The sequence below is a fragment of the Balearica regulorum genome, chromosome 2 (genome assembly GCF_011004875.1).
Source record: "Balearica regulorum gibbericeps isolate bBalReg1 chromosome 2, bBalReg1.pri, whole genome shotgun sequence".
Classification (NCBI taxonomy): domain Eukaryota; kingdom Metazoa; phylum Chordata; class Aves; order Gruiformes; family Gruidae; genus Balearica; species Balearica regulorum.
In genome coordinates this window covers 29,913,195-31,066,627 of record NC_046185.1, presented here as the reverse complement: position 1 = coordinate 31,066,627, position 1,153,433 = coordinate 29,913,195, and the positions used below count along the sequence as shown (strand labels likewise).

Genomic DNA, 1,153,433 nt, shown 5'->3' with positions numbered 1-1,153,433 from the left:
TAAAACATATTATGACTCACAGTGGGTGGTTGCTCAGCAAGATGACTCTCCATTCCAAACTGATCAGAGACAGTTTGTAGACAAATATTTTGGGTTTAACTCCCAAAAGTATGAACTTGCACTTTGAAAAACTGAGTTTCATACCACTTCTATTGCTCCAAGTCCAACCCCAAACATCATTCATTTCTTTCTGTATAATATTCAGAGCCAATGGATGCCCATCCACAAGAAAGATCAGAAGGAGGATCCAGGGAACTACAGGCCTGTCAGTCTGACCTCAGTGCCAGAGAAGGTTATGGAGCAGACCAGCTTGAGTGCCATCACACGGCACGTACAGGACAACCAAGTAATCGGATCCAGTCACCATCAAGCGCACCCTCAGTAAATTTGCAAATGACACCAAGTTGGGCAGGAGTGTTGATCTGCTGGAAGGTAGGAAGGCTCTACAGAGGGATCTGGACAGGCTGGATGAATAGGCCGAGACCAACTGTGTGAGGTTCAACAAAGCTCAGTGCTGGGTCCTGCACTTGGGCCACAACAACCCCATGAAATGTTGCAGACTTGGAGAAGAGTGGCTGGAGAACTACCCGGCAGAAAAGGACCTGGGGGTGTTGGTCGACAGCTGGCTGACTATGAGCCAGCAGTGTGCCCAGGTGGCCAAGGCGGCCAGCAGCATCCTGGCTTGTCTGAGGAATAGTGTTGCCAGCAGGACTAGGGCAGTGATAGTCCTCTTGAGCGCAGCACTGGTGAGGCCGCACCTTGAGTGCTGTGTTCAGTTTTGGGCCCCTCGCTACCAGAAAGACATGGAGGTGCTGGAGCATGTCCAGAGAAGGGCAATGAAGCTGGTGAAGGGTCTAGAGAACAAGTGTTATGAGGAGCAGCTGAGGGAACTGGGGCTGTTTAGTCTGGAGAAAAGGAGTCTGAGGGGAGACCTTATCGTTCTCTATGACCTGAGAGAAAGTTTGTAGTGAGGTGGGTGTTGGTCTCTTGTCCTAAGTAACAACTGATGGGACAAGAGTAAATGGCCTTAATTTGCACCAGGTGAGGTTTAGATTGGATATTAGGGACAATTTCTTCACCAAAAGGGTTGTCAAGCATTGGAACAGGCTGCCCAGGGAAGTGGTTGAGTCACCATCCCTAGAGGTGTTTAAAAGACAGGCAGATGTGGCACTTCAGGACATGGTTTAGCAGTGCTAGGTTAATGGTTGGACTTGAAGATCTTAAATGTCTTTTCCAACTTAAACAATTCTATGATTCTATGATTATATTATACTATATGCCATTTTTAAGGACAATTGCAGACATTCCTTCATTACTGATATGCAGGAATAATTGATACTCTGTCCTCTTCTTATATGGAGACATTAATTTGCTATTCTTCAGTCTGATTGCATCCTCATTCTTCACAAAGAATTATTAAAAATACTCATTATGAGATCCACAATTTCAAAATCCTTTTTTTAGAATTCTAACACGAACATTATCCTGTCTCCTCCGTCCTCAGAGGGTCATGCTTTTCCCTTAGTCAGGATTACTTCCATTTTTATATCCATCTTGCTGTTGTCAGTCTTGCTTTTCTGTCACAGTGTCTAAGTCTGAGATGAAATTACTTTATTGGGGAGCAGTGCTAAGACTATCCTTAATCTTATTCTTTCCTCATAGCAACTGTTTTCTTCCTCCTTTGTTGTGTTTTTATATATCTTTAACTGAAAAATTTCCAGTGATGTTTTTAAATGCCTGCTGCTAGTCTAACTCAACTTCAGGAATTCTCCATCTGCCTGAATACTTATTGACTTTTAAGGCATAATTTTTCTTTGTGATCAGCAAAGACTTTCATGGTCCTTGAAATCAGCTGCTATCACCACTTGCCCATTTCTTAAACTGGAATAAAGAGAGCTACAATGATTTTTCTTTACATGTCACATTTAAAAAAACCTATATAAATAAAAGGAAGAAAAAAAGCAAACACGTTTTAGCCCACAGTGCATCAGTCTGTCTGAACATATTTGGTGTCTAGGCAGATATGGCATTTCAGACTAATGCATTATTAAAATTGTTATAAAGAATCCCAAACATTTATGTCCTTATGGTTGGTATAGCAATTTACAGACCATCTCTGATGTCTCTGACATAAACAATCAAATAGTTTAAGAGATTGGTTTTGCTATGTAAAATTTGTTGTTTGCAGACTTATTTTCTATAGGTTTCCTTATATGTTTTCATTCCATAAGAATGAGCTGGCTTTCAGTGCTTCTTTACACCACACACACACAGAGACCTAAGATTTATTTTGGAGAATAAATGTGGAATTTCTTTTGCAGATGAAGAAAATGGTTCTATTCAGGGCCACCTGTGGCTCTTTGTTTTGGGCTGCAGTTTATAAAGCAGTGGTCAGGATATCAGCATCACAGAGTCAAGCTAGCTGGATAGATAAAATACCAATGATACTTTGCAAACAATTTCTAACAGCACAAATGGGAAACTAATGAAAGATAGCGGGATCAAATCTTTTCCAATCAGCATACCAGTGTTTAGCTTCCTTCTTTCAGCCCTGTAGTAACACTGCTGAGTAACTGATTAAATTATTGGCCTGCTATATGTACCTAAAAGAAATTAGCTGTAAAACTCACAGAAAAGTGGAACATTATTTAGTGTCTGAGAAGCGGCTCTGGTTACCTCAGTTTTTGTCCTATCGAATTAACTGCAAGACTTTGCTTGTTTTTAAATTTACTATAGATATTTTTTGTAATATGTTCACATCTGTCAGCTCCAGTTTCTAACCTCGCATTTAATTTTTTCAATATAAATGTTAATTTTAAGATTATCATTATCTTCATTTACATCATGTTGCTAATGTGGAGTTATGGATTGAAAAAAAACCACCAGTAACAAGTGAGGAAACTGAGAGCCAGCAAGCCACTCAAAACATAGACATCATCTTCCATTAAAGAGAGGTCTAATTAAAGCTGATGGCTCATCAGGGGTGATCTCTTTGCTTTTCTTTTTCTTTCATTTTTAAAAGCATAAGAAAACCACTGTCTGGCATAAAAGGGTAAGAAAACTGCTGTCTGGCATATGTCCAACACAGACACAGTTCATTTGCAACAGTCCTTAAAAGTGTAAGTCCCAGCTCAGTCTAGAATAAAGAACAAAAAATACGCAAAAAAGTATACAAATGCTGAGTTGGCTTCAGGAAAACCTAACTCCTGGATATGCAAAATAATGAGGTATGAGATACAATGCATTAAGTATAATTAAACATGTAACACTCTCTTCATCTGCTTTATTATAAAATAAAAGGTAATGAAGGGAAAGAGGAAGTCTGATGCCTGTTTTAGTGTCTGTTGGGCTCAGTTCAGAAGTTGTCCTGCTCAGCTCACCCTCTGCTGCTCACCGCTGCTTTCCACATGGACATTATTATGCAGCTTGGATCTGCATGCTGAAAAGCAGTCTGGGTTTATTCCTTGTCACCCATCAATAACAGGTATTTGGAGTATAGTGGACAGTTCTGAGGAAGTTAATTTCTTGCTTGCTTATCCTGTAAGCATATGTAGCAAACCTCCTAGCCAGCAGCACTGCAATCTGTTCCAAAGCAATTGTGTTCAGGTAATGGGTAGTTAGGAAGATAATGCCAATTTTGTAGCTCTATTTCGAAGGATCCTGAGGCAATTAAGAAAGTTTATGCAGTATAGCTCTTATTCACCACCATCACAACCAGTCACAAGAGGGAGCTTAGAATGACTTGGCTCTAACTGGTCTGTATTTTACAATCCTTCTCTGAATATTAATGAGACTCTAAGTTAAGAAAACTGTGGAATAAATTGTACAATCTAAACCTCTTGGAATTATTTGGAATTCTTTTTTTTTCACGTTGTAGATTCCCAAATGATGGGTTAATATGAGGAATAGGAATAATATGATTTCTATTCCTAATTAAGTCTTGAATCTTACATCCAGTTCTCACCAAGATAAGATGCTTCTAAGTATGAGAACCATCACTGTGAGTGAGCCTGGCATGATCTGCTCCCTTGAAGGAGAGTTCTAACTCTAAAGACCTGAAGCACGAATTTATTCTTTTTATTAACTCTTAAAGTTCTGGACTATTTTTTTCCCCAACTAATATCAAATCACTCTAGGTCTCCCTTATTTTCTGTGATGGTCAAAGTGATTGCATAATACATGAGTATATAATTCCTTTAGTGTAATCTTTTTCACATGTTTGCATATTTAATTTTTGTTCTTTGTTGCTTCTCTCCTAGATAAGAGGACTGAGAAAAATGAGGTGATGAATGTGTGAGGATTTCCATATTCCACTCATGAGAGTAGTCTGCTGTTTTCCTACTATGCCATCACATTGAGGAAGCATCACATTGAGCAGAAGTCTGATGATTATCTTGTGTAAATACAAGCTGGATGGTATTTTCTAGGGGAATAGAAGAAATTTTGCAAGAAACTTTACATAAAGGAGCCTACTTTAGACATGTTTCTTAACTAGGTAGCCTAAATCCTACAGGGAGCAGAGTGAAAAAAGCAAGATGAATGAGTAACTTCCTTTAGCTATTGTATAGGAACATTTGTTTGCTGGAAGCAGGATAGGAAAGTAAAAGTTTTGGGCTACAGATGTGCCTTTGTGGAAGGTCTCAGATCCTGGAATAGGCATGAATATGATGACGTACTGAACTCATGAAATCTTAAACAGCTTGCTTTGAAGAAATACAGAAATTACCTTAAAGGACAGGAGACAAATTGCTGCATTTATGAAAAGTTCTTTGGTGGGCCAACGGAATTAGTGCAAGCATTTTGAGTTTATTGTTTATCCATCCCCCAAATGAATCCGTTCTGGGCTCTCTCCTGGAGATCTGCATGCCATGAACATCTCTGTTCATTGGTGTGCGAGTGAGCACAGTGATGCCAAATGTGCTTCCCCTGCTGTGCATGCACAGGAGGACCCTGATGAGCATCAGCCTTCCCCTGATGCAGGTAGAAAACAACTGTCCCTCCTGACAGAGAATTCAGGTGGTACTAACTTACCCTACTTGCTAACTGTCTTCCACAGGGCTGAGAGCACAAGGGCAGGTACTGTGGAGGCTGTGAGTATGCAAGGGAGTGATATTTCTAAACTATAGGTAGTATTGGTTTTATGTTTCTTTTTGTCTGGGTTTTATGTGAAAAATGGAAGTTAAGAAACTATTGAGAGGCTGGAACACAAATGTATTCAGGATTGGTTCAGGTCCATTTAAACATAAAATATTTGTTGAATTGGAAAACTAGGGTTTTTCATTGAAAAAAGTGAAAATAAGAAAAAAAAATCTTGCTGCGGCAACTTAGCTGATCATATCAAAAGATGAAATAACATAAATTTCATTATTCAAACTGTTTTTTGTTAACATGTTAGTCAGTAGTAGGAGTAATTTTAAAAATATTAAAGAGAGGATTGAAATAGTCTCTTCAAACTTTTCAATCATATATGAAAAAAATTTTTTGAGGGAATATAATTTGTACATGCTCCCTGGAACACAGTGTTTTCCACAAATCAAGGGAAAAACATTTAATCAAAAAAGTTTTCCAGCAAGCCTGGTTGTATGAAAAAGCAGACAAAAGATGTCTATTAGGTTTCGCTGTACCAGGTTGTATGTTATGGGTTAGTATACTGTCTTTTATTTATTTATGTTGCCAGATAAAGAGGATTAGTATACTTGACATTTTATTGCTTGAAGTTTTCCATGGCCCAATATATTTACAAGTTCTTTATTCCCCAAGATACTGTATAGTAAGTTCCTGGAACCACACACAAACACATGCCCCCTATGTATTTATGCAGATATAGATTTATAAAGGTTTCTGGTTTATTTTTCACTCTTTAGGTTTATTTTAATTTCTTAAACTTCTTAAAAGTATCAGTCAACGAAGGAACCAGTGAACAACATTCCTTTGAAGTGAGTAAATAATAACTTTATTTTAGAAATATGAAGACAGAGAATGATAGATAAATGTTTTATAAACTTTCTAGATACACAAAAATATTATTGTAAAAAAGCAAAAGCCAGGTCTCCATGAACCATCTCCACAATAGTATCTACTGGGAGTCACTCTCCTCTGAAAATTTACTTATTTTCTTATACTAGGCAGGTTTGTCCATATCTAAAACATCTACCTGTAGTCTGTAGTTGTACTTAAACTTAGTCTTTCTGTAGATTCTGCAGTCATGTTTGAAACCTGCAAGGTTGACAGCAGTCATGTTCCCTCTTGAACTTATAGATATGTAGAATCATAGAATGGTTTGGGTTGGAAGGGACCTCAAAGATCATCTAGTTCCAACCCCCCTGCCATGAGCAGGGACACCCTCCACTAGACCACGTTGCCCAAAGCCTCATCCAGCCTGGTCTTGGACACTTCCAGGGAGGGGGCCTCCACAACCTCTCTGGGCAACCTGTGCCAGTTATCCTACACAGTGCAGGAAAATACAGTTGTAGTGTCCACAGAAGAATAAATGATTGCTCTATCCAGTATAGACAATGTCCTCAGAAAAAGATCTAAATTAAGCCATAGTCAGTATTCAGTGTTCTTTATATCTTTTCTGGTCTTCCCAGGAATTTCTGCTGCTTATAAGCATCTTCCAAACTTGTGTGTCTCTGCCACTCAAGTTCTCATAAAAAACAAGTGTCTGCAGCAGAGATAATACCATTTAGAACTGACTTTCTATTCTGTGAATTGAATTGATAGGGGTTTTTCCTAATCTTTAATCCTTTAAAAGAATACGTTTTGAGGGGCTAATCCAATACATAATCTCAAAAAGCAACTGGAATGAGCATCTAAACATTGTCTCTTTGCTTACCCCCAGGCTAAATTCACTATCTTAGAACACTGCACTAGAAAAGGATATTTCATACACATTCTGTTAATGCAGCTCTAGCTTGTCCCTTCAATAAGGTTATAATATGAAGTATTTGAAAGTTTAAAAAAGGAAACATTTGAAATATCCTCTCAGTAGCAAGGAGCTGTTGTCACTCTACTAAATCTTAAACTGTATTTTCAACTGCAACAGAAAATTAACTCTATATCCCAGCCAAAACCAGCACAACAGGAAAACAACCTGTCAGAGTAGCACCTGAGGCAGTAAAGTACACCATAGCAGATATCTGCTTATCATGTGCTCCAATGACTCCTGGAATAACAGAGTCAGCCTGTACAACAGGTGGGAAGAAAACAAATCAAATTAAAACAAACAAACAAACAAACAAACCAAACAAAAACAAAACAGAAAAAACCCACCAAAAAAAATCCCAAAACAAATCAGGAAAACTGGAGTTTGTCTTGATTTCTCTTAACGACTGGCAGTTCTGTTCCTGGGTCTATCCTCTTCTAACACCTTCATAGAGAAGTTTTTGCTGGATCCTTTGCCTTGCATGGCATAAAAAAAAATCTGTAAAAAATACTGACAATGGCTATTGCCTCAATATAGATTGTACTGAAAAGGAAAACTGCTAGATAGATAGAGTTGAGAGAAAGAATACTTATTGGTAATATCTCTAGTCAGTGTAGAAAGGGAATAAATGTAACATATGACCACTTCATAAGTCACCTCATTAATCCATGTATATCTACACAGGCCATAACATTCTTTCTTACTATCAGAAAATGAATACGAGGCTTTCCTTGTTAGAAGACTATGAGTGAGAACTTTGGAAACTTATGAAATAACTGCTCTCACTGTGTAGTTTGTATGAAGACACCTTGGCTGTATTGTACTGGTGAATGAAACAGTGCTAGGCAGTGAGACTGAGCATTAGGTAACTGATTATCCACACTGCTTTATACCCTACTAATTAAAACAGGAACAACCAATGGCTCCTGGGGCCAAGAGACAGACTATGTCCAGATTGGCTTTCTGATCGACATGCGATGCTCCTGGAACTACAGTATAAAAATATTTTCTGCTGTTTTCATTTCAGGATTTGTAGGATGGAGACACCAAAGGTGATTGACATGTATTCATATTGTGCGCTGTAAATGATTCCAGTTACCTGATATTCTCTTCTGGTGCCTAGGCATTGTCTCAAGAATGCTTTTTCCAGAAGTCATGGAAAAAAACATGCCAGCAGTTATGTGGTAGGACTGATGCAGGTGAGCAATTGAGTCAATGTCCTGGTTCTGTTCATTTTAATGGTATAAACAGTCTATTGGTCCAAGTCAGTGTGCTGAGGGTTAAACAAGCCTACTATGCTTTAAATGTGAAGGAAAACACGTGCCCTCTTCTACTGCGTGAGATTTTTCAGAACAAGATGTGGGACCCTGCTGTGCACTTTTCCATTGTACGTTTTTTCTCTGTTGCTTCCCAACAGGGCAACTTCCTGCCACTGTTGGAGTCAGAGCAGTAACCACCCTTCTCTAGGAAGTCTCCAGCCTTTTCTCCCTTAATATACAGTCTCTTCATCGTGAATTAATTCATTAATAATCTAAAAATACATCTGATCATTAGCTTGTGATATTAAAACCTAGAGTTGTTGAGACCTGTGTCAGAATCGAACAATTTCAGCTGGAGTTTTCTATGCAACATGTTTTCCCGGTAGTGACCGTGTCAATTTCTGGAAAAGGTTTTTTTGGAATTTAACAATATTTTCTCTGTTTGAAAATTTTCTGGTGGTAATAAGTTTCAGCAGCAACACTGTCCTACTAACCCTAGGATTTAAAATTCACTGGCCTTCTTCAGAATGAGATGAAACCAACCATATAAACTATTTAAATACCATTAAAGTTACTGAGTACTTGAGGGGTAAAAGATCTGTGATGGGTTATTGTTTAATAATTATATATAGAAAAACTCCAAACTATGATATACCCTCAAGCCAATATTAAAATAAAGCTGTGTATATCTTAGGTACATACATATATGCATACAGTAATTTAAGGTAATATGCACCTGTAATTATGCTCAATCTATTATTGAAGCTATAGGGAAACTAGAATTACTGTTAATATGAAAAAAATCCAAATATTTTTTAAGATAAGTAAATGGATGTATGAATATGCAAATAACATGAAAGTTGTACACAGTGATAAAATGGGGCAAGTGCAGTAAAGGCAAGATAACTGCATTTCAAAATTTTTTTTTTTTTTTTTGTTAATGTGGATCTGCAAATGCAAAAATGTCTTAATCATGATAATAAGGTTATCTTCAGTATGTCTGTCAGATCTTCTCTCAAACTGTTTGATGGCTAACTATGTATTTGTGTAATCCAGTGTGTTTGGGTTTCTTCTAAATTCAACTTTATTTCTGAATTTCTAGGTATGTTATATTATATCCAGGGATATATGCAGCATTGTCATTGTTTCTTTTACCTTAAGTATAGTCTACACAATAATTTAATCCTAACAGAGGTTTATCTCATAATTTGAAAATATTCTTATTCAATTTCAAATGCTGCAAAAAATTATATTTTTCAAGACTTGCAATATGACAAATAATTTACAAATCAAAGAACTGTCACCATAACAAATCTTTAAGATGGTTAATGATAGCCACTTGTAATACAAAGTGTATTACTGTCTATATGGCAGTGCAGGGACCTGCTTTATCTGGATATAGAGAGATTGAAATAGTTGGGACATGGATGGGAAATTTTATGTAAAAGTATACCATCTACTTAATATAATTCTTTTCTTGTTTGTTTTTTTTTTTTTTTCCTTTCAAACAAACAAGATTTCTGCTTGCAAATTTCAAATATAGAAAGTATCTCATTAATATCATTACAATTTAAGCCTTAGCTATATTAAGAATATATTAGATGGAATAGAGAAAAAAACCTCAACACAAAACAATCCCCATGGAAAGAACAAAAAATGATGTTGAAACTTCTGCTGGTTTTGGCTGGGATAGAGTTAATTTTCTTCATAGTAGCTCGTATGGGGATGTGTTTTGGATTTGTGCTGGAAACAGTGTTGATAACACAGGGATGTTTTCGTTACTGCTGAGCAGTGCTTACACAGAGCCAAGGCCTTTTCTGCTCCTCACACCACCCCACCAGCGAGGAGGCTGGGTGTGCACAAGGAGTGGGGAGGGGACACAGCCGGGACAGCTGACCCCAACTGACCAAAGGGATATTCCATACCATATGACGTCATGCCCAGCATATAAAGCTGGAGGAAGAAGAAGGAAGGGGAGGATGTTTGGAGTGATGGCAATTAACCACTAAAACTAATAAACTTTATGATTAATAAAATCACAAATACTTATTACTAATAAGCGATAATACAATATTTTAAACTTAATTCACTTACCAACTTTATTTCTTTTAATATGTTTAACACCAACTATTTAGTGAATCTTTTTTTTTAATACAACATTTTTTACACCACTGTTGCCCCTAAGGCACGAAGCTGTCAGGGCACTATGTCTCATGGATATCAAAGGTGCTCACAACCTGGGATAATTTGGGACTATGGTATTTTCTTGTCCCAGGTGCCTCTAGCATCTTTTCTACCCTGCTGTATTTCAGACGTGTCCATGGCTTTAAGAATGTTATAAATGTTTGGATTAACCTTAACTTGGCTAACTCTGTCACTAAGAGAAATTCAACTACCTCAAGGTGAATTTTGGTTGTGTCCAGAAAGTCCGTGAGGGATGGTGCATAGTAGGAGTGCTTGGCTACACCTAGGCACAGCTGGCATAGTGACACTGCATTTTCAGGATGATGCTGTAGCCTTCCAGACCCACACTGTCTTCAGCAAAGATTTACTTCTAAAGCATGGAAATAACACTTGCTTGTGGCAATAAACATTTTTAGACTGTGCCTGCTAGCCAGAAGGTGAAGTAGAAGAAGAAAACAGTGCTAATTTCAGTGAAAAGGATGAAGGAATAACTCCAGTAGCTCCTGGTACATAAACTGAAGTAAAATAAATAGCAAATACAAAATAACTGGTGATCCATCTCATACCATTCTGTTTACTTAATACACTTTAAAAAAGAGATTAAAGGACCATGAAGGCTTTAAAATGCGACAGAGTCAGCTACAAAGTAGATGTTAAATGTGCCACACAGTAGAAGAGTTATGAATTCCTCTCCTTAATTAAAACTGAATGATAATGCCAGAACATTAAGCTATTTTTTTTTTTTAATAATATATTTTACTGTTTCTATTAGACTCTTGAGCCAAATACCTCTGGCATAAGTAAGTTTGAATTCATTAAAGTCAATGGAGTTGTTCCTGCTAACATTCATGTGAATTTGTCCCTTGATCTTCTAAATTGGCCATTTACTCTAATGAGCATCACTGATCTGAACTGAAGATGAACACTTAAATCTAGTCCCCATTGTCTCTGAACTCAGGAGAGGTTCTAAAGGTTAGGGAAACTGCCTCTAAATATAAGAATCTGGGGGTGGGTGGGTGGGATTTTTCTCTGAAACCTGAACCCTGAGCTGCTTGAGTTTGATATTGGGAGCAGATATGAAAAATTCAGAACTGAAGCTAAATTACGTTTTTTAGCTTGGAACACAGAATCCTAGAATCATTTAGGTTGGAAAGGACCTTCAAGATCATCAAATCCAACCATTAACCTAGCACTGCCAAGCCCTGCCACTAAACTACGTCCTGAAGTGCCACATATACGCGTCTTTTAAATACCTCTGGAGATCATGACTCAGTCACTTCCCTGGGCAGCCTGTTCCAATGCTTGACAACCCTTTCGGTGAAGAATTTTTTCTTAATATTCAATCTAAACCTCACCTGGTGCAACTTTAGGCCATTTATTCTTGTCCCATCAGTTGTTACTTAGGACAAGAGACCAACACCCACCTCACTACAAACTTTCTCTCAGGTTGTTGTAGAGAGCAATAAGGTCTCCCCTCAGACTCCTTTTCTCCAGGCTAAACAGCCCCAGTTCCCTCAGCCACTCCTCATAACACTTGTTCTCTAGACCCTTCACCAGCTTTTTGCCCTTTTTTCACACACAATCCAGCCTTTCTGGTAGCAAGAGGCCCAAAACTGAACACAGCACTCAAGGTGCAGCCTCACCAGTGCTGAGTTCTAAAGAACTATCACTGCCCTAGTCCTGCTGGCCACACTATTTCTGATACAAGCCAGGATGCTGTTGGCATTCTTGGCCACCTGGGCACACTGCTGGCTCATATTCAGCCAGATGCTGACCAACACCTCCAGGTCTTTTTCCGCCAGGCAGCCTTCCAGCCACTCTTCCCCAAGCCTGCAGCATCGCATGGGCTGATGTGACCCAAGTGCAGGACCTAGCACTTAGCCTTGAACCTCATACAGTTGACCTTGACCCATTGATCCAGATCCCTCTGTAGAACCGTCCTGCCCTCCAGCAGATCAACACTCTTGCCCAACTTGGTGTCATTTGCAAACTTACTGAGGGTGCACTCAATTCTCTCATCCAGATCATTGATAAAGATAGAAAACAGAACTGGCCCCACTGCTGAGCCCTGGGGTCACCACTTGTGACTGGCCACTGACTGGATTTAACTCCATTCACCACAACTCTTTGGGCCTGGCCATCCAGCCAGATTTTCACCCAATGAAGCATACACCCATCCAAGCCATAAGCAGCCAGTTTCTCCAGGAGAATGCCATGGGAAGCAGTGTCAAAGTCTTTAATAAGGTCTAGGTAGACAACATCCATAGCCTTTCCCTTGCCTACTAAGTAGATCACCTTGTCATAGAAGGAGATCAGGTTAGTCAAGCAGGACCTGCCTTTCATAAACGCATGCTGACTGGGCCTCATCACCTGGTTATCCTATATGTACCATGTGATGGTGCTCAAGATGATCTGCTCCATAACCTTCCCTAGCACCAAGGTCTGAATGACAGGCTTGGAGCTCCCCAGATCGTCCTTCCAAACTTTCTTGTACATGGGTGTCACATTGGCTAACCTCCAGTCAGCTGGGACCTCCCCAGTTAGCCAGGACTGCTGATAAATGATGGAAAGTGGCTTGGTGAACACTTGTGCCAGCTCCCTCAGTACCCTTGGGTGGATCCCATCCAGCCCCATAGACTTTTGTGTGTCTAAGTGGTGTAGCAGTTCATTAACAATTTCTCCTTGTATTATGGGGGCTTCATTCCACTCCTCGTCCCTGTCTTCCTGCTCAGGGGACTGGGTACCCAGAGAACAACTGGTCTTACTATTAAAGACTGAGGCAAAGAAGTCATTAAGCACCTCAGACTTTTCCTCATCCTTTGTCACTGTAGAATCATAGAATCATAGAATCATTAAGGTTGGAAAAGACCTCTAAGACCATCAAGTCCTGTGTTTCCCCTCACATCCAATAAAGGATAGAGATTCTCCTTAGCCCTCCCTTTGTTGCTAATGCATTTATAGAAACATTTTTATTGTCTTTTATGGCTGTAGCCAGATTAAGGTCAGTTGGGCTTTGGCCCTTCTGATTTTCTCCCTGCATAACCTCACAACATCCTTGTAGTCCTCCTGAGTTTTCAGCCCCTTCTTCCAACAGGGCTCTTCCAAACTCTCTTTTTTCACCTGAGTTCCAGCCCAAGCTCTCTGTTCAGTCAGGCTGCTCTTCTTCCCCACTGGCCTATCTTTCAGCACATGGGGACAGGCTGCTCCTGCACCTTTAAGATTTCCTTCTTGAAGAATGTCCAGCCTTCCTGGACTCCTTTGCCCTTCAGAACTGCCTCCCAAGGGACTCTGCCAACCAGGCTCCTAAACAGGCCAAGGTCTGCCCTCTGGAAGTTTAAGGTAGCAGTTCTGCTGAACCCCCTCCTTACTTCTCCAAGAATGGAAAACTATCATTGCTGTACCCAAGATGGACTCCAACCATCACATCACCCACAAATCCTTCTCTTTTCACAAACAACAGGTCCAGTGGGCAGCCATTTTGCTTTTAAATCTAGTGTGAATACAAGCATCAGCTCATGTTTTTAATACTGTATCATTTTCCTTATAGGTAGTCTAATTTGCAGCTGTTTTGACAGTGCATGAACTGAGAATATGCCAGTACATGTTTTTACATATTGCACTTCAAACAGGTTGAATTCAGTAAAAAACTAGACTGTAATCTAAATTATTTTTTTCCTACTTGTCAGAGTGAAGATATACAGGTGTTTAAGAAATTTGTTAAAGCAAAAACATGCTTATAGATGCTTATAGTTGTGGTTTTTGGGTTTTGTTTTGTTTTTTTTTTTTTTTTTTTCCCATTTCCATCAAACTAAATAAACAATCATGAAGAAAATTAGTGTCAGATTTGGTACTGTGAAGTGATAGGCACTTTTTGTGAAGTACTTTTGAACTATAAATGCTAATATCCTTAGGCTCTTCCACGGTCAATAGAGAGAAAAAAAGAATTTTTTCTCGGAGCACTTGAATTAAAGTTTCCCAGAATCACCCTCCCTCTCAAAAAACCCACAAACCCCACAATGCTTCCAATGACTGTGAAGGATATCTGGCGAAATAACTATACCTGACTACAGCCATTGTAAAAACACTTCCTAGATTCTTTCATTTCTTTTACTGAAAGCACTAGGAGTGAAAGACATACAATAAATTTCCAGATAATTGGACTACATAGAGGGTTGGGACCTTTTCCCTACTTCAGAAAAGGAGGTTGTGACTAAAGGAAATGTCATGGTATCAACTGGTAGTAACTGAACATCTTGTAAGGTAAAGCTTGAAAGGCAGTGTTTTCTTAGTAAAAGTATACATTACCTGAGTTATTAATTTCTGTCAGTGAATAGTCAGGAAGGACAGGTGTGAAAAATACAGAGCATTTGACTGAGAACTTAAAATAGGTTGCAGAATTTTTCCTCAAATTGTGGGTCTCGCTAACTAAGCATAATTATATTTGATACTGTGTTAAAAGTCTATTGAGAATACTATGTTTTTTCATGAAAATTTAATTTTGAAAGAGAGCTATGGAAACTTGCTTGAAGTTTTGGCAAGCTGCAGCATGGAAGTCCATCTATGGAAATCAATTCTCAAAATTATAAACTGTCTCTTTTTTTATAAACAGTTCTCATTTTCCTTTAAAAATATTAATAAAATTAAAATATTTTCTACTTGTATATGTCAATTTTTTTTTTTTTTAAATTAGAGAAGTCTGTATGTTTTCAAGGCTATGTCCATATTCTGTTATGATAGCAGAATTGAAATTCACTTTGGTTTTACTTTTGCACAAAAAAAAAAAAAAGGAAACCAACAAAACAAACAAACAAACAAACAAAAAACCCCAAAAAACCCCAAACCAAAAATTGACCACATTGTATAGAAAGCTACCTACTTACCCTCAGCCTGGTCTAGTGGAGGGTGTCCCTGCCCATGGCGGGGGGGTTGGAAGTAGATGATCTTTGAGGTCCCTTCCAACCCAAACCATTCTATGATTCTATGATTTTATTCATGCATTGTTTTAAGCATATCTTTGTTCTCGAATACATGTTTGGATGTATTTTGGCATTCCTGGGAAATGACATTCTGATTCTTGTGCAGTTCTTGTAGTTTATAAATTGTAGGAATTTTCTATATTTCTTGTTAAAACCAGAAATTTTGCTTAAATAATGGTTACCCTTCAAGATTAGTTAAATTGCCACAGTCAGCCAACAGTGAAGATTTCTTTGGAGAGGAAAGTTGAACAGAAACCTTGTCATGACAGACTGGAAGAGAGCCAAGACCATTTCAGGATTTTCTGTTGTGTTTTCTAAATAAAAGACTGCTTCTGAACCCTGTAATGCTGAGTGCAAAGCAGGTTTATGATAAAAGCAAGAGAAGGAACCTGACCCCAAAGAAGACTTACAATGTTTAAGGCCAGGTTTGTGTACCTTTACTTTACTCATTTTAGGCATTCTTTTCCACTTCTCTAACCCTGATGGAAAAGGTCTAACAGTAGCTACTGTGCTTCTTCGGGAAGAGAAAATGAATACATTGTTTGGCTGCATTCCTTTATAAAACATAGAGAGTGTTTTAAGCCATGTCGACTATTCAACTACCAATAAAATACTCCCAAGTATACCCAATACTTCCTTTATCACTTCTCATAAGTTGATGCCCCCAAAACATGAGTTTCTAATTCCTCTCTAATATGATATCTATAGTTTTTTTCTTTTTCCTTTTCATTCAAAATTAATATTTTGATTAAGAAGAAAAGCAACCTCATACTGCAAGTATATATAATTTATACCAGTTTTCACATGTATAAATTAGTACGGAATATGCAGAACTAGGGAACCACAGCTTTATGCGAAAGTGTACGTATATAATTTCCATTTAGAAAACAGACGGAGAAAAAATGAAATGCTGGAATTGTCCTTTTTGGGTTTTTTTGCTTCAACCTGACCGAAAGGTTTCCAGGAGGATTGTATATTTGAGTACAAATCAGTGTTTGGTGGATCTTGGACTGAGAAACAAATATTCTTTGCAATTTGCAGGTATTATTTAGACTGTTGTTGAGCTGGTTTCCATAAAATATAGCTCATGGTCACATTTGGAAGATAATCAGATCAAGAACATCAGTGAAGAAATAATGTAGCAAAATATTTCCCTATAGGACACAGATGTCCTTTAGATGAACGTGGAGAATACCTGCTGTTAAATTAGTTTTCCAATAAATATCCAAACCAGGAAATGCTATATCCAATGTTGTTTAACATTATCCATATAGTTACTTGTGTAACTGTGAATTTTGAAAATCTGAAATTAAGTTGTTGGTGTAGGACACATCAGGGTCAAATTGTATTATATGGCCTTTATAGAATAGTCTGTATATATATATACTGCTACTTCTACTGCACTTATTTCTCTTGCATTTTATTTTTGGAAATCAAATAATATTACTTTCTTGTTTCTGACAGGGCATGTTAAAATACAACATGTTTTGCATAATGAGTAGCTATAATTGATTTCTTAGTTGAATATGAGAGACAGGACTGTGCTTGCCTTCTCTGAAGCTACTTCCCAGAAAACCTTGGTTGGTGAAGGAAAGGAATAGATTTTATTAGATTGTTTGATAGCACACCTATCACTCTTTCTGACCGAAAGTCATTTTCATTTGCAATGAGCAATTTCAGTTACATGGTACAGTTACAGTTGAGTTCCTTTGCTAGTCCAGTGTGCAGCAGCAGTCAATGCTCTTTAAAGATATATGCTGTAGTGAAAGAGGCAGATTTAGTAAGACAAGACATTTTTCCTCTGTGGGCTTTGTGATATATAAAAGTCTTGTCAGTTTGACATTTGCTACCTTTGCTTTATGATTTTCCCTATTTTCCTCTTCTGTACCTATGCTATCATTATCATCCTAGTTGAATGGTTCTTACTGCAAAGTAAGGTCAGAAGGGAGAGCTATATGTTGCCGCACTGCTCTGCTTTTTAGCAGACGACAGGAAAAAATCAGCAGGGGAAGGAGTATTTTCATTGTGTTTTGGTTATTACAATACAGTTAAGACATATTAGTCATCTTCTGTATAATCTTACTTCCAGTCACTGATTGCTCCATGTATATTTCTAAATGTCAAACACAGTCATTTATTACTTTTTTATAAATCCTCTTACAATTCAAGAAAAAAACCCCTACATTTGTAGCATCACATCCTCAGCTATCAGTAGTTGGAGGAGCCTTTAGCAACCTCCAGCTCTGTGTACCCAAAGGAAACTATTTAACTTGTCAGCGCGATCAAGCAAAAAGCCCATCCCTATCACTAAGGTTCTAAGATTAGCTCATAGAATTTGAGCTGTTGGCTAGATATACTTTTTATTTATCATATAGCTTGACTGCAGCCATGAAATAAATTTCATAAGAAAATTCAATGTAATTAAAGAATTTATCTCAATCCAGCAACAATTTCCAGTGTTGTTGTAAATTCAATTTTGCAAGAAATGTTATTGGCTTAATCACAGCAAAACAGTTATTATTTTTTGCTGATTATAAATAGCCAGTTACGGAGACATTTCAGACTGAAATGTCCAAGAACATTATTTACATAACATGTAGTCAGAGACCAGTTTTCAAAAAGCCATTGTGAGTAAAACTATAGGCAAAGGCAGCCAGTGAGTTGCTCATTCATCCTCATATATGAAAGTTGTTTTGACTTTAGGTTATTTAATCAACACATTTTATATCTTTGTAGTGCTTAGTGCAAGTCAGTCACAACCAAAACACGTCACTGGAGTGTAATCTAAAATAGAAAACTGTATGTATGTCAAACTGCTTTCCACTTAAAAGATTTTGACGTGGGCAAATTTGAACTGAGTCCCCACTTAGCTCTTGGGACATGTCATTTTGCAACTTTGCAGCCTGTTAAGCTCACAGGATTGGAAACAAACACAGAGAAACAGTGTGCAAAGGATGACAGAATGTCAAGTGTAAATATAAACACTCTCAAGTCTCCCAAAGGCACTAGGAGATGTGAACTTACTAACCGTCTGAGTTAATCAAATGTTAAATTTAAGGAGCAGAACAGAAGTGAATACATTTTTCACCTCCATTTAACTAAAATGATTACACAACTTTAATGAGACATTCATGTGAATAGCTGAAAAAACCATGTGATGTTGTACAGTAATATACCAATACCTATAAAATGCTGCAGCCCGTTGTGAACCGAAATACATTTTAAAAGACTATAACACATAAAAACTGTAGATGTAGTTTAAAGTCACTACCCATGGGTTGAAAAATTCTCACCAGGGGCCTATAAAAAAGGACAATCTATCCCATTCTCTTTTTCAGTAGTTTTCTTCCATGTACTTCAGCCCCATTCAAATAAATACTGGATATTGGAGTCAACCTCCAAGAGTTATTGCTTGGTCTCTATTTTATATAATAAGCTCCTTTCAGTGGGAACTTTTTCAATGTAAGGATTGGAAGACACATTCCATTTTCTATATGTTTACATATTTCACTGTGTTGTTATTATTCTTTCTAATTAAATCTTATCTATGGAAGCAATGAGAGATAAAAGCATTTATTTCTATTAAGTAAGCACTGAGAAAACCTACTCATTACATATAACACCACCTTGCACATGACTTAAGGAACATTACCTGTGTGCATTAACACTTGTTTGTCTCACAGGTCTGCATTTATAAACAATGAAAGACTAAATGTCTTGCTCAAGGCTGGACAGAACTACAGACAGCCAAAATTATATTTCAGCATTTATTGTCATTACTGCAATTTATCTTTCCTGCTCTAGAAGTGAAAGGTTTGTCTAACTCACCATAAAAAAGTTGTATTAAACTGTTCTTGCGTTATGTACTAAAACTTTTGTTTTGCGTTTCATTGCTTCAAAAGAGTAGATCCCAAAGTCCAGGTATTTTTTTATTGAGTTCCAAAGCTATTGCAAATAATTTCTTTTACCATTCAAAGCACTGAAAAAACTTGACCTATACAAGCTTAACTTTGTAATCTGTGTTTAAATCTTGCGTGTTTAGCGTGCTTGGACCAAGACATTTCTGATTCATATTGCTAAACCTCAGAACGCTTTTTCACAGTGAAGAGTCTTTATACAGAACCAGAAACTGTGATAATATTAGCCGTAGTTCATGCTGTGGGCTTATCTATGGGCACAGGTCATCCTTCAGCCTGAACTGAGTTCACTCACTTCAGTCCAGTACTGCCACTCTCTCTGGGAATTATTCACTCCCGAGGCCTTCCAGACCATCTCTTCTCTCATTTTTAGGTATAAAGGTGGTTATGAAGACTGTGAATGGAGACTAGTGCCCTCCTTTTGTAACTGCTCCAAACAGCCCTTATGTAATGTCCTTTCTGTGATGATGTTTGATTTCATAGTGAAAACTACTATTTAGAAATATTCAGGGGTAATTATTGAAAATTAAATCTCTACAAGCATGACTCTATAGCAGCTTTTGAGATTTCAACATTCGGTTAATTTTTCAGTGGAATGAAAAAAACCCAAATTCCAGGGAAAACCTCTTGTGCTGTAGGAACTTCTATGATTGTTACTTCTGGTCAAAGTTATGTACAAAAAGAACATCCTGATGAAAACTTGAAGGAAATGAATAAATTTCACTAAAAATATCTACCCGTGAGAAAAAATAAATTTTGTCAAAAAAATACTAAATAGCCTTGCTTAAAATAGTCCACGTAATGTAGAAACGTACTTCCCTCAATCTGCTGCTTTGTTTTTTCCAGTTAATCTATTGCTCTAAAGTGATGATCTTTAACTTGGCACATCCCATGAAATATTATTTATTAATGCAATCAACAGGTATTTCTGCATCTCAGAGATTTGTTATCAGTTCAGAATTACTATTTTCCCCCTTCCTTATTAATTCACCCAGCTGAAACACACACACAGATACATACAAATTTTTATATTTATAAATTGAGGAGTCTAAAACTTACAAAGTTTTTGAAACAAAAGCAGAATTTTAATGGAAACAATTTTTTGCAATTTTCTTGCCTGTACTGATAATGGATCAATACCAAATTCAATATATGATTTCATTTCTTCTGCAGACAAATTATACTTGTCAGTTTTAGTAAGCGACAAAAGAAAAGTGAAAGCTCATGACTTGAGAAATGCAATTCAAAAATAACGTCTTAAGTTAAATCTTACACTGAATTGATATTTGTGCCAATAAGGGAAGATTTAAATTGAAAAGTGAAGGGTTGACAATGTGTCTTTAAATTGACTAATTCTCTTTTAGTATCAGATCAATGAAATGTATATTAAGGGTGCATGCCTATTGTGCAAAAGAAGTCCTACATCAACTGTGCATAGATGTGATGTAGTTTGTTGCATGACAAGTCAAAGGCACTGGATCTTAGAAAAAGAAATTATTCTCATAAATATTGCATAATTGCAAATATGCTATAATCTATTCTAAAGTTAAAAGGTGTCACAAACAAAATCACAACGTTCACCACCGCACTGATTTTTTTTCTTCTTATTCTAAACACTATGTTACATTTCTAATTGCATTTTCAGCAATTTATTTCCTTTGTCTCTCCTACCACATTCTTTCAATGTCAGTGTTATTATGCTACAGTAAACACTGTGAACTTAAATTATTGCATGTATTCACACTTATACTCCCTAGAAATTGCTGAAGTAGTACATTTAAAAACATAAATGTCTTTTTTCAACAGTTTGGGCTTTTTGTTCTTGTTATAAATTGCGAGAAGAAAAAGACAGTGTTCCTTATTTAGCTAATTCATGAAGAATAAAATCTCCACAAATTATTCATTGCATATTCTTTCATAGGAAGCTGTATCTAACAAGACAGATGGTGTTTCCCCTGATTCAGAAGGTCTCATAAATATTATTTGTATCATATTAGCATGACACTAACAGGTAGACTGAATCTATCATAGAGAAAATACAGAGGTGCCTGATATTTTCTACTCATGTGCAAATATCCTTTCCCCAGTGAAGTTCCTGTGCATGTGAATAAGAAATAAATGTTCTTTAATGCAAATAACACCTGTCTAATCACAAGATGAGGGAGACTGATATTGTAGGAAGATCTGTCCAATAGTAAATTTCAATTTCAGTCAAGAAGAGTATTTAAAAACTGTGTGAAGAAAGAAAAACAAAACAAAACAAAACAAAACAAACCCCAAATGTGTATAGGAGTACAATATTAACATTGATAGCTGTAGGTATTTTCCTGAAAAGTGAAATAAAATTGCTCTGAGTAGTATTGTCATGTTTTCTGTTTTGATTGAAGTAGACATAGCATATATTAATTAGCCAATTGGGAAATCTCAAAATTAAAGCTTAATGAGAAAAGAAACTCTGGTGGATTTCAGTAGTTTGAAATGTTTTATGATGAAGTATCACCCTCCAAAATGTTGTCTGAATGCAAAAGCCATGAATTACCCATATTTAGCATGGTTTGTTAAGCTGCTTACTTCTGAGCTGAAGATCTGAACAGATCAGCAAAGAGCAATACACCAGGAATCTTTTGGCATTCCAGTTTTTACAGATTCCCATGCAAGACTCTTCTGTCGGAAGTTGTCGAGCAAGCTGTACTCCAAGCTTCCTTTTGGATGGGAAATGCTCACTTGTGTTTCCACTGCTGTCACTCAAGGATCAGTTCTTGGGTCTACACTATTGATAATTTTTCTCAGGCAGCTCATAGTGCCATAAAAAAACATTACTCATAAAATTACAGGAGGAGGGAAATCATCGAGAGGAGAGGTCCCACTGACAGTAAGCTGAAAGCAGGAAAAGGATATATTTTTCTTTTCCTTAAATGAAGACGTCTTTGTTGAGTTAAACAACGTCATATCTACACAGATATATTTTTTAGCACTTCAGAGTCCTCTGCTCTGGCTGGTGCTGTTACTGTAGTTCTGTCCCATGAGAAGGATTAGGACATCTTCTGGGATAAGCATGCTTTATTTTGAGAAGGAATGACTCTGGAAAACCCTCTGAGGGTTGGGTTATGAAGAACAGCCGTGTATGTTAAACAGCAGGACAGCAGCAAGGGTGAAGTTTCCTGTGAAGGCGGCACTTATGCAAATGCACAGGCTGCTAGAAGAGGCTGGAGGAGCCCGTGCTCCCATCCGCACAGCCGCACCACCTCCTTTGCGCTGCCTGGACCATGCTCATCTGCCCAGTAAGGTCATGCACTAAGTGGGCACAGAAGTAATCTGAGTCCCTCAGAATGTCTTTTGCTGGTTTAGTGACCTGAAAAGCTCACCAAAGGATCAGCCAAGCAGCAGAATTCAGGAAAGAAAGGAGGAGGAACCATTCCTTCTGGCAGAAGCCAGCTATTAGATTGGTTCAGACATCCTGAAAAATAAAATCAGCTTAAGTCAATACAAGCTGATGTTGTTTTCAAATAAATGTTTCAAACCTCCTTTCTGCCACTGGCTGATTGCCTGTATGTATCCATTCTTCCGTCTATGCAAGGATCTACAGAACCACACAGCAGATTTTCAGGGAAACATACACGTTAAGCCAATTGTGGACTTTAGAACAAAGTTAAAAGGTGTCTTATATTTGATTTTACCAGGATTATTTCACTAACAAAATTCATGACATAGCTGCACAAACATTTGTGCCAACAAAAATGAGATGATGTGGGGAGAAATATCTAGGAAGAACTTCTTTGGCAGCAAGTCTGATTTGTGCTGTGCTAGTCTAAACTGCAGATTAAGCATAAAGCTAAAATGGCTAATGAAGCTGTAGGCCATTTCATCTAGGTATTCTTAAATAGGAGGAGGGCTGTGTGCATAATATTGTAATATTTTGTCAAAGTCAATTTGAGAAAGAAGTTGCAGTAACAGTGGGGGCAAAGAAAGAAGTTCTGGGAATCATAAAGAATGAGGGAGCATGATGAATATTATGTGACCAAGCGAGCTCAGTCTCCTTATTTTAGTAAAAAGAAGATATGATTTGATTATAATCTGTATGCATCACATGTAAATGCAGAATTGACTTTTCTTAACTTTGAGTGTTTGACTTTTAATCTCAGTATTCTCTTAAAGCATAGGCTTTTGCGTGTGCATACAGAGTATTCTCAAATATTTTTAAATAACATTTTTTTTTCAATGGGATCACTTGCTTCTGCATCTGTATGTAGAATATTCATGAAATTAAAAAGTTATATCTATGATTCAATTTACATGCAAGATCATTATCAACAAAAAAGAAATTTAAACTGTTTTAATCTCTTCAGGAATAAACAGAGGTCTAACTCGTTAAATGGAACCATAATATGAGAAGTAAGTAAGATACTTTCCAGTCACTTATTTTTGTTAAATTTAAATAAAAATGTTAGAGAGGTAAAGCACACACTTATTATCTTTCAGGTGTTTTTACTCTGAGGTGTAATATCAAAGATGTTTCTTTGTTAGCTTTGGTCACTTCAGTATCCTAACATATACAAACCTGTTTTCTGTAACATCCCAAACTGTATCTATCTCCACATCTTTTAAAATCTTTTTGTAACATCCTACACTATATCTCCGCATCTTTTCTGCCCAATCAACTCCAAGTAATTGCCATAGTACAATATATAGGTTTTCTTCATTCTTGCATTGTCAATAAAGATTTCTCACATATGCTTTATAATTTACAACAATTTAATAAAATTCCTGTCCTTCAGATTTTATATAATATCAAATAAAATACAGAGTGCTAAAATAAGATGTATTTCTGGACTGTGGAAAAAATTCGAGACTATTCAATTACATCTGAATTTGCAAAGTCTAATTCTTCTCTTCAACACTTTCAATGTCTGTCATTGAACAAAAGATTAAATACAAGTTAATGAAAGTGAACATTTCATTAGTAACAAACAGAACATGAGATATTATTCTCAGCATTATATTTAGAAATATAATTGTAAGTATTCCTAAAATCCAATAAAGACAGTTTGCAATAAATTAAGGTTACCTATACACATATTATGTTTTTATTTATTTTGCAGGTTTATTTTCTACATAATATTAAGAGGAGAATTATACTATATTGTCCTTTTAAAATGAAATATTGTTGGGAAAGAGAATGAATTTATCAATAACTGAAAGTATTGAACTGAAAAAATTTCTTTAAGTGCAGGTGGAAGAAATAAAACTGAAATGAGATCATAAATTGGTGTAATAGTCAAAGTGGAAAAAGAGCAAAGGAAATTCATACACCAAAATACAGCAAGAGATAAGTGACACCAGGTTGTTTGTTTATGTATTTCATTGCTTTTAAAAACTAGAACAGACACTCTGAAAACATTTTTCTTTGTGAACTTAAAATGCAGTTTAATTTAATGAAAAAATCTTCATTAAATTTTTTTTAATTAGGGTAACTAATCCAAAATTAGAAACTATGTTGTTTCCTTGAGGGCCTTAATCAATAAAGGTTGTGGAAGCTATGATTCATCCTAAGGGCTAATATGGATGGTAAGAGAGCTGTGTTCCGCATTCCCACCTGATAATACCATCTGAGAGAAGGAGGTAAGATGGAGGAGATATGAAGCTGCCAGAAAGTTGGGCATTTTCTTTTCTCTTTGTAACGTTGCCCATAGATCAATGCACAGGGCATCAGTTAGTCAAACCTTTCTCGTTCCTTTTGAGAAAAGCCTTCAAAACAAATCTACTGGATATTGCATAAAATTTAAAAAAAAATAGATGTGTTAAGCAGTACTACTTTTGAAGAAAGTGCCTGTCACATCTAAGGACTTAAAACATTCAGAATAGGATTGGATCAAGCAGTTAAAAGCTTCTTTCCTGCCCATGACAACCAAATGCAGGAGCTCTTCTCATGTGTCATCAGCACAACATTGAATTGGATATTATTTGTTATTAACTGTTTAGTACAGGAGACACTGCATAGACCAAACCTTGGTTATTACACGTGATATCCTTCCTTTTCTGAACAGTGGTATGGGGCGGGGGAAAGAAAAGCCACAGCAGTCACATGAATCATCAGCAAGCCTGAGGGAAAAATCAAAAAGGAAGCGAGACAGACACTGTTCCTTCAGATCTTCATTTCTTTGGGTTATGCTCTTTCCTCATCCCTAGAAATCCTCACTCTGCTTTACGCTTCTCTAAGATGCACTGTACGGAGAAGTAATGCATTTGCCTGTATATCTAATAACAAAAACTTGGTTTACCTCAACCAAAACCCTCTCAGGATCTCACAGACACTCTTAAAACACTCCCAGAGTACAGGGCAGAATTAGCCTTTTCCCAAAGTGCAATTGTGGACAGAACGTTCTTTTAAAACATCTCCAGAAGTGGTGATAGCAATTCCATTTCATGTAATAGCCTAGGCTAGAGCACTCACTCAGGAATTGATTTATATGGTTTTAATTCCCTCTAGATCCTGAAGAAATTCAAACTTGTACTATCCAGCAGCCCACAAAATGTTCCTAACATAGGGTTACCTTGAGGTTAAAGCACTCACCTTGAGGACTCAAGAGATAGAAAGCAGGATTCGTGAGTTGCAGTTCCTGTTAGGGGGACCATTCCTGTATTAAACTTTCAGCAGTCGCAGGTGAAATGTGTATACTAAAATTAAATTAAACATTCAGTGGTTCACGGAAAGGCGATTAAAGATTCATTAAGCAGGAGACAGATGGAGAGAACTTCTGCAAGACTAAGTGTGACTGTCACCTGGTGTGAGGACACATTCATAAGGAGAAAAACCTAACTTCTTTCTGCTCCCAGGCTGAGTGTACTAGTACCTAATCTCTTTTTTGGATGTTGATGCTTTGGAACAGTAGTACTATATAATGCACAAAACCAGCAGGAAATATTTTCTGAAATAAAAATCTCTGTCAGGCAGCAGCAGGTATGGGCTGCTTTGCTAAGAGGAAGGTGAGCTGAGGGCTGAGCTAGGCAGGTCAGGCACAGCAGTTCCACAGCAAAGTCCAGGAAAGGACCGCTGTGAAGGACTGGAGCTTGATGCAGTTATGCTGTGCCTCACCTTGTATTTGGCTGATCCTAACTTTACCTTATAGGCTTGACTTTCGGGGTTGACCTCAGGAATGATTCATCTCTGACGACTCCTTTGGCTATCCCTGGTCACAATCATCACCTCTCGTCCTGCTCTGCTTTCCTTGTTGGACACGGTGCGATGGTGTCCTGCCAGCCCCGTAGTCTCCTGGCTGCTTTTCAGTGGAGCAGCCCCCTCCTGCTGCTCCCCAGCAGTAAGCTCAGGGCCTGGACAGCATCATGTAATCTTTGCATGTAAAGATGAATAAACTCCAAGGAAAGGATAATAACACTAAAATAATTTCAATAATAGATTTCGCTCATACAATCACATATTTTAAATATTGAACTGAGCACAGCTTATTTAATATCTGCTGAAAATCTTTCTTGGATTCTTCTCATGGGTGCAGTGGAACCAGTCCAGCTCTCAGTAGAACTCTAAACAGGCAGAACTGCATGTGACTGATAGCTGTGCTGCTGGATGCTTGTGTCCTTGGTATGTCTGGAAAGAATAACTTTTTCAGAGAAAGCTTAATCATGCTGGCTTATCTTCTATAACAAGAGAGTTGAAAATCAGAATTAGATTTTGACCAATAGGGTGACTTGAGCGATTTATAGACACGAAGAGATATCTTTAGAAGTTAATTCAATTTTTCAATGTATGTGACTTTAATTCATAAAGCAAGTAAAACCTGTCTTTTTCTTCCCCTAGAAATTGGAAAAATGTAAAACCAACCCTACTATAAATTAAAGTGGAAAGAACAATTATATAGCTAATTAAAATAGTGTCCCTCATTTATCAACACAGCATTTTTGTCTGTGGCTGTTACCATGCTAGGCATACATGCATGTAGTCGTCAGTGAGTGTGAAAACACAGAATCAAAACTACCCTGAGGTCAGTCACAGAACAGAAGTGAAGAACAGAAACTGAGAAAGAGACCAAGCTTATTTCAGACTCTCTTGGCAAACTGTCTCTTCCCCTACCTGACACCCAGGTTTTTCTCGTATCTGGAAGATACATGTCATAACTAAAAATGAACATGTTTATAAATGGAATCAGAGACTTCAGAGATACATGAATGATAGCTAAGAATGAACACAAAATGAAGACAGGGCCTGGAAGAGATCTTTGCCATAAATTAAGGGATGTCTAAACCCACCAGATTAGATAATCAATATAGAAAAGGCAAGAGTTATATGTAAGTAGTCTGATAAGAGGACTAAAACTGAATACTTGAAAAATTCAACTCCATAGACAGATATATTTTTAACGATCCTTTAAATTAAAAATTTTGGTAAGTGTACCTCATTTTCTTTCTTTGTAAATATGATAGTAGCATATTCGTAACTAAAAATAGAAAAAATATTACAACAGAAGGCAACAGAGTGAAAAACAAGTTTCGTAATCATCAAAGAACTGAAGATGTAATATGCAGTACTGTGAACTGCACATTATCTCTACAATAAAATGATGTTTTGTGATGCTCCTTCTTCTTGATTAAAGGTCAAGCTTTCTGTAGCTTTAGTGAACATGACAGTTCAGAATGATTATTAAGTTCTACTGATAGCACTTCAAAAAGCATTCCCCTAGAAATACACTGCAGCATCAGCAGCATGAGAACTGAGACTGTGCCCCTCTGAGATGTGAATCAATGAACCTCTCTACTGTTTTCTTATTAGCCCTAATGACTACAGAGGTCAAAGTTCCCTTAACTTCAGTAGAGCCTATTGAAAAATCCTTAGGGGAAAATACAGTGAAATCCTGTCATATGAAAATTTTATTCAGTCATATTAATCTACACATGCACAAGTGTTGCTCCTACTTAAATCAATAAGATGTGGGTGAATAAAAGAGGGTAGATAACAGGGTAGAATTTGAATTTAGTCTCATCTCAGCTGGAGTCTTTATAAGCTTTGTGAAGACTGCCTATAGCATACAAACAGCAATTAAAAATCAAAAGGAGTTGTAGGCACTATGTTTTGTTATTCTGGAAACCTCTCACACATATAGATTTTATAGTTTGTATGATCATCCTCCTGTACCTGTGCTACAGGAGCCGTGGCTGAGATCTTGGTATGAGGCAGTCATTAATGACTAGTGTCTAGTAATTTGGATAACAGAATCAGCCATTTTTTCTTCATTATTATATGCCAAACGTATTCTTTATATTTTATCTCCTTGTTTCATTCTATAACACCTGTAAGTTATGGAAAAACAAAACAAAACAAAACCAAACAAAAACCCCCATAGATAAACAGCAAGACAAAATATTTTCATTTGAAATATTAAAAAAATCTTCCCTGCTTGGATAAGTACAGGTTAAATGCATCTAGAAAATAATAATAAAAGATAATTGGTTCAATAATGTGCATGATTTGAAGAGTCAACAAAAATTATTTGGTAAAGAAATCACTAAACAGAATAAAATTTATTTCTGGAGAATAGTAATCAGGAGTAAGAAAAAGAATAATAAGCCTAATTTCCTTAATATTTAAGGCTTCCAAAAATATGTGGTGTATTGCTATGGCAATGTTAAAATGGAAATATTTGATATAGTTTAATTAGTTTTCATGGTTGCAGCATGTTGACCTGTATTGAGGAAAAGCACACTACTTTAGGTAGTATTTAGGTACAGATGGGGGAAATGACTAACTAAAATTTTGAACTCTGATAATAACATTAGCATGCAATTCTGATGGATGTCTGACCAGAGAAGCCCTCACTCATGTGAGTTGTACTTGGACATATGGGATGAGGTGGTGGTGGCCTGTCCCTCTCTGCTTTGCACTATCAGAAGTAAACTCACTGATGCAGTATGAGTGCTTATAATCTTCCCAAGGAGTTATAAAACCTCTCCCTTTAGTAAACCGATTCCTGTAAGAGGACTTTTGACTACAGACTATTCATATTAACCACGGCTACATTGCTGAGCCTCCATGCCAACAGGCCACAGTCAAAGATTTTTGTCTTTGTTTTTCATGTAAAGAATGCAGAGCATCTAAAGTTGAGTTGTTTTTTCCACTTAAAACTAGAAAGAAAATAGTGTACATTCTCTTGTACACCTCACAGTGCTCCTGTAGTGTTTTGGTCTTTATTCATTTCAATGGTCTATTCCATGATAACACTATTTCTCTCATTGCCATGAGTTGAAACAAATCTAAATGACTGTGCTTCAAGATTAGGTTAATTTGATGCATTATATATTCATGGTTCTAATCTACTTAATATCAGAGTCAAGAATGAGAGCTTCAGCAGCAGCAGGTGCTCACTCACCATTGCCTTCTCTCAAGTTCTCCACCCTACAGCTGCAGATTTCTTTTTCCTCTTTAGGGTTGATTACTGATGTTATTATCATGAAGATAATGCTTGCTCCAGGGATAGCGCTCATCTACACCATAAATATAGTTTTCTACACATGAAGACAGCATTTTTCTCAAACTGAAAACAAACATAAGCCAGTCTTCTAAAATTAACATTGTGATTAGATGAAAATCAAGACAGGAGTGGGCATTTCAGTTACATTTGTTATTTTTTAAACTCTCTTCAAATCCAGATGCTTTAACAAGGTGCAGAGTAGTCACAGTGTAGTCCTAATGTTACTCACTGCATGTAGAGTTCCTTCCCAGCATGGCTGGCACAGCCCCAGGGGAAGAAATGTCCCGGTAACTGTCAGTGCTTGTCACAGCTTTGCTACGACCATTGTTGTAATCTAGCAACTGGGCTCCTCTAGCATGGGGCTGCTGTGTGGCTGTATAACATGCACTATTGACAACAATGCGACTAGTCCTCATCGTTTGATCTTTTGCTTATTTGTATGGAAATCTCCTATTGAAATTACCCTTTCACCATAAATACTTAACTAAACAAATGCAGTTTCCATCTCATACAACTACCAGTGTGGAGACTGCCTATCACCGTAAGGTGGGCCTGTTGCTAACGTATGTAAAAGTCATCATCAAACCCTAAGGTGACAGGTTGGAGAGTCAGCTTGGTTTTGTAAAGTGCTCTGAGAGCCAGTGACAAAGATGCTAAATAAATGGAATAGTCTTTATTAACTCATTAATTTCTTTAATGTTATGGCAGCTGTCTCTGATGTGGAGAGAAAGTACCATTTAGAAATAAATATTTGCTTTCTTATGTTTCTGTTTTTAACTCTTTCCTCATGGTCATTGCAGAGCAATTACAGAAGTATTATCTCAAAAAATCTAGCTACTGTCTTAAATATATCCCTTGTCTTTTCATTTGCCCCACCACAAATGTTTTGTTTGGTTGGGGTTTTTTGTAACATGAAAAAAGGGAAGTTTAAGGTTTTTTTCCTTTACATCATACTAAGAAAGCCATGATGAAGAGATATTTTGGAACTGTCCCTCATTTGAGACACAGTGGAACAAGGAGGGTTCCCTTTCCTGCTTCACCTAGGCTCAGAGCTTGTAGTTCATCTGCCTTTTCTATGAATGATACCATGCGTCTAGGACAGTCTAGAACCAGCACACTAAAAATAACAAGCACTATTATTCTTTCTGCTTTTGATATGAATTTTCATATGTGTAAAAAAAATACTATTAATCAGTAGCAAGAATTATAACTTTATCAGCTCTAGCATAGTGACAACTATGCACAACTTGAGCTTCTAAGTTTATGTCAGGCTAAAAATGTGAAGTGACAATTTTGACAGTTATAAAAGTTTTCAGTAATGCCACGTACCTGTTAGCATCCGAGTAGTATAGTCAAACGGAACTGGTGCTGGTACAGTTAACACTAGCTCTGTGGCTGACCTCATGGTAAATCTTGTTGCTGAAAGCCCGTTATAGACAGTGAGATTGGAGGTGTCAGACTGAAGGTAGAACAATTACCTTCTTTGCATTCATAAACGTAATGAAAGTACCTTACAAAAATCTTCCTAATATTGGTATTTTTTTTAAAAAAAATAATTGATTATAGCGTAGAGGGAAAGATTTGTCTTCAGTTCAGACAATGAAAAGCATTATATAGGTTCAAAGACCAACTCAGTTGTAAGAATATAACAGAAAGAAGAAAATAATGTGGATTTTTAAATAATACACATAGATTTAAAAGATATTAAAAGATAATGAAAGCTGGAGAGGGACTGTCTGCAACAGCATGTAGTAACAGGACAAGGGGTTTAAGCTGATGGAGGGTAGATTTAGGTTAGATATTAGGAAGACATTCTTCACAGTGAGGGTGATGAGGCGCTGGAACAGGTTGACCAGAGAAGCTGTGGAGGCCCCCTCCCTGGAAGTGTTCAAGGCCAGGTTGGATGGGGCTTTGGGCAACCTGGTCTGCTGGAGGGTGTCCCTGCCCACGGCAGGGGGGTTGGAACTGGATGATCTCTGAGGTTCTTTCCAACCCAAACCATTCTATGATATTGCAATTCATAAAAGAAACCCAAACAAAACTAGAAAGAGTATTTCTTTCAGTTGTAGAAAAAATGAGATACTTTAATACAAGATAACCAGCTAGTGAACAGATAGCCACCGATAATTGTTTCACCTGAAGTCAAGACACAAACTTTTTTCTATCAAATAAAAAATATATAAATATATAAATATATAAATATTACTTATATTTATATAAGTAATACATATTTCAGTATCCCATAAACACAATACTATGAGACAGTTTTTCAAAAAGAGTTATTCAAAAACATACAGAATCAAAATGACTAAGAGTTTTCTACTAAATAAATTCCAAAGCATTAGACAAACAAAAGTTATAACTTAAAATTTACTTGCTATATGTCCATGTTGCTCTGCTCTGCCTACATGGTGGCAGTCTGAGTGCACCTGATGACAGATATTTAGATGCTTACATTTCCTGAAAACAACTTAGTTGCCTGCTTAAGTAGAGTGATTTATTTCTCAGACCTGCCATTTAACAGAAATAACACCTCTTTATGACTGTGCAGTTCATTTAGTAGGTAGAATAATAAAATATAAAAGTACTCCTCTTGAATCTGTTCTTTGATGCAATGTTAGGCATCCATAATGCAGACTGCAGTAAAATGGAAATATTTAAGATTACCTTATACTGTGGTTGTTATGGAAACTACATTAAAATGTACTACCCTTCTATACAACATAAAATACTAATACTCTGCTAGTAACTTTTACAGAGTTGTGATTGTTATTGAAAAAACATTCAGGAACATAAGTAACTCAAGAGCTCACTTGTATGTGAGATTTTTTTTAATGTTGACAATTTTCACTTTAATAATAATGTTACAAAATTAAAATTAATTATTCAGCATATTCAAAGAAGTTACAAGTATATTTACTATTTCATATCAGAACAAATCATGTGTGATTTCTCTATCTATGGTCTAAAACTCACATCTTATACCTATACACTTCCTACACAATTCATAGGGAACCTGAGGCACTCATGACTAAAATTCACTGTAGTCAGCTTGCTGAGCTTTGCGAAGTCTAAGCCAATCTATTGGAAATAGGAAAAACAGAGTATAACTAAAACTGTTTCTCTGTCATGGATGGAATTCAAATGCTTCTAAATCACCTCTTTGGATAGGAGAGGTTAGACCAGCTAGCCATTTCTCTCAGTATGTTGTGATGCTGCTATCCACCTTTTTTTTGAATAACATAGTAACCAAAAATTTGTCAAATAAATGAAGGATGTTAGATTTCTGACTATGCCCTTTACAGTGACATGCAGGGTAGACTGAACCTTCTTTTAAACTTTGTCACTGTGAAACTGAGAACTCCGCATTCCTGACATTCAGAGGGTGTGACCAGGAACAGGGATCATTCCCCAACTTGCGTGGAGCAAGGAGTCCCTCAATTTAGTTTCTGTTCTCAGCAATGCTTGCACATTAAAGATAGAACATGTTTGATAAAGTAAATACAGGTGAATTTATTAATATATAAAGGTATAATCTTTGTATGAATACCAGCCTGGACCACACAGCAATCTTAAGTGGGGCAGCTAGAAATAAGTGTGGGAAGGTTACAAGAGAAGCCGTCCTTCACAGCAATATCAGCCTGGGCACATTTGATAACATGCTTGATTGCCTTTCTTTATGGATGAAAACTTAGGTGGCTGCATATCTTTAAGCATATAAAGCATTTGGGTTTTGTGACAGACACTCCTAGGTACATCTGCTGCTGAAATGTTGTTTTTCTTTTGGAAAAAGAGAGAATAAAGCTGAAACAGCAAATAATGTATTATACACATTTAAAGCTATTTGAAGGTCTACTCTGTTTCTAGAACCATGGATGAGCAAAGGTTAAGACATACAGATATTTCCCAATTCTATATTTCCAGACTTTGTTTTGAATGAACCAAAAGGACGGCCAGCAGACTGCAGCTTGCCCTGCACATGTTTGGCAGTGATCTCATTCTCCATTTCCTACCTTCATTTCAGGTAAAATACACACTATCAGTTTAGAGTATAAGACAGTGACATACAATATTAACAATAAACAAAGAATCACTTACACTATGGCAATTCCTGTTACCTTGAAACTTAGGTCTGGAGTCTACAAAATATCTTTTTTAAACTGGCATATATGATGTAGTAGTATCAGAAAAGTGACCAGTTTGTCTATAACAAAACTCTTCTCTAATGGACCTTTTAAAGCTGGGAGTTGACACTGTTGTAAATAGGAATGGCAAAGTTTTACTGATGATTGACTAGCCCTGTAATGCTACTTCTCATATAAACATGAACAGTTTGACATGACTCAAATACATGCTCTTTTTCTCTTATCTGAGCAACCCATGCTGAACTACTCAAATGTGATAGCTTGACTCTCTAAGTTATGATGGAGAACCAGAGTGAAATCAGAACATTACAGAATATTTTAATGTGTGTTTTTGTTTCACTTATAGTTAATCTAATTTTGCAATAACTACTTCAAGAAACAGTGGAATTGGAGTTATCCGCATTAAAGAATGATTAAAATCTTATAGATTCTTAAAAAGAAATACATATTTTTTTGTCAATAACATTATATAGATTATCTGAGTAGACTCCACAAGAAATCATCAATGAACACAAGAGGCATATCTCTTATGGGAAGTTAGCTATAGCCCGCAAGAGATAAACATAGACAGCCCAATATGGAAAAAATGCTCAAGAATGAATGAGAGCAAGAATTTTTGCCTAAGATCCTGAATAAACAATATAGTGCATCCTCAGACCATCATGAACACCAGGACTTAATTCCCATTTAAAGAAGATAATTATCATTTTAATCATCACATGTGAGAGCCTTCAAAGGCTGCAGAAGGATTCTCTAGGAACATACAGTGTGTGACTAGCACGCATCTGGTTTGTTACATAGGTATGAAATGCTGCAGATATGGATACAGTAGGTAACCTGATGAAACAAGTTCAGGCTATTTCTTTGCTTTGGCTTTGGAGGAGGGGAGAGTTTAGGTAGGGTCAAGAGAAGGTGCTAAAGCATGTCACAGTAACACTCTGATCAAGTTTGTACAAGAGTGGAGAAGATTCTCATGACTTGGAGCAATTCAGTGTTCATTCCTGCTAAATTTAAATGCAAATCTGAAATCCTACTCTAAAATGAGCATGCTGGTCTAATCCATTACAAATATTTTTAATCTGGCCACATGAGTATGTTAAAGAAAAGAATTACCCTAGAGATGAGTGAAACCCAGGAATTTTAAATAGCATGAGTCTTCAGTGAAGAAGTGTTGTGTTTTAACCCCAGATGGTAAATAAGCACCAGGCAGCCACTTGTTCACCCTTTCACCTCAAGGGGGTGGGAAGGATAATAGAAAAATGAACTTGTGGGTTGAGATAAAGACACTTTAATAGGATAACAAAGGAAGAGATTAATAATAACAATAATAACAATAATACAAATGATGCACAAATGCAATTGCTCACCACGTGCGGAAGGGAAAAAACCCAACCCCATTCCCAGTCTGGTTTTGAGCAGCAAATCTGCCTCCTGGCTAGCTTCCCCAATTATATCCGGAGCATGACGTTCTATGGCAGGGAATATCCCTTTGGCCAGTCTGGGTCAGCTGTCCTGGCTGTGCTCTCCCAGCTTCTTGTGCACCTGGCAGGGTGTGGCAAGCTGAAAAGTCCTTGACTTGGTGTGGACACTACAACTACCTAGCAACAACTAAAACATCAGTATGTTATCAATATTATTCTCATCCTAAATCAAAACAGCACTATATCAGCTACCAGAAAGAGCTGAAACCAGGACAAGAAGTGTCATGGTTCTAAAAAGACAAAATCATTCTCAGTCACCATCTCTGTGCAGGAAAAAATAGAAAATAACACTCTTCTCCATGGCTTATCATGAATTAGATGTAGCAACCATGGTGAAGATAATTCTGGGCTGGCAGAACTATGTTGGATCTAGAAGACACACAGAGGAAAAGGTCATCAAATACACTCAGATACTGAGAACCCTGCATCCTCCTGCTTAGTCCTGAACTGGAGGGTAAGGGAACTTATAGAGTGAAATATATTAAGCCTCTAAGAACTTATATTCAAAACTCAGCTCAGGAGAAAAGCAGTTGACCTCGACAGGACTAAAAGGTTAAGAAAGGCAGATGAATTAATTTTCCTATTGCTGTCCCATCAGTTGCTGTCTTTTCTGTGTCTTCTATATTAGATACTGAACTATAACCACACTCCTAGAAGTAAAGCAGCCTGCTCCTGAGAATGGGGAGTAGGCTGTTGTATAGCACACTTTGGATATGTTATCACACAGATGTCACATATTAGAAGTCTTTCATGTCAATTTGCTTTTCGCCGCCCCTCCCCTGGGTAATTAGTCTGCCTTTTTAATAGTCCAAATAATACTTAATTATTTAAGTAGTCGGTCAGGACCAATTGCCAAAAAAAGATATTTATGAATGTCAGTAACAATCATCTAGGACTTTAATCCAAAATGTGGGAAACTGAGGTTCAGGTCCCTGTAAGGGCTACGTAAATTTGGAATGGAGTGGATGTGGATCTTATTTTCCATTGAGTTGGTACTCAAATAATATCTCAGAGATCAGGAAGGGAGATGTCTGTTTTGTGAGCATGATGTCAAGTGTCCTAGCTTCAGCTTGATCTGGATTATAAACTGTAAAATAACTGTAAAATATAAGAATTTAGGTAATGTCATACTTGACTTAAGAGGTTGAGTCATTAGAGTCTTACAAAGGATGTAGACAAGGATGTTGGTACATCCTAAGAAGCAGATGAAGATGCTAACTAGTAGGTGACTAAACATAAAGATGACTGAAGATCTTCAGCGATGATGACAGGGTAGTTGATTCAACTGATATGAGGATATGTTTAAATCCTCACCCCATGTGATGTATATCCCATATAATAAACAGCTGTTACAGCCCATAGTCCCGAAGCTATACAGATACAGTCTGCCTGTAGTTGTTCTAGACAATAGGCAGCTAAAATGCCTGTATCTGTTGCACTGGAGCCAGAATAAGACTAGATGATCATCATTACACATATTTCCTACAATGTATGTATGTAAATATATGGCATCAAGGTTGAATTCAGATTTCTGAACATACATTCCTATTGAACACTATTACTGTAACATTGAGCATAAAGTGTTGATATCATCAGTAATGGAGGAATTATCATCATGATATCATCAGTAATGGTCCCATTAACAATTAGAGGCATTAAGAGGAATAATGGAGAGATAAGCTTTGTTTGGTTGTTTGTTTTCTTTCCAATATCTTAGCTGGTCAATGAAAATCTTATTCATTACTTGTGCTCAGTGATTTGGAATTCTAACACATTACCTATTCATATAAATTCTCCCAAGTGCAGGTACAAAATAGTTTTTTGGTAGATCGAATTATGTGTTCAGCAAGTCATTAGTACAACAACAAACTAAATAAAAACCTGTCTAGTCCTTCTGAAAACAATCCAGGAAGACCTTAATAGCCTTTGCAGCATGAAATGGAATATTAACAAATGTCAGCACTGGGAATTATAGTAAATCCTAGCTGATTTTAAATCTCCTCATGAAGAATGCAACTTTGCATAGAGAAGTTAATCATATTTCTGTGCAAAAATTTGGTGCCAATACTATAATTTAGATTTCATAAATCAAAACCTAACATCTTCAAGCACAACAGGAAATTAATTCATAATCATTTCATAAATGATAACTGTATGCAGAGGCCCTTAGATAATTTATATACTGTATAGATATAAATCCCAGGTGTCTTTTTTGAGTACTCTTGCATTGTCTTGTGCTTCTGTAATTTCTTTTACTTCACTGGGAACTAAGAATGTGCAAAGGATGCAAGAGAAGAGCTTTGGGTTTTTAAGCATACCACAGTACATACATACATGACTTTCATCAAATCTGACTAAAAGTGCTATAATTCAAACTAATGAAATTTTGTATGCATCCCTGAACAAATTTTAAATGTACAAAACCCAGAGGGACATAGTTCCTAATAGAAGTGCTGACAGAGCCTTATGAACGAGCATAATTATTTCAAATATATTAAGCAAATACCTTTAATCAACAGCTGAATGGTAGCATGCTGTGCTAATTATTTCTGGTTGATGATGAGAAGACTGATTGCAATTTCCTCATTAACTTGGGTTTTTTTTCCCTTCTGTATATTTCTTCATGTTTATATATTTTCTTACTTTTACAATTGTTATCTTCTTCCTGTAGCAGTATTTTTGAGTCATGAAACCTATTAAGTCTCATATGCCTCCCACCTATATGGAGGAGTCATAACATTTTTTTCCAGATAGGACATATTCCCACATTTCAAAAAAAGGGTTTAATGTCAAACCATGGTGTGCTACTGTCTCCGTTAACATTGTGGTAGTGCTCCGAAGGCAGATAAATTGAACTCTGTTCGCTCTTTTAAAAGAATGTTCAAAGCAGGTCAAATAAATTAAATAACCTTTCAGTCTAGAAGAATATATAGTTTAATTAAACATGAAGATTTTCAGTTTTGTATTTATTTCCCCAGTGAGTAGGTTTTGGCTCCTTTGACTATTTTTATTGATTTTTTAATAAGCGTGAAACAAAATGAAATAAAATAAAAATCATTAGAATTTTTTTCTAGCTAAAATGTACTTTTTGTCCCTTAAAGACAGAAGGGATGGATCACGGAAGGAATCAATTGCCCTAAATCCCATCATTATCATCTAACATTTTCACTATAACATTAAGCGTGATCACAGCTATAAGTCAGTAAGGAACTGCATAAATTTTCTCTGTGAATATGCTTGAATCATAATTATAATTATAAATACATTCCCTTACATAAAAAAAAATCTATTACAAAAAACATAATCTGAGCAGAAGGAATTAGGATATCTTGCAGCAGGTTACTAATGTGATTGTGGTTACTTAAGCCCCAGTTTCTATCTAAGAAGTTGTATTTACTGCCTGAATAAGGTAGAAGTTGAACCTAAGGTAGAACCTAAGCAGCAAAATTTCTAAGTTAGACAAAGTTAGTAAGTCAGTCTTTGGGAAAATAGTGAGACTATGAGAGGTTGGTCAAATACTGGAATAGGCTTCCCAGAGAGGTGGTTGATGCCCCAGGCCTGTCAGTGCATTTGGACAATGCCTTTAATAACATGTTTTGACTTGGTCAGCCTTGAAATGGTCAGGCAGTTGGACTAGATGATAATTGTAGGTCCCTTCCAACTGAAATAATTCTGTTCTGTTCTGTTCTGTTCTATTCCATTCCATTCCAAACATCCTGTCATGCTATCTTAGAAGACCTTCCTTGACAATAGAGTTTCTGTCTGAATGGGACAGACAGACCAGAAGGTTCAGGTGGGGAAGTTGCTGATGCCTCAAAAATTCCATTGTCTTCTGTGAAAGCAAACTCACATTGTAGGGCTTACACATGAACTGGATATCTGGTTGGGAGGTGAAACATCTCATGGTTACTTTACTTATCAGTATCCAGTCATGCTTCAATCATGCATGGTAGTGTGATAGCAAGCCAATCTGAGGAAGGTGATCTGTCAGCTATCAAAGATGGTTTCCTTTTTCTTTTTCTCTAAACCTGACATTATCATCTTTGTAACTACACTGTGTTATACTGTGGGAACCTGTGTGAGAAGTGGACCGAAGAGTAACTGTTAAAGAATGTGTTAAAGCACTCCATTCCAATATATTACTCAACAATCTGGTATAATTTTCCAAAGAAGTCTAAATAATATCAGAGTGAAATAAATGTGTTCTGGTCTGTAGCATTGGGCAAATATTATCTATGTAAGGGGAGAGTGGAAAGATCCCTTAGACCTTCTGGATTCTATGGCTTTTGTTATAACAAAAGAGAAAGTCAGTAAGACTATCAAATGCCTTACAAGATCTTTCAAAATGTATTGTGATGACGTAATTCTCAGAAGGTAATGAGTAAACCTATCATCTTACACAAATCAGTGCACACCTTCTGAAGCTTTTAAAGTGATTCTTCTGTCACTTCATCATTTCCATACCACCAAAGATTGAACAGCCACCAAGTCTTAAAACTTATTCACATAAAACAATGAAGTAATATAAGAATTAATTCATAGTGGGCTGCTGACTTTTTACTCTTTATGCTGCTTTTTTGCACTTTCTGTTGCATAGAATTCAACTCTGTGTTTATATAGATAGAAAAGTATTTAAGTCTCATATGCCAGTTACATGGCAGATTATTATCTGTCAATTAACAATGACAAAATTGTGAGACTCTTAAATAAACTTATCCCAAATAAGAGTGAAGAAGTCTTGATCTCCGGTGATCATGTGCTATACATGATAGATACTTCCCATGACAGAAAGTGGTAACAGGAAGTTTCAATCCTTCTAGGTCACACTATATGTTTACTTATAATACTCCGTGCGTAGTACCAGAAAGGTAGTGTCACCTCTGTGTGAAGGAAAATCCTATCTTCATCTTGTCTAAAAATACTTGGGTATGACTTAAGTATGTATTTAGCTGTTTGTATTACTGTGGCACTTAGGTATCACATCCATGGAGAAGGATGGGGTAGGCTAACTATGAGCTGGGTTACCCTCAATAGGAGAGTTAGTGCAGCACTGGCCCAAGACACCCAGGGGAACTGTGGAATCTACATCCCCAAAAGTTTTTGTAAATCAGCTGGAGAAAGTCGTAGCTAATCTGAGATTGTGTTAGTGATAGTCTCACTTTGAGAGGGGGGGTTAGACTATGGAAACTTCAAAGGTACCTTCCTAACAACATTTCTGTAATTTGATGGTTCTATGATGAGGTCTCAGGTGATGGATGTCACACAGATTATGAAAAAAAATGCAATATCCCAGAAAATGGCCAGATAAAACAAAGAGGAAAGATGAGATGTCTGTCAGCATGAAAAGCAATAGACTAATCTCATAAGTGATCTTCCAACAATATTTGAAACTAAGTTCAGATATCTTGAGTCCAATTTCAGTGAAGAAGAAAGTTCTATGACTTACAGGGAATTTGCCAATGTTCTCTTGAGAGTCAGTAATATATATGTGCTGCTTTTGACACTAAAACTTGATATCTAGAATAACTAACTCAAGAACCAGAATAACTTTGGAGGGAATATGTATATGATGAAAAGAGAACAATCCTGTATTTGGCTTCCTTAGAGTGAGGAGTACACATGCTACATATTTAATTTATTTAGGAAAGAGTTTGTTTTAAAGAAAAATACTGGTCATGCTTAGCCTTACAAAGTTTGAGCTCTCCCAAAGAGTTTTATATATGCTTACCTCTAGGCATCTTTCTCAAAGTTAGAGTAGTGTTTTTTCTTTCTAATAATAAAATTACTTTGGATTTGAGTTTCTTGCAACCAAGCTTATAACAATAACCTGCTCAGGGGAGAGAATAGGCCAAACCCATTCAGACTGAAGCATGGAACTGAGAAACAATTGTATGGAAAACAAATAGATTTCTTTTATATAATTTTATTAACATAATTATGATTGGCATTTCAAAAAATCTCTAAATTCTCTGCATTTTTTTTGCTATTTGACATCACATAAATCTTTCAGTTCTAGAATATTTAGACCTAGTTTTCATGCTTAAACTTCTTTTGTGTATCCTGCCTATGGTCGCACTGTTAGTGCTATTCATTTCTTTCTTACATTGCTGGAGCATGCAGCATTCTCAGTCAGGATTAGAGCTGTGTTATACCAAGTGCAGTTGGGAAGTATATACCAGTAGACTGTCTTCAGTCCTAAGAACCTAAGCCAAATCCCATTGAAGTGTCTTCCTATTAACTTACTTGTTTTTGAATTTGGCCTTAAAAAATAATTTATTGGAAAAACCCCTCTGTATTAGAGGGTTTGTTTGTTTGTTTTTAAAGATGAAGAAGTAAGTAAACAGTGATAATCCCCAGATCACCCAAGAGTTGAGGAATTTGGCTTGTGGGAAAAGCGTGTTCAAATCTCTCAAATTCATCCCTGGGGTTGTCATTTTGAAAATGATTTGTAGGTTGTTTTTAGCTACTCCTCTTTTGTATTTTGCCATGGAGCATGGGTATTTTTTGCAATGTTTCTTTCTTGCATTGGAATAATGTATCTCAAAAATCAATATTTCTCAGAAATGAAATTGTTCTTTCTCTGGTCATGACTGTATAGGGAAATTGAGGAAAAGCACAAACCCAAATAAATTATTTTGGAAAAAAATGTATCAGCTAAAAAGCTGGAAAATGTACCCGAACAAACAGGTTGGAACTTTTATTTCTACAGGTTTGAAGTTGAGGAATTTTAAATAAAAGACAACATCAACATAAAAGAGACTGGATGAGGAGAGTTTAACAACAAACAGGGTGTATGGTAACTGGATACCACACAAAAATTTGAATATCTGGCCAAAAAAGAAGAGAATACAATAATATGCATGTACTCTTGTTTGCTGGGCCAAGACAATGTGATCCAGAAAGGAAGAAAGAGAATCTCAGTTCATGAATGGAGCTCCAGTAATTTGGTACAGTCCCCTTTGCTGGCTTCTCATGAGAAATACATATATCTTGCTATTATGGCTTTAGTCGTTCAGCCACCTTAAATTAATACAAAATGTAATACTTTAGGAGGCACAGCTTCAGGTCTGCATAATTGTCAAGTACCTTCACTCACTTTTGTGTTAAGTTGCTCTCCTTGAGTACTTTAAAAAGTTTTTGAAGAGAGAAGCCTTTTGTAGAATGTCTGAAAAAATATTTCTCAAGGGTGACTGTATATATTGCTGAATGACCTACAGAAATGGAAAACAGAAATATCCATCAGTAATTTGTGAGAGTATGGCAAAATGGTTTAAAACAAAGAACACAGAAACTGATTTAATAAAAGTGCTAAAATAGTGTATTTTTAAACACACTGTAAAATATATTTCTGTTTTTCTGAGCCAATTTTTTTCCATTTTGTAATGAAAATCACGTTTCATTTAGCCATTCTTCTGAGATTAAAATCTGTAAATCTGCTCCTTTTTCAATATTGGAACAACCGTTAATGGAGAAAGCTTTCCCTACTGATATTGCAATTCCCACTTCATGCCCCACCTCCCCAGGCCAATTTTTAGCCCGTAAAGACTATCTAAAAAATCCTTAACTGTCCTTACAATTAGCTTAATAAGTAAACTATGTACTTACATTTATGACATAAAAGGAACAGTGCCTTTTCTCATTACAATGTGAGTGAATTTTTCTTACAATGAATCTTATTAAAACTAAGTGATAAATGTCTACAAAAGTAAATTTTGCTGTTAAACATATGCCTAGAAATATAATTCAAGAAAATCTTTTAATATTTAGGATGCAGTACTTCAACAGTTGAAATGTATGTAGCTGCTGTAAAACAGGAAAGCTGATATACCAGAATTAATGTATGTATGCACTGGATTGGTTGGGAAAACAACGTTTGGCGACCATGGAAAGACAACAGGTACCACACTGCTATTTTTTTTGGTTCAAAGGAGACAATATATGAAAATACAGCAGGGTCACAGTATTGCAAATAAGCTGATATTTAACCTATTTGTGTTGCTATCATCAGTCCTGGTTATTAATTAGTTACCACTTATCTTCAGATAAAGATATTTGGAGGATAGGCCTGTCCTCTGTTTTTATTTTCAAAGTATAGGTCCGACCTTGAGACAGAACTCTAACTCCAACTCAGAATAATTCTAGCATAGCTTTGCAGGGAGACTGCTTCCATATTTATTTTGTTTCTGTCTGTATTTTTTTCCTGCTGGAGAGTACCACTGTTACCAATTACCTACAGTTAGCCAGGAGGTCAAGACCTTCTTGAATAGATGAGAAAAACCTAAAACCTGTTAACTACCCTCTGACCTGTTTGTTTAACCCTCTTTAAGGCAGACTTTTGCTCTCACATTGTCTAGCTGTAGTGACCATAAATTGGACTGTCATACATCTTATGCTTTGAGAAGGTAAAATGGCATTTGAAGTGTGATGTTTCTTTACAGATCTACGCTCAGTGGTGTTGTGCCAGACGTTTATTCATGGTTCAAGCTGCGATTGGAAAATGAAGAGACCAGTCACCAGCACAAGTGACACAGGGAGCAGCAAAAAACCTAAAGTAAAAATTGATATCAACATGCATTAATGGTTATAGAAAAAAACAGTCCTAAACAACCTTATTCTGTCTTGCTTCTTGCCCAGGTTATCTTTAGCCTATATGGACTATAATTTGAGCTAAATGTGAGAATGCTTGGGGTTTTTTTCCAGGGCATTAGAGCAGAGGATCTTCTTGATCTTAATTTTTTTTCAGTGTTGATCTCTGTGGCTACTCTTTTGAGTTGGAGCATAGTAATACATACAGCAGTAGAGAGACAGACATTCTACATACCGACATTCAGAGAAATACCCTTAGAGTCAGACAATATTCACTGACATTTTCAGGATCAGTTGTTCTGAACATCACCCTCTGCTTTACTTCTGCTGGCTTGCCAACTTTACTGACTTGCTTTACAGGAAGTGGGCACTAACTTCTCCAAACCCAGATTTTCTCACAATTAGGATATAGAAATTTTTATGACTGATAATGGTAATGCTAATTAGAATTGTCATGGACCATGCATATTATAGAGACAACAATTCTTTCTCTCCCAATTAAACTCATCCTATTCTGAAATATTAGAAGCGTGGGGAATTTCAAACGGTTCTTTTTTTGTACCCTTTATCTCCTGGGGAAAAAAAAAATAATGGGAAAATACTTTTCCAGAAAATCAGTTTTATTAGGTTTGCATTGGTCAATAATTGTTATTACACTCAAAATGTTAATAAGAACAAAACTGGTAGATTAAGTTGCTAAACCACTCTCCATCATATTTGAGAAGTCTTGGCAGTCCTGTGAAATTCCCACTGACTGGAAAAGGGGAAACACAACCCCCACTTAAAAAGGGAAAAAAGGAAGAACCAGGGAATACAGGACATCAGTCTCACTTCTGTGCCCGGCAAGATCATGGAGCAGATTCTCCTGGAGACTATGCTCAGGCTCATGGGAAATGAGGTGACTGGTAACAGCCAACATGGCTTCACTAAGGGCAAATCGTGGCTGACAAATTTGGTGGCCTTCTATGACAGCGAAGGGAAGAGCAACTGATGTCATCTACCTGGACTTGTGCAAAGCATTTGACATTGTCCCACATAACATCCTTGTCTCTAATTTGGAGAAGCATCTATTTGACTGATGGACCACTCGGTGGATAAGGAATTCGCTGGATGGTCGCACTCAAAGTGTTGTGGTCAACAGCTCGATGTCCAAGTGGAGATCAGTGATGAGTGGCATTCCTCAGGGGTTGGTATTGGGATTGGAGCTGTTTAACATCTTTGCTGGTGACATGGACAGTGGGATCGAGTGCACCCTCAGCAAGTTTGCCGATGACCCCAAGCTGTGTGGTGTGATTGACACGCTGGAGGGAAGGGATGCCATCCAGAGGGATCTTGACAGGCTGGAGAGGTGGGCCCATGCGAACGGCATGAAGTTCAACAAGGCCAAGTGCAAGGTCCTCCATGTGGGTCAATGCAGTCCCAAGCACAACTATAGGCTGGGCATAAAATGGATTGAGAGCAGCCCCGAGGAGAAGGACTCGAGGGTGTTGATAGATAAGAAGCTCAACATGAGTTGGCAATGTGTGCTTTTAGCCCAGAAAGCCAACCGTGTCCTGGGCTGCATCAGAAGAGGCGTGACCAGCAGGTTGAGGGAGGTGATCCTGCCCCTCTACTCCACTCTTGTGAGACCCCACCTGGAGTACTGTGTCCAGCTCTGGGGGCCCCAGTACAGGAGACACATGGAGCTGTTGGAGAGAGTCCAGAGGAGGGCCATGAAGCTGATCAGAGGGCTGGAGCACCTCTCCTATGAGGACAGGCTGAGAGAGTTGGGATTGTTCAGCCTGGAGAAAAGGTGGCTCCAGGGGGAATCTAATTGTGGCCTTCCAGTACCTGAAGGGGCCTACAGGAAAGATGGTGAGGGACTATTTACAAGGTCATGTAGTAATAGGATGAAGGGTAATGGCTTTAAATGAAAAGAGGGTAGATTTGACTAGATATTACAAAGAAATTATTTACTGTTGATTTGTTGATGGTTCAGGTAATTTGATAGTGGGTCAGGTAATATCCTAGTGGTATTTCCTACCGAATTAGCAAGTGCAGACCTTGCAAAGTTTCAACCTGATTTCTGGTGATCTCTCCTTTTACAGACACTCTAATGGCTTTAAGTCAGCACTGACCAGAGAAATCTTTTATTCTGCAAGGAAAGTTAACATATATTGTTTGCTCTAGAAACTTGCCAATAAGAGCAGCATGATGTTATGTCATATATTACTATATAAAATTTTCACCAGACTAATATTTTTCTTGGAACCAGAAGGAGGTTTGACTCTCTCATTCAAGCCTTCTGGGGAAGAGATAAGTATCTGTTATTTCTGGAAGACTAATATGTTCTTGCTTCTGCAGTCAAAACAGTAATATATAGAATGATGTCTACAACCTATAACCCTGTTAGATCCAGCTCAGACAGAGTTGAACTGCTTGCAGGAAGCGCACAGGACTAATCCTTCAGGTCACCCAATCTGGTATAGCTTTAAGTAACTGTTTCTAGAGTTGTTTTTTGTACTCAGCAACATCTGAACTTCTGGCTTTAGCTTGTACATTTCCTTTTCTGTGACTTGTGCAGAACACTGTGAATGCATTCTCATGATTTCCACTACGACATAGCACTAATATGTGGTGTTTATTGTTTAAATAAAACCCACCCGTAATGCTCTGGAAATTGCAGATTGATCACCTTTCAGTCAGGCACCTGAATAAAGTGAAAATTTAAGCTAAAATTTTTATTTTCTCCATAAGCAGTGATGATCTAGAAACCTATATGTAGTTATTTGAGTACAGTGCACTGATTTATGAAACAGAATCATGGAAGTTCTAGAAAACAAGGAAAATGTAAACTAGTGGTATTTATACTGAGCAATTACATCTTGATTAGAGTGTATTTCCAGAAACCTGAACATAAAAGAAGAATTTCCAGCAAGCCACTCTTGTCACAACTGCTTTTCCCAACATAAACTCAAAAGGGAAATACTGCAGTAATAGAAAAGGAAGTCCTGAGTCTGTGAGGGGAAACAGATAAGGGATATCAGAATGAGATAAGACTATTCCCTACATCTGCAACATAAAATCAAATACATTTCCTTTTCAAATTTTTCCAAGCATCTAAAAATTATAGGTTTCATTTGCCTTTTTCAGAATTCATGGTTCCCAGTTTTAATACAATATAGTTTTAAGCTGAGTTTTAAAGACGACCAAAAAACTTGTCCTGTTCAGGCTACATGCTTAATAATACCTATATCTGACCTATAAAGAAAATGCCATCTGCTTAAGTCCTTATAACATACTCAGCAGCTCTTCATTGTTCCCGGTAGTCACTCATGCCTAAAAAAAAATTCAGACATTTGCCAGGAGATGTTTTGCCCTTCTAGTTTGGTACTGATTTGTATCCTGTACTATACCTCAGACGTGTATTTTGCTCTGATCTTACTTGTCACTGGAGGAGCGCACTGGACACTGCCTCTTTGTGAGACCAGTCTGAGAATTTTAGCCAGCTTTTCTCTGGATGTCATAAGTGAACTTTGGTAAATGTGTGTGCATGAGTGTATGTGTTTGTATACTCTCATCTGATGTTTCACTTCTGGGTTAGAAATATGTAACAGTTTATATAAACACTGTTTATATATACACAGTGAAGTATTTATACAGGATGTGCTTATATCTGTGTTTATATTTGTCTATGGTATAGATAAAGGTTGGGGACGCTGTCTGAACATTGTGTAAATATGCCAGATGCAGAACAACTCGTATCGTCACCAGTGAGGGAAAGGATTGAATGTTTGCTTTCTTCCCCTTCTACAATGTTTTTAAGAACCCCACTTGTAAAAGAACACTCAGTAGAACACCAAATGCAGGAAACTCAAATGGCAATGTGTATAGAGAGATAAAAGCAGACTATCAGATGACCATAAAAGGAAATTTGAAAATAAAATTAGATTAAAATAATTTTCTGATTTTATTTATTGACTGATGGCATTAAATACAGGATATAATAATATTGCTAATCAAAATACAGTTAAATCTTAATGAAAGTAAATTTTTGGAAGTTTCAAAGTTTGAGGCTTTTGGTTTTATTTTTTCTTGGTTTTGTGTAGGTACTTGCTGTTTTCTTGTTAACTACGCCACCCCCCCACCCCCCCCCCCCCCCCCCCCCCCAAAAAAAAAAGCCCCCACACACCCCAACCCAAAAAACAGTTACTTACTTTCATTTAAAGAAAATTACATTACTATTGAGGAGTAGCTATCACCTTTTTTTTTAAATGGTGCTGTATGGACTATGTTTAAAAAATACAGTAGGAGTAAACTATGAATATCCCACAGTTGATAAATCTTTTGAAAATACATAGTAGTAGCTTCTTTGAAGGAGAACTCTATCTTAAATATTACAAAAAGTGTAAGTAAAACTTGTGTCTGGGTGATAGTTCTCTAAGTGGCTGCTCACCAGTTTTACTTACAGCAGACAAAATAGGTGCTATTGTGCATAAATACTATTTATGAAGTATTAGAAAGGACAATACAAATGTAATAAAAGTCAATGGAAGTACAGAGAATGATAAATATTAGTTTTTTAAAAGCAACCATTAAGTTAGCAGAAATAAAAGGGCAGCAGATGAATAGAAAGAAAGAAAGAAAGAAAGAAAGAAAGAAAGAAAGAAAGAAAGAAAGAAAAAGAAAGAAAGAAAGTAGATCCCTTGTGTTTACTTATAAAATACATAAAGATTCAGATATGATGATAAGAACATCATAAAACCCCAGAAAGAAAGATGGGTGTAATAGCAATTTAGTCAATCTTGGTTTTAATGACTTATCTTCTGCCAAATTTGGTAGTGGAATAAATTGTTTCAAGCTGGGCTTTTGATTAAGATTTATTCTTATCCAACATGAAAAATAAGAAATTTACCTTAGAGATCATATTTTCTGGGCAAGAAATTCATGAAATTTAGACAGTGAGAAATTTAAAGGACTGATTGCCCCACTGAGCACCAAATTTTATGCAATGCACCTAAAAAAGATTTTGTTTTAGTTAAGATGAATGATGAATGATTTTTTTCTTTGCCAAAGTCTAGCTATTTGTTCTAGTCTGGTACAAAGACATTCCCAGTGTAACAGCTTTCCTCTACAGTATTATGCAGGCCCTGCGCAGTTGCTACATATCCTGCTGACAATATGATTCATACATGTGCAACACTGGCAATTAAAAGTGTGGTTTCCACTGACACCCCAGGGAATAGTATGTGAATTCATGCTGGTATTCCCAAAGTCAAAGAAATTCTCCTGTTAAAGGTGATTTAAATTGTTTTCATTATCTGTCAAACATCGGCAAACCCCCAGCCAATTCAAAAGCCAATTCAATTAGTTTCCTTCCACTTATGGTCTTCCAAAAATCATAATGTAGTTAAAAGCCCTATTCATCAGACAGATCAGTTGCAGTTGAGCTACTAAATATCTATGGGCCATAAAGCCATCTTTCTGAGCAGAGCTACTGCGTAATAAGTGTGTGAGTTATTTTAAACAAAAATGCTACAGAATGGCTGTTTCAAATGATAGATGAGTAGATACTCCTAGGTTTCAGGAATCTCAAAGTAATAATTTTCCTCAGGGAAAAACTTTTTTGGTAAGGTCATTCTTCAATAACAAAGTAAAAGACTGTATTTTTTCCTTTTTCTTTTTTTCAGGTTTGGTAGGGTTTTTGGTTTGGATTTTTTCGATAACTAAAAAACTCCACCTACTTTTGAGCAAAACTGATATGTACAGATGAAAAAATGCATATAGAAATAGCTTGTAAGTAATATGGGAACATGACAAATAAAAGCATGTGCTCAGAACATCTGTGTCTAGCCAACTGTCTCATATACGGTTAGGTATATGGACATATTTGACAAGGATATATTATGAATGGGAAAGTAATTAGTAAAAGGGTTATTTTTCCTTCAAAACTTCATCTTTGCAGTACTGTTGGAGCTGACTTCAAATAGGGAAACAATCTAAAAGGTGTAAATATAATAAAGCATGATGAGCCATGTAATGTGCCACTCATTTTTATTGCCCAAGGGAGATCATGCATGAAGTACTTATGGCCTTGCCAGATCTGTTGCTCATAATTTATATGATTTGCTCTAATTTATTCTACTATGCATACACTTTGCAGTCTTCTAGTGCACCTTTTTTCGTTTCTTTCCCTTCACCTCCTGTCTTTCAAAGGCTGATGGGAATTAAATGCTAACTATTGCTTGATAAAGTGGTGTGGCTTGCTATTGTTAACAGTCATTACTCTCTTTATTTTGGGCATTAAAAGCTGTGACCAGGCAAGAAAATCAGGAATTAAATCCCTTAAAAATTAATGTGAATGACTAGAGAAAAAACATTTCCAGTTCACCATTGAGCCCCATTCAAAGACAATTGCTACAACTTCCTTGAAACCTTAGTTATGCAAATGCATGGAGTTTTTGAATAAAATAATAATAATTAAAAAATTGGCATTGCATTGCTGGCAAAGCCAAAGATGAGCATTCAAAAAAATTTTTACTTAAACATTTTCTGATCTGACAATCATTTTTCTTAAGCATAAGATCAAACTTTGAGGACACTTAAATTAGACTAGAAAAGTTTATACTTGTTAAGACATCACATTTCAAGAGATTTTATGTACAAGTGATAAAATGTAACTCATCTTAAAAGGAAAATGGAACTGCATAGATAAGAAAAGTCTTCATGTATAGATTTGCATAAACTACATATTTTCCTGAATTATTAGAGGACCTTCATAATCATGGATAGGTTATGTGGTGTTGTAAACACCGAATTCTCAGTGAGAAATATTTTTTTAAAAAATTGTTGCCCAGTGCGATAACAGAACCTAATCAGGGATGAAGACAACTAAGTGTCAAGGGCTGCACAAAATCATGTCATGCAGTGATCACTACAGCTCCTGTAAGCTTATTTTGCTAGGTCTTGAATCAGCAAATATTGAAAAGTTGAGTGACTTTTAATACTTGTGCAATTTTATTGAATTCAGTGGCACAATTTGTATTAGCAAAATTAAGATTGATTGGAAATATTCACAAGATTAAGCTAATGTTTACACAAGATGTAGCAGACCACATTAAAAAAAAAAAAAAAAAAAAAAAAAAAAAAACAGCAAACCCAAAAACCCCCCAAAAAACTTAGCAGGAGAAAATGCAGTAAACCTAATATAAATTATCAATAATTTCAGTCCAAAACAATGGCTAATATGAATCAGAGAATGGTGGACAATAATTTGAAATTAAATGCTCTACTCTAATGCAGAAAGTGACTCATTCACAGATTATACCTAACGTTGGATATAGGGGAGGAACAGTTTGAAAAATATACTTTTTTTCAGGCTTGCAAAGAATGAAAGGCAAGTTGGAAACCAGTTAGAGCTGCTAAATGTTTTTTGACTTGTACCTCACTATTTTCAAATCTAAGATAATGAATAAATTTGATTAAGATATAAATTTAGAAGATTAATGATCAAGCATGGTATTTATCATTTCTATGAGTGACGTCATTTAAGTTTTCCACAAGATTCAAGCTGACAAAATGTTGTACTGTCATTGTGAAAACTTCTTGTTATAGACTTTCATTCACATTATATATTTTAATAATGAAGAGCATGATTCTGTATAAAGGAAGTGTCTTTTATATAGATAAAAATATCCTTAAAATGGTTTTATTTTTATGATCCTGCAATGGCAAGTTGTTACATGAGAAATGACAACACCAGGGATCAGAATAAGAATACTCACATTTGACGTAATTTTCTGATCTGGTATACCATGTTGTGGTTCTGATTGAGAAGAATGAGCCATTTTTGTGAAATATTTCTTGATCTCAGTTAATCATTCACAGTGGCTGACTGTACAATGTTTCATAATTTACAGACTGTGTAAAGAAAAAGGTGCTTGTTTCATTTCTCTAGGTGCATAATGGATGAGAACTGAAATGATTCAGGTGAATGGACACTAGAGGGATGCTATTCTGCTGTAATATATTACAGCTACCCTGCAAGTAATAGAACAGTAACAATGTGCCATTGTCCAAAGTTGGAATTTAAGCTTTAGTAAAATTCATCAAGTATATCAAGTGCTTCCTATAAAAGCAGACATGAGGTAGTTATCTTCTATCGACCAACATAAATCAGACCGGAAGTGTAGCTTTGCGCCTTTTGAATAATGTTTTGGTTCACAGCATACCACCACACCCTGATTCTTAAAAGGCATTATCTACTTAATCTGTTATTAAAAATATAAAACCCATCACCCCCAATAACTTCAAAGCTTTCTGCACTATCTAACTGATAATCTTCTTGGCTGCCAAAGTAAGCACATTTTCAGAATATAGCTGGACTGTCTCTATGTTGTTTTAATTTTTGTTACTTTCAAAGGTGAGATTGGCACAAATTATGAAAGATTTTTTTTATTATTATTCATGGGTTTGATTTTTTTTTTTATTGTTGCATAGTTCAGTATTTCTATCCTTCAGTAGAATTATTCTGTGTTAAAATAAGGTAAGTCAGTGGAAGATAAGACTTGGAGACAGATGTGGATATCCTCGTTCACACTGAAGATTGCATTCTTTGAACAGTCTTTGTATTTTCACTGTGATTACTGGTTTAAGATCCTTCTGCACCAGACTACAACCATCAAATTCTGCCCTGCAGACATCAAATACAAAACTGTTATTCTGAATATCTAAATTAGAAGAGAAGTCAGACAGAACAATGCCTTTTTCTCTAAAAGTACTTCATGCTTGTAGTGTGATTATGACTTTTGGATGCCTTTCCTATTCATCTGCCCACCTGAAGTTTTGAGTATTAGTTTTCCTGCCCTGCTGGTACCTTTTTTTGCTTTTTATGCTGTTCCATACATGCGTATTTGTGTTCAAAGGAACTCCTTCTCAAAAGCTACTGTCTCACAACCTGAGCTTCCAGCTCCATTTAGCATTTACTGTGCTGGTAATAATAAGCCAAGCTGTGAGGTCGATAATGAGTTAAAAATACTGCTTTATGCTACATGGACTGCCATTTCCTGGCTTGCTTGTGTTGTACCAACTATGAACTGGATCTTCCAGGTTCTCCTGTAATACAGGTAACAGGCTGTCCTAGAGCTACTTGACAGTGATATGAACACAGTTCCCAGACAGGAGACTTTGCAAAAACAGGCTGAGCCCTAAGGATTTCTAGAGTCCATACTATTTCCTCCCTTCATAAATGAACTAAGCAGTTCACATAGAAAGTCATCACTTTGTCAATTCAGGGCAAATTAAAGTGGAATGCAATCATAGGAGGCAACAAATCCAAATGGCAGAAAGAGCTAGAAGGAGTCAGAAAACTGAGAATGGTTTAACTGCATCAGGACCGATTAAAAGGATTTGGGGAAATAACATGAGAAAACTGAATAAAGAAAAGCAACATTGTGATGAGCTATATCTATACTTATGTGCATAGTTGAGACATTGCATTGGATACGTTAGTAAAGGTAAATTTAATAATTTTTGTAGGTTTATATATTTTTATAATTTTTTATAATCAGGGAACATCACAGTCTTTTTACACCATCTTTATTAAGCACTAACTACAGGGCTAAATTTGCATTTGGACTCAGTAGTGAAGAAAGGACATCAACTAAAGAAAATCTAAAATATGACAAAAATCCTCAAAAGGTTACAGAATGTGCTCTACAGGGAAAGAGAGGAGATGAAAATAATACATTTTGGAGGTAAGCCAACAAATAGGTGATATAGTGTAATAATAACAAACCCATTGAGGGTGAGTAAGAAAGAGAGGACAAGAATTGGGTAAAGTAGCGCAGATGCAAAAGAAAATAAGAGTAGAGGTGGTAAGGTGATTATAAAGAAATCAGGGGATGACCTGACTCAGAAAAGAAAATTTAAAAGAAAAAAAAAAAGAAAAGAAAAGAAAAAGAAGGTAGGATATAGAAGCTACAATTCAGTTCTAGCAAAATTGCTGACTCACTATCACTAGCTAAATTCAATGGTAATGGAGCATTGCATATGAGGAAAGAATGTGCATAAATGAAGGCTTGGACAAACTGACTAAACCATAGCATTGTAAGGGCTAGAATTTACAAACTATTGGATGCAAATATCATGTTTGTTATCATCCACCAGAGACTTCTCTCTGTGGCTAGGATGAAAAACAAGATAAAAGGGCTGTGGCTTAATTAGGGCATGAATTTATTAGCTCAGCTCTGGTGGGAACTCTCTGGCAATAAATTTCACAGTGCGTATCAAGACACCTTCTTTGATTGTTTTCACATACTAGAGGTATATCACCAGCCATCCATTCCCCCTTATTCCTGACTCCTATTCATATTTCTTTTACTCATACCCAACTATCTGCCTCTTTTAAAGAAGTGTTAAAAAGCACAAGAAGGAGAATCCACTCTTGTTACTCCAGACAGCATAATTAAACTTGTTTCTCAGCTCTGGGGTATTCCTTCATCTCTGTCCCTTTCCAACTCTGATTAATCATGCATTAGAGCATCTGTAGAACTGACAAATGCTTTGGACTCTTGCTTCAAATAAGACCTTCAGATAAGATCTAGTGCCTGGTACCTCCTCTCATTTCAAATTAACTTTTCAGATACCTTAACAATTTCCTTCCAAATTCAATCATCCTCATCTCTGAATAACCAATGTATTAAACATGATATTTTTGGTGGATGTCCATTAATCCTTCTGCTCCTAATAACTGACATGTTATCTGGCCTTGTCAACCCTGGAGATAACTCACCATATCCTTTCTGAAAAATGTAGCCTCTGGGAACAACTGGCACTAAGAAAAATGTCCCTGACCTGTCCTAAATTTTTTTGTTCTGTTTTGGTTTATACTGATTCTTTTGAAAATCTCAGTAGTCTGATATGCAACCACAGTTTCAGGAATCTGCCTTTAGTAAATGGAGCAGGGTCATCTGCAGCTTTCTCTTGCAGAATCTGAGGACAGCTGGAGACACAGGGGAAGTGACCACCTGCCCCATGTAGGGTAGAGCATTGCCCCTCCACGCACAGCCACCAGCCACCTTTACTTGGTTTCTTCCTTTCTTTGCAATGGTCCATCACCCCTTCAGCTCAGGCTGAGAGTGAAAACTAGGGTTGTCATCTTTGGACCACATGAACACTGCTATGTGTGCCTACTCAGACACCATATCTTGCTCATGGGGCTGTGAAAAAAAACAGTAGAGAAGAAGTATTTAGCCTCCATATATGAAAGACTCAATCTTTGTGTCAGAAGTCACTATATATTAGGGCACCATTCACAAAACTATGAAGGTAGAGATACCAATTTGGATTTCCTGCTGTGCTACTGGTCTAATCAAATCTTGAATAAACAAAACCTGCTGTATCTGTACAGTAGCTAAATATAATAACAGGTTGTGCTTGACAGGAATGGATTTTTTTTTTTTTTTTTTTTTTTAAGAGGTGCTTCTCTCTTAAATTAATACAAACCCCCTACTTTTTCATATGTACTTCATTATCCCTCTAAAGTCTTCAAATAGTACCTGATCTGAAATAATTAATCATGTTCACAGAACATGTTTTCAGTTTCAAGTCAATCACAAACAGGAAAACTGACTTCTGTTTACTTTATGGAATGAAAGGAACAGCATTTGGACAGACTTTTAAAAGGAGATTTGGAGGCTATTCATTGTTTTTAATAAATGACACTTATAATGGATCTCTTAAATTTATCCTTAATATCTAACCAGTTACTAGTTTATTACTTTTTAAGTAAGATATAATTCACACTTAACATAAGACTTTCCCCTCCTTTTTTGTAGACACAATGTCCACTTGTTATCAGCTCAGTTTTTGTATTAAAAATGGGTTGTCTGCTCTTCACCTCTCAAGGAAATCTCAAAGAAAAGGCTGATGTTGATGAGAACATTATTTTACTTGTTTAGAAATTAGCAACTTTAATGAAAAAAAATCAAGCCAATGTCCTAGTCATTGCTTCAATTTAAGTGGCCCCTCTCTGTTGAGATGTAGAGATCTCTCCTCTAGATCCATCCGCTGGTACAGAGACCAACACGCAACAGAATTTCCATTTTTAGTAATGACTATATTTTTCACCATTTATTAGAATTTTCCTTGTTAATTTTTTACCTGATTAAGTCTACTAAATATCTTCTCTCAGGATCCCAACTCAATATTGCATAACAGACTTCCATAATTCTCAATTATTTTCATGTATTTCAGGCATCTTTAGTTAAATTAACTTCCAATGCCTCAGTGTTCCCAGCCATAAGAAATTGCATAATTCTACCTGACAGAGGAGAATGCTTCTTCCATAATTGCTGAATCTATTGTCACCTGCACCGATCTCTGTTACCTGTAAAAGTTTTGTCTTTCTCTTGGATAACTTTTGTTTTCTTTTGTTTTCTTTTCCTCTTCTGTCTGGTCTGTGCAGCAGTATTGTCTTGCTCGGATGGCTTTGATTAAATAATTTACCTCGTATGTGAAGGGAGAGGTTACTTGTCTTCAGTGTTGGGTTTTTTTGCTGACAGTAATCCATGCCAAAGCATTTCTTTAAGGTTTTGTTTTGTTTTTCTGTCTTTTAGATTGTCTTTATTTTGGTTTTTATTCTGCTTTTCTTTGGCACATGCTGAATTACTGGTCCCATTTTTTCCCAAGCACCTCTGCTTAAGGTGTCTATAACCTCATCTAGATGGGTTGGGTTTTTCAATAACTTTTCAATACAATTTAAGTAAGTTAAAAAATAGTTCTTCAGGTTATCTCAGTCTCTAACCATCATAGATATATTCTACAGACAGTAAAGTGGCTCAGATCTCCTGTGGCATCCAAACAGACTTCTATAAATCTGACCTGTGAGCTTTCCTTGAGTGCTTGAAAAGTATTTACCTTAAGGCAGAAATATGGCCCTGTGCCTAGTGTGTGACCTTTCATCTATAACCAGTGAAAGAGTGGGAAAGGTGTTCTTCAAAGAAAAGACTATTGTGCTGAGTTTTTTTCCTGTATTTGCTCAGGTAACAGCACAGAGGAGCCCTTTCATTCAGGATAGATTGGGGCCAAAGAATCAATCTAGAGATCTCTCATGAGACCTGCAAAGAATTTTGAAGAGTTATAAGGCAGGAGTGTTATGAGGGCTTATGCCTCACTGCAAACACTTCAACCAGCATCCAAAGCACATCAATTTTAGGCAGCTTTTAGAAAGTCAGTGAAGTTTAGGATATAGGAAAACTCCTTTGAACCTCTGCTCTTAGACTGGCATGAGGCAGTTCTTTGAGATGTTGTAGACATAAAGTTTAACGTGTTACTACAGAGGGAGAGACGAAACTGGTTTCAGTCATCCTCGGTTTGTTGGTGAAGGTATTGGAATATTTCCAGAAAATGTCTGCTTTTCAGAGTTTAGCATTAGATATTATTTTTGGGAATTTGGGAAAAGAAAAAAAAATATTGTTTTGGAAGAGATGTTAGCACTCTGTAGGTGGTGCTCTTTGACTCACAGCTTGTGTGTGTGTGTCCTTTTGATGTTACCTCATCATAGAAATGTTAATACTGTTGATTTTAAATTACATGGTATGGACACAGCAGTGTTTCACAGCAATAATGAGTCCAGTATAATGCTACTTGAAACTAGATAGTAGCAAGTATTATAACACATCTCTTCCACAGCCGTCCTACACTCTGACACATTTTATGAGCTGCATGGCATGTGGCAGACTGTTTGCTTAGCGCAGATGGAATCCTCCTACAGATCTAAGTGATTACAGTCTGAGGAAGTATTTGGTGCATAACTGCCCCTATAAAACATCCATCTATCAAGGTGATGTATTATCTCTAGATGATTTTTCCACAGTGGTCAAATTAATACAAGTTGTTAAAATTGGAAGACTTCAAAACATTTTTGCTCAACACTGATTTTTTTCTATTTCTTAAAAGCTTCATAATTGTATGAATAATCAATAGTCAAGGGCAAGCAATGGATTGTTGCTGGTTCGGAAAACCATCCTGGGTGTGAGCCGTGAACTACTGCTGGTAGACTGCACTTATGGGCAGAGTTGATAGTAGTTGTTGGTTCACAAAGTAGTTGTTAGAACCACTCGCCCCTAGAAGATCAGTTTGTGAAAACGTTAAGTAAATCTGAAAATTATGCATGTTGGTAGTGCTTCCATTGTGTGGCAATTTCATGAAAGTTGAAGCTGCCTCATCCAAATATATTCTCAATAACATACTCCAGGGGTACTGCTTGCTTTCTAGTCCAAAAATTGGTGTTGAAAGAAAATGTCTTATGCCATAAACAGGGCTTTTAGGAAGGACTGTGCATGGGGATTCTGCCCATGTCACAGATTCTGCAATTAAAATCCCTTTCCCTATATTTATCTTAAATGAAAAAGGAAAGGCCTTCTCAGAAAATACAGTTGGAAAGTTAGGGGGAGATTGATCAGGCTAAGACTGATTCGCTGAAGCTGAAACTCTAGAGATTAGTTATCATTAGTTGAAAGAGAACATTTAAACTACCTTGAAATAAACAGGGTCACATCTAGTTTCAGGAATAAATTAATCTGTAGATTTGTTGATACAGCACACTGTACCTTCCTGGTACAATATGTACAAGGGGAAATTAGACAATAAATAATATTTGACTTTGATCTGATTTGCACAAAGCATAATATTGTACTTTCCCTTCCTTCATTTATCATATCTGATTTCATCCCGAACTTTCAGCATTTCTTTAGTTCCCCCTACACACTGTTTAAACAGACTGAATTAGTAAAGAATGCAGGGACTAGTTGATGAGTTAAAATAAATTATATATATTCATGCCAGAAAAGAAATTAAACACTTCCAGTTAATGTACAGCTAGAAAAACGTGTGTGTCATCAAGTAATAAGTATAAGTGGATTGAATAAATGTCAAGAAGGGTTTAAAGAAAATGAAAAACAAAGTATCATCAGAGGCAATTGAGTGTGGGAGGTACAGTGCATCTGATATGGAATGGAAGATTAAGGAATAAAGCTAAGAAGAATAAACAGGGTGATGAGAGAAACGTATGTAGTAAATATTAGAAAGTACATCGGAGCTCAGATAAATATTATTTCTCCCACTTACATAAGATTCAAAAGATCACTAAGAAAGGACAAATGTCTTATAGTGAAAAACTAAGTAATTGTCCACATGGGTAGACCTTGCCCTGAAAACTCATAATTTTTTTCATTCATTTGAAATTCACGAAGGAATGTGAAGGAAGAGATCCTGGAAGTAGTGCTAGAAGATGTGCCTTTGGTGAAACAGAAAGAGTATGAAGGAAAAACTGCATCACAAGTTGATTAATGAATTACAGTAAATTTGAATTACTCAAAACTACCATGTCAGGTTGGGTTTGTCCACTGCTGGTGGGTATTACACATTGGTGTAAATACAAGCCCATCTCTAAAGCCCAAGGTTCATACCTACAGCCCATCCTGATAAAGGCAGAATTTCTCAGAGTATTTTATATCCTTCAGACAATTAATTCCTGATCATGGAATCACGGCAATTACCTTGTGTTTTAGGTAATTGATTCAGTTACAGGAATAAGATTTGTTTCTTAAGGGCTTCCAATAAAAAAACAAAAGTGCAAAAAATTCAGTCCAAACACATACAAGACTCCTTAGTTTAAGGAGAACACTTACTCCATCTTTACTCTCCTCATTATACCCCAAACCCTCATTGCATTACAGTAACAATCTGCCTTATGGGAGAAGATGGGGACGCAATATATTTTATCACTTATAGTAGTTATAGTCCTGCTTTTAGTCTGGTTTATTCTAAATTGTTCATTATCAAATGTCTCAACACCTAGAAATTCAGAAGTTCTGAACTGCTGTTGCTGGATAGATCTTGACTCACAGAATTATCTGCAGGCACTCCACTTGTATCAGCATAGCCTGGATAAATATTCTGAAAGATGATAAAATGAGTTGAAGCATTTTGTGAGAGAGGTGATTGTGTCGTGAGGTGACCCGAGCAAAACCAAGAAATGATGAGAATGATTGCCTCAACCTGAAAGTCATACTTATAGTTAGAGTGAAAATAAGAATGTATACTTGAAAAAATCCAAGATACCTCACTTCAGCTGTATGGGGTAGCTTGGGTCAGCAGTATTATGCGGGTATCTGCTTGACATAGTAATGCTCAGCAGTTAGAAGATATAAAAATGGATCTGTGAGGTTAAAGGAGGGACATATGTTTATACTATATTGAAAAAAAATGTTGGGTTGTAAAATTTTGGTTTGTAACTCTTTGTATGAAGCAGGCCAAGAATTATGTCTATACAGACTACTCTGGTCCATATGCACAGTTTATAGACAAAACGAACGTATGTAGCAGATGGATTGTATATTTGCCCTATTAGAAAGGAGTAGAAAATATTTTGTTATGAACCTTAGTAATATACTCCTGATTCATCAGAAGTTGTTTTGGTGAATATGGCAGTAGGAGAAGACAGAAAAGATCATCACCAGCCTTTCTTTGAAAGGAATTTGTTCATTTTTTGGGGCCGTTTCATCACTACAGTATTTTCTTCTTTTAATTTTATTTTTAATGGAATAATTTCTAAGAGTCAGTGTTAATTTCATCAGACCTTTGTTGGCAGTTGCAAGGGAGATGTGATGTAAATGTAATGTGCTGGGATTCCTGCACGTCTCTATTCCCATTCTCTCCAACAGATTTTGTCATGGTGGATGTTATTACTCTTACTCTTTCAAAATGCCAGGAATTTATAGTAATTTGGTTAGTGAGAGAAGTCATGAGCATCAGCTGTGTCCTAGTGTGTTGGTTTTGGCTGGGACAGAGTTAGTTTTCTTCATAGTAGCCAGTATGGGGCTGTGTGTTGGATTTGTGCTGGAAACAGTGTTGATAACACAGGGATGTTTTCGTTACTGCTGAGCAGTGCTTACACAGAGCCAAGGCCTTTTCTGCTCCTCACACCACCCCACCAGCGAGGAGGCTGGGGGTGCACAAGGAGTTGGGTTGGAGGGGACACAGCCAGGACAGCTGACCCCAGCTGACCAAAGGGATATTCCATACCATATGACATCATGCTCAGCTTATAAAGCTGGAGGAAGAAGAAGGAAGGGGGGCGGCAGCCTTCAGAGTGATGGCGATTGTCTTCCCAAGTAACCATTACACATGACATAGCCCTGCTTTCCTGGGGATGGCTGAACACCTGCCTGCCCATGGGAAGTGGTGAATGAATTCCTTGTCTTGCTTTGCCTGTGTGTGTGGCTTTTGCTTTACCTGTTAAACTGTCTTTATCTCAGTCCACAAATTTTCTCACTTTCACTCTTCTGATTCTCTCCCCCATCCTGCTGTGTGGGAAGTTAGCGAGTAGCTGTGTGGGGCTTAGTTACTAGCTGAGGTTAAACTACTGCACCTACTCTTGAGCGACTTATAATATGGAAGTCTATGTAAACATGAACACATGAGCCAGGACAAGCTATTAATTTCCTTCATCATCAAGAACTCTTTTGAACATTTCTGGCTCAGCAATTAAGCTATTAGTTTTCTGACACATAGCCTCAGAAGACTTTTTCCTTGCTGTGTGTCATTTGCTGCCCTTTATACAAAGTACAGACACCATTTTCATGAATGGCCGCACATTTTCACTTAACTATTGTCTGTTTCTCCAGCACATAAAGTAATGGCACATTAATATACATTATAGATAGTTATCACTGAGTTATCTCTATTTTCACTCTCACCAATTGTAGGCGTATTAATAAACTATTTTCTCTACTAGTACATCGAATCTCACTTCCTGAATCACAGGAAAGATGTGGAAGGATGCAAGAGCTGGAGTGTCAAGATTTTGGATTATGTGATGAAGAAGTGCATAAGCACAAAATTTACAAAGCAAGGCAGTGCACCTGTGTATAGGTCCTGTGGGGCTGAGAGAGTAGGGCGAAAATGAGCATGGATTCTGCTGGGTCTTTTTTGGATGGAAGACACTGTAAAAGGCATAACTCAGACTGCAGTGCACAACCCTTTGAAGAGACTGTCGACTTCAAGGAAAGTTATTTTGCATGGTCAGGTCTATTATTGTTTGAATTTCCTTAGAGCTTGGACATCTAATTTCCCAACAAGGCACACTAAATGAAAAAGCATGCTTAGCAAGTATGAGCAAAGTCAATCTTTCAAGAGAAAAGGTCTCAGAAAAATTCTGTAAAGCTTTTGCTTTATTATAATAGGACATCAGCAAAAGATTGAAAGAAATTAAAGACAGCCATGAACATAATGGACATTTATCATGCTGTGGATCATTGTCCCAAAGGGAATGATAGAGTCTCAGCCACTTGGGAAATTCTAAGTCAGAGTGAAAATCTATTAGTTGAAGCTTAGTTGAAGCAACTGTCAGATGAATGAATTAAAAGAGTCTACAATAATGAATATTTTAACTCATTTACTTCAAATAATTTTGATATAGGAAGCAGAAGAGAGATATGCTGGAATGGGGAAGTAGGAGGAAGTGATGAGGGAAGAGAAAAGTTTCAGTTAAAGCAATTTAAATCCAAATATATAGAAGAAATGTAGATAACTAGGAAGTAGAAAGATTCCTTTAATCTATAAAATGAGAAAGAAAGGTAACATAAGAAAAAAAGATGGAAGAAAAAAAGAGTAGGAAACGAAGCTCTATGCATAAGAGAATTTTGAATTAGCAGAGTTAAAGTATGCCAGAATGGAACAAAGAAATAAAGATCAGATGTATAGAACAATATGAAAAAATATTAAAGAAGGAGTTAGCAAAAAATAATCAGCTGTTGAAAACAACCCACTTGGACAAATACAGAGACAATATTGAAGTTTTGTATTTTATTGTCACTGACTACAGCAAAGAAATTATTTTGCTCAAATAAGACACCACAACATAAATTGAGAAATGATATGTAATACTCTCTGATCTTTGCATGCTGAGATCATCTCAGAAGAAAATTTATTACATCTTAACAATAACTAGTAAACTAAATTGGGTTTTCACTACCATCAAATTAAAAGTTTATTTTTAGTGTTTATATGTAGTGTTATATCTCCTAACCAGAGTTAGGAGACCTTATTTAGATTCTTTTGCTAATAAATGGGACTTTGAATATTAGCCCCTATTTCAATGTATCCTACTTTACATAGAAATTTATTATTACCAAAATTATTTTTCAATCAATCTTTATAGTTGATCTTTATTTAAACGTATCTCTTCCAGCTTTCTTGAAGGGTAGCTGAGAGCTATTCTCAGAAATTGAGGGGGTTTTTTGTATTTTTTCAACCTGACGTGGTTTAGGCCCAGCCGGAAGCTGAGCGCCACGCGGCCGCTCACTCACTCCTTCCCCAGCGGGACGGGGAGGAGAACGGGAAACAAACCAACGGCAAAAGCCTGAGGATTGGGATAAGGGCAGTTCACTGGGACAGCAAGGGAGAGGGAGAAAACAATCAACAACAGTGCTGATAACAGATAATAACAATGGGTGATAACAGAGAACAATTTACCGAACCAACGACCGACCGACCGACCGACCGACCGACCGACCGACCGACCGACCGACCGACCGACCGACCGACCGACCGACCGACCGACCGACCGACCGACCGACCGACCAGACACTCAGCCCGTCCCGGAACCGCGCTGAAACTGCGCCGCCCCTCCCCTACCCGCCTAGCCCCCTTTTATGGTGAGCATGGTGTCACATGGTATGGAATAGCCCCCCCCGGCCAGCTTGGCTCACCTGTCCTGGCTCCTTGTGAAATTAACTCTATCCTTGCCAGAACCAGGACATTATCCACCCCTTATTCCATACCATCTACATCATGCCCAGATTATTTCACTGACACCATTCTCTTACTCCATGGGCCATCGCTCTATAAAGTGTCCATTGAGTTCATTTAGTCCATGGCTTTGGGTTCCATCTGCCATTACAGTGTCTCAGAGCAGGAACAATGGTGCGTGCTGCTGGATTGTTGCACACTGCATCCAGAGTATTTTTCATGGCTGGTGTATCTGGTATGGTCCATGCTCGCAGTCTGGAGGTCACAGATGTAATTTTCGATGAAGTTCCTGGGCACCAGTTGAAGTCACTTCCAAAGTCCATCCTTCATTAGTTTTGGGTGATTCTTATGGTTATACTATTAATACAGTGTATAGCTATTAACATCATACAATTTAATTTATTGGCTATTTTCACCCAAAATCAGATCCCCCTGGGGTACACACCAGACTTCCCCATCCTTTCTCATCACCCACCAAGTGCACCCTGGTCCCTGAGCAAAAGCAATCCCGCAGATGGGCTTGCCTTTGCCTGAAGCAGGGATGACCCAAACTGTTTTACCCAACATATTCTTCATGCGCACTACAGGAACTTTATCTCCTTCTACTGGGCGTGGGAATTTTGATTGGGCAGGGCCAGCTCGATTGGCAGATCCCCTAGTGTTAACTAACCAGGTGGCCTTTGCTAAGTGTGTGTCCCAGTGTCTGAGGGTCCCACCACCCATTGCTCTCAGGGTAGTTTTTAGCAGTCCATTGTACCTTTCAACTTTCCCAGAGGCTGGCGCATGATAGGGGATGTGATAGACCCACTCAATACCATGCTCTTTGGCCCAGGTGTCTATGAGGTTGTTCTGAAAATGAGTCCCATTGTCTGATTCGATTCTCTCTGGGGTGCCATGTCGCCACAGGACTTGCTTTTCAAGACCCAGAATAGTGTTCCGGGCAGTGGCATGGGGCACAGGATATGTTTCCAGCCATCCCGTGGTTACTTCCACCATTGTAAGGACATAACGCTTGCCTTGGCGGCTTCGCGGGAGCGTGATGTAGTCGATTTGCCATGCTTCCCCATATTTATATTTCAACCATCAGCCTCCATACCACAGAGGCTTTACCCGCTTGGCTTGCTTGATTATGGCGCATGTTTCACATTGATGGATGACCTGTGAGATGGCGTCCATGCTCAAGTCCACCCCTCGATCACGGGCCCATCTATATGTCGCATCTCTTCCTTGATGACCTGAGGTGTCATGGGCCCACCGAGCTAGAAATAATTCACCCTTACGCTGCCAGTCCAAATCCACCTGAGCCACTTCAATCTTGGCAGCCTGATCCACCTGCTGGTTGTTCTGATGTTCCTCAGTGGCCCGACTCTTGGGTACGTGGGCATCTACATGACGTACCTTTACAACCAGCTTCTCTAGCCGGGCAGCAATATCTTGCCACAGTGGGGCAGCCCAGATGGGTTTGCCTCTACGCTGCCAGTTGCTCCGCTTCCACTGCTGTAACCACCCCCACAGGGCATTGGCCACCATCCATGAGTCGGTATAGAGGTACAGTGTTGGCCACTTTTCTCTTTCAGCAATATCTAAGGCCAGCTGGATGGCTTTCACCTCTGCAAACTGGCTTGATTCACCTTCTCCTTCAGCAGCTTCTGCAACTCGCCGTGTAGGACTCCATACAGTGGCCTTCCACCTTCGATGCTTTCCCACAATGCGACAGGACCCATCAGTGAAGAGGGCATATGGTTTCTCATCTTCTGTTAGTTTATTATATGGTGGGGCTTCTTCAGCACGTGTCACCTCCTCCTCTGGCGACATTCCAAAACCTTTCCCTTCTGGCCAGTCTGTGATCACTTCCAGAATCCCTGGACGACTGGGGCTTCCTATTCGAGCCCGTTGTGTGATCAGTGCAACCCACTTACTCCACGTAGCATTGGTTGCATGATGTGTAGAAGGAACCCTCTCTTTGAACATCCAACCCAGCACTGGCAGTTGGGGTGCCAAGAGGAGCTGTGCTTCGGTGCCAATCACTTCTGAAGCAGATCGAACCCCTTCGTAGGCTGCCAATATCTCCTTTTCTGTTGGAGTGTAGCGGGCCTCGGATCCTCTGTATCCCCGACTCCAAAACCCCAGGGGTCAACCTCGAGTCTCCCCTGGTGTTTTCTGCCAAAGACTCCAGGTAGGGCCATTCTCCCCGGCTGCGGTGTACAGCACATTTTTTACATCTGGTCCTGCTCGGACTGGCCCAAGGGCCACCGCATGAACTATTTCTTGTTTAATTTGTTCGAAAGCTTGTCGTTGCTCAGGGCCCCATTTGAAATCATTCTTCTTCCGGGTTACATGGTAGAGAGGGCTTACTATCAGACTGTAATTTGGAATGTGCATTCGCCAGAAACCCACAACACCTAGGAAGGCCTGTGTCTCCTTTTTGTTGGTTGGTGGAGACATGGCTGCTATTTTGTTGATAATATCCATTGGGATCTGATGCCGCCCATCATGCCACCTTATTCCTAAAAATTGGATTTTCTGCGCAGGCCCCTTCACCTTACTTTGTTTTATGGCAAAGCCAGCCTGCAGCAGGATTTGAATTATTTTCTTCCCTTTCTCAGAAACTTCCTCTGCTGAGTTGCCCCATACAATGATGTCATCAATGTACTGCAGGTGCTCTGGGGCTCCACCCTTTTCCAGTGCAGTCTGGATCAGTCCATGGCAAATGGTGGGGCTGTGTTTCCACCCCTGGGGCAGTCGATTCCAGGTGTACTGGACGCCCCTCCAAGTGAAGGCAAACTGCGGCCTGCACTCCGCTGCCAAAGGGATCGAAAAAAATGCATTAGCTATATCAATTGCGGCATATCATTTGGCTGCCTTTGACTCCAGTTCATACTGAAGTTCCAGCATATCTGGCACGGCAGCACTCATGGGCGGTGTGACTTCATTCAGGCCACGATAGTCTACCGTCAGCCTCCACTCTCCATTTGACTTCCACACTGGCCATATGGGACTGTTAAAGGGTGAGCGGGTTCTGCTGATCACTCCCTGACCCTCCAGCTGACGAATTAGCTCGTGGATGGGAACCAGGGAGTCTCGGTTGGTGCGGTATTGCCGCCGGTGCACAGTTGTAGTAGCAATTGGCACCTGTTGCTCTTCAACCCTCAGCAACCCTACAACAGAAGGGTCCTCCGAGAGACCGGGCAAACTAGACAATGGTTCAATTTCCTCCGCTTCCAAGGCAGCTATTCCAAAAGCCCACCGGTAACCTTTTGGGTCTTTGAAATACCCTTTCCGGAGGTAGTCTATGCCCAGGATGCACGGAGCCTCCGGCCCAGTCACAATGGGGTGCTTTTGCCACTCATTCCCCGTTAGACTTGCTTCAGCCTCCAACAGAGTCAACTGTTGGGATCCCCCCGTCACACCAGAAATAGATATTGGTTCCACCCCTTCATAGTTCGATGGCATTAGGGTACACTGTGCACCTGTGTCCACTAGGGCCTTGTACTCTTGTGGGTCTGATGTGCCAGGCCATCGGATCCACACAGTCCAATACATTCTGTTGTCCCTTTCCTCCACCTGGCTGGAGGCAGGGCCCCTCTAATCCTGCTCATCATATTCGCTGCTCATCTCTTGCAGAAAGGACTTAGAAGTCCCTTCAAGAGGGTCATAAGTGCGGTCAGGCCTTCCACTTGATCTGGGGGGCTGCCCGGTGGAAACTGGAGCAGCATCCTTTCTGGAAGAGTTCCTTTGTACAGCTGTCTTGCCTTGTAGGTCATGTACGTGTGCCTGCAGGGTTGAAGTAGGCTTCCCATCCCATTTCCTCATGTCTTCTCCATGGTCACGCAGGTAAAACCACAGGACACCTCGTGGTGTGTATGCTCTATATCCCCTCTCCGGAGCAGAAAAACGCTTGCTCCTAACAGCTGAAATACGGGTCTGTACAGGTGGGGAGTACGATATATCCTCTTTGAGTTGCCGGACATCCTGGGACAGCTTCTCCACAGCCGAGACGAGGGAGGAAGAAAGGCTCTCTTCATATTGCCGGAGTTGGCCAGCCACTTCATCCACTGTGGGTGCCTCTTCACTCTTCTAGTCAATTACTGCCAGTGAGTTGGCGTACGATGATGGTGCACTTCGCACAAATTTTCGCCACATGGGTTGGGTACACTGGACTTCATCGGGGTCTGTGGGCAACTGTGTGTTGTCTGGATCGTAATAAACCATCTCCCGCACAGCTAATTCCCTCAGATATTGGATACCTCTCTCCATGGTGGTCCACTTGCCTGCCCGACATACGACATCTTCGCTGAAAGGATACCTTTCCCTCACACTTGACAGGAGTCGCCTCCAGAGGCTAAGGGCCTGCGCCTTCTTCCCAATTGCCTTGTCAATGCCCCCTTCCCTAGACAAGGATCCTAGCTGCTTGGCCTCCCTGCCCTCCAGCTCCAGGCTACTGGCCCCATTATCCCAGCAGCGGAGCAGCCAGGTAATGATGTGCTCCCCTGGAAGGCAGCTGAAGTCTTTCCGCATATCTCGCAGCTCACTCAGGGACAGGGATCGAGTGATCACTTCTGGTTCTGGCTCTTCTTCTTGTTCTTGTGATGGCCCCGGTTCATCATCATCTGTCACGATGTGAACCGATTTCTTTGTGTATTTCTTTTTGTGTATAGGGGCGACTGATATTGGTATGGGTTGATCTTTTGGCTCAGCTACAGTGCCTATTGCAGGGGCCTGGGCAGCTGCAGTGCCTGTTGCGGGGGCCTGGGCAGCTGCAGTGCCTGTGGGTCCACTCTCTCCCTCTGGGTGGTGCTGTCTACTGTCAAGCAGTGTTTGATAAATTGTGGCCAGGGCCCAGCACAGCGCAGTAAGTTGTGTCTCCTTAGAATCCCCACAGCATTTTCCTTTCAAATATTCTACCATCTTATCAGGGTCTTGCAATTGTTCAGGAGTGAAGCTCCAAACCATTGGGGGTGAAAAGGTCTCTAGATACCCACCCATACTCTCCCACATGCCATGCCAGCCCTGACCATTCAGTCTTGGGGAATATCCCTGGGTAATATTCTTGAAACAATTTTTGCTAACCCTGAGCAGGAGTTGGAAAACATTCAGGAGGCCTAGCAATAGGAATATACTGACCTGAACATTCCAAGGGTATGCAAAATTCTCAAAAATTGTTGTAACCAACCAAAAGGGAAAAGAGGAGGTGAAAGGGTGGGACAAGGTATCCCCCCCTGTCTTCCCCATAGATCGAGTGCAGTTATTAATCAATTCTAAAAAACACTGGCTGAGGTACAGGCCTGACCGAAATGCTACGTACAAGTACCAGCTCAGACTCATGACTGTCGATGATATCATAAGTCATGATCACACAATACAAGAACATGAGAACAGGAACCCCTCTCCCAGAGGTGATCAACAGCACCTCAGGGATTGCATAGAGTAAACACGGGTTTACAAACCAGAGCCATGTGACCAAACAGAACATCATTATGACCAGTGACTGTTTCAATAACATCATAAATTCTTATGACAATTTTCTTTAACACACTTGGGTCAGACTTGTCGTTATCACAACCCCTCGTGCCTCACGTTGGGCGCCAAAAAGGACTGACGTGGTTTAGGCCCAGCCGGAAGCTGAGCGCCACGCGGCCGCTCACTCACTCCTTCCCCAGCGGGACGGGGAGGAGAACGGGAAACAAACCAATGGCAAAAGCCTGAGGATTGGGATAAGGGCAGTTTACTGGGACAGCAAGGGAGAGGGAGAAAACAATCAACAACAGTGCTGATAACAGATAATAACAATGGCTGATAAGAGAGAACAATTTACCGAACCAACGACCGACCGACCGACCGACCGACCAGACACTCATCCCGTCCCGGAACCACGCCGAAACTGCGCCGCCCCTCCCCTACCCGCCTAGCCCCCTTTTATGGTGAGCATGATGTCACATGGTATGGAATAGCCCCCCGGCCAGCTTGGGTCACCTGTCCTGGCTCTATCCTTGCCAGAACCAGGACATTCTCCCATCCCTTAGGAAGAGAAATAAGAGACATGTGTTTTCCAACACCCATAGAATAGAACTATTCTGAGGAAACCATATACTAAGGCTCTAGCTCATCAGCTATGGGCTATATGCAGGAAGAAATAGCAAATGTATGTTATTGATTCTAGATATATCAGTGCTTAAGTATACCTTGGAGTAACAAAGCAAATAAACAGGAATGCCTTACAGACTTAAATTTAAAATAAAACATATTAGCAGCTTATCACATGTAAGATTACAAGTGAACCTATTACCAAACATCAAGATGAACAATTCAGCACATATAACTGGATAATGATGACATAAATATCTAGTTAAGGGACCTAAATATATACTTTCCCAGATCTCAGCCAGAGGTACTATACAAGTAGTGTGGAGGTGGGATTTATTTGGAGTGCCTGTAAGAACTCTGGCCAAGCCTAGAACAAGAGAAACTGGTTTAGGTCTAGGAGTTCTCATTTCCAGGCTGCAGCAGAGACCTCCTCCTTCTTTCAGGGCCAGCTTAGCTTTTCTACCATTAAGGGGATGGATTAATAACAGGTCTTGCTCACAGTTTGGCCACGTAAGCTACTGGCCAAACACATTATGAACTATTGCTCAAGTCACTACTATTTTGCTACTTTATACACTGCTAGTAGCTCCCTTTTCCATTCATGTCACTCTACTGATAAGTATCACGAGGTGTACCCTCCATTACAGTAGTCTGGAAAGAGGCCTGTGTTAAGTTATTAAGATCCTGAAGGACCTTACTCTGCTCAAACCAAATGCAAAGTTGAGATCTCAATCAGAAATTGCAGTATACATTCCAGATCTGGAACTTGCTGGTAAGAACCTGCTTCTCTGTTTTCTCCTGCCTGTTCCACAATGGCAAGTGCTGGCTTGGTCCTCTGCATAAAGCAGCAGCCTGAGCAGAAGAATTCCAAGAGATCTGTGCTTCTTCTCTAAGCTAGATCTAGCATTTCCAGACCATCTCTGACAGATGTTTATTAAGTATATTCCTTGATTCCAAAGAAGGCAGACGGATCATAACATACCTAAGTATTCAATACCTCCTCCTCGTACATAACTGAAAGCTGAAAATGGCAAAGCAAGCTATCTACTGCTCCTTTGTGCAGCAGAAAAGATCTGGTTAGCATCCCTTAACATTTTTTCTCTATTTCTTTCTCCTTAGAGACTATAAAACAAAAATAGAAAAGAAAGAGGAAAAAGAAAAAAAAAAAGAAAAAATTGTCAAAACAGAAAATGTCATAGTATTATATGAATGCGATGAAAGTAGAATGGTCCCAGGGAACAATCAACAGTAATTTACACTTGGCATATTAAGTAAACAGACAACTCTTCCAAATTACAGTACTTGTGAATGTCAGAAAAGGCTATGAAGACTATTAGAAAAACATTTTAGATTTACTCAGTAATGACATGAGGTTTATTATATGCCAGCTAGGAAGAATATAAATTATCTTATCTCAATACTCCAAATTTTTGGAATACTTAAATTTTGTCATCTTTAAATTGCTGCAATAATTGTATAGCATTGAATCTGTTGTTATGTTAAAAACAGAATATCATCATATGAACAGAATAAGAAATGCTTGACATTGAAATAGTCCATGAAATTCAGTCCAAATTTCTTTATTTTTGTGGCATTTTAAATTCTTAGAAATGAGCAGACATGTTTTCCTGCATGTCTACATGAATACAGCATTTGACTCTTTTCTAAGACCAAGTTGTTTGCAAGTTAGAGGACTATTTTCTGTCCTTTTGTTTGACCCACATTTACAAAGTAGTAGGGGCTAGATAAAAATATTAAGACAGATCTGTTCTTTTTTATGGTCTAAATGAATTTCATCAATTTGATTCAGAGAAAGGCATTCTTGTGCTTATAGGTCTAAGACTTTATCTTCATTGTTCCATTTTACTACAGGAACTAAGAAAACCTGTAGCTGTTCAGTAACTAGGACCAAGCCTCTTGAAAGCTTTGTCTACCAACGAATTTTTAAGTTATTCTTACTGAAGAATTTTGAGTGAGAACTGAAGTTCATTGAGTTTGTAATTTATTTATAGAAATCTTTTTCAGAAAAAAAAATAAAGAAAAATAAAATATACATCAACTATGCTGGATTTTCTCATGCATTTTGCACATAGGTACATTTACTCATGATTTGTACTGGTGATAACACAATTGACAGAATAATAAAGATGCCACAAATTGGTCAGTATCTCCAGTTTCATCTCAGTAATACATATCCTGGACAAAAGCTCAGAGAATGATCTTAAAAGGTTTGACAGAAGAGAGCATCCTGTCTGACTGCGTCTGGCAACTGAATCCAGAAAAGAGTCCTCTCAAACTTCAGCCTTCTGCTTTAAATGATCCATGAATGACTGTAGTGTCTTCTCTGTGGAATCCCTGAATGGTCCGGGTCCTGCTGGTTTTGGTCAGGAGCAGGCTGTCACTTTCACAGTGCACAGGCAGAGTGTCCTGGCTGTGTGGAGGAAGGCCTTGGGAGAGGTCATATTCAGCTGTGGTTTCTGCATGGGAAGACTTGCCTGGTCTGGAGCAACTCTCCACATTCCTGTAGGCCAGTTTGGCCTGGGATGTTTGGGTTTTCTGTAGAAGTAGTGCTTTCCCTCAAAGATCACTCCAATTCTTCCTTGCTTTGGGTAATGTGGCTGTGGTAGGTCTGTAGGACATGATTGGCCTTGATTTGTGGTGCTAAAGGAGAAGATAGCTTTAGAGTAAAGAATTTTCCATTTTAAATTCAGTCTCTCTCATTCCCAAAATGTTCTCCTCCTCTTCCTCACTCTCCTCTTATACCGCCAGCTAGCCTGGTGATGTCTCCAGGCTAGAAGTGGCAGCAGCACTGGAGTTGTGTTGACCTGTATCTCAGCTGAGACCTTGGCTGGGTGCATGCTGTAATCTGTCATGTGTTTTGCCTCATTAGTGAGTGAGCAGGTTCACAGATTCACAGATTTGTAGGGTTTGGAAGGGACCTCTGGAGATCATCTAGTCCAACTCCCCTGCTAAAGCAGGATCACTTAGAGCATGTTGCACAGGATTGCATCCAGGCAGATTTTGAATATCTCCAGAGAAGGAGACTCCACAACCTCTCTGGGCAGCCTGTTCTAGTTCTCGGTCACCCTCAAGGTGAAGATGTTTTTCCTCATATGCAGCTGGAACTTCCTGTGTTCCAGTTTGTGCCCACTGCACCTTGTCTTGTCACTGGGCACCACAGAGAAGAGTCTGGCCCCTTCCTCTAGACATCCACACTTTAGATATTTTATAAGCATTAATAAGATCCCCTCTCAGTCTTCTCTTCTCCAGGCTGAACAGACCCAGCTCTCTCAGCCTTTCCTCAAACGAGAGATGCCCAAGGCCCGTAATCATCTTTGTAGCCCTCCACTGGACTCTCTCCAGTAGTTCCCTGTCTTTCTTGAACTGGGTAGCCCAGAACTGCACACAGTACTCCAGGTGTGGCCTCACCAGTGTGGAGCAGAGGGGGAGGATAACCTCCCTCGACCTGCTGGCCATGTTCTTCTTAATGTACCCCAGGTACCATTGGCCTTCTTGGCCATGAGGGCTCACTGCAGGCTCATGGAGAGCTTGATGTCCACCAGGACTCCCAGGTCCTTCTCTGCAGCGCTGATTCCCAGCAGGTCAACCCCTAACCTGTACTGGTGCTTGGGGTTATTCCCCCCTAGGTGCAGGACCCTACACTTGCCCTTGTTAAATTTCATTTGGTTCCTCTCTGCCCAACTCTCCAGCCTGTCCAGGTCTCACTGAATGGCAGTGAAGACTTCTGGTGTGTTGGCCACTCCTCCCAGCTTAGTATCATCAGCAAATTTGCTGAGGGTACACTCTGTCCCCTCATCCAGGTCATTGATGAATATGTTGTATAGAGCCGGACCAAGCACTGACCCCTGGGGCACACCACTAGCTACAGGCCTCCAACTAGATTCTGCGTCGCTTATCACAACTGCCATTCAGCCAGTTCTCTACTTACCTCACTGACCCGTCATCCAACCCACACTTCCTAAGCTTGCTAATGAGGATGTTGAGAGAGAGTATCAAAAGCCTTGCTGAAGTCAAGGTATAAAACATCCACTGCTCTCCCTCCATCCACCCAGCTGCTTATGCCATCGTAGAAGGCTATCAATCAGATTGGTCAGGCATGATTTCTCCTTGATGAATCCATGTTGACCATTCCCAATAACCTTCTTCCCCTCCACGTGCTTATTGATAATCCCCAGAATAAGTTGTTCCATCATATTTCCAGAGATGGAGGTGAGGCTGACTGGTCTGTAGTTCCCTGGGTCCTCCTTCCTGCCCTTTTTGAAGACCAGAGTGACATTGGCTTTCCTCTAGGCCTCAGGCACCTCTCCTATTCTCCATGACCTTTCAAAGATGATGGAGAGTGGCCTAGCTTGATACTTGGGGAAAAAAGTCCAACGCCCACCTTGCTACAATGTCCTTTTAGGTAGTTGTAGAGAGCAATAGAGTCTCTCCTCAGCCTCCTTTTCTCCAGGCTAAACAACCCCAGTTCCCTCAGCCACTCCTCATAAGATTTGCTCTCTAGACCCTTCACCAGCTTTGTTGCTGTTCTTTGGACATGCTCCAGCACCTCAATGTCTTTCTTGCAGTGAGGGGCCCAAAACTGAATACACTATTCAAGGTGCGGCCTCACCAGTGCCGAGTACAGGGGGACAATCACTTCCCTAGTCCTGCTGGCCACACTATTTCTGAGACAAGCCAGGATGCTGTTGGCATTCTTGGCCACCTGGGCACACTGCTGGCTCATATTCAGCCAGCTGTTGACCAACACCCCCAGGTCCTTTTCCACCGGGCAGCTTTCCAGCCGCTCTTCCCCAAGCCTGTTGCGCTGCATGGGGCTGTTGTGACCCAGGTGCAGGACCCAACACTTTTAGCCTTGTTGAATCTCATACACTTGGCCCCAGCCCATCAATCCAGCCTGTCCAGACCCCTCTGTAGAGCCTTCCTGCCCTCCAGCAGATCAACACTCCTGCCCAACTTGGTGTTGTCTGCAACCTTACTGAGGGCACACTCGATCCCCTCATCCAGATCATTGATAAAGATATTAAAGAGAACTGGCCCCAGTACTGAGCCCTGGGAACACCACTTGTGACCGGCTGCCAGCTGGATTTAACTCCATTCACCACAACTCTTTGGGTCTGCCCATCCAGCCAGTTTTTTTACTCAGTGAAGTGTACACCTGTCTAAGCAGTGAGCAGCCAATTTCTCCAGGAAAATGCTGTGGAAAGTGGTGCCAAAGTCATTACTAAAGTCCAGGTAGACAACATCCACAGCTTTTCTCTCATTTACTAAGCAGGTCACCTTATCATAGAAGGAGATCAGCTTGGTTAAGCAGGACCTGCCTTTCATGAACCCATGCTGACTGGGTCTCATTGCATGGTTACCCTGAATGTGCTGCATGATGGGACTCAAGATGATCTGCTTCATAACCTTCTCTGGCACTAAGGTCAGACTAACAGGCCTGTAGTTCCCCAGAACCACCTTCTGACCTCTCTTGTAGATGAGTGTCACACTTGCTAACTTCCATTCAACTGGGACCTCCCTGTCCAGCCAGGACTGCTGATAAATGATGGAGTGGCTTGGTGAACACTTCTGCCAGCTTCCTCAGTACCCTTGGGTGGATTCCATTCGACCCCATAGACCTATGTGTGTCTAAGTGGTGTAGCAGGTCACTAACCATTTCCCCGTGGATTATGGGGGCTTAATTCTGCTCCCCATCCCTGTCTTCCAGCTCAGGGGGCTGTGTAGCTGAACTGGTCTTACTGCTAAAGACTGAGGCAAAGAAGGATTACCTCTAAAGAGGAATACCTCTATTATCCATATATGTTCCTCCATACACAGAATTTTTCACAGGAAATAGTGCTTTACAGTACTTCAAGCAACACATTGATTGATTTTAATTATTGCTTTGGACATTTTGCAGTCTTAAAATATCACGTAAGTGAAAAAAAGTAGATGGTTGCAGATTATTTATTCAGTTTGCCTATCTTAGAAACATAAAAACTCAAGTTTTAAGGTAAAATATAAAACATGATAGACAGTCTGAAGGAAGATAAAATGGTTGATAAAACCTCAGCAAATGTCATTAGCTAAATCCTGGTTCCAATTTCAAAATAAATACTCACTCAAGTGTTAGATTGAATTAAACTAATTTTGATATTGGTATTTTTAGAAGCTCATTTTGTTCAAGTAAGAAATAATCCTTAGACTTCATCCTGCCCCTATTCTCTACTTTTTTAATTCCTACAGACTTATTTATTGGATTAATATCAGAGCTGCTAAACTCTTGTGTGGAAGTCACAGAATTATATCCAACCCATATGGCAGACCCCTTCATACCCCAGCCTTTTGGAAAGGCAGACCACATGCCATATCTGCCCCAGGAGGGGCATGCTGCTGGGAGCTCTCCTACTCATCATTAACCCCTGGGATTCCTGCTCCTTGACTTGTGCTCAGGCCTTGGTGCCAAAGTGCTGGAAGACATCTACAGTGGATGTTATATGCAGCGGTAGCTGCTGATGCCACCAGGCTGGTAATGAGCACAGACCCACTAATACCAGTTTGCTCAATCCGTTTCTCTGACTGGCTGTTCCTTTGCCTGCCCTGCCTGCCCCCCACCCATCCTCCTGATCACAAAAGCAGGATGACTCTAGTGGTGGGATCAGAATGACATATCTGGTTTATTGTCCTCTTCCAGATGTTGTGATCAAGCACAGGGCTGCCCAGCAGATATTTAACATGATCTAGCTGAAGATGTCCCTGCTCACTGCAGTGGGATTGGACTAGGTGACCCAAACTATTCTATGATTCTATATTCATGGGCAACCCTGACAACTTTTGCATACCTTATTATCCCTTTTCCCATTTTTCAACCCTCCTTTTCAAGGCATTTGTGGCTCCCAGTCTCATCCCAAATAAGCTACCCAACACAATTGCTTTTACTCTATTGCTCCCAGTTTTTCAATACCCATACCCAAATTCAGTACTTCTGATACCTTAGGTAATCTCAGCCTCATATGGTGCAACTGATAGGGTTACCTAGGTACGGGTAGCCTCAAAAATCCCCAGTACTCCCCTCCAAATGTCTGTGAAGTTCAGCCATTTCTCACATACTTCCCCGTTAACCACATATAAAATCCAGCCTTTTCTCATGGTGCTATCAAAAACTTTTGTCTGCTTCTCACACTGTTACCTATCATGTTCACTAGCTTCTTAGGTCATATCCAATAGCTTTTAATAGTCTTTTCTTTCAGGTAAACCTCAGGCCAGGGTCTGGTCAGTGGTGTAGTTATTTACCTGCAACCCTAACCTGATGCTTAGCCACTTTTAGAATATCTTGAGGTCTCAGATAAATTATATTTCACAGTAGAATACACCTTTCCTTAGGAAATCATGAGGACTGTCATCTAAATAAATGGGAATTATTCATATAAATCTATACACATTTTGAAGAGAATAAACTCCTCCATTAACAATTCCCCAGTATTCAATTTTCATTGACAAAAAGACAAAAAGGACTATTAAAACCATGCTGCATGTGACACAGATTGCTCACAAGCAACTGCAGAACTATGCATTCTTCTCTGAACCTCATATTACTTTGCTGAAAGTTTAGTTATGACATTTGCTAAAGTATTCTGTGTGCTTAACCAAGTGTGGCTTCAACAAAAAAAGGATGAAATCAAAATGGGCATTTTGTCTACAAAATCAGGTCATATACTGCATCATTTGATTGTTGTACTTTGTCACAAAAAACTGTGCTTATGAAGCATGAAGGCTTCTGCAAAGTTTGACTAGCGCCTGGAAATCTAAAGTTAGGAGTGACACATAGATTACACTGCAGGTTAATCTATATTCCAGGCAGTGCATGACCATTTGGGAAGGCAAAACTGGAGACACATTCAGAGCTCCTGCTGCTCACAAAATTGGTCTGTTTAAGCAGTCCTTTACCAGTTATGCACCTATAAACTCGAAGGAAACATTCTGGCAATGTTGGATGAGGCAAATTAAGGGAATTTTTCCTTCTTGAAGATGAGTAGGTGTGTTCTTTGTTTCTGTGTATCAGACTAGTTTAGCTTTATGTACTCTGTGAACTGGGTGAACTGGTGGGTGGGGGGAGGGGGAAGGTGGGGAGAATGATGCACATTAATTGGTGACTCTCCAGTCAGTCAGTACACTGGCATATAGATACAAATTATTCCTCTGTGGATTTAACTCAATGTATGTACACAAGGAGCTCCTCATGGGATCTTGAGCATCAAACATGATTCAACTTTTATCTGCCAACCATCAAGTCCGTCTGCTTCTCTCTCTCTGACTCATCTTACAAAAATGGAATTTCCCAAGAGAAGCACTGTTCACTTTAAGTTTTCTAAATGCCATGGAAGTATTGTGGGCTGGAGGATCTGGGCCTCATATGTTCATTTTTTCTTCTAATTCCTAATACTGAGTAGGACTGTATAAAGCTGAAATGCAAAGTTTATAAATGCTAGACTGAAACCATTTTCACTGTCTTCAAACTCCTCAGACAACATTAGGAAGGATTATTTCCCAGGGATTAATCTAGCTCATACTTCTGTCCCATCTAAACTATTAATCCTAAAGGTTTGTTTAGAGAAGATGTATATTCAGCAAAGTAATGGTATAATGTAAATGGTACTAGGTTGCACAGCATTTAGGGAGAGTCAGCGTGTATTAGGGAGTACTGGGCTAAGATATCATGAGCAAAATATTAACTGGATATTAATGCTTTTTATACCAATTCAAAATTATCTTTTAAATGCAATTTTGACTTTAGCATCTGCAAAATGTTGTGTATTGAGTGGAAGAACAAGATGTCACTAAATGAAGGTCACAGAAAGTAGAAGAGTCAAAAGAGGCTTTGACTCTTTTTCTTCCAAGTCTGTACATTTTTCTTGTCTACATATTGTTTAGTAACCATTACCTCACCAACATGTTTGACTATGCTTATAATCAGTTAGCATTTTCACAGCTTTTACTAAGTTGCATGCAGTATCAAACCGTGTAAGTAGCCAGAGTTCAAAGAATTGTTTATGCCCTGAAATACATGGCTTTTTGTGTGAAAATTTTTGGGATGTGTGAGATGGAACTATAAGGTTTATCCATTCCTTCATAGTTGCATGACAGGTGATGTAATAAGAAGAAAAATGTTGATCTTTTATTAGTATCCAGAAAAGATATTGCTATTATGCTCAAAAAAATCTCTATGTTAAGTGGGGGATAACTACAGGATATGTAAAAGAGAAATAAAGAACAAACTAAAGGTAAAAGTAGAAGATAGAGAAAGGGCAGTTGTGGTAAACAAAGAGCAACAGAATTGGGAAAGGCAAAATCAATACTCTATTTAAGTGGTGAACAGAGACCAGGCTTCAGGTACGATTCAGTGACTAACAACACTCTCTAATGTACACATAGAGCCAAGTTTGGGATAAAATGGATGACTTATCTGTGGGAAGGAAGAAAGAATCTTCAACTATACCCTGTCCTTGAAAATGCCCTTTGAGTGTATGGTTGTCTAAGACCTAGTTAGTTCTTCAATGTGATCTTAGAATTAAAAGTACATATATATCCATGAGAATTTTGAGGACTGCTCTTTGTTGCGCATACTTCATGAAATTAATGGAAATGGAATCTTTTTGTTATGGGATGCTGCTTGTTTAGGAGGATTTAATATTCCTCACACTTAATGAAAAGAGGAACCCCATCTGCTCAGCTTGGTCCAAATTAAAAGATTAATTTCATAAGAACATAAATGTATCATTATGTGAAGTCAGTGGCAAGTTAAATTGATAGGCGGAAAAAAAAAAAAGGAAGTTTTTTCCCAACCCTTTTTCCTCTTGTGGTTTAGGACATGATATGGAGTAGGAAACTATTTGGAAATGTAGGACAGCTCAGCAAACTGCCTGTATATTAGCACTTTTGCAAGCCCACGTGTATAAACTTTTGCTTAATTTGCTTACATCTATATTTACTCTTTTGTTGTTTAGCATATTGAAATTTTACTAACCACCATAGTTTCCAAAAGCCATTGCATCCCATACCTGTAATTTACTGCAATAGACATTCACTTCCATAAGCTGGTGGCTGTTGTACACTGACACTTATTTCAGCAAGATCTTGCTGGACTGGAGGGCAATAGAAAAAGTTTAAGATTTCCCCTGATATGTCTTTGATGCAGCTTTAATCTGGTAAACTCATCATACCACGTTATGAAGGTGACGTCTGAAAACATCCAGCTCTTACTAACCATAAACTTCATCAGTTTTGTAGCTGGTCTCTGCATGAGTACAGATTAGACTTCTGGTTTAGAGCTGTATGTGATTTCAGATACTACTTTCTTTTACTCAGTCAGCAGAAAAAATCTCTAATTATGCTGTGGGCTCAGTCAACAGAGTCAGCAAAACAAAACTCATTATGTATTACAAAAAATCCAGCAGTGAACAGCTCATGCAAATTCTTCATGGAGTTACAGAAAATAGATTCTCTATTAGCAGAAAAAAAAAGTTCTGACTTGCTGTTACCTTGATAAGTTCTTCAACTATATTTGTTTTCTTTCCTTGGTACATTGACATTGCAATTTCATACATTCTCATTTGTATTATTTTGGGAAAGTTTCTTTGTTATAGACATTGTAGAGAAATGCTACTAAACCACTGAAAAGTCATTAAGTCATACTCCATAAAGATGTTAGATGTAGAAATATATGTTATATATGGTTGGTTTGCACTGTAGTAAAACACAGTTCACGTTTTCCTACTAAATCCCCTTTTTTTTTTTTTTTTTTCTCCCTGTTCCACAAAGTGAAGAGGACAAAGGAGCAGGAGAACAACATATGCATAATCCTGCTTAACCATAGTCTGCTGTCCTCTACTTTTGCCTCTGACTTTCAATAATCTCTCTAAACTTTGTGCAAGTAATTTGAAAAACCTCATGATACCAAGTCTTGAACTATAAATCTTCATCATTTTCATGGACTCTTGAACAATTTGTGGGTTTTGGATTTTTTCCTGGTTTTATCTGCTTTTCTTCTGTTTCAGTGGATGACCATTTATACTCAAAGTTTATTTTTCCTCTGCCTATATTTCAAATTTACTTATTTCTCAATTCTATCTCTGTGCTCAGACTTAAAAGAAGGATGACATAACCACCTTCCTCTAGTCTTCTCTGCCACACAGCTTTATTTTTATTATTATTTTTTTATTTAAGGGGGACTTCCTTTCAGTCTGCAGAGGGAGCTATCTTGCTGATTGCCCTGCACTTGCCTTCATAATATCTGCTGCTCTGTTTTGTAGTCTCAGTTTCCAGCAGAGATGACAGCAGTCAGAGAACTGGAAAGAAAAACTAACAAAAATATAGTTAGGTGGATTTGATTTATGTTAAAGGTTTATATTAAATTGGATATTTGATCAATTGCATACTGTACAGGTAAAAGAAACCCCTAATATGAACACTGGTCAGAATGATATTAGGTCTAAAAAGTCAGATATCTTTTGAAGATTAATACCATCACCACCCGTGAAAAAACCATCAACAACAATGTTAATTGCCCTGCAAAAAAAAAAAAACGTTGCCAAAAAAACCCCTTAGATATTAGAGTAAATTTTAATGTTAAAGTGTTTTGGAGTTGGTTTTGTTTGTTTGTCTTTGGTTGGTTGGTTGGTTTTGGTTTGTTTTTTTCTGTAGCACATAGTTCCCTCTTTTTTTGTCTTTAACCTAACTAGTGTCCAAGCTTAGCTATGACTGTGCTATTTCTCTTTTCTGAATATAAATTTAAACATTTTGGGTTCTTTTCATGGATGTTTATAAATCTTTTTGCAAATTATTATGATGCTTGAAACTCCAGATTAGAATTCTTTCCCTAAATCTATTTTTTTCTGAATCCATTCCTAGACAATTTTTTGAAGTATATAACCATTTTTTATTCACTCAGTCCCTAAAGAACATTAATACTATATGAAAATATTTCACAGAGATGTACTTCATCATGTATGTCTAGTCAAATCCTTTGAGTTCCCCACTGAAAGAATCAAGTTAAAATATCTGATATCAGAAGACTGGAGAGTCTGATATAATTCAACTGATTTCAGCTATGTTGTTCCTTATCCACATAGATAATGAAAGTAGGATCTATGTGCATTCCCTTTCATATTCTTTCAAATATACTCACTTTTTTTCTTTGCCTTTCATTTAAAAAAGGTGAAGTGCATTTGTAATCTTAAATAATAAGCTTTTACATAGTTTCCTAACATTAAAATTTATCTTAAATTTGTAATATATGATTGACCTCAAGTGAACAGTATTGTCCTGGACAGTCAGCAGCCAGTGTTATGACACTACATTGGTAGAGACTTCTGAAAACTATAAATGTCAAACTTACAAAACAATCCAATTTAACTTTGAATGATAGGCTTTGTCAAAAATGCAAGTACATTTCAACTGTAAAGTAAAAAAGGATTTTTAAAACTGCTGTGAATAGGGACCTCACTAAACAGACATTTCAGCCTTAGCACAATTAGGTGGTAAAGGTGAAAGAGGCACTGCAGATGTGCACTAAAAATAGGTTTTCATATGTATAAGTGGGTATCAACACCGCACCTTCCTGCTGCAAACTTTCTATTTACAATGCAGTCAGACACAGATCCAAGTCAATGCTGCTTCTGATCTGTTTTCACATGCTTAAATTCCACTTGTAATTTACAGCACAGCTATTATGTTTCCCACAACAGAGAAAAAGGCAAGATTCTGTTGTAATATTATTAATTAGAAAGTGATACTGTGGTCTACCATTGAGCAATTTATCTTCTTTTGTTGACTCAAAGACATTGCAATCAAATCACAGGAGCAGTCTTGATTCTACACAACTTTCTCTTTTTTAATAGTGATCAAACAGTACAGTTCAGATCAGGGGAAAATGACAGAGAGGAGATAAACATATCTATTTCAATTGGGTAAGTTTGTGTGAAATTTTGACATGACTGTTGGATCTCACACACAGAGATAATCTAGCTTCCTCAATTTGCAGTCTATGAAAGTCCCCAAACCATACATTTATTCATATAGAGGTGCTTTGATGACATACAAAGTACACTGTCATCACCCAAAATTAGGCACATGCTGAAATGCTTACTTAGATAATGGTTGTGTTGAATGAATTTGTACTACTATGGTTCTTTGCACAATATTTTATCAGTACAAGTAATTTTGCTACTTTTTTTCCATATAAAGTCTTTGGCTTAATAGCAGTAGAGAATGTATGATGTTCACTTCTACAACTGTTCAGTTTCAGTTTTCTCTTCTTTGTTCAATATATGTGCATGTGCCCTGCTCATTCAACATCATTCCAATTTTTCTTGTAGACATAGAAGTAGAGTTCAGTCCAGGCTGCCCAGGAAAATCTACTCACCATACTTCCTAACTGTTAATGCTCTACATTAGAAATTTTAAAATGTTCAAGAGATGCTTTGACAGTATATGATTAGAGTACCCAATGAACTAATATAAATATTTCTACTAGAAAAAAACATGACTAGAAAACAGAGCAGTAGAGCCCATTTTTTTGTTTCCTGATGATTTCTATTAACAGGAAGAATGTTTATAAAAAGTAAGCCTTATCAGTAGGACATGTAAAGAAAAAAGTGGCAAACATTTTCTAGATTCTTCAAATCATCTATATTTTAATGATTATAAGTGCATGAACTCTAGTCAGCATGTATACTAAACCTAAATATTTTCTGGAGTGTTCATTTATAAATACGGGTAAATACGAAACTCTTAACTAGTAAAAATGTATTTATAGTTATTACCTTATGAAGAGTCTTTGTCAGTCTACAATTTTGTTGATGCTGAAACAGAAACCTTTTACAAAGAATAGCATTCTTATGACATCCATAAAAGATCATTACGTATGCACTGCAATAGGACATTAACATTTTGCCAGAGAACATGTACCAAGTGCTGTTTGATTGGAGCGGTAGATTATTACTTTGCATTCCTTTTCATTCACATAAACTATTTTTCTGTCACAAATTATATGTCCTTTAAATAAACAGATGGACATGTTTTCAGGAAAGCTTTCTGGTTAAGCAAAAACTTCCAGGAGAGAGAGAAACAGCAGAGAAAATTAAACTTGGAAATTACGATACTTACCTGAAACCGAATCTTTGGCATTCATAAGAAGTCTCTATTCTACAATCTTTTTACTATTACTGTTTTATTATGTGAGCCTTTTTTTTTTTTTTAATTAAAATTTTTGAGAGGTTTGGGGCTTTGTTTTTTGTGTTGGTTTGGTTTGTTTTTCCCAGAAGAACAGCAAAAATTCAAGAGCTCAATTCTTTTGTGTATGACAGGTTTTTTTTAGTCTCTCCATTTTTAAAAAAATTACTTTGGTAGGCTCACATTCAGGTTCTCTTTTCATGTAGTTTCTTCATGTCAGTTTGTACCTAGAAGGCTTTCTTAATTCATCTAGTAAGTGTTGAAACACTGGGTACGTAAGCCATACGCTATCAGCTCCCAGGAGGAATGACTGGCAGAAGCCATTAAGCAGAAGAATCTTGGAAATGGGGTCACCAATACTGCTGTGGATGGATTTGAGTGTGCAAATGTATAGGTCTAGTTATCAGTACAACAAATTACTCATTCTGGTTATTATTTAAGAGTCTGGTTTCTTTAGTATTTTGGTACACTCTTCTACGATGATTCTGCACAATGTGCTAAAGTCTTTCAGAACAAAAGTGTAGGCAAAAAGAACTCAAAAAGTAAAAATCTGTTTAATCTTGTTTGTAAATTGAACATGATAAAGGTTCTTCTCTAAAAGACATCATTACCAAATGGGCAAATTAACACACCAGGAGAATAACAGAGACAAGATTTAGGGTGGATTTGCTACAGGATTTAAGATGGTAGTCTCAGAAAGACCACAAATAAGAGAGAAATCTATAACAATTCAGCGTTAAGAAATTTGATTTCTTCCCTTTAACACATGCTCCATAGGTGAATATCTTCATATACAACAGTTCATAATACAATATATTCGTATATAGTTTATACTAAGCAAGTGAGCTTTCAAACTATAGATAAATGTTTTTATTTTCAAACTGTTCAAATAAATGTGTTATCACAGGTACAGATCACAGATTTCCAATAAGTCATTTATTCTAACAGTAGAAAATGACTAGAATACTATGAGAAGAAAATGACATTGATCAGTAATAAATTTTTCCTTTGCGATGTGTACTTAACAGGAAGCTGATCTTCTGCAATGATCCAGGAGCCAGAGATGTGTTATCTGATATAAAGAAGTGTAGTGGCTGGCTCCAAACTACAGTAAAATTCAAAGAAGCTTTCCCTCCTGTTTTCTGTGAGCTTTGAATCAAACTATTGGATCCAAAACCGAGGGAACAACAGGAAATGTTCAGAAATCTGCTTTCATTAGTAGCTTTCATTCCTCCATTCTCTCTTTTGGAATCTCCACACTTTTTTTGCAATGTAAAAGAGCATTGCTAGAAATCCACATGGTTGTCTGAATCCACATGATGACTGAATTTACCACCTATGGAGAAGGGAATAGACAACACATGATAAATACTCTGCAGCCAGGCGCAGAGGTGTCTGGGCTGCTCCTCTAGCTGCAGGCGTTAGCAGCCTTAGTGTTTCCAAATGAGACGCGAAGTTCGAGATCCCCTACCTTACTTTCAGGTGCATAGCACAGAAGATGTAAAAGAAGATGCTTTTCAGTGTAAACTCAGAGATGCAAAAGTAATCTGTTCTCAGGGGCCACAGGCTTTATTCTGTTGAAGAAGAGTGCCTGGTTTGGTAAGATGTGGAAAATAATGAATTCAGTTTACCTTTGATTTCACTTCCTCTATCCCTTACCTCCTACCAAATTAACCCCAGTTGATTTTGTGTCTTCTTTGGTGGCCCCATGAAGCAGGAAGGAGCACTTGCTATGCCTACCCTCACTGGCTGGCCATCTCATTCAGAATCTATTATTAATGAATTATATTTTCTTTTCCTCAGTTCACTGACCTGAGTAACTCTCACTATCTGCTAGACTTCACATAACTTACAAGAACTTAATTATCTTTTCCACTTTTATCCATTATTTAATTTGGCTGAATGTGTCTCAAGGACTGAGAAGTTGCCAGTGAGAGCAACTTCTGAGAGCCTAAATTGTCTCTGTATACCACTTAAATTGATGGTGTGCTTAGAACAGTGTAGCTCATGAAAATGTGACAAATCATGGCCATTACATGAATATTACAAATTCTATTTATTTGATTTTTCTGTTTTATATTGTTATTACTGCTTTGTCTAGTCATTTTATTTAACTGAAAATAAAATTTGGTACACTGCATTAACTCTGTTTAAATTTCTTTATTCAGAAATATGTGATATGTAATGTACAGGCTTCCTCTCAAAAATGAAAAGAATAAACTACTCTCCCTAAGTCTTTTCCACCTGGCATTAAGCCTCATTTCCAAGAAAAGACACATTTCACTGAATGAAGAGATGGCTAATTCTGAACTATTCTTTTACCATGGCTGATAATTCTTTTCTGACCCATTTTATGACATAATGACATTAGGAAATTTAACTGTCCTATTATTTTGAGACTTTTGTCTATCATCCAGGATTTATTTTTAATTGAGCTCCATGGGCTAGAATATTAGTTTAGGATTTTACACTCTTTGTTCCATGATAGGACTTCCAGTAGTATAGCTAAGAGGTTCAAACAGTAATAGTAGAAATAATGCAGACATCATTCTGTTGGAAAATGTGTGTCTCTATTCATTATTTTTCTAGTTGCTTATGCAGGGACTCTCCATAAAGAAATCCTACCCCCTGTGCTGGTTTTGGCTGGGACAGAGTTAACTTTCTTCATAGTAGCCAGTATGGGGCTGTGTGTTGGATTTGTGCTGGAAACAGTGTTGATAACACAGGGATGTTTTCGTTACTGCTGAGCAGTGCTTACACAGAGCCAAGGCCTTTTCTGCTTCTCACACCACCCCACCAGCGAGGAGACTGGCGGTGCACAAGGAGTGGGGAGGGGACACAGCCAGGACAGCTGACATGGACTGGCCTAAGGGATATTCCATACCATATGACATCATGCTCAGCTTATAAAGCTGGGGGAAGAAGAAGGAAGGGGGGCGGCAGCCTTCAGAGTGATGGCGATTGTCTTCCCAAGTAACCATTACACGTGATGGAGCCCTGCTTTCCTGGGGATGGCTGAACACCTGCCTGCCCATGGGAAGTGGTGAATGAATTCCTTGTCTTGCTTTGCTTGTGTGTGTGGCTTTTGCTTTACCTGTTAAACTGTCTTTATCTCAGTCCACAAATTTTCTCACTTTCACTCTTCTGATTCTCTCCCCCATCCTGCGGGCAACTGCAGGAGGCTTAGCTGCTGGCTGGGGTTAAACCACAAGACTCCCTTTAATCACACGTTTTCAGTTTTCTTTTACTTTTTCTTACATTCAGCAGTCCTTACTCATGTTAGTTACTGTGACCTTTTCCTGTTCTGTTCGGTTTTTCATTCTGCCACTCTCAAGTCACATTTCTCAAGGATTTTGTTCTTTTCCTCTTTTCTACTTTATCTGCTAAAATAATCATCAATTGAATAGTTTATGGTTTCAAAGACGTGTCTTCTGTGGCCTGTAAACTTGACCCTTCAATGAGATTAGTAGGGTGTAGAATGGGGATTAAATTCCTCTTAGTTAGACTTCCTACAGTGTTCTACAGTCGTAATAACATCTCTCTATATCAGTTCACATCTGGAAAGCTTGCTTTTAAGGCTAGTCTTTTTAGAAATCAAATAAATACAAAAAAGTCATTGCAGAACCTGACAGGGCAAATAGGACGTAATACCTGATGTGAGCTGGAAGCTTTTACATTTGGAACCCTTTATTTAGAGGATTTTCTATACAGTTTTTTCATTATTTGAAAATATGAATCCTCATTCAGACACTACCTAATAAATTCTCTGACTGATTGCTTGTGGACCACTTAATTCATTCAAAAGTCACATTTGGTCCTCAGTATTCTTCACCAAACACCACCAGAATCAAAATTTGCTATTTGATTTGGAAAATAAGGATGTGGGGAAAAAAAAAATGGAGTTTGTTAAAAAAATATAAAATAAAAATGGAGTTGTCCTAAATAAGCACATTACATGTATTCTAAATTCTAATTAAATGCAGAAAAGTTATATATACCAATTAAACTGAATGCTGATGTATACCAACATGAGTATGCTATAGTTTTCAGGAGTCATTCAGCTGTTAATTTTTCTAATACGTAGGTAGCCATTATTTAATTAAATTAATAATAAATTACCTATTAATGTTGCTCATGACAAGAAATAGAACAACAAAACTGCTCCATCTCCAGTATGGAAGAAGCATCAGCTCAAATTCAACTTCATGTATCACTTTTCATCTATTTTTTCCCTTGATCAAAAAGTTATTTACATAAAGTTGAAAGAAGCTATGACTGCAGCCTTTTACCCATTTGTATCCCCAGAAAACAACTTAGCTAAGCACAGAGGAAATCATGGAATGATTTCTTTTTCTGGAAGGTAACTGCAGAGTAAGAGTATGACAGCTGCACTACTATAGCTTTTCACAGTTGTCAATTAAGAGGAAACAGATCATCAAAACTTGAATGCTTCATTTTATAATGATCTTCTATATTGTGTTATTTTAAAAAGGCAAGTGACTCTTGACAAAGTTAAAAAAGGGAAAGGGCGGAGGGTGGGGAAGATTCCAGTCCTGGCAGCTGACACTGTGCAAAAAGTTTTTTCCAAAAGAAATTAAAAATAGTGTGGTTTGTTCTCAGTTTTCCAGTTCTAGATGTTAATTCAAACAATAATGAGCACATTACAAAATGATAAGAGCACAGATTTGAAACAACCCTATGATGCTGCTTTCTGAAGAAAATAATGGATTTTTTGTTTGTTTGTTTTTCCATAAGAGACGTCTGGCAGAAGTTTCACAGACCTTAGTAGGAGGAAAATAAGGGCATTGCCTGCTTTTCCTGTTCAGAACAGTTTCCAGGTTGACCCTTTCAAACAAAAGGAGATAATGGAAACAAAATTTGTCAGGAATGATACTGAGATACTCTTATTCTGGGCAGATGATCGCTAAACTTTTTATCTGGGTGGATCATCCTGGGGAACAAAGTGTTGGCTCAACCAGAGCAGAAGTATCTGTGCGACGGGACCTGCTATAGTTCCTGACAGACTGTACCAACTCAATCCAAGAGTTGTTTTCTTCCTTGTAGGTGCATATCTGAAAATGTCGCATACAATAGGGAATTATGACTAAACCAAGAGATGTAAATTAGACCATGTAAACACTTCTGAGTGGAGTCAGTTGCACATACACCCTGATCATACCCATGGAAGCTGTGATTCCGAGCAGCTATCTCTAGAAGATGCTGCAGAGATGTGTGTGCAGGGCAGTGAGAGGGGAATGAAGGAAGAGGGGTATGCTCTGAGGACTCTGTGCTATCTTACTTAGAGCCAGACCACCCTGAAGGGTATCGTTCATTATGACACTATGCCCGTCTCTCATAAAATATTAATATTCTGTACATAGCTGTAAGACAATTGATACAATTACTGTAACAGAAGCCCTTCAGAGGAGAAGTCCAAAGGGAAAACATATTAGAAATTGTTATAAAATCCCAGTGCCAAATCCAAAAGCGTTGTACACACATTAAATTACTGAAAATGAATCTGACATATTTCTTTTGTTCTTCTCATTTTCCACGTTTTATGCCCATGTCTTATCTATCTGCTATATCTTATCAGTTATCTTTCAAGAATTTAAAAAGTGGCTGTACAATGTTTAGCACTAGGGCCTAAACCATCTGAGATCTCTAAATATATGCAACAAAAAATGCGATGATTAATAATATGAAACATACTCCTAAATTATTTCAACACAGCTTCAGAAATGATTCTTCTCTTATCTCAGTTTCATGTCTTATCAAACATTTTTTTTTCCCCCTTTGTTAATGGTATTACATACATAAAGAAATCACCCTATCCATGTGGTTTGGAATGAAAAACAAATCAGAAGCATGCTCTTCCCAAGTAATATGACTATTTCCAAAAGCACAGAAAATAGTACTGTGTAAAATTTACCAGCTAAATTATGTTTGAGACCTCCGCAGTTCCACTAATACAGACCAAGCAATATATACCTGATAACCTGTGAATGGCTCATTTTTTCAAGCTTTCTTACTACAAAACTAGGTTCCAGGGAATGAAAAAAAAATCCAATAGAGGTATTTCTCCCTTAGAATAAACTGATTAACATGTTGTGGAATAAGCAAAGCCATAATTTCTACCAGTACAGAAACACATTGCAATCCACAAGAGACAGTTGAAAATTACACCACCCAACAAGAGGCATAAAGTAGGATTGCTTCTCAATAAGGTCATATCTTTAAACATGTCTTGAGACTGACATGATAATGAACTAAATATTTATGCATAATTATCTACAGTCTGTATTAACTGTAGTCTTTTTTCTTCCCTATCCTTTTCTGAATGAAGTTTCTGTACATTATTTATTTGCAAAATATCAAAATGGTGCAAGTTAATTACAAAGGTTCAAAAATATAAACACTGACCTAAAAAGAAATTACCAAATATTTCATTTAAGGGGAAAACATAATTAAAATTAGGATTTTAAAAGTATTCATCAAGTATGTATATGCTTATTTTTTAGCTCAAGTAGTTTCTTTGTTTGGATGAATCAGTACCCATAGTATAGCTGTGGTATTAATAGCCATTGGCTCTAGTATATTGTCAGATTAAGATTAAATTTATTTTCACAATTTTCCTTTGATATTGTTTTCTTTAGTTTCATGATTGAAGAAGACTAAGTTTGATCAATTTAATTAAAACAATGGACAAAACAAGACCCCAAAGAATTCTTGCTTAAATTTCACACTTTATGCCCTTCTCATCTTTATTCAACTTGAATATGCTTCCCATAGTTTATGTAATACAGTGGATGGGTTGTTTCTGTTAGACCACCTCTATTTTAAACATTTTTATTAATAGAAGTAAAGAATATTTTTCTCTCCTGTAATGCATCTGTAAAGGCTGGCTAGATCTTTTGTTTGGAGATTATGGGAACTTTCCATTTTAAAAGGAACACTTGTGTGAGGTGATTTATTAGATATACTCTTAATCCTTGAGCACTACTTCTTGAATCCAGTTAGAAGGTCAGCAACTGTCATATCTGCTCTACATCAGGAGATTTTATTAACCTTGGACTCCTGTTATTGACTCTTCTGCCCTAATATTTTGATGAGATTACATCCGAATGCAGTCCCATCTTTTCCTAATCTCTCTGTTAGGAGTCACTCATCATTTTGCAAAAATATTTTGGCAATGTCCTTTTGTATTTAAACAATTGCTTGAACAATTTTTCAAGGCTTTATGTTTGTTTTTCCATTTTGCTGGAATATTTAACTGTTAGAAGTAGTATGCTGTTCTTTCAAACTCAAATGCTTAGCTTTGTATATGCAGCCCAATACTAAAAAGAAAAAAATGGCACATAAATGTTTGAGAATATCAAGTCTAAAATACTTATTCCAGAAATTTGTTGTTACATGAATGGAGTTTAATAATTTCGTGTACACATATTCAAAGGAGCACATTCATTGTAGGATATGTAAACCATCCTAGATCATAGATATTCTAGAAAAGAGTACTTGATTTTCTTTTATATGCATATACATCCTCAGATTTTGAGGGTTGATTTCATGGCATAGAACATTTGCCCTTACATTCCAATTAAATTAAAACTTTAGTTTGAAAATATATTTGAAAATATCATTATGGATGTCAAGCATGACTTTTAGAGAAAGCTGAATAGTGTGCATATCATACATAAATCAACAATTAATATGATTTTTTTTAAAAAAATATACAATTTATTTTTGGTAACCCTGTGCAGTTGATGTCTCTCATCTCTTCACATGTTTTTCTTTCAGGCGCTGTGAAACTGTCTCAGGAATTTGTGCAGTAATGAATGAGACTTAACATCTTCTGGCTCTGAGTTAGGTCTTTCCTTCAGGATCAATCACTTTTTCTAATAATTCATAAAGCACCCACAATACTTCTGTCACTTAAAAAAATAGTCATGCTAAATATCATAACTCTTTTTTTCAGGTGGAAATCCATTTTTTTATTTTTTTTTTTAACAAACTATATTGAAAGGGGGAAAATGACAAATAATTATTTGAAGGATGACTTTACAAGGAAAAGGGATTTTGACAACAGTAATTTTGACTTCCATTCTGATCTGCAATATTGCTTTGCATTTCAGTGTGAGACACAACTGTAACTCATTCTTGTCAACATTCATTAATATCTCGGTCTGACAGAGAACTGGTTTGTATCTCTGAATTTTTAAACATATACATGCAAGTCTTGCAATGGTGTATCTTTTCATCTTTGGCAGTTTGCTTTAAAAATTTATGCTACTGATCAGATTTGTGGCATTTATCCTAGGTACGAATTAATCATCTGCTACCAGTTTCTGATACACAGATTTGAGTGGTTAACACAAAAGTTCAGATCTTAGAAACACGAACAGAAGTAACTAATTTTACATAAACATACACAAGCATATGCAAAATTATTTGCATTACTACCCTGAGCACTCTACATTTCCTGAATTCTCTATAATATTTCTCTGTGGACATTAATCCACATCTTAAGCACTTAAATTTCAATTCCAACCATTTCCCTACTTAAAGTAATACAGTGAATATTTTTGTTTTATTTTTCTACGTAAAGTAAGAGAAATATGGAGCTGGATGGACCTTTCAAGGTTGAAAAGTCCAGTCCCATATCCCAGCAGAGGCTAATGGTATTTTATATGTGCTCTTAATCTCCCTTGTAAAATTTACACCCATTACTTTTTGCAGTATCTATTACGGACAAAAAAGAAGACATTATCTCATTTCCTTTACCTTTGCAGCAGTTTTTTACCTGTTTGAAGACTAATACAGAATATTCCCTCATCCTTCTCACCTCTGAAAAACTGCTGTTCTTTTAACCTCTCCTCATCAATGACATTGCCAGAGCTCCAGGCATTTTAATTGTTTTCACCTAAACTTTGTTGAAGATCAGAGCCTCATACTGAAAACAGGGCTACAAATGAGATCTTGCCTACATGGGGCAGTGTGTCTTAAGAGCATCCTGCTATTTAGAAATCACAACTTTTCCTCTCTAAGAGTCATGTTACATAATCCTTGATCCTTTCCTTCAGAAATACTGCTTAGGTCTTTGTTTCCTTAAACCTTGTTCATAAAGCTGAGTATTCTTGCCTAAGCATAGATGCTTGCACATCTTGTTAAATAGCAATCAATTTTATTTAACTAATGTTACTTGTTTTCTGTTATGTCTTTACAACTATTTAGGTTAATTGTTCTTGTAGCACGAAAAAAAATAAAGTTAATTGAAGTTCTATAATGTTCTGGCTTCTAATTTCTTGCTTTTTAAAAAATAGACCCTTGTCCTTTCACCTGCTTCTGTGGCTTCTCATAGACAATCATTAATGTTGCTGATATTATTCCAGCCAGTATCTTAGGCACTCAAAGGTGAATTTCATCAACCCTGGCTTATCTGAAAAATACCTAAATTTTCTCAGTACTTGAAAACATCTTCCTTTAGTGCAGTCTGAGATCATATCTCTTTTTCTATTACAGAAATACTCACAGTTAGACAAGTTTACTTTTTTACTAAAAGTAAAAGCAAACTATGTACTACAAACTTTTGTCACCATTTTTAGTTGCTTGTAATTCTGCTGATCAGAAGAATGTGTAAGGACAGTTATAGAATTAGATGGGGTTTTTTATCTGTCATTGCTTCCTAATTTTTCCCAGGAGGCTCATCTAACATTTTTCCATGCTCATTAAATCTGCCTTTCTGAAATCCATCGTTTTCCATCTGTCACTCTCCTTCCCTCCATTTCTGATAGTTAGCCATCTTCAATGGATGTGGCCATTCATGATGGCCCTCATCACCCAGCTCTCCTTCAGGATACACATTCTCATGCAGTTACTCCCTAGTGTTTAGAAGCAAATCTAGACAAGGATCTCTTCAGGTTCCTTGCTGTACCTGTATTTCATGACCTTGCTGGATTCTGCTTTCTGATATATGCCTTTTCTAGCAGGAGTGGGATTTAACTCATGTAGAGTTTGGTGTTTTTCATATGGGTAGCTACACAGACCTAGCTGTGAAACACCCATCATATTCATTGGCTATTCAGTCATATAGTTTGTAAGGTAAATATCTAATCATAATGTCAGTATATATTTGAACATGAGAATGAAACATATACTTTCCCTGAACTTCACTGGCCCTCTTTACTAATCTCCATAGATCTTAAAGCGAACCTACTATGACTTGTTAGCATTTAGAAGTCTTCCTTGTTAACATCTATGGAGTAAAATGATGTGTCTCCTTCTTTCCCTTTGCCTATCCTTTCTGAATAACGTAAAGCTTTTACAATTATGATTGATCACATTGCAACTAAAAAAAAATATATTTTTTATATATATACCTCAATAACAATTAGACAACTAGAGAACTATAATTTGTATTACAACTATATAAATGCCTTTGGGGTTGTATCTATATCTAAACATGCATATTCTGAAACAAAATTTCCTTTGATAATAGCTTAATGTATACAGCAATAAAAAGAAACCACTAAATAATCTTACAGAATTGCCTCTGACCTTGATCAAAAATGTATGCTAATATTGTAAATTCTTGTTAAAGATACCATCAATGCAAGCATGAAGTTTATGGGTGGGTTTTAAAGCTTTGAATTCACCCTTAGGATACTCTCTTGGCAGACAAACCAGGACACTTATACCATGCTTATTGCAAAGACATTGGATCATTTAAGTCCATTGCATAAGAGAGTAAGTCCTCAGGGTGTCTCTGCATTGTATTTCCAGCTGACAGAAAACCTGACCTACGATGATGTGTTGATCTGGAAGCATAACAGCAAACAGAAGAACTCCCCAAGGAGCCAAGAATGCACTTTTGTTTGATAGAGGAGAAAAAGCTCAGACTGACATGTAGGCATTGCACTTTCTTATTAGAGAATGTGATAAGCCTGTCCATGACAAGATACAGAAATCCCTAGAACTTTTTCCTGTACTTGCCTCTCACATTAGCTTTTAGAAAATTGGTGAGGGAGAAAAACGTTAAACCAGTGGAAAAACTTTCTGTGATAGAGACAGATTTGAAATGTAGTAGTAGACTGTCCTGTGGACATCGTTAATGTGCTCATTACTTCTCATAGATAGGACGCCTGTGCCTACTACAAATACATGGCATGTGAATGTCCTTCAGCTGTCCATTATAAAGTATTTGGGCTTATTGCAAATTATTTCTTTCTCTAGGGTGTAAAGGATGGTAATTATGTGCTGAAATTCCCTGACATTTTTCTGCATGTTGTTGGGGAGAGTCAAATGGAGTAATACATTGTAACATGGTTTGCTGTAGCATTCACCTTCATAACCCTTAGTAATTCCCTGAAATGCTCCTCATTCCAGCTAGATGCACTCAGTCAATATTCAGTGAACTAATACTTATTTCTGGTGTATTATTTCTGGTGTCAACAGAGCTGACATTAAGATAACCATGCTGATTGAAGGCATGTGCTGTGTGAAACATCTATTGCATTTATGACATTGTTTAGAATAAAACCCAGTTCATTTTAAAAATGAAGAAAATTTACTCCCAGTATGAGATTCAAGCCAACACTGACACTTTAAATGTTTCTTTAGTGATAAGGAAATTGTCAGCAATTTGGATATTTGAATAGAGTTAAAAAATTAGTTTTAAAATAATTAAGAATACTTGTTTTGAGAATCTATACACATTTCCAGAAATGTATGTTTCTGCTTGTTTTTTCTTCTATATTGATAATTTGGTTTCAGATTATTCTGAATAAATAATATGCTGTGAATTATGCAAGGTGGTAAAGTAATAGGAAAATGAATCATAAATACATTGCGAAGTTCTTATCCAGAGGTAATTGCATGGGAAGTAGATGACTCACTCTTAACTATTGTATTAGCAACTTCTGTGAGGAAAATGAATACAAACCTCATTAATGCTATGAACTGATGTTACAATAAATTAAAATCTCTATTGAGATGATAACACTACAGTAAACTTATGCTGCTCCCTGCATAAATATTCTGTACGTGTGGTTAATATTATTAGAGCAGTAGCAGTTCTTTCTTTAATGGTCTGTTTTTTTAGAAGCATAACGACTCAAGTGGCTTGACACAAAGAACAGGCAACATCACTCCCAATCCACAGGGACAACAAAAAGATAAAAGGTTTTTAATCCTTGGTCTATTGTTATTTATTTGAATGTACATAGCTCGCAGCTGAGATTTTGAGAGATTTATTATTTGGTAAATCAGAGTTTGCTGACAGTTTAACTTCAAGCTGAGTGAAAACGCATTGCATAATGCTTGAACATGAATGCAGGGTGAAAGTTGCCCCTAGTGTTAAGTGAATAAAATGACAAGAACTACTTTCCATCCATTCAACCTGGGTTGCTTGCTTTCCTCTTCATCTATGTTTGTACCACATTGTGCTTGGCACTGCTGTTTAGTAGCCATGCACTTAAAAGAAATGGAGAGCACTCTGCCTTATTTCAAGAATGCTGCTACTGAAAGAAAATAAAGTGGATTCTTTGACTACTCCTATCCTGTCAAGTTGTTTTGAAAATTAAATTGAAACAATGCAATGAATATCATATGGAAATGTGGTGGGTTGACCCTGGCTGAGGGCCAGGTGCCCACCAGAGCCGCTCTATCACTCCCCTCCTTCATTAGACAGGGGAGAAAAGGTACAACAAAAAGCTTATGGGTCGAGATAAGTACAGGGAGAGATCATTCACTAATTGTTGTCATGAGCAAAACAGACCGAACTTAGAGAGGGAATATATCTAATTCATTACTAAGCAAAACAGAGTAGAGGAATGAGAAATAAAACGAAATCTTAAAAACACCTCCCCCCACCCCTCCCATCTTCCCGGGCTCAACTTCACTCCCGGCTTCAACCTCCGCCCCCCCCAGCGGCACAGGGGGACGGGGAGTGGGGGTTACGGTCAGTTCATCACGCGGTGTTTCTGCCGCTTCTTCATCCTCAGGTGGGAGGACTCATCGTTCCCCCGCTCCAGCGTGGGTTTCCTCTCACGGGAGACAGTCCTTCACGGCCTTCTCCAACGTGAGTCTCCTCCACGGGGTGCAGACCTTCAGGAGCAAACTGCTCCAGCGTGGGTCCCCCACGGGGTCACAAGTCCTGTCAGCAAACCTGCTCTGGCGTGGGCTCCTCTCTCCACGGATCCACAGGTCCTGCCAGGAGCTTGCTCCAGCGCGGGCTTCCCACGGGGTCACAGCCTTCTTCGGGTGCCTCCACCTGCTCTGGTGTGGGGTCCTCCACGGGCTGCAGGTGGAATCGCTACACCCCCTCATCCTCCCTCCATGGGCTGCAGGGGGACAGCCTGCTTCACCATGGTCTTCACCACGGGCTGCAGGGGAATCTTGCTCCAGCACCTGGAGCACCTCCTCCCCTTCCTTCTGCACTGACCTTGGTGGCTGCAGATGTTCTTACATCTTCTCACTCCTTTCTCTGGCTGCAAAAGCTCTCTCTAACTGTTTTTCTCTTTCTTAAATATGTTATCACAGAGGCGCTGATTGGCTTGGCCTTGGCCAGCGGCGGGTCCGTCTAGGAGCCGGCTGGCATTGGCTCTATCAGACACAGGGGAAGCTTCTAGCAGCTTCTCACAGAAGCCACCCCTGTAGCCCCCCCCCGCTACCAAAACCTTGCCACGCAAAACCAACACAGGAAAGTAGAAATCTCTCCCACTGAAGTCATAAACCCTTACTGAATATATGGTAAGTAGGCTCAAAATCTGGGTGGGACTGGATTCCTAAGGACTAATTGTGCTGCTACTCCTTGACACAACATAGATAATTCTGATGTTGTCACATTTAGATAGTTATCTTCTGGTCTGAACAAAAACTTTAAATGGAAGTCCACAAAGAGTGGTATTAAAAGAGTGGTTAATATTAACAAGTGCCTCCAGAATATCAGACCTACTGTGTGTGCATATTTACAGTGATCTGTGTATACTCAGAAAATCTGATGTTTCTTACACGCCATAGGAGGTGTATGGGAGGTGCAGGCTGACTGTACATTACATTTTTGATAAAAACAATGAATTTGGATGCAACATATTGAGTATGAACTCAATGGAAAAAATACTTCATGTCTGTGCACTGTTTTTTGAACATTTACCTCATGCAAGATGTTCAGGAAAACTGTAACACAACCACATAGCTAGGTGATAGATTACTACCAGAAGCCACATAAATCAGGATTTGGTTATGTAATAAAAGCATTCCAAGTAACAATGTTAGAACTTGAAGTCTGCATACGGTCTAACGGCATAGAGCAACCTGTTGCAACCAGTTGATCTGAAATTGTGATATACCACACAAATACACCTTAAATTTCTAAATGCCCTGCATTTTACATAGGAGATTATTTCACCATACTGTAGGAAATGGCTGGAATGGCTTACCAATACATAAGTAAGTAAATAAAGAGCAGTACAGAAAAAAAACCAATCATTAAAAACCAAGACTTTGAACATACAGTAGCTTTCCCCTGTTGTTCAAAACTCTGGCATGGGGCTTTCCTTGATTAATTAGTCAGGATGGGAGCCATATTCCTCTCATTTTCTCATTAGTCAATCTCAATCCAGCTTTGAATCTCCTCAGGGTTCACTGCTACTAATGATTCACTCCATTTAGCACAATGGATTATTTTCTGTAAATCAGGCCTTTCTTCTTGCTGAATTAATATTGTACCAGTATAGACAGCAGTGAAATGGTAATATACTAGGTCTATTCTCAGCACAGCTTGTTGAAGAAACTTCAGTAGAGACATATGTCAGTAAAAGGAACAATTACTTTGAAAAGAAAACAATTGTTAAGATCTAGTAGATTTCATCAGATTTTTCTTTTAAGATGATTATTTGTTTTGTCATAAAAGCAGAGAAACTGTGTCATGCTAGACAACTATGATTTAGCATTCTCAGGACAAAACATTTGTTTTATTTAAAAATTAATTTCAATATTTTTCCAGTATAAATTATATAATTCATAGTAAAAATATAGAATTACAAATATTTTCTTCAAAATAACATTTAAACCTGAGATATTTCACAGAATGTGACCTGATGAGAATTTTGAACCTTCTTTCCTCTCAAGTAAAGCTTCATTTTCAAATTTTAAACTCTTCACTAATGTGAGCTTTTGCAAAAGAGAAGACTGAGAGGGGATCTCATCAATGATCATAAATATCTAAAGGGTAGATGTCAAGAGGATGGGGCCAGACTCTTTTCAGTGGTGCCCAGTGACAGGACCAGGAGCAACGGGCACAGACTGGAACACAGGAAGTTCCACCTGAATATGAGGAAAAACTTCTTCACTTTGAGGGTGACCAAGCACTGGAATAGGCTGCCCAGAGAGGCTGTGGAGTCTCCTTCTCTGGAGACATTCAAAACACACCTGGACAGGATCCTGTGCAACCTGCTCTAGGTGAAGTTGCTTTAGCAGGGGGGTTGGACTCGATAATCTCTAGAGGTCCCTTCCAACCCCTACCGTTCTGTGATTCTGTAATCATTTTGTGGCAATGGAGGAAATTTTAACAAAGCAAGGTAGGTGCAGGGTAGTTTAAAAGTCCAGTCTCTGTATTTCTAGTGAATAGATATATAACAGAATGATACAGACTGCAAGATAATTCTTCCAAATGCAGCACATTAGTTTTCCATGTGGTTAGTTTAAAATAGTGAGAGTGCAAGGAAACCAGACAGAAGTTAGTACTGACTACACGGGGCAGGGAAACATATAACAGTACTGTCTTGTCATTAACACCTTTGTTTGCAAAGTGATCATGCCTGAATAAAAGAGAAAATGGAGCCAAAGAAACTCTAGTAGTGACAGCTATTCAGCTCCTTTGAATTATGAATTTCAAGTATGCTGCTCAAGTCTGTATACCTTAGTTTCCTAAATACACCCCTGCCCTTCTTCCTGCACCAGTCAGGGCAAAACCAAATTCCTCAGCTAGATGTCAATAAAGGAACAGAACCTCTTCGAGGTTAAGGGGAGAGATTCACAGAGCAGCGTGATGATTTCTGCTTCTTCTAAAAGACAAGTTTCTCTCCATATCTCAAGAGAACATTGACAATTTTATTTACACACCATTCAGGGTAATTTTTTGTGTATTGGTTCCTCAGACTTGTTGATATTGGAAATTGTTATTTCCTAACATTTTAGTTCAAAGCTACTGCTGTGTTTTTGGGGGGCATGCTTATTATACTTCCAAAGCCTCTAATTTCTATAACATTATACATATGCTTCATGTACATATACAAGAAAACTATTTGAATTCCCAGAGATAATTACCACCTTTGCTCTATTCTACCACAGTTTTCACCTTAGCCTTATAGGACATACTCTTTTTTTAAAAAAAAAAATATTTTTAGAATTTATTTATTTCCAGATAATAACCTAATATTTAATGAGGCAAGTTCTTCAGACGATAGTAACAATATATATTTTGCATTTTTTTCATTTATCAATTCCGTAACTGCACAATAATTTAAAAAAAGCAATATGGATTGGGTTTAGTTATTAGAAATCCATTTATTGTAGTTCTGGAGAACTGTAGAGATAGATAAATGCAATTAAAAATATTTCTCTAGATGTATATTTGCCTAATTTGGGGAACACTGTGCACAATTGGCCTGTACTTAAAACCCACATGCTCAAAGAGAAAATTATTAATATGGGAATGTGTTGGGTTTGCATGGCAAGGTTTTGGTAGCTCGGGAGCTACAGGGGTGGCTTCTGTGAGAAGCTGCTAGAAGCTTCCCCTGTGTCTGATAGAGCCAATGCCAGCCGGCTCCAAGACGGACCCGCCGCTGGCCAAGGCCAAGCCAATCAGCGCCTCTGTGATAACATATTTAAGAAAGAGAAAAACAGTTAGAGAGCGCTTTTGCAGCCAGAGAGAGGAGTGAGAAGATGTAAGAAACTCTGCAGACACCAAGGTCAGTGCAGAAGGAGGGGGAGGAGGTGCTCCAGGCACCGGAGCAGAGATCCCCCTGCAGCCCGTGGTGAAGACCATGGTGAAGCAGGCTGTCCCCCTGCAGCCCATGGAGGGAGGATGAGGGGGTGTAGCGATTCCACCTGCAGCCCGTGGAGGACCCCACGCCGGAGCAGCTGAAGGCACCCGAAGGAGGCTGTGACCCCGTGGGAAGCCCGTGCTGGAGCAAGCTCCTGGCAGGACCTGTGGACCCGTGGAGAGAGGAGCCCACGCCAGAGCAGGTTTGCTGACAGGACTTGTGACCCCGTGGGGGACCCACGCTGGAGCAGTTTGCTCCTGAAGGTCTGCACCCCGTGGAGGAGACTCACACTGGAGCAGTTCATGAAGGACTGTAGTCCCACTCCTGTGGGAGAGACTCCATGCTGGAGCCGGGAAACGATTAAGAGGAGTCCTCCCCAAGGAGGAAGGAGCAGCAGAGACAACGTGTGATGAACTGACCGTAACTCCCATTCCTTGTCCCCCTGTGCCACTGAGGGGGGCGGAGGTTGAAGCCCGGGAGTGAAGTTGAGCCCGGGAAGATGGGAGGGGTGGGGGGAGGTGTTTTTAAGATTTCGTTTTATTTCTCATTCCTCTACTCTGTTTTGCTTAGTAATGAATTAGATATATTCCCTCTCTAAGTTCGGTCTGTTTTGCTCATGACAACAATTAGTGAATGATCTCTCCCTGTACTTATCTCGACCCATAAGCTTTTTGTTGTACCTTTTCTCCCCTGTCTAATGAAGGAGGGGAGTGATAGAGCGGCTCTGGTGGGCACGGGCCCCCAGCCAGGGTCAACCCACCACAGGGAAAGTGGATAAAAATCCAAGAAAACATCCACATTCAGCTCAAGACTGTCCCCAAATTACTTTTGGCATCAATCTACCTGAGGTGGAGTTATGGTAAACAGTTGTTTTGTTCTTAGAAGGAGGAGGAAATGAATAGACAAACCCGGGAACACCAGGAGAACAAAGACACAGCTCTGTCCTGACTTACAGTTAAGATAGAGAATTAGTCAGAGAACACATGGGAAAAGAATCCTTCACTATGGTTAGGGAACTCTGAATTCACTGGGGGGGGGGGGGCGGAGGGAAACAGTGATGCTATTTCCTAAGCATCAGATCCAGCTCTTGGTGAATATCTGTATAACTGCATCACAGCAGCACTTAACATTTTCAAGTTCAAATCCCAAATGAATAATTTGTACTATAGTAAGTAAAGACTGGGATAGATTGTTTAATCACTCAGCATTTTCAGTCTTAAAATTAACCTACTTGAATTTAAGTTCCAAATAATACCATTTATTTTCTTGAGGTCTAGCTCCAGAGTAGTAGATTTAATGTAAACTCTAATATTGACATTATCTCCAAATCAAGCTGTTACTGGAGTGTAAAGGAGTGGAAACCAGGACAAGGAGGCATAGGAATTTGGATTCACTGCATCTTTCAGTCTATATATTAAAACAATGGTAATATCATTCTGCTGCTCTCATCTTGTCCATTTTAAATATTTTTTTTTTTTTTAATAGTGGTTATAAAAACAAGTATTTGACTAATGTATATCTCATATGCTGATCACATGAAAGATGTGCTGGTCATCAAAAAATATGAATTCAAATATTGCACTCAGTTTCCTAGTACAGAAAGTTGCGTATCAAAGGAACACAAAATATTTAATTCTGGATTCCCATCTCTATGATAATCTGGAAAGTATCATTATATCTTTTGGGGAAATTTAAATGCCATGAACAGTCAAGAGTTTTTGCAGATTTCAAAAGATCAATGGAATATCTTGAAGATGAGAATTTTAATTTTAAGTCAAATACTTCACAATAGTGTTAAGAAAAAAAATCACACTAAAAAAATATTATTTCCTCCTCAGCAGTGTTAGTTATTGTGATAAGGAACCTATATACCATTTATGCTATGTAAGTGAAACAATAACTGAAAAAAGTAAAATGAAAGAAAATGGATTTTTTTATTATTATTATTATTATTTAGTGTTTCTGTGTTAGCTGTGGAGATACATACCTGACATGGGAATCTGTCTATGCAAGATACCTACAGAAGAAGTGAAATTATATGTAGGTTTTGGAAACATTACTATGTTTGAGGGGAAGTAAAGAAATAAGACTTGATTACTATTCACAGTATGACGGTAAATTTATTTCCAAACATTTCGTAATGTAATATCTTTTCTCGAAAAAGTTGAACAATACAATGAAATTAAAGTGCAGTAGATCACCATGTTTTGTTTTGGTTTTTTCCCCCCCAAGAGGTAAGGAAGACACTCCAGTTCACTGATGAATGAAACAGTTCTCTTCTGTGATTTATGTTAGGACCACATTTTCTTGTCTCTTAACTTTTGTATTGAAGAAATACAGAAAAAGATAAGGAATAGTGGTAGCATTCCCAAAGATTTAACTTTAAGTTGAATATTGCAGATAAACAGCCTTATTTTATTTATTGAGTATCCATTGCTATTAAATATTAACTACTTTTAATAGAGGTATATTCTAAGCATTAGGGTACTTACAGGGAAAGATCTCTGCACAGAGAAAAAAATTTTGGCAAAGAACTGGAGGATATATTTTTGCATAATAATTTAGGCTAAGCAATAAATGAAATTTAACTATATAAAATCCAAATTCAGGCATTTAGGCACGGATGATGAGTAGAGGTAGAAGAGACAAGAATAATATGTGTGTCTGTTTTTCCAAGGCATTACAAAAACAGACAGTACAAATTTTCCAGTTCAGTCTTCCAGGCCAGATATATCTTTTTTTTTTTTTTTCCTAGGTACAAAAGATGGTCGATACGGTCTAGGAAGGCAGATGATGGAAATAAATATTTCTGACAAAAGAAAATGGGTATTCATATACATGATTCAAACGAGTGAAATGCAAAGTACAGTAAAGACAGTTCTGTGTTTAAGGAATTATGTCATGACAATGAGCAAAGAACCATGGCATGTTGGACCTATATCAGGATGTGAAAAAGTTTTTCTATCCCAAGAAAAGTTTCTTTTTTTTTTTTTTTTTTTTTTTTTAGAAAACCTGACATGATGAAACTAGTATCTTCCAAATACTTTCAGAATTGATAACATTTCTCTCATTTGTGATAAAACAATCATAATGGTCTCAGGATGAGTAAGTTCAGGTCTCTGCTCTCCTTCATTTCACCTTGGCACTTATTTTAACATCCATGAGTAGCCCAGACCACAAAATCAGTTTCTTTCCTCATACAAGATGTTTAGCAAGATAATTAATACACCCATTCAGGTTGTGGAATACCTAACTTCAGATCCCTTATGAACGTCGGGTAGATCAGATGTTTGGCCAAAGATTTCTTCCACACACCTGCAAAGCAACGCAGCCACAGAAATATTGGCCAGACTTAAGAGGATCCACTGGTTTCTGTGCAAAAATTCACTAAGAAAAGATCCTTTTTGACTGCCTTTGTTGCCCAATAAAGACAGCAGAACAGAAGGATACCAAGAATTCAGGTTTACTGCAAATCCACTTTCATTCTACTTGGAAACAGGCATTGTTCAAAGCCCTCTTGCCTTAGCAAAACCATGTGCAATGGCACAGTAGGGATGTTGAGAAATCACAGATTTGCCATTAAAAACTTTGTACAATATACTGTGAGAATCTGTTGTCCATAAAATACTCTTATTCACTTGACTGAGAAGTACAATATCATTGTACACTGAATCACACTATCTTTCATCTGAACTACTACAATGATGTTATGAAATCATGGAAACTTCTTTTTAAACCGTTACAGTATATACCTCATTTTTAACTCTAACTAGTTTCATTATGCAAGATGAAAATTCAGCCTCCAAATTTTCAATTTTAAGTTTATCACACTATGCCTCCACTAATCATGAAGTCTTTGAACAGCTATTCCATATTATTCAAAGCTTATGTATGTTATGTGGGTTTATGGTAACTTTTTTTTGCTTTACTAAAACTCCCTCAAAAGCTAAAGTTACTAAAAAAAAATTAAAGCTTTTTCAAACAAATATACAACAGTACTATTATAATTTCATGGAAAACCAATAGAATTTTAACTTTATGCAAGAAGAATTCTGTGCAATTCTTCTGATTCTTTAGAGCTATAGGACATCCATGTTAAGAAGTCTCTCTTCTTTCTACAAAAAAAGCACAGCTCAAAGCTTGAGAGAAGTGTGAACTATACAATTAGGAAAAAATTCTCTCTATCTAGTTTTAAAATCTGTCTGGACATTTGTTTTAGCCATATCTAGATTTCTTCTTAACTTTCTCAGAATTGATGATCTTTGAAACAGCTGTGGATGTTCCTTGGGCATACACCAGTTAGAATTTATTTACCATTCTCCAACCTAGTAAGACAATGTAGTGTGTAAATACATGACAAGCCATCTGCACTAAACTGCCATTTAAATACATATTTTAACATGCAAAGCAAATTGTTATTATTGCTATAATTTTATTATGTTCTTCAAGAAAACGTTGCATAAGATGTCTTTCACTCAAACATCTGTTTAGAAAAGTGGTCAATTATACGTAATTATCCTGACAAGAATAGCTTGTTCAAGAGAGAAGTTACACTACTGTACTTTGTAAAATGCAGATTCAAAAGTTTCATTTTAGTTATGCAAGTTAATTCAGTTAGCTTAAAATATGTCAATATAAGAATATCTCTTATCTTTCATCAGATTCTACCACAGAGAAGACTCTCTAATGTTGATTTCTGCATTGTTCACTAAATATTCTTTGACATAATGAATGCAATATCATCATATGCTCCTATCTCCACAGCATGGTCTATTTTCTGAGTGAAACTCCTAAAATGAAAGGTTTCTAGGGTCCAATCTTTTGTTGACGAGTTGTTGTTCTGATATAGTCCTGAGTCCTTACATAGTGCCTTGTTTACAATCCTACACTGTTTCATTGTCAAGCACTCCAGTTTACTCACTAATGTAGAATGCTTAGGCTTCTTCTGGTCAACTAATAGCACCAGACCAAAAAGTCAGTTCTGGGGCTAGGATGAACAATAGGCAGATAAGCCAGATTATACCAGGTAGGAACCATTGCAATAGAAATCATATTGACCAACCTCAGTTTCATCACAGAAGTTTATTCCTTCAGCCAATGACTAGAATAAGTAATTAATTAGGACAGGATTGTTAAGAACTAGGTGCATTGAATATGTATGACAGTCAAGGAAAGTTTTGTTTTAAAATATAAAACTGTCCTGATTTCTAAACAACCCTATTGCAGGTATTTCTGGTTCTCTAAATCAGTGGTCTTCAAACTTGTTTGACTGCACAGCCCATTAGTAAAAAAATTCTAAGTACATACCCCCAAAATATGTATATTTATTTACTCATAAATTATAGACACGTACTACCAAAGTTTTAATATTTTCTTCTCACACTCCAATAGACTGTCTTGTACACCCCCTAGGGTATATGCACATACACACACATCATTTTGGAGACCAGCGCCTTGATTAATTGAGTGATATATGTGTGTGTGTATATATGTACACAAACATATATACATACATGTACACACATATAAAAAAATGTGGTTACAACACAAGATACATATTTTTTTAATTTTTTTTTTACAGAAAGATCATACATACTCTAATAGCTATCTTTCTGTCACTAATATTGGATATATAGACCCACAAAATACCGATAAACCAACCAACCATCAGGGCTACAGCTTGCAGACAAACATGAGGGATCTCACTGGAATAAAAATAAGGAAGCAGCAAAGTGGATCAAGTCCGTACAACTTTTCATCTACTTAAGGAAAACAGAAGTGGCATTGCTTCAGCTAGAGAAAATAATTCTTTAGCCAAACTGTTTGCAAGTCAGCATGAACTATTTTCATACTAAGTGTAAACAGGCTTTGTAGTATTAACATTAAAATTTAGCCACAGCTGAATTTGTAAGGAAAAATCAATAAACCTAACATCCTCAGCTGGTGTAGGAAAAAATAATCAGCCCATTAGCACTCATCCTCCAATATATGGAGAGGAAAAGTTTTCTTTGCTACAGCTGAGAAACAAAGACCCAACACCAGGTAAAGATAACATTCAGCTATAAAATATAACACTTACTTCACATTGCTCTCAGTGCGTGGTATCACAAAGCTGTTCAAGTCAGCAACTAAGCAGCAGAAACATATAGAGAGGACACTAACTAAAGTTAAGAAAAAAACCCAACCAAAATAACAAAGCACAGGACCAAGTTCCTTCAGAGACACTTTTGTTTCCCCAAAAGGCCAAGGAAAGTATCTGCTTACCAATCTCCTCCAGAATGATGACTTCCTCACCTCCTTCATTAGTACCTTCCCAGAGGCGACTGACTTTATCCCATCCCTCAGCTCTCCTTGCAGGCAACCACCCAGTAGCTGCTGACAGGTCCCGGCTGTGATGCCCACATGAATCCCACCTGATGCTGGCTGAGCTCTGTGTCAAGATTTGGGGGAGAGGGAGTAAAAGGGAATAAAAAAGAGAGGGACCTGCATCAGATCTTTCCTGCACAACTGGCCTTTCTGAACTAGGTAAAAGGGTCAATCTGATAACGCAGATCAGCAAAAGAAAGGTAAAAGATATTCGTCTCTCTCTGTTCTGTAGCAAAGTAGCTAAAATATACTCAAAGGTGAAAAAACAAAGGTAAGCCTCATCTATGCTGTCTGCAGTCATGTGCCCTTTTTTTGTTTTATTGTTGTTGTTAGACTGTTTCAGGAAAAGGGAATCCACTGAAAGTGCAACTGGGATATTGCATTTGTAAGGGGCCCTTTAAAATACATAGGGGTAAATCAATATCATCAGCATTCACAAAAGAGAAAGCAAGAGTGGTCTCTCCCTTTTACTTAAAAAACACCCTTTATTTTTCAGCTGAGTATAAAAGGACTTAGTGTAATGACAAGATTTTAATTCTCTTCCATATGTTATACTCTCAGATCTGCTCTTTTGAATAAAAAAAAGAAAAAGTGCATGATTGTTTTGTCACATTTGGCTTTAGGGATTATTTTATGATGGAGTCGTACTAGGGAGAGATGACATAATAATTATTGGAAAAGAAGGCAGAAAAAGAAGTGAAAGAAAACAATCCTGTCACCCAACAGTTTATTTATATGACCTTCAATACAAGTATCAAACACTACTTTTTTCATTTTTCTGTCAATTGAAAAAAATATTTAAAAATTTGTTGGAGATCAAACTAATGAACATATGGAAGTGACTTCAACAAATTACGGGACCTAATGAGCACATGGGAATGTGTTATTTTAGGTAACTAAACTTCAAGCTAGTTTGAGTTCTAGAAAATAACTTTTTTTCCTCCAAATACATTAGTGTTCTAGGCCAGTAGAAATGTGCTTTACTCTTGGAATGTTATTCCTGAAACAGTTTCCAATTTCTTTTTGTGAAAGATCAGGTACACAGAAAAAAATTGGTTTCGATACTTATTAATGTTCTTCATTTATTTCTATTTTTCTTACTGATAATCTTGATACATCTTGGCAAACTATAGACCTGCAATGCCCTGTATAACCTTTCTTAGCTCAGTGTCATACTGGCAGGTGTATTGAGGAATATTTGGATGTAATTAATGCAAGTAGCATAGTCTCTCAGCAATGCATAAAGTTGTAGAGATTTTCTATTTATTTTTCATGGGATGGTGATTTTGGATTTTATTAAAATATCTTCAGGCTCTTTCTGGGCTTTAGTGGTTCAGAGGAGTTCTACATATGAAAGGATTCAGAAAATACTTTAAAAAAAAAAAAAAAAAGGTAGTTTTCCAGAAATGAAATACTCCAGCAGTATGGTGGAAATAGATGGGCAAAACCAAAACAAAACGCATCCTTTCAGTGTGTATTCCTTACATGTACACAAATAAATGAGAAGATATTTTAATAGGGTGTCTGTTGAAATTCTCTGCTTCCCTGATTAAAACCCTTAAGTGTATTGGAACTGACTTTTTTTACAGGTGCTGTATCACTGAAAATTGGATTCCTGCATATCACAGTATTTATTATCAGCATTGTGACATAATTCCTAAAGGTGTCATTTTTCAGATATTGCAATATAGTACAAATATTTATTTCCAATATTTTAGTGAGTTGACTGTATTAAAGACAAAAGGAGGAGGAAGAAGAGGCCCCCTTTTAAATATCTGATATTCTATATCTATTACTCTTACAAACTATCTTCTTAATCTTCATATTACTCTTTAATAATTTCCAGAAAAGTCATGTCTTGGCTGGTTTCTGGTTTCAGAAATGTACTGCAATTAAAAAAAAAAACACAAAACCAACCAAACAAAAAACAACCAAAAAGAAAACCAAAGCTGCACAACTCTGCAGCATGCATTATATTGCATTTATTAAAATAGACTTAACACTATCTGAAGGACTGGGTACACGAACACATGCTGTTTTTTCACGGTTAAACAAAAAGTTAAATCTGCAGTCTTGCAAGTACAAATTCAAAGAAATACTCTCTCTATTGAAATGTCTGGTATATAACTTACACTGTATGCGACTAAGTCTTCTCAAATTAATGTTAGTGAGATTTTTCAGTGTAATGTGAATTGTCTTGCCCTGGGTGCAAATGCACTTGTATCATTCTGACACATTATAGGAAAACTTAATTTGCTTGTTCCAAAGTTTCTCATTTATGCAGCTGGGTGTGCGAGTGGGTGGCAGAGAAAGCAGGCTGCTGGTTTTGCCCTGGCTGCTGTGTGCCAGTCCTCGGGTTCTCCAGGGGAGAGGAGAGGAGAGGAGCACTCCTGAAGATCTGGCACATTTATTCAGAGTGGGAGACTATAAAATTTAAGAACCAATGACTATTAAGCACCAGATATGTAGTTCATGTAGCACAAATCCAGAGTGAGAGTTTTCTGAGAGGAACTCAAATCATTTTTGGTGAGGTGAGAAGTGATAAAGCCCCCTCCCCTCCCTCAAGATATGAGGGAAAGAAACCGGTGCTGGACAAAGATGTTGGAGAAGGAACTCTATTTCATGTGGGAAATTTGAGTGGACTTAGAGTGCGGACATAAGGGAAGGACATCCATTAACATTGAGTCTGAGGTCAGGTTGCAGATTTATTTTCAAACCTTTAGTTTACTTCTGTCTGGATTATCAGTATTATATTGTCCTTTTTAACAAACGTTCCGGTTGTGGTTTACTTCCTAATAAAACATTATTTTAAGCAATGAGAAGTCTAATATCACTTGCTTTCTTCAAGTGAGAACTAGTAGAAAAGGGTTTCCACTTTGAAGCCTTGGAAATCTTCAGGTCTTTGTTCGACAATATTGTAGTATTTCCTTGTAAAATACCATTGAAATTGTAGGCTGATGTTCCTACAATTAATTCTGTCAGACTGAGGTTTGTAAACAAGTTTCCTTTAAGCACTGATTTATTATCTAAGCAGAGAGACACAACTGTTGTTTAAGATCTAACTTGTCTCACCGGTCACATTTGGAATTGGAAACTCTTCCTGCAGCAAGGCACAATTGTTATTTAAGATCTAACTTGCCTCACTGGTCACATTTGGAAGCTGTTTCTGTCTGTGCTGACTCTATTGCCTTCCTGGTAAATAATGCTCTGGCTCCCTTGAAATTGCTTCAGCTTCTCTGCATTCTCTATGGAGTTCTCTGGAATTAAACTAGACCTTTCCTTTTTGTTTTCTTTTCTGTCTTTCTCCCCACTCCCCTCCCCCCCAGTTTTAATTAAAATACTGAACTGAGAAGTAACTCTTTTTCTTTCTAATTCAGCTGTTGCCTTTGACTGCTTATGTAGCTTACTTGGAAAAGTTAATGAAAACTCTAATAGCAGAAGCAGGGCAAGGTATATGGTGAACATTAACTGAGAAAAGTGACATTCTAACTCTCTATTTCACCATGAGCAGGAGAAAGGTGAAAATCATGACATCCACAGATGCAGAGTATCACCCAGGCGCCTGCAAAGCAGGGTGTGCTAGAGCGTGGCAGTGCAAATCGATAATTTCTGTCATTGCACTTTATCTGCTGTAACAGAGGAAGGTTTCTGTGTATCTTATTAACTGTAAACAAAAAAACAATATTGCAAGGGCATTGGGTGTGCTGTTCGTGCTAAGAATCCATCTGAATTTCCATAATATGCCTTCTGTTGTTACTGGCTTATGGTTTAGACATGAAAATTTGCTGTGAGCTATAAATTAACATAAATGCTGCATTGTTCACTTTTACAAGTTTTTCTCTTCTTTTTCTTCTTTTTGTTCAAAAGCATAAATTATGGATAAACTATTAGTCAATGTATACAGCTTTACCTCTGAATACCTTAGATCCAGGAAGGTGCCAGATTAATAAAATTGTTGCACATTATTCCAGTTATTTGTGTGCTAACATAATATATCATAAGTTGAAGTGAATGTGGCACAGTTTCACTTCACTCAATAGACTATTATAAGGCAAAGTTTGGCTACTTGAAATCCTTTTCTTAAGAAAACATTTCTGGATGAGAATTTTTCTCTCTTTCTTGGAAAATAAAAATTTACTGGGCCAGAAAATATCTTCAAGATATTTCTCTAAAAAATATTTCACTAAAATATAGCAACACTTAGTTCTGCTTTCAAGTGATTTTTTTTTTTAAATTTTTTTCTTTCTTTGTTGCATGAGAATGTGAGAACTGCTTTACTGAGTCAGACCAAAAATCCAACGTTGCAATGACAATAGTGACAAGAAACAGGTATCCAAGGTGCTGTATGACCCTGGGGTCATATTTTAGAGAAATATATAAAATATTTTATATAGAAATGGAGTATATTTTATATGGAAAGAACAATGTTCGCCCTAGTGCACCATTTTGGCAATCCTTGGTTAGTGCTTCTGATAAACTGATATCAGTGGACCTATTCTTCATATTTTTCACCTTTGACTCATTCATATTTTGCCTTTTTAGTGCTTTATAAAAATGAGTCTCATAATTGAATTATACTTTTTTGAAAAAAGACTTTTTTCCTATATTTCTGTTTGTAGTCTATTGCTGTCAGTTTTCATGAGAGAAGTTCATCACACCTCTGTCGTGCATGACCTGTAGACATCAACATTGTCCCTGGGGAAAGCCAGGGAGCTGTTGGTTCTTTGTTCATCTCTCCTTCTAAAGAACCTGCCCCCAAATTTTGCCGTTCTTGCCTTTTTCTGCACCTTTTCTTGTTTTATCAATTCAGAAATACTCATAAAGCTTATAATCCAAAACAAAGCCCCAAAAATGCTGGCAAATTAATATTTTGTATTTTTTAAAAAATTATCTTAAAAATCAATATCAAGGGAATATTTTATGAAAAACAGGGAAGGTCCATTGTGAACAGTTAAAAAATGGCCTATAAATTGCATGACTTTTTTGGGGGAGGAGGGTAACTTTCAGTCAGCATATAATAAGCAGCAACACCGTATTTGTATTAAAATAAACATTTAAAAGTTTGTATGGTAATAGTGAGATAAATTTAAAATAAAATTCCATGAGGTTAGAATAAGCCATTACAAAACATGGTGCTAGCTAATATTTTTTTTTTTATACATTTGCTAAACTTTAAAAGAGCCTGAAAGCAAGACTTTTTCTTGTTAATGTCAAAGCTAGTTCTCTGGAATATATTCCAATAACAGAGGACTTGGATTACAAGTAGGATTGGAACAGCATCTATGCATCTAAGCATGTAAGATTGTAGCTGGACAACTTTTTTTTTTTTTTTTTTTTTTTTTTTTTTTAAGGTGAGAACTCACTAAACACATCTGGGCAACAAAATACCTTTGAAATATCATGGTAGTGTCCTGGAATTTAGTTATTTGCCTCCAAACTAATTTCCACACCATATGAGTTAAATTGAAGCAAGTTTGCTATCAAATTTGCTATTTGTTCTGATACCAGTCAGTGAAATCTCAGTGGAGCATCTCATGTGCAGCACTTACAAAGAAGATTAATTTCAGGACACTGAACAATTTCAGATACCTACTGTATCTGTGCAGTACAGGAGCAAGGTCCTTTCTAATAGATGCAGTGTTTTGCTATATTCTATTTGGCCCTGGTACCATTATCAGTGCCAACACAGACGTATATATTTGAAATACTAATAGCATTTATTTTATTGGTGTTAAGAGCAAAAAGATAAACTAGGTTTCAAATAAGTCAATAGTTCAGAAACTGGGACATAAGTCTATAAATGCTTAGTATCTGAAGAAAAATTTCTCGTTGAGTGGTTTCAAATTTGTTCTGCACTGACACTCTCTGTGTAGAGCAAAAGTCATGTTCTCATTTGCCGCTTGATTTTATTATATGCTTATCTTAAAATAAATGCTTTTTTCTAATCAAGTTTAAAAATAAAATCAAAATGAACAGCTCTCCGACTGCAAAGGCTGTATGTGATGTAGGCCATAATACCAGCATGATGGCTGATCTACGAAATGCAGGAGAAGACATAATTTGCAGCTAATAACCAAGCTTATATTTTAATTATCAGGTTATAGTAAGTAATGGTAAATCTTAAGAGAAAACAAAGTAAGTGAAGATACATTAATTGCATCAGTCATCACAAGGTCTAGCTAGCAACATGTGCAACATTTCCAAGTGTAGCTGATCAGCCTACCAGATTGACCTCTTTCCACAGCCATAAATAGGACTCTGGGTGTCCCTAGTGTTTTGCTCCTTCATGCAATGGAATACAGGAAAGCACACATAAATGAAGAGAAAACAGACATGGGGTTCTGCTTTGCACCATGCAAACCTGGTAAGCAAAAAGGGAAAGGTTTAACTAAATGGCAGTACTGTGGTGCTAGCATATGACTTAGGTGATTGAATAAAACACTCCTGAATTTCCACTTCTATTTTTTTTTCAGAAAATAGATAATTATCTCTGCAGTTATATGCACTGTTTATCGTTGGAGAGAAAAGCTAAGTCAAAGGCAATTTCTTGGAAGAAAACCAAAATCTGCAAGTCAGGTGACAACTTTAAATTACAAATACTTTAGTAAGAGACATTGCTGAATTTTTTTACTGAATGTTGAATACTTAATCTGTTGAATGCTGAAGATTTGTGAGCTAATTCCAAAGGTTTTAGACTACATATCTTAAAATAGCAGGGGCTTTTTCATTATTTAATTTAAATGAAGGAAGGTCACTTAGGTCATTTTCCCAAGGCAATAACCACTTCATCTTTTATGCTATCATTATATATGGACAATTTTTTCTATTCCCTCAGTATTAGCCAGTCTCTATACCCATATTGATTCATGCACTCTGTATTCTTTTTTCCCCTTAAGGAAATTTGTTTCCACACTTACTGAGTATTGAGGGTTTTTTGGTACATCTGTCTCTTCTACAACCATTCTTTTTTGTTCACCCATGTTCACTATGTTCATTAGGCCTTCTCAGTTCTAAGAACCCACAACTAAGTTCTTACAACTAAGAAACAGTGTTACATTCAGGGCAAGTCAAACTGCACATTTTGATATGAATGAGAGACCAGTTTTGCTAACTGAAGCTAATCATGAGCAATACCTACTATTGATGTCTATAACAGAGAATTTGTTGAGGTTACTAAGAAATGCAAGATGACAAAGGAGAAACAAAGAAACAATGTAGAACTGAGGTTACTGAGGTCATAGAATCATAGCGTGGCCTGGGTTGGAAGGGACTATCTAGTTCAAATCATCTCCAAATCTCCAAAGAGATCACCTCGTTCCAACCCCCCTGCCACAGGCAGAGACACCCTCCGCTAGACCAGGTTGCTCAAAGCCTCGTCCAGCCTGGCCTTGAATACTTCTGGGGGCAGGCACCCACAACTTCTCTGTGAAATCTGTTCCAGTGCCTCACGATCCTCATAGTAAAGAATTTCTTCCTAAAATCTAGTTTAAATCTACTCTCCTTCAGCTTAAAGCTATTACCCCTTGTCCTATCACTACATGCCCTTGTAAACAGTCCCTCTCCAGCTTTCTTGTAGGCCTGGTTTAGGTACCGGAAGGCTGCTATAAGGTCTACTCGGAACTCTCCCAGCCTGTCTTCAAAGGAGAGGTGCTCCAACCCTCTGATCCGCTTTGTGGCCCTCCTGTGGAATAGCTCCAACAACTCCATGTCCTTCTTATGTTGGGGACTTCAGAGCTGGATGCACTACTTCAGGTGGAGTCTCATGATACCGGAGTAGAGGGGGTAATCACCTCCCTCAACCTGCTGGTCGTGCTTCTTTTGATGCAGCTCAGGATACAGTTTGCTTTCTAGGCTGTGAGCACACTTTGCTGGGTCGTGTTTAGCTCTGTCCACCAACACCTCCATGTCCTTCTCCTCAGGGCTGCTCACAATGAGTTGATACTCATTGGTAACAATTTAAAATAAAGACGTAAATCTCCAAAGAAGTAGGGCAAAAAGTCTGATGTGACAGGATGTAAAAATCTAAATGAAAAGGAAGAATATGCCAGCTCAGCAAGACTGATGAGCAGCACATTTCAAGGAGTAAGAGGCCAAGGCTTGTCCACTTCACTGAGGATCACCTGACCAGTAGGTCCCTTCAGCTGACTGCAATGGGAAAAGTGAGCAGGTTCATGCTTAGTGATAACACCATGCTGGTCCTGGCCCATCACAGTGTGTACTGGCAATGAATAAGGTAATTATTGTGTAGTCATCAGCCATTTGTATGGTCCTGCTTTCAAGACCATATACCATAAAAGATGCTTAAATAAGAGTGTCCTAAGGATTTGAGGATTACAGGGATGTTACAGACTTCACCTAAAATAACTTTTTTATCATCCTCCTCTTACATTTTCCTCATCTAGGCTAGGCATTAAAGATGGAACTGGAAAGATGGAGCTCAATATGATTATTTTTTTCTAGTGTCTTATGTTCTGTGGTTTGTCTGTTGGTTGTTTTGGTGGTGGTGGTTGGTTGTGGGTGGGTTTTGGGGGTTGTGGTTTTTTTTGTTGTTGCTGGTTGTTTTTTTTTGGGGGGGGGGGGGGCGGGTCTGGTGTAAATCCTTCATTACTTGAAGTTTAATGGTTTCCAAAGTCTTTGGCAGTTTCTTTCGAATAAAGTGAGGGATTCTTGTGCTAGAATTCAAATGTCTGGTGAACAGCTTGCTTAGTCTCTCTGCCTGAGATAATGAATCAGTATCCTGTATAGACTTTACTGCTGTTTACGCTGACAGTAATGCAAAAATACTTCCAAGATTTCAGAATGCACAATAGTCTTGGTATGATGTTATTGGTTACCAAGTGTTCTGAAAGGATGCCAAAACTCATGAAACCAAGCACCTGGCACAGATCCTTTTAAAGTATATCAGAAATATTTAAGACCTGGTATTTAATATCATATGTCTCACTTGTGCCACAGACTCGCATCTGACAACAGCCCTTAAATTATAAGTATGGTTAAAACATAGGTGAGAGAGAGAAAAGGAAGAGAAAATATATTCAAATCGTTTTTGTGCTTTTTAGCTTAGTCAGAAAGTAATGTTTCTATCTAAAGCGAAAATTAAGTGAATGTTTCAGGACAAGTTAAACTGCATTTGTTAGCATGATTAAAGCTGGTGATGTTTGTAACATCCAAACACTACTGAAACTAGTAGTTGAACTTAGTATGGTCAAGCAAACAATGCTGGGAGCATTTTAAGTAGCGTATATGCTGTAGTGACACTGGGAGTACTGAAGGAAACACATGAAAGCACAAGGACCACTCAGTGTAACAGGAGATCAGGCAATCACCTAGGCAAAAAGTGTGGCCGCTGATTTTTGTGAATGATTTTTGTGCCAAGGGTAGGCATGTTTCTCTTAAAGCAGTAAGAGCTTTACTGATAGCATGCAATGTATTCAGGCTAAAGCAGATTTCAAGTCACTTTTGCCTGTGAATACTGTGATTTGTATCTTTTATTTTTAAAAAAAATCCTAGATTATTAGATGGCTTAATTTCATTATTAGCTATGTGAACTGCAGAACCATTCTTTTTAAAATAAAATTTGGCATTTACAAATTGTAAGAGGTTAAATATATGGGGTTTAAAATAAATTTTTAATTACATCCAGGTCAAATATATCACCTAAAAGTCATTATCTCCTTATGAGATATTTCTGTTCCAGTCCTCATTTTAAATATTCAAGGCTGATATAATTTCAGTGGAACCATGGACACTAAGAAGATTCGGTTCTGGTTTATTAGAGTGAAGTTGTAATTGCGCAATGGGCTTTGGTTTTCATTTGGTTTGGGGTTTGTTGTTAGTTTTTGGTTTAGTTTTGGTGTTTGGCTTTTATTTTGCACCCCCTCCTTACCCCTTCCCCCAGTCTTATTACCCTTTTCCCATCTTTCTTCCATGTTTACTGGTTTGGTTTTGGTCTTTCTTGGGACTTCAAGCAATATTGCCTGTATCTTCTTTTTCTATAGTCACTTATTAGAAATGAAAAGGATTTTTTCCAGTTAATGAGGGTTGCCTTTAAGAATAATGCTGGTTTTTATTACAGAATGGACCATGCTTTAAAAGAACTTCACAATTATTTGATTCAATTTTTAACTTCTTTCACTGTTACTCTGATCTTCTTTATCCTCTCCTAATGCTTTATTCTTCAAAATATTTATTATTCTAGTCTGTCTTTCATCATATTTTTTCACATTTCTTCTTATTTTCTTCCATCACTACTCTCCTTTTATTCCTCAACATTTTCATTCTTTAGTGATCGTCTGTATACCTGAGAATGGCAAATTACAACATCATGTAAGAGTATTAAAGTAGGCTTTGTATTCAGATGCATTTGCATCTAATACTCATCTGCTTGGCTGATCTAGACATGGGGGTGTGGGTCCATTTTTTTATTGGTTGAAACAGAAATTATGTTAACTGAGAAGAGCACTGAAAACCTTTAACTAAAAAATGTGTACAGAGATATTTTCTGACTGATGCCCTGGAGAGGAAGATATGGTCCAATGTGAGGTAAAGATAATGTCTAACAAACACCAAGATGCTTGCTATTGTGTCTTCATCAAGCAGACTGGAAAAATACTTAGAATCACAATTTTTTAATATATGAAATAAGACAGGACAGACCTTCCCCCCCCCCCATCCCCCCCAGTTTAATGTGCTTTATTACCACAGCCCAACTCAAAGTCATTGTTATAGAAATTACTGGTGTGACTGTTCCGCAGTACAAGAAAGACATGGAGCTGTTGGAGCGAGTCCAGAGGAAAGCTATGAAGCTGATCAGAGGGCTGGAGCACCTCTCCTATGAGGACAGGCTGAGAGAGTTGGGGTTGTTCAGCCTGGAACAGCTGTCTCCCTCAGCTCCAGGGAGACCTAACTGCAGCCTTCCAGTACCTAAAGAGGCCTGCAGGAGAGATGGTCAGGGACTGTTTATGAGAGAGTGTAGTGACAGGACAAGGGGGAATGGGTTTAAGCTGAAGGAGGGTCGATTTAGATTAGATGTCAGAAAGAAATTCCTTACTGTTAGAGTGGTGAGATAACTGGCACAGGTTGCCCAGAGAGGTTGTGGATGCCCCATCCCTGGAAGTGTTCAAGGCCAGGTTGGATGAGGCTTTGGGCAACGTGGTCTAGTGGAGGGTGTCCCTGCCCACAGCAGGGGGGTTGGAACTAGATGATCTTTGAGGTCCCTTCCAACCCAAACCATTCCATGATTCTGCGATTCTATGACTGGACCAGATAAATGAAGAAAAGATATTGGAAGAGGGTTCTAATGCTGGTGAAAGATTTCTTATACTACCATCCCTGCATTTCTTTTGCTTTCCACCAGGGCTATTCAAAATCTAAAAAAAACTCCATGAGAGTACAGGGTTCATGGATTTGCAGTTAGCTTTCAAAGACAGAGAAGTAATCTACTGAAAACCTTCCTCAGCACATTATGATATAGAATAATTACTTGGTGATTTTTGTAATGAAAACTTGAATTGTGTTTTGAGCACTTGATAACTATTTTATGGTTACTTCAGGCTTCATTGCCAATAGAAATATGTGACAATAGATGAGAACATGATATAACATTTTGTGTAGACTGCCAGATGAGGAAAGTAACACCTGAGTCAACACATTTCCTTTGCTGGTCATTTATGTAGTTCTGAAAATGAGGAATGGGCTGCAGTCCTTTTTCTGGGATCTATGAGCTCCTCTGAGATTTAATTCTGCTGCCATATCTTTGTTTTCTCTGACTTGACCTCACCGGGGGAGGGGGGAGAAAGAAAGAAAAAGCCACCTTCCAAGGAACTTGATGTCAACCATAAACTGCAGCACAGTGTCAGGTAGTGTATCATGAAAGAAGATTCCATAGTTCAGTCTTTCAGAAGGCATTTGTGCTTAGAACTGATACCTTTGAAACCAGGATTAGGAACCGCGCCATTTGAGGAGATTAACTGGAAAGAACACCCCATCTTATATTCAAGTTTAAAGTTAAACCACAGGAAAGGGCAAATTCAGTGATAGAAAGGAATGGGTTGGCCATAAAATGGACTATTGAATTACTTTCCTAACACTTAGTAAATCCACACTGGTTATATACCATGCACCCTTAAGCACTTAAGAACCATGAAAATAAAATCATGGTCCTTGCTTGCCAAATCTAACATAAATCAGGAAAAGCCCTGCAGGCTTTTTTCAGAGCCTCAGGAGAAAAGGAAGATGTAGTGGAATTTTCCAGTCTTTACATTAGAGCCAGCAGGGACTTAATGTCATTGGCCTGAGGTACTGAATGAACTATCCCTCGTGCATGAGAGAACTTCAGAATACATGTGAGGACGCAGGGAAGGTTCTTGTCCTTTTGGTCAAGAGATTGAATTTATATTGTTTTGGTCCCTGAATAGGCGCTGACATCAAGCCAATGCTTAGTAATTAAAATTGTCTCAAAATTAATAAGAGCAGCAGAACTCTGGGAGCTTAGTCATTTGGAACATGAAGAATGTCCTCTCCACCAGCTGTAGGCACACATACTACATAATTATCATCTTCCTGCCAATACAGGATTGTTTCAAAGAGTACATTTTCTAGTGCTGTGCTTAATCTATTCTAAAAGCATGAGCAATGGTTCTTCTACAGCCTACAACAGTTGTTTTCTGTGTTGGGAATATTAATGTGCTTATATTGCCTTCTATCACCTAAAACAAATTTCTGCCCTTGAGTCTTGTAAAGAAAAGTTTCAAAGGCACAAAAGGTTGCCAGGATTGCAAGTCACTGAAGGTTACCACTGCATTCTAAAAGAGTTATCCCCTTGCTTAACTCCTGGTGCTCCTCTTCTTTTTGCTCTATCTTAATTCTTTAAACACATTCTTTAAATTCTTTAAATTTCTTTTTTTTTTTTTTTTTTTTTCCCCTCTGAATTTTCCCTCAGCTTTTCTATCTCTCTTTGGTGATGATCAGAATCAAATACAGTCTGGCTAGTGACAGACAGAGTGATCACGAACTAGATGTCAGGATGTAATGTTTTCAAACCCTCTTAATCAGCTCAATTTTAAATATGAAATTTGAATATAAATTGCAAGTTTCTATTGTCTTTCCCCCCCCCCTTCACGTATGCAGAAAAGAATTAGTAATATTTCAGAAGTTGAGTGGGTTTTATATTTTTTAAAAAACTAATTGAAGATGTCTGGCATTTTGAAAAACAAGCAAAAGAAACTACCAATAATAAAGAAAAAATATTTTTTTAATTTTCTTTTTTCTTTCTACTTTTTAATTTTTTCTTTCTACTTATTACTTAATATTATTTTTAATAGTTACTGGTAACTAGCGCATCACTTGTACAGAAAGTTCAATAAAATAAAAGAAAGAGGCAAATTTACTCTGGGGATGACTTAAAAGCACCTCTTTGGTTAAATGTAGATTCACTTTTCAAGAAAATGAAGGACATGACTTTTAGCTGATATTTTTATAGAGGAGGTGATAGAAATGATTAAAATAATTTTCATTGATTTTTATAACTTTTATAACATCAAAATTAAACTTACCAGGTTGTAATGCAAATAGATTAGTCAGTGACTAAACTGTTTTATAGGGAATTTAATGCTATTTTTGGTACAGAAGAATATATAATATCTGGTGTACTCTTTCCGAAATTGATAGGAAAACTGAGCATAGGATAAGAGATAATTTATTTCTTAAGAACGAAAAGAAAAGGCCCAAGCAAATTCTCTAAATTTGTGATACAGTTGTCTGGTTTTTTCCGCAATGAAAAACAATTTACAATGGAATGTGCTTCACAGATGGAATTAACTCTCAAAAGTAGGATGGCTTGACAGACATCAGTACTTGAACAACTACTCTCTTCTATTTACTGATTCTTTATGATCTTACCTGTGTGTAGATTTAAAAACCTTGAAAACAACCTGATATGACATTTCTTCCTAAGAGTTATAAGGGGAAAAAATGTGTATGTTTGAATTTGGTTGCTTGTTGTTGTTTGTTTCTGATACATTTTTTTCTTAACATGGTATCAAGCAGAAGTCAGTCTTTGAAACAAGCCTCTAGTCTTTTAAACAAGTTTTATGTTTATATTTGGCCCAGAGGAGGGCCACGAAGTAGATGAGAGGACTGGAGCACCTCTCCTATGAGGACAGGCTGAGAGAGTTGGGGTTGTTCAGCCTGGAGAAGAGAAGGCTCCGGGGAGACCTTACCGTGGCCTTCCAGTACCTGAAGGGGGCTACAGGAAAGATGATGAGGGACTGTTTACAAGAGCATGTAGTGATAGGACAAGGAGTAATGTCTTTAAACTGAAAGAATTTAGATTTAAATTAGATATTAGGAAGAAATTGTTTCCTGTGAGGGTGGTGAGGCACTGGAACAGATTGCCCAGAGAAATATGGATAGCCCCATCCCTGGAAGTGTTTAAGGCCAGTCTGGATGAGGCTTTGAGCAACCTGGTCTAGTGGAGGGTGCCCCTGCCCATGGTAGGGGGGTTGGAACTAGGTGATCTCTTAAAGGTCCCTTTCAAGCCAAACCATTCTGTGATATCATAGAATCATTTAGGTTGGGAAAGACCTTCAAGATCATTAAGTCCAACCCTTAACCTAACACTGCCAAGTTCAACCACTAAACCATGTCCCTAAGCACCACATCTACACGTTTTAAATACCTGCAGGGATGGTGGCTCAACCACTTCCCTGAGCAGTCTCTTCCAGTACTTGGCAACCCTTTCAGTGAAGAAATTGTTCCTAATATTCAGTCTAAACCTCCCCTGGTGCAAATCGAGGCCATTTCCACTCGTCTTATTGCTTGTTACTTGGGACAAGAGACCAACACCCACCTTGCTACAACCTCCTTTCAGGTAGTTGTAGAGAGCAATAGAGTCTCTCCTCAGCCTCCTTTTCTCCAGGCTAAACAACCCCAGTTCCCTCAGCCGTTCCTCATAAGACTTGTGACCTAGACCCTTCACCAGCTTGTTGCTCTTCTTTGGACACGCTCCACCACTTCAATGTCTTCCTGGTAGTGAGGGGCCCAAAACTGAGGTGTAGCCTCACCAGTGCTGTGTTCAAGAGGACTATCACTTCCCTAGTCCTGCTGGTCACACTGTTCCTGATACAAGCCAGGATGCTGTTGGCATTCTTGGCCACCTGGGCACACTGCTGGCTCATATTCAGCCAGCTGTTGACAAACACCCCCAGGTCCTTTTCCACCGGGCAGCTTTCCAGCCGCTCTTCCCCAAGCCTGTTGTATTGCATGGGGCTGTTGTGACCCAAGTGCAGGACCCAACACTTAGCCTTGCTGAACCTCATACAATTGGCCTTGGCCCATCAATCCAGCCTGTCCAGATCCCTCTGTAGAGCCTTCCTGCCCTCCAGCAGATCAACACTCCTGCCCAACTTGGTGTTGTCTGCAAACTTACTGAGGGTGCACTCAATCCATTCATCCAGATCATTGATAAAGACATTAAAGAGAACTGGCCCCAGTACTGAGCCCTGGGGAACACTACTTGTGACTGGCTACCAACTCCATTCACCAGAACTCTTTGGGCCTGGCCATCCAGCCAGCGTTTTACCCACCCAAGAGTACAACGTCCAAGTCATGAGCAGCCAGTTTCACCGGAAAATGTTGTGGGAAACGATGCCAAAGTCTTTACTAATGTCCAGGTAGACAACATCCACAGCTTTTCCCTCATCTACTAAGCAGGTCGCCTTGTCATAGAAGGAGATCAGCTTGGTCAAGCAGGACCTGCCTTTCATGAACCCATGCTGACTGGGCCTGATCACCTGGTTGTTCTGTACGTGCCACATGTTGAGACTCAAGATGATCTGCTCCATAACCTTCTCCGGCACTAAGGTCAGACTAACAGGCCTGTAGTTCCCCAGAACCACTTTCTGACCTCTCTTGTATGGGTGTCACACTTGCTAACTTCCATTCAACTGGGACCTCCCTGTTTAGCCAGGACTGCTGATAAATGATGGAGAGTGGCTTGGTGAGCACTTCTGCCAGCTTCCTCAGTACCCTTGGGTGGATTCCATCCGACCCCATAGACCTATGTGTGTCTAAGTGGTGTAGCAGGTCACTAACCATTTTCCCCTTGGATTATGGGGGCTTCCTGGTCATTCTGTATGTGCCACATGATGGCACTAAAGATGATCTGTTCCATGATCTTAGTGCATGAAATATTTTCTTGGGAATGGAAGACTAAAAATGTATGTGCTAATAATAATCAAGATGCACATTCCCTTCTGACTATTGAAAGGTTGGAAAATATAGGAAAATATAGCAAGAATAAACAGTCTTGTAAGCTGAAGTGTTAACATTATCTCCTTAGGGATGACTTGTGTGGAAATGTGGATTTTCTGCTTTTAACTCTTAAATAAAGTATTATGTTAAGATTGTTTTGCATTTGGAATGATACTGTCTTCAATTTATTTCAACCAGACCAGATGGCCTGGAATGATGTTAATCTGAATCTGTCTTTTAAATTGCAACACTGATTGGAATTTTAGCACTAGACTGATTAGTACAAAGAGAATACCAGAGAGAAATAGGCAAAGAAGTCTTAAAAGAGCACTGAGGAAACTAAAATTTAATTCTCCAAATATTATACAAGATATGATACGTAAGATATGATTTTCATTAAATCCATTATTATCTTTAATTTGTAGAAGATGAAACAATATATTGGAGAATAATTTTTTTCCTAGTGTTTCGGTCATGTACTACAATAAGTGATTACTTGTACAGAACAATCTTTGAGGGACAGTTTGCTTTATATCCTAGAATGGCAATATCATCAGTATGCAATAAAATAGAAATTACCATGATTATCATTAAGAAAGGTATAAAATTAGTTTTATCTGCCTCTGACTGTGGTCACATTCCAGCTACAGACTCCACATCTTTGACAGGACTATAGGATATATGGTAAATACACTTTATACATAAATCTTGTTTTATTTTTGAAATTTCTCAACGGCATAAAAACACAGAATTTATCCAGTTCCTGAGGAACATATTTGTATTTTAGCACTCTTATTTGCACTAGGCTATAAAGCGGGCCCAGTAGAAAGAGTCATAAAACGAGTACATGTAATGAAAGCTCAAATCTCAGCTCATCTTCAGCTGTAGAATGCAAAAGGTTGTGTTAATTTTCCCCCAGCTCTCAGAGTACTGACTTCTATTACGACCCATACATTTGGACATCAGCTGATTCGACAACAAGGGCATGTATACCTTGCCTAAGCACAAGCACCAGGTGCCATCTGAGATTATACTGAGGCACTGAATAGGTAGGTCTGTATTGTCAGAGGTCTCTCAGAGACCCTGTGTCACATATCCAGCATTCCATGCAAGCAGAGCAAGTGATGGTAGCTGTGTTCAGGCATCTGAAATGAGACATTGACTAACCGGGGGGCTGATATTACCTCCATAAAAGGAAATGACTCTATATTAATGCAAAGAGAAGGTGAAACATCTACAAAGACAAAATCTCTATATTGCTCTTTTTCCACCAAGCATGTGCTAGCTTTCCATAAAGCAAAAGACCCTTTTCTTACTTCAAACTCAAGGATAAAGAAAGAGGAGAGAGGCTGGAATAAAGCATCAGCTACCTCTGTGCTTCTATAACAAGTTGGAATGGCTGTGCTGTCTGATAAATTATAACCAAATTAAATCTAATTATCCTAGGCTTTTTTTTTCTGGTAGTTTTTATTAAAATAGGATACGTAGAAAGAAACACAAAATATGTTAGAAAAATACTGAAGTGCAGCAAGCTGTTTGACAGAGATTCAAACTAAGCAGACTCTCTAAAGCTTGCTTGAAAAAACTTGCAAACTCCCTGCCATTTGCCTGTGAGGCTCAGAATGAAAAGCAACCTTGAAAGCTGCCAACTTTTTATATGTACGATTGGAGAAAGAGCTTTTTCATTGGAGGGAAGTCTCAGTGAAGGAACACAAGTTATACCATGTCAGTTTATTCTGGCCTTCTTTTCCTGGATTTTATTTTTTTTTTTTTTTAATAATCATATCTGGATTTTAATTAACATCCTCAAATAAGAATATGGAAGAGAGGTTATGAATTTTACTCCTGGTTTTGTAATCACATTCTGAGTGGTCATCCCCATAAATATCTTAGCTATTTGACTAAAATTCTTCACAACTTCTCAGATTATTTGACTAAACCTCTTTCCCCTTCCTCAAAATGAATTGAAGTTTCTACAAGTCTGATGGAGACAGGTGATTAGATTGTAATAGCTCTAATGAAACTATTAGCTGTAATCCCAGAACACGCCTTCTTTAACTAGCAGGGAGGAAATGGGAAAAATTCATTATAATTGCTACCTTCCCATATATTCTTTACTTCTCCCCAAACATCCAGTGTTCAGCATGTAGATCTGAAGGAAGAGTTTCTCATTTTGGTGCTTATAGAACTACTTGTTTTGTAGTTAAATATGTGCATCCTATGTAGCCTTTTGTGAATGTAAAAAAAAATGGGATTATTTGCCATATATTTAATGTCCAAATAGAATGGATTCATGAAATATAATAGTTTACAATGAAATTATATATTTCACATCAGAAGATCCTAGCTTGATTTGAGATTATATCCCACATACCTCCTGATTTGGAATGAAATGAGGGACCAGTGGCTGCATGTGTGACTTACAACAAGGTCGCTGTACCACATTGGCAGAAAAGTCTTTTCCATCCCTCAGCACGCGGCCAGTGAACCCTTCAGTCTATTTAAGAACATACTATAATACACATGAAAATAATGCAGAAAAAAGTAAACTTTTCTCTTAACAGGGTAATTAGGGCCCTGCAAAGGCCCCTGCAGAGCTCAGCTATGGTTCTGGGGCACTCTGGAGGGTAATTAGGACCCTCCTGCCAGGGTTGGCTGCTGTGCATGTTCTCACCACGGGGAGCAGAGAGTGAAGTGAAACAGCGAGCAGCATCGCCCGAGGGACTGTCCGCACAGGCATCAGTCGCGCCAGGAAAGGATGTTTGCGGGGCACCTTGAACCCGCTGCTGCCCCTGCATTCGCAGCCTGGAAGCTGAATGAACGGGCTAGGCTCGGCCAAGGCTTTGCAGAGTGTCCTCATGTCCCTTCCCCATCCCAAACCGGCACCGCAGGTCTTTTGGCTCAGAGATGCTTCTGCTGGCTTCCTGCGAGTGTTGCCCATTAAAGCACTTCTGAGTGTGGAGCCCGATGCCTGGCAGCATGACTGCTAATGAAGCACACTTCATGTGCATCTGTGGGCGTGTGCAATTGCTGCTCATGCACAGAGCACCCAGAGGAGCTGTGCTTGTTGCTTGTGCTCCTTGGGAGCATTCCACTGACTGCTTCTCCCACAGGCCACTTTTTTTTTTACAAAAAAGAGAGTGCCCTGGTCTGCCACTGTTGCTCCTCCTAGAAAATAAAGAGCACCCATGTTTTTCTCTTTCCTGGACCATTGCACACCATACTCCTGAGCAGCTCCCTTCCATGATCTCTGCTAGGCCTTCCAGCTTCACCTCCAGCCCTGGGGAGGTGATGGAGAAACAGACCCTGGAAACAACCTCCAACTTGTCCTCTAGGACAAGAAGGTGATGGGGAGCAATCAGCATGGATTTACCATCTAAGGCAATTCTGCCTTATACCTTATCACATATAAGGCAGGAAGGTCAGCTTACTCATATCAAATGAACCTTCCAGGGGCCAGTGCTTGGAGGGTGTCCGCTCCTGAGTTCCAGCTGGCCACTCATCCTGACAGAGAACTACAGCTCGAACTTTACTGAGTCCTGAAGAACCCTCAATTTCCTTCCATTTTCTCAGAATTTCTGCCTGTAGAAAGCCCCATTTTACCTAACCTATTGAACTCCCTATGATTTATGCTGTCCTCAGGTTTGGTACCTTCCCAGGGAATGTGGATCCTGCAAGGACAATTAGGTGAACTCACCCAGTACTGGCTGTGTCATATGTGGTAGCCACACTCCACAGGTTGGGAAATTGCAGAGTCCCACCTGGGTTACTACAGTTACCAAAATTGATTTGCTCGCATTTTTTCTTTCTTCTAGTTTGGTGTGGGTACCGAACAGAAGGCAGCAGAAGTACACACTAGCTAATATCCCTTTTTATTGCCAGCAATAAAGGTGGTTCTCAGCAGGGAGCATGAGTAGGACCCCGTGTTACAGCTCTTGAATCCTTATAAGCAATCTGAAGACTATTTGCATATTCATTTTTACAATATGCATAAGCTATTGGCTTTGGCCATGACATCATAGAATCATAGAATCATGGAATAGTTTGGGTTGGAAGGGCACTTTAAAGGTAATCTATTCCAATACCCCCTGCAATGAGCAAGGACATCTTCAACTAGATCACGTTGCTCAAAGTCCTGTCCAACCTGACCTTGAATGTTTCCAGGGACGGGGCACCTACCACCTCTCTGGGAAACCCGTTCCAGTGTTTCAACCACTTTCATCATAAAAAATGTCTTCCTTAAATCTAGTCTGAATCTACCCTCTTTTAGTTTAAAACTATTACCCCTTGTTCTATTGCAGCACGCCCTACTAAAAAGTCTGTCCCCATCTTTCTTATAAGCCCCCTTTAAGTATGGAAAGGGCATAATATGATTATGCTAATATGACGCACATGGCCTCTTTGCCCCTTTTCTTTATAGGTTCATCATAATCACGGAAGTGTTTCTTACTGAACACTATTTTTTTCCTCCCTACAACCATATAGTTCTCTCTCTCTAGGTCCTAAGGATCAGAAAATTTGGGTTGGATTTACATTGTTACATCAAGTTTCTTAAAATGGAAGGGACATTAGAAGACAACCTACACCATCGCCAGGGAAGAACAATGATACCCACAGCTTTTCTGACAGATTTGTTCCCTAGTCTGACTCAGTCTACCTATATTAATTCCCTTACTGCAAATTAGTCATGCACCATTTCCATCTGCAAGAAAGGAATATAATTCCAAGTTTAGATGGTTTAGCAAGAACTACAAATATAGACAAGATAAAGAATAAGACCACAGAATTGATTTGCAAATGGCTCATCACTAATACAATCTTCCTGAATTTCCATAAATTTCACTCCATGGAATTATGCACAAGAATAATATGTACTCATGTACTCATTTACTCACGAATTTGTTTGGAGGACTGAAGTTGTGGGAAGACAAAATAGATACAAAATGAAGAATAGAAATATCATACTGCACATAATTGCTTTTACTCCTAATTCACTGGCTTAATGTTGGTTTCATAAAAGCAATGATGAACTTATTTAGTATTATTGTGAATGTCATGAGTATTTCTGGAGGATTCTCATTCAGCATTAATTAACTCTGATCATTATTTTAAAGTGTTCATTGTTATTTCTTGCTGTTACAGCTAGCTATTTCTAGCTGTTGTGTCATTTCTGATGGTATACTTTTAAAATATTTCTTGGCCTAATTTGAATTTCTTCATCCTAATTATGTAAACCCATTTCTAACTGTTACTGTTTTAGAGGGAAGAATAAACTGACTTTTTATTCAATTAAAATATTTTAATTTTCCTTTTATATCATGGTCATTGAAAATTATCATCTATGTATTTTTTCCTATAAATCATCAATAAACTATAATGCAGAAGGTGTCCTTTTTGTGATCAAGATCAGAACAAGCTCAGTAACTTTCCATGTCACAGATAAAATCCCTGCCATGGTAGCAGTTGCTTTTGGAGCAGGGGATTAACATTCAGAAGCACTATCATCGATCCTAATCTTTAAATACAGAATAGCCTGTCCTCTCACAGTTGCAAAGGGAGATAAAAAGGGTGCCTGAGGATTTGAACTTCCTGGGAGGGAATATCAAATCATGTCCTTTTAAATGAATGCTTTCCTATGGACGGGAATGGATGGACTCCACCAGGCTTAACAGCTACTGCTATTAAGTGTTTATGAACTAATGAACTTCTTGTTCTTGATTTTAACAAAAGGCTTAAGGTTGAATAATTCGTAATCACATTTTTAATATAGCAGTGCATCTTGAATCAACAGATATTTACATAGGAATTAAATGGGTTGTATAGCCTCCTAATACCTCAGCTATCTGAAAATATTAATGATATTTGATATTCAAGCTCAAATTCTGAACAGGGTTTGTTTACATTTAACATGAAGTTAAAGAAATCTTAGGAGAAATAGTGCCTCAGAGGAAAATCCTTTTTTCCCCTGAATTTTTCTTTAAACAAGAAATCTTTAGATTACTAAAGAAGGTAGGAAAGAATACAGTAGACTTCTAGATAGATTCCCAAGTTTAAAGTGAGAGAAAAATCTCACCTCTTATCATTTAGCAATGGAGAAAACTGTATGAATGAAAATGAGAAGGGAATAGTGTAAAGGAAATCAGAGTTGGAAAATAATGGCAGGGCAACTCGAAAACATAATGCACAGTGCTGAATGATAAACTGGGCTTATTTTCAAGGAAAGGCTCGTATAACTAAATCCTCTGTGCAACTCCAGAAAGTCAAGAAATGTCAGTGCTTTGCAATAGATTTTATTTGCCTTGATTTTAATTCTAAATTTTGTTTATTTACTTTTATAGGTATGCTTTATTATTAATCAGCTAGGTTTTAGGATTTGCACTTGATAGAGGACAAGTCCAGCTCTTCCAGTCCTGATATTCCTAGATTTAAAGTTTTGAAAGAGACATTTACAACACTACTGCTTGAGATTATTGCTTATGGTCTATTTTTAATCTCAATGATCCTGTATGTTGGGGGGTTTTGTTTGCTTTTTAATATAAATAAAGTTATCTGTAACTGATATTCCTCTAGAGAATGAGAACTTGGACCTATTTGTAGAGAAATACATACCCTAATTGATCCCACAGATATTCTCCGCAAACAAATCATAATGTATAGGGGGCAAATTGTATCATCAACCTCCTATAAACTAGTGTAAGGTTTCTCTGAGATCAGCTGTTTTACATTGTCCAGCAGGAAAAGAATTCAGGTGTGTTGCTGCACACTAAATGGCCTATGCTTTATGATTTCTAAGCATTTACTTAAATTCTATAATTCAGAATTTATAACGTGTTTTCTGTGCATGGAAGACACAGAAATTGTGATCATATGCTCTAAACCATTGCAAAGTGCCTGAAGTCATGCTTATCTGGAGAAACTGCAATTTATCATTTTAGCAATTTTTTTAAGTATATTGACAAATTAAATGCATAAAGAAAATAAAAATAATAATAAAAGCCCCCCAAACCTTTAACACAATACTAAAGCTAAAATATTAAAACTAAAAAACCCAAAACCAACAAACAAAATAAGCAAATAAATGCTAATGTTTAGTTTGAAACTGGCAGCTTCAGTCTACCTGTACTCCATATGCAGATATAACCTGCTGCCATAATTACATCTGCTACAATGTACATTTATTTTTGTGAAACAGCTTTGAAACTTCCTGTCTATGCAAACTATGTGATCCTACAGTGATAGTATGAGTTGAAATAAGTGCTTCAGAAGAAGAAATGCCAGATTATGCATGATGCATGAAATTTTCAAATGAAATTGATGTGCTTATTAAATATACTAATACAATCATCCACTTAAATAATACAGCTTCATCTTAGTCTACCAGCATTTATGTTCTATGTCTCACTGTTACGGGTCTATCAAATATCACAGATTCCTAAGTGAAACAACACTCTTTTCCTTTATTGTCCAAAATCATTCTTTAAATTTTCTTTTAGATAAGAAGATGTTATGGGATATTTTGGCAATTTAAAAGCTCTTCTTACTTTTGCAACATTTACAGAGATTTAATTTAGGTAAAAGTTCACCTACTAATTTCATCTGAATTTTTATACAACTGGATATGGAACCGAGGTTTCAGGTTTTTTCCTTGGGTCAATAACTTTCTATTGTGACATGTATCTGACTATAAAACCCAATGGAATAATGTTTCTAAAATGTTTTAACAAACTGCAGCTATAGTAGTTACCATAGAAACAGGATTAAAACAGAGAAATAACATAGAAATGTAGTATTTTCTGTAACAGGAATTGGTTGCACTAAATACAGAACATTACATGAAAAAAAATAATTCTTATTTTGTGCCAGATAGATAGCAATAACTAAGACAATGGGCTATTTTGTAGTCATCTCTGTATCAATCTTCATCTTTATATTTGTGTCATCTTTATCTATTTGTAATTTAAATACATTTCCTTCAGTACAAAACTTACTTTTCATTTTGCAAAACCAGAAATATATAGTCCATTTCTAAATAAAATCTCTACTGATAAATCAGTCAATGAGGAGGCATAATAGTCTCTAAAATCAAAGAACCTGATTTGTCATGATTCAAGGAAGATTGTTGTGCAAAGAAAAGAGATTTTTTTACCTATGAAAAGAATAACATTAATTTTATTTTCTTTTCATTTTAAAGGCAGAGATATTTCTCCTTGAGCATGTGAAAACATTTGGATTATATCTTCACATATTTTTTTTCCATACTTGTTTTAAATTTAAAGATTTGAGGGAGTCTAATGTTTTCTAGGGAAAACAAACAAACAAACAAATGAACTAAAAGTACCTTTGTAATCAGGGTAAAATAAAACACTAGTTAAAAATTATTGGTAAATGCCTTGTGGGATTTAATTTTTTTTTGCTTTTAATGAGACAATATTGGGTTTGAAGTACACTAAGCATATTAGGGAACCCTCAGTCCTCTCAGTGTATTGAAACTGGAGATCTGCTGTTGCAAATTCATAAGGAAACATCTAACTTTACTCCTATGATTAATTTCAATAAATTAGATAAGTCTATTAATTAACTTAATTAGATACATATGCAACTTTGTCTGAACACCATAAAAACTTCCTAATTTAAACATGAAATTATATCAGTGCTAGCGATTTGAAACTATTTAGATTTTTGGACTATTAGAAAATGCGCTGTGAAACTTTATTGTATCATCAATCAACAATTTTAACAGGTGGTACATTTAGAAAACGTATTCTTTAAACACACAAGCCTTACTGATCTCACATCTGATATCTGATACAAGAGCACAGTCTTATCAGAAGCAGAAGACAACAGCATGAGGAATCCAAACTGCATTTTTCACAAGGCAGTGGGGCAACTCTGATGATCACAGAACAAAGTTGAATTGACTTTTTATTCTGGTTTGCATCTCTTGTTCCTCAAGCAAATTTTTTTTTGCTTTGAGTTAAATATATACTCATGGTGAAATATTCCTTTGAAAAAGTACAGTTGTGGAAAACCTACTTTTCTCTTTAAAAACACTTTTAAATGGAAACCTTCACATAACCCTACTGTTTTACTGTTTGCTTTTTTTATGGTCTTACAATATTTTAATCTGTATTGTGAATTTATGTCTTCACAGCTGTGGATTTTTCTTTCCAACATACTGAGAGTATTATGTAAGAAACTGAGAGTTTATCTGAGAGAGGAAGCCTAGAAAAGTTAGCAAAAGACTAAGTGGGTCTTTTGTATTGCAGAGTACCTGGCTACAACATATGTAAAGTTAAGATGTGAATAAAAGTAAATTTAAAGCACCCTGTTTTTAAGTTAGCTTTACATGTTCATTCTCAGTGTTTTCTGTCTTACAGCAGAAACAGGGAAACCTTTCTCATCCATTCCACACTGAGATTTGCTTTGAACTTTACTTGAACATATACAGAATACAAATATCTTGTTTAGGGAGCACATAATATTTTGGTATCAGCTGAATGCATGGTGGTTACAGATTTGACTCCCTTGGATATTTTTAACAAATATGATTGTTCTTCAGCAGAAGTTTCTAGGAGCCTTTTTAATTGTATTACATGTTGATGGCAGATGCCATCAAGATTTTAATGACCATGAGATGTACCTTACAGGCAGGATTAATGCAGTTAAATATATTCAGCTGCCTTAATTTTATGATTAGTCTTGGTCACTTTAATTTTGGGATCATCTGTGGTACCAATTGGTTTCATACTTATTGTAGCTGCTAGTTTGCTGTGTTGTTACTATCTTTTTTCTTAAATAGGTACTAAGCATTTTTGGAAAGTGCAGTTAATATTTTAGAAACTCACAATGCACTCAAACTAGAAGTACAGATTTCCTAAATTCTTTCAGCTTGAAAATTTATCAATCCTTCCCTCTTCACAAAAGACAGCTGGCAGCTGTCCCATTTCTGTTATTCTCTTGGTTTCATGATAAACAAAATGTTTTATTTCATGGTTTCTGTATTTAAAACGGCAAATATTTTCTTTTATAGGTCTTATATTTTTTTAAATTGCATTTAAGTTTCAAATTATTTTCATATTCAGCAATATTGGGGTTTCTTTTCCCCAGTACCCTTTGCTGGTTTACTACATTGTTCCACAGTACATTGTTTTTGTTCTACAGGACATTTGAAGTTTAATTGTCTTTTTTCACACCAGCACTTATGTTCATTGTTCTTCAAGGCTGTTGTAGATAAATGCATGGGACAAATGAAGAGAGGTTTATTTGGCATTGCAAATTTCTTGAGTACATTGCTGCTTTAATCTTCAGAAGGACTGGAACAGTTATGTCAGTTGGAGTATAGAACTGCTCATCACCTAAACTCTGATTTTGATGGTTTTAAGCCTATCACCATCACAACTCATATATGTATACACACACATGCGCGCGCACACACACACACACATAGATTCTACACTCCTACATGTAATTGTGAATTACAGCAACTTCAGTGCTGTGCAAGAGCTATTTTACAGGAACAAAAGGACTCTCTCATTTTAATGACTTTAATTCTAGTTTCCATGGAAATATTTTGAAGGGAAAAACTCTCTAAATAACTGCCACTGGCTACATAAAGGTAATGGAAAATGTCATGCATGAAATTATAAAATGGACAGAAGCAGTTACAAAATTGAAAAAATGGCTAGAATAAGTTACTTGAAATAACATGCAAATGATATTTTAGGGAGGAAAAAAGGCAAAAAAATGAAAATTTTCCCTATGAACATTTTGCAGCACAAAACTTGTTAAGCAAAAAGCAAGGTGGTCATTTATGTTACATGAAGTTTAACAATCAAACTTCACCATTTAAAAAATCTGAAGGTTTGATTTGAAAACATCTATTTGTTAGCATTTCAAGGTAAATGTACATCTGGGTTTGTTTTTTTTTTAAGAGATGTTTTACATTTAATGATAGTTTTCTCTAAGGAGGGAATGTGAAAAGTACATAAGACTTCAAATTAAAACTTATTCTTCTAAGTTTGTGAAAGTGGTTGTATTCCTAGGATCTAGGGAAACTGTTTTATCTGCCTCATCCTTGGGACCTTTTGGAGCACATGGCCCATGCTGCATTGCCTCATGAAGTGCTGCATCTTCCAGGAGTCCCTGCTCCCCCCGCTTCACCTTGATGGTTAAGTATCTTTGAAAAGGTAAAAGTTTTATCACACTGCTGGACTGTGAGTTTTGTTTACCTGAATTTCAGTGATAGTATAGACAAAGGTTTAAACATTTATGATATAACTGTTAAAAATCAGAATAGCCCAAAAGAAGAAAATGACCTGCAAACCAGTCACAGCCCATCTAGCTTCTTTCACTTGCTTCAAAGCACCTGTGTAGCAGCAAGGAAACCACGCTGCTGCAAGTCAGATCTGGCCAACTGAGGCCAAACTCCACCGTTAAGAAGAAAAGCATAAGAGAACATGTGAAAGAGATCCAAGGTGTGGTTTGCTCTGCTGTGTGCACAGTAAGCAGGACTTTAGGGGTGTCAAGAGATGTCACAGTACCATCTCTGAAGAAGCTGCTAAAGGGTCTATCTGGTAACTGAGATTGTTACAGGTTCTATATGTTTTGTGACTAATGTTAGCTTTAAATTAATGAACAACTTCTAGTTTGTCTTTTATACACCCTGGAACTTGTTTAATATGTATGGCAAAGATCTTACTCTTCAGTAATTATTTGGAAAAGCATAACTATTTGGTGTACTAGCGTAATCAGAAGCTGTCAGTTTATGTCAAAAAGACCCTTTGATGGCTCTATCACAGGATCCCCATGAACACAGTTTTTCAGCGGAGCCCATATTTATAATTTCAAATGAGTTTTAATATTTAAATTCCAATGTTAACTGGATTTTTTTCATTCACTTAGACATTTTGTTGTTGAACTACAGTTATTGTGGAGTATTTTAAACTGTAAATTTGTTTTGCTCTGTTTAATAGGATTGGTTTAACTTTGGCAGCTGTCCATAGAGTTTTGAGTTCCTTAAGTATAAAAAGCACAGTCACACTGCATATTAATCTAACTGGTAGCTCCAGTGATTTGTAGAGATAGGAACACCAAAATCAACTTCTTGAAAAAGTCTAACATTGACATCTTGATGAAAAAATACTTCAGAGGACAATAACACGGTCTGTAGACAAAGACTATTTTTAAAACCGGCAGTCTATACTCTAGGAAATTAACTTCACAGCAAAGTTATGCTGCTGAGGAAACTTGGTGTCAGTTGTTTGTCGTTGTAATAGGTAGTAGGTCTTTAGTCAACGTATTAAGGGAGCTGGATCCTGTGGACCTTCGACCGAGCCAGCAGCAAAGACGCAGGTGCCTGTGGACACATACATGCATACAGAGATGGCCAGACATGCTGATCACCACAACGGGGTGCAATGCCTTTACCTGCACCCAGGTAAACACCAACAACACTTCCATATATGTGAGCACAAGAGGCCTAATCCCACTCCTGTTCTCACCTGATTGGGAAGGAGGTTCACTACTGACGCATGCATGGACCCTCTCCATCCACAGGCACACCCACATTTGCCCACCTTTGATATTAGTTTGGGCTCTAAGACTGCCTAATAGCCATCGTCAGAACCTAGGCTCAGTCTTTGCATCAGTCCTAGGATAAGAGCTTGATCTGTGCACATGTGGGTCTCCTCCTAATCATTGGCAAGTCCAGCTTCAGTTGTGAATTGTGCACTGACCCAAACACAGAGCATAAAGTGAGATGACACAGTAAGAGCTAGGGAAGGAGTTTAACAAGAAGGTAGAACATTAGTGTTGATGAGGCAACAGCTGCACCCAGACAAGTGTACTGACCACAGCTTGTTGAAATGATACCAGCCCCTTTTATTCTCTCATTCCACTCCACTTTCCCAGACTTGTTGCACCCCAGCCAGTTTCATCCTTCCCTTTCACCTCTTCTTTGGAGATAAAATAAGATGGAAAAGCTCATGAGTCAAGATAAGGGAGATAGCTTGCTAAGTACCATCATGGGCAAAACACCCTTGACTTGAGGAAAATTAATTTAATTGATTGCCAATTAAAAATAGAATAGGATAGTAAGAAACAAAGACAAAACTAAAAACACCTTTTCCCTTTATCTTCCTTCTTCCCAGGTTCAACTTCACTTCTTTGTTTCCAACTCTTCTACCTCCTCCCTCTGAGCAGTGCAAGGGAATGGGGAATGAGACTGTGATCAGTTCATAACAATTTGTCTCTGCTGCTCCTTCCTCCTCATGAGCTTTCCCTGCTCCAGTGTGGGGTCCCTCCCATGGGAGACAGTCCTCCATGAACTTCTCCAATGTGGGTCCTTCCCACAGGCTGCAGTTCTTCATGAACTACTCCAGCATGGGTCCCTTCTATGGTGTGTAGTCCTTCAGAATCGACTGCTCCAGTGTGGGTCAGAAAATCTGATCCTGCACAGGCTCCTCTCCCCAGCTGCTGCTCCTGCATGGGCTCTCCATGGGCTGCAGTTTACTTCAGGGTATGTCCACCTGCTCTGGTGTGGGTCCTCCACAGGCTGCAAGTGGGGGACAATCTTCTCCATCATGGACCTCCATGGGCTGCAGGGGACAACCTGCTTCTCTGTGGTCTCCTCCATGGGCTGCGGGGGAATCTCTGCTCCAGCGCCTGGAGCACCTCCTCCTCCTCCTTCTTCACTGACCTTGGTGTCTGCAGAGCTGTTTCTCTCACATTTTTTTCTCACTCCTCTCTCTCATAGCTGCTGCATAGCATTTTTTACCCTCTCTTTGACACATTACCACAGAGGTACCACTTGCTTGGCTGAGGGGCTTAGCTGTGCCCTGTGGTGGGCCCATTGGCACCAGCTGGAACCAGGTGGCACCTCATAGAGGCTGCCCTGCAGCCCCCACTGCCAGCACCTGGGCATTGACACCCCATACAGTAACTTGTGAATCAATAATAGTAAAAAAGTGTTTTATAATTGGCCTTCTTATTTAATCTGAACCTTTTTTTCTCAGTATTTGTCATATATGTGCAAACTAAGTGAGATTTCATTACAAAATCACATAATCTCATATCTTTCTTGCACAGATGGTAAGGAAATTAATGATTATTGACCTTAGTTTACTTTTACAGAACCTTCAGTGGTGAATGACAACAGCTAAAATCGTTCAACTGATAAATAGAACTGCATTCAATTGTAAACCTCCTTGAATACTTGCTATACATTTAAACTCTGGAATACATTTATGAAATAAAACCTACACTATGAGTAAGGTAATATTGTATTTATCTAAAGTTCACTTACATTAATATCACATACTTAAAATATATAAAAAAAGAAAGGTGAAGTTGAAAATTAATTCAGAATTAAGTCATACACCATAAAATAGCATTCCAAAACACTGAAGGACAGATACTCTAGTTGTATAAATCTATGCATGCATAATTTTATTCACACCAGTTGAGAATCTAGTTCTGGATATCCAAAAGTTTCAGGTAGACAGAACAGATATTTGTAACAGGAACCCATTTGATGGACTAGCAAAGATGTCACTGAAGAATATGTGATGTGCTTTTTTAAAAAAAGTCCTTCTTCTAACTAAAGGAAACTGAAAAATACTTTTACAGTTAAAGCAAAACATTTTTTCCTGTAAGGACATTGAAACAAAGGAAGCAAACATTTTGCCTTTTTTGGTCCTTGTATGACTTGCTTTTCTAGTAGCCCCTTCTTCTTTAGAACTTTGCTTTGAAAGCTTCAAATAAATCAATCTGTACTGGAAAACCATTGATACTCATCACCCAGATCATTGATTTGGTCAGTGGCATTTAAAGCTTTTCAGCTTTTCCTTTTGAAGTTCATCAGAACAAGGATTTCCCTAATGCAAAAGCTCCTGAAGACAATTGTGAGGCTATAGATTACACCCTCTCTTTAAGAGCTACTGCTAAAAACCCCCTCATTTAGAATCAGTTAACTTAACCCAGGAAGTCCCAAAAAGAAAGCACTCAGAGCCACTTAAAATTACATTGAATCTTAATCACTGCATCTTAATCACTGACAAGCAAACGAAAGTGTGACCTGAAGTCTGAGCATCAGTGTCTTGATCCTTCATGTTTGATTGCTGATGGTTTTGTTTAAGTGTGCAGCTATTCCACTTTTTAAAGTAATTTAAATTTTATGTCTGCCGGGGCAGTTAGACTTTTGTTTATAAGCAAAACTTACTTTTTCTCTTTCTCTTCTTCACGCACACCCCATCTTTAGTAATATGTTTTCCACTTTCTGCTATTTTTTAGTCATCTTGTTAAAACAGAGAAAATTAATTACTCTTTCTAAATTGGAAAACTGCCTTAGTAAGTAGGAGCATGGAGAAAGAGTAATAAATGTTTCCAATGGATCAATTCCAGTGGTGTTTATAATAAGGATACAGATGAGAAAACAAACAAAAAATATTTAGCTATATATCATGTATATTTACCAAAAATCTTATCCAATCAAGGAACAGTAAAAGATATAGAATCCGTTTAGATATTTTTTTTTTTTCCCCAGCACAGCAGCAATTTGTTACAAGATATGCTAGATGCATAGAACTGTTACAGAATCTGGAGAGAATTTGCAATGACCATTTTATAAAAATATTTGCAATTTTTTCCATTTTGAACACAAACCCAAACTCATCACAACTCTAAGTGAATTGCCCAGTTCTGATTATTCTATGATAGTCTCGATTGGAAATGAGAAATGAGATTTATCCAGGAATAAGTAAAAGGAACTTGCATTATTGTTGCAGTGTTGACTTCAGGCTTCAGTCCAGCAGTCAGTGATTTCATATTGAAAAAAACAGGGGTGAGGGACTACTACTTTTGTCTGTGAAGGAGGACATTGGGTTATTACTGAAAAGAACTAAATTCTATTTCACACCGATAACATCACTATAATTCAATATTAATAATAAATAGTTAAGAAGGTATTTTATATACCTATGTTTGTGTGTGTGTATGTGTGCATGTATATGCTTCTATATACCATTAGTGTGTAAAGGGAGCTATCAATGACATTACAGTAAGAATATGTGTAAAAGTTCTGTAGCACAGAACTTTAACATTAAAAGACAGCAGAGACATAGAAAATACAGAAACAGAATGATAGCAGCATCCCCAGGGCTATTCACACAAATGACCCATTACTGATACAGAACTGTGTGACAGCCTAATGAAGCTGGTCACATCTAATAGCATAGGAGAGCTTGCAAAACCAGCTAGTTATGCTGGCACCATGATTCAAAATCAGATAAACTGAACTAATCAGAACAGTTAGAACTAATAGAGATATTAGAACTAATATCTGAACCAATCAGAGCAATACAGAACTGTCCTGTATGGTCCTACTACATACGTACATACATACTGTTTTACCATCACAAAAGGGAACTGGTATAAGGTTTTGCTGATTGTTTTTGACTGGTCTGGTTACCAGTGCTCAAGGACTGGGTGATAAATCTGAGTGCGGCACTAGCTAGTTGAATCCCGATTCTGATGCTGCTTGGGGAAAGTGGGATGAAGAACACCAGAGAAGAAAGACGAATGTATTATACAGTAGGTGTTGCTTTTCTGTTCCCTTACTTCCAGACAACTCTCTAAATCTAGCTCTGCTTCTAGCAATGCTCCCCTTATCCACCCTGACCCTGACAGCAGAAGCAGGGAGCGCCTGCTCTCCCGGTGTCTTCCAGGCAATCAGGCACTGCCCTGCTCACTTCTGTGGCAGGAGCAGGTCCAGCTACACCTCTCCTCACCGAGGACAGACGCATGGACTTTCTGTGGAAGAGTGATAAGTGCGTTTGGTTTTCCTGAAAGAAGCACAAGAAATACCTTTGGAAATGGGTTTGCACGCAAAACAGGTCAAGCAATAGGAAAAGGTCTGTTCAACATAGAGGCAGTATTTCACATCCTCTCCTTAACCTATCCTCAGGTCCACACTGAATTCACCCCTGGAAAATCTAATAGTCTCCACATCCACCCACTTTTGCACAGGCTCTGTGGCATGTCCGTGACCCTAACAATAATTTGTTCTCCTACCACCTCTAAATTGATATCTTCTTTTAGAAACACACTGAACTGGCTCTACCTAGATCTACAGTACTACAATATAGCATCCTGTAATTAGCCCTAGAATGTAAATATTTAAATCTGAGAAGGCAAGCCCCCAAAAATGTCACCTAGAGATACAGTTTTGTGCTTAGGTGGCAAGAGCCTTGGCGGGCTGAGATTTTCCTCATTTGTCTATTGCCGAATGAACCAGTCATGTTTTCAGTTACATATCCCAATAGGCGACACCAGAAGTTACTGCTTTCAGCCTAGGACAAAGTCTCATAGATGTGTAATAATGGTGACAGTATTACTATGGCTATTATCAGCACTTTTCTCCTTCCTGTATATTTTTAAATAAGCAAGCCATTTGGAGTTTAAGGAAGAGAAAAATATATTGCTGACATTGAGAAAAAGAATTGGGGCTTGGATCTCTGCAATATTGTATATCTGACCTCAGGAGAATGTTGGGATTTCTAAGAAGAATTAGCACGTCCGTGCTGTGAGTCTTACCTGAAGGGACTCAGCTTTATGAATGCATCTGAAATTCACGTGCCTGATTTGGAATTCTAGTTTCTAATCTGCAATCAGAATGCTAAATTGCTAAACACTGCTAAAACCCAGCAAACTTAAATCCCTTTGTACATTGATTTTGAACTGGATAAGGATTCTACTTTAAATGATATTTCAGTGTCTGTCTCCCCAAATGTATTATAAACTAATTCAACAAATCTGTCAAGTTGAATTGTCATCATGTTTTAAATACAAATTTGATTGTGTGCCTGTGTGTGTTTTATCAGAAAAAAAACCAAAAACCCACCACAGAATATATTCTAAGTGTAGTTGCTTCTGAAACACTAACACAATTTCAGAACAAAGGTACGTTATGCTCTAGGTGTTTTCTTTCCGTTCAATAAACATAAGTAAAGAGGTCTTCATTAAGAAAGACTATTTTATTCTTGAAAAAGACCTTGACATCCCTTCTAATAGGAATAACCTATAATCATCTATAGCAGGAATAATCCCATTTTGTGTAACTGTAGGATTACAACCAAGTTCATCACAACTGTAGATACTAGAGAATGTGTTTTGTGATACGTCCTGACACCAATACTCAAAATTGTTACTTGTTAAAATAGTGAATGCCAATAAAGTCATTAGAGTACATGTTTTCACAAGCAGTGGTGTTTAATAATAGCTTTGCTGAGTACCACAAATAAAATTAAGCTATTGCTGTTCACATGCTGTTTCAGTAATTTCGAGACTATATTAGCAGACACTGTAACCTTCTTTAGTTAACAGAAAACAATGACTTTGTTGATGGAGTCCTTAATGATTATTATTTAGATAATAGTGGAAGCAGACTATGCAGACCTCTTTAGAAAGGACAGAGCTACAGAAAAGATGTTAGAACTTGCACAAAATTGCTGCTTTCTTCTTTTAATGATAATAACATTTTTTGCAGGGATTAAAACATTTGTAATTTCAGCAGCTGTCTTGCTGAAATGCCCAGGTTAAAGGTAATACCACTTCTCTTCTGCTTTCTTCCCAAATGAGCATCATTATGGGAAAAACAAGAAGTTCAAGTTCTTCTGAAAGCATTACTGAGTTTGTTCACTTTACCCATTGCTTATGTCAGGATAGGCAGGTCACATATACATTGTTATAAATTTGATTCACGATCACAACTGAATAATACTTCAAAGAAGGACAGCAAAAGGCCAGATGCTACAGCTTTGTATGCTACAGGAACATTATGTAGAGCCAGCTGTATCAAATAAATGCAGGGTGTTTTTATAACACTATTGTTCTTCCATATGCTTAGTCCTATATGCACATAGCTGAACAATATACAACTTGAGCATGTGTGACAGCTTATTTATGTGTGTACCAGTTCTAGCCCACTTTCAACAAAAAAGGGGTAGTTTAATCAGGAAACTTCGCAGCTGGAATCCTTAGTTCCATTTTGCTCATGTTCCAACAAGTCTCTGGTTCTAAACTGAGAATCCTAGCAAATATTGACAATATTAAAATTTTACTCTCTTATTTCTCTATAAAAAAAAAACCTATGTGACAGATACTGGTAGGTTCTGAGTGTTCTCCATAATGGCAGAACATCCTATGTTCTTAAAATTTAAGAAGTAAAGTCTTTTGGTGAGTTACAATACCAATAGTAATTATATTAGCATATATTTTTTAGTGAGAAAAGACATCTTCCTCTTACATATTTGTTAAAAAGATAACTACAGGCAAAGTGAGTAGCAGTAAACTGTGACAGCCACAGTCTGAACAGAATACTGTCTTTAGTGCATTAAGTTACTATACCTATGAATATGCGTTCCTTTTTCCTTCTGTTTTCTCAATGAATCCATGTTTAGCAAAATTCCCCAAGGAAAAATCTGAAGCAAAATGTCACAAAATGTAAAAACAGGTAAAAATACTATTAATGAAATTAAAGTCATCATCAGAGTGTAAGCAGATTTCTGTGTTTGTGGAACAATATGAACTTTTCTGTTAACATTTACCACAATATGCAATGAAGGATTTACAATAAACCTGGCCAATTGAAAAGATATGATTATGATTTTAAAATTAATTGTCATTAATTTTAATTAATTTGTTGCCAATCATTTTATACTGTAACAGTCAAATCAGCACATAAAATGACAACAGAGATTTCTAACTCATTTGACATCATATTGTTTGATTGGTGTGAAACTTGTTACTGTAAAATATTGGGTGGCTGGATGTGTCCAGCATATCAAAAGGAAAATGTTCTAAAATTCCAAAACCTTAAAATTGCTACCAGGCCTGTGAATAATCTACAATTGAAATTCAGGGTACCCTTGACAAATTTGAATCTGATTTGAATTGCTAATTATATTTCAATCAGATTCCATTCTAATTTAATTGTTAATGCAAACAAAAAAAATGATTACTTAGAGAAATGCATATTCCAGAGATTAGCTGGTCAAATAAATCCAGTAATATACTTGTATTCATAATCAGTGACACAATACACTGGTATTTAATTTGGCATAGACTTTCTTCACCTCTTTCTCCTTTGTCTAAATATTATCTTTAAGACAGTGGCAGTTAGATGAGAAAGTTTTAGTGTTGTACATTTGATGTGATCTGCCCTATTCTTAGCAAAAAAAGAGTATTGGAGAATATCTATTTGTGTATCCTTGAAAAGAAAGAGCTCTCCTTCCAGCTTCATTTTTGTAGTCATTATCTAAAAGCTGCAGTTCCTGGATTCCTTATCAAAAGTGAGAAATAGCTAAGCAGCTGATTATTAAACTGTGAAGTATACAAGATTCTAAAGAAGGACTCTGCATTTTAGGTAATTGAAACTTTTCAGAATAACAATATTTCACATCAAAATATAACCATTTTAGTGCATGACAATGAAGCACTGGGGGAAGTGGCTTAAAAAAAAAATCTGTTATTTGCAATAATTATTGCCTTAAGGTTTCTGCTCAGGCTTGATGAAAGTAGTCAAAGCAAGAAAGATGTCCATTTTTTTACTAATCCTAATCATTACTATCAGAGAAGAGGCCCAGTTCTGTACTCCTTACTCTGTTCCATTTTTCAAGTGTGTGTGAATTTTCCTGATCGGGAAATCAGCATTTGGCTGGTGTTCTTTAATGACTGCACAGGAGCATAGTTTATCACAAAATGGTCTGTAATGACTAAAGTCATTACATTAACATTTTGCTAATAACTTTAGATATATCACTTCTATTTAATAATTCAAACAAAATGTGCCACATAGTGATATTGTAGAGTCTGCAATTTCAACTTTATCTGCGAGACTGTGGTTTAGGCAACCAGTAGCTTCCAGGAAACACGATGAATATTAATTAAGTTTTCAGCTTGGGCTGAGACTTTAATATGTTCTATGTTTTGGGGTGGTATCAGACTAGTGCATTTATCCTCAATTAGCAGAAATGTCAGATGGTGGATAAAATGAGTATAATCTGATGCTAATAAAAATTTAATAATCCCTTGTTATTATAAAGGATTGTCAGTAGGGAACTGAAATTCACCAATAAGGTTGCTCAGCAAGAAAGTACTTTTGATTAGAGAGAGTGATTTACTTATTATGCAAAATAAAGTTGAGGGTCAGCAGATTAACATACCATTCAAATGCTCCGCTATTCACTTTCAATTCTACAGAAACTTCAAAATCTCACTGGAAATTTAAACATACAAAAATTATATGAAATATGCACACAAAGCAAAACACTTCTTATTTTAAGAACTTTTTTGTGTGTTCGTTTTTTGTTTTAGCAAATATTAGTGTAATCCTTGGGAAGTTTTTAAATGTAGAACATGGCTTCACTTGAGGTATATAATGTGTGATGATATTTTTGTTGAGAAATTGTTCACACTGAGGTCAGCTGCAAAATTTGTATCGACTTATCTGAGGAATGCTGCAAATGAAAGTGTGCCCTTCAAGTAATGCTATTTAAAAATGATATTGGAATGCAGAGTATTTAACTTTGAAATCTACATTTTGAAAATTTTATGATATTTTTATGGTAAAGTTTTATCAGATTTTGATTTTGGCTCAGAGTTATACATGTAACAGAATAGGAACACTGAAGATAATGAAATTTGATCCAATAAAAAATACCTGATAAATAACAATAAATAGAAAATTCTTCAGAACTTCAAGAGCTTTCAATAAACTGTCATGTTATTTTAACTATACAAACAAAAAATTTTGAGATTAAAATATATTGCTTTTATTAAATCCAGTATTATAATTAAATATATTGCCAGAGTAACCTGAAGGAGAGAGATTTAAGATGGTATATTCTAGAACCTAACTTGATCCCTAATTATTCCATTTGGAACTGAACCTACACCTACAATAGAAAAGGACGTCTTTTCAGTAGAGGCATTAACAGATAAAGAATTAGAATGTCCTTAATCAAGGACAACAACTGATTTAAATTTAACAGAAAATACAAGATATAATTTGGTATTAGCATTTTCTTACAGGAATAGTATATAGTTCTGTGTATTCCTAAGTTTTGTCAGTCTTCATTACATGACTCTGTTTTGGTTGTTTATAATTTTGCCAACATGAAGTCATCTGATATTGATTCCTCTGAGAAACAATAGAGAAGTGGTTTGATTGTTGGTACAAATCTAAGGCTTAGGAACTTTGCAAGTGTAGAACATGAATTTACTTTGCACATATTATCTGTGCTTGTCTGTCAGATCTACCCAAGTCTTGGCTTCGACCGAGATAGATAGAGTCAATTTTCTTTCTAGTAGGTGGTATAGTACTGTGTTTTGTATTTAGTATGAGAACAATGTTGGTAACACACTGATGTTTTCAGTTGTTGCTGGGCAGTTGTAGTGTCTACACCAAGTCAAGGACTTTCCAGCTTCTCACGCCCTCCCAGGTGCACAAGAAGCTGGGAGAGCACAGCCAGGACAGCTGACCCAGACTGGCCAAAGGGATATTCCCTGCCATAGAACGTCATGCACCCTGTATATCACTGGGGAAGCTAGCCAGGAGGCAGCTTTGATGCTGAGAAACAGACTGGGCATTGAGTTGTTTTTTTCGCTTCTGCATGTGGTGAGTAATTGCATTTCTGCATCACCTGTATTATTGTTATTTTTGTTATTATTATTACTGTTATTACTGTTATTATTATTCTTTTCCTTTGTTATCCTATTAGTCTATCTTTATCTGAACCCACAAATTTGTTTTTCCATTCTCCTCCCCATCGCCTTCGGGGGAAGGGGTGAGCGAGCAGCTGCATGGTGCTTAGTTACCCGCTGGGGTTAAACCATGACAACCTGATATATGATTCATAGTCTAATAATACTTGTATTTAGAGACAGTGCATTCTTGAAACACTACTTGTCTTTAAAGAATCAATTTTTTTCATTGCTCTGCTTAGTTTCTAGCACTGTTATAAGATTACAGGATCTGCATATAAGATGATAGGATCTTCCTGGAACACAGGAAGTTCCATCTGCATATGAGGAAAAACTTCTTCACTTTGAGGGTGACCGAGCACTGGAACAGGCTCCCCAGAGAGGTTGTGGAGTGTCCTTCTCTGGAGACATTTAAAACTAGCCTGGATGCAATCCTGTGCAACCTGCTCTAAGTGATCCTGCTCTAGCAGGGGGGTTGGACTAGATGATCTCCAGAGGTCCCTTCCAACCCCAGTGAATCTCTGAATCTGTGATCACAGGATGGCACAGGTTGGAAAGGAAGTCAAGAGGTCTCCAGTTCAGCTTCCCCCTTAGGCAGGTCCACCTGTGAGCTCAGATCAGGCTGTTTAGAGCTGTGGCCTGCGAGGGCTGGGAAATCTCCAAGGATGGAGCTGGCACAACCTTGCTGGGAACCTGTGCCCCTGTCCAACCCAGGGGGAAAGGGTCTCCTTATCTCTGTTCTGAACCTCTCTCCTTTCCATTTCATCCTCCTGCTATGCACCCTGTAGGTGTTGGGGAATGCTATGAGTGCCCCTTTCCCTCTCCCCAAGCCATCTCTTTTCCAGGCTGAGTAAGCCCAGCGCCTGCAGCCTCTCCTCACAGGGCAAGTGCTCCAGCCCTCCGAGCATCCCTGTGGCCCTCTGCTGAACCCACTCCAGTTTATCAGTGCCTTTCCTGTCCTGGGGGCTCAAAAGTGGATGCAGTATTTTAGATATGCCCAAATGAATGCAGAGTAAATGGAGATAATCACTTCCCTCAACTGTGTTCACAGAGCCCAGGATATTGTTGGCCTTCACTGCTGCCAGGGCATGCTGCTGCCTCACGTTCGAGGTGCCACCTGTCGGGACACTCACAGCTTTTTCCACAGAGCTCCTTCCCAGAGAGCATAAAATCAAAGAATTAATAAGTGCTGTGTCTGTGATAACAGCTAGTTTAGGTCCAGTCAGGCAATCACTTGTACATTTAGTCAAGTTTATGCACCAGGTAGCCCTATTTCATACGTGGCTAAGTGATATCTAATGTTTCAGTCTAAAGAATAGTGTAGGAGTTTAACAAAAGTGTATGCTGAGCAGCTCGCCCTTCTTGTGTAAAGTATCTTTTTTCCATAATATGCAAATTAGAAGTTTACCTAAAGTGGGAATTTTCGCACAATAAAATTTCTATTAATACACTTCAACCTTACTCATTAATTCTAATGACATTTTAAAAAATCCAAACCTAACTTAAAGAGAAGAGAAAAACAATTAATACAAAAATTAATTTAATATTAAGAAAATTTAAATATTAACTGTAACTCATACACTGGAATTTGTGAACTCAGAACATTTTAATAGAAATTTGCATGGAAGAATAAAGTCTAATACAACCTTCTTCCTTTAAAACATAAGATAAAAAAATAGTGGTTTACCTTTCAAGATTTTTGGTTGGTTGTTGCTGTGTTTTGGTTTTTTTTTAAATCTGAGAACACCTTCTTTATTAGATGGGTAATGACAGTGATGAAATATTTACTAAACCTACACAAATGTTTAGGTTTCATTCTGAAATCGCTGTAGTTCTGTTCCATTTAAAAGATCTTGAAGAAGCTTCTTAACAGTTACTATTCCAAAGCAATGGATTGCTGCTGTACTTACTCTCAGTCAAGAGCCATTTATACACAACAGAAAACTAAACTGTTTAGATGCTTTAAATGTAAAATCTATCGTAGTCACAATGTAAGATAAGAATGAAGGATGCTCCTTACTGGGTAATGCTAAGTATTCATGAAAGAGAGGGGCATTTCATTCTTCCAGTAGACAAAAGATTGCTTACTAATTAGTTACATAAAGGAGACGGCTGCCAGTATATTTAGGGAAACAGCCTCTCTGAAGACAGTTCTTAAATGAGTTAAAGGAGATTCTTTTTTTTTTTTTTTTTCATCCTGAAGGACAAAATATAAAGTATTTGGAAAAAAAACCACAACAAAAAACAAAAACCAAAACAAATAGACCAGATCTTTCAGAAGGCTTTGAAAGGATGACTGGTTACAGGACCTGAAGAGCACCTAGAAGGGAAGAAAAAAAAGCTGAAAACTTGACTGCCAACCTATCAGGAGGGAATAGAAGTGAACTGAGTAGTGCAACATGATGGAAAAAGGTTTAGCATACTTTTTAAAATGTGGGTTTTGCAAGCTTTTATAGCTGTTGTCAGTTTTGAATAGTATGAATTAATACTTGCATTTTAATTTTTATTAGTTTATTCCTCTGTATACTCTTTCCCCCTTTCTATAGGCTTCTACAGTACTCAGACTGGCCGCAAAGAAATACAGATGACATCTTTCTCTCTAACAGTACTCCTCTTTACATGACTCATTTCTTGCTAAAACTATTCTGTCCAACATATCACAATGGCTGATCATGATGATTAACTCAACTATGTTCCAAAAATATCCTTTGATGCAAAAAGTATTAAAGCATCAATCACTCATCCTCTAATTGTGATTTATTAGCCTTCCAGTAACTTCAGTGATTTTGAATTCTTATTTTCTTTTTCTGTCATGAAACAACTGCTGCAGATCTTTCCCTGAAAGAAAATATGTCTAATTTTCTTCTTTATTCAGCAAGTACATATGTTTAATGGCTTCTACTATTAGTATAGCTGGATATCTAAAAATATGATTCTTTAACTTCCTTGGAAGGAATACGAATATAAATTTCCAATGCTCTGTGTCACAGTGGATTTCTGTATTATATAAAGTATGTTTTTAAATGTTTTTCTACATAGAAAGAACGTAGGAAGACTTTATTGGTTTACTTCAGTAGGAATGTTGTGTAAATTCACAGCAGATTCCATTTTGATTTTTCTGTTTGAAATTAATTTTAAAGTGGCGGTTACACTGAAAAAAAACCCTATCTGCTTGTTTAGGCTATTTTAAAGCCGAGTCATGTAAGAGTTCCACCACATACTGTTTCCAAACACTGTTTGACTGACCTACCCCTAAGGAATGATCCGAGTCCCCATGGGAGTAGAGATTAATTTATTGCAATGAATCTGGTGTCTCTGTAGAACTATTCAAATGTGTTAAATGCACTCAAAATGCTTCTATCTTTTACTGCCACTGATCCAAGTTATACACCTGATGAAATATTTTTCTCCATAGTGCTTCAAAACCAATTCTTTCTTTTTTTTCTGAAACTGAAAACAGAAATAGTAAAGACACACAGGGAGCAATTCACTTACCTAAGCACAGGTAGGGAGTGCTATGTGAGATATTTTCAAGTTTCTGAGCTGACCATAGAGGATGAACAGATAAGGCACAAGCCTCCAAAAGATCTGCATGCTTCTGCAGCAGCAGTCAGAGCCCAGCTGTGTACCTTCTAGAGTCTCAAAAGACACTGGGCAGCGATGCTTCCTCAAGTGAATTGAGCCCTCAGTCTTTATGTACTGCAGGTTTTTAGTCTGTGGAAGTAAGAGCATGTGGCGTTAAAGATCAGCAGATGTTTTCAGTTCCCATCTCCTTTAGGAAACAAGAGAACAAAAACTAATGTTCTGAGGATTCAGATACCAGCGCAGAAGTGTTTGTCTGTTATTCGTGAGCCAACAGTATATCAAACTGTCTTTTTTTACTTTATGAGGCTCCCATTTTTTGCCAAGTTTTTAGCTTGGCTTAAGGCATAGATTTCAGCCTCAAGTTAGAGAAGAAACTGATAGGAACTGTTGTATGAGTTGCCAAAAGACATAGCTTTGATCAAACTTGTCTCATTAATTATGTAAAAGATGCTTAAAAGCAAAACTATAATCTAGCTATACTACAGTACTAATCTTTCAAAGATTAAAGGTCTGATCTAATTCACATTGAAGTCAGTTTAAAGGTGCCCACAGAGTTGAAAAGGACTTGAGCAAACTCCTGAGATGATAAGAATAAAATTAATAGCACCTTGTAATAACAAATACATGTTTCCTTTGTTCTACTTGTATTTTAATTGTGACAGCCTTTTTTATAATGCTAATGAAGAGAATGACAAAACATGGAAAGTTGCCTTTCAACTACAGAAAATTTGCTTTGTTAACTGAGAGGGAAAAATATTTTTTTTAGCTTTTATGAAATCCTCTTTTATAAACTGAGTGTGTATGTATATACATATATACACAATTTTTTATTTTTTTTTTAAAAACAATCTGAAAACCCCAACATATATATAAATAAATCATTCTAAGACTTCTCTTTTGCCTACAGTACTACGGGTCAATTCTTATAAACATAATTTGTTAGTCAGATGAACAATATGTGCCAATGGTATTCTGGAAGAAAGCGACAGAGGGAGATAGAGACAGTCTGGTTAAATACTCCTGTCTGTAACTGCAGTTAAATTCCATTGTAATTCATAACCAACAAGGCAGTTAGAAAAGAACTATTGAACAGTCAATTTTTTAAAAGACATTTAGAAATACTGTGTAAGATATTGTAGGTTTTCAGCTCAGAAGTTGCAACCCCTCACTTAAAAAAATCCTAATTTTATCTATTGAACACAAAATTGTTTATATGTTATTTATATCAATTTACTATATAATCCTTACGAAATATCAACTGATTTCTAATGGAAACTTTTCACTGACAGGGAATTTATGGTGTCCTTGACCTAATTCATCCCACCTCATCTGAGGCATGTAACTGAGATATCTAGGACAAGAATGTAAACACTCTAATATCCTTTAAAATAGGGCTTTTAGAAAATGTTAAATAATTTAAATTCCTCCTTATGCTCGTTGAATAAATTATATTGGTAATAGCTCAGAGAATTCAAAACAAAAACTGGAAAATACCATTAATATTATTCATTTTACTTAGCATTAGCTTATGTAGTTTCAGTGAAGTTGAAAGTTGATGAAAGATTTACACCCTTTTGATCTACTCACATGAATTAAATTTGGAATGATTTTAAATCAGTTTGATGCTGAGAAAGCAAAAGACATAACAAAAGTAAGACTGAAATGAACTAGATGAATTTTTGATGATTGATAGGAAAACTGTAATATCTTGGTTGGGTGTTGCACTCTTTTCAAACCAAACACTTTCATTTTAAGGGTACTTAACAATGCCTAGCACATGGTAACATTGTAGCGATTGCATTCTCTCATAGGAGTTGTTTTTTAACCTCTTGTTAACCATGGCTGTATTTATCTTTTCACATTTCACACAAGAACTATGTCTACCTGAGGAGACAGGTGATATACCTATTTAAGAAAGAAAAAGGTTTACAAATGAAATTAAGTATCTGTTACTATAGACAGTTTCTTAGCATCCTAACAAATTCACTGTGCCCTAAGTAAGTAGATATGTTCAAGGTGTCTTAATCCTCCTCCTGTACAGAAAAAAAGTCCTGATAGGAAATGTACACAATATTTTAGTTTTATATACATCTTTGAAAAAAGAATAACATAATAAAGATCAAAAAAGTAATTGGTATAAACTGACCCTTGCTTCTCTTCAACCACAACATTCAGACCCTCAGTCGTGATTTCACTATCATTTCCTTGACCATGGTAGTCTACGAAGGCAGATTATGTATGTGTGGGGAACGAACACAGTTTTCACTCTTGCACGTGTAGGTGTTGCAGCTTCCTTAGAACCCAATTTGCATAATTATACATATAATGGTGTCTCTTACTAGATGGAATGGATGGAACAATCTTGGGGTGGGTGGTGGAATGACAAACTTTCAGACATACAAAAGCTTATTCAGATAAGGTTGTGGTGAATACATGAAAAACACTTACAAATGAGATTTCTCACCAATCTTCAATAGGGTTTTTCATGCTTTCTGCAGTCATGCTGCAAGGGCAAAGAGCTCAAGCTGCATGAAAGCAACATGGGCCATGAAGTTGCTTTCAGTAACTATGGAAGGAGACTGTGAAGTTGGCAAAATATAAGATGAAGGATAAGGCTATGAATAACACAAATTCAAAATAAAGCCAATTTCTCACAAATGAGGGAGAAATATGTAGATATTTTGGGCTTATTATTTAATAAAACTATGTAGTAGAATTAACAAAACCCAACATAAACACCATTTCACTTATAAAAACTATTTAGAAACACATATTTTTATTTTTGGTGTTCTAGTTCTTCACAACTAGGTTCGGTAAGCCAGTAAGACCTCATGGTTATAATCCACAAGACTATCTCTTAGCTTTTTTTTCTTGACAGAATGTAGTAGATAGAAACATCTTGCTAAGCATAGCTTTCCCATATAATAATGACAGTTGCAAGCTAAACCACCACAAATAGCCAAAATGTTCTCCAAAATCCCTGTAATCTTTAAATTTAATGGAGTACTGTGCTAGACTGGTCAGTTACACAAAATGGTGGTGCTACTGTCATTTATGAACATCTTTTCGACCATAATTCTGCAACATTTTATTTCAAAAGCATTAAAAAGGAGAAAAGAACTGCATGTTTTTATTTTTATGATTTTGATATATAAAACAATAAATATATTTCTTAATGTTTAGCAGTGTTGATGGGAAAATGTAAATCTGTAACAAACTAACATATGGTCACTATTTTCAATGATATATATGTTCAAACTACACATATATAATTTCCATATGTTTTTAGAAATAAGAAATCCTGAAGCATTCATGTTAATTTACAGTTATGCACAAAACCAGAAGTATTTTTCAGGTTGCTTTACTGTTCTGGTAAACACTGCTATGTATAAATGAATTTAGAAAAGGTAGTGTAAACTAGTAAGTCACAGCACCTATGTTATTGGCAAAAGTTGAATAAATAAACTATCATTACAGTTATACATAACTATATACAGAGTTTATTAAATGCATATTGTCATTTTTTTTCAAGTTTTTGCAAATAATTGAATAAAAGCCTTTTTTGTCTATATACTGGCTGATACTGAGTTTTAGTAGCAATGGCTAAAGTTAGAATATGAAATTTTGACTTACTTTTCTACTAATAGTTTACAACATGTAGTTTGCTGTACTAATCACTGAGACTTAGTCTTCCCTTCCCTTCCCTTCCAATCCTGCTCAGTTTTATACATTTAAAAAAAAGACGTGATTGTCAAAAAGGACCATTGACTACTGATTAAAAAGTGGCCTCCTGTCAGCAGAGTAAGTCAGAGCAGAGTACAGCTGACAACTCTTAAAAGCAAAATGTGTTCTTAAGAGGTGATTCCATATAATCTTCAGGTTAGCTTTCTCTCTGTACACTGGTATTCTTCCAACTGAATGTGCCACACAATTTAAGGAGGCAGTTAAACTTTTAATTGCTCAAGTCTTTTAGATTATACAGAAAATATATTTAGAATTGAAGAAACAGTTTCACATTGTTACCTTGTTTTCAAAGCCTTATTTAGGTTACAGTTCATAGAATCATAGAATCACAGAATGGTTTGGGTTGGAAGGGACCTTAAAGATCATCTAGTTCCAACCCCCCTGCCGTGGGCAGGGACACCCTCCACTAGACCACGTTGCCCAAAGCCTCATCCAACCTGGCCTTGAACACTTCCAGGGATGGGGCATCCACAACCTCTCTGGGCAACCTGTTCCAGTGCCTCACCACTCTGACAGTAAAGAATTTCTTTCTAACATCTAATCTAAATCGACCCTCCTTCAGCTTAAACCCATTCCCCCTTGTCCTGTCACTACACTCCCTGATAAACAGTCCCTCACCATCTTTCCTGTAGGCCCCTTCAGGTACTAGTAAGCTGCAATTAGATCTCCCTGGAGCCTTCTCTTCTCCAGGCTGAACAATCCCAACTCTCTCAGCCTGTCCTCAAAGGAGAGGTGCTCCATCCCTCTGATCAGCTTCACGGCCCTCCTCTGGACTCACTCCAACAGCTCCATGTCTCTCCTGTACATTTTTCAAGTGACATTTATTTCCAATAAACAAGGGGAGATGTATTAAGTGTAAAACCACTTTATTTCATGCTTTTAATTTTATTTGTTTACGGATATAAATTATTTTAAAATTAATAAATCAAAATATTAAAAAATGCAGAGGAAGTTTCATGTAAAATTGCAAAATATGGGTCCAATCGTATTTTTCTACACTTTTTCTCCATCTATTGCATCTATTGAGTGCAGTATCTAGAGATATGAAGTGGCCTATGCCTGTTGCTTATTCATCCATTCTACTGCAGTTTGTATTTTATGATGTTTATACATACTGCTCAACAACTGGAATTTGAGGACATAGTTTCAGCCCCAAAAAAGACAATGTGCTTTTTATAATGTGTATAATTTATAATGAAGGATAGCACCTATTATAACTTTGTGCTTGATGGATGTGAGGGGAAGGTTAATTAAATTAACCATTTTTAAATCAAAGATAACTCTACTTAAATGATTTTTTGAAAGAGATTCTACTTTCTTGTATACCTAACAACTTTCATTTGTCCCTAACTTCAGGCTTGCATAAATGGGGATTTGTTTCCTATCAGCTTGCTGGTAGCACAAATATTCTCATCTAAAGCCAAAAATATCCATATAGTCTTGATTATCAGTAAGGATATGCAAGCAAATGATGAGAGATGACAAATATTTTCCTTGATCTTAAAAATAAACTCTTTGATGATAAAGAAGATTTGGGAACATTCATCTGAATCTTTCCTGAAAAAGAAATCAGGCTCTAACTATCGATACGCTATGTTCCGTTTCTGTGCATCTTTTGCTCTGTTCCACTAAAAGAGTGAATAAGATGCCTGATTAGTCACCAACCTTAATCTACTGAAATTAGATAGGATTTGGAGGTGAGCACCACAGATCAGAGTATACTAGGTGACAACCATGAATCTATAATCTGCATACTGGATGAAAAGAAAACATACAGCCAAGGAATTTAATGATTTTTTTTTCTCCCATATTAACCTATATCAGAACATATAGATACTTGAATTCAACAGAAAAAACAGTGACATTCAGCCATCACAACACTTAAAAATCACAACAACATTTGTCAAAGATTCATTTTGAGGAAGAAATGTATTATTTTAACAAGAAAAGCAAACTAAAACATAGAAGGTAATAATCTAAATCTTTGCATTTTACTTCAGCAGGTGAGATCATTTTAGCCAAGAATATATTAAATTTTTGGTTCATTATAAGTATGACAACAGTTGCAAAATGGAATTTCTGAAGTAGTGGGTACTGAAGCAAGTAGTACCATAATCAAGCTTGGAGAGAAGAAACAGAGGGGTATGTATTAATAACTAAGCACAGAAATAAAAATAAGATTAGTTGCTGAAAAATTGTTCCTGTCAGGTTTACCATATGTTTTAAGGTGACTGCTAGTAACACCTATGATCAGTAAGCTAAAAAAGAGAGGATGAATCTAACAACCAAGGTAGCAGATGGTCCATGACCAGTAAAAAGTGATTCATTACAGAAATGTGTCCAGAATTATTTCATTGCCATTACCTTGTCAAAATCCTGATAGAAATTCTACAAAATTTTCAGCAGATGTGAATCAATAACTGAAATGCTACAAACTTGGCCAGAAATTGTAAATTTGAAAATGCACTGAGGAAAATTGGAAAACTTTATGAAACTAATTTATTATCTCAGGTAATAAAGTGGAATGTTGATACAATTAATGAGCTGTAAAAGAGGTCTAGTTCAATGTAAACGAAGTCATGATGAATTAAAGAGCAAAAAGGAATTTCTGGGCAACTATAGGTCACCAATCATTTTTGATCCATTCACTGTCATTGCCAATAGCAAATCTAATGTGAAATGTAAAGAAAATGACATTTGTAACACAATGTTGTTTGTTAACTTTAAGTGATGTTAGTCAGCATAGAGTCAATGATTAACTCTCATTTGAAAATGCCAGCAGTCCGTCATTCCTCAGAGCAAGTTTGCAGAATGTTATCACATATTCCACGCTCTGAATTTGGACTTAATGTTATTTCAATGTGTGAAAAATCTTAGTTATAGGAGCACAGAAATTGCCTTTTTTTAAATTTTTAGTTTTTTGCAAGTGACAGGAATAATTTGATCTATACTCTGTCACCATAAAAAAAAAACTGAATAAGTAATTAAATGATGCCACGAAAACAAAGCAAGGACAATATAGTTCATAAACTTCCTGATCTCAAAGTCTAACACATAATCACTCCTTTTAAGCATAGGACTGGAGTGAGGCAGGAGAGATGAAGCCATACTCTCATTCAACGGTTACAAAAAAAAGACATGAACTTCTACAGCAGATATATAGGGTATTAGATATGCACATCAGATAAAGTAGCCTTTCCTATTTTGAACTGAATGCAGTAATTTCTCTGGTATCACACACAGGTCTAAATTTCCCATTTCTGGGGAGCCAAATAGTCTCTAGGAAGCAGATTTGAGAAATCTTGTCACATGTATTAAGTGACTGGGTTGGCAGAATTCAAATTATCTGAACACTACTTTATTCACATATTGGTTGTATATTCCCACGCACACATCTTTTTTTTTTTTTTTTTTTTTTTTAACATAAGCATAGAATGCATCAGTAGTTGTAGAATTTGTTAAATACTGTTAAATAAGGGTGATAATTATTTAATAGAAATGAAAAAAATAGTTACAGAAAATTGTTAATGTTCAGGATTTGTGGGACAATTTTCATCTATGGCTGATATAATCTCAAAATATTCCAAAGTATTCGAAAGGCAGACCAGAAAAGGGAACTTTGCCTACTTAAGTAAATATTTAAAACATATTAAGGGAGAATTGAGAAATAAATCAACTTACATAGGTTCTTTCCGGAAGAAAATATCTGTTCTTCATTAGTCCTACAAAAAAACACAGAAGCAGGAAACACTCCACAAAATAGGAGAAAAGAACCTAAAGCTTCACAAAACTATTAACCCTTTCACCTTCCTTTTTTCATCTTGAATTAAACCTCCAGTCATTAAGATATTTCCCTTTATGGTGTATCTACAGACAGATGCTTAAGGAAATTAATTCAAAGCAATTAACAAGTTTGATTTATGGAGGACAAGTTAAACACTATTAGCTCCCTGTGTAGACATTCAAAATCAGACCTGAAGTAAATTAAAAGGAAATGGAGTTAAGTTGAATAAAGGATACTTTCCTTGTGAAGAAAAGAGTCACAATAAATGTTTAATGTAATCTAATTAATCCATTTAAAATGTGTAATTTTGTTTAATTTGTATGAGCTGTCTTGATTGTCTTTACAGATTCAGACAGTGAGGGCTAATCTGCAGGGATCATTTATTAGAATATTTTATGAACTTCAATATGTTTACTTCCATCTAAAAATGGAATTATATCAGGGGCTTCCTAATTAAAACTAAAAAAGCAACACTTCAAAACATTAATTACAATGATTAGGAGTAGTAATAAGCAGTGCAAGAATCTCTCCACAGATAGAAACAGTTAAATTATATGATCGGAGGGAAAGAAATACTGATTAAATGTGCAAAATAGAAATACCAGATTCAATGAAATAAAACAAATTTCTGAGAAATGGTAGTTTCTACTTCTACTTTTTTTTTTTCTTGTTCTGATTCTGTAGCCCTGCTTTTTAGCAGAAAAATTGCACGTTTTATGTTGAGGAAAAAAAAACCACTAACCCTCAAAAAAATTAATTATATTTCAAGCCCGCGTAATAATACAGAATATTTTCAGGAAGTGTCTTTCTTCTTAAATTGATGTCAGGCTTTTGGGTTTGCATTATCAATAGCTGCTCATCATTTTCATCAGTATGAAATTGTTTACCTGTTGACAAAGATGAAGCCATATTGTTTATTTCCAGTACTATTTCTAATAGTATGATGTAAAAATCATACCAAAATCTTCAATATTTACTTTTACACATCAAACCAAACTGTGTAGCTCATATTGTTGTGTGCATATATAGAACAGCAATTTAATCATGCAGTTTAATTGTTAATTATTTTATGTGGTGTATTATTATTATTATTTTAGGATTAGGCTAGAAGTAGTCAACATATTGTCCAGATACAATCCCATGCTGGATTTTGATTCTATTTTTAAACTAGCTGTAACAAACTTAAATTTCCTCTTTAGTTTGGTTTTCCACTAGGATATACTTCTGTACAAATTGTGACAGACAATTCTAATAAAAATTGAGAGGTTCTGTCCCTCAAAAACATTGGTTACTGTCATAGATTAAAAATCACAACTCCTCATTTTTCCATAAGGAAGGAAAGATATATGAAGGTTTCATACTGTGAGGATTAAAACAAGTAAGAAAATAACATCTTATATATTGCCCAAATGACCTGTGGGTGATGGGAAAGTACATTTTTACTCTTCCGCTGTAAAATCACTTTTATTTCAGTTGCTGCAGTTTGGAAGTTACTTTTATTTAACAAAATCATATTATTGCCTGGTGTTTTCCCTGACTGTTAGAAAATCCAGTAACATACTACAATAGTCATTAAAAAAATAGTCTAGTTTGCAACAAATAATACTGCTTTTTTCATACTCATAGCAGGTTCTGGAGAACTTGTTAAATCTCCTTGTTTTAGAGAACTTACTAGCTGTTGTATAAGCCAGAATGACTGAACTTTACTATAGGCAATATAAAAATCCATGGGAAGATCCTCCTGTAATGCTAACATACTTAGAAAAAGAATTAGAAGTGAGCTAGACTTCCTAAATTTCTTAAACAACAACAATAAAAGTGAGGTTTTGGGCACTGAGTGGAAGAAATACAGTGGCTAGACTGAGGCTTTAAGATGTCTAACTCTCATCACAAAACAAAGGTAACTATTTTGTGAAAGTAATTTGAGACTGTAAATGGAGACTAAAGCACACAAGCAAATTCTGAAAATTGTTATGATTCCTTTTAAGACAAAAAATACTGCTTGAGGAACTAAAAATCAGCACAAACAATGCAGATGGAATTCAAGTTTTATGTCCGGCTGTTATAAGAGTAAGTAATTATTTCATTCTTCCTATGTTTATTATAGTAGTATCATGGTGAAAAAAATATTTGTTATGAGATGTATGTGTGTATTTTTGGAGGAGTGGTCATACAAAAATTTTAAATACATACTGTATTTAAATATATACTATATTTAAATCACTAAAACTGCATAACCAATATAATTACATCAGTTATACCTAGACTGTTTTCTGTATTGTAATCTGAAGACACAATTGATTGAAACACATCCTGTTGGCCTGATGCTTGATTTATGAAAACATGGACATTATGAGTTGATAGTGAAGGTTTGAATGAATGCTTGAAATTTCAGATATAAATTTTGTTTACAGTATTCAATAATTTGGCTTTACTAACATATCAGAGCTAACACCAGCCTCTTGTCTTGGGTTATATCAAAACTTTGAAAGATTCTTCCTGAATATTTCAAATAGATAAATGTAACACTCATCTTCAAGAAGGCCAAGAAGGAGGGTCTGGGTTGGTCAACCTCACTTGCTTCAGCCTCTTGGAAGGTTATGGAAGTCATTTCAACATGAAGGACAAGGAGATGTCTGTGAACAGCGAGTATGAATTTATCAAAGGTAGATTATGCCTGCCCAGCAAGATTGCTTCTTTCTTGAGATGACTTGACCAGAGGATGAGGGAAAAACACTGATGTTGCTTTCCTTGTCCTTCACAAGGCCATTCACACAGACTCCCCCTTTGTAACTAAATTGTGGAGATATGATCTAAATAAGTAGATTTATCCTTCTAATTACCACCCCCATTTAGAGATGTAGGAAATTAATGTCTAGGGTTGTCTCTTTGGGTTTTGGGGTTTTTTTTAGTTCCTGTTCTTGTTGCTGTTTATTTGATTTTTTGAATAAAGAGTTCAAAATATTCCTTCATTAGAATCATGGAATCATAGAAACTTTAGGTTAGAAAAGACCTTTAAGATCATTAAGTCCAACCATTAACCTATCACTGCCAAGCCCAACCACTAAACCACGTCCCTAACACCACATCTACACATGTTTTAAATACTTCCGGGGATCATGACTCAACCACTTCCCTGGGCAGCCTCTTCCCATGCTTGACAAACCGTTTGGTGAAGAAATTGTTCCTAATATCCAATCTAAACTTCACCTGGTGCAACTTGAGGCCATTTCCTCTCATCACTTGTTACTTGGGAGAAAAGACCAACACCCCTCCTGGCTACAACCTCCTTTCAAGTAGTTGTAGAGAGCGATAAGATCTCCCCTCAGCTTCCTTTTCTCCAGGATAAAAAACCCCAGTTCCCTTCACCAGCTTCATTGCTCTTCTCTGGACACGCTCCAGCACCTCAATGTCTTTCTTGCAGTGAGGGGCCCAAAACTGAATACACTATTCAAGGTGTGGCCTCACCAGTGACGAGTTCAAGGGGACAATCACTTCCCAACAAGAGACCAACACCCACCTTGCTACAACCTCCTTTCAGGTAGTTGTAGAGAGCAATAGAGTCTCTCCTCAGCCTCCTTTTCTCCAGGCTAAACAACCCCAGTTCCCTCAGCCGTTCCTCATAAGACTTGTGCTCTAGACCCTTCACCAGCTTGTTGCTCTTCTTTGGACACGCTCCACCACTTCAATGTCTTCCTGGTAGTGAGGGGCCCAAAACTGAGGTGTAGCCTCACCAGTGCTGTGTTCAAGAGGACTATCACTTCCCTAGTCCTGCTGGTCACACTGTTCCTGATACAAGCCAGGATGTTGTTGGCATTCTTGGCCACCTGGGCACACTGCTGGCTCATATTCAGCCAGCTGTTGACAAACACCCCCAGGTCCTTTTCCACCGGGCAGCTTTCCAGCCGCTCTTCCCCAAGCCTGTTGTATTGCATGGGGCTGTTGTGACCCAAGTGCAGGACCCAACACTTAGCCTTGCTGAACCTCATACACTTGGCCCCAGCCCATCAATCCAGCCTGTCCAGATCCCTCTGTAGAGCCTTCCTGCCCTCCAGCAGATCAACACTCCTGCCCAACTTGGTGTTGTCTGCAAACTTACTGAGGGCGCACTCAATCCATTCATCCAGATCATTGATAAAGACATTAAAGAGAACTGTCCCCAGTACTGAGCCCTGGGGAACACTACTTGTGACTGGCTGCCAACTCCATTCACCAGAACTCTTTGGGCCTGGCCATCCAGCCAGCGTTTTACCCACCCAAGAGTACAACGTCCAAGTCATGAGCAGCCAGTTTCACCGGAAAATGTTGTGGGAAACGATGCCAAAGTCTTTACTAAAGTCCAGGTAGACAACATCCACAGCTTTTCCCTCATCTACTAAGCAGGTCGCCTTGTCATAGAAGGAGATAAGGTTGGTCAAGCAGGACCTGCCTTTCATGAACCCATGTTGACTGGGCCTGATCACCTGGTTGTTCTGTACGTGCCACATGTTGAGACTCAAGATGATCTGCTCCATAACCTTCTCCGGCACTAAGGTCAGACTAACAGGCCTGTAGTTCCCCAGAACCACCTTCTGACCTCTCTTGTAGATGGGTGTCACATCTGCTAACTTCCATTCAACTGGGACCCCCCTGTCCAGCCAGGACTGCTGATAAATGATGGAGAGTGGCTTGGTGAGCACTTCTGCCAGCTTCCTCAGTACCCTTGTGTGGATTCCATCTGACCCCATAGACTTGTGTGTGTCTAAGTGGTGTAGCAGGTCACTAACCATTTCCCCTTGGATTATGGGGGCTTCATTCTGCTCCCCATCCCTGTCTTCCAGCTCAGGGGGCTGGGTAGCTGGAGAACTGGTCTTACTGCTAAAGACTGAGGCAAAGAAGCCATTAAGCACCTCAGCCTTTTCCTCAGACTTTGTTTCCCCCTGCATCTAATAAAGATGAAGATTTTCCTTAGCCCTCCTTTGTTGCTAATGTATTTATAGAAACATTTTTACTGTCTTTTATAGTAGTAGCCAGATTAAGTTCTAGCTGGGATAGAAAAGAGTTTTCGGAAAAAAATGGGCCAGAAAACCTGATCTGAAAAGCTTTGCTGTGATATGGTAGAAAAGCCCTGTGCTTACAGAAGTTGATAAAGTCCTATCACTTAGTCCTATCACTGTAGAAAAATAGTGAAATTAATCTGTGAGTTGTAGATTGGCAACATATTGAATTATGTTAAAATGGAAAGTGAATATTTTTCGCCAATATCTAGACATTCTGAACCTGATATCCATAAATTCAGGCTGGACTGGGACGAAAGTAGCCATTTAAATTCCAACTCTTCATTTGGCTTAATGTCCTGGAAAAGTATCCACTCTGTTCAGCATCTAGTTTTCTGTAACAATTCAGGTGGACATAATAGGATGTTGTCTATGTATAGTACAATGTCCAGTATGCAGAGAAGTCATCACCCTTGACTCCTATCTCATAAAAGGAATATGGATTATTACCATCAAGTAGATGAGATGAAGGGTGGAAACTGGGAGGAGTAACCAAAGAAAAACAAAAGCAGTCAAGAAAGAAAGATGCCCTGTACAAGATGGTTTATTCCAACTTCCCAAAGGTTGCTTTGAATGCTGTAAGAAACAAAATATTCAGGTCTGTGCCAACACTTCTTCCTCCAAATTCAGGTGCTTAGGATATACTACAGGAGAAAACAGCAGGTAGAGAACCAGGTAGCCCAGAGGTTAGGTGATGAAATACAGGAAGGATGTTTATGATTAGAAGATATTTTTGGAGATCCATAAGATAGTTATGAGGTTATGTCTATTTTACCATAACAGATCATACCGAAGATCAAGATTCTTGATCCTAGACACTTGATTCACACTTCTGATGTGTGAATATCTTTCTGCTTTCTGTGAACAACAGTTTCTGTGGGAAGGGTGGTGGTGCTGGGGGATGATTATTGATTTTCCACACTGCTTTTGAGCAACAGGTCTCGTTGAGCTCTGTGATTCACAGAAATAAGTTTATCCTTAGACGTTTGCCAACAGTCATTACTCCCTAATTCCTCAGAGTTTCTTAATTAATAATTTAGGGTGCCTATGTTTTTTTGAGATAATATTTCTCAGAGATGTTCTGCAATACTTTCCGGGGTTTTCTTTGTTTTGTTTGTGGATTTCTTTTTTTTTTTTTTAGTAGAGCTGAATATTTGCAGACAGAAATAAGTAATATTCTCCAGAATAATACCCATTTTTATTCCCACTCTTTTGTCTAGTCCTAAAAAGGCTTGACATGAAAGGCCTGTTATTTCATCTAGTTCATTTCCCACTTCATGATTGTTCCCCGAGTCATATATACTAGACATTTGCCTCATTTCTTCCCGTCCCCAACAAAGCACCTTTCCACCTATACATATATATACACATTAAATTATTTTTTTATTTTCTGTATCATTAAACATGGCACTCTTTGACCATCCCACAACTTCAAATAAATATATCTTAACAACAATGTTAATTACTTTGACAAATAAGGAAAAAGGCAAGAAGAAATTGTCCTTTAAATGTGGTGTTGCTACAAGCAATGGGTGGAACATAGGACAGTATAACTGGATGTTACTGATATGTTCAGGATTTGTGACTTCATTTTTAGTATTGCCTACCATATGAAGAAGTTTTTCTTTTTTGAAAAGACAAATACCTTGCATAGAGTTAATAATTTACCAAGACAAAAAGCAAGACCAAGTAGTTCTCTCTCAAATAGCCTCTCACTTTGAAAAATGCTTTTTTTTTTCTGTCTACTGTATCCATTTAGGAAGGTCAGCCTTTGCAAAAGTGAATTGATATGAGTGGGGCTAGGCATGTCTTTAAAGGGAGCTACTTTCCATTTGTTTGTGGAATAAATTGTGAGTTGTATCTGGCTGCTACATAACTAGCCATTTAAAGACATACAACTTATTATTTTCCACTATTCCTTGTGCAGGTGCTTATCTTCTTAGTTCACTGCTTCAAATAATCACAGACTAAATTAACAACAATTACAAACCACAGCAGAATTAATAAACATATACTGCCTCCTTTTACTGCTCAACTAGTATATTTAATTATAATGAAATATTTTACTAGTCGCATATTCAGAATGCAAATATTTATAAATCTCCCAAATGCCATCAGATACTGTACATAACACTCCATTTAATCAAAAAAGCTAAATAAAGAAAATATGCCATTTAACATATTATGAGATAATTAATGAGAGGAGTATCTGGGCTATCAAATAAATAAATGAGAAAGAAGGAAATAAAGTTGGAAGGATTTGATTCTGATTTTCACTAAACACGATGATAGAGAATTTTTGCAAGCAAAAGCACAACTCACCGCTGCAGACTTTTCTGCATTTGCAATGTGACAGACTAGTAAAGGGGAAAAAAATCCAAATCTATCAAATAGACTTCCACAATGACAAATGGCTGTTGGCTATCATGAAAAAAAATTTACTACTCTCAGACATTGTTAAGATTTTACATATTTCTTATTCTTCTAAACTAAAGTTGCTTCTGCTTTCTTTCTGTTTTTAAAACATAGGTTTTAACTTTATTTAAAAGTTTGATTTCTGAAAACATAGTTAACAGTTAAATAACAGACTGACTTGACTATGCACGGTTCATGCAAGTTTCGCTATCTTCTCTCACGTAGTTTCTCATTTTTCTCATACATATGAAATCCCTAGAGCTAAAGGATTTTACAAAATCAAACACACCCATAGGCTCAGCAAATCGGAAGGGTCCCATTGCCTATGGTGTCTATAGGGTCAAACAATTTCTAAAACGTTTGCAAAGAATTCTCGTAGGAAGCGCACCCTGGATGGCATTAGCAAGAGGCCAGTCTGCAGGCCAGGGGAAGTGATTATTCCCCTCTATTTCACACTCATGATGCTGAGGCTGAAGTACGGTGTGGAATTATGGGCTCCTCAATAGGAAAAAGACAAGGGTAGCCTGGAAAGAGTTGAGTAGTAGAGGCTGGAGACCCAGTTTTTCTTAGGCAGTAGACTAGAAGGCTGAAGGATAATACAATTGCTGTCTTCAACTGCCCTTTTTTTGGTTGCAGGAAAGATGGAGATGATGTTCTCAGAGATGAAGGGTGAAGAGGTAATGGTCACAAGCAACAACAAAGGAAGTTCCCATGAGACTGAAGGCGAAGAGTTTTCCTCGGAATAGTGGTTATGCATAGGGTCAGAAGCCCTGGGAGGTTGTGGGAATGCCCATCCCTGGAGATACACAAAACTGGAAAGGCAACATGCTCAAATATTGCCTGACTTTGAGCAGAAGGATGGATTAGATGACCTCCAGAGCTCCCTTCCAGCCTAAAACATTCAACAAGTCTATGAATTCAAGAAGGATATCTACAGAAACTGATGTATATATTAATTTCTGAAAACAACAGTACTAAAAACATATACTGCATAATCACTCCACAGTTTTGTTTGTAGAACTCAGGGAATTTTATTCACAGACCTCATTCTTTTAGTCAGAAACTACAAGTTTAAATTCTGAACCCTTGCCTTCTGAGTGTTAAGGTGGAGAAAATCTGTTCTGCTTATATCACCAAAAAAGATGCACATTATAGTGAACCAGATTTATGTGCTTTCAATTATATTTTAATAATTCAGTAAAACCTATGTTATTTCAACAACACAAATCCTGGATTATTTATATAGCTTTACAATAAAAATGCAGTCCTTAATTTTGCAGAAATATACATCCACACATGTATTTTCCAAATTAAAGTTATACAAAAATTTGATTCAGCTTATTGGAACACCTCAATAGTTTAGAAATAATTTATTTTTCTCTATTTTTGCTTGTATTTTTCCTGATAGTATCTATATGGTGAGGTTTTATTCGCTTAAATTTTGGTAAAGTGGATTGATGTTTCATTCTAACTCTCAGAACGAAATGATTGAAATATGGGTACATTAATGAGTACCATAGAAAACTTTGGAATAGAATCTCTTTTGTCTTTATCTGACTACAGTACAGAGGCTTTTGGTTCACTCTGTTTGTTTGTTTGTTTGTTTGTTTTTAATACAAAAATGTGGTTTCTTTTTTCAAAATGTATGTGCTAAACATAGGGAATGTACCTTATCTTGTAGATTCTGTTAGCTTCTCTCACAATTTCAAGTAAAGACTAAGACTACATGTAGTACTTTTGACAAATAGGATTTACTCTTTTACTATTTTATTTATTTATGAAATGTCATGCTTACCTATGGTTCTACAGCAGTCTATACTGAGTCATAGTGGAAAACTGGCACAGTGGATGTTATTTGAATTCCAAAAGGTCTTGACTTACAACCCTGGTTCATAACTTCCCTTCTAAGGGTAATATCTTACCTTTTTTTACATGTAGTTGTCATAAAAGCACTTTACATCAGACATAGGCAACTGTTGCACTCCCTTGCCAGGATTTTGAGGTTTAGTACATACATGCAGTTTAAAAAAATAAAAAAGGTGAAAATTCAAAAGGGAAAGAAGAATGGATGTGCAATATAACTGCCTTAAAAGCTGAAATGGCATTTTGACTTATTTCATATAACATGTACAGTAGTAGTTAATGGCAACTGCTGAGGTGAGTGAGTGAGCAACCGGATAGGGGCTTAGGTGCCAATCGGGGTCAACCCACCACTTTTTGCAATTATAATAATATAATATAATTTGAAAATAAGGAGAGGAATAACATTTATCACCCTCTTGGGAAATGGAAAGTTCTGCTGGCCAAAGCCAATCAGGTCACATGAATTAATTTGAAAACCAAGTATCACTGATGTATGCTGAAAAAAAGTTGTTGCAGAAAGGGTTATTTTGCAGACATTCTATAATTTGGGTATGAACCTTTCTACTGCTTGAAAACACAGATTTTGTCATGTACTCTATCCATCTTCAAAACCAGTCTGCTTTAATAGAATCAGACAGTTGTGAATTATTTAGATGATGATTTGACCCCCTTCTTCACTTTATAACTTTCTTGAACATGTTTAGCATTCAAAAATAATTCTCTTCTGCCTGTCAGCATTTGGGTCTTGATCCTAGATGACCTACTGTGTACTTATTATTGCTACTGAAAGTAGTCTAAGGAGTAATCTTGTTTAAGTATTCAGCCTTGTACAAATACTGTGTACAAGTCCTATGACCTGATTCTAAGAATGTGGAAATAGAGAAGAGTTCCCAAAGGAGGACAATATAAATAACCAAGAGTCTGGGAAATAACCCTTATCTTTAGAGGCTTGTATTGCTGAGTCCTGGGAGGGAACACTGGATCATGAACTCATAGTCCTCTACTGTAACAGAAAATCAAAACTATAGAGAAGAAATCAAAAATACAGAAAGATATCATTTTAAAAATGGATTAACCCCATTTTAAAACCTGTTCTGTTTTGTCTCAGTCTTCCCTTCAGAGGGTTGTTCTGGGAATTTACAAATCTTCTAGTTGCTAGAGAGCTTGTTCTGGTTTCCATCTTCAGAGTACGCAAGGTTGATTAGATCCTGGGTTTTTTTCCTTGTCCTAATTCTCCCATTAGGTTAAAGAGTTCATCTCCATCCCTTGAGTATGCACTTACACAGGAACAGTTTTTTGATATATCTTGCTTTTTGATCTTGGCAACTTTATAGTAGCTATGGTTGGAAATTCAAGTTTGAAAAATTGTCAAAATCAATTCAGTATCTTAGTTAGAGAAGTGATCTAGTTTCAAAATGACTCACTAAAAGAGGTAGCAGAATCCCTACTCTTTGGCAAAATTGAGTATCTTCCAAAAAGATACACTTTGAAGCAGTTTTTCAGAGAAAATGTTTGGCTTCTTTTTGTAGGAGAGATGAGGCTGTCACTGGACTATTTTGGTCTCAGGAGGTCTAAATGTATGTATAGTGTCTGGCTGTGATGGAGTTTATATTCTTCACAGCAACCCATATGGTACTGTGTTTTGGATTTCTGACTAAAACAGTGCTGAAAACACACCAATGTTTTGACTATTGCTGAGCAGTGCTTGCACATCAACAAGTTTTTGGGGTTTTTGGTGGTGTTTTTTGGTTTTTTTTGTTTTTTTTTTTAATCCCATTTCCCACTCTGCACTTTCCTCCCCTGAGAAGGTAGGCCAGGGGTGTGCAAGAAGTTGGGAGGGGACAAACGCAGCTGACACTAACCGACCAAAGGAATATTCCATACCATATGATGTCATGCCCAGTAAGAAAAGCTCAGGGAAAGGAGGAGGAAGGGGGGATGTTCAGGTTTATTGCATTTGTCTTTCCAAGTAACTGTTACCTGTTAAACTGTCTTTACCTTAACTCATGAGTTTTCTCGCTTTTGCTCTTTGAGTTCTCTCCCCCATCCTGCTGGCAGGAGTGAGCAAGCAACTGGGTAGAGGCTTAGTTGCTAACCAGGGTCAACCCATCATGGTATCTTTTTACATCTACATTTGAGATCTGTGCAGTTTATAAAACTGCAATACTAGTATCTCTAGCACAACTATAAAGGATATTTATACTAAAAACTCTCCTTACCTCTCCAGAGCAAATGAAAAATCTCTATACTTTGAATAATCTACAATAATTTAAACTTTCTCCAACTCTTAAGCAAGATTAATCAAGCTCTTACAATTAAGAGGATGAAGATGTACTTTATATATCGCTGAGTGGGTAATATGTAAGGGAAAGGGAAAAGAAATAACGGTTTGGATGGAAATGCAATTGGGCCAGAAGAAGAGATCAGGAACAATATTAGGAGGCTTTCTGAAGAAGGTCACAGAACTTCTTCAGAATCTGATACGGAAAGACTTAGGATTTTTTGATTCATTTCTCCTTATTAATTTTCTGGAATTATGTGGAATGATGGAAAAGCTAAATGCAATCTCTACATTGTTTTATTCTTTTATTATTTATAGAAGTCAAGTTCTTAATCACATCTTTGAAGGTCATTTAAAAACCATTCTTTGAAGGGCACTTCAAATTGTGTCTGAACTACTGTGGCTTTTTCAGTAATAGTCTAGGAGTGAGAGGTCATATCCTAATGCTCCACTCCAAAATGGAATATTAAACAGTGTTGGCTTAGAGAAGCAAAATGCTGCCTTTTTGTAGGAAAAGGAAGTTTTGCTTCAGATAAGCAAATTTTTTTAGACATTTACATTGAGCTTGAAAAAAAATTAAAAATCCTTTAGTCTATTGTGAAAATACTTAGAGAATTTACTATAAAAATAAATATCTTTATGAATAATGTTCCACATGTAAGTTATTCACCAGCTTCTGCCATATTTATGATACTGACAATGGGTTATTTTATTATGTGCCCTTTGCAAAATGTGGTAAAGTTATATCCACAAGTGACTACGATTGAGGAAGAAAACATGAAAATCTTGCAGGGAATAAAGCATAGTCTTGAAGCAATGACAATAATAGGAACGTACAGATATTAAAGGGTGCTGCATAATGGCAGGCATACTATTTTCTTCGTGCCTTTAGGTCCAGATCTTCTTATCTAACTCTACTGAACAGAATTTTTGTTATGAGTGCCTGAAACATATCTAATTTGCAGCATATTATCTTTCTAACATGAGAAATCAGCCATGAAAATATGCAAAAAGTACAACATGTGGGCAAGGGGACAAGGAAAGGAGAAAAAAAGGAAAGAAAGCATGTTTAGAAAAGTAAAGTAACTAGACAACATTAAATATGTAGAAAAATGCAGAGAATGGCTAAAAGAAAACAATTAAAAAGGAGGTGTGGCTGATATGCCAGAAGGTTGTGCTGCCATCCAGAGGGATCTCGACAGGATGGAGAAATGAGCCAGCAGGAACCTCATGAAGTTCAACAAGTGCAAAACCCTGCACCTGGAAAGGAACACCGCCAGGAACTAGTGCATGGCTGGAAAGCAGTTTTGCAGAAAATGACCTGGGAGTCCTGGTGGACACCAAGTTGAACATGAGCCAGCAATGAGCCCTTGCAGAAAAGAGGGCAAGTGATGTCTTGGGCTGCACTAGACAAAGTATTGCCAGCAGGTCAGGGGAGGTGATACTTCCCCTCTACTTAGCACCAGTGAGGCCACAACTGGAGTGCTGGGTCCATTTCTGGGTTCCGCATTACAGGAGAGACATGGACATACTGGAGAGAGGCCAGCAAAGCGCCACAAAGATGATGAAGGCACTGGAGCACCTCACTTATGAGGAAAGGGTGAGAGAGCTGTTTAGCCTGGGGACTGTGCTAGTGCTTATGAATACCCAAAGCAGTGTGCAAAGAGGACAGAGCCAGGCTCCTTTCAGTGGTGCCCAGTGCAGGACCAGAGGCAACGGGCGCACACTGAAACTAGGCAGGTTCCCTGTGAATGTCAGGAAACACTTTTTCACTGTGAGGATGACAGAGCACTGGTATAGGTTGCCCAGGGAGGCTGTGGAGTCTCTGTACCTGGAGATATTCAAGAGCTGTCTGGACATGATCCTGGGCAACTGGCTCTAGGTGGCCCTGTTTGAGTAGGGGGGCTGGACAAGATGACCTCCAGAGGTCCCTTCCAACCTTGACCACTCTATGATTCTGTGAAAAGTTACTGAGCGCATGAAAATATAAGTAAAGGAATATCAAAATCCAGAAAATTCATTAATAGAACAACATAGAAGTAATGATGTAAAGGCTGAGGGGAAAGTGACAGTAGTATTTGCAAAATTAGTTCTGCCTCTGTGTCAGCCTGCCTAATATATATGTTTTAACAGTACTCTGATGCAGGTTCACTGCATGATATATCAAATTTAAAAACTTGAATCCAGACAAAAATCAATGTGATTTGTGCTTCAAGTTACATATGAGTGATTTGGAGAATCCCACATTTTTCCTAATGATCACAGTGCCTGTAAAGCTGATCAAACCAAGCCTTCCTTAAATTCCTCTCAGACTTTCCATTACCTGCAATTTGTTTTCCCCTTTAGCATTCTGTACAACTTCACAAGAACTTGCATCTTGTAACATATTTTCTCCTCTCATATTCTTTTGTCTTCATTTTTTTCACATGATCTCAGTATAAGTGGCGCTCCTTTCTTTATTCCACTTTTTTTCTTTGCCTTTTGTGCGTAAACGCACAATATCTGTTAGGCAACACTTGCACTGTTAAGTACTTTCTGAAAAATCACTTCAGTTGCAATATACAGAAGAATACTGATATTAGCTTTAAAACTATTCACTGTATTTCTTCCCTAGACTTCTCAGTGTGTCCTGACATCCTTGTCTCTAAGATTTTAGGTTCTTTGGGGTACAGATTGCCATTGCTCATTCTGTGCAGCTGCTAATGCTTTACAATTAAGGAGTAATGTTAGAGTCTGAGGTCTGGTTTCCATCTTCATGCAAGACACACCATCTAGACAAGAGAATATATGTATTAGTATGAGGACAGGAATTAGTGTTCTCATTTGCGATTGGCTAATGGCACTGTAGAGTGATTTGTAAACCTGATTATACCTAGTGATTGATAATGGTTAATTTATTTCAGAGAGTGCAGTGCCAAGACTGAAAGAAGAATCAGCCAACAAAAACATCACTTCATCATGTTGATAACTCACATCCACTTTCTTCTTTTTTCTTTTTTTTTTTTTCACTTTCAGCTACATTAAAATATTTAAAAAATAAAGTCCTTGAACAAAGAACATCATGGTGCTGATTCAAGGCTCTATTTAGCTGAAAATTATTCATACCCAATAGAAATGACATTTTAGTTTTAGACTGCCAAAATGAACTTTATTAGTATGTCATTAATCATTGTCTTCGAGGTGACACCTGGGGAAAATGATTTAGTGGAGATTAGAGCACTCAAATGTAACACTGAAAATATCACATTTATTTCCAGCATCAATCAGTCAATGAAACACATATTAACAAAAAATGACATTTATGTACATTTAAATCTGCTCCTAACAAAATGCACTGCTTTCTGTTCAGGAACATTTTCTATTTTTTCACTTTTTATATTGAGTTTATAGTTTAAATAAAAATCTGATGTTATCAATGTATTAAATTTAAAATCTGTGTAATAAAACACATTTGAAAGAAGATAAAAATTGGAAAGAGAACAATTTTTTTGAAAAACAAGCATTTCAAAGAGCAATTTCTACCTCTGCATATAGCCCACAGGCATTGCCGCATAGCCAATATTAAACTCCAAAAGTCTGAAATACTGTTCACTTTCTTAGATTTTGCTAATGTTGTAATAATAATAACAGCAATAATAATAATTAAAAAATCAACCAACTAATTTTTATTTTGAGATGGAATAAATATTATTTAGAAAATCTCCCATCAAAGAGCTGGCATCCAAGCAAGGGCATATTAATTCTTATCTTTCAAAGAGCAATAACTTTTGTATACCTTAAGTCATGTGACTTGAACTAAACAATAAAATTTCTTTCTCTCCTTTACTGTCTATTAACACTTATCTGTATCTTACCTTTACCAGACTCAGGGTGTCATAATTTTATGGTTCCTAACTTATTTTCTTTCCCCTAATTTTCCCTGGAAATCCGTTGTTAAAACTGAAGAAAGCAGAATATCACTCTTTTCTAAAGAAGTTGTTATATTTGCTTTTACCAGAGGACAATAAAATAATGTTTCCTACTCTCTAGGTTTTTAAGCATGAAATACTGTCCTGATGATACAAAAAAAAAGAGATCTGTTACTAAGAAAATATTGTCGCTGCAAACTAAAATCAAGCAGACTTGGTATACACATTTACAGTTTTACAAATAAAACTAGAAGTATTCAATACTAAATTTTGCTGTATTTTAAAGATTACTATTTTTTCATATTAATGACAGTTTTTATTATCTGATTCTTTGTGGAAAACTTTTTAAAAAATCTCACTGTGTTGTACTCTATTCTGAAAATTGATTACCTCCTCCATTCTCCCCTCTTGCACTAAGGTAGTGGGTAGAAACATAATTTCTTGGCAATGTCAGAGAAACATGTCTATAAATAACTGTATACTAAATGTTACAGAGGTGCATACTATTCCACAGTTATTATGACACAAACCTGATTTAAAGGCTGTGTGTATTATGTATGTATGCAATGCAATTAAGCATATTAAAAGGACATAGTAATAAATAAAGAACTTTAAATATAATGCTGTTTCAGAGAGAAACTGAACATTCATTTCCAAAATGAGTGGCTACTATGGAATCTGCAAAACAAATATGATTCAGACCTTTTAGCATGCAGAGACAGTTCAAGAAAGTGAGAATAAATTGGTACCTATGACATCAATTTAGAAGGTACAGCCCAAAAATAATAGTACCCATCTAGTTTCTCTAGTCAATAAAACATGAGCTCTCTGCAGCTCCCTGGAGTCAAGGTATATTTGCTTTGCTAAACTTAACAGTAAGAACTGTCACCACACATCAGCAATTCACAACAGAGAGGAGTTTGAATAGCTATACCTACAAATCAAAAATTTATTTGAGAAACAAACATTTTCCCTTCCTAAAGATAGATCCTTATCATCCACAACCCTGCTTTTCCTCAGTGCTGGCTCAGTGGTCCTGCAAGAAATAAATGTTTGTGCCTCAAAGAGGGCTCTGGGAGTATGAGATGTCTAGCTGAAAGACAATCAGAGAAAGTACTGGACACTATAAAGGAAAATAAGTTATTTCAGAACTAAGTCATTGAGTGTAGAAGTTACAACCTGAAGTCTGAGATGATCTAACGCAAATACTTCCTAAATTTAACTTTCATTTCTGGCTTTAAAAGCATGTGTTTCCCGGGCAGAGGCACCTCATCACTGAGAACTCAGTGATGTTTTCTGTGATGTTTTAGGATCAGATGAGGGCAAGGCACTCTTTGGGGAGCAGCAGCAGAGCTCGATTTAGTTGTTTGTCTTTTCAACCAGACATAGGCTTCCCTTATTGCTGAACTGTTTAGTCCTTTACCAGTCTGACAGAACTACAATTGCTGACAGAAGTAATGTCCTTTCCTTTAGACAGCATTGGAGTCTTTCCATCAGGTCCAAAGAGCCCATCTTGAACAACTGATCTTCACTGTTCTGTGCCTCACCTTCCTCTTTGGCTGTATGAGAACCATAAAGTTTGTAAAGCAGAATGCTCTTAAAGAAAGGTACTTTATGAACATATAGTAGAGCTCAGAATGATATAAACAAAGCAGAAAGCACAGCAAACATAATATTTCTCCAAAGGTACGAGAACAGTGGGAACAGCAAGCCTCTTTGGGTCTACTGCTTGAACCTTTATAGTGGCGCAGAATGATTATAAAAAACCCACCAAGAACAAAACAAAACAAACAAAACCACAAAGCACTGCAGTTTAGTCAACATGAGAATACACTCATACAGAAAAGACCACGTGCTACTAGAACGCAGAATTGACCCCTAACCAAATGAAATGAATCAAGGATATCTCAAGGTACTGCAAGTATTAATATTTAACAGAACCTATTTTGCTTGAGATAAAGGTCAGGAATTCACTTACAGTACCACTATCACAAATGTGAAATCTAGCATGGATGGCGACTCAAACCATAGCTGGCTGCTACAGGTTGCTACAGCAACCTCTAAAGGTTGAAAATGAGGTTCGGTGAAGTCAAAAGTCAGGAAGCTGAAGTTAGAACAGACTGCTTTGTTCATTTTATGTTATTCTACCTGACTGGTATATTCCTGATATTTTAAACACAGTGAAACTAAATGTATTTCATTTGTCTGTGTGTGATTTTGCTACAGGAATATTAACTGTTTAATATATTTTATTATACTGCAAACTGAGGTAACTTTTTTCCTAAGTATTTATTAATATATCAGTGTAGCAGTGATGAACAGGTTGCATGGACTGTAACTACAAAATTAGCTTTTGACTGAATATTGAAGTTGAACCCTGGTATGCAAAACAGAGAATATTTTGCCCCTAGGCTCTGTGAAGTTTTTTATATTTAAAAAATAAATTAGTTTCCCGTTCATCTGTGAATGAAGATGTGCTTCAGTATGGAGAGAAGTGACTTTTATAGATGTTCTTGGCTGGCAGGAGGTCTCTTCTAAGCTTAATAAGAAATATGTATTTTGTAAAAAATTTCTTACAATTTCACACACTTTCTAACATTATTTGGGAGGTAAACTTTTTTGAGGTCTGTTTAATCAAGTTAACCAAAATTCCTTATAAATGTAGACTGTTATATCACTAAATAATGGTGATCATAATCTGTGATTTTTTTTCTGACTACATGTAATAATTACATTTACAGAAGTATTTCAGAAGTTCCCAAAACACACTTATTTTCTAAGAATGTTGTCTAAAGAAAAAGAATTGTCCTCACTCAATCTTGACAATTAAAAGAAGCAGATACTATCAGTAGAGCAAGTGTAGTGAAGGCATGGTAAAATGGCTTACAGTTTCTTCTTTTCTCCTGGAGTTTCTTTTTAGATTGTTTCTTAGGTTCACATTTTATTTTTCAGAATGCAATTGTTAAATATGACTCAGTAATCTGCCATAATGTCACTCCTTGTTTTTCCAGCCTTCTCCATTTCCATTCCACGAAGAACAACAATTTTTGCATATGTCATTTTATTCATTAGTCCTTTAGTACGAGATAGTAATGATTCCTCTCTCTCTTTGCTGTTTATCCATTGGTCTAAGTGATGAAGGAAGTTTCATATAATAATCTCTGAATAAACCTTTTGCTGTTTCATGAAATTTTGTCTGACATTGGCCTCTCTATCTCAGGCAAGATATAGAGGAAACAAAAAGTCTTATGAGGCTGTAGAATAAATGATTAAGAGTATGGAATTCATATTAAGAATTAATAGCAACATTAGATTATGACCTTAGGTAAAGAGATGTATGAAAGCACACAAACATATAAAAACATCAGAAAACTAATATGGTAAACTTTCCAGACTCCGATTTATTTTGTTTTTATAGACCTGCATTGCTTTCAGCATTGACTATGATTTCTATTTCTGGAGTTATTACTTGCTTTTACTTTTAATGTTTTCTCTAGCATACGTAGCTCAGTGTCACCAGTACACTGCTGACAGTATTCAGTCCCCTCAACAGAGATCTCATATAAAAAACCTATTCACGATCAAAGCAGAAGAGGTCAACGGACATACCCTCACCACCTGATGTGTTTCCAAACACAATTTTCCCCAAAATTTACTTAATTCCCTGGATGAGGTCTTAACAGGGTGATAACAATGTCCTTTGGGTCATTAAACAAAGCTGTTTCAACTTTCCTAGTAAACTTGAGAAAAGATATATTAGTCTCTTACTGACTTTTACATTTTTTTCCCTACCCCTCTTTAAATCATATTAATACCTTTTGCACTACTCTTTTCTCAGAAAAAGCCTTGAATCTTGTTTACTGGGAATCTCCTCTCTTAGTGACTTTCATCTTTATGACTTGCAAACACCTCTTTTGAAAAGCAACAATTCAGCAAAATGTTGATTTATTATTGACTCCTTAGTCTGTGTAATGTAATAGCCATAGCCACCTTTGACTACTCTCCTTATGATTAGTAACATACAGTATGCATTAGAAGTGAGCTTTGCTGGTCTAAAAAGTCTGCATTTATAAGACTGGAAACACACGTAAGAAAATGGTAGAAAGCCAGTTCCAGTACAGCCATGGTGTGATGATCTTTATGATATGTTATCATTTGTGCAATATCTAAAGACCCTTCAAACTGAGATTCTATGTTTGTGCAGAATGTACCGAAATACGTAATGCGATCATCAAATGTATTGCAAGTAATAACAAAGAAGAAAACAGATCAAAAGAGCTTCAAAAACCAGCTTCTCAGGGATTATTCAACTCCTGTGACAGTGATGATATAATCACGTATTTGTTCACCAATATGGGAAGGTAATCACAGGTTTCTGTAATGTATTAAAGTTGAATCTCTCCTCTTCACATGACATTTCTGTAATCTGCTTTGCCTTTAAATTCTTCACATGGTCCTTGTGCAAGTGGCCTTCATTTAAGAAGACCTCTGAACTGCAGAGTCAAACTCCTTGGGATAAAAACTTCTACTGAGTCTTTCCAGCGGAAGTTGTGGGCAATTTTCACAGTGCAGATTCTGTCTCCTTGCCATTTCAGTTCTCAATAACTGTAAACTGAAGCTTAAGTCTGTAGGTTTAGATCAGTAGAGTCACAGAGGCTTTAAAAGAGTGGAAATAGATTCAGAATTTGGCCCACAGATCATCATCTTTATTTTACACACTATGGAGTACAAATCAGAATTTGGAAACAAAATATGAGTGTCTAAAAGTAGCTTTTTGTCCAATGTGGGTCATTTGATTTCAGTGGCTATAACTTTCTCTTACTCACCATTTGATTAGTCCTCCTGCTAGCTTCATAGAGAAAAAAAGAAAAAAGAAAAAAGAAAAGGATATCATTGCAAGCCAGGGACAAATTGACTGAGGGTTTTACAGAAACTAATTTCTTTATTAGATCTTACACTTTTCATTTCATTTTTCAAACATGTTAACCCCCACCAATTTTTTTAAACTAGGGCATTTTTTCTCTAGAGTAAGCAAACTAATAGAGTATATTGAGCAATAGCATAAAAGAACACCTGTGCAATAATGAGATAACAGATTTCCCAAATGAATATAGAAAAGGAACATATTGCCTAACTAACCTCTTTACCTTTTTGAAAGAGATAAGAAATTATGACAATGGTAGCTGAGATGAGAGCATTTACTGGGATTTTCTTAATCCTTTGGTAAATTATAGGAACATATTTTGTTTTGCTTTGGCAGTTCTGAGTAAAAGAGGTCAAGGGATAAAAAGCTAATTTTAAAAATATCATATAATGACATTTTTGGTATCAAAGGGAAGTTGCACTCCTCACTACCTACAATGAAAGCAAGGAGTGGTACATAGATGGAAAGAATATATCAAACACATGAGAGAAAAAACACTGCTCAAACCCTCTAGTTATGTATAAATTTCTTGGCAGAAAACCCAGTTAACTTGTTGAATTTTCTGATGATTCAGAACTTCGAACAAGTAGTTAATGAAGACTGCATGCATCAAAAGGAGTTTAGGTAGATAAGACTTAACTGTATAACTGGCTTCACACATAGCAAATGAAATCTGACACTGAAGAACTTAAGGTATCACACATACAATTTTGAGCATATAGTAAGTAGAAATTGAATAGGACTGCTCTGAAAGCAGAAGGTTTTGAAAAGTGCCTGTAAATTAAAATGGATGGCAAAAACTAAGCCTAAAAAGTGTACAGAATAATGGGCTGAATCTGTGAAAACCTTGCCATTTTTTAACATAATGAAAATGCTTATTAGACAAGATAGGCAAATACCAGTTCCTGTGTTGCAGCATAAAATTTATGCCATTTGTCAGTACATAGATGCAGTTCAGAAAAGTTACGCAATATTGCTCTGGATTGCAGCAGTCTAGGATTAAATCTGACATTGAAGATGGTATGGGCTTCTGAAGATCTCAATACTAACGCTAATACTAACAACAGCAATATGAAACTGAAGCAGACAGGCTGCTAAGTAATTGTGCTTTCTTCATTTCAGTTGGAGGCCATGCAAAACTGGAAGATTGCAAACAATGGTGCCACATTATCATACTTTGCTACATGTGTTCCCACCAATCAGAAAAAAAGCTATGAGGCCACCCTCGCCAAAGATTCCTTGGTTGTCATAGAAATTTTGGATTTATCAAGGGTGAATGCTTGTTCCTTTTGTGAATATTTCTAAAGAGAGATCTGCGCTTAAATTCTGAGTTTGAGAGAAGAAATGAATCCACTGTAGTAACTCGTACATCAAATATAACAGATTCATCATGGATGTACCTATTCACTGTTTTTCCTGTGTTCTTTGGTTGTCTTCTAGAGAACTGCATTGCAGAAGTTGAACCATAAGAAACTGTTTATCTTCTATAGTTGCTGAAAATACACATTTCCACAGCATACTAATGTATTAAAGGCTTTATAACTAAATTAATGAACTAATTAAACCTCTACACATTATATGCATCTACATTGTTACTGTATTTATTATATTGATTTTTCCATAGAGCAGTGAGAGCTTTGCTATGTTTTCAAAATACATTTTTAAGTTTAAAAATAACATTAAAAATTATTTGCACACTCCCAAAGTCTATGCACTAAATGATTCGTAAAATTAATTACGTATAATAAATTTAAAAGTGCCACAAAAAAAGAGTAACATTCCCATAGGAAGACCTATCAACATTAAATTATAGTGTGTTTAGTTTGTTGAATGTAGAGCATCAGTACCAAGACCAGTGGAGCTTTCACATGTAACATCTCTGTAACATCATTACACTGGAAACGGAATGGGGAAATGTTACATCACTGTTTGAGACCTTAATTCAGAGGAAAGCAGAGATGGCGCATGACTATATTACTGGAGTTGTACCATACCAACAGTAAATTAAATCATCTCAAGACAGGAAAAAACCCCAAACTTTCTCGATAGTCTCCCTTGTCTGGATGTAAAAAGATTATTTATGACTGAAATATGGAATTGTTTTGAGCTCACATGCAGAACAGAAAAACACAAGTTCTTTGTAAAGGAAAGCATGAAGCTCTGGACCTTGCACTATAGGCAGCTGCTCCAGTTTGGGACTATAAAGGCATTATTTTCCTAGAAAGAAACCTTAAGAGGACACAGTCTATCCAGTGGTATTTTAATTTAAGCAAGCATCAAGGTGTAGAAGCATTAGTTTTGTTTCACTGTCTGAAACATAAAAATGATATTATATTACCCAGGCTACTTAAGAACATTTTCAGTCTCAGTACATTTAAATGAAACCTATAAAATCAGTTAAATCTAAAAATGGTGGCAATAATAGATGATCCTTCTGGCTCCTGCAATGCTTTCACCAGAAATACTGCATCACTACCAGGGTATCTGAGATTCTAATCATGTAAAAGATTTCATGAGAGAAAGTAATGAATGTTACTCTTTTTATGCTTTAGGAAAATTGCAGATATCCTATTTCTGGGCACTTCCTGGCTGAGCTGAGCCAGTACTTTATAATTGTTAATGGAGTGATTTGGAAGGACCATGGACTTTTTATAAACTAGTATGATTACTTTCAAAATTACTTTCAGTGAGGAAACCATCTTCCACATGCCTGTGATCTTTTCGGTCAATGCAAGAAGTGAAATTGTTATGTCAAATAGCCTTTGTGTGTGTGTATACGCACATAATATGTGTATCTGTGCACTCATTTGTGTGTGTATATATATATTTAGATATATATACATTATATTTACATGAAGTTCTCATCTGTAACTACTCCCTGCCTTGCCTGATGCTCTTTAAAGATTTTGGAATAAAGTCCCTGACAGGCAGCTGGGTAGATTGCTACAGCCTCCTAACTGAAAGATTGAAAATGTAAAACTGCAGTACTGGTTAGCAGCAATCAGAAAAGAAGTAGCTCTGAGAGGTCTTGATCTTTCTAATAAACAAACACTGGCTTTAAGGCAGTCATAAAAGAGTTCCACATACTTTAATATATGCTAAAGCTAAATACCAGGAGGCTATGTTACACCAACCATTTTTCTTGTGATCAAATGGATCCAGCAATGCGAGGTTGTCAGAATATGAACGTCAGGGAGATCCATGGCATCACTAGAATGAACACAGAAATAGGGAGATAATAGTTAGGATTGGGTGAACCTTTTGTAAAAACTACCTATCTTACTACAGAAATAATAAGAATTTGGGTTTTATTTATTTTTCCCTGTCACGCGAAAATTGTTACGATAAATTAAAACTTTACATTCAAAATAACAAAGAATGAACAAAAATTTTCTGAGTTTATAATTTCCAATTTGGAGTTTTTCATTAAAAAGATATCACTGGCAAAACCAATAGGAGAGTAATTTGAAAAATAATCCCTTCCTGAATCAGAATGGATTAAGTCTTTTAATAGAACTGAAATGTCTTCTGGCTGAAAAGGGTAGATCTCTGCCTGAGCTCATCAGCACAAAATGCCTTACCAAGAAATTTAATCTTTGTGTTATCAAACATTCAAGAGGCCTTAACAAAAATGCAATCTTAGTATCATCAAACATTCTGTAGTTATCTGTTGATTTTCTGTCTTGTAAGCAGAGCTGATTGAATAATGGATTTTTCATTGGAAAATTGAAAACAAATGATAAAATTGTACCAAACAAAATATCTCATTTAAATGGAAATTAATATATTGTAATATATTAAAATATATTTATAATTATATTAATAATTTATAAATATATTAATATATTTAATATATAAATATATTAAAAAGTAGGTTTGTACACATATATGTATATAAAGACTGGGTTAGATAAATTTAAATGATTTTTCAGAAGTAACATAACAAAAATTTTATATAAAGTTTAGTCTAAAAATTCCTTTTATATTTATAGGTTTTAATTATCTTTTTCTCTGGACATTTTAATGTTTTTAAAAATCATGGTTCAGGTCAATCTCATCAATATTTACAGAGTAAAGTAATTATTTGCTTTTGTTTCTAGCCTAAATGAAGAATTCAGGATATATATTTCTATCCTTTGTATGAGAATAATTATTAAGTAATATGATAGCTAGCTTTTATTCCCAGCAAATTGTTAGCTGTGATCAGCAATATCCTGTCTTGAACGTACAGCTCAGTTTCAATTTTAGTATAGCCAAAAGGAATTACACATTATTTCTGTAAACTACAAGGATTCTAAAGGGTTATTACACCAGCTGAACTTGATGTCATATTCTCCATCTGCTATGGCAGATGCTCCATTCCAATGTGAATATTAAAGTCATTCTGGAAACAATTTTTGTAATTGTAAGAAACATTCAGAACATGAAAGGAAGATGCTGCAGTTTTTTGATGATGTGTATGTTATCATTATGTATGTCACAATGAATGTAAAACATTATAGATAATATTTAAGAATCCAGTGCAAGTTAACTGCTGACAACTATATTCTTAGCATTATTTTTAGTGCCTATTTTCCCATTCGCTCTACAATATAGTATCTTAAACTAAAATATTTTTTAATTACTGTTTTTATTTGTAACCCTGACATAAGTCTGCTGTGTCACCTTAAATGTATTTGTTTTAAAATAGACAGTCACAAACTTATCCTTAAATTACTTCAGAAAAAAGGATTACAGTGGACAGGAAACCTTTGCCTTACTGAACTGAGTATAGAAGTCTAACAGCATAGAATATAATAAATGTTCAACTAAATATACCTACTGGAATGAATAATAAGAGTCTAAGGGTTATTTTGGTTGTATTTTTACAACTTCCAATAAAGACCTACTCATAATTCATGCACATGCACATGTATTAGAACACTGCACAATATAGCTAATGATGTTAGCTAAAAATTACCTAAAATTATCATAGAATAGCTCAGGTTGGAAGAGACCTCAAAAGACCTGGTCCAACTTTTGCTGGGAAAGGAAGCCTAGGTGAGATTATCTAGCACCCTGTTCAGTTGTGTTTTGAAAACCTCCAGTGATGAGGACTCTATCACATCCCTGGGGAGGTTGTTCCAGTGAATGATTGTTGTTACTGTAAAAAATTTCTTTCTTATGTCGACATGAAACCTCTCCCAGTGCATCTTGTACCTGTTGCCCCTTGTCTTCTCCATATAGCTTCTCAGGAAGAGTGAGCCTCCATCCTCTTTGTAGATGCCCTTTAAGTACTGGAATACTGTGAACCCTTCCTCATAGGACAGGTTCTCCAGCCTTTTGATCATCTTCGTGGTTCTCCTTTGGACCTTCTCCAGTCTGTCCACATCTTTCTTGAATTGTGGAGACCAGAACTGGTCACAGTACTCCAGGTGCTGCCTGAAGATGCATCCCAGGATCCAATTTGTCTTTGTTGCTGCAGCGGTGCACTGCTGACCCATGTTCAGCTTGTTGTTGTCCATCAGGACGCCAGGTCCCTTTCAGCAAGGCTGCTACTCAGCCACACAGATCCTAGCCTGTACTGGGATCTTTTTTTATTCTGGCCCAGGTGCAGGACTTAGCACTTGTCTTTGTTAAACTTCATACTGTTCTTGCTTGCCCACTCTTCCAGTCTGTCCAGGTCTCTAAGATGGCTCACCCTTCTGATGTGTTCACCTCACCGGTGGTGAGTTTGCTGTCATCAGCAAACTTGTTGAGGGTGCTTTCGATCCCATTAGCCAGGTCACTTATGAAGATGTTGAACAGTGCGGGACCCAGATTCGTTCCCTCGGGGACTGGCTGCCAGCCTGAGTAAAAACCCTTGATCATCACCCTTTGAGTACGATCTGTTAGCCAATTCCCTACCCATCTCACAGACCATCCATTCAATCTGTATCTTGCCAGTTTGACCAGGAGCAGACTACGAGAAACAGTGTTGCATGCTTTGCTGAAGTCCAGGTAAATACTACCCACTGCTCTCCTTATGTCGACAGATGTCATATTTTCCTAGAATGTGATCAGGTTAGTCTGGCATGATTTACCCTTGGTAAATTTGATTTCTATAGGGTGCTGAAATTATATTTATTTATGGCATCAAAGCACTCTGAACAACAAAGCTTTGCAAACAAAATAAGAAAGGATTGAAGATGTCTTTTTTGTTACATTTTATTATTATTACTAAATTAAATCATGAGAAAAAATTAGAAGAAAGGAGCTTTGGTTTCTTACATTTTTGTGATACCTATTTTCACTGATGGTTTAGTGAAATTACACTTTTTGAAGAACTTTGAAGAGTAAAGGTCACTTCTGGAGTATGTGTTTTTCAAGTGACCAGTTTCAATACCATTTCTTTGCAGTTATGCTCTTAGTCTGTGGGAAGAACACATACATTAATCTACTGGTCATCACATGAAGAGTAAAATGGGTCTCCCAGGAGTGCTGGGCTGATTCTGCAGGTCTACAGCAACTGTCATGTACTCCTAGTAATTCCAGCACTGCCAGATTTACCTGAATATTTGCTGTGGACATGCCTAGGGCTTCAGCAGATTAGGTGGACTAATAGTTAAGCATAGAAAATTCTAAACAAGTATCAATATTTTTCACAAGCATCTCGACAAATTTTCCTGAGAAAAAACCAAAATGCGTAGTAGTTGCTATTATCTCAAAATTTTGGGGTTTTTTTACTTGCATTAAATATAGATCAGACTGTGTAAATTTTTACTGAAAATACAGAAGCAAAAGAGTAGACATTTATAATTCTAGTAGTGCAAAAAACTGTTTTAAAGTCAATAACATATATTCATAAACATATTTATCCACGTCCTTTGACCTTACAATGAGGTGCTGATTCTTGTCACTATTGTGAAGAAGAGTTTCTTTCACCACTTTTGGATTTCTCAAAGGTGTTGTCATACCTGTGTCTGCTGCCCTGCTCAGGCCATAATCAGTTTTATTCAATATTTTGTCAGCTACTGTTAAAAGTTTCAGGGGCACATGCAAGATATTCAGAGCACTGAGGAAAATATAAGCAACATAATCTATTCATTAGATTTTACTCTAATGTTCATCAGCTAACAATAAATTTTAAAACTTGAGCTACGATGTTTACAATTCCTTACAAACTCGTTACAACAATTACGATAACTGTGTATTTTCTTGAAACCCAGTCTAGATCTTCTTGGAATTCACATACATATCAATCCAGTATACTACTGATTCTGAAGGATTGTTTACTACCTCCAGAGCAATGGCTTCTTGCTTTAATAATACCGTGGAAACAGAACACGCTTTTCTCAGGGTCTTCATATGTGACCCTTTTAAACGTTTATACACTGTAATCCAGTCATTTTTCGTCCTTGAAAAAAGAAGAGTGAGCATATTCAGCACTTGAAGCCGTTTGTAATAGAACTTCTAATCCCCAGATAAGCCTTGTAGCCCACCCACCGCTGCCAACAGTTTCTGTCCAAGGTTGCAAACAACATGCCAAACCTGGGATTCTGATAAGTTGTGTAATTGAATGATTACACATCTTAAAACATAACTAGACCCTCTGTTTATGCTCTTTAAGTCCTTGCTAGACTGTTTTGAACAATTTATATATGCGCTTTCTACCATCACAAAGCTGTCATCATTTTGTTACCACTGTTATCTATTCCATTACAGTATTACAAATTTCATATTTATTAATCTGAAATGGACATTATGTACTAGCATTGAATTTTCTTCCCCTGTGTGGTGTATTAGTTGTGGTTATCATCCAAAATCCCACCAAACTGCTTGCTTACTCTCCCCCTCCATAGGACAGGGGAGAAAATAAGGACAAGAGCAAGAAAGCTCATGGGTTGACACAAAAATAGGCAGATACCAATTACAGCACTGTCATGGGCAAAACAGACTTGACTGGGACAAAATTTACTTAATTTATTACCAATTAAAATAAAACTAAAAAAGACTAATTTGGGTAGTGGGAAACAAAAAGACATTAAAACAAAGCCTTTCCTTCCCCTTTTCCCAGGCTCAATTCTGCTCCTCTACCTCTCTGTCAGCAGCGCAGGGGGGATAGAGGGCGGAGGGTGACAGTATGTGGCTGTTTCTCTCTGCTGCTCCTTTCTCCTCACACTTTTCTTCTGCTCTGGTGTGGGCTCTCCACAGGCAGCAGCTCCTTCAGCAGTATCATCTGCTTTGATGTCATCCTCCACGGGTGCAGGGGAATCTCCACTCCTGTACCTGGAGCGCCTCATCCCTCCCCTTCTCCTCTCACCTTGGTGCCTGCAGGGCCGCGTCTCTCACTTCTGTTTTTTCACTCCACTCTGCCTGCCCAGCATTTTAGCCTTTCTAAAACACATTACCACAGAGGCAACAGCAACTTGGCTGTGGGGCTCAGCTGTGCCCTACTGTGGGTCCTTTGGAGCTGGCTGCAACTGGCTGTGTCCGGCACGGGGCCGCCCCGGCCTGTCCTCACAGAGGCTGCCCTGCAGCCCCCGCTGCCAGTGCCTGGGCACCCGCACCCCGTGCACCCTCTGTACTTGCAATCCTAGTGCGCCTACAAGGCGTTTTCACTTCTTTTCCTGTATTTTCACTGTGTACATAGATTGATACCACATCAAAAAAAGACCCATATAGCTTAATGTTAAATTTTGCAGAGTGCCGTTCTTGCTGAGATAATGATTCATAGGTATACCATGATTCATAGGTATACCATTGTGAAAAGCTTCAAATTGAGGTAGGTGTTCATAACTTCTCAACATGTACGTGAAACTGGAACTTCTGAAGATTCTCCATTGATAATATGTTGTTACAAACATATTACAAATTTTCAGATTTATTACATGGCAAAAATAATTGCAGATTTACGAAATGTTGTGAAGGAAATTTACTTAGTAAGGGAGGTTTACATGTTGTCCTTTTTCACATTTTTCATTTGTAGGACCTCGATAGGTGAAGTTTTAGTTACAATCCTTTACTGAGAATTGAATTTTAGCATATTTCATCATTTGTCTTTTTACAGGAGTCGCTGGTGCACACATTGTGTGTACTCATTACAGAGGTGAAACACTCCTGCCCAGGAATGTGTGCAGAGTGTGCTATTCCACACAGTAAAAGGACTGATCTTTGCTAGAAAATTTTACTTGCTCAAAGACAGACAGACATGAAAATGCAGGCAGGAAATACTTCATAGGATAATTATAAATGCCTATGAAGCCATCTGTTCCTGCTGACATTGAAGACTTCTGAACTAGGCTATACATTTATTGAATGTGAACATATATACAGCGTCCAACTATCATGTTCTTTTTAGAAAACATACTGTTGTGGATATACTATACTAAATGTCTGATAAAAAGGAGAAAAATAAAAATCTAAATACCAACACTTAGGGAAAGACCTTGATTGACCTCCCTGGAACAAATCCTCTTCTTTTCACAGAACTAGTAATTCATGATTAGTGATTGTGAGAACATGTGTTCCTCCAACAACTTTTAGAGGAAATATCTGTTACAGATAAGGTTAGTTTGATTGGTTTTTTTAATCTATTCCTCTTAAATTCTTGTTCTAAGAATACAGATGATAACAGAATGAAAATTATTGTCCCTGTGGGGTGGGCATGCATTCAGTGTGGATTAGACTGAATGTGGCAGGTTACTGATGAATTTCTTTCATAAAAGAGAGGTCTTCATTTTGAGTTAGAAAAGATAAATGATGAAATGGTATTTTATTGCTAAATCTCTGATCTTAGCCACCTGTATGCCATGTTCCTATTGATTATAAAGGCATGAAGTTTTACAAAGCATCGTGGAGTTCTATGAGAGGAATTTCTGCTTGTTGGGTTGCGTAGTGAAACGCTTGTACTTTGTGTTTGAAACCTGTGAGCAAATGCTTCTGATCTGGCATATATACTTATGGTCAGCTGATGACCAAGTAGTAAGGTGAAAATATTCTTATATCAATGCTTCTGTTATTCATCGATTTGAATATGAAAAGGAACCATTACTATAATCTTGCATGGCGATAGCACTCTTATGCAATATTTTCCATATCAGACCCTATAGTCACACTGGGAAGTTTGCAGAATTTCCTTGCGGCTTACCTATGTTTGATTTATGGCACAAACTTGAACAAGTATGAACAGAAATCAGAATGATAAAGTTTTGTATAAAGCTAAACTACATGATTTTGTTATTTCATTGTTGAACCTCTGCATTCCTTACAATGCTTCTTTTTTATGTCATTGATGGTGAGATTTAAACAAGGGCCTAAATGCTACCTAGACTAGCACTTCCCTGGTATGATATTGGTGATGAACACTAACATCTAACAGAAAAAGAGACTGTAGGTTTGTAGCTCAGTGAATATAGTGTAACCTTTACAGCAACAGCCCACAGGCTTTGTGTTAAGCTAACAACATAGACCTCAGGGCTTGTCAGGCTTTACCTAGACTTGGACTACATGCAAGTTTCTTAAACTTGTTTATCTGTAACAGCTGTCTAACGAGGTGACTGTTCTCTCATTTGCTTTAGCTTTTGCCTAGCTTTGTTCAATTGCATGTTATAACATCTATTGTTATATGTACTTTTTGCAATTAATAGATAGCAGTAACAAGCAGCTATGCTGTGTAGAGTGTGCTATTTATGATTATTCTAGAATAAACATGCAGTGTAGAGGAGTACAGGAGATTATAGCAAAGGCCTCGAAAGTGGGCACAAAATGTTACCAGATTCCTTAAAGCTATAACCAATTTACCAGTGGTTAACTATCCATTATTAAATAAATGCATCTCTGGGAGTTGGGTAAAAAACATAAAGAATAACAATGAGCAGATAGCTATTGTATGCAAAATATTATATATACCCGATTTGGATTTGGATCATGGAATCAGAGAGCAATGAAGAAAGAGTAAAGTGTAGGGCATGGTAGAAAATATGGGAAAATAATCCTAAGTATATCTCAGAGTGAAATATAAGAAATCTTCACCATCAACACCACACTCCTTCCAGAAGGGATTTAGGATGCTGATGACTCAATACAACTTTCCCCCAGACTAAGGCTGTCAATCCTGGGACCCAGTGGAACTGTGGAAAGGCCCAGAAAGCATGTGTAAGAATTTTAATTGTGATATTAATGGGACTTTTTATTTAGTAGTAATATTTTCTTCCTTTTTCTGTAATAGTTAAATCTAGGCTGAAAAGAATTCTTTGATTCAGTTGTTTCAGTCAGGCTAGCAATAAATTATTGTATTTGTATATAAGGTGTATTCCTTTAGCCTACATAAACTGTCCAAATTTAAGAGCAACAAATGATAAGAAATTAGGCAAGTCGAGATGTAGTCTGGATGCAAAAAGAACAAAGAGTTAGAGACAGAGAGTTTCAGATTAGAAATCTGTGATGATCCAATATAACTGGAAACCTGTCGAAGAGGAATAGAACACTTCCTGATATCCTGAATTATCTAACAGCTTCTCTTTCCATGCTTCCTTCATTGTATATATGGCATGAATTCTGTCTGGCATTATTTGTTAGACCATTAACATTATATACAATACATGTTCAAAACCCAAACTACTGTGGTTTAACCCCAGCTGGTAACTAAGCACCAGGCAGCTGCTCGCTCACCCCTTCCCCCCAAGGCGATGGGGAGGAGAATGGAAAAACAAACTCATGGGTTGACATAAAGACACTTTAGTAGGATAACAAAGGAAGAGAATAATATTAATAGTAATAGTAATAATAACAACAACAACAACAAGTGATGCACAAATGCAATTGCCCGCCACATGCAGAAGGGAAAAAGAAAATCAGATTCCCAGTATGTTTCTGAGCAGTGAACCACCTCCTGGCTAGCCTTCCTAGTTATACAGGGAGCATGACGTTCTATGGCAGGGAATATCCCTTTGGCCAGTCTGGGTCAGCTGTCCTGGCTGTGCTCTCCCAGCTTCTTGTGCACCTGGCAGGGCGTGAGAAGCTGGAAAGTCCTTGACTTGGTGTAGACACTACAACTGCCCAGCAACAACTGAAAACATTGGTGTGTTACCAACATTATTCTCATACTAAATGCAAAACACAGCACTATACCAGCTACCAAAAAGAAAAATAACTCTATGATGTCAGCCAAAACCAGGACACAAACATAAACAACAAACCCTACTGTAAGGTTGTGATGGTCAGAATTCTCACATATCTCAGACCTGGGTTTTTTGTGTTATATTTATCATTATAATTCAATTTAACGTTGTGGCAAATTCAAGAATTGCTGAAGTGTTCAGAAAGTGCAATGAATGTATTTATTCCTATTGCCTTCTGTGCGTTTCTAGTCTACTCTTTCACACACTGTTAGCAGTTACAATCAGAAAACTGAAAAATTGGGAAATAAATAGATTAACAGCATTTAAACTGTTTTCTCTTTAATTGCCCCATGAGGTTATAATATAAAGGCAACGTGTACTGCTTGTCTGAACAGCACAGCCTATAGCCTGTTGGAGTTACATGTGTAGGACAAAGAATTACTTACACCCTGAAAAAAAAAAAGCTTAATTGGTGAGGAATGCTGTAGCCAAAGTGTTCATCCTGATAATAGCAATACAGACAACTGATTCTCTCTTCCCAAAACTCAGTTGCACTCAGCTGCTCAAAATGAATTAATTTTATTGTTCCTAAATCAAGCCAACATCCCCAAAATCAATTATATGTTTATTGAAAGCTCTTCAGTGAAACCCATTTAAAGGCACAGACTACCATAAAAATGTTAGATAATGGATTTGAGCACACTGAGCAGTACAAACAAATGTTGCAAATCCTGGTGATATTTAACAGCTGATTTTACCACACTGCAGTTCAGCCAGTTGGAGGGGATAACCCCATTTGGATTTAGTGAGGCACTATTCAGGCTATCCACTGTCCTAGCCCAGAGATGAATATCCTTTTAGCAGGGCCAGACAAACTGAAAACTAGCGCAGTTCACAACCTAAATTGTTAATCATTATGTTTCAGTTTAGGCTAATAAGGGCTTTGGAGTTCTGTAACTGTGTGTAAACACACTTACCCCACTCCTCCAGGGCAAATACAGTATAAGCTAGGGCATTTAAATACATTATAAAATAATTTTGCCAAAATAAACCCAACTGGAGTAGCATCATGATTATTAAGGATGCTTTTTCTATTTACATGTAAAAAAAAATAAAAATTTACAATGTCAGAGAACAGAGGCTTACAAACTAAGCCATTGCAGAAAATAATGTTTTTATAGCTTTATGAAAAAGACAAAAGATGATAAATCAGTCATGATGACAAACTTTAGTGATTTGCACTAATGATTTCTTTTTCCATTTTTCATTTGGTAAACTTCAAGTCATGAAAATGAAGAATTGATCTCCCCTGGGCAAGCAACTAGTTAATGCAAACAGATTGGTCCTTAGCAGTAAATCCTTCTTTGAACATCTAGTCAAGGCTCTGGTAGGAATACCTTACCACTTATTTCCACCTTCATGGTTTTTCAAATATGTTGTGGCAATACTGCAAGGAATTTGTGGCAGCTTAGGAAATGTCAATACAAAGTTTGAGATTTTTAGTTGATTTCATGGAAATGTTGGATCACTGAACCGTATATGGGCCACTTGCCAACAGACCTGAAGAGATGTCATTACTATTGAATACTACTGCCAAGTTTTGTCCACCATACTTTACTGAAGGACTAGGGCTAGGAATAATAGGCATGGAATTGCAGTGTACACTTCTACTACCTAAATGTCCTGTCTAGGCTCTAACTTTCTTGTAAAGATTAATGAATATTAGGACTGTCATGCAAATTAAGTCATCAGGTCACTTCCATGTAGGTTTTGGAAGTAGAATGTATGTTTCTTAATAGGACAGAGAAGTCTAGATATTTCTAACATTCCTCGTCTGATGTGTTACAAATTGCATATGGGGAGGCTACCCTAGAAGGAAGTTACTTCAGTGTATAATTCTTAAAACTAACTAAATAACAGTAAAAAAAAATCATATTTTATGACAGCTTGTGAATACCTTCTGGTGCCCAGTCTGTAGTTCTACTTCACAATTTCCCTACAAATAAAAGATTTATATAGAACTTCCCTCCTCATGGGCCAGACAATCTTCCCTAAGTGAAAACTGAAAAGCAGTATCTTTTTTGGAAGGGTTGACCAGATGCCAGTATAACTGGTTTAAAAAAGACTTAGCAGTTTTGATTTTCTGAATCAAAGATTCAGAATATGGTGCAGATTCAGGTTATTTTCTTTTACACAAAGGTTACCAGGTTTTCTAAATCCAACACTCACTCATTAGACTGACTGAACCTTAATCCTAGTCACTAAAGAGTAGGGACTTCTGATTATTTTTCTAGTTTTCTGGCAGTCTGCTTTTGTGCTCCCCATACTCTCAGTCTCTGAACACAACACTCCCTTTTGATGCTTTTGATGTAGTTTCCAAAAAAGAAAAAGAAGGAAATTCAGGGTATCAAACTATGCGGCACAATATTTTGAAGCTTAATAAAGAAACCAAAATCTACTAAGAGATCACTCGAGCTATAATAGTTTTTCTCTGAGTTAGAAATATTTCTCACTCCTTTCTTTTAACTTTGATCTTTTTATTGTAGACTGTGTTGTGTGCCTTCAAACAGAGTTCAAACAGTTTTCCTGGATACTCAAATGCTTTACAAAAGTAAAACTTGTGTGCCGATTTGATGGGGTGAGAGAGAATCTCAAAAGCAAAAAAAAGTATATCAAATCAGTTCTTGCTTGTAGAGAACAATAGTAATATTACATATCGATACATAAATTGACATTAAGATGCCCAAAAACTAATTGCAAAAGCAGTTTTAAATGGAACCAAGACTTTTAAAATTAAATCCAAGGTCCTGCACGTGGGTCGGCGCAATCCCAAGCACAACTATAGGCTGGGCGAGGAATGGATTGAAAGCAGCCCTGAGAAGAAGCACTTGGGGGGTGTTGGTGGACAAGAAGCTCAACATGAGCCGGCAATGTGCGCTTGCAGCCCAGAAAGCCAACCATATCCTGGGCTGCATCAAAAGAGGTGTGACCAGCAGGTCGAGGGAGGTGATCCTGCCCCTCTACTCTGCTCTCCTGAGACCCCACCTGGAGTACTGCTCTGGGGGCCCCAGTACAGGAGAGACATGGAGCTGTTGGAGCGAGTCCAGAGGAGGGCCAGGAAGGTGATTGGAGGGATGGAGCACGTCTCCTATGAGGACAGGCTGAGAGAGTTGGGGTTGTTCAGCCCGGAGAAAAGAAGGCTCCAGGGAGACCTTCTGTCAGCCTTCCAGTACCTGAAGGGGGCTACAAGAAAGCTGGGAGGAACTACAAGGGCATGTCATGTTAGGACAAGGGGTAATGGGTTTAAGCTGAAGGAGGGTCGATTTAGATTAGATGTCAGAAAGAAATTCTTTACTGTCAGAGTGGTGAGGCACTGGAACAGGTTGCCCAGAGAGGTTGTGGAGGCCCCATCCCTGGAAGTGTTCAAGGCCAGGTTGGATGAGGCTTTGGGCAACGTGGTCTAGTGGAGGGTGTCCCTGCCCGCAGCAGGGGGGTTGGAACTAGATGATCTTTAAGGTCCCTTCCAACCCAAACCATTCTATGATTCTGATTCTATGATCTCTTCCATAGTGGGTAAAACCAGCAAAGACATTTCTTATACCTCCACCCTTTAGCTGGGATGTTGATGGGATAAAGAGAGGGATAATTAGTAAAAAGAAAAAGATATTTCTATATGCTAGGCTTTTGATGTCTTCTGTCTTCTACACAAGTGCTATTTTGGGCTTCCACTAACCTTACAGCCCACAAAACCAGCAATGCTGTTCTTTTATGTATTTTGAAGGCTCACTTCTCATTACATGCTTGCCAAGTTACCCATTCTACATCTAATTCCATTGCTCTCCGTCAATATGTAGGGTGCAAAAGGAAATGAATATAATTCCCTAAATGCGTGGATATATACCTCTATGCACAGTGCATGCAAAGTCCTCTAGGATTTAGCTTTCCATGCATGCACAGTGAACAACCAGGACTGGCAACTGGTGTGAATTTTTTGCCAGAAATGTTGCTCTGTGGGCTTGTCGTGAAACCACAAGAGGTTACAGAAAATAAAACCTTAGTCATTCTTTTCTTGCACTTAACACTTTAGTAATGCAGTTGTACCTACTGTGTTGGTTCAACTACATATGCGTAGGTTCACAGCATGGTTTTGGACTGCTTCAGTCCAAAATTTCAAGCTGATAAAATTCTGCTTAGCAGTTGTATGACCCTTATGCAAATAAACTGACTTTTTCTTTTGAGCTGAAAGTTCTCTCTGTACTTGTAGTCTTGCCTCTGATTCACCATGAAATATAAAATATATGACCAATTAAATAACATGGTTGAAAAACCCCAAACTTTTCAAGGAAAAGCCATGCAATGACATTATGCTTCAATATTTCTTGTTATTAATTTCCTTTTTAAGTTGCAAGATTCAGTGCTTCATCTCTCATTTTCCAGGACTATGTCTTCGATAGTTCCATATAGACTTTAGGAGGTAGAAGGGATGTTTTGCCTTTCTGCTGAATTGGGTGATAGTATAGTATGGTAGAAGTGTGTGACTGTAATGAAGCTGGAATAGAGAAAAAGCTAGAAGCAGCTTGGTGACTTTGTAGCTGGTCAGCTTGGACAGTCAGACCTTAACAGGCAGGCAGATTTTAGTTCCTGTGTGTGTGTGTATATATATATATATATATAAAATAAAATGCTTCTCTTTACTGGGAACACCACACAATTCTGGGAGCAGGAACTGCATCTCATCTTCCTGACTCTGACACATTCATTTATAAATTTCTGAATTTCTCAAGTGTCTGCCCTCCCTTCTGCACAGGGAACCAGAACACCAAAACCAGAGCTTTGGATATCCCTCTGGGGAGTCACCCTCTGGACTCTGTTCTCCTTTTCTCCATTTCCATCTCATTTTTGGTTTTTTCTTTTTTTTTTTTTTTTCAAATGTGGAGTATTGCCGTGAGGAACACATTGCTCACAAATGCATGAGATATGTGTGCATGTGTAGCTTCACGTTCAGGCCTTTGAAGATATGAAACCATATTTAATTTCTAACATCGCTTCCTCTTTTCAGCAAATTTGGCACTTAAATAACATGGTCACATTGTTTCTTTGCTGCAAGTGTTATAATCAGCTCTGGATTTATGAGAAGGGAGGGCACTTTTTGACTCCTATTTCTAAACATAAAGCTGTCACAGCAGATAGTTTTCTTCTGACTTTTGAACTCTAATATCAGATGTAGGGAGCCAAAGAGAATCGGGGGTGCGGGAGCAAGCTGAGTAATATATGTGCTTTACCCTTCTGCAGTTCTCAGTGACATGATACCAGAAGACATCAGGGCTGTAATCACCTCTCTTTTTGACAGCCTGACAAATGGTTGAAATTACTGTAAGCAGGACACATCTCCAACTGGCATGTGACAGAGTCTCTCCATTAAAGTTTACATAATAGTCCTCATTTATACAAGCTGATAATAAGGCCAAAACATGCTTTTCAGTTTTTCTTTCCTGTCAAGTTCAAGACTGTACAAAGAAACTGAAAAAAAATCATCCTCTTTGTGTGAGGCAGGCAAGCAAAGGCACAAGTTTTGGTTTATATTCTGGTTTTCACTTGAGTGGATATGTGCATTTATAGACCATGCACTTACTTACACACACATAGGTGATAAACTTTCCCAACACAAAACCCATTGAGTACAAACAGAAAGTAATCACCAGTAGATGTTGTGGGGGTTTTTAGGGATAAATAAAGCCAGGTCTCTTTCACATTGTGGCCTGCATCTCTTGGGAAGTGAGGCTATTTCAAACTTGTTTTAAAATGGCTGAATCCAATGCTCCAAAGAGAAAATGGAAGCCATGCTTAAATTATAAGAAAAAGTATTTTGGAAAGAAGTGTTTTAAAAAGGGTTTAATACAGATTCATCAACAGATCACTAAGTGTGTGCATTAGGATGGCTAGAATAATAAAAGTGGTCCCTAATATGTTATGTATATTGAGTAAAATGGAGATGATTTATCACAGTAACCTAAAATTGATATATATAGGGTAATCCATCAACCTGGATATTGACAAATTTTGTATGAGTGATTCATATATTACCTCCGCACCATTTTGCTCTCTTTTCTGGTATAGTCTCCTGTCTGATTCATTACCTTTACACTGTTGTGCTTCAAAGCCTGCCTCCATTTTTCATGACAATCCCCAAAATTCAATTCACATTTAAAGAGTGAGACTTCTGGCTATTCTCTGCTTTCAGTTCTTCATTTCTTCTGTTTACTGTAGATGTCTTCACACCTAACAGCCTTTCCACAGTTCTGCAGTTGCAATTACATACGAAAAGCAGGTCCAAAGGTAACAATGGTTTTTCTTCGTCCCTATTTCACACAGAATTGGCATTCTGGATCCTAGTCCCACTCATGTTTTAAACTTGTTCTTTATCTGTACCTGCTCTAATTCAGCTCTCTCTTAGTTTACCTCCTGTTGTTGCTTATCCTGCCTTTTATTCTGTTTTGTGCTCTGTGTTCTGATTTTCAAGGGACTAGCTTTTTATGTGTAGTTTTTGTATGGGGTTTTTTGCATATTTTTTTCTCTTTTTTTTTCTCCTCATTTCAAGCTTTAGCTGGTTTGATTCAAAGACCCCAGCTGGGCTGGAGCTTGTTCCTGCTGCTTAATGGGACTATAGTTGTTTACTCACACAGACTCTCAGTCTTGACATTGAATTGATTCTTTCCTTTGTAACCACATCCATTATATGATTTTTTGTTCTTTTCATGGCTGACTGGATAGAACTGACCACTTAGTTGTGACTTATTTAACCGCTGAAGGTCTAAAGCTATTTCTACTTAGATTTGCAAATGGTGCAGTGTGATAGGATTGGATCTCTAGAAGCAAGTAGTTGATGTGAGTATTGTTGGGGAATTTTTATTGTGCCCTTTGAGGAGAATTGAACACACGCTTGTGTTTATATATATATATATATAAAAATTAATAAACAATGCATTGGAAAAAGTCCTACCGCCATAAGTGGTCCTACAAAGAGTCTGCAAAGATGCGTCATGAGCTAATTCCTTGTATACACTTGCACCAGCACCAATCCTGTGAGCACTGACAGGGAACACCTCAGCCTGGCCTTGGGTCATTAACAGCATTGCAGTTGCTGTCCTTTGACAGCATTGGTGTTGGGTGTTCTGCCCTCGTTCATTCTCTGTTTCCCCACCTGTGCCAGAAACCCTTTTGTGGCTGGCAGTCCTTCCCTGCCACCACCCTGATTCCAGTGGTGCCAGTCACATCTGGCCGGGAGTGTGGAAACAAAGGCCCAGTGTAGTTACATTTTGAAGACTTTGAAAGGTATGAGGGAGCTGTCAGATGTGTGTTAGGTTTCTTAATGCCCTGATCTATTGATACTCCACAGTCATGGTCAAAGAATACCTAGTTATTCTATTAATTAAAATCACACCATTCACAGCTGGTTAAAGTAAAACAGAAATTCAAAATAATAAGAATTCTCAAACAGGTAATCACTGTTTATAAATGACAGATAAAGTGAAAGCAAAGCTACACAGACTACTGCTACTAATACTGTCAGAAAGACACCCCCTTCTCTCTCATTTTCTCTCTCTCTTTTTCTTTTCTTAATTCACTGAGTCTTCTTCATCTTCCCAAATACTTTTTGTTCTTCCAGAGAAGGCATTGATTAGGGTTTCAGTCTGTGAGTGCACTTGGAATCTCAGGATTGCATCTATTAGGAAAAATTTCTAAATTTGTCTGAGAATTTACCTATCAAATAAAGGTTGCCTAGATCTATGTATAAAAAAGATTCAATTTTCAGTTCTAAACACTCAGATTTATATTAAATTTTTCAGTTGAAATTTAAAAGCATTGATTATTTCAGATCACCTTTCAAGGAAAGAAATAATAGTGCATTGTATCTTTTTTTTCTAGTGTCTGAGAGCATTTTGTAGCATTCACTACTAAATGACAATCATTAGCCTATCTCTTGGACCCTACCTGTACAAATTTGCTTGTGAATTGTGTTTATCTTTCCTCAATTTTCCATCCATGCACAGCCACACGATGAAAGCAAATCCATTCAGTCTTTTAAGTTCCAATACAGAGACTTGAGATTTGACAAACTGTATCATAATTATGATTGGTAGTACTTATACTAATTGTACTAAAAAGTGTCAGCTTCCAAGCCTTTAAAATTATTATATGGCTAATTATATGGATTTAAGCCTAAGCTTTTTGTCTAATTAATGGTTGCCTACATAATGACACATTATAAAATATTGTGTAAACCTTTGAGAACGTTTGTCAGGTTAAAGGAGTGGAGAAGGATAGACATATTCAGATCTTTCTTCTTTCATTTTTAAAAAAACTGCATTGTAAGGTGGGATTTTTCAGGACTGTTTAAGGGGATTTTTACAGGCGTTAGAAGAGTACAGAGACACAAGAGTTAATCATAATATGTGTAGTTTCATTACTGGAGCAATACAGCCATATCATGCTTGCTCTCTGCTTCGGCTAATTAGCTTTGTGGAGATGTAAAGCTTTTTCTTTTTTTTTTTTTTATGCCATACTACCCTAATGCAACTATGCATTTTGGAATTCCCAGTTCAACATACTGCTCAATGCATCGCTATGTATTGTATCATGTGGCCATGTCAATTCTCTTTGCAACATACCCTTTAATAAGGTAAAAAATAGCTGAGAACACATTCTTTTCAAAGAAAGTATCCCCAAGACTGTAGGCACTTCTGAAAGCCTCAGAATTTCTTAGTCCAATGATACCTGTTCTGATTAATTCATGCAAATATATTCCCAGTGTGACGAAGATGTTTGCATCCAATGTTTAGGCATTGATGATCTCTCCCAAACACTGCTCAACTATCACCTAACCCTTAATTTGTACCATTGACAATAAGCAATTTTCAAGGTACCTTACACTATTGATTTTGCTCAGAGTTCTAAGTCGTAACTAACTTGCTCATCTTTCTGTATCCATGGGGTTGTTAGAAGACTAACTCTCTGTGAGTTGCATGAAAAGTCTAAACTCTGATGAGTTTCACAAGGCAGCAGGACACCAAGGTCCCTTTGTAGTTTTAGCTGTGGGAATTTCTGAGACATAAAAATTTTTTTCTTTTTTTTTGTTTTTTTCCCCATTTCCTACAATTAAAGCAGCTGTCAGCATACATTGTCTATAATTTTGCTTGTGACATATCACCACAGAAATGATATGATAACACTATTATTTATGTAAACATATGATTCCATTTGTAAATGCGAACAAATCTACTGATGACAGTGATCAGGGATGAATTTTGTCACATTAACGTGGCAATGACTTGTTCATTTGTGCGGTATTGACTATGTTAGTCAATATTTGTCTTTTTTGGTCAGTAATGTGTATGTTCCACCTGTCTTGGTCTCTTTTTAGTGCTTGCACTTTAATTCGTATTAATTTGGCATGACATATGATTGCAAGTTAATCTTAATTATAGGGAAAGGATCATCTAATTCAAATGGATAGATCACATGATGGTTTTAAAATAATCTCTTCTGTCACACACAGATGTTCCTTCTATTGCAGAGGTTACAAACTAAACCTTTTTGAAAAATTATTCCTTCTTCTACAGCCAGAGTTTGAACACAATCTACGACTTTCTGGCAGTCTGTGGATTAGAATTGTTCTGAGACAGATTGGTTTGTAAAAAAACTAAAACCAGAAGTCCCCTCCAGAATTTCCTGCTGGCCATCTGCTCCCATGTTCTGCTTTTTGTTTGCTGCTTTCCTTGTTTATAATACCCAGTTTGTAAGGTCCTCTACATCCCTTGCATTTTCTAGAACATGTCTTCGCATGAATTTGTCCTTGCATTATTTCATCTTAGGCTATATTTTAAAATTCAATAAATAATAAAAATTAAGGAACATGTGCAAGCATCTTGCAAATACTTTTTTAAAAATTACTCTTGCTTTGATTATTTGTTTGTATTGCTTGGCAGAAAAAGGCCAGGGTTTTTTGCAGCAATCTGGTATGTTACATTTGATTGAGGAAAGCAGTAATCTAAAATAAGTTTCTATCACTTAAAATTAACAGCTGATGGAAGAACAAACTCTTCTGTCATTCCTCAGTTTCTTCATGCTACAATATCTTAACAAATCTTTAATCTCAATGGATGGAACCTTCTAATTTGGTTATACTATTAGCTCACAATAGAGGAAATCTTTTAAACAAAGATCGTGAATCTGTGATAGCGATTCACTAAAATTTATCAATTTCTGAAGTTTAATGAAGTCTATTGATTTTTCCTTATTTGAAATTTTTATGAAGAAATGAAAGTTGAAGGACTAAAGGTATAATTTGATATTACAGAAGCATTAGTTCTTGATGAATATCAGAAATAGATCATGATCGCTAAATCTCTTTGTTTAAATCTGAAACATCCATGTGATGATTCTGTTCTTAATGCAATTTACTGTCACATGTTTAATCCATAAAGACTCCACAGAACTTGCCAGATGTGTTCCTGCTAAGTGAAGTTTTTGCTAGTACAGTCCTAATTATGTAATTAGAAACTTCTCTTGATTCTCATGAGACTATGCAAGTGAGCTACAAGATATTATATTTAATGTTTCCTAATTTAATTCAAAGAACTAATAAATGTAATGATAAGCCTAAGTTAGTTTTTCTGAACCTAACATCTTCCTGTATATATTCCAAAATGTATAACTCAGAGCTGGTAAAATGTTTTACTCAGAAGAGAAATCTCTGACTGGGATAGTATTTTAATTATTTTTACTATAGAAGGAACTAATTTCTCTGTCACTGTTTTCCTGCCTGTTACTGCTGCTGGTTGCTTTCCTCCGTAAAGTGGAGATATCAATATTTGTAAAATGCATATACCCTGATAGCAAGTACTGTTTCTGACTTTTGATGCACCTCTCTACCTAACACTCTACTTGTGACTGAGAACAGTTATTGCTGAAAGCCTGAGGAGCCACAGTGCATTTCTTCACATTCTTTGAGTTCCATGCAATTATACTTACTAACTTTGAAAGATTGTTAGCATGACTCTTTTGATGAGTCAGATTTTCAATCCAGGTTTCTGAGGACTGTTTATTGACTAGGGAGTCTTGTTTCTTAGATACTGATACAATTCTAAAAAAATATTTCCAATATGATAAAATAGCTTGTTTTCAGATGTCTGTATCCATAAAACTAGTATACATAATGGTGTGGCTTACCCCTAGATATGTAAATATATTTTGGAAGTAAATACAGAATTTTTATAGTTCTCAAAAGTAATGGCACCAGTACATTGATTCAAATCCTGCATGCTACTTATTTGTGTTCTTTCTCACTCACAGAGAAACTTGTTTACAGGAAATATGAAGACAAAAAAAGCCTAAAAGCTTGTACTGTTCTATCAGCCCCTTGTAATAATGCTGTGGTGGGTTGACCCTGGCTGCAGGCCAGGTGCTCACCAAAGCCGCTCTACCACTCCCCTCCTCTGCTGGACAGGAGAAAGAAAATATAACAAAAGGCTCATGGATTGAGATAAGGACAGGGAGATCACTCAACAATTACTGTCATGGGCAAAACAGACTCAACTTGGAGAAATTAGTTTAATTTATTACCAAATGAATCAATACTAATTTCTTTAAAAAAAAAAAAAAAGGTAAGTATCATGTGCTAATCATCAGAAAACAAAAATCACAAGGAATGGAAAATTTTCTGGAGTATATACTACACAATACTAGTGCTCATTTCATTCTTTTCTTATGTGAATGAAATGTCATTGAATCTTTCTATAGCGTATGTTGAAAGGCCAGCAAAACTGAGTAGGTTCCATCAGATCATAGAAATTATTGGTCATATCCTCTTTAACAAAAACCAAAACAAACAAACAAAGGCAATTTTCAGATTTCTTCCATATAACAAGAAAAATTAAAGGTGAGTCTTTAATTTAGTGTGCATTTCAGTCTGTGAATTGAGATAAACACTATCGTGTTCTTTTGTTTCTAATTGTAGGATTACACTGTAAGTTAGTGAACTTGAGTAAAAAAAAAACAAAACAAACCCAACAAAAAACCCAAACCTTTTTTCTCGTAATGAAAGTGAGTGTCCTGTATCCATTATGACTTTCAGTAATATTTATTTTTCAGATCATCATAGCATTTAGAACAATTAATTTATCTTAGGACTCTATTGTCTTATGTGAGGTACCAATAGCTACAAAAAAAAAATAAATAATGTCTCCCGTAAACTCAGAAGTAAAAGATTGGTCTAGACAGACTGGTGGGGGAGTACAAGGAAACAGTAAGACAATAATGTGATGTAAAAGTAATTTTAACATTTTCATAATTATAATGTTTTACTTCTTAATGGGTTTTGTAAATAAAGAATTAAGACAAATCTGGGTAAAAAAATAGGCACCATAAAAGTAAACAAACAAATAGATAAAGGCATGATAGGGAAAACACAGGTAAGAATCAGTCAGTTGATGAGAGATAAGAGTTTGTACTCTGCTAAGAGCCTTAAATATAAAGAAAGTAGAGTAGTTATATTGCAAGATCAGCAAATACTCTTTTGCAATATTTTTTCAGACCTCTGCCAAAGGAAATGAGATGCTTCACTCCCCAATGAAACTACAGTTGGCAGCACGTTTTATTTTCCAACTAAAATGCTGGACTTCCATGATGAAAACCTGGCACTTTGGAAGTCAGTGGCTAGAAAGAAGAGACAAGATGTGAGGAAGTGTTTTATTCATTTTCTTTAATCTCTTAATACATATGCATGGATAATAGAAAGAGAAACATACAAACACAAATACAAATACAAAGGACATTCCCAAATTAACAGCAATGACAAAAAAGAGTACTATTTTGCGAAGTGTTAATGTGGAAAAAAAAGTTAAATAAATCAGAATTTTCATGTGTAAATAAAATCTTCTCTTTACTAGCAATGCAATTACAAAACTGATAAAGGTGAAGTACTTAAGATACTTAAAAATTGGCCTGAGTATTTTAGACTGCTGATTATCTGCAAGTCACATTGATTTCCCTGAGAAACTGAATGATCAGTTTTTCTAAAAATTTGTCCCACATGGCTAAGAATCTAAATATAGGCCTGACTTTAGGCGGAGTTTCAAAATATTTGTCTAAGTCCTTTTTTATTTTGTTTTCTGCATTAAGCAGGGCTTCAGATGAATGGGCAGATACTTTAAGTGACATTTTGAAGAGGCAATCGTTGAATCACATTAACTCAAAATAGCTATCCAGGTCTAGTTTCCTCATAGGTATTTCGAGAATAGTGTCCTGTCTACCTTGAAAACTGAATCTAAATTGATGAACAAACTGCTGAGCTTGGAGCTATCTTCTTTTAAATATGATTTGTCAGGCTGTGTCCCAGAAGTCAGGAGAAATTTTAAATGTAGATGCAGAGTGCACTTACACTTCTGACACATATTTGTGTGTATGTGTCAACTTGACCTCAAGCTGACATTGAATTTACACAGGTGAAGAGAACATTATGTATCTGAGGGCAACTACCACTGATAACAAATATATTGAAAAAGATAGCAAGGTATGCTACACAACCATGAAGGAAGCAAGTATAAATAGACAGGAGCTGAATCTACTGCATAGCTGAGGGGAAGTGATGGAAGAGAATTTATTTCTCAAAGCAGAACTGGCATAGTGTCACTCTAGGGTATCCCTGGTGACTTTAATATTTAGAGGACAAATACAGGTTTTAGGGCTAATTTAGCTTTTAAAATAACTTTTCTTCAATTCAGATATTTCAGAGAGTGTCTGTTCCTATTTTCAGTGGAAACAAATTTTAGGTTTTTTTTTCCATAAGTAAGCCTCTGGGCAGAGTGTCACTGCAAACATGCACCTCAAATTGGTATTTCATGTTAACATGTATAACTAGAAGAACCAGTTATAAACATTGATGAAAAACATAGTTTTGTTTCTACTCTTAAATAATGTTGATTAGATACTATGTAGACATCTTCGTTGTGGATAGTTGGTACCTCCTGCAACTATGGAGGGTATGAATTCTGGGAAATCTGAACATTAGTTCCAGATGTCAGCGAAAAGTCAGTTCTCCTTAGTGTAACCAGAAACAAAGGAATTTTGGATGTGTTGTTATATTTCTACAACAAAGTGGGTTGGCAAATTTTTTTTCTCTGCTGAATATGCTGGAGGCACACTATCCTTTGCAGACAGTTTTCTCTATAACAAAGTATTTTTTATTTTTTTTTGCTATCACTAAACTAGATGAAAAGAAATTGCAAGTCTGTTCACCAATCTTTGAAAAGTAACAGTTACAAAGAGGAAGAGAATCTCTATGAAACCTACAGTATCTGTTCTAGGAAATCTACTAAGGGCTTAATTTGGAAGGTAATGGTGCTTTATTTTCACCAGTAGAGGATAGCACAATTTTTAAATTCCTAATTCTAGGAAATTATTTTTCTGTTCTCCTTATGCTCCTGCTATCTCACCTGTGTCTTTTTATGTGATAGGAAAAGTTATGCAAGCTTGGAGAAGCAAGAAAAGGCTCTTAACTGGAGGAGAGGGGGAATAGCAACTAGCATAGTAGTGGCTATTACTAAAAAGAAAGATTAAACATTGAAGGGTAGGAAGATGTGAGTAAGAGATTTACAGTGAGAGAAAAAGTGTAAACCCCAGAGATGTTGAAGATCAGTATATAACTTTCCTTCATTTTTGTTCTAGGAATGATGCCTTTTACATGGCAATGAAATCCTCTAAGAGAAAAGGCCGACAGCATTTTCAGGAAAGCTTTGAGTGTAATTTAAATAGAAATATTTTTCAGGCCATTTATTCTCATTCATATTTTTTGAAAACATTTAATGAATCATTCTAATTATAATTAAAATATGGATGAAGAACTTCCCCTGTAAGCTTTTATTTCTTCAGATATTTGATCATTGCAAAATAAATATATATTTACATGTTGCTCATTTTCAGTTTATTTTAATTCATCATATCTGAGTTTGTACTTTATATTGGATGAACCAACATTAACAAATTCTCACTTATATGATATAGTCCCTTTCACAATTCATAAAAACATTTTATAGTTAATTTTTCTCACTTTTAACATTGATTTCCTGCTGATATTTTGCTAACAGTGTGAATTAAACCACTGCATTTCTCTACTCTTGAGTTTTATTTACCATCTCTTATCCAGGAAATTTATAATTTCACGCATAACATCCTTTGGGCAATACGCTGAAGAGTATGGATCTTACTTAATCTGTTGTAATCCATAAGAAATGTCCTAAGTCAGACTGCTGGCCCATCTAGCCAAATATTCTGTCTCTCAGAGTGACAAAGGAAATTATATTTAGGGTAGGACAATAGATTTATGCAGCTGCCTTTTCATAGAAAAAAAAGCCTTTTAAATGGCAGCAATTTTCATTTGCACTCTCTTCTGTATTGTATACCTGTCATGAAATGGTCCTAGTGTTAATGAAAATCAAAGTATATTGCCCAGTGGCATAAGTCTAATTTCACAGTTCTTTAAGGTATCTTTTGGGCCCAAGGCTCTTGTACATAGCAGCTGTTACTATCTCTGTTGAATTAGGCCTTTCTTTTTTTTTTTTTTTTCATCATTCACATCACAGCAGTCCAAACAATAGAATTTGCTCTTCAGCTACTAGATGAGTGAAAGGAGAAAGATCACTCTATGTTTCTTTCAATGAGTCACTTAAAATGATTTTAATTGAAATAAATAGGAATTTTGCAAGTACTTTAAATTACAATGAGGTCACATCTCTGCTGGCTCTCTTTTAAAATTGAAGGCCATTTAGATGGTTTATAGTAGATAAACATTTGCAGCCAAACTCTTTTCTTAAACACAGTTGTGTTGTCCTCAAGAAACATGAAGAAAAGGAATTAACAGTAAAACATTGAAGTAAACCCCAAGAACTATCAGGAGTTAATTCAGGCTAATGATTAGCCCAAGATAAGCATAGGTATAATTTTGACGGAGGGAGAAGGGACCAAGTGGAAAAACCCCTGACTCTATCTGTTGAAAGAAGGTAGAAAGGACATCATGATTTTCCAATGTCTTTCTATCATCTTTTACACAAAAGTGGGAAACTATGGTATTTAAATATAATAGGAAGACTTCTTTTCCTTCTTTTTTACCTCTTGTGACATTTTTCTTTTCCTAACAATATGAAATCTATTCAGAGATTTCTTTTTCTTTCAGCTGAATTATTTAGCCATCATCAGCTATTGTTCATAAATTGTTGAAAGCAGCAGGGAGGCACTAAAGCAGAAGCTGTGATTACTTTCTGAAATTGCAGATGTCTACTCAGTACAGCAGTCATTACCATGTAAGGTCACTTAGTGATGAGTTGTAAAGAAGTGTGGGCCGGGAAAATACAGGTTGAAGAGCATAATTTACTTCTAAAGCATCTCTCAAAAGCCCAATCCTTCAAGGTGCTGAGCACCTCCCAAGAGAATAGCAACTTCTGTTGAAATGAACTGGATTTAAGGAGAGTCAGTACTTCTGTGGATACGCTCAGAGGATTCCAGGAACAGTGCCTTGTTTCAGAGTTAATTTCTTCATTTCGCACTATCCACAGGATGGTTTCATTTTTTGCTACTCTAATTCACAATTTTTTTCAAACAGTTTTAGTGTGCAGAAGAATGTAGTTATATTGAGGAAACATTTCTCATCCCAGTGGAAATGGTCATTCTACTTAAATAAGTAACATGGTTGCAGAGCACCTAAATTTTTGAGAACGTTTGGCAGCATTTAAATCTGTCACACTGGGACCTTAATCTGAAGAGTGTCCCATTTTCTAAAATGCTAAGCCTAGTTCCAGCATCCAGCCTGTCAGCAATGACTAGTGGCACTCAAAACAGAATTAATTTCAATATCTGGCCTCTTTAAGATTCTCAAGATAAAATTTGAAAAGCAAAGCCTGGAGATATTATTAATTCCTTTGAGAATCTTAGTCTTTTTTCTACTAATAAAAGAAATATAAAAAATAAAATCCAATAAAGAACTTTCCAGACTCATCATTCATTTTGACCCACTACAAATCCGGAACTTTTTGATAATATTTCTTCTACAGCTGCTTCATTTCCTGTATAGCATAACACTACAGACTGAAAAGCAATAGAAGCAACTTGCCCATTAGAAATTTCACTTCTGGAAGTCACGATGTGCATGCATGCCTGCGACTTATTTTTTCCACCTGTGGGACAGGAGTAAATAGTGCCTACTACTATTACAGGATCTGCTTGAATTCCGAATGTAAGAATAGAGTCTCTGAGGAAGTGTCTTAGATGTGCTTTTATTTGCTTAGTCTTGTACTGCCAAATAAATACTATTACCAAAACCAGATTACCAATCTTTCAGTGAGTATAGTTGAGTACTATACAGAAGTAGTTTTCTTTTTTTTTTTTCAGAGAAATTCTGGAGATCTGTGGACTATGTTTAGTAAGTGTGTAAGCATTAAATAAAAAAAGCAAATCAACCCTCAGGAGGCTTTCTTCTATGGTAAGGTATACCAATATTTGGAATTAACTGTCTCACATCAAGAGTTGAAAATACCTCTTTAGGTTAATTCCTGTTAACTTAAATAGTTACTAAATAAAATGCTTTCAGAAAACAAGACAATCTAGAATATAGTTCTGTTAACCAGAAAAAAACAAACAAACAAACAAACAACAAAAACCAACAAAAAACAAACCTGTACACTGGTTTAATTGTTATTTCATTATTTGTGTATTTTTACATAGAGGAGATAAGAAAACAGCAGAGTATTCACAAGAAGAAAATATATTTCAATCAAGAGATTGAAATTTTGGGCTAAAAAAATTTGACCTCTTTTTAAAAGAGTTTTAGTTTTAAAATATATTAAAAAGCATTTTCTTAATAACTTCATTCTGAATGCAGTTTTTTAAACCACTGCATATTTAATTATTTTTTTTCCTTCTAGGTCAGAACATAGAAGTTTCTGGGGTTTTTTTTTGGATCCAGCCTTTTACTTAGTAATATCTATTGTTGGTAAGACATCTTTAGGGCTTATTGTATTGGGTTTGCATGGCCAGATTTTGGTAGAGGGGGACTACAGGGGTGGCTTCTGTGAGAAGCTGCCAGAAGCTGCCCCCATGTCCGATAGAGCCAATACCAGCCAGCTCCAAGATGGACCCCCCATTTTAGTTCTCAGCTTGAACAGTGAATTTGATATAAAATGACTAGAAGCAATGTCCCCTAGTGATTTTCAGCATTGCTTGACATATATTTTTCTTGATTTTTCCCATCTTATCAGAATATTTTTTTGAAAAGATTTTTTCTGTAAATTATTTCTTCAAAAATAAATGTCCAGCTGACAGATCAAAAAGTTAATTCTCAGCTTCTAGCATATGGGTAATTAATAATGACCTTGATGATTAGAGTTTTTCAATACACATCAGAATAATATAAGAGAAAAAATTAAATAATTAAATAAGTGCATGACGTGTGTTAGTGAATTTTGAGTGTAAGGCAAATTTTTTGAATTACATCTATTTAAAAACAGATAATCTATTTCTTCATATAGAAAGCATATTAATCGCTTTTGTAGTGAAAGATAGTGAATGTAGAAACTTAGTCACCAGCTCCCAGGAGCAGTGCTTAGAATCATAGAATCCTAGAACAATTTGGGTTAGAAGGGACCTTTAAAGGTCATCCAGGCCAACGCCCCCTGCAATGAGCAGGGACATCTTCAACTAGATCAGGTTGCTCAAAGTCCCGTTCAACATGACTTTGAATGTTTCCAGGGATGGAGTATCTATCACCTCCCTGGGAAACCTGTTCCAGTGTTTCACCACCCTCATCATAAAAAATTTCTTCCTTATGTCCAATCTAAATCTACCATCTTTCGGTTTAAAACCATTGCCCCTTATCCTATTGCAGAAGGCCCTACTAAAAAGTCTGTCCCCATCTTTCCTATAAGACCCCTTTAAGTATTGAAAGGCAGCATTAAGATCTCCCTGGAGCCTTCCCTTCTCCAGGCTGAAACAACCCCAACTCTCTCAGCTTTTCTTCATAGGAGAGGTGTTCAATCCCTCTGATCTTCGTGGCACTCTGAACGTGCTCCAACAGGTCCATGTCTTCCCTATACGGAGGACTCCAGAACTGGATGCAGTACTCCAGGTGGGATTTCACAAGGGCAGAGTAGAGGGACAGGATCATCTCCCTTGACCTGCTGGCCACGCTTCTTTTGATGCAGCTCAGGATACGGTTCACTTTCTGGGCTGCGAATGCACGTTGCCGGCTCATGTCCGGCTTTTCATCCACCAGTACCTCCAAGTCCTTCTCTGCAGGGCTGCTCTCAATCCCTTCATCCCCTAGCCTGTATTGATATAGTGGGTTGCCCTGACTCATGTGCAGTACCTTGCACTTGGTTCACATGGGCCTACTTCTCAAGCTTGTCCAAGTCCTTCTGGAAGGCATCCCGTCCCTCAGGCATGACAACTGCACCACTCAGCTTGGTGTTGTCTGCAGACTTGCTGAGGGTGCACTTGATCCCACTGTCCATGTCATTGATGAAGATATTAGACAGTACTTGTCCCAATATGGACCCCTGATAGACACCACTTGTCATTGATCTCCATCTGGAGGTTGAATTGTTGACCACTACCCTCTGGATGTGACCATCCAACCAATTCCTTATCCACCAAGAAGTCCATCCATCAAATCCATATCTCTCCAATTTAGAGAGAAGGATGTTGGTGGGGAAGCATGTCAAAGGCCCTACAGAAGTCCAGACAGATGACATCCATGGCTCTTCCTTTGTCCACTGGTATACTCACTCCATCATAGAAGGCCACTAGGTTGGTCCGGCAGGACTTGCCCTTGCTGAAGCCATACTGGCTGTCTCGAATCACCTCCCTGTTCTCTATGTACCTTAGCATAACTTCTAGGAGGTTCTGTTCCATGATCCTCCCAGGCACAGAGTTGAGGATAACAGGTTGATGATTCCCAGGGTCGTCCTTTCTACCCTTTTTAAAAATGGATGCAATGTTTCTCTTTTTGCAGTCACCGGGGACTTCACCTGACTGCGATGACTCTTCAAATGTCATGAAGAGTGGGTTGGCAACTACATCAGCTGGTTCCCTCAGGACTCTGGGATGCATCTAGTCAGGTCCCATAGACTTATGTATGTTCAGGTTCTACAGGTTGTCACAAACCTGATCTTCTCTTACAGTGGAAGGTCCTTCCACTTGAGAGGTGTGAGAAGAGAGATTGCCAGTGAAGACTGAGGCAAAAAAGTTGTTGAATACCTCAGCATTCTCCTTGTCCATTGTTACCAGTTTACTAGTTGTGTTCATTGGGGGAGTACACTTTCTTTGACCTTCCTTTTCTGGCTGATATACCTATAGAAGCCTTTAGTATTCTTTGCATCCCTTGCCAATTTCAGCTCCAGCTGCTCCTTGTCCTTCCTGACCCAATCCTTACACAACCAGGTAGTGTCCCTATACTCTTCCCAGGATACCTGCCCCTGCTTCCACTGCCTGTGCATTTCCTTCTTGCCCTTGAGTTTGACCAGCAGGTCTTGCCGGTCTCTTGCCTTCCTTTCTCGATTTCTTACACCCAGGGATCAAGAGCTCTTGCGCTCTATGGAAAAAGGTCTTAAAGATCTGCCAGCTCTGTTCTGCTCCCTTGTCCTTGAGGCAGTTTCCCAGGGGATCATGTTCACTAACTGCTTGAATCGCTGGAAGTTCGCTTTCCTAAAATTCAGAGTCCTGAGTTTACTCTTTGACTGACCGCTGTCCCTCAGGACTGCGAACTCTATCAGTGCATGATCATTGCAGCTTCTGTGTACTTTTCCTCCGAGCATAGGGAGGAGGGAAATAGTAATTTAAGAGAGAAATAAACCGACTCTCATTCCCCCTCTTCCATGAAGACTATCTCCTTACCATGAGGCTTTCGTTTCAGAGAGACCATAGGGACGCCTCAGCCAGGACCAAGGGTTTCAATGTGACTTTTGGATTCTCGTCACTCTCATCATCGCAAAGGAGAAAGGAACTGAAGAGAACTGAAGACTGTGGATTCCAAAAAAGATTTTCTAATAGGAGATGCAATCAAGCAAAAATGAGGTTCTCATGATCTATTTTGTGATTCATATTTCACTTGCTAATTCATTTACATAAAAAGGCTGTATCCTTAATCTGATTATATAATGATTGTGAAAGCCAAATTACATGAATAACATTTTGTATCACAAACTATGCATGGAGAAAAAAAATACAATTTTGATGACACTGAACATTCAGAAAATAAAGAAAATCATGCTGTCAGCTCAAATAAGCAGGAAAGTTATATGCTTTAGGCAAAAACAACACAGAGGACATAGTGATGCTGTAAAGGCTGTAGAAATAATACGTTAGTCACACTGATGAAGTAAAACAAGCAATGGCTTAGTCATAGTCATCTTAATCTAAAACTTTTCTGTACTTTTTTCAGTCTTAATAGAATTTTCTTAGTAATTTCATTTTAAAACACTAACATTCACAATCAAGGAATATTTATGTTGTACCAATTGATTTTTAAGAGATTTATAAATAAGAAATATACTAAATAGTGTTTAAATTTTATTTTATTTTGTTTATAAACAGCATTTTTTTTGGTGTCCCTGAATCTACTACTTTTGCAGTCAGATAGGGAGATTAGCCTCTTATTATTCTCATAACTAGTGCATGATCAGTTCATTCATCAGCTCTGTTATTTATTATTGTTCATATAGGCCAATAAGAGGTTCATTACTTCAAAAATTACAGGCAATGAACAATCAAGAAAAATGTAAGGCCTTTAATGAATATATTTTAACAAAAACTTTTGAATTCCAAAATGTAATCATTCCATGTGTACTAGGACAGACTATTCTATAATGTTTAAAGATTACAATATTCCAAATTACATATTCATTGTTTTCAGTACTGAGCTTTTAGTTTTTAATGTATTAGTTTTTCAGCATAGATCTACTCACTAAGCAAATGAAAAATCTTTTCTATATCAGGCATTGGTCTCTATTGGAATCAAAGAATTATTATTGCATGGTGTAAACACAAATAAACATCTGTTTCTTTTGTGTTTGTATAAGTAATTAACACAAAATCAGGAAGTACATTTCTCACAGGAGGAATTCTTGGAACCTTCTTACAAATGAGATTTGCATTCTGACATTGCAGAGATTTTTTTTTTTTTAAACTTCCCCATAGAAAAACTTTGTACCAAAAAGACATTAAAATATCCTCAGAACAAAATGCACAAATAATAAGCTCCCCCAGATTATATATTGCCATGTCTTATCATAAATTATCAAAATATCATTGCACATTGAAAGACACTCTTCTAAATGCTGCCACCCATCTTTTTACAAATTCTCTGAAATATTTTTACAATTGCAGAGTTTGACCTTTCTGCCACTGAGGTAAATCTTTCTTTCTTGTTCCCATTTTTAGTGTTCTTCCCTGGATGAGGGATTACTGCAGAGACGCTCAGCACCTCTTGTGAAATGCCTGGCTTCTTCATCCATAGTAAAGCCGTTGCTTCATGTGGTGCAATGCCTATTGTAGGATGAGAGAGCGAGAGAAATACTGACAGCTATATTAGACTACAGCTGTGGGTGTCCATGGTTCCTTTTTATTCACTTTTGTAATTACATCTCACATATCTTGTTTATCATATCTAGATGGATTTTGGAAATATGTAACCTATCATCTAGCACCCAGTGAAGTAACTGAAATAAAAATCAATTGGCTTCAAGAAATTTTGGACTGGGAAATAGAGAATAGTATTATGTATTTAGGCAGGTGTTCCTAATATCAATTTGAAAGCACAAATGAAAACATGACACAGGCAGTGAATTTAGATGGCACAATGTGTGTATGGAAGGCAGGCAGCAAGCAAGGAGGCAAAAAGTTATTTATCAATTATGAAAATGATAAATAAGCCAGCTGATAACAGCCTCTCTTCCTGAGGAAAGGCAATCTCTTTGGTAACCTTAGCAAACACTGGAGTTGAGACATGCCATAGTAAGTGTTGTGCAAGGGTGAGATCACTAATTTACCAGTCTCAGTCCCAAACACAACAGCAAGGCTGGAGGAGTGGGATGACTAAACAGCCCACTGCTGGCACTGGTGAAGAAGCAGGGCCCTCCTTTGAGCCCACCCTCTCCTCCCGTTCATCTGTTCCCGCCCCTCCTCCTGACACATACTTGGAGGAAGTTGCTCCCCTATCTTCTGTGAAGTTACAGCTTCTTATTCACACAATGCCTCAAAGTATTGAAACAGGTAAATGGGATTTCTATGGAGATGCTAACGTGTATAACTGAAACGAAAATTAGTATTTTGAAAAACCTCTCTTACTAAGCAGTTCATTATGTCACTTCTTTCTGGTAAGCTCCAAAACCTTTTGAATTGTTTAGCAACGCATGACATGAGAGAAGTCTGAAAGGAAGCGACTTATGGAGCTCATGAGCTCATGAGCTCATGAGGGTTTCATCATTATGAATGGAGAAATATCCAGACCTTGGAGATACTACATGGGAAGAATCAGCAAAGTTTATTCCTGCGCAACCTGCAAAGGCTTAGTGGAAGAAGTGGCATTTCTTTACCAGTGTACAGCCAAACCAGAGCTGCCCTGGGCTGCGCTAACCTTGCAGAGAGCAACCCAGGGCCAGCTGTACCCAACCACTTTTAGACCCAGACTGGTAGGTGTTGACAGCAGGGTACTGAACTGTAAGCATTCTTGGGTACGAGTCAGTGCAGGCTAGGGGATCTTTCACCTGCTCCAGGCAGTAAAGATTTAGTTGCAAACTGAGTCTCCTGCTAACCTGTTCACAGGCTGATCAAACCCTGCCTTGAGAGTGGAGTGGAAGAATAGTGGATGAGACTGTCTCAAATTTGCAGGTCTACGGAGAGAATGGAGTGTGGTGGGTTGACTTTGGCTGGATGCCAGGTGCCCACCACTCCACTCTGTCACTCCCCCTCCACTCTATCACTCCCTGGACAGGGGGAGAAAAACATGATTAAAGGCTTGTGGGTCAAAATAAGGACAGGGAGGTCGCTCAGCAATTACTGTCACAAGCAAAACAGAGTCAACTCGTGGAAATTAATTTAATTTATTACCAATCAAATCAGAGTTGAGTTATAAGAAATAAAACCAAATCTTAAAAAAACACTTTCCCCCACACCTCCCTTCTTCCCAGGCTTAACGTTACTCCTGATTTCTCTACCTCCTCCTCCCAACAGCATAGGGGGACAGCGAATGGGAGTTGCGGTCAGTTCATCACACGTTGTCTCTGCCACTCCTTCCTCCTCAGGGGGAGGACTCCGTGCACTCTTCCCCTGCTCCAGCGTGGGGTCCCTCCCATAGGAGACAGTCCTCCATGAACTTCTCCAACGTGAGTCCTTCCCATGGGGTGCAGTACTTCAGGAACCGACTGCTCCACTGTGGGTCCCCCACGGGGTCACAAGTCCTGCCTGCAAACCTGCTCAAGCGTGGGGTTCCCACGGGGTCACAGCCTCCTTTGGGCATCTGCCTGCTCCGGCATGGGGTCTTCCACAGTCTGGAGGTGGATATCTGCTCCACCATCATCCTTCATGGGCTGCACGGGGACAGCCTGCTTCACCATGGTCTTCTCCATGGGCTGCAGGGGAATCTGTGCTTCAGTGCCTCGAGCACCTCCTCCCCCTCCTTCTGCACTGACCTTGGTGTCTGCAGAATTGTTTCTCACTCTTCTCACTGCTCTCTCTCGCTGCAATTGCTCTTGGTGGTGTTTTTCCTTTTCCTATCTATGTTATCCCAGAAGTGCAACCACCGTCGATGATGGGCTTGGCCTTGGCCAGTGGTGGGTCTGTCTTGGAGCCGGCTGAAGCTGACTTTATTGGACATGGTGGAGGCTTCTGGGATCTTCTCACAGAAGCCACCCCTGCAGTCTCCCCGCTACAAAAACCTTGCCACACAAATGCAATGTATGGGGTCAAACACATACTCAGATTATGAATAGTGAACAGGATGACAGTGGCTCCTAGAGTGATATGAAAGTGGGAAAAGTTTATGAAGGGTAACTTTATGCAGGCAGTCCTAGCCATCCTGGTGTTCAGGAATGATCAGTTATCTAATCCAATATCTTACCAATATCAAACTAATTCATGCAAATGAAGGTTATTTTATTCTTTAAATAAATACATGTAATGGAAACTGGAAAAAACCAATCATACTATGATTAAATGTAAAATTATTGTTGTTAAGATATTATGTGATACTATCAAAAAATAATAGGAATAATTACAGTATAAACAGTCAATCAAATTCACATCATCATCTTTGAGAGTAAGCAAATTTCTGCAAAACTGATGAAAAACTTATAACTGTGTATATTCAATAAATGTAAAGTCTTTTGATACTTATCATTGTAAATATTATCTTTTAATGTGAGTTTTCATAATTGCTATTTCCAGTAGAGGGGGGAAAAAAAGTTTATATTGATATAGTAACTCCTTTCTGGCTCAAAAATGCTCAAGTCAGCAGTGATAATTTGAAATATCTACCTGAGTACAGCCTATGAATTCTGACTATTTCTGTCAATGCCTGAAAAAATTGCCTAGTTGAATACTTGTGGTTTTAAATAGAAAATCCAGTCTTTGTGGATGGAATTATAGTGTGTATCTACATAAGGAGGCAGTTGTTAACCAGACATTCCGATCAAATATTATTCACCTGGTGCTTCAAAGCGCAGTGCAAGAAATCGAAGCATGGAGATCCCGAGTGCAAACAAAGAAACTAACTTTTGTTTTGCTTGACCAGCTCACAGAAGTTTCTGTGGGAGAGAAGAAGAGATGACTATATTACATAGCATGAGCTGTAGAATAGAAGTTCAGTTGGAAGGGCTGTAGCACTAGCACAGTTTAGAAAAAAGGAGCTGACATAGAAGTGTTCTGTTATTCTGAGCAGAAGCCAAGAACTGCTGAAGCTGCCCATACAACAGTGGTCCCAGCCCAAACAATTACTTGACTAATTATTCCAATTCTAGTTATTCCATGCAGAACTTCATATTATTATTTTTCTCTGAACAGTTAACTTCTACACTCAGAATGAAATTTCAAAACCTGTATATTTTGAGTCTCTACAAAAAAATGAAACAATGTAGTAGTGATGTGAATTGCATCCATTAATCTTAATGGAACGTCAGCTATACTGCCTGTTCTCTACCAGCATTATTTAAGTGAAGTTAAGAAGAAGAAGCTTCAGCTTTAGATTAAAGATAATGAAAGATGTTAGAAAAGTGAAGTCTTATTTATGATGTAAAATTGCAAAACCAAAAATAGCTGTAACTAACCTCAAAAACATTATAGATTAATCACGGTTAAAGACTTTCCTTCTAAGGGAACTTGAATGACAAAAGTTTATGAAGAAAATTTGTAAAACACACTTTAAAAAGTCCACCAATATGCAACCAGTCAGTTCATAAAAGTAGAAAATAGGCATTAAACAAAGAAGCACGTAGAAGGACCACTTTCCCCAGTGTCTAGTGAGGTTGTAAACTGTGCTTTCCAACAGGTTGTTTATCACACATAGAGGTGTATTATTTAATAAACCCATATTTCAAAGCAAAAATTTCATAAGGTTTAGCTACATATTCAAATACTAACAAACACCTCCAATCCCTGAGCTGAACCTTGAAAAGAATTTCAGAACAGGACAGTGTACTGCTTTCTTCCCCAGTAAGCCATCATGCCACTGGCATTCTCTCTGTGGCAACACGAAGCTTAGCTATGTATAGGCCCTTCAAACAGGTACCAAAGGCATTATGGAGTAAGAGTTAACTCCCATCTGATCCATGGCTTAGCCTGTGATCTGCAGGATAGCCACATGCTCTGGCAACAAGAAGAAAATTTATCAATCTGCATGAAAATGCTGGCTAATACAAAAAAATCAGAAGTAATGGAATTAATCTTCATTTTAGTTCTTTCATATGAATAAAACAAATCCTTAATTCACTGGCTTAGTTTTTGAGGTCATACATTCAAGTTTGAAGTAATTTTTGCAATAGAATTCTTTTCTCTCTGACTGTTTACAACACACTAAACAATATATTCTAATATATTCTAATATATAAGGATTTTGCTATAACAGGAAAAAATTGGATGTTTATGTTTAAAGACTAAACAAGAAATCATAATAAAATACAGCACAAAAGCATAAGCACAATAAAAAAATGGGGGACATGCCTGTAAGGTGAGAAAAAGGATTTATTTTTTTTAAACTACTAGATATTATAAAGTATAAAAAAAATACCACAGCCCTGAGTGCAGTCACAGGCTGTACTGGCCCTGAACAGCCTCACCTGGACCTGCACTCACACCCCTGCCCATGGGCCTGGGGAGTCCATTTCAGCTTAGTCTTGTTGCCCCAGTATTCGCTTGAGTTATACTGCAAGTAGACCTCTGCTCAGCTTGTCCCCTGGCATTCCTGCCGTGTTGACTGGACTTCCTGGCTTGACCTCAAGTCTTTTTTGTCACCTTACTTTTGTATGATGATCACTTTGTTGTTGTCAGGACTTGTTCCTGTCACCAGCCCTACTCTTACTCACCTTGCTTGGGTCCATTGTGCCTTGCAAGGAGGGGACACTTCCTTCCCTGTGGTGGGGACACTCCCAGCTCTCTGGGAGGGTGCAAGAGTTAGTGAGGTTTGGTTTCAACCATTAACATTATTTAAAAAACTTCTCTGTTCAAAGTAGTAATTTCCATCTATGGTTGTTCTGTGCAGTAATTGTAATGTCTTTGAAGTTTTGTTCTTTGGTCTTGTCTTTCCTTTTCAAAAACTAGCAAATTTGGTATTAGGACATTAAGATATTAATACGACAAAAACATTAGTATGAATTACAGAGAGATGTTAGGGAAGAGGGATGCAAGAAAACAGGTGAAGAAGAGGAGGGATTAGTTAGCAGGTTATAAGTGCCTATAAAATTGAATAGGTTGGAACAAAGATGATGGGGAGGAATTATTTAAAATTATTAAAGGTGATAAAAGCCAGAGTAATAACCTGAAACTCAAACAGGAAATATTAATTTACATATTAATACAAAAAGTCATGATACTGAGGTCAATTAGAAAATGGAATAATTTGCTGGAGAATATAGTTCTACTAATATTGCCTAAGGTGTCACTGAGACTAGTGTAAGCTATCTCTGATTTAACAAAGACAATCCTTTTACAGAAGAGTGAAATGAAGATAGAGTTGATTTGCAAACTACTTTTCTGTGATAGTATATCCATGGATATTTTTATCTGGAAAAGGAAACTATAGTTTCTTGTTTGTTTGGGGTTTTTTATGGATTTATTTTAAAGTCAGTTTCCTGATTAATCTTTATTCCATGACACTCTTTACAGCATAGTACTCCTATATTTTGTGCTTGATGGTTTATCTTGCATATTTATTCAATATATTGCATGATATTAACTCCAGATGATCTTACAAAAATGTTGCTGATTCTCCTTCCTGCTTCTGTTTTTCACTTAAGAAAAAAAGAACCATATTCTCTCCAAGTCAGTACGCAGAAATCTGATTACATTTTCTTTTTTTCTTTTAATTTTGGAAATTAAATATGAATCTCCAACACTTTTGTAAATATATATTTATTTACTTATTAGATCATAAATAAATACTCTTGAAGACATTGATATTTACCTTCTTATACATGTCATGATGTTTGTTTAGTTGGGCTTGCAAGTTTAATTCTGTCATTAATTTTATAAATGGATATTAATAATTATTTATTTTAGTACAATCATTTATCAGGTAACTTGCTCCAAAAAACCTAAAGCGACCCACAGTGCTGTGGAACTCATTGCCAGGAGATGCTGTAAATTCCAAAGTTTACATGAAACAAATCAAGAGGGAAAAAAAAAAAAAATTCGCTGAAGGCTACTGGAGCAAAAGGTATGTACACCTTAGTGACTGGTGCAGCACAGAGAAGAGACTTGAGTTTTACCTAGCTTAATCCATTACAGTTCTTGTCTTCTATGTCCATATTAAATGTGTACCAGCAATGAAGTTCACTGCAGTTGTTTGTGCTAGATAGGTGCACAGGCAATGCATGCAGACAATGTACAACAACCTTCCTTGTTGTTGCTAACTGAATCCTAGATATGTTCTAGAAGCTTAACTACAAGGCACGCACTTTACAACATGACAAATAGGACACAGAATTTGGCATGCTGATGACTGACTTCACCCTTGATTCCAATGGGAGGAAACTGCTTAAACAACACTAATGTTCACTAACGACCTCTGGAAGCTGGGAGAATGTAGTAAGAAAGTACCGATGCGTATTTACCCTTTTGTTATATTCTTTAGGACTCTGCCGATGACTGCCATATGAATTAAAATATTGGGATGGATGGACTTGACTTTAATCTTCGCTCTAGTATGGCTAATCTTAATTTTTATGTCAGGTTTGTTTGGTGGGGTTTTTTTGTTTTTTGTTTTTAAACAAGAGATCCTACTGAATTAATGAAGAATATATGTAGGCTTTTTTATGAACAACCAATGGTAAACATGACCTTAGTATATGCTCTTGCAATATAGCAAATTAATTATAGCTCCCACATTCAAATAAACATTAACACAAAAGACCCATCTGGTACCAAGTGGACACTGAGGTGCTTACTTATGGTTATCCTTCTGAACATTTTAAGAACCAGATTTAATCAGCACCTGTACCTAAGTGTTTTACCATTTCTTCTGGTAAGAGGTTGTATGGTTGGAAGTTTGTTCAAGGTGATGCTTCCTCATATTGAACTTGTGTGATTCATGGAAGATATAGATTCTTAAAAATATATTTGATATAAAAAGCCTTATAATATCAGTGTTGAGAAAAGAATTGTGATGTTCAGCTGCTGGTTCTCAAAGAGGCAAAAAGACAAATTTTTAAAGTTTGTTCTTCAAGCAGTCATACAGCACAGTCCAAGATGTCATTACACAACATACTTTTTTCCCCTATAACAGTATATTTCATACTTATTTAATATTACTTCTAAATACAAAGAGAATTCCAAGTACATTAGTGTCCTTCATTTCCAGTATAGTTTGCATAGCATTATAGTTCATGACTTCTTGAGCAACATCACAGACTGATTCTTGGGTAATGTAGATGTAAATGACTTCACAATAGTTTCAGAGGTGTATAAACATTCTGAAGACCTCCTTAAGCATCCAGTTATGAGGTGGTCCAAAGGGTGAAAATTCCTTTTACTACTAAAAAGTTGCTACATCCATACTATCATGCATGGAATAGTTAGGAAATTTTATATTATTCTTGTTAGAAGGAAAAATAGGTGTTTGTTTAAGGAGGACACTCCACTTGGTTCTCGTTTATTCCTTTTTCTCTACCACTTCACACCGAAGTAAAGAAAACTCTGAAAATAAGAATAAGGGAAATTCCAACTTACAAAGGTTTATTTTTTATTCCCTCAGTAATAATGCCTTTTGCTTTTCCTGGGGTGGTCATTCAGTCTTCTAAGTGGACCTTCTCTACCAATTCTTCCTTTAAAATGGAAATCTTTGCTTAGTAATGCCACCAAAAGTGATGAGGGAAATTAGACTAAAAGCAAAATAAAACAAATGCTTTGACTGTTTACTGTCAGCTATTCCCAGTCAGTTGTTTTAATCTGAAACCTTAACTTTATATGATGGTTGAATATATGTAATTATTTTTAGTATTCTTTACTGAAAACTGTTTGCCTCTTGTCTGAGGAGTTTCTGACAAAACTCTAAAAAAGCTGATAAAAATCATTGCTTTCTTCTAATCCAATTAAAGTCAGTAGGGATCTGCACTGATGTCAGTGGGGGCAGAGTCATACTCTTTTCCACTTTTTAAAATTTATACATCTTTCTCAGGCAAATTGCATAATGTAGATGATGTCCCTGGAGGTGTTCAAAAAACGTGTAGACGTGGCACTTCAGGACATAGTTAAGTAGACATGGTGGTGGTGGGTTGACGGTTGGACTTGATGATCTTGGAGGTCTTTTCCAATCTTAAAGATTCTATGATTCTATGATTCTATATCCAGCATACCTCTGTCCAGAAGTTTGTTAATTTGGTCTCAAGTGGACTATGACCTGCTTGTTTTTCTCTCTATTCTTCTTGATACCAATGCTACAGCTGATAAAGTAATCAAGTAGTGGGTCTTCTTCTCTGCATCTATGTATTTATGTATCATCAAATATCTTTATATTTGCTAGTGGCCTTCATATAATTTATTAAAATTAGAAGTAATAATAAGCTTTATGAAGTTCAATAATTCATATTTTCTTTTTTCCTAACATACTGTGAATCTGTTTAACAGTTCAAGTACTAACATTTTTAATAATCTTTCATGAATATACTGTTTCATATTAAAATGTTCTGTCTGTTTTTAATGTGCAAGTAAAGTCTGTGACAACTTTTATGAAGGTTAACTTGGAAATATAATTAAAATTTGTTGAGAGTTAAATTGAATGGTTTATTAACCATCCATTTACTGTTGAATTATGTTGCTCTATTTAGTCACTAAATGTATGTTTTCCTGAAACATTACTTAAATTAAGGTGCTTAATTCTTCCAAGAAATCATTACAGTAGTCTTTCTCTGAAAGAGAAGCAGCAAACAATAACAAAGCATGTTAAGCAATGCTTTCAATTAGAAAAGTAGAATGCCTTGAGAAGTTATTTTCAAACATAAGAAGGTGTGAATTAACCCCTCATATGCTCCCCAATGAGTACTCTATAAGGAAGCAATACAATGAGGTACAGATGACTCAGAATATTTCTGTGTTAATAGTTGGGCTGAAGAGAGAGTCTATCAAAATGGACTAAAGGGTCAAAGTTTTATTACAGTACTAGTATGTCATCACCAGAAATACTGCTGCTGGGTGTGAAAAGCTTCAAGAAATGACATAAACCCTGATTATTTGGAATTCATACATTATGGTGCATTGAAAAGCACTGCTAAAGTACCCCAGGAATGGTTTCTAAATACTTAACTCAGTCCATACGGAAGGCCTTCTTAAAAAAAATCCAGGGGGAAAGCACAATGATTTTAGGCAGATAACATATTCAAGAAGCAATACATACTACTGATACGAAGAAGTGATATAAAACATTATATAAAAGACACTGATGTATGCAGCCTGGTCTTATTCAGAGTATATATGCCAGATCACAAGATTACTTTCTTTTTCTATAATTATATTTGTTGACAAGAAATGTATCAGACAGTGTCTGTCAGAATGTTAATAAAATAATTACGCCACATGACTTTTTTTTTGTGTGTCTATGTGTGTGAATATATTGAAAATGTAATCTAATACAAGAACTGTAGGATAATTATAATACCTACTGCACATTGGAAGCCATTGTTGATCCTGAAAAACCAGTAGTTATGGACTGGATGTTTACAAGTGGTGTCCTAAAGAATCAATTCTGGAAATGTTTTGAAAAATGCTTTCAACAGTGATCAAAGTATGCAAGTACAATGAAGGGTATTGATGGCACAAATTTGAATCATCTATACATAGAGAGATGAGAAAAGATTTGGAAAACAGAGTAATAGGGACGAGTTGGATTGTAAAGGTGTAAAGTTCAAGGTCATATATTTGAGATTAATAATGAGAATTCAGAATGGACCTGTGTTCTAATCTCTTAGAAGCAAAAGAGAGGGGGAAATTCAATGAATTAATGAAATACAATGAAAAATATAATGAATCACAAAAGAGATATAAACATGAATGAGGAGAATATGACCACAGAGTGCAAGAGACAAATAAGTGTCAGTAGAAAAGGTGAAACGTTGCTTTTGAAGGGAGTTTTGGTTCTGTTTCTACAGAAGTCGGAATAATGAAACTTTTTTCTGGACTGAAACTTCTGTTGTTGCTGTAATGCAAGTCGGAAAAGGACTTAATCAAAATGACAAAATAAGGCTAGAAAAGTAGACAAAAATATATAACATAGAGATGTGTTGACTGGGAATACAAGAATACAGTACTCATAAATTCAATGTCACATCCTAAGAAGAAGGAAAATATTATTTGCTGTAAATTTAGTTTTGCAAGGTGCTGAAGAATCAACTCTATCTATTACAAGAGTGATGTGTATCCCAAAGCAGGTCTGCCTAGGCCTGTTAGTGCAATTCTGAGTTTACATAGTCAGTTTTGTGTTCTTTGACATCACTTTTTAGCTTTTACTTTCATAACCATATGAAACCCATAAGATTAACTGAAAAACATTGTTAAAAGGTAAGAAGTTGTCTACCTTTAAAAATTATTTCTTACTAACCTCATTATTCTTGAGTGCTATGAAATCAGTTTTTGTGTCATAAATATAGAATTCATGAAGAGAAAAGAGCTATTAAAGAGCAAATCATCCAGATTCTGAAATACTATAAATTATCATCTGAGACAGATGTGTTTGAATATCTCATTTCAATTTGTTTAAACTGCACTGCCAGTAAATGAATGATTAAATCCATGAGCAAATAAAATAATGAGTGCATTTTTCTCAGTAAGATCAAAATCAGTAGGTATGAAATGAAGACTATTACTCCTTTTAATACCAATTTTATACCCTGGTAGTATGTATGTATAAAATTCCAATTACAATGAAACCTATATTTTAATGTAGTGTAGTAGATGTCAAAAATCTGTACAAAATTAGATCATAAAATCCTTGAAAGTCATATGTTATTTTTGGTAGAGTTCAAATACTCTCTGAGCCAGAAAGAAGACAGAATCAGTAGTCTGTCGTCACTACTAAATAAGTCTCTTCCTGAATACAAAGAAGAAAAAGTTTTGTTCTGTTTGATATAACAGCAAACCACTTTTGGAAGTCTGCCAATTTCCAAATTGATTATAATTGCTATAATTGGATATTTTAAACTCTAGAAAGCAAGGTCTCATTTAAGCTTGTGTTTGTGTGACTGCATAAAGCTAGAGCCAGATTTCAGTTATGCCAGGTTACTGAGGAAATAGAAATATTGAAATGTGATTGTGTGTCACCAGCAGTTTTTCAGTCCACATAACTTGATATGGACCAAATCTTGACATCTTTACTCTGGAAAAGTGTTCAGTAAAGTTGCAAAGTGGGAAAATTCTGTGGTGAATTGTGGAAGAAACAGAGCCTCCATGGGAAGATATTGCACACACTGGAAGGAAGTGGAAACAATGAACTCCTTTAACTCCCAGAATAGAGATGGAATTAAATTTTGATATGCAAAGGAAGTCATAAATAGACTTTAGTCAGCTGAGAATGTGAAGAAGTAAAGATAGCTTATTATTCAAACTAAAGACTATGTTATACATAGATCTGGAAAAAAATCTAGAATCTTCTGATAATCCATGATAGAGGCCGCCTGTTGCACTCCGTCATGTAACCTGCATGATTAGAAGTGGTCTTCTGTTGATGTTCAGGAGAAAAAAAAGGGAAAAAAGGTTAATGAGCCTCCATTAAACTGAAATGCAGTTTATATGTTCTTATGTTCCCTGATTCTTTTAAGTAAAAAGGGGTGAAGAAAGGGTTGGTGGCCTCAGCATATTTATATTACATAGTATTACCCCAATGTATCAGAAGAAAGAGTTGTGCTTTTGTATTCTGCTTATACTTATCTCTGACTAGTCCTGAGACTGTAGACCCACTTAAAGACATCTAAAACACCAGGAAATTGTTTTAATGCAACGCCTGGTTATGACATTAGGTCATTAACTTTTGATCCTCAGACATGAGAATATTGGTTTTAACACCAATATATGTGAGTTCACAGTTCTGTGAATGAGCACAGCTGTACTGATCTCCTTGGCTGCTTGATGTGTATAGGAATAATATTAGTGCAAAATATGATATAATTTATTAAAATTCAATACTATCTTTTCCCTTTTCATGATGAGCCTATTTTCATGCCTGCATTCAATTCTAAGAATAAATATGTCACTGAACAAGTTGAAAGTACATTTCTAGTAGGATTACTCTGTTAAAGAAATGGACAATGGTGACATTAACTAGGCAAAAATCAGATACTATATGTCAAAGAAAGCTTTGAAGAAGACTTGCTCTTTCTACCCATCTGATCCACTAAAATTCTTCTGAAAATGTAAGATTTTATGTGATTTTCCTGGAAAAAAAATCTATAGGTACCTGCACTTTTCAAAGTCTGATATGATTATGAAGATTACAGAGGTAAATATAGTGCAAGATTCTTAACTGGCATATTACAAAGAAAAAAATACTGGTTTTATGCAGACAACTATAGACAACTTTCTATAGTGACAAGTTTTCATTCATCATGTTTCCTTTTATAGAGTACCATTCTGTCAGCAGGAGATTCAAATTCAAAGATTTTCTTGTAGCTTTAAGGTCTCAGACTAAAAATGTACGATGTTCTTAAGCTGTTTGTACATAAATATGCAACAATTAAGAAGAACCAAAATTATTCCAGAGCTCTGCTGTAACTATGACAACCACTTTCCACTGTACTTCATTTATATAAATAAATCTGACAGCTAATAAGAATGAGTTTTAACATATTTTTTTTCATGATGGAATTTCTTGAATGTTATTTCTTGGGAAAATAATATTATATTAAAAAAAATTGGTATTACTTCTCTATGAAGAGAAAAGTTTTCTGCCACAAATAGTGTGTTCAATAATTTTATGTTCAATTTTAGTTCCTACATACGAAGTTTAAAATGCATTGTTTCTTTGTTCTTCATTTTACTTAATTGGAGAAAATTGATTTGGGCTGAAGTCTTAGTTCTAGCTAAACTATGGATTTCAAAGTATTTCACCAACTTGCCTTTGGTATCTTAAGCTCCTCTAACTTTCAGTATAACTTGTACATATGTATTTCATGTGTAGCAAAAGCCCAGAGAGGCCAAAACCCACAGTGTAAGTAACCAAAGGTATAAATATGCTGTGAAATCTGGACGCTGTTAAGTGCTGTTCAGTGCCAGTTTATGCCAATTTAGGTCAGCATTACTGTCATCCCACTTGTACTTGTCCACAGCCCTTTTTCTTGTGATGCTACTGAGTCCACCCTGCTACCACAGTGAGATCAGCCCCTGCAGAACATTAACCCAAGAGAAACCCACCTTGCAAAAAAGGATAGCGTGTTCAGTTTAACCTTTGGACTGAGATTGCACCAGGTGAATGCCAATGCTGGGCTAAGGGAGATAAAAGTACTGCAAACTTAGTTTGGCTTTGTTTATACTGCAGCAGGTTAAAAAGATCTGAAAACCTGGAACGTTTTGGCCCAGATCTAAAAAACCATTTAAGAATTTAACCGCCAATTAAATGGCTGTGTATATAGGACCACAGAGAGCAGATTTAGACAAGGCCTAATTTTAAGTGCCTAACTTTGGACAATTAAGACAGTTCCCCCTAAATACTCTCAGAATGAGAACATAATTTAATACTCTGAATCACCTGAAAGTCTCTCTGAAATCAAAAACTTTTTCACTTCACTGCATCAAGCTATGAATGTTCAAAGCTTTCCCTGTTGTTGTCCCAGAGCCTGCAGGATGACAGACTGTTTGTCTGCTATTGGTTCTTCTGTCTCACTTGTGGGGTCCTCCTCTGAAAGAAGGCAGGACCCAGGACTGTCCTCTGCCCAAGCTGACTCTGAAGGGCTCTGAAACCGATTATCTGGTTCACTCACCTGAGCTTGAAACAGTTGCACATCTTCTCCACAGTCCCTTTTGACTTCTCCCTAAGCACTTTCTGGCATTTCTCTTATAACTTCCAGTTTGCATCTTCCAGTCATGTTTGAAGACGGGTTATGGCATGGATGGCAGAATTTTGTTCCTCTGCCACTCACAGCACTTGCCCCTTCAGGTCGGCGTTTTCAGCTTGAACCTTTCCTGCCCAGAGCACCTACCCATAGAGGTGACAATTTTCTTCAGCCAGTCTGATTTTTTCGTCCGTCATCTCTGTGAGTTGCACCTCTAACTCCTCACAGCTTTAACTAAGGGTGCTCACACAATATGAGCCCTCGTCATCTGCAGCCAGCTGGGCCTGAAGCTCCTCAGCCACCTTCTGTGAGACTTCATTCTGCTGGGTCTGTGCCAGCAAAGCTCCGGCAGGCTCTCTCCTTTCACCTGCTCTCTGCTGAAGAAATAATTTCATGCATGGTTCCTTAGCAGAGCTTTGGATGGGTAGCCGCACTAGAGTATTCATCAGGTGCTCGATGGTCTCCTGCAGATGCCTGCGTCTTTCTTTCAGCTGCTCAGTGAGGCCAGCTAGCTGAGCATTTTTCTGCTGGAGCCTCTCTGCCTCCTTGCACGCTTCTGGAGAGCTTCTCTTTCTCAGGAGGTGGTTCTCCAACTCAAGGGCACTGCATTGCCTCTCCAGGTCTTGCAGGGCATGCTGCAGTTGGGCATTCTGCTCCAGCAGCCAGCTGCAGGTGCTGCCAGGAAGCACCATCCATGGCTGAAGGCATGGGGAGTGGGCCATCAGCCACCAAACACTGCTGCCAACAGTCACCACTGCTCATGTTCCTGGGTCTGCGAGGGGTGAAAGTCCCCTGACTCCATGTCGGCTGCTGCCTCCCCTTGCTATGCAAGAGCAGAAACAGCATCTACCATGGGCCAAGGGTGGGCAAGTGTGAAGTTATATGTGTGACCTGGCTCCGAGCACTCAGTGGAATCTACCTTGACTTTAGTAAGTCTTTCAACACTGTCTCCCATAGCATCCTCATAGGCAAGCTTAGGAAGTGTGGGTTAGGTGAGTGAGGTGGATTGAGAACTGGCTGAATGGCAGAGCTCAGGGAGTTGTGATAAGCAGCACAGTCAAGTTGGAGGCCTGTAGCTAGCGGTGTGCCCCAGGGGTCAGTACTGGGTCCTGTCTTGTTCAACATATTCATCAATGACCTGGATGAAGGGACAGAGTGCACCCTCAGCAAGTTTGCTGACAGTACAAAACTGGGAGGAGTGGTTGACACACCAGAAGGCTGCGCTGCCATTCAGTGAGACCTGGACAGGCTGGAGAGTTGGGCGGAGAGGAACCAAATGAAAATCAATAAAGGCAAGTGTAGGGTCCTGCACGTAGGGAGGAATAACCCCAAGCACCAGTACAGGTTAGGGGTTGACCTGCTGGGAAGCAGCACTGCAGAGAAGGAACTGGAGTCCTTGTGGACAACAAGCTCTCCATGAGCCAGCAGTGTGCCCTCATGGCCAAGAAGAGGTGCGTTAATAAGAGTGCGGCCAGCAGGTTGAGGGAGGTTATCCTCCCCCTCAGCCCTGGTGAGGCCACACCTGGAGTACTGTGTCCAGTTCTGGGCTCCCCAATTCAAGAAAGACAGGGAACTGCTGGAGAGAGTGCAGCGGAGGGCTACAAGGATGATGAGGAGACTGGAGCATCTTTCATATGAGGAAAGGCTGAGAGAGCTGGGTCTGTTTAGCCTGGAGAAGAGAAGACTGAGAGGGGATCTTATCAATGCTTATAAATATCTAAAGGGTGAATGTCAAGAGGATGGGGCCAGGCTCTTTTCAATGGTTCCCAGTGACAGGACAAGGAGCAACGGGCACAAACATGAACACAGGAAGTTCCACCAAAATATGAGGAAAAACATCTTCACCTTGAGGGTGACTGAGCACTGGAACAGGCTGCCCAGAGAGGCTGTGGAGTCTCCTTCTCTGGAGATATGCAAAACCTGCCTGGATGCAATCCTATGCAGCCTGCTCTAGGTGATCCTACTTTAGCAGGGGAGTTGGACTAGATGATCTCCAGAGGTCCTTTCCAACTGCTACCAATCTGTGATTCTGTGAGGAGTGGGGCAGTATGGCCTTATATGGTTTGTCCTGGCCCTCCTGCACACAATGGAGTGTTCTCCATTGTTACTCTCTACTTCCCATCAGAGGTGATGTCCAGCCACTTCCTGGGAAGTAGGGCCTCAGTATGTGTAGGGGTTGCTCCAGAAGACAAATGCCTCCCTTCCCTCTCTTCCTTTCTCTTAGCTTTTATCGGTGAGCGCAACGTCATATGGTATGGAATGTCTCTTTGGTCAGCTTGGGTGCTGGCTATGTCTCCTCTCAACCTTTTGCCTGCCCACAGCCTACTGGCCTTTGGGGGTGAATGGAATGTTGGAGGGACAGCCTTGATGTGTGCCAGCACTGCTCAGCAGCAGCCAAAACACTGGTGTGTTATCAACATCTTTCTAGCTACCAATACAAAGCACAATACTGTGAGGGCTGCTATGGAGAAAGGTAACTCCATGCCAGGCAGACCCAATGCAATCTCCACTTCTAGTTCTTCATAAACCTAAGATTCTCTTAGGAATTTTCACTGTAATGTTAGGAAGACATAACTACAACATTCTTACCAAGCTGCTTTTTATATTTTAAGTTAAATACAATTAAAGATTTTTCTGAGCAGGTATATGTATAATCCAGCTTTGCCGAAAGCTTTGTAAAAGCACCCCTTAATGCTAAATTGTTTATTGTATTCTGTAAGGATCTACTTGGTATAATTTTTTTGAACAGCATAACAATTTACTTTCCATCATACTAGATCCTATTTATATAAGGCATTTAGATTTTTAGAGATTTCCGGCTGAGGTAAGAGTGAAGAAGTCCTTGCTGAAATAATTCTTTACCAATTCACTGACAATTCCCTTTTGAATGACAACAGATTTATAACTTATTAAATTTATTTTGTTTTAAAAGAAATACCAGATTTCAAGGAACAGACATTTAAAATATTCAGACTTGGTTTCAGAGTATGTTTTCTTAGGTAAAAGCAAATATATGTGTATAGTTGCACTTATAGTCTTTAACAATTAACCAGAGTAAATCTGGTAAAGATTTCACATTCTTGATACAAGACACTTTAGACCACTAGTACATCTTTATTTCATATAGTGTTATACTTTTTCTTTAAATTAATTGGTCTTATACTAGGAAAAGCGTTTGTCCAATCTCCTAATTACTGAAATCATGCTATGGTATTTTTGTGAATAGTACTAAATACTGAAAAGAAAACCCAAGTTTCCATGACAATAGTTCAGTGCACCAAAAGATTAAACTGGTCAGAAATATTTTTAGGCAAACTGAATTTATTATTCAGCCATTAGCAGTTTTCCTCATATATTGTAGAGTTCTGAAAGAAACTATTTATTTTCATAATGCAGCTCTTCTTCCACAAAATACTGAATTATTTCAGTCCAGTATTTCAGTCCACAGCAATTCAGAATTCACTTCATCTGCATTTTCTTTTACATGCAGAGTTATTATTTTGAAGATGGTGATTTTTTTGGGTTTTTTTCCTCTGACATTTAGTATCTTCCCTCTATAGATATAAATAATATAAAACCCAGAATGCATGTGTATAAATATATTGTAAAAATGTATAAACATGATTTGAAAATAAACATGAAAATTTAATTATAAGCATGTTTGACTAGGTTGCTAATTCTGTAACACTGGATTTGAATTTATTTGTTTTAATATATATTGGGTTTAATCATGGGTTTAAGCTGAAGGAGGGTCGATTTAGATTAGATGTCAGAAAGAAATTCTTTATTGTTACAGTGGTGAGATAACTGGAACAGGTTGCCTGGAGAGGTTCTGGAGGCCCCATCCCTGGAAGTGTTTAAGACCAGGTTGGATGAGGCTTTGGGCAACGTGGTCTAGTGGAGGGTGTCCCTGCCCATGGCAGGGGGGTTGGAAGTAGATGATCTTTAAGGTCCCTTCCAGCCCAAATAATTCTATGATTTTATGATTCTATACATTTATAAGTAGTCTAACACCTGCTTGAATGAGAGGATTTTGCTTCCAATTATACAACAGCTGAAATAGCTGATATATTTGAGTTGAGTTCTCAGCTGCAGAACTGCTATCAAGAAAATTTTGTGGGAGCACTTTGAACTTTGGTTTTGAATCCGTGTTCTCCAATGTGGCATGTACAATGTGGCAAATAATATTTTCATTGATAATCTTTTAAGGTTTTTTATGGAGGATGTGTTTACAGACAGATGTACTATAAAAATTTCTTTTTGCTCGCAGAGTTATTTTCAATGAACATGATAAGTATCCAGAGCAGTGAATTGATGCTGGTACTCTTTTAATTTTGAAGTGCAATTAGAATAACAAAAAATAGTATGCTTTTTATTATTATTTATAAATATACTTAAACATGAACTCTGCATTACTAATATCACATTAATGTTTTGAGCAATAACACACCTCTAACTTCTAAATAGAACAAATAATAAATATCTATAAAATATTCTTGAAGTAATCTAACTCCATTTGTAAATAAATTGTTAATTGTTAAATATTCAAAACCCGCCTGGACATGATCCTGTGCAACATGTTCTAAGTGATCCTGCTCTAGCAAGGGGGTTGATGATCTTTAGAGGTCCCTTCCAACCCCCACCATTCTGTGAATCTGTGAATCTGCAAATTTTGTTTGCATGCTGTTGAGGTGAGCTGGCTACTGATGTCCCTAATCCCCCTTTACCAGATCTTCCTCATCAGCAGAAGCAAAATAGTCTTAACTAAAATGTTAAAACCTTAATTAATGTCCATGCTATGTACTTATCAGCTATTGGGCATAGAGATATATTTAATTTATCATTCTTTCACAGCTAATTAAAATCACAGCTTAGTATATTCAACAGGATATTTCCTGTCATCTGAGTTAATTTTAACAGAATATAAGAAGAGCAATAGTAAATTATATAATCTGAGATGGGATCTAGCTGCAAATTTTGAACACATTCCAAAGGATACTGTCATGAATGTGCATATTCAACAATCTATCTTTGTCACTGAATTTTCCATGCTGGAAATAATTGTTTCTTGTGACCAAAATAAGTATATGTGCCAAATATATGCATGAAAGTATAATCTCATATCATGCTATCTTGAAAGTGATTATACTTTATTATGAATAGTAAATCTCAGTTACTAAGTCAGTAATTAAAAGTATTTTTTAAAATAAGTGGATATATAGTATAGTGAGTTTTCAAGAAAAAGTTTCTGAGGAAATTATGCTCTCTGTTCCCCAGTTTTGTCTCAGTGATATTTTTCAAATTTTCTAGGACAATTCTGGTCAAGTGCATCACATAAATGTCAATAATATGGAATTTAATTGCACACCAAAGCCCCCAAACTACTTTACCAGCTAAAATTTGTAAACAAATGAACAAGATACTTTATGGGGATGATATTATTATTTCTGTACCAGAAAATGGGGATATCAGTTATGTGGAAGGCTTTACCATACCTCATAAATGTATTGCTATATCAGAATCCTGTAAATATAACTACAGAGAAGCAGGAATGAATATGAGATGTATAATTACAATTTGAGCCTTATGGATTTGGAATTATGCGGTATGCAAAAGCCATCTGGGGCTGAGACTGTATACTTGCTCTTGCTCTCTTGAAAATGCTCGTTGTCAAGACATGAAAAAAATGCCAGTTCAACACCAAGGACCCATCTTGTGGGACATAGATCTAGCGAGAACTGGTGCCATCGGACATCTGGGAGATTTTTCACAAAGAACATCTTGTCAGGAGGCAATAGAGATAAATGAAAAGTAAAGAAAAGGACACTTTGTTCTACTCTTTGTTGAATACTGAGTTCAAGGCATTCAAGAAATCAAAATCTGGCATATAGACAGTAAAAGAGAGGGTTGTCAAGAAAGACAGGCTGTCCTGAGGCCTAACAGCAAAATTATGAGAAAGGGGAGACCAATACCGCAGCTTCTGTTTGGCCCCCCTGAAGTCCATCCTTGCCACCCTTGCAGACATGGCACTTCGGGACATGGTTTAGTACACATGGTGGTGTTGGGTTAATGGTTGAACTTGATGATCTTAGAGCTCTTTTCCAACCTTTAAGATTCTATGATTCTATGGATCTGCATGTGGGAAAGAACTGCTGGAATTTCTGCTGAAGTGTTAGGAGAAAGTAAGGTGACATTACATGACAGGCCTCAAGGAACACTTTGAATTTTATTGTTTCATATCTTCAGTTGTTCTAAGACTTGAAAATTTTACAAGGGCCATAGAAAAATAATGCTAGTATGTCTTCAAGACAGATTGTGAATGTCTGAAGTTCTGAACACTTCTCAGAAGGATGCTGATATTGCCTTATGGGCAGGAATTTTCATGAATATTTCTCTAAGATTTCTAACCCTTTGTCTAGCAATACTATTAACTGGTGCCTGGGAAAGAATACAAAAGAGAAATGGGCAGTCACTGAAAACAGATGCAAAATATGAATGCATACAAGAAATAGAAAACAGTTTACAAATAATGGCTAGAAAGCCAACACGAGGAGGAATACATATCCTTAAAGTTGTGCAAAACTTGTCAAAATTTACTTTTTTTCCTAAGGAGCAGCTGTTTCTTAGGAAATGTGGTGCATGAATTTCAAGCAAAGGATGAGCTTTCGAAGCTTACAGAAGTCCCAGTAGGAAATGGATCATTCCATGAACTCAGTAAGACTACTGAGGTCAGCCCCTAAAGGACTGTCTGTACAAGACCATGTTAACTCAGTAAAGCCTCTGCAGGTCAGTGACTACTCGAAGAACCAAGTATAGCTGTAAGGTCTTAGTTTGTGAAATGCCTGGAAGTTTAAAGCCTGGCAACAACTGTGTTTGCAGGTAATTTAATTAATAAGCTTTTCTGTATCTCTCATGATTGTTTGTGGTACGTTTGAAAATGAATAGAAGTACAATATCTTTTCCTCAATAAAAATAGTTCTAGAGAGCTATTGCTGAACACATATTTCCTTTCATAGTCAGTGCCTTGGCAGTGTATAACTTACACTGCAAAGCTCTAAGACATCTTCAATATGAAAGGTGTTGTATAAATCCAAGTTCCAATCTGTGTTTCTGTTCAAATGAACATAAAACTTAAGTCTGTGTATAGTAATTCATCTACTACAAAATTATATAAATCCTGTTTGCATTTGTTTAAACTTAGTTTTGGCATCATTATTAAAGAAATGTACCTGCAGTTGTTTCATAAAACTGCCATACAGTGTCAAAAATAAAGTAATAGCTATAAGGCTCAGACCTTGACTGGATGGTTCATCTTCTTTTCAACATAAGTGAACACATCTTGGTCAAACTGAGAATCAAATTCTGTTTGAGGAAGTGGGAGAATAATACCTGTTCTCTGAAACTGGACTCATGATATTTTACAGACTAGCAAAAACAGGTTTTGAGTTCTCAAATTATAAGGTGATCATAGTGTTCACATACTTTCTTAAATTCACTTGACATTGAAAGCAAGACTCAAATGTACAGAAGTTTTTAGAACTTATTGATTTAAACATAATTTATTTATGATTGCAAGAAATTTAGTAGGCATTGATGATAATTCTAGGGAGTAATGTGCCTGGGAAAGATGTATTACAGCAGGGTTCAAACCTACATTAGTTCTGTATTTCATTCTGACAATTTAGGGAGTGGTAGTAGAAACTGCTGTGTTGTACTCAGCATGCTACCAAGTAACCTGACTTGACTTTACAATTGCTTTTTCTAAACGGGTTTTTATTTGGGGGTGGGAGGATGTCACAGACTAGCTGTTGATAATTTTCATAAAAGCAGACTGGTCGACTGGGGTTTTTTGCCCTTTGCTAGTGTGTTTTAACACTGGTGGAGGTTGAAGCTAGTGATTTTTGCAACATTACATTAATGTACCAATTACAAATATAACAGCTCTTTTAATCTCACAGATCCTCACTGTTAGAGAGCTTAAGCAAAACCTAATGAAATAAGTGTGGGGCTTTTGTGCTTATTAGATGTGTCTATGCTTTTCAGAATTTCATGAAATCTTTCAGAACAACACTAAATTTAAATATTGAAGAGAAAATGAAATGCAACACCTACAAACTCAAAAGAAAAGTAGAAAGGACAACGCAGAAATATATTGGCACAGTCACATCTGAAATTTTTGCCACTGGAAATCCTGGAGGTACATAAATATTATTTCAATTAATAATATTCTGGTTGCGCACTAGCTCTGCATGATCATCCACACTGTTAATATGTATTTCGCAGTCTAGTTCAACTCTGAAGAAAGCCAACTGACTTTTAAGTTAGGGGAGGTTTGGGGGTTAAGGAGACAGTACTGGCTGAGAATGTTTCCCACCTCTGTTCTGCTCTTAGGAACAGAATGGGCTCAAACAGTAATTAATTGTCTTAGCCTGCTTTACCCATTCATAGCTCCCATGCTTGTTAGGCCACAGTGTCTTACACATACTTCACTGCCTTCATGCCCTGTTCTGTGACCAGTGTCGCACTACAAAAGCTGAGTGCAGAAGACCACTCTTTCCCAACATCAAAGCTGCTTAGAGCACCAAGGAAAACATAGCCCCTGTTAAAATCTGAGTAAGAGCATAGGTACATCAACAACTTTGCTTGTAAAATTTAAAATCATGATGTCTGATCTGTAAGTGCCAGAACAGAGATGCACTGGAAGTTCAAATTCAAGGCCATCTCTTTGGAAGCCTCTAAGTACCAATGCCCTTTCTTTGAAAACTTTTGTAAAATCTGGGACATAAAATCTTGCATCAAATTTCGGGGCCTTCCGCACAGCATTCCTCTCTCTCCTCCCTCAGTTTAGATGGACTCCCTTAGGAGCCATAGCATTCTAGCAAGTACACGTAATGGCTATCTACATGGGAACCTGAGAATGTCTTGATGGACTACAAAATCATTTAGGAGAATTTACAGCTCTGAGTTCATCCCTGCCAAAGGACAGTGATGACTTGTTTGAAATACGTCATCAGCAGGCCAAGGTCAATGGAATTCTCAACTCACTTGAACTACTTGCTTTGGGGAACTCAAACATGAATTCAGATCCTTTTGTCAAATCAGGAAAGACACAGTTAACATAACCATTAAGTATTGGTGAGAACATCTTTACACAACCTAAGGGTTGCAACAGAGGCATGAAGAAAGAGAGGGAAGGAAACATGAAAGGCTCCCCTCTGTCACAAGACTAGGGGCGTGGGCACTGTTAGGCTCTGTTAATGAGAAGTGGTCATTTCAGCTCTCCTTTCTGGTAAATGTGTTTTTCCTTTCTTTTCTTTGCCTAGAAGAAGGAAGACAGATAACAGGGCAGTTTGTGGAAGTGGAGAAGACTGGCTTTCCTCTTCTGTCTGAATATTTTTCACATGCCACCAAAGGAGAAAGGACATTTAAGAATGTAGGAGCTGCTTGACAAACACATAGACTGGGAATAGGAACAAAACAGAAGCCAGCATGTGGAGTGAAAGATACTTCGCTCTACTACACAGCCAAAGATTAGGAAATTAGCTGTCAGTGAAGGAAGTAGTTGGTTGAGATTTACCAACCTTCACATCATGAGAGAATGTGAAGAGACAGTCAAACATGAAAGAGGGAGAAACTCTAGAAATTATTTGGTTTGGTTTTGCATTTTTGTTTGGTTTTGCATTTTTTGATTTTGGGTTTTATGGATTTGGTTTTGTTTTTAACAGGGAGGTGAATGTACATGAATATTTGTATGGTTTAGAAGCACGACACTGACATTTCCTAGGTTATAATTTAACAGACTTAAGGCATAGGTAAGTTTGGGAATTGAAACTAGTTTCCAAGGAAGCCAGTCTTGCCAAAACTACTGCAAGACAACAATACTTCTGCAGTCCTAAATATGAAGATATATACATAAATCTGCTACAAGAGGAAGACAGGATCCTACTGACAGATGCATGCACCAAGTAGAAATTGTTAAGAATTATTATTGGAAGTTTGTAAATGAATTCCATTGATAAATTAATGATAGTTTAACTACTGTATCTACTTCAGTCTGGTCATGTTCGTTGGATCTTGGCTTTCCTTCCATTTTTCCAAGCTAACAAACATATCATAACTAATTTTGGAAGATATAGAGAAAGAATGAATTATTAAAAAAAATGACAGTGGCATTTTGAGACATACTGCTTTTCCAGAATGTGGGTAACAAAATAGGTATATTTAATCCTCATTGCTGTCATAAGTTATTGCAAGTTTAGTGAATAAATTAAAGTGAATTTCATCAGGAAATACTTCCAGTATGTAGCATTATCACATAGTGATATATGGCACAATAATGTTAAGTCTATCATCCATGTACTATATCTGAAACATTATTCCCTTGATGTTGGCTTTTTATGCAGTAATTCAGAATCTGGTGACTCATTTATCCCCATCCTCTCTAGTTTTTCTATATATAGTGGACTTAACAATTGAAATATTCATACCACTTATATAAAATTGGCTTCATGTCTATTCATGTATATTTTTAGCTCTTTCCTATTGGAACTTGGATGAAATAATTAGCTTTAACAATATGTTATGATGTTCTATTATTATCAATTGCTGTTTGAAAAAGCAGCTATTTCACCTAAGCAGAACATTAGTGCTTTATTCATGGAGCACTGTAACTGCAAAGCCCCAGTGACAGATAAATAGTCCAGATTTTATTTCATTTTATTAAGTTAAAAGACACTGAAGCTACAAAGAGAAGAGGTCTACTGCCATATTACTAATTGTGGCTGTAATAGGTTAAACTGTTAATTTTATCTTCCTCTAATCAGAGATTTGCTCAAGATTGCTCTCCTTTGTCATGCACCAGAACAAAGACAGTGTTAATTCAATACTGAGAATGAATGCCTAGAAACCGTTTAGTCTTTGGGGGGATATTTTAATAGATATTATTTGTCTTCTGATATAGAATAGACATTCAGTAATTATGGGTCCAAAAATTGCTGCTGATGGACGGCTGGCATACCTTCATGCGCTTTGATGGAGATGATTCTTTTTAGACACAAAGATCTTGTCCCCAGTTAGCAGTGTGCTGCCATAAATGTATTTACGTACATTTAGACACATTAAGAATTAGGAGCAGTTTGGCTGGAAACCTTACACCAATCTTACCATGTTCAAATCCTTCCATGATTTACACCCATCACTCTTAAATACAGAGGATTCATTGTGTGCAATAAAGGAATCATTTCATTCTCTGCTAACAAGTGAATAAAATGATCAAGCTTGTAAGTATTGTCAAGAATAACGAATTGATAAGCATTAAATGTTACATCACCCTTACAATAGTTTTGTAGGTGAATACATCAAGACCAGTTACAAGATTGGCCGCTAATACTAGCATGAGTCTGTTTAGATTCCTCTGTGGTCTTACTTCAACCTAATTGGTAAAATTAAACTTTAGGATTTAAAGAAATCAGGAATACCTGTTAATGGCAAACAGCACTGACCACCTCTGTACACAAGTAAATTTTATTTCTGGCACTTCTAGTGAAAGGCTATAGGCTCTGTACTGAACTGGCAGTGCAGGATCCCGCCTGAGATTGCCTGGGCCCAAGCTGGTTTTATTTCTTTAAAAAAATTGTCTAATAGTCAAGTGACTATTACCTAACCTGCATGAGCTTAAGCTCTGTGCAGCCCCTTCATGGTGTTAAGTGTGGCATACCCAGTCAGCTCCTGTTTAACAAAGAACCTTTTGGGTCGACTGAGGCTGAGGGAGGCTACTGCACAACTTCCAAACTTTGGCTGGCAGTCAATGGAGGGAAGCAGACTGTGTCAGAACACATAAAAGTAGCACCAACCTGACCTCAAGAATGAGGAAGGAGAAATCCTCATCAGGAACATGATCTTCTGCCAGCAAAGGCCTTGGTGTGCTGGTGACACCTGGGAACTTCCCCTCCCACCCATTCTGCTAAAGGAAGACTGAAAGTACCAGCTGTAGGACCCTGGGAACGCATGGAGGGTGGGCTGAACACTACACCCACAGCGCAGAAACTCAGAAGCCTTTGTGTAACAATTTTAACTATTTTATTAATGAGGCTTCTGGGTCTTAATTAAATAGTCTAGACTATTATACTGCTAAGATACTAATTGGAGTAAGAAATTTTGGACTCCACTTGTATGGGGTGTTCCCTTTTTCCCACTACAAATTTTGAGTGCAACTGCTCCTACCAGCCTCAAATGGTTATTTTTCCAAAGGCTGAAAATCCTGCAGAAGTTCAATTCATAGGTTGAATAGGGAATAGATGTTTGAGAAACACAAAAGGAGATTTTCTTGCAACCCGGTAGCTTTGAGTTCTCTAGTAGTGCAGTGTGCAGCAAGAGATGTGGGTTAGGTAATCTGATGGGAATTTAGAAAGAATGCTTTCTTTTGGAATGATGTTTCCATGCCATTGAAAACATGGTTTTATATTCTTCCAGTGGGTAATGGCTTACACAAGCTATTGCATAAGGATAGGACAGGATTCATTCTCTGAATCCTATCCCCACAGGCAGTCATGTAATATAAGTGTAGAAGGATGCTCAGGAGTAATTGCACAAAACACTTCCATAAACAGACTGAAGACCTTCAATATAAAAACCTAAAAAACTTCAGTGTAAGCAGAAGACAGTATAAGAATCCAAAGTATTCCGAGCACATTTTTTCAGCCTGTTTGCTACCAGGGTAAAATGGGTGTCCAACATATTGTGTTTGTTTTGTTGACTTATTTCCATCCTAAGGAGTGGATCCATCCAAAAGAGGTTCTTCTGTCATTCTTAAAAATCTCGGTCTTGTTTATAGTGAAATCAGACTAAAAAGACATACTTCAAAGAACCGGATATGTTTTCCTTTTTAGTATATATGAGACAAAATAATCCCTTGAGTGACTTTAAGTCACTGTTTGTCTGGGGTGTTTGCATGTGAACAGCACAGGAAAAACAATCACCTTCTGTCAAAATGCTGCAGGAGGCAAGTGTTTGTCAGTGTTTGTCACCTCTGTGTCTACTAAACTACCAACTGAGTGGAAAATGAGAATGATTTTTCAAACGGTTGCCTGTGTGCCTCCTCCCTTTGATAAAATTTCTGAGAAATATTTTCAATAAATATTTCTGTTCTGCTAAAAATGTTAAAGTGCCATGGATAATTCCTGTCATGTAGATCGATGCGTCTCTGTGCTTTTTCCTCTCGTCTGTTTCTCTCCTTTGCTGAATTACAGTAAAAACTTTTTGCAAGAAAATAATCCCCCTTTTTGGTCACAAGGATGAAGTCAATATAAATGGAAGGAAACCTGTTGTGGCATAAACAAATCTTGCTGCCAAACACTCTTATGCAGCACAGGGAGATATTTGTCCATGACTAAGATTTCTACTATTGAAACAAATGTCTTATTCATGATTTTAATAATTTCAGTCAAGTGTTTTAGCACTCTAGGAAAAATTATCTAGTTCTTTCTATGCCATTATAATTCTAATCAAATGTAATATGCATGACAGACATTATAGTGAATAGGATGTTTGGTATGATATTTAGCCATAACCTTTTCCACTGAAGTCTTTCCTAGAAATTATAAATACTCTTTGATATACTGCGGTGGCTTATGACATATTTCCCTACATGATTTTACTGTTTCTGCATTGAAGTATCAAGTGATTAAAAAGAAAAAATGGGAAAAAAACCCAACAACCCCCCCCACCCCAAACCACAAACCAAATTAAAAAAGCACAAAAATTGAGTTTTATAAATATTCACTCATATTCACATTTCCATTTTCTAGACCCAAATGTAAAGAAATAATTTACTTTTCAAAATATCATACAGGTATCACTTAGTGACAAGAGTGATAGAATCTCTCTATTTGTTTTCCTTAATTTTTGTATCACTTGGTTAGTTGCTCATTTATTTCATCTTTGATTCCCTTGCTTTTATTGATGCAATATAGTACTGGCAATCACTGTTCACAAATGAGAGCAGAACTGCCATTTCCTTTTATAAAATGGTAGGATAGTGGCTGTATCCTAATACTTTAAGTATTACTGTAGAGTGAGTCATTACTACAGACTGAATTTTTTGTGTCATTGCCAATAGGTGCTTAAGTTAAGGCTGGGAAAAGAAGTCTTCCAATGTATAATACTAAAATAATCCCCCTTCCTCTAGGTCTTCTATTTATCAAGAAACAGTACGTGGTCATCTACCCTTGTTGTGCTCAAAATCTTATGAGCAAAGGGGAAAAGCATTTTATATATAAAGCCAAGAATTTATTGTTAATAAAATTGAAATCTTGGCATACTAAGTCAAGAATAATTATTTTTCTAGATCTATTTATTACAAAAAATACTTCCATACAGAAAGAAACAATTAAATAATGCTAATAATACAATTAAAATTATAATACACACAGTTCTTGGTTTCTACCCTTTTCCCTGATGTTACTCTCACTCTTCCACAGGTCCTTTTAAGGTGGGTAGCTTCCGGCTGCTGGGATGGGAGTCATCAGCCTCTGGAATCCTTCACTGGGAAAATATGGTATTCGTGTTGATGGTTTTTTCCTTCCTCACTGAAGGATCCACAGGTTTTAACACCTTTGCTTTCTTCATTGGTCTGCAGCTCCATATTACATACAAGTTTACTATTGTGGTGGGTTGACCCTGGCTGGGGGCCAGGTGCCCACCAGAGCCGCTCTATCACTCCCCTCCTTCACTAGACAGGGGAGAAAAGGTACAACGAAAAGCTTATGGGTCGAGATAAGGACAGGGAGAGATCACTCACTAATTATTGTCACGAGCAAAACAGACTGAACTTAGAGAGGGAATTTATCTAATTTATTACTAAGCAAAACAGAGTAGAGGAATGAGAAATAAAATCAAATCTTAAAACACCTCCCCCCACCCCTCCCATCTTCCTGGGCTCAACTTCACTCCCGGCTTCAACCTCCGCTCCCCCCTCAGCGGCACAGGGGGACGGGGAGTGGGGGTTACGGTCAGTTCATCACGCGGTGTTTCTGCCGCTTCTTCATCCTCAGGGGGAGGACTCCTCTTAATCGTTCTCCTGCTCCAGCATGGGGTCCCTCTCATGGGAGACAGTCCTTCAAGAACTTCTCCAACATGAGTCTCTCCCATGGGCTACAGTCCTTCATGAACTGCTCCAACGTGGGTCTCTCCCACGGGGTGCAGACCTTCAGGAGCAAACTGCTCCAGCGTGGGGTCCCCCACGGGGTCACAAGTCCTGTCAGCAAACCTGCTCTGGCGTGGGCTCCTCTCTCCATGGGGCCACAGGTCCTGCCAGGAGCTTGCTCCACCGCGAGCTTCCCACAGGGCCACAGCCTCCTTCAGGTGCCTCCACCTGCTCTGGTGTGGGGTCCTCCACGGGCTGCAGGTGGAATCTCTACACCCCCTCATCCTTCCTCCATGGGCTGCAGGGGGACAGCCTGCTCCACCATGGTCTTCACCACGGGCTGCAGGGCAATCTCTGCTCTGGCACCTGGAGCACCTCCTCCCCCTCCTTCTTCACTGACCTTGGTGTCCGCAGAGTTTCTTACATCTTCTCACTCCTCTGTCCAGCTGCAAAAGCTCTAACTGTTTTTTCTCTTTCTTAAATATGTTATCACAGAGGCGCTGATTGGCTTGGCCTTGGCCAGCCGTGGGCCCGTCTTGGAGCCGGCTGGCATTAGCTCTATCAGACACAGGGGAAGCTTCTAGCAGCTCCTCACAGAAGCCACCCCTGTAGCCCCCCTGCTACCAAAACCTTGCCACGCAAACCCAACACAACTATATATGGTGCCTTGCCTATTACTTCATTGCTTTCCTTGTTACCCCTAAAGTTAGTTCTATCTTGGTTTTGGTTTGCATTTCTTTTAACTGACCATTGGTGAGATGTTTATTGCTATGGGGTCTCCAGTGCAAAGATTCTGCATCAACTCTTATCAGCCAGTGCCTGCACTCCTCTACATCACATCCTTTTACTAGCAATGGCACTACTGGGCTACACAGTTACAGCCTTCTCTGAAGGTCTGGTTCCTTCTTGAATTGCTTCCATCTGATGTTTTCTCTAACCTTCCTGGGTATGCTACAGAGCCTCACTTTTAAACAAGGAGAGTGAAATTGAGCTCTGCAGTGAAGAAGCCTGAAGTATCTAAATAATGGATACAAGCTGCCTAGTCCCATCTGAGATGCCCTCTGGCTCCTAAGCTGCTTTTCCAGATGTGAAAAAACTCTTGTAAGTATTTTGTTATATCTTGCAACTCCATCTAGATGTCCTAGTAAATCAGTGCATTTGAAATACTGTTACACACCTATGTTTAAGCAAATAACTGAAACCATAGGTGTTACATGTTACACATATCTAGTGTTGGTGAATCAGTGGAACCTTCCCTCATGCCAAAGGACACTGAAGGTCAGCTGCATAGACCGACAGGTTCACTGGCTTCTCTGAAGAAGCCTAAACATTTGCCGTGTGTGTATCTACTTACATTAAAGTGTCTGCACTCTGGTATTTGAAATGAGCTGCCTCATAATGGAAAGCAGAAAACACATTTGACCTCCTTTGCTTACGACGATGGGCTGTTACAAACTCACTCATTCCACTTGCTGCATTCATGCACCCTAATTTGCTACTTCTAATTCAGATATTCTGAGCACTGCTTTTCACTTTATTAGGAAAATGCATTGTGAGACATGTGGATACTGCGTGAAAGCTTTTATTTTGGCAGTTCCATGTGTCAGTAACAATTCTGTCATTCCCATGTAAGCACATCTATGACCTTGTGGTTTGCAGTTAGTTTATACTCTAATAAAGATGCTTATATTTATAGTTGCTTCTAGTGCTATGCCAGCTCTTGTTTACTACTTTGTTTGCCTCTCTCTGATCTGTAAGATAGTGTATAACTCATGCAATATCCCAACAGCAGGGACAGAAGGTAGCAACACACAAGGACTCATGTACACTTTGATTAAAATTTCAGTAAGTTTTTTAGGCATGAGATATCATCAAGTATCTTACTGTTAATGATAAGTACTGATATGCCTACTCAGTACCAACACTTAAATAACTTAGTATCTGAGTTTGATCTAGTCTTTATATATGTTTACGTGTATATTTGGTTACATTTTTAACTGTTATTTCTTTATATGTGATTCTTTTCAACATGATTACTTTGGAACAACAATTTCTCTTAAACGTATTCACAGAAAAAAATCAATCTACATAGTTCTTGTTGCTTTAATCTGTTAGTGATATGTGATCAAGTCTGTGATAGCGTGAAGATCTATGATACACAGATTCTTTGAAGCTCTATAGTGATATCAACTAATTTTGAAGAATTTTGGATATGTTTCTATCTGTATATATTAGTCAACTGACTTATATTTCAGAGAAAATTGGTGTCCTCATACTGGTCTTTGAGATTTTCAGTAGCTCTGCTGTTCAGCCTCAGGAATTCTTATTTACTTGTCAAACCTGGACCTTGTTTCTTCCATCTTTCCTGGTAATAAGGAACTTCCGCTGACCAGAATCTTTGTTTAGTCTGTGCAGGTGGAAGATATTTTGCAGTAACCAAGTGTGCCAGAATTAATTCTGCAGGGAAACTTCACTTTATTGCTACTGCTCAGTTTGTACACTAAATGATCTCTCCACATAATAAAGTTAAAAACTCAGTCAAGTTAGGAAATGCATGATTTAACCAAATGTGTTGGAGTGGACTGACCAACTTCTAACTTCCAAACGCAGTAGCTATCTACATTTCTCTGGATAAAATATTTGGCGTTAATTTTGTCCTGCACATGGACTTTCTTGCTTTGATGATTTGCCTTACTCTTCAATCTTCCACACTCAAACCTGGAAGGAGAGCTTCGTTAAAAATGTCAACAGCAAACATAGTGCCCAAATGAGAAATTCACCACCATGGTACAGAAAGAACAGTTTTACTCAACCCTGGAAAGTTACACTGCATCTAAACATAGAAATCTCAAAATTATTATAGACTGCAATAAAATAGAGATTAACTTGTACATTTTCTTTTGCTCCTTATGGGTTAAAACCTATGTTTTTAATAGTTTACATTACAATTAATTATTCAATATTTATCATCACTATGAAGAAAATCACACATTTAGATAATTCTGCAGATCACATTTGTTTAATTATTCCGAAGGACACTGCTTTATTGTACAACTCAATTAAAAGGTGATTGATCATACTTAACTTGTTTACTTACATGGATAGCACATTATAGGTAAATTTATCTCAAAACATGATTTGCAGTTTTGAATTTGTAATTTCACTGACAATAGAGTATGAATAAATACACTTACCTTTGGTCACATAAACTCAAGTTCTCTCCCCCTCTTTGGTAGGACTAATTTTTATTTGCCTAGCAGACAACATTAACATGTCATATTCTCCTGCTCTTCAAAAAGGATTTTTGTGAAGATCTGACAGACAAAATTAAACCTGTGACATTACAAAACTACAAAAACTACCTCTAGTTCTCTTACTTTTATTTACACGTGGAGGTTTGTAGTTCATTGTAGCTGATAAATATTTGTTCATTAAAGGTGAACTGATGAAGGACTTGCATTATGTCTAGTAAAATATGACAGAACTACAGCTATATTTGGCTGAGCTGTTTTCAGAAACACTAACAGCATTGAAGAAAAATAGTCATTTTAAAGCAATTTTGCCAGGAATCATCCTGAACACTACCTTCATGTACTATTGGCCTCTCCTAAAGCAATGCCAGCCATTAGCTGGACCCAATGTGGAGCTTTAACCATGGAAAGGACCTGGCAAGTGATTTTGCATTTAGAAGAGACGACAATGTAGTTTTGAAAGCTGCATTTCCATGCCTGCTATTCTTTATCTTTTGCAACTTTATGCATTACACCCTGTAACTTTTCTGGAGGTGCTAAGATCAGCATCTTCAAAGTAGATGTAGTGTGAGTCTCTTACAAATAATTATACTTGTGTTCTTTCCTGCTGCATTTTTTGCTTCATCTTAATTTTTTCCCTCTCCTTTCTTTATTTGTGCCCATCTGTTTTCTTCTTACTTCCTTCTAAGTCCAAAACAACTTCTGGCTATCCACACATTTTAGCCAAATGATGGGAAATATCCACACAAAGAGTGGTTGACAAGTTGAGGCTGGGTAATCTCTGTGTATAGAGTTTTTGACCTTTGCAGTCCAAGTCTGGTTTATCATAGAAAGTTCTCTGTGCTAAACTAAAACAATTCAGGAGTGCAGAGGGGTTACAACTTCTTTTTAATCGGTTCAACTTCTGTAAATCACCATGCTTTCCAACTGCGTAGAGAGTTTGCTAGAGTTCAGATATGGAGAGGTTTTCCGGCAAAATGTGAGAATTCAAAGTCCCACTCTGTATGGGGTGGAGCTGAGACCTTTCAAAGTTTTGTTGCATTTTATCACAAAAAGAAGCACTGAAACTATGGAACTGAATCAAAAAAGGTATTTCTTTGAATATGTTTGATGCTTTTTGGGGGAGAAATTTCTATTTTTTCCTTTTTTCCCTTTTTAAGAAAAGTACATTTCATTGCAAAATTCCTGAGAAATTACATTTTTCAGATTTTTTTCTTAAATTATATTTTTCCTATACCCAATTAAAAATCATAATTTGGCACAAAGATTGAATTAAATTATGGTGTAACTGGAAGGGGTGTTATTATCAAGAGGATGAAACAGGTCAAATGTTTTAAACAAATGTTTCAGAGAGTTTTAACATAATGCAAATAGATGTTGAACACCTCTTCAGAACATCGGTGATAGGGTTTTCATGGTGATGCAGCAGCTATGTTACAGCAGCTATCTTCTGCTGCCTCTCTCAGAAAATGAGAATATTGTTAAAAAAGAACTGCTGGACCATATGTTAATAGAAATTATAGTTTCCTGTATGGCTTCAAGCTACTGAGACTGATAACTTTTGTAAAAAAATTTATTAACCTCCAAAAGCCGTGGCATTTACATGTTGTCCTATTGGACATGTTGTACAGAAATATCTACGAACCTAACAGCTAATACATAGAAAGGTTGCATCTGGGTTTCTCACTAATCAAAAATACATCTTTTGACAATTTGTTGAAAATCTTTTTATGCAATCTCATCTTTTTTTTTTTTTTTAACAGAAATAATTTGGAAATTGATGTCTCTGTCTCTTTTTTTTTTTCTTTTCTGAATGTGTGAGATAAGTAATTTCATTAACTGAACCTTCTTAGCTGAAGGATACAAATGGCCTCATGATAATATTTCTTCAGCTAATTTAAACTTCTGAAATACTGGAAATTTAGTGGCACAGAAAAACCTGACCTAGTGTGTTAGGTACCAATCTTTAAGAAGTTAATAATAGGCAGACTTAGATCTTTCAATTGGATGATAATTGAAGCTAAAAAAGAATCAGAATATTGCTTACAATACTTCTAACCAGAGATAAATACTTAAGCATTATTAATTAAAAATAAAATTATGTCTATAGTTTTACTTCTATTAACAGGACAATGAATACAGATAAGAAAACAACTATGAATTACGATATCAAGAAAAACATCACACTGTGGAGACAGAATATGATTGACAAACCCTACTGGAGGTTGCACAAAAGCTGATCTATTTTTTCTTTTGCTAGGAAACAAAGAAGTGTCTTTCCACATATTCAGTGTATTTCATATGTGTACAACAGTATGTATTGAGTTAATAGAGCACAATATGTGAGCACATCTTTTTCATAATCATACCATCACATATAATAAAATCATAAAGCGTTTGATTAAAAAAATCAAGTAATGGAGTTCAAACAGTTCTCTAACAGCATGTGGATCAGACCTAATTTAGTGTTTGTTATTTTTTTAGCAAGTATTAATTTCAATTTTTTTTCATATGCTTCTCTACCACTAGACAATCTAATCAACTATGTTTCAGAGTTTGATGTTAAAAGGTAAAAGAATTGAAGATTAGTGGGTTGACAGTAAAGTAGAGGGCAATATATCAGATTTCTTGTAAAGTTTAGTTATCGGTGTAATGCCCTTTCTGCACGTTAAGTGTACACGTATACTTGGAAAAGAAGGACTGCAGGCTCTATTTAATTTCTACCACTGTTTAAGACCACAGAATCCTGTTCCAGCATTTTGTAGGAAAAGATAGGAAATTTCCATCAACTAAAAGAGTTTACCAGTGTCTTCAGTAAATGTTTCCACTGTTGCTTGATTAAACCAACACCTATGAAAAAGTCTTTAAGTCTTACATAATGTGAGCAGAAACCAGCTGGGGATGAGAAATCCATCATAAATAGCTAGATCAACAGCCAGTCAACACTCAGTAGCAATATCTTGCACATACATCTGCACTGAGGCATCTCACCAGCAGGCCAGCCCTGGGGTAGGAGGATCACATTTAATGCCCTTCATGTAATCAGTTTGTTCACTAATGACCTTTGTGTGGGGTCTATAATATTTACAAGTTCCAAGTGAATTACCTCACAGAATTAGAAGTGTATTGTAGTTCAATTCCTACACTGCTACAGCTTTGGTATTCTTATATTTGTGTTCGTCCGCAGTAATATTGCTGCATGGAAAGATGTGTATGGGCTATATTTATTATCAGCTATACCATGCTGTTGCATAGGGTGCAACTGAAATCTGCTTCAGGTAATAAAGTCATGACATCCACCTCCATTTGTTGCAATAACCATTTAATTACAGAACTATGGCAATTTGCTCTCACTGAAGATTTGTTGTGATTTTTTGGAAGGAGGACATGTGAGCATTCTTAGAAAGCCAAGGAAGTACTCTAGGTCTAAAGGCTAAATTCATAAACAAGAAAAATAAAAGCACAACTAGTTCTATAATACTTGATAACAAAAAAATGATAAAAGATACATTATTTTTGTGGTTTATGTATATTAACACTATGAGGAGATTGGTATAAACAATCGGGTTAAATGTATCTCAATGTTATACCATGGTATGACAGAGATATACCTGAATATACAGCCCATCTGCAGAACATAGTATTTTGCTACATACATCTTTTCTTCTTCATTTAAAGTTTGTTTTTTTTAATGGAAATTATAAGTATACATGGTTTTGTTTTGGTTTGTTTTTTTTTCCTTTGGCAGCCTTTGAATTTCCTTTCTGCATATCATGGTATGTTTAATCAAGACTATTATTTCAATTGCTCTAAATGAAGAAATAAACAAACAAAAGCATTAACATACCATTGATTTTCTTTGAAATCAATGGATTTTTTTGGTGAGTCGAATACATTTTAATTTATATTATATTGTTCTATAATAGTCAACACAGTAATGGAGCAAAATTTTTCCATAGTAAGCAAGGTAAGCTGGCACAAATTAATTTCAAGAATTTGAATTTTAAGCTAATAATCAAGATAGAGTTCAAGACATTCTGCAAGTCTGTCCACTGTCTAATTACATATTATTATAATTATTAAATATTTTTATAGTCTTATTTTGTAGTGGAGCCTGAAACAACACGATGAAAATACCTACTATAATCTACCCTCCAAAAAAATGCAGGAATAAATATGTATATATCAATATTTATGTATATATATGTGTGTTTGGTTTATAACTTTATATGTGCATATGCACACACGCACATATTTATATACATATACATATACACACACACACACTCACTCAAGTGGATGTGTATGCTTGCGTAGACAAGCCCTCTCTCAGGTGTGTCAGGTGCTAGTGCCCCTGTTGCATAATCCCACTGTTGTCTGTCTTGGAGAAGGAAGGTTGTGATGAAAGTGCAGCACCAGCCTTCATCACGGCACTGCACTTTTGGATGCAAGCAAACCACAAGTTCGGTGCAACCTCTCCCTGATTTTTGTTAATATTCTTGTTACTAGACATTTCTGCGAGATTTAAACAATGAAAACTCCTCCCCCGCTTCCCTCCTCTCCCTGATATTGAGCCAGACTTGTATGCATTATGTGTCCTGTATTGCCTCAACACCTTCTTACATCTTTTTCCTGCCTGGAATATAAAAGAGATTTTAGAAGTGTTAGTATGCACAGATTGTACTTTTAATGCACTGTTTTACATTCTTCCTTTGAAACACCCATGGATTTTAAATAATACACTATTACCTTGCTGTCATTCCCTTCATGTTCAAATTAATAAGATTTTTTTATACATACATCAAAATTGTTTGATATTCCTTGATAGAGATGCTTTTAAAGATTTTCGTGTCAATACAGATGTAGAAGTTGTATAATAATCATATTTTCAGCTGTGACAATCTTCAACATTGTATAGAACTGGTACTGTGAAAAAAGGAAATGTTTGTTAGTTTTCTAGCTTTTGTACTTCTTAAAGCAGTTTAGAGAACTATTCCAATAAAGAATTAATTTCTCAGATCTAATAGACTACTTCAATACTTCAAAGCATTGTATTTAGTATATAAGACTCATTTAACACACACTAGTCTTTCCCTAACAATGATTAATGATAGGGCATAAAAAATTGGATCAAACAGTTTTCTTGTTCTTTAATTTCATCTTTATTCATAGAAAATGCTGCTTAACTGCTTACCCACTATCCGTTTTTATACTTATAAATCTGCAAAAGGAAAGTGCAATTGTTGTATGCTGTTAACCTCCTTGCATTAAAATAAGGAATGGAAATTCTGATATTTGCAATTGAACCTTAGTACCTACATATGCTCTCATTAAATACTAAATGTAATAGTTCACTTTTTATTAAAATGGAGTATATTTCTTACAATAATAATAATTTCATTTCAAGACCACTCAAACTCTTCCTAACGGTAGCCTAAGAAAGATTAGGATAAAAAGAAAATAATGTACAGGGCAGGCAGTAGAATTTTAAGGTAAATTCCAGTCTTTCTTGTACTTGGCACTGAAGGAGATAGGTAAGTTTGATCATTAGGCAACAAGATTTAGCTGTGATCCTAAGTGATACCAAGTTAGTTTTCTTTATTCTTAAGACAAGCCGTAGCTGGAAACCAAGGAAAAACAGAAAGGGAGAGGAAAAGGATGAAGTATAGCCTTAGAGATGCAGTGGATATGACAAAAGCACTGACATCTATCATATTGAGACATTTACATTTTAAAAGGTATGTCTCAGTCCATATTTTTAAAGAAGAATGCAAATAATATAATAATGTTACTTGTAGAGAATGCTAAATATTATTTCTGAAATGGAATTCCCTTATGGAAAAAGTGCTGAGGCTCAGCTGTTTTACTGTGTGGTTTTGAAGATGTCATTTTTCCTGATTTAAGAAGGAACAACATTAATTTAAAGCTCACATTCTCACCACTGTTGGGAAGGCACATGACTAGCATTATCTTATTTCCCTGTCTGTCTTTATTCACAATTATGTTAGTTACATATCAAATTATGAGAGTAAGTGGACATGCATACACCAATCATACAAATACTAAAGGTATGTATGCAAAGCTGTTGCTTGTACGTGCACAAGGTACCTATATTATTTCTGGCTCCTTTTAAATGCAAATGCATCATTTGCATCTGCATATTTCTGAGTTTAACTTAGGTTGCTTTAGCAATAATGAACAAGCCTTTCCAATTTTTTATACCCTTCTTGGCATCAGAAACGAACATAGTTCTTCATTGAACCTAATGTTATGTACAGAAATTTCAGCATGTATATGTGCAATTACTTTTTTTATAAGTCCAAGGGTCACATTAGCTCTTCCAGCAAGACCTCTTCACTATGATATAGTCAATCTAATGTAATATATGACTCAGACTGATCCTATACATGTTTTCATAGTTTAGGAGTTGGGATTGCTTTTTTTTTTTTTTTTTAATTCCAGTAAGACATATTCATGATTGCATCACTATGACATAATAAATAATTAAAACGTCTTATTTAATGTGTTACTAAGAGAGAGAGTCTTTATTAGGGAAGGCAATCCTCCTGTCCTATCTTACAATATAGTGTGGTTGTGATCATATCTTGAAGTCATTCTGTCTAATAGTCATTTCAAAAGTAGTATTTTAAGGAATTAGTTATGAACCTGAACGTGGTAGTTAATGTCTATGTTTGAACCATACGAAGTGGGAACACATTCTAAGAATTTTTTTTTGTGAATTTTTTTCATTTTGTTCATCATACAAAGAAAGTTTTTGTCTTTAATTAAGATCCTTGTCTTTCAATTTATTTATGGCTCAATCAAATGACTGAATATCTCATATCAATCTTATCTTAACTTAATATGACAACATGGGAAATATATAAATGGAAAAAGAAAAGATGTCAAAGATTAGTGAATCACACTCATGTTTGGATTTGTAAAAGCAATTCGAACTCAAACAGTGCTCCCACAACTGGAACTTACTTTAAATTCATTGACAATTGCAAATTAACAAACAAACAAATGAAACCAACAAAAAGCCAAACCAAAACAAAACAAAACACTCTGTTTTTTTCTGTATGAATCAGGGCTCTCAGCCCTTCCTTCCTACAAGAAGAAATGTTTTCAAATATTTTTAAATAACCAGAAAATTATAAGACCTTTAAGTTTCTAAATAAATCAAGTAATTCTTTGCATAAATAAGTAACCTCATAGTGCAGATGGATTGTCAGATGCCTGTGGATGTGTTTCAGAAATGTACATTTTTTGGCAAGTTAAACAGTGTTTCAGGATATTTCTACATATGTACGATTTCTAATTTTTTTTTTTTAAGTAATTGACAGTGTGTTATGTAAAACAGCTGCTAGAAGAGGTCTATAGCCAAATCATATTCAAATATAAGCCTTTTTATTCCATAAATGGCTTCCAAATAGTATGTAATGTAACATCTATATTATTTGGAGAATGAAGAAGCAAGGATATTTCTGTACAGTGAATAGTTATATGAATATTGAAAAAGATTCTAGTTGTGTTGAGAACAAGAACTATGTCGTTACCCAGAGAAGATATATAAACATTTTCCTTATAAATTTTATGGTGTGTTGTGCAGTATTTTAAATTCTAGTAAAAGTAAGATCTAATACATCCCATAAGATTTCCCAGTGGACAACTGAGACTATTTTTCCTGGCTTCTGAACTTCAAATCAAGTCCATTGCCAAGAGTCTTATTATTTTTTTGATCAATCTTCTGATGGGAGCAGTGCTCTAGTATGATCAATGTGACTACATTTAACTCCTTCTAAGCAGAGATTTTTATAAATAAAAGTCCATTCAGCTGTGGATCGTTCCTCACTTGTGAAAGGTTGGTTCTTTTATAGTACAAGCAAGATTCAATCTACGTGGATATTTATTTTTTTGAAAATCTTTTGGGTTTTTTTACCACATTATATTATAATAGAGAGTTATGTTCAAATATTTTACATTGATAGCAAGGAAAAGATGTGTTAAATCTGTTGGGAGTTGCCTAAATAATTTTCTTGGAAGAAATAAAGGAACTTTCTTACACTTGGAGTTTGTGAAATTAATTAATTTCTCATAAAGGCTTTCTCAAGGCTTATTCATTTCAAAATGAAAAATGATGCAATAGGTTTTCTGGTCAAAACACTACATTAGGTAATTATATTATCTCAACCTGAAATTCCAACCTGTAATTTTATTTCAATTATTTACAATATATTTTTCATTTTCCCTCATGACTGTCATGTACTATGAACTGAGATTTCTGACTGGTAGCCACTCATCACCCCATAATTAGTTGCATTTTGACACCCTGGCAATTCAAATCTGATGACATGAACCCCAATATTATTCACAGGATCATCAATGGGAATATAATGCACACTAACTTACGTGCTATCTACCCAGTGCTAATTCTGTAGAAAGCAGATGTACTTCACAGCAGCGAGCGTCCAGCAGCAGTCCATCCTCTTGTGCGCAGCACAGTGCAAGCGAGCACTGAAGCACACATAGGGCACCTGTGAGGATGCCTGAGCCATCACTGCCATTACTTTCTCTGTCTGGATGAAAATCCAGTTTCAGCTATCAGTCTGACAACCCTCACACTTCACAAGTGCATTTTTAGAAAACCTGATAAAGCAGTTAGTTACTTAACCATTCTTTCTGTGTAAACAGCTTTGAGAGGGATTCATGTTACCTGAGTTGTGACAATGTAAATCTCTCCACATCTGGCCACCATCACTTCTCTTTACAGCAACTGGGGGGGGGGGGGGGGGGGGGGGGGCGGGGGGGGCGGGGGGCAACCCCAAACCCAAAACCCCCAACATTTTTAGAACATAGCTCAGCTCATCAGCTGATCTATTTGAGGTACTTTTAGTATGTACTGAATCATACTCTAGAAATGGCTACTTATCACTCATGATCTTATAGGGTGTTTTGATAACTAGTTCAGATGTCTGCACTTATTCAGAAAAAAAAATCCATTTCCTGTGTTCTGTATTCCACCTTAAATCCATGTTAGGTATTGTTGATTTTTACTCACTAAGATAAAAATTACTATTCTCTGTGGAGTATATATGCAGGACTGGATCTTGGTTGCTATAGTAATACTAATTCTTTCAGATTTACATTCAGGTCTTAAAATACATAAACTAGGGAAAGAGAAAAAAAAAAACAAAAAACAAACCACCAAAACTTTATATATATTTAGAATGCTTTACTCATACAAACATAAACAATTCAGTTGCTGTCTTAGCCCTGTGAATTTTTCCATAGAGTTTCTCTTACATTTCCATTTTTAAAATATCTGCAGTAACACCATAATGAATTTTAAAACCATGAATAAATATTTGAAGTAATCTTTTTTAGCAGTCTTTATGGACTAATCTAAACAGATGATGTTATGGTCATTTTTAATTATTTTTTTTAGTATAATTTTAAATAATATTTTTAGTTTTCCTTGTGTCAGCTTGACTTCTCACGTGAAAAGAAAGTGCTCTAGCTGTTCATTGCTGTTAACAAAATACACAGTCTACAATGAAACACATACTATCTCTGATCATACAAATCAGTTTGTACAACTCTTAAAGTGAGTAATTGGTATTTTTTTCCTGAATTAAAAAAAATGAAATATATATATATAGATATTGAAAAACCTGTTATTATTTTTTCTCCTTTTCAGGACACATACTGCTTCATGTACATGATGTTGCTGCCAGTGGGTTCCAACAGCAAGTCACCATAGTGCTGATTCTGTCCTTCTTCCTCTTCCAGATAAGAAATGAATAATGCCTGTATTTTGCTGCCAGCTAGGCAATGCTATAACTTTATTTTTTTGTGTGAGATAAATACTTTGGTTTCATGGTGCAACTTCCACAATCATTGCACATGTTATCATTGTGTATGTGTGTGCAGAACGCCAAAAAGCAATCATTTTTCAAGTTCTTAAAGCAGTAGCACAGCTGACACATAAATACTCTTTAGATCAAGAAGGTATAGTGATCTCCAGTCACCTGTCAGTGACATCTGTCACCTAGCCCCCAGGGCTGTGAAGAAAACAAGGTCTTACAGGGATGAATGAACAGGAAGATTGTATATGATAAATGTGAAGTACTCGTAATAAGGTCTCAGCTGAAGTTTTGCGCCCAGTTCTTACTACCTTGTTTCAAAAAAGGCATGGACCTACTGGAAAGAGTCACAAAGACAAAACAGAGGAATAACCAGAGATTAGAAAACATGATTTGTGAGAGAAGATTGGAAGAGCAGAAGTTGTTTAGTCCAGAAATGACAAGATGGGGGAGAAATGAAATAAAAGTGTTCATTATTTAAAATGCAATGATCTGTTTTTCATGGAAATGAGATAAATACACTGAAAATAGATAGATGCAAAGTCTTTAATATAGACATTACAAGACATGTCTGATAAAAAGTGTCTAAAAATCATCTTTTACACAAGGGAAGTTAAGAAAGGATTAAAAATGTCTTGGGAGTGTAGTAGCTCTGGATCATCAAACCTGCTTGAATCAAATGCTGTGTTGGCTATTCAACACATAGGACCATTACTTTCTGTTATTTTATACTTCTAAATTCCTCTTGTGGGCTAACATTTTAAAGTTAATGTAGAACTATTTATAAAATCCTGTCTGATTTTTCATTATAACTCAAACTACAGGAGTTACATCAGACATTATTTAAAAGGTAGTATTTGTTTATTCAAGATTGTTCCTATTTTTCAATGGGAAGTAATAATGTCTTATGTTAAATGTTTGGTTTGGTTTGGTTTGTAAGTGTTACTCTTTGTGGTATCATTTTTTCCTTCAATTTATTATTTTCTGTACTGTATCCATTTGTTGAAATGATTCAGTAAGTAATTTCTGCTATCAGTTCTTTGTCTGTGTGTTGCTTGAGGACAAATTGTGAACTCAGGCCTCTGTTTCCCAGTCCTGCCTAATACTGCCCATGTGCTTATTTCTGCTGCACTTAACTCACAATGGATATGAATCTGCAGTCTAAAGGCTCTAACTCTTTAGGTCATATTAGGAAAAGTCGCGTTCTTCTCCATGGATCAATCCTTAATCCAAACCTTGTTGCTGAGCAGAATGGTCATCATACATTAAATCAAAGTCATCTTTGAATATTGCATGCTGAAAGAGAGCTAGAATTTTCCAGGAATGTTTTCATGTCTGAAAAAATGGTAAGGCTTTTTTTTTGGAGAGGAAAAGAAAAAAATGGAGAAATAAGAGGGAAATACAAATTTCGGTCATAACCAAAACAAACTTTTCCAGTACAGGTTTATGAATTCTTGCACAATTGGTAAGACTAATGTCTCTTTGGCTCAACTAGAAATGCTATGGATGAATCTCAGAAATCTTATTATGAAAGTTCCTGCTAAGATATACACATTGTGAATTATCAGTGCAAGCAGACAGGTGATTTAAGAAGAATGAAAAATATGCATAAATAAGCTAGTGACAGTTGAATGTATTCCTGGTCTGCTGTTGTGTTTTGTCCTACCACAACTGGCCAGTCATTTTATACTATTTCTAGTAGTAATCTTTTAACCCATCAGAAGAATTCTGAGCGTGCACTCTATCCCCTCATCCAGATCATTGATAAAGATATTAAACAGAACCAGCCCAAATACTGAGCCCTGGGGTCACCACTTGCGACTGGCCACCAACTAGATTTAACTCTGTTCACCACAACTCTTTGGGCCCGGCCATCCAGCCAGTTTTTTACCTAATGAAGCATACACCCATCCAAGCCATGAGCAGCCAGTTTCTCCAGAAGAATGTTGTGGGAAAGTGTGTCACAGGCTTTACTGAAGTCCAGGTCAACAATATCCACAGCCTTTCTCTTGTCCACTAAGCGGGTTACCTTGTCATAGAAGGAGATTAGGTTAGTCAAGGAGGACCTGCCTTTCATAAACCCATGCTGACTAGGCCTGATGACCTGGTTGTCCTGTATGTGAAGCAAATTCCTTCTGATTAAGAATATATGGCTAATGATTGAACAAACATGAACAAAGATATTTTCAGTTTTGAAACACACTTGAAAAAGATTGTCTTCCTTTTTCCTTCTCAATTCATCTTTTGAATATACTGAATGATAGCAAGGTGTGTGGTGAGTTTCCATAAAGGGTGACTTTTTCAATGAGAGTCATTTAGTAATCTTAACTTCAGAAAACTTGTAAACTAAGGTCTTCATACTGTTTCTGGCCTAGAGGTTCCTGTTTAAAAAATCATCATATGGGCCAAACCCTCAACTTCTTTATTCTATGAGAGAACCATAGCTAGATATTAACAAGACGAATGATGTGGCTTGCAGACTTGAACTTTAATTTTAGTTATATTTTTGAATGTGTTAAATTTTCCCGTTAATACTATACCCTAATACTCTGTACATATTCTGAACAGAAAAAAATCATTTATTGAATAATACAGTATGAACAATTATTTTAATTCTGCACAACTTTTTTAATATCTCTAAAGTCTTCTATGATTGTTAGTAAAGAAATCAATGCTGAAAAGATATCCTGAATTGAGCAATGTGCTGAGATCTTAAATTCCCTGGATAGAAGGATTGGACAGAACTAGTCTTCAACATGACCTTGAATTACATCAGAAATATTTGGATTGTGATTTATATTTGCCCTCTGTCATGTCATTGATTTTTTATTAATGAGAAATATTACCTCACAGTATTTCCTTTTCCTATGCTTTATGAAGTTTAAAGTCAACGAATCAGCACAGAAGTTCATTCACATTTTTTTAAGACACATCTGAACTAAAAATGGGATATTTTAAAGTCCATCCATCTTTTGGGAAATAAGCACGTTTTTAATGGAAGCCTTGAGTGAACAGTTCTACACTTCAACAGCAAAAACTATGTCAAGTAAATGAGTCAAGGATTTTCTAACAGGAAGATTAAAATCTCATTAGCATGCTTTAAAGCTGTCCAGTTAGAAATGCATAATAACAGGGCAAAATAAGTAGATTTTAAAGTATATTTGCCCTCATGAATGTTTATGTTTACTCAGGTATGTTTCATTCAACAAATAAATGAGTGCTACTTTAAGAGAACAACCACAGCTACTCACCAGCCTTTGGTTCTCTGGCAATGCACAACACAACAGCCTTTCTTAATATGTTTCCTACAAACATAAAAATCTCTTAATTAGGTGCACCAAAGTATTGGTGACAACACTGCAATAAGCAAATATAACTCTGATATCACGTTGCATCATTACTTAGTGGCAGTGGTATTTTAAACATTATAGGCCCAATACATTGACATATTACCTGCCAGAAAATGAATAGTCAGCTGACACTTTTCCTTTACAAACAATTTAATCTTTCTCATCTATTATTTAATCCCAGTTGTAAACACTATAGATGTACAATTTTTAGAATACAACTGAATTCTATCATATTTCTAAAAATAATGTAGAATTATGTTTTTAAAGGAAAAAGGAAAAAATTCTGTGAATAACCTTGTACCATGGAGAGAAAGCAAGGAGGAGACTTTCTGTTCCTAATGGAAGACAATTCTGTATTGAACTGTGGAGTAAGAAAGCCTGGTTTGTTTTCTTTTAATGTATTGCACCAGCAAGACATTACTTGCCCAGCATACTAACTGAATTGACTCTCAGTAGTTGGCTGGATATTAAACAAGACTCCTTAGTGTTTTCTAAGTCCTTAGTGGTTTCTGGAAGCCTGTGTTCAATTTCCTTTTTGTAGTACAGCTTGTCAGGCTTCTGTCAGTTTTCCAAAGAATTAGTTTTTGATGACAACAAAAATAAAAAAAAGAGTACATTGCTTATATCACAGTCTATAATTGGCATTAATTTTTTATAAATAAATACTTAAAGCAAATAATAGAATCATAGAATCATAGAATGGTTTGGGTTGGAAGGGATCTTAAAGATCATCTAGCTCCAACCCCCCTGCCATGGGCAGGGACACCCTCCACTATACTCATGTTGCCCAAAGCCCCATCCAACCTGGCCTGGAACACTTCCAGGGGTGGCGCCTCCACAACTTCTCTGGGCAACCCATGCCAGTGTCTCACCACTCTCACAGAGAAGAATTTCTTCCTAATATCTAATGTAAATTTACCCTCCTTCAGTTTAAAACCATTATCTCTCGTCCTAACTGCACCAGTCCCAATATTGACCCTTGAGGAACACCAATTGTTGTTGTGCAATCAACAGGAATGCAACTTTAAGACAGGTTGACACCTTTTGAACAGCTGTTCCTAAAACTTTTAGTGAACAGATCTATGAGATTGAATTACTGACAGATAATTTTATGACAGTGATTATTACTAGACAGAAAATGAAATATTTGTAATGATAGCTGGTAGTGACGTTTGTCAGCTTACTAGTCCTTAGAAGAAATCTCAACACAAAGCAGAATACACACCAGGATTCCTGATTGATACATCCCACTGTTTTTCTGTAAACATCATACTATCTCTGCCAAAATTCCTAAATTCTCTCAAGGTGTTTATTAAAAAACAATGTTTTCTACTGCATTATTGAAAAAAACCCCAACCTGCTTCTTAATATTCCAGTAAGATTAGTAACATCCTGGAATTGTGAAACAGTAAGAATTGGCTCAGTAATAGATATATATGATTCCTAGTTGCTTTATTATTCCTTCAGAAGCAATACAGTATGACTCCTACATCTAGAAAAGCATTTATTTCCATCTCACTAACTCTGATGAGCATATTGGGTATAATACTGAACCGTCTCAATTGATTAGTAGCATTGTTTCTTTTTCCAGCCTGTATTGGCTACATGAGGGTTTGAGGAATAATAATAGTCTTCTCCAAGGCCTGTGATGAAGTCTGATTCTGATTCTCAGCAATTTGAATTGTTACTGTGTGACAACTTCATTGTCATGATTGTGAACTGTGCCTGAGGCATTTCATCCAGATCATGTAAAATAATTGAACAGTAGGCACTAATAAGACTTACACACTAAGGAAGTTGTAAATTTCCTGAATTTTTTTTTTCATCTATTTTATTATGTCTGGGTGATAATGAAGTCTATAATTATAACAAGTTTCTTTGCATTACTGTTTCTGCACATTGTCTTTTCACAATGAAGCAATTGCTAAATTTTACAAGTTTCAGGTGGGAGTCAAGAACTGCAATTGTACAAGCATTGCCACTCAAAATTAGCACCTTCCCTCTAATTTTGTGCTGTTTATTTTTCAACATTTTGTTTCTGTTTGTTGATCTACAAGATGATGAGCTTCCTATGTAGCTCACATATGCAAAAGGTGAGCAAACTCATAGTTATTTCCAGACTTTCAGTTGTTTCTAGAGTCTCTGGACATTCTCTTGCGCATCCTTTCATTTGTGAGACAAGCCCATGTACATTTAAAACAGCAGCATACTTCATAACAGCATCCTCTTAGTACTAAGTTTCAATATTATTTCTACCTAAAATTTTGCCTCAAAGGATACAGGGTTTTTTACTGATTTATAATATATAATTTATAAATCCTGCCAGCTGTTCTGAATGTATATTGAAATCTATCCACAAAGTCATATGAGAATCTTGTGTTTTATGCTGTAAAGGACACCTTATTTTGTAACTTGATTGACACGGTAGAAAAATTATGGTCTTGCCCTGGAGTGCAGATGATATCCTATGGGGACAAATCCAGATGATTTTCCTATATAAAGGTGACCATCATTTTAGAATAATACTTATGCAATTTGGGGAGAAGAAATTTTAATTAGTGTCCAAAGAAATTTAAGAATTATCTCATAATATAAATATGATCCAATGGTGCTGTCTTAAATCCAGCTCTAGGAATTCTTTCCTCCCATTATTGATGTTTTTTAATGAGAATATTAATATCAGAAAGACATTTCTAATGCATGCTATTTATAGTTTTGACATGTGAACACTATATTCAGTTATGGTATCATATATCTCTATACTGCCAAGAAGCCAATATGTTAAGCGCACTTGAGTGCAGGTTAATATCTAAGTGCAGATCATGAGCAAACTGAGTGCACATAAATGGTTCAAGCTCGACCCATTCAGTTTCATATCAGGGTAACTGAATGACCTGGACTGTTGTAAAAGTTGAGAACATGATCACATTGCTACACTACATGAAAATAACACCAAATATTTTCAATTTTTTTTCTCTTGTCATATAAATTATTGCCAGTGCAGTATTTGTTAGATTTTATATAAGAACTGTAGATAAAGTCCCAGGCACAAAATGAGGGAAAACTGAGAAGAAAAACAGATTGTAGGAGTAACTCTTCCTCCCTATTCTTCATGCCCATATACCAGCAGAGCTTGAACTTCTCTGAGTATTTACCAGCCTAGCCTGACACGGTAACCACAAAAACGTGGCTAAGCCTCAGATGCTGTATATGGTTCTAGAGAGGTATAACAGAGTCTTCAGGCACATGTTCTCCCTTTCCTGATGTTCTTTACCACTGAGGGTCAAAGAATTGGGGGATTAAAAAAAAAAAAGTAACTGCAGCAGAAAACTGTTCTGGAAGTAGACTTTAAGTCTACTATATATTTTCTCATACTTTGACAACATTCAAAGAGAAGGTAACTTAATTCATCTGGTTAAAAAACCCCCATCATTTCTCTGCAACAGATAGGTTGGAGCACTAATATCTGGGGTTTTTTTGATTCATGCTCTGTCACATTTGCCTTGCAAAAATCATCTGTCCAGGCACATCGTCATACATCTTAGAAAAACAAAGGTGTCACCCACAGAAACTGATACTCTAACCCTTGACTATATTCAAAAGTCATCACATCTTGTCAAAGAGGATGAAGCATCAATCTGAGTTCATAATGAAATAAGATTATTCACCGCAGTCATCACATCACTGCTGGCTTGCTTTCTCTAGTATCAAAAGAAAAAAAAAAAAAAAAAAAAGACGACATTTTGATCCCAGATTATCATTAATTCTCTACTAAACTAAACATTTAAATTCATGTTTAAAGTATGTCCATCTTAAAAGAGAGGAATGGTAATCTCTTGCACCTATGTTTGATTCTGATATGCCTATAACAACATGACTTATCAGAGGACTGGAATTTAATTATGCAGATAGCAAAGCAAATGTCCAAATATGAGGTTTCACTTTAGATTTTTTTAATGAAAGAAAATGTTTATCTAAAACCAGATGGAATTTTAGCATGTGCTTAGAAATTTTTAACTCCTTTGTCATAGTAATTTTCTCTATTGTTCTAATTCAGCCTTTAAAATTTAAGGTTTTGCCTTGATGCATCTTTATGGATTTTCTTGTTTTCTGCCAGGGTAAATATACAAATGTGTATGTGCACATATACATATATGCAGAAATATAAGTGGGTTTATATATATAAAAATATATATCATATAAGCATGTGTGTGTATATAAATATATAGCGTATGTATGTTGTGGATTAACCCCAGCAGGCAGCTAAGCACGACACAGCTGCTCACTCACTCTCCCCAGAGGGATGAGGGAGAGAATCAGAAGGACAAAATTGAGAAAACTCATGGGTTGAGTTAAAGACAGTTAAGCAAAAGCCACAAATATAAGCAAAGCAAAACAAGGAATTCATTCACCACTTCCCATGGGCAGGCAGGTGTTCAGCCATCTGCAGGAAAGCAGGGCTCCATCATGTGTAATGGTGACTTGGGAAGACAAACAACATCACTACAAATGTCCCCCCCTCCCTCCTTCTTCCCCCAGCTTTATAAGCTGAGCATGATGTCATATGGTATGGAATATCCCTTTGGTCACTTGGGGTCAGCTGTCCCGGCTGTGTTCCCTCCCAACTCCTTGTGCACCCCCAGCCTCCTCGCTGGTGGGGTGGGGTGAGGAGCAGAAAAGGCCTTGGCTCTGTGTAAGCACTGCTCAGCAGTAACGAAAACATCCCTGAGTTATCAACACTCTTTCCAGCACAAATCCAAAACACAGCCCATAATATCTACTATGAAGAAAATTAACTCTATCCCAGCCAAACCCAGTACAATATATAGACATATTTTTTACATATATATATTTTTTTAATATAAAATTCTGTATGCATATGTATATATACATACGAACACATTCACAGTGGCCAAAATGGAAAAGTACAAGTTCCAGTATGAAACCTATTAATTTAGAGTTTCTTTATATTAAAAATATTTATGTACATATTTGGAACAAGATTCATCTAGAATGCGAGCAACCACATCCGCCCCTGTTCTAATATGTCTGAGCAGAGGTACACTGTACTGCTATTATATTTAGTGGAGAGCTAATCAATAGGGTTACCAGAATTTAGGGAGTGAATCATCTCAGCCCCACAAAGATATTTACTTTGATTCAGACAAATACCACCTTTTGTCCCATTTACTCTATTGATTATACCTCCACCATCTACAGTGGTCACTTAGAGAACTCACATCTACATTGTAGGCAAGGTGAAATGAATCCTTTTGATCTGCTGAGATATGTGGTCTTTCAATCTCTGAGTAGGACAGAGAATGTAAGAACTCTAGATTCCATCCACGCACACATACACGTTGATATAACAAATAATGTTAATACCAACTGATAATCAGAAAATGCACTTGATGTTCTCTGTGGTTATGTCTTCTATTTATTTTAATTTCATGACAGCCATTTAAATAACAAAAATAAATATAATGCAATGACCCAGACTAAAGGCAGTGAAATGTGTAACTGAGAATAAAATATTTAGGAGTGTTTGCTCGTTGTTTTGTAAATAATTCATACATTGATCTTGCTCTCCACAAATGGTAATAAATCACAAGTTGAAATTGATTTTACCATGTGAGAAAAAGTTAGGGTTATAAATACAGAACAAAATGTCTTATAGAAAGAATTAACTTTTATAATTTATGATTTGGTGGCAATTAGAGATATGATAAATATTCAAAGCACTAAAAAATGTTGATTCATGCAAATACTATTTGCAAAAGCAATGAGTTTAATAAACTTACCTGTACAAAGATTTCAATATTCAGAAAGGAATCTGATCAAATGTTAAAATGAGAAAATGGAGAAAATGGCATTGTGCAATCCTGAGGATATTACTCCAGAGTTGAGAAACCAAATTCCCTTTTATGCTCTTTAACTATTTGCTTATTATAGGTTTGTTTTCTTCTTTTTTTAAAAAAAATTTTTCAGCCCTGCATATGAAAACAAAACAGAAAAATAATTGATCTTTCCTCTCAGCAACAAAATCCACACATTACTGTGATGAACAAAAGTCCTTAAGGTGTAGAGTTGCTGCCATTTAATGTCGAATGTTGGATGAATTCTAACCCCCACTTTCCTTTCCATGACTTGCGAGGAATGGGACCCACAGGTCCCCTGAGATCCTAGTTACAGAACTTTACTACTGCCTCACTAATTATTTACCTCTAGAATATACTTAGGACTCATTGATCACCTTTTCCTGGCTGGAATGCCTGCTGTTAGTTATATCCAGTAGAGTTCAGTGTTTTACAAATGTCCATCAATAAATTTTGCATCATGCTTTCAAGGTATAAGGGAGCCTTTATTCCCAAGCCTACAGGTTTCTTGTTTTATCAGCTGGAGGGGAAAAAGAGGAGGAGGATTTGCTACTGCAGCCTCTCAGGATCAGGCCTTACTCCACATGTCTTCAGGACAGCATCCCTTGTGAATGTTAGGCAAGATGTAGCAGCAGTTTTCATTTTTGAATATAAATAGCTTTTTAAAGAATACATATGTGACAGATGGTGATGCACATTTTTTTTCCTGTATCACAATCTTTATAAAACCAGTTGGTAGTGTAAAAATAATTAGGTCTCAAATACATGAAGCCTTGTGCATTTGAACTCATTGATATAGGTGTTGTTCTGATTGTCAGAAAAATAAATAGTTGATTTTCCTAATGAAAGTCAATATAGGCTGTACATAATTTAGGATCATGTAGACCTTTTTGTAGTCTCAATGTGTCATTGATATTAAATGTATAGACAGAGGTAAAAAAAGGGTTCCCTCAGCTTTCAACCCTACGAATATTTTAGAAGGTGAGGACATGCATGGGCTAGTGAGTTGAACTGATGCATGATTAAAGTAGATAACATTTCAGTGGCTTTCTTTTAAACTAATTTGTACACAGGAATAATTTTGCCATTGTTTTGTAGTAGTGGGTTGGTTTTATTTTCAATTTCTTATAAAGGCTGTGGTCTTGCAAATACTTAAACTGGTCAATAGGTAAGTTACTCATAGGTATCAGTGTGTGCTTGAATTGGCTATTAGTGAGGTGGTGCTTTAATTCATCAATTCATTGATTTCTTCACTCTGTACAAAGTAGCCTTTATATTTAGACAGTGACTGCTACATTTATTAAGGCTTCTAAAATTATATCCTGAAGATATATACTTTTGCCCCAAGTTTTTTGAGAGAGATCTTTATGCTTCCTCAAGGTTTCCATTACCACAGCATTTTTTTACTGCTATAGTGCCAACTTTTCTGCCACAGGAAATATAAACACATAGTTCCCATTACAATCTGCACTACATTGACAATAGTTAATATTGCCCAAAATCTCCATTGGAAGTTACTTATAACTGATAACTAGGTATTTTGAGCTGAAATTTTATGCCAAGTGCTTGCTTCAGGTTGAGAATCCGTCATATCAGGCGATTTAAAACTTTACAAATACTTCTGTTTGAAAGCAGGAAATAATACATTTTATTTGTTCGTATTAAAACATATTTATAAATCTCTTACACTGAGAAACATATTTATAAATCTCTTACACTGAGGAAGTCTAGTAGTTTCACTCTTCAGAACGAAATTAGTAATATATTCAATAATGATCTTACTTGAAAATTGAGGCAGTTCACCAACTAAATTCTCAATGATTCCATAGTGGGACTGGGCTAATATTCATTTTTGGGACTCTGACTTGTTCCATCAATAACACTGCTGAAACTACACAAGAAAATTGTTGATGTTGTGTTCTTTAGTCCGTTTGTCTTGGGCACCTGTCTTGCACCTTTATTTTTAGTACCCGGTGAAAGATTGCTTTAGGAAGTTCCTGCAGTCTTTGGTCTAATTCAAGTGACTAACTTTAGGCAGCAGGATTGTCCCTTAAAGGCCTTCAATGCTCCCTGTCTCTTCCTTAATTATATAAGGAACTTGGGCACTTGTTTCCTTAGACATCTACAGTTTCAACAAAGGTGGTGGATTAAGTTAAGCAGAGGGGGTATTGCCCAGCTAAGGGGAGAGCAGTTGCTGTTGTTTACCTTGACTTGATCAGGACTTTTGACATTTTTCTTGCATAACATATCCATAGACAAGTTGACAAAGTATGGATTAGACAAGTGCACAGTACAGTCAGATGGATTGAAAACTGGCTGAACAGCCGGGCTTGGAGCATTGTGGTCAGTAATACAAAATCCAGCTGGAGGCCAGTCACTAGTGGTGTACCACAGGGTCTAATCCTCTTCAACTTCTTCATTAACAACCTGGTTGATGGGACAGAATGTCCCCTCAGCAAGTTTGCAGGCAACTCAAAACTGGGAGTAGTGTCTGATACACCAGAGGGTCATGTTGCCATTCAGAGGGACCTTGACAGGCTGGAGAAATGGACCAATAGGAAGGTCATGAAGTTCACCAAGGAGAAATGTCAAATTCTGCACCTAGGGAGGAATAACCCCAAACAACAATACATGCTGGAGGCAAACCACCTGAAAGCAGCTTTGCAGAAAAGGACGTGGGGATCCTAGTGGACACAAAGTTGAACATGAACCAGCAAAGATGATTGGCAACATACTGGGTAGAATTGGGAGGAGCATTGTCAATAGGTCAAGGGAAGTGATGCTTCTCCTCTACTCAGGACAGGTGGGACACATATGAGTACTGTGTCCAGTTCTGGGTTCCCCAGTGCAAGAAAGATATTGACTTACTGGAGAAAGTCCAGCAAAGGGCCACAAAGATGATCGAGGGACTGGAGCATCATCCATATGAGGAGAGGCTGAAAGTGTTCAGCCTGGAGAAAAAGCTTGGAGGTGATCTTATCAGTGTGTGTATACACACCTGATAGAAGGGAAGGAAGAAGATGGAGACAGAATCTTTTCAGAGGTGCCCACTAACAGGACAAGACACAATGGACACAAATTAAAACACAGGAAATTCGATTTGAATACAGGACATAATGTTTAACTCTGAGGGCGCTCAAACACTGGAACAAGTTGCCTAGACAGGTTGTGAAGTCTCCATCTGCGGAGATATTCAAAATCTGACTGGACATGGTTTGGAGTAACCTGCAGTAGTTCATCTTCCTTTGAGCAGTGGAGTTGGACTGGTTGAACTGTGGCCCCTTCCAAGCTCAATCATTCTGTGATTCTGTGTTTCTGTGCTTGCCATATTCATGTTACTGAGGGTTGGAATAAGTAAGGCACAGAAATACACTCTGAATATGGAAGATCTAAAAATAAGTGAAATAATCTGAATATTTCAGGAATTCAATAGAAAAAAGTGATTATGAAATAAAAATGCTAATATTTATTTGTAAAATGGTTAAATTTTGTCATTTCTTACCTTTAGAATGCTTGATTTTTTAAACTAAATGTCCTTTTAGAATTGTGAAGCAATCATACCTTGGTTTTGATTGATGATGTCTTTTTTTAAGCCAATGAATAAAAAGTTTTACAGAGTATTATTCCTCATCAAAAAAAGAGAAACTTTTGCCAATAAATATTAATTACTATTTGTTCTAAGTACTGTTTGGTTTATTTCATTATCATAATGAAGAATAATAGTGTAGTTTGTTGGTTTTTTTTTTTTAAAGTGACCTTACAATGTCACTTACAAAACTATCATGGCAAAATAATTGTCAAATAGAATGTTAATTTTTTAAAAGAAATAAGGTGAGAAATTATTGGAATCAGCTTGTGTGCTTTAAATATGTCACCCATAGAAAAATAGTTAAATATGAAATAAAACATATGTTTTCTCCTAAGACTGGGAAATTACATAAAATTATTAAGGTAGGGTTTTTTTGTGGTCTATCTTCTGCTTGCAAGACCTTTTCTCTCCCCTCTGTACTCTCACATCACACCAAGCCTTCACCTTTTCCAAGCTACTCTTTCAAAAGAGGTCCATACCTTCAGCAACACAGTGAAGTCATTCAGCGAGTCCTGCTATTTTTTAATTCTGAGTTTTATAGGAAAAAGAAAACACGGATATAAATAGTTTTTGTGATAATAGTGGTGGTGGCTTCAAATATCTTATGGGATACCCTGACACTTCAGGTTTTCTTTCAAGATGTTTTCATGTAGTTACTCCAGCTCAAAGACATTTGTTTGGTCAGTGATCTTCTACTGGATAGCCAAAGTATCAATTCATATGCTGACACATCATAATTCAATCAAATTAACCGATATATGTTTGTGTAGCCAAGGTCTATTTAGATCCTCCCTTTGTAAACACAGAAATGCACATACACAAACACACAACCCAGCATCACCACCCTTCAGTCTTGCTGCAACAGCATATCTGTGAGAATACAGTTGTGTTTCACATTTGGCACAAAAGTTCAGTTTTAACTCTTGGCAACTATCCTTAGTTCCGAGTTTGCCCTTGACTCATAGCTGATAAAAGTAAACACAAAATTGAAAGAAAGCCAGAGTCTGAATGATAATGTGACATAATGGAGTTCATTTGTGGTTTAGCTTCACAAAAATTAGTAAGGACTACAGTATCCAAACAGCCTGAGGCTGGCATGCAGGTAACACTTTGTTGTGTCATCAGCTACTGTACTTTAGTGGAGTACAATCAGATGAATTCAAAATCCAGTGAAATAAAAGAGAATCTTCCATGGCAATTACTTTCAGTGGCTTGAAGACCAAAGCCCATATTCATATAGTCAACAGCTCAATGTTTTCTGTAAAGTTATTCATACAAATGCATGCCAGTGAAATAAATATAGACAAGCCACTTTACATCTGATTTTTAGCAGTCTGATCCATGTAACCAAGAATTTCAAAGACTAAGTGGAAAGAATTTAATACTTAGACATCACATTGATTTGACTTTATATTTTTTATCTTTCAAGGGCAAGAAAAGAACCCCTTTCTATAGTTCTAGTGAAAGCTACATATTGCACAGTGCTCTTGCCAGAACTCATAATGCTCAAAGTCTCTAAAGCAATAATGCAGTCCAGCTTGAGAAAATTGTATGTATTGTAAGTGTTTACTAATCAATTTACTTTTTATCCTAGTTCCCAATTGGCACCTAGTTCCTAATGCTTCTTATGATATTTAAGGCTAATTTCACTTCAGCAAGAATAGTTTTAAGTACCAGAGGGTGCTGATAATAGGAACTATATTGTTCAAGATAGATGGCTTAGTGTTTCTGCAAGACAGAATGGACTAAAAATAAAAACAAATCTGTGCAGGACAAATATCATGCAACTGAAGAAAGAGGCTTTGAATACCAAGTATTCTGAGCTATGCTGCTGTCCTGTGAAATCACCTCTATGAACACCCTTTCTTACGTCTTCAGAAGTATTTCTTCATAAATTACGTATTGTCAGATTCACATAATATTTCATGTTGTAAAAATATTTGAGAGATCTTGCAGTTGTGATAATAATTAGGAGATGTGGCTAAAATATCCGTCTACAATTTGGAGTGTTTTTTGGACAGCATACTACTTGCATGCTAATGCTAATAAGATTACTACAAAGGTAAATAAATCAATGTTTTGTACAGCTTTTTCTGTTTTTGAAATCTTTCCCCCCCACCATTTTTTGTTGTCTGAGAGCCTTCTAATTCAGTCTAACTTGAGCGAAGCGTGGGTATTAACACTTTTCTCAAAGGAGTCTCAAAGAACTTAAAGGAGTTCTTACTGAAGGTGGTGAAGTACATAAAATTATACATATGAAAGTTATCCTTATAAAACATTTTTAAAATTCCTCTTCTGTAAATAATAAAAAAGCACTATTATAAATGTATTTGTTTATAATATGAAAGTACAATATATATAAATCATTGAGATTATTGTCCTAGTTTCAGCTGAGGTAGAGTTAATTTTTCTAGTAGCCTGTATAGTGCTGTGGATTTAGTATGAGAACAATGTTGGTAACACACTGATGTTTTCAGTTGTTGCTGGGCAGTTGTAGTGTCTACACCAAGTCAAGGACTTTTCAGCTTCTCACGCCCTGCCAGGTGCACAAGAAGCTGGGAGAGCACAGCCAGGACAGCTGACCCAGACTGGCCAAAGGGATATTCCCTGCCACAGAACGTCATGCTCCCTGTATAGAACTGGGGAGGCTAGCCAGGAGGAAGATTTGCTGTTTGGAAACAGACTGGGCATCAGGTTGTGGGGTTTTTTTCTGCATTCAGTGAACAATTGCATTTGTGCATCACTTGTTTTATTATTATTGTTATTATTTTTATTATTGTTAATATTATCATTATAATTCTGTTCCTTTATCCTATTGAACTGTCTTTATCTCAGCCCACAAGTTTGTTTTCCGTTATTCTTCCCATCCTCTTGGGGAGGGAGGAGTGAGCAAGTGGCTGCGTGGTCCTTAGTTACCCGCTGGGCTTAAACCATGACAATTACATATAACATTACATTTTCTTAATGTTTGTAATAATGATACTGCTTTGGCATTATTGTATGAATTAATTTATTATAAAAGAAGGTATCTTATTTACAAAGAGATGTCCAGTGTAGACTCAATATTATTTTGATAGCTGGGTAACTCTGGGGTTTCTTATTTGTTCATGAGTATCCTCTCTGCAATGACAGTGAATTACAAGTCTTAGCCATAACATTAAAATACATAACTTTTTTGGTTAATGTACTTTAAGACTTTTATCTCAAATTTACCAATGCACACATCCACCCAGAGTGAAGTTATATGCTTTTTTTTCTTTTTTCTTTGAATGTGGTATTATACTACCATGAACCAAAGTGTTAAATATTGCATGAAAGTATTTATATATCTTTGCAAGCATATTGTATATACACATACATGTGTGTGTGTGTGTGTGTGTATGTAAAGGACACATTTTTTTCACATCTGTACTTGTGAAAACATATAGAATTTTAAGCAAAAAATGTGAAAATTCACAATGTATACTTTCTTCTGTTTTTATGCTTTAAGACTCAATTATTATAAGAATTACAGTATAAATGCTGAAGAAGGGTAATTGACTGCTGAGATAAGTTGTTCCCTTTTCATTATTCTTAATAAACACAAATGGCACCTAAATTGTATTTGCCTGAATATGTTCCCCAAGAGAAGCTCTATAAAGCACAGTTTATATAATACAATAATGAAGTACGTATCTGCATACTTCATTAAATGACCCTACTACAGTTAGTAAGATACAATAACAAAAGCAATGATTTTATTGCACTCCTTAAAAACAAGTAAGTATATAATTTTTGAAAGTAGTCATAAAGGATGAGGCCTGCACTAGCATATTTCCTTTAAATGATATGATTCAATCTTTGTGAAAAGAATACTACAGCAAATTGATAAAGATTTCTCCCAATCTTCTCTCTTACTGTTTAGGTCTGAGCGTAGCTGTCTATGAGCATAAAAGATACTTCATCTCAGTACCTGAAGAAGCTAGGAGCAAAATTTACAGAAGACCTTACTGCAGTGGTTACTAAGGCATTTTCTCTCTCATTTGGTCACAGAAGCAAGCAGGAGTTTGGCACGTAAAAACCTCTGACAGTTTGGGCCATGGGGACTTGGGCTTTCAATATACCTAAGACACCTTACAGAACTTTACTGAGGACATATACCTAAAGTCTTTTGTGTAGTAAGAGAACCTCAAAATATCTAATAATATTAAAACCAAACCAAACCAAACAAACCCCCAACAACCAAAACACTCTCAACTTTCATCTATATGAACTTTTTTGTTAACTTAAAGATCCTATTGTTTTTCTCTTAAGAATAGGCCAAACGAAGACAAATGGAAGTTCAAAACAGGGTAAGGCTCGACTTCTGAGCGTAAAGAATAAGAATCAATTATCTTGATTATTGATGATTCTCTTGTAAGAAATCTCAGTCAACTGATCTGTCACATTTACAGTAAGCAAAATAACGTTTGTCTTGCATACAGGATTACACTTGGACTGCACAATTTGTATTACACAAATATGTCAAATTCTTCCAAGTTAGAGTCCAGAGTTAAGACTATTTCTTTCTGCAGTGAAAGTAGGAGAAGACAACTTGGTATGAATGAGAATAATCTCAAGGACTACAAGAATGAATGAAGTCAGTGCTGACCATCTTTGAAATGCTTTCAATATCGAGCAGAAGTAATGAATGGAAAAGACTATCGCTGATACCAATGATAACAATGCAAAATAATAGTTTTGGGGGTTCATATTAAAAGACACAAGTCACCAACCTGCTTACTTCTAAAGCAGCAGTCCTTGTTAGAATTTGCATTAAGCTTGTCAGAAAGGGGTTACAAATTCCTAATCTTAAAGAATTGATAAATACTTTTAAGGTAAAAACTTGAAGGAGGAGATAGAATTTCTCTAAAGCAAAGATAACACATTTTGAGTCACTGGCTTCCAGGGATGTAGCTCTATTGACCATGGCATAGATTTCTAGCAGTCATTCCTCTGCTGCACCAGCAGTACAATAAAAATGGAGGGGATGGTGCACAACTGTTATCTTGCTTCTTTTGTCTGTTATTCAGCTCCTGAGACACTTGTTAGAAGTGAGAATGGTACATCTGGGTAATTCTGGGAGATTCAGTTGCTGTGATTACTACAAGAAAAAGGGGACTTACAAGCAGTAACTTGTAAGGAAGTTACAAGACTTAGACTAGGAAGTCGTCATCTACAACTCAGGATATGTGTGTCTCAGGAATATGAATGGTTATTCCAAATAGATAGATTTTACACATATTGTAGTTACCAGGCTGGAAATAGATATATGAAATATGGCAGATGATTGGCATGGATAACTGACAGCTTTAATCAAGGTAGTCCATCATGTCAGAAGAGAGGTAGGAGACAACCAGTGAAATCAATCTTTTGCACTTTTAGAGCATTTTGCCATGCCAAGCTAACTTTCAAGGCACTTTAAGATATATGTTCAAGCATCTTAACAATAGAGGCCATAATGACAACCTAACTATTAAAGGCAAAACGAAAACACCAGTTACTGGTTTTCACTAGAGAGCAGTGTTTAGCAGCACCACAGTTTAAAGTGAAAGTTGAATAGGGTGAAGCCAATTGCCACCTTTTGTCAATTACGTGTCATGGATGCACACATACGTAAGCTTTTTGTGACAGTAACTGGAAGTTAAGGATTTACCATGAACAAATGTATCCCACATAATTTGTACTAGTTGAAATTCTGAGCCTGAATCTGAATCATGTTTTCTGAAACCTGAAAACACTCAGATATCCATGCTTATATACTTTCTTTTTCTTTTGATTTCTTGAATTCATGTTGTAATGACGTAATTTACAGTGCTTAAGTTTGGGTGACAGAATTTCAAAAAAAGAAAACTGAAATTTGTGTTCACAAATGACTCTACAGAAAAACACACCATTTAACTTCCTCCTACCCTACTCTGTAAACCTTCCAGAACTTTTTTCTATGTCACCAAACTGACTAAATTCACTGCAAATTCTATGAAAATAGAAAAAAAAATACATAAATTAACTTGAATTGTTAAAAAAAATAATAAATTCACAGAATCACAGAATGGTTGAAGTTGGAAGGGTACTCTAGAGGTCATCTGCTCCAACACCCGCTGCTCAAGCTTTGCCACCTAGACCCAGTTGCCTAGGACTGTGCCTAGGCAGCTTCTGAATATCTCCAAGAAGAGAGATTCCACAGCCTGCCTGGGCAACTTGTGCCAGTTCTTAGTCACCCTTGAAGTAAAAAAAGTTTCCTGATGTTCAGAGGGAACCCCTCGTTTTTCAGTTTGCGCCCAATGCTTCTTGTCCTATCACTGGGCACCACTGAAAAGAGCCTGGCTCTGTCCTCATTACACCAGTCATTCAGGTATTAATTCACATTAATGAGATTCCCCCTGGGCCTTCTCTTTTCCCAACTCTCTCAGTCTTTCCTCACAGGAGAAATGCTTCAGTCCCTTAATCATCCTTGTGGCCCTTTGCTGGACTTTCTCCATCATGTCCATGTCCCCCTTGTACTGAGGAACCCAGAACTGGACACAGGACTCCAGGTGTGGCCTCACTAGCGTTAAGTAGATCACCTCCCTTGACCTGCTGGTAATATTTTGTCTAATGCAGCCCAGGATACCATTTGACGCTTTTGCTCCATGAACACATTGCTGCCTCTTGTTCAACTCAGGGTTCACCAGGACCCTCAGGTTCTTTTCTGCTAAGATGCTTTCCAGCTGGGTGGCTGTGGTGGGTTGACCCTGGCTGAGGTCCAGGTGCCCACCAGAGCCACTCTATCACTCCCCTCCTTCATTAGACAGGGGAGAAAAAGTACAACGCAAAGCTTATGGTTCGAGATAAGGACAGGGAGAGATCACTCACTAATTATCATCACGAGCAAAACAGACTGAACTTAGAGAGGGAATTCATCTAATTTATTACTAAGCAAAACAGAGTAGAGGAATGAGAAATAAAACCAACTCTTAAAACACCTCCCCCCACCCCTCCCATCTTCCCGGGCTCAACTTCACTCCTGGCTTCAACCTCTGCCCCCCTCAGCGGCACAGGGGGACGGGGAGTGGGGGTTACGGTCAGTTCATCACGCGGTGTTTCTGCCGCTTCTTCACCCTCAGGGGGAGGACTCCTCTCATCGTTCCCCTGCTCCAGTGTGGGGTCCCTCCCACGGGGTACAGTCCTTCACGAACTGCTCCAACGTGGGTCTCTCCACAGGGTGCAGACCTTCAGGAACAGACTGCTCCAGCGTGAGGTCCCTCACGGGGTCACAAGTCCTGCCAGCAAACCTGCTCTGGCGTGGGCTCCTCTCTCCACGGGGCCACAGGTCCTGCCAGGAGCTTGCTCCAGCGCGGGATTCCCACAGGCCACAGCCTCCTTCAGGTGCCTCCACCTGCTCCAGCGTGGGGTCCTCCAGGGGCTTCAGGTGGAATCTCTACACCCCCTCATCCTCCCTCCATGGGCTGCAGGGGGACAGCCTGCTTCACCATGGTCTTCACCACGGGCTGCAGGGGAATCTCTGCTCCAGTGCCTGGAGCACCTCCTGCCCCTCCTTCTGCACTGACCTTGGTGTCTGCAGAGTTTCTTACATCTTCTCACTCCTCTCTCTGGCTGAAAAAGCTCCCTCTCTAACTGTTTTTCTCCTTCTTAAATATGTTATCACAGAGGCGCTGATTGGCTTGGCCTTGGCCAGCGGTGGGTCTGTCTTGGAGCCGTCTGGCATTGGCTCTGTCAGACGCAGGGGAAGCTTCTAGCAGCTTCTCACAGAAGCCACCCCTGTAGCCCCGAGCTACCAAAACCTTGCCACGCAAACCCAACACAGTGGCCTCCAATTTATGTTGGTGTTTAGGGTTGTTCTTCCCCAGGTGCAGGACTTGGCATTTCTCCTTGTTGAACTTCATGATGTTCCTCTCATATCCTTCCTCCAGCCTGTTGAGATCCCTCTGGATGGCAGCACGACCATTTGACTTATCATCAGCCACTCCTCCAGTCTGGTGTTGTCTGCAAAGTTGCTGAGGGAATTTGAAAATTCTAATGTTCAGAAAGCTTTGGCAAATTTTGTACCATAATGAGTTTAAAAATACTATTCCCCCCCCCAGGAAATAATCTTTGTTTTTCTTTCTTATCTGTGAGACAGGGTTCTACAGTATGACTCTGTATGAAATTACCTTCACAACCTTAAACATCAAGATTTCAAAACATAAAATAATTTCTTAAAAACCCAGTATTTATCTATTTATCCTAATTCCTGAATAGTCATCATTTCAAGGATTGCCACTAATTTTAGCCTCAAGGTTACCTAGGTTTTTTACAAATTTTCAGACCTTCTACTACTGTAACATCACTGTTGGAAATTATTCACGTTGCAAAAAACAGAATTAATAAAGTTAAGTTATGGGAAGAGGGGTTTTTTACCTCTTACATACTTCCTGAAGTATCCTTCATTCTTTTTATGCCTGTCGTTTCTTGCAGGAGTTGTTTTCTACTGCTGAACATACTAGACTGAAGGTATAGTGCTTATCTCAGAGGAGTTTCTAAACCTTCTAAAGCTTGTTTGTCAGTTATCTCTAGAATGCTCTGTAAAGTCTAATATATGAACAAAATGTCTCCTAATTACACACTGGAGTGGATGATTACAGCATATAAACCCATGCTCTAACATGTGAAATCGACACATCTGGTACATTTCTCCCATTCAGTATGTTGCTGTTTTCAAGGCAAATTCAATTTAACCTAGTCTGCCTGAAGCAAGTAGGGGTTAATTCCTGTCTATAAAAAATGAAGCTGCATAATGAATAACACATATTTGTGGATTTCATAATAGTAAAAGTTTGAGCTATGTGAGCAATTCATATATAATTATGAACTTGCTTAATCTAAGGATAGGCTTGCTTTCTAGCTTTACTTTCAGACACGTCCATGAATGTTTATAGTCTCAAAACATTGCACTAAAAGGTTCTAAAAGAATTCTCCATTCTATAATGCTGTTTCCTGAATTGTGTCTTAAATTAATGATTTGGTTCTGGAAATAATAATTTTAATGAAAAAAACCTAAGTAACAAATATTTTTGAACTGTATTAGAAATTTAAGATATATTTCTTCTATTTTCTTTCTTCTTTTCTTCCTTCACATGGGTTAGAACCTGTCAGAACTGCCCAGTTATTCTTTATATGACAACTCAGGAGTGGATATTATTAAGAAGTACACACAGTCACCTTTCTGATTAATCAAGCTAGGCACGGAGAAATTTCTCTGCTTAAAAGTGTATAACCATTGTGTATCATTGTTTGCTACTAACTATTTTATTTCATCTAATGTAAAATTGTCTTGATGCAACTTCATTTGGAACAACACTCTCAGCTCTATATTTTCTAGAAAACCAACCAATAATTTTTAGAAATTGTCATGGCTAAAGAGATCAGTGAAAACTTAGTAAGCCATGGCAGTGGTCAAGAAACAGACATATCTTTCTTCTAGTCTAAATTTGTAGAATAACAAATTCTAATTTATTTTTTCTTTTTAATCAAAAATAAAATGAGGAAAACAATTTGGGTTTTTTGTTTGTTGGTTTGGTTTGGGTTTGGGGTTTTTGTTGTTGTTGTTTTTATTTTTAATCAAGCTTCTATTTTCAACATCAGTACAGTCTAGAAGCAAATAACCTGGCAATATTCATTTTGTTAAACTGAATAGATGGAAGTCCTTCAATCTTTCTGCATAAATAAATATTTTAGAGTATTCTGCTGACTTTCTTTTTACAGTATTCAGTACATTACTGTTCTCCAGGAAAAAATGGAACTGGAACTTGTATGTTGCATTTCAGTATTAGTCACACAAATGGCATATCCAGACCTAGTATAATACCTTTTGTCCTAATAGAGAAATCTCTAGTAAACCAATCCAGAGGACAAGCTATCCTTGCAGAAACAGGGCTTGTAATTTACTGGTAACTGGAAGCATAAATTAGCAGCCATAAACTTGGAAATTATAATTAAATGATCTAGATTAATTCGCTTTGACAAGGAAAGTTCCCAAGTTCCCTCCAAATAAGAGTTCTGAAACCAGGCAGTTAATGGGTACACTTTGTGTCCAACATAACAGTTCTGTAAATCTCATCTTCTGATGCTGGTTTGTTGCTGCTTCTGCCTTAGTCTCTTGATCCTGAGGTGGGTTGTTTGGGGTTTTTTTTTTTCAGTTCTTGCACCACACAACCCTTAAATAAGATGTGGGAGAATGTTCTGCATTTAGGAAATAAACAAACTAAAAAACCCCCACGAGTTCATTTTCTTTATGGATTAAAAGAAATAGCAGCAATTACAAAAACCATGGAGGACTCACCAAACAATCAAAGTTTCACATTGTAAGTGTTTCAGGGAGGCTGACTCATAAATTCAAGAGCTGGCTATTGTTCTATAGAATGTCTCTGTAAAAAGAATATCAGAAAGAATTACAGAGAGGCAGATAAAAAGCTGCAGTAAATCAAAAGTTGCCAGGGAAACGTTGCACCCCTAGAAGAAAATCAGAAGATAAAACTTATTGGGATAAATTCTTCAGGGGGGTGTGGGGGGGAAGGGGAATAAAAACCAAACCAGAATCATGAAACGTAGTAAGGAAATCATTTTATGTGGTGTGATCACACTACATGCAGAGGAAGAAGATTTACTTACCAGGTAAATAGATACAGCAGTTTCCAAGAACCTTGTTACATCAGCTGTTTCTCCTCTTAGCAGTGACTGTGCTAGCTAACCACTTTTGGCAACTGTAGTAATTTTATTACTGACTTAGAATCACAAACCAATTTAGATTGGCGAGAACCTCTGAAAGAAAGAAACTTCTTCTCCAAAGTCAGATCAGGTTGCTCAAGTTTAACTCAACTCCAGCTGAAATTTGAAGATTGTGCAATAGCTCTGAGCAACTTGTTCCAGTATTTAACCGCTCTCATACAGAATTTTATGCAAATGCCATATACAGCTGTACTGATATAGAGAACTTATATGCAGCACTTTCTGAGGATCAGATCACTCAGCAGTTGCAAAGGCATACCACAAATCATAAAGAGTTAAAAATCTTCACGAATCTTCATATGGCATTCCACATAATTTATAAATTATTTCTTTTATTCAAATCAGCACAACTTTTTCAGCCAGCTCTTTAATTTTTCAGAAAGCTGTGTGGGTTTTGTTTGTTTGTTTTAAAAATAAATGTCTTGTTATGTTGCTCAGATCCATTTGACTTACTTACATTTTTAGGATAATTGTTTCAATAATAATGACTCTGAAAAAAATCTTGACTGCCCCATTTATCTCCATGTCTGGTAGATTTTATGCCCACAGATGATAAGACTTAGTTTTAGCTCTCCAATTTTCATCAGAACAAGTAAGAAAAAAAGGAGGCATGATCAGCACATGAAATGCCAATAGACAGCCTCTACTCCTATTGCAAATAAACTGGATTAGCAGATAACAGTCTCTTTTTCTGCCACCCATTCAATAAAAAGTGTAGGAAAGCCTAGTGGGGCATTTAGGCATTTCAAAGAAATGTTTAACTCAAAGAACTAACAATGAGAAATGTACGACTTACTGAAAGGAATTCAAACGGCCAGACAGCAGGTGTGATCATAGTTTGAAAAACAAATTGTAAATCACAAAGGCCAAAGGTATTTTAACAGATTTTGTTAAAGTTGGGGTTTTTTTCCTGCTATTGGTGTTTGAATGTTCTTAAATTATTACTGAGAGTGTGTTGGGTCCTTAAAGTTTTTAAATCTCAGTGCTTCTCAGCCCTGCTGCACACTATGGACAGCCAGAGAAGGGGAAATATCTTTTACAGTCATAGAATAATAGAATCATAGAATGGTTTGGGTTGAAAGCGACCTCAAAGATCATGTAGTTCCAATCCCCCTGCTGTGGGTAGGGACACCCTCCACTAGACCACGTTGCCCGAAGCCTCATCTAACCTGGCCTTGAACACTTCCAGGGATGGGGCATCCACAACCTCTCTGGGCAACCTGTGCCAGTGCCTCACCACTCTCACAGTAAAGAATTTCTTTCTAACATCTAATCTAAATTGACCCTCCCTCCTTCAGCTTAAACCCATTACCCTTTGTCCTGTCACTACAGTCCCTGATACTGTTGTACCTCACCATCTTTTCTGTAGGCCTGCTTCAGGTACTGGTAAGCTGCAGTTAGATCTCCCTGGAGCTGCCTTTTCTCCAGGCTGAACAATCCCAACTCTCTCAGCCTGTCTTCATAGGAGAGGTGCTCCAGCCCTCCGATCAGCTTCGTGGCCCTCCTCTGGACTCTCTCCAACAGCTCCATGTCTCTCCTGTGCTGGGGCCCCCAGAGCTGGACGCAGTACTCCAGGTGGGGTCTCACAAGAGCAGAGTAGAGGGGCAGGATCACCTCCCTCGACCTGCTGGTCACACCTCTTTTGATGCAGCCCAGGATATGGCTGGCTTTCTGGGCTGCAAGCGCACACTGCCGGCTCATGTTGAGCTTCTCATCAATCAATACCCCCAAAGTCCTTCTCCTCGGGGCTGCTTTCAATCCATTCCTCGCCCAGCCTATAGTTGTGCTTGGGATTGCGCCAACCCACGTGCAGGACCTTGCACTTGCCCTTGTTGAACTTCATGCGGTTGCACCTCTCCAGCCTGCCAAGGTCCTTCTGGATGGCATCCCTTCCCTCCAGCGTGTCCATGGTACCACACAGCTTGGTGTCATTGGCAAACTTGCGGAGGGTGCACTCAATCCTGCTGTCCATGTCGCTGACAAAGATGTTGAACAGCGCTGGTCTCAGTACTGACCCCTGAGGGGTCCTGGGTCCTCAAAAAATAGTTTACAACCTGTAATAGTAATGGAAAATTTATTGCATTGTTATCTAAGGGTCATATCTGGCAAATTAAAGAGAGAGCCAGTGTCACTTTAAAGAAAAGAAGTTCTAGTCTGATATAGTACCTCCTCTCTTATAAGTGATATTTGATATCATTTTCATATGCTATGGTGTATCTTTTTGTTCTATAATGATTAATATGCATAAAAACAGGGTATTCAAAACCCCAAAGTTCTTCCAACATTTATGAGAGAATGACATAGATATTTTGCACATTTTTTGTCACAGAAGTCTGCAACAGATTATTTCCAATATTGAATTTCCAGAGGAAAATGTGTGGTTTTCGTGGGTTTGAGTAAGAACTGGCTCAGACACTGATCCTTTTCCAGACTATTCCTTTTCAATATATGTTACAGGGCACTGGTGATGGGCAAATATAGGATGTTTATAGACTCAGCTACATTTTCCTAGCTGCCAATATAAAATGAAAAGAAAATACCTTAAAGGAATTCTTACTTAGATGAAGATAAACCTGGAAAGGTTAGGTTGAAATCAAAGTGATGTTGGGCAATGGGAACTGTGCAGACCATTGCCTCTTCTGCATGATATTTTTCTGCTTCTTGTTGTGGAATGTATTAAGATCCTTTTGTCCTATGACCAAAGGGCCATATGAGGAGAGAATGGGAAAATTATGCTGCGGCTTAAGAGTGGAGCCAAGTGTGAAATCTTAGAAATCAGGTTTTTTCCATCACATGATGTCCTTATCCTAAGCAAACAGAATTATTAGTAAGTTGCATATCTGGCCAATGACGTATGTGCCTGACATATGGAGTAATGGAGAGAGAGAGTAGAGCCAGAGCACGGTGCTGAAAATGTACGAGTGAGAGGCCTGGCTGCAGTGGTGTCTGAGGCAGAGCAGGTTGTCCGAGTCTGACTCACACTGTCTGAGATTTGACAGGTGCACACACTGAATTGGGAAATGCTAATGGTCAGGGAACGAAGGGACTCAGTGTCTGACTCCCTGCAGACGAGCCATTCCTCCACAGAGAAGTCAAAATACGTGTTTCAGATTCTGCTGTATTTTCCATTCAGTAGCGCTCTTGCTGTCAGAGATGTTTCTTGCTGCTCACAAGGCTGTTTGCAGATTAGGGAAAAAGGATATAACAGAACAGCTTTATTTCTTGTAACCATGGAGAAAGGGTAGACCATACGCATCCATCAACACTTCTTGTATGTATGTTTACATCTCCAATTAACAGCTCGGTCTTTCAGTTTTCTTTCTTTCCTCCATACGAGCTTGGCTAGTCTGATTCATTGGTTTCATGGAAAGTGTGGTCCAATGCATGGAGACCACACAAGGGGTTGTTAAAGCTTTGTCCACCAGAATGGAAATGCAATCCAGAGTGAAGTGTTTGTGGAACAAATATATAGAACAAATATTAACTGCTGATTGCAATTTCTTCCTCAGGCACCATGCTGATGATACAGCGGTTAGAGTCAGTTCCTCAGACTCACAAAGATAATGGCTTTCTTGAAAAGCAGCAAAACTGAAAGTATGTCTAGTAGTACCCATAAAGATAAATATTCAGATATCTATATCCATGATATATCAGGGATATCAAGTACTTTTAAACAAGTTTAATAATGTTGATAAACTTTCCCATTTCTGCCTAGATTTTTCAAAGTGCTGCCAGTAGGAAAAGAGAAAAAAACCCTTTATAAAAATAATTAATAAGATTTTTTTTAAAAAGAAGACATAATAATTTATATTGATATATCAATGTGATCGGTTGACCTTGGCTGTATGCCAGGTGCCCCCCAAAGCCACTCTATCACTCCCCTCCTCAGCTGGACAGGAGAGAGAAAATATAACGAAAGGCTCGTGGGTCAAGATAAGGACAGGGAGAGATCACTCACCAATTATATCATGGGCAAAACAGACTCAACTTGAAGAAATTAGTTTAATTTATTATCAATCAAATCAGAGTAGGGTAATGAGAAATAAAACCTAAATCTTAACACACCTCCCCCCACCCTTCCCTTCTTTCCCAGGCTTAACTTCACTCCCAATTTCTCTACCTTCTCCCCACAGCGGCACAGGGGGACAGGGGGACGGGGAATGGGAGTTGTGGTCAGTTCATCACACATTGTCTCTGCTGCTCCTTCCTCCTCATGGGGAGGACTCCTCACACTCTGCCCCTGCTCCAGCGTGGGGTCCCTCTCACAGGAGACAGTCCACTATGAACTTCTCTAACGTGAGTCCTTCCCACAGGCTGCAGTTCTTCATGAAATGCTTCAGCATGGGTCGCTTCCACGGGGTGCAGACCTTCAGGAACAGACTGCTCCAGTGGGGTCATGAGTCCTGCTAGCAAACCTGCTCTGGCATGGGCTCCTCTCTCCATGGGTCCACAGGTCCTACCAGGAGCTTGCTCCAGCCCAGGCTTCCCACAGGGTCACAGCCTCCTTCAGGTGCCTCCACCTGCTCTGGTGTGGGGTCCTCCACGGGCTGCAGGTGGATATCTGCTCCACCATCATCCTCCATGGGCAGCAGGAGAACAGCCTGCTTCACCATGGTCTTCACCACAGACTGCAATGAAATTTCTGCTCTGGCACCTGGAGCACCTCCTCCCCCTCCTTCTGCACTGACCTTGGTGTCTGCAAAGTTTCTCACATATTCTCACTCCTCTCACCAGCTATTGTTGTGCAGCATTTTTTCCCCCTTCCTGACTATGTTATCCCAGAGGCACTACCACTGTGGCTGATGGGCTTGGCCTTGGCCAGTGGCAGGTCTGTCTTGGAGTGGGCTGGTGTTGGCTCTATTGGACATGAGGGAAGCTTCTAGCAGCTTCTCACAGAAGCCATGCCTGCAGCCCACCTACTATCAAAACCTTGCCACGCAAACCCAATACAATCAAAATATGAATTTTCTAAGTAAAAATAAATGAATGTAAAAACTATTAATCTTTTATTCCTTTTAGTTTTTGAGGACAAATATATATTTAAGAGGGAATGAATATTTCTGTAACAAACTTATTTCACAACATCTTTGGGTTTTTCATTCATTCCTAGAAAGCTCATTTGTATTAAAGTGAGCTTCATTCCATTTTCCAAAAATGTATTTTTTTTCCTAATATCACAATAAAAAGCTGTGGAGGTAACTGGGGATAAGCTGTAACAAAATGTTTCTATATTTTTTTCTTTTTTTTTTGAGAGCATGGAAAGTGTCTGGCAATATATATGACTTCTTGTTTGCAGCTATTAGCATTGAACTAATCACCAATTTCCTTTTTCTGAACATGAATTTAAATATAACAATCATCTTTGATTTAATAAATAATATTTCAGCTGTTGAAGACTTGCTGATACAAGGAGTCTTTAGAGTATATGTAGATATACTCTAGATAACTATCTTTTTAAAAATACCAACTTCATCTCAAAAGTCTTTTAACTTTTGCCTCATTTTTCCCATATCCTTCATTCATGTCTGTATTAATATGTTCTCCAGACTCTTACCTCTTATGACAGTAACTAAACAGTTAATTCAATTTTAAATAATTTTAAACAATTGATGTATCTGAGATGCACAATGGAACTTCCTTTTAATAGGTATAAATGGGTGTCTCATTGAAGTGTAGGGCCAGTTTATATGAACTGAGAGTCTGGCCCATAATCTGTTAATGAATTAGGGCAAAACGGGAAAGGACAAAACCCAGAAATGGAAGCTACTAGGCAAGTGCTCTGCTTAGTTTTAATGATCGCATAAACTCCTACACTGCTTTTACCATGGTGAACAAGTAGGGTCAGCTACAAAGCACTTGTGTACATTTTAAGAAATACATTCCTCTGATAGATTCGGATGACTCCGCAGATGTCAAGAGGCAATGTGTGCTGTCAAGCTGCCCACTCAGCAGCCTCAGTGTACATTTACCAAAGCGTGGAAGGGTTGCATTTCCCAGGAGGAGGTACAAGGGATCACAGTCTCAGCTGCTACAGTTTTCAGTCAGGTAATTGAAGTTCACCTCACTCACCTGTGTAGGCTCAGAGACGAGTAAGAGAGAAACTGGATAGATGGCTCAGGATTTGCCCTGCGTTCGTTTACAATTTATGTGTTCCACTATTAGCAAAATATTAGGTCCTTTTAGAAAGAGTACAGGCAAGTGACTCCCCATTATTCTGTTCCAGCAGAGACTCTACTATGTCATTTGCTACATCAGGAAGCGAAGGAGAAGAGGAATAGGACAGTTGAAGACAAAACCATCTTCCAGACTCCTTTCCTTCAGATTCATTAAAACCAGGACCAGTGTCTTTCCTCAGTTTCTGCTGTCATGTAGATTTTCTCTGTTGGGGAAAGAAAGAATACGACAGCCTTGGCTTTAGAGTACTTCAAAGGAAACCAACATCCTTGCTTTATTCTCTACAGTGAAGTTTAAACCATAGCTTAGTAAAGAGTTTAAATGCTTCAACAATGATTTTGATAGCTTACTGTAGTAGTAATGTGAGCTGCACACAACCACATACACAATGAGAATGCCTGCTGATACATCCTATAACTCTGAGAAAAAAAAAAAAAAAAAGCACAACAAAACCAAAAAACCCAAAAAAACCCCAACCAAAATCAAACAAAAATTCTAATCCACTGATATCTGACACACTGCCTTGTTATTGTGAATCAAATGATGTATTGAGCTTTGATGACTTTCAGCAAAATCCAGACTTTACTGATGTCGATAGAAGTTTGATCTCCAGAAACTGAAACAATGTACTTTGGGTAGAGGTTCTTTATATTCAAAAATATGTAGGACATTTTCAGGAAAAGACAAGACATGTACAGATACTTACTGTTTGGACTTAAAGCTAGTGCATACCTTGGAGAAAAAGATGTTCATTTTGACATCATTTTAGGATAACTATTATCCAAAGAGATTATTGAAGGCTTCTGGGGCCAGGGAAGAGAAAACAAAGAATTGTTTGGCAAAAAGCTTTTCTTCACAACTTTTTTTGTGGTTTAGTTGCCTTAAACCTTTTCTTCAGTTTAGAAAGCTGAAAAACTTTAATAAAATCCCCCCCCCCCCCCCAAAAAAAGGAAAAACTTTCATATACGCCAATAAAAAAAATAATGTCTTGATCATGACTTTAAAGGAAAGAAGTTTGTTCACATGCCTTTTGTACTGCCCAGAATTAGGTACAGTACTGTAGGTGTGGCCTCACCAGTGCTGAAGGGAAGGATCACCTCCCTTGACCTGCTGGCAACACTCCTCCTAATGCAGTCCAGGAAGACATTGGCCACCTTTGCTGCAAGGGCACATTGCTGACTCATGTTCAGTTTGGTATTCACTAGGACCCTCAGGTCCTTTTCAGTCATTTCCCTCAGCACTTGAGGGTGCATCCCATCACATTCCATCGACTTGTGTATGGCCAGTTTGTTTAAGTGGTCCCTCCGTTGGTCCTCTGGAACTGAGGGTAAGTATTCCCTTTCCTGAATGAAATGTGTGGACAAGTCATATCTCATGCTGAGACAGTTCTCTTAAAGACAAAGTGTTATTATTTATTCTTACAGGGGAAACAAAGCATTTAAAATGATAGACACTCTACACAGGCTTATCTCTCTTATTTAAGTCTTAATATCACCAGATAGGATCTTGCTTCTCCATGGTCCATAAGCTTGTGTATCCATCTAGTTTATCAACTCTTCCCCTTATCAGAGGATTCTCCTTTTCAGAATCCCCAAAGATCAAGAATTGCTTTATTTCAAGAATGTTTTTCATCTCATCAGTCCCTTGCTTTGTTTTCCCTATTTCTTATATCAAATTAAGTCAAAATATTCATATGATAACCATGACAAAAGCCAAGATCACATTCCAGAATTTATTTTAGAGAAGTTCAGATATCTATTTTTTGCAGTGTCAGGGCCCAAATAAACAAGTCAATGCTGCCCAGAACAGACTTGACTTACAACCACTTGGGATATTTAGAATGTATCAGGTTTTGTTTGTATACTTGATGTTGCATCATTTATCATGACTGCTATTATCAAGTTCTGTATAAAGCTACCCATAAATTGCATGACTTTGAGACATTAAAATTAAATAGTAACTTATCTATTAAACAATAATAAAAGGCAGGTTAAGCCTTTATAAAATCTATCTGTATGGTAAGGTCCATGTATTTGTCCCCTGTTGGCTGCAGGACTGAGTCACCTGGCTGTGAAACAGTCATGCAGACAGAGGGACAAGATAAACTCAAAAGTTAGACAGCCACAAACTTCACTAAATACTGAACTTACCACCCAACTTCAGTAAATACTGGAGAGGAGGGTGCACATGGTTTCTAAACTTCCTGTAAAAACTCAGAAAATTCTGCTTTCTATAGAACATAACCGTTGTGTCACATCATTCAGTATGTTATGAATGAAAAGCAAAATCTGTGGTATATGGGCAATTTTTTTTCTTTTTCTACAAAAATACAAACCCATTGCATACAGCATTTGTAAACAAAAAATATTCATAAACAATGGCTTAAAACCAAAACAGACTTTTTTTTTTCTTGAGAAAAATTTTTATTTCTATATTAAAGGGTAACATTCTTAAGAAAAGTTTATTTAAAAGGGTTTTCCTATTATTTTTCTTCCTATATACCTTTCCACTAATGCATAAATCTTGTGATTTCATATGGCTTGCAGATAGCAGGCACTTTAATACTCCCACATCCCTGAAATTAAGATTGGCTCTTTCACGGTTTCATTTACCAAGGAGGTAAAAATAACAGCCTAGTAGGAAACACTGTTTGCTATCAATTTTTAAATCCTTCTCTGCTCGAATAATGTTAAGTAGTGGACTTTTTTTTTTTTTTTCTCCAAAGTCATTTTGCAGAGGAAGCACTGAAGCAAAGAAATGTTGCATGAATGTTTAAAGCAGACCCAGCCCCTGTTGCCAATGGGAAAAACAACACAAACTATAGATGTTTAAGGAAGGTCAGTGTGGTAGCATATTGTTGTGGTTCAGCCCCAGCCTTAGCTAAGCACCATGCGGCCGCTTGCTTATTCACCACACACACCCACACACCCCGTGGGATGGGGAGGAGAATCAGAAGAAAAAGGTAAAACTCGTGGGGTGGACAGATTACTAGGATAGCAAAGGAAGAGGAAAATAACAGCAGCAGTACCTATAAAAGAATATACAAAGTGGATGATACGCAATGAAATTTGCTCACCGACTGGAACCCGATGCCCAGCCCATCCCTGAGCAACTCCTCCTCACTGGCCATCTCCCCCCTTATAAACTGAGCATGTCCTCTTGCTATGGAATATCCCTTTGGCTAGTTTGGGTCAGCTGTCCTGACTGTGTCCTCTCCCACCTTCTTGTGAAAATTAACTATCCCAGCTGAAAACGAGGATACATATATGTCAAAATGCAACATGAAAAATGTTCTGTATTCATCATATTATTTAAAATCTGTGACACTGTCCAAAAGAAAACTGTATTGCTTGAGAGAAAATGAAAGGCTATTAACTCTCAAGCTCTTATCATGACTCCAACCCTGAACTGCTATGTGGCCTTTGATAAATAAATTTCCACATTTGAAAATGAAGACTGCTTTGGGTTTCCAGTATGCAAAATATTTTTAAGACATTACTTCAATGCTTTGTTTATTTTATTTTTTTAATCCCATTTTCTGTCTATGCTATAACAGTTTGTTGTCTTTAGATTTTTTTTCCAGTTCCCAGCAAGAAGTTTTCATTAGGTTGTATATAATGTTACCCAGATTTTCCTCCAGACTTTTCTTCTACTCTTTGATTTCAAAGGATGGTAGACAGGAGGTCTATTTGTAATGTCCACACGTTCACTTCATAACTGCTTCTGTTTCCCCTTCTGAAAGTAAGTTTTCCCTTTTGAATAGAGCAACCCATCCACTGAAGAAAGTGAAGTGATCCTTTTTTTTTTCTTTCTTTTTTTTTTATGATGGAAAACTGAGATGACTGGTAAATGTCAACTTTCCCAACATTAGAAGATAGTTTTATAAAGATCTTTTTGTGTTTCCAGGGCAGAGATTGTACATGAAATTAGCAGATGGCTTTCTATCTATGATGGCACAGATGGAGATCTAGATTGCAGGATTTCAGTATATCTTACTTTAGGCATCACTCATTTCATAGAAAGGAAAACTACTAGAGAATAAAGGACTTGATTTTCCATGAAAAATATTGTAGACTATATTCCAGTGCTTCTCTACCTTGGTTTTGAGGTTCAGATGATGGTTGCAGGGAGGACAACAGGTCTAGAAACGTGTAAAGCATTTTCTGTTTCAAATGAGTTTTTGAGGGTGTGCAAGCACAACTGAGATTTCATTTTTATTCTTGTTCTCTTTTTAAACAAGTGTGTTCCCTGAGGATCTGTAAAGCATACCTTGTGTGCCCTCTAAAATCTCATCAACCTGGCAATAGGTTTATGGAGGGAGGACACACACCAGTATTTTTGTAGGTTACTGCCTTAAGTAGTCCACACAGGATTAAGAAGTCAGCATCACTGAGCACTTTTTCTTAGTAAAAAGGTACTGGACAGGGAACTTTCCTCCAAAGTGACCAACAGAGTGGAAAGAGCCTTTGTTGATAGAATCATGCAAATTTGATGAACTGGAAAACAATTAGATCTCCTCTTCCCTCATTCTAAAGTATCATTTTATGATAAGCTTTCATCATTTTAAAATATTCACTTTTGTATATATTCATAATATGTATATTCACATAGTTCTTGAGTAGCAAGCACATTACAACTGCCTTTTTTTCTTTCAGTGTCCTAAAAGCATAGCTTTCTTCATCTGTTGAACTAGTGGCTTACTAATAAGTTGGGAAAATGGTTAAAGAGTCTCCGTCTCAATTCTCTTTCATGTTTGCTGAAACATTTTGCATTCATACCTGTAATTGCAGTAAATAGTCTGTACACAATTGCAGTTTGGAAGTTCACAGCCATGACTGGACAGGGCAGGCAAATTTACTTTTGATGACGCTTTGGAAATGCTTCACTATCAATGCTGATGTTTTTATTCTTGAAAGCTTCCCTGCAACATCTGTGCTTATCTTCCATTTCAGTGAACCTGAAACAAACGATGTGCAATGGAATGGTGCCTATGTATTCTCTACGTACAGTTTTCCAAACCACTCACAAATTCTGTGAGATGAGCAAGGAATGATTTACAGCAAAGCCATTGATAGTAAGCATTGTAAAGAAGAGAAGCTCTCTACCTTGACAAAAGATTGCCTTGACAGATAAATTAGTGATTTTTTTTTTTTTTTCCCCACTAGATGAGATTTATTAAGAAAGGGAGTTACAGGACTTTTTTTTTTTTCCAAACTTCTTCACCTTTTTTCCTTTCTTTTAGTCATTTTAGGGGGAAAATACAGTATAAGCAGGAAATTTACAGTATTTCAGTTTCAGCACAGGTTTAAGTTAAAAAACTGGTTAGCTGTTAAATATTTTCACCTGAAAGGCATTAATGCTAAAGAATACACTAAATTAGTTTTATCATGACAAAAGTAGAATGATTACAGTATTAGCTTTTCCTCCATAAATAACAACAATTTACAAGAAATTGATTTTTTTTATTTCCTTTTAAAATAGAATTTGACTGCAGTTTTTCAGCTGACTTTGCTCCTATTTCTGAAACAGAATTGCTTCCAAGCACACTTTTAAAAGTAAATTAATGCTTTTAGCTCTGCATGTTTAGCTGAATCAGCACAAATATTGCTGAGCTGATGACACCTTCTATACCTAAAGGAGCTGAAATCTAGCACTTAATGAAGTCTTCCCTAATCTTTTGGCAAGTCCTGGAATAGTTAAGTTTTCCTAAGTTGCTGTCACAGGAAATGGAAAGAGGATATATCTATTACCCTAGCACCATGTTTGTGCCAATACAGTTTGATCGGTAATACTTTCCGTTTCCCAATGTTTAAAGCCAGCTCAAGACAATTGTGCAGAGACGAAAGATCACCATGGAAGTTTCCTACAGAGCACCAATCTCTCTGTGACATTTACAAAGGAAATAGATACTGTGCTCTTTTTGAATGATAAAGGTGAAGAAGAATCAATTATTTTTTTCCAGTTTCCTGCATTTATCTTGTCAGGAATTATTCCTATGAAGCATGGTCATCTAGCAGTAATTGGGAATAAGGAATCTATTACTGCCATCACAGAGGATTCAATAAACTGGGCTGAATTTACTGGACTTGTAGAAGCATCTTCCTACCTTTTCTCACATATCACTGCCAATGAAACCCAGTGGCAGTAATCTGTGGGTTTATAGTAAAATGCTAAACTTGTGTTTATCCTGAATATGTGTCAGGCAATGATATGAAAGCTTCATCATGAGAATGGTGTCAGTAGCCACATCTCAGTGCTTAGATCTGCAGACAGTCATTTAAGCACAATGAGCATCAAACTCATTGAAAAGACTAGGACACCCCAGCAAGGATGCACTTCAGAATTTTGGCTGATTCATTTCATGTCCAAATGAGGGTGTGACTGTGGAAAACTTGACCTAACATGCATTGCAAACCAGTGCTAAAAGTCATCCTTTCACTACTTGATCCATAGTATAAAGTATAAATTTAAATACTGCAGATGATGATTTTTTGCATCTCACCAGAATGAAGAGCTGATTAAGAAGATTTGATTAAGATATTAATTTCTGCTCTTATGCTCAACTCGGCAAGAACCTAGACTCCCTAATAGTTTCATTCTACCCTCTTTTTTCTTATTTGTCTCTGAATTAATCTTTACTCCACTGCAGCCCAGTAAGTATGGTATCACCATTGCTAGTCACAAAGCATAGGTTTTTCATTAACTCAGTGATGCAAGACTCAGGGGCTTGTCAGACCATATACACTGTATATGATGAAGGTTTAACAGTATTAAGTGATCATTACTTAACTAAACTTGAGGGTCAACAAGAAAAACGAGTGGTCAAACAGACTGAAAACACAAAAATAACTGCAAGCGGAACTACAACCAAAGACAAAGGAACCCTAACAAAAGACACTGAAGAACTCAGGGCACTGAGGGCTCACCCTGACACCTTTCCCCTTGAGAAAGGCTGATGGTTGTTTTCAGGACGCAGTGACATACTGGAAGAGTGCTGACCAGCAGAGAAAGCGATAGATAATAGAAAGACTGCATATATCTAAGTGCATTACTATTGGGAATAAGCTGCAATTGGGTCATTCAGACTGAAATTGTTAACATAATTGCAACCAGAATAATAATATTTCTTTGTCTCATTTTGAATTTATTGTTAAAATTTTGATAAGATCTTCAGCATTTTCTGTGTTCCACATATACACTATTTCTTCACGCAATTAGCGTAGGCACCATAGCAACTGAAATCAGGAAACTTTATCAAGGAATTAATAGCAGCTATCTAAATAATATCTAAATTCGTATTTATGTCTTGCAGAAAACTGAGGAGATCATTATTTGAAAAGAAACTCAAATGACTCTATGAAAAAGGAAAAAAGACAGAATTACCCTCAAAACCCATTACTGAAAGACTTTGTGAATGTTCCTATTTGGCAAATGATGCTTTCTATTACTTAGGCCAGATATAATGCAGGCAGAAGGCTAAAGATAATCAGCCATGGATTGAACGGTAGAAAACAGGTCTCTGATTATAAAAATTTTATTAGCAAAGTTGGTTCAATTTGTGAATAATTATGTATCACTATATGGAAGAAAAATGCAACCATAGGGGAGGTTTGTATAATGGAGCCTCAGGGAGACAAAAAAAAAGAACAGTATTTTCATGGCCCAAATTATGACTGCTGATTCCTTCCAGCAGACAAAATGAAACCTCTACAGCCTAGATACAGATGCAGAGAAGTACATAGGCATCTGCATGCATAAATGCAACGTTCATTTATGACAATCGACATTGGGAACAAAAATATTTGTGTGGTCTCATCCCCTACCGCTTGAACTTCGATATAAAGCAGAGCTCAGAGTGGTGAAATGCAAAAGATTTCCTTATGGTTTTGTAGAGGATCCTGTCAAAAAGCATTTACTGAATTAGGGTATATTTTGCATAATCTTGTCAAAATGCCAGGTGAGACATTAAAGAAATTAGAATTAAATAAGGAGGAAAAATCTGGAGCTGAGAGAGATACAAGATCTTCAGTCTTAACTCAGAGACTTTTAGATGTCATTAGGACCCAAACCTTAGATTTTTCTTAGAGAAGAAAAATAATTTCCTCAGTGATTTACATTCCATAATCTGCAGTTTGGTAGTACAATGTATATACTTCACATAGACTCCATAAATGATGGTGTTTGAGCTGTTGAACAGTGTGGGTGGGGAAATAGGGATTTTTGCAGAATATGGGTATTCTCTTGTGTACTTCTCATCAGAAGGTCTGAAAAATGCTGTCTGGGAGGATTTTGTATTTATCTTGCCATTTGACATTACTTGCTGAAACACCACATCCCAGACTTGCCATGAGTTGTGGATATTCCAAAAGTTTCATCTGCAGATATCATTAAATTTATTGTTTCCTGTGATTGTCATTTTCATTTGACACTTAACAGTGGAGAAGCCCTAAATGAAAGCAGTGTGCTTAGTCTAAAAATCAAAAATGTTTTAATTTCTGATCATGAAACTGGAAATATAACTGCAACATAAAAGTGTAAAACCAGAAAAAGCAGACATAAAAATACTTGATGTTAATCTATTTGAACAATGATTTAGGATTTTTCAGTGAGGGTTATCTCTCATTTACATTAAATTAAGATTCATTGCATTCCTTTCAATCATGACACTCTAATGAATTGGGATCTTACCCCTCTGGAGATTTTTTTCAGAACATGGAAATATTCTGATTGCTACCTAATGCAAAGAGGCCTCAAATGATTGAGCTTTCAAGAAACTTAAGGGACCTTTCTTTTGGCTCTATATGCTACATAGGGAATGTTAACTTATTTGATTATGAACATCTTCAATGAAGAAAGAGGGACTTTGAAGGGCTGATTCTGCTACTCATATGTATATTTTGCTCTTAGACACACTCCATTAGAAACTACAGGATTACATCCTTAATCAGAGCATTTGTTGAGCAGTGGTAGAGTAAATCAAATGGACATCAAGTTGGGAAGAATGTCAATTGAACTGCTGTATAAATTTATATCGTAAACATTTTACAAGGTATAGCTCCTAAGATTTTTGCAACAGTCTCCCTTTTGCTTTATTAGCATGCTGAAAAGACTACAAATATCATATTAATGCATGTTGTTAGTCTTCCATAGAGACCACATATGATGTTTTAATAGTACAGATGACAATCTTGGCATTTAGAGTGATTTTGGGTTTTTTCTAAATTACCTTTCCACTGTATTTTGACATTTTGGGGATGATGGCCATCACAAAGATTACCAAAAAAAAAAAAAAAAAAAAAAAAAATACCCTGAGAATGTGTTACTGTTATTGCAGTTCTACAAATCGTTATTGGAATAAGAACTATAAGCCAAGTTCTCCATAGTGGTAAATTTATACCTATTAGTGATCCTCCTTCAAGTAAGTGTAACTTATTCGAAACTGGAAATCAGAGCTTCTTTTCAAATTGGTTGGTAGTCATAACCAGTGGCAATTTGTTTCTATATTTAATTTTTGTATCACTGAACATTTTTCTATGAATAAATGTTTATTAAAGAGTTGAATTTCCCCCCTGTGTTTTCATTATTACTGATTTAATATCTGATGTTAAGCCTAAAAGTTGTCATTGTTATCTATATGGAATTTTTCTTTACTATATTTCCAATATCCATATTTTATGTAATACTGTGAATGTGTCCAATTTTGCATTGCATATATAAGAACTTTAAAGAACATTTCCCACTGTTAACAGATGTATTTCACATGCATGGACAGTACTGCTTTAAAACTATTTCAATGACTGAAAGAAAGGCTGAACACATGGATTACTTTTGAAATTAACAAGAGCTGTATTATTCTCTTTTGAAAAGGAAGGTTGGCCAAAATTTTGTGCCATTGTTCAATAAATTACATAGTAGAAGAACACACATGTTAAAGCAAAACAATCAGAGCTACATCATAATAATACCAAGGTTTCAGATAATATCAATTTAATTATGAAAATGCACTCACAATTGTTTGTCAGATTTCGGCCCTACTTCTGCAAAGTACTTCAGTTTCAGGAATGTCTCATCCTAAGTACAAAATTATTTAATGAACTGCAAATTTATTGAGCTCTACAGAAACTCATCCAATTGTAAAGAAAATAAAAGAATAAATATTAAGCTAGAGGTCAGATGCTATCGTAAACTAAAGACCTAGTTTATAAACATCTCAGCTATAATAAGTTTAATGTAGCTATAATTGCATTTTCTTTGAAATTTCAAGAATTCTGGTTCATTAATTTTTCATGGAAATTTAAATAAGAGATTTTGATATAACCCAGAATTTTAGAGCTTATTTTCAGATTTTTCATTTCAGGCAAATGAATAAAGTCATTCAATAAAACTAAATTGTTTCAGTCTTATATCTCTAAGTTAGTGAACTTCTTTTTTCAGATCAAGTTTTGATGCCTAATAAATGCTGCACATTTAATCTGTCTTTTGTAATCTCTAATTGATCAGAAAGAATAATTGGAAATGTTCTTTGGGTTAGAATCATAGAATCATAGGATGGTTTGGGTTGGAAGGGACCTTAAAGATCATCTAGCTCCAACCGCCCTGCCATGGGCAGGGACACCCTCCACTAGACCACGGTGCTCAAAGCCTCATCCAACCTGGTCTTAAACACTTCCAGGGAGGGGGCATCCACAACCTCTCTGGGCAACCTGTTCCAGTGCCTCACCACCCTCATAGAGAAGAATCATTTCCTAACATCTAATCTATATCTACTGTCCTTCAGCTTAAACCCATTACCCCTTGTCCTATCACTACATGCCCTTGTAAAAAGTCTCTTTCCAGATTTTTTGTGGGCCCCCTTCAGGTACTGGAAGGTGTCTATAAGGTCTGCCTGGATCCTTCTCTTCTTCAGGTCTCCAGGCTGAACAACCCCAAATCTCTTAGCCTGTCCTCATAGAAGAGGTGCTCCAGCCCTCTGATCAGCTTCGTCGACCTCCTCTGGACTCACTTCAACAGCTCCATGTCTCTCTTGCACTGGGGCCCCCAGAGTAGGATGCAGTACTCCAGGTGGGGTCTCATGAGAGTGGAGTAGAGGGGCAGAATCATCTCCCCCAACCTGCTGGTCATGCTTCTTTTGATGCAGCCCAGGATACTGTTGGCTTTCAAGGGTTCCTATGAGCTGCTGCGTGATTTTGTGGTCAGACGAATTCTTGACTAGTTTACAATACAAATATGTTTGGGCAGGATCACATCACAATAGGAAGGATGCTGTAATACAAACTTGTTAGTTATATTTCTCTTCTAGCAGTTTTATTTACACATAACTCAAAATTATTAAACCAAGAAAAATTGGTGGGTCCAAAAGTTTCTCATACTGTAGAAAGGATATTGCCTCATTCTGCAATGTAACAGTTTTCCTTTCTACAAGACATTCTATTAATTCTTCCAACTTCACCAGATAATAATTATTTCTTATTGGATTTGTTATTTCTAATTGGATGCATTGGTTTGAGAGATGGTGATGAAACAGAAAACTTGCAGAAGTCCCACATGTTTCTGGAGGAGCATCCATCTATATTAATTTCAATTTCTGTTGAACTTCTCAAGGAAATTGTTGAGGTCAATAAATTGACTTTTACCTTCCTTCTCCCCTTGACATCATTGCTTATGTCACTGCCCCTCCTTTCAAAACATCTGTGGATACACACGTTCAAAGACTGACAGATTCAATTTTCATCCAATTCTTTTCTTCACTAATAAAGTTGGCATTCACCCATTCTTTCCCCTCATCAGCAGATGTATCTTAAAAGATGTATGAAATTTCCTTAGCCTGAACTGTGAACCAAACAATGAAAGAGGGGTGAGGGTTCAAAGGTACCAAAGTGGAGACAAACCTTTTTGGTGTCAGTTTCTCTCTTTAGGTTTCTCTCAGTGGATATATATAAAAACATGCAAATAATTTTTATTTATTTCACTATTGATTTCCTCAGAATAATTTATTTTTTAAAAAAATATATATTATTTTCATTTATCATCTTTCTTAAGCCATATCTGTACTAAGGAGACTCCACTGTCTAAACTGTTTTGGCAGAGTAACCAGTGGAGATCCAATACATTGACGTAACATGGTTACACCACTTCTCCCAAAGACAGAACCAAAGTCAAGGTAGCTTCCTACAAAGCAGAATTTTTCTGGCATAGCACTGCCAGATTTTCAGTATCCATTTTTATACATCAGGGAATCACGGAATCACAGAATAGTAGGGGTTGGAAGGGACCTCTGGAGGTCATCTAGTCCAACCCCCCTGCTAAAGCAGGATCAACAAGAGCATGTTGCACAGGATCACATCCAGGCGGGTTTTGAATATCTCCAGAGAAGCAGACTCCACAGCCTCTCTGGGCAGCCTGTTCCAGTGCTCGGTCACCGTCAAGGTGAAGAAGTTTTTCCTCATGTTCAGATGGAACTTCCTGTGTTCCAGTTTGTGTCCACTGCACCTTGTCCTGTCACTGGGAACCATTGAAAAGAGTCTGGCCCCTTCCTCTAGACATCCACCCTTTAGATATTTATAAGATCCCCCCTCAGTCTTCTCTTCTCCAGGCTACACAGCCCCAGCTCTCTCAGCCTTTCCTCATCTGAAAGATGTTCAAGTCCCCTCATCATCCTTGTAGCCCTCCGCTGCACTCTCTCCAGTAGTTCCCTGTCTTTCTTGAACTGGGGAGCCCAGAACTGGACACAGAACTCCAGATGTGGCCTCATCAGGGCAGAGTAGAGGGGGAGGATAACCTCTGTCGACCTGCTGGACCCCATAATAGCATAGGCGACCTTGGCCATGAGGGCACACTGCTGGCTCATGGAGAGCTTGTTGTCCACCAGGACTCCCAGGTCCTTCTCTGCAGTGCTGCTTCCCAGCAGGTCAACCCCTAACCTGTACTGGTGCTTGGGATTATTCCTCCCTACGTGCAGGACCCTACACTTGCCCTTGTTAAATTTCCTTTGGGTCCTCTCTGCCCAGCTCTCCAGCCTGTCCAGATCTTGCTGAATGGCAGTGCAGCCTTCTGGTGTGTTGGCTACTCCTCCCAGCTTAGTATCGTCAGCAGAGAGTAGAAAAGACTTGTCTTAAAAAGGAATTTTATGTGATGGATGATGTATCTTCATCATACTAGGGTAAATTGTACACATAATAAAGATAATAATATGTGGGATTCATTTTTTAGTCTTATAAGGGGTTGATTTAAAAAAAAAATCAAACAAAAAAAATTTTAAAAAACCCCACCAAACAACAAAGAAATCAAAGCATATAATGAAGACAATATTTGCTCTGGAACATTCTTTCTCAGGTAAAAATTCCTCCAAGTATTTAACTCTATCTCCATATTTTCTGAAAATCTCAAAACTTGCTTCATTTTGTATTTCCATGGCATATGATTTCCTGTCTTGCCTTTCTGTCTTCCTCTTCCCTTTCTCCCTCCCATTCCTGGAAAAAAGTGCTCCAGATGAATTGTCTTGTAGATTTGTTTTCCCATCCAGGATGTGGTTTCCTTTCTCCCTCTTTTACTGTCAGTCTCTCCCTCTTTCAAACTCAGGCTTCTGAACATCAAAGTTCTTGTCAATCTGCCAAGTCATGGGCATGAGAGTGTTATGTGGTGAGCCTTTTCATTGTATTTCCATTCATTTAATCTTAAAAGGGAGCTGACAGTAGGTGTTCAGAACAACTTCAATTTTTTCTTTTTTCTCCTGATTCTTCTAGGAGTCCCACCTAGCTAAAATCATCCCTCTGTGATCTCTTCCTAAATGTCTCACTTTCATGAGAAAGGATACTTATTTCCTTTTTATTAACTGTTTCAAGTTATGAATGATCTGTATCATTTTGTTTATGTTTGTTAGTTTTCTATGCTGCCATACCTAAGTCTAATCGTGACAATGCTAACCAAAATAACAACTGACTTGCCTCTCACTATCTCTTTGTGCTAAACAGCTTGTTTCTCTCTTGGATATCTAATTACACATTAAGCTTGATTCTTTTTTTAATGAGATTAATAGAAGTTGCAATCTAATTTCATAGTAGTAGTTTTGCATCAAGATGAACTTCAGAAAATCATGCCCATTTTTATGTGTTGTGATATATCTATCCCTATAAACTTAAGCATGCAAAATATACTCATCCCTTTTCAATACCTTAACCAGATTTTCAAAAACCTAACAAAGATCTAGACTCACACTGAATTCCCAAAGCTATTAAAACTTAAAATGTTTCATCACATCTGGGACTAGTTAAGATAATTATTTTTCCTTATACTTTTCCCAAAATCATAATTTGATGGGTTTGCCTGAACATCAATTTGAGTTCAAACAAAACTTCAGATGGAAAAGAAAACTCATACAATTCAAAACTCTATCAGTTGATTTAGAGGAATCGTTGTGGTTCAAAATGCTGAAGTCTCAGAGACTGATTTTTTTCTGTCTCTGTGAAGGTAGACAGAAGGAAAAAAAATACTTCACAAAACAGACACAGCCTAGTGTGGTCACTCAACTTTTTTGTTTGTTTGTTTGTTTGTAAGAACAAAAAACCAAACAACAAGAAAACCCCACCCACCACCCCCCAAGACAAAATAATTTAATGTTGCTATACTAATATTATAAGGTCGTCTGCTGGCAGGAATTTTTAACTAGTTTCTAGTAGAATGTGTATTTTTTCCACTGAATTTCTATATTGGTCATACCAAAGAGAAAACATGAATGCATGATAAAACACTTGGGTCTTTTTTTTTTTTTCACTTTTACTTGTATATTAATATGCTTATTAAAAATTTTAAATATATTATCACTTATGACATACCCACACTAACTAGGCAGTAGTGAAAATTAGACCAGATTCAGGCAAAAATTACTTACATAGACATGACTGCTAAAAAGAGGAATATGGAAAGGGAATATGGGTATTTTGGGAATATAAATCAGTGCAATCAGACTTCTGAAATATAGGTCAGAAATCTCAATATTGCTATAAAAATACAAATCGGTCAATTTTAAACTATTTGGTAAATAGGTCTCTGCATGACAAAGCTTGTATTAGCCCCAAGGGAGACCAGCATTACTTATTCTCAGCATGTATTGCAAGTGAAATGTATCTAAAATTTATGACAAAAATGCATATATTCAATGTCAGTAATTGAATAAGTAGTTTTGCTTTTTCTTTCTTCCATTCTGTAGGATTATTCAAATCTCACTTATGAAGCTGGACTTGCCAAATTGCATAAAAATTAATGGAAACCTGGGCTAGTAAAAAAATGGAATCTATTTGACTGTGTAAATCAAAATGTAGTAGGAAATTGCTGTACAAGCAGTTGTGTGTTATGAATTAAGAAAGAGGAGAGGATTTAGAAAAAAGAATTAATAGAATTACTGGATGTACCTTTGTTGGTTGTCTTCATAAGAAAGTTTGAGTGGACTGGGCATTGTTAGCCTGTAGGAGGTATGAATAGAGTGGGAATAAAAAGTTCACGTTTTATGGCAGTGAGATTCATATAATATAGGCTCAATAGCAATTCTGCCAGAATTTTCTTGTAGGAGCAGACTACAGCAATTAAGCTTGCTGTTCTTCAGTTTCCTGTGCATAAACTGGGGAGTAAAGCACTATCTGCCTTCTTTTTTTTTTTTTTTTTTTTTTGGTCTTTTTAGTTAGATTGTAGATTCCTAACATAAACCACTATTTTTTAGTAAAGGCTTTGATTAGGGTAAGGCATCATACAACTAATTATACCAGTAATAAAGATGAACAAATGAATACTGTTTTAACAACAGATTACCAATGTCATGTTCTTCTATGGGCAAAAATTTTCAAAATTTTGGAAAAAATACCCCAACAAACCCAAATCAAAAGCTGATTGAACTTTTATTATCTGATAGCCAGTATCTGCTGTTTCATGGCATCTATCCAGTGATGAAGGAATAATAAAGCTAATGCTCGCTCACCCCTCTCCCTCTGTCATGATTTTGCCCCAGCCAGCAGCTAAGCCCCACGCAGCCGCTCGCTTACTCCCCAGCAGCAGGATAGGGGAGAGAGTTGGAAGAGTAAAAGTGGCAAAACTCATGTGTTAAGATAAAGACAGTTTAATAGGTAAAGCAAAAGCCACACACACAAGCAAAGCAAAACAAGGAATTCATTCACCACTTCCCATGGGCAGGCAGGTGTTCAGCCATCTCCAGGAAAGCAGGGCTCCATCATGCATAATGGTTACTTGGGAAGACAAAAGCCATCACTCTGAACATTCCCCCTTCCTTCTTCTTCCCCTAGCTCTTTATATGCTGAGCATGATGTCATACAGTATGGAATATCCCTTTGGTCAGTTGGGGTCAGCTGTCCCACCTGTCCCCCCTCCCAACTAAAAAAAATTAATTTGTTGTCAAATAGTGGCTATAACTCTCCAAAACAAGTTTGATCTCTGAAGGTCTGACACTTATAATCTCGTAGAGATTATGATCTTCTGCAGCCTATACACAAAGCACCTGAATGTACTCCATTTCTAACTGATAACTCAAAGCAGCTGTCAAGGCTTTTATACTTAAAGATAAGCTATACTTGTTATATTATATTAAAAATTCCAGACCTGTGTTAGCAAGTTTATGGAAGCAAGAATCACCTGCAAGTGACTGGATATGTAAAAAATAAGAGTGATCCTAAACTAACTAGGTAAGGAGAAATAGAATAAATGGAGATGAAGAATCTAATCCTTTAGTGTGTGCATCCAAAGGCTATAAAATGAAAACTGAGAGCCACCACTGTGAAGGGCAGATGGTGGTTTTGACTCTTTTTCACAGCAGATATGTCTTTTCCTGTAAACAATGGCTGAGGTCTTAATTCATACCTGCATTCAAAAGTAAAGGATCTTCTTTGCTCTCAGATTCCAACCACATTCTCTTACCTTTAAAAATAGTTTGGAATGAAATACACAATAAATTGTATCTCCTGAGTAAATAAAATGCATGTTGCATGTGTGCAGTTCCTTGTCACAATGCAGAGCTTTGAAAGGTAAAGAGATGACATTTTAAAAAATTTTTGCTTTGCCTGTTCTCTGGCTTGTACTGCCCTTAAAAGAATCAACATGGTAAAATAAAGCATTCAGTATATTTGATCTAAATTAAAGGATTTGGTTGGTTGGTTGGTTGCTTGCTTGCTTGATTTTTGACTTCTAACTCATGAACATGAGATGGTAAACCAAATTTCAGTCAGTTTTCTTGTTGGCGTTATTAGAAATAATTCTTTGTGTTTAATATTAAAGGTTGTTAAACTTACTCTGGAGCTAGAAGATCCTTAGAGACTGAAGATAAAAGGTACTTAGACATATAGCTAGTTACAAAATGCGAATATCATTAACTCTGCTCTAGTCCAGGAATCTCTAACATCATCTGCACAATAAGGTCTTTAAGGCCACACTTACACAGGTAAATAAAATAGGCCATGACCCATGCTTTAGTCTTAAGTGTAAACAATATTGCTTGAGATGATAAGGCTAAACTCTCTGCCTTTGCCCAACAAAGCAGACTCACCTTTATTGTTCATTGAGAATAGCCTCTGGTTCACTCTGTCCTCTTGCTTTTAAAATTTTTAGATTGTAAAACTAGAGCAAGAAAATACCTTTTCAGAGATACATTACATGCAAAGTACAGGAGGTCAAGGACCAGGAAAAAGCAGGAGAAATTTAATCTGGATTGGAATTTGCCAAAACCATGGAACAATATCAGTTTTGTCAAAGAAACAGAAAAATCTGAATTCCATTCACCACAATTTTGCAAAGAAGCCATCAGATGCTATTTATACAAATATATGTGTAAGTAGTCGTCTATTTCAGGCTTCAGAAATGTTCTCATGTGCAAATACTAGTGATTTAGATATTCAATGCCTTAAAAAATTTGAAATAAAGCATGTAATCTGGAAGTGCCTTTGGGGGTAGAAACTGAAGAACCAACAGTTGTGAAATCTTTCATTCAACATGAAATGTTACTGTTTTGAGTTTTATATACATTTAGGAATGTCTAATTGACAGTATGCACTGTTAGTATTGATACATCAGACCATGACACTGCCAGACTGTAAAGGCTGAAATATTTAATTTCTGATTTGTTTTGGTTTTAATCTATTTTATATCTTTATTTTATTTTATGTCTTTATTTTATTTTATTTTATTTTATATTATTTTTGTAAAGTCTGCTACTACAATGTACTGATTTTGGAAAGGATTTCTCAACAATTCGTAAGGCTGATAAAGTTTGATTCATTGCTCATTGTGATCAGTATCCTCCCAGTAACCACAATAGACAATGACTGAGGTTTGAAAACCCACTGGTATATGACTGGCAGTAGTAACTACAGCTGTAGTACATTTTGTTCACCAGAAAGCGTTGTGCAAACATCATTCCTGTACAGCAGATAATGTGCCTTTTTAGTTATTTGAATTTCCTCTTTCTTTTTGCTGGAGGAGAAAATCATGTGTTAAAGAATGAATTATAAAAAAAATTAGTACAATTATTGTAGTTTAACAATTGTTTTTTTCACAGTGAGATTACTGTAGGAGTCCTGTTTCAGTGATGCCAACGCATTGACAGAGCAGCAGTATAATAATTAACAACTCTGTTTCACTGCATTTCCTTATCACAGCCCCTTTAAGCCTACCTCCTCTATTCTGCTTTTAATAATGGATGAATTTACTTCATGATATCATTTAGTGGTTGTATAAAAATAGAATAATAGAATCATAGAATATCCAGAGTTGGAAAGGATGAGGATCATTGAGTCCAGCTCCTGAGTGGATACATGTTGACCTAAAAGTTAAACCATATATCTAACACTTCTTGAACAGGTTTGGGGCCATGATCACTTCCCTGGTGAGCATATTCCAGTACTTGACCACCATCTCAGTGAAGAACTTTTAAACCCTTGGTGTTGTTCATCCTAAATTTCTAAACAAAGACTGAATTTCAAATGTACAGCAGTGTCAAATTCAGGTATCTTGCAATAAAATTAAATGGGTTTTTTTATTATTATTCCACAGTTCACAATATATAAAACAAATTGGGAAAAAAAAATCCACCCAAAGAACCCCCCAGGTTAATATATCCCTTTTCATAAAATTATGTTTCCTGAAGAATGAGTGATTATCATGATTTATGTCTTAGTAAGTTAGTGGTTTTGCTACACATTCTCATTAATATGAGTTGAATATACTGAGCTAAAGTTTGGTAAATCCTCTTATATGGACATCTCCTATTGTTCAGCACCTCATACTCTGCAAACCATTCTTCAGACTTAAAATCTTTATCTCTAAAAGGAATACGCTGTGTGACTATAACAACATCAAAATATCAGCAATTATTATTACAATCTAATTCAGCAATATGCTATTGGACTGGACTCAAAGTACGTCTCAGAAATTTCAACAATCTTCTGGGTTGTATGAGAAGAAAAAGGTAGTGTCTGAGAAATCCACAGAGACATCAAAGAAGAAAACAAGTAATTCTGATCAAAATATTTCCTTTAGCAATTATTTTGCATATTCTTAAAAATTCCAGTCCTGGTTTAAAAACCATCTTAAACAAATGCACGTCATTCATAACATCTGAAAAATAACCCCTATACAACATGCCTGGAACAGAGTTTTATAAGCTGTCAGCTTGCAACTATAGTGAGCTGGTTTTAAATCTGATGGTCCAGCCCAAAGGGACCAGGGGTGGAGATTGTAATGGAAATACCATTAAATTGTCGTGACCCATGATTTGAGTTGCATGTTATAGGAATTACTACAGCAGGAACCAGCCTTACAAGAGGCAGTGCAAGTGCAGCAGTGACTCAACCTAAGCCGGCTTTGGCACCCAGTAACTCCATGCAACACACCACTTCTCCTGTCCTGAGAGACCGTCATAACAGAGGGAGCCCAAAGTCATGGGCTAAATGAACTCAGTGAACATTTTGTGGTTGTTTGTGGTCATTTAGGGACATTTTACAGGGGTGGTCCATAGACTAAGGGAATGATATCTGTGTAGTATATCAAAGGATGTGAAGGGTGGTAGTGGTTAATAAGGTTATATTGTCTAGCATGGTACTTGAGCATGACGTAAATGGTACAGAATAAGGGGTGGAGAAAGTGCTGGTTTTGGCTGGGATAGAGTTGATTTTCTTCATAGTAGCCAGTATGGGGCTGTGTTTTGGATTTGTGCTGGAAACTGTTGATAACACAGGGATGTTTTCGTTACTGCTGAGCAGTGCTTACACAGAGCCAAGGCCTTTTCTGCTTCTCAGACCACCCCACCAGCGAGGAGGCTGGGGGTGCACAAGGAGTTAGGAGGGGACACAGCCAGGACAGCTGATCTCAATTGACCAAAGCGATATTCCATACCATATGATGTCATGCTCAGCATATAAAGAGCTAGGGGAAGAAGGGAGGGGGGGACATTTGGAGCAATGCCATTTGTCTTCCCAAGTAAATGTTATGTGTGATGGAGCCCTGCTTTCCTGGAGATGTCTGAACACCTGCCTGCCCATGGGAAGAGGTAAATGAATTCCTTGTTTTGCTTTGCTTGTGTGTGTGGCTTTTGCTTTACCTGTTAAACTGTCTTTATCTTAACACACGAGTTTTCTCACTTTTACTCTTCCAATTCTCTCCCCTATCCCGCTGTGGGGAAGTGAGCAAGTGGTTGCATGGTGGGGTTGCTGGCTGGGGTTAAACCACGACATATACTGACAATACAAACTATAGTTGAACTGGGTGACCTTTCTTTTTGTTAATAGAAGTGTCAAAAATCTTTGTTACTAGCCTACAGTTGTGTTAAGATATCCTAGGTTTATACAGCTACTGACAGTTTCTCCAGGAGATACCTCTCATTAGCTCCAGGGTTTTGGTGAGTAATGACCTGTGGCTGGACTGATGTCCATTGGAGTCCAAATGAAGCTGAGCATAAAGAAAGTTAATACAGCTGTGGTCTTATTAGAAATCCAAGTTCATCTTACAATCCAGCATAATTAGGTTTGTTTTAAAATTGTCTTTCCTATATATGAGTCCCTTTGTGGATTTGAGCCTAAGGGCCTTCAACTAACTAGCAAGGTTGATTAGCTACAAATGAGACAATACTTCACAAATCAAACATTAAATCCTTTTTATAATTGCTGTGAGATTTTTGGACCAGCTATACAATTTATTATCAAGGAATGCATAGAAAATAATTTCCAGTTCATCTTTGTGAAAATTGAATTTCTGAAGTAGTATTGTTAAGATTAAAAATACTGTATTCAAATGACTACTATTACCTATGTTCCTCATAGCTATTTGGTTTGTTAAATGTTTTGTGTTAACTGAGAAACAATTTGCCATGCAGTGCTGTCTATTTTTCTTTTAATATGATGAGTCTTACTGCCAAAATTCCAATTAGCTCCAACCTATCAGCCACTTTTGAGATTACTTGTACTCCATGTGGCACCATGTAGGGTTAGGATAATTACTGTAGGACTTAAGCATAATACTCAGTCCCTTCAAGAAAGTACTTACTCAAGAAAGTAAAAAAAGAACTTGTAGCTAAAATTCATTGTTGAGCTACGGTGCTTTTCACAACAGGTTTTCCATAACCAATGGAAAAATACAAGTCTGAATTTCAGGGACATTTCAGTCATAGCAGACTCACTCATGTATCAGCCGGGGGCACTGGAATGGGTAAGAAATCTGGCCTACATTTCATTGGTCCTGGAGACAAAGAAGGCACCAGTGCAGTCTCCCTGACCTACAAGTGAACATTTCTTTCATTACTGTCAGAAATTCTGTAATCTGAACTCTGCTGCCCTACAGAAATGCTAACAGCTTCAGGAGCTCACTTCAGACACTACTTGTCAACATCACAAGATGGCACTGTAAATAATATTTGGAACTATAACTGTGTTTTAATTTGATGTTGCTGAGCTAGGCTCTCTATTCCTGAGCTGCTCAGATCTTCATCATCCCTCATAAATCACCTTTGCAGTCAAGCATGATTTTCAAGAAGACATTGACTGAGTCAATAATGCCTTCCAACACAAACATCAAAACAAAATATCCCTTCAAGAAGTTCAACAGATATAGGACATCAAAAGTCAGAAATTGGGGTGAAAACTTTGGAGTCAAGCTCAACAACACAGTATATGAAAGCTGTCACATGGCAGAAGTCATAAAGAATTGGTATATGCCTCAAGAATACCAATTGTCCAAACTCTATTATTGAAGAAAAATACAACTCCACCCCCAAAATCCCAGAACATAGCTGCTTATTGCAAAGCCTTTGCTTCTTGGCTATTCAGCAGACCTTTTGGGTACTATTTTTATACACATGGGACACATCTGCTGGGCCTAGCTGACCCTCTCTCACATGTGAAGTAGAGTCAACGGAATGTGTGGGAGCAGTGCAGGCTGGTCATCTTTCCCCTTAGAGCTGTGGCTGCCCTGAAAGACAAAAAATATTGGAGTGTCCTTCTCAGTTATGGAAGAAATACTTGGAAAAAGCTGATGATGGAGAAAGATCTCAGGAAGAGAGATTCTAAAGCAAGTGTCCCAGAAATTTTGCATTGTGATCCTGCTTTAGCAGGGAGGTTGGACTACATGATCTCCAGAGGTCCCTTCTGACCCCTACTGTTCTGTGATTCTGTGATCTCCAGTGCCTGAGGTAAATAAGGACATAGTTGCTGCATAGGTACCATTTTGCAAAGGCAATCCTATGACCTTACTAACGTAGTCATTCTTTCAGCTTCTAAAGAGGCTTCTGAGCCACAACTTTCATGCTGCTGCTCTGTGGCATTTGCTGTTCTTTTCACAGCTGATATAGCATATGTGTAAAAGATGTCCCATTATTGTCATGTGAGTCAGTGTTATTGCTGTAAGCATCTATGCAAAGCACAAAAAGCCAGAAAAATATGCACCTGCAAACTGACCTTGTGCTACCACATAATAGGAATTTAATATGTTGTTCCTTTCATCAGAATAGGATTTCATCAGAACTCTTGCTGTTTATCAGTTTGTTTAACATTATTTTTATGTGTCACTTGAGTTAGAAGAACCTTAGCATGGCATGATAAATTAAATTAAATTAAGGAGAGGATAAGCTAGAGTATCAGCAAGACAAAGATGCTGATTAGTATAATATTTTAAATCAGAATTATTCAATCTTGTTGGTTCATTTTCAGATGAAATTTTACCATCTTCTAATAAGTATGTGTATGCACATTCACACACACATGCATCTGCATGAAAAAGTAGTACATTTTCCATGAAATTATGTATTAAGGCTTTTATATTTTTTCTTCTGTTTGAAGAAAAGCATGACATTATTTCTTTTAAAGACGCTTGCAAGAATATTTCTCACAAATATGGCAACTATTTCCTAGATTTTTTTAAAACTTATTTTTCAGCTGAACTCAACAACACACCAAAAGGAATTCCAGAAAAAATGTCAACTGTAATACTAGATCACACGTTTTGGCCCATGTATTTCTTTCAAATTATTGTTTAGATGCTGTTTCAGCAAGTTTCTTCTGACTTTGTCAAGACACTTTCAGCAAGTGAATGAAAGAGCTCAGGATAGCTTATGGCACCATCCATCACCTTTACTAGCCAAGTATCACTGACAGAAGAATGTCACAGAAACTGATTTAATATCTGGGCAAACAAAATGAGGTAAACAACTGTCCTACAGAGCAGAGAATCCATGCTGTATAAAATACCCTGTTTTCCACTGCAGGTCTACAGACTTGCAACTATCATTCCTTGAAGCTGTATTCCTTATGTCTTGCCTAAAAAGTGTGTGATTGTTATGCTGATACGTTCTGTGAAGAAACAGACAAATATTAAAAAGATAAAATGTAGATTACTTCATTAATAGCAAAAAAAGAGGCTATCCATTATACCTCCACATATCTTGATTAATGGCTGGAGAATTTGGTTGACTGCTCCATACTCCATAAATCTCTGGGGACCAGGATAAGAGTTCTACAGGGATAGATAGCTCCTAATGAGTTTCTGGGTAGGCTGCAGAGCCAGGGTTCTGTTTCTGTGTAGGATTAAAGTTTGGGACAGATATGTATAATTCATCACTAGATCCTGCCAGATACACAGAGCTAGAATGCATATTCTATATACGGAAGTGTAGAGCTTTTAGCTGTTTATTGAGCTGATGTCTGGGTCTCTGCTGTGACTGTAGTTAGGGTTGTGATAAGACTTAAGAAGGGTTATGATGCTTAGGATTAGGTTTTGGAACCAAGAAATAAAATACACAGTTTTCTAGTTTGGCAGGATGCATTAATAACAACTGAGTGTTGGTTGAATGGTTCCTAATTAGCTAGGGGCAGAAAGGGATGTCATCGTTATGGTTAGGAGCAGGGTTATGACTGGGGAGACAGTGCTGAAATGCATAATCTATTGTTAGATTCTCCTTGATCCGTGCTGTGAAAATAAGAATAGTGCAATAGAGTTGTGATTCAGTAACAAGAGCCTGCAAATGATCTTTCTTAATGAGTCCATTAAGTAAAACTCTGTTTTTGAGTGTATTGCACATAGTCACAAGCAAGATTATTTTGCTTAATTGGGAAAAAAATACCTGAGGAAAGTCTTATGAATCCAGTAAATGTAAACAGATAAAGAGCAGATAAAAATATATAGTCAAACTAAAAATAAACAAACAAATAAACAAATAAACATTTTTTTAGTGTCCCTTGGCAACACTTTGCAATGTGAGCATCAGAATATACTTTGTGGAAGAGCTTTTGTGTTCGTTTTCACAATGATATGTTTATTTATAAACAAAATTGCATACCAGATTTTGGCATTTAATTTTAATTGAATATTTATTCAAAATGGTCTAAGTGTCCATGCACATGCCACATGTATTTTGCTCACATGCAAAATTCTCAAAATGGTGGACCCATAATCATAGTTAGACTCTAATTTCTTACTTCTGTTGAGTTATAAAAATTAGCAAGTCATTTGTATTATATTATTAGCAATTGAAAAAAGTCAGATTTTATGGTAACAGGTTATAATTTTGTTTTAGCAAGACACACACCATTGTACTGACTAGGATTTAAAACAACTAGGTGAAATAGTTTAAATTCTAGTTTTAAAATAGAACTATTGTATTCCCTGTCTCTATATTATTCTATATTGTTATGAAATTCTACTTATGTGTGTTTAATACCTTTTCAGAGAGAGTTGTAGAAAGCTATCAAGAAACTGAAGCTGCAGCAGGCTTATGCCCCAAAATGCCAATTTGTCAACTAGATTAGAGAAAAAGATGATTATATTGTCCCACAACACTGGTCAAGGTTTCAAAAATTTTCCTATTCCATCTTCTAATGTCATCAAAATCTTTAATAAATCATATAAAAAAATAGTGGGTGTAAAAGACACTAGCAACTGAGGTACTACTGCAGACTAAGAAAAGCAGTCTTCAAGACCTGTTTTCTTTTATATCCCACAGGAATAACTGCTGAAGTTTTTCCTGGTTTTCACCAAGGGTACCAGGGAGGAGTCATTCACCCTACCCATACTAGTGACTACTCTAGCATTGCAGATGGGATAGGCAGCAGCAATAGAAGGAGTTTTTATCGATGGCAAACCCCAACTTTATCCACAGCTCAATAATTCTCACTTGCCTCAGAACTGCTTTTAGCCAGTTATTACACCTGCCCCTGACAGATCTCCTACTCCTGACTGCCTTCTAAGACCTAGGAGAAAGCCTTCCAATGTCTTGAATCCCCAAGTTATTCTTCATGTGAACAACACTCCATTCATCTCCATCAGACCTACAAATATTACTAAAACTCACCCCTGTGGGATCCAGTTTCACAGCAGTGATACACAAGGCTACTTCATCTCAGAAAGACGGACTGGAAGGATATGCTGAAAAAGCTGTTTGGAGTCTCTGGAAAGGACTGTGATTCTTCTGGGGAATTTGAGTTAATCAGCTGGAGAAAACCAGCTGTGTTGGTTTTGCGTGGCAAGGTTTTGGTAGCGGGGGGGCTACAGGGGTGGCTTCTGTGAGAAGCTGCTAGAAGCTTCCCCTGTGTCTGATAGAGCCAATGCCAGCCGGCTCCAAGACGGACCCGCCGCTGGCCAAGGCCAAGCCAATCAGTGCCTCTGTGATAACATATTTAAGAAAGACAAAAACAGTTAGAGAGCGCTTTTGCAGCCAGAGAGAGGAGTGAGAAGATGTAAGAACATCTGCAGCCACCAAGGTCAGTGCAGAAGGAGGGGGAGGAGGTGCTCCAGGCGCCGGAGCAAGATTCCCCTGCAGCCCGTGGTGAAGACCATGGTGAAGCAGGCTGTCCCCCTGCAGCCCATGGAGGGAGGATGAGGGGGTGTAGCGATTCCACCTGCAGCCCGTGGAGGACCCCACACCGGAGCAGGTGGAGGCACCTGAAGGAGGCTGTGACCCTGTGGGAAGCCCGCGCTGGAGCAAGCTCCTGGCAGGACCTGTGGCCCCGTGGAGAGAGGAGCCCACGCCAGAGCAGGTTTGCTGACAGGACTTGTGACCCCGTGGGGGACCCACGCTGGAGCAGTTTGCTTCTGAAGGTCTGCACCCTGTGGAGGAGACTCACGTTGGAGAAGGCCGTGAAGGACTGTCTCCCGTGAGAGGGACCCCACGCTGGAGCGGGGGAACGATGAGTCCTCCCCCTGAGGATGAAGAAGCGGCAGAAACACCGCGTGAGGAACTGACCGTAACCCCCACTCCCCGTCCCCCTGTGCCGCTGAGGGGGGCGGAGGTTGAAGCCGGGAGTGAAGTTGAGCCCGGGAAGATGGGAGGGGTGGGGGGAGGTGTTTTTAAGATTTGGATTTATTTCTCATTCCTCTACTCTGTTTTGCTTAGTAATAAATAAGATGAATTCCCTCTCTAAGTTCGGTCTGTTTTGCTCGTGATGATAATTAGAGAATGATCTCTCCCTGTCCTTATCTCGACCCGTAAGTTTTTTTTTATTGTACCTTTTCTCCCCTGTCTAATGAAAGAGGGGAGTGATAGAGCGGCTCTGGTGGGCACCTGGCCCTCAGCCAGGGTCAACCCACCACACCAGCATATGGCAGTTCTGGGACAACCTGAATTGAAAGGAGTGATGATCCTGCAGTTGACTTGTAGACATGGACTCAGGTATCAGGATGAGGTTGGAAGGATGAACCTAAAAGACAGGGCAAGAGGAGAGGATGGAGAGAGGCCCATCCAAAAGCCAAGGTGTGTAATCTGAGTGGGCCCTCCCGGGAAAAAGCTAAATTGAATATATTTCAGGAGAACTTTGCTAGAGATTTTTGTGCAAAAGGACAGGTTAGATTACTATGTGTGGTGGGAAAGGACTGTAAGTATGGGACTTGGGGCTCACAGGTTTTAAAGAAAGCATTCATTTTGGAGTCAAGGCAAGGAACCAGACTGGAAAAGAAAAGAAAAAAAAAAAAAAAGGTTCAATTTTAACAGGTAACAATTCAATATTGAATCTTATCGTATCAATTGTGCAGTGCTACAGAAGACAGCAAATGGTGGCCACTGAAGCTCTCCTGTGTCAGGACAGAAGAAAACTGTTGCTTCTTTGTACAACAGCAGGTTAATAGTTGTTAACTCCAGTCACATCACCTGTTTTTATTGATATAGTTATTTTTTATTGTTTCTGTATGGTATCAAGAGTGAATAGTGAATACTGAGAGATCAAGCAGGGGTCCATCTGACTGCAAAAGACTCAAAACCATAGATAACCAAAGGCTTCTGATTTTAGTGATCTGGAGTCTCTTTTCCTAGAACAGGAGATAAACTATTATCTCTTCAGTTATAGTCTTTAAGTTCTTTTTGAAGATAAAATGTTAAACAAACATTTCCACTATTGTTTTACAATAATTTTCATCATCTTAACTTTGGAAAAGGAATTTAGCATATTTTTTCCTCACATTGAAAAAAACCCAACAAAAGCAAAACCCCCTCAAACAAACAAACAAAAAAGAAAACTCAAAGCAGTTTCCAAGAAAAAAAGTATCATTTTAGAGGCAAAAATTTGTGAAGAGGTGTTGACCCATGTGTTCTCAAATCACTAGACTATTAGATAACCAGGACTGACATCTTTCTTGAACACACAAACATAAGCTTATTCATTCAACCAGTGCTGTCAGGGAAGAAGGGAGTTGGAAGGGAGTGGAGCATTCTGACACTGATAATTCAGCATTTTAGTTATTACAACATGATTTTGTGATATTGAATGACCACAGTGAAGTGTCAGATTTAAATGATGTGGAGCAGGAGCTTAAACTTAAATTTCCCATATTCCAGGCGATCTGGGATTACTGAACTTTCAGCTGTTGGGTGCAGTTTCTTCTGGCTGTTTTGAGAGGTCTCACATTCCAATAAAGATGAATGCTGAATTCCAAAACTTTGATATTATTCACAAAATAGACTTCTTGTTTCCAGTTAGCCTTTGTGTTATGAAATTTCAGAAAGCAAACAAGAGCACACCATCAGCAAATCTGTCTTTAAGCAGTCGCAAATATTCTTTCTGAGAATTTCAGGTAAAATCTGATCCCACTTTTGAGGAAAGTGAACAGCATCTGTGTTAGTCGGCATTCATAGACAAGCTGTAGCACCAGGATGTAGTACAGGCCAGGCAGTCAAACCCTGATGCTTTGAAGTCAAACTCATAGACTGCTGCACATCGAAATCATACTCTGATGACAAGTGCACTTAATAAACAAGTACATTAATACAACACAGACAGTTTTATCCAAATATTCAACTGCTACTTTTGCGGGAAGGAAGCGCAATAATATTTCTAAGTATTAAAGGAAAAGAAGTTATAGGCCTAGAAAATGAAAATGTACCATTCACTTTAGACTCAGTTGCTTGCTCAGTTAATTCAGTTGAGGTAACTAATGTTAATTGGCACTTGTACTACAGTTATACTTTAAAATGCACATGTGAAATACACGTTTACTCAAAATAACATTCCTTAGTTAACTCTAGAGAATATAGCAAGGAAGTTTACCTTTAAAAGTGACTTCTTAATTAGATACATATAGAAAATCTATCATTTTTGCATTTGTTTATAGACATACATATACTTTCTTGCCTTGCTAATGAAAGTCCACTCCAGAATCTTTCTCCTCTGATGGTCAAACCTCTCCTAATGGCCAGCTTAACCTTCACTGTGGAGAGTTAAATTAAAATGCACATACTTAAATTTAACTAAAAAAGGTTTGATCTTTGCAGGTACTAATGCAAATTCCTCAGGAAGTAGCTGGCTTATGGGCTGGTAAGCAACCTCCCCACAGAGGTAAGGAGTTGGCTGTAAGTTAGTATACCTGACAAGCAGCAGGGTAAATTAGTTCCATATTGCTCTGCTTATAGATCTGTATGTCTTCAAGCTATCTGGGGTATCTCTATAATGTCCTGAAGCCATTTAAGTCTATTATCATAGCACTGAATATTTTTCATAAACCTGCTGGTGTTGAGTATATCTTTTTCATAGTCAGCCATATTTTCTGTCCAAATAACATTTACTCTACAAAAAAATAAAAAAGGTGGTAAAAGATATGCAAAAATAGAAGGAAAAATATTTAAAAGATATCATTGAAGCAGTTCAGGCAATATGTGCCTGCTGGAGTTTGAAACATGAAATTCAAAAATGCATCTTTGTAATTGTAACAAAACAAAGCAATATAACAAGTTTTCTATTTATTTTGATGATGCAAACCTACCAGCAGAAACAGAAAACTGGATAAAAATCAAGGAAATCACTACATATGTTACTTGCAGCTTTGAATTTGTATTGCATTGATGGACCAGTTAATGGATTCTGTAATATTGGTCTAGATTCAGAATTGTCTGTATTTGGTTGTTAATGATTAAATTATGAATAATTCATAAAACATGAAAATTAATCAACTAACTCTGATTTTAAGGGCCCTGTTGAGGGAAAACAAATTCTTCACATGGCTGAGTTCTGTTAAGTCTCTGACTTTTTATGTATAACCTGGCCCTAGAATTCTATGTATGATACAAGATAAACAAAGTCCTGTTTAAGAAGAAATGTTCCCTTGACTAGGCAGAGTATAAATGCATGTTGAATTATGTATGAATATTAAATATGGTTATGAGGAAAAAATCACTTTTTGCCATTTTGATCTAGTTTTGAATGACAATACATTCTAAATGGCATCAATTGATTACTGCTAGAAAGACAACATTAAAAATGAAAGTAATGTTATTCATGTACTTGCTATAAAGCTAACTTACAGTGCTAGTTAAATATTTTTTCAATGGTGTCGTGGTTTAACCCAGCAGGCAGCTGAAACAACCACACAGCCGTACACTCACACCCCCCCCCCCCCAGTGTGATGGGGGAGAGAATTGAAAATGGAAAAGGAAAAAAATAAAACTCATGGGTTGAGATCAAGACAATTTAATAGGACAGAAAAGGACAATGATGATAATGATGATGATGATACAATATACAAAACAAGTGATGCACAGAACGATTGCTCACCACCTGCACACTACTGATGCCCAGCTGGTTCCTGAGCCGCGGTCTAAACCTCTGGCCAGGGAGGGTCATATGGTATGGAATATCCCTTTGGCCAGTTTGGCTCAGCTGTCCTGGCCGTGTCCCCCCCCACCCAGCTGAAGCCCCTCCCAGCTTCTTGTGCACCCCCAGTCTCCCCACTGGGTGGCGATGTGAGAAGCTGAAAAGTCTTTGACTTGGTGTAAACATTGCTCAGCAACAACCAAAACATCAGTGTGTTATCAATATTATTCTCATCCTAAATCCAAACCACAGCACTATACCTGCTACTAGATAGAAAATGAACTCTATCCCAGCTGAAACCAGGACAAATGGTTATGGCCTAAAATCAAAGATTTACCCATCTTCTTTTAATGCTGCACATTTTTTTTTTTTTTTTCAGTTAAAAAAATAATTGTCTGACTGTGAAGGGACTAGCATTTATTGCAGCAGGGACATTGGATTGGCATACACTGGGAATATTTCTTAGATGTGCTCTTCAGACTAACATTCAAATCTCGACACCCTACCTTTGTACTGTCTCTTTTGCACATAAATTCACAGAAGCACTAAATATGTATCTGTCGTGGTTTTACCCCAGCCGGCAGCTGAGCCCCACGCAGCTGCTCATTCACTCCCCCCACATCGGGATGGGGAAGAGAATTAGAAAAGTTAAAGTGAGAAAACTCGTGGGTTGAGATAAAGACAGTTTAATAGGTAAAGCAAAAGCTGCGTGCACAAGCAAAGCAAAGCAAAGCAAGGAATTCATTCACCACCTCCCATGGGCAGGCAGGTGTTCAGCCATCTCCAGGAAAGCAGGGCTCCGTCACGCATAACAGTTACTTGGGAAGACAAACGCCATTGCTCCGAACGCCGCCGCCCCCCCCGCTTCTCCCAAGCTCCTTATAAACTGAGCATGACGTCATATAGTATGGAATATCCCTTTGGTCAGTTTGGGTCACCTGTCCTGTCTGTGTCCCCTCCCAACTTCTTGTCCACCCCCAGCCATCCCTCTGGCAGGGCAGTGCAAGAAGCAGAAAAGGCCTTGGCCCCGTGTAAACACTGCTCAACAATAGGTCCATGGAACAAAAACATCTCTATATTATCAATGCTGTCTCCAGCACAAATCCGAAACATATCCCCACACTAGCTACTATGAGGAAAAATCAATCCTCTCAGCTGAAACCAGGACAGTATCATAGACCTGACATACACTTAAAATTATGAGTTTATAACTTATATATGAGTTAAGAAGAAAAGGGATAGATTTTTAGGTTTCATTGTCAGTTTTATCCATTGCCATACCTCCTTGTTTGCAGTCTTCTCAGATCTTTCTAATGAATACATAATACAGCCAGGTCACTAAAATGTCATCTCCCAGACCACCTACTGATTTGAATGGAAGGAAATGGTGTGGATCATAAAGTGGTGCTATAAAGTATCAGGCATGGAGATATGATGTAACAGAGACCATATTCCATGTTCTGCTCTGATTTAAGTTGTTTAAATCAGTGCAGATGAAATTTGAATAGTGTCACATTTCAAAAGATTGTTCAGCCACAATATCAGAAGCAAATTTTTGTTTTTAAGGTTATCTTCAGTTGGGTTTATTTTCTGAGATACAACTTTCATACTACCTTACCTAATACTTTTTTTTTTTTAGAGAAAGAAATCAAGTAAATATTCAGATGTGTAAACTTTCTTACAGTTCCTCAATATATTCAAACAGATTTACATATCAGAGTAGCTATTGACTAAGGTAGCTACATAGATACGTTGGTCTAAGAATAAATGAGACTAAAACCAGACAGATGAATGTGGTGCCTATCACTAGCAGAATGCATAAAAACTAACTTTCACGGTAGTTGTGAAGCTTGTACTTTTATTTTTATTCATTAATTTACCTAAAGATTAAAATAAATCTATTTAACTGAGAACTTATTTTCAATATTCTAAACAATTTCCCAGTGGAAAAGGAAAACATTTTTAAAGGTTTTAAAATAGCAAGCAGATATTTCTTGATTTAAATTGCTTCCATTTAAAACGCTAAACGACTTGGCTTTTTTTCCTATGCTAATGCCAATTATAACAAAGTGCTTCTCCGAATATTCATCGTAATCACAGATCACTCTATTTCAGTACATTCCATTTTAAAAGACCACTCTAGTTTCCAGGATTCTAGCTTTTTCTATATTTTAACTTTTAAATTACAACTAAGTTTAACTCGTACAGATTCTGTCGCAGTCTTCTTCAACATTATGTTAATTTTGCTATCATGTTTCATAGATAAAAGAATTTTTCTATATTTTCATCTTTTATTGTAAAGATATATGGACTTCTATTCAGGCCTCAGAGAATGTTACGAATTTGTTGCATCTTCTATGATATCTTAATTAATATCCAAACTTGATTTATTATCAAAAAAATTATTGTCCAAATTTTGTCTTAGCTTTGAGAGCAAAAAAGTCAGCCTACATTGATTCTCATGTGAAAACTAGCTGAAGGAAACATATTTCTTATAAGGCATCATTCAATAGTGAATGTAGTAGGGTCTAGCATCTTGTTTTCCTTTTCGTGTAATTCTGTTCATTAATTCATTTTTGTATTCAAAGAAGCTACTCACTGAAATCACCAAACACGTATGATCAGCAGAGATTTCAGTGGCACAGAACCACTAAGGTTTTCTGAAGTTTCCTCGTTCAAGGCTGTAGCAAGGTATTTAACTGCTCAAAACAGTCTCCCATTTCTTTTTCAGTTCCTTGTGGCTGTGACCAGACACATTTCCTCTCACCCACTGGCACAAATGTAAAGGCAGTGGCAAGAGCAGTGAGATCAGTCCGGCTACGCCAGCAACCTTTGTTCTTGCACAGGGCTGTCCATGCTCAACCAGCACTGGGCTTCCAGGATGATGGCCTGCCTTGACAAATGTGGAATGAGAGCACAGCGGGATGGAGCAAATAAAAAGATTATGGAACGAGAGGAAATTAAAGAGATTGTCTCACCTAGACAGGGGAAATAAAAAAGGTTAAGAATGGGTACGATTATTGTCAACACACACAAGGCAGGCGTGACAGACAGTGAAGAGCTATTGCAACTAAAAGCCAATATCAGGTATAAAATGACCATGAATGAGTTCAGAGGTTAAAAAAAAAAAAAAAAAAAAAAAAAAAAAAAAAAGAGGTTGCTGTATCACTCCTAAATCTTACTCTCTTACTGCCAGATTTTACTACCAATAAAATTTTGATTGCAACATCCCAAGGAAATTACCAAGGAAAAAAAGTCCTGAATATTTCCTTTAGGTTGGAGATAACTTTTCAAGTGGAATTTGTATGTTACAATGCTTAAGGTACGAAGGGACTGAACTGACACTACATGTCTTTTCTGCTTTTATATTTCCAAATTATCTGACTTGAACTATCCAAATGCTGTGGGATGAACAGAGGTTATTCCGTCATTTCACAAAGGCCTTTCAAAGAAAGGTGGTGTGATCTGATAGACTGGCACTCAGTAGGGCTGGCACTGGGAAGACCTGAGTGCCATGATGAAGTTTACAATGGTCACAGAACTGCAGAACTGAAAAAGGCTTCAAGTAGCCATGGAAAACAGATTGGTTTTTTCTTTATTTTTATGGAAGTCTTTCATGTACTTGAGGTGTAATATAATTTAATTTTTCCATCATTCTTGAGGCTGAAAAACATATTAAGCTTTCGTAGATAATTTTTCACTGTGGTCCTATTGACTCATTCAGTTGGTCTACAACTCATTTGAAGTATAATTGCCAAATGAAAACATAATTTTTCATTCGGAGTCTTAGCAGCACTTTGGAAGGAAGACTTCATGGTTTTTGACATCAGTGAAATTATAACCCTGTACAAGAATGCATAGTTTACTTTTCCTGCTCCTCTGACATCTATTTAATTCATTTACTTGGACAGTAAACTTTTTGAAAAAGGGACTCTTGCATGTTTGTACAAGCCTAGCACAAACTGCTCCTGTATCCAATTTTAGGCTCTAAACCAACTGTAATATGTGTATAAGAGTTTGTGAATGACTGTAATTTCTATTAATGGGCAGGATGCTTCAAAGTTATTTAGAAATTAAAAACTTTACCATCTAACCCTCTCCCCTCAAATTCACTGGAAATTGCTGACATGTCGGTTCTCCAGTAAGACCTGCCATCATTTCAAAGTTAGGCACAGAGTGCAGACGGAAATTATTCCAGCACACTGGATAAAGACTTCTGCACACCTGACGTCATGCTCATTGAGCTAATCTAGATTTCACAAACGACTATGACTTGGTTTATCAATTTACTTTTTCTCATCTTAGGGATTCTATTGTCCATGAAAGAAATACATATGTAGGGGAAAATCCCTTAAATGAGAAAAAATCTACAGTATCATTTTCCCCTATATTTTGAGATCACTGTGTCATCTGAAATAAAGGGGAGGGAGGCCATAAGTAACTAGAAATTGCAAAAGGGCCATGTTTGCCATTTTTTGTGAGCAAGTGATATGTGCTTTTTATTTTCAAAAGAAAGAATATTTTACTTAGCAAAAGCCTCCAGATATTAATAATTGAAGAAAAATAAGCACTTTATCTAGAGGAAAACAGCTTTAAACTTGTCACTAATTCATATGGTTGTAGGTTCTTCATGTTAATGTGAGTAAAGGACCTATTGCAACCCTTATCTTCTAATTTCCTATTTTTATAGGTTTGTGTCACAACATTACTGTTATTTAAAGGTAGAAGGTTGCATTTAATTGCTTAGTAAGTACTCAGTTGCAGCGCATTTGTAGAGATTAATGACAGACTGACAGAAGTTGATTATCCCTGATGTAGGCAAGGCTATACTGTACAGAATCAAAGTGGACTATGAAGTTACAGATCTATTCAGTTTCCTCTATTCCCAAACATGGTCATTGCATTGATATACATAAGTGTATGTGTGTATACGTATGTGTACATATATACACACACAAAACATTTTTTTACCAGTCTATTTTGTGACCAGTAGCACTGCAGTCTTCCCAACAGTGATGTCAGAGTGTAGATTTGTTCGTTACCTGCGCCCTCACCAGTAACAACTCTTTATTCTCACTAGGAAGAGCTCTATATGAAACAACAGTTAAAATACCAGCTTGTACTCATTAGTGCTGTCTCTTGCTATGGTTAGTGAAGTAGCGTCAGCATTGTGCGAGAAAGGAATATTTAAAAAAAAAAAAAAACGTTAGTGAATGTGACTGGGAGTGATTATAAAGCCAAGTTCATCATAGATAATGACACTCTCACAAGGTAAAAGTGGCGGAATGGAATGGAGTTCCACATCACTGCAGTATTCACTCTCATCCGAGCACCCCGATTAGCACCGAGCCTGCCCTCAAGTCACAGGTTTCTCTTTTTCACTCAATCACATAAATCAAGATCACAGAAGTTCAGGACCTTAAGACTCTAATAAGCTATTTCTTAATGATTTGAAACAGGAACATCCTGTCTATTCCATGCCTCTGTTGGGCATTGAAAAAATCTTTCAATGGCAAAATTTCTGCCTTATGGGCCCAGAGAAAGATTTAGAGTTGCAAAGCTAAGGTTTGACAAGACAGAGATGGATGTAGTTACAAGGTTTCTTACTTGTAAAAATAGTAAAAACAGTCATTTGTTCTGAATATTGAGTCAATCATACTGATTCTTTTTACCATATACATAATGTTTATGTGCATATGCATATATATATACACACACAACATATACATGGTATTTATTGTACTGATACATATACACACACATGTGGTATATTTTATACTATATGCTATGTATTTAATACAACAGTTATATTGATTATTATCAGATAAATAAAATTGTAAAAACCAATCAATTTATAGTCTAAATTTTTTTGGTTTAGACTCGGATCTATTTCAGTCATAAAATATCCCTAACAGAGATTTATTTTTAAATTTTTCAGACTGTCCACTTTGAATTACTTCACTTTTAGAACTGTGTTTGACCAATTTAGATATTATACAGACTAATGATTTCATGAGGACTTTTGGGCAGAAAATAATGACATCAATCATCCACTTCAGCAGCCTGAATGAGGTATTGTACAGTGTTCAAGGCAAGACACCTGCAGTCCCCGGCTCCCTTTATCTTTGTGCTTAAACTTTCTGTATTAAAGGTTTTTTTCCTAACTTGTTTCATTTGCAAACAGGTTTTAAATCTCCTAGTGCAAAGTTTATTCCTGAAACATTGGGGTCTAACCTTCTTCCACTCTTAGAGCTTAAAACAGATATGCTAACAGTGAACTTAATTATGATGAGGGTTTGAAGGAAAAAGATCTCTCAGTTCAGACCCGGCATAGATCGACTCTCACAAAAGTGTATTTCTGTTAACTTCCACAGAGACATTCCAGATCGGCAGATACGGAAGTGAGGCAGCAGGTAAGAAATATCTCCTATCAGATTCAAAGGCAACCTTGCTGTCTTTGGTTAAAATGATGTTAATGAAGGAGTCTAACTGGGTCTCTACTTTCCCGTTCTCCTTTCAAACCCGTGTTGGGTTAATATAGGAATAATGGTAGCTCATTCTTTCACGTACCACTTTTTACACCTCCATTACTGCTTTCATCTGAACATACCTACACATTTTGTCTAAGCGGTTTAAAGAGTGTTTGGGGTGTTATGAAAGAGGACCCTATTGCTTTGGAAGAAATCTTGGGTTTTTATAAAGAACTCTTGCTGTCCACCTGGCTGGTAACATCAGGAGGCTGCTGTGATGGCGGCCAACAGGTGTGGCCAACTATGGCTCTGTCTGGTGTGGGGGACTTCTAGCCTGAAAGAGGCCCTAACTGGGAAGAGTAGTGGTCCAGGTTGCCGAGGGCACCCCTCATTACTTCCCCTTGCACCACTACCCACACCCCACACCCCACAGCTTCTTCAGAGCTGTTCCTCCAGCCTGGCCCTAGCCCCATTGTGGGGCCTCACCCCACAGTGGTGTAGTGTTGTGTGTCCTTCTGTCCACCTCAGGGAGGTTTCTCCAGCTTGTGGTCACCCCTCAAAGGGTTGCCCTCCTCCTCGGTATCAGCTGCCTTCCTGCCCTCTCTGAGCTGGAGTGACCCCCATCTTGGCAGAGGGCATGTTTTACAAGGGCGTGAGTCCTGTCCACAAAGCCATGGCAATGTGACAGCATTCAGGATTTAGCCCACCACCTCTGCTCACAGTGCTCAGGCTCACGACCAGGCTGCATTTGGTTGACTGCCTGATTGCCTAGTCAAGGAAGGACTAGGAAAAAGGGAGCAACATTTATCCTGATTTTAAAAGGATTTCTGCTTCCACGAGCTCCAAAGGAACATAGCCATCTTCCAATGCCACATTTTATTCATATAGAAAAAGGACACTAGCTTTTTTTTTTTTTTTTCACAGTGACTTAAGCTCTCAATTTTCTCAGATAAAAGATGGGCTTTAAACAAAAGCAGTGGCATGCACATGATACTGCCCCAGACATGCAGATGATGTGTTGAACATGAGCAATGGATGCACATGCAGTGACCTCTCTGGAAATGTGAGCTCCAGCACCACTCTAGTAGCAGCACATGTAGAAAGAGTAGCAGCATGTTTTCCTGGAGAATGCACAGGTAAAAAATCCTGTTCTTTGTCTTCAGCAGTTGTTAAATACAGCTCCAAAGTGCTGTCTCATAACTCAGTCGAGGAAACAAATGGATTGTCCCACTTCTGAATTTACACTACATTCAGTAAATGAATACTTTATTCTGACAGAAACTATAGTAAACTAATCCTTCAGTATAACTACAATTAAACATACCAGCTTACAGAAAATGGGCTGCATGAGTGATCAAAGAGAATATATGGATGCTCTACTGAATTAGGATTTTAGTCTTAAATGTTCTGTTAGTGTTTCAGATTAAAACACTATTCCCACCATCTCTTCCAGTCCTGTACAGAGATGGATACTGGTACAGGTATCTCACTATGCTTCCAGCAGCAGACAAAATAGCTATGAATGGACATTAGCACAATAGGCTAGAGTGAGAATTCTTTAAAAGGAATACCTTCAGGAATCACTGACCTTCTGGAATTAGCAGTCATCTTCTATTATATCCCACATATCATGTCTTCAATGTATTTAATGTTCATCTAAGCTTATTTTATCACATCTCCTTCTGTTATATTCTGAAATGCAGCTGCCATATTATTTTTTTTCAGTGAGTTCGCTACTCTACTGCAGAATTCTCATTGCTTCAGTATGTCATGTATTGTTGATTTTTCTGTCTGCTATTTTGCATACAATTCATCTTACTGTAGTTCCATTCATGATCTATGAGGCAAATGATTTCACCTGTCAGCTTGCAGTGCCTCACAGATCTGCTGAAAATGAACACATGGGAAGCTGAGCTCAAGGAGCGCTCCATAATTTGCTTGTTTCTGGGCTGGATCTAAGCTATGCACCATTCTTCTCCATTTATATTGAATGCTGCTGTTTCATCATCTGGCCCAATAAAACAAAACGCCTGTATGAAGTGAGTTTGCTGCTGTGGGGCATGCAGTGCTGAAAATAAGCAAGAGAAAAACAGATTTCTTTCCTATATACAAAGCCTACAGGAGTGATGCTGTGCTAAATATAGCTGAAACACAGAGCTTTAGATGTGATAGTCTTAATATGATCACCCTGTTGTTAGGGGCTACATCTGAGAGGTGTCTGTTTGGTTAGAGAATGTATGGGCTGATGTTTCAGATGCTACCAATGACATGACTCTGTGTGTTTATATATATAGAACTAGGTGAAAATGTTTCTTTCTATCCCATAAAATATTTTGAAATTATTTTCTAGGTGAGTCTGGAACTATTTTCTGAGAAAGAGAGATTCTTGTCTCAGAATAGCCAAAATCATGGTTTATGGGTCATTAATTTGGGATGTGAAAGATGTGTATTCAAATCTCTTCCTTGCCATTGGAATAACCCATCCACTAAGCTTTTCTGTCATAGGTGGACATTCACAGCAAAATTTCCTTAATCTTCATTCAGAGCTATTCTATTTCATACAAATAATTGAGTAAGCAAAGGTACAAACTTTTTTTTTTTTTCCAAATGCCCTCAGTGCCTTATATCTGCCTCTGCCTTCTGGACTGCAGAGCTTCCTTGTCTCTCTTGTCTGATGAATGTTTTACTGATGGTATAAAAGCCAACAAAGTATTGTTTTGGGCTGCTTACTACATACCAGGCACCCTGGTTCAAGTACCTATCATGAAACACACTGGCTGTCCTGACCACAAGCCACTGATTTTTTCCTTTTTTTTTTTTGTTTTTGTTTTTGTTTTTTGTTTTTTTTTGTTTTTTGTTTTTTGTTTTCCCATTTCAGTTTTGAAAAGTAAGTTTGTTGAGAAGCTAAGAAAAATGCCAGCAAGAGTGGCTTTTATGAGTAGGTAAAGCAATAAAAACTGCATTACAGAAATGCTGATTAGCCATAGTTATAATTTAAATACAGTCAGGGAAACCTCTGTGTGCTTCTATAATTTAAGTAACATATATGAGCAGTATACGTCATTCCAGTATGGCATAGATTAGACCGAGACATTAAGCCCTAATTCTGGTACCATCTACTGCCCAGTGTTTAAAGAGATGATCACCCACTGATAAGAATATCCCTATCAGATAGGAACAGCTATATAGATACATCTGTGCTTATGGCACTTCATCACTTTCTTCAGGGAGACAAATCTTGTCCTCAAAACACAAAGAGATATCAATGCTTTAAGTAGTACAAAAGTACACATACCTTTCCCATAACTGTACTGTGAGTGATGTTTATTACACCTTCCTACTTCCAAGCAAAGTCCAGAAGTCATCATTTTCTTGAGTGCTTTTGCAATATTACTTTAATATTTAAGAATAAATGGTACAATAAGTGAAATTATTTTCTTAGTACATGATGCTAAGGTGTAATAATAGATTTAGTAATGATGAAATAAGAGTATTCTTCACAAATATTTCTCCCCTAATTTGCCTTTTTGTGTGATCACGCTATCTATCAGTCACGATAAATTCTCACCAGTCTTAACCAAGTACCAAAAAAAAAAAAAAATCTCAAAGATAAGTCCTTCCTTGTCCCCTTGCTTCACTCCCCTAAATAGGTTGTTGAAGAGAGACACTCAATTCCTTGTTCTTGGAAATGAAAATTGTGGGAACTCTGTGATTATCCAATTTTTCTGGTAGCAGCAAGTTAGCCAGTCACCTGGGCAGATCCATGCAGGAGAGAAAATTAGCATGAACTAACAAAGTGTTCTGTCTCTTTGTAAGGATGACACAGTCAGTATGGTGGGGTAAATTAGAAGGAGTTTAGAGGCAAGGAACCACAGGGTTCACTGTTTTGGCTACTTATGAAACAATCACATCTGAGCAAGATGTTTTGCTGAAGCCAAAACACTTCTCAGAAACATTCCAGAGGCATTTATTTTGACAAAATTTTCAGTGTAAACGTTTTGTTCGAGAATGAACACTCAAGAGAGAAAGGCTGGCATCAAAAAGCTGACCTTTTCAACATGAAGCAGATATTTTGACACACTTCCATTTTGCAGTAGCATTTAAAAGGTTTTGTTTTCATGCCAAAGCAGAATAAAACAAATCTTGAACTTGAAAACTGTCAGGAAACCAAATAATTATTTTCTAGCAAGCTCTACTTATTGCCTTTAACTAGAAAAAACTTATTTCACTCAGTGCTGGCTTCACCAGGCAATAATTTACCATCATCCAAAATGCATTGCCATTAATCCCTTATTATCATACCACCCTTTCACTACATGGTTTTAACTTGCTGGTATGTTTTGTGTTTCTTTCCATGCAAAGATATTGTTTTGCTCTTCATTATATTAGTGAAACTAAAAGCAATGTTTCCCTGGTTTTGAAATCTGCCCTTCCAAGGTCATTAACATCATGTCTTAGTTACTTTCTGAAGTTGCAACAAGAAACTAATTTGCCTGACTGCACATAGTGACAATTAGCACAATAGCAATTGTCAGAGAAATAAAATAATTGGTCCTAGCTTGACTAAAATAATATTAAATGATACTTCAGTGTAATAACACACAATTTGAATATTAATATATTTTTGTACACAATTTGTAATTTAATTATGAATATCAAGCATTTCTTAGAATTTATCAAATCACTGATCTATTTCACTCCATCATTGATCTTTATTTGTTATTTTCAAAAAGCAACATCTGTTGCTTAGATTGATTTAATACTGAGAATATGTAAGCAGGCATATATTTTAGAACATTGACTGACAACTCAAGTACTCAAAAGGACAGATATATAACGTAAATAATCATTGCTCAAATCCAAAAATATTTGTAGGAAAAAAGTTTTTTATTCCTTTGCAGTTCTACAGTAGCAGCTGAAATCCGTTTACTGAAGTGGATAGTACTAACCCTTTCAAAAATACAACAAGGTAGTCCCAGCTGAATGTAGCATTTAGTCATTGTTGATTTCTATGCAGGGATTGTCAAAATGCATGGGAATTCTCCACTGAAAAGCTCAGAGTTTCAAAATCTTACCTGGAGCATGCAGGTACACAATTAGGGCTAATAAAATGAAAAAGACATTTCAAATGGTTTCCATACAATATGTAAAAGTGCATTTGAATAAAAAGGAAATCTCATACAATTACTTTTCCATATACATGCTTCTCTTGCAGATTTTTCCCCTTCTTTTTTCATAATTTCATATACCTTATTATGAAGTTATTACAAAAAGTGTAAAGCATGAACTTTGATTTGGACTTGCAGTATTGGGATGAATGGTTCAATTAAGTGAAACCTTAAATAGAGGTTTTAAAGTATTTCATTATTATTATCCTTAATGGATTAATTATTTTTTTTTTCATCTTGTGAGCGTATTAAGTCTTCAATCCCAATTGTGGGTTCAGTTTTGTAGGAAAAAAAAAAAAAAGAAAAAGAATGACAATGAAATATGGAGTGATAGTTCTAAAAACGAAGTCTAGAAAGCAGGCACAGGCTATGCAATAAACACATCATTTTGCTAATCAGCACCAAACACTTAATTACACTTTGCAAAATATTCCATAGAGTAAGGATGACTTGTCTTAGAAACAGTTATTGTCAGGTCAGCAGCTGAACGGTCTGTTTACAAACATTTTGTAGTTCTGATTTCTGCAATACTAATATCCTTACTCAAAAGCACAGAAATGTGCATTTCCCATTTCCTATGCCCAAATGTTAAGGCACCCAAAGCATGTAGAAGTCAGTAGCAATCTTCTATTGGTCATTTCTGAAATAAATACCATACCAGACACTGAAGCAATAATTCACACAGGAAAGAAATTGAAGACAGTCTGACACTTTTTACTTAATACATTTCAAAAGCATACAAGAAAAGAAACTGAAAAAGGCACTAAACTTCAGAAATCAAGAATCCACCTGGAAAAATTTGGTGACCCAGTCACACTGAATGCACTTTAAAGCTAGGAAATTTTTTACGTAGTAGTTTTAAAGTTGTTCCCTACTATATTTTTCTCTGAGACAACAGTTGGACATGTCAGAAAACACTGAATGCTTTTTTGAATTGTTGGATGTCAAGAAAACCAGTCTGAATCAGTTTTATTGTGGTTTTTTTATATGTTCTGTATTAGTAATCTACACAGGGTCAGGTATTTTTAACAGCAGTTTTTACATGCTAATATGCCCGAGATCAAAGTCTCTGTGCATCTCTTTGTTGCATTTTATTTATTTTTAGGCAAGCTACTTAAGGAAAAATTACAGTTGTCAGTCTTAGCCATTCAATCCATTGCAGCACCTCGATACTCATAACAGTGATCATACTGTGGCAAACAAGCTTTTCTCATCTTTAGAGTTTGATCATTTTTAAGCAGCCCGGCTAAGGAATGTTAATGCTTGATGTAAAACTGAGGTCTTTGAACAATTAATGTAAAAGATTCAATATAGCAGTGATTTTTAAATTTTATTTGAAATAAATAAGAAGATAGATTTCAGCTATTTTTGCAGGTAGTTTGTTTATAAGTGTATTTTCAGGATAAGAAACCTTTTCATTTGTCTATATAGGATTTGGCAGAAAACAGACTTGCTGAAAAGCAAATGCTGATACAAAATTTATAACATTTGTGGAAAAGGTTTGTAAAAATTCCTGCCTTGCAATTTTTTGGGGTTTTTTTATGAATGTGGAAAGAAAGGCAGAGAGACAGATAATACAGTTAATATAATACAGAGACAGTTCTCTGTTTCAGAGACTAAAATGTCTATGGAATTTGAGTGAACCTGGAGCCTTCATAGTAATTTTGTAAAAGGTAAGCAGCTGAATTAAATATTTAAATCATCTGACTCAACAGCAGCAAATAATCGGCATTGTTGTTTATTGTTAAAAAAAAGAGGACAACTAATGTCTCTCTAATACATCTTTTTGAAGTGGTCCTTGTTCGTGAAAGATTCAGAAAATTGAAAAATACATGTGATGAATAGCAAAGGGACATGGGTATGCAGCAAAATGTGTGTTGCAGAATACATCCCTCCCCTTCTCGTCTTCTGCTCACTTTAAAATTTCTCCCAAATGCCTGAATCTACTCACAGAGAAAGTCAGAGAGACAAGGAAAAGGATAGAGTTAGGGTGAATGTTATGCACGGTTCTGTAAGGATAGCTGCAATGTAGAACATCTGTTTAGTAAGCACATCTGGTTAAAAGGCCAAGACAAGAAACAGGAAAAGCAAAAAAACTGAAGACACATATCCAGAAACTCTAAGGAGCAGTAGATAACAAGGCCTGTACCAAAGACCAGCTTCTGGATGGGCTGATAAAGGCACCAGGCAGGTGTGACCTTGGGCAGAATCAACCACAACTTTGTAATAGATCAGAAGGGAAACGAAAATATCCTGGATCTGATGTGACAGAGCAAACTTACTATAGGACATTTAAGGGGGATAATGTGATTGTGTAAAACTTCTTATGAGATGCTTAAGGGGATTATGGGAATGTGTAAAACATATTATGGGCTTAGGAGCAAGACGAAATGTCAGAAAAGGGAGGAAAAAAAGGATAAGAGGGGCAATTATAGACGGTAGTCTATATGTAAAAAAGCTGCAGGTCAGTACACTTGTTTGAGTCCTGCCGTGATCATGACACACGTTGTCCTCACTTCTTGGTAAATTCTAGTCCTGTTTCTATCCATAGAGAGAATGGTGTGAGTGCTCATCTTGTTTTGCACGTGCATGAGATGCTAGCACACTCAAATCAGACTAGCTGGCAAGTAGTCTGGCTGGCTGGTCTTGGAGGAACCAGGCCTGGGCCAGCCTGGAGAAGGTCAGGACAATTGTACCATTCATATGAGCACTGTTTGTGTGCATCGAAAGGCACTGCTCTTCTGCTGGTGTTTATCTGCTCGTGGTCAATCATGTCTACTCGCGTGTGTGTGTTAGGGAAATATGCTCAGCCTTATTACTGGGTCTTAAACAGGGAACCACAGCAGCTGCAGGGCTCCCTGTGGTCCTGAGGCTCACCAGCTTCATTTTCTTTAAACAGGCATCATTCATGTTGTCCTTGAAATGGTTCAAATTTTGCTTATCTTGAGTTTGCTTTTTTTTTTTTTTGAGGTGTTATACCTCTATGTGCTTATACTGAGGATTTTTTTTTTTCACCAGAGAAATGCATTTCTACAAACGCTGCAATGTTATACACATTATGATGCAAAAGGGTTTTTTTTGCTTGCTCTTTGTCTTTTTTTCTATGCTTTTTTTTTCCAGATTTGTAAATACAGTCTATATTTCCCTCACTGCAACTAGTTGTCATTTTCTTGTTATTTTGGGACTGTGATGTCTCTTTTAAGTATTCTTTTAATCTAATTCTTTCCCTTTCCCATTACACTATTACTGAACTAATAACTAAATAGACACTTCTTAAGTGTAGGTGTTGGGAGAGCTGCTTTAATTTTTCCTGCATAAATGTGGTTCTGTACAAATGGAATAGCAGAATTCCTTTTCAGAACATAATGGATTGGATGTTTTTCAAAATGTTTCATCTCAAAGGTTTCATATGAGCTTATACATGTACATGTTCAATATTTTGCACATGTGAATAACACCGGAAAATTATGTTTGTGGTGACCTATTTTCCTGTTCCCATTTTCCACAGGATGTTGGCCGCGTTCTTCTCATTTTACTACTGATTATTAGAGTATAGAGGGATTATTTTCTGCTGGCAATCACTGATGGAAAGGAGGCGATGGTGTGTGCAGTGTAGGAGATATCTGCCCAGGAGTCATCTCATCAGAAATTGTGTTTCTTATTTTTCTTTTATGTTCTGTGACTTACCTATTTTCGTACTACTTAGCGCTGCATTGTTTGTCCTTTAGCCTTTTTCTCTTTGCCTTCTCTAGGGTTACAGACTATTTCTTTGTGAACAAGTAGTGTGAAGCCCAATGAAGTCCCAGTTTCATAGGAAACCTCCAGCAACTGCTGAAGTATGAGCAAATTGATTGTTCTAAGAGCTGATTTTCCTGTTTTAATTGAAGCAGGTAGGGTAGCGCCATGAATACAAATTCTTAACTTAATGAGTGCTTAAAAATTAATAAAGCCAAACAGCATTCAAAATGTCCACTGCAGAACATTTGGATATATCAGTTCTTGCTTTGTTCTAGCAAGGGAGCAAACCATGGACATCCTGCAACTGCTCAGAAGAGGAGAAAAAAAAAATCTTTATATAGTTTCAAAACTTAGTAAATTTTCCAAATTTGTCCCAAAAAACATTCCCAAATAAAGCCAACAGTATCAGGGTGGGGCATCATCATCTGCAGTGATGGCGTTTGTCTTCCCAAGTAACCGTTATGCGTGACAGAGCCCTGCTTTCCTGGGGATGTCTGAACACCTGCCTGCCCATGGGAAGTGGTGAATGAATTCCTTGTTTTGCTTTGCTTGTGCGCATGGCTTTTGCTTTACCTATTAAAATGGCTTTATCTCAACCGATGAGTTTTCTCACTTTCACTCTTCCAATTTTCCCCCCATCCCGCTGTGGTGGGGGAGTCCGAGCAGCTGCGTGGTGCTTAGTTGGTGTTCGGGGCTAAACCACGAGAAGGATTTGACTCCTAAATCATATAGATGTGTTTATGTAAAGCAGCTTTAACATTCAAGACAAGCATCCTGGCATATACTTTTGGTTTATTTATTTTTACATTCAAGACTTCCACCCCTCGCCTCTGTGAATCACATATTTAAGAATTATCATTAAAATATACATTCAACACAAAACTTCACAAACACTAATCACATCAACAAAGAAAAAATAAAAAGAATTCCCCACACCAAAATCAAAACAACACTATCACAACACCAAACAAGAGTGGAAAATCTACACACAAAATCTACCTCTAGTCCCTTCACCACTATATCACTCTCAAGTTACATTCAGTCAATGTTTTGCCCGTTACCTCTTCCAATTACTATCCTTATCTCGATTTTCTCGTGCCCCATGTTGGGTGCCAAAAAGGACTGTGGTGGGTTGACCCTGGCTGGGGGCCAGGTGCCCACCAGAGCCGCTCTATCACTCGCCTCCTCAGCAAGGCAGGGAGGGGAGAAAGGAAGATGGAGAAAAACAACCCCAAACTCATGGGTCGAGATAAAGGCAGTTTAATGTAGCTAAAGCAAAAAAGCCGCGTGCAGAGGCAAAGCAAAAAGCAAAGATTATTCTCTACTTCCCATCAGCAGGTGATGTCCGGCCACTTCCTGGGAAGCAGGGCTTCAGTAAGTGTGCCCCTTACTCCGGAAGACAAACATTGTAAAAAAAAACAACGAATGCCCCCACCCTGTTCCTCCCCCTATTCTCAGTTTCTTACTGCTGAGCATGATGTCATATGGTATGGAATATCCCTTTGGTCAGTTTGGGTCAGCTGTCCTGGCTGTGTCCCCTCCCAAGATCTTGCCCACCCCCAGCCTGCTGCTGGGGAAAAAGAAATGTTGGAAAGCCTTGATGTGTGCTGGCACTGCTCAGCAGCAGCCAAAACACTGGTGTGTTATCAACAGTTTGCTAGCTACCAATACACAGCACAGCACCATGAGGGCTGCTGTGGGGAGAATTAACTCCATCTCAGCCAGACCCAATACAACGTTTTGCTTAAATTTATTTAAATAAACAACCCATAAGGTGGGAGGTGGAGCTTAAATCCTAGAAAAATTAGTTCAGGGATTTCTTAGCAGTCTCAAAATAGTAGTATGTGTTGAGTCCATTGAGACTAGTCAAGCATATTTTGCTACAGCATGATAATCCAACCTCGAAAGGTCTTCCCTGGAAGCAGAGGTTGGACTGGCATACTCTAATGTGGTGTTTTATATAGAAATCTGATTTATGTCTGGAATTGTACTAACCTACACATTTTACTAATGGCTAGTGAGAGTTCCTCCAATAAATTAACCTTTTGATCTCTCCTCTCTGCAGTAAATCTCTTTATAAGTAGGATTAGTAAAAGTTAATTTAATAATATCACAGGAGTTTACATTTAATATCGTCAATATGGATGAGCAAACCAGTTTAAAAACATAGAATTCCTTGACTACGCCACAACATTTTTGAGTAACTAGTTATAACAGAAGTGTACTTTATACATTTTTAAACTACCAGCACTACTAGATCAATTCAATTCCTTTTCGGTCATGTAATGTATAAACCTCTGTTGACATATTTAAAGCTGTTTACCTGAACTGAATGATAGAGGAATGTCAAAGCCAGCTGTCCTGCAGCATTTAACCCTGCAGGAGAGAACACAGCATGTCCACCATAGTGCGGAAGGGTGTTCAGTAGGCTTTCATAAGAGCGAGGGAGGGGTATACCTGAACTCTGCTGTGACGGTGCTATGGAAAAAATGTCAACTTGTGTGTGAAAGACTGAAGAGTACATGAGTTCTCCAGGTAATGCATAGCTTTATAGTAAGAGAACTACAATCAAAATTAAAATAGGCATGCAAACCTATGTTTATTTATGTCTGTTTAATTTGCCAAAAAGTACCACAAAGTGACTGTTGAAAAAACAACCAAACAACCAACCCACAAGAAAAGAAACATGTTCTAGTGAAATAACAGTAATGTAGAACAGCTCTTTCTTGCATTTAAGCAGAGACATCAAGATTACTCAGTGTCTTTTTCTTCAATGGAATAGAACAGACAGTGCATCAAACTGGATGCCTAATGCAGGATTTATGCAAGCAGCTCTATCCCAATCCTTTCCTCTATAGCAACCAAATATTTTAACAGAATAAGGCAGGTAAAACAGAGTGGGATCAGACAGAATAATAATAATAATAACCACCGCCACCCCACCACCCCGTCCTGGTTTCAGCTGAGAGGGTTGATTTTCTTCATAGCAGCTAGTGTGGGGATATGTTTTGGATTTGTGCTGGAGACAGCATTGATAATATAGAGATGTTTTTGTTCCATGGACCTATTGTTGAGCAGTGTTTACATGGGGCCAAGGCCTTTTCTGCTTCTTGCACTGCCCTGCCAGCGGGATGGCTGGGGGTGCACAAGGAGTTGTGAGGGGACACAGCCAGGACAGGTGACCCAAACTGACCAAAGGGATATTCCGTACTATATGACGTCATGCTCAGTTTATAAGGAGCTTGGGGGAAGTGTGTGTGTGTGGGGGGGGGGGGGTAGTGTTCGGACTGATGGCATTTGTCTTCCCAAGTCACCGTTACGCATGATGGAGCCCTGCTGTCCTGGAGATGGCTGAACACCTGCCTGCCCATGGGAAGTGGTGAATGAATTCCTTGCTTTGCTTTGCTTGTGCGCACGGTTTTTTTTGCTTTACCTATTAAACTGTCTTTATCTCAACCCACAAGTTTAACTTTTCCAATTCCCTCCCCCATCCCGATGAGGGGGAGTGAGCGAGTGGCTGTGTGGTGCTCAGCTGCCGGCTGGGGTAAAACCACGACACCCCATATACTTATTTCACCTCTGGTGCATAGCTGACCTCAGAAATTATTTTGCAGGTGTAATTCAGTCCATTCTGGTAGCTATCTGGCAGCTAAAATTCATGGCTATCACAGCGTCTTGTGCTCTTGCATAGCTCTTCCTGATATTTTTCCATAATCACAGTTTCCAAGTACGCACAGTAGGAATAAATATGCAGGTCATATTTATTCCCTGGTAGTGACCTGGGAATAAATGCAGGTCACTACCCATGGATAAAAACAGAAGACAATCCAGCAAAATCATGAAAATCAGAAGATTTTCAACTTTTATCTTTCTTTCTACTGGTTCTTGAATTCAGTTATGAATGTTCTGATTTGAAAGGAGATCAAATATCAATTTGTTTTGAACTTATTTTAAACTTATATTTTAAACTGAAATAAAGATAAGTAACCACCAACATGGAACAGCTAAAAGTAATTATAGACTGATTTTATTGCATGCTGTCATTTCTGTATTTATGCATAAGGAGAGACCAGAGAAAATAGATATATCGAAATATTTTCATGTGTAATTTAAATACAGATGATTTTTTGTATTTTACTGTATTCTGTGAAGATTGATTAGGTTTATCTTAAAGTACTAGCTGTAAATTCTTCCATATGTTAATCCTTTATACTAGCATACTGAAGCCCTGCAAATAAGAAATTAAAATATTTAAATTTTAACACTTTTTTCTTGTGACTGAATACTATCCTGATGTTTCCTTTACTTAAAAATATTTGCATGCCATTGCTAGCTTACTGCTAACAAAAGTCTTCCTGCAGAAATTTATCAAGCAGTATCTTAATTAAACAGAATTGTTCACATTAAAATAAACTGTATGTGAAAGGTTAATTAAATCACCACTATTTAAAGTTATGTACCCCACTTCCCAAATCTGCGCTTACTTTATGCGATAATTAAAACTACAAAGTTAAGACTTTGTACCAGCAGCTCATTTCTATACAGCTTAACATTTAAGCATGTCTAATGTAAAATATGTGCATGATTTAATGGTGCACTTAATGTTATGATGAAGTTAGGTTAATGTTAACCTTTCTGAAAACAAATGGAGTCCTGCATATGATTAAATGCTTTTTGGTTTTTTGGAATTTGGAGCGATTATGGGCATAATCTTCCACTTCAGAGTCATTCAAAATTTTTTCATAACATGAAAGGACTTTTTTCCTAACTAATAAGAGAAGGAGTAGGGCTGGCAGACCTTGTACTATGGTATGATAATATTTTGGCTAGTTATGTTTTCACTCCATAACATCAATTAACAAGAAAAATATAATTTTACCTTCAGTAAAATCCCAAAGTCTAACTTCTGTAAAAGTTAACTGTATATACAATGAACTTAAGAGTGCAGAGCATTTTTTAAAATCCTGTCATAAGTTTGCCAGAAAGAGCTAGACAGGTTTAGATTGCTAAATAAAACTTGGCAGGATTTATTTGTTTGTTTGCTCAATGAATAAATGATTTCATGAAGGAGGGAGTTCTGGGTCAGCCCAAGATCTTCATGATTTCATGTTAAATTCATTAAATTAGTTTGGCTGAAAAATAAATGGGAGATAAAAAAGTAATGGAAAAGAATAAACACAATTGCTGGCTGTTCCAGAGTTTGCTAGCACCAAAATATATGAAGGCGGGGGGGGAGGAAACCCACAACCAACCTAACAAACAAACCCTCACAAAGCAAAACAAAACAAAAGACTAGTACTTGGAAAATAAGTTTGGAAATTTCAGAAATTAGGTTCAAATTCCCAAAGACAGGAAGGAAAGCCAATTGCCCCACATCCTGGAAAAGAAGCAGGGTCACTTGAGTCAAAGGAAGATGTTGATAGTTTAGCTATAATAAAAGATCATCTGCACACACACAAAGGAGCACTGAGACAGTGATAGTGGGGAGAGCCCAAATAATACCCTGCTGGGATACTCCCAGGCCCATCACAGGGTACAATGAAAGGTAGAAGCTGAATTAAGGACTCCTGAGAAGCAAACTTCACGTCTGGGCTGCCCCAGGGGAGCCTCCAGCCCCTGTGTCCAGTGGTGAAACCATCACCACGAGTGACCTAGAGCAGCTCTCCAGATCACCTTTGGCACCAAGTGGGATTTGCAGCCTGGTAGTGGGACACATGATGGGATGCAAGGGAGAAGGCTGTTGGGATTGCACAGGACTCATTATGGGACATTTAGAGGAGGAACCAAAGGTCTGAAAAGGGAGGGATTTAGGTGATTTGGAGAGAAGCAAATATGAGCAATAGAAGGGTAAAGGCATAAAAAATGCCAGCCATGTGTAAATAGTTGGCTTGTCAGTATGCTGCTTTGGCTATGCCCTGTGCCTATCCTCTTATTAAATTCCTCTCTAACCCATTGCTGGGTGAGGGTCAATGTGTACATGAGGGTCTGAGTGCAGCAGCTGGAGCCAGACCATGGTCAGAGGGCCCGTGTGTCTGCGCAGTGACTGGAGCAAATGCAGGCGTGCAAGTGTGGGTGTGATCACCAGCAAAGAAGGAGCCAGTGAGTACATCACGTGGCCTTGCATCCAGGGGGATGAGTGGGTCCATAAGGGTGTATGAGTGCTTGCATATTGCTAAGGATGAGAGCACAGGGGCATTGGCTATGGGGACAGGGGTGTCTGGAGCAGCTCTGTGTGTGTGCGTGTGCTTGTACATGTGAGGTGCCAGCAACAAGTCTGGGACATCCACATGACAGAGAGTGCCTGAGCCCAGCTGCTGCTCTGCCTTGTACATAAGGTATATATATTCCCACTAATGGATCTCCATCCTGCTCAGCCAGAGGGAGAGCAGGACAAGGCCATTGGTGCTGTCTGTGTTTGTGGGAGTGATCATAGAATCACACAATCATAGAATCATAGAATAGTTGGGGTTGGAAAGGACCTCCAAAGATCATCTAGTCCAACTTCCATGAAATGAGCAAGGACATCTTCAACTAGATCAGGTTGCTCAGAGTCCTGTCCAACCTGACCTTGAATATTTCCAGGGATGGGGCACCTACCACCACTCTGGGCAACAGATTCCAGTGTCTTACCACCCTCATTGTAAGAAATTTCTTCCTTATATCTAGTCTGAATCTACCTTATTTTAGTTTAAAACCATTACTCCTTGTCCTATTGCAGCAGGCCCTACTGAAAAGTCTGTCCTCATTTTTCTTATAAGCCCCCTTCAGGTACTGGAAAGGTGCAATAAGGTCTCCCCAGAGCCTTCTCTTCTCCAGGCTGAACAACCCCAACTCTCTCAGCCTGTCTTCATAGGAGAGGTGCTCCATCCCTCTGATCATCTTTGTGGCCCTCCTCTGGACTCACTCCAACAGCTCCATGTCCTTCTTGCATTGGGACCCCAGAGCTGGATGCAGTACTCCAGGTGGGGTCTCATGAGAGCGGAGTAGAGGGGCAGAATCACCCCCCTTGACGTCCCTGCTTTTGATGCAGCTGGCTTTCTGGGCTGTGAGCACACATTGATGGGTCACATCCAGCTTATAGTCCAGCAGATCTGTCCAGCTCTTGTTCAGAAAATCTGAGTGTCTGTCTGTGATCTGTGTGGCCAACCATGTATATATGTGTGGTACATATGTGTGCTTGTGTGCATGCGTCTACTGGAATATATCTTCAGCCTTGCTACTGCTTGGACCTGGGGCCATGTAGCTGCAGCAGCCTCACCTCTCTTGGGTGATGGATCCCACATGAAGTATGTTCCCCAACAGATATCCTCATTGTTTATATATACATGTATTCCAAACAAAAAAAAAAATTATTTGGTTCAACATGATATTCAGGTGAGAAGAGGGTGGAAGAGGTTTTATTTTAGGGAAAGAAAAAAGGACAATCAAACACATTTTTTGCTCTTCTGCCTAAGCAAATCAATGAGTGTTTTTATCCTGCTCCTCATTTCTAGGACTCTTAAAACCATAGATCTGTGCTCTAAGGCAAGTTCTGGAAATCCCACCTGTTGTTTGCAGTGTTTCAACTTTTTTCTTCCATTGAGAGACAAATCAATTTATAGAATATCATTTATCAATTGTGTGCAAAATCATCTTAGTTTAGCAAACGAGGAAATTATCTCAATGGAGCACTGAAGGCAAACATTACAGCTAAGAACTACAGGTAAACCAACCTATTCGCTATATAGTCGCTTATTACAATGGCTTTACCTCCAGACAGCTGCAAGTCCGCAGTCTACTCTGTCAAAATAATATTAGGATAAGTGAGAGGACATTTCTTTAGCAGTTCAAGTGGCTTCCAATGTCTTTCAGATGTTTTTCCCAAATTAACACAGACTATCATGAGGTTATTTCTCCATCACCACATTTAAATGTCTAAATGTCTTCAATAGATTCTGGTCATAAAGAAATTGCATTTTGTTGGAATTTTTTTTTTTTTGTTTAGTTGGTTGGTTTTTGGACCTAGTTTATCTACTAAATCCCATGATCCTCTCCTATGAGTTCTTAGGAGTAGTCCAGCACTGAAATTACAGCTGAATGTGCTTTCCCATGTTTTGAAGCATACATAATTTCACAGAGAAATTACACAGAAAAATTTTAACAGAGAAAATTTGCTTTTCAAAAAAGAAAGGCAAAGACCTTTTCTTTCTTTTTTTTTTTTTTGTGTGTCTAGAATATGACAAAATTCTGTTTTGTCATATTTGATCTGCATCAGCATGAAATGCATCATGTTCCCTGCAGCTTTTCGATTCCTAGGGTAAAACACTGCTTCTTTTATGAAGCAAAGCTTAACCCTGCTTCTGCTTAGTCGAGGCATTGATGTGCATATTTAACTATCTAGGTGGGTATTCAAACTTAGAAGGTGCTTTCATGGGAATTGTTTCAAGTTCTGAGGAGGTTTGAATGTCTCCAAATGTTGTGAAGTGTTTCGTTTTCAGCTGTGTATTTCAATTCTGGGCTGCCATGCAGGGAGGAGATGGCAGTGGGTGACCAGGTGTGGGTGTAACAGGACATCTATGTTAACTGCTGATAGTGATATTTCCACGTTCAGTCTGATGATCAAAGAAGACTACAAGGAGATGGAAGCCAATATGAAGTTCTTTCAGGATGCAAATTAATAACTGAGGTTAGTCTCTCAAGTTATCTCATTAAAGTCTTTACTAAGGATGCAAAGAAAACACATAGAGGCAGCAGCTGCATCCTTCAAGAAATTTTTAATTTAAAGCCTAAAATTAATAGAAAATCTATGAACACAGAGATGCGAAGGTAAGCGAGGTGCTGTGAAAACACTGCTGAACTTGGAAAAGGGTGGAAATTGAGGAGGATGAAGCAGCTTGGATTTCCAAACTGAAAGCTTATGAGAGACATTCACTGTCAAAACAAAATCAGGAGGGCATAATGACTTTGCATTTCAGATGAGTGAGAGATCGCATTTTAAAAGGTCCCAGTTATATCTCAAAATCTGACTTCCTTTGCAGTAAGAAGAGTTCACTTTGCTTCTAACAATATGGACAAGTAATCTGTCTGATGTTGCTGCTTCCTTTGTGCCTATCTGGTCCACATTTCTCCTTGGTGAAGGGATTACGTCGTCTGCAGTCCTTCATGGGCACAATCCCTTATGCAACTGCTTTGCAAAATAAAGGCAAATATTATTTTGCATAGCACTTAAAGTATAATAAGGTAAGCCACTAGAGGATAGAGAATTGTATACTCCTGAAGCTAAGAGATGATTATCGTTATGAAGACAACTGCTTTCAAAACTTAAGAGTTTGTAAAAAGACAAAATGACATATCTTATCCTTCTCACTCTGTCTACAGTATGTACTGCATAAGCAAATAGCACATCTGGCAGCTGACAAATATATTTTTTCTCTAATTATATGTATTTTCATGAACAGGAAATGTCTGATTGCAGCATATGATTCTAATGACGTGAATTTTAAACCAAGTGTTTAATACTTTGTCATCAGAAAAGCTTGCATGACTGATTTGGGATCGGTGACACCCCCAAAATACAAGACCTATTCAAATTTGATCTTACATATCTAAATCTGTTGGCTATGCAGAGCTGGATTTGCAAATCTTAAAGAAATAGCCTGTTTTATATGACTTTGTTTTTAACTCTCTCATCTGCATTCAGAATCCAGGAAAGAAAGGCAGATTTTTTTTTTCCCCCAAGACTCTTGGTCAACAAAAATAAAATATTAAAGTTTGATATCTAGTGCTTTTTACATTTTAGGCTAGATATTAAAACCTCATTGTCTCATTTCTCTAGCAGTACTTGAATCATTGATATATAGTAGCTAATCTTGACTTCATAAAACCTAATAGATCACATAATACAAAAATTAATATACCACAGTGCATTTATTCACTTATTCTGAATTCTTGAACAAAAAATCTTATTAAAACATTGACTAGCTAATATATTTAGACAGTTTCGGGTTCTCAAGATGAATGATTTAGAAATATCTCATCTCTCCACACTGTATTGTACAGCACAGGTATATTCTTACATGATAAAAAATTTTAAATACATGGACACAAGAAAAGTTGAGTGAGGACCAAGCTATGTCAGAGGATGTGCAGAAATGTTTAATGTGCCAGTTATTTCTTTGTATTCAACAAAGATTACAAGGGGCAGGGAAGTAGCTCCTATTTTTCTGTTGAGGGATAAGTCACTTCCAATTAAATCACTATCACTTTTAAGACCTTCTTCATGTGAAGTCTATTCCACTGAAGTCTATATAAAAGCATTTTATTAATAACAATGAAGCCATCACTTTAAAAATAAATAGAGACGTTCTTTTCTGAAATGTAAAAAAAATCTAAAGTGAAAGGTCCTTAATCTGTGTTGGTCAATTCAAGTCACTGAACTCTGTCTAGGAGATAAACCCTGGGATCCTTGGGTAAATTCCCTGCTGATGTCAGTGTTACTGATGTCAACTATTACAATCTTTCCTGTAGCAGGGAATATTTTACTACAAGAGAATTGACCTTTGCTTGAAAAATCAAGACCAACATATTTGCCTCCAGATTTTTAACACATCAAGGACTGAGTAGTATAATTATTATTTATAATGTTGATGCAATGATAGCAAAAACTTTCAAGGTCTGGTTTTCTGCCATAAAGTGTTACTTATGTCTAAAAATGTAATTTTCTTTTCATTACTAGTAGATGTCCCAGTTCTGACTGATGTTCCAGTATTACCACAAATGCCAACGTCAGTGGAAGATCTTATTTCTCAACCCACTTCAGAATCAGGGGCATTAAAAACATTAGATCCACCAGCTGAGTTATTAATATGGTCATGTGATACAATCAAATTAAGGCATCAAATTCCGGGCTGGTGATGGCCTTGCCCTCGCTTTATTTTTTTGTATGGAGCAAAGTAACTTCAGTGTTGAAGTTGCCCCATGAAACAAGTCCTTACTGTATGAGATGAACAGGTGCATATTGCTTTGACCTGTTACTGTAAGATACCTGTATCTATGTATACCATGCTCTATTTTCAGACATGGCCAGGCACCGGGCACTTATACTTCTTCATAGTTTTCAAGATAATTCACCATAATTTTCTCCCTTCTCCATTTTGGTTATCTGTTCTTTATTATTTCTGGCAGTCTTTCCCAATATATTATATATTGTCTGCAGGTGATCCACTTTTGAGAAATAGTTTATGAATTCTGCCTGCTCTAATGGCTCATTAAAATACATGTCTTCCTGCAACACTTGGTCAGCAGCATTTTTGTGAAAATCTTGTGTTACACTGAGGCGGAGACTTGAAATAATCTTCCTTTCTCTTCAACTGATATTAAAGGTATTCAAGGAAGGGAAGGGGAAGGGTGATTGGGAGAGGGAAGAGGAAAAAAAAAAAGACAGACAGGGACTATCCTTTCTATAGTGCCATATACTAAGGCCATTTATAGCATAACTCCATATCAGTTATTCTTTTTCTTAATAATTTCAGTAATCTACATTATAGACTTAAATGCAGAAAATAGACTGGGAACATAAAATCCTATATTTTAGTGCAAATTATTCAATAGTTTGTGTTACAGACGTTCCGCAACAAATCAAATCAAATCAAGCTCCATCTAGACCAGGGTTCTGTGCCTGACTTAATGTTGTATCATATGTTTAAGACAAGCATAAAAGCAAGGCCAAGTGTGGCTTAAGACTTCCCTTGGAGTACCTTCTGCTCACTAACCAAGTTTCATGACCTGAAAGTTGCATTCAGGCAACCAAGCTTTGTAGTGATCAATACATCCTCTTCATTGAATATGTCTAAAACATTTTGAATCAATTTATACTGTTGGTATCAAACAGATCTTTTGGCAAAGAGCTTCACAGTTTCATTAAGAATTGTATCAAAATGGGTTCTATTTTCCCTTGTTTTAAATCTCCTACTTAATTATTTCTCTGAGTGTGCCTTAATTCTTCCATTCTGAAGAAAAATATAAAATCATTCCCCATACCACTTCTCTATATCACAAGTTATTTCATAGATCTCTGTTGTACTTTCCAAGCTAAAAAAATCTTACTTAGCCTCGCATGCATGTGATTGATTATTCAGCTTGATGGATAGAGAATTCAACAGTTAGTTTTTCTGTCCCTTTTTAATATTTAATTCTTTACATAATTTGGTAAATTAAGCCAGGAAAGACAAGAGTTGATCAGCCCATGCTTCTTACTCAGAATGTTTGAATAACAGGATATGAAACAGCACATTTCTGCCTTGTGTCCTAATTGCTGGATTATTTCTGTGTTTAAGGAAGTTTTGTAACAATTTTTAACAAAATTTCACTCTAGACTTTCTCAAGCAACATTTTATGAAAAATAATATTTCTATGGAAAATTCAGTTTAAATAGAAATAAAATACAAAGTAAAAAATGTTTTGCTAAAGCTTGCTCCTGAGCGAACCCTAACAACTCTGATGAATGGGTTAGAAAAGACATTTTCTCCCATTTAGTTTAATTCCCACTGTATTCTTATTCAAATTATAATTTGATTTTTAGGCTGCCTGATTTGCTGCTCTCAAACAACTCAAGAATGCAGAAGAGCAGAAAAATAATTTAAGGTCAATCTGTGCTCATGCTCATGCTTATATGCTCTAGCTTATACCCAGAGCATATGGCTAGGAGTTTGATCTCTGTACACTAATCCAAAATCTTGTTGGAGTTAATGAAATCTGATAGCTACATATTATTTTAATGTTTTAGTGGGTGTGACATGCAATTCATATAATTGATATTTGTATCAAATAAATCCTGTCACGGATAGTCCGAATGATTTACCTTCGACAAATGTGCCACTTACATGTTCTCAACTTGCCTTCTGTACTGAAGAAAATTTTATTGTTTGAAGCAGTATGTTTTGACTAGAGATACAGGACTCTGTTAGTCTGACTGTGCTCATCACCTACAGAACAGCAATATTGCCGTTCCACTGTTCTTCCCTGGTTCCAAGTGTTTATTAATGTGATTGCAAACTGGTGCTGGATTCTCTTTTTATGGAGAGATAAATCCAGTTGCCTAATGCAGGAATAAAAAGCTTTATGTATTTGTGATTATGTTTTGGAATACAGTGTTTGAAATTTCACGGATTCCTTAGAATCATCTATTACAACTTAGTCACCTGGTGGAAACTCTGACATATTTGAATCAAATATAAATACATAAATAGATAAAAAATTCAAAATAGACTCTTCTTTGTCTTGGAACGGTATTACGTCAGCAGTCTTAACTGTGCTGTGAGTCTTACCTGTCTGGCAGAGCAGTATTACATTTAATGGTATTAGTAATTCTTATTTATTAGGCCTGGTAACATAACAGGAAAGATCTGCATCTTCTATCCTGCTAATATATGTCTCAGTGATTCTAAAGCATCAAATATTCCCTGAGGCTTTCCATTTGTTTGTTTAGACACTTAAATTTTGATGTCTGGATAACAGGTCAACCCATATGCTACATATCTGAACTCCCACTGCAGTCCACAGAGATCAGGACTGAAGTATTGTCACTAAATACAGAGTCTACAGGAGATGGAAGCTGGGGGCTGACTTAGCTCAATCAAAAGCAGAACCTAAAGCTCACTCTGAAATAAGACTTGATCCTGTTGCCTAAACATAAACATCTTGTGCCATATGAGACATCCTGGGCTCATCTATGGTCTGAGGCTTATGTTCATACATAGATCTGTGGCATACCTGCCAGGTCCATGAAAATGTCTTGGATATCCATTGGTATTCATTGGTACTGTACACATACTGAGACAATTAAATTGTGCGTCACTTGGCTGTATAGCCAAAGCAGTCCCTAGGCTCCATTAACGGTGCTGATCAGGATCTCAATTCAGTTGCCTAAACAGTGATTGTAGTGAGAAATTAAATATCAAGCAGAGATGGGTATGCATATATACATCCACATGTATGGTTTTAATTTATGTATCTGTATTTTGAAACAAATCCTTCCACATTCATTTAAGCAGGAGTAGCCTACCTGCAAGTGTGACTCAGACCTGGAAAAGAAGCTATCATTTTGAAGGCAGAACTAAAAAATATTTTATCTAAGACCTTCTAAATGTAGGCACATACAATTGAATATTTTTCTGCTTATTTGTGTTATCTTTTGGAATTTGGTTGTGTTAAGCAAAGCCAATGCACTTTCAATGACAACGTTTTTTTTAAAATTGAACAGAAGCTGTCATTTTGACATATGAACTAAAAGCAAACTTAGTTTTGCACTTAATCATATGATAAATGTCAAATAATAACAGTTTAGCAGTTTGTGTCAACAGGTTACCCAATGCTAGGTAAAAGACACTCTTTTAAACTTCATTGTAGCTAATTTAATTATCACATTCTGGTTAAAAATTGCATGTAACTTTTCTATCTTTGAATGGTGGTTTTGGTTAACATATAGCCAAAGCTTGGTAGAAATGCTGTGTGAACACGAGAGCTTAAAATCTGCTTTTACTGAGGATGTTGTGTAGCGTGCAGGGAAAGTGTTGTTGGGGTTTTTTTGGTTTTGTTTTGTTTTTTAATACATGTAGTCATTGTCTGGGAACTCTCAGCGAGAAGTGGAATGCTGAGCAAGGACCAAGAACCTGCTCAGACCTGTCTCATTTTCTCCCCGTGGTGGTGAAGCCCTAAGCACCAAAACGAAATAAACTCTGCAATTTCGTGGATCAATGAATTTTTGTTTCTCTAAGCTCTAGGACAACTGAACTAAGTATGCTTACAGTGCTAAAGAGAAAAAGGCAATGAATAACTCAAGCTTTTGACTATTCATGCTGCGGAACTGTTAGCTGTGTTTTAGACCACTTCAGCTTGCGCTCCCAGTGCTGAAACTTGAACATTGCTTGGGAGATTTTCAGCATGAATCACTCCCAAAGAGCAGATAGCACAAGGCTGAGCCAGGTTTGGCTCCCTCCGGCTCACACAGAAGAGTTTACTCATCCAAATGCTCCACCTGTTTTCCTGCCATTCCACAGAACACACAACAGGCACTATCATTTCACACTATAAAAGCTGCAATATAGAGTTTGCATTGCTTCAAATAATTTGAGCAGAGGAAAACGTGTCTAAACCATTTAAATTATATGTGGAGGTCACAGAGAAGATCCCAGAACAACCAGTCTGCTAAAACAGTAACCAGACCTCATCAGAGGGGCTGTAAGCCAGTGCACACCATTTGGGCTAGGGCCAAGGTAACCTCACACCCCTCTCACGCCTAGCACACAGGTTTTAGTACTAAATTTATGCTTATGTTTTATGTGCTTGCTTCTATAATTTTTAATCAAGCTTTTAGTCACAATAACCTTTTTTCAGTATCCAATTTAATTAAAAGAAATGTTCAGAGAACTTAGCAAAAGGGAATCCCTTGTCACTGAGTTATTTTTTGTGCATATGGGGAAATTGTATTCCCAATTACATAAACAAGACAACTTTCTTCTTGAGGTTTGTCATACAGAGCAGGGATGTCGTTACGGCACTAAACAATTTGGAGTCCCTATATCTGCTTATGTTAAGAACTTTTTCTTATCCTGATACCATTTTCAATGTTGATACGCTATTTACTATCATCCCACCCGCTGGAGTCAAACTTCCATGTTGGAAAGTCAAGGGATCATTAAATAACTTACATGTGGGGGCAATAACATGTGGCAACCTTTATTCAAAACTGCAGGTGTTATATGTGCTTTAAAATGAAAGTAAATATTTGTAGTAGTTTATTTATGTTCATTGTCCATTTTATTGGAAAAGAAGTGTTTAAATTAACACAAAGTATAAAAAGTCCCGATAGCAAACAATTTAAATCTAGAGTGGCTAGTCACGTATCAATGCATATCTGCTAATATTCTCACTCAGAGGATGGGATTTATCTCACCATCTGGCTATCCAAAATTTGTTTTAATTTAAGTTAGTAGTTGAGTCTCTCTTTATAGACAAGAGAGAAAATAGGCAATTCCAGAGGATGAGTCATTCCATCCCAGGATAGCAAATATATATATGCTTTGGAAGTGCCTAGAGGTTCTCTTCATTAACTTGACATGGAAAATAAACCAATTTGGAGTCTTTGCCTAATTTTTAGACAGCTGAAGTTAGCTGCGATTAACCATGGTCTTTAAAATATACATGCTTTCCTTCTTACCCTTAATTTTTCTTTTTCTTCTTAAACAAAGGAACCTCCCTCACATCCAGGCAAATTGATAAAATTCTCTACTATTCACTTCAGTCCATAATGAGAGACTGGCAAAATTCATAATCATTTAACAGTGAAATAACTCCCTTTTTTTTTTTTTCACTGAAAAATCAAAGGGTGGAAAAAATACACCCATATCAACCATGTATTGCAGTCCAGACATGGAAATCACCAAGAGAATCAATTTAAGTAAAGAATAAAAACTCCAGAATGACAGCCAATTTAAAGCTAAGTTGCTTATTGAACATGGGTAGACAGGACAAACATCTGAGCTGAAAAGACAGTTCTTCTTGGAAACGAGACTGATTTTAGAACATAGATTTCCTAAAGGCGGTAATATTTGGCTCGGTTCTGGCTAAGACGGTCCAACTACTTGGTTGAACAATGATGTTTCCAAATAACCAGCATCGAGGTCTGCTGCAGCAGCCGCTGGAGCTTGCAGCGGCTGGTTCCCTGCATCCCCGCCAGCAGGCACTGCTGGCCACCCCTCATCGCGGTTTGGCAACTCCACGGGCACCAGGGTCAGCCGCTCCCCTCCACTGGCGCAGTGGAACTGACACAGAGGAAAATAACCTTCATCTTTGAATAAAAAATGTGTAAATGACAGTCATAGTAATTATTTTTCTACTGAGTTACTGAGTCTATTGTTTTAGCTTCCAACAGAGTTCTTAAAATAAAAATAATTCATCTTGTTTAAAGGAATTCTTTTTAACCACTGAAGTTACTCTGTTCTGCTGCATCTTTTATGACCAGATTGCAGTCTGTTCTCCACAGAGTATGCGCATAAAGCAAAAAATGTGTTGGTTTGGGGGTTTGGGTTTTGTTTCTGGTTTTGTTTTGGTTTGGTTTTTTACTGGAGGCATAAAAGACTCTGGTTGCAGCACAAAGCATGTAAAAAGGAAAATGAATACTCAAGTACTACTTGTTAAAATTGTACTAGAACAGTAGACTTTACAATGCACATTTTTCATGTCACTGCCTTTTTTTAATCACCTATACCATGTTAATCAGAACAAATCAGTTCTTACTGATGAAAAAAATTTACTTGTGACAATTTACTACCTACTACACCTTTTGCTTGAAATGAGTTACAGTGGGTGGGGGAAAGACATGGCTTACTTTTTCTTTTTTCTTTTTTTTTTTTTTTAAAAATCATTCTTGTTCTTAACATTAATCTATAGATGTACTTGTCATATGTGGGTCATATTCTAAAAGGAAGAGACAAAATTTTATTAATATTTCATTGGAATACACTCATTTTCAGGGTAGAAGATAATTTCAAGCAGTCCTGTGGTTATTTATATGTATCCCATTTGTTTATAGAGATCAAGGTGTTTTATTGGAAGCAGGTAACTGCTCACTCTGTGTGTGAAGAGCTGTGCAGCCTGCTGCACCAGTAAACTATAATACCCTGTGCCACTGCCAAACCCCACAAATATAAATTTGATTAGGTCATCCGATCTCCACACCTTTATTTAAGATCTTGCATTTATATCAAGTTAAGAGCCTGCCCTCAGATTATGTGCAAAAAGAAAGAATTTGTTTTTTTCTGTAATGGCTATACCATTTGCTTTTGACCATAACAATATGCTTTAGAAACTATCCCTAAAGCATATTACATGGCTGTATTACTATTATAATACCATTGAATGCCTACAAAAGAAATGTGACCTTCCACTAAAAATAGTTTTTATGCAACCTTTCAATGCAATTCATGAAGTTAGCTTAAAACTCTGAACGCCGCTTGAAACTGAGGAAATGTCAGCATTTGGAAGGTTTTGAGATAAGTAAGTTAAAATAAATATCTTGTTAATGTTCATTGCTTTACATTCAGACCAATTTTTCTTAAACTTATTCTATGAGACGCCAGAGGAGAAAGGAAGGCTAAGGATAGGAAAGGATAAAACTTCGGGAAATGCAGATTCTGATTTACTAATATGAAGTACTAGGGAATAGACGGAGATTTGTTTCATTTTGTTTTCTATTACTTAGATGTTATAAAGCACTAAGTGAAATAACATTTTACTTTGTACACTTTAAGACCCATCTATGTATGAGGTTTCATTGTGTATGAAGTATTTAATGAATATTTTTTAAAGTGTACTAATAAAATTACCTTTAGTCCAGTGACTTCCTACTAGAATATTTCCACATTTTGACACCAGCTTTGACAATCTCTGTAAATTCAATCACAATTTCACTAAATTAAAAGGTATAACAGCTGTACAGTAACATTTTTTTTAAAAGATATAAGTTGTTTCACATTAAAGTGAACTGAAAAAAAATAATATAAGTCTCTTCTCTAATGGTGATATGAAAATAATTATATGCAGGAACACCCTTTCGATGATTAAGATATAAATTTTGCTAATCTTCAGAAATTTAAATGCTTAAAACCATTATTCCAAATTATTCTTGCCCAAGGTGATGAGAAAAAGTCAGTATCAGTACATTTCTCATCATCAGTACATGTCCTCATTAATATGAAACAAAATGCTATCAAAGATTTTCACATAAAACAAGCAGAGAATAAGAGCATTTGGGTGAGGAGAGAGAAGCTACGCAAAAGTGAAGAGAAAAAGTAAAGCTTAGCCCAGGTCTATGCAGCTGATAAAGGAAGGAATCAGGCAGGTAAACTATTCATATTAAAATATTTGCATACTCAGGTGACTGCCTGACCATCAGTCTTCAGGCTGTACTGGGAAATGCATATATATGTTGATATCACTATTCTATTTTTTTGTGGTCTTTTTCTGTGATTTCACAAATTGTCACTTTCAAAAACAACAATTTCACAAAAAAATTCTAATCAGTTCTAATGGAAATCACCTGATGCCCTGTACACAAAACCACCAAAAAATAATAATAAAAGTAGAGCATTGACAACTTTTGCTTTTTTTCCCCTGATTGATCTGATTCCTTTATACGCAGGGTGAGGGAAAGATGACAAGGCCAGAGCTGCTGCACAGGCAAGGTCCTATTACTGGAATAAAGAAAGGGAAAGTAGTTAGAAAGAGAAGGAGAAAATGACTATGACGTCTCCCATTTCCCTGTAATGAGCTGTGACTGCGGTACCTGTGAGATTCTTTTTCAGAAGTTGCAACACTTCCTCAACAATTCATTACTGATTGCACCTTTAGAATTCAACATTTCAAACAACAAAAAGGAGCTTTTTAATAGTTCATTTCTTCAATAGTCTTGCTAACAACATTTCTGTCGCTGATTAACTCTTACGAAATGTCATTATGCTCATCCAGACTGGGACCCTAAGGCTGGGAGAATCCAGCTTGGTATAGATGGTGAGAGGACCAGAGCTCAGAGCAGAGCAGAAGAAAAAGCCATCATGTTTTACTGCCTCCTTTAAAATTCACTGCAGTATTTACAGCACCCTACTAATGTAATTTTGCTTGGAACACGACCAAAACCTAAGTTTTTATTTAAAACATACAGTTTATTTTTGATCATGTTCCAAGCTAAATTACATTAGTAAAGTATTGTAAATAATGCGGTGTGTTTTAATGGAGGCATGAAAACATGACAGCTTTTGCTCCTGCCCCTCTCTTTCCATTACATCATTGGCTTTTCTGTAGTATCCACAAGCTGGAGTGAAACTGCATTCTTCAGGATGCCAGCTTCAGCATCTCTTCAACTTACAGTTCAAAAGAACATTATGGCAAGTGCACAAGTGTTAATATGTCATAAAAATGTTAAAAACAGCATTGATAAGAGAGTAGAGAAGAGCAGCATGACAATGTGACACTGCCAGTCTTCATTGGTCTGAATACTCAGTAGGTTTCAAGGGCTGAAGTACAGGAGATGCATGAATTTAGCCATCTGCTTTCAATTTCCCATTGCATTGTTTTCGTAAAAATCAGTCCTTTAGCGCAGTGTAATTTTTAAACTTAAGGAGATACAAATGCACAAGTCAGTTAGACTAAATTGGATTTCTGCATCAATGATTCTTAACTGTCTTCAAAATACCAACCTCATTGAAGGGAAGTGCATCTGCTTGTGTGACATATCGGGCTATGCAATGTAACGATGGGATATCTATGTTTCTTCTGTCTGAAAAAACAAATCAAATTACCAAAGTCATCTTAGATAAATACTAATAAACTCCCTATAATACATATTTCCACACTTTGGTCTCTACATGCCATATTTTATATAAATTAATACAACTATACATTGGAAATATTTGGGGTCTATTTTCATTTTGGTGACATTGTATTTCCAGGTCCCTCTAACTAGAAATATCTGCAATGCAGCTGGGATACTTCCACAACCAGGATGATTCATGCAAGCTAGTTTTAAGCCAGATAGCTTGAATGGTATCACTGGGAAAAAATATCCAACCCACACAGATCCAAAGATCAAAGTGGTTTATTGATTTATTATCAACATATAATTAATCAACAATCAGTGAACTATAAATTTAGGACCAATATCAGCAATGCAACAGATATACTACATTAACAGACAGTTGCAAAATGTTATAGACATAAATTCTGAAAACCTCTTGCATTACTAATCCCAAAGAGGTGCTCCCCCCAACCACAGGCCATGGGGGGTGCAGGACCCCATCGTTTGGGCATGTGGGACCCCCCTGCACGTACAAAGCTGCTTGAGACCTGAGTGCTGGTTTAGCTAACTCCTGTTTCAAAACTTTCTGTAGCTCCTTGGATAGTTTTTAATCCAGTTGATGGTCATCAATTTGAGTGATTGTTACTCTTTGTGTCTTTTATAACTTAACTGTAGCTCTCTAATACACTACTGACTTCATCACCAAGCTTACGTTGCTTGCATATGCAAACAATGCCATACATACCTACCACTTTGTTAAAATTCACATGCTCAGTTTTATAAATCTGACATACATATGTATACCCCTCAAAAACAATAAATATACAAAGAAAGAATTAAAGTAACATAAGAAAAATAAAGAAGAAAATATGAAATGGGGGCTATCTATAAAATCTAAGATCTAATTATTTATGTTCTCTTCAGTACCAAGAAATGGATTATGTAAGAACACCTATCTGAACCTAAACCTGACCATGCTAGAAAGCAGTGAACACAGACTGTTCCTACATTGATTTAAAAGCCTGACTAATGAGAAAATTGAATTGCTTTTCTATTCCTGTTGAAAAAAAACCAAACCACTTTTAAATATATCAACACAATGAACTATTAGGGAATTCTGGTGTGCTCAGGTTACACAGTAACTTTTATCTTCCTCTCCACCTGCAAATAGAAAGTAGGACAAATTCAGCATTGGTATGGGTCAGCGTGTCTTATTTCACATTGGATTTTGTTACAACAAAGTCTAATTTTGTACTCAGCCAGCAAGTTATTGGTAGGCTATATGCTAAAATCAGCACAGGAATGCTAGAAAAATATCTGCACAAATTAAAAAGTATACTTGAGTGATCATTTACGATTAGTAAAATACCCATTGTATATAAAACAAAAAGTGTTCTCTTAAGCTTTCATACCTACACCACCAGTATTCTGCAACTGCAGGAGTAGGTAACAGCAACTGGAATAAATCTTTGGACAAAACCAACAAGCTCATGCAGATGAAAAGTATTGCATATACCGACCTAATATGTTGGTTCTCTTTATTGCCTGGAGTTCACCTTTGTTTCATGGTCCACTTTCAAAGTAGATGAAAGATGTATTTTATTTATAGCTTATATTAAATGCTGGTAAAATACAACCTTTAGCTATTGTAGAGTCATTAGAATTGATGAGGTCATCCCGTCATTAAATGTAGCTGCAAAACCAGGCGGCGAGTAGCAAGTCTGTTGTAATGAATCTTAGCTATTATCATATTTTCACACATAAGGGTGTTTTACAAGTGTAATTGCTTAAATGCATGTCATATTCACTTATTTTCTCATAGACTGACAAGGATATAGGGCTTCATTTGCACACTTAAGCAAGGTAAAATAAAAAGTACACTGCTCCACTGTATGATCATTTATAAAACAGGTGTACATAGAGAGTTTTCCTTTTAAAAATGTCTTGTAATTTCCCTGTCATAGGCAAGCTCAGATTCTGCATATATTTATTACAGTTTACAATTCTAGCATAAATAAATATAAAAATAACTTTTATTCAAGTAAAATTTCATATTGATTTTAATAAGTTTCACTTAGGAGCTGTTGTGTCAGAAAGAGGAAGATGCTTGGCTCAATATACCTAGGTTTAATTTCTAGATCTGACACAGGCAGCCAGTAGGATCCTGAATATTTAAACTCTTTGGGGGAGATCAGGAGCCTACTGAAGTCATTACAATCTATACATTGACCTGAAATAATTCAAGTCATCAGTTCTTCAGCTCACTGTCTATAAAAAAGGAGAAAATCATATTTTATTATTTTACAGTGGTGATATGAGTAGGTTTGTGAAATGCACAGATAATAAAGTAAATTCAAGTTAAAAGTGACTCAGAACATAATACAGACATGTAGATGTACCACGTAACCTATACAACCTATGGAGAGAAACAATCATGACACCTTGACTAGGCTCACGTAAAACACGTTGCTTACTTTAGATACTGCTACTGCTTCTTGTATGTAGCAGACTAGGATCTGAAGCTTGCATAGTAGAAGCACTATTGCTACCTTTACTGTTAACATTATGGCATTTGTAACACCTATTATGGACACTGACTGGAAGCAGTCTCTGCTGCAATCATTTACAATATTAGAGAAACGTAAAGCATCCTGGGTGCAAATGAAGCACGTCCATAATATTTCAGCTCTTTCAAAAAGAAATAGGTATCTCTTTTAGATAAAAGTTGCAGACAAAACTTTCCACTCAACAAAAACAGATTTAAATAAATATAAATAGCATTTTATATATATAGTATATTTAAATATATATTAATTTTTATATATATTTACATATAATTTTTTTTCATCCTAAACAAAGGAATGAGATTCAAAAAAATGAAGTGATGTATTGAGGGTATAAGCAGAATATCAAAATAGTTGTTTCAAGAGAAGGGAAATGTAATCTTTCAGTCTTGCTCACTATCAGTACAGTCACAGGTGGTCTGCCTGTTGTCCGCCTCCATAGCTTCATTACCAGATTGATAAGAAAAATATCAAGATAGCAGGGTCCCAAGCAGTGTGGGGAAAGGGTCTGTAAGTTTACCATGTGGTAAATAACCTTTATGAAAGTCCATCTTTTCCTTGGTGAAAGACCATCTACCAAGTGTTTGTACAATTAAGAGGTTTAAAACCGAGTAAATTTTTCTATGGAAATTCTTGTCAGTTTTTATTTCATGTTCAAAATTGTTTCAACATGAAGACAGAATTGAGTAGAACTTTTTCTCTTCTTTTAGGGCTACGAATGAGTACTGCGTCCCTTGTACGGTGCTGTGCTCTTTAGCCAGGATAAGATTTCCAGGTCTGGCTCCTGATTCAGCCACTGCATTTATTGAATGAAATTTTTTTCTGGCTCTATGAAATGCGATGACAAGATATTCTCAAAAGAGTCCTAAAAAATTACTTGGGAACAATTATTTCTCTCAATTGAAATTGATCTAATGGTCTAAGATGCTGCTTTTGCCCTCGTCCCAGATCCAGTTCTGTAATACTTTCCTCAGCACTAACAAAATCCCTAGAAAAGGATTATAAACTTTTTAAAAAACAAGGGAACTCTAAGGGAAGAGAAGAAAAAAAAGGAAAACATCTTTGAATGAATTTTATAATCAGGACACCTTTTTTCCCAATGATTTTATAAAGTTGTTCATAAACAGGAAGTAATCAGACCCAAGTCTTATTTGTCTATAATTAGGCCAGATCTTGGTCCTATCATAATCAGTAGCAAATGTCTCAATAACTTCAGTGAGTTTATAGTATAGACAGACTGACAATACAATGTTGATCCAACCAGCTAAGCAACCAGATTTCACAATTCCTGAGGAAAGGATAAGGAAATATTCATTCTATTATTTTTTTTCTTACTTAAGTTACTCTGAAGAAATATTATGCATCATTATGTAAGCACCATGTTTTACTAGACAGTATTTCAGGTTTTCAATTAATCAATTATCACAGTAAAACTTTATTAGTTTTTACTCCTTGTAAAGCATTTAGGGATTCTTTCAGAAACAAGCATTGGTGAGCTGCTACACCTGATGATCAGAAGGCAGATCTCAGATCAAAACCTATTTTTTAACTAAAAAAAATCTCTCTTTAAGTCAGGCTCAGCAAAATACTGATTTTACAGATGAAATAAACCTGTTCTGCAAATAACAAGATGTTAAATGAATTAAATCAAGCCATGTAGTTAATCAATGGCAGAGTTAAGAACAGTGTAATTTGAATTTCCTCTTGTGTGTGCTACGTCCCCTTCCTTGGTTGATTTACAGAGGATATGAGCTTTGCACTAGGGCCTAGCTCCCTACAGCAAGCCATTCGTATTCACTCTTTTAGCTCTGAAAGTTTTCTCATTCATTTCCTGCTGTTGGTCAAAATGTCAGTTGCCATATAGTCACCTAACTCTGGAAAAATTAAAGATAATGCACTTCTCTCAAAAGTCTAATACTGGTGAACAGCTCTCAAATGTTTTAAAAGACTTTCAACTGGGTGTATATATAGGAATATTCAGGGAACTAGAGACCACTGTGATGAGTATTTAAAAAACTTCAGAACAACACTTTTCCAGATAGACATTCATTAGCAGCACACTTTGCCAATGGGTAGTTCTTGCTCATTATCAGTCAGTACCACTGGATAGTCGCAGAATTATTCCTTAACAGTCTTATCCTACATTACCTGTGAGTGTAGGATAATAGTCTATTGCGGTACATAACACCACCATGGAGCCAATGCCACATAGCGCTGATGCCTACAGCCTTTGATCTTCTTAGCCAAGGTCAAGGTTATTGGGTTTGAGAGCTCTTTCATGAAGGAAGCTAAAATCCACTTGGGTATCTCCTTTCTTTCTCATCTTTACTCTCTCATCACTGATTGGTTTATGCTCCTCATCTTCCTTCCCAGAAGGATAATGATCTCATATACTCCTCACATAATTCATATTGTTTCAGGAAGTGTGACTTGTGTTTCTGCAAGTCACTGTTTTGCTTGTTCTGTGGATTACTTTGGTTTCTTTGGGCATTTTTCTTGCTTACTTTATATCTCTGTTACTATTTTACACATTGTTTTTCTACTTGCATGTTTTCCTCTACTCTAGTTGTGCACTTGTCCCACAAGTGTCTGCCCCTTTGTGATTGCAGATCATATTACATTCCATTAAACATATTTACATATTTCAAAAGAAAAAGACCATAAAGAGAAAAAGAACAAACTAGTGGCTTTCCTACACTGACAAGCAGTAACTATTAGCTTCAAAAATAATCTCTGAAATTCTTTGAATCAATGAGGAGAGCAAAAAAAGAGAGGACGTTATTGTCTGGGGCTGCAGGAGTGCTGTCTGCAGCTAGTGGTGAGGAAGAAGAATCTAGTCCTTCTAGGCCCAGACAAACCCAACGTGAGCAGAAACTGGAGAGCTTTGCTAAGAGGAGAGCCTGGACAACACAACAGCAAAAGGAGAGAAGCACCTCATAATATGATACAGTCTTGAGAGAGCCTGGAATCTTCTACCAAATTCTTTCCTGCAATTTTTCTCAATGCCTTTGTGATACCTTGGTGACAGAAAGAGCACAAGGGATTGCCTCTTCTTAATAAGGCATACTAGATATTGCTTATAACTTTAATACATGTTTTCGGTTTATACCTCAATAGGCATTTTGGTTATAATAGGTTTATAAGTAAACATTTAATAGAGAAACTATAGGGAAGAGATTGACTTACTGTAGTACTGCTCATGTGCTTACAGTTGGTCTGTATGTGAAATGTATGAAGATCCATTCCCGGTGCCCGAATTACTACTGTTGCAAAACTACCAACTCTAGAGAGCTGACATTGCCCCTCAATAGCAGGGGTGGGTACGGAGACAAGCAACGACGAGCTTGTTGGTAGAGAAGACATTTTATCTGTGGTAAAATTTCCTTAGAAGACAAATGCATAATCAGGAAGACTGGAGTGCAAGTGAAAAGTTTCCACTGTATGAAAAAGTATATAAATATGGCATGTATCAGTATCTCAAGGAACATCCACTTGGCAGTGATGCCCGAGAAGGGTACGCTACAGTTAAATGGAAGAAGGTATTTCAAAAACAAAGCTGCCTGCTCTTGTTTTGCATTGCCCATGGGGCGCTGGTAAAAACAGGGATTATGGCAGGATTATACAGCAGGAAAGGCAGAGGAACACTGGTGATTCTGTTTTCTCATAATTAATTGAAAAAGGCACTATACTCTTCTGGGCACAGGAGGAAGAATCTTTTTCTGGCAGGCTGCCCCTCTCCCCAACCCACGACTGCCTGAGGTTTTGCCCATCTCCACTCTCACAGAAAAGGCTGCTGTTTCCAAGAGTTGATGCACAGAGTCGCGGCTGCTGGGTGGGGACAATCAGAACATCAATCACAGCCAGTTAATCTCTTTTGGACATTTCTGAGCTTGGAGACTATTTTAACAGAAGAGGAAGCTTGCTTGCTGTCTTCAGGCTCTTCTAGTTCTAGGAAACAAGCTATGACCTGTAGCCTTTAAAAATCACAACCAAATATTTATGAAATAAAAAAAGAGTGTCTAACTAAATGTTAATCAGAAAGTTTTGGTTCCACCTTAGCTTGCAGATTTTATGACAGATGATGACTACTTTCTTTATTAAAAGCCATCTCTCCTTTCACTAAATCAATTAACTCTGCTTGTTGTTGCAGCTGTATGGGCAACACAACAATTTTGCGTCTGATGTTGGACATTCATCTTTTACATAGACTCCTGTCATTTGTTCTGCCAAAATCTGTAGCAGAATATATTTTCCAAGAGCATCATATTATAAAATCTTGAGCCATGAGAGCATCTTTTTAAATTTCCAGCTGATGAGCAAAACAGAAAGTGGCTGGGGAAGAAAAGTATTAGATTGAAAGAGATATTAAGAAAGCTTTAGCTTGCAATCTTTTGATTGATTAGGAGACTATCAATTTGATGCCTTTCCCTGGGAGCAGGATACATTTTTTTTGTCAATTAAGAAAAATAAATCTATCCTTTTCAGAAGGAAAGCATCTTTTCTTGAATTGAATTTTGAATCACAGTTCCAACAACTGGGTCTGACAAAAAATAATCTCTCCAGAGGACTATTAATTTCAGCTTGGATTTAGGGCTTTACTTCATCTCTGGCAGAGTCTGTCCAACCATAATTTCCTTTTGACACCAGCTGCAATACTGTTAATTTAAAGGACCATAATCAAGACAGAGGTATATATTTCAGCAAGTCCTTCCTTGCATTACTCACAGCAAACCAGTAAAACAAAGATTTTTAAACACATAATTTAGTTTTCATTATTTAAACTATTGATTCACTTTTAGCATTTCATCCATCTTGGACAATGAAACTCTGCTGATCAATTTTGCATTGCTTCATAATAATCTTCCTCTTGCCCAACGTTTATGCTGCTTTGTCCTGTCATGTTGGACAAGAACTGAGAGAACCACACATGGTTTTACTTACTTTTAAATAAAAAAATAAATTAAAAAATCATTTCAGTGATTTTCAAGGTGAGGGACAAAAAAATTATAAAAATATTACAAAAATATAAAAATATATATTATAAAATATTATAAAATTATATTATAAAATATTATAAAGCCTATGACACATTTGTCTAAGGGCACAGCAAAACTTGACACTTTTGAGAGTGTTCTTCCAGGACCTAAGAAATCAAAATATCAGTCCTATAGTAAAAGTGCCTCATGTTAATTACACTATTCTGTTACAAATTCTCATCTTGTTGGCTTAGCTATGATTGATAGATTTCAGAATCAGCTTAATCTTCTTGTTAGCTCACTCTAAAACCAGTATCATGTTTTGCAATAAACATCTCCATGGTACTAACAATCTCCTAGCAAAAGGAACATTATCTAATCTATATTTTTATATACTCATATGCATAAGTTTGTATGCCTGTGTGAATGTTGGGAAATGATTGATCCTGAATGAAAGCTTGTCCTTCCAAATGCAAAATTTTTTCCACCAGCAGAAGTCTGAATACGGTATAAAAGGAGATAATTAAGAAAGTAGTAACCTATTATAGCCTCTTTCTTTTTTTACCACTGTCAGTTTCCATGAGAGTAAAAAAGTGGTAACTGTAGAAATTCCAGTACTAACTGTTAAAAAAAGTAAAATGCAGTTCTTTAGGACTGTTTAATGGAAATAAAGCTGTGGGATCTCAGAAGCTGGTTGGGTAATGTGGTGCAAAATACTAGTATACACGTATTCCCCGATAATTTATTCTGAAGCTAAAGAGAACATATATGTAAATCAAGATTATCAGATTGGATTTTTATTTCAATCAATTTAGAAGATAGTATGAGGCCTGCACACATCCTTCTGTGTGCTCTCTGATTATAACTTGATGTTATCTAACATTATAGTGTCTCCTAAGCTGGTACATTCTCACAGCAGGTTTAATGAAGGAACCTGCAATAAAGTGAAACACAAGACATTCCGTTACCTTAAACTGATCTTTGTATTTGCAAGGGATTTATCTTCAAAATGAATTATGGCATTTTATGAAGCTTCTGGAAGATATGCCAGAACATTTTTTTCTTTACTTATGCTACTTCACCCAATCAAGAATGGGCTTCTCCCTCCCCCGTCTCCATTTCATAATTCTACCTACTGTCTAATTTTCAAGATCAGGCAAATCAGAAAAATCTACACAAGTCTTAGAACAATTTCTAATTATGTTTTTGTTTTTAATTAATTAAATCAAGCATATCTGATGTTTCACAAATAAATTACATTATTACTGTAACCTCTGAAATGTTTTGCATTGTCCTAAACTTGATGAGATAGATAGGAATATTTTCAATAAATTATGGACAGGAGTATTTTCAATAAATTTAATCTATTGTTACTTATGAGTCACAAATTATTATTAAATCAAAGTATTCTATTTTTTATAAAAAGTTTGAATGCAACTCGTCATAAATAAATGCATGTTTTATTACCTGTTGTCCTGAATGTGAATAACTTGGGGGGGGGAATAGAATCCTTTATTGTATAGATAATAATTCACTCAATCTTCATGAAAAAATTAGTATATGAGCTTAATATACCCTGTTATGGGAAAAATTACACCTTCTCATAATGCACAGCTTTAATATATTTGAAAAAAATCTCTTATTTGTGTGATGGAATATTGATATTTTCTTTGATAAACATTACGTCCTATTCCAGGTTACACATCTCTATTAGGATAGAGATATGTTTCTCCCCTCTCTCTCTTTTCCTCAACATATACTTACATACATAAACAGGAGATTGGACTAGTAGAGAATTTAACAGATTCTACAAATGAATTCAAGGCAGATAAGGATACTCTTAAAAGAAAATGGGATACTTAGGAATTTAGTTTGGTTTCTAATGTAGGCCAAAGATCTCACTCCAGTAAATTCTATACCAAGTACATAAATTCTGTATATCTGTTGGAATACATTTTTTTTTCAATAATAGAAAATGAACTTCATTGCTAGGTAAATTCTTCTATGAATTTATTTTTACTACCTCAGTTTACTAGCTTCAGCTTTAAATAACGTAACCTTGTACCTTTTCTGTATGGATTATCAGAAAAAAATTACTATGAGGGAATTGCCGTCAACGATCAAGTTATTGTTTCTCTCTCCTTGGCAACTAAACTGCCAGAACTGTGCCTTGTACCTTTAGGATTAAACTACTGGTGTTGCTAATAACTGAGCAAAAGCAGCATCTACACTGAAGGCTTTGCTGGCATGCTTGTGTCTGCCATGGGACCTTTGCTGTAGCAAGTCAAACTCTGCCAGCTATCAGAGCTTAAAATCTCTCTTCTTTCCACACCTGCTGAGCACAAATGGAGCAGTAGGTAGTAATAACATCAATTCTATAGCACAGCTGATAGCTGTGAATAACTATGGACAGTTTACACCCTTGGACTTTTGCAGAGGTGGAGGACACTGTTATCTTTTCATTCTGTAGTGATTCTGCTTAAACTGGTACAAGCTGATCCATCCCTTTCACTCTTGCTTCTACTGTGGTACATATGTCAGCACACTAAATATGTCAGCACAACTTCTTCTGTGGTCATGTCATGATCCAGATCCAAGCACAGATCTGAGAAAAAAATATCCTCCTGGGCACCCAGTACTATGCTGTTGGTCCTGCAAAAATGGCAGAAGGCTTCAGAAATGGGCATTACAACGTTGATCATAAAGCCTCGTTCCTGTTTTACATTCTGAAAGGCTTCCGTTGCTGAGTGCATCATTGCAGTGTCACCTCATGTAAACGTCTCCACTTTGCCGAGGTCAGCTAAGTAGCAAATGGCAGTAAGCACCACGTTCGAATACGAGGTGGCGTTGCAGTCTATGAAGCATGCGTGGCATTGTGCTGTGTTTCCTGCTTTATATTGTCTGGTGGATGCTGACGGTAACTGCAGCGGTGGCTGGATTTCCCACGCAGCCTGGTGTGACAGAGCCTGCTGATCCATCACAGCCTGTCAGCGCTCTCACAGCATGCCTAATGAGGGGGTCTGTGATAATGTGGAAGATAAGCTATTCCCATCCCATCAATTGATCCTTGCACTTCTAGGTAATTTGTCTTTGATGTTTCTTGCAGCATCTTACAAAGCTGCAGGCTAAAAAGCCAACAAATTTTTCTTCCTTAACTTAGAGGATGCCTGGAGTCAAATACAAAGACAAATATAACAACAGATGATGTGTACTCAGAAATCATACATTGGACACTAAGCAAAGGAAACAAAGCTTCATGCATTTCTGCTGGGGTTTCCCTTTTATTTTCCAATAACAAAGGATTTTAGGAGAAAGAGCTACAAAATGTAAATAAAATAATAATTTTGCAGATGTCAAAAGCATAAGCAAAAGAAATGTCAATATTTGAAAGAGATTCAGCAGAAAGTTAGAAAACAGAACATACCAGAAGATGTAATATGTGCACAGGCTTTCTGTTAGACTTGCAAATTTTACTCTTTACATACTTGTGCTTTGAACTGTCACTACGAGTTCCAAGTAAAAATTAAAAAATAGTTTGGCTTGCTCCTGCTTCTTGAGACCCATCCATTCCCAGGCATTAGCAACCTTCAACTTAACTGCGATGTGATCATTCGTATAATAGTTTCCTTCTTCCTTTGAAGCTCTTACAGCTGTGGGAATACAAAATTTTTGATAGGAAAAACATTGGTTTCAATAATAAACCAAAATGGGAAAATCTAAAGAGTGGGGAGTGGGACATATGAATAACTAGTCTTAAGAGTCACCTATTTTGCTCTGAACTTATTAACAACTCCCTTAAATGGCCTCTGGAATATAGTCAAGGAGTACTAAAAATGGCTCCACAGGGTTTTACCATATATTCTGAAACTGATGCCTCTTACTCCCAGGAAGAGATGTCACCACTATTTTCAAGATCATCTCCACCATCTCGGCTACTGCCAGTCCTGGGCAACAGAAATGATCTCTCTGCCTTGTTTTTTTCCGCCAGTGTAGATTCTACAAAATGACTAATACAAGATGCCAGCCTGCTCCATTGATATCAGACCCTGGTTCCTGAAGTCAATTTTGTCATCTTAAATGCTGCTAGGTTCACTTCTGGAGTGGCATATCTAGGCAGAGGTCAGATCTCTCATTAGAAAACCCAGAACAGAGCAAAGAATCTTGATACAGACTTTATTGTTTCCTAACAAAAATCTTTGTTGCTTTAAGTACTGTGCAATTCTCGCTGGGAGTTCAATAGCCATTAGTTCTATATGATCTGTTTTAATAAGCTATAAAAGGATAAGGTTTTAATTGCTAAATAGCAATAAACATTGATTTTTTTTTGCCTTGCTGCTCTCCCCAGGACAAGCCACAATGGCTCTTTAGCCTGGACTGTCAGGTTTTAATTTCTAGTTGTTTCAGCTGTTATCTCCTTCCCAGCTCTCACATTTTTTTTCATCACCCAACTCTTGTTAGAGCCTCCAGTTATAAACTGGAAACCTTCCAACACCGATGTTCATATGGAGGGAAAAAGCTGCAATGGGAACAGGAAGAATGAGAGCCAGAAGCTGAAATAAAAGACTAACAAAGGATAAGTGTCAACAATCAAAATTCAATGTTGATTTTAATCATGACTTTTCTATAAAAACAAATGTTGAATTTTAGTTATATATTCATGCAAACTTTCAGAAATACACTATACACATCATGTATCGTTTCATCATATTCCTTCCTAGAACAGACATACGAAATCTTTACAATGCAATACAATACCAAAGCATTATATAGATATTTTCTGTTACAAAACGATAATTTAGCTATATTGGATCTACAAGAACAAGTCTTTACCTGGTCTTTGGGGGAGCAAAGACTTCATAACCCTGGGACTCACATTTCTTAGGGTTTTTTTGACAGGCAGCCATTATCACAGTATTGGAGCAACATCGCATAAAATTGCAAAGTCTCAAGTGTATATTCTGGCAATTAGAGGCTTTGCTCTAGAATACTGTGTACAACCTGGAATACTATAAATAGTTAATTACAGACCAATAATTGATTCTGTATAAAAGGAGATATGAGTTGGCAGGAGAAATAACGATTAGCCAACTGAGCTAAGAAATGTACAGTGATATGTATGTACAAAAAGTCCTTTTGTCCACACTACAGAGGAATTCTCAGGATAGAAATAGCACTGCAGTTTGATTTAAATGGTTCCTGACATCTCAGTTTTTGAAATATAGGGGTCTAAACTGTGCCCATTAAATAGATATTGAAAAACCCCCAACCCCACATAAGGAAAAAACCCAAAACTGTCAAGAACAACTTTCTTTTTGGTAAGAATAGCAGTATCTTGAACTTGCTTGCCCCTGAATTTCATTAAATGCTAACTTTCCTTACTGACATCAAGACACTGTGGACTTGTAATGGAACTTTACTGTTAAAGTCCTTTTTTAATTAAACAAAAAAAAAAGTTGTTTTTCTGTAACTTTTAAAAATCACATTATTTTCAACTAAGTGTCCCATGGCATAAGATCTTTCTCCAGAGTGCATAAATTAAACTTTTGGTACAGAAGATAAACTATTTCCTTCTGTAGCAGCTTCTTTTCTTACTTTTTAATAAAACCAAAATTATTTAATGGTTTTACTACTATCACATGTTCTATTACAACATGACAGAATATTTTAAAGCCACAGATGTATCATGAAGAACAGCATTATAAGAGAACCAGATTTACAATAAAGACATGTTAAAAAGATAAAAATTAAAATTTATTTAAATATTTATATTTTAAATTAACATATATATTTAAGTCATAGAATCATAGAATCATAGAATCATAGAATGGTTTGGGTTGGAAAGGACCTTAAAGATCATCTAGTTCCAACCCCCCTGCTGCAGGCAGGGACACCCTCCACTAGACCACGTTGCCCAAAGCCTCATCCAACCTGGCCTTAAACACTTCCAGGGATGGGGCATCCACAACCTTTCTGGGAAACCTGTGCCAGCGTCTCAAGTCAAATCTGTATTTTTTTCTTTTCTATTTTTATTCTACTTTCAGAAACCAAACTATGATTTAGTTCAAATCTGGAAATAAAACATGTTTCAAATTATCAGCATTTCCAGAAAAATGCAGATATTGACTTTCAACCCACTTCACCAGCTTTTCCTGCAATCTGTTTGAGGAACCTTCTCTCATCTCACTCCCTGATCTTGGGCAAATCACTTAGTGTCTCTCAGATTCCCCTTTTATAAAGTGAGTAAAATATTTACTTACTGTTCTTACCTCCCAAGAGGCTTTATGTGGGTTAATTAGTTAATGTTTGTATAGCACTTTGAAAATCTAAAGCGTTATATTACTGCCAAGCATTATTATTATGAAACCTATTAAAAACACAATGCATGATCAATTAGCTCAGATCAAAGGACATGTAGCTGCAAAGGATCTAATTAAAAGTTGATAAATAGAATTATTGAAAGAAGACGAACTTTTGTATTACCTCATACTTAAAGTGCACAGAGACCTATTAGTCACCACCATGCCCTGTATTCCTCATGTCACAGACTAGGCAGCTAGAGGTTTGAAAAAAGCCAATATTTTCCTTATTTGTTTAAGAACTCATTAAGCAGACTAAAAAATCCCTGTTCTACAATATCTAAAGACCTTTATTTAAATTGCTGTCTGAATGTGGTTAAGCAAATAGGAGGAAATGACTCTAGAATACATTAATATCAGTTATAATTGATATTTTAACTAATTGGAAAGCCATGCCATTTTCTTGAAGTCTAAAACCTAAAGGTGGTGACTTGGAAATTTAGAGACAGAGCTTTTTAGTAACTATAGAAGCTCATGTGATAATGCAGCATATAGGATAATATTGCCAGAAAATTTTAATTGTCTAAATCAGGCCTTTATTTTGCTTCAGAGATAATAGCATGGCGTATTTGGATACAATTTTGAAGTTGAGAAGACACATCACTATCTTTTAGCATTTTTTGTCACACTGATTTTTTGATATTACATCTATATATCTCTCTAGCTCTTGGCAGTTTCTTCATCTGCCAGGATACCTATTAGTCAGTGTGAAGCCTAGTAAAATATACTTATTTTAAACAAGTTTAAAATTACATCTATCATAATAAAACCAAAATATGTTACTGAGGTTCACATTTTCCTTTTTCACTTGTCATGTTCATTCTTCTACCTGTGCCTTTTTTATTCTCTTAATTTCTGTGAAGAAAACTTATTTCGCAGTTTTTAGTCTACTTCCTCATCTCCTTTTTGACATTATAATGTTTAAAATGATTCCAAGGTTTCAATTCAGCAAATGCCCTACTATTTACAATATTCAAGGTAGATTTGTATCTCTGCATCCACCTGTATATCTACACCTATTTGTATACTTAAAGGACTTTATCTCTGCAGTCATCTTTAATCCTGGATTTTCAGGAAAAAAGCCAACACTCTCACAAATTTTTATGTTCTCTTTAAATTAAAGGTAATCCTAGAAACACTAGCTGGAAGGAAATTGGGAGATTATCTAATTCACTCTCCTGTTTGAAATGGGACTATTGCCACTATCAGATTAGCCATAATTTTATCTAGGTAACAGAGAAAACTACTTAAAATACAGGCATCTGTAATTTTGTATTAAATACATTACAGGGACATATAATCTTTCCAAAATAAATCACCACAAACTGAAAAAATAAAAGATTAAAAAGTGATAACCTAAATGAAAATACTGGTGAGACATTAAAGCAATGTTTTTTTATAGCAATGATTCCCCAGATTGATTGGAAATGGTTAGTGAGGACATATCTCTCATCTTCCCCATTCATTTGTGGCTAAATCATATGCTCTAGGACTTTTTACCTACAAAAATCCTTCAAACACACCACAGAGCAAAACTAAACATTTATTTTAAAACAAGATTATTGAGTCACTTCCATTATATCACTAGGCTGGATTGCTCACCCCTTTCATTTTTTAAAAACATCCTTATATTCAGGATGAAGCCTTGGGTGATCAGAAAGAACAGGATGAATCCTTGTACATATCAAGTCATTATGACCTGTGCACCACCCCCAGCATCAGTTTTCGCAGCACTTCTCTGTTTCTTATACCCTTGAAACTGGATATCCCTTAAGCTACTATGCACTGCAGATTCTTTATCTTTCGTGAAGCACTTTGAACTATGTTTTACATAGTATTTCACATAAAATATAAGCAGTGGGTTTCTACCCCTTCCTTGATTTATACTGTATTCTTTTTCCAATAAAAGTTAATGTCCTGTTCGCCATATTCATTGCAGCAACATATAAGTTGTTTTGGGTTTTTTTTTTATTAATAACTCTCTAATCTCTTTCCTGCTAAGTACACTGAAGTACCTCACAGCTTAACAGATAATTTTTTTCATTGCGTTTTTAGTTTAAGTTCTATTGCACTTCTTCCTTGAACAGCATTTATAATTTATTAGTCAATGCATTAGAGCTGTTCAAAGCTTTCAGTGCACATATAATTTTTGCCTTCTGGTATCTATATTGAATGAGCATATTGTGTTTAGTGTAAAAAAAGGAAACTCAAAGCAAAGGCTCAAAGTCTCCTTATTCTTTATGAGTATTATCACCCCAAAACATTGTCATAATTTTGTAATAAAAGTTCAATAACCCCCTTGGCTGAGATTTTTAATATTATTCCCATACGATATTTTGGCATCCATTTGTTTGGGGTTTTTATAGACTTACCCTGAGCATCTTAAATCACAGAGCTTCTGGAAAGGCCTGGGACATTACTGAGGAATTTCTATGGATTTAACATTTTTCTTCTTTGTACATATCAGCTTTTGCTTTAAAAGCATCGGATTACAGAAAAATTTGAAATTACTTCATAAATTTATTAAGGCATTTTGCCAGTGATATTATTTGAATGTTTTCAGTGCTAGGTCTTCAGAGATCTGAAATGTTGGTTGTTGGAGAACTGGTCTTCTTTGGGTTGTTTGGAGGACTACAGCATATCACTGTTAAACACTAAGGAAGATAGCAATGGTAATACTGGTAGCCCATGCTCTTCTGACCATTTTACCTATAGGTTTATGTATTTTTCTCATTAAATGTTATTCTTTAGAATGAGAGAAGGCATCTTTTTCTCTAACTAGATGAAAGTTTTCAGCAGTGGATATATTGCACAGAACATCAAGATAACATACTCTGATCAGTAGAATCATGAATACATACATAGTCTTTGTGATGTTCATGAATTGTTAAGATATTGACTTTTCACAGCTTCATTGGGGTCACCTATTATTTGAAAATTGTTTTACCAAGAATATCCACAATTATGTATTATCTGTGGCATGTCATGATCTATATTTCTTATGATGTCATTTATCAGCAAGCAAGCAAGTGTATTTAGTCTAAATTATTAGGATCCTGGAATGAAGAAAGCACTATGCAAAATCCAGAGTGTGTTCACAGAAAGATTCAAATCACAAGGACTGCCAACAGAAAAATCCCTGGTTAAACCACCTAATAAGTTATGCTACCAAAGCAGATTTTTCTTGTCTCTTATAGTCAGTCTTAAATAGCTCAAATAAATGCTCTGCAATTAATCTATTTGAAAGTCTGTTAAGACATAATTCTTGTAAGGATTTTTCTGCTTCTCTACCCCAGTATTTACTAATAATGTTCAGAGTGTACTCATTTGCTCCTCATAAATCTGCAAAAAAAAATGTCATTGTTTGCTTGGAATGTGTGTTCATCTCAAACTTCCGTAAGAAACTTTATCTTGCTCTTTGGTAGCAAGCTTCTTTCCCTAAAGGAATAGTATTAATATAACCATAACACTGCAGAAACTAGTAGCTTATTTACTTTGTCAATAAAGACAAGGATTTCTTCAGGCCAAATATGTGGGTTTCCATGTGTTGAGTTTCTCTGTGAGCACTGGGTGCTAAAAACCTAAAATACTCGGAGAAATCTCAAGCCAGGAATCCTGGCTTCCCGTAACAACAAAATACCAAGATGACTTGGTACATCATCAGCTAACTGAAAATTCTGCAAACCCTAGTCAGACCTTCAGAAAAAACAAACAAACAAACAAAAAACCCTTTTCAACATTTCTAAGAGGGTTTTCTTTTTCTTTTTTTCTTTTCCTTGCAATAGCATTTAGAAATTTTGCAAGACCTTTAACTTCCATCTGTTTTTCATGTGGAAGTTGTTTGCAACCAACTACTGATTGAAGAAACTGGACAAAATTTAAACCAGTAGATGATGTTTCCTTGAAGCATCAGATATTAATGGTTCAATTACATTTTGTGAGGGTTTCCACAACACATTTGCTGTCTGGGGTTTTTTTTGGATCCTCCCACATCCCAGTCTGAAACATTATTTTTGCACAACTGAACAAAATGACCCATGTTTCAGTTGGAAAATAATGCAAAATATGCACAGAGGCCTGGATAATTCATCAGACACAGTCATACAAAATGACCAAGGGAATTCATTCAATGAATGTATTCGCTGATATTCAATTTAAATTGTAACCCAAAGAAACAAGGATATTAAAAGATATTCAGACAGCCAGACTGTGATGTGCTCAGTAGCTGTAGCTGGGATCTATGTTCCAAAAAAACCTCCATTCTAATTAAATGCAAGATAAAGGAACACATTATTAAACATTTGCTGTTTAGATTAGTGCTAAATAACATAGTTACATTTTTTAAACATTAACAGTGCTGAGCTATTGACCAACTTTCAAAATCTTGATCCTAGTTTTAAATATTATACAGGACAACTGAACTTTCTTGAGCATTCTGTTGTGTTAAGTGTGGATGAAGGTCTCTCTCATAAACTCCGGTCTAAACGCTCACAATAATGGATACAGAGACTGATAGTTTTCAGTAACACTATGGATCACCCCTGCAGACTGAAAGCATTTTGCTTTTTATTAAAAATAATTTTAACAGCTGCCGAAAAAACCCATAAATTCAGACATACGTACCCTGTAACTTAGATGCAAGAATGAAAAATTTGTAATAGCAGATGGAGTATTCTTTGACTATAAAGGAAAATAATAATTCTTTGATATTTGCTTTAATCATGACATCTCATTTCTTCACACCATTTTGCTCTGGTTGTGTTCTTTATTTATTCCTTAAAAGCAGATGACAAAAACTATGGAAAAATATCTTAGGTCTTTGTTTGAACTCTCTACTTTCTTCCTTATCTAAATTTCAGCTTCCTTCTAAATTTCAACTTCCTTCTAAATTTCAGCTTATGTACCAAATTTTCGAAAAATAGATCACCAAGCCAGTATGTGCAAAGTGTGACAGCTCATCTGCCCTATGTATAAAAATACAGAAGCACCAAAATGCAACTTCTATAGCTATACAGGGATCAGAGCGAATGTTAATACCTTCTGTCCAAATCAAGGACTCCAAAAATCCCTGCTCAGCTACTGCAGAACTGTGATAGCACCTTAGCACCAGGGAGAAGGTCTTCAGCTTTGCTGGGGTCCTCTCTCATGTCTCAGCCTCCCTAGTGACAACAATGTGGCCATTCAGTTTGAGAACCTCAGCATGATAGATGTTTCTGGCCTCATCTAATTTGTATCAACAGGGATTTACAAAAGGCATTTACAGCTTCCATTTTCTTTCAAATATTGCTAGAAGAAAATGGAAGGTGACATATCAGGTTGTAATTAACGCCAGGACAGGAAAATCCAGATTTCTGTTCGCACGTAAGAGACATCAAGCTTCCTGCAACCACAGCTGTCAGAAGTGAACCAGGTAAGATGCTGTATTCTGGTTTCATGGAAAAGGGGAGAGGAGGAAGAGAAACCACTTGCCTCTTTAACCTATTTGTCAAAGCTGTGTTCCAGTGAAGAAAAGAGTCCATGGAGCATGACTGAAGCCTTGTGACTCAATGGGGCACAGATCATCAAGCTTTCATGCCCAAGGTAGTTGTATATTTTACTCCATGACTAATCAATGCATCAAATTAGTGTTTTTCTGCTGAATAACTCTTGGAATGAAAAATTTTCTACCTGCTCTGTTTTTGAATACTTACGGTTTTAACGCCTGCAGTCAGTAAAGCCCAACCTCTACTAACATCTACTACACTCGGTCTCATACATTGAGCTAAGCAGGAAGTTAAAGATGCTGGGCTTGCCAGGTTCCCCTTTCCCATAGGTGGGAGTAGCAGACTACCTACCACTGCTACTGCTGCTGCTGCCTAAAAGAACTCAGGAAACACTAGGATTCTCAGCCAGCCATATCACAAGGCAGGAGTGTGCTCCTGCCTCTTTTGCAAGCTAAGAAATGAGAATGAAGAGCTAATAGGAAAACAACAACAACAACAACAACAACAAAAAGGTAAGTTAATTATACTGGAGTTAAATGTTTTGCCTTTTTTCATATGGATAACTGAATAAAAAACTACAGCACATAAAAATATGCAAGTGGGGTCTTTTTGGTCAACACCTCCAACACGTAATATCACACTGAGGTTTTATCAGCATTGGGAAAAAATAAAAAAGATGGAAAAATTGCCAGTGAAATTTTCCAATGTCTGAATATGCATTTCTAGTTTATAGTCAGAAATCCCTACTTAGATTTAATTTAAATGGCAGCAGTTCTAGAAGAAATACTCTTTCAAGCAGTGCTAAATTTCTGCATACACACAGCTAGTAAGAAGTCTACAACAACCACGCAGTAATAGCCATTCTACAGCGTATGTCTGGAGCTCCATTAAAATGCAGAATCAGGGCTTTAGGCAAGCTGCTGTCGTCACTCCACTGTCTCTGTTCCAGCTTAATGGAATCTTCTGACAGAGTCTGGGCAACAGATGAAAATTACTCAGATAATTTATTCTTCTATCATTTTAGCATCTATTTAAAACTTTAAAACTATCTATTCCTCTTAATACATTTTGATATTCTAATTGAAAGCTAGTCTGTATTTTGTCCCACTCAAAGTACAAATTATCACTTTTGGGGCTATTAGCCAGAGATACAAAAGGAAAAATATAGGCCTTTTTTTTTTTTTTTTTCCCCGTTATATTGCAATTTTCATCATAAATTATATAACACTAGATTTCCAAGTTCAGGTTGAATTTAGGTAACGGCAGGTCTACTTTTAAAATTATTTTGTATATTTCCTTAGGTGTCAAATCAGAAAATGATTTGTGTTGTGTTGGTCCTGCAGAAAACCTATGGTGAGTTTGATGAAGAAATACAGTGGTCTAAAATGTTACATGCTATTTAGTTAACTATAGAGAGAGGGAGCTATATTTGATTCATGTTTATTGCACCCTTTATGTCTAAACGCACTTCATATTCTAGACCATGTTATATTTATGAACTCTAATTTGGTTCTTCCCTTCTATACTCTATTATACTGGAAAAGTTTCTCTCAAAATTGGAATTCTTAGGACTGAATGATGTGTAGTATTTACTGTCATTGAAGAGGCACACATTTACTTTACTGAATTTGCTTTACATTTCAACAAGGTTTATTTTTATTTTAAAAGCACAAGTCAATTTGTTGTAGCCCTCTTCGTAAGTGTATCATTGACGTGTTTCATAATACACCTCTGTCAGGGTTTCTGTTCTGAAAAAATGTAACTCGCTACAAAGCCATTTAATGTCTTTAAGCAGTCTCTGCATGTTCATACTTCAAGTATTTTAGCGATACAGTCTACACCTGTGGAAACCTACAGCTATGGGTTTATGATTGTACTTTCGCAACATTCTTGGGCAGCACTGTTACTTTGAACATTCAATGGATGAAGTTATTAAAGAAAGTGCAAAATTCTAATAGAAAGACTATCCTCCATATTTAGACATCTAAATTTAAGTGTTTGCTTTTGCTATAGATGTTTACATTTCTAATGTCAATGGAGAGTGATTCAGTGTAATTTGTAAAACATACCTACTGGCTAGCCAGCTGGACAAGTAGAACTGACTACCACACTAAGAGGTTTGTTTTTTGTTGTTTTTTTTTTTTTTTTTCCCCCAGCTATGACAGCAAATGGCTCACATCAATCATTGGAACTTACTTCATGAAACTGAATAATTTTCAATACATTCATCTTCTTAGGACATTGGAGGCATTGTTTTCCATTGGTATTTTTTTTGTTTGTTCATTTATTTTATGGTCTTACTTTCCTAATGCAAATCCTTGGCTTTAAAGGAAGTGTTGTAGTTTAATGCTGGTAGGCAGCTAAGCCCCACACAGCTGATCGCTCACTCCCCTGCAGCAGGAAGGGAAAGTGAATCAGAAGGGTAAAAGTTCAAAAACTCATGGGTTGAGATAAAGACAGTTTAATAGGTAAAGCAAGTGTATGTGCAAGCAGTACAAAATGAGGAATTCATTCACTACTTCCATTGGCAGGTAGATATTCAGCCATCTCCAGGAAAGCAGGGCTTCACCATGCATAGTGGTTTTTTTGGGAAGACAAATGCCATTACCTCAAATGTTCACCCTTCCTCCTTCTTCCTTGCAGCTTCTATTGCTGAGCATGACATCATATGGTATGGAATATCCCTTTGGTCAGTTAAGGTCAGATGTCCCGGCTGTGTCCCCTCACTTCTTGTACATCCCCAGCCTACTTGCTGGTGGGGTGGTGTGAGAAGCAGAAAAGGCCTTGGCTCTGTGTAAGCACTGCTCAGCAATAACTAAAACATCCCTGTGTTATCAACACTGTTTTCATCACATATCCAAAACACAGCCCCATCCTAGCTACTATGAAGAAAATTAACTCTGTCCCTGCCAAAACCAGTACCAGTTATTCTGTCCCAGGTGCAGGACTTAGCACTTGCTTTGGTTAAACTTCATACTGTTCTTGCCTGCCCACTCTTCCAGTCTGTCCAGGTGCCTCTCTGAGATGGCTCTCCCTCACTGCCTAGTTTAGTGTCATCAGCAAACTTCATGAGGGTGCTTTCAAACCCACCACTCAGGTCATTTATGAAGCTGTTGAACAATGTGGGGTCCAGTATCATTCCCTGAGGAACCCCACTTGTGACAGGCTGCCAGTCTTGAGTAAAAAACATTGATCACCATTCTCTGAGTGCAGTCCATTAGCCAGTTTTCCACCCATCTTGCAGACCACCAATTGTATCTTGCCAGTTTGTCCAGAAGACTATGGGAAACAGTGTTGAACACTTTGCTGCAGTCCAGCTGAACAACATCCACTGTTCTCCCCGTATCGACAGAAGATGTTATTTTGTTGTAGAATGTGATCTGGTTAGTCTGGCATGATTTGCCCTTGGTAAATCTGTGCTGGCTTTTCCCAATCATCAGCTTACTTTCATTTGTGATAGTTTCTAGGAGGACTCATTCTGCTACTTTCCCAAGGACTGAAGTAAGACTAATGAGCCTGTATTTTCCTGAGTTCTCTTTTGGGACCTTCTTCTAGTTGGGGATGATATTTGCCCCTTCCAGTCATCTGGGACATCCCCTGATCTCCACAAATTTTCAAAGATTATATACAGTGCTCTTGCAACAATGTTAGCCATTTCTCTTAACACCCTGGGCTGGATACCTTCCTGGCCCGGGTTTATGTGGGTTGTGCTCTTACAAGAGTCTGCAGACCAGCCTTTTCTCCACTACTAGTGGGTCAACACACATGTTTTTGTTGCTACTTGATCCTGAGATCTGTGGTTCAGCTGTGCTGGTAAAGGCAGAGGAGAAGAAGGTATTGAGAACATCTGCCTCGTCAGCATCATTAGTAACTAGTTTCCCTGCCCTGTTTAGTAATGGGCCTGTGTTTTCCCTGTGCTTCTGCTTACTGCTCATGTATCTAAATTCTTTCCTCTCTTTGTCATCTAATCATAGCTGGTGAAGAGACAAAGTTTTATCATCCAGAGTGAGCAATTCACACACACCTTCAGGCCTTTGTGTCATTTAAGAGATTTCCAAGCTCCAGATTAATAGTTTTGTCTAAAGCCTGGACCTCTTTCTGTAATTTAGTGTTCTTCACTGTAAAGGAAATCCAGATGTATTTGTAGTTTTCTTCTAAGCAAAGCAGCCCTTTGCATTAGCATTAATTAATTGACTCTCACTATATCACTCTGTGGCAGACTAGTTTTTCTCTCAGCTAATGTTGATATGAAAGCCTAGATAATTAAATGTAAGTCAAAATTTTTTTGCAACCTTTATATGAATATGGTTAAAAAAAAGTGTGCATGTGTATATATATATATGCACACATATTTTTAATTCAGGAGAAAACCAATTAAGCCTGCTATATAATGAGCAATCATGCCAACAACAAATCAATTTCCATATAATTCATATGATGCAGTACTATAAATTCTACAAGCAGGATCAAGAATTGGCAATAAAATATCAAGCTATAATTCTCCAACCTCCATGGACAGACTACAGATACTTATGTAAAAATAGAACTTAATTCTTAGTTTACTGTCTGTACAAGCTAATTTACTATGTAAGAAAAAGTCAGGGGGCATACCATTGGTACAATCTAATCACTCCCAGAAAAAGTAGAAAGCTTTTTCAGCGGGATGCAGGTAAGCATTTAGTGCAATTTCAGAAATCCAAGGCTATCCCACCTAGTTTAGGTCACCGCTATAGAATTGCACAGACCCAATGAAAAATCTTTCAATCTGTCAGACCCATGAAAAAGTATTGATTACAATAAGGCATTGAAAATCATAATATATGCCTTTGTTGAGGCAGCTGCATACCACATACCATTTCTGAATACCTGAAGAAGTTCTCCAGTGGAGCACAGATTCACAAGTGAGGATAGTTAGAAGAGTACAAATGCAGAATGACATAATCTGATCTTCACCCTTAATTCCTGTAAGGTGGAAAATCTATTATGAATTGGTATCTCACTTCCTTTTTCTACATATTTCATGAACTACCCTTCTCTAGAATCTGGAGGGACTTCCAAAGAGATAAGGGAAAGACCAAAACCAGTGATCTTACTTTTGAATGCCAGTGTTTTGGGGAGAAAAACATACAGGAGAAAGTCCAGAGTCTAAGGTAAATGTTTGCAGTTGATAGATATATGATAGAGTTCGAAGGGAATTCCTTAGGTTCTGAATAAGCTTTCTCAGTAGGTACGGTTTATTCCTTGAAGTTCTTGAAAACAAAATATTCCTCTTAAATGTAATTAAATTTACGTTTCACAATTTTTACTTTCTTTGTAATATTTTTAGCTCTTTCAAATATGGCAACAGATCAGAGTTGGTTGCTCTTCCTTAGTAGCTTAAAGATAGTCAAGTTTCATCTTTGAATAGAGACTTTTACATTTCTGGCTAAATCACTATGAACTGATTTTGGCTGGAATATTACTAAGCTATTTAGTAACTACTATAAGTATTTTAAAAATCATGATGATTTCTAGTTGCACTGGATCAGAGTCACCTCTGTATTAGACAAGGATCATGCTGACAATTTGATACGAAAGATACAATGAACATTATTGCCACAGAGATAAGCTTCACTCATCATATCAAGAAATGTTAATTTTTACATAACATTATCTCCAACTCTTTTGCTTGTCCAGGTACCTAAATCCACCAAGCATTCCATACATGGGGATACAGAAAAAAAGAGTTAATAACCAGACAGAATTCCTATTGATGCCAATAGGTATAAGCAGAATAATATATATTTCTAACAACAATCTAACAGTCTGACGTTAGTATATACTAATAAAAATGGAAATATTCTTTCACAAATCATCTGTTAGCTTATCAGGTTTTTGCTAATATAATTTTTTATATTTGATCAATTCCTTTGATCAATGAATTCCAATAAGAAAACCCCTTTCATTCCTGAAAATTGCTGTTGATCACTATACTGTTGATATCAAATAGCAATTTTCTGTGGCTTCCCAGAATAGACAGTAACAAATTAAGCACATAATATATCATGACTTTTAGAAAAATAAATGAAAGAACAGAATTCAGATTCTCAAAGGAGGGAAAGTCTGCCTAAAACAGTACTGCCTACGCAATCTCCAAGTATAGGCCTAAGATTTCCACAGGTATATCTCCTTTTCCACCTGCAATTTTTGTCAAAGAAAAATGTACAGATTTTTTTTTTTTAAGCTGTCAGAGGGTACCAGATGTTTGTGTCAGAGCTATGAAACTAATTCTGACTAAGCTGTCATACTTTTGGAAATTGTCAGTGTACACAGTGCTGAGCAGCAGAGTACAAGTGCAGCAATTTCAACTTTTCCTGAAAACATCTGATTTTTTTCACAAGTGTTGATTTGTGCATTGTATTGGGTCTGGCTGAGATGGAGTTAATTCTCCCCACAGCAGCCCTCATGGTGCTGTGCTGTGTATTGGTAGCTAGCAAACTGTTGATAACACACCAGTGTTTTGGCTACTACTGAGCAGTGCCAGCACACATCAAGGCTTTCCAACATTTCTTTTTCCCCAGCAGCAGGCTGGGGGTGGGCAAGATCTTGGGAGGGGACACAGCCAGGACAGCTGACCCAAACTGACCAAAGGGATATTCCATACCATATGACATCATGCTTAGCAGTAAGAAACTGAGACTAGGGGGAGGAACAGGGCGGGGGCATTCGTTGTTTTTTTTTACAATGTTTGTCTTCCGGAGTAAGGGGCACGCTTACTGAAGCCCTACTTCCCAGGAAGTGGCCGGACATCGCCTGCTGATGGGAAGTAGAGAATAATCTTTGCTTTTGGAGCCAGAGAGAGGAGTGAGAAGATGTAAGAACATCTGCAGACACCAAGGTCAATGCAGAAGGAGGGGGAGGAAGTGCTCCAGGCGCCGGAGCAAGATTCCCCTGCAGCCTGTGGTGAATACCATGGTGAAGCAGGCTGTCCCCCTGCAGCCCATGGAGGGAGGATGAGGGGGTGTAGAGATTCCACCTGCAGCCCGTGGAGGACCCCACGCCGGAGCAGGTGGAGACACCTGAAGGAGGCTGTGACCCCGTGGGAAGCCCGTGCTGGAGCAAGCTCCTGGCAGGACCTGTGGATCCGTGGAGAGAGGAGCCCACGCCAGAGCAGGTTTGCTGACAGGACTTGTGACCCCGTGGGGGATCCACACTGGAGCAGTTTGCTCCTGAAGGTCTGCACCCCGTGGAGGAGACTCACGTTGGAGAAGGCCGTGAAGGACTGTCTCCCGTGAGAGGGACCCCACGCTGGAGCGGGGGAACGATGAGTCCTCCCCCTGAGGATGAAGAAGCGGCAGAAACACCGCGTGAGGAACTGACCGTAACCCCCATTCCCCGTCCCCCTGTGCCGCTGAGGGGGGGCGGAGGTTGAAGCCGGGAGTGAAGTTGAGCCCAGGAAGATGGGAGGGGTGGGGGGAGGTGTTTTTAAGATTTGGTTTTATTTCTCATTCCTCTACTCTGTTTTGCTTAGTAATAAATAAGATGAATTCCCTCTCTAAGTTCGGTCTGTTTTGCTCGTGATGATAATTAGAGAATGATCTCTCCCTGTCCTTATCTCGACCCGTAAGTTTTCTTTCACTGTACCTTTTCTCCCCTGTCTAGTGAAGGAGGGGAGTGATAGAGCCGCTCTGGTGGGCACCTGGCCCCCAGCCAGGGTCAACCCATCACATGCATACACAGTAAATATAACACTTTTAAGAAATATCAGACTTATAGCAAATTCACTACAGTTACTCATATTATTTTATGGGGGGAAAAAATCTGGCATCCCAATCCAAGTTGGATTTTGTGACACAAGGAACAAGGGAATAAATTAAGATACAGATCATTAAATATTCTCATCTGTCTATACACAGGAAAAAAGTTCTGTCATAAAATAAGACTACTCTCTGTAGATCTGTAGTGGGGAGGATACCTCTGTCCCAGTCTGGGGCTGGACAGAGGGTTGTTGCCTGTCCTGCGGCCAGGGTAGCAGGGGCCTTCCCTGTGCCTTGGTCACAGCCCTGAGTCACCACGTGAAGGAACTGCAGGAGGAGGTGAGCAACAGCATGGGTTCCTGATGACAAGAAAAAAGCAAGTATCACACTCATCTTTAAGAAGGGAAAGAAGGCAGATCCAGGTAACTGCAGTCAGCCAAATTTCAGTCTCTGGGCATGTTATAGAGTGAATCCTCTTAGAAGCTCTATCTGTGCACACAAAGGGCACGATGAGGGTTAGGAACAGCCAACATGGGTTTAGCAAGAACAAATCATGTCTGAGTAACCTGATTGCCTTATATGATAACTGGTTTTGTGGACAAGAGAAGGGCAGTGAATTTTGTACACCTTAACTTTGGTAAGGTCTTTGATATAGTCTTCTGTAGGGTCCTTATCACCAAATTGGTGAGATACTGACTGGATAACTGGATGCTAAAGGTGGGTTGGAACACTGGCTTGCTTGCTGGGGTTCAAGTGTCTCAGGGGAGACCTTATTGTTGTTGACAACTGATGGGAAGACAGAGAGAAGATGGAGCCAGACTCTTCATGAATGCACACAGTGACAGAACAAGAGGCAATGAACACGTGTTGTAGCAAGATAAAATCTCCATCCTTCCTGGTGTCTGAGATTCAACTGGACACAGCCCTGTAATCTAACCTGTCCTGGTTCTGGCAAGGATAGAATTAATTTCCCAAGGAGCCAGGACAGGTGAGCCAAGATGGCCGGGGGCTATTCCATACCATGTGACATCATGCTCACCATAAAAGGGGGCTAGTCGGGCAGGGGCGGGTTCGGCGTGTCGGCGTGGCTCCGGGACGGGTCGAGCGTCCGGTCGGTCGGTAAATCGTTCTCTGTTATCACCCATTGTTACTATCTGTTATCAGCACTGTTGTTGATTGTTTCCCTCTCCCTTGCTGTTCCAGTAAACTGTCCTTATCCCAACCCTCGAGGCTTTGCCGTTGGCTTTCCGTTCTCCTCCCCATCCCGCCGGGGGAGGGGTGAGCGAGTGGCGCGTGGCACACAGCTGCCGGCTGGGCCTAAACCACGTCAGACCTCCTCTGAGCAGTGGGTCTAGATGATCTTCAGCAGTCCCTTCTAACTGGAGTTACTCTATGAATCTCTGGTAAGATTTATTTTCCATGATATCAAGATATTTTTCTGAAGTAAGTCTAGAGAAAAAACTGGAGAAGAATGGGAAAGGTAAGCAGGACAGGAAATGTCATGCAAGTCCTCACATGTGTTTCTGGCTGCAATGGTAGGAGAGAGGTTTTTGCTTATGTCCTGAAGATAGTAAGTGAACAGGTTTACAAAGTCTGATGAGGCTTATATGGAAACCATAAGACAACAAGTGAAGCAGACTATGTACAAAATTATCCTACACCGTGTTAAATATGTCCTTTATGAATGAAAAGGATACTTATTTTTAATCAGTTTTATACTGAATAGTCTTACACGTAAAAGTAAAAATAAATAATGCTTTTGCTAAGAGAAATAATGAAGATGGCTCTGGGAAGCTCAAGTCTCTCCTATTTTGACCCTTTCACCTGAAATGCTATCATTGCCTAGCAAACTCCTAATAACATCACTCATAGAACGTTGAACAAAAAGATCACGATAAATTAAAAGGCAAAGCAATAATAACTTTTTTAATATCCTTTTACATTCATCTTGTGCCTGATTAACATTAATCCCTAGTAGCATTCCAGTTACAACTGGAAGAAGAATCCTTATAAATATTTAACTATTCCAGCTCCTTAACTCACAGATTGAAAAGACTCCTTGACTTTTTCAGAATAGCCACCTTATTTGACAAAAACAGGAAAATCAAGACTGGAAATTCCTGATTTTTTTTTTTCCTTTACCATGAGATTCAAGAGTAACTGTTTCTTCTTTACAGTATACAATTTTTTTTCAGATTCATTCTAGAGGAAAAGAAAATAACTTTTTTTTTTTTTCTCTTGATCACCTTTAAAAAAGCAATTGTTCCTACCCAATAACTTAGTAGTTTCTAAGGAAAATAGGCAAGAAGGATCTAAACTCATTGATAAGCAGAAATGATCTATGACTACAGACATTCACAGCCAGCTGGCAGACAGACAGATTTTGTTATTCTAGCTATGAATATCAGTATTGACATCCAGTAAAACTGGACGTTGAATTCTCCTGTCCTGTACACTGAGTAATAAATAGGATACTAGGTATGTTGCCTTACAGATTATCATCTTGGACTAAATATAAAACTGATAAAGGAAATGAAATATTTCTTTAATAATTAATTATAATCTCTGGGGATGTGGCTAGTGCTTAATCCAAGCAGACTAAAAGGAACGGTAGTCTAAGAATGTAATTTAGAAGCGAAGAAATGAAAACAGTGTGCTTGGCAAAGAACACATACAGTCCAGAACATCTCAGGAAAAAATGCTGACTGATCTGTTGAGTTCTCTGAAGGATGGACCCAGTGACATTAATACTCCAATTTTAGCTCCTGAATATGAAAACAATGCAATAGGGACACCGGATATGGACAAATAACTAGTCCAGCCCTTCACAATAAATGAAATTGATATTACATCACTTGATTTGCAGAAGACTTATCAAGGCACTGTGGTTGCAGCAAGATATCAGATCTGCATCTCTGAAAGATACATACTTAGGTCAGGACTGAGAAATGTTCCAGAGGCCCGTGCTAAAAATGTTGCATTTGCTGGGCTTGGCTTATATAAGTCTACACCGATAAATTCCATAGGATACAAATCTGTCCAAAACAATCATTATTTATTTTGTTAATGTTATGAAAATGTCACTGTTCAAAAAGCCTGAAGCATCTGAGAAATTGCAAAGAACACTAATATTACTCCAGTGTATCTACATAGATAAAGAGATAAACTCCAGTGTATCTACATAGATAAACTGCTTTAAGTCAATGCCTTATCCAGAGAGCTGGTGGATGTTCCATGAGGCTGAAGGAGACCATCGCTTATACTGCATGTATAGTGGAGTCATAGTGGATATCTTAGAATCTCTAGTGATGATGGACATACTCCACTGGAGAAAGACAAAATAACATTTTGTTAGTGTACATTAAAAAACCTTTACAGTGAGGTCAGAGAAATAGCTACAGAAGTAAGGGTAGGTTTGTTTTTTGATTGACAATTCACATCTCTAAGAATAGCTGGAAAAAACTTCTACATTACAGTAATTCAATATACATTTTGAAAAGCATTGCAAGGTGGTTTATATGACAGAAATTGTTTAACTGCAGAATATTAGTGGCAGTTAATAATAAACAGGTAAAAAGGTAATAAACAAATGTAAAGGTGCTTTCAGTAGGCATCAAATGTGCAGTGAATGGATAATCAAGTATCATTTATTAGGCTGAAGGTCAGACATGCAATGGAGACATATGATGAATGGAAATCTGATGTATGCATGAGCAATATTTGATTGAAAGATCAATATATATGATTTAACCATTATGTATGAGGAAATAGAAAACAAAACAAGGATAGTTCCTAGTTTCACCATTATTGCCCAAATGGAATAGCTATGCTTGAAGTAGCATAAAATTAACAATGTGAAACCAATACCAATTACCTCAAAACATATAGTGCCTGGGTGAACCTCTAAATCTGATGAAGCCAATGACAAAACTCCTGCTGCCTTCCAGGAAGTTGAGATTTCATTGCCTACATTTATTTGTAGTTCTACCTTCCTGGTAGTTGTCAAAATACACCTGTATGGTACCAGTACCTGTTTCCATTCCAGACAGCACAGAGAAAGGAGAAAGAAGCTTGTGTTGTTGCAATATGATTTTTGCAAGCCGTGGCATATAATGCACAGTGACCTTCAGATTGTAGACTGAGGCTGACCACTGACAGATTGGAAAAAAGAAATAATCTTTGTTTCTATGTGATCTTAACAGATCTGATGTAATAACCACTAAGAAACAACATGCACCAAACACAACAGAAGTACAGGTAAGCAATGCTGTACTGGTATAGTCCATGTGAACTCTTGTCCTAGAAGAAACAATTTTGAAGGAAATAATTCTACTGAAAAAGTTGAAACAAAACTGTCAACGGCCCTGAGTATATTCTCATGCACATACACATATTAAATATTTACAGCTGTTATAAATTGTTTAGACTATGACCTTGATAGTGTAAACACTTCCCTTGTAGTTTGCTATCAGACTTGCATTTTAGTAATGATGTTTATAGAAAATTTTATTAAAGATATTAAAACTTCTAACAGCCAAGTGTGGAGAATGCATCTGCAAAAATAACATAACTCTAAACAGAGCATTACAAATATATACTGGAAATCCATTAATAAAGGGAATTGGATATCTGTTTAAATTAAACATTTATCTTTCACTGTTAGTGGCAAAGGTTTATATTCAACACTAATAAGAAGAGTTAAACTATTGGCCTCATCAGTTGCTTGAGTAAGCTGTCGTAAAATGAATTTCATGACCTCACTGGCTAGCTGTTTGCAAAACACATCTTTACAGCAACTTAATCCATAGTCCTCATGCTATTGATGAAATTACTGATACTAATGGAAACTTCAGTCTAAGCAATACAGGACTCTGGTAAAAGCCTGTGAGAATTAATACATAAACCCATGGAGATGCTATTATCATTACACCTGCAAAACTGACTTCTTAGTAGAAAATGAAAAAAGGTGATGTGTGAGTGGAGTTTAAACATGAAACTCTGATCCTGCAAGATGATGGGGAGTACAAAATCTTACACTAGTTTAGAATGTCTTTGCAGGATTGGGATTGTACAATGAAAAGATACTGTTGTAAGGCATATATTCTGAAATATACTAGACAAGCTGGATTTCCCAATGCAATAGAAAATATCTAAAAATAAGGCACTGCCACACCAAGTATAGCAACACTTAAGGCTTTTTGTCTTCTGCTTCATAAGAAGTAGTTAGTAAAAGTTTACAAAAAGTTCTGACTCACTATAAATCAGTGGTCTATTTCCTGTATAATGACTTAATGTTATGATAGGTCCCTGCATCACTCTGTAAGGAACCTGATGCTCCTGAACACTTTTCATGTAACCCAAGTGTCCCTAGGAATAGAAATAAAACACTAAGTGCCTTATTTTCTGAAATGCTAGCCATATACCTATGTAACTGCTTTCCAAGGCAGCTGCAGATGCCTAATGGTTCAGAGAAATCAGATTCTACTTCATTTCAGCCTTCTTAGCTAAAAAGAAAGTACTGCTTACCTGCTTTTTTCACTCAGTGAATTAACATTAACAGAAAGGTTAGTCATTATTATTGGTTTTTTGGCTATCACAAATATTTAGTCATCTCTGCTATAATATCTGGTTAACAGCTCATATGGATTCTCCACTATAACAAACAGACATTATTTTCCTTCTTGTCTCACTCAATAAATCTGTCCACTCCCCAGCAAATAAGTCTTGGCAGCAGTCCAATCATGGGAGTCACTAACAAGATGGTACACCTGAGGTCAACCAAATCACTCTTTAATACAATAATCACATCTCAGCTTGGCAGTCAATCACCTATCATTCTCCCCAAATGAACAAACAAAACTGCAGGAGAAAATACTCCTGGGCACCAGCTTGCACTGAAATGGTGGCAACAGCTGGTCCAGCAGATGCTTCTCATGTGATTCAACACCTGTGCTTTTGCATTTCTGCAGTAGGCCATGTTAATAGATACTTCTTTTCCTTTTCCAAAAACCTGAAATATTCATACCTAAAATAAATGTTCCTAGGGATTTAGCAGAACACTACTCTAGTTGCTTGAAGGAAACCATCCAATTGTAGAAAAGAGCCTGAAAGAGCCTTAAAAATCTCTATTAGTATAATCTCTGTACTTTGTAATCTATGTGTGATATAGATTTGAGAGACCTCAGTCCTCCTTGTATCCAGCAAGACTGAAATATATATGGCAAAGAAATGCAATTAACCAGACAGAGGTAATGTAGATGAGATGGTTACATATACGTATTTTTAACATTAAAACTCTTAAGAGCTTTTGTGTTAGGTACGCTTCATTATTAGTATACATAATTTCTGTATAGAACAGTGGGATTTTTGTTATCTTACATAGATGTTTAAAATGTAGGACAGTGACCCAGTTTTCTATTAGAGGTTTATTAGACCTATCTAGATATGTACAAAAAGTATGTGCATATAAAAATCCGTTGTCTTGTAAATCTTAGTACCACATGGAAACATTTAGTCATGACTAACAAATCCATCCATTTGGAAATCTAATGATTTCAAAAGGTACATTTCAGGAGTCAGACTTGATGATCCTTGTAGTTCCCTTCCAACTCAGGATATTCTATGATTCTATGACAGAAAAAAAAAAGGAAATACACATAAATCATGCTCTTCCTTTCATCAGAACTGGCTCCCATGAGGCGATGCCAGGAGACAAGAAGAACGTTGTACAACCTCACTTGGCCGTATTGGAACAGTCTCTTTGCCTACTACCATCTCTGTTCCAGATGAGTATTCCTGCTTATATCTCTAACGGACCCTTGAAAGCTGATGTGTTTCACCACTGTTATGGAAAGCACTTCCTAGGGCATTTCTTAAGATGAAGATCAGACTGGGCTAACTGAAGATCACAAAGAGATGGTCTCTGGAATTCTTAATTTCCTACAACCAAGCTTTTGCTTTTTCTTTTTTTTTTTCCTGTTTTTTTTCTTTCTTTAAAATTCTCTCATCTCATGAAAATACAGGCAGCACAGAGCTTGGTGGGGCATTTACAACTTAACCTGTGTGTTAGTAAAGCGTGGAGGCTTTTTCTATGCATATAAATAATGTCTGAACTCTGTTGCACTCTAAAGTGATAAATCAGCATCACAGTAAGCAGTGACCTGGTAGCCTAAAGGATTTAGGGCTTATTTGGCATTTTCAGTGTTTATAGCCAAACAGGAGTATTGCTGAGTGAAAACACAAATTTGAAACTATGGTTTGAAATGCCGTATTTCCTATTACTTTCTATCTAATTCCTAGGATAAAATTCAAACTGTTTAAGTTAATGAATAGAATTCAAGGAACTATATAAAATATGACTTTTTTAATATGTTTTGTTTTGTTGGTTTTTTAAAATAATAGTTATTGTTAATAGAAACATTATTTACTTTTCAGAAATAGTGTAATTTATAATGAACTCATTTTGCAGGTAGAAGACTTTTAACTATTTCCAATACTACTCAGCTAATACTCTATCTCAGAAGGGTGATACTTCTGAGAAAGAGTAAAATGTATATTGAAAATGAAAAGGAAACAAAATGGAATCTTTCAGGACAGAAATATCTTGACATAGAGTGAAATTAAATGTCTTTCTGAAGTTCTTAATGTTAAATTCCACCTCTATGAGAATGTAGTACATCACAGATGAAAAATGTAACTAAGGTGTCTGGAAAACTGCAGAGCACTTTTAAAAATGATGAGGTCCTAAACCCCATTAAGATTGTCCATTATTCATTTAACGACTTCTGCTCTGAAAATATATGAACTCAACCTGTGACAGAAGCTCTTCTTCAAACATTTCCTTCCTATCTGTTCATAGACAAAGACACAGCGATTGTTAGCCACTATCTAGGCATTTGATGACCTCTCTGTTCTAGAAAGGAGTGACTTGTCAGTTTTTACATTTCTTGCTGGTATTGTTAAAATAGGTAAGAAAACAATTGTAACAGCCATGAAAAGATGTATGTCAAAGGAGACATGGGCAGCTCAGTGATGTGACTAAAGCATATTGAAACACTTAGAAAAAGCAAGAATAGCAGAGTTAACGAAGGAAAAAATTACAAAGCACTTAGTGTCATAAAGTACTTCTCATACATTTATAGAGGAGATTATAATTTCAAAAGTCAGATTTGCCAATGTTTTTCACATTCTGTTGTAAAATGTATTTTCTAATATTTAGAAATAGCAGTGGCTGGCAGAGGCCCACTTTGAATGGCAGTGGTATATGTTACTTCACATCGGCTAAGTCAATTACATCGTTAATTAACGAAAGAAGTTACAAGATCAATAATCTCCAGGGTGATACTTATGGGAAAACCTAAACCAAGAAATGCCTATCTTTTCACATTCGTCCATCAGATATGCCTAAAATGTGCGGTGAGTTTATAAAAAGAAAACCTCATTCCCTATGTAAACTTTTTTTTCTTATAAAAGCATAAAGTTTATGGTAAGATCCTGAATATCAAAAAGAAACCTGTTCCTAAACCCACCACAAAACCCCAGTTACAACATTATTCAATCATCTAAAGATGCATTCATCTTTAGACGCTACTAGGAGATTTTTCAAAAGTGCTTCAGGAGGTATCAGGTGCTTAATATATTTTATTTGTAATATCACTAAGTACCTATCTGAATCTTTAAACAAATACGTTTGTTAAGCCTGACTCAACTCATCAAGGGACTTAAGCATCTAAATCAATAGAATTCTTAAGTTACATAAATACTTTGAAAATGTTTTCCCTGAACTCTCATTAATTGCTAGTGATATTGGAAAGTCAATTTGGATACCTTTAAAAGAGACTAAATTTGAAGGTTTACTGAAAATGAAAGTCGTACAATTGTCAGCAAAGCCAGACAGGCAGAATCACTAGGGACTCCTGGAAAACTAGGCCTCTTTTTCTTTCAAGAACTGAATCTTTACCATTAAAGCCAGTTATCAGAATAAATACTAAAGCCAAACTTCTCTGGATTTACGTCCTGAACACTAAATGAAAATGTGAATCAGAGACAACTTATTAAATTCTTTGCCTTACTATGCCTACTCATAGTCAAACAACTCTTTTTTAAATTACTTATGATGGGTATAGTAGTTGTGCTTAATTTTCAGTCAGCAAGGAATAAATTATCTCCTTCACATTTATATGATAAAGCAAAATAAGAAAGAATATTAATGGTTCCTCAGAATGGGGTAAAACTCACTCTAAGTCAGAAGGCCAGAAAAATCCCTATGAACTTTCTGAGACCTCAAATTAGATTGCAACCGGTGTCAGAGATGGGAGCTCAACATGCAGCTGTTACCACTTTGGGAATACAGCATACCCCTGGTTATCTTATGTCAGGACTATTTGGAAGACTTTTACTGACATAGCTATATTGGTTACAATGTGCAATGATCTCTATATAGCATAGCTTGTGCTAGGAGAAGCTGCTGGCATATATTAAGATATGTGGTTAGGTTAATGATGTCTTTCAGTTTGGCTGTGCATGTTTCGCTGCACTGATATAAATGCAACTTTCCTTATCTAATTGCATCATCCCATGAACTCTCCAGAACTTCTATATGAAAAGTGATCCTATACAAATATAACTTCTTTTTTCCTACTTGTTCCTGTAATGGTACAATTAAAAATTCTTGAGAGTAAAATATTGAGAAGGAAAATTACTGATCCATTTTCTCTATTTTACATTATTTTAGGTACATTATGTGATTGTAAAGCAATTAAAAACATTGAAATAGAAATGTCATAATTAGCATATGGAAAAATAGAATTGACGATTGCAGCATAGGTTGACATTAGCTGGAGAAGATGACTTGGGATTCACTGCTTCAGCATTAAGAAAAGAAAAAGGTAGAGATTTTAGACTCAAAAAACCATATCATCTTTATCTGAGTATCTGCCATGTGACTCACGCCTAAGAAGTTGCATCAGAATCATATCTATTCACCAGCACAGTGATAAGGCACTGGATCTCCCTGTTCTTGCATATGTCTATAGTGTAGATTTCCACCTTTTGAAGAGAAGTAGGGTGTATCTACACAAGCAGATTTTGGAACAGTTACATGGTGCAGGATTTCTGTCTCTCACTAAACATGACCAAGTAACGCTCCAAAAATCTCTGTATTATTCCCTTCCTGAAGGCAGCTATCAAGTGTCATAATTGGATCTATAAAGGTTAATAAAGCAAAAATACTTCCCAAACAGGAAAATTATCAAATAACATTCACCATTTAGGAAGAGTTTAGCAAAAAGCAATGACAATGATTAGAAAACATGGTCTGTGAAGACCAGATTTTTAAAAAATCCTAAAAAAATAGAAAAGATAGAGGTGGAAGTGAAAGACAAAAATTATTGCAGACTACAAATACATCACAAACAGTAAGATTAGTATCTTTTTAATGCACATGTTAGAATAAGAATGGCCACAGTTTATAGTAACACATAATAATGTCTGAAACTCAGATTATGAAATAAAACTTCCTAATGGTGAAAATAAATTAGACAACGGATTTCCCATGAATCTCCACCATATCAATCTCTAACAATCTGAACCATCCACAAAAGACTTCATTCTGTCATTTGAAGAAACTGACTCTTGAAATTCTTAAATGCAGACTTCATTAACTATTTGAAAACAGACCAAGTGAAAAGATTGATGGTTGATGCATTCTCCCCAGTCTGGTGGAAGCTGCTATTGTGTTCAAATGCAGAGACCAACATGTGCGCAGGTGGGTGTTTTTACTGTTTGTTCAATTAGATTTGATCTTCAGATAGAATCATAAAATCAAAGAATAGCTTGGGTTGGAAGGGACCTCAAAGATCATCTAGTTCCAACCCCCTGCCACGGGCAGGGACACCCTCCACTAGACCAGGTTGCTCAAACCCCCATCCAACCTGGCCTTGAACACTTCCAGGGATGGGGCCTCCACAACTTCTCTGGGCAACCTGTTCCAGTATCTCACCACTCTAACAGTAAAGAATTTCTTTCTAACTTCTAATCTAAATCGACCCTCCTTCAGCCATTACCCCTTGTCCTATCACTACACACCCCTGTAAACAGTCCCTCTCCAACTTTCTTGTAGGCCCCCTTCAGGTACTGGAAGGCAGCTATAAGGTCTCACTGGAGCCTTCTCTTCTCCAGGCTGAACAATCCCAGCTCTCTCAGCCTGTCTTCACAGCCTCCAGTGCTCCAGCCCTCTGCTCAACTTCGTGGCCCTCCTCTGGACTCTCTCCAACAGCTCGATGTCTTTCTTATGTTGGGGTAGACCCACAGCTGCATGGAATATTCCAGGTGGAGTCACTCACAAGAGCAGAGTAGAGAGGCAGAATCACCTCCCTCCACCTGCTGGCCACACTTCTTTTGATACAGCCCAGGATATGGTTGGCTTTCTGGGCTGCGTGCACACTGGTAGGTCATATTGAGCTTCTCATCCACCAACACCCCGAAGTCCTTCTCGGGGCTGCTCAGTATCGATTCACCCTCCTGCCTGCAGTTGTGCTTGGGTGTACCCCGACCTATTTGAAGGACCTTGCACTTAGCCTTGCTCAACTTCATGAGGTTCGCACAGACCCACCTGGTTAATTTAGAGGCCCGTGCTAAGCATCTAAATTCTTTCTAGATCAGTGGGTAAGGCTGAGCAGCCTCAGAATGGGATCCACAGCAACCAACTAGCTGAAGAGGGTACCTGTTCATTAACTGGAAATACTGTTCTGCCTATCCGCTCATTCACAAAAAATGAGTTATTTCCAGCATAAAACTGTATTCCATGGTATAACAATGCCGTCATTTTACAATACAGCAATACTCCATATCATAGCTTTTCTTTAGCTTAGAGAAAATCTCATACAGCTTTCCTGTCTGACCCATCTGCAGGCTTTTATCATTTCTATTAGCTGTTCAGAACATAGGTAAACATTGGTTCAGTGAAAAGATTATTGCACCTGATATTCATTAAATTAGAGGTGGACACTGATTTAATTTCTATTGCAGTTGCAGGAAATAAAAATATAAAGAAAGAAAAGCTTTTATTAGCTCCCTGCTCACTGCTCCCTGCTATTAACCTTTCCGGCTCCTGTACCTCTGAGTCACAGACATAGTCTGCCCTAGGTTTTGAGCAGGCAGAAAGTCCTCCGTGTTCAAAATGGGTAGTGTTCAGGATGTGGATCTGAGCCAGAAGATTAACAACAAAAAACCTCCAAAACCTGATCTCTCCAGTGTCTGTCTGCTAGAACTCTGGAAATTTACTTCAGTCTGTGAACTTCCACAGTAATGCCTCAATTCCTCTCTGTGATTGAGAAAGGAAGATGTGTTTCCCCACTACCTTCAGTTGTTCATGAAGCCATCCACTTCCCTACATGAATCTTTTGACATAATTTTCACTGAATGATTTTAAAGCAAAGAGATTCTTTTTTTTAATTGAAACAATATTTTCTTGCATGAAGACCTGCAGGTTCCAGAAATTTAAGATCCAGTAAATAAATCTAGCTGTTTTAAAAGATGGCAGTTTTTGCTCAGGAGAAATCTGAACAACTTTGGTCTCTATGTTTCGAAACATTCTGAGCTTTCTTCAGTTCAGAGTTTCAAACCTGAACAATTTTTCCCTTCAATAGCCGCTCAAATTTACTGTGCTGTTAGAAACTAGAACCTGTCTCATGTATCTATGTTCCCAGTGTTTCTACTAAGACAGAAAGGAATGAAAGTGTAAATGCTTGGAAAACAATGGGGAGCAAAGGTCAGGAGATACAAGATAGAGCATAGAATCTGAAACAAACATGATAAGCAAAGTTGGTAAGATAGTAAAATTGTGGAAAGTGGATTTGAAGAGATAGAAATATAAAGAAAAGGGGAAACTGTGAGTCAAAAGCCAGTGGTGAATGCTTCAGTTGACTCCTGGACTTTACAAGGAAAGAATGAGGTGCCAGTGTGAGTGTGAAGTTTGTCTAAACAAGGGTATAAAATAAAAATGGACAATTCTAGTATATAAGTAACTAGTCACTAATATGGATATATACAAATGAGGATCAGTGGAATGTGTATTGGATTTATAGTTTAAATCAAGATCAAAGCTTTTAAAAGGCATGACAGAGGAATCACTTGATAACATTTTATGACCTATATTATTCAAGAAGTCAAATTAAGTTATTATTATGGTCTTCTCTTGTCCAAAGACCTGAAATGTATATAATATTTAGAGATTCCTTCTAACAGAAAACAGTAAAACGTCTTCCTTTCTTGGATACGAGGCTGCTGGTATGTGCATGTTATACCTCTGATTCTGGAAGATGGAAGAGGACATAAGATGTTTTTCTCTATTTTGCCCCAAACCTTTTCCTTAATCATCTTCAACAGGGAACTGTTGGAATACTAATCTGGATAGCCTTTTACTAGACCCGGTTTGAATTTTTTATGTTGTTTTTTCACCCTTTTTCATTTGTCATGAGACCTGGTTACAAAACTTTAACATATAAGTTGGAGAGCACAGGTCATCTACTAATTCCAGTGTCTATCATTCCTCTGCTCTCACTTGCCTTCCATACTCCACAAGGAGTACAGGGCAAGAGTTGACTCTGATGTCAATACCAACCTTATGGGGACGATGATTTACTTAAAAAAAAAAAAAAAAAAAAAGAACAGTCGATTAAGAAAGCTGGAAAGATACAACTGAGTAGGATTTCTATGTTGGGCACACTATTGACTGGGACATAACAGACTGAACAGTTTTGATCATGCAGTATGTTGGCTTTCAGGTTGTTTCTCAGAATAAGATGGTAGAGATCCCCTTATGCCAGATAAGCAGGAATAGGCTGTGTCATGCTGGCCATGAAAAATACATAATCTATATTAAAAAAAAACTAAATGCAACAGATTTTTAAATGAGATCCAGTTGTTTTCAAAAACACAGGGAAAAAGTGTCTCTGAAGTCTGAGGAGGACATTGAAGAACAGAAGAACCATTGGTAATACATTAGAAAGCAAAAGAAAATGAGGCTTATTTTTCTTATAAAATTAACTTGATTGTGATTAATTAATCTGTGATTTCTATAGCCTTAAATGCCCGTTTTAATCACCCAAGCCTTGCATACCTGAAAAGAACATTAGGAACAATGAGCCAAAGAAGATATGATTAAGGCCTTTCCAGATATTGCAAGGTTTTTCTTTGTTCTGGTGTGAAATTTTACCAAGAACAAGGGTTTTTTCTTCATAAAGTGAAGAAAAATAAGCATTTCAGTTGATAAGGCACATGAAAAAGTCTCTAAAAAGAATATCCATGCAAAGTACATGTACAACATGTCTGGAAAGAACTTAAATTTCTGTATATTAGTTTCCTGTGGTTTAGGATTCTAATCTCTGGAGGGGAATCTAGCTTCCATCCCAACCAGGTGCTCTCCTGAGATGCAAAAGCCATAGGTTTTAAGATTTCTAGACCAAGCAGAACATAGGAGTCTCATTTCCTAGACAAAGCATTTCAATAGTGAGGCTAATAGACAACTTCTTTTTATCCTTCAGGAGCAGCTTTTTGGAAGGAACCTAGGTCTGTCAGTGTGTGTTAGGTATATTGCTTATGTATGTGCCACCTGAAGGAAACATCAAATCTGAGATATCTACAAACCTTATCACAGGACCGTGATCAATGTAGAGTACTGACAACTTTGAACTTACTGTGCTTCTGTGCCTTCTGATCCAGCCACACACCCCTCATATACTAACAACTTCAGATTACCTCGACTGCTCATTACTCTTGACGTAGTTATTGCTTTTTTATTTCCAGTACAACAATAACAAACGCATATTTATTACAACAAAATGACAATGTCTTGCCTAAGCAGCAGTGTGATTTATTTTTGTTGTTCATGACTTGAATTGCCAGACTGATACGTAATTAAAATGTGCAGCTTGCTGTAAAGCAGAGCACTGTCATTCTAGATGAAAAACTATCAGTTGTTACCATTAGCAGACAATGAAATTTGTATCAAATACTTAGGTTAATCAAGAATTAAAATAAACAAAACAAAACAAAGAAAAAACCCAAAGTAACTGCCTTTAGAATTATAAAATGGCATAGGGGATTGATTTTTTAATCAATGTACCTACTGCTGAAACAAACAAACAAACAAAAATTAGCCAACCAGAATACAGGGAAAAGTACAAGTTATCTTCCTTCAGGGACACCAATAAAATGATGTTAAAATATGATACACTGATGGCAAGCAAATCAAATTGCTGGATGCCCCTATACAACAATGCTGTGATATTAGAGTGTAAATGTAAAGTTTCATGCTGACATACACGTTTATGTCTACATGCAAAATTATAATTTGACTGAGCCATGTGCAAATCTGCACTGTTCATTTCATGGAAATTTAGCAGCATTCAACAATTATCAGTTAGCTGAAATCTGTTCGGCAACTCACAGCTTCTTACTTTATCCCAGGGTTTCCCTGTCTGTTTTAGAGCTTATCCTTTTTGTTACGCCTTCATTGCTCATGGAGTTATTTTCTTCTGAACCTGTTTAGAAAGCCAATCATATAATTGTAATCTACATGAGTGTGTCTATCTAGTGAAGCAGCACACTTTCCAGAAGATAATTAAACTATTTTTAAAAAGCAGTGTTAAGAGAATGTCAGGAACAAGCCTCTGACTGAATGCCTGAGCACTGTACAACCAAGCACTACTTCATGATGCTGGTTTTAAGTCTAGAGAACTGGAATTATGATGGAATGACACATTTCACTTCCAGAAGCAAATTAGAAAATGAGGAACTTTGGCATTCACCTTGCTAATCACTGTTCATTTTCTCAAGGAAAAAAAAAAAAAAAGTAGATCTTTATCTAAAAGATTCTGAAGTAAAGGTAATTGACTTGAAAGCTGGAACCACTAGACTATGATGAAATGAAAGATTGAGACAAAAGACAGAGGAGCAAAATACCAAAATGAATAGGTAGCAAAAATCGAGTGTTTTACTAGAGTATGGAACACTTTATGTAAATTAAAAGAACAAGCAAGACAAACATATGAGAGTGATACATGTGTTTGTGACCACAGAGACAAGTAAGAATTTTATCTGGAGTTGGAAATTTCCCAAGAAAAGCAGGGATCTGCAGTGACATTGTGTCCCCACACAATTTTATTGATAAAGATGTTTATGCTAATCATGAAATTCATTGTACTTATAGCCACACTGTTCGTAATTTTTTATAAGTCTACAAAATCTAAAACCAGCATCAATGATATCTAAACAAATTATTCTTTCTCACATTAGCTAATGCAACCTATATCTCATGATATAGGTCAGCGATTTCATTTAATAAGCTCCATAATTCTTCAAGTAATTAACCTTTAAAAACCTATGACTGGCATGAGTCTTTGTAGACTGCATTTTAATTCAAGTAAATACTTGTGGCTAAGCTGTACCTTTCAAATGAGCTAACACTGGGAAAACTGGTAGATTCTTAAATATGCCATTGTGCTTGAGTCCTGTGGAAATCTTCTGTGTTCATCTTACTTCATTAGTTCTTTTTCCCCAGGATTATTACAGAAACAGAAAGATGGCAGGTGAATTTAGAGATTAATCCATTAGACTGTACATGCTTCCATTTCAAAGTTTGTTAATTTTCTTTCTCCTTTGTCAGTTTTAATTTGTCACTAAAACCAAAATGAAATAATTGCGACAGTGTCTAAGTTCTGTTGCATAGTCAAGGTTTTAGTGCAGGTATAAAATTGGCTTTTGGATTCAACTGACACTGGTTAAATGATTACACAGTAACACATGTTGAGACAAGGTTCCCAATATGTCAAATGAAATCAAAATCACAATTAGTTCAATCACAATTTAGTGTTTATGCACACTGGTAACATATCCTGTAAAATATCTATAAAGTTACTGTTTGCAAAATATTACAAAGAAATGTAATCATTGCCTTTGGAAACCAATGTCAAGGAATTATAAACAGTGAAATTATTTAGACTCAGGCTTTGAAATACCTTTTCCTTCTAGAAAGTCACTACCTCCTTTAAAAAAGGACTTTATAAAGTACCTGTCTGTCACATTAATATTCTATGCAATGATTAGGCACCAATACTATCAAAGTCATTCTAACCTTTCAGAACTCTCTTTGGCTAGTTTCCCACATTAGTCATAAAAACAGTACAAAGTCTACTTCCATTCAGACTTTTACAGCTATTAAAACAAATTAGAACATTTAATTCACACACTGACATCCTTACAGAACAGAGTGCAGGCAGAGGCATTCTCAAGGCTTTTCTAGAGGGTCATCAGATTGAATTCCAAGGCTAATCCACATGCATAATGAAAGTAACATCTTCCTTTCTGAAAATAGCTATGAAAACAAAAGGATCACATATTCATATGAGTATCTGAAAATAAATGGCAGGACTGTGATACCAAATTGTATTGCTTTAAGTCTTACTGCTGCAAACAGAAACAGATTTTGAAATGCATTTAAACATGAAGACAAGATTAAACCCTAATAAGACCTTCTATTGAGATATCTAACCTTGACACAAAACAGTGGGAATTAATTTTTAACTTGTTTTAGACACTTTAATAATGCTATCCAGAGCTCTTATATATGGAATAATCACATTGGCATTAATATATTTACCTTTATGAATAAAAAGGTAAATATACCTTTATATACTCATAAAATTAAGAGCTGTTGAATTGAGACTTTGATTTCTAACGTGATTTTAAGATTGATTAATTAAGGATCCATTAAGATAGTGATAAAATTCCCAGTGTCTTCAATGGAATCTAAGCTGAGTCTACAAATGAAAATGCAATGTTTGCTCTAAAAGAAGCATGAACAGAAATGTTCATGATTAAAAATATTTGCCTTACATGTGAGCTGTCCAAATTAAGTTAAATGTATTGTTCCTGCTCGCTTATGCTCTCTAGGCCCCCTTCAATTCATGCATTGGTGTATGCTGTGTGACAATGATGTTTAGTGAGAAAATTCTGCCACAGAGCATCACATTTCAGCATCTGATACACTGCCTGGTGGCTAAACTGTTCATTAGCTATTTGCCAGTTGGTGCTTTACCACTGAATTCACCAGGAGCCAACAGAAGTAAGGAAAAATAGGTGACTAACTTCATCCTCAGATTTTCTTAATGCTTTGGTGATAACAGACCATTCTGTTGCTGAATACAGCAAAAATAATTAATAATTCCTATCTCTGACATAGCACTTTATAAAAAGTAGGTCAATATCAAATCCATTTAAAACAGTAGGGAGACCAAGGCACAAAGACTTGAAGTGACTGGTTCCAAATTATTCAAGCAGTTCATAGAAAAAAGGAAACAGGGGAACTCACACTGTTGTCAAGTGTCAGGTCAGCAGCTTCAAAAGCCAAGCCTTTGCCATTCTGAAGGAAAAAAAAAAATGTTGCCAGTTGTTTGAGAAGCTAAAATATGTGGTGGTTCCGGCACTAAGATACAGATATTAAGAGATGCTCCTTTCAAGTCATCCGAGCTCTGGTCCCTTCCAATCACACACACAACCAAGACCTCTAGATGTATCCAACGTACATAAGAAATTAAGCTAAGGGTCAGATAAAATTCACGGTTTGGTATTAGACAATCCTTTTTGCTGTTAGAAACTCCAGATACAACAGACGTAAAATTTTCAAGGGAAAATATATTCATCTCATTGAGTTTTCTTTCAGGAAGATTTCCATATGCACGTAATGTGTTCTTTAATGATAATGGTTTGGTCTGAGTATTTTTTCCTCTGTAGTGTGTATTTTCTGACAGTGTCTGGTAGGAGTGGATTTTTTTCACCTGCTTTACTATAGTCTTTGTAGCTGAATCAGTATGTTACATTTCCCTGATATGGGTAGTAATTAATAGCTTAAGTGACTACAATGAACTATAATAAAGATCAGAACGACAACAGACCATTAAAAAACCCCACAAAAGTAATCATGGGTTCCTAGTTGTGTATTTTATTGTTAAGATCCATCAAATTCTTTTTTTTTAATTAACATACATTAGTTTAATCACGTTTTGGTTTGATAGAACTTTTCTCTCTCTCCACTGCATTCCAGAGGCTATACAGTGTCTTGAACTCAACTAGCTACACCTCTGAGTCACAAGGCAAAATGAGATATTTAGGTGCATAGCAAATAAAAATGTTCAGTTAAGGGCTATTATTCTGAAATAATATCTATATACATATATACTATACGTATTTTGCTAGTGACACACAAAACCAACAAGATTCCTCTCTACAAGACTATCCTTTATGAAAAATCCTACGTCAGAAGTGAATAGCAACACTACCAAAGTACTTTCCACCCCAAAATAGACATAGCTCTCTCTAAAAAAGCACATACTAATTTCACAGGGATAAGGAAAAGAAATCGTAGGTGTTTATATCAGAGATCCACATACCTTAATCTTTCATTTCCAGGAATTAAGCCTAGAAGTTCCAGGGCTTCCCAAATTCATTTTTGCAAGCAGTGAATACTTCCTACATCAGGGTTACCATAATATGTTGACTGCATTTTTCCTCCTCTTGGCCTCCATCTGTCTCTGAAACTTCCTCTAAGCAGCTGAGACCAGATGTGGCTTGTGTGTGGCAAGTCTTGCCTACACGCACCAGCTGAGAACTCTCCTCTGTTGTAGTGAGCTCCTCAGTAGCCGAATTAAGTAATTCAAATCTGCTTTGTCCAACTCTAGCAGTGCAAGGAGGCCTTAAAAGGATCTTTTGAGAGGAGATTATGTTTTAATCATCCTGATGAGCTCAATGCACTCATATAGGACTTACTGGCATTCTTTGCATTATACAGCTTTACAAAAATCATGCTGCTTCTGTCTATTTTATGTAGTTTACAAATCACAATTTGAATTTGTTAAAGCAATCTAGTTTATTTCTAGTGTAACAGAAATATGCCAAATTCAGAAGTGGTAAGAAAGAAAATAAATTAAAACCACATGTATGCATTCAAGGATGAAAAAACTAATTTGACATTCACTTAATTGAAATATATGAAGTAGTAGAAGTTTCAGTGGGGCAGGTGAGTCAGACTTTGACGCAGAATATCTAGTCTGTAAGAATCAGTGTTCCCGAGACCAGACATCTTCAAAGATAGTTTTCAGAGACAATTAAAAGCCCCTTCACAAATAGTTGTTGTGAAAACAAAATGGCTCCAGTTGCATTGCAAAAGGGTTCCTTGCAGCTGCTCATGATATGTAAGTAGATGTAAAGATATTCATTAGAATCAAGGACCTCAACAGACCTCCATTTAAGAAAAAAATTAATAGTTTAATATTCTGAACACAATATTGTAACACTGAGACTTTTTCTACCTAGACTGTATTAATAATGAAGGGGTTAGCTTTCTTCCACTATGCTTTTTAAAGAGGTTCTACGCGTCCTTCTTCTCTGAACAAAAGCCCAGATTTTCTGAGGTTAATCAGTGAGAGACAGGTGCTGATGTAGCCTTATACTACGTGGTTCAGATCTCTTCTTCTTTCTTTGCCACTTAGAATGCCTGTCTATCTCCTTTCACAGCTACTTAAGTTCAGGATAGAGTTCTATGCAGCTTGGTGAAATGACTTACTTTTTTATTTACAGCAGTAGTAGATTCCTTCTTTCCTTACAATTATGCCTGAGAATAGCACCAGACAAAAAAAAAATCAGCAGTAACAAACAAAAAATGTTGCATGTTAACTAAGCATAAAGAATCCTGGCTAATAGTATGAATGTAAACTCGATTATACTGCACAATAGCCTAGTAACACTGAGGATCTCTGACTAGGTGCCTGTTAAGAAGCAATACAACCTTACAAAGTCAGCACTCTGCTCCAAAGCAGCACACTGAGTGCCTGACATCTGTGTAGGGTCAGAGCACGGATATCAGTCCTCTCCCTCTTTGTACAACCTCCATTTATATTCTCTAGGAGGCACTGGGTTGACATGTGAGAACCCATCATTAGTATGAGGGACATTATGACATTCTTCTAATTCAACACCCTTCCGCAATAATCAACTACAACATTTTTAATTAAGTTCCTGATCCACACATATTATCCCAATTTTCTTTTGTGGTATATTTGGCATATTAAAGGTTATTATTCATTAAGGAATTTTATTTTGATCTGTGGCAAGTTGGTGAATATTCATCCAAAGGAATTAATCCTATGCAGATCACACTTAAAATTTCTTCTGTGTTATCAGTCCTTGTAGTTATCTTCCTTTAATTAAAGATATACCTAATGTGTATATATATTAGATAATGAAATATTTATATGCATATATAATTATATATAATAGGCTATTATAAATATAACTAAGATACATAGAACTCAGTCCAGAAGAAGAAATCCAAACAAATCATGAATATCTTACTGTTACCAGTGTCCAGCGTCTGACTTCCGAGCAAACAGCCTCTCCAGAAGGGTCTTTTAAACTAAGTCTGCAAGAATGGTGAGGAATGGAACAGGTTAAGGAGAGGTGTTTCATTTTTATTTTATTTTGGTTTGGTTATTGTGTTGGGTTTGCGTGGCAAGGGTTTGGTAGCGGGTGGGGGCTACAGGGGTGGCTTCTGTGAGAAGCTGCCAGAAGCTTCCCCTGTGTCTGATAGAGCCGCCACTGGCCAAGGCCAAGCCAATCAGCGCCTCTGTGATAACATATTTAAGAAAGAGAAAAACAGTCAGAGAGAGCTTTTGCAGCCAGAGAGAGGAGTGAGAAGATGTAAGAAACTCTGCAGACACCAAGGTCAGTGCAGAAGGAGGGGGAGGAGGTGCTCCAGGCACCGGAGCAGAGATCCCCCTGCAGCTCGTGGTGAAGACCATGGTGAAGCAGGCTGTCCCCCTGCAGCCCATGGAGGGAGGATGAGGGGGTGTAGAGATTCCACCTGAAGCCCCTGGAGGACCCCACGCCGGAGCAGGTGGAGACACCTGAAGGAGGCTGTGACCCCGTGGGAAGCCCGCGGTGGAGCAAGCTCCTGGCAGGACCTGTGGCCCCGTGGAGAGAGGAGCCCACGCCAGAGCAGGTTTGCTGGCAGGACTTGTGACCCCGTGGGGGACCCCACGCTGGAGCAGTTTGCTCCTGAAGGTCTGCACCCCGTGGAGGAGACTCACGTTGGAGAAGGTCGTGAAGGACTGTCTCCCGTGAGAGGGACCCCACGCTGGAGCGGGGGAACGATGAGTCCTCCCCCTGAGGATGAAGAAGCGGCAGAAACACCGTGTGATGAACTGACCGTAACCCCCATTCCCCGTCCCCCTGTGCCGCTGAGGGGGGGCGGAGGTTGAAGCCGGGAGTGAAGTTGAGCCCGGGAAGATGGGAGGGGTGGGGGGAGGTGTTTTAAGATTTGATTTTATTTCTCATTCCTCTACTCTGTTTTGTTTAGTAATAAATTAGATGAATTCCCTCTCTAAGTTCAGTCTGTTTTGCTCGTGACGGTAATTAGTGAGTGATCTCTCCCTGTCCTTATCTCGACCCACAAGCTTTTCGTTGTACTTTTTCTCCCCTGTCTAGTGAAGGAGGGGAGTGATAGAGCGGCTCTGGTGGGCACCTGGCCCCCGGCCAGGGTCAACCCACCACAGTTATTATCCAAATAAACACTCCTGCAGTTCAGCCCAGTTTGGGCTCTGCAGCAGGGTTTATGAAACTCTGATAATTCTGCGTTCAACCAGGGTTTCTGTCTCTCGTTTCTTTCTTACAGAGCTGGGGAGCTGATCTTCAGCTAGAACTGTGGCTCCTGGGACCTTCAGCCCTTGGTTCAGCACCTCAGAGTGACAGGGGATGGTGTGTTCAGCTGAGCCTCTTTTCAGAGCCTAAGAGGATCCATACCAAATATTTTGCAGTCAATGAACTGTAATTTACTTACAAATAGCTATTTCATCCTAAATATATCCTACTGCTACTACTTAGAAAAGATAAAACAAAATTAAAGCATATTAAAACATTTTGTGACTTCCTTCATTCAGAAGTGACCTTTCTTCACTAGCTCAAGGAGGACTAAGATAAAGTAACCCAAGACCACTCTACATCTGAATTAATGCATCCATACAAAACTTTAATGCTCTGTAGCAAGTGTGCAATGGTTAATTTCTTTTAAGTTCTCCTGAATGTCCTGCACCTTTTTGATGTTAATAGGCTTGTTCCCACATTACAAACCTCTTAATAAACTGTCATGATTTACCAAGGTACTTAAATATGTGGTTAATTTAAAGCACATAAGTGAATCCATTCATTACAATGACACTTCACTTGCCCTTTAAGTTAAACATATGCTTTCTGAAATGTAGCCTGAAGTGAGTCTGTTCACAAAGGCTGTTTTTGGGACATCATAGTTCCCAATCCTGCAAGGTGCTGATCACTCTGCACTCCTAACCATCACAATAGAAATAGTGGATTCTCAAAATTTCTTAAAAGTTGTCAGCACCTTGCAGGAACAAATCCACCCTCTATCAGTCAGCAAAATGAAGGCCTGATTTACATGTGTCTGCCTGCCTTCACAGTTTGAGGCAATTCTGCGCTCACAAATCATTGACCTGAATTCATGTGCCTAAAGTGAATGTGAGCACAAATATTAGCTGTTATCTAATCACCCAAAGAATATTTGCACCTGTTATGAATTATGCATGCAGAAATTCAAGCTCAATTATTTGTATATGCAAAGTTGAATACACAAAAAGATCATTTCTTAAAATCTAGGACAAGATGTTAAACTCACTATATTTTATACAACCAGTACTGACTTATCAGAATATTAAATATTTTATATCTGGGTAAGAGCATATGCTTAAAAGTGGTAAAATATGGATTAATACAAGATTCCTCACATAAGAACAGGATAATGTTTCTTGCCTGAATTCTGAACATTTTGAATACATTTGGCAAACTTACTCAAAGAAGACAATAGACTGTCATTAGAGAGGACAAATTTTTGTATTTCTGTATGCAAATTAACTGTGTTTAAAACAAGACCTTTAAAATGTCAGTTCAATCTAGGCATAAGAGTCAGAAATCCTTAAGAAAGTAAAATGGTAGAAAAGAAAAAAGTAGAAAAAGTCCCTGAACTAAGGTAACAAAAATTTCCAAAAGAAAGAACATTTACTAACATGAGCTGTGGTCTTCTGTCTTGTTTCCATTGGTCTACCTGCTACTGCAAATGGTTGTAACAGTATGAAACTAGGAAACATTTTTTTTCCATCATTTTTTTGCTAAAGATGACTGCTAAGGAGGCAAGTCAGAATAATGATAAGACAAGGGAAAAGAAACAGCTAGAACCTCATGTTTTGACAGTTGACAAGGAAAGATCAAGAGGGAAAATCAGTGAACAAGTAGGAGAGGTGGAGAGACTTACCAGAAATCCTACACAGCCCCTCCAAAAGAAAATTATGCAAAGGACAAAAACAACACTTTGCAAGCAGGGATTCCACATTTCTTGAGCTGCATAGTTGAATCTCTGATGTCCTGCATTTGTATCCTGTCCAGCATCCTGCTACAAGTTTACAGCAAGAGCCTGCTCGTGTAAATGTAGATGTAATTTTAGTAGTGAGAATGAATCTGGCCATTCAGTTTCTGCTAACGACTAAGTGAAGAACAGTCTCAAGATAACGACTCACTTCTATATATTCAGTCTGAAAATAGGGTTTTGACTTCAGACATGAGAGGCATAGCTGAGGAAACATGACCCAGATTCACACTTTTCTGTGCTATGAATTTTGTTTTCCTTGATGCACAGTGAGCAATCTAAGCTGTTCTAAAAGAGCTACTTACAGTGACTCAACAAGCATTTGAAAACATTCTAATAACAATATTTTTCATTCTTTGCAAACAAATGACCATCAGAAATAAAGTAGTCATTATTTTAAATTTTGAACCAGTATAGCCTTTAAAACTAAAATATGAAATTTATTTATGAATTTATTTTCTGCATTTCCTCCCAAATTGTTGTCCATTTACTGTAAGGATATCTAAGTACTTCAAGCCTAAATAGGAGAGGAAAAATTTAGTCTGTGCTATTTTAAGTTCAGAGAAATCTTTAGGCAAAGCAAAACACCCTAGTAATCATCACAGATGAAACAGAAGTGCTTCAAAGAAGTAAATTTGCAATTTTCAGTCTCTTTTTCATTTAAGAAAATGTCCTGAAAGTCCTTGAATTTTGACAGTCTTGCATCAGCTAGCTGCCTGCAGCATTCCCCTGGGCCTGCTTTTCAGATGGTCTCAGGTTGGGATCTATAGTAAGAACTGCTTCATATCACAAGCACAAACAGTCTTTCTTGCATATTTATCTCATTGCTATCTTAGAAATTGTATGCACAGCACAATAGCCTTTCAAATATTGATGGAATATTCAGTTGTTATCTCCCTTGCAGCACTTCTTCAAAAAGCAGTATAAACATTTTCAGTCTTTGCTTAATGTCATATATACCTATTTCTTACTTTCCATTGCACATATTCAAAGCTAAAATAACAGTTGAATTAAAAAAAAAACCCAAACAACTGACCAAGAAATAAATTCTTAAATCCTCTAAAAGACATAGGCCAAATTTTCAAAGGCAAATGACTCTGTATTACTGAATATATTATTATGACCAGAAGGAGATTTACCAGGATGGACTTGATCAGAAAATCACCTCCTGAATCACATGGCTGGTACATCACATGTTTCTACACAGTAAACATGATTGCATGATTATGCAGCCTTTTCTTCCCCATCCTTTTCTTTTAGAGATATGTCCATTATTGATTATGGTTATAAGTGAGTAGCAAAGGATCCAGTACCTGGTAAAGACACCTTTGTTTCCATGACAAGAGTTCAATTAAGATGCCCAAACACAGGTATCTACTACCATTTAAGATAGTAGAACAGCCTGCTGTCCCTGATGGTGTCTAGTAGCTGCTCTTGAAGAGCATAGGCATGAGTGTGAGTCCCAAAAATACTGTGCCTATCATGTCTGTGGAGAAATTAACATCCCAGGATAGCTTACATGGCATATGCTGCCTATGTTTGGACACCTGAATCAAGCACTTGGTGCCTGATCTCCCCTAATAACCAATGGATAAGTGGTCAATACAGTAAAAAGAGTATGGAAAACTATCCACTTCACACTACAGTAGATACACATTTGTTGTTCAGCTGATTATTTCTATAGACTCCATTGACCATATCAAATATAATGTGAGTTTAGACACATGGCTCACATAAAGATACTGACAATAAGGTACAGAATTTCTTTTATTTCATAACACAACGCACAACCCCTTGATTTCTACAAGCAAGGACATACACTCTTGCTGTGAGCTGAAGTTCTATGTCCTCATCTATAAAGTATGCAGGTACCTAACATGGGATTCATGCCCACTGAAGAGTATAATCTACAAATCCATGCATACTTTGATGCTAAATATTACCAATGCATTTAATTTTAGCCTGCATTTCTAGGTCTATTTTTCTGCTTACTCCAAAGTGCCACATCTTGGACACATTTCAGGGCTAAGCTTGATTTATTAAATATTAAAATATGCAAAGTTTTGAAAGACTAGTCTCCCTACAAGCGGATAGTTCTCATTATGGGGCAGCAGATTATGAAACCTGTGCTTTCACAAAACACATTGTATCAAGCCAGCTAGATCACTGCCTTGGAAAGGAAAGAACTATAAATTAGAACTTTCTTAAAATGTTGAGGCCATTTCCCTGATCATTATCTTAAATGGAATGAATCTCTCTCTGCGAGTAGCTATTCTTATGTTCTTACAGAAGTAGTCTAAGTGACTGGATAATGAAAGTTCTAGTTATTTGAGGCTGGGTGAGTGTGGCGGGTTGGCCCCAGCTGGCAGCCAAGCACCCACACTGCTGCTTGCTCATTCCCCCCCTACCCCACAAGCAGGATAGGGAAGAACAAGAGTGAGAAAACCCGTGGGTGGAAATAAAAGCAGGGAAATCATGCAGCAATTAATGTCACAAGCAAAGCAGACTCAACTCTGCTCAAGTCCAGGGAATTTAACTTACTTTAAAACATTTCATTACTGACTTGGGTATTGGGAAACAAAGAAGACAAACATTTAAACACTTAGAGAAAACACCTTTCCTCCCCCTTTCCCCAGCTCACCTTCACTGCAGGCCTCTCCTCCCACTTGTTCTTGCCACAGGTTACACTCAGTCCCTTCGGTGAGGCGACACATGGAGCAAGGGATTGGGGTAAGGGCACAGCAGTGTCTCCTGCTGCTCCTTGTTCCTTACTCTGCCACTGCTCCTTCCCTCTGGTGTGAGTCCTCCATGGTCTGCAGCCCTCTGCAGGCATTGCCAGCTCCGCCATGGAGCACCTCGTACGCTCTCACGTCATTGATCCTTTTTCTTTAAGCATTTTACTATCCTTTCTTATGCTTTCCCAGAGGCACCTCCCGCTGGGCTGAGGCACTCAGCTGTGCCCTGTGATGGGTCCGTTGCACTGGCTGGAACCAGCTGGAACCAGCTGGAACTGGCTGTGTCTGGCACAAGGCAGCCCTGGCTTCTACTCACAGATGCCACAGTGCAGCCCCCGCTGCTAGTACCCTGCCATTTATACCCAATACAGCGAGATGTATCCCCTCTAAAACATATTACCATCCTTTTGCAGAGGTGAACCTGCCTTTCAGAGTGTAAAAGGGTCAGCGGCACTTAGTTCCCTGGAGCCTTTGATCCTCTGAGGCAGCTCGCGGGGAGCAGTCAGTCCAGACCATAGACTTAAACGGTGGCAGTGAAAGCTGTCTGGCAAATCTCAGGACTAAACACAGTGTGAGCTACTAACAATATCCACAAATGTTTCTTGCGGATTTTTTTTCCTGGTGTTCAACTTCTCCACTGGCCTTGTTTATATGTCTGGCTTCAATTTTAAAATAAATGCATTGTTTAACAGGACTCCTCTGAAGTGGCTGCAGAGCTTTTACTGAGAGCTCCCACTGTGTCACCTTGCCTTACCTTGGTGGTAATCATTTCAAAGGATTTCAACAAACTAGTCAGGCGTGATCTTGATCCTTTCCTGAACCACGTTGACAACCCATAATCAGACTCTTTTTCTCATGCATCTCTTCCACTTTGATCTCAGGGTTTTAAAAACTCTCCAAGTTGATTTTAAACTACCTACTTTGTAATTTCTTTATGTCTGTATATTTGCTAGCCAGTTTAGCACCAGTGAAATGAAGAACTGTTGTGTGGAAACACATACTATGTTCTAGGTATGATCCACGCTCAAATGTTTCCCTTTGCTTTACCTTGAGTCCTGGAATTTTGGTCTTCCTCTGCAGGTAGGCATATACTCTGGAGCTACAGAGCTGCATTGACCAGAAGCAGGTACTGGAGAAGTATAAGCAAGCCCAACAAATGGTAACAAATGTGAATTTTAGGTAAATACAGAAAGGAAAGTTACACTATATAACTTTTCCCAATGCTTGCTGTGTTCATTAGAGGGGTGACAAGGAGGGTCCCAACACATTCCTGCTTCTCTCAGTTAATATAGCAGAACAGCACTGTGGATGCTTTCTTCTGTTTCGCTGACAGCTTGGCAAAAATACGTAAGGGGCAATTGGTTATTATCAGTCATCTATGAAATTTTTGCTGTTAGAAATTACATAGAGGGGATAGATGGATCCATTGACCAACTTTCCCTGCAATTTGCCCTGACACCTACCTGATGAACAAAAGAAATTTTGTGTACTAAATACGTACAGGACTGGTTTGAATACCTTAAGTAGGTTTAAAATTCATAAATATACCAATACCATTTTAAATTTTGTGAGGCAAAAAATTAGAGTGAACTCCAACAGGTGGAATGCTGGCAGATATAAAGGTACTGGAAATGCGATTGCAAATATAATGCTAAAAGTCTAAAGACAACATTTAAAATTCAAGCTTATAAAAAGCATTTTTAAGAATAATACATCAGCAATAATAAGTTGGAGTTTCTATTTGTTTGTTTGTTTGTTTGTTCATTTGTTTGATTTGTGGGAATACACATTAGTTTAATGAAATGTGTATGGAATTGGGAAAAAAATTCTTACCGCTGGAGGAAAATATAGCATAATGTTTCAAGCTATAAAATGGTATAAGTACAGAATTATCCAGCAGTAACTGTTTATTCATTTGATTCTTTGCATTGTAAGATTTATTAGATTGCTCACTTACCATGCACATGTAACTACAGTTTTAATTTATAAGGCTACTTTGCTTAACCATGCATATACTAAAAGGTATAGGCATATTCTCTTCTCATGCACATAGGTAACTGTGATTACTCAGTTTATCAAGCAAGAAGTGAATCAACAGTGTCACTAGGTTTGTTTTATGCTGTCACATTCTTCCATTGTTGCTTTCAGAGTCCAATGGTTTCTGAGCTAAGAGGGCAAGAACTTAGACATTCTGAGCAGTGAAGCAAAAATTGTTTTTTGTCATTAAAACCAAACCATCCTGAAAAATAATGATTTGCTTTTAATGGATTTTTTTTTTCTTTACACAGGTGTTCACATGCATCAAGCTACCTTTAATTTGAGTGGTTTAGGGTTTTGCAGAAGCACAACAAATATATACAGCTGTTAACAAAGTGTAGAACATCGATGTGTTTACTGATTCTCCGCTAGAGCTTGTACAAAGCGAAGGAATTGTCAATTTCTTTTGATAATAACTAAACTTGTTATACTTTCCATTTCTCTGTAGTGGCATCATAACTGCACCATTTCTTCTGCAATCTCAAAGTTGTGACTTGTATTATGTAGTCTCCTCTTTACCTTTAGGATTTCAGTACAGCTGTAAATATTTTCTGAATTTCTGCAGTCATACTCTTTTCTGTTCAAGAAGTGGTATTTCAGTTCTCCCTCAGAACTGTTAAAATATTTATAAAGTGACAGAAAAGCATCCATTAAAAAAAAAACCCTGAATCTAGCTGCTCACTTGCTTTCAAAATGTAAAGGTCAGCCATAGCTACTGATATTTGCTGTTGAATCATATGCTAAGTCATAGCAAGATAGAAAAAAAAGATATGCTATATTTTGGTAACAAGATTTGCTACTTCTTTTCTGTAGCTACAGACATGGAATTTATTTGTGCAAATATGACAATAGCATAGGAATTATAGATGCATAACAGTTCTGTCCAATTGCCACTTCTGATCTTCATGGTGTGTTTCAATGGTTAATAGCTTGATGTGTTACCAGCACTTGGTGGGCCCAGCCTTGGCAAGGAGTTCAGAATAACACGAGCCAGCAAGACAGGAATTTGCATGTAAGAGCGTGCATGAGTGGGATGCCCAAATTGTCTGAGTGGGCATTTGCCCAAAACTGAGCTTGGTAAAAAGGAAGACAACCATCAATATGATGAAACAATCCCAAGCACAACTACAGGCTGGGCGGAAATGGATTGAGAGCAGCCCTGAGGAGAAGGACTTGGGGGCGTTGATGGATGAAAAGCTCAACATGAGCTGGCAGTGTGCGCCTGCAGCCCAGAAAGCCAACTGTGTCCTTGGCTGCATCAAAAGAAGTGTGACCAGCAAGTCGAGGGAGGTGATCCTGCCCCTCTACTCCGCTCTTGTGAGACCCCACCTGGAGTACTGCATCCAGCTCTGGGGGCCCCAGTACAGGAGAGACATGGAGCTCTGGAGTGAGTCCAGAGGAGGGCCATAAAGCTGATCAGAGGGCTGGAGCACCTCTCCTATGAGGACAGGCTGAGAGAGTTGGGGTTGTTCAGCCTGGAGAAAAGAAGGTTCCGGGGAGACCTAATTGCAGCCTTCCAGTACCTGAAGGAGGCCTACAGGAAAGATAGTGAGGGACTGTTTATCAGGGAGTGTAGTGACAGGACAAGGGGGAATGGTCTTAAGCTGAAGGAGGGTCGATTTAGATTAGATGTTAGAAAGAAATTCTTTACTGTGAGAGTGGTGAGGCACTGGAACAGGTTGCCCAGAGAGGTTGTGGATGCCCCATCCCTGGAAGTGTTTAAGGCCAGGTTGGATGGGGCTTTGAGCAACCTGGTCTAGTGGAGGGTGTCCCTGCCCATGGCAGGAGGTTTGGAACTGGATGATCTTTGAGGTCTCTTCCAACCCAAACCATTCTATGATTCTATGATTATATGAAACAGTAACTGGGGAATTAAGAGACCTCTGGGAAAAAAAAAGTCATCTAAACAGATAACGAAGCGAAACACGAGGATTTGTAGTGGACAGGAGAAGAGGGGAGCAGGGAAATGGTGCTGGTGTGACCCTGCCATATGTGTCCCCATGACACCACGCACTCTGCCTTGGGCCTGGCAGCACAGCACCCCCATGGGCCATTGCCTCTGCCCCAGCCACTGCCTCCAGCTCACCCACAGCCATCACAGGGGACTTGCAACCTGGGGCTTGGAGTCACCCACATCTGGGATAATGGGTGGCAGCCGGTGCAGTCACATCTCTGAGAGCAGAGGGTGTGGGCAGGGTGTCTCACACATCCAGTTGAGGAGGGCCTGCACCACCCATTGCCTCTGAAGGGCGTGTGCATGTATCACTTAAAAGGAGGGATTAAGGTTTATTGGAATGACAGAAGGTATTTAGAAAATGCTTTGTTGCCTTTTTAACATTTGCAATAGTATTGTGGTTTATCTGTTGTATTGCTAATATTGATCCTGAATACATAGTTCACTGATTCTCAGTTAATTACACCTCATTAATAAATCAGTAAAACCACTTCAGTCCTGATTTGGTTTAAACTACATGAACTGAACAGGTTTTCCACGGGACAGGGGCTTGATTTACTAATGAACATCCTCTAAACTGTGATTGAACAATTTGGAAACATGAATGCTTATCTAGCTGCACCCACCAGTTTGCTTGCCACTCTGGCAACTAACATCAGAGCAGTCTTCACTTGCGCTGCATTTTTAATGAAGTTACATGAAGTGAAAAGTATTTGCTGGCAGTTCTGCTTCTCTCATTTGAACAGTCTGGGATAAGATAGAGGGCTGAAAAGACCAGATTTTTTTTGTTTGGGGTTTTTTGGGTGGGTTTGGGGTTTTATTTTTTGTTTGTTTGTTTCAATTTAATTTCTTTTTAATTTTGTAGGGCTTTGGGGTCTGTTTAGTTTGGCTTTTTTTTTTTTTTTAAACAGCTACAGAGTGACCGTTGGGAGAACCTCTTAGCTCACTCTCTCTTTCCTGCCTCTGCATTGTTGTGGTTTCTGCTGACTGAAATACATTTAATAGGCTAAATATCTTGGTAAACCTCTGTAACTTAATTTACATAAGTTACACAAAATGTGTAGTTGGAATATTTATTTTTATCTCTACCTACAACACTACCAAACTGATCTTTTATATCAGAAAATACCCTCTGGAAGATCAGGCCTGAAATTTTGTATTTAAAATTATCTCATTCTTTCTACACAGTTTGTATCCCTATTACATTTAGCTTTTGTAAATGTATGTTTACTGGTATAATGTCCTATGAACGTTTTCCTGTAGACCATTATCTGTTTTCATGCTTCTTTGGCTTCTACATCTGTTTTTCTGCCCTCTGTTATTCATTCTTTGGAAAATACTCAACTCTCTCATATTAAAGGAACAAGTAGCATCATTCTTTATGTCTGCTATTTTATATCATCTTAAACATAATTCTTACCTTGTTTTTTATATATCACAAGTTCTGTCAACTCACGTATACTGGTTCCACTATATTTTATGTGATAATTTTTTCAGAATTCATTATTTTATAATTTTCAATGCATTGACTGTTTGGGATGAAAAATAGCCTTTGATACAGTATTAAATTGAGATTACTGAAGAAGTTACTGCCTCAGAGATGGTTAATATGCCATCCTTATTTTGAATGGCAAACTGCCGAATAGTGGTGGATTGATATATAATTTAACTATTATCCATATTGGAATAACTTGCATCTATTAATTTTTCATTGATGACATTAAAATATATCAAAGAGTCCAAAAAGTCAGCTTTCCAGACCAGGGGATCAGATCTTTAACTCTTTGGTGTATGAATCCAGATAGCTTTCCAAGTAGGACTGAGGTCATCTTATTCAAATGCATAATGGAAATGACAGTTTCCTTCCTTAGGACAGACTAAATCTGGGGGGGTTTTGAGCCTTGTGAATATTGTGAAAAAAATCCCAGGCAAGTGACAGAAAGGTCACTATCAGGTGGTTTAAAAACAGGAAAAAAATTATATTACTACTTGACACTTCTGGCATAGTAATTGGAATGTATTTTATTGGAACCTGATTGATTTTCTTTCTTAATTTTGACTCATAACACAAGGGACGTTTATTAGCATTATACTCTATCTTATCTACTCTAGCTATGCATATTCCTGTTTTTTATTAATCCTATTAATCTCAGGATTAGATAATATCTCATAGCAATTACCTACATATGCTAATTATGTATTCTGTAAATTAGCTCTCCAGGTTTAAAATTACTTCATAATTAAATTGATTGTCCTATCTTAAAAAAAAAAAAAAAAAGCTCTATCTTTTAATTTACTTCCTGTAAAGTGTTCTTTTTTTGTAGATGTATATTTTTCCACTTGTTATTGATCTTATCTTTGAATGTTCCTAATCCTTAGAATACCTCCCTCCACTAAAGTTCTTCTATATGTCTAATCCCTCAGGACCTAATTCAGATCCCACAGTAGGAAATAATGCTCATGGGAAGTTTGATATTCTACTGTTTTTAACAGAAGAGTGACCATACTAAAGAACTTCAAGGTGTACTTTCTAACCAGAAGATCAGAATACATGTTTTCAATGTATTCTTATCAAGCTTTCTTCCACAGGTATTCTAATACCACAGAATCATGGAATCATGGAAGGGTTTGAGGTTGGATGGCACCTCTAGAGATTATCTAGTCCAGCCCAGTGCTCAAAGCAGGGTCAGCTAGAGCAGGCTGCTTAGGACCATGTCCAGCTGGGTTTCAAACATCCCCATGAATGGCAACTGCACAGCTTCTCTGGGCAACTTGTGCCAGTGTTGAACCACCCTCATAGGAAAAAGAAAATTCTTATATTTAAATGGAATTTCCTATATTTCAGTTTCTCCTCATTGCCTCTTGTCCTGTCACTGGACACCACTGAAAAGAGCCTGACTCCATCCTTTTTGCACCATCCCATCAAGTATTTATATGTATTGATAAGGTGTCCCCCCCAACCCTTCTGTTCTTCAGGCTGAGCATTCACGTATACTCCAGCCTCTCCTCATAGGAGAGATGCTCCAAGCCATTGATCATCTTGAAGGTGCTTTGCTGGACTCTCTCCAGTATGTTTATGTCTTTTGTACTGGAAATTCCAGAACTGGACACAGTGCTCCAGGTGTTCCTTACCAGGGCTGAGCAGAGGGGAAGGATCTGCTGGCAGCATTCTGCTTAATGAAGTCCAGCATGTTGATGACCTTCTTTGGCACAAAGGTTTACTGCAGGCTCATGTTCAACTTGGTGTCCACCAGGACCCTCAGGGCGCTTTCTGCAAAGCTGTTTTCCAGCTGGGTGGCCCCTAGCATATACTGGTGCATGGGGTTATTCCTGCCCAGTTGCAGGACTTTGTGCTTCCCTTTGTTAAACTTCACACAGTTCCTTTCAGCCCACTTTCCCAGCCTGTCAAGGTAGCAAGCTAGTGACCCAACATATAGGTCATTCCGACACACAATTTTGCTTTCTTGCCTGCTGATACACATCAGCCAACACTTGGTAGATCTGTCCTTGGATCTATCCAAGGTAACCAATTAACACAAGAGAGAATGTCATCTCTGATAAGTTACTCCTGTGATTTCATGTTGTCTTCTCATAATTGGCTGGTGTTTCATGGAACCAAGTCATTTGCAAATATAATTTTTTCTTACTTTATTTATAATTAGTGATTTATATAAATCAGAACAGCTCCAGAAAGAGGGCTGAGAGAAATAGAGTTGTGTCTATGTTGTAACATTCGAATAATGTTCAAATCCTTGCTTCCCAAAACCCAGATGGGCAACCTGATATTCTTCACTGGTTTTTGCACACTAGGTTTTCTTCTTGCTCCAAATGACATGGACTTGTTAAGATTGTTTCTGTGAAAGGAGCAGTGTTCTAGGCAGCTATGTTCTGAATAGTTGACCAATGTTATGAATACTCAAAGAGAGACAGGAATCCCACTCTTAGGTAGCCTGTGGTCTTCCTAGTATCCTGTCATGACAATTTATGACAAAGTCCTTGCCACCTTGTCCTCCGTGACAGCTGCTGCTAATGCTCGTCCTAGCCATATTGCCTGAGTTCAGTCTCAAAAATGATTTCACAATTACCCTGCAAGCCATTGTTTTTTACAATATGCAGGAAATCTGCTATTGAGCATATTGAACATTGGTGCTTTATTTATTAAATGCTTGAAGTAATCTGTGACCTTAATAGGTTCTCAGAGAATAATGTAGCGAGTTTGTTATTTGCTGTCTGAAGGAATATGAAAGCTTGCTTTCATCATTTGATGGCTTAGTGTATGGTTAGTGGTGGGGTCTTGAAAGTGCTCAGTGTTGGCTTAGATCTGTTCTCTGTTAATTCAGTAGGAGTCTTATTACTGGCTTCAGTGTAAGCACAATAAAGCCTGCATGCAGCCTGCTTTTGAAAATCCCACCTAGTAGCAAATACTATTTATATTTGTTCTTATTTTTTTTGTTTCATAAGCCTCTTTATTTTTTGATTCACTAATGTCCTTTCATATTCTCTTGTACTATGGTTTTAAGAGTTTTTCCACTTTTATTGATCTACTTACTCCTTTCATTTGAACTTAAGCTGAATATTTCATTTATCCACTATTTAGATTACTATTGTTTTATCCAATATCTGGCATACTTTAAAAGACATTCACAAGCAAGAGAAATTGAAATACAGACCTTTGCTGAATTGTTTTAAGAAAACTTGAAAGTTTAAAAATTTTGATTACAAGCTTATTTAATTTTCTAATAAGACTCTTCTTTGAAGTATTTCATGAATAGGTCATATATTTCTGTACACATACAGCTCTATAAAGAAGTCTGCAGAGTGTTTAAATCAAGTATTTTTTCAGAGGAATAAAGAAACTGAATATACCTACCAGAGCCTGAATTTGCTGCTTCCAACACCTCTAATGTTCTGAATAATTCCTATATGCAAAGCACATTTAAATTAAAAGAGTCTTAGCTTCTGCATTCTTATTACTTTCAGGAGCTATAAGCAAAATTTTAATTTGAGTAAATAGATAGCTATATGAATGAATTTGTTATTTTGACCAAATGTCTAACAGAGTGTCTTCACTGAGTTTTTCTAACTTTCTCCAATATCCTTTTCAGTCGTCTCTTGGCTTCTTTATCTATCATTAACAAAGGATTTCCACCAAGTTTTCTTTTCTCTATCCATTTGAATTTTTGAGGGTATTTTACATTAAAAAATAATCATTGACATTGCTTTACTGCCTGTAACTTTTGTTGGTTTTTGGTTTTTTTTTTTTTTTGCTATTATTTTTAGGTAAAAGCTGACTTGTAATAATAAATAAATGAAGTTTAAAGAATTCATAGCTAGAGAAGGAAAATGGAGAAATCCTTTTTGTTATGTTTAACTTGTCTCTGGAGAATCAGAAAAGAGATTTTTAGTGCTTCTCAGTATGACCTACTAGAAAAGCAAGGTTCAAACTGAATTTATACTAGTGTGTTTCAAGGTGAAAGGAAGTCCTTGTCAAATCTTGGTAGTAGGTAAGGAATAGGGGAGATGATTGTATTGTTAATAGTCATGGGGATAATTCAAATAGCTTTGGTACTGAATAAGGAAAGAAAAATTTGTTTGAACCCTGCATTGATCAAACAGTTGCATATAACTTTTGTGACTTTATCATATGTATTTTTATTCAAAATCTGTATTTAAAATAAACTTATGTATTTAAGTTGTTTTTATTTTAACTTGTTCAGATTTTCCACTCAGAAATAATCCTTAGTTTCACTTATTGCTCTACTTGTTTTATTGCTGCAAATACACAGAAGTGATCTGCAAAAATGTGTTGTTATATATCTGAGTATAAGAGTGAAGTACACTGATTGTGCCTCTAAGTCATTCTACTGAGGCTCCCATAAAGGTCACAGAAACTAGTGTGTGGGAAGCCAGACTCCTCCGCAGAAAGGTCATGCTGCCACTAAGACAAGAGGAACGGCAGGACCAACAGAGAGGCCACTTCTGTTAAAGGAAATTAGAGCCATCGACAATAGCAGACTGTCTAATTTTCAGGTTGTAACAACTCATCCAAAATACAGTACCTTTTTCTTTCTTCCCAGCTATCGTAAGGAACATTCCACCTTGCAGAAAGACTAGTTCTGGTCAGTGGGGAGAAAAAAATGAGGCTTTTATGGCAAAGGAACAGCATTCATAAATGTCAAAAAGGATAGTTAGACATTTAAAGTGAACTTTAAAGTCAAGGTAAGGAAATCACAGCAGTGTGCTAGTGAGTTGAGTCTTACCTGAGGGAAGAGCTGTTCCCTTTCACTATGTCCTGTCCCAGGTCAGGAGAAAGCTGAGCAGGTAGCCTGTGGCAATCTGAGTTAAGAGTCATTTCTCTCTCACTATCCACAGCTATGAGCATTTTGCATTTACCAATTTCTGTTATTTGTAGAAAAGATGCATTGAAAACAAAATCCTTGAACAAGACATGTCACATTTTAGATTGTTGGAGTGGACTAAAAGTCATATTTGCATGACCTAGTGGCTCCAAAGAGATTCTCTTATGAAATCTTAAGAGAACATCTTGTGAGATTTTAGATCAAGTTTCCAGTCCAGCTCTCTGAACAGCTCACCTTGTACTGTCAGCAGTCCTGAAGAAGGCAGAAACACGTAGCAATGGAGGGGAAAGTTGGGGAAGAGCAAGGTGAGTTCATGGCATATGAATTTAGGTCATTGTAACTGTCATACAATACATTGCCCATGCTTCAGTTATCTGGGAGAACAGACTGATGGGAGAACAAAACAAACCTTGCTGTCTTCCAGATTTTGGTTTTTACCAAGAACCCTTCAAAACTTATGACTCAGTATTAGCAGAGAGTGTCTGAGATACTGGTCTGTGTTTAATCCCAACTGAGTCCCTTCATCCATCAGCCAACCTTCCAACTGTCCCAGCAGTGGCAGGAAAGGCTCTCAAGCACTCCTTCCTCTGCATTTCCACCCACTTGCTCACTTTTGTATGCAGGGTAAAGTACTTGAATATGAATTACAAAATGCTCCCACTTCTGGGTGCAACATCATAAATACAGAGGTCAGTTCGGAGACCTCTTGGATTTAGATGTTAAGTCATTCTTCTGGCACTATGATCTTCATGCTCGCTCAAGTCAGAGAGAGTTAATGAAGAGCTATGTGTAATTCTGTTATGTAATTCTGTATGAAATTGGTTGTTCTCAGAAAATTCGCTTTGTATTGAATGAGGTGAGGAAATGGTTTATCCTCATATCTGGCTTTTTGGGGACTGTTGATATAGACACATGAATTAAATTGAGTAAGGAAATTTTGAGAAGTTAGCACTAGGAGAACTGAGCCCTATTTCTTCATTGTCTGTTTATTCCTTTTCTCAGTTTAAGCGTACATTTTAGGAATTCTTGATTATGGTTTCTCAAACGAAGGTGAGTTTTACCTGTTGTTTCTTTCTTATGTGTAACTGGAAAGTTTTAGAACAGCGCGGATCATCCAGATTCCTTAGACAGGCAGCTGTGAAAACAGAAAAAAAAAAAAAAGGAATTTGCTTAAGTGCTTGAATTAGCATGTTTCTATCTACCTGTTCCCAGTACAATGTAAAGCTATCAAAACATCTGTTTATCCATATGTATTTTTCATTTTGACTTCACTCTCTTAGGGAATTGAAATCCAATGTGTTCAGCTAATGATCTCTTCGGCAAAACCTTCTTCTACCTGCAGTGCTAATCTCCCAGTTAAAATTCAAAATTAAATACACTTTATTTGTTTGGGGGGGGGGGGTGCTCTGGTTTTGTGATAATAAAACTAATCCTTTTATGACAGCATTCTTTAATATCTATTCTGTTTTCATCAACCCCTCTTAAATCATTTTTCATAGCAGTCTCATTTAAGGATGGAGTGTACCGCAGAAGGACCCCTAGCTAGTGAGAACAGAGGACAGTGGAACATGATGGGACTGGTAACAATGTCTGTCTATTGATTGTTATGTTACTCTTGGTTTATTTTATACTGACCATTTTGTGAACATATTGGTTGCTTGACTGGCAGATTCTGAACTAAGATTTCTGTTTTCAAAATACAGATACATTGTTTCAGATACATTGATGAGTTTAAAACCTTATTACTCTTATCTTCTGTTTGGCAGTCTTAAGAAACAAAAGATTGCTAGGCCTTGCTGATATAAATGTTGGGCAAACATCAGTGAGCTCAGAAGCAGCAGCTATTTACAGGTTCAGGGTGATGCCAATATGGCCTATACTAGTACAGATGTAGGATGTTTGCTCTCTTTGTTCATTGTATATCTTCACAATATTAACCATTCCTTTCTGTATGATGAGAGTGCATCAGCAGTTGAATTCTGCTTGTTTCTCATAGTAAAAGAAGTCTGAGCATCATCTTCTTTTCAGCTGCTTGCTCACACAATTGTACTCATGACAGGCAGATGTAACTTCAATCCAGCATCTTTTTCAGCTCTATTTTTAGTAAGGATAACTATTTGAACTCCTGCTTCTGTCAACTGAGAAACCTGAAACAAATTTCTCTTCTAAAGATAAAAATAGTTGTCCTGATTCAATGAGAGGTTTCATCCAGCTCAGTGTTGTAGGGGCCAGTAGCTAACATTCAAGTAAAGCCAATAGTGGATGTTTCTCTGAAAGTAAGTAAAATTTTGTTCCATTTGTGCTCTTCATATTTTATGTCAAAGCTACCTTTTTAAATCCTGAAATAATTGTTAGAAATGGTGAAATAATTAATCAACAACTTATTTTTTCCTATTTCTACTTTCTACATCCAATGAATTAAATTATTTTCCTTTTGTTTTATTAAAATGTATTTGTAGGAAGCTTTTATTTCAAATAACATTTCAGACATTTGGCCAAGAAACGAAAGCTATATATCCCAGTCAATAAAAGTATAATGTGTGGGGTATGGATTCAGTAGACTCTGGTTTACATATGGTGTGACTGCAGTCCATCTCCTCCATTTAAGTCATCAAAACATTGGGAAATGTCTGTGACATTTCAAGTTATTTTAACAGGTGAATGCAGAACAAATATAAAGATTAAATCTAATTTACTGTAAATTAGTTGTCTTTATTAAAAAAAAAGAGGACCATAAAATTAAAACCCAGAAACACCACCCGTCAAGAAAAAAACCAAACTCCAAAAAACCCATGAGGCTCAAATTCTGAAAAGCAACTTAATTTTCTTCTGTCTGTAAAAGCATTTTATGAAACATTGATTCCAGTCTGGCAAATACTTTTTTTCTTTAAAAAAAAAAAATCACTTATTTTCTTGTCTTGACACGTTTTGGCCGCAGTAAAGAGGAAAATCATGTCATGTAACTGTCCTGTGAAAATTTACATGATAACAACATTTATCAAACACAAGACTTTCACCACACTAAGGAATGTTTTACCAATGCAAGTTAAAACCTCTCCAAACCCAGGTTTGACTATTGCGCGTGCAGCAGGCAGATAGGCCACTCAGATATTGATGTTGGCAGCATTATAAGGTTTGTCAGAACATATTTTTTTCTGAGATTGTTTTCTCTGTTTCTTAACATGCTGTGTCTCTGTATTTCTAATATTGTCTATCCTTTATGCTGAGTGAAAGATGGCTTGATCTGGGCATGACTGTAGGTCAAAACTCCTCATTGCCTGGGATTTGGCATGATTTGGCATGAAAAGCATAAAGTCTAGCCCAAATTTATCTTCAGTCTTGACTTCAGTTCCCATACTGCCTACTTCAGGACACTCTTAGTTTAGCTAGTCTTTTTTGTATCATATCTGGGTATAGTCTGCAGGACAATTTAAGGAAAGGAAGCTTGGTTAACGATGAGAGGGAAATACAACATGATGAAGGTGTGAAGATGAGTGTAGTAAAAAAAAAAAAAAAAAAAGTAAATAACTTACATAAGCCCAGGGACTAATTACAGTAAAAAGATGCCAGAATCTGTTACTATCAAGGGCACATGTTCAGGTCTGTCTCCTAATAGTGCAACACTACTTTCCTGATTATGGGAAAGGTGCTTCCCTTACTTTTGAAGATGGCAGGATTTTTGAAACAGACAATCCAGAAAAATGAAGATAAACCTAAAGAAAGCAGATACCTCCATGTAGTCTGTTACTCTATTTCTGTCTCCGCCAAAACGCCTTCTCTCTGGATATGCACATCACACAGGTAAAATGCCCAATGAAATTAGGATGATTGCATGTAGAAAATACAAAGCATTAAACCAATGAACAAACAAATTTAATCACTGAGAACATGAAATGTTCATGTGAAATGCATTAGCATAAATGTCAGCCTGGTTATATTGAGCTAGTCTTTATATAGTGTAATAAAGAAAAAATATATGTATTGATGCATTATATAGCTCAGAATATGATTCTGCTATGGTCTGTCCCTAAATGCCTTCTTCCTTTCTTGTGTCACCACCAGAACGCATCTTACACTTTGATGAGTGAGCTCATCTCACTGAGCTAGTAGTTTTGTTGCTGGATTAGTTTTCCCCTTGGTGTGATGAGCTTCACAAAGGGGTCAAATAAACCACTCAGGTTGCATATAGGAAAGATTTAGGACCACGTAATTAAAGTTGAAGTTCTAAGGGCAGGAAGAGAACTGATTGTTACAGTAGTCTCAGCTTAAACTGATGTGAAACCCAGAGCGTGCAGCCCTAGAAAATCAGAGTGCACAGACACGGTTACACTGAGCGCTGAGAACAGTACTTACATCCCAGTCAGTTGCATTTATGTTAATACATCAAAGGTAATTTCATGAATGAGTGCGTATTCACTGTCTTCTGAACACAGGATCTGACCTGTAATTGATGCAAAGTAGCGTACCTGTGCTGCCTTCAATAAATGCATATTGCTTTAGGTGAGCTGCAGCCCTCCTTTTTGTGATTAGCACAAGGAGTCTAACTTGGGAGATTGAAATATAGTGTGAACTAAATGAAAAAGGGTAGGCTCAGACTAATCCAAACAAAAATCAGAATTAATTAAATGATTAAAAGACAGAATTTACTAAAAAACAGTAGGTCTGCTTTCTGCCTAAGCATCTGTAATTTTGGGTTATAATATGAAAAGCAACGGTTAAAAACTTTAGCATCCTAAATTTAGTACACTTTTAATTAGAAGAATCCTTTGGTCTCTTAGGACTAAATCAAGATTTTAAAACTTTGCAGACTTGGGCCACTGATGAAACATCTCTTTGTTTTCTTTGGACATCTGGGAATCAAATTTGCCGATGCCTGACCTAAACTTGGGCCTGACAATTTATAATATAGACATGGCTGGTTTATGAGCTTTTTCTTGTTTCTAAGAGTGGTAATGGGGTAAAACTAACCACTACATTCTGACTTAGTTTTTCTGTTGCTTCCAAAAAGCACCAGAGTTTGGTGTGTTCAGTTGCCTCTTCTCTTCTGCAGGCTGTTTACCAAGCAGTCCTTCACTGCTTGCCCAATTTACAATTGACAGCTAATACAAGTCTTAAAAATAAGCAGGCCCGTCTCATGTTCACTGGTCATTGCTGAAACTGTTGGTATATGAATGTCCTTCTCTACAATTTTCCAATTATTAAATAATATGTTCAGTTATTTGTATTTTAGGCCATAAGCAATTAGATGATAAAAAGCCTCGATGAATCTGTTTTCAAAGAAAAGCAGGATTAGTGAGGACACTAACAAACTCGAGACACCTTGTCTTGTGAAGCAGCTCTGTCCTGGGTCTGTAACACCTGGACCTTCTTCAAGATATATAGCTTTTTTCCGAGACAAAATATGTTCAGAGCTACATGTAGCAAAGGTGAAATCATGGGGGGAAAGAGGGCACCAAACAGAAGGGAAATACACTTGAGCCAGCTGTTGGAGGCTACCTGGCAAGAAGTCTGGGGGGTGGGCGAGACGACAAGGAATCTGGGGAAGGCAACTCACAGGTGGCACGAAAAGTTTTGCAGGGCTTGATTCTAAAAAATGATACCGTGATTTTAGAATTCATAGTCTAATGTGCATTTTTTTTTAATCAGGAACATATATTTCACATAACAGATTGCATTTCAAAATAACTCTCAAAGGAATACAGAACTGATGAGAATTCATTAGTTAGCAGAGTGACAAGCAGCATGTTATTTTTAAAATTACTAGCATAAGGGCAGGTGAATGAATCTCATAGAAACCAATCTATGTGAATGATTTAAAATGAGATTAGATTAAATGTTAATCATACACTGTGCTATTGGAATGCTGCATAGTTGCTGTTTTTATTCACCAATAAATAAGTTCAGTGTATTGTAAATTAACATTTCACATTTTTCCTGGAGACAGGTAGATCTAGTGTCATGCATCAACAAAGATGTCTATATCTTTCCTCTCCTTTTCATTTACATTTTGAAATAAATGATTCCCTACAAAAAGGCTACCATACATAAAAGAATAAACCAAAAAGGAACGCTTCTCTGATAAGAGATGCAGGCACTAATGAAATCAATAGACTCAGCCTTTTGGGTTTTTTTATGTCACCTTCCTGAATGGCAGACTGGGATTGTTTTGTTGAAAGATTTTCATGACTCAAACCACAGCTCTGTGTTCTAATGTAAGTTAGACTGTGCTTTAAAGGCATTAGTCAAAGCAGATCTATAGCTGGACAACTTTACTAGTAAAACTTTACAGAGATGTGCTAGTGTGAAAGCAAAAGCAATGTGTATGCATAAATATGAATGTCTATATATATATAGATGTCTGTATGTATAAAAAAACCTACATGAGGACTTTCTGAAAGATGTCAATCAAATATTCTTATACCACTCTGCAACCAAACTACGCCATATACATTTGTCACATAGATTTGGCTTCAGTTCCACATTCTTTCTATCTGCCACACAGAACTTTTTTCATGGATCAATTATAATGGGAAAGTTGAAGTTTTAGTTGCTCACGACCTCTCAGCAGTTGATACTTTATGGACAAATGTTTTAGGACTGTGTAGACACATTAATTGGATGTCACAACTAAAGGAAACTTCAAAACTTCAACATCTGAATAGTTAAGAGCTGACATTTAACATACCTGGCTTGGTTTTCAGAGTTCTCACTCTGAAAGGAGTGAGGAGCAGGGCAATTTACACCTCTCAGTCCTACTGGTACTGTAATTTTACCACGCGCTGTATTTCTTTTACACTGTTTCTGACATTTCTTCTATCCAAGAGAACCATAAACTTAAGTTTAAAAATTAGCTACTGGGGCAATATCCTACTGCAAGAGGTGGATCCTAAAATAATTTTCACAGCAGTGGGATCCTGATTGTTCTCTATGAATTATTCACTGTTCAAACAGCAGGTTAGATACTCTGTTTACTCTTTGGTCTCAGTTTCTCCAGCTATTATCATTAACCACTCTTTCTGCTTCTTGCATAATATTCCCTCATTTCTTCATCATTTTAAAGAGAAAACCAAGCAAAAATACCTATTTAAAAATTCAGTCTTTTGAGTTTTTTATTTACTTCTTACCTACTGCATTTTCCTGGAGTTTCTGTCTTTTCACAATACTATTTTTCTTCTGAATATATATAGACAATCTTTTCTTACTTCCTTTAGTTCCATTATCTGGCATATCCTAATCCTTCTGTATTGCATGTATTACTTTATATGTATGCACACTTTGGTAGCTGCCTTGTATCTGTTCATTTCAATCTACCTTCTCTTCTATTTTCTGTACCATTTCATTCTGCAGTCCAACTCTTTTGCTAAAATTACTTTCAGTGATGTGTTGGAGTTTTAAATTTTTTTTCTTATATCATGTTTTAGTGATGATGAAGAGCTTGGTTTTATCTTTGATTTACCAATCTTTTCAAGCAGTCTGCTTGTCTAGTTAGTACTTTATTCACTTTACATAGCAAGGTTTACTTTATATATATCCTAATATGACTAATATACTCTATAACCATTCTTTTACAGATTCAGCTGTCACAAAATTGGTCTAAATATTTCATTGACTATTTTGACTAATATTTTTTAATGAATGTCTCAACAAACAGACAGTGTCACACTTCCTCTGTGCTTGATGAGGACCAAACCTTGTCCCTGTATCTTTGGCTGCAGAGATGCTCACGACTCTAAAGAAGAATATGACAGAATCACAGAAAGATTGAGGTTGGAAGGGACCTTCTGAACTCATCTGGTCCAATGTCACTGCTCAAACAGGGCCAGTTGCACAGGACCATGTCCAGAGAGCTTTTGAATATCTCCAAGGATGGAGACTCCAGCCTGTCTGGGAAATCTGTGCCAGTGCTTGGTCACCCTCAGTCAAAAAGTGTTTCCTGATGTTCAGATGGAACCTCTTGTGTTTCAGTTTGTGCCCATTGCCTCTGATCCTGTCACTGGGCACCATCAAAAAGAACCTGGTTCCATTTTCTTTGCACCTTCTCTTCAACTATGAAGGGAATTGGGGGTTGGAATTAGATGATCTTTGAAGTGCCTTCCAACCCAAACCATTCTATGATTCTAACTATCTGTATACATTGATGAGATCTCCCCTGAGCCTTTTCTCCACACTGAACTGTTCCAGTTCTCTCAGCTTCTCCTCATATGTGAGGTGCCACAGTCCATTAATCATCCTGGTGACCCTTTGCTGGACTCTGTCTAGTATGCCTATGTCTCTCTTGTACTGGGGAGCCCAGAACTGGACACAATATTCCAGCTGTGGCCTCACCAAGGGTTGAGTAGAGGGTCAGGATCATCTCCCTTGATCTGCTGGCAACACTGCACCTAATGCATGTTAATGGCCTTCTTTGGCACAAGGGTGCATTGCTGGCTCGTGTTCAATTTGATGTCCACCAGGATCCTCAGGGCATTTTCTGCCAGCTGGGTGGCCCCCAGCATATACTGGTGCATGGGATTGTTTCTGCTCAGTTGCAGGTCTTTGCACTTGTGTTTGTTGAACTTCATGAGGTTCCTGTCAACCTATTTCTCCAGCCCATCAAAGTCTCTGTGGATGACAGCACAATTCTCTGCACCATTCAGCAGCAGGACCACATTTTCCCTAATCTTCCTTTTGCCACTGCTGCACTTACAGAAGCCCTTCTTGTTGCCTTTGACATCCCTCATCAGATTCAATTCCAGTTGGGCTTTGGCTTTGCTAACCACTGTCCTGGTTTTGGCTGGGATAGAGTTAATTTTCTTTCTTGTAGCTGGTATTGTGCTGTGGTTTGGATTTAGTATGAGAATAATATTGATAACACACTGATGTTTTCAGTTTTTGCTAGGTAGTTGTAGTCTTATACTAAGTCAAAGCCCTTTCAGCTTCTCACACCCTGCCAGGTGCACAAGAATCTGGGAGAGCACAGCCAGGACAGCTGACCCAGACTGGCCAAACGGATATTCCCTACCATAGAATGTCATGCTCCATACATAACTGGGAAGGCTAGCCAGGAGGTGGTTCACTGCTCAGAAACAGACTGGGCATCAGATTTTATTTTTCCCTTCTGCATGTGGTGGGCAATTTGTGCATCACTTGGGTTTTTACTACTACTATTGTTGTTGTTGTTGTTGTTGTTATATCTCATTATTATATCTTCCTTTGTTATCCTATTAAACCGTCTTTATCTGAACCCACAAGTTAGTTTTTCCATTCTCCTCCCCATCCCCTTGCTGGGGAGGAGTGAGCAAGTGGCTGCCTGGTGCTTAGTTACTGGCTGGGGTTAAACCACAACAACCACATCTGTTCATGCTCCAGCAGAAGTCCTCTTCTCGTTGGCTCCTCTGTCTCTTGAGTAAGGAAGTTGTCATTTATCCTCTCCAGGAATCTCCTGGATTGCTTATGCCCTTCTCTGTTGTTCCTCCAGCAGATATCAGGGTGGCTAAAGTCCCCTATGAGGACCAGGGCCTGTGAACATGAGGCAACTTCTAGTTTTTTGCAGAAAGCCTCATCCACTTCCTTGTAAGGTGGCCTATAGCAGACACTTACTACACTGTCACCCATACTGGTCTGCCTTTCAATCCTTACCCATAAGCTCTCAGCTGACTGATTATCCATCCTCAGGTGGAGCTCCGTGCACTCCAGCTGTTTTGTCATGTAAAGGGCAACTCCACTTCCTCATCTTCCCACCCCATCCTTCCTGTATTGCATGCTGTCATTGCAGCGCTCCGAGCTAGGATGCAAGCCATCCCACCATGTCTTCATGATTCCAACAAGATTGTAGCCCTGGAACTGCACACAGATCTGTAATTCCTCCTGTTTATTCCCCACGCTGTGTGCATTAGTGTACAGACATGTCAAAGAGGCACCCCAGCACACTTGCTTCCCAGAAATTATTTGGGTGTTTTTTTCATAATGGTGCCTAGTAGGCATTTTCTTGCTTACATGCAAATGCTTGAAGTGACCCTGCTTAAACCCCGTTTTGTTGATTTTGTCTTCCTTTTTGTTCGCATCACTCCAGGCCCTTTCCTCATCAAGCCTGTCCACCACTGCTTCACAGGGCTGCTGGTAACTCTCTCTGTTCCCTGTCATTCCTACCTTGCTGAAGGGTTCGTGACTTTAGCAGATACTAGGACAGCTTTGGTAATACACTCTGGGAAGGTGTTTAGAGGGAAGGTGAGTCAGACTTCAAGTATTGGAACCTGTGAGATGTACACCCTCATAACTGGGCTTCTTAGAAACTTTCAGATTCCCCTTCATCTCAATAACCTCCGTCTGATTGGTCATGCTGGAAGCTTTACTGGTATTTTTCCAGAATCTGATCTTGCATTCATTTGAAATTAATGTAAGTTTTGTTATGGAACACAGTAAAAGTAAGATTGATCCCCAAATACTCTACTTATTCTTGCTTCTATGCAAGCATTTGCATAGAAATTGATAACAACAGACAACACATCCTGACACTTAACTAATAAATTCCTCATTTTGTTATACATACTACTTCTATGTCTACAAGAAAAACACTTTAGCCTACCTTATTATGTGCATATATTCACACTTCAACTTCCGTTGTCATGCTTACACACTTTTTTTTTTATTATATGTTTATTTTCAATTTACTACAAAAACAAGACTATATTAGAAAGTAATTGCCAGCCAGCCAGTCCTCTCTAAATCATAAGGTGGGAGGTCATTGTCAGAGTTTTCCAAATTCAATAAAGTCTTAATCCACTGTATTTCACTTTGCATTTTAAATATATGAAACATAAAACAGAGAAATCAATTTATTGAGGAGAAAAAACCAAATATTTTTGTAATGATGTTCCATTTACAATTACTTTCTTTGTTTCCTTGTAAGTGCAAATTTATTGGAAAATTAATTTTACAGAGGATCTGGACTCAGTCTTCTTTATAACTTTGTGAATGAACCTCTATAATACAGACCAGACATGACAGCAGCTTTTACATTACTCTTCAGTGGAATGCAAGGAGCCCACATAAGCGACACATTTATATTCCAGCCATAAACCAGCTGTGATGGACAGAATTTTAATCTCTTCTTTACCGGTGGAGGCTGCTTTTGCAAATAGAAAATTTTAAATGTGACAAAATAAACCTGCTTTGGTTTTCTTAAGGAATTTAGGATTTGACTGTGCATGGAAATTAAATGGAATAGAATGTTCTTGGAAATTAAGTTAAACCTCTCTGTACACCCCACACACATAAACAGAGGAGAGTAATTAAGATACAGTACTCTTACATGACTATTTCTAACTAAAAGCACTCATGTGGTTGGAAGTGATAGCATTAACCTAACTAACTTACAGACTGTATCATCATGCCTTCCACTGCTTCACATTAATGTTTCATATCATCTCTATGCAGACTAGCCCCAAGCTGGCCAGTTTTCTATTTCTATGAAAAAAACAAACAAATATGCAATAAAGCCTGTTATATTTAATTCAGTGCTGTGGCAAATTTGTCTAAAGAACAAGAAATCAGTAGTAGAATGATTTTTAGATGTCTTTTAGGACATCAGTTGCAGAACCTTTGGCAAACGGAAGTTGATTTGATATAATGTCAGAACACCAGAGGGACAAAATGCCATTTAGTAAGTGAAGAAAGAAGTAGCCTTTTTTGAACACCAATGGAGCTTTTTGCGATTTAATAATCTTTATGGGCTGTTGAAAGTCTGTTCTTTGAATGCACTGGTTTTCAAATATTTCTTGTAGGAAGCTTTAGTCAGAAAAATATTTTCATACAATTTTTCATGATATTTATTTTATGTAAATTTAATATAAATGGAAGATATTTAAAGTGTCTGTTCCAGAATTCAATTTGAACTTACATAAGTTTTTCCCTTGTCCTCAGAAACCACTGAAACAGTTTTTGAAGATGTAAAACTAAGAAATGGGGTATTTTATTATAAATGTAAATTTAACAAAAATAATTTCTTGATGCTCTAAAATACATGCTATTTTTCTGAAAAAACTCAACCTGAATACTGTTAAAGTGTATATATATATAACTTAATTTTAAGAAACTAATACATTCTTAGAGAATTTCCTAGATTTATAAAAAGCTTGTAATACTTATAAATTACAAAGTTCAAAAATAAATTAATTGGAATATAGAAACAAATTAAATAATTAGTGCAATGAATGATAATGATACAATTATCCATCATTCCATGTTAACATTTTTAGATATTTTTTCCAAATATCAGTATTGTAAGACAACAACAGAAGATAATTAGACACAGGACATTCTAATTAGTACATTCATTTTTTTCATGCTGCTACCAATCATATGAAAATCTGAATTCAAGTTGAATCTTGCTGCCTCTTTCATATGCTTTTTAAAAGGGCAAAAGTCAGCATTTTAAGGTATCTTTTACTCCATTTTGTTAGCCTGTATTTCGAAGCAAGTAAATTAATCAGTACCACAGATCTGGAAATTTTCAGGTCTTTTCCACACAAAAAACCCATCACAAACAAATCATTCCTATTGTGAATGTAACTATCTGACAAGGAAAATGTTCTGAAAGATCTCCCTAAAAGAATGAAGAATATTCCAACCTTTCATTCAAGCATAGATTTAGTTTAATCAGACCTAGGTAGGTCAGCAATCTGAAGCTTGCAATGATGGTGAGGCTCTTTGTAACGGTTAACTCATCTGCAGGATAAATTTACCCTCACAGGGACCTGTGTTATGGCAACCAGACGCCTCCTAATTTTCAAGTATTACTACCTTGCAATGTGTTCTGTGGGATGGCTATATTTTACAGCACTGTATATTCTGGTATACCTTTAAATAAACCTCTGGAAGGGCTACTTGTAGAAGACAAAACCTCCACAAGGCAGGATTTCATCTTTCGCATGTTTCTCAAATAGTGAAACGGGAACAGAGCTACTTTGGATAGCAAACCTTTTTCTAAGTAATCTGTGTACTTGTCCACATATAGCAGATCTCTCTCTGAATAACCATAGCTTCATTTTATCCATGTTCCAGTCCAGACCATCCAATTACAGTATTCCCCGAGACAAATATGCTTCTGTGTACCTGTGCTCTACATAGCAAAAGTCCTAGAGAAGGGACGATATCACACATGCAGTTTACATGTGTGTAAAAATTTTGCATATCTTGATAACATATTTTTTCATTTCCTTTTACAGTCCAGAATTGTCAGTGAAGTTGCATAGGAAATCTTAGACCTTCATTTGGCTTTTTCACCATTGCTTTGTCTTCTCCATAGTTTATTGGTTTCAGGTTGTCCACAGGCATGACAACACCACTAACATCATCCTATGCCTATAAGATGGGCACCAAAAGTGGACAGCACATTCAGCAGCCTCTGTTTCTTGAACATGTGCAAATTTTGGTGATTAAAAGCCTGGTCATACAAATAATAAAATCTTTCTCCTTACTGAATTTCAAAATTGATACATTAGATAAGTAGTTTTGAAGAAACCTAAGGAAAAACATTAACATCCATTTTGCCCTTCTATTTTCAAATTTTTAAAAATTAAACTCCAAATAGCAACTTTTTTTTGTAGTTTTGTGGACATTTTTATTTCAGTCTTAGTTAATTAAGATACCAGAGTTTCCTCCACAGGGTGATAATTTTGCAAATGAATCTTTTTTTTGTAAATGAAATTTGTCTTTACATTTAAATTTTCTTTTTTTCCTAAATTTTCCTTTACTTATTGACATCCTAATAACCTTAGTTACTTTGTTACCCTTCTACTACTATAGGTAGTATTTAATTCCAATTGGAATTTCTAATTCAAAAAACTTAAACACAATTAAGAAGTTCTTCCACTGTGTCATCATTTGACCTAATTAGATGTATTTAGTTCTAGTATTTCCTCACTGGAAATGAGAAAACTCCTTAGTCATATTTGTTTTCCTCTGAAATTCTACCAGTGTCTTCACATCTTTCTCGTATTGAAATGCCAAGAACAGAATGCAGTATTTTCCAAGCCAAGTGAAAGAACTGCCTTTCTCATCCTTATTACCTGAGATGTCTGCCTTTATCTATAAAATAATAGATGAACAATCCCAAGCCTGCTGTACAGAAGATATACATTTAGGACAGAGCACACAGCTCTAATAAGCAGTACCTTCAAAATGAATGGGATTTCATCAGAACTAGCTGTTATGAAATATTCTTCATAGTGTCTGAAACACTTTGAGCATTTGATTGAGACTTTGTGACTGAACACACAACGCAAAATGAAAATTCTCAGTCTCCTCTGTTAGCTCCCTGCATAAAGGTGTGCTATTATGATGTTTGGTTCAGCTTTATAGAAGTGGTGCCTTAACATGCATAACCAGCATTAATGACTGAGTTTAAGCATTTTCCAATAATGTATTATTTACCTGACTAAGACTTTGGTTTGGATTACCTACTATTTCTCCTCTTTTTCTACCCCATGTACCTGGTATGAGCATTGTTTACAGAGTCTGTGTGCATACTTTGAGCAATATTAAATAAGGGCTTGCTTCAGACCTTATTGAAAAAATTTGCTTCAATTTTTTTTTAAACAAACACATCCCCCCCCCAAAAAAAAAAGTTATCTTTGGTAAGTTTTCAGTTTGTTTTTTTTTTCCTGACTAGCATGCTCTGAATATCTTGTTTTTGAAATAGCAGTTGGTGAGATTCAGGCAAAGGAAGTAGGAGTGATGTGCATTCAGTTTTTGAAGGCAGGTTCAATTGTAAGTATGCAGCTGGAAGATCTTCTCTTTCTAGCTAAAAGAAATTAGATGGCTTTTGTAGTTTCAGCTCGATCTATTGCGTGTTCCTGGAGTAGTTCGTCTATGCACTGTTTCTACACAGAGTTTGTAGCAAATCTATGGTTCAAATGCAAATCACACAGAGAATTTTGCAGACTGAATCATCCGAACATCTCCCTGTTCACAGGAAGTACACAGTACACAGCAAGAGCAGGCATGAAGCAAAAGAAGCACACATCCATGCATGTGCTGGCTTGTAGAAGTAATGAAAACATTAAAAAGAGAAGTAGTACTTTACCAAAGAATCATAAAGAACTATAAATTGTCAGGTATCTTGACTGTTGATGCCTTTCCTTCTTTGGTCTTGACAAAGTGCACATTGTCTCATTTATGTTACGCAAAATGTTTCTGGAAGCTCTGTTGTTCTGATTTACTCCACCGAACATATTTGTGACATCTCCATTAGCTTTCTTTTTTGCTATTTTATTATCATAACACTGTACAAATGCAGAACAGAGAGAGTATCTCCATCAAAGAGCTGATAGTCTAAGATCACTCAGGTAGAGGATTACTAGGAAAGCAACCCACTGTGAACTCAATCTCAAATGCAAGCACAGCTACCAAAGGTCAAAGAGACAATATAGCATGAAGGATCGTGGCATTAGCCAAAAAAGATCTGGGAAGGGACCACTTAGGTGCTGATGAAGAAGGCATGAAGGGTCAGGCCTCGAAACCTTATTACTGAACAAATATGGCCATCACCATCAGACAACTTTATGGAGGTGATGATGTTTTTATATTAATTAGAACATACCAACTAGTCATTAAATGGTCTTTAAAGATAAGTAGCCTGTGTTTGGTCCCATAATGACAAAAATGTAATTTGAAGCAAAAGAACTAGAAAAATACAGCAATGTGATAATTAAGAAAGAAGCAAGTTTTATGTGGAATTACTATTTTGGAAAGTTGTGTGGAAGGAAAAAACTATATCATCTTTCACATCGCATATAACTATTTTTTAAAATCTTTTTCTAAAAATATTTCCCACTAATGCCCATATCTTCTTTTGAGATTAGTCAGAACCATACAAATAGATTACTTAGTCACCACTTTTTACAGGGTTTAGTAAAATGGGTTTTGATTTCTAGTTACTACCATAGATAATCCAACAAAAAACTACCAATAAACTACATGTTGTATAATTTTTATCTATATTACAGCAATTATGTACCATGATAAGTTCCTGGAGTAGTTCATCTATGCATTGTTTTTACACAAAGTTTGTAGCAAAGCTACGGTTCAAGCCACACATGATGTTGTCTCCTGGTAACACAGTTCTATAATCTAGCTAGAATTTCCCATAACATCTCACTCTCTGCAGCTTTATTTACTGATCAAAAGGTCCTCCAATTCTGCAGGGTAATCATTTATCTAGATGACCTCTATTAACTTCCTTCAGAAAAATCTGGATGAAGAGGATAAAAGCAGTCATCAGATTTATAAGAGCTGAAAGCTCTTTTGTTTGCAAAGGACTGTAAATATAAGAAATGGCTTTTCATGAAAAAATATCACAGAAATAAAGGTGAAGTTACATTTACTAAGGAAGAGATACAGACTTAAGTCTGAAAGAACTAATTTCAGTGGAAGTTACGCTTGACAGAAATGTATGTTCCTCTTCCTTCAAAGTTCAAAATTTACATTTTGTTGCTAGTGACCAAATAACAGATTCATATGGATATGTTTATTGCCTTTTCTGTCTTGTAATGAAAAACAAAATAAAAATATCATAAGATTCTATTTTATATTAACTGTCTTGTTTCATTTCCAAAGCACTAACCACCTCACCCACTCTAATCTCGATAAAGGGAAGTTATTTCTTTACTTAAGGCTTATTATGTTTGTGCTTCGTTACCTTTTTCTGTGTTCCAGCTGGAACTTGTCAGTCATTATGAACAGCCTGTTAAGTCTCACGCCTGCAGCAACTTTTAGCCAGCATTTCTGAATAAAAAGAGGAGTGAGATATCACTGCATTATAAGGGGAACTTAACTCCTGAAATATGAAAGCACAGTATGTATCCTTGTGCTCTTTAGAAGCTGATTCTCTCTCCCTTAGAGAAGCCTGGGCAAAATGCTTCATCATAAAGTGTATTTGGTGTGTCTATGAGCTGATGTGTTTTCAGTATACATTTCTGTTCACTCTTTCACCATGGATGCACAATACCTCAGATATTGCAATGTGTGATTCTTTGTTTCAGCATCTATGCTTGATGTTAGCTGATTATTGCCCTATATCCCCTAGAAGCAAGCTTGATAACCCTCAAATTTTATCGAGCCTAGTGTAAGCATAGATGCTATTCTATCCTCCTTTTAATCTGAGTACTTGCTTCAGTAAAACACAGCAAGTTATTATCTGTTATAAAGCAAAATTATGTTATAAAACAATGTTATAAAAGCAAATTACTCTTGGCCACTCACAGTATGATCAGTTTCTGTGCCAATTTTGTGTGCTCATTTTTCCTGGAATTTCAAGAAAATATTTCCTTAGGCTCAGATGAGAAAATACAATTGTAGCATATGAGAAAATAATAGACATGTTGTTTTGATGTTGAATTGTAATAGAACATGCAACTTTCATCAGGGCTGGCCTGAGACTTCTTAGCCAGATGGACTAATTTTACCTTCCCTTGGATAAGGATCAAAAGTCTGACTGCTGCTACCATGGAAAGGCAAAAGGAGTAAAATTAGAACAGAAGGACCAGAGAAAGGATTGTGAAGATCAATGAAGGCTGGGCTTGCTGTTGGACACGTATGGAAGAGCAAAAGATGTCAACTACCATTTCCCAGAGGGCCTACTTATCCCCTTCTCCATCAGCAATAGCTATTGTACTACAGACTGTGCATTTTTAATTCCATGACAAAGAAAAGATCAAAAACCAGGATTATTTTTACCCTTGGCACGCCACCCTAGGCAGCTAGCTCCTTTTCCATAAACCTAGAATATGCATTCTTTTTTTTTTTTCTAAAACTGAATTGAAGAAATCCTTTTTTATATGAAGTGATTTATAGGTGATTTTAAACATCTTGTCTAAGAGGTCTAGGATCATAGACTTCCCGTATACTCACAAGTATGCACCTGAGAAAGTCTCTTCAGGAGCAGGATCACCTTCTCATTAAATGTACAGTACATTTCTTTCCAAGAAAACAAAAAGTACTGGGATCAGCATGAGCTATTGTAACTTAGGGCACACTAACTTTTTCCAACTAAAAGATTTGTATTGTGGAGTTGGGCTCGTTCTTATCTCTAATTTACAGCTCCTTCTCTCACTTGTCTCTTAATTGCCTCTGACATGCCATGGTGACAATTGACCTAGTATCTCCAACATCTAAGAACTCTCTGAACTGCTACTTCCCCTCCAAAACTGGAACCTCTCCTCCTTAATGAGAGGAATCATTAAATCAGTTTTCTGCAGTGTGATGGAGTTGAATCTTGGATTTTAATCTAAGGCATCATCTGTAAAGTTTGCTTTAAAAAAAGGCAGTTAATTCAATCAGCCTAAGTGAGCACATAGAAATTAGATCTAAATATAAAAATCATGACTACTTAGATCTGCCTAAAAGATAAATAATACATAGATACATATAAAATTAAATCAGTGAAACCAGGTGTCATATAGAAATTATATTCTGACCTTTGGTTTGGCTTCTAGTCTTGTTGTATAGTCCAGTTAGTTCGGTAATCACTTCGAGGTCTGATGTCTCCTTCATCAGGATATACTGCCTGATATAATGCCCACATAAACACTCATATGTGTGTTTGTGTTAAGCAGTGACATTTCTTTTTTTGACCAATGACATGACTTGAAAAATACAGCATGAAACTGATGGGTTTAGTTATGAGGAGACCACTAGGCCTTTTACCTGTGCTCCCACTGTTAGAGCAGAACTGCAGGAAAACCTTCCAGATGCAGGAACCAGACTGAGGTTTCCCTAGATCCGCGTTATGTTGGTGTAAGGACTGCAGAAGAAACGGGAGGCTGGAGGTGGCAAGGGGAGGTGGTAAGACTTGATGGGAAGACATCTATGCCCATGGAAAAATACTGTGGTCTGTAGAGAACCCTGGCAACAGAGAATGTACCAAGTTAGTCTTCACCTGCTTGTCTACCCGCTCTCAGATGGAATTCTTTCTGTGAGGCTCTCAAAGAAGCAGTGAAGAATATCTAGAATTTTTTTTAGATTGTCTCAGAAAGGGAAGACAGGAAGGTTAAGGGAGATATTATTAATCTTGCTTGTGGGTGTCTATGTGGGCTGTTTAGTTAGTTTACTGTACAATGTTCAGATAATTTTGTACAATCAAAGCCAATGTGTGAATTCATCCAAAGGATGGAGTTGTATAGAAAGAATCTTGTTTCAATGATAAATGAACAATTTTAATTTTCCACGTTGCTTTCATTCTCTGTATTATGTCTAGTATCTATCCAGATAGAAATGACCAGACAAATCAAACTTACCATAATAGAGCTTTTAACAATGTTTATGAAAGTGTCTTTCAAATTGTACTGGAAAATGAAATTAAAAGCTAGTGTGCAAAAGTTATTTTCATGTGTATGTTTTTGAAAAAAAAATGAAAATCTAAGCAGTAAAATTTAAACAGCTTTTTTTTTTTGCTTCCCCCCCCCCCCCCCTCCCCCGAGAATCTTCTACCTGCCTAAGTACTATCCAATATTTTGGTGAATTTTAGGAGAAATGCATGGGGAAACTGAAGGTGGGAAAGTCATGCTATAAAAGTCTAGGATCTTTTATATGCAGGTTACAGATTGCTTGCAATACGCTGAAGCATTATTAATAACAGTGTGCATCAATTTTTTCAAAAGCATATTGGATTATATTAGCTAATCAAGTGTGCAGCAGATTCTGGAAGAAAAATGTAGGTCTGCCCGAATTTGCTTCAGAGAGGAGAAGAAAATGGGGAGTTGCTGCCATACTGATGCCAAAACAAGCACAAAAACGTGGCAGTTGTAAACTTTTAGCCTTTGGGGTTTTATTCCCCAGGAATAATATTCACGGCTTTCCTAAGAAATTGCTTATCTAAGCCTCTTTCCTTTTACTGTCTTAAACTGATCGCAGCTTTTGCAAGAAGGTGGAGAGAACAATGAATGCCTGGAAAAATGTCGGGTTTTGCTGGTTTTTGTTAAACTGTATGGTGCTGACAGCATTCAAAGATCTAGCAAAGCTGAGCTGACCTTTGCCTGGATGAAGACAGCTGTCATATTTCTTGCCATGTTTGTGCTACCCAAAGCTACCCATGACTCACTCAACCTTTGATACATGTAGAAACTGCAAATACATGTCATAGTGGTTGGCATACTGGGAAAGCTTTTATAAGTTAGGTAAACCAAAATATAAAGTTATTTTCTACTTCATCAAAGAGACTGAGGGTGCAGATCAACTGATGAGGTGATTCCAAGACACAATTTCATTTCATGTCTTTTTTTGTTTGTTTGTTTGGGGTTTTTTGTTTTGTTTTGTTTGAAAGTCATAGCAAATAAGCAATAGAGTATCAACTTCCAGTGTGACACTGTGACAAGGAGGCAGGGTGGGAGGGGAGGTAGAATGATGCTAAGCACAGCAGGGATGTAGTATTAGGGGACTGAATTTTAGTCTGGTTTTGGCAATGGTAATGTTAATGAGAGAATAACATCCAGTCTTGATATTTACATTTAATAACAGATACTGAAATTCCAGGGTCTGTGAAAGAAGTACGCAGAACATTTCAGGGTCTGGAGATGATACCTTACCATGCCATAATAAGCTTAAGAGATGAGCTTGATGAGCTAAGGGAAAATATATTTACCTAGCAAATATAACTTCATAGGCAGATCTTCAATGCTATCTACTTTAAAATGAGGCCCCAAAGAATATCTGTCCCCAAGCAATCAGATGTCAAGAGGAACCAACAGATTTGATTTCACCTCTTGCAGATAACAGGCCATCCAGTTTCACCCAGTTGTGGCTGCAGAGTCTAATAACTTTTATTGGATAAAAACTCCTCTCTCAGTCTGGTTCCCAACCCAAATGGAATATGTCATGATACAGAGCATCCTCTGCTTCCCAGTATGCACACCAACCTACCTACTTACTTTATTTGAAACAATGATACATAACTTGACTATACTGAGTAAGGACAGTTGGGGAAGAAAACCAGTGGGTTCTACTGGGATTTTTGGTCCAGCAAAGAAAATACAATCAAAAAACCAAACCAGTGTCTAGGGGCAAAGCTAAAAAAAAATCTAGCTAGAAATAAGGCAGAATTTTACAACCTTATTTTCTATTTTGAGAGGGAACAGTGAGAATAATTAATACTAGAAAAAATGCATACTGGGAAGCAGAGGATGCTCTGTATCATGACATATTCCATTTGGGTTGGGAACCAGACTGAGAGAGGAGTTTTTATCCAATAAAAGTTATTAGACTCTGCAGCCACAACTGGGTGAAACTGGATGGCCTGTTATCTGCAAGAGGTGAAATCAAATCTGTTGGTTCCTCTTGACATCTGATTGCTTGGGGACAGATATTCTTTGGGGCCTCATTTTAAAGTAGATAGCATTGAAGATCTGCCTATGAAGTTATATTTGCTAGGTAAATATATTTTCCCTTAGCTCATCAAACTACCTTTTTTTTTCTGGATTGCTGACACACAGTGTAAGTCTTTCACATCCTAGAGAAAAGATGCTCTGATTTGTGCTGCTCCCAAGACATAATAATATGCCACATGAGATAATGGATAAGCATCAGTGATTTGTACTATGTTCTGAAGTGACATTAGTTCACAGGGATAGTGGTTGTTGATTTTATATTTGAGATGAGAATGAACAAAAAAGATGAAACTAAACAGCTCCATACTTTGGTCATTTAATACAAACTATATTTTATATAGAGCTTGCTGTTGTATCTATAATAAGGAGGAAAAAAATTAGCAATATGAGTTTTCCAAAACTGATGAGATGCAATTCCAGACCTGGAAGTGAATTTTGCAACTTGAGACAATCTGTAGTGTTTATTGTGAAAATGATATATGAGATGGGTTGATAAACTCACTGTTCTTTGCTAGACAGGCTTTCTCCCAAGAAAGATATTGCCACATAGTACCTCAGATGAATCAACTTCCCAATCTCAATTGCATATTGACCTACATATTGAAATTTTTGCAATTTACTATTTAAAATACTACTAAGGCATTTAATGATATATCCATCAAGAGTTAATTTACATTTTTTAGTAATAATGCTGAATGCTTCATAGACTGTTTTGCAGCCCAAAAGTGTTGTTCTTTGATTACCTATTCAGTCATTAAACTTCTTCAACATTTGAAATGCATGACAAAAACTAAAATATCTGGTTACAGCAGATATGTGAGTTAATGTATTTTTTCCTGAGATCATAGATTATTGTCAGAAGAAAAAAAATGCAGTGATTCCATTTCAAGATTATTTGCTTCAAGCAGAATTGTTTTAGTCATGGGATCAATACTTTCATAGTGTGTAGCTGCTCAGAAATGGATCCTATGTCTGAAAGTTAATCAATCAATTAATTGAAGAATTAATGAATATTTCCTATGCACTTGTTAAATGATGGATATACTATAAGCAATAGAAACCCTGCCATGAGATGTTGTTAAAATTTGCCTCCAGTAATTTCCTATTTAAGATGTTGTCATTTAAGCCATTATATGTATGCTGTAAAAAAGTACATTACCATGGCTTTTAATACATATAGAAGCTGTGTCGTGAAGCTGTCCATTAGCAACTGAACAACGGTATTAAGTCATTAAGGAAATAACAATTTTAGAAGGATTATGTTTCTTTATAACTGAGCAATCCTATTAAAGTCATTAAGAAAACAAAGACCAAATAAAGGAATGTACTTATGTAAAAATTGTATCTTCATTCTTATTTTAACTATTATTTCAATTTTTTTTTTTTTTTTTTTTTGTTGTGTTGGAAATAACATCATATACAAGATTTTTACTAATGTTGAGGTGCAGCTTTGTATGATGCTGACTTTCATTTACTCATGCTATTAGTCACAGAGTCCTTGAAACAAAATATTCATTACTGTATCCAAACTCTAGGTCCAGCTGTTACAACATCCTGTCTCCATCAGAAGTCAGTGCTAAATGCTTACTAGGACTGTGGAATCAACACTGGAGGAAAAAATATAAGAAGATTTTTATTTTTTTTTTAATTTAGAAATACAAAACAGAGCAAAACTGAAGCTATAGTTGGATAAGACTACCAAATCATCTTGATTAAAAACAAAAGCATTATTCTTGATTTCATATGACTTAATATGAAACTCTACATTTCATAGAAAGAATGTACAAGTTTAAAAAGACACAGTGTTGGATAAAAATGCAGCATCAAATGAATCAGGAATATTTTCTTCTTCAGCCTTCAGTATACTGGGAAATGGATCACACCTACTTTGCTTTCTAAAGGATATAAAACCAACCTATAAACATTATTGCATCTTGAAAATAACCAGTAATCAATTTACATGTGCTTAATCTAGGGAACTCAAGTGGCAGCACTGAGGATGATTGTCTAGCTCAAGTCAACTACATGAACACTTGACCTTATGCTATGCAAATATTAATCCATAGTACATTTACAACTGTAGTGATTTCTCCTTATACGTAGAGCTCAGCTGGTACCTGACAGTGGAACTAGAATTTCACCATACTTAATATTTTTCCAATTAAAGAATCTAAAACTGGATTGTAATAGTTATGCATTTATCGACTATATAAACTAGTGTCTTGGATATTCCAAGCAAAGAAATTCAAGACTTCAGTCATGAGTGTACTTCTACATTTTCCTATATTATTAATTATCAAGAATTGTATGATGTTTATTTTCCTCCACCATATTACTTCAGGTTTTAGGAACAGCTTCTCTTCCTGTTTTAACTGAACTCCATTTGGGGTAATTCTGTGTTTACACAGCAAATACAGAAATGTAATCTCTCAGTATCTAACCTAGCTGTACTCAGAATAGAGGTCTTTCAGTCTGAGCTCCAGATTTCTAGTTGGCTGGGTTTCTAGCCAGCTGGGTAATGCTAGATTCCATGGCAGCAATCACAAAACAGGCACGGACTATGATGAAAATTTGATTTTCATTAATAGAATTTGTTTAATTTCATCATTTTCTAAAAGTGTTGTGATTGTAGTTGAAAAATAAATACTCATTACTGATTTCTTTTTTCTTTGACCAGCTTATTCACATTTAACTAGCCAGTAGAGTCAAATGCAAAAGGCATTCCACCATTGCTTGCATGCACTTCTCAATAAAATATTGATGTTATATGCTCCTTCACTATTTTCTCTAAATTATGAACTGACACAGAAAGCTGTAACAAAGTTTGAAGCTACTCAAAGGCTTAATTACAATATTTCAGAATGAAAAAGATATTAACTCTTAATAATCCCCTTCTGATAAAGATTTTTCTAGAAGGCTGAAAACTATAACTGGAAAATAAGTAGTCCAATGATTCCTTACTGTTATCCTATTGTATAAGATTTATTTTTTTTTTACCATTGGTTATTCAGTTCGAAGTACAAGGTCAGCTGCCAGTAACACTATACAGTACATTGAGTTATTACTGGTGTCCTTTTTATGCTATGTCATCACAAAAGTTTCAAAACTTAATCTGAAATTTATTTTTTCAGTAAAAGGTTAGATTTCATTTGTGGAAATGGTACCACAGACAACCTGAAAACAAATTTGTGGGAAGTATGTTTAAATCCATTTTATAACACTCAAAATACTTAAAACATGGGAAAATACTTCTGTAACAGTTAAATGTATTCACTAACCATTTTATTACATAAAAAAGAAAAGATCTTCCAGATTGTCCTAAGTCCGATAAAGCTCTATACTTCCCTAAGTGAGTGTGTTAGGTGTTAAGGTCACGTTTTTTTCTCTTACTGCGCTACAAGGCCAGTAGCATGCACTCTTCCCAAGCTTTTCTTTAAGTGGCTAAGGCACTTTCTTGTTCAGAAAATGGAATTAAACGCAGACTTTCCTACTCTAGTTAAATAGCCTGGTCAGCAGATTTCTTATCTTGAAAGCAAATGAACCAACCAGACAACCCAGGAACCACTACTGCTTTCTTCTGTCTGCATTTCTGCGTGTCTGTGACTGCCAGGCATGCTTGAGGACAGTTTAAGCATCCCTGCCAGACTGTCTCCTGTGAGAATTTGGACACATCTTCTAAATGTCAGTGTTTAGAGGTGCTTCCACATGTGTTCAGAAGTTTAATTTTTAAAATCTAGGGTATGACCAGGTATCAAATGAAGTTCAGCTTAATTAATATCTCTTAGGTACCACCAACTTTTCATCTTTCGTAACATATGAAGAATTTAGCTTAATGTTGCTTTGGTATGGGCTTTCTTTTATCTTTAATCATAATAAGCTGAAGGTTCATATAAAAGGACTTATTTTACTTTCCACACATAGCCATAGCTTGCTGTGGCCTTAATGGGAGCTATATATGAAAGTATTGAAAAAGGAAAAGGCCCTGAATAATTTATAAAAGTGAGCTACAAATAAGTGACTAAAGTACCAGAATAATAAAATAAGCACATGGGGACTAAATTGCTCAAGAGCTGGTAATGAAATATGCAGCCCTTCACCTATGATGTCTACCCATCTATCTTACCTGGTTAATATATATCTGTAATCCCTCTGAAATGTACTATCCAAATTCATTATCAGTTATTTCTGTAAAAGGCTATTAAAAAAAAGAAAAGGCCCTTTTACTTGCTATAAAAAAAAAAAAATCAGTTGCCTATTCAGAAGGCATAAATTGTCAGAATACTTGTTAACAGCCTTGTTTCATGTCTTCAGTTAACTTTAGAAATGAAAGCCTAAGAATCTCCTATAAACAGAAAATGTCTATAATCCACCAGAGTATAATGAAGCAAATGATTATTTCTGAAACACCTACCCTGCTTGTCAGCCCCTAAGCACTTCAACAAAGCACTCTGAGTCATTCTTATAAAGAGGTGGTGTGACAGAAGAAATGAGCCACAGGTTGGAGATCCTCAGGCAAACGCAGCCCAGTGCATATGGTACATCATTACCAGTCTGATTTTAATGAAGTTTTAGAGCCTTAAATTTCACATCACAGTTGGTGCTCATACGCATTTTACTGTTATTGCCTTTCATTTGCCAAGTAAAGATAATTGATGATCTTTACTTAGAGAATTTGTAGATTTTTGAGCTGTCTATTTTTAAAAGTAGTTTATACATTTTTTCTTTGTGTATGCACGCATGCTTTCCTTTATGCTGATTTTTATTGAGTCTAATGATTTTTTTAGTGTTTTTAAAATAGAATCAGCAAAAGATAGACTGAGCAAAATTTCATTAACATCTCCACTGACATGAATGAAATTATGTGTAAGGAAAGGTTACACTAACCTTGAGTAAGAATATGGTCCTTACTGAGTATGCTTTCTACAAAATCACACAGAATCTAATCTGTCATGCTATCACTTAACTAAAAGATTGCATTAAAAGAAGTGGAGGAGTTCTTAGTTTCTATTTAATGGGGTTTTTATAAAGGAAATCATTGAAAATATTGGCAAATAGTGAAATGAGCAAGAGAGAAACAAGTAAATTTGAACAGAAAAAGAACCTAAAAAATTGAAAGAAATGGGAAAAGCAGTTAAAGAAAAGGAACAAATAAGAGAGTAAATCTTCAACCATTTACAATCAATCTCTTCTAGAGAAAGACATATTAAAATGACCACTCATGTACTGCATCATTTCACATCCATCTTTTGGTTGCTTTGTTTTTCTGAGCGATCTTCCACGCCTCATTCAGAAGCCTCCTGGGTCCTTGGTACATCCCAGGTTCAAGATCACAGTCATTGCTAGTCTACAGTTCTTTGCCACAATAAATAAGTTTTTAGATTGTCACCATCATGCTTGCAATAACAATATTTGTGGGAATACAGCAAACAGCTAAAAATTCTAAATTAATACGATCATTCTGCCTGCATTGAACCCACTATGTCCTAGATCAACTGATTCCAGGTTCTATCTCCATGATACCATTATATAAGTTATGAGAAATACACATTTAAAAATACTCTTTAAGTAATAACAGCTTGAGCACAGAGAGTAGTCCTCAATGAAGTTTTTTGGTGTGTATTGGATATTCTGAAATGCATTTCAAATCCGTCCTTTTGTATATTAGTAATAGATTAAAGAATTTATTTTTTTTTTTAAGGCACTATCAACATTCAGGTTACTGTATTTTAAGATGAGATATACAGGGCATGACTTCAAAACACAAGGTTTTGGGGACATTTGAGGAAGACATCAGCAAAGATAGCTTGAGTTTAGTCACCCATTTAGTCCTTGAGAGAGTGTCAGTAGTAACAGATCTTCTCTTGATTGTTCCTGGTTCCCCAACTCACCTTGGACAAGTTCCTCAGACTTCAAACAGTACCAGTATCACAGACTTTTTAAGCCATTTTCCGCCTCTTCTCTCTCCTACAACAAGTATTTGTCTGGTTTTCTCATATAGCTCTGAAGCTCTTTTTCAATGTTATCCTGCTATTATGAAATAAAACTCTTTAGAGATTTTAGTCTTGTACTTACAGGCTACTGACTCAGGGTAAATATTTCCAGAAGGGTCTTGTAAAGCCTCTAGCTTAAAAAACAGTGGCCTGACAGTTCTCCTGCTACCATTTCAAAGCTGAACCACACACACAACATTCACTGAAACTTTGTAATGAAGTATACAGTTCCTGTACAGGAGAAGCATTTCTTACTTATATTGCTGCAAAAATCACATGAATTTTATTTGTATATTTGACCTGAAAGTGCAGAAGGCCTTTGGAAATAGAGTACTTAAGCATGCAGTCCAAAAAACAAAGTCATAGCTGTTAATTTTCTCCTAACTATGCAACTCAGTGCAGGCTCAGGATAACATAAAAGAAAAACTTTTTTTTCTTTTCTTTCTTTCTCTTTCTTTCTTTCTGTCTTTCTTTTTCTCTTTCTTTCTTTTCTTCTCATCTCTTTGGTAAACTGTACTAAAAGATTAAGTTTCTTTAGGCTGAATTCTGTACTGAAAACAAAATTTGATCACTGTGTTGCTTAATGTTATTCTAGGAATGGTAACTATATTGATTCAAATTTGGAGCAATCAAGATGGTTGGTCATCTGAAGCATAAAACAAAGTGTGTCCCTTTCAAAAGGGGAAAAAGAAGGGAGTTATCCTAGTTACAGCAGTTTTTGTTTTTTCTCTTGATGGTCACACAGGAAAGAGGATATCTAAACTGATGAAGCTGAATGCCCAGACCACTCCAATGCTCACATTTTTAATATTAAATCTGAGATTATTTATGCTGTGACACAAAAATATGGTGGAAGGATTGCACCAAAATATCACAAAAGGGTTGGGATAGATCTGTATTTGCCTCAAACCATACTGAATGAAAAGAAAGCAGTTTAGATTAGGACGATGAACCACCCTTGCTAGAGAAAGATGTGATAAAGTCCTTCACAGAAAGATTCTTGTCAAGGCTGTGTCTGCAAGAGATGCATAAGACGCTGGAAGCTGCTGTTAAACAATGTACTAGGAAAAACTCTGCACCTTGGTGAGGTTAAGGACTATAGCTGCTGATATGGACATCTTCAGGAGACCATAAATTAGAGGGACTGGGGGGAGGAGACACTGAGAGTAATATATTACAATGGTCAGAGAGACTGTATAGTTTCTTACCAGACATAGTAATGTTAATACAACTGTGTCATGAATAAAAGCAGTTATATTTCCTTAGACTACAGGGAAAAAGACAGCTACCTTTCATGCAGGGAAGCAGCTTGTAAAAATGGTATATATCTTGTTCATTAATAACAAATTAATGTGTATTTAACAAAGCAAGGCTGGAAGGGAATGAAAGCATGATAGGGTAGTGCAGCATGAAGAGGGTAAGGAAAAAGTGATAAAGTCTAATTGCTTTCTTCGACTACCTCACAAGTAGAGAAGGCAAGGCTTAATTTCTCCAGAGGTGCACAGTAAAAGGACAGGAGTCAGTTGGAGCAAAGGATATTTCGATTAGATAAAATGAACAAATTATTTATGAGGATGCCAAAGAGTGGAACAGGTTGGTCAGAGAGGCTGTGGGTGCTCCACCTTGGCACGTTCAGAGAACATCCAGAGAGGTCCCTGAGCCACCTGACGTAACTCTTATGTTAGTCACATATGTAACTCTCAAGCTTTCAGCAGGATGTTGGGCCACCTGACCTCCAGAGGAGATTCTATCTGTAGATATCTTATTTATACAAACATTGAAGCTTCCATGTTAAAAATGAGAACAATTCCTCTAAAAATCTAAGTGTGTCAGCTAGCTGAACCCACTGTGCAGGCAGGCACTCAGCAAACTCTGAATTAGGCTTTGAGAGACTGATTTTCCTTACAGAAGGTACCAGGCTGACAGTGATGCCAGCTCAGGGGTGTAAACATGTGGTAACAGTACGAGACCACAAGAATTGTGGTCTGGGTGAAATTTTTAACCCTGATCTCCAGAGAGAAGAGACTAGTGCACTGACCCACTTCCCAATTATCCCTGAGTCTCTGGCTGTGACTTACTACGAGGATGACTCATGGACCTGCAGAGAAAATATTTACTGAACAGCCTGCCAGCAGAGGATGAGGTGGGCAGAAAGGAGAGAACCATGTTAAATAGAGATCAGCATAATTGAATTCCATTTGCTTAGTGATCCTGTACCTCTCTGCTCTATGCAGATATTTTTTTTTTCTTTAAAGATAATATTAACTGCAGAAAACCCAAAAGAAAAAAAATGTCAGGGTTTAAAACTGTCTCTAAATAGCATAAACACAGAAGGATAATACTTCAAATTAGCTAAAACAGAGGGCAAAGTAAATCCCAGGCTGACAGTCACCCAAGGTTGTACCCTGTGGCTAACAGCTAATGGATAGCTAGCCAGGGGCTATCTGCAAGCCTGAAGGGGAAAATAAGCTGACAATTCCCACCCAGTGTGGTTGTGGTTGAGTATTTGCTTCACAGACTGACTCTTCAGCTATAGCCTTCTGGTGTGGTGTCAGCATATGAGACTTGGGGTTCACAACTGCAGCAAGCAGTTTATATCCTACCTTTCAAGGTAAGTTCCTCCAAGTCCTGGTATGAAGCTGGCAGAGAAACTCAATGAGGGAGCCAGGACTTCTGTTGCAGTGTGGTTACAGACAATTTTCTTTTATTCTTCAAATAACCAAATAATACTAATCAATCTAATTACAAGAGAAAACTCTAGAGTGATTGTTTCAGGTTCCACTTTTGGCAGTGGTTTCTGTAAAAAGAAGACATTTTTTGATATGGAATCTCACAGGTCAAGTAGTGTCATTGACAGAATTACTGAGCAGGTGGGAAGATCACTCTTTACCTCCTACTCTGGGGCAATAGGATAGCCCTGCATTGTTAGCAGGGGTGCAGAGCTTCACAACATTTACACAGGGGGAATGGTGTCCACATAAAATTTACCTTAGATAGTCTTGACAGAGTTTGTGTATTCATGTGGCAAAGTGCAGCATTGAAAGAAAATATTTGCTTGCATCCTGGAAGTGATATTAACCGCATTAATTTGATTCTGTTTCCAGGTTAATTTACCCTTGTCTCTCAGCAGAGATAATTATCTGGGGCATGACACTAACATCGTTGTATTGCTTCCAATTTCTGTTCTAAATGTTGCTGAGCTGTTTCAGGAATCTTTCTCCAGTTTGCATCTGGGACCTTATGTCTGAGAAAGCCAACGCAGCCTATTGTTTATTTGACAGGTTCAGTCCTATGTATGGCATGGTTTCTTAACTTGTGTCAGCCTGTTTGCACTGTGGAAAAACACCATCCCGCCTTATTTTGAGGGGTTCAGTTTGTCTTGTGATCTTTCTGCATGGATAACGAAACTTGGAGGTAATCCAAATGGAAAATCAGCATCTGTCCAAGACTGTAAATAGGGTATTACTGGAAGGTAAAAACTCTGCAAAACTCTGTATTTTGTATTTTTTATAGTACTAACCTCTTCATACTGGTGATTCTGACATCTGAGACTTATACATCATCAGGAACTGGCAGTAAACTATACTCAATACAACCACAGAAGTTGGGAATTACCAGTGAGTAATTCCTTTCTTTCCATGATTAGGTGTGCAAATTTGAAATTAGCTTTCCTGGTTCCCTAGAGGAATTTGAAATCAGGATTTGTGTGGTGAAGGGGGAAACCTCTGACACACATGAGCAGTTATCTACTGGTATAGACACTGAAACTGTACAGTAATGAGTCTCTAGTCCTGCATAATTTCCAGACAAACACCACAAGCACAGTTCCAAACTTATGGTTGTGGTCACCAAAAATATTTCTGCCTTTACAGCGCAATTTTGCTACGCACATAAACATGATATGTTAGACTGGTCCTTGGCATTGAGTAATGACAGATAGCTCCGTAATGATGGTGTTTCACAATCTCCCACTTGCAGAAAAGGGTATTTTCTTTTGATCAATTGAACATTTAGTCCCTGGTTTGTGTCACGCTTTCTCATGACTCCTGTACAGACTGCCAATATATACAATTTTTTTATGTCCCTGTGAAAAGTGTGTTAGACTCCAAATGCAGATCTTAGGAAGGTCACCTGAGCTGGGATGAGCAAAACACCAGTGGAAAAATCCACCTTTATAGATAGTCAGTTCAATATTAAGAGTCTGCAATATTGGACTTTGGAATTCATTTTTAGAAAGCTCCCTCAACGTGAGGAAAATGAACATTTTTTTACAGTTACCAATTCCTGCTGCATTTAACCCATTTTCTTGCTGCAAAGTATACAACAGCAAAAGAACCACACATACAAGCAACTGTCCTATGAGACTCAACATACTATTCTTACTGAAAACAATATAGAAAATGGGTCAGGAAAAATATCTTTGAAAGCACTATTTCTTAAAAAAATCACATAGATACTGTCAAACATCTTTCAGTAAGCAGTAAATGAACCCTGCTTGCACCATAAATCATTAATGTTTAATCACCAGCCAATGCCTCAATAAGCTCACTGGCATGGAAACTCTAAGATACTCAAAGGATAGTTCTAGTAAATCTGGCATGCATGGTTGGCTTGTGTGCTTAATTACTGTTTATGCATTGGCAGTATCCAAGCAGTTGTATGTAATAAATAGAACACTGTCACACTGTCCAGATGGTTTTAGATTCAAGGCCTAGGGAGTATGTTTGAAGATTACAGGCCTGATTTACTAACAATTCACACCAGCTCAATTGCTGAAAATCATGCTAATAGCATACGTTTCAGCAATTTCATCAATGCAGAAATAAATATACTATTAATGACTATTTCACAACACGTTTTATCTTCTATTTAGCCACTCTTCAGAGGAGATATAACAATTTTAATTTGGTTTTAGGCATGTAGCAGCTTTATTTCTGCAGTGTCCAGTAGATTTGAAAGAAATGTTTCCTTTCACACAGAACAAAGGAGTGCCAAGCAGAGATAATCCAAGCTATCTTTGAAAATGATAGTTTAAGTATTAGAATCAGTATAGCCACTTTCGTGTGGTGATCTGCCTTAATTAATTTACACTGTCAAGAATTAGGGGCAGAATTACATGTACTCAAATTAAGAATGGAATCATTGATTGTTTCAGTTTTTACCTTACATATAAATATGAAGCCAAATTATGCCATAATTTTCAAACAGTTGAAAAAAAATTGGTAAATGTTTATGAAGAACCACTGTCTTTTTCATCCCAAAACTGGATTTGACTCAAATTTGTGAAATTGCTTTAAGCAGATTTCCTTTGGGTAAAAAGAGAGATGAGAGGCAAGGAGAGAAGTTGGAAGGAAAGAAAATGGATTTAGCGAGATGTACTTTTATTTAATAAATTAATTCTTAGAGGTCCTTTTTTGGACCAAGAATATGGATAACTTGAAATCGAGTTTTTATCTCTTTGAGAGTATATGAAGTTATCTATCTCCCATTTTTCACAAGAATGCCCTATCTGAAAGATTATAGGACAATAAGGATGGAAGTGAGAATGGAGATGGACTTTATCCCCTCCACATGAACAGGAAACGAAGTGCGATTTTCTTTACAGGGCATGGGGAAAAAAAAAAAAAAAAAGAAAGAACATGCCAGCATCAGGTAATTGAATACAGTGAGAGAGATGAAACAAAAAAAACTGATTAAAAAGGGTAGCAGCCATAATTTTCCCCCACTTAAGCGAGTAAAAAACATTACTGCCAATCTGATAAATTATCTCAGGAACTGGATTATAATTGGAAGTTTGGGTTTGATTGAAAAGAAAGCACTGTAAAAAAAAAAAAAATCATTGACCATGTTTGGTTACCATCAGTCATATTTCATTGTGTTTTGATCTCTCCGTGATGAAGATTCTGTTCTGTAGCTTCTTTTTCACCATTAAACAACTACCTGAAGTGTTTCAGGATTATATCCAAAATAGGATTTATGGTCATAAAAACTTAGGATTTACGTGCATAACCATATGGCCTTATCTAATTCATCTGTTCATTCTGTAATATTCACTAATCCTCAGTTATTCACCTGCTTATCCATTCCTTTATAGCTAGCTACTCCTAGGGTGCAGTTCATTCTATGTTAAAAGAGGTACCTGAAGTAAATAGGTGAGTAACTCTGTCTCCACCAGCCGCAAAAGGACTCTACCAAACTAGTTCAGTTGTTGATCTCCACAAGGTAAACAAACATCTTTAAGTGAAAGTTATAGTCCTATCATCTACACTCAAAATATATCCCAAAGAAACAATTGCCCCACTAACCTAGGAGACATCTTTTAGTTTTATTTAAATTAATGCTGTACCACGCCTGCACTGCTCCTGCCTATGGAGAACTGGAGTATAAAATGAAATCATACCTACATTTTTTTTTAGGATCTTGATGCAGTAACTGTATTCAAAGGTCCTCTAACACGTACCATTAGACTGTTCTAAAGTACAATATTTTTAATTCATTTTTTTCAATTAGTCATGGAAAAAGAAAAAATTAAGACATTACCTATATTCAGTGCTTCATCTTGGTTAGCTGTAGTTAACTAGTTCAATGTAGGAGATTCCCAGATGACCACAGAAGCTCATATGTCTTTTTCTAGACTGTATAGGATGTATCTATCTGTAAATGTCTAGCTGGGGGTTGAACTCTACAGCATAGTCGGACCATACAAATTAAGAATGGTAGTGATCAACTTCTAGGTGTCATTTAGTCATTCTGCATTGTTCTAAACTATTAGTTTACACTGGTTTAGGTCAGAGCAAGAGCTACAAATAATTATTATTTATTAAAACCCTCTTTAAAAGGGTTTTTGAGGTACTGTCTGTAATGGGAGGATTTGTCATGGATATTACTGAGACTGTATTTTAGATGGATGTGGAAATGAACTCTAAAGATTCAAAATGCAGAAGACATCTTTCACATTTTCAGTGCATTAAAATGGAAAAAAAGAATCAAATGTAAGAGCAGCTTCTCTGTAATGTCAGTATTTGAGATGTTTCCAAAATCTGAAGAGCACAGAATATGCCTGGCTGCTAATACATTAAACATTCACCTTTTTTTTTTTTAATTACTAATTCTTCTAGCTTCTCATTCACATATAAAATCCATCAGCCTCTCCTCATATCTGAGCAAGTGTTTTATAGCAGAGTGGCTGTAGTGAAAGCTCAAGTAAATTTTGGGTCAGCACAATAGAGTTTGTTGGTGCCCTTACTATATGTGCCATATTCTTCACTTATACCGAGATGTACTGCTGTTAAGACCTTCTTTTTCTTCATGTTTAGAGTTAAAGTTCAAGAAATATTTGTCTATTCTTACTGAGATTTTCACTGGTTAGTGATTCAGTTAAGAGACAGAATTTTACTGAGTCTTTCTCTTTAATGGAAAATATCATTACATAGATTAACTATTTGATCCTTTGTTTATTCAAAAATTAATGACCTAACTAGAAGAGTTGTTTCTAGCAATCTACTAGGAAAAATCCGAAGGGGACAAGTTTCATGTCAAATAAGAGTTATCGTCTTCTGGGATTTAGAAACCAAATATAACAGAGATTGGCAGAATATATGTTGGCATAACATGATTGTTCTTCTAGAAAATGTAGCATTTACTTTCAGGCAATGTTCATCTTAGTTTTATAAGAAAGGAGAAGGCTCTGCTTTCATTTACAAAATAGTTGAGCACCAAGCCGAAAATTGGAGTGATTCATCCAGATTTACAGTGTAAAAAGGAGAACAAAATTCACCTGTTGATTATTTTAATAACAATAAACTCAATTCCCTAACAGGTTTATCAAGTCAGTAATTTTCTATGAATGCTGCAGTACTTCCAAAGACAAAGTTTCTGTACTTATTTTCCTTATATAGCTTTGTACTTTTATTTTGTTAACTATTGCATCCTGATGATCAAAATAACTGTGTCTCAACATTTTGCCATTTGCTCTCTCCAGGAAAATACACCTTAATTTGAAGAATTCACTTCCATTTGGGGTATTAAAAAATATCTGTTGGTACTTGCTAAAATCTTGAAGGTAACACTTTTGAAGATTCTTGCTCAAGTGATACTATTTCACTGTATTTTGGTCTCAGACTCGTAAATGTTCCTCTACAAATCCTGCACAAATTCATACCGGCCCAATTATCAAAATGAAGATCCTTCTGATGGTTTCACTTCCCATTCATAGTAGAGAAAAGCATTTGCTCTGAATGTTGAAAGAGAAGCTGACAGATCTGGTAGAAGACAAGAGATGGGAAAGAACTTGGGAGGCAGAAGGGAAGCAGGCAGGAAAATGGATAAGAAAGTAAACAGGGTTGTGAGGTACAGAGTCTAAATGAAGAATGGGATTGAACGGTGGGAACTTGATGACTCCCTGGCAAAAGGAATTCAGAAATAGCATATTTATGGATATGTGTTCAATGATGTGGTTACGTAGAATCATCATGGACTTAAATATAGATACATGTTCAATGATGTGGTTATGTAGAATCATCATGAACCTAAATAAAGTATTCAAATTAAAGGCAAATAGCCAACTTGAGTTCCAAACAAGTTATGCAAGGTGAGGTCTACATGCGTGATGGTGCTGAACTGAAACACTACCAAGTTAACATCAGTTCATGTATTACAGTCCTGAAAGCAGAATTACAGAGGGGTAAGACTGCTCTGACCATGAATTATACTTCTTTTCTTTCTGTATTGGAGATAGCTTAGTCTCCATTATCCCTCACAGTTCTTTACTATGCTCTGTTTTGTGTGTGGGTAGGACTAAAGATATTTGCTACAAAAAATTACTATTTTTTAAGAAATCCAAAATTTATTGGAAAATGCTTATTAAATATATCACATGAAAGGGCAAGACCAGTGAGAAAGGTAGCAGAGGGAAAGGATCTAACTCTCAAAAGTTAATTGTCTGTGGCAGTTCAACTAGCTTTCACTTTAGCTGTAAAGGGATTTCCACTGTCGGCTGGATTTTCAAAGTGCAGCCATGTATACAGATCTTAAACTGTGGTGCCATTCATTTTCTGAGGCACAATCCACCAAATAACAGTACTTAAAGATGCTACTGAAATGTATTTACTTAAAGGATCTGTCTAGAGGTTGTCATTTCTTTACATTGTTATCTTACATTTTGATAAGGTGTATCACAAGTCCAATGTATTCTTGTTTCCTTGTGACATTGTGCTTTTATAGCTAAGAGAGGCTCATGAGATAGCTGTATAAAGGTTGTCAGGAGGACTTAATGGAAAAATATCTTTCTGGCTCTTCTGAATTTATAGAACAGTTTTATTTAGTTGAAAAAATAAAGATTTAAAATTGTATTACCATAAAAAAGTATCATCTTTTTATGGTTAATGGTCGCATAGAAATATGTTCAAGAACACAAGTAGCCCATACAGCATTCTCCAAGTAGCAGCATTATTAAGGAATGACCTACAAATATTGACATTTGTAAGATATAAAAGGACATTCTTGCACCACAAACTGAAGTTGTGCATTTATCTCCTTTCAGTCTTTTCTTCAAATGAAGTTATACAGTGATGGTATCCAAATGGCTACCTATTGCAAAGGCTATAAATGCTGCAATAACAAAGTTAATAGGATAATTCTAAGTTGTCATTCTGAAATACTGATTAAAGTAATTGTTAAATTGAAATGGTTGTGCCTGTTTATAGGGCATAAATTTGAAGACAATTCTACATAAACACATTAAGAACTGTATTTCAGTGGCATTATAGCCTTCCAAGGAACTGAAAACTGATAACTAGTAACTGATAGATAAATATAGCATTACTCAGACTCATAGAAACAAATTAAAATGAAATAAAAATATAAAATCTCATCTCCTATAAGCCTCTGAAATTTTAGTGTATGTATTGCTTTTGAAGAACTCGAACCTATTCATAAACTTTGTGCAGAAACATATTTTTACAATACTATGATAAGAGAGTTAGGCATGATAAGCAAATAAGAGGTGAGACAGGGGAAAATGAACTGATTTGTCAAACAATCAAAACTAGTATGGATGAAAAAGAGGTATTAGGGCTTGAATTCCTGACTCTCAGAAGAAGGTATGATATACCAGACATTCTAACTTTCAGTACTTAAAAATTATGCAGCTAAAATCCAATATGAAACAGACACAGACTGAATATAGGAACTGCATCAGTTGCTGTGTAAGTTAAAATTTCTTTTGTTTCTTAGCTAAAAAGAGATTCAGGGACAGCTAGCTGCACATCCTGAAGTTCACTGTAACAACAGTGTAAACTTTTTTCATTCTAGCACATGATGTTATCTCCTCCTCAAATCACTCGATCAGACAAATGGGAATTCACTGATGGACAGATCATAATTCACAGTCTGCCTCTTTACGTGTTGAATAGTGATGCTATTAGGACGCTTCTCCTCTCCCTTCGTGGTAGCCTGCAAATGCAGAGAATAATTCTCATATCACAGGCTGTGGCTGTCGCAATTAAACTAGGATGGACGCAAAAGCTTTAGGACTTCCTTTCTTTGTGAAAAATAAACATCAAGCTGTGATTGCCTGAGTCACAATGTGGTTACAGTTATGTTATTTGGGCTCTTTGGTGAACTATGCACAGCCTTTACTTAGAGCTCACAGTATATGTTATTTACTCTTGAGTTAAATCTCTGCTATTCCCAGGGCCTGCATCATTCACAGCTTTAAAATCTGATCATAGCAATGTATTTTAACTTTAAACTCTATACGAATATAATGAGAAAATGGAGTAAAGGAACATAAGCATGGCTGCCTACATTGGCAACAGACAACCATACTGTGCCTTGTGTGTAAGCTTCAAGAACAAAGGTGTCTTCCGGGATTTACAGCAAGTCTTGTGCCCATGAAGCTGTCCTCCTCTGTTGTGGGAAGGTTACAAATAGAAAAAAGGCTCAAATCTGATTAGTCAGTATAAACTACATGTTCCCAAAACTATTTATGCCCACAAACACCACATTTAAATATGATCTAAAAATATTGTAAGCAGTGATTTTATATTTTTCCACAAATCATCAATAAATTATAAGAATAATTCAGGCCAATACTGGATCTATGTGTAATACTTCCTCTCAATAAAATAACTTTCCCATTTCTAAACATTTTTTTATCTATGTGGTATTTTTTATTAATTTAATTTAGGTAACATTTATTTTATTTTCAATTGTGCATCTATTTTCAATGAAAATACTATAATAGCTTCCATTAAAAGCACTTATCAACCAAACCCATAATTTCATTTGAAAAATGTATTGGGTTTGTTATTCATCTATTGGCTATAAACCTACACTGTTTAGAGTCAGTTTGGTTATGTTCCTTTAATTCCACACTTATTGGTTCCTGTTTCACTTTTTGCATTGTTTAGTTGTTGGTAACCATCCTAAAGTTAATTACGTCATCCAGACCTGTATTTTTGTTCAAGCAGTGGTACAGGTTTTTTTAGTTGTCCCATCAGGCCTTAGACAACTTACTAGCTCGCTACTTGGCAATAATAAATAGCATTCATGGTTTCAGAAAGCTCATCATCCTTCACTTTTTATGTCATAAATATTTAGCACTTGGTCCTCAGTTGAACTCCTTGGTAACTACTGTATCTGCTCTTCTTTCCAAATACTGTTTTCACTGGTTAAGACTGTTCTGAAATATTGTAAACTATCATCAGCTTTATCTATGCTACTAGTGATAAAATTGTTAGAACTTCACGTGTCTCTACTGTATCCATGTCCTCGGTAAAGCAAATATGTCCCGACCATAGACTCATTTTCATGAACACTTTCAACTTACTTATGCTCCCACATATTTTCCCATTTGCCATTTTTGTTAGGTTTTTAATGACTGCCTTCTCTCTTAACAGAGATAGCTTTTAAAATAAAAGAGCCATCTTCTGTGAAAGCAGGATTGTGTGGTTTATGAGGGATGGGTGGCTTCTAATAAAATGTGTTCACTTTCTCCATTATCATTAACATTCTTCCCACCCAATTTTGTAGCTGATGGGTTTCAGCATCAGGAAACTGACCCTTTTAGAGTAGCAAGGCATTTATTATAGGCTGGGACTATGCTGCATTTTTCACTTAACATAATAAACTAGCATCCAAGCAAACCGTCATTTTTAGTGCAGCAATCAATGAGACCTTCTAGAGTTTGAATTGGTATTACTACACTTTGTTGTTTTATTTTTTAGAAAATTCAAATATAGTTTCAATAGATAAGAGAGGCTTAGCGTTTGAGCTATCTGGGATAAAATATAAAATATATAACTCTGTATGTAATATGGATAGAAAATTAATGAGTTGTTCATCTTGTTCTGCCTTCTAAACTGATGATCTGTAACACATCTTTCATTAGCACCTTCTCTAATGTACCAACTAGAACACTGATCCATGACAATATCACAGGTCCTGTTCATCTGAAGGTTCAATTATTCGAAAATGCTTCATGACTAGAGATGTCTGATATATTTTCAATTATTTTTTCTCCAAATATGAATTTTGGGACAAAAAATACTCTTCTGCTACATTGTTAATATATCATTTTAATAAAGTATCATAGGAATATTCTGTGTGTGAATCCTAGACAAATGAATTTATGGATTGAGATGTGTGAGCACCTTGAACATACTGTTTAAAAAAGCAGACTAATGTATATTTTCCACATATAAAACCTCAGACATTTTGAAAACTTTGAAAAAAACTTCTTTATATTCCTGCATGTGACAAAAGCAAGTTTTAAAACTACAAATGGTGCCACAAGATGAATTGTCATCCCGGCAGACGTATTTTAAAGACATCATCACAACTATATTTTGGACGGTCCTTCTCCAGTTGTATCTTTTAATTTGTTCTTTGTTGTTTAAAATTTGTTCTGCTATTGTACAGAAATTTTAAGATTAAGTAATCTTGTAATGGTTCTGATTCTGCTACCCCAACATTATCCAACTGCAAGTTATGTGTGTAGAAGTTTCTACCTTGGCTACCACTCTGGTTGAGAAAGAGGGCTGGGGGCTTTCATCTGAGGGTAGTTCATTTGTTCCCCAAGTGACTACCTAGTTCAGACTAATTGCCAAAATTATGAGTTGAACACCAGTCAAAGTAATTGCATAGCAATCAACATTGTGTATTCTTTTGTTCAATGTAAATTTAGAAAAAAAATCAGCAAAGACTAATCTACGACGTGGTTTAATCCATACACATTTCATCGTAAATATGTTATATAGATTGCCTAATTTGGGTACACCTCCAGACATTATCTTTTCAAACACCTTCATGTTTTCCTAGTAAATGTAATGCAAGATAAGATAAATCTTGTGATTCACGTAGAATTAATATCACTGAGATTTTACCCTCTTTCACTGAAATGTTTTTTTTGTGAATATGCTTTTGTTTCCAAAAAATAAAAAGGATTGGAGAGAAATGGGATAATTTTTAAAAATTAGTACAATATCAATACAATTTAAAAGTTGGATTTAAAACAGTGGTTTAGACCATTTAGTCTTATACAAAACAAGTAAAGAAAAAAGAAGAAGAACTAAGAACTAATCCCAGATGAATTGAACTGAGAACAGCATGGGAAATAGATCCCTGCAGATCAATAAGCAAAGTGAAAAATTAAAAATTATTAACTAATTCACAGACTATATGAAACTCCAGATAATACAGCCACCCTTTTTGTATTATTGTTCCCTATTTAGGCAAGTAGGAGCAGCATGTGATTTTTTTACATGTCATTAGTTTCGCTTCTTAAGATAATCTTATGTTTGCCTGGGCATCTGCAGGTGACTTTGGACTGCCATAACCAACTTCCCAAACAGATCTAGCGAGCTTATGGGAAGAATGATATTGCACTCTAATAAGCTCCAGATGGTAGAACAGTCTTTGAGTTTTCATTGCTGTTTGCTGCTGTAACATCTACCACCCCAGTCAGAAACCGAAACACCACTGTAGACAATTAGACAAGCACAAAAGAAAACAGCACTTACTCCAAAAAGGCAGCAGACAAATGGGGAAATAAAAGGTAACTGCAAGACAGTTTGAGGCAGAAAAACAATCAGAGATTTCAGCATAACGGTGCCAAATAGATCAGACCTGTTGCTGGTGCATCGTACATTTCATGCCAAAAATGAAAAGGCTTTGCATTGACTCCTAACTGGAGGGCTGTAAAAGCACCGTCCACCAAAAAACTCTTAATTCTGAACCGGTTACCCAGTTAGAAAGAGATCTCTGTAACTGGGAGCCTTGAATTCCAATAGAACAGCCAACAAAGTCTTTACTGTCTTAAAAAGTGTCAGATTAGGAAGTGTATACTGTATACAGTGTAATGCTGTATACTATTACTATATCTATATAGAAGGTACTATCAGAATTCCCTTGCATATAAATGGGGTATTTTAGTGTTCATATCGTTGCACGTACTCATGACAGTTTGGTCGTACCTAAGATATGGTGTGCATAACCTCTGAAGTTTAAGTGTATCATAGTAAAACCATATTTTTTAAACAGGTATATCATTATAGATAGCTACACAAATAAGCAAGAATGAAAAACTCACATTTAGAGAAAAATAAAATGAAAAATGTTCAGATCCTATATCATCTGCTTTTTCTAGATATTTAGGATCTCAATATATTTATTATTGCAAACTTTCAGAGCCCTCCAGTGTTTGCAGCAGAATTTTATCCATTTTTAAAAGACAAAAAAAAAAAATGTATGCAGTGGTTTTGTGATGATCCACTAAGAAATGCAGAATGTTCAAATATCAAATTGTGTATATTTAATAAGCAAGTTCTGTCCATCCTTGCACTGCAGTCTATCATCAACTTTGTTTAAAGTTTGTCATTAAAACTGTTAAATCTGAAAGCAGAATCATAAAGTTTAAGAGTATCCATCAATATCTCTAAGAACAAAAAGTAATCTGGAATAGGTGTGATGAAAATTCATCTGAGACAGATGAAGAAAGTAAAATGAGTAGTTTGCTCCCTCACCCAGACACATGAAATGCATTTTCTGAAAAAATCAGGAATGATTCACTGCTTAATATAATATTTCCATATCGCCATTAAGATAAAAAATGTTAATATATTGAAAGATATCTGAGTCTTGGAAGTGATTAGAAAGTATGAAGAGACAATATGCATTTCAAAATGGACAGGGAGTATGAAAGTCTTTGGGAAAAGAACACTTCCTAGGGTATGATAAAGTGTTTGTAAATGGGGTCATTCAAATAACTACAGATTAAACTAAAACATCTATTAGCTAAAGAAGTACCATATTATGTCATAAATTCAAAATAAAAATTCACAACTTGTATTTGTGTAAATATTTTTTCTGCATGTGGGAATTTGCAATGTCATCCAGGCACGTACAACTTGCAAAATTAAGACCTAAAATGAGTTGATTCATTCACTCCGAGTAGCTACAGGTGAATAAAAATATACATATAACAATGAAAATAAAAATAAATATTAGCTCCAGTCTTTACCCTCTTAACCTTGGAATAAATAAATAATAATAATAAAAAAAAATTAGCTGCAAGATTTCACCCTTCTTGTCAGTGTGATTGGCTGAAATTATGCCTGAGTCTGCCCTTCTTTACATACCACAGCATCCCATAGGTGCTTCAGTAGCAAAGGTAGGCTTATAAATACTCAACAGTCTCAGGAACAGCTTTGAGCAGTGTGATTGTGAACAGCAGCAGCACAGAGCAGTGGGCAAAGCATATTCCTTCAGACAGGCTTCCCAGAATAGCAGCAACAAGCCAAAAGAGGTGCAGTCCCACTAGAGCTGAGGTGGAAAACATAAGAGGAAGACGATATGCCTATGCGTTTTGAATAAAATACTGAAGTATTTTAAGACTGCGTCACACGGTTGATAGCATGTAACAGTCTAACTGGACACATTTACATTAGTACTGGGGGGAGACAGCCACAAGGTTCCCATCTCTGTCCAACCTTTTAAAATTTTGGGGAAATCATGTCTACAATTCTCATTTAAGGCTCTGTTTAGTTATAAGTAATGTAAGAAATGCAATATTCCATCCTTATCCCAAATTCAAATAACATCACAGAAAAAGAAAATAAAAACACCACCAAAAAAGCAACATTTTATTAATCTGTTTTGTTTTGCCTTATTTATTTCTGACTGCGTGGCAGCTGTGTAGACTATTATGCCAGCCTGGAAATTTAAATAATAATATGAAAGAAAAGAATATGTTCCAGAACTCCAAAGATTCTTGAGATATTAGATAAGCGTGAAATTTTCATGCTTCTCTTCTGAAAGCTGAACACATCTCTCTTCGCTATGATACAGAAGTTCTCAAGCCATTTGTGTGTTCAGGAAGCCTTTTCCCAGAAAGTTATTTATCTCCTCCTATAGCATTTGACAGAGTGATTTCTTCAGAATATGAACTGATAATATTGTTCCCCAGAATTACAGTTTTTAAGAAATATCTCTTGACTGACATTTAATTTTAATAACTTTCCAACTTTTAGGCAGTAGGAGTTATGGGCTTCATTCTCTTTAGAAATACTTCACTTGTGTTCAGTAGAGGCCCATGCAAGCACTGCAGAGCTGCTTTTTGATTTTTTTAAGATCTGAAAAATTAAAATAGAAAATCCCTCTTGTAAATGAGGTGCAAAGTCTCAGTCAAAAACAAACCAAAAATATGAATCATTTGCAGTATGGCTCAGGGTGGTATTTTTTTCATTGTGGCTATTTCTAATTTATTAGAGCATTACAGAAGCTCCCTTTTCTTTTTTTTTTTTTTTTTTTTAACTTTCCAATTTTCCAGGTTAAAACTAAATTTCTAGTTTAAAAATTCTGGAATCCAGTTTTGGGGTTCTTTTATAATGTATGTTTCTAAATTGTTGCAAGATAATGTTGTGGTCTTCTATGATGGGGTTACAGCATTGGTGGATATGGGAAGAGCAACTGACATCATCTACTTGGACTTGTGCAAGGCATTTGACACTGTCCCGCACGACATCCTTGTCTCTAAATTGGAGAGACATGGATTCGATGGATGGACCACTCAGCGGATAAGGAATTGGCTGGATGGTCGCACACAGAGAGTTGTGGTCAATGGCTCAATGTCCAAGTGGAGATCAGTGATGAGTGGCTTTCCTCAGGGGTCGGTATTGGGACCGGCACTGTTCAACAGCTTTGTCAGCGACATGGACAATGGGATCAAGTGCACGCTCAGCAAGTTTGCCGATGACACCAAGCTGTGTGGTACCATGGACACACTGGAGGGAAGGGATGCCATCCAGAGGGACCTTGACAGGCTGGAGAGATGGGCCCTTGTGAACCGCATGAAGTTCAACAAGGCCAAGTGCAAGGTCCTGCACGTGGGTCAGCGCAATCCCAAGTACAACTACAGCCTGGGCGAGGAATGGATTGAAAGCAGCCCTGAGCAGAACAACTTGGGCGTATTGATTGATGAGAAGCTCAACATGAGCCGGCAATGTGCGCTCGCAGCCCAGAAAGCCAACCATATCCTGGGCTGCATCAAAAGAGGTGTGACCAGCAGGTCGAGGGAGGTGATCCTGCCCCTCTACTCCGCTCTTGTGAGACCCCACCTGGAGTACTGTGTCCAGCTCTGGGGGCCCCAGTACAGGAGAAACATTGAGCTGTTGGAGAGAGTCCAGAGGAGGGCCACAAAGCTGATCAGAGGGCTGGAGCACCTCTCCTATGAGGACAGGCTGAGAGAGTTGGGATTGTTCAGCCTGGAGAAAAGGCGGCTCCGGGGAGATCTAATTGCAGCTTACCAGTACCTGAAGGGGCCTACAGGAAAGATGGTGAGGGACTGTTTATCAGGGAGTGTAGTGACAGGACAAGGGGTAATGGGTTTAAGCTGAAGGAGGGTAGATTTAGATTAGATGTCAGAAAGAAATTCTTTACTGTGAGAGTGGTGAGGCACTGGAACAGGTTGCCCAGAGAAGTTGTGGAGGCCCCCTCCCTGGAAGTGTTCAAGGCCAGGTTGGATGGGGCTTTGGGCAACGTGGTCTAGTGGAGGGTGTCCCTGCCCATGGCGGGGGGGTTGGAACTAGATGACCTTTAAGGTCCCTTCCAAGCCAAACCATTCTATAATTCTATGATTCTATAAACTTTTTCACAAATTGCTTTGCTTTACAAATTGATGTCCTCTGTCCAAAAGAAAAAAACATTATCTTCCAACTAGCTGAAAACTTAAGACTTTAGTTACTGGTTTATGGATTTAATTTTAAGATCAAGGGTTGAAAAATGGGTTCTGAAGGTTGTCTTTCTCTTTTCTTATGTTTTCATTTTTTGTTGTTTTTTTGGTGGGGGTTTTTCCCCAGTAAAATGGAAAGGCAGATTTTCAAAGCTTGTGTTATTAAACTCAGAGATAATATGATACTCTTAGCCAACAGGTACCTGACAAACACTAAACATTAATAGGAAACTAGAGTCCTGCAAAATCTAGGATGCTTCAGTGTCATCTGTCTCATGCCAGACCTATCCTAAGTAACAGGATATGAGATGCCAATAAAGAGCACAGTGACATACAGATTTCACAAAGTGCCCCTTCTTTCAAAAAAACCCAAAATCTAGAGCCCATAACCTAAAATGTGAAACATTTTTAATATGGGTCAGTGAAAGCTTTGTTTTTAATTTTACAAAATATTTCTTTCTTTAATAAGATATTTTTCCAATAGCCTTTCTAAAATGTGTTACAATTAATACATTAAGGTATTTGAACAAACCTTGTGAAATTCAGAGAAAAAAAAAAAAAAAAGGTGATCTCTTAATACCAATAAGCACTTTCCAAGACAATGGAACACCTATCCATATTTTCTGCAAATTGTATGAACTTCAAAGCTTCCTAATTTAGCAAATTAAGGAGAGAGACTACTCAGCAAGTAAATACATACACCATTTCTTTTCTGCAAAACTGAAACTGTACTTGTGACTAAATTAATCACATAATTTCCTCAACGTTATTGAATCCTCTTTAGCAAAGTTAAACTTTGACCACTCATTTTCACAGAGGACTTTGAACATAGCAATGAACATATTTGTTGGTATGTACATCTGCTCTTCTTATAGTCTGTAATGGGGGAAACTATCTTTTTCTATGGGTAACTAGAGAATAGTTAAAGAGTCAATGTGTATAAATACAACAGCATTACAATAGAAATACTTTAATTTAGAAGTGCTTTGGCTTTAACAAAGAGAAAGATCTAAGTTTTAATTCTGCATTGTTTGTTTCAAGTCTCAGACAACATTTGAATCTTCCCATTCAATTAAACAGTAATGATGCAAGTTATGTTACTTCAGTTGTTGGATATTAACACTAAACAAATGGAAACCAGACATACGGTGTGCATTTATAAAATGAAAGGCAAGTCATATTTGCTGTAAATATGGAGCTATTTGCACTTAATATTTACAGCAGTCTGAGTATGACACTAACCAAACAAATCTTAGAATAAATTTTTACTGGGTTGGTTGATGACTGAAACTTAATATATTTTATCAAAGGTTTGAAGACAGTTGTTCTTTACTATATTTCCCTAAAGATTTCCTTAATGGTCACACTTGCTCCCCAGTTGTCAGGCACCAAAATTTTCATCAGCCCTACCCAGACTCAATACTTCATAGAAAGAGACAATTATTAATATTTAAACTGGGATGGGTAATGCAAAAGTACGTAACTGTTGGATTTAAGGTTGGTTTAAGATTAGAGGCTGTAGCAACTTCACAATGTCTCAAAAGTGAACAAAAATGCTTTTGTTGATATCTGTGCTCTCTAAGAAATAATTGGTGGAGTTTAGAGGGAAGTCCAGACAATAAGGCAGGTGAATTCATCTAGCTTTTGAGGTAGGCGTGCTCAGTTCATTCTTACCACCCAAACTGGAAATAGGCACAATTTGGTAGATTTATTTTGAAGGTCATCCAAAAATTTCATGAATAGTGACTAAGGCTTCACTGACTCTTTTCAGTCAGATTTTTATTGTTTCCAGAAGGAGTCCATGATGATTGGCCTAGAGTGGGATGTCTGTATATTATCAAGTGAATTCCTGATAGTCTGAGAGATGTGCATGGGATTCTGCTGAGACGTCAGAAGGACTTAGATTTTATTCCTCAATTTATCCATTACTGTCCCTCTCAATATGTGACCACAACTGTAAATTAACTGGATGCACTACAGTGTGTTGTTCTAAATTTTTTCTCTGGTATCTTAGAAAAATTATTTTAAAGTCTTTTTCAGTGTTTTTCCACCTGTGTGGTACTGCCCTTCTTGCCCACCATGGTGCAGTTCTTGCATCACAGATGATGTAATCCATTTCTGTTTCAGTCTGAAATTGTCAGTTATTATAAAACAGACTCAGTATAGTTACACTAAACATGTATTGCACTTGTGATGTTGTCTTTAGTGTCAGACAACACTATTTTTCTTTGCAATCTGACACTGAAATTAAGTGTCCATAAATTTACATTAGATTAATTTGTCATTGTAGATAGAAATTGATATTCTAGCTATTTGCAGTGAGATCATTCTAAAAATTTTACAAACAACCATAGACTTTTATTGATTTATCACCCTTCTTTGATGGAGTTCACTTCCACACTCCAAAAACCTACTATGCAACGTTATCAATTGATTTGTAATGATTACTCGAGCTGCTACTGCCTTGTAAATATTAAGCAATGCAATAAATGAACTTAAGTCCTGAAGAAAAGTAAAAAACATTTTCTGCTGCCACATAGAAAAATATCCTAATGGTTCCAACTACACCAATCATTTTTAAAAGTAAGGAAAGAAGCATACACTAAATCATACAAGGAGAAAATCAAAGGAACAGAACTCTGTGGGCAACCACGATTCTCCAAGGAAATTAATAGATATTTATAAGAACATTTTACTTTGTGTAAGAAATGCTTCCCTTGCTGGATAAAAGTAAATAACTGAATATGTTCAAAGAATTTTTAAATTAAGCTATGAGATAAAAAGCAGTTTAATAGTTCAAAGATTCCTAATGAGTTATACATACTTCTAGAACAATGACAACTCCAAAGTTACTAAAAGTTATTATCAACTGATATGGCAAATCTATTGCTGACAAAGTGCAGATACTGTATAAAAATCATACTAGTGTGGGAGCTACGTCTGCATAAAATTGAATAGGATTTCAGGATTTAGTTCGTGCAGTGTTATTTCTTCACTAACTCATTTCAATCTCTGCAAACACTACTGCACTGAAACTAATAAATGAGTAGTTAGGAAGAAAAAAACAAGACAACATGATAATACATTTCAAGTTGTTAATCAGTGAATAGTACTTCTTACTTGGGCTGCCATCTTACCCCTTTACACACTTTACTATGTGGGTGTCCTCAAAGCCCTGCATGCTTAAAAGCTCAACTCACTTTCTAAAAAAGGCCCTAATATTCCTAAGCTTCCTGAAACTAAAGCCTTCTGCTAAATTTTAGTGAAAAGTCTAGTTAAGCCTTTTGAATCTCCTAACCTGTTATGTCATATACTGGGAAGATAAAGAACCCCACTGAGACAGGGACATTTCATTTCCCACCGTCCCACACTCACACCATAAAGTCTGTTCCCAGTTCCAGTTCAGTCAGAGGCAGTAATACTAATACATTTGTTTCCTATACAAATTATCATTAAAAAATCCTTAATATTTACCTGCTTTGCAAAATAATTTAGTTAGAACTCAGGGAATAACAGATGTCTTTGTTTAATTGCTGAACCAAAAATCAAGGGAAGAGGAGGTAAGTGACCCCAAACAGCAAAACAAAGCACAACCAATTAAATTCTGTGCCAAACTGAAATCTACAATTTCACTGACAATGCAGGCATGCTATGTCTTCTTTATTTTAGATTGCAATTGATTGCTGAGTTACATTGTTTTATTTTTTTAAAAAGATATTATTTTATTTTTTCAAAAAATATATTGGTTTATTTTTTATAATATAAAATATTGTTTTGGATGAGACCTAGCTGAATTCTACCCAGCCTTGTGAGTAGTTTGAGTCCTCTGAATTTGTACATTTCTGGTGAATTTAGTATTATTTTTTTAAAAGCAGAACTGCCACCTCTATTATTATTAGTCCTATCTCATAGCTAGGGTAACCTGAGATACCCAGAGAAGTAGCTTGCCCTGAATGAGTCAGCATTTCCCAGCAGATCTGGGAAAACGAGAAAATCTCCTGAGGTTTCATTAAGAGCCCTACCAGTGCCCTGCCTGCACACTGCCTTTCTGCTACAGCAGATCAGGGAAATGTGGCTTACCAATACTAAGCAGCTAAATAAATTAAATCCATTCAGATATTCTGAGGTAATCTGAGTTGGTTTTGCGTGGCAAGGTTTTGGTAGCCGGGGGGCTACAGGGGTGGCTTCTGTGAGAAGCTGCTAGAAGCTTCCCCTGTGTCTGACAGAGCCAATGCCAGCCGGCTCCAAGACGGATCCGCCGCTGGCCAAGGCCAAGCCAATCAGCGCCTCTGTGATAACATATTTAAGAAAGAGAAAAAAACAGTTAGAGAGAGCTTTTTCAGCCAGAGAGAGGAGTGAGAAGATGTAAGAACATCGGCAGACACGAAGGTCAGTGCAGAAGGAGGGGGAGGAGGTGCTCCAGGCGCTGGAGCAGAGATCCCCCTGCAGCCCGTGGTGAAGACCATGGTGAAGCAGGCTGTTCCCCTGCAGCCCATGGAGGAAGGATGAGGGGGTGTAGAGATTCCACCTGCAGCCCGTGGAGGACCCCACGCCGGAGCAGGTGGAGACACCTGAAGGAGGCTGTGGCCTGTGGGAAGCCCACGCTGGAGCAAGCTCCTGGCAGGACCTGTGGCCCCATGGAGAGAGGAGCCCACACCAGCGCAGGTTTGCTGGCAGGACTTGTGACCCCGTGGGGGACCCACACCAGAGCAGTTTGCTCCTGAAGATCTGCACCCCATGGAAGCAACCCACGCTGGAGCAGTTCATGAAGGACTGTAGCCCGTGGGAGAGACTCACGTTGGAGAAGGTCATGAAGGACTGTGTCCCATGAGAGGGACCCCATGCTGGAGCAGGGGAACGATGAGAGGAGTCCTCCCCCTGAGGAGGAAGAAGCGGCAGAAACACCGTGTGATGAACTGACCGTAACCCCCATTCCCTGTCCCCCTGTGCTGCTGAGGGGGGGCGGAGGTTGAAGCCGGGAGTGAAGTTGAGCCTGGGACAATGGGAGGGGTGGGGGGAGGTGTTTTAAGATTTGGTTTTATTTCTCATTCCTCTACTCTGTTTTGTTTAGTAATAAATTAGACGAATTCCTTAAGTTCGGTCTGTTTTGCTCGTGATGATAATTAGAGAATGATCTCTCCCTGTCCTTATCTCGACCCGTAAGGTTTTTTTTTTGTTGTACTTTTCTCCCTTGTCTAATGAAAGAGGGGAGTGATAGAGCGGCTCTGGTGGGCACCTGGCCCTCAGTCAGGGTCAACCCACCACATAATCTCCCTGTGGTCTCTGACAGAAGTCTTGAAAATATCCCCAAGTTACAATATGAGGTTAGCTTTGGTTCCTGGCTTTTGATTCGCATATTAGTAACCCTCAGGTTTCATATTTAAAAGAAGGAAAAATTAACTTTCACATAATCTAGAAGCTAGTTTTGGAGGAAATAAAGCTTGTTTTGCTTCCAGTCCTCTGAAAGGGCCTTATTTCCTTGGTTTTGTTTAATTTGATTAGTTTGTTTTCTTTTGATTTTTACATAATATTCAAAAGCTCTTATCTCAAGCTCTAGGCATCCTTGCCATATAGTTAACAAGAAATCATGTATTAATTATAAAAACAACAATTTAATTTTAAGTCCCACAACAAAAAGATAACCAAACAAGAAAATTAATATAACTTTTTCCATCCTATAAAGATAATTTCTTCTCAAATACTTCCCAAAGATCCAGAAAAAAAAAATTAGTGTCCAACAGATTTCTATTCAAGTTAAGGAGTAGATTCAGAGCAAATCAGAGGGCTTCACGCAGACTGCCACACTTTATTAAATTAAGAGAGATCTGCTCAAAGACTTCTTACAATCATATTATCCGTTTTGAAAGACAGTCTTATATAAAAAGTGATTCTACACTGGTCCAGAAATGAGCAGAGTCAGAAGTGCAGTGGACTAGACTAAAGCAGCATGTTCTCACTCACATCTTCCAGGCCTTATAACAAGATGAAACAGAGAAGAGGAATAAAACATTAGAAGGATAGATGTATGTCTGGCAAAAGAGGCAAGAAAAGGCGTAGAGACTTCACCAGTGAAGCAGCGCAGTGTATACACCCAGCTTTTTATCAAGGGAGGAGGAAGTAAGAATAAATTTACAGCTAATAATGCCAGAGTAAATTCAGCTACTCCTGGATTTCTTGGAATGTTATCAAGTAGTTCCTGTAACAAAAATAACGACTAGCAAACCTCTCAATGTAAGCAGTTTTATAAGATCCAGGTTGAAGTACTCTGTAAACTTCCATGGTACTTATGGGCACTCTGGCCAACCCCAGTTTCAATTGAAGTGTAAGTTTTTGAGACAATTCTTGCCAAAAATCCCTGGCACCATCTGGTATCCTAAGACTGTACTACGGGGGGGACTGGATGACACTATAAAGATGCTAAGTAAGTTCAAAGCAAACACGAGGATGTGGTTCTTCGTGCAAAAGGTAGCTGAGCTACGAAACATTTTGTGAAAGGATGTTATAAGTTTATATAAGCTCAAGGCAAGGCCTGACTTGCTCATGGAGATCTGTTGAGGGCTACTAAATAGACAGAAAGTATATTCAGCTCTGGAAGTTCTTGAGATGAAAGTGCTTGGAGGTTAGAAGAGTGCTGTAAGAGACAGTATCATATATTCTTGTCCAGGTCTTATGTTCTTATACTCTTACCTTTACACTTGCTTTTGACCACTTTCAGAAACAATATGAAGCTAGATAGATAGGCCTTTGATTTGTTGCAGCATGGCCATTCTAACTTTTTTTATATTTACAGTTCAGTGTAGGAGTTAAGGGAATCAGGAAACTTGCAGAACAACAAGCTGTAACTGAAGAGAAGAAAATAAAAATTCTGTCAAATGAGCGAAAGGTGAAATAATCACAACAGAGACTTTGTACGTGTGAAGCTGTATTCTCCACCTGAAAATATTGGAATAAACATTTAGTGCTTTGATATTCTAGATTTACTTTTTATCAAAGTTAATTCCGAATTCCATACTTGATTTCTTACTTTCTTCTTAATTTCTGCCCACAGAACAATATGGATTGGTATACGAAAGTTGTGGCTTAGAGACTTTTCTTCACAATAAGATTATTTTAAAATTTGTCAATATCACCATGCAACTCATCTATAAAAAGGTAGCAAAGGCTCTTATGAAAAGTCATAGAAAGAAATGTATTTTGGCCTATGCTTTTTCTGAAATGTTTTTATCATACTAATGAAACTAGTAATTAATTACGTATGACTTGAAGAAATAAAAAATGTGAATATACACAGAAGATACCTCCTAAATGGGCACATTTCAGCCAGAATGAACCTTGTACTTTACCCTTCTAGCAAAAATTGAATTTAAGAATAATGACCTGTATTTCCCAGGTTTGATTGCAAACAATGAACTGAACTGAAATTTCCCCCTGCCCTTTGCTCCAGAAAGGAATTTTTAACATGATGATGTTTATTCCTGCTGTCTTCTAAAGACCCTGAGCAAGTATTCTGAAATGTCTAGAAGCACTGATTCAAGAATTTCTTACTTTTTTATTTGTTATGAAATGGTCCATGTATACAAGGAAATATGTTTCCTGTGGGGAAACCTGGATGTGCCTGTCACAGGATATTCAGCAAGATGAAATGAGTTACAGCAGAAAAGAGTTCTGCCATTGGAGTCCTACTGACATGAGGCAAGAGACTTCTGGGAACAACTTTCTTCAGACTAAGAATTTATGGTTTAATTTTAATTTAATGCCCAAAGAGTGTTTTTGCAAAGCAAGAGCTCTTTGTAAGATTCCAGAATCTCCCTATGCTGCCTTCACTCCCTGTAATAAATAAATCACAGATACTGTGTTAGGAACACAGTATGGAAGGATGCTTTTCCAGTCATGTGGCCATGCCCTTAATTCCCTTCCCAGAGTTCAAACTGGTAATCACGAAAATAAATAAATACACAAGGAAATTGAGGAAGGAATGTATGTGGAAAGATTATTCCAGCTTTATACACAGAGGAGGATTTTACCAAATATAATTAAATCCATCAGAACCTTAGAAAAATACAACTGTTAATCTTTGCTTTTGTAAAACAAGATAATTAACAAGTGTACAAAACATAGCTGACATACCTGGAAAGAGCAATTGTTTTCTTTGTTCTTCGTGAGTGATTTTGGGGGGGCCAGGGAGGGTGTGTGTGTGGATTTCTTCTAAGCTTCTTTGCTTCATTAGGTATGTTGAAATTAATTTTCAGCTATTTTCTCTCACATTTCCTGATTATATAACAACTTCTGTTTAACATGGACTTTTTATGTCAAATTAATTTCAGTATTTATTTTGAATTTGTAATTGCCATTTGTTAAAAATGCTTCCTTGCACTTAAGGTTCAACATTGCTTCCAATTTTTGTGCAGTTAATCCCATTGACTTGATTTTTAATCAAATTAAGTTAACAGCTATTGTAAAGTTTGGTTGAAAACACCCTAGTGTCAGGGAGGTGAAGGTAGATTCCATTTCTTAATCTCACTTAAATTCACAACACATTCCTCCTTTTCATATATTCTCTATTTTATTCATGGATCTGAATAAATAAAAAATAACGATATTATGCTGTTTGGACATCACTGAGTACCCACTTCCACAATGAGCAAGTTAAAATACTGTAGCCAGATCTGAGATGACTTTGTTTTGGGAATCAATGCCCTAAATGTTCCCACACAGTTTGTTTTCAAGGCCAAACAAAGAACTAGAGGGATTCATAAGCATTTTTATCGTTAGCGGTTCTGGATGTTACTGTTTGAATCTTTCATGATGCTGATACCCCAAAGTACCATATCATCAAATATCATGGTATTGTATCAATATTTCTCTGAACGGTGAGGGCTCAGTGAAGCTTTGGGAGCTATGAGTGAGCATGCAGATCTTTTTCTCTCTCTGCAATCCTAGTCCCTGTGTTGGTAGGACTATCATCCCCTGGATAAAATTGCAGCACAAGACAGAGTTGATTTTTTTCTATTTCCCCCACCACACAAGGACCTCTTCCGTTCATCCCATAGAGAGGAATTAGTCCATCCGTGTTGACCGTGCCTGTTTTTCTTCTGTTTGACTGTGGACAGATATGTGGTTGAGGAGATTGTGTTGATTGTGGGCACTGAATAATGAATCGCTGATAGGGAGGACTGTGAGAGGACTAGTGCCACAGAGCTGAAGAAAAGGGAGGTGGGGAAGCAGAAGGCACAGGAGACCTCCCACAACCCAGCAGACCAGGACAGTATCTAGCAAGACCAAAGCCGCATGACGTCTTTATCTAATGCTCTATGGCTTCAAACTCCCGCAGGGGACACAGGTGAAATTCAGAAAAAAAGAGAAATTACATAAATAATTCAGTGCTAAAATAATGTTATTCCTTGAGGGACACTCTCTTGAGTTTGGGTGTATGAATCATGTTACTTAAACTCTTTGATTTGCCTGGGCCTTTCACAGTTTTAATCCAATTGCTATTTTCATGGCTTCACATACCGCAGTGGTAGGCATTTTACAAATGCAAAGTATTCATGATGAAATAAAATGAGACTCTGAAAGTAGAACAGAAGTGATAGGAGTTCCTTAGAAAAAGTGTGTTTGATCACTCTGCCCTTCTCAATAATTCAGAAGAGTTTCACCTTCTCCCTTCAAAATGAATGTTCATCACAAATCATTTTGCCTGGTTGCATTACTGCTGTGTGCTCTGTTATGGTCAGGATTCTGCATGGAATAAAATAAAAAAGTGAGCGATTGAATCTTTATGTGATACTCATCATGTAACAATAAGGAAACTTCATTTCTGCTGTATGTTTAACACCTACCTTTTCAAATCTTATTTTCTGTCCCACTTTTAACTGTTGGAATCTATTTAGATATAGAAGACAAAAGGGTGATATGTGAAGGTCTGGCAGGAATTAGGCAGTCAAGGCTCTTTTAGAAAAGCGTGAACACTGCCATTCCTCTCAACAGGGATCTGGCAGGGACTGGCCAAATGAACAGAGACTGGCCAGCTGGAAAGTAGGAAGTACAGATTTTTCCCAACCAAATGCAGGGATGTAAAAGAGAGCAAGTTGTTAAAGAGCTATTCAATAAGTTATTCCTACCAAAAAGGATTTCCATGCTAACTTCAATGTTTTTTTATGATAGATTCCTCCTTTCTAGATGTACTATACATTGACTTCATGGAAATATTGTCAAATTCATGACATGTTAAGAGCACTGTGTTACTTTGGTTCTCTTCTTTAAAAGCTCTACTATAATAACAATAATAATCATCTTCATCATCATCTCATCTATAGATTTCTTTTGAAAATCAAAACCTCATTCCTTTCAAACATGTTCTTTGCAGTCCCTTCTAAGGCACAGCATCTGAAGAATATTATTTTTCTAAATCACTTGATGTTAAGAAAGGTTCCATGCAGAAATTATCTGTAATAAACAATGATTTTAAATCACAACTATTCAAGGACAGTTTGTTATAGCAAAATACATCTTAAGAGGGCCCTTAAGAGGGCCTGTCTTGCCTTCAGCAATGCAAGCACTTGTGTTTTAACTTCCAGCTGGAAAAAAAAAAAACCAACCACTTCTAAAGATTCCTCTCCAAGTCTTCTTTTTTTTTTTTTTTTTTAATGTTCTGGCAACTTGTCCTGTTTTAATCTATTCTCTTTCACTCCTCTACTGTTTGAGTATTGATGAACCAGACAATATATCACAGTAGTTACAAAGAACCTAAATCTAACTCCAACAGCTTGTCAAAAACCTAAACTGTTTTTGATCACCATCTGTGTGATTTTATAGACATTAACATACCATTAATGTTACCCTTAACTTACCTTAACAAACAAGAGGTACTACAATAAGAAAATAATGGAGTGATCCAATGAATCTTGCTCCTGCAATTTGGATTTACTCTATTGTGATTCAGATCTTGCATAGAAGAGAGAAAAAAATTACAATGAGAATCTTTAAAATGATTATACTTTAAATAACACTTTCTCTCTACCTAAAGCAATGTAGTTTTAACATTATGGCCTTTGCAAGGTTGCATCTTTCCATAACAAAACAAAAACAAACCAGCAAGCAAACAAAGAAAAGCTTTGGACAGGAATATAGAACTTTGTTTGACTGAATCCTGTTTCCACTAGAAGGAGGTGAATTGAATGAACTGTAAATTAGTCAGCAGTTACTAAATCATGTCACTTATTCAAGCATTTAAATATACAGGTAGGAAGGCTAATATATAAAAATTCCTATTTTAAAAGATCTTGGTGTTGCTATAATGAGACCATCAGCCCCACATCCAAAAATAAAGTTCCACACAATGGAAATCTCATGGTTCACCTCCTTCTCTCCTAATATTTTCCCCTCTTGAATCCAGTAATGTCACCATGAATGCCAAGATCTAAGAATTAGTAGTGTGTTAGAAACTAATAGTCTGTGAAAGTGAACTCAGTATAGAAGACAGTAAATACTTTACATAGGTTTAATAGATCAGTATGACACTAGAAAACAAGAGATTTGTTTGAATGAAACAACCCAGATTCTACTTTCATTTACCCCAGACGAAATACAATTTCATTTATGGTGGAAAGCTGCTTCTATACTATTTATCAAAATGCAGTATAGCCAAATATTCAAAATAATTTTTTGCAGAAACAATAGTAAAACCAAAGATGAAGTTTACACACGTGGCATTTTATGAATCAGCACCTATCTCATACAGACAGCTAAAATAAAGGAAATCAAAAAGTGTATATAAGCAAGCAAATGACTGTATAGGACAGAAGAAATCTTTTTTCCTTGGATTTAAGACCTGATCAGTGGTTGCAAAGTTTCATAAATGTACTGAAAAACAGTTCAAATTATTTATTCACATAGTCTAGTGTTTTTATGAAATTATATTTTTCAAAATATTCCATTTCAGCTGTTTGAGTACATATGCCTGTCATCACTGATTCAAGACATCACAGCAAAATTCAGTCAACAAAATTCTAGCAACCTGAAACCATCCCACAAGAAGCAGAGGTTTACTGACACTTTCAAATATCCAGCTTTATTTTCACACTACAAGCTGTCTAAAAAAAAAAAAATTCATCTGTAAAGACTTGATAAACACATTTAGAGAAATTATTATCCAATTTTGACATTCCATCTTAAAAAGTATGCCAATCGAGGAGTACAAGCTGTTGCTTCTCTTCCAAAAAGCAAAACAAATGTGTGCTTATTAAAACTCCTAACAAAATGTTAAGAAGAAAGGAATCCGAGCAAACTCATCTTTCATTAAAACTTTTAAAAACTCAAATGTACATAAATAAGCCTGAACTCATTTGTTTTCCTGCACAGCGCTCAGTTTCTCAGAGACTGTTCACTACAGTTGGGAACTTCGAGCATTGATCTATACATATTTGAGCTGTCTTTGATCTTTCCTTCTTGTCACAAGCATATTCTGCACACAGAGCCTAGGCAGTCGTCTCATGAATAACATCATTCAAAAGTTTTATATACCATGCTAATGCATTTAACTGATTTATCAGTTCTTACCCATTCAGTCACTAACTATACTATACTATACTATATATATGTTATTGTGCATTTATAGAAATGACATTATTAAAAGCTGCACTTGGCTGAAGTTTGAGCTTTTTGGGTTTGACCACTGAGCTTTCAAATAATTACACAGCTTCACTTTTATGAAGCCTAAATCCCAACTCCAGAGCTCTGAGTTTTTAAGCACTAATCTCAAAGATTCAATTCCAAGTTTTGACAGCACCTTTGGATGAGTGAGGAGTCAAATGTGACACCTTCCTCTCTGCCCTTCTGTAGAAGCTGTCATTACGTTGGCTCAGCTGAACAAGTTCGCATAAAGGAGAGCTGTAACGTTAGCTCATACAGGGAGGGCTCCCAAAGGCAGGCAGCATCCCTGCCACTGATCAAAAGTAAAGAAAAACATTGCTGTAGTGCTATACACAATTGATGAACTACACAGGTCTACAAAAAATCCCTAGCAAGATTTCAGTAAGAACTGCAGGTCTGGTTGAAAAGTCTATTCCCTTTACACCCCCTTGCAGAGGTACAGTGTTTACCAGGGTGTGTTCTCCCAGTAATAAGACTGGAACTCCAAAGACATCTGTCTTGAAAGACATTGACTGTACCTCACATGCAGTCTTACCTGCGCTTGCTGAAGCAAAGTATCAAGGTGGGGTTTCTCAGGCAGCTAAGAGTTCATAATCTTTTATTTCCTCGTATTTCCTTCTATTTTTAAGAGAAATACATAGTAGAGAGTTGCTTGTTTGTCACATCCTCTTTCTGGAGGGAAGACACAGGTTTTGTCGTGGCTTCTGTCAAACTCCTCTTGTCTCCAGCTTACTCCAACACAATTTCCCATAAAGAGAAACGAGTGTACTGCCAGTACAGAAAGTGCTTTAAGGCATAATATTGATATGCTCTGTATGTATTTAATGTCTTCAAGTTCTGCACATCGTATATTTATCTACACATGATCTTAACTAAAGGCCACAGTTTCTATAATCTTTGAAAGTCCCTAGCCAATGTTCATGACAAAGCAAGGAACAATGTAGCATTACCTGTTCCAGAGGATCCGTTTCCAAATAGAATGTACAGCAGCAGTACTTCCAATATTTCAAAAGTAGAAAAAACAGTTATTTGTGTCCCTGAGAAGAATCACCATATTATCTCCAGATCTTGCATGTAGATATTGAAGAGTCCTATTTACAAACACAAAAGCTACTTGATTATCCCTGAGGAAGCAAACAGTTTCCTGGGCTGTACATCCACTGCTTTCCGTTAGTGTGTATTACCACATGTGATTCCAGTACACTTGGTAGGAAAAAGCCAAATAGGAAGGTATTTCCATCATGACAAGCCTGTGCTAGTCAAAGTAGAAAACACTGGAGATGTCATTTCTCTTGACTACATTTGTTGCAGGAGAGATGATGGGTCATTTGATTAAGGAAAATTGATATGTGGAAACAGAGAAGCACCTGAACATCAGCTCCATCCTATGTTCTTCATTTTGTTCTAATGATCTAATAATCTTCCAGTCCCTCTAACATTTCGTACAATGCATTGGCAGGTTATAGAAATGCATTGCATGCTTTTCTGTGCAATAAAGATTTGCAAAGGACTAATTACAGTAAACGATCTTAAAGAATTACACACTAACAAAAAGGAGCTATTGAATTTGTTCACACATACAGGACATGTACTGCAAAGACATGCACTGTAAATTTCTCTTTCTCTGTAAAGAGGTATTCATCTATGCATAAATAGCTAAAATTACTTGTGAAGCCAACAGATGTGTGAGCCAGAACCCAATCCTCACTGAAAAGACAGTTAAAGTGTGGTCCTTTTCCCGTGCATGCTATTTTGCATTCAGCCAACGGATTCAGAGGGGATTCTATCAGACTGAAGAAAGCTTTTCACTCTCATTTATGCAGGCTCAAACTCTGGGAATTATAGATACTCCTGAGACATACTTTATGATTGTTCCTTGTCTTTGGAAAAGGGGAGACAATAGAGAGCTTTAGTCTTTGAACAGATTACAAAAGCAAATCTAAATATTTTAAGGGATTCGGCTGCCATGGTAAAGAGTTACTGATTCATAAATCAAATAAAATGAAATTCCTTTTACTCTTCCATTTGCCAATTCAATGGCTTACAGCTACACAACACAGACATTACTGAGGCAACTTGTGTTCCTGACTCCTACCCCGTTGCCAACTGTCCTGTCTCCTGACCAGGTCTATTAAGCGCTATGCACATTCTGAGACCGCATAAAATCTCAGCAGACACAGATGAATACCTCACAACCTATGACTTTCTACTTTACCTTTCCAAAAATGCCAACGGGCAATCTCTGGGAAATTATCAAGAGGAATATTACCGCTGTGAGGCACACTCCATTTTTATTATCAGGTCAATATCCTCCACAGCACTGCTTATCTTCTCAAAACTTTCACATAGTTTCTGTGATTACCAACTTTTTTTACGCTACTGCAATTTTTAATTCAAAAATTCCTTTCTATGCTCACTTTACCAGAACTGCCTATGGCCTGACCTAAAATCTTTTACTTCTCCTGCTTCAGGCAATTTCTAACACAAGCACTAATTTTTTTTATTCCTTTACTTTCTCAAGCACTTTTTCCATATTTGCATTCACGACTTCCTCTTGGCTTTAATTCTCTATCCTTTTTCCTCCAATTCTTACAGATTTCACCTATATCTCCTGCAGCTTCTCCCTAACCTCTATTACCTGGTTTATTTTCTCTCTCCTTCTCAAAAATGTTCAAAAAGAGGTTAAAAAAAATACACCTTACTTATCTTCCAAACCATTTTGCAGGTTATTTGCTGGCTTATTATCCAAATTCCAACTTCTTCCTGTAGTGCTCAACCTTTTCCAATTTTTCTTCGGATTTCTTGAGTCTATATCTTCCATTATGTTTTGGGATTTTTTTTTTTTTTTTTTTTTTTTTTTTTTGAAAACAATGTGAATTTAAATATGCTGATCTGTCTGCACAATGAGAAGGTTGCCATCTACAAGATGATTGCTTGTCACCACTAATCTTTTCCAGCTGGTACCAGACTTCCCAGTATAACACCATGTATAGCGAGTATGTAGTGATCCTTATCCACTTAAACACTTTAACAGTGGACCTTTTTAAAAAAATCTGGATCCTTTTGACAAAACCAGATCAACTGCATATGCAGTCATGTCATGGCATCTGAGGAACCTCTAGCAGGAGAGAGGTGGGGAAGCAGAGATAAATAGCCATGAGGGTAGGCTGGTTACCCTGTCTAGGCTGAAGTCAGAGTGGGATGCCTACCAGTAGCCTAATTCTTTAACTCCCAGTCTCACCTTCAAAGAAACGAAACTAAATAAAAAAAGGAGGGAGAGACAAAATGTATCATGGTAAAGCTTTTACTCATTTCTTTATTCCCCTACTCCATTATTATTTCCTCTTGAAACTTCAAACTCTTTTTAAAGCAGGGATCTTATCTTACATATTGATGAAGCTACAAGAGTATTTTCAGCTTTGAAAAGCTAATGGCAATCCCCATTGTAAAAATTCCTCCCACAGCTTGAAGTGGTGGTGGGGCCAAAAGGGATCTCCACGGAGCTGGAAACCTTTCCTGCAAATTTTTAGTAATATAAGTAGTGTTTACTCACAAAAGCATTCACTTCAAATCAATACTGCTACTTGTATGAAGATCACTTAAATGAATGCTTGCAATACAGAGACTCCTGTTATTTTCAAGAACCTTGGGTTCCTACAGATTTAAATTATTTAAATGTATGTTTTCCGTCTCTGTGTATACTATGTGTATGTACATTATTTTAACTCATAAAAATAAAATGGATATGTAAAAAGGGATGTGCTGATTATATTCAAAGATAATTTGTTTTTCATATTGATGTACAGCTTTTTTATAATTGGAAGATTTTACCATCAGATAACAATCACAGATTATGATTTTTACATGCAGACAATTACAACGTGTAGACGGGGGGGTGGAAATGTTATTTTGTTGTGACAAATGAACATCATATTTACAGAGCACAGATTTATTTGTTGCTACGAATTATATGAATACTTATATTCTAATTATGATTCTAGAAACCATCAATAGGTAGTATTTCTAGCAGATTGCTTACATTATCAACATTACAACATTACAAATGTAATACGTAAAGTATTAAATTTGGCAATCTTCAGACTGTTTCATTTTTTCCTGATTTCCTCCTATTCTCCTCCCTCTATTTTTGTCATTTTCATTCATAAAAATGGTCACCAGAACCCACTGGTTTCTCCTGGGTTTATATTATTCTTTCTGAGCTGCAGTGCAACTCCCTACGAGCATCACTATAAACCAAGAATATATATTTTCTTTTTGAACAGATAAGTAAGATAGTCTGTAGATGAGAGAGGAATATATGAATAGAAATGCATTTTATTCCAAGATGTTGTGGAATACACAGGGAAAAAATATTAGGCAAGTGTGAGAAAGTAAAAAAGTAAAAATTACTAGTCTACTTTCTTACTTCTACCTTCCCTTTGTATAGCTAATATCACCTGATTACCATTTTCTTGATACTGATTTAATGCTTCACTGTGGGACTGCTATGCTATTGGTATTACCACTTGCACTGCAGGGGACTTTCTTGATACAGTTGTTGGCTAAGAACTAGCATTCCTGTAAAAATCTATAATTCTACCTTGAGACATCTATAATTGTTCCTCTTAAAAACCTCTGAAACCAGGGCTATCAACAATTGTTTTCTCCAAAGCTGCCTTGATGTTTGTAATTGTATTTCCCATGTGTACCTTCAGAAATGAAGTGACACTTTCCAAAGTTTTCTGATAGACATTCCTTTGCACTTGAGCAGGTCTGCTGCTGAGAAAAATGTTACATGTTAAGAGTTTCAAAAGCCACAGGAGGAAGGATTTTTCTTTAAATGAAGTTCTGGGGAAAAAACAGTACCTTCTCTAGAAATAACCTGTGATGTGTCTCCCTTTGTATTCATGTTCTGTTTGGTATTCTAATAGAATTTAAAATTATCTAAAATTTTCAATTAAAGTTGCAAGACATTTCTCAATTTAATTAGGAAAATATGGGCTTCAAAAATTTGCTAGCAATGAATATCCTACATCACTAGCAATAGGTTTGTGATATCCTAACGAGTTAAGTGCTGGCATGCAGGCTTTCCTCGTTTGCTTTATATTTTATAACTTTTGTGTTCAAGGGCTTCCATCTGATCAAAGTTCTGTGAGAACTGAGGGACCTGGAAGGCAAACAGCACAGAAGCATGTTCCCTCAGCATGTGACACTTCATTTGGGATTTTGGAAACTGATCTTTTGGTAACAGTGCAGTGGCCAGACTAAAACGGTGGCCAGTGCTGTTGGGTCTGTGTAAGCAGGAGGGGAGATACAGCCCATTTCACCGTACGTCCTCCCTTTTCTCTGCAGAATCATTGCTAGTACTAGCCTAACATTGTCCTCCCTGTCTGCAGCCACTCTGTTCCACTAAAGGTGCCCCAGAACCAGGTCTCCAAACTGTCTTTGGGAGTTGTTCGGAAATGTTTGCCTGATGTGAGCCAAAAATTAGGCTAATAATCAAATAATATGGGTGTTTGAGCTGAAAATACTCCCTAGCATTGTTTCATTTCCCAGAAGAGACTTAAGGAGGCTCTTAAGCCTTTGTTGAAAGCAGAACTGTTCCTACAGTGCAGCAGCACTGGGTATAGTGGGTGGCATGCACCAGCAGTTGTAAGGTGCAGACAGCATTCACTTGAATACTTGATTCTTTTACCATTACTTCTTTGCTGTGATTAGGCATTTTACTTAACACATTTCCGGAGTTTGCTTTAAGCCTATCCAATTCAAAATGTTCTCATTTGGTGTGTGAAATGGTTTAACATGAAGAAAGAAAGAAGGAAGGAAGGAAGGAAGGAAGGAAGGAAGGAAGGAAGGAAGGAAGAAGAAACAGATACTAAATCTGCTGGGTTGATGGGCAAAAGTGAAGTTTTAACAGAAGTGTGAGGTACTCCAGTCCATTTTGTTAACAGGTATGATATATCTTCTACAATAAATTTTGTTCTCTGGCATGGAAACACTGCATATGTCAAAGTAAGCATGCTCAAACACAATTAGATGGCTACTAAGTGCTTGTTTCTTTGGCTGATATTACAATAGCAAAGTTACCCATTACAAGATGAGCACAAACTTGTCCCTCTTTCACATTTTAAAAGAAAAGTGTAAGTTTTTTCGATATCTAAATTGATATCTATCTTGAGCAGCATGGCCTTGATTGTCAGAAGGGTTGGGTACCCATAACAACATCATGGTCACTCAGAGTTTCTGAGGATTGGACTACACCAGGTTCTCACATAAATGGTGATTTCATGGACAATTTATAATTTTTTTATTTTTCTTTTTCTTTTTTTTTTTTTAATTAACTGGAACACACATTGCAAATCTGCGGATTTCTTTCTTTTGAGGGAGATGGTGTTTGGGCAATAGTTGGTAAGCAGAATATAGATTGAATTGAGTATCAGTGGTCTTTGCAGCAATTACCTATCTAAAGGAGCTGGCAGATTTGAAGAATCTTAATCTTTTCCAAGATTCATTTGTGCTGAAACTGCCGCTTTAATCTCATAGAAAATAATGGGATTTGTTTGTATATCTTGCCTCCGTTTTCTTGTAACAGTCCATTCACATCAAACACAATAACTGCCAGCTATTGGCATCTACCAAAACAGAAAACAAATTTTAAAAGTTTGGAAAGGTAGACTTGAAAGAGATTTGGGTAAGAGAATTGTAAATAGTCTAGGTATATACTTTCTGTTAAGAGCAATTGTATTTGTATGTTTCATGATGACTATGTATTTCAGTCTAGATTGTGCCTTTGGGCATTACCCTGTAATGGAAGTAATTTGTGATGTAAGCCAGAAGGAGGATCATTCCCAAACAGAGTTTTCCAGGCTTTCTCCGTGTTGGCTAGAGGGAAGGGAGTGTGTTGCATGAGTCATTTACAAGCTGCAAGGCACTCAAAGAGCTGCAGCAGCGCAGAGATTTAGCCATATGAGAGAGCCAAACACAAAACCCGAAAAATCTTAGTGTAGCTGCACTGAGAAAAGGGGGAAAAGGGAAAACTGTCTTGTACAGATTTGCTAGATGGTCTCGCAGGCTAATGATTTACCTCAAAGGAACAATGGGATGCTGCCCTAGAACATAATACTTGATAAGTAGGAGATGGAGAAAAGAAATTGTGATTGTGAAAAAGAGCTTGTGTTATTCAAAATAAAAATAAGATAAGATAAATTAATAAATGCGACTCAGCATGCCGATACGTGTTTTCAAAATTACTGACCTCAACTTAGCTGATATAATTATAGAGTAAGTCTTCCACTGTCTAGAAATTCTCTGCATTTATGCAGAGCAGATGAGGTTAGAGTCAGTCATGCCTCTATCACAAATTGTGTTTCCATTAAAAAAAAAAAAAAAAAAGGTAAATTTTATATCATTTTATTTTGAAGTAGTCATTTACCTGTATTTTGCCTACAGGCTGACACTGAGTGCTTAGCAACCTTACATGATATTTCCAGTCCTCTCCAGGATAACATATGAATAAAACAACATACACAAAAATCCTCTAGCTTCCAGCCACACTGCTATGGACTGCGATCATGTCAGATCTTGTTAGCTAGCTAAGATTAGCTCTTGTGCATAACTAGAATGCAGGGTCAAAAAAAGAAAATGGTAGAACAGGTTATGCAATGCAAGTGTACCCGTGTGTGGATATATGTGCATTTCCTGCATGCAAAAAGAAGTTTATGAACAGTGGAATGCTAATTTCTTTTTTCAGGAAATTCCTGGATTAGAATTGCCTGTGCAACCTTATTTCACCTCTTAGTACACAATCATTATGATAAAGACCAGCTGTATAGTCACATATTTATTTCTTCTTCTATCCTTGCCTTATGCAATAGTCACGAATGGTGCTCAGGATGCAAAACAAGGCCCTGTAGTAAAGGAGAACACTGTGTGTAGCTCATGTCTCATTCACATCTCTGAAAACTGAAGCAGCTGAAAACAGGAAGAACAAGGATTGTTGTAAGTTTAGGGAGATGAATACTTGGCAGGTAAACTGAGTTCTCACTCAGAGGCATATTGGGGTTGCTGAATCACTTAAACTAGACTTAGATTAATATAAAATATATTTGTTCATATTATAGGTGTCCAACTTTAGCATGTGGGAGCTGATTCACAGAAGGCAAAACTCTTCTTTCCCATTTTTTCTGCCAAAGCCAGGTTTCTCAGTTTAGATGTCATTTCTTAAAAGCTCTCCAACTCCATTTCTCAAATTGCCAGAAATTTTTAATGTTCCTTCTTCTTTTCTCTCGCTTTTTAATCTTCTGAACCACGTATTCTTTTCTTTTTGATTTACTACTTATTTTTGCAAAGGTAGACTTTCTGGTGTTCTGTCTGATTAACCCTATAAATGCTCTGTCTCAGCTTTCAGTGTCATTACATTCAGCCATAAGTGCCAGTCATCTGCCATCATTTAATTTTGGCTGATACACTACAATTTTTAAAAAAATAAAATAAAAAAACAAACCCACAAAAAACCCCTGAAAGTATGTTTTGAATTTTCTTTGTATGGAAAAATTGTCATATAGAAAATTAATGCATAAGAACAGATGGTGCAGACCAGTGAATTTGATCATAAACTGCCTTATCTCAAACTGTTCCCAGACTTATTTATTGCAAAACTCACAAACCGAGACATGCTCATTATAAGTTGTACTCGCTAATTAACCCTTTCAAGAAATGAACAAATTAAAAGGGCAAAAGGCAACAATTTTGAAACTGGCAAGATTTTTGGGGTACACAAGATTCTCACTGATTTTTAATGGAGATGTCATTTTTGGTTTATTTCTATAAAATAGCATGTGAAAATAGTAATTTTGAGGACATAAAACTTGTTTTATGCTGTGTGTTCTGACCATGATTGTTTCAAAATCATGGTATACAAGGACTGAAGATCCAACTTTCCAAAGTAGAAAGCATTCATTAGTTAAAAACTCCCCCCACCTCAAACCCCCCTCTAACCTAACAAAAGAAGTTAAAAAGGGTGCCATGAAAGTATTGAAGATTTCCTATTTTTTATTCCATTCCCCTATGTAGTGGGTGTAACGTTCAGGTACTTTATTTGTCCTCCTTTAAACAGAGCTGCCTTGCTTTTATTTCTTCTGTCATTTGTTACTGGACTTTTTTTACCTGCGTTGTGCTCTGCCACTTGGAAATTTCAACTGAAAATGTGGTAATAGAAGAAGTGAGTTAGCTTCACTATATTGATAAATGCGGTGTCTTAAAAGCACTGTAAGAGAAGTAGAAGGAGAAAAAGTGCAGAATTTAGTGACAATTAAAAATGATTCTGCAGAAAAAAAGCAAGGACAACAATGGTAACATGCAGAGAAAAACAGATGAAGGAAAAATATTTTAAAATATGTTTCAGTCTAAAGTAATATCTCATATTTCTCAAGATGGACTGGAGCTGATTTTAAAAATGTTAACTAGTTCAGTTTGATATTTTTTAAGGTATAGCAATAAAATCAAAACAAAACCAAGACATAGATGGATTTAAATGATAATAGCTAACTCAATATTAATTTGAAAGTTTGAGAAATGCAGTTTTCTCTTCCTTTAACAGCTTAACAATGTAATACCTTGGCTAACTTGAAGTAATTCTTTCACTTAGCATTCATTGCCAGTCAATTAGTTTTCCCTTTCCTGTTGTTATAGTAGAAACAAACAACATGTACAAACAAAAAAACCCCCACAACCTTACAACCCTGTAGGTATACTGGACAGTCTTAAGGGATTACATACAAATTAGCTGTTAAAGCAGGGTCAGAAAACTGTATCTGCAAAAAGGACCACTTATTATTTTATCATTCATGTTATTATTACTGTTGCTATTTTTGCATCTGGTATTGTTTTAGCTGACTTCTGCCAGTGCAATAGGAGATACTAGTAACTGCAACTTGAGCTCTGGTTTGCAGGCTGCTGAGTCATGCTGACGGATCTGTGCAAAGCCATGGTGTTAGTGCTGGACTCCAACTAACTGCTTACCACCTGCAAAGAGAAGCTTCTTTATTTTTGGAAAGTGTAAGTGCAGTGAAAGTGATGTAAAAAAAAAAAAAAAAAGTAAAAAAAAGTTTAAAAAAAAAGGTGTGTTTCTCCAATACTAGCATCAGGGGAAAGGGAAGAAAATTGCCAAAGCAAAGTGTACATACAGCAGCAGCCCTGTGCTGAGAGCCTAGATGTTTAAATGCAATCAAGAAAAACAGATTATAGGCAACGAGGTAATCTTAGCATGTACTTATTTCTGCTCCTACGGGGGCGGGGGGGGGGGAAGGGAGTGGAACTGCAGAGGTGCAGGAAAGGAATGTGATATATTGGGATTGCATGGCATAACTAACAAGAATGGAAAGCCCAGCATAAGCCACAGAGCACTGGCTATGAAGTGCAGTGTTTCAGGAACCTTAGGAAGCATCTCTCTGCTGGCAGCCAAGGCAGACGCATGGAAGTGCTGGTTCATACACTTTCTGGCCAGAATTCTTGGTTACTTCTTAAAGATAACTCTTAGTCATGTTGCAATGGAGCTCAGTTGCTGATCTGCAGAAGGAAAAATGGAAAGACAAAAAAACGCCAGCAGGCACTTCATTTACATGCACTGGATTGAACATGAACACTTTTGCCCTGGAAATGATCTACATGAATCTCCTGTTCCCTTCTTTTTCAACTGCATTCTTTTACTCTATACTTGACTGTATACTTTGTTGAGCACTGCGCATAACCAAGCTATAACGTGTACAATATGCTGAACTTTCCCTCATTGTGGTCCAACTGCTCTTGGAGGAAACTTCCAGCAGGAGTAGCCAAAAAGTAGACACTGATGAATAAAGGCTTCCCAGGATTCTGTGAAAATAGCATTCTCCCAAGCTTGCTCTTGCTTGCTTGTAACCTATTCCAAACACGTATTCTTGCCAAACTCCTTGCAGCTCTTACTCCCTAATGCTTACTTCACCTTAATGGATTGTAAGCAGAACAGTAACAGAAGCATACTTTGGTGATTCCTTAGGTAAACCTAAGATTAAGTCCTTAGGAAACAGTTCATTTTCACAATATTTACAATGCTAACTATATATTGAATTTTGTCACAATTTCTGAGTCTGGATCCCTCTCAGCTCTGTCTCTAGACCTGGTCTAGAACGGCTCGCTTGCACTGCCCCCAGGACTTAAAACCGTCCCTAAGCCTTACACATTTAAGGGTTTACATCCAAATCTACCCAATGTATTGTAATGACTTTTTAACTCACTTATAGGATGCCAAATCAATAGATACACATGGACAAGGAAAACATATATATTTGCCTTATTCCTAGTTCTTGGAATCTACTGCATAAATAACACATTAAATATATTATCCAAAATGTAGGTATCCAGTTTCCTACATATGTGTTAATGTGATCCAAATTTACAAGTCAGATCTATTATAGCTTTGAATTATTAAAACACCACCTTTTCACTGTTGTTATTTCAGGAAGACATATGTGCTCAAAATTACATAAACAGTGATGGAAATTGAAAAACAACAAAAAAATAAGATTGTAATTTAGGCCTCGATTCTGCAAGTATGTTTTTATGTTAAACATCTTTCAAATACCCCTCAGCCACTAAGCTGTTATTTCTGCATGCAGTATCTAATGCTATTCAAAATCAGAGTGCACCAGCCAAGGAAATACATCTCCCACACCTGAAATCTCCAGACACGATACTTTGTGATTCTGTCATGACTACATGATTGAGTTGTCATTATGTATATAAAACATTGTAGAATTAAGTTGGTTAGTTTTCATACCATTTTCATTTCTTGTAGATTTCTGTATCTTTAAGGACTTCCTTTTTGTTTGTTTGTTTGTTTTAAACCTTCTCAGATGTACAGCTCTACTCCTGAGAGCCAAACTTAGCAGGGGGAGAACAACTAGGACTGGTATGAAATGCCAGAACAAGCCCAGTGCCAAAATAAAAAGCAAGCAAGAAAACATAACTGTTTATATATTTTTTTAAACTTTGGCCAGTGTTCTTTTTACATTTCATAAAAGAAGTTGAGAGCAAAGAAACAAGGGAGCATTTCTTTTCATTCTCTGGAAACACTGGGGAAGAGATACAGGACAGGAAAGAAAGAAAGATATGGTCAGGGCAAGGGAAAAAGCTTTGTGTGAGGATGAGAAGAAGGCAGGCTGGTGCCCTCACCAGTCTTTTATATAGCAGGGCATCCTCTTAGTGGCCAGAGTAATTTTTACAGAGTAATAACCTAACTGTATCTCCTGCCTCCTGACCTGGATGAAAAGAGAGTGGTTCTAAAAAAAAGGTGAGTGAGGAAGAAGGGGGGAGGAGGGAGCAGGGAAGTATTGCCCAGATCGCTCCCTCCATCACAGCGCTGGGTTTATGGATGCATGTTTCTATTCCTCCATTAATTTATCTCATACAGATGTCTCTCGCTGCTCTTGCTCCTACTGCTGAAGCAGTAATTAAGTAAGTTTTGGGGGAGATTGTTAGCTGTGAGAATTTTGGGGGCCAGTGAACTGAGGACACAACCTTTGCCAGCCGAGCCGAGGCAGCGGGCTGGGGCCTGGCGGTGCGCAGGTCTTGTTTCAGCTGGAGCCGGAGCAAAGCTGCTCGCAGCCCCAGCCGTCGCTCTCTGCGACTGCTGTGTTTGTTAATAAGGAGACAGGCGAGGAGAGCTAAAAAGGGAAAAGCAAGCGTCTTGAGGAAACTCTCAGCAACAGTAGCATACAGCCTGCTCCAGTCTATTTCTTGTCTGGTAAAGGAGACGGGAGAGCTGCCATCCGGCCAGCCACTGAGCTGCTTCAGGGCCGCTCCGGTGCGTTTTGGGGCCCAACCACAAACACTTCCACCACGATGAGAGGTGGCTGTGGGCAGCTGCCTGTGGTGCCGTGGGAAGGTGCCCACTCAGGGTCATCCCACCGCTGAGCCCACTGCCCTGTGCCACCTCGCTTATGACCGTGGGCGGCTCTCGGGAGTGCACCCCCCAGTGAATAAGCCCCTCCGAAAACATTTGTTTCCTTCCCACCTCGGCCAGTAACTTTGTTATGGGAAGCAACAGCCCTGCCACGGGAAGGACGAGAGGAGGGAGAGGCCATGAAGCAGGACTGAGGCCAAGAAACAAAAGCAAATAATAGATGGGACTGCTGGTACCCGTCCTTCTCTCGCCAGCTGCACACGTGAAACGCTCTCCGGAAGGAGACGGAGAAGCACTGCTCAGACACGACTGGGTGGCACAGCAACTGCAGCCCCGTGCACGGCATGGAAACGCTCAGAGCTGCGCACACACCCGGAGCGTGAGTGGCAGCAGGGGAACCCCCGTGCACATTCCCCCCCGCCCCCCCGCAGCGGCAGCAGAGGTGCCCCTGTGCCCAAACCCTGAGCTGGAGTGGCAGGAGGGGGTACCCCTCCGTGCCTGGTCTCCGTGCCGGGCTATGCAGGCGGGGCACCCCCGCGCACACGCGGGAATTAGGGCGGCCGGCCGGGCGCGCACCCCCGTGCAGGAGGCGAGCTGGGCGGTGGGGCTACCCCCTTGCGTGCGCACACACGGTACCCCCGTGCACAACCCCCCCCATCCCCCGCCGGAGAGGCGGGAGGGGTAACCCCAGCGCGCACACCGCGGAGCCCGGCGCTGGACTGGGGCCGCCGCCGGGTCACGGCACCCCCCCACCCGGGCAAACCCCGGCCCCGCTCCGCCTGCCGCCCGCCGCCGGCCCCAGTCCCGAGGAGGGCAACAGGCGGGCGGGCGGCGCCGGGCGGCAACTTCGCGCGGCGCCGACCAGCAAGTTGCGCTGCCGCGCAATACGCGCCCGCCTCCGCACCTCGCCCGCGCAGCCGTTTGCGTGCCCGCGCCTCGGTGTGAGTGTGTGTGTGTGTGCGTGTGCGTGCGTGTGTGTGTGAGTGCGTGCGTGTGAGTGCGTGTGCGAGCGGCACCTGCCGAGGCCGGGCGGCCGCCGCGGCGCGGGTGCGGAGCGCAGGGCGGCGGCGGCGGCGGCGGCGGGAGCCGGGCGGCTGCGGCGGGCTCGGGGCGGGCTGGGTCCGGGCTGGGTCCGCGCCCGGCGCCGCCGCCGCTGCGCCCTCCCGGCTGCGAGTCCGCCCGGCTCCGGATCACGTGGCGGTTGCCGGAGGCAGAGACTAGAGAGGAGAGAAAAAAAAAAAGCGCCTCATTCCTTCTTCCACCGCCATACTGTATTTTATAGTAACTCTCATTTTTATTCCTCCCTTTTACTCCCGCTCGGTGAGTACCTTTCCGCTGACAATCTTGTCCTCCTTTTTTTGTCCTGTTTTTTTTTCTTCCTTTTGGTTTTTTTGGGGTTTTTTTTTCGGGTTCTTTTTTTTTTTTTTTGCTTCTTTTTTTTTTTTTTTCTTCCTCTTTGATTATTGTTTAAATGGATTTGATCTTTTGCTGATGACAAGTTTTTTTTCCTAGCATGCGATGGTTACTAAACTGTGAGCAAAAGGTGCTGCTGGGGCCGGGAGTCACTGGGAATGAAAAATGATAATATTAATAATACAGACTTGCCAGTCCAGCAACAACTGATATACATTTAGTAGCTATATATCTATATATGCAACTGGTTTTGTTGTGGCACGAAAAAGCGATGTGAAATATGATGCTTATTTTTTAAAGATAAGAGAAAAGGCATGTTTCTAACTCTTTTTGCAGAGGATTTTCTCTGGTGTTATTTTATTTTTATTTTTGGGTGTTTTTTTAAGGGTTTTTTTTTGTAAAGAGATGGGAATTGCAAATGCATTTTACAGCAGTGTTTACACAGAGTTTGTAATCTTGCAATACTGGTGGAAGCCACAGAGCAAGATGTTATATTTATTATTTTTGTTATTGTTTCTTTTTTTTTTTTTTTTTGACACAGTGCAATCAGCAGGGGTTTTTTTTTCTTCTTTTTCAGTTTTTGATGCCTGTTTATAACGTGAAACTTTTCTTGCAGCGTGTTACAGTTATAATTTTTAAATACTTTTTTCCTCCTTAAAGATAACAAAGCAAAACAGAAAGCCAAAAGAGGTGATCCTTACTTTTGCACATTTTGCACCTTGACTTTTTTATTCTTTTGCCAGCAGTATTTTATAATGGTTATTATTATCATGATGATGATGATGATGATAGATATATACATATATACAAATAAATACATTTTCAAATGATGGCAGTGGAAGGTTTTCCTGGAGAATGAAGTGCGGTTTGGTTTCCTTGTCAACGGAAGATGAAGTGAACAACTGAACATCTCCCCAGTGCAGGTACTTCATCTCCTTGTAGGCGTTTCCACGCTGTGTAAATTACATTGTGAGATTTTTTTTTTTTTTTTAAGAAATCTCTTTCCACCCCTAACTAAAGGTTTCTGTGCAATACACATGAGGACTGAACTAAATATCTCTGCCTTGTGATTGCTTGGATGTGTGCAAAATGTTGCACTAATTGAGCCTAGGTCGGTGAAGCTGAAGAGAGGTGCTTTATGTGCTGTGCTGTATAGACGAGAAAGCAGCTGGGCGGGGGGGGGGGGGGGGAGGAATCCAGATACCCCCCCACCTCCTTTCCCATTTGAGAAAAACCAACCCTAAACCCCAAACCGCAACTGTATGAAACCTTGAGATCCTCCTTATGAGTACAAATACTTACAGGACATTAGACGAAACCAAAACCCCTGGCCCTGTATTGTGGTGACTTGTCTGTTTGTGTGTGTCTGTTTAAAAATTATCCATTAGAAAATAGCTGTGAGAGGAACAGCAAAGGAGGCTCCCTCGGAGAGCTGGCTCACTGCCACATGAGGCATATTTCGTAGCCCTAAGGGCAGCAAAACCCTTATATCCAACTTCTGCTCCTCATATTAAAAAGGCGTAAACAAGGCAGCAGGTTGCCTCTTATGAATTTAATTCATTGGGACGGAGATTAATCAGATGCAGATATTTGCTCGAAGGTGTTTCGTTTAGTTTTGATGATTATTAATGCCACTGGCTGACAGGGAATGGGAAACTGTTACTTTCCGTGACGGTCACTGAGAGTTCAGGATTGGAGAAGAAACTGTTACTTTTCATTGCCAGCACTTAAATGTTTAATAGAGGCTGCCCCTGATGTGGAGACAGGATATTGGTCCTCTAAAATACAATTTGTAAAGATTTTTCCAGATGACAGTTGGGAGGTTTTTGATATTTTTTTTTTTATTTTTTATTTTCCCAGAAAAAGGTATAGTGCAATATTATGCTAAAGTTGAAGTGCTGAATGCTTGGATCTGCAGTGTTCTCTGTCGTTTACTTTATCGTGATGCGATTGCTTAATGTATTTTATATAAACAGCTTTTAGGGATCTATAACTGACTATAAAGATATGCTGTGTACTCAGATATGTAAATTAAAGTAAGTTACATATATTTCTTTTCTTACTGCGGTATAAGCAAAAATAATTCGTAGGACTACAAATGCATCCAGAAGTTTGAGGCTTCGAACACTTGTATTTACATTCTTGTAACTTAACAGCTTCCTTTAAAGTAGAAAGTGTGTATAAGAAGTCGTCAGCATTCTCTCATGCAATTAGTTGTGTTGAAAAATAAACTCACTCATTTGTCTTTGTAGATGCATATCTTATGTCTTTACGGTGGCTTTTTTCAGCTTAAATGTAATAAAAATATTTAGCACATATTTATGCACGGCTTCTGCTCTGACTTGATGGAATACTTTTGGCAGTATATCGGGGTCAATAATCCATGTGTCTAAAAAAGACTGTCTAGATATTTTCTTGATAGATGATGATGACTTCTCCGAAATACTTATGATCTGTTGGGTCAATACTCCACATTTTAAGACGACGACTCAGCCTACTTATTTTTTCATGATTTAATTTGAAGGCAAGCCATTAAAATACAAGAATGATTGAAACTTTATCTTCCACCCCTATTTTTATTTCCATCCCTCCTTATTTTTACATTAAAGTTTTTCTTTAAATTATGTGGAACTGCCAGTAAGCAAAATATTTTTTATATTGCTAAAGCACGGAAATAAAGTAACTAGGCTAGCAATTTCCAGAACGATGTTCCTTTCGTCCTTTCTTTTAATATTGCAGGTGTGTTGTGTGAGTAATTTTGTACAGATAGTTGCTGACTGAAGATCTAATCCTGCTCACCTAGTTATATCTTGAAGTCTGAGAAAGTTTTAGGAATGCACTGTTTTCAGCACCCAGATTTAATCTACAGAGCACCTGTTGTCCAAGTAGCATGGTAATTAATATACACAGATTTAATTTGCAGCAATCTGAGGCTGTATGATTTCATATATATGAAACAGCCTAGGGACTTTAAAATAGGAATAAAGGAGCTAATTTTGAAAGAGGATACCTCTGCCTCCTGCAGTAAGTGGGCACAGTAGGATTTGGGTTGGTGGAATCTGTTCCAGCTTGGTGTTTCCATAGTTATGCTATGACTAATGCTGTTGAACACATGTTTGGAAAGCCATAGTTATTGTAAAAGTCAATTGTCCTTTTGTACTTTTGAGATGAATAAAAATTTTGTCTAAGAATTGTAGCGTTGTTTCTACAAGTGATGATATAATTACATTCCTTATATTTAGCATGAGATGTACTTGTCCTGCCCTAGCTCCTGAAAGTGATAAATGTCCAGATTTCAATGGCATCTTCTGTTTTTCTTTACATCTGTTTTGATATTCAGGAAAGCTTAGGAATTTAAGACACCTTTATAAAGGTTTGTAAACTGAAAGTTTTGGAAAGCAATTTTTCTTTTCTTCCTCCATAAACTAACTATTATTAGCAGTAGTTACTAGCAAATAAAAATGTGACAGGTGAACAGAAGTTGCGAACTGTATAGTGCTCAGACCACTGACTCATAAATACGTGGTTTTAGCTGCTGTAGTGGCCCGAATTGGCAACAGAAGTGTATCTTCTCACGTTTTTCTACATAGGAGATAGGACTAAAGAGGCCTGTGGAGTCATCAACTCTGTTTTGCTGTGATGCTAGGCTGGTCTTCTTATTTTGTTCGGATTGAGCAAGCTCCAGTTTACATTTAGCTGGAGCACCATTCCCACAGCATCTCTTCGAAGGCTGGGCAGAGCATCACTCTTCATTCCCGTCTTAAATTTATTCTCGGACAGTTTACGCTCTTTTACTTCTGTGTCAGTTCTGTCTCTAAACAGTAAGATTCCTTCTCCATGCCTCTGCTCCTCTTCAGAGTATATATTTCTAGAGAGGAATCACAGCCCCTCTTCACTCACGTTTGCTGGGCTTACTGGGGAGAGGTTCCGGATGGTGCTGGCCCGTGTGGCCGATGCAGCTCTGGGAAGGGATGTTGAGGCTGGCTCTGACCAAAGCCATGCTGCAGCAGAAGCAGGGCAGCTGCATTCAAATCCTCTTCTGCCCAAGCTGGTCTGTTCTGCTTTCAGCTGCAAACATGGCAGTTCAGTTGCTGGCTCTCACATCAGCCCGAATGTTTCCACCTGGAGCTGCGCCCGTGGACGTGCCTTCTTCTGGGGAAACAGGCTTCATGCCGTGCCGACCTTCCCTTCGCTCTGCCTAACCAGTCTGAATTTCTCTGGTTAGAACACAACAGCTAAGGAGTATCAGGAATTTCTCCTGCAACAGTCTTTTTTTTAAGCTCCCGGGGATCGTCTCCTTATTGTTTTAGTGTTTTGTATTCATACCAGCCAAGGGGACCTGAATGGCTTGAGCCAATGCTGTATCAGGGACTGTCTGCTCTCAGGAATAAATGTGAAAATTGGCTACAATGCTTTTTAAAATACCTTTTCCTTGTTAGCTTCTTCCCAGGTTGCTTATATCTTAGCTCTCTAGTCTTCTAAAGCATTATTCTAAAAGCAGTTTATTTCTCTGTTACAGTGCAATTTTTCCTATTTTCTTCATTCCCTGCATTGTGGGTTTCGAAAGATAAAAAGCGTAATAGTGTTTAAAGTGTAGGATTGTAAAGACTGATAGGTCTGCCCTCAGATGAATGTTTTTTTACTTCCCTTGGTCTTCTTAAAGGATGTGGTGCTCTTGTCAAATTTTGGAGCTGAACGCTTTATGTTTTAAGTACTCCTGAACAGTAGAATTTCTGAACAGAAGGCGAAAGATGACTATTTCCTGATGAAAAATTATGTTATCTCTGACACCATCTACATAGTCATCCAGTTTTTAGCTTCCTTAAACTCAGATCCAGACTGACAGAAGAAAACAAAAGGCTACTTTTAAATGGTATGAAGATTACAATGTAACATTTTCACTTTTGTTAAGGTACCAATATTATTGAAGAATTACCAGAGCAAAATGGCTTGAAGATTATTGATTTACATATACACACATTTGAATAATTTTTACCATTTTTTTTTTCCTTGTCTTTACCCTTTCCTATTTCAAAATGACACTCTAATCTCTATAATGTACTTAATCCTTCAAAAGCATTTCTACAGTGGGTTTGGCAGTATTTTCTGAGAAAGTTTATTTTTGCTCAATGAAGTGTGATTTTCCATCTCAATGAATCATCTGCCAACAATTAGGATAAATCATCAACTAGACCTTCATATTATTAAGTAAATCTCAGGTTGCTTAGCATGAATACAATTAATACGGTTTTATCATTGTGATATTCTGGGATAAAAAGATAGGCAAGCAAATAGATAGAATCATAGATATTGCTAGAGATGTTTTTAGTGTGATAGAGAATTAACAGAAATCTTACTTTAGTTAATTATCCTTTATGGCTTAACCAACAGTTCTGTTTAAGAACGAACAATTTAACTTTCTCCGTGTAGTAAATTTATACACACCAATATTATCTACTACCACTTGACAAAAGCTACAGAGTTAAATTGTCTCCATGGTGCTCCTCCGTGTGCCTGCCCAGCGCCCAGCCCAGGCTGCTCGCGTGCCGACTGGCCTGCCAGGATGTCAGGGCTCAACCATTCTGCAGTTGCGCTGCAGTTTCGGGAACGGACTTTTTTGCTCTGGGGTAGTTCCTTCATGGTTACAATAGTAAACATAATCATTGCTACTCTGACTTGGCTGGTAGAGGTTTGAAGAAGCAGAGGTGGGTTTCATAGGAGTGATGACCAACGGTGGGTATGAACGTGGTGGAATATGAATGACGGTCCCCAGGCTCTCTATTTTTCCTTTGCACAGTTGTGAGTCTTTCTCCAAAAAATACCCAGAGCTCTGATTAAACCTGGTTTACATCAGTGGCCCTTCCCAGGTGGCCTTCTCCTGATGTCAGTGATTATTGCCTCGACTGACGTGCGGTCTCTGAGCAACCAAGTCAACGTGGAGCTCTGAAAACAGCTGAGGCTTTGCATGGGCAACTTTGTGGTCCTCTGAGAACTGCTTACAGTCCCTTGGACAGCCATAGCTTATAAAAAGCAGTACGGGCCATTATTATTATTTAAAGAACAAGAAACCATAAAGGATCTGATGATAATTATCGGACCTTGATAATTATTAAATAATTAAATGACTTGGTGAAAGTCAGATCTCCATCTTCCAACCGCGCCCCGTACCGACAGCCTTATTTCAGCCTGCTCAGTCACATCGGTTGCATTCGTCAAGATCCTCCCTTGAGTCAGACATGTGCTTTGTGTTGTGCAGGGTCAACGAAAAGGGGCTATCTGGCACAAATCAAATATTAATGGGATTCTTCACCTGACTGAAGCAAGGTTAAATTTGTTCTGTAGAAAAACATTGCACTAGCACAGTTCCTTCAGTAAAACAGTGTCTGTTTTTGCTGAGAGTTTTGCATAGAAGCTGAACAGCATCTTTGTCAAATAGGTACAAGCACATGTATACCTTGCATGCAGTATTTTTAGGCTGTCTTAAGAATTAGAGTTTCAGTCTCAAAGAATTATATTTTCATGGTATTGACAATGCTGGTCCTTCTTTCTGTTTGGTTGTGCTGTAATGGAGTTCAGAAGTACTAAAACTTTTGCGCTATCCTAGGCATCCTCTTTATTTGAACAATTTGAATTCATAAAACACAAAAAAATTAAATCCATGAATGTAACAAATGTGGATTTTGGCACACTGGGCCTCAAGGGTTACTGAATGCTAAAAGCTCTTCTTGTGGGTAGAGGGAATTATGGGCTCACTGACTTTTTGCAGTGAAACACTGTGGGTTTAGTAGTTGCAGCATTATGCTTCTGAACTTGATGCAGAGTTACTTTTTATAAAAGTAAAGGAATTCTACCTCGTTATAGTATTTTATCAAAAGATCCTTCACCCAATAAATATTAGAAGTTATATAACATTTCAGGGTGTGCTGTGCAAACTCACGCAGTGTCTATGAAATAGACACCCTGAAGGTATAATTAAAATGAAACTTCCTGTTTGGGTACCTATAAAAGGGATTAATTATACTGTGTTCTAAGTAACAAAAATATCAGTGTTGTTATGTTATTTCTCATCTTGTATTTGCCACTGATTTCACGGGGTAAACCCCAACACTTGAGATGTTGCGTAGCAGGTCAGTTTTCTAATGTATGAATTCACATCCACTTTTTTTTTCAAACTGCGGAGGAAGAAGGATGCAATTATTTTTTCCTCCTGCATATACAACTTTCAGTTAAATGGGAGTTCTGTAAATGGGACAACTGCAAGATTGGCTCTGAAGAGGTTAGCATCTTCTAGTTGTGCACTTCTAAGTTGTAGACAATTAATGTACATTATGCATCATGAAAAGAGAAACTACATTTAAATTTTGATGTATGTCACTTTTGCTTTAGGGGGATAGTTATCAGGACATTGATGCTATTTTTATTGTTTATTATTTTATGAGTAAAGCATACTGTGTTGCCGTTCATCAGCATGTGCCCTACTCTGGTGGGTGATGTGGAAACAGAAAGTTGCAGAATTAAACCCTGGTCCTATTAAAATCAGTGATACATATGCTGGTCAAAATTTCCTGTCAAAACATTTTTTCTGTAGATTTTTGATAAAGTGATTCACACAAAAGGCTCAATTCATCTCACTTAACCTTGCTGTTTAAAAAATAGGTTTTCAGAGCTAAGCTAGTGATCATTTTAGCTATCTAAAAGTTAGTCATTGAAATCTAACACAGTCGCTCAAGGCTTTGTAGTCAATGGAGATGTATAGACCTCCAGAGACTTACATCCCAAGAGAGGCATCTATGGATAGCTGAGATGAATAACCTTCCTAAAACGCCCCTCTCTTTTCACTCATGAGAAAGAGATTAGACGGGATATTTAAACTGGCTTCCTAACTTTTTGATGGATGAAGTTAGAGGAGATGGATCTTATGCTTCCCCCCGCCCCCCATCTGTCGAAATACTAATTTCTTAATTAAATATTTTGTTGAAAACTAATTTTTGACCACTAGAATATTCATGGCTTTCAGTTTTTACTTTAATTTCTTTTCAACTTCTGTGGTAATTTTTTTACAAAAATGCAAATGTCTTTCTAAACACTTCGAATTGGTTCTGGACTGTGACAAAATTCCCAAAGATTTCTTTCGGGGCAAAGATTTCGCACTGTTTTTCCATTTCTTCACCCAGTTTTCTGGGTGTAAATCTCCAACTTGGTTCTTCAATGAGTTCTCCTTACAGAGTCCTATTCTAAAATCCAAGGACTTGAGCTGTTGGGTACAATCATGGACCTCACTTGAGAAACCTTTGAAAATAAGTGAAAGATAAGGATTATGTGGGTGGCAATGGAATCAGCTACTTGCACTTTGCATATGCAAATGAATATCGATATATAGTCACAGTGTTAAAAAATGATTAGTAGATCAACAAACAGCAGAAGCCCTGAATTTGAAAGTTCTAGATGGCTCTGAAGAAGGCTTTTTAAACCATAAAAAAAGCAAAAATAATAGTTTGTGAACTGAGGTGATAGGTTAAATATTTAGCTATCGATGGCATGCTGCTAATATCCTCATGTACATGCTTATTATAAAAAAATCCAGTAAAACCTGTATTTTTGAATATCTAGATAGATTTTATTTTTCTCTGTCTCAGGTAATTTTCTAGAGAAGATTGGAATTTTATTAGACTGAGTGTTAACCTTTGTATAAATCAGCTCTTATACAGAATTTATTTCAGTGACTTGCTTTAGATCTGTCCCTAGTCATTGTGAGTAGCAGGATGCAAAAGCACCAGCCAATTTGTGCCACTGCCCGGTATGCTACGATATCATCCTCTTTTTCCACAAGTTATGAATTCTGCTATTTCTTTCAATATGTGTTTGGGTTTTCTATAAGATTTTGTACAGATACCGAAATATGTGAACATAGTGTACATGTTTCCACCACAGGTTTTGTCTTATTTTCAGAGCGGCATTGTCTGAGTGCAAATGTCATTAAGCTGCTCACATACGCCGCGTTTTTCGCTGACAGCATAGTATGAAACTGAACAAAAGCTGAATCCAAATTAGAAACAAACCAGTTCGTATAATAGGAATGAGCACGAAACTCAGAGTAGTAAGAGTTAACTGCTCAAATACCGTAGTGTTACTACTATGGTAACGTAAGATGCAGCTGCGAGCTCTAACAGCTACATCATAATGGCTTGTACAGATTCGGAGATCTTACGGACTTGTCAGAATTGAGAAGAGGAGTTAAAAAGTTGGAGTTCTCAGCACTTTGAAAGAACTGTTTCAAATAAGCGGAGTAATATGCTCTGGGGTCTATAAACTGTTAACTGCAGCTACCGTGTCATGTTATACACTTCACTGCCTCTTCGTCTTCATCTTTGTTCCTCGCAATGTGCCTATATTTCTACCTTAGGTTTTTGTACTGTCCCTCAAAAATGCATTGTCTGAGCAATATTCACATAAAACAGATATACAAGGATAAAACCCTTCGCTGACTTCATGAAGTTTTCGCCTCTTTTCCCTGCTTCATTTATGCACCATAACATTTCTTTTCTTACTCGTGCGTCTCGGCTCAGAGTTAGGAGCACAGTGTTGTCACGGGAATATAAAGGTCTCATGACCGTGGATTGTCAGGACATAGATGAGCACAACTGAATTTCTCCATGAGAGTAGGGCATATAAGCCAAACTCTGCTATTTGATGGCACTGGGTATAACTCTGCCAGGTGCTCTGGGTGAGTAGGTGGTTCCGGGGGCCCTGAATGAGGAATATGTGTTCAGGGACATGCTTGTGAAAGGAGAGATTACAAGAAAAATAATTACAGTTTAGTTTAAGGAAAGAAGCTATTTCGGGAATGCCTTTTTAAAATTTATTTATTTATTTTATTTGATGCACAAGTTAACATCATATATAGTGTGACATTTAATCTCAGAAATTTTAAAATGGGTTCAGAAATTCTTGATACTTGGTAACAAATATTAATGGATATTGTAAATATTGATCATAATTTGAATAAGACTGGCTACTTTTCACTTTCAGATCTTTTAAGATCAAAATCAGCCCTGCCATAGAGACCTGTGTCACACTGTTCTGCAGTGACAAACAGAGAGGGAAGTCTATTTTAAAATATTAGGTGTGATCATTTGAATTTCTGGATCCTTTTTATCTTTTATTTGTAATGTTTTTTTTATTTCAGACTTGCTGGACCTTCCCTCCTGCTCTGGACCTCTCCCCTGGCGTCGGCACAGCTCAGAAGGATGAAAGAAAAGGAAGCAATAGGAGAGGGATGGAAGAGGGGAGAGGAGTAGAAAGAGAAGGAGGAGGGGCAGCAATAGAAATGGAGAAAAAAAATCCCCAGTGGTTCAATTAAGGCTCCAGACAATGGGGATGTTTGCGGTCCCCGCTCCTCCTTACCTTCCCCTTGGGCTCAGGCCCATCTCCCTCTCCACCACCTTAGCTTTCATCAGCACTACAGATATTTCACTACTCGTTCCCATTTTTTATTAAAGAATGAAACCAGTGCAATTAAAGTCTTGCAAATAACAAAATATAGCCCTCTTCTCACAAATTATAAGATGACATTATTCATGTAACTGTTTCTTGAAGTAAGATTATTTTCCTCTTAGTAAAGTAGACTTACATCTTTAGCTATGAAAGTATGGAATGGTTTCATACTTCATGAGTGACACAAAAAAAAGGTTAGGTTTCTCATTCCTTTTATACCCAAGGTGAGCCCTTTAAATCTGCTCGCATATGGCTCTATTTTTCAGTTTTATTCATATAGAACCAAAAGCAGACTTTCTACTGGTCTTCATTCACTTATTTATTTTTTTGCCTTCCCTTCTTCCAAAGCTGAACTTCCAGGGGTCCTTCTTACTCCTCATCATCTGAGTAAGAGTATAAATTAAAAAAATATTCCTAATTCCTTGAATTAGTTTGAAATTTGCTATGTAATATTCAGCTTTGTAGGCCAAATACTCCCACCAGAGTGAAAAATGCAATCTGGTGTTTTGCTGTGCAGTGTGACTGTCAGGCAGACAAGAAACAGGGACCCCACTGCTCAGTGCTGGTCCGGCACTTGGCTTGGTCCCGATGTCTGGCCAGCCTTCCCAGCTGGAAGGCCAGACACTGTGAAGGTGGAGGAGTGCTCGGATTAAAGGGACTTTTTGGTCAAACCTCTTTTCCTTCCTTATATGTACCTGCTTCCTCACAGCCGTTCCCACCAGGAATCCCTTCTGTCTGACAGGGTTGGCTTGGGGGTGTTGACGGAAAGGGTAGATCCAGCAATTGGTCCTTCTAAGAAGGTATTTTCTAAATCTAGAGCTTAAATTGATCCTATGGCTCCTCTGTACCAATCTGCCTGATACAAAAAAGCCAAAGGGTAGCCCCTGGGCCAATACGAAACAAAGCCCAGTTGCAAATTTGCAGACTTAATTCTGTAAATGGCAAATACTAAGAATTCCCAATTGCTTATTATGTACTATAATCAATTATGGTAACTGAGTGAAGAAAGGTGTTACTATTCATTACAGATGCTGGTGGAACAGGTCCAGAGCGGAATGATCAGGTCCAAAAAGGCTGAAATACATTTTATATCCTAAAAAGACTTCCTAAAAAAGTACCGTAGACAAAATTGTTAGGCATTATGCATATCTAAATACAATAAGTCAAATGCAAACATGCTATTAAATAAAAATACAGTACATAAAACTGCAAGAAAACAATTATTTCTTTCAGGGATTTTATGTTTAAGGATATGTTAAATTTTATTAACGTTTAGGAGAACTTAATTTTACATTTTCTTAAAAGATGCACTGTAAACTGATGCAACTGACTGTTGCCTCATTACCTGACTAGAAAATTTTAAATTTCAGTTGGTATTTGAAGTCTGCCAGATGTATTGTTCTTAAAGTTTGTTTAGATTTTGATTATTTGTGCCCAGCTTACTTGAGTCACACACTTGAATAGTAGGTTTCTGATTTCAGCAAGGGCTCCTGAACTTGGTACTTCGGGTCTCTGGGCAGTCTCTACGAAAAGTGGGCACCTTGAAAGAGCCCTTTGGGACAAATTGGTGAGGTACTCATATTCCCTGGAGAACCATACTGAGAGCTTTGGCTGTCCCACAGGATGAACAGGAGCTCCTGCACGCAGCAGGACGTGCTTGGCAGAGAGCGTGTCCATCCCTGTGCTTGAACCAGGGAACTGCTTTCTGCACATCCCTCCCCTGGGATTTTTTTAAAGACTTCCCTGGTTCTTCAGCAACTTATGGTCTGAGGTGGAGCTTATTTTTTTAAGGCAGGTAGCACTGCAGCAGGCAACCTGCACACCTCTGAGATTTACACTGTTTTTCAGTACTAAGTGTCATTTAAGATCAATTAAGGGAAGCCTACCTTAATTTTGGTAACTTTAGCTGGCAATGCAATAGAAGTTATGCAATTTGAAACCCTCAACTGCTTTTGAAATGTGATGCAATTATCCCATGCTTCAGAATTGAGATTCATTTGCAAAGGGGAGAAATCTGACTTTCTTACTTCTGTAAGTAGATATTTTGAAGCCACTGGTGTTGGTGAGGTCAGTAAGACTGCCCACACAAGTAAGATAAAGAAGGAGCTGTGGAAACGGGTCTGAAACAAATATTTTTCAAATCAGGGGTGGAGAGATGATGACTTCCTTGGACTGACTCAGATCCTTTGCCTTTTCTCAGTCCTACCATCCTATCATCTCTGCCACAAATATTATATATTTTAACTTTGTAGTTTGCTTTGCAACTTTTATCTTCTCCTTCAAAGTGCGACAAAATAATTTCATATAGCAATTGCCATTTTACTTCAAAATGTAACTACAGTATAATCCATAATCATCAATTTCTTTTATGACCAGCTGTTTGCTATTATGTTTTACAGCCTTGCAGTGCATCAGTAAAGTATCTTTATAGAAGTGCAGTAATAGAGTTGGCACCTTTGAAACTAGGACCTTCCTAATGAAAACTTTGAAGGCTTTGATCTTTTCCTGAAAGGGTAGTGCTCTTTACATATGTTTATAATCTGGCTCTTTCAAATTAAATGCTTTGTGACCTCTGCAATGTGATATAAAACATATCTCATGGTATTGGATGCTACATGTAAGGTGTAAGTTTTGAAATAAATTACATTAGTCTTCTGGTATTAGACTTCATCCATGAAATTCAAAGCAAGATTTCCAGATTATGATATTCGCCTGTTACCTGCTGCTCAGACAGAGCAACCAGCAGAGGTACTTTTGAAAGTCGAGAGAATTTCCATCCCTACTAAATACAGAGTTAAAGGTCTGACCTTAGTATCTTTATGGAAGATTTACTGTGTGTAGAATGTAGATTACTGTGTTATGATGGCAATCTCTATTTGGCCTAGAAAACAGGATTGTGGTGGAAACAAGGCTGAATGAAGGCTGCCATCATCATCAGTAAGATACTTCATATATGAAAGATATTTTTAGTAAATATGCCAAGGGCAAGGCGTACCATGTCCACTTTGAAGATAAAATGTGTAGCTTTCTGTCTGTAGCTTGTAGAAAGATGGAGCCCACATAGAAACGGGAAGTCAGGCACTGCTCTCACTTGCAGTTTTGCAACACTGTGGACATGAGTCCAACTCAATTGTGCTGTGACAGAGTTTTATCTGAGGACATAATTTCTTGTTTTGATTTTTTATATTAAAGATGAGAAATTGTGCATGGTATTTTCTCATAAAAGTCTATCTTTCCCAGTCTCGTGTATTTTGAACAGTACAGAGCATACCTTGATATGTAGGTGTACTTATGTAACTATATCCAAGGATACACCCTGTCTTGTAATTAAGTCTATAACAACTTTACTATTGATTTCATTGGGAGCAAGATCAGGCTTCTGTCTTCAATACAGTAGGATGTGTTTCTTACATAAATATGGAACAGGATATTAACTCAATAGAACCGACAGTCTGCTACCTGTTGAATCATGGGTTCTGAAGATGGCATAATAAAAATCTGATTTAATATAAAAAATGCAACGTTGTTTTTCCCAGTAAATGAGTTGTTATATGTTTTTTTTTTCTGGTATACTAAAAGTGAAAAAGAGCTGATGTAGTGGGTCAAACTCAAGGTCCAGCTAGCTCATTATTCTGTTTCTGATGGTAGTAAAGAACAAGAAAAAATTATATTCTCACAAGAGGCTACTTCCTAGTAGAATATGTGAAATACCAGAATACTAATGCAAAAATAAGCTATACTGACATGTAGTTTATTTATAGTTTATTTTATAGTTTATCAATATTAATAAATTGATACAGAAATGGATACCTCATACAATTAGATACATATCGGGACAGATCACACTATCTTACCAAAGTAAATATCTATTAATGATCATATCAATTAACAGCAACTTTGTATTCTGTAGAAAAACAAAACCTTCAGATATACCATAGAGAGTATGCTTAAAGCAGAAATACATTTTAAAAAAACAAAACCAAAAATATTCATTTGTAATATATGTGCAAGATGATGAAGTAGGAATACATTATTCGATTAGTATTCCAGCTCAGATCAAACTCCTGAAGTAATTTCAAATTATAGCAGTTTGTAATTTCCTAAATTCTGGCATTTTCTAACTTTGTATTCCTTGGCATTTTTTCAATATAGTGGTTTTTTGAATGTATATGTGGACAATCTATATTTACTATATTGAGGGAGATTACTTGTCTAGGCATATATATGTGAAGTTTCATTATAAAATATCTAACAATGATAGCATAAAAAGACAGTTATTTATGAAAATTGTTTTGGAGCATTGCCTCGTAGCTTCTTATTGAAGCTATAAATTTGAAAGTTTCCCATCTTTTCTATTTGCACTATTGTATGAGGAAGTAAAACAGTGAGACTAAAACAGAAGCATGGTTTAATGAACAGAGCAGATCACTCAAGCTTGGTCATGTCTGTATCCCACCAGAAACTCTGGGAGGAAGTCCTCTGGTTTTTGTGAACTTCAGCTGCCATGTGTCTTCACCTATTTACATTTAGGACAGTAACATTTCTTTAAGGATTTACTATATTAGTCAAATTTCATCTAAGAATTTTAAAGCCTTTATGCTTCACAAATCCTTATCATGTAAGTAATGATAACATAAGAAAACGTTATTGATTTGTGCTGCCAAAGTGCATAGGAACCCAGCCATGAAACAAGACTAGCAGCTTATTAAAAAAAATAGAGGGCGAGCTCCAACCTCAGAAGTACATGATTTATATGCAGCTTGCAACCCACCATGAGTGCTCAGGATTCTACAGTATGTTTTCAATAATAACAATTATTTTTTTCAAAATAATGATCACAGTGTAAATATTTAAATTCTGTTCAATGTGAAATCATCTAAAGTATTTGCATGCATTACCTCTGTGAACTCATTCAGTCACAACCTCTCACCAGCAGTGTATTGAAAATATAATCGGTGAAAATATCCTTATGCATTTAAAAATATTCTTTCTTACTATTAGCAATTTTTCTCTCATGATATATATTTTGTATATAAGCCTTCTGTTATACTTGAGCTATGGTATCATTTTCCTTGTATCCTTTTTATAAGTAAGTAAGTCCCCAGATAGTTCTTTCACTTGGAGGGTTTTTTTTTATGTTACTATATTTCTCAGCACCTTTTAACAAAGCTCAACCTAAAAAAAAAGGGGGGGGGGGGGGGGATGGGTCTTTATTAATAGAATAATAACAACATATTTCAGAGCAGGTGGAGAGCAACTTAAGAAACAGTGAAATTATCACAGTGAAATCTTAACAAACATCATACAGCCATTTTGTAGGCAAAATTTTAAAAATGCATGCAGCTAATTTTGATTTTTAAATAACCTTTCATGGAAGTAGTTACGTCCCAACAGTTAAACAGAATCTATGAGAAGTTGCTGATGTTGTTCCTTCATTACCATATAAGAAATATATGTGTATATATATAAAAAAAGATATCCTATATCTTACGTGATCTTATCTGGTATGATATATGGTTTAAGATAAGATGTAAATTTTTGTTTATTTACAACAGAGAGAATCAATTTGTGTTTTTCCAAGCACCATGTATTAGACCACAACTGAATCATTAAAAAGGAAGATAGCTGTTTTCAGAAGCAAGACTAAAAGAAATAATTTTCTTTCAGTGAAATCAAATGTTAGTTGATATGAATCCATGGAAAGATATTGCATGAGCTCATAGTCTGGCTTAAACACATAGTTTCATTTGCATGTTTAGTCTCCATCTAGCTGAGTATACAAGGTCTGTGATGGGGCAGGGAGTGATGTGGCTTTTGGCTTTGGTTAGGATTCCCCTTGGTTGTGCAGGAACTCACTGCTGATGTAAGGACTTCTCTCCTGCCAACCAGCAACCAGCTTTTAAGGTTTCGTACTGTAAGTTTATTCTTTACGTGATCACATAATTAAATATGGTTAAATCCTACAACTCACCAGCTTGTCTAGGAATAATATATATACATAGTGGACAAAAATTACTGTGCAGCTGAAATGGAAGTGTTGAATCTTGGGGGAAAATTCCCTTCATAATATCTTATTCTGCAATACTATATTAAAAATTGCTTTAGTACCAAATAAAATAAAGTGTGATTTCTTGTAAATCAGTATTGGTGTTTTCTGTAGTCAGATTCTCATCCAATTACTAAAGTCCGACTTAACTAGCTTGTAAGGTTTTTTAGGATTCTAGATTGAACTGGCTGCTATAGAAGGACACCTACAGTTGCCACTTTTTGGCATCCAGGATTGTATGTCAGGCATAGCCAAAATTTTACAACATTTAAAGTATAGCTTAAAATGAAATCTTGTTGCAAAATAAATTAAAACACAGTTCTGTAATTTTTTTTCCATAAGGACTTGGAGGAATGTTGCCATCATCTGACTTTTTATTAATGTAGAACACTTGTTCTTTGCCAAATGCTAACACAAGGAATTTTCCCCATCTCACTATAGAAACTTTATAAATCGCAGTATTTTAGATTATGGTGATATTGCATCTCCAGTGTATAGAAAAGTGTTATAATCTAAACCAGCAATTTTCAAAAACATATTCAAAAAAAAATTAAAATATTTGGGGTTATATAGGTTCTTTCTGGTTCTAGATAGTATTCTTAATGGAATTGATTATTTTTGTGAAGTCACGTTTATTTGGAAAAATGAACAATAAGAAGTTTTCTTGTACACAGCAGAAGACAGGCAATGGGAGAGAACTTTGTCACTCAGTTTCTTGGCTCCTTTTAGGCAGCATTTTTCCCCAAAATCTTTTCTCAGCCTTTTTTTGTTCTGAGGACACACCTACAGTGTAGATACATGTGCAGTCCCTCTGCCCACCCCAGCTTCAATGTCTTTAAGACATCGTAGTGTTTATTTGACTTTCAGAAGACTCTGAAAACTCAATGCTATGTTAGTGTAGCCTCAAATGCACAGCTCAAACGTCTCTTTTCAGTTCACTCCTCTGTTCAGTCCTCCCATTTAAACAAGTGCTCCCTAAACCCCTTGCAGAAGATCAGTGTTTTGGGCCGTAGGCAGTTTTTCCAGTAGGAAGTTACAGATAAAGACAGACAATTTTCTTGTCCATTGAACTAAAATGGAGCGTATTTGCTGGAAAACAGGAGACTGGTCCAGCAACACCTGTTTCTTTTACACCTTTAATTCATCTAGTAGGGACTTCCCTATTAGCCACTTTCCTATGATCATTAGGGCTGAAGGTGATATTAATTGCACTTTGAAAATAAACACTAGTATTAGTTACTTTTCTTTCATATGTTTTTAAAAGCACAGAAATTAAAAAAAAATCATTGGAGTGCAGATATGGGATATCATATTTTCTACACAGAAAGCTGAGAATATGAAAATATTTTTTCTGTTGATGTAAATTGTCCATTTATTATGGCTAACAACTTCTACATACATGCACCATAGTTAACTTTCTTTGAGCTAAACAAAATAATCCAGTTAATTTCACTGATGGGCTTCAACCTTTGACCACCAGTAAGAGTATGGTCACATCTTACAGGACACACTGAGTCATCCTCCTCCTCCAGATATATTGGAGAACCCATGTAGAAACTGCAAAGATACTGGGCGGTGAGAGGAGTCTAGTATCTAACGGAAGGATGTATATGCACAACAGAAACAATTAGTGCCTGGACCTTCACTATGATTCCTCTTTACTCTCCTTCTTTGCTCTTTTTAGGATTTCAATTTCACATGGAAGCCTCCTCCTGTATGTGTCCCTCTACAGAGCTACTGACGTATCTGAAATCTTTTCACTAATCCTGCAAAATCAAATACAAATAATCACAAAAGCAAATAGTGAAAGGCAAGAAGGCTACCAAAGCTAATGTTTTCTGAAGTTAAGCTAAAATTTTAAAAATACTGTGGCCTGGACATTTTTAGACATAGTGACCAATATTTGCAGCTGGTATAAATTGGTAGGATGTTTTCATTAAATCAGTGGAGAATTGATTACATTGTCATAACTTGTTCATGGCATATGTAATTGGGTTTGCCTCCTTTTAGTGATATGTTGTGGGAAGTACGCGGATTAGTTCTATACTGGGAAGATCATTTCAGTCTTATTGCAGAATGACTAATGGAGCTTGGCAAATGTTGAGGTAATGCACACGTGTGCTGTATTTGGAGGCTGGGGCAAAACGTGATGCACATGAAACCTGAGCACAGAAACTATAAACTTGGAAACCATCTTTTCAGTGAAAGCTATTTAGCTCTAGAGCCTCTCCTTTGCATTTTGAGAGGATTTAGAGGAATGCATTATTCATAGCAAAAGAATAGTTAGAAAGTCAGTTGTTTCTGATGGAAGGTGGTGGGCACAAGCTTGCATATTTTATAGCCATTTTATGTTACACACTACTGCAGAAAAATCTGTCTTGTGCCTTGAATAGGATATTGATTATAATCAATCAGACATTTTACATAGACTAAGGTATGTCCTACTTAGCAAAAACTGTAATGACAAAGAGTGTATTAATGGATCCTAGAAATTTTGGCATTAATTAGACCTGCTGAGGTTTTAACTGTAAAGGTTGCTCTATAAATGTGCTACCATTTGATAACCCAATTTTTAGATTGATTATTAGAGATACAATAGAGCATTTTATTATGTTAAATCTTGAGAAGGTTTAAATAACAGAAGGTTCAAGTGACACAGTCATCAGATGTTCAGCTGTCAAAGCACCATTTTTCTGATTGTTCTGCTTTGGACCAAAAATTGCAATTTGGTTTGGGAAGTATGCTTTGGAGCCAGAATGGCTGAGAGGGGTTGAAGGATCATGCCATGAAAGATGAATTTTAACTGGAGGATTAGATCTTTTGAGGAAAACATATGGGCTCTTTCTCTTTTGATAAAGAGAAAAATATCCATAAATTGAAAAATTCATTATTGTAACCCTTTTTTTCCTCTTCTGTGTTTTAGAACCAATATTATTTTTTTTCCATTGGTATGTGTAATGAGCCATAGTTAATATATGCTACTTAGCTTAATCTCTCTGAAACTCAGCTTTCAGTATGAAAGAAAGGGGGCAGGAGGAGAATGAATACATACAAGAGATAAAACCTGAAAATATATGCATGGCACCTGAGCCTCAGCTGTCACCTCATGGATAAAGTATAACATGGAACAGTAGGTAGGATTTGATTTTGCTGTTGACCTTGTGGTGTGAGCATATCACATAGTCTTTCTGAGCCTCTTTGTTCTTGTTAGTCAAATTATTTTGCTAGTTGGAACCACATACCTTCTTGTTGATGTAAAGTATCATAATGAATCTGCAATTATAAAAGAGGAGCTGTGCAGCAAGAAACAGTGTTAAGATGGATTTCTTACACTTTATTAGGGAATGTCCACACTGCTGGCAGCTCTTTCAAGACTGATAAATACGCGTCTTTGAGCTGATATTGTAACATCCCTGAAAACAATCAAACAAAGGACAAAATTTGAAGTTTTTATGAAGGTACTTTGCAGCAGCTTTGTGAATGTGTGAACAGGAAAATGTAATGACTAAACATTTTCACACCATGTTTTATTCAGTTCCATTCAAATGTGCTTTTGGGGCCTGAGGAAGCTGTGCTTAGTGAAGGACCTAGGAGTTTTGAGAGTCAAAACAGAGGTATCTGCTGGCCTGCTTCTCACTCTTGTAATTCCTCAGATTAGCAGCTGCTTTGATTTGTGCCAATGGCTCCCAAAAAGGATTTTTTAGGCAGGTATTGTCAACGTATGGTACATTCTGGCTGTAATTTTTCAGGGTCCTGGCATGTACCATTGGGTAGAGGTGCAAGATATGGTTACAAGCTATAGCTGCTCTTAGTTCTCCCATACTGGTGTGATCCTTAACTGTCTTAAAAGGCAAGTTTTCCTGATCTCTCTTCAGTGCTAGAAAAAGGCAGGTTTGTTGCCAGAATGTGGCTGTAGTCAACCTCCCCTGAACATTTCTGAGATTGTAATATCAGTATGTTAAAGTGAAAGAATATGCCTCAGTGAGTTGATTCAAAAATAAATGGTGTGCCAAATACTGTTGTTTATTGAAAGGAAAAAACTTTCAGGCTGCTGAATAATAACATACACATGGGATTAATGAAACCTATGGGTGACAGAAATGTGGCATAAACATTCCCTATTGTTCTCTTATTTTTTTAAGAAATAGTGCACAAGAGGTCCTTGTCATGTGGTTCCATTGGTTACTGCTTAGTTGGCTCATCAATGAAGAGACACCTGGCAGAGGAATCCGAGATTTGCATTCGGTGATTTTATCTGTGAGAGTTTCTGTAAACAGTGCCTTTAAAGCTGATTTGCTGGAACTTTCAATCAATCTAAAACTTGAACACAAAACCCATTCATGTTTCCTAAATACCATTAGATTCACCATGGACAGAGCTGGGTTTGCAACTCAGTCTCCATGTATTGACTCTCCTGGTTGTTGTAATGCTTTTGAACTGTGCCTTCTCTGCCTCGTTTTTCCCCATCTTTGAAATGGGAATAAACCCCTCCATCATCTATCTATGGTTATCTATCACTCTGTAAGATTTCAAAGCAAATATTTTAGCAGCTGTGTTTTCAACCACTGTCACAAGGTTGTCTATAGATATGTTGAAAAGGTAGCCCCCAATACTAGTAAACCTATGATCTACTCTGGATGTATACTCAGCCAAAGGTCACTCAGACTGATAGAAAGAGAAAATATATGGCTGAAACATATGGAATAACTGTCTTTACCATTCATTCTTTCCTTTCTGGCAAAGTCCCTGTAGCTAGTAGTATTCTCTACCTTAGCGCTGGTGGCCACATGTTCTGAAACAGTGGGGAAAGAAATTTTTTCTTCTGGAATAACACATTAACCAGTTGAGACTTGGGAGAGCTGAGTGGTTTAAATGAATAGGCCGTGGTCTCTGTGAGGGTGATATTCTCTCATATATAGGTAATAGCTTTTTATTGTTGTGTTAGAATGTGACACAAGAGAGGTCTCATGCTGGACCTGTGTCTGAAATTGCCTCTGATCAGCCAAAAAAAGGAAAGGCTGCTCTCCGTGTGAAATGATGGATGGATGGATGGATGGATTTGTCTGGTTAGGGAAAAAAAACAGTGACAGGGAACCAAAATTTTCCTACATACATATTTAACCAAAACTACTGAACAATATGCTTCATTTTGTCACTGGAAATATTTTGTTATGAGATGATGATTCATCATTGATCTTTGCTCTCTGCCGATGGAACAGCTCTCTTGGGAGGAAAATATAATCTATATCTGTCTTATTTGTTTGACAAGCTGAAAAAAATCAAGAAACAGACTTCTGCTTTTGTTTCAGTGATTTAAAGTACATTTTCTAACTTTTTATTCGAAGAAGCTGTTTGTAAATCTAGTCTAGAAAAATGGTGTTTTTATAAGCTTCAGGAGCATGTTTCATTTGGAATGAATGAATTATTCCTTGCCAACAGACAGCTGTAAATACATAAAACACTCAAGCTTTTTGAGGCTTGGCTCAAATGCCAGCACAAAATCAATGATAAAAATCAATGCCTTATATGTGCAGTACTTTACTTAATCATTTAAAAAATTATTTCAGTGAGACATAGAGGGCCAGATCCAGAGCAAATGTTAGAAATAGTTTTGCTTCTATAGAGTTCTATTGATTTACTCCTGTGCTAGATCTGGTCCACTGTGGAAACTAAATTTAATATAACTGTATCTTTTAATATATTTATTTATTAGTACTGAACATCATTGCATTTTCCACAACCACAAAAGTGGATTATGTTCATGGCAAATTCTTTACATACATAGAATGTGTAGCTGTGTCTGACATGCAACAAAATTACACTTGACATTTATAAGCTCAGGACTGAGTTTTCCATTTCATTTTGTGTAATTTATAAAACAAGTTCATTTCTAATGTTACACCACTGATTATAACTGCTAATTTGCATGAATGATTAGGACACCCTTTGTGAATTAGGGATTATAAATAAAAATTGCAGCAAGTATGATCTTTCAGAAATAAACTTTCTACATTGATTTGATATAGTTTGTTCAGATTTAATAATGTAGGATAAAGCACGTAGTATCATGCCTTAAATATTTTGTAAGTATATCTTAGAAAAGTACAGAACTACTAGTAGACATCAGTAATACTCTCTGCTATTTAAACATTGGCAATAAACAGGGGAGAGAGTTTAGAAATTGTTTCTTAAACCTAATTTGATATGTCTTGCGCTTATCCATGCATTCTGTTGCGGTATGGGGCTTGTTAGGTGGTGCAGATGCTGTGGATTGCAGCGCTGGGTGTGGAATTAACTGTGGAGTAAATTCTCTGGTATAGGTGAGGAGTCAGACTTTCAGAAATGGTAACTATGATGCTATTGACTTTACTTGCAGCTGATATGGCTCATTATCTCTAAAAAATCCAGAAATAACTCAGGTGGAAATTAAAATATGTTACATTATAAAAACAATCAAGTTAATATTTTTGTGAATGCGGTTTCTCAATTCTTGACATCATGCATTTGGAATTCTTTACTTAATACTTTGTCAAGGTAATTGCCCTCATTTAATATCAGTCAGCCCAATCCTCATGAAAAATATCCATTAAGCTCACTAATAATTGTCAGGCAACTAAAAAAAATGCAGACTGCATCTTGTATGCCTTTTCCTTTTTTAGTGGAACATCCGTTTCTAAGGTAAGTAACCTGGCTATTGTCATCTCTTTAATTGTTGTACTGTTTTCTCTGGTTAATAACTAATACTTCCTTTAATTTGCTTTCTATCTGTGACACCTCATTTATTATAAATTGCTGTAGCCTGTATTTAATATCTAGACTTATTATTGTACAGAATATATTAATTAGGTGATACAGCAGTTTATACCATTGGGTGAGAAAGATGAAGCAAGGTAATTTATACTGCTTAAAAAGGAGTTATGAATCATAGCCAGCTGCTGTTTGTGCACAAGTAGTTAATGTGGGTTTCATACTTAAAATATGAAGTTTATATGTTTTTTGTTACACTTTTGAGACAGATTTTTGTTAGTAATATAAGGAAAATCATGTTTATCATTCAATTTGCAAAGCTGATTGATTACATATTGAGACTAATCCCTAGATCAGACATAACATGTCAAGGCATAGACTGGATGACTTTTTGAGGTCTCTTCTAATTGACTTTCATGATTCCATGATTAAACTGAAGTAACGAATAATACAATATATTTTCATGGTTTTGTAAGATTATAGGCAGCCCCTGTTGTTAAAATTCAACAGTATATGACCATGTTTGTGTTTTATCTGTTATATATTTGTCTATTCTAGTTATTCTGGTTTGTTTTTTGTTTTTCTTGTCTGCCCTTTAAGAATTGCACTCTTTTGTAAAAGATCGGAAATACAGAATGTTATCAATGTTAGTTGTTTCACTTCATAACAGCAACAATACCAACCAATATTACACTCAGGAACCTAAGACAACAATAATTAAATTTTGCCATCAAGAAGATGAGTATTTTTCAGGAAGGAAAAACTAGTTTGTGATTAAGAGCTGAAATCCTATCGTCCTGAAGTTCAGCATTAATGGCAATGTGTAATTCAGTTATCACAGAATCATAGAATGGTTTGGGTTGGAAGGGACCTCAAAGATCATCTAGTTCCAACACCCCTGCTGCGGGCAGGGACACCCTCCACTAGACCACGTTGCCCAAAGCCCCATCCAACCTGGCCTGGAACACTTCCAGGGATGGGGCATCCACAGCTTCTCTGGGCAACCTGTTCCAGGGCCTCACCACCCTCACAGTGAAGAATTTTTTCCTTATATATAATCCAAATCTGCGCTCTTTCAGTTTAAAGCCATTATACCTTATCTATCACACCATTGCAGTTTTATGAAATAAATGAATATATATATATCATGAGTAGGCATTTTGTTGTCAATTATGTTTAAAGTTTAGAGTGTATAGTTTTCTGTTCTATTTGAAATAATGGAACTTGGTTCACTCATGATATACTTGGATACATTAAAAGGGAAACAGTTTCTTCATGGCTATCTCCTGAAGATTGTACAGTGACTGGAAAAACCCTGTTAAAAATGGAACCTATACAGGCACCACTTTGAAAACTGAGGAAGACATGTAATACACAGTCACGAGAAAACATTTGGCTTCGTACCTGGCATTCATTCACAACAGCTGCGTGTGGCATTATTTGTGCAAAAGCGTGTACGGTTATCTTTGCACTCCTTAAAGTGGTTCTTTGTGCCAGAAGGCTGCTCAAAAATTCTTTTTGTTGCCAGTAGCCAAGGAGTTATTACCACATTCAGAGACTGTCAGAAAGGCTGAGTCCCGTCCTATTTCCCCTGGCCATTCTCCGTACTAGTTGCAAGGAAAGGAAATTACGTGGCCCCCACTCCAGCGGCACGGCATCACTGCAGGATCTCTCCGCGCTGTGCTCATCACCCCTGCGTCCTGCTTTCTGCCGTTAGCACGCTGTGAAGCAATTGCTGTGCGCCGAAGCCTGTCTGTTGGATGTAGGTGAACATTTATTCACAGTTGTAAAATAAGCCTTGTAGAGACAAGTGTTAAACCTGGGAGAGAGAGAGTGAAATCCTCATTCCGGGGCAGTTAAAGGCAAGGTTTCCATTAACAATGAGAGCCCATGATTTTGTCTTGGCTGTATTACAATGATCTTCCTGCCTGAAGCTGCTTCTCTTCTAGACAGACTTATACGGGGATCAGTCTATGTAGCGACAGATCCATTGGCCAAATTCATTTTGCTTTTGCAAAACCAAAGTAAACAAGATCTGCAAGGACTCCTACAAGCAGAAGTTTTGGGAATGGCATCGTGTCTCAAGATGAATTGCTACAGCTGTCTCAAAATGTGGCTTTGTAAAGAGGGAACATTTTTCACATTAGCTGTACCAAGCTAATTGTCATTCTCTTTAATGCTATAAAAACTTACATTGTCTTGCTCAAATCTGTGCTTTCTGAAGCACAGCATTCTTATCATGGTCTTTTAATAGCTGGTATAATGATATAGCATTACATTTCAGTAGAGGAGGAAGGCTTGAAAGTCTTCCATGAGTGAAACTCCCTTTAGCTTTAAATAGGGACTTGACTGACGAATGAAATAACCTATATTTGAGGAAACTGCTCTTTGAGTGGGGACAGGAAAAACTGCACAGTGGTTTTTTGGCCGTAGAGTCAGGTGACAGATTGAATGGCACCACCAAACCCATTATTACTATTGCTTTTCTGGGTCAGAATACAAGTCCAGTAAAGGCAACAACTACTTTCACAGCATATGAGATTAAGGTAGCCCTGCTATAATCCCTGCTTTCTAAAGACAAGAGAAGGTGTTTTTCCTTCTTACCAGCAGGTGAGAAGGCCATGTTTACTAAGGCTGGGTGCGAAAGAGTGATCGTTGTCTCCAAGGAAGCATGCAGGAGTCCAGTAAATTTGCCAAATATGCTCAAATTAGAGCTGTCATGTGTCTGTGAGTGAACAGATGGAAATTGTGAATCAAGACCATAGCCTTAAAATGTCATCGGGAAAAAAAATTCAGGTAGCCCATCTAGGAGAAGCAGCAGCACAATAGCCCTAGGCATGGTGTTTGTTTAAAATTGGAGGACTGATCAGACAAGTGTTTCAGGTGGATCTTGTACATATGTATGTGACTGATGAAAACTAATTTTCTCAGTAAAAGTGTTTTATGGCTGAGAAAGAATTGCCAGTATTTTTTCATAAGTGCCTCAGCTGTGGTCTGGGAAAGGAATCCATGCTAATAGTAGAACATTCCTGTATCTCATATTTCATTTTAATATGAATTAAAATGATTAATTAATGTAACTGCCACTATAATTCCTTTCATTCTTTTGAATTTTCTGACACTATTTCTTCCTGTGGGACTGAGCACAAGTTTTCAATTGAGTTCACAAGGTATTAGGTATCTCAGGTTTTGTACATATTCACTTTGAAACATTTAAAACTATATTTTCATCTAGATGTTTTCATTGCAATCAAATCAAGACAGATATCCAGAAATGCAGATTACCCAAATTAATGAATATTTTTAGATATTAAAATTGGTATGGAAGCTAATATATATGTTGAGTACAGTGCTGCCCTGGAAATAATTAGAAAGAAAGACACAGGGCTTAGTAAAAAGAATCATAAAAAGGGTAAGGGAATCTACAAATGAGCAGATGACAGCAGTCTTAAATTGGGATGTATTGAGCTATAGGGAGTTTACAGCTGGAACTTTTATGGAAATGGTCCTGAGATAGTTTTTTTGTTTAATAATTTCACTATTGATATTGGTAAATATTAGGAGTGTGCTGGTGAAATTTGCTCCTATCAGACAGGCAGAATGGCATCAATAATGCAGAGAAGGACTAGGATATCATATAGGAGAAGGTGAATAGCCTTTAGGATTGGGATAACAGAAACACAGTTAAATACTAGGTGATGGTCACTTCTTAACATCAGTTTTGAGCTGTAAGATCCCTTCCAGTCCTGTATATTTTTGCTCTTATTGATTTTGGATTGTCTATGAAGATAGTCTATAGAAGATGCCATTTCTGCCTCTACTTGATTTTTAACTATTTTGCAAGTCATATCACTTAGGTACTTTTTTTTTTTTTTTAACAAAACTAGAAAACAGTGGAATTATTTTTACAATAAAAATCACTCCTAAACAGAATTACTTTAAACATGAAAAGTAATACTCACTGAATTGTAAACCCCCAAAAGCAAAAATATGTAATGAAAGCTGAAAAATATTTCAGTTTTTATAACACCAGCAGCCAACCTAAAAGGAGTTGAATCTTCTAAAACAGATGCTGTCTTGTGATGGAAGATAGATTGGCCTGTGAGCCTGAATAAACTTTGTCTCTAATTAGTATGCAAATCTCACCTGCTCCAGGGTTCTTCCTCTTTCAAAAACCATGATGTATTTAGTGTTTCCATGTTTTCTGGTGAATAATCTCACCCAGGAGGTTTCTTTTTCATTCCAATTTTCTTCATACCTGTAATTTTCAAAGCATGCTGTACTATTTTAGGTCAATATTTTCTTCAAAGCACCAAGCTGAGAAATGTTAGCATTTCTGAAATTAAAAAAATCCTGAAAACAAATGCAGACATTTAATAATAAAAATATTTTTACTTAATCCTATAGGGTAAAATTCTAGATTATAACATATGTTTATTGCATATGTGAAATACATACAAAAATTACAAAGAGGACTATAGCTGTTGAATATAAATTTAATTCATCTTGTAAGCTTTTGACTTTATTAGCAGAATATTTAATACCAGAATGTTCAATAAAATATATAAAAGCCTTTAAAGTTCAATCGTATACCATCAAAAATAATGGCGCTTTCAACAGAAGCAGGAACACATCTTAGTCAATGTCATTGACAGAAACCATATCAGCATGTTATCAAGTATAGGAGTTTTCTAAATTTCTGTAAAATTCTGAAAAATTAAAGTTAGCTTACACAAACCTGATTCCTCCTTCTCCTCCCTTTTTGCTGATACAGTTCCCTTGGTGTCAGCATGGAACATGAATGAAGATCTAAACAGCTGGACTTGATTCAGTATGTGGATCTCTTGAGTGATATATTCACTTCATTCAACTTCAGACAACTCCTTTTGGGACTCTGATTACCTTTTGAAAGAACCAGCCCTTTTTCTGCTGTCTAGATAGGAAAGTCAGTCTTCTAAGCTGAAATGATCAGAATCTTCATAACCTGACTGCCTCTGCTACACAAGTAACCCTCTGGGACTGAACGCAGATACACGTACGCACTCACATGCACACACACATGTGATCATGACCTGTGATGGCAATTTCTGCATGTTTAGAGGTCTCTCCAAATGCAATGGATGACAAGGCTGTACATTACACCTTACACTGTATATATATACACCGTGATTTTCTATACTTGTTATCATGAGGCAACAAGCCTATTTTGGAATGTCATATGACTACTATGGGACTATATTTGATGGGGTAATTTCTTCTATGAATTGCATGAAGTCATTTAGCTGTGCTTGTTCCATATGCATAATTCCTCTTTGGTGGCCATGAAATAATGAAAAAGGAATTCATGGCACCTGTATTTTATTTTCCAGTTGTGTGTCTTTGGACAAGTCATTTAGATGCAGATCCTGAAAGGTTGTCAAAGCTCCAATTAATTCCAAAGGCATCTTTAAAGTTTTGGCCTTTAATCTTTCTAGCCTTTGATTTCCTTAGCTGTAAGATGAAAATGTTACTATGAACATATCTTTGCAGCCCCTTGGAGACTCTTGGATGAAAGGTCTTGTAAATATGTAAACCATTTTTTTTATTATTTTCTTATTGGCCACTAAAGGGAATTTTGCATGGAACATAAGCATTTGGAACTACAGAGGTTTGCAGTGTTTATCAGAATCAAGAAATTTGCCCTACATATTTATGTAAGTATTGTGAAATAGAAGCACCAAACATAAATAATGCATGAAAATATTTAAAGTACATTTTCCCTACTGTTTTTTTTATTTTTTATCTGATTGGATGGGCATCATTGTTGAAGCTGTGTTGAGAAACTGTCTCAGTCTCCCAGGAATGGTACTTCTTGGTAAAAGGTAGCTATAGAAAATTGTTTTAGCATTAGGGATTTGCCTGATTCTACTTCAGGATTCAGAGGTGGAAACAGCAATCTTGTTTGCTAAAGACAATTCACAGAAGTATATTACAGGTGCCAAACTATAAAATTGTCTGAGACAGAAAAGAGTAATAGGTCAAAGAGAAGCTATAAGCCCAAATAGTCAAGAAAGAGAAGGCTCTGCATCACCGTTTCCAGAATGATCACTGTGATTTTGATTTGGGGTATAGGAACGCACAGAAATCAATGGGAGCATTGTATTTAGCAACACATAAACGTGAAGGAATCAGTCTGTGCTCTGTGGTGGCAGCCAGGTAGATGGCAAGTCCTTTGCAGCTGTAATACACTGGCCTGGAGGAATGGGAGTGGGGGAGCTTGTCTGGAGCAGTGTGTGCTACCCTGGGGGCTCCTGCTGCTGACCGGTCGCACAAGTCCCTGCTGTGGAAGAGATTTATTTTTCCCATCCTACTATCTTGCTTGTAATGGGTAAGCCCTGTGCAGCCTGTTTACGTGATCATTTTCCTGCTGTGTTCACCTGAAGACCAAATCAAATTGAAACTGGAAAGGGCCTGTAGGTAGCTAGTTAATCAAGTCTTATTTAAAATACTCAGGTCTCTGTCTCATTTCAAAGCCTTTCTTAGGCATTTTCAATAGCTCTGAAGAGATAACCAGGCTTTCTCAAGTTTGAGTTTCAGCTAAGCTTAGATAAAGATTCTTGTCCAACAAATGCCAAAACTGGGATGAATCCCACCTGGCTCAGCAACTGCACAACATAGGGTTGAGCTTTGGGACTGCAAAAAGTCGTGGTGCAAGTAAGCTATATTATATTCACATCATGAATAGAAAGCTTCTCAGCTGTGCTCTGTCACATATTAACAATACATTAAAGGTACATAGATATAAAAGGATATAGGGAAGTACTTGTGTCAGAGATGAATAATTATAAATCCAACTCAGCTGATTACTGTAACTATATTGCCTTCAGAACATTACTGGCTAACAGAAGTGAGATTCTTTGTATTCTGCTTCTTCCATTCCAGACTTGGTGTTTCCTATTGCTCTCCAAAGGGTTAAGCTCAGAAGGAATGATGAAGTGGCCACACATCCTGGGAGATTTCTGTTTCTTTCCCTTTCCTGCTCGCACAGATGGATTGAGAGAGAGAGCTGCTCTTGAGGCAGGTTTCTCAGGCAGACATGAAACCAGAGCAGATGCTAGCAGACCAGGCAGTGATGCATATGCTTCCTTTTTTTATTTTTTTTTTCTTTCTGTTAAATACATTTGTTATTTTGAAGCAAGTCTTTATCCTCAGATGACAATTCATACATTTTATTTAGAAAGCTGACCCATCATCGGCTTTAAAGATGCACAGTGGGTAGGGTGAGTCTAACCCACACTCTATACCTCATTAACTTTAAATTTCATTAAATTTCTATAGTCAGAAAAATAAAATGAAAACCCCCTTTAAAATGGAAATCTCAGAATTTGCCAATTATTTTTGTGGAAGAATAAAATGAAAAGAAGAAATAAATCCACTGCTTATAGGGAGTGCTTTTTAGACTTATTTATATTCAGGAAGAAATCAAAGCTAAGGATAATATTTGATGCAAAGGGAATGAGACAAAGTAGTGTGTTTGAGTACTTAGAAATAGCCTTCAATTCACTTAATAAATACCATAATAAACTGGTTGCTGTCAAAGAAGGTTTATCCAACTCTTTTGAAAATGGCATTGAAAAATTGTAACTTGGGCAAACTTTCAAGGCACAACATCCTATCTGCTGTGGCACATGGCAGTACCCCGTTTGCTCCTCCCAAAGCCAAGAGGAGGCATGGATATCACATGGACCTCAGTTCTGTCAGCTAAAGAGATCTGGTGAAGATGCAGAAGCAGTTTCATCCAAAGGATACCACAGTTGCTGCTCTAAAGAAAACATTCTCCAAACGCCTTGCAAGCCTTATCATTTCCCAGTTTGTGTTTGGGAAATGCTGTCTTGAATATAAAAATCCAAGCTTTCACAAACAAACTCTTTTAAAAAAGTGTACTCTATATTTTCATCAATAATATTCTGTTCTAATATTTTCTTTAAGTGTTTTCCCTGGGTACTGCTTGTTTTAGATGAACAATCACAAAGAGCCAGCACACATTTTTAGCTTCATCCCTGATTCTTTTTTCAGTCTAGCCAAGTTCATCTGTATGCCACAAAATTGTCGAACAAAGAAGTATCACTTTCAAATATTCAGAAGGGAAGGAAATTATATTTTCCTTGTGTGGGCTTCTTTTTGGTTTTGTTTTGTTTGGGTTTTTTTTTCATGTTCCAGTTTGCTGTACAGCTATAATCTGTCCTGCTTTGTAGGGTGTGTGTAATAAATGGGGTCTGAAATTCCTTAAACACTTTAGCTTCGCTTCAGCTATTAATCTCAGCAGCCATTTATTGGTTTGTATGCTACAAAGCAATGGAGATTATCCTTTAATTAATTCCATTGAGGGGTTCAGCTGCCACCATCAACCACAATATGGTTTCATAAATTAATCTTGTAGGAGAAATATAATGCAGTTTATTATAACATTTATATTAAAATTCAAGTAATAATACTAGAAATCCTGTGTAACAAAAAGATATATATGTATATGTATGTGTAGCTCCCAAATGCAATAATTAGAAGAACAATTTCATATTCAATTTTCATATTTTCATTTTATTTAACCGTTTTAAGTATATTTCAGAATCCATTGCAAAATAAAAAATATAATAATTTTTTTGCCTCTTACATAGGTAGATGTCTTAACAATTATGAAATGACATCTTTCATCTAGCTATATGAAAAATATATCATTGATCTTTAGAGCTTTGCTCGAGATCTAACTTTCTCACGAATTTCTTTGTACTATTGCAGCTTAATCAGTTATAATAATGCATATTTGTACACTTGAACATTTTTATGTTATGAGTATTTGAGGGAGAACATCAAATACTTCCTAAAGTATTGTCAAAATGTTTTGATCTCTGGAAGCTGAACGTGCTTGGCATGGGCACCTTTTCTGTAACAGGGTACCGATTATGTTAAAAAATATGTTAACTAGGGTGTTTTCTCTAGCATGACACTAAGCTGAGCTTATCCGTTACTTTGAAAAAAGACAAGAACTATGCCTGGTTCAAAGCTAATTTGTGTGCTAGTGGTGTTGGTGTAAGCAGAACAAGTTTGACTGCTAAGACAATTCTGTGCAAATTTACTGTCTTTGATGTCGTTAAGTGTTCGGTCATACCTAACTTCTCATGGAGGCAGCAGAAACAAATAGGGAGGTAAGATGGTTCTTCTGTGCTCACCCAGACTAAAATTGGAAGCTGAGCAGACCTCAGGAATTCCAGGTCAGTTCAAGCTGGCAAAATAAGGTAGTGTTATCAGTGGTGCTCCTTTCCCGAGTACTGCTTTCAGCAGGATTTCTTGCAGATTGGCAACTTTATCTGTGCTACGAAATTAGCCAGAGTGCATGTTCTCCCTAAAAGTCTTCATATAGTATTATTAATTAAGTTAATTAATTAAGTACAATCCTCAAGACAATCTGCAGAAATAGCTTTATTAAACCCCTGAGCATTGTAAGATATTGCAAAGCCTCTTTGTGGATTTGATGTAAATCCTAATATTTCACTGATCTGGGCAAAGTAATGCAGAGCTTAAAATGGAAAAGTTTTCTATATTAATTATAACTTTTTTGGTTATACAAATCAGAAGTGCTGAGTTATTTTTCATCTTAGTAGATAGACATTTCTGTGATTAACTGATAAATAATTTGAGGGATGATTCCAATATATAAGTTGTTTTCTGGCAGTGTAGGTCCAGTGTATCGATCAAGTTTTGCAAGGAGAGAAGCAGAGCTCTGTGTTTGCTGAAATACCATTGAATGTGCTGCTTTGAGAATTTGCAGTATATAACAATAGAAATTACAACTACTCAGTGTCACATAGAAGCTGATGGAAAACACTGTACGGCTTAGAAGCTTAAATCATCACACAGGGTTGGTGTAAAAGCAGACTCATGCCAGCTATCCAGGCTCTGATGTGTCAGTGATGTGCAGGTGTATTTGTGTTGTGAAGAATGTCACACAATGGCAGCAAAATCATGTTCTCAGTGAAAGCAGCCCTGGGAAGGCATGTGCCTACCTAAGTAGCTAACAGCAGAAATGAGATGCTGCCAGGACATACTGTTTAAATGCAATCCACCTCGCAAGAGCTACCGCTCAGGTCGGCTCAGGAACTGATACTACAATCCAGGGGCTGCAGTCACCATCCGGGCTGAATGTGCTTACTCAGCAGGAGACCCAGGGCATGAGGTTGTTCCCAGGACCAGATCCATGGTTCCACTCCTTCCTCTGATGGTTGACGCAATTCACTTCAGAACACCAGCGTGTACAGTGGAAACATACCCACCAGGACCTGTTTAGTACTTGTAGATGAAATGACCATTTTAATTTAATAGACAAAATACAGTTTGCAATCTGTGTGTTTTCAAATGGGTCTTTTTTTTCTTGGCTTTTTTTTTTTTTTATTTCTTTGGGTTTTCCTGTGTCTTTGATTCCTTTTATTACTCCCAGTTAATGCAAAGCAGCAGGGGTCTGCAATATATGTTATAGAAAAATGGTAGCAACTACTTTAGAAATTGAAAACTACTCTCGAAGCATCGACCTTGTGACCATATTTCCATAAAATCTATTTTACTATTTGCAGTAGCAGTTATCATTTTTGACTCAGGTTATACATTTTCAGTTAAGATAATTTGGTGATATGTCGAACTGAAAAACACTGGATCTACTGATAAATCTGACTTTCATCAGATTTCTATTAGGCCTTTAATGCTAATATGTGGAGCAGGTCATAAGTGTTGCAAGATTATCTTCGTGGCTGACAATAGCTGTGAAGTCATAATGCCATATATGTATATGTAGTTTACCATCTTCACTGACTAATAATATTAATTCATCTGATGACTGGATGAGAAGCAAAACCGGTTTGTTGAGTAAGAGAAATTGAATGCATGGTTCAAAGCCTCTTCAGTCAAATTGTCCAGGAAAAAGACATGATACACCCAATTTATTAATGCTGGGTTTGATACTGTATTTAATTATTTAATAGTAAAACTTTGACAGTTTAATTACAGTGCATAGTGAGACTTTAGTAAACCTGGGGTTTCTGGATTCTAGCCAATAAAAATGATTTAATATTTGCTTGTCTTATTTTTATCTGTAGAAATTAGTACATCTGAGCAAAAGGCTATCCTTTTAAAAAGAAAATTTAATACCTTGCAGGTTCATATCTTTACCTGTGATGGACTCCTTAGTAGTTTGTTATCATTCTCATGTTATAATATTGAATGATTAATCAAATGAAAAAGCCGGTTGCTACATGCAAATCCCCATACGTCAATAATGATCAATTTAAATCTTTAAAGCAAAGTATAAGTCATGTATAAGGCCATGAAATATCTCTCTGATACACATTAAGTTTTAATTTAGGAACTTAGAAGGAAAAGAAACTTTTTTTTGAGAGCTGCTCAGCAACAAATTATGATAACAAGGAACATCGTTACTGTTTGAATATCCTTTTAGACAGGCTCTTCACGTGCAGTGGTGGTAGGGTCCATGTTCCATTTCGTCTGTGGGTCTGTTTGTCTTGTTTGTTCTTTTTACATCTGTCTTGGGCCAGCTCTCTAACAGCCGGTGGCATAGGGCTAGCAGAAGGTGTCACTCATGTGACCACTGTGCCATGGGTCAGCACAGGAGCGCTGGAAAGGACCCAGAGTTTCGCACTCACTATGATACCTGACGTTTCACATCACATTGGCTGCATTGACTCACGGAAGCACTTGGGACTGAATGCAGTGGCTTCTCCCTCTTCACTTAGTGCATGTGAGCAGCAGCATTGGGAATCTGGTTTGAGACGTCAATTAATCTAACCCACCAGCTCTTGGAAAAGTGGATTTGTGTCCTCCTGCAGAAGACAATAGTGTTACATTGTGTCTTTCTGAATATGAAGTTTATAAAACTTCATATTTATATCCCTTGATATAAAAAATCAGGGGATGTGGAGTTAAGGTGTACACCAAGGTACAATGCCCTAACTTCATCCCTGAGATGGGTACTAGGCAACCAGAGTTGGCAGCTCTTACCCATTTTGGTATGAAGAAGTGAGGATACATATGCCACAGGTGCATGTGGCATGAGGCACTATGAGCAGAGTTAAGGTTGATCATCAGCTCCATCATTTGTGTTTTTCAAAAGTTTTGTTTTGGCTGTACACATTTTGGTTTAAAATGTGTACAATTTTCCACTAATCAGTGTAATGCCACATTCATGAGCAATCATTTATGAAATTATATTTATCGGTTAAGATTGCAGTTGAGGCATGCCTTTGATTATCCAAAGGCAGAGATGTTATGTGATTCTTAAATGCTTTTTCTCTTTCTTAAATCATCTTCCAACAAAGTGTTTGAATGAGCAGTCTATGACAGACCAGAAAGAAAAATCACAGAAATATCATAAGTGTTAAGACATGGTGTTTACTACCAGGCTAAGTGTGGTTCTCCCTTCTTATGCTTCTTTGTGGCATCTTTTGACTGTCCTGTCACTATTTCCCCTTCATCTTCTCATTCTCATCCAGTTAGACCATTATGCCTTAAGAACCCAGCAGCAAGTAAAAGGTCTGCACCTTATTCTTTCATTCCTTTTGCCTCATCTTGCGCCACAGGCAGCAGATTCAGCATGGTAACTTCATTTTTTAAATGTTGCCCTGCTCCCCTCCAAAAAAAAGCAAAATTCTCATTAAAAGTACATGCTGTGGAGTAACTATAGAAGTTAAAAACAATTAAAAAATGTTTTAGTAACATCAGTGTTATGGCTTGAACTTTATGCCTGTGGAAAATACAGGTGAATGTGTCAATAATAAAATAATTTGTAAAAGCTAGGTAATCAAAGACGACTACATGCTGAGAACAACTGCATGGAGTACTTCCTGAAGCATGACAGATTACAGGACAACCTGGGTAAACATGGACTTCAGAGTATAGAAGTGCCTAGCTTTAAGCCCAGAAGAGAACTCTGAAGTCTTTTTTTTTTTTTTATACTGTACTATTCAAGAATTGCTTTTTAGATAAGCCTTGAATTGAGCTGAAATAAATTCTTCCTGTAAGTAGTTCCCTTTGTTCAGAGGGCAATAAGTGGTAAGTTTTGCTATCAGCCTTGTCACTATATCCACCTGTAGAGTTTACGATACAGGATGCAGAGCTTTCTCTGAGTAGGGCATATGCAGCCCTTCAGTCAAAAGGTGGGGATGGGAGCACAGCCTCACCCGCCCTGGAAGCATGGTACGTTTAATATCTAGGATATCTTACCTTTGTAACGCAGTGGGAACGGTCTCCCTGTTGGACCAGGTGGTGAAGTCCTGGTGCAGGGCAACATTCAGGAGAGATGTTTATTCATTTTTTTCTGGTTTAAAAGCCAATATACAAAATGCAATCAATAAAAGGGCTGATGAATTATGCCTGATAGGAGCGCCATAAGGAGGACCTGAGTACAACGCAGTTGTATACAGGACTGGTTGCCAGCATTACATCTGGGGACGAATGAGGAAATGGGGACTAATGACACCTCCACTAATGCCTCCTCCTGCCACCTCCATCGCACTGCCCAGCTTCAGTGGAAACAGAATGTTAATTAGACAATCGAGGAGGTGGTGGTGCCCAAGGATTTTGAAGCATTTTATCACATTTACGACATATACTGAATTCCTCAGTGTCATGGAGGATCAAGGGATATGAGAGCACGATGGACAGATGAAGTAATTGAAAAGCAAGGTGTTATAACAGTATGGAGAAATTGGACAATAAACATAAAATTAAAACATCCAGATTTCATAGACAATAGCGCTAACTTCAGAAAGTTCTTTGTTTTCACAAAGGTTTTGTCTTCTAACAGGGTAATTATCGAAGTTATGTTGAAATCAGTGTAATTATGTTGATTTACACAAGCACAAAATATGGCCTAAATAGGAAAATCAGAAAAGTGTTTCCTCCCCTTTCCTCCAATAACTAATCTTCCTTGAAATGTGAAAGGGTCCTCATGCAAAATGAAAGCAGATTTAGAAATAGTGAGAACATCTGAAAAAAAAAAAGACTGTTCCAGGGATTTGTAATAACGATTTCTCCTGACTATCGCACTCTCTTAGATAAAATAGAAGAAAATTTCTACCTGCAAACAGCAGATTCATTCAGTCTCTAGAGGTTTAATCTTTCATAGATAGCAAGAAAGCTGAGCCGAGTAAAATCCCAGAGCTCTGCAAAATATAAGTTTTTGATGGAATGATGTTGTTCTGTTTTGTGAACTACATAATTTATCTTTATGTCTTTGTAGGTGATGCTTTCTGTGAATACGTCTGAACTGGGCCATGATAAGAGTAAAAGCAGATGCAGGAAGTCTGTATGATATAAATAATGATTCTACTTGACAAAGTACTTTTGACATTTTAAGAGGGATACTGTTGAGCAATTTGCTCTGGTTTGTTGCTCTCCCATGAAAGAGCTAATTTACTCCAGTTAGAAGGCAGCTTTCTCATTGGCTCTGAAAAAAATTAGTACTTCATATGCAGTCCATATCCACAGCTTCCTTGGGAGCTGGTTTTATTAACCAAACTCTAGTCCACTCCTTTCCTGGCATGGTAAAATCCTGGTGGATTTTTTTGTCTAGCACCTATGTCTCCTCCTGTAGAAACACACTCTAAATCCACTTGTGCGGGGTTAATAAGCCAGAGCTCTAAAACTCTGCATGCCAAAGACTGGCAATAATAGTGATTACAATTTTTCTTGCTGTTGAGTTTATCTGCCATGATTAAGGAGGTCACTACAGGAAACAAACAAACAAACAAACAAACAAAAACGTGCCAGCTGATCTAAGGAAGGAGACTAAGGACTTGTAGGCATCAACTCTTTCAGCTAAGCTGCTAAAAGGAAACTTGTCAACAGGGGCGTTTAGAGAGTGAGCCGACAATGTGAGCTGCGCTCCAGCATCCCTGGGAGGGCTCCCAAGGCCATCACCGACATTAGGTTTGCAAACCTCATGCCTGTGAATTCACTTCTGGTCCTCCAAAGGATCCCGTGTGCCATCCTCAGGGCTCAGCAATATGGGGTGCTGTTGGTACAATATTGGAGGGCCCATCACATCGCCAGCCACTGGTGTTTCAAGCAGGTACAATGCATTCTCAGCCTTACTTGAGACCACACATTAAGAGGTATCTAGGATATGGAGTACTAATTAACCCTCTCTCCATCAACCACCTGTGGTTTCAAAGGATGCATCTAGAGAAGGGCCTGGCATCTCTGCTGTGTGCAAGAATAGGGAAAACACAGTATATAGAATTTAGCACAGCACAGCGCAGGTCTGCAAGTAGAGCTTTTAGCTGACAGAAATTATAACTATCATCTGTAGTGGGTTGACCCTGGCTGAGGGCCAGATGCCCACCAGAGCCGGTCTATCACTCCCCTCTTTCATTAGACAGGGGAGAAAAGGTACAATGAAAAAAAAAACTTATGGGTCGAGATAAGGACAGGGAGAGATCATTCTCTAATTATCATCACGAGCAAAACAGACCGAACTTAGAGAGGGAATTCATCTTATTTTATTACTAAGCAAAACAGAGTAGAGGAATGAGAAATAAAACCAAATCTTAAAACACCTCCCCCCACCCCTCCCATCTTCCCGGGCTCAACTTCACTCCTGGCTTCAACCTCCGCCCCCCCCAGCAGCACAGGGGGACGGGGAATGGGGGTTACGGTCAGTTCATCACGCGGTGTTTCTGCCGCTTCTTCATCCTCAGGGGGAGGACTCCTCTCATCGTTCCCCTGCTCCAGCATGGGGCCCCTCTCACAGGAGACAGTCCTTCACGACCTTCTCCAATGTGAGTCTCCTCCACGGGGTGCAGACCTTCAGGAGCAAACTGCTCCAGCGTGGGTCCCCCACGGGGTCACAAGTCCTGCCAGCAAACCTGCTCTGGCGTGGGCTCCTCTCTCCACGGGGCCACAGGTCCTGCCAGGAGCTTGCTCCAGCGCGGGCTTCCCACGGGGTCACAGCCTCCTTCAGGTGTCTCCACCTGCTCCGGCGTGGGGTCCTCCACGGGCTGCAGGTGGAATCTCTACACCCCCTCATCCTCCCTCCATGGGCTGCAGGGGGACAGCCTGCCTCACCATGGTCTTCACCACGGGCTGCAGGGGAATCTTGCTCCGGCGCCTGGAGCACCTCCTCCCCCTCCTTCTTCACTGACCTTGGTGTCTGCAGATGTTCTTACATCTTCTCACTCCTCTCTCTGGCTGCAAAAGCCCTCTCTAACTGTTTTTTTCTCTTTCTTAAATATGTTATCACAGAGGCGCTGATTGGCTTGGCCTTGGCCAGCGGCGGGTCCGTCTTGGAGCCGGCTGGCATTGGCTCTATCAGACACAGGGGAAGCTTCTAGCAGCTTCTCACAGAAGCCACCCCTGTAGCTCCCGAGCTACCAAAACCTTGCCACGCAAAACCAACACACTATCAATAACAGTCAGTCCCCCAAATACTGTGTTTTGTCTTTTGTCCTCCAATGCAAGTTGCCATCCTTCGTTCTTATACTCTGATTATCAGGTTTCATTGATGCTTTGTTAATAAACTCCATTCATGCTCTCTTGAGCATCCAGTCTTGCTATTTAATAAGGTCACAGACCTTATATGATAAAAAGACCATTAGCTGAGGTGATTATTTTGAGAGATTTTGCCTCACTGACTTTCAGTTAAGATAGCCTAAAGCCTATCCATTAAAACAGATTTTTAACTCTATTATTAATGGAGCTTAGTGACATATCATTAGTATTTTGTGGGTGAGAAAGTAAAGTGGGGTGTGATATTTACACGTATCCTAGCTATTTTAGCTATAATCCTGAAAAAAAAAAAAAGGTATATTTTTGTAGGTGTTGTGAAAAAAAGGATATCTTTGTGGATGTTGTGAAAAAGGCAGTACAAAGTGATGAAAAGGAATTTATTTCGGTTTTGTTTCCTTGCTTTTTTTGTAAATCTAATTTCCCTAGACTGGTTTTCATCTTTGGCTGATATTGGATATTCTATTGTAATTTATGATGCTAATTTACAAAAATGAAAATTGTTTCTGGTCTGAAGCCATCTTTCTGTAATAAATATATATATATATTAATAGAACTTTGTTTGGTTTTCTTCAACCAGGAAATTTTCCTTAAAATTAACTTTGTCAACAAACTTATTGGGCTTTTATTTTCCTTTGAGGATTTTCAATTAATGTGTTATTTAAACTCTGGCATAATACTGGCATTTCAAATTTATTTACAGAAAAGTGCATGAGTTACAAGTGTCTCTCAACACATCTGCTGTATGGGAGACAGCACACAGAGGATATATTTTGCCTAATCTGTGGTCAACCCTTGACTGTTGGATGAGTCTCCCAGAAGAGTTAGCTATCGTCTAATGTGCCTGTGATACAGATGAATGCCATTTAGTATCTAGCAGTGCTAACAACTTATATAGGTGTTGGTTATTAAGATTTCAATTAAAGGATGCTTGATTTTTATCAAGTGGCTGATCATATATAAAGGAATCTAATTTAGATTTGTCATGAGGAAATACATTTTCTTTTTTTTTTTCCTCTCAATTTATTTGATAAACATGGTAGAAAAATTCCAAGATGTTAGTAAGACTGTATTTGGCAGTGTGAGTGGAGATGGGGAAATACACTATAAATCACAAGTTTCAGTGGACTATGAGGGAGACTATGACATTCCAACTAAATATGCACAAGGAAAATGGTAGGTAAGGCAAAACTTCTGCAAGCGAGCTCATTTGCCTTTGCTCCTGAGAATTTTCAGTACAGTCTTTGTTTCAGCTAAATGGGGCTTTATTATTTTAATTAGCTTAATGTCTTTGGCAGAGAACTGCTTTTGGAACAATACAGGAATAGGATGGGGATAAAATATAAGGAAATAGCACCTCAGCATCACTGAATTAGCCCATGAGTAGAAATAATTGCTAATTTTAGGTATGCTTGACAGAAAGCTTGCAGCAGCACTGCTATGTTAGTTATCAGCCTAGATCTATATTCATTACATCTCTAACATGACAAATAATTACTTTAGAAAAAGAAAAGACTGGATTATGGTTTTTTAAATCATTTATAAGCAAAGGAAGTATCAAGCAGGATAATTGCAAGAAAGATTTAAAGTAAGCATAAAAAGACTGTGGCAAGATGGTATTTTACTGGTAACGCTTTACTTAAAAATGGAGAATAATTTTATTCTTTGTGATGTACTTAGATTAAAGAACTTTTTCTCTAAGACATTAGACATTACCTCTAATTATTAGCCTCATCTAGATATGGATTCTCTGCTGTGGCTCTTCCTGAGAAGCTCATGGAGAGGCATTTTGCACCTCAAATAAATCTAGCCTTTCCTATAGCGCAGTGGTCAAGGGTTTATCACGCGATGGAGCAGTCTGTCAAAAACAGTCCCCTCATGTATTGACTGGAGCAATGCCTCTTCATTGGCCTATACGCAGACTTAACGAAGAAAACACTGTAATTGTTCCAGGAAAGGTGAGCAGAGCCCATGGCAAGGCAGGGAGGCAGATGCTTTGTTTCATTCGGGACCAGCGGCTGGTGCTGGGCTGCAGTTGCTCACAACCCAGAGCTTTCTGCTTGGATGCAGATGGCAGCAAACGACTGATGTGGTCTTCTGTAAGGCTTGCATTGGTCTTCTTGATGGAAAGGAGTAAGAAAAATACTAGCTCTATTGCACTGTTAGGAAATAATTTTTAAACACACACTACTCTGCAGTCTTCTGGTATTTTTTCACCCTCAAGTTACTGTATAATTCAATTCCAGGCATCATGACTTTTTGGTCAGTGGAAGGAAATATACTAAAAACAGGTTTTGGAAAATGATTGCTCTCACTTATCCTCCTTTTCACTTTCCAGCACTTAATTTGATTTGTAATCTTTATTTAAAGAACAATAAAGATGAGAGTCTTTATATATTGAAAAACTCATAAATTTACGGTGAAAATCATTTCAGGAAGAAAGAAGCTGTACAGCAGAGCTATTAAACTTATTGTCAGTAGGATTCAGCCTGTAAGACCTTCACATCCACATGAACAATGTTGGTAAGAGAGTAAAGAAAAAGCATTTTATACAGTGCCATGTTATGCAACGAATAAAAAACTACAAGTGCTAGGAAGTTTATTGCAAGATTGTATAATTAACCTTTTTGCTTCTAGTCTTCCTTCATACTGCTTATGTATTTCTGAATCACTAATAGTTCATGGCAACAAGTGTGTATGTGTGGGTAGTTACACTATATTTGAAATTAAAAAAAAAAAGGATAAAATGTAGATGGTGTTTTCAGTACAAGTTGATCTTAATGCTGTCCCAGCCAAAGGTAACTTTTTTCAGTAGAATCTTGTATAAGATATTAAAGTATTACTGTACCTAAACAAGTTCCATTTTTCAAGTGGCAGTTATAAGTTGAAAATAAGCTCAACTATTACTTTTGGTATTTTACCCTTCTAATAATTTTTAAATCTTTAAACATCATTAACTTTTCATGATGGGAGCTTTCCTACGTATGTACCCCAGCACTGTCCAGAAGATCATCTTTCTTTTCTATGCTGTTCATTTTTATTTGTGGGGGTCTGATTCTAGTTTTACTTCTGTTTATCTCCACTGATTTCATTGATTTCACTACTCCTTCTACACAGAGAGTAAACAAGATTTACCAGGATAAATAACAGCAGAATCAGGCTCATAAAGTTAAAGCCTATATTTTAATATTTGTGCGAATGAAGGTACTGTTCTTTTCCATGTCATTTTCATCCTCCTTATACTGTGGACTTCCTTGCTACTTTCTAAAACTCAACATATTAAATGTGACTTAATTTCTGATTATACCAAGTCCTGCTTCCCTTTTTCTCTTCCTTGATATATTCAACTTGGGCCAAACCGTAAGAGGTTTATTATACTCATGAAAATGCAACAGCATTACCTCATTACATTAGAATTTATGTGCAAGAATTAAAAGAAACATTTGGAGGGCTATTTAAAAATAGATATAAATATATCTGCCATGATTAAAGATAAGTAATTTAATTTAACAGAAACTGTTAAATAAACAGCATGTTGTAATAGGTGGCAGAGTCCTGATGCCAATAAGCAAGGCTGCCAGAGGCTTTCAATCATAAGCCTCCGTTTTCAGTTGCTGATAGCTCTGCCAAATGTAAATCACTGTGGCTCTACTACTCTATGCTGACTATATCCCTCAGATATTTTGTTAAAGTTTTGATTAAAATAAGCTCTTTCTTAAGAAAGCATAGGAATATAAAACCTGTCAATCCAACATTGCCTCCTCATGCCATGTAGGAAGGATGAAGGTGAGAAAGGAAATGGCGGGAGACCAGGTACAGGTCTGTGTGTGGACAGGGCAGGAGCAAGGGGGACTGTGGTAAAGAAAGATGTTAAGGGGAGGAATATAGATCCAAAATAAACATTCCTGGGGAAGACTGAAGAAGTTGAATAGCAGCAGGTATGCTGAGGGGAAGAATGCAGGCTTGTGTGGAGTAAGAGAGCGAAGTAAAGGTGTGGGGCAGTATAGGAAAAGGCAGACAGGAGCCTATAGGTAGGTAGCTCCTTTTCCAGGTAGGAAAGGAGCTAAATAGGAGGCCAGAGTAAAGGAAAGACTCACAGGGAACTTGCTGCAGTTTTTAAAACCCCCAGAATATACTTCTTTTTGTTTAAGATATAGAAATTACTTCCATCATTCATGAATGTCTGCTTTCTTTTATTTAGAAAATAGCAGAGAAATTTAAGTTTGCCTTCATTCCCTGAAGGACAGGACCAGCTGGAGGCTAACAGTGTTACCAGTGTCGTCACTGGTTCAAGTACTTGAAGAAACTTTGGGATGACTGTCTGTGCTGAGTACCCAAAGGGATCAGCTCCTTTCAGCAGCTTTACATGGTTACTTTTTCTTGTAAAGTCTTGTTATTGCACTGCCTCTGAACTGTGCCAAAGGATCTGAGGCTGCAACTGAAGAACCCAAAAGTTATGAAACACCTCAATTAAGGTTACTCAGGCAACTTGAAATATCACCCCAGGCATGTACCCATTTTGATCCAGTCTTTCACTCCACCACCACCACCACGTATTTTTTTTTCCATTCCATGTCTCCATTCACCTCTGGATCTTTCCAAGGCAAAACCCCTTGTCTTCTGCCCTTGTCACATCCTTCCTCAGGACCAGAACCACATGTTTGCTTCATGGTGGGGGATTAAAGACTTCCAACTGGTTTTTGGTAAACGGGTTTTCATAGTGAGCCTTTTTCTTGCTCACATCTTAAGATCTGTGTGTGAAAACACAACTATATGCCTACCTTGTTGCTTAATGAGTTTTGATAAATGTCATTGATCAAGTACAGCATTATGCCTTGTTTTCTGCCACAGAATGTAAAAAAAAAATATATATATTACTTTACTCTGTAAAGCAGTAGCACATAAATTCAGTGATAAATGGTTCTTTATCTCTTTTACTATATTACTAAGATACTGTAAAGGCATTATAATAAAGAAGAATTATATGCAACTGTATGTCTAAATGTAACACTACACAGATTATGAACATTTCACTGACTTTGTCAAAGACATTACAATTACCAAAGCACCGAAAACACATTTTACTAACGTGTTTTGAACTCTGTTCTGCTCTGGATGCTTTTTTTTTTTTTTTCTTTTGTTTGTTTGTTTGGGGTTTTTTTGTCCTGTTGTTAGAGAGCCAGGTCATCCACAATAATGTGAGATGATTGCTGAGGGTTATTTAGCTGCACCTCCTCGTCCGTGTCTGTTAGTAGGAGCATAGGAGCAGGATGAAGAACTGTGTAGTGGAAAGTGTGAGGTGTGTGATGATATGGGAAATGTTCCCCCAGACAGCTGTGTTTCAGCACAGAAAATCTTTGTGAAGAGCCTGCAGAGGTTTTTCTTGTTAGAGTACTTTTAGCTGAAGCAGTCCCAAGCCTTTTTTCTAGAAGACATCACCTCACAGGCACTGGAATATCTCACTGAGTGCTCCATTGCACTTTGGTGGAAAAGATGTTTTGCTAAGAAATTCTTTTCCCAGTAACTTAAGCCATTACAGCCTTAGCAGGGATTGTAATGCTGCCTGTTCCCAGCCGTGGCAAGTATTTAGTTGAAAACCGTTCTCTATATCGTGTTAAAACCACCATCTTAGAATGCAGTCCATTGTAGAAATCAGTGTCTTTGTCAAAAATCAAAGCAATCAACATTTTTAGCAAAATCAGCATACATATTATACTCATCCACATTAACAAAATGAAGGTTATATTAATTCAAAGTTAAGTAACCTTTCTAATAGCTTGTTAAATAGTTGAATTGTTGTGGCTGTGACAGTAAAAGAATACAAAAGTGACAACACTTCTTCCTACAAGCTTCTTTAAATAGTTGCATTCTGTCTTCTTGACATCAGCTCATGTCATTCCTAGCTTTAATATGCATACAAAAATAGCATATTTTTTCCTACCTCATTAGCAGAACTCTATAAAACCCTGAAAATGAAAGCGATACTGGCATTATTTTTTTTCAAGAGTTAAACTCAGATGAAGGAAAAATATGTATAAATCTAACACATCTCTGCCTAGGCTCTCTCTGTTGCATATTCTAAAATAACATGAGCTCATGTTAAATACCTTCAAACCAGAGCCAGATCAGAACTAATTCCCACTTATCACATTAGTAACTGAATTATTTTAACCTTTTATGGAAGAGCAGAATTTTTGAATGGTAGTAGCTTCCAAATTCTTCCTGTTGCAATGTTTAACACTTTTGATTTTGCAGTTTCACTAAATTTATAAAGCGAGATGCATATCATGCAGAGAATAAGGTTATGGAGTGCCTGAAAAAATACCTGCAAAGAGACAGGAAAGTTCATGGAATTCTTGAATGGCGTAGGACAACTATAAATTTATTAATATCTGCATATATATGTTTTTTTTTATCTTTAGTGTCAATGTTATTGCAAGTACAGGTGCATTGCAGATATGCTAAAGAAAAAATCCTTTCCTCCTCAGTGTTGATCACACAGTAGAAGTGCCAGGTGTTGATGCAGCACTACAGATCTCTCCACAACTAAGTCTGTAGTCACCACCCTCCAAACAGAAGCTGCTTTGAATTCTTCCTACACCCACTGATCAGTAAGACAGTTTCATTTCTCCATGAGAGGATGAAGTTCAGGTTGCGCCTGCCCGAAGACAGCAGGCCCCGAGGCATACTGATGAATTTAATCTGGTTTGGCCCATCACAAAGGCACATCACAAGGCAATAACACTGGAATGAGACAGACCCCTGAAGGTGTAGGACTAGGGAAAACCCTGATACTTATCCTGAGGTGGTTAATGCACAAGATTGATCTAGGTGGTACTTATACTGAAAGAGTTCACAGGTCTCTGTCCCCAAAACCTTCCCTTGGCTTGTGAGTCTGAATGGCTATATTCTTTATGTTCTCAAGAGAGAAAATGTTTCACACACTGCAAGAGAAGGAAAAGTCTGGTTTGCTGAGATGAGGTGCATTTAACAAAATGCTAGATAAAGAATTTTCAAGATTGTTGTGGAGGTGAAGAGTGACTTTTGGAAGTGATAAAGAAATGACAAAATGAACAGAAAACCTAGTCAAATGTTAAATAAGGTTCCCCACCTTATTCCTCTGGAAGAAGAGAACTATCAATTCCAAAAGCTTCATGAATCATAGAACTTAATAAATATTCTATAAAATATTTTTGGATGGAAAGAACATGCCAGCTTTCAGGAAGTGGTCTGGAATTCATGAAGGCATTTCATTATGATGTCAGATGCTGTTTTGCTGTGATTCTCAAATAGACATATAGGTAGAGTTTCTGAAAACAACCCTCCCTCTCTAGGTCAACAGAAAATTGCCTGTGCTGCCTTAGGACTCCTTTTCTGCTGTCTGCTCAGGGCTAAGAAGGAAAATCGCAGTGGATCAGGTAGGAGGGGAGAAAGGGTGTGCTGGGAAATGGATGGGAATAATCAGGAGGAACAGAAGGATAATTAACTAACATAATTATTTGTCATCACTTGGACAATTATATTTCTAGAAACTGTATTTCTTGAAGTAATTGGATAATTTATATCCGATAATTTATATCCAGTTAGTAAGAATTGTGCATAAAATGAGAAAATTATTTTGGATGAGTAGAACCTGATTGTTTTGAAATAAATATTCAAGAGATATAGTTATTGCTTTAAGAAAAATCACCTGGAGTGGGATTTTCTAAAGATTTAGCAAGGAAGTTGGTCATAGATTGTCTCTCTGACTTGTCTAAATGTTTCCTGAAAAATGGCGTGAAAATTACTGCATATAAAGAATGCTTTGTGTTTCTTGGAAGCTGCCATTCATTTACCAAAGAAACCAGTATAGGAAACACAAATTGGAGTTAGATGTGAAAGAAAAAGCAGGCAGTCAAGGCAGTAATAATATTATCCTCTCTTTTACAGAGCTGAAAATGAATGAAATGTCCATTTAGCAAGCTAGGAAAAAACATGAGATTTGTTTGTGCAGTGAACTCTTCAAAGTCATATATAACTGTTAGCAGAGATGTTAGGGGGCATGGGACAAACATAAAAGGATAACTTGTTTTGTTCTTAGCAATTCTCAATACTTTTATTTTCTATAGCGACATTTCTACTTGAGATTTGGATAATGAATTTTAATAATATTTTACTGATTAATTGATCTAAATTGGCAGGAAATATGGTAAAGGGGGTGACAAAGAAGAATTATTTCTGTATGATAACTCTGACATTACAAAATATTTTGATTTGAATATAGAGGGTATCTCTGACTTTGAAATTTAATGAATTCTGCTCCATCTCATGCAACCTGTACAATCTTAAACTGATAACTGCAGAATGCACACTTCCTTCTGTTGGTGGCACCAGAAATAAGCATATATAATAATCCAGACACTCAGTGGATACTCAAACTGAATTTTCTGAAGCCTGTTATGGGTTCCTGTAAAGGAGCAGTGGTATCTCTGTGCCTTGCCACCTTTCAGAAACATTGAGCAGAATTTTGGCAAAGTGAACTGCGAATGAATGATGAGTGCCCTGAGATTAGTTTTTGACCTGTTGCATGGCCCCAGCTTAAAACTGTATGAAATGGCTCTACATATTTGTGGAAGACATTTGAATGTTTCTTGTTTACAATGAGCTCTGACATCACTTTTTTGTTGTTAATGCAAAATTTCATCTCACATTTGAACTATAGAATTAACTGGGAAATGTCAAAGCTACTTGAAACATCTCTCTTTGTAGCAGAGATTTCTCCAAATGGGATTTTCCTAAGCAGTCAAAGTCAATTAAATGCTTGGAATAAAAATAACAAAAAATCTTGAAAAACAGTGTAAAGGTGTTTGGAACCCACCTTCCATAGCTAGCAGATAATGCCAATCAGTGGCAGTTGCTTTCTCTGAGCCTCTGGGAAGGAGAAAATTAACATCACTAAGCTGAACACCTTACCTAGATTTTTGCAAATTTTGAGCTTCCTGTCAGCAGCCTGTATTTTTAATTTAAAAGACTTAATAAATGCTGAACATTTTTTTAGAAGACCCCAGGATGACCCTCACTCTGTGCTAGAAGAGGCTGCAGCTTCCTGCTACAGAAGTGGTTTAAAAAGTCTAGACCTTCAGAGAGATTAAATAGCCTCTTTTCTGCTCTAGCATCTCATTTTTTCAGGGCATAAATATGCATGGAGATAGAAGCAAAATTAACTGTGTCATTAAAACAATTAATTGAAACTACATGCCAAAGAAAGAGAGTAACTCCATTGTGGTTACAGGGAAAAAATAGGTCACTTTGGCCAGCAGATTCAGTTTTCATTTCTGACCCAATTAAAAAATACTTTGTTGAGAATAACTGTTACTTGCAGATTAGCAATCCAACATCATATGTCTTTCAATTAATTAATTATGAAGGATATTTCTTTTCTAGGTCCTACAATGGAAGGATAAATCTCAACTTCAGTGATGTATTAATGAGCAATGCCAGAACATGTATTGATTCATTACTTTCATTTAATGACTTGGAAATGTTTGATACTCTTAAAGTAGTAAGAATGTTTCACCATCCCTCCATACTCAAATTTCTAATATTTTAAGGAAAGGAGCTTGAAACTTGGGATAAATATTTTTTGTAAGGTTTAATAAGAAACCGTGTATCTTTTCAAGGTTAAATATGACTGTATTATACAATGGAAAACATTCTTTTTAATTTTACATTTATTTAACAGGAGATTACTTATAATGTATAGGTTATCTCAAACACAACATGATTAAAACTGTCAGGTATACAGTGGTGCTATCATACAGATACTTTTGCATTTCTTGCATGTCTTGAGGGAATGCCTTCTAACTGAATAAGTGAAAAGTGCTGACATTACAAATATTTGGTATTTACAGTGCCTTTATTTTTTACTTCCAATCTGTGTATTTTTAGTGAGAGTGCTTAGTTATTAACACATTAATAATATTTTGCCCATATACCCTTATATACGCATTACATCCTCTTAAGATTATTCTATCATAATTTATATTTTATTGGCATAAAGCACCAATGCTTAATAGAATTGACTATAGACGAATACCAGTACTTAGAGCAATGAACAATGACAGAATGTAATTAATGTTTCTAATAAAGAGGAAGGAAAAGTTTTAATGTGGGATTTTTATCCTTTTCTTAATTTAACTATGGAAGCTAGAGGAAAAAAAACTTATCTTATAAAAGTTGATTGTTGGAACAAAGTTTCAAGTCATTATTTTCTAGAAGACCAGTAAATAAATAGTAATGAAAACACCATAGATTAAAATATCTATATAATGGAATTTCTTGAACAAATCTAGTTGGAGCAAAAAAAAAGTTGTAACAATTTTACAACTTTTTCTGTTGGCTGCTTATAAAGTTTATCTCCTAATGTGTCTCTTTTGATCATTGTTCTAGTTCTTGTTAACTGTTTTTTCTTTTCATTGTTTCTAAGTTTGCAAGTTCAGTTTTTCCCTTACTGGAACTTTTTACAAACTTTCTTGGTTTTATGCGTTCTGTAGGACCTGAGGATTTGTATGGATTTTATTCTTACTTTATCAAAATAAATAATGGATCAGGCTCATCTTTTAATGTGCCATTTGTGAAACCTAGAAGAGTAGAAAGTGAAGAAATAAGTCAAGAGCCAGCTACAATTGCCTGCCCCTATCAGCCACTTTTCCCTGATGAGGCTGGCTGTCAACAGGAATCTAGCCCTAAAACAGTGCTTGATATTGCCACATTACTTTTCCCAGTAATATTTCAAAAGCCACATACCACACTAAAGAATGATTTCACCAGCCATAGATGTGCGCCTAAATCTGAAGCAGCATCTGTAAATAAACAGTTTGAGTTAACCTTGAACAAAAAGTCTGTAATAGGAACAGAAGGTACCATGTCCAGTTGAAACTGCAGCAAGAGTCACTGTAGGCCAAGTGCTAACATCTCTATTGTGATTTGCACAGGAAAACATGGGTTTAGAAGTCTTTGGAAAGCAGTTAAGCAGTACTTATTCCAGTACGGCTGACAATCTTGCTAAAAGCTACTCAGGATGTTGTTCCTAGCTCTAGTAAATCTCTTTGCCTGAAGTCAAGGTTTTAAAAGGTGATTGGTTTTGTCTTTTTCTTTCTTTTAATCAGCATGATATGTATATATTCATGAACATATACAATTTAAAATTAGTCTGTTTAAAACAAAATTTGATCTTGATAGTTCCATTTATGGCTAAAACCCCATTTTATTTACTTACATTTTTTATTTCAATAAAAATTAGTTATTACTAATTTAATTACATACAAAAATAGAATAAAATCAACATATTCAGTATCTCTATTATCATATATTACAACAGCAAAAAACCCCTTAGAATTCACAATTTTTTACTCATAACTATAATGTCTGTCTCCAGTGAAACTTTTCTATTTCTTTTTCTTTTTCTTCACTGGTTTGGATTTATCTAATAAATAAGAGCCTGTTCCATGAATTTTTTTTGTTTTTTTCATTTAGACTCATTCATTTGAAGCTGAAAGACAAGTAGAGGGAGAAGAATATGGGCACTATTTTTATATTATATATATACTTTTATATATATATATACAAACCAAACCAACCAACCAACCAACCAAACCAAAAGATGGGAGAGGATGAAACCTATTAGCACCCAAGCAGACCAAGAAAGGAGCTCAGAAAATCACTTAGTCCAAGCTTGTTTTCAGAGCTCTGACCTCAGACCAGGCTGCTCAGGGCTGTGCCATGTTGGGGCTTGGAAACCTCCGAGGATGGAACCAGCAGAACCTTGCTGGGAACCTGAGCCCTGGGGGGAAAAGTGTTACCATCAGTCTTTGCTGTGAGGAGGTAGCGTCTGGAAGAAGGGAGCAGTAACAAGTTACAGGAATAAGTTGTATTGAAGGTCACAGGTAGGAGGTCTGAGCTCCTTCGCAGTTTGGCTCCTCACGTATCATAAGAGCAGACTCTGAAAGTGTTATGTGGTGAAAATGCAAGACCCGATGGAAACAATTTTGTCTCATTTTTCAGATTCACTGTAGAACTAGAAAAAAATCTTCACTTAAACATTATACTATCAGCTAGAGTAGTGGCAAACAGCTGTTTTCAAGGGCAGTATCTCCTATTTTTCTCTAATAGAAACAATATAATTTATATGTAAAAGAATTATGTTATTGCACATTAAGACTAGACCTGCAAGACTTAATATGTTAGATTAAAAAACTAATTGAAGTGAAATTTATGACCTGGTGACCATTTAAGCAATGACTTATAAAACACTTTCCATTGGATCTGCTATGTATAGACTAAAATTCCATAGAGTAGGTGTGCTGGATTAATTTACAAAAGTATATAAAGTGATCCACTTTACCAAGCAAAAGAAAGCTTACCAAGTTTGTTATAAATTAAAAGGACAAGCTTAATTATGTAAATTTACTTCATTCTGTAAGTAAGCAAATGCTTGAGGTTTTGCCCTTTTAGCATTACTTTAGCCATGTTATTTAAATTCCTGTGTAATTATAAACCACATTTTGTCAATAACAGAAAGATTCAGGTCATTAAGTTTTAATTAATAGCACAGACTGATTAGCAATGGATGAATACCATCAAAGTGACTTCTTTAATCTATTTAACGTGTATCAAGCACTCTAATTATTATTTTTATGTAAAGAAATCTAGTGCAGTTAAACACTACAACTTCACTGTTATGACATCTTTATAATACTATTTGAAAAATCTGGGTGGTCACCAATTAACTAGTATTTGTTTATTGATAATTTTCATAGAAGTAGTGATGATCCATAATGATAGAACTTAAACATAAAACAGCAATGAAGACAATTTACTTCAACAGAATCTAATTAATAATAATGTAAAGCTATGTAATAAAGGATCAAAATAAGCAAAGCTGAAGTGAAATACAACAAATAGTTCCTGTGATTTTTGTATAGAGTTACGCTAAATTATACTACATTCACGGACCTATGAATCTGTGAGAAAGTTTCATCCCAAACCTACATAAACATTTGGATATTCTAACAGTTTTATGCACAAAACTGTCTTCATGTACTGAACTTTGAACACATAGTTTTACTGATCAGTATGACTCTTTGTGTGCTTAATTTTCAAAAGCACTCTAGTAACTTTTTAGAAGTTTGACACATGAATAAATGCGTTCAGAATTCAGCCTAAAAACTGCACAGACACAACCTATACTCATATTATTGCAGCTTGTCAATATCTATGGATGTAAGATTTTTAGGGGGGGGGGATCTAACCATTATTTAAGAGGAAATCTGTGTGACATATCATGTGTATCTGAAATTAATATATATTATAGATCTCAATCTAACAATTTTTATTTGTGAAGAGTCTTTATATTACCAATCTGTTACATAATTATATTATAATTTATATTCTTCTAAATTTTAGTGGTAATGGTTGTTGTATAAAATCTTTGCTCTTAGAACATTTGTGGAAGCTGTTTACTGCCTAGTATATTAATAGAGAGGTAGTATTATAATTTTACAGCTAGCTAAAAACAACAATAAAAGTCACCTTTATTTTGTGACTCTCTTTCTCCTCTAGTGTGCTCTTGTGTTGAGAATAAAGTAGTCTGTTAAATTTATAGGAAATCGGTTTATAGGGAAACAAGACTTTATAGAATGTTTTACTTAGTTTGGTAAGCAATTAACAATTTTGGCTTAATGTAGGATAAATTCAGTATTTCAATAAGCTGACTTATTTAATAGTTCAGTTCTGGAGTTTAATGTAGAGAAGGGAAAACAACTATCATGGTAATGAATATGTTTCTGTTGAAACCATTTATTAAAATTCAGACCCAGAGTAAAAGTGTACCTCTCCTTTTATGATTATGTTCCCTGCATCACAGCATACTATAACCACCAAAATAATCTGAGTTCTCATTTAGGGTTATGATTGAAAAATATTGGATTCAATGATTAGGAATTCACAACTTGAAGCTATTTGAGATTTCTTGGAAATTGAAATGCACTCTGCAGGAAAAAAAAATACATCTTTTCTTGAAATAAGTTCCTTGCCATTTAACTGATGCAGTAAAGTGCAAAAGGAATAATACCTGAAAGAACTTTAGAAGGTTTAGGATACTTAGGGTTCTGTTCTTATATTTTATTACCAGCAGTCATGTGTCACTTTTTATTATTGGTTGTTTATAGTTCCAACTCCTCAGCCTCCAGGCCCTGCCACCATAATTTTCAGGAATATTCTGCTAAGAGACTTAGCATAGGATATGAGACATTGTTATCCAAGAATAAGCTATAGCTCTGGCTTATTCTTGGAGGAAATGACGTGGCGGTAAAAGAAAGGGAAGAACATGAAATGGATCCTGTTGGTCAATGTTTTCTAAATCCCTAAGGCTGGGTCTAAGTATGAATTGTGTGAACAGTGCTTGGCTCAGTGTCCGTGTGAGGTTTGGCTGTGTGCAGTCACCCTCCGGTGCACTGCTGTGTTGAGAAGAAACCTGCACATATGGTCTACGTTGTGCTGAGCCATTGTGCAGTCGGGCAAGTCCGTGAACAGGACACCTGCAATTCAGGCAAGTGCTGAAGGTCCATGGCTTATCATGTAGACATGAACTGAGGGACTGAGGCGAGATCCATTGTGCAAAACCAGAATGCACTCAGTAAATGTTCCCTAGGCAGCATTTGGGAAGAGTTAAACACAGGGCTGGATGCAGCCAAAGAGACAATAAAGAGCAGTGCAGCCTCTTTCCCAGTATAGGACACTGGATGTTGATGATAGAGAGCTGCAGGTCACATGGCCCCACCTGGTTAGATGCCTCAAAGAGGGACACATAAAAACCAGCCCAGATAAATGCTCCCTGATCTGCAGGGCTTCCCACTGGGGCAGCCACAAAGATAGATAAAATTGTGTTAAGTTTCATTTTTCTCCTAGGCCTTGTTTGGAATTGTAGGTAGGCGCTATCTGCATTCAGGAATTGCAGCTCAGAAAAAACACTAGTAATGCATTTTATTCAATAACTTTTGATAAAAAATAGTGAACTAGAAGAATAGAATAGAATAGAATAGAATAGAATAGAATAGAATAGAATAGAATAGAATAGAATAGGTATAGAAAAGATTAGAATAGAAAAGGAATAGCTCAGGCTGGAAAGGACTTTGAAAGATCATCTGGTCCAACTTTTTGAGCCTAGATATTGGCCCAATATTGGCTGGGAATTCATACTTACCTCATCTTATGTAAGGGCACTGGCCATATGTATATGGGAATAATAATAATAATTATTAAGCCCATATTATTTTGGGGAGGTTTTTTTGTTGCTGTTTATAATTTCAAACCTCCTTCTTCCAGCACACAGGATTTACTTTTGACAGAGTTTCTGGGAACAAGGAGTGTGCTTCTAGGCTTCATGTGGGGGAGTATGTGAGAGCTGTAGGCATTTATGGTGGTTTTCATGTTGAAACCAGATCTAGTTACAGAAGTTCTTGTGTAACTGAGAAGCAGCAATCAAGGCTTGATAAGTGCTTTGATTATAGATACCTATATTCTGTCATACTCACATTGTAAGCCCTCTTTGGATTTGGCTGTCACATCCTCTTTCAGATGCAATTTAGATAAAAAATGTTCAAGGACTTCATTTTTGAAAGTACTTAGACAAAGCAAGAACCAATAGCAGAATGCTCAAAATATCTGATTACATTACATTTCTAATTCCCACTTGTGTTCAATCCATATCAGCTAATTCTTACATGCTATTATGTATCTGACTGCTTCTGTGGGTGGTCGGATGACTGTAGTCTGACTGTACGTGTCCCTTGTTTTTCTTTATTTTATGTCAGTTTAAGAAATCATGGTCAAGAAACTTTGAAGAACCAGGCTATACATACGGAGATTTGCTTTCAAAGCATACCACAGCTGGCGGTTCAGTTTCATTTTGAATTGTGAGGGTCTAGTTTTCCTTTTAATCATGCTAGGCATTTGATGTCAATGTTATCTTGTGGTAGTGTTCCAGAAGTGAATTATATGTTAGGCTGGCATGCTTCTTTGACATGAAAGTATGTGTGCTGCAATAGCTCTCTACCTAAGCATGAGAAACTCAACCCTGCAGACACTACTCCGCATATGCAAAAAAAAAAAAAAAAAAAAAGTCTGCTGATCTTTCAAGCAATATGATAATATGTTCCAGATACAGAAGGCAAGATTAACACTTAAAAGGAGATTCAACAGTATCTTAAATTAATAGAAATACAATCTCCAGGCTTAAATATTTAATGCATAACAACATTCACCACTGGTAATACAGCAGTGATAATGAACTGCAATAACAAATATATGATTTTTTTCCCCACTGATAAGCCTTTACAAGACAGGTTGCAATCTCTCTCCCTCTTACTCACTTTCAGTTTTGTAGCATGACATGTAGTATGTATTAACTCTATTTAGAGAGATAATTTGCCACAAAATTTTTTGCAATGTGAAAGGTTACTTATTCACAGAAAGTCAAGCAGTAAAGCAGAAAATGTCTGTTTGAATGAGGGGGTTTTTTTTGGGTTTTTTTTTTGTGTATAATGTCATATTGTCTGCAGTACAGGAGGATGTTAGAAGCAGTAAAACTCATTTCTTATTATTATTGTAATCCTGACCTTGGCGTTTGGTAAAATAGCCCCCCATTTAAAAATAAAAAAATGAACAAAATAAATTAACTGTTCAGATTAGGAAACAAATGCTTAAGACATACTTAGGGACCAGTAACTCTAATTTCCTCTGTTTTTCTGTCCTCTAAATAGAGTTTTGAAGTATAACTTCATACCCAGCCCCTGAGAATTTCAGAGCTACAGTACTCTCTACCTTGTTTCAAGCAGTAGAAATAGATGTTGGAGATTTTACAACAAAGATGTTAACAAAACAAGCCATCCTATTAAACACCTAAAACATTACAAGCCATATCAATATGTAACAAAACCAAGAAAATAGAAAATCATTAAAAATAGAAACGCTTTAAATATCCTAAATACAACATCACAAAGCAAAAAATCCCCAAACTTGAAACATGTTCTTCTTACAAGAAGTGTTTTACTGCTACTTATAACTCTTTGCATGTATAAATGACTGGATGTAGTCTCATGTGGTGGTTTGTGCTTATGTCATGGGCTTATCTGATATGATTCAGAGGATTTATATCAACCAGAAAAAAAGACAACTAATGTGAGGGTGGGGAAGGGTATAATATCTCCCCCTATCCCCAGGTATATTTGCAGAGATGAAAGAAAACCAAAGACATAAGTGAAACAAATGTGCAAGTCCGATGGATGTCAGAAGGCTGGTGGGGGGTTGGCTTTTTTTTTTTTTTTCTTTCTCTTTTTTTTCTTTTCTAATGGAAACTCCCACATTTCCAGAGTGAGAACAAGAACCTTCACCATTGGTCTATCCGAGAAAATTGGTAGCAACTATATATTTCATGTTTTATATTAACCTTCAGCACTTTACCACCATATAAAAGGAGAGGAATCCTTCAGGGGAGAAAGTCTGCAGGAAAACTGCATATGCAGAATAAATCAAAGAGTAGAAATTTAGTAAAACTAAAGGTGAGTTTCACCTTGCAGATTAAGACACTCAAGTCAAGATATCTGCATATGGGATTTAAGTTACTTGCCTGAACAAAAGCATCTTGAGACATCTGAGATTACTAAGGTCTATAGATGCCAGCAAGCATAGAGATATGAGGGAGCTGCACCTTTCTGGAATGGAGCTAGGATGCAGGAGGGATGCTCCAGATTTTCTCCTATGACACTATATACCTATGTTTAAGCAAATGAATCTTTCACTAGGCATCTACATAAAAACGCTTGTCTAAACCATCATTATACCCAATGGTGATGCAATTGTTGACAAAATGTAGGTCTGTTGTAAGGTGATGTTAATATATATCTAAACTCTGTTTTCTGTGTATAATGGATACTTAGACACCTAGTGCATAAACAAGAACCTACACGTGGGCACCTAATTTAAATGTCTTAATTTGTGAGTTGAATCCTACCCTTTATCTATGGACATTTATATAAAGTATTGTTTATATCATTATACAAAGTTCAAGATTTCAATGATGCAGATAAAAAGGAACATATTCCTGAATAAACAAATCTCCATATCTAAAAGAGATATCCATCAAATTAATAGAGACCCAGTGTCTTGATTTTATTTTATTAATCGAATGTGAAAGTCAGATAATGTTTATGGGCTTCATTTGGATTAAAAAAAAATCAAAGAGAAAATAATTACATCAACTTCAACATAACCTTTTTTGTATAAATGTGAGCTCAAATCCAATGTTAAATGACCTCTGATTTTTATATGAGGAGAATAAGAGTGCAAGACTTCTTATTTACAATGATAGATTTCTCTGGATGATCCATTTTATCAACAGCTTCTTGCAAGTGAAAAAAATTGGGAGAATGTAATGATGCTTATAAAAAATGATGTCGGGAAATTTCTGGGTTTTAGGAAATGCACAAGAGACCCCAGTCAACTGGTGGCATGTTTCATTTGACATGAAATACAGGAGAATTAAGTGAATGTTTCAGAGCTGCTCAGATCAGACTCTCATTTTCCGTTCCAGATATCTTGCAAACAGGCACAGTTCTGGGGCTTCTCATATCAAAGATCAGTGCCTCAGCCCTCAGGTTGCAGAGTACATGATTGATTCTTCCTTAGGTCTCAGCTATACCCCAGATTTCTGCTCTAGTCAGTATGGAGGCTAAAGCATGACTCAGCATGAATACACAAGTGTAACAAAAACCCCTGCTATCCAAATTGCACCAAAACCTCTTTTTTCTTTTTTTTTTTTTTTTCAAAAGAAAAGCAAAGTATAATTGATACAAAATGCAGTGAATAAGAACAATTTGACACTGCAGCATAATTTTGCATTAATAAAACATCTTTGTTGTTGATATACATTTCCTCTTTCCTTTTGGAAGCTGTTATACTTCACGTAACTACTCTAATATTCCCTGGATGAAAGTGAGGGGGGCTGACATTTGTCCCAAGGCTGAGAGTGACATATGACATATCAAAATTTGTGTTTGTGGCTACCTTAGAATGCCGGGGTGAAAACACTCAAGTTTGTGTTTCCCACTAAGCAACAACAAAGTGCCTGTGGTGAGGTGCTTCCTCTCACTAGCTCATCCTATTTCTCCATTCGCTTCAGTGCTAGAAAGTTGTATTCCATTGAAACTAGAGTGGACATTCAAAGTGACAAAGTGGCAAAAATGGTCTGGACTCTTCCTGTTTCTACCAGGTCTGGCAGGCACCTCTAAATCATACCCAGAGGGCCTAGTCTGGCCAGCAGGACTGGGGCAGTGATCATCCCCCTGTACTCAGCACTGGTGAGACCGCACCTCGAGTGCTGTGTTCAGTTTTAGGCCCCTCACTGCAAGAAAGACATTGAGGTGCTGGACCCTATCCAAAGGCCAACGAAGCTGGTGAAGAGCACAAGACTTATGAGGAAGCAGCTGAGGGAACTGGGGTTGTTTGGCTTAGAGAAAAGGAGTCTGAGGGGACACCTTATCGCTCTCTACAACTACCTGAAAGGAGGTTGTAGCCAGAGGGGTGTTGGTCTCTTCTCCCAAGTAACAAGCGACAGGACAAGAGGAAATGGCCTCAAGTTGCACCAGGGGAGGTTTAGACAGGATATTAGAAAAAAATTCTTCACTGAAAGAATTGTCAATCACTGGAACAGGCTGCCCAGGGAGGTGGTGGAGTCACCATCCCTGGATGTATTTAAAAGACAGGTGGATGTGGTGCTTAGGGACATGATTTAGTGGTGGACTTGGCAGTGCTAGGTTAATGGTTGGACTTGATGATCTTAAAGGTTTTTTTCCAAACTAAACTATTCTATGATTCTATGATCTGTAGCAGCAGAGTTTCTTTGTTCCCCTGACTGAATCATTGCTCATTAGACTTATCTTTAGTAACAATTTCCCTTTCTCATGCTGTGCAGGCCCAGTGAATCTTAGGCAATATGGCTTCAGGCTTGGTACAGTACTTATGCACACATCCTGTGGTAGATTTATTAAGATACAAGAAGATGAATGTCAAGGGCAGCACATACAAGCCTGAGCAAGTCTCTTTTACAGATTCCCTTTTAATGTTATCATTTCAAAGTATCATTTTTCATATCCAGTCATAAATTTCCAAAAGACTATTTCATTAAAAAAATAAGAATTAGGTCAAATATGGGATTTTGGTGGCCAGCTATGCAGCATACAACAGTTGTATTGTCTCCTGTTGGTTATAAAGATCATAAATTTACAGGACAACATGGACGTGTAAAGGCAGGGTCAGGGATTTTCACGTGTGGATGTAGTAGGGCTACCAGCTGTTATATAGCTGCTTTTGCTTTGAATATTACTGTGCCTCTTGATACTATGATAAAAATGACAAGCGTTTTCCTCTTGATAATTCATTCTGACTAGTCTTTTTGGTTTGGAATAGCTTTTCTTATTGAGTATAACTAACTGGCTGGTTTTATTGCTACCATTAACTACCAATCTCAGTCTTTCCCTTCTCTTGTTGGTAAATACAATTTTAAAAAAAAGCCCACAACACAGCAAAAAATGTTTCAAAAACATGTAATTTTTGAAAGTTTAAATTTAGAAATATAAAATAGAGACAAAATTCAAGAAAATATATGAAAAATGTTCAGCTATCACTTTCTGATAACTTGTCTGACTAGAATAGTGACACCACATTAGCCAATGCTTCTAGATTTATGCAGTAGCTTTTCTTTCCAAAATGTTGCAAGGGCTGCTCAGGTGAAGCCAGTTCCTGTCTAACATTATGAGATTTTTATAAGCCCCAGATAGCCAAATAAAAAATCTTCCAAAGTTTTAAAAATATAATAATTTAGATGGCAGAATAAAGACTGATACTGAATCTGCAACAGTTTAAATTTTTCCTTTTCTAGTGTTGAATATTTACTTTGTCTGGAAATACTAGAAACCTGTGTTGCAAAACATGACCAACAGTCACATGTTGAGGATGAAAATTTAATTCTACATCTATGTGTTCTTTCAGTTGAGGGAAATATGTGAACTTGTGATAGATAATTTATTCAACCCACTTCATAATAATGAATGGATTGATACAAAGATTAATGAGAAGGGTAGAATTTTAATCGTTGTCTTTTTATTCAACACAGAGTTGGTCCTGAATATAATTACATGGATAAAGAAAGTCTGCCTTTTTAAACAAGAAATGAATTCTTTTTTTTTTTTTTTTTTTACTGACCCAGTTTGGCACTTGCTGGAAGTTTCATTCCTAAAATAAGAGTTCTCTTCTACAAACAGAGAGACCAGTATTTTACCATGGAGACTCAGAGTTATTTGAAGCACTGGGAATTGTTTGTATTTCTGTCATGAAATGAAAATGGTTCTGAAACTAGAATATCATCTTGAAAAGGTGAATAGACTAACTTGTTAATAACCATCTTCAAGAACTGGTCAAAGTGGACAAGAAGGATACATCAGAGCAAAAGCAATCCCCAAGGAAAATTTTAGCCAACTTTGACTTTTTACACCTAAAATCTCAGGATAATAATAGCATTGTGTCCATTGCAAGCATCCCACTGGCCCGCAGGAATAGCAGAGCACAGAAATTGGCAGAAGGGTTAATTCTGCTTCTCATCTTGCCATTAGTTTTAGCAGGATAGCAAGGCAAAATACATTAACTGTTATTCTAATATAGCAACAAGTAAAGAAAATTATAGAGTACTTCCTGAAGTGCTTAGATGTGCAACAGATAAATCAGTCTTAACTGGGCTACTCATGTAACATGAGACTTGTGTCTATAGAAGTCAGAGGTCATAGCATTTCTCTGCCTCAGTTCCCCTACTTTTATGGTGAGGATGTGATCTTTATTCCTCCCTAAAACTGTTGCAATGATGTCTTGACTAGTAATCACAAATGACTATGAGCAGCTGAGGAACTATGAAAATACAAAGTTTTTGTTCCTGTTATTGTGTTGTATAATACATTGTTCTCCCATCCTCCCTACTATTAACTATCAAATGCAATTTGTACAACAAATGTATTATAGCCTTAATCCATGCTATTATAACTTTAGAAGCCATAACAATGTGCTTTACTTGCTTCATAAATATACATGGGTAGCTAGATTTAAACTCCTCTTTTAATTAAAGTGAGGGGGGCAATAGTTTCCCTTCAGCTTTCTGGTCGTGTGCCAGCACAGACCTTTCCTTGGGCTTACTCCTGCAGTCAAAATGTTCTTAACACTTGACTTGGGAGCAGCATGATCTCCCAAATAAGTGCATCTTCTCCATTAAACCCCTAGATCTCCATTTATTCTCAAGATTATGCAGAATCTCCTTTCTATTGAGGCTAACAATTCCTTTTTATTTAAAGATAAATGAAACTCAAACACCATAAATATCACAGGAAAAACAATGCAATGCAGGCTTATTTGTATGTTTATAGCCTCATATAAATTTATACTTCTGCATAATTTTTTAATTACTTCTGTTTTTAAACCTCCTTATAGAAGCAAAAAGCATTTAGCATTTCATAGCAAAAATAACCTTCAGCAACTAGCTGACATTTCTCAGCTTGCCTTGAGTTTACTTCAAAAGAAAAAGTCAGTGGGCAAAACTTGGAAATCTGAGATGTCTTCTAACCTTATCCCCAGCATAAGACTTTAGATAGCTAGAAAGTTTTCTGGCTTTAGCTGACAAATAGAAAACAGAGGGAAAGAAAAGTGAAAAGTATCATAATAAAGCTGAATTACTTCTTCCCTTTTTTATTTTTAGCTTTGTCTGCTTTGTGGGAGCTGAAGGGTGCAGAGGGCTATAAGCTCGCCTCCTGCCTGTGAAAGACAACAATTGCATGTGATAGCAGCCTGGCAAGCACCAAAAGGGCTGGCCAAACCATGCCTTTGTGCTGTGTTAGCTGAAATTCCTCCTCTGATTCAGGAAAGATCCAAACCTCACACTTTCCAGACCACTGTATTCTAAGGAAGGGAGATCGTACGTATGGTGACCAGAGACAATAATCTTACTAACAAGGTATGTAGAGAGAACTACACATTCACACTAATAAGAAGGTTTTTATTAGATGTATATTACTGCATTAAGGAATATCACCGATTTGACCCATAGACCATATTCCAGGCAAACTTTCATGCAATTTACTGTGTACATATCAGTCAGCAGAAGTCACAAGTCTCAGATTACTCACTTCATCAGATTATTCTGGGACTTTCTATATTTAAAGTAGAAGAGCAGTGATATCAATTCTTTATAAATACATTAGAATTTCATTCTTACTCACTGATTTCAAAACTGTCTATCAAGACCAAAACTGGTCGATTTTTTTCTGCGCATATTTGTAAGGCACAAGTTGGGTTTTTTGTATGTAGGGTGATACTATTGCTATTTAAATTGTGTGTGTTGAAATGCAGAAAATAACTAATCAGCAGCTAATAACTGATCAGCATCTTCAGGATATTTGTTAAGAGGTGGTATTCCTCCTCTCTTTGACCTAAAGGAATTGTCTCAATGAGTGCTTTTACTTAAGAAGCTTTTAACTGAGAAAAAGCCATTAGAGCAGATTGTAGTTAAGTATACATTTGGCTGCTAAGAGTTCTTGCACATGATGGTTAGTAGAGTCTGCAGTACAGATCCCTACAGATTTATCCCCAATGTGCTGAAACAATGGGAAGTCTGTCATTATTCTGTAGAAATTTGGGCTCTACTCCAAATGAGAAAATTCCTTTCAATGTGTGCATACTGCAACCGTATTAAGCTGATTATGTGTTACGGAATTTAGGTGCTTGCTTAAAGTCCTTTGCTCAAAGTTACGACTGTCACATGAAAAATATTAGTGAGAGAAGAAGGGGACTAGGATTTCCAAGGTAAAATGAACAGGACAGTGGTAAGACAGTGCAGGAAAGGAAACTGCTATGCCAGGGAATGGCCCACGGGGAGTTCTCCAGAATCAGCTTTAATTAATGTTCCAGTCCACAACCCTTGTACAAAAGCTGAGATCTGATAGAGATTGCTAATAACATAAGGCTATCCTTTATCATTTTAACTCAAAGGAATACATCATAAATGAAATGAAGGACATCATTGAAGACTGAAGTAATAGAAACGACCTCAATTATAATTGTGTAAAAAGGCAAGGCCAGGAATGTGGGGTTACTTAATGAAACCTCTAATTATAAATTAGATGTTTATCAGTTATAGATCACCGAGAAAGAGGGGTCATCCCAGAAATGGTATCAGCAACTGTTGTGGTTTAACTTGGCAGGCAGCTAAACACCACACAGCTGCTCGCTCACTCTCTACCCCCGGTGGGATGGGGGAGAGAATCAGAAAAAAATTTGTAGGTTGAGATAAAAATAGTTTAATAGGACAGCAAAGGAAAATACTAATACTAGTACTAAGGGCTGTAAAACTGATCACAGGGAGACAGAACCTGTGATACCAGGTGAGTGTGAAAGGAATTGTTTCATTTAGCCCAATAAACTGGAGGCTGATAAGGGAGAGAATAGATGCATATAGGTAAAAGAGTACATGCAAACTCTAAGGAAAGAAAAAAACAAGAAAACAAACCCATCTGAAACATAATTTAGGCTGGACAGTAGAACAAATACATCTAGAATGGCCCGGAGTAAATTTTGCTGGGAAGATAGATACTGGATCATTAAAGCAGTGGGATACTGGAAATGCTCCCCGGAAGTAATAGGAGGAAAAACCTAGCAACTCTCAGAATGCTAGAGCTGTGAGGGATGGCGCTTGTTTCTCTTGTGAGCCATAGGAAGCGGGGTGTGCTTTGGGGAAGGTAGGGCTCGGACATTTTCATCTCAATGTGGGAACAAGTAGGTGGGGAATTCACCCACTGACAGCAAAGTCAGTATCTTGGGACAGTTATTTGTATATTTGAATAGGGATTGAGAAGAAGTTTCTGTCATCAAACAGGTTAAGGTTGAAATTTCGTATTTGGTTTCCTCATAATATCAAACATAGATTATTTTCACAATATTTTGTAAGCTGGTGATACTGCACTACTCCAGTGTGTTCAGAAGTCCTCCAGAGTTGAACATCTGCTACCATAATGGTAGCATACTGATTTCCCAAATCCCAGAGATTGAAGACAGCATATGGAGACTAGATCTCAGCAGATGAGATCACTTTACCTATCGTGGCCCTTTTTACCTAACAAGATTCATAACTGCACTGAAAAATTGCTGATTTTTAAAATTAGCATTTTCAAAATGCCCTAAACTGTCTAATACTGAACTTAGCTCACAGCTAAACAGCCACTTCTATATTTAAAAACTATGAAATAATATTTAATTCCATTACTTTAGCAGTTATTTCATCTTTTCATCTACAACACAACCAAAAGCACAAATTTGCAGAAATAAGTATTTGTACATATTAAAGGAAAAATAACCAAAAACAAAAAACCAAAACAAACCCAAACAAACCCCCCTGAATGTTTCTAATAAAAATAGAAAAAAATAGGAGTGAAAGATCACTCTAGTTTTTAATTCAAATTGATACTGTCAGTATCAAAGTGACTTCTTCCAGCAGGATGTATAGCAAAAGAGAATGAACAATTCTGAAAGATGTTTACAAGCCTATTAGCTGAATATGGCAACCTCATCTTGACATGGCCAGACTCACATATCTGGAAATTTAAGTACTCTCAACAAAGGTTTGAAAAAAATGTTTAAACCTCAGGGTTTTTAAATAGTGGTTTAAATAGTTTTTAACCTACGTAAAAATAGTCTTCAGTGACTATCATTATGGTAAAATAAATCTGTGCTGTGGTTCCTATTTACAACTTTTTAGCTAGCAAATTTACTTCTCAATGACAGTTTATTTCCTGAGACGTAAAAGTCATTATCGAAAAATGTCAACTGAAATTTTTGAGAGTCCACTCTAACTGCCTTTTAAGTTTTCTTGACTAGCACAGAAAATATGGAACAGCTATTAAACCACTGTTCTCCTAATAAACATTAATTATAAGACAGCAGGTGATTAATCACTGATAATGAGCTATAGATGACTTTTAATGGTCAGCTAATAGTGTCATGGGCCTTTAATACTGAAAATAATTAAAATTAATAACATATCGTATGGTGAATATGCATGATAAAAATGTGCTTACAGTACAGAAAGCAGGCATCCAAATATAGGAGGAATATCTTTCCCTGCAACCATGACACTTTAGCTCAGTGCTTAGGGCTCTTGCAAGGGAGGAAGACCTGAATTATTGTCCCCATTTTAAGGACAATTTGAAACAGGGCTTGGATTTGGGTTACAACTTGTGATTGTTGTTTTTCCCTCTGAAGGTGAAAGTCCTATCCAGCATATTGCAGTTATTCTCCCTTGTTCTTCCTGGCACAAGAAAACTTTAATTATACCATGGAGAGTGAATCCTTAATGGGAAAGAAACCTTTTCCATCACCTTCGCCATTTCTGGAACAGCCTATAGATGATTACTAAGGTACTCTTTTGTAAACAAAGATCTCTCCCTGCCTGCAAAGAAAATGTAATCCTGGCCTGTTCCTTCCTAGATGGCACAAAGTGTCATACTGCTCTGTAAGGTTCCGTCTTTCAGGGAGGAAGAGCAGTTCAACAGAAATAGACTTATGGCCATGAAAGGGGTTTCAAAGCCATAAATACTGAAACATTTTGCACCTTAACATTGTTCAGCCTGAAAGGGCTTGTCTGCACGTCCTGTCCAAGAACTGACAGTTCTGGTAAATTCTCTCTCTGGCCTGATAGGCACCCAGCACAGCACAGTTTGCATCTATTAGGGGTAGATTTTCTCCTGAAACAGGTCTAAGCTTTGTCCTCAAACAGGTCTAATCCATACTGACTGGTTCCTTCAATACATTATCTCCCAAACTGTGCTTGGCATTGTTGGGAAGGTGCTAGTTTGCCCAGGACAAACCATATCAGGGAGTGTGCTAATAATTAAATAGTACAGGCAATTGTAGGATGGTGCTTGAACCCACGTCCTGCTGAGCATTACAGATTCTGGGACCAGGACTAACAAGTTAGGTCTTACCATGCTAGTATTAAAATAGGTTTTTCAAGGAGCCTCTTCACCATTACTAGCCAAATTAATCATTAAGAATTCTAGTGTTAAGGCCACATAGAAAAGCAATTTGCTGAAGGTGAGAAACTTCATGACAATTTGGAGAATAAAGTTTTGCAAATTTTGTTTTTAACGTAGTATGTAAAAGCCACCGATAAGTATAGGGTTTTATATGTCATAACCAAAAGAACCAGTTTATCAAGGTAGGAACAGATGTGAATTCAATCTCTAAATGGTCTTGATTTTGCAATAATTTTCCTACTTTACAATGTCCCCTTCTATTTTTGCAGCCCCTGTCGACATGCCATGTTGTCATGCCATGTATTAAATCCTGATCAGTCAAATGTTTACATAGGTGAGCAGCTTTACAAATGCCAGCAGCCACAATTAAGCAAATTTGACTGCCTATGTGAGTGGTCTCTTGCATTTGCAAGCTTTTCTGAGAGTTCACATGAGATTGCAAAGTTTTTGCAAGCGTTACAGTAACAGTAAAACTTTGGGATTTATTCTAATTTTACACAAGGGTTATTCCATTCACATCAGTGAGGCTACCTCTACTTTGCAGTTACGTAAACAAAAAGGGCATGGTGTTCAGCGTTTTTCTGGGTGTCATCAAACAGATAATGTAATAGATTTTTAATAAAAACCTCAGTCATCTAGCCTAATTAAGGAATCACATAGAACACTACAGAATTAATACTATTGATTTTTACTACTTCTTCATTTGCTTTTTAGATTAGTGAAAGATTCTTAGTAATCATAAATGAACAACTTGAAAAGGTCATAGAAAGTAGGTGAGGAAGGGAAGGAGAAAAGAAAGTTTGGGAACAGAGATGAAGGGAATAAGGTGAAAAATAAGAAAAATATTAAGAAAATCAAGAAACATAAGAGGTGACTGGGATAAGAGAGGGAAGAACATAAAAACAGGAAAGAGAAGAAGTGGAAACATGAGCTCTATTATAATAATCTTTCAAGTTGTCTTAGATTGGATTTTTGTGCTTTTTAAAAAGAAGTCAATGGATTTTTCATTTATCAATAGAAAAAACAAAAACAAAAAATAAAAGGCAAGTGTGAAATATATTTCACATAAAAAAAAATTTTAATATTACCATTCAACTGACAGTGTTGACAGTTATAGCTGCTGTCCTTAAAGTCAAATAATGAAATAATAATGTTGCATTTTAATATGCCTTGACAATAAGCTTAGGGTAATACTCTATAAATAACAAAAGGACTTTTTTTTTTTTTTAATCACAATTGAACATAAATGATAGAAAATCAATCATGATTTTGCCTTAGTGAAAGTGCTATTTTCAAGGCTGAAGATTTGGCAATATGACATTTATTATTAATTATTATTATTACCATTATTATTACTACTGTTATTACTATTAATCTTTGTGATTAAAGATGATTCCTTACAAGGACATATGGGTCATTTGAAACCTTCAGAAAATTGTAGTGTTTTGGATGAGAGCTTGCTGCCAGATTTCAAATGAGACAGAAAACCAACCTTCTGACTGCTTGTAGTCATTAAAGAGCAGAAGATACTTTCTGGAAGGGTTTGCAATGTAGAGCACCCACTGTGCTGGCCGGATTTCAACGTGGAAAATTACATTCTGCCTACTGACAATCACCTCTTCTATTTCAAAAGGCAAGTCTTGTTTTTTACCTGCTGTCCTAGATATTAGACATGTGGCTAACCTGGAGCGTGATGCTAAATCCATCACATGCTTATCTACCTTGCTGAATTGTCACCCTGATCCATTTATTAACTCTATTAAAGAAATGCCCCATTTTAAATTAGTGGGATGGCAATTTAACTTCTGTATAAAATACAAGAAAGTATTACATGTAACATTCAGATCAGAATTTTAGAAGCTAGTAATTCAGGAAAGCAACATGCTAGGTTTCTTATATTAATGATACCTCGGTCTCAATATACTTTTCTCGTATCCTGTAAAGCGTATTCAAACACATAGATAAGCTACTCTTCCTTAAAACAGCTGGGTACTTGCACAGTTTTAGGCACCTGCAAAACCCTATCAACTTTGAGCTGCAGATATACAAATTGCATTTTTTATTTATAAAGAGGAAGGATGAAAAATTTAAAAGGTCAAATTATTTAACTAGTCTTCTGCCAACACTGAAGCTGGAGCAGATTTAGAATAACGTTGAACTCTTCCACAAATGCCTCAATTGCAAAGGCAAGTGATTAGAACTTCCTTAACTCTTTTTAAAGACAGTCACGTCGAAACAAAACCTGTCTTTTCAATTAATAGGGTGAATGTCAGTGGAAAGGATGGTGTATATGCGCAAGCCAGTATAGTGACGTACCGCTCCAGCAATCCCAGAGCTCAAGAGCCAGCAGCTACAATGGTTTGTCAAAGCCCCATGGGATCCTGCAGGAGGATCAGCAAAGTACAGTGAGATCATTGTCATTATTTTAGTAATAGGGCTCCAATTAGGACAGGATTGTTTTTTCCTTATTTTGCCTTGTAATTATGTATAACGTCCTTGATAAGATTAAGTGCTGTGATAAATTTTGCATTTTTGTTTAGCTGAAATAACAACTGCACGTGTTTTCAGATGAGCAGGTAATTTAAAATCTCATCATCAAACTCATATGTCAGGACTTCTTCAGAGACTGAAATCAGTCAGATTCTGTTTCATGTTCAGGCATATCATTTTTGCAATGGAAGGAGACATAATGCTTCCATGGCAACAACACATTAAATACATCAGGTCCAAGCCTTGAGAACTACTGATATAAGTTTAAGAGGAATGTTCAACTATTCTTAAGAAAAATGGCTTTTATTTATGCTTCTTATATATATACACACAAGTATATCTGGTATTTCTTATTGACGATTAAGTGAAATTTACTCTATACATCAGTGAAGCTAGAGACAACCCCCCCACACCACCTTATGTATTGTACAAAATCTATTAGTAGACGGACATTTAATAGCTGTACAAGTGTATCTTAATGAACCTTAGGATGGTATAGCTTTCCTTGTAATTGCTGACAACTGTGTTGCTTTAGGTTTAAGATCATGCATGCTTATCAGAGATGCCATTGACTTGTACTTGTTCTGTTTATTGATTGCTTAATTAGTTTCCAAGATAGCTAATCAGGGACAGATGCAAGTGTTTAAGCATCTCTTGCTGTGTCTTACTCTGAGCACAAAATTGTCGAGCAGCTGTGTGATTTGAAGAAATAAATTAACCCCACTGTACCGAACTAGTTTGAATCATGGTATAGGGTACAAAGTTGGTGTAGCAATACCGTCTATAACATGAAATTAATCTGAGGGAAGCTGGTATGCTGATGCATCCTCCAAAAAGTAACTGGAAAGAAGGCCGCCTTGGCTTTCCAGCTTTCCAAATGATAGTGCAAAGATCCTTTTTCCTCTTCCTTCTACACTATTGTTTGCTAAATGTAGCCTCTAACAGTCAGAATAAAAAGGTTTTTGCTCACAATAACAACCTCTAGGGATTTCTCTGTCACAGAAATAAAATCAAGTAAATGTCAACATTCTTAGTAGGGAACGTTACACATCACTGGTGAAGCTGGGTAAATAATGGACTGCAGAGGGTGGTATCTCTCAGAAATTTAAAAACTCAGTTTAAGCTAACACAATGTTTTGTTTTGATGAAAGCAAAATTCTTTGTTTGAAATTGGCTCTTTTAAAGTGGTATCAAGTGTTTATCTTGAATAAAATTACAGAAGGTATTGAGAAGAAAAACAGATTCAAACTAAAAAATCCAAATGTTTTTGGATTAAAAGCTTGATATTACGTTTATAGATTTTTCTGAGAGACTGTATTTCTTAATTAATAGTTCAGCATAACTGATGTAAATTCATATTATTTGGGCTTATTGAATCTGCTTTATAAAACAAAGTCTTTGGTGTAAAAGGCAGCACATAGCTCTACCTATAATAATACAAATACCATGTTAAGAATAGTTCAGCTGTCTAAGCATCGATCTAAAGGTAGGTATTCCATACTTATAATTAGGTATTACTAACTATTTCCCATGCTGTTAAAATCTAAAAACCGCCTCTTTTCCAGTTTTGTCCTCATAATAGAAATGAACCATAGACTCATTCAGAAAACGGGTTTTCTCAGGTTTTAATGAAGTATTTGATGTTAATATAGGAAAGAACATCCCCTGCTGCATAACTGCTTACATGGAATCCATGCCTTCCAGTGACCTCTGATAGTTTTACCAGGGGTTCAATGTACTTTTTATAATTGCTTTTTAAAAGATGATCAGGAAAGCACAGCACATCAGCAGAGAGCTGTCAAAGTTTAATGCATGTTTTCTAGCCCTTTTCCCAATATAGGCTGAAGTGTCCAGTACTCAAAAGTATGTGTTTATTATCTGAGAAGCTGCTCCGCCATGCTACCCACAGCTGTTTAATATGGGACCAGAGCAATGGTGTTCAAGGCTCCTGTTGTATCTGTAGGCAGGACAGATATGAAGATTCTCTTAACAATCAATCTCACATGTAAACTCAAAGGACACTGAACAAAGAGAGCACTTTAATAGAAATCAGTGGAGAAGAAAAGAGGAAAAAAAGGAGAGGAAAACAGTTCTTAAAAATTTTGCTAAACATAGTTTGTCACAAGTGAGACTTTGAAGTATAGAACATCTTAACTGTTGTCAGAAAATCCATACATAGTTTTTATTCACAACAAATATATCAGTCTATGATTAACTTATATGGATATATGAACATTTAATTTTTTTCTAATGCATCATATATGCAAGGTCATCTATGCACTATTTATTAATAGTGCATTACTACTAAAAAGTATCAATCCTGTATCAATCACCATTAAAAACAAAAAGAAACTCAGAAGAGAGCATGCCTGAACCTAGTGCTTGAAAGAGGCTCTGCGTGCTAATTATCACTCAACACTATTTTGCCTAAAATTCTGAAATCAATCATAAGATAATATCAAGGTAATTCATGATTTTAAAACTCTGTAAGTTAGGTAGTGATGCTTTTTTGTCTTAAGTCCTACTTTTTCCTGAAGAGTTTCTGCTACTGAAACCACTGAGGATTCAGATTTCATTCTGATTTTTTGTTTGCATGATAAAAATTAACCATTTTACTAAGTATTCCTATTAAAGGAGAGTCAGGATGAGTACCTTCCATATATGGACAATTTTATAATTTTATAAATGTTATTATTTGAAACCAGATTTTAAATGAAAATTTTATTGAACTGAATTTAGCAGCTCTTAGAATAAAAATGCTTGGCCTTCTGCATTTACCTACAGCAACACAAGTGAAGTTAAGGTGTTTCCAGTGAGTAACTCTACTGGTTTTATTTCCTCATCTAGTCTACTTTAATATGAGCAGAAATAATAATTCCATAAATATTGTGAATTTACATTCAAATAAACATAACTGAATGTGGAACATGAAGTAAAACAACCTCAGGAAATATTAGCACCACATTGTTTTTTTAGCTGTTTCTTTCTTATGTCAAAAGAATCATGATTCTGATTAATAGAACTAGAGAAAGAACATCTTACAATTGTATCTTTGGAGAAACTGAAAGTTAAGCATCTCCAGAAGAAACCCAAATTATGTGCTGATTTTTCAAAAAGTGTGTAGTAATCTGCTAGGAAATTTTGTTGGTAGAACACAGAAAACACAAAAATGTAATGGCATTGCAGTCTGACAAAGAAAAAGAAAAACCATGGAAACGTAAGAATAGCTAGTAATAGGATAAGAAAATTGGAGGACTGCAAGATTTACTTGACAGTATTTGTGTGAATGACATAGCCAGGTCTTGTAGTATTTTGGGGTCATATAATACAATACTTAGTACAGTACCATTATAATCCTCTTGCAAAGCCTAACTACAGGCCAAAGGACTAAAAATGACTTGTGGCAGTCATTTGTTCTCGTGAGTACACAGTGCATCCAAATCATCATTTGCTGTCAACACCAAGAGATTTCACGACACAGTAAGAGATTAAACATTAGCATTAGGCTCTCTGGAAGCAATCGGATCTAAAGGATGAATTTAATAAGTCTAGTTGTAGTCAACACCAGGTCCCAACTCTTAATAAAACAAACCTAGAGACAAAGGGAGTTTAGAAAAATTCAAAATAACATCTGGGATGTGGATGAACATTTGATCATATTATTGCTATGGCTCAATAGCTATTTTCTAGAAAGGTATCTAACCAACACATTGATTTTCAAAAATAACCTGCTATACACTAAATTTCTTGATGCAATGAGATCACTCATTAAGAGATGTTCTGAAAAGTTGAAAACTAGGATATTTGTCTAAATCCTTGTCTAAAATTCTCAGTGTTATCTAAAAGAACACGCCATTAGTTCCCTTAACTGCATTGAAGCTCTTCAAAACTACCAGCTTCAAATGAACAAATAAATGGGTTACTTAATAAAGCTCCTACGTTTAAGTATAGCCAGCTTCAAATCATCTTAAACTGATAAACTTTTTTTCCAGCCTTAAAACTACATTCCTAGAGCACAGATAGACTTTTGAGAAGCCAATGACTTTCTGCTCTCCCCAGTGCCACTCAGGAAGCACGTGGAGGCGACAATAGCGTAAGTGCTTCAGCAAATGCCAAGAACAAACAGTTCCTGGAGTCTCCAGTGGCACAGGCTGTAGCAGGGTAACATTGCCTCCCTCCATTTGCCAAGAGCGTTTCAAAGATGATGTTCCGTATCCTTGGAAATGTCAGGATTAGTTGATTTCCAACACTGCAAGCCCACGCTTTACAAAAAGTCTTCTAGTGTTGCATAGTTTAACTTCAAATCTACCCCAGGATTCCTGTCCCTGATAGTGGATGCGTGCGTAGATTAGATAGCTCTGCAAGAGTGAATTCATGTACGTCTGGTTTTAATTGCAAAAGTGGATTTATTGGTGAACAGATTTTCTCAGTATGATAGTTACTATTAACTCTGTAGCCTCTGGAAAATCGTGTTATATTTTATTTAAGGAAAAATAACCCACTAAAAGCAGATGACTTCAAAATTTATTAGACTTGATAAATTAAAATTCTTCAGTCTATGCCTGAACAACTGAATAGTACCCCTCTAACTCCTCAAACTACTGAATTTTAAGTATTCAAATAAATAAATGTCTTTGCTCAATGGGATTTTTAGAAAGCCACAAGACAAACATTTATTTGCAATTTGGGCCTGTTTTACAAAGATTTAATACTGAGGAAAAGCAGAATGAAAAAGGAAAAAAAAACCAAACCCCCAAAACCAGAGAATTATAACAGCAATGTCATAATGTGGTTTCTTTAAAATCCCAAACATGTTTTTACTTTCCTACAGTGGTGCAGATAACTAGAAATCTACTTTGGTTCTGATGAAGTAGAAATTGTTCTCATGCCAATTCCAAATTTTCTGACAGAATGTAAAATCCTGCTTATTTACTGGAGTATAATTGCTTTTTTCTTTTATGCACATGCATCACAGGTGCATTTACCTAGTCAAGAAAGAAATCTCTTGAAAAAAATAAATTACTGAGAACTGTAATCTGTTGTCTTTTTAGTTACCACAGTCAATATGTCTGAAAGACATATTGTTTTCAAGACTGAATTCCATGAAAGTATTAAATTGTCCAGCTTGTCATATCTTGAATCATAAATGTTTCCAGAGTCATCAATATAACTGTTTAAGTTTCAGGAATGACATAGCATGTATGTTCAGAGAGGGAAAAATAACAACCTGTTCATATAGTCAAACACCTCTTAATGATCTGTACTTAATGCAATTTCATACATTGCTTGCCAGGTGAGAGAGGAACACTGAAGTGTAAAAATAAAAAGAAGAATCTCATTCCCCTCTCCAATCTGCTCAACAAGAAATGCAGGGATGGCAGAAGCAGCACTTGGCTTGCAGGTGGCCCTGAGGCTGTTCCAGTCCAACTTCAGGACTCCTCAGCAGCTGCTGCTCAGAGGACTCCACCACACTTAGTTAATGCTGCTTAAACAGCATTATCTTTGGCCCAGTTACCATGCACTGAGCTGCGCTAAATATGACGCTGCAGAGAAAAACTGATTTTTGGCTGTTAAAGCCCTGTCCTCCATTATGCTGAGAAAGCTCAGCTGAATACCCATGGAGATGCTTCTAAGGTCTATTAAGAGAGAACAGCATGGAGCTTGCAGTTGCATCAAAGATACTGTATCAGATCAGTGCTACATAACAAATTACCACAGTCTTAAATGGTGAAGAAAGAACAGCGTGAATATGGGAGGCTGGTATAATTAATGTTTCCACTTTAATAGTTATCATTTGGAGAGTTTTAGTTTCACAGTATGTAAGTAACTTAAAGAAATATTTCTGTTAGGTATTGTATTCTTAGTGTTGACTTATAGACAATCATTTGCTGAATCAAGTTCCTACATTGATAATGATACTCAAAACTATAAACATGACAAACTAATTCATACTTTTGATCTTTTTTACTTGTCAGAGAACTATTTTTCTGTGTATTATGCTCACTGATTGATTTTTGAAAAGCTTGTTGGTTTCTGTGGATTCCAACTAATATCCAAGCTTCTTGACAATATGCCTTAATTTTTTTAAAAAGAGTAATAGCATAGGAACAATCAATTTGAAATTAAAAAAAATTTCCTTTTGTAGTCTCTGCTTATGGAAACAAACACCCATCATGCTCCAGGCAGTTCTTGCCTGGGCTCCTTTCAAAGGAATTCTTCCATTCATGCTACCTGCATGCCAGGCTGCATGGTGCATGCTCCATGCCAGACTCTTCTCAGTGGTGTCCACAGACAGGACAAGAGAAATGGCCACAACTTAAGAAACGTGAAATTCCATCTGAACACAAGAAAAAATCTTTTTTATTGTGGAGGTGGTCAAACACTGGCACAGGGTGCCCAGAAAGGTTGTAGAGTCTCTATCCTTGGAGATATTCAAAAGCCATCTGGACATCAACCTGGGCAAATGGTCTAGCTGTCGCTGCTTCAGCAGGGGGGGCGGACTAGGTGATCTCAAGAGGTCCCTTCCAGCCTCAACAATTCTGTGATTTTACAGTATCATGAAGAACTCTATCTCCACGCTATGATAAACCAGCTGTGAGCTGTGTTGCTTCTAGTTTCTGAAAAAGTTCAATGAGTACGTGCTTGGGACTGTTGCACAACAGCAATCATGCAGCAGCTGTTGCGTCATATTTACATTCTAGTCACATCCGTAAACTTGCTTGCTTGTGAAGCCACGTCTGTGGACTTTACAAGATGCTGAGATACATAGCAGTATTTGTGTTGAAACTTCATTGATATGAGCGCAAGGTGATGGCAAACTGGGGTTTGCAGTTTTTAAAAGGCACCCACAGTGCATGTCTGTGCCAGGGAGGAGCAAGTGGCCAGTTGATCCATGAGGGAGGATGAGCTGAGAGTTGAGAGCAGGTATGGCATGGGTAGGGCAGTGCCCTCCCTGATGCATCATCAGGGAAGGGTGGTGAAAGAGACAGGGTCCATAGTCCCAGGCAAGTGAGGTAGTGAGTCAAGTCCAAGGTGAGCCCAAGGATCCCTTCATGGAGGGAGACAAGGCTACCTACAGCATGGGTGCAAGGTCTACCCAGGAAACCCCCAAACCAGGACAGCAGGAGACAGGTTTGGGCTCAGGGACACCTACAACTTAACTTAAGGCAGGCCTGGGTATCCAGGCATGAGCTTGTACACAAAACCCCCATGGCCACAGGCAGAGGGGGTGAATGTTAGCAATATATGCTACTTTTATGTGCTGTTCACATGTATCAATGATCTGAAACAATTTTCATTAAACCAATTATTTTGGGAGTTGTGTTTGCTGCTTATGGTCAGAAGTATTTATCGATCATTAATGCAATGTATTTATCCTTTTCTTTAGTTTCTTTCCTCCTATCTAGTGATTTCCAATTTTCCTCTAGTGTGCTGGCGGTTCTATTGCACATATGTAATTTTAAAGAAAATTCCATATATTTCAGAATATTTTTGTTAGGTTGTGTTTTTTTTTTTTCTTTTGAGGTACAGAAGATGGGAGGTATAAATTAACTGCTAAATGTTTGCTTGTCTGTTTAAAGCATCTTTTTTGAGCTTCTCAGAATCCTAGCCAAAAGAAAAGCCCTGGCAATAAGAGGTAGGATATGCATGAAACCAAACAAAAATCAGATAATTAAGCATCATTTTCTATGCAGCCAGCAAAAGTCTACTAGAATTGTGAGTCTAAATCCTGTTCAGTAAAACCAGGTCCTTCTACTGACTTTAGTAGACATGGGTCCTGTCCTGGTGCAGCACAATTTAAACAAACAGAGAAAAATCTGTTGGCAAAGAGACATTTTGGTATACAGGGTTCAATTAATCCTTAGATGAGAACTAAAAATTAACTTGTGGGTTGTAGCCTCTTCAGTCTGATTTTTTTATTAGATATAAATAAACTTAATTTTTTCCTCTGAACCAGCTTTTCAAGGGCTCTTCTTGTAGTTGTCATGCAGTTTTAATACACAATGAACATTCATTACAGCAACATTAATCTGGCAGACATTACACTTCAAATAATTGCTGCCTGCCTTAATTCCTGGTTTGTCCTTTTGTAAGCATTAATTACATATGTCAACAACGATCAGTTTAGAGTAAGATAATTGCAGGTATGGAAAAAGGTTACTCTTAGCAAATATGTACTTGAAAGATAAAGTCTTCATAGTATTAGGATTTTATTTACTTCAAAATCTTCATGAATTTGTTGGAGACCCCATAGCTTAGCTGTATAAACAAAATGGACAGTTCATTATAATTTTTTGTGTATGTGTTTATCACAATAACTAACAGATTTGGGATTTTTTTTTTTTCATAGCAAACAAGACATGCAGATGTTTGTTGGTGATTTGGAACCAATTCATAGATATTTATAGATCCAATATGTTAAAAGAACTACTCAAATAATATGCCTTTTTGAAGCTACACCTAACACTTTTTGCCAGATTGCCTCAATTGCAATAATTTTGATAAATATTTCCAGTAGCAATGCCATTGTTCATGTATTTCATCATAGAGATGCTCAGCATTCTGTTAGCTAGGGATCTTGTGTATTTTTCAGGGTCTACAAGCATGCCCTGCATCACAAATTTGGCATGACTTACTTTTTTTAGATCCTTCTTGTCTTCATTTGCTTTACTTATAAAGTCAAATCAAATGTGTCTTCATCATCCATGACAGACTTATATAAATATTGTTAAAAACATGAAGCGAAAGTGAACCAAAAACCTCTCATTATTTTTACAGACAGAAAGCCTCTCCTAATATCTTATACCTTTGCAAATTAGAAATCTTCTTGTGCTATTTCTAGCGGGCACAGAGAAGAACTGACCACTATTCTGATGTAATAATAAAATGTTTACATGCTGGAAGGCTGCTTTCATGTCATCACTTCATCTCCTTCACAATGGACATTTCCAGTTCCTTTAGTGTTTCTTCACAGGTTGTGTTTTATAAACTTCTAATAATTTCATATACCTGAGGTGAGTGTTAACCTCCAAGATCCCTCCAATTTGTCTGTGGGCATACTGGGACCCATCTCCTGGCTGAAGCTTCACCAACATCTAGCTGAATGACATAGCACCTCTCTGTTCCTCATAAAACATTTCTCTTTAAACCTGTCAGAGTAACATTGATTTCTCTTGAAACAGTAGCACATTCCTATTGTTTGGCCAATATGCAGTTTGTGGGCCACTATAATTTCTAGGTCACTTTATGCTGCACTGCTGCATACCAACTTTTCTCCAAATATTTCATCATCTGTTCCAGCTTCCTAGAGCTGATTTTTTGTTCTTGTTCAGCTCAGCCACTTGCACCACATAGGAGGTCTCCAGAAGGTAGAACATCAATAGTTATAGACATAACATGCTGTCCTTGAAATAGGAAAAACAGGTAACTATTACCTGTCAATTTAAAAAAAAAAAAAAAAAAATCTGCAAGAGAAACTTTGCTTCAGACTACCAGAACCATCTCAAACCATAGTTATAATCTTCTAACAGAGCATATGATGACTTTTTAAAGTATATGTGATTATACTTATGAGAATCATAAAGTATTTTTTTTGCATACACTGAATTCAGGCTATAACCCAGGAATGACCGCAGGGAAAACTTGCTTTTGAGCTGTAGCACATTCATAGTCACAAACAGTGAGATTATGAGACACCTCTTTCAGCAGTTGGGTGAATACATCACTGGTACAAGTTTTATTTTTTATTACTGGAGTTTCCAGAGATTTTTTTTTTTTTTCCCTAGACTGTTTTACTCAAATATTAACTACATAGAAAGGAACACAAATTACTTGTTTGTATCTGTACTAATCCTATGAGTGATGTGTTTGGGGCAGCTGGAAAAGGCTGAAAAATTTTTTGTACGATAACTTATATCGAAATGTTTCAAGCTGACAATGAGCTGAAGAACAGAATATTGATTAAGCTAAAATGGATAGCAACCGTCTTGTATAAGCTGCTTAAAGCATATAAATATATATAAGCTCATTATTAAGACCTTATCAGATTTATAGTTATGAAGGGGTTTTTTTAAAAAGAAAATTACTTTTTATCTACTCATGTAATCTACCGATGCAGTGCATTAATAAAACAACTAGTACTTTCAGAAAAGGTTGATAATTAGTTGTCGGCACTTAACTACTAATGACAGCTGTAGAGGATATATTCTTAACTTATATTTTATTCAGGTACTAATGGTTAAAGTTAGAAGCATAATTAGCATACCAGGACATGATGATTCATGCTGTTATTGATTTTGTTGCAGCCAACTTTATGCTTCCATGCCAAAATTGTCATATTGATTATTTGTGGCTACTGGTATGCAACCCTTACATCAGATTTCTGTCTAGACAGTAACAACTTTTATAAAATATTTAATAAGAGTCTCCATGACCCAAGAATTTTCTTGAAACTTAGTTTTACTTGCTTATTCTCATTTTAAAGACTGTCAGCAACTGAAAATGCAGTGTGATTTTCTGATTTGGAGACCCTGAATAATTTTTTTCTGGAGGCTATATTTTTCTGAATGTTATTTTAAATATGCAGAGTATGTTATGGAACTGGAGAATTTTAGTATGTTATGTTTAATAACCATAAAGAGAGTGCAGGATACTGGGGGCTGAAAAGTACATTTCACATCAGCAGAAATTTAACTGGAACAAAAACACTTAAGCCAAACATCTTGAATAAAAAGAATACTTTTTTTTCTAATATAATATATTTAATCCATCAGTTAGCTCTGAGAAATTAAGAGCTAGAGGGTCTTTCATGTGGGAAATATGTACAGAGGACACCAAGGCCTGTCAAATTCTAAACAGGTTTTGCTTTCAGAAAATAATTTCCTGTCCATGTAGTTGAATGTAGTTGAGAGCCACCACAGTTATCTTTCTGGAAATGTGAGCTCAGGAGAGCTCCCCTGCAGGCTTCTGGGGCCACCTAATTCAAGAGTGATGCAGAGGGGCTCAGGCTAGAAGCATACGGAGAAAAGGAGAAAGAGAGAAAGGTACATCTTGAGATCTGAGGCAGCTGACTTGGCATCCAAAACGGGAATGTCAAGACTGTGGATATTTTTTCCATGAAGCTTCATTCTTTGATATCATAGCCACAACTGTCTCTATGCTGGTATTTGGAATAGTTGCAACACAAAGAGGTGATTATGTGGGGGTCTAGTTTGCATAGGCTGTTGGACCCATATTTGTACTAAGGTCATGTCCTTGAATTCAGAGGAAGAAAACTCAGACACAATGCAGGGAAGGAAACCCAAGATGCTAACAGGAGCATAAGATATGCTCACATCCCACCCAGAAAAAGCAAGCAATCAGGTCTTAATATGGCTAATGAACCACACCTGCCCTGACTGTTAAACACAGAAGTTGGTCAAGGGACTGGTAAATGGAGTAAGGTTTCACCACGGTTAGGAAATAAATTATGCTATATGGGAGATTTATAAATTATGGAATATGGGAGATTTTCTTCAATTACTTTAGAAAAAAAAAAAAAAAGAAAGGCCATGTTACAAGAATGAAAGCAGCAACAAGGTAATGCTACACATTGATTTAAAGTAAAGGGAAAATGTCTTCCAATGTCATATCATCTAGGTATATATGAGATATTGCTAACACAATGTTTGTAAGCATTTGTTAAAATTCAAAATACCCAGCTGAATCAATACCCACCAGTGTGCTCAGTATTTATGAGCATCCATATGAATGTGACTTGCCTTGCATATGCTTTTTGTGAAGGTCTATTTGAATTAGTAACCTTATGTGCATGCAAACACATACATTAGAGGGAACAAGCAGATTTGCTATCCATTGTTCATCATTTGTCATTCTCCTTTTTAAAAAGTTTTAATCATCCAATGAAGGCACAAACAGTGCTATGTGCCTAAGGAGACAAATCACACAAGTTAACAACTAAGAAAAAGCTAAATTGAACAACATTCAAAGACCTCATAGATGGAAATATTTTCTGTTATTTACTGAATATTTACTAAGATCACACAACATGTACAGAACGGGGCCATGTTTTGTAATGCTTTATTGGCAAAAAGAAAGGGTATCATCAGTTTAGACTGCAATCTTTCTAGGTCAAAAAGTTCTCCTCACATTGCAAACCTATAGCCACTGTTAATGCTAAATAAATAATAATGGTAATCAGAGTACAAAGAGGGACAGTCAAAGATGTAGAGAAACATCTTTTTACCACATTGTCTCTTAACTACAGAAAGAAAAGTCCTCATGATGAAACATGAATGCTGAACCACAGGAGAGGGTCTGAAGTCACAGGTCATATCACTGGGATATTTGTAGATATACCATCAACTTTACAATGCAATCAGACCTAAAATAAAGAGGAAATGCTAAATATTTGAATTCTGGTTTATAGCTAAATAGAGACATTTTAAAAAGAAGTGATTTAATTCTTATTTATTTCATGCAGAACTCTATCAAATTAGCTTGCAACAAACTGGAGACTTACTGAGTTGATACTTGGTTTAGTTGCTACAGCCTTCATTCTAGTATTTAAAAAATAGTCTGAGCAAAGGACTGAACTTCCCAATCCCACCAGAACTGGTTTAAAATAACATGATGGTGGGGAGTTCCCATTTCTGCGTGTTTTCTCTTATGAAATCAAAATAAACTATAACCTTTCTGCTAGGAGTCAGCAACAAAAAATGCTATGCTGAGAACAGCTAGAGGATCCCCTATAAATTTGATCAATAAACGTACTTCAAACTTCACTTGGAAACCTGGAAAAACTAAATATCTCTACTGGGCATTCATGAAAGCTAGTGGTTTCTCCTCTTGTGAGCTCTCACTCTGGAACAAAAACCTTATTGATGGAAAAGGAAAAGAAAATGGATTTGGGAAATAATAGCTAAGGATACCTACAAATAAAGGAGATTTATTAACAGCCTTGTAGTTTCTTGGGCAGCAGGTTTTTCCTCAGTATTCCCATCTGTCAGATAGGACAAAATAATAGAAGACCTTTCATGTGAACTGCCTGAAAAAATGCAGGGTTAATTTAGAATTTCTTTTAATTGTCTCAGTTCAAACCAAACTGAAGGCCCCCTGCCCCTCTTTTTTCTTTCTTTTTTTTTTTTTTTTTTTAATTTCCCATACATTTCAATTGCTAAAATATGTTACTTATAAATGTTGCAGCATACATTTCCAAAACCAGATGAGTTTACTTTATCCTTTAGGGCCACAGTGACAGTGACATCTCATCTATAGCACTGTGGTATAGCTGAGTTTAAGTGCGTAGCTGCAGTGAATCCAAGACCCTTGGCAGATGGGTCAGATGGGTCCGATGCGTCCGATGGGCTGCTCCAGAGCCACGAGATTGCAGACATCTCTTCAGGATGAAAAAATCCAGGTCCCTCAGCCTCTTATATGGTCCCAAACCACCTGTGTGGCTCTCCATTGGGCTCATTCCACTTTAACTGCTCCACTTTGTACTGACGATCCCCAAGCTGAACACGGTACTCCAGATGCAGCTTCACAAGCGCTGAATGAAGGGGAATAGTAACCTCCATTTACCTCCCCCAAACATCAGTGCAAAGCAGGACCTTATCTAAGCTGGTACAACTTTGTTGCTGCCTTCTGCAACTTGGCCTCTGGTGTGCAGTTTAAGCCATTCCCTGACCCCTAGAAGTCTTCAAAATGCAACAAAAGCACTCCTCACCCACATGTTGAATAATATTTTTTTAAAACTACTAGTTTTTGCCTTCAGGGTGCTTCAGGCTCTCTCTTCCTTTGTGATCTATTGAAGACTAAGTCAACTTCTCTCTGCAACATCACTGACGATCTAAATAAGCACCTCTCATGCTCCCCCACATACTCAAATGAGTGTGTTTTATGTCTTCTGTTTACAAGAAATCTGCCTTTCCTTTCCTTTCCTTTCCTTTCCTTTCCTTTCCTTTCCTTTCCTTTCCTTTCCTTTCCTTTCCTTTCCTTTCCTTTCCTTTCCTTTCCTTTCCTTTCCTTTCCTTTCCTTTCCTTTCCTTTCCTTTCCTTTCCTTTCCTTTCCTTTCCTTTCCTTTCCTTTCCTTTCCTTTCCTTTCCTTTCCTTTCCTTTCCTTTCCTTTCCTTTCCTTTCCTTTCCTTTCCTTTCCTTTCCTTTCCTTTCCTTTCCCTTTCCTTTCCTTTCCTTTCCTTTCCTCTCCTCTCCTCTCCTCTCCTCTCCTCTCCTCTCCTCTCCTCTCCTCTCCTCTCCTCTCCTCTCCTTCCTTTCCTTTTCTCCTTTTCTTTTCTTTTCTTTTCTTTTCTTTTCTTTTCTTTTCTTTTCTTTTCTTTTCTTTTCTTTTCTTTTCTTTTCTTTTCTTTTCTTTTCTTTTCTTTTCTTTTCTTTTCTTTTCTTTTCTTTTCTTTTCTTTTCTTTTCTTTTCTTTTCTTCTCTTTTCTTTTCTTCTCTTTTCTTTTCTTCTCTTTTCTTTTCTTCTCTTTTCTTTTCTTTTCTCTTTTCTTTTCTTTTCTTTTCTTTTCTTTTCTTTTCTTTTCTTTTCTTTTCTTTTCTTTTCTTTTCTTTTCTTTTCTTTTCTTTTATTTTCTTTTCTTTTCTTTTCTTTTCTTTTATTTTCTTTTATTTTCTTTTCTTTTCTTTTTTCTTTTTTTTTTTCTCTTGTCTTTTTTCTTTTCTCCTCTTCTCTTCTCTTCTCTTCTCTTCTCTTCTTTCCTCTTTTCTTCAGGAAAGCTAGTAAATAACATAAACTGAGATACTATTAATTCTTTATTTATTTTGCCCATGGTAGCAGTATCCAAAATGAACAAACTAACAAAATCTTGACCCTCCTTCTGGAAAAGGCAAACACTCTAAGGCAAAATAGTTCATACAGCTTTTCAAGTGAAGAAACTTTCTGAAGATTATCCATCTTTCTCAAGATTATCTGGATATATAACATTCATGTCATTTTTTTGCCTATACAATACCTGTCTAGAATAAAAGTAAGGGGGTTTTTTTGATAACTTTTCAGTATATTGGATGAAAAAGAAGTATGACAGCAGAAAACATCTGATAAATTAAATTTGACATGTTTTTTATCTATATAAAATGGATGCTGAACAGCTGGTAATTGTGAATATTTTAGCAGTCATTTTTGATGTGGAATATTGCTTCTGTGCTCAACACTAATGAGATGCGAGTTGTACTTCATCAAATTGACAGTTCTTAGGTTTTTTTGATGAGCATGTGATGCACTTCTCAGAACAGTGGATAATGGATACATTTACCTGTGAAAAGAAGAAAAAATTCTTAGTTTCATTACCTGCTAGTGACCTAATTTGGCTGTGCATTATGAAGCTGTGCAAACAAATATATGGGTACATATAAATAGAACAGATAGAAAAAGTATGGGTAAAAATAAATAGAAACATCTATTCAAAATAACACAAAACATGAGCACTTTCTTTAAAGGAAAAGGAAATAAAATACAAATCTTAAAAAGAATGAGTAGACCTAGAATCTATTCAAGAATTTAGGAACATTGACCTTTACTGAATGACTAGGATTTCCACTTCTGTAAAATTTTTTGCTGCTGTATTTATTTTATTGAGTCTGTATTATTATTGAAAAAACAAGCTGTGATGATACATGAAAGTAGCTGTTGGCTCATTAGAAGTTTCAGAGAGGTCAGAGGGATTATTCAAATATTTAATGTTATTCACCCACATAAGCAGGATTAGTGCCTTTGATTGCACTGAGAAAGGAATATAAAGAAACGACAACTGTTCATACTCATGTCTAGGGAGATGATTATGAAGCCATCCATAGTTGCCTCAGTCGCATATATGATTTTGACTAGATCGGCATAAGGTCAGTGGGTGAGCTGTCATGTCTCAGCATTACAGTTCTTCGGCTTTTTAATGTTTTTTTAATGGTGCGTCTTGGTTGCGTGGACACACACTAGCATGTAAAATTAATCTGGCCATCCTTACCTGTACCTAAGGAGCCTAAGACTTTGAATTTCTGTTTCTGGTGATAAACCTGCAAAACAGTCTAAAAAATCCCAATAGAAGCAATGGGAGAAAAGATTAGGCATCTATAAATTTATTTATCAAGACTGCTGATAGAGACTGAAGAGGTAAAAAATTGACGATAATGTCATGCTCCTGACTTCCAAATATAAATATATAATAACATGTAGGTATTCACATTCTATCAAATGCATTTGGGAGTATTGTGTGGTGGATGATGGCCACAGTAGGAAACTGCTAGGTTTGAGGTTCTGCAGTGCCACACTCCAGTGGAATGAACTGAAGGTATTTTGAAGAATTTACTTTGGTTTTCTAGACAAAGGAATTGTTGTACTTCTCATCTCTCTGAACTTCATAAAATGTTACATAGAAAAGCATTTGTTACAATGTAATTATTAGGAGAACTGTAAATGAGAAAAGAAAGTGTTAAAGGGATTAATCTGCTGAAACCAAAAATTAGGGGGTAAGATAAAAATGCAGGGGACTCAGATATACATGAAAAACTGAATTTCCTTGAACATTGGAGTAAAAGAATTTGGATAAAATTCAATAGTGGAAACCTCAAACATTCCTTTGTATTTTCTTTATTTTCTTTTTTCCTTTTTTTTCTTCTTTTTTTTTTTTCTCCCTGTTTCATTGATGGCACATCTGCTTTAAAAGATCTGTGTATATTACTTGATCACAGATCATAACCTGAACCCAAATATTTTCTGCCTCCTCCTTTGTTCAAGAAGCAGCCGTACATGAGGGTAGGCTGTCCCCAAGCATGCCACAGACCAGGCCAGAAGTTAACTTTAGAAGCATCCAATTTTACTACAAGTATCCTAATATGAAAAAAAAAAAAAAAAAAAAAAAATGAAGTGAACATATATCAGGAAAAAATTTCTGGTTTAGAAAGGGATTGGTAACACTGTAGTGTTGATGACTCCAGATACCCAAGTTTCAAGATATTCAAAACAGTACAGTGTACAGAAAAAATATCTCAGGGATTTTAACCTAAGTAAAATCTGATCCTATTGTCCATATATACACCAAGGAATTAAAAAGATCATTAACAGCAGTGCTGGTACATATAAAAATCAATTAACTCCAGAGAGATGTTGGAAGAAGATTCCTAAAAGTTATTACAGTGAGGTTTTGGATTAGCTTCCTCAGAGGAGTTATGAGGATCCTAAACATGTTACAAAAGAGACTGCTGGCTGCTGGTGACAGCAGAGCGTACTGCATTCTATCATCCAGAAAATCCCTTCGCTTTTAGTGTTCATCAGTACAAGGATGTCTGCACAAAAAAAACCCCAAAAACCAAACACAAAACCCAACAAACAAACAAAAACAACAACGACAAAAAAACCCCCACAAAAACCATGTGTTACAGAATGTGGAGAAAGAAAATATATTTGGTATTGATGGACTTATACTATTAGCTGATGCAAGTTCTTGGTATAGTCATTCCAACTGTCATCTTCTAAATTTTCTGTATTCAGTACTACAGGTCAGCAAGCACAGTCCTGTCATATATATGAAAGATATTAATAAACAGAATTCCTTCTCACTCGTACAGCTTTTTTTTTTTTTTTTTTTTTTTTATGGAAAAATCCATAACTCCTACATAAGAAAATAGGACTAGGACGTCTTCCTTGATGTTTTAGGCAATGAACTTTACAGTAAGACTATCATAAGAATCTCCAAGATAATAAATAGGTAGGAAAAAATCCTGGAGCTTGAAAGAGTCATGGGATAGAATTGAAAAGTGCCAAAAGCAGAATAGTAGCCATCAGGTCTGTGAATGAAACCACAACATAAGAACATGACAGCTAGGTGAATGTAAGCTCTCAGGATATCATTTCTGATTTAGGATCTAATGGCAATAAATGGAAAACATATATGCTTTAAACTTGGTAACTACCAGTCTTGTAAGGTATAAAGATTTCAGATTTATAGCAATCAGTGAAACCACCATCTGATTTTTTTTTTTTTTTTTTCTTATAAAAAAGATTGCTTTAATTGTCTGGGTCTCAGTTTACTTTAGGTGAAATTTCTCTCCACCTTCCACATCTTCACAGAAGTGTTAAGGCCAAGAAAAGGCACTGGAAACCTTTCCTCATCTTTGATGAGGATAACAATGAAAATGATTTGTTAATACCACAACACTGAATTTAATTCCTAAGACTGAGAGCTTCCTTGCAAGGAACAGAGACACTATCTAAAAGTTTATTGCATTTTTAAATATGTTCTGATTAATGGGCACAGTTCCACCCCATGAAGACCTGACTTAAATCTACCTATGGAGACAGATTTTAGTAAACCTCTACAGGAGTTGATGAGTGCAGGTAATTATTTTTCGAGTCTAAGATCTCCTCAAGCATAATGCTTGTTGAACCCAATTTCATTTTTTAAAAAAGTGGTAAAGCTATGAAGATTTTATAGGTTTCTGCTATAAATATAGAAAAGACAGTAAAAATTACAAATGCAATTTTAATTACTCTACCAATAGCTCCTTTTTAACAAGATTTAAGGAGCATAAATATTTGATTCTGCTCCTCAAATGAATACAGCTAAATAAGTAGGAGCAATAATTATTCTATTTCTGATCTGAAGGACCTCAGCAGGTTACAGAACACAGCTGCAGATCGAAAGGTGAAATATATGAGTTTTAATGAATCCCATGAATCTGCTGCAGCATTACCTCGATTATAATAAAATTTCTAAACCTGTACTTTTTAAAACAAAATCACAAATCAGGCTTCCAAAGTCATGAATTTTTTTAAAAATGGATAAATATTGAATGTTTTGATTGGTCTCTTGATGTGAGTTTGTAGCTGTATTTTGCTTACAGCTTAGCCACAAACTGTAATCACAAACTTCAGACATATAATCTATTCAACCTGAAAACAAAATATTCCAGTAATTTGCTAATCTTTGTTGTGAAGGTTTTAAGAAAAATGCCATAAGACACAGTCATAAAATCAAGTCATGACAGTGCTTCACTGTTTGGGAACATTTTCACTTTAGGAAGCTGGAAGACTCCAGATGAGGCACAGTTTGTGGTACCTCTTTGGCTTCATCACGTTAACTTTTGGAACTATGCTGTAGGAAAACACTTTGTGATTGTGTAAGCAAACAACTAACTCATGTTTTTAGTACTACTTGCATGTAGTGTTTTATGAAGCAAAGATCAAAACTAGGAAAGTGGAAATATTTTCAAAGACTATATTGTGCATTATAATGAGGAGAACAACACCAAGACCAAAAGGTTTCTTTTAAGAATTTTAACATCCTTATGAGATCAAAAGACTCTTGAATAACTGTTAGGTATGTAGAAATTATGTATTTTGGTCATTTACATTCAAAGCTTACATAAGTAATTAACTTATTTATCAGTACATGTGTTTCTCTTTCAGGATTTTTCTCTTTTTAAAGATAATTTAAAGATAGAAAAGAGTCAATTTCAAATAATGTAGTTTGCAATTATATCCAGTAAAATTTATTTGTCCAGTCACAAAGTCCTTGCTATTTAAAATTCGTTGTGTGAATTTTGAAATTTCATCTCTGAAAATTTCAAACTTCCTGCTGTTATGCTGGATAAATCTTAGAAATTTGAAACATTTAGCCAAAAATGTTACACTGTGTTCAGAAAGCCTGTGTAATCTCTATCCTACATAGTGCTGTGCTTGTCATATTTTGGATGAAGTTAATAAGAACTATAATACTCAACATTTTGCCTTACAGGAAAATTGTATACTTAACATGTATATTACATAATGTCCTTCTGAAAAATGTTAAACCATCACTGTATCCGCTCTCTTGCTATATTTGTTATGTTTTTTAACAGAAGCATCTCAAGAGTTACAGCAATACACACAGAGAAAGAATGCCTCAGTCCCATAACCTACAATTTTGTGAATCCTGTTAGGAGGGCATAGGATGTGCAGTATCAAATTTTGTAGAGATGAAAGATGATTTCCAGAATTTTTAAAAGTAATTTGATATGCTCACATTGTACACCCACCAACTTTTTCTTCTGGATACATTAGTCAGTGAAACTGATAATGGAATGCTACATAACATCAGAAGCCAGTAAATCAGCCCCTAGCTAGTCAGTAATCATGCATGGCTAAAAAAGATGAAAAAACATATATACATGATTCTGAATACATTAGCACTCACCTTTCAATAGGGTCACAGTAAGAACCAACCAGATACTGGTGTTTGGGTTAGTTCTTATGGTCAAATAGGCATTTCACAGATATATGCTCAAAATATTATGGCAATAGTTTTCTTCGTATTCTAATGTATTTGTAGGTTGAAATAGGCATCCTCAGATAGAATTTAATCCAGTCCTTTATTTTTCCTCTGTGTGTTCTACTTTCCACATCTTTATGTCATAGCCAATTATTGAAAATGAAAGTTCACTATGTCATTTTGCCTGAGTCCATTAACTTGACTGCAATCCTGCCTGTTTTATCTGCAAAAGCGTAGATCCTCCTCGGGGTTTCCAACCAGATGGACTGCTGCTAGTACATCGAACTGCCAGCCAAGAGAGCTGATTTCTGACAGGCATGAACAGGGGTTAGGAAAGGATTCTTCAGATACAGAAACTAAACAAAGTCTTTTTAAAACTGCTGCTTTTCCCACTCATTGCCTTAAAAACTAGGACTCCATTCTTCTTTATTTTGCTTGGTAGATTCATAAATAGAATACCATAAGAATGAGATTTATATTTTAAGTAGATATTTCTCTGACTGCCTCCAAATTCTTTTCTGTAATAAAATCTGAAAAAAGGTGAAATATTATTTTCCTTGCTGTTGCAATCTTACCCTGCTAACTGCATCTACATCATATTCTGCTCATCACCATCTTTTATGCCTCCCAATTACTCATTTGTGAGGCTATAGCTGGCCTAATTTTGAATGTGAGATAAAAATTATTGTTCTAGAATGATCAGTTGAGGTTTTTTTAAAGTTTCTCCAGAAATAAATATTATGAAATATTTCAGACAAAACTTTCTATTATGAAAAATAAACTTTTACTTTGACTTTCATAGGATGAAAATTACATCCTTACAGCTGTTAGAATTTTGCCTTTTAACTAAAAAGCAATCCTGATGTAGTGCAGAATTTATGTTTTTTCTCTTTCTCTAGCTTAAGTTTAAGAAGGCATCACTGTGTTCTTAAGTAGCTTAAATGATGGAAGTCAAATTATAAAGGAGATCTGGAGAAGAGCAAACTATTTTCTTAGCATATAACAACTTCTTTCCTCTTTTGAACACAATCACAGTAGAATATACATATTTCAAGATGTAGTAGTTTGACATTCAAATCAACAATATTGCTGTTTCTCTAAGAAGCACACCATTCTTTTTGTGCCTAGACAGCTGAACAGGGACAAGAATCAATACCTAGAAGGGGTATATGATAGTACATTCTCTCCAAAGCATGGTCTCAGGAGCAAAATGTGCTTGCTGATATACTGTTATTGGTTGGCCATATGTTCTAATTCTGTTTATGTAGAAATAAACATCCTGGGTGTGCATTGACATTTGAAAGTTGCATTTCCACTTACATGTAGCATATGCATTTCAGCCAAGGTATGTATTCAGAGCATTTAGAATATTCCCATTCTGAAGCTGTAAAAAGAAGATCCAAACTAATTTGATTCCCAATATTGTTTTTGCCTACTTCTCTATGCATAATTATTTTATACTGATGAGAAAGACTGATGCTGAATCCAAAACCAATGAAAGTCAGTGTAAAATTACTATTGGATTTTATATGCTTTGCAATAAGTTGCAGAAGATCAGCTGTAGTACATTATATGGAAACAGGTTAAACTTTAGTGAGGATTAGGTGAATTACAAGATCATTTGCCATGAACCTCTGTCATCATGAGTCATAACCGATTCACATAGGGGGCCAGGACAATACTAACATAACTTAATAGGTAGGGAGGACTGATGGCACAGAATGCCAAATAAATGACAACAGCCTGAAAATAGACATGAAATCACTATTTTGTAGAGTGGAAACAAATCCCTGTAGTAGGAGAGGCTGTCATGAAGATTGTGAATAGTATACTAAAGATTTGAGAGGGAAGTTTATGGTCAAGAAAATGCCAAAGGTCTGTACTACAAATATAAGTAAGGAATCTGAATTAAGACAGCAAATAAAAAATATTAGAGATTTAATTGTCCTTAAAAAAAATAAACAGTACTTGGACTGAAGAGGTAAAATAAAGCATTTACTCGATCAGATCAACTCCACTCAAGTATTGATGCAAGGGAGGTTTAAAATGGATTTGTTTGTGTATTTTACTTTTGTGAAAATGATCACGAGCACCTAATGTTGAAATTAGAACTAAAATACCAAAAAAGATATTTGAGTCTTGGCTCAAGAGGTCAATTTCTGATACAGGTGAAGTTAGAATCTTTTACTGATTCCTGTAGAAACAAAGGAAGATGATAGGCATATCATTCACTTACAGGCACTCTTCTATAGGACACTTTCATGCAAGTTTATGCTTTGCCACAGGTAAAAATAATACAACAAATGTAAAAATTAAGAGACTGAGAGAAAGAGCCTGAAAAAAAGTGCATGAAGTCATTGTTTTTGGCAAACTTTTCTGAGACAACAGTAGATGGTGCCTATCAGTACTTTGTGTCTAGTGCTCCACTCACAGAGTCTGTAAGAGTCTAGGAAAAGAAGTAGAGGATATAAGCAAGCAAGGAATGGTGGATATTTTAGAAGAACCTATGCTCTTCTTTCTTCGCTAAGAAAAAGGAAGTGTCATGACTGAGCTGAAGCAGTAAAAATGTTAGGACCTGAGGACATCTGTGGAGAGGTGAGCTAGGATGTGAGAACAAATGAGCTGAAAAAGATGCTGACCATAGGAAGAGAATAAGCACACGGAAAGTGAATAGAAGAGAACTAAACAAGTCAATAGAGAAATTACCATTGGCAAGAACAGAAGACTTTGGGGTATTTGCGTTAAGGCTGTCAGAGAGCTAGTTGCTTTTTGGCACTGTTTTTAGTTTTTGTATATATGCTTTTTTTGTATTAAATAGTAAACATTTAAGTAATAGAATGATTTCAGCTCATGCAGATCCAAAATGTAAAAATAACATGACTGACAGAGGCAGATGGAGTGAAAATTAAAAAATGGGAAACTTTACCACTGCAAATAGTAGAAAAAAACCTCCTAATATAAAATGTTAAAAAAACATAAAATCACAAAGACTGTAGAACTAACTTATCTACAATAGGTTAGAAAGCAGTGAAGAAAATATATTAGACTACTGCTAAAACTGTTCTGGATGTTTCATTTTCAGGTGTCCAAGTGGATACACATTAATGACCTCTTAATAATAGAAAGCACTGTATATATCTCAGATCCTTTTAACACCTCTCTAGTTAGTTATTTGAAATTGGAGTCACTGTATTTTCCAAATACACTCTGACAGTCTTAGCTTGTATGTCTTAGCAAGCAAATTACCACTGGAATTCAGGGAAATGAGATAGCTGAAATAAATGTTGCAATCTGAACATTTATTCAGACAGTTTAAGACAAGAGGAAAATTTCCAACCTAAAAGTTTAAAGGACTGATAAATATCTACTGGGAGGAAATAGAGGCAGAATCCTTACAAAAAAGCACTTCTTAATCCTGTATCACTTTGCCTGGCAAGACATATTTCAGATCATATATTTTAGCTATCAAACTAGTGAGGTCATTTCAGAATACAACTTCTTTGGTTACAGATCAATCAAGAGAGACTCTTTTCCTTACTTCACAAAGTTCCTGAAGAGAGCTTTAGCTATAACAGTTCCTGAAGCAATATGCTGCTTCTACTCTCTTATTATTGGCAATAATGGAAGCAAAATGAGAACAGAAGAATGACCAAAAAAAAAAAAATAAAAAAAAATCACTGCCATGTCTGGCTTAGAGTGCCAGTTCTGCAGAATCTGAGCCTGACTAAAACTACCTGTGTGTGCAAAATCTGTCTAGTGGAGTGCTAAACGACTTTTCTTTTGTCTCCAAAGCAGAGATTCTTTTCAAATTAATCAGATAAATGTGCTACACTCTGAATTAGCTAGATATACCACCAAACCAATTCCACGTCCAAAATTTTCTGAGTGAGAAAGCTCCCAGTGACGCCCCAAGGAACAGTAATGTGCTCAGAGCGCAGCTGAGGCACACAGGTTGTATACAACAGATGGTAACAAGCATGTGTTTTAGGCAGAGCTGCATGACATTTACTCTAAAAGTGTTACTTTTTCTTAATATCTTTTCTTCTTGTTTTCACTACGCTGTCAATCCTCATTCAAAAGCTGGGGAGCATTTGCCTCAGACAGGGAGCCTGGGAAGGAGCCTTCTTTGGCAGTAGCCACTTGTTCCTCTCCCAGCTGGGCATTAGTACACTGCAGAGGCCTTTCCCTGAATTGTAGTTTGGAAATTATCACTTCTTATTTCTCATTAATGGGGCATTAGTTGAAAATAAGTTAGCAGTATAAAAAGTTTCAGGAAAAATAATCTACCAAATTCTGTGCATGGAATTGCTCTGTTACTCGTCCATTAGCAATGCTTCTAAAAGTGAGCTGGTTTAGCTCAGGCCCCTGTGTAAGACTTCCCAGTGCCTAGAATAAGAAAACCATTACTTTCTGAAATCATCACTGCATTTATGAGACTTATCAAGCGATGAGGGCAAAGGACATTCAACATCCCAGCCAGCTCTTTGCTGCTTGTGAACACCAGGTACCTCTGCAGTGTCAGGTACAAATGAGCTATTTAGCAATCTTGTCACACCTCCACTTATAGCACTCTGAGTTTACAGCAGATATGCTAATGTGAACATAGCCTCTCCTGCTTTATTTTGATGCACAGTCTGCTTTCTATACATATTCAGGGGAATTTAGATTTGATTTTGGGGGAAGATTTCCTTTTTAAGGATGGAAATTGTGATGAATGTCAGGAAAACTTCAGAACAACTGTAGTGAGCAGAACATGATCATATCAATGCTTGACCTTCTAAGAAGTCATCTTGCAGTTCATTTTCATTGTTGCATGCATGTTTCTTGCCAACAATTCACAAAAACATTTCTGTCTGAAACAGCTCCCTAGTGTGGAGATATATCAAGCTCCATTAAAAAGGAAGCCAGCTGTACTGTTTATAGGTGTATTCGATTTTTTTGATTATGAATAAAGTTTTATGCGGTAGATGGGAGAACTTGGTCTTTCATGACATAGATATTTCTGAGACTTGTCATTTCAGGCACTCTAAAGCAAGGGGTTTGCAATTTGTAGAACTTTTTTCTTCAAGCTTCAGATCTTTCATTCATGTTATTTCATACTCCTTAGATTTCACTACTAAAAAACCCAAACCCTCCTCCTCTGGAGAATTGGAAACAGCAGAGAAGAAACCTAAAATCCAGTGGCAAACCAAAATGACAATAAAAAAGGAAACCCTTTCTGAAATTTAAATACCTTGCAAGCGAGGGCATGGTCACTGAACACTGATCAACATACTCTGAACACAGACATAAGTTTATTCCTCTAACTTTGTGCCATTTGAGAATTCAGAGAGCAATCCAGCCTCTTCTCTCCCAGACTCTCCTCAGTCTTTGATCTGTGCCACAGCCAGGAGTGGCCTGAGTGGGACAGAGATGCCGAGGGCACAGGGGCTGACGCACATCCAACCTCGTCTCTGCAGGCTTCGCAGGCTACCGCTCTCTTGCTTTTCCAAGCAAGGAAGAAAAGGCACCTCACTAAGGTCTTTGCAATTTTTTCCTCAGAAGAAAGTTTCCAGTTTTCAGACAAAGCCTTCAATCGAAACAGTCTGTAGGAACCCAGAAGTTTTATATATCTTCAAGGACTAATTTCTTTCTCCAGTGAAAACTTTCCTTTCTTGCTAAGCTCATTCAGGATTAAACAAAGCACTGTCCCAGATGAATCCGATAAGCAATCAGAACTGGCTAAGTCTACAAATGCCTTATTACAATCTAATACTGCCTTTTATTTCTTTCTCTTTCTCTTCCTTTGAGCAGTAGGTAATTGTCATTGGGGCTTGGGTTGAAAAAAAGGTTTCTTTTATCCTTCTCATGAGTGTGGAAAGATGGTAGAGAAATTAGGTTTTCAGTGCTAAAAAGCTGATATTGTGGATTAACTTTTTGCAGAGCCATGGTGCGAGCAATTGGTGCTACAATTTAAGTGCTGACGACCGTGTCAGTTCAGAATTTTTTTAGTAGAAGCCCCCTAAGCTGAGGCCAGTTCCTTATTCCTGTTAGTTGGCTTATTTGTTTTCCTGTCTCACCCAGAGATTTGTTGGAGGTTTTTTTAAATGATTAATGTAATTGTAGCAAGAATGTTCCGTGCTTAGATAGTTCTTAGTCTAACTTAATTTAGTCAATATTTCCTATTTTTCCTTGTTCTAAACAAAAATGAGAGCTTCTGATGTCCCAATGGCTATATTAGTATGTCAGATAGGAAAATAACCTCTTTGTCATTTCCCACACACACACAAATTCTTTTTTTTTTTTAATCTCAGGTTGTTTAACCTTGCTTAAATCATGACAGCAATTGAGGTTAATTTAAATGAACTGCATACTCCTATAAATTAGTAAATAAGACAGTCAATTAACCAAATTAAATCTTATTGGAAATTGGCTGCTGCCATCTGGAATTTTTTTATTAGACTTTATAGTTGGCATGACCTTTAGAGTGGAGCTAGTAGGATTTTTTATTTCTCTAAGAAATGCTTGACTTAGAAGAATGAAGTATTTGTAAAGCATTTTTAATATTCCTGCACTTGCTGGGTAACTATAGTGGGATATAATATATTCCTGTCAGTGAATAGGCAGTTAAATAGGTAAGGAGTTTCTTACTGCAAAATCTGAATTACATGTCTATGTACTGGAATCTGTTACTCTGTGGTTGTTTTTTTCTCTATTATACTATATGTTCTTCTCATACACTCTGGAATCCATCACAGTAAGATTGGCCTTTATCTGTCAACCTCTAAAGTGCTTAACTCCTTTTTAAATTGCCAGGTTTGTTTTACCTTTAAAATTTCCAGGGAAATCAGAGGCATGTTTATATTGAGTAGTGATGTTTTAAGATATTATTTCAGTGGTATCCAAGCCATACTCTCTGTGGGCAGCTTGGAAGTGTGCTGTCTGGATAGAGTCTTGCATATACGCGCATGCTTTCCCGTGCCCTGGGAAAACAGAAGGGCGATGCAGTTCTGGGGCATAGCTCATTCAGTGCTAGCTTGGGGGTCACTGCAGCTTGCTTTGTTGCATGGTATAATTTCGGGGCAGATAAACTGTCCATGTTACTGCATACAGTTGTCCTTACCTTTAGCTGGTGGCAGCTCTTGTAACCTGCTCACCTCATTCAGGACGCTTTACCTGCAGCCTATATAGACTTGTAGATACCAACTTATATTCAGGTTAAGTGTCCTCCTTCTGGTAGCCCTGTTTCCTCAGGTACTTTAGCAGCAAGTGATAGACTGCATAGGTAGGTTGCCAAGAAAGGTTGTGGAGTCTCCATCCTTGGAGATATTCAAAAGCCATCTGGACATGGTCCTGGACAACTGGCTCTAGTTGGCCCTGAGTGAGCAGAGGAAGGTGTGGACAAGACGATCCTAAGGGGTCACTTCCAACCTCAGCCATCCTTCTGTGATTGCATAACCCATGCTCATGGCCACTGCAGCTCCTTATTAGTTGTCTCAAAGTGCCTTTTCTACCATAACATTCTCCAACATGATCAGGTAACGGACCCTTGCAAAGAAAGCAATGATAGGAAATAGTTGCCAAACTCCTGAGTTGTTGACCTAAGCCCTGGCCTTTTGCCTGGCTCTGAGAAGCCCTTTGGGATAAAATGATTTGCTTCAAGTCATAAACTGCTTTTGCCTCTGTCAAGAAATGTGCTACATGATGCATGACTAATACGCAGTAAAGCTGTCACTGTACTACACCCATATGCAAGAACAGACGGGCTGTGGTGCCCAGATGCCACAGAACTGGTCGTACGGCTGGGAAGTTCCCTTTACTGGGGGAAGGTTTCTGTTTTTTCAAGCCAAAGAGAGCATCAGAGTTATACAAACACAAGTAGGATCTAGCCCTACATGTACAATGAATGTGCTTTAGTTTTGCTGTATTTCCAGTGACATCCTATGTGGGGGTGTTTCTCTAAAGTGGGCTTTAGACTTTGTGCTGTGCTTACTTCCCTAAAATAATTACCACAGATAAGCATTGCTTAGTGTAAGATCTCCAGCTTTTCATATTTAGAGAACTTGCTTGAACAAATCATGGACAGGTCAATAATTATTTTGAATGCTTCAAATTACTGGGGAACTAAAAAACTGGGCTGAGCAAAATCTTGATAGTGACTGAGGTCCAGGGTGTAAGACCCTCTAAGGTGTCTTCCCTAACTGGGTCTTGACAATTTGGTAGCTGCTGACAACAGGTAGAATTCATGCCACAGTTCCTGGAAATGTATCTGCTACCAGAGTTATGTCCTGGGGGATTTTTATGTGATGCTGACAGAACTTAAGAGCTCCACTGTAGAAAAATTTTATGCCCTCCTGAGGTGCAGGAAGTGGTTGAATGAGCAGGGAGAGAGTATCTGCTGCAAGGCTTTCATGTGATCTCTTCTACAAGGAAACAAGGGGATGCTAGAACAGCTCTGATCCTTAGGTGTATCTATTTTTCCTCAATTCCAGAGGGTTGTCAGATTATTGCAACAGAAACTGGGGTCTGGAGACACAGTGCTGAGGTGTGCTAACTCTCCTTAGAGAGGAAAGGCTCAGACTTCTGCTAAGACTTCAGAGGTCAGATTTATCATAGTCATGTTTGATTGAGAGGCTGAGTATCTAGGGAAGTTTGAAGAATGAAATAATGTGGAAACAAAGCTGGGTACAGCAGTGGAAAGGTTTGTTTACAGTGAGGTAGGGATCCATTTCATTGTATGTATTAGGTGATATGAAAGTATAAATATGGAGTGCTGCTGCCTTCATTCAGGTAGACTCTTGGGACTCCTGATTTTGGGGGCTGACTAAAAGCTGGCTTGCCCTGCCTCAATCAGAAGGCAGAGTGAGATGCTATGGTTAATATGCACTGTGCTGTATCCACACTTCCGATATTACTTTGTAAACCAATTTTCCAATGCACCGTTCCACAACATAATTTTGTGTTTATTTTAAAAGGTAGAGTGGCGGGTTTTTTCTAGCTGTTTTCACAACAGAACCTTTATTTCATTAACTTTCTTCAGAGCGCTTTCTAAGTAATAATTTTTATTTGTGACAAGTAGCAGAGAAGAGGGGTTTGAATTTTGCTAAACCATGGAAAATAATGATTCGAAATATCAATAATTTATATCACTTTCTTGAAACTGTCTCCTGTATAAACATGAAAACTCGGTATGAATCCTGTGCTCTTGCACATTCTATAGTGGACAAAAACATTAGCTGATCTCTTGTAAAGACATGCTTAAATACATAAATCACACTACATTAAATGAACACTGTGATTACAGTAAAATACAATGTATATCTGACATGTGCATCAAAAGCTTATAAATTCTTAATGTCATTATCTCTGCCTAGAGATTCTAATTTCTCTTGGTCTCAAACTGTAGCATTTGTTTGTTTATATTTGTAATAGTATTTCTGCTTGCTTCAGAATTTTGCCTAATTACCTGATTTGTTAGATTTGTGAAACTGAATATATTTATACATCTACCTCCATGCCTGGGAGCATGACAAAACGGTAAATAGATAAGTTGTCTCTTCAGCTCCACTGGTGCTTTTCAGTCCCCATGATGCTGTATGAGATCTCCAGAATATTAAATTACCTAACAGTCATTAAGTCCTAAAAACTGGATATGGTAATAGGGTGTATTAAATATTTGACTCAAATTGAAGCCATATGAGCTGTCTGTCCTTGTCCTTGTTACTAAATTTAACTAATATTAAATTTTAATGTATTTCTATAAAAATATATGCATCAGAAAAGATTTCATAGCAAGGGCTGAGTTTGGGGGATGAATGAAACCTTACTATGTACTAAGCAGAGGTAATTTGTTTACTCCTAAAGTAAACTCTCCCTTGCAATTGGAATTGGGCTTCTCAGATATCTCTGTGATGTTCAGCAATCTTAAAGCAACATCAGGCTATTCTTCAAGTAAAAATCAGATGAAGTTACTCAGATTTTTAACCTCATCTGCTACAAAATGCCAAGCTTATGAATATTTCTTGGTTTGAAAGCATTCAGTGGTACATTAGTGTAATGGGCAAAGTTTTGTTGACTTCCTCTTTTCTATACATAGCCATCATAATTTTGCAATTCCTCTGTTGAATGTGAAATTCAATGTGAAAACAAAAAAAACAACAAAAAAACCCAAAATTGACTGGTGGTGGTTTTTTTTCTTGTTAGCTCTGTGAAAACCAAAGTCAATATATTGGAATACAGATATGAGGAGTTTTAATGTGAGACGAGGGCTCTTTGGCTTTTCAAAGGAAACCATGCTACTGCTCTCTATAGGAGGCTGTTCTTGACCCTTCTTTTTCTATAGAGATGGGACTCCTTCCCTTTGGCCATGGAAGAGATTATAAACCATTTTGCATCCTAATTTAGTTGTTACCAAAAGATGATACTATGTAGCTCACGAGTATTTTGTCTGGTTGTTTGGTTGTTTTGTTTTTTTTAGTATTATGCTGTAGCAGAGAGAGAAAGCCTTCCAAAATCGGTACAGAAGTTGCCATCTTTTCTGGTGTGGTGGGGAAAATTCAATGGAGAGTCAAATTTTCTTCCCATTAGGCACTCAAGTAATTATTCAGTGGCTCTTTTTACTCCCTAAAATTAAACTTTATTTGCTTTGATTTCTGAAAATCAGGGGAGGAGAAAACCAACCTGTCAATGTTGAATATATCTTTCTTGGAAAAGATCTGAAACTGAGAAGTTGAGGTCTTCTGTGAAAACCATTGGGAAACCAAACCAATTTTACTAGTAATTATACTCGCAGGTCTATCAAAGACCAAGTGATACTGAGGAAAAAATATGGCAATTATTAGTTAATTTTCTCCTGTGTTCATGTGGTCCTTTATTCTAGCAAAAGTGGTTAAGTTACTTAGCTTCTCTGTATTTCATGGTGTTTCAGAACAACTTGTTCACTATACAGAATTCTTTCTTATTAAGAAAAGCATTATTTCTTTCTTATGTAGCTATTAGCTAAATTATAGAAGGCAAGTTATTGAAGGTAGATAGAAAAAAAATCTTAAAACCATTTTAGATACTAAAGAGGACAAATATAATTTTTTTAAAGTTACATAATAATCACTTACTAGTCTTCAAGAGACTATACTAACCTTTCTTGCAGGAACATGAATTATAAACATCTAGTCTGAAATTATTGAGGGTTAAAATGCGATGAGTGGCATTTCAAGTACATGTTGAAACAATCAGTTGTTTAGACTGTTGTTTATCTTTTAAATTTCTCAAAAAGTTTGTATTTTATGCCTGTATTATCAGAGTATAGCTTTTCCTGTGAGGTCTTATCTGACTGAAGTTGTATGGAGTGGAACATCCGTGTTTCGATAAGTAACCCTCGTGTCATATTTATATCTCAGTGTGCTACATGGCATGTTTTCCTTTCTCCATGTATTGTAATTTGTTTGTCATAAACTTCATGAGACATCAAGGGAGACTATTGCAGCTGACAGAAACGGGTGTTGCACCACTGATTTAAATGAATTTGTGCTTGCCTACATTCATCATAGATTTGGTTGTCTTCCAAAATATTTTCTCTGTTGGAAAATGACAATTTCAGCCTGTTCCACTGGTGATATTGCTAGAATTAATGGTGGTATTATGCAATGAAATGTAACTGGCCATATTCTGCCAACTGGTTTTCTTATTAGGCAAACTTATTTTTGCTTATATTGCAATGCTTCTATTTTATGACAAATGCAGGTTTTTTTGAAATTAATTCCAGTGCAGAAAAAAATAAACAAAACCTTTGATGGTCTTACCCAACCTCCATTACTGTGTTGATATGCATAGAGACTGCTGCTGCAAACAACACTTTGCTAGCCAGTCATTCTGACAATATTGCTTTCCCTTTGCTGAATCAGATGTTAAATTGTCTCTGCTTTCAAGGTCCTTCAAAATATCACTCCTCCCTGCTTATTTCCCACTCGGTGGGGGAAATAAACCTCACTCCTTCTCCCAGATGGCTCCTGATGTCAGCATCTTCCCCGCTTCCCACTATCCTTCTTTCTCTTGCACCGTCCCTCTCGCTTGAGAAGAGATTTTTGCGAATGCTTGTTGGGCTACTTCATCATCTCCTTCAAATCCCTTCTTAATTCCCCTTTGCTCTGATGCCTGCAGGGATCATGCCGACAGTGAGCCTGGTGATGTGTTATGACTACTGCCAATATGGTCCCACGGTTTCCATGCGCTCCCCTGTCTGCATCCATCTGTTCTCTCTCCTCTTGCACTCAGGATATGCTTATGCGCCTGTCACTGTTGCTGGGGGAATGACAGGAGAACTGAAGTAACTTCACATAAGCTACCGAGGACACAAGCAGCCAGGAGCTCAGGATGGGTGGATATTGCCTGGGGTGCAGGATAGCTCTAGCCCTGGCCCTAGGCAGCAGGAGCTCCTCATCAGCTGTCCTTCCTAAACGTACACATAGGTCAGGGTTCCGTACTGAACTTTGACTCTCTCCGGGTATTGCTCATCCAGCTTTAAAAATCTAACTTGTATGAGACAATCATCTGAAATTTAGTAAGTGGTAGAGAAAACAGAAGGGAATATACTTTTTTTTATGATTAAATTGTTACTGAATTTCTGATAAATCAGATACAAGCACACAAAGTGAAAAGGATGTGCAACTCCAATACATATCAAATAGAAATCAGAAGTTTTCAAGTCCAGGCTAACAATATTGACTAACGACTGCAAAGAAAAAATTCCTTCTGTTGGTGCTGACAAGTAATATCTCAGTAAATGAGAAAAGATAATTTCACAAAATCAGCAACACTTTGACATAACCAAATTGTTGTTGTTTTAAAAAATCATGTACAAATACAAATAAAACAAATAATAAATAGATGATACAAGGACCAAGTTCTATGTCACTGAAGATATTTTAATACTTACTGTGCTGGGTAGCATGTCTTGGTTGTGATTGGGGCATGATCGAGTGTCGTTTGGGAGCCTCTACTACAGTCATGCTTATTGCCTAGTACTTTCAGACTTTAAAGTAATCCTGTGCATTCTTGAAAGTTAGGTGTTCAGGTATCTTTACCTGTGCTTAGGAGCCCTAAGGAGCTATTTAATGTCAGTACAATGTGGGTTTATTTTGAATATTTGAGGAATAGATATCCTAAAGCCACAGAGATTATATGACTCTCCCTAATTGCATGAGCAGTTAACTTTTGGATAGACACTGTTTAGAGAATTTCCGTTTAGGAGGGCTGGGTTCAAAGGCTTTCCATGGATTTAGCTGGATTACATTTTGTTCAAAAGGGTTTGGATGTATTGTGAAATGTTTATTTCACTGATTTTCTGAAAAGAAAAATTTTAATTTGAAAAAAGTGTTTGACCTTCAGAGTAATTTCACCTAATATCGGTCAATTTGTTTTTATAGAATCTTTTGGTATATAGGGCACCAAAAATAATTTCTAGTTTTGTAGACAGATAGCTTTGGAGTTTTCAAGAGAAAGTAAATTACTGTCTACGCCCAGCTTTAACAAAACTAACAAAGAAAATCAACTGAACAAACAAAACTCCCCCAAGCACTCACCTCCCCAGTTGTAATACCTAAGTACAATTGAATATCCTTGGCCCTCTCTAGGGAGGATAAGAATATTTTTCTCCTCTTGAGAGATTCTGAAGTTCTCTGATGCTTCTATAACTATCATCTCAATTAGGAATGGAAAGAAGTTGCAATCAAGTACAGCTTCAAATGAGGGCTAGGCAAGACAATAGATAGATTATTCTCTAGAAAGACTATGAAATATCTAGACAGCTGAAGTGTTACATAAATTCAATATGTAACCCTTATTCTTCACAAGAATTATAAGAGAAATCTATTTTAAGATCATTAGTCTGAAATCTGGATGTGACTGATACTGGCGTTATTACCAATTAGTAACTTGTGACATATGGTGGTAGCATCATTAGAGATAATAATAGGTAAGGTTTTTAAATGATACTTGCAGTTCTGGAGCGCTAACTTCTGACTCTAGTGGACAAAGACTTTGTTCCTAACAGAGTCGAGCATTCTGCCTAGGAGAATAAAAACCAGTTAAGTGTAGGGGTATGGGTCTTTGTCTTAATCTGACAGCAATATTGTCATTACTGATTTATTGGCTTCCACACTTGCTTATTTAAATAAAGTTTTAGAAAAGTGACTATAGTTGGTACTGCAAAACTTCAAGCTGTTCAAATAGAAGCAAGTTTTGAATGCCTTCTCCTGTATTTTTCAGTAGGAAGTGTATGTTTGTCCTATTAGCTGCAGGGCTTTTGGGGAAAAGTAATTAAATATGTAACTCACTGAAGTTGGAAGTCTAAAATGGGAAAGTATTTCTAACGAGGTGGTGAAAGGGCAATATCAGTACTGCAAGTGTAGTGACTTCTTGTAAGAAGACTTTTCTCAGATGGTCCCTGCTTGCCCATCCTTCAGTCCTTGTCTCAGAACAAGTATAACCAAGAAGTTATTTTTCAAGGGATAGCACAACTCGGTGCTTGGCTGACTTCACTGTCACATTGGGAATACTTACTTACACATGTCAACTTATCTCCTCTGCAGTTTAATTAGTAAACATAGACTGCCACAGTTCATAATAGTACCCTTTAACACCTATTTTACTACTTAGTCTCACTCTTCTTTAAAATTGTTTTCCCTCAGCAAGTACATAAATAACCTTCATATAATATTCCACCTAGACTGTTTCTGGGTAGTATCTAGAAATAACACTAACAGCTCCAGCTATTATGTCTCATTACCTGATGATTTCAAAAGGAATTTTGGGGGTATTTGACACATGGAAATGTAGAAACAGAAAACTAAGAGCAAGGTTTTTAAAATTTGTTGTTACTTTTGGTTTGCTTTTAAACAGAAGGGTGGGGTTTTTTGTTTGTTTTGGGGTTTTTTGGAGAAAAGTAGCTATATATAACCTTCAGCAAAAGGACCAATTCTTGTTTGAAGTCAAGTAGTTCTGTAAATTTGTCTACTTTTTCCCGTACCAATAACCTCCAGAGTCATCATAAACATCATATCGAGTCATCATAAACTCCAAACATTAAATACACTTATATTCCCATTGAGATTTTTCATTTTTCCTTACAAGCAAATGGTATAATTACATCTTACAAAAAGCACTTCATTTTAAGGGCTTGATCCAAGACCCATTAATGCTAATGTGACTCTTTCCATTGACTTCTGTCAAATTTCAGATGGTCTTGCACATTTAATTAATATGAGAGGTTACTTATAATTTTTGATAACCTAGTCATGCTGAGGACCTAAATATATACTGCTGATATGTTTTTCAATTCAATATTTACTGGCATAATATAGACTGTATTACTCTAATACTGAAAAATATCATCTACACTGTCTGAATAGAAAAGCAGGCTGCACAACATTTCTGAAGCTCTAGATTCAGTGATGCTATGTTATAATGCTGTTTCTAGTGAAATGCATGCTTAGAAAAACATGGTTTGAAGGGAACTTAAGAAACTTTCTCCATTAATTATTTCAAATGGCCGATGTGGCTTCCTGAAAAGCATACTTGTAAGCAGAGCACTTTCGATCACTTAAAACAAGAGGACACGGTCATTTTTCAGAAGTGGCACATCTCAAACGTATTGTGGGGGAGAAATGGCCCACTGTTGCAGTCAGAGGTGGCTCTTACCACATGTAGCACAGGGCAGCCAGGAAGCACTATGCTCTCTTAGGACTGACAGCTATCCACTAAAGGTCCACATCTTTGAACAGGTCTTCAGCTGATGCAGGATTTATCATAGAGAGCTTGGCTATGCATTTGCCCCTAGCATTGCTGACCTGCCAAATCCCCACATAACCAATATGTGCTCTCTGTTGACACTTGTCATTCTCATGAATATTTTTGTTAACTCCTCTGGCTCCTTCTGCTTTTGTTAGACCGATGATGGTACCTTAAATGCTGCTTTACTGCTATAAATAGCTTAAACTTTTTGTTTTACTTAATAAAGAACTCTTTAGAGATGACAGTAACAGATAATCAAGTAGGCTTATCAAAATTGGTGTAATTTTTACTGTATACTTCATACCTAGGAAACTTTTAGCATTGGGGTTCCCAACAGAATACCTTCTGCTGCTTCTGGCCCATGTTGATGATTAGCACCGGGTAACCTATTGTTGTACAAGATAAATATGTATTCAGAACGTATTCAGGAGTGTGAATTGTAAAGCAATTCAGTAATAACGAAAAAACTCTCATTTAGGGAAAGAATGCTGTGGTCTTGCCACTAAGAGTTTAGGAAGATCTTCAAAACTGTAGCTAAAAATCAGTAACAGTTTGATAATAACTTGCTATACTTTTCTTCAGAACTTTACGATTTTAACAGTAAAACTTGAATCTAAAACAGATTGCTTTGAGTGAAGAGTAGATCAAAGGAGTGATGGAAAGAGACTTGATATGCTTGAAGGGAAAATGATTGTACAATATATGTAATACTTGTTGGTCCGACTGCCTGTACAACAGCTTTGCTGTGATTGTAACTGGAGAGAAGGTGTTTCAGTGTTGGAAGGTTGAGGTGTGGAGTTGCAGAGTCAAGGAGGGAACATAGGAAGTTTACTTGCCATAAGGTTTTTCTCCAAAAGACATAATAAACCACTGACTGACAGAGGGGAGGAATTTTTCCTTCTCCTCCTTTCTCCTTCCTTACTCCAAGTTCCAGACCACAAACATGAGTCTGTATTTGTATCTCAAACTACAAAGTGCCTGGACACGCAGCAAAGACCATCCAAATCGGATGGTCTAATATTGCAATACCATGGTAGTTTGAAGGAAGAGTCTGTAACTTGGGGCACTAAACACATCCTTGAACTATCATCTTTGCATATCCTAAATACACTATTCCCTATTTTATAGAGATTACCAAAGTTTAAGTCTTTGGGGGTCAAAGTAGTTACTACTGTAAGTCTGTCTAATTTAAAAGGCTTCAACACAATATGGAATGACAAAGTAGAGTTTCTGATATAAAAGAATGACATTTCAAGGAAAGACAGAATTCCCAGTTATTGTGGTTTGGGGTTTTTTGGTGTTTTTTTTTCTGCGGGGAGTGAGGGGTGGTAAGCTAGATTTGGAGAATGTGTGATTAGCAACTAATTGAACGCACACTGAGCTGGCTCATAGGATTAGTCTATGTGGAGCTGACAAAACATTTTTCACTATTAAAATTTACAAGTATGGAGAATGTCTCTAAATTGTGGGGGAAATATATTTTGAAATTATTGATGACAAATAAATGGCTAGTTTTAGGGATATTTTTTTCCAAGAAAACAAAAAAGGAATATTCTAGGGTTTTGTGCCTAAGTAGGCAACGTGGCAAGAATTGTTCATGTGATGTTAGTGGAAAAAAACTAGTTCCTACAGCTTGTGTTTCTTAATGGACTGTTACTGCAGCAGTTTTCTGCAAGGGTCTGATCATTGCTGATTCAAAAATCTTAATTATAACAAAGTCAATCTTTTTATTGAAATTTTTAAAAGACTTGATGTAGATTGACAGTTTACAAACTTGAACTGACAGCTTCTGTAACACTTTCAGCACCACCATGAATAAGATGCTGGTTCTGTTCCCATTAGTTATTTCCACAGAAGTGCCTGTGTCATTCATTAGGGAGGAATTCAGTTCTGCACGATGTCATTGACAAAAACTGAAATTTGTTTTAATAAAGCTCTGTCTTAATTATTAACAGGTAAAGGCTCTTATGTTTCTATCATGTGAGGTTGTTGTCCAAAGGAAATCGCTGTTCCTCTCTCCAGTTCTTATGAATTCTTTTTTCCTTCCTAAATGATACATTATTCAATGAATTACAATAAAATTCTAATAGCAGAACTTTAAAGAGAAGAATAGAGATTCACTTCTTTCCTAACAATTTATCCATAATTTACTGAAGTTTTTTACCTGGCCTCTCCTCACTCTGATTTATAAATTGTTTAAGAACACAAAATCTAGCATCAACACAATAAGGTAAAGCTTGTGATACATTGAAAAGTATAATAACTTGAATGTTATGTCATGTCCTATTTTATCTTAAAAAACTTTTATTTCTCAAATTCAAGGAAATGTAGATACTCCAATTTTGAACGTCGCACTCATTTGACTTATTTTAATTTTAGATCTCTTCAGATGATAGCTTTTATGTGATTACAACAGAACTTATAAGATTTTCACATTAAGCTTTGAGATGAACATGTAAGAGACGCACTACTCAGTTACAAAGTGGTGTAAACTCACTGCAGTGTGTGTGAAATAGGCTTTTCTGATGGATCCCTTCCCTTGTTGCTTCTGCTTCAGGGGTGACACAGTAACGCTGAGCTTCTCTGGTTTCCTGCTGTGGTAGCTCTGCATGAACGGTGCTGGATGAGCAAGTGTTGCCCTACTCTCTGATTTGGCGAAATAGAAGGTACTGCCAAACCTGAAGCTGGTCTGTAAGCTCAGAGACCTGTACCCCCCCGTGTCTGTAGGGCATTCAGAGCAGAGCTGCCTTTGGAATTCAGCTGTTTTGCTTCTGGCCAGCTCTAAAAGTGGGACACAGGACCTCTATGTGTCCAAGGATTAACTTTTTCTGTGCCTTCATCATCTTCAGGGCTATGCTTCATAGGATGAATTTAAATTCCCAGTGTTAAGCACTAATTTAAACCAGAATGTAATAAATCTTACCGTAAATAATTGATTTTAAAATTTTTATAGTCTTGGTTATTTTTCTTAAGCAGATATTAGAAAAACCTTTCTGTTTTAAAACAACATATTGTAGAATAGTACAGTGCTGGAACTGGTTTCAAATGACCAGGAAAAGGTAATGTACTGTAGTTGGAATAAACACTTTCACCTGAAGAAGTTATTCTTTCATCACATTGCACCTATACTGAAAATAAAAATATACAAGCTGAAGCTTTCACGTGCCACCACATGCATACACACGTGTGCACACACATGCATATATGTACACCATATATATTTTTCAGATTTAAAATATCAGCACGGACTCCACTGAAAATCCAAAGTTATAAGTGTTGCAGTCAGCTCAGAGATCAGGGCCATTGCTTAAATCTTTTTGGAGTACACTGATATTTTCCCAGAACACTGTCCTTACTCTTCTGGCAGTGGTATAGATGCATATAAAATGTACTAAGTTGGCATTTCCAGTGTTTCAGTAAAAAAAAATAATATTTTTTGTCTTTGTAACTAAGGCAGAAGCACTTGACCTGCGCTATTTTAGGTGGAATTTCTGAAGACCTTTTTAATATGTAGTTACTTCAACAATGTAATATCTTTAAAAAAAAAAAACAAAAACACAAAAACCCCAACTTACTTTAAGCAGAGTTGGATGTTAATATATATCTTAATCAATTCCACCTAGCCATGTTCTTGTGGAATACTAACATGTATCATTCTGCTGCTGCATCAAAGTCCTTCTTAGAGAAAACTGTCTCATCTTTTTGGAACATTTGAATAACACAAACCGTTATGCAAAATACATACAGATTCAATCTGTTGCAGAATATACTGTTATGGACAGGAGCAAACACTTTACCTGTCTCAAAAATGGGCCAAGTATTTAACTTTTTGATAACTATAGGTTATCAGATTTCACTTTCATTTGTTGATGTGTTTTGCTGTGGTGTGCATTCTGGAGAGAAAATTGAGATTAATGAAAATAGGTCAGATATTCAGAAAATGTGAAATAGCAAGGGAAGAGATGCTGGGTTTCACTTTGGTGAACAGAAATGTGTATGATGCACTTAAAGCAAATAATTTAGCTCACAAATAATATGAATTAGAAAAATGAATAAATGCACTGGAATTATAATGTTTAGTAAAGAACTTCACGTGTACAGTTATTTTTAAAAAACTTACATAGAATAAATATTAGTCTGTTCAGCATGTGTTTCTGAAGAAAAAGACAACAGAAACAAAATAACACAAACAATATTTTGAAGGCCCTTGAGCCTTTAGTTTCTAAATTTTCTCATCTATAGAATCACAGAATCATAGAATTATTTAAGTTGGAAAAGACCTTTAAGATCATCAAGTCCATCTGTTAACCTAGCACTACAAAGTCCAACCATTAAACCATGTCCCCAAGCGCCATGTCAACATATCTTTTACCTCCAGGGATGGTAACTCCACCACTTCCCTGGGCAGCCTGTTCCAATGCTTGACAACCCTTTCAGTGAAGAAATTTTTCCTAATATTCAATCTAAACCTCCCCTGGTGCAACTTGATGCCATTTCCTCTTGTTCTGTCACTTGTTATTTGGGAGAAGAGACCAACACCCCTCTGGCTACAACCTCCTTTCAGGTTGTTGTAGAGAGCAATAACGTCTGCCCTCAGACTCCTTTTCTCCAGGATAAACAGCCCCAGTTCCCTCAACCGCTCCTCATAAGACTTGTGCTCTAGACCCTTCACCAGCTTCATTGCTCTTCTCTGGACATGCTCCAGCACCTCCATGTCTTTCTTGCAGTGAGGGGCCCAAAACCGAACACAGCACTCGAGGTGTGGCCTCACCAGTGCTGAGTACAGGGGGATGATCGCTTCCCTAGTCCTGCTGGCCACACTGTTTCTGATACAAGCCAGGATGCTGTTGGCCTTCTTGGCCACCTGGGCACACTGCTGGCTCATATTCAGCCGGCTGTCGACCAATGCCTCCAGGTCCTTTTCCACCAGGCAGCTTTCCAGTCACTCTTCCCCAAGCCTGTAGTGTTGAATGGGGTTGTTGTGACCCAGGTGCAGGACCTGGCACTGAGCCTTGTTGAACCCCGTTCAGTTGGCCTTGGCCCATTGATCCAGCCCGTCCAGATCCCTCTGCAGAGCCTTCCTGCCCTCCAGCAGATCAACACTCCTGCCCAGGTTGGTGTCATCACATAAATATATGTGTGTGTGTATGACAGAACAAAATATTGTGCATCCTTTTCTCATAACTTAAACAGCAGTAATTCCAGCCGCTTAAACTGATAGAAATGACAAGATTTTTTTATTTTTACTGTGTCTTTCAGTCTTGTCAGATTTTAAAGGAAAATCTCCTAATTTTTATTCATCCAAATGACTTTCTGTTCTCCTTTAAAAATTCATAGAATATTTAAAACAAACAAACAAACAAACAAACAAACAAACCCAAAACCTTGAGTGGATGCAATTTTCTTTTGGTGGATTAACAATCTTTTTAATAAAAAATTACTTTTATTTTTTCCTAATCTTAACAAAATTAGGCTCAGGATTTATTATTAATGTTTAATTTATATAATAAACCTCTAATTTTTTTAAAAAACTCTAGGGTGCTAGGATATGATTTCTTAATATTTTTTCTACTTCTAGTTATTAGTTAGATTTGATCTTGGCTATATGTCACTTTAACCAATATAAAATATAACAAAAGCTAGGTATCTGTGTCATTGGCAGCCTATTCCAATTCCATTCGTATTTGGTGACTGGATTCCAATGTCCTGTTTATGCATAAAATTCCTTGTGATTGCCACTTAGATGTTAAGTTATTCAGATCTAGTTAGGTGGTTCATGTCAAAAATAATGCTAGTACTGTGCAAACAGCATAAATAATCTTTACTTACTTGTAAATATCCATTTTTGCTTATCAGCTGGTATATACCTTCTTGTATTTAAACCTATCTTATATTGTCCAGCACACAATGTTGGTCTACTCTGGTAATAATAATGACTTTAATGGGAGAAAATAAAGAAAAAAAAACCCTCCAGAGAAACATATGATATTATAATTATCTTCACTTACTGAAGTCTCTAGTTCTTTAAAGAAGGAGAAGGTTTTCATGGAATATAACTATTAAAGTAACTCCAGTGGGATGCCACTAGTTTGAAGAATTCATGTCAAGAAAATATTTTTTTTTTGGCTTTGCTCTAGGATGATGCCGTGCACAATTATTATTTTTTTTTTTTTTTTTTTTTTAATGTTCAACTTGAATAAGATGGTTGAGAAGCAACTTGGAGCTATATGATCAAAAAGGAGTGAGGTCAGCATTCTTTGGCTTGGATACCAATATACCCTATGGTTCATGCAATAAGGAATTGTGGGAAAGCATGTGTAGCTTATCGTTTTGTGCTTCGGGTAGCAACCCATATGTGCTGGAGAGGGTTTTATTCTCATGCTTTTAGCCTTTCTTGCTGTGATATCTCTCACTACACTGCAGAGTTCTTCATGCTAGTCTATCTCCCCTGCACTTTATCCTGTGACTGCCTTCATTCTCATATTCCCAGCCGGAAGGTGGAAAGCTTTGCTTGGGCAAATCTGTGTTAGGAAGAAAGTGTTCTGGCAGCAGCCTGGAATTGAAAGATACACATACGTGTGTATGTGTATATAAATATATATGTGTGTATGCACATATATATGTATGTATTTTAATACTTGTCGTTCCTGCAGCAGTTGACTCATGGATAGGCAGAAGGTAGAAGGCAGAACTTAGAATAGATGAGAATCAGTGGTTTAAGGAATTGGCCAGGAACTAGAGTAACTAAGGATGCAACTGAGCCATAACCTCCTTAATTTTGGGTAGTTTAGGGATAAAATGACTAATTGCTGTCTGGAACTAAACCGTTTCTTGGAAGCTGCTATTAATATCGTTTAAAAAACATGATTGTAAAAGTTTCCATATTATCTGTAAATGCCTGGCTTTTAAAAAATACAACAGTACTTTCAGTGAATAGTGCCATGACTTTGGGAAAGCTGTTGCAGCTGAAGTTTAGAGGACCTAAAAGTTATATATACTTTCTGCTTATCTCAGCATGCAAAAATCAATGTAAGCACATAGAATGGGCATAATAGAGAACTTTGTAATCAACAGACTTTGTCGCTGGATTTCAGTTTGTAAGACCTGGCAGGCACAAAGGGGTACAGAGGTTTTTTAAGTTATATGACAGAGAAATTCACATAGATCCATACTTCACACATTAAATCAAGGATCTACTACAGCTACTGAGTTTTCCAGTTGAAGGAATAGCTTCTTAGGAATCCCCTAGGGATTTTAAAAGAATTTTTGCATGCAATTTTTCCTGCTACACCAGATGTGATGCATGTTTCAGTGCTGTGCATCTCTCCATATATGAAGAAATATTGGATAAAATTCTGATACTATTGAAGTTGATGGGAAGTATCCTACTGGTAAAGGTTTCCATCTCTTTAGTCTGTATTGAAGAAAAAGAAGCCAGTGAACCAAATTGTTTGACATTTTCATCTTTGGAACTCCAAGCAGTACATTAACGTGCCTTGTTTGACAAGTTTCTTACTCTCTTTTAAAATAAGTCTCCAGAGCTCGAGCCGTGCCCTTTTAGGAGTACGGGATCAGCCTTAAAGAACACAAAATTCATGGCTGCAGCACTGGTAAAACAAAAAGTAGCTGAGATTTTGGTCCTAAGAAGAACGCCTTTTAACTGCAGTGTCCATATCAATCAGTCTCTGTGCTAAAGTGAACAAGTATTCAGTTATTTCCCATTCCACACTGCAAATAGCCCAAATCCCCAATTTATTGATAGCCATTGGCTGACTTCCCTGTCGTCTAACGTTGGGTTTATATCTTTCACCAACTGTTTTCTCATGATCCTTCTCCTAAAAACGAAACCTTCCACTGCAAATGTTATTTGCATCCCCAGCTTTCCTCTACAGAAAAGCAGATAAGATCTGACTGCAAACAATGGCTTGTCACTTATTGTCTCTCAGCTTCCTTATAAATATACTGAAGGGCATCGCAGAAAGTGGGGAGTGTGCTGTCCTCATAACTTGCCAGTGTTCTTGCTGGAGGCATAGTAAGGTCTGCAATATATTTAGGCCACCAGTCTGAGGACAGCTACTTTCAAAAAAAACTTTACAATAATTCTGAGGCTAGGAAAACTGATGGGATATGATAGCCATGAAAATTTTCCCTCTTCCCAATGAAATATCACAGATTAGGTTTTAATTAATGCTGATATTTACTAGGCAAAAAAAATCTGGCTAGCATTATAAAATTCTTACTACATGGATGGCCTTATCTGATAAGGTGTGGTTGCAAATTTACTGTGTTTGAAAACAGAAAGCCTGCTCTAGAAGCTGTTTGGCATGCATAGACAGCTTTACTCTCCATGTTGGTGTTCTGGTCCAAAATATAACTAAGCAGCAGGATCAATGACATCCCAGACTTTACAAATACTTGGGCTCTTCATTCTTCTAATGCTTGAGAGATTAGATTCTAGTTTTCAGTAATATCAAATAACGCATAAAATAGCAATGATCTAATTTTTCCTTACTCAAATTAGCTATAGAGTTGTTATAGAAAACACGTATTAGGTAAACACAAGAGCATTAGCGAAGTTCATAGACAAAATGTATCTTCAGAAAGCACTATTTCCATGATTATAAAGGTTTTCTATTTCACAATTTATTATATCGTAAGTTTTCAATTTACCAACCCCATACATCATCCATAGAGACGAACAGAGAGAATGCATTAACAAGGCAGATCACCCTGAAATGGATAGAATTGGCAACATCTGTACGCTTAAATTTTCAGTGATACTGAATTTATGATTTATTGCATGACTCATACATAATTTATTTGAGTCCTTAGTGAATAATAAAATCTAAGAAGTTAAAATGTACATTAGAAGAATTACCAGTTCACTTTAATGCATCTCAAAATCAGTGGTCTCCCAGTGAATCATAGGTTTTCCAGTACATATGATTGGAAAAATAGTTGTTATGGATCTTCTGAAACTACAGTTGATGAGACAAGACATTTTTATATATATATGGTTTTAAATCTTCTAAACCATGAAATACTCAGTGACTGTGATATTTAAGTGGTGTGTTTTACTGTGGATCAGTATAAGATCAAATTATTTTTAGAAAGCCTAGAAATAAAGTTTAGTAAAATCATTATTAAACTTGAATGCAGAGGTAGAATATCATTGTCACTGCTGAAATTTGTTTCACTATGGCAGCCCTGAGATCAAGAGAGTGGCAGTTCAGAATTTGCTCTTTTTTAAATACTCATAGCTTTGCAGGAAATCAGAGCAAATAAATTAACATCTCCTGTTTTGAATTACTCACCTATATGTATGGATAGAAGATTTCTGCCCTGAAGGGTTTTACGGCACATGAGTCATTCATGTGAAGTGTTGGGGGGGAGAAGGAGAGTGTTTCAGAAGGGGAAAGTGTTTTGTGTTGAAGCACTCTCATAAATGGATTACACTGTTATCCGCTTGATAGTGGTCTTTGTTTCTAAGGTAATTTAATTTGGTATTCTAATCCTTTCAGGTGTTGATGTTTGCTTTGCCTTATTGAATCTGGAATGGAATTTTTGTATGCTTTCTTGATTTTTCTAGCCATTAAAGCAGTCTGTGCCAGTGAACTGGCATAAAACTAGTGTTATCCTTCCATGCTGTGCCTTGTGTATTCCCGTGAAGCTCAGCAGATGCCTTTCCTACCTTTCCTCCTTTGGAGTCCCAGAGAAAGAGTACTCCACTCCGGCTTTGGCCAGCACTGACAGCTAACTTCTACCATCTCAGCAGAGGGAGCAGAGACATATTTCAATTTTGTGTATGTAATGTTAATTCTACCCAAATGTCTCAAAAGTGGGGGGTAAAAGTTCCTAAAATTCACTTCAAATAAATATGTTAATCCATAGATATCTCTAATAAGATATATTACAAAATACCTCCTTAATGCTAGAAAGGAATGTTTTGGCATATGATTGTTATTTGTATCTGGTACTGAACAATTTCATAGTCTTTTTGTGTTTAAAATCCTCGTTTCCGAACAGCATTATTTACAAAGGACACTATGTGAATTTTTCTTAAATGTATCTGTAGTGAATATTAACATACGTATAGGAAGACTCCTTATCCTTTCAGCATTCTGAGAAAGACAAGTAAGAGTGGGAAAATAAGACCTGAAAAAATTAAGTGACTTGCTTTATGAAAATCTTTGTTCTGAAAACTGAGTTTAGATGTCCCAAGCCTGAGATGTCTTATGCAGAAACCTGTCCTCTTTCTCCAGAATAAAGCAAACTGCTGCATGTACTTCAGCTTCAAATTGCAACACTAATCAGTGAACAACTTTCATAGATTAGTACTCTAAATGTATACAAAAGTGTTAACTTCTTTGCTTTGCTACAGTTGAGTCAGATGCAAATAGTACGTAGTTCAAAATTGAAAAATTCTTCTCCAGTGTGCCTTTGTAGTAAGTAATGTTATATATCTACACCTTCATTAGTGTTTTCTAGAAGAATACCTGTTTCTAAGAGACTTTTATCACAGGTATACTACTCTACAAAAATTAAGATTTATGCTTTTATTATTGAGATAGAAATGTACTTTTACTTAGCAGTCCAATTTATGAAGAAAAGCTGTTTTTTCACTCTGTAAAATGGGGAAAAAAGGAAGAAAAAAATATTGCTGCATAAACTGTCTCAAGTATGTGGTCTTACACAACAAAACTTGAATGACTTATTCCCATTAAAGTTATCAGATTGCCCATGCACTAATGTTGTTAATCAGTAACACAGAGGAATGAACTAATTGTTTACTACCAATGCAGAACTTTGATCTAAGACACCAATTTCCCCACATTTCTGAAAGTTAGTGCTATTGCTGAATTTTTAATTCACAACCTCTCTCTCCTCTTCACATTTTTGTGGATAAGTGGTTAAAATGAACTAAATTCAGAATAAGTCAGCAGCTGGCTTAGAAAGCAGATGCTAGTTGATGACAGTGCTGGCTTGTCACTGATATCCAGGCAAATCAACCAAGCATTTTAGTAGTATCTATTTTATAGACAGGATTTGCTTAAACAGGAAAATAAAAAAACCTCCATTCCCACAGTGAAATGACCAGCTATGATACATAATAAGTGATTTATTTTTTTTTGCCTGGCCCTTAAGAGCTGAAAAATTCTTGTTAGGTAAGTGCCGTCATAACACCAGCCCTGCGTTCAATGCATTTTCTTGACTTTCATACTTTATTCTAATTGAATTGCAGCTTATTATAGCTATTTTAAGGATCAATACTCCTTCACGGGGGCAGGATGAATAAGAATCAATCTGAACACTTCAGATCCTTCGTCAGGAATTGCTTCAAATAGCAGCCCTTTCTCTGCAGTAATCTGTGCAATTCTGTTAGCAGCATCAGTCACTGACAACAAGACACCTGAACTGTGTTTCTTTTCCTGTTCATTGGGATCTTTCATTGTTACAGAGACTGATACTCTTTCTTATAAGGTTAGAAAAGATCCATAATAGCTTTTATACCATTATATTTGAAACTCTAGACTTCATTAAAACACTCTTCAGCTCCTTCACTTCCAGCCTCCTTGCTGCTTATGAATTATTCAGGGTAGATTTCACTTGAGGTAAATAGTTTGATTTGAAGGTTTTTGTATCTGGATTTAGATGCATCGAGAAGTGTTAAACGCTCAGAATTTTAAGTGAGGAGAATTGCAGAGGCTCAGCTATTAAGATGGAAGACATTTGCCGTTAGTGCTCTGGGGCTGCCATTGAGATCTCGGCGCGGTGCTATTTGTCATTCTGAAGTAGGTAGGCATTATGATGCCTGGAGTATAAATCAGCCTTTACATGGTGTCGAGTCCTGAAGCACTTTGAACACTCTAATCCACTTCTGAGTTAACAGAACATTTTTGGTTTTACAAGCTTTAAAGTTTCCCTTTTTATTTAACCCTGTCATCATGTTATTAATCATCATTATTTTTTAGAATTTTATATACCTCCCCAAATACAGTTCTTAATGTTTTGCTTCAAAGTTGTGGCGATGTCACTGAGATTAGCTTTAGCTTCAATCATCTAGAAGAGATGCAGTTTCAGCAAAATTAATTTTATTAATCCTCCCCACATAAAGAGGAATATTGGCTTTCCCCAATAGCAGCCTAGGCAGGCCAGCGTTATTCGGCTGCTCTACCAGAGGATGCTGTCTATGCTTTGTCTCTTTTGCCCACTTCTGCGTACTGTCATGCTAGTGTTACCTCCTGGACAAGGCTGAAATGGAAGAGTAACAGTTTCCATATGGCTGTTTTAACCTTAGCTCCGCAGTCCAGTAGTCAGTATTGGCTCAGCACAGCGAAGCAAACTCTTTTAAATGCTGATTACCTTCTTTAATCTGGGCAGCAAGCCCCCGCTTACAAACGGTCAGTTCAGAAACTATACATGCTGTAGGATGTCAGCTCATTGAAGCTCAGTTTCTGTTCTTGCACTGGCTGACTAAATGTTTTAACCATCAGAGAGCACTTTGTTTATTGCATATTGCTATACATAATATTATATAGACTTTAGTCGGATAGTACAATTGTACAGTCAGTTGAACTTAGAGTGGTTATACCGGTGGAATTGTTAGCATTAATGAAGTCCTTTAAAATCACTTTATTTTCCAGCCGGGCAGCACAGTCTGCGTGCACTGGCTGCATGCCTTCAATTCCTAATATGCAGCGCAGGAGTCAGCGTTATGAAGCAGCCAGCTACTCCCCGTGCCCTGACCGTAACCCCAGTTCAGCTGGATGTGTCAGCACCAACCTCCTCCTGTGAGATGCACTGAAACCTGTGCAACCTGCAACCCTGGTGCAGCGGTGTCAGGAACGCTCTGCCATGCCAGTCAGCTTGGGTGGGGGGAGAAGAACTCGCTCAGTTCAAGGTGTTACCACTCACTTTGGAGCAACCCACGTTACACTTTCAATTCTTTAGCCTGTGGAATAGAGACTCCTGAAAAGGCAGGAGATCATTGAGGACAGCATTGTCAGAATTATCTATTTGTGTACTTATTTAAAGCTGCTTGCTAACTTTCATACTGTGGAACATAAATGTTCCAGATCTAATTAATCTAAATGATTGTAACTAAAAGCTAAGTCACTGCTATCTGCTAAAAAGCTTCTTTTCCTACACAGCCACTTAAAGTTGTTGTTTTCATTAAAGTACTCATGCTCAGTAAGGAAGTATAATAGTTCAGCGGCAGAGTGATTGCTTATGTTAGCAGTAGCACACTGAAGTTCTATGACCTCTCATTAATCTGCACTTTGATAAGGTCCTGGAGTGGTAGGATTAATGACATTCAACTGTAAATTATTCAAATCCCCGCCTGTGCACTGAGTAGCTCTTTGGAGAAACACGTAAGTGATACTGAATCTTTTACTGCCTTAGAGAATAACTACAGTGGTCCAGAGACAGAAATTTGCTCATCTGTATTGTGGGTCATGTGAATCTGCTTAATGGTAGGCAGCCTTCCTTTTTTTTTTTTTTTTATTTTTCTGCATGTGATTTCACTTCTAAAAGTATTCTACTCATACAAAGGTTGCTTTTCCTATTCCCCCATCCTCTTCACTTCAGCTTTTGGGCCCCATACAACATGCTGAGAGCTGAGTACTTAGACTAGCTTGGTCACATTAACTTCATTTGGTCCACAAGGCTTTCCTGGCGGCTTATGTTTCCCTTGTGCCACGTCAGCCTCATCAAATCCTATTTTTCCTCTTGGCTCCTTTCTGTCAGCCTGCATTCTTCTAAGCGTTGTCTCTTCAGCCATATCTCATCCCATGCAGTGCTTTCAATTCTTTTTACCAGCATTACCTCCCCTGTGAGGATTATAAACCCTGCTCCTGGTGCAGCAAAACTATGTGGATTTCATGGCCAGGACAACCTTTCTCTATGGAAAAGAAAAATGCGCGTGTCCCTCTCACGTTTTAAGATCTTTTCCAGAAATTCATGGACCTGAATGTCACAGGGACTATTAGTATTTCTGGTACAGTCCTACATAACAGCTCACAGAATTACTTCCTCAGTCATCCCTCTATCCAGCTGAGTAAGCTGTGATTAAAAGGTATCCTAGATCAATTTACAGGAAACAATACATCTAGCAATGGAGAGTTTTCCACATCCTTTAACCTTCATTGATTAAATGTTTATCAAGTGTTCAGCTGGGAGTCTAACTCCTACTCATGACTTTCATAGCTGTTTCTTAGACATAAGAAAAATAATCTAGTTTCAAGTACCACTCCTCTGTGTACTGCTGTGTACCATATTCATGTCACTTGGAAATTTTTGTCAGGTCAAAAGCAAATCCTTATGTATGACAAGTTAATCCCTTTCAAATTTTCCATATTTTAAGTAAGTGTAGAAACTGGATACATTACAGACCGTTGTCTCAGTGTTGTACATGGAGTCATCATGCCTGAAAATTTCTGTTCTCTGTATTGAGGAATTGTGTTAAGCGCTGTTGCAGTAGCTTTCCATTGAGACTTAATGTTCGATAGAGGAAACCTCAAGTAAAGGCAATAGGAAATATTGTCGGAAGGTGAACTTCCTGCACTGGGGTGCAGGGGTAAGCAACACCAGCCAACAGAACTCCCCGGTTAAGGAGTGTTTTCTCCTCAGCACAGTACCATGCCCAAGTTCTACTGATAATTTCTACTGATAGGACTTGTCCTTTAACTTGGTTGAGTATGGCCCTAAGGCTGCTGTGCTGTTCTAGGTGTGAGTAAGTACCGCTGCACGAAAACGGATGGCTCTCCAGGGACTCTCCCTCACCTATCGTCACTAACTACCTGGGCGTCTCTGCACCATACTTTAGTAAACATTATGGAGTAATCCTGTGCTGAGTTACATTTTGGTATACAGCATGTGCGCTACCTAGACTGCTTCACAGCAGTTTGCGATGCACTGCTGTTCCTTTTTCCAGTCTGTGGAAGATGGACTATTGAAGAGGTTCACAAAGCCTATCTTTATTCCTTTCCTTCCCACAACTTCTAGACTGTTAGCAATAAAAAGAGAGGCTCACTTTTTATTCATGATGCTCCATTGTTACTGGAAAAAAAATGATCAAAAATTTTCATTTTGCTGTCACAAAATAATCTTTAGAATTAACCATTTATGTATCTAGAAGTTGCTGGTAGACTTGCTGGAGTGCTCAGTGTTCTGCAGCCCATGGGAATACTTCTGTTTGCTGAGCTCATACTTCTCAAATTACATTAGCCTGTTTTAACTACAGAAAAACAGATTTCAGGGACTTTGCTTAAAATCTTTTACGGCAGTTGCCTTTGAAACTGCCACAAAATTGTAATGGCTTTTCATTTTGATTTGCTGGCAAGAAACAAGTTGACTGCCCTTTCTTTGGAAAACTTAAAGGCTGAACAGAAAATTATTTTGCTGACACACCAAATGCTTTTTGCAACTGAACTGATTTTGTTCAGTAATAAAAGTTGATTGGTATAATGAAAGAATTGTTTTATGTAAGCATCACACCACTGCAGGCCCCCAGCCTGCACTGAGGCACTCAGGCCACACTCTGAACCCATTTTAATCAGCAGGCTTATCCTCATCGTACATACTGCAGAATAGAAAGCTCGGAGCAGACAATGTCAGCCTCCAATTATTTCTCTTTCAATTTTTTTACACGTCCAAATTAGGTTACATGCTGTTCCTTTCCATCCTCTCTGAAACGTATGTTTGTGGATATATTTATGTAGAGAGACACGTATATTTTCACATACAAACATACATATATGTATGTACGTATTTATTATTTGTATGTTTTCAATTTATTTTCAGCAGTCTGGTTTCTGTTTGGCTGGGCACCTGTGGCTGCAATCCTACTGTTAATGTTGTCCAGAAGACATCATTGTCCAAAATGAAATCTCCTTTCTTCTTTCTGTTCCCCAAATGGATGATGGAGTACAGTAGGGAAGAAAGCCTGAGAGCTGCTAGTATGGTATTTTCTAAGTAAGCTTCTGTTATATTTCCCAGAGTATGGCAGGAGAGGAGGGAGCCATTACACAAACTATTGCTGTTTCTTACTGATACTCAGGAAATCACTGATGTTTTATATTGCCAGCTCTGTAGCAACTAATATAAGCTTAAGCTAAAGATAGATGCCTTGATAACTGCCTGTTCAGTAATGGTTTCTACTCTTGCAGTTTAAGATTGCTATTCATTCGTTTCTTTAGACACTCCTCTTTTTTCTACAACCTTCTTTGTATTCTGTTACTGAAGCATTTAAATCTAAGAACTTGTACTCCCATATGCCATAATTGAGTTTAAATGTTAATTTTCCCAATTTCCTGAAATGTATGGTTAACAGGAGTTTCATATCTTAAGCAATAATGATATTTTTTTGCACTGGAACAGTAGAAAATTCTCATCCAGTTTCTTTTTCGAGTAATGGAAGCTACCCTCTTTGCTTAACTACTAACAAACCCCTCATTTTCTCCATCAGTCTGATGCAATTAATCTGAAATCCCCACAATAGCTTTACAGAAGGTTCCCATTGCCTGAAGATGTTGACCACAGAGGTACTTGACACTTCGCTTACTAGTTACTCTCTCAGTTTCTTTTTTGCTTGAAATTTATCTTAGATTATTAGATCCTTCTTTTTATTTTCCTTAGATTATTATTAAAAATAATTTCTACTCAGTTTGTCAGCTTAGAAATGGAAGGATCTCTGTGCTAACCGTCTAGTCCCTTGCTGCTGTTGTAAGAACCAGCTCATGCAACACTTTTCGCTAGCCAATGTAGCTGCTAAAATCAGTATATCATTTGCTCAAGGAGTTTTGATTTATTCAGGATTCCAGTCATGCAAGTGACTGCACTTCCCTTGTCCATGTATACCATCTTTTGGAGTTGTTCCTGATTGTGGCTAGTTTCTGGCTTCACAGAAGAAGGAAAAAATGCATGAAATTAAGAAGGCTTCTTGCTGCAGGACTCTTAGTCCCATGAATTTATCACAGAAAACCCATAGACCTTACTCAGGGGAGCCTACCTTTCATAAACTTCCTTACTGCCTCCACCTGTTGTGAAGGGCCAGATGTGCCACTGTTGCTATGTCACCCTTTCTAGGGGACAGAGCAGTTCCAACAGTAAGTGCGCAGCAGATTTGTTTGGTTTTCATGCTGGTCACACACAGTAGAAGGCTCCTTTAAATAGGGCTGGCAGAAGTCCATGCTGTCCCTCACTGTGGGAGCAATTAACTCTATTATATAGATAACCAAGCTCATAGAAATGAGGTATGGGTACCATTACATGCCCCTGCAACATTTGTTTAATTGCTAAAGCACTTGTTTATGCACTGCTTTGCTGGAAGAAAAAGTATTAAACTATAAAACAATGATCTGTCAGGTATAAAGCCTGCAACCTTGAGGGGATCATTACAGGGCTCAGATCAGAAGAATTTAAGAAACTTTGTCATATATCAAATGCCTGAGACCTAAGCTTCATCTTGCAGTTTGCTATAAGGCAGTTTATGGACTGTCAGTATGAAGAGAGTATTTACATATTTTTATCATCCAGTAATTGGGTTTTTTATCATTTGTGTTTTCTGTCTTCTTGAATTACACTATATCATGTTGTTCATAAGAAACTGCAGCATTGTCATGTTAACAGGCATTGCTATGTTACCTCAAAGCATCTGATTTACTTCCTTGTAGTTGTTCAGTAGAACAATGAAATTAATGAATTGTGTTCAAGCCAGTGGCAGCTTTGACGCTTTTTAGCTGGCAGAGATATCAACAGAAAATTTTATGGTAAATGTGAGTATGCAAATATGTATAATGCAATGGAGATTTGAGAGATCAATATCATAAAAAAAAAAAAAAAAAGGAATAGCATACTTTATTCATTATCAAGCTAAAACTAACTACAGAAGAATAAGGAAGTGCTATACACAGATAAAGATGAAAAATTATCAATACCTTGTAGCTTTCTCCTATGTATTTCTTTCTGAGCTAGCCTTGTTTGCCACATGTCTGATTCTGCAGGCTTGGCTCTAGCCTGTGAAATCACCACTGAAGGCTACTGCTCAGGTTTATATGGAAATTCAAATATGAAACTTGTTGCATGTTGTGACACTTGCATTTCTCAATAATTTCTGGAGATAGGGAGGAGAAAGTTGCAAGGTCCCTTCAAGGTAATGGCCATTCTTCATCATTCCGCAGAACAATTTTTAGCAGGGTTTATGAAGTTATAGTGGGATTGAAACCACTGTAGCCTACATAAGAGACTTCTCTGGTTGAAACCTTATTAAAATAAAAGATACTCATTCTTGCAAACGTGTGCCAAACTTGCATCTTAAATTTTGTGTGTGCAAAATGTAATAGCCTAGGTATGCATTCGAAGTGGGATACACTGGTCTGCCTTACATTTATTGGGTTAGCCACGTAATTTTAATTGGTGCAAGGCAAACTGAATAAATTTACTGCTTTATGATTTCTGATAAAACTTTGTGGAGCATAAGCTGCTGTACTCAAGAGATCTGGCCACCATTATGTGGCAGTTGCATCTGCTTTAGCATAAGCTCTTGTTGAAGGCTGAAAGTTCCTTATTAGTAGTCTCTCACCTTTGTTATCATGTATTCAGATGCCAAGTTCTCTTGGAAAAAGTAACATTCTGTGCCTATGACCTTGTTAGAGTAATTATGACTCCATAGGTAAGTTCAAGCTTCTGGAAGATAAAACATGACCTTAAGTCTAAACAGATTGTCTAGATTACATTTTTTTAAATGTAAAAAAATTGTTCTTGGGGAAGTAGATGCAGAAGTTCCTTCTACTGGAAATCTACACCTTCCCATACAAATGGTATTCATTTTTTCCAGTTCTCTTAAGGCATTAGACCTGAAATCTGTCAGTCCTTGGGGGTTAAGTATAAACACCATTTTCAAGCTACCTGAAGACAGCTATTGATGCTAATGATCTTTGGAATGGAAGAAGGTGGTACAATCACTTATAGAGGAGGGCAAAAGATGAGAATATCTGTTTTAAATTATGATATGTTCTGTTTTAGAATCCGTTGTTTTAAATCTCATCTGAAGAATCTAAGCTTTTTGTTGAAACTCCAGAACACTTCTGAATTTTCCAAATGATTTTCCATGTTGGTCTGCCACTCAAGTATTGATCCTGGCTGCCTCTGACACTTTGAAAACTAATGAGCTCACAGCCCAAGGTCTTGTAGCTGCAGGCTATTTCTTCCAATATCTCATAATTTTCCTGCTTGTTTTTAAAACTACCTATATCTATTTCTCATTTTAGGTCAGATGACCTTAGACCACCAAACTGTAAACTGTTATTAAAATAAATAGTCCTTTGACTTGCACAGTGACTTTCTCAGAACTTTCTGCATTGATGATATACCACTTTGCTCAGTGTGACAAACTTGCTTTGACTATATGTTTCAATTCTGCAGATACAAGATTTAAAAATTAATTAAAGACTTTCTTCAATCCAAAAAATAATAATCTACATACACAAACCTAGTTCTTTTTACCATCTTTTTCCTCCTCCACTCACAGTACTGTTTTTAGAGAAGGTAAAAATCTGCAGAAATAGCATTAATCAGTATTGGTATAAAATGTCAATTGGGGGCTGATAAATGATTCCAGATATTCCTTACAGTTATTTGAGAAAAACTCATTCAAACACCTTTGGGAGGTACAATGATAACTGAGGAGTACTATCACTTGTAGCTGATCCTTTTTTTTTTGTTCTATAAGCTTCTTGCTATGTATTTATAACAACCACACATGCATTGAGCTGTTTCTGTTAGCAGAAATCTATATCTGCTACCTGGGAGCCACTTGGACTTCATGGCTTCTGAGAGCTCTGGCACAGAAATTGGAGATGCTCTGTCTGTTTTAAAAGCACCTGACTGAAGTGCTGCAGCTACAGGGCAAGAATTTAGATGTGCAGGCATGGTTTTGGAGCAGGAGAACAAATGCTCCTCAGTGAAGTTGTACCAGATCTGTATAACAGGGACTTCCTTGTACAGAAACAGATCTTTTGGGATCTGGGTGAAAAAACTTTTCCTGTGCCACAATATGAGCTTCCAGAAACAGGCTTCTCTGTAGGCAAAAAACACTTTCCCCAGACTGCTCATCATTGCAGTGGGGAAAGTCAATTTTTAGGCTGGCCTAGAGAAGCTGGAGTGTAGTTTTTTAAGTAGTACAGTCTGAGTAAATGAACAAATACACCTGAATAATGGATGTTTTTTTATAATAGTGGGATTTTGAGTTATTCTAGGAAAACTCACGCACTATCTCTCCATAGCCGTGGTAATTGATCGAGTATGACATGAGTGCTGCTCCCTAAATTCTGCATGCTTTGGTAGCCACAAAGGATAGATGAAATTAGATATCAGACATTTGTACAAAACATTGCTGGTTTTGACATTTTAACCAACGAGATATAAGTGGCCATTGTTTTGGATAACCCCTCCCAGGCTGTCCTGCCTTGATCAATCAAGCTATAACCTGAACACATAATCATTAGGAAAACAGAACTTAATTACTAACCTTTTAGTCACAGATTTTTAGATGGAGTGAGCTTTTAGGAGGCCAAAGGCAATAAAGAATTGCTTATATTGTTGTTTGGTTGTCAATAGCATACATGTCATGGTATAAGTGTGCGCAAGATTGTGCAAGCCAGAGTGTGACCACAGTATTTTTCTCAGGGAGGGGATCCTCAGCATCACAACCTTTCAGAATCGGTTTCCGCAGTGACAAAGCAGTCCTTCAGAACAGGCATAAGGATGCTAGCCTAGGGCATGGCCCTTTTTATATACTGCCAAAAATGAAATACTTGCTTAAATATCCTTGTGAAGGGCATCATCTATGCTTTGATATGTTTCACTTTCGAACTGAGTCAGGAAGTAAATCGTGACTGATATTTTGTTATGTATTGATTGGTAGCCTCTATTGATTTCTGTATCCGTCCTCGTGGCAATTCGTGTTTGCACATTTTGAGATCATGGGATTCTCTTGAACTAGAAATGGTTGTTTTTTCTGATGTTTGGGTTTGTTGGTTTTGGGGTTTTTTTCTGTAGACTTTAGTACCTTAACAACCAAGCTATCTTCTATTATGTGAATGGGCATTTCAAGAACAACAGATATTTTAGGAAGCTCGTATATCTGTAATCAGTTTTCAAAGTATTCGCTTGGAAGTATAATGCAGTGCAAAACCAATAACCATCAACATGATCATAAAACACAGTATATTGAGGAAGACAGTCCATCCATGTAGGCTGATGAAGTAGCAGCTATAGCTGCTGTTCTGCTTGCTACCTTGTTATCTTGATAGTCTTGCACATGTGGTATAGTTTACAAATAAATTAATGCAATAATTTCTTCCTTCAAATGAATAGAACTGGTGGATGTTTGACTTTGGGATTTACTTTCCCAGTGTGCTAAGAAAGCAATTCTAAATATCTGTGGTCACTGCTGCATTTTTACCTCTATTAGACTAAAAGAAAAATGCTGTGAAACACACAAATGTCCTTATTGACCTCACTTAGGTCTTTGACCTGACCTTGTTGAATTCACATTCATTAATAGGAGAAAATAAAAAAACTTGAAAATGTTAAGGTCTGTTAAACAAGACTAGCCTAATAAGGTTTCTGTTGGGTTGTGTGCAGCTTACAGACGATTGAAACCCACAACTAGTGAGAAGTTAAAATCACTGGCAGAGCAACATTTGCCTGTGGCAAATTTTCAGATAAAAACTCTACTCTTTTTTATTGTTATCACCTGTACTAACAGAAAGTGGAAAGATGTAGTTTCTCATTGCTTAAAGGAAAGCTTTTATACCGTCACAGACCCTTCATGGAAAAGAAAATTAACAAACTATTCATATAGCATAAGAAAAATCAATTATCCCATGCCAAGTAAAAGATTAATTTCCTCATAATTTACTGGTTTTTATTTAAAAATAAACATCATCCTGTTCATCAAACATAACTAACTGAAAAAAACTATTACTGCAAAATGGTTCTAGGGAATTGTTTGCTTCTTCAGGGGTCCAAGTCCTCTTGCACAAAGAAAAAAAAAAAAAGACAAAGAAAAAAAAACAAACAACAGTCAGATGTCTGACTGTGCTGAGAGAAAAGGAGAGAACAAATTTCAGCATAAATCTGTCCTGCATGCCTTCTGTGTAACGTCTGGACCATAGATGTAAGGAATAAATTATTTTTCCCAGACTTCTATCTACTGCTATCAAACCAATCAAGAAAGTATGGTGGAATAAAAGTCTGATCCTAAAATACTTGCATAAAGTTGTGTAGTCCTATCCATGCTACAAGATTAATTGCATAAATACATATGTTGTATGTTTATTCAGACTCTAGGAATATAAAAAACATGACTGCTCTCAGCCTTTCTATGCAGTATAGAGTAGAAAGAAACCAATGTAATAAAATAGTGTTAACAAATGACTTACTTAATTTCCACAGAGTAAGTGTAACTAAGGCCTTAAGATTTTTTTTTTTTTTTTAATTTATTTCCCATTTCTACCATTAGCCAGTTCTAGAGCAGGAGGAGAGAAATTAGTATCAAAACCAGCTCTTATGTTTTTAGCTTCATTTTATTGATCCTAAAAAAGCTCGGTATATTTGGAGGATGAATTCTATTAAGTAAAAAAAGTCAAGGGATTTAGAAAGACCCTCTTGGAAAAATCTCACCTTTTCACTAATAATTCATGGTCAGCATGGAGGTCACTGAAACAATCATAAGAGATATGAATATTCCTTACATAGGAGGAGGAACAAGAGAGAACCTTGAGCTTAAATTGGCATGAAGTCATGTTATTTATTAGGGGAAGTATTCAATTTTATCTAAGACAGAGGAAGAAAAGATGTTACTATGTTTTGAGAGTTTTCTGACTTCACAGGACAGAAGGGAGATGAGGGAGAAAAGAAATAAGAGAAAGAGATAAAGGGAAAAGAAAGCTCATATAAGGAAGTAACTAATCCTTCTTTTTCACTGTTTAATAATCTGACACTGGGGGCTTGGACAAGATGACCTGCAGCGGTCCCTTCCATACTCAACCATTCTGTGACTTTCTGTTTAAAAATGAGGGGCAAAAATTAGATTCATAATTTTCATTTTATATAACAATTTACTTTAAACTTAATTTTTCTTTTACAAGATACTGGTCTGATCAGTAAGTATTCCAGGTTAAAGACATGGCACACATTTGGGAATACTAAAAATATTTCTCACTAGAATATTTTCTGGAATGACTAAATTCAACAGAAATATGAGTAGCCTACTCTAATAATGTATTTTAATCTGTTACAGAAACATCTGCTATTAGCTAGTCTTGGCTACTGGAATAGGCAAGCCAGTGGTCCAAATCAATACAGCAATTTTATTAGGGCACTGCAATACAGAAGCAAGGTGAGAGCTGATGTCCTTCAGATTAGGTTACTTTCTGCATATATTTTTAAATTCTTCCCTATCTCCTGACTATGATAAATTATAGCACAGAGATGTTTATTTAAAGGTTTTTAAGATGACGATGAAATAAAACAAGTATTCTTTACTGCAACTTGAGGGGGGTAGAGCTCTTAAAGGTATATTCTGCCTAAATTCCCACTTTTTGTCATGTATAAAAAAGGAGCAAGTAGATATGGGATGAATTGAGTTATTCTTGTGGGGATAAGAAAAGCCTCATTTCTAAGTCCATGTACATAGACTTTATTTTTCTTCTGAGTCAGAGAACAATGCAAGATGGCTATTGAGGGGAACACATGCATGCGTGTTTATATTGTTTAATAAACAATATTATATGGAGAGTTAGTGAGCAGCTGTCCTTTTTTCCCTTCTATCCATAAATCTGCCACATCACTGAATCTGACAAAGCGAAACTCTCTAGCTTTCAGTTTGTGCATTACACTGTTGCCAAACTTCATAAAGATATTTTATGGCCTGTTGAAGTGCTAAGATGCTAGACTTCATGAAAAATGAAGTCTCTAAATGTATTGGAGCTATATCACTTGAGGAGTCTAAAAAAAATCACTGAGAGTCACAGCTATGAGTGACAGCACTGTGGAGAAATCTCACCCTGCTTATGACATAGCTCTGTTATAAAATATCCAAGCACATGGTGCCACTAATCATGAGCAATTTTCACCCAGACACCAAATTATGGTATCTAGGTCCAGGTTGCTTGGGTTATTTAAGGTTCCTTTGTATGGCAAAAAACAGTAGTGGGAAGAGCTTTCTCACTGCCTTGGCCTGTGTGAAAAGTAGGGTACGAGGTAGGGTTATCCATCAGCACAAATTCAAAGTAGAAGCTGCTGTAGTCCCACGCTTTCTACTGCTCTTGCTCAGGTTTTCCTGGTTTTTTTGATTCTACAGATACTGGTTCTGCACCACCAAGCAATGAATTGCTTCAGAAAGATATGATCAAAAGGTCAAATCACCATTTTCTTGAATTAGCTTCTGAAATTTCCTTGTATGCAATCACATGAGTATCAGGACTTTCACAAGGGAAGGGGTGAGGATGCACTTTTGGGGAGGCAGTACTCTTACAGTCCCAGTACATTGCACATTAAATACTGTAAAACATCACTAGTAGTATCTCTGTTGCCATTTCACAGTCTCATAACCTCATGTCCCATTAGTCCAAGTCATCCAGCACTGATTTCCATGATTTCTGCCTCCCCCACCCCCCAGCCCCAAGTACATGTTGCCAACATATAACCACTGACAGAACTCCAACTTTGTAGGAATTTCCTTCAGAGTTCACCTCTTCAAGAACACACACAAAGCAAAACCCAATTCTGCCCTCAGACCTAGCAAAAGAATACACTGATCCAACAAAACAAAATTTATGTGTTCATTTATTTTTTTCACTCAAAGCTTTTTTTGGTTCAAGTCAATCCTCCAGTTTACACGCGAGTCTAATTCTTCCCCTACTTTCCTGTAGGGAGATTTCTACTCTGGGATGTGGATTCAGCCAGTCCCAAATTTACCACCCAGCTAAAACATGCTTTTCCATTCTCTCCTGTAACTGGTTGCAGACAACTTTGTTTTAGATTCTTCAGTAATCTGTCAAATAACAATGTTGCTGAGGTGACCAAAGCTCCCTTATGAGATGATACGTTGCTGCTTTACCTGGGATACAGGATGTGAGTTAGTAGCTACCCCTGAGTCCTTTCACACATCCCTGAGGGGGAGATCATCTGCCAAGTTTAACATCTTAGTTGCTTGGCTTGTATCAAGCTTCTTAGGAAGCTGACTTTCATCTGATGCAGATATTCTTATATTAAAATGAATAACTTTTTTTCTGTTAATTTGATTTTAAGTCCTTTGTTTAAGTGGTTGATTGTGGTGGGTTGACCTTGGCTGGTTGTAAGGTGCCCACCAACGGGCTTTGTCTCTCTCCCTCCATCCAGAGGACGGGGGAGAAAGTACAATGAAAAGCTCGTGGGTAAAGATAAGGACAAGGAGGTCATTCAGTAATCCCCATCACAGGCAAAACAGACTCACTTGGGGAAGATGAATTAAATTTATTATCAGTTAGTAACATAGTAGGATAATGAGAAATAACAAAAAATCTAAAACCACCATCCCCCTCTCCCTCCCTTCTTCTCATCCATCTTGGATCCAGCTGGAACTGGGTCTGTCCAATACCAGGGCAGATTTGGGTGGCTTCTTACAAAAGCCACCCCTGCAGCACCCTCCCACTACCAAAACCTGATCCAAGAAATTGTAACGAGAATAATTAAAATTATTTTCAGTAAAATCAAAAAGAAAGAAACCTAAAATAGTATTCCTGAAGTCCTCCAATTTGCTTTAGAATCAATGGGTCACTTAATTTTAACATTAACTGAAGCCATCATGCTTTTTATTTTTGCAAAGGTACTAGAACTGTGAAAAGTCTTTGCAATACAGTTCCGTTCCCTTTCCAATTAGATGAGTATCACAGTCCAACCTAAATAGTTGCCTACTCCCTCAGCATCTTTCATCTTAGGTCTGTGCAGCAACCTAAGAAGTAATAAAAACTATGCGTATATGTTCTGTAGAGCCAAGGGGAAAACGTCTGCATTACTCTTGAAAGACAAATCTAAAATTTCTTCTTCCTTTCCCACTGTTTCAAAACAGATTGCTGCTAGGTTCAGCTGAGGAAGAGTGGAAATTCTGCATAAGGCATTTGCTCTGGTAAAGGGTAGTAGAAGTTCATCTAAACATGTGAGCTGTTCATACTCAGTCTGCTAGACGCTGCTCTCCTAATAGCCATGACAGCCAAAATAGACATTGTCAGTGTATGTCAGTCCTTGAAAACATTAACTGATAGGGTGGTAAAGCTGTCAGGAGGGACAAAATTGAGGGGCAATAATGTTCAAAGAAGACTTAAATCTGAAGGCCTATCAGGGTTGTTACTGGCAGCTTCCACAGAGTGGTGATGGCTGATGTGATGTATTCTCTGCATGGTTTAATGTTTAAGCAAGAAAAAATCTTCACATAAATGATGAGGTTTCAGGTGTCCAAGTCTCAGCATAGTCCTGTGTAAAGAATTCTGTAGCACTCTAAGCTCAAAGCAATAGTTGCTATGACCATATGCCCATGCAATTGGGAGTACTTCACAATAACTCTGCACTCAAACACAGTGGTGAAAATGTTTCTCCATCACTGCTCTCGGTCTACTAGTCAGAGGACCAGAAGAAATGGTCACACTGTGGACCAGGCTTCTCAGAGGGTTTTGTTTACCTTCTGGGAATGTGGGTTCTTTTATTTTCTCTCTTCTGTCATCATCCTGGTTTTATTTTCACCAGACTAGCTGTCACATCAACATTTGAAAATTCTGATTCTTTGGAGCAACTTGTGCTAACTTGGCTCATCACCAATGGCTGAGTTATGAGGGAGACTTTTTAGATGATAGATCAAAGAGGAGCAAACAGTGAGGATATTTTGTTCATATTTATTTTTTGTTTCTGACAACTTCCAAAGTCCTCTTATTTCCTCTTTTGTTTCCTGCTGCCTAGCTTTTGCTCTGCAAATATCAATGTATCATAGAATCATAGAATCTGTCCATATTTGTTTACCCCTTACCTGAAGAGAAATAAAATTGATCTTCAGCTTCAAACTTTTGAACAGGCTTGTCTGACCCTACATGCAGTGCTTTTGACTTGTATTTTTCTTCAGTGGGAGAGAAGTTACTCGGTATCCTTCTACTTGCTCTACTCCTAGGATTTAAAACCTACTTCCTTCCTATGCATTAGGCTCTCCTCATCACACTTGATTTTTGTGTGAGGATTTTTTCTCCATTTTCCCCTTTTAATTACTATTTTAACAGATGTTTATACTGAAATCGAAGGTAATTATTCTGCTGTTTTCTATTAACTCATTCCTTAAGCTGACTTAAGCTGTTCCAGATTGGATTAAAAAACTGAAAGAAATATCAGCTGTCATGCTTCCAGGCATTTGGTGACTTTGCAGGATTAGGAATACACTTATCTAATAGATGGGGTTTTTTTCATAAAACTGTCTGATACAGCAGTTCAAAACTTGCCTGGAAGCAGCTAATATTAGCCAATGTTGAAAAGAGGATAACCACACTTCATATCCATGGATACAATCAACAGCGCAAATCCCCTCTTCTATGACTCTATTTCTTGTGCCTGTCCCATTGCACATCACGGCTGTACAGGTCTTCATTTACATTTGTGCTGTAAGGATATTTGGGAAAATCAGCTGTCTTTTGGTACCTTAAATTTGCCAACAGGTAGTAAGCACAAGCCAGGCTTCTCTTAACATAGCTTTGAAATAGAGAAGAAAATCAAGAAACATTAACACTGACAGTAAATGGGTATTTAATCATTTGTTATAATGATGAGGCATACTATAGTAGTCAGTATAATGGTCATTATCCAGTGTAGAGAGTGATTTGTATTCATTAATATGTTCACAGGTTCATATTCCAACATCTCCACGAACTGGGAAAGTTAATGTACAAATGAAACAATAAAAATATATCTAGAAGAAATCCTGTTAGGGGTTAGGTGAGAAATAAAAACTACTTGAGGGAAGGTAGCAAGATTTTTAAAATTAACTTTAGCTGTTTGAGTCTAAGCCGCTGCGTTATATGTGCTTAATCAAAGGGATTTTTTACTGAGTAGAAATGGACAGTTATTGATGATGATTATCATAGCAATAGTAATCACTACCAATTATTAAATTCTAATGATAAAATTAAGAAACTAGTTATCATAGAGGGAGAGGTGGAGTAGCCTTTAAAATAAATTAAAAAAAGAAGATAAAGGGACTGGAACCAGCAGAGTGTCTCAGTTTGCATTAACTACCAACACAGACTCGGCACTACAGAAAGACTGGGCCACCATGGCAAGGACTTTTTCAGTTTTTCTGTATCCTGCCCTTCTCTTCTCCTTCCCCTCTTCCCCCTTAAGTTAACGAGTAAGGGAAAGGCTTCAATGACCTTGATACATTTCCATGTCTCTTCTTTGGAGATGAGAACAGACCTTCTAAAGTTCACATGTGCATATTAAGCCTATAACCATCTGCTGCAATTATGAACAGTGTGGTGGTTAAGTTTAGCATTTGGAGAGGAGGTCTGAAGGTCAGCTGTGCTTCAACTGTAGTGAAGTATCTTAGGTTGACTCAAATAAGTGAAAAATAACAGCAATAAATGAGCAGCTAATTTTTTAAGTGGGTTAGCTTGTGGGGCATTTAAGATCAGGACTAGCACCAGAGGATGGTATACTCATATCTTAGATACAACAGGAATTAGAACATTCTTAATGTTCTTAGAATGCTGAACTAGCTTCTTGATGGTTGGGGTTTTTTCTTTTTTTTTTTTAAACTGTGATGCTGTAAAAAGAGTAGAATCATGCCTTAGAATGCATTTGCTGTGTTTTGAGCAGAACTCTGTTATTTAGTTGTTTTTTGGAACCCATCGCTTCCTTTCCTGCGTGATGAGATGGAATACATTAAGTAGCAAGTGCTCCTGGTGGGTTGTGGGAACAACCAGCTCTTCAGAAAATGAATGCCTGTTGTGTAAACTCTGGGTGTTTATGACTCATATTTTAGTATTCTGTGAAAGTATGCATCTAGGTAGCTCTGTGGGCTTGAAATGTTTGTTTTCTTTTTTTTAGTTGCTCATTGCCTAGATGCTAAGAAGTTTTTGTGAAGTCTCAACTGTGAGAGGTGCCACTGCATGTGTTTTCTAGAAGCCATAATTATGGTAACAAACTACATTCTTTCTGAGAATGTTTCAGTTATTTAGATTAAAAGGATACTGAGAATTAGAAAGTACTCTCCTTATGGAAATTCCCTGCGTGGCCAGGTTTTGATGTGTTCAATGTGATTGTTCAATGTATCCACCCAGCTTTGGCAAATGAGGGGAAAACAAGTCTGACTTCATCATGACCTGATAAACACTTCTTTTAAAGTGTTCTGTGCTCTTGTGAACAGGTGATCAAAGTCGGGTCATGCAGCCCAGGGACTCGGAGGGGGCGGGGGGACGACGACAGTGAAAAGTATTACAAGTTCAAACTGGAGAAAGTATTATTATGAAGGGCTCACTCGGTACAGTGCTTAGACTCATTCTGTTGCATGCCCAGTACAACAAAGAAATAGGTACGTGTGAGCAAGGGGCATCGCAGAGCAGGTGATTATCCTGAACAGCTTTGGAGTATCTAAAGTACAGTAAGGAAAATAATAATGCTGCACTAGCTTCTCAGACTTGCCAATAGTGTTCACTAGCGTGATGTGATGGAGTACACAAAGGACTTGAAGGAACAGCCTCACCTATAATTTACAGGCAATGTTTCTTTTATGAAAGAGAATATTTAGCAATTACCAATAACTTTGCCAAAGTGTTGTTAAAACCTGCTAAAGTTCACTGGAAATATTTTGACTGTAAATGCCCTTGTTTTTTTCTGGGAGGTGGGGGAAGGTTCAAGGAAGAGAGAGTTGTTTGAATTGTTACCCCAGCCCTCTCGAAGCCCACTGAACTTGACTCAGCTCCTGATCTCTTCATAAATCTGGGCAATCACAGATTGTTAATAACTTCAAGGTAGTGTTTTTATGTGATATTTCCACTTAGTTGTTCAATGACTGTGATTCTGCAGATGTTCTTTCCTGTTTTGCTTTTATTTACTTACACATGGAACTTTGTAACTAACTCAACATGTAGGGTTTTATCTGGGATTTAGAAAACTTTGGATATTTTGAAATTAATGTTTTTCCAGGACTGCCCTTCTAGAAACTTGTTCAATTCACTCAAGCAATTGAATTACTAAATGGTTTCATGTGTCTTTAAACCCTAAAATATAAAAATACCTTAAATTTCTGATTATGCAGAAAATGCACTTGCAATAAACTTTTAAGATAAAATAAGAAAATCTATCCAGAAATCTTATTCTATCCTTTTTGTTCGGTACTGAAACACACTTGCAGTTCTTGTTTTATATCTTCATGAATGGTTCTATACGTTTGTAAGAAGTTTCCCTTTTTTAAAACAAACAAACAAACACAAACCCCTCAAAACTTTTAAGCGCTTGACACTTCTGTACATTTTCAGCAGTCCTTATCAAACCATAATTTAAAGAGAGAACAGGCATTTCTCTGGGGTATTTTATGTTTACAAAATTATTTAATTCTCAGTGGGTCCTATTCTGGTCTGTTATAGGTTTTAGATGGTCTTACTTCTGATGTGAAGAGTAAATGAGATAATCAGACTAAGTTCTAAGGATATAACTTGGAAAATATTGCTTAGTTTATTAATACTGGGGGGTTTAGTGTTTCTGTACTGGGTTCCAACTCTGTCATAATCCATAGCAAAAATTTCCTAATAATTAGTTTCAGCCGTTATGATTTCAGTGCTTACTTCTTTATTGAATATTCATTTCCATCTCAGCTGAGTTCTGTGTGTTCATCTCAAGGGAACAAAGCTTTCAGACTATTACTTCATAGTTTTTATTTCTTTCAGTATAAAGATTTAGAGCCTAATGCCAAAATAATGCTCCATGAATCCTCATTAGAATGCTTTACTCAGCTGGTCCCTCCCACAGTCATGCTGCTTTTGTGCATTAATCTGCTGTGTACATTTAAACTGATCAAATACTGTATTAGCTCTGGAGGACACTGTGGACTGCTCCAGTTCTGGAACTGGATCGGAGCTGTGTCATCACTTTCCATTGAACTATGTGTATCTAATATTCTGTGATTCGAGGATTTTTGAGAACAAACTTCTGAGAATTTTTATAAAATATATAAAAATATATATATTTATTTATTATTCGTAATTATATAAATACTCTTCTTTCTATCTTTCCATCTATTTCAATTAAACTATTGTGGAAAATGAAAGTAGCCGAGTTGTTTTGGAGGCAAATTCTGCAGCTGATTTTCAGCCTTAGTCATATTACTATTCCTTTGAAATTTCCCTTATGTATTATCATGGAGCTAATTATTAATTTTTTTTAACTAATTCCTCAGTTTTTATAAACCAAAATCACACTGATATATCAGTTGTTTTTTTCATACGGGTTTTGTTTAGGGTTTGGGGGTTTTTTTGGGGAGGGTTGGGGGTTTGTTTTTCGTTTTGTTTTTTTCTTTTTTCTTTTTTCTTCCCCCCAGAACTACCAAATGCAATGATCTGGGCCTTGTAACGCAGCATCTTTTTCAGGTTGCTGAGTCTGATACTTGAACTTTCTGCAAAATTAAACTGAAGTTCTAATAATAGCTACACTTTAGCTATTCTTTTTTAAATCTACTGCAAGAGCTATTCTTATGAGTGTTGAAGTGTCCACTGGAGACAGGATTCTGAGGTTATGGTCAAGGACAAGTAAACAACCCATCATTTTCAAAACTTCTGGTAGGTCAAGTTGTATACAAATGCTTTTTTCCTTTGGGGAAGACATCTGAGCATTTTTTCCCCTTACCAGAAATGAGCTTGCGATATATCTGTCCAAGAAAGAAGTTGTCTGGTGCTTTTAGAACAATCTAACTCCATTGATAAAAACAAAGTTCATCTTCGATTACTTATTTAGGAAAATATTTAGATTTTTCTTCCTTTTGTATTAAATTCTTTTGGTCAGCAGTCAATGCTGCAGACAGCCATTACAACACTTGTCTCCAGAACCGTTAACACCATGATGTTTGCCCATTCTAGACATGTTATACTAGATCTGAGACTGCTTTCTCTGCCAGCAAGCCTTACTTTCTTGGAGAGTGCTTCCTTGATTTATGCCGAACTGGCTTCTCTGAAAATAGCTTGCTTGTGCAAGCTTTTATCCTCTCTGGAGTGCTCTTGGTGTAAAAAATAAGGAAGAGATATGGGAAGAAACTGTACAGGGGTAATGCTGATGTTGCAAACTTCTGATAAGTTTGTGCTGAACCTAAACAGGGAAGCCATAGAACCCACAGAGGTAGGTGGCCGCTGAAAGACACAGCTACAGCAGTACGCTGTACACGTACGTGTCAGTAGCTCAAAGCTGTTAATGCTCTTTCTATGAATATTGTGCTGGTTTTGTCTAACCCTTTGAAATATAATTTTATGAAAACTCCCTAGCACGGGGAACTTGATAGTTCTGAGCCTGTTCATAAGTGTTCTTAAACTAGTAAAGTTAACCAAGTTCTCCCTTTAGGGTATGTGCTCTTTTACCTTTTAAGACTTTAACTGCAAATCATTCTTCTCTTTTATGGAACATACTCCAAAAACACCAAACCCCAAACAACAAAACAAACGTTACTTCTGTCTAGGTCTCATTGTATCATTTTGCTCATAATGTTTTTACTAGCACAATAGGAATCTGAGGTTCTAATGAATAAGTGTAGAAAAATTATTTGTAATTAGAAGCCTTTCTTTCTTTCTGTGTCTTTGCTCTGTATTTAGTACAAATATATATGAAGTGAATATTACCTTTAAAACCTGAAAAAAAGAATGCTGTGAAATTGGACTCTAATCAGACTTGAATCTAAGAGATTAAAGTACTTGTGTCTATTTTTTATTGTGATTGTCCATTTTGAAACGGAGAGGGTACACAAGGACATTTTCTTTGAAGTGTTTTGAAGGTGGAAATGGTGCTGAAAGAAAACATTTCAAAATAGTATACTGAGCTTTCCTGCAGTGCCTGATACTTCTGCATGTTATCATTATGGATACATTACAACTTTTGAAGGATAGTTATTCAATCAAATGAATGTGCAGTCAAATGTTGAACTTGAAAAAGTAGATGTCAATCTTTGAAGCAATGCTGCCATCATGATGTTTGATTTAGGTGTGTTCTAAAGCAAATGTAGTGTCTATCATAAAATGACAATAACTGAAGTTTTCATGCAAGCTTTTCTGATTTTTTTCTGCAAATTAAAATATAAATTGCATATAAATGTGTATTTTGTTTAAGCAGCACTTGAAATCAAATGCAATGAGGTTTTATATGGAATATGTGTGAATCTTCATTTCTAAATTTAATAGATGATTTTAATCTATTAAGATTTTAAAATCAGCCTAGAAAAGGGCACAGGAACAGTGCTGGAAGGAACGCAAAGTTAGAAACTTTAAAGTTTTTGCATAGCAAATATATTATATTCAGAAGCTAAGAACATGAAATCTTGGTGGCATCATGGTAGTTTCTAGACCTCTTAGTTCCTTAAATTATTCCAGAATAAATGATTGTGGGGAAAAAAAAAGATATTTTAAGCTGTTTATACTTTTACAGAGTAAAAATAGCATGAAGAGCGATGATTAACTATAGATTCAAAAGCTATTATGCTTCATAGTTGAAAATTTCATCCATAATATGTCTTTACTAACTTAAAAAGCATAAACAGTGCAGAATGGTAAAAATAAGTGCTATTTACCTCCAACACAAGAAAGGAAATTTATCAGCTTTATCTAGAGAACTGGAGAAAAGCTTTTGTTGTTCATGTTAAATGCAATATATATTTATATTAAAAATATTTTACTTTAACTGACTGGATTCTAATCTGCTAGACGCAGCTGCTGCTGTCAGCTTTGGTACTGTGCCCCCTTGGCGTCATGTTTAAGTGTGACCCTCCTGAAGGTTATGAGACTGTCCTTTATTTTACTTCCTAAGGGCAAATTCTGTCTTCAAAACATGTACCAGACTCCAGCTGCTGAAGTGTATCTGAGAGCATAATTTCTGCCTTAAGTGTTTGTCGATGGAACTACATATTTAAAACCTGGGAGGAATTCTGCCTTCAGTTGCAATCATGTAGCTAAGTTTAGTCCAGGAGGGGACTTTAAGAATACAGATGCTTTTTAAAAGTGTGCTTCTAAAAGTGCCTTTTGTTGTTCCTTTCATTATTTTGCTGTTCTGGGAGATAAACTAGATGTGACATGTACCAGTTTTATACAAAGAGTAAAACCTGATGACATTTAGAAAAGATTTCTACAGAAACTTTGGGTCTCTGAAAATGTGTCTTAAAATCTGCCATCAAAGTAGACAAGTTAACTTTTCTAAACTAATATTGTTTTCTGCCAGTTATTTTAATTTCAAAAAGTTAATATGTTGCCCCTTTATCTGACTTGTATAAGAACCTCTCTTTGTAAACATGTATAATGTATGATTTCAAGACTTAGTATACGATAACGCAAGGTCTCTATCTCCAAAACATTTCCATCCCTTTCCTGCTCCCAGAAAGCAATGGGACAGAGCAAGCTGCATCTAAAAAGACATCTATTCTGCTTTTTTTTTTTTTCACCGAAAGATTTAAAACCCAGTGGGAACTACACTTAGTAGCAATTACAGTTCCAAGATTGCTCCCATAAGTTATGGTACGTTGCTCTTAGAGCAATGTAATGTCAGGTTTCATGTACCCGACGCTGAAATACCCAAAAAGATTGGGTTTGTTTGCAGTGAAAGGCCGAGTACCTTATCACCTGAGGTTTACATGTTTGTGTTAAGAATGGTTAAATGTATGGAAAGAGATGAGAAAATGGTTACCCACAGACCTGTGTGGTCAGTGATTGGAATAACATGTAAAGATGGATTAGATAATAACCTTGGTTTTATCCCAGTTATATTCTGTTGTAATTGTGGTGGCATAAGGATGTGAGTAAGAGAACTTGTGGTTTCAACACGAAATTTAGCCCTATTCTATGTCAGCTTAGAACCAACAACTGCTGGCAGTGTGTGGAAATGGAAAGCGAGAAGCATTTATCTTGTTCAGCCTTAATGAATCTCAAAGTTCAATTTGATATTTGAATAAAGGTTACGACTGTGCTTTAAATGATAGTGTATAAAATGAAGTTCACACTTAGGAACAATATTTAAGAAGAAACATTTACTTCCATTTATGCCTTCTCTGGCTGCTTTATACAGATGCATCTAGAGTGCAATAAACCATAGTAATTTGATGCTTTCCAGGATTAAGAGAGGCTACAGGCAACAGAACAATTAAGGGAGAGGATCTTGCTGCAGGACCAGACTAGATACAGAGGCATTGGTCAAGCCTCTCACAGTTCTGTTGAAATCACAGGAGCAGAACCAGAACGAGATGTCATATATCTCCATATTCTAGAGTATTTCTATATTAACTTGCTTCTGCTAAGATGGTTAAAACATAAAAACTTTCTTAACTTTGGTAGAATTGTGTTTGCATGTACACATTTTGTAAATAAGTGTGCATCTAATGCCTTTTTAATCCTTTTTTCAGGATACTATTTGTCCAAATTTAAATTATGTGTCAGTGTTTCTTCTTCATGTAGCCAAGATTGACCTTATAAATAAATAAGTTCAAGTGGGGGAAAATAGCTATTGATTAGAAACGTGTTGTGACATAGCTGTCAGGTATGAAATCCACTATCACTTGACTGAGAAGAAAATAATCTTGTTAGAAAAGGTGTAGAATAAATGAAGATACAGACTGATTAAAGCTTCATACTTGCAGAATGTGAAAACACGTAGATTTTACGTAGTAGAAATAGATCAGTTGCCAGAGATATGGAAGAGTTGATAATGAGGAAGCACCAACTGCCAAGAAAGAGGAAATCTGAATGCAGCTAGTGAATGTTAGCGTTCTACCTCCTTTTGTTCAAGGCCAGCCTTGCAGGATGCGCTCCTGGGAATGGTCCTCTTCTCACCAATTTCAGTGAAACAGCCAATGGCTGCAGGACTCAGATCTCAGGAAGGAGTTCTTTGATCACAAGGTTTGAGAGGTTTTTAGGAGATCAAAGTGGAAAAGCTTTAACCCATCTGTGTGATGTGCATTTTGAATTAAAATGTCCTAATTCTCCTTTTTATAACAAAAAAAGAAGAGAGGATGATGTGAGGAGATGAAGAAGAAAGAAAACAGGGAGCTTCATAGTTCTTGAAAGAATATTAGCTTTCATAGTGACCACTTGACATCAAAGAAGAATGCTATAAATCATTCCATGGAAGGATTACATAAAGATGAAATTGCAGTGAGAATAAAGGCTTGACTTCCATGGCTGCAGAAATTAAAAAAAAAAAAAATTGTCCAGTGAGGAGAATTGGTACAAGTATAATCACAAATTGAATCTGTGATCCATTTGAAACTTGTTTCTGGACATCTACCTTAACGTAATCATTTACTAATTCTACCTTGTTAATGTGTTTTTTAAACAGAGAGCAAAATTTGGATGCTTGGGAAATGCAGTAAGCAAACACACACAAGTGAGGTTGAATTTGTAATGTTCCCTGAAGATGTGCATGGCAATATGGAAGTCATAATTATTGTAAATAAAAATGATATAGAGGTTAGGCAGTCCTAAACTTGGTTTATTATTTACAGCACCTTGCTAAAGAGGAATTTCACTAACTTGCTAAAAAATTACTTTTTTTTTTTTTAATGCGGTTGAAGAAAAATTATGCGACTTCAAAGTTCCTTCTTTCTACAACTAATAATGACACAGCTAAAACTATGTCCTTTCTGAAGTGTAATGTATTTGTTTCAGAGATATACCTAATAATCCAGATTATTTTGAACTCTCTATATGCGTCTGCTTAGACTCAATGAATGTATTCAGGACTGGGGCACAAGCATCTTAGATACCATCTAAATGTAAAGACCAATGTAAATCTACAGTCCAAAGCAAAGAAACTGGTAGTTACAGCACAAGGAAGCCACTGTCATAAGTCCTGAAGACCTTAATTCAAATGCAATGCATCTGTAGGAGTAATTGACAAAAAAGAAAATACAATAAACTCTTTTCAGCCTATGATACCAATATGCACACTTAGATGTTTGGGGGTGAGCAGTTTCTTGAGGGTGGGATTTTTTTGAAATAAAAGTAACTTTTTTTTGTAAATTAGTGGAACAGACTCAGATTTGGCTCAAGTAGACACTTTATTAGTCTATTCAGAGAGGGGCTACTGATGACACATGGATACTGACTAAAAAGTAGATGCAACTCATAAAATCTCTGTTCTGCTTTTTAAATGGAGCAGCCCTGATGTTGCAGTCAGTGTTTGCTCAGCCACGAATGCTAATTTGGCTCTAAATTATGTTAATCTGTTTTTGGGAATGTGGGCCAAACTATTATGTGCCAAATCCTGCCCTTTGTAGAAGCACAGAAGTAAGCAAGAAAATGATGTGATGAGGAGCCCGTCCACAGGCAGGCTGGTCAATAACCCTACACTGCAATTCTCCATTTCCATCCTCCACATCAGCAAACATTAATGTCACTGCAAGTTTCAAAAGAAAAAATGTGATGTGGAGGGAAGGGGGCTCTACTCATGCTGATGTGTAAGTTATACTATATTTAGTGAGGAAATATCTTCTTGAAAATAGTTCCAATGATTTCTATACTGTTGCCATACTCTGTCAACTCATTGCAAGGAGATCAGCCTTGGTAGCTTGGTATTAGCCCAGCTCCCTACATTAAGGAGCTGGTCACGCCATAAAGACTTGATAAACAGCTTGAGTCCTTGACAGTTGGTGGAGGACAGAGGAAATTTTTGCCTGAAGCTGCAAATCAGGAAAGAAAGTTTTAATACTGACACCTAATCACTTATTAGTGAATAGTATTTATAATTATATCTAATATTGCCATATTATATTTATAATATTTTAAAATCTGGAGCTTTCATATCAGGGAGTAGTATTTCTTCCTTCACTACAGCATCCTGCTTCCACCAGTTTTCATAGTGATCAGTTTCTCTACCGATGCATAATACTAGATGGTCCTTAAACTGTGTAAGGATATTGATAGAATCTGACTTTCATAAAGAGATGTCCTACCAAACTCTATGATAGAAATATATATGGGTATGTGCATGTACAAAAACTTTGAGCAAAATGAGACACCATCAGTAATGTGAAGCTTATAACAATATGACATTGTCTGGCTGAAATTAAACTTTGTATTCAAAGACAAAGTTAAAACGGACCCCAAACAGAATATATTAACCAAGGAATCTGGATCCTTTACACTATCTTTTTCCCAAATAAAAGCAACACCTACTTGTTTTTTGTAGTTTTTATTACTTGTGAAGTGTGAATGCTGAACTAACTGGAAAAAAATGGGTTTCCTCCAAACTACCTTTGATCAACAGCATATGTGGGTTTGCACCTTCTTATCTGAAAGGTGAACATTGGCAGTCTAACTCTCCTCTATGGTATCTGGATATACAATGTTATACAAGTCCTCCATTTTACACTGTGTTTATGTCCAAACGCTATAGAAAACATGAACTATCTATAAGATGCAGCATATCTTCACAGTCAGGAATACAATAAAAATAATAAAAAGAGATGTAATTTGATTACGTTGCAGTTTACATTTATGCTAAGGCCAGGGAGGGAACTGTGAAGATGATACCTGCTTAAAAGGACCCAGGAGATCCGGCAAAACTTTGACAGGAGAAATCAGAAGTGTGCAGTCCAGTGAAGAATTAAACTACTGGGAGTAATAATATGGGCTGATGCACTCAATGTAGCAGTAATGCCCTCCGAGAAGGGTAGGAAATAATTCAGTTCCTCTAGGCTGCACAGAAGCTAAATACAGTATGACAAGAAATAGTAGCAGTACTCATTATGTCTGATTGCTAATTACCCCTTTGAAAGATTCAGTTATGCCTGCTACTAGATAATTACTTTAGTAATTTATGGCTGCAGCACAAACTAGTATTTTAATTTTCACTGCACAGTTTTCACAACACCTACAGTTCAGATAATATCTCCCTTTTTATTCAATTTCAAATTGCCTTTTTGATAGCTGATGTAGGGGAAAAAACCAAGCAATTCTTTCAATTTCCTAGCATAGCTTTAATGTTAAATTACATATTTTTATGTAATTTTATTCAAATGTAAACTATATAAATGTAGAAAACTACTTTACCTGAGCTGTTAACATGGTTTCTTTATAGATTTGGGAACTGATCCTGGAAACACTTGCACAGGAATACTTGCTGTAGCAACGTTATTCATTGTCTCCTTTCAGACTAGAATAAAGCTACCCCTGTGTATGACCGTTGCCAGGATTAGACCCTTGGGATAAAGTAAGTTTATTTTTTGCATTGTTTTTGTAATTGCACAGATATTTCTGCACTCCCCAATTATTTCGCTTACAGAGGTTGATTCTTCTGTGTAAGGAAGGTACAGGCTGCAATCAGTGACATTTAGAGTGTTGCTTGTAATGTATTGGTTGGTGGGATTTAAAAGCTTCAGCAGTTTTCAGGAATAGCTTTATATTTCTTATAAAATCAACTACTTCTTAGTTCACTCAAGCATGAAAGCTAATTCTAAAAGGTATTCAGAGATATATGCTTCGTAATTTGTGAGCTGTGTTGTTTTTCTAATAAAGCTACCACATGGTAATTTGGACTACCAATGGAAGATGGTTATCCGAGTACCACTGAGGATGAAGGTCATATTTTAATTATTTGTAAAATACTTTAAACCTCCATCTTGCTTTTCTAGTTTAACCAAAATACTTTTCTTTCGTCATTACATGACTTTGTGTGTGATTCATGTGACTGTTTCCTCCCTTCTTAGGAGCAGACCTACCTGGTTTTGATTCACACCATCAGTTATTATCCATAGGGGTTTTTTTGTTCAGATTTCAAAAATAGAATAAAATCTTTCATATAGAGAGGACACAGTCTGATCCTTTTTCTTCCCCCTCCCCCCTTTTTTTAAAAAAATAGGCTTTCTATACTCTGTTTTCCTGTGTCTTGGGAGAGACATACTCTGGTAGTGCCTAGGGACTAGTTAAAATGAGGCTATCCTGTGTAGAGAAGTTCGTAAAGTAACAGGCAGTTTACCCAAGACACCTTCAATATACATAGACTGGATAAGTATAAGATTTGTTTTCAGGTGTGGAAGAGGCAGCAACTGAGTCACGGGGACACTGTACGACTTGTCCGACTAGGTGGAACGCAGCAGCAGCAAAGGTTGTGTGGGTAACATGGCATGTGGAGTAAATGGGGGGAGGGAACAAACAGCCAACCAAAAGAGCAAAGAAAGGTGACTCAAAAGCACATAAGTCTTTCCATGGCTAAAATCTCTGCTTTTTCAGAGATCTCAGCAATCTCTAGTTTCTCTTGCCATCTCCTCTTTTAGTCACCTTAGTTGTAAGCAATCTGCTGCTGCTTCACTTCAGTAGACAGTTTTTCCTGCGGTTTCTCCTATATATCTTTCTTTTTTCCAGTGACCATTTTTCTTTCTCTACCAAAAGAACCAGATTGAACCAACCAAGTCTGCTTTTCAATTTCCTATTAATCTCTGTGCTGGCTAAGGAATGGGTGTATAGTGAAATGAAGGATGGCTCTGTGGGATGCACCTCACCTCTTTTCAAAGGACGCAACAATTTGTAGGCTTCTCCCGGCCTTGGGGGAAACTGGCAAAGCTTTTCTTGCCTCCAGTGATGTCATTTTTCTGTCCTTCAGAAGCAGATTTCAGGACCAGCTTTCTTTTTTTCAGGAACAGCTTTCTGCACAGAGCAATGTTGGTTAGTCTTCAGAGGCAATTCAGCAAAGACATCCTTGAACTTGACCTGTAAGGTCCTAGTTCTCAAATGGAGCACTGCTTTTTGAGTTTTCTTCCCACAATGCCCAAGGAGCCAAGCACAGGGCCATGGCAGAGTCTCGAGCACGGCCACAAAATAGTCAGGACTACTTAGTCACTGGCATGTGCCCTGCTGTCCTGTTCTAACACAGCCACCCTGTTTGGGAAGGGAAGGGAAGGGAAGGGAAGGGAAGGGAAGGGAAGGGAAGGGAAGGGAAGGGAAGGGAAGGGAAGGGAAGGGAAGGGAAGGGAAGGGAAGGGAAGGGAAGGGAAGGGAAGGGAAGGGAAGGGAAGGGAAGGGAAGGGAAGGGAAGAGGTTTAGTCAGGTCACTGAGAGCTGTGCAGTGCCTCTCACCTTCAAGACCAGAAGGCAGGTCTTGGCAATCTGTAATTTTAATATAGATCTAACCAGCAATTCTTCAAGTATGAGTTAAAGCTGGCAAAAACATGCGCCCTCGCAGGATTTGTCAGGGAATTCTTCATTTTTTTGTACACAGAGTGTATTCTTTGTTATATTAGGATATTATTTCCCTTTAAGACTTTGCTTCTCACCCTTGCTTTACCATAGACCTTTTGTCCCATGAAGCTATGCTATTCTGTGTCTTGGTTTTTCTTATGGTGAAAAAAATTATGGATATAAACAAATGAATCCTATCTTGTCTCAAGCTTTCTTTTATTGTCTGGTCTCTTACCAGACAGTGTGAATCCCTTTCTTCACCTTTATTATATAATGGGAAAGTTCACTTGCTGCATCACATTTTGGCCTCACGAGGTTCAGTGCTTTGCAGGAGATGAAGAGCTTGGAAGGAGAAAGTAGTGAAACAAGGGGAAATTGGTGCTGAGAAATTGAGTGGTTCATATTTGTTGATTTCATATAGGAGACCAAATAATTTGAATGGAGACCTTGAGGTAACGTATGCAAATGAAAAATTTGATAGGAAAGTCGCATTGTTCAGCTTTCACATTCACATTTATCAATCTCAGAGGTGCATTAGCAGGCTATGATTTTGTCAGCACAAGACCATTTTTACTGAAAAATGTGTGCATTTGTTGGCTGCTTCCTATTGAGTTTAGCATTTCAGAGTTCACATTTTAAAGAAAGAAGAGGTCTGTACTAAACATTGGATTATGACAAGCCTCTTTGCAGCTGTAATTATGTGATTTTCTTGTTCAGGGACAGCAACTGAGATGCTTGGAATATCAAAGGAAGCATAAAAGTGTGTTCAAAATCATTGCATTACCATTCCTAGCACATTAACACTGTTACTGACAAATCAGTTGGGACTAGTGGGCAAATATTTAGATTATCAAAATGAGTTTTTCCTTATGGGCAGCAGTGCAGATTGCTTGTAGGTACTATATTACTGAGAGAAAATATTTGGCATTATGAGTTTATCAAGCTTGCTTTATTCATATTATTTTGTTTTCACTGCAATTCGATAACATAATGTCCGTGGCTTGTACTTGCAGCAAGCTTTCTGTCCTGTCCTGATGTTTACCAGCATTGGATCAATGTTCTAAAGGGCAACTCTGACAGTGTTATTTCTGTGAACATCAAGCTTGTGTTTATTATAGAGTGAAACTACGCCCTTTATAGCCAAAAGTCTAACTTTTGAAATATGTATTCTCTGACCCATTTAATAAGTGCTTCCCTACAGACTGAATGTAGTGACGCTTCTCCATTACCAGTTACAGAAAGAAGGGATTGTTCCCTGTAAGGCAAGCTGTCTCAGCATCAGCTTGACCTTTCCAACTTTGTTTGGAGTGTCTCTTGAAGTTCTTTCTACCTGGCAGAGATTTCCACTTGCAGGGTTGTAACAACCTATCTGTCTGCTCTTTCTGTTAGCTGTCTGCTGCTAGCTATGAATATTACATGAGAATAAATGTATACATAGGTAGCCCAATTGGAATTTTCCTTGTTGGTACCACATTGCCAGACAAAAGCACCCAAATAGCTTGTCACAAAACTATATTCACTGCATATTTTGTGCAATGGAGATAGAGAATGTAAAGCAACTAGGCCAGTTCTGCATTCTGAGCACGCTGTGGGCAAAAGCAGCTTGGGAAACAAGATAAGAGTAGATTTAGATTGGAGATAAGGAAGAGGTTTTTTATGATGAGGGTGGTGTGACACTGGAACAGGTTGCCCAGAGAAATTGTAGATGCCCCATCATTGGAAGTGTTTAAGGTTAGGTTGGACAGGGATTTGAGCAAATAGACACAGTGGAAGATGTCCCTGCTCATGGCAGAGGGGTTGGACTAGGTATCTTTAAAGGTCCCTTCCAACCCAAGCCATTCTGTGATTCTGTAATTCTATATGGATGATCCTTCTCAGCATCTGTAGCAGCACCTTAGAAACCTTACCTAAAAGTAAAGTCAAGCTGATGCACAGCAAACCTAAGGTAGTAAAATGTCAAAACATTTATAGATACTTCCATGCTCCTGACTCATACTTAAGAATATTGTTGATTCATTCCTGCAAAAATGTAATAGAAATGTTTTATTCCACAAAACAAAAACACAGAAGCTAGTGAACTCTGATTTATAGGTCTACAGTCTTCATTTTGGGTCACGTCTATACATTTAGTAACCCTCTTTATTATGATGAGAAACTGTTTTGTTTGCTTATATCTCAGCTAAAAAAATGTTCTTGATGTTTCGTATATGGACAATAATCATTACAACGACTCTTGAACTCATAATTCCAGGCTGGATATTATCTCCACCGGAAAGATGGCTATATAACATGGTTGCTAAGCTTGTCTTCAGAGGTGCATTAATGTAATTAATTAAAAGTAGTGCTTTGCTCTAAACTGAACTGTAGGCTGCTAGTGTGGGATTATTTGTTCTACTGGCTCTTTGGCTGATTTGAGTGCACTGCACTTTGCTCCACTGGGGGTGAGTGACTTAGATACACGGGATCTGGCAGTTCTGGACATGCTAAAAAGGCAAAACTTCATAGGTAACCACCATAATTGGAATCATAAAGGGATTTAGGGGCTGGAGACTCACCATACCAACACAGAGGCAGTCAGAGGAAAACAACAGAGAAATTGATAACTTTGTGCATATCAGCTTCAGTTCTGTCATTATACGGAATAAACTGTAATAATTACATTAGAAGTTACTCTAACTGGACTAGGAACAAGTCTTTGATTTTTCCGTACTTGTATGGATGCAAGAATTAATTATTACTCTGCAAGATATTTCTGTAGCCTACCACTTACATGATTGTATGGTTTAGTATGATGCCCTTGAGGCACAGTTATAGTTTGATGATTGACTATGTATTTTTATACTCGCCTTGTATGCACCTCTGAGCATGGGCTTGTCTCATGGTGCCAGTTTTGTGTGAACTCTAGATCACAGCCAGGCTGGTGTAGAAATAAGCAACACCTACCCCTTCATTTAAGCTAAGCGCTCTCTTTCCTGTGTGCTCTCAGTACCTTCTGACAGGGTACCACAGGAGTACTGCAACACAAAGGAATTGGTTGTTTTGTAATTTGTTTGCTTATGTTATTCTAGAGTAGACATAAGTAAGAAAGCTTTCTCAAGGCTGTGTTGCTGGGCTAATATAGGCATGGCCTTTCAAGCTAAAGAGAGAACCTTTTTAGAATGTGGGATGGGATTTTTCTACTGCGGTTTTGTGCTGAAACTAATATATCGTTTGTAAATCCTGTTTTCTGAGTAATGTGCCTCTGGGCCAGATCCAAAGAGTGGTCCTAAATTGGCGACTGCTTCTAAAGAAAATGCAAATCAGAGGGAGAAAAAAAAAAGTAGTGTGATACAGACAGGCTTCAAAATTCTGTTGTTTTTTCTTTTGCCATGCTTATAGTAGGAGGCTGCATAGTGATAGATAGCAAAGCGGGTGGTTCTGAGTAACCTGTGTTGAATTCCAAAATGTTTTATTTTTTGGCAGTGGCCCAATCAGATAAACATTGCCAGGGATTGTGTAAAGTATCCTAATAAGTCAGCCGGCATACAGAATACCTAGATTGAAAATGTTTTCCGTTATTGTCTTGGGAAAAACCTTTGTATTGATATTCTATTTTCTTTTAGCTGTGGGAACAAAAGCTCTAATTTTATGGGCATTAAAATGCTTTCCGTGAACATTTAGTGCTGAGAAATTCTTTTCACAATCAGAAATTCCACTGAATTTCAATTTCCTCCTGTTGACTTTAGATGCAAACATTGTAGTGAAAGGTAAACACAGCCAGTAAGGCGTTGAAGTGATCCTGGCTGGTGATATGGCTGCTGGAACAAGAGGGAGAAACAAGACTGGGATCAGAGAGGAGAGTGTGACCCTGTGTCCTGGCTGACTGGAACTCAGAAAGCCTTTGGGGACCATTGCCATGTGTTTTGCAGTTGACTTGCAGTTGCTTTTTGGGTAATAAACAAGTCCTAAGGAGAGCGCCCTCCAAAGCCTGGAGCTTTGTGCTGCTCCCCTTGACGGTGTGAGTGCCCACCAGCACGTTGCAGCGGCACCAGCGCCGCCTTTGTGGCCCCGCTCGGCACATGGAGAGCTTCTCACCCCAGTGGCTAATTAGGGAGTAGAGAAGGATCAGGGGCTGAGGAGGTATTAGGTCAGAAATAAAGATACAAGATAGGTATAAGAAAAAATGAGAGCATTCAGTGTAATCCTGCAGAACAGGGATGCTTCACCCTCGAGGCCTAAGATGCCCACTTACAACTGTTCAAAACTGAATTAATGTATGTGGCCTTCTTTGTTCATCTAAATTATTCTCTTCATGATCTCAAAAGACTGTTTGTGTTTGCAGTGCTTTGTTCCACGATATGCTGAAAATAGTTGGAAAGAGCTGATGACAAGGAAGGCTTCTGAGATCAGGGTTACTGAGGCGTTATTGGATTCACCAGTGGGTAATGGAGTCATGCAGCCTTTCATGCTATCTCAGCTCTTGTTGGGAATCAAACAGGTCTGGTTTAGTGAGGATCATGTAAAAGGCGATGAAAAGAAACATGTGAAATTAATTGATGCTGTTGTTACATCCATAACAGAATACACGTTCTGCATATCATGTAATCTCTGAATGGTACAGAGATGGTTTTAACATTGATTCAAAGATTTTATTTTCTAAGCACAACTCTTAAGGGCATTTGTTTTTCAATGTCAATTACTCTAAGAATGTAAAATGGAATGATAATTCCTTTATATGATGAACATTTCAAACATGTTTTTGTTCAACCTGCATTGTTATATTTTTACTTGTAGCACTATCTCTACAATATTAATTTAATTTAGATCAGTGAATACAAGTTATTTATGATTTCAAATAAAATCTCTTAGTAAGTCAGTCTGTCAGCAGACCAGTCTTTTGGAAAAATGAAAGGTGCTGTGGAAAGAGAATCTACATTTATCTTTATTACATCTTTATTGCACACGGTTTATAGCTAGTGATATTTGTGTGTGTGTGTGAGAGAGAGAGAGAGACTACTGTGCAGTCACATTTTATTAAAAGCATTTTAAAAAATGCAGAAAGGAAGAAATGGTTTGGAATTTAACTAAACTGGAATTATTTTAAATTACCAAGAATTAGAGTTAATTCAACTGGAAGCATATTTTGATCTGACATTTGATTTTGGGAATTAGAACTGTTTGTTCCCTCTTCATCTACATCATAGAAGAAAGCAAAAAGAGAAAGCTGGCAAAGAAGGAAAGCAATGTGAAAAATAAAGAAGGTAAAAGGGCAATAAAGTCACTCTTGTATTTCATGGTAAAGGTTCTATAAGCAAACACTAGTATAAAGGAACTTCAATCAAAAGTTAAAGATCACCTAGTTTGCAGAAAAGGTGCCAGTCACATGGAGCAAAACTGGATGAAAGTTATGGAGTTTACACTAAATTTAAAATTCTTGTCCTCTGAAGCCCAAGTGGAGGGTGTGCTCCCAGCTGCAGTAATGCGTAGTCCTTCTGTCGGGGGACTGGGGGCATCTGGGGCACAGGGTCTGTATCCTGCACTACGGATACGTCTGCACTGTCTGTGATCCTGGGACCTGGATGCTCACCTTAACTGTGCCAACAGCTGGAACTGTGAATGTGGTGATTCTAGACAGCAGAGGTCTGTACCACCCTGGTTTTAAGTTTCTCTTTATGCAATAATTGCAGTGCCCATTCTATCATTTTGAGGGGATTTAATGACCCAGTGTGGAACCACTTAAACTAAATTTTATGCAGTAAATGGTTCTCTCTCTATTACATTTTAACCCAAACAGAAGAGACCAACCTGCTGAACTGTGGATACCAATGATGTCCTTCACCTGAGCTTGATGTACTAAGACAAGCAGGGCAAGGCTGGGCCTTTTCTGTTGCCAACCTCAAGTCTAGTGGATTTCCATTCTGAAATATGTTAGAAGATTGTTGTTAGAGACTTTCTATTTAATCATCAGCAAATTAATTTCATGTCTGAAGACTCCTGTGAATGGAGATTTTTTTCATCTGATCTGAATGATACTCCATGTCTCTGCCATCCAATTTCCATTGGCATAAGGTTCTGATGCAGGACTGAGGATTGCTCTGAGACTGTGACTGGATTTTAAATGGTAATATCTCTCTACAGCCTTCAGGCAAGGAGTTTGAACGGCTGCTTCTTTCCATGAGTTTCCTATTAGCAATACAGAGTAGAACGGTGGAATCTGAGCCTGGGAAAGTTTTTACATGCTTTGTTCTTTCATTCACACATTAAAAGAAAATGCTATCCCCTTCAAAAGTGACATACAGAAAACTGATATGCTTGTCAAATGTCTCTGTACAAGAAAGCAGAACTTTGCCTGTGTAGGTGCATTTAATCTTATGCATGTTTTTTTTCTGAAGCTCCCAAAAGAGCAAAGTTTAATTTCTGCAAATATATTCCCAAAGCAAAGCATGAAAACAGCTTTCTTATTAGAAAAATCTGCACACTTGTATTAATCTCAAAATATTGATATTAAAGTATCTGAAAAATGTAAGCACAACATTATTTGGAGCAAGGCTCTACTTTGGACATTGATTACTGCACATTAACTGCCAGTTTCTAAGCCACTAATAATGGGATGTTTTCAATGTAAACTTAAACAAGCCAGTCTGGAATTTAACTTTAAGATGAACACTGTATAAAAACAGATACATGGAATAAAATGTTAATTGATTATTTCTAGTAGAGTTATAGCTGGTATTTGAGAGGTGTTCACCTACATTGCCCCTCCTCATAAGAGAGCTTTAAGTTATAAATCTTCTAACTCTGTGGTTTTGTCTTAATTTCATGTAGAGTTTCATGCAGAATTTGCCCTGCTTGTTGCTTTTAGATACAATCCTTTGAACAATAAATCAAAAGTATTTCAGACTTTGTCAGAGTCAAAGACATTTTCAGTTAAGCTTTTCTGATTTTCTAATATACCTTCTGATTGATTGTTGTATGCATCTATACATATATGTACACAAAAAACCACAAGCACACATATGCACACATGACTTACTGCATTAGAGATTTACTAGAATTTAACTTTCTATTTAAAACAAGCCAACAGGAAAATAAAAACTCAACTACTTTCATTCTATGTGCAGGAAAACCAACCTTGAACATGTGACCTTGTGACCCAATACAAGAAAGTACATAAGTATGTTCTAAAATAGTCCTGGAGCTTTTAAGACAGTTTATCATTTCTGTGGTTTGACTTCTGATTTCTTGACAATTTTGTAGTGACTTTGTTATTTTAACTGTGTCATATTGAGACAGAATTCTGGAAAAAATAGTTAAAAGTCTGGATTAGTGTCTTTCAAGATTACTGTTACTTCTGGCTTGAACCAAAGATTTCTTTCAAGTTAATTTTAAAATACACATTAAATTAGTAGCAAATGCATGTATTTATGTTAGTAATAAAATAGAACGTTTTCCTCCACAGTAGTATTTAAATAAACGTGTTCTGGAGAATTTGAAGGTTGCCTCCTGGCTGATACTACATACAAGTTGCAGCGATAGCCCTGCTCTAGTCCATCGTTGAGGTTGGGCAACACCTCATCCTCTTGCCTGTAACTGGTCCATTGCACAAAATATCAGCCTGGGACATGGGTTACATCTTGTTCCATTCAAGTTTATAAACAGCTGAGTCTCCCTGAGTGGAGTAATTTTCTTTATATCCCAATTCTTCTTAGCAGGATCTGTTTAGGGGGGGATCATCTTTATTCAAAATGGAAAGTAAAATATGTCAAGTATTAACTGCAACTCACAGTTGCAATTTTCTCACCGTCTTCCCTAGAGACTCAGATATGATGGTAATGAGTAATCTTAAAAATAAAATGTACCAGTTTTATTCTTTTTCACAGGACTTCTTTTTTTCTAATTAGCCCTTCTCTAAGGCATCTAACTTGTCAAAAGGTATGAATGTAGAGAATCAATCTTTCAGATAGGTCTTTCAGGTAGGTCCTATGTAGGTTATGAGAACTCCAGAGATACAGATATGTTACCATTTTTCTCCCTTTCCTACACTGGAAAAAAAAAAAAAAAAATTCTGCTGACTGCATGTGTAGATGTGGTTCTTAATGAATTAAAGAAAAACTATGTCCAGTGCACTCAAGTCTGTACCCTTAATTGTAAAAATGAACATGGATTGTTTCTGCTTTAAATAGATTATTAAAAACTCCATTTGAAAGTAAAGCTTTTAAAGCCAATCTCTAAAATTGTTATTTTCAAATTAATTTTAGTTTCTTCATACAGATTATACATTTCTACTTTGAACTGCTAAATCTACCTCTTTTTTTCTGGTTTGGGGCCAAATAAACCCAAATATCTTAAAACATAAGCCCAAATAGGCTATCGAACCACACTTATAAATTATATTTATCAAAGATACAGATCCGTCCTACAATTTATAGTGCACAGGCATAAAAATACTTCTTATGTGCTGGATGGTCTTCTTTTATGGAATTTGACAATGATTAAATCAATTGATCCATGTAAAACTGACAGGTATATCTGAGAAGATGATACCATTCTTTATAAAAAATACAATTTGAAGATTGGGATAGACCAGCTTTTATATGGAAGAGCAACTAACAGTCAATGTATCTGGCAAACATAGGTTGTAAAATCTTTGTTGGTTATAGTATTTTAGTGTGTGTGTGTGTACATATATATATAAAACTAATATATATATTTAACATATATATTTAGTATAAGTATATATAACCAAACTTTGTTGGCTATCGTTTTTTAGTTGCAATAATGAAAGAAAGATTTTTTAATTTGGAAAACACCTTTGGAAAAGGCTAATATTTTAGCATGGCAGCTCTGAAAACTTCATAATACTAGGAGGAGCAAGGCGTTAAAAAAGCAAAATGCTTTTCCTTCCCTGCCACATGTTCATGGTTCTCTCAGCAGCTTTTCTGTGATTCTTCTCAGCAATTCAAGTAAATAAACTGGCAGTTTTTTGGTTCACTCCATGGGACCACCATTATTCTTATGCTCAAAGAAAGGCATTTTCCTTCTGAGTTTACCTGTCCTCGAGGACAATCTGAGTTATCTCATATTGGCTTTGATTCTTATCCAGGCATTTTCTGAGTGTGCGCCTCGACGTGTGGCCGCTTTGGAAGCCATTTTTATGTGCAGCCTAGTGACAAGGGTAATACCGCTCTGATAGAAGGTCTCTGACAGGTCTCGTCAAGGGTATTGAGCAGTGTCTCATGGCTCTGTAGTTCTCCTGCCAAAGGTGCAGAACTGAATGGAGCCTGGTCTGTGGTTCAGAATCAGAATCGCTGTGGCCATGCAATAAATGTGAGCATCACTAGAGAAAGCATCCATTAAAAAAATGAGTTTTCATCCCCCTTTTTGAAACAGTAGTTAAACTCCCTGTTTTCTTGATGTGTTTGTACTGTTACATTTGGACGTACAATGGTGGTTCTGGAGTATTCCATATGATTCTTGCAGTGACTAATACTATATGGAAATTAGAAGGTATAGTAGAGCCTGCTGAAGATGAACAATGCATCTCAGAAACCTCAGGGCCTCTACAGGGATCAGAGTTGCTGAGATATCATCATGCCAGCTACCAGAGAGATTGTGAAAAAGCAAATCTTTTTCATGGTAAGAAAAATCTCTTAGTCATACCAATGGATGAAAGGAGATATAGATAACCTTCCAGTTAATTTTGTAGATGAATGAGACTTATAAATTGAACAAAGTTTTGCATTTTAAAAAATGAGGTAGCTGACAGATATGTAAAGTTATTTGATTTTGTTTGCTTTACATTTCAAAATCAACTTTCATAACAGTTTCCACATGTAAATTCAAGTTAATACTATGTGCCCTCAGGACGAGAGTGTTGCAAAATCTCTGTCCTACCACTGGAGATAAGTATCAGCAGAATTTGATAGTAGTTATTCCAAGATAAGGGACACAAGTGATGATCTGATGTATTTATTTCAGATTACTGTCTAATGTCCTGTCTTTTGATGTGTATGTATATGTGGTGGTGCTTGGAAACTCTACTGTTTTAGGGTCAGTATTTTTGCAACTTAAAAAGAAAAAAAAAAAAAGCTGTTTAGAGGTTTAATTTCCTTTCCTGAACTTAATAAATATTCCATAATATGAATGTGTATTTTGGGGTGAGGAGTATGAAGAAGGGGGTGTTGAGCCAGCAAGAGAGATTAAAGGGGGGAAAAAAAAGAAATGAAAAAAGAAATGGAAAAGTATTTCTTTCTCCACAGGCTATTAGAGAAGCAGAGAGTGATGGAGTGGGTGTTCAAGAAAAGCACCAAATTGGCAGAATAGAAGATAATCAGGCAGGAAGGAGAAGATTATGGATGATTAGGGACCGAGGCAAAAGCTGCTTATGCTGCTGGAGAAGGGGGCTAGAGAGCAGATGTGGCCTATTAATAGCCACTTATTTAACCCTCCTGTTTGACACACACCAGCAAGGCTGTAGGTGCAGTGGACAGGAGAACAAGTCACAATGGCGTGAGCGTGAGACAGCTACAGGAGGGAAGGGAGCCGAGGTGGGGGATGCTCCAGGCCTGCATGGAGCGGGGAGCTGCTTTGAGTAGCACCCTGGAAAAAGGAGCAGCTCTGGCCGAGCTGCCTGTCTTGCCTGTGGCTGCGAAGGCAGCCTGGTGACAGCTTCTCTCTTGGAGGCAGGAAATGCAGAGGAGGTTGCAAATCTGGGAGGGAGATTCCTCCCTATCCCACCTACTGTGCTAGCAGCGGGTGTGACAAACCAGACACCACGTCTCACACCGCGCTTTTCTGCCTTGCTCAGGTTCAGCTTCTTTTCTTTCTCAGGACAGAAGCAGCGAGGTCTGTCCTTGAGGCAGGAAAATGCCACGATGCCTTGATCTGGGTCCTCCAGAATGAAAGGATGTGGGGTAAAACAGATTTGGTGCAAGATATGTAATGGGAAAGGGAGCTGTAAGACTGGAGACAGAATCATTGTCAAATGAGCAATAGCCCTACTTTGGGACTGAGAAGAAACGTACGCTTCAGGGAGAACATTTTCACTCTTCTAGGCTAAATATTCCACTCTTCCTTAAATCCTTCACATGCAAGTTTGACTTGCACTGTTTGCTGTGAAAGCTCAGAAGAAAATTGATAAATATATTTTACTAGTCTTTTTATGATTCCATATCCCCTCCAGGAGTTACATGTATGGTTTCTAGTTTGTGTGAGGTGTGACCTCAGTTATAGGCTGCTTGTCACAGAAGAATAGAAACTATTAACAATTATGAGATACTGATGTCTGTTTCTTAAATGTTCTTTAAACAGATGAATCAAGCCTGTTAATTTAATAATTAATCTTTTTGCCATCTCACACCTTTTAAAAAACATCTGCTTGTGTCTTCATTGTAAGCAAGGCTAATTTTCTGCTGAAAACCCTGCTTTTTGAGCATTAGTATTCTTCTTCCTGCTTTCTCAACAAAATTAGCCTGAGCTTAGAGATTTCGATGGAACTTTATATAGTTTTTAAGCCTTGCTTATTACAGCTTTAGAGCAAGTTGAAAGCGAAAGCAAGAGCACATCTGTTGTGAGTGGGCTAAAGTGAAAGTAGTCATTCAACGCCTAGCTATCAGCAAAAGAAATAAGGAATGAGGTAAAGTAAAAATTTTTCTGTAGTTCACAATTCTATTGTGAAATCAAATGTTGGTTTTTTTTTTTGTTTTTTTTTTTGTTTTTTTTTTTTTTTTCTGAAAGTATATCCTGCTAGTCTGCTTATTTAATGTAAGTTATGTTCCTGGCATGTTCCTCATTTTTTCCCAGTAACTCTTCAAATTGTCATTTCCTTTGATCTTTTTATGGTATATCAGCAATATTACAATGAATCACAGTTCTCACCAATCATCTCACCTTTGGCTTGCGTTCAATAGCCTGCTTTTCCAAGTCTGAAAGTTATTTCATGTTCTTTTTCTTTGCTTCTAATTCAACACACATTGTGTATAATTGCAGGGTAGAGTGATGATTACTCTCCAAAGAATTACAATCAAACTTGGCTTGTTAGTGTATAAAGCTCTGGCTGTTAATCACAATCATTTAAGCAGTAGCTAACCCTCACTAAAACACAGATGGCATGTTGTTAGCATTTCAAGCTACCCAACTCAGACATTGTTGATGTATCCCGGAGAGGACTTTGTTATGCTTTTCAATACTGCTTCTCTTCTGTAACGCTGAACAGTATCTGCTGGGTTTGATACCCTCTCAGACACTTAGGATGAACACATGAATACTGTACAGCTGTAGCAGCTCATGCAAATAAAAATGCATATTTTTTTTTCCAGTGAAAATGAGGAATTTATCTGTACAACCCAGAATGAATACAAAAATGAAGTCTATGAAAGAAAAACAAAACAAAACAAAACGAAAAAACCCCACCAAAACCAACCAAACAAAAAACCCAGGAAGTTGTCTTGATTAAAACTAATAAGTAAAAATATGTGCATATTTGACTCAAGAAAACCTTGGCAAGCTTGATCATTAATGGTAATTTGAGATGGTCCCATGTTTGCTGGCTGAGAGTTCTAAGGTCTGGTGATTTTCAACAAGCCATAAAATAGATAACTATTTTTTCAATTGCTACTTACCTAAATAAAAACTCAAATGCTGTATATCAAAGAGTAGAACAAATCATACCATCAGTGCCAAGCCCCTAAGCAAAGATTTTTAATAAGAATGATGAAATGCTTGATACAATATGACAACCTACTTTATAAAATCCTGTATTTCTTCAAAAACATGTGTTTTGCAAAGGTTTAAAATGGCTACATGCAGAAACGCTGAATTCTTACACTGTACAATAGGATTCTTGGAAAGGCAAGGATACAGTGATGTGAACAAAAGACAAAGATTCTTGCTACTGCACAGACTCAGTGCATGTTTGTCTAATGCCCTGTCACCTTTCAAAAGCTTCCCTATCAGTAAAATAAAGATTAAAAATCCCTTATTCAGAAGATACCTTTAGGAATTGAGTTGCAGTTCTGAAAAAAACCCCATTGTTTTAGAAAAACTCTGGGGAATAGAAAAATAACAGTTCTTGAAGAATTTATTATTTAACTGGAACTAACTGTGCATGACTTTTCATGAGTTTGCATCAAGTGAAGAGCTCAGAGGTCTGGGTACATGCGTTCCAGTGCTGCCAGAGCATGTGAGCATTTGCATCTTATACCTCCCAGGCTGCTACGAAAGGGGTAGGCTTCACCAAGGAGCACAATCATGGAAGACATCTCTACTTGAAGACTCAGCCATTTAGGTCATGGCAGGAGAAGTTTTGTTTGTGAAATGAATAAAGCTTTTCTCCTTACCTTATACTAAGGTTGTTGTTTTGTATACAAAAATGCCATTCCATTGTGAAATATGGGCTTATTAAATCAGAATTTCAGAAAAAAATGTATGATTCCTAAAATCTTTTTGACATGTATTTTGATAAGAGGCAACTAGTCGCTACCCATGCTCAGTTTCCTTCCACCACCTGCATCTGTTGTGCGTCCTTCCCTAGCAGCTACTCCTTAGTGTGAGCAGGCAGGGAAGAGATTTGAACTGGCATCTAGACCTAGATGTATTTTTTTGTCATTGACCAGACGCATTTTCTAGTAGGTTCATCTTCCACTTCTTTTTCATCTTTAAGTTTTGGATAAATGTGAATTGTACACAGTGAACTTTGTATGGAAAAGCACTGAAAGAAACGCTTGCCAGCTCTGCATTTTTTTAGTTATTTGGATTTGCTACATACACACAAAAACTTGTTCTCTTTTCATTCTGGAGTGTCATGTGTGCAGCAAAAAACCCCACATTTACGGAGAAGCTGTGGTTCCTGGTCCTATATTGTATTATTCTTCAATAGCAGTGGAATAGATTAAAAAGTTGTCACAGAGGCCTTACTGATGAAACCCACATTCCAGCCATGTTACATATATGGTTCAGGGACTTTTGTCTCAATACAGTAGCACAGTACAATGCACATAAACATTTTATTTGTTGTTCCCCAGAGCTGATATGCTTTCAGATTATTCTTTATAGTATTGAGCATCAGAAGTACACCTTCATTTCACTTCAGATAAGGTGCAGTACCCACATAGTCGTCTACCAAGAATATACTCTTGCAATAGGCATGTCGTTTCTCTGTTGTGCTCAATGTTCATCTTGATTTCTTCGATCTGAAGTGAGGCGTGATTTGAATATAATATAATCCAGCATCCTCATACTACTCAGGAAAAAGGTATGGCTTGTCTTACCTCAGCAATCAGGGAATTGAAGTTTTGAGACAAATTCTGACATTCTTACAACATGGATTTCTGCATCAAACACTTTGAAATTGAGTTTATTTGTGCAGCAGCAAGTTTAATGTCAAGTGCTCGAATGAAAATTGAATTAATTTGTTGCTTTCATTAATTGACCTCCTTTAATTTTCAAACTTTACATGTTTGTTTAATCTTAATACCTTTTGATTTATTCATGAAATGTTGCTCTTCTGTGCTTTGTAATAATCTCTGTCTATTCAAGCATTTTCAATGTGATTTTCTCCATCCCAAGTTTTTAATGAGGTTTCTTATGTATGTATTTTTTAAATAAAAATCATGGAGGTTTTTTTTTTTTTTTTATTCATTAACTGAATATTAGAAACCATGCCTGGTTGGGAAAATCTCATCAATTTAAGGTTCCAGAATAGGTCACCAAGTGTCATTCTAATAAAAATGAAATTTGCATGCAATGCTTCAATTGCAAGCAGTGCTTGTTTATCTTCTCTGTCATTTATTACAGTGATCAAGCAACTGAAATAATCTGCATATTATGCAAACCAGTCCTTTTCCCAGGAAAGTTTTCAGGCTTTTTATATTAAGAAAAAATTAATGCAAAGGCTTGTAAGATAACATAAGAAAAGAATTGGATCTTGTCACAAGAAATTCTTGTTACTGTCATTGCAGGTGACTAACCTATTTGGGGAAATTAAATGTTCTGATATTATAGGTTACATCATAGAAATGTTTTATTGTGAGTGTTCTTAGCAGCATGAAGGATTGCTCTATTTGCTTCCTGGCTAATTGGATTATTGCCCATTCTACCAGTGTAACGACAAAGCTGACTAAAAGAATTGGAGCTTTAGAAAATGGAGATTTGACAATGAAGTGAGTTCTCGGCCAAAGAGAATTTCAGTGGGAAAGGTTAGATCAGCTGGGAAAAGAAAGCTAACAGTACCTGTATCTTTACAGTCAAGAGCATGAACATATTGAAGGAGGAAAAGGTTCTTTGTAGCAAATTGTTGAAAATCACTGTCTATAAACATATGAAAGGCTCTTTTTAATCTTGATTTGGGGACATCTTTTGAAAAATCATTTCCTACCACGTAAAATTATTGACTTTAGCTTTATAAAAACAAAACTCACCAGCCTATCAGAAACAAGTAAACTATTCCCAAATTACATGTTTTGATGTGGATGTTTAGGTGGTGGAAAGAGTTTTGGGCAAGCTTTCTGGAATCAGTCTCCTTTTTGTACAGTACTTGCTGCAGAATCCTTTCTACATGAGAATTGTGAGTCATGGTGGCAAATCTTATATAATAGAAGGAAACTCTGCAAAGGAACAGACCTTTACTAAGTACAAATACTTTTTAACAAAACGTGGCTTTAATTACAACCTGGGAAAGAACTTCAACAAATACTGAAAAACTCATTGTCATTCTCTTAGTTTATCCATTTAGTCTCCCTGACTTCTCTATGGAGAGGGAGAGTCGTCTCCAGATATGTGGGGAGGAAGAGCAGGCACATTTCTGCCTATTGTGATATTACAGCAGAGACTGAATGGAAATTATTCCCTCCTGGTGCTCCACACTCCTCAAGCTAACTGGGCTATTTGTCAGAATAGGTGCTACTTGCATGGATTTTGCCAGAGCAACCCATCACTCAGAGGTACATGGTTGGCAGATCAATGGCTGTCTATTTCATGAAACCATCTTTTTTTTAAGAGCTTTTACATGATTGAAAGCACAAATTGCACTTTGAAAATAACAAACTGTAAAGTTATTGTCTGTCACTGTTGTGCCATCCGCCATTCCTTCAACTGTTATAACCTCTCCTTGTGTCTTATCTGAAATGAGATCATAAATTTTCCAAGGAAGGATTTATCTCTTTAAATAACACTTGTACAGCGATTAGTACTTTGGGGTGCTGAACTTTAATGGAGTTTTCTGATCTTGCCATAACATAGCAAATAATCACTGAAGTATGGAAAATAGATCCAGATGGGATTTTGAGACCATATAATCTGTTCCCTGCTCTGAAACAAGGTTAAAATATATCTGTCAAGAATGATATTGATATTTTCCAACCTTAAAGACCTTCAGAGATGGAGATCCCACAACCCCACAAGACAGGTATATTCAGGGGCTTTAGTGTACATATACATTTTCTGTACTACGCACATTTTGCTACTGTTTTTACCTGCATTCATTGCTGTAATTTAACTTAGCAATTTTTGTCCTTTCCATCAGGGATATGGAGAGTACATTATTTCCTTTTAGAGCAGAAACCTTTTATGTATTTGAAGTCTGACCATCTTTCCACTTGGTGGTCTTCATTTGCCTGTGAATTAAGTGCAAATAGCAAATAAAAATGCCATGACGCTTTTAAAAAAAAAAAAAAAAAAGTAACGTAAAGAAGATTGAGCTAGGCAGTATAAAGATAGCAGACAAGACACTGAAATTTTCCTTCTGACCCAGCAAACTCTAGAGCCGCACACTGTGTGGGTAATTGTTTCACTTGCACAGTTACAATAGAAGGTGCCTGACGGTGCTTTGTGGACTACAGAGGATATCGCTGGCATGGTCTCAAGGGCTTTAGAACTAATGTAGATGTTTCCACTTCATTACTTTCAATGGACCACAGTCTTATCTGTCTGCATTAATGAATGGTTACCCCTCTGGAAGACATGCTACTGGTTATATTCTAATGATGACATAATTAGGAAGCAGAAATAGATCTCAGAGAGAGGACTGCCTGTAGCCATGACCCACGGGCTCCTTGGTTTGATTGTGCACAAATCCAGGATTATTGAAGCATGGAAAGATAAACTGTATGGTGGTAGAGAAAGTGTCAGAGCGATAAAAATGATTATCTGTATTTTTTCTGAATACACTCTTCTGTTGCAGTTTTGGAAGGAATACAAATGTTTGGATGCTGATTTTCAAGAACATTTTTATTTTAAGATGATGTCTGGAATGTCGGTTGGAGATCAGTGCAGCAAGCTGCGTCAGTAGCTCTAGCATTAGAAATATTTCCTTGGGTTATTCCAAGTTATATTTAAAAGATAAATTTTATTGATATAATTTAATAATAGAAAAATAATGAATTACAGTATAGTATAAAGAAGAGTAGGTGAGTTTTTCTGGGAATGAAGTTGTGAATAGAAAGCCAGTGTCTCTGCATAGTAAAAATGGACCTGAAAGCAAAGTGTTAGTTTGAGTAGGGCCTACCAGTAAGCATGAGAGTAATGCTGTGATTGACAGAATAAATCAGATAACAGGAATAATACGTGAAATATCTTCTACACTGGCTGTTAAGAATTTGGCCAGCACAAAAGCAAATGTAAGGCAATTGTACACATCACACTATGTGTCCTGTCTTTTTGTTTGCAAGTCTGTGCCAACCTGCTCACAGTCATTACTGTTTATAAAAAAATAAACCCCCAAACCAGAAAATGTACCCAGTGGAATGCTAAACCTTGAGACTCAAATGCCCTGGTGTGTGGTATCATCTCACTTTCATGTGTAGCAGATGGTAATTCATAAATTGTCTCAGATTATATGTATTCATATTCTAGTTTTCTTTAATGCAGTAATCCAAAAGTGATTTAACTGACACTATGGGAAATCTAAAATATGTTAATTTAGTAAACTATCCAGGTCTTCTGAGATTTTTTTTAATTATTATTATTATTACTACTATTATTATTATTATTATTATTTCTAGTATGGTAACAAGTTTCATGTAATTGCAGCTAGAAGCACCTGAAACAAGTTAGCCTTTCTTCTGCTCAGACACTTTGACTTTTCTGCTCTATATGGGACTAAGCAGGCTATTTTTCTCCAATCTTTGGCAGCTCTGGGAACCAAAAAATTGAGCTGCTTATATGATAAGATGTGTTAAAATGCCTTATCCAGAAAAATTAGCACTACTAGTTGTATAATTATGATTAAATGTGATTTAAATGCCTGTTTAAAAGTAAGCAACAGAAGGTTCCTACCAGAAGTAGCCTTCTAATAAAAGCAGCGCAGAACAGAACGTTATACCAAATTGCCAGTTCTTTTCAGATCCATGTGTAAACTAGATGTCCTGACTAGCTATCCCATTTGCTACAAATAACATATTTGCTTTGGATTTGAAGTTTTTTATTTTTATATTTATAGATAAAATGCCATTAGTTGAATAATGTCAGTAGAAGATGTAATGATTTCATCTCTGCCTTTATCTTTAGAAGTTATCCATGTCAAAAGTATCATTTTGCTTTTTGCTGTAATCTCTGGGTTCACGTTTGATACACAACTGTCCAAATTATTTATTGCAGTTTGTGAATTACTGTGGAAGTCCTCCCTCTGCAATTTGAAGTTTGCTGTTTGTAACTGACTATTTGCTTTTTGAATTGATTACTGTAGTCACATCATGTTGTGTTTGCTATCCCCCAGATCCCTGAGCAATTTCTGAGCAGGGTGCTGTACACTGCCAGCAGAGATCCTCAGACCAGTGCACATTCATACATTTATTTATGAAGGGTTTTTTTGGTGGACAGTGATCACAAAACCAAAATTGTTTTTCATCTGTTTTGAAAAAGCAGAATAAAATTAATGCATCTTTGTGAAAGAACAACTTGGTTTTTGTAAATTTCTTGAAATTCTAGGATGTCATTATGTTGTGGCTGTTCTATATTTTCTGTTACCATACCTCTACACAGTGTCTTAGGAATTTCTATGTTTTAACTAAAAGAAATGTTCTTTCACCTTCCTTTTACCCTTCACTACCCAGTCCCAGTTCTTAGACTTATATAATTTAGCTAGATCCTGCAGCTTGTACCCAGTTTAAGTACCGTCATACTCTGTGGTCCCATTGAAATAGCAGGGATTACTTGTTCAGCAAGCTTTGATTCCACTTGACTGAAGGTAGCAGAACTGATCTCCTAGTTTTTATGGGAAAGGCAAATTCATCTATGGATGCACCGGCTTTAGTGATAGCCTATAGAAGTTATTGTTATCCTTTGCTAGTTGCAGGTAGAATGTGGTACTTGCAATATCGCTTTGGGCCACTTAACCTGAGACTGAGACAATGTTTAAAGTAGGGGGGGTGATATTGCCATCACCCAGGATAAGTGATTAGGGCGCTGTGCAACTATTCTGGCATGAAGTGGCCCACAGTCTGAAGAGACACTAGAAACTGGATCACTTGGAAGAGGGCTTTAATCCACGCCATGTTGCTCAAAGCACTGGTGGCACCAGCAATATCATGTCAGCTGGTTTGAGTCGTTGTCCCATTACAGCTTCCCTGTGATCACGGCATGACGTAGGCACCCATCTCTCCAGAGCAGGCACTTCTGGCAGGTCTAGGAGATTATTTGTTTGTGGGAGCATAGCTATGTTTTTGTGATTTTTCTCCACTCTTTTTTTATAAAAGCATTGTAAGACCTCTTCTACAGATTGGCAGGTACCATTCTGTTTACTACATACATATGTGTGTGTGTCCATTACTTCACTCTTTTAACCCTCTAAAAACCAAATTAATCCTATTATTTCCCCTATTTTTCTGATATAAACAATGAAGCCGGGACAAGGAAATTTCATTCTCTTCCTTCTGGAGTATAAAATTAGCACAGGTGAAAAGCAAAGTAAGTACTTTGTGTGATGACTCCTATGATTTTGGAGAATACCTAAGCAGTCTTCTTTTTAACATCAAGGTATGTATATGCAAGTTTGGCATAACTTCAGATACAGAGGAAAAGCATGTTAAGAATAAGTGGACTTTCTTCCAATTACAGATGAGTAGCTCTAGCCAGTTCCAACGAATGCCTTAGAGAGGGTATGAACTTTATTCTTTCCCAGTTCCCACTTTCCCTTACTCCCAGGGTAAGTTTCCTAATAATAAGGATTATTCGCAAATAGGGATCTTTAAATTTTTGTTACTTCTTTAAGTAACAAAAATGAGAAATTCATTAATATTCATGCCGGAAATCTAAACTGTGTATTAATTTTTGAACCCAGTTCTGCTATCGCTAAAAATGTAGTGATCACCAAAGTCATGAAATCAGTAGGAATAATTGTGTAAGTGATTTTTATGTGTCTGAGAATATGAATGTGACTGACTGGGGTCTAAAGTCAAACCATGGACTGTTTTCAGCTTCCCATAAGGTGCCATTTGAAAGTGCAAACTAAAATAGAATTTGAGCTGCCTATGTAATTATTCTAATCCACAGTACAAAAGTGCAGTTTTCAAAGAAGCAATTGCCTGTCCTATAGCTATGTGATGTAGACTAGGAGCCCCAGCTGCCTGCCCTGCTCGCTGCCCTCGGTTACCTCTGAACTCCTTGGGCAGGCAGGGCACTCTCTGCCCAGCTCCGAGTAGCTAGGCTGGGACTCATTTCAAAGAGGTGCAGATCAACAAGGGATATTTCATTCTGCCATACACATTGCAATATAACCACTCATTTTAGTCTTGATTATCCTCCTCTGATTTCAGCTTTATTCAGTATTTCGAATTTGTACATGTAATAAGCTGTCTGATGCCTTATGAAAGCAGCAGATGTAAAAAGCATATTGCAGATTATTCGCTGATTGTGTTTTGCTTCTGTTGGCCATTCTCAGAAGAATAAAGTCTAGAGCTAGATATGCTTTTTGTACGGTTTTAAACAGTTATTGCTGTAGTTTGCTGCTCTTTCAGTGGTGCAACTGATGGAAGCTGGAGTCTAGAGCACAAATCAAGCATGATTTTTTCAGGAGAAAGGAATTTTGAGTAATATCAAGATTTAAGGGAACTTATTTAGGACCTATATTCAAAATTGACACCCAGGTGTTTGTAAAACATCTACTTCTATGGTGAAAATTTTTCTGATGTTTTCATGAACACATCTTCTCAATGAACTGATGTACAGTATCTTAAGAGTATCTTTCAAGCTCAGTCTCATTTTTCAGTGATATAAACTAAAAATAAAAATATAAACTAAAAGTATTTCAGGGACACTGCTTTGTAAGTGTTGGCCAGATTTCTAGTACATGTTTTGCTTTATTTCTCTGTGGAACAAGAGGTAGGAAAATGGAAGGAGTTATAGACTGAGCCTCTGAAAGGAATCTCAGGGAGGTTTAGGTAGATAACTGAAGATTAAAAATAATTCTTTTACTATGTAACTTGATTCCCCAAAACTTCAACTTGCAGCTCTTCTGTCCTGTGTGAAAGTATTATAAAATTTGAAGATTTTCTGTTTGACATCTATTAGGAATACTAATTTACTTAGCTTTTATTATTTACTAGAGAAAGGTCAAAGTCCGCTCTACAGCTTTTTCAAACTAGCAAGGTTTATTTTGACCCTCATTAGCATACATAAGCCGTGACCTGGAATATTTATTTACTGAAGATCTTTCTATTTGTCTCCTACTGTTGAGAAATACAAACTTTATCAACAGTTTAATAATATATTTCTTAAAGACTCTTTTTTTTCTTTGTACCTCAGCTTACAGTATGATATGATTACATTAAAATATATTTTTCTTTTGATTTTTTTTTTCCTTAATCTAAGTTTCCAGTCCTACATATGATGGAAACAAACCAAACCAAAACAAAACACAACAAACCACCAAAACCAACCAAAATTTAAATTTCAAATTGTAAAGTTTCAAACTCTGAGAGACACGTGCCAGGGATTCTAAAGTGTTTAAAGACATTTTCCTGTTTAAATAATTTCTGTTTAGTGAACACCTCAGAAAACTTGGATTCTTGCAGTTGTCAAACCTTTTATCTCTATTGGAATAAGTAGTTTCATCCAAAACCATTAATATAAACAAAAATAATTAATTTGATTTCAGAAATACAGAATGTTTCTTGTAGAGATGTTGTACTGTAAATATTGGTCAGGATCTATGTATGCAAAATGTGTTTATATTACTGATCTTTGGGTACCAGAGATGGTGGTATCTAGACAAAGTTTTAAATCAGATCACTTTTAAGAAATCCTACCCAACTTCAGTCTTAAGAAAAATTTCAAAAAAAAGTTTGTTTGTGTTTACAAATAATATATGACTGTAGAAAATACCTAGAAGAAATTGTTAAGTACAGCTGCCAATGAGAAGCTCTGAGAACATATCTGTTTTGAAGAGAATTGGTATCAGTGCTATTGCTTGAAGTAGTTGCGTCTTCAGAGATCTATCAGAGAAGAGGATCACGCCACAAAATGTTCCTGACGTGTGATGGATTTATACTTGCTGAGTATTCATATGGGTGGCAGTGGGATGAATATCTTTTTCTGGTTTTGTTTTTTTTTGGGGGGGGGGAGTGAGGGTGTGGATTTGTTTGTTTCGGTAATGTTTCTTTGTCAAACAAAAGTTTTTAGGTTGGTTTTTTTTTTTTTTTTCCCTTAGGATACAAAGTTAACCTCAGAAGTCAGGAAATGACAGCTTTTTCTCTGTCCTCTTAATTCTAATTTGCCCTGCTTTGAGCCATGTGTCATCAGGCAGACTTTGGATTAAATTATTATATGCAGTCTTTTTTTCACAGGATCACTGCTTCATTCTATTCCCAGGATAGATGACACCATTCACTTAATTATCTGTAGTCAATAGCTTTTCCTAATTTGTTCAAAAACTGTCTCTTTTGCATTCAAAACATGTTTGCATATAGAATTTTTCATTTCCTCATGAGCTTTCCTATGGCATTGGCCATTGTATTAAGTGAGTTCTCATGCCATATTGCTGGGGAAAGACATTATTCTATTTTCCTAAAGAAACAGACTTACAGACTTGCAGAAATATTAGAGAGCAGAAGCATCTGCACTTAGGACTAGATTCTTCAAGGTATGTAATATTATCCAGAGTTTTGCATGTACTAAGAGATGTTGATTTTGCCAATGGTTTTGACCTGGACAAGTAGGAAAAACTCTTCAACACAAAAGCCCATCAGCTCACCAGCAAATTAGGATGAGCCTAAACTTTACTGTATTTGAAACGATACGCAGAGAAATGGAGATTATGTTCCAAGACAAATTTGTCTTAAGTACCACATTTTGCATCACAATGGAACAGGAAGAGGGGGAAGAAATAGATTTTCTGGAGTGGCATTTCTTTTATTCTGAGTGTCCACACTCACTGCAGCCTCTTTTTTGTGTTACTGGCTCCAGCAAAGGAGAAAAGACTCACAAAAGCAATGATTTTTATTATAAAACCTGATTCACTCAACGACAGATGCATACAATGCACTCCATGTAAATGAAGCAGTGTTTTTTTAGTATCTTTACTACTTTTCTAACTTAGGATTTTGTGTGCACATAATGAATGTTTACAAATGGGTAATATTGCTCACCATAGATGTAAAGTGAAGCTTTTGAATCTATTAAAATAACTTTTTCTTGGGCAGGGAGAGAGCACCTAAGAATCTTGTTGTGAGAGGCATATCTTGTTTTCACACTCCTGTGAGAAAAATTACTCCATCTATAAATGTTTTTTCCTGAATTCAACTTGTTTTTCCACTGTGCTTTTTAACCATTTTGATACTCCCTGCGTTGAGCATTCTGTTTCCTTTCAAAGTTAGACCCCTAGTGTTTCAAAGCTTGAATTCAGTATATCATGTTTTTGCAGTTACTTGCTTGAAGTCCAGAGCTTTTCCTGGTAACATTACACAATGGAAACCAGAGACGTTTCTGATGAGGTCTGCTGAGTGTCAGGCTGCTTTCATAGTCTCGTGGATGACACGATGACATCTTTCTACTATTTAGTAAGAACAATTGCTGGGCTGCAGCAAATTCCCTTGCTTGTTAACTACCTCATTTCCTTGGGTCTCAGGGTGGCAGTCAACTGAAGGGGAAAAAAATCTTTAGATAAAGAGGTTCTGCCTGTTTCATATGGGAGAACAGAGATGATAAAGAAAAATTAGAGAAAGAAGCTATTACATCTGTTAAAAACATGAGAAGGAAAGTTCGGAAGTGATAATGAGTGATCAAAAAGTTTAATCTTATTTCACTTCCAGAAGTCCTGTTGAACCAATTTTTTATTTTTTTTTTTCAAATATGGTTATGTTTCTCTGTGTTTACTTTAATTCTCTTATACTTATCAAGCGGCATCCTAAATCCTCACAGAAATCAGTGGCAGCTTTGGGTATAAAGAGACCTCCCTACCATGACTTTAAAGAACAACCTTTTTCCTTTGGGTGCCCGTGGGTGACACTGTGCTCTTGGGGTCACAAAGAGGTCCTGCTCTACTCTTCTCTGTCAAGACAGGCAAGGGGAGTGAAAAGAGGGAATGGGAACATAAATATATCAGTGGTGAGAGCCCGTATAGCAATTATCTTAGAGCTTCCTTCTGCACTGTAGGTACATGCTCCAGTGGACTCATTTTCAGCATTTTCTCTATCTTATATCCCCTAAACCCCTTATTTCCCCTAAATGAGTCAATATCAGCCTCATGCAATCACAAACATTCTCTGAAAACATTAGTGGAAATATTGGCAGGAAAATAATTCACTTGGACCTTGGGAGAGGCTGGACAATGAGGAAAGTCATGTAGATATGTTTTCTACTTTTTAGTTTTTCCCCACTGGTCTGCCCTGAAAGGTTGTGACGGGGAACACGAAGGCTGTTTGCTGTCCTGAGTGCTGTTAGAATGGAAAAAAAAAATCCAAAATGAAATAAGCAGTAGGTACAATTCATTGCACTATTTCAGTCAGAAATTGCTGCCACATGGACTCAGACTTTCTAATGGCTTTTCACAATCAGCCATCTGTAAGCCTCCAATTGGTATGGTGCCTGCATGCAGTATTTATTTTGAGCTGCTGTATAACCTCACAGCATCTGGAAATACCCACAGTACATACTGTGCCACCATAAACTATATAAATGTTGGGGAGGATTCAACAGACTCTTCTATTAAGAAAAGAGTAATTGTTGAAACATGCAGAAGAAACAAGGCCAGAATGGAATAAGGTTCATCTGAGTGTAGCTGCCATTGCGTGAATCCTTTTAAAATTGCCCTATCATTGTGGACATTCTTGTTCTTTGAAAAATAATCATTAAAAAAAAAATAGTGACAACTTTATCTAACAGATATGAAAATGGAGTAAAACAAAATATTCATAAGAGAGGTTTTGCGAGAAGCTGTAATAGAATAACATAGAATCATAGAATCATAGAATGGTTTGGGTTGGAAGGGACCTCAAAGATCACCTAGTTCTGACCCCCCTGCCATGGGCAGGGACATCCTCCACTAGACCACGTTGCCCAAAGCCTCATCCAACCTGGTCTTAAACGGTTCCAGGGAGGGGGCCTCCACAACTTCTCTGGGCAACCTGTTCCAGTGCCTCACCACTCTCACAGTAAAGAATTTCTTTCTGACATCTAATCTAAATCTACCCTCCTTCAGCTTAAACCCATTCCCCCTTGTCCTGTCACTACACTCCCTGATAAACAGTCCCTCACCATCTTTCCTGTAGGCCCCTTCAGGTACTGGTAAGCCGCAATTAGATCTCCCCGTCATTATAATGTTCTCAATTCTCATTTAAGTCTTTCTGTTAACCACTTTGGTTATATTTCAAATGGAATTACATTTGTCTGTAACTGCTTGATCAGGACTTAAGGCTGAGTCCATGTGTCTATAAAGATATTTTGAGAATATTATTTAAATTTTAGAACTTTCCTTGTTTCTTGCTATGCTGGGATAGAGAACCTCCTTGCAGGCAGTGGACATTGTGAAAATTTGTTAATGTTTGTGAGGTGATGCCACTTGGCAAATGTGGAACGATCACTGAAAAAATGCAAAATTTTCAAGCAGCTGTACTTAACATTATGTAAAATTCAGCATTAAAAATGGAGAGACAATAAAAATCAAAGATTTTTAGATGGGCACTTCCTAAAATAGCTTGGAATTTTCCCATATAACGATGTTTTAAAATGTCTGTCTTCCTGTCTTGTTTTGTATTCTAGCTTTAACCCAAGACAGTATCTTTCCCACAGTTTTTCAATTTGGTTTGAGAGGAGGAAAATATTTTTATTTTAAATTGACATGAAACATTTCTTTTTTCACTTCAATCAGGAGCAAATTGAAAAGTCTACTCTCCACAGCTTTTTCCTGGAGCAGAGTCTGTTAAGAACAGGTGGAACAGGTATTCTCTGGCAACTTTTATATCATTTAGTTGATTCTATAATTGCAGACTTACTAAAAATGTGCCTCAATTTGCATATTGTTAGTTTCTAAAGATACTTTAGATCTTCCTAGCTGGAAAAAAGTTTCTTATGCATCTCTTCAACATTTCTATAGTAAACTCTTTAAATCGTATATATTTGACTTTATAAACTATATATTGAGAGAGAGATAAGGAGGGTGTATATTTGAATTTAGAGGATCATTAACCAAGCTCATAACAGTTGCTTTATAATCCTTACAGTTGAGTTGTCTGAGAGAGTGCTAATATTTTCAGTTTCTCAGAATAATTTTTCTGCTATTTACCATAAAGATTTAGTGAATTTGTAGCACAGAGAAGGGAAAAGACTAAAAAAAGTCTCGAGATCTTTCTGAAAAAATAGCTAGATAGTTGTTCAGATAGGTGGCTTTTCTTTTTTTATTTTTGGACACAGTTTGGATAACAGAAAACTATGTCTGCATGTGAATCTATTTCTTCATTCCTTACTGAAGTGTAGAATGAAGGCAAAAGCTGTGAAGGTATTTATGGTAGCACTAACACCAAGAATCAGGAAATTATTTTTATACATATATGTCATGCTTTTGTTGATGATCTTTGTGGAAAAGTTCACTATACAGTTCATAACAAATTCCATCATCAAGTTTAACATGATAATTTTATAAAGTAGAACTTTTTGTACAAACAGGGATACAGGGCAAGGGTAAATGTTTTTCTAGCATCTATGATACTTTAGGCAGGAGAGTTCATAGAAATTCCCTGGTTCCTGAGAAATCAAATACAATTTAATATAGACATAGCTGATTCTCTAAAAGTATGTAAATGATCATTTGATAAGTCACCTTAACTGTAGGCCAAAAGTTACATTGTAGGGCAGTAGAAGATACACAGTATTGTTTCAGAAAAATGGAGTAAAACATTGAACACATTTGAAATTAGTGCAAAATCTGTCCAAATAAAACCTACATTCTTTTTACTCAAGTGAAATTCCAAGGCTAAAAGTAAAAATATAATATAATAACGTAGTGATTGCAATAAAAATACACTTTAGAAAGAATGTCTTTGAATTCTATAAAATGTTTCATAAACTTTGATTAAATGGAGCCTGAATTCCTCATAATATAATAACTTCAGTCTTGCATTGCATATGCTGCTAGATGCATCACCGCGGCTTACCAAGACAGCCGAGGAAAGTCCTCTTTCTGAGACTGACACCTATACAGACAGATGATGTTTACAGCCTTCTTCTCAGTAGCATTAGGAGTTCTGTGAGTTATAAAATCTTGGCAGATTCATTCAGCTCTCTCAAACACAAATGTAATAAGGACATCTCATTTGTTTTAATCATATTCTTTCTATTTTTAGTCTGTCTAGACTATTTTAACAACCACAGAGTTGTGCTTTGCTCGTAGTGGGTGGCATGCTTATATTTGCAGATTGTTATTTCAGGTTAAGTTTCTGATCTGAAATGTACCAGAACTTGGATGCAAACATCTGCTTGACTTGGTGCTACAACATATTTTTATATAGAAAATATGCAGTTAGAAACTGTAACTACCCCAGAATGAAAAACCTACTTTTCCCTTTCTGAGTTCCTTTAACTGAAAAAGCAGTATGCTTTTAACTTGCAGGAGAGAATTGTAACACTCTGGATGAGTCCCTGGGAAAAAAAAGTATAAATGTCTGTTTATGTGTATTAGATATAGATCATGATACAATTTTTTAGGATGTCAACATCACTTCATTAAATATTGATGGAAGCTTATTTAGAAATACATTTTTAAATGAGAAGTCTAATAATCCCATCCTATTTATGCTTAACTATATAGAATTAAAATGAAAAAAAAAAAAAAAAGAAAAACAAAAAAAACCCCCACCAGCCTGCAAGTAAATGGAAAGAATTACTACTGTGTATTTAACAAAGATAGAACAATACATATACAGATAGGAAAGATGATTGCACCTTACATTCCCATTCTGTGTTGTAGCAATTGCCCTTTAAGCTGTCAGGGGTTGTTTCTCTGTTCTTTATTATTATTTTCAATTCCCCTTTCTACCATATTTCCCAAAAATAAAACCTTCATGGGAAAAGGCACGTGGAAATGAGTTGTCCTCTGAATCTTCAATGTATGAGGAAAAAGCATCATTTTCCAAAATGCCATTGTAATTAATACTTTGTAATTAATCCCACTATATTTTGCTCTTCCAGATCCTTCAGTATTTCAGGATTTCACATCAAGGAGATTAGAATATGAATTATTTCTGAATACTTCAAATTGTCCTTCTTCCTAAGCCAAGGACATAACTAAAGACATAGTTTCTACTGTTTTGAAGGTATTTACCTTCAGTTCTCAGTCCATTTAAGTTTAGGTAGGGAATGAAGTTAGAGAGACATAAAAAACCCCCACAACCACCACCCCCCCCCAAAAAAAAAAAAAAAACAAAAAACAAAACCAAAGAAGGTGTGATGTACTTTCACAGAGCTCTGGTGGTCAGGGAATAAATTTAATTATAGGAGGATCAGGACATTATATTTTTAGAGCTATTTTGCATAGTATTTAAAATTAAACCATAATTTAGCAGGCTAGTCTTAGAGTGAGAGGGCAGTATTTTCTCCATTTGGGAAGATCTGCCAAGTTCTGCCTCCTGTAAAGAACAGGACTTGTCTTGAGTTTTTATGTTGTAGTTCTCTTTCCAAGACAAGATCTGGGGGTGGGAGATAATTTTATACATTCAACATATGAACAGATTGACAATGTTACATGACATATTTTCCCATTTTTCTATGGAACTTCTTGGAGGGATTGTCTTGGTAGCCAGAGATTGAACTGTGCAAAAACACTTCTAAATGTTTATGCTTTGCAAAGCAATTGTTCTTCTGGACAAGGTTATTTCAAATCTCTGCTTTAGGTATTGTAACTAGACTGCCTGTATTACTCATACTTTCATGTAGATTAATCTATCCCTTCACACTTATGTCAAGCAGTCCCAATGTGTAAGTTACACACCTGAGGATTTATAGGTCAGACAGCAATAAGCAAAAGGAGAACAAGGGTTTTCACTCTGTCAGACATCTTTACTGTCCTTAGATCCTACAGCCTACACTTTACCTTTGGTATTAGTCACAACATTTCACAGGTCTCTGCTATACTGTGGCAGTAAGGAAAGCAAGAATTAGTGCAGATCTGCATAATTGGTTCCTATTCTGAAGTTGTGTGCGTACGTTAGAACTCCTAATTCATTTTGGACTGGTAGTAAAGACCTCAGTTTCCAAAAGAACTGCAGCATTTCAGAATGCGTGGCTTGTTCAGAGAATTTGCCAAATATTCAAACACAGGAAAATGCATCAAATAGTAAGTTGTTATTTTTAGATTACCAATATATAAAAAACAGAGATGGGTGCAATTTTCCACTCTTTCTTAAATGTGTTTCTTTACACTCATTTTTTATTATAACCTTTAGAGGAGTTGACAGACAGAAAGAAATAGCTCAATAAAAACTACTGTAAACATCTGAGGAAAACACTTTTGAGAAATACCTATGTGGTGAAATTTCATCCAGATCCTTCTCCTAACCGTGACAAACATTTTTGTTGTGAAGGTACTTTTCCTTTTCCAGAAGCTGACAGCACTTAAATTTCCTTTATGTGAATATTAAAGATAGGGATGAAAATCACATACTGATTAAAAGGAAATAAATAAGGGACTAGTAACTATTTCCTCAAACAGCATTTCTTCTTCAGGGTGTTACCTCTTTCTATAAGAAAAATATAAAAATAGAACAGTAAAAAACATTAAATCAGTACCTTTTTGCTGTAAATATATAAATAACTTTAAAAGCAAATTCTTACATAAATTGAAGGTGTGTTTGTTTAAAAGATTTCATTTACAGACTTAGGTGCATTCCAGTTTCACTTCAAAATATTACCTGTACCTATTGATCTACAATTCTGGTTTCTTATTCCACAATATCTAGTAAATTTTCCCAATAATCAAGAGTTGAATAACTTATCAGAACATCTGTAATCAACATGCAATCAGTTTTAGACAAAACATTGCAAGGATGGATAAAAATAAAAAAAGGCTATTTTAAGTTGCACAACTTAATGATGATGACAGCGATGTTACTCAGCTAAAGCTTACTCCCAGAATTTAAAATCATTCCAGCGAAGTTTTTCTTCAAAGGGATTGATGTAACATGTGCAAGAATTGACAAGCAGTTCCTTCCTTACATGACAGTTCTCACCACTTACACAAATGAGATATGTAGGAATTGGTGTTATACTGCTAACAAAGCAGCTATACGCTTTTGAAAAGGAAAAAGATGTTTTTTAGTAGGATTTTTTTTTTCCAAAAGGAATATAAGAATACATAATCACATTAGGAGAATAGCAATGCTAACAGAAAACAAAGACTGTATGTTGTTTGCAATGTTGTTGGGGAACTGAGACTTGCATGTTAAAAGACCAGTGTGGTCCCTGCTGAGTATGTTTTAGTTTCAAAATAATTAGCTCTGTCAAATAATTAATATTTGTTGACAAGACCAAGTTAAGTGCATGCAGCATCACATGTGTTGTAATTAGTTGGGATGATAAGATAATATGGACTGAAAAAAATCAATTTGAGCTGCCAAAGCTGATCACTTAAGCCAAGTGAAATAACACAAGCAACTTCCTTCCATAGATTTCATACACACTTATAATTAGCTCTGCCTGCTTCCGTGATCTTTTTGTGTTTCAGCTCTGAGTAGCCAAGTTTCATTGATGTGAATGTGGAACATTTATTTGAGAGCTTCCTTAGCGAACTTGGTAGAAGAGACACACTGAAAGTCAATTGGAAGCAAATGATAACTTTGGACTTACTGGATCAAATTAAATCTAGGTAAACTAGATAAAATTAAAAAATATGTAGCATATTTAATATTGACATTCAAGTGCTAACAAAAAGCTGTTTGTAACTGATCTATATTTACAAGTATAAAATTCCTTAATCATTGCAAGTTGTCAAATAACAAAGCTTAAAGTGCATCTGTTCAGATTCGCTTGGGGAGATAACATAAAACCACCATCAAAACCCCTCTCCTTTCACTTTATACCTTTTCCTGTCCCAGTTAAGTCAATGAAAGCTATGCTGTGGTTTAAAGCAGAGTTACTTTAATAATGAATCCTTCTAATAATACCATCCATTAGACCAGAGGTTAGATATTATGGCAGCAAGAACTATAGAAAAATCTTTACAGGGCAGAAAATTCGAGGGATAAATTATTCATTGTAAATTACTTGCTCTAACCAATTTTTCCTGCACTCCTATCAAATACTTTACAGCTCTACAGCATGATGTTGGAGATTGACTGTAATCAATAGAATAAATTATTTAAATGTAAGATTCATAGGGAGGTTTCTTTACATTCAAATTTGTCCAATCTCCTGTGATATAGAGGAGATAATGTGAAGTACATTCATGTTAAACATTATGGTTTTTAATGATTTCTGCTGAGGTTTCTAAAAATTTTCTTTGCAGGCTTGTATTTTTTAGCTTAAAAATATATCATGATCTACTTTACATTTTCAAAATTCAGCAGAAATATTTTCCTTTTTCCGTTTTTTCGTCCTATCCCATATGTATCTACAATGTGGCGAGAAAGAGAAATAGCAAGGTGCTGCATACTCAGTGTTAACAGAATCATTCTTTTACAGTCTTTAAAAATGCTATGCAGCTGAAAGACCTAGTGTTGTTCCTTCTGAAGCACATTAAGAAGCAAAATTTCAGTTAAATTGCACTTAAAATCCTACCTTTTTTGCCACTGACTTTGGCAGGGCCACCGTTTCACTCAAAGTAGTAACACAGTCGGCTCCTGAAAGAGAATGAGAAATTATGTTCACTTCAGGTGCAGCTGGTCTCAGTGCTTACAAGGCCACATTCTTTTAGGTACAATACAGAGTAATAGCAAAAACATAACAAAACAAACAAACAAAAAGCTTCTGATACAAATTAATTAGCCAATTAGCCGGTCACTGAACAGGGACATAGGAAGAGAAAACAAAAGCACTGTGGCAAACTTCATACCAAGGTTGCTCTTCTAAGGTTGAGGAGGAGGAAAATCTGTAGGAAGAACTCAGCAGAATGGAAGAAACAAAGCGGACTTGAGTAAGAAATAGTGTGAATGGACTTGAGCAGGGTAAGGTAAACAAGGGAAGAAGCAGAGAATATAGGAGACACGTGGTATAGAGCTCAGGCAATGGAAACATGACATTTGTGATACAAGAAGTCAGTAGAAGAAAAGAGAATGACACTTTAGACTTATATCTGAACAGAAATTGGTTTTTTTTCTGAGCTGTCTCTTTGCAAAAGGTTAACCAAAACCAAAAATATGCAGGCAGCACTGAATTCTAGAGCATTCAAATATACACAGATTTGGATCTCAGAGGCCGAGTTACCTGATGATATTAAATTATTAGGTGCTGTCCTGGAAACTCACCATTTGCTCAAATAACATACTACTAGAATAGATATGTCGACTATAGCTTTTGTATGGTTTGCATCAAAAAAGTCTGTATTAATGTGGTTGGTTAATGTTCAGATCATGTTTTTAGGAAAATATCTTTGGCACATTATTATTTCATTGTGTTTGCTTAAATGAGTCTGTAAAAGAGCATTAAATAAATAAAACAATTATCTGAATAGGGTCTATTATCATGGTGTTTGGGCAACAGATGTCTGCTAGAGTAAAATCACAGCTTCACTAAGACTTACGAGTGTCTCAGACTAAATCTCACTTGTATATACTCGCTGCAGCAAAATTTTACTGCTGAGACTACAAAGATTGAGAAATATTGGAAAAAACTTTCTCATCCAATTTTTGTTTGGCTGTTCACAAAATGGTAAAGAGGGAACATATATAACTTTTTGTGTGTATATACAATGCATTTTAAAGAGAAAAATTAAAGTAGCGTTTTATTTCAGGGGTTCTCAATAGTACAGTATTTGAACACACTGCTTTTAACACATTTCTTAAACTATCTAGCAGATTTTTTATGTGGTATGGGGCATAGTACAGGAACTGCAGGCTTTGTTATCCCTCAGTGACAATGACAATGTTACTATGCTAAGTTTCATTTAATGAATTGTCCCAGAGAATGTCCTAAATGTCAAACTATCAGTTAGAACACTAGGAAAAGCACCACAACTGAGTTTTGTGTCCTTAGTAGTCATGACACAAGAAAATTACTGAAATAGTTTCTGCAGGCAGGTCAATGAATGTGAATTTGGGCAGTTTTAAACATGATATATATATCAAGCCACTCAGTCTTGAAAAATTTTAAAGAGATTTCTGCAGAACATTAGACTACTTGTAAGCTTTAATGTCAGGAACTGACGTGCAATTAAACTTCAGATGCCTTCAGGATGAGATAATAGAGGAAGAGTTCCACAGATAACTTTGGATTTGTGTTTATGAAATGGTAGAAGCCCAGGAGAGTCTATGGATCTAGTTTATAAGGACCTTGCTCATGGTTGCGTGATTGTGGTGGAAAAAGGTGTTGAAATCAGACCCAAATACAAGACTGACTTTAAGACTCTAACAACATCATCATTAGATCCATATTCAGATGCCTGTATACTGTATACATAGATGATGGAAACTTTTATAATCCCATGTGGAAAATTCCATTGCCCCATTGTGGACACAATGAACTGTAAGGTTTATCAAGGAAAGCAATTTCAGATGTCTTGTTGCGTATCCTCAGTGTTGAGACTCTCTCTTGTTTCTTGACTGCCTTTGTAATCTTAAATTTTCATATGTGCACATGATCTTCAGCATGTGAAAAGATAGACTAGACTTTCTAGATAGACTAAAAAAACATGCAGGTGTTTTATGGTGAATGATAGTCTATTACCTTGGGTTCCTGACTCAGGATGTACTCTACAGGCTAAGGAATAAACCCAAGGCTCTGCAGGGATGTTGCCTGCAGATGTGCTTGAGTTTCAAAGATGCAGTTCACTCATGACCGATACAAAAATCTAGCCAGTCTGAATAAATGGGGTAAAGGAATGGGATGGATAAAACAAAAGCACAATATGCCAGTGATTTACTGTGTCATTTTGGGAAAGTTACTGGCAGAGCTAGAGTCAGATATCAGAATTACTTGGTTGTCAGTACTAGCTTTTCTTCCTGTAAGTCAGATGCACAATATGGTCATCTGGCCTAAATCCCCAAGACAAACAGCTGAGAGGGACATTATGGACTGAATGCAACAGCAAATGTGATTCTAATTTGCCTCTGATTTTGAAAGACAAGTACTCTTAAATACCTGTCTCCATTATGCAAGATCAAATAATGATTTTGATCAACTAATATGGGAGATGAATTGTAAAAAATACCCATGAACAGAAAATACAGACAAATACTTAGAAATATGCAGATATAAGTGGTATGGACAGGAAAAACAAAGATATCATCCTCAAAACAAAGTCCTATGTTTTCTATTAAACTGTATATTTTCTATTAAACTGCCTAGTGCCACAGCATTTTTGCAGTTTTGCATTCTTTCATTTCATTCATGCAACAACCCACCGAACTGAAATATCATCCGTGTTATTGCCAGTTTCTGAAGAAAGAGGTCAAGGTGTAGATATTAAGTGACTTGCATAAGGCCTCTTATCAAGTCAGTACGAGAGCTAGGATTACAATTTGGAAGCTCTTGACTTCTTGTTTGGCATTCAGCAGCCTAGACTGTGACATACCTCAAATCCAATTTCAAACCCTTATAAAATAATAGAGGAAACATAAGGGACCAAAATTCTAGTCAAAATAATGTTTCTGAAAGTTTTCTCAGAGGCTTTATTAGAATAAAAATGTCTGAAATAGTCCATATATCAGTCGCTTATAGTGATTCCACAAGCAATAAAGATCAGATGCTACTTTAAAAAAGCATTACAAATTTGCCAAAAAAAAATCTTCTCCCCTTAAGAATAATTTGAAAAATTAATTTATATCAACCTAGCTATGTTTAATGTCACGTGTCCCAAAAAACAGCTTAGTATATAACACAGAAGGTTTGGAATGAGGATTGTGTTGTAGGGGAAACCTTCAGCCATGCCACAGGTATCCTTATTAGACCTGGTTTTAAATAATGGCTTTAAATTCCAATGCATGAAAACAAGTCACTGATTAAAATTTCAGAAGACATTGTACTTTGAGGCTGTAAACTCCCTTAAGAGCAGCGAACACTGGTGAAGTCTATTAGGAAGGTTAGAAATATAAAAATGATAGTAGGAGACTGTCTTACTTGCCAAGGCTCATTTAATCCTCACAGTGATATGAAGCTGAAGAGAAAGCAAAAACACAGAGGAAACAACACTGCCAAATGAGACCAAGCAACCCCAGTGAACGGGAGATTATCTTGAAATGTCATATGACAGCAAATATAGCTGAGATTGTTTCTAGGCAATTCATAGCATCACCAAGTCACCAAGTGAAGAGAAAGTCAGCAGTCCTGCACCTTTTACTGTCACTGTATCTAAAACTGAAGACTGAAAACAGATTTAGGCCACAGAAACTGTAGAAAGTCAGAAGTGCATTAAAAATTATTAAGAAGCCAGCAGGAATGAGTGATGAGGGAAGATTAAAATAGCTTGCTGTATAAATGATAAATGATAACTTGGAGGAGATGAGATAGCTGGCTACAAATAGATCTGGTCAAAATATTGGAAGTGAAGGGAAAAGTCATCAACTTTTGTTTTTTCTAAAAAAAAAATAAAAAATTTAAAAAATATCTTATTCAGTTCTATTTCCAAGAGCCTGACTGGCAGTACATAAAAGCAGCACATCCCAAGGTGAAAAGTTTCCATTATTAGTGTCCTGGATAGACATATCCAATGCATAGATCATAACTAAGACATGTTAGAGAAAAGTTTGAAAGTTAACCCTTTATTTTACTGCCTAGCATTAGTGTAAAAATATCCTGATTGTACTCTCTCTCCTGGAGACATTTTAATAGATGAGGCATTACCTTTGGGATAATACCAAAGGTCCCATTCTGGAATTTGCTAAATGACCACAATTTCCAGGTCTCTCGGGTATTCCCTGGAAGGGCATATCTCTGTATGGGATTAGACAGTTAGGTAATGTAACATCTTTACCCTGTTATTTCAAACGCCTCTTCACTTAGCATCCCAAATAAGTTTGGTGGGGGTTTTGGTTTGTTTTTAAATTGGTTTTAGTATTTTTCTCCTGAATTCACTGTATTATTTACACAGCTATACTAGTATCTGCTATCATAATTATATTCTTATCCTAGCCTACAGGATTATGGTTTGATTTTACAATTGATAGAGAAAGTCTTATATTTAACAGGTGTTAAGGATGATGGGGGAAAGGGACTCATATCTGAGTGCTAGTCAAAAAATTATATTAGGGTTCTGTATTTACATTTTATAGTTTACATGATTATGTAGGCTTATTTTCTATATCCTGAGAACAAAGAGCATGTGAATGGGAGGGAAAATCCCCATAACTTTCTGCTGACAGGTTTCATTTTCTTCTGACCATTTGGGTGGGAGAAGGTCCCAGCATCATGAGCTAGTGCAGGGCAATAAGAAGCTGTAGCTTCTGTCCACCTGTACAGACCTCAGACCCCCTCCTCTTTCCTCTCCCTCCTTGGGGGTGGTACTGCTTCTGAGACAGGTTATGCATCTCCCCCTTACTCTTTCAAATGTTTTAACACCTAACCCAAAATAACGTATTCCTAAAAGTGTTCTACGGTATTTGTTTGTACTGTATTATTAATATCTAGTTGGTTTTTGTTGATTTTTTTTAAGTAGATGATACATTTTCTTCACCTTCCACAGAGAGAATTTGTCTCTTTGAGAAGAGTGACAACAGGAGATGAAGTGCGATCCGCTACATCATTTTATTTTTTAGTCTTTTGTTTTCTACAAGATGTGGCATAGCAAGTATTGATGCATTTTGTCATTTATATGGCTCCAGAAATGCCATCTTGAAGGGAGCGTTGTCTGTGTTATAGACATGATGTGTCAGCCCCTTCTTAAAAATAATTGAAAGGAAGACTTAAAGCTAAACCATAAAAAATAAAATAAAAATGAATGTAAAAGGCAGGATATCTTGGGGGGAAAGAGGGAAGCAGATTCTTTGACTTTAATGAGAACTGGAAAAGTCCAGGATATTTTGATGTGGATTTAACCAACCATCGTATGAATAATTTTTTCTTTATTTGCATGACCTAGATATACTAATTCATTAAAAATGAATTTAAAATATAAAGAAGAAAAGATTTTCCAAGACAAAATATATTTTATCTGATAGCTTTCTGTTCTCTCTCTTTCCTCCTTCACTCCCTCTCCTATGATATATCCAACATTCTTGCTTCCAACAGGTATGTAAAATTTTATAGGGGTTTGTCAAGGACTGATTTTAGCTGAGATAAAATAGTTTTTAATGACTGCTGATTAAAGGAATTAATATGAACATTGATTTTTCTACATAAAATATTAGTATCAGTGCAAGATAAATCTGTGCTGTCAGATATTTTACCCACAGAAGGACACTTGCAATGTTTAAATATCTTAAATTTGTATTCAGCGCTACAGAAGTATTAATGTTGTCACTGTTGTTAAAAATTAATTCAATAGGAATATATATTATGGCCTTAATTTTTTTTCTTGATAAATATTTTAATATTTATTGATTCTTAAACCTAAGACACTAAGTCACAGAAAAGCTCAACTATTAAAGCAAGGATTGAATCTTGATATTTACAAAAGTTCAGCTATTAACTGAGGCTGGATAATAGAAGGGCAGAGATAAATTGCTTGGAAACGCCAAAGAGACCATCATGTGTTTTAGGGCAGAGACTAACCACGTGTTATAGTGCTGCATTTTGTCCATCGAAGGACATGATGTTTGACATTTGCCAGAATGCCTATGTTCAGCTTGAACCCCAAACATCCTAGCAATTAATTTTTTACAGGCTGTATATTTTACTGTGCATTTCAGTTTGGAGACAAAGCTCACTGTCCAATCACATATCTGTTGAGGTCTTTCTTTGTCTTTCTTATAAGGATTTGTAATTATAAGATGTGTACTATGCATCTTACTGTGCAAACTTTATTATTGTAAATAGCAAAAAATAAGATTTGGCATTTAATGGTGCTTAGAATAAGCTGCCCATGATGGGAATTTTCATAATTAAAAACCTTTCTCCACAGAATTAGTCTTTTATTATGACATAGATCTAATACAGAGTGTTGATTATTTCCTGGCTCAGCTCTAGACATGATCTCAAACTGAATTTGTGGTTTTGGGGAGAAATGAAAGCGTGTTTCATTTTTCCTAATATTTTCTTTCTAGAAATAATAGGTACAAAGAAGTGTGCTGTTAAATGTCTCTATATATAACTGACATGGTTCTAATCTATTTTCAGAAAGCATTTTAGTTTTGTTTAAGGATTTTCAGTTTCTTTGCCTCATTTTTCCCTCAGTAGACCTTAATTCTTCCTAAAGTCACTGCAAGTAATATTTAGTTCATTCAAATATACAGCCTTTTTCTATTTGCTTAAAAGAAGCAAATGTCTGTCTGTCTTACAAAACGAAAGAAAATAGCTCCAAGATAAAAGCACATAAATATGTAGAAGCTCCTGAAAGTATTACTAAACTTGTTGAAGGCAAATTTTTTAAAAGGGAAACTAAGTATAGATCTTACAAAAAAAAAAAAAAAAAAAAAAAATTAAAAAAATCCCCAAAGCATCAATGTAAATCTTTCCTAACCTCTTTTAAAGAGATTTATCTGAGATTTTAATCTTAACAGAATTCTTACAGGTTAGCTTCATTGGCCTATTCAGCATAGGAAAAATCATAAGGATAATTTCAGAGACAAATTTTCAGTATTCAGTAGAAATTTAACTAGGCAGATGAGTTCCATCTCATTCATTTAAGATGAGAAACAGTTGTACAACTAGGAAGATGATAAAGTGAATCACTCTCAAAATCCCTTTAAACCACCTAAGTCCTCAAGTCTTCAGATGTCCCAAATTGTTTTGGGGTTTGACCAAAAATCTGTGTCTTCAAAGAAAAAAATTTGCATTTTTCTGTGAAGAGTCATTGGTAACATGCATAAGCAGCATTGGGAGCAGAGTTACAACAAGACTATCATGGTCCCTTCTTGCCCCCACCCCCCCAAAATAAATGCCTGGGAGTTACTGGGATGTACAATTGGACAACTTCCTCCTTTCCCCTTTGCTTCAGGTCCTGTGCTTCTCCCTGCACTGGGACAGAGCCCAACCCTAAAAGGTCTCATTGTCTTCACTATTCTGGTGTTAGCCACAGAGCCCTAAGAAGAACATCTCCTATGAAATGGAAGATGCGGGTTCAAACATTCATCTTACAGACTGAAGATGACAATGCTTTGTCATGCTGGTGTTTAACTGAACTTTGTCAGAAAATGCTGGAAAAGTGAAGGAAGCCAGGGCTTAAAATCTTGCCCCCTCTTCAGCACTTCAAATTGACTGGTTTAGACTTATCCCACGTGTGTGCTGGAGAATAGGAATCTCATTTTAATCATTTACATTTTCATTCCTGTTTAACATGTCAGAAATTTTAGTGTTTAAAACAGGTTTGCAAACTTTACTACTTGAACCAGAGTTCTATGTAGTAATGGAAACGGTCTAATTTATGACTTTTATGTTCAAGTACACCGGGACTTAAACTACTTAGTTCTGGGTAGAATAATTAAATCGGCTACAGCATAAAGCAATGCTCTATATAATGAAGTGTATTGAATAAATAAACATAATGTGTATTGACAGCTAGATGTTATACATAAAGCATTTCTTAAAAGATATGTTTGGCATATAGAGGATATTTATTACCAGAAAGGATCACTGCAATAATAGGAAATTAGCACTACACCTTATTAAAGGCTGCAAGGAAATTAGATGATTTTAGATATGTTTCTGTCACTATATTTCATTTATATCTGTGGTTGTGTGAGTTACAATGTTTGTGATCTTGCTGATAGCTCAGAGAAGATAGATATAATTCAGTATTCACAGATGCAAATTGCGAGTGAGGTGTAAAACTTACCGTAAGTTCTTTCTCATTGTAATGAAGATCCCATGTATCTTTGATTTTTATGAAATATTCACAATAGTATTGTACGTTGACCAGCAAGGCAATCAAATCTCAATTATTCACATTTTAATATTATTCTCACCCTTTGAATTTCTGCAGCACATTTGCCTGACTGCTCATTTGAATATGAGAGAACCCACCAGACAACTAGTTTTCTTTGTGTTATAAAAATATTGTAAATTTGCATTGCAAAGAACAACTACAAGAGAGAAACATTCAATGTCCTATTGAAAGTCTATTTAAATTAGTGCATAGCAAAACTGGGCAAAAATAAAATGAGAATTTTTATGAAATAAAAAAGGAATAGTTCACTAAATCCCATGATAAATGGCTAAACAATAGAAGAAATACAGAGCGTAGTACTCTGGTGTTTTGAAAACAGTTGTGATGCTAATAATTAAAGAGTTTGTTGTGTATAATTTTCATGCAAGTCTTGCCTGGCAGAAGATTTTCTGTAGATTTTGTCCCCTTGTAATTTTTATTATTAGTGTGTTGGTTGTGCCCAAGCATACCAGCTGAGGTCAAATCATTGTGTTAGAAGCTATATAAAAATACATGGAGAGACGGCTCTTGGTCAAAAAAATGCAAGTCTGAAGTCTAAAATGTGGAAACACAGGGACAAAAACGTGTCTTACTGTCATACAAGAGGCTAGTGGAAGAGACAGAGTTTAGTAAAATCAGTTCAGAGCTGATAAACATAGACAAAATTAGTCAGATGCTACAAATTATATAAGAACAGATACAGCTTTTTTGCTGGATCTTCACAAAGATGAACACAATACTGTCCATGTTAAGTTTTCCCAACAGAAGTGCTATTTGCACACTGAAGTGTTGGGCATCTTGGTGCCACAGGGGATACCAGTGGTTCCCCGTTCATCAGCTATTTGACTGCATTAACTTTTATCTTTATGCCTAACTACTCTGCCATGTTACCTCTTCAGTCTGAGTCATTAGGGCTCTTTAAGCTAACACGGTGATGCTACTGTCACTTGGACTCCTGTGTAAATGCAGGTATACCTAAGACGAGTTCAAACTTACTAGTTCTTAGATAATATCAGCAGTCTATGCCAAAATGGAGATCAATGTGCATTATATTTATGTTTTGTAGGTGGTTTGTCTTCAAACTATTATGGTGCCAATATGACTGTTCACAAAATTCAGGTTAACTGTATATATAGACATGACTTCAACGTGCATGATCTGCACAACAGCCTAGAAATGTACAGTACTGAGTCTGTCATATGATAAAAGCCCAGAGGCTTTCAGTCAAAGCAGTTTTACTGGTTTTCCATGATGAAATTCGTGCGTATATGCAGTACCTTGTGCTTCCAGAATGTACTTAAAATTGCTAAACTTATAAGAAAACATATTTTTTCTTGTTTTCTACAGTGTTTTCTCTAAATGTTGTAATACGAAGATGTCATATTAAGTTGTTAAGCAAGTGAAAGCTATTTGACTGATAGCTCCACTGCATGCATTCTTTTAATAAAGCAGACCGTTTGCTAGGACTTGGGAAGACTGCCCACACGTCTCCATTGTGCATTCTTACCTGAAGGGTGGGGTTTGGATCCTGCGTGATGGAAACGGTCAAAGTGCTGATGGCTGCAGCTGTGGCCGTTTTGTTCTCCACGAATTGTGTGGAGTTCAGCAACAATGGTTTCTTTTTTCGTCAGTCTAGCTTAATATATGGTAGCTATTGATTTAAAATGTGAAACTTCTGCTCGTTAGTGTCAAGCTTTAGGTGTCCAGAATAGAGGCCATTATTCCTTTTCATCCTGAGAAATGAACTGAGCTTTAACTGTGAGCAGTATTTAACTGGATTCTCTTGTTGCCTGAGCTGTTACTGGGTATTATCAGAAGTATGAACAGGTTAAAAAATAGTAACATAATTCTTAGCTCTAAGAGATGGCTTATATTTGACTGCTGTTTAAATGACCTCCTTCTTACAAAATAAGTTTTCACTATTCAGAGTTATGCATATTTTTGACATTTCTGTTGTCTAAGATAGTTAAAGAAAGGCCAGCAGCCTCATGGGACAATTTCTTTTATTTCACCTCCATCTAAGCAAATTGATGTAAATGGAGGGACCTGCTGGCAGGTGGAATTAGCATACATATTAACAAAATCAGGTGCACTTCAGAAATGTGAGGCTAGATGGACATAAAAAGAGAGTTTTTTTCTTTTACCAAATCTTTCCCAATAATAATGTGGATATTCCCATTTGAGATATGCCAGGATGCATTTAGACTTGTGACCTCAGAGGAAAGAGCACGGCAGCAAGCAAATCTGTGTTCCTACAATTAAGGAAGATTGTTTTCATACTTTTTAATTCTAGGAACATAAGCCACCTGTGCTTCCCCTGTCTTTTCTCTTTTCTTTTTTGTACTGAATTAACAGGGAAAATTGTTCTGATAGAAACATATTGATTGCAGTAAAGAACTGTATGTTACCTGCCCTGAACTCCTTACAATGGTCAATGATATTTAACTGCTGAGAAATGTGCTCTGGCTGACACTTACCATACAAAAGCAGAGTTGTCTTTCATTGTCAGAGTTTGTTCTCTACGTGGCCTTGAATGTTCATTTCTTTGACATAAGATAATGATTCATTCTCTTGCTTTGCAGTTTCTAGATGGCTAGGTACTTAAAAAGTCAATACTGAATTTCTAAGCAGAAATCCACATATGATTACAGTAAAGCTCCACTACCACAGCTGTGTATTAAGAGATGTATTGGTATATTTTATATCCATAAAAAAAAAGAAGTTTTAATTAGACTTATCAACAATATTTTAAAATGTGCTACCTTGGTTTTATTGATAATCATTTTTAGAAAATATAACTCTTCTGAGACTAGGTTCACCCTAAGTGAAAAGTGAAAGGTGAATTATTGCTGGAAAAATCATCCAAACTCAAAGGTAATTGTATGCTTTGAAACATAATTCTCTTTGTTCTTTATTTAAGAGTTAAAGCCAAGTGATCCAACCATGACCGGCAAAACACAGACCAGCAATGTCACCAATAAGAACGACCCAAAGTCCATCAACTCCAGAGTCTTCATCGGCAATCTGAACACAGCCATTGTCAAAAAAGGCGACATTGAAGCAATCTTTGCAAAGTATGGGAAAATAGTTGGCTGCTCAGTGCACAAAGGTTATGCGTTTGTACAGTACATGAGCGAGAGGCATGCGAGGGCTGCAGTGGCAGGAGAGAATGCCAGGATCATCGCAGGGCAGCCACTAGGTAAGGACTTATTTATATCATTGAAATACTGTTTTCTCTTTCCTTTCTATTTGAAATATCATCTGTTGCTGGTGCCTTGGGGACTAGTAAGTTTGTTTTGCTATTGTTCCATCTAAGCGTTTTTCTAGCGTATTGGATCTGGTAGAATTTTCAAACTATTAGGTGATACCTAGATATTACAAAATGTTTAATGCTATAAACTGCAGATTTATTAAACACATCACTTCTGACTGCTTTATACTTCTCTATTTAATCCCATTGCAGTGAACATGATTACTCATGTGAGTAAAATATGAGTATTTTCTCTTAGACTCTAGTTAGTAAATTTAATGTAAGACTCATCCAATAGCTGTCCTTATCTTTCATTTAATGAGTTTAAAATAATATCCAGCCCAGTGGTGTGTCAGATTTTATACAGAAGCAAAAGAATGAGTTTTGTTAGTCCTTGAAATTGTACCAAATCAAATTGCAATGCTGTTATTCATTTAGAGAAGTTTATTATAAAAAACCTATATTGAAGTTATTCCCACATAAGATTGTGGACACTGTTCCTCTGAACTCAAATTTTTATTTTATTTTTTTTTAAAAGTGTAACATTTTTGTTTTCTAGTGCTTGGTCATGAATGCTTATGTAAAATCTGATTGTTTCTTATTAGAAATATAACCTCTGAAAGCTATTTACATTTAGATATGGAGGCTGTCAACAATAAAATCATCTGAAGTACAGTACTAACCCTATCTGTCACATATATAGAGTAATGATGGACAGTACAGCAAGGTGTTTGGTAGGAGCAAGAGATCTTTCACTAGACCTCTGAACTATGTTGCTCAGATCCAAACCCATGTGTGTAATGGCTATGTCAGGAAAAGGTGAAGCATAGCTAGTGCTTTGGCTGTAACAAGTCATAAAGAATTGATATGGCTTATTCATTTTCAATTTCTCAGGCTGTGGAAATCTGGTTTTCTGATTATTTGCAGAAATTGAGGTATTTGTGTTAGATGGGTTGTTGTTTTGTCACAGTTGCTCAACAGTAATTTTCAGTTTCATAACCCCTGTATTTTGGGTTCAAAAGAAAAACAGATTACAGAAATCCAATTACGTTTTAGGGGAGATTACAACTTTTTTAGGAAAAGTTATGAGTGAAATAAAAGAACTCAAGTGATAAAGCAAGGCAGCAAAGTCAGTCTGTGGGATGGCATTATTAGAAGATGTTTCCTGGAGCGGTGGTCTCCGAGCAATAGGCCATGTAATGTCATCAGTGCATTATTTACAGCTTCTTGCACAGTGGTCTGACCAGATTTTTTAAACTGTTTTCCTAAGGCAATAGATCTGTTATTACTATGACTACTTTGCTAGTCTCTTTTAGTATTTCTTGTGGCATCTATAATATGCCAAGTGCTTTGTAGAAGGAAATGCCCTTTCTCTACTCACAGTACTTTTGTGCTTTGTGTAGAAGGTAAGTGAAATTGTTGTAAAAGAAATTAAGGGACCAATAATTACTTGAATGGTTCACACCTTTTAATAAAAACAGAAAGTTTATTCAATACTAAGTTTCAATTGTATAATCTTAAAATATTTTGATTATTCTTCAAAGTCTTGTGATGGCATATTTCATGCCTCAATTCCTGACGTATCAAGGAACATAAAGACTAAGCAAGGTGAAATTTTCTTTTAGCTGTTCCAAACCTCATTCACTCTTTCTGTATATGAAATACAGTTGACATCAGTACTGTTTGACAAAGAAAACAACTTTCTGAAAGTGGTACTTGTTGGACAAAATGTTTCTATGTGTTCTTTTTGTTAGCAGTAGACATTAGCAGTTGCCTCAAAATAATGAGGAGCTGATAGATAAAATTTGCTTGGCATTATGACCCAGAAGAATAACATATGTGAAAATTGTGCATTTGAATGGAAGGAAGTAACAGACTCATTACTGTGAAACTACACAATGAAAAAAGACTTTGTTCTCTGTCCTGAGAGCCTTGCATTCTGAAATAAACAGAAGACATTATTTTATATCAACAGTCAAGGTATGGAAAGGTGACAAGAAAAGCCTTTTGCATAGGTGCAAATAAACTTGATTAGCATAGCTGAATTTTCTTTTAAATGGAATTAAAATATATTAGTAATATAATGAGGGCTAGAAGGTAGTCAGTTTTGGAAAGCTGTTTGAACAAAGGAACATTTGAAAAAGATTATCCCACAGTATACGCCTGATACTACTATACATTCTAGTACTCAGAACCTCACAAAAGAAGGAATAATTTAATTTAGACTACATTATTAATCTACTTTTTTTTCCATGGTTTTGGCAAACTGACCATTTATGTTAGCTCCTGTTTTCTATGGAGTCCTGCTATTCAAGATTATGATATCTGCTGCAGCAGCTTTACCCATGAGTCAGAAACTGTTCACATGTATGTAACTGAAATTAAAAATTGAACCTGCAAATTCCTATAGCTGTATACAGTGCTGCACAATTCACTGAAGATACTGCTGCAATTCCCATCCAGTTGTGGGCAATGGAATCATATTAATGGTGTGCCTTAGAGTCCTGTCTGAACGTTTCTTCTAAGGTGGAGTCCCAAAGTGTTAGGCTCCATAGGTACATAAAAGGCGTTTTGCTTAACAAATTCCTCAGAAGTACAAATTAAAGCACTAGTAGTGCCCTCAGTCTTGCCAGCTTCCTGTGGGTTATTATAATTGGCCTGCTAATCTCCTCAGACAACTCTCAAGCTCCTACCGATGTGTTTGGTGGCCAGCGATGTGTGATGGCTATGCCATGGGTATTGTAACTTCAGGGAAGTGGATTTCATGAGCTGTGTTGTTATTTCCAAGTTTTCTGTTCCATGAAGTGCAAGATGATCTGAAAAACTGTGGGGAAGAGATCGCAAAGGAACACAAAGAAACATGCTTAAGAAATTTATTGATGTTATTGTGAAGTTCAGTGTAGTTTCTTGAAGCGGTATTATGTCTTCATGGGAATAGCATGTTTTCCTGGCCCACAGCAGGGCAGGGACAGGTCAGTATCAAACACAGGAGTCTGCTTCACAATGATTATTTTGTGAATTGCTTCAGGCTGGAGCCAAGAAAGCTGGCCTAGGACAAAACTGCAAGTTATGTTCCCAGTTGTGGGAACACACCCACATATCCCTTCTGCTGAATCACCTCAAAAGTTTTTGATCCATTTAAACACAACTACAAGTTAGAGAACATTTGCTCATTTTTGCCTCCTTGCCTCACAGGGCAAAGAGAAAGTGTAAAGAGGAATTATTCTGAGGAAATACTGAGTCTGTCTGTGAATTTTACCATGGATGATTTCACCCCTCTGTGGTGAGAGAAGGACTGAGACCTGATTGCACCACAGCAAATGGTGGAGGTCTCTTTGCAGATGTGGGCTGAGGAACGAGCTGCAGCAAGAATGAAACTTGGGTACATGGTGGAGAATACAGTTCTTCACTTAATGTTTTCTCTTGCCTTTGTAGTTCTTCACGAGGGTCACAGCGACGCTATTTAACTCTTTTACCTATTCCAGCACACATGAATTCTGTGAAACCAAATACCATGTAAAGGGCTTTTAATGTTCCCTAACTTTATATTATATATTCCTGTTTACGCATTTGGCAAATATGTGTAACAGCTTTCATCTAAAATTTTGATATAGCTATCATAACAAACTCTACATCATAATGTCCCTTTGATTTGCTTGGCTTACAGTTCGTAGCCTTATAATTGTGTGGCCTTTTTTTCTTCCTCTTTCACACACACTTTTAAACCAGCATAATTCCTTTAACCTCAAAATACGTTATTGATTTGCACCAGAGCCACCTCACAGGCACCTTGAGAAAGCAAGTTAAATGCTGCAAAGCTAGTACTTTTGGTCTCTTCTGTTGCTTTCTTTAAGACACTATAGAATTTCAATCTTGGATGCTGAGAAAAAGCAAAAAGGTTACAGTACCAAGAGTATGAAAGACTGTAGTTCTTCAGGTGATGTCCTTTTTAACTAATAAATTAGTTCCACTGTAGCTTCAATCCTGTTTTGTTGCTGTAAGTATTATTCATGTATGTCTGCCTTCAGGTCTAAATTAGATGCAGTCTCTGAGTACCAAGTGAGTGCATACTGACATGTAGCCTAAGGTAAGATGGTGGTTGCAGATAATTATTTTGGGTGACATATTCTATTGCACATCCTTTTGAGAAACACAGAAGCCCTACAGGGGCTTTCTAAATGATGACTACCCAGTAGAAAACATCCAAGGAGAAGAACAGGTAATAAAGAGAGCCTTTAGAGATACTCAACATATACCTTTGTTGTAAATTGAATTGATGTGACAACAGGGCTGTTTTTCCTTTTGTTTCCCTTGCTTCTACACAAAACAGATCTCTATTTTATATTTTTAATGTCTAGCAACACTGAGAGACTTAACTACCTATTTGCAGAACTAAGACTTTCCAGAGTGAACCAATTCTTCACCTCAGTCTGAAAACCAGATAACATTTATTGTTTCATGAATGTTTGTATTTAGAAAGAATAAATACTTATGATGCTTTAGTAAACAACTCATTTGTGAAAAATGCACTTTGGCTTGAAAAATGACATATCTATACAAATTTCCTGGATGACTGAGCTTTCTTTAAACCGATGGTACACTAAGAGAGGAAATTCAAAACTGAATTAGTGATTGTTCAGTTTTAACTTTGCTATCAGCCTTCAGTCAGTAGCATGTAAGTACAACAATCCTTTAAAACATTCATTTGTATGAGCATAACTCATGACTTATTAAAGCAATCCTGTTACTCTGACCCACCTAGGTCCAGCTACCATAATACCAAGATATACCTGTGCAGGATAACAGGAAATGAATGTTATCTTGTTTTCAAGTGTATAGTGGATGAACAACCGGAAAGATTTCTTATTTTACTTCTGGCAAGTCTGTAAAGACTGGAGTTTTAATGTAGGTCAAAACATTCCAGCCAAGGACGATGACTGCTTTAGAGAAACCCCAGAGACTGTATCGATATAGTGAAAAAAGTTGGAATGTTTTGGTATTTTGTCAGATATTTTAGTGAGACATTAAAAATACCTAATATTGCATACCTATAATAATTAGTTATATATTCACCTATATTTCAAGTCTTATAATTTTAAGGGATTGGATATTGCATGTTCACATTAACGGACCAGAAAGGGCAATACACTTCATAGAAAATTCCTTGGCCTTTTGTAACTTTTGCAGATGCACATTCTAATGTTTTGTACTTATCAGCATTGTATCACGAGTAAATAATCTGAGAACTGTAATTCAGTAATATGCATATAATTATCTATCCAAGTGAGCCTTAGACAACGAGGTATTTAAGTCCTGACAAGTTGTATGAAATGTTGTTTCTCAGAATTTTGTATTCTTCTGGTGTAATCCACTTTTTCTGAATAGTGCTTAAGCAAAAGCAGAAACACACACGTGACATGCTGTATAAGGAATTATCATTATCATGTAAGTTTAAACAAAAAATATGTTTAAATAAGCAAATACTTGAATCAACAGAAATTATGAGATGCCATAGATGTTGACTTATTGTGAGGTTGACCTTCAAATTTGCTGAACTCATATAACTATTTGCTGAATACTTCCTCAAATGAGATCAATTACTATTGTAAAATAGCTGTCAATGTCAGGGCCAGGTTTTGAGAAAGTTTATTTGATCCAATATTTTTTATGTTGAACAAAACATGAAGTAATGATAAAGGATAAATTTAAATATCAAGTGGTCTTCTTACAAAAGTAAACAAACAAACCCCACAAGAATTGTGCATATGTAGTTGCAATGAAAGTGATGCCTTCAATGTCTCAGGAACCTAGAGTGAAACTAAGGGTACCAACTCAGACCTGTGCTGTCCTTATCAAAGTCTTTCCGACTAAATCAAATCTCAGCCAATGTTCATATCATCTAGCCCTCAGGCATGGACAGAATATTACAAAACTTCTGAAAAATTATTAATTAACCTTCCACAGCTTAGTTCAGAGGTTGTTAAATTTTGCCCACTACAACTCACTCTTTAATCCTATTTCAATCTGTTCCTATATTCAGGAACCTGTGTAATCCTGTTTTAGCCTACCCCTGCATGCAGGAACAGAGACCGTGTCTAAATCCATCACATAGGTCTCCACCTTCTTGATGCCTACCCATACCTTTGTGGTCTTGGTGCAGCCTGTGTAACAGCAGACATTAGTGTCAAGTCCCACTGTAGGGGACCTTGGATACAACCACTGATCATTATTCATAGGGGTCTTCTGATAATGGATAATTTCCATATGTCCATTCCCATTGCACACTTTGGTGTCTCCCAATTATTTTATACCTTCTGTTGTTGCATCAGTAAGGTTCGTTGTGGTGATAGTCTACAGCCATAGCAGCAGACTATGCTACAGCAGTATAACCCAGTTGTCTTTTCAGTCAGTATTTTCTCATCCTATACTCTCACTGACGTGAACCATTTCAGGTGGCTATAAAGCAACTCGTATAAAGAAAGGAAGGGTTATTTTTAACCATCATCACTCTATCAGTGGTTCAGGGCAGGACACCATTGCACAACTGATGTGCAGCAGTTGCTGCACAGAACACCAAGCTGAATGTTTCATCATGTAACAAAAATCCATATTTTAATGGAATGATCCATTCATTAGGTTGAGAATACCTAGAATAAGAATGAGTGATTTTTATTCCCTATATCTTACAAAGTGTTCTATTTCTCTCTTAGCGGGACTTGGTCGCTCTAACTCATTATGAAAACTGAAACTACAATTCGGATCTGACTTTCTGGCAGAACTAAATTTTTTTCATGTTCAGAAAAGTACCAAGTACATATTAAGAAAATAGTTTACCTATGAGGTGAACTCATGAGAGCACAGCTTTCCTTGTTGATTGCTTGGGGTCTCCTCCTGTGAAATTTATATATTCCTAAACTATGATAAACTAAAATCTGCAAAGTTGCTCCTGGCACAAGGTTTTGTACACTGAAGAGCCTGGTGTCAGCTCATATAAATGTTAAGTATTTAATTCATCGTAATGCCAAGAATAATGATCTGATTACTTGCCATCAGCAAGTGTTACTGTAAGAAAACCTTTCCTTCAAGGCTGTATACAGATGCATATAGGATTCAGTAGTCTGCATGGACAGGTCATCTTTAAAATTATGGACAAGGTGTTATGGGATCTCTTTGTGTCCTTCTCTGCTACTTGACATGTCTGTATATAGCATAGGATCTCATCTGCAATAAATGCTACTTATTTCATCATTTCATCCTTCAGTTTCATAACATGCTACACCGTAAATCCCTCAAATCTGCTTGCGATAAATATTTACATATTTATGGGTCTGATATAGCCATTGTAATTTTGTAAGTGCTTTTCAAAACCTTTAGGCAATGTTACCTCAAAATTCCCAGTACATCAGCCTTTACTCCATGCATATCTTGATGACTTTTTTTGTTAGCAAACAATATCCAGTAGTTCCTTCTTGATTTGAACATAATTATGTTTTATTTCTGTTGCAACTCCATAAGAAGTTATAAAAATTGTTTTCCTTAGTGACATACAAAATCCTATACCTTTTCTTAAATATACTTGCTTTCATTAGTGACTGCTGGGGTCATTAAAATTTCTATTGCTATTCTATAATGTTTCATTCTGAACTGTCATAACATCATGGAGTGATAAAACCACTGTCATGATAGGTTCTTTCATAACATTTGTCTCAATGTCTCATGTGGGATGTAGTGTATGAAAAGAAGAATTATCACTAGGATGGTCTGTAATTTTTTGTTTTGTTGTTCTAGGGGGTCTCATGTTGTCTACAGCTTCCCTTTGCTTGATCTAGCTTGATTCAATTTGATAGACTGTCTTCCATGCATTTGGCTTCTTTCACTTCAAACAGAATCTCATCTGGACTGAGTCTGATATTTTCTCCTTGATCATTTGACAATACTTTCCTCAGTATTTCATCATGTACTGCTGGAGTTAGTGGTGCTAATATCATGTCACCTGGTTTTATATGTATGCCTGCATTATCTCCATATTTTCTTATTCCTTTGTTAAAATATTTCACTTGCTGACCTTGTTCCAAAAGGCGTATGGAGAAATTCATATCTGTTCCAGAGTATATGGAAAGGACACAGGTCAGATGATTTCTCATCTAAATCTTACCAATATATATCTTTCTAATCTGCAATTGGAAGTATGGGGGGAGTTTTACCAGCACACTGAATGGGTGACAGGACAGAGTAATGCTATTTTAGTGTATTGCAGAATCCAGGCAAATCCCAGCCCTGCTATTTGCCTTTTGGACTATGACTATTAAACCCATGAAATAGCTTTCCTTCCCAAGATATCACTCAGCTCTTTGGAGAAGAAAGTATAGCAAATATTTCTTCTACCAGAATACTGATATAGCAGACAAAAATCCTTCACCCAGTCATAGTTTCTGTTCATGGAGACAGCCCCTCAGCATGATGAACTTTGAGGATCATTCTTCCTCTCTTTCTTTCCCTTCTTAAAAGCAAGGTCAGCTAAAATGCAAATGTTCTTTTTCTGTTTAGCTTAACTGAGACAAGAAATGCTTGTGAAGGCATATTTGTTATCTCAGATTTGATTTCATGTCTTAAGCCTGCTTTCATGTCACACCTAAGGAAAATATAGTGGACAAAATCTGTTTCTTTCTCATCAAGGGTCTACCTCAGGTTTCACACTTAATTCTACAGTTCCTTCAATGATAGTCAACTTCATCAGGAAAACTGTGTAAATCATGTATATTGGGGAATAAATAATATTAGCACCTTATTAATAACTCAGTTATTTTTCAGCACTTCATACTGGCAAAGTGAAATTCTAATGCAAAAAAAAGGGAGATTTGACAAATGAGGTGCTCAGATTCTATACTACTGTTCCTCCTCCAGAAGAAATTTCAGTATTACTGAGCTCTACCATAGGCTTAAAAAGTTTTGAGTAAAAGTAATTTTCTAGGTATTTTAATGACTCAGAACTGAACACTGTTCTTGATCATTACAACTGCTTAAGTGCATTTAGTCTCTTCTAGAAAATTAATGGCAGCTGAATCAAATCTTTTTTCATGGCAAGAATTGTAATTTTTAAAGGCCAAAAAAAGAATTAGTCTGGTTTATAGTATAAAGCTGGATATTTTCATGTCTATTTTAAGTTGTGTAAAGTCCCTCTATACCTTACAGAATACCTCATATTACTTACAAAATTATAATGTATCTATAAGAAGACACTGCTCATGTTCAAATCTAGCCTGGAATTTCTAGGTAGATATATATGTAAGTTTAGATATATGAGTCCTGAGCTTTCTCCCACTGGATAGTAACAGCCAGATAGCAGAAAGCTGAGAACATACATTAGCTTGTTCCAGAAAGTATAATAATTTCCAAAACTAATCCACACTAGAGCTAGCTAAAACTCATCTCCCAGCTACCAGTGAAACTATCCCACTTCATGTTTCTTAACTAGCTTGATGCCAGCTAGCTTTTTTATGCCCCACTTTACTGAACAGCACAGGCATGTCTTTCATCACACGGTAAAAAAAATATAAAAAATAAAGCTGACAAAACTTGCTTGAATGTCTCTGCCACTATCAGTAAGATCTCTTTACTTTTTCATTCTTTTTTTGAGGTGTAAGATGGTATGCTTAAACACTTAAAATACTTCATTTTCCTTTGTGTCAATCTCAGTAATTTAAAAGTTTTTTTTTTTGTCTATTACTGTTGCTTGTTTACCTAGTCTTCTCCCTGATGTAAACGTTCACACTTTTGTTATGATCACAGTCATTCCTGCGCATTTTTAAAATCTCTTTGAAAAGAGAACATTTCCAATAGACTGCTGCAGTAATTTGTTGTAGACATCTGACCCACCTCTCCTACTGTTTGCAGTTATATGGCAAATTTTAAGTCTCTTGTGCTTTCTTTCAGTCTGCGCCTGATGCTTCACACAAATATGAAAGAGAGAGGATCAGAACTTAATAAGTTTTAAGTGTGGTGGTAGCATTCAAGTCTTGAAATGACTTGGGGAAGTCTATAATATTTTCTAGTTCTTCTGCTACCTTAAGTTTTCTAGACTCAAGGTCACTCCTCACTTCATCAAATCTATGTCTGTTTAATTAGTCTTTCAGGTGAGGAACACAAATTTGACTGAAAATAGCTAGTGTGAAATAAACAGCAGATAACAAATAAATAGATACTAAATTTGGTGACCTACGACAGGGTTGCAGCTTTGCTGAATAAGGGAAGAGCAACTGCTGTCATCTACGTGGACTTGTGCAAAGCATTTGACACTGTCTCGCACGGCATCCTAGTCTCTAAATTGGAGAGACATGGATTTGACAGATGGACCATTCGGTAGATAAGGAATTGGCTGGTCACACTCAAAGAGTTGTGATCAATAGCTCAATGCCCAAGTGGAGATCAGTGATGAGTGGTGTTCCTCAGGGGTCAGTATTGGGACCAGTGCTGTTTAACATCTTTGTTGGTGACATAGTGGGATTGAGTGCACCCTTAGCAAGTCTGTTGATGACACCAAGCTGTGTGGTACAATTAACACGCTGGAGGGAAGGGATACTGTCAAGAGGGACCTTGACAGACTTGAGAAGTGGACCCATGTGAACTACATAAAGTTCAACAAGGCCAAGTGCAAGGTCCTGCACGTGGGTCGATGAAGAATAGATTGAGAGCATCCCTGAGGAGAAGAACTTGGGGGTGTTGGTTGATGAGAAGCTCAACATGAGCCAGCAATGTGCGCTTGCAGCCCAGAAAGCCAACTGTGTCTTGGGCTGCATCAAAAGAAGCATGACCAGCAGGTCAACGGAGGTGATTCTGCCCCTCTACTCTGCTCTCGTAAGACCCCATCTGGAGTACTGTGTCCAGCTCTGGAGTCTCCAATACAAGAAAGACATGGTGCTGTTGGAGCAAGCCAGAGGAGGGCCATGCAGATGATCAGAAGGCTGGAACACCTCTCCTATGAGGACAGGCTGAGAGAGCTGGGGTTGTTCAGCTTGGAGAAGAGAAGGCTCCGGGAAGACCTTATAGCAGCCTTCCAGTAACTGAAGGGGCCTACAAGAAATCTGGAGAGGGACTGTTTAGAAGGGCATGTAGTGATAGGACAAGGGGTAATGAGTTTAAACTAAAAGAGGGTAGATTTAGATTAGATATTAGGAAGAAATTCTTCACTGTGAGGGTGGTGAGGCACTGGAACAGATTGCCCAGAGAGGTTGTGGATGTCCCCATCCCTGGAAGTGTTTAAGGCCAGGTTGGATGGGGGTTTGGGTAACCTGGTCTAGTGGAGGGTGTCCCTGCCCATGGCAGGGGCATTGGAACTAGATCATCTTTAAGGTTATTTCCAACCCAAAGCATTCTATGATTCTATAACAAATGACAGGAAAACCTGTGCTTGGCAAAATTTGAAGCCATTTCAGGATGTGATTCACTTCTTTAGCTGTAGACTATGTGATAATTCAACATCTTGAATTTTAAAGAGACTCTTAAAAATACTTATTTTTTTATGACTTCTTCCCTATGACTTTATCCCTTGATTTGATACTGTCATAGAATTGTTGAATTATAGAACAGTGTAGGTTGGAAGCAACCTATAAAGGTCATCCAGTCCAACTTCCTTCTCAAAGCAGGGCTGACTCAAAGCAGTGACAATCCAGATTGATTTTGAGCCACTTTATAATCCACACATGTAGTCCATACCTCCCAGTCTTGGCTACAGGGATTCTGTGGGAGATTGTATCAAAGATCTTGCTAAAGTCAAGGTGAAGAGCACTTACACCACCTCTTCCCCCATCCACTAAGCCATTCATCCCATCATAGGAAGTTCATTGGGCTGGTCAAGCAGAATTTGCCTCTGTAAATGTACCGGCTGCTCCAAGTGGTCTTGTCCTTCAAGAGGCTGAACATGGCTCCCAGGATGATTTACTTGTAATTGTCCAGTCTGTCTTACATGGTTGGTCACTCTTCAACACTGAAGTTCATTCTGACCATAGAAGTAAATCTGACATGTATGTTGGAGCACCAACAGATTCGTTGTCCTGCTCCAGGCCACATAGATCGGGCACAGGACTGCTCAATAGGGACCTCCCTATTCAGGGCATGATTTGCTTCTCCTTATATTCCTTTCCCACCCCCCCCCACCCCACCCCCCCGCAATCTTTTCAAAGTCCCATCCCTTTACCACCTTATTTTCTCCTGGAAAAAATCTGTCCCTGTCTACCCCTAACCCATTTTTCCTGGTTTTGTTAACTTTACAAATTTATTTGGTATTTTTGAGAGATTGTCCTGGAAATGTGTCCCTGCCCTTGTTATTTAAGTCCACAGCGTTTTGCATGTTCATGTTACTACCTTTTAGAGATAACAGAGTCTGGGTTTAGCCATCTACATGCAAACCTTAGTGTTTCCAATAGAGTGAGCTGTCGTTAATGATGCCTGTAATTTTCCATAGCCTATTTCTTGCCTTCTTTGAAGATAGGTACGATATTTGCCTTTTCCGGTCATCAAGGAGCAATCCTGATCTCCCCATCCGTTCAAAGGTGATAGAGAGCAGTCTCACAATGGTATCATCCAGCTCTTTTACTACCCTTGGTTGCATCTTGCCAGATTTCATGGGGGGGTGTGATATTTATTTTAATACAGGATTTTATATTTCAGCCCATTACTATGCAAGCTTATATTCAAAGAAAAACAGACACCGCACTAGTTTTTAACAAAATCGGTGAATTCTTTGGCATTTTCTCTTTTCCACAACAGGAGTATTGCTTGCTTTTTTATTCTTTTTTTTTTTTTTTTAGTCAAGACAAGAGTAACAGGATTGTGAATTTAAATCTGATTTCACAAGCTTTTTGTTTTGTAAATGCACTGCAAAGAAATAGATGAAAAGACCTTTGAGGTTCTATTATAATGACTCCAGCAGCTGATCTGGATGGTATCCATAAAGTGGGTAGTTTTCCTGCAAAGAGTGGAAGAAAATACAGGAAGAGAGTCATGTGATGGTGCTCTGAAAAATCTGTGCAATGTTAATGACTGGTATTTTGGAGCCTTATAAAATTGAACTATAGGGGTAGTAGGTAGGATGTTCATTTTCTTCACTAGTGAAACAACTGGGCTAAAAGAAATTAAACAATATATTATAGGCACAAGAATTAGATAAATTTGGAAGGAAATAAATATTTATATAAGGTTAAAGATTTATTTTTAATTGGAACTCCATAGCTAAAAATGCATCTTAAAAGGTACGATTACAATACTAATTAGAACAATTAAGAGTATACTTTAAACAGATGCCGTTTTAGAATTTGAGAAATCTAACCAAAAGCTTCGGGGTTTGTTTGTTTTGTTTGGGTTTTTGTTGGTTTCTTGGGGTTGTTTTCATTTTTTTACCTAATATACTTTAGTGCATGTGACAAATGGGAAAAAATATCATTCTAGAGTCACAAGAAGTCACTTCTAACAAATATATCTGGTGTGAAAATTACTATTTGCCTTTGTCGAAATTTGAAAATCAAGCTTGGTGCTAAATGATCTTGCTGCAGTTCTAGTAGTTCCTACTGCCAAAGTTTGAAAGGACCTAGTTATGTCGTGACTTATAGAAATGAAATTTGACAACTGTGCAAATAAAACCAGATCTATGTCTTAGGCAAATTATTGAAGTTATTGAGTGCATCATGTTATTTTTATTTTGGTTTGGGGTAATTTTAATTGCAAAAAAAAAATTATTTTTTAATTTATTTAACATTTAAAACTCCATGACTCTGAGAATGATTATTTAAAACATTGTATTAACAAAACCTTAACAGTGCAACTGAATGTGGTTTTCCTATCTAAACCATGTGCATAATAACACTATGCCCCAACCTTTACATTTCGTATAACTATGTATGAAGACCCCAAAGTGAACTGAGATGAAGTTTAAGCAATCTTGACCTCAGTTAAAATTCACTTCTAATAATGTTTTCAAAAGAACATGAAAATTGAGTTTACGGAAACACTTCTATGCCATCAATTTTGTGAAAGACAGGCTAGTTTTGTGGGTAAGAGGTTGCTGTTCTAGTTTTTTTTTTTTTTCACTTTTTGAGGATTCTTTTTGTTTCTTGGCCAGGTTTTGTTCAAAATTATTAGAGAAAAGCTAAATGTAGATAATCAAGTTACAGCAATCAACATTCACACTAGCATTGCAGCAGCTGGAAAAACAGTTGTGAATTTTTACAGCCTGACTTTAGAGGTCTTTATTTTCTGTTAATTGGCACTTACTGCTGCTTTATTTGTTTCCTAGTCTTAAATTTTGGTTTGGATGTATTTAAATCCACAGGCAGACAAGGAAGAAAAGCAAAAAAAAAAGGGGGGGGGGGATTTTTTTTAGATGTAAATAATCAAACTGGTTATGATTTTTTTCCTTTGATCTAGTGTTATGCAAAATGAAGTAATGATTTCAATCTGCTTGAATTTTAAAACTGTTTTGATGCTAGATAATGTCTTGTGCATAAGAATGTCTTAAAAAAAAAAAAAAAAAAAAGGAAGGAAAAGAAAGACAATATTTCCATAAGGAACATATTGACCATAACATAGTGGACAATAGCAATACCAGCTTCACCACAAAATCCTGCACTTTTTTTCTGCCAGTAGTAGAACAGAAATGCATTAATAGCAACAAAGAAAATTTATGAACAGAATGTTCCCATTATATCACTTTTTCTCTTTTTTACTTTGCTTTTCATCCTGAAACCTTTGGTTTTTATTAGCACTTACCATACTTATGAGGAATAATTTCTTTGTTCCTTACACTATCATCACTTTGCTCTTCATCGTACATTCACTCAGTTCAAAAACATATTTATTTCAAACTTTTCAATAAAATTCCTCCATTTCCAGTTTTTATTTACCTCTCCCAAAAAAATCTACTTTCTTCTTTTTCTTTCCCTAGCAAATGTCTAATTAGTCAACAGCTCTTGCTCCTTTGCTGTTTGCCTTGTTTCTCAGAGCCGTTTCCTTCACCTTCTAATGGGGAGCTCTGGCAATGCTGCACGCTTTCAGCTCCCACTGAGGGATCAACATCCCGGTAAGGATGGAGGTGCAGGACTGCATGGTCAGACCGGGTACGGCAAAAGCTCTGATGCAGGTTCCCACAGCACTTTTCGATGAGACAAAAAAGGATTAGCAGTTCCTCATTGGGTTACTTATTCAGTACATGACAAAAGACACATTAAAGCCAAATTTCTTGCAATAACAGTGTCATAAGTGCTAGCATTTTAGAAAAGCAAAAATGCTATTCAATCAGTTGTGTTCACGCAATATGACTAAAGGACATAAGCTACTGGACAGGAATGTTTTGTAAAAAGCCAGACTACAGGAGTTATCTCCCAGTGATTCATATTCAGTTAACTGGAATTAACAGAGCAGAAAGGTGAAGCATCATAATTTATTGTACCTTCATGTTTTTATCTCTGAAATTGAACACTGCGTTGGAATCAATGCCTGAAAGGAAGATGGGTTCAGGGCTTGTCCTGGTGTTGCAGGTACTAATGGATTAACCACAGTCTCAGGCGCAAGACAGCAGCTTTAGCTCCTGCAACGGTTAAGTAATCTCCCCGTCCTGGTCCATGTGTGCCATGAATTCTGTGAAAGGGCAGTCCAGGGATAGTAATTCACAGGAAAAGTAATTTTTTTTGTGGTTTTTTTTTTTTTTTTTTTGTTAGTGACTATGTAAAATTACCAATGGTCTTCCAAGCCATCTGTTTTAAATTTTGATGAAATGCAATATATCTATAGTGAGATACTTCGACAGTGAACTGCATCACCATTGTACACAATATATTTATTCCAGTAAAAGTTCATTAGTATTCACAGGGATCCTCTGCCTCTGTGATACTAGCAGAAAATGTCAAATTGTTCTTAGAATTTATAAGAAGGTATAAAATTCATGAGCTGAGACAATGAAAATCCCAAAGAAATTATGGCTACCATATTTTGTACTCGTTTTGGCATATGATTTCTTTATGTCTACAGAAATGAAGGCTAGTCACCTAATCTTTCATCGAGTCAGCATTTTCTGAAATGGAAAGACATGAAAAGTGCTTACTAATGATTGTTTGGCACCCATCCTAATGTATCTAGAATGAGAACAACAAAAAAAAATACAAGTTCTATAGTATAGCATTCAAATCCCAGTTTATTCACTTCAATAAAGCTTCTTTCAGACTACATGCCATTATGTTCTTGACATCTTGGTAAGAAGAGAATGTCTTAGTGTCCTTCAAAAATCTAGAAATTTCATTTGGAATTTTTTTATTTATTTTTTAAAAATAAAGTAATAGGAGAGAGAGAAAGGTATCAAATCTGTGTAAAAAGACAGAAAATAGATACTTCACTGAGAATTCTTGTGCTGAATTTGAACTCCAGCCAAATGTCTATCTATTGCAAGATGCAATTTCCTAATTCCAAAATCTGTTGCTGAAGTCAGCATTGATAGATAGAGAAGAACCAATTATGGAACAAAAATGTACTGGTTGCTTAGGTACAAATGGTCACAAGCTGCTCTCACTTAGTATACTTGCTGCTCATAAAGACCAATTTGAGAAACCTTGAAAGTAGACGTGAGCAAGCTCAATTTTGAGAAGAGCTGAAATGGGCAAATGATCAGGAACAATTAAAATATTTTAATTATGGCCAAAAGAGAAATAATCATGAAAAGAATCTGGTCTGCTTAAAAACACACCACAGAAAACTTACAATATGAGAAAGCTGTAGGCAACTGAAACAACAGAATATGTAGAAAAATTAAATTAGATTAGATTTATCAGTACTTAAAGTATACAAAACAAAGAGAATTTGAAAGAAGGGTATCAATGCATTGCTGGGAAGAAACGCAAGGTGTTTTTTGCTTTTGTTTCAATATAGATGTATCTATAAGGATTTTTTTCTCCTGTATTTGGAAATTGCCAGATACATTCAGGTCACAGAATGATGATGACATGATTTCCATTCCAGAATTCATTACAGAGCTATAAAATAAGTTATCTTTAAATCCAGAAAATTAATTTTAATCACAGAGTTTCTAAAGAACTAGAAGTGATGTTCTCTAGCAAGGTTCTTAGTTGGTAACATTTGGAGAGTTACCTTCAGTAAGTCTTGAACTGGAGTAAGAGTTTCAAAAGGGTAGAATTTTCACAGGGACAAATTGTTCCATTCACATGGTTTAAACCAAACCCATATTGAAGCAGTTTATTGATTTATTAACAACATAAAATTAAATGGAACTCATGACCCATATCGATAACAAGAGATCAACCTCAATGCTAGGTACTTGCAAAGTTTTAATAAATGCTTCCAAAATTTCTAATTCTCCTTCTGGAACTAATCCCAACAAAGCACATCTCTGCTGTGGGAGATGTGTGTCCCAGTTGACACCCACATCCCCCAAGGGTAGATGACAGCCCTTGGGATGTGACCCTGTGCCCCCAGAGTGCAGGTCCCCAGGTGCCCCCATGCGGGCTGTTTGTGAGCTGGAGCAGTGGTTGGGGGTGTCCATGGCCATGGGGCAGTATCTGGCAGTGTCACACCAGCCCCGCCGCTGCCCCACTCCCCTCTTCTCTCAATATAAATCCTTGTGTTCACTTGCATTTCTGTTTAGCTGATTTTTTTTTTTCCCCAAAAGTGTCCTGATAATTCCCCTGCTCCTGTTTAATCTGGCCAATGGTAGTCTTCCTCTTTACCTAGATCAATTTGGGGCAAACACCATATGAGGCAGTTTAGTTTTCCCACTCAGCCACGTTGCTGTGGTTTGACCCAGCAGGCAGCTAAAACAACCACGCAGCCATTCACTCACTTCCCCCCACCCCACAGTGGGATGGGCAGAGAATGGAAAAAACCTGAAACATGTGGGTTGAGATAAAAAGAGTTTAATAGGACAGAAAAGGAAGATGATGATGATGATTGATGATGATGATGATGATGATGATGATGATGATGATGATGATAGAATACCAGCAGATCACTGATGCCCTCACTGGGGCTCTCCCCAACCAACTCCCCCCCCCCCCCCCAGTTTATATACTGAGCATGATGTCATATGGTATGGAATATCCCTTTGGCCAGTTTGAGTCAGCTGTCCTGGCTGTGTCCCCTCCCAGCTTCTTGTTCACCTCCTGCAGAAGGCTCATGTCTCCTCACTGGCAGGGCCTGAGAGGAGGAAAAGTCTGTGACTCAATTGTAAAAACTTCCTAGCAACAACTAAAACATCAGTGTGTTATCAACAGTATTTTCATAGTAAAGCCAAAACACAGCACTATATCTGCTGCTAGGAAGAAAATTAACTCTACTCCAGCTGGAACCAGGACACACATCCTTATACTTACTCCTGTCTTGTCAGCTGCTGTTATCCCAGCCTGTTTACCATGGATGGGCCCTATAAGCACACCCACCAGAAAAAAATGAACATTATATAAATAATTTAAAATGGCTGTGTAACAATAGTCCTGTCATAATAGTTTTAAATTGCAACAAAAAATAGTGAAATTGCTGGTGCAGGGCTTGACTGATCAAGAATAAACATGCAGATAATTTTACTTATGTCAGCATGACTTTACTGAAAATAGGGCTTGCAAAATTAATTATGTATCATTTTTTATATTTTAACACCATATAGTAAGGTTGAACTGATGTAAGGCAAGGCACTTGATTCATGCCAGTTGGAAATTTGGTTAAGAAACTTGCGACATTGGTATGGTGCACACCAAACGGTTAAAAAACTAGTCTCAAAAGACTGGTAAATGGGAAGTAATTGTACAGCAGGTGTATGTCTTCTGTGCAGTTCATGGTAGAATCAGTTTTTTAATCATTCTTTTACCCAGTTAGAAATAAAACAGAAATCACTGATAAATTCTGTAGATGGCACAAAGATGTTTGCTCTCATGAATGATGAAGAAAACAGGACATTGATATCAAAATAGAAAATAAATACCAAAATAGAGGGTCGGAATAAAAGTGTGACTGCTCTAAGTATAACATCTAACATACTGATGATCAGCTCTTCAGGGTGGGATAGAAAGGTGTAACAAAATCTGAAGGCTGGAAGCTGAAGTGAGAAAAACTAAACCTCAAAATAGAGCACATTTTTAACAGTAAGGCCATTAGGAACAGTTTACCAAAAGTTTCAGTCAAAATTTCTAAAGTAAGTAAGTATTGGATGTTCTTATAAAGAATATGTCCTAGTTCAGCCCAGAATTAATTCAAGGAAGTTCTGTGGTCTGTTATACCAAATCAGACTGGAATTTTTTGTCCGGATCAACCATGGAAACGTCCAAAGAAAAAAATTCTAGTCTCTTTGGATAAATACAATAAATTAAGGAAAAGAAAAAACAACATGGCTTTTAATTTTATTAAGGTCCCTAGTGATTTATGCCTGATATTAATAACAAATCTATAGAAATTACACAAATGGTCTTGTTGTGTCAGCACCTTTGGAAATTAGATTAGCAATATCCACCTAAGAACAAGCTTGGCTTAATTTAGCCCACAGAAATAAGTAGCTTTTTCCCAGTGACATTTATAATTAAATAAATGAGGGAGTGAATGGGATTCAGAAAACTGAGCTTTCTGCACTGCAGAATGTCTTTTTTTTAATAGATTTGTTACAAGATCTTTTTTACATTTAGGTAGATATTAACAAGTCTGGTAATAATCTGTAAGAAAATTTAAAAAATTGTGAATAAGATCGTTCTTGTTTTAGTTTTCTGTGCTGCAGAAGCAAAAGATTTCCCCGTCAGGCCCATAAATTCTGTTTTATTGCAACCTACTTTTTATTCCAGACAAGCAGAGACATATTTGCACCCAACTTTCTGACCATCATAGCCATAAAGTTATTTGTCCTTAGGAAAAAAAAGACAGACAACATAATAATGCCATTAGCTTAATACCATCTTAATGTCTTAAGTGTTTTTTTCTTAGGATGAAATTAACCCCGGTGCAAAGGGCTACAATTAAATTTGTTCAGAGAAAGTGCATTGTTCTTGCTAGAATCACTGCTTCTTGAAACTTCCATTAGTGATCTCATCCTTCTTCTGTAGCTATGTTCTACTTTAAATTACTGCAGTATGTCAAATGATGATCACACATCCACCACATTCCCGAATGTTTTCTCTTCAGAGAAGTCTTGCAAAATTTAGCAGAGAATACGATAACTCTTCTCAAATTCCTTCCTCAAATGATTAATCCCTGATGGTTCTTTATTGTGTGTCTGGGCCGACACCAGGTCAGAAAAGATTAGGGTTTTACTGCCCTCATATTTCAGATACTTATTTTAGTAGCTGCAGCCAGGATTCTTTCTCTTTCTCTTATATCAGAGTGTAGCAATTACAGTCCTCTCACATTACCCTGAAATGCTGTTTCTCTCATGGGCATCCTGTAATTTCTCTTCCCAAGCAGCACATCTTGCCAGATGAGAGCTCAGCCACACAGAGGTCTTTGAATAATTTGAAAAGTTTCATTACTGTATTTTTTTTGAGTTAGTTATTTAGCCCAATACACATTTATAAAAGCATATGTGGAAAATGAGATGCTTTTGTATGGATCTGAGTAAAAAGTATTTTTAGTATGGAATTTTACAAACAGTATAGTATTTGAAAATATGTATTTTTTACGTTCTTCACCCAATTCTAGTCAGGCTGTGGCTGCAGAGGGAATTTGTTTTACAATGCAGGCACATCTCTGCCAATATCTTATGGCACAAAAAGCCCAGTAGATTTTTAATTTGCATAACATTACACATATTTGCATAAAATATTGCCCAGTGGTACTAAGAGCACCAGTTTCTCCCTAAGCCCCAATTAATTAATCTGTGTCCCTCCAGACCTATAGCAATTTATTATGCATTCTTAGCATAGCAACATCAATTAATTATATGCTTCCTAGCCCCACATCAATCATTTTGTGCCCTCCAGACAGCTTTGCACCTCTCCTAGCACTACATCTGGCTGAAAACACACCCTCTTCTTTTTCCACAGCTGAAGAGGCCTCTTGGCAAATTTGCCAGTCAGCAGAGAGCTTTAGGAGCTCCCTGCTCTTGCTGCAGCCCATCGAGGTCTGAAGTTTTGGGGATGGCAGGGTAAAACCTCAGCAGCCGTACTGCTGTCTGTCCGAGGACTGGGAGAAGAGAGTAGTCCAACTCATTTTTTGTCGCCTTTCCTTTTCCCCCATCCCTTTTTGTGAACTGAATATAAATGCTTGCGCATTGCTGGTATTGACATGTATTCATTTGATTTTGATATTATTTTGCTCCTGTTCCTAGTAGATTTGGTCCAAAAGTTTTGGCTCTGACCATGCTGCATACTGAAGTTGTTGTGAGAGTAGCCCATTGACTTCACGTTCAGAAAAGGCGGGAGAATCTTTTCAGTTTGATCCTTTCCCATATCCCACAGGTCCAGCTGCAGTCATGCTTGGGAGCAAGAACTTCAGTCAGCCTCAGATGATGCAAACATTCAAACTATGATCCAGACATTGGTTCAGGCTGAATGGCACTTGCATAACTGTAGGGAATGCGAATGTGACAGGGGGTGAAAGGACATGTGCAAAATGCAGAGTATAAGTGGTGGCTGGAGAAAAATGATGGATGAGGAATTCCTTTTGCATATCTAGAGAATTCTCTTTAGAGAATTGCCTTGTTTATGTATGTATTTACTATTTATAGTCTATGTAAAACTACACCCCTTGCACTTGGAGGAAAACAGAAGTTCATGTCACATGTTCATCAGAGGGTTCTTAGACTAGATTACAAATTTTAGCTGTCAATCAATCTTATTCAGCGAGGTTTGCAGGAAAGGTGAGGCTTTCCCATGATTTTCCTTTTTCCTTTACTGTCAGTACAAAGGTCAAGCTCATGGCTGCAGGAAAGGAGTAGGAGGGAACTGAAACTATGGTTTCTTTCCCAGGGCACCCCTTGGCTGAGTAAGGTCAGCACACCAAGGAGCAGCACGTTGACCCGACTGAAATATTTAATGTTTTTCTTCTGTCTTTCCTTTTTACCTAGCTTCTAGAACAACTTTAAATCCTTCTGTATGGCATCCGTTACCTGTACGGCACTCCTAGGCCCCTTTAGGTGCACCATACATCATCCTTCAGTTCTGTTCATTAAATTTAAAATGTGCTTGCCATAAAGTGGTTATGGATTTTAAGTTTGCAGGGGGAATATACCTACTTTTTCCCTGCAACACTTTTTATATGCTCAATATTTATATCCATTTGTGTTTGTTCTGACATAAGAAGGGTAGGCCTGCCAAGGGTCCCCTTGTGACTATAAACTCAAGCTTTTAAAAAAGTAGCTTAGCTAAGTTTTTTATTAACTGCTACCTATCACTTCTGTATTGTCCTTATGCCCCCAGGGCTGAATCAGCACCTTCAAGGCATTCCTCTGTCCCTCACTGAGAGATGCGTATTTCTTCCATGGATCCTGATGCAGCACAGCAGGAACAGGGCAGTGTTTGGCCACCGCTTGCACAGCCAGGGCAGGTCGTGGAGTTATTTTTAAAGAGCAGTGAAAGTATATATCAAAAACTATTGGCAAGACGATTTGATGGGGATCAGGGAGAACAGACATTTTTCTGCCTTGGCTTGATACTCTGCCTCTTCTTTATCTCTCTACTCCTTACGCATTGTCATAAAAACAGAGACCTGAAATGTATATATGATGAAATCCAGGTGTTCAGCTCCATTAATATTGCGCAGCTCAGTAAGTGATTTTGCTAAATCTGCACCTTTCACAGAAAATTGATTGCTTATTTTCATTTTCAGAAAAAAAAAGATACTTTTTTCTGATTCATCAAGTACTGTTTCATGGTTTTGCTACTAGATAGCGTTCATTAAGAGCTTTATTAGGAATCTGTTTCCCCTTTTCTTCTCTGTGTGGTCCACTCCAGCATCAGTGATGGTCCTTCTTATTTTAAGAGGGAAAAATATCTTAAGTCATAACTATCCTTGAATCTCAATAATATAAATGGATCTTTTGTTTCTCTTAGATTCCCCTTCAGGAATTTCTGTAGCATACATCTTTCCCTATAAATAATATTTTAAATCTGGCTTGTTCAGTATGTGGCTTCTGGATCACATGCAGTCGATGAGGCTGAAATAGATGACTGACTGACAGTACAAAAAAAAAAAAAAAAAGTATTTCTGACTGAAGAGGCTTGTTTGTCTTGTAAGTCAGATGCAGAGGAAGCCTTGCTGCCTGCTGGAGGCTACCCTGAGACTAGCGCTTTGTGTGGGAAACCAGGCATGGCTTCCGAGGAAAGAAATAAGAGACCAGATACAATGTGGGGAGCTGCTGGCAGGTCATACATGAAAATTGGTCCTTTCCCTCCTGTGGTGGCATCTTGGAGAAGCTGGAAGGAAGCCTCTCAGGCAGCCTGGGAGGCAAAGAAGAGGCGAGAGGTGTGTGGGTAGCAGTAGTGTGTAAACTGGAGACGATGGGCAGTTGTGCTTGAAGAAGCGTGGAGCAAAGAGAAACTGGGGAAACTGGGAGCCTGGGGCGCTGTGAAAGAGATCTGAATGCAGCTGGGGCAAAACACAGGGATCTCAAATCTTGGTTTCTTTCCAGAATGGTAAATGGACAAAAGCAAGGCAATGCTCAAGAAAGCTGTGGGATTGCATGGATCACTGCAAGGTAGCTGCAAAAGGAACCAGAAGATATTGCTGAAAACAGGGCATGAAATAACAAATATTAGATCTGTGATGAAAATGAGGGGGAAATAATTTGGAAACGGTATGCTTTAGAAAAGCTAATTGAACAGCTGGCAGGCACTAACTACATCTCAGTAGTGCTGTTATCTGCCCTTCCTTACTGAGTTTCAGGCAATTGTGGGGATCCAGGAAAACAGACGTAAAGCTGAATGATGATAGGCAATACTTAAACCCTTTCAGTCTAGGACTATTTTGCTCTCAGAGAGATAGTAAGGATTTACAAAGTTGCTAAGACTCATTCAAACACTGTCTGTCATATTAAAACATGATAACTTCTTCCAAAAACTCTTTGCTTTCACAGCTGTACCTGTTCTCCTTCTCTATTCTTTGTGAAGTCCAGCAATATTGCTGAAGGAGAGTACCACCAAAAGTATATGGCCTATGTCTAATGTTACTGCACTCAATATTGCTTTCAAATTGCGCTAAATAATTTTTCTCCTCAGTTCAACGTCTTATCAGCAAGTGACTGAAGATGAACTTTTTAACAGTGAAGAGAAGGTTGATATGGGCAAAAAGGAAAGTCTTTTAAAAATTCATAACCTTGAGATTTCATTCTCCACTGAACACATCTGCCTTTAGATGATAGAAACAGTCGACAGACTTGCTATTTTACTGAACTTCTGCTGCTTCAAGAGTTACTGTTGCTTTTGGACACTGAAATAGGCAGGGATCCAAAAAGCACTTATTTCCCACCATGCTTGGAAGGGTGCTCTACCCTGTCACATTAAACTTGTCCACAGCAATGCACACCTCTGTGACCTGCAGGTATGATTACATGCTGTACCTATGTATGAAGTAACCATGCAAAATTAAGTGTTCTAGCTGGTTCAGAGTTCACGAAGAGCACATCGCAGTGTGGCTTTTCTCTCTGTGTGTGCTCCTCACAAGGAGAGGAAGATTTGTCCTCATCAGGGCACCATTTTCTTTTCCTAAGTAATTGAATCCTTTCGCAGATGTTACAGCTTGCTGAAGCAGCAGGACGATTGGTTCAAGAGACGTGCATCTGCTTAGGAGGTGGGTGTTTAGGGAGGGGGAGACAGGAACTTGGAGTTACTTGAAAAAAGGAAGGTTGGACAATGCTTAGAGATGTTACTAAACATAAATAAATAAATAAGGTAAGGCAAGGCCATCTGCTTGGGTCATCAAATTTGACCAGCTGCACAGTATGCTACCATCACATCCAGGCCAAGTGCCCTAGTCTGCTTATATTTTATTTTGGTTTCTATCCTTATGATAGACATTACTTGCTTTACTTCCAGTTATTGCCTCAGTGGCACTTGTTCTGGTCAAGGTTGCTATTGCATTAGTTTCCCTACCTGCTTAAAGCTCAAAGCATTGTCAAGACACTGATAGAAGAAAATTTGACAGCATGTGTGCACAATGTCCAACACATCTGGGAACATTCAGATTCATGCATATACCCTGTAAGGGACGTTCTGTCCGAATGGTAAATGTACTAAATCATTTGGTTTTATTGTAGAACCATCTGCAATATACAAATAAAGGTGGGCTGATACATCCCACGCACATCAGAATCATTACACATGCTCTCTTCTAGGAATAAATATGGCCCACCTCAACTTGCAGACATCTGACAGAATATGTCTGATCTCATAGAACTTTAATTTGCTGAAAGAATTTCCCATTTAATGAGCATAGGATTGGAAAGATGTGATAAATATTTTTTAATTCTAAATAGTGAGCACAGCAAATATTTCTGTATAGTGTTCTGGATTTTTTTATTCTTATGCCTACCATACAAAACTTAATTTGTCTTCATTTATTAATTTATTTATTTTTACCTTTGTGCCAAGTGCTACAATTCTGGTTTATTGTTGCTATTTATTACTTACATGCAATTATGTTTATAAGTCTACGGTAAAAAAAAAAAAGAAATTATTTCTATTCCTTAATCCAGGAGATGTGTTTTAGGAACAATGGGTGGGATTTATTCCATTCTTATCAGCAAGGAAGACTTTTTCTTTTCCTGAGTCATAAAAAAACTCTGTTGGGTAGTTTGCAAACTGATTTTTCTGGTGCTTGAAATTTTTTAGTAACCAGTTTAAGAGTGTTTCCTGAGATTTAGAAAGTCCTATCAGTTATCTAACACCACAATACAGGTAATGTAATTGCTTTGGCTGTCTTTTAGTGGTGGCAAATAATGTAGAGAATGAAATATGTTTTACTGAATATTTTGAATGTCTCAGCCACTGCCTCTGATTAAAGAATAGTTCAAAGTTTCTATCAAAATTAATCAACTCCAGTTCTTATTTGAAACACCAGCTACAGGAATCAAAGCAAATAGTTTTGTACCATTATTTGACTGGTGAATCATTTCACCTAGAAAAAACACAAAATCTGCTACTTGTTCTAGATAATAAATTAAAGTACAGCTAGAGCTGGTGATTACTAATGTTTATTTTATACATTTTAGTACACGTGGTTGTTTAAAAAAGATTTTGTAATAGAAGGCAGCTCTGTATTACAAAACTCATTCACATGAGGGTCAATCTTGTTTTCATGTCCGCAGAATCTGTGAATGTGTTTTAGCATTATCAAGTCAATCTCCATAGCAAAATCACATTTGATTTCAGGGAATTCAAGAATAAACATGATTACGCCAAACGCTCTCAAGTGTTGCATCACTTTACCCCACGTATGAAAAAATAAGAAGCGTTTGAAATCACACAGGAGCTTTAATCCCTTTTGCACACCTTTGTGGCTTTTCTGCTTTAGAATAGTTATACAATCTACTTCTCTAAGCCAGCAGTAAGAGCAGCCACACTGAAAAAAAAACCAACATTCTCCTTGAAACTTCTCTGAACAATGTCTGGAGCCAACAGCCCAGCTGCTGTGCACAGCCTCATCTCTGCTCATGTGCAACATGATGCCACAGCAGGTTGAGGTAATCTTGCAGGATGCAGTTGCAGTTAAATAGACAAATTTAACTTTCAAGAAGTTTTCTGATGTGATTAGTCCAAAATAAGTGTACTTAGGCCATCCATAAGAGCTAAAATGAATATTTCCCAAAGTAATTCCTGATGAAATATCTTAATGCACCTGTACTGCCAACTGTGTCATTTGACTGTACTCAATTCAGATCTTTACTTAGATAAAAGCAGCTTTAGAATTTTTTCATTCTTCATGACCTTTATATCTCATTTGGGCTGAAAATTGATTGCTGCTCAGCATATTTCTTCTGTACTAAAAGCTATGACTCTGCAGGGCTCATATCTAAAGGGTGCTAAAGACCTGTTTCCTGGGAAGCAGGAACAAGGGCTGTCAATCAAGCTACTTACAGGCTGGTTGATTTGGAAAATGTCAAATATTTTAGTAGACAACTTGTTTGCACATTTGTGGGGTAGAACGGGAAAAACTTTACAGGCAAAAGTGTGTTTGTCTGGGGTACTACTTTTTAATCTAGATTTGTAAACATGGATTTACAGAATAAGGAGAAGAGACCTACTTTATGTATTTTTGCATTACTACATGTTTACACAGAAGTGGTTTTTATATGTACAAGAATCAGGCTTTAAAAAAAAAAAAAAGTAGTATGTGTGGACTCGTCATGCTTTATACCAAAATCTGTAATTCTAATATTACACTATTTTTTTAGGTTATACCTCCACACAATCATTGACCCAGAAGACACTGCAGAAAGCTTCCTCTGAGAAGAGAAGTTACTACGAGAAATGTTTCTAGTGGGTTTTTAAATTGTAAAACACTGTCATTAAAGTTGAGGCTTTTCTGCAGTACTGTAACAGCTGCAGTGAAACCTTCCTCATAAAGGTCATCTTGGATCTAAACAGGTTCTCTGCTACCACCACCACCACCCCCCCACCCCCCTTCTCTCCCTCTGAAATAGGAGAGACACCTATTTTTGGGAAGAAAGAGAGACTTACACTGTAAAGCAACAGAGTCTGCTATTTAGGGCACTGACCTGGATTGAAGTCCCTGATCAGGCTGGTACAATAAGAGACATGAATCTGGCTTTCTCAGTTTTCCAGTGAATGCCCTAATTACAAAGGTGTTAGCTTCTCTGCAGTCAGAATCACTCCTTTTCATTAGAAAAAGTGTCTGATTCCCGTTGCAAACATTTTTGCAATATTAAAATGGAATGACATGTTGTTTTTCACTCAATAGAAAAAATAAAACCAAAAACAAACAAACAAAACCCAAAAACACCACAACCTCAAATATGACGGAAAAGTAGAGAACAAAATTACTTGGTTATCTTTTCTACCATGACGTTTCAATATAATTAATTAGAATATTTTAAGATTCTTTCTGGTTTGTTCTGCTTTTTGTCTGTGTGCGTTTGTTTTGTATTCCAGTCCAGCTTTTAAATCATGGACCATTAAAATACTATCCTGTTTTGAACTGCCCTTTCTTCAATAGATTGGGCAGCATCTTGAAGATATAGGGTATCAGAAATAGATAGAAATAGCCAGGTGTTAAGTTGAAAAGGAGGAAAAGAAGGCAAAAAAAGGAATTATCTTTTACTGCAGTTCTAGTAAACTACACTACCATTGGAACTTTATATTTGGTCTTGACAAAAATACTTTTAAAAATGGATTCAACTTCTGTTACTTATAATAGAGTTCTGAAAGAAAGAATGAAAGATGGACCCTCAGTATTCTCATGGCCTAATATGCCAGAACTTTCACATTTAAAGATGTCTAATTTCTGAAACAAGCAAAAAGAGGAACACTTTTATAAATATGTATCTGCTATGTTAATTGGTATGTATAGAAATTTGCATGATAAAGAAATTATTTGCTCAGCATTGGACAATAAATTACAGAACCAAACTGAGAATGTATTAAAAGTCAAGAAACAAATTCCACTTTCAACATATTTTAAGGAGAGAAGGGTCTACCACAAAGTGTCAGGCAGATCTCTGAATAATACAGACTATAAGACTTCCTAGAAATAATTCCTGTCTGAAGCCTGACAGCTGTGACCAGCCACAGAACACATCTTTTCTAATAAACATGCATCTTAAATTAAAAAGAAAACAATATTGAAGTTAGACCCTTAGCCATTGAAATTATAAGTTCTACCATGTTCTCTATGGATAATATACGTTCCTCAAGCCTGACTTTTGTGCAGTGTCAACTTCCAGCTGTTGGATCTTGTTGTGCTTTTGTTTGCAATATCCTCTTGTCTTATTATTATTTTCTCATCACTAGGCAAGATGGGAGAGACTCCATTCCGAAATTTTAAAGGGAAGAAACCAAATGCTCTGTTATCAAAACTTTCTCTGGTTCAAGTGCACTTACTGACTCCACTTTGGGTACCTCCAGTGCTATATTCTACACCTTATTCATTATTTCTGAGTGAGAGAAATGAGTTTAAGTAAGTGAGGGACATATTAAAATAAATAGTATGAAATCCAAGTCATGAGTTTTTCTGTTGAGTTTTCAGTAGGACTTCGTGAAGAACTATTGTATCAAGATGACATCTACGTGTTTGAGGTTTTCATGTCTCCAGGTTGATTTGCAAACAGACACTGAGACCCATGATAGCTTTTTTTTTTTTTTCCACCAAGGGACAGTCCTGGAAAAAAAAAAAAAAAAAAAAATTACTGCTTTATAATGACAAACTGCAGTACTGGGACAGGAAGGAATCTTGAAGAAAAGATATTTTGTCATAATCGGAGAAGGTGAGAAACTTCTATATAAATAATTATAGTAACATCTCTAGACCACTGAAATTCCCACTCACACTGCTCCTGGAAAGGATGGAAAAGTCACCTGAGCTCAGAAAGATTTTTAAATGTTTGTGCCTTGTATTTGGAAAATATTGTGTTCTTTTAGCTCTCTAAAAATGAGATTATAAAGGCTTGGGGCAGAAATATTTTGCTACTTAGTATTTAGTCATGCATTTGTCTTCAGTGAGTCCATTTTCTTACCTGCTTTTCTGCTCAGGGCCTGTATTTACCTGTTCCCATGGGGGAAAATCTTTATATCTGTTTCATCTTTTCTGAATCTTTTTTTCCCTGATTTCTAGCTTTAGGGACTCAAAAGTTTCTTTTTTTTCTTTTCATTTTTTTTTTTTTTTTTTTTTTTTAAATGAACAGAAGGAACCTATTAGAAATGTAGGTAGATACTTAGAGCTTGGGAGTTTGCTCTGTCTTCTTTTCCCCACCTCAGTTTTTAATCTAGTATATAGTCTTTGATAGTAACCTACTAAAAAATCATAAAGAGTTGTAGTCAGTACTATTGTTATAGAACTATACACGATCATATTTTAAAGGGAATTACTAATTTAAAGTCAAACTTTCTTACAAACCAGATGTCCAATGGTCTTTTATACAAGGAGGAATTTATTTTTTTTATTAGGATCCTGACTCAGGGTAAATGTAAGCTAAGGACTTGTTAGTGTTCCTTGTCTCTCTGGAGCAACAGGTTTGATGGGCAGGTGAGGAGGGACAACACTTCTTTCTGTCATTTAGGTATAGTCATGTACGAGTTCGTAATTTGTAATTTTTTTTATAAAAAGTAACTGCAGCCCTGGGGGTGGGGGGGAAGTTCTATTGGGGTAGTAATAGCAATAGGTACCAACCAGGAAATTAAGCAGTTCAAGTCTTACTGGCTATCTCATACTGGTCTCTTACTCACATCAGTGAACAAGTTACTTTCCACTTTTTTTTTTTTTTTTGCTGCTAGATACAGACTGTAACATCCCTTACAAAAAACCTCATGCCTTTTTCTCGTTATGAAATCAGCTGTTCTAAAATTGCTTCTTGTGATGTTACTGTTCTGTGTTCCTTAAGATTTTTTACATCTAAATATTAAGTTAATGAAATTACACAGATATACAATGCATAAATATTAGTATGTACATTGTCTGCATATTCATATATTACTTCCACAGTTCTACTGCTTCTAATTCCATTACTTCTAATGTAAATTTAGGTGGCTAGAGGTAAGAGTCATGAAATATAAATGTATGAGAGGAAATAAGAAAAATGTCTCAGCCAGACCCTGGTAGTACATAAGATAATCATTTAGGTCATGTTTTAAGTGCTGTTAGTAATTTATTGTTATTAAATGAAATGTTAAATTGATAAAAATGAATACAGACAGGACTTCAGCAGCTATGGAGATTAATCAAAAGCTTCATATTTAACTTCACCCTAACTGAAACATTTTGCCATAAATGCTTTGCTACATCTTCAATTGTATGTTGTTCCCACCTTCTTCCTGCACCCCAGAATAGGATAACTGTATGGTGGAAAACATACATTAATGGTGAATTGGATGGGCATTATCAGTGGAACAGTTTTCTTAAATGTTTTTATACTTGTTTGACTGTTTTGCCTTTCTATACTTGTTTGACTATTTCGCCTTTGCGAAAGCATTTCCCTGGCTGCTGCTCTTAGAACTTGATTAGCATTCCCTAGCACAAATGCTTCTGCTTACATAGTGGTTTTAACTAAGAATTTTGCTAATCTCTTTATATTTATGCAAAAAATGCTGCAATAAAGTTTAAAAAAAATAGAGACTAGATAGTAGGTAACATTTTAAAATAATGGATTTTAATTGTAAATTTACTGAGCACTTCTTGTAAATTAAGTTACATATCACACATAACTGTAAAATGAATTAATTTATCATGATTAATGTTATAGTGAAAACCACATGAATTAATGGTGACTGGCCTTCTACTTTAGAATGTTTCCAAACTAAGGTAATATCATTGTGCCTATTAACTAATTCTGAATTACACTATAACTTCCAAAGAGTAGGCTCATTACCAAGTGACTGAAAGCCAAATGAATTGGATATTAGATGTCTGGCCAAATGAACAGCAAATCAATTTCTTGAGAAAGGTCACTTTAAAAACTCAGTTACTGCTTTCAGGCCTCATCAACAACATATGTATCACAGGTGTTCTGCTAAAGTATTGCATTAAATATTTTACATGCAGGGTATTCCTGCATTAGAGCTGGATGAGCGCTTTCCTTTCCTGACAAGAGAAGAGTCTGCTGCTCAGGTCATCTCACTGCTCCTGAGGTGGCCAGGGAACTTCTTGACTCTAATATCACTGAGTCTTCTCCTGAAGATCTTGTAACAGTGCTCTACTGTCTGCATGACAGCACAAAAGTACAGCATGTAGAACAAAACATAGTGTGTCATAGCACTCTGTAGTAACAGGGAAAGTATGCCCAACAGGGCAAAAGACACTTTCTGGCTCAAATTTATAATACCTGATAGCATGGGTTTCTACACAAGTTGGCACGACCTACATTTTGGGCCAAGGGTGTAACAGTTAGCAAGTGAAGCTAAGTCTTTGCCTCATCCAACTCCGCTGGTTAACTGAAACTCCTCCCTAACTACATTAAAACACAGATTAGGGTAAAATAGTCTTCAGTGTTTCCTGATTTTGGGGGGGGGGGGGGGGGGGGGGGGAGAGGGGGGAACAGATCAGCATCCTTTTAACTTTTAGAAGGATTCTTTTAGAAGTATGCTTTCTGTAATACAACAGATTCACCTTTAGTGGGTCAGAATTGAGAAACAATCTAATTAGTGAACTTATAGGTGCCTTTCCAAATGCCAGACTAGCAGAACACATCTTCACCATTGGATTACGCTAATAGTTATTAGCTAATAGTTATGGTTCCTATGACTGGAGTGCTGGAATGGAAGGATACAGGCTCTTTAGGAAGGACAGGCAGGGGAGACAAGGAGGGGGTGTCGGTGTCACCCTCTATGTCAATGACCAGCTGGAGTGCATGGAGCTCTGCTGCTCATCCATCATCATGGGTGGATGAGGAGCCAGCGCTGTTTAACATCTTTGTTGGTGACATGGACAATGAGATCGAGTGCAACCTCAGCAAGTTCGTTGACAACATCAAGCTGTGTGGTACAATTGACACGCTGGAAGGAAGGGATGCTGTCCAGAGAGACCTTGACAGACTTGAGAAGTGGGCCCATGCGAACCTCATGAAGTTCAACAAGGCCAAGTGCAAGGTCCTGCACATGGGTCAGGGCACTCCCCACCACAACTACAGGCTGGGCATAAAATGGATGGAGAGCAGCCCTGAGGAGAAGGACTTGGGGGTGTTGGTGGACGAGAAGCTCAACATGAGCCAACAATGTGAGCTTGCAGCCCAGAAAGCCAACTGTATCATGGGCTGCATCAAAAGAGGTGTGACCAGCAGGTCGAGGGAGGTGATTCTCCCCCTCTACTCTGCTCTCATGAGACCCCACCTGGAGTACTGCATCCAGTTCTGGGGTCCCCAATGCAAGAAGGACATGGAGCTGTTGGAGCAAGTCCAGGTGAGGGCCATGAAGATGATGAGAGGGCTGGAGCACCTCTCCTATGAGGACAGGCTGAGAGAGTTGGGGTCATTCAGCCTGGAGAAGAGAAGGCTCTGGCCTTCCAGTAACTGAAGGGGCCTACAAGAAATCTGGAGAGGGACTGTTTAGAAGGGCATGTAGTGATAGGACAAGGGGTAATGAGTTTAAACTAAAAGAGGGTAGATTTAGATTAGATATTAGGAAGAAATTCTTCACTGTGAGGGTGGTGAGGCACTGGAACAGATTGCCCAGAGAAGTTGTGGATGTCCCCATCCCTAGAAGTGTTCAAGGCCAGGTTGGATGGGGCTTTGAGCAACCTGGTCTAGTGGAGGGTGTCCCTACCCATGGCAGGGAGGTTGGAACTAGAAGATCTTTAAGTCCCTTCCAACCCAAACTGTTCTATGATTCCATGATTTGCCAATAGTTATTAGCAAAACAGAGAAACTGAAGAGACAGTGTTTATTAGCCTAAGGATGATATAAGGTGTGAAAGCATCACAAGAACTTGTCTACTTACCATTTCAGTCCTAAAGCAAGATTTGTAATACTAGCTTATTCAAGAGATTTACTTTTAAGTCATTCTAAGCTACTCTTAAACATCTTTTATCTTTTGACAGAGTTAAGGGTGGACAGCAGAGGTTCTTGAAAACCTCCCTGAATAATCTGTTGCAGTGTTTTGTTATGTTTTCCATTAAAAGGCTATCTCTAATACTGACTCTGATTCTTCTCCTCTGTGATTTGAACTCATGGCTTCTTTTCCTGTCTACCATGGACACAGAAAAGAAAAAATATGTTTCTCTGCATCAGCCTTCTGCTATTTTATGCCTGTTATTATCATTTTCTTAATTTTCTCTACATTTTTTTCCCTGATATAGTCATGTTTTCTCAGTAAGAGTTGATTTAAGTATGAATTACCTTTCCTATGCATGATCACTCCCGCAAAACATGGTTTCCATTTTCAACCTGTAAAATATCTAGAGCACAAAGAAATGCCAGTTATGAATTAAAACTCAGTCTCTATTTAATAAATTGTCAAAAAAACCCTACCAGGTCTTGAGACAACATACTATAAGCTTATTGATGGAAGAGGTGTTATATGATAGACTTATACGATAGACTTCCCTTTGTCAGCCAACAACTTTGGAAGACTTTGTCCTTTGAAAATGATGATCAATTCACTTTTCATGTACAAAACTGTTTTCTTCCAGCCTATCAACTGGTATTCTCCCTGGTAGGAAAGTGGAGATATTCTGTTAATGATGCTCCCTACAATCTCCCACTTCAATTCCTTGAGGGCTAGATCTGTCTTTGCCCTTTAGAAGACAATTGTATGTACTCAATCTGTTCATTTTACACATAACTGACAAAGGTTCACAAAATAACAATTTTCAGACTTCAGTCATGCTGGTTATACTGCTGTAGACAGAAGACCTTTGCTCTAGCAACTTGCTGATAAGCACAACCAGACATCTCCAGTCACAGCCCAAGAATAAGCATATTACATCCATCATGCAGGTTTACTAGTTCTGTGCACACAATTAAGGAGGTTGTTCAAATAACTTAAATCTATTTAAAAATATCACTATCATACACAGATCAAAATTAAACATGAATTTGGAAGCCTAAGTGTAAACATTGCTTACAGTAGCCTTAAAACAAGCCTCAGACTAGAATTCACCAGAAGACAATTACAGTTCTGATGCTAGGTTTTAAAATTATACTTCTATGCAGTACAAAAGGTTTATAACTTTTGGTATAAAAAATACTGGCTGATCCCAGTTCAAATCTCTGCTTCTGCTTCAAAGACTAGGCTCTTAAGATTGATCCTTCATCAGTCTAAATGAGGCTCAGAGGAAACTGTAGATCAGCCCATGAACCTTTCAGCTCTACAGATGCACTTTCTCTGAGAGCGTGTGACCAAAAACTCCTTTAAAATAAATCACAAAAATATTTTCAATCAAAAGCATATTTGGTTGAAACAAGATTTTATACAGGAGTGTTTATTTTGTTTGAGTGCAGCAGTTACTTGGGTGTCATGTTTTTATACCAGTAGGAGTTGCCCTTATTTTCTTAATAAAAACAAAATCTTAAAAACAAACTCTCCAGATATTTTCGTTGTTAAGTAAAAATATTTTCCAAACATCATTGAAGAGGACGTGTGCCAATTAGAACTAGATGAGTACCTCTTCTTCAACATCTCCCAAGCTCTGTTGACCCTGAGTAGCCAGAAAAGCAAAGGGCAAAAACTGTTTTCTGCCAACAGTCATTGCAAGTTAATCATTAGAGCTTGTGGAAGCATAATCCAACATATTTGTTTTCACCATATCATTTTCTTCTTTTTGATTTCCTCTCCCCAAGCTGTAATGGTTGTTACTGCCTATTTTTCTCCATATATTTTATCTACCTTCACCAATGTACAGTAAATTTTCAGGTTTGGAATGTTTAAAGGTCTGTGGAAACTATGTACAAGTGACTTCCTGCTCAATTTAGATTGAAACACATGTAAATATCTATACAAGATATACAGTAATTCTAAAAAGAAAGCAAGACCTGGATTTCTTTCCACAAGAACTCATCATCCTTTATCACAGCGACCGTTCTTCTGTGCTGTTCCAGGCATTAGTGCTGGTCTATAATTAGTTACTTCCTCGCAGCTGCAGCAATGGATGTGCACTTTCAGTACGCAGATGCAGGCAGACAGCTCGGTCAATACCAGGCTCTCCCTTTTCGTGCTGGGCTCTCCAGCACGAGGAAGGGCCGCGTTTGTCACGCAGGTAAATAACAGAGAGAGCTGTCTGCCATGATAGATACAGACTTGGACATCTGCTCCTTCCCATTAATCAGTCGGGAGGACTGATAGGGAAATTTGTGACAGCCCAGTTTAAGTTGATGGTTGAGGGAAGGTGAAAGTGATTTCTGCAGCCTGAAATATGCTGACTCCATTTCAGCCAGAGAGAGAGAGAGAGAAATACACCGAATTCTTTGATAGATGCAAGAAAAGAAAATACAGGGATATCTTAAAATATTTCCAGTTTCAAGGTTTTTCAGCAACCTCTAATAGCTGTATTTGGATATGAAGCTATTCCCCGAGGCAAGTACCAGTGTTGCCTAGGGAGCAGACATTTGAAACTGCCCACCAGTTTATAATGTGGATTTCCTCAATCACTTCCAGTTGATTTTCCTTGCTTGCCAAATTTTCTGGTAGTTATTTTCTTATAGTGCATTGTGTAAGGCAAGTTTATTTGGTGTACTTTATGGTGCCATATAAATTCCTAGGTGTCCTCAGATAGCAAATCTATGGCTGCTATGAGTTTCTCTCTGATTATCCGTAGGCATATTTGGACATGCAGGGGGTTATACACATTTACAGCATCTTCACGAGGAATCTGTTCACCTGAAGTGGTTTTCAGGGAAAGGATATTAATGTGTTTTTTTTCCCAGTGCTACAGAAGGTATAAAAAAAGGATGATTCCATGGGAGGCATTGTGTAATTTGCTACTCTTTATTCACTGCTAGACACCGGGGCGGTGGCAGTATTTGATTTGAAGCTTTCTGGTTTGTCTTCAGCATAGCATTTATTGTTTTTTGGGATAGACTGGTTTCTTATGGCATTCCAGCTAAACCTACTAAATATAAAGTCCTCAGCAGCCTGTGAAGGTTCTCCTGTTTATGGCCACATTCCCACCAGGGGTGGGAGGAATGTTGATTTTTAACTTGGCTGATGACAGCACACAGTCTGAAATACTGCTTCTGTAGCACTAATGCTGATACCTCTGAGGAAACGTGAGGGGAAATGGTCTTTCGCTAAAGAGCCTGACACCTATAGATACTTAGAGTACTCATTGTGAAACCGTTTATGCAAACTTGTTTATGGGCAAAAAAGACATACACCTTGTTTATGAAGTCAAGAAACTATTAATAGTATAACTGAACTCTCAACTGTCTAATCATAGAATTGTTTTTTTGTTTTCACTCTGGGTCATTTTTATATTCGCTAAATCACTTTTATTTGCTATTTCTTCATTCGTCTGCAACTCCATGTTACATCCAAATGTACTACACACGGTGCCTTTCCAATATGTTGACACTATATTGTTGTTCTCTTTGTTACCCCTAAAATCAGATTTGTCCAGTGCTAGATGTGCATTTACTTGTCTGCCCAACGGTGAGCCCAGAGCACCTCCTCCCTCTCCTTCTCCACTGACCTTGGTGTCTGCAGACTTGTTCCTCTCACATATTCTCACTCCTATCTCTGGCTGCAATTGCTCCTGGTGGTTTTTTCCCCCCTTTTTATTTATGTTATTCCAGAGGCACTACCACCATGGCTGATTGGCTTGGCCTTGGCCAGCGGCAGGTCCGTCTTGTAGCTGGCTGGCATTGGCTCTGTCGGACATGAGGGAAGCTTCTGGCAGCTTCTTGCAGAGGCCACCCCTGTAGACCCCCCGCTACCAAGATCTGGCCATGCAAACCCAATACACTTACTTATAACTGTATAAAACTGTAGTTGTGCCATGCAAAAATAAACAAAGATTTTTTAAAAATTACAATAAAAAGTCATAGCCACGTATCTAGAATAAACCTGATGTTAGAGCTAGGCCAAGCAGGCAGGCTGAGACAACTGCAGGGAGAACAAAGCTGACAGCCTCAGCTCTTAGGCCTTTCAAACTCAGTACCTTTAGCTTTAAGTTTTTATTACAAATCATGTAGAAATAGGGAATATAAAGAAATACTAGTTTTTCTTCTCTTTCTTTGTCAAGGAGCTTATAATTTACAGTCCACTCTCCTATGTTACTGTCTAGAGTAGAGTCCTACTAGTAAAAAACACTGGAATTGAAGGTTCAAGGGATGGGGATTCATATGCTCTTTTATAAAATCTGCATTTGGAACGGAGGGAGGGACATGTCCATGCCCAAACCAAAACTCTTTCAGAGCATGACTGCACAAACCAGAACATAAATATGACTATGGACAACAAATCTCAAAGAAGTGTTACTTAAGGTAAGTAACCTTTCTGCATGATGATGCTCTAAAGGAGTCTACTAAGAATTTAATCACATACTTACTTTTCATAATAATAAGCTCCCTCTTGGCAGAGGCAGGAAGCTACTCTGCCCAAAATAACCTTAGGCATGGAAGCTGCATTCTTTTTGCCTGGTGGAGCAAGGTGGTTTGCGTATATTGCTGTTGGACAAGTGTTAAAATGAATCTAAGCCATGCACAGAAAGCTTCTCACGGGCACAAGTTAACTGCTTGGCCTATTAATGTATGTAAAGTGCCGAACATAAAACCTATGTATTTTTGAATATTTAATGTAATATTTAAGGAAATGCCAATTGGTATTATTTTGCTAATGGCATTTGTAAGGAGGCAGGGGGAAAAACATATCCCAAATTTCAGAAGGTTTTTCCACAGCATGTGACTGTCTCTTACCCCTGACTCAAAATTTAGCAGACTGTAGAAAAGGGACTTTTTTTTTGGATATTGAAGTTTCATCTATATTAGGAAGCAATTTGGCAAAACAGAAATGGACCAGCAATCAAAGCAATTGGCACTGTAATTCCTACATTTTCCCTGTACATGATTTAGGGATTTACTCCAGCCAAGATTTAGTTTGGCATTGGCAACACATGATTGAAGCCATCTGAAGTACCTCTCTTTGGTTCAGTCTTTGTCCTCATTAGGTATGGGAGAACATTTGGTGCAAGCTTGAAGTCAAGCTCCCATTCTAGCTTTCTCCAAAAGAGGCCTGGTTATCGTGAACAAAAACGCAGTCTGTGAACTGAGCCAGCACACGGTAAGTGGGGACAATCAGGGCTTTCGCTCTGAAATATCACTGTACCGAATGTAGCTGTGCCCAGAAATGCTCTGTACTGTAGAAGATAAGATAATTTTAATGCAGAAACACATGTGTGTTTTCACCATCCTAATATTTGGTCACCTGAGCTTTTTTTTTTTTTTGAAGAGAAGATAGGGAAGAGGGGGTTGATGCTGTCTGAAGCTCCCCAAGCAGCATCCTGTGCTGGTGCAGAGCACTTAGGCTACCTCTACATGCAGTTCAAGAAAGCTTCACGTGCAGCAATCTTACTGCTTCCTAACAGCTCATTTGTCAGAAAAACTCATGCTCAGCTTATTAGCAGCCCATTTTTACAGTCATTATCCATGCTTCCACAACATCTGGCTAAGTGTTTTAGTCCAGATTGTGGCTGTTCTGGGAAGTAGTTTTAGCAACTTGAAAAGGCTGTTTAAGTCATGCTTATAATCCTCCCTCTGCCTCTTATCAATGGGGTGATTCTGGGGAAGTGGCTATCTCTCTTCTACCTTTTGTATGCCTTTAATAGTCCCTGAACTACTCTGAGTAAGGACCATAATTTTATTTGTTCTTATAGTCTAGTTAAGTGGGTAGTCAACCTCAGATGAAAATTAATTTTTTTAAGAATTACTTAAAAATATAGTTGTCCCTTTCTAAACTATTGTGTCTGCGTAAGTGATTTTGTAGTGCCTTAGATGATCTTGTAATGAACTGGAAAGATTATATTCATCAGTGTGTGTTCTTCATGCATGCCGTGGTTAGCAAATAACTTTCTCTTGCGGAAAATATTCTGCAGAATTAGGACCATACCCAAAGGTTACTTCCAGAAAAAAACTTTTCCAGAACTTCTGGATATCAGTTCTACATCATTGATTCAGGTTTATCTTTTTAATGTAAACCAGGAAAAGCAATGTTTAAATTTTTCACATTTTTTTTCATCCCAGGAACACAGTGTTTTAATTTTCTTAATTCTGTGAATATGTAGCTGTGGTGGGTTGACCCTGGCTGGGGGCCAGGTGCCCACCAGAGCTGCTCTATCACTGCCCTCGTTCACTAGACAGGGGAGAAAAAGTGCAATGAAAAGCTTGTGGGTCAAGATAAGGACAGGGAGAGATCACTCACTAATTACCATCACGAGCAAAACAGACCGAACTTAGAGAGGGAATTCATCTTATTTATTACTAAGCAAAACAGAGTAGAGGAATGAGAAATAAAATCAAATCTTAAAACACCTCCCCCCACCCCTCCCATCGTCCCGGGCTCAACTTCACTCCCGGCTTCAACCTCCGCCCCCCTCAGCGGCACAGGGGGACGGGGAGTGGGGGTTACGGTCAGTTCATCACGTGGTGTTTCTGCCGCTTCTTCATCCTCAGGGGGAGGACTCCTCTCATCGTTCCCCTGCTCCAGCATGGAGTCCCTCTCATGGGAGACAGTCCTTCACAACCTTCTCCAACGTGGGTCTCTCCCACGGGGTGCAGACCTTCAGGAGCAAACTGCTCCAGTGTGGGTCCCCCATGGGGTCACAAGTCCTGCCAGCAAACCTGCTCTGGCGTGGGCTCCTCTCTCCACGGATCCACAGGTCCTGCCAGGAGCTTGCTCCAGTGTGGGCTTCCCACAGGGTCACAGCCTCCTTCAGGTGTCTCCACCTGCTCCGGCATGGGGTCCTCCACGGGCTGCAGGTGGAATCTCTACACCCCCTCATCCTTCCTCCATGGGCTGCAGGGGGACAGCCTGCTTCACCATGGTCTTCACCATGGGCTGCAGGGGGATCTCTGCTCCGGTGCCTGGAGCACCTCCTCCCCCTCCTTCTGCACTGACCTTGGTGTCTGCAGAGTTTCTTACATCTTCTCACTCCTCTCTCTGGCTGCAAAAGCGCTCTCTAACTGTTTTTGTCTTTCTTAAATATGTTATCACAGAGGCGCTGATTGGCTTGGCCTTGGCCAGCAGCGGGTCTGTCTTGGAGCCGGCTGGCATTGGCTCTATCAATCAGACACAAGGGGAAGCTTCTGGCAGCTTGTCACAGAAGCCACCCCTGTAGCCCCCCCCGCTACCAAAACCTTCCACACTACCAACACAGGAGCCTTCTATGTACTATAATTTAACCTGTCTTTTGTTCTAATTTAAAGCTTATTCTCCCTTTTTTTAATAAAGTGGATAGAGTACTCAGTTAGGCAGGTAGTAAAATACCCATCTGCTCATTAGGATTTCCAAACTGCCTAATAATGCTTTGTCATTTCTCACCCATCCATTCTTGGAAACAGCATTCCTACAAATGACAGTATAGCAGTAAAAACGTGATTGAAGTCACTCGACTCACAGAACATATTCCAGTCTACCAGCAAGATGCATTTGAACAGTCCAAACACTAAACAACTGCCAATTGAGACACTGATTGGCATAGCTAGCAATGATTTCTGGCCAACCTGCTTTCTGACAGCCACAAACTAGTTTTCTTCTCTTGATTCTATTGCCTGCCTTGTTGTCTTGCTTACTGAACTTTGGGCTGTACATAACAGCTGACAGGTGTTTTCCCAGGGGTGATACAAATGTCCTGGCTCAGCCATTATCTGACAGTTTTCAGGTCCTCCTGTACCAAGCAAGTGATAGATAGGCTATAAGACAAGTAGGCAAACAGTTACACTTGGCACGATTGCAGGCTTTCTGGAGGGAAAGAAACAGTCAATCTCACAATTGTAGTCTGCCTGACACTACCCAACTATTTGCAAAGTGCATTCGGGAAGTTCAGACAAGGAATAGGGTTGACTGACAAAAGCCAAGCAGAAAAGGCTAAATGTCAGACGCTTTGCGGCAGCTCTCTAAGAGCCTGGCAGATGAAGTCAAGTCCGGAATGCAGAATGACAGCAGAGTGACGAGCGGCAGAAAGCAGGATGGCAGTAGTGCTACAAAGGGTTATTTTTAAAAACTTTTATACCAGCTTTAATCAGTACTGCTTTTAAAATCAACCATTAAATTAACTGCTATTAACGTTGTTGAATTTTATTAAAAGAACTTTTTTGAATTGTTACAGAATAGCACATATACAGTTGGTTCTCTCAAACTGAAGTTTTTTTCAGCCTTTTTAAACTAAGGAAAGGTGATTTCAACACTAGTTCACTGTTAGAAGAACACTGACTGCATGAGGGGGCCACATTTATAGTAGAATGCAGGAAAATGCACAAGGGATGTGATATATTCACAGGTCTTACAGCATGATCTCCCACAGTATACTTATATATCCAAATTAGTGACATCTGCATAAATGAAGTATAAAGTGGGTGGAAAATTGCCTAAACTCCCAGGCTCAAAGGATTGTGACCAGTGATACAAAGTCCAACGGGTGCTTGGTTACTAGCGATGTATCTCAGGAATCAATAGAGTTCATGCTTTTATTTGTGACACAGATGATGGAGCGGAGTGCGTTCTCAGCAAGCTTATAGATGGCACCAAAATGGTGATCTGAGGTGGTTGATACACTGAAGGCCAGGGCTGCTATTCTGACGGACCTGAACAGCATGGAGAAATGACCTGGCAGGAACCTCTTGAAGTTCAACAAAAAGGACAATGAAATCCTATATCCTGTACTTGTATATACCCACACAACAGTACAGGCCAACTGGTTAGAGAGGAGCTTCCAGAGAAATGACCTGGAGGTCCACATGACTAAATTGTGCCTCTGTGGCAAAGGTTGGTGGCATACTGGGCTACAGTACAGAAAGTGTAGGCAGCAGGCAGAAGGAAAGTGATCAAACCATGGAATAGGTTGTCCAGAGCACTGTGAGTTCTCATTTTCCTTCTTTGGAGATATTCAAAACTTGACTGAACAAGGTCCCTAGCAACCTAAACTAGATATCCTTTTTTGAGTATGGGATAGGACTAGATAACCTCAAGAGGTTCCTTTTAGTCTTAATTATTTTAAGCATCTATACAACCATCAAAAGTGGTGACAAAGAAATGAGGAAGTGTTGATTAGAACAGGCAAAAGAAATTTCCTTTGTTTCATCAGTCTCTAAAGAAAAAAAAAAAATAAATTCCAGCTTTCAGAACTTTGAGTTATTTCCAGTGTACCAAAGGACAGCTTCTATTTCCATGAGGATACCTACAGTTAAAATATGTGCATATGAAAGCAGGAGATCAAAACTGTAATAGCAACAAACATCCCCAGTCTAAGGTGCAAATACTGTTATACAAAATCAAAGTTTAGAGTTCCAGGAATTATTTTTCCTTAGTACAGGATGGCTTTAGGGAAAATTAGGGAAGATTTGCCCAGCAGATTGTTTTTCAGTGAAGAGCACACACTTTACAAAAGTTCATCACTGAACTGCAGGTACCTAGGAATTTGCCTTGGGACAAGCCCTCTGCTTTCCTACTGCTTGTATTTGGGATGTATTTGGGATGGAGAAAGGAGGTAAATCTCTGGATACTTTCTCCTTATTACTGGGAGAAGGATAATGACATCATAGATATTTTTATTTGACATGATCAACCTTAAAATGTTAGTCTGGTTTTCTCTCCATTTCAACAGAAAGAGAAACACATCAGGGAAATTACTTCCCTCAGGTGCTATATGTGCATAGGCATATGCATCTTGGCATCAAAAGTATGTATAGACACTTTAAGAGATTTTAATACTTTACAGAATTGTTCTACGGTGGTAATGTAAGTTGTTGGGCTGGTTCTCAGAAGCTTAAAACAGAAGTGCCAGTGCCAATATCACCACCTCTAGTAATAGGAACACAAATACCCTTTCTTTCTTATTTTGTTTTTCAGGTTTTCATTTTTATCCACACTCCTATAGCTGTTGATTTAGTATTTTTTTCAAATATTTTCATATAATTTATTGAGCTGTTCTTTAAGTTGAAAGAGTGTGCATACTAAGCATTAGAATAAGAAAAGGAATAAAAATTAGAATAAGAAGTTAACATCTATATGATTAGTAGTTTAGAGATTTGGTCTTTAAAAGAATAAACCTTACTCATTACCATAATCTCATGACCTTCAGTGATTTTAACTAGGAGTAGGAATGGTTGTATCAAACCTTGAAAAGATGGTACAATCCTACAATTTGAGATAAGACACAACTTGAGGAACTTCAAATTGGTAGTCTGGTTTCTGAGTCGGAGAACAGAAATACTTCACCTACTCTGAGTACCTAATACGTCTCTCACTATTAAACTTTTAGACAAGAGTAAGGAATTCTGCTGGTTATTATTCGCCCAAAGAAGTTGCATTTACAGTTAGAATTGAAAATTAATTTTCTGGGAAGGGACAGGTTTACCTGTTAATTAGATTCTGTAGAATGTGTGTTGTGGTTTAGCCCCAGCTAAACACCACACGGCCACTTGCTCACTCCTCCCCCCGGTGGGATAAGGAGGAGAATCGGAAGAAAAAGGTAAAACTTGTGGGTTGGGATAAGTACAGTTTACTAGGACAGCAAAGGAAGAGGAAAATAAGAACAGCAGTACTTACAATATGCAAAGTGGGTGACACACAACGCAATTTGCTCACTGACTGGAACCCAGGCTCCTCCCCAGCCAACTTCCCCCATATAAACTGAGCATGACCTCATGGTATGGAATACCCCCTTGACCAGTTTGGGTCAGTTATCCTGGCTGTCTCCACTCCCAGCTTCATGTGAAAATTAACTCTATCCCAGCCAAAAACCAGGACATTATTTTTTTTAGAAATTTAGCTTTGAGTTTAGCTCTTTCATTATTTTCTTATGGATTAACTAAAGCTCTTAAAACTTCCACAGAGTTTAAATTCTATATACAGAAAGTGAAGGGTTATTATTATGCTAAATATTAATCATGGCTGCATCTAACTAAAGATAGAAATGGTCTGAATTATTGACTTGTTTCTAAATTGTATATTATGGGTAGCCTAATCCAATCTGAACAAGGTCCCTTGCAGACCAGTTTTCATATTGTTATACTGGTTTCTTTACATCAATGGAGAGTGATGCACTAATGTAAGTATATACAGAGTCAGTCCTTATAGAATAATATATATTTAAAAACAAAAGCAAGAATTTTAAATGTATGTTTAACGAGCTCCAAACACCACCATGCTGAACGTACTTCCTGAAGATCTCTCCCAATTCTACATGTAGATATTTTAACCACTAACACTTCACATCAAGACACCTGGTGCTGAAAAGTAATTTATCCACTTTGTGAAGAAGGAGAAAAGTGGGAGCTGCTTAAAAAGCATCTTGAGTTCAGGATTTTAGTCTAACCAAAAATTAAGTTCGTTTCTGAATCTGGATCAAGTTCTGGATCAAGTCCTTTTTAACATCCAGCATTTCACATCATAAGCTGATGGAAAAAGGAAGTAAGTCCCAGTGCTCTACACTACCCATATGAAAAAAAAATGTACAGAAGATAGTGGAAGAATTTAAGAAAGTTCATCAGTTATTAGTAGCTCCAATTAGAAATAATACTGAATTATGAAACTGGGTATTCTGAGGCTCAAGCAGGAGATAAAAAGCTTGTGTTAGTAGTTATTAAATAACAGAATTCCAAAGGAAATTTAAATGTTATATATATTAAAACAATAATTGAATTAAAAATCTAATCTCAGCTGAGAGTGGACAGTGTGTGTAGATTAATAAATGATCTCAAACCATGGTCAAAGGTGAAATGCATTTATTGTAGTTGTCACTTACCTCGGGTCAGGTAGGAAAGACTCTTTTATCACACTAATATTAGTAAAGAAAATGTTTATTTGAGCCAAAATATTTATAATTTTCGGTTTCATGACCTAAAGTTCACACAATAATATGACCTGTATAAAAATCTGATTTTTACACATATTTCTGCACATTTTACCTTCTCTTTTTAGTTTGATCAGAGTAGTAGTTTCTTTTAGTTTATGATGTAAATCAAGAAGATGGAGTATGTGGGGAAGGTATGGAAGGAGGGTGACAGGATTCTGTAATGTTAATGACTTAGAAGGGCAAACTCATCCTTCTCTGAGATTCAGAACTTTTAGCAGGTTTTGAATGATTATGGTATTACAAATATGCTGTTAGTATATCATTAATTAATTAATGGTATATTTAATTTGGGCTATAAAGAAGATGAATTGTGCATTTACCTTAACCAATAATACTTTAAGTCATTATATGTTTTGAGTTTGATTTTTTTTTATCAATGTTTGCAACAAAAATGTTTAGATATCTTCTGTATGAGAGTTTTTGAACTTGGTAAGACTTCCAGATAAGTTATGGCACTTGCAGAACATAAGCTTGTGCTGTCCTCTGCCCAGTTTTACTTCTATTAAAACTGTTTTCGTCTTCCAACTCCTGGCTTGCTTTCAGTGCCTTGGTGCTGCTGCTGTCTTCCCTCTTCTGTGCACAGGGACCAAAGAAAACAGCTACAGGGCTGTAAGTTTGGAGTCTAGCATTTGTCCTCGGGAGTCTGCTTTCTACATGGAGGATTCTGTAGTTTCATCTCATCTCAGTAATTCATACTTTACATTGTGCTGCCACCTTCACTATAACTATTTTTATAAGTTTAGAGCTGGCAGTTAGAAAAAGGTACGCCAATTAATGCTCAGTATTCTAAAAATTTTATTCTAGGAAAACATCATCTTAGGTATATGTGTTGTAAGCATATTTCTTGCAGAAGGGGAGAAATTCTGCTCTTCTAGTGAGCAGAAAACTGATGCAATGGGAGTAAATACTGTTTGTGATTTTGTATCATAAACTAGTGAAAAGGTTTTACTAAGAAAACAACATCCTGAAATCAGATTAATTCGTAGTGATGCCTCCATAAGAAGAGGATGCAGTGGATTTTACAACCAAAGCTACATCTCTATTTTATACTGAAAAAGAGAGAAAACACATGCCCATTTGTCAGTTACTCTCCAGCAAGTCAGTCGGCCTGGTACGGCATCGTATTATTTCACTGTACTATCCTTTAGGCAGCAGTTGCTGAAGAATTATACAGATGTTTCACGTCTTAAGCCTTGATTCAAAGGATGAAGGGCCGCTGCTGTACCCTCTAAAATATAAGAGTACAGTAGCATGCTTATTTATAAGTGTTCCAGTTGAAATTAAAAAAACATGACAGGGTTGGTGTGTTGTTGGGGGTTTTCCCCCATTTATTATTTCATTAGCAGGTTGGTTGGTTGGTTGGTTGGTTAGGTTGGTTTTTTTTTAAATAAGCATATAACCAGTCATTTGTTCTTATAAGAAAAAGGAAGAATAAAAAAGGAAATTCTGATGACCTGCTAAGACTATAGGTGGTAGCAATAAGTAAAACATAAAGTATTGCAAAATTATACAAATTGACCACCCCTATCACAAGGGCAATAAGAAGAATGAGAAATGTATAAAGATGTCACATCGCTGTTCTTGTTTTTAGAATGACATGATCTAGTACAAAATCAGCGTAGAAGAAGCAGGGTTTGGATGATGTAATTCCCAGACAGTAAGTAGTGTAGTATGTAGAATACATGCTAATTGTGAAGGCAAAGGGGATGTGTAGAGCAGCCTTTCCTTGCAACACAGACAAATCAAAATTGCTGAATGTCTTCCAGAAGACAAAATGATTGGTTAAAATGTTCAACCCTAAGTTATTATTATTAATGGGTCTTTTTTTGTTTGTTTGTTTCCTTTTTTTTTCATCCAAGAATATCAGGTTAGCCTTCTAAGAAAAAAACATAAATATTAGGTCTTCTCTACCTGTAGAGTAAACCACACATAGGCCTTCAGCAAGGGACCCTGCAAACCATTGTAGGAAACCTGAAGCATAACATACTAATTGCAGAAAAAGACTAGGGAAAAATGGACAGCCTTGTGATGTCACTGTCCTGACTATAGACATTTTGCTTGGAAAAATTACAATAGTAGATTCTTGCATTCCTCCTTTCTTTCCTCTTCTCCAGAAAGTAGGAGATCAAGACATTGTTGATGAGAGATAAGAAGGGATCCGACCATTGGAGTAAGTGTCCAAAGTCACAGGCCCAAGTGCGCGGACCCTCAGCTAGGCTGCAAGATGCAGGGCCAGCTGATCATTTTACAGACACACTGACCATCCACCACAATCTTCACAATGTACACAGTGCCAATGAACAATCCTTTGATATCAAAGCTGGCTATTCATCGCACACATGCTGGGACTAAGAATTTCTCAGTGCCCGGAGGTGGCAAGAGCCATCTCAACCAAACCTCTGGTGACAGGCAGCTCCCTGCTTAATCTTCTTTTAAGAGAAGGCTCCAGCCAGACCCCATCTGGAGGACTCTGGGAAATAATGTTTCACATGTTTGGTTGAATGTAGCTGTATTGCCACTGGACAGAAAAACAGGGTGGTTCAGTCATCACCTTGAGGGATCAAATGGTCTTAAGCATACTATTTTCCAGTCTCCCCAGTGTGTTCTGTGACAGGAGCAACAGAGGATGTGAGGCAGATATTTTTTGAGGCCATAACTGGCAGTTTTGAAAGTCGTATTCATACTGAGTTGAAAGAATTTGAAGGTGTTCTTGTACAACACATACATTTGGGGATATATTTGTGTCAAAATATAATTTCAAGTAGATCTTGCTGCAATGAGGCAATGGGCCTTTGAGAGTGCTCTGTCACATGGGGAGTCCCACCGATCCCCTGCTCCCTTGTAACTGCAAGTCTGTATCCATCACAAGAAATGGATGCTGTAGAAGATGTCACGGTGAAGTTTATGGTATCAGTAAATGGCAAAACGTCCAACTGTTTAAAAAGCAGCGTTCATCATCTTGTAAGAGAGACTTACCTTTCCCTCTTAGACAGAAAGATAGAAGTCATGAAGAAGTCCTTGGAGAAAAGGGGAGTCTAAAAACCTTACAAATACGTAGAGAATCTTGAAGGCTCAGGAGTTCTGCAGAGAGTCTCAGTAAAATCAATCTATAGGGCTCTTGTTATGTCCACAAAACAAAATCACTTTGACTGTGTGTGTCAGGTGCTGCTCAGTTTGAATCAAAAACAAGTAGGAGGGGAAAGAGGAGAATGGAGTAATTCATCAGCAGCCATGTTTAAATCTAGTCTATGGTGTTTGTTTCTTCTAATTTTGTCTTGAAAAGTCTTGAACACGCCATGCTAGGTAAAATGGGAGGAAACCAGGATGAACATCCTGACTTCTTTCTCCCAAGCTGAAGATCTGCTAGGCTATGGCACATGTTTTTGTCTGTCATAAGAGACATTTCCTCATGACTAAATCATTTGTCCCTGGGACTCCTCTGTTGGACCTCAAACATGTGAAAAATGTGAGAGAGAGCTCTCCAGCTTTTCTACCTCCTTGTTTTCTCACCAGTTCCTGATCCAAATGAAAATCGCCAAGTTCCTTAAGTGCTGGACTCTATAAAGTCATGCTCCTCTTCCTTCCATTCTTCTGAGTAAAGCACACATTACCTATAGCTCTTCCCTGGGCTGGGGGCAGTGGCTCCATACAGTCCTTGCATCTGTTCATCACGTTGCATTAACGGCTCAATGTCCAATGGAGATCAGTGATGAGCGGCATTCCTCAGGGGTCGATACTGGGACCAGTGCTGTTTAACTTCTTTGTTGGTGACGTGGACAATGAGATCGAGTGCAACCTCAGCAAGTTTGCCGACGACACCAAGCTTTGTGGTGTGGCCGGCATGCTGGAGGGAAGGGATGCTGTCCAGAGGGACCTTGACAGACTTGAGAAGTGGGCCCATGAGAACCTCATGAAGTTCAACAAGGCCAAGCGCAAGGTCCTGCATATGGGTCAGGGCACTCCCCACCACAACTACAGGCTGGGCATAAAATGGATGGAGAGCAGCCCTGAGGAGAAGGACTTGGGGGTGTTGGTGGACAATAAGCTCAACATGAGCCAGCAATGCCACTTGCAGCCCAGAAAGCCAACCATGTCCTGGGCTGCATCAAAAGAAGCATGACCAGCAGGTCGAGGGAGGTGATTCTCCCCTTCTACTCTACTCTCTTGACACCCGACTGGTGTACTGCATCCAGCTCTGGGGTCCCAATGCAAGAAGGACATGGAGCTGTCAGACACAGTCCAGAGGGCCATGAAGATGATGAGAGGGCTGGAGCACCTCTCCCATGAGGACAGGCTGAGAGAGTTGGGATTGTTCAGCCCGGAGCAGGGAAAGCTCTGAGGAGACCTAATTGTGGCCTTCCAGTAACTGAAGGGGCCTATGAGAAAACTGGAGAGGGTCTATTTAGAAGGGCATGTAGTGATAGGACAAGGGGTAGTGAGTTTAAACTAAAAGAGGGTAGATTTAGATTAGATATTAGGAAGAAATTCTTCACTGTGAGGGTGGTGAGGCACTGCAACTGGTTACCCAGAGAAGTTGTGGATGTCCCCATCCCTAGAAGTGTTCAAGGCCAGGTTGGATGGGGCTTTGAGCAACGTGATCTAGTGGAGGGTGTCCCTGCCCGCAGCAGGCGAGTTGGAACTAGATGGTCTTTGAGGTCCCTTCCAACTCAAACCATTCCAAGATTCTGTGATTCTATAAAAACCAGCAGCAACAGTAAAGTGAGAAGGAAATCTAACATCTCCCCTAGCTGGTGGCAGTATTTTTCTAGTCTTTGGTAAATGTAAATATGTATGGTCTTAATAACATTTTAATGAATCTACTCATAGTAAAGAGGATGTTTTACATCTGTACTGGAGACAAAATTATATTTTTAGAACTGCTACCCAAGTGTACTATGAAAATGCCAACAGAAAAAAAAAAAAAAAAAAGCTTTATGCTGGATTGTTATTGAAATCATGTCTGTTTTGATAAGAGAGGGTCCAGTGGCCCTACTGTGATAATGTTACACGGCATGCTTATAATGTGAGTGTTAAAGGGATTAAAACAACCATGCACACATGTCGTGTTTTGTAAAATATTAAAGTCACATATTTGCATATTATACAGCTGGTTGCAAAGCCATCAATCATCATATTATCTGTACATTGAGGATGATAAATGGTTTTCATTCTAATGAGAGAATCTAATCACATGGAGAAATGAAGAGGGCATACAGCATAAAAGCTTTGGCTCCAAAAGCTATAGATTATTATTAATATTATACATTTCTCTCTGATTTGGAAACTTCTGGTCTTCATTTGTACACATGCCTTTCTACATTCATGACTTTGAGAAAAGGTCAGGTCATTAATTTTTTTATTCTTAATAAAATGGCACTGGAAAAGCAGGAAAAGGTTAAAAATATTAAGCAACTTGGAATCAGCTTATGTGAATTTCTCTACATTACCCAGGACAGACCATTTATTTTTCATCCCTGATAATGTGGCAGCAGAAAAGCATACAAAGGTTAAGAACAGGAAGGTAGAAGCCTCTTACCTAGGTTTTTTTGTAAACTATCTAACACAGATCTATAGCAAATAACTATGCCCTATATTACTTGCTCACTAAACAAGAAAGTGAGCTACTTCTACAAATGTTACAAAATTTAAACCCTTTCATATGTCAGTAGTTATAACAAGATAACTATTGTCATTAAAAGTCATGCCAATTATTATGTTTAGGATTCCAACTCTTACAGTCCACTTGCATGGTAAGATAACACAGTACCACGTGAAAGAAAAAAGAACTAATTTTCTAATGCAGTACAATGGGTAGAGACACATGTGTGGGAATGGAGAGGAAGAAGAAGGCAGAGTCACAGAGATACAACTGTTAGCACGCTTGCCAGCTGTGTGAGTGAGCAATCAAGAAAAAAAAACCCAAAAGAGTACTTTACAAAATACTTGTATTTCTATATGTATTTTTCAGAATTAGTTTGTGACTTTACATCATTCCTCAAAGTATTTAATGCTGTGCTGAATTCATAAATTTAGAAAAAAGCAAATAATCTTATTAATAAGACCTTACTAAATAACTTGCTATAAAAATTTTATCTAGAGATGTGAAAAGCTTAAAGAGTACAGACCAGACTTGGGTGTGCATTTCAACTGCAGATTAATGAAGTTTTGTAGGTTTAACTTTCTAAATAGAAATAAATATGTATATTCCAGGATGTTGTATGAAAAGAAAATTTCTGAAGCTCTTGCTTGCTGCCATTAGGAAGTGATGTTGTGGCAATGATCTTTACTGATCGCTCCCATTGGCTTTGTGCTGAATAGTATGGAATGTCCTGGAATGTTTTCAATGTAAGAGATTTGGAACGGTCAACTACAAGTAGGAGAATTCACATCCAGGAACTGAGTCTAATGTTGAAGCAGTGATGGTCTGGTATTTGATAAACTGTGAGATTTTAAGGGAACATGATCAATGGGGTTTGGGGAATACTTCCTAGGAATAGTTGTGAGTGTGGGAGAAGGGGGAGGAGAAAAAGGAAAAAGGCTCTGGAAAGACTGTTCGTAAGGAGCAAATACTGGTTTTGATTGGCCTGTAGCACTTAGATGTGGCCTGTTATGAAAACTCATGTGGCATCTTTCCTGAGGGACCACCAGATGCCCTTGTGTCAGGTGAGGGACGTAACTGCACGCTGGGTCAGAGCATGGGGCTCTGTGTATCACTCGTTCTGAAGTGAACAAGGCAGTTTCTGAGCATGAATCTACACTGCTTCAGCTGGACCAAAGGATGGCACTCCAGAAGGATGCCTCTAGGACAGTATTTCCAGTTATATATGGCAGACTGGACACATTGTTGTCGTGCTCATTGCAGTTCTCAGGTTACCTGCATTTTCACTCCATCACGCTATCTTTGGGACAAACCAGTGGGATTCTCTTTAAGATGGATTCCAGTGATTTTTCTTCTCCAAACTCGTAAGATTTTCCAGAGAAGGAGCACTGAAAGAAAAGCTTTAAAGTATGTGCATTAGTCTCACTTTGATCCAGAGAATGCAGCCAAACAAGAACCTGGGCCTAAGTACCTGGGTCAGACATAATCTGGGTCTTGGAGAGCCTGGTAAGCGTCATATACTCTTATCTTCAGCTGGTCATAGCCGTCAGAACTGTCATAGCATTTGTTATGTCACACCATAACAGTGCCATAAGTCTCCTTTTCCCTCTTTCTCCTCCCACCCCCAACTCCTCACTGCCATTCAATATGGTTTCAAGTCTTTCGATGTTTTAAATCCTGACCTGCAAAAAAAGAAATAAATTTCAGGAGAGAGGAAATTAAAAGATACTCATATCAAATAAGCAGCTGTTATCTGACCACTATTACAGATTTGCCTTTAAATTTGGGGAAAATATTTTAATTTTTTTTTTAGACATTTGTTCATGTATGCATGTTAAAAAAGGTATTTAGTAAGAAACAGAATTTGAATATCCCCTAATTTCTGTCACAACTTCCTCAAAAACTGTGTATATTATGTACAGGAGAACTGGATCCTTACAGAGACATCCTTATTCAGCCATGTGTCTTTCTAATGTATTTCTTCCGTCTTCAGTTATAATACTGCAGCTGTGAAACATTTATTAGTATACTGATGCTTTGCTGATGTGTTAGTTTCAAAATATAAGATGTTGCAATACATCTACAGTATTTCTTTTTCAACTGCAAAGCTCAGCAATATTCAATTCAGAGTACGTGCAGAAACACTCACTTCTGGTTTTTGTAGTCCCAAATACAGTTTTACCTGACATACTTTAGAGGGTTTTGTGGTTCAGAGTCTTCATTAAAGAGTGTGGGTATTGTTCAAGTATCACATGAGAGAATAAAGACCTATAGAAGATTATAGTTAGTAAATAACTACACTATAGAGTTTATTTTAAAATAGCATATGCTTTTTGATGTGGACGAACAAGGAGAGAAGAGCCGCTACCCTATGAGACAAAAAACCTGCACTCTTTTGCTTTTTCAATACAGAAACAAAATTGGCGGTTGTGATGAAACCTCATGATTAAACAAATGATCACAAAAATGTAACTTAGCTCCCTAGTGCTAAAAAGTGGATTTGCAGTACTACTCTTCAGGTTTTAAAGCAGAGTACTTTTTTTGTTAGCTTGAACCTAGTGAGGAGGCCAGATATAAAATAATGCATCCTGTCTGGGAAAAGAAAAAAAGAAGTTTGCCCTGGCCTTAAAGTATTTTTTTTGCTTGCAGAGGATCTGCCTAGGATAGGATGTCCTATGTGGCTTTTCCTGGGAAAACAAGTGTAAGAAACTTAAAGTGAAAGTTAAAAAAAACCCCAAACAACAAACAGTGTAAGTTGCCGAAGGATGTAATTTTGTAGATCTGTTACTCTCAATTCAAACAGAAGCTTCAGTATTGAGGTTTCTTTATCCAGGACTCATCCCATGTTTTTATAATCAGTTATCAGTTACACTGACCTTCAGTACTTTGTATTTCCACAGTTACCCAATAAATTCCTGAACAGAAGTTTGATTAGTTTACAAAAGGGATTAAATGATGCCACCATGCAGGATAGCAAGGGACCCTTTCACAAAACAGGTTTCTCCAACCACATGCAGACGTGTTTCTAGGCATGAAACATGAATCTGTAAATGACAACAAATCTGGAAAGTTAGAAGAGTTTTATCGTAATCTAGAGCTGGGCATTTGACATAAGATCTGAAGCCTTTTCAGGATATGACTTTTTAATGCTGCTTGCATGAAATGTGTATGTTATTTAAGCCTGTAATGCTCTCTGATGAATCGGTCAGTACATCTCAAAAACAGTTTTGTTAAAAAAAAAAAAAAAAGGAACTATTTCGTTTCAGCAGTTTGGCCTCAGCTGGCTAACAACTGTGGGTTATGAAATGGAAAACTCTTTGTCCTTTTAAAGGGTAACAAAGAGCTCAGCTATAACAATGTAATATTACAGTGTAATGAATACTTAAGCCTGCTTGCATTGCCATTAAGAAAAAATGTGTAACCTTAACTAACCTTTCTTTCTCTGATGCAGTCTTTAAATCTGCAATTATATTACCTCCAGTATACATCTATCCAAGGTTATCCAAAACAGATGTATTGTGTAATAGTGTATTATGTACTTCATAAATATGGTCTTGCATAATGTGCATATGTATTTGTATGTAGTCAACAGATTGACAGATATTTTAGCCATACCATAGCCAAATTGCTGAAGCTTTGCATTAAGCTTCATCTGTATATGAAACCTTGGCTTTTTCAGAGCAATCTTTTTTTTTTTTTTTTTATATTGAATTACTTAATGCCTTCAAGATCTATTTTTAATGCCTGTTTATCACATGGCAACGTACATTAGTAGCAGGAATCAATCGGTGAAAGGGAATAGAGTTTGACAATAAAAACACTGTGACCAAAACCACACATCTCCAGGCTTGTCACAGATACCAATTTAATCAAGCGAATGTGGCACCGGTAGGGCTTCCAGGTCACACTGAAGAATTAGCTTTCTGGCTTTATTAGTTGCTCCTATAACCCTTTTTATGCAAGTTTCCTGTCTATTCGACTCCAGATCCAAATCTACAGACTGCAACTGATATATTTCATTCAAGTAGAAGTAAATCTTTAAAACTAGCTTTCCAAATAGGATGAAATGTCTTTGTTTGGAACGTGGTCTTACATGCACACTTTTTTTATTAACCTGGGTGTTTACAAGTAGATGACACTTAGAGCTAGAAGACTGAGCAATAACTTATGCTATCTGATTCCTGTATGTTAACATACATAGCAGTGGGAGAGAGATGGTAAAAATTTTATCAGTCTCCCTGTGTTTGAAAAAACTCTAAGTGATTGCAGAGAAAAAAAAAAAAAAAAGTGTGTTTGTGAAGAACAAAATAATTGAAATAATGTTCACTTACAACTCCACAATGAGTTGAAGGATACAGCAATAACAAGACCATTACATTAACTTCCAGGGTCAAACCCATGCAAATTCAGTTCCTGTGTGCTCAAGGCAATAACATCCTGATGATGAGGCTGTGTTAACAAGCATATGAAAGAGACCTCACCACCTTTCATTGTATTTTTCCCTAAGTTCTTGTACATTTCAGTGTATGGTGTACCAAGGATGTCATTATTTCCTCATTGATTTGGCTATGAGGTTGTAGTTCTTAATAGAAAAAGTAATTTCTTTCAAAATGAGGATCTTATTTTAGTCTATGCTTTCCTGCTTCACAAAACTCAACCTTTTCTGGTAGGTGGTTAGTCCAATAATTTCAGCTGAAATCAATAACAATTAAATCATCAGTACCTGTCACTTCAAAGTTTGGGCTCACTGTGAATAATTCAGTTTTAGCACTTACATTTAATAGCACATCGCTGTACTGTTAAAGCACCTTCCAGCACAGCAGTAAGTACTGTGGCTAATTTCTGTTCCATTTGGTCCCCTCTTGCTAATCTCATCTTAAAGGAAAACTGAATGTACAAGCAGCGTACCATGCTTTGAGCGCTGGTAGTTCCTTTATAAACATACTGCCATATTTTGCTGTTACTGAAAACAAGACCTCTTTGTACTTGGAATGGAAATCTATGAAATTTCTGATTATCCTGAGTTCTTATGGAAGTTTTCCATGGCACAAGAGAGATCTTTGAGAAACCTGACTCTTTACACAAATGAATCTTCCATTTATAATGAAGAGTTTCAGTGTCCAAAACTGAAAATTGGTCTAAAGCTCCAAGTCCCTATGCTGGTGTTATAGGCAATCATTCAGCTGCTCCAGTTCCAAGCCATTCAATACCTTGAACGTGAGAATGACCCTCCCTGTCTCCAAAAGGAAGAGCCTATCCCAGTTACCTCTTTGGTTTTCGGTGCTTCTACGTAATATACATCACGTCACTTTAAATTCAAAGGTTATAAGATTAGGCCTCGTATATTCATTAAATGCAAAACAAGATTCAAAGACAGGCAGGATGAAATGCCACATGAGTGATTTGACTGAGAAGTGATACACTGCCTAATTACAGTAATATTACATATTCTTATGTGGTGCCTTGTTTTACAAAGATCACAATGCAGTCTGATTCCACCATGTTTCTGTCCAGTTTGTCTAGCAGGTAGGAGACTGATGGGATGGAGACAAGCTGTGCAGTCTTCTTTTTTCTATCAATACCTGAAAAAGATAGCCCCTTGACCAAGAAAAAGGCTGAAGAAGACCTTAACGTGTTACAGATGGGTAGGTCCAAGAGGGAATCCCAGATCATAGGAAAAGGAGGAGGAGGAGAAGTGTCCCAGTTTAAATGGATTCTCCTAACTGCTGCAATTACAAATCTGGGCCTGGAAAGATTCAAAGGAGGTCCATTTTCCTACTCTCAGTCTGGATCAGTACTTTTGGTTCATCCTTGGCAGATGTCTGGTTCATGTCTTGAACTTCCAATAAGAGGAATTCCATAATCTCCCTGGGCAATACATTTAACAATAAACAAACCTAAATATGTAATACAAAAATCTCTTTATGTATATTTAAATGACTACTTCTTTTTATATTCTATGCAGACTTAAATAAGAATTGATCATTTTAATTTTTAATATTTGGAGGTTTTAATGTCCCCTTCTTTCTCTTTCTTTTTCTAAACTGAAGACACTAGATCATTCAAAATGCACTTTCAGTGCATCATTTTTTCTAAACTTTGGATCATTTTCTTATACTTCCCTGTGTTGTTTTCTTACAGTACCCCAAAAGTGGATGCCATCCTAGTGGATGCCAGACTGCTGACTACTACAAAGGAATAATATGTACAAACTTGCTCAAAAATTTTGTCTTCATATGTGAAACTTAAAGAAACCATACTGAATGTATTTAGAATTTTTTCAAATGTTTCTCAACCCCTCAAACTTATTATTATTATTGCCTAGAATTTACCTTCTCATGTGCAAATCTCACATGATCAGTGCTATCAGTACACAATGAGTCATTTACAACAGAAAATACCAGTTCCTTACAACAGCTACTCTTTTGCAATGTTGTCATTGAGGAATAACTGTCAAAGAGCTTTGTTTCTGCTACAGGTTGCAGCTCAATCAGCTGCATGGAATGCTGTATTAAAAATTAGTTTAAAACTCTAACAAGTACCACAATAACAAGTGGTACTAAATGGTTTCCACCAAGATACCTATGGCTTAGTACTTGGAAATACTGAGTAGGCCTAAATACCAAGATTCACCAGAAGTGTTATGGTGATACTTTGAATTTAGCAAGCTCAGACACATTGTCACTGTTTGTACTTTTTCCACGAGGATGATAGCTCCAAGATGACCTTTACTGACTTTATTAGAGAAGCGTTCACACTTAACCAGAAGGGCAGAAATAAAACAGCCTGTTAAATGTGCAATAACGTATTTCGGCAAAGTCTGATGAAACTCTTTGCTAGGTTGTCTCAGCCTGACCTCTTTTCTTATGAAGGTGTTTTGTGTGACTCATAAAGACCTTTTGCATTTAGGGCACTTCAGCAGAAGTCCGGTTAAGTGCTTCTGAAGAAGCTCTGTGAGGCACATGGACACAACAGGAGAAATATTGCAGCCTTCCAGTACATGAAGGGGGCCTATGAGAAATCTGGAGAGGGACTGTTTAGGAGGGCGTGTAGTGATAGGACAAGGGGTAATGAGTTTAAACTAAAAGAGGGTAGATTTAGATTAGGTGTCAGGAAGAAATTCTTTACTGTGAGGGTGGTGAGGCACTGGAACAGGTTGCCCAGAGAAGTTGTGCATGCCCCATCCCTGGACGTGTTTAAGATCAGGTTGGATGAGGCTTTGAGCAACGTGGTCTAGTGGAGGGTGTCTCTGCCCATGGCAGGGGAGTTGGAACTAGATGATCTTTGTGGTCCCTTCCAACCCAAACCATTCTATGATTCTGTGATTATATGATTCTATGATTCTGTGACTCTATGAAATTGTAGACTCCAGAAGAGCCAACAAACTAGGCTACCGCTTAACCAGCCATCTTTCCCCCCAAAAAAACCCTTCATGGCCTTTCCCAGTTGTTAATATCCTTAGTATCAGATAATTTGTTTTGCTCAGCATTGTGTGCATACACTTGTGTTTCCAAGGAGATTGTTTACTTGACATTACTGTTCTGAGAGCCTCCATATAGCAGCTATCTGCAAAGCATCCCATGCGGTGGGAAGGTCACTCCATGACCCTACTCATATAGGCTCAAATATTTTTTATGGACTTGTAATAATTCCAGATGGAATTTGTGTTATTGTGAAAATATTGCAGTGCCCATGAAAATACTCATGGGGAGAAATGAAGTGCAAGGTGGGGAAGCTCACAGGTAGCTAATGTGCAGTTCTATTGTATTATGTAACACATGATCTCAAACCATACGGTTTCATCATTTTCTATCAATGTAAATTATCACATAATTTTTACAGAACGGTTATATTTTTCATATAACAGTTCATAGCTGTACCATCATCTCTCCAAACTTGGAGATGTGAGAGCTTCCTGGGAATGTTTAAGGTATGGAAGGAAACAAACTTGCAAGCCTAGGACCTACATATATACTGATATGATGGCATTAGAAATCTGCAGATTAATTGGCTGAGACTTACTGATAGTATGATTTCAGCGTGTTTGTGTGTGAGTCCATTTGCTACAAGTTGTCTTGCTAGTACTCCTGTGTTTCCAAACTCTTTTTGTCCAAAGATGCCTAAAATATGTGTGTATATTTCCCAGACACTACTCATTTTCCATCCAGCTGTGAACAGTCATCCTTCCCTACAATCGCTCCTTCTTTCTGAAAGAAAAGGCAGAGCAGCACCAATTCCTACTGCTGCTGCTGCTGGCTATTCTTTCTCCCTCTCAACAACAGAAACCTTTTCAAGCTTCTCTCTTCCCATTAAAACTGAAATTTTGTCTCAAGGGATGGCCCCCTTCATGAAGCAAGGCATACCTCAAGTGAGCAGACACCACTTCAGAACTGCTTGTTGCGTGCTGAAAGTTGCGGTGGTGGCTTCAGACTGGAGCAAGTTTCTGAGCCGCCTCAGTACAGATTTAATACCAGGAAAGCAGGAAAGTAATTAAGCATTTGAGCACCAAGGTGGATACCTACCTTTTGCAATTATGAGAGCCTATTATTTCCTATTTTTCTAAAAGTCCTACTGAGACAAGTACATTGTTCTCAGTGGGAGCAGATTACACTCTGAATTAATTACTTACTAATTAGTAGACTATCCCCATGGTTTCTTGCCCCACACTTTCTCCTGCTGAATTGGTTAGCATAAAGCACTACACATCTTATAACACATTTCATGGGTACTGTTTGCATCAGGAACTGGTTGCTTTTCCCTGCCTTTTCTTGCTTTCTAGCCAAAGCACTTATATGACCCTGCATTACTCTGGCATTCAAATAGTCTGCAACCTTTAGTGCATTTAATTCCATTTTAGCCTAGGAGCCAGATTCACAAAGAGAGTGGGGGCAACAAGGAAAGTTTGTAATACTTTAATGCATTTCAGCTGACTCCCACGGGGACTCAGTAGTGCTGACTTGGCCACCTAACATTCCTCTACAACTTAGAGATAAAGTGCATTGCAAAGGGATTTATAGCAGCTGGCATCCTGTGCTGGTGAATGTCTAAGTTAACCCACTGTTAATATCAAGGAGAGGCATAGATCTTAAATCCATCCTTCCCCAGAGATTTTGTACTTAATTCAGAGTTACCAAAGGCATTTCCTCCAGCAAGAACTCTGTCCTTCTGCACCCTGGTTGTTTCTGTCTGAACCGGATAAAGGTCAGTGTCTTTCACAGAGCGTTGCTGGAGGAAGGAATGTCCTTTCTTCACACTTTATCTACAAGACCAGGGTTGGAGTGTCCATGCTATACGTGGGAGACTCATTTTCAGTGGCACCCTGGGCTATTCGCTATTCTGATGAGGACAGAGAGGGCTCATTATTTCCCTGTGCAGAACTGAATCAAGTTTAAAATCATGAACACCTCTGCAGAAAACTTTCCGGATTTATAAAGGTATAATAGGCTTAATTGTTTATCTTGTAGATAACAGAAAATGACTTTATGTAAAGCATGGGAGGCTGCTATTAGATGCAGCGTTATTTACACTCATTGCTGACGATAACGCCTCATGTATGTCCCACTCATTGCTGACAAGTCAGTACTTGGTAGTCTCTTAGGGAGTAGGCAGAGAAGTAAAAAGCCCTCCAGCCTCAGAGGAATAAATATTGCTAATACAGGTCTGTGAATTGTAAGTTGCCACTTTGGTTTGAAAACAACAAACAGTCGTGAGTTCTGTTTCTTCACAACACAGGTTTTAGGGTCTTTAGGATTTCCACTGCCAAACCTTCCTTAGTATCTTTTTTAAGTTTACCTTTCCTATAGCCACAGGACTCCTGAAGGTGAGATTTTAAAAATAGATAATTACATAGATAAAGAATCTTGCCATTCAAACTTTGAGTTATTGGTGTTAAGATTATGTTAATAAAATAAGTAGGTCTTGAGGTGACTCATTTCTGATAAGAGTTAATGGCAGAGGTTGAAAGAAGTAGTGAATATTTCAACATCTTGGCAGAAAGCATCACGTAAATTTCTCACTGCTATAACAATTTTAATAATCCCTTCTTTAACAGTTTTAAAATTTATTCATCAAAAAATGTTTTATAGAAATCTGTCACTGAGGTAATGCAGCTTGCACTTTCCTTACTTTGTACATATACATAAACATACAAACTGCGTCAAAGACAAAGGAAAAGTCTCATTCAGAACATATGACCTTGAAATCATGCACAAGATTCAGTCTATAATACTTCAGAGCTATGCATATTTTTCTCATTGCAGCTGTGGGAAGTTTATCACAGTCCTGTTGCAGACTGTTCCTTGAATAGGAAAAATCTGAAATTTCCTTCAAATCTTCAAAACCAGAATGCTTATAATTATGACATACCACTGAGTTGTCTGCCTTTACCCACAGAAAGCAATCGTTACTTTTCTGTATAGAAAACACTTTCTATTCTTGCATTGTCTCTGCAATGACGCTGTTTGAGAAAGATGGAACATGCATCACCAAGAAAAAAAAAAAAAAAAAAAAAAAATCCAAGTTTACTGAGAGCACAGCAGCTTTCAGAAAGAAAAAAAGGATGCTCTTCTGTTCCTTCTGGACTTTCTTTCCTGTTGAGGGCAGCTTGAAATCATCCTAGATTCTTGCAAAGATTTTTCATCCCTATTAGTCACTATCAGCAAAGGTTCTCAGCAGTGCCTATTGCTGTAGAGAGTTTAATGACTCTCAGGTCATTCTCATGTTGGAATTTCATTATCGCCTTGCAAATCTTTTCCATTTTCTGTTGATAATTCTTGGTGACATACAGACTTGTATGTTTTGTATGGTCTTTTATGACACTATTTAACCTAATTATTTCTGGAGCCACATGGCCTAATTTAGGGAGTCTAGATTAGTTCTATTTTTAGATATCTATCAGATTTTAAGCTTTCTCCCCCCCCCCCCCCAACCCCTGGTACATATACAGTAATGGGTTATACTGCATCATCTAGGTGCAAGACTTCAGAGATCTCCAAATGTGACATTTTTTTGAACCATGTAAAATTGCATCAGTGGGCTCCATTAGTTGTGGCTGTTGTCTGGGGTTTCTCCAGGGTATCTGAAGTGTTTTAACTGTAGCTATCTGAAACACTTTGGCTCTTTTCTGACTGAGTTGTTCCAGGTACTGACTGAGTGTGTTACTAACTTCCATTTCTGGTTTCTGTTTATTACACTTTAGTATTATTTTCTGTCCATGATATTTAAAAATACATGTATATTTTATTTTTAGTGCCATTGTCATTCCCTCATATCTCCTTTACAATTTATTTTGTTCATGGTATGAACTACATATACACAGCTTACATATAGAATTTAAGAAAAGGTATGATTTCTTGCACAGACTAATCTACTAGCACAAGCAAAATAAAATAAAATAAGCTGGTGGAATAAGAAATATTAAGATGTAAAACATATTGGCCTTGGTGTTTATTGATTTTCATCAAATCTGGATGTAATATGGTGCTAGATAATACTATTCATGTATATTTTCTTAATAAAAGAAATCAAAGCATATCAAAGGTGGCTGTGCAGGGAGCACAACTGCTCCCTGTGCAGATGGAGAAGCACTGGGCAAAATGGAGATGGAGGGTGGGGATATTTCCTCTCAACACATTGGCTATTTGAAGTCAGTCACGGTGCAGAGGTTATTAAAGCTGCACCAAATTCAAGGGAAGAAATAAAAAGTTTTGTATAGACTGCTTAGAGCTCAAAGAAGACACAGTGTCTGAATTGGAACTCAAGGTAGCACTTTTAATGGAGCGGGCTGCATGGTGGCAGTTTAAAGTTGCCCACCTATAAGCTACAGAGAGATAATACTTGGTTCTATTCAACTGAATGGATCTGTGCAAACCTCTAGCAGACTATGACATACGACAGTTGCATCACCAGGCAGCCAAAGTCAGTTTTTAACAATTTGAATGCACCGCTCTGTTTGGATGCCATTTATGAATATTTGTATCCCTCACCAATTCCAAGGCATACAGGAGTGACCTGAGCTACATTGGGAAGGACCTTACTGATGTGGAAAAAATCTGTAGTACAGAAGAGAAGATCACAAGTAATCATTTTTGTCTTGAATTGGCTTACCAAACCTAGCAACTAGCTTGGTAATTAGCTGTTTTGGTGTCATTGTCCACAGACCAAGGAACAAACCGATGGCAGTTCTGCATGTCCAAGATAATTAGCTCTTTCCATCATCTCAGTCCTCTCAGAACAGGTGTCTGATAGCTTATATGACATTTTCCACTGGAAAAAAAAAAAAAAAAGGTAGGAATTACAGAAATCCACTAAAATCCTTCCGTAGACTGCGATACAGTATGATGGAGGAGATAAGGACAATATTACAGAAGGAATGGACTAGCAGAAATATGCACGAGGTGGGGAAAGGAAAATGAGGTAAATGATGGTCCTAGAAATGGGTGCTGGTAGTATTAGATCAGCAGAGGTCTTGGGAATGAGACAGCACAGAGCCTTCCTTAAGAGTGTGCGTGGAGAGTGTCAGTGCATCCTTAAAATGCAGAGGATGAGAGCCAGATAGGAGGTAGTGTGTGTGCTTGGGATGAAAAATTAGCAGAGGGGTGCAGGCAACCTCTGATGGATCCAATGAGCTCAGCCTATGGAGGTGACAATGTCTTTTGACTCTTTATTGATAACTGAGTGGAATTTGCTGAGTGCAGGTAAACAGATGGTGTAATTGGGAAAGGATATACACAATCTCTTGATTGATTAGGATATACTGTCTCAGTCATCCAGCTTCTTCTGCATGACTGGTGGGGATCTCACACACTCCCCTTGAAGTCCTTAAAGCTCTGTGCCACGCATATAGCCAGCCATAAGAAAGCTGTTTGCAGAATCAGAGCATTTTTTTGAACTTTAAATCTAAACTTCGCTTTCACACCTAATAAAGATTCAACTAAACTCACCTAATAGTAAGCCAGTGATCAGGATAGTAAATGGAAAGGAATGCTTAAAAGTAGTTTGGTACAAGTTAGCACAGTATGGTATGATTTGTATTCGGTTTTCAGGGTAGCTAGCAGCTTTCAGTGCTGTTTTTCTTCTCTTCCCCCCCCCCCCCCCCCCCCCCCCCCCCCACTATTAATTTCCCAGCTCTAATTTAATACACTTTTATTTTGTTTTTCTCTTCTCCTACATCCACTTTCAAGTCTCTTCTAGGCAATATCTGACCTTGCTGTTAATTATTTGCCCACAGTTGTGCTAATGGTGCTGTAGCAATGCAGAGCAATAGTACCAAACAGGGCTATCCATCTTCAGCCTCTTAAATTATGAAATCTCATCTACAAATAATGAAAATCTTCTATGCCCTACAGGTTCTAGATTCAGATTTGATTCTTTATTTGCAGCTGAGACCTAGCAAGTGCACAAAAAGAGACCTGCCTGTTTTCTCAGTGTAATCGTTTTTATGTCAATGATACTGAGAACAATGTTAGTTATGAAAATAATACTTATTATGTCAGTCTATGTTATAATTGCTTCTAACACCTAGACAAAAATATCCAAGGAATTTCTCACTGTCTGGGGGATGACAGAGATATGTCATCATTCTTTTATTTACTTATGTGTTTTATTTGCTTTTGTTGACCCATTTGGGTTTTTCTTCTATTTTATTTGACTATGCTATGAAAGTTACACCCGATTTCAACAGGTTTTTTTCCGAGAAACAAGCAATAAACCATGTGCTTGCTATTCTTCCTCTTGCTGAAACAAATGTAGTGTAATGTTTACTCCTAATCATAGGTGGTACTTGAAAACAACACAGGGTGAACAGTAAGTATGCTGGTTGCACACAGCAGAAATCCAGACATTGGAAGGTCCTTTGCTGCCACCATCTGATACAATCTTCAATTACATTTGCTCATATACTACCTACTATTGAGAACTTCAGGGGTTAAGAAAGCCCAGATCTGTGAAGGAATCCACAGATGAGCCATTATTACAAATGTATCTGGAAGTGAGATTTAAAAATTAAATTTGTGATAACATAATTCTGAAGTTAGATCCCTTTACAATGAATAGCCCAGTTTGTCAGAAGGGGAGTCACACACACCCCAGTAGCCAAATGGGGAGTATGGAGGTGAACCAAGAAAAGACACTGGTGGGAGGATCCCAATTTCCATCTTAGATGCCAGTCAGAGCTTGGGCTTCAGATCCTGGAACGGATTCTGGATTAAAGCATGTCCTCGTGTACAAACGATCGCCTCACTCTTTCTCTGAAATAAATGATTGGAAGAAGTTAGAAATTTCCCAGAAGGTGAGACATGTGGGATCAGTTCCCTCCTTGGCTGAGTGTCTTCAAAAAAATATGCCTTCTCCTTTCACCAAATGCCAGGCAAGTCTGTGGGAGCCTGCAGACAGGACTCTTCCTGCTGAAGCTGTCCGGAAAAAATGAGGCATTCATGGGCCAAAGTACACCAGGGACTTTATTGCAATGCTTGAGACTGTTTACAGAATCTGTATTAAAGCTTCAGGGACAAGCTTCAGGTACTCCATCACTTCTTCAAGTCACATCTTTTAATATAGTCTGTGATCTTTAAAAGTCAGGGTTAAAAGTAAGGTCTTGAATTATTGTCCAGTTACGCAAAGAATTGATCTGGTTTTCAGGTATATTGGACACCCAAAATGTTCCATGGTAAGACACAGCTATCCTCTGAGTTATGTCTGCAGCCCTCAAGTATAACACCCAAGGAAAGGTCATTTATTCCGCAAGAGAGTTTACTTTTTCAATTCCAAATGAGAATATTTTTCTTCGTAACTTTAAAACATCAACTCAGTCTTACTACCACAGGCCAGACTGCTGTAGCCCTAAGTGATGTGTCCTTTCCTTATGCTGTATGTGATGTAGAAGCAGAAAGTTTATTCTGATCTTCCATAGCTCAGCATCTCAGCCAGCTCAATTTTGGCAGCTCCTCTATTCCCTGAGCTGTGTAGTGGCCAAATCTGAACTTCCAGTTCTGCTTAAGCCATGCTTACAAAACAGATATTTGTCTCTTCTCTTTTTTGAACGTTGAAGGGGTTTTTTGTTATAATGGTGAAAAGCAAAAGGGGAAATAAAATTCAAGCAGTACTTTTTGGAAAAAAAAAAAAAAAAAGGAATTGAGAAAATGACAGGATGAAGCAGAGCAGTGAAACAGATGTTTGGCATCCGGCCATGGTGAAATGAACTCTCTCCACACTGAATTCTGTATTATTCTTATGCTGAAAAATAATTAACTTGTAGAGCAGCAGGTTCAGAAAGCCCTGAGTGTGGTGATCGAGGCAATTAGCCCCTATCAGACCCATTGTTTCAAGCTCTCTGAAAAGTCAGCTGAGTATTATTAGTTAGCCCTTTGCAGTTAGATGAGCCAGACAACTTATTTTCAAATATAGAATTGACATTCTGGAGCACTTTTCTGTGACAGGGTGAATTTAGTAGCAACCTCCAGTCATGGCATGTATGAGGTCTTAATTGTGATATTTACAAAGCTGGGAGAAGACAAAAAGTGCTTCTTTTTTTTTTTGTTTTTTTCCTGGTTGGAGTCCCTTTATGCATTGCTGACAACTCTCTTCAGTCATCAGTTATTTGGGATCCTCTTTTTTTACCATCTTTTCTCCATTGTTGTGGGAGTGACAAGTTTGCTGAGGCACAGTTACACCCGTAGCTATGCTAAGGCTCCTTTGCATTCTTTTCTCAGGTTCTTTAACAATGATATGTAAAATGTATGTAGGATATCTCCTACAAGGAAGAACAGATGACTTAATTTCCTTCAGCTCAGCAGAATTTATAACTTTGACATTGTCTGCTCACATGTAATCCCCTGACTCCATCCTTCAGAACGTGATAAAACAAGCAGGCCTTTCCCTTTGTTCTGAAGTTTTACCTCTTTCAGAGGAGCAGAGACTTCACAGCAAATGACGTTTGATTGGGAAGCATGTCAGCATCATAGTTCAACTGCCATAAACCTCAAGAGGAAAGTATTTAATTCATGGTGCCTTAAGAGCCGAAATCTTACAGATAGCTTTGCTGGTTATGTGGTTACTCTTGCCGAGACAGAGCTATTGGTGTACAGAGAATGGAATGGATGGAAACATGAACATCTCAAAAGCGTTTTAACAGTCCTGCTTCCTGACCACCCTATGGCTGAATCTCTTTCAGTCATGCAATTTTACTCTCCCACCAGCCACAAATGTAAGGGGTTTTTGTAAAGAAGCTTGCAGTTTTGTGTGCTTGGTCTGGCTTTGTGCACCACCATACAAAATGTTAATTAATGTGGGAGACATTCACCCTATAGCATTGCAGCAAGGGACTTGAGAAGCATTTTGGAGACCTAGGTGCAGAAGAACCCTGAAGTGTATGTAGATATGTGCAAATGCAAACCAGCTAGGAAACAGGTGAATGAGGAATGAACTACTCTACTGGTTGTTCAGGCTGGTGAATATATTTTAGATTGCTTCACTGTATATTACCCAACTGTAATGTTTTAAATGCATTATATGTTTACTTCATAGCAAGAGAACATATAAAGGCCTAATCAAAGCAACTTGTTGTTAGTCACGTTTTGCTCAAATTTCATGTGCTACTCCAAGATAGTGTGCTGCAAAGACTTTTTAAGATACTGTTAGCATGCTGCAATATATACTATAGAACAAGTGATAAGGAATTTTGCTAGATATGTTTAATAGTAAGCAACATGTATGGTAATTTCTAGTCAATCTGAATTCAGCTTTTACTTTCCCTGTGCTCAAGCAACTGTGTCCTGTTTAATATTCAGGAAAACTTTCTGAGCTTTCATAAAATGCATTTCTTTTAGGAGACTCAGCAGCAAAAAACCTATTCCTAGCCTAAAAGACAGACATAATGATTCTGTTTAAAGAACTGTTAAGTTATTCATGTGGTAGCCTAGTTTTTTAGTTACTGAAACTGGTCTTTGAATAAAAGTTTCTTAAAATCTGTTGAGACTAGTGGAAATAAATAGAGAGTTTTGCATAACTCCTTGACAAGAGTAATTGTGTATAGCTGTGTAATTAATAGCTACATAAAAGGCACCCTCAAGCTAGGCTGAGAGTCTATATTTGGACCATAGTCTAGGCAAGCTCCATGGCTTGCTTGTAATCCCATGGTGATCCTAATTAACCAAATCAGCAGACTTGATGGAATATGTCAGGACTCATTTCTGCCTTACAATTATATTTATTTCAAGTGAAAACCTGAGACATCATGTAGGTGCTAAGCTTGCCTATGGTTAGGATCTTGTTACAATGTATGCCTTGAACTGAGATTTTTGGATCCATCATGCTGGCATAGACTGCTGTAAATCCTTTAGTTTCCATGAAAAACAGGCACTGAGCCATTCCCTAGGGACAGAATAAATTAAATCTACTACATGCCTGAAGCTTCCTAGAGTCCCTGGGGCTCCAGTGAGGTAAAGCAGAGGAGGGGTCTGCACTCTCCCAGAGCCATACCCAATTCTTTTTCTCTCCATCTACTCACATATATACATACCTGCCTGCTCCAGGCATGCAGAAGTGGTAGCCTGATAGAACCTGCCATCTTCTTGTTCGATAATTCCCATGATGAAATTGTAGCTAAGACCACAGAGATGTTGCTGGTAGAGACCGTCTGTACCCTTCAGCCTGTTTTTTTATCTGAAGCCAGCAATGGATAAAAATGCGTCATAACCAAATATAATTCTGCTTATATTTCTATTCAATGTGTGGTTGTTAGTATCTTCTTTTTTTTTTCTTTAGAATGAAGTTTCACAGTTTTCAAATGAATTCTTCAGATACGTTACTAGTGGGATCCCAGCTGGAACAGGTTTTGAAGCTCAAATATTGCTCCCTAGGTTCAGACTACTGAATTCTTCTAAAGGTTCATGCACGAAGATAATTGCTAGGATAGATGTTAAGCTAAATCCTCAATTTAAAGATAACCCATTTCATTTTTACATGTGACTTGCTTCATTGTAATGATTGTTGCCTTTAATTGCAAATAAATTGCCTCTGCTTCAGTTTCAACACTGTTCTCTTAATTTTGTTATGGAAATTTCATGAATCATGCAAATTTCCTAGAAATAAATCTATTGTCCTATGTACCATTGCCTCCAGGTAGGATAGAATGGATCTCATTTTCACTGTGAAGTATTTGAACATTTTACTGGCAATGTGTCTTTTCTTTTGTTAGCAATGTAGAAGTTCTGTGTCATTAGCAAATATGCAGTGACATTAATTGCATGGGACAGTATGCAAAAAAACCCACTGAATTTGTTGCAAGACTTGAGGAAAAATTACAAGATCATAGCAGTGGACACAAACTGAACTTCTTGAAGGGAAAGAAGGATTAACTGTTCCTTCACATTGCACCAGTCAGTGAAGTCTTTGTATAAGCCAAATTAATCTGAATTTTCATCTCCTGTATTGTGGGAGGTCTGGTCAGGTGGCCAGGAGAGGATAAGGCTGACTGCCTGTATAAATCAGAAAAATGATTTTGACTGTGGACTGTTTTAGCAGCCGCAAATCACCAGAGCATAGATATGACCTTTTTATCTGTCCACTAGGACAAGTGAAAAGGCTGATGGAGAAGTTGCTTTGTCAAGTGTATGTCACCTGGAGATTTTTCTCTTCTTGGGGAGCTCCCTTCAGCCACTACAGCTTGACCACATCTTGTGAGATGCACCTGGCAGCAAATTCTGCTGCCTTTCTCTTCTCTGCTCATTGTGAGACTTGTAACTCACAATGAATATGTAACTTGAACATTTCACATGTTTAGAGTCTTGGGCAATATGAAAAACAGCTACTTTGCTAATCCATAGCAGCCTTAAGAGGTTTTTCCAGCTCACCTAAGTCTAAATTTTTGACGACAGCTTGTGAATTTGATGATAGAAATGCTTGGCAAATGTCAGCTATTTGCTGAAAGAAAATATTCCCTATCACTCCAGCAGTTAACAGAGTTTGTCAGTGGAATAATAATAAAAAAATGTACAGCCCATCCTATTTCACTCTTTCTTGCTCTGAGCCATTTCTATTCTTGTTATCTCTACAGCACTGGTAAAAGTGTTTGACACTTTCTTTATACTTAAAAATTTTGTTCTGTTCTGGTTTTTTCCTTAAAAGTCACTGAAGTTGCAGCTCCCCACATGGTGACCACTACAGTATTTGCAGCCTGTTTCCTGGTTTCGTTTGATGGCATAATAACTGCCGTTGACCACAAGATGGCAAGGTTTCTTCACTTTTCTGTGACGAGAAACCTATTTTAGGAAAAGGAAAGGGGAAGGGATGCAACAAGGTGGAAAAAGGGTCGAAGGAGGAAATGCACATAAGGATTCTGATTCCTCTTGTTACATCTGGATTTCCGATCTAGTGAGTAAGCAAAGAAATAGGATGGATTTATCATATGATGACATTTATTTTACTGACAAGAATTTATGAACATTGCAAAAAAATAGTACATATTCATTGCTCTTGACAGATGCTAAACTTTCACACAAAATCAGTTGTTAGAATAGAAATGCTAAACCAATAACTCTTTGGAGCTACATGTATGTAAGATTCTGCCAAAATATATGGCATTTCTGAAACCATAGTTCCTTTGATTTGCACAGAAACAGGTAATCTATTGATTACAAAAGTGATGAGAGAAGGATGGAGGCTTTGTTGCTCTGGGATTTTGCAAAAATATTTATTTTTTTATGATTTTTACATTAGAATGGGGAGGTGGGGGTGTGTGACAACAACTCCTCTATCTTTCTTTTTTCCTGTTACATATCTTTTTTTTTTTTTTAAATGGATATTAAAGTATATAACTTTTTCAATCTAGCATGTTCTTTTCTACAAAAGAAAACAATGAAGAATGCCATTATTAATTTAAACTTTTAAAATGATTTTGAGATCCTTTCATGATGAGACTATTGAGAAATACTTGAATCATTTCCAAAATGTATTTTTCTATAATAAGATTTTCGATTTGACTAGCAACTGACACAAAGTTTTTCAAATTCTGTGTAGGTAGCACTCACCAAAGAGTTTATCTTTAAATTTTCTCTTGATATGTTGCAGTTACAGGGACTTTGCTTTTGCCCTTCACTCAAATTTAATTCTTCATTTTTGAAATTTATTCTCTCATATTGTCTATACTACCCATTGATTGGCTATTTTTCTTTCCAAAAATCCATAGCCTTAGGAAGGTATACTCAAAAATTTTTTCTTCTGACAGACTTTTTTTCATTTTGAGTGGTTTCCTTTTGTAACAGAATTACTATACACCATTAAGACCCCGCTGATGCAGCTGATGCAGCGAAATATCTGTTTACCACCACCACTGCTTTTCAGAACATTTGCTAAAGAAAGACTTAGATTTATATATTTTTATTGACTTTCATTTACGAAATATCATTTAATAGTCCCTGTCTGCTCACTGATCAAGCCTATGAGCAGAGACTTCTTCTGCCACTAGAGGCCAGGAGGTTTTGATCACTGCCTCCCCCTTCACAGGCTGAGATCCACGCTCACTAATGTATCCTCTAAACACTGCGTCAATATAAATGTTCCCTGATCTCATCAATGCATTTAGAGAGAGATGGAGAAAATCCCTTTTCAAATTTCAATCCAGCTAATCCAGTGCGTAGTACTACCATGTAAGATGAACATTAATCTAAAAATCAGTGACATCATTGCAATAAAAGGCCTGGGAGGTGATGGGAGCATAGCAGCAAAAGTTAAAACAAAACAAAACAAAACAAAACAATGCAAACCACTAAAAAAATACCCCAACCGAACAACAACAACAACAACAGCAAAACAAACAAAAAACCCCCAAACAAAACAAACAAACAAAAAAACAACACAAAAAACCCCCCACCACAACCTGGTAGCAGGAAAATAACTTTCCTCCTTTTTTTTCTGCACACCTCTTGCAGCATGGTCCAGGTGTCTGTTGTGTTTTGATTCTGTTATTTTGTGTGGCTAATGTAAATTAGAAAGTGTAAAGTTATAAACTGGCTTTTAAAACTGGTGCTATAAAAAAATGTCAAAAATTTAGATACAATCCCCGTAAAAGTAGAACTAAAGAATATTTAGACTTTCCAGGCTTATTAAGATGTGTACCTGGTTTCTTCAGCATTTTAAAGAAAACTTTTAGTAAACAAGCTCTCTTCAAGGAGATACTTACCTTGAACTCGCTGATAAATAGCTTGATGCAAAGCTCATTGAAGCTTGTTCAAAAACTCTCATTTCTTTCTGTGGGCTACATACCTGGAGCTTAGTACATAAAGCTGTGTTCTTCCTCCAGGCTTTTACTTCAATAATGCATTTGCCTATTTCTAGTAACCCTGTATCCTTGAGAAAGAACTCTTGCTCAAATGAGGCATTTTTTTCTGGTCTGCTATGGTTATTCTACAAATCATCTGCTGTAAGTAAGACTGGTTGAATTCAGACTAACGGGCTCTGGTTTCAATCATTCATGTACAGTTTCTATTGAAATCAACATGGCGGAGGGGGTAGAGGAACATAAATATGTTATAAAGGTGGAGTCTAAACTCTGGTCTTCAGCCCTAACAGATCTGTTTTTCTGACTTCTTAGGAGGTAACTTCTCTACGGGTCTCTCTCTTTCCCATCATTTCAGTTTGTGAACATTTTTGAACTTTTCCCACTTCTGCCATATTCCCTCTCATGAAAATGCCTGGAACGCCCCATTGAAAAGACATCCCTTGGGCATTTCTTGCTCATAAGCAGTTAACTTCAGATCACGAACATATCTTACTGTCTTGAGATGCAGATCTACTCTTTAAAGGCAGCAGGAATTTCACTTTGTAGTGAAAACATGCTCTAAAAGACTCACAATTGTCACTGACTGTCTTTGCCTTTTCCATTTGCTTCCTGACAGACATTATCTTCCATTTCAGAAAAGTGTACCTGTCAGTGTAGTTGCTGTGATATTTCATCTCATTCAAGTCTTTCTGTGGAAACACTTGTTTTCAGTTCAAAGTGTAACTGAGTTGCTTATTCCTTGTATCATCACTACAATATTGAAATTTTATAACTCCCCAAATGCTTTTTGTCCCCCAAAGCAGGGAGTGCTCTGGGATACCAGTGCAGTTGTTCTTCACATCATTAGCATGTGAAGTTACCATTATCATGAGAATCAATCTATTTCCTACATACATCATGCTAAGTCTTTCTTTTCAGATAAGCTGTAAAGCTGAGCAAATTTAAGCATCTCCCACTGCTATTACCAGGCTTACAGTAGTCTGAAATTCTCCACTCCAAAAATCAATTAATTTGTCTTTATATTTAACTCTTTCTATCACGAGTTCTTATTTCACTGCTTCTAACACTTTTTTAACTAAGACGTCTAAAGAAAAAAAGACATGCAAAAAGTATAAGTCATGGGAATTTTGCCTGTAGTCTGTATGAGGTGGGAAGAAGACAAAGAGTTCTCTACTTCTTGTGGTTCCTCTGAAATGATTACATAGAAAACTGATCTTGCCAGATCTGTTCAAAAATTCTAGTGAGCTGCCTCAGAGTTTGAACGGGGGAAAAAAAAAAAAAGAAATCTTTGCTCTTTTTGTCCTAATGTTTGTCAGGCAACTGATCTCTGCATCTCTTTTTTCCAGTATGTGTTGTCCAGTTTTTTCATACTGGAAAATACAATATTTGCATTTTATGCCTTCACACTTTGAGGTGCCACTTTAAAATGCTAGACCTCTTCAACAGTAGTGTGGTAAAAAGCCAAGATCTTCCTTGCGTGTAAAGGGTATTCAAACAGGCAAGAAGTACCTCAACTCAAAACCAACAATTGTAATGTCAAATTACAAACCCAGGGCAAAATTTGGGCATATTCATTCCAATTTAAGCAACCTGATCATACTGAGTCCGCAGCTTGCTACTGTAGAGAATTACTTTTTCCCTACTCTACATTAAATGCCTACTTTATTTTATAATATAACTCCAAGATTTTCATACAGCAGCTTTTTTTTTTTCTTATTTGAATGTGCTAAGAATCAGAATCCTCTAAAAATCATTCGTAATATATGAAGGCAATTCAAACAAATAGCTCTACTGAAAACCCCCATATGCTTGCAAAGAACAACACAAAATTTTAAAAAGCAAGTGGAATTAACCACAATTATAATTACAACAAGAAATTTCTGATTACATCAACTACCACAAATCTCAGAAGAACTTGCTTCTGGAGGAACTTTTGACTTTGGTCGTTGCAGTGGAAGCCCGTGTCAGCAGATGGCACTGGAGGCATAGATGTGAGACTGAAGTGGTCCTCGGAGCAAGAGTCTGGAGATTTAAATTTAAAGATTTTTATTCTTTTTAAGTTTTTCCTTAGAACAAAGTGCCATAGCTGAATGTCACTCCCTCTGTCTTGTATTATAAACCCTTGTGATACTGGGTCTGTCCCATCACTCGTGTAAGTGTCACTGATGCAGTTTCACGGCAAATTCAGGAAGGTTGCAAAAGCAAACTTTGTTTTGTCACATTTTGATCTGATGAAGTGTCCTGTTTCAAAATAGGCTTTCTTGAAGAAGTGTTCCCTGTTGATCTGAACTGCTGAAGGCAAAATGCCTTGGGTCAGATGGTTTTGGCAAAATTTAACTAAATCTTTGAGAGTAAAAATAGATGTTCTGCCTCATTCCATTCTCTCCAGAATGTTATCAGTATTCCTCCCTTTCTCTCTGGCTCATCATGTTCAACAATTTCCCCTCGCACTCACATGGTTTCTCTGACTCTCCATAGGGTCTCACACTCAAATTTTAACATCTGGTACTTGAGAACAGTGTTATGTAGAGTTTTCTCAAGCATACTGTTTTATTTGATTCTTTATGGATATTGAATATGCATGTGGAAATCCCATTCCATGCATATTTCCCAGCTTGGAGCAAACATATGATGTGGGGTTTTTTTCCTTTTTTTTTTTTCTTTTTTTTTTTTCCCATTTTGTAATGTCCTTTAGAAAATTGAAGAAAAAATACAGGAGATTCAAGTTTTACATATGTGGCTATAAAAAATATTTCCCAGTCAAAATTCTTAGACAAGAAAGGAGCAAAAGGCATCTAGTGAACAATAACAGAATAAGAGCAAGTGAAAGATAGAGACTAGGAATTTCTTATGGCAATTGTAATGATCAAAACATGACATGTATAAGAAAAGCAATAGATTTGAAAAATATTAGTGAGAGAAAAAAGGAAAAGCAAAAAAAGACCAAGTTTGCTGGTGACTCTGCAGCTGCCAGGCAAATACTTAAAGCTATGTAAGAAGAATTTTCTGTGATAAACAAACTGACAAAATAGTATTTTGTATAAATTTTTATTTTGATAATAGAAATAAGTCAGGAAAAGAAGATAACTTTGAAACTGACCTGGCAAATAAGTGAAATCGTATCACTGAAATAATATCCATGAATATGAATGATAATTCAGTGCCAAAACTGGGAAAAAATAAGCTCACTTACTGACCACAAATGGTCCCATCTATCTCGCCCATTCTGGGAAACTGATGTAATGGATAGAAATGACAGTAAAGAAGCAAGAAATTTCTTTGGTGATAGGATTGAAGAGCAGCCTCAACTTGCAGAAAAATGAACACAATATAGCATCTCTAGGAGGAGAAGGCCAAATATCATGCAAAACAATCTGCTGCAGAGCACTGAGTGCTGAGAGCATCAAGGTGGTTTTGCCCAATAGGCCATGAGCCACAGCTTAAAAAAGACATCACAAATCAAGTCCAAACACAATAGCCAATGGCCAATTGCGTATGATTTGGAAGGAAATCACCTTTCACCCTTACTTTCTTTTTGGTTGATTTGTTGTTTAAAATCTTTGTTGGCAACATGGACAGTGGCATTGAGTGCACCCTCAGCAAGTTTGCCAATGACACCAAGCTATGTGGTACAATCAACACGCTGGAGGGAAGGGATGATGTCCAGAGGGACCTTGACATGCTTCAGAGGTGGGCCTGTGTGAACCTCATGAAGTTCAACAAGGCCAAGTGCAAGGTCCTGCACATGGGTTGGGGCACTCCCCACCACAACTACAGGCTGGGCATAAAATGGAAGGAGAGCAGCCCTGAGGAGAAGGACTTGGGGGTGTTGGTGGATGAGAAGCTCAACATGAGCCAACAATGTGAGCTTGCAGCTCAGAAAGCCAACTGTATCATGGGCTGCATCAAAAGAGGTGTGACCAGCAGGTCGAGGGAGGTGATTCTCCCCCTCTACTCTCTTGAAACCTGACTGGAGTACTGCATCCAGCTCTGGGGTCCCCAATGCAAGAAGGACATGGAGCTGCTGGAGCGAGTCCAGGTGAGGGCCATGAAGATGATGAGAGGGCTGGAGCACCTCTCCTATGAGCACAGGCTGAGAGAATTGGAGTTGTTCAGCCTGGAGCAGGGAAAGCTCTGGGGATACCTTATAGCAGCCTTCCAGTACCTGAAGGGGACCTACAAGAAATCAGGAGAGGGTCTGTTTAGAAGGGACAAGGGGTAATGGCTTTAAGTTGAAAGACGGTAGATTTAGATTAGATGTTAGAAAGAAATTCTTTACTGTGAGGGTGGTGAGGCACTGGAACCGGTTGCCCAGAGAAGTTGTGGATGCCCCATCCCTGGAAGCGTTTAAGACCAGGTTGGATGGGGCTCTGGGCCACCTGGTCTAGTGGAGGGTGTCCCATGGCAGGGAGGTTGGAACTAGATGATCTTTAAGTCCCTTCCAACCCAAACCATTCTATGATTGTATGATGGTCCAAATTTAGCATAGGCTACCTCTCCATGTCTTCCAGTTTTTTTACAGATTAGGTCCAACTATCGTGTATTAGGTCCAACTATCATGTAGAATCAATTTTGGAAGGGTGTTTGGAACTTGGAAGAAGCATATATTTTTAATATAGCATGCGTTTATGGCACTTATCTGATACAAGTAACATTGCATATAAAAATGAAGATAATTCTTAATTAGTAAAGTATCCTTTTATATAAATTGCTTACCATTTACTGTGAGAGATTGAATACTTTACCTATTCAGGTGTCGGGGGGGGGCGGGTGTGTTAGTTTTTAATGGTGCCTTTGTAGACAAACTCATGTATTTGTTTTAAATGTCTATATTTTTAAATTAGATTCTTTTAAATGCTGGTGAGACTTCTAGTGAGGTGAGACATTAAAATGCAATGAAATTTTTCTTTAAGTGGAATAGAGCTATCTCAGTGTATAATAAGCTGTGATAATAATGTTTCAATAGGTGTCATTTATTTTAAAGGTCTATAAACCTTTTTTAATGATCATAACTTTGCAAAAAAAGAAAATATGTCTACATTATGAAAGAAACTTTTAAAGCTCTTTTTTGTCATTATGACAATTTAATTCTATTTTCCTTTTAAGTATTTTATTTTGCTTAACATGTGATTCTCCATATTTGCTAGTATCAAGACAGATCCTAGATTTTTGATTTAAGAGTACATCATTTTATAGGTGCAATCACTAAGGGAACTCCTAAAACCTTCTTAGTTAAAATTTAGACACCTATTTTTCAGCAACTTTCTGAAGGGCTGCATATTAGTATATTCCAGTACAGTCATCCTTGAAAATATTGACTTCACTGAAAATTTCAAGGCTACTTCCAATAAGATGCTTTTACCAAAAGAGGAAAGATTGGGCAGTGAAATGGCATGATTAGTCATATGTTTATCCACAGATACCATTTACAGATCAAATTAAGCTTAAACTGAAGGAAGGTCGATTTAGATTAGATGTTAGAAAGAAATTCTTTACTGTTAGAGCCGTGAGGCACTGGCACACGTTGCCCAGAGAGGTTGTGGATGCCCCATCCCTGGAAGTGTTCAAGGCCAGGTTGGATGGGGCTTTGGGCAACATAGTCTAGTGGAGGGTGTCCCTGCCCATGGCAGGGTGGTTGGAACTAGATGATCTTTAAGGTCCCTTCCAACCCAAACCATTCTATGATTCTATGAAATGTATCCCTCTACTTGAAACATTAGGTTATTAAGTTCACTGAATTGGAAAGTTAAGAATTGTGAGCCAAATGTTCAGTTAATTTAAATTAAAATAATTTTTATGATTTTCCTGAATTTATGCTGCATAATATAGAACCTCCCACATCATGGAACTCAGTCATCCATGAATGCAGGTAACTAAGTCATATAATAACCTCTAATTTACCGCAGCTGAAAATCTGACTATTTTCTTCATCTTGAATCCATTAATAAAAAATACTGCATTCTTGAACCTCACTGTAAGTTTTCTGTATGATAATTATAAGAAACATAACCCTATGTCCCCTTCCCCAAAGTCAGATGTTTAAAAGGTTATTAATTTGATGTTATTCAGAAGCAATTCCTCTATTAACATTTGAAAAATAATTTCACTAACATTTATTAGTCTGAATGAGGCCTGCTCAATAGACCTGTGTCTTGCTAGCCTCTTTAAAAATGTTAATCTCTTTAAAAAAAATTGTCACATGTTCTGTTGTCAGAACAGTATGGAGTTTGTGGCACTGTTCTACTGGGGGGGGGATTTAACTGTGAGAAAGTTTATCACAAATCAACTTGACAGGACTATATTTCTACACTGGACCCTTCCATCCAGTGTATTGGTTTCCAACACTTCCCCTTCCCGTTTGGCCACGTCTGCTATATTTTGACTGCTCATCAAAATATTCAGCAGGAGAGTATTAACAAAAGCCATACTCTGAAAAGAAATATTCCAGTGTGTTTTGGTTTTATGGTCCATAGTGCAGCTTGGAGAAAGTATAATGTTTTCTGCAATAATTTTTATATCAGTTAACCCTACCTCAGTTTTTCATATGGATTTATTTTTACATTTGCTGGAAGTCACTGAAAATATCAGTCATAGTTTTCATTGTGTCTGGTTTAGATTAAAATTGGACCAATTTAATTTCATCATATGTTTGACATGATCTTGCCTTTCTTCTGCTTTACCTTTTCCAAACAGGCAGGAATGTTTGTGAAATAAAACCAGTCTGCTCGCTCCCTGGGAAAATCTGACAGTGTAATTGGGGTTTTTTTTTCATTTAATACTTTGCCAATCTCAAATGAAGCCCTTAAAACCACAGTGAAAGCGTCAAACCACCAGGAAAGGTGACTGAGTCTAAGCTCAATGCCAATCAGAAAAGCAAAACAAAATCTTCTCATGCTCATTTTTTCTAGTATTTCATTCCAAGTTCAAGAGGGCCTATATTCTCCAAACCCCATTTTCTGAGTCATAAGTGCCGTATCGCTCCAAAATAAATAATGTTCAGAGCTCATGTCTTTATTTTGTGAGTGGGATAGTCCAGGGTTTGGATTTATACGATCGCAAAATTGCATGGTTCTGGTTTTCACTCGTCAAAACACAAAGTGAATCCAGACAGTTGTGGGTCTGCATTCCAAACAATAATATGCAGGTGGCCTTAAATGAGAGATTTTGACTCGGTGTAAAATGTGGCCCATTCATAGCATTTTTTTATTGCATGTAAAAAAAATTGCAGATTAAGGTTTTGTCTGATTTTAATTAGCCTCCCACAAAGTTTAATGTTCCTGTCATACTTCAGAGCAAAGTTTCTCATTTTAGTGTATTCTAATTATGATTCTCCTTTCTGTAAATCATTGCTCTGAGGAAGGAAAGAAACCCTTGTTGAGAGGACTTGTACCTTTTCTTTACCTTTTAGAAGTCAATGGAGTCAACACTTATGATCAATCTCATGCAAGCTTCTGAAGGTACCTTACTCTTTTAGTAAAGTCAGGAGGGAGCTACATGTTCAGTGCTACATTAGTTAAACTGGATCCTATGAATATTAGTTTCAAAATAATTTGCTATGCCTTTTATATCCTAAAACATGAGCAGGGATTTCAGTCTAGAGGTGAATGATAAGTAGTAACATTGTCTTTCTTAAATCCTTCTCTTTTTTATTTTGCTGCAGCATCACAAAGGATTTTTCTTATCTTTACAGCCAAACTTCATTTAAAAAATATAGGTATGTTTCTTCTGGTCTAGCTGAGCCAAGAACAGAAATTTTCAAGAATGGAAGTGATCTGGGGACAGATTTTTCAAAAATTACTTTCAACGTTCCTGTGGTTTTGGTATCTTCTCTGAACAGACTACCTTCAGAAGCTGCTATACTTATGCTATCTGAAATGATTTTACCCTTCCAAGGTGCCACAGAACAGGAAATAAAAATCTTGCAACCTAAATTCTCCAGTGCCTATGTTTTTAGGCTAGATTAATAAAGATTTTGCATACTTTTCCTTCACATTTGCACACACAATCTCTTAACTACTTACCTTGATGAGAAAGCAGTTTTCCTGCTAAGTTCACAACAGGGTAAAAATGTTCTTTAGCTCCTCTGCTGTACTCACATTTCTTTTCAATTTGTTTTCAGGTCATTGAGAACATACTTCTGTTTTCTGGGTTTCACTATCCCATTGAAAAGAGTTGCTATGTGCATTTTTAGAAATTAATTCAAAGTATGATCTGATATTTAGTAGTAAAACCTCAAGGTGAGAAGTGCTAGTCTTTCCAAGTTCCTCTTACTTCTTGTGGTTTTGAAACATCCCTAAACAGAGAATGTATTTGTTTTGGAAGTACTTTATCATACAGAAGTGTATTCTGATGCCCTTTATTACTAGCAATGATTCTTTTATCTCTTTAGAATATTGGGTTTCTAGCTATTAGTCATAATTTTTTAAATGCAAGGTATGTTTCAAATGCTCAATATCCTTTTCTCAAATGGGTAAACAACATATTTAAAGCTTTTCATTGAAAAAGTAGAGCTTTGGGTGTTAAATGCTATATAGCACTATAATAGCTATAATAGCAGCCTTGATTAAAAAAAAAAAAAAAAAAAAAGAGTTTGGTTTGCTATAATCATAGAGAAAATATCTTGTTTCTATATAGGATACCATTGACTCAGAAATCGTCTTTGATTTCATTGTAATGTTTAGAGAAGTTGCTGTATAGCTGGCATATTCTAAAAATTAACCTATGAATTCAGCTGACTCAAAAGGTACATCATCCCACCATAGGCACGCAGCCTCATTGAGACCAGTGAAAAGGTGCTTCTCCCCACCCATCCATCAGTCTAAGACATTAAATCAGATTCATTAATAATTTTAATGTAATTACTTCTTGTTAACACTTTCCCAACCCTACCACCCCATACATGCACAGGAGCCCTAAAAAACCCAAAACCTGAAAAGTAGGAGCAGTGGTGAAGTTGGAGTCACACCCGTATTTTGCACAGAGTGAGCAGAGCCCTGTGATTCAAAGGATGTTGTCGTATGTGTGCTGGTAGTGTTACATCTTTTAGCATGGTCTGGTGCTGAACTGATATAATACAGCTTTTTCTATCACTCCAAAAATCAATCTTCTTCTTCTACTTTTGGTCTCTGTTAAAGGCCTTATTCTCCCTCTCAAGCCAGCCACTGCACCGATTGATTATGACCAAAATTGTCTTGAGTCCTGCATACTGAGAAAGAAAGATCCCATACAATGAGAAGAGTAAGTGGAACGTTTTCAGCTTTTTCTTGATTGTTGTTATAAAAGCATTAGTCTGAAATGAAAGGTTGAAGCAGCAGCTGTTCATTGGCTGTACCATAAAACATCGTCAGTTCGCATTGCTGTGAGCCCTAAATTGACATTTTAAGTGCCTCGTTTGTTCACAAGGGGTTCTTTCTCAACATCTCCCTGTTCTGTGTTGTAGACAAAGTGAGACAACATTCACTAGAGTGAGGAACTGAAAATGCATTTTGAACGTGTTTTAATGCTGTTTCAATAAACATATGAAAACTTTAAAATAGGATCTCATAATGCAATAGTGATGAGGGTAAATGGTTTCTTCAAATGGCTATGTCTGAAAAACCTATTATTTGAGGTGTTTGAGTAGGTCTGAGCCTGTAAGTGGAATCAAGATACATTAATTTGAGGTGTATTTTTGCAATGTTCTTGGGTTATGCAGGAATGGATTCTGTTCTGAAGGTTTGTCCCATTAAATTAAGCATGCTGATGTGTCTCATCAGTGTGATAATTAAAAGGAATGTGAAAAGGAAAACAGAGCAGCATTGAACTGCATGTCACACTAATCAAATTGAAATGGATATCATCTGTTTGCAGAATATGACACAGTGGGTGTAATTCCCATTAAAAACAACTCTCTATGTTAAAGTGGAATGATTTTGTTACTTAAGAAGTGTCAAGATAGATTGATAGGAAAAGCTGTCTTAAATATCTCATGAAAACTCACCAATATTCAGCACTTTGTTTCTCTAGAAATGATATGTATGAACATTTTTTATTAAATCCACAATTGAGCACTTGCTAGTCTATTAAAAGCCTAAATATTTTTTTTAATTCATCAGAGCTGCTTCTGCTCCACATCTGGTATTTGCTCACTCTTTTATATTTGCAGTATCCTGTAATATATACCGGCTCTGAGATGATGCAAACTGGTGCCTGCTATAGGCATCACAACTTATTTCAGATTTAACAACAATAAGGAAGAAAAAATTTCTATTACTTAATAACTTTCTGACAGTTTTCCAGAAGGATTAAAAATTTACCAACTGGATAAAAACTATTACATTTTGAAATGCTAATTCTAAACTCATTAGGATTGTTTTAATGACCTAGGCTAATGAAATTCTTAATGTGCAACTAACAATCACAGATAAAAATTGTTACCATAAATCTGATAGCCATTTTTCTGAAATTTTGTACTAAATGAATATGTTTGCAAGTACAGTTTGTGCTGTATTTAGGAAAATATGTGAGCTGTAACTTCAGTATGTTGTGTAAAATATTACAGATCATGTTCATCGAAAGGATTACTGTAAGGTGAAATATGGGGAAGCTTTTCTAGTAATAAGGTTCATAAATTGAATTTCTAAGAAATAGTTTAATGATTAGAAAAATGCAGACCACCTATTTATGCATCATTTGCATTCTGAATTCTATGAATGCAAATCCTGAAGAAAAGATGGTTTTGTGTGGAATCTTATATCTTTATATTTATCTTATATCTATATCTTATATTGAGTGGAATCTCTTTCTATTTGGAAAACAATTTGGGACACAAACATTCTATGTCCTTTTAATGGAATGGAAGTGACTTTTAATCCCATAATCAGAGAATTTTGAAGCAGAATATCTCTTAAGACTGTCTCAGTTGTTAAAGAGGTGTTTAGAAATAGCGTGAAAGTAACTATTGTTGCTGGATGGTGACAAACTCATCAAGATGAAATAAAAGATGATGAAAACTTCCAGCCAAAGTAGCAACCAAAACATGTAGCAGAACAAATGAAAACCTGTCAGGGCTAGATAAAACCTGGCTAAAATCAAATTAAAGATGAGATGTAAAGAAGTCAGGACTTAGGAAAAACAAAACAAACCACAACATTAAAATTGCTCAAAACCAAAAGGAAGCTAGCCAAGAATAAACTTGTCAAGAACTGAGATGGATTAGGAAAGAAACCGGTCTAAGATAGGAGGAACAAACTTGGATCTTACGGAGTGTGTAAAGCAAATGAAAGGAGTCAAATTGGCATTCATCTGAGATTGATTTACCATTCTTCCACTTGCCAAAGCAGAAGGGAAGATGTGTTTTTCCACTGTAGAAGCTATCATATAGGATATCTAACTCTGAGCCTGAATTTTAACTGTTTTTTCAGACATTTCAGAGAAGAATATCTTATTAAACCTCATCTAAAATAATAGCTAAATATACCCCAGCTGGAGGAACAGAAAGCTTTATGTTATTGCTACCAGTCTAAAGGGACCTGTACTTACTGTGCACAGTGCTTTTTTTGGATTAAAAAAAAAAAAAAAAAAAGAGAGAAGAGCTATCAGACATTCATAACGGCATTATTCGGTTTTGGAACTGGGAACAGAATCGAATTGGCTATTGGTTATATAAGACAGCGTGAATAACAAGGAGGGAGTTAAAGCTGGGAAAGTACCAAACCTCTGTAGAGCCCCTGTTAATCTTCGGGACTGGGGAGAAAGCTGCTTTATGTAAAACCCTCACTCTGAATACCAAACTGGAAGGTTCAGACTTCCAGCATATCCATGTAATGTAGCTCCTCTGAATCTTGTGGAAGTTGCCCAAATGTAATTGAGGACACAGTGCAATTCTGAAGGGTGTTCATAACATGTATCTGTAGGTGCCTGAGTTATCAGACCAGCATCTATAGCTGGAAAAATTCAGAACATGGTTCAACCACAGGTGACCTCATTCACTCCCAGTTGGGGAAGATGCTCTAGTGTCAAGAGCAAAGGCTGGTCTTTCAGGATTCCCTAAAAGTAGGTACTGGGCATTAGATACTTCACGCTGGTTGCTGTAAATTGTCCCCATGTCATGCTAGTGTTCCCCTAGCATGCTCCATCAATGTTAGGTAGGCTGAAGAACAAACATAGATGGAATCTTGGCTAGTGCTGGACCTTATGATGATTTCTATTTTATCTAGACATATGGGATCACAAGTAAGGCTTCAAAGAAACTACAAAATGTCATCTTATCCATCTTCTATGCAGGCTCCTCTGAGATATCTAATCTATTCTAAAATCCTCCAGTGATACAGTTTTTAGCACTTCTTGGGCAGTGTATAGCTACCCTTACCAATAACAGAGTTAGTTTGCAAACAACTAATTTAGATCTCTGTAGCTACAGTCTATGTCCATGACTGTTCTAACCTCCAGCTGCCATTGGCTCTATTGAACACAGGGGAAGCTTCTAGAAGCTTCTCACAGAAGCCACCCCTGCAGTCCTTCCCTGCCTCGCTACCAAAACCTTGCCATGCAAACCCAATACACAAATGTTGATTCTAACCTTAAATTTGTAGGAAATGATACTGTAAACTTTGGAAATTGTTTGTCACAGAAAAATATCCAAATGCTGTTCTGATGCTTTTGTTGGAGGAATGAGAATCATAGAATCATAGAATGGTTAGGGTTGGAAGGGACCTCAAAGATCACCTAGTTCTGACCCCCCTGCTGCAGGCAGGGACACCCTCCACTAGACCACGTTGCCCAAAGCCCCATCCAACCTGGTCTTAAACGGTTCCAGGAATGGGGCCTCCACAACCTCTCTGGGCAACCTGTGCCAGTGCCTCACCACCCTCACAGTAAAGAATTTCTTTCTAACATCTAATCCAAATCGACCCTCCTTCAGCTTAAACCCATTACGCCTTGTACTGTCACTACACTCCCTGACAAACAGTCTCTCACCATCTTTCCTGTAGCCCCCTTCAGGTACTGGTAAGCCGCAATTAGATCTCCCTGGAGCTGCCTTTACTCCAGGCTGAACAACCCCAACTCTCTCAGCCTGTCCTCACAGGAGAGGTGCTCCAGCCCTCTGATCAGCTTCGTGGCCCTCCTCTGGACTCTCTCCAACAGCTCCATGTCTCTCCTGTACTGGGGCTCCCAGAGCTGGATGCAGTACTCCAGGTGGGGTCTCACAAGAGCAGAGTAGAAGGGCAGGATCACCTCCCTCGAATGTACAGTGAACAGGGCAAGGGACGGGAGGAAGAGCCAGTATGGGCTCCTGCCTGAGAATGAAGATGGCAGGCTTTGTTTCATACCTCTGTGATTATATTGCTAAATGGTAAAAGCGACATCTGATAAAAATAGCTGAGTCTGATGAGGGAGGCTTGACAGTGAATTCCTTAAAGATTAAAGATAAATGCTAGTATAACAATGAGACAAATGATATTCTAGTTTCATTGAAAAAGAGAAAATTGCCTGTGGTGAAAGTACGACCAGTACCTTGGGGGCTTTCTCCTGCTATCTAAAAAAGAATCTTTTGTGGTTGAGTGTCATCACTGTCTGATAGTGCTGAAGAAAAGTAAAAGAGGTCAGCAGAAATGGAGAAGATAATAGAGACAAGAAACAGCCAAAGAGTTTTCTAAAAATTAAACAGCACCAGAAAAAAATCATAACTTGATTTTTTTTAATAAATTAGCAGATGATGGGAATACTGTGAATGTAAAAAATTTCATTCTAATGCAGCTTTTAATGAATACTTGAGGTTTTTATGAAATCTTGCAAACTATATTCTACTGGATATGAACGCTTGCGCAGAGTAAAAATTGGCTGAAGTAAATGAAGGCTGTTTAAACATTTTGACAGTCTTTTGGCTTTAGCATAAGAAAGTAATGCTGATTTGAAAGTATTATGCAACATTATTTCGCTTTTACCCACACAATATTTTAATCCACACAATCAGCTGTGGATTGTGTACTAACAAATAGTGGCCTCTTGGAAGATATTTAAAAATTCAGTCATACATCTTATCTTTTTCTCTTTCCATATAATTCCTACTGCAATCAACCACAGGCCTGTGTTTTTCCTGTTCCCCACCCAGGTTTTGGTGGATCTCTGTAGGAGTTCTCCTTCACGTGTATCCATCAACTCGTGCAGGGTCAAGGCCTCAGAGTTCAGGTTGAGACCACTTTGAAACAATGGCACTAAGTATAAAAAAGCCAGAGGTTTATGACAATTATCAGAGAGAGGGCAGACTATAAACTTGTTGGGCTGGGTTCAGTTGCCTAAATGGCCTAGAGCCACTTAAGATGGCCTTCGCTTCAGCAGAGTGCTCCAGAAGGTTGTAGGTTTCCAACAGGTCCTGTGCCATATTTTCTGGCACTGTGTGAATGTCTCAGATGCCATAAATCATCAAAGTAGTGCTAGACATGAATGTTTAGGTGGCTGAATTGAGCCCTTTAATCTACAGGTAACCTTTTAATAAACTTTTCCTTCTTTTACACTTTCATCAGTCTTAATTTCTGGTCTGCTTCAAGAATGCAAGCCAGCTTTGCTGTCTCTTGAAAAACATTTATGAAATTCCTTGATTCTAACTTACAGCTGTAAGCATGAGAAGTACAAATTTTGCTCTCTGTTATTCTGCTTGCCACAGGTCGTTCAGTATTGTAGCAGTGTTAGCCAGGGGTACGGTTTGGCCAATATTTTAAGCTCTGTCCTCATTATATCATAAAGGGAATATGTTATCATAAACCTGCCTTAATAGCTCAATGGCATTTCCTGGTAAAGTGAATTTTATTTATCTAATATAACACCATGTTAAAAAGCATTATTATCAGATGATTGTCCAAATTTTTACCAGTAAAAGTGTATGTCTAGTGCATAATTTTAATACATCAATAATTGCATCATGGAGTGGTTATTACGTGGAAGAGGTTATGTTGATCCCTACACATATCATTTTTTTCAAGAAAAAAAATTCATATTCATAGATGCAATATTTTCCTAGTTGACATCATAAAAATAACCATAGTGGAAGCCTTAGAAGGATATTATCTAAGAAGACTCTTCGGGTGCATGAATTAAACACTGAGAGACAGAACATACTTGAAGCCTCCCCCACCTTCCTTTCTTGTCTAAGATCTCCTCATTAAAAATAAAATTGAAGATATAGCTGAGACAAAATGTTTATTGATGAGTAATATGTGACATTCAAGTCAGCAGCTATAGTTGTAAAATATCTGTATCTTTTCTTTTCCTCTGCTTAAGAAACAGTTCGAGTAATTTACTGCAGTATTCAGAGAAAAACTCCTTATTGGGACCTGCAGGGTGGGGAGGAGAGAAAGGAGAGAGGTGACGTGGGATGTGCAGATGTGGACACTATAAATTCTAATAATTAATATCTAATTAATATTAATTTTACCACCAACAACGATGAACTGCTAAAATTTATTCCAACAGACTGTTTTAAGAATATTTTAAGCTTTTGTAATCATTTAAGATGTATCTTTTATAGACAAGTAGTAAGCTTAATGTGACTAGGTGATTTTTGTTGCTCAGTGGTTCCATTCATTTCTTCCCACCTCACTAAGCTTGCTGCATTTCACCAGCCATATGCAAGAGTCTGACATTTTTTAAAGCTGTAATAGTATGAAAGGGAATTTTAAACTCTCCTAACAGAGAAGAGTGACATAGAGAAACAGCAGACTGTAGTGCCCACTCAAAGCTAGCCAGCACATTCACGTACATTTTTGCGATAGGGTTTTATGAATAGACCTAGAATGATTCACCAGAGTGTATTTACATTATTTTTAGCAAATGCATTTCACTGTACTGAAGAAGTAATCAGAGTTGCAATTACCACAAAGTAAAACCAATAAAGACTGTGTTTTCAGAGTTCATTGATTTAAAATAAATTAATTCCTATCCCATGAAATTTCCATTTAGTTTATATTTTTATTTTATACCATTACTGAGATATTTGCATACAAATGCATTGTTGTAATAGAATAACACACAAAAGAACAATGGAAAAATATACATGTTGTTGCATGTACTATACATAATACAATATGGAGAGCTAGCAATACATTCACTCACTCCCTCCCTGCAGTAGGATGGGGGAGAGAATTGAAAAAAAAAGTAAAACTCATGGGTTGAGATAAAGACAGTTTAATAGGGTAGAAAAGGAAGAAAATAATGATAATGATAGAATATACAAAACAAGTGATGCACAATGCAATTGCTCATCACCCACTGACCGATACCCAGCCCCTCTCTGAGCAGCAATCACTGCCTCCCAGCCAACTCCCCCCAGTTTATATGCTGAGCATGACATCGTATGGTATGGAATATCCCTTTGGCCAGTTTGGGTCAGCTGTCCTGGCTGTGCCCCCTCCCAACTTCTTGTGCACCCCCCTGCCTCCTCGCTGGCAGGGCTGAAAGTTCTGAAAAGTCTTTGAATTAATTGTAAACACTGTTTAGCAACAACTAAGACATCAGTGTGTTATCAACATTATAGCCAAAACACAGCACTATGCCAGCTGCTAGGAAGAAAATTAACTCCATCTCAGCTGAAACCAGGGCTTCAGGTAGAAGTAGGAAAAGAGCAAAAAAAAGGAACAAAGATTGCTACGCGAAGCAGCAAAATGTAGGGAGACCACAGATCTCTCTAGTCTGAGTCAGATCACAGACCTGATTCTGTTGGAAATTAACTCACAGAAAAAAATAAAGTGGGAAAACTCGGGAATTATCCTCTGTGCATATAAATTACTGCAAAACTACTGATTTCAATGGATATAAACTGCACAATGCTGTTAGAGTATGTGGCATGCAGCGTCTTTCTACCTGGTACAGACATTTTGTCTTCCGCTAAGTTTAGCAATGATTAGCCAAACTTTTTCCTTCCTGTCACTGTTGATGTGCTTTGCAATTTCCCACCTTTCTGATGGCCTCCACAATAGAGGTGGTGTTATTTCAGCTGTTGCATTTTGAGACGACTGAAGTTGAAATACTAAATAAATCTAAAAAAAGGATCTGTTGCTTTCACTTTCTTCAAGCTACACTTTATCCTCAGCTATGCTGATACAAATCCAAAGCAAATGAAAGGATATGTGGTCAGGTTTTGACAGAGGGAGGAAAAGTAGACAAATAGAGCCAATATAAAGTAAAAATTTCACTTCAGTGGTTAGAAGTGTGCCGATGTGAGGATATGTGAATACTGAACAACTGAAAGGAAAATTAAATAATGCTCAAACCTAAAAATGGTTATACTGGAGATATAAACAAAAATCTGAGATGGAAAAGAAGATGGAAAATATAATTTTAGGGTAAGTAGTTTGAGAAAGACATTCCTTTTTTTTCTTTCTTTCTTTTTTTCTTTTTCTGTGAAGAAAATAATTGTAGGTCAATATTTTTAGATATGGATGCTGCAAACTGTTCCTGTCTTTGAAAAGGATTGGGTTTTGCTTTCTGAAACATGAATGATCCATAGGCACCAGATATTAATCTTTTTCATGTCAGCCAAAGATATTACCTTTAGATTTCTTTGAATAGTTTAGAGACCTGTTGTCAATCTATGTATTTTAAACAGCAACAAGACTATTGTTGTTTAACAAGACATTTCAGTCATTATATTCATTATTTTTCATTACTGCACCCTCTATCTCTAATCTGTTGACACTTCTGTATTTGTGGTATCTGGGATCAAGCTCTCAAAACGTGAAGGGCACCTCAAAACATTAATTTCTTAAAACATTAAGAAATACTTTCACACAATTTTATTGAAAGCAGATTTATTGCTGAATGGAGTTTCCACCTCTTTCCAGCTCCATAGTTGCCACTGACATCGTCTTTCTTGAATGTCATCACACCTCTCATCTCCCACACACAGCAAGAATTTTTTTCCCTTTCCCCTTCTCCCTTTAGGAAAATGTCTGGATTCTTTGAAATGATGACATACAGGTATGTGGAACATCATACAATGCTGCCACTTTTTTTCCCATGACCTTGTGATTCAACAGATTAGTGGGCAATGAAGTAGTTATAAAAATGAGCGATCAGCAAATTGTTGCTTAAATAACTTTCCCCACATTAAATCATTGAAAGGTAATGCAGAAGTAAACAAAGGCATAAAAAAATTAATATAAAATTGCATTTTATATGTTATTTCCTGAATAACCTATTCATGAGCTCAGACCTGCAGTCAGGATTTCATTGATCAACATGTGTTGATTTATTTTTTTTTAAACAGTAATTTTGCTTGGAAATTTAGTCCAAAATATTTTAATGTCCTCATATGCATAATTCTAAGACCTGTCAATGAAAACTTAGTTTTTATTACTTTCTGAGACCATTTATGCAATTTTGGTTATATCAGGGCTTTTTTGAGGAATCTCGATGTCAGACTATCGAATAGCACATTACTCCACTTTGATTACATGATTCTATATGCTTTCTGGATCTTATTAGCTGCTATTAAACACATTTGAAAACATATTTAAAATAAATATATTTTGTCTCTGAGCTTTGTAACAGAGAAAATAGTTAGAGCCCAGTAGCATCTCCCCTGGATTTTAGGAGAATGGTATTACCCTGCCTTTCTCTGAGAGATTGCTGGTTACCTTCTGTCAGTGAGCAACTGTCTCGCTGCAAAGCAGAAGCACGATCTCATCTCTTTTGTCTGTGTTCAAGGCAATTACTTCTTAGAAAGTGGAATTTCTTCAGAATGACTATGTACAAGAGCAAACGCAGAAACCAAAGATGTAAGTAAATTGTAAAGTTTTTTTAATGTTCTTGCAGAGGAGGGAAAATAAATCTCCAGTTTCATTGAACACCATGCTTTACTTTACCCTGCTCTGGTTAAATAATACCAGGAAAGCAGGAACAGTATTCCCTGCCAATTATCCCACTGTATCTGTATGTTAAGTGCATGAAAGAGCTTTAAAATAAAAAAAAAAAAATAAAAAAAAAAAAGCTCACTTGTTACTATGGAAACCCTCAGTAAGTGATTGCTTTATAATATCAACAAATAAATAGAGATCAAAAATAAATTTAGTTCAGCACAGCATCCTTTATTCAGGGCTTAATGACTGGCTAGCTGTAGCCTTTGACTTGGTTGACACGCTTTCACTTGGTGGACTTTTTTATGTGATTTGCTTTAGGGAACCAGCGATACCAGAACTTTAAAGGCAGTGATTTTATTGTCCTTCACCATAACTTTCAGAACAATCAACTAGCTTGCTTAAACCACAGAAACAGAAACTGGGGGGTAGGGAAGCATGCATGTATCTCTGTTGTGTGTTTAAGACACTCCAGCCCTGAACGTTCACTGGCTTCTAAATGCATGATTTTCCACTCAAGCAGCTGTTTGACTTTTTAAATTGCTATGGCATCAGCTGGGGGAATATCAGCACCAATCTTGTCTCCTCCAGAACATTACGGAGGGTGACTGAGGCAAGTAAAAATGAAGTGCTGTGGGTCAGGTCATGAAGTATGTGTTACTGTAAGGAAATCTAGCAAGAGGCCAAGTTATAAATGGAGAGCATGTCTGAGGCTGAGAAAAATGCCATTCCTCTAAGAAAAATGCCATGCAAGGACTCTTTCAGGGAGAGAGCAGGAGGGGAGGAATATCAATTCAAAAGAAGATAAGTTTGGACTTTATCTGGACAGGAGCATTGTTACTGTTCAGAGTTGAAGGTGTATATACAGCTATATCACTGACCTCGGTTTCTGGTCCTTAGAGCTTAATCTGTACAGGTCTCCAGTTTTTCTTGCCCAAAACAAATGGATGTGCTGCATGTAGAAAGTTTGCAGGACAGATCTCTCCTAAAATCTCTGCAACAGAAATCAATCATTTGCTTCACATTCAAATAAAAAAAATTATCATAAATTTTGTTCCTGTAGCAGCAGTGAAAGAAAATTATTTATATACAGGCAGATTATAATTAATCTAGTTCATTTTAACATACTAATTACTCTCACTGTTATTATGTAAACCAGCAGCTCTTTCTATAGCCAGCTGCATTCTTGCATTCTCTCCTGTTCAAGCCTGGTTATGGTGTACAATAACCAAATTTGTGACTGGGTAGCTGAGTTGTTAGTTTTTTTGTTGTAGGGATATAATCATTCACAAAAACTGCACGAGATGCTTTTAAGAATGCTTTTATGAAGACAACCTGCCTTCTTCCCCTTTTCCCTCCACCCCTGCTGACCCCAAGGAAAATCTGTGATTTGCCAAGGAAAAAAAAAGAAAGAAAAAAAAAAAGAATTAAACATAATTAGAATCAAATCTGTAATTATGAGGGTGGCTGTTGCAATGTTTTTTGGTTTTAGAATTGCCTCTGATCTTAAGATCCTAATCAATAAATATCTCAATAAAACTGCCACCGTTATATTAGATACCAACACTATATACATAGATGCTTCATTAGTACCTGTCAGCTAATTAGCAACTGTAAAAGTCTTAACAGACAAACAAAACTATTTGATTAATTTTGATATTGCTTCTATTCATATCATTCAAAGGTTTTTTGATGGATAGATTTCATCTAAACAATTGTTATTCTGAAATAGTGGTAGCAGCCGTGTTAAACAGTAGAGAAGTACTACATTTTCTGTCCATTACATTTAACATGTTCTATTTCAAACTTGAAGGCATTTTTGGTGGCCCTTAATAAACAATAATAAAAGATATTTAGTATATAATTTCCAATATATGTAGGGTAAACCTTGGGGTTTATATCTCCTGACTACCTCTCAATAAAACACTTGAAGACCTGGCATAAAACAAAAGTGACCTTTGTGGCTTTTTCTTATTCATTGAAGTTCTGCTTCTGCATTTGGTACGTTCTGAACAGTACTGTAAGCATAGGTTTCCTAGCACATTTTTTTCTCTAATGTTTGAAGAAGTGTGTAAAGGCATTTTGTACTTAATTTAAAAGCATGTCAGATTAGAGAGGAGGGTAGAAAAAATAGACACATAATGGCCTTTTCCTAACATAACATATAAGTAATGCCCATTTCCAGTTTCTGTCCCACGTACAAAACTGTTGCCAGATGAGTAGGTGTAAGAAAATGGGTCTACTTACCTGTTTGCATGAATAGGATACAGGTTCCCCATACATTTTATTCAGCTGCAGGATCATACATAAGACTTCTAAATTCAAAACTAATCTAAATGTTTCACTTTCATTGTACCTTTGGTTTTGATTCTAGTCAAAGTGGCACTCACATAAAGTAGTTAACATATTTATTCCGTATATGGTTGCAAGTAATGAGAATTAAAAATAAGTATCGCAGTAAACTGTGGAACTTGCATCACTGAATAAACAAAATTCAGATGCAGGCTATTTCTATATGTTTGTGTATATACACAGAGTCTCCATGCGTACATGTGTCTGCACACCCAGATATATAGCATGCTTTGTACTTAATTCAGAGTGTTATCTAACTGATAGGCCGAGTTCTCATTTCATTGCATGGACCTACTGACTGAGTGAGGGGAAACCATCGTAACAAATGCAATCTTATAAACACTGAAAAACTGGTAGACACATGTGGTAAAGCTTTTCTGAAATAAAAGGTTTGAATCTTAGACTGACCTGCTTTAGGGCTGCAGCTGCTGAGGAGGATGGTCGTGGTAAGGCTTGCAGTAGGCTGCTGTGCACATGTGGGTCTCCTCCATGGAGAGGCAGTCGTTCACATCTTCTGAAGATGCCATGCCTCCAAGCCTCCAAGCCTCTCATGAAGCAGGTAGCAGGCATCCATGTTTCACTGGGGTCTTTCTTGTAGACTTTACTGTTACAGGAATCAAGGCAGGCTACTACTCCTGAAGAAAATAACATTGGAAAAAAATTACATCTATAAACCAGCTTTAAGAAATTCACGTTTACAATTTATTCATGGTTAGTGTAGCTTCACAACTTAAATCAGGACCACATTGTGGAGGGTTGTGTATGAAAAAGTGAAAATATGATCCTTGCTGATGCTTCAGTCTAGCACTGTAAATTTGACTTGGAAGAAATGCAAGAGGAGACAGAGACAGTAACAGCCAGTGTGGCAGGCAGCCATGTTTCGAGGAAGGTGTGTGACAGCACTGGGAAGAGATGTCAGAGTGATGCCTGGAGTGAAGAGGCTGCTGTGGGACTTCACTGCTACACATCTGAACAGGGGGTCAGAAAGTTAAGGCAAAGATGGAAAAAATAAGGGAAAAAATATGACTTTTACTTTTTTCAGCCTCATGTTTTGGTGCTTCATGGGATCTGTTCGGTGTGTCAGCAATGACAATCAGAGTATAATAGCAGTTGAGGTAAAGAGCCATTACTTTTGAATATTAGGAACCATTGATAAAGTCAATAGTCATCATAAATGCAGCTACAGATCCTGTCCCTGTCCAAGGGGTGAATTCCAAGGCATCGATCCCAAGCTCATTCATGACAGTATGAAGAATCCTGTCAACATCAAATGGTCTTGAAATTATGCTCCAAATACTTTAATGACTTGTAACATGGCTTGGCTACCAGCTCCATGAAAGTATCTCTTTCCACTGCATATTATAGTTTGCTTAGCTGAAATAGTCATTGCTATTTTTTGTGCTGACATGCTGTGAACAGTAATTTTTTTTAAAGTATCATCCAGATCTTGTGAAGATTCTGCTTCTTTTAAAATCAACAGATGAATAGTTATATTACAGGGTTTTTTTTTTAAAGTGTAATGAGAAGAGAGACATTATACTTCCTTTTATTCTGACTATTTCTCTCTCCTCATAGGAGACATGCCACAACTTTACCTGTAATTGTCAAATGGATTATGATTCTTTACCCTTACTCCCCAACTGTGTTTGTGCAGTCCTAGGCTTCCCTGCATGCAGAGTCCTGTAGAAAGTAGTATGTGCATTTATTAAAGGGTTAAATTAGTGATAGTAAAATGAAGGTAAAATAAATGATTTTTCAGAAGTTATGCAGGTAACTGCTGCAATTTAAAATGCATGTGGCTGTCGCATAAGGTCATAATACTTTTGGTTCAAACTAGCGCAATATTTAAAGGTGTGCTGTCCACAGGTGTCACCCGATGCGTGTTTTTCAAGTATCCTTGTCTTGCTGAAGAAATCATTTCTTCTATACTGATAACATCTGATGAGAAATTCTATGAAATTCCAGTTTGAACGAGTATTTTGTCCTATCAGCATTCTTTGATCTATTGCCTTGCCTGATACATTTTCTTTTATTGATAAGGTCCCACTTGCCATATTTTCATCACGGATTTGCTGTTCTCATCTTCTTTGTCCACCTTTACAGAGAGCATAATGACTTTCAGCCTTAAAAATAGAGTTGGCATCTGTTGAGTCTTGTTATATTACACTTTGATCAGCCCATGATTACTTCCATCTCCTTTTTGCCTCTTAGGGCAATACAGAGCCCCCAGTACTGAGGCTGCTGCCGCTCAAAGAAAATAACAGCCTTTAATACAGTGTGTGCTAGGAGTTAAAGTGACTGGAAAACCAAATCTCATTGGGGAAAACAAGTGTAGTTACTGACCCAGATACATATAAGAAAACTCTGCCTCTTTCCTCAAAACATCAGAGACCTAGACAACAAGGGAATATCTCTTCAGCATGATACAGAGACAGCTTTCTTCATGTAAAGATATCCTAGAATTGCCCCGGGATATTCCTATTGCTGCATACCTTTTGAGGAAGTAGAGTTCAGTGCAATTAAGTGTATCAGTAATAAGGCCGAGCGAGAAGACACTCATGACCTGCAGGAGTACAAATGTCATTGAATATTCACATCACATGGATAACATCTTTATAAAAAAAAAAAAAAATATAATTGCTACTCAACAAGTCAGGGGCTTCAGGGATATAAGTGCCCTTCTCGTAGCTTTGAAAGGAATTCATTGTGACCTGAGAAGGTTGGCTTGTTTGAAATTATTCATTTCCCAATGTTACTAAACAGTAAAACTTAAGACATACATCCCTCAGTGAAGCATCCAGGGTAAATAAGCTAGAAGTGTCTGTGTAGACTTCTAAAGCAGACGTAGTTTTGCTGCTTCTAGACTGTACAAGTGAATAAAAACTATTCAAAAGCAATTTTTCAAAAAGCATCTTTGCAAGACTAATACTCTGACCAAACCCTACACACACAACTCACGTGATGCTCCCCACTGCTCAGTGGGATTCTGCCCCAGGAAGAAAAGCAGAATGTTTATCCCTCTAGGGTAAATGCTGGGAGGAAATACTAAAAGTGAGGAGAAAAACTTGGGGAATCAAGAACTTACAACGTATCTTGAAAAAGGGGAGAGAAAGGAATAAACAGTACAAGTACAGATTCAGAAGTGACTTCTAAAAGAAATCATCTGACAGCAGAAATCAGAACACCTGAAATGCAAGTGGAGAACATAACAAAGAAATCAAACCAGTCAGTTCAGTATTATGAAGGATAAATTTAGGGCGGAAAAAACCCTTAATAATAGCTTTGGCTTCGTTAAAAAGGTTATGGTTTAATGTTGGGAGGGGTTTCTTTATTTTGCATAAGTTAGAGAATAGTGGACAATGTACAACATTTCAAGAAAAAGAATAATTGGAAAGCTAGGGAGATCTCATAAAAATACATCAGCTATTAATAAGAATTATAAAAGGATATTATTAAAAAGATTAACATATGCAAATCATGTAATTTGGATTATGTGATTTGAGGTGTATTAGGGGAATCAGCAAATGAATGTACTACACCATTGAAAGTTTGTATTTGAAAGGTCCTTGAAAACTAAGAAGGTATCAGAAATATAAATGTAATGCTGCTTTTCATGCACACATAGAATTCCAGTTCTCAGCCTTCTCAGGCCAGCAGCAAATGTCGCTGTGTTCATCAATAACATAATTTATCATTAGTGAAACAGCACTTATTGTGTGTTGGTTAGTCTTCTACAAGGAACCAAAACTTACAAGTTCTGGGACTGCACTCCAGTAATGACTTGAGATCTGGGAAAACCAATAATAGTTTTAAAAAGTGAAGTATAGTAAAATAACAATCAACAGGTTGAAGATAATCATAGTCTAAAGCAATCCATATAGAAAGACAATTCTTGCTCTTAAACCAAGCAAACAGAAGTCCAGTGGTTAGAACCTAAAGTTAGATGACTGCAGGCTGTTAAGATACACTTTTTCTGAGTGTAATCAGTCATACTTGCCATTTCTCCTCTCCATCACTTAGATTTTCAATCAAGATTGCTCACCTATTTTATAAAATCTCTTTTAAACATGCAGTATGGACCTGATGGCAAAGTATCTATTCAAACCATATGGTATATGTGCAAGTTAGAAAGAGTATTATTCTCATAAAACCTCTAAAACCTATAAAATTATGGAAATCTTGAAGGGACTCGAGGCTTCCTGTATTAAAATCTCTGTACTCTGCTGTAGCAGTGCCCTCTACCTGTCTGCTAAGAAAAAGGAGAAAAACCCTCGAGGGGTTTCAGAACAGAGAATCTGCTCTCTTAAGGGAAAATCTGCTGCTGCTTATTTTCATATGAAGTACCAACTCTATCAAAAGAAGTATTTGCATGACTGCATATGAAGGCAGTACAAGTCCTGATTTTAAGCACACTTTTATTTCTTTTCGTAGCCAACCTGATTTTTCCCTGTTCCCTTTCATGTTTTTTCTCTGTAGGAACAGAGCAGGAAAGAACATCTCCGTCCTACCTCCAGTACAGGTCTTAACTTCAAGCAAAGCTTATATCTCTGCCTCTTTCTATAGTCAAAACTGCTAACAGGCTGAAATGCCAGTCTTTCTGATACGTGCAATCTTTTCTCAGTAAATCATTGAGAATTTTTATTACAAAATTAAACATACAAAATGAAAAAGCAAAGGACTTCTAAGAAATGCTTCAGTGACATACCTCTAACTGTAACCAGCGATAAGATCAAGCACAGTGTGTGCATATTGACACATTCACAAGGAAAAAAATCATAAAGTTTTAAAAAATACATTTCAAGTCTCTCAAATTATTATCCAAAATCTAATAAACCATTAAAGGGATATTTACTTGTCATGAAGCGTCAGTCAAGACCTAAATATGACATAAAGTCCAGTATTTTTCAGCATTTTTTTCAGCATTTTTTATCTTTGAGGTTCTTTGACAGTAAAATCCAGAAACATTTCTGGATGTTACTTTGCAAACACCCCCCCCCCTCCCTTTGTACGCAGCCCGGAAGGGACAGAGATCTCAGGTACATTAGAGTGGCCTTAAAATGAAGTCTGTGAGCACATACAATCAATATTTTGACTCCAGCTCCTATTTATGGAGCATTTTTAATTTTAAAGAACTGACATTTTTAGCATTAAATTTCTATTTTCCTCTGTTCCACTTCATTTCTTCTGGTTTTTTTGTCATTTATTAGTGTGTTAAACATTCTGATAAATAGGCTGCAATGTCAGTTTATGTTGTGGATTATGGTTATAGATTTTTCTGCCCCTGCTTAAAACTAAGGTGGCATCTCTTCCTCATTGTCCTTTGCAGAAGCCTGCAGTGATCTCTACAAACTATTCTTTGTTTTTTCTCAAACTTTTCACAAAATAAAGTCTGCCTAGGGCCATGCTTCATAATAAATAAATAAATAATGAATATATATTGTATTATAAGACTTCTTTTGACCCTGGTGAGTTAGAAATTGCCTTAGAAAATCATCCAACTGTAATTCTTTAAATAGAACAGCAATTGTTCTCCAAATTGCTGGTATCTGTCTTATTAATAGTTTCCAAAGGCAATTCTACTGCTGATTTTGGTTCACCTCCAGGTCTGTCATAAAGCTGGGTCTAGGTGTGACCTTATAGCCTGGTTTTACTGCTTGTATTCAGATATGATTTCCTTAGGACTCGCTGAAGGTTTTGCACAGCTATTTGCAATACTTTTGCTATATTTTTGTTGTGTTACTGGAGGGCGACATGTGCTATCAGCACAGAACTGAAGCCTACTGCCAGAGAATCTCAACACTCAGCAGTCTTGTTTATTATTCTGAAAACGGTCTTTCCATTTTATGAGATATCTGTTTTGAAGGGAAGATTAAAAAAAAAAAACAACTTACAGTCTATCATTTAAAAAAAATCAGGGAGAGAGTGGTAGGGTTACTAGGGAGGTACCTTCCCGCTTGCCCTTAGTGGCCAAAGAAAATTTCAGTGATTTAGTACTGGTCACTTGTAAAATGAGAAACAGAAATATACATTATGATTGCATTTCTGGTGCACTAAGTACTGATTTGATTTGCCTTACCACTGGGTATCATTCTGTATCTTCCATTTAATATATTTGATGAGGACTAAGTCTTATAAAGATGGACTCATGCCAGTATGAATCTAGCTCTAGCACTTTTTGCCTTACTCTGATATTCCCTAAAATTAGAATAGTTTTCAAGCATTAAGATATGTTTGTCTCCAAATTCCTTTCATGAGACGAGAAAATCTGTTAAAGTTTTTGCCATTGTCCTTACCTCTTTGTTGGTACTCACTGATGAGCTTTCTGGGAAGAACATTTTACAGTGTCATGGTCCTCAGTAACGTATATTTTGATATATAAGTAACCTGCAATGTACCACACATACTGCATTGCACGTGACAGTGATCAGCTGATGTAGATGCCTCAAATAGGAAAGAAAACTTTTTTTAAAGCTGGTTCGTTAGTAAGTAGCTAGAGGCATGTAATGAGTGGACAGCATACAGCCACCAGTGCCTTCTGTAACAGTTTGAGCATCATTATGCACATGCAATGATCTATAATTATTATAAAAACTAGGATAAAAAGCTTTCTGAGCATGTTTGCAGAAATTATTGTATATGTTACAGATATTTTGTTTGAATTTTTAGTAAATCTTGACTGTCACAGACAAGCCATTGTAAACATTCATGTTCAAAATGAGTCTACTTGGATTCTTTTTGATCTCTGTCAAAAAAGAAAATATTTTCCTGCTATTCACGCACATTTTGCTTAGAGTTGACAATAAATGCCCAGAAAATAAATTATTTTTGGTCTAAAGAGGTATGAATATTAATATATGTGCTTTTATGAAGTATCTATCTCCTGTACGTGAGAATAATCTCTCCCGTGATTAATTGAAAAATCTATTTTTCCAAATTAACATTGTGATAGCAATGCTAGCAAGATTTTGAAAGTAAACACAAAATCTTTTATACTCCCTTTTTATAATGAGTTGGATTTATGCTTTCACCAGGGTCTTTTTAAAAAATGAGGAGGAGAATATCTCATGAAATGCAGATTCTATCAAATGGACCCGCCCATGAATGCTGCATGAATTGCCTTACTGCAAATGTTTGTGCTGTCACCATGAAATCTGATTTCTTTCTTCCTTTTCATAAAAATATATTAGGATGTGTTTTTACATCTTTTCTTTATCTTTGCCTGAATATACATGCACATTATTATGTTAGCTCAGGATGCTTAATAGAATTCAGTTTTCAAAATATTTGATTAGCCAAAAATGCTATTATTAATGTTGGAGGACATGTTTATACTTGAATCTAAAACCTACTTCTACAGAATGTACTGTACATATTCAAACAAAAGAGATCTGCCATAGAATTATCTATATTTTACTATATGGTCAGCTATTGTCTACAGATCCTGGTAACTAAAATAGGCAACTTGAAGCACTTAAACTGTCTTCAAAAAATTGTACTTTCAAAACAAGTTGTAGGTATATAAACAGAAATGCAGATAATGGGGCAGGGAGGAAGAAAAATCATGCATATAACTGGCTTACAATTTAATTTTTGCAGAGGTTTACATTTTCCTTATGTAACATTCTTCTTGCCAGGAATTTGTAACTCAGGAACATGATGAACAAGTGCTTTATGTTGAGAATTTAAAATTGAAGGGAAGTGGCTGGTATATATCATTTGCCATTATAACTTATTTCTGACTCATTTAATGCAGTTAAAAAAACAAAGATATTTTGTGCATAGTTAGGTTACATGTAAGTGATATACGCTACCCATGGCTGTCTGCAGAATTCAAGACATACATCAGAGAGTAGATGGGAAAAAATGTCAAGTGACAATTTGCCAGCTAATCTCTGATGAAAGTCAGTTCCAGCAAGCAGGCTTTTAACAGCATTTTGTGCCTTTGAAGATCTCCTCCAGGCGTTCTTTTTGTTTTATTGATTACTTTTATACGAATCTAAAGTTTTGGTCATGCAATACTGAAATCAATGGCAAAATTCACATTGACATTGAAATAGTGTTGAATCAAGGCCTTGTTGCTTAGAAAAGCGTGATGTTGTCCTACACAACGCATTCACAGAAAACAGCCATGTGACATGCCCCAGGAGCATTCCTTAGGGATTTAACTCAGATTTGAAGGGAATGTCTTACAGGTGAATACCTGTTTATTCTGTTTCTTCAGCTGCTCGGTTGGAGTATTTGTTGAAACTGCCATAAAAGTGTCCAATTTACTACCATTTGCTGTAGTGATTTGCTGAGAAAAACTAACATAAACTGCCGCCATTGTTATACAGAAGCTATAACACAGCCGTCAAGCGTTAATGTTTTGGAGTTATTAGATGTTGCACCATCAAAACATACTTTAGTGTCTCAACTAATCTGATTCTCCTACCTGTGACTTTTTAAAAAGTCCAGGATCTACCTTGCATGTAAACATACTCCAGGTTATTACTGTTCATATATTTAGGTATAAATACACACTGAGCCAGCATTTAAACTGATTTCTGAAGTCATTTCTCCCCAGGACCTAGGTTAGGTGAGCCCATGATGGTCCCATCCAACCTCACACTCAGGTTTTCCTCTGTGGACAGCAGAGTCTAGGAACGGGCAGAAGTGAGGACTTCGCTGGAGTTCTCCCCAGAAGGGAGTAGGGATGTTGGCAAGAAAGCAGCTAGGTCTTGTGCTCAAAAGCGCACCTGGATCCTTTTATTGAGGCCATGTAAGTATCTTGTCGTGAACAGCTGTGGAAGCCAAGCTGGGTTTACATAGTTGGCAGAAAATTCATTTCATTGCAAAAAAGAATTACTGAAATAATATATTATGAGATACAATATTTGAGGCAATCCTTCTTGGGAAATATGTAGTGAGGCCTTAAGAATGTATTGTACAAAAGGTTGATGCTTTTTAAGAGACATGGGTTGTTGTTGGGCATTAACTGAATCTTCAAAAATCTGTCCCCCAATTTGGTCTTCTATCATCTAATAGAGGTAAAAGAAACCCGGCAAGTCATTTTTGTATTTCTTTTATCACAAGGGCAATGAAAAACAGCAGAAAATCATGTGTGTGAATTTTTATTCTCTCAGTTCTGAAAAGCCACCAGCCAAATCAGTTTAAAAAGCATTTAGTAAAAGAAAAAGAAATGTTTGGGGGGTTTTAATAATCACATATTTGGCTGTGCTTCAAGCAAATGCAAATTGAGCAGCCAATTTATAAAGCCTGCCATAAGATGTTTTTTTAAGGGAAGCTATAACCCATCCGGAATGCACTCATACTGCTCACTGTTATATTATAAATTTTCTAAACATAAATTATTCAGAAATATTAGGACATTAATGTAATTTAACACTTCATGCGACAGTGCATGAACGTGGTGCTCTGGGCTCTAGGAAATATGAGACGAGAACAAAATGGTTTTTGACAAAGTTCATGTCTGTATTGAAGTTCAAAGGATTTAATACCATCCTATCAAGGTGAGGATTTTTAAAAAGAATATTTAGTGGTCTTTTGATGGAGATGCTAGAATCCAATAGTAGTTGTGATCTTTCTTTCTATTTAATGCTGTCATGGTAGAGTCACTGTAATATATTGAAGGATTTGTCCAGTGATGAATGAAAGTTCTAGAAATTAGAGAAATTCTTGTGCTGTCCTTACTAACTTGTTAAAAATAACACCAGGAATAATAATAAAGCTGATTGAAATGTTCTATAGAGAGGCTCACAGTTGTAGCCTATATAAATAGAATATTGTCCAAGGCTGTGATCTCCGGGCTTGAATCTAAACTCTTAATGATCAAAGGTAATGGTAGAACAAGCTGATTAAACATCAGCCTCAGAACCAGTGGAAGCCTTGTCCCAGATCCCTTGCATTGAATTGCACAATTCACAACTTTTCTATAACTCTGGTAAGATATAGGGTACACACCTCAAACATGCTTTTATTTTACTCGCTTAATAACAATCTGTTTCTATTTATACTATTTTACCAAAGCAACTATTTGTCACTTATTTCTTCAAAACTGTTCTGCAGAATTAAATGCTGGTTTATCTTTTATGTACTAATTTGCATTTCTTGTTACGTATCTTACAATAAGTAAGTCAGGTGTAGGGAAAAGAGAGAATGGTGAAGAGAGGAAATGGAGCTCAGTTCCCATTCTGTACTGAAAGCATTATGCTATTGCGGCCAGAAATTTGCACTTTGGAGAAGTAACAGTTCCCCTCTTGACTTTGTGAAAACAAAGTTGAATCCAGTCTTGGAAAAGCAAACATCATCCCTGTTTTTTTCCTTGGAAGAAGATCACACACTTGCAGCTATATAAATGTCCTCGCTGAGAGGATTTGAGAGTAATCTGCATGTTGTATGGGGGTTTTTTTTTCCTCGTTACACAGCAAAAAAAGTTCACAAAATTGGAACAGCACAAGCTGACTTAATGAAAAATTATAAATCTACATTACTACATTACTTCTGCTATGTTCCTGCAGCTCTACCTACAAGAACCAGGGTTTCTCTATTGGAAATATAGCTCAAACAGCTGGAAACTCAGCAGGTTGCAATGAACCCAGAAATACTAAAGATAGCTATAGCTTCTATATGTCTTTCATCAATTTTAATTAATTTCCCCAGTGGAACGATTTCAAAGCTACTTCAGTAATTCAGGTGATATTTATAAGGCCTAAGAAAGTTGTACTCTGAAGGGATTCATTAATTGTGGAGCCTAACTTCATCAGTTTTTTCCTGATATGCAATCAACCTACTATTTATCATGCCCTTAATTTTATGGCATATTAGTCTGCTACATACTCTTAAATAGTGTGTGTCTAATTAATGCTCCCTGATTTCATCAACACACATGAGTTACTCCTTCTGGCACCTTTCTTTCATCATCAGTGCACTGATATTGTTCAGGTGTGGTACATAGCAAGCATTATTTTTTCTTTGACACATTAATCATAGCCTTATCTTGTGATGTATAACTACTGGCAAGGTCCTTAAATAAAAAATGAGACTGAAGTCCCATGACAAAAGATCAACCAAGAAGACATACAGGTCACACCTGTTTCATTTCCACAGCTGTATAAATTTGATTTGCCACAAAGCTGGTTAATTATTTTGATCGTTGAATTAGTCTAGTCAGAAAAGTAGAGAGTATTCAACAAGGACATTGATAAGCTTGGGATGTGCCTGTGTGAAACAGTAATTAGCTTGATGCATGTTTTAATCAAAACCGAATGCATGTGACCTTTGCCAGATATTACTTCTGCACATGCACAGAAGAAATATGTTTCTTCAAAACTTTTAATTTTCAACTTCTTTAAGAAACGTAATTTTGGTGTTTACCATGATCTGATAAGAGTGGTTGTTAAGATTCTCACTGACATATAACTGTGAGTCCCCTGGATTTAGGAACACAAGTCTCTGTGACATATCTTATAACTGTCAAGCCCTGGATATATATGGTGAAGTCCGTGTGTGTCACCGAAGCTTGCATGCTAAACCTATCAGCATTAGCCGAAAAAGCAAAAGGCTAATCTGGATGATAAACAACCCATGTAAACACAGCTTAATCCTTCTCTGCTTGTAAAAATGGTCATAGGTAATATTCTTCATCTTTTAAAACTGTTAAGTATGAAATTGCTGCAGCTTGTTGGGGGCATACCCTGAAATCTATATACAGTGCTTAGTTCTAAATTGGTTAGCACCAAACTGGGCTGTTCAACAAACTGACGCCTCGGAGGTTAGATGCAAGTGAAGCTTGAGAACAACCACTGCAGGTTACTAAAAACATTGGTTGCAGACTTCCAAAAATTTGTAGAAATTGTGGATATTTTTAAAAGCAAAACACATGCTTTATGTTAATAGACAATAAGATCAGAAATATTCTTTTTGTTGTATATGTCTTTAAATGAATGAATATATATGTTATATATCTCCATGTTTTGTGACTGATTTATTATCCAGTTTGTGCCATTTCTAGTTACACTGGCTGGTACAAAATCCTGTGAATATATTAATCCCTCTGTATTGGAACTAAGCTGATTGCTAGCTGGGGCTTAAGAAGATATCCCCTTTGTAGCAGATATGTGCTGACAGTATTTATCACTAGAATCCCCGTACAAGGTGTTCATCACGGGCCGTGTGCTTCCAGGGTCACGCAATTTTTCCCATTTGAACATAGCCACCAATGATAAATACACCCAATGCAGGAGAGAAAATCCTCTATCAGGTCTCCAAGCAGATACACTCAGATGCTCTTTCTGAACAAATATTCTCCCTCTCTGGAGTTCCAGTGAAGTTCAGAGGACAGAAGTTTTTCTGGGGCATGCTGACAGTTTGAATGGGAAGTCCGTTTGAGGTAAAGGACTCTCCATTTCAGGAGTGTTTACCAGTTTGCCAGTGTTTACAGACGAGTGCTCTGGGTCAGCTATTAATTTAACCAGAGGCAAGAAATTTGCTATGCATCTGTCCTTGGGTTTGGAAGACCATTTGATTCCTCTTTTGAGAACCTCATTCCACTATTAGGAAGTATTAAAGATTGGAAGATGAAGGAGAGGGATGAGAAAGTAAGACCTATGCATCACTTCATAACTCAAATGGGAGAGGGGGAAGTGGTGTTCTCAGTTCACAGGTGGCAGCTGACAGCAGCTCCGCTGTATCCCACAGATCACAGCTCTCCTTTTCCCCTGAGCTCTGCCTTTAGACAATGTTGTGTTGGTGGTCTCAGAAGCTCCTTCTGGCTTGCTTAATCCTACCAGCAGAGATCCAAATTGCTTAGAAATAACACAGTCGTTACATTAGTCATACAATTTGACGCCAGCATGGGAGTCAAACTATGCAAAAGGTTTTTCCTGTCTGTACCATACGATTGTTATTTCTGTGATCAGAAGGTAGATATTTAGCATAGCAACTTGTGTTGAGAAATGGAAATGCAACATTTTTAATTAATTATCATTCTAGAAATTTGAAATTAAATGTAACTGGTTTTGACTAAGAAATTAACTGGCTTTCTTCAGGTTAATTTACATTAGAAGGGTAGATTGCTGGTACATTACAAATTGTTTGCCATCCTCTTCAGTTACAGTGAATTTACAAACCCAAGTTTTCCTGAGGGCAGAATCTATCAGTAGAATATTTTCACATGGTTTCAAATTTCTCCCAGCCAACACTTCATACAGTTGGTTGGTTTTGGCTTTTTCTCAGGATCATGATGTTGCAACTATGATGAATTCTTCCTACTTCTTTAATTATTTTTTTTTCTTAAGAAGTTCAAGAAAATAATTGCAGATATTTGCTTTTATATTTTTTGCAAATGGCAGTACTGAAGAAAGGTACTGGAGAGCTAATACTCTAAGTGACTCATGGATTTTGAATACACAGTATATTTTTAATATGTAAACATAACAAGCTTATATTATTCATAACAAATTTCTTTCAATGTTTGGCTTTTGTAAACTCAAGCAACTCAATTAGTAATAGCAACAGCAAGAGCTTTGTGTAATACAATGGTTAAAAGGCTGAGTTCTCCCTACATTACAACTTCTGCCACCACTATAGCTAGTTTTGAATTAACCTGAGTATCTAGCCATTTTGTGTTTTAAAGCTATAGCAATAAATGACAGTTCAGATCCTTTTAACTTGATATTTATACTCTGCCATTAATTGCTCCTGTTAATGTGGTGGACTTTAGCATGCAAGCAATAAATATTACAGAAATAGCTTATTAGTCAAAGCCTTTTACATGGACAATATGACAGTCCAAGTCTGTTGGCTCCTTCTTTCCTGAGAGGTATGGTTTCTGGCAATATGCACACAATTGCCTAATTCCATAGCTATGGGCAGGAATTCAGGGATGCAGAGATTAAAAAACAGGTTAAGATAAAAGAAGTGGTATAAATTGCTAAGATCAGTTGATCCCATAACTAATCCAAAGCAAATAATCCCTTTACAAAGAAAGATCACATCCTCATTCCCTCTTTTACAGGAGGTTTATCAAGGCCACAGTCTGTGAATTTGCATGTGCTATGCCCTCTTTCTTGTTTAATTTTTCTTCTTCCAATTTCCTTTTCACTCAGCATCACTTTGTATGGTAAACAGACAAAAGAATTATCATCCTCTCAGTCAAGGTCGTATCAACATTACCACCATGTTACAGCTGATCTAAGGTACCTCAGGTGTATCTGAGTATTCTCTGTCCTCTGCAGAGGATCAGTTGTCCTCTCTTTCATTAAATATCCCTGTGAAGACTGATTAGCTCAGGCCTTCCCTTGTTTCCTGTGCAAAACCTCCTATTTTATGTTCTGTGATCTTACTTCTATCTTAAATCTTTTAGAAATAATAATTTCCTGCAAAAACATTCAGAGCACTTATTTATTCCAAATTTACATACTTTTTTTGGTGATAGATGAAGGTAAGTGTTCACTCTGATGAACGTATTTTTAGAGACAAGAGACATGATTTTCCTATATCATCTTAACTTTATTTTTGTTTATATTGAATAGGAATCAGAGATGGATATAAATCTGCTACATTCATAGCTAGTGAGATATGCAAAAAGACAGGTACTAAGCATGAGAAAATTAATTAACATGTAAAGATTTTTTCATGCAAAATTTGGGAAAAAATTAGCATAAACTAGGTCCAGATAATTTAAATGTTATATACAAAACAAAATATGCAACTATTTTGAAATCTTATTATCTTCAGTAGTAACATGTTGAAAATTACAGGAAGTAATTATTCATTTACTGTCAGAAAATTACAGGGCAATATATAATCTGTGACATTTCTCTTATGAGAAGATAAGTCATGTTTGGTTTTTGCATGTCATTGGCTTTATCTTGCAGGATACTAAAAGGAGATCAGCTAGTAAATGTGCTAAGTCATAGCACAACGAGCATCCATGCAGTCAGGAGGAACATGCCCAGAGCGCAGCCTGGATGTGATGTAAGTGGAACTGACAGGACTGGGTGCAGTGTCAAAGTGTGAAAAGGCGACATTTACAAAAAAGTGACACTGGTCAAGTACATTGTGTTACTGATCACTAAGCTCAGAGCTGCAAAATCCACACTTCAACACTTGTTGACAAATTGAAACATGGGGTTTATATCTATGTTGTTGAGTATTTTTTGTAGGGGGTTGGCAGGAAATGCCAGTTTAACACAGCATGAGGTTGTGTTGGCTATTCATAGCTCCTATACTTGAGCAGTTGGATATAGCCAGAGGTCATTAATAAAAATATTTATATTTTATTCCTTTCTTTGTTCTTGTGGCATTCCTCATCCTCTGTGATTGTTTACTGCTCTTTCCTGTTTGCTATTATGGAGTTTCTAGAGCATATATGATGACTCACTGTATTTTCCTTTCTTCCTGATACACTACTTTCCTCCACTGCTGAGATGGTAAAAAGTAGTATTCATTGTAAGCACAGTACTCACAAATTGGTTTATTGAAGTGTTTGATAAGCCCACAGATATGCAAAGCACATAAAGGACATTTTTACGTTCATGAAGGATGATATTTTAGATCATGTAAGACTAGCGAAATGTGGACTTTTGAACAAAGTTTATAGGATATTTTTTGTCACATTTATTATCTTGTGCATCCAGTAGGGTGGATGAGTTTGCACTTGAACTGCCTCTGTCTCTTGACTGCTTCTGTCTCTTCCCATCACTATTACAGCTTTTAGATCTTGTTACCAATATGGTGGTGGTTTTCCTCTTTCTTGGTAGTTAAAGAAACATTATTCTTAATGCTATGTCAGTTTTACAACACTACACACAGTGCTCCCTTAGTTGATTACTATTTCTTTAAGCAGAAGTATTCACACAAGAATAAATGCCTAAACTTGATAAAACCAAGCAACAGCAAAACTCTCTTAGCTAAATTTCAATTTCACAGGTACAAGCATTTTAGATATTAGGAATAAATGAAGAACCAGTTCTTTTCTTTCTAACTAATTTTGTTTCTAGTATAACTAAATGGCATGCTCCACTGCCCACGCTTCCTATGCCAAATGGATTTTCCCTTCAGCTTTTACAGTATTAATTTCCTTGATTTCTCAAATGCATACCTGTAATTTCTGTTAGTTTCAGTGTGCCATTTGGGAAGAGTCTGTCCTTTCCTTGGTCACCATGCTAACAATTATTATCTAAGCTTACAGATAGATAAAGTAAAAGTATGTTCAGGATGGAATTTAGAAGCCAGTGGTGTTAAAATGAGGAAAATAATTACTGCCAGCAACAGGCTGCTCATGATTAGAAAGGAAAGAGTAAACCAGTGGTTCCCTACTTTTCATTTTTAATCTCCTGTTCACAAGGACTTCTGGTTGTTATCTTGTTTCTAATTTTTTTCAAAATGGCAGGAAGACTCATATATGTCATATATTAAGAGTCCTGATATTCAAATAAAGAACGGCATTTAATTGCAGTGAATATTTCTTCAGTACTTTCCCAGAAGATAACAAGCTCTTATGTTGTGTCCTATTTAAAATGGCAGAGAGCACAAAATTCTGTTTCAAGAAAGTATATCTACATGAGCAATTGAAAGAAAATGTGTAAAAAGATAGACTCCTCATTGATATTCATTAAACTAATCCAAATTGTGCCATTTTTTTTACAATGTGTTTTCAGATTTAACTTTTTTTCTGAAATCTATTCTTGTTTCAATCATAATCAAAAAAAAAAAAATAATTCAAGCAGCAGCAATAATCCATTTGCTCTCAGTGGACTTAGAGCTGAAAGAAAGAAAATCTGGTCTCTGTCTCCTTTTCTGTGGGAGAACTTAAATCCAAAAGCACAAGATACATGAATACAGTCAAGTGGTCTGACATGGTTGTAGGAATAAAGCCATATGACACCCTTCACATATCCCAGAAAAGTGAAGGGAAGTGCCATAAGTTTCAGAAATGTACAGCAGGAGCAGTTCCACAGACGTCCTTCTCACTCAACAACCTATGTTGATCGTATCTGTGCTACCATACAGTGATGGGCACAATAATCAATTTTATTTGTAAAATTCAATTTTTTGCCAGTTATTTTTCCAATTTCACATGGAGCCACAAAGGAAGGACTGAAGGAAAAGATAGAATGGTGTATATTATCAATTTTTATTGTGTATTTAATGGCTTGGCAATTTCTCTATTGAAGTAGCTAGTTTAGAGATGTGCATACTTAACAAATTACAGATCTTAGATTTTGGTTGCTCGGTGGGTGAAGCCATTGGGGCAAATAGAAACTGTGATACTGCCAAAAGTATTTTTAGTTTTGACAAAGTTACGGCCTAGTTGTAGAGAGATAACTCTGTTGCTATAGTTTAAAACCTCATACCATTTCATCTCTTGGTTTTGGACTCTTACTCAGGTATGGCCATTTTACTAAAAGGAAGCTGCTGCTGCTGCTGCTGTTGTTGATCTGTGACAAAAATACTGATTTTACTGCTGAACTGTGTCATGCACTGGCAACATCAATAAGTCAATAACTTAATTAGCATTGGAGAAACCTGTATCAAATGTTCCTCGTTTTGTGGACACGCCAACACTTCCCCAGTGTGCTGTCCCCCGCTGTGACATGGTGTGATACTGCAGCGGACGGCACAACGGTGTGTGTGGGCCCAGGGGGATGGGTGGCTCCTCCTGGATGGAGCTGCAGAAGGTCCACATGGCTTGAGTGTTTGCATGCCAAAATGGGTGTGGGGTATGAAAGGTGGAGTCCCGTGCGTATGAAGAAGGCACCATTTATTTCAAGGTGGCACAATAAATATGAAAACTCATGGCACAGTACAACCTTGCTTATGACAGTCTCAGATACAGCTATTTCCAGGGCAGCCTGTCAAATGTGTTCAGCCTTCACAAAATGGATTGCCTGTAAGAAAGTTCGGCTTTTATGTAGCTCACTAAGAGAAAAGACCGATTTTTCAGAAATGATTGGCATACAACGAGTCTTGTTCTTGGGAACAAGAAAGGAAATGAAGGGTGACTTTTGCAGGTATGTGTGTAAGAGAAAGAAGGGGAGAAACAGCTGAATTTTGAAAGTAAATAAAAGCTGATCTCTTCTCAACATACAGCTGGTTCTGTAGTTCCGTTTTGTCATTTCTTTTTTAATACTGCCACATAAATTGATACCTAGATTAAGGACTGAAAGAATTCTTGCCAAAATGGAGTCCTTTGCCTGTTCTACCCACTGGTTCACAGTGCTATGTCTTCCTCATTGCCTGTTTGACAGAAGTGCAGATCTTTAGCTTCCCGCCTCCTTTCACAGTACAGGGATTTAACACTGCAGGTCTCTTGTACAGTTTCTGCTGCTGGATATAATAGTAACCATTCAAATAATTTATTGAGTAAGTAAACATAAATATACCTAATAAACAGTAGAATAAAAGATTTTACTATTTTATAAAAAAAAAAAGAAAAACAAAACACGCTATATCTAACTTAATTTGAACTTTAAATATTGGTGCCAAGGTGTATTTTCTGGGATACATAAATATAATTTGTATTTGACCTTTGCATAGATTTCTTTCATTGCTGGGATGCCAGTGACTGAACTATAGAAGTGACTATATGAGCAAAAGACCTGTGATTCTTCTCTCCCAATATCATCCTATATCAGAATAAATGTTCATACTTAACTTTTAGTAGAACCAGTGAAAGCGAAGACTAGTGAAAGCTCCCATACTATTCTGCAGATACTGCATTCTGTAAAACTGCAAAATTTTGCTAAATGCAGATTTAAAATTTAAAATATTAATATTTAAAATATGTTGGTATATTAAGTATATTTACACCTCTAACATGGTAGCTTTTCCAGTGCTTTATGGTTTTTGTACACTGATTGCTTTTTTTTACTTTTCCTCTCAGTTTAAAAAGAACTAAATAAAATTGAATTCAGCTAAAGATGTGATAGCTAGAACCTTTCCTAGATTAGAAAAATTTGGAACCTGGCAATCTGTGTATGGGGGAGGCTTTTCATATGCAAATGCTCCAACAGTTAACTCTCTTGATAATGCATGAAAAATACATTCAGGTATTTGCAAATGCAAGATTACATGCATGCGCCATAAAACTTCATCGTACTCCTCTGTGACAATCAAGACCTCAGTTTCGTCCTTAAAGTCCTAGGGGATGTCTGTACCATGTTAGATAATTTCTGCATCCGCACTGCTGTAATATGCTGTCACATATGCCAGAATTTTTTTCACAGCCAACCCACAGACTCGTATGTGAGCTGCCTGTGAAGCGATCAGAGGTATGGAGAAAGGCAGAACTAAAGCAGGACATAACCAGTTCATGAACATGATAAGACCTGAGTGGGGTATTTATGTTCTTAATGGGCTGGTCTTAATTCACTTGTCCTCCTGTTCCCCATCTACTATACAACAGGCTGTATCCCTCTCTGATAGCTGAAGTCTATGTCTATGACAGTACTAATCCCTACCGTGCTTGCCCTCGCTCGTTGTTCTGCCATGGCAGCAATAACATTTCAGTTTTGGCTGGCATCCCAGCAGAAAAAAAATGTGCTGTGCACCATCCATCATGACCTTCCTTGTCAGCATGTGTCACCAGAGGTAGCATATCCTGAAGAACCTGGTGAACCCAAAACTGAGCCACTCCAAGTGGATTCTGTTTTCCTTTGGCGATAGTCCTTCATACTCATCTGTATTACCAATCTTCCCAAAGCTGCAATGCCTATCAGAGAAGCAAAACACACAATTTTTAATTTAGAGAGTATAGCCAGACATAAGTTATTCCATGTAATAACTTGTGGGTATGATTATTTTGCAGATCTTGGAGAGAGGGATTTATAGACTTTCAGTATCTGAGCAGGATTTGGGGAGCTGTGATCTCATAAGTGCAGTAGGTTTAAGCGCTGTTTTCATTTAGGAGAGGTGTCAAATATTAAACTAATTATTTGAATGTAAGTAAAACAAAGATGGACCTTTCTGGGTTACTTACTGCAAACAGAACAACAGTTAGAACAGCCTCTACTTCCAGACAAACCTAACTGAATAACCCTGCTGAAAGAAAATATGAATCCAATCCAATAGTGGAGCATCCCTCCCATATCAGAACTTGGGAATATCTATGAAGCGAGCACTGGGGTTCTAGTGGGTAACTGATGCTTGATCTTGGCCAGCATCCACTTATACGAACTGAAGCTGAGAAGCATTTCCATGTCTGGTTCATGTGTCTTTTCTATTAATCTCAGCCTTTAGAACTCTTTAAAGTGTGAAAAAAAAGGGGGATAACACCAAAATAAAGATCACAATGTGCACACAAAAAGGGTTAATTGTCATTATTGATCCTGGAGCCATTATGGTGGTGACTCAGTATCCTAGTGAATGGCAGAAAATGAAGTAATGAACGCATTTACTGCAATTTATTGTTTCCCAATGTTATTTTCATTTCTTTGTGGATCACTGTATAAGAGGAAAATGAGCTGGGAATGGGGGTAGCTGCTGCTAAGACAGCCATGCAGTCATGCACGCAGCACACTGATCGGACATGCACTCAAGCGCAAAGCTGTTCTCCGTACAACACTTTTTCCATAAATATAGCTGCAAACATCACACAATCAGCTGGAATTTCCCATTGTCACTTTTGGAACACGTCCATTACAGGCCATGACATCTTGAATCCCTGGGAGGCTTTGTTGCTGGATGTACTTTTTCCTTCTCCTTAAAATAAGGCAGCTCAGGTTGAGAGTGACCATGTGAATGAGCAAGAGGCAAATGTAAAAGGCCACAATATTCTTCCTTCTTACTGTCATTTACTAGACTCCACCTCAGTATGTTAACAAAAATTAAAAAAAAAAAACCCTGAACACCCACCTCCCCCCCCCAAAAAAAAAAGTCTTCTGATTATTATACAATGCATGATTGAAGAGTGAAAAGTAACACTGACCCAAATCTCATTTTACCACAGATTTAAATGGAAGGTTACATTAACACTGAGAGCTTTTGAAACTCTCATCCAAAGTTGTCTCCTTTCTTACATCCACCCCACTTTTCCATTCTGGCCTAATTGTTTGGAAAATAGGTACTAATATTTTTAAATATGGAATTATAAATTCTTACAAGATTGGTAAGTAGTATCAGGCATTATGGGAAAGCATTGTAAGGTTGAGGTTCAGCAGAGTGAAGGTATGAAGTGTAGACTTTTGGGCCAATGTATAACAGGCAAGCATAAATATTTTTAGGGTTTAGCTGTATTTCTGGCTCTGCTTTCAAGCAAAAAAATATGTCGTGATGTAACAGCAGTGTCTGATAAGGAGCTGAACATTGGCAAGCGAAAGATTAGGAGACAGTGTGCTGAAGCAATGTTCTGTTGAATCACATTCGTTTTTATTGAGAGGGATCATTCATCCCAGTGTTTTTCTCTGGCCATTTTTGTTTGTTGCAATGCAAGATTTAGGGATCTTCTTTTAGACTTAAAATGAATTAAAATAACAATGCTAAGGCTTTAAAAAGTCTGCCTGCATCTTTCCTTGTACTGCCTTCCTCATTTTAAATGACAGGCTTGAGATTAGCAGTATATGCAGTATGTCCAGAAGATTAATGTTTCCAGGTGAGCTTAGAAAGCTATTTCATTTGATCAGCCACTGGAATTTCCCATTGCACAAAAAAAAAAAAAAATAAAATAAAAAAAAAATCTAACAGTTTAAAAGCTGTAAAAGCTGCGGGTACTGCGGTTTAAGATAGGTCTACAGCACCAGTCTTCCCTTAGCAATAATGATAGATAACAATTTCAGATATGACATTTCTGAGACTAAGGAATGGGGGTTTTTTGCTATATTAAAGCAATTGACTCCAGCATCCACTTCAACAGCAATAATTTAACTCCAGGCTCAGGAATTCAATATGCTTCAGTGTTCCTTTGCAACCTTCTATTTTCAGAAACTATATGATAAAGATGAATCGCAAAACTTAACAAAAATTGTTCCAGTTGAAAATACATGCTTCTATAGTGAATATTTTCACACACAAGCATACATGTACAAATATATGAGGGAAAAGGAAAATGCAGGAACCTTGGGCAGGGGTTAGCAACCTGGGAGAAAATTTTAATCTTGGGAGTGTGGGGTGGGGGTTGTGTCTATTTTAACTTCAGGACCAAGTTGCAGAACAAACACTATGGCTTCCAATGAGAGTTGACAGAAAAATAAAGATTCTGGACTCCTTACAGGATTCTGATATAAACGCAAAAAGCCTTCAAGAAAGAGAATGTCCAATGGATGTTTATTGTCTTGTCTAGCTCTATATATTTGTTATGCCAACTGCAGTAGAGATTAGTTTCTAAAGCTTTTTTATAAACATTTGTGCTGTGTGTTTATGTGTGGTTTGCTCAAAATAATCACATTCTGAAGAAATAAATTGGAAATCTCATGGTTCTACAGATTTCTGGGGAAAAGAATTAACTCAGGTGGAGGAGTTCTTGGTTCCTACGGTCTCTAAGTCAAAATGAAATATTTTCTTTGTGGGTAATAGAGATCTATTCTTTTGTATGGCAAAGCCAATTTAGACAGAAAATATTACTGGGAAGCATAGAAGAATGTGGATCCAGTTAATGTAAAAGGGTGGTGACTGCCCAATTTGAAAGCTTCACTAGCACTGTGTATTAATATGCATGGTAATTTATACTTTTACTTTTTAAAAATTAAACTAGAATATGCCATATCATCTTTTTGGTAGTACCTTTGATATTCAGACTCAATTTAATGAGTTTCAGAATAATTACTTTATTTCCTAATATGCTTTTTACTAATCTATTACAATGTTTCCTGTTATTGATTCATAATATATGCAAAATAATGTCATTAATAATACGTACTATACCTTAAACCACTTGTGAGAGAACCTCTAAAGCAGCACATAAAGTATACCTGCATGCAGGACCAAACATAAATCTACAGAAGTAAAAAACAAAAGTCCAATAAATTGCAGAGAGAAGGATGCTGTTTAGAGAAGGGGTTTCTGACGTTACTTCTATGATTTTGGTTATTACTGATGGGTAAAATCAACAGTGGTTGAAAAAGGGTTTGAGGGGATGAAGGGTGGGGGATTATAAGGCCAAATCAGAGTTCACTTCTTATTGAGAAACACATTTTTTGTTAAAAAAATACACCAATGTGATATATTAGTAAGAATAACAGAGTAATTGGACATTTATGTAGTTAGCAAGGCTATTTGAAGTTGTAGTGATTTCCAGTTCCAGTTAGTACCAGTTAGGTACTAAAAAAGTCAGTATAGGAGGAAAGATAAAGCATCATGCTTGAGGACTTAAAGTAATCCTAAACTACTTAGCATTTTTGGAGGAGAATCATGCTGAGGTGATAAGAGAATGGAGGGCAAATAATCTTGTTTCTAACTAGTTTGAGGTTCTTGTGTCTCCTTCCAAAGCATCTGGGGCAGCTGGGGGCAGAAAACTGCAGTATATAAACCATCAGTCTGAGAAGATATTGCATTTTCTCTATTCCTATCAACTCTTTTTATATTTTCCTTGAAAAAATGCCAAAAAGACCTGAATAAAACAACACTGCATATTGTTCATTTTGAAGCTTGCCAGTATTTCCAATTATTATATGTCCTGCTTTTGCAATAGGCTTCTATGCCATTGTAGTTTGGTTGTCAAATTGAATCCACTGGGGAACTTCATGCACTGGCAATGAAAGAGAGTTAGTACATGGCTAGAACCTAATTATTGCTAATACAGAAATATTGGATTTGGCATACCATTTGTTTGTAAATCAGCTCTACAATAACGTTTCCTCCCATGTGTCAAATTTCAGTGCCATTATCTCTACTTTCACTGTCATTTTATTCAACCCAACCTTGACCTGTTAATAAAAATGGCAGACTTTAAGTTAGTGAGTGTCACAGGGCATTTTCCTTTATATTACTGCTATATTATTTTTTTATATTAAAACTGTGATAGCATTAAGGGCATATTTAAAGTTTTTACATGAAAACATGAGCTAATTCTGTAGCTGTCCATCATATGTTTTACAACGGTTGTGTTACAAAGAAAACTTTTCAGAAGCCTAATATGTGATATATTAGATACAAGGAAGAAATTTTTTGCAATGAGGGTTGTGAGACACTGGACTAGGTTGCCCAGAGAAGCTGTTGATGCCCCACCATTGGTCATGTTCACAGTCAGGTTGGACAGGACTTTGAGCAACCTGATCTAGTGAAAGATGTTCTTGCCCATGACAGAAGGGGTTAGACTACATGATTTTTAAAGGTCCTTTCCAACCCAAACCATTTTATGACTGTTTGAGTCTATAATTTGGGACACAAATTTTCATAAAGTTGGGACTGAAAAAATTACTGTATCTCAAGGGAAATGCTATAAGACATGTGCTATCCAATTTCAAAGTGTATTTGGAGCTTGAAAAGAACATCCTCTATAGATCTCCTAATCTAGCTAAACCTGGAACATGAAGATCATGGGCAGAAAGAGGGAATATAGAAAGGAGAATTACACTCTAATCATCTTCGTGGCCCTCCTCTGGATTCGCTCCAACAGGTCCATGTCCTTCTTATGTTGGGGGCCCAGAGCTGAATACAGTACTCCAGGTGGGGTCTCATGAGAGCGGAGTAACGAACAACAGTGAAGAGTAGAGGATGGATTTCAGGACAAAGTATGAGGAAAAATCAGGTGTGTTTTGGACAGGAATGGTAGTGGAAAGTGGTGGAAGTGCACTTGGGGTTGCAGAGGTCCATTCCTGTCTCTCCCCGCCAGCCTCCTATGATCTGTGGATATAATTTTTCACGACTAGGTGAAATCCACAGCGTGATTCCTCTTTGATCTGTTGTCAGCCTGGATGAAAGCCTCTAGCCTGTGGGAATACCCTCAAGGTCAGACCTACCCTTGAAAGTTTTGATGGTAAAGTTCAGGATATCAAAAATGTACCTACCCTTCAGTGATGACTGTTACGCCAACAAACCCCAGGGGCACAAGCCAGTACAGCAGCCAACCTTTCAGAAAGACACACTTTGCCCTCCCACCTAACAACACCTTGAAGGTGCCCATCCCCATCCTCTGCCCCACACCATCCCCTGCTATATCTACGCCATGCCCCTGGGGCTGCTGGGCCCTCCTGCCCAAACCAGGCCAGACCCCAGTGCTGCTGCAACGTGCAGAATGAGCTGTGCATTGGAAAGCATTTCTGTGGAAACCATTATGCTTGCACCACCCAGAAAGCCTTGGGAAGATTCGCTTTTCAAAATTATGAAGAAATGCACTTCAAATGTAACAAATTTTGTTGGAATGTCTGAGAAATATGGTTTACAAATGCAGATAAAAGAATGTTGGCAATTTGGGGCAAAATATTGTTATTGTGATGGTTATTTTAGGAGAAAAACTTTTTGTTGTTCATGTTTGCATTAATAAAGTTGACCATCTGCAGGAAGAACAGTGAGAAAGACAAAGGGATTGGGGCAATGGGGGTGGTGAACTCTTTTGTATACTACAGATTTCAATTGTTATGAAAAACTATTGCTTGGAGCATAAAGGTAAGATTAGTAGGAGAGTTAGATAAACAGCTGTGGGGCAGAGAAAGTAGCCAAGTATTAGAAGAGAGAGAAAAAAAAAAAAAGTATTTTGAGGAAGAGTTGAAAATTACTGAGGTTCAGGGCATGTTCCCTGGAATAAATCATATTGAAATCTTGAAGAGGTAGATGAGGGACTTTCGTACTGTATCCCCACTACACAATTTAATGTTGCTGCTTGAGGCTAATTGCAACGCTGAGAAACTCAGACATCTAGTCAACATTAAGCTTTGTCTGAGTCTCATGGTAATAACTATCTATTGTTATCGTAGAAAAGCAGCAAAGAGTTTGTTGACTGCTGCCCTGTAATGACTGTGCTTGATCTGAAAGAAGATGGGTGCTCTATTTTCTTTTTGTAAACAGCATCTTTATTGTGATCAAGAGAAGGCAAAGAATGAAATGTGCTCCTTGCAAACCTCACTGTCTGGAAAAAGCTGTAACTCAAGGACCAGTTCTGTTTCCCATTAATAGCAGCAATGAGAAAGTACAGTACAGCCAGGGACTGGGATCATATGAAAGTCCCTGCTTGAACATTTCGTTGTGTTGGGTTTTTTTGTCTAGCTAAACTTATATTAAAGCAGTTGTCTTCTTTTCCTGAAGGCAGCAGAAAATACCTGATGTACTTTTCCATTCATTTCCCGTATCCTCATGGCAATGTTAATCTGCATGAGCAGAATAAGCCAGTCCATGTGTTAAACAGTACTTGCCATGTAGAAATCTTGTTCTCTGGTTGGGAAACAGAGCAGTTGACAATTTGATTAAATTAAAAGGATCTTCTTACAGGAAGAATACACTTGCCTGCATCTATAGTTTGGCTCTGGTGGGGTGAAGTTCTCATGACAGCCAGCTTCACAGCTGCTATGGCACAAACTGAACTAGGGGTTTACACAGTTGACAACCAAACTCCTGCAGCTGTTACGGCTGGTTTGCAGTAAGCAACTGTGGCCACATAGTCCCATGTAGCTGAGCCTGAATCTCTATTGCAAAATAACGATGTGAATTTTCCTGTTAGAGGAACCCACAAGTCTGGTGCTGAAGGGGAGGAGTGCCAGCAGAGAAGCAGTTTGGGAGGTCTGGGCCACAGCCTCTGCAATCTCAGCAGAATCCATGAGCAATCTTCAAGAGGCCACAAAATTAGCATTGTCCCCTTCCCAGGTAGGAAGGGCAGGCCAAGGACCACTGGTGGTCACGCACCCAAAGGAATCAGGAAGGTCTGCCCAGTGACTATGCTCTTTCTTGGGGCAGGAGATGCAGGGATGGCAGCAAGCAGACAAAAACCAAGGCAGGCTAATGCACGTCAGCTATGAAGCACATCAGCATCCGTTCAGCTGCTAAGGGAGAGACCTCCAGGACCCTGAAGGAACGGTTTGTGAGGGGTGTATAGACAGGACAGGATTTCCCCTTTTAGCTGTCACCTCTCCACACACCAACCCAGTTCCCTAGGGAACAGAAAGAGACTCCAGCAAGACAACGCCTCGCACTTCTGCTGCTGAATGGTGTTAAGAACGATAGCTTATATAATCCTATAGCCTCATTTCATTTTAGCAGTATTTAATGAAAGAAGAGATGGTTGAACAAAGCAATTTCATAGACTATTCAACTAGCGTCTCTTTCTGTACGAAGCATTAACAATAGCTGTCATCTTTGTACAAAAAAAGACTTCCAATTACTTCAATGCTAAGAGAAAATCCAAATGCAGCTGAGAGCCCCACAAGCAAATTATTTTTAATACCATTATGGAAAAGGAAAATGTGTGACCCAGACCTTCATTTAATATTTTACTAGCCTTGAAAGTTAATTTGAGTTTGTGTTCAATTTTCTGGGAAGTTTCTTCTTTATAGCTGTGCAATTTGCGCCCAGAATTGAACAGAACTGAGGACTGTCCTTTCCTCTCCACTTTTTTCAAATTTCAGCGCTTGAGAAGGGGAAAGGGGAGGAGGTGCCATGTGATTAATGTAACATATAAAGAAAAAAGGAAGTCTATGATGTAAAAAATGCCGTATGACTTAATTAAAATTCCTTTAATACACAGCAGGGAGATTTATAAGGCTGGTAGATGGAAGAGTATAAAAGAAAGATAGATTAGCTTTAGCTTTGCTGGTGTCCACTTATGCTATAAATTACATGCCTAGAAGCTTTCTCGAAATTGCATCTACCTCTTGGTCTTCCTCTCCTGTCCCATATGCTTTGGGTCATCTGAAAAAGGAGAAAATGCATCCTAATCTCCCTGTATCCATATCTCTGTCTGGATATAAATTGCACATTCATTGTGTGAATTCTTTCTCTGTATGTTAATTTTAATTACCATTTCTTCCATTGAAGATTGGTCTAAAGCAGAGCTAGTCTGGAAGTACAGAATGACACCCTTTTTAATCCAAAATTTTAAGTCCAGCAACTGTAGGATTTTTGAAGAAATGTCTCAGTTCCTGCTACTGTTCATAAGAATGGGTGGAATAACATTTGATAAAACATATCTTAGAAAATTAGCTGTTGACCTAGAGGCCCTTAGAGGTTTTTTTAGCTCCAGGTCTTGGTTCTCAGTCTTTCTGACAGGGACCCCACACTCAGAGGCCACATCAGTAATACTGAATTATAGGTACCTGGAACCATTCTCTTTTACCAGATCTTAACCTGCAAAGCAAAGTGGCCACAACTAAAATGCTAGTTCGCAATGGTCCCCAGTTCATGTCAATTCTCTAACTGTGTCTAGAAATTGCATACTTGTTAACTGGGGCTAAAAGTCAATTCAGGAACCACTCTAACAATTTAATACAAGAAATAACTGAGAACTAGTGTCTGGGAAGGGCACTATTTAATTTCAGAGAACAGATGTAGCCTGAGACACCCGTCCTGGATTTGCATCAGAAAGCCTCGAAGTCCCAGTTTTCATGGGTTGAGCTAGTGCCTATTGAAGCTTCTAGCTGATGGTATTTTATTTTGTGAACCAAACTGGTTGATTGGTTTTGGGTTTGTTTTGTTTTGTTTTTTTTCAATAAAACTTTTTAAAGAATCTGAAGGGCAGGTATACCAAGAAGTACTGAAACACCTCTAGGATATGAATACTCATTAGGTATAATTGCGTACACTTATGAAGGTTGTTTAAAAGCATCTGTTATCTTCAGGACCAGATTCTCAGATTGCTTTGGCAGTAAACCTATGAACAAGGTTCAAGGCTTTCTGGTACAGCTTCTCCAAAATGGGAGGTTCATGCACCAGAGTCTCCTTGGTCATTGCTATACTGCCTAGAGGAGGTAGGCAGGCAGTGGTAGGAAACACTGATAGGAGAAAGGTAGATCATGCTGTGTTGAGTTACTCTTTCAGACAAATTCACGTAGCCACAGTATACAAAGACTGCCCTCTTTAAATGGTTTGCATATTCTTTTTTTTAAGTCACTTTTTTCTCATTGCTAGGTGCTTTTCAGTATAATTAGAAAAAAAAAAAGCCTTGTTCTAAATTAGATATATTCTACTGATGACACACAACTTTGAATGAATTCTAGATCTCATACCTTAAGTAACCTCTGCTGTGCTAACAGGAATAGATAGAAGTGAAGATGCATTTCTTTTAATAAAGAAAGTAGCCTTATTTGATTCTGAAAGCACAGAGAGAGCAGCTGCTGCATTACAATATGATGTTGTCTGCATAGTGATTCCTTAATATTTTGAATTCCAATGCTGAATTTATCTTAATGTTGATGTCTAACTGAACATTTACAGTATATGATCAGAGAAAATAATGTGAGATTCCCTGGGCTGCTCCATTCCCACATAGAAGAAATGTGAATGTCTTTGTCCTTTGTCAAGTTGTCTGGTTCATATTAATGTACAAGTGCAGTTGCTAATTTTAGAGAATAAGGAGTGATACCTCTCTGTATTCCTTGGGGTGGAATTATTAGTGCAGGTAAATCTCTGTGCTGCAGCCAACAAATTTATTTGACACACAGTTTATGACCTAGTAGATGTAAATGTCTGCTGTGAAACTAATGATGGATGAAGCAAGAGAACAAGTTATCTCACAAGATTTCCAGTTGGGCTAGAAATAATCTATCCTGTGAAATGTTGACAAGTTCAGTTCTAATCTTAGTTAGAAAATTGAAGTTGGAGTAGATAGTGCTGAAAAATAATGGGGTGAAAATCTGTTCTAACTTTTCAAACCATTTCCTACATCCATTCTTAACTTACTACAAGGTGCTTAGGGAGTTGCAGAGCTATTCAATCACTTTCATATTAACAGAAAAGCCCCATGTGCACAGCTTTCTATGAACTATTTCCTGTGTTATAGAGAAATTCTGGCTATTACTGTCTGTATAACATAGTTCACTGTTTTCTGCTAGTACATTTAGAGATTTATTTAAGTGCAAGGAACTCTTAACTGATTCTGAACAGCTTTACAGCTGTGTTTTCCTACAGCATTACCTTTCTGACAGTATTTGATTAAAATAAAGGGAACACATAACAAACAGCCCTTAGTTTTCCACACTACTCATCTTTGTTAAAAGTGGGTGCTGTAGAGCTGCAAATGTAGGTCTACAAGAATAATCATCAAGAAAGTATTGATCTGTCCTGGAAGGATGTGAAAATTTTTTTTAAAGTCCTTTAATGTTCATACGTTTCAGAATAGTGATCTGGGCTGTAGCTCTGACAGAGAATTAGATGAGAGACATGAAAAATATGTGAAGATGAATCCCACAGCTTCAGGTGTTTCCCAAGAACAGATTATAATTCTATGGTTTTTTTCCTAAAATCTGACCTAGTTGTAGTAGAAGATGGTGAAAGTCAATACATTCAATGACCTTAAAGCTGACATATTAAAATAGTGTGGAAAGGTCTAATTATCGTAAAGGTCACAGGATAAAAATTTTGTTCCAATTCAGGAGCCAATGGAAATACAGCACAGCAATCAAAATTCCTCAGTGGCTTTCAGAAATGCTTGATGTTTACTTTGTTGGGTCAACATTAGTAGAATTTATATTTCTTTAAATAAGGGAATCATAGCTGAATTTTTAACAACCATGGAAGAGGAATATTAATATATATTTAATAAAGCACTTGCTTAAAATTAAGGACAGGAAAGCATTTCAAGGAGGTGTGAAAACTGTCTCCGATATTCATCCAAACTCAGAAAGATAAGTAAAACAAGAAATTTAATATTGTATGGAAAACTATGATTTAACAGTAATACAGCTCCTACAAAAGGAACTACAATCAGATTTAATTCCAAAATGCTTTATGTAGAGAAAATCTTACCAAAAAGTATATTTTATATGAAATATTTCTAAAAAAAAAAAAAAAAAAATCATTTCAGGACCTTTTATAATTTTAAATAAATGTTGGTTTAGCTGAAAATATCAAATTTAAATGGAAAATATTTTTAAATTCTTTTGAAAGTCTGAAGCATGAAATTTCCAGTGGAAAATCTTTTTCTGTAAAAAAATCTGAGGGACACACATTGTCAATGTTTCTGATTGTTAGAAAAAGTCAGATGGATTAAGTTTTCCACTTTGTGTGAAATAGAAGTATCCATTCAGTAAGTCTCAAGCCTTTGCTGCAGTTTCTGAGGTCAAGAATAGCTTAAATAAAAATGTCTGGGCCTTTAGCATCTGTATTGGGTCTGGCTGAGATGGAGTTAATTCTCCCCACAGCAGCCCTCATAGTGCTGTGCTGTGTATTGGTAGCTAGCAAACTGTTGATAACACACCAGTGTTTTGGCTACTACTGAGCAGTGCCAGCACACATCAAGGCTTTCCAACATTTCTTTTTCCCCAGCAGCAGGCTGGGGGTGGGCAAGATCTTGGGAGGGGACACAGCTAGGACAGCTGACCCAAACTGACCAAAGGGATATTCCATACCATATGATGTCATGCTCAGCAGTAAGAAACTGAGACCAGGGGGAGGAACAGGGCGGGGGCATTCGTTGTTTTTTTTTTTTTTACAATGTTTGTCTTCCGGGGTAAGGGACACACTTACTGAAGCCCTACTTCCCAGGAAGTGGCCGGACATCGCCTGCTGATGGGAAGTAGAGAATAATCTTTGCTTTTTGCTTTGCTTCCGCGCGCGGCTTTTTGCTTTAGCTACATTAAACTGCCTTTATCTCGACCCACGAGTTTGGGATTGTTTTTTTTCTCCATCTTCCTTTCTCCCCTCCCTGCCTTGCTGAGGAGGCGAGTGATAGAGCGGCTCTGGTGGGCACCTGGCCCCCAGCCAGGGTCAACCCACCACAGCATCATTGCGCCGGACAGTGATGCTTCCTCATTCTACACATCAGCTTTCTACTTCTCTTCCCTCCACTACACCCAATTTCAGGTTAAACATAGACTTTACCAAGAACATGTGCTTCCTTGAAAGTCTTGATCACCAGGTGATGCTACAGTAAATGGAACACGTTGTTCTGTCATAGCAATTTTACACTGAAATAACTGATGATTTTGTTGAATGTTGCTCTTTTGGATATTAGTGAAAGTGAGGAGAGATTTAGCTGCAGCATCACTCAGATGGCAGGGAATTTGTTTCCTAACGAGAAGTTTTACTTCATCCATGTGATTTTTTGTAATGTCGACTTTGCAACATCTAGTCAGAGGAGGGGAGCTTTTTAATATAGCTTTGTGTTTATTATAGACAACTTCCTAAGCTCGAGCAAGGTATTTTCCACGGAAGGGTCTGTGCTTCTTTCTCCATGGGTAACTGTTACACGTAATCAAAATGGTGGACATGTATTTCCTGATATGTCTTTGAGCATGAGTCAACAGAAGACAGTAATTTGAAAACCAGCACGACTAATGTCAATATAAGCTTCACATATTTTTAAATTTCAAGGATAAACATACAACCATAATGTAAGTGAACTTTTTAAAAGTGTGCACAAAATTTCCGGTGTTGTTGAGATTTATAAGTGCCTGCCTAACATATAATATGTACAAAACCAGATTTTCTCTTTCTCCATACAATTTTAAAGCCAGTGTGGTTTTATACTCAGAACCAAATTAAAAAAAAAAAAGAAAAAAAAAGGGGTATTTGAGGTGGGAAATAGATACTCTCATTTGCTTTTGAAAACTCTCTTTTTGAGTGGATAGTGAAGCGGCGGTTAAAGATCAGTGCACATTTCTCCAGATTCTAAATGAGAACTCTTCAGAACCATTATATCTCTCCACAACAGAACTTGACTTATGATCAGAGTTTGTCTCTACATCTAAGTTGCCATTCAAGTCTCCTTCTGTACTAGAAATACATTATTGGCTTCAGCTTCCTGAGTTTAAACATACTCATGTATGGTTAAAAAATGTCAGTTATCAATAACTGACATTTTGCCTAAAATCCTCATGCATTACAGTAAGAATTTTTATGAAATTTTTATGGCATCAATTCAGAAGTGGTAAAAACCAGATAGGCGTTTTAGGTATGCTGTCCGTTTTCACTGTCTGTTACTCATTTTCAGTGTCTTGAAGGTGCCTTGAAGGTGCTTTTGTAAACCCATTCTAACTTCCAGACATTTGGCTTACTAATATCAAATGTTCGCTTTCAGATATCAACATGGCAGGAGAACCAAAACCATACAGACCAAAACCTGGCAACAAGCGACCACTTTCAGCACTTTACAGGTAAGTGAGATTTCATCTTAACTTACTACAATTCAATTTTTATTAGAAAAATTATGGTAACTTGAAATGTATCTACCAATGTCACTGTGTAGCCCATGAATGAGACAAAGGAATTTTTTTCCCATTCACTCTTTGATGTTTGTATGGGATATAATCAAGCTCCTGTACATGCTGAAAGGTTTTGAATGTAAGAGAGACAGTATTGTAGTGTCTGTCTGACACTACCTATATCTGTTGTCTTACTCCAGAGCAAAATGTTCTAACTTCCAGAGATAAAGGCTGTCCATATGATGCCTGTCTTAAAAAGCTAATTTATGCCAACTAGGAGCAAGCCCAGCAAACAAAATTAATGGCTGATGCTTAGATGCAATGATCACAATATGCAGATAATGCCCCTCTTTTACCTGGAGAAAAACAAGAGAGTTGTTGTTTGTAGTAAAAAAAATAAAATACTTTTAGGATATTTAAATGATAATACAGGCATTCAGGAGAATAGATAAAAGTAATCAGTCAGAGCAGAATTTTATTTCTTAGTGAAAATACTTTATGTTTTATTGAGGCCAAAAAGCTGGTCTCTGCTTTCTCGGTATTCACATCACAGATGTTATTTGCCAATGGAAGAACAATGCAAAGGAAAGGACTGCAGCTTTAAACTGTAAGAGGTATTACACATAGAGTCTTGCTATACTGAAAAGCTATTTGAAAAGGTGTTTGACAGTGACAGTCCTTTAGGATAAAATAGCAGAGCACAATCACCTAGCACAGGTTACGTTCCAGGGATGCTAAAGCAACTGCGGTTGTGCTTGGTGAACATTAGGTTCTCTAAGACCCCACACAAGTGCTCAGTCTGGAATTCAAGCTTTGAATTTAAATATGTGTTGCATTATAAAGATTTTTATTTTATTTGCTTATGCACTGGTAGTTCAATTTTCCCTCCATACCTCCTTTTTTCTTTTTCTGGAGTGAAAATGGAAGTGCGGGAGAAGACAAGCAGACTTTGGGCCCATATAAAAGTGTAATGTTTAACAAAATTATAATGAAGTACACAATAAAATTATAAAGCTGCTATTTACTAAAGCTACTGACAAAAAGACTGTTGTGGTGATTTGTGAAGTGTTTATTAATCTCTCCACTTAGAATACTACAATCAATAATTTTTTCATGGGTTTTTTTGGGTTTTTTTTTAAATTGAGTGCTATTTCAATTTTTAATCCTTATGCTTCATTGCTTGGCTATGGCCTCATTCTTGGGACTTTTTTATTTGCAGGGTTCAGTGAAATAACTAATAATTCAGAGTAACAGAATTGATGTCTGGTTGATTTGTGTCATGGGTGAGAACCAACTTCTAACAAGACTGTACTTCTTCCTCAGGTGTGCACTAGGGCATTGATAGTGCCTTTCTCCTATTCCCAGGTGCCTTTTTTCATACAGCTTGTACAAACCTGAAGAAATTCCTTTCTTTTTTTTTTTTTTTTTTTTTTTTTCCAAAATCAATGAAGGTTAGTGAAGCATTTCAGATTGTTAGGGGGATTGACAGACAGACATGCACACATGCATTTCTGCTCAATAAACCTCACTTCTCATAAAAGTGCTACAGAATTTATGCTCCAGATCCATGAAAGGAGTTAGGGCTGATTTCTACTGTGGCTGAAATGCAGATAGACTGGCTCTAAGAACAACAGCTCAGTGCTGAAATCAGAGACACTTGAGCAGGACTTTTTCAAGCCTGGTCTGGTCTGAAAGTTTCAGACAGACATTTGAGGGTGGAATCTCAGAATGAGACAGGCAAGAACATTTTAAATTTGAGCTTGTGTGCTTCATAATAGTAATGTGATGTTTTATCATATAGTTGCCCTTAGCTGAAGTGATAGGAATATTATTTTTAGAGAAGAGAACCCCTGTTTTATCATAACTCTCAACTGCAAACTGTTAAACTTTGTAGGTGTTACTGGCAGCCATGGTCTACTGTGTCCTCATGTCAATATTTCAAAAGATTTTTGAAGATGTCCTGTGGTTTCTGACATTTGCGTGCACTCCTATCACTGAGCTTCTGAACGATTTCTCATAAATACTTGTTCCACAGACAAGACAGGGATAAGAGAGAGACCTGTGGAAAGTTCTGAGGGAACTTTAAGAGAAAAAAGGTCTTAGATTGTGTCCTTTTATAGATCTAGTACAGGCTATTTCTCTAGAAAATTACAAGAAGCTTTTTTGAGCAACAGAAGCCTTCATCTGATGGTAATGGAGAACTTTAATTATCTCAGTATCTGTTAGCATATTAATACGTGAGGAGATCAATGGCTTATAAAGTTCCTGATGATGTTGAGAATATTTACGTATTTCAAAGCATTGTACTAGGTCTGGCTAGGATGGAGTTAACTTTCTTCATAGGATCCCATATGGCGCTGTGTTTTGGATTTTACTAAAACACACCAATGTTTTGGCTGTTGCTGAACACTCTTCACACAGCCTGAAGGCTTCCTCTTTTTCCTATTCTGCCTTCCCAATGAATAGCTTGGGGATGGGCAATACAGCTGAGACAGCTGACCCAAACTGGCCAAAGGGATATTCTTTATCATATAATATCATGCTCAGAAATAACAACTGGGAAGTTTTTTCCTTCCAAAGTAGCTGTTGCTTGGAGACTGCTGGGCTGCTTGTGGGAGGTGGAAAGTGATGCCTTTGCATCACTTGTTTTTTCCCCTCCTTCCTTCCTTTACTATATGACATCTCAACACATGAGGGTTTTGCATGTTTGTTCTTCCTATTCTCTCCTTCATCCTCATGGGCGACAATGGTAGGGGAGTGAGATTGTGACTGTGTGGGTGCTTAGCTGCCAGCCAGGGTCAACCCACAAGATGGAGAAAGTTAAGAGAGAAGTGATTACTTTAGATTTGATTTTGACTAATGAGGCATGGGTTAAAATTTAGTTATCACAAAATATTCTCTGTGAAAAGGGAGCACTGAGAGCAGCAGAAATAGGATAATGGATTTCAGAAAGGACAGACTTCAATGAGCTCAGAGAACTGGTAAGTAGGATCTCTTGGAAAGAAATTTTAGTGACCAAAGTAGTACAGAAAATTTTGCATTGACTATGCTTCTGGTAGAGCAGAAAATTCTCTGGAAGCAGAAGTAGTAAAATAAAGAAATAATATGGCAGCATCAAATTTCTTTAACATCCTGAAGAGTGCAAAGGAATTGTACGAAATGTGGAAGCAAAACCCCATGACTGGAAGTGAGTACAAAAGAACGGGAGAGTCATCTAACACGACGTCAGAAAGGCTAAGGCACATAACAGTATAAAAGGCAACAAAAGGATCATTATTAGGGTAACTTCCTCTGTTTTTTTATACTGCTGTTACTTAGCAGGAAAGGAAAGCAAACAGTAGATGATACAGAAAAGGCTTCTTTTGATTTAGCAAAAAAGGTTAGTTGACCAGCTATTTAAGAAAATCAATTTTAACCAGAGGGTATGGAATGAAAGAGTTGACTAACCAGTATTTGAATAAGTGAATTCAATGGAAATAGTATGATGAGACTCTCCCTGGAGTGTTTAAAGGACTAGCTGAATCTGTGCATGCAATGTTAGTGAATGTTTTCAGAACTTATGGAGGTCACACAAGGTAAAAAAACAGTGGTCATGGGCAGGCATTACATCAATTTTTAAGAGGAGGAGGACCCGGAAAATTATCAGGTCAGCCCAGCTTTAATTCCTGGAAATGTACTAGAACAAATTATTAAACAATCAATTTATCAACACATAGAGGATAATAAGATGGTAAAAATACCCATCATAGAATTATCAGGAGCAAATTATGTTGAAGCAATATGATTTCCTTCTCTGACAAGATAGCAAATTTAGTGGATAAAGAGGAAACAGTAGATGCACTATATGGTCATTTTAAAAAGTTTTGACACTTACCACATGTGGTGTTTTCATAAGCATGCTCAGGAAACTTGGCTAGAAGAAACTGTCTTAAGATAGACATCCAGTGGAAAAACAGTGACTGTGAACAATATAGTATTAAGGATAACAACTATTGCTTGTTCAGGCTCCGTTGTTACAGATTTTAAAAGAGTATTTTTGGATATTTGAGATACATTTAAGAACAGTTTTAAGGCAAGCAATCAGGAGTGCTGCACGGGGTTGCATTATTTATCTGTTGTGAAATGCTTAAGGCTTCAAACTTGTTCCAAGTACTCTGCATCTCTGAAGAGAAACCTGCATCGCATTTATAGCTGGATACACACATGAGTAATTAATACAGAGCAACCGATGTCCTATGATGTGTTATACCCACATAATTTGCTTACGTGTTCAGGTCATTAGATCCAATTTTGCCTGGAATGGTATAAAAATACTTGGTCATGCCTCAGTTCGGTATCTACATTCTTTTTTTATCTTTTATAATCTGTGTGGAAATAATGTCATTTAATCTCACTTATGTGAAATTTAGCATGAGCCTAAATGTGAGACACATCATTCTTTTTCAGCTATAGAAATAACTAGATGCAAGACAGATAAGCATATATCATTTCTTCTTCAACTTATACATGTGGTAATTCACATATCCATACTCTCTTTTGTTCACCAGGTTATTCTATATACACTTCTTCTTTTCGCATCTTTTTGATGCTAGCATTCCTGGTAAAGTTCATAGAAAAAAAGGCCACAATAGTGATACAGAGAATTTAAAAGGCATCATGGACATAATGCAATCAGCAAAAGGTTTTGCCATTCACTGGACTAGAATCTACTTCCACTTCTCTCTTAAATGAAATGTAATACCCTAATTCATACCAGCAGAAGATTCCACTGATCAGACTTGCACTGCTTGGAATAATCCCATGGGACACTGTCCCAGAGAGAAGAGGGGGCCAGGAGAGATGTCTGATTTCCAAGGATCGCCTTCTTCAAGTTCAAGAACGGTTCATCCTGATGAACAAGAAATCGAGGAAAGGCAGCAGGTGGCCTGCACAGATGAACAAGAAGGTCCTGAAAAAATAAAAACATAAAAAAGAGGCATTAAAAGGTGGAAGTAGCAACAGGTGTCCTGGGAAGGATACAGAGACACTACAAGTGCAGGGACGGAGTTAAAAGTGCTGTGGGAGAGGGTCAATGTGATTGCGAGGCTACTCAATCCATAATTAAAGAACTTCCATTTTGGATGAGGCCTTAAAAATACTTGGAGAATAGAAAGATTTAGCCTTTGCTTCAGAAAGCTGCTAAACACATTATTAACTTTAAACATACTCATTGAACAGCTATAGACATGCTTAGGGTACTGCTCAGGAGTCAGCTTAAATCTAGCATAACTGTTAGCTCCAGCAGCATTCCTCCTGATTTGCATTGCTGTTCAGTATGTGAGGGGGGACTTCAATCCCAGAAGGTTCAAAATTGTTGTGAATTTCCTTTTTTAGCACAGCACTTCTGCAGAAAACCAAATGCCTGACAAATCTGCATCTTAAAATTGATTTACATCTTGTTATTTGGGTCTAGCCTCAAGCAGAAGTTAATTTTACTGGCTAATCTTCAGATGTTTGAAACACAAAGTGAAGATTAAAGGTGCAGACACAAATGTGTTAGAGCATTCTTTGGGAGTATTGTTGTGGTAAAATAAAGGATCACACTTTGTCTTTTTAATTTAGTGGTGGTTTGATCAGTATTTCACTAAAGGAGTTCTGTGTCAGCATATGAAAGTCCATTTACTGTTTTGTTCCTCTGGTTTTATGCCCAACATAGCGAAGTAGAATAAACAACAAATACTGGCATTCTGTTTCTCTGCATCATAAAAGAATATTTTAACTATTTATTGTTCATTTTAATCCACCACCATCTTGTATGAGGTGTTAAATACATGGTCTGAAAGGTTTTTCTCCATTTCAGAGGTCTTTGCTGGGGTTGTTAAAACAGAACGAGGCTCTTTTAGTTCTTAACTCTGGAGGTTGCTAATGGCTCCATCCCCAGCTGCTCCAGTGGTCGGCCCAAGCACCAGGCCAGGCGGAGCAGAGCAGCCATGCACATGCTGCCTGTGGCTTGCCTTGCCTCAAGACAGACACCTATTTTTGAGTCTCTTGCATAACAAAAAGACTGTCCTGTGAGCCAGCAGAATGGTGGGATTTTTAGTGGCATGAAAATGAGCATGGCCATTACAGGCCCCACTGTGTGAGGTGCTGGGGGGGAACTGTTGGAGACCTCACGGGGCACGGGGAGCCAAAACTAGTGCAGTGAGACTGGTACAAGTGGGAGGGAGCTGGGAGCGAACTGCCCCAGATCACATCCACATCTGATTTATGAGAAAACCAGTTTGTTTACCAAAGAGGAACTACCCTGGAGTGAACTCATATTTGTGTAATGTAGGAAAGCAGGGGACTAGGATTTGGAAGTAAACTGGGAAGGCAAGTCACTCATCACTGTCAGGGTATCTAGTCACTCTCTTTGCTTTACACAATTTAATATTGTAGTTGACCTACATACATTTCCAAGACTGATTTAGCTAAGACTAACCCTCCCCATGTGAGTTATTTTCACCCTTACCAAACTCCAAGCTTCTTCATAAGGCCACGATATGCAAAACTGGCCTTGCTCCAATGCCACATCTTGAAGGCCCAGTGAGGAGTTATTCAAGCCCCATTCCTCCCAGTGTTCCCATTGCTGGGTGGGTGTGAAGCCAGCCTAGCCAGGGATCCATCAAGCTGAGGCACATCCTGGAGTAGGACAATTAGCAGGAAGAAGTTAGTGGATGGGTTAACAAGACCAGGAAATAGTGAGTGAAATTGTCTCTCACAGTGTTGCCTTGGTTGGCCAGACCTCCACCCCAGTGGTGGTTGAGTTCCCAGAGCATTGCCCTTCTATAGCACCTGGTGGCCCTGGCAAAGCCTTCACTTGAGGGCAAGTTCTTTCCAAGCTGGTCTCTGAAGTTTCAGGCTTACAGTTCAGCACTCCCCGAGTGGTATTAGATACTAGAATCATTTCCCATTCCCAACCACTTCTCCATGTAATGCAATTGAAATGTATATTCAACATGCTTCATTTAACATGCTACTAATTAGCTATATTAAACAGCCTTTACTTTAGTATTTCATAAGTCCCATGGCCTCTGGAGGAAACTATTTTATTTAAACATCTAATATTAATATGCTGGAAAGAGATGGTTTTTTATTTACAGGGTATGATTACGTTTTTATATCAAAGTTTTACTTTGACAAAAATACTTTATCAGTTTCCTCAGAACATTTTACTTTTACAATCTCCATCACAAAACCGATTGGATTATGTTACACATCTTGCATTTCCTTTGGTTTTGCAGTTTTATTTTACAGCAGAGGCTTTAAAAACTGCTTACAGTCTTTCTCTACTTGCTCTCTGCTGCTCAGATTTATTTTCAGATATCGTTTATAGAGCTTGGTGTGGCTTGGTTTGCCTCTCAGTCCTCGGAGCCATCCAGTATTTTGAGTTGTTTTTCTGAGCACTCCTGGGCACCCTTCATTTCAGGAGAAAATGTGAAAGGCACAGTGATGGGCAACATGATTGCTTCTTTTTCCAGGGCAGGAGGCTTCCTGGGATCATTCCTCCTATTTGAAAGCATAACATAAATTCAACAAATTCTATGCCATACAGGAATTACTATTCCATTTGAATACTGCAGTATTTTGCATAATTGCTGCTGTAGTGTGCTATTGGCAGTATATTAGCAATATGCTTTAACCTACTGGCATATAATAAAAATAACTGCAGGTATAAGGATCTTTCTTGACTGAATATTGTCCTAGATTTCCAACAACTTGCTTCTTTATTCTTTCTTTTTTGTTAATGCATTTGCATGTCCATCTTTATCACTGGCCTTCAAGAGCCTAAAGACACAGTCCAGACCACAGAAAATAAACCTGATCAATTACTTTCTGATACTTTACATTTGCATTAAATTGTGATTATGCCTCTTACTTTTTTCTGCATACTGAATGAAAAAAAATCATTTATGCTTATGAAACATAATCTTTTGATGAATACATCACATTAAGATTATATACTGTGATATTTCTTTTGAATCAAAGTGCTTTCTTTTTACAGTAATGTATCTTCTTGATGCTTTTGATTACCTTCGTTCATGAAATAAGCTATTTTATTTCAGTGCAATGGAATGAATCTAAGATGAGTGTTGCTCTACAGCTCTTCTCTTGACTAAAGATCTAGCTTCCATAAAACATTTTTAGGCATGTTTAAATGGAGATAATTTTAAGTCCAGTAAGATATTATTTACATTCATTTCATCAAAGAATGTTCTCAGTGATCACATTTGAAGTCGTCATTACTGTACAGAAGTATGTCAAGGACATAAACTTGCCCTTTCGCATGATCCAGAGCATGAATGTGCAGCACCTGATAAGTTTAGAGGGGGGAAAATGGGGGCGGTCTCAGGGCCTTAGTAACATCCAGGAAAACCTTTGCTTCTGCAGACAAATCACAGATAGAGAAAAAATTCAAAAGACCAAAATATACAAAGTACACTTGTCATCTTGATTTGTTCATTTAGTCATATTATTCCAAATCTGTGTGGTAACTCCAATAACAACTCAGACAACAAAAATGTCTTTTTTTTTAATCTTCCCCTTCATTATTTTAAAAATACTGCTAAGTCCCCTTTAGAATCTATCTCTAGTGACTACAGAAGATATTTCTTCTCAGATTATCAGTATATCCTAAATCTTACATTTTTCTCATGTTTGCTTGTATTCACCTGCACCAGTTTTTAAACTATGGTCTTGACTTAGATCCATTTTGAAGTATAGACTGAGAAACTAGCACTTGCCTTTATTCCCATCTCCCCTCAAGTTATTATTTAGACTTCCACAGTCTTTTCTCAGTTTATTTTTTTTCTTTGTTAAGAGGAAGCCAGTGACACTAATTTACACATATGTAGAGGAGTTGCATCCCTTTTCCTAGCTTGGTACTTCTCCTCTTGCAGAAGATGATATATCATATCATATGACTGATGTTGTTTTCTTCCACAAAGGCCCAGACACCATAATCACACTCATGCTCAGAGATTAGCAACTTTGGAGAAGAATAGCCTGTTCTCTTATTATTGTGTCGTCGTCGTCCCCCCCCCCAGTGTTTAATCTTCTTTCTTACTTTTTTTTTTCATCTCCTATGAAACCTGATCTGTAAAACCATCTTATTTTTCTCATGGTTTTTAATCCCTGTTTATACCACAGTGGAACAGAAAACATATTCACAACCTTCTGATGGCATTGAAATGATTATGATTCCTTTCTTATCCAAGAATTTGTGCTCCTAATACAAATGAAAAAACTTCGGCTTATAATTCAAAGAGTAAATTCCTAAAAGATCCAGAGCACTGATGTTTTTGCTTGCAGGCAAACAGAAATAGTACTTTTACTCATTCATTCAGCTTAAATCTTGACAGTCTGAGCCTTGTTCCTATCAGCTATTACATGTGAGATTACCACCCTTTATTACTGCATGGCTTCTTACATTTGATTAAGAAATAATCAGAATTTGGATTCAGCGTGTTCTAGCAGAAAAATGATGTCAGCTGTTCTTCTGTTAGTTTAAAAAGAAAAAAATAAAAATAAAACAGGATAGTACCTAAAAAGAAGTTAAAATAAGTCAGAAACAGACACCATGGTCGTTTTTCCACATTTGAGTATTAGTGAAGCAGGCATCATAGCAACAGTATCCAGTTTTACAACCACTGTTGTGTGGTAACTGTCTTTTATTAACTTTATAGAGGTCTTAAAAGTTAGGACATAGGGTTCATGACACAGAACAGAGAAAGGGCCTGTCCTAACATGGCAAATGAACAGTGGGATCCTTCATTTTGAGGGATTTAGTAAACCCTTAATTACAGCAGTAATCGGAGATGCAGGTGATGGCTGTGCTTCAGAGCATTACTTTGTGGGCTCATAATTAGGCATTGGTTCTCACATACTGTCACACCTCTAATTGTATAGAAGGCTGTAATTCAGTCTGGGAGCTGCTGATATACTGCAAGGGCACAGTGTAGGTGGCTTACGAACTGCAATAGAAATATGATGCTGGATTATAGATTTAGCATTTTGTGAATAAATAAGGAAGGTTGGATAAATGAAAGGCTGCAACTTGTTATATATTTTGAAGTCTTATGAATAATATTAGAAGAAGAGATTTAAAGTATACTTAGTTTAAGAGAAAATGGATTGTTAAGTAAGATTACAAATAGCACAGAAAGCTATGCTGTGTGCAGCACAGAGGGACAATAGCAGTGAATTATTAACAATGAAATTACCCCACAAGTTTATTTCTTGGTGAATTCTGCTAGTCTTGAAGTATATTGTCTGAAAATATGTTACCCAGCCTGCCAGGACCAATACTTACATAGCGCTGTCGGTGCACAATGTCAAATGTAATTTATTTTTTGAAGAATAGATTACAAATTGCATGCCTTTTTGGTAGATTATGTTGCTGGTATTCCCGGAACTTCTGGCAAAAGCACTGGCTATTTTACTGAAAAGTAACAAATGTATTCATAAACATGGGTGAATTTATTATGAGTCCTGAGGAATGAGCATTTTATAATATCTATTAGCATAAAAAATGTACGTTGTATTTTTCAGTCTTGCAAGAGTGAGATTATTCTAGGAAACATCATGACAAACATGAATCATATATTGACAGAGCAGTGCCCCTCCTGTAACTACTTTTAAGTGTTAGTAGTGTCATTGAGGGAAAAGGAGATTAAGCCTCTACCCTTGGGATCCTCAAAGGCGATGCCTGCATTAACCTTCATCTCTTTGTGACTACAAATAGCCATGCAGCAAAGTAGTATTGATTGTGTGCATTAGATCAGTCAACACTGTTTTGTTCAGCCCACCCTGATGAACTCATTCCAGACGTTTTTAGACCAGTGCATATTGACCTGAATGTTCTTACTCTGATTTAGAGCAGAAGAGGGTCAGGTGACATCAGCTTCATGCAAAGAATGATTAAAGCTGTCAGAAAGAGGGCTTTCAAGTAGATAGCTAAGTACATCATTATTTTTTTCAGAATTCTTTCTTTTGTTTGGAGCATAGATTTTTGCAAAATTTATTTAGCGACTATTACCATATCACAGGAAAAAGCAACTTAAAATTAATACTGGTGGCACAGAGTTACTTTCATTCTCTAGTTTGTTTCCTTTGCTTACTTGAACAAAAGTACCAAATTGAGCATGTTTGGGAAGAGGAATCAGAGTTAGGAGTGTTCTTACCTGAAGGAAAATGAGTTCTTATTCTTGATTCTTGCAAGAATCTCACTTTGAATCTGAGTATTCATTTCTTCATGACTGGAAACATCATACAGATGTGATATACAGGCTATATTCAGTTTAGCTTCCTTATCACTCGATTTGGCTTCAGAAGACGTCTCTTGGGTGGTGTAGGAAGAAACTGTAGTCCATAACTATATAAGGTGTTCATATGTAGAGCCTGAATTAATTTCTCTCCAAGTCTCAACCTAGTTTTTCTCAGACACACTTACCAATATTTATCTCACCTATGAGAATCCATGCCACTATTCATGTTGTCTTTGCGATTTATGAATTCAGAGAGGACAATTGCTCTGGTTCTGTCTAGGATGGAGCTAATTTTCACAAGGAGCCAGGACAGGTGAGCCAAGCTGGCCAGGGGGCTATTCCATACCATGTGACGTCATGCTCACCATAAAAGGGGGCTAGGTGGGCAGGGGCGGGCTCGGCATGGCTCCGGGATGGGCTGAGTGTCCGGTCGGTAGTCGGATCAGTAAATTGCTTTCTGTTATCACCCATTGTGAATATCTGTTATCAGTACTGTTGTTGTTGTTTCCCTCTCCCTTGCTGTCCCAGTAAACTGTCCTTATCCCAACCCACGAGGCTTTGCCGTTGTTTTTCTGTTCTCCTCCCCATCCTGCTGGGGGAGGGGTGAGCGAGCGGCCGCGTGGTGCTCAGCTGGGGTTGGGGCTAAACCACGTCAACAATACAGTGAAATCAGGTACAAACTATAATCAGCTACTGAAACACTATTAGATGGCTATGATACTAATTTTTAGCTCTACCTCTCTGAAAATATTATATTATACAAACTTCAAATGACTTGGAGCTTTTGTGTTTTCCTCTTGCTTCCTAAAATTTAGGCCACCCATTAATGAGGATTATTGGAAACTACTTCCTTTACTGTTCTTCCCCATGCCTTCCTTTCCTACTACAGTCTCAAAACCCTTCCATCCCATGTGTTATAACAGTAGTGTACTCAGTATCCCACATGACAAAGTACATTTTTACTGGTATAGCTGTCATGGTTTTACCCCAGCCGGCAGCTGAGTACCACGCAGCCGCTCGTTCACTCCCCCCCATCAGGATGGGAAAGAGAATCAGAAGAGTTAAAGAAGTGAGAAAACTCGTGGGTTGAGATAAAGACAGTTTAATAGGTAAAGCAAAAGCCGCGCGCACAAGCAAAGCAAAACAAGGAATTCATTCACCACTTCCCATGGGCAGGCAGGTGTTCAGCCATCTGCAGGAAAGCAGGGCTCTGTCACGCATAACAGTTACTTGGGAAGACAAACGCCATTGCTCCGAATGCCGCCGCCGCCCCCCTCCTCTTCCTCCAAGCTCCTTATAAACTGAGCATGACGTCATATAGTATGGAATACCCCTTTGGTCAGTTTGGGTCACCTGTCCTGTCTGTGTCTCCTCCCAACTTCTTGTCCACCCCCAGCCATCCCGCTGGCAGGGCAGTGCAAGAAGCAGAAAAGGCCTTGGCCTCGTGTAAACACTGCTCAAGAATAAGTCCATAGAACAAAAACATCTCTATATTATCAATGCTGTCTCCACCACAAATCCAAAACGTATCCCCACACTAGCTACTATGAAGAAAAATCAATCCTCTCAGCTGAAACCAGGACATTATCCACCCCTTATTCCATACTATTTACGTCATGCCCAGGTCCCACACAATTCAATACATCCTCATTAAGCACCACCACCCTTTTCATCCCTTGAGATAATATGCTGATATCATTCCCTTAGTCTGTGGACCACCCTTTTAAAATGTCCATAAATGTCCACAAAATGTCCATTGGGTTCACTTGGTCCACAACCTTGGGCTCCATCCACCATGGTGGTCACTCAGGACAGGAGAGGTGGTTGACGTGGAGTTACTGGGCACCAAAACCAGCTCAGGTCAGGTCCACTGCTGCACTTGTGCTGCCCCCTGTAAGGCTTGTTCTCCATTGGTTCAGGTGATTTCTGCTATAGTAATTCCTGTAACATGCAACTCAAATCATGGGTTACAACAATTTAAAGGTATTTCCATTACAATCTCCACCCCTGGTCCCTTCGAGTCAGACCATCAAGTTTACCATTGCAATGAACACCTCCCCTTGCCCCTGCTCCGGCTTGAACTTATCCTCAGACTGCAGTCCCTTAGGGGTCTACCTGCTCCAAGCGGAGCCTTATCCATGAGCCGCAGTTTCTCCAGGGGTACACCTGCTGTGGCATAGACTTATCCACAGCCACAGTCGCTTCGAGGTGCACCTGTTCCAACGTGGCCTTCTCCATGAGCCACAATGCCTTCATAGATACACTTGCTCCAGTGTGGCCTTGCCCACAGTCACAGTCGCTTCAGTCCTCTCAGAAATAAACCTGCCCTATCATGGGCTCGTCCATGGCCACACACTTTGAAATGTTCCAGCATGACCCATGCACAGCCACTGACGCTCCCAGGTGTACCTGCTGTAGCATGGACTTATCCTTGCCACAGATGCTCCAAGGTGTACCTTCTCCAGCATGGACTCATCCTTGGCTCACAGTCCTTCCAGAGGTATACCTGCTGCGGCACAAACGCAACCACGGCCCCAGACACTTCGAGATATACCTGCTGCGGCACAGACGCAACCACGGCCCCAGACACTTCGAGATATACCTGCTGCGGCACAGATGCAACCACGGCCCCAGACACTTCGAGATATACCTGCTGTGGTACAGATGCAACCACGGCCCCAAACACTTTGAGATATACCTGCTGGTTGTTTTGATGTTCCTCAGTAGCCCGACTCTTGGGTACGTGGGCATCCACATGACGCACTTTCACAACAAGCTTCTCTAGCCGGGCAGCAATATCTTGCCATAATTCGGCAGCCCAAATGGGTTTGCCTCTGCGCTGCCAGTTGCTCCGCTTCCACTGCTGTAACCACCCCCACAGAGCATTGGCCACCATCCATGAATCAGTATAGAGGTAAAGCATCGGCCACTTCTCTCTTTCAGCAATGTCTAAAGCCAGCTGGATGGCTTTCACCTCTGCAAACTGGCTCGATTCGCCTTCTCCTTCTGCAGCTTCCGTGACTCGCCGTGTAGGACTCCATACAGCGGCCTTCCACCTCCGATGCTTTCCCACGATGCGACAGGACCCATCAGTGAAGAGGGCATATGGCTTCTCATCTTCTGTTAGTTTATTATACAGTGGTGCTTCTTCAGCATGTGTCACCTCCTCCCCTGGTGACATTCCAAAGTCTTTGCCTTCTGGCCAGTCTGTGATCAGTTCCAGAATTCCTGGGCGATTGGGGTTTCCTATTCGAGCTCGTTGTGTGATCAGTGCAACCCACTTACTCCATGTAGCATCGGTTGCATGGTATGTAGAGGGAGCCCTCTTTTTGAACATCCAACCCAGCACTGGCAGTCGAGGTGCCAGGAGGAGCTGTGCTTCGGTGCCAATCACTTCTGAAGCAGATCGAACCCCTTCATATGCTGCCAATATCTCTTTTTCAGTTGGAGTGTAGCGGGCCTCGGATCCTCTGTATCCCCGACTCCAAAACCCCAGGGGTCGACCTCGAGTCTCCCCTGGTGTTTTCTGCCAAAGACTCCAGGTAGGGCCATTCTCCCCGGCTGCGGTGTACAGCACATTTTTTACATCTGGTCCTGCTCGGACTGGCCCAAGGGCCACCGCATGAACTATTTCTTGTTTAATTTGTTCAAAGGCTTGTCGTTGCTCAGGGCCCCATTCAAAATCGTTCTTCTTCCGGGTTACATGGTAGAGAGGGCTTACAATGAGACTGTAATTCGGAATGTGCATTCGCCAGAAGCCCACAACACCTAGAAAAGCTTGTGTCTCCTTTTTATTGGTTGGCGGAGACATGGCTGCTATTTTGTTAATCAATCACATCCATTGGGATCTGACGACGCTCATCTTGCCATTTTATTCCTAAAAACTGAATCTCCTGTGCAGGTCCCTTGACCTTACTTCGCTTTATGGCAAAACCAGCTTTCAGAAGGATTTGGATTATTTTCTTCCCTTTCTCAAAAACTTCTTCTGCCGTGCTGCCCCATACAATGATGTCATCAATGTATTGCAAATGTTCTGGAGCTTCACCCCGTTCCAATGCACTCTGGATCAGTCCATGGCAAATAGTGGGGCTGTGTTTCCACCCCTGGGGCAGTCGATTCCAGGTGTACTGGACGCCCCTCCAAGTGAAGGCAAACTGTGGCCTGCACTCTGCTACCAAAGGGATCGAGAAAAATGCATTAGCTATATCAATTGTGGCATACCACTTGGCTGCCTTTGACTCCAGTTCATACTGAAGTTCCAGCATATCCGGCACGGCAGCACTCATGGGCGGTGTGACTTCATTCAGGCCACGATAGTCTACCGTCAGCCTCCACTCTCCATTGGACTTCCGCACTGGCCATATGGGGCTGTTAAAGGGTGAGCGGGTTCTGCTGATCACTCCTTGGCTCTCCAGTTGACGAATCAGCTTATGGATGGGAATCAGGGAGTCTCGGTTGGTGCGATATTGCCGCCGGTGCACCGTTGTGGTAGCGATTGGCACCTGTTGTTCTTCAATCCTCAGCAACCCCACAATAGAAGGGTCCTCTGAGAGTCCGGGCAAAGTAGATAATGGTTCAATTTTCTCCGTCTCCAAGGCAGCTATACCAAAAGCCCATCTATACCCTTTTGGGTCCTTGAAATACCCTTTCCGGAGGTAGTCTATGCCCAGGATGCATGGAGCCTTTGGGCCAGTCACAATGGGGTGCTTTTCCCAGTCCTTCCCAGTTAGACTTACTTCAGCTTCCAGTAAAGTCAGCTGTTGCAATCCCCCTGTCACTCCAGAAATAGAGATGTGTTCTGCTCCTTCATAGCTTGATGGCATTAAAGTACACTGTGCACCGGTGTCCACTAGAGCCTTGTACTCCTGTGGATCTGACGTGCCAGGCCATCGGATTCACACAGTCCAATAAACCCTATTGTCCCTTTCCTCCACCTGGCTGGAGGCAGGGCCCCTCTAATCCTGCTCATCATATTCGCTACTCACTTCTTGCAAAAAGGACTTGGAAGTCCCTTCAAGAGGATCATACGTATGAGTAGGCCTTCCACTCGCTCTGGGGAACTGCCCACTGGAAACTGGAGCGGCATTTTTCCTGGAAGAATTCCCTTTTGTGGCTGTTTTACTTTGCAGCTCATGTACTCGTGCCCGTAGCATTGAGGTAGGCTTTCCATCCCACTTCCTCATGTCCTCTCCATGGTCACACAGGTAAAACCACAGGGTACCTCGTGGTGTGTACCCTCTATATCCTCTCTCTTGAACAGAGAAATGCTTGCTCTGAATAGCCGAAACACTGGTCCGTACAGGTGGGGAATAAGACATATCCTCTCTAAGTTGCTGGAACTCCCGGGACAGTTTCTGGGACAGTTTCTCCACCGCCGAAATGAGGGAGGAAGAGAGACTTTCTTCATACTGACAGAGTCGGCCATCCACTTCATCCACTGTTGGTGCCTCTTCAGGTTTCCAGTCCATTACTGCTAGTGAGTTGGCGTACGATGATGGTGCACTTCGCACAAACTTCCGCCACATGGGTCGTGTGCACTGGACTTCATCAGGGTCTGTGGGTAACTGCGCATTGTCTGGATCATAATAAACCAACTCCCGCACAGCTAATTCCCTCAGGTACTGGATACCTCACTCCATGGTGGTCCACTTGCTTGGCCGACATACAACATCTTCACTGAAAGGATACCTTTCCTTCACACTTGACAAGAGTCTCCTCCAGAGGCTGAGGGTTTGTGTCTTTTTCCCAATTGCCTTGTCAATGCCCCCTTCCTTGGACAGGGATCCCAACTGTTTGGCCTCCCTGCCGTCTAATTCCAGGCTACTGGCCCCATTATCCCAGCATCGGAGCAGCCAGGTAATGATGTGCTCACCTGGATGGCGGCTGAAATCTTTTCTCATATCTCGCAACTCACTCTGGGACAGGGATCGAGTGATTACCTCTGGTTCTGGCTCTTCCTCCTGTGATGGTCCTGGTTCATCATCATCCTTCACTAAGCGAACTGATTTCTTTGTGTATTTCTTCTTCTGTATAGGGGCGACTGATACTGGTACTGGTTGGTTTTCTGGTTCACCTTCACTCCCTGTCACAAGGGTTTGAGTAGCTACAGTGTCTGTTGCAGGGATTCGGGTAGCCACAGGGGTTGGGGTAGCCGCTGTGCCTGTCACGGGGGTTTGGGTAGCTGTCGTGCCTGGTGTGAGGTCTGGAATAGCCGCGGGGGTTGGGGTCGCTGCGGTGCCTATTGAGGGATCTGGAGTAGCCGTGGGTGTTGAGGTAGCTGCCATGCCTGTTGTGGGGGCTGGGGTAGCTGCGGTGTCAGTGGGTTTGTTTTCCCTCTCTTTCCCCTGATGACACTGCCTATTATCGAGCAGTGTTTGGTAGATTGAGGCCAGGGCCCAGCACAGTGCAGTAAGTTGTGCCTCCTTGGAATAGCCACAGCATTTTCCCTTCAAATATTCTATCACTTTCTCAGGGTTCTGTAGTTGTTCGGGGGTAAAGTTCCAAAACATTGGGGGTGAGAAGGTCTCTGGATATCTGCCCACACACTCCCACATGCCATGCCAGCCCTGACTATTCAGCCTCGGGGCAGGTGTCTGAGTGATATTCTTAAAACATCTTTTTGCAACCTTAAACAAAACTTGAAACACAATCAGGAGACATAATAATATGAACACAATGGTTTGAACATCCCAAGAATAATCAAAATTTTCAAAAGCTGCTGCAACTAACCTATAGGGAAAAAGGGGAATGAAAGAGCAGGAGTAAGTATCCCCCTCTGTCTTCCCTGTGGATTGAATGTGATTATTAATCGATTCAAAGAGATATCCAAGGCATGGGCATGACAGCAAAACCCAATACAAGTACCAAATTAAACTCATAATCATTGATGTTATCATATCATAAGTTGATATCACACAATACAGCAACATGAGAACCTGGACCCCTCTCCCGGAGGTGATAAACAGCAACATTGCAAGGAATGCATACAGCACGTAGGGGTTTAGATACCACAGCCACGTGATGAAATAAAACACCATTGTGACCACCGGCTATTTAAAATAATACAATAAATACTTATAACAACTTTGTTTTAACACACTAGGGGCAGATCTGTCATTATCTCAACCCTTCGAGCCCCACGTTGGGCGCCAAAAAGGACTGTCGTGGTTTTACCCCAGCCGGCAGCTTAGCACCACGCAGCCGCTTGTTCACTTCCCCCCTCAGTGGGATGGGGAGGAGAATGGGAAGGAAAAAAACAAGCTTTTGCATATGCTGATTTATGCTCTTGCTAGTGTGAAAATCAGCATAGAGAAGAGGTAGTCTCTTTAAAACACTTCCTCCCTGTATTGAAAACTACCTTTTATTCAGTTTTTCAGCTGCTACATTTTAGAGATAATTCTGGACAGATTATTCAGTCGCACTCTTCTGACTAATGGCTAAAGATTATCTGTCCTATTAATTCATGCAGAAATGAATCCTAGGGGCCCCTGAAATTTGTAATTATGTCAAGAATTTTAAGTTTACAAATTGTGTAACATGATTCAGATTTTGGTAGGAAACTCGCCAAACTTGGTCATATGCTGTGTACATCTATAACAAAACTAATTTACAGAGTAAGGCAGAAGCAATTAAAAGGGACAAACCTTGCTTTATCTTGGGCTGATTTTGAAAACCCCCATAATATTGCATCTGGTTTTCAGTGCACAGTGTCACCACGCTAGGTTAGACAGCTTGACATCAGGTACTGTAGACAGTATCCTATGCTAAGTGTTCCCTGAAAACCTTTTCCTGCACAGAGTGCCCTGGCACTACCCTGTCACGGACCTAGGCCCTAAGTAGAACTGGCTAAATAAAATGTACTGCATCAATAGTCAGTGACTTCTACAGGGTTTTTAAAATTAAAAAACAAAAAAAATTTTAAAAGTCCTTGATATTGTTGCACATACCTTTTTGTTGTCTGGAAATATACAATGCTTAAAAATTGTATGATATATATGCTGAGCCAAATATTCCATTCCTTTCACTTAAAAACTCTGGAAAGGATAAAGGCAGCTCCATCTTGCAGCATGTTAAATGCAGAGTAACTGCATTAGTGCAAACCAAACCCTAGGGTAAGCACAAGCGCTCAAAGACAGAAAGTGCTCCAGTCATGCTGTGTTATGGGGACCAACCATAATTTCAGTTTTCTGTATCACCAGAAATTAGGTTGTGTATGAACTGCATCACCTACAGATATATCGAAAAGATAACTTTTGCAGGGTGCCAGTTTTTCCTCATGGGACTGGGGAAAACCTGGTGCTTCAAGAAGTGATCTAAGTTATTCTCAATGTTAAATAATTAATCTTGTGAGAAATCACAAGATATTAGAAAAAGTGTGCCTTTTTTGTCAGTCAGAATGCATAATGTGTTACAATACTTTCATAAGGGACTAAATATATATTATATATATTAAGGATTATATAGAGATCTGCATATAGATACTCTGGTAGCCAAAGGGATAACCTTATTTAAGTAAATCTCTGTTTATCTCTAGAATGCTTACTAGTGTAGTAACTAACTTATTGAATTAATTCTTCAGTAATTAGTAAAATTTAGGTTTAGTGAACTTAAATATTCCAGTTGTGAACCTTAATCAAATTTGGATTAACTATGATCTGAGAATAGAAGAGATGAAGCATGTGTTGAGTGAAGGACACTGCTCATTGCCACTCCAGTGATTCAGAGGAGCTAAGAAAAAAAATGGAGAACAAAGGAGAAACTAAAGTATTTCTGTGTGAGTTGCAGCATCAGTTTTTACTGTAACAAACAACATATTTGTTATGGCATCAACGTGTGTTCCTCACACAATAGCTGTGCCTCAAGCAAGATGGTGGGACAGTCATTAATATAGGCTGAAACAGAGGTTAACCTGAAACATCCCTGGAACAAATATTGGAAAGCACCTGTGTGATTTAGGACCTGCTTAGCAAGCAGGGATTAGCTTCTGAATGCTAAAGACTTCCTTCAAAATGCGAATTAGATGGAACCAGCAAGGGACTACATGGCAAAAATTATTTCTCAGGAGTGAAGCATCGGTAGCTTACAGGCATGCTTATTTAGACTGGTAGGTAACCCTTGTACGTGGTTCCTCCTGTGTCATCTGGTGTTTGTCCCAGAATTTCATATTCTGTGAATCCAGTGAGTTGATGCAGGCAGATAGCCCCTAAGGTCTGTATATACAGAAATTTTAAGCTTCTTGTGATGGAGCAGAAGGGGTCTAAATGACGGAAACTCTAGCTCCTAGATCACTAGCAGAAATCCCCAGAGTTGGAAGCATCAGCTCCAGCTAATATTTTCAAGGTAGAAGTTTCTATTTCACAGAGCATACGTGGAGGACCTAATACCCTCTACTTGATATGGCATTTCCATCACTCTAAAACTCCTTCTCATCTTTTGAACTCTTAATTGATCTCCTTTTGATTCTCTCCATCTGTCCTCATCCTGTTATAAAATGCTGTGCCCAAAGCTGGCAGCAGCTGAGGAATTCGTCATCTCTGAGGAGAGAAAGATGTTTCACTATGTTCCCATACTAAACAGTACCTAGTTACTCAGTCCTGGAACTTGTTGCTTTGGTTTTGTTTTTTTGGTTTGTTTTTGTTTGGGTTTTTGTGCAACATCTAGCCAGTTATTCTCCCTTTCATATATGTATAACGTAGTTCTTGTTCTCAAAGTCTCACTGGACTTTTTTTTTTAATTTCCTTACACTGATTTCAGATCATTTCTCCAATTTATCAAACAAATTTCAGGTTTTAACTCTGTTCACTGGGCTGTTTAAAAAACAGCTTGTTGTCATCTATTTTACACACATAGTCTCTATTTTGTTGTTCAAATCATTTGAACCAACCAGCAAACCAAAACTGAACAAAACATAGTCCTGAGTGTTCCTACTATTTAATGTGACCCCCCTTCCCATTGGCATTATTCTTTGTGTATGGACCTGTTGGGTTTTTTGGCTTAATATATTTTTTTCCTTAAGGTAATTAGATCATATTTTCCCAGCTTGAACATGAAGGTCTCATATAAGGCAATATCAACAGTTTTAAAAATCAAGCTAAGTTTTACCTATTATCTGTCTCTTCTCTCCATTAAGTCAGTTATCATGTCAAAGGAGTAAGTCTGCACTGAGAAATGACATTCTGAGTTTGCAGTACTCCACGTTCTGTCCATGATTTGAGGGATGGTTGTTTTTTTTTTTTAATTTTGTACTAGAATTTGTATGTGTCAATAAATAACAGAAGCATTTAGCTCTGTGGAAAAGAACTTCCCAAGGCACTCATATTTTCATATTAACACCGTATTCGATATTACATAATAGTCATGAAAACAATACAGTTTGTTTTTCTAACCAGTCATCAAGTCAACCACCAGTTGGAAGAGGAACTTACTAAATTTATTAAGAACAATTGTAAAAGTTGACATAAGGCTGTAAATTATTCCTTCACACCCTCTGCTTCTGAAACACTTCTGACAGATTAGATCTTTTATATAGCTGGTCTAACATTTATTTATTCCAGAATATGACAGTGCTTCTTAAAAAAATTGCCAATGTTTATAATGATATTTATGGAAGTTTCAGAAGACAGAATGAGCTTCTTCCCTAATTTTATCTGACAACAGTTACTGATGTCCGGAAAAATTATCCTGTATTGAGACTGCTTTAAATCACAGAAACCATTAGAAATAGGCAGAAAGGAAGGATTGCGTAGTGTACACCAGCAATTCAGTCTCAATAGATAGCAGAAGTTACATTAAATAATATTTCTTCTCTAAATTAAGGCATGCTTTTATTTGGCCTGCTTAAATTGTATACAAATATTGGGAGTTACCAAAAGTTATAATGAACATGCTTTAAAAAGTAAAGGAAATAGAGGACAAAATGTGACCAATACTGCTTACAAATTTCTGAAGGAAAATGTTTTCTAATCATTAATGACTGTTAACTTCAAACCACGAAGCCAACATGCAGAGAAAAATGCAACCCTGACTGATCACTGTGAATGGCAAACTACCTCAGTTTAAAGGTCCCTTGAGTTTCCTTCATTATCATTTTAAAATTAAATTCATTGGCAAAGAGGGTGAGCCATAAATCTGAGTATTCTTTGACTTTACATATTTTTGCTAAATCTTTGGTTCCTAAAGCTGTACAGCACAAAGAGATAGACGTGTTTGACAGGTAAATAAGTCAGCCACATCAATCATACAAAATATACACTAACACTATACAGCCAATTCATCAAGCGACTGAAGTCCAAAATGTTTTTTTAGTTGGCCTGAATTTTTCCCACATGGCTTGAAAGAAAAGCTTGAATCCTCTGGATTCATGTTAGAGGTATTAACTCTTCTAGCACCCCCAAAAACTGTAATCACTATTCATGCATTTTACAGTCAAACAGAAAACATGTGATGTCAGCAACACACTCAGGTTATCATAGAATCCTGGAATGGTTTGGGTTGGAAGGGACCTTAAAGACCATCTAGTTCCAACCCCACTGCTGCGGGCAAGGACACCCTCCACTAGACCACGTTGCCCAAAGCCTCATTCTTATCCTCTTTGGTTATCCTCTTTGGGAATTCTGATTTGAAAATTGTAACCCATAATGGTGACTCATCTAAAAAAATTTGTTTCCCGACCATCACTTTCCCTGATTCAGGGTAGACTATTTTATTATATTAAAAAGTCAGAATAAGAACCCTACAAATGCCTTAAATTCCATATGCTTTTCTTACTAAGTCCTTAGAGATGAAATTATATGATCACCATGAGGAAGAATATATTGATTCATAATGAGTTATATCGAAGAATGCTTGGCTAAAATCCATTTGCTTCTGTACAGTGCTGATATTGTTAGAAATGTTATCCACTTTGTCCTGTAAATAGGTTTTGAGAAGAGGCAAGGATTCGATAACAAGAAATGATACTGATTTATGTATCTTGGATCAGGCCTCAGATATAAAAAGCCATATTCCCTGTAAACTTAATATGACAATTATGCGAGGAAAGTGGAGTTCACTTTGGGATCTTCCTGTCTTTAAATGATTTGTTTACAAGTCAAAGATGAATTCACATGCCCTTAGTCTAGTCACGTTTTCCTGTATGTTTGTCTGCAAACTTTGAAAAATTTGTCCATCTACATGTTCAGTTCATGTCAAAGATGGGCCTTAGATAATCGGCATTAATATAAGCAAACTTAGCAGCAAAGAAAATCATGAAATACACAATTATGTTAATCAGATCTTGTAAAATGTCTTTCCAAGACAGTTTGCAAGGGGTAAAATACTAAATGGGAAATTTCAAGGTCCTTATTTCAAACACAGAGTGTGACAGTACTGTAGCATGTCAATGGATATAAATTGATTACCTATGCCTGCTTGGTTTACAGTGACTGATTTTAATTGAGCAATTTACATAGTGTAAAAATCCTTTTCTTTCTGCAAAAACATGTCCATTATATGTCAGACCTTTCAGAAAATCTTAGCTCAGAATCAAAGGGAAACACAACCTCTGCAATGGCCCAGTCATGCTACTGATTAGCCTGTCTCCCTCCTATTCAAACTGATATATTGCCTGGACATTCTGACAAACTGAAATTGTCTGATGGGAAAACCATTTCAGTAAAGAAAGAAAGATCCTGATCACTCCAGCTTCATTACCATTCCTACAAAATTAAAACATCATTCCCTTTGTTTACTGCCCAATCTAGTATTTCTTGCACACTCAATAAATTTTTGAAGAAAGAAAATTTCTGTTTTAACATTTTTCCTGAATGTGCATGACAGCCCTTCTCACAGCTTACCAGGATTACTCTTTTTAAGATATCATATTTAATTGTGCAAGACTTCCTCAAAACTCTGGAGAATTGGGTGTACTGCAGGCTAGAAAAGAAAGTTAAAAAATCTATAATATATATTGATAAATGTCACCAGTAAAGATGATATACGATGTTATTTTATATGGTGTTGCAGTTTTAAAACTTTATATTAATTTGCCGTATACTGAATTACTGAATTAAATAAAAGGCCAAGAGATAATTGTATTCCTTTACTATGAGGAACACTTGAACTAATTTAAAATAATGCAGCAAATTATCTAAAACCATTTAGTTAAATATACTAGAGAGGGGTCAAACTTAGGGCAGCACTATTTAAATCAAATTGAATTCCATCTTGAGAATGGATTTCAAATAGATTTTTAATTGCAGTGTTTTGTCCACAGGGCATTCTATCACACACTTTTCGTTTGCAAGTAAAATTCACCAGAATGTCCGCCATCAGGATAGTGCCAGGTCTCTCTTCACTACAAAATTTCTGTATTATGAAGCATGTAAATATATTCTGATACTTCCATTCTTAGCTCGTTAATCTCTAGAGCCGAACACTGGGTACTTCCCAGGTTTGGTTCATTTCATTAAGCAGAAAAACAGTAAACAAAACTGTAACACTAGTTGGGTTTTCCTTATACACCAGAGAGAAGCTGCAAAGATGGTGCAGATGTTTTCCTGTAATGGTGTGATCCAGCAGGAAAAGCCGGTCCATGAAGCTGACGTGGTGGCTGCACGGAGCCTGCAGGAGTAGGATGCAACCCCGCACATGAAAGGCCCCATCACTTTATTGCTCTCTGGTGGTACTGCCTAAGCACAGAGGATGCCAAGCGAAGCATTTTCTTGGTGCTATGAGGGTTTTGGTGTGTGGCATGGCAATCTGGGACTGCCCTGGAGAAGCATCCCCCTGAGTGCGGGCTACCCAGCTTTGGGCTTCCACTGTGCTTCCAGGTACACGCAAGTCCATCAGTGATCCTCTATTCTATTCTTTTACTTCCATGTGGATCACAACCCCAGAAAGAAATGGAAAGGTGAGGTATAGCCATGAGGACAACAGAAAAGTTACTATATTTTGGATACATTTTGGCCTTTTCTCAAGCCTTATGCAAGTGGTCCTTTACACTGCTAGAAATCTAATCCCAGGAAATTAGGTTTAAAATACATCGGAAGACAATATTATAAATGAAGACAGGCTCCTAAATTATTTCCACAAGTGATTCTGGAAAAGAAGTAAATGCTTTGCAAAAAGATGACATGCAATATTTTTCAATTAAAGACAAAATTATATAATCCTTTTAAAAGCACAGTGACGAGTTCACCTTTTATAAATACCCTTCTGGATAGATGGCAATAACTAAACTAGTCTGTAGGTTTGTGAGTTTTTGGGACAAAGCCTTTGCTAAGTGAATAATAACTGCAAATGTACTTGTCAGGTTTTTTACAAAGACTTGCAAGAAAAATTCATTCTTAAAACATTAACAATTTACAGTACTTTTGTTTACAATTAGTCCTGTTTAGAGTTCTATTCCAGATAGATTTTGTTGTGGCACTGAATTGGTTTCAGATGGGAAGGGTCATCAAAAATGAAATGTTCAGTTCCAGATATGACATACTTCACTTTTTGTCAGAAACACTTCTCTTAAAGGCTATGAAGAAACTTTAGGTACCTGGGGGGGTTATTTGCTGTTCTTCCTAGTACAATGCTCTCAGTGAAAATTAGCACAATAGAGAATTTTTGCACCATTTTCATGTCGTGTAACCTCTCAAAATAATTGAGTTGTAAATTTGCTTTGAATATATTTATAAAAAGGACCCTAAAATCACATCCTAATGGTCCTAACAAGTAGCTGATATTAGTAAACTCATTGCAACCAGGACAAACTACAAAATTAAGGGCAGCCAGCTGCAGGTACTGGAGCAGAAGTACAGTACGATAACACAGATGAAGATTTTAAAATCTATAATGATTGTGTGGAAACTACTAGTAGAAGAGGCTCCTGCCAGTGTGCAAATGGTGCAGCTCATCAAAGAGACAGCAGTAACAACAGGGAGTTGTAGAACAACACTTTTAACAACTGGTTTTAGAACTGGGCATGATTCTGGGTCTACCAAACCAGTGGCATCCACCTCCAGTGCAAGGCTGGTTGTGGCAGATGTGCCAGAAGTTCTCAAGATGAAGAAGTGACCATGCCATGTGCATAGAGGATGTTGGAAAGCAAACAAAATGGGTGTGGAAGCCCTCAAATCAGGAAAGTTCTTACATCCATAATAAATTTTATGTTTAAAATAAAAAAGATTCAATAGCTTCCCTAAATCTTGGCCATCAAGAAAAAAAAATTACATGAAAAATGCAAAAAAAGGACAAAGTATTACTTGTTTGCTCTAGCCTTTCCATGTATATACCTGCATCAGTCATTTGAATCTGTGAAATTTAACGGGCCTAGATGTGGTCCTTTGTAAATATTTGATTTCTAAACCAAAGTTCAGTCAGGTAAATTGGATTTTTTTCTAACTTAAGCTCCTAACGTAATGGATCAGACCCTTCTGTTGTTGTTAAATTGTGTATTGGTCACCAAGTAAATTTGATACTCATAGTGGCTGTTTTAAATTCATCATATGAATGTTCTGAAAAACAATAAATATATATTTTTTAAACTTCTGTTATTTACTTGACAGACTTGAATCAAAGGAGCCTTTCCTGTCCGTTGGGTAAGTAGGAATATTTATATTTCCATGGATAATTATATATTAATCTATCATACAATATAATTTATGAGATCATATTGAGCATAAACATCCTGTTTCAATGTTGTGGTTATTTACTATAGCTAAGCTTAGAAAAAGTAGTTATTAGTCAATAAAGTCAGCAGATGTGGATATCTCCCTTCTTAAAAAATCCTGAGAAGTATGTTTTGCCTCTATCAACTAAGCAAAATTTATACTAAAAGACATGCAGGAGTTAAATGTTGCATTGAACAGTAGCTGGTTTATTATTTTGTTTTCCCTGATCTTTCAGTCAGAAACAATTTCAAATGTTGTCTATACCACTTGTCTAAGCCACTAAACAAACAATTGATATTTTCTTTTAAAATAATTTTTTGTGGTACATCAGTAACAGAAATAAAATCAAATTCATAAAATAGAAAAATATCACATTTTTAGCCTAATTATAGATCACTACACTAATTTGCATATTACAGCTATTGTCTTCATAGTCTCATAGCTGCTTAAAGAGTTATATGGTCTATATATTAAAATGATTAACTCATCTTTCTAAAAACTTCTTTTTAAATGTGACATATTCTGGGAAAAAAGTACCATTCTTTTATAAAATGTAGACCATTATATATACTAAAGGTAAGTATCTGTATTGTACTTCTGAGTCTGAAGTTCACTTTCCATGCACTGTTCTCCTTTTAGCTTCTTTCTTTAAAACTTCCCTAAGTTTCCTAACATTCTCACTCCCTGTTTTTCTTCAGAACTGTATATTCTTTATGTCTCTTCCTTCTCTTTTTTTTTTTTTTTTTTTTTGTTCACACCACCATGCTTCATGCTGCCAAGAACAAAAACTACAGACAAAAGATCCCATGCAAAATAGCTATTTCAGGGTTAATTCTACCATGTAGTTACCAGTAGCTTCCAAACTGTTGTATAACTGCAGATCAGAAAACTACTTCAAGTTCTGAAGTGCGAATTAAAGTTAGCAAACAAAGGAAACCTGTCAGTTATGGACAGACAAACAAAAAATCAGCATAAGCAGGATTGAGATATGTCTCAGTTTCTATAGCATAAAGTAACTTTGGTTTGAGCATATGTTGAATTAATTACTTGCCCTTTCTACTGTCTACCAACTCAAAATTATTGACAAATAAGTTAAGTGCTGGTCAGACTGGGGGGGTGGGGGCATGTGCTCTTGGTCTGCATGCTTTGAAATGTCCAAATTCATTAACAAATTCAGTCACTTCTGTTATTACCTTTCATTACTCCACTTTGTAGCTTGTCCTATTGAGTTTGTTTTTGAGGCCTTCACTTTCATAATGAAGTGATTACTGAAAATCTCAACTTTAAGATTAAAAAAAGAAGTTGCATGCCATTGTGGCTGAGGAGCAAAGTTGAAAGTATAAAAATCCAAGAAGCAAATAAAAGACAATGGTAGCAATTACATTAATAGTAATTGCCACTAAATAATAAATCCTACTTTTGTCATTCTTGTCATGATCTTAAGAACTTTGCTGGTAATTTTAGGATATTTGGAGATGTCTAACTAGGAAGAAGCATTATGTTTATGCTTTGAGTTTGGGTTTGTTTCCAGATGAGCAGATTGGTGGCCACTGCGTAAACCCACATTACCTCCATAGCCATTGTATGTGACTTTCTTGCTAAACTGGATTCCTCTTGGGAGGTTTAATCTGAGCAAATAAACTTAGTGTCTTCCCAGAAGTTTACTTGTAATGTACTTGAATTATTTTTTGCAAGTTTGTAATGCTAAGGATAGAAAACATAAAAATTAGTCCCTACCTCTGTGCTACTTTTGACTTTTACTGCTGTATTTCGTCCACACCAAAGGAGGGCTTCAGACAGAGGTTAGAGATCTGTGCTCTGAGGAGGGACCCAAGCCAACATCCATCTCCTTGGTACTAAGTCAGAGAGATGCTTCTCCTAGTCCCACAGGAATTGGGGGGTTGAATTGTTCAGAGGATGAGCTCTTCTGCCAAGACCTGTATCTAAGGTTTTAACCCAGACTGACAGCTGCAACCATCAGGTTTTTAAAACACAGTAAATGTTTGCAGAAGAAATGCTGACTCTGCCTCAATTAAACTAACACATGGATGCCCTTAACGCCTCTTGCAGCCAGAGTTAGTCAAAACACCAATCTAAATTACTTTAAGTTGCCTACAGATGACTTGCTCCTGCATGCCACCCTTTCATTCATCTCCCTTCTGCCACAGAGATTTGTTTCCACATTTTCATTATACTGCCTGTAGGGGCTAATTTTGCTTTTTCATTTTGCAGTACCTAAACTAACAACTTCTTGGTGCTTTTCCATTGTTAATTCTGTTGGGAGGGGAAGGGAACATAAAGTGTTGCAGCCTAAGAGCTCAAGACCACCACACTTTGAGCGCTGCATCGATGTGCAGGGCTGCAGCCTTCCTGTGCAGAAAAAGTGGTTCTTAAAATGGTGTGCAGTTTCTCCTCTCTCGGAAAGCAACCAGCTACACAGACAAGGAGACCCCACCTCCTGCTCTTTCGGTTTGTGTTTCAAATGCAGGGAGACAACTGTTCCTGTACTCCCGTGGTACAGGAAATTCCACTTTTCCTTCTCTCTATGCAAAGTTCATAGCAAAGAAAAATCCATGCTCCTTCACTCCTTGTGCAAGCCAGGGGCATAATTTGGCACTGAAGTAACAGTAACCTCTTAATTCAAGTCTCTAATGGTAGCAAGCAGAATCAAAAATTCATTGACTATGTGTTCTAGTCTTACAATAGAGTTAATTTTCATAGTAGCTAGGATGGGGCTGTGTTTTGGATTTGTGCTGGAAACAGTGTTGGTAACACAGGGATGGTTTCGTTACTGCTGAGCAGTGCTTACACAGAGCCAAGGCCTTTTCTGCTTCTCACACCATCCCACCAGCGAGGAGGCTGGGGGTGCACAAGGAGTTGGGAGGGGACACAGCCAGGACAGCTGACCCCAAGTGACCAAAGGGATATTCCATACCATATGATGTCATGCTCAGCATATAAGGGGCTGCGGGAAGAAGAAGGAAGGGGGGGTACCTTCGGAGTGATGGCATTTGTCTTCCAAGTCACCGTTACGCATGATGGAGCCCTGCTTTCCTGGAGATGGCTGAACACCTGCCTGTCCATGGGAAGTGGTGAATGAATTCCTTGTTATGCTTTGCTTGTGTGTGTGGCTTTTGCTTTACCTATTAAACTGTCTTTATCTCAACCCACATGTTTTCTTACTTGTACTCTTCTGATTCTCTCCCCCATCCCACTGTGGGGGGAGTGAGTGAGTGGCTGTGTGGTGCTTAGTTGCCAGCTGGGGCAAAACCATGACAGAGTATGTTATTCAATGTTACGATTTTGGGCTAGAATACGAAGTTGAATTTGAGATACATGTTGTCTTCCTTTGCCTCTTAGAAGTGCAAATAAAATCCTTAGGGAAAGCTGAAACATGTCTTAACAGTGTTGAACCCTGAGTGTTAGCCTGTAGGGGCACAGGATGCTTCTCCCCACAGGTATTATTTCCACACTTCTCGGGTTTTTTCTCCTTATTCAGCCTGAGCAAGACAGAGCATTATCTGGTCTTTCCTTCCTCTTCCTGTTATGTGGGGTTCATGTTCATATAGGGTTAGAATAAAATAGAAGTGCAAATAGCAAGAATGTCTGGAAGACTTTACCATCAGAGGCAACAGTTCTGGTAAAACTTAGGAATGTGTGTTTAGTTTTAGAAACTGGTTCCACCAAAATGAAGCCTACTCACAGTGCATCGAATTATCTTCATACATTAGTCTTTGAAATATTTATATCTAGAAAGACCAGGCAGGTCAAGAGGTACAAAAAAATGGCTAATGCAAAAAGGACAAACTATGAGCCAGCTCATGTTAAGTTCATCCCACTTTGTGACAAAGGACGTATAATATTTTTTAAAATTATTTTTTTTTTAAATGCCAGCAACTTTTAATTATCCACATTTGCTCTCCATATTTGGCATTTTGTTCTTAATAATAATGATGCACAAGTATCCCCTCAAAAAAAATATCATTCTCTGTAGATGATTAGATTAGTAATCCAGTTTCTAAACCATTCACCCAGCTGTTCCATGGCAGTTGATTCATGGTAACTATCTGGGTGCAAAAATTTAGCCCTTAATAAAATCCAAATAATACTGCATGCAGATTTGTAATTGGTCATCAGTCTGAGCTCTAATATTCAAAACTCATTTTGTAATAGACCGCCATTTCAGCATCTTTTAAGACCTGTAATAGTATTATATGGCCAAGAGAGACCATAATTATTTTCTAACCTTTTCACACAGTAGAAATTCTCTGCATTAATTCTGGTTTGTATCTGTCATTGTATGTTAATTTCAGAAAAACATGAGGTCTTTAACACATGTGGTGGTAGAAAATCCATCACAGAAACTAACAAGTTTGTCAGACTTCTAAAAAGGTTTGTCTTCATTGTTAGGTGTCATTTAATAATATGTCCTATATTTCTGGATTCAGAAGAGACAAGGAGAGACACTAAGAACCAGTGCTGATTTTTTCTGAGGCTAGTGAGAACTTAGATTCATCAAATGCCAGCTGTGGAGAATGGGATTACTTCTAGATAAGCAGGCAATAGCTCTTCAGTGAGATGGGCTTTGAAAATGCATGTGTTTTATACATGTGGTTGTCAGCTGAGATTCAATATATTTCTCTTTCTTTTGTGTAGATGTTAAAAAAATACAATACAAACTGCTGACTTTTTCACTCTTTTTTTCTTTTTTTCAAGATTGGTTGTTTGCTATAAACAGTACAAATTTAGGTGGAAAGCCCAGAGACATAAGTGAAATGACTGCATTGTATGCATTTATTACATGATGAATAGTTGTCTATCATGGGAGAAAGAAGAGAGATACAACTAAAATTGTCACTAATTGCTGTATTTTTTTTTACATTCTCAGTAAAAAGACTAGAGATCTGTATGAACACTTGGCAATTATTTAAACTCAGTGTTTAGAGACAGGCAGTAATTCCTTATGCTTAAAACCACTCAGGCTCTGTGATTTAGATAGGCAGCCACAGGTTGTTTGCATTTGCAGGGAATACCCTCGGCCTGTGTGTGGGTTTGCGTGGCAAGGTTTTGGTAGCCAGTGGGCTACAGGGGTGGCTTCTGTGAGAAGCTGCTAGAAGCCTCCCCTGTGTCTGATAGAGCCAATGCCAGCCGGCTCCAAGACAGACCCGCCGCTGGCCAAGGCCAAGCCAATCAGTGCCTCTGTGATAACATATTTAAGAAGGAGAAAAACAGTTAGAGCTTTTGCAGCTGGAGAGAGAAGTGAGAAGATGTAAGAACATCTGCAGACACCAAGGTCAGTGCAGAAGGAGGGGGAGGAGGTGCTCCAGGTGCCAGAGCAGAGATCCCCCTGCAGCCCGTGGTGAAGACCATGGTGAAGCAGGCTGTCCCCTTGCAGCCCATGGAGGAAGGATGAGGGGGTGTAGAGATTCCACCTGCAGCCCGTGGAGGACCCCACGCTGGAGCAGGTGGAGACACCTGAAGGAGGCTGTGACCCCGTGGGAAGCCCACGCTGGAGCAGGCTCTTGGCAGGACCTGTGGACCCGTGGAGAGAGGACCCCACGCCAGAGCAGGTTTGCTGGCAGGACTTGTGACCCCGTGGGGGACCCACGCTGGAGCAGTCTGTTCCTGAAGGTCTGCACCCCATGGGAGAGACCCACGCTGGAGCAGTTCGTGAAGGACTGTAGCCCATGGGAGGGACCCCATGCTGGAACAGGGGAAGGATGAGAGGAGTCCTCCCCCTGAGGATGAAGAAGCGGCAGAAACACCGCGTGATGAACTGACCGTAACCCCCACTCCCTGTCCCCCTGTGCCGCTGAGGGGGGGCGGAGGTTGAAGCCGGGAGTGAAGTTGAACCCGGGAAGATGGGAGGGGTGGGGGGAGGTGTTTTAAGATTTGGTTTTATTTCTCATTCCTCTACTCTGTTTTGCTTAGTAATAAAATAAGATGAATTCCCTCTCTAAGTTCAGTCTGTTTTGCTCGTGATGATAATTAGTGAATGACCTCTCCCTGTCCTTATCTTGACCCATAAGCTTTTCGTTGTACCTTTTCTCCCCTGTCTAATGAAAGAGGGGAGTGATAGAGCGGCTCTGGTGGGCACCTGGCCCCCAGCCAGGGTCAACCCACCACAAGGCCAGAAGCAGAAGTCAGGAGAGTGCAAGGGCTCTGCGCATGGTGAGGCTGCCATGGTACTCCCCAGAGACACAGGAGGGATTTGGGGGATGATAGCACATATGGAAAGCTGGGGGTCTTCATGTGGAAGATGCCGAGAATCTATAGAGTTTAATTTCAAGCAGTATTACTAATACACTTCTCTTCCAACAATTTATCAAAGCCCATAGGGATTAAGTTTTTCTATAATTGCCTGCTTTCCATCATTATAAGATTCTGAAAGAGTGGATCAATATCACTGTTTTATAAATTTATAAAAAGCTTTTTTGCTTGAAGATATCTCTGAGGAGGTTACAAAGCCACAGTAATAATGTTGGTCCATTGCTGTTACTGCATTTGTCAGTGGTTTTGTGTTGTTACACAATGTTTAAAGATTGCAGATTGTGTATTTTTCTACTCATCTGCAATCTAAATAATTATTTCATGGTTCCTCTATTTTCCTGATTTTTTTCATTCGACACCACTTCCACTTTCACACACACACAAAAATATATGTTGCATAGAAAACAGACTAATACATTTGACCAAAAAAGAAAAGTATTTTCCTGATTCCATTAACTTTTATTAGCAACAAACTCAACAAATAGGCACCTTAATAAATTCTTTGTCCCCTCTCTGGCCTTAATAACTTCACTAACAATGTGGTTCATAATTGAGAAAGGCAACAGAGCATGAGATCACTTTTTTCCTTTTCTGGTTATTCTATTTGCTTTTCTCTTTTATTTACTCTCTCTTATTTCTGTCATCCAAGACTATCCTTTCATTAGTAATTCTAGGAAAACAATACATATGCAAGTCATTTATGTTCTGGGTTAATGATGAGCAATTCCTCAGTACTGAACATCTGTGGTCTCACCTATGTACAAGACAGGATGTTCTCTAGAGGAGGGAAAATGATGCATGAGAGAATGTTTCTGAAGGGAAGTCTGGAGCCTGAAACATTTGGTGGCAGGGGGAAATGAAAGGGAATAAACAGGGATGCAGGAATATAAGAATAGAAAGGAAAGTCCAGGGAAAAGGAATACGCAAAGAAGCAAAAATATTTTGCTTACAATGGAAAAATTTTCTTACAATTTTTCTTACAATATTTTCTTACAATGGAAAATGGAGAGTGGAAGGAAGGACAAAATTTGCTGTGTATGTAACGTCATTTTGGAACAACAATGTTTACTTCAAACTCATTGGGTTTTACCCAAAACAGTAGTCACTGATCCAGGAGTTATACAAAACAGTGTTTGGAGAGTTCTGTGGTAGCACGGTTTTCCTATTTCTGCAGTATTAACACAGCATCTTGGCCCACATGTCTTTATGGGCCTCTGTGAATATGGATAGCTTACTGTGGCAGGTTAACAGGCACTTGAGACAATTTCATGAACGAGAGCTAGCTCCCTACTCACAACATCTCTTAAAAGCAAGACAGTTTTTCATTCTTTGTATGACTATTGTCATACAAAAGACTTTCTTTATTTTCATGGCTTTCCAGATCATTACAAAGAAGTTTTAATTCAGCATCTTCCCTTTGATAAATATAAGATACAATAATTTTGAAGTTTGGTATTTTGAATTTCAAGTTCCTTGTAATGCTGTTCAAATCAGTCAATCTGTATTTGCCCATTGCTCTTCTTCCTGTGTTGCTTTTACTCCTTTTGTATGATAATAACAGTTGAAGGCCGGTACCAGTAGCAGTTGGAGGCCTGTATCTAGTGGTGTGCCCCAAGGGTCAGTGCTTGGTCCGGTCCTATTCAACATATCATCAATGACCTGGATGAGGGGACAGAGTGTACCTTCAGCAAATTTGCTGATGATACTAAGCTGGCAGTAGTGGCCAACACACCAGAAGGCTGCACTGCCATTCAGTGAGACCTGGACAGGCTGGAGAGTTGGGCAGAGAGGACCCAAATGAAATTCAGTAAGGGCAACTGCAGGGTCCTGCACCTAGGGAGGAATAACCCCAAGCATCAGTACAGGTCAGGGGTTGACCTGCTGGGAAGCAGCACTGCAGAGAAGGACCTGGGTGTCCTGGTCAACAACAAGCTCTCCCTGGGCCAGCAATGTGCCCTCGTGGCCACGAAGGCCGATGGTATTGTGGGGTGCATTAAAGAGAACGTGTTCAGTATGTCAAGGGAGGTTATCCTCTCCTACTCTGCCCTGGTGAGGCCACATCTAGAGTACTGTGTCCAGTTCTGGGCTCCCCAGTTCAAGAAAGACAGGGAACGACTAGAGAGAGTCCAGCGGAGGGCTACAAAGATGATTAAGGGACTTGATCATCTTTCATATGAGGAAAGGCTGAGAGAGCTGGGTCTGTTTAGCCTGGAGAAGAGAAGACTGAGAGGGGATCTTATCAATGCTTATAAATATCTAAAGGGTGGATGTCTAGAGGAAGGGGCCAGACTCTTCTCTATGGTGCCCAGTGACAGGACAAGGAGCAATGGGCACAAACATGAACACAGGAAGTTCCACCAAAATATGAGGAAAAACATCTTCACCTTGAGGGTGACCGAGCACTGGAACAGGCTGCCCAGAGAGGTTGTGGAGTCTCCTCTGGAGATATTCAAAACCTGCCTGGATGCAATCCTGTGCAACATGCTCTAAGTGATCCTGCTTTAGCAGGGGAGTTGGACTAGATGATCTCTAGAGGTCCCTTCCAACCCTTACCAATCTGTGATTCTGTGAATTTGTGAAACTCTTCTTAATATTAAGTTATTAGCACACTAGGGCTTGTACAAATATTCAGAGAGGATCTGATGGCTGATCCCTCTGATTCCATCTTTGAAATCTGTTTAATCTTTCTCACAAGCAAGTGAAATCAGAGATTGGTCCACCTACCTAACATGCTACTTGCACTTGTCCTAGAAGAGAAAGGTGGGACAGCAAAGATAAATGGATGCTTAAAAGACCAAATCACAGAAACACAGCCATTACTGCTATGCTAGCTTTTACTTGAAAGCCTGCCTCACGCCTTTCTGCGATAATATAATTTACAGCTCCTCGATAAAGAGATTTCTTCTTAGGAGATTGACCATCCATGATCATGATAGGAATCAGCAACTGACCTTGTTTCAAAAGTTATTGCTCCACATCAGTCTTTATACACATTGGCTTTCTGAAATGGCTGAGTGCTTTAAACTTTGACATTCTCATTAAAAGCCCCATCAAGAGCATGCCACAGATCCTAGTTTAGGTTTTTTCGTTTCTTATCTTTCTGGTTTTTTAAAGTAAAGGGAACACATCAAAGAAGGCACATGTAAAGCACTACTAACCATGTTAGCCAATTGGCTAGGTTGAGTAACGATGAAGGCAATTAGGGAGGCAAAAGAAAGAAGGTAGTGTTACTTAGATGTTTGTTTAATACATTTTTTGGATTGCAATGTAAAATTATGAAATGTATAAAAAAGGAGCATGTTTTTCCTTCTATTCGTGTGTCCTCACCACAGTATGTAAGTACTCTTTCTGAGTTTAAATGGGACCGTCCTTTCTCTTCCCTGTTCTAGGTTTTGTGTTGAGGGGGAATGTAGAATCCTAAGGATGAAGGTTACTATCATGAATAGTGATGGGAAGAAGGGAGGAATTTTTTCTTGGTTCTATACCATTTTAGACTTTGTTAATTTCACCAAAGTATTGTGTCCCACAGAGCTGCATCACTAGAGCTGAGATCATGGAAGAAATGGATGATTATCATCCAGAGAGGTTGTTGAGTCTCCATCTGCTGAGGTTTCCAAGTCTTAGCTAAGTAAAGCCATGGCTGACCTGGTCTAGCCCTGGATATAGTTACCCATTGGTCAGGAGGCTGACTAGATACCTTCTAGAAGTGCCTTCCAGCTCTATGAATAGGCAGGGAAGCCACATTAGCTGTTGGACTCATGGCATGTACGGTCATACTTTCAACCTCTGACTCCCCTCTGTGCAATCAGGAGAATGTCCTGTCCCAGGGTGTGAAGTTTGTTAGGAGAGGAGGCAGAGCAGAAAGGGGGACATCTGAGAGATGTGTTGCTGACACAAAGCAAATTGGAGCTTCTACTTCTCTCTCATGTTTGTTAAAGGTTTTTTAAAAGATATTAAGCTCCAGGCTAGGAAACACTGTCTTTAGTGTTGCTCTGTCAATTGCCTTGTTCATGATGCTAGGGAACAACAAATCACATCTTGCCTTACTGGATCATTCAGCTGTTCATTAGCATGCTGTAGTATGCCACTCATTCAAAATAAGACAAAATCGGGATGTGTCCTGACACCAGGCATGTTTTCAGCTAGTAAAATGAATCCTATCATAGGCTGTTTTCTACAAATTTAACTTAATCTGAGATCTGACCTCACTTACAGATCACTTTTCAACTACATTAGTATAACACCTTTATATACCTTAATTTAAAAAGAACCAGGACTGTGTTTAGGGTATTTAGGGTCATATTCAATAGACTTTGTTTGGCCTAAACTCCTGTTGATTTCAAGGAGTTCCTTGATTATGGTCATTTTGGTTTTGGTTTGGTTTGAGGGTTTTTTCCCTATTTCCAGTTATGAACTGCAGTTCAAAAGCAATCTGCAGTTATCCATTGAGTTTGGGTACTTTATCTCAGGGTCAGGCTGGGTTCTTATAATTCTTATCATTCTGCAGGCCAAAGTGCAGCTTTGTCAACACCACTCCTGTAGGGCTGTACTCACAGGTGTAACAGGTTGTAAAAATTTTGCTGATGATGTACACAAAAATAAATAAGAATTAGGTCACATTCTGTCTTGCCAGTAGTATGCTAATTACAGTTTAATTACTGTGTTTCAATTACTTCTATTTGTAAAGTCTTCAGCTTTGGTTCTGAATTCATGTGAGGATGAGTTTTGTTCAATAAAAAGAATTTCTTAACCACCACATATTAGAGTTAAAATTTGGAGGATGTGCCTTAGATGTGAAGTAGAACTATCAGAGTGGATCTGTCAGGCATGACCAGCAACTGACAGTTTATATTGCTATGGTAGTGACTCTGTAGCTAACGCTAAACCATTTGTTTAATTTTGAAAGTATAAGCCCATTTCCAACAAATATAGATTTACTGGGAGGTTTTTTGTTTTGGTTTTTTTTTTTCTTTTTTTCTTTTCTAATGCTTTATACAAAACCAGCCTTTCTGAACTCTCTCACGCTTGGGTCCTGTAGCCCTTACTCTCAGGGGTAAGGATGGGAGGCTGAATCAGCTATCATCCCGTAGCTACTTCTATCAAACCTTTTCATAACTACCCAGATAGATAGCCACCAGAAAGTACTTGTAAGTCCCAGCAAATTAAGAATTTTATCAAAAGTAATTATTTGCTGAAGAGTACCTGCTAGGTATGGCTTTGTTTATTCTCTTGCCATACAAAAATCAAAGGTCAGAAACTACGGGTATGTTTCCAGGCACACTATGAACAACAAATAGTCAACATGAAAAATTACCAACTTTCAGACTGCATTTTTCCCATGAACTATTTGTTGACTACCTGAAAATGGCAAACACCTTCACAGAAATTAGGATCAATACATAAAGGAGGAAAACAGAAGCATTCCTCAGGTAATGTAATTCATCCTGCAGTTCTATCCTTTTTTTGGTGTACAAGAGGATATGGGATAGAAATGGAAGCTACATCTTCTGAGACAGTGAAGTTAGTGAAGCAAAACTAGAGGTCGTTAGTGTGGCTTATATTGCAATATTATGCCAAAGTGTTCATATTTCTTTAGCAGAGATGGAGGAACCTGAGACGTCTCGAATAAGGCTTTGTTTCCTCACAAAACTAATCTTTTTATTCACATACACATGTATTAATCATGATTACACTTTAAATCTGGAATCAAATACGATTTGGTTTGAAGCAGACCTTGTCTAGTTGTCAGTAGTTAGGTGTATTTCATGTTCTGGCTGATACTTTATAGGCTATAAAGCTGTCTGGCTGTGTAGGCCATTCATAGAAAAATAACATTCCAGTCATGTCAGTTGTATAAGGATGAGTAATGGTAACACGGTTTTGCTGGGAGAAGGCAAAAATTGTGTGAGGGGACTTCAGCAAGAAGGTAAGGGAGGGGGAAGGAGGAGAGAGAGAGACCTTAACAGCTTTCATTCCTTCACAGAGTCTTGTGGTTTGGGAAGAGATGCTGGAGGCAATTCTCAGCACTAAATTGTTATGGTAGCTTAATTCAATAGACTATATAAAACCAAATTTAGTCTAAGATGTGTCTATATTGTTAATTTCTAATGTGCATTTCCCACAGTGATAAAACACTTGAAATGAAACTTACTATAAGTGTTTACTAGCCCTGATGCATACCAGTGCAAGTGAAGCCTTAAGCTGACAAGGACTGTGACCACATGATATAGGGACACATGTTACAGAAAATAGTGGAAGCATAAAGCTCCCCGAGCCCTCCTTTGTACAGTCATTTTCTTAATCTGTATGGAAGAGAAAAGATGGATATACAGACCATTGTCTAAGAACTGTGATGGTTACTATATTTTAGTTAAGAATGATGAATGTCTTTCTAAATGAGAGTCTGAATGCATTAATATTTAATTTTTATATACATAGAATCATTTTTGCCAGGGTTGATAAGACTAAAGAAACATTTGTAAATGTTATTCCCAGCAGGATAAAAATATTCTTGATTTCAGTGTTACAGGCACTGAATGTAGTATCTTCTGCAAAAAAATTAGCACTAACAGTTCTTAACAGACAATAATAAGCTAATGAAACTTTCCCACCTGTTGCAAGCAAGTTGTCAAAATGTGAATCTGCGCAACTGTTTCCTTGGAGCTTAATACAGTGATATGAAGGAGTCTCCAGAAAAGGTCCTGTAACATCCAAGGAGTGCAAGATGAGGAGAAGATCACATAAAATACACACTGAACTCCCCAAATGTATTGTGTCTTTTTTAAATGTAACAGTCAGACTGCGGACCATTAAGTTAACGTCAGTTATGCTACCAAAATGTGACAGAGATCACAACACGTTATTTACAAAATGTGACTACTGCATTTTAAGGAGCTTAGAGTTGGAAAAAGCAGGTTAAACCTGAAGCCAACAATGTAACCTGATCAAACTCTACATCGGATGTGGTCATCAAAAAATCTTGAATGAGGAAGAGAGGAAATTATTAATACCTCGTATTGTTGGGTGCCCTGGCAGTGAACCAGGGAGTGGAGTAAGCCCTTACAGTGTGGAAGTAACCAGAGAGAAATGTACCAGGCAGAGTAAAGCAGGAGAGTACTCAGACTGCATGCCCGGGAAGGCAGGACCACAACTGTATGAGGAAATTTAAGAAAGATCCCTCCCTAAGCAAAAAAGACATTCCTCAAAAAAAGGCAGGCACAGAACCCCAGTTCTTGCCTGTCGCAGATAAGAAAATGTGTCTAAGCTCCCTGCGAGGCACGCCGTGCCTAAGGCAAGTTGCAGAGGCCAAGGGGCCAGCCAGCCTTGCCAGTCAGCTGAGATACTAAAGCAGGCAAAAGAAACCCATGTGGGGGGTCCCCAAGGGGAAGAAGGTCTTTTGGTAAGTGTCAAACAATGCTTCTTTGCAAATTAGAAAAGATATGCAGAAAGTTTTCAGCCAGATGATTCATACTCACGTCATATCTGTGTGACGAGAAATCAGTAGCTCTACTATATGTCCAAAACTGTATAGGGAAACTGCAATACCAATACCATGACAAGCCACCAGGCTCTTTTACCACATACCACAGCCAGGTGAGTCATCTGAGACAAAAATCCTCTTTCCCTTATGAGAATGAATATAATGGAAAAATCCAGACATACTTTTAAGATAAATAATTATATCTGACCCCTTGATTTCAAAAGCTTTTTTCTAGATTTACAGTGAGGTAGTTCAGAGTGATAACATTTGAACACCCTTCTGTAAATCAAAAAGTCTTTCCACTGATATTTTAAGAATTCCTTTGTTTTGTGACTTTTTATTTCCTTACAGAAAAGAAATCTTGTTTTCTTCATTGTGTATACAGAAAGAGAATGGACACAGGCCCTTCCAGAGCACTGGAAGTGTTAGGAAGCACAAATTTGTCAGAAACCAAGGAAAGCATAGTCGGCATAGTTAGCACTGGTCTAGAAGATACGCAACTGGTTGTGTGGTGCACAACTGCCCTTTCCACTCATCTCTGACCAGACTGGAATTGAGTCTAGTCCTGTGCTCAGTTAAAGAATCTCCCTTGTATCAGATGCACTTACCATATCCATTTATCATGGAAATTATTGCACAATGGGTCAGGAGTAGAAGAATCTTTTCTTAGATTCACAGTATTTCCATTTATATTGTAACTTCACTTGCAAAGCACATTCTTGGAGAAACAAGCAGTATGTCTTGTCTTCACAAGCTGTACTCAGGACACTGACAGTTATGGTCTCTTTCGTGTCTCCATTTTGCTGGTTTAAATCTTGAGTTGCTCAATCCAAAACAGTTAAATTACATCAATAAACTTAGTGTAAATGAGAACAGATTTAAATGTAATTTAGCATTCTGACAGTTTGAAAAGTGGAGAGAAAAGCATGTTTTGCAATTTTCTAGAAATATTTTTTTCTTTACATAAATTCTGACATTGTCACATTGTAATTGATTAATCTTTTTTGAACTGTGCTTTTCTGTTTCATTCACTGCTTCTAAGACTGCTTCTCTGACAAGTACATAACATTTTCAAGGATCTGTTTTTGTAATCTTAAGGGGTTAGTCTTTCAGCTCCCGTGCTACCACTGTGGTTTTAATTTATCAGTCTGCTGTTCAGTGAAATGCTGTAGAAACACTTTAAAGCCTAAACCCATCACTTATTCCTACACCTGTCAATGACAGTCTTCTGTATTTGTCAAACTAAGTTAAATGACACTCCTGCAATGTATACAATATTACTAATAAATTGGATAATCAATCACATGTGTATGGTTTGACAGTAGTACCTTGAATACACTGAATTTAAAACACATTTTTAAGACGCAAGACTCATTACTCTTGTACTAAGGAAAAAAAATACCATGTAGACATCAAGAATTTTTCAGTCACTCTATACAATTAAAGGACACCTTGGGAAATGGTTAGACCACTGGTTAGGCCACTGGAAAGCTTTTTCATTACCTTAGTATAATATGTTCCCATGGGTAACATAAGCAATTGAAGATTACTTTAGATGACAGAAAAATAGTTTACCAGCAGGAGGACAAAGGTCAGGGACACATTAAGTAGATTTACTCAAGTTTCTTTACATACAAAAGCTATTTTGGTTCTAAAAAGCATCAGGCTAACAGCATTAAGAGTAGACTGTCCCTGTAGCCACAGTAAGGAGTTTTTATGCTAATACTTAGCACATAGGTATACAGAAAATTGTTGGGGCTCAATTTTCCTTTGAAATCTGTGGATCACTTGTGCCTGCCTGGCTGCCATAAACAGCTCCCAGACCAGCTGATCCCCAGAGTCTCGATATTAATCTTGATGTCTTTGCTATCCTGTGCTTCACAAGCTTTGCCTAATCCTCTACAGGAAAGCATCTAAGTGACTTAATTACCTGATCTTGTGTATGCAACTTTGAATATTTGCCCAAGTTTCGCCAAAAATTCAGGTTGGAGAGTAAGTTCAACAGTTTTCCCAAAAATGTATTTCATTGCAAAAATAGTTTTCAGGAGAGAGGATGAGGGTAAAGAAGGGATGTATCTGAAGATAGAAAAAAATACAGCTTAATCATTTTGCAAATAAATTCTGCCTAGTGTCTGCAGAAAGATACTTTAATGGAAAATGGAGTACTGTATGTCAGCTATTTTATGTATACATGTCTTGCTTGGATAAAATTTACCTCTTCAGATTAGATTTGCCAAAAACTTTTTCAGTTTTGCAGGAAAAAAACTTGTCATGTACAGTACTACATTCCTGGCTGTACTTTTTAAAATTTGACTTGATACTTCTCCCACTTCAGGAAAAAACATCTATCTTGTACTTATTAATTGAATGAACATGTAGAATTAGAATAAAACTTTTATTAACTTATGGTTACAAAACTACTGTGAAAATTGACCAGTAATTGACATATACGAATAGTAGGTTATGTTCAATCTTTTGACATTTTGGGACAAGTAGTTGGGGATTTTTGTAGTTATTTTTTGGTTCTAACTATACCTATTTGCCAGCATAACTGCATTATGGAAATTAATGTAAAATACTTTTCTGCAATTACTTTTCCTCATCCAGCTGCCTCTTTTTTGCTGTAAACCTCCAAAAAATATATTAGTTGAAGGAATCACTGACAAAATTTGTCTTTTGACAGTAAGTATGTCAGCAAAAAGCAGCAGGCTCTGCAGAATATTCTCTTTCTCTGCAGAATATGCAGCCTGAACTTCAAAACAAGTGTCCTTCCACTTCTATCAGTGTCTTCAGCCCTAACTAATATCAAGTTATCTCTAAAATAAGGGTGGGATTCAGCCCATTGATTTAATTCATGTCTTTGGGGAATGTAGGTAACCATCCACTGAAAATTGGCCTGAAATCTCCATCTTTTTTTTCAATAGCTCATGAAAGTCATTGCCATCTGATTGATTTTCTAACAGGGAAAGTTTCCATGTCCTGATGCTTGTTTTCTAAATCATCTACTACCCTCACCCGCTCCCTTTTTTTAACATCACATCAGTTTAGACTGATTCTCTTTTGCACTCAACAGGAACAATTTCTAGCACTCTTTTTACATGGAAATGATTTTACAAGTGACTAGAATACTAGTTTCAACCATTAGGTTGATGTGTGCCTCCTAAAAAGAGTTTGATTGAAGGAATATTGCTTTTGTATTTAATATTTTTATCCAACCCTGACAACAGAGAAGCAATTGGCAGTATAAATGGTGATAGCACTGTCAATTGAATTAAGACACATTATGCCTGGTTTGTCAACATTTATGATTTACGAATGTATCTTTGTACCTGTAGAAAGCAAAAGAGATGTCAGCTAAGGGTTACTCACATGCAAGACAGAATTTCTTGTTGCAATGAAAATACCAAAAGCTATTTCTGCTCTGTTCTGCATTAACTATTCTAAAGTTGGAATAATTCCACTGAAGTCAGTTATACTCACTAGAGTTTGGAGCTAAGTAAATTAAAACAGGATGGGATTGTTAATTTATAAAAATCTTTTGTTGGCATAGAACACAGAATGCAAGAAAGATTGCACTGTAATAATATATTTTCAATATACAGTATCATCAGGTAAATAAAAACATAATAACATCCATGAGTTTATTTCAAAGATGCAGAAGCATAATTTTACGTTTGCCTGATTGACAGACATACAATTGCTGATGCACGTAGGAAATTTGAGTATGTACAGCATTATCACTCTGAAAATACGGTCTCTGAGGAATCCTTTATTCTTCAGGCATACACAATTTAAATCAGGCTTAGTGTTAAGTGAAGTGAAGCTAAAAGAGACAACTCATACAACATTGTCTTGGTGATACTAAGTCGGAAAAAGGAACCATGCCTTCTACTTAACAGAAACACACTTTATTGATGAGTTTTCTTTGCCTCAGTGTGAGCATTACAGTGTCTTTTACTGTCTTCCATTTTAATAGCAACATCATGCACACGCTTCTGTTAATATTGCAGCGATGGCATATGTTTGTGGGTAAGTAATCTGCCTGTTTACAATGCCATTAGGAAACCGCTGACTCCACCAGTTCACAGGCTCGTTTAAACCTTTCTCTGCTTCTGACTTGCTGAGTATTTGGTATTCAACACCGTGGGAGTGATTTCCTGCAGCCTTCGTAACACAGGTTGGTGGGTTGCTAAGGAATAACTCTCAAGAGGTTAAGAGCCCTGCAGTCACCTTGATCTCAGTGCCCGTGATTATCTGTCCTAATTTTCTGCTTCGTGTTTTATACCGCAGCACTGGCCAAAGCTTATGTCTGTCCCCTGGCATGCATAAGTGTGAACAATTATGGCTGTAGATGGAGAGATGTACTGGTTGCTTTCACAGTACAATCTCTTTAACATATTATTACAAATGAATCATCATCATTCAACTGAAAAAAAAAAAAAAAAAAAGGAATGCAAAAGAAAAAAGCCAAGTGAGATCAGTTGGAGAAACAGAAGAGATTTTTTTTCTCCCATGTCATGCATTTTGGGTTCTTTTTCATTGTCGTTGGTTCATAGCCTTTTCAGTACACATGCAGGACAGCTGCTTCACAGCCAAGAGGACTTGGAACTGCCTTTATAAAACCCCAGATGTCTAAGGATCTTGCATCCATGCCATGATGTCTTGCATCCGTGTGCTGTTAACTCAGCAGTCACAGTGAAGGACACCACCCCAGGAGCTACAGCATGTTGCCTCTGTGTTCCTGTGCTGCCACAGCTGCAAGTAGAATTTCAGAGAGGATCATGGATATAAAGAAGGATCTGCATCAAGATTTCCCAGAGCTTTAAACCCACCATCCTTTACCTGTCTTATTCCATAAGGGTCCAGACCTACAGATAAGGTCCTACCGTGTTGTTGTCCTTCTGTTAGTTTAATAGATAGGATGGAAAGATGTCTTTCCTCTATGATCAACACCTGAATTCAATTAACTTTCTTCAAGGAAACTAAGTAATGGGAAAGGGAAAAAGAATTGAGCCCCTTGCTCTGTTGGAGCTCATAGTAGCCCATCCACCTCTAGCACCTCTAGGTGTTATTCCCACCTTGAGGGTGAAGGAGCTGTTGCCACATCTTTGCCAGTGGTCCCAGGCAAGGAGTCCCTGTATGTGCAGAACCAGCTCTTTCCTGCCCCTTATGAATAGTACTTCCACACACAAATGCCTTTTGCCGGTGCAGAGAGATCCCAAACGGTCTGTGGGGAAAGCAATGAAATATTTTTAAAAGGTAATATAAGCAACCCATAAGAATTTACAAGAATGCATAGATTACACTGCCATGTGATAACCAGACTCCAAAACATGCTTCTACTTTTTCCTGCTCTGGTCCCAGAAATAAGCATTAGACCTTGTCAGCTGAAGCTGTTATTTGCAAAGCCAAAGGAACATAAGGAACTGAGTTCTGTTTCAAGACAGAAATTACCTGAATGGGAACAGTGCAAAAGAATGAAATGTGCAAAACTGTTCCTCCCAAAAGAGAAATATTATCCCAGCTGTTACACTAAATTAAAAAATAATAATAAAAAATAATTATAAGCCACATTTTTCAACAAGATAAAAATATTCTGTGTGAAGAATTCTGTGTGACAGGATCTTCTCAGTGAGAGCGAGAGCAGAAGGTAGAGAAGGAGAGAAACAATCGGTTGCCACACCAGAAACCCTTTTCTGCATTTCCCTACCCAAAACCTCCACTGCCTGCGACTGCCCTCATCTGAGGAACCTGTGATCCTTTCCCAACCACTCAACTCTCTCTCAAGTCTACTGATGTTTTTCCCTAGCATACTCAGATGCCAGCCTGAAACCTCTCCCCCTCCTGTGCCCCATCATTCCTGAGGATGGCTTTGAGCCACCTCTGTCATGGCATTTGTGTATGAGAAGTTCCATGCTCTGAAAGCCCAGTGAAGGGCCAGCAGTCCTTATTGCATCCTATGGGCCAGACATGAGTTGCCACAGAAAGATATAGCTGCCCTTCAGCCTTACTCTAGTTGGTGCAAAGTAAATTATTCCGGTATTCAACCTTGAAAAACTGAATTTATCTGGTCTTTATGCTAATTAAATTAATGTCACTCCAGGTGAAAGGTTTCATGTGACAGGCCTTTTAAATTTAATCTTTTTCCTTCAAATTGTCTGTTATCTTCTACTTAAAAACACAAATTAAATATTAACTATGGGCTTACTGAAGCTATTAACCATTCAGCTAAATAAAACCACTAGCAAACTGTGAATAGCTGTAAATAAAATAATAGGTTTGCTACCTGCTACCTCTTAGTTCCAGGTAGACTGGCTCTAGAGTGAAAGACAAACTAAAAGCTGTCGCATAGTTTAGGGGAAATTTTGCTAGTTTTTTGTTAAGGTAAGATACAGAAACATGATTGCGATACAAGGTCTAACTATTACTACATAATGTTATTTTTCTTCCTCTGCCACACACAGCTTACCTGCTGCTAGTCTCTCAGGGCTGTTTTATTTAGTAAGTGTATCACATAAAATGCATATAGAGCTTTCTTTTCTCAAATAAATTACCAGCAGGACTACAGCCAGCTTTCTCATCTGGTGAGTCTCATGATTTTCACTGCTGGTCCAGTATTATGTGGGTAGACAGCACAACCTATCCTATCACTTGCACTTGGGCACTTGCATTGAGGCAGATGTGGCAGAGGTGGAAATTGTCCCCTGACCTCCTGCTCCTTTGATGGATGTTTTTGCCAGTTGTAGACAGAGGAAATTGCAAGCCTTCAAAATCAAAACCCTGGGATGAAATTATTACTGAGGTAATTTAAGCCTGCCAACTCTATTTTTTCCCTCTTTTAAGTGGTCAACCTCTGAAACATAGCAAAGGGAAGAAAAGGGGAAAGAGGCATTATGTGATGAGGAAAAACAAACCCAGAGAACTCCAGAATTCTTGACACCTTTTTCAAATTATGCACTAAAACAAAAATTGAAGGCATTTTGCTCAATGTTCAAGAGCAGAAATTATCCACAAGTCCATTCCCTGTGAAAACAATATGTAGCTACCATCATTCATCTCCCTTTATTTTCAGTAAACGTTTTCTTCTGTGCTTTGTCCTCTCTAACTCTCTCCTTTCTACCTTTCTGCTTTTGTATTTAAAGCTTCTCCTTTTTTGTGATCTTTTCTTCATGCCTCTCATCCTTTACTATTCATAATTGTCCTCAGGCAAGTGAAAAACTTTGGGTTTGTGGTACTAGTCCTTCATGAGAGTACAGATCCCTTGTGACTTTTCCATGCAGACCATTTATTAGCTCTTTGGTTCTTTTTTTTTTCTTTTGGATGTGTGAGATATAGATAGACTTCATTGCTATTTCTTCACCATAAAGGTAGAAAGTCGCTAATGGAATGCAAAACTAGGAAGATCAATTTAGGATTGACTTTGCAATTGACAGCTCAAAAATAGTTTTCCCCTGGACCTTTGCAATTTCCTACCTATATTTGTTTCCCTTGATGGTGCCTGTCTTTTCCCAGACTGGTATGTATATTCCTTTCTGAACCTGAGAGGAAAGGCATCTCTGTCACGCTATTGCTAGCATCATTAATTTTTCTAACGTTTTTCTTTTTATGATGAAAGAAGATTTGGCGAACTCAAGGACCAACAGTCCAACCCTTTTCATGTTTCTCATGAATCAAATTCACTCTCTTATCTCTGCTCACCTACTCACTCATTTACCAGTCTTTCATGTATTTAAGAGCCTTCCTAGCCCACTGATCATGCTATGTTAGTCTGGCAAATAAGAGGGCTTCAGTATTAGAGTGCTCACTTCATTTGATCACTCCGAGAATTACACTATAATGATGCTCTAATTACAGAGCTGTCGCACTGTTTTAAATCCTTTCTATATGAGCTGTCAACTGTTTATACTGTTCTGCATACCCCAGACTTTACATTTCCAAATACACTAGAGGGATAGCTGACAACAGCATTGACAAACATATTGTACAGTGTATGGTTGTGGAAAAGAAGTGGCAGGATTTTGGACAAGGGTTTGGAATGTGAGAGTAAGTCAATATTACCACAAAAGTTTTAATCAATGCGTATTTTTCTATAAACCAGTTCATTCTTGTTTTTCTGTGTATTTCCACAGTGGCTATGTCTTTGATTATGATTACTACAGAGATGATTTCTACAATCGGTATGTGTGGCTATATTTTTTGTACATCCTACACCATTTCTACTGTTTGTTTATAATGTAATCACATCATTTGGTTAGACAGGTCTGTTCTGATTTTACATATTATTCATTTCATTATTTCTATTGTGTATCAGAAGAAGACTATTTGAATATATCACAAACAGAGAAGATTGCCACCACAAAATGTACGCTCATTAAACAGCTCTTTTGGTCTTTTCCTTCTCTAAGCTTTTGGGGCATTTTCTGTGCTGATCAGTTTAATGGTAGTTTAATTGCTCGGTGTTTCTTCCTACAGAATTCTTCCAGGCTTACTTTCACTGGAACATGTAGCAGCTGTAAAACTCTTCAGTATGACACTCATGTCTTTGTCTTTTCATCCATATGTATGAAAAGATATACAATATCTCCTGAAAAATGTGTCTTCCAAGAACATTTAGAAGTCTAGAAGGACCCTGAGGGAAGAAAAACCACAAGTTGAACAGCACGTGTGTTTCTATAAGAGGAAAAGAACTGTGGATACCTGAGCAATCGGAGGATTGTGCCTCGAGTAGATATGCACAGGCTAGCTCAGGACAGTGGGAATTTATTCATTCAGATGTAGCAGAATCACCACAACATAGGGCTAACATGGATGACTATGGATAACCAACTCATCCAGCAGTGTTGTGTCTCTACATTACAGCAGCCCGGTTTAGCATAGGCCAAGTGAGTCGAAGGGGAACAAAGCATTGCTTCATCAACCTCTTCTAATCTGAGATTTCTTTTATGTAAAGCAATGGACAACGGCAGGGGTGTAGTTTACACCCTGAAGTTATTGCGTGCTATGTTCCTTTCTGTTTAGGAACACTGTAGGAAAAATGTAGAAACAATGGTTTTTGGTTCTGTTTTTTCCTAGTGTTGATTCAACTTTAACCACTAGTTTTGTTTTTGCATATAAATGATCATGCTCACTTTGGACAGAGCTAAAAATAGTGAATTATAAACACGTTGAGTAAAAGTCATTGATGCAGTTTAATCCTGCTCAGTTTAGCCTTGAGAGTAGGCACAGCTCATGTCCTGTAAAAAGGACAGGCTTGTGTTTCCTTTCCACAAGGTTACTGCTCTGAATTTCATCAGGGGATTTGTATGGTTTTAAACAGAGTACTGTTTCTGATCTATGCCACCTTAATATTAAAGTTATGTGTCTTTAGTTTTTTTCCCTAATTCTGTATATTATGAGCAGCACAAATGAACAACTATAAGGGTTACATTTCCACAACAAAAAACAACTTATAGGACATTAAAGGTTATTTCTGTGGTGTTTATCCTGGTGATTGTCTTGTTATGGAAAACTGCTGACAGTGAAATATGTCCATAAATCTATTCAATAGTATGATTTTCTGATTTAGAAATCTTTCAGGATTGAGACAGCAGAACTTTTATAGTAGAACACCCAAATATGAGGTTGGCCTCACCAAGCTGGACATGCTGATCTGTTGATAATAAAAATCTTAGGAGGTTAAGGGTCTCAGTTAGTTCCAAGTTAATGGAAGTGGAAGATTAAAAGATCTATGTGGTAGATATGGAAAAGAAAATCCCATGGAGGGTTGGATATACTTTCAACATGCCTATAGGATATATAATTTAAGAAAAATTGTCATGATTCTTTGAATTTCTGAACTTCTGAATTTTCTGAATTTTGTGTTTTATCCCAAACCACAGGGCTTGTTTTCTAATATTCATTAGTTTTCCAGCTTCCCTGAAGGAAGAAGACACCTATCTTGTCTTGACTAAAGCAGTGGTGGGGTGAGAAAAGGGTGGCAAGAATAGTTAGTGTTGTAAAATAAAATCAGTATGAAGGCAGATGGGCAAGATCAGGACTGCACAATTTAGAAGGGTGGGTGAGAGAAAAGGCACTGTTATATTCACATTAGTGATTATTGGGATAAATTACTTCAGAACTGAGCATTTCTGTTTATCATTTCTCCTATTACAAGCACAAGGAAAACAGGTGGGGTACTTCAAAACTGATAAAAGGAAGCATTTTTTTAAGAAAGCATATCATTGAAATATGTAGAGCTTGGTGCAACAAAATACCAAGCCCAAAAGCTGTGCATAATTTCAAAAATAAAAGAACAGTAATATTAGATTACAGTCCTTTTATATATTTCAAAAAAGGAAGCATAGTTTTGCATTTCACTACATTGTCTAAACATGAACTATTGGAAGCTAGAAAAAAATCACCTTTGGAGGAATAATTGCATAATGATCTTTTGCATGATAGCTTACAGATCTTCTGAAACATTTTTTCCAGTAATGATGTCAAATGGGAGATTGTGACCAACAGGTAATCTAATATGATAAATGATACTCACAATGGCTAGAAACTGCTTATTCAGTAAGAATATTCAAGGCCATGGAGTCCAGGTTCAGTGGGGATGACAGGATCTCTGTGACATATTTTGTAGGCAGCCATGGAAAAGGAGAGAGCTGGTTATATTGTCTGTAGGATTACAGTACAGACAACAGTAAGCATACTGGGATTTAAGCATTAGGTGTTTACTTGCCAGAAAACAGGCGAGAAGACTTATGTTTAATTCTGCTTCCTGTTCAGCATGCTGTTAGACACCGTCGTGAGTGAATTACTGCTTCTTGTGTGTCTGATTTCAAATGTGTATCTATCTGTCCAGCTGCGTGACAGTAGTCAGAATTGTGAAAATTAAACATGCAGTTATAAATTTCCATAATTACTAGTTGCAAGTATCAGCTGAAATATTTTGTAAGAATGTTGCTTGTCCCTCCCCTTCAGTCTTTGAACTGGAAATCTCCATTTTCTAAACTTTCTTCTCCTGACCTGTCATATTCAAAGCTCATAGCTTTTATGTTCTAAATATATCTGTAGCTTTGATTACCTTTTCTACTGCCCTTATTTTCTTCTGCACAGGTTAGTTAGCTCCTGTTGATAACTGTGTTTTTACCATTGGGGTATTCTCTTTGGGAAACCTAGTTAATTTTGGTTGCAGAGTATCTTGTATTGACTGTAGTGGTAATTCTCTGAATATCTACAGTGGTTTTGGTTTGAACAAGACTTTTATTTATTAAGCGTGCTTGGGTATTTTAGTGATTCTACATCAATTCATTCTTTAATTCAAGAGAATGTATGCAGGGACATCTTTTCAATGCATTCAGAAGGACATACAGGTCCCTCACTATAAAGACTCTTTTGGTATTTTAAAAACTGCAGGATATTTCTTTATAGTGATGGTTGGCTTCAGAAAAGTTCATTTCTGTTTCTATCTTTAAGGATAGCAGATAAAAAACTAGAATTTAAGCCATGCATGTAATAAAGGACCTGAAATGTCACCACAACAGACTGTACTGCTGTTAGTTGAGTGCAATGAAATTATGTGGACCTGTGGAAAGCAGGTTACAGATTTTCCATACTGCAAATAACAGTCCTGTAATACATCCCTCATTTAAATTACGCAAAAACTCTGAGCTATGCACTGGTCTGTGACTGAAATCTGAATATGACACTTAATGTGCATAGGTCATTGAAATCTAATTTCACTGTGATATAAAGTGATTATGGTTTCAAAGGGTAATTTTCTCAAAGATAACATGAAAATTTAGTTGACAGGTCTTCCACGACATGAAATCACAGAAGTTTTTATGAAGTCCAGCTGACTTAATCTTTTCTAGGTTGTTTGATTACCATGGCCGTGTCCCCCCACCACCCCGTGCAGTGATTCCACTGAAGCGTCCTCGTGTGGCTGTGACAACAACTCGCAGAGGCAAAGGGGTTTTCTCCATGAAAGGAGCATCACGATCCACCTCAAGTGGGGCTTCTTCCTCAGGATCCAAATGTGAGTTGCTCGTATTGGTTGGATATTATTGAAACAATGATCCTAGTAATTTCTGCAAACAGTTTCCACTATATAGTTCTGTGGCAGTCATTTCCTAGCCTTTAGATGAAAAACTGGTTTGATTACTAAAGCTGCCATGCCTTTCCTGCAAGTCAGAGCACACTGAGGTAACTTTTGAGGGAAATCCCTTCAAAAACATTTGACCTACTCCCTTGGCCTCAGAAGAAGCCTGTCCTATCATCCTGACTGCTTATGCACCATGAGGTCTTGTGAATAGCTGATAATAAAGCAAAGCTAATAATCTTGTTATAGTCAGAGGCACACTGATTTCTGTTGGGACATGTGGGTTGTATGTGAACTGGTGGGGGGTGGGCTGGGGAGGGCCAGGGGAGGTTGGGTTGTGTGTGCTTTTTTTGCCAGATTCCTTTAAGGGTAGAAAGAGGCAAGTGTCTTTGCCTGTTCTAAAGGGAGTCCAAAACAGGATTGGCAACTTGGGGTTATTCAACCCTTCTTTAGTGAGTTGGCCTTAGAAGATCTGATGAACCATAGGCATTCCCTCTTCCATGTTCACCAAGCTCCCCACCCCATAGTATGTCCTGGAAACTTCATCTTCCTCTTCGTGCATCTTTCAGCACCCACCTGTCTTCCCCTGCCCCTTATGTGGAGTGATACTGTCCTTGGAAGCGTCACTGGAAGAGGAAGAGAAAGATCAGGTAGGGATCAGGTATTAGAAAGAATGAAGGGACTTCAATAAGACACTTGCCAGACTGGCCAACAAAGCATCATGCTATCTATCTTACACACAACCATGAAAGTACATCTTAGTGCAAGAGGGGTTAATTATGACATCAACATAAGCCAATTATGTACTCTGCTTGAAAAACATATCCAATTCTTACACACTAGCATCTAACAAAGAAGATGGATCTCTAGTGAGCCCACTAGGATCCATTCTTGATCCTACTGTATGAACTGATGGTATCAGAGACCTTGGAAGAAAACATATAATAAACATGCTTGTGACTGAAAAAATGGAAATGTGATAAACAGAGTTAAAGATAATATTGTACACTGAGGAACAAGGATCTCAAGCCATTCATTGGAAAGGATGACGTTCTGAGAAAGGGAAGTTCTGTTGGCTGTACAGTTGAATCACATACAAGTCTCCAGTGAATGAATTGGCTGGATCCATTACCAATGATGGGAGCTTTGACACCTAGCGCACAGGAAGACATCCAAATTTAGGTGTCAAATTATGGAGCTCACTGACACACTAAGGATGTCTGGGAATAACAACATGTTGTTTGTTCTCTGGAGGATGAACATGAGTCTAGATATTTTCATACACATCTTCAACTAATCTACTTGTCCATAGCTACTTTTTGTCTTTCCTCAATATTTTAAGTAATGACTTATGATTCCTTATATTAAATTAAAAGAAAACAAGTTCTTCACTTTAGTAGATTTAGAATTTAAATTATTTAAATATTAAAAATTTTAAATATTAAAATATTTGAATTATTTTGTTAGTCTTTTCCAGCCATTGAGTCTTTGGGTTTTCACACAGTGAATCAAAGTTTTAGTAAGTATATACAGTTATAGATTAATTCATAAGATCTCCTTTGTTCATCCTTTACTGTCCTCTTATCCATATGAAAAGTTAGTAGTATTAGTGCATTTAACTCACTAATTGTCCTAAAGTGTGGTCTAATAAGAATGGGCTTTTTGAACTCACTTTGCCTTGAGAAGATGAATTATTTTCAAATAAGTTTTTTTTATATATATTTCTCATTGTCCAGAACAATAATTCCAAAATTCTTCCAGAGAGCTGAGGACCTTATATCCCAATAGATGTCAAGGAAATCTCTCACCCAGAAATCTGGATTTTCATTGTAGTGAATGGGACAGAGCATATTACACTAACATATTGATATCTGTTCCTCAGAATAATCACCAAATTAGCTTTATTATTTATTCTGCACTTCAGAAAATGTTTTGCAGTACTGTGTCAGGACTTAAGTAATGCATAACATAGATTGCAGGATTCAACCCCAGTCTAAATGCCCATAGCCACTTGTTACCGGACCTCCAAAACGCTGTCTGCATAACATGCAAATGTTGCAGAACCTGTAAATTATTTAATGGAAGTGCAATCAGGAGTGTAGAGATTCTAACAGACAGTGTTATGCCCCAGTGAAAGTATCCTTCAACGTATTCAGGTGTGATGTGAATTCTAAAAGTGTCAGTCTCAGAGCTCCAGGTGACAAGATCATCTTTGAATCCAGCTCTTTATCACTGAAAGGAGAGCTGCAAGATGCATCACTAAAAATGTGGGCTGTCGTTTTGACCCTTGCTGAGTTTCCACCCTTAGTTCTTTGCAATGGCAATTGGAACACAACTGCAGAAACTATTTATCATGCTGGAATAAATTGAAGAAAATATTATTTCTGCATGCAGCACACCTTTAAAAGGAGTTAGACAGTATACAGACTTTCATGCTTGATTTCCCTATAGATTTACTTCCCTTTTTGTCAAGTCCAACAACCCATCATAAAGGTAGAAAGATGATTTTGTTGACTTGGACAGGAATGTAATCAGCTTATTGTAAGACGTTTATCAGAGAAATAACCGAGCCATTCCCTTAGGGGCTTCGAGTAAAGAATGCGTGTTTTGCAGCTTCTTTTGCCATTTTCTTGGAAAACTTGGTTATATTGAATTGTGGGATGAAGCAATTTAATATTTTGTTGCCACTTAGTCTACTTTGTTAATCTGAACCCCTTGAACTAGCACACTGTTGGTTTTAATTGTAATTTATTGCTAGTTAAATAAAGGATCTCTTCAATACGGAGAAACATAGTTTGTGAGAAGGAGCTATTTTGGGTTTAAATGAAATTCAAGACTATAAAACAGCTTAATCCAGGTTTAGAATTAACAGTGTCAAAATGCCTGTGCTTGAAAGATTTCACTCCCAAATAGCAAAACTCTCATGAGATCACATCCCTAATAGACTTTTCAGATTTAAGTAGAAATCTCATAGACATAACTGTTCTTATAGCTGTTCTCCACACTCAGACTGGATCCAGGAAATGAACCCATACATGTAGTATTAAAGGTCAGAAGGCAGGGGACCTCTTAGTGAAATTGCAAGGATTAGATGGATTCAATTCTGAAAACCAGCAGTCCAAAAACAGACAGTTTGTGGCACATGGCAAAGAGGGTATAAACACATAGTACCAAAAATGCCTTGCTCATTGACGAGTACATCTGCAAAAACAATGTCTGCCAGGGCAGTAAATTCTTGTTCTACCAAAAAGTGGCAATATGTGTTCTAAGTTTGCTTCCAAAACACAAAATAAGTTAGGAGGATTTGATTTCTTTTCTGAATCTATATTTTCTCAAGGATCAGTTGACAATGTTTCGTTTTCTTTTTAACTCCAAAGACTAGAAAAAAATAAATCAGCCTAGCCACATTATCAGAAGTAACTCATAAAATGAAACAAGTTGGTGTGGTAACTACACATAGTAAGTAGTTCTTCATGTTAATGGTATGAAACAGCAGATGCAGACTGCTATTTAGAACTGGGGAAAAAAATCGCTTTTTCTGACAATATAGAAACTGAAGCTCTTGGAGTATGCACTTTCGTTTTACACATCTGAAAACAGGAGGAAAACATTAATCAAATTTTTTTATACTCTGTGTGCTTGAGATTAAGGAGTAGACACTTAAGATGTTACAATATTTACTGAATTATGCCTTTAAGTTAATTCATTTTGACTCATATAGTTTATATTTAGCTTCATCAGCTAAACTTTTTTTCAGTGAAATCTAAAGTAATACAATGTGATAAAATATTTAATATTAAACATGAAAAGCTTAGATAAAAATACATGGCATTTCTTTCCAAAGAAATCTTAATCATGCTTTGTGGATGAATCAATTTATAGTTATGGCAAAAAATGTTTTACAAATATGGATGTAATTCAAAAGTAGCACCTTCATTTCTAAAAATGTGATTTACCCCAGTTTTAAATCTCTTATTTTGATCTGGATGCAGTTTGTCTCCTTTGGTGCTAGATGCTTCAATGAAAGATGCATTCTGGAAGGCCCTTGTACTCCTGGCAGGGGGCTGGAAAGGGTCGCTGAATCTAATTCCTTACTGTTGCAAGCAGCCACATCATTTAATCCTTTAAGCTCCACCTTAAAGCTAGTTAGGTTTTGGGTTTTGTCTGTCTCTGTTTCTTCTAATTTCCATCTTAAATTTGTTTCTCATTTGTTCATGTCCATTTGTTGTGCCAGCACTGTGTTAGATTAAAAGTTGTAGTTACTTTTAGCTTCTTTTGTCTCAGGCAAACAAGCAAAACTCTTCTGTCACACTATAGGTGTTCCATTCTTACGGTCATCTTCATGGCCCTTCTCCTGTACCTGCTAGAATTCAGTGGTTCGGCCTGTACACATTATTCCACATGAGCTCTCACCAGGTCCTTGTACAACAGCATTGTAATTCCCCATCTTTAGCAATCCCTCGTTTGACACATCCTAGCACTGCATGTTCTTTCTCATGGCTGCATTATAGTGATAGCCTATTGTCAAACTGAGATTGCAACTAAACCCAAGGATAATTCTGCAACCATCTTTTTCCGTTGATGAGCTTCAATGTTAGGAGTAGGAGTTCTACTGTTAGTCAGTCAAGTGTAGGACTTTTTCAGTGCAATTATATTTCATCTTTTTTCTAATGTAGCATTTTTTAAAATCACCTGACTCCTCCTTTCATTCTAGTTCACTCTAAATAAGTGGTACCTTCCAATTTCGTGTCATCAGCAAATTTCACCTGTTTATTTACTTTTTTGCTTCAAAGGTGTGAAGATATTATTTAGCCATTTTGGTGCCAGTGTTTGCAGAATTTCATTAGTCATTTATTTCCCTTTCAATACATGCATTTCTGTCACCTGCTGACCTTTGCTTACCTGCTAATAGGAAAAAAAAAAAAGCAGTAAGCTACTTTATTTTCCTATTCTATTACTGAAAAGCAGATGAACAGGTATTTTGAATAGACGCAGCTCTGGTTTCATGTTTATCAACTGCTTTATTTCTTATTTTATGTTTATCAACTGCTTTATTTCTTGCCTGAGATCAATTTAAAAAAAAAAAAAAGCCTGTGAAGTTTTAAAGGAGAATTTATAAACTCATAGCAGGACACCTGAAGTACAGTATTTACCATCTTTACATTTTGTCTTTGTCATAACACTGTGCTTAAAAAGGCTGAAGCTTTTCCCAAGCTCTCTATCTCTGAATCACAGAATCACAGAATGGTTGAGTTTGGAAAGCACCTCTGGAGCTCATCTGGTCCAACTGCCCTACTCAAACAGGGTCACCCACAGCAGGTTTCCCAGGACTGTGTCCAGACAGCTTTTTAATATCTCCAAGGGTGGAGGGTCCACAGCCTCTCTGAGCCACCTGTGCAAGTGTTTGAACACCCTCACAGGAAAAAAAAAAAAAAAAAAAAAGCAGGAAAAAAAGTTTTCTTGTGGTTAGATGGAATTTCATATGCTTTCTTTTGTTTCTTTTGTGCCAGTGGTCTTTGACATGTTAGTGGGCACTACTGAGAAGAGTCTGGCTTTGTCTTCTTCATTCCCTCTTGTACTAGGGAGCCCCGAACTAGACACAGTTCTCCAGATGTTGCCTCAGAAGTGCTGAATAGAGGGGAAGGATCATCTCCCTGAACCTTCTGGTAACACTCCTCCTAATGCAGCCCAGGATGTTGATGGCTGCCTTTGTCACAAGGGTGTATTGCTGGCTCATCTTCAGCTTGTTGTTTATCAGGACCCTTCATAATTTGTCTTTAGTAATTGCTGCTTACCGCAGAAATACCCAGTTCAATATAACTGAGAGTGGAATGTCTCTAGAATGATTTTGAAGATTTGTACAATTCCCCACAAATTAAGACAGCAATCAACTCAAATAATCACCATCACAATGTTGGGACTAGGGTGGAAATCTGGAACTTGTGCAGATCTGTTGAAAATCTTTCTCCTTTTTTCTTTCAGTTCTGTTTAGTGTTAACTTGAAGTGATTGACTATATGATGGAATCACCTCATTAAACGTGAATGATAAGGTTTGACCCGAGTTGAACAGTAGCCCTATGTATGTACCTGTTTCCTTACCAAACTCAGAAGTGCAAATGTTTTCTGCTTTGCTTTTTAGACTGGGAACACATACCATTAGGTCCTTGCAGTGTCACTTCTGACTTTTGACCTTTTAGCCCCGGCAAGCCTGCTGTTCTCCAGTCAAGGGAGCACCCCGAACACGACAGCTTGGCCGCGCGGGATGTAGTGCCAGCTGGCTTCATAGCACCTTGCTGCAAACACTTAGCATTCTCCATTGGACAGATTCACACCATTTCACCCTGGAATCTGCGCTGCCTTGCTACTCCAGCATGGACCAGCCACTGCCCCTGGGGAAGCAGTAATCTTCTAAATATACAGTTGTCAGAATCTTAATGTTTTGTTACAGATCTGGGGGATTGGACAGTGACCCGTTATATTTCTCTAAGAACATTTTAAGGCCTTGCTCTATAAATATACAGAAAAATTCCATCAAATGCTATATAGCGTATAAGGGTATAGCACAAAGGTTACTTTTAAGCTTTGTTCTCTGAGTCCTACCATTCATTCAATATGAGATCAAAGGTTTCAGCCTATGATAGTGCGAGATTTACAATTTCTCAATGTGAGCACATGATGAAACAAGTTTGGTACCATATATAGCAACCTACTGCCTTTAGCTGACTTGTTATAACTATAATGCACATGACCCAAACTCTTAAGATACAAAGCCTTGGTTTCAACCTCGGTGAATGTTCTCCAAGTTTGCAATAAGGCTGAAGTAAATGCATACTCATATACTACCACTGGGCAGACAGTACCCTGCCTGCACACTTCATCATCAGATTTTGACTGTCTGATAAAAAATACCCATCAAACTCCATGATGACATAAATGCCCAGAAGTCAATGAATGGGACTGATATGGGAAAATGCAGCAAGGAGACCCTTTGAACAGAAAGGGTGCGTGTCCTTCTCCATGGCAGAACATCCCTTTTCCAGGCTTACTAAGGGCCCTCCCGTTGCTCTGGATGCACACACCAAAGTCAATGCACGTCCTCCTTCAGCAACCGTAAGGATGGATTAGTAATATTGCTCAGTGGTTTTCCATTGCCAGTTCCTCACAGTTTAAGGTGATGGCCCATTTCTTCCTACAAGAGTTGTAAGAGTGACAGCTGTGTTATCTACTGTTGAACTTTATAAATGGCTTTTTTCTCTCATGCTGGCACAGGGTTCCCATTTCCTCCTCTTGGCCTTTTCAACATGATATCCTAGCACAGACAGGGCAAGTGGATTTGTTTGGACTATCTTCTGAGCCTAAAAACATGACCTGATAATGCCATAATAATGAGGTCATTCATGAGTGCTGCAGTGCTGTTTCTTCTGAAGCCAAAGCACCTCCAAAGGAGTTACTTCTTAAGTTAGACAATGGGAGTGCAATAATGAATATAAATGAAGAATAATGCAACGCAACAAAGATTTGGAAATTTCAGCTCTTAAGTTTTAAGCGTTGCCTCCATGACCCTGGATGTGATCATAAAAAGAAATATTTTCATAAGTTATCCACAGCTGGACAAAGTGCAAGAAATTACAAGAACTGTAAGCTTTTGAAGCAATAATACTTAACACCTACTGCAATGAAGTTGTTGACTGGAACATTACATTGCATTCCTGGCTCTCCTAACATTTATGTCACCATTCACTCTTGGTGAAAAATGCCTACTGCTGCTGTGAGGGATCTTTTTACTATTGTTGCTATTATTACAAAATAGCCCAGCAAAATAGCATTGCAACACTGTGAACTGTCTGTCATATTTGAATGATTTTTTTCACTATAGGCTGTTTTTCAGTAAAAGATACTTGGATTTACTGAGAATGCCCTTGAGATGTTTTGCCTGAAATGCTTATTACAGAGCAATACACCTCACATAAACTCTTGCCATTAGGGCTTAGAATCCTGTGATTTGTTAGGATTCAGCATTTTTAACTAACAATTTTTGCTCTAAAAGTTTAATCTCTAAAAATACTGACAAAAATGAGAGAGTAGACTTTGTACTACAGAGGAAAGAAAAAAAGAGCATGTTTTGTTCATGAGGGGCTACAAATATAGTTTATTTCATGTTATGCATCTTTGCTCTCTTTCCACAGTGAAATCAGATGAGTTGCAAACAATCAAGAAGGAATTAACCCAAATCAAAACAAAAATTGACTCCTTGCTAGGGAGACTGGAAAAGATCGAAAAGCAGCAAAAAGCTGAAGCAGGTAGGTGAAAGCAATTTGTAGCCAAATGAATTAATTTAGAACCTAGTTATCAGTCAGGCAGACAGACCAGAGAGAACAGAAGCCTTCCAGAAATTTTGCTACATAATGGAGGCATGAAACAAGGCAAATTAACTCTCAGGTAGAACTATTGGGAGAATAAAATAATATTCTTCACAGAGCATGCAACATCATTTCAAGAATTGTTTTCTATAGTGTAGTAGAGAAGAAAAAAAAAAGAAAATGAAAGTTTCTTACTAGATGTTCTGGAAACAAAACATCACTAAAAATTGACTGAACAGAATTAAGTTAGAGGTTGTTGACCTTGGGGATGTTTGTGCTATCCACATTAAGAATTATTAGATGGTCTATATTAGGAATTATTGCCTGGGCAATAGGCAATAGTCGCAAGATGCATCAAGGGAAATTCCTGTTTGATATAAGGAAAAGAGATGCAACTAAGCAGTATAGGAGGCTGCCCAGATTGTAGTAGCTCCATCCTTGGAGACATTCACAACTCATTGGGCCAAGGCCCCATGGACCTGGACCAAACTTTGAGTTTGGCCCTGCTTTGAAGAGGAGTTGGACATGGAGAGTCCAGAGATCCCCTCCAACCTAAGATACTGTGTGAACTTGTGGCATCTCTGTAAGACCAGCTGCACCTCTAGTTCAGCATTTTTCTGGCTTGAAATGTTTTGTTTTGAGGCAAACCTTGGGAATGACAAAGTCCAACACTACTTTTTCCTTTAATCAAGATCTTTATTTCTATCATTGCAGTGATCATTTTGTTAGCTGAATGATCTCACCTGGCAGCACTTTAAAGCCATGCTGAGCAGTTATAAGGGATTTATAAGGTTGTATTTTCGCCACAGTACATATAGAAAACAATCTCATTTTTTACCACTGTCTATGGTATTTCCTTGACTATTTCCTCATAAATCACATGGTATTTCTCTGTACAGGAGCTGTGTACTAGCAAGCTGATTTTTATGAGGACCAGTGGGGAAATGGAAGCCTTATCTCGTGAAAAATCTCAATGTTCTTTTTTTTTTTTCCCCTCTATTCTCTGATTAAAACTGTTTATATATTTTGTGTGAAATGTGTGAAAGAAATTCTGCCTTAGAATCCACAGCTGCCTGGGTGAGTGGTCACTCAAATTTGTGTCCCTTGCCTAACTCAAGTCAGTTACATGAAGTCAAAAAGACCCAACAGGACACATAAAGAGAGCTCCATCATGACTGCCTAAAACATTGGTGGGAATTAGCAGTTGAGGTTCATGAACCTGACACAGGCAAAATAGATATTTAGATCTGGATCCCTCCTGTTTCCAAGTGCCTGCCGTATTTCCTGTTCTATTGTGGGGGTTTCTCTCTGATCCCAGAAGTTTTCTGCTGGCATTCAGAAATAACCCTAACGAATGTCTTCCTAGGGCAGACCACTACAGGAAAAAGTTTTGCAGTTAACAGTTGTAAAAAAACCAAAAAACCAAAACAAACAAAAAACCCCACCCAGCTCTTTAAAAAAAACCCTACCTTTTATTTACAATCATTTTCTAAGTTGACAGACAAGGACCAATCCCTCAGCTGTTATAGTTTACCCCACAAAATAAGTTGAGTGCTTTTTTCCAAACCTAAGGTAAGCCATTAGTACAGAGTGTGATTATCTCTTTTAGGAGAACCATACACAATATGTATTCATTATATTCTATTTTGTACTTTATGCAAGTTAGATAAAAGTTGGTATAATCAGTGAAGATGTAATTGCAAGGCACTCCATTGAATCGCTTGTGTACTGAAATGCTCTGAGATGGCACATCCCTACTTTAGGGAGCTTTCATATAAAATCCATTGCTATGCAAAACAACCTGCATGTCATTGTACTTTGATATCCAATTTTCACTTCTGCTAAAGGATTGTAGTGAACTCATTTAAATAGAAATCAGCTCAAAGAGGAAAACGTTGATTTGTATTGAATCATACTGTTATGCCTTTTGAAAACAAGCAATGAATAATCTCCTCAGAAATTAAAAACTAGTTTCAAATTGTTGATGTTTTAAAGCATCAGGTGCAAAACCTATTCCCCATATTCCTTGCCTCTCATCAGAAGGCGTGAGGAGAAAAAATACCTCGAAGATACCAGTAAACCTGGATCCCTATTTAAATCTCCTGAGCTGATGAAGATGGTTATGCAGCCTGGGTGATTAGTCTGCAGATGATTGCTTCCTCAGCTAAAAGATTTTTATAAGATAAAGCTACATCAGTACCTGAACTATTTCATTTTCTGTGTCAGATGTGAGATGATTTTGTTCTATCTCTGTGGTTTGGCAATATTATTTCTTACTTTCCTCTGCTAGAAGGTGTGGCCTCAGACTGGGATCAGAGAGAGGATCGATGTCTCATTTACACAAAACAAAAATCAAGCCATTATCTTGCTCTTTTGGGTTTTTAAGTTTGCATCACTTTCATCAAAGAATACACAATTATTACAAAAGAAGTTACCCATCTGGAGAAATGCAACAGGTTAAACAGGCAAGCTGGACAAGCTCAGTCCATACATTGGTTACTGCTCTACAGCTGCGTGAAAACTCTCCTTGCAATAACGGCTGATGTTCTGTCTTTTACTATTATCAACCCCTAACCATGCCAATAAGGGGAATATAGATAAGAGGATTTCCTGTTCGTAGGGAAACTGAAGGAATAGTTCCTTTTTTTTGTAAAAATCTGGATCAGGAAGCCAGGGATAAGAAGCTGTTCTGATGTGAAAAAATTGTTAGAGGAGAATATTCTCCCTGTAATATCAGAGATAGGTGCTGAAAGGTAGGATCTTAATTTTAGTTTCTCAGAAGAGCCCGAAAGAGTTAGAAGCTGAGCTGGTAATTTAGACCCCTCTGAAGAACCCAGTCTATGTTCTCGTTCAGACAAGTAAGTGACCTAATTTTTTAGCAGCTGCATACTAAAAGTTTTCCCATTTGTGTATTAAGTCCATAATTTCAGGAATCTTTTTTGAAAGCCTTGACCAAAGTTGATTCAGTTGTCACTGCCAAGGCTGGGTTAATCTCAGAAGTGGCTCGAGGCAGAAGGTGGTGGGGCAGGACCTAGTAGGAATAGCTGATTCAATCCACGTTTACTTGTGCAGTAAGGTGAGTAACGCAATGACTTATAACTAGCATGATATTGTATAGAGCACCTTACCAATGGATGATGAGGCTCCATGGGCTGAATCTTCGACTAATATACATGACTACAGTACTGTCAAAACAATTATCTAAGATGACTTTTTATTCTTTAAGTCCAAAAATCTTTCTGAAGGAATTATGTGACTAAGGGAGAAAAGCTTACTTGTTATGTGTGTTCAGTAAATGAATTTGAAAATGAGGGATCAGAGACTAACAAAGGCTGAAGAAATTAAAGTAAAATGCAAAACAAATGTGCAGAGATAGAAGGAAAAACAAATGTCTTGGTTTAAGACTATGATACAGAAAAGTATGAGCAGATTTGAATATTATATGCAGCTGGTAATAATTTATAGTAAAATAGTAATATATTCATAGAGTTGAAAAATAGAGAGCTTCACAAGCAATCTGCAGATTCATAGGCTGTCCGACACTACTGGTGTTACAGAACAGTCAATCTACAAAGAAAGAAATGGGTTTGTTCTGGAAATTTGATCCTTGATGAGTATTGTCACCCTCAGACTGAAAAGACATTCGTATTCCAGCTACACGCAACCGATTGTCTGGCCTGTATTCCCTTTGAGTACATAGAGATTGTCTTCTAAACTCCTGATGTGCATAGGAATAAGATTCTGATCCCTCCAACCACTCTTCTGGACAGTCTGTCTCTGTCATTCCTCTCTCAGTCCTACTCTGGATTTCTGCTGGCTGGATGAAGTTCCTCAGTACGTCCAGGAGTCTCGCAACGCATAATCACAACAATGCAGCTATCAGTGCTAAGTCAACCAGAACAGATCTTCTGGGCCTCCATGGAACTGGTCTTTCTTTTCATCGCTTTGCAGAAATTATAGGAAGCCCTCCAGTTACCTTGGCACATTATACGAACAGGGAGAAACTGTTACTTTACTCCATAAAAAATATGTTCAGTGGTCTAGAGGGATTTGTTGATTATCTGTATGGTTGTTGAGATATATTCACAGCAAATTTATGCAAATTCTTGTCCATTTATTGGCAATTAGCAGCCTTGGGCTTCTCAGACCACAGAGATTTATGTACTTCTCATTGGCTACAAATAAATAAATACATAGTGACTATGCCAAGTAGAATCCCAAAGCAAAGTAAAGTTCAGAAAATCAAAAAGCTGGATCCGCTGGTAAATCAAGCCTTCATCCACTGCATGGGATAGATGAGCATGTGGGTACTATGGTTGCTTTATGCATTAATTTTTGAAAACAAGGGATTTGATCGTGTTTGCCTGGTAGATATTAACACACTGATTTCTACAAAGCTAGGACATCTGGAGATGGGAAACTTAGGTTTCTTCCTCAGAGCACTTTTCTTAGCCACCAATAGGGAAGGTTACTGAATCTCTATAGAGTATGTTTTCCTTACAGAAGCTCAAAAGAAACAAATGGAAGATAATGCTGATTTGATTCAAGAGGAATGCATATCAGAGAATGCAGATAACTCTACAGAAGAGCCAATTGAAGGAGGGCCAGATGCAGATGGGGATGGAGAAGAGATGACTGATGGGATAGAGGAGGATTTTGATGAGGATGGCAGCAATGAGCTGGTAAGGAATAACCATGCCATGTCTGTCTATACAGTTGCTACAAGTAACCACAGAGAAACAACAGTCTGGGTTAACAAAATAAGCTCAGAGCAGCACTGTGATGTTCTGTAACTAATGCCTAGTCCTAAATTCTTCATACACTGCGGTATCAATGAAGCCTAGAGCCCTCTGAGGATAAACTAAAAGAAAAATATATTTGACTACACTTGGTGATTTTAGAAAGGAAATTAAATGTACTTTAAATTGGTTTACATTTATAATTTTACATTTACTGAAATGTAGATGAGAAAGGAAAATATGTTGTGCTTTTTTTTTTTTTTTTAACTGGAGCATTTCAAAATTAAATAAGATTCTAGAATGGAGAACTTTCTCATTAGTAAACATGTGCTTCCCCATAATTCCCAGTTCCCTGCCTTCCATGTGTATCTTTCACATATATCTTCTGCAGGCTGCCTTGACAGCTACAGATTTTTTTGATGGAAGGATTTTTCCTTAAGAAATGTTTGGCTATTAAATATTTGGGTTTTCAGCCTGAGCCTGCACTTTTCACGAAGTGCCCAGTGTGTTGTTAAACTTCTAAGTTCTTCTAGAGAAACATTAAAAAATATTTTGAAAGTCAAATTTATACTTTTTTATTCATTCCTAATAAGAATGGATCAGTCACATTGTTTTAGACTCAATAATACTCACCCTCTCTTCCCAGCTTTCATATTCTGCTTTGAGCCGAAATCATTTCTGTTGCTCAGTGTCACTGTCCCTGCTTGCTTTCTGACACAGATTTAATCGTGTCTGCACTGTAAAAACGGTTCAGTGAAGCCAACAGAAGTCAGTCAGCAATGGGCTGAACCAACACCAAGTCTGGAGTGACAGGACATGTGAATAATCAGTGTTTTGTACTGCTTACTGCAAACACAATTTAAACCTACTGCTAATTTGAGGGTTTGTGTCCCTTTAGCCAGCACAAGGCCCTTTTAAATTTACAAATCCTGAATAGTATTATGCACAGGAAAAGCTATTACAACCTGAATCCCCTCATCTTTTAACATGTGATGTAGAAGAGATGACATTATCACTTTTTCTCAAAGGAACAGGTTCTGCGATAGAGATATGAGGGACGTCTGTAAGTCACCACTCTGAATTTGTAGGAAGTTGAAATTTTGTAATAAATAGTTGTACATATAATATCTTACCATGGCTAATACCTGATCACCTGAAGTGTTATTAGCAAAAACAGTGTCCATAGTTTAACAAGTCTGGTGGGTTTTGCACTAATTAGGTGTCAGACTCCCCACCGCAGACAACGAAGTGGGGAAGTTAACGCACGGTATATTAGCCTCTGATTGTTCAGTGCTGTCATTTCACCCTGTGGGTATGACATATTTAGCATATATCTACACTATATAATGAAGAATGATGTAGAAGAAATTTTTCATCTATCAAAGGCATAAGTAGGAAAGTTTCTAAAAAGCAAACAGCACAGGAAGACTTCATTAGCAGTGAAACTTTAGATTCGGCACAGCCGCATTTGCACGACGCTGCTTCCAAGTTAAAAAGCCTTTCCAAGATTTACATTATGGAATTAGTTGAAGTGCAGTGTGTTGCAGACACAGCTCCAAAGACAGCTCAGAGGTCTGAGCCACACATCTAAGCATGGGGGGAACCAGCTCCAGTTTCTCTGCATGCCATGACTGAGCGCCTTGAGTGCCAGGAGGAGGTGGCTCACTGCACATTGAGTGATGTCCTCTGCCTTGCGCCCTCGCGCTCATGGATGATATCCCCCCCAACCCAAACATTGTTGGAAGCAAGGAAAGGCCAAGGAAGAGCGTTTATGTGCATCATCTTGGTCAGGTGCAGCCCATCCCAATGACAGGGCAGTGGAGCCAGTGCCTTCCGCCTTCCCAAACACTGGGACCCTCTAGCCAAGAAGTTGGCAGTACTGTAGACTTTAAAGCTCAGAACCAAGATTGCACTGATGTAAAATCCTGTACTTTTCATTCTCTCTTGCCATTTTCCTCAAGCTTTGGAAGAGGCCACTTCACATTAGTTTTCCTCCCTGCTACGATGGGATAATAACACTTTCTTTCTTTTGCAAAGCCTAGGGAGATCAATGAATGAAAAACTGCTATGGATGGGATAAAGGATTGCTCTACAAAGGATTAATTCAAAGAAATCTCGGGCGATGGGTGTTTCCCACAGAGAGGCAATTATAAATTGAACTGTGCATTTTTCCTCTACAGCTTTTACCCAAACACTCAGTAGTATTGGCCAGTACCATTATAATATGAAGCTGGTAGTTTATGATGCATATTGTAATTTATTCTGTTTTTCACTTATACTTACATATATTTATGTAGATAAACATTTCCTATAAGTTTTACTTTCCACTCCAATCATTCATAGCTGTATAACTGGAAAGTCAATAAGAATGCTATCAGTTTTATAGTGTATACCTCAGTAGGAATGTATAGTGAATACCCCAGCAGGAATACTTGGGATTGCCGTTTGCTTCTACCTGTTCTGTGCCCTGCTATCTGGCATTTCCCTCTGTTTTGTGAAAAGTAAAGTAGATAGATAACCTGATTATAAAACAAGAAGTCCTAACAGTTGTTGTTCTGTTTCATGAAAACTAAATTATTTAGGAAAAAAGAGCTGACTAATAGCAAATGTGTCATTTTGGAATGGAGCCAGTTATAACTCATTTGAGGGGAAAAAAATGGTTTTTTAAGCATGGAAAGTATTAAACATGAAACAGTTAGGACAAACTTTCCATGTGTAAAAACATAACCTTGGACTCAGAACGAGAAATACTCCTCCAAAGAGCAATTTTTAATGAAATCCATAATCTTTTCCAAATATAAAGCTAAAGAGATTTAGGATGATGATGGAAAAAAATTTTTTTCTTTCATCACTAAGAGCAGCAAAGCAAATAGAAAAAACATTTGAAATGGACATAGCTAGTATTCTGAAGTCAGTTCAGCACCAAAAATTGCTTGTGAGTCCACTAGTCTGAAAAATATTATTACAGGGAGAGAGAAACATGACTTAAATTTAGATCTTAACCTTTTTTGCAGTGCTTCATATTTCGCTGTAAATCTCCTGCCAAGGTATTTGCCAATAACCTGCTGCAGGACTCTTTTTGCTGAACGCAATACTATTGTCTCTTTTTTGTTTCCCCTGTGACCAGCCCTAAGGCTGCCAGTAAAGGGAAGTGTTCAATAAGGACAGACCCACTGCCAGAGTCCCGATGCAGATGCTGCCAGAACGGAGCCTCTCAATCTGTGTACGTGGGGCTGCATCTTTGGACTAGAGGACTCAAAAATATCTTTCTCTATTTCTAATTCTAACTTGCAAAGGAAGTGACTATGCAGGACATACGCTGTGGGTTTAGGTAGTAGGATCAGTTCTCTGAATTCACACAGTGTCTATTTGGAGGAACAGGTTACTGCACATTAACTGAATGATGGCAGCTGTCCCCATGCCTGCTTTCAGCCTAGACCAACTGTAAAGAAATGCGAAGTAGTTTAGCCTGCAGTCTGAGTTAAGTCAGGCATGTATTTAGGGAGGCTTTAGCCTCTTCATTTTCCTGCCTGGCTGCACACACAAAAACACATCACATTAAACAGCTGCACACCTTCCTCATCCACCATTTAGATCAGGATGTTGTTCATCCCTGCATTATCATTTTCTATGGACTAAAGACACACCCACAAACAGTCATTATGGCTCAGCTGAAGTGTGAAAAATTTTTATGCCACTATAGCTTGATTGTCCATCTGAACTCTAACTGAAGACATGCTGCATTTGAAGTATCTGCTACAGCCATCAAACATTCACATATTGGGAAAGTTTCTTTTGTACTGACTGTTTGCCCACAAATGTGTCTCAGTGTCTCCAGTGCTGCAGACACTTCAGCTTGAGGATGATTTTTTAGAACAATCCCCAAAGACTTTTGCTGCCTTGACATACTGAAAAGTTGTTTAAATGTTGATTTCAGATATATGATCCAGCTACGTACGGATATGCTAGGAGAGACTGAGTCAAACAGTTGACTTCAACTTGCTCAGTGAAGAATGTCATATGCTTCTCACCAACCTGCTCTTACACATTGGCCTTCACTGCCCCTCGTACAAGGGCATGTAATAATATATTGTAGCTATATACACGTAAAATAAACACTAAGTTGGAATGTAACTCCTGAGCTTACTCTGTACCTCATGTCACTTAATTGATCATGAGAGACAGCTGGAGTGAATGAAAACTTCAGGTCTGTTTCCTTTGCTCCTTTTCTATAGAAAACCTAGTAGCTGGTTATCCCAGATGTTCCTGGACTCATGAGTCAGGCTTTTTTACACTGAATAGTTTCTAGTTGCAGTGAATTAAAAATCTTTGTGCTCCCTCCTAGTGAGCACACACCCATTCTTATGCCTTTAATCTAAACTGTCCCTCAATCACACCTTGACGAAAGCAACACACATACGCAGCTTCCCATCTCACCTTAAAGAAAACAAGCTCTTAGGGAGAAAGATCTTCATGTTTACTAAATTCACCTCACACACAAATCACAAACAGGCCACAAAACATTGGAACACAAGTCATCAATGATATCAAGCAGTTTTCAGGTGCCTGACACAGCTTTAAATTTTAAGGAGTGAGAAAGAAAGCCAATAGCGTCCTCCGATTCCTGTGGCTGCACAGTGGAGAGCAGAAAAGCTACCTTTGCAGCGCAGCCCAACACACGTTTTGGTATTTGAGAAGCAGCTTGGCCTCAGCGCCTCTAAAACAAGTTCCTTCTCCTTTCTCGAAGCAGCATTAGCAGCGTGTGCACTGCTGAGAGCACGCAGGAACAGCATTTCTGAATTAAGTGTGCGCGGCGGTGCCCTGACTCTGCTCGCTTAGCGGCTGGACAGCCCAGTGCAGGCCCGGGGCAGTTCATAGAACTTCTCTGAACTTGTTTCAAATGGCGCTAATTAATCATCAAGGAAGCATTGGCTCAAAATGAACTATAACTTATCATCACAATCCCTTTGTAAATAACGAAGGTGGCATCCAATTAATTAGCTGAAAACCTGAGGTATTGTAGATTTGGAAGAAAAAAATCACTTTCAGTTAATGCTTAATAAAATACCAACAAACTAATTAATTGGAATGACTTATACGCAAGCACTCATATCTATATTACATTGCCTGAGAAGAATAGTTTCTATCAAACTGTCAGCCTTTCATAATAAATAACTATAGTAATAATAGCACAGTGGTGGTTCAGTAGTTAAGCATTCAGTAGAGCAAACAGTGTTTTCTGGTGGAGCACGTGATCCCAATGATTTCAAATACAACAGATTTATAGTATCATAACTCAGATCAGACTCTGGTTAGTGCTTGGTTGGAATTTGAAGGATGAATTCACAGTTGCAGCATTGTGATTTTATGCTGGAGTAGCTATGCTAAAGATAATGAAGCCACACAAGCATTAAATGGGAGTTCCACAATAATGAGTCACCTTTAATGAGATGTCTTGAGAGGCATCTTTATTAAATTATATCAATCAGAAACAAAAAGTACAGAGACTATACAAGACCCAGTTCTGGTTACAATGTAGATTTACTGCAGTTATTTCAACAACAATTATAGTTCCCTTTCTATTAAGTATATTTCAGTTACATTTACCTCTCAATGATATTTCACCTTTTACTCTTGTCCTTTCCTCCACCTCTGCACTGCATGTTTTCAGTCTATCAATCAGATTTGTTTCTAACATCTGATAGAGAATCATGTTTCAAACTCACATACCAGAAACTGCCACAGACAAAAAACTCAGGATAATCCTCTTGCTGCAGAGTTTCATTATGCAAAAGTAAAAACATTATGATACGATATAGCTATATTTCTTGTGAGAATTGATGCAAATACTATTTAAATCAATGGAACCAACTAGTACTTTGGCTAGAGGTCAATAAAACATTTTCCTCTCCTATAAGTAGTTAAAGGGAAATTAAAGTAATTAAATCAAATCTGTATGAAACAGTGACATTTTCTTTAATTTGATTATTTTGCATGAGAATTCAACAATGAAAATACTCAGCAGAGAGTAGAATAAGATCTACAGAAAAGGCATAAAAATTTGTCTGATTAATTTCATGTAGTTTAAGCCCAACTTTGCATATCTCAAATAGCAAGATTGATCAAATATGTGACTATGTGATAGGATTGATAATACTTAATTTATTATTGTAATCAAACGGCATTTTTCATTGCCCTTTTAGACACATTTTTTTCTGTCAATAGCATCAGAGCTGACCAGACTGACTCTTCTATTATCAGCAGAATTAGGCTGATTAGGCATGTCAAAAAGATCAATAGCTACTTTGACAATTTGCAGCTTGCTGAGTGCACTTATACAGAGTACTAATTACAAAAAAAAAAAAAAAAAAAAAGGACAAAAGTTCTAATTAATGGTAATGGCTGAAGCGACATTGTGCCAGAAATCTTATTTAGATTATTTTAAATATTATTGAGACCAAGCAAAATTTACTCTTTTCAATGCACTGAACATTTTGGACTTCATTGAAATCTTGCTTTCAGTATCAGTGGAAACATGAAGCTCTTCATTCCTAAGACAAATGAATAGGTAAAAGATTGTGTTCACTTGATAAATATCAGTGCAAGATGTTTGTACTTGAGCAAGCTAAGAAAGTCATTTGGGGCAGCATACCCGACAGATACTAATGTGTTGTACCTTCCAAAGCTGCAGTAAATCTAATAACCTGTGACTGAAAAAATGGAGAAAGTAATAAAAGCATGTCATGAAATCAAAAATTGTAAGAAACTTCCTGACATGCCCTTTTGTTATATTTAATATATGCAGTAGCACAGTAGACGTGTTTGTTGTTCACACGCTGTTGTATGAGTCATTGGAAAGGCCTTGCTACCAGCTCCTCCTCCCCATTTTTCCTGGCAGTCGATTTCTCAGAGGAAGACTTTCTAAGTGGTGTTCGGGGTTTTAACCAGGTTACTCCTGACTGACTATGTAATATTTTTCTAATTATTATTTACATCCTATCCCCTATGTATCACATGGGAACCTGCAGAAAAGGCGAGCGCTGTTATCATGCACTCTGTGTCTCTCTTTCTACTAGACTTCCCTGCCTGTAATTGCAAATTGTAAAATGAACGAGCAAAATAATTTCCTCACCTTTCACATCTATTCCTCTGAATCTGCCCTATATTATTTAGTCCCAAATTAAAACAAAAAACTCAAAAGCATAAATCTTTTAAAACATTTATAATGTAAATAATATAATTAATTTACAGCCATTAGAATCTTACAGAGTTGGTGTAAAAAGCTTGAAAAGAATGTGGGTTCTACTTCTATTGATCTCTTTTATAAGCAAAGGATGGGGAATTAGGAAGTTTGGGTCCCATTTTCAGCTTTGCCACTGAGCCAGTGTGGTGGGCAATGCAGCTCAGCAGATTGAATGTGCATGGAGACTCCTTCTGGGGTCAGACCAATAAGTGCCTTTGGGCCTACAGCCAACATGTGGGAAAGGAGCATTCCGCAAATATATAGTTTAAACTTATAAAAATTCTATGCCTTCCAGTCAAGAAAATTGCAAATTTTATTTTTGCCCATTGAACAACATGAAACATACTCTTCAATGAATTTGTTTTACCTTTTCATTCTACCACGCCATTAGTCTTGACCTGCCTGAAGTTTCAGTCATCATTTAACTTCCTACATTTTCTGCTAAGAATTATTAGCATGGCCTCTCTTTTTGAGATCTTTCTATATGCAAGGCATACAGATCCCTTCAGACCCAGCAGGGTGAACATTCATAAACCCTGCCAGCAGCTTCCAGCATAATGCCCAGGCACATACAGCAAGGGCAGGAAAAGTATGTCATCTTCTCCCTGTCAATCCCACTGAGCACAGAAGAACCACCTCTCTTTGGCAGTTTAAATGGGGTACATCCTTTCCGAGACAATAATTTGGTATAAATATTAAATGGAGGCGGGGGGGGAGGTTGTTTACTTTATTCCCTGAGAACCGCTGTAAGAACTGATCACAAAATTCTGGTACTTAGACTACCCCAGACAACCTGAAGCAATGGCTGGTTATAGGCCAGTGCTGCATGAGGTTAGTCCTAAATATTCTTATTTAGCAAATGACTGTCAATGCAAAGCGCTGGCTTGCACGTGCAATTTACAGCCTTGTGGAAGTTTGATGATATGTCTATTTGGAAACACTATCATGGTTCAGATCTTAGCGATATATCTGATAGATAAAAGAATTTCTGATTACTGCTTAATATGTTGTAATTTTTTTTTAGAAATTGTCTAAGTGCTTTGTGTTAAGCTCATGCACTGCCTTCCTGTAGACCTGTTTTGAAAGGGTAGCTTTGTGTGCTTTCTAAGCTATTTTTGGGGAGAATGGGGACTCTGCTTCTTGTTGGCCCACTGTCAGTAGATTTGTCATTATTTAGTATTCATTATTCATTTTTGTGCTTTGTTTGGTTGGTTTTGTTGGGTTTTTTTAGTCAGGACTGTGTGTTTTTCGTAAGCTTTTGGATAAGAATAAGATAGTCATGGTGCTTGACGGTTTTGAGCCATCAAAATATTGAATTTATTGGCACAGCTTCAACTGTCAAAAAATTCTTTTGTGCCTCCAACTTTTTAAAAAAAAAAAAAACAACAAACCAACAAAAACCCACCAACCAACCTATGAATCCATTCAGAGGAAAATAATGCTGTCAGATTAGGCCAAAAATTCTCTCACACAGGTAAACAAAATACTTGCCTAAATGAGATTAATTCTTCTCTGATACAATGTAATTGACCTTACTATTCAGTATTAGTGGCCTGGTTATGTTTATTCTTTCTAAGTAAATCCATAGATTTTGCTAGCCTAAAATTTATGAGCATAGAGTCAATCACTGAATGCAGCACAGAAATGAGGACAGTCAAACTCTTACCACCCAGAAGCAAACCTAGATCCCTTTTCAGGGGACGGTGATGGCAGCTTATAAAAAAGATCACAAGCTTTTTGCTGTAACTTACGGCTGGTAAAGAAACATCAGATTTAATTGAAGTAACTCAACAATTTAAATATGAAGACTGATTTCTGTTTCCACCCCTGAGTATTTTTAACAATTTAATTTTCACTGATTCTGGTGGATTCACTCTTCTTTTACCTCCCTGTATTTTGGTTGACTCCAATAGTCTTTGGATGACTTGTGATAGGTGCTAGGCAGGGCTTGGTTCACTCATTATTTGCAACCGACATTCCTCAGTCCTGCGTAGGGAGAATAGGCATCCGAATAGTAACCTAGCATAGATACCAAAGCAGCAGTACAAGGTACAGTGGGAAAGTGGTGAGAGACTGGGAAGGGGACACTGGTGTTTTTTAGGGTCTCACTGGGACACTGAAATCCTCCGCAACAACTCAGGCCAGCCATTGGGTCTCTGGCTATGGATTTGAGCCTATATCAGCTTAATCCTCAAATTCTTAGATTTAACTGAAATTGAGCGAGTGCCATGCATCACACATATTTTTTCCTGGTGTGTCAGTCTTTGAAAGTAAATAGCTTTAGTTCCCCTAGAAAACACTCATTTCACAGGCTTTATCAGTATGCTTGAGCCTCAAGAATGCTGAATGAAAAGCCCTCAGAGGAAACATTTTTCTGTGGAAAGTCTTCATGCAAGTAAAGAGAGGTAAACATTGAAAAGCCAAAAGGTTGTTATTTTTCCATATAAAAAGACACAAATTTTAAATCTGTTTTTATTTTTTTCAGTACAAATTGCAGAGCCACTGCAGTTAGTGACCCAATTATTCCAAAAGGTCTTAGTTTTCTGAGAAAATATAAATGTGTTACTAAGAAGATTTTCTGCATGATTAATACCAAAACATGAAAGGCAGATTGAATTTATCTGTACATAGGCGTTTATGGACCTCAGAAAAGGGAAGTTATTTAGAAGGTGATAGAAGTGTAATTGCCATTTCAACAAAAAAGCAATCAGTGAGGAATAAAACAAGCTCAGTCTGCCAAAATGAAGATTTGGAAGTTACTCACATGCCATCTTAGCCAGCCTGTTATGCTGATATGTGTATCTGGAGTTTCCAAATTGTTGTTGTTATTGATTTCTAAAAGTAGACTACAGTTTTATAATGTCTTTCAAAAAGAGTAAGTTGTGTTCCAGCTCCAATAAACAGAGAATCAAAAGGCTAAATTCTTCTCTGCTTCCTCTTTGCAGGATTATACTAATCCCTTCTCAACTATTAGATTATTCTGCACCATTTGCAGACCACAGCGTAACTCCAAGTCCACCATTTTGCTTTGTAATTTTTGTTTTTAAAGGAATGTCTCCTGACATCCACATAAAACAGAAATGTTATGCACTTCTATGCACTTTGCATTCAAATAAGTATTATGTAGGAAAATACCAAGCAAAACCTGTTTAAAATAGGACCAGCTTTTATTGTCATTTCCATCTGGATCACATTCCCAAACCAAGTCTTTCACAGGTAACAGTCTTTTGCGGGTAACTCTACATCCAGTATGTTTAATTGACTGTCTTAATTCAGAACACTACTATCAACATATAAGTATCTGTTGTGCACCATTGTTAGTCTCATCCCTCTCCTCCTTCCTGTTTTACTCTGAGCTTTCCCAATATCTCTGTCATCTCACGCTAAATGCTTCCAGCTGCTTCCTCCAGCAAGCTCTCCTCTCCATTCCTTCTCTGTTAATTTGCTTTTTACCTCACTCCACCTGGTCTTTATGATGAGTAAAACTTCTGCCTCCAAGTAACTGAAAAATCTCCCGTTGATTAGATAGGACATTCTTGATCTCATTACCATCATTGCGTACAATTTCTTTTTCCTGCATGGTTGCACTATTGGTTTTGATACTTATCTAAACTCTAATTTGGCAACACTGGCAAAGTTTAGCAGGTGCTTTCTGTGTAATTAGTTTAAGCTACTTTCACATATTTTAAAAACATATCACTTAAAGTGTAGACATAGTGAATGGCCTAAGGGCACAAGTTTAAGTAGTTCCTTTATACATTAATCTGTGTATTCAAACCTGCACCCTTGGCATCGGTCAGACAGGAACTATTGCCTTTGGCATTCATACTAATTGGACCACCACCTCACACAGGGTAATTCCTGCTCCCCACGTGGAGCAGAGGTTAAATCAGTAGGAACTTTATTCTACAACTTTTTGACCGCATTCTGCATCCTAAAACCATCTCCTTTTTGACATTCAGAATGATCAAGGATGGTCCTTACCATGGATCCTGCTAAGACTCGGTTAGACTTGCTCCTCATGGACCAGGCCCCATCCCAAGAAGCAGGAAACACCTAGTGGTCTCCAATGAGAGTCATACCTCTGGGAATTCGCTGTGAATATCCACTTATATTCAGGGTTAAAGGAAAGTGGGACATTCTCCCCTTTGCTATATTTGGCACTGGATCCCAAACAAGGCGTTGCGTTGCTCTCAAGGCACACTAGTGCAAGCTGAGGGAAATCTTTGGGCAGCATTAGTGAGGTCTTACTGTGGTTTGGCTTTCATGGCATTCCCAATCTCACTGTATATCAGCCAAGAGAGAACATGAAATGGAGTGGTGGTGGTGGTGGGAGCACGGTTTCACTGTGGGGTAGCCTTATGAGTATATTCTGAGTAAAGGCTTCAGGGCAGCAAGTTTTGTGAAAGCACCACTTTCCCACCTCTTCCACGTTCTCCTGCTTGGAGATCTCACAGCCAATCCCATGCTCTGCAGATGGTCCAATGCCTCCAGCTTCAGATCCCTCCCACCATTAACAGAAACTACACTACTAGTCCCAGTGTCTTCATCTACGGCTAAAAAGGACCTTTTAGAGGAAGATTTTGCTGCAAAAGGCAGTAGAGAAGGAGGAAAGCCCACAGAATAAAGTGAGGTGGACAGATCCACTTCTTTCCTTCTGCCTCCTTGTCGCCCTCATAGCTGCTCTCAGCAAAGCTCTCAAATGACCATGGTGACTCTAATTCCAAAGTCATTCCTTCAACGTCACACCTGACGATTATCTCAACTGCAACATGTTCTCACTGGCACTCCAAAAACTAGATCCTGTCTCCACCACAACACTCAACAGTATTCATCATAAAGCTGCCTAAACAGAATTCTGAGAAAGAAAAGATATTTTGGTCTAGGGGAAAAATAAGTATTTGATAAGGCTATCTCATTCTTCCTGCTGATTTTTATCGGGCAAGCAAGTGAAACAGAGCATTTTAATACAAAGGAGATAGATAGAAGTTTGTTTTCACTGATGAATAAAACAGCCATTCTCACATGTACTCACATAAGTACTAACACTTCAGAGCAATTAAACTGTTCACTGAACAGAAAAACGATTCTGTAGTGTTTTCAGCAATTAAAGTATGATTGACAGAGTACAAAAATAATTATTAGGTTTCATCATTTGAAGAAAGGTTTAAAGAAAGTGCAATTGCTTCCTTTAATTATTCTTTATTAATATTTACAAAACTGTACAATTCCTCCTACTTGTTATATGCAGTGACTATTCTATCACCAGCTCATTATAAAGTTTTGCTTTAGTGCCATAATTTTTGTCTGTCATGTTTTACAAGTGGTACAAATGACATCAGCAAACCCGTAATGCACATTCCCCTTCCCCTGCTAACACCTAATAAACTGACTGTATACATTTCATATGGGGGCATTCTACTAAATTGCTGATATAACTGTGTTGCTTAATCAGAGATTTCATGCTTTAAATCAAGGGACAATGCAAGGTATATTTCAATGAACACAGCCATGGAGCCAACGTGATAACTAATACAAATTCAAGGTTCTTTGGTAAGCCCTGTTCGTTGCTTGTGGATTTCCATTCATGATGATAAATGCTGTGTAAAAGCCAGTAGAAGTGCATCCCCCCATGGCACCTTACAAACATAAATTACTGGGGTTTGCACTTGAGTTAGACGCAGCAAATAAACAGAATGACAATTTGCACTACTACTTTGTGTAATACATCCTGACTTTTCATTTTAGGGAAATATCTGGATTGATAAGGGCTAACCAAAATTTGAGGTTTTTTTAAAATAGTCTGTTCTGCAAACAGATTCAGCTTTTTACTTCCTTGGCTGTCCAGAAAGTACATTTCATAATCAGAAATATTATTAGATATGAAACAGAGTATGTCATCCTAGAGGACATAGCAGTAGCATCTGTGGACCTGGATTCAGTATTCTCGGTTGTACAGATAACAGTATAGGAGTGAGCATCAGATGCAATCAAAGCAATCGTGCTACGATTGCAGTCTGAGGTATGCAAGTATGAGGACCAGTGTTGTGAGTGAGAGGACGATGCAGCAGCTGCATTTTAATGGGGCTTGCAGTTGTTTTGCAGACAGTGATGTATGGCAGTCACATAACCCACTGCCAAAGCCTACTCAACACCAGTAACAACCCGGGAAGGTGTCAGGCATCGAGTCTCCTAGTCAACAGAGGTAAAAATGTGATTTTACCTGAAACCAAGCAATGATCAGAATTAGCTTCAGATACCTCCCTTATAGCTATTAAACTCAGAAGTCCAGTCCTGAGAATGGGTTTATCTGGCAAGAAAAAAGAGGCAGGAGAGCAAGAGGAAGGATATTTGAGGCTTTGGGTTTCAAGCTCACGTGCATATGTGCACCATCTATCCATCTACTGTTTAGTTGCATTTTCTGGGAATTTCTAAGATTAATGTTATCAGAAAAGCCATTCGGAGCAATCAATTGTTGAAAACAGATGCATTTTGTCAGACAAACATCTTGATATACTTCTTGGAGGCTCTTATTACTTATAATTATTGTGGGGTAAACCATAGAGTAAATTCTGTAACATCCGTATTCTGTGGGACTTTTCTCTAAACGTTTTCTTAATGTACCACAAGGGAAGATGTTAATCATGTACATCTTTTGTGGCATTTACTCACGGTGCATTCCTAATACTCCCTACCAAGGACATATGCTGAATTTACGTTCTCAGGTACTAAGTCATTCCTGTACATCTAGGTCTGGAAGATGAGCATGGTAAAGAGCGCTTTTCCTATAAACCCTGTAAGAAGGAAAGTAGATATTCATGGGGAATAAGGAACATATCCCTGCTGTTTACATGTAAGGAAGAAGAAATAAACCAGAGCAGGGAAGAAGCTGACCTCTGTTTGGATCCAACTAGAAGAGATCAAAACACATGCCTCCTGCAGACAAAGTCCACCTGAACAAGTTTAGAAAAGCCAGCAGCATCCCCCCTGCACAGAAGGAGTCGTCACCATTACAGCTTCCAGTTTCTTGGGGAGGCTGGGGAGATGGGGGGGGGGGGGGGGGCCACCTTGTTCTGAAAGGTCTGCAGGTGTCTGCAGGTCTTTACCCTATATTGAGCCTGCCTTCTCCTGAAAGACTTTTAGGAGAAATGGAGTGCAAACTATTCCTACTGTGTTATGCTTGGTGACAAGGAAGCAAAGAGCTTAGAGGAAATGGTCACCTGGCAGGTGATCTGATGGCCAGGCTCTCCTACAAAAGATGTCCTCTACATGCAGGGCATTCTTAAAGATCTACAGATGTAAAGACTGGAACTACCTAGGCTTTGAGTGGAGGTTAGTGATAAAACCATTAAACCTCTGAAAGACAAGATGGAAAACTCTCTAGATTTTAACTGAATTTTATCTGATTTACTTCATCTTTCTTAGTGATTATAGTTTGGGGCTGGTTCAGTAGAACTGCACTTTCATTTAGTGAGATGTTTAATATTTAATGTTGGCTTTCCAATGTTATATACATTGTAATAGTGTAAAGTTAAAATTAATTGAAAAGAGTATAATTTGAGTCTGGTAAAAATGCTAGAAGGGTCATACTATAACTATAACAACAGTAGCAACAGCATTTCTGGAAGACTGAAATACAGTGTTATGCCTAAGAAGACTGTTTCCAATAGCTCGTGCTCAAAAAGCCACCCAGATGGAGAAAAAAACAGCAAAAATAATTTCAGGTGGAAAATGAACCAATAACTATTTCCAACTTTTTTCAGAGATTATTATGGCAATTGCAACAGTATATACTGTTTCTTTCATATTGTCTATGGCTGCCAAGGCTATATGCTCAGTTGGGTTATTCAATTCTTAAAATGCATTATGTTCAAATCATACTTTCTAAAGTGGTTTTCTGTTAGAACTACATAAAATGAAAGCCGTATTGCTGGCTTAAACATAATTCAGTTCATCCTTGTTGTGTCAGGATGTTTTTTATATATATAACGGGAAGGAAATGAAAAGATTAAAAAAAAATTAGTCATCATGAGGTTTTTTAATATCATCAGCACTACCATAAAGCCAGCTGATATATTGCACACTATTCAGAAGAAAGAAATAGAATAAAATTAGTATTGCATTACACTAGATTAATCATAGCCCTGGGTTACTGTCATTCTATGGAAAATAAAAGCTTGACTATTTCAGATTTTAAAGTTTCTTCTCACCCTTTAAGATTATTTGCCTTAAGAGGCAAATAACAAGCCCGTACTGATGGAAGAACACAAGATTTTGGACTGGTGGGGTTGGTAAATTTTTATCATTGTTTCTAAATGACAGCAAAGCAGTATTGATGACTTGGATCCAGATGGTTAGTAGTAACGCTTCATAATAGTAACCTAATGAAGCTTTTTAGTGCTGGTGACAGGTAAATGCTTGAAAGGTTTATGACAGGGAAAAAGCTTCAATAAATAACTTGAAAATCTGTCTCTCTTCTTACTTGCATAATTATTGCTTTTTATAATGGCATAATGGAACAGCAAAGCATAGGTGAAGAAAAGGCTAGAAAAGAGGAAGTATCTCTGGAGCTAATAGGATGTACAATGGGAATTTTTTTTTACTTCTTGTAAGATGAATAGCTACTTAACAACCATTAGGCCTCTCTCAGACCTAACGGGAGAATTCTAAAATCTTTTTCATGTAGTTAAGTCTGTCCAGGGATCAGGAGCTAAAAATAGAGGAAATGAAGTTTTTTCTCAATGCAAATAGAGAATAATAGTTTCAGGATATTTTAACTGAAAGAAGAAAGTTCTGGGATCTCTCCCATGAGCTTTTCTCCCTAATCCTGGTTACCTGTGAAGGGTACAACCAGACATCTGGTGCTCCTTTTGCAACAAGAGAGAAATCCGATGACTGGCTGCTTCAAAGGGCAGGGGGCCAGTCTTGCAGAGACTCTGATATTTCTGATAAAACCTTTTTCATTGAAAAACCAGGTTTTCAATAAATGGAAATTTTAACAGAAATCATCCCTTTTTTCTGGGGAAGAAAAAGGCAGACTTAAAACTTACTGAAGGAGGCAGAAATTGGCTGAAAAGAACATCTGGAAATTCTTCAAGTTTTGATCAGAAGTATTTTCTGTTTCAGTTACAGAAAATGATACAATGGGGGGAAAAAGTGAAAAAGAAATTAACTGAAAGGTATTTTTCCTGTCAAAGGTAAAAAAAACCCAAAACCTTACGTTGAAAACTGCACTTATAAAAAGAAACCATCTATTTCTGTTAATATTTCCTACTGTCACTTTTCCAAACAGATGTGATTGGGAAAGTGTTGTTAGTTTTTCTGTGGGTAGGTGGAGCTGGTATGTCTCATGCTCCTCTGTAGCATCACTGAATGCCTAGTTGAAGCTGATAGCATCAATGGATTGCATAGCAGGACTCTCAGATTTTTAGATGTAACCTGCCTCCAGCCTGCTGGAGAAATGACCCTCAAAACTCCTGGCCGACACTGGATTTTTGCTGTTTCACACTGTGGCTTGTAAAACAACAGAAGAAATTAAAGGATATGCAGTTAAAGCCTACGGCATGTACACAAGAATAATAATAAAATAGACAATGTCAAAAGGGAAGCCACTGAGGAAAAATCCACCAATCTGGTAATTATAAACATTGTTGAAAGCACACAGTCAATGGAAATGGTCCGGAATAAGGTATATAAATAGTGCAATGGGACCAAAGCAAAGAATCCTACACGCAGTTTATTTAGATTGAATACTATTATGCAAATAAAGCATTTCATTGCAAAGCAGCTAAGATACAGTCTTCTATTTTCTGCTGCTAAAATAGAAATTATTTGGCAGTTGTTTGCATAGCATTACTGAAGGGAAGTATGCTTCAGCCTCAACAGCTCTTGCTTGATTCACTGTGGTTATTTTGGGCTATCCAGTCTAACTTAGGACTGTTGGACCATCCTGATTGTCCACTGCTGCAGGTATACGACTTTTCTTTTAGCCCTCGAAGGTATCAGGTGAGAAAGTCTGATAGATATCGATATTTGATTGATTCATTAAAAAGTCAACTCATAGTCCTCGTCCCTCTTTTCCCAGTTGTCTTGGCTTCCTTTAGAGGTTCTGCTGGAGGAAATTCTGTGCCTTCATACTAAAGTGAACCTTTCGTTTCTCAGTTTCTACAGATCAAGTGATGAGATGTCATGTGTGAACCCCCTGAAGGCTGAGAAGAGAAACTCTGACTTCCCCACAGAAAATTGTGAACTGCAGTTTCTTACTGGCTAGCAACACCTTTGATTCAATTTGTATGAAAATTCAATTTACTTATTAAAATGGACGTTATTGTTCAAATATTAGAAATTCCATTTCTTATATGTTCTAAGCTGTACAATTGTCAGATTTTTATGGTTTAGATTGTAAATGTGTTTTTCTCTGGCTAATTATTGGTATTATTTTTTTAATTTTGATGTCTTAAAGGCCAATGTACTGTATCATAATAATATGAAGGACATATTTAACAGGTGTGGGAAACACTGTATACAAATGTATATTTCTAAAAGCTATTTTTATGATTAGCATGTTTTACTGTTTTACCATATTTAGAGTCAGGTGATATTGCCCTTCTTTGTTTACAGTTTAATTCAAACAAGATCGTTATGATCAGTGTCACAATTAAATACATTGTATGGTATGTTCCATTATTTTATTTATTGTATTCATCATTCTAAAGAATTATGTTTACTAATAGGGATAGCTGCTAAAAAGTGAAAATTTCAAAATAAGAGAGCAATCCTCGATAAGCTGTAAATTGGATCCTCTTGTAAATCCCTTTCTTCAGATAAGTACCCTCTGTGATGCCATTCATCAGACAGTTGTTACAGCTGTTCCTGCAAGTTTCTAAAGGCAGTTTGTTGTTACCATATGGAAAGTTTACATGACAGTCAGTCTCCTGTCTAGCCAGGTAAATTACTTATAGACTGCCAATATCTGACAACCCGAGTTAGCCTACTAATTACTTTCTGGTTTATTTTTCTAGCAGTAGTCTTTCCACTCCTGAACCCCTAAAGCCCTCCTAAAAGCCTGCAATTGGAATAATTAATTATTACAGATGTTGTAGGGGGAACCTCAGTATAGAATTTCTTAATAAATCATACCTCCTTTCAAACAGAATGGATGCATTATTTCTCTTGTGTTACTGAGATATTAAGGGTATCAAAGCATATATGATATGGGCACAAGGTTGTCTTCTCTGATGAACGTACCAACTTGTTCACCATCCCAAAGCTAGACTGCAGATGACATGAAACAAGTAATAGATATTTATTTATGTACATCCTTATGTGAGATTTACTCCTATAGAAAAAGACATGTCTTTAAAGTGATTGCAGGGAAAAAAAATATTTAATAGCTACAGGTTTCCAAGAGGGCGAGATGTCAATGTAGGAAGAACTTTACACAGTCAAATGGAGCTGAGAGCCAGCTGTGTGCCAGTCTGCAGCACGAAGCCCTGACTTCCACTGATATCTGTGGCCATGAGTATTTGGTATTTGGTATCATCCAGCACCACAAAGATGAACCCTTGTCTTGCCTTTTCAATCATTCTCTGTAGACTGAAAGCAAGAAAAAAATAAAGGTACCAGAGAGACTCTTTCATAGATTAAACTTTCAATTTCTATAAAAACCAACAGTTTGTGAAATGAGAGTTCACCTCAAAAAGTTGGGGTATGAGGAGGCAGGAGCTCAAGGTCTCTGGTCAGGTTTCCAGCATAGGGACCATCATCAAAGAAGGACTGAAATTCTTTGAACATTTGGAAGAGCATACATTTGAATTTAATTATCTATTAATGAGTGGGAATTTAATTCACTAGGAGACTATGTAACATAGCACTCTCAGTTATGTTTGTGTATCTTATATGTAGCTTGTCTACTGTCTGTGGAGTTACACGGTTTACCTAAGTGCTGAGTAGTACCTAGCTACTTAATTAAGGAAAGAATAGTATAAGTAGTTACTCCTGAGCATAAAGAATCACAGCTTCAGAATCCGCCAAGGCTGACTCTCCCAGAAAAGCGCAGCAAAAAAATATTACTTTTGTGTAAAAGTGAAATGTTAGGTCAAAGCAAAGGGTGAAATATTTCTCCACTATCTATTAGTATAAGTTACGACCATTTTTAACTGTAAAAATGCAAAAAGAATTGCCATTTTGGGATCTCCATCTTTGGCTGACAGATAAAAAAAAGAACGCCAAACCTTAGCAGCTCCACGGGCATTTTGCCCATTTCAATTATGTAAACTGTTGGCTGACTTAAAAGATGCAGAATGTCATCCAAGGAGATCAGTTCTGATGTTGGTGTTAATAAACTCCGTATGAGAAACAGCTAGGTGTATCATCTCTTCACCACCTCCATTCCAAATGAGCTAATACTCACAGAAAGCACTCTATTAGATCTTTACAAATTCTTTCCAATCATTACCCTTAGTTTATATACTCACAGAAATGATTGCACAGTCACAATGTCGACACTGTTTCACACCACAGTTTAAGTCTCGAATATATTTTGAACACAAAAAGACACCTCTGATGACAACATGAGGCACTATTCATTTGCAAGTCAGAATCTTGTTGTGCCGTACAGTCGATTACTAGCAAGGATTCTTAATGGCATGTTTGCTTCAAATCACTACAGAGGATGCTGGTAGCTTCAACAGAGCTTGATAGTTCTCTACTTTTCATGTATGCGGTGTGCTCGGTGTTGTTCGTCATCACTGCCTGTACTTCTTTTACATGGGTTTTGTCAGTCGTGGGGGCTTTTTTAACATTGCTCATCCCTTGCAATATGGAAGAATAGGAAACATAAAGGATCTTGTCAATTGGTTTGGATAGTCAACAGTCTTATAAAATCCTTTATGGACAGTCCTGAATTAAACCAATTCATTTTCTACACAGACCTATATGCTCTGTGTATTTCAGATATTTGTTTCAAACCTGTGCAGCTGCATGAATGGAAAATATTTACTAAGAAGCTTTAAAGTTTGGATCAAGAAAAAATATTTTTACTTTTGTAAACTCTTGTATTACATATTGTTGCAGTTATTATTATTATTTGCTGTAGATCCATTTTTAGTTCTGAAAAATCATTGTACTTAAACTATGTAGATAGCTACAATCTTGTAAGCAGTCATATTTTTAATAGGTGCCACTGCAAGTTAGAATTAAAACATTCAGGGTTTGCCCAAGTAGAGCAGATTGATGGTTCATTACAGTTTTCTTTAAAATGTTGTAACATAATTTTTACATGTCTGTAAATAAATATTTTCTCTGATTTATGCACTAATTCAGTTTTGTAATTTCTTCTCTTAAAAAGTGACTAAGGAACTTTCCAGGAAAAATATATTTCTCTCATGCAAAATACCACTTAAAGCTCTGTAATACAACTGTGCTTCACAAACTTTCCAAGCAGGACAAACAGAAACAGGCATCCATAATATGGAGTACTTATCTAAGTAATTAAGATGGACAAAAATGTGATAAATACTGCTATCATTTTAACAATTTGAGAAAATTAAGGACCAGTTATGTGTTAAAAAATGACTGAGAAGAAATATGAAAAACTTCCTAAAAAGAGGAAATTCTTCAGTGGCGGGGAGAGAGAGAGAGAAAGTGAGCAGCCCAGTGGTGATATTTAATTGAATTTGAGGGATGCATTTTCCTAATCTTGGAAACTTCTAAGTTTCATGTATCTCTAAAGTAGCATGGATATAACTAATGAAAACCATGTTAATAATTGTTAGAATTTTCTGTTCAGTTTGCTATCCAATTCACAAGGTGCTGCTATACAGACAAACTAAGGAAAATTGATCCATAAAGTCTACAAGAATGTTTTTGATTTTTATTGGAATTGTTGGGAAGCAAGACTATTTTGAAATGTGTATGATTTATATATGGCATGTAACTTTCTACATTTTTAAATTTTTTGTCTTTATTGTTACAGCTATGCCAGCTTTTGCACAAGTTTGTGAACTTTATAAACAATTTACTCCTACTATGCATGATACAGGGGCAATTCCTCATTCAGAAAGAACCCTGCTACAGATTATATAGTAGCCAATTAAAATAATGTCTAATTCCTTTTTGGTAGAGAAGGTAGTCTGAGAACTTCAAAACGTTCCAGTTTCCATATTCAGAAGAATCCTCAATAGTCTAGAAAATTTAAATAAGGAATACATTTAATTTGAGAGGAAAGAGGATAATAAAGTAAGATATTTTAATTTTCTGTCTGACAAGATCTTATGTAATAATAATAATAAAAAAATTTACTTTGATAATCTTAAATTCTGTGTTGGATTATACTGGGTATGAGGGCAATTATTACTGAAGTTAAGGCATCAATCAGCCAAGAATAAGCAGGGAGAGCATCCTGCAGTGTTAGATGGATAAAACATTGAACAATCTAACACTTTATGGGCCATGGAGCAATACATTACAAGTATTTTTGGAACAGAGAAGTACTTAACCCTTTGCGTGATTAGTTACAAAGTATAGAAAATATAATTTATGCAATTAAGTTGTAGTCAGGATTATATTCCAGTATTTTTAATTTGCTCATATTAAGATCCATTCTGAGCTTCATTCATTCCCATTAGGGCCAAAGACAAATATTTTTGAGTTTCAAACCTGTAGGGAAAACCATTATAAAAATAATGCAAAATTATTAGAGTGGAGGAGTTTTCCACATAACTAATGGAATCCTGTCTATTTGCCTTAAGAGTCTTAAAGGGTTGGTTCAAAGCAAAGCATTGAAAAGATCTTCTCTCATAAATTCTTTACTCTGGGACAGTAACTTTGTTCCATGTCTGCATAACTTCAGGCTTTTGTCCTCCCTGAAATAAACCTGCAGGACTTCTCCATAGTAAGAGCTCACTAAAGTCACCTACTCAGATCCAGCAGCCACAGATAAAAAAAAAAAAAAAAAAAAAAAAATCACCTCTTTACGGTTAGGCTCCCATACAAGAGGATAGTGTGTGTTGTGCAGCTAAGGACAGTTGGACACCCTAAACTACGAGAAAAGAAGTTTCTTTTGGCCAGCGGCTGCCAATCTTAACAGTCAGCTAAGGACAGACCTGACTAGTGATAGTCTAATCCTAGAGAAAGGAGAGTCTAGCCAAGGATAGGAATAAAGGTGCAGGAAAGATTCTGTACACTAAGTAAAACCAGCACAACTTGGCAAGTTAGTACTGTAGCTCTGAGCATTTATAGAATTCTAGAATGGGTTGGGTTGGAAGAGATCTTAAAGACCATCTAGTTCCAACCCCCCTGCCATGGGCAGGGACACCCTCCAGTAGACCATGTTGCCCAAAGCCCCATCCAACCCGGCCTTAAACACTTCCAGGGACGGGGCATCCACAGCTTCTCTGGGCAACCTGTTCCAGTGCCTCACCACCCTCACAGAGAAGAATTTCTTCCTAATATGCAATCTAAATCTACTCTCTTTCAGCTTAAACCCATTACCCCTTGATGTTCTGGCCATCATGCCCAGTAAAGGCATCTGTGTACAGCATTTACAGCCCTATTCTGGCAATCCATGCCCTTACAACAACCAGATCTGGAAAACTGATAAGAAAACCCTCCAAGAAACCGCTTAGGAAAAACGTTGAGTGCAATAGGAAATAAATAGTTGTTGAGGTTTGGATGGTGGGGTTATTAACTCATTCAAGACAAAATGAGCATGATGCTTTTCACTGATACATATTTTGGGGTTGCTATAGTATTTATTTGGTTAACGTCTCAAAGAAAGATTGTTGTTCCACACTTGTGTGAACAGAATTAATCCACAGTTATCACACTGTGTTTTAACAGAACCTAGTTCCCATATCATCCATCCCATATAAATCCAACTAACCAAGCAAAAATAGTTCTAAAGGTTACATTCAAAACTTTCTAATACCATCCTGGCTACATATACTTAACAGCCCAAGGTAATGGAGAAGAAGCGTTGCATGACCACTCTGTGGTGTATTACTTACTATATGTGAATATATCTATGATGTGTAGCTATGCATATATGGGGAAAAAAATATTCTTCCATTTCTTTGTGCTTTAGATAATTGGAAATGTTTCTCCTCAACTATAGATAGCTAATGTAGTGGAAAGTAAGAATCGAACTTATCCCTGGGGTAACTCTGACTGTTGATATCAGTCATTAAATGAGTACCTTCAGTGTCTACTCCAACTGGATTCTTAAGCAGAAACTGTGATTGGTACTCACCCTATGAGGAGTTACAGGAACATTTAGCATGTTATTTAAAGGAAAAAGAAGTGATAACTCATATTGCTGTGGCTAGTATTGCTACTGTAGCAGGAACATTTTGGAACACGGTTAAGGAGCAGAGGATATACAACATGGTAGGGCTGCAACTTGAATGGGGCACTGAAACTTAAATGAAAGGATCTTACCTGGGGATGACTGAGGAAATTACTGAAAGGGGATGTGGTGCACTTGTACTCGTTTTACTTTTGAAGAAACCTTCCTCACATAATTATTTATTTCCACATCCCTACATGTAATGCCATGATTTTGACTATACTTTCAAGGGCTAAGCCTCCAAATTTCCAGGTGATTCTGGTTGAACTTCACTTACCAATGTGTAGCCACTTACCAATGTGTAGCCAATCACATGGAAAATTAACCCACTGTTCAGAATTTTGGCCTTCTTTAATCCACAAGGTGGAAGAGGTATTTAACAAGTGTCCATTTACTTGAGTGGCTACATTAACTTTAAATCTATACTTCCATTGATAAGAAAACTGTAGATGAGACAGCTAGACTTCTCACACAATCTAAATGCCAAACTCAAGAAAATGTACACTGGTCCTGTGAGGAGAAGGGCTATGTAATCATAACAAGATGGGAACTGGGCACTACCACTAGAAAAATTAACCCAGGCACTTTACCTTATATTAGCTTTCCTCCATAGGTAACTGGTTTTATATGTTATGCTAGTTTTTATTGTGAAAATAGGTAAAATAGCTCTCAGGTAAATGAGGTAGCACTGTTTTATACCACCAAAGAATTTGGCTTAATATTCTATAAAGTTATTTCAGCCTTAGTTATTTAAATCATTCTGATACAGGGTAAGTAATGTTCACTATCTCTGTCTAGTAGGCGAAGATCACAAACATTTATGTTCAGGATAATCTTGAGCTTTTAAAGCACATTTTCTTAATTTCATCTCTTTTTTTAATCTCATTTTTCTCTCTCTCTACTATGTTAAACTGGAAGGAATTATAAAAAAGTAAACATTTAGCAAATAAAACATTCAGAAAGTATTTGTAAAAAAGAATTTTAATTCATAAACACAAATAGGAAACAAGTTTAGTAGAAAGGCATCTTTTTAGATTGACAAGTAGAATCGATATATGAAAGCTTTCAGGTGTACAAGCCTATCTGGTTGGGGTTTTTTCTAATTTACCCTCAGACCATCTTTATATGGCTTGATCGCCTTGTCTACAGAAACACTATTGTTAAAAGCAGAAAATCAACATGAAACAGATATGTCCTTATCATCAATGGGGCTATGCCACAACTCATATTTCTAGTCAGTCAAAATTCTGAGTTATCTAATCGTTACACAAACCATTGTACATATAACATATAAATCAGTGTCTGAAGTGATGAATATGGGTTAGGGTTTTTTTCTTTTCTCTTTTTTTTCTTTCCCAACAGACAGTCTTTTATATTCTAGTCTCCATCACTACTTTACTTAACACAGGAGGATGAAGATTTATGTAATATGTGATACTAAGCAAATAAATTAATGCCTAGACATGTCTTTTCTTAGTTCTATGAAGGACAACTTTCACTGATATATGGTTGGAGGTTTACTGTGTTTGTGACGACGTATCGTATTACTTGTAATCAATGTATCAGTGTATGAAATGCTGTTTTACAAACCTATTCACTGAGCACTATTATTTAAGGGAGTAGGCTTCAGAGACCAAGTGTATCAGGTCATGTCTCAGGAACACAAAAGCAGTTTTTGACAGCAAGCTGTATAAAATCAATTGTGCTGATTTCAAGAATGAGTGACCTTTCAAATTTGGATACTGCTGCATTTACGTGAGAATCATTTGTAAGTGAATTGCAAGTTCTGAGTGTTTTTTTGTGGTAGTCCAACAAGGTGGAAAAACAGTAATCCAGGAGTGCTACCAGCTTAAATGTGGCTCATTCCGAACAATTTGTTCCACACTGGTTTTGGAGGATCCAAGACATGTCACAAGATAACATGATAGCAGTAGACAATCAATAATGGCAATAAGAAAAATGACAAAAATCACTGCCCGTGGAATTACATGCGGGCAGCCATGTAGACAAATGACATTGCTGACTGCTCTATCAGATGTAGACTTTAAGTACAAGAGAAGCTCTGTGAAACCTCATGCAGTGCAGAGCTACAAAGAGAGTACCTCTGCTTCTGCTGCCTACTCAAGGGAACAAAGAATCTCAGCAGATGTTAGATTTCCAGCAGCTTCCTCAAACAGCACTTTTTTCAAAGGTGTCATTTTATAGGGGATAAGCTCTAGCTTTTTACTGATCACCTTCATCCCCCTTTTGTGTATGGTTTCTCTCATCTGTTAAACTACAAGGTTTTTCAGAGAAATGCAGTGAAGTGGTCACCTCCTAGGAATGAAGAGCATGAGTGAGCAGGTACATGCACACCCATACACACATAACCCACAGATGTGCGGATGGAGGAAATCCCTTCCCATCTCCACTGCCCAGGGCAAACTCCTTGAGGAGTATGAACCTTCACTTTTTTCAGTGAAGTTGCAAGAGACTAAGTTTGGAGGACTGTCTGTCATGGTTTTACCGAAGCTGGCAGCTAAGCACCATGCAGACGCTCGTTCACTCTCATGTCATGATGCATGCATCTCTTCTGTGACAGACCCCAGTAATGCACCATAGGTTGGGTCATACTTCTTATGCAGCATGAGAAATAGGGTAAAACCTAATCTATAGGAAAATAAGGAATAACTATATCATGGTTTTGCATGAGCTGGCAGCTAAGCACCATGTAGACGCTCGCTCACTCCCCCATGGTGGGATGGGGAAGAGAATCAGAAGAGTACAAGTGAGAAAACTCATGGGTTGAGATAAAGACAGTTTAACAGGTAAAGCAAAAGCCACACACACAAGCAAAGCAAAACAAGGAATTCATTCACCACTTCCCATGGGCAGGCAGGTGTTCAGCCATCTCCAGGAAAGCAGGGCTCCATCACACGTAACGGTGACTTGGGAAGACAAACGCCATCATTCTGAATGTTCCCCCCTTCCTCCTTCTTCCCCCAGCTTTATAAGCTGACCAGGTCGTCATATGGTATGGCATATCCCTTTGGTCACTTGGGGTCAGCTGTCCCGGCTGTGTCCCCTCCCAACTCCTTGTGCACCCCCAGCCTCCTCGCTGGTGGGGTGGTGTGAGGAGCAGAAAAGGCCTTGGCTCTGTGTAAGCACTGCTCAGCAGTAACGAAACCATCCCTGTGTTACCAACACTGTTTCCAGCACAAATCCAAAACACAGCCCCATCCTAGCTACTATGAAGAAAATTAACTCTATCCCAGGCAAAACCAGCACAAACTACCATATAAATGATAACTTCTTTGGTCTAGTGAATTACATTAAGGAAATATAATTTTAAATTTAACTGATTTAGAACAAGATATTTTAGTTCAATAATCTGAAATAATTTTTGCAGATGTAGGAATGCCATTTTTTTTCTTAAAATGCTGAAATGCTCAACATTTTCTAATATTCCCAGTGTTTCATTCCATGACAAGTACGGATATTTCCATTCTTGCTTTTAAGATATAGAAGTATTAAATCTATTGATAAATCTCTGAAACATTAACACAAATGCTGAAAAATTATTTTTTTCTCCACAGAATAAAATATTTCTGATTTTTGTTAAGCTCTTTTTAATAGCCAAATTAAATAAATAACCCTGGTACCATCATTCATTAGCATGCCCACCCCAGCAGCTCCTTTGCAGTAAAACTGTAAACTTACCAGGTTCTCTGCACACAGCGGTGACTTGGTTTGTACATGTCAGGGAGCAGGAAGTTCCCGGCTGGTCTGCTGAAGAGGATGAGCTGGGAGCTGACAGTGGGCACGGCAGGGGCAGGGCAGCGAAGAAGGCACAGCCCCACTGCATCTGGGCAGGGTGGTGAGAGGGACAGGGTCCATCGACAGTCCCGGGCAAGGTGAGGTATCGAGTCAAGTCTGGGGTGAGCACAGGGATCTCCTCAGGGAGATGCAGGAGCCATGGCTGGAGACAAGGCTACCACAGCATAGGTGCAAGGTCTATCCTAGAAACCTGCAAACCAGGACAGCCTGTCTCCTCCCGACCTGTGCTCCTTACCAGGTGATGGTGACCAGATTAAGTCAACTGCCTTATTCATGGATATCACGTAGCCTCAGTTTTGTGGTTCTCTTGAGGAGAATACAATTTTAAAGACTTCATTTGAAGAAAAACTTCCAGTAATATTGAATTGCTGATACATACAGTCCTCAAACCCACCAATAAACAATAAAAAGAATAAATCTGGCCAGTTTCTCAAGATTCCTTCCTTTGCCAGGGCTTGTGTATGCAGACTTGCCAATCTGCAGATCATTGGGGACAAAGAAAAGGTCTGCCACTGATTGCTAAATTAAAGGTCTCATCACTAAATTTAACTCATGAAGAAATTAACAGCTTCCCTTGAAAATTCTCAGAAAATTAACTTTTTACTCAAAGAGTAAATTCTGTAATTCGGGTATGATTTAGTGCATTCTTTGTACATAATAAATAGGATGAAACATTGCAAAATTGAGTGCAAAACTATGCAGTTTCAACCAGAAAACTCTAATTTTCATGCTGATAATAAAAGCTGTATCACATTACGCCTAATCACAGCAGGCCAGAAGACTCCTGTGTGCACAGTTTAATAGCAATATACAGAACAGCTAGGAATTATCACTAGATTAATTGTATGAATAAGAAACCGAACAGTGGAATGCTGTAGGATGGGTGACATGGTCTTTCAGCTAAGCACATGAGCTACTTTTGTGCCCTTCTAAAGCAGGAAATGCTGGATAGATGAGCTGGCTTGTGGCGTAGCTTCACCTCCCGTGTTACGAGCAGTGTATTTATACTTCTCTGAAGCATGAGAAGAGCAATGTAAGCTGAAACACAATAGTATTCTCTCCTCTGTGCCATGAAGGAGTCATCACAGTACAATTTTGCTCAGTAACACTAGGAATATACAGCTGTAATGTGTCTATCTCTGCTTTATGTCTTTTAAGCCTCAACTTGCCTCCATCAAGTCCTATTATACAGTCTCTGACCATGTTGCACCTCAAGGGTGCAAAGAGAGGTGCTAGAAATCCCCAGGCAAATAGTCATGGAATAACCTGTTTCCACGTTCCCCTTGTGCTGTCAGTTTTCCTTATGCACTGGAGGGAAAAAAAGTTTATGCCCTTCTTAAAAGAAGAACTATTCCTGTTTAAATACTCTTGTGGAAGTTTTCATTATCCACAGAATGGCTAATCCCTTTCTGAATGCTGTTCAAGCTCTTGGCTTTTATTATCTAACTCACAAGGAGACAAATGACATTATAATTATCATTCAGGGAAGCTGGCTCAGATACTGCAGTTCTATCAAGATTCTTAGTTTTAGCCAAGAAGGACACTGTGGAAACAGAGAGCTGAGGAATAGTTTTTAAAGAAATGCAAAGGCTCTGCATTTTATTATTCATGGTTTTGCTTTTTACTCAAATTACAAAGTTGGACAGGTTCAAACCTGTTACATCCTTCTTAAAACTGGTATCTCTAATGCTGTTTTAGCTGCTGCAGTCTCAGCAGAAAATTTTGTACTAGATATGTATGTGAGCATGAATATATAGTGCAACAAAAGTTTAACAGAATAATATACAAAACAAGAACATTACAGGTTATTAATTATCAAGGTAAATTATCAAGGTAGTACTAATATAAGAATAGATAAGTCTTTGAAAAAACACATGAAAAAGGCCAGTGTCTTATAAAAAAAATCTTGTACCTTTCTCCTACCTACCCCTTTTTATGCTCTTTGACATGGCTGTGGCAGCCAGAGAAATGCACAGAGTACTACTTCACAGCAGCAAGAATGTACAAAACCTCTATAACAAATTTAACTGCTATTAAAAAAGAAACTCATTACATTTCATGCATAACAAGTCTGCATGAGGCTGTAGTTACCCCCTTTGCACTACTCTACTGCTACTAAGACAGGATAAAGATAGACGCCTGTACAGTTCATAAAGCTCTGGTGGGGATGGATCTCACAGCCCTGGTAGGGATTGCCCCTGGGACTCAGCCCTTCCTTCTCTGAAAATGACTCTGTCGGCCAGTGCTGATTGTTTTTCAGCCAGGTTTGCAGCTGGGTTACAGGGCTGCTTTGGTGTAGTTTTACTGAGCAAAGTGTCTCTAAACCAGAGGTGAACCTGTAATTCAAAGGGAAAAAAGAAGTCTACACTACTTTTATGTTCATTTTACAGTTCACGGTGAGAAATCATTCTTATTTTTCAAGCTCCTGGAGTGCTAACCTGAGAAAATGGGCCTTCAGTAATTTTCTTTTAATTGGGAGCCCAGCAGTCTAAAGATGTCACAGGCTGGGGTATATTTTGAAATAGCCTGCTGCAGCTAGCACTGTGGCAATAATTGAATCTAGGTGTGACTAAAGTATAGGCCATCTAATTGCAATAACAGGTACCAAAGTCTAGCGTTCTTTCATAGGTAATAAAAAGATGATTTAACACATGTTCTATCTAATTCTTTTTTCAGTGGGTAACACCAGATCAGGGTTTCGGTTCCTACTTTAGTTAACTATTATAGGACTCGCCAATAACTTTGAGTTTTATTACTGCCAACTTACTTTTTCACAAGCTTTGTCCAACCTACTTTTTCCAGTTTTCTATGGCTTTCTTTAAGAAATTCTCAGTTATATGAGTCGATTTTTGGAAACTGTTGCTGACATGAATGCGAATTATACAGCTGCAGGTTACAGTTTGAAAATGTGCTCCCTCAGTCAAAACTTTTCCTTGTGTTCCTTGGCTCTTTTTACTGGCATTGTCCCCCAGTTATCCTACAAAAACACCACAGTTAAAATTGGAGGTCCCATTTAGGAACTTAAACATCTGCATCTATGCCATTTCAGACGTCCAGAGTAACTGAAACACCCTCCTGGGACTGGCAGGTATGGACAGGACTATGTGAGCTTTATTCCTTTGTGGAGGATCTAAAGTGGCATCTGAAATGACACTAGACACCTGTGTTTAGGCATCTAAATTGCTTCCTTGGGGTCTCTGTTTTGGGATCCTAATGAGGGATGCCTGAGGAGTTAAGTGTATGGTATTGCCACTGACTCCAGTAGGACTAATGGACTCTCAGTACTTCTCCAAGTCAAGCCATGAGGACTACAACCACTGAAAGACTTGTGTGGTATATAGATGCCTCAGTTGAATCTCACAGTCCTCAGAGCCTGCCCGCAACTGTAGTCCCGCCCATGCTGCTTTGGTTCAGCAAGCAAGAAAATGCTCAGTCTGGACTTGGGCTAAATTGCCTTAGACTTAATAACCCTGTGTGCCCTGTTCACATAGCTCATGCCTACATCCCATCTATCTGCATCAAGGAACTCTCCCCCCTTATATTTTTGGTAGAACTCTCTCATGTATTTTTTAGATGTTCTACTCTGGATCCTGCACAAACCATAGATTTTTATCTAGTGGTGTTTCGTCAATGGCATAACCTCTCACTCTGCTTTCCAACAGCCCTAGAGTCTTCCCTGAGAGATTTATCCCTGTATTCTGTGCCTTGATCCAAACAGTGGTTCCTTGGCAACCCATTTCTGGTCTATGCCTCTCTGTCTTCCCTTTGCTTTTCTCTCTGCAGTGCACTCCAGCCACTACCATTTGCTGTTTGCTTCCCTGAAGCAGATGCATAGCCTGTCTTCTTGGGAAGCATCTGCCAGTGGATCTCAGGAATATTTCTCTTCCCCCATGGGAACAGCTGAGATGAGTTCTGACCTAACCCCACTCTTCCTGTAGCTCTGTTTTGCCCATTAGCTCATTACCCATTTTGCTCATTACTTAGCATTGACAACCCAGAAATGGAATAGGCAGGACCAGCTCACCTCACTGTCTCACAGACTTTGAGTGTCAAACTGCCACCTCCCTGATGTAGGGCTGCAGAGTTTTCTGAGAGGACTTTTTGATTCTTTCCAGCTGAAGCTGTTCTTCTTTGCATGAACTAAGTGCTCACTGAGTATGAATGAATATTCATGAGATAAAGCAATCCAAGCATGACTTCAGCAGGTGCAGGACTCTACTGGGAAAAGAAGGTTCCTGCTTCAATAAGAGATCACAGTGAGAATGTGTTTTATTTTGAGTATTCACAAAAGATTCTTATGGTAAAGAATATATATAAGATGGGTGCTACATGCTGATTCTGGCATGCTCCCTGTGCACCTTCAGTATCTTTTTAATACAGACTTTATGGATGTCATTTTACTATAACGTAGAATCACAGCATCATGGAATAGTTGAGGTAGGAAAGGACCCCTGGAGATCATCTTGTCCAGCTGTACTATGACTGAGGCACATCTATACCAATAGGTGCAGGCAAAGTCTCAGCCGTCCTTTTCGCTGTGGATGGGCTGAAAAACCTGACCTGGCAGCACATGTTCTAACACTAGTACCAGGAGAGCTGTGGGGCACAGTGTGAAACATAAGCTACCAAAACCACACCCACTCCTGGAAAGCAGTATAGGTGTATAGGTACCACACAGTACCCATGTGGTTGTACTGCTTCTGCATCTCAGCTGAAGCATCAACATAGGCTGCAACGTCAGATTTATTAGCTCAGGTCTTTACTACCATATGGGTCTCCCTAGCGCTCTCTGTTACTCTGCATAAATGTACTTAATCTTTCAGCCATGTGTTGCATTAAGCAACCTTCCTGGGGGGCAATGCTGCTGCTCCCTTTTTTTGAAATGATCCATATTAAGATCAAATTAAAGATTTTGTCTGAGAGTTTAATGAAAATCAAAGGCTATGAAGGCTAGAGGCTGATGATACAGGATCTAAAAGATACTTTGGGTATTATAAAGGGTCTTAATGTTGCATAAGAACAGAGTAGATTAATTTTTTGCATTGCAGGAAATAGTAGGAGGAATGGTATGGTTATGCTGGTGACCAGATTATCGTAATACAACCTTTTGTCCTTGAAATAGATGAAGAAAGAAAAAAATAAATTTTTGATAAAAATAATTTAAAAAATTCATCAAAACTTTAGGCTGAGATACATTTGGCAAATTTTCAGCCCCACGTGATTTGGAGATTTTTATTTATTAAAGCATACAGTGTTGACTAAATTACAAGAGAAAATATATAAAAAATTAATAGTTCATCAAGTTTTATATTTATTTGAATCAAAAATATCTGCAAATAATACGAAAGTAGAGATACTTTTTCAGAGAGGCAACATGCCACAGTAACATGATCCTTGCTCAATTATAGTGATTCATGGTAACTACTATTTTCAATAGCAAACGTTGGCGTATTTTTCTCAGCATTGCTGAAAACTAAGCCTCGATGGGATGCATTCTTAATGTTATATATTTCTGTATTTGCTGTTGGATACTTTCATGGTTTTCTAAATTTTCACCTGCATTGTTATGGAGACCACTAAAATTTGATTATCATTGCTGAAGAAAATATACAACACCACCTTATCTTGAAGAGATTAAATAATTTTGCTTTTGCACACTATTTGCTCCAAAACCTGGTTAACACTGTCAACTTAGAACCACCCCTACTGGGGCATTTTGCTGGAAAGTCAAATGTGATTTATGACTTAAACTCCATTACTATGCTGATTATTCACAGCAATAAAAATTTATACCCAGCATGATATGAAATATTTAGTTTTAGAACTCTGCCCATAAGGAAACAGAAATATATGATCTACTGTAATAGCAATCTGTAGTGATTTTACCAGGCCAGGATCCTATGTAGTCCTCTGAGATTCTTGCTGTTACCAACAGGAAAAGCCTGTGAGCTAGCTAAATGGCCTCTCCATGCCCTACGTTCCCTGTCTATAGCCGAGAAAGGATTGTCCCTTCTTCTTCCGTGACTGCTTGAGGTCTGAAGATGAAAAACAATCTACAAAAATGTTTTTAAAAAGGAGCTCCTATGCTCTGTGAGAGTTTTAGCCCTTCTGCTGGTTTTGCCTGGGATAGAGTTAATTTTCTTCATAGTAGCTAGGATGGGGCTGTGTTTTGGATTTGTGCTGGAAACAGTGTTGGTAACACAGGGATGGTTTCGTTACTGCTGAGCAGTACTTACACAGAGCCAAGGCCTTTTCTGCTCCTCACACCACCCCACCAGCGAGGAGGCTGGGGGTGCACAAGGAGTTGGGAGGGGACACAGCCGGGACAGCTGACCCCAAGTGACCAAAGGGATATGCCATACCATATGACGACCTGGTCAGCTTATAAAGCTGGGGGAAGAAGGAGGAAGGGGGGGACATTCAGAATGATGGCGTTTGTCTTCCCAAGTCACCGTTACGTCTGATGGAGCCCTGCTTTCCTGGAGATGGCTGAACACCTGCCTGCCCATGGGAAGTGGTGAATGAATTCCTTGTTTTGCTTTGCTTGTGTGTGTGGCTTTTGCTTTACCTGTTAAACTGTCTTTATCTCAACCCATGAGTTTTCTCACTTGTACTCTTCTGATTCTCTTCCCCATCCCACCGTGGGGGAGTGAGCGAGCGTCTACATGGTGCTTAGCTGCCAGCTCATGCAAAACCATGATATAGTTATTCCTTATTTTCCTATAGATTAGGTTTTACCCTATTTCTCATGCTGCACAAGAAGTATGACCCAACCTATGGTGCATTACTGGGGTCTGTCACAGAAGAGATGCATGCATCATGACAGATGTCAATTAGAGGTGATTCATATGTATAAAGGTTACATGTATTTGTCATGCACTGTAAGTGTCAAGGGCTGTAAACAACTCGGATTTTGGTGAGATGCATTTTATGACAGAGATGAACTAAGATTACATCAGCAACTACATAAAATCTAGTTTATTTGTTAGCTGAAATGACTGGAAGTATATTTAATTAATTATTCACAAATTTAATCAAGAAGAGAAACTGCACACTGTTGAGAGCAGACCCAAAGAAGTAGACTGCAAGTGAATATATAAAGGAAAGACACAGAACGTAAACAGCTGCTTTGACATTTGTATTTCACTCTTCATTCTGGATCATAAAAGGACCTACCAAGGCAGGCCTGGCACCTTCTGTGACACTTTGCAGTGACCTTATGAGATTCCTAGAGCTTTTTGGGGTGTCCAGGTCAGGACAGTATCAGCCACATACATCAGCAGTAAGGCAAGTAAGTTCCAACCAGCGTTGGAACTGGCTTGCAGCTAGGACTTATATTTGCAAGCTTTTCTCCTCTTCTGTTTAGGGTAAAATAAAACCTATTAGTTGTTTAAACTAGATCAGTCTGACATCTGCACGTGAGGGGAAGTTCCCCAGCTGAGGACCACCCCAGGCAGCGGCAGTGCTGACCACTACTTTGCATCCACTTGATCTTATGGAGTGGTTTGAATAAACTGGCTGAGCTAATGGAAAGATACTCCTAATTTCTTGTGGGAGGTGGGGGGGAGGGTGTTTGGGGTGTTTGCAAGGTCAAACTTCCCGCCTGCTCCCAGCTCAACTGCATGGTCACAACAGATGACACAAAGAAGGCAACTGTAATATGAGGCCAGGAAAGGAAGAAGAGCAGGAAAGCTCCTGTGGAAGTTGTCTGACCTTGCATCAGGTGAAGATGATCGGTCAGAGCTTTTCATCTCCTTCCAAGGTTAATTCAAATAGGTTAGCTCAATCCTACGGAAACCACTCCCCAACAGTTAGAGATGCAGCACAGCACGGAGCAGAGTTCAAGCTACTGGGTTCTCCTGGGCTTACTACTAAGGTGATGCCACCAGGGAGCTAGCACTTCAACAGACAGGGAAATTTTAAAAAATATGTGTTCATATTCTTTATTTGCAATTTAAATTACTTGCTTTGTATATGCGCCCTTTCTGTTTAGTGTAAGATCAAAAGTGTAGATAGGTATATATTTTCATATTTGAATGTGGAAGCAGTTTTGCCACAGCATTGATTATTTAAAAAATTTTAATGTTCAAAAAATGTAGACAAACATGTATTTAAGACCTTTTGGATGACTTCTGACTATAAGACTCTGCAATCCCTTCAGTTAGAGAGATACCTCTAGTTTTTAATTCTGAATCTTCCCAGGTTCCTTTCTTTCTTGTAATTTGTAATTTAATACACTAAAATCTAATATTTTCATAAACAAAAATTATCTTTGAAGGAAGGAAATCAGACACATCTTCCACCACCTACTGTAACTCTCCAAGCTGGGATTTTCAGAGAAACCCAGGGAAGCTTGATCCCTCCTGACTTATGGAAGCAGACGAGCATCTAATTCTTGCAGCTCTCTTTAGAAAAATCTCTGGTCTGAGGCAGCTTTGGGCTACTCTTTAAAAAAAAAAATTAATCAAACTTTCCTCTTAGACACCTATTTACTTGCTAAAAGGAGTTCAATCTCCTTCTCCATTTAATAAACAAAAAAATTATCTGATGCAATCATCATGATTGCCTTAATATTGACTCCAGTACCTGTGAGGCATTTCTGGATTTCTGGAGACTGAATGTTGTTTATGAACAGCTTGATTTTTCAATATACAATTTCATTTTCTCTCACTCTTTTTAATTCTGCTTGAAGTTTATATATTTTCCATTACTGTAAAATTGACAGTCTTTGAATACACCAAATATAAAGACACTATTAAATGGCATTTATAAGCATCACTTTATGTGGAAAGAAATCACTGAAAGATCTGTTGAGTTTATAACTGAGAAAGCAGAACAATTCTTTCTTTCCAACATGAAAAGCCTTTTTTATCTAAGCAAAGACTTATAGCAAGTGGAAGTTCAATATCATGCCTTTAAGAATTACAATCTGTTTAGACCAAAGTAAAACTATTTGAAAGGAAGTATTAAATAGTGAGAAGTAGTTATGCGTGGTAATTTTCTAAAATATTTGGATTTCTTCTTTCAGTTTCAGTCACTTTTCTATCTGCAATATCCTTTCCATTTCATATCCAGTTCACAATTTAAAATCTGAAGCAGTCTTTGAAGTATATCATTTATAGGGAAAAGCACAGGCAGAATGCTACTTTTTTTTTTCCCCTGGTGCACTGAAGGAAAAAAGCATTGAGACCGTTGACTCTGCACCTAGACCCATATGGAAAAAGCGTTGCCTAAATCCCTGCACTGAAGAAGTGATAAAGATATTTATTCAGTCACAGAAGGAGTTATATTTATGACTACTCTGCTTTTATTACTGATAAGCAGTCTTCAAGCCATGATTAATTCATCTTAATCATATTGTGTTAAGATATGATATCTTAACAAATCTTATCTATGTGTTACAATAGCTGTTTTGTTAGGAAGAAGGTTAACTTCATTTGAAAAAAGCAGGTAGCAAAGTCTGCTTCCCAAGGGTGCTATAAGGGAAAATATATTCCTTCTCTCTCTGCCCTCCACATAGCACTGCAAATACATGCAAACTCAGCGGTCATGTTTTACCTCTGGATTGGTTTTCTGCCTTGCTAGCTTCTGCTGCTTTCAAGGGTCTGACAGCTTCCCTAAAACAAACCAGATAAACCTAGCAGACAGTTTCTATATTATTTAAAATATATATATACACACAGCACAGCATCTTTACTGGGTTTTCTGAGAGATTATACATATAGATTAGATGTAGATATGAGAGACAGATCCCTCAAAAAAACCCCAATAGTTTTTGCCTGAGTATGTACATTTTGGCACCGCTTGGGCCCTGAGCAATCCCAGATTGCTTCCTGTCCCTGTTCCCAGACAAGCATGTTCGAGCACAGCCTTCAGAGAGCATCTGTGCATCTGCAGTAACACCAGCCATGGTTAACGTATCTGCCTTGCTCTGATCCACGTCTTTGGTGGTACCTGGCGATCTCAGACCTTGTGGCTGCTGTATGAGAACTGCGAGTCTCACTAAGCATCACATCACATCTGGTTTGGGACAAACATTATCTGATGTGCCTGTTTCAGAGGGTCTATATGATTTATAGTTACTTGTGATCTCTCTACTGTGTACTTCAGTCATACATCTTGGGTGTATGAAACGGTGTGCCAGCATTACCACTGTGTTCTACGTGTCTTGGAGATAGGCTGAAGGGACACTGGAGCTCCAAATGTATAGTTATTTTATATCTGGACCTGAACACAGATTACAGACTTTGGAAATGTCAGCTTTGATTCCTTGACCTGCACCATACACGCACATTTGATTTGGTGGAACCAAAGACAACATTGTCTCTTCAGCCTGTAATAACACAAGGAAGCAAGAACAACGTAAAAGGTTTTCCCTCTTCCATTGCTATGTGTCTCGTATTGTTGTCATTGGAATAAATAACTGCTCTTTCCAGGGCCTTTTAAGTACTAATTTGACAAAGAAGGGTGAAATGAGTTTCTTGAGGTGCAAGTTGCATAAAGTCAAAGCTATGGTTCGAGGCAAAATAGCACACTGCAGTGTTGCTTTCTGCACTGTTATCTCCCCTTTTGGTGTATATATCGGAATTAAACCTAGAAATATTTTATAATTCTCTGAAGTCAGTGAAAGGGCATTTCCATTTGTTGGCATATTTTTTGCAGAACTGTTTGTGAACCTACACTACTAAGTACTAACACTATGGTGTTATACTGCCTTTTGCAACAACAAGAGAAGGAAATTTTATTATTACGCACTTATTAGACCCACGTTAGCATCTTTCAAAATGCTGTTTTGAAGCATAATTTGTGAAATAATGCATGTAACTAGCTGGTTTGTTGCAAAGGTAGGATTATTGCTCACTCACATCCTACATGGGCAATCTGAATACCTTCACAGAACTACCTCTCTTCTACAGCAGACACTTCTTTTGTTTTGTCCATCATTTGTAACACTGAGATTAAATTCAGTTTAAAAATCCACACCTGTGGATCAGATAAAATAAACACATCTGCCTTTGGCTTTGCCATGGAGAACTTCCACATATTTTCCTATTTAAGATACTTAAGAATTCAGCAGTGACACCTGTAAGTTGATATTAATCTTATGACCAATATACTCACCCCTGCAGTGTGGGACAACATGTCAGATCTATCTTCTGGAGCATACCCTCCTTCTCACTTACTCTGTCATAAACAGACTTCTAACAGAAATCTTCTTCGGCAACTGCAGCTCCATGTCTGTGAGGATCACAGCAATGCAGAACTGTTTGTGCTGGTGCACGCAGGTAGGACTGTATAACTTCTCCTGGTCTCTCTCGGTGGACATGATACTACGCTTGCTCAAAGCCAGCTCAGCCAAAAGGGTGGCAGGTGCCCAGTTAGGTGCTGCTAACTGCTGCGATCTGCTTCGCAGGAACCATCAGAAAAGTGGCACATCTCTGCATCCAGTTTGTACATCCAACAGATTCATACCAAAGCGTCTTTGAGACCTGGAGGAAACTGTGTGAGGACTGCTCCAACACTAGAACCCAGAGACCTTCTCTGGAGTACAAAAAAAGACAGAGTATAAGGAACTAACTCCTTTCAAGGATCCACAAGGCAGACTACCTTTCAACCCTTTTTTTTTTTTAATTCATCCTTTCATCCAGTAGACAAAACTTTTCTCTTTTTGAAGTTACTATGTGATAGCAAAGTGTTTCACATTCCAATAAAACAGTGTTAGAAGGAAAAACAGAGGGTGGCAGGTTTCTTTTCCAGAAAGGGTGGGCGATTTCATTCCTTGCCCTGGCTGACATGGGTCCTTTGTGGTTCCCATTCCCATACAGCACCTCTGTCAACTTGCTTTTTGAGTTGGGTTCAGGTGATATGCTGCCTAAAAAAAGGCTGTCTGCAGGCAAATTTGGGATATGGAAGTGTTGGAAAGCAAGCAGAGGGCCTGACAGTCTGTGTCTTCTCCCACTCCTGACTGTGCTGATTAGAGAGTAACACCACCAGAATGAAGATGCAAAAACATAGTGTGGAAAATCTCTCAGTCACTTTCACTGCAAAATGTATTTTGATGAAGCAGCTTCATTTTTGCACTTCTGTGGTACTTTACTGATGTTTTTTCTTTTCTCGTAGCACATAGTAGTAAATTGAAATTATACAAATGATATCCAGGATGTTTTTTCCTGTCTTTTTCTCTGTATGTGTGAATATTTGTTGTAGCTCTTCTGACCTGAGAAAGCATGAAAAAGGCACAAAATGACCTTTCCCAATTCTTTTAAAAGAAAAGAAAAAAAATAATAAGAAGAAAGAAAAAAAATCAAACATAAGTGATAGACATAATTCGCACCACAGTAAAAGGAAGGAAAACTATGCCAGTAGTGATATTTTTAAAGTTTGAAATTGAAATGGGAAAACTTCTGTTAGACCAAGAACTGTAAATGAATTTCAGTGGGTTTGTGTGACTTTGAGAGTAAGAAAGTTGAATTTGACTATGCCAGTCATGCCAAATAGTAAGGAGGGAAGGTTTGTTGGTTGGTTTTCTTTTGGGATCCTGATCAAATTTCTGCAACTTTACAACTGTACTGAATACAGTTTGAAAATACAGAATGGCCTTTTATTTCTTAAATGCTGCCTTGACAGCTGATGCAAACTTGGATTACTTCTTTATCAATCTGTGCATGAGAACATCTGGAAAGTGGAGACAATTCTCTCAGCGAAGAGACATTTGCGGCTACTTTCTTCTTTAGAATTTGAGATTGTTAATCTTGGTGGTTTAACGAAGTTTCACAATCATATTTTGGCCAATGAATATACAGTAAAATGTTGCTGTTTTACCCAAAATCAGCATAGCAGCCACAGTACCTAAAATGTTACAGGACTGCTTTTTAGTGAGTTGTGAACCAGTCTTCAGACATGCAGATCAACTACTGGTACCTGAATAAACTCCTTTGCTCCTGTACATTAGTACAGATCCTTTAAGTTCAGTGGCCTTGCTTCAATTATCAAGAGAAGAAGAACAGGGTTTTTTACTTATTAGGCATTGCCCAGAGGCCATATGAGAGGCACTTCTCAGATAAAAACAAATAAATCAAGGGGCTTCTCAGTCAGGAGGCTGAGTGAACAAATTGATTTTGAGTTCCCAGTCAGGCAGAAACTCGAGGGTTTCTCTTCTACTGCTGTGTTATTCCTTCACAGAGTACATGAGCTGTAGAAACTGAACTTCAACCACACAAATCAAAAGATGGTGAGAACTGACTCATTCTGTATTTATACTTGAGCATTGTCTCCACTACCAGCATTTTGAGGAGCCTTGAAAAGATAGAAAAATACTCCTAGAGCTTAGCTGTATGAAGTAAATGTGTGGTGCTGTTCTCTTCTTATCTCAGAGGAGGTGAACTTGCACTTCCAATATTGACCAGTCCATTTTAAGCAAACATTTCCAAGAGCTATATCAGCTGGTGTGGTGTATGCAGGAGGAGCAAAGGATTCAAAACAAAGATAATGCTGAATCTTCATTTACTGTTGCAAAGACGGATCTGCAAATGCGGAGGCAGACCAGCAGCCTGTTTATTTAGCATCTGGTTTCTGTGAGTAGACTGTGCTGGATATTTCAGAAAAGCTGCTTGTGGATTCAACTTTTCCTTTTGCCTAGGTAGGGGTATCATTGCTGTGAGTGGGCAAGCTACCTGTACAGACGTGATGAGATCTATGAATAGTCTTTGACACCGAATAGTATTCTTAAAGTTCAATATAAAATCTGGGGGTGGGGAAGTTGGTAAACACATTAGAAATGAGGATAAATTGTTAGATTTTGCAAAAGTTTTATAGTGACACTGAGTAATAAGTGATGTCTGGTACCTAAAACCAGCACAGCTATCAATTTTTGACAATGTCAAATGGTATTGAGAAACAGGTCTAGGAATATTTTCATCTTGCTTTAAGAAGCTGCAAATAGTGAAGCATTTTAAACTCTGAGCAGAATAAAGAGAGTATCTTTCTGTAGCAAAACCAGACCATATCAGAGTATAAAGTAATCAGAGCCTTTCAATGTATTTGTCTCCCACAATAATTAAGATTTTTTTTAAAAAAAAAATGTAATAAGGAAGACAAAAATAAAAATGTTATTATTTTAAAAAAGGATAGGTGGCCATATTTTAAAATTAACTGTCTGGTTGAACTATTACTACCTAATTATTAATATCACAACTCTTGATCTTCAGAAGACGCTCAATTTCATCTCAATCCACTTTTTACTTGTACTGCGTTTTGCTTCTTTAAAAAACAATGAAGCTTTCTTATTAAAATCTTTGGCTCAATGGGAGTGCATTTGCATCTGCTAAAGGTATTTATAGCATACACTGAAGTACAGATACTAATTTACTTATTTTGAATTATTTGGTCATAGTACTTGATTTTCTCTGAGGAACATTAACTATACATCATAAAAAAAGTCTTCTCTTAGGACCCATCAACCCCAAATTTCTGTGTGAGGGATACAGCATAGATATTTAGCCTTACTGCAATTTATGACTTGAACAAGACAAAAAATAAGAGGATAATGGGGGTGGTGGGGGTGGATAAGAGTAAATTACCAGTCTCTAATAAATTTTGGAAGTGAAGTCTGATTGATTTTCATTAATTTTTTTGTCTCAGTATACACTCAGGGAATTCTAGAGAGTTTAGCTTTCCTGTGAAAGAAGGGCCAAGCACTGAGTTGACAGAGATATTGCAGAATTGACACAGTTGCTGAAATACAATAGTTGGTGCTATCTTGAGTGATTTGCACTCTACTGTATTCTACAATACAGTCTTCAGTCTGAAAAATGTTTATGCAGATCTTGTGCCAGTTAGGAAATCACTTTCAGTCAGTGCTGGAAGTGCGCTGTGCAGTGCAGTGCAGAAAAATACTTCCAAATCTTGCTTGGCATGCTAGTTGGACTGCCACATATTTTAAACTACGAAGACATTTTCTCTAGGAATGTATTTTTATCCATGGCATTGCTTCAGATGCTACATAGAGAGATTTTTGTTGAACTCATTTTTAGTCTTGGCTTTGAGCCCGATCCTTAGAAATATTGGTTCTCCTATTGCTTTACACTATCCTCACAGATCTCACAGGAAGAAAGAGACAGTGACTAAAGAGAAACCTCTACTATAACACTGATGTTTTACTTTGTCTTTGAGGGATTTAAGTGGAGTGACACATCACACGAAAGATATACTTTGAAAAAAAGAAAAAATTAAAAATGTTTAAATTGATCTGAAATGAAGGGGTTGTTTTTCTTTGACCTGTGATCTTTTGGGGATAGACAACGAGTTCCAGAGACAGTGACTGGAAGGAATTGTTCTGATCTGGGCAAGGTTAATCATATGTGTTTGTCCTCCACCAATAGCAAATTGCTACCTACACACATATTTATAGAACCTAAATACCATTTGTGATTACCCACCTGAGAAAGCAGAGAATATAGAATCATAGAATCATAGAATCAGAATGGTTTGGGTTGGAAAGGCCATCTAGTTCCAACCCCCTTGCCATGGACAGGGACACCCTCCACTAGACCAGGTTGCCCAAAGCCCCATCCAACCTGGCCTTGAATACTTCCAGGCAAGGGGCATCCACATCTTCTCTGGGCAACCTGTTCTAGTGTCTCACCACTCTAATAGAAGAATTTTTTCCTAATAACTAAATCTAACCTCTGTCAGCTTATAGACATTATCTCTTGTCCTATCACTACATGACCTTGTAAACAGTCACTCTCCAGATTTCTTGTAGGCCCCTTCAGGTGCTGGAAGGCTGCTATAAGGTCTCCCCGGAGCCTTCTCTTCTCCAGACTGAACAACCCCAACTCTCTCAGCCTGTCCTCATAGGAGAGGTGCTCCAGCCCTTTGATCATCTTCATGGCCCTCCTCTAGACTCGCTCCAACAGCTCCATGTCCTTCTTGCACTGGGGACCCGAGAGCTGAATGCAGTAGTCCAGGTGGGGTCTCACGAGAGTAGAGTAGAGGGGGAGAATCACCTCCCTCGTCCTGCTGGTCATGTTTCTTTTGATGCAACCCAGGATACGGTTGGCTTTCTGAGCTGCAAGAGTACATTGCCAGCTCATGTTGAGCTTTTCATCAACCAACACCCCCAAGTCCTTCTCCTCAGGGCTGCTCTCAATCCATTCCGTGCCCAGCCTGTAGTCGTGCTTGGGATTGCCCCAACCCACATGCAGGACCTTGCACTTGGCCTTGTTGAACTTCATGCAGTTCGCATAGGCACACCTCTCAAGCTTGTCAGGGTCCCTCTGGATGGTATCCCTTCCTTCCAGTGTGTTGATTGTTCCCCACAGCTTGGTCTTGTTGGCAAAGTTGCTGAAGATGCATTCAATCCCACTTTCTATGTCACTGATGAAGATGTTAAACTGCCAGTCCCAATACCAGCCCCTGAGGAACACAACTCATCACTGATCTCCACTTGGACATCGGGCCATTGACCGCAACCCTTTGAGTGTAACGATCTAGCCAATTCCTTATCCATTGAGTGGTCCATCTGTCAAATCCATGCTTCTCCAATTTAGAGACAAGGATGTCATATGGTACAGTGTTAAATGCTTTGCACAAGTCCAGGTAGATGACATCAGTTGCTCTTCCCTTGTCCACGAACGCTGTAACCTCATCATAGAAGGCCACCAAATTTGTCAGGCACCATTTTCCCTTAGTGAAGCTATGTTGGCTGTCACCAGTCACCTCCTTATTTCCCATGTGCCTGAGCATAGTTTCCAGGAGGATCTGCTCCATGATCTTGCCGAGAACAGAGGTGAGACTGAGCAGCTCATAGTTCCCTGGATCTTCCATTTTTCCCTTCTTAAAAATGTTTCCGCTTTTCCAGTGAGTGGGAACTTCACAGGACTGCCAGGACTTCCCAAATATGATGGAGAAGTGGCTTAGCAACTTCATCTGCTAGTTCCTTCAGGACCCATGGATTTATCTCATTAGGTCCCATGGACTTCTGCACCTTCAGGTTCCTTAGATGGTCTCGAACCTGATCTTCTCTTATAGCTGGCAGTTCTTCATTCTCCCAGTCTCTGCCTTTGCCTTCTGTGACCTGGGCAGTGTGGCTCAAGCACTTGCCAGTGAAGACTGAGGCAAAACAGTCATTGAGTACCTCAGCCTTCTCCATATCCCAGGTAACCAGGTCTCTTATTTCCTTCCGGGGGGGGCCCGCATTTCCCCTAGTCTGCCTCTTATCGCTAACATACCTATAGAAGCTTTTCTTGTTGTCCTTGACATCCCTGGCCAGATTTAATTCTATAGGGTTTTAGCTTTCCTAATGTGATCCCTGGCTGCTGGGACAGTTTCTCTGTATTCCTCCAAGGCTACCTTCCCTTGCTTCCATGCTCTGTAGGCTTCCTTTCTGTGTTTGACTTTGCCCAGGAGCTCCTTGTTCATCCATGCAGGCCTCCTGGAGTTTTTGCCTGACTTCCTCTCTGTTGGGATGCATTGCTCCTGAGCTTGGAGGAGGTCATCCTTTAACATTAACCAGTCTTCTTGGGCCCCTCTTCCCTTCAGAGCTTTATCCCATGGTACTCTATCAAGCAGATCCCTGAAGAGGCCAGTCTGCTCTCCTGAAGCCCAGGGTAGCGAGCTTGCTGTGTGCCCTCTTCACCGCCCTGAGGATCTTGAACTCCACCATTTCGTGGTCACTGCAGCAAAGGCTGCCCTTGAGCTTCACATTCCCCACCAGCCCCTCCTTTTTGGTGAGAACAAGGTCCAGCATGGCACCTGTCCTCATTGGCTCCTCTATCACTTGGAGAAGGAAGTTATCATCACTGCATTCCAGGAACCTCCTGGATTGTTTATGCCTTGCTGTGTTGTCCTTCCAACAGATATGTGGGTGGTTGAAGTCCCCCATGAGGACCAGGGCTTGTGAACATGAGGCTGCTCCTATCTGCCTATAGGGGGCCTTATCGGCTCATCTTCCTGGTTGGCTGGCCTGTAGCAGACCTCCACTATGATGTCCCCTGCCCCAGCCCTCCCTTTAATCCTGACCCATAGGCTCTTAGTTGGCTCCTCGTCCATCCCCAGGTGGAGCTCCATGCACTCCAGCTGGTCATTGACATAGAGGGTGACACCCCCTCCTCGTCTCCCCTGCCTTTCCTTCCTAAAGAGCCTGTATCCCAACACTTCAGTCACAGGAGGCATCCCACCATGTCTCTCTGATGCCAATGAGATCATAGCTCTGTAGGCATGTGCGTGCCTCTCTGTTAAACTCCTCTGTTTATTCCCCATGGTACATGCATTTGTATAGAGGCATTGAAGTTGGGCCCCTGATGAAGCTAACTTATCAGCTGGAATTCCTTTGTGCTGCACTTCAGGTGCTCTCCTGCTGATCTGTGATCCTTCTCCTGGCTCTGGACATCTGTTGCTGGCACCGGCATCAAACTCATAGGACTGGGACTGAAAGAAATTCCCTTCCCCTGACAACTTTAGTTTAAAGCCCTCTTCACTAGCTTGGCAAGCCTGTGACCAAAGATGCTCTTCCCCTTCTCTGATAGATGGACTACATAAGCCCCTAGCAGACCAGGTTTCTCATATAGCACAGGTAGTAGTTTTTTTACTGCTACGTGACAATATGCCCGTTCCCAGAAAGGTACATTTGAAGGACACTGTTGACCCTATTCCAAAGTTCGTTTGCTACCATGATGTCATTTGATGCTGGATAACCTTATATCTAATTTTTTCTGAAGTAAATAAAATATGAAAAAATTAAGAGAAAAATAGGAATACAATTCAACCATAATGCTTGGTCTTGTAAAAGGAGTCATTTGATTCATGATCATTTGCCTAAAATTTAATTTAGTGGTAGGGATACATATAAAAATTACAAAATTTCCCTGAAATCTATTCCTTTAACTGTACACATGAATCCACGAACTTTACAACAAATGATTAGAAAAGCCTATTGCTCCTTTTTTTTTAATATGTATAATCAACATGTTGCTGTTACTGACCTAAGTATACTGCAGGGTCTCCTTTTATAGAGAGGATATTTGGGTTACTTATACATTTCTCTGTGTGGTCAACACAATCATCTGATGGGCTGACTGAATTTACTGTTGTAGGCTACAGATACATCCGTACCTCAGCTCTGCAAGAATAAAAAGCTATTGTTACAGAATTGAATAAGGTCTTTTGGGAAGTAAAGTTGTTCTGTTCCACATGAACACTTAAAAGGTAAGATGTTTTTTCAATGTGAAGATAAATTTAATTCCAGTCTTCCAGGTGTATAAAACTGCATAAACCAAGCAGAATTATCATAGCTGGATAACTTATTCTACAATTAATATCAGCTAATGCTTTCCAGCGTAACTGGTTATGTAAATGAACATTTATTAACACCTGATATCTTCCGTTATATTACAGAACACCACATCGTTTGTTTCATCCAACAGATTCCAAGCATTCAAAGTGAAATAGTTTTAAGTGATATTGGAAGTGTACATCCTTGGTGAGAATACTACATCTTTAATTAAAAAACATCAGGACCCATATATTAAATCAGGCACAAAACCTACATGGTAGTATGTTTTAGATGACATGAGTGTAGCTGTTCTGCCAGCACATGCATAACTACACTCTCAGTTTTTGTCTTTCTATTGTGGTGGACCCAGGACCTTAAAAATGTTGGCTGGAAGGACCTCTGGATATCTAGTGCATCATCCTGCTCAGAGCAAGACTATTCCCACGACTACATCAGGTCAGCTGTGGCCATATCTGGGTCTTGAAAACCACCAGGAATGGAGGTTTAGTAGCCACTCTGGTGAACCTATTTCAGTGCTGCACTGTTCTGGTGAAAAGATTTTTCCTAGTGTCCAGTCTAAAACCCAAAAGAAGCTATCTCTAGTTACTGCCCCTTTTATATTACTTGTCACTACTGGTTCTGTTACCTTTCTAACCCCGATTCAAGCAGTTGTAGGCTACTATCCCACTGCCCCTTAGCTCTTTGCCAGACTAAATAAAACCAGATGCTTCATCCTCTCCTTGTAGACTACATGTTCTATGTCTCTGGCCAGTGGTAGTCCCCTTGTTCCTCTCCATTTTGTCAACATCCCTTTTCAACAGGGAACACTAGACTGCTACCTGGGTTGAAAATTTCTCATTTATCCAGCCTGGACTTCATCAGCTTTACAGTGAGAATGCTGTACTTCTCCACCTCCTTCTCCTTGCCTGTCTCAAAGAACGGTGTAGTGTTGGCTTTTTTTCCAGTCAGCAAGAACCTCCTCTGATCAGCATGAATTTTCTTAGATGATAGATGAGTTTCACCATCACTTCATCCACCTCCATCAGTAGCCTCAGGTGTATCCCAACCAGTCCCATGGATCTGAAGACATTCAGCTACTCTAAATAGTCCCCTAAAGCTTTTGCTCCTCAACTGTCATCTACATGACTCCTCCCCAACTGTGTTGATAGAAGCAGAGGTCCCAGGAGAGGGCTTTGCCTGTAAGGACTGAGACAAAAAAAACATGTTGAGTATTTCAGCTTCCTCCTTTGCTCAATGCCATGGTGCCCTCCCTCCAGATGTATGAAAGCCTCCCACGAGGGCAAGAAATGTCTATTTAAGGCTCGTCCACCACGTCCTCTGCCCCAGGTGATGTTACAGACCTCCACTACAACATACCAAAATGAGTTCCATCTCACCCTGACTTCTCATTTCTTACCAGAGTTTTTCAACATTCAATGGTCCCCATAACAGAAGGTGCAAGTATCCCTCCTTTTCCTGCCCTCCTGTCTGTGCTGAACAGCCCATCTCATCCATGCCTGTGCTCCATTTGTTCATCTCATCCCTATTCCACTTGCACTCATCTCTTTATAGCACTTATCCTAATTATAAAAGCTGACATATCTGGCCAACAGATTTCCCCAACAGTACTTATTTCTCCTCTGTTGCCAGGGAATTTGTGCTATATTTTAGGTTAAACAACTGCCATAAGTCCTGGGCTTCCACCCTGGGTGAGTGTCCTCTTGCTGCTCCTGCATTGCCTTCCCACTCTCAAGGTGGCTCCTGCCTCAGCAGAGTCTCTTGAAGATCCATCCTATCAGTGACTCATCTGGCATCCTTGATACAACACGGTCTGCTCATTTCTTGGCTAGTATTGTTTTGCTTGTTTTAATGAACTCAAGGACAGCACAAGGCAGCAGACATCTCTGACTTTGGGTTCCCTTGTTTCATTTTTAAGTCTGAACTCCAGCCCTCAGGAACACCTATATCCAATGTGGATAAAATTGCCTGGCTTACACAGATGGGAAGTCAGACTAGATGACTTCACAGTTACCTATGTACTTAAAATCTATAGTCTACAATAGTTTCTCCTTCTCTTTAATTATTTGTGAAGCAGAATCCTCTTCCAGCTGTGAAGAATACAGAAGGAGGAGGTGTGTAGGAAGAAATGCCATTGAAATTCTCCAGTGTAAGTCTAACCTTGTAGAGAAAGAGGGAGCATCACATGTGTAGAGCCCACTTTTTGGAGCTGAAATGCTATCCAGCTGTGCTTGCAGAGAGAGGAAAAGCTAATGAGCTGGTGTCCTACTGTGGGAGGGTGTGCTGGGGATCTCTGAAATCTAGCACAGCAGAAGAGATTTTTCTCTCTATTTTGGTGTGAATCATACCTCACAGTGCATGTTTCTCATTTTTAATGTGTTGCAGTGGAGAAACTAAACCGTGTGTATTTGCTGCTGTGAAAGAGTTTCTCTGCTCTAACAGAAATGAATCTTGTGACAAACTGACACACTTCTTCCTCAAAGGCAGCAGAATAGACATGTATTTTTAGGAACAGAGGCACCTTCAAGTGATCCTTCAGTGTTTCAAGGCAGCTACAAGATGCTTCAGGGTAGGCTGCTCTAGAATAAAATCCTGATGGAGGCAGTCCATCTGGAGTCTCACCTGCCAATGACTGGTTCACACTTTGAAATATATTTCTAATTCCTCTGCTGTAAGTCTCTCATCTTTTGGACAGATCTTGCTAAGCTTCCCAATAATGTAAGTTATTGAAGTTAATAATTATTACACAATAACGTAAGTTATCAAAGTTAATAAGTGAAGTTACTGAAGTCTTTCATTAGTTTCTCCTATACAGATTAAATACATCAAGCATTATCTGTCTTTTCTGGAACAAAACAAAGATTAGCAGCTTATGCTCATTCACTGAGATGAGTACTCCCTGTGTATTTAAAATGTTAGAGGTACACGTGACACTGAAAGCATTAACAATAAATCATGCTGCTTCTTGGACAGTACGAGAAGTTGATAGAGACTCTTGAATTTTATGGAGCTTCGGACGTCATTCAAACAGTAAATTAGTAAAGCTTACGTTTGTTCTTTAACATATGTATATAGTCCCACGAGTGGGGAATGGAACCAGATCATCCCCAACAGATGTAGGTTGCCCTGGAATCACTGGAATCAAGATATATGTTGATTTACATCAGCTGAAGTTACAGCCCACAATATTTAAATTGTATGTAAGTAAGTGGCCTATGGCTTGGATTTTTGCATATCCTGATGTAAAATAGTCTGCTTTATCAAGAAACCAAGATACTGATTCATAAAGCACTCTTCTCAAGAGCCATTGACTTGAACATTTAACTGAAAAGAGACAGAGTGATACAGGCTTATTGAATAGTGTACTTTAAAGGAAAAAACCTCTCTATTATAATTCTTTCTCTAAATCCTCCACAGTCTTAACTGTGGCTGAGAGATTTAAAATAGGATTATATCAGGCTTTACCCAGCAAGGCTTCCAATTAGTTTTTAAGGCAATACTCATATTTTTACTGTACGAGGAGAAGCAGCAAAATTTATGGATCATTAGGCCAGTAAAGCTGAGAGGAAAATAGTTGCAGTTACTTTAGACAAGAAATGAATGCACCTATTTTTCTTAGATTTTTATGTTCTGAGTTTATACTATATGTCACTGTCTCCATAATTCTGAAAACTGCTACTTTTTTAATAATTTTATCTTTTTCCAGTGTTAAATCTCTAGCACTGCTTGAAGAGAAGGATTGTTACAAGAGAGATAACAAATACATTATTATCAAGTTACCTGTCTGGACTCTCTTATTTTGGGATTTATTTGAGGCTTTCTGAAAGCTGCAACTACCTTTTATGGAAAATTATTATAACACATGCTTTGAAAATGTCTATATGCCTTTTACCATAAAGTAATCCCATTTTCTTCAGCATAACATGAAGCTAGAAATCATAACATTAGCTTTGACAGAAAACATTACACTAGCTTAATTAATTTAAAATAGATGAGAAACATTGATTAGTCAAATAAAGGTTCCTAATTATAAATTATTCTGCTTAATATTCTAAAATTATATATATGCTGTATGAAATGCCCCTAGGCTGCTGTACCCCAGATCAATGCCCCGCGACCCCAGTATATGCTTCTCCTGGGCCCACCTCTGAGGTCAACACCATTATCCTGAGTCGTCATATTGCCATCAAGGATGTCAGGCTGAATATGTATACATATGCCTGCACATGTATGCAAGAATTTTGCAAAACTAAGGCCCTGCTTAGTAATCCCTCAAGACTATCCATTTTCACATGTAATCTCTCATCTTTCAATTAATAAGAAACTTAGTAAGACATTTTCTAATGAGGTTCATGTACATTCACAAGCCTCCATGAGTAAAGCAGATTGAGGTAGCTACTTAAAAAATCAGATTTCAAATGCCATGATTTAACATTTCCAAATTTTGCCTTTTTTTTTGTCTTTATAACATCAAAATCATATAACTCTTCCCTTTTTTTCAGTCTGACCTTCAAAAGAAGTCAATTTTATTTAAGTGTCTTTCTCTCTTTCTCTGCAGTACTATTTTGACAGCCAGTTTGATCCCTTCAGTGCCAATACTGCTACCTCCTTCTTTTATCTCAGCAAGTGTTGTCACCAGTTTTCTAAAGGAATTTCATTTTCACCTCATGGACCCCGACATGAATAATACGAAACACCCCAGACACAATGCTGACAACTGAAACCTCTAGCAATTATTCCAATTACTGAAGAAAGAGAACCGAAAAAACCTGAGCACTTCACTCTGATTATCTATAATTTTGTTGAAATTATATGCATTATAATGACACTTTCAACATAGTGTGTGCATGCCTAATAATTCAGAAGAATTTATTCCCAGAGACCTGACCCATGATTTATCAGGACTGCATGCATTTCCACATAAAAGATTCAAGAGTTTAATTTTAAAATGTGCTTTGTATGCGAACCCTGAGCATGTTACCATTTTCATTCAAGTGCTTTACTAGATATGCATAAAAAGACCACCTTGCAGATAGCTCCCAGGCAAGCGGCAGTGTGGTGCTACTGCAGCAAGTCTACAAGTAATTTGACTCACCTACAAGTAGTTTGACCCATAGAATCGTAATTTCTCTAGGAAACGCCCTTGGAAGGGAGCAAATTAAGCCAGGTTACAACATACACTCTTCAGTGTACCGACATTTCCCACTCTGTGGGAAACTGAGAAACAAACAGCAAAGCCAAGATCTTTCTCTCTTCTGCCAGCACACACAGGAAAGAGTTAGTGAAGTGTCAGGTACTGTAGGCCAAAACACTGCTTTCAGAAATGCAGTCTGGTGCAGGGAAAATGGTTCCTTATGCTTATTTACTCCCTTGCAAATCACGGCCATTGTTTAAACCCTTCATGCTTCTGCCGTCCTTCTCTCCCTCTAGTCTGTCATGAATCAGAGAAAAAAATATTTTTCTGAGACTTCCCCCCCTTAGCTTCTCAGAGCACAGGTTAAACAGCAGTTTATTTGAAACCACGATTAGCATGGCAGCAAAGGTGTCCAGCTGCATCCAGAGGCATTATGTGACACAGTAAAACTCCAAGAGTCTTATTTCACTGGTGCTCCAGGGAGGGAGCAAATTAAGCCAAGCTACAACTTACACTCTTCAGTGAAACAGCCATAAATAGGCTGCTGGTTCATTTAGGGGGTTTAATATGCTGTTTGACATAGTTCTTCAGTGAATGGCTTAAAATATCAAAAGTAAGCCTACGTGCTGTTGTGTGGATTAGCTGTTCTTTCTTATTGGCTGCTCACTCTTTAAAAGTCCCATAACCATACAACCTTATTTCCATGACCTGGAGGGATTTCTGAGTTTATCTTTTTGTTCATAAATTACACAGGTAAAAGAAAAAACCAGCTTTACAGCAGAGAACTGTAGTGGCTTTCTATGCACGACACCGCTCACAGTGATACTTCTTACTTTGACTGAATGGTCTTGTAAGTAAAGTTTAAAATACCAGAGCCCCCTAAGAAGCACACCCACAAGCTGCACTTTCAAGTTTTTCTGAATCTTTTATATCCATATTTTTGCCAGAGTGGTTATAGATCATATTTGGAATGAGATATGGGAGAAATAAGTTAGCTTTCACGATGAACTGAACTATGCTGGCCACTGGTGAAGCGGTGACGCCCAGCCTTCCTTCTTTGCTGCCCACTTGTTACCTTAATTATCACGAGATATCTTGTGGGGGCAGTAAAAATCCATTTCAAGATGCATTTGATTCAGTTCTTTTTTCTTATACCCTCGCCTTCCCAATTAATTTTGGCAAATAGCAGCAATCATCACTTAGTTTCCTATAAAACTCTAGCTAATTTCATCTCTAATTTATTTTCAAACATTTTTAACCAGCACTGAGGTAGTATAGTCAAATGAACTAAACATACATAAATGTCAAACCATGAAAATAACAGCCCATATATCAATGGCCTTTAATTTCCTATGATAACAAGTTTTTTCTTCTTCCCTGAAATGCGACTGATAGCCTTCTTTGAGAACAGCCAAAAATTTAATTGGATTAAGCTGCATTTTAACATTTATTTTTCTCATTAGTGGATATCCATAAAACCACTGCTGCATTCAGCAGCAAGTTTGCCTTCAAAAGTTGAGATGAATAAGATGTTGGATTTCAACCTGTTTATTTTTGCTTTGAGATAAAATTAGACCATCTAAGCCTTGGTAAATCTGTGAAAATAGTGAGGTGGTTTCTTTTTTTACTTTCCAGCAGATCCAAGAAAACATTTCAAAAGCAACATTTGGGGGAAGAAGAATACTTCTGACTAACTGAAATAATTCTGAACTGATATGTTAGTAGTCATGACATGATCTCTGTAGTTTCCATTTCAGGCTCCTAAAAAGGTTAGTCTAACAAAAACAATGAAGATGCAGAAAGAAAAAGAGATTTCAGGGGCAAGTGAGTCCCAGGCAGCACTCACAAAAGCAACGCAACTTTCTACTCTAAACATAGTGGCATTAATTTTTCACTTAATTTTTCACAGAGGGAGACCTGCTCTTCTCCTTCAGGACATGGACCAAGGATCCCAATGCTCAGGAGACTGCCTGGATTCCTGAGCTCTAGGACTTTTGGAAATGTGGTTCAAGCTCAGGTTCCCCCAGATGCAGAGGACAGAAACAAATTTGTAAGGCACCAGCTGGAGGGTCTTGGTCCATTTTTCCCACAGCCCACAAGAAGGGTATTAATTATTGGGCTATAAGGTACGAGGCTTTGCATAGTGCTCCAAACAGCCTCTGCTGAATCACAGTCCTGATAAGTGCAGTGAGCCAGCAAAGGCATTTCAAGCTGCGGGGGGGGGGGGGGGGGGGAGGAAAAAAAAAAAAGCTAAGCATCTATTTTAAGCTGCTACATGTAGAAATCTTCTATCTCACATTCATTGGAAATACATCAGGTATTTCTTTGGTCAGTGAGAAGGAAAGGTGTATATATAAATTTATATTTTATACTTTCAAAGTTCTGATGCTGCAGGAAATGATGCCAGTTATTGAAGGTAAAGGGCAAATAAGGGAGCACCAGCGGTCTGGGAAATTTTACTACCTTGGCCTTTTTGAAGACAGAAAAGAAATAAGGAAGTTTTTTTTTTAAGCAAACTGGAGACGTAGCAACTTCTAACTAAAATAGGGCACGGGAAGGACTAACTAAAACTGTTTTGTGGCAAAGTCCAAGACTAAAAATCAAAATATTAGAGAAATTAAACCAACATTCTCATTTAGACAAAGGCTATGTTTATGAAACTGGAACTTGAAGACAATTAAAAAAAAGGAGCAGAGATTTGGTGTTTGGGAGTATTCTTTTTATTTGATACAAACTCCTTTCAACTTAGGGTAACACTAAATTTCCTCTTTGTTGATATGTGGGGGTTTTTGTAATTAATCTTTTCAAATGTCTTTTTCCTTACAGATATCAGGTAAAAACCTGTGCATAGTATCATAATAAAAACTGGTTTATTTTCTTGCAGTTTCGGAAAGATTATGTAATGGCTTCCATTGGGTTTAAAATTATACTAATAAATTTAGGGTGTAATATTTCCTCTTTGGTCATAAAGGAAAAAAGTAACACTGACTACTTTGGCCTTGAAACTTTGATGTGACTCTTCTTAAATGCGTGCATTTTAATCATACCGTCCCAGGAAACTTCAGCTAGAGTACCTGTGCTTGGCAAGACTGCCAGACAGCTTTTTCTGGGTGTAGTGCCACTGACTGCAGTTCAGGGAACCATTCCACGTTGGTAGAATGACTCAAATTAATTTTCAAAAAGTCTATGCAGTTTCTAGCTCCATTTACAACTGTTATCACACCCTTTCTCAGATTTCTTCACAAGCTTGTCGGGGGCACAGTGTGGCTTTTTGCAGTTCAGCAAGCCCTGCCACCTTTCGGGTCACTTACCTGCTCTTGAAAAGTGAATCGTATATTTTATCAGCTGAAATCTCTGTTGCCCATCACCAGAATATTCTCCCCCCTACTCTAAGATGTAAGAAAATATAAGCAAATAATAATAAAATATACTATACACACTGAAGTACAATATACCCCTCGGATCTCATAGGTATTTAATCAGAGAATAGCCTCCAAATAAATGATTTATTCATGAAGGCAGTGTATTGACTGCCATCATGCAGGTATTGTAAAATGCAAACATTGAAATGATACAGAAATGGTGATGCAGAAAAGAACATATTTAACTGCAGACAAATCCCAAGACAACACTCTGATAGTTTTAAGGGTATTCGAAGTATTTTATACCACCATAAAAACTGCTGCAGAGCATAAGGTATTTCTTTGGCTACAGTGAACCATGAATAATATTGCAGAAATGCTTAATTTCATTTAATAGCATTGAGATGTGCATTTCATATAGGAGATAGCCTGACTGCTTAGAAAATTTGATTCACAGCAGTCCCCAGTGAAACTAGTCAAATAATCTATTGTGAATAAAACCTATTGTAAATTTGGCCATTTCTCATAGAATAATTACCCATGAATAACTTTTTTCATTATTCAGCCAGCTCTAGACCACAGTATATTTATTTCTGAGGAAGGTACTAAATGATTCGGGAAACTTTTGAGTGGAGAGTTATACAGCTTCACTTAAACTTTGCACTCATTTAGGCATGCTACTGTGACTGAATATTGAATTGTATCATATATGGTACATACATAAAGTAGAGAAAAGCCCAAAAATTTAATCAGACCATTAAAAATAATTATGAAAAGACTTGTGTTTGAAAAATTAACAATAATTAAGTGAAAGATATTATAAGTGAAAAGAAATTTTGGGCCAACCTCTATGACAGCAGCTGATAGCCTTCTGTCTACAGCATTGTGTAAACTGTCCAGTCATTAGACGTGGTGCCGCGTCCTTCCCTGTACACTGCTTTTCAAGTTTCATGAATACTTAGTGGTGTAAACAAAAAAGAAGTATTGCGGGAGTAAAAAGTGTTGTCATTCCACATTCAAACAAAATCAAGAAATGCTTTTTGCAGAAGACTGTGAGAGTGGCAGGCACCTTCATCTCTGCTTTCTCTGAGAATAAGCAAAGCTTTACTGCATTCAGAGTAGGAATTATCTAGGTTGACTGGACATGAAGGTTTGACACAATTGCTAATCTGTTTCTCTATCCTAGCATGAAAAAGGGATCTGAGCTTCAGCACTGGTTCCTTTGTCAAAGCATATAACCCACTGCAATGGATATGTCCAGACTTCTATAGCCAATGGAGGCAAATAGGTACATCCAGGAGATGATTCACCCAAGACAGTTATCAGGAAACATTTTCTCTATTTAGTAAAGTAGCTGTCTAAATGAAGATTTTATACTTCACTCTTGACTTCTAGTTGGCTGAAAGTAGGTGAGAACTGCTGTCCTTGGTTTGTATCTTCCTTCTGGGAAAGTGAGCAGAGCAGTGCCCTACTCACCACGATACTGGAGATGTACTTTTCTCAGCCTCATGTGTTAGAGCTATCCTCTGCTAGAAGAAAGTACCCGGTAAAGCAGTAAGTTGAATCTGTGTCTCCTACACCCACACTGAGTGCCATAGCCACCGGACCACCAGGCATTTGGGGACGGTGTTATTTTTGGTGTGTTTAATTTTTTCAGGTTTGTTTCTTTGAAAAACTTGAGCCCACCAAATAGTTTTTTTCTGACAGTCATCAAAAGTAAGAAAGAAATCTGACTCTGATTACTACTAAATGTCTGGATTTAATAAACTGTGCTTACTAATGCATCCAATTGTCTTTATTGCTTTTTACTAACAGTATCTTTCCTTTTCAGTTGGATCCTCCTGACCACTTGCCATTTCAGTCTCACATAAGACCAGTCCATCTGTAAGCCTCTGATTTATACTTCACTGTCTTCTCTTTAGATTATGGATAATGTTCTTAAAATTAGCGCAGGGCCAGTACACATAGAAAACTTTTCTGACCTGTGTCCAGATGACTGCCAAGCACCCTTGTGCCATATTTCCCTGTCTCTGGAAGCAGCCTTCATAATTCAAGGAATGCCTTCACATATTTTCTTTATTTTTCAAAGCTTCAGAGATAAGTTTACCTTTAAGCACTTTTTACCTCCTTCCAAAGCCATGAAAACCTTTGGGTGCCCTATTTCTAAGAAGCATGGACTACTGGTGCAATGCACTTATCCACAGATTACTGTAAGCACACTTCTTTCATTTGACAAAGGTATTCATTTTTTCCCACGTAAGTCAGCAGCTAGAGCGAAAAGTGATTAGACATGAAAAGAATAAGCAAAAAACCACATGTATTGATGTCTTAATCTTTTCAAACTACAGTACCAGAAAGCTGGTGATAAATGATAGTTTTCAAACCATAATAAAATTAACATGAATTTCACTTCATAGTAGGTGAACATTCCCCCTGCTGATTTCATAGCAGGAAAACTGGAAAGTCAAATTATTTAGAGACTAAGTGTTTCTAATATAGCAAGAAATAAGCACATTCATATTTATAGAGATAATATTGTTCCTTCAAATGAGGGTGTCAGTTCTCATCTCGTGATGACAAATGTATTTTATCACAACACTTACGACCGCCACAGAATATTTATTAAGACATGTTTTATTCCCTTAATTATGTCCACAAGGCACATGTTTATAGGAACAGAAGAATTGGAGAAAATATTTCTTCCTGCATTTATGGGCTCGCAGTTGACACTTTAATTTCTGTAGAATGTTGTCAATACCACACAATGCAACAGGGATCATGCGGACAAAGAAGATGAGATGAACTGACAGAGGGTGGCAAAATGTCCGAAATTTTAACTGAATGCTGCCTAAGCCTATTTGCCAAGTTCACTGAAGCTGTGGGGCTGTCTGCTTTTTTGCACACCACCACATTGCACTGTGTGCGCTAAAAAAATTCCATTCTTCACTAGATAAAACTACTTGTATGATCTTTGATGTAATTGATAAAAGGAAACTAATGGTGTGTTGCATAACTGTGAATTAGGGAATGTAGCTGTTAAATTAACAAGTGTTCACAGACATGCTGCAGTTTCTCTGGGAAAATGTCACAGGGGTTCCTCCTTTATTCAATAATTTGGTTGCAATATAAACTCCGTTTGAGTATCTGTGTCTATGATGTACTCAACACTTTCTGTGCCCATAAGAAAAAGCTGAAGGAACTTGGGGTTTACTGAAGGAATACAGTCATGCCATGATTCCCCGTAAAATACATATGAATAATCTATTTATGCATTTAGTACTTTACACATACATAGGCTTAATGGAAGGATGCACTCACTGAGGTGTCTTTGCTCTGTTGTACCTCATATATTGTCAAAAGTTTTTTGGACTTTCTCTGAAACTTGCCTTAAGTTTTTGCAATAGTTTATAATTAACTGTGTTCATAAGATTGTTAGGCTTTGGGTTCTTGTGTTTCTTTTTAATGCTTTTCCCTACAAAATAATAGAACAAAAAGTTATTGCTTGGGGTGTGGATTTTCATGTTTCTTTTTTCTGCTTTTTCTAGATAATGTTTTTCTCCACAACCAGAGAAGAAAAAGTTATTTTATGCTTCATTAGGCTGGGTGACATATTCTTCCAAGATTCAATGGTCAGCAGTATTTTCAGCGAATTCTGTGTTGCAGTTCACTGCAGTTTACAGGAAATTGTAGAACAAGTAGCTGTAGAATATAACAGGTCTAATTACGAATATATTGATGCCCTTTCTCTTCTGTTACATGCCAGTCATAAACAGACTTGATTTCTGTGTATGTATTGATATTCATAGGTATTCGCCAAATACACTGGAAAAATGATATACTGATTTGTCAGTATCTATTTGTCCTGCATGTTTATGATCGATCACCTAAGCCAGAATATATTATTTCCACTTCCCACTTTGAGAAATGTTTTAACCGATGAACAAAAGCCACTGCTAGTTCTTGCTCTTGAGCATGTAGTATGTTTTCAAATGGAGCATATATTGTGTATTAAAAAAAAATTTCTCTTTTTAATTTTATTGCTGAGCCCATTTCTTACAGCACTTCTCATGTCGCCCTACAGTGCAGAATCCTGCTACTGAAACTTTAAATAACAATAAATTATGTCCAATGAGGTAGTAAATATGACAATTTATTAATATCTCTTTCTGAATTTCAAATAACAAGCTTTTGGACAGCAAAGATGCTCGGTACAATGATTTGCTTTCTAAAAAACAAACTATAACTGTATATAGAGCTCTTTCTTAAAACAGTTACTGTTTACAAATCTCCTCAGTATGCCTCATAACTGCAAGGAACACTTCTGGTTTGAATGTTTCAAGAACATTGTCCGGGTGAAAGGCATTAGCTTTATACACCACTATGTCAGCAAATGTCATTTGCCTTATAGAAATGTTAAAACAATAGTGCCAAAAAGTTTGTGGCAGTTTGGAAAGATTTTGGTTCAATACTGTGATAAATCACCCATGTCCAATTTAAAGAAATCACACTAGTGGTTCAGACCAGCTAACTGGCTGGTAGCTGGCAATGATGCAAAATAGTTTCACTTGTAAGCCTATAAAGCTAGCCCACGATGGTAATGTCTCCAGCCTTCACTGAAATAGTTTAATCTGTCATTTCAAGAAATCATTGCTAGAGTTTTTCCTAACATTTTTGCCAAGGCTGTTTCCTCTTTAAGGGTAGTGAAAGCTTTATATTGAAATACAGTTTAAAAACAGGCTGTAAAATGTTCTCAAGTTCTGAACATGGATGAGGCACTTGCAATTTGGCAGATTCATTTTTTCCTCAAGATGAGTGTGCTACATCACTGAGATTAAATATAGTTAAGCTGTCATGGTTCTTAGCTTATTGCTTTGTTTCTCTAAGTTCTCACTTCTACAGGTAGTCTTTAAAAGCGAGTTAGCACAGAGGGTCAGTAAGAAAGTCTGGAATCCATTTTAAAATATCAGCTCTGACTATTTTCAATTTCATCATCACAACTTAATGATCCATAAAGTGATAAAGAAATGGATTACTCAAATCACAAAAATGCACATAAATAGTCTCCACTTAGCAAGGACAAAGAAAGCTCTTCTCTGCACCAGAAACAAAACTGATCCCCAGATAAAATTTTTGAAAGCCATCAGAATGCTTACTCTATAGCAGAAAAGCCCAAATAGAAGAGAAATTGTCATCCACCATTAAAGACAAAAGGATTACTTTGACTAAAATGCTCTATATCCTTACTTTAACTTTGAAGACTGACTTTGAAAAATGACTCTGCAGTTTACTCATATGTTGGCATAGATGCCTGATTCTGTGTCATATGCTCATGGATTCTGCAGTTCTGAACAAGCAAATGTTCCTAGTTAGCATGAGATGTGGCTGACTTCTAAAACCTAAAGGCCAATGGACAGCAACCTCTTAAGAAGTAATTTGAGCTCCACAAAATAATTCCACTGCTAGACAACTTTTTTTTTCTTTTTCAAAATTTTTCATTCTTTTTATTGACCTGTAAAGCCTGTTCTGACTTGGGTTTATGCGTGTTTTTCCTTGGGCATCCACAGTTGCCTCCTGTTTCTGACATAAGCATGGCCCCTGAGCTGTGGGGAGTGTGGGCAACCACACAAGGCTCTCACCAGCACAGGCAATCAGCTAAGACGCCGGCTGTGAGCTTTGCGTCCACCTGGTTCTCACTGCACAGTTGTGAGACATCTCTGTTCATCTCTGTTGAGATCTCCAAGCTGAAGACCTGCACAGTGGTTAGCAGACAGTGAAGTATTCAGCTGTGTTGATGCCACAGTGTGCATTACGAAGCTGTGGTCAACTGTTGGCTCTGGGAAGGGACAAAAGGGACAGGGACCTTCCTACCCAAGAGTGGCACATTTCTGCAGGAACCAGCTCAGATTCATGGCCAAGCGTTGGGTGAGTTCTGCTCCCTTCAGGGTCTGTGCAGTTCCTCAGTGATCAATCTCATGCCCACTGTGGCCCCCCATGTGAGGGGGGTCATGCCACTGTGGACCCCCATGTGAAAGACCTCAGCATGAAAATCAGAAAACTAAGTTCTGTTCTTTATAAAGCTTCTCCTAACCACACTAATGTCCATGACGTGAGCAGCTCTCAACAGAAGACTAGGCAATCTGTTTCTCACCTTTTACATGTCTGGTCTGTAATCTTCCTGGGTGAAAAGTGCAGCCAAGAGTAGAAGATGGGATGATTTTGACAAGCCTTAATTCATGGCCTTTGGGTAGACACTGAGCAAGGAAAGTCCTGGTTATCTGAGAATGTGACATGGGATGGCGTGAGATGCAGTAAGACACAAGAGCAGAGGGGTGAGGGAGATACTCTTTTGAGCAGTTAATAACAATGCAGTTAAGCAGTTAAAAATGTCTACATCTGAATGGACATGGGAAGAGAAGGAAGTTAGTATGAGATGTAAGAAGAGGTCAACCTTAAATATTCATAAGCAGGCCTGCTCCTTAATACTCATGAAAAGTAAATGCATGTGGACACGCATGTGAACACTGCATTTTGTTTTCTATTTGGGGTTGTTCAGAGATTTTTGATGTGTATTCTGGTCACAAATTTCAAGTGTTGCTCTATAACCTTGACAGTTAGATGTATGTCTTAAAAAAGGGAAGGAAAAATGAGCAAAGGCAGGAAGAGGAAGGGAGATAGAGGAGAGAGACGAGCACAGGGAGAGGGAAGATTCCTTTTCTCTGGAAATTGGGGCTTTCCATCAAACATTAAGTAATAGTTTCAGTAAAACCTTAAGTCTTCATGACACTTTATGAGTGAAAGCAATAACATAAAAATAGCTGCATTAAACTGACAAAAGTCTTGTTTCAGTATTTTATATTACAGATACTCAAACATTCAGTTGTAGCCATAATGATTAAACAGTCTTGTTGGATGGAGACTCAAAAAGAATAATCTCTAACAGGATGAATCGGTTTTCTTCAAGAAAATCACAGTGAGGTTTGCTTCCCAGTGCTTACAAAGCTTTATTTTAACAGAACTTCATTTTAGTAATTAGTGTCAAAAGTGCCTATCAGCTGTTAAGTGAGTCTGTTTAATTGTCATTCTCTATAATCCAGTCCTGGATAAAGCAGTATTTGCCAGAAGTATTTTAATGAGGACTTTTGAAACTGTTGTTCAAATAAACGCTTGTGTTATCAAAAAAAGAATAGAATAAAACAAACTTATGAAATACAAGCTAGTGAGACTAATATTTTACCCTAAAATGTCCTCTTTAAAAATAAACACCGATATTTCTGTATTCCTCCTTCACTCAGCAGTGGCTAAAGCTTTCTGGAGAAGTCTTATTTTGTTGAAAGTAACGTAATGCCGCAGGCCTAGGTTCTAGTCTGGTTTATTCACAAAAATATTTAATCCATGTTTACTTGAGCAATACAATAAAACAGATATGAGGTATATGTGGGGTAAAATCCTGGACACACTGAAGTCAATGTTGCCCCATTATTTACTGGCATTTACAAACCTACAATGCTTTGTTAAAAGTGTGCAACTTTTATTAAATATTGAATATCTATATTCTGATTTATGATAAAATAGACACAAGTCATTATCAACTAGTTTATCATATGTCTGGCTAATAATATCAGATTATCAATGCTTTTAAAAATTAAACAGTAAATCCCAGTAAGAATACCTAGGAAGTTTAGAGAAAGCAAATTGATCCTTTTCTTTAAAGTCATACTGGCTGTTTACTCCTAAGAGACTTGAGGAGTTATTCAGTGGTCTGTAGGCTTCTAAAGGAAACCAAAAGTTGATAAAACTACTTCTGCCATAGTAAATCACATACTGTATTCATTCCCCATACATGAAAGACCATTTATCCAAATGAAGAATCCTCCTATATCCAAGGGAATAAAGTAGTGAATGTACATAACATTAGAGCTGAATCCTATCAAAATCTGAATGCCAAAAGAGTTCTTGCAATTAGGTAATTTTACAAGTCTTTTCTGCTACCCATAAGGACTCTTACCGTGTATCCTAAAATAGGCCAGTACATTCATCCAGATGCCTAGCTGTTTTGTGAAAGCCATAAAGCACCAGCTAGTGCGCATACTGTGTGTGCCTTTGGGACCAAAGCTTCTGGTCTCTGGCATGGGACAGCACGAGGCCTGATGCTCACCAGGGTCTGGCCTTGACACCGAGTCAGGATTGGGCCAGTATGTGCACTTGGATATAGGCACTCCAAATTCCCTTATGATCTGCCAGCTGGGATGTAGCCAAAGAATGCCAGGAAGGAAATGGCTAATGAAATGCCCTGCTTGATTCAAAAGAAGAAACCTTCCCTTCACCACTATTTTTATAATGATGTAAAAATCCTTGGCTACTACTCCCAGAATTTCCAAAGGTCTCTCAGGATAATAACTTAAGTACATGATGTGGATGTTTTGACTGAGTAGCACCTTACTCCACAAGGGATACCACTGAAGTCAACAGATAATCATGGAGTAAGACGCTACTGTGAGAAACAGCTGTCAGCATCTGTCCTCTGGTCAATATCAACATGTTTTCAAAAACACTTTCATGAGAAGAAGGGGGCTGGTGGGAGAGAATGGTTTAAGCAGAAGATCTGCATTCCTTGCTCAAAAGCTTTGCACTCAGGGAGCAGTGGGGATAGGTGGACAGAGTATGATGTTTCTGCCTCCTTGCACAGCAGGGAACCAAGGCAAAGAGTCTCTGCAATTCCTCCCAAGTGCTCACACAGCCTCTGGAGATGAGGGAGAGGTAACCCGTCAAACTGAATGTCAAGAGCGATGCAGAGCACCTTAGCCATCCCATCTAACCAAGGCCACTGTGAGTAATGAAACTTTCATCTTGCTGTCTTCTGCTTGGCTCTCAAATTCGTGTGACATTCACAGAGAGGAATGTAAATCCCTTTTTCTTCCCCCACTTCTATCTGTTTTCTGGTCTGTTATGGAACACAGAGGAAAAAGGATACCCTTACTTTGGATTTGTGCCAAAGCTATTGAGATCCAGGAAGAAACAAGTGACCTACTGCTTATACCAGAAAGAAGAAAACGTAGTTCTTAAAATGCCATCAAAAGGCCTCCAACAAAAAGCTAAGGCTAGTGTAGAGTGGAAAATGAGCAATGCTTTTTGAACACAATGCTAGTGATACCTCTGGGCCCTAAACTTGTCATCTTCACCATAAAAAGTGTTGGTTTATATTTAGAGAATATGACAGCCAGTTTAGGAAGGTTGGAAGGATGAATAAATCCTTGAATGAAAGAAATACACCTTTCATGTAAGTGGCAGATTGAGTACTTTATTTTCAATTTTTTGACGGAAAAGAGTATTGATGGTTTAATACCAAGAATTGGTGATTTAATATTGATGATTTAATACCTGGTATTAAAAACATATGTATCCAAAGTAATAAGAGGAAAGCCTTATGCAATCATTACCTTGAGCATTGAGTTTTTACACAAACTCTCATCATGGAGCCATAACTTTACTGCCAATTATAATTCTTTTTCATTCATTACTCACAGGAAAGTAAAACATGATGTGGGCATTTTTAGATTTGTGGAATTATTTGGGAAACAAGAGTCAACAGAGAATCACCCTCCTCAGTGGCTTCATCTGAAGCCAGTTAATTAAGCAAGCAAGCATTGGCTTGATAACTGAATAAGATGACACACTACATGTGCCATAATGGTCTTAGAATTTTGAAAGGAACACTTTAGTGCATTTTTTCTAACTTTTTTTCAGAGGTAACTTGTAGTGCAACTATTTTATTATTTTTTCCTTTATAACTGTTCTGTGGCACAAATATTTTGGAACACTGTACACATTTCAATTGTTATTAACTTCTACTTTCCACAGCTACTTTAACTCATCTAGTCTATTGTGACCAAAGTTGCCCAAACTTGACTGAGTTATAACAGCTAGAACCTTTCAAACTATAATCCTTTGCCGCTATGTAATATGAAGGTCATTCTGGGCATATGTCTCACAACTTCAGGTTCCATTCATCTGGTCTTTCCCCATGGTGGCCACTCAGCTGGATTTGAAGGACAGGACCCTATGCTGTTAGCAATGAATGCTCCATATTACTGCAAGTCGTGTCATAGGCATGGGGAAAATGTGGGCTGTGTGACTTGAAGAGCATGCCTGCAGAGAAGCCAGAAAGGATAGGGACAGCACTTCTCCAAGGGGGTTTCCATTCACCCAGACAGAGGACTGAGGGAAGCTGCAGCTCCTTTATTGAAGACTGGGAATGGGAACTTTAGAAAGAACAAGACAATTCTTGGCAAAAGGAGCCCTTAAATGGCAAAAATTTAGGAGAAAAGGAGACATGCAAAAGTGCAGAAGAATGGATATGAAGTTTTTTTACCAAAGAGTAACTGAAGTTAAAATCCTGAAGAGCACAACTAATGCTGAAAGCAATGATGCCCAGAGGGCAAGAACACTGCACGCAGAGCAGGATTAGAAATGAAAGCTGCATGATGCTTTTGCAGACTGAGCTCATGAAAAAATATAACAGTACTAAATACAAATCCTGCCAGTCATTGGGAGGTTTGCCATTCATTGCAAAAGCTGATTACACTTCATTATCTCTTCTTTATCAAGTGATGTGGCATACTTTTCAGTCATGAATGCATGGCTAGATGGGAGCCAAGCTTGGTAATGCAAAACCCCCAGATATTCCATGCACCAAAATGACAGGATGTAGACAATCTTTGAAAGCTGTAAAATAGCATTAGTCAGAGATAATAAATACAAATTTTCCTCTGTGTTCATTAATGACATATGGGCATTGGGAATAGTGCTGGCTTTTTCAGAGATGGAGATGGTAAATATAAATCAGATGAATCAAACTACCTTAAAATGCAAAATCTCTTGCCAGATTCCAGAGCTCTTGTGATATCAGGAGAAGAAAACTGACAGACAAGATACCAAGGCACATTCTCATTGCATATTCATTAACCCATGTCATAGATGCACTTCAGTGAATTTTTAAAGAATTAATATAAGTTATTCTACATAGCTATTTTGATAATGTAAAAGAAGAGGTAATTATTTAACTGGTAAATTTTTTTGGCAGGCATTTTTTTGTAGCTTTGAGCAACAGTTGAAAATAATGGATTTTCCATTTAAAAGAGCAAGACGGTGTCATGAAACAGAGGATCTATGAGGAAGATTTCAGGAGACCGGATATGAGTGAGGAACTCTAGTATAAAGAGCTAAAATAAAAAAAATAATTTAAAAGAGGAACACTTTAAAAAAAACTTATAACCCAAGCTTATCTAGGCTGCTAATGATATGATTTTCTGCCAACTGTTTCCTGTTTGTTCCTCCACTGAGAAATCTAGAAATAATAATGACAAAGAAACAATTATCTCTCAAAAGCAAATTTTAGAATAGAACATGCATTTTATTCTACCAAATTAAATTCAGATGTCAATGAAAAAGTCTCATTTACCTTTCAGCAGAAAGATACAATTTTGTACTTTTACAAGAAAGCCATCATCCTTCTCAAAGACAAAGGAAGAATATACCTGAAAGATGGTTCTATATCCAAAAGCTTGTTTGTTATTTTATTGGCTTGATTAAAGGTATTACTCCTCACTTCAGATCCTTCCTCATTTACATGCGTAGAACACCATGGTAGCAAAAACTTGATCAGTAAGAATACACCACACATCTTGAAGACCACTTTTTTCCATGCACAATTATAATTGACAGCTGCGACACTTATTTGTAGAAGAAAACTATACACCTGGATACATGCCTGGATTTGGCTTTTATTGTAGAGCATAGCTTAAATGGATTTTTCTATCTATAAATTATTTCTATTAGAAAAAAATCCAATTAGTGCATTTTGTCCATAGCCACTACTGTGCTACTACTGTGTTGATGCAAACCATTCCCAGGTCCTTTAAGTCATGGCACCAGAGCTAAAACTTTTTGTGACAGAGTGTGAATAGTGAGATTGTGAAGAGACTTGAAGCTTGTGTGACACTGGTATGGGTGCACCTTACTGGAAACTTACTGCTTAGAGTCACGTAACATAGAGACATAGCGTTGGCCAATTCTCAAGATCCAACCCCTAAATGGTTATCACCATGTGCCTCCTTCTCCACATCAGTCACTTCCAGTCAAACATAAACAGCCATCTGCAAGGCAGGTGTCTGATTTAAGCCCAGTACCTAGCCCATCTCCAAGAAAGACCTTGACTTATCCCACAGGTCCTAGTCCCCTGCTTTTGGTGCTCCTGCGTAGGCATCTCTTCTGGAGGAGTGTATCACTCACCACCATTACACAAAGGGCCTACCAGTGTATCTCGTACTGCCCAGTGATATTTGCCATGTAAAAGTCAGGTGAAATGAACACCACCCCTAGACAGCTGCATACGCTAGGCACACACCACCTGGGGAATCCTGGCAGCAGCTCATCTGGCTTTAGTCACTGTTCACAGAATGAAAAAAGAAAAAAACCCCAAAAAACTAACAAACAAACGAAAATCCTATTGGGATCTGTTAGCAAAGGAAGCTTGGCATACACACAGCAAAGTAAATTCTAGTAAAGAAAAGTGATGGAAAATACTAGGTGCTTATCTCAAACAGGTGACAAAATTTATTAAATTATTTGAAAACTTTAGGCAAGCTATTTCAGTCATCTCTATTACCACATAAATTACATAAAAAAGAATGCAAATAACCAGCCAGTGCTGCATAGCTGTTAGATTAGTAGAGCAGCTGGATGCAACATTAAAGTCCCCATAAACGAGAAGAATTATTTTTGTTATGCTACAGTATGAGACTTGAATAAGAGTTTAAAAGTAGCTTTCATTTTTTGATTAAAGATTAACAAGGTCAAGTGTTTAATTGTTATCTTAACTGAATAGCATGGAGAGAAATTCTGCAGTTGGGAGTTGAATGGATTTTATTGAACATGAGAACACAGTTCTTTGTCTAACTTAAAATTAAATAGCTAACTCAAACTGCATTTGTTTAGGAACATACTGGTCTAGATTTAGGGAAATGAGGGGCTCTGATAAAAGTGTATTTAGATTCCTAGGCTTTGTTTCTGTCTCAACTGTTTTTCTGCTTCATAGACAGTAAATCTTGTGTAACTAATCTTAGAAGTTTAATGACCTTTCAAGTTTGGCTCAAAAAGTTAATGATGCTGATATAACATTACGTCATCCATGCAATGGTGTCCTCTTAAGAACCCTAAAATATCTCTTTACCTGCCAACACAAGACCTTCTCTCAATGCAGCAACACATTTCTGGACCTACATTTTTTTTCATATAATTTCAAGAATTTCCTTCTCCTGTCTACGATATAGGTTTTATCCCTTTCCACAGACTGCTGCTCCTTTTGTATCTTTTTTTAAAATAAGTTTGTTTTCTTCTTTAGCTGTAGTTTCCTTTTAATTTAGGTGTTTCATTTTGCCTTGTATCATTTAAAAAAAAAACAACCCCAAAACCCACCAAACCCCAAACCTTGTAAAACCTTGTCTATCTCTGAGCTGGATGCCTCACTTCTGGCTTCATTGTTCAGTCTCTGCTAATTTTGTGCTGTTCCATAGTTCAGTTTGTTCATTGTCCTAAGATGTTTCTGTCACCACCTTTGCTCTTTATGTTGGAATGAGACATGAAAGAATTTCTTGTTACATGACTGGAAAATACAATGGCAGACAGTGATTTTTGAGGAGCAGTTTTTATAACAGCAACATAAGCATTTCCCTAATTTCACCAATAATTCACACTTTGTATGAATTCATACTTTGTATAAATTATTCCAGATAATTGTCCTGGTTGTCATTCCTGTTATCCAAGTAATATTAGATGAACACAGCTGTTTTTTTCTGACTTAACAGTTTGTGACTATTTAAACCTGTGAAACATGCTAATATTTAGTATTTGTCAGGAGGCTATTTAATGCTACTGGTTAATAATGTCACTATGTTTGGAGAGGTTGCTGGATTTTAAAACTTTATTGCATAATAAGACTTATTTGAAACATGAAGCTATGTGATACATGTCATAGTGTATAGGGACTGGATAAAATTCAGCTGTTGCTCTAAATATGAGCCAAACAAAACTCACTGGCAACAGTAAGAACCTTCCACTTTTAGCATCAGCATCTGCAGTAGCAGATGTTGAGCAAACAACATCTTAATAACTTGACCATGAAACGTCGCTGGATTCAGGCCAGATTCTCTCTCTCAAATCTATTTAAAGTAGATCTTGCTTGGTGAGCTCAGAGCTCACTTTCAGTAATAACTGGAGTGGAGAGGGCTACTTTCCTTGGGAGAGGTGAATCCAGATCACATTCCCACACTATTTTTGTATATTCAGAGATACCCAGCACAATGCAGACTTTCTCCAGACAAGTCAGGAAAAGACAGTCAAGGGAATTTCTTTGTTGAATTGACGTGGTTTAGCCCCAGCCGCTCGCTCACCCCTCCCCCGGCGGGATGGGGAGGAGAACGGAAAAACAACGGCAAAGCCTGGAGGGTTGGGATAAGGACAGTTTACTGGGACAGCAAGGGAGAGGGAGAACAATCAACAACAGTGCTGATAACAGATAGTAACAATGGTGATAACAGAGAACGATTTTACCGATCCGACGACCGACCGGACGCTCGACCCGTCCCGGAGCCACGCCGACACGCCGAACCCGCCCCTGCCCGACTGGCCCCCTTTTATGGTGAGCATGATGTCACATGGTATGGAATAGCCCCCGGCCAGCTTGGCTCACCTGTCCTGGCTCCTTGGGAAATTAACTCTATCCTTGCCAGAACCAGGACATTATCCACCCCTTATTCCATACCATCTACGTCATGCCCAGATTATTTTACAGAACTCATTGCCTTACTCTATGGGCTATTGCTCTAAAATGTCTGTCGAGTTCATTTAGTCCAGGGTTTTGGGTTCCATCTGCCATTACAGTCTCTCAGAGCAGGAACAATGGTGCGTGCAGCTGGATTGTTACACACTGCATCCGGAGTCTTCACAGCCGGTGTATCTGGTATGGTCCATGCTCACAGTCTGGATGCCAAAGATGTGATTTTTCGATGAAGTTTCTGGGCACCAGTTGAAGGCAGTTCTAGTTCCATCATCGTGGCACTTTGCTCAGTTTCAAAGTCCATCCTTCATTAGTTTTGGGTGATTCTTATGGTCATACCATTGATACAGTATATCGCTATTAATACCATGCAATTTAATTTATTGGCTATTTTCACCCAAAATCAAATCCCCTTGGGGTACACACCGGACTTCCCCATCTTTTCTCATCACCCACCAAGTGCACCCTGGTCCCTGAGCAAAAGCAATCCCACAGATGGGCTTGCCTTTGCCTGAAGCAGGGATAACCCAAACTGTTTTACCCAACATATTTTTCATGTGCACTACAGGAACTTTATCTCCTTCTACTGGGCGTGGGAATTTTGACTGGGCAGGGCCAGCTCGATTGGCAGATCCCCTAGTGTTAACTAACCAGGTGGCCTTTGCTAAATGCGTATCCCAGTGTTTGAGAGTCCCACCACCCATTGCCCTCAGGGTGGTTTTTAGCAGCCCATTGCACCTTTCAACTTTCCCAGAGGCTGGCGCATGATAGGGGATGTGATACACCCACTCAATACCATGCTCTTTGGCCCAGGTGTCTATGAGGTTGTTCCGAAAATGAGTCCCGTTGTCTGACTCAATTCTCTCTGGGGTGCCATGTCGCCACAGGACTTGCTTTTCAAGACCCAGAATAGTGTTCCGGGCAGTGGCATGGGGCACAGGATATGTTTCTAGCCACCCAGTGGTTGCTTCCACCATTGTGAGGACATAACGCTTGCCTTGGCGGGTTTGTGGGAGCGTGATGTAGTCGATTTGCCATGCTTCCCCATATTTATATTTCAGCCATCGGCCTCCATACCACAGAGGCTTTACCCGCTTGGCTTGCTTGATTGCGGCACACGTTTCACATTGATGGATGACCTGTGAGATGGCGTCCATGCTCAAGTCCACCCCTCGATCACGGGCCCATCTATATGTCGCATCTCTTCCTTGATGACCTGAAGTGTCATGGGCCCACCGAGCTAGAAATAATTCACCCTTACGCTGCCAGTCCAAATCCACCTGAGCCACTTCAATCTTGGCAGCCTGATCTACCTGCTGGTTGTTCTGCTGTTCCTCAGTGGCCCGACTCTTGGGTACGTGGGCATCTACATGACGTACCTTTACAATCAGCTTCTCTAGCCGGGCAGCAATATCTTGCCACAGTGGGGCAGCCCAGATGGGTTTGCCTCTGCGCTGCCAGTTGCTCCGCTTCCACTGCTGTAACCACCCCCACAGGGCATTGGCCACCATCCATGAGTCAGTGTAGAGGTACAGCATTGGCCACTTTTCTCTTTCAGCAATATCTAAAGCCAGCTGGATGGCTTTCACCTCTGCAAACTGGCTCGATTCACCTTCTCCTTCAGCAGCTTCTGCAACTCGCCGTGTAGGACTCCATACAGCGGCCTTCCACCTTCGATGCTTTCCCACAATGCGACAGGACCCATCAGTGAAGAGGGCATATGGTTTCTCATCTTCTGGTAGTTTATTATACGGTGGGGCTTCTTCAGCACGTGTCACCTCCTCCTCTGGCGACATTCCAAAATCTTTCCCTTCTGGCCAGTCTGTGATCACTTCCAGAATCCCTGGGCGATTGGGGCTTCCTATTCTAGCCCGTTGTGTGATCAGCGCAACCCACTTACTCCACGTAGCATCGGTTGCATGATGTGTAGAAGGAGCCCTCTCTTTGAACATCCAACCCAGCACTGGGAGTCGAGGTGCCAAGAGGAGCTGTGCTTCAGTGCCAATCACCTCTGAAGCAGCTCGAACCCCTTCGTAGGCTGCCAATATCTCCTTTTCTGTTGGAGTGTAGCGGGCCTCCGATCCTCTATATCCCCGGCTCCAAAACCCCAGGGGTCGACCTCGAGTCTCCCCTGGTGCTTTCTGCCAGAGACTCCAGGTAGGGCCATTCTCCCCAGCTGCGGTGTACAGCACATTTTTTACATCTGGTCCTGCCCGGACTGGCCCAAGAGCTACAGCATGAACTATTTCTTGTTTAATCTGTTCGAAAGCTTGTCGTTGCTCAGGGCCCCATTTGAAATCATTCTTCTTCCGGGTTACATGGTAGAGAGGGCTTACTATCAGACTGTAATTCGGAATGTGCATTCGCCAGAAACCCACAACACCTAAGAAGGCCTGTGTCTCCTTTTTGTTGGTTGGTGGGGACATGGCTGCTATTTTGTTGATAATATCCATTGGGATTTGACGCCGCCCATCATGCCACCTTATGCCTAAAAATTGGATTTCCTGCGCAGGCCCCTTCACCTTACTTCGTTTTATGGCAAAGCCAGCCTGCAGCAGGATTTGGATTATTTTCTTCCCTTTCTCAGAAACTTCCTCTGCTGAGTTGCCCCATACAATGATGTCATCAATGTATTGCAGGTGCTCTGGGGCTTCACCCTTTTCCAGTGCGGTCTGGATCAGTCCATGGCAAATTGTGGGGCTGTGTTTCCACCCCTGGGGCAGTCGATTCCAGGTGTACTGGACGCCCCTCCAAGTGAAGGCAAACTGCGGCCTGCACTCTGCTGCCAAAGGGATCGAGAAAAATGCATTAGCTATATCAATTGTGGCATACCATTTGGCTGCCTTTGACTCCAGTTCATATTGAAGTTCCAGCATATCCGGCACGGCAGCGCTCATGGGCGGTGTGACTTCATTCAGGCCACGATAGTCTACCGTCAGCCTCCACTCGCCATTGGACTTCCGCACTGGCCATATGGGACTGTTAAAGGGTGAGTGGGTTCTGCTGATCACTCCCTGACCCTCTAGTTGATGAATTAGTTTGTGGATGGGAACCAGGGAGTCTCTGTTGGTGCGGTATTGCCGCCGGTGCACAGTTGTAGTAGCAATCGGCACCTGTTGCTCTTCAACCTTCAGCAACCCTACAACAGAAGGGTCCTCCGAGAGACCAGGCAAACTAGACAATGGTTCAATTCCCTCCGCTTCTAAGGCAGCTATTCCAAAAGCCCACCTGTAACCTTTTGGGTCTTTGAAATACCCTTTCCGGAGGTAGTCTATGCCCAGGATGCATGGAGCCTCTGGCCCAGTCACAATGGGGTGCTTTTGCCACTCATTCCCAGTTAGACTTACTTCAGCCTCCAACAGAGTCAACTGTTGGGATCCCCCCATCACACCAGAAATAGATATCGGTTCCACCCCTTCATAGTTCGATGGCATTAGGGTACACTGTGCACCCGTGTCCACTAGGGCCTTGTACTCTTGTGGGTTCGATGTGCCAGGCCATCGGATCCACACAGTCCAATAAACCCTATTGTCCCTTTCCTCCACCTGGCTGGAGGCAGGGCCCCTCTAGTCCTGCTCGTCATAGTCACTACTCACGTCTTGCAAAAAGGACTTAGAGGTCCCTTCAAGAGGATCAGAAGTGCGATCTGGCCTTCCACTTGATCTGGGGGGCTGCCCGGTGGAAACTGGAGCAGCATTCTTTCTGGAAGAGTCCCTTCTTACAGCTGTCTTGCCTTGTAGCTCATGTACACGTGCCCGCAGGGTTGAGGTGGGCTTCCCATCCCATTTCCTCATGTCTTCTCCGTGGTCACGCAGGAAAAACCACAGGATACCTCGTGGTGTGTATGCTCTATATCCCCTCTCTGGAGCAGAAAAACGCTTACTCCTAACAGCTGAAATGCGGGTCTGTACAGGTGGGGAGTAAGATATATCCTCTTTGAGTTGCCGGACATCCTGAGACAGTTTCTCCACAGCCAAGACTAGGGAGGAGGAAAGGCTCTCTTCATACTGCCGGAGCCGGCCAGCCACTTCGTCCACTGTGGGTGCCTCTTCACTTTTCCAGTCGATTACTGCCAGTGAGTTGGCGTACGATGATGGTGCACTTCGCACAAATTTTCGCCACATGGGTCGGGTACAGTGGACTTCATCAGGGTCTGTGGGCAACTGTGCATTGTCCGGATCATAATAAACCATCTCCCGCACAGCTAATTCCCTCAGATATTGAATACCTCTCTCCATAGTGGTCCACTTGCCTGGCCGACATACGACATCTTCACTGAAAGGATACCTTTCCCTCACACTTGACAGGAGGCGCCTCCAGAGGCTAAGGGCCTGTGCCTTCTTCCCAATTGCTTTGTCAATGCCCCCTTCCCTAGACAAGGATCCTAGCTGCTTGGCCTCCCTGCCCTCCAGTTCCAGGCTACTGGCCCCATTATCCCAGCAGCGGAGCAGCCAGGTAATAATATGCTCCCCTGGAAGGCGGCTGAAATCTTTCCGCATATCTCGCAGCTCACTCAGGGACAGGGATCGAGTAATCACTTCTGGTTCTGGCTCTTCTTCTTGTTCTCGTGATGGCCCCGGTTCATCATCATCTTTCACTAAGCGAACCGATTTCCTTGTGTATTTCTTTTTGTGTATAGGGGCAACTGATACTGGTGTGGGTTGATCTTTTGGCTCGACTACAGTGCCTGTTGCGGGGGTTTGGGTAGCTGCAGTGCCTGTCGCAGGGGCCTGGGCAGCTGCAGTGCCTGTTGCAGGGGCCTGGGCAGCTGCAGTGCCTGTGGGTCCGCTCTCTCCCTCTGGATGGTGCTGTCTACTATCCAGCAGTGTTTGATAGATTGTGGCCAGGGCCCAGCACAGCGCAGTAAGTTGTGTCTCCTTAGAATCCCCACAGCATTTTCCTTTCAAATATTCTACCATTTTGTCAGGGTCTTGCAATTGTTCAGGAGTGAAGCTCCAAACCATTGGGGGTGAAAAGGTCTCTAGATACCCACCCATACTCTCCCACATGCCATGCCAGCCCTGACCACTCAGCCTTGGGGAAGATCCCTGGGTGGTACTCTTGAAAAGATTTTTGCTAACCCTGAACAGGAGTGGGAAAGCATTCAGGAGACCTAGCAATAGGAATATAATGGCCTGAACATTCCAAGGGTATTCAAAATACTCAAAAATTGTTGTAACCAACCAAAAGGGAAAAGAGGAGGTGAAAGAGTGGGAGAAGGTATCCCCCCCTGTCTTCCCCATAGATTGGGTCCAATTATTAATCAATTCTGAAAGATACTGACCGAGGTACGGGCCTGACCTAAATGCTACATACACATACCAGCTCAGACCCATGACTGTCAATGATATCTTATCATAAGTCATTATCACACAATATAACAACATGAGAACACGAACCCCTCTTCCAGAGGTGATAAACAGCACCGCAGGGATTGCATAGAGTAAACATGGATTTACAAAACAGAGCCATGTGAGCAAACAGAACATCATTATGACCAGTGACTGTTTCAATAACATCATAAATGCTTTTAACAACTTTGTTTTAACACACTTGGGTCAGACTTGCCGTTATCACAACCCCTCGAGCCCCACGTTGGGCGCCAAAAAGGACTGACGTGGTTTAGCCCCAGCCGCTCGCTCACCCCTCCCCCGGCGGGATGGGGAGGAGAACGGAAAAACAACGGCAAAGCCTGGAGGGTTGGGATAAGGACAGTTTACTGGGACAGCAAGGGAGAGGGAGAACAATCAACAACAGTGCTGATAACAGATAGTAACAATGGGTGATAACAGAGAACGATTTTACCGATCCGACGACCGACCGACCGGACGCTCGACCCGTCCCGGAGCCACGCCGACACGCCGAACCCGCCCCTCCCCGCCTGGCCCCCTTTTATGGGGAGCATGATATCACATGGTATGGAATAGCCCCCGGCCAGCTTGGCTCACCTGTCCTGGCTCCTTGGGAAATTAACTCTATCCTTGCCAGAACCAGGACATGAATATATGTATCTCCTTCTGAAGGTTTTTTTAGAAGTCCTCAGATTTGCAAAAGTAGTACCATCAGCTCTTCTTTAAACAAAACAAAACTATAGGAAGGCAAAAGGAGTAGAATTGTTCAACTTGGGTTTTGACATTGTGGTAGTTTTCAGATGAGTAAGCCTTAGAAAAGTCACTTTTAGCAATAGTGAGTGATGACGTACAGCGCAGCAGGAGCTGTGGTGGCGTGCTGACCAGAGCCCACCTGGGTTGTGAACCCATGCACCACAGGAAAGGAAATGTCTTTCTACAAAGGGAAATGCGTTACTCCACATGATGTGTGTGAGGCACTTCTGCCACATGTGCATAACTGTCATACCTATTCAGACCGGTACGCTGGGGGACCAACAGATATAGACAGAGAATCTACCATAATTAAATCTTGTTCAACGTCAATAAAATTGGCTGGCAGCAACCAGGACCATAAAGAGTAAGGACCTGGTGGCTTCAGGTGAAACACCTGCTACAAGAAACTGTAGGCACTCTACAAACTTCTTCATAAGCAATGACTGGGATAACGTTATCTTATGAAATATTTTTTTAAGACTTACTGAGAAACTGCATGCAGTCGTAATGAATAAACATAAACACAATATTTACAAATCATGATACATAGCATAGATTCTAAAAGCATCACAATCTGAATTTATTTTCTGTAAAATGTGTTCTGTGGAGATCCAGAAAAAAACTCTCCAAGTTGCCCTGACTGTAAAGGCAAATTGATACATTTACTTCCCCTTGATCCTTGGTACCTCGGTTATTTTTCTTTGTTGAAGGTGTTTGTGGAATCTCCATTTAATACAAGAAAACTTTCCAGCTCGCTGTTTCAAATGGAAAAGGACTGCTGTGGGGGAAAAAAAAAAAAAAAAAAAAAGCACCATCCTCTCTATCTCTCTATAAACTTCACCCTGAGCTTCCTGACAGTGTTTCCATTTTCTATTTGCAATATACAAAGAGATAGCTTTGTCTTTTGCATTAAAACTTAGTTTACGCTTAGTGCCCCAACTGGATAGGAAGACAGATTTCTCCTTGGATTACATTAATTTTTTCCCAGATATTGGACATCTACTCTCATCTAGCTACAAATCATAGAATCATAGAATCACAGAATGGTTTGGGTTGGAAGGGACCTTAAAGACCATCTAGCTCCAACCCCATTGCCATGGGCAGGGACACCCTCCACTAGACCGCATTGCCCAAAGCCCCATCCAACCTGGCCTTAAACACTTCCAGGGATGGGGCATCCTTTGTTGAATTGCAAGCTTCAACATGGTCACAACTGAGAAAATGGTCATGATATTAATGGTCCTAATCTCCTCTATCACTTTGATGATCAAAAATCATAAAGTTGTCTCCAAGTTAATTACGGGATTTTTTTCTACCTTTTCAACAGACTGAAAATTGACAAGGAATATACTTTATAGGAATATACTTCTTGGTGGACATCTTTTTCCTGCAAGATCCAACTCTATGAAATGACTAATTCATTCCCCACAACCATCTCATTCAAAACACACTGACAAAAGGCCAGCTGCAAAAGTGACTACACTAAACCGCTTCTTCCCCAACAACACAATAGAGAAACCAGATATTTATTATTCTGATTTGATTGTTCACAGCTGGTGCTTTCAATCAGCCAAGCATAAATATTGGATGTTGGACCCATGCCGCAAAATTCATCTTCAAATTGTAATGTCCCAAAAACAAATTTGGGGAGGGTTCAGCTGTAGATTTTTTTTTCTTATTATGATAAAAAAAGATGATTTGTAAATTGAGTTCTGGGGTCAAATTCCAGCCTCTCTCAAATCTGTAAGAAATGGGTTATGGTGACTTAATTTGAGCACTTCTGTAATCAGAACACTTACAGACTAATGGTGCAAGAAAGGTTAACCTCATTAACTTGAAGCACTTATTTTTTAAACATAAATCTGGAGCTACTGAGTAACATATTTACACAGTCACCTGCTTTGTCCCTGAAAGAAGCATCTCTCAAAATTTAACCTCTAGCCTGAACTTTTGGGTGTACAGCACAACACACAGAAGCAACCACAGGGATTTTAAGAAGAAAAGAATATTTCACTTAGGAAACTATAAAAATCTGATTCCTTTTTAAGTCACACTTCATTGAGGTTAATTATCTCTACTTCCATTTTTTTTGTGCATGTGAAAGGGCACTGATGTAAAAAACAATATAGGTCAGAACTCATTTAATCAGCATTTTGGCAAAGGAAAAGGCCATTCTATATTGCAGTGTAGCACTGGCTGTTTGCCTTATGTTATCAATCTTTTCAAACATGGGAATTCAAGCTAAAGCAATAAAATATGAACTTCCAATCTTTTTATTTTTTTCCAAAAGAATACTGAAAAGGCCACATTAATCAGAAGAAACATTGAATAAACTGAACAGTAGAATGAATATGAGTTTCTATGTGTGTGTCGAGACAGGGATTTTAAATATCCTCCTTCCTTTTTTAATTTAAGTCGATAAAAATTTTCAAATTAAACTATCTGGTCTCATATCAGTTTGGATAATCTCCAGAGATGTATTCTGTTATGTACAAGCTCTAGTCAACTTAGCTGTACCTTTGAGCTGGTCAAATCAAAAAGTAGTATTTGTCCAGACCAGCAAATATATTACTTACAGTGTAACACTTTGATAATGAAAGATCTCCAACTGCTTTTACAAACTCTATGTTTACTCATGTTCAGTCACATTATTTTTCAGTGAAACACATCCACTCTTTTGATGGATCATAGCATCAATTTAAGAGCACAGTGACAACACAGCAGTAGAGGATGGAAACTGAAGTGTGCTGGATTCACATTAAATGACAGAAAGATTAAAGTAGATTCACTACATATTGAGAAAGTGGGTACTAGCTGAAAGAACACTGTCAATCTTGCTAACCACCCAAAAAAATTGCTCTGATTAAAGCTGAGATGTTGAGAAGAGTACATTCAATCTTTAATACTTAATCATGTTTATAATTACAGTTATTTCTGGCTGTTGTGTGCCACTCATCATTGATATGGATGATGTGAGCATTCATGAGACGACTAAAACATTATAGCAATGTCTTTAAACACTAAAGGCAACCTACACTGTTGCACATAACCAGGACCAGTTCTTGTCTCTGAGAACAACCAGCATTTCTTTTGGTGAGACAACTCAGACAAGAGCAAGCTGGGAGCTTTCTAGGCATGGCAGACTGGCATCTATAACGCACCAGCAAGTATCTTCCCAAAACATATGGAATTTTTTTTTTTTGTGCTGCAGTATAAAACTTGAAATAAAGACCAAAGACTGGGGGGTTATCTAAAATATCAGCCAGGAGCTTCCTCTGGAGGATCTGAGTGTTGTTCACCTATACTGCATGTTTCACATCAATTTCACACTGACACCTGTTAGAAGAGAGGCTACCAGAATGAATAACAAATTAGAATAAAAAATACTTTTTTTTTCCTTGTCATTGTTATTCTTCTTGTGAATCAGTGAATTTTGAGGAATTCACTGATTTTCAGCATGGAATATGTCTAATAAACACGTAAACTTTTTCTTGAGATGTATCTACATTAACAGCTTTAAAATATTTAAGTTAGTTTTAAACTGAAATTGTGATCTGATATTACGAATGAGTTTTACCTAGAAAAAGGAAGTTATATATGTGATGCAAAACTGAAGTTAGCTGTTACGAATAATGAAATGTAAACATGTGTTGGGTTTTTAAATTATGACCACAGTTTTATCATCTTTGAACTTTAATTTAGGAAGTATTTAGTCCTTACTTGAAGAGGATTAGAGTTAAAGAATATGTATGTATAAATAAGCAAATTCTTTGGATTTGATTGATGTGATGTTATAAATACAATAGCTTTGATTTCTTGCCATGTCAAACAGTTGATGCAATTGCCTTTCGTTTATTTCTGGAGTTTGAGACTGAATTTACCAAATCTTTTACTCTTCCTATTATAATTCTACCAAACCAAATGTATCTATCTTTCCTTGGTGTCATTTTACTGAGAAAAACTTCCTTGACTTACAAACAAAAAATATCTGAAGTCCAGGAGTCAACATCATCACAAGTGAAATAATAATCTGGCCAAAGTCATGAAAAGAAAATCACATAATCTGCTACTTCTATCATATTCACATTTTCACATGAATTCCACCCTAAGCCCACAATCTTTTTTAACACTTATGTTTGCTGAATCCAGTCTTTTGCTCTGGATAATGATACTGTAGATGAATCCAAGAAAAGCACTGCAATTACAGTTATTCTTGCAAAAAAGATTAGAACCACTTAGGTATGAAATAGACAATTTGAGAGCAGAAAGTCTTTATAATTGCAAACAGAAGTAGACGGGTTTGGTGGCTGCTGAGGAAATTCAAAAGGCTGAGGAGGGCAGGGTGTCTGCTGCCTGCGCAGCCTCCGCTACTGCCCGCCCTGGGTGTAGGGGCTACTTTGGGAGAGAACGAAGGGCAGCTCCCAGCCCTGCCCTCACCTTGCAGTGCAGGGAATGAGCTGCATGCTGCCAAGGGCTGGGAGGAGACACCCGCTCAGCAGAGAAGGTAACGCATATTAGGGAGGGGAGACACACAGACGTTCTCCCTCCCTGCAGCTCTGTGAGTACAGCCCACCTCCGTGCTCTGCCACTTTATGGTTGTCACCTACCATCCCCTGAAATCTCCTCTTGCCATCGCCTCCTCCCTCCAGCAGCACCTCCTGGGATTCACTTTCTGCCCCCACGCCCTGAACAGTGCCATCCGCAGAGGTGAAGGACAAGGTCACTAACACCATCATCTTGGGGCAGAACTTCCATTTTGTCTGCGCCGCTACAAAACTGTGAGCTGGCTCTGGGGAGAAAGTCCACTTTGAAGTTGAAATAACTTTGAGCACTGTGGTCTTTAATGGCCCATGTTGGCCAGCCTTTCCTCTTGCTTAAACTTACCGTAAATTTATATGAATCCTGCTTGAATTGCAGTGACACAAGTGAATGATAAATCAAACTTCATGAATCCCTATTTGAAGTTGTTTCTGAAGACATTTCACAGTGCATCATCAAGAGGCAAATCTTTTTTATTCGGGGAGTATTTGTGTTAAACAAACAATGCCGAATGGTATCCTATGCAAGCCTCAGACCTTGGGAATTTACTAGCAGTAGTGAAAGCAAAGGAGGAACAGGAACTTTCAGACTAAAGTGATAAAATTCTAGGTGTGTATACATTATCTAGCTTGAACTACTGCAGCTCTGCATTATGAACATGAACTGCAGTACTATGGAATTAGACTAGAAAATAAATCCAAGACTCAAAGTTTTCATTTACATGAAAGAAACGGCATTACCAAGAATAAAGTTATTATTTCCTCCTTTGTCATTGCTGGCACTGCGCAACATGGTTTACTAATGCACGTTTCAGAGGGGCACAGTGCGTATGGCATACTTAGAGTCTCTGTGCTTACTTTGAACTCAGGAGTATGAAGCTACCATTCCTCAGCTCCTTTAACCTATGTCCAGGTTGGGAAACATTGTCTTCTTCCACTTCTTCTCTGAAGGAGGCATCTGAGACAGAAGTAAGCTGTGAATTTGCACTGCAAAACCTGACCACGATTTCGCCAACCGTATAGTACCGAAACATGTTTTCTTCTTAGGAAGTCAATAATTGGTAGGAAATGCACAGGACTCCAAATATACTAATTCCACATCCTCCTAATTTATCTCTGAAAACATTCGAAGCAGTTGTCTCTTGTGCCTAGTAACAGAAATTCATTGTCTCTCTGAGAATTCTGCCTTTTTTCAGATACTCCTATCAAGAGTCAGAAGGTTCTCTGAAACTGGTTATGTATTCACAATTTTATAACAAGAGAAATTGCTTTTGGTTGTTCTGTCTTCTTATTAAGGTCAGAGATTATATAAGAGATTACATATTTATCCCCAAAGAGAAACTGATTTATAGCCTTTGCCAGAGAGGTGTAAAAAACTGGAATATATGTTCTTTCTTCTTTCCAATCCAAAGTATTAGAGGAGAGCTTTAAAAAGTGATATTGAATGTGTGGATGTGAACAATATTTAAGCATTAACAACAATATAATAGTATTACTACACTACAGACCTTCTCCATGATAGGTTCAGCTTTGCACAGCTGAAATGCCTTTTTCGCTTTTCTTTGGGTTTTCTCTTTTTTCTTTTTTAAATGGTAGTTTTAAGAGCCCATAATTTCATTTTTAAAACAAAACATTTATTCTTGAAGTAGTTTTGGATAGGTTGCTATGTATTTATTTCTTTAAATTCTAACACTTTTCCAAAGTCCATGTTGCAGGGTAACAGCACTGAGCAAGCACACGTGCAGGCATCTCCAGTGGGGAGGGCATGGTCTGGACGCAGACTGCTAGCCGATGAGCGAGTACAAGCTGTAGAAGGATAACTGACCCATCCATACGAACAACCCCTTGAAGATCTAAGAGATGGCTATAACTACCACCTGTCAGGGAAGGGACAAGAGCACGAGCAGACCTGCCTGGCTCTGTCCGGACAGACACCCACGTGCAGCGGCGCCGTCAGCCACGACATGATGCTCAGCGCTGGCACCAGAGCCGTGACGTGATGCTGGATTTCACCCCGTGGCCTGGCAGCACAAGGTCTGGACTGACTCAGCCATGATGCTGAGCATGGGTTGTTCCAGGCACGTTAACTGCTGGCTTTAGATGGCTCTGGCCAGCCCAGGAGGCACAAAGTCATGGTAGTTCCTGGCTGCCTTGGAAGCTAAATACATGAAATTAAGATGCTCACATTAACAAAAAGGTTAAACTGCCTGCAGGAAAAGTATGCCCGTGGGAGAGCAAGAGCCATGAACACCTCTACGCAGGACAGAAGCTGCAAAACAGGCTAAAAGGGCATTTCACAGTTGCTACAGGGATTAATCTCATCCCACAATTAGTTTGGATACAAAGCCATTTGACGTCAAATAGAAAGTTCCTCAAAAACTTCAGTGTCTTTTGATCCTCACCAGAGAGGAAAAAGCTGTGGGACTCTTTAAATCCTGATTCAGCTTTTGTTTAGTACACTCTAAGAGTATGGTTTCATACGTTCAAGTTAATTGAAGGCACAGTGTTTGCATAACGTCTTCAAGTCGCCTTTTGAAATTGGCTCTGCTACTTTTATTTAGTAGTTTTCACTGAAAAGCAAAGGGAAAAGTCTTGCTGTTGTATTGATAGCACAAAAGAAATCACTTTCATAGTATTGAAGGGGACTATACCTGATGTAAAAACTGAAGCATGTACTGATCTTAGGAAGAACACAGTGTCCCCAAAAAATCTTTTCCAGCCCCAGAAAAGCTGTCACCAGCTATTCTGAAGCCTTGCCTCTAAGTTAATAGAGCTCATAAGCTAAAAGTCGGTACATAGAAGGGGAAACTTTTGCTAACTCAGAACAACAAAACTCATAATATAGCAAAAAAGGCTAGAAAGCCGTTTTTTTTTTTTAATTTTACTTCCCTACAGGAGAGGTTTCAGGGGGATTAAGATATGACAAATATTTGACAGTGTGTTGAGTTCCTATTCCAAATTGCCTGTTTCTCACTTAGCATATCCCCACTGGACTTTATAATAAAGTCAGCTCGCATCTTTCCATTCACACCACTGGATTTATGAGGTGGAGTGGTGTTAACAGGACAGAAGTGCTCTTTCTGTGGAGGATTTAGAAATCCGTGTATCATATTCTTTTGGATTTAAATTCAGGAGGAAAAAAATATGAATATTTTATATAAGATTTTCATAAGAACACAAAAGATATCAGACAGCTGGACTGGATCACCAAAGGATATTCTAGCTCCTAATGTCCAACCTCCAATGATGGCCAGTGGCAAATGCTTAATAAAAATTACGAAAAGCAGAGCAAGCATGCTATGTATATTTTCCCAAGGTACTTTCTTAGCCTCTAGCAATCTGTAGCACTGGCACTTACTAAGATAAAGATACAACTTCTAATAATCCACAATGGATTTCCCTTTGTTGTTTTGTCCGGTTGTTTTTTTGAATCCTGGTAAAATTCCAGCATTCACAACATCCAGTGGTAAGAAATTCTACTGATTAACTATTCATTTTGTGAAAAATACCTTCCTTTTTGCTTTTGCTGCCAAGTGATAATATAATTTGATATCTACTAATTATTGTATTGAAAAATAAAGAGGAAAAAAATGTTCCCTGTCCACTTCGTCTATGCCATTCATAAATTTACAGACTCTTTTTGCATTTTTCATTTCCACTCAGTCGCCTCTTTTGCAGGCTTAGTATCTATGACTAGTAAGGAGTCATTCTTTGTCTTTGTTTACCCTTGCAACCCATGTATCTTTTCTGGGTTTACTATGTCCTTCTCAAATAGGACTGTAATTGCACATACTGTTTTTAACATACAAAAATGGCACAGTGCTGTGCTCTGTTTTGTTCTCTATTCCTTTCCTGTAGCACACTATTCACTCCATTCTTTTACTGCTACTGGGCTAGGAGCTGATATTTTCATCAAGAGGACTGACTTAACCTCAAGGTCACTTTCTGAAGCCTGCTCATATCCCAGTGTTTCCCAACATTTTAAAATAAGGATCATTTTTTTCCCAGTGTGCACCATTTTATTACTCTCATTGTATATAAGGCAAACTACGTACTGGACCCCTTGACGAAGACTGTGGCCAGAAGCTCAAGGAAAGTTGCTGCGCTTGTCTTCTCAGCGCTGGGTTCCAGTTTGGGGTTCGCCCAGTTTGCGAGGGCTGAGAAAGGAGCAAGGCAGGGGATGGCTGCCAAGGGGCCGACAGCACCGTGAGAAGGGGCTGCAGGAGCTGGGCGGAGAGGCGGCACTGCAAGAGCAACCTGCAGCTACTTGAAGGGGAGCTGCAAAGGTGACAAAACCGACAGTTCCTCAGTAGTGGCAAACGACATAACAAGGGGCCACACACCGCAGCAAGGGAGATTGGCGTCGGACTTCAGGAAAAACTTTTTGACGGGGAATGTAGTGCACGTTTTCCCTGAAAGGCTGTGAAATCTCCACCCTTGGAAGCTTTCAAGATTAGTGCCTAGACATTGGCACAGCTGACTAGTGTTGGTGACGGTCCCGCTTTGAGCAGCAGATCGGACTTGATGACTGCCAGAGGTTCTCCCCGCCAACGTTGCTGTGAGTCTGTGACTGAATGACTTTACAGTTTTTACACTGGATATGATATTCGTTGATCTGTTTCTTGAGTTAATGGTGTAGGAGAGGTATCTGAATATCTTGATGAGTATTCAGCTTAATTATATGTCTGTAGTTGTGCTTTCTGGCTTTAAAAAGACAAATCCCTGAGCTTTAGAGTATGATAGGAGCAGCTGTGAAAAATTCCAGTGAAATATCACATTATTTCTTAGAGCTTGTATAGTTGCAGTAAAAATTTGTTTGAACTGACAGTGACTCATTCTTAAGATTTTACATCTTTTAAAAAATATTCATTTAAGAGTATTTGTGTCTTTGCATCTTCAAAAAGAAGAGAGAGCTCTTAAAAGAAAGTGTGTCTTCAGCACTTAACCACTGGGATTGATCAGCTTAACTCACACAGTGTGATTCAGGCAACCGGCCAGGCAGACGGAGGCATCCCAATCCCCCTCGTTGGCCGACTCCTCAGTGCGTTACAGGCACGGGAGACACTGAAGGCTCTGAAACCTTCAGAGAGAGATGAAACAGGAGTAAGCAGGTCTCAAAAGTTTTAAATATTAGAATTTTTCTGTCAGCTCTTTCCCAAGAGTTCATATTGCATTTAATAAGGTTCACGGACTCATGATTTAAAAATACCTGTCTTCTCTCAATACTAAAGAAAAGAGGCAGTAATATATCAGGTTTATTTCCAGTAATCAAATTTCACAATCAATTTTATTCTGTCTTATTCACAATATAAAATTTACTTTTCTGTCTTCTCCTTGTGGCTTTTATTCTAATTCCCACTGCAGTGAAGAGGTGACTAGAAAAGCATTTCTAACATAAATTCAAGTGTGAATACAAAAAAATCCTTGTTCTGGTTTACATTAGAGGAAAACAACTTCTCCAAACATTGATATCAAGAAAGCAAATTTTATAGAAAATACTGCAAAGTGTATGTTTGAAGATAACTACATTTACGCTTCTAAGACACACTTAATATGTGCGACTTTACGAATATACAACTGAAAATGTTTTTTGTAAGTGTAAAACTGTTTAGGTTATGTTAGGAAAAAGTAAAGATTATTATACTGACCAGGACAGGTAAATATTTTTCAAGAAAAATATCCATAATATAGGCTATGTGCCTGGTTGCATTGAATAGCACTTCACTGCTAGGAACATAATTCATTGTCAATAATGCAGTGACTAAGTTTTGTTTCCTTACTGTCTGAATTTTTTCTGCTCCTTTCTTGGCTTCTTTTTCCACACTAGTTTCCAAATTTTTCACAAATATTGCTCTTTAACTCACTGTTCAGAAAGAGCAAAAAATTGATCATACTAATGCTTCCACTGAGCACAGAATATTTCATTGCCTGACTTGATTATGATACCTTTAAAATTAGGTTCATGGTGTGAACAGAAGCAGCAGGAAATAGAAAATTCATTTATTAAATGAATCTATTAAACACTGCAATGTTTGCTTAAAATTATCTGCATACCAGACAGTTCACTTGCCAGATACATATGAGAAATGCAAAAGGAATGCAGATAGGAATGAGACAAGATAATTTTACAATGAAAGTGAAAACATATGATGCTATTGTGTTGCAACCTTGGACTCACGGACTTCTTTCAGATAAAAGCGAATACTTCAGCAAGTGCATAATAAGTGGCACTGACAAGAATAAAAACTTTACTGGCATGTTGTGTTTTCATACTTTTGCAAAATGGAGGACACATATTGCAAAATGATGCATCTAAATGACAAATTCTACCATTTCTCAGGTAATAAGGGCTGAAATGACCCTCAACATAATTTCACCAGTTTAAGTTTTACTCTAACTGCATTATCTCACATAGCAGTGAGATGATGTGGAAGCCCATGGCGGCACACCTTGGCAGCCAGTGACTCGATTAAGGAGGGGGAAACACTTTTCTATCTCTGCACGCACTGAAAGAGAAAAGAGCGACTCCTTGCTTTGTTTCTTGTCAAGTCGATAAGCCAGAAATGTGGAGATTTAACAAGCCAGTCATGTCACCCAGAGTCCTTGGAAGAGGTCCCTTCTCCACCTCCTCCACTCCTTAAAAAAACATTCTGGTAGGAGACATCAGTTACCAGCGACACAAATCAAGCCTGGCCCCTTTTACAGGACAGTATTACATCTTCAAGGGTGATACTAATGATGGAGACTGGGACAAAGGCTAGGAAAGCCTTGGCAAACGTGCTGCAAGTGTTTCTGGAACAGAAAGCTCAGGGCAGAATAGCAGGTGCAGGCTGGAAGATGAGGCACCGTAAACAGAGAGCTCCCGTGCCAGGCACTCCCAGGGCAGCAGCCTGGGGACCGACCTCGGAGGGTGCACGGGGCCACACAGGAGCTTTCTGCTCCACTCTGTCCTCCAAAATACCCTGTACCAGAGACAGGGAGAGGATGATGCAAAACTAGCAAAGTCAGCTTTTTCACCAGAGGCTCCTTGTGTCAGTAGAAGTGGCAGCTCCCTTAACAGCAGTTTTCCAGCTGGCTTCCAGCAACGAAGCGGTGCAATGCCCCTGCAATCAGGGCTTAAGGGACTAAAGGGACACCAAATTCTGGGAGAAAGGAAAGCTCAGGTAAAGCTGCTGCTCTGGCTTCAACATGGGGAAAAAAAAGGGCTCATTCCCGCTTTTTAGTTGTATTCATCGGTGTGTTTGTGTCACAGGCTTTCGGTTTGTCCTTCTGAGAATCCTACACCATCATGGAGTTCCCTTGTTTTGGGAACACATGCAGAGTGTTTGAAAACTCCCGTTGTTTTTCTAGAAGAGCAGATTACAGCAGCTACTGATTGCAAGAGGATGTGCAAGAACAGTGGTGAAGTACTAAACACTGCAGCAGTTACTGTGGGTCTTCAGTGCACAAAGGGACAGAAAAGAAGAGATGTTACATGCAAATACAGTAAAAGAAATAAAGCTGAAAAGCCTCAAAAAAATACACTAAGGAAAAATTTCAAGAGACAAATTCTGGTGTCAAAAGAGACTACTGCAATAGATTAATTTTAAACAACGTCATTTGGATTACTACCGTATGAAGGTACAAATGCTCCTTTTTAATATGTGAAAATGTTCTAAGAGATGCATTTTAATAAATTTAATGAGAATGTTTCAGAAGCTTAAGAAAAACACCCTCAAAAGATCTTCAAGGAGTTAAAACATAGGCAGGGTGTTCTTAAATGCATTAACATTTATGTGGAATGAAAGTTCAAACAAGACCCTTCCATCCTATATATGATTCAAGCCAATAAAGAAATAAACCCTGCTGTGTTAATGGAAGCCTATCCATTGGTTTCATTGGGACTTCACTCCAGAAAACCTCAGATATAGTCCTGCTTTAATTTAAAGTTGGATTTGCAAACTCATATTGGTACTTTTTATTTGAGGAAGATTTCTTAAACTGTTCTGAAACCCAGCAGACAAAGATAAATGCTGCTTTCCCACCCGTCTCCCCGTTTCTCCATTTTACATGCTTCAGATCAGCTCCCAGCCAGCTGCTCGCTGATCGGCATCACTCTGCGGTTCCCAACAGCTTTAGTTCTGCCTGTTCCTCTGCCAGATCCCTGATCTCTGTTCTGTACTGTTAGCTTACACTAAATTCGCTTTACCTCAGCTTGGGTCCGGAGCAGAAAAGCCTTCTGGCTCCAAGGAAATTAACCTTTCATCAATGGGTTTGACCACCTCAGCTGGTGTTAGATCACAACCAGGGTAACTGCACTTCTTATAATAAAGGCACGGAGGATGGGGTCAGACACTGCGGCGGTGGTGAGGTACCTAGGGCTGCTGGTTCCTGACACTTCCATGGGTCCCAGGAAACCTCCTCTCAGAGGGCTTCACAGCCGTGTCAGTGCAAAGGCTGCCTGGCCCTCACACAAAGTCCCAGACAAGGCAGATGCAAGTACCAATACCCACCCGGCCTTCAGCTGAAGGGTTCGGAAAGGTATAGGAGGTTGGAGAAGTCGTAAATTTGTCCTTTACACCTATATTGAGTAAATCATTTGCTTTAAAGATATATATATATGTGTTTTTCTAGATTACTGTCTAAACTACTTGGGAAGCACAGCTAAAGGCTGCAAGACTAATACATAAATCAGTGAGCTTTCCAACCAGTCCAGTAAGGGATCAGAGAGGAAGAGGGGCTTCTGTCTCCAGTGCTGCTTAAAAGGAAGAGTGACTTTCTCTTCCACCCTCACCCTGCTGTTGATTGATTTATCCAATGAAAGACATTCAGCATTTAATTGAGGACTGTGACATTAACCATGGGTGAAAGGAGATGCTTCCACCTGACCAGACACAAAGGGAACTATGATCTGAGACATGCCTTTGTCTTTAAGGGTTGCTGCTGACACCTCCTACCTGTACGTGTCGGTTAAAGCGGCTCTCAGTTGAAGGTGACTACATTGCACCATTGACCATGCAGAAATCATGGTGGCAGGTCATTTAAAACTTTTTCAGACATCTCCACGTGATGCTGAGATCTCAACATACCTTTCCGAAAACCTACCCCCCAGGTCTGCATTACTAGATCAAGATTTTCAGAAGAAATATTGTGACATGATCGAGGACTGGATGCACTTCAGCTAGGTCCCAGTTATGGTTATGAACCTGATATCAGCTTTTTAGTGGCTCTGCCACTTACTTGAGCATAGAAAACATTTTGTATAACTTATTGAAATATCTGGCCAGTATTGTTATGCACGCAAGTTCTGAAAACAAAAATCAAAAACAAGTCCTTAATTTAGACCTCAAATTATACGTCTGATTTAGAATAGTCAAGTAAGAAAGAACCACATTTTGCCAAGCATTTCAGGAAATGAGGATTTGTGAGACTAAAAGATCAATTAAAAAACTGATCTTTAGGTTCTTTCTTTTTCCTTAAGGAAAAGCCTTGTCTCTAGGGGTTAGTGTTGATTATTTATAAAATCCAAAAGATTAAGTATGCTCATAGTGATGATGCCCTAAATACTGATTCTTCCAACTGTGCAGTTTTTTAAAAGCTCTAAGACTGAAGTTAGTACTAAGCAGGGAATGTGTCAGTGGGTTTCAGCTCCAGAGAACGTTTAGTGTTTCCTCCAACTAAAACATAGGCATTACTTTGATTACAGGAAGAAGGCTAAAAAAGGCCCATATCAAAATATCTGGATGACACTAGGAGAATCAAGAAGAAGCAAATTTTTTCGCCGAAATATACAAAGTCATAGAATCATAAAATGGCCTGGGTTGGAAGGGACCTTACCACAGACACCATGTCTTCTTCTATTGCACTGAGAAAGTGATTACGAACTATGTATGGGACCCCCAACTTAAATGTAATAATGACAATGCAACAAGGTTATATTTTTTTAAGGTATTTGGCTTGGTCTTATTTTACATTTAAATTCCAAAACCGGGAAATGGGCAAAACTACCACACCATATGCTAAATGGACTAAAAGCCAGTAAATCACAAAATGTGATTGTGAACAAGAATGCATTCACCAACAGTTGTGTTCCAAGTGGAGTCCCTCATGTATCACCTTTTGGCCTCAGGCTCCTTAAAATATTTGATCTAACCTTGAGAAAAACCACAAAGCTAGCTATCTCTGACATACTTTGGGTCTGACAAAGCTGAGGAAAATCACAGGTTATGAAACAGCAAGCCGCTGCTACAAGGCATGCTGAATAATCTGGACACAGACACTGAAATATGAACTTCTGTATCACCCATCCAAAACAAGGAATACAAGTCATGCTTCCAGGATGTGGGAGCCTCTCTGGAGAATCACTGCTTCGGAGCAGGTGTTAGAAGCCTTGGCAAATAACTAGCTAACAGGAACTGCTTCGAGTGACACTGTGGCCAGACTTGGAATATAATTTATGCAGTCCAAGTAAAAATTCCTCTGTTTCACCCTACAAAAAGTCTACATTACATCATTGGTGAGACTGCTTCTCGGATACTAAGCCCAGTTTTAGTGTCCTCAGAGGATGCTGATCAAGCTCACTTAAGAGAAAATGAAGAAAGAATCACGTAATCAATCTCATTATATAAACTGGGGGAAAAAACCCCTAATTTTAGTGAAGATTTCCTCTTGTGAACAGAGAAAGTTCTGTAATGACTTGGTCGGTCTAATAAAATCTATATGGTGAACAGAAATTCAATAACAGCAAACAAAGAGCTAAAACCAAATCAGAAAGTCAAAGGAGACAAATTCAGAAGGGAAATACTTTTAGCAATGCATTTTTTACACATCAGAACAATCATCCAGGCTTCAGTATTAGTGGAAACAAAAACTTAATCAACCAGCAAGTGTAAGATAACAGGCAGTAAACCTGCACGGCAGCGAACGCACAGAGGAGATGCCATTTCTGACAGCAAATTTAAAAACTTCTTATGCTGGAGACAAAGCTGATGACCACAATTCAGTGTCCTGAATGTTTTCACGTTTGGGTGACTTTTTGAGTATTTCACATGCACTTGCTGCAGCAGTTCTGCCAAACTAGTCCAACCACCGTCTGCAACTAGGATAAGCTGCAGATCAGAAAGGCATCCTTTACAAAGACTGAAATACACATGATCAAACTCAACTGACATGTTTTGGCAGATGTCGTGTTTATCCTCAGCAGCTTTTGGAAGTAAATTCAAAATGATGCCATAACCTTTATGGCTTAGAATGAGCTCAAGATCACAAAGTGAAATGATTAGACTATTTGGGGGAAAAAAATAGAGCTGTCAAAATGTGCTGCATAAGAGAAACTTTTAAACATTGATAGGAATGGCTTTGACAGAAATTTCTGCTGGAAAGTATGTCAAAGGCTGCAACTTACTTGCTGTAAAAAAGGATTAAGAAGAAATGGAAGAAATAAAAGTTAATCTCATGTTTCCTGAACACATTTTTAACAAGGTCTGAATTAATATATTGAGCTTAGCAAAATAATGTATATATGTACTTCAAATTTAGTCTGAATTGCTTCAACTTCCGGGTCCAGGATCTTCCTGTATCTTTATCTGCTAAATTAAGAAGCCTATTAATTATATTTTGCTCTGCATCAAGTCAAACGAATTCCATTTGGCTAAGCTAAACAATCCAAGTTCCAGCTATCGTTCATGGTTGGTTTTGTGTCATTAACTGTCTGTCACCGGAAAGGATTCAGGGAGAAATCACAGCCACTTCTCCCATCGCAGAGACGGAACTGGAACCGGTTCTTCAGAGGCGGTCTAAGCGTTGCTGCCAGTGCAATACGGAGAAGCAGGATCTCACCGAAGCTCCGTTCAGCTGACCTTTCATGATGACTGGGGAACCCTTCTCATAGGAAACAAAACTGATCTAATAGTGTGCTGCCCCTAGAAATGGCACAGTGCTTCTGGTTATTACACATATGAACATAAATCTAGCAATGCACTTTGCTTCCTCCCAGCTGATCACAAACCCCTGATTTTTTTGGCTCTTGTGCTCTGTCATCTCAGGGTTGGGGTTTTTTTTGCCATTTTCCATTTCAGTCATGTGTATAAACTTTTTCAGCAATAGCTCCATTTCTACAGACCACTGACAGGCACACGAAAGAGGGTAGAATCAAGGTCTGATCTCTGTGGGGATGCTTTGGAGACTCCTTTTCACAGGTTGACCTGAGATCTCATTTGCCAGTTTCTGAAGCATTTAATGTGTGTCATGTTGATTTTGTCATCTTCCAGATATTTCATAAGACTCTTCTCATCTCGTTTCAAGTAAGGAAGTTTGAGTATTATACATCAACATTATTATCCTTTAATCAACCAAAATCACAGAAAATATCATGTGAAGCTGGTTTGATAGGATTATTTTCCATAAACACAAATGAACTTGCATTAATTATGCTAGTCTTTTAATTCTTTATTAATTCAGTTTTGTATTAGCTGTTCCATTATTTTTCCAAGGATTTATGTCACACTGACAGCCTATAATTACTTGAGTCATCTCATTTATTCTTTTTTCAATATTGGCACATTAACTTTCTTTTGCTGTCCCGAAACTTCCCCTGTGTTGCAAGAATTATTGAAAATCAACATTAATAGTCAAGTTCCTCAACGGTGCCTTTAAACCTGTCAGATACACGTTATCCGAACCTGCTAATTTAAAAATGTTTCATTTCCTGTTCCAAAGCAGAACAAAAACAGCTTCCAAATTCCTGAAGCACATATAGCTCTTACCCCTACAAATCAAGTCGGTAAGAACTGGGAATGTTCAGGGCTCCCCATCCCTTGGAATATGTCATAGAGGGCAATGACAAGAATAATTTCTGACCGCAATCCAGAAGAGAAGGTGACAAGTGAATACTCTTTGACCTGTGAGTTGTTAAAACATGATTGTTTCGGTTTTAGCAGATGTGGAAACTGAGATGTGGAGAACCTTAGCAACACCCACAGTGGCATATATCAAACCTAAGATTAGAAGTCAGAAGGTCTGAGCCCCTCCATGCCTACCTGCTATAGGCAGCTCCTTGCACATCCTCTGTGTAAACCTGAAGTTCCAACCAAAAATCACCACATCAAAGCACTGAAAAAAAAATGTACAACTGTTTATTACTAGTTGATTATCTTTTGATCGGAATCACAGTTAACAATAACTATGAAAAGGGAAGTAAATAAATTAATTGCTGATTTTTTTTTGTTTTTTCTGTACAGTTGCTTGTTTTTGCCTGAGAGTGAAATTTTTTTGTGAAGCAGTCAGCACACATGGAGTTAGCACGATATATAAGTCATTCTTAACACAAAACTGATTATCATTTGGGTTTTTATGTTGTCTTTTTATGGAGATAACACCAAAATAAAAGTAATGCAGACACACATACAAATATTGTGTTAGGTACCTAGAAAAAGAGCTAGGGATGTTACCTGCCATACTGGGCCACTACAATATTGAAAAACAAATATCCACATTTTAAGTTTATTTGTTGTAAGGTTGAACTTCTGTAACATGCAAGTATGCACAAGCTTAAAAGAATTATGAAGTCAAAGGTAAAAAAATAAATTAAAAACTTTACATAAATGTTTGATACAGTCTAGTACTAAACCACTCACACTTCTGTATAGCATTTTCTGAGATATGTTCAAGTAGGAAAGCAGCTGAGACCAACTAGTGTCACTGAAAACAAGCTATAATGTTAAAATATTGAATTGCTCTTGGCCAGAGTAGCTAATACGAGTTATAAATTTGAATTCTTTTCCTTTATGCTTAGTGCTTGGATATGTAGAATGATCCAGCAACAATAAAAAATCTATATGAATTGAATACCATATTTGCTTCTTTGTGATTTAGCATTCTAAAACACTCAGGCAAAAGAAAGGCTGCATTAAGAGAACATCAAGATACTCATATTCAGAAAATAGGAAATACTGTATCTGAGACTGCTTTTATAATGTTAATTCAGCTCAGCTGTGTGAGTCCCTTTCCAAACAGCAGGTCATTTAATAAGAGAATTGTTTTTCAGAAGACCTCTGTCTCACTCATGATCTGGGAATAACAGTTTGGGTTGATGAAGATACTAAATTTGAGGTAGCCAATCCTTCACTTGCTGTAGAAACAGAATTCAATGTAGTGAATGAGGTGATATTTGCAGAAGGGTTGCTGGATTAAGGAATTTGAATATTGCCCAGAAGAATTCAAACTTCTATTTCCCCATAAAATTCCAAGGTCATACTGGAATCATTTAAACCAAAGTTTTTTTAAATCGTCATTAATTCAGGTTTCTTCATTTTATATACCCCATCTTAAATCCTCAAAGTTTGATTTGGTGGAATTTTAAAGTCTCATAGTTGTAATTTGACATTTCACAGACTGTATAATGTCTTAAGGAAATTGCAGCTACCCCACAGTTAGTCAGAGGTTGAGTTATAAGTTACCTGCTATTCATCTAAACCAAAGTGACTGTGATAATTTGTCCTTCTTTCCTTTTTTGCTATTCTTGGAACTTAATTCCAGGAGACTATATGCACTCTGAATGTATAATTATGAAAAATCAGGTCCGAGGTACCTCAGCTTAGGAATCCAACATTACTGAACAAATTTGGCCACACTTTGTTTCCATCTAAAATAAGTGGAAGAACTAAAATCTGTATATAGTGGCTGAATAGCCATACAAGGTAAGTTTGCACCAATTCCTTTTCCTCCCCACCTCTTTGCCCTGCTTCCTAAGGTAAAGAAACATTCATAGTTGGACCTGAATCTCCATCAGTGCTTCTCCATTGAGGTGCTTGATCTGAATTGAAGGATCTCAGGGAAGGTCACAAAATGCACTTGTTGTGCAACCCACACATCAGTTTAATTCACTTTCCCCAAAACAAAGATGATATCACTGCTTCAGCTCATGAAAATAAAGACAAATTAGTGGTTGTTTGTGAAGTGCTCAGATGCTGTCAAAAGGAATACCATAGAAAAGTCTGTAAGAAATTAATAACGTGTATCAAGAACAGCATCTGAGCAGAGAGTGATAAATAAAGTGCAAGGTCACACACTGAAAAATGGAAAGAAAATAATAGTGAATTATCTGGGCACCATCCATTTTATTCAATAAATGAGGTAAGGGTATATTGAAAGAATAGTTTATGATCCAACAATCAAAGGCCATTGCAAGGTGCCTCCAGAAAGGGGGCAGATTAAGTTTGCATGGGCAGTTCAAATTCTGACCTGGTTCTACTGTTCTCGTCTTTGCTGATTCTTTGGCAATAATCATTGAAAATTGGGGGGTGGGGGGTGGATGCATGCCTGTTTGTATTCCATTTCCCAGTTTTTTGTTAACAGAAAAACCACCTTTTTGATATTACAAAAAGATACATAGATGTAATCTATTTAATATTACATTTCATTGGGACTTTTGAGTTCCCCAATTTGTTGAAACTGCTAAACCTCTAAATTCAAGACTTGTATCATTAACAGATACATGCTCCAATTATCCAGACATACCCCAACATATGTATTCACTAGGTACTCAAGTCATTACGGAATTCAAGTGTATAAACAAGTTCAAGTAGATCTACTGACAGGAAATCACACAGAAATTACACATCCAGTTGAGCAACACACCCTCAATGTCTGCTTTTTCTAACCATGTGGTCTTCAATACAATATTATTGTCCCATGCAGCTTTTTTTTTCTTATGAATCCCATTTTTAATTACTGATTAAAACCTGGGTTTAAATAGGTGACTTGATCAAGATCAGTTGAAAACCTGTGGCATTGCCAGGCACCACACCTGCCTTTGCAAATCCCTGGTCGGTGCTTTAGTCACACTAAAATCCTCCCCTCCTTTTAATACTCACTAGAAATCAGCTCTTAAAATATTATTCAGATAAAATTTTGCCTAGTCTTGTGATTTTTTTAAAATTTATATGGCAAGAGAAATGTTTTGGTTTTTTTCTGATAGCAATATTGAGCTGCCTTGATTTCAGTACGATCCAGTCTCCAGCTCAGCTGTATTCCCTTCACTCCTCACTTGCATGGACTTTTCTTACTACGGCATTTTAAAAGGTCTGATTTTTACTTCAAATTTTCATTCTGTTGGCATTACCAGCTGTGAGAAAAAACACTTTGTTCATGCACTTGTTTTCATTTGGGGGCTTGTCCCAGTGCAAAGTCTAATCCTCCTAAACCTTCAGCTGGTTCCCCGCATTACTGATGGGCACCCTATACTTTGGGTAGCTATGTATAAAGTTTTTATCTTTCTGACCTCTAAATTTTTGATATATCAGAGAATTGAATCTTCTAGTAAGGATATTTTCATCCTACTGTAAGTGTTATAATGCAACACTCTGTAAAACTATTTCTCTCACTGATACAACATCCAGCAACCCGGAACATCTCAGTGTAAGACAGATGTTAGTCTGGAGCCATCTACTGGTTGTATCGCTGAGCCTTACACAGGCACATTTGAAAAAAAGAAAAACAAACAAACAAACAAACAAAAAAGCAAACCACTTTACAGACTTAATTCTGTTGTAATTCTAAAAACAACAGCGTATATTCAGTGACTACTCGGTGGACTTAACATGGCTCAACTGACAAAATAAAAGACGTCAAGAACTTACTTATCTTGCTTTCATAACAAAATAAAAATGGAGGGAAACTTATTTCTCTGTTTACACTGAGAAGGAACTAAGAACAAGATAATATTAATTCTTCCTAAGATTTAAAAAAATTAGTAAAGTATTTCAGATCATCTTGAGTTTTATCACTTCAACAAACAGGATAAATACTTCTTATTGCTTTATTTTATGCATAGCAAGATTTCATCCTGCATTTGTATGTGTTGTTCTGAAATGGTTAAGGCACACCATGTACGGGTTTCTTGGGATTAAAAACGGTCTCAGTCAATTTTATGACGTCCTTCAAAGGTTTTTATTAAAAACAAATTCAGACAAAAAAGGTAGCAGATGAACAGAAGTATAAAGCCTTTAAAACCAGCTACTATGAACTAAAATTAATCCAGACAACTTAGTTTGGAGACCAAAAGTATGTTATATAATGAATCTGATAAGTATGCATTTACTCATTTATTATATGATAATATTGATAAGAATTAGTGCTGTCAGTTCTATTATTGCAAGTGTATATGCAAGTTAACTGGGTCTTCAGGAGCAAGAGGGAGCATTTTACAGATTTTACCAGTTGAAGAGAGATTCTTTGCACCTATTAAATATGTATACATATACATCTATGTATATGTATGTATACACACAGAAACACAAAAATATATACATATTAATTCATGAAGGTGTCTATACCTACATATGCATATATGTATATATGCATATATGTGCACACATGTATATGCATGTAGATATATACACATATATATGTATGCAATATATATTAACCGATATACGTATATACATACACACGCAAGCACATGCATGCATACCTATATATCACATCCAACGTTCTACAATCTCAGTTAAAGAAAATCCTCTGTTGGTTGTTAGTTGTACTGCGATTAAACACTCGCCATTATTCACATTTGCTCTCAGCAGATCCATCAGCAGGAGCAACTTCCAACAGGAGTTGTAAGTGGCAAGTAATTTTATCAAGAAATGCAAAATGCAATTTAAAATGTATAAAAGGCAGATAAACAATAAGACTTCCCAGCATAAAGAGGAAGGCATAAACATATTGCAGGTTTGGAGACCAGACTATAGGAGCTAAAACTAGGAAGAAAGACATTGCCACCATCACAAATGGAACTGGTAGAAATACCTGCAAGAGAAAGAAAAGAACTGTTTCAGGAAATAAACTCACCAACTGTGATTTTATGTATCATTTGTAAAAGCAATAATGCGTTCTTTGCCACATGCAAGTACCATTTCACACATTGGTGCAATCTCACCCAGGATCTGACCTCAAATTCCCTACAAGATAGGCAACTTTTCTAAAATACATGTGCAGGCTCCTTCTATTGCAAGGGGGAGGGACAGGCAGGCCCTGAAAACCATTCATCCCCATATGACATTAGTGGCACCTAAAAGAAACTCAGGGTTGGGTACCTACAAAAAGCCTTGACAATGAGCATACACTTCTAACCCATGTTTCTGACAGCTAGATTGAGATTAAATTTATCCTTAATGCCTGTGGTTGTGTCAGGAAAGATGAGAGTAGATCAAGGTTTAATTAACTGCAAATGGCCACGTTGGATCCCCCACTCTTCTGGTTACTGCTCCACACTGGTATGGTTTCCCATTTCACACTCTTTGCACATCTCACCCATTCTGCATATATCCATTCCTCGTTTTCAAGTGCAAGCTCTCTGGGGCAGATACCATCTGGGTTATTTTTTCTCCTTTCCTTCTACAGTGTGAAGAAAAGTTGTTGAATAAGTCACATTGTGACTATAATTTGTGGTTTTGTAGCGACTATCCACTTTTGTCTTGCACTTGTTCTGTAACTTTTGCACGCTACCCAAAAAAAAATCTGTAAAAATATTTTATAACACATTTCCATTTACTTTGTATGGTCGATGAAGGTGAGGTTCCCGGTATCGAAGTACAATCAGGCTTGCACAAGTCAATCCAATCATAAGCCAGGCAGAAAATCCAAAGTAATTTGTTAACATAATAAGGTCAGAGGGGATTATAAAAATGGATGCAATGGTGGTTGAAAAAATCATGGCTGGTGCTGGAGTACAGGAGTGGACATTAAGCATGGATATTAAAACAGGTAAATGTCCTGACTGACTTCCAGCATAGCTCAATCGACCTAGTGTGAACATGCTGCTGTTGAGGGCACCAAATATTGAGACAGCAACAGAGACAGGAATGATCCAGGCAACAGAGGGGATCACTCGATCAGCCCAAGTGACTGCCACAGCAACTGCAAGAAAGCAAAGCATTAGCATTGTGTAAGTACCATGTTCTCAATTACTGACAGACTCAAGAGAAAAGAAACTTAAAATACATGAAAGGCCCATTATTTACCAGCAATGCCTGTTTTTTGTTACAGTAGTCAAACGTGACTAATCTAATCCTAAAGGTATTTAATTCAGGAGCTAAAAATGACAGCAAGAAGGAGCGCTGCCTGCCAGAGCCAGGCAGGTAAACCTGGTGGGGCCGGAGGGGCAGGTAAACCTGCTGCCCAGCCGGAGCAGGCTGCACCTCACCGCCGTGAATCACACACACACACGCACGGGCAAGGCCACGCGGGGAAAGAAAATGAACTCGTTAGTCCCCGGCGTGACCACAGCGCTGACACGATCTACGGTTTGAGGAAACTGCCAACATGAGCGCAGGTAGGTGCAGAGGCAGGTCAGCGAGTGTGTTATTAATGAGGTTTTGCTTTAGGTGGAACTGGGAAATGTGAATGATTATTTATGAACAAGAGATATCTAATATTACTTGGAAATTAACTATAGAACATATTGTAGCAAGGAGTAATATTTAGTGGGTCTATACCCAACTGCCACAAGGTATATAGGTCTTGCAGTGATCTGCACAGCATAGAAAATTACCAGAGTAGGGGAAAACAAACCCCCCCAAAAATATGAAGTGTACCGAACAAACAAGAACTGCAGCAATGCACAGCAATGTTTAAACCACACCTGTAATTTTAAGGCTATCTCCTCAGCTGACATAGATAAACACAGCTCCCCCGGCACGTTTGGAGCTGTTCATGCCAGCTGGGCAGCTGCTATTCACCGATACTCTGGCACTCGTTGCCTCTTTTTTTGTAGGATGGATCTGCAAATGTATGAATCTCTCCCAGCAGAGAGCCTGACAATGGGTGAGCGACAATACAGGTTGCTGAGTGACAGCTACACTGCTCCCATTTATGTTATTGAGCTGTTCTCATAGGAAAAAAAAGTAATTGATCGATCCAAATGGCGTATGGTTTTTGTCACTCCCAGTGGCAAGCTCTGACAGCTCAGTCTCATTAGAATGGTATTTAAAAGGTGTTGTTTGGACAATCAAGGAGAAATACAGCTACTCTTGGACCTTTTCATGGACAGGATCTGAGAGAGGCTTTATATACATTGGACTTTCGTATAGACTCTTCTAAGGAACCACAATATTTATCATGAATAACCCCCACACCCAAAATGGTTACACTTTTGTGTCCATAGTCTTTTCTATATTACTTATCATGTCCACCTGCTAAACAGGATTGGCTTTAGCATGAGACACCATGAGGTAGGGAAGGAAGGACAAGAGAGGATTAAACCACAGGAAAACAAAGGCCTTCTCAATACTCAACAGAGACCTGATCTCCACCTCATTTTCCAGGTTTTAATACACTTTTGATTTCTTTTTAGACAGTGCAGGTATAAGCCAACATTTCCAACATGTAACAACATCTCTCTGCATTCAGTCCAACTTGTGTCATACAGTAAAATTAAACAAGAATTCTCTGTTAAAACTTAGAATGAAACCCACACTTCCTGACTGTGAAGTTAGATGAGCAGAAGTAACCCAGTAAATTGACATCAGATGAGCATGCTAATGGACCACACCTTTTTAATAAAAAAAAATAATCAAATCCATACCTGAAGAGACAATTTCCTTAGGCGTGAGGACAATCAGATATGAGATATTCACCAGTAAATAAAAAACGATTACTGCAGGAACAGCAGTCATCACAGTTAAGGGGATATTTCTGCTAGGGTTTTTCATCTCTTCTGAAAAATAAATTTAAAAAGACTAATAAAGCAAGCAGTGTAGTTTCTGCAAGTGTTTCAGTAGCAAGTCTGTGCAGAGCTTGACAAGACTGACACCAAAGTTCTGACCCAACTCCTAATCACTGCTGCTAAGCTACATTGCTTGTGAGATCCTACAGTGGTTCTCAAACAGTTTATAATTGGAGAAGCCTAAACACTTTTTTTCTCTTTTTAAATTTTTTTTTCTTATTTAGCCATTTTTAACTATCTTGGAAGAAGAGATGGATGGAGGTCTGATAGACTGATAAAAAAATGACAAAAGGACAGATAACTTTGATTTGATTCAACACATATTTGACTTACAATAGAAAATTGATTTGGTAAGAAATTTTCAAGTAGCCGTACTTTTAAATCACTAACTTAAATGTGAGAGTCTAAAGTCAGATTATTTATTCTTACATCACCTGATGAGTTCTGATCTGAAACTTTCTGAGTGTATTTTCCTGTTCCTGCACAAAATCTTTCTCTTTGCCCTTATATCAGAAAATACAGAAAAAGTAACAGGAGAGACTGAAGGTATTGACAGAATAGCAGTAATTCAGTGGGTTTAAAAGGGGTCATTCCCAGCTGGATTCCGCTGTTGATTATCTTTTCCACGGCAAAGCTGGCGGAGGAAAACTGTTTAGTGCTAAGCCTGGCATCTTAGCTTAAAACTACTCATACCAAGTAAGAAAAAAAACTCCCAACTTTGCAGCTGAAAGCTGAACAACTGAGGCACTTGCACACATTCCTGACCATGTGATAGACCCAGCAAAAGATGGAGATGTTTCCAGAATCCTAACAATTCATCCTCTTTCACTCCCTTACCCCCTCCCTCTCACTCCCTCTCCCCTTCCTACTTCCCTCCAGAGTCACCAAAGACCTCCTCAGTATTACCAACCAATAACTCCCAAGGGGGAAGAAGTGAAAAATCATATGTGGAGCTTACTTAATCTCTTTCTAGGAGACAGACTTCCTTTTCCTCCCTCAAATATAATTTCTGTCTCCTTCCCAGAACATCAGCTTTGAGTCTGCCCCAGCGCCAGCTGTAGTGCACAGAGCCAGAGGGACTGAATGAACACAACAGTGAAATTCAGGTACAGACTATCAAAGAATTTGGGATTTATTTCAAATGGAAGAAATACATTTGGTAATTTTGAGCCCAAAAGGGGACAATCATCAAAACTGCCAATTTAAATTTGTCTTTCTATTTGTTTTGTTGCTTGTTACAGTCCTGTTATCCAGTTGGCATCTGATGCTTTAGATGAAGCTCACAGGCACGAAGTTATTTTTGAAGAATAGGAAATTCACTTCAGAAGAGGACTATTGCATAGGTTGCATCTGTCTAAACAGCTGTGCTGCCCAATGTATGGCATTTATTACTACTGCTAACTGATCAGAAAATAAATTAATATTTTACCGATAACTTTGTATATTTTCTTGGGCTTACAAAACTAAGTGCTTGCCTTTAAGGAAATCCTAAGATTTCAAAATTATACTTTGCTGATTTATATCACCTTTTTTATTACAGCACATTGTTAACACTGGAATAGCTGGATTGTAATAGTTACAGTCATTTTTTTAAACATTAACCCAATTTTCACACTGTTCTCACCACTGAACTTTGTGTTATGCATTTCACACATTCAGTTTATTTAAAGTTTTACATGTGATAGAGGTCAATGGATAAACAGGGCTAAAAGCAACATCCATTTGCTTACAATTTAATTCTATAAATCTGATGATACTATAAAACACTATTCATTTAACTCGTGACATGCATAACTAACATTATGAACATTATCTCTGCAGCTTTCATGAAAAACTGCTCTATTTATTACTGCCACATGGGTCATCAGATACAGAACAGGATAAGGAAATGGATATTCAAAAAGGTCTTGAATGTTTAAAATTGAGCACAAGTTACATGAAAGGATTCATACCACTTTCCTTACATTCTTCTTCACCTTCTGTGGAAAACTCTATCTTCCCAAGGAAGTGACTGCTGACCATCCTATATACTATATTTTAATTCAATTCAAAATTAAGTTTTCCATGTACAAACTAGCTGCATAACCTCAGAGAAGGTACAGATATTTAAATACCAATTGATCCATTATCTTTTTTTATTTGGTCCTTACTGTGCACATAGTTTGGCATGGATATCTTAATCTTTTTCTAAAAAGTGCACTGACACTGAGACAAAATGTAACTTTTTAAGGTATGCAAAAATCTGTCTGTGCATGAGATTTTAAATGAACTATCCTGATTTCTCTTGTACTCCTTTGGAAATGCCAGTCTGATTCTGGAGACTGCACAAGAAGCAAGAAACTTCCCTAGAGAGGAGCACCACCTCTTCTACCAGCCCCAACAAACACAGGACTTGCGTAAAATGTGAGAGAGAGACCCAGTTCTGCTAAGATGAGTTGAGGAATGTAAGAAGGGCGACTGCAGAACAAAATGTAAAGGAGTGAGATACCTGCCATATAATTGAGGGACCACCAACCACCGTACGCGTACAGTCCTTGGAAGAAGGCTTCGGCAACCTGTGACGCGTTGGGGATCTCTGAGCTGAACGCATCCTCAAACCTGGCCAGACTCTCCTTTCTCCCACCAGCAAGGAGAACTATGCCACCGACAGCGATTACGGACAAGGCCATCATCTTCAGCAGAGTGAAAACCGTCTGCACCCAGGCAGCCATTTTGACGCTGCAGCCATTTAAAATCCCCAGGGACCAGAGAACAGCCAAGGCCAAGCATTTCTTCAGCGCTTCCGGCGCGGGGCAAATACCGTAGAAGGGCTGGGTGGCATATTCAGCAAACAGCAAGGCTCGAGCAGCGTTTGATGCTGGCTTGGTAAATGTTGATGTCCAGATAAAGACGAAGGCGGGCAGGGATCCAAGGCCTCTTTTAATGTGGCTGTATTCTCCTCCGGAGAAGGGCAGAGCGGTTCCCAGCTCCGCATAGCAGAGGGAACCCATCAGAGAAACCAGTCCAGATGCAGTCCAGATCGTTAGTGCGATGCCGACGTTGAGTAAGGAATGCTTTAACACCCCTGTGGGAGACACAAAGATCCCTGCCCCAACAATTGAGCCTATAATAAAGCTTACCCCATCAAAATAACCTATATTTCTTTTGAGTTGCATCTTGGCATTTTCTTTGCTTTTCACATCTCTGGGATCGATGCTCTTCCCTCTTCCCATTTTTTTTCTGTTTTTTCACAGCAGATTACGTGACTTCAGAGGCTGGATTACATGTATTTCCCTCTCTACTTTGTGGTTAGCAGGCTGTCACAGCCCTGCTTGCTAGTGAAATGTTATGGGAAGCCTGGCTTAATCATTCAGAAAGGAGAGCATACTTTGGGTTTTGATGTCTTGTGTGTGAAGATGATTAACCAAATACTTCAAGAAACACTGGCAAATCATGTACATGTTGGTTTAATATATACTTCAGAAATTATTAAGGTCTGGGGATTTTTTTTTTAAAAAACGGCATAACAAATAATGCAAATAAATGCCCATTTCTCGGCTGATTTTCATCAACAGACTTCAATTTTTTTTAACGTATGTCTTCAGAGACAAGTGTGCAGAGTAGGTAAATGGGACCTCTGCACCAGACCTAGGGAAAGGGGAAGGGTATGGCAGCATGAAGAAAGAAATCAGCCCTCCTTGTGTTATTGACAGTCACACAGGCATTAGTTGAACAGCCTGGTACTATTTTTCCACTGTCAATACATAAAATGGATGGTGATCACCAGTAAACACCAGTACGTTTTGCCAAATCCCCATCAGTCACTGGGTATAGTGGAGCCTGTTTATCCTTCACTCATTAAACACTGCCCTAGAAAGAAAACTATCAATTTATTCCTGGTTTGTCTTGAGCAGTCATCATTATAGTAGTACGCAAGCACTTCCTAAGCAGGTACTAATCTTCGGACACTGATTTTCCTACTTATTTAACAGTCTGTGGTATATCGTATGTTCAAAATATGGAAAAGGAACTTCTCTTCAATCAGATGTGGATATACCATTGCCATGGACATTTGCCCCAAGAAAAATGTATTTATTCTTTTTAAAAGATGTAGAGAAAATGGGCAGAAAGCGGGAAACTAACTCAAAGAGATGTTCAACATATACCTTAAGGGTTGCTAAGCCCCCAGAGTAGTAGCTGCGAAGTTCTTATTTTTTGCCAGTCAAGTTGAGGAACTAGTTTTATCCCAAAGGTCAAAGCTCCGTAACACAGCAAACAAAACTCACGGCTTCTTTTACAGGGCCCATCTTGAGAGACAGTCATTCAGATCAGTCCTGAACAGCTGGATTTTCACTCAAGAACAAAATAAATTAGTCTTAAAAATTAGGTTCATGTAATATGCCATCATGTAAAAGACCTGTAGTTAAACTAGGCATGTGCACAGACAATTATTTTTAATTTAATCAATGACTTGGTTAAAGTGGGTGTCCATCACCACACAGAAACTATACGACAAAGTGAGTGACAGAATTCACTGCTCCAGAATAATGTTTAACCGTAAGACAATACTTCCATCTTCTGCACTCAGCACTCACTATATACCTTCACCTTCAAAAAACATAAAGTCCTACAGACTACAAAAGTTTTAGTTATACATGAAACACAACTTCATTTATAAAACTTTGCATGCATTTCAAATTGCATTTATTCACTTTAGAAACTGCAATATGCATTTAAGCATGCATTTACCATTTATTATGAATAATTCATAACAACTCAAAGTATTTCTTTACCAGTATTCATGAATTGGAAATTAAGTGTGGCAAATCTTTTAAATGGCAAACTATGTAATTTTCTGTTTTATTTCAGTGCGTTTTCTGAGTTTCCTTCTCTATGAATGCACACACATTTTTTTGATATCTTCCAACTCTTTATTTTGGGTGTTCTGCTGTGTACAGCTGGATTTTGATTACTATTTTTAAAACAAATAAATATTACACTAAATGGTAGCTTAAGGTACAGATGCAATTGATTTTATTTTGCTGTTCATCCTAAAGCACATTGATTTCTAGTATAACAGAGGCATTTCCAAAATCTCCCAGCAGATTAATAAATATTTTTCACTTCTCACAAAGCTGCCTGATTTCAGGAAACCCTAGTGAGATTATTACTTTCTTGTGTGTGCTTTCTACCTACCTCAGATAAGTGTTTCTAGACTTCAAGTGCAATGCTTTTGCAATTTATGCAAAGTATGTTTTTCACTTTGGTGTGGTGTTGCCAGAGTAGGAGGAAGTAAGTAAGAGCAGAGACAATGACAACATTCCTACAAATCCAATAAAACCTGATGTTCTGGAAGCAGTACACTAACATGAGCATTACAGGGGCAGAACTCAGTAAAACACAGCTGGTTACACAACAACAAGTAGTTTTCAGCCAAGCTGCTTTCTTTTTCTGTAATATACCCAGCTTCTCCCTCTGGCTGAGAGGATAAATCTCCACAGTCTATATGATTATCTCAAGGTCACATATGTCAGTGTCTCCTGCCTCACACCTAACTATATACTCAATATCTGGTCACATTTACTTTGATGACATTATCCAGAGACTCAACTGTTGAATATAGGCAAAGATAAATGATTAAAATAACCTAGTCGCATTTGTAAGACAAGCCTAAAATTCCCCTGATACGTGGAGTAGACTGAAAGGTTATATCATCATCAAAGTAAAATGCCAAAGTACTGCAATTTTTATAGTCAACAGGGAACGACAACGTTTCTTTTGAGTGCCAACTACTGAGTTCTCTTTCACAGTAAAATGAGGTCAAGAGAGGGCTATATAACAGCTACGGTTCAAAGCTGAAACTTCAGCCTATCACTTCTAGTTCTCCTCGCATTTAGGATTTTCCCTTTTAATTTTCTGAATTTAAAAATTCTTTTAGCCTTCAACGTCAAGTTTTTCACTGTCAACTATCGAATGCTTATCATGGCTGGTATCTTCAATCACTATAGTTTCCCTAGATTTAAGAGAAAAACTAATACAGAAAACTAATGGAAGAGTATTTTTGTTGGCTAAAATGGGTATGTATTATCTCTTCATTGTAATTAACTGAATTTCAATGTACTTGGATAAGGACTCTCAATTTCATTCTTCTAAGAATTTCCTCCGTGTACTCACAAGGTCTTTCCTATGATCCACTCACTGATTAGATGGACTAGAAAGAAGCCCATTTGCCTAAACAATGTCAGATTTTAAAATATTTGTTTAGTTCCCTTTCAATTAACTACACAGTGTTTCAAGCATGGTATTGACTTCTCTCTGCATCATCCCAAATCCTTTAACGGGAGAAGATATAGCAAAAATTAGAACCTAATTTGTCTTGCAAAGTTTCAATAAACATTCTTCTATGTTTTCTATAAAGCAGCTTGCTGCTGCTGCTATTTGGCAAGGATAAAGGAGCAGAGGAACTATGCAAAACCTGAAGAGAGCCTCTAGAAAAAAAAGCAGTCATAGTTAATCTTCCTTGGCATATGTCAAGGGACAGACTGTATTTAATATGACTATAAATTTTATTTATAATCCTCCTTTTTTTCCTCCTCTTCTTTAGCTCACCTTTTGTGGGGAATATGACATTTCAAAGTAGTTTTCTTTGTCTTGCTTTCAGAAAGGAGCTCAACAGCTATTCAAGGATTTCCACAAGTCGTATTAGGTAGAAGCCAGTTTACCATCTGCCACACTGGACCCCACAATGTATTCACAAACACTAGAAAATGAGTCTGCACATAGAGGCATGTGACAATCTACTGCCTTGGTAATATCCTTTTTTCCTGGTACTCTGCCAAGCTTACTATACATCTGCCTTTTACTAAAAGACTTAAGGATCTGTTGGTCTCCCAGCAGATACATCACTACTTTTATTACTAACCAAGAAAGAGAACCCACATCGTTGTCAGCTAATGGCAAACCAAAATATACAGAGAAAGTCACCGTTTCATGACATGGTACAGTGTTTGCACTTGCATCCTATACAGCTGTTCCTACTAGCCAGAGAGTTTACTTAAGTATCTGTCTTTGATAAAACATCCATGTAACTGTGTTTGCATGAGCTGCTGTATACATTCTTTGTTGGGCTGTAACATGTAAAGAAAAGTGATGATTTCTTGCGGTAACAGATACTAGTAGTAAGTAGCTGGTAAGCATGTCCAATGATAGCACTCATCTGTGTAAATGGAGACATTTAATAACTAGGTGTCTAGACTTTGTTAGGCTTCCCCTGTAGTAAATAGCAAGAAATGGGTTGAGACTCATCCAACCTCAGCAACAGCTGTATGAAACGCTCACTGGAAATGACTCTACTTCTACTTTTAGATGGTTAGAGGAATCTAACCCATCACTCACCCCACAGGGATGGGCCTGCATTTCCTACGTCAAACGCTCAGGGTTGTACTGTAAGCTTATCCAGCGGCTATAGTGACCTGAAGAATAAAATAATTCTTGAAGAAATGTCATCATGGTATTGCAACGGGGTACTACAATAGCACTGATACTAAAAAGCATGTACAGTGCCTAGCCTAAGTAAGAAATCGATAAGGACACGCAGTCCGTATTTCAGCACACTGACCTGAGCAGGCAGGTCCATGGGCAAGTACTGAACCAACGCTCAAAGTGCTGCCAGGGTTTCAGCGTGTTAGAAACCGGCTTTGGGCAACTTGCTCTAGCAGAAGGTGTCCCTGCCCACGGCAGGGGGTTGGAACTAAGTGATCTTTGAGGTCCCTTCCAGCCCAAACCATTCGATGTTTCTATGATTCTTCTTACAGAGAGAATCTGTGGCACCAGGCCTGCCTGAGCGAGTGGAGAGCTCTGAGCCATGACTGGAGTAAGCTCTTAATGCGGTATCAGCCCTAAAAAGAGTCAAAGCCCCTAAACACCTCCCTGAGGAGAGCTCACAGCCGCCCCGTTTACAATCCCACCCTCCTCACCAGGCGCTGCCGGGCGGCAGGGAGGGCCTGGCCCCGCACCGGCAGCACGTCACCCGCCTCCACCGCTGCCCAGCAACTGGCAGTCGGCGGCCTCGCCTGCGGCTGTGCGCATGCTCCCGGGTGCCCCGCCTCCCCTTCTGCGCGTGCGCTGTGCCCGCAGCGGGAGTCGGCGGGGAGAGGAGGCGGGAGGGAAGAGGGAGAGGCGCTGCTTTGCGGCAGGGTTTGTTGTGAGGGTGTTGTGTGTCAGCCGTAAAGCACGGAGCGTCGCTGTTGGGAGGCGAGGGAAGTTTGAAGTGTAGTGGCGGTTGGCGCGGTGAGGAGACGGCGATATGGCGGGGGGCCGCGCTATCCCTGGCGAGCTCAGCCTCATGGATAAGGGCGTTAAGAGGTAAGGAGCGTGCCGAGGGGGGCGGGGCGGGTGCCCCGCCGCAGCCGGCGCGGGAAGCTGGGCCTTTGGGGTGAGGGGAGGCCGGGGCGGGGAAGGGGGTGGCTGGGTAGGGTGGCCCGGGAATGAAGCTGCCTGGCTGATGGCGCGTACCGTTCCTTCGCAGCTTGCTGGAGGTCTCCCTGAGCTCGGACCTGCACACGCTCAACATGCACTGTAACGGCATCGCCAGAATCGAAGGGCTCAGCCACCTCCGGAATCTGCAGCATTTAGATCTGTCATCAAACCAAATCCGCCGGATCGAGGGGCTAAGTTCCCTGGCTAACCTGTGCACCCTAAGCTTATCCTGTAACCTGATAACGAAAGTGGAGGGTCTGCAACAGTTATTTCTGTCCATTTAGCTACTTATGAAGCTTTTGTAGGAGCTGTGTTAAAGCTTGCTTCTGGACAGTGTGAATATAATTAAGGTTACATGAAGTTAATATGAGCTACTAGCCATATTGTTATGTAAATTTTTAAACGAATATATATTCTGTGAGCTTTATTATAATAAAATGCCTTAATTTAAAAGGAAAAATATTATTATAGTTTATCATAATTAGTAGTAATTATTTTAAAAGGCTTTGCAGGTTTTGATTTGATGAAAACAGAGCATTCTTCTGAAAATCTTACTGTTACTTTTTTCCCTCATTTTTTTTAGGACTGGAAAAACTCTTTAATTTAACTATATTGAATTTGTCATATAATCACATACATGATCTCTCTGGTAAGTGACTTTGGCCTTTGCAGTGCAATAAAAAGCACTTGCCTCACTTTAATTTTGAAAAACGTGACCAAATGTATTTTAGAAGTTTCTGGTAGTTCAGCCCATTGACTGAGTAATGCTATTAAAGGTGGTGGCAGTGCTTGCTACTCTCAGCTTTCAAGCTTCTAACATGAGCTTGAAATGAACATAAGCTTGATGGTTGGACTTGATGATCTCAGAGGTCTTTTCCAACCTTAAAGATTCTATGATAATGGGTTGTTCTGAACTGGAATTTATTTTGTGTTTAGCAAGGCTGAGCTTTCTCACAAAGTAGTACAGTAAACGTTTCGAACTTCTTTCCAAAGTGAAAAATGCAATAGTCTCGGAAGATATTTCCAAAAGATTCTCATCTTTCCTTTTTATAGGACAAAAATGCAACTTTGGATATGATGCGGAAGTTCTCTTCTAAATCTATTTGTTAAAATGGTCAATTGTTGCTTCTAAGATTTTAAGCTACAGAATCAAGGGAGTTTGTAATAAATAATTAAAAAGAACATTGGTAACAATTTTGTTAATGAACTGAGTTATAAAAAGGAACTTCAAGCAAAATGTTTATTTTTACATGTGTCTTAACAGTTACAAAGTAATTGTTTCTTTAAAGTTAGGTCTCATAACTAGCTTAAGTGTTGTACTGTGTGGTAGTGTACCATATATAATTAATATACGTAGACAGGGATATGGAGCACAAGTTGTTACATCATTTCCAGTTATTACATATTATTTACTAAATATTTTTCAACAAGATGCCATTTGTTCTAAACTCTGTAGTCTAGGATTGTAGCAGAAATCATTGTTTTGTGGGTTTTCTCAAATTTTCAGGATTTAAGTGCCTTCATGGAACCAGTCATAAGATTAGTCATATTGACCTTCACAGCAACTGTGTAAACAATATTGATCACTTACTCCAGTGCACAAAGGGGCTGCGTTGTTTGACAAATCTGACACTGGAAAAAAAGGGAAAAGCCAATCCAGTTTGTCACACAGCAGGTATGGATCTCGTGTTACGTAGGTACGTTGTGCTCCTTAGGTCAGGGACTTCCCTTAAGCTGTGAGCCATGTTATGGAGCTTGCAAATTCATTTATAAACTGGTCAGCCTTCAGAAGTTTAAATTCTGTCAAAATGAGTTTGTTTTCCATAGAGAAAACTCCTTCCCACTTCCCCCCAGGCATATTCTAAAAATTGTAACTTGTTCTATGCTTTGATAAGGTTCAACTTTTCACATATTATTTTAGGTTAAGGCAGGAGATGGACAGAGAGTGACAGGAAGAGAAAATATTGCAGTAATAGGAAAAAGGGAGTATTAATATTATAAGGTTGGAGAGTGGAGAATCTGAAGAATGTACATAAAGATGATGTACTGTATAGAATGAGGGCAGGCGTGGGAAGTAGATGGTCGTTCCTCTACTGATAGAGAGCACAAGAGGAATATCAGTAATAAGCACTATCAGCCTTTCCTCCTTTTCCCACAGCTTCAGTAAGCAGTGACAGACTATAAGATGCTCTGCAGTAATTCTGCCCAGTGGAAAAGGACCTGTGGTTGTTGGTTGACAACTGGCTGAATATGAGCCAGCAGTGTGCCCAGGTGGCCAAGAAGGCCAACAGCATCCTGGCTTGTATCAGAAATCATGTTGCCAGCAGGACTAGGGAAGTGATTGTCCCCCTGTACTCGGCACTGGTGAGACCACACCTTGAGTGCTGTGTTCAGTTTTGGGCCCCTCACCACAAGAAAGACATTGAGGTGCTGGAGTGTGTCCAGAGAAGAGCAACAAAGCTGGTGAAGGGTCTAGAGAACAAGTCTTATGAGGAGCAGCTGAGGGAACTGGGGTTGTTTAGCCTGGAGAAAAGGAGGCTGAGGGGAGACCTTATTGCTCTCTACAACTACCTGAAAGGAGGTTGTGGCTGGCGGAGTGTTGGTCTCTCCTCCCAAGTAAAAAGCGATAGGACAAAAGGAAATGGCCTCAAGTTGCACCAGGGGAGGTTTAGATTGGATATTAGGAAAAATTTCTTCACCGAAAGGGTTGTCAAGCATTGGAACAGGCTGCCCAGGGAAATGGTTGAGTCACCATCCTACAGAAGCAGTAACAGGACTAGTAAAGTTACCTAGATAACTTAGAAAATTCCACTAGCTTTCGTCTGTAAGTGTTTACATACCTCTTCAAATCTCTCTTTGGTGGCACTTTCAAAAATAACTGTAAAGTTTAGGAGCCCAAATTCTGTTAAAAAAATTTAACTTCAATGCCATGCAGTTTCATGATGCCTTATTTCGTTCACTGGAAAAGAGGATGAAGTTACCTCAGCCCTTTCAGAACTTGCCTTCCCATTACGTTTGTCTATCCTTGCACTTGATAACAATGGTTCTGGTGCAGTAGGCTGATACTAAAAGATTGTGCAACTGCAGTGTGCTGCTGGTGGTGGGGAAATCCCTGTGTAGAGCAGGACTAGGCAGGCAGCTTCCCAGTTTGCCTTGTGATGTCTGTTGAAAGCCTTATGGGTGGGGAAAGGTGAGACACTTGAAGATAACTCTAAAACTACCATGAATAATTTAAGATGACAGGGTACCTAAAATACAGTAGACATCTCTTTTGGAGATTAATTTCAATTAAATGTGGTCTTTTCCACAAGGTTATAGAGAAACTGTTCTTCAGACGTTGCCCCAGCTAACAACTCTAGATGGAAGAAATATTTCTGGTGAACCAGTGGACCCAGCAGAAGAAAACTGTTCAGATGTGCAGTGTTTAGAAGACGTTTGGGGCTGTTTGGTTTCATCTGGGTGCCCCTCATCCAGAGATCAGGTGCCATAGGTTTTGTGTACTGATTTTAAAATTGATACATTTTATTTTTATATTGCATGCAACTCATTAATGTTACAAGGGTTGTCTTTGCTTTTAATAGAACTGTGTTACCTTACCAGTGGTAACACCACATATCGACCAGGCATTAGCTCATTTTCGTCAACGTACAAGAATACAAAGCGCCGTCAGCTCCTCTACAGAGCTTGTCTCATCTTCAGAACCAGAGAAGGCCGAACTTGATAAAATATACAGTGAGATAAGAATTAAAAAAATAGAAGATCAAATTTCACAGATACTTCAAAAGGTAATTTTTTTTTTTTCTCCTGTGATTGTACAGAAAGTTTTGTTTGTAAAATAAGGTGTACCTCTTGGTGACCTAAGAGTTTGCTGGGACAGAGTTAGTCTGAAACATTTGTCAGATACATTTTTGTAACAGTTTATGGCGTACCTTGTATTTTGCAGAGCTTTTTTGATTTTAAGTGCTGTATTTGTTTTACATTTTGCACCAACCTTCTATGCCTAAGGATTTTAAATGTTTCAGAAAGATATAACTAAATGTTGTCAAACATGGTGTTCAGTTAGGTTTATTTTATCTTTAAAACAACAAAATGTTTTAGCAAGGAGGGAGGGGGTAGTTTGGAAGCAATTCTTTACTTCTCTATCAAAATTATTTTGTAACTATTAACTTTTTAAAAAGTTAACACCTGAATAAGTGTTAGAAATTAGCCAATTAGAAATTGTAACATTTATAGATAAAACTTGTATCTGTTGTTAGGTATCTGATACCTCAAGAAGGGAAGCTCCTCCAAATGTTCTCAAAGCTAAGAGAGACACAGATCCAACTTCTGAGAGTGAAAATGAGAGTGGGAAGGAGAACAACAGAAAGGTTGTGAAAAGAAGCAAGATCCCTACTTACCGTAGAACTACCTTATCTGCTAGGTGTCATGTGAATCATCTTAAGAACAAAATAACTGACAGGTATGCCAATGTTTGCCACATAAAGCCAAAGTGAATTGGGCTGAATATTGTCAGAGTGAACTGGGCTGAATATTGTCAGAGTGAACGTAGTTTGACTTGAAACATTTTGCTGAAAGTGGTAGATTGGGTAAATTAGCTCTGTTTAATAATGGTCTAAAAATTATTAGCTACTGAGGCTTCATAATAAATCTGTTGATTAGGGATACAATTGTGTCAAACTTTTGAAGTGTTCCACCCACTCCAAAGAAAATGAGATAGTTGTCAGCTGTCCATGCTCATAAATGTCTAATATACAAGCCCCTCTTTTCTTAATCTGACTCTTTATATATAAATGTTTTGCATCCTAGTTTTTTATATTAGTGCTTTATGTATTATTATGTATTATTTGAAACTTTTTGAAGTTCACTCTGCACTCAGTCATTTCCCTATATAAGCATTTTCTGTCTTTAGGTGAAAAGGAACTGAAGATTCCAAAATAAACACTTTCAGAATTCTAACAGCTTGTGTTTTCGTCTTTGTTTTAAATTGTGGAGACAAGAGTTCTCCACAGACACAATAATTGAGTCCAATTAAAAAATAAAAATAAGACTCATGGTATCAGAACAATGGTCGAGAATATAACTGTCCATATTTTGTGATGAAACTGAGGATGCCGTAGTAATTTGATTTATATAGTAAACATCAGAAGTGATGAATAGAAGATGATATACATTGGAATATATTAGTCAGCCATTGCAGCCCTACAGCTACTCTGCTTCTCTAAAATTGTTTCATATCTATGTGATGATAAAATGGTTTTCAGATAGCATCTACTAGTACTACATATTTTTTTTACAGCTGAAGATTTGTATTTAGCTGTTTGTTTTCTGATCTGCTTGCAAATTATTTTCTATGTGGTTTTGAACTCTGTACAATTCAGCTTCTACACAAAACTGTAAAATTTTGTCCTATGAAAGTGTCTGAATTCCCTGTTGCTGTTTAAACTCTGCATATTCTTAAGTGTACCTTGATATCCTGCTATTATAGGGAAGAGAAGAGTTCTTCAAAGTGTCCACGCTCCAATCAGAGAGACTCTCATATCAATTCATCGTCGGATACTCGAGACTTGGAAGTAGTGGGAAGAAAAGCTGAAATATTAACTGGAAGACAGAGCAATATAGAAAAAGTGGAAGAAATTAATTCAAATGCCACAGAAGAGTCAACATACCGAGTATGTTTTGCATCCTTTCAAGATAAATATGAGTGTGTCTTCACCTGAAGCCAACCATATGTCTCCTGGTGAAACTTTAAAATTGGAGGTGACAAAAACAATTGCGTGTGGATAGCGTCAAAAAATAGTGGAGTTCTTGTAGTGTCAGCTGGAAGAGAATTTATTTTATTTCACTATTATGGGGGTTTTTGGCCTGGTCACGTGCGCTTTCCTCTGTCATCTATGAATTTCAGAACAACAAAAAATCTTGTTCTATAGTTATGAATATTGTTTGTCATTTTTGGCTACGTTTGAATGTTTTCTAGTAAGTTGATGCTTACCACATTCTTGCTAAGGCGCTGATTCAAGAACTGGATCAGGAGAAAGAAAGGAGGTGGAAAGCAGAGCAAGCAGAGAAGAAATTAATAGAGCATGTCAGAGAGCTACAGAAGCATGCAAAAGAAGAAAAGAATATTCAGAGTATGGCTGTATACACTACAGACAGGTAGGGAAACAGAGCACTGTGGCATGTTTGTTTTGGTTTTTATAATTCAAGACAATTCAATTTATAGGCTTAGAAAATGACAACAGCTTTAAACAATATACTTGGAAAATAATGCACCAAGAAGTAGTGCTAGAATTTCTCTTGGTATTACCTAACAAAATTACTTTCTGCAGTTTTCTTCCTGTTCCTGCCTCAGAACAGTATCAGTATGTCACTTACTTCCATTTCTAGCTATTACTTTCCACGCAATCTGTATCATAATTGTACTTTCTCTTTCAGCTCAAGCTCTAGTAGCTGTCTCATGCTTTCAGCTTCCAATTCTCAATCTCCCTTTCCACCTATACATACATTTTCTTTGCCTGCACAGTACACTTGAACAAAGATATTTCTGGCAGGCCAGAGCTGGCTGACAGGCAATATGTTGTGCGGGTCAGGTCTAGTGCATCTTCATATAGACTGTTGTCATCATCCTTCTAAGTTCTGAGCAACATTTCTCCTCCTCCTCCTCTCCTCCTCCTCTCCTCCTCTCCTCCCCGTTTGTTGTCAGCTATGATTTGGAGATGTCTGCTCTATTTTTCTCTTTCTTAACTGCATTGTATTTATCAAAGACACATTTTCTTTCTTGTTAGGAAGAAATAAGCCAAGCGCTTCCTGAGTTACCATCCAGGACTAGCTGTTAGGTTCACTTCCCACCTTTATTTATTATCACCTTGGACAAGAGGCTTATTTTGTTCCTTTTCTTTTGAGATAGATCTTATATAAAAAAATCATTAGAATATTTAAGGTTCTCTGAAGAAAATTATCAAATTGATACTATATGTTTGACTTCTGTATAAAGTAAAATGATACTGGAAAGTCATTTTCTTAAAGGCCCAGATGTGAGGTTGTCTCCAGCTTAGTTTCTTTTAAAATGGAGCTCCATATAGTGCTGCTACACATGATATTAGTAATATTTTACATATTTTTAAACAGTTTTACATGACACTGCTGTAAACAGTAAAACTCAGTGCTAAAATACTGATGTCTTTTTCTTGAGGTTTTAGGCATCAAACTAAGTCCTAAGATGTTTCTAAAACAACTTTCTTGCATTTATTTTCAGGTTAAAGGAATTGATATTCAAAGAGAGAGATGTTAAAGCAAGACTGCAAGCAGATGTCGAACAGTTGAAAGGTGAAACTGAAAGACTTACTAATGAGTTAAATCAGGCAAGAAATAAAGAAGTAGAACGTCAGAAGGCTATGGAAGCTTTAGAAGAAACACTGTCCAAGATGGAGACACAGAGATTGCAGCAACGAACAATAGAGGTAAATATTTTTTACGAGTAAATAATACGATGGCAACGAGATGGCTATTATAGTCCTAGATATTAAGAAACACTAGTTTTTTCAAGCCTTAAGTCTGAGTTTTCCACAATAAAAACTGCTATTTTTTTCTACGTAGTAGTAGTCAATAACAAGTATCCATCTTAATTATCAATTAATGTCTTTTATAAATAGAAATATGTGATGTGGTCTTAAGAAGAGCAAGTCCTATGTACTTAAAACCGAGAGTTGATATTTTCTGAAGATATTCAGGAACAAAGACAAGTTTTTTTTAAAATGTTGCTCAAATCAATGAAGATCTTATTAGTGGGATGGAAATCTGGTGGTTTTGTTTGTTTTGCTGATCTAAAGAATTAGATGCTTCTAATTGCAACCAGAAGAAAACAGTAATTGCTGAGAATTTAATTTAAAGATTCTGATTATTTGGGGGTTGTTTGTTTGGGATTTTTTTCATTTTGTTTTTACAGCTGGAGAAGATAGTGATGCTTTTGTTGTCAGAGGCACTTTGTTCAGTACACACATACATTAAGATCAAGATGCTGGACCAGATGCTGCCGCTATTTCTGACTGAATAATTCATTGGTGACTTTTCAGTCACCAAATGCTGTGTCCTCCAATATTTATTCCTATTTGATTATTTTCCAATATCAGCCCATTCCTGTGTCACTGAACACATCCACTTATAGAGATTAAATCCTAATATATCCATCCTGAAAAGTCTCTGAACTGCTAGTATGGCCCTCTAGGACACGTTATTGCTCAGGTACTGTGAAAGGAAACAGAATTGGGATGTGTGCTGACATCCAAACTGCAAGTGCCATTCAAGTTATGGTTAGCCTCCCTCTGCTTCAGGCTCCTGTTTAGGCACCTGAGTAGCTCTTCCATTGTCTTCCTTGCCTGTAAATACCATGGAGCTATTATGGATCTAGAAGTGACCATCGGTTTAGATCACATATCTGCCTGTCACTTTGAAAAGTACTAAATTTAGTAATTTAGAGTAGAGGGGTTTTTTTTGTTGTTGTTTGAGATTTTTTTTCCCCCTTTAAGAAAGGAAATACCTTATTAGTGTGTGAGGGTTTTATTTTTCCTTTGAGCTTATGGAAATAATTCATCTCTTTTGATAGTAGTAGCATGGTTTTTAATAACTGCAAAACTTTAATAAGGGAAGATGTTTGTTCCTGTCTTTAAGATCCTGTAGCCAACCGAGAGCCTATGGGTCAGGATTAAAGGGAGGGCTGGGGCAGGGGACATCATGGTCTGCTACAGGCCATCTGACCTGAATGAGGCTCACAAGCCCTGGTCCTTATGGGGGACTTCAACCACCCTGACATCTGCTGGAGGGACAACGCAGCTGAGTGCAAACAATCCAGGAAGTTCCTCGAATGTGTCGATGACAACTTTCTCTTCCAAGTGATAGAGGAGCTCACAAGGAGAGGTGCCATGCTGGACCTTGTTCTCACCAACAAAGAGGGCCTGGTAGAGGATGTCAAGCTCAAGGGCAGCCTTGGCTACAGTGACCATGAAATGGTGGAATTCAGGATCCTCAGGGCAGCAAGGAGGGCACACAGCAAACTCACTACCCTGGACTTCAGGAGAGCAGACTTTGGCCTCTTCAGGGATCTGCTTGGTAGAATACCATGGGGCAAAGCCCTGGAAGGAAGAGGGGCCCAAGACAGCTGGCTAATATTCAAGGGACACCTCCTCCAAGCTCAGGAGCGATGCATCCCAACCAAGAGGAAGTCAAGCAAAAACACCAAGAGGCCCCCATGGATGAACAAGGAGCTCCTGGGCAGGCAAAGTCAAATAAAAAAAGGAAGCCTGCAGAGGGTGGAAGCAAGGGCAGGTAGCCTGCGAAGAATACAGAGAAACTGTCCGAGCAGCCAGGGCTCAGGCTAGGAAAGCCAAAGCCCTGATAGAATTAGATCTGGCCAGGGATGTCAAGGACAACAAGAAAAGCTTCTATAGGTATGTTAGCGATAAGAGGAGGACGAGGGAAAATGTGGATCCCCTTCAGAATGAAACGGGTGACCTGGTTACCTGGGATATGGAGAAGGCTGAGGTACTCAATGACTGTTTTGCCTCAGTCTTCACTGGCAAGTGCTTGAGCCACACTGCCCAGGTCGCAGAAGGCAGGGACTGGGAGAATGCAGAACTGCCCACTGTAGGCAAAGATCAGGTTTGAGAATATCTGAGGAACCTGAAGGTGCACAAGTCCATGGGACCTGATGAGTTGTATCTGCGGGTCTTGAGGGAACTGGCGGCTGAAGTGGCCAGGCCACTCTCCATCATATTTGAGAAGTCCTGGTAGTCCGGTGAAGTTCCCACCGACTGGAAGAGGGGGAACATAACCCCCATTTTTAAGAAGGGTAAAAAGGAAGACTTAGGGAACTACAGGCTGGTCAGTCTCACCTCTGCGCCTGGCAAGATTATGGAGCAGGCCCTCCTGGAGACTATTGCTCAGGCACATGGAAGATAAGGAGGTGATTGGTGACAGCCAACATGGCTTCACTAGGAGCAAATTGTGCCTGACAAATTTGGTGGCCTTCTATGATGGGGTTACAGTGTCGGTGGATAAGGGCAGGGCAGCTGACGTCATCTACCTGGACTTGTGCAAGGCATTTGACACTGTCCCACACGACATCCTTGTCTCTAAATTGGAGAGACATGGATTCGATGGATGGACCACTCGGTGGATAAGGAATTGGCTGGATGGTCGCACACAGAGAGTTGTGATGAATGGCTCAATGTCCAAGTGGAGACCAGTGATGAGTGGCGTCCTTCAGGGGTCAGTACTGGGACCAGCACTGTTCAACATCTTTGCTGGTGACATGGACAGTGGGATCGAGTGCACTCTCAGCAAGTTTGCCGACGACACCAATCTGTGTGGTGTGATCGACACACCGGAGGGACCTTGACAGGCTGGAGAGGAGGGCCTGTGCAAACCGCATGAAGTTCAACAAGGCCAAGTGCAAGGTCCTGCACGTGGGTCAGCACAATCCCAAGCACGACTATAGGCTGGGCGAGGAATGGATTGAAAGCAGTCCTGAGGAGAAGGACTTGGGGGTATTGATTGATGAGAAGCTCAACATGAGCCGGCAATGTGTGCTTGCAGTCCAGAAAGCCAACCGTGTCCTGGGCTGCATCAAAAAAGGTGTGACCAGCAGGTTGAGGGAGGTGATCCTGCCCCTCTACTCCGCTCTTGTGAGACCCCACCTGGAGTACTGCATTGTGTTGGGTTTGTGTGGCAAGGTTTTGGTAGCGGGTGGGGGCATGGGCTATAGGGGTGGCTCCTGTGAGGAGCTTCTAGAAGCTTCCACAGTGTCTGATAGAGCCAATGCCAGCCAGCTCCAAGATGGACCCACCGCTGGCCAAGGCCAAGCCAATCAGCGCCTCTGTGATAACATATTTAAGAAGGGGGGAATTTTTTTTGCAGCGGGAGGGGCAAGTGCGAAGATGTAACACCAAGGTCAGTGCAGGAGGAGGAGGGGGTAGGAGGTGCTCCAGACACCGGAGCAGAGATCCCCCTGCAGTCCGTGGTGAAGACCATGGTGAAGCAGGCTGTTCCCCTGCAGCCCATGGAGGAAGGATGAGGGGGTGTAGAGATTCCACCTGCAGCCCGTGGAGGACCCCATGCTGGAGCAGGTGGAGGCACCTGAAGGAGGCTGTGGCCCCGTGGGAAGCCCGGGCTGAAGCAAGTCCCTGGCCAGACCGGTAGACCCGTGGAGAGGGGACCCCACGCCAGGGCAGGTTTTGCTGGCAGGACTTGTGACCCCGTGGGAGACCCAGCTTTCTCCTAAAGGTCTGCACCCCATGAAAGAGACCACGCCGGAGCAGTTCGGGAAGGACTGTAGCCCGTGGGAGAGACTCCATGTTGGAGCAGGGGAGCGATGAGAGGAGTCCTCCCCCTGAGGACAAAGAAGCGGCAGAAACACCGCATGATGAACTAACCGTAACCCCCATTCCCACACCCCACCCCACCCACCCACCCCCCGCCATTCAGGGGGGAGGAGGTTGAAGCCGGGAGTGAAGTTGAGCCCAGGAAGGTGGGAGGGGTGGGGGGAGGTGTTTTAAGATTTGATGTTTTTTTTTTTTTTTCATTGCTCTATTCTGTTTAGTAATAAATTAGATTAATCCCTTTTTCTAAGTTCAGTTTGTTTTGCTCATGACGATAATTAGTGAGCTCTCCCTGTCCTTATCTCAACCCAAGCCTTTTGTTACACTTCTCCTCCCCATCATGCTGGGGAAGGAGTGAGTGAGCGGCCGCGTGGCGCTCAGCTGCTGGCTGGGCCTAAACCACGTCATGCATCCAGCTCTGGGGGCCCCAGTACAGGAGAGACATGGAGCTGTTGAAGTGAGTCCAGAGGAGGGCCAGGAAGATGGTGAGAGGGCTGGAGCACCTCTCCTATGAGGACAGGCTGAGAGAGTTGGGATTGTTCAGCCTGGAGAAAAGGCAGCTCCGGGGAGATCTAATTGTGGCTTACCAGTACCTGAAGGGAGCCTACAGGAAAGATGGTGAGGGGCTGTTTATCAGGGAGTGTAGTGACAGGACAAGGGGGAATGGGTTTAAGCTGAAGGAGGGTCGATTTAGATTAGATGTTAGAAAGAATTTCTTTATTGTTAGAGTGGCGAGATAACGGGCACAGGTTGCCCAGAGAGGTTGTGGAGGCCCCATCCCTGGAAGTGTTTAAGGCCAGGTTGGATGAGGCTTTGGGCAACGTGGTCTAGTGGAGGGTGTCCCTGCCCATGGCAGGGGGGTTGGAACTAGGTGATCTTTAAGGTCGCTTCCAATCCAAACCATTCTATGATTCTGTAAGTACTCATTATGTTTCAAAGAATAGTCATGATGCTGTAGAAACAAAATTCTCTTTTTGAATGTTCAGATTTAATATACCTTTGGCCTATTTTATCAACTCTAAGATTAACAAGTTCTAGAATATTTTATAGAACTTTCTCATAGTGCACATTGGCAGTTAGCTTCAGTGGTAAATTATGGTTACTCTACATAGTCACTAATGTTTCAGTCAACATTATTAGATTACTTCTTTAAAGGATTCAAGATAAATAAGTTACTGTGCATATAAATGTGTAACCTATTTTCTGGTGGTATTTTGCATATGTTTTCACCTGAAATTTTTTAAGTTCTTCAATTTAGGAGAGAATTGTTTGACTTCTTCCACAAAACAACAGGTTTACAGTGAGGTGTGTCTAAGTGTTACTCATGAAGAGGCTTAACATGTAGAATATGAGGACTTGGCTTCATGCTTAAATCTCATGACAGTTTTCATACAACTGAAGTTACTGTATGAACTTTAGGTACCTCTGGTATTCTCAAGCTGGAACTCATAACATGCAGCAGCACTTACATATCTTAAGGGGTGTTGTTTCCAATGTTTATCATCTCCTGCAATGTTTTATTTGTCAGTGCAGGACATTCCATACAGCTGTTCATTAACTTTTTATTTTTCATTTTGATTGATGGCTCAAAAATCAAGCTGAGGGGACAGTTGTAATGGAGTTCTGAAAGAAAACAGTTTGTGGATTATTTTTTGTTTTGTTTTGTTTTTTTGTTTTGTGGAGATTGGGGGTTTTTTGTTTTTCTTGTAAGAGTTGGAAAGTAAACTGGGTTGTCTCTGCATTCTAGTTCTGGCATTAGATAACTGACACTTAGAGTAATTTTGAGTAGTCTATTAACCATTCACAGATTTGATATTCTGGAAAGTAAATAGTTTAGAATTGTGTAAGTACAGAATGTGGAGACCCTTTGCTTAGGAGGACAGGTTGACAGGCAAGTTGTTATTGCTCACTGCTTGAGCACAAAAAGATTGAGATGAATGCTACAAGTAATGATTAGGAGTAAGAATATCTCCATTAACGTCACCTCTGCTGTTCCTCTTGCATGTTCTAATTTGTAGCCTTCTGAAGTGTCTTGATTCTGAATTACCATTTCAGAAGTAATTAAAACCTTTTTTATAACTCTTTTCCTATCTTTTTTTCCCCTATGTGTTGATTTGGAAAAGACAGCTTTGTATGTAAAAGGCTTAAGATTATAAAATGGATTTTTTCATAAAGGCTTGCATCAAATGGAAAAAGTGGAGTATGCCATCTGGTGTTTGTACTGATTTTCTGTTTTTTCTAAATTCATTAGAAAGCAACTCTGTTCAGCAATTTTAAACTGTAAAACTCAGAAAGGTGCAGATTTTTGTAACTGGAGTGTTTAAAAAAAAAAAGTTATATTGAATACATCTAAAAATGTTTTGCTTGAAACTAATACAAGTTTCTAATACGAGAGTTTGTAATTGAGGAAATCATTCTGCAGGACACTTTCAAGTTTTTTTTATAAATTAAATAAATGTCCTTGGTTCTTCATGAAAGTTGCTTTTTCTGTGTTGTAGTAAATGAAGCTAAGATTTAATTTTAAACATCTTGTCTTAAGTTTCTGCAAGTGTAACAAAATTGTATTAAGTGGAAAAAAACAAAACAAAAATAACACCTTTCTTTGTCTTAGACTAGGTAACATAATAAAATTCCATAACACTTTGTGAAAAATACTGACAGTTGTGGAGCATGCTGTAAATATAATGTCCCAGGTAGACATGTAGAACCTTAATAAAGCATGTTCCTTTGTATTCTAGTATAAGACATGAAAAGTAGATAACAATTTTAAGAAAATCTTGTTCCTCTCGTTATGAATTCTACACAGATGAAACAGGTGAAAGAAGCAGAGCTTAAAGCATCAGCAAATGAAAGAGAAGTACAGTTACTTCGAATATCCTTTCGACAACAGAAGGAGAAGGTAAAACAACTACATGAACTTCTTATATTAAGAGAGCAAGAGCAAAGGTATGGGGTCTTCTGTTTTCTTTCTACAAGTTAATAGATGCTAATGTTGCAAACATGTTTTGTTTAAATGCATTCTGCAAAGTGTGGGTGTGGTTTTGTTTTTTTGTTTTTCTTTTGATGGGAGAGATGGTCTTTGTAAAAATGTAGATGTCTTCCCACTCATTTTATTGCTCATTTAAGAATATCTTCATAACTTGTAGATTCCTGACTCCTAAGTCTGTGTAGACAACTGTGTTTTTCCAGCCTTTTGTTTGATAGGTTCTTGCTTATTATATGGCTGAAGTTTTTATTGTAAATACTTGATCTTTAATCCAGGAAATAATCAGATAAAAACATATCTGAATTATTATCTGAAGATCTGCATATACCACAATAACATAGTGTTCAAAAAAAAAAAAAAAAAGCTTCTACAATATCTTGCTTTAGGGTGGGTGGGTGGCTTGCCTGGCTGTTTTCCTCTTTCTTCTCAACTTCCTTTTTTTGGAGAATGCTTGAACAGAATTTCTATACTGTTTAGCTAATACAATCGATTTTCTGTACAAACTAAAGCAACAAGTGGTGTGTGGTATACTAGTATGTGAGGGAGGTTATTAACAAAATAAGCTGGTTACACTAGCTAAATTTTACACAGAGAAATGTATTCAGATACCAAGATAACTGCAAGTTTAGATGTGAAGAATCTGATAGTAGTATTTTGAGAACTTCCAATTATTAGATCTCCAGAAGATGTAATGTGAAGGACAGCAGATATGTTCCGCGTTTGTGCTTTAAAGCAGATTGAACAGAACATTCTTAAAGTACAGGGTACTTTTGCTTCAACATTCTCCTCTAGGGATGCTTCCAGACAGGAAGGATGCTCATCCTGGAACCCTTTAGGTCCCTGTTCCTGCTGCTTTTCAGGTTTTTGGTCTGAGTGAGAAGCAACAGTTGTGGGTGAGGGTGAAGAGAATGGCTGCAAAAGAGGGTATCTGGCTGTACAGTGCTTTTCCCTGATTCCAGTGTCTCTTCCAGAGCTTTGTTAACAGCAAAGCAAACAAATGCTAATTAATGTCAAAGGAGCAGTTGAATAATTTCTACAAAAGTTTGGATTAAAAAGTAAGGTTATTCCTTTGGGTGTTTTAACAGTAGTCAACACACTTTTCCCCAGGGCCTTTGCCGTAGAAAACTGAAATCTGTCTGTGAAACTAAGGAATTTATCCCATTTATTATGTAATTTATTATCCTTTTTAAGAAATGCTAAGGAAATGAATTGAAACAGCATTGTGAGATACTATGGTTCTTGTTTCAAGTATATGTTTGGTAACTTCAGGAAAGAACTTGAAACACGAGTTGCTTTAAATGGACCTGAATTTCAAGATGCTTTGTCAAAAGAAGTGGCTAAGGAGGAGCAGAGGCACGAACAGCATGTTAAAGAACTTCGGGAGAAAATTCATATGTTAAACCAGAAGTACAAAGAGTTAGAAGATGAATTTCGTTTAGCTTTAACTATTGAAGCAAAAAGGTTTAAAGAGGTAAGACTAAGAGAACATTTCATCTGAAAGTAGGTGGAGTTGTAGTTCTCCTAAATGTGTTGGTTTTGGTGGTGTGTTTTGGTTTGGTTGGTTTGGGGTATTTTTGATCCTTAAGGCCTTTACTCCAAGGATTCATCTAAAACTACTGGTAATAAGCTTTGAAATATCAGTGATTGGAACATAGACACGAAATGCTGAGTCAGCGCTCAAAACCTAATATTTTTGTTTGTAAGTAGAAGTTAATCAAAAGAAATAAGAAAAAATTCTATCTGGCAGTATTCATTTCTTTTAAAAGATGTTGACCTTCTATTAAAATATATTCCATTATTGTAAAAACTCTCGTGGTGTTTTGATATGGTTATGGTTACATATATACTAGTGTATTAAACAATAGGGAACTTTAATAATAAACTCTTCAAAATTGAAGATATGCATTTTGAGATTCAAATTCAAAACTTGCTTACTGAATTCCTTAACTTATTTCTATGGCTAATGTTCACATTTATTTCACTTAACATAAATTTTAAATGCTTCACCTTCACTTAAAGTTGGTTTTCTTCATTTTAAATCAGTCAGATACATGGGAGAAGAGGGGAAAGAAAAGACTGTTTTTTCACCCTTCAAATCTTTCTCTTGCAGGGAAAAAAAAATAGAATTAATTCAAATTCTTCTTTCCAGACTTTAATGTTAATCTTAACAATGAGATTGAATCAAGGCACTGTTTTCATTTCCCAAGCTATGGTTTTTCTGCTCTGCTTCCCATCCACCCATGAATATTTTTTTTCAGGTTTTTTTTGTTTGTTTGTTTTGGGGTGTTTTTTCCTACAAATTTGTAGCCAAGCAGAACCAGTTTTCTGAGTTGGAAGTATCACCAACAAACTGGTAAAAAAACAGTTTCAGGTATTCACTGATTTCACATACTGTTGATGAACTTCTGTTTCTTCCTTTATTTGAAATTCAGATGTCATTTGTGTGTGTGTATGCATACACAGTTTTTTGAAATGTTAGTATTTTTCAAGTCTTATCTTATAAAACTTTAGGTAAAAGAGAATTTTGAAAATGTTACTGCCGATCTAGTTGAACATAAACGAGCCCTCTTTGAGTTTGAACAAAAGGATAAAGAGATGGCAAGTCTGATCCAAGACCTGACAAGTATAGTGAAAGAACAGAAAGCAAAGATTGCAGAATTAACAAAATCAAATGAAGACGCTACAGCAAACCTAAAGGTACTTGTTTCAAAACACTTCAACTACATATATGATTTTTGGGGAGTAATATTTTTATCTATAAAAGTAAAAATTCCATACAAGGTAGGTTGAAAGACACGTGTTTCCTGTTGCACTAAAACCTAGTACTCCACATCAGCCTTTATTCCTGCATCTTGCACTTCTCTTTCTCACAAACACTGCTCCTCATCTAGCAAAATCTCGACCCATTTGTGCCTTCAGAAGTGCACTCCTTGCCTTGTGAGCTCTAGCAGTTTGTATATAATCAAGTGGTCAGTCTAAACTGAAATTTCAAAACCTATGTTAATATCCCTGACCCTTTGTAAATTCAAAGTAATGGAATATGGTTCTGCAGTGGTCACCGTACGTGAAATAAAAATGAAATTGAACAAATAATCAAGTGTAGTTATTAGTAGCTTAATATCTCTGAGAGCTGTATAGAATTAGCAGTATTAGTCATTATTTACTAATTGTCTAATTTTAATGTTAAATGCTGTGGGCACAGTTGCTTTATCTTACACTATTGATCACCGTATAGTAACGCTATATAGTACTACATTGTCTGTAAATAATTCTTAAAAATCTAGGAACATAACCCAACATGACTCAGCCATCTTTGTTAGAACTCCTGTGCAGTACAACCCCTGCACAGCTGTTTCTAATCCCCTTCCTACATGTTGCTGTTGGGTGTCCAGACATTGTGTTGCTCTACAGAATAGGATTCTGCCAGTCAGTGATGCTGCTAAAAACAGAATTTTAAAATAGCTATATGAAACAGCTGTAATCTGTAAAACAAAAAGTGGCCTGCATAACTGAAAATAAATCTTTATCATGGGAAGTGGAAGTTCATCCTAGCTTCTGTCTTTTTTTTCCTCTTTATTTGGATTTTAGTATCTTAACTTGACTTTGTTTCTCTTTTTACTTATGCATTTATAAGTCTAAACAGGGTTTTTATAATGGCTTGGTAATTTGAGGTGGCTATTTAGAAATCAGCTTTACAGTTTTCTGGGATTGAATTATGTCTATTTGAAGCAAACATTTGTGTTTCATTACTGGGAGGAGATGCAGCTAGAACCCTGTATGCAAGCAGAATATTCCTCAGTTAATTTGCTGTATATAAGTATTACTTTCCTAGCAGCCTAAATCCTAGGATTTATTTGAAATTTTGAATACTGATTTTAAGAATCTTACTGTCTTTTTCCAATGTTCATTCATAGTGTCGAACTGGAGAACTTGAAACTGTGATTGAGGAGGATAAACAGAAGGCTATTCAAGTTGAACTTCTGAAAAAGGAAAATGGAAAACTTATTTCTCAGCTGACAGCCCAGGAATCTGTGATTGATGGGTTAAAAATGGAAAGAAAAATATGGGGGCAGGAGTTGGCACAACAGGGTAAAGTAATGCTATATTTTTTTTCCTTTTACAGAAAAAATGGTGATGTTCAATGTTATACTTTTCAAATAAATACTCCAATATAATGTAATCATGACAAGGTCCTCTGGATGCCTTGTTGATCTTACCCAGTTGTGAAGATGGTGTGCAAAAATAGATCTTCTGTAGTACACAGGCAATTATAGGAACTATAACAGCAGTTCTGGGAGTTAGTAGTGAATACAGTTTATCTATTTCACCCAAATGTTAAAATACCATTATGTTATACAAAGAACTCTTAAATATGAAACTAGGAAAACAAGGATTTGTAAATAGTGTTACATAATGCTACTTGTCTATCAGATAAGTCTAATGTGAAAATTTCAGTATGTATCTTAAAAAAAAAAAAGTTAACTACTGGGTGAAAAAGAGCTTGGGCTTTTTTCCTTTTTCCCTGATTGATGTGATTCAGCACCACCTTGTGGGGTCTTTGAGATTGCCTGGGTCTGTAAGAATTACTGTTGATTTTTATCAGAGAAGTTTTCAAAGGATAAAATACAGACCTTCAGTTCTATATTTGCTCTGAAGTGTTACCTACCTACAGATTAAAGTGTTACAGTGTTTCCAGTGGGAATGGAATGGTCATGTGTGGTTTTTAAGGTGGTTCTTACCTTCGTCTCCCTCTGTCCCCCAACATTATACATCTTGAAGTCATCTGTAAAATGAGTGCTGCCATGTGAATAATTTGTTTTATCTAGGAGCTCATCTTGCTCAAGATCGGGGGAAACTGGAGGCAAAAATTGAAGTTTTAACAAATGAGATTGAGGTGTTAAAAAAGCAAAAGGAACAGGACAGTGATACTATAAGAATTAAAAACAAAATAGTGGACGATCAGACAGAAACAATTAGGAGATTAAAAGAAGTAAGTGCCATGTCTGACAATATGCATGCTTAGCTAAAAGTAAGACTCGCAGTGAAAGTTACTGTAAAGGCTGAAGTGAAAGCGGGCTCTGCACTCCTAGTTTACCAACTCAGCACAATCAGGCTGTCAGTGGCAATTGATCTCACTGAGAGCAGAAGAGGGCCTTGTATTAACTTGACATACAGAGATGCTACTTTAAATCCCTCATTGAACCATATATATGTAAAGATTTTTCTTCTCTTTCCCTTGCTTCATTATTCTTGATAATGATTTTGAGAGAGCAAAAACTAGGATAGCATAATTCTTCCTGTGTGTTTAAAAAAAAGGAGAAAAAAAATTAAAGCTTGCTTCAGGTTTATTTTACAATGTAAATATTTTTTCTTTATTCTGTTCTTGTAAATTTATATTTCACCAGCAGAGCTACTATGTTTTGTTCTATTAATTCCATTCATCTAATTTGGAGGCTTAAGCTTATTAATCGGAGCAAAGGTTTATAGCATGTTATATCAGCCAAGGTTAGATGCATTACTCAAACTATGTAGTCATGTAACAGAATTTGAGCTCAGTCATTTGTGTGGTCTTGTATTAGAGTTTTAAATCACTCTTTTTCTTAACTTGCTTTCAATTTCAGATTTATGTTTTGTGGTTTTGGATTTTTTTAGTTCTGACTTCTTTCAGAAGATGATTATTTAACTGGCTATCACTTTTTAGTATTTATCATGTAATATGTTTAGAAGAGTAAACTTGCACATTTTTGCTTTATTCTAGCATAGACTAAACAGATACTCTTAAAGGGTAACAAAGTTAAAATTAAGGGAGTTTGTGTTCTAAAATATTTATTTTCTAAAGGGCTTACAGGAAAAAGATAAACAAATCAGAAAACAGCACGAAGAAAATCTGGAATCTCAGAAATTTTTTCAAGTACGGTTGGATGAAAAAGCTGCTGAATTTGAAGAGCTAATGGAAAAATTAGAAAGGCAAAATGAAAGAAAAGAGGAATTAAAGCAACTGCTAGAAGAAAAAGAAGTAGAACTTGATGACATTAAGAAAGCACACAGGTGATACAAGTGGCAGTAATTCTTTGGGATCATAATAGCATGCAACACTGCTCTGAAGTTATTCTGTGTTCAGAGAATACTTGCTTGCTATTAAAACCCACAGAAATGTGGAAAAATGGAAGCATGGAAAACTTTTCTTCTGCCCTGCTAAGAAATGGTACCTACATTCACTGTAAATATATGCATTTTATTTTCAGTGCACTGAAAAAGAAGTGGCAAGGTAAAGGAGAGCTATTAAGCCAGCTGGAGGTGCAGGTTAAACAAATGAAGGAGAGCTTTGATATCAAAGAGAAAAAGCTGACTGAAGAGAGAAATAAAAGTCTTCAAACTCAGAGGTGAACACTGTAATAGCTTATTTTGTGACTGCTCAGTTAGGATAGAGTTGCACTCCTAATAAATATTAAAAAAAGTTTGAAAGAATGTGTAATACCTTTTTAATTACTTGGTGAGCCCAGTTGCTGTAAATTCTGCATGCGTAGAAGTAATTCTTGCTATCCAGGTGACTGACTTGGTGGAACTAGCATTCGGTTACAGCTTTCGTCCAGTAAACTTCCTAGCTATGTTCCCATTTTCTCTGAAAATAACTGAAGCCTACACCCATTCCTCTCTAGTATGCCCATTCCACCACAGTGCTTTTGGTTTACCTCTGTGAGGAAATTCATTGTCATGCTTTATAGGATAGGGACTCTTACACAGTTGTCACACATGCTGGCTGGAGTCATGCAGTGAAGATGCTTGCACCTCACGTGAGGTGCCATCTCACACTCCGTGGCAGAGTTTCTTTTGAGCACAAACCTGTCAACCTTCTGGCTTGTGACCAGGATGCAAGGGGCAAATTGGTTGCAAATCACAGGTCGAGCCAAGCAACTGTGGCTGCCATTTGGGCTTACGAGAGAGGCCACAGTGCTTCACTAATGTCTGTGCAGGATGATGCAGTATCTTGTGTGCTGTGTAGGAAACTGAGGACAGATCCCTAATACTTATCACAACAATACTGATAAATATTTCAGTCTGTGACAAACAGACTGTAAGTTACCTGTCATTGTCTTCCCATACAAATAGCAACAGGTTTTTAATTCCTTTTATTTTTTTCTCTTGTCAATTTTTTTGAGCAGTTAATAGTAAATATGAGAAGATACAGAAACAAATACTCATAACCCAGGAAATAGTCAGGGACATAGATGATGCTCAGTTATTTCATATGGTTCTGGCATTATGGAGACTGCTGCATGCGATAAGCTCAGATTGTTCATATGATTTTTTTACTTTATTCTTTGGCTCCTTTCTCTTATTTTTTCTTCCTTCCTCCCAACTATTCTTAAGAAAAGATTATCTAGTTAGTAAGACCACATATTTAACTAGCAGTGATAACCACACTGTTACTGAATGGATAAGCTAATATGACTAAGGGGTTTTGCTTTACGTTTTTAAATTAAACACTTTGATTAATTATACTTTTGCTATTATTTTAAGGAAGGTCATCTGATTAAGAAATGGCAAAAACCACCGTGATGATCAAGTTTGATGAAAAAAATAAACAAAACCAAACAACCTCAAATAGTCAATAGTACTAGGTTTTGGAATGGGTGGAAGATCAGTAGTGAAACTGAAACTTTGTCGCAAATAATTCTGTTTTGTTTCAAAATTTTGGTGTAAATTAATTGTATAGTGGAATAATTTGGCTTGCTTTCTGTTGCTGCATATTTTAGAATTATCCCCTAAGAGCAGAATTTGCTTGGAGTCAAGGAAATGCATCACTACTGTGAAGCAACGCTTTTCTGTTTTTGTGAGACACAGGCTTACAGGCTGTTTACAGGATTGCATAGTTCAGTCATTGACTTCTCAGGAAGCAAAAGCATGATAAGTAGATGTTTGAAAACAGGTGGAGTTCTTATCCATGTTGACAGTCACAAGCCTGAATCTTCATATTCTTTGCTAGTGATTAAATGCTTCTCCTAAGAGGAATGCCAGAAGGCATAAACATGGTGCATAAAACTAAACATGTACTTGAGAAAACAGGACATCTTCTGATGCTAGATACTGAAATAATTGTCTTTGTGCCTCTGTTATTAAAACATTATCGAAGGCAGAATTGGGTGAAACAAAATACTTCAGTTGTTTGCAAGAGTGTGATTTTTTTTTTTATTTATCATTTTTTAGGATTGCTGTGGAAAAGCTTCATGAAATGGATGATGCTTTTAGAAAACAACTTGAGTCAATGTTGGCAGCTCATCAGGAAGAACTATTGCAGCTGGCAAATGAAAAGGAAAAACAAATTGAAGCAGCAAATGAAAAAGTAATTTTAATACTAAATTTATGTTTCGTATTTGCATTTTTATTCTACAGCTGCTATAACAGTGGTGCTTGGAAATCACCTGTTTGTCTCGTTGATCTCTGGTTTAGTACTCAATCTTTGCACAGCAAGAAAATCTCTAGAACTGTATGGACCATCATAAGATTCTGTATTCAAAGTTCCGTGTAGCTATGTAGCTGTTAGAGCTGATAGCTAAACACTTCTTTACCTATACAGGTGAGAATAATGATGATTATGCCAGATAATCCATTTAACTCACGTATGCCAGTGTTAACAGTCACCGTTCCTGTCATATGCTGCATTCTTCCTTAGTGGGACAACTGGTGCTGTATCTGTGTAGTAGGTATTTTGGTTTTGATACATTGCTCGGTATCCCTTAGCAAATTATACTTTTTAAAGAAAAATTATGCTACTGCATCCACTGTCAAAAGTAGTGCATTGCTGACTTAAACATAAGAATACAACTCAGTGTTAAAATTTGCCAAGATTATATGGATTTAGGTATATTAAGGGAAAGCATTTGATGTTTATATGCTCTTCCAGGTTTACTATGTTGAAGAAGAAATGCGGCAGCTTCTCCAGGAAACAGCAAACAATAAAAAAGCCATGGAAAATAAAATAAGACGACTTACACATGCACTGAATGATATTCAACAAGATCTTTGAAGATTATTAATATATACACTAAAAAACATTATGCAAACTTAAGCAAATTCACATACCACAATGCACTTTTCCTTGTTTTCTAGAGAATAAATTTTGTAATATATTTTCATTGTTCATGAATCAGATAACTATTTTTACATTATTTTTGTAATAAAGTTATTTCTAACTTTTGGGGTTTTTTAGACTGTTTTTTTCAAAATGGGTCAAAACACAAATATAGATAAAAGCATCATATGAAAACACATATAGATGAAAAGTGTCATATTAAATTAGGAAGTAGCATCTTTAATAAGAGAAAAGAAGGTTGGGCCTTTGCTTCTCAGACAAGAGGTTGCAGCTTTGCATCACTGGCGTAAAGATTCTTCTGAGAGATCCAAGAATTTACCTGAAACTATATTTAATCTGCCACTGTTGATGAAGAATGCATTATTCGTGTTATGCATTGTATTAGCTTGTTTTTGGCAGGGTATTTTGGTTCTCTACAGCAATAGGTTTCCTCCCAGGCTTTTGAAAAATAGGAGATAATAAACTAACAGCTTCTTATGGAAGCTAATCATAAGCCTGATGTTAATATGATTGTTATATTACTTTCATGATGGAGACTTGATCATCTCCACTGTACTCGGGCATTTATTACCTTTGCTTGTTCTCTGAAGATCCTAAACTGTGCTGGTACTTCACCATACTCTGAAGCATTTAATGCTGCACTAGTTAAGTAAAACAGTAAGTAGTAAAATCAGTTATTTGTTGGTACACCAGGTGGAGCTATTCCTTCCCCCTTGCACCTTGCCATAGCTACAGCAGTGTCCCGTTGCTCCCATGAGGACAGAGGCCACAAAGCAGACTTTGCTGTCACCTTGTTCAGAACCAGGGCATAAGCACCATGGCGTGTTGTAACTGTGTGTGCGTTTGTGTGCCCAGCAGCCCTGTGAAAGTTCTAGCGCTAGTAAAAGGCCCCTGGCCTTTGGCTGTGTGAGCCTGTTGGGCTTACCAACTTTTTATGAGAACTTGTGCAAACCAGAGCTTGATACCAGCTGTCGCTTGTTATGAGGTGCCGCTTAAGTGTGGGATGTAACAGAGGCCTTGGAAACACGGGCACAAGTTGAAAGCAGAGGCCACCGCAGCAAAAACAACTCACAGATGGTCAGTGACTGGTCTTTGGCAAAGCATAGCCTTGAGAGCTGGGAACAGACTGCTTTCGCTTTAAGCAAGCAAACAGCAGCAAAGCAAAATAAAAAACCAGCCCAACAGCTGAATAAGGCACCTGCAGTGGCCTGGGAACGCAGCTAGAGATTGCACTGTCTTATAAAAGGGCAAGATCCCAACTCTGTGGGAGGGGGCAGAAAGCAGGTTGCCTGCTTTGGTTCTGGTTCCCTGCAGCAGAGTTCCTGCACCCGGCCCTGGAGACACCGAGGAGTGGAGCCATCGGCGCCAATGAGGAGGCATCACTCCATGGTACTGTGTGCTCTCAGCTAAGGTGGGACATAGCTGTAAGGACTGACTCCTTTGAATCTGTGCTAACCACTGGTAATATGTAAAAATGAATGCATAGAGGTAATGGTTAGCAAGGTGTAAGCACCAACTCTTAGCACAATTGGGTTAATGAATGCCAGTCTAGTAAATTTTGCTGTGAAGTTTAAAATTAGCCTAATTTATTGGTCTACTGGCATCCCAGTGATCTCTTGATTCCCTGATACAAATATATCAATGTTACCTAAATGCAGAAGAAAATTACTTCTCATTCTCACCTTGTGCTCTGCATGCTCCTGCTTCTTCAGAAGCTACCTTACGTGAGGAAATACTCACCTGGAAAGCTGTTCTGTGGTATTTACACAGATGTCGCTAATGCAGAGAGGTTGCAGCACTTCGCAGTGCTTTTCTGTTGTGTTTATCAAGTGTTTCCTTGGCACTTCTTCTTCTTTGCTTACTATTTGACCAAGCTACACTTTGGGTGCAGTAATTGAATACCTGGAATGCACCAGGAATGTAAAAGACCTTACTCTTACCCTGATTCAATTTATTAATACTGGCTAAGAGATTTTTCCTCCAAAATTTCATTCTGAAACTATTTTCTGATTTCATCATAGGAAGTTGTTACTGTTTTTAACATAAATTCTTTCTATTCCTTGCTCTTGGCTGAGAAATCTCATACTACCGTACTTGGGTACATGCACACGTTAGTAGTGTTTGGATAGTTTGTTTTTCTTGCAGCTAATTCTACCTTTGGCATCGTTTCCCTCTTTATGCTTCCTTGGTTTCCTTAGAGCTTTTTAATGGATATTTAAATGACTTCTACCTTCAAAATGATAAAATACTAAAAATATGGTCTAGGTCACAGCTGTGCCAAATTTCCCTGTTCACAAGGATAAATTTCAGCCTGATGTTACTGAAAGGTATAAAATAGTAATTTAAAAAAAAGAAATGCAGACCCTGACCTTGTCAGGTGCAAGGTTCTCCTGCATTAATCATGACAATTTTAAACCAATTCCATTATTAGATTGTTTTGTTTTCATTTCTAGACAAGATAATGGATCTACTTAAATCAATGTTGAATGTGCAATTAGTCAGGAAATTCCTGTGTTACCTGAGACCAGGAGGAACATGATTCAAGGTCCAGAGAGAGAGCGCATACCGGCTTGCTCGCACGTGCGCCATTACCTATGAAGGCACAGCTCCTACATGACATGGCACTGAATGTGCCACGTCCCTTCATAACGCGCTCCCCTGCCTGTGCGATGGCGTATCCCAGGGTCTTTTCCCTTACGCTATGTGGACTTTAACGCTTCTCTACTTTAATCTGATGGTAACTGAAGGAAAGCAGCATAGTTGAATGGAGGTGAAGGCCGAGTATATTTGGACACCAGTGCAAGGGACGGGGTAAGCTTCTGAAATTCTCAGTACCTCTCACCAGACCATCAGCGTGTCCTGCGTCTGGCCTCGGGAGATGTGAGAACATAGCTTATAATTAATCTAATTGTTGTTATATCAAACGCAAACGGTCAAACGAGCGACAAGGAGCTATCGTGTAAGGGAAAGGCAAGCTTGCCGGAGCCCATCAGGCCCTGAGGTCGGAGGCCGACGCCCCGGCCGTCCCCTCCTGAGGCAGCCCCTGGCCTGCGCCACCCGCCCTGGGGAAGCCCGAGCAACAGCCCGGCCCGGCCGCGCCAGCCCGGCGTAATTCCTCTCCCCCTCGCCGCGGGGCCGCCCGTCCCGCCGCGGGTATGGCGGTTGCAGCGCAGAGGAGCACCGCCCCGCCGGCCTCCCCCGGGGGACGGGCCCTCGACCGGACCCGGACCCGTCCCCTGCCCCGAGGGGCGGGCGCGGCCCGTTCTCCGCGGGCAGCCCCTCGCCCCCCGCGGCCGAAACATGCCGGTGTCCAAGCAACGGCGGCGGCGTCACTTCCTGCGGCGCCGCCCCTCCCGCCGCAGCCGTCGGGCCGGGGCTCCGTTCCGGGCTCGGGCCGTTGCAGCGGTCGCGACACGTGGCGCGGCGGGGCGGCCCCGCTGGCGGCATGGCCGCGGCGGCCGAGGCGGCGGGCGGCGGCGGCAGCAGCCGCCACGAGAAGAGCCTGGGGCTGCTGACCACCAAGTTCGTGTCGCTGCTGCAGGAGGCCAAGGACGGCGTGCTGGACCTCAAAGCGGTGCGAGGGCGGGGCGGGGCGGTGGCGCCATGGCGGCGGCCTGCCCGCGGGGCTGGGGGGGGTGATAAGGCGCCGGCGGCACCGCCGGGCCTCGCCGGCGCGCACAGCCCCACCGCGCTGCAGGGAGGGCGGTGCAGCGCGGGGGCCGGGCCGGGCCGGGCCGGGCCGCCCGCTCCCTCCCTCCCTCCCATCCTCCCCGAGCGGCGGAGGGTGCCCCGGCCGCTGACGGGCCGCGGCTGCCCGGTGATGGGTGACAGCCGCCGCGGCCAGCTAAAATACGCGTCCCGACTCTTGTTTTTTAAGAGGTTAGAATGGTTACCGTGCACAAAGTGCAGCTCAGGGGGTTGGGGTTTTTTCCTATATATTTTTTTGCTCTCTACGCTGACTCCGTGTAAAGGCCATTATTTAAAACTGTTTCTCACCCATCCCCCTCGATGTCCTTTTAGCAAAGGGAAGACAACGTTGAAACACAGACCATCGCCTTTTTAGTACTTTTTTATATATATGAAAGATGCTTAATTGGTGGAGTGAGTGGCGAATCATCTTCACCCACTCCTGCAGCCTGCCGCCGCTTCTGAGGCGTGAAGGCGTTGGATGGCGGCCGCGGGAGGACTCCGCCAGCGAAGCACCGGGACAAGCCCACCTGGTGCCAGGTGGTCACGCCGGGAGGTGGCTCTGTTTCAGGAGGGACCCTTGGCGCGGTGTCCCGCTCGCCGGTTCCCTGGAGCGCGCTGGCCGAGGGGTTGGGGCTCTGCTCGACTGTCGGGGTGCGCGGTGCGTCGAGGTGAAAGCGTGTTTTACGTGGCTGGTCAAGGCGCTCATCAAACTGCGGAGTGAAGCAAAGTGCTGTAAGAGGCTGGCTGGGAGAAGAGTCTTTTCTGGAGAACTGACTTTATTTGTTGTTTTTTCTTAGTGGGCTACAGGAGGTGAGCGGTGTTCTCACAGCTTTTTTGTGTGTCCCTGCTCAGAGAGCAAGCACTTCAGTGGTGGTACAGTGGCTAGAGAAACTTCAGGGTGACCTAGGAAGGATACTGGATAGGTTTTATACTCCCCCGTTAGTTATGTTGCGGTCTGCACGCGTTGATTAACTTCTTTGTATTTAATTGCCTCTTTCTTTAGTAAGATGGAGCTAAGCGGTCTGCATCTCGGGGATTGTTGTGCAGCTTACTTTATTACCTGTCATGTGCTGCACCATCTTCCAGGTCAGTTTGAGAAGCAAAGCATACTCAGTTTGTAAGACATCAGGCCAAAAAGCTTCACTTAAAGAGCCAAAGAGGATGGATTTGAACAGTAAAGTTGGGCTGTGTAGAGGGATAGGGTGACATTTCTCGTTCCCTTTCGTGAGGAGGGTATCTACCCAGAGGGAGCAGAAGGGTTGATAGCCAGGGAAAAGCAAGTGGACATTGCAACAAGTCATAGACGTTTCTGCTCCACACCTATTGGAGACTGGTTTCTGAATTACAGGATACCGTTTGTTGGAAGTAAATACTAACCAAAGTGAATAAATCGTTGGTACTTTCATAAACAATGAGTCAGAAAGCACATTTCTGTAACTGGTGTTTCTCATAAATAAGCCACATATCTAAGGAAAAATGAAAACCAGCATACGCATTATGTCGGTGCGCTCAGGGAAGTGAAGAACAAGACAGTCTTGAAACAGAACAGAGAGTTCCAAGCAACGATTCATGCGGTGAACATCTTCAGATGTCTCCCTGCTGACAGGTATTGACCGTCTGATGTCATGCCGCTGATTAGTATTTGTGTAGCAAAACCAGCAGCGCACTATGAAGAAAATACAATTTGGAAACATTAAGTGTACTCCTGGCTTTGTGATTTAGCAATTGCGAGTGAAAAGCTGTTCTATAGGATGTTTCCTGGTGATTTTTGGATACATCTATGATTATAGTCAAGCGGTCTGTAAGAGGATACTTTGGGACGCATGTGCTGAGCCATCGTGAAGCAGTAGTGATGCATCGTCCTGTGTGTGGTCAGTGTTCCCACGAGTTCTGTGTGCTGAACTTTTTTTGGAAATGTTTTAGCGCTGGACACTTCACTAACATCTGACAACTCGTGAGAGTAGAAGTGACGATTTTCTTTACTTGGAATTTGAATTCTGCAGTGCTCGCTTCAAAATCAAAGAGCTATTCTCAAACAATTGCATAACTGTCCCTGAATAACCCTGTATAAAAAAATCTAGCTATAGAAATAAGCCTAAAACATTAAGGGATGAGATGGAAGGGAAAGAAAACAAAGTTCCTATATGCAGCAACCCACAAATTGCAAGGAAGAGAGAAAAAGAGCAAGATGAGTGCATAAGGGGTAAGCCACTGAAATGACTCCCAAAACATGGTGTATTCTTTCTCTTCAGTAGCATACAGTTGCTTTGGCCTGGATTGCTTAAATGGGCTTGGTTTATAACAGAATGCTGTCCCTGCTGTACTGACAGTTAAGTAGTGTTTCTGATCATCAGTGCAAAACATCAGGTACTCTGAAATCTACTTCTTTGCTACTACTTTTAGAAATGTATTGATGGGGAGTAAATAGCAACTGCCTTATGTTTGCCCTATTCCACAGAAGAAGAAAAAACATATCTATTAAATTTTACATTCCCGTAACCTTTATGGATGCAGTGATATTCAGCAGTTTTACGTACAGGTTTCCAAGCATGCTGTTCAGTTTAAAATTCCCACTGACAGTCCTCTGAGGAGAAGGTGTTGTCACCTGTTACAGGCTCAGTCTGGAAGGTGCAGGACCTCTTTCCTTTGACACATGGAGAGCAAGCAGGCGTTGCTGGCCCTTCTGCTTTGTTAAACTGCTCAGTTATGACTCTGCCACGGTGCTCTAGTGAATTCCTCTGCTCTTCAGTGCTAATGTGGTGAATGTGCAGCTGATAATTCCCGCTGCCTTTTGTCAGCTCCCAGGGAGCAAAGAAGTAGTTCCGTGAGAATGCACCCGAGCTCTTCATTATCCTTTTTGTGGTTGTCTTTTTTTTTTTTTTTTTTAATTTTTTTTTTTATTTCTGGGCAGAGTTTTGTGTGTGTGTGTGCGCATACCTGCAACTGAAACTGCACTGAGCAGCACGTTTTCTGTATTCCAGAAATTGCACAATCTGAATGCACCAGAAGCGAAGCACTGTGCTTAGGCATTTTTATTCCAATTCAGAACCTGTCTGTGTGACAGTGCTTTTCTTGGATACGTGCATATTCAAAGTATGAGGAGATACTAGATGGTGTGACTAGAGTGTAGCAGTTTTACATTAAAAAGATTTTATGAAGGAACTCCAAATACAAATGTTTCAGAGGAAGGAATGTGGAAGCTACATCCAACCATCTTACCTTTCTTGTGCTGCCTGGATCTGCTTCGACCATTTGACATAGGCTGAGAGGTGATGAGTTTTGAGTGTTTTTCACAACAGGGGATTTATTTAAAAGTCTCAGGAGGCTCTTCTAATTATTGAAGTCATTAGTGCATGGTTCGTGTGGAGGAACCAAATGCCTGAATTTAAATTCTGAGACACATGCCTACTAGAAGGTGTTACACTGGTAACTGCTAGAGTGTTGGTGAGGAACTTTTCAATTGTTTTTTAAAATATCTGTGAAACACCCCATAAAATTTTGAGAAGATAATTAGGTTATAAGACCAGCACCAGAAAGTTAATGAATGTCTGGATTAAACTTTCCAGACTGGCCCCAGTTTGATTTCATTGTTGGAATTCTTGTTGTAAGTAGTGGGACTTTGTAGCTGTGATTGAATTATAAACAGTGCTAGTCAAGCCAAATACGTATGTAACTATGTCCTTCATTTTCTCAGTCCCTAACCTGGGGTTCTGGAGCCTGGTTTGCAGCAGTAGTGAATCTCCACTGCTGGTGTTAATGGGAGCTCTGCTTTGAGCATACGAAATGCAATAGAATTTAGAGTACTGAGACCACTCCAACTTTGAAACATCTGAAGGTGGGCACGCAAAATTAGTGACTCTTTTTTTTAGTCTTTAACTTTGGTTTGAAAATACATTAAGATTAGTAAAGCTTTTATATATTGTACAGACAGGCATTTTTGAAAATCTAATGAGGTAATGAAATCTGTCTCCAGACCAGTTTCTTCATCATTCAAACCATGAGCGGTAGACTAAGGCCTAGGTCCATGTGTTGAGTAATGGCAAAGAAGCAGAAAGTAATTAATCAGAATAACAGCTGATTAAGTGTGTGCTGTCCATTCCTTGCACTGAATAATGTAGAGACCTTGTAGAAATTGTGCCTCTGGAGACTGTGAGATATACAGGGTGTTGATTAAATGTTGTGCAGGCGGCATCAACTCTGTCACTTCCTAGCTTTGGAAGGCTTCTCTTGCAATCGTTGTAAGCAGTGTGTATGCATGCGGCAAAACTAGCAGGTTAAGGTAGCTGGTGCGTACCTGGCGATACAAGTGATTGAAAAGCTTGTTGCCTTGGAGAGAGCTAAGGTGTGCGCTTTCTATGTACTTGTATGCATTTTGTTTTGTTAGGTAGGAAAAGATTTTACCAGAGTGCTACAGAAAACCATGCAAAAGATAAATGTTGATAACAGTATCAGTAGAAATGCTGTTTAGTAGATACATCAGTATCAGAGAGAGCAGTGTTTATACTTCATGGTAGTAAGAGTTGGTTTTTTTTTTATCTCCATTCTTCTTTCATTTTTTCCAGTAATTTTACTTCACTAGCAAAACATTAACCAGTATAAATTGGACTACTATGTCCTAGTAATTAACTTTCTAATAGGAAAGTGTCATTTCCTTGGAAGATTAGTGAGGTTGTTTATGGTTCAGAAAATACTGTAAAAGGAGTTATATGGACTTTGCTATAAAATGGATTTGGTTAGCCTTCCTGTTTGTGGTTGTCACAGGTTGTACTCTTCATATAGGCTGCTTCACTAAAAGCATTAATTTAATAGATTGTTGGACAAACTGAAATTAATCATTATGTGCCAGTACTGGAAGTTAGTTGGCTTTATGCATTAGTTGAAATTTGGGATGCAGAAGTCTTTGCCAGCTATCCTTCTCTTTACCTTTTTTTAATTATTATTCTTTTAATCTGTTTAATACATATAATCCCTTGTAATCATTGTATCTGAGTGTCCTGAGTAGTTAGTCACACTCCTCTTTGCTTTCTCTCCTTTTGGCTACTATTCTTCGAACTTGAGCCACTTTACAGCATCAAAGAGAGGAGGGTGTGGAAGGCATGACTAGCTCAAGTTTGCCTTATTTTATGTTAAGTCTTTGCATTAGGTACATATAAGCCACCATGGTGAGAATTATGGCATGAAGCAGACTGTTTCCTCTGCCTGACACTGCTTTGCTTTGAGTGACGAGCTGTGACAGTATGCAGACACACAGCCTAGCTGCCTGTAACGTAAAAGTGATAGTGTGACAGCAGCGAGCATCCCTACGAGCTGTGCCAAGGTCCTGGGGGCTGAGACATGGCTCTTAGTGCTCAGTGTGACAGATTGAGCGAGCCCAGGTAGGCTGCAAGGTGAATTCTCGCAGTGAAATGTTGGAGGACAATGTTGGCTTGAAGTATTGCAGCTCTCCTTCAGCCACTTGGTGAAATTACAGCCCTGTCGTTTCGTATCCCGGCACAGTTTAATCCAAACAAAGGCTGCAATACCTCGCGTGTCAGCGGAAAGGATGATAAACTTAATACGTCGTTGGCTTCAGAGGCTTGCAGCACTGCAGGGTGTTGCTGTCTGCCTTCCTCACTTTTTCCTACCTTCCAAAAAGAGCATTGCAAGCTCTTCTGTGCAGTTGAATAGCAGGTGCTCCAAATGCTGAACACGGTCTGTGGAACACTCGTGAACTCTCCTCTCTGACGGGGGTAGACCTGCTGGCCTTCAGAGATGTGACTGCTCTCGGTGTGCTTGGTAGTTCTACATGCAGGTGCTGAACTCTTCAATTCATGATTGAACATCTGGCTCTTGAAGAGCTGAACCTTCTCCCTTCAGAATGACGTTAGCTGGCATTTCTCCAATGGAACAGCTTAACTGTCTTTTGCCCTCAGCATTGCAAGTTGCTGATACTTGTTCTTCTCTTGACAGGCTGCTGATACCCTTGCTGTGAGGCAGAAGAGAAGGATCTATGATATCACCAACGTTTTGGAGGGGATTGATCTCATTGAGAAGAAGTCAAAAAACAGCATTCAGTGGAAGTAAGCCATGTCAATTCTGCAGATGTTCACATGCTCAACAAAAATTGCCTCTTTTGACTTCTCCTGACTAGCTATGACACCGTAAAATTAATGTTATGCTCATCAGTGAGCAATATGACATTTTAGACTTAAAGTTGCAAATGAACATTGTCTTTCCTTTAACTTGTATCTTTGATACATAAAATCAAGTTTAAAGCATACAGGAGAGAAACTTTTGGAAAACTTGTATTGCTACTTTATAACTAGCACTGGTAGTTGAAAAATTTACTCTAGATGAATCTGGGAAGGGTATTGGGAAACTGTCTCCACCTACCTACCCTCCTGTAGTCCATGCCTATTGTCTCTTGGGTCGTTGAAGGTGAAAGCTTAAACTGAGAGTTAGAGGGGAAGGTGAAAGGGCCTACGAGCTAGCTCCAATGCAGAAAAAGCTACATTCCAAAAGAAAATAGGTAAAGGTGAATTTGAAATTTGATTTGAAGTTAAGAATTTTCATTCTTCTGTTAGAAACACTGCTGGGAGGATAAACATTCGTTTCCTTCATATTGAATATTAGTAGATTTTCAAAATGTTGAAAGTAGTCTTAGGAAATTATCTTTGCATGTTTGCTTCAGATTTTCACTTCTGGTTGTTTCATGAACCCTTATGCCTTTTTAAGAGGTGTAGGTGCTGGCTGCAATACAAAAGAAGTCATAGACAGGCTGAGGTATCTGGAAGCTGAAATTGAAGATCTAGAGCTAAAAGAAAAAGAATTGGATCAGCAGAAACTGTGGCTTCAGCAAAGCATCAAGAATGTAATGGATGATTCTACAAACCACCAATATCCTTTTAAATGAATTGTGTGCATCTTGGAACTAGAATTAAAACAACAGTTTAGGTAATAGGTAAATAATAGGTAAATAATTAACATGTAGGTAATAGGTAAAGCATAATGTAGTCCATTTTATCCAGAAGTAAAGAAAGGCTAATATTTTTTTTCTGGTTTTGGTTCAAAAAGAAAGAAAATATAAATCTTTTTACATGACTTTTTAACCTCTGTGACTGTATGATTGGTAACCTGAAAATAATGTAGTGTATATATATATGGCAGTAATTTTTAAGTCCATGGTATAATGCTGGTGTCTTATTTTAAATGAATTGTATTGCTTTCCAGTGCTTGAATTTATACTTACTTAGCAGTGCTTTACATGAGTTTTGTTTTTTTTTGTTTGGTTGGGGTTTTTTTTGTGTTGCTTCCTTCTCTTGAAAAGATAAAGCTATCACCCAAGGACAAACTGAGTTGGTAAAGTTCTGAAGCTTGTTGGGTTTGGACCTAGAAAAACATCCTGTGTGTAAATACCCCATGAGCAGGGAGTTCCTGCTACGCTTTTTGTAACCATGTGTTTTGCTGTCTTGCAAGATACCGAGCAAAATAGACACCTGAGATTTGGAGCAGAAAAGTGCCCTTCTTATCTATAGTACCAGTGATAAGTACTTAAAAATTGCTTGCAGTTGTGCTACAGAAACTGTTGCTGTAAAATGGATTTTGTAAAAAGGAAATTGAAGTTAGACATTAGGAGAAACTTTCCTTTGGGAGAGCTAGCACTGGAACTGACCCCGCAAGGAGATGGTGGAACATCCATCACTGGAGGTTTTCTGGATGGGAGACAAACATCTGCCTGGAATGTCTTAACAGTTGATCCTACCTTGTGGCAGAGGAATGGGATGGTAGATGAACTCTCAAGTCCCCTCTGGCAGTATTTTTGTGTGATTCTGGGAAGTTCTGATATGTAGTTGAGTTCTGTAGTGTCAAGTTGGTGAGGTAAATGGTATACTTCAAGATTTTTACATGCTCCCTTTTTTGGAAGAATCTCTTCTCATTCTAGCTATGCAACTTTTTCCTTTTTGTATTTTCTTCACAGATATATTTTCTGGGTTTTTTCTTTAAAAGACAGAACTCTTTTTATTCTTAACTAGCCATTCTGAAAGCCAAAAAACATGCCTTGATTACACCTCTGAGTAGCAGCAATAAGTTTATAGTTTAGGCTGAGTTTGGACAAACTTCTTTTAAAGGGCAACAAATACCAGTTTTATGTTGCTTTAAGAAAAATCTTCCTTGACATAAATTACATTTTCATATGTCACTCATGAAGATATCTGCAACTGCTTCAATGGTAAGTTGCTGCTAGGCTTAATTTCTTAAAGTGAGGGATTTCCTGATCTTCCTCTTGAACGCTAACTTGCTAACTAACCTGCTTTTTCCCCTGTAAGTATTTTGAATTTAGAAGTATTCAGTAGTGATCAGTAGTAAGTAGATGTCTCTCGTAATGTTAGTGACCAGCAAGTTCCGGCATTTTCTAGTTGTAGTCACAGATTGTATGGAATGGAAGCTCAGCTGTTTTCAGAGGACAGTTTTTGGATGTCTCTTTCTGTATTCATACTTTGCAGCAGCTTGCCTCAGGCTGTTAATGGAACCAGGGACAGGGCCTGTTGGTCCAGCCCACCAGAAAGACCAGGCAGGTCCGAATTTCCTAAAATTTTCTGGCAGCAGCTTTGGCCAGAGGGAGCTCCTGATGGTGCTGTATAAGTAGAGCCAGCTGAAGTTTAATGATGAGGCATTGCTGCTACATCAAAAGGATTCCTTCTGTACAGGAGGTTTGAAGAAATTGCCAAGAATTCCTGGCAGAAGTTACTTCCCTTGACATCTTCTCTTGATCCTGGGGCACCCAAGGGAAGATTGTTGTTCAGCCTCCAGTTAGGCCTAGAACCATCCCTTCTTTGCCACAGGGAAGGTTGGGTTTGTTTTTGAATAAAAATGCAAGATTAGACAACTACTGCAGAGTTTAACAAAAATGAGCTGTGATTAAAAAAAGTTAGACGTTACAAAATGTGGAGGCACTTAGTATGCCAGTCACATAGTACTTCATGTAAGTATCTCTTAGGAAGCAGAGAAAGAAAAGCATTACTCCAAGTTATGGACAAAGGGGAAATGATGTGCAGGTAGGTGAGTGACCTGCAGTGTAAGGCAGGTTGTGCCAGTGCTGTTGATGTAATTGTGATTTCCTGACTTTAACCAATACATTTTAGTGTGCGTAGTAAGCCACAGGTGACTTTGATAGTCAGCTGTTACATCTCAGTTGTTTTGTGTGCTCTAGAAGCTGTGAGCTTAGACATTGGGAAGTGCTGGCGCTAAAGATGATCATTACGACCTTGTCTTCCTTCTCTTAAATCTCTCTCTACTACCACCATTCCTCAGAGGCATAAAGTGAGCTGGACCAGAGAGCTATGTTAGCTGAAAAAGAAACTAGTTAAATATTTTCACCTCATGTTACATATACAACTAGGAGATCTGGGGACAGTAACAAACAGGTAAAGGAGGTGGTAAATCTTGTACTGCTACAAGAAAAGGTTCTTGCAACTGTGGTCTAAGATTTGAATTCTGTGATTTATATTATAGGATATACTTGGATCTTACAGGGACTATGCAAGTCCCACCCCAAGTTTATTTATGCTAGAATTATGCAGTATTTTAAGTGACACTAGAGAATTACCATATCTCATTTGAGTGGATACCATGTAAGACTTAAGAAAAATATGCACACTTAACACTTTTTTAAAAATTGCTATTTCACCAGGAGACACACTTCTAGCAATTCAAGCACCTTGTGGTACACAGTTAGAAGTACCTATACCTGAAATGGTATGTACTGGTTTCTTGTTTACCTAAGTGTTCTAGAGGGATAGTGGAAAAGAAGAGCTATATTAGAGTGGCGGATTTATCTCTGTCTGTGTGCAAGACGGGAAAAAAATTAAGAATTAAGATGGCTTCAGTTGAGAAAGGAGAGGCTGGGTGGGAAAAAGTAGGTTCTGTACACCTAGATAGACTAATGGTAACTCTGTCCTCTATTAAAAACGAGATATAATAGTGGGTTTCTTTGTCCTCTCTTCTTCTCTCTTGCTTTTAAATGTTGCAACTTTCCAAATTAGGCACAATTGTCATGAATTCTCTTGAGAATGTATCAGCAGTGACTTCTATGTGTCAGATTTCTCTGTGTATTGTTAAAACAGATCTCTTACAAAAAGCCTTTTAGATTTATGTGCGCTTGCAGCCCAGAAAGCCAACCGTATCCTGAGCTGCATCAAAAGAAGTGGGACCACCAGGTCAAGGGAGGTGATTCTGTCCCTCTACTCTGTTCTCATGAGACCCCACCTGGAGTCCTGCATCCAGCTCTGGGGAGCCCAGTACAAGAAAGACATTGAGCTGTTGGAGCAAGTCCAGACGAGGGCCAGGAAGATGCTCGGAGGGCTGGAGCACCTCTCCTACAAAGACAGCCTGGGAGACTTGGGGTTGTTCAGCCTGGAGAAGAGAAGGCTCCAGGGAGGCCTTATATCAGCCTTCCAGTACCTGAAGGGGCCTACAGGAAAGCTGGAGAGGAACTGTTTACAAGGGCCTGGAGTGACATGACAAGGGGTAATGGGTTTAAGCTGAAAGAGGGTAGATTTAGATTAGATATGAGGAAAAAATTCTTCACTGTGAGGGTGGTGAGGCACTGGCACAGGTTGCCCAGAGAGGTTGTGGATGCCCCATCCCTGGAAGTGTTTAAGACCAGGTTGGATGAGGCTTTGGGCAACGTGATCTAGTGGAGGGTGTCCCTGCCCATGGCAGGGGGGTTGGAACTAGATGGTCTTTAAGGCCCCTTCCAACCCAAACCATTCTGTGGTTCCATTCTGTGATTTAGTTGTAGATTTAGCCTTATAGTACTAGACTGGGTAGAGAAACAAACTGCAGTCTTGCTTTAGCCAAAAAGCTTAGATGGGCAAGATTAAAGTAGGAGGCCAAATTACTTACCTCTGTCCATCTTTAATATTTTTTTTTTTTTTTATTGCAGTGCTCTGTTTTAAATAGGGTTTACATAGTTGGGAGAGAGCATTGTATGAACTGTGATAGCCACTATGCTTGTAGAAGGCTCAAATTCACCTGAGAAATTTCACAAGCTATTTTTAGTGAGGCTAAGCACAGTCTGTTATCATAAGAGCATCCAAGGCTAGAACCATGAAGCTGATCAGTGGTACTATCTTTGTCCGTGTCTGCTGAAATCAGCTCAGGCAATGGTAGGGTTCTCTGTGGGACTGAAGTTAGCAGCTGTGATGTTGGGGTTTGGGTTGTTTTGGCTTTTTGTTGAGGACTTGAACCAGCTGATCTTATTCTTCATCACCAAGTTCAAATTGGATGTTTTTGCTTTGGTTCCCCTTCCCCAAGGCTCCTGTCTCACTGTTCTCATCCTCATTTTTTCTAGAATATACTTGCTGAAAACCTATTGCTGAATTAGCCACTGTGCAGTCAGCGGTCTCATTGAGACTGTGCTAGAGACAGCTAGGACTAGCTGTATTCCTGAAGTCACATGCCAGAAGAAGGCCTGGCAAATCATCTAAGAATTGTTTCTACAGACTGGTGATCCTCTGTTCACTCAGTCTGGGTGAGATATCCAACTGGTTTAGGATACTTGGTCCCAACCAGGATCATTCTGAAGCTCCATTTAAAAGGAAGAAATGTAAATGTACAGAAATCATTATTTGTCATTGTTATTGATGAGACTTATAGCAGGGCTATATCTTATGTAACTTCAAGATTTAGTTAACCACTTCAAAGAATTGTCTATTTGGAATTGTGTATTTGTGTCCTCTGTAACTGTGCTGTGGTCAGGTAAATACATTACAGGTTTGCAATCTGGTTTGGGTAGGGGTTTTTTATTATTATGGCACATGTATTAAATATTTTTTCCTGAGTATGATTTGATAAGTTTGTGCCAACTATCAGCTCTTCCTAGTGATCTACCTAGAAGAGCACTGTATTTATCTTCTGGGAGGTAAAAAGTGCATCAATGAGAATTCTGTTCAAACATCTTCATTACTTTCTGTTGGAAATAACTATTCAGGTAGTTACATTTTGTAAAGTTCCAAGTTCTCGAGGAATGGTAACTTTTTCATGATATACCACCTTTACAGGGACAGAACGGACAGAAGAAATACCAGATCAATCTTAAAAGTAGTTCAGGACCTATCCATGTGCTGCTTATAAATAAAGAATCAAGCTCCTCCAAGCCCATGGTGTTTCCAGTTCCTCCACCTGATGACCTCGCACAGCCTCCGTCTCAACCTGCAGCTCCAGCGACTCCCATTAAACCTGCTACAGCTCCTCAAAACCCACCAGAACAGCACGATCTGAACGACGGACAGGAGTTACCGCAAACATCAGCTGTGGACACACCATCAGGTGGGTCCAGGGTTTTTCCTACCTCAGATGGGTGGGGGAAGAAGGGAACTGGAGGGAAAGGAGAAACTGTTAGAAAAGGTGGTAGATAAAGGCAAGATCAAGAATTTGCATAGCGTAGCAGCTGTCTGTTAAGAAACTACCCCAAGGGCTTACTAACAGCTCTCAGGAGGTTACAGAGAAGCCTTTTCCTCTTCTGTTTTCTGTCTGGTGAAAGAGATTCTTCCCTTGTAGCTTATCATCTTATACCGAACAGGTTTTGGATGTGATCCTGTTAATTATTCTGAGGTGCTTCTCCAGAATGCAGTATGGAACGAAATTGCCAACCTCTGAAGGAGTGTATGATTTGAACATGTACCTTTTAATGAGACAGATAATACAGGCGCCAGTTCCAGCTTTTGTGCCACAAGGCCACTTACCTTCTTCCACATAGCTACAGTGAGAGACTGCCTGAATATCAGGTATTTTTTTCATAATAATAGTAGGGTAATTTGAAAAGACTCAAGAAAATGCTGTCAGTGTTACAGACTGCATTTCTGAGGGGCCCTGATATTATGCCTGTGACTTTGGAAGGGGGAGACTCCTCTCACCTCATCCCAGACATTGGCCATGCTCTCCTCAAAAGACAAAGCCGGGTGCAGGCCTTTTGTCTTCCCTTTTACCATAACAGACTTTATAACATGCCTTTCTGTCTTTGTAGACGGCAGCGTGCAGCAGAACAGCACAACCCCAGCAGCTCCTTACTCCAGCCTTCCAGAGCCGGTGTTGTACCCTAGCCTTTCAGGAGACGTTGCCCAAGCTACTGCTAGCTCAAATGACTACCAGGGCTTGCTGCCCCTGGACGTTAACTGTATTCTCAAGCCAAACTCATTTGACATAGCAAAGATGGAGGAGCCCGCAGGTAGGAAGAAGCAGTTACTGTTTAAATGTGTTTATTAGTTTCCTGAGCCCTCCTTTGTGACCAAGCTACCGCTGAGTTACACAGAGGGAAAGATGAGCACTTTTCCCACAGAGGAAACGACAGGCCTTAGTTCATCTCCTAATGAAGCAACTGTGCCAGCTCTCAGTAGCAAACTCATTTTGAGCAAAATACCTTTCTCTGCCACCAAATAAGCTTCATATTATACATGGCTCTAGGGTTGTAAGGGATCAGTGGGAGAAATGTATCAAGAAAAACTGAGGGATAGAAAGCTGAATATATTTTATGTATACATGGCGTGCTATCTCCATAGCTCCTACACTGCATGTGAGCTGTCATGTACTTTGCAATTCAGTGTTTTAATGCAAAGAATGTGCTGACTTCCATAAACACATGCTCCTGTCTTTCACAGGAAATATCAGTGGGGATATTATTGATGAACTCATGTCTTCTGATGGTAAGTATTTAGCATCTTTACTTGTCTAATAATCACAAGTAGCAGCACGGGTTTTGTGCGAGCAGCGCTCTTGGTAGGTGTCTGTTAAATCTGATGCCAAGAGTCAGTATGAAACTACTTCTTTCCCCTGTACTGCCTCCTCTCTGTCATTCTTGTCTTTTGCTCCCCTTTCCATTCCCTGCAACAATTTTATTTAACAATCAAAATACGAAAGCCTTAATCCAGCAAGCACTTACATGCATGAATAACCCCCCAGTCCTTAATTCAGGAATAAAGAATAGGCTGATGACTAAAGTGCTGCCTTAAAAAATCTGGTTTAATTCTGTTCTGCCTCAGGCTTCCTGCAGGAGCTTTGAGCATACATTTCAGAACATATTTACATGCCTGCACGCAGACTGATACATGGCCAGCTGTGGCACACTCACAGAACAGACAAATGTCACACGTTTCTGCTCTTGCACCTTGGTGGCCACATGAGTGCAGAACTCAACCACAGATATTAAGTTCACAAGGTCCCTGCCTGTCTGCTCTGTCTCATGAAGGTGCCAGGCAAAGAGGAGAACTCAGCTGCTGTTCTTCCTCTTGCCCTCTAAATATGTTGCTGTGAACAGCCTCTACTAATATCTGCCCTCCGAGCAGACAACCTCAGGGCTTATCCAGAAAGAACCATGTAATTATAAGATCCGAGGGGCAAGATGGGATTATGTGAATGTGCCAATACATTGCTTAAATGGAAACAGTCTCTACTTTTAGAGCAGGTACAGCATGCCCAACTCATCTGCACGAGGTTAGCGTTCCTGAGGTGCAGCACGAGGGCTGAGGCATCTCTTCTTGCGTTCTCTCCCCAAAGACAGCTTCAAATCCATGCTTGAAATGCAGTGCACAGGGAAACTGCTAGCCTCCATTTTTCATCTGTAAAATCGGGATAATGGTAACTTCCTTACTTAAAATGATAAATATATGAAGGCTGATGTATGCTATACTCTAACAAGACAAAGGAATATAAATATAATTGATGGCTTGCTGATGAAAGTTTCAAAAGTTGCTCAGGAGCTCCTTTGCAGAAGGAGAGATTAAGTCCATATTCCACAGCTATTGCTCCATTCCAGCAAATTCACTGAAATAGAGATGTCACTGCCTTAGTTTGAAGGCAGTATAGGTGTTCACAATATGTACTCTAGCATGCTTGTCACATTATCAAGACTATTTTAATTATTAAGACTAACCCTGATACTGGTGATGATAAACATACTGAATTATGAGATAGGGCTAATATTCCACAAGTGTTTTAATTTAAACTAAACTATTCCTGCTTTACAGTTTTTCCTCTCTTACGACTCTCTCCTACTCCCGGAGATGACTACAACTTTAACCTGGATGATAATGAAGGAGTCTGTGATCTCTTTGATGTGCAGATACTAAATTATTAGATATTGTGTCAACCAGACTACTTATCTACCTCTAACTATAACATTCTAGACTTCTTCATAACCTAAGTATTTGAATAATGAATGTATAACTTCTTAGTTCACTGACTCTGGGAGTATATTTCCTTTTGCTTCCTTTAACGACTTCACAAAACAAATTCAACAACCAGAAAAAAGGGCTTTTCTCAAAAATTCTGGCACATTTTTTCACCTGAGTGTCCTCTGTGTAATCCAATTATTTGGAGTTTTCTTTAGTAAGAAAAGTGAAAATGCTTTATAGCCTTTTGATCATTTTTTTTAAAAAATGATTAGGCTTCTTGCTCACAGTTAACAGCATTTTCTTTGAAGCTTTACTGCCAAGAAGCTTTCTATTTTTTTTAACCTTTCAATCAATTTTGAAGCTTTCACTGCCAAACTGTAAAGTGAAGGATACCAACTTGAGTTATGCTAAATTGTTTCAGTGAACCAATTTTGTGAAGTGCCTTCTGTTTTAGCACTTTAAGTTTCTCACACTGACTTCTGACATTCCACTTTCCTAGATGATAGGAAAGGTCTGTTTGTAGTTTGTATTAAAGTGTGCCAATACTTGTATATTAACAAGATTTTTTTAATAAAATTGTACAAACAAAGCCATCAGTGTTTTTGACCTTCATTTCTTGTGATCCTTTCATTGTCCTTTACACATTACAACTGAGATAATAGGCTTGTGGCAGCATCCACATTTGCTGGTTCCTCTTCCATATGTTTGGAAACCTGAAAAAAATGAGTTAACAGTTTGAAGTAGAAAGCAGTATCTTTTGGTTTGGGGTTTATTTTCAAGCAGAGTAAATAAATACCTGTTGTCTAGAAAATTAGCTTGTCTTTATATATTTAATTTAGGCTAATTTTGCAGTCATAATTCCATGATTTGGGGGAGTACAGGATTCACTAAGCTTGACAGATAAGTAGTCAATACTTTATGCTTCAGGAGAAAAACAAAGGATCATGCCAGTAACATAACATACATGGCCAACTGGAAATAGGCTCAGCTTTTAGTTCAGGAAATGCTCTCAACAGCATGATTTTGCAGCTTCGAAGAAAATACTGTTACAGCCTGAGTGATTAAATTCAACATTACGTCATGTATAGCCCTATCAGCACACGAGCAGTGGTATAGTCCAAATTCCTGGCTGTGTGCAACAGCAAACCAGCAGGGACAGGGCCACTGGCACCAACTGCCTTGAAACCCTTGCTCGGCCTCATCCTGTGCTGGCAGCACCACCGCCTACGTTTCATTTTCCCCTCAGCCTCTCCTGAAGGTATTTGATGCTCGTTCTGTCGCTCCCAGCCATACAGAAACTTGATCACCCCAGGCACAGTAAGTAAAACTCATGTCCACTTCCCCCAACAGCCAGGATGGATTCATCTGTACTTCATCCTGGCTCACTGCTTTCTCTCCATCCCCAAACCATGCCCAGTACATCAGGAAGTGTCAGCATAAAGAGTTTTTACAGAGTAGCTTGTCTGCAATTAAATTCTGTGAATTATTTCTTGCTCAAGACTGCAGGTAGCCCTGTTTAATATGTAGACGAAGACAAGTGAAACGCTGTCTGGAACCTTAAGTGCTACAGGCAAGAGCTCAAGTACAGAAATTGCTGTTTCAGGTGTTGATACTTCTGATGAGGGAACACGAAGGCTCAGGAATCAGGAACAGAAAGAGACAGAGCTGTTTAGTTCAAAGCACTATCAAGTGCTTCAGGTAGGGAACTGCAAGGTTCATCCTTACTTTCTGTGTCTACTCATGTTGAGGCATAAGTCTCAAATCAAGGAGCTGGAATTAACTTTTTAAAAAATGAATTAAAAACCAGCTAGAACAATGTAAAAATATGTTTTGGAAGCATGCTCCAGCTTGGCTGCCCACCCTCCTCTCTTGACTTTAGTAGTTATATAGCACTTGAATATGCTAACCAGATTTCAACATTACCACACAACTGAAATTAATAAAGCTGGGTTTATAGCTTTAAAGCAACTGCATGAATTGCCTGCAGTCTTAGAGCCTGAATATAATGCTTTGAACACGCGTTTTCCTTTCATTTACCTCCTCAGATTTTTACAAAGGGAAATTACCTGATGACTTTTCTGAGGTTCTGCTGCAGTGCCTTTTGATAGCTGCTGTACTTCTTTTTGAACTTCAGCAAATGCTTTATTTATTGTGTTAACTTTCTCAGCATTTCTAATGTTTATCTGGGAGGGAAAAAAATACACGCATTGGTATTTTTAACTGAAATTCCATTGGCATGAGAAATTGCACCATTTTTGTACAACTATTACACAGGCAGTGTTATATGCATACCTACTACAAAGCAATTTTGGAAGATGTGTTTTTAAACTTGAGTTTATCTATTACTTAATTATATCATCTAGTCATGTACTACTAATGTTCTAATAAACTGAAACTTATGAAAGCAGTTAAGCTTGTTCTATTGGAAAGGGAGCCCATAGTGATCCAGAAACAGAACACAGGGAAAACAAAAGCCAGGCTGTGGACAGGCCCTGCTATGCCACCCCCAGCTCCTCTTAGCTGGAGTGGAATTCCAGGGAGGGCTCCTTTCTTCATTTGTAAATGATCTTACCATTTTGAATTTCTTCCCATAGTTTGCTTTTCAGCATCCCACCTTGCATTCCTACTTCTTCATATAGTAGGTCTGGCCAACGACATCTGTCAGATTTTGCTATGATGTTATTTAATGAAACTTCTGTGGCTGTAGTCCTGGACACATCAGCCTCACTTACTAGCCCAAGTCTGCCTTTGTAAATTATTTCAGCAAAGATGCTTGCTTTCGAAGGGGAAGAGCTAAGATACGGACATGTGCTGTGCTCTGTCGCAGCGGAGCAGGGTGGATGTGTGGGGCCATCAATTCTTTCACCACTGCAGCAAATTAAAGTTCAGCTGATCTCAACCTTAGCACCTATTGCTTCTGAAGCACCAAGCTTGGAACAGCATTGTAGCCAGATAATGAATGGCCTATTACATTGCAAATGTTCCAGAAGCACGGTCATACTTCTTCAGGCAACTCCAAATTTCAGGATACCTACTGCTGTTCCAAAGGCTACCCCTGTAATTTACCTCTCGGCAATTTACATAGGCAGAAGCAAATTGTGAGCTGTTACACGTATTCATTTTCCTTTCAAAGCTTCCATAATTTCAGAGCATGTGTATATTAACAATAATTCCATTTATTCTAAGCGAGTAACCAAGAGAACCAGCAGTAAGAAAGCAGTGGCAAGAGGCTGATAAAACAAGCCTATTCAGATTAGCAGTTTAATTCATAAAAACCGGGATGGTGACTTGGGCAATATGGACTCAGCTCCTAGCTCAAATCAGAGTGGGTGGGACAGTGGGCAATGCCATTTACAAAGAGCTTAGGTTTCCCATTGGGGCTTGTTACTGTTTTCCAGCTTCAGAGGGGTGTTGAAAGGATCCAGTCAGTTTTAATACCTGATACCCTCAGCTACTCTGGCAGGACTTCTCTGTAGAAAGAGGCTCTGTAGCTAGCATGTGTACCTATATCAAAAGTTGTTTCAATAATTATAATGGGCTTTTTTTCTATTCAAGAATAAACCTATTTTAACAAATTTTCTGAGCATTTTCCTATGCTGCTTAATGATAAATGAATCTCCAAAGGCTTAATGAATTAAAGAATACAGCTTCAAACACACAGAATAAAATTTTACTCCTAATAAGCTACTGACTTTTCATGAATATGTTTTTAAACCTGTTTCTTCCTTTATTATACAGAACTCTCTCGACTAAGTGGAGATGCAACACCAGCAATATGACATTGTTTCGGGGCTCCCTGTTTATTTCCGAAGTTTGTTACGTTCCTGTCTACGAGATTAACTTGTCAAGTGGCTTTAGCTTCCAGGAGAAAATCTGAAAGGGCCTTTTATTAGAGCTGCTGTTTAACTCTGTTTGCCCAGCAGACTGCAGCTAAATCTAAAGGGAACAATAAGCCACTAACTTTCTGCTTTTATTATCAGATGCCCTTCCAGAGGGACCAGCTCAGCAGATCACACAGCTCAGGCTGGAGGCAGGGTTTGAGGAGAAGTTGCTGTATAATGACTGGAGGCCCCATCTCGGGAAGTGTTTAAGACCAGGTTGGATGAGGCTTTGGGCAACGTGGTCTAGTGGAGGGTGTCCCTGCCCACGGCAGGGGGGTTGGAACTAGATGATCTTTGAGGTCCCTTCCAACCCAAACCATTCTATGATTCTATGACTTGCTGCTATCAAGAGGAAAACTCTTGCTTAGATCACCCCAACCCTCTTCCCCTGCATCACTCCCAGCCACAGGACCCACTCTCTCCTTCCTCTGGGCTGTGGTGCTCTCCAGACATGAAAATGGCCTATTATTTTTGCTTGTTTACTTTTCCATTGCTTTAGTGTGTTAAATCAGCTCACAGAAGGAGCTTCTCAGTCCATCTATGGCATCAGAAGGGGAAAAAGAGGAATTAAGAGTAAAACATATGCTAGCGTGTGCTCTTAGATCCATTCAGTGCATCTCACACAGTTTTACTCGACAACTGAGACAAATAAGCAGCTTCTGGAGCAGAAAAGGCTCCATCCTTTCTGATTCTTCCCCCCAGCCCCAATGTTTCTCTTTGCACTCGTTCATAATTAAGTTTGTTCAACTCATCAACCCAGCAAAGAAAAATGCAACATGCATTTTTAATTGCTTTTGCTGCTGGTTTAGCAAGTTGAATTGCCTAGTATGCAATGAGTTCCCAAGCCAGCATCAAGGCAAGCTGTGGGAACAGAGCCCAGAGCCTGGTAAGGGAGGCTGGGGTCAGGAACATGGCGGGGAGGAGCAGGACTTGCCCTTGCAGTAGCTCTGCCTGGTGGTTTGGATCAAGCCATTTGGTTAAATTGTACCCTGAATTACACCATCGGTGATGCTGCAAGCATAAATATAACTATATAAGTAAATGTAAGCTCATTAAATACTGATGTCTTTAGCACCAGGCTCCCCGGGACATACTGAGATGCTATCAGATACTTTCTAAATGACGCCCCGCAAGCAGAACAACTTGAAGTCTTACGTGGCAGATGCTTGCAGGAGATAAGTCAAATAAACTGTTTGTGCTTCTCTTTCTGAAGACGATGACATCAACATGTACACCACATTTTCAGGTGGAAATTGTGTACTTTGCAATTTCGTAACACTGTCCATAAACCAGCCCTATTCGGTCAGTCACGACCGCTCCCTGCGCCCCGCAGAAGAGGCCTAAGAGGAGGAAAGGCCGCAACAGCCCGGAGCGGAGCCAACCCCGCCGAAGCGGCCGCGGGGCCTACGGGCGACCCGGGGGGACCGAGGCCTTCCGGTGGAATGCTATCACGCCGCTCCCCGGGGCAAGCCTCCTCCCACCCGGCGCCCCCTTCCCCCGCGCCACTCACCTGCTTCAGCCCGGAGGTGACGGGCCGCGCCTTGCCCTTGCCCTTGGCCTTGACGGCGCCGCTGCGAGCGATGCGGAACACACTCACCGCCTTCGCCGCTCGCGACCGGCTCTTCCCCATGGCGGCTGCTCCGCGCCGACGGCCGCCCGACTGACGTCACCCCCGCGCGCCGGCGAAGCCGCCAATCCCCCCTTTCCCCCCCCACCATCCCAGCGCTGTCATTGGGCGGCGGGGGCGCCAGGGGGCGCTGTGCCCCTCTCCCCCGCCCGCCTCTGCCCCGGCCCCGCGGCGGGGAGCGGCACCGGCACCGGCACCGGCGGGGCGGCCTTCCCGTCCCCGTGCCCGTCCCCGTCCCCGGGCCGGTTCCCCGCCTGCCGCGCCTGCTCCCCCCCCACCCCCCAACCAGCTCCCAGCACGGGAAAGCTGAGCTTTCTGCGCGTGTCGCCGCTGGCCGCCGAGTGGGACGCCACGGTGCCAAAGCACGTGCCGGCCGGTCCCTGAAACACAGGGGTTTAAAACCAAAAAACATCTTTGTACGGCCGGCTGCAAAGGGAATTGGGTTCAGTCGCCTCGGGCCGAGGCGGGAGGGGAACACAGGGGACGCAACAGGGCTGGGCAGCGGGGCCGGGCAGCCGCGGTCACTTCGGTGTACATTGGGGGGGATAGGGGGGAGTAACCCCAGGAAGAGACACGTACTGCCCCGTCTTTCCTTGCCGCACACCTCACGGCACTCGCGGGAAGGTGACTGACGGACCGGTAACAGCTTTACTCTATTGGAGCGGTCCCTTCCGAGGCGGCACCGCTGCCCCCGGGCCGCCCCGACGGCGCTGCGCTGCGGGGACGCTGGGCGGCGGGGAGCTGGGGGCGAGAACCGGCACGGATGGGCCGGGGCCGGGCTGCGCGGGCGCGGAGCGCTGCAGGCTCCTTATCGGCGCCCGAGCATCGGGGCGTCGCCGCCCGTCGCCTTCAAAGCGGGCGGCGGTGACGGCGCGGCCGCCTCTCCCGTGCCAGCCCGTCCCGTCCCGTCAGGAGACCAGAGCCATGCTGCATTGGGGATACGACGAACACAACGGTAGGGAGGCAGCGGGGGGCGGCGGGCGGTGGGCCGGGGGCGGCCACGGTGCTGCCCGCGGGGCCGTCGAGGCGGCCGCTCCCGCCGCGGCCAGCGGGGTACCCCCGAGGGCACCTCCCGTAGCTGGCTTCGGCAGCTCCCGAGCCCACGAGAACGCTGACTTAGCCGAAACTCTGTCGAGGCTTTGCAACGTGAGAGCGAGCAGACTTTTGTTTCGGAGTGATGCAAGGCTGGCTGCTGAGAGAGGTGTCTCATGCGTGCAGCATCGCCTGTGAGAGTCGGGTCGGGGGTTGGCTCTGAGTTGGAAAATTGGAGTGTGTCGTTCCCCGTAAGGATTTCATTTGCTCGTCTAGTTGAATAGTTGCATGCACATATCTGCAACTTATTAGACGGTCACACTGATCAGAGCTGCTGTATCGCCAGTGCCTTTCTGACTTCGGCTATATTCAGCTTCTGTGATATGGTGGGAAAGACTAGGTACTAGAATTGGTCATTTGAATGTATAACTATGCACCTTAGAGGAGATGCTTTTGGATTTTGGTTGTTTCATGGTTTCCTTAATCTTGTCAGTCTTTGAAGTCCCAAGATGTGCTCATCAGAAGGCTTAAAGACTTTCCTCTGGTTTGCATTGTAAGTCATGCAAACGCTGCTCCTGTGTACAGACCGGCTCACAAGTCATGCCAGTAGAAATGAAAAGTGCTTTTGTAAATTGGAGACTCGGCTCTGATTAAGTAAATGGAATAACTTACATTGCCTGTTATAATACACAGAGAAATAAAACAGCATTATAGTAAAAGGAGAAAGCTATGTGTCTGCATATGCTAATGCCTATAGGAGTGTGCTTCATTTATATGATTACTTGGAGTTTGGAATACTGTTTGTGCAAGTACTACCTTTCCTTCCTGGTCCTTTTGTTCAATCTTTTCTGGATGAATATACTTTTCCTGAAAAACTGGGTGGTGGTGGATTGCAGCGATGTTGCAATGATTAGGTGTGTTATCTACTGTTGTGCAGTCTACTCTACCCCTCCCCTGAAGACGTAAATGGGTCTTGTTTTTCAAATTTGTTTCTCCATATGTTTTCCAAGAGTGCTGTGGACTTCACCTGCACGGTTCAGATAAGAAGCCCACTTTCCCTCCCTTATCCTATCCCTCCTCCTTTGCTATCCTTAACTTCTAGGAAGGGGAGGGCACCAGAATTTCTATCGGGGCAGCCCTGGACCTTTTTTGAGGCCCCATTTCTCCTATAAAACTCTGTTTACTGGCTGATAACATATTTGGGGTGGAGTTTGACTTTCTTGCTCTCCTCCTCTCCTGGAGCCCCAGCAGCTGAGGTGGGTAGTTCTTCATCAGTGCATCCCCTTTCCTCCACCTCTCACAGGAGGCTAAAGGAGAGAAGTGTGGATATCCAACACTTCACTGCTCTTCCCCAGCATCACTTTTATTTCTCAGCTTTTTCTCTTTTTATGCATTTATTTTATTCGTTTTGCTGGTTTCTTGTTTTGCTGGACAACAAATGCAGATTGCTCTGATTCTTGAAAAAATTTGTTGCCCTGCATGGCCCTGAATAGTTTTCCTGAGACTAAGATTAGCTTTTGCAACTAAGGAGGTAGCAACAAAGTGAAATTAATTAAATTTGGTGCAGTCATATGTTAAAGTTGACTTCCTGAAGAGTTAGAAAGATATCTGCATTCCCTCTGAGTTCTGCATGTGTTACTTGCAGTGATAAAAGCACTGTTTTTATAAACTGGGGGGGGAGAAAATTGCCCCTTAGCAATAGTAACCACAACACAAATCATTCTGTGCATAAACTGTCAAATATTACACATAAATGTCTGCATATATGGTATATCTCTGTATAAGGACATGGTCTGACTGGTATACACAGAACTAAATGTTCTCCCCTACCTTGATGCACATGTTTCTGAAATGCAGAGAGGCGTTATTTTATTTCTATGCAAACCTTGGCCTTTGCTTTCTTGCCACTGTTCTTGCCTCACCGTTTTGATGGTGCTTATGTACGGAGGCGTAATACTGAGATCTTGAAAACTGGCTTCAGCGTGGCATCCATCATGCATCCTTTTCTTAGCTCATCAGGGTTCCTGTGAAGAGGGGAATGTTCTCGCCCCTTCACAGAAACAGTCCCCTTAGTTAACAGGGGAACTGCCTTAGTTAAAACACAAATCGAGAATCAATTGCCTTCAGTTTACTATTTGTTTAATAAAATATATGGAAAGTACTTACATGTGTTTTACTGCAATAATGTGTCTTGGAATAGTTACAACTATGACACTGAGGTGTTTTATAAATCAAAAGGGTTACGAAATCCTTATTTTTTCTCCTCTCTTGAATAATTACATAATTTTGATGTCTGCTTTAAACAACAGCACTTAATTTTACCTGTTATGAATTTCCAATTCTTTTTATTATATCTAATCTTACTGTAACCTAATGTGCAAGTAAATTACTTGCAAAGCTAACCTTATAAATTTAAGCATTTTGTGTATGATAAACTGGGCAGTGAATTTTCTTTACGAAGAAATGAAGTTGTGATCCTGCAAAGGTCAGACCATACCAAACTAATAAACTTTCTGCACATAATAGCAAGCTGTCCAAAAAAAATAATTCACTTTTACATACGTACTCTATTTATGCAAGTATAGAGGCTCATTGCAACTGAACCGTATTCCGTGATGTCTCCATGAAGCTCGTTTGAAGTTAGTCTAGCCTTTTGATGAAAGTCATCCCTTTTAACTCCAGCTGGGTAAAAAAGGTCTTGCTGTTAGGCACTATAGTGAGCTGTGTTTCCTGACAAACTCATCACTGCCCTTCCTTAGTTCATGAGCTGAATATGTGCAATGCTGGTGGGTACCATAAGCAGCAATAGTCTAATCTAAAAGTGACAGCGGTGTGTATGACGTTTGGTAACTGCATGTCCACAATAAAGGCATGCAATCTTCAGAGCAGATGGTTCAGGGGTTTTTGTCCTAAATCTTGGTCACAGCAGCTTTGATTGTTAAGAGCTACTAGGTAATCTCTTCTAATAAAAGAACATTTTCCCATCAGCAGGAGGGAATTTCCTAAGTTCAAAAATCGGTATATTTAATCAAGTCCCTTCAGTAAATTAAAAAATGAAAGGAGGTGAATCAGTGTTACACATTCCTGGGTATGTCTTAAGTATCTAGAAAATTAAATTGTACATTATGTTGAGACAGAGGCATATAATTCAGGTCCAAATTCAGAAGACATTTTCACCCTGGAGATCCCACTGCCTTAAATCAGATTGTATGACATGCATTTGAGCATCATCTCCATGTTCTTCCAACTGTAATGTGTTATTTTCCAACAGTCATAGATAATGTTTGCTTTGGGATGGGGTCCATAGTGATGCATTGAGCCACAGTTTTCCAAGACTGGCAACGGTATGATAATTGTATTAGATTGCTGGTTGGTAATCCAGTAAGGAATACCTCTTGATATAACCAAGTCGTAGAAAATGAGCTGAAATTTCTTGATATTTTCCTGTATATTTTGAAGGTCAGATTTCTGGCAGTCTTGTGTTACTGACAGATGTTTAATCACCAAAGTAGAAGATTATTTTGGTCATCTGAGCTAAGGACAAGTACAAAAGCAGGTACAATGTCTTTTTAGAACTGAAGTTTATGGTTGAATAATTAGCTAACGCCAGAATCACAGCCTTGGGTCCTCTTTTTGGTACATTCATATTGTTTGTGAATGCAAATAATTCATATTATTTACTGTACAATAACTATACTTATTGCTGAGATGGAGCAATAGGACCAAGTAGTTAAGCACATAAATATATTTTGCCTTTCCTCAGCTTAGGAATATCCTAAGCATTAAAATGAAGTAGCAATAAGTTTTTTCTAAGCATCTTAAATCGCAGCAGTTACTTAGGTATAAATGATGGAGTGGTGCTTCTTCAATTAATAAAATTGTACATTGCATCTCTAACTAGAAGGTACTAGGTTCTAAACACAATTAAAATTCTATCATATGCTAAACTGTATGTAATGAAAACATTGAATAGCTTTGATGACCGTTTGTGAAGTGAGAAGAATTAAGTTTAAACAGCTTTATATTTCAAAACAGTAGGATTTTTATCTTCTGCCTTAGAAGTGGATTGCTTACTGAGTTTCATTAATGAAGTCATTAACAAAAGGACTTTTAAAAAAACCCTCGAGACTGAAGGCCCTTGCCTTTGTTCTACCAGAGATTTAAGTCTTAGGCTGGTCTTTACAAGCTGCTCCTTCCCTCTTCCATTTTTTGGTGCTGCTCAGAGGAGAGCCAGGCTCTGCTGGGGTGGCTGTGCAGGCGACCTCCCCACGGCGCCGTGGGACCCTTCCCTCCCCGAGTTGCTGCTGGGGCCCTTGGGTGGTTTTGGCACCTGTGAGTTTCTGAGCTGCGCTCACTTCTGTTGAAGTTCAGGAGACAAAACTGACAACTTTTGATGTTAGGCTATTAATCACAGCATAATAATATATTTTAATGCCTTTCTGTCGTCCTGTTTATTTAAGTGCTAAACTATCCAGAAATAACAAGCTGATTTTTAGACTGAGATCAGTTACCTTCAATATAGGGAGTTATGAGGATTTCCAGTCATGCAGATTTTACAAGATCAGGTTCTGATGCTCAGTTTTTCTTATGTCCAGTCTCTCTTAGTTGATTTATTATGCTTCTTACCCATGATAAGCCTGGAGGAAAAATAAGTGCTATGCTCTTTATAATACTGAAAGATCATTAGCCCTGAAGACATTTCCCTTTTCCCTTTCCCCTTTCCCTTACCCTCTTTTCCATCCTAAATCTTGTTTGCTATCTTTACCTTATAACAACTTATTGTTCCTATTTTTCTTCTTTGGCCTCTTTCCGCATTGTTTATTATTAAAATATGGTTCAACAATGGCACATATATTCTTATGGGGTTTCTCTGATGTTTAGTAGATAAGAACAGATATCTCACACATCTCATCAATGAAGCTTTTCTTACTATTTTGGAATTACATTTGCCACTTTTCTCATATCCATATTGTTGATTTACTGAGACAATGCTTTTCAGCTGCCTTTTGGCTTAGCTTGCATGGAGAGGAAGGTTAACTCGAGACCACTTGTATTGATTAACAGCTTCTTCAGTCTTTTAATTTCTAGCTAATTCTTTTGAATGGTGGTGCAAGTCTGTGTCTGGAAGATCTACTGTTATTTATCAGCAGGAGGTGGTAGAAATCCAAACCTCGTGCAGGAACCGCTCTCCTGAGTGTTCCTGTTCTTTACTGGTTTTGTCAGCGCTATACTAGCGCGTGTGTGCATGTGTGTGTGTCTGCGTGTGCACAGACTTTATGGTTAGTCTAGATTAACCATAGTCTCTTTCTTGTGTTGTGACAGCTGGTTTGCAGGGTTGGTGGGTTGGGAGGAGGCGGTGGGTTGTGCAGCGATGCCTAGGTTACAGGCACTGCCGTCAGGCCCCAGGAGAGTCCACGCACCGCTCAGCCTTTTTATCGTCTCCCCATCTCGTTCAGCATGGTCAGTAGAAGATGCATTCTCAGGTCTTTTGCAGGCAGTGACTAAGGTATAAATAAACCCTTAAAGCAGGGATTTTGGATAGGTAAGAGGTAATACCTTAAGACATAACGAGACGTGATATTAGGCAAAAATGGCATGTTAGGAATTTATTGGGGCATAGTGCCTGTTGGGTACAGCATGCTTGATCTGAATGGGCATTTGTTGGATATGTCTTGTGCATAGTTGAGTCTTAACAATGAATAAATAAGTGTCTACCTACTGCATGCGGCCTTGTTCGAAGGCGAAATACAGTTAGATGCACCATGCAAGGTAGGTAAAGGGGTCTTGAGAGCTGCTGTTGCAATGTGGTGCAGCAGAAGTAGCTGAATATTTTGATCTGTGTTATTCTGATGCATCTTTTTGAATTTAAAAGATGCAAACAAGAACAATTCAAGCAGAGTCTTCTTTTGTACAAGCAGGGCACTGCCATCAGTTTAGACTTCTCCTCCAATGCATTGCAGGGCCTGCCCACTGGAAGGAGGTTTTTCCTGTCGCTAATGGAGACCGTCAGTCACCCATCGACATCAAAACTGAGGAAACCAAGTATGATCCCTCTCTCCGTCCTCTAAATCCCAATTACGATCCGGCTTCTGCTAAAATCATCCTTAACAACGGGCACTCCACCAGTGTTGAGTTTGATGACACCGTCAACAAATCAGGTTTGTTCCTTTCCTGTTGCACTGTGTCTTCTTCCGCCATTTCCTGAGTAGACTGTACATATACAGCCTGGGCATGTCTCACTGCCAGGTATGAACTCCTCGTAAACAGTAAGGCTTTGCTCCTCCGAATGAGAGATTCCTTTTTTCCCTGACTTTCAGCATGATACAATGTGGGAACATATTTGGACACGAGTTCGAGGTTGCGTTTCTGAGAAAGTGCTAGGATTCCCTTTTCACAGGGATGGTTTGATCCACCCCAACCAGCTAAATAGTGCCAGCCCCCCTGTTTGAACAGTGTTGTATACAATTTTTCAAATGCTGCTCTCTCTCACTGCAGATGAATCCTTTGTGTCTCATTACAGGTTCATTCCAACCGAATCGCTCAAGTCTCTTATCTGACTTTAGCTGCAGGTTTGGTTATATATTTTTTCACTTTTTTACCATCCATACCTGGACTTCTTGTGTCAGGAAAGAGCCAATACAGAACAAATGAAATATATCCCATGTGATCCTTTTTCTTCTCTGAAAAGAGTTATTGTCTCAGTCTTTTTCTAGGAGTATGTAGCTTCCCTTTTTGAAAGCAATAATCCTTATTTAGAAGTTCTTATTTAGTCTTTTTAATGTTAGTGCCTTCATCTTTAAAACCTTCTCTTGGATGGTAGGCAAGCTAGCACACCCTGCCTTGAAACTGTAGAAGTGCAGTTTCTACGAGCAATAAAATCCTCTTGTGGTTGCATGAGGCTTAGCCGAGGATCCAAGCCCGTATGGTGCATTGACAAGGGTTAAAGCCAGAGGTGGACTACTTTGTCATCACCTTGTCCATTAGTCCTGAGGAACTGGCTTATAGTGGCAACAGGGAGAGACCTAGATGGAGACAACATCATACTTTGCTTTCCTGGACAGTCTTAGTTTGATTCTTAAATTTCCTGTTGATACAAGTAACATTGGATGTTGCCTGAAAGCCATCCGCTGACCATCAGTGATCTGGTCTGACCTCGTGTGTGTCAGGTGCCATGGGACCTCCCAGAATTAATCTCTTCTTCAAGCCTAGTAGGCGTGGGTGAACTAAAGCACATCTCTTAGAAAAACATACAATCTTGATTTCAAAATTTCCAGCGATGATGAACCTACCACAGCCTTTGGTAAGTTGTTCTAATTGTTAATTACCCTCACAATTTAAAAAAAAATTGAAATCACACTTTATTTCTAGTGTGAGTTAGATCAACTCAGCCTTTAAAGTCCTTTTTTTTTTTTAAGTAATAAATATGAATATGAATACACCAAGAACCTCTTCCACTTTCTAACTCCATCCATGAAGTGACAGGGCCTGAACACAGTATTTCTGTAGGCTTACACTGGTACCAAAGCAGTGGTAACGTGATCCTCTTACTGCTTTCCTCAGGCCATATCTCCAAGGATATAGTTCATGTCATGGCAAAGCACTGACCAATGTTGGTCAGATAATTAACAAATGTAATACCCAGTCTCCTTCAGGAGACTCCATGTCTTCTATGTATGGACTAGATTCTTCAGTCCACATACGTGGCTTTACATTTTGGTTTACTCCTTACTTATCAAAGAATTCAAATCCTTCTGTATCCATAAACTGAGTTATTCACTATTTTCCCTAATATTTGCCACTGACAAACTTTATCAGTAATGTTTTTGTTTTCTTTCAGGTCATTGATCAAAAAATACTGAATTTTCTAGGGCCAAAATTTGGCCTCTGGGGCACCCCTGTGAAGTAAGCAGTCCTGCCATATGGTGGTTTTATGGGGAAAAAAAAATCAAACTAATTGGTACTAAATACATTAGCATATTTTAATACATTATTAACTGACTTCCATATGAACTATTTCTTCACTTTGGCCAGCATTGAAACTGGGCTGTCAAGTCTGTAACTGTTTGTGTAATTCTATTTATCTTTGGTACCACATTAGCTCCATTCTCTGAAATTGGCCTACTGATGTTTCAAAGACCTCTTCTTCCAGCTCTTTTCAAACATTGAGATACTGATATTTGCCTTAAATAGCTTCTGAATAACCTCTTCCTTAATTACTGTTGGAATGGAAGGAAGGGTTTTACCATCACTGTATGATGTGGTACAAATACGTCAACAGGCCGTTTTCCACATTTTTCAGCAGAAGTATTTCATTGAATGCTGATGCATTTCTACGTAATTGTTTTCCCTCAGCCAGTTAGAACACTGATCTTTACACATGTCTAGGATCATTTGCCTCCAAGTTTTCAGTCCTTGAAAGAAGGAATTTGTTTTAGGAGTGCCACTTCCCCAGCCCCTTTGTTCACTTGGTTTATAGGCTCTGTAAAAGCATGGTTTTGAGTTGAAGTTGCAAGGAGGTCAAATATTTTTCCCTACAGATAAACAGTTCCAGTTCCTTTTCATTAGCCAGGCTACTTGTGTTAGCAAATAGGCAACTTAAGAAATTCTTCTTTTGTCTTTATTTGGTGGTATTTAGTTCCTAACAAAGTTTAGGTTTTGGACTAAACCTAGAAGAGAGAAAAAAAAATGACTATTGTCCTCCCCAGTGCTCTTAATTGAAAAGCCATCCAGTTAAAGCTCCCATCCTTTCCCCTTAAAATCTCTATAATGAGCCAGTAAACCAGCCCAGCCTAATTTCCAAACCCTGAGAGGAGATACAGAGATGGGAGAGTGGGGCGATTTTATTTTGCGGTGAATGAAGAATCTTTCTGAATGTGATTCACGTTCAAGTCTCTGTGCAGAGATGTTTTGGTTCCAACTCTGATTAGCAAAAGACAAGCACCTGCAAAAACAAAACAATGAAAAGCCCACCCATATGCCTGTTAACCTGAAAAAAATGGCCAGTTAAGTGTCAGTAATATTGCAGTAGTACAATGCATATGTAGTGTTGGGGTTTTTTTATTTATGTTAATATATGCTCCTTTTTCTCAGACTTCAATCTGATGTGACTGGTTCTAGTTGCAAATGAAGGAAAAAGCCTTGAAAAATTTTTTTAAGCACCACGTACTTTCCTCCAGATTTCAAAAAGAAGAAATTCTCTTCACATGGTATTTCTCTGATCCTCCCCTGTATTCACAAAACCTATATCTTAAGGTTAATTTCTCAATGATTCTTTTAAATACATTCAGGAGAGGGAACCACGTGCAAAATAGAAGTGTTTTCCCATCTTCTGAGAAACATCCAGTCCCTAGCAAAACAAACCTGGTGATAGCAACATACCCTTTAGTGGGCCATAACCCACTAAATCTACACATAAATGCAATTTTGAAAGTCATATCCTGGACAAGTGAGGGTTTCTGTAGAACTTCAAAGAAATGGGAAGCCATCTGAGACAGCTTTTGAGAAGGAGTAGGGCACTGCCGGAAGACCGAAGCCTGGTGTGAGGTTAGAGGATGTGGGTAGCGGCTCCCGTTCCCGCAGTGAAGCCTTTCCCTCTGCTTGGGTTTCCAGTGCTGACCGGGGGGCCGCTCAGCGGGACCTACAGGCTGCGACAGATTCACTTCCATTGGGGGTCTAACGACGAAGCTGGCTCCGAGCATGCGGTGGATGGGATGAAGTACGCGGCAGAGGTAAGGCTTTACATGGAGTCATCCGTTCCTCTAAGCTTGTGACTAGTTTTCCGTTGTAAGAATGATGTTGCCCCTCCTCCTCCCGCTTTTCATTCTCCCCCCCGTTTTACCGAAAGACAAGAGGTCTTCCTGAACTGTTGCATGTTTGGTCCTTTCTCAAAAGAGGATGTATTTGAAAGCTTTGGAGAGGATTAAAAAAGGAGTGCAGAAGACAAGAGCTTGATAAGAGCAAGATTTAATGTTCAAGAGTTATTTTAAACTTTGTCTTTCACTGTCTCTTCCTTGGAGAATATTTTCAAAGTCAGCTTCAGTCACAAACCACAGAACTATTTGATTTGGGGCCTGTGCAGTGTAAAATTTATGCAAGACTTAGGAGTGTTGCATTTTGTGGTGCACTTAGCAATGTGATGGTTATGACTTTCTTTGGGAACCGTACCTTAATATGTGTGGGGTGCCTGCTGTCTGTGGAGGTACTGCGTTTCAGAGGAGGCGGCGTGCCGCAGGGAGGAGGGCATCGTCTGCCCTGGCACGGAGAGTTCGCTCCTGCTCTGTCTCCTTCGGTGCGTTTGAGTAGTCTACAGTAAAAAAGTATGCAGTATCTGATTCCTCTTTGCAAATGGAAGTAACGTGGAGTATATTGATGAGACGGAGATCTTTAACAACAAATAGTTCAGACAGTGAAGAGGTTTCTGGGGTGAAAAAAGAAGTTAAAAGTATAAAAATAAATGGTAATGGACAAATAAAAGACATAATACTAAAGAAGAAAAAAATTAAATGTATGCACAGTGGTGAGATCAGATTTTACTGGAAATGCTATAAGAGATAGTGGTCAGAAAAAAAAAATCAGTTTTCTAACACTAATGGGGAAAAGTGACATTTGCAGTGTTTAAAGGCTTATGTTTTCCACAGGAACCAGGTGAGATGGAATATAAAGAATTAATAGAGGTGCTTTAAAACCATTAAGTACCAAAACCAAATTTCTAGCTGAGAAAATATATATATGTTTCCCATCTAAGAAACCAAATGGAAGGAGAAAATATCTCTGAATTTCTAGCCAGTCTAAAAACCTTTCCGTTACCTGTTGGTTGGGTAACCCTCCACAAGAAGCTCTCTAGATGGCATTTTGGCTTTGAGATAAGAAATCCAGAATTAAGATCAAAGCTTCTGAGCACTGTTCACATGAAAGAAAGTACTTCAGAAGGAGACGTGAAGATGGTTTCAGTGCTCACCTTCATAAGGAAGATGTGTCAGATTTAAAGAAAAAGCATCGACCAAGTCGAAGAAAGAATTAGTGTACAGGTAAAGAAGACTGCAAAGTTCAGCCCCCTTAATCCCACCGGGAAGCAGAAGGGATCCATGGCTCCATTCTTTCTGACATCGTATGGTCTGATCAAGGTCTCTTCACAAGCTGCAGTGACAGAGCGGTGGTAAGACGGGATATATTCCTTAAAGAGAAGTCACAAGCCGTTGAGAATGGGGCTGTACCCAAAAGTGTTTCACAGCTCTGTTTGTTTGGGGGTTTTGGTTTTTAGGGAGGTTGGTTTGGGTTTTTGGGGTTTTTTTCTTTGGCAAAGCTATGAGGGAGTGAGAGTGGGCTTTAGCTGCGGGAATTTTGCTTTTTGTTCTTTGTTGTTTTTTTGCCTTTTTAAAAATCCACAATAAAAGTCAATTCTGACTGAGAGTATCTGTTTCCTTTTTGTGTATGTAAAACTGTATTTGTTTAAAAGTTGTTCAATGTAGCTTTTGTGAACTTATAATAGTGAGTGGTGCAGGTGCTATGAGCTCCAGGATACTAATGCATCTGAGAATGGTTTAGTGGACTGTGTTTTCCTCCCGGTTTAATTGACAATATTTTTAGCAACTTCCCTTCAGGGATCTCTGAAGCTGTGAGCCAGCATGTGTTTCATCGTCAGCATACATGTATTATTACTGAATTCAGTGGGATTCCTGGAAGTAATGTTTTGGCACTTTAGAGTCCAAGTGCTTAACAAACATTAATTATACCCTGTAACACCAAGTAACAGCTCTGTTTTGCAGATACGGAAAATTAAAACTCATAGAGATTAGGCAAAGATTGAGCTTTAGAGTCAAAATCTTCACACTCCTAGATTCCTATTTCAACCACACAGCTATGTTGTTTCCCATAGAAAGCCTTTAAAGCAAGTTCCAGCTTTCCTAAATTGCTCTTACGTTAGAGGTCTTGAAGTGCTGTATTCCAAAAGCAAGCCTTTTTTTTCAGGGATTCATCCCAGTTTAAGTTATTTGGTGGAGCTGCTTTTCAGCCCTCAAAATCTGAAAAGATGGTCACCAGTTTTAGAAAAGCCAGTCCCATGCCCTGTCTCTGACCCTATCTTTCCTTGTCTAAAAACTATGGGTAGTAAGATTTACTAATCCACTGAGGACTTCCGAGAGTAATCAATGTTTGTGAAGTACTTAGTCTTAAGCGCTGTGTGAGTGTTTGTGCTCTCTCCAGTTTGGCAGTCGGACCGTTGCTCAAGGCTGGGATGTCCTGGTGCTTCCCGGGAACCAGGAGCTCCCGCTGCAGAGTGTGGCCAGGATTTAGGAAACCTGGCTTAGCAGGAGGGACCGAGGTGGTATGGCGGTAGACATCACAGGCTTTTCCTTTCCCCACCTGGCTAGGTGGTGTCTTTAAGCTGCTTAAGCAACTACCACAGGACAGGGCCAGAATAATGCATGTTGGAAATGCAAATGCTCAAACTTGAGATATTCAAGCTGCTTCTAAGTGCCTAACTACTGGTAATCATAGAAAATGACATTTGGAAAGTATCAAAAATGAAATTTTGACATTCAGCTTAAACTAAACGAGAGAAAAGGGGTCAGTGCAAGTTTAATGTGTGTTCCTTTGCCTGTTTTCTAGCTATTTATGTGGCTGATTAATGTTACTGAAAGCTTGACTAAGGAAAAAGAGGAGCAAAAGACTAATGACATCCTCACGATTTTCAATTACTTTTTAAAATCAGCTGTACTAAAAATGGATTTAAAAGCTTTAGTTATGTAACCATGGGATATCTTGTCTTAGCTTCTCTCTTCAAAATCTGGGGACCCAACAGCAGTTTGCTAGGCACTGTGGTGTGCTGGTTGCTGCTAAATTTTGAATAATCCCAGCCACTGGAAATGCTTTTGCCATTTGTATGAACTACGCATTTACCAGTTTCATAAAATATTTGCATTTAGGAAACTGAATGCCTCTGAATACAAAAGAGTGGAGTATCAAAACCAGTAAAGTTGTAGTATTAATTTGTGATTATTTGAGTTCAGCGGGAGTTGATGCTGTCCGTGTCTCTTGCTTTTCAGCTTCACGTGGTCCACTGGAACTCAGAAAAGTATTCCAGTTTTGTTGAGGCAGCTCGTCAGTCAGATGGATTAGCAGTCATGGCTGTATTTCTGAAGGTAAGAAAAGAATGCCTCAGCCCTCCTAGTAAGTCTGCATTCTGAGCTCAAAGGGATAATGGTGATGGTTGATATCATTATTGGTAAAGAGATAGTTGTTTTATATGGACATGAAATTATACTCTTTCCTCATACTGTTTGCTTTCCAGTTTAGAAAGCTGTGCTTCCTTGAAGATTAAAAATATCAGAATAACAGATTTTCAAGACAGTGAGATTCTTTAGTTTGCCTAGTCTGCACTCCTGTACAATGTAAGATGTGGAACTTAATTCAGCTGCCCCTATATGGATCCCAATAACTTGTGCTTGACTAATGGGTTTCTTTAGGAGGGTGATCTGATTTGGCTCAAATGCTTCTTTAACAGTTTGTTTCTGAGCTGACAGTTTCTTCTGAAAACTCAAAAAAAACCCCAAACCCACCCCAGAATCTGGAGGACTGCACTGTAATTGTTATACACTTCTTTGCCTCCTGCACGTATCCTAAGATGAAATGCAACTCTTGCAACAGCTTCATTGAATTCTGTACGAAGAAGCAGATGGAGAATTCGCACAATCCATGACAAAGGATAGGGCTTTGGTCAAATCTGTAGTTTCTGCCTGGCTGCCACAGCTTCCTGGGCACAGCTGGTGCTGGCGCAGTCAGTAAGCTATTACATGCAGCAGCTGCAAAGAACTGCTTCAGTAATTCTGTCTCTCCAGTTTACATTATAATGATGGCAAGGAAAGTTTCACTGGATTTCTTAGCACACAGATTCTGCTTGGACTACGTAAGAATGATGTTTTCACTGCTTTAAGCAATTTAAATTTCAGATGTAAGCCTGAAAATTTTAATATCCTGCATATAAAACATGAAAAATAAATTGCTTTTATTTCCCTGCAGTGTAAAGCTGTGGGTCTTTTGTAGCTGGAATAATTACTGTGAGTAGCCAGAAAAATACTGTGAGCAAGGGAGTGGATATTCTTTACAACCAGTACTATTTCTAAGGACCAGCTAGTCACACGCTCGTACTCACAAAATCCGTCAGTTCTCACAGTCACTTAGGTAAAGTTATATAAAACAATTTCATTATTCATTTGCTTTTTGATGATTTATTGTTGCTGTTTTTCTCTGGACCTCAAGTATTTCTTTTTTCTCTGGTGTTAATAGATTGGTGAATGCAACCCTCAGCTGAAGAAGATTACTGACCGCTTGGACACCATCAGAATCAAGGTGAATGAATGTTTCTAAAAGAATACTAATACAGGTGGTTGCTTTTGTTGTTTTGGGTTTTTTGGTAACCTGGCTGCTGCTGCCTTCACCTTCATGTTCCCTAGTCCCTAGTTTCATAGCTATCCATATCTAAGTCTCATTTGGGACACTTCAGGAGCATTCTTGTTAGGTAAAGTTGAAAACTAAGCAGACAAAGAATAATTTTTATACAGTAAGAGGTCAGAGGAGAAAGCCAATTCCTCACAGAACTTGACAAATCTGGTGCTATGAGAATATTAACAGGAGAAAAACATACTTTGTGGAAAGCTGTGAAAAAGATGCAGGACAGTTTTCCTCCCCTGTTTTGCTGAGGTATAGGGTGAGAAATAAGCTATTGTTAGAGAGAGATCAGCCACGGCCATTTGTAACTATGGGGAGCCTATGTTATTACGATGCCTGTGATGGCGTCCTTGCTAGCAGCAAAGCTGTCACAGAAGTAAGACCTCATCAGAAGGGCACTGGCTCACCTGCTGTGATCATCCAGGATGTTGCCAGCCCAACTCATAGTGGAACAAGCCCTGCCTCCTTCGGCGTGGTTTATCTTGGCCTCTTGCTTTTAAATAATACTGCCCCATTTTTTCCTTCTTTTTAACTTTGTGTAAGAAATAATTTTCTAAATATGTTTAAGCTAGAACCACCATGAGCTTCTTTTTTTTTTACCTTCTTTGCAGGGTAAAAGAGCACTATTTACAAACTTCGATCCTAGCTGTCTCCTTCCCAAGTCTCTGGATTACTGGACTTACTTTGGCTCCCTCACTGTTCCACCTCTTCTTGAGAGTGTCATCTGGATTGTTCTGAGAGAGCCCATAAGTGTTTGTTCTGAACAGGTATTTTTTTGATTTTTCACTGCTGTAGAAATGTTGCTTTTGTAAGACTTGAAATTGTAAATGTCCCTAAAAAAATATATTTTTTTGCAGACCACAGCATTGCATACCTTTTCAAATTTTCAAAGGACAAAATGTGTCTGTCAAATTTATCCTGACTTCTCGTTGCCTTTCTTTGTGTAACAGCTATTTATTGTCCATTTTTAAAAAAAGAATCTGCATACTCTAAAAGTTAACAGTCAAAAATTATCCACAAGGAACTTACAGAAAAAAGGTTCTGGTGACACTTAGAAATCCCGAAATTCCACTTGATTCGATTATTTGCCTATCCTACTCAAACCGCTTCTCTAGCATTTTTATTTGATAGATCAATAGTAAATTTATTCTTGCATTCCAGATGTGTAAAACTTGTTGAATTTACTAGCATAATGAAAAGCAAGTACAACTGTAATAAGTTGGGGTTTATGTTAGGCTATCGTAGGAAAAGTGTGAAACTATATAAAGAGTCTACTTCCATTTCTTGTTAAATTAAGCTTCGTGCTATATATTAATGTTGTAACAGTGACACCCAGTGGGCTGATCATCTTAGATATAAAGAGTTTTTCCCACTGGAGACACTGAAGTATGTGAGATCATAGCTTCTAATATTGGATGTTGATAAGTACGTCACCTGCAATAGGTTTAACTGTAACCCTTAAGATTTTTGTACGACAGCTTTTGTCTCATTCCTGGTCAACATTACAAATACCTCAGAAAATTCAATACCCTAGGCCACATATTCAGCAGAAGTGGTCACTTCAGTCTTTGTGCAAAATGTTAAAACAGTACACTGAATGGGATGTTTGTTAGTCAGGAGACCTCAAATTCTGTTTGTGACTGATTTGAAGTCATGTATTTCCTCAGCATGTGCATTTTTTCACCTCTATCTCTTCCCCACTTCCCTCAATCTGGCTTTGTAAGACTCGCTGCAGTGTGTATGGATCTAGGACTGAAAATTTGCGTTAAGATATCAACTTCCCAAAGACAAGGCATTGTTCAGGTTAAAAGGTTTTATTTGGGCTAATCTGTAATTAATACATTCTAAAATGTGAAGTGCTGTATGCAAACACCCATGTGTAACAGGTACAGAGGACGTGGTCTTGGAAACAATGTCAAATACAGTGATTCTTTACGAGTCATTTTTCACAGACTGAAGCTGTGTCTTATGTATTAAAGTATAAATGTGCTATGTTCTTATAAATATAAGCATGCATGTAGCTAAAAGTGTTTGCTTCCAGTAATGTCCACCATTGTAATTGATCAATCACCACCATGACTGATACTGTTTTGCCATTTAACTTTATTCCTCCAGTTTGTATTTCTTTGGAGCTTTACAGTATTCTACTTCTTGGTGGATTTTTCAGGTTGAAAAAAATTAAAAATAAATTTTAAGTTTTTAGAAACTCACAGGGACCTTGAATTACAAATGTTAGCTTTAAAATGGAGTGAAGTGAGATAGTATTGACTTTTTTTGCTCTTAACCCGATTAAGATGCAATGTGCTGTACAACTAAATGTTCTGTTATAATGGAAAGATTTTGGTGCTGTCCTACCTTTGCTAACCTAGGAGAAAAATAAGGTGGTATATAGAAATAGTAAATATTGGAAATATTAGAAATTAGACAAAATACTAAACTTCATGTCAGAAATCAGACTTGGATTTCCCAAGGTTTAGACATGGAGCTCTTATCTGGGTTTCTGCTGAGCAGTTTATGCTGAGGTATGAATAACTGCTTGTTCTATGTCTTCACAAGGGAAAAAAATTTAATCTCTCTCGGTTTGAGTACATGTTTAATATATGAAAAGTGCTAATTACAGAAGCTTTCTATAGCACTACACCTACTATTCCAGGTTAATTGTGAATATACTCTTTGAACAAGAAGATGTACACAGGTGCACATAAGAAATCTAATTTTTTGCATGAAACATTCCAGACTCTCCAACCTATAAAATCAAACTAAAAAATACAAAAAACCCTGGTTTAGATCAGGTTATGGAAGACAAAGTGTGAATTTAGGAAACAAGTAATCCTTATGCACAGTTTCATTCTGACACGTATCTTGGGAGATTTTCTCAGTAGTCACCGTTTTTCATTTGCAAGGACAGAAATGGTGAAATTGCCATTCCCCACATGCCATAGAAAAATACAGTTCCATTCTTCCTGGCGGAAAAAAGGTGACAAGTATCTTTAATATTTACTGCATGCTTTCTCATTAGCATGAGCGTGAGGGTTTTTTGCTGAACCTTATGTCTCTTTTGATTGCAGCTAGCCAAATTCCGCAGCCTCCTGAGCACTGCTGAGGATGAGGTCGCCTGCTGCTTGCTGAGAAACTACCGGCCTCCCCAGCCTTTAAAGGGACGAGAAGTCAGAAGGAATTAAAGGAGTAAAGCCAGAGTAGTCTCCCTCTGAAACCAAAGGCTGAATTAATTTTAATAGTTGATATACTTTGTGATTTTTAATTTTAATTTTTTTTGTGAGTTGTTTTAACAAATAGGTGTTGGTTTTATTACTGGTTACCATACAGTCATTTCTCACAGACAAGTATGTCCTGAGGTGTTGCAGGTTCATCAATGTTAACAGGTCTGACTGTGCGTGAGTGCGTTGGTGTGGGAGCATTGAGGCGTTAGCATTGCACGTACAGCGGGCAGTGCTAATCGTAGGGGTCAGATGGGGTGCAGGAGTTGCCCAGAATTTGCCACCAAATTACTGAACAGGTTCTCTGCTATTAATGGCAGTAAAGGATGTTCCGGGATTATTCTTATGGTCTCTAACATAACATTTAGCTTCTATATAAGACTTCAAACTGTAATTCTCAAGAAAATAATATTTCAAGGCTGATATAATTTCATTGCTGACTTCTACAATGCTATGCTTACCTTCCTACAAAAAGCAGTAATGACTAACAGCATTGAAATAAAACAGAGATTAATAGCATCCTGTTATTCTGACTGCTTCATAGCAGTAATGATGTACTGATTGTTTTTGGGGTTTTTTTTAAAGCAAATAGTAAGGATTTTGTATATTGCAGGATCATGTCAGGTGGATTAGCTATTCCTGAATTCCACCACATATAGCGATGAAATTGTCCTGAAACCTGAAAACTGCAAGGTGGAAGGGCATAGAGGAAACTGTTTGTTCCTAAATCCAGTCTGTTGCATTTGGTGAACCATAAGGGACTGTAACAGTATATCCATGTAGCATCAGACTCCTACCACTTAAAATCAGGAGGCAGGGGTAGCTGTTGCTCCAGACAGTCTCATACTAAGCACGTTGCACACTGCGGAGTGAAACACATGCTGCGTACCTCACATCTTGCAGTGGAGCACAGCGCTACTCAGGTATGTCATGTCTCCTAGGTACTGGCTGAAGTTCTGCTGTGATAGCTGAACTTGGGTGGTTGCCCTTATATTTCAAGACCAAAGATAGCAGTTAGAGCAAACCAAAGAAATCAGAATCAAGTAAATATCTAATAAAAGATCAGCCCTCAATAGAATGTGTTGAAATGTCTGTCTTTATGAATTGACTTGAGCCTGTGTTTCTCTCAGGAGCTTTTGTTATCTGAGTATACTTGTTTGTTTTACACCGAATTTATTATTTTTAATGAACTTGCCATAGGATGTAGCTCAGTATAGGATTAGATTTACCCTCAGACTGTGAGAACTACGTAGTGAAAACCACCTGAAAGAGGCAGCTAGAGGTTTCATGGGCAGCAACTACCACGAATCTCTGTAGTACTTCTAACCAACTCATCTTCCATGACTGCTCTCCGTGAATTTGGGGTTTTTATAGGTTTTATAGGCTGTGCCTTTTACCTCAACAGGTCTTTTGATCTTAGATGGAGAAACATGAGGGAAATCGCAATCAGGATTGACTTTATATACCTTCTTATAACTGAATAAATTAGACATAGAGACATAGGTATTTTAGCTTAGTTTATGATAGGTGGATTTTTTTTGTTTTCTCCCCCCCCAGAATATAGCTAATATAGCTGCAAGGCCTCTCAATGCCTTCTGAATGTTTTCTGAAGGAAAGAACACAAGTAGACCATGGGAGAAATAAAAGGCATTTGGCAGCGACAGCAGGTACAAGTATTAACCAAAGGGGAAAAACCTGCAGGCACTTTTTTTTTTTCTGGCATAGGGAGAAGAATGCAGCTGAAAAGATCTCAGGTTGATTCTTTCTGAATGAGGACGTCTGGAAAGTGTGCATGGAGAGAGCAGGAGAGTGTTGCGTGTTTTCACACCCTTTTTTAGACTTAGTGTTGGATCTGATATGTTTCCCTGTCATGTGAGTAGCTGCAGAACATGAACAAAATGTTTACAAATTGCAGGAAGGCTATAAAGTTTTTTTGCCTCGGAAGAGAAAGTAGTAAGGCTACTGCTTCATATCAGAAACAAAAGTTTTACGTGTTTTTCACACATTGAAAACAGTGGAGTTGATCCAGTGCTTTGATATTTATAAGGATTTTATGAAAATAAAAAATGGATTTGATGAATGTGTCTTGTATTTTCTATTGAAGAGATTAAAGTTTTACAGAGAAGGCTGCAGTTTTATAACTAGTGCCTGCAGCTCTAGTTTTGGAAAAAATTGTCACCCCTCATTTGAAGTCTGTCTTTGGGTGGTGTAGTATTATGTATCTTTTTTACGTCTTCGGCAGTGGTAAGACATGCAATCAATTGTACATAAAGTTTCTCATTGCGCTTTTTTGAACTATTGACTATTTTTAGAGTTATGCAAATACGTTTTCGAAGAAGACATCATTCACGTTAATTCTCCTAATGTGGAGATGCCATGTTCACGTTAGATTGCCATAGCATGGTACTGCATCTGGGCTGAAAGCTAATGGTGGTGGCATCTGAATAAGACTAGAAATGCTCAGTTGCCCGAAATCCTTTGGGAACAGCTTCCCAGGTTATCCATCTGCTGCAACTGTAAGGTGAGATCATGGACCCAGTCTCGGCTCTGAGCACTTGGTTCTATCCTCAGTCACTAACTTACTCTATGCCCAAGATGCGCTGAATCTCAGTCAGATTACATGACGTGCTCCTAGGGAATTAAAGCTCAAATGTGGGCTCCGTGCTGTACTAAGATGACTGTAGAGCAAACAAGGCTAAAATACATCATCACCCCCCCAGCTACAAGGTCTCTTTGATCAACCGTGCACCCTCTGACACGCTTGGAGCCTTTATACTAAGAAGAATGAAATGCTCAGTGACCAAAAAACATATAGGGTACTTGCTGAAAATAGTAGCTGTCAAGAATTGTATATGGCTGGATGGTTGGTCACCCATAAACTTATTCTCAGAATTAAATAAACTGCAGTAGAGCCTAGGGGTCAGCTCTGCTGTCTTTGGCACAGGAGGGAAGCAGCGTGCTCTACTGTGTTTATAGCCTTTGCAGGTCATGCTCATGATGTCTTTCATGTCACAAAGAGAGTTTAACATCAGCTGGGAATTTTCTTTACATCAAAGAAAAAACCTGGAAAGTAGCTGTCCTTCCTTGTGGAGTACAGTGGGCTGAAGATCAGGCAGACATCTGCCATACAGCCACTGGCTTGTGCTTTCTCTGCCCCTTCAGAGATTTGTCTCTCTGTTGCTTCAGACAGGACTTTGCTGGCCTTCCAGACATGAACTGGGACCTAAAAAAATTCAAGAAATCAATTCCAGGAAAAAAACACCACCACCAAGTCTTCCAAATAATCAATTTCAAAGTAACTTTACGGCAAAAAATGGAATATGGTATATGAATAAAGTAACATATAAAAAAGAAATATGTAATAATGTTTTAATAAACTTAATGGAAAGGAAAATTGATATTTAGATTCTTGTAGCTTTAGGTAGGCAAGGAGCAGATTGCTATAGATGAATCCTGCCTAGCCTTCAGACGTTAAAAGTTGCAACTAATTGAGAGGCTTAGAGCACCTTCAGGTTGCAGCCTTAGCATGACAGTACAAATGCCAGAGGAATGCTGCTCTAGAGATGGCTTTTTCTTTCATTGTCTATTAAGTAGTACAAAAAAGCATTGTGACAATCTCCTGTATCACTCTGCTGCTAGACACGTGACATCTAACTTCTGACCTCACTGCTATATTTTGTTGTTCCCCCCCCCCCAGTCTGAACTTGCTTTGTGGTTTTAGCCATGGATAAAGAGTTTGTTCCATTTTTGTTTTTAATTACCATTGCTTGCCTGTGCTCATTTTTCTTTGATTATTCTTCTCTGGCATTTCTTTAGGGCTTAGGATAAAAATCTTAACCTATAAATCATCCTACAAAAATACAGTAGTGTTGTATTTCCACCAATGTTCTGCACATATAGATAGCCTGCTTGGTTTTCATATGAAGTCTTGCTATTGTTTGTTCGTACAGATCTAGCCTGATAGAGATCTGGTCCGTGACTTTATCTCTTAGATGCTGTTATTTCCATACCTTTTATCTATGAAATATTTACTCTATGGACAGATGGCATTTTCTGGGTGTCTGCTGTCTTCATGAGACAGAAGATAATGCTGAAGTGCTTAAACAAAGATGTTTTTAAACTAATGGGATTTTTTTTTTCTGTTTTTGTCAACCTCACCATCATTCATGCCGAGTACAAGTTTTCACTGTGGTGAAACATTTGCATGTGTGATCTGTGCTGAGTTCTCTTGTGCAGCAGAATTTGAGGACAGGGAATGTCTCTGGCAGGAGAGGCCTGGACTGTCACGTGAAAACACAGATTCTCTGTCTCCGCTTAACAAAACTGATGTGCTGCACAGTCCGTTCCTGTGTCACTTCTATATTATCAAATTTCACCCACATACCTGGGTACAAAAATTTGAATAATTTGTAGATGCTCCTGACAGTTTTGTTTTTCAGATGTTGCATACAGGTTGCATGCAACAGATAGACTAAATGTATTTTTTATTAAGATCTGATTTAATTTTTTTTCTGTCTCTGATTTGAAAATATTTTGAATAAAGCATCAGCCATTTAAATGTCAACATTTTGCTTCCGGTTTTTCTCTTTTCTACAGCTGTATGAACACCAGACAGAAATATGCTCTCAATAAAATAATTTTTTTTAAAAAACAGCACTTCAGTGGTTTTGAGGTAAAAAAAGGAACCCGGTCATCCTTGGTGTTTTTCAGAGAATTTGTTCTTGATTTCTGTTTTCACTTTGCCTTGTTTAAACTCCAGATTCTTACGTAGTTTGTGATATCATGAATGAACTGTTTACCTGGAAATCACTAAGAATCTCAGCATCCAAACTTATATTCCAAAGTTGTTTTAAAATTCTTATGGTTACACAGAAAGCATAGGAACCTATGTACGAATGCCTGAAAGAATGCTGTGTCCTCCAGTCTGCAGATGGCAGCAGCAATCCAAAAATTGCCGAAGATTATTTAAATAGTATTTGTTACCTAGTTCACTGCAAATACCGTTATGAGGAAGAGCAATATCTTACTGTTGTGTCAAACTAAATAATACAGGAGTAATGGTACGGTGTTATTCAACAAAATATTAATTTTGAAGTCTGTTAAAAATGCCTGCAGAGACTAGCCAAAGAACTTCCAGCCTGTTGGCCCAATGCCCAAAAGAAACCTTGAATCTCTCAGAATAATTTAGCTCATCTTCATGACTGGTTCAGGGGACCTTCGTAAGAAGAACAAAGCCAGAAGCAAAGCCCAGAACAAGGCCTTTCATGAATGTCTATTGCAGCAAATCTGTTTGACTGAATTAGTTTTGAACGGGCTGATACATAGCAATAACTATATATGGCAAAATAAAAGCAAACCACTATTTATTAACATTATTTGAGTAGCTGTAACACGGTGTGTAGTATTTTCAGCAGCTATCCCGAACAAATCCTTGAAATATTCTCTTCCGTACTCACAGTCTGATGGCGTTAATGTAATTACTGTTCCTAGATATTTTTCCTAAAATGTTTAGCAACTATACTAAACTATTTATATTCTCTCTGTATATATGTTTATCAGTAGATACACAATATACTATATACATGTTATGTGTGTATATATATGTATGTGTACATATACACATATACACCGTAGAATATACCGGAAGAGCTGGCGGAAGACTCTAGACCACAGCAGATTCTGTTGAGTACTACGGAATTGAGCTGACGCTGGACTCCACCAGCCTCCTGAAGTCTGCAGACAAGGTCCCATGCCCAGAGCCGCTTCGGTTTTGGTGTGGATGGTTCAGTGATAGCTATGTTCAGTAGGTAGGTATATGGGAATGCTAAATATACAATGTTGAGATGAAGCTACCTCAGCAGAAGCTGTGTCTCCTGGATGCTGGAGATGCCCAGCTCTCTGACAGGCACCAGCAAACAGTGCTGGTCATACAAAAATCTTCCTCTGTTTTGACATATACTCTGGAGATAGACTGATGATCGATTGAGGACAGGGATATTGGGTTTGAAAATATGATAACAGACTAAACTATATTCAATAATCTAAAACACTGAACAGACTGTGAACAACTGAGCGGTGAAATGTGAAGAAGATGCTGAAAAATGCCAAAGGTAGGAGCATGAATGCTGAAAAACCTAACAGAAAAAGAGGCCCTTTTGCAGATTGCTTTTGCCGGTAGATGTCACTGTAAATAAAGCAATGCTCTGGGTGTCACCTTCACACTGACACAACAGCGCGAATAACAGCCACGGTGTCCTGAAGTCTCTCAGTCTGTGGAAGAAGAGTATGCAATGTAACCCAGGTATTAGGGATTTGCTGTGCATTGTGATTTACTCCCTTTTTTAGAAGTGAAACAAGGATGATGAAAAAAAGGATTACTTTCAGATACATAACAAAAGACGTTCAGATTTAAAAGATCATATTTGGGTGAATCTGTGCATTTAAACACTCCCATTTTCCGTAAGCAAGTACCATCATGTAGTTCCACACATGCCGAAAAGTAACATGCCAGAAACAACCACTATAGAAGCAAGGTAAATTTTTCTGTGTTTTCTTCTAGCTGGAAGTTTCACCAGGCATTAAAAAAAATAATAAAAAAATAGTATCTAAGTCATTTGTGTACAGGCACCCTGGACATTGCATGTCTGTCAGTGCTACTAAGCAGGCTCTGTAGGTCCAGCATGTTCTGGCTTAGCTGGACGTCCCTGCAGGGAAAGCCACTGGGCAGGGCATGGGCAGCAGGTCAGACTCTGCCAGCACCTGAAGCTCTGAGAACAAGCTCCATGGAAGGACAAATTCACACGTGCCAAAAATACAACTGAGCGTAGGTAATCATCACTGAGCAGGTTTTTTTTGCAAAGTGAACAGTAAAGATTCATATAGAAAATCTGACCAGTTATTTGAAACCAGTTTCTGCTCCATTTTCCCAACTGATTCAGATGAGTGGTGGTCCTCACTTCAGCCCTGGAATCATGCTCACCTCACTCGTCGCGTGAGGTTCCAGAATGCATTTGCCTACCTGTCTCTCTGATATGAGATATCTAAGTATCACTGCTAGGACTTAAGGCAGGTTTCTCAGTTCACACAAGCTCATAGTAAATGTGTGTTAACTGGAAAAAGATCTTTGTGATTACAGAAAGATGGGAGTTGTAGTTATGGACAGGAAAATGCACTACCAAAATGTTATTTTCTGGCCTGCTGCTTTATTTTCTTTCTTTTTAATTTATTCAGTAACTGTCATTTTTACTGGTCTGGATTTCACCCTCTGCATCAGTGTACAGAGGGTATACACAATCCACACTGCCCCCACCTCTGGGTTACGGCAATCAGGAAGTAATGTAGTAATCTGGCCCTGCAGCACGGCCATCTCATAGCGAAGTGGGAACACCCAGGATATCAGAGCTGAACAGCACTTGGCTATACACACTGCTTGGGTGTGATACTGCTTAAATAATACAGAAGTCTCATGATTGTGCTTCACTTTTCCCTAGTGACTGGTGTATTGCGTCATGACAATGTGTTCAGGGGTGTTTGTAGAGTCATTTGCACTAAGCTCCTACTAAACTGGGTTGAGATTTTAAAAAAAAGATTAAAATAAAGAATTTTATCTTGCATCTAGTAATTCCTGCAAGAGGAAAATGTGACTGACTGAACTGCTTGGTATTGAAATAGAGAAACTTGTTTCATTTTCTGAAAAGTGTGTCTTGCTGTTTAGTTGTGCTTTACACGCTGTTACTTATGTGTCTGTACTGTACTTCTTTTCTCTTATGGCTTAAGGTTATGCTCAGCCTCTTTAGAGTCAGTAGTTGTCCCAGTCTGGGCACTGGGTCAACTATTCAGCATGTAGGTCTTTGAGTGCTAAGATGTGCTTCACTTCTAGTACTTAGCACTCTTGCGTTGGTAGGCACTGTACAAACATTAGCTAATGCTTCTTACTGGCACTAAGAGTTACCTTTCTCATTTGGCAGGGAAAAAGCTACCCAGCCAAGGTATAAAACCACTAACCAAATGAAGGGCTAGAGAGCTAAAAAGAAATAATTTAGCTACATATTCTTGCTGCTATCACTTTATTTTCTGAGTCTACAGAGAGGCATATCACACCCACAATGTAAGTCCTACCCAGTTCCAGCAGTGAAGAGTTCATGTTAAAAACCAGTGTAGCTGGTTCAAAGCCTGCCCGTCAGGGCACTTGCAGAGGCAACAGGGATCGCCCAGGCTCAGCAGGGAAAAGCCACCAACTTATTGAATGAGTGTGTTAAGTACCAACATCCCTGCTTTTCCAGAGGGAAATCGAGCATATCTGCTGTGCAGTGAACTTAATACCTATCTTGGTAAATAAAACAAGCTAGGGCCCGCTTTCTGGTCCTGGAACAAGTGCTGTAACATGTCCTGAGTCTGTACAGCTGAACTTCCTGTGTACCTTCCTCCATATGGTCTGTTGGGAACCATCATTTCACCTGGTCCAGGCCCTGTTGCAGAGAACTCTGGCTGATGTTTGCTAATACCATGCTGGGGAGCTTCCACTTGACCATGACTAAGTCCTGTGTCTCTCCAGTTGCTCGTACGGGCACAGCTAACACTTGTGGGGTGTGCTAGGAGTGCCATGTGCGGCAGTGTGACCCAGGGCTTCACCAGCACCACTCTCCTTTCTGAATCCCACTGGAGCAGCTGTGTGACACCTTGTCCCCACTCGGTCTGGACACTTAAGTCTCCATAAGCTGGTTGCTGCGTGGGCACCATTGCGTGCGGCATTCCTGCGCGACAGTGGTATTTAGATGTCTCGTAAATGAGAGAGGCAGGCTGGCATCCACTTTCTGGAGTTCTCTACTGAATTTAGCCACTGGCATTCACCCTAAGGTTCATTATAGGTGCCAAAATGCATCTTCTGAACCCTATTGTAAGCCTTTCTTGTGCCTCTCCTGATTTGCAAAACGGGTGCATTAATGCTTGTTCTGTTCATTTGTCTGTTGTCTTTCAGCAGAAATTCAATGTTTTTGTGACTTTTGTGTCACAGAAGCCAGCACATAAGTGAATGCTGATGTAACTATGGAAACAGCCACCATCTTTGGTAGGTGTGTGGTCAAACTAGAACCAACAGGTCCTGTGGTCAAAGCCAGGAGCATGCAGGTGAAATTAAGGAGGACAGAGGCAATTAGAAATTGACCCCCCTCTTTTTTCTCTATAAGAAAAGAGGAGCCTTCTGGTTTGCAGCCTGGAAAACTGGATGTGTAGAAGGACTTGACTTTAGGCCAGGGGCAGGGCACGTATCTGTCTCAGGGAGAGCGGTGTGAGGTGGTTTTGGAAAGCTGTGTTTTAATGGGAGGTCTGCTCTAGGGGACTGAGCCACGGGAGCCCTGCACAGAAACTCTGTTCTTTTCCTAACTTTGCACCACTTTTCTTTGTGGTTTTGCAGTAGTCACATCATGTCAGTATTTTCAAACTGGTACTTAGCTCCTTGTTTAGCCATTTAAAAAGAAGCTTTTAATTTCCTTGAAGTACTGACTACCTAAGAGATCTCCTAGTTAATGGAAGCTCCTGCCCTGTGGCAAGCTGGATCACTTCTGTTGTGATGTTTAGAGATTTCAAAGCATAACCTTTGGGAACAAGGGCTCAGGAGTAGCTGCTGAATCTTATCATTAGGCTCACCATCCCATTGGAATAACTATATCCCTGTATGCTTGTAGATCTACAGAAGAACATGTGTATGAACGCTGTGTATGTCACAGCCTTGAACACAATTAGATTTTAATATATAGTCCTTTATGCTTACAATATTGTTCTGTTGAATCATTTATTTTAATTCAGGCTATGCTCCTTTCACAACTGGCCCAACTTGCTGTAGTATCAGAGAAATGAGATTTCAGAAACAGGTCTAGAGCTTGATCTTCTGTACATAAGTATCTGGTTTTGCAAGTGCTTGAGCCAAGTATCTGTTCTCCACCTCCCTCTCATCAATCAGATATGCTCAAATGAGTTAAAATGTCACTTGAAGAAAGAAATATGCATACGACAAATACTTGGAAGGAGGGCTAAAGGATCACAGGATAGGTCAGCAATGTTCATACCAGGGAAACCTAGGAGGCCAGAAGCAGGGTACAATGAGTGAAATAGGAAACAATTCTGTAGGTCTTGCCAGAACTTTCTTTTGCAATAATTATCTAAAGCTGTTTGGACGCTTTTCCTAGAGCCTTTCTCTCCTTTGGCCCAATATCAGAAGAATCCATGTTACAAATTTTGCTGTGGGATGTGTAATTGAAATGCAAAATGCAACTTTCTTAGCTGGCAGCCTTGTAAAATCCTGCCTAATGGTAGTCCTGCAGGACTTGTTGAAGGGCTGAAAGCGCTCTGCATAGTTGGACTGTGACTGTTTCAGGCATTCCTTTTGCATATGTGCATTTTCACAGACGGAAGACACAATGGCTCCATTAGACCATGCCTCCAAAGTATGTTGCCATTGCAGAAACGGCCTCTATGGTTCCATGAATATAATTAAGAAATAAGGTTCTGTGGAAGGATGTTAGACCACACTTCACAACAGTGGGAATCAATGGAAGAGCGCACAGTTTGGTGAGGGAAGGAGGGGGATGTCCAGATCTGGCCTCCCCCAGAGGACTGCAGGGAAGCCCAATCACTTGCACAGAAGCGGCTGTGGATGTCCCCCTCCTTGCTCTTCTTGATGGGGAACTTCCCGATAAGACAAGGGTGGTCCTATTGCATCAGTTGCTGACAGCTTTTTGTGCCACTACTACCAAATCTGCCCTCACACATTTTTCAAGGGTAAATCTAAACGTTTCCTGATGGCACGTTGTTGGTGTGCCAAGGGTTAATGGCTCCTTATCGTGAGGAAGCAGTTTGGTTTCAAGGGGCGTCCCAGATGACCAGATTGCCCTGGCCCTCGGCTCTCTCCTGATTAACACCCCTCCAGCTGAATTTACAGCAGGGCAGGAGAGGGTACATTCATTTACAAAAGTATTGGCAGTGCATGACTTGGTCTTTTATATTGATTCACACTATTACATTGCTCTGGTAACTGAATGTCCCAGATAGAGATGAGGTTTTGCTGCATTAGATTTTGTCATGCCAGACACTCTTTTTTTCCATTCTTTCAATCTCATTTACTGCTTTATCCTGTTCAACTTCAGTCGACGGGCAGTTTGCTAAAGATTTCAGTGAGAATAAGAGCAGGCCAAATCATCACCACAAATCAAATTTCTGATGTCTCAAAAAAACGCATCCTTGTGCCACCAGGATTTCTGTGCTGATCTGATGTTTTTGTGACCAAAAGGTCAAAAATGCTGCTTAGGAAACTGTCTTATCCAATGCTGACAAAGTCAGCTCTTGTCCACGCAGGGGTGAGCGCGGTGGCCAGCGGGCTCCGCTGGGGCTGAATTCAGTGATGCGGCTGCAGCCAGGGCCCTGGTCCCCGGCCGTGCCCTGTGGCAGCATTTCGGCAGACACAGGCTGCCCCCTGCCCCGCCGTGTCTGGTTACTGAGGAGTCGTCCCGGCAGCCATCGTCCCGCCGAGCGACACGTGCCAAGAGCCGCCGGGTACGCAACACGCTGGGTCACCCCTTGGCCATCCTCAGGTTTCTCTTGCTTGGGCAGGATAGATTTAAGCTCACGGGTGTCCTGAGGAGGGGTAAGAGCTGTTCAACAGGTATGTGAGGAATGAAGCTGATTTCACCCCCAGGTGGGAAAAGAGAGGGAAGCTTGGGGCTTTCCCCAGCTCGCTCTTAAACTTCCACCCTGGAGTCTGTGTCTGTATTTGTGAGAAAATTAAGCAGAGGCTACACAGTGCCTGATACAGTGAATATCAGGGATAAGATATTCCGGCCTCTCAATTTCACAGATTTATCCAAATGTGAGCAGTAGCTCTCCACAGACAAAATAGGCAGTGATCGTAATGGATATCTAAAAGGGGATCATCAGGTGGCGATAGTTTGGCGATGAGGGAAGTGCTCGTTTCGGGCTGCGGGAACAGAAAGTGCTGCTGCTGTCACTGCTCCCAAAACGGCACAGCTTGGTCCTGCATCCGCTCGGGCTCTGCAGAGCCTGGCAGGCCGGTGTCCTGCGGCAGCACCAGCCTTTGCCCGTCTGCTGGAAGCCACCAGGACGCCCTGGGGACGAAGGGCACTTGGTCCCTTGGGAAGCAGGTGCCTCGTTGTCACCCAGGCTCCTTTAGCACCCTTCTGAGAGGAACCCTACACCTTTGGCTGACTTAGCGCCGCAACGGATAGCCCTTACAGAAATTAGTCACGGTATACTGTACTGGCATGAAGACAATCCCACAGGTGCATTTTTTCCTACATTACAGTTAACTTTGTGGCACAATTTAGTTTGTTGATTTAAAAGTTTTTATGGTGTGAGTTCTTGGCTACCTCAGAGCATTGCAAAAGACTTAATGGCTTAAGCAGTCAAAATTAAATGCATTTTATTTGAGCTCTGTGTTAATGCAGAAAAACTTGAATAAGGCATGCAAGGAAGCTATTTTGCATTACCATAACATGGGCAGCAAAATCTTGGTGAGATTTTTTCAGCAGTCTTTTCTTTTCTTTTCTTTTCTTTTCTTTTCTTTTCTTTTCTTTTCTTTTCTTTTCTTTTCTTTTCTTTTCTTTTCTTTGATAAATAACGCAATCAAGAAATTCAGAATAGCTAGTTAATGTGTTGATTTTGACAAGCAGTTTTGCTTGAAAAACAATTTTTAAAGTTTCAAGATGTAATATTACATCTGGAGATTTTCTAAATGGTCTGCTGTGACTGACTTCAGTTTCGAGTGGTTTCTTCCACTGCCCAGTGTTGTTGCTGCTTCCAAGCCCTGCATTTTCCATCCCATGCCACTGGGCTTGCTTAGCACTGCAGCCCTGCATTGCTGCACCTATTAGAGATGGAATCAAAGATGTAGAGGACTCCCAGAAAGTCCTACAAAAGAAGTGAGACTTCTTGTGCAAGGTCCTTCCTTTTCCAAAAGATCTAGAGACCCTACAGTGAGATCCCTAAGCTGTATCAGGAGCTATTAACTAGGCCTCCTCAGGCTATCATCTCATCTACAGGGCTTTACCTGGGCATTCTCAAAGCACACTTATCAGATGACACCTTTGTGTTTATAACAATACACTTCTTCCCTCAACATGAGGGAAAAGTTGGATTAGGAAAGATTTTCGAAAGAAAAAATGAACGTGGAACATTAACCAACCCAATTTTGTCTTATAACCCCAACAGAGGAGTCCTAGTTAACGTGCCCAGCAGAGATCAAGATGGAAGGGGTTGCTGGAGCCTGACCTGAACCCCATTCTGCTGATCAGATGCTAAATGCTAAGTGTTAACTACTTTTTCACAGCTGTAGAGCTACACCAGGGAACTTTATTTTAGCAGAGATACTTTATTTTGAACATCTTTGCAAGGTGAGAAGCAGCTTAGCAGAAGTTCTTTAGATGTGTCTGTGGTACCTTGCATTTGCCGACTTCTCTGTCTTTTGGGACTAGAGGTGATTTATTGTGGGGTTTGGCTATTGATACACAGTACACAGATACCAATATTTTTCTGTACGGATAAAATACTGAGCAGCAAATGAGAAAACAATTCATTCTGATAAAAGGCAGAAATGGTATTCTTAAAATAAGACTTAAACTATTTTTTTTTCTGTGTAATTTCCTCCAGTCTTTGGCATTGAGAAACCACCAATTCAGACTCCTGCCTGGTAATTTTCCTTTCCATCTCTTTTATATTGCCAGTAAATACCATTAGATGTCAATATAGTGATAGCTTTATGTCCTAAAATAAAATCCTGTTTGTATTTTGCTCTCTTTCTTTGCTATAAAGATAAGAGATCTCTCCTCCACTGGTAGTCAAAGTCTAGAGATACTATGAAATGACCTTGCCTTTCCTTGATCAAGTCAACAACATTGCCTTTGTCTTACCGTTTTCTAGATCATGAATTGCTTATTCATTTTCTTCATTGTCATAATCAGGTCCATTTGATTTTAAGTTTTTCCTACTTGATATTTTCACTTGTATTTTATTAAAGTGATTTTCCGAAGGAGTTACACAAAAAGAAGCAGGGTGAAGTCATTTATGTTAGAGATGAACTTGAAACAAACCAGTAGATCCAGCTGCCCGCTTCTTGTCAGCTGTGTGCACACATGCAGAGGTCTCCAAATGATTGAACCCACAGCTGTACAACTCAGGCCCACTCTAAACCTGAGAAATTACAAGATATAGCTCCGGATGCTGGTTAGCTTTTTTAAGAGACTCTGAATGACAGAGCTCTGTACAGGAAGCTGTTGTTCTGCCTAACAGATTTGTTCCCATTTCCCAAATGTGTGCCTGTTGTGATCTCTTTGCGAAGTTTAATTATTTTTTTTGCCATCAGAAGGAAGATGCCTCCTCTGAAATGAATTGAAGTGATATAGCTGTGTCTCTGTTCTTACTTTTCCCACAGGTACCATCAGATTTTTTTCTGGAGAACTGAGAAGAGTGAAAATTATTATCTTCTTGGTCATGGCAGTTAAAGGGATGATGCAGTTGTTTCACTAAGGCAGAGACAAGTGGTGTGGTTTCATTAAGAAGGTATCAATTACCTGAGGGAAGTATTGGCCTCTTTGTAATTCTTTTTGTAAGTTTATGAACAGAAAGAGGCATTTTACTAGCTTTCCTTAATAAGGTAATAGGAATAGGTGTTGTTGATGAGGACAGCAGGAATATCTGGCTGAATGTTGACTTGTCTGCTTTTTAATTATCACAGAAGTGGAGACTGCTTTTCAATACTGAGCTCCTCATTCCCATGCTCATGGGTGAGCTCCCATTTTGTTCATGACTCTGCATCAGGGATTGATATTATTAGGAAAAGAAGCTTTTCTGACAAAAGGGAGATTCTTGTTCATAAAGGTGGAGGTCTAAGACTGAGCTGAATTATTACATTTTAGCTGCATGTGCTTATCTGCAGTTTGTGCTTACTCTTCTGCACTTTCAATTAATAATTTTTCCTTTAGTTTCACACTAGGAGAATAAGATTAAATGACGTCTCTTTTTTTTCAGGTGTAAATTGCTTGTGATATCTCAAAACCTATTTCATACAGAAAGTTAGCCATAAATGTGGCACCTGTTTTGGAATGGAATAAAGAAAGGTCTTGGTATGATTTTATTGTGTTTCTTACAAATGCATTGTATCAAATTAAGTGAGAGTTCTGACTTCTGTCATCGTGCTTTACAGGCTAATGGCACAAGGCAGCAAGGGTACACAATCCAACTGGGTATAATATAATTTGATTGAGGCAAGTAATTAGTTATTCATTTCATATATTCTGGTATGATGATTGTTGCCACTACATTATGGTGGCGAGTCACAGATCAAGGCTTTATTGATCCAGTTGTTGGACCTAGGTAGACCTAGGAGTATGTCCCACTGACTCCACCTGACTGCAGCAGAGGTGGTATTTTGCACTTAAAGCAATTCAGCTTTTGAATATGTTTGGAACATGGATTTGAAATTTTTCTGTAATTATAGAGGAAGTGTGAGGAACTGTAAATGTTTACAGCACTGCTTTTACTGTATAGTCAAAGGCATGCAAATAAATGTTATAGAAGAAACTATATCTGTAGCAACATGTGCTGCAAAACCCCAACAGATAATAGTCACCTGTGTAATTCAATGAAGGTACTTTGTCATTTCAGTCAAATAACATTTAAGTTACATAATGAGGTCAACTGGAAATGTCATTTCTGTTCTAATGCTTTATGTTGTTCCTTGTAGAGTGACTTTATCTTCTTCAGACCTTTGCCACTGCTGGCTATTAAATCAGTTGTCACTGCTGGAGCCATTTGCAAAGCTGAGTACTGCTCTGCCCAAGAAACTGGTGCTGTAAGTGTGTCACTTAAATGTACAGCTTTATTTTTCCATGGGCATACGTCTAATAATTCTTTATTAGATCTGCAAGTGAAATAAACCAGCAATTATCACAGAATTTGGTTTAAAACACTGATAGCATAGCACTTTCATTTCAAAGAGGTTCCTTTATTAATTCTAATCAGGTGTATATCAGCTAAACTAGAAAAAGAAATAGTTTTTATTAGCCAAATCAACAATAACCCATTAGTAATTGCCACTAGCAGTAGCAATTTCATTGCAAAAAAAACCAGACATCTCATACTGTAGCATAAACTCTCCTTATGGGAAGCTGAATACTGACTAATTTCACTCTGAATTGCTTCTTTTCACCATTGTTTATTTAGTACATCAGAAGGAATGTGAAGATTCATTAAAAAATTTTAAGTACATTTCATTGTTAAAATTCATGTGTTAAAACAGAATAGTTGCCTACCACAAAAAGAATATAGATTAATTCCAGTAAAAGCACCAGCCGAATGCCATAGTGAATAACAACAGCTTCTGCCAGGACAGGGATATTGCAGCTGAGAACACATGCATGTTCTCATATGTTTGGTACATTTTTCCATAGTCTTTGTTTGGATGTGTTGCTCTTGATGAGCAGACCGTGCTCCAGATTTGCTTTGGTTGTCTGGAATTAGTCTTTCACCACTCTGCCTTTCAGCGGTTGGGGTTGCCAGTAATTGCTCAGTATGGGACAAGGTGCTTCCCCTTCAGCAGAAGACAGGATTGTGCGGAACTGAGCCAGCTAAATGGGGCAAGGAAGGAGGAGATATATTTAGCTTTTCACTTTTATATTGCATGTCATTGAGAAATTGTTATACTTCCCCTCTAACTTGCTATTTTTTAAAAAAATTAAGCTTCATAATATTGAATTAATCCAGTGGTGTGTCAGGATTTATGCTGCCACAGAAGTACTGGAATGAACAACTGTCTTTGAATATCCTGTTCACCCTTATATCCAACTATCATAGAAACTTTCAGACACTGCTGGTACCATTGTGTTGTCACCTGTGTAAAAAAACTGAGGTTTGATAAATTAAAAATCTCACCAATTGTGAAAGTAAATACAATGCCATAGAACTAATTTAACTTTGTTGAAACATTGCTTTTTATGCCAACCTATTTGTATTTATTTAATTTCTGTCCCTTATCCATTGAATAGCCAGTTAATTACACCTTGAACAAATATTAAGGATCTTCATAATACCAAATTTATTTCTTATTTTCAAAGATTCAAAGTAGCCTTATCTGGAAAGGTATTAATTCAAACACCTTTGGAAGGACAGGTGGCAATAATTTAACTGCATAAGACAGTTTCATGAGAGTTTAGAACAGAAAGAATACTTACCTCAATAAGGCCAATGAGGGACATTTAGCTTGTCCTACAGACATTATTAGGAAATAATGCAATAATAAAGCAGTTGGTGCAGCTCCTAACCACTCCGTGATAGCACTGAATGGAGAACTATTCTCTGGCTATTTGATCGTGACACATTACAAAACTTCCTGCTCAGGCAGGTCTTTGGCTGAGATTTGATGAGAACACGAATTTCTTTTGGGGAGTCTTGTAGGAATGAAGATGTCAGCTTTCTGCCTGACTGCTGCTTTGGGAGACACAGCACTGCAAAGAAGTTTCAATAAGCAAATCACCTTTCCTGGAGGAATGGCAGCAACTCCGCCAATCTGAAGTCATCTTATCTCAATTCCCACAAGGCTTTGTAAGATGTGAGTAGCCTAACTCAGCTGAGGCAGAATCGTAAGTGTTTATTAAGAGCAATTTACAATTGGTGTAAAGGTAGTACTCATTTTACGGTAAAAATGGGACAAATAAGCCTAATAAAATGCAGCAATACAATGTAAAGTGATAATGTTCCTGAAGGTAAAAGATAAGAAGGGTCTTGTTCCTTGTCATACCGTACCTGCTCTGAGCTGATAGTAATTGGCTCTTTAAGGATAATCCAGATGACACTGTCATGGAGGGGAGGATGAGTCAGAGAGCCATTGTAGGTCCAGTAATCCATGGATTTAGGCAGTAGGCTTGAAGGATCAAAATCAGAAAAAGGAGCTTGCTTACCCTGTGGAAGATATGCTGGGTTAATGAAACCCATGAATAAGGTAGGATTTATGTCTTAGGCTACAAGGGAGTGTGTTCCTAAATCAGAGGAGATAATTTGAAAAGATTAGTGTTTTCTCATAGCATCAGAGGTGAGTTGCTCGCCCTGGTGTTGACACTGAGACACATCTAGGCTGGCACCATTGACAATGAGCAGTGTTACTCAAAAAACCCCAACCAAAAACCAACTTCCCCCCCAAATGGTTTCAGATGCCAAAGAATTCAATCGTCACTGACTAAAGGGTTGTGTTTAGTTTTGTGTTTTTTTATACTGAACTCTGTGTTCCTGAACAAGCAAAACACTTCAGTGTATAATTAATTTTCAGCTGTCTGTTGAGGCTAAAGGGAGGATTCACACATGTTGATAATGTTTGTATGTTCAGGGTGAAAACCTACATTCCTTTTTAAAATCCTGTGGGAGATGCTGTATTGTATTTTTAACATGCTCCACAAAATTCAGATACTCAGATTCTCTCTCTGCTTATCTTGTGTCTTTATGAGATGCTTAGTGGGAATAGTCACTGCCTTACAAGACAGCTTAAGAAAAGTGCAGTTCTAGTGTTATCTCTTTTCCCTTTTTTCCCTTCCTTTAATGAAGTTATTGTGAAGCTGTGCTGGTGATGGACATCAGGGGTAATTTAAAATAGACAGATGCACGGAAGCGTAGGATTAGGTAGGAATCAGGAACTGTGTACTCTTACTCTTACACAAAAAGCCCATAGCTATCTACAGGGTGGAGCCCCAACAATACAAAATATTTTATGGGATCCCATAAAATCATGTCCAGGATCATGCGTTCGGCTCCCACAGTTGTTCAACAGCCTCCTTCATCTGAACCCCTGCATTACTCTGAAGTCAGATGAGAGACTGCGTAGATTTTAATTTAACTACTCTGTATATTATCATGATCAGGCTGTCATGGTGTTTACCTTAGTCTTTACTGAATCCAAGGCCTTCAAGACACCTTTCAGGTTTTCATTGCATAAGCCAAGCTGTAAATAAAAAAAAAAAAAAAAATACTTAAAATTCCTAAATAAGTAACAATAGTTTTATTCTAACAGAATCAAGAATAAGAATATGCTTTATAAATGTTGCTTAGTTTAACTTTGCAAACCCACTATGAATGAGACAAAATTGAGAACTTCTGAGGAAATAACAGGAAATTTTGCTTCTGTTGTTGCAGACTAATGCAAACAGTAGTGTGAAAATAATCTGTGTTTCAGAAGTATACGATTGCTTTGATCATATGTGCTTATCCTTGAAATTTGCTTTGAAAGCATTCAGAGGGATAGTTTTGCTGGTATCCTTTTTGCAATGTGAACTATGAGTAATTATATTTTAGCAGCATATAATAATATATAATATTATTTTATGATATTTTCTTAATATAACAAAGTCCTTAATGCTAAGGCATTATTTTTCCTGCCTCAGTTGGTTTTGAAAGGCTAAATATGTCATGTACATGGATTCAAGATTTCTTGGAGTTCTGATTCAGAATTTTCTTTTCTGATTGATAGGCAGTAATAGCACACATGATTCAAGCTGCCTTTCTGTGAAAGTTCACATCGCTGTAAATGGAGTGGAAAGCCAACACAAAAGGTATGAGCATTGCCTGTTAAAACGGTGGATGAAACACCACAAGCTCACTAGTGCCCATGCTTTAAAGTATAGCTCTTCTCGCAGGCTCTGTGGATAAAATGGGGATTTGGGTAAAACAGCCATGTAGAAGCTCGGGCAAAGTTGGCAATATGGGCTAAATCAGGATAAGAGATAGTCACCTCCACTGTTTTAACACAAAGTTTTTCCTAGTCCTCATCACTGACTGCAGTTTCGATAAGGAAAGGGAAGAGAGACGCATGTGTTTTCAGTATGTCGGTGACTGACCTTCAGGAAAACAGTGACAATCGCCAAGCCATCCGGCTTGTCGAAAGCCTCAGCTCCATTTGAATACTTGTCCACATTCCAGTGAACAAGATGAAGCTAAAAAGCAATTGACAGGATCATTTTTGCTGGTTGTATTACAAAGAAATGCTGCAAGTAGAGTAAAATAGCTAGAAACACCACTCTGCACTCTTAGGGTTTGACCATGGAACTGAGAATGTTTTTGTGAACTCCTGCTGGCTTACGGTGTTCTGCTGAATTGCCCTGGCATTGTCAGGACTCATGCTCAGGCTTTATCTAGGGGTAGGCAGAACTGCACGTATTCCTGAAAGCAATTTAGGGGTAATAAACAGAGATGTGGAAAATCACAACTTACAAGGGACGTATATTTTTCTAACCCTATTGCTAACAGTCTCCTGTGCATGCCTGTATTTCCATGTCTTTAAAAATGTACTACATTAAATAGCATTTTGAGGAGTGTAAGCACTTTATTACACATGGTGCAATATTTATTCACAATAGTCCCATTTACTGCAAAAGATTGATGGTATGGCCATGAACATCATAGTTGTGGGTTGTTTATATTCAACATAGATATTTCAACAACTTTTCAGTTTCACAGTATTTGCTTTAATAGAGTTTTGAGGAACTTTTTCATCCTAGTATGTTGCTTAACATATCTTGAGCTATTTTTCGTGTGAAATACAAATTTCCAAAAACTTACAGAGCTTGAAAATAATAATAATTTCTTTAAATGCCTTCTCACCTATGAATATGCTTAGCAATTCCTTAGCAACTATGTAACTCTATGGCAATAGTTCAGGATTATTTCTATAATGTTTCAGCAACATGGTCATAGAAAATATCAAAACTGTTTAAAATAGAAGGAGGAGATTCTAAAATATAGAGACAGAATATGGAAATTACCATATAATGCACATAATTTTAAAATTCTGATTTACATCAGATTTTTTAAAAATTCCTGGTATTTTTAAAGCTGAACTGCTGTCTTTTCAACTTAACATCTTTACTGTTTCCACATATTTTAAACTATTGATTCAAAGCAAACTAATAAACACTTAATCACGTGCTGCTTAAACACAGCTGAAGTGCACTATCATTTTACGGCAGAAAGCAATTCTAAAGGGACACCCCTTTCTTATCTTGGCGGTATCAAATGAGATAGCTTTAGTATTCTCAACAGCGGAAAATTTCCTATTAGGAACACTCTTTTGGCTGTGTGTTCCTAATGCTCAAATTTAAAATGTATAATCCATCTCATTAGATTGTCATGTTGTAATGTTTGTAAAATCTAAAAAGCTGCCAAAGATAACATTACATGGATTGAACATGAATTGGTTTTTGGCATGTTGATGACTATTAGCAGGACACTAAGACACCGGAAAACAAATAAAATCTGTTACTTTAGAGGTGGTTTTTAATTTTTGTAAAATGGACCTTGCTTCATTATCTGAAGACATTTAGTGTACTTGACAGCTGCTGGGGCCCTTGCTAGATGATAACTTTTTTTACCTCTTTCTCTTCATTAATTTCTTCTGGGTTTCCTTCTTATTTGCTGTTCTTAAACAGCCAGAAAAAAAGCCCACCTTACAGTGATCAGCATGCTTGTACCTGTGAGGAGCTTCAGCTACAATTGTAATGGGGCATTGGGTGAGCAGACTCTAAAAAGCAGCTGATTTAGTTTTAAGATGAATATACTTGTACAGCTTAACTTTTTAACATTTAGCAGACGTTACCTATTTTTGTACCTTCCCCTTTCAGCCCTATTTGGTTATTTAAATATGGATTTAGATTATCTAAATTTAGATTAATAAGTACTGACCACAAAACCCAATTTGCTTTTGCAAAGTCAACTTCGCACACCTAGAGATGGGATTATTGCCTTTGCAAAATAAAATAACTACCAAAGTTATCTACGTATGCATTTTTTTTCCTAGGGATGATGTATGTGACCAGACTTTGAACACATGACTTTGACTTTTCTTTCATTGACTCTACCTCTGAGGCATATTTCGTTCCATCCACTGTGTGCTCTGAGCCTTGCTCATCGGTTTGGCCCCAATGGAAATGAAACTGCCGCAATCTATACGTTCCAGTGAGAGGTCCGCCGGTCAGCACTGCAAAATGCATGAAATAAGGTAAAAACATCAATCAATAAAGTCTTCCTGACAGCCAAGTTATAGATTTCAAAGATTTTATAACGTGCAAGCAGTTTTCTCCATGTTAACATGTTAACATGTTTTCATATTAGATTATTTTTAAACATTTGGAGAAAAAAACTCCCAACTGTTTGTGCAGTTAAGCTAAAGTTATTGAAGGTTTTAATTCTAGGTATGTATATGGGTGCATTGGTTATAGTAAACCTGCATGTCTCCCTGATACAGTTCCAAAAATTCAGGTAAAATATATATGTGAATACACCTTCTACTCCAGAGAGAAAACAAAAGGAAAAGTAATGCAGAAATCCAGAAACAGTAACTGGATTTTAAAAACTGCAGAAGAAACAGTCCTACCTCGTGGAATTCACTTCCCACTAAAATTTGTATTATTAATGACAGTATTTTAAAGGTGTCTTTCTTCACAGAAGTAACAGTTATAGGTACTTGATATTTTCTGAATTTAGATTATGAGATGCCCCGGGTGTACTTGGATGTTATTGACACTGTTTATTGGTCATTACCATCAATTGCTTGCTTGCAAGCACATAAATATGTATTGATTACCAGTGTGGTGATAGGCACCTGTAATTGTGCATGATGCTTAGATATACGTGCCTGGAGTTCTTGCAGCATCTGCAATACTACACATCAGCACAAAGAAATCTCCTCCTTTGCTATCAAGGTAATAAGACTCTCTGAGGAGGCAAACCTAGTCCCGAGTGATTCCATATGGAGTTATACTGTCACTTTACATAAGTATAAATCTCCCACCCCATGTTGATTGAAAAAAACCACAACAAACCCCCAGCACAATTGAGTAACTGTATTTAGAAACTCTCTCCTACCTTCCCCTCCCCAAATCAGTGATTATCCTGGAGGTTTCCTACTGGGAAATTACCAGTCCTTTTGCCATTAGCACAAGAACACTTGCCAACAAGTCCTAATTTTAAAGAACATAATTTGGATCTTCTGTGATACTTAAATGGTGTTGCCAGCTAGTATAACAAAATTAGCAAGCAACTCTATAAAAATACTCTTGAAAGGCAACTAGTCTTGTTTTCTTCATAAATTAGAGAAGAAGAGAATGGAGAAAGCATCTCATGTCCCCCCTCTCCAGATCCCCTTTTTACTAACCTGATTGATTGTCCTTATCCTCAAAATTCACATGGAATGAATGTCCAACATCATTGACAATCTCTTTGCATGTGGAAGGTTTCCAAATTACCTGGAGAAGCTCCAGAGATGCATCTTTTTCTGACTTCCTTGGTTTTAATATCAATAGGAGATTGACGGTCTCCGTTGGCAATAGGGTATAACTTGTGCCAATGGTCAGGTCCTAGGCAAAGTAAATAAATACTGGAAGTTTCCTACTTCAAATTCTGTACCAATACTGAATTCATGACACTTTCCCTTAGAATCATTTGTATACATAATACAGATACTCGATATATTAATAATCCATGTAATTCTGAAGAATTTTTATAAGGAAAAGAAAGGAATATTAAATACATTATAAATAAATCTGATTTTCTATCAAAGATAGCTTTTACCATTGTTGCCTTGATAAGTCCAGTTCAAACTTGCCATTTTCTTCTTCTTGCAAGGCAGTCATCTTTAAAGAGAAATTACTGGTGCTAATGAAAGGTGTTAAGTTCTCTGATTTGATTTTCTTCTGAATTTCTAACTTACATCTGGGCTTTTATATGCCTGCTTAAACAGTAAAGACAGTAATATTTTCTAACCAACCTTTATTGATTTCATATGATTTCAGAATGGCATGAGAAACTGTGATAAGAGAAAGGATTGCAATAAGGAAACAGTGTGGTTTGCAATTGGTTTACTTTTAGATTCAGTACTTATATTAAGATAGATGAAAGTTAGATGCCAAATTAAAATATACATCATTCTAACTGTTGAAATGTTGTCCAAAGACCTTTACACTAAATCTTCGCAATCCCAAGGATAATTATGGTATAAAAGTGCAGACTACACAGAAAGCAATGGACACTCAGCATTTTTGAAAATCCATGTCAATGATTTATGACAATGAGTAGATTTTAGAACATTAATTTTGACATTCACTAAAAAATAGACAATCTCAGTAGCTTTTTGTGGTGGAAAACAAATAACAGTATCAATATGCAACAAGATGATCAATATATTCTTAAATATTACATTAATATGACTAGCAATGCTCTCATTAATAAAAAAGGAAGTCCAAAGCCTACTAAGTCCTACCAGTTTCAGAAGTTTTGGGAATGGCCTTAAGCCATTTTGGTACTGCTGGGAATCGTAAAGGCAATCTTCTTGGGGACTGATACCTGATTAAGTGCTTGATTGAAGTCCAACTTCCAAAGTTTTCTCCTGAAGCAGGTCCTATCTATCTTGTAGTTCAAGAATATTTACACACAATCACTTCTTCAGTAGTAAGATACCATGCTCTGACTCTCTGTTTTAAAGCTAAGTTCAACTAATACATATGGGATTTTTTCCTGGCTTAAACTCTGTCTCATACGTGCTTGAAAGCAGGATTGTATTTTTAGGATCATATGCCTGACAAGTACTGCAGCGTAGTTAAATAGTTGTGGTATTATCTATATTTGTAACCATTTGAACTGAGCGTATGGAGTAATTATTTCTATATAAAATAAGGTTTACCATAGACTATGTAAGCATTGCCTTGTCATCCTGAGTTGCAGAAATGGAACCTGTTGACATTTTTCTGTTTTTCTTACAGACTATTCTCAGTAATAGGAAACTACTGATATCTGCCTTTGCAGATGTCCACAGCTGACGTCAGGAATTTCAGATACTATTGTGCAAGTAATGTTAAAACCTGTAAAACTTGTGGCATGGATGCCTAGGAATGTCTCAGCTTTTAGGTGAGTCTCAGTTATAGGTGGACTGCAATTTTCTGTTAATTTTTTGTTGTTGAGCGGGAATTATGTTTTGTCAGAATGGAAAACGTTACCACCACAAACTTCTCCTGAAAGAGACAGTTTCACCTCATGAATTTCCTACCCAGGTTACTAAGATGGTATCAGTGTTTCACTACGCCATTAAATTGCTGTTTGGAGGGTGCACAACTTATGGTCCTTGGGGAACCTTGCTATACAAACTATATGAGAAATGAAGATGGCAAACCTAATAGATCAGCTGGAAATATTAGGTATGCTGGACTTGGCCAGGTTTTAACTTGTAGTTCTGCAGCAGAGAGTCTGAAGACCTCAGTAACCAGCCTTGTGTCAAGCCTTCAGCACCCTGTTGGGGTGAGGAAGGCCTGCCGTTGCCTTGGCTGCTATGGTCTGGAATGGCCGTGATAAATTACTGCCCTGTTTAGCACTGAAACACACTCAGGGTTGATGTCAGTAAGTTTTGAGGCTTTGGAAACCAAACCTGGCACCAGACACTAAAAAGCTTCAGCCCACTGCTCTGGAGAACTGAGCCATAAGGCAGGCAGACCAGGAGCCCCGAAAAAGCCACCTTCACCCCGGGCACTCACAACTTGCAGCCTCTCTTCCTGCTGCAGGAGAAGATTTGGGGTTTGAGTCCAAGTTACAATGTTATTAGTGACATGTAAGCCTCCCAGCTTCCTGCTTGTCCTCTAGGCTAGTTAGGTGTCCTGGAGGGACAGATAAACCTGGTAAATCGGGGCAAAGATATTAATATTTTTCATTTTGAGAATCAGAACGCTTTTGAATATATTTTGGGGGGTATTTAGCAACCATCAGTAAAATTTATAAAGTCTTTAAAGAACTGTTTTGAAACAGAATGTGTTTCTTGCAGAACAGAAATCCTGACTTTTGACCAGATCTGATGTCAATCATCACCGTTCCTTTGGAATAATGTAGGAAAAGTCCCTTCACTCCTACGAGAGCCACAGCACCAAATTGACTGCAGTTTGTCACACTCACAGCAGGGTGGAAGAGCCAGAGACCCCTCAATTCCTTTTCTGCTATCACTCATCTGTAGATGGTGTTGGTCGCTGAGATTTAGTTATATAGATAATATCAAAGACCTTCTGTCAGTGGTCAAGAACTACTGGCTGGACCACTGAAAAAAACAAGTGACCAGCTAGGACTAACCCAGAGAGATCTGAAATTGTGTTTGTAGTTTGAGTGAAACAGATGATGCATTCCAACACGATATGGGGATCATACAATATAAAGAAATTCAGTGACAAAGAATACAGAAAAGCAGGGCATGATCATTTTGAATTTTCTAACAAAGAAAGAAATGAAGTTTTAGGAATAACAGCCAAGGAAAATATAAATCTTGTCTTGTTAGACAGATGCAATGGGAATATAATGTGGAAAAATTGCCATAGTATCTTTTGCTTGATCAGATAATCAATGTCAATTTTCTGACTATGAAAAATATTCTTTCTGTGCGAGGTGAGCATGGCAGAGGTTCAGTAAAATGATCTCTTGGAAGAGAAGCCAAGATTTCAGAATTGTGACCTTTTTACTGTCTCATCAGCCAGGCTCTAAAGTAATTCTAGACCTCCGATTTAAATGCAGCAGACTGTGTGTGACTGACATGACAACTGGTTGGCTTCTTGAAACCCAACACAACTGGCTTATGATGCCTCCCCTTGCACCCTTTTATACCCCACTAAGTGCACTTCGGCTTTTAACTATCACCCTATCACTGTTGCTAAAATATTTAATTGCTAGCATTTCTTCATTAAAGTCTAAGCTGCTGGTTCTTATGACTTCAAATTAAAACCTGTCAAAAACTTTATTTTTTTCCTGCAGGAATGTAGAGAATAAGGTTAATGTTATGAAGGAGCTCTTGAGCTCATGAAGAGCTCATGGACTAGGATTCAAAGGAGAAGAATCCAGTATTTCTTTGAATAGACTTACCACTTTTTTTAATTCCTGAAGTTACAATGTGGCTGTACCATCAGCCTTTCTCCAGATGACAAAGAAATTAGGTTTGACTTTCAACAAAGTCCCAGGAAATAAGATGATGCAACTTAGGAAGGGTGGCTGATATCTCGCTGCTTGTTGCACAGCACTTGCCATTTGGGCAACTTCTTTCCGTTCCCTCTTCTACTTGACAAAAAGTATTTCAAGGCTTTTTACAGCAACTTCATGCTAGGAGGAAAGACTTCTGAACTCAAAGAGAACTGATCTTATTTCCAAAATAAAAGCTTTTTGCATACTGCAACAGGGATTGAAGTAAATTATCTATAAATGTGAGTTAAAATACTATGATTTAAAGCATTTTGTAATTATTTTTGTAGCTCTCGTGCATTCCTCCAGAGTATTTGTAGTCCAGACATTGTCACATTATACTAATGCATTAGAAATATGGGACTAAATTGCTGAAACAGCAACCACAATAAACGTCCCAGCAGCACACAGGGCATAGGAAGGCTGAGGATCAGGGATGGTAATGAGCTTCTTCAAACACAAGCCTGTATGCCATCAACCACTGATTATTGCCTCCACATTTTAGGCTATCCACACTCCGCAGGGAAAGTGTTAGCACCTTTCCAGGAAACTGGGATTAAAGAAATGTGATATCCTTGGCAAAACCTTCACAGTATAAATAGAAGTGGATCCCTGGCTTTCCAGATGATTGTGGACAAAGTTTTAATGTCTAAAGCCCTGAGCCTGCAAACCACTCTAGATGTGTCTAACTTTATGCATAGCAGGACACCTGTTGACCTTATTTGTGAGTAGGAAATTAAAATTGAACATAGTATAGGAATCAATGGAAAATAATCTTGTTTTAAGGACACTGGCCAGAAAAAAACAGGAAACTTTTCTGAAAAACATTAAATTACAAGAATGTTCAAAGGATTTTTTTTTTCATTTTTTAAGTGTCAAATGCTACATATCTTGATAATGAACTTATTTGTGAAAAAAAAAAAACACCCTACAAACAGTTTTAAAAATATTTCACTAGCTCTCCTAGTGATCCTTTTTAATGTTTACCGAGAATCAAGATAATGTTATTTGTAATGCCCTGGTCAAAATTAAATAAGCTGTATTAGATAATCTTCCCTTACAGCTATTGTAAATACACTAGTGGGAGGAAAGTTGCAGTTATGAAAGCTTTGGAGTGAAGTAGAAGGAGGGCTCTTCCAAACCATCAGGTGTCTCTTGATCTGAGGAAGCAAAGTAATGCATAGGGTGGAAGAGATAAGGATTGCCTTAAAAATAAAGTAAGAAAGATGTAGTAAATACTGGCCTGTGGCATAAAGGCAGGAGATAATAGGACCCCAATAGTTGTTAAAGAGCTGTTGTCTCATATTACCTCATGCCTGCTTCCTGCACCGGGCTTTGCTAACGGGAGAGATACAGCTCAGGTTGTCCATGCACGGCTGGTTATTGTGGATAGGATCAAACCTGGCCCCTCTTTGTGAGGGGAAAAATGTCAGCTTAACTGAGGAGTTTTATCTGCTATGGGATATATCTTTTTAATGCCAACCGAGCATTTAATTTCAAGTGATGAAAGATAATACATCTCTATTTTTATTTGCAGACAGACCTATAAAATATAAAACTATCTGTCCTATAACTCCCTGTCCCAGTTATGAGGACACCCAAAGTCTGAAGCAAGGAAAAAAGGTTATGTCCAGATAATGAAGTATCCATCATCTTTCCTTGTTACCAGGTGTTCCATGAGCCTATGTAGCGCATATTTTCTAGCAAATACCAACAAAACATTATGAATGTCATTATGTACCTCATATTCAGGGAATATATTGAATTTGACCTAATACATTTAAATACTGGAACAGATTTGTAGGGGAGGAAAAAAAATCAACCTCATATGGTGGACATGACATGGTAATAAATAGACTTTTTATTATTTGCAGTTTTACTGATACAAGATTAAACAATCTATAGCAGAAATGATGGGGTAGTTCTATGCGTTGTTTTTTTTCCTTTCAATTCTCTGCCTTACTATGAAAGAAGCATATATAGCTGCAACAAACTTAATCTGGTTTATATATATAACATATGAAAGAGAAAGACAGACTGCTGTGATGGTACGTTTTACTTGCCCTGCATGAGGGGGTTTTAGCCCTTTATTTCCACATGCTTAAACACTTACCAGCAAAAATACAAAAAAATCAAAGGCTACCGAAAGCAACTTTGATCTTCTTGGTTAACTTTCACCTTGAAAAGAATCCACAGACCCCAGGACTTGGGAGCAGAAGCTGAAAATCACATTTCTGTGCCATGAGACTGCTGAAAATTGTTACCTCAGTGATACATTTTTCAGGATTTGGACCCTTTAGTTGGAGCTGCTGATCAGTTTGAATATAGCTTTGCCAAGTATTACTGCTATTGCTTGGGAACAAATTTGAGATGTATGGATGGAGCAGATGTTTGTCCAAGGTAACCAAACATGTTCAATTTTTGGAGTTCTGCACCAAGGAGTATGTAATTAATTACTTCAGGGGTCAGTGAAAACACTTAGATTCTGGACGTTGCATTAGGGATAACTGAATCTCATGATTTTGTACAAAATCGACTGTCGGATAAAGAGCAAAAGAGAAATGCCTTCTTTCAGAGGTATTACTGACTGTGGAAACTGCAGTGTTTTAATGAGGACATCGCTCCTGATGGACAGAAAACGTTTTAAGCAGAAGGAGGGAGTGTCACCCTCCTCCTCCTGCTCTGAAGGCTTTCAGCAGGGAGCTGTGCCCTCTGCTGCCTGCTTCAGTACAGCGAAGAAACACCAGTCAGAAACTTAGCCTGCGTACCTTTGACTGGAAACATGAGTGAAATGCGACAATTCAGAGACGTCTTCTATCATAACTATTTTTATAGGGTAAGGTTGTTGTCTGAAAGCAAGTTCTGATTTAGGATTTTTGGCAAAATGCTACAGAAAGATTTGATTTGTTGTTTATTGTAAGCTGCATTGCGTGGCTGAGAATATTTGTTTGTTTGCTTGTTTGTTTCTGGTCTCCTAAGAGACTAAGCAGTGAAAAAACAGGAGCAACAGAAATTCTGAGAAGTTTCTTTTTCTCTTTTCCGTGACAAAGCATTAAAATTAATGGAAAAAATGAGTAAAAAAGCGCTACCTCTTCTATCAAAACAGCAGTAGCAAAACAATGGTACATGGCTACTGCAAAGGTTATTGTTCTTTTTATTATTGTTGAATTTTTTTCATCAAATGCTGCTTAAAACTCGATTTGAGGCTCATCTGGCTATATTTCTGGCTCACTGTTCTGACTTTAACTTGCCATCCCTTTTAATTCTCTGTCCACATTGGTGATAGTCACAAAGAATAATTTCTGGGAGCCAGTTAGGGATGCAGCGCTTCTGTCAGAGTTTCTCAACAAAGAGACAGGGAAGAAAATCCTAATTTCAGTATCAGCTGTTTTGCAAAAGTATTTCTCAGCTCCTGAACTGCTGAAAAAACACCTGCACAGGTAACACATGCAAGTTTTGTTACAAATGTAAAATGCACATATGTACCTAGGCAAATAAGCGTATTTATATACTATAGATGTAGTTTCACTGATTTCCATTCTAAAGATATTATTATGCTAGCAGTGTTCTTTCTTTTCATGCTCCACGTTGAACTCCAAAGGCATAACGTGAGTTGTAGAAGTATCCAAATGCATTCAGCTGCTTGATGGTAGGTGGGCAGCCTGGCTGGTGCACAGTGCGACTTGTCAGAACCTTTCCTTCTTCACCGGGGCGTGTCTGAAACCTACTGCAACTTAACAATTGCAATCTAGCAATCATATTTGTTAACAAACTGAAGTAGCTTCAGGAATGCCACAGAATTCATGAGTAACCCAGAACCATTAAACCAGCTCTGCCACCTACAGACATGCCATTTGGGTATTTGCACTAAAATAACCCCAACTCAGCCCTGTGTAGAGTTCTTACAGAAGTGAAACTATCAGGCATCCCAGTTGGGGCATCCCAGCGTGTAGACCAGAAGTACAGGAATGTGATGAAGGATCAAGATTTAATGCAAATTGTACAGAAACTGAGCAAGTTTTTTTGCAAGAAACTGCACATATTCAGTCCATAACCTTCTTCATTACTCAGTTCCACTAAGGTGTAACTGAGCCCCATGATGCTTAATGGGACGAAGAGGAATTAGTTGTTTTTAATGGTTAAGTCATGATAACTTTTCTATTTTTAAATGAACAGCAGCTTTCCTAAATTTCTGATAAAACACTGACATGCCTTAAAATGTCAAAAATAGGACCTGCTTGCCCTGTTTCCTGTAGTTTCTGTTGCAGTTTAACTGCATGTGCCATGCTCCCTGTCACCATGAAATCACACTCTGTACTACCTAGTTATCCTACTCCTCTCACAGAGGCAACAAGAAAATAAACTCTGGTGTACTGGCAAAGAATCAGAGAGAACTCTGTGAGTCCCAGGTCAACAGAGCAGACTGCAGGTCTCCTTGCAGTTTAAAAAAAGAAAAATTTTCCAGGCTTTTTCTGTGCAGAGGTGGCCTTGAAAACCTGAAACAATGTGAACAGACTGAGATGGAGGAAAGGATCCAGTGAGTTGATCTCAGCGTGACAACAGACAGGAAGCAAGAGTTTTACTGAAGGAAGAGAAGCGCATGATGGCACGCCCGCACATTCATGCTCTTACCTCTTTGGAGAAGTTCAGAAGAAATCCTGAAAAAATCTCCCTGTCCCTTACCATCTCCCTGGCCATTGCCCATCCCATTGCATGCTGACAGAGCAGGGATGTGGGAGACCAAGAAAGAGTCTCCCAGCTATCTCCTCAGCTGTGAAGAACATCTTTACCTGGCAGGACAGATAATAAAAAAATCAGAATTACTACTTTTGTGAAGAATTCGCATTCTGTGTGTTTCTTTGCAGTTTTCCCCAATTTCACACTTCCCAGTAGCAGTGTCTTAAAAAATGCCTGCTCTTATTCAAAGTGACTATACCCTTGTGTTTCTTCAGTGGAAAATTAAAACCACTCAGCTGATCTCAGTAACAGCACTCTTTGACAGCTTTCTAGAGTGACAAGAAAACAGTGCTAAATAAAGATATTTTGAGTTCTGTGTTTTAGAAACTGTACAAGAAATTGTGAAGAGTCTGGGGAGAGGCTGTAAGATGCCAACAGGAAACGGAGGACCTGCAGAAGTATTTGGGATGAAGAAAAAAAAAATCTGAGAGGTGCAGAATAAAACGGGGCCAGACTGGAACTGAAGGCGTGGGAAGATGGAAAGGAAATACATGTGTAGGAGAACCTGGTAGGATAAGAGTTCTAGCCTGTGGCTCCCTCACTTGCACACCTTGAGTACCTCTAATGCAGATACATAGAACAAGGTTATCTTAGTGCTGCTTGATGTTAGCAATAAAATATTTCTGTCCTTTATAATAATCATTCTGTACTTTGATGGAGATACTAATCCAAGTATCAGAAGGCTGGTCCTTCTTTTTCTCATCTTTGTATTGCTCTCTGCCAAATATAGCAACCACGGAATTTCTGTTCACCATTTTTCTTACAGAAGTAGTGCTCTGGATGTTTTCTTAATTGCCCGTGTGATGCTGTTGTTGCCTTTGCACTAAAACCTGCTGTCCTTGTAGGAAATTTAACCTCATCTAATCATAGAATAATAGACTCATTAAGGTTGGAAAAGACCTCTAATCATCAAGTCCGACTATCAACCCAACACCACCATGTCTACTAATGCGAGACTTTGGACTTCAGATATGTTGTTTTCCCTTATTGTTTCACAATTAACTTCTTATTGAACATCAGCATACAGTGTACTTGGATGGTTCTTGTACATAAACCCTACACATTTCTTTTACATGGCCAGCCATTCTGGAAGTATATCTATTTCATCCAGAGACTACTGAGACAACTAGTTCTTCTATTTCTTTCCAAAATTTGTATCAGTAAGTGAAATGAAATTTTAGCAACCATTTTAAGAATAAATTTTGCCAGCAGGTCAAATGCTAAGTGAAACTAATATATGCCATCTTAATATATGTTCTAAAGCATATGTGAGATATTTTGGGGTTGCTATTTGTGCAGGAGGTTGGACTGGATGACTGCCTGAGGTCCCTTCTAATCTGAGTGTTTTTATGGTTCTGTGACTGAAGTTCTGTCTGGAATGTTCTAAAACATTTCCCTGTCACTGTGAAAAATATTGGAACACTAGATAAGAATTATACTGAGTTTCAGCAAAGCTGGTTTATTTTCTCTTTATTTTCTATGATCAGATATAGCAATCAGAGAATGTGTTGCATAGAGAATATGTCCAGAGTTAAAGATAAGAAGAATGAGTCAGAGATGTGGGCATCGCCTAGGGAATTCTGAACATTGTTGTGCAATGATTTTTATAATTCATTACATTTGGATTAAGACACATAGATAATGGCTGTTCTCTGACTTTTTATCTGTGGTGAAATCAATCATGTGAATAAAGTAAAACAGCAAACAGTCCAGAATCTATCACTTTGTTAAGATAAAGTAATAGAATTGAGAGTTCACAGATGCATGTTTGTAGGAAAAACAGGTTATCCAGCAAGTGACCGTGTGGGATGTTGCAAGATGGGGGTGATCGCAGCTATTATAAACAGGAGACTAGTTCTAACTGAAGGGGATTATAAAAGCTATAATTAGCTAATGCTTCCTAAAAGCCTAACTAAACTGTTGGGTTTTTTCCATTCCAAAGTGCAATACCATAGTGAGATCAAGTATCATGTAGTAAGTGCAGACAGAGAAACAAATCTTACAAACGCAATATCATCTGCCATTATCTCAGGACAATCTTGTAAACTCTCTGAAACAGATACTTTTCCTTTCCTGATGCTGTGATTGCTGAAGGACTGTTTATTTATTATATTGGAATATAATAAGCACATCACAATTAATTGTCACCGATTTATATTAATTTTCTTTACAGGTCCACAGGTGTTGCTTCTTTATTCTCTAATCTGTGCTGTAAATTCTGAAGAAAATAGATGGGTTACTGAACACAACAGAATCCCTTGTCTCTTAAACATAAGCTTACTTTTCTCAGCATTGGTTTCATTGCCGTTTTTCTTACAAGTATTCATGGTATTAACATAATAACCGGATGAAGGATGATTGTGTCTGTTCCGCATTAATCTTATTCTCTGTCCCCAGAGAGTTTTCAAAGTACACAAATATGCAACAGTTCAAACCCTGATGGAGAATAAGTGAAGGGGCATGGGAGATCCTCTCACAAAGGACCAGCAATCGTGGCTTGGCCTTTGCTGTCAACGTGTGGGTAACAGAGGGGAGCACCAGAGAAGAAGCAGGACTAATAGCAATGTGAAGGCTTTTCAGGAGTGCTGTTGATGCTGTCTTGCAAAGGACAGGCAGTTTGTACCATCTGCTAAAGATGCAGGAGAACACAAAGTGCTTTGCTGAGACGTGCATTGACTAAATAGGAAAGCGCAGGCTTGATTCTCCCAAGTCCACCCCAGCACACCCAAAGAACATCTGGTGAGCTAATTCCATAACAAGATCAAGTTATATTAATTTTTGAAACAAATTCATAGTTTCTTCAAAACTGAAATTCTATGTGATTTTAAAAACAGCCTGCTGTTATTTAAAATAAAACTCCAGTATCTGTGACAAAATGTGTTACTCATCTGAACTGTGTCTATAAAGTGTACATGCATCTTTAAAGTGTGAGCAGTCCAACTGAAATCAAAAGAACTGGTTATAAACTTAAAATTCCACGTATGCTTAAATTCTGTGCTAGGTTGGGCTTGTGTGCTAGATGGCTTAACTGGCCAGCAGCAGTCCTTTCGTCTAGTTTTGGGGGCAGAGGAGGGTCTGAGACTATCTTGCAAGCATCTTGCCTTCCATAGCACAAACCTGTCACTGTAACAGTCTATCAGTTGTCCATTGAACTCCTGTTTTCTTCCTTATTGTATTAAATAAATGAGAGCTTTAGTTATTAGGCCATAGAAGCAAATGACTCACTGAATGTCTAAGTGACGGTCTAGTAACAGCAAATCTTAGACTTTCAGAGTCAATGCTAAGAGTTAGGATCTGTTTGAATGATAAATATATATTATGTGATCCATAAGGAGGTTATCCCTTGCAGGGGACGTGACTTGCCTTCACTGAGGCACTAGAGCTACAATGTCGAAGGAGAGACATCAGTTTCTAATGCATCTTCTCTCTGAAAACCAGCAAAATTCTCGTAATACCAAGTGATTCATGTTTAGCATCACTTCTGAAATTGCATTCTGTATAGAGGCATGACTGACTATTAAAATATAAAACTTTGGTGAAGAAACACTTTTGTATGTGACCTTGGGCTTCCTGAACCACAGCTTGAGGTGAATATGTTCGTAGAGGAAAACCATCAACACCAATAGCCTGCTAAGTCGATTGTGCAATTAGAAAACCTCTCAGCAGCAGGGTAAGGAGACAATAAATGCTTCCTTAGGCATTTTTACCCATTCCATGTATGAAGGGCTTTAAGAAGTCATTCCTGAAAACAACCAAGCACTCCAAGACAAAACAAATCTCCAGTGCGTCAGGAGTTAATCTAGTACAGCCATGCAGTGCACTCCTGTTGCCTCTGTGCAGTGCATAGGCAGTAAATGCAGAACACATCAAACAAATTTGGTGGCCTTCTCTGATGGGGTTACAGCCTTGGTGGACAAGGGAAGAGTGACAGACGTCATCTACCTGGACTTGGGCAAAGGATTTGACCCTGTCCCACACGACATCCTTGTCTCTAAATTGGAGAGACATGGATTCAACGGACGAACCACTTGGTGGATAAGGAATTGGCTGGATGGTCGCACTCAAAGACTTGTGGTCAACGGCTCAATGTCCAAGTGGAGACCAGTGACGAGTGGCATTCCTCAGGGGTCAGTGCTGGGACCGGCGCTATTTAACATCTTTGTCGGCGACATGGACAGCGGGATCAAGTGCACCCTCAGGAAGTTTGCTGACAACACCAAGCTGTGTGGTGTGGGGGTATTGATTGATGAGAAGCTCAACATGAGCCAGCAGTGTGCGCTTGCAGCCCAGAAAGCCAACTGTGTCCTGGGCTGCATCAAAAGAGGTGTGACCAGCAGGTTGAGGGAGGTGATCCTGCCCCTCTACTCTGCTCTTGTGAGACCCCACCTGGAGTACTGCATCCGGCTCTGGGGGCCCCAGTACAGGAGAGACATGGAGCTGTTGGAGCGAGTCCAGAGGAGGGCCACGAAGCTGATCAGAGGGCTGGAGCACCTCTCCTATGAGGACAGACTGAGAGAGTTGGGATTGTTCAGCCTGGAGAAGAGAAGGCTCCAGGGAGATCTAATTGCAGCTTACCAGTACCTGAAGGGGCCTACAGGAAAGATGGTGAGGGACTGTTTATCAGGGGGTGTAGTGACAGGACAAGGGGGAATGGGTTTAAGCTGAAGGAGGGTCGATTTGGATTAGATGTTAGAAAGAAATTCTTTACTGTGAGGGTGGTGAGGCACTGGCACAGGTTGCCCAGAGAGGTTGTGGAGGCCCCATCCCTGGAAGTGTTTAAGACCAGGTTGGATGAGGCTTTGGGCAACGTGGTCTAGTGGAGGTTGTCCCTACCCATGGCAGGGGGGTTGGAACTAGATGATCTTTAGGGTCCCTTTCAACCCAAAGTGTTCTGTGACTCTATGTTTCGGTGTCAAACCAGTGCCTGCATTACTGCACTACTGATCAGCACCTGCAGTCAACTCTCTGTACATCCAATACAGTAGACAGCTCAAACGTGTGCAGAATAACAGTACATTGTCTGGTTATCAAATTCCTCTGCACATCCGGAATGTCTGCTTTCCGGTATTTCAGGATACTTAGTAGCCAGTGGCTTTAGATGTTAGTCAGTAGACTGCCACCCAAAAAAGGAAAGCCATATATATTATTACCAAAAGCAAAAGACCAGTATCAAAGCTGGTAAATTCATCAGCACCTTAATGAAGGTGTTGTCCTGTGCATAATGAAAAAGGAGACTTAAGATACATCTTTTTTAAAAAAAACCTTTTGGGATTAGAGCACTGCTAGTCCATAGGAGATGGCTTAAGCCCTCAACTTTAGAGATTGTGGAGTATGTATCCAGTTATTTAAATGGAATTCTTTGTATTTGCTTCTGTGGTTTGGGTAGATTAGCTGTTATTTTACCATACTAAATACATTTTTTTTTCACAAGATTACAATTCATTATTGTTATACTCCAAGATGTAGTTAAACCCAGACCTTTAATAAAGTCAGAGAAATAGAAATAAAACTTAAGAACAATGCATTGAATACTCAGGTGATGGTATTACTTAAACTTTTTTCCTTGTTGAGCACAGGGCAATCTGGAGTACTGCAGCAAAATAGCTGAGTAAAACAGAACTTGTTTATAAAAGTGAAATATTGCCCTCCCCACTCCTTCCAACAGCAGGCAATCCTTTAGTAGTTGTGTTTACAGTATCCCCCAACACTCCAGTTACCAGCCCAAGGTCCAGGGTAACCACCTCTTGCACAAAAGATGCAAGACTGGGGCTTTTTTAATGCAAGACAAGGGTACTCTTACGCCTTTTTTGTGACAAGGTGACTTTTCTCAGGTTTGGTTTATTGTCCTTTCACATTGGGGAGCTTAGTTTGCTGGATTACAGAACAAAACATGAGCATTAGAACATATCATAACTAGCTCTTTTACTGAAAAACTCTTGTTATCATTCTGCAGCCTTATCTCAGCATCAAATTTTCTATTGATAGTATAAAACTCTGCTGTTACTCTTTCTGCCTTGGGTTCTCTGATTCTTTGCAAGTGGAGAAACTTGTCCTGAACATAAACCTTTTGAAAAGAAGGGTGGAACTGCAAGATGAGGATTTTCTTCAGCCTTTGTGAGATATGTTTTTAAGAAACTACTAGTAGCACTCCACAAAAGCACGTGCAAGGATTAATTCTTTACAACTGCACCAGGTTGCAGTTCTACCAACTGTACTGTTGCCTTTCAGCTGATGAGAAATTTCTTTTTGACTGATTTTCAAGAGGGAGAAATCCCTCTTAAAAAGCATTAACAAGTTGCTGAAGTGAGCACTGTTCGGCTGATAGAGGAAAACCCTTATCTGCCTTTCCTTTCCAGATCATCATAGGTGAAGGCACATGAAAACAGGTCACTGGACTTGGCAGTTGAGAAAGGCAGTTATCTGTGGGTGATAGGACGATTTGGGTAAAAAATAAGAGCCTAATCATTGAAATCTTGCCTTTGACAGCAGGTATTTGAGTTTGCAGACCTTCATTTGTTTGCTGCACCTAGAATTATAAGTCTATTTGGAATCTCATGCAGTTCCCTGGGTTTCGTATTAGTACAACTGAGAACAGAGCTAACAAAATTTTTTAGGCAGGTAGGTTATGCAGTTTCTCATCAGGGGGTTAAGATGAACCTGGTGATAGGGATTGTGGAAAGAAATACTAGAAAATAAAACATTTTGGTTTGGCACTTCCATTTTGTTAAGCAACACTGTGTTTTCAAATTAAATTTATTTTTAAAATTTCACAATAAACTAAATGATGAAATTATGTTAGTGATAGGAGTGGATTTAAAAATTGTTTTAACTCAAAATACCTTTTTTCTTACTTTGTTTTTGGTTTTAATTTTCTGTTTAGCAACTGACATTTGACATTAATTGAAAGAATTTGACCTATGATACTACTTGGTATTGGTGCCACTAATGTTTATTCAAAATGTTATATTTTTCATTACTTGAGTTCTAGTATTATGAAGTTACTTGTATACATCTGCAAACATCTTTTGGTTACACAAGTATGTGTGTTCTCTGTGTATGAAAATTTGTTACCAGAAAATGAAGATATATCTGCATTTAAAGATAGATTGACCCTACCTTTACAGGTTAGTATATTCAAATGATCAAAAGATAAAAACTTGAGGCAGAAATGTCATCCAATTCCAGCCTTCTGTGGAATTCAGTATGTCTCTTGTACTTTACTCTTGCTTTGTCCAAACTAATGCTAGACATTCCGGGTGAGAGAGGGAAAAGACACTTTGCATGATTGTAACGTTCCTCTCACATAATCTCTACCTTTCTTTTTCCATAGTAGTAAGATGCAAGACATCTGGAAGACAAACAATGAGTGCAGTAGCCTATGCTCCCTTCTTGATCTCCCATCAGAAATACCTTTATTTATTACATTTTATTAGATTTTAGTCTCTGGAGTTTAATTGGAAAGTAATTAATTAGATTAAACTGTTTTAAGAAAGGGCTTAATCATGGCAAGTATTCTCCCAGCCCCAATAGAAGATCATAACCTACAGCATCTCTGAATTTATAGCTAAACAAATGCCACCGGTCCTGGAATACACAGATGAAAATCATTGGCCTGTTGCCCAATTGTGTGTGTAAGATCTATAATTGAAACACTGGGTTCATTGCCTCTGTCAAGAAAGGTATAGTGATGCAAGGTTAGACAAATATTTTCCATGTCCAATGCCTTAAAATACTTTGCTATAATTTCTGTAGAGAACCTTTGCAAAAAGCACGTAGTTAAAGCTGGGAAAATGCCCAGCCAGAAGCACACAGAAGACGACTGAATAGAGAAACGAGCTTTACAAACACTAATGGTTAGAGATGCAAACTGAGAAACGCTAACATAAATTTCAGGTTGCTGTGGGTGTTCAATCTGTTGTTCTTTCCACCCAGCATGCTACTCGTAGACTGTAACTCCACAAGAAAATAATGAAATGGATTGGTGATGCTGTGCAGTGCGGACACCCAGAACAGATCAGATTTCCTCCCTTCAGTAAAGGTGTTGCTGTAACAAGTAGGTAGCTAACATTTAGCATTTGTGTGCCTGTTTTGATGAATGAAAGAGTTTGCAGTAATCATATTATTCATCTTTAACACAGTCTTGTGAGACAGAGAGTAGGGTGCTGTATTCTCTGCACCGTTAATGTGAACACTGGCCAGGGAGTGACACCCACAGGTCCTCAGTGGACATCAGTGTTAGAGACAGGACTAGATTTAATGGCTTCTCATTTCTTGTCATATCCCTTTCACTACAGTTGTGCTGTCCTGGAGGAATTTGCTTTTTGAATAGCGGGGAAATCTTTGCTGCGTCCACGTGGGATGTTTGAGAAATTGCAGATACTGCTTGGTTATACACCTCAGTGTGCATCCTGAACACGGAGGTTTCATTCATCTTAACTCTGAGCAAACAAAAAGCATTTCTAAAGTCTAGAATTGCGACGATGTATGTAGAAAGGAGAGTTTCTTGAGATCAGTAGAACTGAGGCAAAGACAGCAACCTAGCACCAAGCAAATGTGACAGTAGTCACTGTCTTCATTGCAAGCATGAAACATAAACATAATTTCTTTATTTACTGCTAGTTTACCACATCAAGGCCCTTACTAGTCTTCTTTGCAGACAAGTTAGGAATATGTGGAGTGTTTGTGCCAGAAAATATTCTGTCCTTGTCTAGGAAGAACAGTTCCACAATGACATAAAAGGTTTACTGATGAAAAACCCTCAATTAAAATATCTAAAAGGTAAGTATTACATTGATACTTTTCACTGGTTTTATAGTTAGCGCTGAAGCATCCTTAAGGTCAGGAGTCAATAGCTTAGTTCTGACAGGGTCTAGTATTTTGGGTCCATACTTCAAACGTATTTCTGTACTTCAGCACTACTGTGGGTATGTGAGTAAGGTCACTGAAATGACTGCGACATTTGAATGGCAGAGTTTGATTGGATCACATAAAATATGTCTAGCATCGATCATCAAAACCAATCATGACGTCTTGGCATCCATAAAGGAGGAAAAAAAGTAGGTTTTTTTTTTTCAAAATGCATAATGTAAAGATGTATTGGGCAACCAACACATTTGTAGATAATGGAGAGTAACACCACAGAAAAAGTTAAAGAAATTTAAAGAAAGAAACTGAGGAACAGCAAGGTAGGAACGGAGGGAGAGAAACCAGCAAAATCTTTTGTGCTGGACAGACCACTGCACTGAGTCCTGCTGAACTGTCAGACCAACAGCATTTCAGTTAGTTGTACTGGCAACTTTAAAGAGCAGTTGTATTGTAGAATCCATAACCCAAGCTTGTAAGCAGTCACGCTAGAGAAAGCTGAGTATTGCAGAGGAGCCCATGGAGATACATCAGTATAAATTCATAGAAATGAGACTTGGAAAGCAGAGGATGGAATCTGAGGATTTTGTCCACAAGACTAAAACGTCCTACCAACTGCAAAATTAGGTACTGCTCTATTACCATATCCTCAGACAGATTTTTAAAAATTACATCTTAGGATCACTGTATATCATTCTTTTGGTCACTTCTGTGGGGTTTGTTTAAAAAAAAAAAAAAAAAAAAAAGCTTTTGATATATTGTTCATTTCTCAAACTGTTCTTCTGAGAAGAACATTAACATTTCCAGCTCATATTGTTTCTCAGTTACTGAAGGCTTTTTATTATGTTTTTTTACCCCTCTCTTCTGGTAATATCTGCTCTTCAATATGTGTTGCTGAAATTTGTGTATTTGACAAGCATGTGGTTCCTTATACTGGCACCTTTTTAATTACGTACTCCTTACACTTGCTATATACATATAAATGGTTATACTTCCACACATCAGGGTATCTTTCTATGACTCACAGATGATGCTTTCAAAGTTGTTTTGTGGTCTCGGAGTGAAATCTTGACTCCGTTAAATTGAAGAGAAGCACAGGTGTTTATAGAAATGGGATGCTATGCCCTGACCTTTTGAAGTGCACAAATGGTATGGATTTATAAGGAGTGACTTTCTCAGGCCTTGGGGAGACAGGCATCTCAAGGGATTTCTGGAAGATGATTAAGAGCTGAAGTCTCCGCTGCCTGCAGAGGGCATATTTCAAGGGCTGGAAACACATCCAATGATTTTCTTATAAAATTCTCTTCTAGGAGGATGTGTCTCACTGGAAAATATGTATGAAGTATTTCTGATTTGCTGCATCATTAACTATGTGACATATATCATTGACATGTCTTTTGTAAAGCTCTTATGAACTCCTCCAGGCTCACCTTAGCATTTCTGTGGTCTGGTTAGGACTATTCCCAGGTAGATGTTACTGCCAGAATATCATGCAAAATGAAGGTCATATATAAAACTCTACCTTGATAAAAAAGAGTTGCCAAACTGCTGGAATTTCCAGACAGACACGTCCAGAGCTTATAAAAGCAAACAGTATAGGTCAGATTCTCATACTTGGATTATTTCAAGTCAGACTGTGCCAGTGTGTATAAAAGTAGACAGCCCAGCTCAGATTTGGATTTCAGTGTGAATGCCGTACAAGCAAATCCCTATGGGAAAAAGAGAAGAGTCATCTTCCTGAGGAGTTTATCAGTTCAGTTTTTCAGATCTGGCAGACGTGTCTTAAAAAACAGGCAGTGTATTTTTTTTGTAGCAGATCTGTATGTGACATTTAATAAATTTACTTTTTTTTTTTTTTTTTTGCTACCAATACACTTTTAAGTCTATGCTCATTTTAATAGATTGCCACAAAGAAAACTTGTTTACCTTTTAGTTTCTTTTGCTAAATCTGAAGTCTAGCTTATTGTTTCCATGTTTATCGTATCTCATGTACTAAATATTAAGTTCTGCAAATGGTAGTGTAGGTTCTGAGCCACAACAGGAGAATGATAGGATTTTGCAAGCAAGGTCCTGGAGTCCGAATTGCAGACTGCTGAGTTACATGCCTTCTGAAATAGTAAGATGCATTAAAAGTCTGCCTAATGTTTGACTAGATGTGCTACATTCTACTTTTCATCAAAAAAAGTAAATGTAGCTAAAGAATTTGTCATGTATAAAAGCAACAAAATTGACCCAATATGTTTCTCTTTTTCCTTTGGCAGATCTTCCATGGATCTGGCCGTCAATGGGGGTTTCCATTCATGCCTACAATGTTTTCCGTAGCATGGCATCTCAGTGAAGTGGAAGGCATATGACAATTTGGCTTTATGGCTATGGCATGCCACCATGGCATCCCTCAATCAAAAGCACTGAGTGACATGCCTTTCTTGCACTGCCTGGCATGCAATGGGCAATATGTCAAAACACATTGCTGCCCCTTCCATAGTGTGTATTATCGGATTCCTTTCTGTTGTATTGTTTTCTTCCACAAGCTATTAAATATAGTGGAAGAAATTTTATATTTAGATTGGCCACAGGCATTGAGTAAATGCTTTTGCTCATTTAACGGTGTGCTCATCGTGGGCACGTTCTGTGCTCCGGTAAAGCCCTTCGCATGAAATCACTCGTGGGAAATAGCCCGGAGCACGGTGGAACCTGGAAAGCTTAGCTTCAACAGGGAATTCTTGAATTACATCCTGCTGGCATATTTACTTCTGTGTGTCCCCTTACAGTCAGCCATTCCTAGCTGTCACACTGGCCTCTGGAGGCTGCTGGAAAGTGGCATGCCGAGGTGGAGCAGCACTTTTGTTGTGCTGCTGTGTTGTCCAGTTATGTCAAGGTATGGCCAAGCCAGTCATGGCTGGCAGAGCCCAAAGCTGCTGTAAGTCACTTTTCCATGCATCATTCTGTACGTGCTTTGTGTACTGTGGGTAAAGCCATGGCTCTGAGCCATTTTCCAGACTTTGCTTATTCCTTCTTTCTATTCTCAAAGAACATGTCTATGATTTCAGGTAAGGTATTTTCATAAGTGAGATGAACATGAGTCTGCCTTTTGCTTGTTCAGCAGAAGCAAATACTGCATCTGAACTGCAAGTCCAACAGAAAGCATCTCACTGCTATAGTGTGTTAATAACTACTGGTGTCTCTGTTTCGATCTTCCATTTAGATGGCAAATGTACAAAATCCTCTTTTGGATGAAGAGTACCTTACTAGTTAGGTATCCAACAAGACCACTATGTTTTCTTTATTCTGTCGAGCTTTTGAAGTAAACTGTTGTCACCCAGCTGTGATCCTGTGATTTGGTACCAGTTTCAGACAAAAGCATGTCTGCAATTATCATGCAGGCTAAAACCTCTCACTTTGGGTCTCGTTTCATCCCACTGCCTTTCTCGTCAGTTACAGGAATATATGAAGCACGTACTTGCCGGCTTTGCATGGGTGGTTTTATTATCGTAACAGAGCAGTTTAGCATGAAGATTGCTGGTTTGTATCTACTGGGATCAGATTCTACTACTTTTTGATATTACGTATTTACAGATAGAGCAGTGATAGGAAGCAGTCTGGCAGGCATCTTTCAAAGCTAAAAGATCAGCTGCGTTCTTTAATGACATCACTTTCCATGCTACGTCACTTGCTTTTTACATAAGTCCTTGCATTATATGTGCTATATTCTTGGACCATTCTAAAAGGACAGTCTGAGAGAAGCCAGATTTAGTATTTATTCAGCCTGCACTTCAACTAGCAATCTCCAGTTGATGGTCAGATCACTTCTACCTTTAAGAACAAAATCAGAACACTTGTAACAAATGCACACCTTTCCTTCTGCAATTAAAATCACAGATAATGACTTTACTAATACTTTTTAGCCCCAGCCATTAATGATGCTGCTGAAATTAGCCATTCACTTTGGTCAGTTTGGTTCAATTCCACATTTTTTCTCTTACCTTTCCTTCCCCAATTTCTCAAACCTTATCTTTCTGATTAAAGATGTCAACTTGCTATGTCTTACAGTGCTACCGAGTATTACCAGATGCAGATATGTCCTGAGGGAGCATGAAATTCTGATTAAAACATAGAGTAAGACAGGCTGTATGGGTTCCCTGATGGTTTGCAGTCTTCTTGCATACTCACAGGTAAACAATTTCAGCGAGGATTTTTAAAGTGTATAAGAGATGTAGGATGACTTGTATGAATGCCATCCTCAAAAATGTTGTACCTCAATTCTCCACCTGAACAATAGGTATAATATAATTTCTTTTCAGAAGATATTGTGAAAATGCTTTCATTAGTGGCATGCTGTGACAGTGTGGGTGAAGGTACTGCAGCTGGATTCACAGAAACCCCAAAATTGTTCATGAATGATATAGGTTGATCTTGTTATGCTCTCACCATTGCTACTTCAAATGCCTATTGGCTTTCTAAACATGTCAGAGGTTTAGAAAAAAAAAACAAACCCAACCCACAAACCAAAACACTGCAAATGCAGCTGTGAATGCACTAGGTAATGCCACTTTTAAATGTTTAAAACTGTGGCCTTTTCTTAGTTATAATGGCTTTTCTGTGACAGAAGTATTTGCTTCCCAGATAAAGTGATATTACAAAAGTTAGATGATAATGAATTTCTGAGCCACTATCAGAAGAAAAAGATAAATGTGAAGGTAGATCCTAAGGGATGCAAAAATAATTTTATTGTGATTATCTCTTAATGCAGATAAGGCTACTACACTTTCTTTTTGCTCTGCCTTTGATGATGAAAGCAAGAGGAAATGAATACCACCACCACAAAGTCAGTGAGACACAGTGATATGACTCAGTGCCTGGGGCTGACTCCAAGTACCTACACTGTTGATCCTAGCATTTGTCACTTACGTGCAAGTCGGTGCCTAGAAGCCACAACGTGCAGAAGCTGACAGAGAGCTGCTCCTCTGGGTGCAACAGGACCGCATCACTGGAAAGCTAAAATACGAAGACGTTTGCTCTTGGCATGTGTAGTGGGCTGACCCTGGCTGGAGGCCAGGTGCCCCCCAAAGCTGCTCTGTCACTCCCCTCCTCAACTGGACAGGGGAGAGAAAATATAATGAAAGGCTCATGGATCGAGATAAGGACAGGGAGAGATCACTCACCAATTATGTCATGGGGAAAACAGACTTGAGGAAATCAGTTTAATTTATTACCAATGAAATCAGAGTAGGGTAATGAGAAATAAAACCAAAATTTAAAAACACTTTTCCCCCACCCCTCCCTTGTTCCCCAGTTTAACTTCACTCATGACTTCTCTACCTCCTCCTCCCCAGCGGCACAGCGGGATGGGGAATGGGGGTTGTGGTCAGTTCATCACACGTTGTCTCTGCTGCTTCTTCCTCCTCAGAGGGAGGACTCCTCACTTTCTTCCCCTGCTCCAGAGTGGGTCCCCCACGGGGTCACAAGTCCTGCCAGCACACCTGCCCTGGCATGGGCTCCTCTCTCCATGAGGCCACAGGTCCTGCCAGGAGCTTGCTCCAGCATGGGCTTCTCATGGGGTCACAGCCTCCTTCAGGTGCCTCCACCTGCTCCGGTGTGGGGTCCTCCACGGGCTGCAAGTGGAATCTCTACACCCCCCTCATCCTTCCTCCATGGGCTGCAGGGGGACAGCCTGCTTCACCATGGTCTTCTCTGTGGGCTGCAGGGGGATCTCTGCTCTGGCGCCTGGAGCACCTCTTCCCTCTCCTTCTGCACTGACCTTGGTGTCTGCAGAGTTGTTCCTCTCACATCTTCTCACTCCTCTCCAGATGCAGTTGCTGCTGGCCAGTTTTTTTTTTTCCCCCTTCTTAACTCTGTTATACCCCAGAGGCACTACCACCATGGCTGATGGGCTCAGCCTTGGCCAGCGGCGGGTCCGTCTTGGAGCCGGCTGGCATTGGCTCTGTCAGACACAGGGGAAGCTTCTGGCAGCTTCTCACAGAAGCCACCCCTGTAGACACCCCCCCCCAACCTTGCCACGCAAACCCAATACTTAATAGAGAACACTGTGGAAATTCTTATGTGGAGCAATGAATTGAAACAGTAGGGAAATAACTGACTTGCACCTTTTTCTGTGTGATAGAAATCATGTCCCTTAGCTCCATAAATGGCTCCAATAAGTATTCCTTGTATATGTGAAGTTGATTAAATTTCTCTGAGCCTTCAATAAACAAGTCCACTAAAGCTGTCTGTTTATACAGACAGAAAATGAGCTGCTCCACTTAGAATTTAATGAGCTCACAAATGTTTCTCTCTAGGAAGACGAGGTAGAAACCATTTCAAAAGGATTAATGTCTAAGCTTTCTGAATTAAAATTGCAACAGGTGTCAATTTTACATGCCTGTCCTTGCAACAAATGTGACGTTATCCATTTGATTGATAACAGAGCAAAATACTGTATTTTCTTTTGTTTCAGAGTTCTCTTCTGAAAATGAAAAGATGTCATTTTCCATACCATTGTACCTAAATCACCTCCTAGTATTTTCTTAACTGAATTCTGCCTAAGGAAGATAGGAGGAACTACATTTATTTAAGGACACTTTGATAATGAGCACATCTTTGTATCTTCAAAGATGGTAAGAGGAACACCTTACGATACCATAGAAGTTTCTAAGGTTTAGTGAGTTTCCATCTGACACATCTTCTCTATGCAAAGATACTATATACATCTCTATATAAATCTTCTCAGATGCAGATTCCTAAGTGAGTCTCAAAGGGGGAGGGGGATGTCTACTTATGATTAACCTCAGAGCAAGAAAAATTTGCTAAACGAGTTTAAAGAAATCATTGTAGTTACCCTAAACAAAGTCCATGTTTAGTTATTTGTTAGCCTAGCTATACTGGTAAGCTAGAAGGGGAACCTATATCTTTCAGCTGGTTTTTGGACATGAAATACAAGCAAATTTCTCATAGGCGCTGCATATTGCAGCTTCTCAACCTTTTCCCTGTACCTCACCAATACAAAGGGTTTACTACCTCTCAAAGCTGCAGATTTATTTCCAGGCTACTTTCCAGTGCTGATGGGTACAAGGAGCATTTGAGCAAGTTCACTGCAACTATGTTGGAAATCTCCATGGTTCGCAATGCTTTTGGCTGACTACCAAATATTTAGCTTGGGATATTATTTAGCTCGAGGTATGAAGTTTGAGGTAGTATTTAGCTCGAGGTAGATACAGTTGCAGCAGTGATAACACGGACCGACAAAGCCAAAGGAGACTGCAGCAAAGCTGGCATTTGAAAGAAAAGCTTTGAGTATTCAACATAGATGTATAGACAAAGCCAGCTAACACAACCATACCAATCACTAACTCGCCATCATCTGAAAAACAGCTGCTTTCCTGATCAAAATATCGACTGCTAAGTTGCCTAACATGAGACATGGGTTTGGTGTAAAGCTCCCTGCACAAAGGAGAATCAACTGGACAACCTCAAACCCAAATTTGACCAAATAGCAAGGAATGGCCTCACTTGGGGCTGGCAGAGGCTGGCTTTGCATAACGGCATGACTTTGCAGATCATGAGATATCCTTTCAGGTAAACACAGCGTCTGTCGGAGCTGTTAAATGGGAGTATTTGTGAGCCTCCTGCCTGCCTTGGGAGCTCCCCCAAAATCATCCGGGTGCACTCCACGCCTGCGACACTGCCCGCAGACGGGAAAACCGTGCAGGCTGGGCCGGGCTGGGGTATTGCGTTCCCTCCTGGCTGGCTCCCCGTGCCGTGCAGCAGGTTAGCTCCCCAGGCAGCCGGTCCCCCACCCGAACCCGGCTCCGCGTCCCTCTGCGGGGGCTGCGGGCGCCGCCGCCGCTTCTGCCGCAGGTTCAGCACCAGCACCCGCCCGCCCCCGCCGGGCCCTCGGCCGGCGCAGCCCCCTCTTTCCCTCTCCCTGGGCAGGGTGGGCTGAGGCGTGCCCTGCGGAGGGGGACGAAAGGAGTCGCTGAGCCCCGTCGGCATCCCTCTGCCTCATCCAGGAGGCGAAAATGGCTCTGCCCCCCCCCCCCCCCGCGGCTCCCCACCGCCCCCCACCCCTGCCTGCCTCGCAGCCTCCCGCCGCCGCCCTGCCCCTGGCCACCCCTCAGGGGAGGACGCGAAGCTGCGGCTGTCTATAAAAAGCCCCCCGGGGCGGGAGGGAAGGAGGGAGGGAGGGAGGAGGCCACCGCGTTGCCGGAGCCGTCGCGGGGCGTGAGAGACGGGGCGCGGGCAGCGGCACCATGGCCCAGTTCGTGTGGGGCTACGACAGCGACAACGGTGAGTGGGGGCGCGGGGCCGCCGGGCCGGCCGGGGCCGAGCCGGGACCGGGCCGGGGCGACATCTCCTTGCCTTTCTCCCCCCAGGACCCGAGCGCTGGCATGAAAACTACCCCATGGCCAAGGGAGACAAGCAGTCGCCCATTGAGATCAACAGCAAAGACGTGCGGCACGACACTTCTCTCTCCCCTTGGCACGCCAGTTACGATCCCGGGGCAGCGAAAACCATCCTGAACAACGGGCGCACCTGCCGAGTCGTCTTCGATGACACTTTTGATCGATCAGGTCGGTTTTTGGTTCGGCTTTTAGGGGTTGTTAGGAATTGAGGTTTGCAAAGCGCTGGGAATCAAAACGCACTCTGTGGTACCCGGCCTACGCAGGCTGGCCAAGAAAAACCATTTGGGTCGTAAAAAAGGTGCTCCTGGAGTTTATTCTGGTGGACCAAGCCATGTTTAGGTCCACCATAGGTGTGACAGGGAGGCTGTAGCTGCAGGGGTGCCCCTGAAATACGGACCCGGCTGGAAGGTGGACTTTTCCCCAGGGCACCTCCTCCAGCAGAGACACCGCTTCCTCAGGGTTCCTGTGAGGGAGGCAGCATTGCCCAGAGGGGTTTAGGGCACGCTCTGAGGCACTCCATAAACACAGAACTCGTGTGTTTCCACCGACTGTGATCTTGATTTCTTCTCTTTGTATGGGAAGTCTAAGGTCCTCCACAGCCTGCAAAATCTATGAAAACAGCATTTCATAGCTTCCAGAAAGCTATGAAATGGCTTTGGTATTTAATTGAGAGAGAGCAGTCTTGAACCTCTAAGTTAAATTGTTCAAAACTTGATTCCAGAGCTGTATCAGTGTGTAGCTCTGAATGCAGAGAGGCAACAACAGTCAAAATGAATAATAAAATCATAATACTGTATAATGTGAAGACATCTCAAGAGCATGCAATATTGATCAGTCCTATATCAAGAAGGAATGCAATCTAATTAATGGAAAACAGTTACTTTCCATTGTATTTTTCTGCATCTGCTTTGATGGCATTTGTATTGTTTTTTTGTTCTTAGTAAGCTATATAATGGAATACGTCTGCAGTACATTGAAAGATCACTCTCTCTCTTGTTTATCTTGATGAGCTCATTGTTTCCTTGGACTCCTTTATTTACCATTACAGCTACCTGTTACTGTTCCACATCTCGCAGATGGAATCTAAACTATTTAGGACAGGGACCATCTCTTTGTTATGTATTTGTATGGTGCTTTAGTATTTATTACTGCAGTTTCTACACAGTGGTCTCAAACAAATCATAAATTGCACTTCTGTTATAATACAGAATGCTCTTCCACAAACACTGCATAAAATCAATGCCATGACTGAAAGCATGGCAATTAAATTGATTATGAACCTTTTCACTTGGCAGTTCTGCTCTGTCGTCTTTGCAGCTTCCTAAAGTCTGCAATGTTTAGACAGAGGCTGCTCAAGAATATATCTGCCCAGGGAACTGTGTTGGAGAAGGACCCTGATTTGGCCAAGGAGAGGGGAGCCCTTGGTGCAGCCCTTCCTCTAAATCATCTCCCCGCCTCCCCCCTCCCCATCATCTCTGGCTGTTGTTCCTCTGGACACCCAGTGTGCACATTCTCTCCCTGCTGCTGTTGCAAACTTTCTGCAGGCTGCTGGACAGTAGTTTAGTGCTCAAGCCTTTCACAGGGATGTGTCTGATTGGAATCAAATACAATGTTTGACAGCTCTGAAAAACCACATGAGAAAGAATTTCATAAATATTTTATTACCTTCATTTGCTGGCTTCTGCAGTAGCAGCAGCTGAGGATAAGTAGTAGTCACAGATCCAATTTTAATTGGAAAAAGAAATCTAACTTGAAGATAGCTTTTTTGATCTAATCACATGGAAAATTTTGAATGTTAAAATGAATGGAAAATGTTGGAATGTTAGATCTGTATACTGTTATGAAGTGCTGTTTCCAAATGCTTCACAGTATCTGAGTTCTGGAAAGAGCCACTTACAAGAAACAACTGCTAAATGAGTTTCCAGCTCTGATACTGATTTAGCTTGTAAATGTAGGTAGATCACATAAATTCAGCTCCTGAAAGTTCCTGCCTCCCATTACTTCTAGTGTCAGGATTTGGGCCTTAGAGTCTATGCCTTATTTTTCCTACATTCAAAAGTGAAACAAGAAGAACGACAACAATAATAATAACAGTAATAATAATGTGACATATTTTCCATTGAAGGCTTCTACAGAAGGCTTACTCAATACTGTATTTAGTTATGATAATTTATTTATGTATGAACAAACTCAAAAAATACGAGGAACTGCATGCCTAAAACTCAACGCAGTGCTTTGTTTCTGCCCCCCAATGGCTGTGACACCTTCCAACTAAAAAGAGAAACTGCAAAGTTAAACCTCTTGTTCTGTGTAGGTATTCCAACACATATGATATCAAGAATTAATTTGAGACCATTGGGCACAAGAGGATTGAAATATTCTTTCAATGTTAACTTTGAACTTCAAAGCTATTGGTAGAAGTTCAAACTTGAATGCTATTTAAACGAGGTCTTCTGGCACTGCAGTTGTGACCTGCATTATCAGCTTTCTGTGTAAGGAAACACGTCTCATTCCTGCCTTAGGTAATGAATGAAAAATATATTTGAGAGCTTATCCTCTAAGCAGTCCCTGCTCAAAAGAATCCCCAAACTGAAAGAGCAGGTGTGATGTTTTGAAAGTCAGAGTTGATGCAAACTGTCAGACTGATGCATGGTCAGCATTATTTGGCTAAGAACAGCAGAAATAATAGCTTCTTAATTTGTTTAGTCAGTGGCAATGTTAAATGTGGACTATAGCTTTTGAGCTCAAGAACACTTCTCTAACTCATTTGACCTAAACTTTCTTCTCTTCCCTCACTTTTAAGAAATAGATCCTGGTTTGGTTTTTTTTTTTTTTTTTGGTAGAAGCAGCAAACTATGCTGTAACCGTTGTTTAGTTGTCTGAACTGTAAAGGGTATGTCGGTCATGGACTAGAGGTACACTTCAAAGCACCTTTGGGTTCATTTCACAGTCCTGTCCCCAACCATTTCACAACAGACCTTCTGTCTCCACATCGGGCACTATAGCACGTCCAGTTGCCAAGAGAAGAGGGGCTTGTTGACCGCCTGGCGTTTGATTCTGTGCTTGACTCACAGCAGCTTCCAGTTTTCACATCAAACAGGACTTTTCCTAAGTGAGAACAGAATTCAGCCCCAATCAGCCCAAGTGAATGTTGTCACCCCCACTGCAATCAGCTGGATTTACAAGAGCTGCTCCACACTTTTAAAGTAAAGGTCCCCCTTCGTTAAGCATGTATATCAGCATTTTGTAGGCTAGTGTTGATGCAGATTATCAATTGCAGTGCTGAGAGGTGGGCCGCTCACAGGAGCCTACAGGCTGCGTCAGCTTCACTTTCACTGGGGTTCATCTGATGACCATGGCTCTGAGCATGTTATAGATGGGGTGAAATACGCAGCAGAGGTAGGACTTACTTTTAATAGTAGTATTCAGTACTAACTGGAATTCGACTGATCGTGCATCTGAACAGATTAACCGTTCTCCCTTTTGCAAGTTTTCAGCTGTGGATTTTTCTCTAAAATCTGTCTATGAAACTTGTGAATATTTGTCAGCGTGCAGTGTGATAAGTTGCATCTGCCAACAAATGTATCTCTGCAAGTATATGCTAACATGGAATTTGCTTCTTTAAGCAGGAGTTTTTGCTGGTATTTTAGAATGTTTTAAAAATATTTGAGACAAAGTGATCTGTAATTTCCAAATATGAAGATCTGTTTTTCTGCTGATGTTTTTTGGCTTTTTGGTATAGCTGTTTCTGGTATAGCTTGAATTACTAAGTTTCAGAAAGCATTACTAATAGAAAAACTCGCTAAAAGCACATTTGATGAACTGACATTCAAAATTAGATCCACCTTAAAACTGATTCAGAATGGTGAAGAGTATCTTCTAGTTTCTGAACATCTGTGCTTTAAAATCTCTGTGTTTATTTTCGGGAACTGTGGAGAACAAGTGTTTGGGGTTTTTTTAATGTAAACTACTGAACTATTGTTGTCCAAATTTGCTAAAAATAATGGCTGCTGTAGGCCCTGAAGACTTCGTCAGGTAATAAGTGAATTCACTTATTGATACTAGTGAATTGCTAGCAAATGGTACCTCCTTCCTCCATTTTGTGTGAGAATAGGCTCAAAATATATGCCTATGCCCACAAAAAGCCTGCAGTTGTGCTTTCCTACCTTTATTTTATACCCTTAAGGTGCAGAGCTTACAGGGGCTTTGCCCACCTATCGTAGGAGAAAATTTGGGCAGGTATTTTGCAGGGTCAGTGTGCACAAACATTGCAGAGATGACTGGGTGATGGTTTGGGTTTGTTTTTTTTCCCATTCCTTAGCCACAGCCAAACTGTGTTCTACCTTCTGTGGCCAACTAAACAGACAGATTCTGCTTCTTCAAGCTATTTCTTGGTTAGTTCAAGCACAGACTTTTTACTTTACTTTTGTTTGCAGTACTCAGATATTTATTGACAGGATAAGAAAGCCTGAAATGTATGAAATTTTGCTAGAATGCAATCAAAGATATATGGCTGCTCCACCTTTATCCTTAGCAATGATATCCTTATCCTCAAGAGAAAAGAAACAGGGAACAATACATTAATTTATATTCAGGGCAATTTATGTTGTTATTTTAAATAAATGTTACTGTGCATTTAAAAAAAAAAAAAGTTGAAAATTTGCATTCAAAATATGCACCAGAATCCTATTTTTATTGTGTGGTGCTACATTCCAGATGCTACTTATTTTGAGATTCCACACTGCTGGTTGCATCATTTGTAGCTATACGCAGGAGCCAGACATTTTCTAGAAGGAGATGTAAAAACTTGAAATATATCCTAAAAATACATAATTGTTGAAAGTAGAAATGAGAAAGAAATGCCAAGCTATTATCTCCACTCCTTTCCAGTACAATGTGTCGAGAGTAGTAAGGGATACAAAACAATAATGTATGTACTACATACAAACCCCATGTAAATCCTTGAGCTGATATCTGCATAACTTGAAGATCTAAAAATCTACATCGAGATGAAGTGCATGTCAGTAGGTGTTTTATGCACTGCATGTGTGTGTGTCATGTGCTTGGGTTAAACTGTTTATAGTTGCATTGTCTGATTAATTTTTAAATGTATTGTGTGGTAAACTCCATTTTCTTCCTTTTATGCTTTAATTGAATGCAAAGCGATGCTTTATGGAAAGTGTGAGCATATGGAAGTGTGGGAACAGCAATTGGAAATACATAAAGTGTTCTTTTTCATGTCCATTCCTTTACTTACTGTGTACTGGAAACTTTTCTTAATTAAATTTAAAAGCTTGTAAGATTGCGCTGTTGGCAATTTCTCGCATTTTTAACTGAGGTTTCATTGATTTTTAGTTACATCTGGTGCACTGGAATCCAAAACACGGTAATTTTGCTGGAGCTTTGAAACAACCTGATGGTGTAGCCGTTGTGGGCATTTTTCTGAAAGTAAGTGGCAGATATTCAGTCTTTATAATTTTCTGCATTTTTCATCTTTCTCTAGTGCCAGGGAAGAAGTTCCCATTGTTTTTCCCTGCACTGTATCATTTTACAGGAAAACATTTGAAGCGATGTACAGACTGAAGTCGCATATGTCCTTGGGCCCTCCAGATTCCATGTACTAACCCGTTCAGAGCCAACTTCTGACACCATTCGTGACACCAGTGGCACATATCATGGGTGGTATTGAACAAGAGACACAGCTTCAAGCCTGGGACGCTTGCTAACTGTGTCCCTGATAGCTGACCAGCTCTTTGCTGTGGTGTGTACTGAGTGAGGAGGACAGTCTGCGTAGGAAGAGCGTTCCCTCCTGCCCTTGTCTGCTAGCAGATATTTTATCTGCCCGTCAGTAAGGTTACTGATTCCCTTTTTTGATCTCTTGCTGATTCCCATGTAAGCTGGGAATCAAAAGGAGTTCAAGGAACCTGCTCCAGGTTCAAGAAAGAATTGGTGGTAAAAAGTTCACTGAACATTTTAACTTTGAAATACAGCATCTTCGTAACAAAATAATACTGTACTAATATTTTCCAATTGATTTTTTTAATAATAGAAAGAAAGTGATCCTAGTGTCAGATCTGCATGTGGTCTAGGACACTGAGAAATACTAACAGGCAGACAACCTAATAGTGATAAATTATGCAAACTTCAGCTATGTGGCTGTCATTTTACGTGCAGGTGGGCATTTCAGCTTGAACACAGTGTCAGAGAATAGCTCTCCTTTTATTGTTTTATCACTAGTAAGCTGCATTTGTACAAGCAATAGCAAGTGGATGCAATTAGTTTTGCCACAGTGTCCCTGGACAGGCTATATCCAATGTCATTTTAATTCTGTTACACTGTCAGCCAGCCTGACTTTTTTTTGTGTGGTCAGTTTAAACCAAAGGAGAGAAGGTCATCGCCTACCCAGATTCTCCCCTATGACTATGTCCTTCAGTTATTCTTCCTTTGTCATTTCTTTTGGTCTGTTTCAGGCTAGATCTTTACCTTGTAAAACACAACTTATAAAGTATAATGTTATGTTCCTATTAACCATGCTAAGGCCACCTAAAAGGTCTAGAAAAGTAAGTAGTGTCACTATATCTTCTCTGGCCCTTCTTGCCCTGTTCCCTTCTTGCTCTTCAGCTTCAGAGCTGTTGTTTTGCTCTGGGTTTGTCATGTTCCATGACTGGGTTTTTGGGTATTGGTAAAACAGAGATTGAATATCTGTTTTGGAACACGACATGGCAATAACAGCATATCTTATGCATACTATCTTCACTCCTTTGGGATGCAGAGCCAAGTCAAAGCTTTTGGAGGTGCTGAAGGCCATGAACACAAGCAATAAAGTGACCCCATAGCTTGAGGAGATCATGACATGAATCTCAAAATATGTCTTACATCAATACTGATCTGACTGCATATGTGCTGCAGAACGTTTGAACTGTCTGCAGGAAATCCAGCTCTTCAGGCTGCCAGTACTTTGCTGAGTGTTCATATGTCTCACAGTGGTTGTGGGTTGCTTTCAAACCAGGAGCCAAGGGCTAGGCCCTGGAGGGCGTAGATGACACTGTCTGAGTGCGCTGTTTGTTCCTCAGACAGTGGGAGATGCTTTGTAGAGTCCTTCAATGCATTTTAGAATTGCAAAGCCAGTTACTTGAGTCTGTTATTCCCGATGTTCTTTTAACACACATAATTTTGTGTCAGTCTGTACTGGATACTCTGAGTACTGCTGCCTAACTTGGCAGATGGGATATACTGAATTTCTTTCAAATACTGTGGAACATGAGGAAAAAATACAGTACTTGTGTTTTGCATTACAGGTTGGAAAAACTCTCAAACCAGAGATGAAGAGAATTCTTGAAGAAATTGATAACATTAAGACCAAGGTATCAAAACATTTTTTGTGATATAATGTAGTTGAAAAGCAGCAAAAGCAGAAATCAGAAGTTCACATTCACTTTTTGGCATCATTCTGATACCTAACAGTAGCACCAGAGGTGACACATTGGACTGTGGAGCAGGACACTTTCTTTTACTTAAGTAAACATGTAACTCCTCACTTCTGTAAGTATTCTTGCTGTAGAGGATTTTGTGTCAATCCTTGCATGCACAATTGATAGTCTTATTGATACTGCTCTGTAAAAATATGCTAGTGTGCCAATATCAAGAAGAAATTAAAAGCTTTTTGAATTTGAGGATAGCAATGGCCAAAATAAATACATATAGTTGAGTCAGAAATTTTGTTAGCCTGAAATGAGAAGAAACTAGTAGGAACGATGGAGCAAGCTCCCAGTCAGTGTAAGGGAGATAAAAAACTTTATTAGTTTTAAGATGGAACTGAATTAATTTATAAAAAGGACTACACGGTACATTTTCTGCACCAGTCCAAGGTTCTGTCTTCCTGTGATACTAGCACAAATAGCATTGCAAACCTATTCTAAACTGGTTTTCAGTGTAATTAATGATTTAAGGACCAAAGCCCATACCTGTTGCATAGATAAAACTGCAGAAGGGGGTCTGGGGGTCTTTGCAAAGAATTGTGATAATGCGTCTATTGTTATTTATCATTATTATTTAACATAAACCTAACCTCTAGGTATACTTTAGCAATTCTACTTCATGATAAGCTTTATGATTCTAATGATGCTAAAAGAAAAGTCCCTTTTTAATTTGATATTGAACATTCCACCAGATCACCAGGACTGAATTTTACAAATTTTGTAAGCCCTTTCTTCCAAATTCAGTAAATTTCTTGCATTTAATTTATGTATGTATGTACTGCCATTGATGTGTGGGTCTGAGCCTGAAATCTGTTCTCTCCTCACTCAGAGTCATATTAATTTTATATGTTCAACCTTTTCTTAGTCTTCAGGTACAATTCAGTTCTTTCTGCTGAGCGCACGTGTCAATGATCTCTGTCTTGATACAAATTCAGTTTTCTCTTATAATCCCTCTATCATTTTTTGGCCATTTACACGCAGAAGAACTTTGCCAGAGTAAATAAAAAATTGATCAATCACCCTATGAAACACTGTGTCATATAATGATGGCAGGATGGCAGTGATATCCACTGCATTAAATTGTGAGACTGCCTGACTGGAGATTTTATGACTTCTAACTGCAGAAAAATAGGTCTCTTTTCTTACATACAGATGTTCTCTGTAGTGGTTCTGAAAAAAGCAGTAGCTGAAGAAAAGCAGAGAAAGATAGGCACATAGGCAAACAACCACATCTTGTATTTTATCTCTTATTTATCTTTTCCTGACATCATGTACATTTTACCAAGATTACTTATTTGTGGCTGCTGTTCTCCTTTGTCTGGTGATAATCACCTTTAGTTGTAAGATATTCAGGATCCAGTACTCTTCCAGGAAATATTTTAATTCTTTACATAAAATGTAACAGTGCCAAGAAGAAGATTGAGAGTGTCACTATGACACTGTAATTAGAGCACAGCTTTGGGAAGAGAGAGATGAAGCTTTAAATTCCTTCAGATAGAGGAGAGGACTGTAATGAATCTGGGATAAATGCTTGGCCACTGTTCTATTGGATAGAAAGGGTACCAGTACCTGCAGTGCCACAGCTTTTAAGTTTTATTCCAGGTGACCTGAAGTAAAACAAAATTTTGATAATTCCAGAATAGAACAATGTAACAATGAATTTGCTTTGGTCTCACACAATTCAGTTTGTAATTTCTTTGAATTTATTAATGGAATCAAAATGTCAGTTATTATTAATTGCAGGGCAAATGTTGGACAGGAAGAAAAGGGAATTGATCTTTTGCATGAATCTTGGTATTTATTTACTTCCTTAATAATAGATATGATGTCTTTTAAGATGCATATCCCTAAAGTTACTGCAGAGAATTATTTTTTGTTTCTCTAAGGGGAAAGAAGCTCCTTTTCAGCACTTCGATCCTTCAATTCTTTTCCCCAAATCTCGGGACTACTGGACCTACCACGGTTCGTTCACTACACCCCCCTGTGAGGAGTGCATCACTTGGATTCTCTTGAGGGAGCCGATTGAAGTCAGCTCAGACCAGGTAAACTCCAGCTGGTTCTGCTACTCCTTTACCAGTTCTCAACAGTGTCTCAGTATGTCAGTGTGATGATTTGCAAGCCCTCTGTTACCTTGCATTTTTTTGATAAGGAAAGCTTTAGCTGAGGACTCTGAGAAATTGCCTGCAGAATGGACTGTTGAAATGGACTGTAAAACTGACCTTGAGAATCATGCTCTCTTCCTAGACACCTCCTGGAATAGCTTCAGCAGGAGGGGAGTCTTCTTCCCAAGGTGTTCCTGGGATTTTGAAAACTGGCGTAGGCAAAAATGCCCCCGAGCCACAAAATTCAGCCATCACAGCAGCCCCAGTTCATTCTCTGTGCTTCAGCATTAAGTGGCAAGAGAGACATGCAGCTGGTTTCCCAGTTTAAGAAATTGCTGGTCCAGATCTTGACTTTCTAAAAATTGTCAGTGAGAAGGGTCAAGCTAGCTAGAACCTGCAAACCTGGATGTTAATACAAATTAGCATACTAATTGTATTCATATAGCTCAAATGTGCATTTACACAGGAAAAAGAATAGAGGTCCAGTCTGGATAAGGTGACCTTCTTGCATTAAAACTTTTGGTTATTTATACTATTTTCTGCTTCAGCAGTACCAGTCAGGGTATAGCCTTTTTACTGATTTGACTGTTCTCAGAACAGATTTATTTTACATTCTGATGAAGGAGTAACAATTAACAAAGCAACATTGAATTTAAATTAATTTGGAGAACAATGGCTAAGTGCTGAATTAATGACTGAACTTAATAATCCAGTTGGTATACATTTCTCTGCCTTAAAGAACAAAATATGAACTGCAGACCAGCTTTTTCTATCAGATTTCCTTGTGTAGACTTAGACATGCATACTCCTTCATGGATAGCTCTGTTTTCACAAGTGATTTGACTGCAGTCCAGCCCCAGCAGGGTCACAGGAGGCCCCTACTCTTTCTCCACATTGTGAGTGTGGGTCAGGGAAAAATCCAGAAGAAGCCCAGGCAAGGGTCAGATGATGCACTGATCTGTGGATGAAGAGTGTAAAGATCCACAGAAACAGTGGTAGCTGTTGGGCCTCAGTGATCTCTGCCAATAATCTCTACCAGTATGCTTGTCATTATATAAGAAATTCCTTTTCTGTCTCAGAGTTTGTTCTAGGCATCAAGGTCCACACTGCTTCCAGGTGAATTCACATGAACACCTTATTTTGTCTTCCTTGCAGATGGCGAAGCTCCGTAGCCTTTCCAAGAATGGTGAGAATGAACCTGTGAACCCACTGGTTGATAACTGGCGTCCACTCCAACCTGTGAAGGGCAGGATAGTGAGAGCCTCGTTCAAGTGAAGTCTCAGGTCTCACTCTGCTGAACCTCAGTGAGAAAATCCCTGCATCCCAAAGTGTAGTTAGTTTTTGCTGTTTACTGCTTTTCCTCTGGATCCAGATCTATGTTTCTCAGCTTGAAATTCTGAGTGGTAAAACTGAATCTCATTTTGAAAGCAGAAAAAATACTGTATGCAAATACTAACCTTAATAAGGAAATGTGAGATATACATGATTCTTGATCACAAATGCCTCATCATTTGTGATAGTGTCACTTCTCTGCCATGTGATCTTGGAAGAAAAATGGGCTTAGTTTGAATATTTAAAATTAATTTCAAAGGAAACATAGTAAAGGCAGAAAAATGAACCAGTAGTTCAGGAAAGCAGACATAACAGTTGGTCAACAGTACATGAACAGGAGGTAAAATGCCTGCTCCTACAGCATCTCTAGTAGTGATCTTCCTCAGATACCCCACCTCCAGAGTGAACATCCAAAGAGTAAGTTCCTCTTTAACATACCAGATTTTTCCTTCCCTTTCTTGTTCATAGTTTGTTATCCAAGATCAGATTCGTATTCTGGGGATACAATCAGGCATACTCAACTTCTGTCTGTGAAGAAGAAAACATACCTTGCTATCATTTCAGCATTTGCCGTCTTTGCCATGTCCTGTTGCTGCCCATTGATCTTTTCTTCTTTCACTTCTGCTGTTACTTCACCCATCCAGCTGTAGAGTGCTGCTGGTATCACATTGCCTCGTATTTAGTATAGCAGCCTTAGGATTGCTGAGGAGGAAGTGCATTTCTGCTGCTGCTCTACATTACCTCCCAGGGTGATGGATTTTTAGTTTTGGTGCTCTGCCTGGTTTTTTATATTTGACATCTTAGTCTGCACATTAACTATTTCATCTCTTAGGGATTTTGTTGCATATGGAGAGGGCCTTTGTGGATGACTCATACATTTCATTTGTCTTCCCCACTACTGAAAAATCCAGGTTAAGTCACCTAAGTGTTTGTTTATTGCAACTCTGTATAGTTAGAGACTCTAAGTGGAGTCTGATTAGCTCTGCTACTTTCTGAGGAAACACATCAGCTTGCGCATATGATTCGAGCAAGGAATCACTGGCAGATACAAACTTCTAAATCTGTCCTTCATCATGTAAACTTTATCATTTCAGCATGCTTCCTAAACAGCATAACACAAGTGCCATCTAGGTTGAACCCACATGCAGACTGTGTGAGTAAAGATCTGCTACATTACATTCACCATCAGGGTGATTATTCAGTATTGTACATACAGGAGATTGGGAGGTCAGAGGTGGTGCATAAAGCCTCCTGCAAACGAAGCTTCTGGATTCTCTGTATTCCTCTAACTCATCAGTAGGTGGCAGAGGGCCTTCTTCTGGAGATGTTGCCACAAACACATTCACAGCAACATTTATAAGGTATATGTCAAAGTCCAAAAAAAGCAGGGTTACAAATGGCTAGAAAAGGAATTTCCCGGTTCTCCTTCACTATTTCACTTTTCACCTTTACTAGAAAAATGGTGCTCCAACATGGAAGTAATAAATGGGCAATGTTGGACAAATTCTGCTCTTATTACCAGCACGATTCAGTGAGAATTCAGGAATGAAACTGAGGGTAGAGTTTGATCCTTTGTATTCATTTAGAAATGTTCAAAGAATTCCTGAATTCCCATTGAGGATTAATGTTTCAGTTTATCAGAAGTGTATTTTGCTTACTATAAAGCAGTTTCATTTTAAAAACCAAGTTCATGTCAGCACAAATTAAAGTATTGATTGAATCCTGTTTACAAATGTTATGGCATTGGCTTAATCTTAGCAGAAGATGAGCTTTTAATATTACGAGTGCAGCACTTGCAATGGTATTGATTTTAAGAGTCTCTTAGATCTTTAAACTCCTGAATTTGTACATCTTCTCAACACATCAAAATGTTTCTACAGAAAGCTCATGAGCAACATTTTTTTCTACTGTACTATGTCTTACCTGTAAAATTTCTTTTCATATCCATACACAGCTGATCTCAGTGTTGAGAAAATTGCAACACAAATAACTGAGACGAGTCTGAGTCTTTCTACCTAAAAGCCACTGACTGTGATGTTTTAATCTCTTCGTATTGGGGCAATAGAACAGGATTAGTTGCCTGCACTTGAAATAACAGCTTTTGTGTCTTCAGAGAACCAATAAATTGACTTACATAAAAAATTGATTTCTGGTTTTATTTCTAATGCTGAGTGATGATTGAAAGTAACAAGAACTTATTAGAAAACCTTGCTACTCTTTTCCTTGATACATACACTTCTAATACAAAGGTGGACAGACACTCTCGTAATCACCTTTTTAAGCTGTTGGAGTTTAATTTAATCTCTCATTCTGGTTTCTGTGTATCCAATCAAATAGATCCTCAAAAATATGAGATATCAGAACAGTATCACTTGTTCTCTGTTTTCAGGAGAACAAGTGATACTTTCTTGTATCACTTTCTTGTGTTTATTTCTTGCCTGGACACAAACATTCTCTTACGTCTTCCCCAAATTCATAAATTTACATCTGATCTTGAATTTCACTAACTTGGGTATGAATTTTCGTTTCTTGGAAGAAGCACGTGGATTGGTTAGCTTAAGTGTTACATCATTCTGAAATTTCCTGATTAATTTATACTTTTTAAGCACACAAACTAAACCTGTTAAAGTGAAATAATATCTTAATTGCCCACAAAATCAGATACTGTGTACACTTTATTTGCATGTTTCCTCTACTACTTTTGAAAGGCAGAACAGGCAAAAGTTTATCACCTACTGACATAGTAGTTTTGGTTCCAACAGCAGACACATGCTTTCTAAGTTGGCACAAAGGAAAATACAGTCCGAAATTTATATTATTCCATCATGCATTTGCTCTGATTCCATTCTATCTTCAAACTATTACTACATAAAGGCTTCAATCTCATTGCAAATATGCTTTACACCTTTGTTTTTCTCTTGAAGAGTAAAGCGTACGTAGCTTTGTTCCATTGCTTCTTGCCCTTTGATGAATAGTGTAGCTGAGTACTGATTACCTTGGTAACAAACTAAGAATATGTTATGTGGACTCTCATCCTGCTGCTTCATCTATATTAAATAGAGAAAAAAGCCTCTGGGAACTGATGAATTAAAAAAAGTTACCCTAATCAGTGTGGTGCACAAGATCCTTGACTATTTTAATGTATATAAAATTATATATGTATATTAAATCCAGCAAGGCAGGCAAATGATTGAAATGAATTACTACCCTTTAGGTTTTGACAGAGACTGAAACCCTCCCAGCTTCCCACACCTCATAAGAGCAATTACTAGAAAATTAAAAGCTTATCCCTACAGTTTCAAAGCTTTTTTATTAACTGCAATAAGTTTCCCACCAGCTGTGGCCATCTTTCAGTCGGGTGTAAATTCATATCTGAACTGTGAATTCCTGGTGTGACCCTCGGTATACAACCAGCTATGCATTTCTACTACAAAATGAAAAGAATTTGTATTATTTTTACTGTATCTCAAGGAAAGACTCTCCTGGATCTGATTGCTGGTGTTTATCTGCTGAGTAATCAGAGTTAAAGAATGTTCATATTGTCGGTGAGTTTAGCAAAAGTGCCTCAGCAAAGGAAGCACCTGTACAGTGTGTGTTCAACCTCATCTATCTACCTTTCATCTCAATGAATTCTGGCATTTATCTTTGTCAATATTGCAGCACAAAGCATGTATTCAGGAATTATTTTATTTCCAAACCCAAGAAATTAATAGAAAATATTATAACATTCCCTCTCCCCAAAAGAAGGAGTACGGAAAATGTACAGCTAATGATGAATTGCAGATCAAATCGGACTCACCTTTTCTTTAAGAACATATTTTTTAAAGTATCTTCTTTTCAATTTAGGGCTGCTGTACATGTTGATTTGCAAAAATGTGCAATAAAATGAAATGGACCCGTTCAGGGTTATTTGTGAGGGAGAGACAGAAAGGCTGTAAAGTTTTGTGTTCAGTAAAACACAGAAACAGATTCGAATATAGATGGAGACCTTGTGACATTACTAGGAAAATAAACACCAACAGAGTATTGTTATTACAGGAAATTTTAACTTTCTATATTTGGACTGGACAGCAAAATACTTGCAAGAATGTGTAGAATCCACTTAATCCTGTATGTAACAAATGCCAGATTTCTTTATCAGTTAATCATGAATCCAACAGGAGATTATGTGCTATGCAATTATAGTTTGGATTTCAGTGAACAAGCGTGCTTGTCCTTGAAATTAATCTTGCATTGGTGATTGCAAGTTGCTTCCATTCAAATTAAAAGAACAGATAAAATTGAATCTTCAAAGCTTTTAATTTCTAAAAGGCAAGTATTCAGTATTTGTGTAAATACAGGTTAACTGAACAGAAAAAGTCCATGCACTGAAATGAGGAAAACAATTGCTGTTCTTGAAAACAAAAACTTCTAAAATCTCTTGAACCATGGAAAAGGAATGCTGCACTTACTGATGAATAATGACCAAAAGGGCTGTTGGGAGTAAGTGACAGTAAGAAATGAAAAGGCAAATCATTAGCCAAGGAAAGTGTATCTTTAATGTCAGAGATACTACAAATAAAGTGAACTTTGTCAGAAGTCATATCAATTTTTACTTTTGAAAAAGTACATAGTAGACGGAAAATCAGCCATGAAAAAGGAAGATGGAGAAGAAAGAAATACAGCTTCTGTGCAATCAGGATGAGGCAAAGATAATCTAAGTCCACAGTCTAAATGAATACCTCACTTTCAGTAAGGATGACTATGAAGAACATGGATGCAAATGAAGAAGGATTGATAGGAATATATATGTATGAGAATGAAAATTATCGTTAAGTTAGATGGTAAATTAAGTAGGACAGTAGAGCAAACTCCATCCAGTCAAAGAAGTTGTCTCTGCTTAAGAAAACTGAAAAGATTGGCACAAAGATTGCAACATTTCTGTTAACAACTCTATTTAACAAGATCTCCCTGGAGATGGCATCCTGCCTTTCTAGGAGAAAATCCAACAGGAAGGTTGAAAGTGATGATGCCATCAGCTATGCAGAAGAAGTGGTTGTACTACTGAACCATACCTGGACTTAGCACAAGCAGGAGCACTTACACAGAATGATACCCATACAGGAATTCTTAAAGTAAGTCTCCCTGACTGCACCATTAATTCTCCAAGCCAGAGGTTTACATTAACTGATGCTTTTACAATTCTGTCAAGCCATCAGTAAGAACATGTAGCAGGTGTTGGGAAAAAATAAGCCTTTGGTGAATTTGAGTAGCACACTGGCACTCTTTTACTGTTGTTAGTGTCTTGCAGGTCTGTCAGAAAACTGTTGAAGAACTCAAAACTCCTTCCTGGAGTTCGACCTGCACCCTTGCTGGAAGCAAGACTGTGGGCCAGTTCTCTCAGACCTGTATGGTGGCAATAATAAAGCTTTACTGGATTAAGATTTTTAATTCATCCAATTCCTCCCAGTACTTTCCCCCCCCCCCCTTTTTTTTTTCCTGACATTCCCGCTATTCATCCTACCTTTATCGCATAGACAATGCAAGCATCCTTACTGAAAACTGAAGTGGAGGGACACTTCTTGCTGACTTGTTCATTTTCTGTAGCCCACACGGTGGAGCCAGTTCCTCAACACTCACATTTCTGATACTACTTGCAGCTAACAGGAGTCCCGAGCTGCCACGCAGTGCAGGTTCTGCTAGTCCAGCGGGAGTAATTAAATAAGCATTAAAAGAAAATGCAGTTTATCTAAGTTATTCTTGATCTATAAGATCCTGTGTTTAAATAAACGTTGGTAGTAACGGACTGGCATCCATTTTGTGTAAAAAGTGTTCATATTTTCCCTACATGTTTGTGCATGCAGAGCCTCTGTATATAAGTACTTTTGCTTCTGTAGGCTGAGAAAAGTCCAGCTAGGGTCTCTAATCCCGTTCCTAAAGTCCCAAAGAATCTTATCACATGGTAAGGGGAGCTACAGATGAAAATCTCTCACTGCTATGGACCGAACTGGTTGCTGATGTAAGTATGACATCAGGACTGCAGGGCAAGTTGCCCTTCCTACTAGTGACAGCCTGTCTGACTAGCTGTGTCAGTCTACACATTCCTTTTGTCTCTGCACATGATGTCTCAATCATCCTTCATGGTTATGATAATTTCTCCACTGAATTAAAAACCAAAGACATCTCCATTAAAGTCCACTTCTTTCAGAGAACAGTGATTATTTTTTTTTCTTTCTTAACACTGCAGGCTGCCAGCCATTAAGCCCTCATTTAAGAACCACCCCCCCCACCCCACCCCCCCCCCGTGTCGTGCATTGTCTGTGTAATAAATCCCCGTTGGAGAAAGAGTATATCAAGGAATAATTTTTCTTGTCAGACATCATTGAGCAACGGATGGCATCAGTGTCTGCAGCATTCTTAAATTTATAGCTAAACAAATGCTACTGACCCTTGAATAAACAGACGAAAGTTGATTTGTTGCCCAACAGTCTGTAAGACCTATAATTGAAACACTGATTTCATTGTCTCTGTTGGGAAAGGTAGGGGATGTAAGTTTAGAAACACAACCTTCCATGCCTAATGCCTTAGAGCACTTTGCTCTAACTTCCACTGAAAGTTTCTGAAAAAGGCATGGAGTCAGTGTAATCTAAATAAAGTTGAGGATATGGAACATGTCTTCTGCCTTTGAAGTAGTAATTGTGCTAGGACTTAGACCAAAGAGAATATGGTACAGTATTAACAGTGAAAATAATTAACTGAAAATAATTACGTTCTTATACCGGTGTCCATCATCAGTCTATTTCAATGCCACTGTGAGAAATCCCATAAAATATTTTTAACATTGCCAACCAGAGTTCCTATATGTGCTTCCTATAGAGTTAAAACCCCCAAATATTAATATTTGCTGTGTATACAGGTACCTCCTCCTCCTCTTAGAGGCGATGGGGACCAAAGGTCTAATGCAGAGAATCTTGCCCGGCAGTTCTTTATAAAAGCAACTTCTTGCTGGACCTTGATTGTGACCTTTTACCCAGGGATATGATCTGAGTTACAGTGAGTTTTGCTTTCTGTTGTTTTCTGTTCCAATCAATTTGAACTTTCAATGCTTAATATTTACTAGTATAAAATAATTAAAATTGTATCTTTTAAATGTAATAAAAGTGAGCATTGCCAGTCAACAGTCATTTTTTGAAACCTGACAAAATCTGCTGGTCACGTTACTTTGCTGAGCTCGACTGTCCTAGTTATTCTCTGTCATCCATGCTGGAAGCAAGGTGTTCACTTGTCACAGGGATCTGACTGAAGGGTTAGCCATTTTTAAGTATGCTTCTGGTATTCTCTCGCTCTGCGATTGTCTAAATGCTGAACAAAAAGCAACACTGCATTAGAGTTATCTTTTTCTCTATTTTTTTCGTGCTGTATCAAAATGTCTTTAATCAGGAAGTGAAGTCCCATGATTCAGATTTGCCTGCAACAGCATCACAGTAACATTTAGGCAAGACTGCACATGGAACCATAAAACTTCAAGTTAAACAGTGGATTCATTTCTCATACTTGTGTTTGTATCTTCATCTTACAGGATTGTAAGGTCTGGTTCATAATGCACCTGTTCAAGTGAGTAGCCTCTTCACTTGGCAATATTTACTGTGACTGAGCTGTTGAATAAAAGACATCCTCTGAAACTTGTTTCCTGGATAGAAATCATGAATGTAAGTGCACATATTTCCATGTCAGCAGGGGAACTCAAGAATACCTTATGTGGCAGGAAAAGGAGTAGAGGAATTCCATCTATGCATACATAGAGGAAAACTCACGACTGGTAAATAGGCATCATAGCAATGCATGGTTATAGCCAGTCAGAAGATGACAAGCTGTTGAACGTCTGCTTGCCTCAGCTTCTGACTCACTGTCTGGTTTGTCTGATGCACAAAAAATGTGAGTCTTCCCTAGTTGGAAATGGTGGAGGGAATATGTGAGAACATTCACATAATCTTAAAGTAGGACGTGGAATTTTGCCAGAGAGCCCAGATGAATAGGGTACAGGGCAGTATTACCTGCAGAAAGCTTTCCCATCTACTCCTCATCACTGGGAATCTGTATAATACATCTGTCCTGTTACTGTTTGCTGGAATTTATGATCTGATTCTATTTTTCCCATCACTATATGGACATGTAATTAAAGCATACAAATAACATTTATTTACACTTACTCCATTTGGAATATGCCCTGGGTTGCACCTGGGGAAGAAAATGACACGGCCTTCACCATAACAGAAGGTAAATCCAACTCCACGTACATTATTACACTGTCCACTGCCCAGAAAGCCCTCTTGCTTATGTTTCCAAAATAATCTATGGCTCAGTGTTATGTATCCAGCATCAGCTCTCGCTGTGGACATGGTTCCTCCTCATGCTTTTCTATCTTAAGATAGATCTACAGAGTATTTTGCCAGTCTGTCTCACTGGCTATCTATCTTACTGCTTAACTGGTGCCAGGCTTGTCTCTAGCAGCGGGCTCTGTTCTAGGGTTTGCTCTCATGATTATTTTTTTCTTTAAATTTTGCCAGAATTTTGGGGGCCCCTCCATCATCAATCTTTCTCCTAGTGACGCTTGCTTACTTATGTCTGGTCTAGAAAAGCACGCTTCTCTTTGTGCAGGAGATGGTCACTGCAAGCTGCAAACTCTGCTGATGTAGGAAATGTGGACCTGTTGGATTTTTTTGTACAAGCAGGCTGCAAAGAGTTGCCAAACCTGTGGGAGTACTTTACGAGCTCCCTGTATTAGACAGCAGTCTGGCTGACCCGTCTCATGAGCACCACGTAGACTTTTGCAGCTGAGATCTTTATACAGAACTGCATGTTTCTGGTTTATCTTGCATTACCATCGCAACTGCTGTAGTGATACAAGTTGTTATCCTGAACCTAATGTGGTCCTCTGCCCATCTAGAAATATACTTCTTAAGCATATTTTGGTTGTTCAACCTAGCCCGCTGTATATTCAACGAAGCAAACCTGTTGGCGCTGGCAATTAAACATGGGTTGTGTGTGTATGTGAGCGCACACATGTAGAAGCAAATATTTTCCAGAGCTTTGAAAGGAATTGAAAGGTAGCAGGCAAAACAATGCAGTCAACAGAAATGGCTGGATGGCATTCAGAAAGTATCCAAATGAGCTCACAATTATGTGTTGTAGCTGCACTGCATTGCAAAGTGGGTAGATGGGAACATATGTTGAAATACAGCAAGTGTTTTACCCAGCGTTCCAGCCAAGAGTGCCAACACATTTTTAACATTCACCTAGATGTGTTTACTTGTGGGGTTTTTTTTCTATTTCATCCATGTATAAAAACTTCTACCTAAGAATGTGACAAAATTACTGATTGTAGCAAAATTTGAATTTTTTCTTGTTTCTGTACAGATTTTTGTTCTTGTGGACTTTTAAATAATGTAAGTGGTGGTGTAGAGTATGCCATAGCAGCTCTGGGATTTTGTACATGAGTAGCAATAAAAATAGAATAAATTGTGGCAGAAAGATGTTTTATAGAGCTATCTACTCTTAGTCTTTAAGTATCAGATTCTACTCTTTGACAATAGAAACTGTGTAAAAAAAATGGGGATTGTGACATAATAGCAACATAATTTAACTCGGTATGTTGTTCTTTTATTTTGGCAGACAACGATCTGGCTGTTGATAGATTTCCATTCATGCCTCCCATGTTTTCCATAGTCTGGCACGAATTTCAGTGAAGTGGAAGGCATATGACAAACTGCCTTCTTGGCTGTGACATGTCACACCAACTATGGCATGCTCAATGAAAAGTACCGTGTGAATTTGTTTCGCACACTGTCAGGCGTGCTACGCGCAATCAGCTGCAAAACAATATGGTGCTTTCTGCAGCTTCTTTTTTGTTGTATTATTTTCTACAAATTTCTAATTAAAATAGAAGGTATGTTATATCAATATTTGTACTAGGCGCAAAACAATCGTTCCAAAACCGTTCTGTAATATAGTGCAATTGTTCTGCAGTCAGGCATTGAGGTGAAACAGAATTAAAGCAGGCATATCTTAGCCTGGTCTACTGGCTGAACAAATCCAGCGCTCTCAGCTTCTCCAAACCTCTAATTGTCTTGCTGGCCCTCCACTGCACTCGCAACACTTATTCGATGTCTTTCTTCTACTACCAGGCTCAAAATCGGACTCCAGAAGCAGCTGCACAAGTGTTGAAGACAGGGAAATTATCACTCCCGTCAACGCGCTGGCTACGATCTTGTTAATGCAGCTCAGTTTGTATCACAGTAAGGGCACACCACTGACTCATGTTCCATTTGTTGTCCACCAGGATCTCCATGTCCTTTTGCGCGAAGCTGACTGCTGGCCAGCCGGCCCCTAGCCCGTCCTGGTGCGTGAGGCTGTTCCTCCCCAAGTGCAGGACTCTGCACAGCCTTTTTGGAACTTCATAAGGTTCCCATCAGCCTGTTTCTCCAGCCAGTCTGGGTTCCTCTGGATAGCAGCCCATGATTTCATCCTTGAACTTGATGAGGCTGTATTTTGTTCCACTATTCAGGTCATTAAAGTTTTGCCAGTAAATAAAACAAATGAAATGTCACTCCAAGACAATAATGGATACAGTACTGTACCAAATCTTGTTCATAGTATCTGAAGAAATAGCTACCTTAATTTCATTTAAATTACCATAATCTCTTTGACTTGCCTCTTTCTTTTTGATCATAGATGTACAAAATTTCTAGGATGGAGACTCTGTGTATACTGGAGGATTGTACCGATGCATTGCTGCTTTTACTGGATGCATTTATTGACCTTGCCATTGGCCTTTTTCTCCACTCACAGACATTGTAAGCTGCCTTCCTTTTCTCCTTTCTGTTTTATGGATTCCTGGCAACCAGCCTATCTTCTATCATGCAAATAATTCTTGTGCCACAAATATTTTTCCATCGTTTTCTTCACTGCTGCCCCTTCCTATTCAGTCCCCTTTCTCTTTTCTGCTTGCTTCAGTCTCTGTTGTCCTTTTCCCATACTCAGTTCCCATTCTCCTTACAGCACAGGCTCCCTATGTCCTTTGCCCAGGCTATTCTCTCGGTCACACAATAGAGGCTTCACATCCCTCTTCTTCCCTCTATTTATCTCTTCTTTTTTTTCCTGCTCAGTCAATAAATCACTCAGTGATTTATAAGTAAATATGCCTAATTGGGAAGATGAACAGGGAAAACATTCAGTTTATAGCTGGGTAGTATGGTATTAACTGGTGTGACCAGCTGGCTGTTTATTTGATCTGCAGAAAACTGCAGAGGTATTTAAGCTGCTAGAGTGCTATGGTGCTACCCATGCCATAGTTATCGCATTACTTCCAAGCAGACAAACAGAGAAATGTCATCAAGATGATGTCATAACGCTTAGCCAACTGGCTTATGTGATGCCAATCCCAACATATTTTTGAGATATGCTGCAGTTCTGAGGCTGGATCTTTCTTGGCTAGTTTTAGGCAAGCTTATATATACAAGGTGGCATGGACTAAAATGCCTCCCTTTTGTCAGCAAGACATCTCACATTTTTATTCTATTGCATATGTGCATTTTTCAGATTTACTGAATAACATGCCTACTGTACAAATACCTATAGCACTGTAGCTGACCAGCAGTTCAGTAGAAGGGCTTCCCTAGTAGCTAAAAATACTGGGATTTTACGCCCTTCAGATGCTTTTCAGGTATGGATGAGACTAATATGACACTTTCTGACTATATCCTTTCGAAAAGCAGTACTTCATTCACTCCCTTAAAAGATCATGTCATTGCCAGCAGCAATATTTTCAATTATTTTTGAAGATAAAATATGAAAACCTTATGGTATCATTTCTACCTACATTTTATCATTAATACACCACTATGCTGAGTCACAATAATGAAATGACAAATGGGAAAATATTTTCTACTTAATATTTCTTAAGCCAATTACTTTTCTGGGTATGACAAGATGGTTTTCAAGTTTGTGTGTGTGTTATATTCAATAAAGGTCAAACAACTAAAGTATTCCTTTCTTCAAGTAAAATTATAGATAACTTTGCCAGCTTTCTTTAGAAGCAGCCGATAGCCATTCTTGTGAAGTATGACTTCTTTGCTCTCTTCCGGTGATGTGTAAAATATCCAGAGGAACTTCAGCTCTCAAATTCTCTCTGCTTACACTGTTGTGTATATTTGCCACCAAACTTCACATTGAAAGGCTCTGGATGCAGTCTCTGAGGACAGTGTGAAACACCTGCCATAGTCTCATTGCTTACAATTTGGGAACCCCAGATAGGTTGGATAACTCTCCCACACATTTCTTACCTGTCTCTTCTGCTCTGCATTCCATTTTGTACATACTATATTAAAAGTTTACTTTAGGGGTGAAACAGATGTAAATGAGCGAGTTAGCATTCTCAGTCTCTTGCAGAAACAATTCAGTATTACAAGTACAGATACAACCCTGGAGAAGTACATGTGGCCTTAGTAAGCATAGCCTTTTGGCAAAGGCTCAGGTCTTGAGAGCAATGCTTCTCCATTGCCTTGTTCTCCTCGTACAAACAATGTGGGGATGAGGAGAAAGAGGCAAAGAGAAAATGAAAGAATTCCTGCTTGGGAAAAAATGCTTGAATTAAAGATGCAGTATGTATCAGTGTTTATATGAATAAGCCAAAACTGGGGTTGGGGAATGCTATGTAAGTGGCAGCACGTGATGAAAGGTACGTCTGATCTTACCTGTAATTGCTATTGATCTGCCTCGTAAAGGAAGAAGGAATTTTTCTATTTTAATAGTGGACTTTCTCAACCACTCTTTATATATCTTTCTTCACTTAGTTCTGAAAAGAAAACATGCAAGGAACAAGATTCTTTGGGTGAGAACTCTCTAACAACCTCATGCAGCAGGAGCTGATTCCTTCTAGACCTCATAACAGGAATTACAAAAATACCACAGCAATTTCTCAAGCTTTACTCTTTTCTTATGAAAGCAGGAGGCTGGCAATTACATTAATTTCTATAGTTATACGTTGAAAGTCTTTTCACTGGCTCTATAATTTGACCCTTTGTGTGGCTGGCTAGTGCCATAGCTTCATAGCTTCTTTCTCATGTTCTCAGCAAAATGTTAATATGGGAAATTTCTGTAGTTAGAGATGAAAACATCTTAGTTGCTGAGATTTCTGTGAAATATGTGAATAACTTGGAAGAATAAATGTACCCTTATATTTATAATGAAAGCAAAATTTATACATTCTGATTTGATGAGTTTTGGAAATGCATATGTCTAGATCCGGGTGTGAAGACACAATTATGCTATGGAGAAATATAGTCATTCTTAGATTGTTACTTTGAATGTACATAGCCTTTTATTAAAATATTTTTGTGCATGCCCCGGACCTAAATTCAGAATAAGCTTCAAATCATTTCTTCATCCCTCCTGACAAAGCCCTAGTTTTAATGGTGATTAGTATTATGTGGAAACATATCTAGCTGAAGTGTGAAGTCCAAGCATATGTATGAGAAGTAAATATAACTGCCCAACCTAATTCTCTTAGCCAGCTATGTGCCTTTGCCCCTTTGAACTGGAATTATTCTTGTACTTGTTCAAAATGAGACTATGCACTCCTGGGTTAATGATCTTTTGTCTTACACATCTGTAAGAAGTGAATAATCATGAGGGATAGAAACAATATATAGAGGTGATAGTCTGCTAATCAGCCAAGGATCTTGCACTAATTCCTGGTCCCTTGAGCAAAGCCTAAATAAAGTCATTTGGGAGGAATCGCTATGTCAGGATTACTAGATATAGCAACCTCCTCTGCTTTCTGGAAGTGGGTTATGAAACATGAGCAAACACAACCCATTATCTATTTCTGGAAGTCATTTTTGTATCTTTGTCCCCAACACGATCAGTAGCATCAAGGCTTTGGCTGATGGATCCTCACAATTGCAGATCTACCCTCCCACTGTGTTCCTCAGAGTTTTTAGTTTACTGACACAGAAGATGCTTTTGTTGAGCACTTCTCCATGACATGTAGGGAATGTGGATTCATGCTGCGCTTTCTGTCCTAGGACTTTGCCTCTCAGTAGCTATATTGCAGAACTATTTCAGTTCTGATATATTTCATTCCTTCCAAAAAGGTACGTAAGGGGCAGGATCTGGACCATAATTCTAAAGGTGCTTAGGTTAGTCTTATATCTAACCCATTTAATGGATTATTTAAAGGCATTTGAAGCATTAATGTCTTATGTTAAAGACATGCTCCTGTGAACATGATCAGAGAAAGAGTAAGAGCTGGGGCATTTTAGACTGGGAAGTGGGACTGCTGTTTAAGTTTATAGAGTGTGGGTTTCTCTTCCAGATTTTCCTTATGTGTGTTCAGATCCTAAGACTGAGAATTTTATCAAATCGGTTAATACCAAGGATTGAGAATAAATGGTTTGTGTAAGCTTTAGAAATGTATCCTGATAAACTTAACCACCTGTTTAGCATTTGACTATTCCTTTTCACTTGAGACTTACAGTTTAAGGTCAATGCAAACTAAATATATACTATACATTAGTGAAGAGGAGCCACCAAATTGTTGGAATTTCACAGCAGACATGTTCAAATTTTGCTTTTATGAAACGATGAGGTCAAATTCTTACTATTCTATGCCTCAGTGCCAGAGCACACATGAGCAGATTGCTCCACTCTTGAATGGAGACTTACATTTCAGCGTATGTGCCATCTGGGTAATACTTACAGTAACACCGTAATGGCTATCTAACTAGAAAGTTTATAGGATTATGGTTGTTGAATTTGCCTGTTTATTTTTTTAAAGAATAGATGTTGTCTGGTGAATTTTAATCTCACTTCTTGACTGCTTTTCATTTCTGAACTTGACTATCACTCTTAAAATTGATTTTAAATTAGAGACCAAGTCTGATTTTTTTTTTTTTAATCTGACTTTACCATTATATGAAGTAGTAGTAGATTTATTAGTTACAACACACAGATGGGACCCACAAAATTGTGACCTGTAGTCTGCCCTGAAATAAATTTCTGTATCTCATCAAGAACTTACGACAACAAAACTTCTTGGAAATCAAGGTTCTAGTGATTGGGATGAATCATCAAGAACTGTCTCATTATTCTGCTTCATAATTATGAGCTCCTCTCAGTGCTCCTGACTGCCTACCTGCTTCCCATCTGTCTCTCAGAGCTTTGAAGAAGGCCTTATTAAATGTTTGTACAATTTCTAGCATGATAGGTCCTCTGACTGCTACCGTTATATAAAGAGCAAATACCAACAATAATAACTCTACAACGTAATACAACCTATAAATCTATGTGTGGATAATATACATTTTCAAAAAAAAGGAGGAGCCTTGCTGGGATCCAAATGAATTCCCTTTTGTTGTCAAATTAAAAAGCATTATCTTTAAAACTTACAAAGTAATGTTAGTCTTAGTGATGCATATAGAGAAAATCTGTGGTATAGGACTAAAAAAACAGAATGACTAATCAGAATTTCACAGGGATAACACATATCTGAGCATTTTGCTCATTCAAACATCAGTATTTGGGAGGAAAACATTTGTTCAAGTGCCCTAGAGATCACATAGAAAACATGTTAATATATACAATATATTTGCTTATTTTTCCTCTATAACTAACTTATCCACACTTTAAAAGCATTTATTGATATATTGTCTGAAAATGCATTTCATTGAATCCAGCAGTCTCCAAATTGGAAATATAACTGAGTATATTGTGATGTGGTTTGTGGCAGACTGGGATATGCTGTTGTCCAATGGTGAATATCACTTTGCTCTGCGAAAGCTTTTTTATTTCAACCTCCACTTCAGAACAAATTTAATTTTGACTGTTGTCTTCTATGCTATCTGTATATTTTGCTTAAAACACTTCTCATGTCCGTAACATGCAGGGAACTTAGGCCATGTTCGATAATGAAAAGCCCAGCAAAAACTTTTAAAGGCTTTCTTTTACTGGAAGAGGAGACCTCCCGCTGGTAAGGCCGGTGTTTTTAAGGGATTCTACACGTGGCGTTTCTGAGAAGGAAGTGAGTATTTCACCTGGAGAGAGGTGTTGAGGGACACAGTGTACTCAGGCTGGGTGAAAGGAGGGAAATCCAGATGGAAGGGGTAAGGACACTGGAAAAAGAAAGAGGATCAAAGAGGAAGATGACAGGAGGAAGTCTCCTGTCTCATTTGGTGTTCTTCATGACCCTCAAGTCCCACAGAAAAAGAGCTCAGTGAAAGCAGATACACACAGGACATTTTTTTTTTCCTTGAAAGTAATTTAATTATTTGATTTAAAGATCCAAGTTAAAGTGTCTAAGGTTAAAACTTTTTCTTAGATTGCTTCTTCCTTCCTTGCAGTCCCTTTTAGGTTGTCTAAATGCCAGGGAGTTCAGAACAAACTGGAAAAATGCTGTACGTGTCTTAGAGCTCAGGACAGAAATTTCAGTATCTGCTGAGTCTTCCTCCCCAGGCAGTAAAGTACAACCTCAAATTTGTCCATTTAAATAGGTGTAAAAGATACAGTGTTTTATATTACATTCGACTATTTATTAAGAAAACTGGGTGACGCTATAGCTTATTCCTTAGAAATTGCCAATGGTTCTAAAACAGTGAAAGTAAACATCTGTTGTGGGTGGGTTTGATTTTTTTCCCCTCTTTCTTTCTTTACTGTTATCACAGAATCACAGAATGGTCTGGGTTGGAAGGGACCTCAAAGATCATCTAGTCCCAACCCCCCTGCTGCGTGCAGGGACACCCTCCACTAGACCACGTTGCCCAAAGCCCCATCCAACCTGGCCTTAAACACTTCCAGGGACAGGCCCTCCACAACCTCTCTGGGCAACCTGTGCCAGTGCCTCACCACTCTGACAGTAAAGAATTTCTTCCTGACACCTAATCTAAATCTACCCTCTTTTAGTTTAAACTCATTATCCCTTGTCCTATTACTACACTCCCTGATAAACAGTCCCTCTCCATCCTTCCTGTAGGTCCCTTCAGGTACCGGAAGGCTGCTATAAGTTGCCCCCAGAGCCTTCTCTTCTCCAGGCTGAACAACCTCAACTCTCTCTATCCTTATCATCAAAATATTTATTTTCAAATGTAAGTAACTATCAGTGAACAGTATTAATTGTTTCTCTGAGTGCAATTACAGACACTTGGAGGAGTGCTAAAGGAGACTAGCTTTAAATGAACTAGCACTGATACTGAAAATCTTGGTAGCTAAGGTAACATGATAGAATAGTCCATGCTGAGCTCCAGTTTAGTTCATATCATTCACTACTATTTTTTTCAAAATACTCTAATCCCTGTCTTTGCTTACCCATGGTGTTTGCTAGTTTCCATATTCCCTCCATTGCAGATCTTTTTGGTACTGATGCCTCTCCTCCACGTGGGAGTCTTCCAGGATTTGGCACACATAAGTGATGCCTTTGTGCACAAAACTGGCTTATGTCATACCAGGCTTATAAGCTACCTGCCTTGTGGTTGTTATGTCACTGGCATGACTCCTGTCCTAACGGGGATGTGAAATTGTGGTAAGCCTTCAAATTTGATTTGGGGGACTTTTACTGATTCTGTGATATATTCATAAAATCTTTTAAAAAAATAATTGTGGAAAGAGCTCATCTAGAACAGCCCCTGTTTAAATCAGAGTGAATTTAAAAGATTAGATTAGATTAGATTAGATTAGGATTGTCCAGGGCTTTGTCTTCTTGCCATCCTTCTCCTTCTGCCTGGGCAAGGAAGTTCTTTTGGTGGGTGCAGGGCACATACTGGAAAAAAGAGAAGACTGGGGAAGCTTTATATGTGGCAGGTGAGACCAACTGATCAACTTCAATGCATGAGTAGCGCAGGCACCAGAACTCAATTTCTTATTTCTTTTTCTCTCCTCTTCCGAGAGATATTTTCTCATTATGGTTTCCCTGACTTAATATTTATTTGATTTTCAGGAGCAAAATAAAGCTGTTTTTATAAAAATATACTGAGAAACTGAAAAAAGTTAAGAGAGCTGGATTCCATCTGAGCAAATGTTGGACTGGAAATAGGGGTGCCTAGTCCTGGGCTACTACAGATAGGCTATGCTCATGTTTGCAGTATAGCTCCACCTGGAAGACTGGCAGGTGTACTGACTCACTGGGAGATGCTCTGGATCTGGAGATTTGTCTGTGGGTCATGGCAGTGAGAAGATGGTGAGAAATGGAAGTGAAAATTGAGGAAGAGGTGGGAAATAGTATGTGCTCTGTAGAGCATAAATACAGAGATCCTGGTGTACCTTGTTCATGTCTCCACTTTTAATATTGCAAAGTTACTGGAATACCTTGGGTGGTTCCAAACCTTCATCTGTTATCTTGCCTCAAATTGTTCATGGCATGTATATGTAATTGTTCCTTGGCTGACATTGCTCTTTAGCTTCAATAACTCTTCTCATTTCTTGGTGTTTACCTCTCTGATGATGTGTATATACAGACAGCTGTCACTTCCCCCTCTTAACATTTGTTTGCTATGCAAAGCATAGCTAAGCAAGCTAAGCTTTTATAGGCTGCCCTTGTAAAAGAGGCTCTTTAGTTCCCTGGTCTCCCCTGCACCTGTTCCAATTCATCCTAATTCAGCTTTACGAGGACGACAGACCAGTTTCAGAGGAGGTCATGCCAGAGTATCTCCAGCTCCAGTGACATGACACCAGTTTGTGCCTGGTTTTTTTTGTGAGCGGTCCCTGCCTGGTAATGCTTATTGACATTTCATGACCAACGAATCCCACTCTTCCTCCTTCTCTTTCACTTCCACTTCAGGTCAGGAAAAATGTATCAGCCAGGACCATGATTCAGAATCACTGTGTTGCACTTTCTGCTACTGGACTTTTCTGTACGACAACCCCACACTTCCCCAGCCTGTGCCACTTGCGTTTTTCTTTAACCAACTTGTATTTTTGTCCCCACTTCATTACTATCAAATAAAATAATCTCATTTCTTCTTATTCAGAAAGTCTACTAAAATGTAAATCACAATAATTCACCTTTCAGTCCGATGTCTTGTCTTCTGTCTAGTGAGTCCTTCATCCATTTTACACCACTGGTGTTAATGTCTGTCTTCTGTAACTCGCCTGATAATTCCCTATGTGACAGAACAACAAATATTTTTTAGCAGTCATTTGATTTCTGTGTGTCACATGCGAGTCACATAAGGAACGCATGCACGCTAACAAGTATACTTACAATTTTAAGTGCAATTTGATGTATAACAACACCCTGTTAAATGAAAGGAGAATTAGAGCAGAAGCAAAACAAACAGATCCTATGCTTAATTTGATGGTAAAGATTTTATCTGGAGCTGGTGGGAACTACATCTTCAGCTAGTTTAATGATTTCCATTTTCCAAGAATCCTTGCTGTAGGAAGCAGCAGGTTTTTAAAGGCCAGGGGCAATTAATGCTATGGAATTTTTGCAGGGAAGCTGTTTACGAAGGCTGTGGGAGACAGCGCAGCAGGGAGCAGTGCTGGAACCCAAGCGTGTATGTGGGAATTTCATAGGGAAGGGTGTGAACCTGTGATAGCTGTTTGCACACAGAAGCTGTTGGACTCATCCCCTCATCCCCAGCTGACCTCCAGATCAGGGTTATGCCACACATCGAGTGGGAAACGCATCGCCAAAGCTGTCTCCTCGGGAGGGACCCAGCCTCTCCTAACCTGATGTGGTCTTACAGCAAACAGCCTTTCCAGAAACAACCATAAAAAGCCCAGCTGCCCTCCCTGTAACCTGTAAACTTCATTTCTGAAACCTGCCAGGTTAAGCTTCTTGTTTTATGTCTGTCTCTGTGTGTATGTATACATATCGTATTTGAATTTGGGAAATACTCCTATATTGCCTGTATCTAGTTGTGGACATTCGTGCTTTTCCATATTCCCTTTTCCTTGGCGTCGGGGCAGGCGGCAGCAGCCCCTTTCCCCTCACCAGGACTTCCCGGCACTGCCCCGGGCGGGCTCCTTTCTCGGCAGCCCCGGGACGCCAGGAGCCATGCCGGGTCCCTCCGCGCTGCCCCACGCCGGGATTACCCTCTGCGCCCCACACACACAGCGGGACCCCCCACCCCTCGTCCCCTGCAAGCAAGCTCTAAGGAGAAGCTCCCCCGAGCCGGAGGCCTGAGCGGCTGGGGGGGGCAGCCGGGGGCACCTCACAGCTGGAGCGGCGGGGCAGCGGCGGGCGGGGGGTGTGAGGCAGCGCGGCTCTCCCCGCCCCCGGTGGTCGGGGCCCTGCTGTCCCTCTCGGCTCGCCGGCGGCGGGGAAGGGCATGGAGTTGGCGGGAGTCTATAAAAAGCCGCCGTGAGACGAGGCCACCGTCCTGCCAGAGCTGCCGGGAGAGGCTGAGGCGCGGCGCGGCAGCGACACCGACACTATGATCAACCCCAACTACTACCCCTGGGGCTACGACAGCGACAACGGTGAGTGGAGCCGTGGCCCGGCCCGGCTTCTCTGCGGCAGCCGCCCCCGCAGGCAGCGGGTCTGGGAGCGAAGCCCAGGCAAAACGGGAGGCCCCACTTCTGAGCCTCCAAGAGGGGGAATATGGGCTCCGGGCGGGCCGGCTCTGTGCAGCGGCAGCGCGGCCGGGTGGTGTGGCCCGTTGGTCGCCACTCGCCGATGTTGAGATGAAGCTGGTGGAACAGGAGGTAGTGGCAGAGGTCTCTACGTTAAATAGTTAGTTTTTCTACTGTTAATATAATTCAAAGTTTGACATAGCTTTAAAAGCTAGCTTTAGGCTAGCAATCTGTCGTGCCTGCAGAAGTTGGAAACCTGGGGGCCTGTGGTTCCTGCTCGCTCCCCGGCTGTGGGAAGAAGAGCATGGCCTTGGTCAGGCTTTTTCCACATGAGCTTCTTGATAAAACCATGAGGATAATTAAATCTGCATTCCTGTCTTCTTCAGATAGCAGTGGCCTTTTCTCTCTCCAGATGGGTACATGGTGCCACATTTGAATCATTGGGGTATATCCCATCATATTTCTAGCCACTGCAGGACTTGGAGTATACACTTCTAGTCTCCTTCCTTGGTCTCCTAGTCAGTGAAATCCTGAGGTTGCTATGAGAATTTAGGTTCAGTTGAATGACATGCAGTATCCAGTATTCCAGCTAGAATAATCTAATTGCTTTTTACACAATGAAACTCTTGACAGGGCATGACTAACAACCAGGTGATTAGTAACCTACTTATTAATAAATGTAATTGATATTCTATAGCTAGGGAAAGCCAAGCTTGCATTTATTGTAACACAAATATAATTCATACCTAGCTGGAAAAGATCTTCATTCTATTTCTCTGTATTTTTTTCTAGGACCAGATCAGTGGCACAAAAATTACCCGAGTGCCAAAGGACGCCATCAGTCACCTATTGAAATCAATAACAAAGAAGTGCATTACGATCGCTCCCTACTACCGTGGTTTGCTAGTTATGATCCTGGTGCAGCTAAGACCATCCTCAATAATGGGAAAACCTGCAGAGTTGTATTCGATGATTCTTTCGATAGATCAGGTTAGTTTTGTATTCACCTCAAGCTGTCATTATATATCAGTGACTATTTCTCAAGTTGGTTGGAAGACAGTGTGCTTGGAATGCTCATGGCTGTCGAAGGTCTCTGTGTACTGCCTGCATGTGACGTACAGGTTTCTGTGACTCCAGTGCCCTGCACAACCACTGGGAAATGCCTGGGACTACTTTTAAAGTTCATAGGTAAAATCCTAGGGAATGGAGAGAGCTGCAAAGAAGCTTGGTGCAGGATGAATTAAGGTGTAAGGTAAATTCTGGGCTTGCAAAAGCCATTGCAGTTGTGTCACTTTCCAGGAGCAAGGAGTCCAGGCTTTATCTATGAAGACTGAATTCCTCCATTCAAGGCTATTTGAGATGCCCAGCAGAACATCTTTAACTGTGTATATGGCTGAAGGTACACTATTTGAAAACTGTACCCATGTAATTTCTGATAAATGAAGTAATGAACCAGATGTTGCCACAAAGTCACAGTTAAAATTTTGGCATTCATGAGATTTTGTCTTAATGAGGATTGTAGGGCTCAGAAATTCCAGTGTTTCAGCTTTAATGTCCAAAATCTTTTATCCACTCATAGTTATGACAGCATGCAATGTGCTGCATATATAATGCATAGCCTTTAGGAGTTACTGGGTTATATATGTTGGAGAGATATGTCTGTTCTGTTTAACAGGTGCTAGAAATATTTAGTTTATGTTGGCAGAACCACTGACATTTCATGTTAATAGTGTTGGCTATATTTCAAAGGAAAAAACATTACTGAAAGAAGTATGAAATTGCATTAGTACTGAGATAAAAAGGAAAAATCAAATGCATACCTCACTCTTTAGTCTTGTATTAAGGTCAACAGAATTGTGTTATTATTTATAGTACATGGGATGGCAAGAAAAAGAAATGTCGGTTTCAGTAAAATATTGAAGTCTGTCTTCCACGTATTTATTAACTGCATTAGAAGTTCTAGTTTCTATTACATTATAGCGAGGATTGACAGCTATAATTACTAGGAGGAATTTTACTAATAGGTTGATTAATCTTAAATATGTGTGGGCATGGATTTAATGGATTTTTAGTGAATGACTGGGGTTTCACGAATGCTGAGGATCAAAATGTACATAAGCTGGACTAGTTAATACACTATCAAAACTCACAAATGACTATGCAGTCAAGAGTTTGATTACTTTTCTAGCAAAGTGAGAATCTTTAGTGTTCTTTGAATAAAAATACTACTAATGTCAGATAACATGATACATCAGTAAGGAGATAGAGCTGTAGCATATGAGAAGACCTCCATTACCATTACTTAGCTTTTTTAACCAACTCTTTTATTTGTTGGAGCAGCATGAAATATATCAAGGGTTGCATCTTCTGCATAAATGTCAAGGTAATTCTTGTTATAATTACTTAGATTTTGCACGGGAGTATACAGACACAGCAGTCTACAGCATAGATGCAACACTGTGGCCACAAAGAGCAGAAAGTTTTGGAACGTCCTGTATTTTTTTCAGATGAACTGCTCACTAACTGTTGTGTTCTGATCTCAGAAATAAAAAGTGACTCACTGGAAAAAAAGTAGGTGTATTTCTCAACTCTTTGAAGGCAAGAAACATTCAGTGTTTATTGTTATGTCTCCTTTGTTATACCAATGCCTGCAGAGTCTGTGGGTGGTGTTCCTTCTCTAACATAATGCTAATTGCAGGACGAATTCCACTGTGCATACTCCTACTGACTTGAGCATGTTTTAAGTTTTTTAGGTTATGTACAGTGACTTATTTTTTGTGTAAAGGAATCACCAGCTGCATAATACATACATGTGTAATAGCAATCATATAGGAATGATGTTCCTTTGCAACAAACACATTCTATCTATCTATCTATCTATCTATCTATCCATCCATATCTCTCTCTCTCTGAATTATTTCTGAGTTAACAAAAAAACTAAGGGCTTCCCTTATTTTCCTAAATCTTTCAGTTAGAGTGGTCATACCCATATTTGTAGTTATATCTAGATTTTCATTAGTGGTAGATGAAATAGATTGCTGAATAAATTGCAAAGGTGAGTGATAAAATGAATTACTTTGAATGTCTCCGAGTCTTACTTTCCTTGTGTTTTCTCTGCCAGGAATACTTTGAATGTTCACCATTGGGACAGTTTGTTAAATTATTAGAGAGAAGCTTCTAGAAAAAGTGCCATCCAATGTAATTCACATGTTATGTTGAAAAAGACTTATTACTGTTGTCTTTGGAGTTAGTCTGGTGGAAGAAATTGGAAAATTTATCTTCAGTTCTTTATAAAGTCTGGTTAACTTTAAGAATCTGCTATATAACTGAAGGCTTTGATGACAGATATTTGCTTTAGTAGCTGTGTCATGCCTCTGCTGCCTGTCCGTCCAAGTTAATGGACTCAGTTGCCTGTTTTACCATCCCTATGTGGAAGAAAGATGTTAAGCGCTGTAAAATCATTGCAGGTGGAGGCTGGAGTCTCAAAATCCAGGAAAGAGATCAAAACCTCCTAGGTAGTTGTGCCACCTTCTGATGGCCACAATAAAACCCATACCAGAACTTAGGTACTTTGGCAGCCTGCCACTGCTATGTTCAATTATTTAAACTCTAATTAAAACTGAAGGAAGTTTGTCCACAGACACATTTTGGTTGGTTCCTGCAAAAAGTTGCATAACATTTTGTGTACTGAATTTACACTGGAACAAGTCGGTTGGCGTTACAGGAATAGCACAGCTAAATCTCAGTGCTTGTGTAGCTGTGGTACATACCACTCGATGGCTATACTACATGCCACAAAAGGCAGCAAAGTTAAATTCTTTAACACATCTATCATTTGTAGTGTCTGCATGAAGGTACTGAGTGTTAATATAAGCACTGGAGAGCTTGGGTGCAGGGGATTTAGGAGTTGAGTTTCTGTTAACTGAACCTCCATGTGATTATGTTAGAGATAAAAATGAACAGTCAAGGGCCTGCTGAGGCTGCAGTTACTAAGCAGACTGTCAGTTTTCTGCCCCTGGAGACAGGGATTTCAGCCCTACTGTAGATGACAAAGATGATGTGGAAGCTTGCTGATGAACAGGCTCTGGTCAGTAGGCATGAAAATGGGAAAGGTGTGTTGCAGTGCAGGTGAGGGTGGGTGCCACACTGACAGACGCTTCTCTTTTTCCCAGTCTGTCCTCATAAGAGTACAAAGTTCAAATACAAACAAAAGTAATTCTTCTGCATATCTATTCAATGTTTGTTTGAAGAAAATTTCAGTGAGAACTGTGTAAAACATTCCAAAAGCTCTTAGGAAATATATTTTATCCCTGCAGTTAGCCAGAGTGTTTCAGTACAGAGATACTCTTTTGAGCAGAGGCTTTTTTATAACATCTAAAATGTGGCATTGACATTAAAAACCTGTGGGTTTTATACTGCAATGTTAGATGCTGTTATAAAGCAGCATAACAAAGGTAATGTCTCTTTTTCAATTGTCATGCAGTAATACCATACTAATTTAATTTCATTGTGGTTTACCAGTTCATTTTATGGATTTGGCCGGATGTGAGGATCATAAATCTTAAAAGAACAGTTAGTTCTTCTCGTGTTTATAAACACAGCTCACCTCAGGAGTCTGTTTAGTGCTCCTTGTGTTTTTCCACCTGACTTTGACAGTATGCCTTCACACCAAAAAGGGAAAGCATTTGCGTAGGCATAACTTTGCCAGTTTTACTTTAATGACGATAGATGACAGTTGACAATAGCGCAGATTAACAACCAGACCCCTACCTAAGCTGCTCAGCAAGTGGATGGACTGATTTCAAAACCTGTTTGTCACATTTCTGTTGTTAAGGTCACCCTGCTAACTAAGGTAAAGTGCAGTGGCCATCTCCACCCAAACTGCATCACACCTTCATTTTGCTGTGTAAACACATAGAGGGAGATAGAGAGTTTTTTCTCACCTTAGCTACATCCTCCAGTGCAACACTTGCCCTCTCTGGGGCAAACCTCTGCCTCAGCGATTACATTGAGAGTGGAAAAACCCCATTCTTTTATTAGCCAGTTCTGTCTCATGCTGCTCAGTTTATGACGGATCAAATAAAAGGTGAACCTTTTTACTGGAACTGATGTCCACATGTGTGTCCATGTAGGATTGCTCTGTGATAAACCATTCTTCAATGTGGATGGAGGGACAAGGAATTAGAGCAAGTGCTTCAGACTAAGATGACATTTTTACGTCTGGTATCAGGCACTGGTGGAGGGTGGACTGCAAACCCGTATAAAAAGAGTCAGTCACTGAGCAATGGGTGAGAGTTTGAAATGATAAGGCACCAAAAAGGAGTGAATACTTTTCTCCCATGTCTTCCTGGGCTGATTTGTATATATATTCCTGCAGCTGGGCCATTTTACTTTAATGGCAGCAAGTTTAAGGGAGTTACATTTTGGTAGGTCTGCTGTGTCCATGCTCTTACTTCTGTAGAGCAGAAACAGGAACAGAAATGTCACGTTTCAAATATTCAGAATTAAGTCCAGCCATTCAGCTAGCCATGTGAAAAGGATTATGCAGTATTTCAGAGGAATAAGACAGAAGCTGGCTGTCCATATATCAGTGAGTGAGCCTGCAGGCTCCTTTTTTAAAGCTTTTGCTATTTGTTTCATGCAGTGTCGTAGGTAGAAGCTCAGAATGAGTCATGGGGCCTTCTAGAAAAGCATCCCTTTGTGTTTTGCGGTAGGAAAATAGCTACTGCAGCCCTAAAACTGGGAGTCTCAGATAATTAAGGTAAACATTTCCTATGTAATAATTGTTAGCATAGTTCCCTGTTACATACAAATATGTAAATATATAAAAATAAAGCTATATTTTAACACCACTGAAAAACAATTTAAGGATACCATAGTTTCTTTTATAAACTTTTACCTCATATTCTTTTTTCTAACTGGTATATGGGTGTGTATTTATTGGTGTTAGTATTTTCTGAAAACAAAAACCCAAGAGGATAAAGATACTTTTAGAATTTAGGTTCTTAGCCACATGTTTAAAAAATTTAAAGATTTATTTTACTAACTTTGAGCTATACAGACGTAGTTTGGGATTTTTTATGTTTTAGATATTGGAGAACTTAATTCTTGAAACTGTTCCATTTACCTTTTTTAAAGCATAGGGAAATTGCATTTACTGACTTGTCATTTCACGTATTTGTGTTTTGTACTACACACGTGCAATTAAGAGAAATAAAACACAAAACATCTTTTTGTCCTTCAGGAGATGTTGGTTTGTAGGCATCTCAGTCTTTGAATCGTTCTGTCTGCTTAAAGTGTGCTAAGTAAAAGCTACTGTCTATTTATAGATGAGTGAAGCTGGAATGTGTTGGCATGAGGTGATGCAGAGCTTTACCTAATGCCCAATTGAAAATGTCTGCTGATGGCCCATCAGTGGAAATAATGACACATTTTTACCTTAAACTGGATTATTTGGTCTTACAGATCTATTTTAATGGAGAATTGATGGCCTTGTCAGCTACTACTGTTACCGTATCTGCATTGACCATAGAACTGAATGTCTGTGGGAATAAGTAAAAGGAATTTGTTGAGGATAACAGCTTGCTCTTAATGTTCAGTAAAGAATACTCTTAGTACTTTATTTCTTGAAATGATCATGGATTTCATTCCTTTTCAGATTGAAGGCTATTTTTTTCTAGCATATAAAGACCTGTCCTTGAGAACTGCTGAATGGTTTATAGGAATGCTATAATTTCTATCTCCAAACAAAGTGAATGAGAACTTAGTATTAATTAGTATTTAGTGAATATGAAGAAGATCATCCCTTTTTATCATGAGATTCTTTCAAATACACAACCTTCATTTGGTACATAATGTAAAAATGTTAAGATTATTTAGAATACGGGGTATTGTTCATCACAGGCTGAATTTTTCTTTACGAAAAAAGTTTGTGTTCTCAGTGATTGCTTTTCTGGTTCATTTGCTGTTTTCTTTCTCCTCTTCCACAGCCAGAGGGAGCAGCCATTATAGCAGAAGCAGCATTACTGATTTCATAGGTTTTAAAACAAATAAGTCATAGTCTGCAGTAAGAGACAGAATTTCTAGCATTTTGTGGGAATTTATCATCTCGCACTTCAGTAGTTCATCTTAAACATTGCTGGTTTTGTGTGTTTTCATATAGGTAGGTATTAGAAGGAATTTAGGGGACGATTAAGACACCTAAATTTAGTTGTCTTATGTGGGCTTTTACTGTAGGTGAACTGTCTCTAAACTCCCATTCTAGTCAACAGAGATGGAGTCACAGTCAATGGAGTCTGAGGAGCAATTCAGGTCACCATCAGTTGAACGTCTACCTTAAGGCAAGCAGAATTACTCTAGAGGCTCGACTGTTCTAATTAGGGTCTTACTTCACTTACCCAAACATAGGCACCTCATGCCATTTTTGATAACTTAATGTATTTTACCTTGCCCCTAGATACTGCTTTAGAAAAATACAGTTCTTCTACAGATCTTGTATCACATCTTCCAGTCCTGTTCAGATGTCTTTGGCATATCCCAGAAGGTACTAGATGCACATTTATGCAGCTGAATTAAAACAATGATCTCGACTGACTATAATGGAAGCCTAGACACAATTGTCAACTGCCTGTAAGTGCATGTAGCTGAAGATGGTTGCTAAAATCAGTGCAGATTTCTTAGAGGTACTCAGTAGTCTCAGAATATAGAACATCTATACAGTAAATATGTAAATATTTTTAAAAGATATGTATTTCCTTTTAAAAATTGGAAGATACCTGAGTCTAATGCTGATGCAGATTATCAATTGCAGTGCTGAGAGGTGGGCCACTTCCAGGAGTCTACAGGCTGCGTCAGCTTCACTTTCATTGGGGTTCATCTGATGACCACGGCTCTGAGCATGTTGTGAATGGAGTGAGGTATGCAGGAGAGGTAAGACTCACCACTTTTTACTTTAAAATAGGGTGTAAGGTAACATTTGTCATTATCGTTCAGGTGGGACAAATTTTGTCATTTGTCTGCTTTTCAGGGAGCTCTTTGTATTTCTTCTTACTGACATTTTCTTCCTACTGCCATCAATTCTTAGAAATGTGAATCAGCTTGAAATAATTCTCACAGTATAAGAAAATAAAAATACTATGTGAAACTAAAGTTTCCATGTTCTCAAACCAGCGTGGCTTGAAACACAGGACAGCATGACTGAATTACTGAGAAGCAATGCAAAGTTACTAAAACAGTATTCTGAAAGTATAGTATTATAGCAAAAGTATAAAATTGTAGCAACAGAAAGGGGGAAGAATGTGTTACCTGGATTTTCTACCGTTAGGGTTGTAAGGGAGGATAAGAACTGTAGACTAAAAATATACAGAGCTTACATTCATATGGATTCTTTGCTAGAATTGCTGTAATCTGAAAGCCAAATGGAAATGAGTCACATATTGTGGATGACTTCTGAACTGCATGTTCTACCTGCTTATTTAAGCATCTTTTCCGTGTTCTTCAACTTTAAGATGAGATTTCTGTTCTTTTTTGCAATTTCTGTAGTAAGATGTTTATAGTTTATTTTAAAGCAAATAACAGCCTAAATGGTAATATATGGCTGATAAAATTGATAGATGAATTGCTGTGGGGTTTTTTTTTTCCTCATTCTTTTTTGCCCCAAACTCTCTCATATATATGTAGAACTCTAAATTCGCCCTCTGATGGCTTGCTATTCAATAATGGCTTTTTTTAACATGTTTTTCTTTGTTTCCAGCTACATTTGTTACACTGGAATCCCAAATACAGTAATTACCTTGATGCTGTGAGAAGAACTGATGGAATAGCTGTTTTGGCCATATTTTTGCAAGTACGAAGAAGCATGCAACCCTTCTTTGTACTGCTATTATAGAGTTTTCTATTCTTACAGGGTTAAAAAAGTCAAAACGCTCTGAATATATTTGCTAGGGATCGTACCACATTGAAGGGCTTAACTTTCCATAATGGGTGCTTTTCAAGTTATAGAGCATGAGTCATGTTATTTCAGATGGTATCTAATACTACACACGCATGTCCCAGCAGCTATTGTGTCACTGTGTGGCTAGTGGAAACTGTAAATGCAGATATATTTGCCCCTGTTTTGGGGACACGATGTCAGTAGTGGCCCTCTGACCAATAGCAGTCAGCTGTCTTCTGTGCTAATCATGGACTGATTTCAAGGACAGATACCGCTCCTAGGCTTTTCATGAATTTTCTCGCAGGCAAAACTAACTCACAGACAATACATGTAACTCATCCTTTTTTAAAATCTTTTTGGGCACATGCAGTCTTAGCCTGAAATACTGGGCTTTGCTCTCTCTTGTTTTATTAATCTTCACTAGAGGTAGAAAAGTGGACATCTGTGTTGAGATCAGCAATTGCAAACAGTAGATCTGATCATGAATTCTGGATTTTAAACTAGAATGAAACTTTTTCTGAATTCTGTACTTGAGTCTGAAGATTTGTTTATTTTTGTTCGGCTAAAATTCAATGTCAACAGGAATAGCTGTATTGTGAAATTACCCGTGATGCTGATTTTCTGTACTGATATAATTTTCTCATTTGCATCATATTATCTGTTGGGGTACAGACTGAAGACGTAGCTTACTAAGCTGGTAGGGGTGAGAGGTTGGGTTAATGCATTGTAATTTTATAGTTGATATATGTTTAGAAGCACATATAATAAAATACGAGAAGGAAGAAAACTGATCAAGCAGAACTCTTTGGTTAGCTCATGCTTTCTTCTTTACAGGTAGGGAAAACTCCCAAACCAGAGATGAAAAGAATTCTCGAAGAAATAAATGCTATCAAAACAAAGGTAATGATGTTGGGCTTTTCATTGTAGGAAGATCACCATTCTAGACTCGCAAATTCTCAGGGAAAAAAAAAATAATCAAGAGGCATGACTTTCTAGTTTTCAAATTCTGCTCTGCAACATTGCAAGAATATACTTGTGAATAAAACTGTGGGTAGCTTTTCCTTAACAAGAAAAGTCCTTTCTTCCATTTACATATGAGCCTTCTTTGGCTTTAAGTGGGCCTTACAATTTTGTGAAAATAAGAGTCATTTCACCAAACTTTACTCACCTAAAAACTAGGCATGGAGTCTTATTCTCTTAGTGGTCAGTGACAAAAGAAAGGCACCTTTGGAAATTGGTCTGTTCAGTCTTGAAATAGGCTGCCAAATGGACCTCTGGAAATGCCACTGACTAGCCATCTCTGTCTCAGATAGCATTATCTGATAAGAATCTCACCGTAAACATACATTTCATAGGTTGTCTTGTTTGTTACTACCACAGATACTATAAATCTAGAGTACCTGTCTCACTTCATTATATGGTGACCTAATCTCATATTCAATAGATAGGCAGAATTTCCATAAGAAAGGAGGCCAGAAGGAAGAGTATTTCTGCACAGAAATGAGTGAAGCACATTGGTACTGGACGCCACTTCACATGAGTTAGCTCAGGTACAAGAAGTAGCATCATGGAGTTGTATGTTGTGTCATGCTTCTCTGGGCCCATCTGTGAGGGTCATTCAGTCCACTTATCTTTACACTGCATCATTATGTATTGTGTAGATGTGTGCTTAGTTTCCTTAGTCTGTACCATTGAAGTATCTGAGTCACTCTCTCTTAAAATACCACAGCTGCATCTTTACCTAATCTTGACTAGAGCTGTTGAAGAGTTTTCAGTTTGGTTTTGTTGTGGTTTTGGTTTTTTTTAAGGGGAAAGAAGCTCCTTTTCCAAACTTCGATCCTTCAATTCTTTTCCCTAAATCTCATGACTACTGGACGTACCATGGGTCTTTCACTACTCCACCTTGTGAAGAGTGCATCACCTGGATTATTCTTAGAGAGCCTATCATAGTCAGCTCAGACCAGGTAAACTTCAAATAGATAATATTTTACCCATTTCTTTTTAGTTACATGCCATAATCTGATCTTATTCTTTTGACAAGGAAAATGCTCATTGGATTCTGTGAGAAATTGCATGATTAAAAGGACATTGAAGACCTGAATGCCTTAGAAACTACCTTGGGACTCCATAGAGAACCTGTAAAAATCTCCAAAGGACTGCAGTCTACAACCTAATACGTGCAATCAACCTATTAGACACATCTGTCTATCTGTCTCTGTATGACTCCCACTTTAACTAATTGAGCAGAGATGATGACCTTCTCTACTCGCAACAGGTCATTGTTTCCTAGCCCACATCAGACATCATTGTGGTTCAAATTCACAGACATCAGAGAGCTTTATAAATCAGTAAAATCATAACACAGTGTAGATGGTAAGAGTTTACAGCAGTTTGGAGTGTGACTGACACCAAGCAGTAGTTACTATATCTGAGAGTTCTTGCTCCTGTGGGCAAGAGACCTCTTGCGACATGAACTAAAGGAAAGAGCAGCTCTTTTTGTTTCACAGTCCCTATGTTCCCATGATATTAACTCTTGCTAGTAGGAAAAGATGGAGCTGGATGTGGCTCACACCTTTTATTTTACACAGAGCTGAAAAGTGCATTACACCAAGAGCCAGTGGAGGAAAGCTCAAACCATTAAGCTCTATTCTCCTGCAACCGTTTAAATCAGAATTTTGACACATTTAGCTGAAGCTTTAAGTTTGCACCAACAACTTTGATTATGCAGGACTTTTTCAACCATTTAGATTGCCTCAAGCTTCCTCAAGTAAAGTGTTAATTGCTTGTCATGATGAATGTTTGAGGGTAATCACTGGACAAATTATGAAATAAAGCTGCTGTCAAAAAGTGACCATCTGCAGTGAAATGCAGTGGGACAGTCAGGTACCTTAACTACGTTGCACGCCTAATGAAGCAGGAGTCCAGTGTTCTCACCTAACGCAGCTGAGCATTTCCAACTCTTTGAACATTGTTCTTTGCAAATGTGTCTCTTATAGCTTGCTTCTTTGAAAAACGTCTTTTATCAGAATACAAATTTACTGGGATTCTGTCTGCCCCACATTCTAGATGGCATCAGGTAACCAGGAAAGTATTGTATCAGGTGCTTGATGCCCATGTTTCTGGAAGCTATACCAGCTAAATTTTCACAAACAGGAGCAGTATCAGATAACTGTAATTTGTTAATTTGAAAGCCTTCTCTGGTCACTTACCACAACGAAGTATTTCTTGTTAATCCTCATTCTCCTTCAATCCCATTTATAGAAATTTGAGTGCCCTCTTTCATCACATTTCACCCTGTGATTCTACTTGTATCGCACAAGTCAGTTTTCTCATTTGAGATTATTCCTTTACTCAGCAGACTACGATGATACGATGTCACAAGTTCCAAGACTCCAGGATAGTGAGAACATGAACATTAATCAAGTGACTGACATATTATGTAGATACTGTATGTAGACACATAACTTTTCATTTTTGATTCTCAAGGTGATAAGGTGTTTTGTTGTATTGATTAATGTGCACATATCACCAAAAAAATCTGTTTTCTAGTACTTCATATTTATGTAGCTCTCTATCTTTTAAAGAATAGAACTCAGGTATGATGGGAAGCTTAGCTGGGAAAAGATGAAATAGGGTAATATATTCATATGACTTACAGCTTGATTTTCACAGCTTATTGAATTTGTCTGCCTCCTGTTTCCCTGCCCATCCGAAAATTAATATATGCAGGCTATTTTGAAGCTGATACTTGCGTGAAAAATACAAATGTGGTCTGACTGGTTTCCACAAAATAAATCTGTTCAGAGGTTTATATTACAGAAGATCAACTACAGATTTTTTGGGGAAAAGTGTAGTCATTACTGAGCATCTCTGATTTAAAATGCATTTTTAAAGGAATAACTAATCACATCATTGATCCAGCTTCATGAAAAGACTTTTTGATCACTGCTGTATTTGGGTCATGGCCTTTTTTTTCAGCTTAACCAAAGTTAGTGAGTTTTGGGAGACATACAGACTGTTCTCTAATTGGCCGTACTGTAGAAAAATGGAGCATTTAAGGTAAAAAGGAAATTACTACATACAGTATATGTACATATATGTATTATCCTGTCCTGAGATAGTAACTTTTCAGGCAGAATTGGCAGTGTATGTGGGGTACTGTATACAAATACAATAGAAAGACTTCCCTCACTCCAGAGTGCCTGCAGTCTAAATAATGTATTCATAAAAGAGGATTGTGTTACTTCTAATCCTAGAAAGTGTACTGCCATAGCAGCCTCATTAATAGTAATTATTTTAAGCGTGTGTGCATTTACAGTGGATTGCTTGAATGCTTTTGCAGCCAGATGGTAATAATGTATTACCCACAAGGATAAGTGCAGTCACTGCGAATCAGTACTCTGTAGGAAAAATCAATTCACCAGAAATCCCTGTGAGATGTAGGGTGGGTGGCCTAGCTGCTCAGATTACTTTTAATGAAAGGATAGGAATTTAACAGTGGAATAACTGTCCAATAGCAGGCTAATCTTTTCACCTTTATCTAGCTATAGCCTGAATATATGCTTTTTTTTTTTTTTTACTGAGTAGAGCAGATCTTCCACAAATAATAATAAAACCCAGCACTCTCTTCTCCAATAGCATTTTATCAGTACGAACAAAACCGCTGAACTATTTTCATCTCCTACTGTTCCTGTACAAAGTATTCTTCCTTTGAAATCTGAAATTTAATTTCAGGTGAATAATCCCTCTGATGCATATTATATTGGTTATAAATGTGACACCATCACTGTTAGGCAAACTGAGATAGCTGGCTTTTCTGAGCTGTGTAGTGATGAGCAACACTGAGATGACTGAGCTAGCTCAGTCTATAAACTGGAATTAGTGTAGTCACAGTGAACCCAGCTTTTACACCCCAGACAGAAGTTCTGCTTCTATTGGACTTGAATTCTGTACCATAAAAGGTAGATACAGCAGCGTATCAGAGCTGGTTGCGAACAAAGTTGATGCGTGCCATCCAGGGGGCTACATTTTCAGGTGTACGCATGGGAAAATGTATGCATCCTTTTCACGGTAAGCCATTCAAACAGGGAAGTGTCGAGTGTCTGAATCCCAGCTGATATGCTTTCTGTCTGATGTTGTGCATGGCAGTGACAATAAATTAACATAATGTATCTGTATGTGGGTATATGTGTTGCATCCTTTGAAAATCAGAAAGTAGTAGAGGAAAAGCATTATACAGTTTTGAAGAGTATGGGCAGAACTCTTCTTTTGGCATCCCTCAAAAACCCATACCTTGGTTAAAAAAAAACTGGCCAGGGAGAGTGAAGCTGCAGACCCTGTTCACAAACAATTTGAAACCTTGACCAAGTCATCATCCAGATTTACATTCCTGTTATTGATAATGGCCTTTTTTGTGTCACTGCAGCAGAATATATCCTCTGCTACAGACTCACCACAGAAATGAACAATTAGTTTATAATTTAGCCTTAACACCTTGCCATTTCAGAGGTTTCTCAACAATCAGACACTAAGGCAGGGTTAGAGTTGGAGAGGTTTATTAGGGCATAGGCTGATCTATTTGCATTTTCTGAGGACTTCCCACAGTTTGTCTGGCTGTACATAGTTCTGTAGACAGTACATAAACGACAGTACTTTTCACAATCCTGTTCAGATAGGACCCATTTTTTCTGTCTTGTCTATTTCTAAGTATATTACTGCTAGGAAAAGAATGTGAGTACAGTTCTTGTGGTGATGGGGTGAAGGATATCTTCACAACTTTTAAGGAGACTTTCTCCCCAGCTTCTGGGGCTGGGCCAGCCTCCTTTGTTTAATTGTTGAGCTGTGGATTTGATCCCAAGGGATTTCCATCAGGACACTTCAATTTTTGCTCTCCTGCAGATGGCGAAGCTCCGCAGCCTATCCAAGAATGCCGAGAATGAACCTGATCTCCCTCTGGTTGATAACTGGCGCCCGACTCAGCCTCGGTATTTCAGGATGGTGAGCGCATCGTTCCTCTAGGACCTGGCTCAGGTTGGGTGTCCCTGAGTGAGGCGACCTCTAGAACTAAGAGATGGTTGTGCTTTGTGTCCTCTGTTGCATTGAGACAGAACTCCAGCAGTATGTCTGGAGGCTGAAACTCGAGTCATGAAATGTGAATTTCACTTTCAGAGGATAACATTTATTTAGGCAAATCCTATCATTAAAATAGGAGTAGAGAATCTGTTTGGGTCTTCATAACCACTTTAACATTAGCTTTTGTTAATAGTACAAAGGAAGAAAGAAGATGCTACTAACAACTGCAAAACCATTTCCTATTTCCCATATCTCTTGATGCTTGCCTTAGTCCATGCTAAAGAGGTTGCAGTTAAAAGAAGTAATTGTTTTCAGCATAGAACCATATTTTTCAGTAGTTGTTTTTAGCATTTTCTATATCCTGCTCTGAGCTGCACCAGTTAATGCACAGGGCATTCTTGGAAATAAATGAGAGCACTCTTTTGGTATTCGGTACTCACCTAAAATACAAAATGATAGAAAATTGCTTCGTTACCATTGATAAATAAGTTTTTAACTGCTTAAAACAATGGACAGGTGAAACAGAGGTCTATTCTGAAAATTGTATTCACTGATTTATATGTAGTTCAAACTGGAATGGGGGAAGAGCTGTTTCTGTTTGTGTCACAGCTGGTTTTCCATATTAAAAGACTAATTTGTATGTTAACATTGTAGCAACCAAAGTGACATGGATTTTGAGAACTTGGTCTCTTCATATCCTGAATATGTATTTTCTCCATGTATGCAAGTGGCTTTGCTGTGTAAACTGGGTGTTAAGACAGCAAGAGTTCTTAATCTTTTTAGTGTTTTGGGGGTTTTTTTGAGGCAGATTCTCAATTAAGGTGCAAATATAACTGATTCTGCTGTCCATGAGATTTGTGCATAAGTATCTGGAACCACAGTTTGACTCTTCTGATCAAAATGCAGTTGATCAGGGTGTTCTTATCCCTTCTTTTGGTATAAAGATCAATGAAACAGGATTGTAAGCCTATACTTGAAATAACAGTATTTCTGCATTAAAAAATCCAACAATAATAAATACATTTACTTAAGAATTTGTTCTGTATGTTGTTTTTTCCAATTTTAGAAACATGTAAAAATAACCGAATTTTAAAGAAAGACGTGTCCTCTGTAATACACCTTCATGGAAACTGATGATGGATGGTATTTTAGATGTCTGTTTGAACTACAAGAGTACTGATAATATTTCATGTGACTGCAAGAAATAGCATCTTAAATATGCTACATCATTGAGACATCCACATCTGTTCTTTTAGTGAGATCATTCTATTCTGACGATGACTTTCCTGTACTGTCATATGAATCAACTCCTCAAGCTGAATGCACAGTGGAAAAATTCAGTCTGTGTCTAAAACCATTAATCTGAATGGTAGTTTACACCGAGCTCTGGAAATACAAAGGAGCTGCTGCTCTGGCAGCGACTGGACTTTTAGGGCAGGAGGATGTTGCTGAGCTTGGTGATGAGATGGGATATGCTCCCTGTCTCCAGGTCCCCTGCTGTGAAAGCTTCTGGACCATGTCCTCACTCTGCTTTCTTCCTTCAAATAGGTAGTGTTTGGGCTGGGAAACTTAATTTAGTCATTGTTAGTATTTCCCAACAGATTTCCCAAGTAGATTGCGTTGTGCTGTTTGTGTTTGCACTTTTCATTTGTAAAATGATTCATTTGTGAAATGATTCAGATGAGTTAACACCTGTTTACATTGCATGCACATATTGCTGACTTTAACACAGATTGTCTTACATGTCCATATTTCCACTTACTCGAATGACTTCTTATGTAAAGCCTATGCAGGTCCCTATGTTTGAAAACATACATATTTTTTGAATTCTTAATTAAATGTAATCTCTTCCCAGCTGTGTGGTTCCAGGACAGTTCAAAGCATAGCTTTGTGTTTGAACATCAGTACCCAACACAGTGTTAGCTGTAGGGACAAGAATATGCTGCTGGATTTTGCTTTATACTTCAGGGGAAGGTTTAATCCATAAACATTTCTGTATCTCATAAACTTCTAAGTAAATATCCGAAACATGAGGAAGTATTCTGTATCTGGTAACCAATGTTACTCTGAACAGAAATGCAAGTCACAGAACATCACTGACCATGCAGGACAGGGTGCCCATAGACTGCCCAGCACTTCCTGCCTTCGGCTGAAAATGACAATTTCCTGATACATGAAACTATGAGAAAACAATACTTTAATCACCTTTCTGTCTTCTGTTTGTTTTTCTCCAGTCAATTCTGCAGTATATGTCTGTTTGCTTATAGGTTTCTTCATTAGAAGAAGGAATTTTGAAGCAAAAATTATTTTTCTAAAAAACTATGTCATTTGCTGTGTATTAGAATATAAGTTATTTTATAATGTGATTTATTAAACTAAGTTGCATATCTCAGAGCAGGCTTTATCTTCCTTGCAATTTATGATATTGCAAAACTGGGATATATAGTCTCCGAGGTTTTTTAACAATACAGTGGTTTCCCAGTCACACTTTGCAAAGGAGCTGTCTGGGTTTTGGAAATGAAGCTGAGGTCAGCTTCATCCTCTAGAGCCAAGTTTGTTAAGTTTTAAACTAAGAGTGGAAGTAATGTCCCTAAAGAAAGTGTTTGACTTTTTCATGCAGTTGGTTTCATAGTATGTGTATTTATAATGAGTAAAAGGTACACTAAATTGGGCACTGGACTGTGTTGACTCAGTGGCAGGTAGGAGAAAGCGTGTGAATATGGGTTTGGCGGTTGTTTCACAGACCCCCTTCCAGCGTTTAAGAGATTGTCTGAAGTCATGATGACGGATCGAGAAAACAGTGGTTCAGCAGGCATCAGGAAAAAATGGAAAGTGTAGGAGTAGAAGGAAAACAAAAAGCCGAAGAATGAGGGGCGCTTCAGGGGCACTGTAAATTGAGCTGTAAGCTGAAGGTATGAGGAGATCATGGAGAGTTTTGAAGGCAGCATGGGGGGAAACGTGGAGTGATGGGAGTCAGCATTTAGAATGTGTTCGTGTCTGATGCAATTTTCTTTTCTCTCTGGCTCTGTTCACTGTTGTTTTACAGAGGTTCTCCCTTGCTTTTAGCTTGCAGCTTTCTGTAAGTGCAAGAAAAAATAATCACTGGTATGACTGAATTCAGGTCACTGTAAGAATAACATCCCACGCGTCTCACTTCTACCTGCATATTTCCACCGTGGGATACAGTTCTGTGCACGGCCGGAGCAGGGAGGCCTGGGTTCAGACGTACCTGGTAAAAAGGGAAGACATCAAATGTTCATCTGGGTGGGATAGAAAATAATGAGTTACTACAATATTTGACTTTACACACCATGTATGCCTGACGGTGATATCAGTGCTAATTTAGGAGCAGTCCCTCTGAAATGGAAATGCAGACATGAGACACGCAGCCCCATTGCACAGCTCGTTGACAGCCAAGTTACTTTTCATCTGCTGCAGATGTCAAAAATAATTCAACCCAGCCTAGCTCTGTGGTGCTGTGAGTCTTCCTGAAACTCGAAACGTTTTAAAGGGATGGCTGTACCTGTGTCCGTGTCACTGGCAGTCGTCAACATGAGTAAGAAGGTACGTGTGGAATGAAATCGCAGCTGCCATAGCACCAGAGACATAATTATGCTCATCAGCAGTGAAGATGAATTACCATCAATTTTAGGTAAGATCTGCCTGTCTAAACTTGGTCAGACTAAAAGGTATCCATGGTAAACATGTGGGAAGTCCCATTTTCTCGTGTTGCTCTTTGGGACCCTCTTCTTTAGTCCCAGCATCATGCTGATCAGAGAAGCTATCCTTAGGTTACCTGCAGCTGAGCATGAAACGATCAATGAGCAGACTCACTCTGTGAAGGTCTCTGAGGCAGGCAAGAGGAGGTAGATGTAGACATCAATCTAAAGTTTTATATAAAAATAGCCATGGATTTTAGTGGGGAAGAGTCAAAATCATTCAGGTGATGGATATTTTTGAAGAATTCAGACTCATCAAGTCTGCTTTAGATCAGAGCTACATTTGATTAAATGTGATTTATTCTATATCCAAATTTATGCCTTGGAAATTTCATTAGAGTCATCTGTACAACAGTGGACAGATCTTTAAAGCCCTTCTTTTATATAAACAGTGTTTTGCAAACTATGTGCATGGCTGTTAAGACTATGAGAAAAATTATGAATTATTTTGCCCAAGTTTCAGATTTAATGGAAAAAAAGAAAAAAAGTTCAAATTCTCCTTATGGTGAAGGAATCTTGAGAATTTAAAGAAATATGACTGTACAGTAATGTCTGAAGCAATGCTGCAAAATACAACTTGCTAACTTCAGTCTCAAAATTCTGGTTTTTGTGTTGTTTTGCTGAAAGGAAAAGGAGAGGTTTTCTATGACATCATTTCATCAAAAACATAGTCCTTACGGCTAGAATCAGGCACTTTTCTGCTCCTGGCAATAAAGCATCCTGTGGGGAACATTTGGGATCACAAGAAATGATTGGCACAGACGTTCTGTCCTGTCCCATGTGGCAGCAGTGACGGCTCGCCGGGGCTAGGCTCTCCCGTCTGTCAGCTGGGGAAAGCTGTCCCTGGAGAAAGACATGCAGCTAAGCCCTAGCCATGGTCGCTGGAGGACATATCATGCCTCTAATGGAACATGCTCGAGTCTGGCTTGTGTTGGATAATGTTTGGCTCCCTTGCCTCAATGCCTTTTTCCCACTGAACAGACCTAAGGCTCTGCGTTTTTATAGCTTGCTGTCTGTCTGTGTACCTGTGTATCAACACATACACAAAACACATAGGTGCTACGTAAATGCACATTCTGTTACGGGTTTTTGTTAATGTGGGAGAGCATTTTGACTGAAATTACAACTCGTTTCGGACTCATAGGAGAAAAAGCATCCTTCTAGTGAAGTTAGTCTTGCTTTTACCAAACCTGCCTCTGCTTGGCTGCCTGCTGCCACACCTGCCTGTCTTCCAGAATAAAGCAGCTGAGGAACAGCTCCCTTCCCCTTCTTTTCCAAGAACAAAAGAAACTCATCAGCTCGGAGCAGGTTTGCTTCTTTCCAAAATCGCTGGGGCCATTAATTACCTTTTCGACTCTCCAGCCTACAAACTGCAGCGTTAACTTTGAAGGAGCTAAAGGTGACAGCTGGTCAGGCTAGAGAGGGAGAAGTAGATCCTGCTGGCTCATGCAAGGAGGAGGGTGATGAACTGCGTGGGTGGAAGGTCTCAGGGAAGAGCTGGTGAAGACTGGGCAGATAGCAAACAATTGCAGGTGATCACAGTGAGATGTGCAGAACTGATGTAAAGGCAGAACCCACTGCCGGTTGGTGAAAGTGGTGAGGAGCCCTGAACCATGAAAGGGTCAAATTCTGTCTCTTGAAAACCAGGAGTGTCCTTCATTGGTAAGTGGTGGCATGGCTGTACCGAAGGCATGGGACCGATTAAAAAGCACTTGAAGGAACCTGAGCAAAGCAAGTCCTTTGAGAGGAGAGAAGGCTGTGGCTTTCATTCTTTATGTGCTACAGCAAGATGGAGACTTCGTGGTCCCACATGCAGGCAAGAGGGCAGCTTGGATTAACACTTACACGTACGTAAATAGACGAGGTGGTCCCCTAGGTGCATCGTGTGCGTGCATGGCTGCCTGAAACGCGTTTTATAATGAGGCAGACAGTCTGTTCATTAGATGATTAATTAGAGCTGCTTTTTTGCCTTGTATTCCTGTGGGAAAAGGTGTGTGTAAAAGGTAGGGTTGGTTTTCTTTCCCCTGGGTTTACTTCTCTTAATGCCAGCATACATGTTCTACTCTTCAGTAGTGGGGCTGAGTATTGTCTAGAGTTTGTGATTCTTTACGTAAAGATGCAGAGAATGGCTGCAGAGATCTGTGGAACCATATTGGTGAGTTTCCACTGGAAACACTTGGACACTTGGAAAGCTTTAGCCCCAGGATTTTCTTCACTGGACAATATTCCAAGGATTATGGCAAAGGGTAGGGAGGTCTTGCAATTATTGCAGTTCACAGTGAATGATTAGATCAGTTTTGTGGCTTTCCTACTTTCAAAATGGGTGATCATTGGGTGTATCAGAATGCTGAAAGAAGATACACCATCAACGTGGATACAGCCAGTAAACTAGGACGTGGGCTAGGAAGCAGACAAAAAGGTTTTTTGGAAAGTTTTGTTGATTTTCTGGTTAACATCAATCTATGAAATTGTGTTACTTGTGAGAAGAAGCAGACAACTTTCTTGACCCAAGTAACCGTGGTATACATCTAACACAAGGATAAGAGGAGGCTGGATATATCAGCCTCAGCAGAGCCTTCTGCGTTAATTCTGTTCACAGAACTAGGCTTTAGATTATCTAGGAGCACCCATGTTAAGTGTTGAACCTTGGCATGGAGGCCACACTTGAATTTCTGACAAACCAAATGCTTCTCAACAGCCAGTGAACCATCAGTGATATAAAGGCCCTCTGTTTTCTGTTTTCATCATTGGATTTAAGTTAATTGTTTGGTTTCAGAAAGGGATTAAGCTCTTTTCTCCCTCCCTCACTTGACAAGTAAGTAAGTTCAGGAGAGCATTTAATTCCATGTCACACTAAGTTTTACAATAAATATTGTCCTCCTAATGAATCAGAAAACAGATTATCAATCCAATCTGATAGTAAAGGAAAACACATAGTTATGACCCAAAACCCAACACCATATTTGGTCAGATTTTTCCATTGATCCATCCCATCAGTAGCAGGACTGCTATTGCTGATACCCAAACATTTAAGGAGATCTCTAACTCTAACAGAAATATTAGTCTTTGCTAATTGAAGACAGAGTTGTATAACTTAATGATATTGTAATTGCTGAGAACACTGTATGGAAGAAAGAAGGACCAGGTTGTCAGCCCACCAAATCAGAGAGACCTTTACGATCCTTTAACTTATGATTTTTGACGTCAACTTTGCTATTGTGAAGTGTTGCTGCTGGCTTTCAGATAATGGTCTGTGGGATTTTTCTGATAAAATATGTGAAGGTAATTCCTTTTATTTATTTCATAAAGGCTGCTGAAAGACAATTCTTTGGTAAGAGAAACAGGGAGGATTAAAATAGTTCCCCTTAAGGCTCTCACTAATCACAGCTTCAAAAACATTGACCAAAGCCCTGACTGTCAGAAAGACCATTATGCACATCTGATATGCCACAGATTTATGCTGTCATCGTAGGGGAGCATTCTTCCCTTAGTTAGAAATAGGGATTCTCAGAGATGTCTGATGCTGATTAGGGTAACGATCCCACTTGGGATCTCTGTAGGTTGGGTAGGCTTTTCTGTTATGAAATCTGACATAAGCCTAGAAGTGCTCAAGTCAGCTTCCAAACAGCAGCAGCAGAGGCTCACAGTCATCTTTACTCATTGAGATTTGACATGAGTACAAAAAAATCTACTGCAAAGAACATAATGATACTTTTACTCATTAAACCCCTATTTCTTTATTAAGCATCCCAGTTATGTGCTGGCTTATGGTTCCCCACATGTTTAAAGTCTGCTAGTGAGGGAGCTCTGAGACATCATTCAAATAAAATGATGCTGATACTATAGAAAAACATGAAAATTGCAGGTAGTTTTCAAATAATCCTGACATTGGAATCATATTTGTGTATGAGTAGACTGCAATTCCAGTAGTTTATTCAAAAGTATTTTCCTGTAGAATTAACGAGTAGTGTAGCTTCTGCTATCTCCCCAAAATTCAGTGCATTACTTAGCAACACAAATTGATACGTGAGCAAATAATCACCCCAAAAGAATAGACCCTCATGACCAAGCAGTCAACTTTGCAAGTGTATAAATAGTAACAGATGATACATTTTTCCTTTTTCCTTGTGACATTAAGGATATGTCTACATTAGTTGTGTACTTCAGGACAGCTCCTGATCAGCTCCTACTGGTTCATGCTGCTTGTTAACATAGACATAACATAAAAGCCCCGTCATAGAGCAGAAAGCTGTTGTACTAAACTATGTTGAAACACAGGGAAAAAGAAGATAATTCCTTATCTAAAAAAAAAAAACAAACCAAAAAACAAACCCACAACCAAAACCCCATCAAATCATAGTACATTTAAAATGAGAGAAAACAAAGACATAAAAGAAGACAATGGGCAGTGTTAGCCATCAGAGCAGGCTGTGGAATCAGAAAACAGAAGCCTATCATCTGGCTTCATTTTTGAAGGCATCATGGAAAAGAACAGTTTTAAAGGAGTTTTCTGAGTGGTTTTTGAAGAGCTTCTCCCAGACATGAAGGGATGCCTAAATTCATGCTTGCTTGAAAATGGAAATGACACTTGCTGATCAGAGACAAGTGCTGGCACTTTGATTGCATTTCAGCTAATAGGTCAGGAGAAAGAGGTCTGCGAAGGACCTTGAAAGTCAAAGCAAGTTGTGTGTGTTTAATGCGACAGGGATTCAAAGAGGTGGTGACACAATCTAAAAGAACAAGAAAATGATTTTAGTAAAGAGTGAAAAGGATGTTTTTGCCAGTGCTGGAGGAAAGGACGTGGCAGCAGTGAGGGTGTGGGACTCTGAGAGCCTCAATTCATCCTTAGCTGGTTGGATGAAGAGGCTCAGCGCCCTTAACGGAAGGAACTGGAAAGATTTACACGTAGCTTGGATGAGATCAGGATAATAGGCCTGAATTATTATTGGTACCTTTTACTAGCCCTCCTGCCCAAGCAAAGAACGGTGTTAACAGACCATTTTTCCCATGGTGACCTTGAAGTTAATAGTCAGAAATCTGGCAAAAGGCCAAGTTATTTGTTTGGCCTGAAGATACATCTGTGTGAAGATTATCCATCTGAATGGATATTTAGAGATAATATTGGATTTGCATATATGAGAGATGTGTAAGGGAGAAGGAAACAAAAAAGGCTAGAGTTCAATGAAGCCCTTACAGATGCTGGAGGAAATAAAGAGCAACTTCCAAGTGACAAATTATAGGACATCTCTTACTGAGGACTGATAAACACAAGTTAAATCCTATGGGTTTCTGTGTAGTCCTTTATTTATTTACTAGGCAGTTTTGCAATGAAAAAGACATGTTCATCTCTTTTTTTTCTTCTGAATAACTCCTTTGGGAAGTATAGATGGGTTGTACTTCAAAAATCTATAGGCATATATCAGCAATACCTGACAATGACACATCCAAGAAATGCTAGGTAGGAAATAAGGAAAATGTGTTCAATATAAATATGGAAAAGAGCCATGATGTTTGTAGAAAAGCTTTTAGAAGTATATATACTTTATTTACACTCAGTGTACCAACAGAAGAATAATTCTTCGATCAGCCGTGTTGCCCAGAAATGATGGAAACAAACCTTTACATTATCTTTCTTCTTTTTGGATGTCCAAATTTGTCTGGTCATTGTATACAACTCTCCAGAAAAAATAAAAATTTTATGATCTTATATATTAATCCTCTTTTCTGATACTATTTCATGGTATATTATGTGTATCTGATCACTGTATTTTTGGAAGGGTATGTATCTACCCCATTCCCTGATACGGTTATTTATGCTTATTAATTCCTAATCATCTTTTTACCACCAGAGAATGGCATTTCTGAACTATGGTCTTCTGTGTATACTTGGAGAAATTGGTAAATTTGTTGTGATAGCCTCCATTAGGATCAAGGGAGAATGATTTTATTTTCTAACACGTAGCCTGAATGTCCTTCCATTTGCTCAGAA

The 1,153,433-nt window shown here is 38.0% G+C and overlaps 9 protein-coding genes across 35 annotated transcripts; 6 read left to right on the top strand and 3 right to left on the bottom strand.

Moving 5' to 3' along the window:
* The first annotated feature begins 487,997 nt into the window (after positions 1–487,997).
* Positions 487,998–892,490, top strand: RALYL (RALY RNA binding protein like). Of its 13 annotated transcripts, XM_075743798.1 has the most exons (12): positions 488,201–488,333; positions 489,263–489,349; positions 535,593–535,676; positions 678,844–679,122; positions 805,956–806,031; positions 832,898–832,930; positions 854,882–854,929; positions 858,611–858,774; positions 859,407–859,487; positions 867,025–867,138; positions 871,702–871,880; positions 889,342–892,490. In XM_075743798.1, the coding sequence occupies exons 4-12, from the start codon at positions 678,867–678,869 to the stop codon at positions 889,357–889,359; spliced, it is 969 nt and encodes a 322-aa protein (XP_075599913.1). In that variant the 5' UTR covers positions 488,201–488,333; positions 489,263–489,349; positions 535,593–535,676; positions 678,844–678,866; the 3' UTR covers positions 889,360–892,490. The 13 variants fall into 13 exon arrangements, 12 of the variants coding, with proteins under 12 accessions (XP_075599920.1, XP_075599923.1, XP_075599913.1 ...); XM_075743797.1 differs by lacking the exon at positions 535,593–535,676; XM_075743805.1 differs by lacking the exons at positions 489,263–489,349; positions 535,593–535,676 and having other exon boundaries at positions 487,998–488,333.
* RBIS (ribosomal biogenesis factor) lies at positions 605,371–1,029,761 on the bottom strand. 5 transcript variants are annotated; one of them, XM_075743815.1, is made up of 4 exons: positions 1,029,438–1,029,761; positions 1,026,113–1,026,229; positions 1,024,689–1,024,759; positions 605,371–605,381 (listed from the first exon to the last, which is right to left on the bottom strand). In XM_075743815.1, the coding sequence occupies exons 1-3, from the start codon at positions 1,029,555–1,029,557 to the stop codon at positions 1,024,691–1,024,693; spliced, it is 306 nt and encodes a 101-aa protein (XP_075599930.1). In that variant the 5' UTR covers positions 1,029,558–1,029,761; the 3' UTR covers positions 605,371–605,381; positions 1,024,689–1,024,690. The 5 variants fall into 5 exon arrangements, with proteins under 5 accessions (XP_075599930.1, XP_075599928.1, XP_075599929.1 ...); XM_075743813.1 differs by lacking the exon at positions 605,371–605,381 and adding an exon at positions 678,420–678,430; XM_075743814.1 differs by lacking the exon at positions 605,371–605,381 and adding an exon at positions 851,287–851,296.
* SLC7A13 (solute carrier family 7 member 13) lies at positions 969,506–976,644 on the bottom strand. Of its 2 annotated transcripts, XM_010312287.2 has the most exons (4): positions 975,790–976,639; positions 973,161–973,292; positions 971,130–971,494; positions 969,506–970,384 (listed from the first exon to the last, which is right to left on the bottom strand). In XM_010312287.2, exons 1-4 carry the CDS (start codon positions 976,511–976,513, stop codon positions 970,139–970,141), a joined length of 1,467 nt encoding a protein of 488 aa, XP_010310589.1. In that variant the 5' UTR covers positions 976,514–976,639; the 3' UTR covers positions 969,506–970,138. The 2 variants fall into 2 exon arrangements, with proteins under 2 accessions (XP_010310589.1, XP_075603205.1); XM_075747090.1 differs by lacking the exon at positions 973,161–973,292 and having other exon boundaries at positions 975,790–976,644.
* Positions 981,398–1,005,312, top strand: LRRCC1 (leucine rich repeat and coiled-coil centrosomal protein 1). 2 transcript variants are annotated; one of them, XM_075743792.1, is made up of 19 exons: positions 981,398–981,644; positions 981,808–982,013; positions 982,342–982,407; positions 983,266–983,433; positions 985,070–985,239; positions 985,340–985,543; positions 986,015–986,217; positions 987,244–987,427; positions 987,763–987,911; positions 989,011–989,215; positions 995,934–996,073; positions 997,383–997,584; positions 998,625–998,810; positions 1,000,028–1,000,202; positions 1,000,940–1,001,103; positions 1,001,953–1,002,161; positions 1,002,359–1,002,496; positions 1,004,322–1,004,457; positions 1,005,019–1,005,312. In XM_075743792.1, exons 1-19 carry the CDS (start codon positions 981,586–981,588, stop codon positions 1,005,139–1,005,141), a joined length of 3,087 nt encoding a protein of 1,028 aa, XP_075599907.1. In that variant the 5' UTR covers positions 981,398–981,585; the 3' UTR covers positions 1,005,142–1,005,312. The 2 variants fall into 2 exon arrangements, with proteins under 2 accessions (XP_075599907.1, XP_075599906.1); XM_075743791.1 differs by having other exon boundaries at positions 981,453–981,644; positions 986,015–986,227; positions 987,251–987,427.
* On the top strand, positions 1,008,533–1,050,323 carry LOC104639124 (transcription factor E2F5). 5 transcript variants are annotated; one of them, XR_012833773.1, is made up of 17 exons: positions 1,008,541–1,008,781; positions 1,014,847–1,014,956; positions 1,015,612–1,015,775; positions 1,017,065–1,017,106; positions 1,018,568–1,018,632; positions 1,020,939–1,021,206; positions 1,021,904–1,022,104; positions 1,022,535–1,022,579; positions 1,036,547–1,036,744; positions 1,037,107–1,037,155; positions 1,037,861–1,037,886; positions 1,040,196–1,040,314; positions 1,041,224–1,041,741; positions 1,043,630–1,043,725; positions 1,044,870–1,044,932; positions 1,045,643–1,045,798; positions 1,048,100–1,050,323. XR_012833773.1 is itself a non-coding variant. In XM_075743793.1 (16 exons), exons 1-16 carry the CDS (start codon positions 1,008,653–1,008,655, stop codon positions 1,048,211–1,048,213), a joined length of 1,845 nt encoding a protein of 614 aa, XP_075599908.1. In that variant the 5' UTR covers positions 1,008,551–1,008,652; the 3' UTR covers positions 1,048,214–1,050,323. The 5 variants fall into 5 exon arrangements, 4 of the variants coding, with proteins under 4 accessions (XP_075599910.1, XP_075599908.1, XP_075599909.1 ...); XM_075743793.1 differs by lacking the exon at positions 1,041,224–1,041,741 and having other exon boundaries at positions 1,008,551–1,008,781; positions 1,015,612–1,015,773; positions 1,017,063–1,017,106; XM_075743794.1 differs by lacking the exons at positions 1,037,107–1,037,155; positions 1,037,861–1,037,886; positions 1,041,224–1,041,741 and having other exon boundaries at positions 1,008,559–1,008,781.
* A 13,914-nt stretch (positions 1,050,324–1,064,237) lies between these two features.
* On the bottom strand, positions 1,064,238–1,073,048 carry LOC104632088 (carbonic anhydrase 1). Its single transcript, XM_010297847.2, is given in 9 exon segments — positions 1,064,238–1,064,880; positions 1,066,055–1,066,210; positions 1,067,178–1,067,240; positions 1,068,133–1,068,228; positions 1,070,149–1,070,267; positions 1,071,444–1,071,567; positions 1,071,569–1,071,645; positions 1,071,860–1,072,016; positions 1,072,548–1,073,048. Coding segments are annotated over 8 exon segments (783 nt in total). The 5' UTR covers positions 1,071,897–1,072,016; positions 1,072,548–1,073,048; the 3' UTR covers positions 1,064,238–1,064,769.
* A 4-nt stretch (positions 1,073,049–1,073,052) lies between these two features.
* On the top strand, positions 1,073,053–1,094,176 carry LOC142600336 (uncharacterized). 5 transcript variants are annotated; one of them, XR_012833771.1, is made up of 4 exons: positions 1,073,061–1,073,191; positions 1,075,067–1,078,103; positions 1,092,917–1,093,038; positions 1,093,617–1,094,176. XR_012833771.1 is itself a non-coding variant. In XM_075743787.1 (4 exons), exon 4 carries the CDS (start codon positions 1,083,815–1,083,817, stop codon positions 1,084,667–1,084,669), a length of 855 nt encoding a protein of 284 aa, XP_075599902.1. In that variant the 5' UTR covers positions 1,073,061–1,073,191; positions 1,075,067–1,078,103; positions 1,080,329–1,082,743; positions 1,083,354–1,083,814; the 3' UTR covers positions 1,084,670–1,085,000. The 5 variants fall into 5 exon arrangements, 3 of the variants coding, with proteins under 3 accessions (XP_075599904.1, XP_075599902.1, XP_075599903.1); XM_075743787.1 differs by lacking the exons at positions 1,092,917–1,093,038; positions 1,093,617–1,094,176 and adding exons at positions 1,080,329–1,082,743; positions 1,083,354–1,085,000; XM_075743788.1 differs by lacking the exons at positions 1,092,917–1,093,038; positions 1,093,617–1,094,176 and adding exons at positions 1,080,329–1,082,743; positions 1,083,354–1,085,000 and having other exon boundaries at positions 1,073,140–1,073,191; positions 1,077,552–1,078,103.
* Positions 1,094,177–1,097,008: 2,832 nt separating this feature from the next.
* LOC104639074 (carbonic anhydrase 3) lies at positions 1,097,009–1,110,319 on the top strand. The gene is made up of 7 exons (XM_075743786.1): positions 1,097,009–1,097,149; positions 1,097,236–1,097,433; positions 1,100,546–1,100,664; positions 1,102,621–1,102,713; positions 1,104,564–1,104,629; positions 1,106,630–1,106,785; positions 1,108,001–1,110,319. The coding sequence occupies exons 1-7, from the start codon at positions 1,097,113–1,097,115 to the stop codon at positions 1,108,118–1,108,120; spliced, it is 789 nt and encodes a 262-aa protein (XP_075599901.1). The 5' UTR covers positions 1,097,009–1,097,112; the 3' UTR covers positions 1,108,121–1,110,319.
* An 18,103-nt stretch (positions 1,110,320–1,128,422) lies between these two features.
* On the top strand, positions 1,128,423–1,144,759 carry LOC104633233 (carbonic anhydrase 3-like). Its single transcript, XM_075743785.1, has 7 exons — positions 1,128,423–1,128,628; positions 1,129,514–1,129,711; positions 1,136,532–1,136,650; positions 1,137,474–1,137,566; positions 1,138,488–1,138,553; positions 1,139,462–1,139,617; positions 1,143,552–1,144,759. Exons 1-7 carry the CDS (start codon positions 1,128,583–1,128,585, stop codon positions 1,143,669–1,143,671), a joined length of 798 nt encoding a protein of 265 aa, XP_075599900.1. The 5' UTR covers positions 1,128,423–1,128,582; the 3' UTR covers positions 1,143,672–1,144,759.
* The last annotated feature ends 8,674 nt before the right edge of the window (positions 1,144,760–1,153,433 follow it).

What these genes read in the sequence shown, in the direction of transcription:
- RALYL (XM_075743805.1), top strand. Translation starts at nt 678,867, where the DNA reads ATGACCGGCAAAACACAGACCAGCAATGTCACCAATAAGAACGACCCA. An exon ending in TTCTTCCTCAGGATCCAAAT is followed by an intron (nt 858,775 to 859,406) that starts GTGAGTTGCTCG and finishes TGCATCTTTCAG; the next exon opens with CACCCACCTGTCTTCCCCTG. An exon ending in AAGAGGAAGAGAAAGATCAG is followed by an intron (nt 859,488 to 867,024) that starts GTAGGGATCAGG and finishes CTCTTTCCACAG; the next exon opens with TGAAATCAGATGAGTTGCAA.
- SLC7A13 (XM_010312287.2), bottom strand. Translation starts at nt 976,513, where the DNA reads ATGGGAAGAGGGAAGAGCATCGATCCCAGAGATGTGAAAAGCAAAGAA. An exon ending in TAAGGAAATTGTCTCTTCAG is followed by an intron (nt 971,495 to 973,160) that starts GTATGGATTTGA and finishes GCTTTCTTGCAG; the next exon opens with TTGCTGTGGCAGTCACTTGG. An exon ending in ACCTTCATCGACCATACAAA is followed by an intron (nt 970,385 to 971,129) that starts GTAAATGGAAAT and finishes TTTCTCTTGCAG; the next exon opens with GTATTTCTACCAGTTCCATT.
- LRRCC1 (XM_075743791.1), top strand. Translation starts at nt 981,586, where the DNA reads ATGGCGGGGGGCCGCGCTATCCCTGGCGAGCTCAGCCTCATGGATAAG. An exon ending in GCTGTATACACTACAGACAG is followed by an intron (nt 987,912 to 989,010) that starts GTAGGGAAACAG and finishes ATTTATTTTCAG; the next exon opens with GTTAAAGGAATTGATATTCA. An exon ending in AAAAGTCTTCAAACTCAGAG is followed by an intron (nt 1,002,497 to 1,004,321) that starts GTGAACACTGTA and finishes ATCATTTTTTAG; the next exon opens with GATTGCTGTGGAAAAGCTTC.
- LOC104639124 (XM_075743793.1), top strand. Translation starts at nt 1,008,653, where the DNA reads ATGGCCGCGGCGGCCGAGGCGGCGGGCGGCGGCGGCAGCAGCCGCCAC. An exon ending in AAAAACAGCATTCAGTGGAA is followed by an intron (nt 1,014,957 to 1,015,611) that starts GTAAGCCATGTC and finishes TGCCTTTTTAAG; the next exon opens with AGGTGTAGGTGCTGGCTGCA. An exon ending in AGCTGTGGACACACCATCAG is followed by an intron (nt 1,021,207 to 1,021,903) that starts GTGGGTCCAGGG and finishes CTGTCTTTGTAG; the next exon opens with ACGGCAGCGTGCAGCAGAAC.
- RBIS (XM_075743815.1), bottom strand. Translation starts at nt 1,029,557, where the DNA reads ATGGGGAAGAGCCGGTCGCGAGCGGCGAAGGCGGTGAGTGTGTTCCGC. An exon ending in TCACCTCCGGGCTGAAGCAG is followed by an intron (nt 1,026,230 to 1,029,437) that starts GTGAGTGGCGCG and finishes TTTCCCTCCCAG; the next exon opens with ATAAACATTAGAAATGCTGA. An exon ending in AACCTCAGAAAAGTCATCAG is followed by an intron (nt 1,024,760 to 1,026,112) that starts GTAATTTCCCTT and finishes CATTTTTTTCAG; the next exon opens with GTTTCCAAACATATGGAAGA.
- LOC142600336 (XM_075743789.1), top strand. Translation starts at nt 1,083,815, where the DNA reads ATGCAGTGCACTCCTGTTGCCTCTGTGCAGTGCATAGGCAGTAAATGC.
- LOC104639074 (XM_075743786.1), top strand. Translation starts at nt 1,097,113, where the DNA reads ATGGCCCAGTTCGTGTGGGGCTACGACAGCGACAACG. An exon ending in GGGCTACGACAGCGACAACG is followed by an intron (nt 1,097,150 to 1,097,235) that starts GTGAGTGGGGGC and finishes TTCTCCCCCCAG; the next exon opens with GACCCGAGCGCTGGCATGAA. An exon ending in GGGTGAAATACGCAGCAGAG is followed by an intron (nt 1,100,665 to 1,102,620) that starts GTAGGACTTACT and finishes ATTGATTTTTAG; the next exon opens with TTACATCTGGTGCACTGGAA.
- LOC104633233 (XM_075743785.1), top strand. Translation starts at nt 1,128,583, where the DNA reads ATGATCAACCCCAACTACTACCCCTGGGGCTACGACAGCGACAACG. An exon ending in GGGCTACGACAGCGACAACG is followed by an intron (nt 1,128,629 to 1,129,513) that starts GTGAGTGGAGCC and finishes ATTTTTTTCTAG; the next exon opens with GACCAGATCAGTGGCACAAA. An exon ending in TCATAGTCAGCTCAGACCAG is followed by an intron (nt 1,139,618 to 1,143,551) that starts GTAAACTTCAAA and finishes GCTCTCCTGCAG; the next exon opens with ATGGCGAAGCTCCGCAGCCT.